We start from the raw sequence: 1,090,472 nt of genomic DNA on the forward strand, positions 1-1,090,472 counted from the left end.
ATAATAAAAAGATAATTGAACATGTTTGCAATCATATTGCATGTGTTTTTTTACAAGTTATCAGTGATTAAAAGGAAGTTAGTCCATTTTTGACCCGATTTGACCCATACAACCCCTTCAATAACTCAAACCCCAAGGATTAAAATACCATTTTAATATTTTTCCATACAACCAAGCGCGATCTTCGTTCCAAATTTCGTTAAAATCGGTTGGAAAATGAAGTCACAGTGATTTTTTGAAATTAAAGTCCCAACTAGGACCGAAACGGGTTAAGAATATCCGAAGTAATTTCTTGGAAATCTCGGGAGAAATTCCCGGAGGAATCTCTGGGAGAATTTATCTAGGAATCCTTTGAGGAACTCCTGGAGTAATTTTTGGAGGAATTTATGGACGCATCTTTGAAAGAATCCCTTTAAAAATATCTGGGAAATCTCTAAAGGAATTCCTGCAGTTATCTCTGGAGGAATTCCTGGATGAATCTCCGGGGGAATTCGTGGAAGGATTTCTAGATGAATTCCTGGAAGAATTTCTGGTCGAACCTGTGGAGGAATCCCTTGAAAAATTTCTGAAAAATCTTTAGAGGAATTCTGGGAGAATTCTAGGAGAATTTTCTGGAGGAATCCCTGATGGAATTTCTGGAGGTATCCCTGGAAGAATTCCTCGAGAATTTCCTGGAAGAATCCATGTCGGAATACCAGGAGGATTTTTGGAGGAATTCCTAAAGGAATTTTTGGGAAATATCGGGAGAATTTCCCGGAGGAATTACTGGAGGAATTTATGCACGAATCTCTGGAGGAATCCCTGGAAAAAAACCTTAGAACCCCCTAGAGAAATTCCTAGAGGTATCTTTGAAGGAATTCCTGGAACTTGGAACTGGAACTTGGAAGAATCCCTGGAGGTTTTCTGGAAGACTTGAGCAATTATCGGAGGAATTCCGGTAGGAAATCCTGGAGGAAATTCTGGAGGAAATTCTGGAGGAAATCCCTAGAGGAATTTTTGGAAAAATTGCTGGAGTAATGCTTGGAGGATTTTCTTTAGAAATCCTCCAGGGAATTTCTATAGGAATCCCTGGAGGAATTGCTGGATGAATCTCTAAAGCAATCCCTGAAACTAATTCTGGGACTTAACGAATCTCTGGGTGAATCCTTGGAAAAAATCTAGAAAATCTCTAGTGAAATTCCATGAGGAATCTCTGGAAGAATTCCTTGTGGAATTCGTGGAGGATTTCTGAAGGAATCCCTGGAGGAACGCCTGGATAAATCTCTGAAGGAGTTCTTGGAGGAATTCCTGTTGAAATCCTTGGAAGAGGAATCCCTGGACGAATTCTTTGAAGAACCCCTGCAGAATTCCCTGGAGGAATTGCATGAGGAATACCTGGAAGAATCTCAGGAGGAATTCATGGGGAAATCTCTGGAAGTTTTCTGTATGAATCTCTGGAGGAATTCCTTGCGAATTTCATCAGGATGTCGGATAGCAAGCCGATTAAAATGGTTCTAGGTGGGCAGATCAAGTGGAGGACGATTTGCGGACCCTTCGCAGAGTGCGGAACTGGGGACTCACAGCCATGTACCGAGAAGAATGGAGACGACTCCCACGTACAGCAGGCCTTAGCCTGACCGGTAAGATAAGGTAGTTAGTAACAATTCCTCAGTTTCTGCACCGTTGTTCTGTGTACTCCCTCAGAATTACCCAGTAGCATGTCGACCAGGCTTGGCATTGATCACCGTTAGTGTTCACTTTCAAACCGACCTGAGCATGTTTTCGTTTTCACTGCCACACAATCGCAATAGGCTCATCAAATCGCCGTACAACGTAGTCAAGATGAAAAAACAAATTGTTTGTCGGTTGCGTCGTTACCTCGGGGACTTCAACAATCACGATTTTGTTTTGAGTGACGTTCGGAGTTCTCGGCCTATTGAATCGATGGTCATGACGGTCGCGACAGTACGGCAGCAGTGTGTGGTGTCTACTCGATTGACACCTGACACCTGACACCTAGTTAAATAACATATTTGGAACTGCATTCTGTGCATGAAATGTGATAAAACATCAATAAACAATTATAAAAAGAAGGCTTTCCCATAACTACACAATTACGTAGTGATGAGTCCGGCTCATTTGTTTGAATTACAGGCTAATGGCACACTGTACAATTGTTCGAGCCCCCATAATGCTCAAGGTATTTATGACGATTTTTTTTCATGACTGATCCAAAGCCCTTAGAATAGAGGAACATAGACCTTATGAAGCATCCAACATTTTGGACGTTATTTCGTCTTAAGCCTGCTTCATTAAGACCGGGAGATTATGGTCCCTGACGATCCGGCCCCAAACCATACATTAGTTACAATACGCCTCGATGGAGGGAGAGTAAACCTATATTCGGTGGTAATATACTGGCTAAACATTTTTGACTGTCGAAAACGATTCCCAGTTTAGCATCCCGTACTAAAAATGCTCCCAACGCTACAACAGAAACCCTACGTTGCGAAAAGATATTTGTGCAAGATTTGAACATTTGAAATAGGGTGACAAAGGGTATTATCGGCAGGTTTGTTCTCTTCGTCATGGGGGGTTTTTGTCAACCAAATTGCCTGAAACTTGGTAGTATAATTCAGCTTGGTTGGGAAAGATTTGGGGCCAATTTTGAGTTCAACAGGTTTCAAAAAACCCTCTATGACGAAGAGAACAAAACGGTCGAGAATACGTAAGTTCCCCTATATTATGCTAGGTAATTATAAATCTTATCAACTCTACAAACGGCATCAAATCAAACCTAGAATTTCAAGAGTCAAGACGCACAGATTCAATCATTGACGGTCAAACGAGCGACGGTCTAGACGGGTGATGGTTGTATATGGAAAAAAGTCGTTATGGTTACCAATGGTATCTATGTCGTGTCGATGTGCTTTGGGTTGGTGATGCATGGTTGCTACCATCGCTTTCATTGGTGTTGCATCACATGGGCAAAACCCTAGCATGCTTGTGAACTTCACGACTAATGCCAAGCCGTCGACCCTGTAGACTCAGCGCGAGGAGTCTTATTCAGTTGTGCTTGTTTAACCGCTGAGTTGATTGAGTTACATATGCTGCCTCAGTTGGTTTCAGAGCAATGCTCTTCAATGTAGCTAAAATGGTTACTGTCCCAAAGACCTGAACTTCTGAGCCTTAAAGTGGTTTGGTTGATTAAGATGAAGGATGCTAGAAAAAAAAACTTTAAAATAATATAAGTAAAAGTATTTTTATTGGACGTCTACTTCATAAAGATCACACAATATTTATTACGTATACCATTAATACCTATAACTAACCAAATACACTTATCACACACATTGTACATCCCTAGAAATGATCATTGGAGAGTTGGTACCGCCAGTTTCTGACCTCCATCTCCTCGTCCAAATCGGTCAGAATAGCATTCACGTTCTCCCCGAACTCATTGTTCCCCCGACGACCCCCACTCACCGAAGAACCTTCCACCGTCCGCAGACCTCCGATGACACTCTTATTGCTAGCACTAGCCCCGAAACTGGTGGGCCCCACACTTTCACCTCCGGCGACGAACCTCTTGAAGTTCTCACCGTACAACGGATTGTTGCGCACCACCCGACTCGTGGACGGCCCACTCGTACTGGTGGTCGTCGTCTTGATCCGATGGCTGATACCGGTGATGTTGAACTCGTCATCGTCCGCGGCACTATCACTCACTCCCGCCTTTTTGGAGCGGTTCTTCCGATCGAACAACTTCGACCGGAAGAAGAACTTGTGTCATAAGATATTGGTGAAATTGGTGTTCGTGTTCTTCTTCAGGACGTAGACGCAGACGCACAGGACGGCCAGAAGCATGCAGACTAGGGTCAGCATCGAGAAGAAGGCATGCTTGTAGCGGGACGCTTCTGACGACTCGCGGAAGAGTTCCTGCTCTTCTTCGAGGATCAAGTCGATCCGGCGGTTCCGGAGCCGTTCTTGATCGGTGGCATTCATAATGTGGGACAGCTTCGGTAGGAATCCGTACCAGAAGCTGTCGAGCCGTCGCAGGTAGTGGAAGTATTCGGAATCTTTGGTATTGTCCAGGTAGATGGCGCTCTTGGACGAGCGAGAGCTCTCTTGGTCTTCGAGGTTGATGTGACCCAAGAGGTAGGGGTTCTCCGGGCTAGGGGCCTGGTCGTCCTGGTTGGTGTTCAGCAGTTTACTTTCGATAGTTTTGATGTTGTCTTCGAAGTTGGTCTCCAGACTGTGCTTGTCGTTCTGGAAAAGACTCTCCGCTCGCGTGGAGATCAGCTTGATGTACTTGAGATTGTTGGTGTACGGTTGCCACGAGTCGATCTTACGACCAGGCGTGGGATCACTGCAAGTGGATTAAATGTAGGTGTAAGTGTAGATCATTACAGGGAATTCGAAGAGTTTCTTACCCAACTTTGATGAACTCGGTGAACAAGGCTCGAATTTTCTTGCAGAGCTTATCCTCGGATTGGGACAGCCGTTTCCGGCCAATCTCCTGGAACAGGCTGGGTCCCATCAGGAAAGGCAGATCGGAGGAGTGCGACGCTCCACCGAAGTAGTTGATCTTGCCTCGCATATCCATCGAGTTTGAGTGATGGAAGAGGTAGACGTACAAGTTACCACCTCCTCGTAGGGCTTGTTGGTGAAGCAGGTCGTCGTTTTTTGAGAGATCCTGGTCGGCTGGGTCTGATGAGGTTAGGCTGAGGACCTCCAGGGTTTTGTAGAACGGAATTTCAAACTTGGTTTCCGTGGTCAGCTTGATGATTGAGTGGAGCAGATGTGCTGTGGTATCCGGGATCTGATCGAAGAATCGCCAGTTGATAGTTTCACGGATCTAAAAAATAAAGAACATATAAAAACTCCTGAAATCTTCCTGCAACCTATGAAGCACCATGACGTTTTAATTAAAGTCCCTGAAATCCCATAAAATCTTCCCAAAATTCTCTGAATACATCCTGAAATACTCCTGAAATCCCTTTAAATTCAAACTTTACTGAAGCCCTGTCTAAAACCCCCTGGAACTCCTTGATATGCCTTGAAGCTCCCGGAGACCTCTAGAAACCTTTCTTAACCCCTTGAATTCCCTGAATTCCTCCTTAAACTACTCTGGCACTCCTTGAAGCACCTTGAAAGCCTCAGAAGTCGTACACGACGGTAGCAAGGTCGGCCTGTTATGTTCGGCAAGGCCGACGTCAGTTTCTGGCCCGGAAAACCCTAACCAACCCAATCCAAATCCAATCCAAATCCAATCCAAATCCAATCCAAATCCAATCCAAATCCAATCCAAATCCAATCCAAATCCAATCCAAATCCAATCCAAATCCAATCCAAATCCAATCCAAATCCAATCCAAATCCAATCCAAATCCAATCCAAATCCAATCCAAATCCAATCCAAATCCAATCCAAATCCAATCCAAATCCAATCCAAATCCAATCCAAATCCAATCCAAATCCAATCCAAATCCAATCCAAATCCAATCCAAATCCAATCCAAATCCAATCCAAATCCAATCCAAATCCAATCCAAATCCAATCCAAATCCAATCCAAATCCAATCCAAATCCAATCCAAATCCAATCCAAATCCAATCCAAATCCAATCCAAATCCAATCCAAATCCAATCCAAATCCAATCCAAATCCAATCCAAATCCAATCCAAATCCAATCCAAATCCAATCCAAATCCAATCCAAATCCAATCCAAATAAATCCAAATCCAATCCAAATCCAATCCAAATCCAATCCAAATCCAATCCAAATCCAATCCAAATCCAATCCAAATCCAATCCAAATCCAATCCAAATCCAATCCAAATCCAATCCAAATCCAATCCAAATCCAATCCAAATCCAATCCAAATCCAATCCAAATCCAATCCAAATCCAATCCAAATCCAATCCAAATCCAATCCAAATCCAATCCAAATCCAATCCAAATCCAATCCAAATCCAATCCAAATTCAATCCAAATCCAATCCAAATCCAATCCAAATCCAATCCAAATCCAATCCAAATCCAATCCAAATCCAATTCAAATCCAATCCAAATAAATCCAAATCCAAATCCAATCCAAATCCAATCCAAATCCAATCCAAATCCAATCCAAATCCAATCCAAATCCAATCCAAATCCAATCCAAATCCAATCCAAATTCAATCCAAATCCAATCCAAATCCAATCCAAATCCAATCCAAATCCAATCCAAATCCAATCCAAATCCAATCCAAATCCAATCCAAATCCAATCCAAATCCAATCCAAATCCAATCCAAATCCAATCCAAATCCAATCCAAATCCAATCCAAATCCAATCCAAATCCAATCCAAATCCAATCCAAATCCAATCCAAATCCAATCCAAATCCAATCCAAATCCAATCCAAATCCAATCCAAATCCAATCCAAATCCAATCCAAATCCAATCCAAATCCAATCCAAATCCAATCCAAATCCAATCCAAATCCAATCCAAATCCAATCCAAATCCAATCCAAATCCAATCCAAATCCAATCCAAATCCAATCCAAATCCAATCCAAATCCAATCCAAATAAATCCAAATCCAATCCAAATCCAATCCAAATCCAATCCAAATCCAATCCAAATCCAATCCAAATCCAATCCAAATCCAATCCAAATCCAATCCAAATCCAATCCAAATCCAATCCAAATCCAATCCAAATCCAATCCAAATCCAATCCAAATCCAATCCAAATCCAATCCAAATCCAATCCAAATCCAATCCAAATCCAATCCAAATCCAATCCAAATCCAATCCAAATCCAATCCAAATCCAATCCAAATCCAATCCAAATCCAATCCAAATCCAATCCAAATCCAATCCAAATTCAATCCAAATCCAATCCAAATCCAATCCAAATCCAATCCAAATCCAATCCAAATCCAATCCAAATCCAATTCAAATCCAATCCAAATAAATCCAAATCCAAATCCAATCCAAATCCAATCCAAATCCAATCCAAATCCAATCCAAATCCAATCCAAATCCAATCCAAATCCAATCCAAATCCAATCCAAATTCAATCCAAATCCAATCCAAATCCAATCCAAATCCAATCCAAATCCAATCCAAATCCAATCCAAATCCAATCCAAATCCAATCCAAATCCAATCCAAATCCAATCCAAATCCAATCCAAATCCAATCCAAATCCAATCCAAATCCAATCCAAATCCAATCCAAATCCAATCCAAATCCAATCCAAATCCAATCCAAATCCAATCCAAATCCAATCCAAATCCAATGCATGTCAAATGCAACAATCATTGTCGTATCACGAAACTATACGAAACATGAATAAAAATTTTAAAACCCCAACAAAAAAGGCCCGTAGATGTTCTAAACCTAGTACTTGACGAAGGTTCAAATCTCTGTCCTTCAATGAAAATCATAGGCATTATTTTACGAATTCTGTAGAAAACTTACGTTACGACCTCTCCATAAAACTCACCTGACTCCGTCCAAAGCCGTCGAATTCGTACTGCTCCAAAATGTTCGGCACCAACGTCTCGTTGACGTACTTCCGCAGATAGTCCTGCCCCTGCTTTGCAAAGTCAAGCCACCTGTTCAGCATGAAGCCCCCTTCGTTGCTGGTAATTCCGAACATGATCGGCATATCCTCGATGATGAACGACTTGGACGCGAACAGCACCCGTGGGTCGTCCATGACGTACCGTTCCATCGCGGGCAAATAGTCGTCCACAATTGGACCCAGGTTGATGGTATAGTTTCCATTGCGGTAGACGTACTCGTAAGCCTTGAGAAGGTCATGGACGCTCTTCTGCTGAAGGCATTTGAGCACGTTGCGTCCGATGTCGTAATTGCAGGCCAGGATTTTTACGATTTCATCGGATAACCTGCGATCTGTGTTTACTCGGGAGTACGGCGAGAAAATAGTACCGGACATGATGATAGCCTTGGAAAACAGCCCTCGTGCCATGGGACTGACCATGTGGGTCATCACATTTGGTCCGCCGGTTGTTCCATGGCCCAGCAGAGTGATCCTGTTGGTATCGCCTCCAAATTTTTGAATGTTGTCCTTGACCCAAACCAAGGCCAGCTGCTGGTCGAGAAGTCCGAGGTTCCCGGAAGCGTACCTCTGTCCTAGGGATAGCCATCCGAACACATTCGTCCGGTATTGGACCGTGACTACGATGATCCCGTCCGACGCGAGATCCAGACCTGTAGCCCGATTGATTGACCAGTCAAAGGCCATCTCTTCACCGGTGATCATGACTAGTACCGGGAAGCCTCCGTATCGGATGGCCGTCTCCGGCATCCAGATGTTCAGGTACAGACAATCCTCGCTTGTTTCACGGATCTTGTAGTGGCCTTGGGAGTCCACGTCATCGTAGCTGTTGTGTTCTAGCTGCGGGCAGATTGGTTTGAAGTCTCGAGCGTACAGGGTTCGATTCCATCCTGGACTCGGCTGAGGGGATGCAAAGCGAAGGTCGTCCAGTGGAGGCTTCGCGTATGGGATGCCCAAATAGGTGAAGACCGGTATTCGGGATGTTTCCGGGAAGACCTTGAGCTGTGAAAATGTAAAAGACTCTTCGTAACAGTGAGTTTCCAATTAAATCAACGATCAGCTTACCCCGACGATCGTCCCCTGACTGAGAACAATGGTGACGTCCTGAATCTGGGCCCATACCGCATCATGCGTCGCTAGCAGTAGTATTCCTAGCGCAAACTTGTACAGCAATGATCTAACCACGATCATGACTTTGCTACTAACAACGATCTCCAATTGATAATACGTTGGACCTGATTAGGTTCGACATGCTGACGGCAGATCCCACCTCTGTTGCTCGTCGTCTGTGGGGTGAAAGTGGAAAAGTAGGGGTAGGTTACTATCGACCATTTATCATATTAACAACGAGTGCGAGTTTCGTAATTGAATACCAGTGTAGAGTTGTGCAAGATGGGCTGGAACTGTGACCCGTACATAGCAGACTATCATGTGTAGCTATGACGACGTTCAACGATCGGTCACGCATGAGTTCCGGAAATAATTTGCCATAAAGGGAGAAGAGTATGTAGTTAAATGCTTTTTTTGCGATGTTGTATTATAATAATGGTCTAAGGTCATGATGTGGTCATCAGCGTTATGGTTATTGGAAGATACAGTATTGAAACAGTCGAATCTCTTTTTAGTTCGAAAATCATTTACCTCTAAGCACAAAATGGTTTTAAAAACTTTTATCTGATTAAACATTGTGTAATTTTGCAAACCATTCATGTGCAGTAAATTAACTAACCAAAAAAACCTGAAAGTAACGGTTGTTCAGCTTCTGTTTTTGCAACCACGCGGTAAGTATCATTAGCATGAGAACAATATGCCCCGCATGCAATTATGGTGAAGTAACATAGAACATTCACGGGGTCGCTACCGCGTAGTTTGAGTGAGCAAAGCATAACAGCAAATAAATAAGCAAGCAGGTAAGTTCTAAAGGGAAGTAATTCAAAACAGGTGACAATAAATAAACCAAGCCGGCGGATTCTGAACATACGGCCGGTAGTTACTCCGCTGTGCGATCATTTCCATCGCGTGTTGTTAACGATGTTCACTTGCGATTGTAAAGTACGTTGGATAAAATTAGTAACGAGGGGTCTATCGAAGAACGAAGGTCTTTTAATTCAAATGTTTATGCATCCAGCAAATTGATAATAAAATTAGTTAGAATGTAACCCATATGTTATGATTTCATCATAGTATGTATATTGTATATAGAGGGGGTTTTTTTTCCTGACCTAAAAAATTCTTGGATTCGGGATATCTCGGAATTTCGGGATGTATTTCTTTTTTTTTCTCAATCTGCTATAAAAGTCTACTCTAAGACTCGCAATGCATTTTACTCAAACAGTTAAGTTTTGAAAACTTATGCTGGTAATAATAATTAATAACTTAATTCATTCGTGATTCGTTGTCTTCGTTAAAAATATTCATAGCTTTTATTTAGAAAACAATTAAGTGTGAGATTCGCTCACAACGTGCCGCTTGTATTCTTGGGAGTCGAAAGTTTGATCTAAGCGTAGTATATCTTCTCTAGAGTTTCTAGAGGCAATTTCTTTATGACGGGCTTGACGGGCTAGGTGGTCTAGTGGCTACCGCTTCTGATTCGTATGCAGAAGGTCTTGGTTCAATCTCTGGCCCGTCACTTTCCTCCTACTTTGTATCTTTCTATATTCTTTCTCCCTCCTATCTACTATACAACTTCTGTATAATCATATGTTCATAGCCATCGCTGGAACAAGAAACGGTTAAAGAGCCGTTTTACTTCCATCCTTACTTTCACAGCACAGTGTCAATCTATCTATTCCATAACGCCTAAGAGTTATGAAATCAAAACGAACTGTGCCGCACATTTTCAGTATAATAAAACACACAATTCATCCTACGCCTGGCATCCACGCACCAATGTGTGAACCCTTTGCCAACTATATCCCACCAACACTTCGACATCCGCATGAATTTGTGCAGACGCAGAGGTATATTCGGTCTGATGTGGATACAAACGATTGCAATCAAAACTTCCTTCCCCTTCCCCACATTGATCTGCAACCTGACGTGGCAGGCGCCATTGTCGTCTAAAAATAGATGATCACCAACACCCAGAATGCCTGCACACTGAAGATGCCTGCTAGTCCCCGACAGATAATCTCATTGGTTCCTTGTGTGAGTGTAGCTGGTCTGGCTGGCGATACTGGAGTTGCATCCACGGGCAGTCAATCAAGCTCAAGCTCTAGAGTTTCTAGAGGCAATTCCTTTATGATTTGTTTCAGTAATTTCTTAGGGAACATCTTCCTATTTTCCAGAATTTTCTTGACAGAGCTCAGAAGGAATTCTTCGACCTATCTTGACGCTGTAGAAAGTTTTTGCTAGTAATCGGTCAAGAAATTTCATGAGCGATTCCTTTCGAAATTGGTAGGAAATCTTTCAGCATTATTTTTTGGAAAGTGTCCCGCTATTATTTTGAACTAGTTTATTTGTGGACGCAGTAGCGCCCGTGGCAAGTTATTTTTCAATATAAACGGTTCATGTGTTATTCACGCTTGTAGATTTTAAATAAGAAAAGCATTACATTTTTCTACGTTTTGAATAGAGTTTTTTTTGTGAATTCAATGCAGCTTATATTTACATCTAAAAATACTTCGGTGAAGTCACCGGACAGACAAACAGGGCTATCTGTGTTATTTCCAGCAACTGCTGCGTTCGGTTGTCTAAGAGTGACAGATTCTTTTCTGCATTAAAATAATCAAAATTTTCAGCGTCTCTTGTCTGTGTGTGTGTTTTTTTTCATAAAATGCTGTGTCTGGTTGTCTATGGTTGTCACTGGTTTTGTTTTCTGCATCTGAGAGTATGAAAGCATTTTGAAGTGTCAAATATTAAAAAAAATCAAAATTTTCAACGTCTGTTGTCTGTGATTTTTTCATCAAATGTTGTGTCTGGTTGTCTATGGTTGCCACTGGTTTTGTTCTCTGCATCTGATACTAAAAAAGAATTGAAGAGCCAAAATTTTATTTTTTGTGAGAATTTCCCCGCGTGCTGCATCTGGTTGGCTAGTCACCGGACAGACAAACAGGGCTATTCTATATATGAGAAATTGACTTTGTTTGTTCTCTGGAACTTCCAAATTTGCTTCTGGAATTTTCTCCTAAATTTATTTGACCATTTGTTGGTTATTTTTTTGGAAAATTTTCAGCACTTTCTTTCCACTCCTTTATGAAATGCTTCGGCTATGGCTATGGAAACTCATTCATTTCGAAAATTATTGTCTGAAATATTCAATTGCTTTTAAAATTTATCTGGAAACTCCTACGGGGTTTCCTTTGGGTTTAGCTTCGGATTTTTTTTTTTTGGGAATTTCGCCGGCCAGCGCCTTGGTAACTTCTCTGGAAATTATTTTCGTAATTTTCCTTCAATTTTTAGAAATATATTCGGAACCTCGTTTGAAAATAACTTCATTAAGGAGAAACATCAAAGGATTCAAATATGGCTGCCACAATGGCCGACTTGGACCTCACGTTTTCAAAAGCACCAATCATAAAAATTCGTAAACAAATGCGTTCGCTTATTACAAGTGACCAAAGCCAGGTTAAACAAGTGCGACTTTGTTTGATGCTTCATTCATCTGATTTGTGCCTTTTAAGTTTGTATGAAAAATTGCAATGGGATCTTTTTACGTTTCACCTTAATGCGATCGTGAATTTCTCAGGCATTATTTTTTTTGAAGCTTTCGCCGGCTATTTCTTTGGAAATAGTGTCAACAATTTTTTTCTTTTTTCCGTCTCAAAGTTTCAAAATTGACAAAAGATTATTTTCAGTGTTAAACTCAAAGGAATTTTCAAATTCAAAGGCAATTTTAGAGAATGCAGAGGAAATCTTAAAGGAGTTGACGGATTGATTCGGAAAGGAATTTCCAAAGGAAATTTCAAAGATGAAAGAAAAGTTCTCAATGAGTGTTACAATGGAATTGCATAGAGAAATCAAAAATAAATTGTCTAAGAATTCTCAAAGGCATAAATAAAGTGGATGGAAATTTAAAATTGTCGGGTTAATTCTCAAATAAATTCCCAAAAAAACTGAAGGCAAAATCAAAGAATCATCAAAATAACAATTTGCAGAGTAAATAATCGAAGTTATTTCTAGAGGAAATAACGTAAACATTTCCATAGGAATAACCTTATCATTTTTCGAAACCAATTTTCAAAGAAACAAAGGATTCCCAAAGGCATTGTTAAATGAATTCCCAGAGATAACTCCCAGTGACATTCCAAAAACTAAAATTAGGTAATTTCATAAGGAATTACCGAAGGAGTCTCTTTATCCCTTTCGTGACGGACCATAAAAGAATGATTATCTCAAATTTTCTCTCATAAACTTAACGTCCTCTAGAATAAAACTTTCTTTACTTCGGCTACTTTATCCACCTATGCACTTTTTGGGGTCAAATTAGGACCAGCAAATTGCCTACTTTTAGGCGTTTTTTGGTACAGAAGATTTATTGTAACTATTAAATCACTGCAAAGTGTTAGTTTGTAGAAATTTAGACGTATACTTTTCAATCTAGGAACACGAGATCAGCTTGACAGGGTATTCAAATCATAGAAGTGAATAAAAAGAAGATAATAAGAACAGCAAATCCCTGTTCCAATCTAATTCATGATTTCGATAATATGGAGTAATATTTTTCACCCAAGTATTCAAAGTTCCTTAAAAAACTCGTACAAGCTGATATTGTGTTCCTTGAGTTGAAATTATACGTCTAAGTTTTTACAAACTAACACTTTTTAGTGATTTAATAATTAAAATCAATCTTCTATACCATAAAACGCCTAAGAATAGGCAATTACCGATGGAACTTGGACTGCCTTGGGGACGGAACAGCACAATTGTGCTGGTCCCACTTTGACCACCCAGAAGTCTTGTGCTTTTCAATAAAGCACCACTTTTTCTTCGCCGTTTTGCAGAACTACCGTCGTGCGGGGCTACTTTTGAAATGCGGGGCTACTTTGGACACTTTTGAACCTGGATTTTTTGAATTCGAAATATGGTTCAAATCTATTTGATGTCTTTGGGACTATTATGAAGCAAAAGTTTTCCCTCCATTTGGTTGAAATTATTTTCCAAACAGACCGTTTATTGCTTGTCAGGACGCGAAAAAACATCGAATGAATCAATAAAATATACATAAGGTATCAGAATATTTGGTCTGTAAGCATTGTTTCTACAGTTCATAAATTTCAAAGGGTTAATCAATTCATTCAAAATATATCAACGTAGCATATGCAATCGAATATTTGTATCGTTATACATTATAAATGACCATTTCACCCAAAAAATAAACCTTGAATTTGCAATGCAATTTTGTTATAGATAAAAATGTCCAAAGTAGCCCCCATCCGGTTCTTTATGAGATGTGTCCGATTGGTGTATGAACAACTTTTTTGATTATTGATGGATTTAGTTCAAATTTTGTATACAACCTACATACATACTCACGATTATTATGTGTAAAAATTGTAGAAATCTATTCACTACTCTGGGAGTTATAATGTCATAAAGTTGAAAAACCATGAAAAAGTGTAAAAAGAAGCCCTGCACGACGGTACTCTTTTTCTATCGATTTTTATCTTTGCATACCTGGATTAAACAAATATCTATAAAAATACGACAGATATAGTTTTTTCAACTTCTAGGGTGATTGCTTACTTTTTGCTTATCTTTTCGTGGCGTTTTTTATAAACAATTCCAATCAAAGCTGTAGCTCAGAAATACAAGTTAGAGTAATAACTCAATCATAAAAAATATTTACATCCCATATTTTCAGGAAAAACAATTGAAAAAAATGTGTAAAACCTATGCCGAAAAACAGCACGATTGTGCTGGTTCGTCACGAAAGGGATATAAATTACCGAAGGAAACAGAAAAAACATAATGGTAGAATCCCCGAAGATATTGCTGAATGGGCTGCTAAGGTAATTGATAATGGAATTTCGAAAGTGGCAGGAAAAATATTTAAAAAAAGTTCCCAGATGAGTCGCCTGATAATACCGCCTGATAATAATAGCCGAATCAATGAAAAATATGATGGAGCTCTCGAAGGAATTTCTGATTCAATTACCAAAACCAGCTCCAAAAGAAATTGCCGAAAAATTATACAAAGAAATGTTAGAGAAAATATCTAAGAAATTTCTTAAGCAATTACTGGAAAAACTCTCAGAACAGTTATGAAAGCTTCTACTTTCCTGAGCAGACTCTGCACTCTGCAGACACCAGTACCCTTTTAAAAGGTTCAGAACTAGGGAAAAAGACTTTTTTGCCTTTCTCGTACACCAAAGTGTACTGAAAGGCTATATGTTCACTCAAATACCAATCGACTCAGTTCGACGAATTGAGATGATGTCTGTAGGTATGTACTGGGGATAGACAAAATGATCGGGACAGGCAAAATTTTCCCTTCTAAAAAAACTGTAACCTTTCGAAAAGTGCATCAAATATTCTCTGTAAGTGGATCAACTAGTTGTGTATCAGTGGACAAAATTTGAAAAAGATCGGGCTATTCTGCACGAAGTTATAATGATTCTAGAAAAAGGTATATTTATCCGATAGCCAACTTTCAGCTGTTATATCTCCGGTTTCAATGAACTAAATGCAATGAAATTTTGACCATTTACCACTTATATAATGAGCTCTGAAAAACGTTTGACTCAACTTGAAATTATTCACAAGAGAAAAAGTTATAGCGATTTTATTTTATGATTTTTTAGTAAATTAGTCTATTTTTAATATGCATCCCATTACTTTTCCAATGAATTGCCGGCTATGTTGTTACGTCCTTTCAAAACATATTTATATTCAAGACAATCAGAGGGAATATAAATGAACTATAATTAGCATCTTGAATTTTGAAACGATGTTAAAATTTAAGAAAATTTGGAGTTTTATTAGAAAAATAATCTAATCGTTATAATTTTCTTCCGTGTTAGGAATTTTAGGTTAAGTCAAAAGTTTTTCAAAGTTCATTATATAAGTCATAAATGGTCAAAATTTCATTGCATTCAGTTCATTGAATCCGGAGATATAACAGTTCAAAGTTGGCTATCGGATAAATATACCTTTTTCTAGAATCTTTATAACTTCGTGAAGAATAGCCCGACTTTTTCCAAAGTTTGTCCACTGATACACAACTAGTTGATCCTTCTTCTTCTTCTTCTGTATGGCTCTACGTTCCCACTGGAACTTGGCCTGCCTATCTTCAACTTAGTGTTCTTTGAGCACTTCCACAGTTATTAATTGGAGGGCTTTCTTTGCCAGCCATTGCATGAATTTGTACCTTCTGAGGCAAGCACAATGATACACTATGCCCAGGGAGTCGAGAAAATGTTCCCGACCGGAACGGGAATCAAACCCGCCGTCTCCGGATTGGCGATCCATAGCCTTAATCACTAGGCTAACTGGAGACCCAGTTGATCCACTTACAGTAAATATTTGAGAATATTGGATGCACTTTTCGAAAAATTACAGCTATTTGAATATTTTTTGAGATGGGAAAATTTTGCCTGTCCCGATCATTTTGTCTATCCCCTGTATGTATGTCTGTGCGAAAAAAAGTTCACTCACTTTTAAGGCACTTTCCATTGGCCGATTTTTACAATTTTAGCACGAATCGAACCGGAATTTTACCCCATTGCTTGCCATTGAAAATGGTCCGGATCGATCAAGACGTTCCGGAGTTATGGCCGTATAAGTTATCCGGTCCAGCACCGACGAAACAGGCCATATTTAAAACTGAACCAGGCTCTATTATGCGACACATCAAACTGCGTGGGTGACGAATTTTGTGCGGAAATCAACATTGGAGACCAGAAATATTCAAGACGGCGGATGTCTAATTGGGTTTTAGGCTCTAAAACCATGCAATATGAATATACATATTTAGTATGGGGAAGATGTCTTGAGTCCAAAAATGGTAACCAGAATATACAAAATGGCGGTATAAAATCCAAGACGGTGGCTCAAAATTCAAGATGGCGGCTGTTAAATAAGGTTTTAGATTCTAAAATCATGCAACATATATTTGGTATGTGGATATTTTTTGTCTGTATTTACGAGATTTTTAACCCAAGGCTAGTTCATCTCAGGACCCACACTTTACTTTCCCACTCACATTTTTGTGAGTTTGTCTGGAGTGGGGTTTGATCCCAGGTTCTCGGGCGTGATAGTCACGTGCTTTAACCTTTAGACCAGGTCCGCTTCACTTGGGGAAGATGTCTGTAATCTGTATCATTAGTGTTACTTGTATTTTTCATATTTTTAACAGTACTTTCCACACACATCGGGTTGAAAAAAATCAAATTGCACATTTGATAAAAACGATTTGCTTTATTTTCAAATCGTTTATTTGCAAATCGTTTTTTCAAATGTGCAATTTGATTATTTTCAACCCGATGTGTGTGAAAAGTACTGTTAAAAATATGAAAAATACAAGTAACACTAATGATACAGACGATGGTACTTCAAAACATGTATTGTTTATCCGGTTGGAATCAAGACAGCCATTCAATCTAAAATTGCCATTTTCTTGGTCCACAAGTGTCGCAAATGTTGCGCATCTAGTGCGCTGTATTGCTGACAACAACGGGAAGGATGCGCACTACTTTTGACATGATTCAAAAACGTCACGAGTTCAAACAGTTATATTCTAAAGTAATTTTATCAGAAATTGCCTGACCATCTGATAGTTAACAATATGAAATCAAAATCATCAAAAAATATTCTGTTTGGTAAGCACAAAGCTCAAAAATGTTGTAAAATATTTTCGAAAATTACGCAATGCAGTTTAAATTACTGCGAGCATCTTAATTATTATTTTTTTTATTTATTTTTCTTGCATTACAGGCAAAATAATAAGTTTATGCCTTCTATCTAAAACACCTTTCCCACTATTGCCCACGAGAGTTTCCACCCTCAAGAGATAGTAAAAAGTCTAATCTTTCACCTACCGACTGAGCCATCTGCGCCATTTTGCGCCGGAAATAGTTACTTAAGGTGAAAGTACACCTTAAAATGTGATAAATTTGCCTATAACTTTTTTGTTTTAAGATATAATGACTTAACATCTTTGGAAGAAATGTGTATTTTGACGTCCTGAACAAGTTTGTAGAAGGTCACAAAACTGTAGGATTTTACCTGTTAAAGCTACACTGAAATAAAGTAGTTTTAGGGGTACTTCGCACAAAACGCTCCATATCGGTTTTCGAGATCTTTGATATGTTCTACGAAGTTTTTTCTCTTGTTATGAACTACAACTTTGCCGCAAACGTCAAACCTCTAAAAAATTTTTTGAAGAAATAAAATTTTTATCTCATTTCTAGGGGGATTAATCATTTATTACATTTTCTCAGAAGACGCCTTTTAACATGCAGAAAAACTTTGTAGAACACGCCAAACCTCTAGAACCAACCTAAAAAAAGTTATTTAATTTTGATCGCAAAATCATCGAATTGGAACAGCGGTCCAAAATCCAAGATGGTGCCTCAAAATTTAAGATGACGGCTATTCAATGGAGTTTAAGGCTGAAAAATCATTCAATATGGGTATATTTGATAAGTGGAAGATTTCCGGAGTCCAAACATGATCCCCAGAATAATCAAAATGGCGGTCTAATACTCAATATAGCAGCTGTTGAATGGAGTTTTAGTCTCTAAAACGATGCAATATGGGTCAATTTGGTATGGGAAAGATGTCTGAAGTCCAAAAATGGTGACCAGAATATCCAAGATAGCGATCTAAAATTCCCTGCCTCGCTTCAACTTGGTGTTCTTTGAGCGTTTCCACAGTTATTGATTGAAGGGCTTTCTTTGCCTGCCATTGCATGAATTAGTATATTGTGAGGCAAGGACAATGATACACTATGCCCAGGGAATCGAGAAAATTTTCCCGACCGGAACGGGAATCGAACCCACCGTCTCCGGATTGGCGATCCACAGGCTTAACCACTAGGCTAACTGGAGACCCCTCAAAATTAAAGATGGCGGATGGTTTATAGAAATTAAAGGTTCAAAAATCAAAATCCAGATAATTATATAATCGATATCATTTCTGGTGCCATGAAATGGAAATTTTGCTAAACGAATGAGAGTGCCATAATTTATCAACATGTCACTTGAGTTTTATTGAAATGAGTTTTTGAAGGCACGAGAAAGGCGCCATCACTGCTTGGTGGATTAATTAGATTTTTTCAATTCAAATGAAATGTTGCTCATGTATAAGCTTCAATCTGAAGATGTTTTCATGTTATTTGTTTTGCAACATTCTACAATCAATTTTTGTAATGATTGTATGAAAAAACTTTGTTTAATACATAACTCTGAAACAATTTGTTTGATTGAAACGATGTCTTCGAAGATGTTTCGGGATATTTGAAGAACTTTGAAAACATACACCGAGTATATTTTTTTACTGAAGCAGTTTAAATGGTGTGCCTGAACGGTTGACCAAATGTATAACTCTTCCACTTATAACACGCAAATTCCTTGGCGTCTAGGCCTGAGAGATCGTAGATCTTTCTACGCCTTTCGTATGTGTTTAACTAATCACTCAACTTGTATTCAATATAGTATTCTTTTAGCATTGTAGTGATCTTGACGACAACGATTTGAATGCTAATTGGCCGTAAAAAAAACCTCAAGTGATGCTGGCAAAATATGGGGCTTCTTTTAGGAATTTCACTAGGAATTCTTGCAGTGATCTCTCCGCGAGTTTTATCGACGACTTCTACTTGAATTCTCACCGATGATTCTTATATTTCTCCAAGAGCTCTAGAAGAGATTTTTTTTGAAGTTTCTTTAGAAATTCTGATAGGAGATTTCTTCAGTATTTTCTCCAAGAATTTCTTCAGCAAGGCCTCCGACAATTCCTATTTCGACGGCTACTCCTTCGAGGATTATTTTAGGAATTCTTCAAACGATTCTTTCCGAACATTTTCCAAGCAAACCTGAAGGAATTTCTGCAAAAAAATCTCTCGTATTCTTCCGGGTAATCCTCTAAGGAATGCTTCAACAATTCCTTCTGGAATTCTTCAAAGAATTTTTCAAATGTCCCAAGGATTTGTGAAAAAATATTTCTTATTCATTCCTTCTTCGAGAAAAAGAAAGAGATTCCAAAAAGGATTTCTTTAAAGAATTTTTAAAAAAAATCCTAAGGAATTCCTCTAAAGATTACATCATGATTTTCTTTATCAAAAGTCTCTCCTCAAGTATACAAAAAATGCTTACAGAGTCCCATAAGATATTTCTCAAAGGTTTCTGCAGTAATGCCTCCTTGACGTCCACGTGCATATTCGGGCCTGACGATATACAAATACAAAATGGTCATTGAAAAAGAAAGCTATTGGATAAAAAAAAACTGCTTGCTAATAAAACACCAAGCTGAGAAGTATTTCAATTTCTTAAGAAACTCTTGCACTTGATACCTTTGGGTACTCTTCTCAGGGAACTTCAGAAAATCTCCCAAAGATTCGTTGTGAAATTTACCCATGTATTCCTGCAATAATTCCTCCAAAGTTTACTTGAAAACTGCCTCTAGTGACAATTCCGGCTTCGAAGCGGTTACGTCGTGTACTGAGTACACGCATCATGAAAAATGCACGCTTGTGGTAAACAGCGCGAGCATGGTGTCGCTGAAGGTGTGCGAAGACGCGACTGCACGAGGGTTATAAAATCCATCAACAGGATTGCAGCACTATTTCCTTCAAGTTTTCCTCCTTTAAAGGCTTTTTGCAAGAATTCCTTTGAGGATTTTGTTTGAGTCAGCAATAAATAAGTGATTTGAGGGCACCTAGCACGTGATCACTCATTCTCTGTTGTGTATACATTTAAATATAGGGTATCGCGCCACTTGGGCGGTGGCTTCTATATTTGTCTGTTTTCCACTATAACTCAGTCAATTTTGAACCAATTGACTTGAAATGTTGTACACGGGTAGATACTATATCTATCTCACCACATTCCAAAAGTTGTGTCAATTGGTTCAAATTTGACTGAGTTATAGTGGAAAACAGACGCCCAAGTGGCGCGTTTCCCTACACCATGTCCAATAAGTTCTCATAGAAAATCAAATTGAGGGGCCCAAAATCAAAGGGGTGTAAGTGACCATTTTGTCGATTTTGAGCTGAGTATATCAAAAAATTCTTCAGGTTTTAAGTTTTCACGAACTTTTTTAAGATTATTTTTACGCTGATTAAAAAAATTACAATAAATCGTAGAAAATTGGGTCGATTTTGAATCTCCATACATTTTGTATGGGATGAAAAATAGACGAAAAACTTAAAACCTCATTTACTCGAAAGTAGGTGTTTGTCACTTACACCCCTTTACTTCTAAGGGGTGATACACAATATATGTAACGCAAAAATCGACCTTTTTCAACAACCCCCTCCCTATGTCACACTTTTTGTATGCGACCTCTATATTTTTTGTAAGGGTCGTCACGTTCTGCAAACCCCCCCCCCTCCCCCCTAAAAGCGTGACGTAATTTGTGTACGACCCCTCACCCCCTCAATTGAATTCATTCCACAACTGTAATTAAGATTGTCATAACTTTGCTATGAATTTGTTATGTGCTTCTGGTTGAGTATTTTTTAATAATGTAGCTTCTTCGCATCTTAAGCTGTACTTCATAAGTAAAGAAAAAAAAGACAACTTTACTTGCGAAGAAGTTGTATTTTATAGAGAAGGTTTGTCAAATCTAATCAATTGCATAACCTTGTTATGTGTAGGCAAATTGATAGTTTTCACGTAAAATAGATATATGCATGCAAATCAAACGCAATAACTAATAAATGCCAGAACTAGGTATATAGAAATCCGTCCATCAAAGATCATTATCTCGACCGTACTCGACCCATCATCCGCATCACCCTCGTTTCACGCTTTTAAATGCTTAATTGGTGCGCTTTTTTTTTTTTTTTTCAATGGTATCCACCAAACGTATACATTCTATTCACCCACCTCTATGGCTCAGTTTATGGGGGAGGCCTGAGCTCACCCAATCTTCTCCACTCCAGCCGGCGACACACAAAGTTCACGCTCGACGCTTTTCACTCTCCACAGCTTGGCCGCCCAGGTTCAGGCGTTCAGCGTGGTTGGTGGTTGAATGAATGGATCGGTGATTTGTGTTCTATTACGTTTTTTTTTTGTTTTGTTCTGGCACCGCTCTGCTTTACTGTGTTTTTCTATCCTACTAGTTGAATTGAAATTTCGTATTCTAGAGCACTATTTCCGCGTGATGGTTGTCATGACGCGACGCGACGCTGCCGCTGCCGCTGCTGCTTCAATTGTGCGGGTGGAAAATTGCGCGTCATTCAACAAGAGTCACTGCGAACGCTTGTGTAGCGACGATCTATCACCGAAATGTCCAATCAGCGGGGTTTTGCGATCGTTCAGGGTTGTTTTATTAGGTTTTGCTAGTTATTTTTTCGTTCACTGCTATCTGGGAGAAAACCGTTTGAAATTCGCGGAAGAGATACTCTTTTGATGATCACATATCCGTCACTAATTAACCTTCGCTAATCCACGGATTGATTGTGGTGGAATTTCTAAAACAGCTTCAATGCCTCATTGATAAACTGTTTTAACAATCACTTTTTGGAAACTCTATCATTCTGGGTAAATATGCATTTACTTAACTTTTCATTTGAACAGAACAGTGTTTTCAAATCAATGAATTGAAGGCTTTGGCTGTTTTCCTACTCTCCGCATCGACCAATGTGGCGCTAGTTTCTATGCGCGAAAAATCGCTTAAAGTAAATCGCAAAAATATTGTATGGCGAATAGCATCTAGAGGCGTATTTCTCGAAGTGGAACACATTATTCGAAAACAATATTTGGTAGCGGTTGTGCACAATGAAGACCGGTTTGGTGCCTACCAAATATTTTTCGGTAAAACCTTTTCATTTCGAGAAATTCGAGTTTAGATGCTTTTCGCCATACAAAATAAAATGATTTTACTCCTGCTGACCAACATTGAACGCACTCCCTGCGGGTAATCTATTGGTCAAATACTAAAATAAGCTGAGTATGCAGTGAATTATCCTTCCATACATATATTTCCGTTCTACGCATTATTGTTCCATTGCACATAGGGCCACTATAGCCGCAGCTTTGAAGGCGTGGATCTTCACCTTGGCCATACTGAGGGTTATAGGTTCGATTCCCGATTGATCCAGAAACTTTTCGAAATGCAAATTTCCTTGACTTCCTTGGGGATAGAGTACAAACGTGCCTGGCACACGATATACACTAAAAAATAGTCATTGGCAGAGGAAGCTCTCAGTTAATAACTGTGGAAGTGCTCATAGACCACTACGCTGAGAAGCATGGGGATTTCCACACAACATGGAAATATTATGCGTAAAATGGCATGGCAGTATTTGAACCCACGTCCCTACAGAATAGAGAGTGTCAGAAAGTATGGGCACAACTTTGTCAAACTGCCAATTTGTGCCAAAAAAAACCTTTAAATTTCAAATTTGTTGGTCGTGTATATGATGTTTTGTGTTTAACTTTAGTCTGGGAATGGTGGTGACATCCTTTTTGCAATTATGTTTTGAAGAATCAAGCTTTTGAACTGCCTGAATTTCCTGAATTATGCTGAAATGGTCTACTTTTCACCACAATTGTGTAAGTGTGTCACAAAGTACTACTCCTCCGCACTATTAAGTGTACTGAAAAGAAACACTTAACGGGCTTGGTGGTCTAGTGGCTCCAGCTTCTGATTCGTATGGTCATGGGCTCAATCCCTGGCCCGTCCCTTCCTCCTACTTTGTATCATTCTGACTACTTTCTATATCTCTCTTCTCTTCATATACAACTCATGTATATTCATATGTTCATAGACATCACTAGAACCAGAAACGAATTGAAAAGGTCGTTTCCCTTCCTTCCAACTTCCACAGCACAGTGTATATGACGCCTACAAGTTATGGAACCAAAGCGAACTGTGCCGCTTGACCTTCCTATTCACCACATAATCTATCATCACCTAACGAACGCTATAAATAATCCCCTATCCATACATCGCATCACCGACCCATCGGTGACTCCCAGATCTCCCATCCTTTCCGTCAAATACCCTAGTCCGTGCAGGTTGTGGAGACGCAGAGGAGTTATTATTATTATTATTATTATTATTATTATTATTATTATTATTATTATTATTATTTATTTTTTAACCAAAAATTTTGAGAGAGGGAAAAGCCCCGAGAGGAGTTCTTGGTCTCTAGTAGCAACAACCGGTACACTCTAACATGCCTTTCCCTTTTTTATAAATCCAGTAAAAATACATTGATCAAAAATTTCTTTGAAAAATTTTCACCATAGAGAAAATAGAACAAACAGAGAGAGAATCATGGAGCATTAAAGGCGAGCTTGGCGGTCTAGTGGCTACCGCTGCTGACTCGTACGCAGAAGGTCCTGGGTTCAATCCCTGGCCTGTCCTTTTTCTCCTACTTTGTATCTTTCTATCTACAGGGGATAGACAAAATGATCGGGACAGGTAAAATTTTCACTTTTCAAAAAGTGTTCAACTATCTGTAAAAGTGCATCAAATATTCTCAAATTTTTACTGTAAGTTCATCAACTAGCTGTGTATCAGTGGTTCAGATTTAGAAAAGATCGGGCCATTCTCCACGAAGTTATAAAGATTCTTGAAAAAGGTAAAATTATCCGATACCCAACTTTGAGCTGCTATATCTCTGGATTCAATGAACCGAATGCAATGGAATTTTAACTATTTATGACTTATACAATGAGCTATGAAAAACCATTGACTTAACTTAATATTCTTAACACGGAAGAAAATTATAACGTTTAGATTATTGTTCTAATAAAACACCAAATTATCCAAAATATCAACATCGTTTCAAAATTCAAGATGTAAATTATAGTTCATTTAATTTCCCTCTAATTGACTAATATATAAATGTGTTTTGAAGGAAAGTAACAACATAGCCACCAATAAATTGAAAAGGTAATAGAATGCATATTAAAAAAAGACCAATTTACTAAAAAATCGTGAAAAAATTAAAATCGCTATAATTTTGTCTCTTGTTAAAAAATTCAAGTTAAGTCAAATGTTTTCCTGAGTTCATTATATAAGTCATAAATGGGCAAAATTTCATTTCAATCGGTTCATTGAATCCGGAGATATAACAGCTCAAAGTTGGCTATCGAATAATTTTACCTTTTTCAAGAATCTTTATAACTTTGTGGAGAATGGCCCGATCTTTTTCAAATTTGAACCACAAATACACAACTAGTTGATGAACTTAAGGACTGTATCGGAAATTAACTATAAACATTCAGGATGCTCTATCTCGAAGCATGTTTGGTCTTATCATTTCGGTTCTTCTATCAAATCTTCACAATACAGTCAAGTTTAGAACAGCCTGAAAAAAATTGAAAAATGTTTAGCATTATTGAAAATATTGTAGAATGAATACATCTTACAAATTAAAGTTTTGGACAAATTGTTGTTTTTTAAAGATTTTTCAGCGTTTCAATAACCTGTAGCGAATAAAACTTGTACGGCGAAAAATCCAAAAAATATTAATTATTGTTAGCAGTTATGTACACATAACATATCACCGAACACCAACTTAAAAAGAAATATTTATGATCGAAAAACCCTCAACATTTAAAAAATGACCTATCCTAAAAAAAACACTAATTTTTTGTCGAACTTTGATAGTCTCTTTTAAATATCTTCAAAGGTTATACAATTCCGTTCTCTACTAAAGCTACCTCGTCGTGAAGTTTAAAAACATTTCCAATTAAAAAAAAAATTGAATCATCAATTTGATGTATTTTTTATTTGCGTAATCGTGCTTTGAATGAGCATCAAAAAATAGGGTCCCTGAAAAATGGCCTTTTTTCATTTTTAAGAATTGCGCTAAAATGGAATCGAATTTTTTCTTGAAAAATTTTTTTTACCTATATTATGAGCAATCTGGGAAAGAATATATTTGCGCTAATATATTTTAAAAAATCAAAAAAAAAATCCATTTTTTCCGCAATTTCAAATTTTTAAGAGGTGTCCAAAATTTCAAGATCATGCGTTTAAACTTTGAGATTGATGACCATGTAAAATAATTATTTTTACAAAAGCAAAAGTGCCATTCCTTTTTCTGAGGATTTATATAGTACCTCCAAAAATAAAATTATTTATAACTTGAATAAATTATTTTTTAGGATGTTTTGAACATATATAGTTAATTTCCGATACAGTCCTTACAGTAAAAATTTGAGAATATTTGATGCACTTTTCGAAAAGTTACAGCTAGTAGAACATTTCTTGAAAAGTGAAAATTTTGCCTGTCCCGATCATTTTGTCTATCCCCTGTACTTTCTCTCTATTTCTTCTCTACATATGCTTTTTTTTGTCTGTATTAACGAGATTTTTCACCCTAGGCTAGTTCATCTCGGGACCCACGCTTTACTTCCCTTTCGAAGGAAGAACCCACATTTTGTGAGTATGTCGGGAGTGGGATTCGATCCCAGGTCCTCGGCGTGATAGTCTTGTGTTCTAACCACCACACCAGGTCCGCTCCACACCTACATATGTATGTTCTTTATTCATGTGCATTCAAATGTTTATAGCCATCGCTAGAACCAGAAATTAATGGAAAAAGTGGGTTTCCTTCCATTCAACTTCCACAGCACAGTGTAACGCCTACAAGTTATGCAACCAATGCGAACTGTGCTAATTTTTTTTATTCATCAATCACTTAACCTATTTTACAGCTCTTTTGTCCACTTTTGTCGCGTGAGCGGTTCCAATGGGCAGCTGCACTTATACTTTGTACAGCGTCTAAATGTATTCTATTCTAAATAATTCTTCTATATCGAACTGGTTGCCTTTGGGCTGCTGTCACTTCTCCACTCTGTTCATGGTAGAATGGTTGACGTGTGGCTCTTCTTCCTTTTCTAGTCCGATTGGGGGTCCATTATGAGTTGCCGTTAGCCGATATCCAAGTTTCCGGGTCCGTTAGAGCATATGATCAGAAGAGAGTCAGGTGTCAGCCGTTTTCGGGGGGAAAAGCAACTGACGAAAAATTGCAAATGCCGGGGCTGGGATCGAACGCCACTACTGGAAAAAGTTTATTCTACGATGCATAGTTTTTGGTATACAATTTTTTGAAGTTTGGGGTGTCTTAGAAAATTTTGGAAAATAGTGTAATTTCATCTAGTGTTTTCCGAAAAAAATAGCCAACTATGATTTATTTAATTCCATATATTTGAAACTTTTATGGCTTTAGCGATCATTGTCTACTCAAAGAGCAACCCGACTAGAACATTGTGACAACGTAATCATGATATTTATTACTCATTGTTATATAATCATGTTCAACATCCTTGGTGTTTTCAAAATACTAAACTCAATTATATCACATTATGTTATAAATGTTGTTTCATAACTCATTGTAATATAATTTAGTTTTGAGTCTTCGACATTTGGGAAATAATGTAACAAAATTACATCAAATTTTGATAGAAACCAGAAATCCTGAGGCTTAAATTTATATCACATTTTGTTATAATTTTAATAAGATTATAACACAATAGGTAATAATCTTGAATTTTGTTACAATTTTAGTTATTTTAACATCATCTTGCATCTAGTTTATAACATAATTAGTTAGAGAAAAATATGATAACATCATAACACAATATGATACAAACTTGATATAATTTTCAAGTCGCTAGGATGCGAACAAGTGTGAAATTGTTTATATGTAGAAGGGCTTGAAGACCATTCATCGGGTTTCTCGGATGCGTAAACCCTTTAGCTAAAGTGGCCGAAATGGAAACGGCTTGGTTGATGGATTCAAATCATCACGCCAAGACAGGCTGGTAAGTCTCATATGGTCGATAAACTAGATAAAGATTTAATTTCATATATAATCATATATTTATGACCTCTAATTTTGGTGAAATCTTTGTGAAAATCGGATACCCTTCGGCCCAAGTCTGTTCGGTAATAAAAAAAATCCCCTTATGATTAAAAAAAAAACGGCTCATAGGGGGCATCCTTAAAGTACGTCACGCTTAGAGAGGGGAGGGGGAGTTTCTGAAAAGTGTGACAAGCAAGTATTAAAAGTATAGGAAAACCCCGTACGAAGCAGGAAGGTGGGGGGGGGGGGGGGGTTGACAATCCGCATTTTCAGCGAGGCGTACTCAATGCATGCCCCATATGACATATGGACAATTTCCATAAATTTGATTATAACTCAGTAACAAGAGAAAACCATAGTTTGGCAATTTTACAGAATATAGCTTTCCAAAAATATTTTTTGGGATTTTTTTCGGACTTTGTTAATAGTTTTTCCGACTTTTCCATCCAATTTTCCTCTACAGTGGATTTTTTTGTAAAACAATTTTCATTTTTGTTTGTTTTTAGAATGCTGAGGAAATTTTCGTATGATTTCACAAAAAATCTTTGTATCTAGGATGCTTCGTTCTTGAGTTATGATTTTTCAAAAAAGGGTGGTGCCAGTACAAAATTTCAATTTGTTCAATTTGTTTTTCATTAAAGTGTTCCGGAAAATGAGGCATCTCTGATTTTTTCAATTTAGCTTAGAAAAAAAAAAACAACAATAAATTCTGATAATCTTCTTACGGTACATACTAAAAATCCCCAGATAACAAGAAGAAGAAGAAAAATCATTTACTCAATGAAATTTTTAAAAACTTAAGATTTTTGAAACTTATGTATGGTAAAATGTCTCGTCTCATCTTGACTTTTTTTTTGGGAATTAATACATCATTTCGACAATTTTTTGAAACTTCTGACGGAATTCAGAAGCATGGTTTTTCTTAATAACATAATAGTTTGACTTTTGTGAGGCTTTTGAAAGAATTCTTTGATGATCTTCTAGGACTTTTGTTATATCAACCATTAGATATTTATCCCTCTAGTACCCAAATTTTTGATTTTGATCTAAGTATCATTTTTCGTCATCTAAAATCAATTTAACACGCTTAGTACCGACAGGCAAAAAAACGTGGAACTGTTTTTTTGCACATCCATATCTCAGCAGTTAGTGAACCAAATTTCAATCTTTAACGGAATCCTACACTATCCTAGAGAGGTGTAGTGAAAGCCGATTGGAATTTCATGCAGCTTCCGGCGAGAACCAGGCAAAAACATTAGTTCCACATTTTTAACTTCTTCCGGTTCCGTTTTATTCCCGGATTGGTTGTGAGTACCATGTCTTTGTAGCGAGTTCTTTCGGAACCTCGAAAAGATAGCAACATTGTCTTCGGCAAAGTTGTTCAGAACTACAACCACTTCCTGGTGATGGGTTTCATAGTTCCGAATTTCACCACCACGTGGCGCTAGTGTACATAGTGACTTCCGGTACGACTTTGGTGGGATATAGCAGGAGATTGAAGCCAGATAGGAAGATGCGATCTTCGGCAAAGTTGTTCAGGGCTACGAGTACTTCCAGCTCATGAAGCGCATAGTTCGGAATTTCACCACCACGTGGCGCTAGTGTACGTGGCTACTTCCGGTATAACTTTGGAGGGATATAGCACGAGATTGGAGCCATATAGAAAGATGCGATCTTCGGCAAACTTGTTCAGAACAACAACCACTTCCTGGTGATGGGTTTCATAGTTCCGAATTTCATCTCCACGTGGCGCTAGTGTACATACCCTAGTAACATTTGGATGAACAATTAGCCTTGAAGAGGTTTTGAGAACCGTCATAAAACCAGATACCTTTTATTTTGGTTTTTTGAAGGTTCTATTAACCTCCTTTAGTCTGTTTGACTAAAAAATGTTGCTTGGGTAGTGACTTCCGGTAAGACTTTGGTGGGATATATCACGAGATTGAAGCCAGATAGGAAGCTGCGATCTTCGGCAAAGTTGTTCAGGGCTACGAGTACTTCCAGCTCATGAAGCGTATAGTTCGGAATTTCACCACCACGTGGCGCTAGTGTACGTGGCTGCTTCCGGTATAACTTTGGACGGATATAGCACGAGATTGTAGCCAGATAGAAAGATGCGATCTTTGGCAAAGTTGTTCAGGACTACGAGTACTTCCAGGTCATGAAGAGCATAGTTTAAAATTTCACCACCACGTGGCGCTAGTGTACATAGTGACTTCCGCTACGACTTTGGTGGGATATAGCACGAGATTGAAGCCAGATAGGAAGATGCGATCTTCGGCAAAGTTGTTCAGAACTACAAATACTTCCAGTTCCGAACGTCACCACCACGTGGCGCTAGTGTACATACTAATCTCCGGTACGAATTTGATGAGGTATTGCACGATCTTCAAGTCTGATAGGAAGGCAAAATTGTTCAGGACTACGAGCACTACCGGGTTTGGAATTTCACCACCACGTTTTGATAGTACACAAAAAATGATTTTTAAGAGCTATGCAAGAGAAATTTAGGCCAGATTGGGACTTCTCTGACTCACTCGAAGGATTGTTATGGCAATTTATCTAGCTATTTGTAAGGGAATTCCTCAAGGAAATTCCGACAAGGAATTTCCTCAGGGTTGGTCCTGGGATTTTTTTTTTCAATTATGTATTTGAGAATTTTATTAGGGATTTTTGTTCCACAGATTCCTACTGGAATTTATTTAGAGTTTTATTCAAGCATTTCTCCAGTGATTCTTCTGGAATAAACTCACCTATTCATTATGTCTTCAGGAATTCCTCCGGATATTTTTCAAAGCATTCCTCCAGCAATTCCTCAAAATATTGTTCAAGAAATTCCTCCTCCAAGGATTCCTGTGAATATTTCCCAAAGGAATTTATGCAGTCGTTATTACTAAAATTCCTCACGGACACCCTTCAAGTATCCCTCCAGAGATTCCAGCTGAATTTCTTCCAGTAAAGAAATTGGTTCTGGAATTTTTTGAAATATTCTTCCAGGAATTGTTCAAGAAATAGTTAAATAATTCATACAAAGATTTTTCCAGCTATTCGAAAAATTCTTCGAAATTTCGCCAAGAATTCTTTGGGGGTTTTCAGAGATTGCTTCGGAAATGCCTCCCAAAATTCCTTTGAATATCCATTCTCCTGCGATTTCTTTGCCAAATTCTTCCAGGAATTCTATCGGGATTCCCCTAGTGATATTTTGGAAACTTCTTTATCGGTCCTTTCTGGATTATTTCCAAGATTTGTTTCGGGAAATCATCTGGGTGATTCCATTTGGGATCCTTGAGTATTGTTTTGCAAATCTTTCCAGAGATTCAGGAGATTTTCCAGTGTTATCTTCAAAAATTCACCAAAGCCTACATTTATTTTTTCTACAGGGAATTTTTAACAGGGATTCTGGAGTTCCTCTAGATCCCCGTTTGTATTTTCCTTCATGAACACATCTTCTAACGCTTTCTTTCCCTAAGGATTTCCTCCGGAGCTTGAAAACTTCAGCGATTTTATTTCAAATCACTCCGGAGCTTCTATCTGCGATTCATTTACGATAAATTTTAGAAGTTCTTTCAGAGATTCATTATGATACTCCCGAATTTAGGAAAGTTTTTTAGTGATGCTTTCGGAATATGTTTTGCAGGGATTACTACGTATTTTTTTCTCCTAGAGTTTGTTCGCGAAGTCCTCGAAAGATTCCTTCAGAAATTTATGCAGTGATTTATTCGGAAATTCCTCTCCAGAGTGCCCGAGTCCGTGGCGCTGTTGATCGCACCCCTTTATTTGCGGAAGGTCATGGGTTTGATATATTATTCTGGATAATAAATATGAAGTTGGAGCCAGAAATTTATTTTAATATCTTTGCTAAAACTGGTGTGAATTATCAATATGAGAATATCTTTCTGAAGTTTACATTTTTCACGAAACAAAAATCTGCCATGAGATCAAATCTTTTGCGATAATAATACTAAAACCTTATTTCTACTAGAACTGAATTTCTTAGAGAAACGACTTGGGCATTCGCGGAAAGTATTTCTGTAGATATTCTTAGGAAATATTCTCCAAGTGGTCCTGAAATGATCCTTGCTCCTTGATCTTTGAACGTGGGAGCTAGACAATCTTGTGATACATTTCACTGAAGACGTATCGGAAGTCACTATGTACCACGTGATGCTAGTGGTGGTGGAATTGGGGACTATGTTCTTCATTACCTGGAAGTACTCGTAGTCATAAACAACATTCCCGTAGATCACACCTTCCTATCTGGCTTCATTCTAATGATATAGCGCCACGAGGTGGTGCTAGTCGGAACTATGCTCTTCATTACCTGGAAGTACTCACAGTTCTGAACAACTTTGCCGAACATCGCACCTTTCTGTCTGTCTTAAATCTCGTGCTATATCCCACCAAAGAAGTCGTACCGGAAGTCACTAAGTACACTAGCGCCACGTGGTGGAGAAATTTTGAACTATGCTCTTCATGACCTGGAAGTACTCGTAGTACTGAACAACTTTGCCGAAGATCGCATCTTCCTATCTGGCTTCAATCTCCTGCTATATCTCACCAAATTCATACCGGAACTAGCTACATAGTGGCACGTGGTGGTGAAATTCGGAACTATGTTCTTCGTGACCTGGAAGTACCTGTAGTCCTGAACAACTTTGTCGAAGATGGTACTTTCCTATCTGGCTTCAATCTTGTGATATATCCCACCAAGGTCGTACCGGAAGTAGCTATGTACACTAGCGCTACGTGGTGGTGAAATTTTGATCTACGCTCTTCATGACCTGGAAGTAATCGTAATCCTGAACATTTTTGTCGAAGATCGTACCTTCCTATCTGGCTTCAATCTTGTGATACATCGCACTAGCACTAGCGCCACGTGGTGGTTAAATTCTGAACTATGCTCTTCATGACCTGGAAGTACTCGTATTCGAAGATCGTTCCTTCTTATCTGGCTTCAATCTCGTGCTATATCCCACCAAAGTCGTACCGGAAGTAACTATGTACACTAGTGACACGTGGTGGTGAAATTCGAAACTGTGCTCTTCATGACCTGGAAGCGCTCGTAGTCCTGAATAACCTTATCGAAGATGTTACCTTCCTATCTGGCTTCAATCTTGTGCTATATCCCACCAAAGTCGTACCGGAAGTAGCTATGTACACTAGCGCTACGTGGTGGTGAAATTTTGATCTATGCGCTTCATGACCTGGAAGTAATCGTAATCCTGAACAACTTTTTCGAAGATCGTACTTCCCTATCTGGCTTCAATTTTGTGATTTATCTCACTAAAGTCGTACCGGAAGTCAATATGTACACTAGCGCCACATGGGGCGGAAATTCCGAAATATGTTTTTCATCACCTAATAGTACTCGTAGTCCTGAACAACTTTGCCGAAGATCGCACCTTCCTATCAGGCTTCAATCTCGTGCTATATCCCACCAAAGTCATACCGGTACTAGCTATGTACAGTTGCGCCACGTGGTGGTGAAATTCGGAACTAAGCTTTTCATGACCTAGAAATACTCGTTGTTCATAACAACTTTGTCGAAGATCGCATCTTCCTATTTGGCTTCAATCTCGTGCTATATCCCACCAAAGTCGTACCGGAAGTAACTATGTACACTAGTGGCACGTGCTGGTAAAATTCGGAACTATGCTCTTCATGACCTGGAAGTACTCGTAGTCCTGAACAACTTTGTCGAAGATCGCACCTTCCTATCTGGCATCAATCTCGTACTGTATCCCTCCAAACTCATACCAGAAGTAGCTATGTACACTAGCGCCACGTGGTGGTGAAATTTTGAACTATGCTCTTCATGACCTGGAAGTACTCATAGTCCTGAACAACTTTGCCGAAGATCGCATCTTCCTATATGTCTTCAACTTCGTGCTATATCCCTCCAAAGTCATACCGGAAGTAGCCACGTACACTAGCGCCACGTGGTGGTTAAATTCCGTACTATGCGCTTCATGAACTGGAAGTACTCGTAGTCCTGAACAACTTTGATGAAGATCGCATCTTCCTATCTGGCATCAATCTCGTGCTATATCCTACAAAGTCGTACCGGAAGTCAGTTTGTACACTAGCGCCACATAGTGGTGGAATTTTGAACTATGCTCTACATGACCAAGAAATACTCGTTGTCCTGAACAACTTTGCAGAAGATCGCATCTTCCTATATGGCTCCAATCTCGTGCTATATCCCTCCAAAGTCATACCGGAAGTAGCCACGTACACTAGCGCCACGTGATGGATAAATACCGAACTGTGCGCTTCATGAACTGGAAGTATTCGTAGTACTGAACAAATTTGCCGAAGATCACATATTCCTATTTGGCTTCAATCTCGTGCTCTATCCCACCAAAGTCGTACCGGAAGTCACTATGTACACTAGCGCCACGTGGTGGTGAAATTTTGAACTATGCTCTTCATGAGCTGGAAGTACTCGTAGTCCTGAACAACTTCGCCGAAGATCGCATCTTCCTATCTGGCTTCAACCTTGAGCTATATCCCACCAAAGTCGTACCGGAAGTCACTATGTACACTAGCGCTACGTAGTGGTGAAATTCGGAACTATGCTCTTCATGGCCTAGAAATACTCGTTGTCCTGAACAACTTTGCAGAAGATCGCATCTTCCTATCTGGCTTCAATCTCGTGCTATATCCCACCAAAGTCGTACCGGAAGTCACTATGTACACTAGCGCCACATGGTGGTGAAATTCCGAACTATGTTTTTCATGACCTGGATGTACTCGTTGTCCTGAACAACTTTGCCGAAAATCGCACCTCCCTATCTGGCTTCAATCTCCTGCTATATCTCACCAAAGTCGTACCGGAAGTCACTATGTACACTAGCGCCACGTGGTGGTGAAATTTTGAACTATGCTCTTCATGAGCTGGAAGTACTCGTAGTCCTGAACAACTTTGCCGAAGATCGCATCTTCCTATCTGGCTTCAATCTCCTGCTATATCCCACCAAAGTCGTACCGGAAGTCACTATGTACACTAGCGCCACGTGGTGGTGAAATTCGGAACTATGAAACCCATCACCAGGAAGTGGTTGTAGTTCTGAACAACTTTGCCGAAGACAGAATGTTGCTATCTTTTCGAGGTTCCGAAAGAACTCGCTACAAAGACATGGTACTCACAACCAATCCGCGAATAAAACGGAACCGGAAGAAGTTAAAAATGTGGAACTAATGTTTTTGCCTGGTTCTCGACGGAAGCTGCATGGAATTCCAATCGGCTTTCACTACACCTCTCTAGGATAGTGTAGGATTCCGTTAACGCAAAAAGATTGAAATTTGGTTCACTAACTGCTGAGATATGGATGTGCAAAAAAAATTAGTACCACGTTTTTTTGCCTGTCGGTACTTTACGTTACAAAAACCCTGTTGGTATAAGCAGTGTTAAACAAGTTTTGGAAGATGGTTCTTTTTAATCCTCGATTTTGTGAATTTGGGTTTTGGATTTTCCTAATGTTTATTTATGAACATCCCTACACTTTTATATTCTTCCAGCAAGCCTATTTGGCATACCGATTTTATTAAGACAAAAATATTTTGAGATTTTATGATTACACAAGTTTACAAAATAAAACGAAAGTCGTGAACTTCTGCCAACGACCAAAATTTTTGAAGTACAATTTAGCACTGATTTCGAAACCGTGCTTCAAAAAAATTTAAGTAGAGCAGTTTTTGAGTTTTAGCTTAATATTGAGTTTCACAACTTTTAAAAATATGGAATTTACTAAAATTCAAATATCTTGCATTTTGTTCAATCGATTTCGAATCTTTTTCCATAAATAAAAAGTTGAATGCAATACCATTCGGTCATCTGAATGCAGGTTTTGCGTCAGGTTGATGAAATTCAAGATATTGGCGAGTTTTAGGGACGATCTCCTTAAATTTTAGCAAAATTTTCAAAAATATATGCAGAAATGTATTTTTTTCAATAAGAAAATAACAATCTAAAAATTCTTTCTCAATGTTTATTTGATGTATCATATGTAGGCGAGTTACAGTAAAAAATTCAGCTCAATCGAAGCATTGATTACGGAGAATGAGATGTGTGAAGTGAGCGACGTTGCTTAAAAATAGAACAAAAATCGATTTCAAATCATCAACCTTGTATGGAAAGTCGAAAAAATTTTCGCTCTACTGTAATTTTTTTCCTTCGCGTTTTCGAACTCAGGGCATGATTCTACACCAAAAATGATCATCAGCTTACCGAGTTCAAAAATGCTGTAAACTAGTGTTATTGTTAAAATATTTTTATTATTATTTTTTTTTCATGGAAAATTTTATTTCTGTGTAAGTTTTAGGAAAAAAATAGTGTGTATTCAACTCCCTTTAACTCTTTTATTATAATAGAATGATTGAGGAAAAATTTAATATACGTATTTGTTGTGACTGAATACAACAGAAACGATGACATCTGAAAGGTGTCCAAAACATCAATTTTTCAATGATTTAAAAAAAAATGTTATTACGCTTCAAAAGACACCAAACCCATATTGAGATATACAGATTAGTCCTTAATAGCAGCTAGAAATATAAATGTATTTATTGGCCAGTAAAAAATAAATAAATAAAATAAGTCATACTATTCCCCGTCTAAAAGCGGAGTTGGGTATTAGAGGGTTGTCCTTGGCGAATTTTTATTACAAATTTTCTGATGTTTCTTCAAAAAGTCTGCAAAATAACTTGGAATATGTCCTAAAATGTTTCCAAAAAACCTTTATCATCTTTTCACACTTCCACTGCAATGCTAAAAAAATTTCGAGACGGAGCCCAGAAAAGTGAAATCTCCATACAAATGGCTCAACTTTGGTTCTCCAGAACTCTTAGATTTCCCAAAAACAACAATTATTTTTACTTATTTGAAAGTACTACTCTTTGTCTTTTGATTTCTAGTTTTGATTATCTAGATAAAACGGAAATAGAAATATGCGGCAGATAAAACTTGTTCAGGTTTTAGGTTTGACAACTTTTTGTTTCACTTGTTGTGGTAAATCCCAGAGGCAACATAAACGAAAGTTTTTTTTTCACACAAACAAGTATAAATAATGGCTGAGTTATTGAAACAGTTTACAACAAAGACTGAACAGTTGAAAAAAAATATAGCAAAACTGATATCGCTCAACAGCACAATTGTGCTGGTTTGTCACGAAAGGGATAAATCTCTTATAACAACTGCCATGCCTTTACACATATTTCAAAACTTCTAATACCTTATATTTGGGAAAAAATAGTTTTCAGTATTTTTTTAAATTTTCACGAGCATTTCTTTTTAAATTTTGTTTTGCAATTTATTTGCGATATCCCTCAGTAACGCTTTTGGATCTCCTTCGAAAATTTTTTTTGGCAATTTGTTCAAATTATTTCTTAGACACAACTTTAAAACAATCATTGTTAATTCATTTGGATGCGGCTTCGACAATTCCTTTAAAAGTGTTAACTTGGCAATTGTTTTTTTTTTTTGCAATTTCATTAGCAACCCCTTTTGATTTATTTATGGGAGTTTTTTTTTGCCAATAATTTGGGGAATTTGACCAAATTTCTACTTTAGTTTCTTCAGCAGTTCTTTTGGTAATCATCTGCAATTCAATTGGAATTCCCTCAGGTTTTTTTCGGAAAGAATATTTGTAAATTCTTTGGGAATTTGTACATAAGTGGTTCTCGGAATTCCGCTTGCAATTTCTTCGAGGAAACTTTCGGTTATTCTTTAAAAAAAATCTATGCTTGGGGGATTTTGCAAAATTGTTGAGTGAATTTCTTCTCTATTTTCTATAAATTCTTTCGACAATTCATTCGTGGATTCTTTAGTGATGATTTTGAAAATTTCTGCGGTAGGTTTTTGACGATGTCTTCGGTAATTCGTTTGGAGCTTGCTTCGAGATTTTCCTTAGGAATTTAATTGACAAATTCTTTTGAAATTTCCTAATCAAATATATCTCGTTTTTTCGGGAGTTCCTTGCACAAATTTTCAGCAATTCTTCCAGAACGCCTTTGGCCATTTCTTCGGAAATGGCTTTCAAAAATCCTTCGCCAAGTCCTTTGAAAATTCATTCGAAAATTCCTTTAGCAATTCCTTGAGAATTTTCTCTGGCATTGTCTTTGAAAACTCGTTCGAAAATAACTTTTATATTTCTTGAGCAATTCTTATGGAAATCGTGGAAATCCCTTCTGAAATTCTTTTAGCATATTCTTTGAGAGTTCTTTCAGGAATTTCTTAGTGAATTCTTGAGGAAATTTCTATTGACATTTTTTTTCGTCAAATTCCATTGAAAGTCTTCGAAATTGCTTTGGCAATTCTTGTAGGTATTTTTTTGCAAATTATCTAAAAAAGTTTACGACGATTTCTATAGAAATTCCCTCAGCAATTACTTTGATTATTGCACAGCCAGTCATTTCTTTGGATTTTATTCTGGAGAGATCCTGTTAGAATTCATTTGGAAATTGATTTTACATCTCAATTTTCAGATTCCTTCTGCCTTTTCTTAAAAAAGCAATACCTTTGAAATTCCTTCTGCAATTATTTCCTTCTAAAATTCCTTCATTAATAACAATTGGGAATGTCTGTCTTTCCAAAGGAATTGTATGACAAATTTTCCAAAAGATTGGCGGAAGGATTTTACGAAGAATTTTGCGAATTAATTATGGAGGAAATTTTCTAGCACAACTGTCTGTCAAATTTTTAGATAGAATTTCTATTTAAATTGCCGCCTTTGCAGCCTTTGAAATTTTCGTAAAAAAACGAAAGAAATAACCGAAGGACTTTCCAGAAAAAATGCCGTAGGAATTCATAAAGATATAGCCAAAGGAATTCCCGAAGTTCTAGCTGTATAAATTTTCTTAGAATTGTTAAAGCAATTCACAAAAACATTTTTGAAGGAATTCCCAAATATCTATCCAAAGAAATTGCAGAAGAATCCTCTTGAAGAATTACCGAACCCTAAATGAATTGCTGAAATTCCCAAAGAAATTGACAGAAGAATTCAAAAAAAAAAATTAAGAATAGAATGGGAATTGTTATGCAAAAAAATAAAAAAAAAAACATAAATAAATTTCCGAAAAAATCAAAATGCAAGAAATGAAAACAATTTCCCAAATAAATCTTCAAGAACTGTCGAAATAGTTGTCGAATAAAATTACAATATTCTTATACTGCCGATGCCGTTCTACGCATAATTGTCCGCAAATGTTATAAGGGATTTCCATATAACATGGGACAATTAAGCGTAGAACGGCAGAATACTGCACGTAATTCAGTAAAAAATGTAGATCTAGGATGTATACTTCTGGAAATCATTCTGAAATATACAGGAAAATAATTCTGATAAACACTTGACTATTTTCGAAAAATAAAATATAAGGAGTTTTGCGATGAATGTTGAGTTTGATACGAAGACACAAAATTTTAGGAAGATTTGATAGTTCTAAATATTCATACTTCACACAACAATACTGGAAACAAATATCAAATTCTTTTCTAGCAAAAGGTAATTTTGCGAAGATTATGTACCTTGTTCTATGTAGGGTATGTGTGCCATAAGTAATCTCACGCTCCCGAGTTCATCCTATTCAAAAACAATCGATAAGGACACTGATTGATTACGTTCTTTTTGTTTTATTGAGTGCTCACTTCTAATAAAAATACAAAAATAAGAAACAAAAAAAACAGCGCTTCAATCTTTTGTTTTTCATAGGATGAAAATGGGAGCAACATACTTAAGGCGAAACTGGAAGCATTTTTTCATATTTTCGGTTTTCGATTTTTTATTAATTAACGAAGCAATATTTTCAAAATCGATTTTCGTGCACTTGTAGAGTATGGATCAAGGTATCTACTGAATTTTTTTGAGGTGGAAAATGTTTTCCATTTTTGCAAAAACAATTTTTTTTGTAAAATTTTGTTCAAAAATGGTTTCTACATAAACGAAAAACATTTTCCACTACAAAAAAAAAAATCAGGAAATACCTTGATCCATACTCTACATGTGCACGAAAACCAATTTAGAAAATATTGCTTCGTAATTTAATAAAAAATCAAAATCCAAAAAGTGTGGAAATGCTTCCAGTTTCGCCTTTTTTTCCGTGTTTCACCTTAATAATGGTTCCAATATTCTATTCAAACTTCTCGAGTTTATACAAATCCATTTCATCTTCTTGGAATGACGTCCCAACTGAAACAATGTTGCCTGCAGTCCAAGTTTATTTAGATCAATGTCAGTACCGAAAATCACATTCAGGTATACTCAGCATGCCTTGTGATTCGGCTATATGGGTTGATAAGGTTTTAATTACACGATTAGGAAAAAAAACGTTTCGGTACCAACATGGTTTTGATCAACTCTGTTATGCTTTGTTTTAACCATTAGCCCTTTTTTATTATCACTTATGCGAATATATTCGCGCTACTGACATGTCCACACGTCCGCTTCGATGCTACTTTTTGAAGAAGAAACACTCTACTTTTTAAAGTTTGCCCCTTGTTTCCGGTCTGGTGCACCACCGACGACGCATTTGTTTGGCCGTTGCCATTGTCTTTCACGGTCTACACACCTCCAGTAGAGAAGCTCCACCACCACCTCCTCGTTGAGAAAACAAACAAATTTCTTCGACTCCAAGGCTCCAAGGTCACGGCAACTGAAGCACCGCTTTTCCACTCTTCTGAGATGATGACTTAATCAATGTCAGACTTAAATCGAGGCTTAATCCACACAGCTATTTAACAGTTTTCAAAACTTGACACGCGATCTACACCCGCAGCGATCAACCACTCGTCACCGGCACCGAATTAGAACTGAACTGAAAACTCCAGTCTCGAATCTCGATGGTGACCAGCCAACCGACCCACACGGGAAAAAGTCATCCAACCGATGAGGATCACCGGGCCTTTTTTAATGTTATATTGTTATTATTATGTGCTTCGCGCTCAGGTATGGGATGGTTAAATAATGCAATTGGGGTTCACAAAAGAGCGCGTGTGGGTGATTGGAGCGGGATTGGGAGAACGGAATCAGCGTTTGTTGCACGTTTGGCTCCCGGCACCATTGATTATTATATTTTAATTTAAAAGAATTACGTTTTGGTGGAGAATTTTATGTGCATTTGTGTAGAGGAAAACGAATCATTCAAAACAAATGATCCAACTAACGCAGATTTATTTTAAGCTCTTGTATTTCTACCGACTTATTGACATGTTGGACCACTGTAGACTGGGTGGGTGGGCGACGAAACGTAAATAGCGAGACGCAATCTCTAGAATGTCAGGGTGATGATTGCTTTCAGCAAGATATTGTGGATCCCCAGATATGTTTTGCAGCGCTCAGTAATATTCCGAATTGTTTCGATCTATGGGAGCACGGTTCAAATAGGCATTGAGGGTGGCAAATTATCCTGCCTGATTAAAATTACTGCACTACTGTCCCAAGTAACACTTTTATGACCAATTAGTCTTGTAGAGGTTTTGAGAACCATCATAAAACCTTTTGTTATGGTTTTATGGTGGTTTTGAGCTAGGTTCTTACTCTCCAATTTGACTAAAAATGTTACTGGGGGTGGCAAGGGCAAGGAAGAACGAGATCGCGAAGCGATGGAAGAGCTGTACCGCGCTAAGGACACACGAAAGTTTTGCGAGAAGATGAACCGCTCACGCAGAGGCTTTGTGCCACAAGCCGACATGTGCCGAGATAATCACGGGAATATTCTCACGAGCGAGCGTGAGGTGGTCGAGAGGTGGCGGCAGCTTTACGATAAGCACCTCAATGGCGACGTTGCAAGTACCGAAGGTGGCGTAGTAACAGATCTTGGAGTATGTGCACAGGATAAAAGACTTCCGGCCCCTGACCTCCAAGAGATTGAGGAGGAGTTTGGCCGGTTGAAAAACAACAAAGCCGCTGGAGCAGATCAACTACCAAGCGAGCTTCTAAAATACGGTGGAGAAACACTGGTGAGAGCACTACATTGGGTCATTACCAAGATTTGGGAGGAGGAAGTATTACCGGAGGAATGGATGGAAGGTATCGTGTGTCCCATCTACAAAAACGGCGACAAGTTGGATTGCGGGAACTACCGCGCGATCACACTACTGAGCGCTGCCTGCAAGATACTCTCTCAAATTTTATGCCGCCGTCTATCACCGATTGCAAGAGAGTTCGTGGGGCAATATTATGCTGGATTTATGGGTGAACGCGCTATAACGGACCAGATGTTCGCCATCCGCCAGGTGTTGCAGAAATGCCGCGAATACAACGTGCCCACACATCACTTGTTCATCGATTTCAAATCGGCGTATGATATAATCGATCGAGAACAGCTATTTCAGATTATGCACGAATACGGATTCCCGGATAAACTGATACGATTGATCAAGGCGACGATGGATCGAGTGATGTGCGTAGTTCGAGTATCAGGGACACTCTCGAGTCCCTTCGAATCTCGCAGAGGGTTACGGCAAGGTGATGGACTTTCATGCTTGCTGTTCAACATTGCTTTAGAGGGTGTAATAAGGAGAGCGGGGATAAACACGAATGGGACGATTTTCACGAAGTCCGTTCAGCTGCTTGGTTTCGCCGACGATATTGATATTATTGCTCGTAAATTTGAGACGATGGCGGAAACGTACATCCGACTAAAGAGTGAAGCCAGGCGAATCGGATTAGTCATTAATGTGTCGAAGACAAAGTACATGATGGCAAAGGGCTCCAGGGAGGAATCACCGCGCCCGCCACCCCGAATTTATATCGACGGTGATGAAATCGAGGCGGTTGCAGAATTCGTGTACTTGGACTCACTGGTGACCGACGACAACGACACCAGCAGAGAAATTCAGAGGCGCATTGTGGCAGGAAATCGTTCTTACTTTGGACTTCGCAGAACAGTACGATCGAATAAGGTTCGCCGTAACACGAAGTTAACCATCTACAAAACGATGATTAGACCGGTCGTCCTCTATGGGCACGAAACATGGACCCTACGTGCAGAGGACCAACGCGCCCTTGGAGTTTTCGAACGGAAGGTGCTGCGTACCATCTATGGCGGAATGCAGATGGAAGACGGGACTTGGAGTAGGCGAATGAACCACGAGCTGCATCAGCTGCTGGGAGAACCAACCATCGTCCATACCGCGAAAATCGGGAGGCTACGGTGGGCGGGTCACGTCATCAGGATGTCGGATAGCAACCCGACTAAAATGGTTCTCGAGAGTCATCCGACCGGTACAAGAAGACGTGGAGCGCAGCGAGCTAGGTGGGTCGACCAAGTGGAGGACGATCTGCGGACCCTACGCAGAGTGCGGAACTGGAGACAAACAGCCATGGACCGAGTGGAATGGAGGCGGCTACTATGTACAGCAGAGGCCACCCCGGCCTTAGCCTGATCGGTAAGGTAAGTATGGGGTGCCAAGGTCTGTTGCTGAAGGAAATTCTTATTAGGTTCTGGCAGATTCATCTACGGAAATGATTGACAATTTTCTATTTGCCTTGATTGCTCGTAAGGTGTTCAGCTGATGGCCATGTAAGCAATTAAGAGGAAATGGAGACGCTTGGTTCTGAAAATGTCATTTTGACATATCTAGATTCAACCACATCCTGCTCATTTTAGAAGCTCAACCTGAGTAGGGTCTGCGACCATTTGGACAGGAGCACCTATTTTTGGGCACTTGCTGCTATAACTAAGTCAATTTCAAACCGATTGAATTGATTTTTTTAATATTGCTAGATACTGTGCGTATCTGATCGTTTTCAAAAATCAAGTCAATCGGTTAAAAATTGACTGAGTTAAAGCAGCAAGTGCCCAAAATAGGTGCTCCTGCCCAAATGGTCCCAGACCCTATATGGTATCTGAAAAACATGTGCGGCTAGACCAGTTCTACAAGAAATTCTACAGCGTCTACATGTATTTTATTCTGATTCTACTACAGGCGTACGTCGATAGTACGTACCCTCGTTAGTGCGTACCCTCGATAGCAGTGTTGGTAAAAACTCAAATTCTCAAATCTCATGGTTGAGTTGTTTCACGCGCGATTCTTGACTCGCCCAACTCACCGCCGAAAAAATCATGCACGAGTTGACTCATGAGTTTACTCATAGCTTTATTTCTTGGTGTTCTTGATATTTACATCAAAGTTTTTACGATAGTATGATAGAACAAAAGCAAATCTAGCGTACAACAACATTGAATGCCGTTTAAATTGATTTGAATTCGTTTTACAAGCAAACGAGATTTCGACGCTTGACTCGTGAGAGCGAGATTTTGCATGAAATGTGGAGCCTCGTAGCCGTGCGGTTAGGGTCACCAAGCTTATAATCGCACCATGCTATGGGGTGAGGGTTCGATTCCCGCTTCGGGCGTTGAAACTTTTCGTGAGAATAGTTTCTTCCCCGTTTCCACTGGTGCATGCTCCGTTGTCCGTTGTCTAATGTTAAGTTTAAAACAGTCTGTACAGCCGAAAGCTGAAGACGTTGTCCGTGTCTTTTTTTTTTTTTTTAAATTCTCGCGCATGAGAAAACGATTCAGAATCGCGTGCGAGTGTGCTCACGCAGGAGCGGTTCATGAGCAAGCTTTGAGTGTGAGTTAACCAACACTGCTCGATAGTACGTACATTTTGCCTCGATAGTACGTACACCAAAATTTAGTTATTTTTTAATCTACAAAAATGGGTTCGAATCATTAGTAAACGTATAGCAGAGACTCCGATACCATGAATTTGTGTTATGCAGATTCCTATAACACGGATTATCAGTCCATGGTTTCTCAAACTGTGGGTCGCCGAAAGCACGTCAACTGACAAAAGGGGGTCGCACACATAAAAAGTTTGGGAATTTATAGGCAGTTTCAAAATGTAGCGAAATGGAAGACATGAACGAATAAGTTTGATGTAATGATTGCAGTATTCTTCGCTTTACAGAGATATTTTCTGCCAGTCATAATATCTGGCATCATCATTCTGGCGTTACATCCCAGCTGGGGTGGACTGCTTCTCAGCTTAGTGGTCAATAAGTACTTGGACAGTAATTAACTAGACGTTTTCTTCACCAATAGAACGTTGTGATAAAATAAAATGACACATGATGGTTCTATTTTGTGTGGTAATAAAAAAAAACTAAATTTCTCGGCGAAGATTGCTCTCCAAAACATGAATCAAACCCATCAAGTTACTTATCCAAACCATTGATTTCAGTTCACTTACTTGCTGTTTTTTTTTCGTTTTCCAACAATTAACGTTTTTTTTGCGATACGTATAAAATATTTGACAGTTTTCCATGAGTTCGGAAATTTAAACAACTTTGAGTGCCGTAGGGCACTGCAAGCCGCGGTTGCTAAGGAAAATGTTCTTAGTTTTTGACGTTTCGTGGCTTTGTTGTTTACGATTCGGACTTAAAAAAAAATCGTCAGCTCTCGCATAAGAAAAAATTCGCCAGCTTAACATGAGTGGTTGGGTTTAATTCAAAATGGGGATATGTGTGCGTGTGCTGTTTTATAAGTTGATGGTGGCTTGGTGGCTCACCTCATGGAGTTCCTTCTGGGATTCCACAAGAATTCCATCCGGGACTCCCCTCGAGATTTGTCCACAATTTTTTCCGGGAGGAATCCCGGAAGGAATTTCCGAAAGAATCCTGGAAATATCCCAGAAAGTTTACCTGGTAAAATTATTGTAGGAATCCCAGAAGGAATACTTAAATCAGAAGTAGCTCCCAAAAAAACCGGAAGAAGTTCCTGGAGGTATCTCAGAGAAGCTTTTAGAGGAATACTGAATGAAGTTCTTGTCAGGGATCTTGTAGGATTTTTGGAAGGGTTTTAGAAGGAATTCCTGAAGAATTACCAGAAGATATTCCGGGAAGAATCTCGTATGAAATGCCAGGAATAAATCCTTACGGATTGTTGCAAGGAGTTTTTGAAGGAATCTCGGTAAGAATTTCTGATACAATTTCCGAAAGAACTCCTAGAGAAATTCTGGGTGAAGTTGCTAGAATTTACAGGAATACCGTCTGGAAGCCCAAAAAAATAAATCCAGAGACATCCCGAAAGAAACTGTTCGGAGAATCTCGGATCAAATTCCTGGAGGATTCCGGGGACTTTTTGACTAATTCTGGAAGAAATCTCTTGAAGTCCGAACGTAATTAAAAAGGTCAGAAAACATCAAAACATTCAAAAAAAATTCTTTAGCAACCGCGATTGGCATTATCCTATAGGCTGTACCAATTCAATTGTTTCTGGGTGTACCCGAAATGTGGGATTCGGGGAAAGACATTTCGCTTTCTCGCTTGCTTTAGGGATTTCTTCAAGTTTCTTTCAGTTCCGAAATTCCTCTAAGTGTTGGTTCCGAGATTTCTCCAGGATTTCTGAAGAGATTCCAGGGTCTCTTTCAGAGATTTCTCCAGAGATTCCTTCCGAAACTTTACGAAGAATTTCTTCTGTAATACTTTCGGGACTTCAGGATTTCTTCCTGAATACCTCCAGGAATTTCGTTCCGGGATTTCTCCATGAATTCATTCCAAGATTCCTCCAGAAATTCATTCCGAGATTCCTACAGGATTCATCAAATATTTTTTCCTTGAATTCCTGCAAGAATTCCGTGATTCCTCCAAGACCTCCGGGATACCTCTAGGAATCCCTTCTCGTAAAAAAAATAAACTCTTGGCAATAAATATTGCAAGAGAAAATAATTCTAGAATGTTTCTATAACAAGATATAACCGATCTAGATGGATTTAATTATATCTAGACCAGTTTCGATGGTTCTAAAAGATAATTCAAATAAAATCAATATAAGTTCCCAGAGACGAGATGCCTCTACGAAGCGTCCCCAAAGCACAAGAAGATTTTTCCAATAAAGATAGGACACTAAACAAGCAAAATTACGTAATTAATAATCGGATCCTTAGGCCACATGTATTTTTTTGGCAATCCTGACGTTCTAGAAATAACATTCTTTGATTTGAAAATGAAATTTGAAATAAAAATTTGTGATTCGATAGTACGTACGTTTCGATAGTACGTACACTAAACGAAGCGGTGGTGTACGTATTATCGAGGTATGCCTGTATGGGACTGTTCATAAACCACGTAGACCAACATTTGACCATCTCAGACCCCCCCTCCCCCCTCGTAGACTTTTGTCCATACAAAAATTTTAAAATTTGTATGAAGCGTAGACTTTGGCCAGACCCCCCCCCCTCCCCCCAAAAAGTCTACGTGGTTTATGAACGGCCCCTATATAGAACTGGTTGCTTTTGTGTTGCTCCAAGTTTCTGAGTACGTTACAGCATAGGCTACCCAGCTAACACAAAGTCTTATATGATGTTGAATAGGATGCCGAAGTGAAGGCCATGTGCGTACCTGCCAGTTAATGAAGGTTTTAAGTTTCACTCATTTGAAACAATTAACATAGTCAAAATACATTTCCAATAAAAGTTTACCATACTGGGCTGGAAAAAAATATGCTAATATAACTTTATGTGATTTGTGATTTGTTGTTTGACATTTTTACGATTTGAGACGAACACGGGCCATTTCGCAGGGCATAATTTGTCGCGGGACGTCTGGTCACTTTAGCATATGCTCAACTGTCGAAAAATTGCAAGTGCCGGGGCTGGAATCTAACCCATGACCATCCACTAAAGAAGTGAACGTGTGACCACTGTGCCACGGGCCCGGGTCTACGGGGCCCACAAAAAAAAAATAACCGCTGGCCAAGGCGCAAATAGCACTGTTTTTCAATGAAATATTGAGGTTCACTATATTATCAGTTTTATTTGTGCTAGGTATTCAAAAATTTAGAACCATACGACCAGTTTTATTCCGGTGGATGTCTGGGTCAGGAGTGGCAAAAGTTGCATATCCTTTCGTTTTAAAAGGCCTTATTAGATGAAATAGAAATGATTTGATCTGACAAGTGATTAAATTATTATTGTATTATTGTTGTTGTGTTGTTGTTGTTGTTGTTGTCTGGCATTCTGTATGCTTCCGGCTTCGGCCACCTTCTGGATGCTGAGTTCGCCGTGAAGTGCAGCGAGCTCGTGGTTCATCCTTCTCCGCCACTCACCGTTCTCCTGCACACCGCCGAAAATCGTCCTTAGCACGCGTCGCTCGAAAACTCCGAGTGCTTGCAGGTCCTCCTCGAGAATGGTCTATGTCTCGAGTCCGTAGAGGACCACCGGTCTTATTAGCGTTTTGTACATGGTGCATTAGTTGTGTGATAATCCAGATCCAGATTATTGGGAAGATTCGTGATTGGAATAATTACCGATTCGGATGATAATCGAGACACTGATTCAATAACACGTCGTACACTTCCAAACGCAAATTTTATTATGAATTCAAATTACAGAGTAAAGTCACAGCCTACTGCTTGTGATTGATTCTAAGTATAGCACATCTCCCTTTTTATACAATTCAATGAATTACCATCTACATTACAAAATCTTTATATTTCTCAGGAGTTTTCCGTCCTCTACGCAGTTGTCCTTCACCATCAGCAAACCCAGGATTCGGAACTTCGTCATCTTCGAGAGGAAACCCAGCAAAGTTTTCTTCTTCATTCATAGAAGTTTTCGTAATTTCATCCATACGTTGTTCTTCCACAACTCTTGGTTTATCGTTGATCTTCTTTAAGTGAGCAACGTTCCTTTCGTACGCCACTCCGGTGTCTGTGTCTTCAACAGTTGCTCTGGGGCCAGAACGATCCACTACAGTATACTTGGTTCTGTTAAAAGCTGTCGAGAGTTTGTTCTTTGGTGTAAGGTTCCTCATGAGTACCGTATCTCCCTCGTTGATGTCGGAATCCTTCGCGTGACGTCGAATATCCTCCCTTTCTTTCCCTTTTTGTTTGTTCAAAAAATCTTGATCTCGAAATTCGGAAGATGGTGGAATCGATTCGATATCTTGGATTGTTGGCAATTTTGATCTGATTGTCCTTCCATAACACAATTCTGTTGGAGTCCTACCAGTGGTAGAGTGCGGTGTTGTGTAGTACATAATAAGATAATCTTTCAAGTCTCTTTTCCAGTCTCTGCCTAGTCCATGACTGATTTGCAGTCTCTTTAACAACGAACGGTTTTGTCTTTCAACTAGACCGTTTTCCTGTGGCCAATATGGAGCTGTGTGATTGAGAGTAATGCCGTGAATTTTACAGTACTCTTCAAATTCCCTTCCAACGAACTGCTTGGCGTTGTCGAGTGTAATAGTTCTAGGATACCCTAGACGGGTGAAAATCTTACTGAGGCGTTCGACAGTTTCAGATGCAGTAATGCGAATCATAATTTCAACTTCCTTGTACCTACTATAGTAATCTATGACTACTAGTAGATACTCACCAGTGGGAAGAGGACCCATGAAGTCGATGGCAATATCAACCCATGGTTTTGTAGGTAGATCTCTTCTACTCATCGGCACTGGTCGACACGGAAGACCAACTAATTGACAACCTTCACACGCTGTGCAGTATTCCTTAGTTTCTTTGTCCATGGAAGGCCACCATGCTCTATCCCGCAGTCGACGCTTCATAACAGATTCTCCAGGATGACCTTCATGTGCCAGCTGGACCATTCGTTCGCGTAGCTTTTTGGGAATTACCAACTTATTGCCTCGAACCAAAGTGTCTCCGATGAAACCAAGTTCATTTTGAAAAGGCTCGTAATGTTTTGCCAACGAATTTTTCCAGTGTCCTTCTCGAATACACTCTCTTACGGCGGAAATCTCTGGATCATCTCTGGAAGCTTCCTCGATTTCGCTAACATCTATGGCCACAGATTGTTGTATTGCCAAAACCAAAAACTTGCTATCCTTTTCAAAATCAGTTGCCTTTTCCGAACAAACCAGTCGAGATAGAGAGTCTGCAATATTTCCGCTTCCTTTACGGTATTTGACGGTAAATCTAAATGACTGTAGTCTTAAGACCCACCGTTCGATTCTTGCACAAGGTGTTGATGAGGGGCTGAATATTACTTCAAGTGGTTTGTGATCTGTTTCCAATTCAAACTCTCTACCGATCAAATATTCGGAAAATTTTTCAACTGCCCATACCAATGCCAATGCCTCTTTTTCGGTTTGGCAATACCGTTTTTCAGTGACTGTTAGGCTCTTACTGGCGTAACTGATTATGCGGGGACAATCGTCAGAATCATCTGCAAATTGTACAAGAACTGCACCTAATGCGACTGGCGAGGCATCAGCTATAACCCGGGTACGGAAACAATTATCGAAGAAAGCCAGAGTGTGTGCCTGTGATATCAAGTGCTTCAATTTTTCAAAACTTCTTTGATGCTCGTTTGTCCACCTAAATGGATTAGCATTGCAAATCAGTTCACGCAACGGTGCGGTAGTGGTAGCCAAGTCAGGAATAAATTTGCCAACGTATGTAACCAAGCCCAGAAAACTTCTTACTTCGTCTGAAGAACGAGGTTCGCGGAACTTTTGCAAGGCTTGTACTTTTTGTTCAGTCGGTCTTATTCCATCAGATGAAATGACATGCCCCAGGAAATCAAGCTGTTGCGTCTTAAAGATGCATTTGTCTTGGTTCAACATAATATTGTTCTCCTTCAAGACACAAAGAACTTTGGCCAAAGCAACATTGTGCTCTTCTTCAGTTTCTCCAAAAACAAATATGTCGTCAATGTAGTTAATGACATTCTCGCATCCCGCTAAGATTTGTTCCATGGTTTTTTTGGAACATTTCTGGGGCACAAGAAATGCCGAACATCAGCCTTTTATACCTGAACAGTCCTTTATGGCAAATAAATGTCGTGATGTACCGACTTTGCTCAGCTAATTCAATCTATATTTTGATAATAAAATTTCAACAGTATTAATGTAATTCAATTTCATTATAAAATACTTAATATGTTTTTTTTAGGTTGTCTAGCTTACCTGGTGAAATGCATCTTTGATGTCCAAACGACTGAAGTATTTAGCAGATTTCAACCGAGGAAGGAAACTTTCAAACGTAGGCATCATGTGATGTTCTCGCATGATAGCCTGGTTAGCACGTCGCATGTCCACGCAAAGGCGAAGATCACCATTGTCCTTGACTATTGTTACCAACGGTGAAACCCAGGGTGCTGCTCCAGATACTGGTTCGATGATATCCGCCACAAGTAGTTGATTCAGCTTCTCTTCAATTCGACTGAGAAGTGCTATCGATGGGCGCCTGACTCGTTGAGCTATTGGAGTAACATTTCTGTTGATTGGAATACTCAGCTGGACATTTTTCATCTTTGGGAAAGGTCTATTCCCAGCCGGAACGATGTTGTTGACGGACAGTCCAACCTTCAAAACACCCAGACGCTTCGCAGTATCCTTTCCCAACAACGGCTGAGAACCTCCGTCGATGACATAGAAGATCGTTGTTTCCTGACGTTGGTCGGCTTCGTTTCCAATGCTGAATGTTGTCTCAAGAACGTGTGACACAACTAAAGGCTTTGCTTCACGGCCGTATCCTCGCAAGATCGTGTTCGGGACATGTTTCGGTTTCCAGAAGTTGACCCCTTGGCTGAGCATGCTTCGCCAAGTGTCGTCGTCGATAAGGTTCTGATTACTACCAGAGTCAATCAACATTCTGATCAGTACACCCCCGACATCGACCCAAAGAAATTCATCGCCATCTCCAATGTTGCAAATAAAATTTGAACTGGACTCGCACTCCATAGACGTTATTGCTCTCACATTGTCTGTCTTCATCTTCTTACCAGTTTGATATGGTGTTGGGCCATCATACTTGCTGTAGTAAACGAAAGACGGTGTAACAAAATCTACGTCTATTCGTCACAACAATAGTTACCAGAATGCTCTATCCAATCCCAACTCGATTCCACGAACATTGCTTTCCCCTCTCCTCAGCCCGCTTCGGTTTCACGGGTTCCATCCGAAAAGACGCACTACTACAACCGTAGCCCGTACTGCAATCAGTTGAGCTTTCTTTTTCTTTTATCTCTCCGTCCGCCGCCGCGATGCCGCGCAACGACTCCAAATCGTTTTCTAGATACAAGCTCTCGTTCGGTTTTCGCCCGTTTTGCAGTTAGGGGTGTTCAAACACGATACATGTCTAACTTATACACACAGAGGAATAATTAATAATTTACCATCCTAACTACTATGATACTCACTACACTACACTTGCGTTTCGTCATCGAACGGCAAACACGAGCGAAATGACCAAACTTTCGACATTTCTCGCACTGTTTGTTCCGAGCGGGGCACTGTTGGTCATTTCCGTAATGATTCTTCTGTCCACATCGATAACAAGAACCACTTGTTGATTTGCCATTTCCTGATACACGAAAAACGTCCTGATCTGAACGCGGAGGTACCCGTACCGATGTTTCACCATTATCGTTTCCGGCAATTGCATGAACCTGCTGCTTAATTGATTCGAACGAATTCACAATTCTGGATACTTGCGACAGTGTGAGAGTTTCTTCGTGAAGCAATTTTTCTCTCAACTCCGGCGGCGCATGGTAAATGATTTTGTCGATGACACGCAAATCCCGACTTTCCGCTTCAGTCTTACCGAAATCGCATTTCTTCGCTTGTTCGTTGCATCGCATCAAAAATTTGGTCAATGGTTCACGGGTTCCATCAGACGTTGTTGCCGGTACCATTTTGCAAAATTCGTTCCGTTCATACGAATCATGCTGCTTCGGTGAAAAATGTTCGTCCAGCTTGCCAATCGCCGTTTTAAACGGGTCAATTTCGGCATCCTCTCCAACGTCCGCCCCATCGATCGAGTAAAACAAATCCTGCAGCTCCAATCCACCCTTGGCTAACAATATGTTTTTTAACTTGGTAGCGTTTTTCTCTTCACTGGCCGCCACAATCACTTCAAAATTCCTTTTCCAACGCAACCATTCCTTACGGACTTGCGTATCTGGAAGGTGTTGGAATTTGAATGGACTGATGTTCCAGTTTTCCATCACGGTAGGCGGTGAAACTCGAGCTGAAAAATTCGAAATTTTAACGTCATTGTCGTAACCATAGCAACGGCAATGACCACAAGGGTGTTATTTTGATTATTTTTTTTTTACCTTTTCGATGTTGCTTGTGACGCTTTTTCTCCGGCTCGAGCCTATTTCTACTCTGCGTAGCGGCTTCTCGCCTGTCCTTGCCTTGCGCAACGGAAGTGTTTCTGCTTCCTAGCAGCGGCTGCACGCCTATTCCTGCCCTTACGCAGCGGCTTCACGCCTAGGTTTCTCGAAGCGGCTCGGTGCCTGTCCCTGCTCTACGGCAGCGGAAATAATCTGTTTCTGCACAACGCAGCGGCTTTTGCCTGTTTCCACGTGCTCTCGCCTTTCGAAGTGCTAACACGTGGAAAATTAAATTGAATTCTTTCGCTTCAAATTTAAGCATTTTTTCTTACCTTTACGGTGTGTGGGAACGTTTCACTTACTCGTCGCCAGATGTGATAATCCAGATCCAGATTATTGGGAAGATTCGTGATTGGAATAATTACCGATTCTGATGATAATCGAGACACTGATTCAATAACACGTCGTACACTTCCAAACGCAAATTTTATTATGAATTCAAATTACAGAGTAAAGTCACAGCCTACTGCTTGTGATTGATTCTAAGTATAGCACAAGTTGCATGGGTGAATCTTTTTCGACCGCAGTTTCTTCTGGAGCCTATAGTAGGCCCGACTTCTGCTGATGATGCGCCTCCGAATTTCACGACTCACGTTGTTATCAGCCGTCAGTAAGGATCCGAGATAGACGAATTCCTCCACCACCTCGAAAGTATCCCCGTCTATCGTAACATTACTACCCAGACGGATCCGGTCGTGTTCGGTTCCGCCTACCAGCATGTACTTTGTTTTTGAGGCATTCACCACCAGTCCGACCTTTGCTGCTTCGCGTTTCAGGCGGGTGTACAGCTCTACCACCGTTGCAAATGTTCTGGCAACAATGTCAATCCGCAAAGCACGCAAATTGACCGGATTTTGTGAAAATCGTTCCCCGGCTGTTGAGCCCGGCTCGTCGCATCACACCTTCCAGAGCGATGTTGAAGAGAAGGTGATCTCGCAGTCCCCGGCGAGATAATGCCGTTTTCGTCCATGATTCTCCATAGCTCTGCGCGGTCGATACTGTCGTATGCCGCTTTGAAGTCGATGAACAGGTGATGCGTTCACGGCATTTCTGGAGGATTTGCCGTACGGTGAAGATCTGGTCCGTTGTTGACCGGCTGTCGATGAAGCCAGCTTAATAAATTCCCACGAACTCATTTGTTTTAGGTGACAGACGACGGAAGATGATCTGGGATAGCACTTTGTAGGCAGCATTCAAAATAGTGATCGTCCTGAAGTTCTCCCATTCCAAATGGTCGCCTTTCTTGTGAATGGGGCAGATTACCCCTTCCTTCCACTCCTCCGGTAGCTGTTCGGTTTCCCAGATCCTGACTATCAGTCGATGCAGACAGCTGGCCAACTTTTCCGGACCCATCTTGATGAGTTCAGCTGCGATACCATCCTTACCAGCTGCTTTGTTGGTTTTGAGCTGGTGAATGGCTTCCTTAACTTACCTCAGCGTGGTTCATTTCCGTCCTCAGCTGCACTGACGTCGTCGTTTCCTCCGTTGCCGCCATTCAGGTGCTGATCGAAGTGCTGCTTCCACCTTTCAATCATCACGTCCGTCCGTCAAGAGGAATCCGTCTTTATCCCTGCATATTTCGGCTCGAGGCACGAACCCGTTACGGGATGCGTTGAGCTTCTGATAGAACTTCCGTGTTTCTTGGGAACGGCGCAGTAGCTCCATTTCTTCACACTCCGCTTCTTCCAGGCGGCGCTTTTTCTCCCGAAAGAGGCGGGTCTGCTGTTTCCGCTTCTGTTTGTAACGTTGCACGTTCTGTCGGGTCCCTTGCTGCAGCACTACCGCCCTCGCTGCGTTCTTCTCCTCCAAAACCGTTCTGCACTCTTCGTCGAACCATTCGTTCCATCGATTCCGTTCCACGTACCCGATGGTGCTCTCGGCTGCGTCGTTGATGGCTGCTTTCACTGTACTCCAGCAATCCGCTAGAGGGGCCTCATCGAGCTCGCCCTCGTCTGGCAACGCGGCCTCGAGATTCTGCGCGTATGCTGAGGCGACATCCGGTTGTTTCAGTCGCTCTAGGTTGTACCGTGGCGGTCGCCGGTACCGTACATTGTTGATGACGGAGAGTTTTGGGCGCAGTTTGACCATCACCAGATACATAGTGGTCGGAGTCGATGTTGGCGCCACGATAGGTGCTGACGTCGATAATGTCGGAGAAGTGCCGTCCGTCAATCAGAACGTGGTCGATTTGAGATTCCGTCTGCTGTGGTGATCTCCAGGTGTAACGATAAGGGATGTTGTGTTGGAAAAAGGTGCTACGTATGGCCATATTTTTAGAGCGGCGACATCAATGAGTCGTAGGCCGTTTTCGTTCGTCTGCTGGTGGGCGCTGAGCTTACCAATCGTCTGTCTGAATTCCTTCTCCTGGCCTACCTGAGCGTTCAAATCTCCTATGATGATCTTGACGTCGTGGCTTGGGCAGCGATCGTACTCGCGTTCGAGCTGCGCGTAAAATGCGTCCTTGTCATCATCAGTACTTCCGGAGTGTGGACTGGGCATGTTTATTATGCTGAAGTTGAAGAATCGGCCCTTGATCCTCAACCTGCACATTTTTTCGTCGATCGGCCACCAACCGATCACGCGCCTCTGCATATCACCCATCACGATGAAAGCTGTTCCCAGCTCGCGTGTGTTGCCGCAGCTCTGGTAGATGGTATGATTATCTCTAAACGTTCGCACCATGGATCCTGTCCAACACACCTCTTGCAGCGCTACGATGCCGAACCCGCGGTCCTTCAGTAGATCGGCGAGTATGCGGGTGCTCCCAATGAAGTTGAGAGATCGGCAGTTCCACGTACCTTGTTTCCAATCGCAAGTCCTTTTTGTTCGCTGGGGTCGTTGTCGTTGATCTCGGTTCGAATTATTCTGTTGCTGATTTTCCGTTACAATGGTTTTTTTTTCACGGGTGGCTCGTAAGGCCTGACATCAACCCCCTACTTTCCGGAGGACCATAGTGTACAGTTGAGCTTAGAGTCCTTCCCTGGCACTCGAACGGAAAAATCTGCAGAACCTGAAAATATTAGAAGCTGAAAGCACCTCTGCAAATCCAGAAAAAGTAATACATTGTTAATATTTTTTTTTTCAAAAACTGCAAAATTTCTTCTTCAGAAGGATTTTTGGCCATACTGATAGAAATAAATAGAAATTACTTACTTGATCATCAAGGCTACACCTCCCAGCAGTAGGCATACACCGAATGAAGCAATCGCCTCCTCTGCTCTCGGTCCTTGGTCAATCGCTTCCAGTCGTCTCAAACGCTTAAAGTCCACAGGCCCTCCTCAACTTCAAGTTTCATGCGATGCCGTCAGATGCCGCCTTCCAGTTTACCGCCGAGTATTGTTCGCAGCATTTTACATTCGAAGACTCGAATGGCTCAACGATCAACTTCTCTCAACGTCCACGGTTCATGGCCGTATATAGCGACCGGTAGAATTCGCAGACCGAAATAGTACCGAATCATAGCCACAACATTGTTATTGCACGTCACACGATGTCAAAATTTCGATTATTATCAAACATTCATGTACCTCGGCTTTTTCTTCGAAAATGATTAGTATTTGGGCTATTTATTCATAATCGAAAAACTAGAAAATATTTGATCGGCGAAAAATTTTCCATGCATTTTGTATGAAACGTTTTTTTGTTTTTTTTTTTGTTTTTATTAATGTGTATTTTAACTTAAATGCTAATTCTACACTCACGTTTTTTTTTTGGGCTAAAATAGTAATTATTGATTTTTAGTATGGAAAATGAGCATGGGCATGATTGACCGCCCGCAGTTGCTCCTCTGTTATTGCAAGGACAGCTGCATTTACACAAGGAACCAACAGATAATGCTTGGGACTAGCCTTCTCCTCATTGTGTAAAAGCTAGCATCCCAATACTTTTCTAAAAAGCAATACCAGCGCTGGCCGCGTCCGAATACAGGTCAGTTGAGGATAGAGAAGGAAGTGATGACGTGATTCTCGCTTAGGCCAATAACCGAGGAATTCTCTGCGTTACTACGAGTAATCACTAGGAGTTTGGATATCGGAAGGGATTATTTGTTAGGGGCTTTGTTTTGGTAAACAAATAGCTAAAATCACCAGATCGATTCTTCACACCAAAATTTTTGAAATGCTTCCAGCACGCCAAAAATCAGCAAAAGAAATTGCTGAATTTCAGCAACATTTTTGCTGAATTTCAGCACAACTTTGCTGATCAACTGTCAAAACTGCTGGATGGTTCAGCAAGGTGAAAAATAATTGCTAATACTCTGTAATTTGTATTGCTGAATGCAATCAGCACGCCAAAAATCAGCAAAGTTTGCTGATTACCAGCAAAAATATTTTGCAGTGTTGTTTTGCTATGAACGATGCACTCGCGAAAAATTGAATACGTCCTCACATACGCAACATGTCAGGGAATAATGTCCACCGTACAATCAATTCGAGAAAGCAAAACCGCATCTACTGCAAGCTGACGTCGTACGGCTGATCCCGGATACCACACTCACGCCCCGATCACTATATTTTAACTACCGGATGGCTTCCAGCCATTTCATTTTTTTATATCAAAAATAGTTCGCGTAAAACGAGGTTCGCGAAAATAAGAAATGTAAGAAACACACATCAACACCCGTGAAATAACGAAATTGCACTCGATGAAACAGAACACGCGAAATTACGAAACTCGGCCCGAAGAAATCGACGTGGACACCGTGGTCTACCTGCCACTGAATCGTACGGTAATCTTAATCTTTCTAAAAAGGAGATGCTTCGCCGTTTTAATCGCTGCTTGTAAATCTGAAATAGAAAATAGTATTAAATGATGATATGTTCACAACAGTTTTATTTTTTGTAAATTGTTATTTACACATGGGACAAATTTACCTGCATCCCTCTGAAACAAACGGTATATTAGCAGTGAAAAACAAATTACAAAAATAGAATAAAAACAATTAATAAACAAAAAAACAGTCAAAAAGGGAAACCAAATTTTGATCCTGCATTTAAATTAACCAGACTGGAAAATAGAAAGATTAAAATTTGGTATGGTATGGTAGATCTTACGCCGTAACGCACCATTCCAAGGTGATCTACCCACGTTACGGGTTTTATTGATTTTTAGTATGGAAAATAGCCAAAAACTCAGCTAATTAAAATTTTCCCCGATAGAATATTTTCAAATATTGCATTTATAAATTCTAACCGAAATTCTAATATTCTATGAAGAAAAGTCCGAGGTACATGAAAGTTCGATAATAATCAAAATTTTGACACCATGCGTCATGAGAGTACCAGAAACAAATTCGTTTATGACATCGAACTTTTAATCACCAAGTACCACATGATCACCAGCAATCATGTACTTGATCATTATGGTGTTAATATTTGTCCAATCTAAGGTTACGAACAATAACAAAATTTCATCCGCAACCCGTACACTTTCAATCCGTCAAGCGTCGAATGAATCAGTCAAATCAACTTCGTCGGAAACCCCTATTCGATCATAATCTGTCATAAATCGTTTCTCTTCACTGAATCGTACGCCGCCTCGAAATCAATAAACAGATGATGGGTCTGCAAGCTTACCTTACCTTACCTTACCGGTCAGAAATTTATTGAGAATCTGTCGCAGGGTGAACACCTGATTCATCATTGATCGGCCGTCACCATGGCCGTCGCGAAACCCAGCCTGATATTCGCCAACGAAGGGACTTCTCAATAGGTCTCAGCCTGTTTCTTTAGAAAGGTCTAAGTCAATCTCTGTTTGATTCCTTCGGACATCTCTTTGGCAATTGCATAACAAACCTTTGGATTTTATTCGGTATATCAACTGAAATTCTTCTGTATTTTTTGTACTTTATTAGAACATGCAATTGAAAACTGCTTCGGTCATTCCTTTGAAAAATCCTTTTTTTTCGAAAATTTCTTAGGAAACTTTTTGCCAATTTCTTTGGGTTATTTGTTGGTAGTGTGGGACTTTTTTGCTTGCAAACCATTACTTCTACAATTCTTACAGTGTAATCTTCAGAAATTCTATCGGAAATCTCTTGAAAAAATCCTTCGACCATTCTCTTAAAAATTTCTCAGACAAATTCTTTGGAAATTCGAAAATTCCATAGAAGTATAATGCAAGATGCTTATAAGTTCATAAAATATGTATTGAATAGATATTGTTTCGTTGAACATGTATGTCATAGTTTGAAATCTCTTAAAAATTGTGTTCACCGTTATATTTTTAGTTATTCCGGCTCTGTATGGAAAAGAATTTCCAATTTGTTTGCAATACTTCAAGCTACATTTGTTGCAATTCACCCTTGTTGACACCAGAACTTTGTTTTCTCAGCCTGCAATTAACAGGAAAAAATATCTCATCGGAAGTTTATTGTTTGCCAGCGTTGCTTTCTGCTATTAGGAACATCTGTTTTCAAAGTAATCGGGCGATAAACGGAACAAACAAAAACCCGATCCGACTGATAACAGATTCTGTTTGTACATAGAAACGATGCTTTATTATTAAAACCGAAGGAATGTATTTTTATCTGGATTGTTAAACAGATGATACTTATGTGTCTGAGGGTAATATAATTCTGTATCGCTAGGGGTCACCAACATATACGGAAGGTTGTCCTTTATTCAAAATTTGCAATCAACATTTTGATGTTAGTACACAAAAATGGTTTACTGATTTTATTGTCTGTTTTGACTACACTAGTTGAGAGTCTCAACTTGAGACTATCAAAAATAAATGACTAACGAGTTAATGATTTTGTTACTCATTAAGCATTGAGCTCATATTATCGTCGCACCACCAAATCGAAGTCGTCGCTTGAAACATATGCGAAGTTGTTGCTGCGAAGTAAATTTGAATCAATTTCTTCTGTTGCGCATCATTATGATAATGAGGAGCTACACTATGCATGCACTAATCCAAATTGAGTTGCGAAATTTTTAAGTAGGTTAAAAATCAATTTTCGCACCATCGGTCACTTCGGATTTCAACCAAAACCATAATATACAAAAACGAATGGCTTATTTCAGGGGTTCTCAAACTTTTCAAGCTCGCGACCCACTTAAGATTTCAATAGAATTTGGCGGCCCATCATCATACAGTTTAGGTATTTTCATAAAAGAATCATTTCAGAAAATTTTGAAAATACTTTGCAAAACCAGAACCTAAGTAACATTATTAAGTCAAGCATAAACATCATCATAAAGCCAAAATGAATTCTAAATTGTCCCACCTTTTTATGACGGTTCTCAAACTTTGTGCAAGTAAATATGTAATCGAATTGTTGCTTAAGAAAAAATATATGCATCTGCTAAAATATTAATAGGTTTGACACGTTACAATCATGCTTTACCTTCTTCGTGCATTAGTTAAAGTTCACCCCGCTGACGCAGGGTACACTCAGCATGCCTGTCTGGGTCATAATGACCCCAATGCACACCTAGCACCTAGGGTTAAAATCTATCAAAATTAAATCTAAATGTTCCATAAGATAAGGACTGTTCAATTTATAAAACGGACAACTTTACAAGGCTATAAAAAGAAGACGCGTAGTTCAAATTTAACCACCCTTGCTTCGTTGTTCAGTACATCATCATTCATTATAGTTATCATTTTTGAATCGAATAAAAATAGTTTTATCTAATAGAAAATCGGTCAGGTGTTAAATGAGGTGAATTTTTCGATTGCTGAAAATTGAAAATATATATAAAATTACTGTTCACATATGGTATATCGTTTGTAATACCAGAAAAGTATGTGCCATGCTGCAGCAGCATGAGTAATAAACATTCTGGCAAAATTTAAACGCAATTGGAAAATTAAGTGTTGGGATATTAAAGTCTCAAGTGAGATTTGATTTTTTGAATAAAATTCATTTGTAAAGCAAAAAGAGCATTAAAATATTAAATAATCAATTTTTTTATGCGTCCAGTCGAAAGTGGGAATAATGAGGTTTCAAATGCAGAAAACTGCTTCCTAATAGCATCGCTGGTTTGGTTACTGTACGCCATTACAGACACAGTAATCAAAACAGTTTCGTTCTTTGAAGGTTCTTCCAAATAACTATGACACCTAATGCAAATTTTGCATAACAGTGATGTTGGAAATAAAAACTTTGCATCCGATTATTATTAAATAAGGTGTACAATAACATAGGATCAACCTTGTTGAAAATAAATAATAACAAGATTCGCTAGAGTCGAAAATCTGCATCAATGGAGCAAAAAGTATGACATTTTTTAATATGACCATCTTTATGGATTAAATTTTTGATGAAAAATGCAATTAAAAGTATTTTTTTCTTCTGTATCATTCAGAGAGCAATATTCTACTACTCTGGACAAATTTTTAGCCCAATCCGTGATGCTATTGCAACACAGGACTTAAATGAACATTTTTTAATAATTTCTATTAAAACAAGGCAACTCACTATATCAAGCTAGAGACTGCTTGGTGCATTATTACTGATCAACTTTTGAGCTTTACCTTTAGTAGAATAGTATAAGATTCCAATTCACTAAAAACTTCAAGAATATGTGCATGTTAAGTATGTGGAAAGTTATATCGAATTTTGAGAAATGGGTTTTATTGATGTTTTACGAAAACCGCTTCTGTTATACAATAAATAAAATTTTGCCTAATGTTATATTTTTCCTACATTTGAGAATAGCTATAGAAAGTTATGTAAAAAACTAATAATGATTTTATTGAAAAATAAAAAAGATATCGCACAAGCAAGTTGTCCGTTTTATAAATTGAACAGTCCTTAGCAGTTTTTTTTTGTGAGAATCAGAAAGTTAAAAAAATAAGAATTTTTAAGATACTGACATAAAATATGAAGGCAATTTTAAAATTATAAAAAGCCTTGAATTATCGGGCAGGAAACCCGTCCAGAAACCGTTTCAGAGCAAAAACAAAGGTTGACTAATAATTTTAAAGTTTCGGTTAAAGCATCAATACTAGCGTGGTTTAAAAAAATCGTTTTTGCTCCACACCGCTTATTCGATTCGTAACCAGATTCTATGCCTTCTTCCAAAATTTGAGCTCATTTGGTTGAAAATTAAGACTGCCCAAGCCCTTCAAAGTTTGTATGGGAATTACTATGAGAAAACGATGTTTTTCATTCAATCGACCATAGCATTTCCACAAGTGCCCCAGAGGATTAGTTTACCATTAGTACTCCTAGGTTACTCCATCAGCTACAACTTTGCCGAAGACCGCATTCAAATCGGACGCCTCATCAATTAATTATCGATTTGTGTCCAACTGGACAAACTTGACCAGTGATCCTCCAGCTTCCCAGCAGGCAACATTGCTGCATGTAGCGCCAAACATAGCACACTGAAATCATGGCTACTATGTTTCACTGTAAAATGCAGTGATGCCCATTGATTAGTTCAATCATCATAAGTAAAGATTTCGATTGTGGATAAAAATCGGTAGCTAATTAATGAAGCATGCGATTTGAATGCAGTCTTCGGTAAAGTTGTAGCTGATAGAGTAACCTAGGAGTACCAAGGATCAACTAACGCTCTATGGCACTTGGGGAAATACTATGGTCGATTGATTGAAAAACAACGTTTTCCCGTAGTAATTCCCATTACAAACTTTGAATGGCTTGTACAGTCTCAATTTTCAACCAAATGAGCTCAAATTTTGAGAGAAGGCATAGAATCTGGTTACGAATCGAATAAGCGGTGTGGAGCAAAAACGATTTTTTGAACCACGCTAATCAATACATATCATCCCTTATGTCTTGAATCTTCAACAAAACAAAAAATCACTTGCAGAATTCGAGAAGCAAAATACTTTGAATAAGACACATCGAATCATTTATTTCCCAATTGCTGAAACTTTCGCGACCCACCAAAAATCAGCCCGCGACCCACCAGTGGGTCGCGACCCATAGTTTGGGAAACGCTGGCTTATTTTAACCCTTGAGTGATCACGCTGTTGTATTTTGTACAGCACATTAAAAAAACTCGCTTTTTACACTCAGGATTAGCGTGGTGCTGGCGTTGGTGTCTAACCGCACGAGGTATGAAAGGTTAAGAGGAAACGAAATCCAGTTGAATAATCCAGCTTTCCACGCTCGCCATAATGGCGGATGCTATAAAAATATTTGACAGTATCTGTGCCCCAGCTAACGCAACGACTTATTTTATCCATAGCAACCATTGATAAACACATTTTTCAACGGAAAACAAACCAGGCAAATGACTCGTTATAATAGGCAAACAAAATTATCTCTTTTTAAACATGTATTTTTTCTTCTAGCCTGAAAACTGAACAAATTAAGGGTTTGGTCAAGAATTTTATGAAATGCAAAATGACGTAGATATCGGTGAGGCGATTTCAACGATGAGGAGGGCCAGCAATGGAAGCCGACGGTGAAGGCTGGCAGAAGCACGAACCGACAACGGTACCCAAGGTTGATAAGCGGTGCCGAGGAGAACCATGGCCAGTCAAGGAGATCGTCGCGTTGACCAAAACGTAGGCCAGCGAGGACTGCCGCCCAAGGAAGTCGGCGAGGGAGGCCGGCGGTAGGAGGCCGTAGTGTTTACCGTAGAAATTTGATGGTAACGTGAAGACTTGAGCACGAGGGCGGAAAATTTTATCCGGATTGACAGTCCATGGACAGCAAAGAAGAACAGCGCCGGAGCCAAAATGTAAGCCAATGAGGGCGACCGCCGAAGGAGGGCGGCAATGGAAATCTATTAACAGCGGTTGCCGTAGAATTAGAACGTCTATGGCGGTGCGACGGCACAACTCTCCACGCGGAGACGTGTTCACAAGGGCGGAAGACTGTATCCGTCAGCCAGTACCGGGGTAGTTCTTCGGAAGAACTGGTGAGCTGAAATCGCAGATTTATTGAGATGGGCAGCTCCAATCCTACGCTATGGACGTCCGTCTACTGCGTTTCGGTACTTGGCAAACACCGTACACACATTTCTTACTCACTCACTCGATAATTAAGTTCCAAAAGGGTGAGGTTGGGAATATGCGAAAGTATTGTTTCGTATCAAACCTCATTATCATCTATTTGATATTTAACCAATGCTTGTTAAGACGTCCCATCATGTCTATCGTATTAATTTTCATTTTGTCAATAATCTTTATAAGATAGTGCCTGAAGACCAAGTTGAAGTAACTTGTCTTATAAAACCATTAAAAATCGAATTTAATCCAAAATTGCATAAATATTTTAAGAAAAAAAAAATACATCCATATTCATTTGGTGTAGCATGAATGTAGACTTTGTCTGATGCAATGCCACTAGTAGTTAATCCGAGGAAAGCTTCCCTATCTCCGGGACCCGGTCTACAAACACGTGGCTAGCGCCGTGTACTATGAGATGAGACCACTGATACCACTTGTGCGGTCAGGAATTGCTCTGGAAAATCGCCTGCCAGCCTTCCGTTGTTGATGCGGTGTTCGCAACTTCGGAATTCATCTCCTCCGCTGTCGACTAACATTTCAGACCGCCTGTGGATCTCTCGTGTACACCATGTGCTCACCATCGAGGAGATTCGCTAACGCTACTTGGAATATCGCAAAGGACAAGAAGAACTCTCCTGCAAAAGACACTTCTGAGCGAAGGCTGATTACATTTCGAAGTGCCGACGGAACTGCCCAGACCAGCCTTAAACAACACACATAGAGTCGTCCATCCAGCATCCGGATTGCTTAAAGCCATTGTCGACGATGTCTTCCGATCGTCCGTCGGCCCACGCCGCCGCCACTGCTAGACGGGAACTTTAGCTTAATTTGATGATCTACAAAAATACAGCCGAATTTTAGGCATATTTAGAGAACATGGATGATGTCGTCAGTAAATCCATATTTGCTTTACCTTACGAAGTCGAATTTGTTTTGTCGAGATTGTTTTTCGATGACAATGAAAAAATTTGTTTGTTACAGGTTGCTATGTTGCTATGGGCGAAATAAGTCGTTGCGTTAGCTGGGGCACAGATATTGTCAAATATTTTTATAGCATCCGCCATTATGGCGAGCGTGGAAAGCTGGATATATTTCAAAACAACCCCATGGAGACGCATGGCAGTTTATCTTGATTGACAATTAGGTAAACATCGACAACAAAACATTATCATTGTTGAATCAAGTATTGAACTAGAAGAAAAAAAATATAAATACAACGTATCCAACCATCATGCACAACTTCCATTCGAAAAGACGAAAAGAGATAGACGACGCGCAACATTGAAAATCATTGGGAAGGTCGTGGAAAAATCTTCGCCCCCACTTGAGGGGAGGCAGTCAGCCGTCAGTCAGTGTGTGCTGCTCACCAGCCAGCCAGCCGTCGTGGTCGTCACGAGTTCGTCCTCTTGTTGCTCGCTCGGTTATGTCGTGTCGTCGTGATAAGCTGGAAAATGGCTCCTGATTTTCCACCCCGCAATTATCGCAAGCTTGTTTTAAAGTGAATCAATGGTGCTGGGAAGTGGTGAAATTTTGATCAGTAAGTGAAGTTTTGTGACGAATCGACCGGGGAAAATAGTGGCACGAGCATAGATTTTACGTCGTTTGTTTTGTTCATTGGTTGTGGTAGTGCAACGGATGGGTGGTGGTGGTGGGTCGTCATGGGGAGCAGTGTGGGGAGACAGCTGAGGTTTTCCTCGAGCGTTACCAAACAAAACTAGCGCGAGAGAGAAAAAGAGAGAATCCATCAGCTCGATTCAAAGGGGATTGTAATATGCACGTCAAATGAAATTTGAACAAATTTACAAAAATAAATGCAATTGAATAACTAGAGTTTGAAGCGTTACGTATGGATTACACAAATTGTTTGCATGAAATCAACAGGTAGGTCTTAACTTTAAGCGTACTCCTCTCAGTTTGATAAATTGATTTATTAGGATAATCAGTAGCCTTTTTAAAGTGTCAAATTTGAGGCTAAATAAGGGGGGTTATTAAATTGTTGTTTACTAGCTTACATTACCATCTATTATAGGGCACTGCGTTGTTTTGATTTTGTATGGGATTTCTACGTTCTCTCATTCAGTACGCTGGTTTGGCGTGTTCGATGTGGCTTAAAATTGAAAAAGCAGTAGTTGATACTCTAAGGAACATCTTTGTAGAAGACCATATCATGATAAAACCTAATTAAGTTGGTGTTTTAGCTAACGAAAGGATGAGGACTTCTGTCTCCGTTTACTCTCGGTTGTTACATGGATAACGTGTTTGGTTTCGAAACTTCCGCGCTACATCATAGGCGGCTATGTGGGGGGCCGTACACAAATTACGTCACGCTTTTAGGGGGGGAGGGGGGTGGGTGGTTTGGCGAAATGTGACGGGCCACAAAAAATATTGAGATCCCATACAAAAAGTGTGACATAGGGGGGAGGGGGGGTTGAAAACGGTCGATTTTTGCGTGACATAATTGGTGTATCACCCCTAGGCCTTGATTTCAATTGTTTACGCACGTGGACGATTATCGAGACAATGAAAACATCACCCAATTTCCCATATATTTGGGCTGAGAATCCCATACAAACCTTCAACTCGTTTGCGCCAGCTCATTATCAGAGATGGAAACACTCTCATCGTGAATCAACTCGCGAGTGTGAACGCAACAAACGGTTTACTCACGGTGCCGAGAGTAAACCGTGTGTGAGTTTATTCGCACCCGCTTGCTTCACGAGTATGAAGCAAAACAAAAAAAAAACAATCATGATTTTTTATTCGCGAAGAACAAGTGAAGATGCGGGAATTGCATTTTAGTGCGATTTTAATAGCAAAACAAGTAATTATCCATCAGAAAGCAGTGTTTTGTGATTTTTTGTTCCTGAAAAGTTAATCTGTCGGCCGTGTAAATTCTTTTTTTCACAATATTGAAAAATGTTCAGAGCTGCTTCGCGAATCAATCACGAGTCACGGCGTGTGTATGGGAAAGGTTTATAACAAAAAATTGGGCATCGCCAAATTTTTCGCTATTCAAAAATAGAGACTTCCAGCTTTCATTTGCACGGTCCCTCAAAAAAATCCACCGAGGGATCTCGAACAACTTTTTCAGAATACTGTTTTTCCCCATACAAAATGAACGGTTCCAAATTAATCCCTATTTCTACTTAACAAACATACCCAATTTTTGTATGAAAAAGTTCCCCCGATGGAATATTTCGATGTTGGGCTTGAATGAAAGCTAGTAGCGTCAACTTTCACGTAACGTAAAAATTAGCGATGCCTATTTTTTTGTAATAAATTTCTTATACCAGACACACCGTGCGAGTGCGACCAGCTTCGTTAGCTCGCGAGTGAAGGAAGTGCGAATATATTCTGGCTTCTGTTGTTCACGAGTATGATAGCTTTACGTTTGTGTCCACTCAGCTGAATTCCTCACTGTTTTCCATCACTGCTCATTATTTAACCGATTGAGCTGAAAATTTCAAAGATTGTTCTTCTCATCCAAAGGCACGATTCTAGAGGGTGCCCCGTGAAATTTTTCGACATTTTTGTATTTGGGCCAGTTTACTGGAGGTGTGCTTCAGGTATCCGGTGAACAAGGACACAAGTCATGGGACTACAAAGGTCCTAGCAAGCTGTGTAGGCAATATGGAGGTGAAGGCCACAAGGCACAAGACTGCACGAATCCCACTGTTTCTGCGTAATGATCCTAATACTTGGCCTTCTTTCGTAGGGCCGCTGGGGACTGGGGCTTGGAATGGGGGGAGAGTCACTGTAAGGAATTTGTGGGCATTGCCATTTTCCTTAGCGTAGGTAAGGCCCAGGTCCAGGCGGCGTTGGCCTGAAAATTACTATGTATTGCATAGACTCTCGGGATATTCAGATCTGCTATGCAGAAATGCCTGGACGAGAAAGTCTTCCCAGAAGATTGGAAGCGTCAGAACCTGGTCTAATCTAATCTTATCTAATCTAATACAAACGCAGCCAGTACGAGAAAGCATCCTGGAAAGTAATCGAGTTAGATCATGCCCGATTACTTTTCTTGTCAATATTGAGGCTTGCAGCATATCATAGATATGACACAAGCGTCAAAGCGGCCAGGCCTACTGCGATGTATTTGCCGCAAAGATGATTCTTTGAAGTACCTCGAGTTTGGAATTGTTGTTCTTTCGTCGAAGTAATTCTCAAATCTACAGGGGAGGAAGGATGCGTGGACATACCGTACCAAACGCTCCAGTTTGTATATGGTTAATATGGTTGAAATATATGTAAATGTGTCATTGAATTTTATATAATGTAAATTGGACAGGTCTCACCCATTTATTGAGTAGCTTTGTAGTACGTCGATCCTACAATTCGTTGAATCAGGAATCCGCTGCGACACTGCTATCACTATAGAAACATTCAAACAGTAACTATACAACTCACACAATTTGTCATCGCCAGACCATATGCCGGGTGCGTACACTTTCAAACTTAACTTATTTGAACACAAGATTTTCTTTATTCAAAACATGCGAACTTTTCATCTAGTTCCCATTATGAACGACACCTGCTTTGACGCATGTGATAGCCAATAGGAAAACAAATTGTGCAGCATCACAGCAGGTGGAAACTGATTTTTGTCAGCCGAAACTGTTACAACTCGAGATGCACGATATACACTACCCGTCATAAGTACGGACTCACAAAAAGTATTGCAACAATATTGCATCACCCTGACTCACCTCGGTATCTCCAAAACATGAGGACTTACAAAGATGCTGTCTTCAGTAAAGTTATTCAGGAATCAGGAGCCCAAAAGCAACAACTTTTCTGAAGGAGTCATTTTTGTAGGTGATCTGGTTTTAGAGATATCGAGGTGAGTCAGGGTGATGCAATATTGTTGCAATACTTTTTGTGAGTCCGTACTTATGACGGGTAGTGTAGAAGCACCAGCCAAACGCAAAGAAACACAACTTCTTCACAGCATATCTTCAGAGGCGCTAAAAGATTTCTTCATAAATTTTGATTTTTTTTTTCAAAAGGACTTGCACTTTCCACCATTTCACCAGAGTAATCCAAACTCAAACATATTCTTTAAACGTTCTTGCACACTAAAACTTCCCGGCTGCACACGGGTAATGACGACGCACGATCAAACCGACACGAAAAAGGTGGCCTCCGGCTACTGTCTGGGAGCATCGTCACTGCAAATCACACCTTCAATCGCTTTGCAAGCCCTTTTCAATGGAAAACTATCCGGAAGGCATAGCACCACTATTAACGATTCGGCCGGCTAATTAGAAACAACGTGGAGACGAAAAACGCGTGACAGAAAATTTTAAAGCAGCCGTCCGCGCGCACGGCTTACTGCGATCTCCTGCTGGCATCACACGACCGACTCGCACGAAAACTGGTTTTTTTGTCTCTAAAAGCACGCACACAGGACGACGACGCGATGCAACGACGAACCAAGACAGACTCGGAAGCGTCAGAACCTGGTACACTTAAACCCCAATTTACGCCCAAAACGGGGGGAGCGTAAATTGGGGGAGCGTAACTTGGGGGGAGCGCTATTTGGGAATTAGTGCGTAAATCGAGGGAGTGTTTTTTTTCAGTTTTATAATTAGTTTGTGAAGATCGAAAGCACAAAGTTCCTAACCTGTGAAAAGTTTATAAGTTATTTAATTACAATCTATAATTTAGCAGTTTTGCTAAGTTCAGGGGTTCCCAACCTACGGTCATGGACCAAGCGAATTTCTCAAGAACCAAAGGTGTGAGGATGAAGGGAAAAGGTTTTTCACATTCTCTACTTCAGGGAGTACATATGTACTTATCATAATGTACATAGTTGTATTGCAAAGAATCAGTGGTTTCCAATCTATGGTCACGGGCCACGTGCATATCTGTGGCAGGTTGATTGTTACTCGATGTATAACAGCGATGGGTTTGTTTTCACATACGGTTGTAATTACATTGCTGTGGGGATCGCAGCAAGCTGTGCGCGCGCGTAGATGCTTTTTGCATTTGCTAGTCTAGTCTAGTCTAGTCTAGTCTACACATACACAGCCATTCATTGAAAGAATCCTGGAAAATGATAGAATCGACTAATTCCATCATTTTTCTTGTCATTATTAATCCTTGCAGCACATCTAAGATGTATTACAAACATTAAAGCGGCCAGGCCTACTGTGCAGCGTTGTTATTGTTATTGAATTAAAGAACGGGGACATCTCGTACCAACCGTTCCGTATACGAAGCATCAATATGAAACAATAACGGTGGGAGTGACGTTGCTAAGAAGGTTAATGTCACCCCTTGGTCCTTGGATTCCTGGGATGGGACACTGGTATTTACCCCTAATGCCCTGGCCCTTATGCCTAGGCTTAAGCGCCTTTACTCGCTCTCTGAAACGAAAAGAAAATACTTATCCCTCCCACTATTACAGGAACACATATTTCAAAATTATCACATTAAAACTACAGTACCAAATGATGTTACCCAAATTTGACCATCATGCAGTTCCTAACACGTAGCCAGATGATTTTTCCACTTGAACTGTGATAAAACGCAGCATTCACTTGATTATTGGGACACTGTAACATTGTGTCTTCCATAAGCAGCAGCATTACCTTTACCATTCCGGATGTACTCGCAAGAAATGTCTGCAAGAAATTTTTCGTGTTGATTTCTTTGCATTATGCTCTTAACACTTCCGGCATTGAATCTTCACAATCTGAATGTGCACAACAACGTCCCCGCCAAGTTATCTTGGTTCAAATTCGCCACACATAACCTACGATTTTTGATGCATTTTCAATCACAGTGCCTTCACTCTATTTCATCACAATTTTCTTTTTTCTGATCAAATTTCATGTACTTGGTTTTCCAAGTACGGCCCACACTTTAATTTTCTTGTTCACCAATGAGGAAAGAAATTAGCACGCTAATTTGCAGAATATTTCCCGAAACTCCTAACCGCACTTCGAAGGTGTAACACCCGTCATTTTGCAGGTCGCATGTTAATTCAACGAGACGAGACGTTGTGAAAAAACGCGACACAAAAAATCATAGCACATCCACAACCGTTTGCACGCGCAGTCTGCTCCCTGTTGCTTCCCACAGATTCCGAAAATCACATGCTTACCGCTTCCGGATGGCGTAGCACCGTGCGTAGCACCAGCCAAATTCTCACAAAACCGCACAGAACAGGATTACGAAAAAAGCGTGACAAGCGGAAAACAACACGTCCGATCGCGGCGAAGCCTACTTCGATTCATCAGATGCTTTTTGCATTTGCTGTCAAGTTTTTTTTTCGATTCCGCGTTACCTTCAATTCGAATAGTGAAAAATGAACTAACTATTGCGCTACGCCATCCGGAAAGTGATTCGGGTGAAAATCTTCCACAAGTTTAGTGAGGATTAAGGAAAGCCGTGAAAAGTGAAGCAATTTACGTTCCTAAAGTTTGTGCAGCGAGTGGATTCAAGCTGCGGAAATGAAATAAAAAAACAGTTCGTGGTCCAGTGGCCGTCGCGAGTGTGGCGCATTCCAGTGCAAGGAACGCGAATCGTTCCCGGCCAGGATAAAGATCCATTACGCAGACGCCGAGAACCTATATCAACTAGCCGTGAAAGTGTCTTCGGAGTTAGAAGTCCAGCTGGTGTTCTCGATTTTGTTAGTTTGTGCTGGCTTGGAAAGCGAATAAGCCCAGTGGGGGAAAACCGAGGGAAAAACTGAGTGGGGAAAGGCATGCTGCTAAGGCAGCAGTGACGCCGTGCGCTACTGTACTTGATACTAGTGAAAAGCTTTCTGGAGCACGATGTTGCATTTGGAGATTTTCCACGGAGTTTTCTGGCGAATTGGTGAGATCGTTTCAGTAGACATATTATTTTCTTTTCTTTCCTCTTTTTTCGCAACTTCTTGAGGAACTTGTTTTTTTTTACGTTACAGCTCCTTAACTCCTAGAAATCAGTGCTTTGTTTCATTTCAGAGAGCGAGCAAAGGCGCTTAAACCTAGGCACAAGGGCCAGGACACGGACCAAATACCTGTGTTTCATCCCAGGATTCCAAGGACTAAGGGGTGACATTAACCTTCTTAGCAACGTCACCCCCACCGATTTTTCACATAGTTAGCTCTCTCTATAAAACTGAGCGGTTGGTACGAGATGTCCCCGCCTTAATGGTTTTATTGTAGAATCAATAACACTGCACAGTAGGCCTGGCCGCTTTAATGCTTGTAATGCAGTTTTGATGTACTGCAAGCATTAATAATGACAAGAAAAATGGTAGGAGTAGTCGATTCTATCATTTTCCAGGATTCTTTCAATGAATGGCTGTGTATGTGTAGACTAGACTAGACGGTTGTAATTACATTGCTGTGCATTTTCGGAGTACATTGATCGGTCCAAGTTGGATGGCCTTTGGGTTTGTTTATCGTTTATGGTTTCGATCTAACAGTGGTTCACAAACGCATGCTACATATCTCAAGAACCGAAAGTGCTAGGAAGAAGAGCAAATGTTTTACGGATTGATCATTTCAAGGATCAGTATCTCTGATATAGATATGTTGAAAAATCAGTAGTTTCCAATCTATGGTCACGGGCCAAGTGAATATCTCAGGAACCGAAAGTGCTAGGAAGAGGAGCCAATGTTTTACGGATTGATCATCTCAAGGATCAGTATCTCTGATATAGATATGTTGAAAAATCAGTGGTTTCCTATCTCTGGTCACGGGCCACGTGAGTATCTCAAGAACTGAAAGTGCTAGGAAGAATAGCAAATGTTTTACGGATTGACCATATCGAGGATCAGCATCTCTGATATAGATACAGTCGAGACTCTTATAAGATCACTGGATGGGGGCGCAATAGGAATCCGCTTAATAGGAGACTAACAGCTTATGGGATTTCGGCTTTTTGGGGGGTGTGGCCTATTATCTTGGGTGTGTTAAGAGTTAGCGCAATATGTACTTTCTTCGGCAAAGTTTTAGGGCTTGATAAGATCTACCATTTAGAACTTTGGTTCATATGATTAACTAGTTGGCAACTTGGCCGCTAGAGGGACCATCAACAGTTCTATGCTAAATTGCGCTACAGGAACCATATCAGGTTGTCAAGCAAACGTTACGATACGCGACAGCTCAAGACCCTGATAATTTGGAAGGATAGTGTCTCGGGGAAAGTTGTTGGGTACGCCAATAACTTACTGACGATGAGTTGCGAAGTTCGAAATTCCTCCACTGGGCGGCGCTAGTGAGCAAGTAAATTTTCAAAACCTCATATCTCAGAATCCCGATAACTTAGAAAGTTGGTGTCTTTGACAAAGTTGATCAGTATGACATAAATTTACATCAAAATAAATACTTGTTTCGCAATTCTGCCACTAGGCGGCGCTAGTGAACATGCAAATTTGAGATATCTCATAGCTCAGAATCCTGATAACTTAGAAAGTTTGTGTCTTCGGCAAGGTTGATCAGTATGACATAAACTTACATAAAAATGAAAACTTGTTTCAAAATTCCTGCCACTAGGCGGCGTTTACCGGTTTTTTTCGTTTTTTTTTTTTCGACTTATTTTGGGGTTTTTCGGATTGGCAAAACTAGTGTCGCGCCCCGATAACCTAGAAAGTTGGTGTCTTCGGTAAAGTTGACCAGTATGACATAAACTTACATCAAAATAAATACTTGTTTCGCAATTTTGCCACTAGACGGCGCTAGTGAACAAGCAAATTTTAGAAATCCCATAGTTCAGAATCCTGATAACTTAGAAAGTTGGTGTCTTTGGCAAAGTTGATGAGCATGACATAAACTTTGGCGCAAAAAAAGTGAGCGTAAATTGGGGTTTTATTGTACTATTGCCAAAGATGGAGAAATTACCCGAAGACCCATCGGCATATACAGGCCCGGATTAAGGATTGTGGGGGGCCGGGGCCAGAGCAAATGTAGTGGTCCCTCGGAGGTACAAATGCGAAGAACAAACAAGTTTTTCTTTGTTTTTGAACAGTACATGAGCAAAACGAAAAATAACAGTTCATATTTAACAAGCAAAAAGGTTTTTGTGGTGGCCCATAAAATGTGGATGTAGACTGAGGTGGCCCACACTTATATGAAAAACAAAAATTTCGAAATATGCCAAGTCTTACCTCCTCAATCAGTTGTTTTGGACTCCCAGAAGCTACGTTCAAAATTTGAGCAAAATCGGTTGAGCCTAAGGGGGGCGCTCAAAACGCTTAAAGTTTGTATGGGAAAACTTGGCCAAATGTATGCAGAAATTAAAAGTTTTCGAATTTTGCTGCTAGGTGGCGCTGTAAGCGTTCAATAATCACCCTTTGGTGAGGATAAACTTTATTGTTGTTTTTCCAATACATGTAAAGGAATAATATAAATAATGAAATCTCAATACTTTGCCTCACTTTGCCTAGGGTATAACTTTTTTCACAGCCATCGGGTCACTTCGCGGTCTTCGACAAAGTTCTTTGGTATATAGTCACCTACAATAATACCAAAGGGTTTGTTTATTTAACGCTTACAGCGCCACCTAGCGGCAAAATTCGAAAACTTAAAATTTCTGCATACATTTGACCATGTTTTCCCATACAAACTTCAAGCGTTTTGAGCGCCCCCTTAGGCTCAACCGATTTTGCTCAAATTTTGAACGTAGCTTCTGGGAGTCCAAAACAACTGATTGAGGAGGTAAGACTTGGCATTTTTCGAAATTTTTGTTTTTAATATAAGTGTGGGCCACCCTAATGTAGACCAATATGTTTGATCGACAAGGGGGAAGGTGCTCGAGAGGCTCGAGAAGATCGTCTTGAAGAGACTGTTGAGGTACACCGATGGTGTAACGGGTGGTCGACCGTAGACGCCATCTTGCCAGTTACGAAGTCCGCCGAGATAGCCCTCTAGCGTTAAAGAGGGGGATCCGCACCTTGTGCAGTTATTTTTTCATCTGTATTAACGAAATTTTTAGCCTTAGGCTAGTTAATCTCGGGACCCACGCTTTACTTCCCTTCCGAAGGAAGAACTCACATTTTGCGAGTTTTGTCGGGAGTGGGATTCGATCCCAGGTTCTTGGCGTGATAGTCAAGTGTTCTAGCCATCACACCAGGTCCGCTCCACTGCAGTTGTTACTCTGGATGTAAGGAACGCGTTCAATAGTCCCTGTTGAGAGGCTATTGTCGAGGCGTTTCTCCGTCTGAGGATACCCGGAAGTAACTTCCAAACTTGAAAGCTAGTTTACGACACATAGATGGGTCGGAAGTGCGATTGCATAACTTCAGGATTCCTGCATAGTTCTATCCCGAGTCCGGTGTTCATGTACGATGAGGTGTTAACGTAAAAGTTCCCATGGGCGTGGCTACACCATTCCGAGGGCAACAGGAGTGGTAAAGCTACCCGGGAAGCTGACAAAGCGCCAGCACGCTACCTTGGTGGACTTCCCAAAGAGCATGTCAACAATGTTCGTTGTTGCATGGCTACGCAGCTAACATTGAGGGTGCGATCTGCACTAGTCCCTCTCCGAAGCAATGTCACCTTGCTTGATGGTCTCGGAGGTGGGGGGTGTAGGCCTATCTTCTACCAGACCAACAGACGTAACACTTGCGAAATTTCCATCGACCACGCTTTTAACGATCATTTTAAATTTTCATAGTTGTGGCTTTCACAACCAGTGCGTTCTATGCGTTTGACGTTTCACACTAGCACCTTCTGTTGACGATATTGCACAACACAGTGATTCGTGCCACTTTTCCACCAGGTGATGGTAGTGTGAACTAGGCTATGGATTTCCATTAGAATCATTCAGGGTGTTACGTCTGTTTGTCTGTGCTTCTACTTTGTCTGTAGGAGATGGTCCTCAATCCCACACTACCTGGACCTAGGGGTTCAGGAGGATTAAGAGAATTTTATTTAGTTACAGGGGATTTGAAGCGTGTGAGGGATTCAGGGGCGCTTCAGGAGGACTCAGAGAATTTCAGGGAGGTTTCAAGAGGCACTAGGGTCTCAACTTCCTAGAACTTGCTTAAACGCCAGTGAAAGTCTTGACATCCTCTGAAATCTCCCTCAAGTAGTTCTGAAACCCTCGGAACACCCACGAATCTTCTATCTCTTGCGTCTTCTATCCCCCTGAAACACCTTTCAAACCTGGCTGAGTGAGTTGGTGCGCATAGTTTTTGGTGAAAACGAAGAAAGAAAAAAAATGGCATCTTTCTCCACCTTACCCTTACTATTTGATTACATCAGAGTTAATTGGGCTTTTCAATTTAGAAAAATTTAATGATTTTATATTTTTAAACGAAAGAGCACATTTTTCTAAGCCTCTATGATTTTTTTTCAGATTTTTAGAACTTTGTTTTCATACCTAAAATCAATGTCAAAAAGATTTATTCAAATCACCTTTTGACAGCTGGGCAACTGCTTGACAGCTCCGCCCAGTACAAAATCTGACGAGGGGTGATACGACAAATCGCTCCCATACAAACTTCAAATTGATTTTTAAATAGGTTCCCGGGCTCCAAAATTCATGAAAATTTGGATTTCGGCTCAGTTTGGAGTGCAGATTCAGAATATGGAATTATCTCAACATCGCTTAAAAAGCCAATTATCAATGCTTCATTTTATAAAATTTTAGATTGGTTTTACGTCTTTCCAAGAGCTTCCCCAACTGAAGCGCCGCTTCTTGCCTCAACAGTTGAAGATCATAACAGACGCAGGTTATCTTCGAACGCGCACAAATTATTCCACCGCATCTAAAATTGGCACAAAGAATCGCGAGGGCTTTTTCCAGCGCACGGCGGGCAACCTTCGCCGTCGCAGCCCATAAGCCAATATTTACCATTCCTCCTCACACGTGGTGCCTGAGTTTCGCAGAAACATTTTCCCTTTCTTCCGAGGAAGGAAGTCCCTCCGAGACGGTGGGAGAGTGAGCTCCACTTCCAACTTCGACGGCGGCGGTAGACAAAGTCGCCGGTTGCCACCGCACACAACGAGGGTTCCGCAAGTCATGGCGCTCACTCTCCGCAACAACCGGTAGTCCCCTATGCCTGCGGTAAGTAGTTGGGTTCCTCACAGCTGGTCGTTGGTGCTGCTTCGCGCTGTTAGTCTTCATCGCGAGGTAGCACAACAAACAACGACCAGCCGCCGCGCCGTTGTCGTTGCGTCGTCGTAAAAGTAAGGGACGTGGGGGCACCTCGCTCAAGATTCGCGCACTGACTGTTTGCAAACCTTCGTCGTACCTCCCCTTCCTAGGCTGGAGGGAACTACCGGCGCGGTTTTTATCAGTGATTCCCGATTTCCTATCCACCGACAGGCAGTGGGGTGTGCGGGGACGTGGTGAGCACATATTTGAACAATCGAGTGCAGCTCGGGCGCGCGCTTCCAACATGAAGCCAAAAATACGTATCTACCAGCAGCGACGACGCACCATCGCCAGGCGGTAAAATTGAAGCTGAGACAGAAGTAGATTTGTCTCATCAAAACGGGATTTCGATTTTTACCATATAAAATGAGCCGCGCGAGCCAGCGATAGGCAAAGTGTAGCCATTCTTCGGCTAATCCGGGTTCCTTCCCTAAGGTAGTGAAGTTGTGAAGCTTTAACGTGAGTAGTTACCCAGTAGTTACAGTGGCTGAGTGTGGCAATCCAGGAAGCTGAGAGCGTGTTCAAGTAAGTCTATGGGGGTATTTGCTGACCTCTAATGGTGATTAGCGGCCTGCTTGGTTGGTTCGTTGGTTGCTACTGTTGTAGAGAGTGTGGTGAGAACGGTATAGGCTGTGGGCACCTAGATGGGCACTCACTACAGTCCGCGTTGTGTGGTGAAGTTCGACCGATTCGGTTGCTAGTGGGTGCTCGGCCTGTATCAGTGTGAAGTCACTGTGTCAGCTGATAACCGCACTTTGTCGGAGAGGTTATCTGAGTAGGCTGGGCAAGCGGTGCCTACTGCGTTGTGTATGCTTTCTTGGGGATAAATCACGAGAGTCAGCTGGGCGAACGAGGAACTTCGCTTGCTACGATTGTTTTCGGAAGCGCAATCACTGAAGTTCAAACAATAATGGACGCCAGTCGATGACCTGGGTGACCTCTACACCCGATATTGGTTATTCGTGAATTGTAGTCCTTCCAAAATTATGCATTCAGAATGCGTGTTTACTAACAATGCGCTATCGCGGAACTGCAATTATCAGTCGCATTCATGCTCTGAAAAATTTCCATTCAGCTCGTGTAACCTGACTCGCCGGACACCTCGTGCAAAATTTTAGGGCCGGTTCGATGACTTGAGAGCATCAGCTCATTCATGATTTGCTGCTTCCAAACAACCTTCAACGGCTGATGACGAACATACTTATGAAGGCACTAGGCACGAGGGGCAACGTTTTTCCCTCAGGCTTTTCGTCACCACCGTGGATTGGATATCGTTTTGCACAAGCATTGGCTACTGTACTGCCGGTTGGAACCCATACACGCACCCCTACAGCTGGTGTCGTTTTTCAGTCTCTGCCTGTGGACGTCTTTATGTTTTGTTTGGGCCGATAATACCAAAACTCAGCGTGACGCAGCACTTTTTCTGCAAGTGCCCAAACATAGCTGGTGTGGGAAGGTTCCCCATGCCGATCGGAAACACATGGAATGAAGTTAGTCATGTTTCACGTCGATTACATCAAACCTATAGACGTTGCTGCATGTGCAAATCGAGTTCATTGCGAGTGTACCAACCGATCGATCGTTGCTTGGTGGTGTGTATTAAATCGGTAAAATTGTATTGCCTAAATTGAGTCACCATTTATAAAGACTTGCTAATTAATTCGGTTTATTTTGTGTGCTCGTCATAGATGTGGTTTTGTTTGGGAACGGAGCGTGGCAAACATTCGTCAAACTGTCATCAAAACAAAGCTCTGCATTTATGAATTATGATCTTTGATCCCTGCTTATCATGTACAGAAAGAACTGAAATGATCAGCCTTCAAAAGCTTGGATTTAGCACATGCTTATTTATGGAGCAATTGATGATTAGGACGCATCTGTCGTTCGGCCAGTCTTAATCTTACAGAATGCACGTCTGTTTGCTCCTAGAACTGCACCTCGCTCGCACTGTTAAGAACAAGCGAGGTTTTCTGGCATGGCTTTACTCTTTACAAGGTGGTTGTTCTGAAGTATTAAAAAAATCTTTATAATCAGTATATCTATTAGAGCTGTGGAGGGAGATACAAAAATATGCTCGGTATCTAGTAGTTCTAGTAAGATCCCTTTCCTTCTTCAATGTATGTAAGGACGTGGTCAACACCGTTATGTCCTAACAGAGACAAATTACTCAGTGCTTTCTCAGTGCTCTCGAAGTGCTTCTCAGCCTTGTGTTCTATGAAAATTTTCTGCGTTATCTGGAAGCTTTCTGTTTTAATTACTATCTTGAAGTTTCTTTATTTTCCTTTATCATGTGGCAGAGAAGAATATACTCCATACCCATTGAAGTCAATGTAATTTCCATTACGGAAATTTCTTAGACCGGATATCGCAATTGTCGTCAGCATGGTCTTGCTGAACACATACGCATTTATCTCTGCGGATATTTTGGCCCTTATTATGTCACGCAAAAACAGACTTTTTTCAACCCCCCTCCCCTCTATGTCACACTTTTTGTATAGGACCTCAATATTTTTTGTATGGGTCGTCACGTTCTGCAAAACCCCTCCTTCCCCCTAAAAGTGTGACGTAATTTGTGCACGGCCCCTTGTAAAGATGGTTCAACAATAGGGCAGTAGGGCACTGCATGAAATTCTCTCCTTCTCTTTCACTCTTACAGAAATTTTGTAAACAACAAGGCCAAGAAACGTCAAAATCTCACATAATATCAAAACAATGCATGTTACGGGTATAAATATTTGTTACAATTATAAGACAGAATAATTGTTAAATGTGTTATAAATATTATATTCGTACGTTCTTTGTGTTATATGTTTTATTTCACCTTGTAAATATTCCCCGAGTTTTAATACACATATTTATACCCGTAACATGCAGTGTCCTATAGTCCTTGACAATTCGTAGACTTGTTGCTCTCGGTTTGGACGCTAGCTGATATGTCGGTTCTAGAGAGACTCCCAGAGAAATTTCAGTCAGAACTATTGTAGGATCGAAGTCTGACAAGATTGCGGTTCAATCTAAGGTAGTAGGAATTATGACGTTTTGCTGTTCTCACGCAAATCTTGTAGAAAATCAGGTGGAATAGCGAGCGTGAACTCAGTTTTGACTTTGAGGAAAATTATGATAGAATTTTTTATGCAGATTCCACAGTTGGAGTCTAATTTTAGTGGGAAAGAATTCGGTTGTACATAATTATGGTAGGAGACATTCTGGTGAGTTACTACCCTCACCAGAATACTGGTGGAACTCAATAAAAACTCTGTATGAACAACATTTAGATGGGATGCTCGGAATAATCTTGGAAAAATAATTTTCTTCCAAATTATTTCAGAAACCTCTTCGTAATCGCATCGGAAAATCTCGCAGTACCTCCCAGGAATTTTGATTGTTGTTTCGAAAAAAAAACTCAAACTTTTCCAAAGGGTTTGTTCAGGATTCCTTCTGAAGTTTTGGCTGGTTTTCTTCCATGAGTTTTTTTTGAGATACTGAAAGTGTTTCCATCTGGTTTTCTTTCAGTGACTCCTTAAGGGCTTTATGAATACCTTAAGGAATTTCTCTAGGAGTTTCTTTCGAGATTCCTCCAGAAATTCTTTCCAAGATTCCTCGTGGTCTTCTAAGAATCCTCCAGGGATTCTTTCAGTAGTTGTTTCATAGATACCTTCATTTTGAATGTCTTTAAAAGTTTCTTTGTGGGATTATAAGAATTAATGTCCTGAATGAACTATTGGCATGACTATTGAAAGATCCTCAGAAGAAATTCCTTACAAAAGCGCTGAGAAATTTCTTAAAATATTTTTGGAGGAATTTCGTAAAAAACTACTGGAGGATTTTCTTGAAGAAATTGCAAAACAAACGCCCGGAGAAATTCCAGAAGAGTCTGCAAAAATATCAGAAATGACACCTGGAGGAATCCCTACAAATATTTTTGAGGAATCTAATATGATTTGTTTTAGAAAAATCTCGGGAGGATTTCCTGGATGCAAATCTCAGAACGAATTCCTTGAAAAATCCCAGAAGAAACTCTTGGAGGAATCTCTGTATTTATTTCTGGATGAATCTTAGGAAGAATTCCGTCATTCCTAGGAAAGTCTCTAAATGAATCGCAGAAAGAGCTCTTAAAGCAATCTCAGATGAAAATTCTGGAAAAAATCTGGGATTTCTCAAGAAGTTTCTTTTAGTATTCTTCTTTTTGAGAATTTCTCCAGGAGTTCCTTCGATTCCATAAAGTGTTTCTTTTGAGATTCCTCCCGAAATTTTCCCGGAATTCTACAAATATTTCCAAAAAAATACTTTTGGGGGTTTCATCTGGAACTTCTCCCGGAATTCTTTCTGTGATTCACCGTGGAAATAAATCTTTGGCGTTGTACATAAACTACGTAGACTTTTTTGTCAGCCATCTCAGACCCAGGCCCTTTCCGGGATTCTTACCCTCATTCTTGTTTAAGGACATTTTCACTTTTTGACGTTTTTGATTCGTTTGAATACGTTTTCCATTTCATTTGATGACGTGAATGGGAACATTTTACATTCAAAAGTGAATTCGATCGTAAATACTAATGACTGTGTCGTTCTAAAATTTATTCAGGAGTTTCCTCTAAGAATCATCCAGGAAGTTTTTATGGGATTGCTGCAAGATTTTTTTTATGGAATTCATTCTTGGATTGCTTTAAGTAGGGTAAAAACACTAGACTTTTTTTTTTTTTTTTTTACTTATTCGTTTATTTGGAAGGCTCGGGCGCCACATGGGCATAACTGAGCCGAAATCTTTTGTTTTTACAATGATTTTACATTTTACAATTTATTACTGCCTTAAAACTATGTTAGTTTGGGGAGCCGAAGTACTCGCGGCTGTTTCGAGGTTAAGGATTGAAAAAAAAAATAAAATAAAATAAAATTGGGAAGGGGGGGTTTATGGGTTTAAAACTAAATTATTTGCTAACTTATACTAAATCATTGATGGGACAAATTGTCCATATCTGTAACGGAACCAAAAAGAAAGGACTTTGTCGGTAGAAAACGACAAGAAGAGGACAAACGGAAGGGGGGTGACGACAGACAGGGGCGAACAACAAAACCAAAGGCGGACAACGAAAACAAGGAACGTACTACATCAAACTCTGACATCAACACGTTTCAAAAACTGGTAAATCAGGTTCATGTATTCCAAATCAAGTCCTGCCAACACTTCTCTAACGGGTTTCTGTTGTTTTCCTCGGACCCGGAGAATTTCATGCAGCTCAGATCTGACATCACGATACTCATTGCATCCCCACACGACATGTTCGATATCCTGGTAAGCCACGCCACAGACACAGAGATTGCTTTCTGAGAGCCCAATACGGAAAGTATGTGCGTTCAACAAATAGTGGTTGGACATCAGCCGACACATCACACGAATGAAATCGCGGCCTAAATCCAACCCTTTGAACCATGGCTTCTTCGACACCTGTGGAATGATGAAGTGCAACCATCTACCCATCTCTCCATCTCTCCATTTGTGTTGCCAGCTGATCAAGGTCTCCTGACGGGCCAATGCAAAAAATTCGTCGAAGGCGATTTGACGCTCGTAAATATCGCCTTCGCTAGCGCCCACCTTAGCCAGAGAGTCCGCTTTCTCATTGCCCGGAATTGAGCAATGTAAAGGGACCCAAGCTATGGTGATGATGTATGAGCGTTTGGACAAAGCACTCAAGACTTGGCGTATTCCATTCAGGAAGTACGCTGAGTGCTTCATCGGTTTCATTGGCCGAACAGCCTCCAGAGAGCTTAGACTGTCGGTAAAAATGAAGTAGTGCTCAGGTGGAAGAGTGCGAATGTACTCTAAGGTGTAGTATATAGCCGCTAGCTCAGCAATGTATACCGAACATGGCTTTTGAAGCATGAAGGTGGCGCTATGAAATTCGTTGTAGACACCGAATCCAGTCGAATCATCGGTTTTGGAACCATCTGTGAAGAACTGTCTGGCCCCGCTAACATGCCCGAATTTACTTGCAAAAATTTGTGGAATACCTATGGAACGAAAAGATTCCGGTATACCGGTGATCTCATCCTTCTAAAACACTAGACTTAACCTTCCTAGACTTAACCTTCCTAAAATTCTGCTTTAATCTTCGCCACTGCATACATATAAATGGAATTTGTATGGATGGGGCGAAAACTAGAGTAGTGGCGAAGTCTAGTGGTTTTCCCTACTCATTCTTACGATTTCTCTAGGCGTACCTTCTCGGGTTTCTCCCATAATTCTTTATGGGATTTATCCAGAAAAAACTTCCGGAACTTCTCCAAGAAACTCTTGCAGGATTCCTCCAAAAACTTCTTCTTGGAACAGGAACTCTTTACGGAATTACTCCATGAGTTCCATCTGAAAATTTTTCATTATTTTGTTGCTGGGTTCGTCCAGGAAATCATTTCGGAATTCCTTCAAGAACTTTAAGAGTAATTCCAGATCCTCCAGGAATTCCTTCTGCAATGTTTGCAGATTCTTCTGGAATTCGTTAGGAAGTTCGTTCTGGAATTCTCTCTAATATTCCTCAAGAAAATCCTCTTGGAGTTGCAAAAGAAATTGTTTCAGGAGTGTTTTTTAATGAAATTTATTATAGAACCACTCCAGAAGCTCCATAGGGAATTTTTCTATGCCTTTGTTATAAAACTCCTCCAACATATTCGTAAACATATCCTCCTACACGTTTGCAAGGAATCCCTCTAGGAGTTCCTTTCGAGTTTCCTATATTAGTCTGTTGGCACGTACCATCTGGGATTTTTTTCTTGGAATCTCAGATAAAAATCTTTTGAAGACTTTAAAAAGGGGAATCTTTGAAGAAACTCTCAAAAGAATTCTAAAGGAATGGAACTTTTATGAACTTCTACATCAATCTTGGAAGGAATTCCTGGATGAATTTCGGAACGAATTTCTCGAGAAATCTCCGAAGAAATCCCAAGAGAATGCCCCTTAAAACCCAGATGGAACCACTTTCAGAATTGCAGAAGAAACTCCTGCAAGCACACCAGAGAGAACTTTAGAAAGAATTCTGAAAACCCTCTGGAAAAATAATAAGCTATTCCGAAAATACAATCAACATTCCTGAGAAGTGCTGGGAGATTGTAAGGAACGACTTCGGCAGTAATTTGGAAGAAAATATTTCTCTCAATATTGAGCATCCAACCAGAGTATCTCAACAAAATGTTTATTGAATGCCAGGATTTCTTTATCAGCCTCGCCGGAATGTTTACTACCATAAATGAAACCGAATTCTGAACGTAATTTTTCATCAAAATTAAACTCAATTCCTTCAGATCCTGGAAATCCTCATCAAAATCACTATTAGATTCTTGCCGAACTTTCCTCAAAGTCAAATCAGAGTTCGTCCCTAGAATTCCACCAGATTTTCCACAGGATTTGCATTAGAATTATAACAGGATTCCTACTACCGTAGACTGAACCGCAATCCTATCAGGATTCGATACTATAATAGTTCTGACTTTGATCTATTGCATGCAAAGCCAACATTTCTAGCATTCACCGCATGTTAACAGAGGCGCCACCACATATGGACATTAACATTGTGACAGCAGTGGAGTTATGTCAGACACAAGGCTATGGTGGCGATATCTGTTCATTGCATAGCGACCGTTTTAGTTATTTTAGTGATCCATTCCTCTGGAAGTCTCTAGAACCGGCAGATTTGCCGGTAGTATTCTGGGGAAAATCTGAAATATGATTTTTCATTGTTACTCTGGGGTGTTCCAATGAACTCTGGGAGTTACAATGAAAAATCAGATTTCGGGTTTTCCCCAAAATACTACCGGCAAATCTTTAATTAGAGTACTGTTCCACGTGGGTAAAGTACACTACCCGTGAGAGCTGACCCCGTGAAAATTCTCTAAGTCCAAATTACAAACGTCATGGCTACGAAACATCAAAATACCATATAAAATCAAAACAATGCATTGCTATATAAGTGAGCCACTGTGTTTCGTAACAGCAAGAAAGACGTTTATATCTATTGATCTGCTTAACTACAAAGTTCTTTATTACAAAATACATACATGCTGTCGCTCTCCATCTTCGGTCTCGTCCAACAGTCGCCAGATAACGCTCCACCTGGTTCGCCCATCGTGCTTTCTGCGGTCCATGTTTTCTTGTGCCAACCGAATCAGTCGCAAACACCAACTTAGCAACATGCCCTGCCCATCGTATCTATCCGGTTTTGGCCACCTTCTGGACGCTGGATTCATCGTAGAGAGCAGTCAGCTCTCGGAACTTCTTTTATATCGATCCACGTTCTCCCGGGCCCAGTGGTGCAGCATGATCGCCCTCGCTACGTTCATCTCTTCCAAAATCTCTTTACAGGCATCGTCGAACCAATCGTTCCGTTCCGCATACCCAACATTGGTCTCTGCTACGGTGTTGATGGCTGCTTTTATCGTACTCCAGCAATGCTCTAGAGGGGCTTCACTGAGGTCGTCCTCGTCCGGCAACGCTGCCTTGAGACTCTGCGCGTATGCTGAGGCGACATCCGGTTGCTTCAGTTGCTCCAGATTATACCGAGGCGGCCGTCGGTACCTTACGTTGTTGATGACGGAGGGTTTTTGGCGCATTTTTCAGTCTGTCGGAGAAGTGTCGCCCGTCGATCAGAACATGGTCGATTTGCGATTCCGTCTGCTGTGGTAATCTCCAGGTGTAACGATAAGGGAGGCTGTGTTGGAAAAAGATGCTATGTATGGCCATGTTTTTGGAGGCGGTGAAATCAATGAGTCGTGGGCCGTTTTCGTTTGTTAGCTGGTAGGCGCTGAACTTTCCAATCCTCCTCCTGGCCTACCTGAGCGTTTCACCTTGATGATCTTGACGTCGTGGCTTGGGCAGCGTCGTACTCGCGTTCGAGCTGCGCGTAAAATACGTCTTTGTCATCATCAGTGCTTCCGGAGTGAAGGCTGTTCACGTTTATTATGCTGAAGTTGAAGAGTTGGTCCTTGATCCACAACCTGCACATTCTTTTGTCGATAGGCCACCAGCCGATAACGCACTTCTACATGTCGTCCAACACGATAAAAGCTGTTCTCAGCTCACGTGTGCTGTCGCAACTCTGGTAGATGGTATTATTAAATCTAAACGTTCGCACCATGCTTCTTGTCCACCACACCTCCTATAGCGCTACGATGTCGAACCCACAATCTTTAAGTAGATCGGCGAGTATGCGGGTGCTCCCATTGAAGTTGAGAGATCAGTAGTTACACGTACCGAGTTTCCCATCGCAATTCCTTTTTGTTCATTAGAGTCGTTGCCGTTGATCCCGGTCCGTGTTCTAAGATTATTATTATTGTTGATTATTCGGTGCTTGGTTTTATTTACGGCCGGCTCGCAGGGCCTGACACCAATCCCCCGGTTTACTGTCCGAAGAGACATTAAGATTGCCAAAACAAATCCCCCGTCCCTGTTAGCATATGACCGAAGATCCTACCGGGGTTTATTATCCGATCTTCCCTAAGGTTGCTCGTATCCCAGCCGGTGCCACGCGGAAGTAGGGATCGGAGATGCATGGCAAGAGGCTGAATGACCTTACAAGAGGTCTGAATCGCATTGCCAGCCTTTACCGTGCCTTGCATTACACCTTCCAGAGCGATGTTAAAGAGTAGGCATGAGAGTCCGTCACCTTGACGCAGTCCCCGACGAGATTCGAATGAACTGGATAGTTCACCCGAAACCCTTACGCAGTTTTGCACACGGTCCATCGTTGCTTTGATCAGTCTGGTCAGCTTCCCAGGAAACTCGTTTTCGTTCATGATTTTCCATAGCTCTGTACGCTCAATACTGTTTATTCCGAGTTTATTTGACGGTTGAAACCTGATATTCACGGCATTTCTGGAGGATTAGACGGAACAACGGAAGATGATCTGGGATAGCACTTTTTAGGCAGCATTCTCAATTGTGATCGCTAGGAAATTCGCATACTCAGATTCTGGAGAAACCCGTTTTTGTTTATGAATCTCTTGCTGACTTTAAGGACAGACTTGTAAGAATCCTAAAATGGCCGCCACAATGGCCGACTTTGGCACCTACTCACGATTTTGAGGGCACAAATCTCTTTGTAAACAAAACCAACGTATCTGATCTTCTTCATTGGCGTATCTAGGATTTTTTCCTAGGGGGTGCCTTGGGGGTGCCAGTTTCAGTGGCTTCCAGATTGTTTTGCTTCTTTTTCGTAAAAGGAAATACCGAACCATCCTTAATTTCTTTCATGAAATAATGATATACTGCGTAGCAGAAAAAACTAGCCCGCAAATTTGAACGCGCTATATTTTGAGGAACACTTTTTTTTAATCCGAACCGTAGTACAAATTTAACACTTTCCCCGCCATTTGAGAGGTTTGAAACTTGATAACTTGATTGCGTATAAAACATGGAATTTGTATTTTCAGTTTAAACTTAACAATCATCGAGACAACCCCTTTGTTTAGTGGATTGAAAATAATCAGGTCCGTAAGAATACGATTTCAGAGCAAGTGTAAATCTCTGAAACCATAAAATATCAACAAATTTGCGTGTAACTTGCATTCATTGTGACATCCTCTTTCTTAAAATAGTTTTCAAGAACAATTGAAATAGTTATCTTCTATTTATATAAAAATACAGTGGCATACGTGGGACCGCGCATAACTTGCGAACGGAAGGACCGATTTTGATCGTCTTAATTTTGTTCTGTGAATTTTCACCCAAGGAGGCAACAAACATGGAAAAATTGAGAGTTTTTGAAAATCGATCTTCCATACATTTTGACCGGGGACTTGGTCTTGGTTAGAAACTTGAAACGTCAAAAAAACGCAGTAGACAAGACAAAGTTTACCGGGTACAGCTAGTAAATACTTAAAATTGCGTATTTAGGACTGAAACCCGGGATTTGGTGCAAGCGAATTTCAATTTTTCTCTTCGGGATTCTGGTGCTCGCACCAAATTACGATTTCCAATAAATTGTTAATATATGTGTTGAAAGGAATTGTGTATAAAGCTCAAAAGTTGACTTACATAAAACCAACATTGTAGTTATCAGTCAAAATTTCAGCTTCATACATTTCGAATAATCATGTCTGGTTTATACGTATAATACAAGACATTTTTGTTTTCGGCAAATCATTCTTTCGGTAATACCTCAGGGAATATTCCTGGTAATTTATTTGGAAATTGTTTTGCAATTTATTTCAATTAAGTCTTCTTTTGCAAATCTCCCAGCAATTGCTTTGGATTTGGCAAATATCTTCAGTAATATCTTTGGCTCTCCTTCGGCAATTTCTTTAACGATTTTTTTTGGTAAAACGTTTGGAATTTGATACTGACCACCTTTCACGCATCCTTTAAAAATTTTCATCGAAAATTACTTTGGAAATTTCTTTGGCAATTCCATTAGGAGTTTATTTGGCTTTTTTACTTCATTGGCAAATCCTTTAAAATGATTCCTCGGGAATATTTCAAACATTGTTTTGTTAATGTCAACATTTCTTTTGATATTTGCTTTTTAAAATTCTCCAATTACTCTTCAGGCAATTCTTTTAGGAATTCTTTTATTTTGTAATTCATTTCAACATTGATTCTGGGAACTTCCTCACATTTTTTTTTTGGAAATGTCTTCGGCAAGTCATTCTACTTTTTTGGGGTTTTCGTCATTTTTTTGGACTTTCATTATCTATACTATTCGGTATTCCTTCGCAAATTCCTTCGAAAACTCCTTCGAAAATTCGTTTATAAATCGCTTCTATAATTTTAATGAAAATTCCTTAGACAATTTTTTTAAAGGTTTCTTCAGTAATTATGTAAGGAATTCCTGCAGCAAATCCGATTGGAATAACCTTCGGCCATTCCGATGTTACTTGTGTTGAACATTTATTTGGGAATTTCATCAGCAATTCCTTTGGAAATTTTGAAAACTTCGTTTATCAATTTGGGAACTTCTTCGGTAATTCCTTTGGAAATTGATTCGGCAAATTTCTCAAAGATTTTCTTCGAGAATTTATTTGACTTTGATTTAACTTTGACGGTTCTTTAAAAAAACTGTCATGGTGATACTACGGCAATTACTTTTGGAATTGATTCTAAATTTTATTCAGAAAACCCTTTTATGAATTCGGGAAATTCTTTAAAAATTTCTTTGAAAATTGTTTTGTGAATGTTTGTGGATTTTTTTATAAAATATATTTCAGCAATTTATTTTGAGGCTGGATTTGACCAATTACTTTAAAAAGCATCACAATTTTATTCAGGAATTTTACTAGTAATTCTTATATGAATTCTTTTGGCAACTACTTTGAAAGTTCTAGGGCAAATGTAATGGAAAATTATCCGACAATTTCTTTTGAATTTGTCAGGAAGTTTTTCGTGAATTTCAAGAATTTTCTTCGAGCAAACCCAGTTGAGAATTCCTGAATTTCCAATTCAGCCATTTTCGGAAGCAATAAATTCAACTACGATTAAATCATAAAAATAACAAAAGTAATCAAGATAAAAATGCTTGAGAAATTTGCAAAATAATTGAAAAATAAATTGCTGAAATAACTTCAGAGGAATAGCCATTGAAATAGTAGAAAAAAAATCAAAGAAATTGCTGATTAAATTCCAATGAAACGACCGCAGAATTTAAAAAAAACAACCATGCCCTCAAAGAAATAGCCATACTGCGGTCTGACGAATACGGAGTCGTGAGTTCAAATCCCACCAGAACGCGACTTTTTGTTTATTTATCTCACAATTTGTCAACTAGCAACATTCTGTGCTTTCTAATTAATAACAAGCTTTTCTCGTACATTCCTATAGGATTTCACTAGGGATTTCTCTAGTAATACCCCAGCATTTCTCTTGAAATCTCTACTATTCCCGACACTCGTTTAGGGATTCCTCAAAGATTTATATTGGGATTCCTTCAGCTGGTATTCCTTGAAGAAGGCCAAGAGAGGTTCCGTGAATACCATGATTTATTTCTAGAGTAATCCATGAATAAAAACTCTAGAGGACTTCCTGGATACAATGATACATATTGCCCATTTTACTGGCATTTTACCAGGTTAGCTGGTATGTCTGAAACATACTGGAAAAACTTGTAATTAGAAGGCACGAAATGTTGCTAATTGGCAAATTGAGAGATGAAATTTGTGAAAAAAATCGCGTTCTGGTGGGATTCGAACCCACGACTCCGTATTCGCTAGACCGGCGCTTTAACCAACTAAGCCACAGAACAGGTAATGGTTCTGCGGAATAGCATCTAAGCCGAAAAGAGAGATGAGTTTGTGAAATAGGAGTGTTCACGGTGCGGCTTCGGAGTCAGTTTGGCTTTCTATTCCGCAGAACCATTACCTGTTCTGTGGCTTAGTTGGTTAAAGCGCCGGTCTAGCGAATACGGAGTCGTGGGTTCGAATCCCACCAGAACGCGATTTTTTTCACAAATTTCATCTCTCAATTTGCCAATTAGCAACATTTCGTGCCTTCTAATTACAAGTTTTTCCAGTATGTTTCAGACATACCAGCTAACCTGGTAAAATGCCAGTAAAATGGGCAATATGTATCATTGTACCCTTGCTTGCGTCACTTGGCGCAGTTCGGTCGTCCGAGCGTCCGACCGTGCCGAGCTCTCGACGCATACTAATTAGACACCAGCAAAACAAACTGCCTGGTGGCTAGGTATGCGGAGTGCGAGAGTAAGTCTCGGCTTCATATAAATAACTCGCTCGCACTTGTAGGTAGTGGGCACAAACAGGAGTGTGTTGTGGATTGGCATCTAAGCCGAAAAGAGAGATGAGTTTGTGAAATAGGAGTGTTCACGGTGCGGCTTCGGAGTCAGTTTGGCTTTCTATTCCGCAGAACCATTACCTGTTCTGTGGCTTAGTTGGTTAAAGCGCCGGTCTAGCGAATACGGAGTCGTGGGTTCGAATCCCACCAGAACGCGATTTTTTTCACAAATTTCATCTCTCAATTTGCCAATTAGCAACATTTTTTTTTTTTTTTACTTATTCGTTTATTTGGAAGGCTCGGGCGCCACAAGAGCATAACGGAGCCGAAATCATAATAACAAACATTCTTACATAAAACAATTAAAATAACAATAATTAAGAAAAAAAAAATCAGTCGTGATAAAAGTCAAATTGTTCCATCGGAGTGTTGGTAGCCTTGGCAATCCGCTGCTTGTCTTCCTCAATTAGCGATCGTCGTTCATTTTCGTCGGTAATCCAATCATAACTGGCAATTCTCTGTGAGATTCTTCTGGGTGCCACATCCGGGACGGTGGCCAAGCTGTTGTCATCACTTTCACTGGAGGACGCGTTACATTTGTTCTGCCTTTTGTGTACAGGTTGTGTCTGTGCAGATTCAGACTGACTATCTGTATCCAACGAACGTTGCCGTTTCGTTTCGGTCTTCTTTATCTTTGGTTGTCGTTTCGCACTTGTTTTGTCCTCTGTTACAATAGGGGCGCCACCATCTGTCTGTTCATCGGATGTTTCGATTTCCACCGCTGCTGTCGACTGTTTTTGTTGTTTGTCACTCGTTCGTTCTCGCAAAACTGGGCAATCTTTTTTAAAATGCAACTCTGATTTGCAGCTGAAGCACTTCGGTTTGATTCCGTCGAAATACACTCTTCCCTTCCTGTTGCGGAAGTAGAGGATATCCGGAATTTCTCTTTCTATTTCCATATAGACACCCCGGATTCCGGTAAACAGATCCAGTAGGAAATCTGCCGGGAATCGCTCGCGTACTGTACGTTTGACCTTCCCATACTTCTGCATCACTTTGACCAGATCAGCATCCGATACTTCGGGTGGTAGATCAAACACGCGTACATATCGCGTGTTTCCTGCCACCGACATGCGAACCACCACTTTGTTTCCATTGACGTAATGGAACGGTAACGATTGGCTGTTGTTTTCGAACACAAATTTCAATGCTTCTTCGGATTTGAAGCGGATGAAAACCGACTTCTCATCCGAAATCTTGTAGGCCGTTTCCATCAGCGACAGGTCACCTTTGAGTGCTTTCACAAAGCCGGCCATATCTGCTACGGTCGGTTGCGCGGCATCTTCAGGGAACAGGAAAGCTAGCGTGTTTTTGATTTCAATTTCACTTGACATTTTGATCGGTATGCACTGTATAGAATCAAACAAAAGAAGCTAGCAATAGCACGGAACGTCTGTATTAGCAACATTTCGTGCCTTCTAATTACAAGTTTTTCCAGTATGTTTCAGACATACCAGCTAACCTGGTAAAATGCCAGTAAAATGGGCAATATGTATCATTGTACCCTTGCTTGCGTCACTTGGCGCAGTTCGGTCGTCCGAGCGTCCGACCGTGCCGAGCTCTCGACGCATACTAATTAGACACCAGCAAAACAAACTGCCTGGTGGCTAGGTATGCGGAGTGCGAGAGTAAGTCTCGGCTTCATATAAATAACTCGCTCGCACTTGTAGGTAGTGGGCACAAACAGGAGTGTGTTGTGGATTGGCATCTAAGCCGAAAAGAGAGATGAGTGTGTGAAATAGGAGTGTTCACGGTGCGGCTTCGGAGTCAGTTTGGCTTTCTATTCCGCAGAACCATTACCTGTTCTGTGGCTTAGTTGGTTAAAGCGCCGGTCTAGCGAATACGGAGTCGTGGGTTCGAATCCCACCAGAACGCGATTTTTTTCACAAATTTCATCTCTCAATTTGCCAATTAGCAACATTTCGTGCCTTCTAATTACAAGTTTTTCCAGTATACTTCCTGGATAAGTCTTTAAAAAAATCCCTGGAAGAATCAACGACATTTCTGGAAGTAACCTAGGAAAACTACCTAGAAGAATTCCAGCAAGAATGGCAGGAGAAACCCCTAGAGGAATTCCTGCAGGTATAGCAGAAATTTCAGGAGTAGACATAGGAGGCATTGCTGAAACAATGATAAATATTTGGAGTTATCACAGGAATGAAATCCTTTAGGATTTCCAGGAGGATACACCGAAGGCAAGGCTCATAGGAAGATTGCCTTGAATAATCCCAGCAAGTTTTTGAATAAATCCCAGGAGAAATTCTTAGAAGAATCCCTAAAAGAATTCCGGGAGGTATTACAGTAAGAATTTATGGAGGAGTCCTAGGAGGAATTGTTGGAAGAATTACAGCAGGGATAGCTTGAGAAATCAAGCTGAAATTCTTGCAGGAAGACCAAGAGGGAGTTCCTGGAGGAATCCCTTGAGAAAATTATGAAATAATCTTTGGATAAAATATCTTGGATAAAAATTCCTGGTGGAATCACCGGAGAGCTTCTGAAGAAATCACATAAAAAATACAAGGAGGTATTATTGGAAGGATTATGGGCAGGGATGCCACATATACAGATTTTTCTGTAATCATGCAGATTTTCTTGCAGTTTTTCATACAGAATTCTGTATACCAATATTACAGATTTTTGGAAATTATACAGATTTTTCAGAAACTTACAGAATTTCAAACAGATTTTTCGCGAAATATTACAGATTTTATGCAGATTTTTGATAAAAAATGGTGATACAGATCATAAAGATTTTTGAGAGGCAAAATACAGATTTAAATGTGGCAACACTGATTATGGGATGTATCATTGTAGAAATCTCAGCAGAAATCCTAGGAGGAATTGCTGGAAGACACTATACAGAAATTACTAGAGAAGCCCCATCAGGAATGCCTGGGGGAATCCAAAGATAAAATCCTTGGAATACCTAGAGAAGTTCCTGCAAGAACCGGTAAAGCTATTCTGTAAGAATCTATTGCGAAGGCCCTGAAGGAATCGCAGGAGGAATTTCTGAAGGAATATCAGGAAGATTTCCCGGAAGACTTCCAGCCACAATGCTAGGATCAATTTGTATAGGAATTACTAGAAGAATTTCTGGGCATATCATAGTAAGAATTACTGGAGAAATTGCTGGAAGATCCGCAGGAGAAGGTGTTTGAGGAATTCTTGGAGGAAGGCCAAAACAAGTTTCTGCAGGAATCCCATGAGGATAAAATCTCTGGAGGAATTCCTGGATGAGTCCTTGGAGAAATCCGTGGTAAAGCTATGTTCACTTAGAATCCGGAATCATGTCACATTTTCTAGTGGCGCTCTCAATGAACATAATCATCATTCTTTTGCAGCACTCTGATCATACACTAATCCTCTTTAAATGGTGAAAATTTCATCGATTTTCTTGCAACGAGTGAAAAGTTATTTCAGATTGAAGACAAGAGGAGGAAAAAAATCTTGCACAAACACGTTGAAAATTTAGCGTGGTCAGGTACGACAGTCGCGAAAAATGTTAATATCGTCAAAACCATTATGTGTTATGTGCACAGACGTTGTTAACCGTGGCATAAGGAAGTGTCCTCGGAAGAAAAAAGCTTGGGTTCATTGATAAATCTGCTTTGAATTTGAAGATTTGGCAAGAAGTTCGAACTCTGGGCATGGTTTTTTTTTCGAAACAAGATGATGAGAACCAATTCATACAAGGATGACAGCCTCAAGAATCGCGTGCTGCTTTTCAAAAACGCACACAAGGGATATGTAGAGGTTTTACTTATTTTGATGAGCTGCCATGACAGCCGGAGACGTTCAGTGGTATCGTCCCAGATGGGTAGTGTTCATCAACGAAAAAAACACTCAAATTTCGCGTTTTCTCAATTTACTGAATTGCCCCTCATTTCGCAATAAAAAAAAAGTTTGGCAATTTTTCTTCGGAATCCTAGTCAGACTATTCAAGGCACTCAGGACACTGCATAGATGACCTGATTGTTGAACAAACCTGCGGAAGGGGTTGTTGCTAAAATTTACCTCCGTTGTGCAGATTTTTAGAGAGGTCAACACTGAAAAAGTGAGAAAATGTGTGAAAAATAAAAATAAATAATTTCTATGATATTTTTCCATAAAAGTACAATACATAACCTTTGTTTTGAGGGCTTCACCTTTTATGTTTGTTATTCCATTCCTAAGATATACGTGATTTTGTCATTTCGGATTCTAAATGAACATAGCTTTAGAACAATCAAAGGAATTCCTGCAAGAATTCCAGGAAGTTTGCCTGGAAAGATCCCAGAAAAAGCCAGGAGAAAGCTCTAGAAGAATCCGTAGCATAATTTGTGAAATACCACAGTTTGAATTTTTGGAGGAAGAATAACTGGAATAACCGCAGGAATTGCTTGAGTAATCCCAGCTGGAATATCTGGAGGAATTCCTAAAACTCCAGGAGGTATCATAGAAATAGTTTATACAGATATCCTAGAATCACGAATGCCCGCGTATCTTAAGAGAAGTACCTCTAACAAATTCCTGGAGGAATACCTACAGTTCTCCTGGAAATAATTGGTAGAAGTATACTGGAGGAATCCCTGTTGGAATTGCAGGAGGGATTTCTGGAATCTATGGGAATCTCAGAAAGAATTCCCGGAAGTATTGCAGCAAGTAAGTATGCCAGGAGAAATCCCTAGAAGTATTTCTGAAGTAGTCTTAATGAGAATTGCTTGATGAATTCCAGCTGGAATTCATGGAGGAAGGTTAATAGAAGTTTTTGGAGAAATTCCCTGTGGAATTTCTGGAAGAACCTCTGGAGGAAGTTCTGGATAAATTATTCAAGAAATCTCTGGAAGAATCATTGAATGGATTTTTAGAAAAATCCCAGGGAGATTTTCCGGCAGAATTTCCGGAACAACTTCCCTAGTAAAAATTGTTGGAAGAATCACAGCAGGAGTTGCTTGAAGAATCCTAGACACAATTCCCAGAGGAAAACCAATATAAGCTCCTGGAGAACTTCCATGAGAAATTTCTGGAAGAATCTCTGAATAAAATCTCTGAAGAAATTTCTGGAAGAACCACCGGAGGAACTTCTGAAAGAATCCCAGGAAGATTGTCTTGAATAATACCAACAGGAATTCCTGAAGGAATCCCAATAAACATTTTTAGAGGAATCCCTAGAAGAATTCCGAAAAGTATCAAAATAAAAGTTCCCAAAGAAACCCTAGGAGAAATTGCCGGACCAATATTTGCAGAAATTTCTAGTATGTACAACCCCATCTGGACTGCCTGGAGAATTCTAAAGGAAGTTTATTGAAGAAATATCGGGAGGAATCAATAAAGGAAGTCTAGAGAAATCACTGTACTAATAGATAGAGGTATTACTGAAGGAATCCATGGAGAAGTCTGTTGATTGTTCAGGTATATAAAGTATTTCCAGGTGTGATGAAGTTTTTTTCAAATGTACCATTAAAAAAAATATTAGAATTGTTGTGGTAAGTTTTAAATTTTAGGTGACTGCCAAGGAAAAATTCTAGGGGGTGCCAAATTTATTCTAGGGGGTGCCAGGCACCCCTGGAACCCCCCCTAGCTACGCCAATGATCTTCTTATTTTAAGCTTATTACAAGTGAGCAAGAACAGAATAATAAAATGCACTGTTGTGTGAAGCTTGCTTTTTCAAATTTGTGCGCTTGAAGTTATGATGCACTGTTGAGTGGGATTTCAAGATGTTTGTCCTTAACGTAGACAGGAAGTCATGAATGTGTAGTGCAAATTACTGACTTGTAAGCCAGTCTATGATATGAATTGCGTTACTAAGCTGAATTCGTTTAATTTTGACCCTTTTGTTTGAAATCGTTCGTTACAGCATTAAAGATTTCGCCCAAATTGACCAGACTTAAACAAAAGATTTACATAGTCATTGGCTTCGATCAACGTTGTTCGTCCAATCTATGTCTGACCGCTGCTAGTTATCAACGACTCCCCACAATCGATTACTCTTATCAAGGAGATTACGAAAGTTGCTTTCGGATGCCTCCGAAGGTATTAGTCCGTCATCTTCTCGATCTGGAGGTAACAACCTAATCAAGCGTGTGACTTCAACTGCCACAGGTAAGTAAAACAATCAGTTTGTTTGCCACTGATATACTGACGAATAGAGCACGGGCAGATAGGACCAATTGTTTTGATTTATGGTACCCCCGAATTGCCTGTCGTATAGCAGCCATCCTCCTAATTGACGTGACACAATTTCACGAATTGCTTAGCATAGGGCAAATATTTGCCCCCAGAAAGTTGTCACACAAACCAGTTGACAAAACCGGAACCGCCGCAGTACATCTTGTAATCAGTGAGTACGGCGGCGTGGCAGTGGCCTTCACAGCAGAGTGGACGCTAGAACAAAGCCCACGTAAAAATAATTTATGGAGGTGCTGACTGGACTTCAACACTGCCCGTCTGAAGGGCTTTCTCTTATCAACGCTCTATGAGCGCCTTAGCCGAAAAGGGTATGAGATAACAACTATGTAAAACCACTATCAAATCTTGGCGGTTGTTATCACTTTCAAGTTGATGACATTCTTTTGATGTGTCGTGTGTGACATCTTAAGCTGTTGGATGACGTTAAATAGTGTAGTTACATTTAATCGATTTGAACAATTTATAAGTTACAAGTGGAAGTTTTAATTATATTCCACATGAAGGGATCACAGATGCTTTTGAATTACTAGTCTTTTTTATAAATTCTCCTAATAATCGGAGTTGTTTGTTTCTATAATTGTACGGTGTGCACGCAACTGAACTGGACGTCTAATTGCGGTTGCTCTCTGTCGCGATATCTCCAACGCAATAAGCCTAATTAGACAGACAGTTTTAGAAATGCTGACGCCTTTTGACAAAACAATCATCTTATCGGTCATATAACATGGTGCAATCGGAACCACCTCAGAAATTAGGTTTTAGTGAAATTTGGGGTGAGGTTGATGCAGATCATCAACAATAATGGTCATTGCGATGGTTTTGTTCGGCAAAATGTGAGTTCTTCCTTTGGTAAACTCGAACAATTCTCTCCAGGATTCTTTCCTGTGAATCTCCCTAGATTACTGTATTTTGACAAATTTCTCCTGGAGTTCACGGGAATTTTACAGAATTTCTTCCATAGGATTTCCCAGTATTGCGTTTTGCCGGAAGACATCAGCAGGATTCATCCCAAGATCTCCACAAGAGTTTCTCTAAGGATATATCGCAGAGTTTCCCATGTTTTCTCGGGATTCCTTTTGGATCCGCAATTCTTCTTGGAACTTCTCCAAGAGACATTTCCGGGGTATCTTCCAGAGTTGCTACAGGAGTTATTCCTGACGGTTTCACTAGTGCTCCTGCAAGGATTTCTTAAGGAGTTTTAAACGAACTTTCTACATAATCCCTCTCGGGATTTCTTCTGAAGTTGCTTCTGTATTTTTTTTTTTCAAGAAATGACTGTGAGCTTATCTTTTAAAAGTTTCTCCCACAATTTCTACAGCAGTTCCAGCTGATATATTTCCTGAAGGCAGGCCCGTGCACAGAAGTGGCGCCAAGGGAGGGGTTTTTCCCAATTTTGGCAAAAGGCGGAGGGGCGCCTAGTATATGAAGCGTCGGTAATGGAGAGGGTTTAACCCCCAAAACCCCTCCCTTGTGTGAGTGTAGAATTAGCATCTAAGTTAAAATACACAAAAAAAACTAAAAAAAACCCTCACTTGTGCACGGGCTTGCCTGAAGGTTCTTGTAGGAGTTTATCCCGGTGCTCCTTTCAAAAAAATTCTCCCGGTGTTGGTCCTGAGTTGTCTCTCAGAGTATTTCTAAATTTACCATGGACTTTCTCCTAAGTTTTTTTTCCGGAGTACTTTCTGGGATTTCAGCAGGAACTATAGCTGATATTTTTCATTGAGTTCTTCTCGTGATTTCTTTCTTCCAGGCCTTCCTCATTGTCGTTTACTGGATTTCTTGCAGTGATCCCCCTGAGATTTTTTATAATTTTCTAGGGATGTTTCCCACAGCTTTTCCTGCAATCAATACCAGAGATTGTCCCGAGATAAGGGATGCTCCTTTTGGATTTCTTTAATTTCCGGATTTCTTGCAGGGATTTTTCCATGTTCCGGAATGTCTCTTGGGGTAGCATAAGAAATTCCCAAAGAAATATCGGATGGAACCCAGATGAAATCTGGCGAGAAACTCCGCAAAGACAAATAGGAGTTTAAGACGAAATCCTGAGAAAATCCGGGACTTCTCGAAAAATACTTCTGGGAGTAACTTTGCGAGGAAAAAAATTAAGGAATGTGAAAAAGGAACTCTGGATATCTTTTAGAGAAATCCCGGGAGAACCGGTGAGGAGTTCCAAGAGAAATGTCGGAAATCCCAGAAACAACTTCTGCAAAACTCTCGCGAAAATCCCGAGAGAAGTTGGCATCAAAAATTTTGGAATTAGACTAATTTTTATGCGGAGATTCCGATTATGAAATAATCTGGATACCCCTAAAGAACCCAATTCTCCATAAATGTTCTGCACCTCTCAAGTAGTGCAATGTAAAGCAGTGCTGAATAAGCAAATCAAAGTTAAGTATGATGATATGCTGATATATGGAGAATTTTCAATTTTCTATGAAGCAATTCATATTTTATATGGTGCAGTTTTCATAATAGTTTCGGAGTATTTATCTATTTCCTATGTTGCAATTTAAAAAAAATCATGGTGCAATTTGATTTTTCTATGGAGCAATATTGAATTAATTATGGGTATATTTTTCATTTCATTATGGAGCATTTGTACTCTATTATGGAGCATTTCAATATTATTTACTGGTGCAAAATTTATGTTTAAATTTTTTATAGGTTGTATTCCACATTTTTATGGGCTTATGTTCATTTTTTATGGAGCGCTTTTTGATTGTCTATGGCGCGTTTCTCAGGGTGTCTACTAATAACTCAAAACAAAATAAAATTCCAGATTTTCCAGGGGAAATTTTGACTGTTTATAGTTAAAAAAACAAATTTTCTAAAAACAAATTTTTTAAAAACAATACAAACTTATCCCCAAAAATTAAGTAAACATATTTCAAGATTTCTGAGAATTGTTCCTGGAATTTCCACCAGAGTTCCTTCCTGGATTTCCGCAGAAGCTTTTCACGAGATATCTGTTGGAGTACCTCCCGATATTTCTTCCAAAGGGTTTCTGATATGCTTCCAGAGTTTCTCGCTGGATTTCTCCTTCAGAGTGTCTACTCATAACTCAAAATAAAATTTCCTGAGTTTTTCACGTTTTTCCAGGGGAAATTTTGAAAGTTTATAACAACAAATTTTCTAACAATTATTTACTTTTCAAAAATTCTTTCAAGATTTCTGAGAGCTGTTCCTGGGATTTCTACCAGAGTTCCGTCCTGGATTTCCGCAGAAGTTTTACACGAGATATCTGTTGTAGTACCTCCCGATATTTCTTCCGGAGTTTTTCGATATGCTTCCAGTGGTTCTCGCTGGCTTCCTCCTGAAGACCCATCCAAAATTATTCAAAGTTTCTTCACAAATGTCATTTAGTGGACTTCCGGGTTAGCTATCCAATAGTTTATTTCGGGATTTTGACCAATAGTTTTCCGATGTTTCTCTTGGTTTTCCTCACGGAATTTCGCCCGTAGCTGCTCCCAGGATTCCAGGAGGTTTTCGGAGTTCCTTCTTGGATGTCCTTAATATTTACTCTCAGGATTACTATTAGAACTTTTTCCGAGAAGTCTTATTTTTTTCTCAGGTTTTTCCTAGTTTCTGTCGAGATTTCTTGAATAAGACTTTGCGCAAGATTTCACTAGAATGGCTTTGAATATTTCTCCAAGAATTTCTTATAAGAAATTTCGTAAGTTATCCCAGGAGACATTCTGAGGAAAATCTGTGGAAAAATCCCTGCAAGAACTTTGGGAGTACCTATTAAAGAAATCCCCAAAAGGAGTATCCAGAATCTCGGCATAATTTTCGATAAAGATTCCGGGAAGAGTTTTGGGAATAATGCAGAATGTAAAACAAATCTCAGGTACATCACTGTAAGAAATCCGGTACAACAACGAGGAACAGCCTGGCTCTAAAAGAATTTACGGGAAGAATTCAATGAGAAATATCATCAATAACTCCTGTAGAAATCTCAGAAGCCACCCTGGAAAAAATCTTAGGAGAAAGTCCAGGGCAAACTCAGAAAAACTCGGAGACACATTCCAGGAGCAACATCGGAAGGAATTTTCTGAGAGAAGTTCTAGGAGAGGAGTTCTAGAGGAATCTCAGGTAAAGCTTCTAAATAAACCTCGCAAGAACCTTTAAGAAATATCCCTGCTGGAATTCCTGTAGAAAACCAGGAGGCATTCCAGGAGGTATTTCTCAAAAAGTTTCAGAAACAAACCTTGACGGAATATCTGGAAAAATCTTTGTAGCGAAATTTCTATATGGATTTTAACTACCAGGTTCATCCACGTCCACGTAGAATTTGTAGCTTTTCACAGAATCGTCGGCTTGTCGGAAATATTTGCTAGGAGCCCTCCTTGTGATCCACGATTATCCAGATTCCTTCTTGATTTAAGTTGCTATGTGATTAACCATTCAGATGAATTATTAACGTCTTCATGGAACCACAAGCTGTGAAATTTTGTTCAAAAATGGTTTCTGAAAAAACGAAAAACATTTTCCACCACAAAAAATTCAGAAGATACCTTGATCCATACTCTACATGTGTACGAAAACCGATTTTGAAAATATTGCTTCGTTATTTAATAAAAAATCAAAACCCAAAAAGTGAGAAAATGCTTCCAGTTTCGCCTTAATGGGATATGCATACATGCTTCCCTTAAACCGCGTGTAAAGTGTACGCATATCGCCTCCACTTTAAGCATCCTATTCAACTGTGTAGGCGATCGTGTGTTGCCTGGGTCAAGAGCTTGAGCTTGAGCTTTATTGACCGCCCGTAGATGCTAAAGCCTGCGCACTTTAGAATCGGTACGCTTTCTACCGGCTGCAGATCAAAAACGGGTTAACCTTGAAGAAAATGTTGTAAGAAGCAAATGAAGCTTACTTATTGTGTTTTGTAGGAAAAATATGAAAAAATCAGTTTTTATTTGTTCAAAATAAATTTTGACCTGTTTGTGAAATTCATGCCATTTTATTCTGCACAAACCAATGATCGTCAATATTTTCAAATTCCACAGCTTACGGGCTGATATTTCCACAAGAAACAAAATTATACTCATCAAACATATGCTCAAAACAAGTTACGACATTAAACTCTTGACAAATATGGTTCACAAGACCATAATAAACTTATAGCCTTATTGGCCATTCACGCTATATTCAAAACATAATTTTACTCACACTATTTTTTCATGAAAAAATATTTCCTGAGATCGTTTTTTGGATCTACAATTCCCCAATTCAAGTGGCTCAACTTAATTCATATCGAAACCTGAATTTTTTAGGAATTATTAGCAGTTTTCCCTCACAGTAGTCGGAAATTAACAGTCATAACTTTTTATCTCTGTGAATTCTATTGAAAATACATCGGGTCACTCCTCGACTATGTTTCCCAACCAACTGTCAGCATTAGCTACCAGTAAAAAATTGCTTCACTCGTATTGCACCAACGGTGAATTTGTCAAATCAAAAATAAAAATATTTCGTCAATATTTACAAAATTTCGAAATGCTTTCGTCTTGAAAACCGGTAACTAAGCCAAGAAAAATCATAAAAGTGTAAGGATGTTCAAAACTAAGAATTAGAATGATTAAAAAAAAAAGAAATTCACTAAATAGCAAATGAATAAATCACTTCGATATTGCAGCTATCTAGCCAATGCATATTAACATAAGGTATTATGTGTTATTGGAATATTTTTTTCCAATTTTCAAATTGATTACTAATATTGTCTATTTCAGCAGTAAAATGTAGAGCATTTTATTGACATATTTAAAACTTGTTTTTTTTTTTGCTAATTACATCCCATTCAAATTTCCTACATATATTCATTCAAACTATGTGCAGATTGATACCTTGTTTCATTTCTCTACATTATACACATATCATTTTAGATTACACTATATTCCATTGAATATTGATTTCCCATATTTATTTATACCATATTTCATTGATAATAATGGGTTATTTAGTACAGTCGGAGAAGGGGTCATCATATTTCTTTCTCGTTTCAGAGAGCGAGTAATGGCGCTTAAGCCTAGGCTTTCGAGCCAGGGCATAAGGCGTAAATTCCTATGTCCCATCCCGGGAAGGAGAGCTTCAATGGAGTGACATTAACTTTCTTAGCAACGTCACTCCCAACGTTTTTACTTCTTATCTATACTAAATAATATAAGGAGCGGCTGACGAGATGTCGCCATTCCATGGTTTTTATTTAAATGTATTTAAAAACGCTGCACAGTAGGCCTGGCCGCTTCAATACTTGTAATACATCTCCGATGTACTGCAAGTACTGATAATGACAAGAAAAATGATAGAAGTAGTCGATTCTATCATTTTCCAGGATTCTTCCAATGGATGGCTGTGTATGTGTAGACTAGACTAGACTAGACAGTAGTCGGAAATTAACAGTCATAAGGCTAACTCCTCATAATAAACCTAAAATAAGATAGTTTTCATGGATAAAACACTGAAAACCATATAGATTATGGAACTATAGATGTGATTATATGATCACAAATAAAAAACTTCTGAGTAGATTCAGTTTTATTAAAAAAATCGTTAGATATTTCACGCCATCAAAACACATCCAATGAATTTCGTCAGCAATAGTCCATACAGCTTTCGAGCCACGATTATTTATATTGTTCTACATCAAATAATTGGTTTCTTGTATACCAATACTATTCGTATAGTATCCTTCCCGTATGCGTAGTTGCCGAACTAAAGCTTATGCGAAAACAACTTTTTTGATCTTAAATATCTATGCAAGTCTTTGATTTTCCATAAAACCCTTCAAAGGCTTACCATAGCTATATTGGAAATTTTAAAACACTCATGGAATATTTTACCTCCCTTAATCAACAATCATAATACCAAGAACTATTATATACTGCGTAATTTATGGGTTTGATAATCATATATTCCTACACAAATCTTGAATCTGACAATGATTGGTTTTTGCTCAATGTGTGCAGAAAAAACTGGCACTATTTACGAATTCAGATCAATAGTTCATCTAAAAATAGAAAAACAGCAAATTTTATACTTTTCCTACAATCTACAATAGATAAGCTTCAATTACTTCTAACAACACTTTTTTCCAAGTGACACCGTTTTTGAGCGGCAGCGGGTTGAAAGTGTACCGATTCTAAAGTGCGCAGGCTTTACTCCAGTATCGCCAGACCAGTTACACTCACAAAAGGAACAAATGAGATTATCTGCCGGGGACTAGCAGGCATCTTCAGTGTGTGAGCGTTGGTGATCTTCTATTTTTAGACGACAATGGCGCCTGCCGCGTCAGGTTGCAGGCAGGCCTGCAAAATATCAGTCTCAGTGCTTGTTTTTCAGCCGAAAATGAATGACTGTGGCGGTCGTTTTCAGTTCCTCGATGTGAGAACTGACAGAGTCCGAGAGCTCCATTCGTGAGCGACCCAACAAGATCAACTCCCAATCATCCAGACACTACTCATGCCGACAGGCCATTCGTCTCAAGCGGTGGCTTGTGAGAGTGAGTGCCCTATACGTTACCACGGGTGAAAACACTCAACTACAGAAAATTGAATGGAAATTTAGCCCTGCAGCTCTCGCTTTCAGCACGCTGCATGCGAGTATGAGTACTTATTTCATTTCGCTCCCGTGTTGCTGATCGGAAAACAACAATGACAGGAAAACCAAAACGGGGGAAATGAAAAAAGCAAAATATCGCTATCATAAAGGTCTGTCAAAAAATTGCAGTCCTGGTTGCAGGTCAATGTGGGGAAGGGGAAGGAAGTGATGATTGCAGTCGTTTGTATCCACATCAGACCGAATATACCTTTGCGTCTGCACAAACTCATGCGGATGTCAGAGTGTTTGGTGGGATATGGTTGTCACATTGGTTCACACATTGGTGCGTGGAGGCCAGGCGTGAGGTGACAGATTAGTGCGATTAACACTATGAAGCTAAAGCGGCACAATTCGCTTGATTGCATAACTCGTAGGCGTTATCTGATAGATTGACACTGTGCTGTGAAAGTTGGAAGGAAGGAAAACGGATTTTTAACTGTTTCTGGTTCTAGCAATGGCTATGAACATATGAATATACATGAGTTGTATATGTAGAGAGTATACAGAAAGTGGATAGAAAGATACAAAGTAGAAAAAAAGGGACGGTCCAGGGATAGAACCCAGGACCTTCTGCATATGAATCAGAAGCGGTAGCCCGTCCGTGTGTTGGCAGGGTCAAGAACATAAACATATAAAAATGAGCCGTTTTCACTACGCCCGATGGACAAAGTTATACCTCATGTAAGAGTAGTTGTCAAACCGGAAGTTCATGTTTAATAGTTATTTATGTGACGAGTTGCAAAAAGTGGATTTTTTCAGCACGAGTCGTACATTTATCCAACGAGGCTTGCCGAATTTGACTATTTCTGCACTCAATATTCAAAACAAACAACGCTCTTCCTCTTCACACAGTCAGTCATTTCGTGGTCATTGAATATGAAGCAAATCGAAAAACATATTCATAATTGTCTACGTTTATGGCTACGTACATACATACATTTATTTGTTCAACATCATTATTGTCGGGCCGCCACCAAACCGGACTTCGCATAATCAAGTCGCGACGCGACCCAACTCGCGACGTTTTTTAGTCATGTCAAAAGTAGTGCGCATCCTTTCCGTTATTGTCTGCAACACAGCGCACTAGATGCGAAACAGTTGCGACACTTGTGGATGAAGAAAATGGCAATTTTTGATTGAATGTCGGTCTTGATTCCAACCGGATAGACAATAAGATAAGACATAATCAACAATAGTACGCCACAATACTCGGTTTGTGGCTGCCGCTCTCCATCCTCGGTCGCGCCCAATGCTCGCCAAGTCACGTTCCACCTGCATGCAGAACTCGATGTACACAGCGCAACGAGTAACTTTCACGCAGCGACCGAAAAGACAAAAGAATTTTCACGCAGATTTGTGTAACACCGGATCAACACAAAAAATGTGCTGATCCGGTGTTACACAAATCTGCGTGAAAATTCTTTTGTCTTTTTGCTCGCTGCGTGAAAGTGCTGTGTTGTTTCATTTAAGGGTGTGGTCCGCCCATCGTGCTCTCTGCGCTCCACGCCTTCTTGTGCCAACCGGATCAGTTGCAAACACCAGCTTTGCAGGGTTGTTGTCCGGCATTCTTGCAACATGCCCTGCCCAATGGGACAAAATCTGTGTAAAGCACCATCAAATGTAATCGAAACGTTAATATTTTATCAGCAATTTAACACTTTGTAACTTGTTTACAAAATATTCATTGACTTTCATTCAGTTGACAAACGAGTATCAAGCAGCTGACTATGTATGAATATGCAGGCAAGTGAATGAAAATTGCCGCCCGGTGAACTTCAGCTCGTCTACTCAAAAATTTTGCGCACTGCTCAAGGCACACTGTTTCATAAGGCTTAATTTCGTGATGATAATCAGTTTTGGATCTGAAAAGGTTAGCGCCTTCGAAGAATTGGTAGAGTCCTTCTATTGAAAGTACATACCACTCATGTGATAATGATGAACCTGGGCGTGTTAGTGGAATACCTGTAAGTAAAAAAAACCGCGTTGTTCCTTTTAATTTCAACTACCTAAGTATGTAAGGTCGTCTTCAGTGTCTCGTACTTGACTCATGTCTCAATAGGACGCTCTATAGCATAGATTGAAACACAGCAATTTCCAACTAGACCTGTGTGCCGACTATATTTTGCTCGGCGGCGGCGTGAGGGCTATTTTTGACCGGCGGCGGCGACGTCATCGGCGTGAATCGGCGTGACCAAAATTTGACCATAATTTCAACATTCGCAAAGCAAAGAAGTTGTCATTACGCTCAAGAATTTGTAGTCTGAGCTTTTTCATGACCATTGATGACATAAACTTTTACGTTAGAATGAATACCTTTTTTATTTCTGTTCGGATCCGTCACTGCGTGGTTAGACCTATTGTGACATTTTTTATTCTTCAATCACTTAACCTTATTTACAGCTCCATTGTCCACTAGGGCACTGCGTGAGCGATTCCAATCGGAAGCTGTACATACACTTTGTACAGCGCCTAAATGTATTCTATTTGTAATTGTACTACATCGAACTGGTGCCCGTTGCGTTATTGCGACATTAGTTTTACTTATTTGTTTACTTGGAAGGCTCGGGTGCCACATCCCAAGAAACAAAACTAGTTGAATTACAGTTTCTTAAACTAAAGTTTGCTCAAGAGTAATTTTTGTACCACTCCTGTACAACTAAAATGTTTGTTGGGATGGGCATAAATGGGCCGAAATGATAGGTACATTTTTGTTTTTACGTTTTTGACATTTTTTTCTAATTTTTAAGTGCCTTAACACTATATTAGTTTGGAAAGCCGAAGTACTCGCGGCTGTTTCAAGGTAAGGGATAACAAATATTTATAATTGGAATGGAATATTGAGACATTACCGGTATAATGATACATATTGCCCATTTTACTGGCATTTTACCAGATTAGCTGGTTGGTATGTCTGAAACATACTGGAAAAACTTGTAATTAGAAGGCACGAAATGTTGTTAATTGGCAAATTGAGAGATGAAATTTGTGAAAAAAATCGCGTTCTGGTGGGATTCGAACCCACGACTCCGTATTCGCTAGACCGGCGCTTTAACCAACTAAGCCACAGAACAGGTAATGGTTCTGCGGAATAGAAAGCCAAACTGACTCCGAAGCTGCACCGTGAACACTCCTATTTCACAAACTCATCTCTCACAAACTCAGAGAGATAAGTTTGTGAAATAGGAGTGTTCACGGTGCGGCTTCGGAGTCAGTTTGGCTTTCTATTCCGCAGAACCATTACCTGTTCTGTGGCTTAGTTGGTTAAAGCGCCGGTCTAGCGAATACGGAGTCGTGGGTTCGAATCCCACCAGAACGCGATTTTTTTTCACAAATTTCATCTCTCAATTTGCCAATTAGCAACATTTCGTGCCTTCTAATTACAAGTTTTTCCAGTATTATCGGTATCCTTAGTGTAATGGATGTTGCATTACTCCATTGCAAATGAAGGGCAATTAAATATTGATTTTGCTACAGTTTTTTGTTTTGTTTTCTCACAATCTTCAGAAGCTATCAAACTTAATAATAAAGTCACACTATTTACTTGAAGGAATCGCCAAATGATTTCAGGGAGGAATCTCAGAAGGAATCCTAGGAAGAGCCTGAAAGAAACTCCTGAAGAAATTCAAGAAGAAAATTCTGGACTTATCTCTGCAAGAATGGAATCCTAGTATGGAATCCTAAAGTATGGAATCCTGAAGGAACTTCTGTAGGAATCTCTGGCGGTTCAAGAATCTCTTTTAGAGATCCCTGAAGAAAATTCTGAAGTAATCCCTGATTGAAGTTTTCGAGGAATTTCAGAAGGAATTCCGGGACGATTCTTCGAAAGAAATTGCAGGAGGATTTCCAAATGAATTCAAGCAGGAATTTCCAAAGGAATTCCAGGAGGAATCTCCGACGGAATTGTAGCGGGTATTTCTAAAGAATTTCGAGAAGGAATCTCCAAAGGACTTCGAGGAGGAATCAACGAAAAATATCGAGAAAGAATCTCTGTAGGAGTTCCAGCAGAATTTCCTGAGAGAATTTCCGAAAAAAATCCATTAGGAATCCTCGAAGGTATTTCAGGAGGAATCCCATAAGGTATTCCACCAGAAACCTCCCAAGGAATTCTAGGAAGAATCCCTGGAGGAATTTAAAGACTAATCCCCGGAGGAATTCTTAGCGGAATCTCCGGAGGAATTCTTAGCGGAATCTCCGGAGGAATTCCGTGAGGGAACCCCGAAGGAATTCTAGGAGGAATCTCCGAAGAAATTCGAAGAGGAACCACCATAGGAATTTCAAGATGGAATCCCGAAGGAAATCCAGAAGAAATCCCCGACAAAATATCGGGAGAAATCTCCGAAGGAATTTTAGGAAGAATTGTCGAAGGAAGAGCCCCTCAAAAGAAACCCCCGAAGTAATTCTAAAAGGAATCCCCGAAATTACTCTAGGAGGAGTCTCCGAAGAAATTCCAAGAGAAATCCCCGACAGAATTCCTGGAGAAATTCTCGAAAGGATTCTAGGAAGAATCACCAAAAGAATTCCAGGAAGAAATCCTGCAGGAATTCTAGGAGGACTCCCGAAGGAATTCCAGCAGGAATCTCCAAAAGAATTCCAGCAGGAATCTCCGAAGAAATTGAAGAGAAATCACCAAAGGAATTCCATAAGAAATTCCCGAAGGAATTCCAGTAGTGATCCCCGACAAAATATCAGGAGGAATCCTCGAATGAATTTTAGAAGGAATCCGCAAAAGAAGTCTAGAAAGAATCCCCGAAGAAATTACAGTAGAAATCCCTGCAGGAATCCCAGAGATCACCTCCGAAGGAATTCCGGGAGGTATCTCCGAAGGAATCACAAGCGGATTCCTCAAAGTGGAAACCCCGAAGGAAATCCAACACGAATCCCCATAGAAAGCGGAGGAGGAATCTCCTCAGAAATTTAAAAAGGAATCCTCAAAGGAACTCTAGGAAGAATCTTCGAATAGCAGGAGAAAATCCCCAAGGAATTCTAGGAGAAATCACCGTAGAAAATAAAGAAAGAAATCTGGAATTCCAGGAGGAATGATTCCATGAGGATTTTTTGAAAGAATGAAAGGAAGAATTTCCGAAGGAAATCTAAGACGAATCACCAAAAGAATTCCAGGAGGAAACCCCGAAGGAATTCCACGAAAAAAATACCAAGAGGATTTGATGAAGGAAGTCTAGGAGGAATCCCGAAAGAAATTCCAGTTTTTTTTTAGGAATCCGAGAAGAAATCCTCAAAGTATTTCTAGGAGGAGCCATCGAAAAATATCCTGGAGGAACCCTCGTAGGAATTTCATAAGAAACCCCTGAAATAATTCTAGGAGGAGTTCCCGCAGGAATTCCAAGAGAAAACCCCGAAAGAGTTCGAGGAGAAATCTCAAAAAAAAAAAATCGAAGAGGAATCCCTGACGGAATATCAGGAGAAATACCCAAACTAATTTCAGGAGAAATCCCCGAAGGAACTCTAGAAGGAATCCCCGAAGGAATTTAAGGAGGAATCTTCGAATTAATTCCAGGAGGAATCCCCGAAGGAAGTCCAGGAGAAATCCCTGAAGGAGGTCCAGCAGGAATATCCGACGATATTCCTGGAAGAATTCCTGAAGCAATTTCTGGAGAAATCCCCGAAGAAATGAAAGGAGAAATCCCTGCAGGAATCCCAAGGGATACCCCTGAAAGAATTCTAGAAGGAATCTCCGAAGGATTTTCAAGCGGAATACTCGAAGGATTTTCAAGAGGAATGCCCACAGGAAGTCCAGGAAAAATCACCGATGGAATTTCTAGAGGAATCCCTGAAGGAATTCTAGGAGAAATCACTGCAGCAATTCCAGAAGGAAATCCATGAGGAATCACTGAAGAAAATACAGGAAGAATCTCCGAAGGAATTCTAAGAGAGGATGAAACCCCGAAGAAATTTCAGAAGAAATCTACGTTAGAATATCAGGAGAAAGCCCCGAAAGAATTTCAGGAGGAATCCATGAAGGATGTCTAGGATGAATACCCGAAGGAATTCCAAAAGGAATCCCCAAAGGAATTCCAGGAGACATTCCAGAAAGAATTCTAGGAGGAATCCCCGAAGGAAATACAAGAGGAATCCTTAATGAATAGCAGGAGAAACCTCTGGAGGCATTCCAGGTGGAATCTCCGAAAGAAATTTAATAGAAACCACCAAAGAAATTTGACGGAATATTAGAAAGAATCCCCGAAAGAATGTCTGGAGGAATCCTCGAAGGAAGTCTAGGAGGAAACCCCGAAATAAAATCTAAGGAGAATTTCCGGAGGAATTCCAAGAGGAATCCCTGAAAGAATTCCAGGAAAAAGCCAGGAGGAATCCTCGGAGCAAGTCCAGGGGAACCCCTGAAGGAAGTCTAGGAGGAATCCCCGAAGAAATTACAGGAGAAATCCCTGCAGGGATTCCAGGGGAATGCTCGAAACAATTCCGTTAGGAATATCCACAGGATTTTCAGGCGGAATCCTCGAAGGATTTCCAGAGGATGTATCCGGGTAGGGGGAAGGATTTGCAGGAGGTAGTCTCTAAAGAATTCCAGAAGGAAATGCTTGAGGGATTCTTGTAGAAACTCCATGAAAGATCCCTCAAAAATATCCTTGAGATATGCCTGACTATAATCCTAAGGGAATTATGGAAGGAACTCCTGTAGGAAGTTCTGAATGAGCTTCTGGAGAAATCTCTGATGTAACTCCTGAAAGCATCCGTGAGTCTTCCCGAAAAAATCTCAATCTCAATCTACAATCTGAAAGAACCCCAGGAGCGAACCCTGGAAAAACATCTAATGAAACTTCTCTCCCCTAAGGATATCCTGAAGAAATCATGGAAGGAACTCACATAGGAATCGATGAATAAACTGCTAGGGTAATCCCTGAGTTCTCCTAATAGTATCCTTGGATCTTCGTATAAGATTCTCTGAAGGAACTTCTGTAATGATTTCTGAAGAAACTTCTGTAGGAATCCCTGAAGAAATTCAGCAGGAATCTCTGAAGAAACATCTGCAAGAATCCCTGAAATTCTTGGAGGAATCTCTGATGGAACTCCTAGAAAGAACTGCCGTAGGAATTTCTAATGGTACTTCAGAAGGAATCCCTGCAGGAACTACTAGACTAATTTCTAAAGACCTCCTGCAGGAATTCCTGAAGATACTTCTCACGGGATTTATTTATTTATTTATTTAATACCAATCTTCATCTGACTATGTCTTAATGAAGTAAAAAAATACACACATAGATAAAAGCAAATTACAAAACAAAAGAGGAAAAACAACAATCTTCAAAATTAAAACAAAACATGTAATTTAAAGCTGATGGTTCACTTGGTTTAGGTTTCAGAAGTGCATCATGAAGCGTTGCTGCTGGATTCTTTATGGATCTTCAGGTGGCATTTATGAATCCTCCTGAAAGAATATTTAAAGGGACTTCTGGAAAGATACCTGAACGAACTCTCGTTAAAATAGCTTAGGGAACGTCTAAAAAAATTCCTAATGAACACATGGACATGGACACATCCCTGAATCCTCCTGGAGCTATTAGGGAGACCCCTCAGCGAACTCCTGGAGAGATCACCGAAGGAACTTCTGGAGCAATCCTTGAAGAGCTCCTGAAAGAATCTCTGCAAATTTTTCTTGATGCATCCCGAAGTAATTCCAAGAGGAATCCCCAGGAGGGATTCTTGAACAACTTCCAGAAATTTCTGATGGATCTCCTGGAGAAATCTCTGAGGAAACTCCTGGACTAGATCCTAGAGAATCTTCTGAAGGAACTTCTGAAGGAATCAATGAAGGAACTCTCAGACTAATCTCTGATGGACCTCCTATGAGAATCCCTGAAGGATCTTATGGATGAATCTCTGATGTATCTCTAGTAGGCATCCCTGAATTCTCCTGAAATATTTTTTGAAAGTACTCCTGTGAGATCTTCCTGAGAGATCTTCTGAAAAAAAAAATCGTCCTGGACGCATTCCTGAACACTTTTCTGGAGGAATCCGAGGTGGATCTCCAGGAGGCATCACTGAATCCTTGTTCCACTGAAGACTTCTGGAAGATTCTCTGAAGAAACTTCTGGAGAGATATGAAAGTGTGTTCTAAGAGTTGAGAAATCAATTATTGTAATCAAACTCTTACGATAGTGATCGTGAGATTTTTTTTATCTCAACTTTATTTATATAAACTTAATTTTGTTCGTGCACTGATCACCAAATGAAAATTACCGGCGTGACAAACAGCGGCGTATGGCGCGCCGCCGATACCTCGGTCGGCGTCGGCGTGGGACAAAATCTATCGGCGGCGGCGGCGGCGTGGCGCAGCGGCGCACAGGTCTATTTCCAACAGATAATTCAAGTGCTTTGGAGACTAAAATTGAAATCTCAACATCTAAGACACGCAACTATTGCTCAGTTGGCACAGCCGGAAACAATCAAATGACACTAGGTAGTCACATTAATTCACCGGTTGGATTCTAACTGAAAAAGTAATTTACTACTGCTTAATGTCGTCAACTTATCAAATTAGTCATTTATCATGCGATATATTTTATCGTCAATTTCTTAGAATAATCTTCCCCAAGCGTATCCAATGCCAGGGGATTTTTTATTGCCAGTATGTAGATCCGCTGTTGCACAACTGGAAACAAGTGATTTCAATTATAGAAAGGTGAATACCGCTAGCTGTTGACAAAGTTGAGCTTAACACGAGTTGAGGGCATGCTAATCGTTTCCATATTTAGAGTTTGACATTGATTCAAAGTTTATGAGTAGAAATGCAATTTGGTACAATTAATAAGTGTTTTAATTACGTATTACGTAGTTATACATCTAAGTGTCCAGCCCAAACAAACATTTCCCAAACACAAATAATTTTCTATGCCTCCATACGACCTATTCTTTATGTTCCTGCCTTCGTCACGCTATCAATCGGCGCAATTACCCTGATCACACTAATTAAAGCCAGACTATTAACCTTGCTTTCGTCTTCCTTGCAGCACACCCCCCGTAGAACCGTTAGAACGTTGTCACCGAGTCCGACCGACCGACGAGCCCGGAACTGGCGCTTCTCCCGATCAGCTACAGTTAAGAACGTAGCACTGCAGTAGACAAACTGTATCCAACGGACCAGTCGCACAGCTGACCAGTCAAGTACAAGTTCTGAGAGAGCACAAGGGTAAAAGCGTGAGTGCCATTCGATTGTGCATTAGTTGTCGATCATCATCGGCAACGTTAACACATCCTCACGGGTGGCGGCACCACTACAGTGGATCTCGTCGCTGCTGAGCCGGCTGTTAAAGGGCACGTACACACCGCACTTGATCAAGAACCGCGTAGAGCACTGTAGTAGCAGCGGTCAGTCGTCGTCATTCATCATCATCGACTGTCGCTCTTATCGGAAAAGGTTCGGTCATCCATTCTACACTACACTGATACCATACCCATATCACATCGTGGTCGATTCGGATCATTTGCCGCAGCTTCAAACCTCGGCTGACAGGGCCCGGTCAATCAGTGATTGGTCACGCGTTCGACCGTAAACTTCTCAGAGACGCGTGATCCAACAACGACGACGACAACAACGACGACGTGACTTCGACAACAACGCCCAGAGCTGCAGCTGCAACGACGGCGGTTAGTGAAGACGTGTTTCCGAGAAGAGACTAGTAGGTATTGTGCAAGTGATCGTGTTCTAATCTGTGGAAGAAAGCCAGAGCAATTAAGGGTGCTCTACAGAAGTGTGGCGTTGTTGACAAATCCGCGCGATCGGCAGTGAGGTCGATCGAAAACAAAAGTGTGATAAACTAGTCTGTTACACAGTTGACGAGATTCGTGTGTGTTTTTGCGAAACTTGGTTTCTACGGTACGAGCTAAGGCCGTTAGGTTCAAACGTGTGTGCGGGTTGGTTTATTAATTGAAGAGGATCCTCCGAAGATAGCATGCTGAATCAGAAGGGTGGTGGAGTTGGCAGTGGCGGCGCTTCGGACGGAAGGTTAGTATTGGCTGAGTTATTAGGGTGGTCTCAAATAGACTAAATTTGGAATATCACACCTGGCCTTCTGAAATGTAATTTTAACTGGTCAACAAGGTCCTCACCGGGACCCGTGGCGCAAATAATCACACGTCTGCTTCATATGCAGATGATCATGGGTTCGATCCCACCCTCGGCACTTTCGTCAGTTGCTCTTTCCACCTGAGAGCAGCTGACACTGAACCCTATGGTATCTGAGCCTATGGCTCAAACGGGCCCCGGATACATGGACATCGGCGAACGGCAACTCATAATGGAGGACCCCCAATCGGATTGAAAAAAAGGAACAACTAACAGCCACACATCAACATCCTCGTGCTCATCATTCTACCATGATAGGGTAGAAAGTGAAAGCAGCGCGAAAAGCAATCAGTTCGAAATACATAGTAGAATAATAGAATAGTGCAGCTGCCAATTGGAATAGCTCACGTAGTGCCGTAGTGGACAAATTTGACAAAGACTAGTGCAAGAAACAATAACAAACAAAAACAATTTCAATTTTAACAGAAGAACATTAAATTACTGTCAATTGGCCAGGCGTATGTGACTTCTTGTTGTTAATATTGGAAAGACTTCAGGTATCTTTTCAGTTACTTATGAGATTTGAAACTTCCTTCAAAACTTAACTTTTTTCATTCGAATCAAGTAGTCTATATTTGGTATTTTGAAATTGCTTAAGATATTTTATTGTAAATCCTGGAGGAACTCCAAACTCCGTAGATAAAGAATAAATAAAAGTTCCTACACAAAATTTCTATCAAAGATTCTTGGAGATATTTTTAAAAGTTTCTCAACTGAGCTCCTGAAACAATTGAAGCAAGATTCTTGTTTATTTCTGCCTGATTTTTTCCAAGATTGATTTAAGAATTTTCCAGAATTCTTGGAAGACTCACTGAAATTTCTATTGAGATTTGGTAGATATTTAAGAATTCCAAAGTTTGTTTTTGTATAGCCACATGCGTGCCAACTTGTGCCATAGTTAGGGGAAAAAATCGGCGGATTTTATCCAAATCAAACATATTTGACATACGTGAAAACAGTGTAGTCAGCTAAAAAAATCATTCTGTCAAATTTTTAAAAACTTCGCCCCCAACTATGTTAAAAGTTGGCGTCTATGCATAGCAAACTTACGAGCTTTTTGAAACGGATTCCAGAGTACCCAAAACAATTTTTAAAGGAACTATAGCAATAATTTTAGCTAATTGGTATGAAGAGTTTCGGTTCGTTTTTTCAAAGAAAATAGATTTGATTGAGTTTCTTTCTAAATTAAAGGTGTATAAATTATGACGAACTCCTGACAGTATTCCATAGATTTCCCATAGAAATTCCCATCAGAGCTTTCGCAAAAACGATTCCACCGCTTGCCTTACAATTTCAGAAATTTTCGAAGTTTTGTTTAGTTCACAGAATTCCTCTACCTTAACTTTTATACCCAATCCTTAATTATTAAAATTTGATTTCAACGTTATCGTTGTGTGAAAACCTTTGGAAATTGAATCTTTGTAGCTTCTGGTTTGGAACTTTTCTATTCCCAGTAGACTTTTATAAAGTTCTATGAAATTGATCCATAAAACCATCAATTTCTTTTTAAATTTATTAAATAGATTTTTATATAATTTTTTTTTTCGAAGAATTTATTCAAATGTTTCAGTTAAATTTTCTAGAAACATAAAAAAGGTGATGCAGTTTTTTATGGTCTATTAGACCTAAAAAATGTTACATGGGAATCCTCGTTGGAATCCCGGAAAAATTATCAGTAGAAATCCGGTCCCTGAAAAAAAAACGCGAAGGAGAAATATTTATAGAAATCACGGGTCGAGGGGTTCGACGAATTTAAGAAAAAAAAGAATCCCGAAGGAACCCCGAAAAAATATACCGATGGAATTGCAGGATGATAACAGTTAGAAATCCTTGTAAAATCCTAGAGTTTCCCGGTAAAAATACATGAAGGAACTCTAGGAGCAATTCATGAAAGAATAGTGGAGTAGCAGTAATCCTTGAAAGAAACTCAAGAGGTGTACTTAAGGAAACCCTGGAAGGAAGGATGATAGGGAGGAATCCCTGAAATAATCCCAGTATTAATCTAGAAAGTTGTCTAGAGGAAGAGCTCTGAAGATCCTCAAAGGATTCCTGGAGAAATTGGAAAGATTCTCTGCAAAAAAAATAAATAAATAAAAATAGCGGAAGAATTTCCTCAACGAAATTCAGAAATAATCAATGAAGGAATTGGAAAAGAAATATCTGGAGGAATCTCTGTATGAATCTTAGAAAGAAATCTCTACATGAATCTTGGAGGGAATACCCGAAAGAGTGCCAGAAAAAAATCCAGGGAGAAAGCATCAAAAGAATCTCGGGAGAAACCTTAAAAATTCCAGATTGAATCCTTAAGGACAAACGTCTTGAAATCGCGCTTCAACAATTCATCACAACTTCAGACGCACGAATCTCAAGAAGAAACCTTCAAACAACAGTGCATTTTATTATTCTGTTCTTGCTCACTTGTAATGAGCTTAAAATACAAAGATCAGGTACAATGGTTTTGTTTACGAAGAGATTTGTGCGCTCGAAATCGTGAGTAGGTGCCAAAGTCGGCCATTGTGGCGGCCCTTTTGGGATCCTTGCAAGTCTGTCCTTAAAAGACTAACTAAATAAATCTCGACAGGAACCCAGGGAAGAATCAATAAAAAAAACTCCCGGGAGGATCCAATGAACGAATTCCCCATGGAATCCATGGAGGAATAACGGAAGAAATTCCAGAAGGAAGCCTGAAAAAATCTTTGAACAATTCCAGAAAGAATCTCAAAAGAAAACCCTTTAAATATCCTGGAGGAATGGCAACTAATTCCGGTTGAGATCTTTGAAATGTTTCTGGAGGAACCCCTGAAATTTTTAAAGGAATTCCGGGGAAAAAAACTTAGACATAATCCTGAAGGGAATCCCTGATATAATCTCGAGAATAATCCATGAGAAAATTCTTAAAGAAATATAAAAAACCCTAAAAATACTCCCGGAAGTATTTTATGAAGGAGGAATCAATGAAGGAATCCAGAGAATATTCTTATTCATAACGGAACTCCAGAAAGAACTTTTGGAGGGATCCTTCATAGAGTTCTGGAGGTATCCCCGATGGAACCCCAGGAGAAAGATCCAAAGAAATCTGGGGAAGCATCGCTCACGGAATCCTGGAAGAATCCGTAAGGTACTGTCCGCAAACTACTTGGACTAATTTTTGGCCATGCTAGACCCCCTCCCCCTTTCCTGTCGTAGACTTTTGATCGTACATTTTTTTCATAATTTGTAGAGACCCCTCTCTCTATGAGTCTTCGTAGTTTATGGGTCCCTCCAAAAGAATTGTGAGAGAAACGAATGAAGAAATTACTGGAGAAATCTTTGAAGGAATCCAGGGAGGAATCCCTGATGGAATCTCTAGAGGAATATTTGAAAAACAAAAATCGTGAAGGAGTCCCCAAAGGAGTTCCTTAATAAATTCTGGAAGAAATTCGTAAAAGAAATGTCGGCAGAAATCTCGGGAGAAATCTCAAAAATAATCTCGGTAGTAATCCATTAAGAAATGTGGAAAGGAGTCTCCTTTGTGGAATGTGGAAAGGAGACATTTTTAAAGAAATCATGGAAAGAATCCTTGAAAGATTCCCTGAACGAATGTTGGAAGGAATTCCGGGAAAAATCAACGAGAAAACCCCGGGAGATATTAGGGAATCCTGGAAAGAAAAAAAAATAACCCAAAAATATCCACGAGGGATCCTGGGAGATATCCTTAAAAGAATCCCAGTGGAACTCAACGGAAGAATCTCGGGAGGAATCAAATAATAAAAATAACAAAATCCCGGGAGGAATTCCTAATGAAATTTCAGAAATAAAATTCCGGATAAATCAATAACAGAATCCTGGAAGAATCGCAGGGAGAATCCGGGGAAGAATCCCTAAAGGAATCAAGCAAAGAGGAAATCGCAGACGTAATTTCGAGAAAAAAATCCGGGAAAATCCTAGATGGAATCCCGGGGTAAACAATTCAAGAAATCCCGGGAGGAACCTCTGAAGAAATGCCGCGAGGAATCCGTGATGGAAACCCAGGAAGTATAAAAAATAATCCCGAGAGAAATCTATGAAGGAAACCCGGGTGGAAGATGTCCGGTAGGGATGTCCTGAAAGATTTCTCAGTACAATCTGATGGTTGGTTTTCTTACTAATCATTCCATTATTAGAGGAAGTTTGATTACATAAACATATTCATAGAAAACACTAAAACTATAAATTTTTGTGCCGAGGAGACACTATCAAACCAAATCAATTATACTACAGCACTATCTTGTGAGAAAATAGCTAGGAATCATTTGAATAGAAGATTCATAACTCCGTCGAAGACTATATCAAGTTTATATCATATTGTGTTATGATGTTATAATATTTTTCTATGACTTGTTATGGTACAAATTAGATGCAGGATTATGTGGAAATAACTAAAATTGTAACAAAAAGTACAGTGGTCTTTTGTAATAATTAGATCAAATTTATTACAAAATATGACATGAACTTTAGCTTCAGGATTATTAGTTTCTATCAAAGTTTAATTCAATTTCGTAATATTATTGTCTGAATGTCAAAGATTCAAAGCTTAATTATACTACCATGAGTTTGTAACACAATGTGATATAATTGAGTTATAGTCAGAGCCGTAGCGTGGTCCTATGGCGCCCTTGGCAAGCATCCAGATTGACGCCCCACGACAATAAGTCATTGTTAATTTGCAAAAAATGTAGTTATTATTTTTTTTTCCAAATTTTCTTAAAAATTGGATTTTTTGGTTATGAAAAAAGAAGAATCAAAATCCTTTACCTCAATCAATTCCCTTTTTCTTTATGAATTTCAATTGGAGTCACCCGATTTTTTTTTAAATTTATTTCTCTTATACGAGTATAAGTATGAAATGAACATATTATGCATTTCAAGAATCTCACTAAGACCAGCACAATGATTATATATTACATGTCTGATTCCCTACATAAATGATGCATTTAGTTCTTCCTGATAGCTTACAGATTTTTAATTTACTTTTCTTTTCTGGATTTTTTGTCCAATTGAACTATGTTTAAACAAATACTTAATGTGTTTCAGGGTTTTACAGGAAACCCCAGGTGATCTATTTCGTGAAAACTTTAATTGGTTTCAGCAATTCCAATAACTTTACCAACGGTTTCTTTTGAAGTTTTCAAAACATTTCCCAGAAGATCTAATGAGTAATCATTAGACAAACTATGGATATAAATAAACACCAGGAGAAATTTCTAAAAAAAATCTTAATGAGTTTTTGTTTGAATCTCTCGAAGGACAACTGGAATAGCTAAATGAAATTATGCAGGAATCTCTGGAGGAATGCTGTTGGAATATTCGGTCCATATGTAAATTCGTTAAACATTTCAGCAAGAATTTCCAATGGAATTTATGTAGTAATTCTTGCAGGTATTCCTGGAGTATTTCATGAAGAAATGCCTGAAGAAATGCTTGTAAGAATCTGTGGAGAACTAATGGAAGATTTTCTGAAAGAATACTGGAAGAATTTTTGAAGGAATCCCTTAAATTTTGAGAATTAAAAAAAAAGTCCCTAAAATCTTGCTAGGGGTTTTCGACTGAAACTGGTTTGCTATGGAAATTGTGGCTTTCTCAGTCTAGGGAATCCAAACGATTAAATTTGCATTGCCTGACGTTTCGGCCTGGTTTATTTGGCCTTTTTCAAGGGTAAACTAAAAGAACAATTTTTAAATAGTTAGATACTAGTATAAAACAGATTAACATATAAAGAAACCTACGCTGTCTATCGTTTTTTGTTTTTATCATTAATGCCACAGTTTGTTTGGAGCTTCTTGTATCCTATGCCTGTAAATTATAATTTAGTTGTTTCTGTTTTTGTTGGAGTTTTTGAGCGGAACTTACATATAGTTTTTAGGCAAATTAATAAATATTTTTGGAGGGACATCGACACTTTTTCACATTTATCAATTCACTCTGTACTGATAGATGGATCGTAACGGTTGTTTTGAAGAATAGTGGTGAATTTTTATATCTACTCATTTGTATCGCATTGATCGTTGCGTTCCCTGTCTTTTTTTTGGTTTTTTATGGTATGCAAAATACCAGCGTAAGCTGTGTTTAACCCTTCCACATCGGTTCTGAAATTTACCGTATTGGGGGTGTTGGTGATATGGCACATTTCTAGTAGTGGTAGTGCTGTTGGTTTGTACGTACGATCGATTATTGTTGTGTTATCTAGATTGAATGTGTGATGGGTTTCTACAATATGTTTGACGAGTGCTGTTGTTATTTGTATGTTACAATTTTGGGATGTTGTGTTTTGCATATGTATTGTTTTGTTTATATTTGATTTATGACCAACTAATCGCCGTTTTAGATGATTTGTGGTCATTCCAATGTAGACCTTGTTACAATCAGAGCAAGGAATTTTGTAGATTATGTTGTGCTGTTCTAGCGGTGGTATAGGGTCTTTTACGTTTTTTAGAAGATGTTTGGTGGATGTTACTGTTTTTGTGGCGATTCTGACTAATGGATAGTCTTGTTTTAGGATTTCGGCGAGGGTTCGACTGAGGACAGGGATGTTTGGCACTGACCTATAGATGATTTTGGACGATTGATGTTGGACTTCGTGGTTGGAGGAGATCGATGGTGCTCTTCTTGTTGTTGATGATTGCGATGAATTTTCTACAGGTGGTGACGATGTGGGTGGTGCTGTGTTCAGCGTAGTCATTGTGGGTGGTGGAGGCGGCAGAGGTGGTGGAGGTGGTTTTGTTGGCGGTGGGGTGGCATGTACTGTAGACAATTCGGTCGGTGTGGCTGGGTTTGTCGGTGGGTTTTGCCGGTTTGTACTGTTGTTTGTTAGGATAGAAACAGGTGCCTGATCGGAACACAGGTACAAAACTTTCTATCCCGCATAACGCTCCAACAACTGAACACCCCACTCACCCGCTTCTGCACCAGCGCGGCAAAAGCCACCAAGAAGTTCTTAACTGATTACCCAGACCTTCGCTATAACTCAGTCAATTCCAAACCAATTGACTTGAAATTTTGTATGTGGCTAGATACTATACGTATCTCATCGCGTTCCAAAAATTGTGTCAATTGATTCAAAATTGGCTGAGTTATAGCAGAAAAGTACCCAAAATAGGACCCTGCCGAGATGGTTCCACTTCCCTAATAAATAATAAATGCATTTGATGAAAAATTACCCAAACAATTAGGCAAAATCGTAAAACTCATCGGACTTGTTAAAAAAATTTCTCGACAACTCTAATTTCAGTTCAAAAATTTTAAATTTTTGTATAATTTATTTGTGCCCCTCGTCAAAATGTCTTTGACAACGTGCCTTTCGATGCCATATTGGAAGCCGCACGGGGTCATGGTATATCTCCAATGATTTCCAATTGGATTCACCAAATGCTCAAAAACCGACATCTCTTCTCGACTTTGCGTCATGCAGCGATTAGGAAATTGAGTGTTTGTGGATGCCCCAAGGGGGAGTCTTATTACCACTTTTGTGGAATCTCGTAGCAGATACGCTATTGAGGCAACTCAATAATAGCGGTTTTTCTACTTATGGTTTTGCCGACGACTACCCAACATTGTTAGTCGGTATGTGCATCAGCACCCTTTTCGACCTGATGCTAAACGCTCTTCAGGTAGTTGAGGGTTGGTGTCGCCAATATGGCCTTTCGGTAAATCCGAGTAAAACATCTATTGTTCTTTTCACGGAAAAGCGAAACCGTAATGGTGTTAGACCTTTACGTCTCTTTGATTCTAAAATCAATGTGACTGAACAGGTAAAGTACGTTGGAGTCATTCTTGATTCCAAGCTTTCCTGGACACCTCATGTTGAGTTCAGAATCAAGAAAGCTTGAAAGGCCTTCGGGCAATGCCGGCGAACCTTTGGTACAACTTGGGGTCCTAAACCCAAGTATATCAAATGGATTTACACAACTATTGTTCGTCCAATATTGGCTTATGGTGGCAGAAGGGCGAAGTGAGAACGGTCCAATCAAAATTAGGCCATCTCCAAAGGATGTGCTTAATGGCGATGCCTGGAGCGTTCTCTTCAACTCCTACGGCAGCGCTCGAAGTGCTCTTTGACGTTGCCCCACTACACATTCATCTCAAACAAGAAGCACTTTCTTGCACTTACCGTCTATGGGTACTCGGTTTACTAGAGGAAACTCCTGTGAACCGCAGTTCAACACACACCTCGTTGTTTCCACTTTTGGTGAATTGGGACAAAGTTGTCCTTGCTCCAAGTGATCTTACAATTGCTTGTAATTTTCCATATAGGACATTTTCCACGAAATTCGCTGGGAAGAGTAGACATCTGGTTATCTGGAGAGAAGTATTTCAGACGGCATCGTATGTTACACTGATGGCTCCCTTCTCGAAGGTCGAGCAGGTGCTGGTGTTTATTCTCGTGAGCTATGGCTGTAACAGTCTTATTCACTTGGTAGACACTGCACCGTTTTCCAGGCCGAAATCTTTGCTCTTATGTACGGAGTGCAATCAGCACTTCAGCAGCAAGTAATGGGCAAAGTAATATACTTCTGTTCAGATAGCCAGGCTGCTATTAAAGCACTTGCTTCGGCCAACTCCAGGTCGAAGATAGTTATCGCTTGTCGAACTCAAATCGATGAGCTGAATTCAGCAAACGCTGTTCACCTTGTATGGGTACCTGGCCATTCTTCCGTCGCTGGAAATGAATTGGCTGATGAGTTAGCTCGCACAGGAGCATCACATGACTTCATTGGCCCTGAGCCAGCTATTTCGATATTGAAGTGTTGGATTGAGCTTCAGATTCACACCTGGGCTGTCACTCAACACAGACAATATTGGAATAGTTTGGAGTCATGTCGTCAAACCAAATTGTATTGTACTGAGCCATCTCTAGGGGTGGCAAAGTATCTGACAAATCTTTCAAAGCAGAATTGCAGCATGCTGGTCAAAGCATTGACTGGCCACTGCCGACTCAGTTATCACATGGCGAATATTCAGCAAGCTGATTCATTTGCCTGTGATAGCTGTGAATCCGATTATGGAAATTCGTATCATTTGATATGTATCTGTCCAGTTTTTGCGCAACTGCGTTTCCGAGTATTCGGTAAACACTTATTAAGTGGAACTGATTTCAGAAACCTGAATCTTCAGGACGTCCTGTTGTTCTTGACCCGCTGTGGTAAAGAGCTATAGGCTCTCTTTACGCTTTATGCGTTATCACAGTGCCCTTCTCAGGGCGCTGTTTGAACCCATTGTGGTACGCTTATGTGAGTATGACGATCCTATTCCCTTACCTGTCCTTTCCGTCAGGTAAATGATGAATAGGCTCGTGTTCATGGCGATGGCACAAATTTCCCAAATGGAGGAGAACGTGCCTCTAGAGCCGACCTACTGATACCTGATACCAGTACACTTAATCAACTGAAACTTATAGAGAATCATATTGATAAATGAAGATTTCATTTCCGAGATTAAGGTTTAAAATTTGAAATTCGTCCTCATATTGAACCACTCTACTGCGCCCTGACAGCAGCACTGCCATCACGGCGCAAATCAATTCAGATCAATGAAAGTGAAACTGATTGTTGTTTTATCAATCGTTCCGCCCCAACAGCAATGGCAAGATGAAACCCCAGTACAACGAGCTGTCCTATCTGGTGACGAGACAGTGCCTGCAGCAGGAGGAGTTCAACCAGCTATCGCAGTACGATAGAGTGAAAGGCACACGTAAGTGGCTCTGGTAGTGATGATTTTTTTTTCTGTTTTATTTAATCAGAGGGATACTTATGGGATGAGGCTCAAAACAGGAAATGGGTCAGATTAAACATTTTGTGTCAAGGTTTGCACAAGAATTAAAACATAAGATTTTCACTGTTAAAGATGCAAGCTTCAACTCTATATTTTACTAAATGTCTTAAAAACAGTTAGGTTTCTATACTTGATATTTTTTTGTATTTTTTAACAACTTTTATGGAAAGTTGATCCATTACTAACCCTTGACGGTTGTAGGTTAGTTTTCTAGTCTTCTAGTCTTGTCTAGTCTTTTACAATTTTTTTTACCAAATTATTCTTTTTAATACCCTTGCAGCGCTCGATGCCATCAAAGATGCCTTTCGTGGTTGCAACCCGTTTTCCTCTCTGCTCGGTTTCATTCCAATCCTGCAATGGTTACCGAAATACCACTGCAAAACCGATCTCTTGGGAGACATCACTGCCGGTATTACCGTAGCGGTAATGCAAATACCTCAGGGAATGGCCTACGGCCTATTGGCCGGAGTGCCAGCCAACGTTGGCCTCTACATGGCCTTCTTCCAGTGCTTGGTGTACGCGGTGTTCGGGACATCGCGGCACATCTCGATGGGAACCTTTGCCGTTGTCAGTCTGATGACGGCCAAAGTGGTTACCACGTATGCAGTACTGCCTCCGCTGGGGTCCGCCAAGGTAAGTTACTGAGGGGTGTTGTATGATCTAAAAAATGATCTCTGTGATTTACTCTACAGTGGAACGAAACTTTTGGTGTACCTCCTGTGATAGAACCCTCCGATGATCCCCAGTACACTCCGATCCAGGTGGCAACTGCCGTTGCCTTCGTGTGCGGGATCTACCATGTAAGACTCTTTGTACCACTTTTCACAGATATACAATAACTTCTAATTTCTCTCTCATTCCTCCAGTTCCTGATGAGCGCGTTACGACTGGGAACGCTCTCATCGTTACTCAGTGAACCGCTGGTCAGCGGTTTCACGACGGCAGCCGCCGTCCACGTCCTCATCAGTCAGCTGAAAGATCTACTGGGGGTCTCAATACCCCGCTACAAGGGTGCCTTCAAGAACATCTTCTCGGTGCGGGACATAGTCGAACAGGTGCCGAATAGTAATCTCACGGCCGTCTACACGTCGGCCATTGTGATATTGTTTATGATCTTCATGAACGAGTACCTGAAGCCGCGGGCGTCCAACTGGTGCCGGTTTCCGATTCCGGCCGAGTTGCTGGTGGTTGTCGGTGGAACCGTGGCTTCGTACTTCATCGGGCTGGGACCGAACTTCAACGTGACTCTGGTCGGAACCATTCCAGTGGGGTAAGTTGATCATTAGCATAATGGGCGATAGATTAGTTAAAATTACACAACAGTTAGCATTGCCGTGACCCATGTCTCATCAGGGGGCCTTGGGGATTTTAGGGCCCGCTCAGAAACTACGTACAGTTTTTTTTTGTGCAGTTACATACATACATACATACAAAAAATGAACTAAATTGGTTGGAGGACAGCCTGGAAAACGTGGTAGGTGCAAAGTATGTGGCAGCGTCTAATAGGAGACCCGACTGTAGACTGGTAGAAGGTAGAGATCTAGCCAAAGTCAACGGTGTATAAAAACTTCAAAAATTCAATGTGGACAAAAGTCTACGAGGGTTTGAGATGGTCTAAAATGACTTTACGTAGTTTAAGGAAAGTACCTTAGAGGATTTTAGGAATGCATCTCAGGGGCTTTCGGAGGTTTTCAGAAGCGCTTCGGGGGAATACAAGGCGTTTCAGGAACGTTTTGAGGGTGTCAGGAAAGGTTCCTGGAAAATAGCAGAGGATTCCAATTAATTCAAATGGGCTTCACATTTGTTTAAAGCTATTAGGATGTTGGGGTGAATATGACCCAGACAGGCTTACTGAACGTGCACTACACCATCGTGGTGTGCCTAGCCTAACATCTTATGAGGGATGAAACCCATCAAAACGCTTCTGAACTCCACCCATGACACTCTCTTGAAACCCCCTAAATTGTTCTTGAAACTTACTTGGACATTAAGACGTCACTAAAACCCCTTGCAACACATGGAAACCACTAAAATGCCCTTTAAACTCCTAAATTGCCCTTGAAACCTCTCAAAACGCTCCAGAAACCCTCTAAAATCCTCTTAAAACTGCTGAAACGCTTCTGAATCTTCCATAATCCCCTGAAAACCCTTGATATGTCCCTAAAACTTTTCCTGTTCTCTTTAAATCCCTATTTGAATTCTATCCACCTAAAGGTACCAATAAACTGTTTGACCGTAACAACCTTGTCAAAATTTAGGTTCCCGACGCCGAAAGCTCCCCTCCATCCGTTCGCCTGGCATTGACCTTGAGAGCCCACCCCAGAGGCTGCCTTTATTGGCTTAGGGCTTTAGACCAACAACCTGAGTATTCGGGCCAGTTTTTCTTCTGGAACCGAGCCGAAAGTTTCCTAGGAGATCCTAACCACCGTTAACCTTGAGAACCATGTTCTCAGGACATCCTGCAAGGTGTACACTGCACTGTGGCTGATTTCGTCATTTTAGCGCGCTTAATTAATAACTTTTTAACTATGACGTTTAGCGTCATGGTGTCTTCGAGAAAGTTTTTCACTATCACAAGGAGCTTCTTTTGAACTATTGTAAAAATTGATCAATCCTCCTAAAAGTGAGATAGAAAATTAATTTTTTGAATTTTTCAAGATGCAAGGTTGGCGCTTTCACAAAAGTTTTGGAAAATATTGTTTGGAGCAACTTTGTCGAGGACGCCAAGTATGTAACTCCGTAACTTTTCAAGATACGTTACGTTTTCTATCATCAGCCCCTTGAAAATGGTTTTTTTCGCAATAACTTTCTAATAACTGATTCTACATTTTTTACATGTTCTACAAAGTTATAGATAATGGTAAAATACACAATTTTGCCGAACATGACATCTCGCTAATTGCAAAAATAAAATAGTTATAACGGTTTTTATAGTTTTTTTGGGCCATATTTCAAGCATATGTAACTTAGCTATAGGAAATTGTATGTAATTTTCTTTTTACGCAGGTGAAAGTACAAGTAATTGTCTCTCTTAGAAAGCCAAAATCATCAAACTGTTAGAGACTGTAAGATGCTTTTTGTATGGACACTTACAACCATTTGTGTTACTTTTATATGGGATTTATTTAATTCTTCAACATAATTATTTGAAGGTTCATGTCAGCTTGCATTTTTATTGTTATTGTAAGTGTGTGTAAATGTTTGTGGTGGTATTCTGGACCATTAATGAAGTACGTTACATGAAAACTTACAATCTACTTCTGTTTTCTTATTAAGTGCTTCACGTAGTCCATGAAAAGAGCGAACAAAGCGTCATTTCTTCTCGAATTCCAAACTTGCCCGTGACATATTTTGTGAACGCTCCCACTAGTACATGTCTTCATTGGTGATAGTAAATTATAAATCTTATTGTACTTTAAGGACAGACTTATTAGAATCCCAAAATGGCCGCCACAATGGCCGACTTTGGCACCTACTCAAGATTTTGAGCGCACAAATCTCTCCATAAACAAAACCAGCGCACCTCATCTTCTTATTTTAAGCTTATTACAAGTGAGCAAGAACAGAATAATAAAACGCACTGTTGTTTGAAGCTTGCTTCTTGAGATTTGTGCGTCTGAAGTTCTGATGTACTGTTCAAGCGGGATTTCAGCGCTAAATGCGTTGAAGTCCAAAGTATATACGTCAAGTCTAGTGTGGGAATGTACCAAGCTGCTGCAACAATTATCCTGTCGCAACAAGGTCAATCTTTATTGCTATTGCTATTATTCCTGGTCATTGCGGAATAGAAGGAAATGAAAAAGCTGATCAGTTAGCAAAAATTAGGTCATCCACTCAGTTTACTGGGCCCGAGCCATTCTTTGGAATATCCCCTTGTGCTCTTAAAATGAAATTAAAGAACTTGGAAAGGGAAAAAGTGACACTTACCTGGGCTGGTACACCTGCTTGTCGTCAATCGAAACGATTCATATTGCCGGATGCTAATAGAACATTAAGGTTAATGAACCTGAATAAACATGATTTAAGTACTTTTACTGGACTTACAGGTAACTGTCCTTGTAAATTTTACCTCAAAACAATTGGGAGAGTGCAAGATGATGAGTGCCGGTTTTGCAAATTAGAGATCGAAAGCTCTGAGCATTTACTGTGAGAATGTGCTGCGCTTTATCATAAGCGCTGCCAATACTTGGGCCTGCTGACGCCGTGGGAAATATGGGTCTGTAATCCCAAAAGGGTGCTGAATTTCATTAGAAATATAGTACCTGATTGGGACACACGCCAACTACTGGGAGGATAATCCCTTCTTAATAGGGATAAATACTTCCAGTACGGCAAAAACAAAGAGGATAACACCACATTTGATCAAATAATTGGTCGCAGGGGTATCATGAACCCTCTGAAAACCCCTCAGAATGTCCGAAATCCCTTAAAACCTCCTGAAACCCCCTAAAATTTTCCTGAAATGCTCTCGAAACGCATTGGATAGGCTTGAAAGGCTCCGCAAAATGGCCTTTGAAACACTTCTGAAACCTAAAGAAACGCCTCGGAGCGTGCCTAAATCTCCCGGAAACATTACTTAAATTCCCAAAAGATCCATAGATCTCTCTTGAAACGCTCTTCAAATAATCTTTCCTAGTGTCAAGCACATGAACAATCACAGAGCCAAGCATAGATAAGTGACATATGGTTGAGCTCTGGAGACATGAGACCTTCTAAATGCACGGCAAAATAAGTGAGCAACACACTACCAATTGGACGTAATCGTCTATTTCCAATTGGTTGTGATTGTGAACAGCGCTTAAAGAATTTTGAAAAGTATTCTTTTCCTGCCTGAGACCCCCTGAAATGCTTTGAAAAGCCCTTGAATCCTGTAGATTCTCCTGTAATCCAATGAAAGCTCCCTGAATCTCCCTGAGAATTCCTGAAATATCCTCAAAACGCCCCTGAGAACACCTGAAACCGCTGATACCCTCTGGAAAAACGTGAGAATTTCCAGCTGATAGCACTTCAAATAAAATTTTGCGCATGTATGACCTTCTATCTGAAAATGGTTTTTACGATATTTCTTCTGCAATATTCTTCACCTAACTTTTGAAAAGAGTGAATGAAAAAAACCTAATAATCTTCTTCAAAAAATGGACCTCAAAAAAGGTTTGTTGGATTAGAGTAATACAGGGTGCGGCAGGAAAAAATGCGAAAATTTCATGGCGCTATCGCACACTGAATATGGGATATATATGACTATTTTTTCATGACAGTGTATCAGTCAACGTCTATATTCAACCACTACAAAATAAAAATGAACATATTTGATTGTGATAATGTAAGCCTGAAAAATTGGTAGCAAAAAACTACAAAAATGGCTAAAATAGTAAAAAAAAATAGCTTCGATGAAAAACTGGCCATAATAACCCAGAGTCATGTAATTTCACATACCAGATGAAATAAACACATACACTCCCGTTCAAAAGTTTGGGGTCACCCCCTCAAAAACATGTCATTTTTTTAGGCCCATATCTCCGCCAATTTGCGTCCGATTTCAAAACCCTAGGTTTCATTCAAAAGATAATAAGTCAAAGAAACTTTGAACATGATTTAAAAGAAACTTTTTCAAAAAAAAATTGTATGTAAACTTAACCCAAAGTTGCCAAATTTTCTAAAAAATGAATATAAACTTACGGCAGTGTCGCTGGAAGTTGGGTCGACCAAATTTAAAGATGAGAGCGGTAATATGACCCATTTTCTATTAGCTTTCAGCTGCTTTTTACAGAACTTAGCTAAAAAATCTAGAAAAAAAGTTATTAAGTAAATTAATCCTTGATGTCATCGATCAAAAGTTTGGGGTCACCCCTCAATATGATGTATCGGCCAAAAGTTTGGGGTCACTTTCGTAAAACATGGAAAAGTGATTTGGTGATATCTTCGTCATCTGTAGTTCAATTTTAATTGTTTTTGGCTCATTTCAAAAATAATTAACTAAATTTACGTTTGATGTCTTCAACTTAACGTATTTAACGATTTTTGTATATAAAAATGTTATGTAAAGTTAGCACATTTTACCACGCTTCAAAAAATGAGGCAACTTTACGTTAAGTTTTAGTATGTAAATTTCAACAAATATGTGTGGTTCAATGTCTATGCAGTACCCGAATAAAAAATACAGTAGAAAAACCGAACGTTGTATTGTAACAGTACTATTTAGAACCATATTTTTACAATAGACAACACTGTAAAAATAAAAAATACAAAAACAATTAGATGTAATGTAAAACACCATACCGTGAAATGTAAATAAGATTTTTACAATATATTATACAGGTTGTTAAGTATCGTAACAATATAAAAAAATATTTTTCTCTATATATATTTTTTTACAAAACCATACATTTTATTGTTAATGAATTGTTCAAAATACTGATCCGTGGGTTTAGATATACCGTACATTGTATGGTACATGAATGGTTTCAAACAATAAAATGTACCGTAAATAAATTGTTTTTAATTGTAATTTCACTACTGGTTATACATTTAATTAAATGGTTTTGGAATGGTTTTCTTTTGTTATGTTGTATTGTTTTACATTACATAAACCATATATTGTTATATTATCTTGCCATTTTCCTCCTGTTAATGGCATCATAGGCTTATTAGATTTATTAGAATGCGCTTTGGGAATTCTCCAGAGCGTTTTGGATAACCCTTCATATATAGGATCGCCCACGTCTAAGTCTGAGTAGTCTCTGATTGCATTAACAGTTGAAGCTTAAGCTCCCATGCCCCACCAGCCAGATAACCGGGTTTTGCAAACTTAGCATTATTTGTGGCAACACTTTGAGCGGCATGATGGAACTATGCCGAGCGCGCTAAGTGTTATTAGACCACTAATGTAGTTGCATGAAGTGGGTGACGAGGTACATAAGTATCATTACAGCGTGCTTAACTGTTATTGCAATATTGAGGCACCAGTTTGACTAAAGTTTGAAATAGGTTAAAAAGCGAACACGCAGACGAACCTATATTAAAAGTCATTTCAGTGTTCATTCCAGTCCATATGTTAAAGATGGCTCTACGTCAAAGATAAAGTTTGTCAATCGCATTTGATTCGATTGTGGTCGAAGGCAAACTGTCGTAAGTTTATATTCATTTTTTAGAAAATTTGGCAACTTTGGGTTAAGTTTACATACAATTTTTTTTGAAAAAGTTTCTTTTAAATCATGTTCAAAGTTTCTTTGACTTATTATCTTTTGAATGAAACCTAGGGTTTTGAAATCGGACGCAAATTGGCGGAGATATGGGCCTAAAAAAATGACATGTTTTTGAGGGGGTGACCCCAAACTTTTGAACGGGAGTGTATATAGATGATATTGTAGAGAAAATTAAAATTTATGTTTTATCAGATATGAAATTAAGCTACCTGTGTACTTTTCAGTGGCTCGAAAATTTGCATTGTCTTCAGCTTCATGCGCAGCCTTGTAAACATTTTAAATTTTTTTTTATAAAATTAGCCTGTTAGAGATCATGGAATATAGAAACATATATTGGTCAATGTCAAACGAGAGGTTTGAAGTTGAAAAAAACCCTTTCGCATTTTTTTCCTGCCGCATACTGTATTCTTCGCAGATCTATGTAAGATGTCATATAATTTCAATTTTCCAAAAACCTTACCCTTCGATTTTTTTTCTGTAGAAAGCTGGCATTCACTCTTAAAAATTGCCAAGTAGCCCAGATGGTGAAATGCTTCTAACTTTTTCTCCATTTTTTTATCGCAAAAAGACAGGCAAGAGGGAACAATTTTTAGGATTTTTTTAATATCAATAATAGATTTTACGTACAAGTTTCAATGAAAAAATATGCATAGCTCCTTTCAGTTACCGTAAACTTAAAAAAATAAAAAAAAAACGTATGGGATCTTGTAAAATGTTATTCGTGATTTGTTTACTGTTTAACAGATTTTAACAAAAAATTATCAATTACTCCAAGAGAATATTACTGTCATGACGCATCTGTCCGTAAAAAAGGCCAAACATTCCTGTCCAGTGCAGACGTCGGGTCGTTTCTCAAATATGTGAAATTTCAGACTGACTTGAATAACATTTCACATGGTCCGTTTTTTTCTTATTTTTTATTTCTTTATTTTGCTGTAACTTAACCTTCCTAATGCATCACTTTGGGAACATCTTTCTTTGTTTACTGTTTGGATAAAAATAACCCTAATAAGGAGAGTTAAGGGTGTAGGAAAAATATATATGGTTTTGTAATTGGAGCAGTACGTAGAATCTATTTTTGATATCCAACATCTGAAAAATTGCTTCCATTTGATTGATTAGAAAATTTCTTCTCCAAAATGTAGGAAAATCGCTCATGTATTTTTTCGTTTTCGTACACAGATAAAAATAATGAGATTTACACGTCATGTAAACTTCATTTTAGTCATGTAAACTTAGTGTTATGATGGTTTACATGATATATCATGTAAATTTCTGTTATATGTCATGTAAACTCTCAGAGTCATGCTGATTTACATGACATATAATGGAAGTTTACATGATATTTCATGAACTTTACATGATATGTCATGTAAACTTCTGTGATATCCCACGCTCCAATTATGTGCATCATTTGTCACAGAATTTTACACTCTTTTTTCGATCTGTGTAGTATTGAACTTCTTCCAGGGTTAACTATCTCCAGAGAATCCTTCAGAAATTTCTGTAGTCATTCATTCAGAAATTGTTTGAGGGGTTCCATAATCAATTCCTGTAGATATATCTTCTCAGCAATTTGTCCAGAGATGCTTGTGGAAAATTCATCAGAGATTCCTTCAGAATCAGAAGAAAATCATTCAGAAATTCTTTCTAAAAATTTCCAAGGATTTCTCTACAAATGAATTGCTTCATGGATTCATTACCAATTACTTCATTGATTCATTGAAAAACCCCCTAAGGACTCATTCGGATATTATATCCTTCGGGGATTGCTTCAGAAATTCTTCCAAAGATTTGTACAGAAATTTCCCGAGGGATCTCTCCTTTATGTTTTTCAAAGCACTATTTTGGAAATTGCATGAATTGCTTTGAAAATTTCTCAATATTTTCTTCAGAAACTCCTCCATGGTATTCTTTAGAAATTCCTTCAAAAAAGTGATCAGAAAGTTAATCGTACTCCAGACATCTCTCTGGGATTTCTCTAAAAAAGCCTTTTATGGCTTTCTTCCAGAACTTCCTCAAGGGATTCTTTCAAAAAATTTTCCAGCGATTCATTCGGAAACTTTCTTCACGGCTTCCCACAATAAATCATCCGGGATTCCTTCAAAAATTTCGCTGTTTGTTTTTCACTTTTCGAGGGATTCTCTTAAAAAAATGGTTTGCTAAAAAAATTCCACAGGATTCCTTCAAAAATGTCTACAAGGATTCCAAGGACTTTTGTAGATTTCTTTAGTTTTCTTTTTTTTGGAAACCCTCAATTTCTTCAGAAACTCCTTCAGGGCTCTTTCGAGAGATCCCTTTGCAAATTCATCTGAGTTATCCTTTAGAAATTCTTCCGAATAAGCTTTCTTCAAAAATTTTCCGAGCGATTACTAACGAAAATTTTCCAGGGTTTCTTTCGTTTATTCTATTGGAAAATCGTAAACAGAATCCTCCAAAAGAGCTTTTAGAAAATTCCTTACGTGTTTCTTTCAGAAAATAAAAACAACAGCTAATCAGTATTCCTTTAACCTTCCAGGACGCGCGCCATCAAGCAACCGAAACTGCACCGCGCTCGCGCTGTATACGAAAAGCGAGGTTTTTTGATAGTGTTGTACTTTTTACAGCAGCGCGCACGCTGAAGGGTTAAACATGTTTCCAAGGATTTCTTTAAGGAAATATTTCGAAGATTTCTTTTGAATTTTCTCCAAAGTTTTGAAATTCTTTCTGTGATTTCTTGAAAAGTTTCCTTGCATTTTTTGTTAGTAAGTTTTTCAGCTAATCCCTCCCTAAATTATTCCAAAAATAGTAATTTTTCCAAGGTTTGCTTTAGGAATATGTATTTGCATTCTTCAAGGGATTTCTTCAGAAATTTATCCAGGGATTCCATTGAAAATTATCACAAGAATGTCTAAAGGTTTTTTTTTCAGATGCGTCTCAAGAAATTTCTGCATGAGTTTCTTCAGAGACTCTTCAGTGATTTTTTTCAGTTATTCCAGCAGGAGTTTTTCCAAATATTCCTGCGAAAAATGTTATGAAGATTTCTTAAGAAATCTCCCTGGTATACCTTCCAAGTATTATCTTGGAAGTTTTTTTTTCAGAATTTCCTCGAAGGACAACCCTAGGAATTTCTCATTTTCTTTCTGGAATTTGGAATTCACTCAGAAATTTCTTGCAAACATTTTTTGGAATTTCTCCAGGAAATCTCTTAGAAATCACTCAAAAGGATTTCACAGTAGTCGTTTCTCCAGAAATTCCTCCGGGAATTTCTTCTGAAACATGTTTACGGACTCCAGCAAGAACTCGTTCAGAAAATTCTCCAGGAATTTTAACATGGGATTTCTACAGATTTTTTCATGATTAGAAATACATTAGTAACTTTTAGAATCTCTATGTTACATTTTCTTCTCGCTATTTGAAGAGAAAGTTACTCCAATTCATTTTAAATTCTTATGAACGCAATAGAAAAGGTAATATTATTCTTTGGTGTCCATATCAAAATATGCTATTATTGAGTTTTTGTCTACTTGGTTTAGGATAATGCCTTATCTACTACCCGATAGAATTCAGAAGAGTTGCTTCAGTATATGAGAAACATTTTATTAGTTAATTATACCTATATTATGTAGGTATTCCATTTCATTTGTGTTTGTATATTTCAATAAATAAAAAACGATCTATATTACTTGTCCATTCCAGTCTCCCGGCACCGGAAATGCCTCCCCTCGCGCTGCTCCAAGTGGTCGCCGTGGATGCCATCGCCATTGCCATCGTCAGCTACTCGATCGTCATGTCCATGGGACTGATCTTCGCCCAGAAGGAAGGCTACGAAGTCCGAGCCAACCAGGAACTGATTGCCATGGGTGCTACCAACATCGTGGGCTCGTTCTTCTCGTGCATTCCGACGGCGTGTTCGCTGTCTCGGTCATTGATTCAGCATCAAGCTGGTGGTAAGACTCAGATCACTGCGGTGGTATCTTCACTGCTGATCTTGGTGGTGCTGCTGTGGATTGGACCGTACTTTGAATCGCTGCCGCGATGTGTACTGGCGTCGATCATTTTTGTTGCTCTCAAGGGGATGCTGTGGCAAGTGCAGCATATCAAGAAGTTCCAGAGGGAGGGATCGCTGGAGCTGTTGGTATGGTTGATCACGTTTTTAAGTGTGGTGATCATCGACATCGATATTGGGCTGTTGATCGGAGTAGTGTTTTCATTGGTGGCATTGTACATCAAGGGTTGGAAGTCGTACTACAGCTTGTTGGGAACGGTTCCGGACACGGGTATCTACGTAGATCTGGGAAGCCATCAACGCGCGGAGGAGGTACCGCACATCAAGATCTTCAAGTATTCCGGAGCGGTAAATTTCGCTAGTCGGGCTAGCTTCAAGAAGGCACTGACCAAGGAAGTTGGAGTCGATCAGCGGTTGATCAGACGAGCTTCCCAGTACGATGCGGCTGGAGAGGGCGCTGGGCTGCAGATCATCAAGACGGTGATCATTGATCTATCCAGTGTACCCCATATCGATACCTCCGCTTGCAAGATGTTCAGCGAAGTTAAGAAAGATATGGGGACGGTCGGGGTCAGCACGTTGATAGCCTGTCCAGCAGATTGCGTGTACGACACATTGATGCATGCGGAATCGATCGGTGAGGGAGGATTCCACATATTTCCAACGATACACGATGCCGTGTTGTATGCGCAAGGATCGGCGTCTACGGTATGAGACGGCTTGGATCCAGATTATTGCGCAGACGAGGATGTGATTGTGCCAAAGAATGTAGATGTTTTGATGCCTAGCATAACTGCACGAACGTGATGCACGTAGTGGCAGGAGTATGTCATTTAGCATAAGAGTCGTACCTCCTTTTCAAGTTGGCTGTTCTTCTTGATGAAGCAGGCGACATTATGACAAATGCGGTACCCCGATGGTGTCAGGTATTAGTGAGTGCAGCAAGTCAGTTGTAATAAGTAGATACTATATAGTAGCATACACCGAATATTATGTGCCTTTTGCAACGTGTCACCCTTGAATTAGACGATAGGGTAGACACACCTAGACAAACTTAATAGCAGAAAATATTAATGGATAGCATAGTACTTAAGAATTGTAATTGATAAAACTTTGTGGAGGAAAGAACCAATTCATAAAAGAGCCAGACTCTAGAAGTATATCTCACAAAATGAACTGTATATCTCGTTTAGATAAAAATGAAGCCATAGAGTTAGGATAGTTTTGTTTTCAATTTCCGTCTTTATTTTACATTCGTTTTAGGCCGAACAGTTTTCTCAGTTTTCCTCAAGAACCCCTGAATGCTACATACCAGCCAGAACCTCTACCCAACACAACTACTCACCACCAGAAACCGTCTCTGTATCGTACGTATCTCTGACAATATTTATTGTGAATAAATTGTTACTTATTTGTACCATTTCGATAATCGATTTCTGCTGGAAAGAACGCCTCTCCAAGGTCAATAACGACACGTGCAAACTTATCCTGCCCCGGTCAACATCCTCGCTTTTGCGTATTCTGTTATCAATACAATGCGAATAGTATTCAAATTTTATCACGATTAAGCAATCGTTTTTATAATTAAACCCCACCCAACGCCGTTGGTATTCCACCACACGCTGACAATGATGATGACAGTTTTTCCGATTTTACGCACGTGAATGTCGGCCACCATGAGCATGGACGAGCATGAGTGTGGGATAGGTATTTGTTGCATTTGCTTCACTATTGGTGCATGCTTTTTGCTCCTTATGCATATAGATGATTGGGATGCAAGCTCATGCAAAACCGATATGGTTATTGAATGGTGTGGTACTTATGCTCACATCTTTGGAATGAAACATTTCGTAGCTTTTTTTATTTAAATTTATGCTTTCGATCTGTTATAGAAAAAAAAAAAATGCATTCTTATAGTTCTCAATGATGGTTTTCAATAGTTCAAATAAATTTCTCTTGGCTTCTTAAGCAATTACTTTTTAGTTCTTGCATTTAAGCCCTGATCCAACCCTTTTCTCCTATTATGTGAAGAGATGAACCAGCTTAGGGCTGAAAATCGCTATAATAAAGTACAAATAATAATAACTACTATTATGTACGGACAAATGGTTATTATGACCATAGCATATCAAGAATCTCTCCATAAATAATGAACATACGTTCCATGAAAATGTTCATGGAATGCGAAGAAGCGACTCGGGCAAGTGAGGTTCGTTTCTCTCTTGTGATCCGGTTTGTTTTTTTTTTTTTTCTAATTCCGGCATATTTCGTCGGTGATACATATATAAATCGGTTAGCTCATTCCATGCTATTATTTTATTACGAATCTTTCAAAAAATGTTATTCTAACTTAACACAAATTGTTGGGATATGTCTTCTTACGGGGAGGAATTACAGTAGGATTAGGGGTGTTTCGTTAGGTTTCTTTGGCGTTCAATTGGGATTACGGTGATTTCAGGCGCTTTTCTATACACCCAAATATTTTTTGTTGTAGTTCCTACCGAATCCATGGTAATATTAAGACCCGAGCAGAGGAAAATATCAAAACAATAACAACGGAATCACAAAACCTGTTTTTATATCTCGGTTTGTTATTTTCAACTTCTGAAGTCATCACCGTTCCATAACATGTTCTGTTGGGCAATCTTATTTTGTTATGATCGTGCTCTTGGTATATTTTCTTTAAATTATATACATTTCAATAACACGTTTTGGTGTAGCACAAGTTCAGCTATTATTGTGTCATTGAGACTGTACAAATATTTGATCATTAATATTACAACATAACTAGCTTTGCAATCAAAACTACACCATTCGAGATATTCGTTGTTCACATTATTCCGTGCGGAACTGTGAGAGAAACTGTTATGTTGTCATCAGTTCCTCTTCTTTCTGACATTACGTTTTAACTGTGACAGAGTCAACTTATCAGCCTTTTGTTTTATAAGCACTTTGCAAAGCATACCAGTTTTTTTTGTCCCAGTTTCAGTTAGGCATGAATACGAATATAGAGAGTGTAATAGAGTGTTAGCTATTTTATGAAACATTTTGGATCAACTGGTGGAATTCAAGGACGAACAACACATTTTCGACAAAAATGTAAAAAAAATAAGTCATCAAGAAGAAGAACTCTATTGATTATTTTCAGACATTTTATTTTTATTGATTTCACTCGATGCAGCCCACTTAGATTCACTTGGATAAATGTGTCAATCAATGAGGTAATAATGTAAATTAATCTTATAAACAATGATCCACCTAATAAAGGGCTTCAAAACGTCGGTAGTTTCTCATCTTAAGTTGTTTGGAAAATGAACGAAAACTCTTGTTTCTCTCCGTTTTCGATAATAAATAGCTTGCGAACAGCGTCCCAGTTACGAATGAAACATTTAACAATAGATCCTATTGTTGCGTATCCCATTGAATTCATATGGGACTTTGGAGGAGTTCCTATCCGCAACAGAAAAAAAGCAATTTTTGTTTTCAGTTTGTTATCAATAACTTATTCATACAAAAATTTGTTATTGAAATATTTTAAAAATTCGCTGTTATTAAGTTGTTATTGAAACTAACAAAACATGTTATTAAACAGGTCTTCCAGGAACATTTTTTTGTTATAATCTTTGTTATTTTGCCGCTTATGACAGACAAGTTTATAACAGAATATGTTATGTAAATAACATGAAAATAACTCTTTCCGTTACTCAGTTATTTCTCCAAAATAACACATTCTATTATGCTGTTGCTATTCCCTTCTGCTCGGGGAACTGCACCAACGATTTCAACCGAATGCAAAATTCTGTTAATTGTACTGAAACATTGTCAATATTGCCAAGCGTGCGGTACCGTTGACTGAAAATATTCTTGATGCTACTATTTTGGCATTGTAATTTCTACCATGTCGGCTTGAATGCTACGCGTCTTGGCAATATTGACAAAGTTTCAGTACAATTAACAGAATTTTGCATTCGGTTGAAATCGTTGGTGGTGCAGTTCTCAATTTTACCATGGTTTCGGTAGAAACCACAACAAAATTTACTTCAGTGTAGTACTTAGGGAGTTTCAGGAATGTTTTAAGGGGCTTTATAGGGTATTCATAGGGGTCTCAGAAACCTTTAAAGGGTATGCGGAAGGGTTTAGGCAATTCTGAGAGCTTCAGGGGATTCTAAGTACGTTTTGAGACCCCTTGAGAATCCTGAAACGCTCCCAACGCCCCATGGAAAGCCCCAGGGATCCCTTATGCCTGGTTTAGACGGTGAAAGTGACTTGGTTTCAGTCAGTTGAAAATGTCCAATTTCACGCGAATTGAACGTATAAACTCCACCATTCATCTCACTTGAGCAACTCACTTGACTTGAACGAAAGTTGAACTTTTTTTTATTCAAGTCAAACGAAATTATCTCACTTGCCCCACCTAAACTCGCGATTCATGTGAGTTGAATTCAATTCATCTGTCAGATGAGATGAATTCAATTCAGTTGACACGAGTTGAACAATGTGAACATTTGCTTCAACTGAAATGCGTTCAAGAGCATTCAAGTGAACACTCAAGTCATTTGCTCACTCTGAACACATCATTCCATAATATTGCATATCTTTGAGAAGTCTGCAAATGAAATGCTCGCTTCAAATGAACAGTCTAAACCAGGCTTTAGAGCGCCTGAAAGCCCCTTGGAACTCCTAAAAATGCCCTGAGACTACACAGATAAAAATAATGAGGTTTACACGTCATGTAAACTTCAGTTTAGTCATGTAAATTTAGTGTTATGACGGTTTGCATGATATATCATGTAAATTTGTGTTATATGTCATGTAAATACTCAGAGTCATGCTGAATTACATGACATGTAATGGAAGTTTACATGATGTTTTATGACTTTTACATGATATGTCATGTAAACTTCTGTGAAATCCCACGCTCCAATCATGTGCATTGTATGTCACAAAAATTTACACTCTTTTCGATCTGTGTAGCTCATGTGCCCCAAAGAACCCCTGGAACCCTCCTGAAGTATGCGACCCCCTGCAACACCCCTGAGACCCCTGATTGATACTGAGATCATCTGGTATACCCTGAAGGTTCCAGGGATTTCCTTGGGACCCCTGAAATACACCTGAGATTCCCTGGAGCGCCCCTGAGATCTCCTGGTACCCTCTGAAACGCTTTTGAGACCTGCAGACACTCCCCTAAAACCTCCTTAGACCCCCTGAAACACCCCTGTCACCTCCTGAAATGCCTCTGGGACCCCCTGAAGCGAAATCAATATATGCACACTTAGATTTCAATACCGAACTCGGTTAATTTTTTTTACCGACTAGCATCGGTTTCTATTAAGGTACCGAAAAGCTCGCTTTAATATATGCTTTTTGAACTAATGTTTTGAAAATCAACGGATTTTCGGTTAATTTCTTTCGATTGGAATGTCAGATCAACCGAGATCTTCAGTAACGCCGCAATGTGTACGAGTTCGGTAGGCAGAAACCGAGAAAACTCGGTAAGTCAAATCAAACAAACGCTTGTCATTATGTAAACGTCAAACGGGTAATCTTCACGTCAGATATTTCAACCGAAAACTCGGTTGTGCAGATATGGATCAGCCATTTTCGTTTCGAAACAAGTCTTTGCTGCCGGATAGAAAACTTAAATCATTTGGTAATGTATGTATAATGTTTTTCGTTGCTATACGAAAGCTTTGTTGATTTTTTATTTGTGCTTTCAGCCTACGATATCCAGCAATATCCAGCAATCTACGAGAAATTGTACATTGATCTTCAGGACATTCAAACGAGAAGGTACATGCGTGTAACATTTTCATTTTCAAAACGGCCATGGAGTTTTTCCACTTGTTATGCTGCAAACTGCGTCATGTAAAAACTAGCGATAATGTGAAAAACATAACTCAAAAATGGTCTTCATTCTAGATATTCAAGTATAATAAATAATTGTTTTCCTACATAACAATCTTGTTTTTGTTTCTTTTTCTTTTGAACTGTAGTGATTCCGAATGAAATCCTGCGATGATTGAATGAACCGAATTCCGCTTTTTTTGACAGCTTTCGGTAATATTATATTCAACCGATGCTCGGTTGTATCTCATTTTGCTACCCGAGTTTTTTCGGTAGGTTTGACATTTTGACGGGAAACAAGGTCTACCGAAAGCTCGGTAGTGAATTTGTGAACCGAGTGGGGAACCGAGCGTTCAGCAGATAAAAACTCGGTTGAAATTGAACCGAGTTCGGTTAAATTTTCTAAGTGTGTGTAATCAATGTAACACGTAAACTACGGTTCATAACTTTTGCAATTGATCGGTTTTGAATAAGAAATTGACATTTATTTGTTGTTTCGCCAAATTCACAGTTTCGTTTATTTCACGGTAAATTTTTTTTTACCGTGATCAAACCGAAAAATCATGGTACCCCCTTAAACTCCCTGGTACCTCTTGGAGCCCCCCGGGTTCTCCTGAAAAGCTCCCTAAACCCCTAAAATGATTCTGAGGGCACTTGCAACACACCTGAGATCCCTGCTACCATCTAGGATCCTCTGGAACGGCCCGAGGACTCCCCGACAAGTCCCTGAGACCCATAGACGTGCACTTGAGACCTCTTGGTACCCCCTGAGATCCTCTGAGAAACCTGAACTTCTTAAACGCCCCTGAGACCCCCTGAAACTCTCCAGGACCCCCTAAAATGCACTGAGACCCCTGGGACACCCTGAAACTCCTCTGAGCTTTCCAGGTACCTCATGAGACCTCTAGAAACGCTCCTGAGACCTCAAGGTATTCCTCTGAAATCTCCCTGTGAAAAGTCCCTGAAACTCTTGGAAGCCCCGAATAAGATCTTCAGGTGATCCTTGAAGCACCCCTGAAATTCTTTGGGTCCACTTGAAATGCCCCTGAGACCTTCTAATACAGTCTACCCTCGTTGGTTTGGCCGCATGTCATCTGAAAACTTTTTAGTTTGACCCCCTCTAATCTGCACATCGTTTAAACCAAGGTATTTACATATTCTTTAATATATAAAAACCTTGGTTTAAACTAAAAATGGTTCAAACGTCGTTCTGCTAATGGAACGGAGTGAAACGGAACGCAGAACCAAAACAAAACACCAAATCAGGTTGCCAGTAGTGTGCTTTTCGATGCTAACAGAGTTGCTAGACGTATATTAAAAATGAACCCCGTTGGTTTGCATGAGGTGCCGTTCAAACGAACGGGGGTAGACGGTATCACCTAAAACCTTTGAAACCCCCTGAATCCTACAGATACCCCCTAGAACCTATTGAGTCCCTGTAACGTCCCGGAGACACCATGAAGCGTCTCAGAGGCGTCGTGGAACCCCTCCAAAAATGCTCCTGAGACCTCTAGGTATCCCCCAGCGAGTCCCTCAGAATGCCTCATGGGATCTTCTGAAATGCTCATCTGGAATGCTCCTGATACCCTTTGAAGCGTTCTTGAGACACTTGAAACCCTTTGCGACTCCTTGAAGTACTTCTTAAACCCGAGGAATGTCCCAGAGACCCCTTGAAGCACCCTTGAGACCCCCAGAAACGCCCCCGAAGTACCCCTAAGACCACCTCAAGCACTCCTGAGTGTAGGAAACTTAAAGGGTGTAGAGAATAGAGTATACAACCTTAGAAAGCAAAAAGGTAATTTGGTGGTTACCTTCGTAGTGATGAACATTTAAGAAGTTGAATCTGTGTGTTTTCTGTGATTCTGTGATTTTTACGTGCAGACAGAACCCAAGTAACCACAAGCATTATATCATTGCACGAATTAGACTAAATATCAACATCTGCAATGCGAAATGCAGTAATTCCACACTTCTCATGCAATAATCCTTTAGATTGGCATTATCAATGTAATGATGCATTGCATGTTTCTTTACATTAGGGTTCAATAAAAGGTGATATAAGATAATTCAATAATTCAGCACTGCAAAAACTGAATAATTGCAATGTACGAACTAGCAAAGTTTGCTCTAAAAATACAATTATAAAAGCTTGATTCTAATGGTAAACAAATCAAATCAAGAAGATTCAACAACTTTACGGTCAACTCCATCAGTATTCAACATTTCTGATTCGACTCCCGACCAACTTAATCCCCATTTGAGCCACCGATCGACGACAGCAAAACCATTTTGTAGATGACCTTTTCTCTTTTCTGTAGGCTGCTATCACATGCCAATAATGATGGAAATCAAAATTAGCATATGAGCAGTGTGCGAAGGGTGTTTTAATTTTCTTATTGATTGAATATCTTCTAAAATGCATTATGTATTTATCAGTAATTTATCAGAATGTGATAAATTACCGTATTCTATTACATATGACATAGTCGTTTGGGCTTCTACTGCAATGATGTCTCAATCAATCAAAGATCAGTTTCCTTTTAGTTAATGAAAAATCTGTTGTTATCACTGCAGCAGAAGCGGTCTAAGGCGCCAGCGCGATGGAACTCATCTAGCGGTCTTCAACACTTCTGGTTCGACTCCCGACCCGGCGACAAAAAAAATAATGGTTAAAACAGTCACGTGGGGGGGGGGGGGGGGGTGGTCATCGTACCGTCGATAACGAAACGGTGCTAAAAATAGATTTTTGTTTTGGTTTGTCGTGTTGCACGTATTAAGCATGTGCAAATGCAAATGTACAGCACATGCATTTATGTTACTTTAGCAATGGCTTTCAGCGTGCTGCAATATGTGGCACTAATTTGATTTTAGTGGGGCCCTTTTCGACTTTAATATTGCTTCAATGAGGGGTTTAAAGCAATGCAGCATTATATTCACAATTTTAATTATCAATATATGGCAAAATTGATGCACTTATATACGGCTTCGTGGTTACTTGGGAATGGACCATGTGTCTCTCAGAAAGAACATTGAAATTATCGTAGACGGTAAATTCTTGGTTTCTAGAGAACTGTAGATAAGCCGGAATTTTGAAGTAAGTTGTCGGGGTTGGGACCGTGAATCTTAACTACAAGTTTCAACAAACATTTTGCATATACAAATTACACAGCGCAACATATTTTTGTCTCAAGAGCAAACTTATGTGTCTCTGGCAGATTTTGGGCCGCTGAATCTGAATCTGGGCTCAGATTTGCTCCCGCACGTCACAATTTTGAGCTCAATTTCTAGGGCAAAATATGTGATTTTGGGCTTTCTTGACTGCAAGCCATTAGACATGGAAATGTATTTATTAAGCAATCAAAGGAAAATATAGTCAATTAACATCTAAATTAACGAATTTTGGAGGGTGGCTTGTATGGGAAATATCGTACCTAACATAAATCGCTTAAAACTATCAAATTCGATTTGGTTAAACGAAATATTTTGCATGAGTCGTTAATTTTTTTTATTCTTCAACCACTTAACCTAATTTACAGCTCTTTTGTCCACTAGGGCACTGCGTGAGCGATTCCAATTGGCAGCTGCACTCAAACTTTGTACAGCGCCTAATTGTGTTCTATTCATTCGTATTCTACTATATCGAACTGGCAAGCCTTTTGCGCTGCTGTCACTTTCTACCCTGTCCTTGGTAGAATGATGAGCACGAGGATGTTTATGTGTGGCTCTTGTTCCTTTTCCAGTCCGATGGGGGGTCGTCCATTATGGGTTGCCGTTCACCGATATCCAATTCGGCCAATGACCATTTTGTATGGACAAATAAAAATTTTTGTATGGAGTAATGACCACGCGGGGGGGGGGGGGGGGGGAGGGGGGTTGAAAAGTCCCAAAAAAATGACCACGTGGTTTATGGACAGCCCCTATCTGTTTTGTATGAGTACGAATGTTTCAATACGATCTGCTCGGGTATACCCTATACCCTATATCTATAGAAACATTTTTCAAAATCATCCAGGAGTCGAGAAATTGTTCCAATATTTTTTTTATGGGCCCTTCATGGACTTATATTGGCAATTCCGTTATCTGGTTATTTTCTCTTCGTCATGGAAGGTTTTTGTCGATCAAACTTATCCGTTTGAATCAGTTTTGATTGGTGATTTAGTTTTAATGCCAGTTTTGACTTTTAATTCATTAGGTTTAAGGAAACAACCCGTGCCAGCTGCTGAACCTAGTTTACAGTTTTTGATAAAAATCCCTTATTACACCACCTTCTCTTCGCTAAGTTACCTTTTCTTAATTTGTATCATTATAATTTATACCGATCTTGGGACTACTAAAAATAAGAAATATTTTGTGATAAATGCTCGTGAATTGTAAATTTCTCTGTTTCCCGAGATGCCTGGCAAATCTGGGAATTGTACATTAATGAGGTCCCGCTCAATTGGGCGTTCTGGACTCAACGTGTTATAATTAACAGACAAAAAGTGATACATACATCAGTATCGTATTGAATACTTTATGAAGTACTCTCTAGTAAAAAGCAAACAAGTTTAGGTATAATTATTTGTAAATTTATTTATTTAATTCAACTGATTAGTTATAAGTCTTTCCATCTACGATCGCTATGTAACTGCGAAGATGTGTGAATCCAAGTTTATCAAGTGTCCAACTTAACGAATAGAATTTGATTTTCATGTATTTTTCAACTGGTATCAACCTGAAAAGAAAATAATAGAGATTAGTCGTGAAGATGCATTTTTATTTAATTTTATTTATTTAATTGTCCATTCGTCAAGCAACAATCCAAACAATCACTTCAAAACAAAAACTCGCGAAGCGTTCGCTTATATTTCGCTCTTTCCAACTGACTTCCCCAGCGGTAAGGTTGGTACTACCGTTCTCCTCTATTTTGACGTTTCTCCTTTTTGGTTATCCTTCTCGCTCCTTCCCCCAGAGGAACCGGTAAGAGATAGCACGAAAACAAACCAGCGAGTACAGAAAATCTGAAAAAACATCGCCTGGGCGAAAGATTTCATCGCCCGCGCCATGCGTCTTCTTCGTCGTCGCGCGGGGGATGACACTTCTGATGTAAACACTTGCCCATACTGTACATGCAGGGATGGCGACGGTGGTGGTTACAGGGTTGTGCTGCCCACACGCATGTTTGACAAGTAGGGTTGCTGCCGCTCGCTGCTGCTGCTTAGCTTCGTGTGGCACACGGTGGAGTGCAATATCGAATCAGTCTTGTTCGGTACGTCTTTTCTGTCGCATCTTTGTGGCCAGTAGTGTTCGCGCGGAGATCTTCGTGGCGCAGACGGTGTTTTTTTATGTGCTCCTCCTTCTGGTGTAGTGTTGTGTTTTTTATACCTGGGGCTGGGAAGTGAATCGGAAGTGTGTAAATCGGCATTTTTATGGGATTAATTGTGATGGATTGTCATGTTTTAGAGAGCATGATAGGCTGCGAAGCCTGGGGAATGTGAATGGTGTATCGGAAGTGTGTTCCGTCGTGTATGTGACGTGTAAGGATCGTTCCGGAATGTATGCTGCGTGAAAAGAGAAGAAGCTGGGGATGTTTGCTGCAGAAGAGCTGGGCTAGGCCCAGGATCTTAATGTGATTGGAATCGGATGAAAGCCGTGGAGATGAAGCTCGGGGAATGTGAAACTCAGTTTTAATAGCCATAAGCCCGCTTCTATTTGGCAAAAGAAGTGCAAGATCCCCAGTGCTCGTCCAGGCCATGAATGTAAATAATGTAAATGTCAAAATATGACATGATGCGTTCCGCAGCGATTCTCCGGGGAAGAGCGGACGTGTTTTTCCTAGCATTGTCTATCGTGGGGATGTGATGGCTTGCGACTGTGAGCAGCGGAAATCGGCTGAATGTTATTCTTACAGATTTGATTGCCGAGATGTTTACCTGCAGTAGCGGAATCTTGGCTAGCGGAATGTAAACAAAGCTGAAAATAAGATTTACCTCCCATAGAGGCGACAGCCGCTGCAGTTAGCAGTAGCTTGAACAGGCGGTGAAAGAGGGAAGGATTAAAAATCGATACTGGTGTGTTGTGTACTAAACAAAAATACCACGGTCAGTGCGCGGCGGTTTTCGAGGGATGAGCTGAATTATTCATGTGGAAAGTGGAATTGTTTGAAGTTGGTATAGCGTGGATAGCCGGGAAACATGTTATCTAGTGTCAATACGCATAACGAATGGCGGATAATCTCTATGTGATATCTGTACTCGTAGCGGGCGGTACAGTTGCTTAATTATAAAATAGGAATAAATGTTGATATTTAAATAAGCCGGAAGAATCAGTGAAACAAGTGATAAGGAAGAGTTCCCGCTATAACGTGTTCCACGTTCATTGGCCTGTAAATACGCAGCGGAATCTCCGGATAATGCCCAAATTGGGGTCTGTCCCGGTGCAACGATACTCAATAAATAATTCAATGTATAACAATTAATCTCCGGAGCTGCAGCTGTGCCCGTAAATATTTGAGCACCTATACTCAAAAAAGGCTCACGCCAACCCTTTCATCCAAAATGCAAGCAAAAAAGCGCTACATTCTGGTGATAATATGCTGCGCTTTTCTCGCGTATTGCTACTTTGGAGGCTACCGGCTCAAATGGCTGCAGAAACTCTTCGCCATAAGCGTTCGCAAGAACCCATCCAAGCTCCCACCATATCAACAGCTGTATTACCAATTCTCCGACTATCCTGAACCACCCGTCCAAAGTTCACATTCCATTCCGGAAGATGATCTATACGCTCATCCTTCTTTCGAATCCAAATACATCGGAGACTCACTTCCATCCCCAACCCATACCTGTCGGATGGAAACCTGCTTCGACTTCACCAAATGCACCGATCAGAACTTCCTGGTCTACGTCTATCCACCGGAGCCGCTCAACTCCCTTGGAGCACCTCCTCCCATAAGCCCCAACTACCAGAAAATCATCTCAGCCATCCAAGAGAGCCGGTACTATACAGCCGACCCGGAGAAAGCTTGCCTATTCGTCCTGGGAATTGACACCCTGGACAGAGACTCACTGAGCGAAGACTACGTCCGGAATGTGCCATCGCGGTTACAGCGGCTCCCGTACTGGAACAATGGCCGCAACCATATCATATTCAACCTCTACTCGGGCACCTGGCCGGACTACAACGAGAATGGGCTGGGGTTCGATCCGGGACAGGCCATCCTGGCCAAGGCCAGCATGAGTGTGCAATCGCTAAGGCCTAACTTCGACGTGAGCATACCGCTGTTCCACAAGCAGTTTCCGCTGCGGGGCGGAAACACCGGATTTGTGGCTAGCAACAACTTTCCGGCCAACAAAAAGTATCTGCTGGCATTCAAGGGAAAAAGGTAGGTATTTTTTTGAGTAACAAATAAAAAAAACCTTTTAGTTCAAATTGCTGCAATATTTGTTCATCCAAAAATGTTTGTCATAAATAATCTAGAGTATATGGTGTAGACAAATATAACTCCAATACAGAATTGTAAAGTGGAAAAAAAAAACTAGGGGTGGGTAATGTCTGAGACATAACCGCAATGTTGACGTAGGACAAAGGCTGGAATGAAGTTCTGATTTTTATATATTAAAATGGGCCCTTTAATTTGAAGTCTTACATCAGCTGATTTTTCGGGTCATTGTTGTCCGACCTTCGTAAATAAATGCCTAACGGATTTATCACATAAAAGGCCTATACAATGTATACTGGCAAAATTAAAATCGGCGGAGTGATGTGTTGATTAAAGTTGTTATGATTCATTTCACTGAACGCATTCATAAGATGTTAATTAGTTAAACCTTCCGTAACTCGCGTGGTTGGCCATCACTTGGGGGTTGAGCATTATTTCATTTTGAAGATAAATGTTCAACCGTTGTTTGAAAGAATTTTCATCGAAAGGATAAAATGATTATAATATTGAAAGGCGTTAAGCCATAGCTTCCCAAACATCATATTGCGATCGTGGATTAGAATAAAATGACCAGTTTCACTATTGCTGGCAACGATGCTCTGTCTTTTGCTTTTTGGTTGCACTACATCTCGATCGATGTTGGAAATTATCTAATTAACTCTTGAGGATTCATTTTCGATGGTCCTGAAAAGAACCGGTTTGAATAATGGACGATTATGATGCATTCACCATGCCACGTATTGCGTGTTGGTTTTCTCTGCGGAGAATGCTGGACGCCGTCGAAAATTGGCCCACCGCTCCGCTGCCATGGATGCGATTCCTGGTGCTATCATTAGCACGATAGCCGAGAGTAGTCGCTGAGTTGGTGTGCTGCTGTCTTGCTGGAGGTGACATCCACCTCCAACCTTCTTGACTGAACCAACGAAAATGACGAAAGAAAACAGAGAACACTGCTTTTATACCCCTAGATTAGCAGATGAAGCTCCTCCCATTTGGCTGGCTTTGCAGTTAATTTCGTTTGCATGACCCGTCCCGCATGCTCCAGACGCTTAAAACGATTAATCAACCAAGAAATGAGAAAATTTTCATTGAACGGCTGAAGTAACCAAAATATTGGATGGTTGCACCACACTTTTCTTGTTCGATGGAATGAAATTATCTAACTCACAACTCTTGAGGAATAATTTTTGGTGGTCCTGTAAAGGACCGTTTGATTAATTGACGATTTTAGGAAGGAAGTGGCATGAATTCACCATGCCACGCAAGGCGTGTTGGTTTTCTCAGTGCTGAATGATGGACGCCACCTGAAACTGCCCCGACGCTTGCTGCCGTGGATGAGATTAATGACCGGCTTCACTCTTGCTGGCAACGAAGTACACCTTTCTCGATCGAGGGTGGAAATTTCTCCAATTAACTCTTGAGGAATCACTTTCGATGGTCCTGAAAAGGACCGTTTGAATAATGGACGAATTTGATGGATTCATCATGCCACACAATGCGTGTTGGATTCCTCCGCGCTCAATACTAGGCGTCGTCGAAAACTGGCCCGCCGCTTGCTGCCGTGGATGAGATTCCTGGTGCTATCAGCCGAGAGTCATCGCAGTCGATATGCGGCAGCTTGCTGGAGATGACATCCTACCTCCTTGGCCGATCCTACGAAAATGAAGACAGAAAACAGAGGGCACAGCTTTTATACCCCTAGATTAACATATGAAGCTCCTCCCATTCGGCTGGCTTTCCAGTTAATTTCGTTTGCATGACCCGCCCCTCATGCTCCAGACGCATCAAACGATTAATCAACCGAGAAATGAGAAAATTTCCATTGAACGGATAATGTAACCAAAATATTAGATGATTTAGATCATTTTAATTTGAAAAATGTTAGAATTTGTGGGGATTGGGAACCACTGGAGTAGAATATCCCATCCCTTCACCCCCAGTACCGAAACATGCATCTTGCAACACGTCACCTGCAATGTTACCAACGGTCTACAAACAACACGAACAGCTCGGTGCGTCTTCGTGTCATCGCACTCTTCGGCATCGTCTGGACCACGACTGCGGTGTCACCACTGAGCACAGGTCAATCGTAAGTAGTCGGTCGATCAGGTAAGTCCAACATGCGGTTTTGGGCGATTCTCTAATGCGCCGGTTCAGACTTTCACAATGGCTTCCGTGACAGGCTTGTTTCTGCATTGCAGCAGAAACAAATAATCCAACATCCTACTAGAATTGGCTGCAAAAGAGAATCGCCCATGAAAATCTTGCAAGTTTGGACCGCGAGTGAAAAGTAAAACCTGGGTGTTTTTTGGATAAAAATTTTCATTGCAATTTTTTCGTTGTGCAAAATTTTCGGTAACCGCGTGCTGCGCTCCTTTTTGCCACGCCATCTTGGAACACAGGAAAAGTGATCAAAAAAATTTGTTGGCGGTCATCGTTTTCAGCACGGTTTGCGAGTTTCGCGGGCTTCGACATATTGGAATACGTGTAAGAAAAAAGTGAAAGAGAAGAAATATTGGTGTTCGTTATTTTACGTTAGCATGTTCGGGGATCTTGGCGTACTAGAATCTACGAAAAAAAAAAATAAGTGTGGGGGTAGTTCTTGCGAATAATATCGCATCATTGTGGAACCCGTGCATATACGTCATCTTGGAATGATAGAAAAGTGAAGGGCAGACCCTTGTGTAATCATTATTAAAGTCTGCGAGTTTGGTGCGCGCTACATTGGGAAAGTGAAATCAGAAAAATTAGTGAAAAAAAGAAGGAAAAGCCCCAAGAGCTGCTTTGCTTAGATTTTTTGTTTTTGCGTATTTTGTGTTTCCTCATCCTTATCCGTAGCGGCTAATGGGGAGAGTGAATTATTTTGTAATCATTTCTATGACCAGGATCGTCGATTTTCTAGCGCTGAGCCATTTTGTGGATACGTGTAAAGTGTGATAGGAGAACACGTGCGAGAACACTGACGTTCGACATCAGTATTACAACTGGGAGGAGTGGAATTATCTTGTGACGTTGTGAAACTGACCCGGAGAAGTGCACCAAGGTAAGACAAACTTTCTCATACGTTCGCTTTGGAACTGATAACATCAAATGAAGGATTCTGATGTCATTCGTTATTTTCTTTAAATGGTTTTAGCATGAAAAGAGCTAACCACATACAGGGGTGATGTGATTGAGTTTCGAAATTTTCTTAACAGCTACGTGAAATGGTCATATCAATAGAACTTTTCATAAAGTGGACAAGATACAGTAGATGTTCACTTAATGATGCAAAGGTTTAAACTGTAGCATTGTTTTAACTTTGAGCGTATTGCCATCGCCAAAATAAAAACGCCAACAGAGTTGCGATGTGTTCCAAATGCATTGTTTGTTGCAGAGCGAAGTTTTTCCAATGAATTTTTTGACTAAACTGACAAATACTTGTTCTAGATTACAGTGTTTGTCTAAAGCATATTGTGGCAATGGTTTCCTCTATATCGGTATTCACAGCATTGTATATGGATGGGAACGTTGCGAAATACAGTAAATATTTTCTGTTCAGCTTATGTTAGCTGACTATGGTAGCAAAAAAAAAATAAAAAAATAGGCCTCCATTTTTTTTTTTTTGCTTCTTGAAGGCTATATACAATTCTTGGTAAAGCGTCAATATAACGCTAAAGGTTTTCAGTATATCTGTTAAAATTATGTGTTATTCTTAAATATGTTTTTATATGAACCGTTAATGCGAAATTACAGGCACGGTATGACTACATATTGACGAATGTAATGACTTAACTCGGTTAATGTTCAATGCCTCTGTACGACTATACATGAAATGGTTCAGTACGACCCTGGCTGATGAGTGAAATGATTTGGCACAATCATTGAAAATATTAAATGGTTCGGTACGACCATTGATACATGAAATGATTCGGTACGATCATTGTCGAACTTGAGATATGGTGCGGTACGACCATAATTGAGAATAATGGTTCGGTACGACCATTGATGAATGAAATGATTTGGCACAATCATCAAAGATACAGATGGTTCGGTACGACCATTGATACATAAAATGATTCGGTACGATCATTGTTAACTGTAAAATATGGTTTGGCATAACCATGATTAAATAAAATGGTTCGGTACGACCATGAATAAATCTTTGTCATATGAAATAGTGAGGTACGCGTATGACGCATTCATTAAAGGGACTCTGAATTATAAAAAAAAATGCAAAAAAAAAATGTTAAAAAGGTTATACCGCATGCGGCTGAATAGACAGAATTTACTCACACTTCAAAAGAGGTGTCTGAATGCTCTTGATGAATTTATTTGCAAACTTCAAGAACAGAGCTGAAATTTTCATTACATAAAATATGCTATTTATCATAAATAGCCTATGTGTGGTTAACTTTTTCCTTTCCACTTTTTCTCCTATTCTGGCATTTTCAGCATTCAGTATGCCAGGCGGCAAATACGTACGAGTCAGACCCTATGTTGACAATGACTATGATGATGTTGAAGAAAAAGACTCAGAGAACGAGTCCGTTGTGTCCGATGAAAGTGAAGGAGAGCTAGAGGGATTTCAATCAGACGGTTTAAAAGCATTGCCGAAAAGAGTTTCCAAACGGACAGAGAAACGTGTTTCTCAGAAACACAGAAGAGAGAAGCGGGGCGAGCAAAGTTGGCTTGATAGACTGGAACGTGGACAAGAGTGGCATGTGCGTGATACATCACCTCCGCCATGGCTCCGCCCGCAGAACGTACTAACACAGAGCTCGAGCCACCAGGAAACCAGCGCTTCTTCTCAGACCAAGACAGATAACATTGGGGGCATACGTTGGGATATCCGTCCTTTTCCACAGGGCATTCCCACCAGTAAGTTGTGGACTGAATGGTGTCGGTTCAAATCGAATTTTGACATTGCAACAGATTTGAACAATGTGAGTGCCAATAAACGAGCGAAATTGTTATACCTTCTTATGGGCGATCAACTACAGGGCCTAATCAATGCTGCAAAACTCTGTCCAAGTTTCGATGATCCACAATGCTACCCAACTCTAACGCAGAATATTGGCACATATCTACGATCTCTGGTTGATACGACAGCCGAACATGAAGAGTTTACTCGCCTCAAACAGGAGCCGGGTGAGTCTGTGGTAACATTCTACGCAAGAGTGGTAGGGAAAGCTGGCATGTGCGGGTATGGCAATGATGAGAACAGGTTCATCCGTTCTCAAATACTACAGGGAATGAGCAACCGAGATGTCGCCAATGCAGCGAGAACGTACAACCATGATACCCAAACTATCGTTCAAGCAGCCACTCGAGCTGAGGCATTCAATATCAATGCTGGCCCTTCCAAGCCGGAGGCAAGGTCGGAGGATATAATGCACGTTGCAAGTACACCGCGTTATCAGCAAGCAGGGCAGAAAAGAACATCGTCAAGCGGATGGAACTCGGAAGATCGGAGTCGCGCAAATGGGCCACCGAACAAGCGTAAAGACTACCAAGGCAGATTCGTCGGGAAACACAACCGTTGTTTCCGATGCGACCGTCCCAAGCACAATGGGAAGCCTTGTCCAGCCCTCTACAGGAACTGCAACACGTGCAACGAGCGTGGCCACTTCTCTGTCACATGTCGGAAGAAGCGGCTAAACAATCTTGGTTTCTCAAGGGAAGTTGAAGAGCCCGTTAAGGACGAGCAGGTATGATTATCATTTGTTTCGCTTTATTGATTTTTGATGTCTTCTGAATAAAGGCGGTGAACGCCAGATGCAAAATCAAACCAGACTTATTGATTATTTTTCCCTTGTATGTTCTCATTTCGTTTACAGTTGATCAATTCGCTGTCACTATCTGATGTTCTAGTGAACTGTTGCGTAGGCTCATCGGAACCAATATCATTCTTAATTGATTCCGGTGCAGATGCAAATGTGATCGGAGGTAAAGATTGGGAGTGCTTAGAAACGCAGGTTAAAAATGGCTCCGTGCATCTAGAGTTCGCTGATCGCACGGTTTACCCTCATCTCAAAGCATACGCCGCCGATCAACCAATGGCTGTTACAAAGATTTTTTGGGCGAAGATAGAGGTTAAAGGTTGTAGTAAGCCAGTAGTTCGAGCCAAATTTTTGGTGATTCCTAAGGGAGGTAGGTCGTTGTTGGCAGAGATGGCATTTCACCGTAGCGATTCACTGCGGCGTCAGTTTATCGACCACACTGGGGATAGGAACATTTTTCACCACACCAAGAAGCCAGTTTCTCTTGTTTTGGGTGGTAGGTAGACCAAGCGCTAGTGCGTGCTCTTGCTCGTCCGCCTTGGATCGAGTGTGGCTCACTCTTTCGCGCGCATCGCTCTCCGGCGCTCTCCCGTGTTTTCACCCGGCAGTCACCGAATTATCACCATGGTGTCGCCGGGGCGAGAACTCTCGGGCGTTTCACCGCAGCGCGCACTCTGGCGCAAAAACCTCACTGGAGCGCGCACCCGGGTGATTTTTTACACTTTCACCGAAGAGAATTTGAAATCGCTCTCGCCGCACTGTTGTGTGGCCTAGTGCTCAGGGAGCTAAGAGATTTATTTCTACCCACCAAGCTTGCGCGCATCCGAATCGCAGTGGTGGATCCACACATAAGAGAAGGGCTCCTGTTCAGATGCACAGCGTGAGTGGTGTATTTTCTATTTCTCTTTCCCACACTGAGGATATGGACATCTCTGGTTGTTGGGCCGTGAAACTGCCAGCGACTTGAAGTTGTTGCTCGTCGGACAAGCAGTGAATTGTTCTGAACAAAACGGTGACATTGACATTTTTCCGAAGGTTCCTGGTGTAATGGTCAACTTCAGTATTGACAGATCTGTACCGCCGGTACGCAACGCTTACTTCAACGTACCCGCTGCATTCAGGGAGGCAGCAAAAGCAAGACTCGATGAAATGGAAGCTAGAGGGATAATAGAAAAAGTCACCACTGCCCCGCAATGGATTAGCGGTATGTCGGCCGTCCCAAAAGGCAAGGAGGACTTCAGGCTAGTGGTCAATATGCGGGCGCCGAATAGGGCTATAAAAAGGGAGTATTTCCGCCTGCCCGTACTCAACGAAATGAAGACGAAATTGCACGGAGCAAGGTACTTTACTAAACTGGATTTAACTAGCGCGTACTACCACTTGGAGCTGACTCAGGAATCTCGGGAATTAACCACGTTTCTCGCAGAAAATGGGATGTACCGTTTTACGAGGCTTATGTTTGGGGTGAACTGTGCTCCCGAAATTTTTCAACGGGAAATGACCCGCATATTGGAAGGAATCGACAATGTTATCGTATACATTGACGATATACTGATATTCGCAGACACCCTGGAAAGCTTAAGGAAGACAGTTGCTCAAGTACTCCAGGCACTAAGAGCAAATAACCTCACACTGAACACATCAAAATGTGAATTTGACCGAGACCGAATCAAGTTTCTGGGCCATGAACTGGACAAGGACGGCTTTCATGTCGACGAAGCCAAAGTTGCCAATATCCAAAACTTCCGGGAGCCATCGACCGTATCTGAGCTCCGCAGTTTTCTTGGGCTGGCGTCCTATGTGAGCTCATATATCGAAAACTTTGCCGATTTGACAAGTCCGCTGTGGAAAGTAACCACGTCTCATGCGTGGCAGTGGGGCCCAGAACAAACCAAAGCATTTGAGGAAACTAAAGCAAAAATAGCCAACTGCACGATTGCGTTGGGATATTTTTCTGAGAACGATAAGACTGTACTCTACACAGACGCTTCTCCAGTGGCACTAGGAGCCGTGCTAACTCAAGAAAGTTCAGATGGAACTAAGAGGATCATCAGCTTTGCCTCTAAAGCTTTGACCGCTACGGAGAAAAAGTATGCTCAGAATCAGAGGGAAGCATTAGGTGCTGTATGGGCGGTAGAGTATTTCTCGTTCTTCCTACTGGGGAGGCACTTTGTTCTACGAACGGATGCCAGAGGAGTAAGTTTTATCCTCAATAGATCTCGGGAGGATTCAAAGAGGGCGCTGACCAGAGCAGATGGGTGGGCTCTGAGGTTGAGCCCATATAGCTACGAGGTTGAGTATATTCGTGGGAGAGACAATATTGCTGATCCGTCATCGCGTCTTTATGGAGGGGAGGACGAACCGTTTAATGAGGATACGAGCCCATGGGAAATTGCTTGCCTGGAGGCTAACAGCGTAAAATTTTTGACGGAAGATGAGATTCGTGCGGCTACCGAACAAGATGAACTGCTAATGAAGGTGTCAAATGCTCTACGAATTGGAGAATGGCCAAAACAACTCAGCAGATTTTATTCTGTAAGGGATGAACTTTGCGTTAAAAACGGAGTCATTTTGAAGGGAGGTCGTGCTGTAATTCCTAAGTCACTACATGAGAAAGCATTGAGCGTAGCTCACAAAGGACACCCATTAGCTGCTAAACTTAAGTCTATCTTGCGAGAGCGTGTATGGTGGCCAGGAATGGCAGGAGATGCTGAAAAATGGGTCAAAGCTTGCCAGTCATGCGCGGTAAATGGACGTCCGGAAAAACCCGCCCCGATGGTGCGTACCGTAGTTCCGAAGACTGCCTGGGAAACCATCGCTCTTGATTTCAATGGGCCGTACGCCAAGTTCGGAGGAGTCTACATCCTGGTGGTGGTTGATTATCGCTCTCGGTACATAATTGCCCGTCCTGTAAAATCTACCAGTTTCGAGCAAACCAAAAGAGTTCTCGACGACATCTTCGAAAGAGAGGGATTTCCGGAAAGTATGAAGAGCGATAATGGGCCTCCGTTTAACGGAGATGATTATAGTCAGTTCTGTAATGAAAGAGGAATCAAGGCCATTTTTTCAACACCACATTTCCCTCAGCAAAACGGCATGGTTGAGAACTACATGAAAATAATCAACAAAGCTATGGCTGTTGCTGTCTCTACCGGATCGAACTACAATGAGGAGTTACAAGCTGCCATTCAAGCGCATAACGCAGCTTCCCACACTGTAACGAAAGTTGCCCCCGAAGAAATTATGCGTGGAAGAAGGATTAAACGTGGACTGCCACTCTTCAACCGAGACAGACCAGATCACGATGATGACGCACTTAATGAGAGAGACCGTGAAATGAAGCTTAAAGCTAAAGAACGTGAGGATATCCGTCGGGGAGCTCGCAAATGTCAGCTGATGCCTGGAGATACTGTAATAGTGGAGCGACTAACCCGGACGAAAGGAGATTCAAGGTTTGGAACACAACGTTATACGGTCATGCAACAAAACAATGGGAATCTTGTGCTCAGTGACGACGAAGGGCGGACTATCAAACGCCATGTCTCACAGACTAAGAAAGTGTTTGAATGGCGGTCTCGGCCAGCTAATAAAGATACTCTGCCGTGGGAGCACAAGGACGGAAACCCGGTCCAAAGGGCTGCAAGGAACAGAAAGGCCCCTAGCCATCTACAAGACTATGTTTGTATGGTAGAAGACAATTAACTCATACTGAGAACTTAAGTTTTTTTTCCTTATTCTGAGGTCACCAATAAAATTTAACTGTACATTCAGGTTTTTTTTTTTTCTTTTTTTCATCTTGCGAGAAGAGGAGTGATGTGGGGATTGGGAACCACTGGAGTAGAATATCCCATCCCTTCACCCCCAGTACCGAAACATGCATCTTGCAACACGTCACCTGCAATGTTACCAACGGTCTACAAACAACACGAACAGCTCGGTGCGTCTTCGTGTCATCGCACTCTTCGGCATCGTCTGGACCACGACTGCGGTGTCACCACTGAGCACAGGTCAATCGTAAGTAGTCGGTCGATCAGGTAAGTCCAACATGCGGTTTTGGGCGATTCTCTAATGCGCCGGTTCAGACTTTCACAGAATTGAAAAACTTTTCACGCAAAATGGTCCGGATATGATAATGCGTTGCCAAAGTCCACTGCCGGTCAAACTCATAACTCTTTTGGAAAGATTTTATTTGGTCCTGAAAAGGACCGTTTATATTATGGACGATTTTGATGAATTCACCACGCCACGCAATGCGTGTTGATTTTCTCCATGCTGAATGCTGGAAGCCGTCGATTTCCAGCCGAGCCGAGCCGTCGCTGGGTTGGTGTGTGCTGCTGTCGTACTGGAGGCGCCACCAACCTCCTTGACTGATCCAACGAAAATGACGAAAGAAAACCGAGGACAAAGCTTTTATACCCCTAGATTAGCAGATGAAGCTCCTCCCATTTGGCTGCCTTTCCAGTTTATTTTGTTTGCATGCCCCGCCCGCATGCACCGAGACGCTTCAAACCATTAATCATCCCAGAAATGAAATCGTCGGTTTCCTGCAATAGGGGCACAACTCAAAATTGATCATTTTTGAGATTTTGATGGCAAATGATGAAAAACTATGTAAAATTTCATCTCACAAAGACCCGTTCCAAAATTCGATGTGAAACGCGAGATTTGGACATTTTCACCAATTTTCCGCAGTAAGGGCACAACTCAAAATCAGTCAACTTTTTCAATAGTCGTTGAAAAATAGTTGCCCCTTTAATGATACAACAATCAAAATTTGTTTACTTTTGTCAAATGATGAGAGAAATAAGTGAATTTGCAGGAAGTGGTCTTATTTGGAAAATGCGTTGTGGAATTCCAGGTGGAATCATTAGTGGCCGGCTTTATCATTGTTGCTGAGCCATCAATCATTCAATATTTCACTTTTTTGTTGCACCACGCTTTTCCCGATCGATGATATTAGGCCTGGAATCTGGAGAAAATTACATGAATTCACCATTCCACGCAATGCGTGTTGGGTTTCTGCGCGATGAATGCTGGGCCACCGAAAACTGACCCACTGTTTGCTGCTATGGATAAAATTAATGGTCGGCTTCACTTTTGCTGAGAAGCGGAACTGTCTTTCACTTTTCATAACTCTGTAGGAAAGATTTTCTGTGGTCCTGAAAAGGACCGTTTTTATTATGGACGATTTTGATGTGATCCTGCCATGTTAGTTTACGCCGCGTTGAATTCTGAATGCCTTTGAACACTAACCGGCAGCTTGCTGCCGTGGATGAAATTCCTGGCCGAACAGAGTCGTCGCTGTGTTCGTGTGTGTTGCTGCCGGGCTGGAGGTGACACCAACCACCTTGACTGATCCAACGAAAATGACGAAAGAAATCAGAGGGTACAGCTTTTATACCCCTAGATTAGCAGATGAAGCTCCTCCCATTTGGCTGGCTTCCAGTTTATTTCGTTTACATGCCCCGCCCCACATGCACCAGACGCTTGAAACGAGTTATCAACCGAGAAATGAGAAAAGTTTCATGTAACGAATAAAGTAACCAAAATATTGGAAGATTCAGATCATTTTAACTCGAAAATGCTATAATTAAACAATGTTCCACTAAAAATGGTCCGGATAGGATAAAGCGTTGCTAAATTCCGGATGGAACCAATGGTGGCCGGCATCATCATTGTTGCGGGGCCATCAAGCATTCAATCTTTCACTTTTCGGTCACACCACACTTTTCCTGTTCGATGGAATGAAATAATTATCTGATTCACAACTCTTGAGGAATAATTTTCGATGGTCCTGAAAAGAACCGTTTAAATATTGAACGATTTTGAACAGAAAATGACATGAATTCATCATGCCACGCAATGCGTGTTGGTTTATTCCTTGTTGAATGCTGAACGCCGTCGAAAATTGGCCCGCCGCTTGCTGCCGTGGATGCGAATCCTGATGCTATCAGCAATGCGCCGCTGTCACTCAATCCAAATCGAGGCCTCGAGGAAAGAAAAGCGACGCAACTCGCAAATTCGTCCGTCACGGCGGGTCTTTCTGTGGATTTTGCTGCTGCCTCTGCCACCACCGTCGATCAATCCAATTTTCGAAACACTTCCCTGGTCTGCCGCGTTAGACGGTTAGAAGGTGAATGTGCAACACACCCTTGCCGACAACCATCGATACCGAGCCGACACGGCTGCCAAAGAAGAATGAGCGAAAACGAAGAAAGTGGGCAGCTCTCGTTCGATGCGTTCACCTCGAGACGACAAAGGCAAATGAGGGAAGATGCGAAGAAGCAGTAGCTTTTATATTCGACGGGAGCATCCAAAATGTGCTCGATCGTGATTGGCTGGAATAAACATGAGTTCACTTTTCCCTATTTTTCAATAGTTTGTTATTGAAAAACAGCAAATATTATTATTGGACATAATTGGTGTAAAGATTTGCAATCGATTGGTGCCAAAATTTTGAAGATTCAACAAGAAATGACTGAGTTATTAACGCTCAAAATCTCCACTTTAAACGTAACGCGGCCGATTTCTGAAAATTTAGAATGACACCCGGTATAGAAAAGAGAGACGTAGTCCTACGTCAAAAAGTTTTCACATAAATATGACATAAAATTTGACAAAATTTGACTGAAATTCATTGCACAATTGCGCTCCAACACTGGAATGGACACTTAGTGTAGAGATTCCTCTCTAACTCAACGGGACAAAACTTTAGACAAAATAGAAGAAAGGAATTTCTGTACGATGATTTCAAGAATCACTGTGTTTTTTATTTGAGTCTGACACTGCTTGAAAAAAAAAAAAAAGGATGTGTGATGAATCCAAACTACTCAATCGGGGCGAGGATAAAAACAAGCAAGAATTATATAAATGAATTATGAGTCCTCGAACAATCAAGGACCCGGAAAGAGTGCGGAAGTCTGCAACCTGCTCATAAACTTCAATGAGAGAGCCTTGGTTATGCCGCGATGAGACGCAACATATACTCCCCTGTTGGCGCGAGTTTCTTCTGGTTCTGGATTAATAAAACACATACTGAGAGCAGCGTATTTTACGGCAGCTTCAATGCTATATTTATTTACATGGTTTTACTTAAAATTAACTTACTTGATAGTTTCCTAATCCAAACTCCCAGAGGGATGAACTGCACAACTCAGCGCACAACTTAACACTAAATCTTATTACATACAATCCTAGTATGTACATTGAATTCATTCCTATTAGATAATAGCGTTGCCAGTTTCACCATACAACAAAATTGCCGCCGCAACATCCCCCATAAAGACGTCAAGGGAATCAAGAAAATTGATTAGGCCTCGGGCAGACAGAACTCCTCACCAGATGACCGGGACAGGATGATAATGTTTCTAGTGTTTTTCTAAAAGCTAAGCCAGTAATATGGAGTTCAGCACGATTTCAATTTTAGAATCGTATTCCACCAATTGATTGATCCGGGCCGATGGATGGTTCCATATTAGGTTGCGCCCATTCAAAAACAACATAGTCTAGTCATCACAAACCTTAAAGGGACATTATTCATACGGAATCTAGCAGATACCACCCCTTCTCTCTGATTAGCTGCTGTTATGAACGCCGCAGACCAATCGCAGACTATTAAAACTCGTATGAGACAGTGAAATCATTCACAATTCTCGATAAAGTTCTAGATTCTTTGCTGATGATACTGTCTAACCCCTTCGGTTTAACCACGTCTAATCTGAACACTCTTTGATTTGACCACCGCTGATCTGTGCATCATTCAAACTAAAAATGAGAGATCACCTAAAATACTCCATCATGTAGTATTAAATCTGAAGGGAGGTGCTATGTTCTATGTTCTATGCATGCATGTTCTTTGGCTCCCACAAAATTCGCCACTCAGCGATCCATCTCATGCTGAGCCCTGTAGCTTCCGTTAGTTGTTTAGTTAAACTTTACATGCTAAACCCTTTGACTCCCGTTAGTAATTGGTTATTCAAATTCATGTACCACGCTGAGCCCTTCTGCAGTTAGCCTAGTGGTTAAGGCTTTGGATCGCCAACTCCGGAGACGGCAGGTTCAATTCCCATTCCAGTCGGAAAAAAATCGACTCCGTGGGCTCTGGAGCAACATTTTAAAAGGGCATACAAGCATTGGTAAACAATGACTTCACACGTCGCTCCTGAGCCCCCCTCAGCTTATTCACAAAAACTAAGACCGTTATCAGATAGAGCAAACATCGATCTTTCGGATAACGGTGTTCATTTGCGTGGGCGGGCTGCTGTTATGCCCTACGGAGCGTTTTAGAAAAAAGACACAAGACCTCTTGAGCCCTTTTCAAATGTTGCTCCATATGCTACATATTATGTAGTGTATTATTGTACTTGCCCCACAATATACAAATTCATGCAATGGTAGGCAAAGAAAGCCCCTTAATTAATAACTGTGGAAGTGCTCAAAGAAGACTAAGTTGAAGAGAGTGGAGATGTAGAGCCATAAAGAAGAAGAAGAACAAGAAGAAGAAGAAGAAGAAGAAGATGCTGAGTCCTTCGGCTCCAGTTCAACCTTTGTCATTGTGATCCTCCGTGATGATGCGGTCCTCAGGTTCCGTTCATATCTCTGGACACTTTACGTGCCTACATTACTTCCATGGAGAATTTTTCATCGAAGGAGGACAACTAACCGTGCGGCCTTTGACGCTCCATCATCTTGCGTACTCCTTGGATATGGATAGTCCCCGGCGGTGAACCTTTCCTACAACGACAAAGATTTCTCCGGCAGTGGAACATCTTTCGAAACCCTTTCTTCCCGGACAGGTGCTGAGGTCTGTCCTGGTATTCCGTTTGGAGACTGGCTCCCGGTTCACAGGCGTCCCAACGACCAAGTTCCGATGCTTCTACGCCAATAGCACTCGACGTCTTCCTCTTGGGCGCTGCAGATGGGCATCATCCCAGCGATAACGCATACAGCCTCTGACGAGATTGTTCTGTCTGTAGGTGCACGCGACCCGGATAGTCTAACTATTCACCTTCCCACAGTTTCGCTTCGTTTTCAGCGCTGCAGACCAGGCTGTTACTCCATACCTAAGTATTGAGTTAGCAACACCTGCCAGGAGGCGCTCGCTACTGTATTGATTGCCTTCGTCGCTTTTTCGCAGGCGTAGTCGACGTGCGCGTTAAAGTTCAGACGGTCGTCGACCATCACGCCCAGGTGCTTCAAAGCACGTTGCGATGAAATTCTCTGCCCTTCAACCGTGATCTCCATCCGTTGGACTGCTTTGCGCTTACTGACAACATTCTATCTTGTGATGGGCTATCTGCAGCTCCACACCATTCATCCAACTTTCGACGGTGTCAATTGACTCCGACACAAGCATTTCCATTTCTTCAATTGTTTAGTCAGATACCGCCAAGACGTCGTCGTCTGCGAACTCCCCGGTAATGAAGTCTGCTGGAAACTTTAGTGTTAGCACACCGTCGACCATTTTGTTCCAGAGTGTTGAACCAAGTAGCCCCTGTGGAACACCTGCTATCACTCTAAACGACCTCTGCCCTGCATTGGTCTTGTGCACAATGACTCTGTTCTGGTAGTTGTTCCTACACACATAGTTGGGGACCCTCATTTTATGGAGCGCTATTGGCGCTGTTAAATACGGTTTTCACGTCTATCGTTACCACGTCGAAGTAGCGATTTCCTCTCCGCTTTTGCAAGGATGCCCTCTCAACGACAGTCCAAATGGCATCCACCGTCAATGTTTACTTGCGGAAGCCAGGAACTGCATCATGGAAGCCCTCTCTCACTTTCGGCACACTCGATCAGCCTGTTAAGGATAATCCTCACCAAAAATTGTCCGAGAGTATCCAACAGACATATCGGCCTGTACGATGCTGGATCTTCCGACGGTTTTCCTGGTTTTGGCAATAGCACTAGTTTTTGGACCTTCCGGAAAGTTACCTTCCTCCAGGCATTTCTGCAACACTGGCCTGAACATATCGCTGTCTTTAATGCCACGTTAGGGATTCCATGCGGACTGGGAGCCTTCTTCACTTTCAATGCTTTCGCCACGGTAACGAGCTCGTCATTGCAGACCAGGCGATTTACGGTAACTTCCGCATCGCCCTCACTGTACGGAGTACGTGGCCAATGGCCAGTAGGTGGCCATGGCCATGTTGTTGTGTCATGTTTTGGAAATAGATCCTCCACGATACCCAGGGTATAGCCTTGGCTTCCTGGCATAGCTCCTTGTGACTATTCGCCTTGCTCTGTTTGATACCTCGTTTGAAGGCAGCTCTAGCTTCAAGGAAAGGAATTTTACGCTCTTCTCTGTTGGCATCATCAGTTCGTGCTCTCTGAACTCGTCTTCTAGCTTGGAAGGCATGTCAAACGGAGGGCACTTTGCATCGCATTCCACGTCTACCGTTCCTTGGTTCCGTCTTCCTCTACATTGCTGCATCACATGCTGTTGCTAACGCTTCGGTCAACCCCCTGCTGCGTCGAAGTTTGTCGCATCGCCGAAGTGACTCGATAAAAGTATCCTTGTCGAAATCCTTCGTCTGCCACTTCCGCCCATAAGCCCTAGTTCTCCGTAGGACTGTATGTGTGTGTGTGTGTGTATGTGTGTGAATGTGCGTATGTATGTATGACTGTGTACAAAAAAAGTTGACTCACTTTCAAGTCACTTCCCATTGCATTTTACTACATTGTTTGCTATTAACCCTCGAGCAGTCGCTTCTTTGACTACCTGCAACGGCGCCACGCTCACGCTCACAAGCGTGTATTTTTCATGGTGCGTGTACTCAGTACACGACGCGACCGCTCCCGGGTTAAAAATGGTCCGGATCGGTCGAAGCGTTCCGGAGTTATGGCCGTTCAAGTGAACCCGACCAGTACCGATGAAGCTGGTAGTCATGTATAAAACTGAACCAATTCTAATCGTGCGACACTTCAAATTGGGCGGATATTTGTAACCTTTAGCATTATTGACAAATTTTATGCGGGAATTCAAGTTGGTTGCTGTTTCAAGGAGCAATATGGATACACTGGAATCACTTTTTATGCACATGGCTGGGACTGCATAAATTAAAAATGTGCATAAATTAGAAAATGCATAAAAAAAGGGAAATTTATGCATAAATTAAGTTTGGGATTTAATGAGGGAATCTAGTTCGCGAGAACAGGTCTTGCTCCTGGGCATTTGAGGTGAAGCTAAAGGGGTTATCAGATAGTTTCCAGAGAGCTCAGAAAAGGCGGTTCCAAGGAGCTTCAGGGACGTTTTAAGGGATTTGTGGAGACTTTCAAGGGCGTTCTGTCAGAATTCATTGGCGTTTTAATGGGATTACAGGCAATCAGGGGCATTTCAATAGTATTAACGGGGTTTCAGGGACGTTTCTAGGGGAATTCAGAAGATCTCAGGTGCCTTTAAAGGGCGTTGCAAAGGGTCTGAGGGCATTTCAAGCTATGTCAGAGTAATTTTAAAGAGTTTTAGGGTTTTTCAGGAACGTTTAAAGGGCGTTCCTATAAGTCCAAGGGGTTTCCAGGTGAGTTTCAGGGGGGTATATTGAGCATTTTAAAGTCGTCCAAAGGAGTTTAAGAGGTACTTCAAATTGACGATTTCAATGGCATTTCAACGGAATTACGGGAGATTTCAGAGGTGTTTCGAGGCATTTCAGGTCTGGATTGTATCAGGCAGTTTCAAGAACGCCTTTAAATCAAAGTTCAAGGGCGTTTTAAAAGATACTGTGATGGGGTCTCTGAAAAACCTCTGAAACTTTCTGAAATGCCTTCAAAATCCCCCTAAAACCCCTTTGGACCCCATGTAACGAACCTGAGATGCTCCAAAACCCCCGGAATCTCCTCCGTAACGCTTCCCTAACGCCTCTGAATCCCGCCGAAAATTTGTACCCACTAACTTTTATAACTAAACGCAACACGGTGAAATTGAATATATTAACATAATATTCTTAAAGCATTATTTAATCCTTCGGCTCTCACGCTGTTGTATTTTGTTCAATGCGTTAAGGCCCAGCCGGAATTTTTGGAGCAATTTCTTGGAGAAATCCCTGGAAGAATACCTGAAGATATCTCCAGAGGAATTCTGGGAGGAATTGCTGAAGAAATTTATGAAAAAAATCCTTTGAGAAATTCCAGGAGGATTTTCTGGAAGAATCCTTGAAGAAATTTCTGGGAATATCCCTGAAGATATACATGGGGGAGTCCGTAGAGGAATCTCTGAAGAAAACTTGAATGTCTGGAAGAACCCTGAAAAAATCCTGAAAGTATTCCTGGAGCATTTCCTAGAAGAATCTCCTAAGAAATCCCTTGAGGATTTCCTGGAGTAATTCCTGAAGGAATTGTTGATATAATTTCTGTAGGATGTCCAGAAGCAATTCCTGGAGGAAATCCTGAAGAAATTCCTGAGGTATTCTAAAGGAATCTCTAAAGGAAATCTTGAAAGAATTGCAGGATTATTTTTTTTAAGAAATCTCAAGAGGAATTATGGAGGATTGCTATTTCTATTATTTTTCTATTTCGGAAAAAAACATCCCTTGAGAAATCCCCGAAGAAATTCCTGAAAGAATCCCTGGGGGAATCCTTGAAGAAATTTGAGGAGAAATCCCTGGAGGAGAAATTTCTGGAGGAATATCTGGAGAAATCCCTGAAAAAATCCTGAAAGTATTCCTGGAGAATTTCCTGGAAGAGTTTCTGAAGGTATTCCTAGAGGATTTTCTGGAAGAATCCTTGGAAGAACTTCTGGGAGATTTCCTGGAGGAATCTTCGAAGGATTTCTTGGAGAAATCCTTGGAAAAATCCTAGAAATTTCTAGAGGAATCCCTGAAGCTATTCCTGATGGAATCTGAGGAGAAACTCCTGAAGAAATCCCTAGAGGATTTCCTGGAGGAACCCCTGAAAAAATCCCTGAAACAAATCGTGAAGAAATCCCTGGATGAATACCGGAAGCAGTTAATGAAGAAACAGGAGAAATTCCTGGAGAAATGCCAGGAAGAATCTCTAAAAAAATCTTTAGGATATTCGTGTAGAATTTCCTGGAAGAATTTCTGAAAAAATCCCCAGAAAATTTTCTGAAGAAAATCCTGGATTTGCTGTCATATTTTCTGAAGGATGTCCAGGAGCAATTCCTGGATAAATTCCTCGAGAAAATCCTGGAGTAATTCCTAAAGAAATTATTGGGGTAATTCCTCGAGAATTTCCCCTGGAGAAGTTCCTGAATGAAATCTTGGGAAAATGCCTTTGGGAATTGCTGGAGGAATCCTTTAAGGAATTCCTGGAGGAATTCTTACAAGAATTACTGAATAAATTTCTGGGGGAAGCTCTAGAGGAACCCTGGGAGAAATTTCTGAAAAAATCCCATGAGAAATTCCTGGAAGAATTTTTAGAGAAATTTCTGGTGAAATTCGTGGAGAAATCCCTAGAAAAATCCCTAATGAAGTTCCTGAAGGATTTTTTAGCGGAATTCCTGGAGGAATCCTCGTAGCATTTCCTGGAGAAAGATCTGGAAGAATTCTTGGAAGAATTCCTGGAAAAATTCCAAAAGTTATTCCTAGAGAAAATCCTGGAAGAATTTCTGAAGAATTCCTGGAAAAATTCCTGGATGAACTGCTGACATAATTCATTAGGGAATTCTTTGATTAATTCCTGGATGAATACCTGCATGAATTTCTGGAGGAATCCCAAAAAGAATTCCTGAAGCAATCTCAGGACTCCCTTAAGCAATTCCTGGAGAGGAATATATGGTGGAAACCTTGGAGGAATCACTGAAAAAAATCGGAGAGAAAACTCTGCAAGATTCCAAGGAGGAATCCATGGAAGAATGCCTGGAAAAATTTTCGGAAGAAAGCCCAGGAGAATTCCTGATGGAATTCTTGGATGATTCTCTGAAGTACTTCCTGGAGAAAGCTTTAGAGGTTTTTTGTACTAGTCTCTGGAAAAATCCTTAAAGAAATCCCTTAAAGAATTCCTGGATAAACTTCTGTAGGAATTCCAGGTGGAATTCTAGGAACAATCCCAGAAGAAATTTCTGGAGGAATCTCTGGAGGAATTCATGAAGGAATGCATTGAGGAAACCTTGGAGGATTTCTCGGAGGAATCGCTGAAAACAATGCAGGAATTCTTGAAGGGGTCCATGGAGGATATCCTAGAGGAATGCTCGTAGGAATTCCTGAAGGAGTCTCCAGAGGAACTCCTGGAGAAATCTCTAGAGGAATTTATGGCGGAATTTCTGGAAGAAATCCCTGCAGGAATTCCCAGTGGAATCCCTGGAAAATTCCTAAAGGAATTCCTAAAAATATCGTGGATTTATTTCTTCTGAAGAAACTATAGAAGGAACCCTGGAAGCAATTTCAAGAAGAATTAGGAAGGGAATCCCTAAACAGTTCCTAGAGGAAATACTGAATTAACTCCTGCAGAAAATCCTTAAAGAATACAAGGGGGAATTCCTGAAGAAATCTTAAGAAAAGTTCCTTGGAAAATCTTTAGAGGAATTTTAAAATAAGTTGTTCCAGAAAAAATCACAGATGCAATTCCAGAGTTGAGCCCTTCAGAAATTCTTGGAGGAATCCCTGGAGGATATCCTAGAGGACCAACAGGAAAAAAAAATACGAATAGTGGCTTCAGGGAGCCAAGGTATCGAATCAAAATATATGTTTATTCCTGTTATGTTTTCGAATTCCAAAGAAGTAGCTCATTCAATTACTTCGAAGTTCTCAAACATCAATTTAAACAGCGAAAAAAGTATCTCTCAGTTTTTATGTATCGCCTAGAAAACCGCATAACCGAAGGTCTATATTTGATCAGTTCAGTTTCCAAAATAAGTACAAGGCCAACCGTGGGGTGCAGCCACCCCACGTCATCTTCGCGCGTCAAGTCACGAAAATAGCGAACCACTTTGGTCTTATCAGCCAAATTAAATCGGTGGCTTGTGTTACAAACCACTTTGGAATTATATATACATTTGCATATTCGTTTTCACACGCACTCTCATTCGAAGAAAAATCTGAGCCTGGTCGGGTCGACATTTTTTTTCTTCTTCTTCTACTCCTCTTAACACACATATGATTCAGCTGCAGAATAAGCTAGGAAATTACGAGTATTAATCAGTTCGTCGGGGAAACCACGCCAACCTACACTTAGGCCGGAAGAATGAAACCACAAGATCTAGGAGCCTGCTTAACGCAAGGAACCCACAAAGCGTAGGTAGCGTTGGGTGACGCAAATGAGAACCGTGCACGAGTTTTCCTCATTTTTCATTAGGACCTCCTCCCCACCGCGCTCTTGGGTCTCATGCGGTAGAATACGTTGGACGACCATCCAGTTGAGGCATTTTGCGCAGAATACGAGAATAAATAAATATGAAAACCGAGCGTTTGGGCAGCAATGGAGGATCCGGTTCGTGGAAATCAGGATAACGATATCGCCGCGTTGTTGGTTAGCCGGTTGGAGGAAATCGTAATTAACACATGTATACGATGTGCGAAAGCACGATTGGATAGATGTGATGGAGTGAGGTCCCATTTCGAGTTTATGCGGCGGAGTTCAACGAACAAAAGCTTCCCCGGGGGCTGGAGGCCTTTTTCAATTTTCATCGTCAGCGTCGTTGTCGCCGTCGTGTGTTTAAAGGAAAAAAAAAAATCAAGACCCATGTAGGAACAACAACAGTTTCGCGCCACCAAGTGAATAATCACGTTTGAGGTGCGACCAAGGCGATGTCAAATGGGAGACGTGACTACACATCATACATCAAACGGAATGAAGGAGCTAAGGGTGCCCTAGTTGCTGGCTGGCTGGTTCTCTGGCTTTGGCTTGCCATCGTTCCCACTAATCTATTTCTCCGTGATTTGTGTGTAAACGCGCGGTTCGGTACGAGCTGTCTACTCGAAAACGTTTGATGGGCAGGCTAATCAAGCCAGAACCATCAAACAAAGTGATATCATAGCCAATGGAATATGTGTAGGAAAAACTCACATGGGCTGGAGTTAGTTCATTAGAACCAGACATTTGTTAAAGAAATGCAAATTTTCTGCTGCGCTTAGATGCACGTTCATAATGCAACAATCAGGAATCGTTGCCGCAAAAAATGTTGTTCGTATAGCTCGTATAAATTTTTATGTACGTAATCTAAGCCTGAACTACTGTAACAAAACCGAATACTTTATAACTTATCAGTAGTGATAAAGACATACACTAGGGTAAGGGAGGTATTTTGGACCCCTTTAGGAAGTGGATGAACAATTCAGCGAAAAAAGAAGGTTCCCACTTCAAAATATGGATAATTTCAGTAGGCATTACGTAGAGCAACGTGTTTTCTGTCGAAAAAGGCCAAACAGAACTCAAAATTGTTGTAGTAAATACAAGAAATATCAATTCTGCTGAAGGATCTCGGGCTTCTATTTTGGACCACCTGATTTTATTTTGGACTACCAAATTTAATTCAATTGATTCATGAAATGAAAGCCACCTCAGCAAAATTTAAAAATTGTTAAAACTACGTGAAGTTTACATCTTTTCTATTCATTTTTTGAGGCAGGGAACGTTCAAGAATTACGTAACGGTAAAAAAGATGAAATTTTGTTGCAATTGCCAGCTTTTACGCATTGTAGTATGATGTTTCATAAAAAAAATGTTACACAAAACGTGTATTTATTAACTATTGCATGACGTCAGTCACCATGTATAAATTGCGTAACGCTTAATAGGAAGTGTGGAAGTCTTGTGATTTTGCTAAATATAAAGGCGTTCCACACATATTGTAATGAATGGAAAGGCCATCAAAAATAAAGTTATTTGAATGATACGTAAATTGTCAAACATATTGCTGACTGCACCCCAAATTGGACTGACACAACAGTGTGCACACACCTTCAAAGTGTGATTGCAGCGCAGGGCCACGTCGGATCGAGTTGAGGTCTTCGGTGCACTTATTCCTTGTAAATGGAGGAATAAGTGCACCGAAGACGTCGAGACGATCCGAGGCAAATGTGCACTTTTATCACACTTTTAGGCGTACCAAAAAAAGTGTGATAGTCCAATTTGGGATGTAGTCTGCAATACATTAGATAACACATTGTCTCAGTCATCAACTGATTGCCGAGAAGGACAACTTTTCTAAACTGGATGACACCTAAAAATTTCAACTTGTCGACAAGTTGTTAGGACACAAATCGAATCAAAAATTTTAACTTGGCGAAAAGTTGTTAGAACAAATCGAACCCACAACAATCTCATTATGAAATAAACGTATAACAACCCAGATCACGGTAGGTCCCAACTTATTCTATTTATCTGTTTTTAGAGTACATTACATTGGCATGAATATTTTCTTCCTTTAGAAGGAACTGGAGAGATGGATCTGACAGGTGGTCCAAAATATGTCCACATCTGATTATGTTGAACATATTTTGGCCATACCTCAAACCACCATTTTAGTAAATATTATCCCTCCACCGAGATTAAGAACAGTTTATTTTGAGTTCTTACAAGGCCCTGACTACATTCACATGAAATAAATATTTATTTGTAAAATTTAATACCTCTTCGAAGCCGACTAAAAATTTGTCACCTTCTTTGTTTTTGGTGCTTTTCCGTGCGTTTCATTGGAAGTGAAAACATTTTCTCTATTTTTGATACTGAACAGCATATTTAACTGACATCCAAAATAAAGGTCATCACATAATTGAATACTTTTCGTGTTCCAATGAAAATTTATTAACATTTAGTAAAGATTATGTGATAAATATCATAAAACTCCCTAGGTGGGCCAAAATACCTGCCCGGTCCAAAATACCTCCACTACCCTATACAAAGGACACAGGATTTAAAAAAAAGACGCGGACACCGTCTTCAGCCAGAGGCTGCACAGACTGAATGAAACTAAACACTAGACAAGGGACACACGGAGCATGTACCAGTGGATATGGAGAAGAAACTATCCTCACGAAAAGTTTCATCGCCCGGAGCGGAAATCGAACCCTCACCCCATAGCATGGTGCGATTAGATGCTTGGTGACCCTAACCGCACACTTACGATTTACTACAATAGATCAGATATTGGTCACACTGGTTATGCCCCGAACAGAAAAAAAAGCCTAAACATTTTAGTTGGGTGTGCTCTTCTGCATAGTGCATTTATGAATTTTATGAAAATCGGGATGGTAACATAAGGCTGAATCTCAAAAGGCCGAATGCACAAAAGGCTGAAATTAAGAAACTGTAACAAAAGGCTGAAATTACAAAAAAATGCATAAATAAGTTACAGCACTTCTTCTTCTTCTCAGCTCGTCCCAGGCACGAAGATACTTAATGCCCAGAGAAGTTATGAACACCTGCGCTGCCATGATCTCTTTTTGACATGTGTCTTGCTTGGAAGAATCTTTGGAGGACTTATTGTAAGAATTCCTTTATGTAATCAATGAGTAAATGCCTGAAGAAACTGCCGGAGGGATTTCTGAAGAAATCCGTAGAAAAGGTTTAGGCAACTTCTTGAAGAAATTCCAAGAGAAACTTCCGGATAAATTCCTACAAAAATGCGGATGAAATTCCTAAAGAGAGCCTAGGATAAGTCCTAAAACAATCTTTGAACTAAAATCATGAGGGATTCCCAGGGGAATTTCTGAAGTCCCTTGACAAATTTTTGAAATAATCCCTGAAGGACTTTCTAAAGGAACACCCTAAAAATATCCCTGGAAAAACTCTTTGGAGGAGTTCCTGAAACCAATGTATAACTTCTAGGAGGATATCTGGGAGAAAAAAATAATAATAACATCAGGATACATTCCTGAAAGAGTCACAGGACGAATTTCTGAAAGACAAATCCGTGGATGAACTCCTAGGAGATTTCTTGAGGATAATTGGGAAAGATTTCCTTGTTGACTTCTTTGAAAACTTTGGAAAGTTTCTGAAGAAACTTCTGAATAAAATTTTGAAGAGATCCCGAGAGGAATGTCTAAATAAATCGTCAGAAGAATTCCTGGAGCAACCCTCCTGAAGTTCCTGGAGAAATCCCAAGAGGATTTCTTGAATGAATCCCACGAGCCATTCTTGGGTGAATTCCTGGACGAATTCCTGAAGGAATTCTTGGATTAATTCCTACATGAATGCTCTGGAAGAATCCCTGGAGGATTCCTTAGAGGAAATCCTGGAGAAATCCCTGGAAGAATCCCTGAAGCAATTCCTGAATCCCTGATATAATCCTTGAAGGAATGCGTGGACGAAATTCGTGGTGAAAATCCTTGAGGAGTACCTGGAGGATTTCCTTTAGCAATTCATGGAAGAATTTCTGGAAGAATCCATAAAGAAATTCCTGGAGCAATTCCTAAGGAAATTAATGGTGGAATTGCTGGATGAATTCCTGAGGTAATTTCAGGGGGAATCTCTGGAAGAATTCCTGGAGAAATCTCTTGAAGAATCTGTGAGGAATGCTTTGGAAAATTCTTGGAGGTGTATTCCTGGATGAATTTCTGGAGGAATTCTCGGAGGAATTCCTAAAGGAATCCTTACGGGTATTCCTGAATAAATGCGTGGAAAAATCCTTTACAGAAATTCCTGGTAGAATCTTTGAAGCAATTCCTGAAAGAATCTCTGGAGGAATTTCTGGAAGAATGCTTGGAGGAATCCCTAGAGGAATTACTGAAAGATTCCAGGCGAAATCCATGTGGGAATCCCCAGATGAAACCCTGGAAGTATTCCTGAAATAATTCCTGGAGGATTTTCTGGAAAAAAATCCTAAAAAAATTCTGAAGGAATCTCTGGACGATTTCTTTAAGAAACTCCTGGAGGAATTTCTGTGGGATTTTCTGAAGCAATTTCTGAAGGTATATTTGTACGAATTTCTGAACTAATTCCTGGAAGAATTCTTTTAACAACTCCTGGCGAATTCCTGTAGAAATCCCTGGAAAAATTCTAGGATGAAATCATGCAGGAATGCCTGGTGGAATGCCTAGAGAAATTCCCAGGGGCAATTCCTTTAAGAATCCCTGGAAGAACTCCTGGAGGAATTTCTGTAGGAATTTTAGCAAGCATTCACGTGTAGATATTCATGGAGGAATTGTCGGAGAAATTCCTGAAGAAATTTCTGGAGCAATCTCTTGCGGAGATGTAACAGAATTCCCTGGAGGTATTCCTGGATAAATTCTGGGAGGAACTCCTGGAGGAATTTCTGAAGGAACCACTCGAGAATTTCTTGGAGTGTCTCCTGGAAATTTCTGGAAGAATTCCTGGAAGAATCCAAGGAGGATTTCTGAAGGAATTCCTGAAGTAATTCCTGGAGGAGTCACTGGAGGAATTTCTGAAGGAATTCATGGAGGCAAGCCTAGAAGAATCTCTGAAGGAATTCCTGGAAGAATGTCTGGAGCAATTACTAATAGAGTTTCCGGAGACATGCCTGTGGGAATTTCCGGAAGAATCTCTAGAGGAACTCCTGGAGGAGTCCCTTGAGAAATCCATAGAGGAATTCCCTGAAGATTCACTGTAGCAATTCCAAGAGGAATCCATGAAGAAGTCCACGAAGATAGTTCAGGAAGAATTTCTCGAGGGATCCCTGTAGAAATTCATGGAGGAATCTGTAGAGGAACTTCTGAAATTATCTCTAGAGGAATTGTTGGAAGAATCTCTAGGTGAATACCTAGAATAATCTATAGAGGAAACGCTGGTGGAATCCCTGCAAGAACACCCTGGCTTGTAATTTGGTAAAATTCTACGATGAGATTGAAGTGGTGGTCTAAGGGACATATTTAGCAAAATATCTTGTGGTTTTCGAGAAAAATAAGTTTGATAACCATATGGATGAAGTCCTAAATTATTAAAATGGTTTATTCCTTAAGATTTTTTTTTGTGGAACACTAAATTATAGATTATCTTGAGTTGGTTCCATGGGAGGCTCCAAAGTTTCCCCAGCAAATCATCTTATGCTCATTGGATTTGCTCAATGATCAGTTTTAAAATCTCTAAATGAGAAATCGCTCCTTTTATTCAAACCACTTTAGGAAAAGCTCCAATCTTCTAATTATTTCTGAAAGAGTTCCTAAAAAAATAGTACGTGATTTCTAAAGCAAATCATTCAAAAATCTTCCCGTAAGTTCTGCCACAGAATCAACCTGAGAGGAGGAAGGTCTTCATGAATTCAACCGAAACTTCTTTCTTAAATTCCATTGTTGTTGGCAGAATCATATTTTACTGCAGAGTCAACATTATAATGTTTTCACGTATAATTAAAGTAGAGCAAAAAAATACAAAGCAAACTAAGGTGAAAGCATCCTGCATTTTTGCCTTTCTCTTACACCAAATTGTACTGAAAGGCTATATAAACGAATTTTCGATAGACCGCTTGGAGGGTCTAGTGTCATATATAGCAATCAAATCAGTACGATGAATTGAGATGATGTCTGTATGTGTGTATGTATGTATGTATGTATATATGTCTGTGCGCAAAAATAGTTCACTCACTTTAAGGCACTTCCCATTGGCCGATTTTTCGGATTATAGCTCGAATGGAACCGGAATTTCATTAGAAATCATATTAGAAATGGTTCGAATCGGTCTAGGCGTTCCGGAGTTATAACCAATTCAGTAATCCGGACCAGCACCGGTAGAACTGGCCGTACATAAAAGTGATCCAAGCCCTATCATGCGACACATCAAACTGCGCCGACTTTTGTAACGTTTACCATGGTTGAGGAATGTTGTGGAAATTAATACTGGAAACCGAAAATTCCATGATGTCTGCTAAAAATTCAAAATGGCGTCCTAATATTCAAGATGGCGGCTGAGAATTCAATATGACTACTGTTTAATGGAGTTTTAGGCTCCAAAACCATGTAATATGGGTATATTTGGTACGGGGAAGTTGTCAGGAGTCCTAAAATGGCGATCAGAACATCCAAGCTGGTGGTCTAAAACCCAAGATAGTGGCTCAAATTCAATACGGCGGCTGTTTAATGGAATCTTAGGCTCCAAAGCCATGCAATAAGGGTATATTTGGTATGGGGAAGATATCCGGAGTCCAAAAATGGCGACCAGAGTTCCCAAGATGGCAGTCGAGAAGCCAAAGATGGTGACTGTTTAATGGAGTTTCAGTCTCTAAAACCATGCAATATGGGTCTATATGGTATGGGGAAGAAGTCTGGAGTCCAAAAAATGGCGACGAGAATTTCCAAGATTGCTCAAAATCAGAGTGTCTGAAAGCTCATGTATACATGAATGAGACAGTGTGCCATGCGCTGATTTGAAATGCGTTTCAGGAAAATTTGTGAGATTTGAGATCATAGCATGCTCATGAAAATTCTAGTGTATGTGCCTCAATGAGACGTCTCGTGAGACTCGTCTCATTGAGATGTTCGTCAGTTAAGAAGAATTGCAACTATATTATTTCAAAGACCCAGATTGGATCTTGTGAACCTGATCCCTTCCCAGAATTGAGGCAGAAATACCGAGATCAATAATTATCCGGGGATTGATTCCGTTTATTCGCGTGTGGTAACGGCGGCGTTGGGTATAGCCAACCCCGGTGAAGTCAACCAGCTGCTATCCGCATCAAACGTCAAAATCGTAACCGCTCGCTTGTACGCAGCGCGGCCATTACGGCTCGCGGAAAAGTGCATAGTTATCAAATTATATTGGATTTATTAGAAATCTACAACCCCCATCAAAGCCTACAGCCTACAGCCCCCATCAAAGCTCTCCATCTTCACACTACACGTTTAATGTGCCTATGTGGGTCATATTATTGACCACAACAATCATTTACATCTTTTTTATAACATTAATTTTTCAACCCCGCTGGGGGGGAAGACGCATTTGCCAGGATTGTTCCTTTTTCCACCATTCCAGATGTAAAATAATCTCCGACCATGCGATATTGGGGCTATGCCAAGTTGTACCTGGAGCTTGTCTCATTGAGATGTCTCATTGAGACTCGCAATGCTAATGTGATGTGCACCAACATCGCGAGTCTCAAGCTCAGGGAATTTTTATGTACTCACAGCCAACTTTTCTCAATCTCATATTGAGATTTGTGCGTACATATACTCTGCTCAAAATGATGGCTTTTTAAAGTTTAAAGCTCAAACATCAAAAGCCAGATAAATCATTACATTTCTGGTGCCTTGAAATGGATTTTTGTTAAGCTTATGAAAATGCAATATTCATCAACATGTCACTTCAGTTTGGTTGAAATGGTGGTTGGAAATGGTTTTCGAAGGCACGGGAAAGGCGTTATTACCGTTAGTTGGATTAATTAGGCTTTTTTTAAATGAAGTCATTGCAAAAAAAAACTGCTGTTCAGGACCGGGTATTTTATCATTCGCTAGACCGACTACTGTCAAATTGTATAGGAGTTATCACAAACACATAGAGCCCGAGTCAGCTGTCCATTCTAATAGGATTTAAATACCCACTTGCTAATCAGAAATACATTCAGTTTGTATCAGAAGCTCAAAGGGAGAAGTTTAAATAAACCCTACAGTCAAACTCCAAATAGAGTGCAGTGTACTTTTATGCTCAATAAAGTGTAGTGCAGTAAAGAATTGTATGTGGTTCCTGATCGCCAAATTCCGTCCCGGAAAAGTCCTGGCACCTATCGCCGTGACATCCGAGTTCCCGCATGCAGTTTTGGTGCTTCGATGACTGGTTGGCCGTTGGATGGTGAGTCGTCCCAGTGAAGTAGGGTCCTCCTGAAGCCACATCCTGCCACTCCCGAGCCATTGCCTCAACAACTGCTTTCTAAGAAGTACAAACGAACAAACGCGAGCATCTGAGGCGAGATCCAAAGAATTGGAAATACGCACGTAGAAAAAGCATCAACTCGCCCTCTCCCTCGCAAGAAGACCCTACGTTCTGTGTAGGCCTCTTCAGCATGCGTCAAACAAGTTGTTTGTTTTTCCTAGCTGGAGCACGAACGAACAAAAAAAATCAACCCCTATTACTTCATTTAGGTACAGCAAAGCACACGCCCAAGGTGGCACTGATTTCGCCTGACGGAGGCGAAAACCTTTTCATTTGCCAACGCGAGCCCCATCCATCATTTGAAGTGAGAAGGAAATGAGGACGAGAATATGTGCTCGCATGTTTTTGAATGAGGAAAAAATATTTAATGCACTAAAATGAGGAGCAATTACTGATGTACAATCTGAAAGCAGTCAAAAATCTTTACTATAAGATAGAATTAATCAAAATTCAGAAAAAATATCATCACGTAAAAATAAAATATACTAAATTATTCAGAGCATTTTAATGACATTATTGGCGTATTCCTAACCAGTTCTCATTTGCTTTGATATGTAATTGGGTTCTTTTTATGGAAGGAAATGTTCTCATACATTACTGATCACTGATCAGTTTATTATACATGATTTATTTGTTTTTTTTTTTTATTTCAATGCCAAAGATTGCTCTATTCGTTCAATCATATCAGTGTGTGTTTTATTGTACTTTTTCGTATGTTTATATAGCACTTTCTTAGTTTTATGTTTTATTTTTGCTTAGTTAAAATTTCTTTGTTTGATCTTTGCTATTTGTACTATAAATAAAATGTTTTTTGATTCTTTTGTGCAAAATCATCTTATAAAGTATGCTTCCCATCCAACTCTAAGCTACACTACGGTTTTATCCTTTTCTATGTGATCGTCTGTGACGCTACCCATCTCATTTCTTTTAAAGTTTCAGTAGGTGCTCACGATGTACGCACTCCAAGAGGGAGTACCCCCGGGAATGTTCCTTGTGCGCGCGCGAAACAAATGAGCGTCATTTTCCATTTCCTTATCATACGGTCGTCATCTCGTCGTAATCACGCGGTTGACTGCCAACTGCCTTCTTCGAGGTTACTTTGAGCCTCAAACGAGCGAGTGGGACTGGGAATGTCCTGGTGGGAAGCGTGTACGTACCTCGACGTACGAGGTACGAGTGCTTTGAGTGCACAAAACTTCACGCACATACCGATGCTACACGGCGTGGTGAACGGATCACAACACTAGAGCGCGAAGGAATGGGCTTGTTAGCGCATATGTGAGTAAGCAATTTCCTTTTTTAATTAAAATGGAATGTTTGTGCGGTCGGTCTAACGTCTAGCGAGCGCAAACCGAAAGTCTTTGGTGTGGCTGGAATGTTCGCTTGGTTGACATTTGGAATACTCTGTAGCATGAGTACGAATGCTGAGAACTACATTAGTTAAGTTATTTTTGCTGAAGTCCCTATTAGAATTTAAATGCATATCAACTTTTCTGGAAGAAAATGTGAGTTACTTATAATGGGATGTAGAGCTTATTTTAATTCATGTTATATACAAATTTGAGTTTGGGGATAAAGTTTTCTAACATAAAAGTCGAATGTCAATTTCTTGATTTTGCTTTGGCTGACCAAGCCATGTGGGAAACTGGCTTCCCACATCTCCGACTAATTGTCATACCAATAAGTGATTGGGAGACGGTGCCCGAAGCTCTTAACAATTTAAAATAATTTCCTCTCCCGCTTTGACACACATAGCATAGCATAGCATAGCATAGCATAGCATGAATACTTGCACAAATCTTGGATGGAGTTGCAAAGTTGAATATTTCCATTGACATTGCTGATGTCGCTACTATCTACAATGTCATAGATTCACTCAGCTCCACACACCTGGCCAAGTCCTTGCAAGCATTTATAAATCCCTTCATCAACTTAGAAAGAGCCCAGAACTGAAGCATCTTCCAATAGATGAAAGGATGTTGAAAATAGCGAATTTTCAACTTATATGCAGTTATTAAGTAAATATACTGAAGTAGAAATATTTATAAATAAATAATATTGGAAAGATCTCACCAATTGTTGTGGGGCTTTTGTGTGGTTCAATGCCGATCATCTAATTGTCTTGATTAATGTTCTTCTCTGTAAAGAACAACACAATACTCAGCAAGGAACAACACAATACTAAACACTAAACACCCGCGCATCTATTGTTTTGATTTTCACTCGAGACAATAGCGAACGCGATCGATTATGCTGTCATACTCACCCCTTACAGGAGCGATGCATGCACAGCAAAGAACAACACAATACTGAACACTAAACACCCGCGCATCTATTGTTTTGATTTTCACTCGAGACAATGGCGAACGCGATCGATTATACTGCCATACTCACCCCTACGGGAGTGATGCATGCACAGCAAAGAACAACACAATACTGAACACTAAACACCCGCGCATCTATTGTTTTGATTTTCACTCGAGACAATGGCGAACGCGATCGATTATACTGCCATACTCACCCCTACAGGAGTGATGCATGCACAGCAAAGAACAACACAATACTGAACACTAAACACCCGCGCCTCTATTGTTTTGATTTTCACTCGAGACAATGGCGAACGCGATCGATTATACTGCCATACTCACCCCTACAGGAGTGATGCATGCACAGCAAAGAACAACACAATACTGAACACTAAACACCCGCGCATCTATTGTTTTGATTTTCACTCGAGACAATGGCGAACGCGATCGATTATACTGCCATACTCACCCCTACGTAAGTGATGCATGCACAGCAAAGAACAACACAATACTCCTCTCCCGCTTTGACACACATGTGCATAATAGTGTATGTGTTAGATGTTCATACAGTGCGGGAAATAAATATAAAGACAAACTGCTTTCTGAAATTTTTCATTTTTCAATCGATTCTATGTAAACCAAATGCTTTCCAATACATGCTCAGCAGCAAGTAAAATGTTCATCATCAGTAGTTTTACCTTTGAGGCGAGTCATTTCAAAACAATTTAAAAGTTTATTTTTTCTCAATACATTTCCGAGTTCATCCGTGTTGAAATGAAGCAAACGGGTGTCTTTGCAGATACGCTAAATCCTGCCCAAATCATAACGCTACCTCCACCAAAATTCCTTTTTTTTCTTTAGTTGGTCTGTTTTGCCTTTCATCACACCAGCGACTGCTAAAACCATCCGGTCCATCTAGTTTGAACTTTTTTTCATCACTGAACACCACATTAGACCATTCATCCTCCCAGAACTGGTATTTTTCAGCAAAGGCAAAACGGGCCTTCTTATGACGTTCAAGAAGTTTTGGTGCAGGTGCCGTTTTCCTAAAGGAAATATTGGGATCTTCACTCAAAATCTGACATATCCGACGTTTAGACACAGAAAGATTCATTTCCGCTTTGATGGCACTCGGACACAGCCTTTGATGTACTGCAAGTCGTTTGATTTCCCTCTTAATCCTCGGTGTCAGAATAGACGGACGTCCGGGTGACTTCTTAGTGGCATATTTCTTACCCAACCGTAGGTAATTATGCACGACATCCTTACTCCTTCCTATTCTTATGCCAATTTCCCGAAGAGTCAGACCTTGTTCACGGAGGGCAATTACTTCTCCTCGCTCAAATTCAGTCAATCGCTTGTTTTTCGGCATTTTTCCTGCAAATCCAACAACAAAAAACATAATGAACAACATCTATCTAATAAAAACAGTGCAAGTATTCCTTAAAGTACCAATTTCAACGAAAACAAACAAAAAATTGAAGTCTTACGCAACCACAACACGTCCACGGGAAAAGACAGTCAGGCGGTGAACTGTGTCTTTATATTTATTTCCTTTGAAGATGAGATCAACAACTGAATCTTGTCACACACACACACATGCTGTAAGTGAATGAACCGGTTATGAACATTTGTGCTTTCAATACATATTCATTGATATGCGTGTTGCTCAAGTTACTCTCACTGAGAGAATGAAACCATTGAACTAATTTTGTCTTTATATTTATTTCCCGCACTGTATAATCCCATCCGAAGGAGGTTTGGATTGTGAAAAGAAGATAACCATGTGCGACTGTGAAATCGACTTCAGTTCTAGGCCTACTGGCGACGGAGATAATCGAGTGACTCCTTAGCTTGAAGGAATAGAAGCGCCCGTCTAGCGAGTTCGGAGTCGTGAGTTCGAGTCTCACCGGAGTACGTGTTCATAATTCAAATCTCAATTTGTTCATCGAGCACATGTTCTATTATGCACATGGATGTCAAAGCATTTTCAACAGTGTAAAAAAGTCGAAGTTATAGAACAAAAACAAGGCTTGATAGTAAAATCAAATCACAACTTTTCACTTTATAAATTTTGACTGCCGACATGGAACTACGAGCATTTTTGTAGTTTTGGTGCTCAACAACATGAAAATGGAAGAATATGATGCAGAATATTTTTTCTGGGTATCCTAGGGTATCGATACTGTTCTTGAGTTTAGATCCTAAAGTCTACGGGTGTTACGGTAATCTTTTTCATTCTACAAAGCTACGATTTGTAATCTATCATGTCCAGTAAATCTTCTGAACGTTCATCAGATCAGCTGGTGTCATCTAAACTATTATGATGTTTAAAATCTAGCAACTGCAGCAATTGAAGTTTCTGTTTTGGCTATATAGGGTTATGTTACATAATCTATTATACTTACTGGAGCTCACAGAATATAATAAGAGACTATGACATAGTTTCGAGATATTCAGAATCGTACACACTGTCTTGCAATAAATCACATAGAGTCTAAAGCCGTAATTATATATTTCTTGCTGTTTTGGCAGGCTTCTTCCGTGCTCTCGGTTTATGCTCCGACTCTCTCTTTTAGTTGTCAATTGCTACAGAGAAATGAACACTCTCTCACACAAGCTGAGCGAGTAGCTTCGCAAAGTTAGAGAGTATTTACATTTTTGTTTACATATGTTCTTTCCCACTGGCGTATTGACCAATCCAAATTCCTGTGTGGTAGTGGTTTGTGTTCAGATTTCCCGTGTTAATCTATCTGTAAGAACTTTGTAAACATCTTTTGTTCTCACGTATATGGATAGGCTTGCATTAGGTTTCGTGAGACAATTTTTGGACAACTCAATAGAGTTCATTCAGGCCCAGCGTAGTGTACTATGGATGAACGCACTATTTCATCTCACACAGTTCAGGAGTGAGAAACCATTAGCTCTTGCTCAGTTGGTTCCTGAGAAAACAACACAAGTTTTTTTTGTCTTTACTTCCCCAAAAACAAACTATAATTACCATCGATTAATATTAAGAAGAAATTTAATATTCCAGAAACTTACCGCCTAGAAAATTTGTTTAGATATAGTTTAGGTTAACTTGTTTGTTTGTCGAATTCGCTTGTTTTTTATTCTAGAATTTAAACTTAAATGTATATAGTATCAAGGAACCATATCATTGTAGGCATAATTAATACTCACTGTCGTAACCGCTGCTGCGGCTATTCTTACAGCCACAACACCGACCGCAGAGAGGAAACTCTTTAAAACCTCTCTGTGGTGGACTGCTGTGTACTGCAAATGCCATTGCTGCTGCCTTTTGGTGCGTCCGTTCGTATCCACTATCGTCTATCAACTGACTTGAATCCACGATGCGCAGCTCTTTTTGTATGTTCGCTTTTGTTGTTCATTCTAGCTTTCCACTGAGTCGGCCAATCAGAAGGCGTATATTTTTCGCTTCAATCATTCTCTTCTCTGTCTCTATTACTACACTCACTAGGATATTAAGTAGTCTTTAAGGTTGAATTTAAGATTAGTTTAGTTTTCTACGGTAATTTACAGCGCACCACGTTTCTTGGTCTGTTGTTTTTCCAACATCACTCACCCATCACCGATGATAACCTACCAGCCGATGACAACCAACCCATTGTCAGTCACTACTAGAGGGTCTTGGGGGTTTTTCGGCCTTGCAGTCTCCGGTGCAGTCAAAACGATATATATTTTCGATGCCCGACGTTTCGATGGACTATGCCATCTTTCTCAAGGGTTATTATTATGGCATAGTCCATCGAAACGTCGGGCATCGAAAATATATATCGTTTTGACTGCACCGGAGACTGCAAGGCCGAAAAACCCCCAAGTACAAAATTACCAGTCGATAGCATCCACAAGAATACTAGAGGGTCTTGCTGGAAGAGATGCGTGCCGCATTATTTGGAGTAGGTAACAGATGCATTCAGTGTCTTTTTTGTAGACAAATATGGTGTTCTACAAAGTTGTTCCTAATAAGGCCTAATAAGGCCCACTTCCCAATGTACATAAAAATTAGAGTAGTCCTTATTTTTGAAGAAATAGAAAACCAAACGCTTTTATTTGCAAGAATATCTATATACATTTTTCGGCAAAGTTGTAGATCTATCAATTCTGAGCAAGTTTGCTGAAGACAGTTTTAATGTAACTTTAAAATTGACAGATCTAGAGATATTTTTCTGTAAAAGCTAAGGGTGGGTCAAGAAAAAACGATTTTCTGGATGTAACTTTTTCAGTTTTACGATCGTTTCCACGCACGAAACGACGCGTTTTCAAATGATCTATACGTGATTCTTAGGCGACTTTAATCAGAAACTGAAACTGAAAAAGTTACATCCAGGAAACCGTTTTTTCTTGAACCACCCCAAGCTTATACAGAAAAATATCTCTGGATTGGTCAATTTTGAAATTACATAAAAAACTGTGTTCAGCTAACTTGCTCAAAATCTATAGATCTACAACTTTGCCGAAGTATGTATACAGATATTCTTACAAAAAAAGTTTGGTTTAAAATTTTTTTGAAAATATATAACAAAATGACATGTTTTTGAGGGGGTGATCCCAAACTTTTGATCGGGAGTGTACATTGGAAAGCGGGCCTTATTATTAGAAACAACTTTGTAGAAGACCATAGACAAATTTCATTTGAAGCTGCTGAATGCATGCATTCCTCGTAAATCTGGATCCTGGTCCACTGTGCACTCGGTTCGTGGCTAAAGTCCTCCAACCTCGGCTGCGTCCCACATTTTTCAGATTATTATGCACCTGGTCCGCCCACCTTGCGCGCAGCTGTCCAGGTCTTCTGATACCGTATGGATCTCTTGCGAACACCAGCTTTGCGGGGTTGTTGTCCGGCATTTTCACAACATGCCCTGCCCATCGTATCCTCTTCCAGCTTTTGCCACCTTGCGGATGCTAGGCTCATCGTAGAGTACGGTGAGCTCGTGATTCATTTTTTGTCGCCACACACCGTACTCCTGCTTGCACACCGTCAAAGAGGATCGACCGCTCGAACGCTTTGAGTGCTTGCATGTTCATCTCGAGTCCAGGTCTCGTGCTTCAGAAACTATACTGTCATAACCATAGATTTTTAAGAACTGAGCGCCAGAACCCTTAGGATGACCCAGAAAACCCAAAAACTTCTAAGAATGCCCTGTGGAGTTCAATTATTCAGAGCACATAGCTGATTATGTAGGATTACTCTATGAAGCGGGAAAGAATTTTGATATCAATCTTTACTGGAAGGTCTTAGTTGTATGGAAGTTTAGTAATCCTGAAATATCTCAAAGGTATTTTGGAATGGCTCTGAGTTTCACAGAAGTTCACGGATCTGAGTGGGTTAGATTAGGTAACGTAACTTTTCATAGCATAAACAATGACTACAACGAACGCACACTTCAAAAAAAAAATAGTTTGATAAAAGTTTGTTAAACCATAAATATTTCGGGATGGTAACAAAAGGCTGAATTTCAAAAGGCTGAATACACATAAGGCTGAATACAAAAGGCTGAAACTATGGATATGTAACAAAAGGCTGAAATTACAAAAGGCTGATATAACAAAAGGCTGAAAACAGGGCAAATTCTAAAACTTGAAATATACATAAGAATGAACTCTATAGAATCTGAGCTGAGGGTTTAATGATTTAAAAGATGGTATTACACAAGGTATTAAATTTTCCGGAATACTATTCCCCGGAGTGGAATTTGCCGAAATGTCGTTCCCGTTGGTGCTGTGTCATTATGCCGAAGGATATCAGACCTCAAATGCCACTAAGGCGAATGGGTTATTATGATTTTAATGCTAAGGAGGTTTACTAGGCAGCCTAGTTGAAAAGTTAAATTATGATCTATGCATTTACCTCGAAAGAACAGCCTTTCTAAAAAAGCGGGAAAAATCTCAGATGGAAGAGTAAGTACTGTGGCCGCAAATAGTACAGTATAACGACCAAGCGGAAAGGTTTGATGATAATATCTGCATACTAATAACTCTCCCGTGAGTGATTTTTCCTTCTATTAAAAATAGGCTGTTCTTTTGAGGTATTTGCATATATTCAGTGTTGGCATTCTTACCAATGTGTAAAATGCAGCGAGCTTCTGCGTGCGCATATTCCTTAAAAACGATTCATCGGAGATTTCCCCTTCTTTTGAACATAGGCCTTTCTTACTGTGTTTGAATGTTATAGCTGCATCTTTTTTATCAAAGGTTTTCCTTCTTTTAAAATGTTGAAAGAACCATAATTTAAGTTCAGGTGTTGAAGCTGCTTACTTTTCACCAGATGTTTCTCCTTCTTATAAAATAGGCTATTCTTTCAAGCAGTATTGTATTCGAACAGAACGTGAGCCAAACATGAACTGAACACTTTAAATTTTTTGGTCGACAAAGCATTGAACTTGCCTGTCAGAGCTTTTGCTGCTTAAAGCACTGTTTGCAGTTCAGAAGGAATTTCTCAGCCTATCTTGATGCATAGGATATTCCTTGCCTGAATCGCTCAAGAAACCGGGTTTTCTTCGATCGCAGTACGCAGTAGCGAAGAAATGACAGTTCAAATGGCAGTCACCGAAGAAAGTTTCTGCCAGGAATCACTCAAGAAGTTTCTTGAGCGATTCCTTTCGAACTCGAAACTGCGCTTAAGAGCGCCCGCTTGGTTCCCATTCGACTCTGTGTTCACATGCGCTTATCTTCATCATTAAATCCTATGTGTCTTTTTTCCTAGGACTAGAACCTTGTGCCGCATCTACATGTTTGGACGTTATTATGTTTTGTCACAGGGAAATGCATCATAGATCCTTTGGTACGACATTGTGGTCTCGGATATTGAAATACAGCTCCAAGAATTTAGATTTTTCGAAACACACGATGGTCGGACTGGTTCACTCTTCAATAAAAGGAGATTGAATTAGCCCAAAAGATTGCCAAAATTGAAGGGTGAAATGTCGCAAATATGATCGTTTTAGTATCACAGATACCAGGGTAACATGTTAGTCAGCATGCTACGGGTTCAGTCCTTTCCAGTTCATGCCGCGTTCAATTTGCATGTTCAAATATATTTGATCGCAGTGTGCCGAGTATGAACTTCAATGCAAATTGAACGCGTTCACACTGCAGTGCTGCAATTCGGTTCTGAATTCTTATGCGCACAACATTGGGGGAAATATTTTCTGTCGACATGTGATGCTAATAAACCTGTTTAGTCACCCGGAGTTTCTTGAGAAACTTAATCAGGAATGGCCAACTGATGGACCGACGATCAGACTCTATTGGTTTAGGCAATTTTATGATTTTCGATAATTCATGCCAATAACTCCGTTACTGTATTGTATTAAATCATATGATTGGAAATCCGGATTTTCCAAAACCAATGTTGTACGCTCAGATATGGTTCCAATAGCAGAAGAATTTCTGAATCTAATGAGCTCAAAATGTTTGAAATCTGTGGAAACATGGTGAAGGTATGGCCATTTCAGTTTCGCGGATTTCATTAGTGTTCAATTTAGAGCTCGCACGCGTTAAAAATTTAGAACTGAACAAAGTTCAAACATTTTTGAGCAACAGTTAGGTACAATAGTTTTTGCCTCAACTACCGCTTATTACCCGAATTACCCGAACAATTGTTTACATCTAAGACTCATTCAACCTAGTTTCCGAGTTGGCACACATAATACTTCAAACGAGTGGAAATAAATTGTTGGCGAAATCCTTTGTCAATTTGAGCTAAAATAGTTTAGTATTAGCGGGGTATTGGCCGATATGATACTGAAGAAAGTACAATAACATTGATATTATGATACCGAAATCCATAAGATTATGTTCCACTTGAATGTCTTTTCATCAGTTAGAGTTAGCTCACGTGACCAGATGTCCATTCGATGAATAGTCAAATCGATTGAATGTCATATACTTCCTCTTCCGTAAAATGGGTTTTGACCAAATGACCGTTTGACCAAAAGTACTTTCGAGCAAAGATTCTTTTGTTTCCTGTGATCATTTTCAAGTCGAGTCAAATATTTATCAAAGACCAATAGATTAGCCATAAATGTCCAAAATGTCATTTCATTCGATTCTCTGCAACTTTCAAAACTTTTGAACATGTTGATATCTTTCAGCCTTTTGATATCTTTCAGCCTTTTGACGCTTTCAGCCTTTTGATCGTTCAGCCTTATGTGTTTCAGCCTTTTGATCATTCAGCCTTATGTAATTCAGCCTTTTGTACGTAACCCAATATTTCAAAGGAACAGAACAATGCCTACTAGTCCTTGAAAAATATTAGTAAATATGATTCATTATGTATCATTATTCACTGTAGCAGCTAGCCTGCAAGTGTAGATATGAAGTTGTGTACTTATGGAGTATGGAGAAAGATTGGATGACCTAAGTTATCACAAAACTATCATAGAGTGACCCTTGAGAGTTAAAAGGTTCATGCATCCAATCTGGTTGTGTAACGTTACTATCTTAAACGATATCACCAGAGGTTGTTTTTTTTTATCAGCTAAGGCCTGAAGTTCACAGGGTCAAATAGTAGACAAGGAAAGAACTCAAGAAACAACATCAGTTTGACACTAATGATTCGATCGAGTCAAACAAGATGTTTGAGTATTGGTTTCTTTTTAGACTAATATTTGACCATGTGTACTAAGAGCTTAAGCTCCATAACAGTTAGGAAAACCCATATTATCTTAAAAATATATAACTACGCTTATTGTTCCTGGAACTACTTTGGTAAATACAGTTAATTATGTAACACTTATTTAAGTAGTGGCAAAAGATATTATCACAAGTCTAGACCTGAAGCTATGGCCTACGAAGTAGTTTGGTTGATCTGGAATATCTCAAAAGTATCTTGGAGTTACTCGTGAAATACCAGGGGGATTACAGATTACAGTTGGATATGTAATGTTACAGTTCATTGTGAGAATAACTACTGCTACAGTTAAAATATTAACTTGAGGATAATTTGAACGACCCTAAATGTCCCAAAGGTTTATAAATACTATCGAGTAGACTTCAGGTTTGTCCAGTAAGTGTGATTGATTATGCAACGTTTCCAGTGCATCAGATATGGCTGCTGTTACGAGTGTAGACCTGAAGTTCTAAATTCTAAACTACCTTAGAGCCAATCTCTATAGTGTCTCTAAATAACATTTTGGATTTCTAGAGCTACACGGATCCCAACAGATTCTTCAATGCTATAATTTGTGGAAAAACACATAACATTATTATTGTATATTTGAAAGACTTCATTATAGGACAGTTTGGACGACCCTGAATGTCCCAAAGGTTTATAATAATATCTGGTTGTCTTCAGATTGGCCCAGTTATAACGGTTAGTTATGCAACGTTACACTGTATAGCAGATATGGCTACCCAAGTGACATTTTTTAGTCAAATAGACTAGAAAAGGTGCTCAGAACCATCTTAAAACCAAAATAAAATATATTAGGATATATGACGGTTACAAAAACCTCTTCAAGACTGATTGGTCATCAAAATGTTCCTTGGGTATTGTTACTAGTGAGGATTTTTTTTATTATCGTACAAATTGATACCAAGGTTCTCAGAATTCAATAAAAAAATTTCACAGCAGGGTTCATATGTATATGAACAAAAATAAAATTGAAAAAAATCAGGGTCGCCTAATTTTCCGGAAAACTCCAGTGGAAAAACAACATTTTCCGCAGACACCACCTATTTTGAAAAATCATAACCCAAGAACGAAGCATCGTAGACACAATGTTTTTTTTTGTGAAATCATAAGCAAATTTTCTCAGCAATTGAAAAAAATACAAAATGAAAATTGATTTCCACACAATTTTCCACTGTTGAGGAAAATCGGTTGGAAAAGTCGGAAAAAAACTATTTTCGAAGTCCGGAAAAATTCTAAAAAAATATATTTTTGGAAGGGCATTACATAAGCTTTAATCTGTAAAATTTTCAAGATGTAATTTTTCTCCGTTCCTAAGTTATGACCAAATTTGTGGAAATAGTCCAGATGTTGGTTTTCCACTGGAGTTTTCCGGAAAATTAGGCGACCCTGATTTTTTTCAATTTTGTTTTTGTTCATAACTGAACTCTACCTGAGAAAAAATTTCTTTGAATTCTGAGAACCTTGATTAATTGCAATTTGTACGATAATAAAACAATCCCTAGTGTAGACCTGAGGTTCTAAACTCCATGGTAGTTTGGCTGATCTGGAATATCCCTATATTGTCTCTAAATGATATTTGAGATTTCAAGAGCTTAACGGATCCCAGCCTATTTTGCAATGCTATTATTTATGGCGAAAACACATAAAGTTATTCTTGTAGATTTGAAGGACTTCATTATAGGACAGTTTGGACGACCCCTAATGTCCCAAAGGTTTATGATAATATCCAGTAGTCTTCAGATTGGTCCAATAACTGCGGCAGATTATGCAACGTTACTCATTATAGCAGATGTTTCGATTATAGACCTGGAGTTCTGAACTCCAAGGTAGTTTGGCTGACCCGGAATATCCCTGTATTGTCTATAACTTACATTATAGATTTCAAGAGCCTCACGAATCCCAGCAGATTATGCAATGCTATTATTAATAACAAAATACATAAAAGTTTTCTTGTAGATCTGAAGGACTTACCTATAGGACAGTCTGGAACACCTAAAACATCCCAGAACATAAAACACCTTTTGATATTCTTGACGAAGAACGTTTAATGAATATACATGAATGTAACCCATATCGTAATCAGCATGTAGAACAGCTGGTATGTCAATTATTTCGTTTCTCCAATTTTCATGGGGTTCAGGATGTTCTAGGTTGTCTCAAACTCAAATCTTCCCATTTTCCTTAATAGATGACTCAATTTGCAACAACTTTGCCGAAGACAGTGCTTTGTTTTTTTAAATGTGTGAATTTATACAGCCGTTTCTATGTTGGGGTCATATATGCCCCTCCGGATCCAAAGGGTTAAACATGATTGAAAGCAAAAATGACTGAAATAAAAAAAAATAATTTTCACATATTAATGAGATTAAGTTCACAGTTCAGAGATTCAAGGGGTTTTAAGGAAGTTTCAGGGAATGTTCAGAAGGGTTTTAAGCTGTTTCAGAGTTTCAGGTGAAATCAGGAATAAATCCCCATAATCGCCCCTGAAACCACCTAAAACTCCCGTGAAACCCCTTGGGATTACCTTGGAACGCCTCTAAAACAGCGTTTCTCAAACTATGGGTCGCGGAGAGATTTTTGGTGGGTCGCGAAAGCTTGGACAACATCATAATAAATGTGCTAATTAGCTTACGACAACTAATATTGTTAGCCATTTTCAAATTTAAAAACACTCTCTTGGAGAATCTGGAGCGTTATTTCTGGAAGTTTGGATTCTTCTTGATTCTATTCAAAAATGTTGTATGGTAACTTGGTATGGAATATATCAAATATTGAAACTACTTTCTGCGTTCTGAGATCAATTTTGAAACTACGAGTATCAGTCAAAATATTCTAGTAAAATTCTAGTTTTTCTTAGTGTTATCTAAAAAATTTTGTGTTGTTTGCAGTTATAATTTTCCTTCAATATTTGAATTCAACAAATTTCGTCATAAAATCAACGAACGTTTGGTGATAACTACCGTTTTTTTTGTTTTTTTCGGTATGGCTCACTTTCTGTACAATTTTTCTGAATTTTGATAATCTAACCTTTTAGAAATTAGAACAGCTAAAACAGTGGTTTCAATAAAACACTTGTTTCAATAAACACCGTAGATATAGAAAAGTACTTTCAACCTGATCTGTTTGAAAGATTCATTTTTTTTTGTCCAAGAAAGCATGATACAAAATGCTTGATATTATTTGTGTTCATTTAATGAATATTTTTAAATGTTCTTCGAAGCATTGATTTTCCACTATATTTTCTATGACTATGTATAATTTTATGGGTTCTTTATTTGAGAAATGTGTGAAAGAATTCCTAAAAACTGTGAAGTTTTGAATTGATGTCAATACACAGAGTTTTTACATTTGTATTAGAAACTTGCAAACATATTTCAAATTCTTAAGACATGAGAGTTCACTGAAACTGATCACTTGGGCACCTTTACGCGTTAAAATGTATTTCTTAAAAAAGTCAACCCAAATTTTCTAAAATGAAGTATGTTATGCAAATATGTGCTGGTGGGTCGCCAAATTCAATAGAAACTAAAAATGGGTCGCATGTTGAAAAAGTTTGAGAACCCCTGCTCTAAAACATCATGGAACACCCGTGCTACCTCCTGACATACCCTTGGGACCGTTTGAAGCACCTTGAAACCCCCTAGAACGTTCTTGAAACCCCTTGAAACGCCCAGGAATGCTTTCAGAAGCCCCTGGAACAACCCTGCAGACCCCTGCAATAGCCATGGGACCCCTCAACCCCCTGGAACACCCCTGGAACGCCTCCAACTCCTTGAAAACTCCTAAATTGCTCGTGATACCCTTTGTCACATTGGTATCACGGGCATTGATATAACCTTGGGGCCTCCTTAACCCTCTGAATCCCTCTAGAAAACCCTCGGAACGCCCTCGAAACCACTTGAAACCTCCTGGAACGTTCATGAAGACCCCCCCCCCCTGAAATACCTCTGGAACGCCCCTGAAGCCCCTTGAAATGCACGATTAGGTATAGTGAATATTTAGGAAAACCCGCAAAGTGCCATGAAATTCTTATGTTTCAGCAGTACGGTATTTACTAAAGGGGATTAGTTACGATTAGTAATGGATCATATTTTCTGCATTTAAAAGCCATACAAATTCATACCCAAATTCTAGTCCTCAATGCCACTATGGACTGCGTAGTTTACAGCACAAACATGTGTTTATCACGTTCACCTCAAACGTTTCGCTTGGTCAGTTCGCACTCATAGCAAGTCATATCCAAATAAGATATCCTATTCCCAACTTCTTTTCGTTTCTTCTTTTTTGAAAATTTCCAGCCACAACACATCGTTAGCTGGACTATGTACCAATTTTCAACCCATTGAATGGCCCCAACGAGCACTGGTTTTGCGAAAGCGTCCGCACATTTCCTGTCATTTTCCAACCGGGATTGGTGCTGGCCGGGTCTGGGTGGCATTAGTTTCATTTTACCGCCTCCGCATATCCCACTTGAGTACGCACGTTCGCCACGTTTGGTCTAGCTGCTCCGCATAAAAGAGGAAGTCAAACCCAGTGGAATCGAAAGCGACGTCACCGTCGTCGCCGCTGCCGTTTTCCGTTCGTTCGGTGTGAACCGTATAGCGATAATGCGGATTATTGCTAAACATATGCCCGTCCTCCGGGCTCGGTTGGTCAGAGAGTCAGTGGATGACCAGGTCGAACCGTCGTCGTCGTCGTCGTCGTCGTCGTCGTCGTCCTCACACGAGTCCACATACCTGTGCATCAGTACACTATGCAAGGTCCAGTGCCTGATGGGCGAACTCCGAACGAAAGTGTAGGTGTCTTCCGCGCTCCGTCCACCGGCGAACCTTGGCCACCGGTCGTCGTCGTCGGTGGTGTCCAGCCACAGCCAGAGCGTGATTGAGCACTGTTCATGTGCTTGGCTTTCCAATTTGCACTTGGATCTGTTGCGGTCAGTTGGGTCTGATCGTCGTCGTTTGTGTGTGCGAATGAGTGCTTCTTTTTGATAAACAGATTTTTCAAACTGCCCCGAGTACGGGTCCAGTTGATTGTACCTAGTGCGGCTGGGCCATACAAGTTCTACCAGACAGAGGACGGCCGTGGCGTGAACTCAATAGGGCGGAAGGTAACAGCCTCGTCGAAAACGGTCGTTCCGCCGCCGCCGACGCTCGACAAGCAAACAGATTTGTTCGGCCGGAACGGTAAATCTTCGTTACGTAAGGAAAAGTTAAATGGCTTTGTGAGCAAATCTTGATGTTTGACTCTATGTAAATTATTTGCCTACAGAAGCGCGGCCTGTCGTCGTCGTCGTTGTCGCGAGTAGCGTGTGCGAAAGACCGTTGCGGATGGTCCAGGTGTTAGCAGTCAGGTTATTAGGATTAGGCGGTTGGAGAAAGGTGGAGGTTTGTGGGGGAAAGGTGAGATCGCTTTGTCCTCGAATTAGTAGCACACGTTTTCAGCGGTCTATTGTAAACAGAATTAGTAGGTTCGTCGCGGAGGAGAAAACGTTGTCGGTCAGCGGCGACAAGACGAATTTATGTAGAAAGTATTTGCCTTGTAAATTACTAATTGTATTTGAAAACAAGATAACAGCCCTAAGCCGTGTCCTTCGAAATATGGCTTACGCGTAAATTGGTTCTTAGAAGAAAAAGCAAAAATAAGAATTGTTTTTTTTTTTCTGCTGTTTCGTGCTTTATAGCTGAAATGGTAAGCGCGCGGTTGTTCAGCAAACCCAAACTGAGGATGACGGGTTCGATTCTCGGTCGGTCCAGGAACGTTCCGTGGGCATAGAGTATCCTCCATGCCTGCCACTTGATATTCAAATTTGGTTTTTCTGTGTAGTTCGCAGCTTAGCTTTCCAGTATTGTTTGTGTTGAGTGGCAGCCCACTCTGAATCTGAAGCTTTACCCAACACTTCGATACCGGAATAGCTGGATCAGGGCCTATGAAGTCATGTGATGCTCCAGTGCGAGCTAACTCATCAGCCATTTCAATTCCACTCCGCACATAGGAACAAAGATTTCGGCCTGAAATACGTTGCAGTGTCTACCAAGTGAGTAAGACTGATGTTGCCTTAGCACCTCGACCTTCGAGAAGGAAGCCATCAGTGTACCATACGATGCCCAAATACTTCTCTCCAGATATCCACATGTCCACACTTCCCGGGAAAGGAATTTCGTGGAACATGTTCTATATGGAAAATTTCATGCAATTAAAAGGTCACTTGAAGCAAGGACAACTTTGTTTCGGTGAAGACAACGAGGTATGTGTTGATCTGCGTTTCACAGGAGTTTGCTCTAGTAGACCGACTACCCGTAGACGGTAAGTGCAAGAAACTGCTTCGTGTTTGAGATGAATGTGTAGGGGGCAACGGCAAAGGGCACTTCGAGCGCTGCCGTGGGAGTTGTAGAGAACGCTCCAGACATCGCCATTAAGCACATACTTTGGCGATGGCCTAATTTTGATTAGATCGTTCTCACTTCGCCCTTCTGCCACCACACAAGGCATCCATAAGCCAATACTGTGCCGAACAACAGTTGTGTAAATCCATTTGATATACTTGGGTTTTAGAACCCAAGTTTTACCAAAGGTTCCCCAGCATTGCCCGAAGGCCATACAAGCTTTCTGATTCTGAACTCAATGGGAAGTATCCAGGAATGCTTGGAATCAAAAATGACTCCAACGTACTTTACCTGATCAGTCACATTGATTTAGGAATCAAAGAGACGCAAAGGTCGAACGCCATATTGGCGACACCACCCCTCAACTACCTGAAGGGAGCTTTGCATCAGGTCGAACAGGGTGCTGATGCACATACCGACTAACAATGTTAGATAGCCGTCGGCAAAACCATAAGTAGGAAATGCGCTATTATTGAGTAGACTCAATAGCGTATCTGCTACGAGAATCCACAAAAGTGATAAGACTCCTCCTTGAGGGCATCCACAAACACTCAATTTCCTAATCGCTGCTAGACGCAATGTCAAGAAAAGAAGAGATATCGGTTTTTGAGTATTTTGTGAATCCAATTGGAAGATATTGGAGATATATCATGACTTCGTGCGGCTTCCAAAATGGCATCGAAAGGTACGTGGCCAAAAGTACCCTAAATATCAAAGAAAATACCCTTACCGGATTGCTTTTAGTGAAAACTTTTCAACTCGTTGACTCTCTTGATTAACGACTACGCAGTCTTGGGATTTAAAAACCGAATTGTTTTATTCACCCGACGTTTCGACACGGGGATAGTGTCTTTTTCAGGGGGAAAATAATTACTCTCGTGTGCCCAGGTAAAGGATCTGATTCTATGCGATAGTTCGCGAGGTATCATGTTACTGTGCTTCGTTCTCAAAGTCCTATGCAAAGTGATCCTCAATCGGATACAGGAGAGATTGACGCAAATATCCGGTGGCAGCAAGCAGGATTCCGTGCTGGACGATCCTGTGAGGACCATATTGTCACACTACGTATCATCCTGGCGTGAATCAATGAATTCCAAAAGTCTCTCTAACTGGTGTTCATTGTTAACGAACAAGCTTTTGACCGTCTCAATCACGAACACATGTGAGAAGCCCTCACGCGCAATGGTGTCCCTGAGAAAAACATCCGCCTCATTGAAGCACAGTACATGGCACTTTCGTGTAGAGTACTTCTCATCGGTGTTTTGTCCGATCCCATCCGGGTCGTTGCTGGAGTGAGGCAAGGATGTATACTATCACCGCTACTGTTCCTGATCGTAATCGACGAGATCCTGGTAGGTACGATTGATCGTGAACCAAATCGTGGATTGCTGTGGCAGCTTATTACCATGGAGCACCTAAATGAATTCGAACTGGTTGATGACGTTACTCTCCTAGCTCAACGGCGTCCTGATATGCAGAGCAAGATGATCATCGAGCAAGATGATCATCGAGCAATCGCTCCTCAGCGGCAGGTCTTACCATAAACGTCAACAAGACCAAATCGTTGGATGTAAACATGGTCAACCCTTCAAGCTTTGCGGTAGCTGGGCAATCAGAGGAGAATGTTGAAAGCTTCAAATATCTTGGTAGCCAAAAGGTGGCCGATGGCGGTACCAAGAACGATATGAGTGCAAAGATCAAGAAGGCGAGGGCTGCTTTTGCGAGTTTAAGAAATGTATGGAAAAACAACCAGATTAGTCGACGCACCAAAATCCGAATTTTTAACTCGAACGTGAAATCTGTGCTGCTATACGCCAGTGAATCCTGGTGTGTATCAGCGGAGAACACTCAACAGCTGCAGGTCTTCATCAATAGATGCCTGCGATATATAATTCGTGCATGGTGTCCTCACAATTGGATCTCCATTGTGGAGCTCCATCGTTGATGTCATCAAAAGCCGGTAGCGACAGAAATTCGGGAGCAAAAGTGGAGGTGGGCTGGCCACACTCTACGCCGGGGCGGAAACGAAATCTGCAAGTAAGCGTTAGACTGGAACCCAGCAGGACATCGCAGCAGAGGCAAACCCAGAGGCTCATGGGGGCAGCCTCAATTACGAAATCAAGAAAGTCGACAGAAATTTGACATGGTCACAGGTCAAGGCGATGGCTGGCAATCGCTCAGGATGGGAAATTTTCATATCAGCCCTCTGCACCACCGTGGGTGCCCAGGACTGAAAGTAAGTAAGTAGGATCGATTACCTCGCAACCGTGTAGGCTCCTGAAGCCCCACGGATTCTTTATTATATCATCTGCTTGGATGAATTCGCTGGTAATACACATTTTTCACTGGATTTAGGCTATTTCAGAAGGGTTAGCGATATAAACTGTACACTACCTACAAACTTGCACTCTTTCTCTTAAAGGTGAAACATCTGAAAAGACAACTATGGCTGCCACAATAGCCTACTTGAACCCCTACTCAGGTTTTCAAGAGCACTAATCTTGGAAATTCGTAAACAAATGAACCTGATTTGCATTACCTGCCCCTTTTTGCAAGTGAGCAAAGCTAGGATACACTAAATCCTTCATTTAAGCGAAGACGGCTAATAACAAGACAGACATCTACCCTCTTGCTCCATATACTCTGAGAACTTCAAGCACACTAGCGCCGCGAACGACTCCCGGGAACAACATTATGAATAAGTGTGCGTGAGATGCTACAGCTTCCGTGTACGTATTTGCATGTACACGCACACAATCATGTTTAATGTTCCTGTGAATCGTTGAGGGCGTTTCAACCTTGTCGCCTGCGATAGGGTGGGAGCTGTTTGTCTTGTTATTAGCCGTCTTCGATTTAAGTAAATGCATGGCTGATCTAAAATAATTTTAACCGTACAAGCAATGACTAAACTATACAGTTTTATATTTTTTGACAAAAAAAATATTAAAACTATTAAAAGTGTTTAGTTTTGTCATTGCTTGCACGGTTGAAATTATTTTCGATCAGCCATGTATTTACCTAAATGGAGGTTTCAGTGTAAGCAACTGAAGCGTAGTTTGTTGTTTCGTTCGTTAGTTTTTTGTCTCTATAGTTTGTATGCAATATAAAATACAAGATTTCTTGAAGTGTGACCTTAAAACTTGGCCATCGGGTACGTCTAACTTTGTTTGCTGTGTTCAGTGGAACATACCAGCCTCAAGCAGTGAATCAAAATTCAACCATCGCACAACAATAATGACAATGTCGCAACCTGTATTTGTTGCGACAATCCACCCAATGCGACATAAGATTGTCCCATCTTGAAAATAATAGGATAAACATCGTACACCACGAGTTTAGAGATTTTTCAGCCTTGCATTGCGATTTTCGAACGGTAACTTCGAGTAGGTAAACACTGCAACTCTGCTGAAGATCTATCATCAAACAGTTTCGAGTTTGGGTTTGTAATAATTGATTATTTACGAGTTGAAAAGTACGCAACAAATTCAGCTTCTGTTTTGTCTGCAACAAACATTTTCGAGATCATGTCATTATCTGTTACCAGTTGGGATAAAAAGTAATCGTCGCACCTTCTTTGTTGCTTGTTTTGTGCTTCTTTTGTCTGACAACTCTCTTCACTGACCTCAAGTTTTCTATCCCGTCACAAACCCATCTTCCTATAATAATTCCCCTTCCTTTTCTGTACAGTTCTTCTTTTGTTACTTCAGAGGTTTAAGAATCGGATGAGATGAAAAGGTCACGTTTTCACAGGGACTTGAATCCCAGCAAATCAAACAGAATCGATTGGAGTTCTGGGTAAAACAAAATGTTTTTTTTTATTCTTAGTCACTTAACCTAATTTACAGCTCTATTGTCCACTGGGGCACTACGTGAGCAAATTCAATTGACAGCTGCACTTACATTTTGTACAACGCCTAGATTTTATTCTACTTTATCGAACTGGTTGCCTTTCTGCTGTTTTCACTTTTCTACTTTATACCTAGTAGAATGATGAGCACAAGGATGATGATGGATGGCCGTTGTTCATTTACAGTCCGATTGGGGGTCCATTATGAGTAGTAGTTCGCCGATGTCCAAGTATCCGGATCCGTTTGAGCCATGGGGCTCAGAAGAGGGTCAGTGTCAGTTGCTCTCGGGGAAAAGCAACTGACGAAAAATTGCAAGTGCCGGGCTGGGAATCAAACCCATGACCATCCGCATATGAAGCGAACGTGTGACCAACTACGCCACGGGCCCCGACTTTAACAGAATGGTTGTACTGATATTTATCCTTGTATCGGAACTCAAACCTCGTCCGTGCCTGGCTTCTAGTTTAGTCCCAGGACAACAATGAAAAACCCGAGGCTAGGTGCAGAACCCTGTCAAATTAGAGAATGTATTCTGCAATAACTATTCACGTGAGTCGTTGAAATACCAGCATTTATCATCGGTCCTCAATAGTTTAGTACGTTAGATATGTAAAGCATGTTTGTTTTGCTAAAATCAATTGTAGTCTCTGGTAGGCAACGTCCGAGTCCTTAACTACCAGCAAGACAGAAAAATTAAATTTTAGAAACTGTCACCCTAAGTTTTGCTCAAACAGCTTCAAATTTGGCAATGAAATATAATACGTACCCAGTGCACAATGGGAAAAAAAGGTATAAGTATCTCTGCTCGGAGTGGATAGATTCGAAGAAATTTTTTATACAAACTGTAAAAATCTCTATAGTTTTAGATAAGGAGGGTTGTATTCGCGGTACGATGCTGGAAACCAGTTTATCAGACCCGTTTTACCCTTTCTTTTCTTTCTTACCTTTGCCGATGCCTCATTAGATGGACTCGAATAATTACGCAAATTTTCACGTTTCAATTTCACTCCACTTGCATTAGACGACGGTAACCGCACCAAACCAGCAGCTAGTAGAGTAGATCTTCATCACCATTCAATTTTCACTTCCCCAGATGCACTTGTTGAACCAACCTTCAATTCACACCCCACAAAAGCTCTGTAGCACTTCAAAGTTGGATTTTATTGATGCAGAATGCACCAAAAACTGTTCAATTAATCAAATAAATCATTTTTTTCCCGTCGGTAAAATGTAAACAACAAGCTTTTATCGTCTAGGAAAGATGTGAGCAAAAGTGTACTTGGATTTTCTGCATACGAAATATGTTATTTCACAGCCACAGAGAATGATTTCCGCGTCGCACTGTGTTGGCATATAATGTTCAGGTGGGCAAAAATATTAATTCAAATGTTTTGGTCGTTATTCTCAAGCTACATCCACCTTATTTTTAAAGCTTTCCGTTCAATCATACTTTGAAAACATGATTTGATTTGCGTTGCGAAGAATTCGATCCACTTTTCGAATAAACACCATAATTTTTGACCATCCTGTGTACCATAGTGTCACGTAGAAAGTGTGTCCGGCATTCAATTCAGGGTCCGCCCAAAATAGACGTGAGCAAGACGGATACAGATCTCGAGGGACAATTATTCAATCTTATTATTTTAAGGAAATTATAGTTCTTTCACAATATAATTTTACGTGATATGATAGCTAACTTATATATTACCAAATGATACCAAATTGGCAATGAGGCATTAATAGGCGAGATGCAAGAATAAACTCGATCATTGTTGATCGGTGCATAGGAAGACGAAAATTAGATGAAAACCCTATTTAATTCGTGTTTGTGTAAACACTTTTGTAGTATCGAATGGAGCTGGTTTACCTCCCCCCGGAATGAATCGCAATCTATAAGAGCAGGACTACTTGCATGTAAAATTACTGATACTATGGAAGTTTTTACACAAAGACGAGTTAAATATGTCATCTATTTAGTACGGCAGCCGGGAATAGATGAGGATTTTCTTGAAAAGGTGAGAGAGAGAGAGCGGGGTAAAACGAACTCAATATCACTTGGGCACTTGCTGCTATAATGCGAACGGAACGTCTGGTTTGGGTCGTCAGATTCGTACAGTATCTAGCAATGTTCAAAAATTCAAGACAACCGGTCCAAAATTGATTAAGTTATAGGAGCAGCAAGATAATACAGTATTATCATGAATTTGATGTGAACTAAATAAATGAAATGAATAGGAGCAGCAAGTGCCCAAAATATGTCCTCCTGCCCAAAGGGTTCCAGACCCTAATGCGTTAATCTTGAGATGAACTAGCCTAGTGCAAAAAAACTCTCAGTTAATAACTGTGGAAGTGTTCATAGAACACTAAGCTGAGAAGCAGGCTTTGTCCTAGTGGGGGCGTATCCAGTTAATTGCGTCTACGCCTTTCAATACTTTCTGTTTATCTTCGTTGAACTATTCACTTGCCTTCATCTAATTGTGCATCAGTTTATCATATCATCATTTTTCCACGTCGCTCATCGAAGCATGTATTACCACACCCAATAAACCCATTTTTGCCACCATCTCCAATGGCAATGTTTCACTCGTTATAAGAAAATTTGCACGTCATACCAGTGCATAAATTTATAAACTTGTTTACATTCGCCCTCGCACATCGTCACTCCTCCGCAGCCAACACACACGCGTTCGACCCAGCATAACAAGAGTCGTTTGTGTCGAGTGCTCAGCTCATTCGTCCCCTCCACCGAAACCCTTCGCATAACCCAGATCCAAACCACCCATCCCGAATCCCGTCCCCGACTCCGCCCCAGGTTCCAATCCAGGCGTTGATTGCATTTGTTGAGTCACCCGCACTCTCCCTCTTCTTCCACCGCACCCCCTCCCAAAAGCCATAACCAATTTGGTCGCATTATTGCCATCGTCACGACCACAGGCAACGCAAGCAGGCAGGCAGTCAGGCAGTCGACGCAAACCAAACCAGAGCTCATATTAAATTCCCTCCGGTTGCAACAAGCCATAAGAAGTCCATGTGTGTAAGGATCCTCGTCTGGACCAACAACGGCAAGCCATCCGGGGCCACTTGACATATCAAAAAAATGGAGAAGAGGAACGCATCTGGTATTCTTCCGGGAGGACTCGCCCCGGACTAGCTACTAGAAGCTAAACTGCTTCTGTTAGTAGTTCGGCGGCAAAATTTACAACGAATTGGCACGTTCTTTGTACTACGAGGAATGTGAGTGTTCCTCTTAGAGTGATGCACAATGGGTAAATGAAGGTTGGAGAAATTTTGGGAGGAATTCATGAAGGAATTAATGAAGAAATTCCTGGATTAATCCCAGGAGAGTCCAGAAGTTCCTCCAGGTATTCCTCCTGTAATTCCTCCAGGGATTCCTCCTGGAATTCCTCCAGGAATTCCTCCAGGAATTCCTCCAGGAATTCTTCCTGGAACTCCTCTAGGAATTCCTCCTGGAATTCCTCTAGGAATTCCTCCTGGAATTCCTCTAGGAATTCCTCCTGGAATTCCTCCAGGAATTCCTCCTGGAATTCCTCCAGGAATTCCTCCTGGAATTCCTCCAGGAATTCCTTCTGAAATTCCTCCAGGAATTCCTTCCGGAGTTCCTCCAGGAATTCCGCCAGGAATTCCTCCAGGAAATTCTGCAGGAATTCCTCCAGAAATTCCTCCAGGAATTCCTCCTGGAATTCCTCCAGGAATTCCTCCAGGAATTCCTCCAGGAATTCCTCCTGGCATTCCTCCTGGAATTCTTCCTGGAATTCCTCTAGGAATTTCTCCTGGATTTCCTCTAGGAATTCCTCCTGGAATTCCTCCAGGAATTCCTCCTGGAATTCCTCCAGGAATTCCTCCTGCAATTCCTCCAGGAATTCCTCCTGCAATTCCTCCTGGAATTCCTCCTGCAATTCCTCCTGGAATTCCTCCTGGAATTCCTCCTGGAATTCCTCCTGGAATTCCTCCTGGAATTCCTCCTGGAATTCCTCCTGGAATTCCTCCTGGAATTCCTCCTGGAATTCCTCCTGGAATTCCTCCTGAAATTCCTCCTGGAATTCCTCCTGGAATTCCTCCTGGAATTCCTCCTGGAATTCCTCCTGGAATTCCTCCTGGAATTCCTCCTGGAATTCCTCCTGGAATTCCTCCTGGTATTCCTCCTGGAATTCCTCCTGGAATTCCTCCTAGAATTCCTCCTGGAATTCCTCCTGGAATTCCTCCTGGAATTCCTCCTGGAATTCCTCCTGGAATTCCTCCTGGAATTCCTCCTGGAATTCCTCCTGGAATTCCTCCTGGAATTCCTCCTGGAATTCCTCCTGGAATTCCTCCTGGAATTCCTCCTGGAATTCCTCCTGGAATTCCTCCAGGAATTCCTCCTGGAATTCCTCCTGGAATTCATCCTGGAATTCCTCCTGGAATTCCTCCAGGAATTTCTCTGGAAATTCCTCCTGGAATTCCTCCTGGAATTCCTCCAGGAATTTCTCTGGAAATTCCTCCAGGAATTCCTCTGGGAATTCCTCCAGGAATTCCTCTGGGAATTCCTCCAGGAATTCCTCTGGGAATTCCTCCAGGAATTCCTCTGGGAATTCCTCCAGGAATTCCTCTGGGAATTCCTCCAGGAATTCCTCTGGGAATTCCTTCAGGAATTCCTCTGGGAATTCCTCTGGGAATTCCTCTGGGAATTCCTCTGGGAATTCCTCCAGGAATTCCTCTGGGAATTCCTCCAGGAATTCCTCTGGGAATTCCTCCAGGAATTCCTCTGGGAATTCCTCCAGGAATTCCTCTGGGAATTCCTCCAGGAATTCCTCTGGGAATTCCTCCAGGAATTCCTCTGGGAATTCCTCCAGGAATTCCTCTGGGAATTCCTCCTGGAATTCCTCCAGGAATTCCTCTGGGAATTCCTCAACGAATTCCTCTGGGAATTCCTCCAGGAATTCCTCTGGGAATTCCTTTAGGAATTCCTCTGGGAATTCCTCCAGGAATTCTTCTGGGAATTCCTCCAGGAATTCCTCTAGGAAATCCTCCAGGAATTCCTCCAGGAATTCCTCTGGGAATTCCTCCAGGAATTCCTCTGGGAATTCCTCCAGGAATTCCTCTGGAATTCCTCCAGGAATTCCTCTGGGAATTCCTCCAGGAATTCCTCTGGGAATTCCTCCAGGAATTCCTCTGGGAATTCCTCCAGGAATTCCTCTGGGAATTCCTCCAGGAATTCCTCTGGGAATTCCTCCAGGAATTCCTCTGGGAATTCCTCCAGGAATTCCTCTGGCAATTCCTCCAGGAATTCCTCTGGGAATTTCTCCAGGAATTCCTCTGGGAATTTCTCCAGGAATTCCTCTGGGAATTCCCCCAGGAATTCCTCTGGGAATTCCTCCAGGAATTCCTCTGGGAATTCCTCCAGGAATTCTTCTGGGAGTTCCTCCAGGAATTCCTCTGGGAATTCCTCCAAGAATTCCTCCAAGAATTCCTCCAAGAATTCCTCCAAGAATTCCTCTGGGAATTCCTCCAGCTATTCCTCTGGGAATTCCTACAGGAATTCCTCTGGGAATTCCTCCAGGAATTTCTCCAGGAATTCCTCTGGGAATTCCTCCAGAAATTCCTCTGGGAATTCCTCCAGGAATTCCTCTGGGAATTCCTCCAGGAATTCCTCTGGGAATTCCTCCAGGAATTCCTCTGGGAATTCCTCCAGGAATTCCTCTGGGAATTCCTCCAGGAATTCCTCTGGGAATTCCTCCAGGAATTCCTCTGGGAATTCCTCCAGGAATTCCTCTGGGAATTCCTACAGGAATTCTTCTGGGAATTCCTCCAGGAATTCATCTGGGAATTCCTCCAGGAATTCCTCTGGGAATTCCTTCAGGAATTTCTCTGGGAATTCCTCCAGGAATTTCTCTGGGATTTCCTCCAGGAATTCCTCTGGGAATTCCTCTAGGAAATCCTCTGGGAATTCCTCTGGAATTTCCTCTGGGAATTCCTCTGGAATTTCCTCTGGGAATTCCTCTGGAAATTCCTCTGGGAATTCCTCTGGGCATTCCTCTGGGAATTCCTCCAGGAATTTTTCTGGGAATTCCTCCAGGAATTCCTTTGGGAATTCCTCCAGGAATTCCTTTGGGAATTCCTTCAGGAATTCCTCTGGGAATTTCTCCAGGAGCTCCTCTGGGAATGCCTCCAGGAATTCCTCTGGGAATTCCTCCAGAAATTCCTCCGGGAGTTCCTCCAGGAATTCCTCTGGGAGTTCCTCCAGGAATTCCTCTGAGCATTCCTCCAGGAATCCCTCTAGGAATTCCTCCAGGAATTCCTCTAGGAATTCCTCCAGGAATTCCTCTAGGAATTCCTCCAGGAATTCCTCTAGGAATTCCTCCAGGAATTCCTTTGGGAAGTCTTCCAGGAATTCCTTTAGGAATTCCTCTAGGAATTCCTCTAGGAATTCCTCTTGGAATTTCTCCAGGAATTCCTCTAGGAATCCCTTCAGGAATTCCATACGGAATTCCTCCAGGTATTCCTCCAAGAATTTATTCAGGAACTCCTCCAGGAACACCATCAGGAATTCCTTCCGCAATTTCTCGAGGAATTCTTCCAGAAATGTTCCCTGGAATACCTGCAGGTATCCTTCAAGGATTTTTTGGATTAATTCCTGGAAGAATTCTTGGAGGAATTTCAGAAAAAAATATCTGTAAGAATTGAAGGAGAAATTCTTGGACGAAATCGAAACTGTTACTACATCAATTTGTCCCATAGTTCCTATGTGCATCACCGACCCGATTCCCAGCTGCTCTTTTTAAACCCCTCAACCTCCCAGAAGAGAGAGCTGATACAAGTGATTGCAAATGTGACATTATGCGATGCGGGAACTGGGTGTCACACACTGGAATCTCTATGAGCGCCTGCTGCAAGTGACCGATCATGCGCTTGCATATTTCTTGAAGGGTCGCTCGTCGTCGTCGTCATCGTCGTGTGAGGTTCTAAATTCTTGAAAACTAGATGGAACAAAGATAAATCTGAATATAAACGAAGCAAAAATCCATTTCGCCTAGGTTCATTCCGTTGGCATTGGTTGGTTGGTTGACTGGCCGGGAAAAAAGGCGCGCGCGTTTGGAGTGAGATGTACGATCTGACGAGTGTAGGGGAGGTTGGGGTTCTTGAAAATGAACGATGGTAAATAGACGGATTTTCTTCAGAAAGACTTGATTAATCCAATCGACTGAGTTCCAAGAACGAACGGAGAAAACATCTCTGCCTACGAATGTACGCTAATCACACCCGTGTCAACGAAATCACAATTTCCCAGCAATTCCAAAGAGGAGACTTTACTGCCGTCGCATCGCAGCCTCAGAACGTTTGTCGAAGTGGCGAACACGTAACTGAACATCACGGTGATGGCGATGGCGATGCGATGTGGCACACATCTGCGCTCGTCGCTTTCACATGCAGAGTGGGTCCGAAGAGCTAGCTGTGATGGAGTCCTTCGCACGTCTACTTTGCAGATGGAAGACGGGTGGCGGAAGGCCCTGGAAAAGAATATAATATTCAAATATGGCACAAATTTCTCAGTGGATGGAGAGTTGTTGGATGAGGCAAGGCAGCAGCAGTGATGCCAGTAGTCGTGAGAATTAACTCTAGGTTGCAAAATAAAACGAAAGTCGAGCTGTATACCATGTTTTACCAAGACCAATTTTTCATATATGTATACATGTATACATGTAACGAGTTGATTTTGAAATCATTCGCCAATTGTTGAACACTTAACCCAACTAACAATTACTCTTTTTACAAGCACCTTTACGACGAATTAATTCAGCATGGTGCTGAATAACATTTGGATAATTTTCAGGCACAACATTTGTTCGGGTTTTGTTCACACAAATTTGGAGAAACAATAAAGCATAGTGTTGTGTACCAACTGAACTGTTTGTTGTTTAAAACATTTTACAAACTGATAGTAAAGCTGTTATTCAGCTACTGCAAAAATGATTTAAAAAAAATAAAATGCAAAATTTTTCAATTTCTACGAGAGTTTATGATTGACACTTTATGTTGTGAACAACTATTTTGAAATAATAACTACAAATACATTTACCTAAATCAAGATTCGAACTCGAGACCCATCGATTGCCAGCCGCTTGCCTTCCTATCTGCGCCATCCTAGAGATGATGAATTGACGCGCTCAAATCAAAACATAAACTTCCCGTGGTTGTATAATGATTACACTTTGACTCCTATTCAGCAGTGGTGAATAATGTTCTGTTTATGGTTAACAACTGAAGAACACGTTAATTCAGCTGATGTTCAGTAAAAAAAACACGTGTTTTTCATCCTGTACACTGAGTCGAAGTATGATGAAACGGAAGCGCTTATTTGACTTGTGAAAAACACATTGTACAGATACATGTTCTAATTTTTGCATGTACTTGACAAGAAGCAGAAAAAGGTCTTGTTAAACTATTTTGTAAAGAAATAACTGCAAGTCGAACAAAAATATTACTAAACGCTTGAAAAGTGTTTAAATTAATAATTGTTGTTACCGATACGAAAGGTTGAACATTGGCTACTTTTTCAATTGAAAAAACATTTGTACAGTTATGTGTACAGCATAATTTTAGTTCAGCAACAATTCAGCATGCATGCTGGTTTGCGGCTTGCGATTGTTAGTTGGGAATACTGGAATTTGCGTTTTCATTCGTTTATCCAGTGCTCGTCTGTTTTAGGTATACATCAGAGGCGTATCAAAGCTTTTGAGGGAATTTCAGAAGAATTCCAACGGTATTTTCGTAGGATTGAGGGACATTCCTGTAATCTACTGGAATGGCACTGCAACCCCCTAGAATATCCATGGTATGCCCTTGCAACCTCCTAGAACCTCCTGAAATCGTCTGAAACACCATGCAATGACCCTGCAAATCCTTGAAACCTTCTGGAACACTCCTGAAACCCCCCTGAAACTCTTTTGAATGTGCCTGAAATACTTTGGAGCGTCCACAGGGTAAACTTCTGCAATTCTCTGAGTTCCCCTGGAGCACTTCTGGAATGCCCTGAAACTGCTTGGAACACCCTTGAAATATCTTAAAAACCTCTAAAACGCACCTCAAAACCACAGGACTATCCCTGAAACCCTTAAACCCTTGTAACGCTAATGAAACCCCTGAAATACCACCGAAATTCCCTGAAAGGCCCATGTAACGCCCTTAAACCCTCCTACAACCCCCTGAGACCCCATGAAAACCTCTGAAACCCCTGGAATGCTTCAGAAATTCAGCTAATTGTGGAAACAACCGACTGATAGGCAGAATTTATCCCTCTACAATTGGCTTTTCGGTCCGGAAAATTATGAGCGGGGTGATTCTATTACATCCGACGTTTCGGCCCTTGGTTTGGGCCTTCTTCAGGGAGGTTATAGGGGTACCGCTACTTGTATGTCGCCGGTTGCTTGGCGTAGCGTTGTCGGATTTGGCAGATTTAGTCTTGTGTTGGCTATTTGTGGGTAGATGGTGAGGGTGTAGTTATCTAAACTTGGATTTACCACTGCGCCGAACACTAACATGGCGTCTAAACACCGAATACTGAACACTGAGTATTCAGTGTTTAGACGCTATGTTAGTGTTCGGCGCAGTGGTAAATCCAAGTTTAGATAACTACACCCTCACCATCTACCCACAAATAGCCAACACAAGACTAAATCTGCCAAATCCGACAACGCTACGCCAAGCAACCCGCGACATACAAGTAGCGGTACCCCTATAACCTCCCTGAAGAAGGCCCAAACCAAGGGCCGAAACGTCGGATGTAATAGAATCACCCCGCTCATAATTTTCCGGACCGAAAAGCCAATTGTAGAGGGATAAATTCTTCTGAAATTCGTTACAACACTTCTGTTGGGCCTCTGAAATCTCCTACAACATCTTCGATCGCCCCTGAAACCCCCTGGAACATCTCTGAAATCCCTTAAACCTTTGAAATAGTCTTGAAACCCCCGATGTTCCAGTAAGGGATGTGTTGGGAACCCGCGATCTCCCCTATATGCACGCCATTCACGAGTTTCTTCGAGTTTCTGGAATAAACGTTTAATTCGCTTGTGTTTTCTCCCCCAGTTTATTTTTCTTTGTTTTGTCCTCTTTGTGTTCACAAGTAAGTCCTGGCCATCCGGAATTACTAACCCCGCAGCAAGCTGGTACCAGCACCAAGAGGCGCCAAGCACTCTACAAAATGCGCAGTAACCCCGGATGCGTATCAGAGATACCCGATACCAAATCCTCACCTTGCCCATCCTTGAAAAATGTGTTATCCTAACCTCAAGTTGCCACGAGTACATTGGCCTCCATCCAGAATTCATCATTATAATACAGAAGTTATTGATTTGTATGTAAACAAAACAAAAAGAATCTCGGCTCCGTAAAGCGTTAAACGCGATTGAGCCTTCAATAAATGAATTAGATTTACAAAAATTAACCCCTGATATGCCCCAGAAATTTCCTTGTAGACCCCTGTAAAACCCCTATACTCTCATGTAACCCCCTGTGATTCCCTTAAATACCCCTGAAACCCCGGGAACGCTTCTGAAATCTCCTACAACACCACTGTTACGCCCGTGAATCTTTCTGCAACCCCCTGGCGCCCTTGAAACCCGCTAGAACGCTTCTGAAATCCCCTGGAACACACATAAAACCCCTGGAAACTTCTGAAAACATTGCTGAAATCTTATGAAATGTCTTTGAAAGACCATCGAAGACTCCAGTTATGCCCCTGCAACGGGGCCGGATCGCAACGTCCGACGGCCATACTGTCCGGGTCGTTCGTTATAAGTCGCGACTTTTAGCGAAATAACCTCCAAAAGTTTGGATGCGTCTTAATATCCTATGTGCCTTCTTTCCTTGCACTTCTTGGCCTATATGCGGACGTTATGCCTCGAAAAAATGCGCCATAAAGTCTTGGGACATTATGGCCGAGGACGTTATGATATTGCACTCCCTGCAACCTCTTCAAACGTCTTGGAACTAGAGGTGTGCGCCGATTTGAAATCGGTCGGCGACGGCGTTTTGCGTGTTTTTGGCCGGCGGCGGCGGCGTGATCGGTGTGACGGCGAATACATTTTTATAGTTTTATAGTTAATATTTTTTGTCAATTCCGTTAATCAATATCAGTGTTTTATTTTTTAGTAACTCATCATGTTGGAGATGCAGTGACATACACTCCCGTTCAAAAGTTTGGGGTCACCCCCTCAAAAACATGTCATTTTTTTAGGCTCATATCTCAGCCAATTTGCGTCCGATTTCAAAACCCTAGGTTTCATTCAAAAGATAATAAGTCAAAGAAACTTTGAACATGATTTAAAAGAAACTTTTTCAAATAAATTTGTATGTAAACTTAACCCAAAGTTGCCAAATTTTCTAAAAAATGAATATAAACTTACGGTAGTGTCGCTGGAAGTTGGGTCGACCAAATTTAAAGATGAGAGCGGTAATATGACCCATTTTCTATTAGCTTTCAACTGCTTTTTACAGAACTTAGCTAAAAAATCTAGAAAAAAAGTTATTAAGTAAATTAATCCTTGATGTCATCGACCAAAAGTTTGGGGTCACCCCTCGAAATGATGTATCGGCCAAAAGTTTGGGGTCACTTTCGTAAAACATGGAAAAGTGATTTGGTGATATCTTCGTCATCTATAGTTCAATTTTAATTATTTTTGGCTCATTTCAAAGATAATTAACTAAATTTACGTTTGATGTCTTCGACTTAACGTATTTAACGATTTTTGTATATAAAAATGTTATGTAAAGTTAGCACATTTTACCACGCTTCAAAAAATGAGGCAACTTTACGTTAAGGTTTAGTATGTAAATTTCAACAAATATGTGTGGTTCAATGTCTAAGCAGTAAGTATCATTCATTTTGTTTCAAATAAGCCAAGAAGAATTAAAATTGAATGAAAGATGACAAAGATATCACCAAATCACTTTTCCATGTTTTACGATAGTGACCCCAAACTTTTGGCCGATACAGCATTTTGAGGGGTGACCCCAAACTTTTGGTCGATGACATCAAGGATTAATTTACTTAATAACTTTTTTTCTAGATTTTTTAGCTACGTTCTGTAAAAAGCAGTTGAAAGCTAATAGAAAATGGGTCATATTACCGCTCTCATCTTAAAATTTTGTTGACCCAACTTCCAGCGACACTGCCGTAAGTTTATATTCATTTTTTAGAAAATTTGGCAACTTTGGGTTAAGTTTACATACAAATTTTTTTGAAAAAGTTTCTTTTTAATCTTCAATTGTAATGGCTCGGCAGTCTTATTAAAGAATTAAGCGAACTACAATGTTCTCGCTCCGACGTTTCGGTCCTGGTTTGGGACCTTCTTCAGGGATCTATAATTTATTCACAATAAGGACAATAATTGGACTCGTATTTGACATATAAAGTTACACATAAAACAATTTTACAAACATAAAGGTGTTTAAATTTACATTTTTGTAGTCTGTTTTAAATTACTTACAAAGAATTGTTCGCTTTTGTCCTAATACTTTTAGCCTGTCGTGTTGTCCTTTTCGTTCAAACATTTGTGGAATCCTATTTTGTGTTATAATCTTAATTTCAAATTGTCTGTGTTATAAAATCGTCTACTCACTGTTGTAGGTGTACTAAACGGTCAACGGTATTGTATGTTGTTCTAGTAGCGGGAGTATTTGGCGTTTTCTTTGTACTGTTTCACTGTCGGGTGTAGGCGAGTCTAATGTTTTCCAGTTTTTTAAGATGGTTCCTGATTCTGATTTTGTGTTTGTGTTAGTGATGTGTTTGGTCTATTGCTATTAGTGTTATTGTGGTGATGGTACTTTTTTAGTGTGTGCATGATTCCTGTATAACTAATACTTAACCCGTCCGTATCGGTCCGTTTGTTTATATTTTTCGTCGTCAGAATGTGGCAAATTTCTAGGATGGGAAGTCTCGTTGGTTTATTGCTGGTGTCTAGTATTGTTGGGTTGGAGTAGTCGAATGTGTGCCCTGTCGTTGCGCTGTGGTGCATTATAGCCGTCCTTTCTTTCCATTGGTCAAGTTGTATCTTTTTGTAGTCGTCATCTTGCATGTCCATAATTTTATCGAGTTTGTTTTTGTCCGATTTGTGTCCGTAGAGTCGTGTCTGTAGTTTGTTCGTAGTTAACCCTACATACATAGCTTCGCATTGTTGACATCTTAGGCTGTATATGACGTTGCTCCTCTGCTGCTTTTCGGTTGTCCCTTTCATGCGCGTGTACATCCCTTGCATCGTGTTGTTGTTGTAGTGACATATTTTTATGTTTGCATATTGCCCTGTCTGTTGTATGTGTTTCGTTATCAGCGGTGAAAGCTTGTCGATGTATGGGATTGATCTGTATATCGTCTCATCATTATTGGTTTGTTCCGTCCGTGTTCGTGTCATGTTTCTGTTGTTGATCATTCTGTTGATTAGTGTTATGGGGTAGTCATTTGCTTGGAGTTCCTCTCTGATCGTCTGGTTCTTCTCCTCCTGTGTTTTGATCGTCGAAAGTTTGTTTACCCTTTCAATGAGGTTGTGTGCAACATTTGTTTTTAGGTGTATTGCATGCATGGAGTGGAAGTTCAAAAATCGGCCCGATGCGATCGGTTTTTTGTACCAATCGGTTGAGAACGTTTGGTTCTCGTGCCGAATGACTAACACGTCCAGGAAGGGAAGTTGCTGATTTTCTTCTACCTCTGCCGTGAATTGCAGTTTGGGATGGTAGCTGTTGAACGCTTGCAGAACATCGTGAATTTGCTCTTGCGGTATGCAAAGAAACAGATCATCGACGTATTTCTTGATGATCGGGATCATGATGTGTAGTGTTGTGACTACCGTTTCTATCAGTGCGTCTGTGACAATTTCTGCCAAGACGGGTGATAGTGGGCTTCCCATAGCCATACCAGCTATTTGTTTGTAGTGTTGATTTCCAAACTTGAAATAGCTGGATTCAACACAGTGTTGGACGATTTCCAAGAAGAGGTCGAGGTTGATTGTGGTTTTTGTTTTGATGTTATCCCATTGATTGATGATTCCCTTTCTCACCAGTTCGTATGGAATGTTGGTGAAAAGTGAGACCACATCGAACGATACCATGATGTAGCCGGGGGGAATCGTACATTCATTCATGAATTGGCTGAATTCAAACGAACTGTTGATGCTGTAGTGGACGGAGATTGATGTTTGGAGGATGTTCGCGATGTACTTTGTGAGTTGGTAGTTGGGTGCTGTCATCGTAGGGACCACGGGACGCAATGGCAAATCAGCTTTGTGCGCCTTTGGTTGGCCGTAAATTCGTGGGCATACTGCTGTGTTCGTTCGCAAACGTTTGGCTGTTTTTGCGTCGATTAAATCCAAATCGGCTAGCCGGGTGACGAAGTTGTTGTTTTGTTTTTGTAGTTTGCTTGTGGGGTCTGACGTCATCGTAGCGTAGGTCGAGGTATCTGCTAGTAAGTGGTTCATTTTCGCAACGTAGTCTTCGCATCTCATGACCACTGTCCGGTTCCCTTTGTCTGACTGCAGGATGCAAATCTCTGGGTGTTGTTTAAGGAATGCTTCTGCAGTTTTCATAGCTTTGGTACAGAATTTCCTCGTAGATGACAGCGTATCGCCTGAACCTGATCGATTTATGTGGTTTTGGATGATATTAACCACTCCAGCCCTGGTGTTCTCCTGGGTGGATCGGTCCGGGTTGCTGTTGATGATACTTTCCACGTCCGCTATGAGATGAAAGTATTGCGATATAGGTGTTCTGCGTGGCTCTACCGCAAATTTTGGACCCAGGCTTAATAAGACTTCCATATCTTTGGGCAGGCTGACATCAGTGGCATTCAGGATCGCTTTTTGGTTCAACGACGGACCCGTGTGTGTGGTGGTTGTACGGTCAAGTAACGCCTTGTACTTCTTATCCGTACGTCGTCTGCTATTGTTGAGTGTAGAATGATACGCGATTTCTTGAAGGAAGAGAAACTGCGCGTGGGTGCCACCAGGAGTTGCACTCATGATATGTTGCTTGAGGACGGATTGTTGGGACGTGAGCTTACTGATTTTGTTGAACGTGTTCTGTATTTCGACGTTCAGTACAGACCTCTGGAAACGGTCTAGGATTCCTTGTAGCTTTCCAGTATAAGGACTTTGAGCTTCGAGTAACGAGAAAGTGCATTTGAACGTGTTGATGATGTGATTTGGGACCAAACCGCTGCTGCGGCATCGGATTAGGAACTCCTTTCTCGTTATTGCGTTCGCCAATTTTCTGTTGTTGTTTGCATACTCCTTGAACATTTTCACGATATCATGGCCGTATGCGTCTTGAAGTTGATGGTAGAAACTGATTCCGGAAATATTGGCCATGGTTCCTGGTATTTGGGCGGTATTTTCGACTGGATGTCACCTGGTATCTTCAATTGTAATGGCTCGGCAGTCTTATTAAAGAATTAAGCGAACTACAATGTTCTCGCTCCGACGTTTCGGTCCTGGTTTGGGACCTTCTTCAGGGATCTATAATTTATTCACAATAAGGACAATAATTGGACTCGTATTTGACATATAAAGTTACACATAAAACAATTTTACAAACATAAAGGTGTTTAAATTTACATTTTTGTAGTCTGTTTTAAATTACTTACAAAGAATTGTTCGCTCTTGTCCTAATACTTTTAGCCTGTCGTGTTGTCCTTTTCGTTCAAACATTTGTGGAATCCTATTTTGTGTTATAATCTTAATTTCAAATTGTCTGTGTTATAAAATCGTCTACTCACTGTTGTAGGTGTACTAAACGGTCAACGGTATTGTATGTTGTTCTAGTAGCGGGAGTATTTGGCGTTTTCTTTGTACTGTTTCACTGTCGGGTGTAGGCGAGTCTAATGTTTTCCAGTTTTTTAAGATGGTTCCTGATTCTGATTTTGTGTTTGTGTTAGTGATGTGTTTGGTCTATTGCTATTAGTGTTATTGTGGTGATGGTACTTTTTTAGTGTGTGCATGATTCCTGTATAACTAATACTTAACCCGTCCGTATCGGTCCGTTTGTTTATATTTTTCGTCGTCAGAATGTGGCAAATTTCTAGGATGGGAAGTCTCGTTGGTTTATTCCTGGTGTCTAGTATTGTTGGGTTGGAGTAGTCGAATGTGTGCCCTGTCGTTGCGCTGTGGTGCATTATAGCCGTCCTTTCTTTCCATTGGTCAAGTTGTATCTTTTTGTAGTCGTCATCTTGCATGTCCATAATTTTATCGAGTTTGTTTTTGTCCGATTTGTGTCCGTAGAGTCGTGTCTGTAGTTTGTTCGTAGTTAACCCTACATACATAGCTTCGCACGTGACGTGTTAGTCATTCGGCACGAGAACCAAACGTTCTCAACCGATTGGTACAAAAAACCGATCGCATCGGGCCGATTTTTGAACTTCCACTCCATGCATGCAATACACCTAAAAACAAATGTTGCACACAACCTCATTGAAAGGGTAAACAAACTTTCGACGATCAAAACACAGGAGGAGAAGAACCAGACGATCAGAGAGGAACTCCAAGCAAATGACTACCCCATAACACTAATCAACAGAATGATCAACAACAGAAACATGACACGAACACGGACGGAACAAACCAATAATGATGAGACGATATACAGATCAATCCCATACATCGACAAGCTTTCACCGCTGATAACGAAACACATACAACAGACAGGGCAATATGCAAACATAAAAATATGTCACTACAACAACAACACGATGCAAGGGATGTACACGCGCATGAAAGGGACAACCGAAAAGCAGCAGAGGAGCAACGTCATATACAGCCTAAGATGTCAACAATGCGAAGCTATGTATGTAGGGTTAACTACGAACAAACTACAGACACGACTCTACGGACACAAATCGGACAAAAACAAACTCGATAAAATTATGGACATGCAAGATGACGACTACAAAAAGATACAACTTGACCAATGGAAAGAAAGGACGGCTATAATGCACCACAGCGCAACGACAGGGCACACATTCGACTACTCCAACCCAACAATACTAGACACCAGCAATAAACCAACGAGACTTCCCATCCTAGAAATTTGCCACATTCTGACGACGAAAAATATAAACAAACGGACCGATACGGACGGGTTAAGTATTAGTTATACAGGAATCATGCACACACTAAAAAAGTACCATCACCACAATAACACTAATAGCAATAGACCAAACACATCACTAACACAAACACAAAATCAGAATCAGGAACCATCTTAAAAAACTGGAAAACATTAGACTCGCCTACACCCGACAGTGAAACAGTACAAAGAAAACGCCAAATACTCCCGCTACTAGAACAACATACAATACCGTTGACCGTTTAGTACACCTACAACAGTGAGTAGACGATTTTATAACACAGACAATTTGAAATTAAGATTATAACACAAAATAGGATTCCACAAATGTTTGAACGAAAAGGACAACACGACAGGCTAAAAGTATTAGGACAAGAGCGAACAATTCTTTGTAAGTAATTTAAAACAGACTACAAAAATGTAAATTTAAACACCTTTATGTTTGTAAAATTGTTTTATGTGTAACTTTATATGTCAAATACGAGTCCAATTATTGTCCTTATTGTGAATAAATTATAGATCCCTGAAGAAGGTCCCAAACCAGGACCGAAACGTCGGAGCGAGAACATTGTAGTTCGCTTAATTCTTTAATAAGACTGCCGAGCCATTACAATTGAAGATACCAGGTGACATCCAGTCGAAAATACCGCCCAAAAAAAGTTTCTTTTTAATCATGTTCAAAGTTTCTTTGACTTATTATCTTTTGAATGAAACCTAGGGTTTTGAAATCGGACGCAAATTGGCTGAGATATGGGCCTAAAAAAATGACATGTTTTTGAGGGGGTGACCCCAAACTTTTGAACGGGAGTGTAGTTATAGTTACGGTTTAGCTATATATTTTTTATTTTCGCATTTTTTTTCAATTTTTTGAAATAATTGTTATGGTGAATGGCCTCCTAAAGAAATTCCCGGAAGAAATTCTAGAGGAATTCCCGGATGAACTCCTAAACGAATTTCCAAAAAACATCCTAATGGAACGTTTGAATAAACTCCTGGAAGAATTCCGGAAACAAATTTTAGAAGAACTCTTAGAGAAATTGCCGGAGGAACTTTCAGTGGAATTCACGGAAGAACTCCTAGAGGAATTTCCTGAGGAATTCTTAGAGGAATTACCGGAGGAACTCATAGAGGAATTTTCGGAGGAAACTCTGGCCATTCCTTGTGCAACTCTCAGAAATACTTTTAGAGCAACTAGTTAATAAATTGCCGGAGGAGCTTTAGGAGGAATTTTCAGAGGTACTCCAAGAGAAATTGCCGGAGAAATTTGGACTGGAATTCAAGGAAGAACTCGTAGAAATACTAGCAGAGATATTCCTAGATGAGTTCCCGGACGAACTCTTAAAAGAATTCTCGGAAGAATTCCTTGAGGAATTCCCGAAGAAACTCGTGAAGAAATTCCCTGAGGAACTCATAGAGGAGGTCGTAGAGGAACTCGTAGAGGAGTTCCCGCAGATACTCCTAAAAATTCCCGGATGAATTCCCACATAAATTCCTGAGAGAAGTTGTAGAGAAATTCCCGATGAAACTCCTAGAAGAAATCCCAGGAAATTCATGAAGAAATTCCCGGAAAAAGTCGTAGAGAAACTCCCGGTTGAACTCATAAAGGGATTCCTGGAAGAACTTCTAGAGAAATTCCCCGAGATACTTTTAAAGAAATTGCTGGAAGAACTCCTAGAGGAGCGTTTGAGGAAACTCCTGGATGTATTCCCGGAAGATATCTTGAAGGAACTCCTTAGAAGAGTTCTCGGAGGAACTCCTTAAGGAATTACTGAAGGAACTTTACAGGAATTTCTGGAAGACCTTTTAGAAGAACCTCCGGGGAATTCTTAAAGGAATTCTCGGATGAAAATTCGGCTTAACCAGTGCAACTGCTAGATAAAACTTATAGAGCAACTCGTAGTGAACTTACCTGGGGAACTTCTTCCCGGTGAAACTCGTAAAAGTGTTCTCGAAGATGTTCGAATTCCCAGAAGAATCCTCAGATGAATTCCCGGAAGAACTTCTAGAGACAGTCACGGTGAAACTCTTTGTGTAATTCCCGAAAAAAAAAATCGGTTAGGAATCCCCGAAGGAATTCGTGGAGGAATTAATGGAGGAATTCCTGAAGGAAATGCTAGAGAAATTCCCACAGGAACTTGTAGAACATTCCAGAGAAACCTCTGGAAGAATTTCAGGAAGAAATATTAAAGAAACTTCTGGAAGAATTCCAGGAGGAACTGCTACAGAAATTACAGGAAGAACTCTCAGAAGAATTCCCGGAAGAACTTCTAGAGGAATTACCGGAGTAAACTTCTGGTATTACCAGTGATATTTCTATGAACTCTTAAAGGAATTCCCGTAGAAATTCGTAAAGAAATTCCCGGATCAACTCGTTCATAAACTCGAGGAGGAATTCCCGGGGGTGCTCCGAGGAATTCCCAGAAAGAACTTGTAGAGGAATTGCCGGAGGATCTTCTAAAAGAATACCCGGAGTAACTTTTAGAGGAATTTCTAGATGAAGTACTAGAAAAGGTCCCAGTGAAACTTCTGTAGCAATGCCCGGAGAAACTCCTAGGGGATGTCTCGGAGGAAACTCTCGGAATTCCAGAAGAACGTTCTAGAGTTCCAGAGGTAATCCTGGCGCAATTCTTGGCGAAACTGCTGGAAGAATCCTCAAAAGTGTTGCTTGAGAAATTTAAACTCTTCTGGAGATGAACACGACAAAAAAAATGTTTTTAGAATCACTAGCATTTTCTTCAATCTTCGGAGTCCGTAGATTCCTTCTACAGCCATCAGTTATCTTTAGGAACCCCCGATATCTTTGTATACTCGATTTAACTCAAAGGACAAACATTTTCACTTTCAAAACAAACTTTCAACTACCGGTGAAACTGAGCGTAATTTGATCTATTTTTAGCGTTCCAAATTTTTAGAACTGTTATAAATTTGGACTATAAAAATGGATCACCACTGAAAACGACCTTACAAATGCTATGAGATGCAGATGACTGCAGATGCAAGAAATAATATAATTTTTCAATGCGTTTTTGAGATCGGCGTAGAAAATAGGAGTTCGGCGGCGTAAGCGGCGGCGCGCCGAAAAATAATCGACGGCGGCGCCGGCGTGGCGCGGCGGCGCACACCTCTACTTGGAGCGACCCTGAAACTCCTTGGAATTTCTCGAACATCTCTGAAATGACATGGAATGTCCCTGAAACTCCGGGAACGTTTTGGAAATCCTCTATAACACCTCCTGATACGTCCTTGGAACTTCTCTGACTCCATCTGACATACCTGAAATTCCACCTAAAAAAATGGAGCTGAAACGCTCCTGAAATTGTAACAAAAAATCTGGCGTTCATGCTAACACTTTATTAACAGTTCATGCTCAGCTTCTGAGTCTCGCGGACTCCTTGGAACGCCCCTGAAACTCCTTGAAATCCCTGGAACACCTTCTCAATCACATGGAATGTCTTTGAAAACCCGGGATCTCTTCGGAAAACTCCTACAACACCTCTGAAACCTCCTGAGCTCACCTCTGAAACCCGCTGGAATGCTTTTGGAATCCTATGAACACATATGAAGCTGTTCGAAACCCTTGGAACACTTCTGTAATCCCATGAAATGTCCCAGGAGGTCCCGAGAACCCTGTTTACGCACTTTCAAGCTCTTCAAACTCCTTGGAACGCCCCTGAAACAAACCCCGGGAATGCTTTTGAAACCCCCTTAAACACCCCTGTTTCTCCCCCCCGAAACCTCCAGCAACCACCTGGTTCATCCCTGAAACCCGTTGAAGCCCTCCTAAATCCCCTGGAACACACATGAAGCCTCTTGAAACCCCTGCAACACCACAGAAATCCCATGAAATGTCCCTGAAAGACCCAGTTACCCCTCGGCAACCTTCTGAAACTCCTAGGAACGCCCCTAAAACCCCTTCAAATCCCTGGAACACCTCTGAAATCACATAAAATGCCCCTAAAATCCCAGGAACGTTTCTGAAATTCCCTTACAACACCCGTATCAGGTCCCTGAAACCTCCTGAAACACCTTGATAGTCCCTGGGTCGCCCATTAAATCCTCTGAAACCCCCCGGAACGCCTCTGAAATCCCATTTGAAATAAATGAAATTTCATCTAAAAATCTGAACTCCAACGCCCCTCAAATTGAAAAAAAAAAAACAATCTGGCAGTCATGCTAACAGGTTAAGGCAATGTCAATGTTCAACAATTGGATCATAAATGTGTAATTTAAGTGTGTTGGTAAACTTAAATTATTTACAAAATGTCAAGGACGTCCTCCTAGTTCTTTGAAACTATGGTACGACCTTGATATTGACTATTGGTAGGCCGGCAAAGCTTATAATAAAATCAAAATCATAAAATCGAAGAAACAAAGTATTTTTTTTTTACAATGAACGCAAATTTTCTCAGAAATAAAAAAAAATATGAACTGGAAATGGTTTTCCACAGTTGAGAAAATTCAGAAATAGAAGTTGGAAAAACTATGTCCGAACTCGTGGAGAATTGAAAAAAAAATTGAGAAGGCAAAGGCAAAGGCAAAGGCAACGGAAGAACTTCTAGAGACAGTCACGGTGAAACTCTTTGTGTAATTCCCGAAAAAAAAATCGGTTAGGAATCCCCGAAGGAATTCGTGGAGGAATTAATGGAGGAATTCCTGAAGGAAATGCTAGAGAAATTCCCACAGGAACTTGTAGAACATTCCAGAGAAACCTCTGGAAGAATTTCAGGAAGAAATATTAAAGAAACTTCTGGAAGAATTCCAGGAGGAACTGCTACAGAAATTACAGGAAGAACTCTCAGAAGAATTCCCGGAAGAACTTCTAGAGGAATTACCGGAGTAAACTTCTGGTATTACCAGTGATATTTCTATGAACTCTTAAAGGAATTCCCGTAGAAATTCGTAAAGAAATTCCCGGATCAACTCGTTCATAAACTCGAGGAGGAATTCCCGGGGGTGCTCCGAGGAATTCCCAGAAAGAACTTGTAGAGGAATTGCCGGAGGATCTTCTAAAAGAATACCCGGAGTAACTTTTAGAGGAATTTCTAGATGAAGTACTAGAAAAGGTCCCAGTGAAACTTCTGTAGCAATGCCCGGAGAAACTCCTAGGGGATGTCTCGGAGGAAACTCTCGGAATTCCAGAAGAACGTTCTAGAGTTCCAGAGGTAATCCTGGCGCAATTCTTGGCGAAACTGCTGGAAGAATCCTCAAAAGTGTTGCTTGAGAAATTTAAACTCTTCTGGAGATGAACACGACAAAAAAAATGTTTTTAGAATCACTAGCATTTTCTTCAATCTTCGGAGTCCGTAGATTCCTTCTACAGCCATCAGTTATCTTTAGGAACCCCCGATATCTTTGTATACTCGATTTAACTCAAAGGACAAACATTTTCACTTTCAAAACAAACTTTCAACTACCGGTGAAACTGAGCGTAATTTGATCTATTTTTAGCGTTCCAAATTTTTAGAACTGTTATAAATTTGGACTATAAAAATGGACCACCACTGAAAACGACCTTACAAATGCTATGAGATGCAGATGACTGCAGATGCAAGAAATAATATAATTTTTCAATGCGTTTTTGAGATCGGCGTAGAAAATAGGAGTTCGGCGGCGTAAGCGGCGGCGCGCCGAAAAATAATCGACGGCGGCGCCGGCGTGGCGCGGCGGCGCACACCTCTACTTGGAGCGACCCTGAAACTCCTTGGAATTTCTCGAACATCTCTGAAATGACATGGAATGTCCCTGAAACTCCGGGAACGTTTTGGAAATCCTCTATAACACCTCCTGATACGTCCTTGGAACTTCTCTGACTCCATCTGAAATACCTGAAATTCCACCTAAAAAAATGGAGCTGAAACGCTCCTGAAATTGTAACAAAAAATTTGGCGTTCATGCTAACACTTTATTAACAGTTCATGCTCAGCTTCTGAGTCTCGCGGACTCCTTGGAACGCCCCTGAAACTCCTTGAAATCCCTGGAACACCTTCTCAATCACATGGAATGTCTTTGAAAACCCGGGATCTCTTCGGAAAACTCCTACAACACCTCTGAAACCTCCTGAGCTCACCTCTGAAACCCGCTGGAATGCTTTTGGAATCCTATGAACACATATGAAGCTGTTCGAAACCCTTGGAACACTTCTGTAATCCCATGAAATGTCCCAGGGGGTCCCGAGAACCCTGTTTACGCACTTTCAAGCTCTTCAAACTCCTTGGAACGCCCATGAAACAAACCCCGGGAATGCTTTTGAAACCCCCTTAAACACCCCTGTTTCTCCCCCCGAAACCTCCAGCAACCACCTGGTTCATCCCTGAAACCCGTTGAAGCCCTCCTAAATCCTCTGGAACACACATGAAGCCTCTTGAAACCCCTGCAACACCACAGAAATCCCATGAAATGTCCCTGAAAGACCCAGTTACCCCTCGGCAACCTTCTGAAACTCCTAGGAACGCCCCTAAAACCCCTTCAAATCCCTGGAACACCTCTGAAATCACATAAAATGCCCCTAAAATCCCAGGAACGTTTCTGAAATTCCCTTACAACACCCGTATCAGGTCCCTGAAACCTCCTGAAACACCTTGATAGTCCCTGGGTCGCCCATTAAATCCTCTGAAACCCCCCGGAACGCCTCTGAAATCCCATTTGAAATAAATGAAATTTCATCTAAAAATCTGAACTCCAACGCCCCTCAAATTGAAAAAAAAAACAATCTGGCAGTCATGCTAACAGGTTAAGGCAATGTCAATGTTCAACAATTGGATCATAAATGTGTAATTTAAGTGTGTTGGTAAACTTAAATTATTTACAAAATGTCAAGGACGTCCTCCTAGTTCTTTGAAACTATGGTACGACCTTGATATTGACTATTGGTAGGCCGGCAAAGCTTATAATAAAATCAAAATCATAAAATCGAAGAAACAAAGTATTTTTTTTTTACAATGAACGCAAATTTTCTCAGAAATAAAAAAAAATATGAACTGGAAATGGTTTTCCACAGTTGAGAAAATTCAGAAATAGAAGTTGGAAAAACTATGTCCGAACTCGTGGAGAATTGAAAAAAAAAATTGAGAAGGCAAAGGCAAAGGCAAAGGCAAAGGCAAAGGCAAAGGCAAAGGCAAAGGCAAAGGCAAAGGCAAAGGCAAAGGCAAAGGCAAAGGCAAAGGCAAAGGCAAAGGCAAAGGCAAAGGCAAAGGCAAAGGCAAAGGCAAAGGCAAAGGCAAAGGCAAAGGCAAAGGCAAAGGCAAAGGCAAAGGCAAAGGCAAAGGCAAAGGCAAAGGCAAAGGCAAAGGCAAAGGCAAAGGCAAAGGCAAAGGCAAAGGCAAAGGCAAAGGCAAAGGCAAAGGCAAAGGCAAAGGCAAAGGCAAAGGCAAAGGCAAAGGCAAAGGCAAAGGCAAAGGCAAAGGCAAAGGCAAAGGCAAAGGCAAAGGCAAAGGCAAAGGCAAAGGCAAAGGCAAAGGCAAAGGCAAAGGCAAAGGCAAAGGCAAAGGCAAAGGCAAAGGCAAAGGCAAAGGCAAAGGCAAAGGCAAAGGCAAAGGCAAAGGCAAAGGCAAAGGCAAAGGCAAAGGCAAAGGCAAAGGCAAAGGCAAAGGCAAAGGCAAAGGCAAAGGCAAAGGCAAAGGCAAAGGCAAAGGCAAAGGCAAAGGCAAAGGCAAAGGCAAAGGCAAAGGCAAAGGCAAAGGCAAAGGCAAAGGCAAAGGCAAAGGCAAAGGCAAAGGCAAAGGCAAAGGCAAAGGCAAAGGCAAAGGCAAAGGCAAAGGCAAAGGCAAAGGCAAAGGCAAAGGCAAAGGCAAAGGCAAAGGCAAAGGCAAAGGCAAAGGCAAAGGCAAAGGCAAAGGCAAAGGCAAAGGCAAAGGCAAAGGCAAAGGCAAAGGCAAAGGCAAAGGCAAAGGCAAAGGCAAAGGCAAAGGCAAAGGCAAAGGCAAAGGCAAAGGCAAAGGCAAAGGCAAAGGCAAAGGCAAAGGCAAAGGCAAAGGCAAAGGCAAAGGCAAAGGCAAAGGCAAAGGCAAAGGCAAAGGCAAAGGCAAAGGCAAAGGCAAAGGCAAAGGCAAAGGCAAAGGCAAAGGCAAAGGCAAAGGCAAAGGCAAAGGCAAAGGCAAAGGCAAAGGCAAAGGCAAAGGCAAAGGCAAAGGCAAAGGCAAAGGCAAAGGCAAAGGCAAAGGCAAAGGCAAAGGCAAAGGCAAAGGCAAAGGCAAAGGCAAAGGCAAAGGCAAAGGCAAAGGCAAAGGCAAAGGCAAAGGCAAAGGCAAAGGCAAAGGCAAAGGCAAAGGCAAAGGCAAAGGCAAAGGCAAAGGCAAAGGCAAAGGCAAAGGCAAAGGCAAAGGCAAAGGCAAAGGCAAAGGCAAAGGCAAAGGCAAAGGCAAAGGCAAAGGCAAAGGCAAAGGCAAAGGCAAAGGCAAAGGCAAAGGCAAAGGCAAAGGCAAAGGCAAAGGCAAAGGCAAAGGCAAAGGCAAAGGCAAAGGCAAAGGCAAAGGCAAAGGCAAAGGCAAAGGCAAAGGCAAAGGCAAAGGCAAAGGCAAAGGCAAAGGCAAAGGCAAAGGCAAAGGCAAAGGCAAAGGCAAAGGCAAAGGCAAAGGCAAAGGCAAAGGCAAAGGCAAAGGCAAAGGCAAAGGCAAAGGCAAAGGCAAAGGCAAAGGCAAAGGCAAAGGCAAAGGCAAAGGCAAAGGCAAAGGCAAAGGCAAAGGCAAAGGCAAAGGCAAAGGCAAAGGCAAAGGCAAAGGCAAAGGCAAAGGCAAAGGCAAAGGCAAAGGCAAAGGCAAAGGCAAAGGCAAAGGCAAAGGCAAAGGCAAAGGCAAAGGCAAAGGCAAAGGCAAAGGCAAAGGCAAAATCCAAATCCAATCCAAATCCAATCCAAATCCAATCCAAATCCAATCCAAATCCAATCCAAATCCAATCCAAATCCAATCCAAATCCAATCCAAATCCAATCCAAATCCAATCCAAATCCAATCCAAATCCAATCCAAATCCAATCCAAATCCAATCCAAATCCAATCCAAATCCAATCCAAATCCAATCCAAATCCAATCCAAATCCAATCCAAATCCAATCCAAATCCAATCCAAATCCAATCCAAATCCAATCCAAATCCAATCCAAATCCAATCCAAATCCAATCCAAATCCAATCCAAATCCAATCCAAATCCAATCCAAATCCAATCCAAATCCAATCCAAATCCAATCCAAATCCAATCCAAATCCAATCCAAATCCAATCCAAATCCAATCCAAATCCAATCCAAATCCAATCCAAATCCAATCCAAATCCAATCCAAATCTAATCCAAATCCAATCCAAATCCAATCCAAATCCAATCCAAATCCAATCCAAATCCAATCCAAATCCATTCCAAATCCAATCCAAATCCAATCCAAATCCAATCCAAATCCAATCCAAATCCAATCCAAATCCAATCCAAATCCAATCCAAATCCAATCCAAATCCAATCCAAATCCAATCCAAATCCAATCCAAATCCAATCCAAATCCAATCCAAATCCAATCCAAATTCAATCCAAATCCAATCCAAATCCAATCCAAATCCAATCCAAATCCAATCCAAATCCAATCCAAATCCAATCCAAATCCAATCCAAATCCAATCCAAATCCAATCCAAATCCAATCCAAATCCAATCCAAATCCAATCCAAATCCAATCCAAATCCAATCCAAATCCAATCCAAATCCAATCCAAATCCAATCCAAATCCAATCCAAATCCAATCCAAATCCAATCCAAATCCAATCCAAATCCAATCCAAATCCAATCCAAATCCAATCCAAATCCAATCCAAATCCAATCCAAATCCAATCCAAATCCAATCCAAATCCAATCCAAATCCAATCCAAATCCAATCCAAATCCAATCCAAATCCAATCCAAATCCAATCCAAATCCAATCCAAATCCAATCCAAATCCAATCCAAATCCAATCCAAATCCAATCCAAATCCAATCCAAATCCAATCCAAATCCAATCCAAATCCAATCCAAATCCAATCCAAATCCAATCCAAATCCAATCCAAATCCAATCCAAATCCAATCCAAATCTGCTTAATTCTTGATTTCCGAAAATTCCCCGAAAACTGGCAACATTGTGCCCATTTCACAGTTACTGTGCCTGTACGCGAACTCCATATGACTAGCTATTGCATGCAACTTGAAGCATCTCTTTATTTTTTTCTTCCTTTCGGTGGGGCATCGGTGCACGATTTTCTTTTCGATTTCATGTTCTGTGCGATGGCAATTCCAACATACGACAACGCGGTGGTGTACCTTCCGACCGACCGACATACTTTGCACTTGCTTTCACTTGCAAACAGGATATAGGACGTATGAATGTAATGTTAAGCCTCTGGACTACAGTACTGTCGCTGTCGGTGTCTCCGTGGTTGATATTTCCGAGTTCACCGACACGACGTAGACGACGATGACGGTCGGAGTTGAACAAGCTTATGGTGGAAGAAATCCCCATGTGTGCGGTTCAGTGATACACGCGTAACAAATTTGCCTGATGCCACGCTCTTAACTGCTGGCTGGCTGGCTGTGGACCAAAGATTGTGGGATGAGGTTGCATATGGGATGTCTTTTGATTCGCTTACTTTTTTTTTTGGTTCTGAAACTGTGACAAGCACATATGCAAAGTGCATCTGCACTAACCAGGATTATGAGCTATGTAGCCGCATATAAAATAGCAGCAGCCAAAATAAGCAACGAGTTTCAGTAGCACCAGCAGCAAGTAGCAGATATGTATGTAACGAGCATGCATATGTCAGACAGATTTGTTCGACGAGGTGGAAGAATTGGCTCCATGGGGTAGAGGTTAGCTGGAAAGTAGCTTTTAAAGCTGGGTGGAGCCAAGTATGGATGGTGGTGGTGACGTAAGTGAAATACGGAGTATTCCCCAGCAAATTGTCTGGCAATGAATTATGGTACCTATGTTTCTTTTCATTTATGATTTTAATTGGTTCGTCTGAATAGTTGTGATAAATTTGCTGCCTGGGATTTATGTTACATATTGCTGCAATTTGAAAGTCTGTATATTTGAACTGAGCTATGTCAGATAAGACTATCCTGACAATGAGAGGAACTCATAAATTATAAAGTTTTTGTTGAAATTCTTTCAACTGTATTCTTTTGGCTAAATTTCTTTTTTTTCATTTCAGGTAAGGCTTCAGCCCAGATGAGAACCAGATTTAAATGTTGTAAAGAAAGGTACTTATATAAGTTTATATATCTTAACAGTAACATAAAAATCTAGATTTCCATTCTAGTGAAGTCCATTTGGAACTCTGGAAACAACTTCAGACCCCTGACACTCATAACTGAAATCTCATGAAGCCTTTCGAAAGCCCCTTGAGACCCCCCAGAAACTCCAAGCGAATCCCCTAACATATACTTTGGAGTACCTCCAATGATTCTGTCGAACATTTTTTGATATTTCCCAGACAATTCATTTTGAATTTCTTGCGATAATTCATTTGTGTATTCCTTAGCCACTTTCCTGAAAAGTAATTTGGAAGATGCTATGGGAATCGATACGGCAATGGATTTTTTGGAGATCAGTTTTGAAAATGACTTCGGCAATTAATATGTGATTTCTCTCTGAAAATCCCTCATCAATGCATTGGAGATAACTTAAGCAATTTCTTTGTGATTTCGTTTCTTTGAAAGCTTTTTCGGAAATTTCTTCGGAAATTCCTTCGATTTCTTTTTAAAATCTGTTTAAATTCTGTTAAAATCTGTAAAATCAATTCTTGCGGAAATTTCTGGTGCAATTTTCTTGAGAACAGTTTAGATAATGCTTTTTATATTTTCTTCGGAAATATCATTGGGAATTCCTTCATCTTGCCCTTTCGTTTTCAGGCATTGTATCATGGTTCCCTTCGACAATTCCGTTGGGATCAACGTTTGACTTTCTGTTATCGAGGATATCCCCTTTCCTTTGCATGTAATTGAAAGGCAAATATTTTGGGGGATCTCGGCTTTCATTCAAAGAAAAGTGTTGATTTTCTTATTTCACCTCCATCGTTTCGATCCAGATGTTGGGAGCTTCTTCAGGGTTCAAAATTGTCCAATTTGTCTGACCCCGTGTACAAGTCGCGGTTGTTTGTGTTTTTTTTTGTTATGCATTTCGGTACTGGGAAATCTCTCCCGAAGTGTTGAAATTCGGTCATTAGTTTAGCCAATAAACAATGGAAATGAACGAAAACATTTGAAACCGAGTACTCCTGGTGTCCTGGAGACCTCGCATTTTGTACCACTCACCCACTACCTTCAAGGGTGCTAGCAGTAAATGAGACTTGTGCAGTACAAAATAAAAATAAACACACAAACAACCATGACATGTGCACGGGGTCAGACAAATTGGTTGATTTCGAGCTCTGAAGAAAATCCCTCAAAAAAGAAGTCAATTTCCTAGTCGAACATCCACAAGTAAAACTTTTGGATACTTTATCAGAAATTTCTACAAGATTCTCTTCCACATTTCTTGTGGTAGCTCTGTTGAGAGTTCTTCGTCAATTCCCTCGGCAAATTCTTTGGTGATCCTTCGGCAATTTTGCATAGGTACATTCTTACTGAATTTGCTTTGGGAAAATCTGTGACATTGCCATTATGAACTATTTCAATAATTACTTCGAAAACGTGTGAATTCACAAAGTAATTGTCGAAGGAATTTCCAAAGGGATTACCGATTAAATAGAAAATAAAAATTTGGAAACGCAATGACAAAGAGATTTTCCAACTGACTACCGAATAAAGTTTAAGAGAAATTGTAGAGAAAAAAATATCGAAAGCAATTGCTTATACAAATTCCAAAAACACTTTCCAAAATAATTGCCAAAATATAATATAAAAAAAAAACATGTTGAAAGAATTCCCAAAGGCATTTCTGAAAAGGTTTAGAAAGAAACTGTTTATGGAAATTCCAAACCAAATGCCATATGTTCAAAGCAATTACCAAAAAAATTGTCGAAGAAATTTCCGAAGATATTGGGAAAACATTCCAAGTCACGAATGAAAATTTCCAAATGATCCATTGATAACTTCTCAATTTATCATAGAAGCATATCAGAAAATCATAAAGTCCTACCTTGATACCTTGGTGGCTACAAAGTAACTTTACTCCAACGCCGAGCGTATAGTAGAGCACCATCTTCGTCGGTCTTGGGCGATGTTCCTCCAGTTTCCTCGAACCCCGAGCAGAAGGGCATACCTTACAAATACCGTGCAAAGAGCAACCTGCGCTCTAATACCTCATGTTGGCATTGCTATATTATTCTACGCAATGATATGAGAACACCACAATAACAAATGGAGGTATTTGAGCAAAGTTAGGTATTGATGTGTTATTGTTGATTTAGCTGGAAAAATAACTGAATAACAAGACTTGTTATTACGTCATGGAGCTATCGAAAAATGTTTAATTTAATAGCAAGACTTGTTATTGCTTTGTTATATCATATTTTATGGATAACAAATAGAGCACTTGAAATTTATGGTATGCATTCATTATTGAAATAACAAGACTTGTTTGTCTTATACAGAGCGAATTTTGTTTGCGTTTGCAAGTTACGGGACCTAAGCTGGCTACGCAATCCGTAAAAGGCCCTATTCGCAGCTGCAATACGCCTTTTCACTTCACGGGAAACGTCATTGTCACATGTCACAAGTGTTCCAAGATAAACAAATTCTTCAACAACTTCAAACACTTCCCCATCAATCACTACCTCAGCACTAACACCACCAGGCCTGCTTCTGTCTCTACCCGCTATCATGTACTTCGTCTTGGTAGAGTCTTGGTAAGCTTCCTCCACTGCCCTACGATCGATACCGATGAGATCAATATCGTCCGCAAAACTGAGGAGCATGTGCGACCGTGTGATGATAGAGCTTTTCCTCTGCACGCCTGACCTCCTAATCGCTCCTTCGAGTGCAATGTTGAACAATAAATTTGAAAGAGCATCCCCCTGCTTCAATCCATCCAAGGTCACAAACGACGTAGACACTTCGACCGCGATCCGAATACTTGATTTTGATCCATCCAGCGTTGCGCGTATCAGTCTAATTAGTTTCGCCGGAAAACCATGTTCTGACATTATCTGCCGAAGCTCATTTCTTGTCACTGAATCGTACGCTGCTTTAAAATCAAAAAAAGAAATGGTGAGTCTGCAAGTTATATTCTCGAAATTTATCTAGGATCATCCGCAGGACAAACATTTGATCCGTCGTTGATCGGCCCTCACGGAAACCAGCCTGGTATTCGCCGACGAAGGACTCCTCAAGAGGTCGCAGTCTGTTGAACAGGACACGCGACAGTATCTTATACGACGAATTTAAAAGGGTAATCCCTCTGTAATTGGCACACTCCAGTCTGTGCCCTTTCTTGTAGATTGGGCATATGAGGCCATCCAACCAACTGGTGGGCAATTCTTCATCCTCCCACATCTTTTTAAGCTGCTCGCTTCCGTGCTTAAGAAGTTCGACCGGGATCTCGTCCTTCCCAGCAGCCTTGCTGTTTTTCAGCAGTCATTTAGATCAATAAAAAATGGTCGTAAAATCTTTTCTTTTCGTGAAATTAAGGAATAAAACGTTCCAGAAATTCATAAACCGCGCCATAAAATGGCTGAAACGATCCATAAAATGATAAAATGATTCATAATAATATAAGAAAACGATCCCCTAAAAATATAAAAAAAATGATCCATAGACAATTGAAGAACTATCCACAAAAGATAAGAAATAATTCATATAATTTTGGAAACGATCCATTTTTTTTTGAAATTATCTATAAAATTTACCAAATGATCCATGAAATCTAGAAAATGGTCCATAAACCTACAGTATCCATTCTACGAAAAATTCGTCCGTGGTCCATGTTTGTATGGAACATTTCCCTAATTTTTTTTGGAAATTTCCAAATTAATATGGGCCATTTCTAAATCTTTATGAATTAGTTATTATCTTTTATGGATCGTTCTCTATTTTTCCAAGGACCATTTTATTTTATTTTATGGATCATTTTCTATTTTTAGGGATCATTTCAGCCATTTTGTGGCGCGGATTGAGAATGGTTTTTTTATTGCCAAATTTTACGAAAAGAAAGGACTATTCGACAATTTTTCATGGATCCAAATAACTACTTTATGGTTTTCTAGTATTCTTCTATGGAATATTGTAAAATTATCAACGAATCGTTTGGCAATTGTTCATGGATCGTTTCATAAGTTTAACAGCCCCGCAAACATTGGGCTGCCTGAAGCGTTTCTCTAGAAATAGGTTTTCAAAAAAATTATCGTTACTGCCGACGCTTAAATCAAACTGATACCTCATCGATCCTGAACTTGCCTCGCATAGTGAGCGAATTTTGAATACAGCTTTTCAATGTGAAAGCTCATGTTCTCATTAGAAACACTGCCGAAGACAATGTCCCCGTCATGATTACGGATTCGCTTGAAAAGTATTGCAACACTCAGTAGCACAAAGTTTAGCATAACTTGAAAACTAGTAAATTCATTCTGTTATATCCCCAAATCCAGGTGATCTGAAAAGATACAGTCTTCAGCAAAGTTATTCAGGTGCTCGTTGGCAGCATAAAAACAAGCAGTTTGGTTCACAATGCAAGGTGATGCATGCAAATTGAGCATTTTTAACTAGCTCTATGTACAGGGGATAGACAAAATGATTGGGGCAGGCAAAATTTCTAATTTCCAAAAAAAGTTCTACTAGTTGTAATTTTTCGAAAAGTGCTTCAAATACTCTCAAATGTTCACTGTAAGTTGCCCCAAGTAACAATCTCAACTCTATTTGGTTTTATTTATTTTTGTGTTGGTTTTATCGAAGCATTACATATTCTAGTTAATCTTATCGTAGTTTCACCAGAACAACTACTCTTCATCAATCTGTGGTTTTAAGAGCATCTACAAGAATACTTGGGACTCAGTTCATAAAACCATAAACACAACAAGAGCTGTTGAACTTATTGTCAGTTTTATGAGGCTCTCGTAGTTAACTTCGTTCAACCATTCTTGAGCTAGAACAACTGTTCTTGAGTGAGAACGGTTTAGTACATGAAAAAAGAAAAGAAAAAAAAACTCAAGCATCCTATTTTGATTTCCATCACTGCCAATCAAGCCAATTAATCGGAAAACCGACCACCATGCGGTGCAGTGCCAAAAACTCCGTATTGCAGCATCCACAAAGAAGTTGCTTAGGTCATCTTGGACGCCGATTCCCGTGCAATCCGGGGTCAATTCATCGGCATACAGACCATGATGAACAGTGTGAAAATAAACAATTGCTTACCTGTTGGAAACGGTGACCGGAGGACACTGTACCGCATAAAGGCTGGTTCTCGGGAAAGGTGGCTTGGCGACGGTTCCGGGCTGCTGATGAAATTTTCCGGGCGAGGCAGCCCATTTTAATTGCCGGCGGTGTGGTGTGGTGCGATAATTTGTTGTTGATCATTTCGCATACCTGATTTATGACGTTCTCGGCGAAGTTTGCATAACCCTACATCAAGAACGTTATAAACCTGAGTACTCTTGAGTAATACTTCTTACCCTTGCTGAAGATGAAATAAATTTAAGACGTTCTTAGTTGAGAACGTTACAAATTCTAGTATTCTTGAGTTATGCTTTTATCTCTGGCATGAGTTGAAAGAAATTTAAGACGAGCTTATGGTGATGGTGATTAAAACCACCGATAATGGACCGACCACTGACCTAGATTTCAATGGAAGCCATGTTGAGAAAACTCATGAACAATGTTCTCATGACCAGAAATAATATGTTATTTTTTTTATTAGTGCTTTATAATCGAAGCGCGTTGCCATTTTTGGAAGTATCTTGCTACATATACACGATGAATTTTGCTTGGCAGTAGTAAACCTTGTTTCACCACGAAAATATTCCCATTTTGTGTGATAAATTGATCCCGATTATATTTATGTACCATTATTATTTTGCTTTTCCTGATTCAATTTAACTTATCTTCCAACATAAAAGCTGCAGCAGTAACAGAAGCTGACAAATTTATTATCGTTTTATCGTGCACTTGAAGAGCTCTACAAGCAGAGAGCAAGTCGCCTAGAGGATATCTTCGGAAGTACAACAAGTTTTAAGCGAATTTTAAAATCAACTCTCCAAGAGCATCATAGGATGGGCCTCTTTCGTCTTATAGGGGGTTTATGGTTGAGTTGATGTCGTTATGCAGATCAAATTGGTTTATGTTTGGTTTTAAAGAACAGGTGTTGAAGAATTCTTCAAAAGCATTATAAAATTAATTTTGCTACTTGGGTGGTCAACTACTTCGTTGTGTATTAGTGATCAAAATTTGGAAAAGATCGGACTGTTCTGCACGAATTAAAAAAAGGTATAATTAGCCGATAGCCAAATTTGAGCTGTTATATCTCTGGATTCAGTGAAAATGGAAAATTTGAGAATATACGATGCACTTTTCGTCAAGTTACAGCTAGTTGAGCATTTCTTGAAAAGTAAAAATTTTACCTGTCCCGATCATTTTGTCTATCCTCTGTATCTCGCGATCCCGATAACACAGAAAGTATAAATATCTGACAAATGTGTTCAGAAAGTTGTTTGTTTCATAGAGGCAAGTAGCTTGGTACGCAATTCTGTCACTATGTGACGCTAGTAAGCGTTCCACCAGCACTCCTTGCAATTCCGATGAGATAGAAAGTTCAAATCTTCGGCAAAGTTATTCAAAAGATCATCCCATGATAAAAGCGCACAGTTTAGTTCGCAAATCTAGTCTTATATTATCATTTTTCACAAAATTTGCCATAACTCAAAAACGAAAAAAAAAGTAAATTTCAACAATTTAAGCGATTATAGCTTATGAAATTACCTTCTCAAAAATATTTTTTTCAAAATTTTCCACTAGTTCGGGCATAGTTTTTCCGTCTTTTTTTTAAGAATTTTCTCTGATTTCTGAGAAAATTTGCTCTCATTTTCTTAAAATAAAGCTTTGTTTCTACGGTGCTTCGTTCTTGAGTTATGATTTTTCAAAGTAAGTAGTGTCAGGGGAAAACAAAAAAAAAACTCACCTGACTTTTCCGGGAAATTAGGTGGCCCTTAATTTTTCTCAATTTTGTTTATTCATATATCCAGAAGGCAGGGCTGTGGAAAAAGTTTCGGCCCATTTTTTTCGATAATAAAAAAAAATCCCCCATCAGTGAAGAATCTATTACAGGAATTGAGATTTTGGTACTTTTCGTTAAACATGCGAGCAAGATATATACTGAAGCTGACCTGGTACTCCATAAATAGCTTGTTTCATGAACAGACCGTATTAATAGGGGAACTGCCATTGGTGAAGTGTACACGAAGAGGATAGATTGTCATGAATTTTGAGGGAGTGTTCAGTTCAAGTATTTCTTCGAAGTTTTATGTTTAAGTGTGTGGCACTCGTTACTCTCATTAGAAGATAAGCGGTTTTGCATGTTGTGTGCCACTCTCCTAAGCTTTGTCATACAAGTTTTTCCTGGGAGACCCTCGCCAATTACTACGCTTTATTGCTCTTAGTAGGTTCTTCAGCTTTTTCTCAAGTTTCGCGTAATAAAGCTCTGAGGCACCAAGCCAACGAAAAACTTTGAAAGCATCATATTTTTTGAGATACAACTGAGTGCACTATTTATATTCCAATTAAAAAAAAATGAACTGGCAATGGAAACTCACAGTTTATAGCTGTAAAAAATCTCATGGAACATAAACTAAGAAACAAGCTATGACTTAGTGGGGACGTTACGAAAATGAGAAGAAAAATAAGAACTAATTGATAGATTTATCTACTCATTGCTACGATTAGAAGCAGTTCAGCAGAACAACCAGTAGAAGTTTAATCTTTCTCTGATCGCTTACCACTGACACTTCCATACAGAGCAGTAAATGTCTATAATTCCCAGCAGAAAAAAAAAACACATCTTCATGAAGTCCATCGTTTTCTTGAGCATCCCATACTCCCATCCTGTAGTAGACACCCGGGTGATAAATCGTTCCCGATAAGCAGTGAGAGAGAGTACATCGATAGGGGAAGTTTATGCCAACACCTTTACCTCGGGCCGCCCCGCCTTCTGACCCACAACCTTGTTCCCCCTCCCACCCACACATACGGGCGGGAACCATATCGACCATAAACCTCACACACATTCTTTGGCTTCTTTGCTCGCCGGGGGCCCTCGAGGAGCAATAAAAGGGCAATAGATTACGCTGGGAAATGTGTCCCGAGGGGGATGTAGATCGAAGAAAATCACTTCCCACCCAACCCGGCCAGGACGACGGGAACGACCTGACACACGGCACATACACACACAGGACGCAGAAGATGAATGAAGCCAGGGGTCATTTGCGTGTGGGAATGCTGGCCTGGGTCGGGATGCTGAGCTGCTTCGTCTTGTGGTCTATTAGATGGGAGTGAAGTGGAGTTTGCTCCACTTGGGCGGCTGCTGTTGGTGATTCACGTCACTGAAATAAGGAACGAAATCACGGAGTTGGGGTGGGGAAAGGTCGGCGCGTGTGCACATTGTGTACAGACTTGGAAGAATGACAGATGTCTTGTGGTGGAAGGTGTGCTACCTTTTTCTATGGAAAAAAGAAAGGCTATAAGAAAACGGAAGTTTTTGCTATCTTCTGGGTAAGGAAAAGGTGAGTTATGATACCTGCTTCTGTTACATTATGTGGAATGCTTTGGGTTGTTTGACTTTGAATATTTTATAATTCAAACAAAAAACCTACATTTCGGATGATTAACCTTGTACGTTTGCAAAATATCAAGACAGAGCCGGTTGGTGGATACGTGGGATCAGTACCTCGACTTAACTCATTTCAAGTTTCTGCCCATTTATGAAATGTTTTTGAATGGTTGTATACCATTTCACCGAAAACCATTTCGCGAAATTTTTTTTCGCGGTGTAACATTTCGCGGAATGCACCATTTCGCCGAATACCATTTCGCGGAACGACTTTCCGCGGTATGTACTGTTTTGCGGAATACCATTTCGCGGAGTGTAATGCTTTGCAAATAATAATGGAATAACACATTATTTTCTATGCTAAACTTTACTAGCTCCATCACCGATTCATGCGCAATCATAAAAACGGTTGTATACCATTTCACCGAAAACCATTTCGCGGAATTTTTTTTCGCGGTGTAACATTTCGCGGAATGCACCATTTCGCCGAATACCATTTCGCGTAACAACTTTTCGCGGAATGTACTGTTTCGCGGAATTTAATACTTTGCAAATAATAATGGAATAACACATTATTTTCTCTGCTAAACTTTACAAGCTCCTTAACCGATTCATGCGCAATCATAATCACCTCAGCTCTTCGAATGTAATAATTGATGTTAAATCTGTTACTTTTCTGAACAAAAATTTACCTTCTTTGATTCTTAGGCTGTTCTTGAGAGTTCTGAACGTCAGGCCAAAAGCCATTCGGCCGAATGTCTTTAGGTCGAATGGAAATGAGGCCAAATAGACATTAGGCGCAATGACCAACGAGCCATCGTTGTCACATAAGTTGTACTTTCAAGCGCTTATATTGCCAACTCTTTCAGAGTTTTTGATTTCCTTAAAATAAGTCTGTTCTATCCAGTAACGTTGTTGTTTGGCGACTGAATTGTTAAGTTTTTCATCATTTACCTTTTTCTCTTCAAAAGGCTGTTCATGTGGTGTGTAGTTTTTAATGATCAAATTGATATCTCTATAGGAGATTTGACCTTCTTTTGATAATAGGCTGTTCTTTCAAGTTTACTGTTAAAAATATTGGCTAGTGACCAAACTAAACTTATCTGAGATTTTTCATTCTGTCAAAAATGGGCTAATCTTTAGAGTAACACCACAGACAAACAGACGTATCACTTGGAACCAAATGCGCTAAAAATCATCGTCACGAAAACATAATCGCACAATGCTAATCACGCTGTGATTCGCAAACCCACTGAGTCTATGGCGGTCGTTAGCAAACGTCAAACAGCAGTAAAACCGATGCAAGCGCCATGAGCAAGCGATTTGTGAACTACAGATTATTTGAATAATCCTTTCGAAAGGGAAACGATGGGAAGTGAGAAGAGTGAGACGCCTGTTTGTCTGTGGTAACACTGCTGGTGAGTTTTTTGGTGGCCAGGCTGCTGACGTTAGAGATTTATCCTTCTTTAAAACAAGGGCTGTTCATTCAAGTTGCACTGGAGTTATCTATTGGCGGTCTTATTGCTAAATCTGTGGGAGATATGTTCTTTAGATCTTTCGAGGCCTATTATCTTATTGATCTAACATCTATTCTACCCAATGATTGTTCAGCCCAACGTCCATTCAGTGTAATCTCCTTCGGCCTAGCCTTCGGCCTAATAACCCAGAATCATAATTCATAAATCATAACCGAATCTGCTTATCAGTTTCCACACTTTCACCTTTATCGATTGAAAACATTGAAATCTCATTTTTGTATGACAGGTTTTTCCATCTTTCAAACAAACGCTGTTCTTAATAGATATGCTGTTATGTTCAATACGAAACTTTTCCTTCTTCTGATCAAAAGTGTTCTTTCATAAATTGTATGCATTATACTTATTTTGGCATAATATTATCAGAGAATTTCCCTTCTTTCATACATAGGCTGTTCTTTCAAAGTATACTGCTACAAAAATTAATTTTTGATATCAAGAATTGCATTTTTCATGTGCTGATTTGAATTTTGAATCTAATCACGATGTTGCCTCTCGATAAGTTAAATTGTTTGCTAATATTAACGATTTTCTGCGAAATGGTTCATTCCGCCAAATGTCATTCCGCGAAATGTTACACCGCGAAAAGGAATTCCGCGAAATGGTTTTCGGCGAAATGTTCTCTCTCTCTCTCTCTTCTTGGCGTAACGTCCTCATTGGGACAAAGCCTGCTTCTCAGCTTAGTGTTCTATGAGCACTTCCACAGTTATTAACTGAGAGCTTCCTCTGCCAATGACCATTTTGCATGCGTATATCGTGTGGCAGGCACGAAGATACTCTATGCCCAAGGAAGTCAAGGAAATTTCCTTTACGAAAAGATCCTGGACCGACCGGGAATCGAACCCGTCACCCTCAGCATGGTCATGCTGAATACCCGTGCGTTTACCGCCTCGGCTATATGGGCCCTTTTGCGGCGAAATGTTATACAATCCATAATAACCTCAGCTCTACGATTGTACGAATTGATATTTAATCTGTTACATTTCTGGACAAAAATTTACCTTCTTTGATTCGTAGGCTGTTCTTGAGAGTTCTGAACGTCAGGCCAAAAGCCATTCGGCCGAATGTCTCTAGGTCGAATGGAAATGCGGCCAAATAGACATTAGGCGTAATGACCAACAAGCCATCGTTGTCACATAAGTTGTACTTTCAAGCACTTATATTGCCAACTCTTTCAGAGTTTTTGATTTCCTTAAAACAAGTCTGTTCTTTCCAGTAACGTTGTTGTTAGGCGACTGAATTGATAAATTTTTCATCATTCACCTTCTTCTCTTCAAAGGCTGTTCAGGTGGTGTGTAGTTTTTAATGATCAAATTGATATCTCTATAGCAGATTTGACCTTCTTTTGATAATAGGCTGTTCTTACAAGTTTACTGTTAAAAATGTTGGCTAGTGTCCGAACTTATAACTTATCTGAGATTTTTCATTCTGTCAAAAATGGGGTGATCTTTAGAGTAACACTACAGACAACAGACGTATCACAAGGAACACCGAACAGTGTGAGCGCGTAATCTTTAAGCCAAGTAACATTACTTAGTGATAACTTTACCAGATTTCTCATTTATTTATTGTTTGCATGTTCTAACTAACTCAAACTGTTGTAATAGATATTAGAAAAAATCTTATTTTTGTGTTTTTTCCATCTTTCAAACAAACACTGTTTTAACAGATATGCTGTTATGTTCAATACGAAACTTTTCCTTCTTCTGGTCACAACTGTTCTTTCATAAATTGTATGCATTATACTTATTTTGGCATACCTGCTGAATTAATATTATCAGAGAATTTCCCTGTTCTTTCAAAGTATACTGCTACAAAAATGAATTTTTGATATGAAGTATTCCATTTTTTATGTGCTGATTTTTGAATTTTGAATCTTATCATGATGTTGTCTCTCGATTAATTAAATTATTTGCTCTTATTAACGATTTTCCGCGAAACGGTACATTCCGCCAAATGGTTTTCGGCGAATGGTAGCATTCCGCGAATTGGTTCATTCCGCCAAATGTCATTCCGCGAAATGTTACACCACGAAAAGGAATTCCGCGAAATGGTTTTCGGCGAAATGTTATCAATCTTTTTGAATGATTTGCCTCGCATGTTTTTGGTTACTACACAGGAGATCTGACAAGCGCATCGATCTGAAAATGTTATTATATACAGTGTATCAAACAATTGTCCGTACAGGAATTTTTTTGTCAAAATAATGTTTTATTCAAATGTTTATAACTTTTTTATACGTCAATAAAAAACGCTGAAATTTTGACCAATTATGAATCATATATTAATGCTCCATTGGTAAAATTTTGAGCGAGATCGAATAAGTTTTATGAAAGTTATGTAACTTTTAGTAAAACTTAAAAGATTTTTGAACACATTTTTAAAACATTATATCTCAAAATGTACTCGATGAAACTTCTTGATTTTTTTTGTACTACAGCTTAAACCTAAGGCTTTCATATGCAGCTACGTTTGAGGTTTCATATTCACTACAAAAAATTAAGAATATTTGCTCGACTTCGTCGACTACATAATATTCAAAAAATTACCATATTTTGCACATATAATCTGCCAAACGTTTTCCAACAATAAAAGTGCATTACCTGATCGAATAATGCATAGGACCTTCTCTTCAGATGTAGTTTAGTAGGTCCTGTATAAAAATATTGCATTAAGAGAGATTAAAAAAGTTGAAAACACTTGGCACTTTTATTGATCAAAATATGATAAATTTTCAAATAATACTCTGAATATATGCAGATTTTTTATATTTTTTATATTGAATTTAAAACCTCAAACGAAGCTGCATATGAAAACCTTAGGTATAAGCTGTAACACAAAAAAAAATAAAAAAGTTTCATCTAATACATATTGAGATATAATGTTTTATAAATGTGTTCAAAAATCTTTTAAGTTTTACTAAAAGTTCTATAACTTTCAGAAAACTTATTCGATCTCTCTCAAAATTTTATTAATGAAGCTTTAATATATGGTATATGATTGGTCTAAATTTCAGCGTTTTGGATTGACGTATAAAAAAGTTATAAACATTTAAATGAAAAATTATTTTTACCAAAAAATTGCTGTACGGACAATTGTTTGATACACTGTAGGTCGTAGACAGGGGTGTCATCGAGGTTAAATTCTGTTGGAGTTCCACCAAGCTTTTCCTAAGAAGCATTCCCTGATATTTCATCGGGAATTTCCTTGGGGTTCCTTCAAAAATATCTTAAGAGATTTCTACAGAAAAAAGACTGCAGATATCTTCAAAAATTCTGCAGGGATTCTTTTAGTCATTCCTTCAAGTTTTTTTTTCATGGATTTCTTCAGAAATATCCCCAGGGATTTTTTCAGTATTTTATGAATTTCTTTAGGAAGGAATTCTTTCAACAATCAGCTTAGAATTTTTCAGCTTTCTTCCAGAAAGTGCCAAAACAATACTGGAGGTGTTTTTAAATTTCTAACGAAATCCCTTAAGAATTTTCTGAATCCCTAAAAGAGTTGCTGAGAATACCTGTTGAGACACCCTTGAATAGTTTTAGGAATCCTTGATGAAATTTCTTGAGCAATCCTTCAAAGAACTTAAGCAAACCTCAAAAATCAGGAAAAACGCCTCTAACGATTTCTTGTACAATTTGTCAAGATAAGAGAGGTAGCCATGCTGAGATTTTTGGAAACCAAAGTCCTAGAGGAATTATTAAAATAATCACTCAGGAAGTTTCTGAAGTTTGAATTTTGTGGAGGAATTCCTAAAGGAACTCTCTCCAGGTACTTCTAGTGTTATTTCTTGAAAACATCATTGAACAGTGTCAAAAAGTAAAACTCTCAAAAATTGCCTGAAAGATCAGCGATAAGATGTTTGAAGGAATTCCTGGAAGAAGTTTTGGAGAATCCAAAAGGAGAAACTTCTAGAAGAACATTTTCAGAATTTTCTAGAGCAATTTATTAATGCCAAGAAAATAATTCAGTAACAAAATTGGAAAACGACGTATAATCAATGGTGTAGCATTGATTATACGTCGTTTTCTAAATTTGTTACTGAATTCATGGAGGAATTTGAGAAGAAAAGCACTGGAGAAATTATTGATGAAATCTCAGGAGAATATCTGAAAGAACCTCTCGAGGAATTCCAGCTAGAATTTATGAAAGAATTCTTGGAAAAATTCTTGTTGCAAAAATTTTTAAAGAAAGAAAGAATTCCTACAGATCTTTGGAGGAACCCTTGCTAGAATTCCTAGATTTAATTCTGCAAGAAAATGTTAAGAAGTTCACGCGGGAACAGTTTTTTTCACGGAATCTCTGGAGAAACACCTGGAGGGAATTCCTTGGGAATTTCAAAAAGAATAGAAACTCGCAGAGCTCTTTTTTGGAAAAAAAAAATAATTGTAGGAGGTTTACGAATTTCCGAAGAAATATATATTTGAAGGAATTTCTCAAAACTCCCTGAAAGAAATTTCAAGGAAAATTCTTGGAGAATTCATGAATGAATCCTTGGAGGAGCTCTTCACCAAAATCACAAAGTAATACATGGACGATTCTCAAGATCACTACCAAATTTTGAAAGGCATCCTGAAAGTTACAATTTCAAATAAATTAAGAAGTGCATCAAATCAAATTTGTGTTTTTTCGAATGCATTGAAACTTTAAAAATCTTAAAAAGTTTGTCAAAAAGTAACATTCTACAAATATATTGGTAAATATACTTGTCTGGCTTTTCGTTTCCGGAAAACGTTCAGATGCTCCTGGTTGGACTACCTTAAGTATTTATAAGACCCTTATTTTGGCCCGGAACCTCTCGGCTCGGTTTCTAGAAATTTCGTGTTTTTTTTTTCAAGGGGTTTCTTATGAATGCAATCGAAGATTGCCCCGGTTCCGGAGTTCTTTCCAGATTTTCTCCAGATTTCTCGAGTAAATCCACCAAGATTTCCTATCGAATTTCTTCAGTTTTCCTCAGAGGAATGTTTGACACAAATCCTTTCATTCTTCGCAAAGATTTCTTGAAGTGGTTGAACATGGATCCCGAGAAATATTTCAATCAAAGCTTCTGGGAGGAATACGTATAGAATTTCGGGAAAATCCCGAAAAAAACTCCATGTCAATTCATGAACATGAAACGTGAAAAACCCTACAAGGAACTTTTAGAAAAATCTAATTCGCGAAACTCCCAGAGCACCATTAAAAAGATTCGTAACGATTTCGCAAACTCTAGGAGAAATCTCTGATCTCCTTTAGATATTCTTGGACAAACTTCATTAAATCAGCGAAAATCTCTGGAAGAAATCGCGGGAGACACATTGGAAGGATTTTCGAAGAACTTTGAAAAGAAGTCCCGAAAGGAACTCCAGCAAGAATCGCAAGGAAACTCTGGCGAAGCTTTTGTAGCAAATCCGAGAGAAGATCTGGGAGATGAAGAGTTAAACCGATCACCGATCTCGTCATCCACATAATGGCCGATGTCGAAAATACTTTCTGTTCTGTGAATTGTTTTGATGGCGAAATTTGTGCTTTCGGATTTGCAGGGCAGCAATTATTGCGGCCGTCTTTGGATTTGCTCATATACAGTGTCAGACAAAACAGTAAGACCATCGGTCCTATTTCATACATAGCGACCAAGTTTGACAATATGGTACTTGGTTTCTAGTAAACCGATTGGGCTGAAATTTTGACAGCCAACATGGATTTACGTGAATTTTGATTGAGTTCTGTTCATTTCTTCAGAAGTTACAGACAAACGGTGTGACAAATCAATAACACCAGACTTTCATGAAAGGCTTTATGGGCGATTCAGGGGATCTCAGGAGTCTTTAAAGGGCGTTACAAGGGGTTTCAGGGACACTTCAAGACCTTTCAGAGAGTTTCAGCAATATTCAGCATTTCTGGGGCGTTTCAAGGGGGTTTCAGGTGCTTTTCATGAACTCCCTTGAAACAAAGAGATTTCAGGCGCATTACAAATGGATTACATGAGATTCAAGGGCATTTTCAATGGGATTATGGAGATTTAAGGGGCATCTCAAGGCATTTCAGGAGCGTCTCCAGAGGTTTTTGTGAAGGTGACCATGAAAATCATCTGAAACTTCATGAAATGCCTTCGAAATTTCCCTTAAACCCCCCAGGACCTTATGTAACGCACCTAGGACCCTCCAGAACACCCGAAAACGTCTGCTTCTGAAACTCGCTGAAAATCCTCTAAAACTTCTTGAAATGCTTCTGTTATCCGTCTTTCATGGATCAATGTAACGCGCCTAGGAGCCTCTCAAATGACCGAAAAAGGACCTGCAATGCCTCAAAACCCCGCCAAAAATGCAATGAAGCCTTCTTAAACGCCTCCGCAATCTTTCTAAAGTTCCTTCGGACCCCATGTAGCGTATCTGAGACCCTCGAAACCCCGAAAACGCCTACGGAATGCCTTTTAAACCCGCCGAAAATCGTCTGAAATTCCCTGCTATGACTTCGAAAACCCCTTAGACCCCCGAAAACGCCCCTGCAATCTCCTTTGAAAATCAATGTCCTCACATCCTCACCCTTTCGGTTCACGAGTTACCCGCATTGGCAGTTTTCAGTACTGCAGTAGACAAGTCAACGAATACCTGCTGTAGTACTTGATTGATATTTCACCAATCCCCGTAATCTCCATCTCGATCACTATAATTTATAAATAAGCACAACAAGCAAACTCACGCGTGATGTGATGATTCAAGCGACTAGCTTGAATCTCAAAAGATGAAAGACGCTGGGCCGGACAAATTATGCGCAACGAACACATGCTGAATCCACTCGAGCAGCATGACATGTGCATATGTGTATATTAGGAATTGAATGCTGCAAATGTACCACGCTCCGCCTGTTTGCATGTCAACACATCTGTGCTCAATGACTTGTACGCATTTAGGAATTGATATGGCTGTTACTCGTGCCTCAGCAACGTCTACAGGGTACACTGATGACGATCACCGCCGCACGTATCGTTTGGACTGTGTTTACAAATTTAATTGACTGTTAAACACTTTGTAGGAATAACGCAGTTCTGAGTCAGGCACTGGGACGTAATGTGCGATCATCGCATGGCAAAATGAACGCAATCTCGGAAATTGATTGAGCAGAACGGTCGTCGTCGAGTTGGCCGTTTGATTCGATTACGGAGGACCATTCAAACTAATAAGTTGACGATGATGCAACACACTCGGCAGTAGTACGTCTCAATCAACAATCTGTTGGTTCAATCAGCAAACAGCCGATGATTCGTCAGTCTCAGACAATCTTGAGATCTACGCTGAACCGAAACAAGCAATCGACCTGAACTTGATTACGGAGATGAAACAGTTATCATCATCTTCGTCACCATTTCTCCTTATTCGATTGATCCGACCTGGACTCGATTGGGATGGCTCCGGCTATAACACCACGGTCTCTATCGCTCCGTATTCCAACCAGCGCAGTGTCATATTGGTCTCCAGTGTCGCCCGACAACACTTATTGGAATTCATTGCACGTTTCCCGGGCTGCTGAAGGTGGCCTTCAATGCAAACTCGTTCATCGTTCCCGCTCGAACTGTCCGCCGCCCGGACCGGACGGTATAAGGAACAAATCGATCCAATGCGACCGCTTATGGACTATCGAACTACTACCTACTACTACTAGGGACAAACACCAACATCAACTTCATTGACCCGCCCGGTCCGGACTATCTCCTCACAGTAAAATGTGCTCGAATTCTAATGGTGGTGGCGGCGGCCGGCCATTAGGTAGTGAATCCAGCAGTTATTATTGAAGAAGAGGTCAAGTTTCTAAAGCTAGCTGAGCGAATTATGAAAGCAATAAAATCGTTTTTGCTCCAGTTCATAGTCGTCCCAGCAGCGAGCACAGTTGGCACAGTGGGCAAGGATGATCAAAAAAAGTTTTTAATTTTTTTGGAATTTCCAGTGTTATATGAAATTTTAAAGATTTGAATTTCTTATTTGAGAAACTACATGAATTTATTCTGCACAACATGATCATAACTTGAACGTTTGTTTCTGAATACGCTGGAGTTTCAATAATGGTAGAAGCTACTAAAACCGTTTTATGTTTAGGTACTTGCGTCAGGGTAACATTTACCTAAATATAAATTTATTTTACTCACTGCAGAGCAAAGCAGTAGCACATGAGGAAAGATTTAAGTAGAGTTTATGGAAAAGGGGCAAAGGAGGGAATTCAAGAACGTATAAGGCTGTAAGTTAGAGTGGAAGAGAGTCTAAGGGTTTCCAAGAACTGCCTTGAATATAGGTTTTTTGATCTTCAAGCATAACTGAAAACTATTTGAAATACAATGCACAAACTTCATGCTCAAACAAACAAACAGTTATGTTGGATACCCTGAAACCCCTTGGAACCCCAGAAATATCCTGAAAACCCTTGAAGCTTACATTTCCTTGAATGTTTTCTGAATTCTCCTAAAATCCTCAAATCCACTGAAAACTCATTAAACACCTTTGAAACGCATCAATAAACCCCCATACACTTCTTTCTAACACTACCGAAGCCTCTTGAAACCCCTTGAAGCCTCTTATAAACCTCCTGAGTACCCCGACCCCGACGGCCAATGGCACAAATTTCCCAAATGGAAGAGAACGTGCTTTTGTAGCCGACATACTGATACCCTCCATTCCTTAAGCTCTTCATCTCCATTGAAGTCCTGTGAAGCCCCCTTAAACTTCTCGAAACATCATGAAATGCCTTGGAACCCTAAAGATAATACGGTGATCCACGTAGACTCCCCTTAAGGCGAAACTTGATGCATTTGCTCAATTTTCAAGATACCTTGATCTTTCCTCTAACTATGTATGTAAACCGTGTTAAACATTGATCCGTTATTTAATAAAAAATCAAAAACCAAGATCATGAGGAAATGTATCCAGTTTCGCCTTGAACTGTACTGAAGCTTCCTGGAAGAATTTGTCAACCTTCCTAATGAATCACGTTGGGAGCAGCTCGCTGATGTAGTGTATGTTTACGGTCAAACATTACCCCAATACTCAAGAAGGGTAAAGAAAGAATCTTGAGGAATCTCTGAGAGGGTTCTTGGAGACATTCCTGGAGAACTTAGTGGAATAAACCTTGTAGTAACCTTTGAAGAATCCCTGGAGGAATGCTTAAAGGAATGTCTGGTTGAAACACTGAAGGAATTCCTGGAGGAATTGCTGAAGGTATTTTTGGAGGAGAAATCTCTAGATTGATTCCTGAAGTAATCCCCGGAAAAGTTCCTGAAGGAATTAATCGAGAAATTCGTGGAGGAATCATTGGATGACTTTCAAGAGAAATCTCTCGAGGAATAACGGGAGGAACACCTGAAAGAATTAATCGAGGAATCCCTGGAGGCAATCTGGAGGAAACTTGGATGAAACCCTGGAGGAATCCCTGGAGGTATTCAGGGAGGAATCCCTTGAAGAATTGCTGAAGGAAACCTTGGAGGAATTCCATAGAGAATTCCAGGAGAAATACATGAAGGCATCCTCGGCGGAACCTCTGGAGGGATCTCCCTGGAAGCAGTTTAAGTGGAATTTCCGGTGAGATTACTGGAAAAATCCTTTGGGAAATCTCTGGAGGAATTTCTGGAAGAATTCCCTGGAAAATCCCTGGAAGAATCCTTGGAGAATCTCTGGGGAAGTCCTTGAAAAAAAAATCCAGGAGGAATACCTGTGGAAATTGATAGCAAAACCCATTTTTTGAAGGAATCCTTGGAAAAATTCCTGGAGAGATCTCTGGACGAAACCTCGGAAGAATTTCAGGAGGAATTCATGAAGAATTCCTTGAAAAAATCTCTAATGGAATTTATACGAAATACCCAGAGGATTTCTGAAGGAATCCCTGCAGGACTTTGTGCGGAAATACCTGGAGGAATTCAAGGAGGAATCCCTTAAAGAATTTCTAGATGATTCACTGGAGAAATTTCTAGAGGTGTTCCGATAAAAATCCTAGAGAAATCGTCAGAGGAATTCCTGGAATATTCTCTGGAGGATATCTAGCATTAATTTTTGGCAAAATTACTGGAGACATTCTGTATGATACCCTTGAAAAATGTCTATTGAAGTTTCTGAAGGAATTTTATGGGATTTCCGTAGAGGATACCTACGAGGAAATCCTGGAGGAATGTTTAGAGTAACCCCTGAAAAAATCCTTAGTTATCCTTTGAGGGATTCCTCCAGGAATTTCATCAGGGATTTCCTTCAAGGATTCTATCAGAAACTCTCCCAAGGATTCCTCCAGGGATTTTTCCAAGGTTTCCTTGGAGTTTCTTGAGGAATCTCTGAAGGAATTCATGGAAGAACCTGTGCTGGAGGCATAACTGAAGTAATCTCTGTAGCAGTTCTTGAAAAACGCCTGAAGCTATCCTCGGAGGAATCCTGCTGAAATCCCTGGAGGAATCCGAATAATAATCCCTGGAGGAATTTGTTAACCTTCCTAATGAATCATGTTGGAAACAGCTCGCTGACGTAGTGTATGTTTAGGGTAAAGGAAACCATGGAATAATATTGAGGAATCTCTCTAGAAACACCTTGAACGCCTTGAAACCTTACAAAACACACCCTAAGACCTCCGTCGACTTCTAATGAGACGAATATCTTAGAATGAAATTTCAAATTTGCATACAAATTACAAAGATACAAAACGAATAATGCAAAGCATTAAGGTAGTACGAAAGCGTAGCCTTCAATTACTCTCACTCTCAATGAGTCCCGTTGGTATAGGAGATATAGGCTGCGACCAACAATCACTCGATCAGGGTTTGAGGCCCGGCTGGGAGCAATAGTTGAAAACATTGGTTTTGAGTTATCAGACACTTTTTTTCAATTGCTGACGATGTCGTTAAAGTAGGTTTTTGCTATTTTGGTCGATAAAATAGCTCTGAACGATAACTAATAGATAACAAAACCAGTTATTATTCAGCTATATTTTTCATGTTGATGACTAAATGTAATGTTGAACAAAATATTGTTTAACACAATTAGTTATCAACTTGAACTCAATGATAACTTAACTTGTTATAATTTTGGTATTCCAGAAGTAAATTTGAGTTATCATTTTTGTGATGTTGACTTTTAATTCAACCTAAATGATAACAAACTCAATTATCAAACGAATGATAATCAGGTAACAAACCTTGTTATCATTTTGTTATCCACTTTTGCTCAGATTTTGAGCATCTTAAGCTTCCCTAAAGCTTCCTGTGATCCCCGAATCTTTTCTAAACTACACAAATCCTCTCAAAAATCCTTGTAAGACTCCCGTAAACTTCACTCACACTCAATCGAAGCCTCCGGAAGCGATATGAAGCCTCCTGAGATTCTCTTAAACATCTCGGAATGCCTTGAAATGCCTTGAAATCTCCATCGTGGGCTACCATCGTAGCCCTAAGACTCAACTGCAGTCCGCCAGAGAGTTTTTATCTGAAACCCATTGAAGTCCCTTTGGAATCCCAATGTAACCCTCATGAAAGTACCAGAAAACCCCCTGAAAGTTGTAGAACACATTGAAACTCTTTTGAAACCCCTCTGAAGCTCTCCTGAATGTCCTGTTTGTTTCGTTCAGGTTTTTGTACCTATTTGAATTTTGAAAATAATTCAATTTGACCATCCTCATTAATTTATTTTACAAATTTGTGTGAACCGTGCGTAGGAGTCGTTCAAGAAGTTTCTTGAGCGATTCCTCTTGAACTCCAAACTGGGCTTTACATACAATACGAGCGGTAGATCGAAGATCAATAAACATATAAAAGGGTCGAATCAATGTCGTCTGACACGATGACATTTGTCTAATTCTAGCTTTTCGCAAAGATTCCAGCCAATTCCGATTATGAACATAATATACACACATATAGCCTAAACAACTCTCATTATGGAAGAAGACAGGAATAAACAAAAGTCGAATCGTCTTCCGGAGACGCCATCGTAGTCAAGTGCATTCGTTTGACATTTTTGTTTCGTACAGTTATTTGATTGCTTCTGAGGCGAATGTAGGAGACAAAGGCAGCCGAATATCGACGAAAAGGTGGCAAAGACTATGATCTGTAGCAGTAGTGTTTGACACATTCCATTTTGACAATTACCGTTGAAAAAAAAATAACATTTACATCAACTTTTCAGGATATTCATGGGAGTTCTCAGCGATTTCCTAAAGAAGAAGACAGGAAGCCTTGCCGGTATACCTAATTATTTATGGCAATAACCCAAGTAACAATGACAGCTGAGTAACAGCTTATTCAGCCAAAATTTTCAAAATCAAGCTTAAGAGCGGCCTACTCATCTGTTGTACAGCGATAATGTTTGTTGGGAAGTCCAGGGAGAATAAATACAAATCTCTGGTGGTTGGAGAAATTTCAGGTGATTTTCCAGGAAAGTCCCTAGAGGAAGTTCAGAGGAATCCTTGGAGAGAGTTCAAGGGAAGTCCGGGGACATCCCTGGACAAAGCTCAGAAGAATCCGTGAAAAAATACCCGAGGAATCTTTGGTGGAAGTTCAGGGAGATCTCTGGCGATCGCTAGGAGGAAGTCCAGGGATATCCTTGGAAGAAGCTCAGAGGAATTCCAGAAGAAAGTAAAGGGAAATCTCTGGAGGAGATTCTGAAAATTCCTGGAGGAAAACCAGCAGGAGGTGCATGAGAAGCCATCTTGAAGAAAGTCCAAGAATCCATGAAATAATACCAGGTGAATTTCTGGAATGTTCAACGGAATCCATGGAGCATGTTCAGAAGAATTCCCGGAAGAAGTCCAGGGGAATTCCAGAGGGGTTCAGAGGATTCTCCGCAGGAGGTTCAGGAATACCCCTAAAATCCAGCGGGATCCCTGAAGGAAGTCTCTAAAATTCCTGCGAAATTTCTGGAGAAAGTCCAACAGAATCCCTGCCGGAACTACAGGGAAATCCATTAGAGAAGTCTGGAGGTTATCCAGAGGAAACCTCGGAGAAAGTCTAGGGAAATTTCTGGAGGAAGTCCAGAGGAATACATGCAGGAAAGTCAGGAAAATCCTTGGAGGATGTCCAAGAGAATCCCTAGATAAATTTCCAGAGGAATCTCTGAGAAAAGACCGGCGAAATCTCTACATTCCTCCAGGGGAATCTTTGGAGAAAATCCCGCGAAATCCCTGGAGGAAGTCTAGAGGAGTTTCTGGAGAAAGTTTGGCGAAATCCTCGGAGGAACTCTCTTGAAGAAGTCAAGAGAATCAATGGAGGAAGTTCAGGAGGATCCTTAGATGAGGTCTAGAAGAAACTTGGAGTATCAGAGATCAGAGGCATCTTTGGAGGAAGCCTGGAGGAATCCCTGAAGAAAATCTAGCGAAATCGAAACAGTTAGGATTCATATTCAAAATATCTAAAGATTTTCGAGACCCTCTATGTTTGCGTTCACTCTATTGCTCACTTGTACGTTCAGTTCTAGAATTCGGGAATGTAGTTTGGTGTCCTTATCATACTACTTGGATAAAACGTATTGAAAAGGTACAGAAAAAAATTGTAAAATATGCTCTACGAAATCTTCCGTGGCTTGATCCTGTAAACTTGCCGCCTTACGAAGATCGCTGCCGACTTTTAGAGCTCAATACTTTGGAGCAGAGGCGATTCAACGCTGTCTTTGTTGCTAAAATTTTGAAGGGAGAAATCGACTCGCCTTTAATCTTAGAGCAAATCAATATGTATGCCCCTGAAAGAAGACTCAGACAACGTGGTTTTCTCCAACTAGGCGCGCGCAATGGGCAGTACGGTGAACATGATCCGATAAGATATATGTGCTCATCTTTCAATCTAGTTTTCGACCTTTTTGATTTTAATATGTCCAGTGATAGTTTTCGTTTTAAGTTGTCTCAAAGACGTTGGTATTTTTATGTAATTTTTGTACACGGTAAAATATTTTATAAGTGTTTTAGTTTTATAGTTATTCATTAAGACCTGTGTTGTGTCAGATGAATGTAAACCATAAATAAATAAATAAATAAATAAATAAATAAATAAACAAATAAATCTCCGAGAAGACTGAAGAAATCCTAGTAGAAAGTCTTGTGACATACCTGGAGGAAGTTCAGGCTTCCCTAGTAGAAGTCACCAGGGGAAAAAGCCCAGAAGTGTTCCTAGAGGAAGCCCAGAGAAATTCCTAGAGAAAAAACAAAGGAATAGTTCAGGGAGTTTCTGGAGACAATCCGTTGGATCCCTTGGAGGAAGTCCAGAGCAACTTTTGAAGAAAGGCCAGTAGAATCTTTCGAGGAATCACTGAGGCATTTCTCCCTGGGGAATGTCCAGAGCAGTCCCAGGAGGAATTTTAGGGGAATTCATTAGAGAAGTTCAATGATACTGGAGGATGTTTACGGGAATCCTTGGATGAAGTCCAGGGAAACCCCTAGAGGGAGTTTAGTAGAATACCTGGAGGAAGACCAGGAGAATCCCTGGAAAAATTCCACGAGAATCTTTGAGGAATGTCCAGTAGAATTTCTGGAAGAACTGCCTAAAAGTCTAAGGAATCCCTGGAGGAAGGAAAGTTTAGAGGAAAACCGGGAGAATCCCGCGAGGAAGTGCACGAGCATCGCTAGAGGAAGTCTAGAGAAATCCCGGAGTAAGATCAGAGCAATCTCTGGAGAAAGGAATCCCTGGAGAAAATTTAGCGAAATCCCTTAAGGAGACTACATGAATCCCTGGCTCAAGTCCCGTGACATCTCTGGAGGAAGTCCAGGTTAGTCACAGGAGATAATCCAGACGGATTCCAGGAAAAAGCCCAAGGAAAGGAAAATAATCTAAAGGAAATTAATAGGAATCCCTGGGAAAGACCACCCAAATAGATGAAAAAAAAAAACAAAAAAACAATAACTACTTTTGGTATTTGTTACAGCGTGTCCCAATGATAGGAACCCTGTACCAGTTATGGCTACATTTTCTAACTTCGGTTCCTTTTTGCACTATTTGCATGCATTTCTTATGGGATTGCCATAATTGGTACACTATGGCGAAAAAGGGTGCAAATAAGCCGAAATTTTAAGGAAAATGATTTATTTCTACCATAATTTGAGAAAAATGTGGAGTTTAAATGAATGCAACCATCTTTTGTGAACGTTATCCGTTGTTCACTATTTTTTTCTCATTGATTTACATCGTTAAAGGGTGAAAATCAACTATGGCGAATAATTGGTACTATAGCCATAATTGGTACACTCACCCTACATCCATTTGAATCATTGAAACAAGTTTGTAATTTTGTTATGAATATTCGCGGCATAATCCTTCTAAAAGAATTATATCAACTATTGTTATTTCTATCAATAGTTGTTATAATTTTGTTACAATTTTGTTTTGTGCTTCTGGTCAAAGGAATGCAGACGAAAAATCAAAGGAATCTTTGGGGGATGTTCAGGGAAATCTCTGGCGGAAGTCCAGGCGAATCACTGGAGAGAATCTAGATGAGTCTCTGTAGGAAGTCCAGATGAATCTTTGGGGAAAGCCCCATAAAATTTTTGGAGGAATTGTGAAGAAATCTGTGGAGGAAGTTCCGGAGAATCCCAGGAGAATTCTTCGAGGTAGTCTAGGAGTCCCCTTGGACGAAGCCCAGGGTGATATCTGGAGGAAGTCAAGATGAATCCCTGGAGAAAATTCTGTGGCTATTTCTGAGAATGCACAGCGGAATCCCAAGTTGTGATGCTGAGATATCCCTGGATAAAGTCCAGGGAAATCCCTGGAGAAAGTTTATGAGAATTCCTGGAAATAGTCCAACAGAATTCGTGGAGGAAGTCCAAGGGGATCCCTGCAAGAAGTCCAGGGGAATTTTTGTAGAAAGTCCAGAAGAATCTCAGGAAGAAGTACTGTGGGATTCCTGGACAATGTTCAGGTGAATTCCAGGAGGAACTTCTGCGGAATCCATCGAGAAAATTCAGGAAAATCAATGAAAAAAAGATCAGGGGAATCTTTGGAGAAAATCCATCGAAAGGAATCCCTGGAGCAAACCCAGTAGAATATCTGGAGAAATTGCAGGGATAGGAGCCCAGACTCATGGATTTTGTGTGGGAATATTTCGTAAAATTTCAAGGAGAAATCCCAAGAGTTATATCAATGGATATCTCAAGAGGAATTCAAGTTCAATGACGGAATTCCGGAAAAAAAATCAGAAGAAATCTTTTAAAATACTTCAGAAGGAACTACTGGATAAAAAACATGGGCGATCCCTGATGTAATTCCGAATGAAATCCCTGGAGGAATTTCAGTGAAGCTCCTGGAGACATTCCATGCAGAAAATCCCGCAGGAAGCCAAAGGGGAATCCTTGATTGAATTGCCATAGATAATCCGTGGATAATGTCTACAGGAGTCTTATGATTTTGTAGAAACACGTACTGGGTTTCCTCCTGATATTTTTGAAGAAATTTCTGTATGAATTTCGAGATGTATGAAATAAGAAAAATACTTAAGGAAACATTATATAGGGTGACTTCAGGTATTATTAGCAGGTTTGTTCTCTTCGTTATGGGAGATTTTTGTCTGCCTAATTGCTTGGTCATATAATCCAGCTTGATTGACCAATTTTAAATACAACAGATTAAAAAATCCCCCATGGTGAAGAGAACAAGGGAATTCTAGAGAATCTCTAGAGGAAGTCCAGATGAATCCCCGTAGAAAAGCCAGAGCTCCGTAGAAAAACCAGAGTCTATGGAGGAAATTCAGAAAAAAATCTGAAGGTAGCCCAGGAAAATCTCTGGAGGAAGCTTTGGGGAATCCTTGGGGAAAATCCAGTGAAACTCCAGGCGAAAGGTCTACGACATCACTAAAGGAAGCGAAGTGGAATACATGGAAGAAACGCAGGTTAATCACCGGAGAAAGTCGAAAAGGATTCCTGTAAAAAGCCCAGATAAAGTCCAGAGGAATCCCTGGAGAGAGACCAGAGGAATCCCTGAAGTAAGTTCAGGGGAATCTCTGGAGCAAGTCCAGAAGAATCACTGGAAAAATCCACTAGAGAAAACCCAGAGGAATCTCTGGAGAAAGCCCAATGGAATCTTTGGAGGAATTGCAGGGAAATCCCTGGGTACGGTCCAAGAGAATTCTTTGAGGTGGTATAGGAGACTCCTTGGACGAAGTTTATGGGAATCCTTGAACGAAGCGCAGGGTTATCCCAGGAGAAGACAAGAAGAATCCCTGGAGAAAGTTCAGGAGAATTTCTGGAGAATACCAGACGGAATTTCTGGAATATCCCCGAGAGAAGGCCAGGGGAATTCCTGGAGAAAGTCAAGTTCAGGGGAATCCCTGGATAAGGTTCAGAAGAATTCATGGAAGAAGTTCAGGGAAATTCATGAAGGAAGTCCAGGGGAATCTCTAAAGAAAGTTCAGGGAAATCTGTCAAGAAACCCAGGGGAACCCCTATAGAAAAGCCTGGGAAACTCCTGGAAGAAGTCTAGAGGTATCCTTAGTGAAAGTCCAGCGGGATCCCAAGATAAAGCATGTAATTCTGGGTAATCTTCGAAGGAAGGAGGATACCTGGAAAAAGTCTAGAGGAATCCTCGGAAATAAAACCTGCAGGATGATCAGACGAATTGGCTTCTTTAACAGTGTTGAGATATTTGGATATTCTAAATCTGCATGTCAAACTGAACCAAAATCCAAATTTTCATGAATTTTGATGCCCGAGAACCTATTTGAAAATCAATTTGAAGTTTGTATGGAAGCGCTTTTTCGTATCACCCCTCGTCACGTTTTGTACTGGGCGGAGCTGTCAAGCAGTTACCCAGCTGTCAAAAGGTGATTTCAAAAAATCTCTTTGAGATTGAATTTAGGTACCAATACAAAGTTCTAAAAATCTGAAAAAAATCATAGTGGCTCCAAAAGAGGTGCTCTTTCGTATAAAATTGAAAAATCGATACATTTTTTAAAATTTAAAATTTCAATTCTTGGGGAAAGTCCTGGATAACCCATGATGGAAAGTCAGGGAAATCTCTGTAAAAAGTTCAAAGGAATCTCGGGCGCAAATGTGTAAGTTCCTCTATAATAATATTACGTAAGACAACATTTAATTTCTCTGGAAACCCTGATCTATGAAATTCTGTTCTAGAAATTCCAAAGAATCGCAGAATTGGACCTCTTTTACCCACAGTGCCTCGTGATGTATTTTGGTACCGCCTCTTGTGTCCCTTAGGGAGCTGTAGTCTAGATTGTTTGGTGGAGGACGTCGTCGAACGAAAGGACAGGACAGGATAGACGACGACGACCGGCAAGGGCCATGTGTGTTTATGAATGCAGACTTCACTCTGTGAAACAAATGCTGCTGCTGGTGCTGCAAGGGAAGATTGTAGGAAAAGCGACGATCGTATCCGTGAGTAGCGGGGGGAAATGTGTGAATATTCTCTCCAGTGCAAATGAACCTCCACCACGGCTGTGGCACGGTTCGGTTCGACACACAGTTTGCATACATAAACTAATTTATTATATGATGTGAACACCACACGGCTTCGTCTGGGACTGGGTAGATTTGTGTCTTTCTTGGTAGGGCCGTTTATGTGTTGTTCTATATGTATGTAGGTACGCTACCTAGGCCATGCTGCGTTGAAATGTGTCAAGAAGAGGCGTTGATGAGTAACACATGGCTTCTTTAGCATTGCACAAATGGTAACAAAAAGATTTGATTATGTTGCAGAAGGAAGGAGGTGAAGCATTTAATTGCGAATGCTAGAAGGTTAGTTTTTGATATCATGGTTGTTAAAGGACGTAGCAGGAGAGCTAATCATTTGTTACATGTTTGTGCAGGCAGATATGTTAGTTAGCCAAAACCATGAAGTACTCTAGAAGCTTCCAAGAACATCCAGGCATTCAATGTTTGGAAATGGAAGATTGATGGAAACAAGTGATGTACTGGCAATAATCACAACTTCCTATGCTTCACGCCCAGTCACAACAGGAAATCTGTAATTACTCAGCCTGTCCTTGCTCCATCACGACGACCAAAGCCAAGGTTTCACGCTAGAAACCCCTTCCACGTAGACATCCGGGAAAAGGTTGTCCCTACGATTGCACCACACAGAATAATTTTTCCCATAATCAACGTTCCGCGTTGGGGATCCGGACCAAACCATCAAACCTTCCACAATCCCCATCCATACATGGGTTTGGTGCATGCCCGTCGGCAATAAATGCCGCCGACAGCCAACATGTCCAACTTGTAACAAGGTTACCCCCCTGGCATGGCAGCCAGCGCGGCAGCGGTCTGTGGTTTTGCAAGCGGACATCGATAATTACCACTAATCAACGCGGGTGCCCATCAGACCTAGGCCCAGTCTATTGTCGAACAGTTTGGCGGGTGGTCTGTGTTGATGGTCTCGCTACAACAGCAAACACATCGGTATAGAAGGAATCCTGTTGCTTTGGTCGTCGTCGTCGTCATGTCACTTCCGCAGTCATTCAATCCAATGCGATACCGAAACCGAGCTTGGCTGACTTGGTGATGAATGTGGAACTCTCAGTTTGGGTCAATAAAGCATCCAGCTTGGGGATTAGGGGCTGTCCATAAACCACGTGGTCATTTTTTTTGGGACTTTTCAACCATCCCCCCCCCCCGCGTGGTCATTAGTCCATACATTTTTTTTTATTTGTCCATACCAAATAGTCATTGGCCGAACACCCCCCCCCCCCCTCATGACCACGTGGTTTATGGACAGCCCCTTATGCGACGAACGCAAATAATGAAGCACCCTAATACTCGAGGTTCCGATGTGCCGACTGGGAAAGAGGGTGCTCTCTGAACAATTACTTTGTAGCATGACCATCGACGCCACATCGTGGAGCCATTCTGAAAAGTGATTCCTAGAAATGTGCTACATGCATTCTCGTAAAACGTACTCGTGGTATTGATCTTCTGCTCTGCAATCCATGTGGGTCATGTATAACCGATGTAAGGGATGGTGACCAACAGTGAGGAAGGTTTTGTACATCAAGCGAGCTAAAACACAAGGAGCCAAAGCCGTGGCCTGACGGTGTTATTCAGTGGTGTCATCGAGGTTACCCCAAGTTACTATTCGGCTTTTCGGGCCCGTATGAAGTTGATCACCAATATCAACTTCTTTTCCCGATCAGCCTAGATAGCTGTGTAGTGTCGGTAGCGGTTAGTTCAACTGGCTAAGAATAGCACTACGGACCGCCTGTTCCAGTGGTAGGAATCCACTAATCAGGTGACCCCTAATTCATGGTGTTATGCGGCTTTATGCTTACCGTGCCTAGGAATGAATGGCTAGGGGGGTCTAATAAAAACCTAACCGCAAACGGAGCCTGTGGAGTACCAGGGCACCCTCCACAGTATTTGCCCTTACTGTGCTAACCGGAGCAATAGCGCGGTGGACCTTGTGTTTCTCCGAGACAATCAGCTGCCCTTCTTCAATCTCATACTTGAGGCTGAATAAGGGCGGGATTATGAAGATGTTATTAATTAGTTTAGATTTTCACCTATATGGTTTCGCATTATGCGTTTTACACAGTGTATTCTGTGCATCCTCGCCTTTGGCGCACTCAATTCGATACCGATCTGGCTTTATTGTTGCTGTTCTTTTTTGTGCTGTGATTGTTAAGAGTTTAATCTTGCCTAGTTTGGGTAGTGGCTACGGTTAGGATAGCTCAGATCAATCTTCAGCACAAAAGAACAGCAACGATCAATCTTTGTAGAGTTATGCAAAATGGTACAGCCCAAGTGGCGTTAGTCCAAGAACCTTACTTTCGTAAGGGGAATTTCTATTTAGGAAACCTTGTCAATCCGGTGTTTGCTACTTTCAGTAAAAATGAAATGGCAAACTCACGTGTCATGCCTCGAGCATGTGTGCTTGTCAACAACGCAATCGTTGCTACACTCATCTCTGAACTAACTACCAGAGATGTATGTGCTATCATAATAGATGTATCTGTTGGAAACCTCAACAGGAAATACGTTTATTGTTCGGTTTATTTACCGCATGATGAACCATCCCCTACGGATGCTTTCAAGCAAGTCATTGCATACTGCACTTCAAAAGGCCTTCCGCTAATTGTTGGTAGTGATGCTAATGCTCACCATATAATCTGGGGCAGCTCAGACATCAATTTGAGAGGCTCCAGTTTGATGGAATACTTGAGTAGTACAGATCTTGGATTACTTAACATAGGCAACCGCCCAACCTTCATGGTATCTGGTAGAGAGGAAGTGTTAGACATAACGCTTTGCTCTAGCAGAATTAGTCATGAGCTGACCAATTGGCATGTGTCAGATGAAGAATCTTTATCTGATCATCGTTACATCTTGTTTGAACATGTGAATTTTACTTCGCAAACTTTGCGTTTCAGGAATCCCCGGTCAACCAACTGGGATCTCTTTACCGATTTGGTTGCAGCCAAATTTCATGGATACTCACCATCAATTGACACTCCAAGTGATTTAGATGATGCCGTTGATACCACAACGGCCTTCATCATGGAAGCTTTTGAAGAAGCCTGCCCTCCGCGGTCTGTGAAGACCACAAGAGGAACCCCTTGGTGGAACTCCGATCTGGCGAAGCTTAGGAAACAATGTAGAAAGAGTTGGAACAGACGACGTTCGGCTGGATCGGAGGCTTTCAGGTCGGCTCGCAAGGCCTACCAGAAAGCTCTTCGGTCTGCTGAACGATCCGGCTGGAAAAACCTTTGTACAAATGTTTCCAGTCTGAGTGAAGCCAGTCGATTGAACAAAATCCTTGCAAAATCTAAGGATTTTCAAGTGAACGAACTTCGTTTGCCAAATGGTGATTTCACTTCCTCTGATGAGGAAGTTTTAGAATGTTTATTCAGTACACACTTCCCCGGATGTGTGGATATTACATCTTCGGATGAACCTGATGTCTTTTCTTGTAGTTATGATTCTTTAGCTTCGGCTCGGAGTATCATAACTTTAGAATCGATTGAATGGGCACTTAATAGCTTTGCTCCTTTCAAATCTCCTGGGGCAGATGGGATTTATCCTATTTTGCTTCAGAAGGGATTTGATCATTTCAAACATGTTTTGAAACAACTACTTGTTTGCAGTTTTGCTACAGGGTATATTCCCAAATCCTGGCGGGATATTACTGTGAAGTTTATTCCGAAAGTGGGTCGCGCGTCGTATGAAGAAGCAAAGAGCTTCAGACCTATCAGTTTGACCTCTTTTCTTCTGAAATGCTTAGAACGCATTGTGGATCATCACATCCGTGATGTTTATCTGGCCAATGTGCCTCTTCATGTGAACCAACATGCTTACCAATCTGGAAAGTCCACTGTGACTCTTTTACACAAAGTTGTTTGCGATATCGAGAAGGCATTCGCTCAAAAGCAATCCTGCTTGGGTGTTTTCTTAGATATCGAGGGTGCCTTTGACAACGTGCCTTTCGATGCCATATTGGAAGCCGCACGGGGTCATGGTATATCTCCAATGATTTCCAATTGGATTCACCAAATGCTCAAAAACCGACATCTCTTCTCGACATTGCGTCAAGCGGCGATTAGGAAATTGAGTGTTTGTGGATGCCCCCAAGGGGGAGTCTTATCACCACTTTTATGGAATCTCGTAGCAGATACGCTATTGAGGCAACTCAATAATAGCGGTTTTCCTACTTATGGTTTTGCCGACGACTACCTAACATTGTTAGTCGGTATGTGCATCAGCACCCTTTTCGACCTGATGCAAAACGCTCTTCAGGTAGTTGAGGGTTGGTGTCGCCAATATGGCCTTTCGGTAAATCCGAGTAAAACATCTATTGTTCTTTTCACGGAAAAGCGAAACCGTAATGGTGTTCGAACTTTACGTCTCTTTGATTCTGAAATCAATGTGACTGAACAGGTAAAGTACGTTGGAGTCATTCTTGATTCCAAGCTTTCCTGGACACCTCATGTTGAGTTCAGAATCAAGAAAGCTTGTATGGCCTTCGGGCAATGCCGGCGAACCTTTGGTACAACTTGGGGTCTAAAACCCAAGTATATCAAATGGATCTACACAACTGTTGTTCGGCCAATATTGGCCTATGGATGTCTTGTGTGGTGGCAAAAGGGCGAAGTGAGAACGGTCCAATCAAAGTTAGGCCATCTCCAAAGGATGTGCTTAATGGCGATGTCTGGAGCGTTCTCTTCAACTCCCACGGCAGCGCTCGAAGTTCTCTTTGACGTTGTCCCACTACACATTCATCTCAAACAAGAAGCACTTTCTTGCACTTACCGTCTATGGGTACTCGGTTTACTAGAGGAAACTCCTGTGAACCGCAGTTCAACACACACCTCGTTGTTTCCACTTTTGGTGAATTGGGACAAAGTTGTCCTTGCTCCAAGTGATCTTACAATTGCTTGTAATTTTCCATATAGGACATTTTCCACGAAATTCCCTTCCCGGGAAGAGTGGACATCTGGTTATCTGGAGAGAAGTATTTCAGACGGCATCGTATGTTACACTGATGGCTCCCTTCTAGAAGGTCGAGCAGGTGCTGGTGTTTATTCTCGTGAACTAAGGCTGTATCACTCTTATTCACTTGGCAGACACTGCACCGTTTTTCAGGCCGAAATCTTTGCTCTTATGTGCGGAGTGCAATCAGCACTTCAGCAGCACGTAATGGGCAAAGTAATATACTTCTGTTCAGATAGCCAGGCTGCTATTAAAGCACTTGCTTCGGCCAACTCCAGGTCGAAGATAGTTATCGCTTGTCGAACTCAAATTGAGGAGCTGAATTCAGCAAACGCTGTTCACCTTGTATGGGTACCTGGCCATTCTTCCATCGCTGGAAATGAATTGGCTGATGAGTTAGCTCGCACTGGAGCATCACATGACTTCATTGGCCCTGAGCCAGCTATTCCGGTATCCAAGTGTTGGGTGAAGCTTCAGATTGACACCTGGGCTGCCACTCAGCACAAACAATACTGGAATAGTTTGGAGTCATGTCGTCAAACAAAATTGTATTGTACTGAGCCATCTCTAGGGGTGGCAAAGTATCTAACAAATCTGTCAAAGCAGAATTGCAGCATGCTGGTCAAAGCATTGACTGGCCACTGCCGACTCAGTTATCACATGGCGAATATTCAGCAAGCTGATTCATTTGCCTGTGATAGCTGTGAATCCGATTATGGAACTTCGTATCATTTAATATGTAACTGTCCAGCTTTTGCGCAATTGCGTTTCCGAGTACTCGGGAAACACTTATTAAGTGAAACTGACTTCAGAAACCTGAATCTTCAGGACGTTCTGTTGTTCTTGACCCGCTGTGGTAAAGAGCTATAGGCTCTCTTTACGCTTTATGCATTATCACAGTGCCCTTCTCAGGGCGCTGTTCGAACCCATTGTGGCACGCTTATGCGTTATTACAGTGTCCTTTTCAGGACGCTATGTGAACCCATTGTGGTACGCTTTTGCGAGTATGACGATCCTATTCCCTTACCTGTCCTTTCCCATCTCCTATCCTTTTTCCTTCCCTTTTCCGTCAGGTAAATGATGAATAGGCTCGTGTTCATGGCGATGGCACAAATTTCCCAAATGGAGGAGAACGTGCCTCTAGAGCCGACCTACTGATACCTGATACCTGATACCCTAATACTCGAGGTTCCGATGTGCCGACTGGGAAAGAGGGTGCTCTCTGAACAATTACTTTGTAGCATGACCATCGACGCCACATCGTGGAGCCATTCTGAAAAGTGATTCCTAGAAATGTGCTACATGCATTCTCGTAAAACGTACTCGTGGTATTGATCTTCTGCTCTGCAATCCATGTGGGTCATGTATAACCGATGTAAGGGATGGTGACCAACAGTGAGGAAGGTTTTGTACATCAAGCGAGCTAAAACACAAGGAGCCAAAGCCGTGGCCTGACGGTGTTATTCAGTGGTGTCATCGAGGTTACCCCAAGTTACTAACTGACTAGCCAGCTCTTGAGCATGAGATGACCGTACAATTCGTAGTTGCTACTCCGTTACTGACCATAACAGTCAACATTGCACAGGGAACCAAAAGGACGGAGCCTGGGTGTAGCTTTCCATCCTCAATGTGCAATTTTGAAGGTTCAAAACTTTATATTGTCAGTACCGGCGCCGGCCACGTCCTTACGGTCATCGGGGAAGGGAAGGAATGTTAGTGTGTGACATCCGTTGCTACTCTGTCTAGCCAGCTCTTGAGATACAAAAAAAAGAACTCCCTCCCAGTATGAATGCTCTTTCAAATGGTGGTGCTTAGGACACATCCAGCAAAGAATAATTCAAGTGAAAATTAGAATTTGTTGTGCCACCATGTATATTGGAAATTTATCCATCAAAATGTAAGAAAACCCCCGTGAATTTTTTGAGCCCTCTTATGTTAAAATATGTAATCTATGTGTTTTTTTTCAATTTTGTGCACCCTCGCATGTGCAATAAAAATCTGATATTGGGAATTCTTTCAGAGATTTCTTCAGAAATTCTTTCAAATAAAAGAAATATATCAATGTTTTTTTTTTTCAGAAATTCGTCCCAGCATTTATTAAGAAATTGAATCATGGTTTATCCCACAATTTTCCCCAGAAATAACTCTTTGAGCACTTGAAAAATCGAATTTATTCTCCACTGATTTCTACTGGAAAATTTAGATATTTCACCATCTATTTCTCCGTGATTTATCAAAAATCCATAAAAAAAATTTGCAAGGATCACTTCTGAAATTCATACATGATTCTTTTCAGAAATCCTTTAGTGTTTCTTTCATGAATTATTTGAAAGATTACTCCAGCACTTCTATCAGAGGAATCGCTTGGAAGACAATTCATGGATATCTTCAGGAATTCCTCCATGGATTTCTGTTCAAAATTCTTCGGGTATTTCTTACAAAAATTCTCACGGTGATTCTTTCCAGTGAATCATAAAAATCTGCCAGAAATGAGCTCGCAGATTTCTCATTCAGAAATTCTTCCAGAGATTCCTTCACAAAATGTACAGTTTCTTAAAGAAATTTCTCCTAAATTTTCTAGAAATTACCCCAGAAATTAATTTAAGAGCTCCTTTATAAAACTTTCCTTGGATTTCTTTCGAAATTGCTCCATGGATTACTTTAGAAAAATTGTCTGGGTTTTTTTGGAAAGTCTTCCAAGCATTCATTTGAAAAGAACTGTCAGATTATCTATCAAGATTTTTTTCAAAGATTTCTCTACTTTTATTTTCAGATTTACATCTAGAGGATCCTCCAGAAAATTCTTCAAGAACTTCTCTTGAAAAACTTCTATTGGCTACCTCAAAAATTACTCCATAAATTCCACAGGCTCAGAAACTCTTCCAACGTTTTTCCCAAGAATTCATTTAGAAACATCCATTGAGATCCCTCTAGATTTTTTTACGAATGCTCAATCAACTTGTCGAAAGATTACATTAAGAAATCACCGTTGGATTACTGATCTTTGGATTCCTTCAGAAATTTTTGCTTCGGCATTTGCCTTAAGAATTTCCCAAGAAATTCATCCAAGAATTCTTTCATGTAGATTGCCACGGGTTCCTTCTGACACTTCACCAAGGATTACTATATACATTTTTCTAGGGATTCGTTGTTTAGAATCTCCAGGAACCTTCAGTCTTTTTACAGGGATTGCTTCAGAAATTCTTTCCTGGATTCTTTTATAAGTTCTTCCATCGTGTTTGGAAATTTCTAGAGTTTCCTTTACAAATTCGTTTAGTTATTTCTTCAGGAAGTTCTCCAGAATGAGTCCAGGAGTTTCTAGTTGGATTAATTACTAAAATCCTGCAGAAATTTCTTCTGCAAAAATTCAGAGATTTCTTCAGGGTTTCCTTCAATTTTTCTCCAGAAATTTCTCCGGCATTCCTCAAAAGATAACTGCAAGAGTTTTTCCAGAGTTTATGAAAAAATTTTCCTAGGAATTTCTCCAGAAATTCCTTAGGCAATAAAATTGAAACTTCAATTTCTCAAGAGATTTTTAAAGAGATTTTTACAGAACCCTAAGCGTTTTCTCAAGTCTTACAAGATGTCCTTCAGAAATACAGAAATAGTAAATGAAACGACAGTCATTTCCCGTCCAGCCATGGCGGAGGCATACTTGATATTGTTTATTAGACTGCTAGTTGTGTGTGATGTGTATTACAATGGGTGTGAGGTACTCAGTAGGGTAATTGTATATATTGCAGTGTTGCGCGAACAATGTGTTTTGGGACGTCTACAGATTGCTCCAGGAATACTTTCAGAAATTCCTGCAAGAATTTTATTAGAGCATGAGTTTTTTCATCTACTGAATAAATTACCCTATGATATTTATCATAGCTTTTCTCGGGAGTTTCCTGCTGAAATTTCCTAAAGAATTTCCCAGATATTCCTTCAGATACTTCTATAGAGTTTTATTGAGGGGTACTTCCTGAGATTTTCACATAAATTCTACTGGAGATTCCTGGATTTCCCTCCAAAATATGTTCCAGAATTTCGTGGAAATTTCCTTCGGGGATAGCTGCAGAAATTCCCACTAAGAATTTTCTTTTAGACATAAGGTACACCGGGGCAAGTTGAAACGGGTGGGGTAAGATGAAACACGAACTTTTCAAATAGTTTTCAATACAATTTGGAAATTTTTCTTTCGCCGAAAGATAGTTTCAATCAAAAACTGTGTTATGGCATTCAAGCTGTTTACCATCATTGGATAACATCATGTTAACCCGCTGTTTCATCTTGCCCCACCCGTTTCAACTTACCCCGGTGTACCTTAGCATCTGTAGCTCCGTCAGAAATATCTTCTGGGATTCATTCAAAGATTCCTGTAGGAATTGTTCCAGATATTCCTCGAGGGTTTGTTTAGAAGTTCTTCCAGAAATTGCACAACAAATTACTGGAAGATTGTTGATAGAATCTCTGAAGAAAATTCTACAGAAGTCTCTGGACGATTGTCTGAAGGAATCTCTTCTTAAAAAAACTGTTTAAAGCTTTGGGGATTCTTCGAAGATAATCTTGAACATTTTTTAGAGTGATTCCCGAACAACCATTACTGAAATAGTTTTTCTGGAAGATTCCTGGTTGTATTCACGAGACCCCCTCCCCATTACCAACGTTCCAAACACTAGGCGCCCCTCCGCCTTTTGCCAAAAATGGGGAAAACCCCTCCCTTGGCGCCACTTTTGTGCACGGGCCTGGTCTGGTTTGTGTGCCATCTTACGCTCCCAATTTCATCCTATTCGAAAACAAGCGATTACGGTACCGATTGATTTGGCATTTGGCCAGGGTTCTGACGCGTTCGTACGAAAAAAAAAAATGGGAAAAGTGGCCAGGCAGGCAAGAAAAATGGGAACAATTTAAATTCCATTTTGACGAAAACTGCTGCGGGGTGTAGAATAATATATGGAGGAACCATTGAAGAAATTTCATCAGTAATTCCTGGAATTGCATCTTCCGAAGAAATCTTTGGATGAACTATTTGAGAAACCCTTGGATAAATTGCTAGAATAATTTCTTGAGAATTTCCCAGTAGACTTTCTAAAAAAAATCCGAAAGATACCTCCTCGGGAATATTATGATAATATTCCTGGGGAAAATTCCTACATAAATGTTTGAAGAAATACATAAAAAAAGAATACACAAACTCTGCAATAATCCCTAAAAAAATCCTAAATAAGCCTTGACGGCACCCTAGGAGGTATTTATGGACGAATTATTGAAGGGACTGTGGACTAGTTTCAAGATGAGAATCTTCTGATGAAGACCCAAAGAATAGTCCTGAAGAAATTCCAGAGGAATTACTGGAGAAATTTTTAAGGAAATACAAGAGTTAGGAATGCATATTCAAGGGATACATGGAGCAACATTTGCGGAGATTTGTTCAGTAAGTCTTTCATCATTCGCGAATTTTCTCCATAAATTTGTTCAAAAATTTATCTTCTAGGGATACTTTTGAAATTTTTTCGAGGGCTTCTTTCAGAAAATATCCCATGAGAAGCTCTGTTTCGGATTTCTTCAGAATATCTTCCAAGAAATTCCTTTAGAATACTTAAGGAAATCCATGATATATCTCCCAGAGATTGTTTGACATAGTCATGTAGAAATTCCGTTCGAAATTCAGGGATTACTCTTAGTTCTAGAATTTCCTATAGAAATGTTTTCCAGAAATCCCTTAGACAATTTTCCTCAGATTGCTCCGAAGTTGTGGCATAGATTTTTTTTTTTTAGAAAATCCTTTAAGAATTCCTTCCAGAAAATTTTCCACGGACTCAACCGAAAATCTCTCCAAGGATTCTTTAAGAAAGGCTTGATCCATGAATTTCTTTAATAAGTTTTCAGGTCCCTTCAGATAGCGTTCCATGAAATTTTGAAAAAAATATAAAAAAATCAGAAATCCTTCAAAAAACTTTCCAAAATTTCGTCCTGAAATTCTTCAACAAATCCCTCAAGACTTCTTCAAGGATTAGTTCAGAGAATTCTCTAGAGATTCTTGCAGAAATTCTCATTCACAGAATGTTCCAGAGATTGTTTCAGAAAACCTTCCACGAGTTTCTTCAGTAATTACTCTAAAATTTTCTTCACAAATCTTCCAAACCTAATAAACTGCTCCAGTGGTTCCTTCCACAATTTTTTTGAAGGAGCCCTTCCAGAGATATTTTCAGATATTTCTTGAAAAAAATCTTTCAGGATTTCGTTTAGAAACTTTTTCAAATATTTTTTTTCTATAATTCATTTATACAATTTTTACGGGTATGATTCCTTCTGAAGTTTTTTTCAAAGATTCTTCCGGATTTGTCTTTAATGACTGCTTCAAGATTACTATAATGGTTCCATGGATTTTTTTCTGACATTTTTCTAGGGATATTTCTAGGGATATTATTTAGGTATGTATATTCTCTAGGGAATAATATGAATAGTCCTCCAAATATTTCTTTAAAAATTTCTTCAGCGATTCTTTCAAAAAAGCTTTCAAAGATTTTTTTTAAATTCTCTCTGGTATTCCTTTGCAAATCTCATAATTTCTTTTGGATTTTTTTTTCAATTTTTTTCTCGAGATTACCCAAGAAAATAATTTGAGAATTCCTTTAGAGAACCTACATTTCACTCCTTCTGTAATTACGCTATGAATTTCTTTAAAAATCCTCCAGAAATTACTTTTTGAAAGTTTTTTACTTATTTATTTTAAAAGTCTTTTGGAACATCTTCTAAGGGTCCTACTAACAAAAGTAGCTGCATAACAGCTTATGCAGCAAACGCTTTTGAAAAGAAGCTCTTATAAACTCTTATACAGCAAATGTTAGTTGGGGATTGCTTCAAAAATTTTCTTCAGGATTTCTTCCAGAGGACTTTCCTGACGTTTTTCCAAGAATTCCTCTAGAAAAACTTCCATCGGATTCCTCAAAAATTCACCTTTCACACTAAGAATTTCACCACGATTTCTTAAAGAAATTTATTCGAAAATTTTTCTTATGAATCTCTACAGGGATTCTAGACATTTTTTCCATATATTTCCAGAGAAATTCCGTAATAAATACGTCCACAGCTTGCTCCAGTAATACTTTCAGAAAACCCTTCAAGAATTTTATGTAAAGATTTTTTCCAGGATTTTCTAAAAAAAAATATTCTATGAATTCCACCAAAGAAATTCCCCCTTTCTTCATAAAGTTTTTATTCAGAGATTCAACAGTACTTAGTGAGATACTAACAGAGGTGAGATAGTGAGATACTACAGGGATTCCGCTGGAGACTTCTTTGGAAATTCCCTCAGGTATTCTTTCATAAAGACATCGAGAGATTTCTTCAGAATTATAGAGTTTTATTCAGGCAAATTCAGCAAGGCATTTCTTTAAAAAAAATCAATTGAATTTTCCAGGTGATCCTTTTAAATTTTCACGAAAAGTTCTGCAAAGTTTTTTTTCGTAAACTCTTTAGAATGTTTTGCTCACGGATTTCTTACAAAGATTTTTTATTTAGAAATTGCTCCTGCGGTTCAGGCATAAATATCTTCTGGTATCTCTGAATTGCAGAATTTGCTTCAGATACAAGTCCAGGGATTTTTCAAGATTTTTTTTTCCAGAAATTGCACAAACAATATTGGAAGAGTTTTTAAAATAATCCATGAAAGAATTTCACAAAAAAAATCTGGAGGATTGTCTAAAGGAGTCCCTTGAAAAATTGACAGATATTAGAACAAAAAATCCGTAATCAATTTCTGAAGTTATATTTGGGGGAATTCCTGTAATAACTCCTTAAATTATCTTCTTGATTCCTCGAAAAAATCATAAGAAACTTCTGGACGAACTCTAAAAAATGATTTAAAATTTTCTGGAGGGATTTATGAAGTCTGAGTAAATTCTTTGTAAGCTAAAAAAGTATTTGAGACATTTTTGGAAAAACACCTGGAGGAATTTCTAGAACAATATCAAATTTTCTGAGTTTTTTTTAAATATTGGAATTTTAGAAGGAATCTTTGAAGGAATCTTTAATCTGTAAAAAAAAAATCCCTCAGTTGTGCCTGTTGCAGTAACGCTTGTCAAATATCCTGGAAAATTCACTGAAAAAAAAAATCAAAGAAGGTTTTTTTTTTAGAAATTTTGAGAAGATATCTATTACAAGTTATATTTTCGTGTTACGAGTTCCATTTTAACCTGTTAATATTTCCCTTAATGAAATGCGCATTTATAGTGCTCTGGAGCAATAGAGCATCTTGAGATGTTTTTCGTCTCTTACTGATGGCCTACATTTAGGTTATTTAGGGTAATGATATTAACTAGAAACTTCCCTGAAAGAGACATCAAAGTGTAGACATCTTATATTAAAATTTGATTCAGAATTCCCCTTAGGATTAGAAATTCCTAGACAAAACTCAAGATATGGAAGCAACTAATGCTGCGAACGAAAGGCTACCTGCACGAGAAAATACGATTGACTGGATTGACTGGTCGACCAACAACATTAATGAAACCTCGTCATCCTGTCATCGGAAATTGTTATCCATTAGGGTAACAGGGCAAAATGTATGTTCTTGTTGTATATGTCCATATGTGATGTCCTAACTTATTGCGCATTTGTAAGGTTCCACTACAAGATGTTATATTTTAATATGTATTTGTAGTGCTTCATTTTTTTTTCGTAATAAATCCTGGAGAATTCCAAAAGAAAAACTCCTGCAATGAATTCTGGCAGAATTCCTTTAGGAATGTTTGAAAAAGAATATGAAGAAATGCATGCACAAACGTCGGTAGCAATTCTTGAGGAAATTACCTATTCAATCCCTGAGAAAATCCCAGGAGGAATTTCTGAAGGATTAATAGAATATGTGGACTTTTTCCAACATGAGTCTTTTGAGAAATTTCTGTAACCCAATGAAAATTACTGGGAAAAATCTATAAGAATCTCAGGAGAAATCCCTGGAGAAAGTTTTTAATAAATACATGGACATGAATGCATTCTACGGGAATACCTGGGAGCATTCTTGGAGAAATTCTTGCTGAAAACATTCTAGGAATTTCTGTGACCATCTTCTTCTATAAAAACTCCGGAAAAATTAGAAACTTAAAGAAAACAACATATTTTTAAATAAAACGGCTTCCAGTCTAAAATAATTTACGTTTACTGATTACCCAGGAGCATCCATTCAGGCGTAACTGGATGTATTTCCTCATTTTTTGGTTTTTGATTTTAAATGGTTTTCAAACACATTTAGAGGACGGATAAAGGTATGACCTGGTTTTGGATTTTCCTGGGGAAAGTGTTTATTGGTTTTTGCTAAACTTTTTTGTTAAAGTTATAAAATGTTTTTTGTTAAAGTTATAAACATCCTCCACCTCGAAAAAAATAGGTGATACCTTGGTCCTTCCTCTAAATCTGTATGAAACCCGATTTTGAAAATATTTCTCCGTTATTGAAAGAAAAATCATAATCCTAAAAATATGGAAATTCATCCAGTTTCGCCTTTTAAAAGGACGTCATGCTAAAATTAGGATATTCAAAACCCCCTCCTTTTTATGCAGAATTTTTGCCTTTCTCGTACACCAAGGTGTACCGAAAGGCTACATGTTCGCTCCAAAAATGAAATCTTGTTGGAACCCCTGGAGGGCCAAGTCTTATATACCAATCGACTCAGCTCGTCGAGTTTAGATGATGTATGTGTGTGTATGTGTGTGCGTATGTTTGTGTGTATGTGTACAAAAATGTCACTTCACATATCATTCGATTTCAACGCTTTTGGTTTCAATCGACGCGGAATATTGTCCCATTGTTTCCTATTTAAAATGGTTAGGATTAGTCCAGTCGTTCCGGAGCTATGGCCATATAGGTGTTCCGGACCGGTACCTCTGGAAGTAGTCAGACATGAAATTGCAACAAACCCATGTATGCTGCACATCAAACTGCGGCATTTTCGATAACTTGATGAATGGTTAGCAAGAAAATAGTCTCAGACCATATCTGAACCGATTCCGGGTGTCCCGCCGGATGTGGCCAAATATAAAAGTGAACCAAACCCATGCATGCGACACATCAAAGCGCGGCTTTTTTGATAACCTAAAGAATGGTTAACAAGAAAATAGCCTCATATCTGAACCAGTAGTGTTCCAAAACCGGTTCCGGATGTCCCGCCGGGTGTGGCCAAATATAATAGTGAAGGGTGTCCTTCCGGAAAAGGACATATATAAAAGTGAACCAAACAAATCAAATCGCTTTTTTGTCAGTAACCAGATGCACGGATAATAAGAAAATAGACAGATTTCACATAAGTTACTATCGGTAGTGTTACTAGTTCCGGGTAACCTGATGAACAGTAAGCATTAACATAAGCTCAGACCACATTCAATACTACTGGTAGTGTTCCGGAATCGTTTCCGGGTGTCCCCTCAAAAGTGGCTAAACATAAAGTATACCAAACTCATACATGGGACACATCCAAAGACACATCAAATCGTGACATTTCGATAACCTAATCAACGGTTAGGAAAAAAAAAAATAGGCTCAGACTACATAAGACGCTACCGGTGGTGTTGCAGAAGCAGCGTTGAGTGCTTCAGCGAAATTGCGAAAGTGAACATAATCAATGCAAGCAATAGATATGTGTACACACTTAGATAAAATCAATATTTTACCGAAATCTCAACCGTTAAGTTTTGTTTGTCGAAAAAAATCGGTAAGCTGGCAACATTTACCATTTAAAGTTTGACAGATAAACGATAACTCCACCTCTCCTCTTCTTGGCGTAACATCCTCACTGGGACAAAGCCTGCTTCTCAGCTTAGTGTTCTATGAGCACTTCTACAGTTATTAACTGAGAGCTTCCTTTGCCAATGACCATTTTGCATGTGTATATCGTGTGGCAGGCACGAAGATACTGTATGCCCAAGGAAGTCAAGGAAATTTCCATTACGAAAAGATCCTGGACCGACCGGGAATCGAACCCGTCACCCTCAGCATGGTCATGCTGAATACCCGTGCGTTTACCGCCTCGGCTATATGGGCCCTCAACAACGATAACATTTTACCGAAATTTTGTAATTTTAACAGAATTTCGGTAAAATCCATTACCGAACGCTCAGCAGTTGAGACAACAACGATAACATTTTACCGAAATTTTGTAATTTTAACAGAATTTCGGTGAAATCCATTACCGAACGCTCAGCAGTTGAGATTTTGGTAAAAATAATTAAACACGATTAGCTGTGTAAGAGAACCAAAAATTTAAAACACTAAAACTATCTCATCAAATCACACAATTTTAGATTCCTGAGGTGTAAATATACCGTAGGATGGGTCAACATTGAATGGAAAAAAAATAAAATCTAAGCGCATCACCCCCGAACAACGTTTTTAAAATTTTGCCTCTAAAATGACTGCGCAAAATTTTGATGCGGCTGGAGGGCAAGCTCTGTAATGTGGTTGAAATTTGGTTGGGATTTAGTATTGGCAATTCAAATTACTACATTACAAATTTTACATGAATTTTGTAACCAATGGTAATTAAATACAGTCTAAAGTGTGCATAATAGTTATTTATGCAACAAGTTGCAAAATGAAGATTTTTACAGCACGAGTCATACATTTATCCAACGAGGCTTGCCGAGTTGGATAAATATGACGAGTGCTGTAAAAATCGAGTTTTGCAACGAGTTGCATACAAAATTTTTTGCAATGACAAAAATACTCACTGAGAATGATATTGTCTAGTATGTAGCACAAACATGTTTCAAGGAAAACCACGTGTGAGCATCCACCTGCGCTTTTTTATGATCAGGTAGGCTGTGGCATAGCAGGCACAGCAGAGTTGTCAAAAGTTTTCGCGGTCTCGTCGCGTAATCAAGAGTAGCTTCAGTTGCTGTTACGAATTCTTTTCATCGATACAAATCCTTCGATTGCATACAATTTAGATTTGAACTGCGCAATAGACATAGAGGCGGCGTGAGAATCGACGAAAGACGTGTGCAGGTCAAGAACTGCTTCTTTTCACGAATTATATTTGGGTATTGAAAAGTGTTGCATAATATACATCATTATGCAACACTTTTCTGTTGCATAATGTGCTTCATTATGCAACACTTCTACACACCAGGAATAGTAAGCCGTTACGCCACGCATTCCTATTGAGTAAACTTGCGAATTATGATTGTAAGTTGCAAAAAGTCCATTTACGGGACCATCTTCAGGGCTCAATACCATATTCAGCAAAGCTTCTGAAAGCTAGATCCATTTTAGATCGGTTTAGGGGATTCCCTTCTAGCACGAAAAAAAAACTGCCGGAATGGACCATTCCTCCAAAATTACCAGAAAATCTACCATGTTCTTTTTGATGAAAAACATCATTACTGGAAATATTTGAATCTCCTTCATTATGATCCATTCATGTATCGTTGCTGACCACTTCCCGCTACATTTTTTGGTTCGCGTGCTCCTACTAATAACTACTACCGACCAGTAGCAGGCAGGCAGGCAGCAGCACTTCAGTTCAACCTTAATGGTGTGCAATTTATTTTCACTATTTTACAGCGCTTTCACTGGGGCGGGCGGCGTGGTGAGCTAGCTCAAGAACACTCGTCCGTCGGATTCCATCAACAAACGGCAGAAATCCTTGAAGGCTAATATTTATCGAAATTTGAAAAGTCAACAGTGTTTCCGTAGCATCGTCGTCGTCGATTCAAATGGGTGGCGTTCGTTCGTTCGTTTTCCTTTCTAGGACCAGCACGAGTGCTTATTCTCACGATACTGGGTCGGTCGTCAGTACACCTCTCCAGAGCATGATGATACAAATTCCTTGTAATCAAAAGGATAGATTGGCATTTGTGTGCTTATCTGGCGGCACTCGAGAGGAATGATAGGCGTTCCGTTGCTCCCTACCCTGGTTTTCAGTCTTTCCTCGTCCTCGGTAAGGTTTAAGATCCTTGATGGAATCTCCCCGGTTGATAGGGGCGGCTTTGACGGTGAGATCAAAAGTTTTCCATCTAAACCGAGAGTATTCTAATTGCCCTTGCGGAAAACGACTGTCTTTTCCGTTGATTGGTATTTGGTTTCCCATTAAATGTAACAGGTACATATTCTAACTATAGCTGATGGTGTTTGCCGGAGGTGGAATCGATTAAAGACGTCGACTAATGAGGGCTGTGTATTGGGGGAAGGGTATTCCTTATTGGTTTAATGCTTAGTAGATTTGAACAGAGGAAGGAGTTAAGGCTGATTGGAAGATTACATGATTACATTTGTTTTAATTCTTAAATCCTTAATTGTCGAAGCAGTAGACCTGCGATATTCTGCTGCATTACATTTCAACGCTTGTGTGCGGATTTGTTTCCGAATGTAGAGTGTATTAGACCCACCTCTATTTGCTACCCGAAATATTCTAGGGATTCCGGCGATGACGCTCTTTATTGAAGATTCAATTGTAAACTTACCATGTACTCATCTTATTTCGAAGCAGTCTGAACTTTAACGAACACGTGCAGACGATTAGTGTTCTCCGTTGATACATACCGTGTTTCACTGGCCTACAGATGTGGGGTCTTTAATTTACAGTCAAATACTCGTATTTGGAAACATCTACTAACTTAGATATCAGCGTTAAACTTGAAAAATTCCATTACAAAATATGGAAATTTCTCTGTCGTCAACGTGCTTTGGATCAATTCACTTCACTGTGAAAGGATTAATTACGGAACCCAACACGCACGCACACCCTACTGAATGGCGGCAGCATATGGTTAACGATGTGGAAGTCAAGCCTTTCCAGAGAAGTGTCCAATTAGGGCTGAAAAATGTGTGCCCTCATTTACGCACTCTCCAAAGTGAATAGCGGTGGTGGTGGCATCCAACTGTGCCTGGAAGATGATACTACATTCTAGTGGTATCTTCAGCGGTCGGTCGGTGACCCACCCATCATCGTCAGTCGGTTTAAAACATGATAATTTACGGGTATCGCATATTTTCCGGATCCGCATATATTTCGGGCTTTTGGTTCTAAAGTATTTTTTTCCTTATTTGGATTGAATGGTGCAGGAACTTGGGATGTCATGTTGCTGTGTTGAAAATCAACCCAAGGTTGATTTTCAAACGTAGTGCCAAGAGCAAAAACACCTGGGACTTCTCTACGAATTCCTATAAGGACAGCTTCACGAATTTCATGCAGGTATTTTTTTCATGAAACTCCTGCTTTGTGAACTATATCATAAATGTCTTCGGGGTTCCGATAGTGATTTTATTCAGCGCTTGTTCCAAGGTATGCTGAATTCCACTAGGAATTCATGCAGGAATTCCACCAGGAATTCCTCCAGGAATTCCACTAGGAATTCCTCCAGGAATTCAAGCAGGAATTTCTCCAGGAATTCAAGCAGGAATTCCTCCAGGAATTCCATCAGGCATTCCTCCAGAAATTCCAGCAGGAATTCCTCCAAGAATTCCTCCAGGAATTCCTCCAGGAATTCCTCCAGATATTCCTCCAGGAATTCCTCCAGGGATTCCACCAGGAATTTCTCCAGGAATTCCACCAGGAATTTCTCCAGGAATTCCACCAGGAATTCCATGTGGAAATCAATCAGAAAATCCATCAGGAATCCACCTGGAATTCCACCAGGAATTCCTCCAGGAATATCGTAAGGAATTCCTCCAGGAATTCCACCAGAAATTCCACCAGGTATTCCGCCAGGAGTTTCTCCGAGAATTCCTCCATGAATTTCAACAGGAATTCCTCCAGGAACTTCACCAGGAATTTCTCCAGGGATTCCACCAAAAATTTCACCAGGAATTCCACCAGGAATTTCACTAAGCATTTCTCCTGGAACTTTACTTTTTTCAGGATTTCCTATAGGGATTCGTCCAGGTATTCCTCAAGGGGTTTTTCCAGAAATACCTCTAGAGATTCTTTCAGAAATTTCTCCGGGAATACCTTCAAGAACGCCACCAGGAATTCCTCCAGGAATTCCACCAAAAATTCCTCCAGGAATTCCACCAGAAATTCCTCCAGGAATTCCACCAGAAATTCCTCCAGGAATTCCACCAAGGAATACTTCCAGTAATTCCACCAGGAATTGCTCCAGGAATTCCACCAGGAATTCCTCCAGGGATTCCACTAGGAATTCCTCCAGGAATTTAACTAGGAATTCCTCCAAGAATTCTAACAGGAATTTCTTCAAGAATTCCACCTGGAATTCCTCCAGAAATTCAACCAGGAATTCCTCCAGTAATTCCACCAGGAATTCCTCCATGAATTCCACCAGGAATTCCTCCAGGAATTCCACCAGGAAGTTCTCTAGGAATTTCACCAGGAAGTCCTCCAGGAATCCCACCAGGAAGTCCTCCAGGAATCCACCAGGAATTCCTCCAGGAATTCCACCAGAAATTCTACCAGGAATTCCTCCAGGAATTCCACCAGAAATACTACCACGAATTCCTGATGGAATTCCACCAGAAATTCCACAAGAAATTTCACCAGGAATTTCTCCAAGAATTCTACCAGTAATTTCTCCAGGAATTCCTCTAGGAATTAATCCAGGAGATCCACCAGGAATTTCTTTCCGGAATTACATCAGCAATTTCTCCAGGAATTCCACCAGGAATTCCATGTGGAAATCAATCAGAAAATCCATCAGGAATCCACCTGGAATTCCACCAGGAATTCCTCCAGGAATATCGTAAGGAATTCCTCCAGGAATTCCACCAGAATTTCCACCAGGTATCCCGCCAGGAGTTTCTCCGAGAATTCCTCCATGAATTTCAACAGGAAATACTCCAGGAACTTCACCAGGAATTTCTCCAGGGATTCCACCAAAAATTTCACCAGGAATTTCACTAAGCATTTCTCCTGGAACATTACTACAGAAATTCTCCTGGAACTTAACTACACAAATTCCTACATTAAATCCTCCTGCAATTTCATCAGGAATTGCTCTAGGAATTCCACCAATAACTTGTCCATGAATTTCACCAAGAATTCCTCCAGGAATTGCACTAGGAATTCCTCTAGGATCGACTAGAATTCGTCTAGGATTTTTTTCAGGATTTCCTATAGGGATTGTTCCAAGTATTCTTCAAGGGGGTTTTCCAGAAATTCCTCTAGAGATTCTTTCAGAAATTTCTCCGGGAATACCTTCAAGAACGCCACCAGGAATTCCTCCACGAATTTCACCAGGAAAGCCTCCAGGAATTCCACCAAGAAGTCCTCCAGGAATTCCACTAGGAATTCTCCAGGAATTCCTTCAGGAATTCCTCCAGGAATTCCACCAGGAATTCTCCAGAAACTCCTTCAGGAATTCCTCCATGAATTCCACCAGGAATTCCTCCAGGAATTCCTTCAGGAATTCCTCCAGGAATTCCTTCAGGAATTCCTCCAGGAATTCCTTCAGGAATTCCTCCAAGAATTCCTTCAGGAATTCCACTATTAATTCCTCCAGGAATTCCACCAGGAATTCCTCCAGGAATTCCACTAGGAATTCCTCCAGGAATTCCACTACGAATTCCTGCAGGAATTCCACCAGGAATTCTTCCAAGAATTTCATCAGGAATTCCTCCAGAAATATCGCCAGGAGTTCCTCCAGGAATTCCACTAGGAATTCCTCAAGTTAATGAATGAGTAACTTATTCTGTACTCCCATCAGGAATTCCTCCATTAATTCCTCTAGGCATTGCACTAGGAATTCCACCAGGATATTCTCCAAGAATCTCATCAGAAATTCCTCCAGTAATTACATCCGGAATTCCATCAGGAATCCCTTCCTGAATTCTACAAGGAGTTCCTCAGTGAATTCCTCTAGAAATTCCTACAGGAATTGCACTAAGAATACCTCCAGAAATTTCACAAGGAATTCCTCCATGGATTTCACCAAGAACTCCCCCAGGAATTCCTCCATTAATTTTATTTGGAATTCAACCAGAAATTCCGCTAGTAATTCCGTCAGTAAAGCCTCCAGGAAAGTATCAAGGAATTCCTCCAGGAATTCCACCAGAAATCTCTCCAGGAATTCTTCCAAATTTTTTTTTCCAGGAATTCCTCCTGCAATTTCATCAGCAATTTAACTAAGAATTCCTCCAAGAACTCCTCCAAGCATTCCACCAAGAATTCTTTCAGGAAATCCATAAGGAATTTTACTAGAAATTCCTCCAAGAACTCTACTATGGTTTGACCAGGAATTCCACCAGTAATTTCTTCAGAATTTCAAACAGGAATTCCTTCAGAAATTCCTGCCTAAAACTCACCAGAAATTCTTCAATGAATTTCACCAGGAAATCCTCCAGGAATTTCACTAGGAAATTCTCCAGGAATTTCACTCGGAATTTTCCCAGGAATTCATTCTAGAATTTCAATAGGAATTCTTCGAGGAATTTATCAGAAGTTGCACCACGAGTTTGACCAGGAATTTCTCCAGAAATCTCAGCAGGAATTCTTCCAGGAATTTCACCAGGAATTCTTCCAGGAATCACACCAAGAATTCCTCAAGAAATTCCACCATGAGTTCCTTTAGTATGTTCAAGAATTCAAGCAATGTATAAGGTATACAAAAACCCTGATGAAGGGGGAAGGGGGTCGAAAACACCCTAATTTTGCGTGCGGTACTAAATGGATGTCATCTTCAAGGCTTTTATAAGAATTACATCAGGAATTTTTCCAAGGATCCTTCCGGAAATACTATTCTTGACGTATTTTTCAACGATTTTGTTTTGAAATCTCTAGGGACTCATATTTCTTCGTTGATTTTTTCCGGAATTCGTGAACTTTGAGTAGTCACAATTGAAAAAGGAAGATTCAATCAAGTTCGCAGATTTGGTAGAGCTATTATCCCAACTAACAATCACTCGTCATTTAACAAGCACCTTCATGACGAACTAATTCAGCATGCTGTTGAATAACATTTGGATAATTTTCAGATACAACCTTTCTTCGGGTTTTGTTCACACAAATTTGGAGAAATTATAAAGCATAGTGTTGTGTACTAATTGAACGATTTGTCAGTAAAAGCTTTTTAGAAATATATAGTAAAGCTGTTATTCAGCTTCAGCAAAAATCTTTGAAAATAAATGAAATTCAAATATGTTCAATTTCTACGAGTGGTTATGATTGACACTTGTGCTATGAACAATTATTATCCTAGAGGTAATGAAATGAAGGATAAACTTCCCGTGGTTTAATAATGATCACACTTCGACTCCTAGTCATCAGAGGTGAATTAGCACAGAACCTTATGGTTAACAACTGAACAACATATTAGTTCAGCTGCTGCTCAGAGTCGAAGTATGATGAAACAAAAGCGCTTATTCTACTTGTGAAAAATACATTATACAGATGCATGTACTAATTTATACTTTTACTTAACCAGAAGCAGAAAAAGGTCTTGTAAAACTATTTTGTAAAGGAATTACTGCAAGTCGAATAGAATACTCATTAGACTTAGGCTACTTTTTCGATTGAGAAATCATTTGTACAGTAATGTGTACAGCACAATTTTAGTTCAGCTGTCAATATTATAAAGCAACAATTCAGCATGCATGCTTGTTTGTGGCAATCAATTCATAGTTAGGATGTTTCTCCATGGCATCATTTTTAAATGTATCAGTTAAAATACCTTGATTTTGACCAGGCCTTAGCGTAAAACAGTACGTTTTTATGTATGAAAACGTGAATCGCTCCATAAATAATGAAATAAAGGTTTTATTTTTAAATACCACTGGGGCATTTCTATAAAATTATCCCGGCAAGGATGTACTCTGAACAATATATCTGATAGTTTAAGGACGCTGTTGATTTTTTTTAACCACGTTATTGGTCCATGTGTGGCAAAAAAACGAGCACCGATGTTAATATTATTTTATATTTTAGATTATCAACCGAAGAATCTAGTAATTCAACCAAATGCCAACAAGATGACGAGGATGAATTGGCCAGACAACTGATTCGAAGCAGTCTAACAATGGTGTCCTGAACGTTAACCAAGCGTATCCTTTTGGAGCTTACCCTTTCACTAACAACACCCAAATTCCCGTGACACCTAGGCCTGAGAGATCGTAGAGTTGTCTACATTTTTCATAGGTGTTCAAAACTAACCATCCTTTCCCATTCCTCAGCAGTCGCAAGGACGTGGCCAGGACAGTGCTCGACCATTGGAGGATTGCGTCAGTCTTGTCTAAGAGTCAGAGATTAGTCCCAAATCATTGTGCTTTGGTTCGGACGGGAAGGAGGCAACCCTCATAACAGCGGTCTAGGACTGTACCACCTACGAATTTGTGCGACTCGCTTAATGCTAATGCTAATGCTAATGTGTGGCAAAAAACGAGCATATATTTTGATTGATCAACAGTCTATTACCCAGTGTTTTACTTACATTGTTTCTCTTTTCTTTTCCATTTACAGGTTGGTTTTTCAAGGCACTTTCGTACTTTCTACATTGTCAATAAGTATACAATCTACATCTATATGCTCGGTGACGCGGGTGGATTACATGACTGAGAATGGTGCGTTACGGCCAGGCCTGTTAAATATCAGTGTCAGTGCCTGTTTTTCAGCAGAAAATGAATGACTACGGCGGTCGTTTTCAGTTCCTCGATGTGAGAACTGACTGAGTTCGAGAGCTCCATTCGTGAGCCGCCCAACAAGATCAATTCCCAATCATCCACACACTACTCATGCTGACAGGCCATTCGTCTCAAGCGGTGGCTTGTGAGAGTGAGTGCCCTGTACGCTACCACTGGTGAAAACACTCAACTACAGAAAATTGAATGGAAATTTAGCCCTATCAGCTCTCGTTTTCAGCACGCTCTGTGCGAGTGTGAGTACCTATTTCATTTCGCTCCCGTGTTGGTGATCGGAAAGCAACAATGACAGGAGAACCGAAACGAAGAAAATGAGAAAAGCAAAATATCGCTATCATAAATGCCTGTCGAAAAATTGCAGCACTGGTTACGGCATTGGTGAGATCTAATACTAAATTTTGATGTTGCTATTTTCCAGGTCTGAATAATTGAAATGCAGGAACATTCTAAGATCAAGTGGTGTACTTATTTCTGCTGTTTAACATAAAAATAATACAATTTACAAATGATGATGAACCTGGGCATGTTAGGTATTCCAGGTAAGTAAAGAAGTATCGGGTTAAGTACTGTTCCTTTTAATCCCACTAAGAATACGCATCCTTTGACAGATACGTATTCCGACATCGACTGTAAGGTCGTCTTCAGTGTCTCTTCAATTTCCGTGAATGGAATGATAGTTCAATCGACAGAAAGCTTCGAATATTTTTCCCACCTAAACTTTAATGCATTTTAACTCCTAAACTACCAAGGGTCCAAAAAAGTCGGAGGTCCAACTTTGACAAGGTATTTCTCGGCCGTTTTTCAACCGAATTCAACACTTTTTTTTGCGATGGAACCGGGCAGGTTTCAAGAACATCTTCCAGAGGGGTATAAATATCGCTCGAAAAACCGACTTTCGATCCGAGGCCCGGAGGGCCGAGTCTCATATACCAATGAACTCAGCTCGACGAACTGAGCAAATGTCTGTATGTGTGTGTGTGTGTATGTGTGTATGTGTGTGTGTGTGTGTGTGTGTGAGTATGTGCGTTACAAAAAAAAAGTCACGCACGTTTCTCAGCCGTCTGTCAACCGATTTGAGTTCTCTTGGAAGCAAATGAAAGCTACTACATCCTAGTAGAACGCTATTTATTTTTTTTCGATTGGACGTTTGGTTACCGAGATATCTCTCGAAGAGTACTTATGAGTCATACATCTAAACTTTTTAAGATTTTTGGCCAAGTGTATCATGATAAATATCTCGGCCATTTGTCAACCGATTTGGGTACTCTTGACACCAAATGAAAGCTACAGCATCCTAATAGATCGCCCAGAAATTTTATTTCGATTGGACATTTGGTTACAGAGATATCTTTCGAAGAGTACTTAGGATTTATACAACTCAACTTTGAGATTTTTGACCAAGTGTATCATAACTAATATCTCAGCCGTCTGTCAACCGATTTCGGTTCTCCTGCTCCAAATGAAAACTACAACATTCTAGTAAAACCCTCTGCAATTTCACTAGGATTGGAAATTGGGTTACAGAGATATCTTTCAAAGAGTACTTGGGAGTAATACAGGTTAACTATTTGAGAGATTTTTGACCAAGGGTACCATAATAAATATCTCAGCCGTCAGTCAAACGATTTGGGTTCTTTAAGCACCAAATGAAAGCTACAATATTTTTGTAAAAGGCCCTGAAATTTTATTTCGATTCGACATTTGATTACTGAGATATCTTACGAAGAGTATTTCATTAAATTCTTTTTTTTATTATTATATTCACTTGTTATCTTGCATGAGTTTTTGACCAGTCTATGGGAAATTATTTTTTAATAAATAATGCTGACCTCATATAAAGTGTATACTAGCAGGTTATTGTTTTCAACAGAATTATAAATAACAAATCACAAATTAACAGGAATTCTATGAAAACTAACAATATGTTAAATGAAAGCTTTGAATTTATATGTTGTGGGAAAAATGCAAGAACCGGACAGCCAAAATAACTAGCTAATGCCAAAACTGATTAACTTAGTAGATATATCATTTTTGTCCTTTCTACACCATAACCATGAATACCAAGTACTTCGGAGCTAATTTAATCGACTGATTAAGAGATATTAGACAAAGTGTATCTCGCTGATTTTCTTATCCATTAGGTAATCGATTCAAGATCTTTTGGCAGTTAACAAAAGATACAATATTTCAGAATATGTAAGCTATTTTTTAAAACATTTCACACAAGATTGTAGGAGGTGTTTGGCATTTCTGGTAGTTTAGTCGATGGTTCATGATGCTATTTTAGAAACCAATCCGCTAGATGTGAAATCCACAGTATTTTCTAGAACTTTTGATCAATTACACAAAATAAATATGTTAAATACAAATAGTACAACAATAGTTTTAATAAGTGTAAGAAGGGTTCTGTTCACCATAGGTGGATTAAATCAGGTTTTTCAAATTTAAAATAGATGCGTCTACCCAAAGTTATTAAGCAAAAGCACTTCTTAGTTTTTTTTTGAGAGCGCATTTTTTGCACACATTGATCAGTAAAATAAAATTTAAAGCGGTGACATATGGTTTTTTCGACTCTAAATCATGCGTACAGCCAGAGTGAACGTGTTTATGCAAATTTAGTGATTTTTCAGTACACTGATATTTGACCTTACTAAAAAACTGTTAAATATCCTATTTTACACATAAAATAAGCAATAAATCAAAATTCAAAGCGATGACATATTTTTTTTGATCTTAAATTGTTCGTATGATTGTACTGGGCATGTTTGATAAACAATGAAAATGTTCTCATTACACTCTTATTTTGTTTTACCTGAAAAACTACGTAAATTCCCTATTTTTTTTACACAAAGTACACGCAACCTGAGATTGGCAGATTCTAATACAGTTGGGTATGAAACATATACAAATATTGTATTAGGGCCTTGCAAATACAAAAATTGGTAGGTGGCAGTATACCAAAAATTGTATTGGCTTCCTAGAATCTGGAAAAGGAAAATTTCGCATGTGTGCGTGTGTTCTGTCGCACTGGTTTCTCATTTGTTCTATTTTTAGACTGATCATGGCAGCAGCGGCGGCATCAAATACCAAAAACATGTTTAAAAAGAAATATGGGCGGCGGCGGGAATCGAACCGAGACACTATCATGGTGATACACAGTATCCTGCGCTCTAACCAGCACGGCTATAACTGCACATGAAAAGACAAGAGGCTGAAAGCCATCATCATCAACAAAAACGTGGCTTGGTGATGGAAGTGATACAGCCGCCACACTGCACAATGGGTCCAGAGCCGTATTTGCGAAGACAAAACTGTTTAAGCTTCAGCTTTAAGTTTTTAGACACATATTGTGTTTTAGAAAGTTTATTTTCAATTGTTGACCCTATTCCCTATTATTGTTATGTTAGGGTGGTTCGTCTGGTTAAACTGATTCAAAAATCTGCTTTCTAATAATTTTATTTGCGATGCCATGATGGATGGTGATGGATCGTTTAATTAGAAATTCCACCAATAAACGGCAAATTCTAAATTTCATATATCTCAGGACTCTCACCACTTAGAAAGTTGGTGTCTTTGACAACGTTGTTAAGTGAGTCAAGGGCTTACAGTTAATGGTCCACTAGGCGGCGCTAGTTACACATTTGCAAAATCATTCAAATGATTGATATTTTTTCGTGAAGTAATCAACAAGCTGTAAGTTTGTTTTCTTTGAACGTGTCTAAGTCAAGTCAAAGGTTTTTCAAAGAGCTATGTATTAGTCATAATTGAGCAATGTCGCATTTCATTCGGTTCACTTGATCCAGAGATATAGCAATTAAACGAAGAACACTCAAATATGAACTACTTTATTAGAGTTGCTCCAATTTTATGTAAAGTTATCCAATCGAGCCTAAATTTGTACCGTTTATAGCTTACTAGTTGTGCAACTGGCAGGAAAAATTTGAGAATATTTGGTGCAGTTTTGAAAAAGTTACAGCTTTCTGAATCTATTTGAAATAATAAATAAAAGTTGCATGCTTCAATTGTTTCTTAACTAGCGCCGCATACTGACAGAACCGTGAAAAAATCAGCTAATCAACTGAGCGGCCGTAACCAACCTAACAACATCGCCGAAAACATCAACTTTCTAAGTGATCTGAGTCCTGAGATATATGGAATATAATATTTGTTTGCTCACTAGCGCTGCCTTGTGGTGGAATTTTGAATCAAACGGCTCATCATTTGTTAGTTCTTGACCAGCCAAATAATATTGCCGAAAACACCAACTCTCTAAGTAACCAGGATGATGAGATATTTAATATAAACATTTCATCAGTGTTACGTCTGTTTGTCTCTGGTATGACAGATATCACAGACAGCAAGACGTAGCACTGGTGAAATTTCCATACCGTACATCTTAGCACCATGATTATTTAAATATTCGGTATACTTGGCAAAGTTGTTAGGCCAGCCAAGGTTTCACTGGTGATGGGCCGTTTGATTCAAAATTCCACCACTAGGTAGCGCTGACGATAAATTAATTATTATATTCCATATATCTCAGAACTCTGATTACTTAGAAAGTTGGTTTCTTCGGCAATGTTGTTTGGTTTATTAAGGCGTTTCAGTTGATTAGCTGATTGGTTCAGGATTCAGGATTGTCAGTAGACGGCGTTAGTTGCAAATTAGTAGAAGCATGTATCTTTTACTTATTATCTCGAATATATTCAGCAACCTGTAACTTTCTATAATGTGTAGGGAATATTCTCAAATTTTATCTGCTAGTTGCACAACTAATTAGCTATAAATGGAACAAATTTGAGCTCGATTGGATAGTTTTACATGAAGTTGGAGCGACTCTAGTAAAATGTTTCATATTTGAGTGTTCTTAGTTAAACTGCTATATCTCTGGATTGAGTGAACCGAATGAAATGAAATTTTGCACATTTATGACTAATATATAGCTCTTTGAAAAACCTTTGACTTGACTTAAATATGCTAAGTTTTAAAAATTTCCTAAAACATTTTAAGCAAGTTGTATCCTTTTATAAAGTCCACCAAAACTATTCAAATTTTGATTACTTGTTCCTCAACGAGTTTGATTTAATTGGAGCAAATTTGGGCTTGATTGATTATTCAACTTTACACGAAATTAGAGCCCTTCTATCTATATCTAGTTTTTGACTTCCGTTTATCAAATTACTGTACCTTAGGACTAAGCGAACCGAATTAAATTAAATTTTGAAAGTTTGTGACTAATGTATTGGTCTTCATGTATCGTTGGACTCGACTTAAATATGATCATCTCATCTTCTTGGCGTAACGTCCTCACTGGGACAAAGCCTGCTTCTCAGCTTAGTGTTCTATGAGCACTTCCACAGTTATTAACTGAGAGCTTCCTCTGCCAATGACCATTTTGCATGTGTATATCGTGTGGCAGGCACGAAGATACTCTATGCCCAACGAAGTCAAGGAAATTTCCTTTACGAAAAGATCCTGGACCGACCGGAAATCGAACCCGTCACCCTCAGCATGGTCATGCTGAATACCCGTGCGTTTACCGCCTCGGCTATATGGGCCCTGACTTAAATATGACTGAAGGCAAAAAAGTTGCAATTTATTGAAAACATTTCGAAAAGTTCTAATGATTCGAATGTTTTATCCAAGGGCTGAAAGTCTTTTGAATAAAGACAAATCAATCAAATCAATCGAATGTGTTATTTTTGTAAATTTGCTATAACTTTGTAAAACATTCTGATATTGTATAGAGAATAATTAATCAGCAGATTTTTGGATAATCCACACTTGATTGACTGTAATCATTTCACAATAATGAAAAAAAAAAAAGAAATGACAGAACTTGGCAGAAACATTTTTGCCTTCGTAAATACGACTCTAGACCCATTGTGCACTGAAAAGCCCGCATCCAGCAGGTTGCTGTTTGGAAGTGGAAAATTCCATGTAGACAATAGGACGCGAAGCTCAGCAGCGAAGCGAAAGTTATTTTTAGACGCAACCCGGTTCAACTTCTCGGATTTGAATGGAGGTGTTTGTGTGTAGTGGTATGGAAGCTATGGAACCGTGTAGCGCATCTTAATACAACGAATGGATTATGATTTATCACATTTTCTGTACGTTTTTAATACATAAATTGGTAGAAAAGGCATATCTCAATTTTTGGTAGCTTTTCTTGTTTTGCGTGTAGTCAACAAAACTAAATTCAAAATGATAACATGTAGTTTTTTAGCCTTTAAATCATTCGTTAAAGAGTACTGGACGTTTAGATGAGTAATAGTGACGTTTTCATGACACACTTTATTTTTTTTACTCAAAAAGCTACAAACATACCATTGTTTGCATACAAAACAGTCAATAAAACAAAGTTTAAAACCATAACATGTAGTTGTTTAGCCCTAAATTTTCCTTTCCAATGTACACTCAGCCAAATAACCTTAAGATTTCCATAAGGCCCAACTTATGAAACGGCCTTTAAATAACTCATAATGATTCGGATGAATTTCATAAGGTCACTCTATGACGTAAAATCGTCTCACAGCTTGGTTTTTATTCATGTTTAGCAACATGGTATTCTCAAGCGTCGGTAGCCGTGTGGATAAAACACGGGCTCGGTGATCCCGACGTTGATGGATCGAATCCAGTCTGCTACATTTTAAGATTTTTTTGTTCTTTTCATAAGTATATCTTATGAAATTTGTCATAGCAAGCACGATCAATTTTCATAAGGTATTCTTATGCCATCCATAAGAATTAGTTATAGCAAATTTTCATAAGGTATTTCGATGAATTTCGCTAGTTTTTTTTGCTGAGTGTACTAAACATGCTATTGATAAAGTTTTGATGTTAATATTACACTAACATTTTGTTTTATCAAAAAATGTACGAAAATACCACATTTTTATACAAAAAAGCAAATAAGCCAAAATTGAAAGCAATGACATGCAATTTTTCAACTTTGAATTTATCGTAGTAGTTTAGTGGATTCATTTCAACAATACAAGTGATGTTTTGATTACACTCATATTTTACTTCACTCGGATTACTAGAAAAATGTCACATTTTTCACATAAAGAAGTCAACAAACATACATTTAAGGCAATGCATTGTGGTTTTTTGCCGTGATTTTTTTCGTGAAAGAGTACTGGACATATATGATGAACAATAATAATGTTTTTATGACACTCTTCATTATTTGACTAAAAAGTTTTTAAAATACCATAATTTTCATACAAAACAGTCAATAAAACAAAATTTAAAGCAATTAGGGTAAATGTACCAATAATTGAATAAAATTGAATAATACCGCAAAATAAAAAATCTGAAAACGTTAATCAGTAGTTTTTTACTTAAATTTGCTAGGAAAAATGTAAAAACCATTGTTTATTTCATTTTTTGCTAATAAATCACTTGCACCAACTATAGGTACACGGTTCCTATTATGGAGGTAAAATTTAACATTGGTTCCTATAGTGGCGCATCCCATTGAATTCTTATGGGACCCACCACTATAGGAACACTACCACCACTATAGGTGCAAAGGAGCAAACAATTTAAGGAAAATAATTGTTTAAAATAGGTTTTTCGGCTAATCCTGAACACAAAACTGAATTAATGTTATTAATTAGTTACGATGCATCTACTAAAAATGTCATTTGCAAGCTTTTTGTTCGAAATAGTGCTAAATTGGCACTACCACCACTATTGGTACCACCTCCACTAAGGGAGCTTTTACACTACATGTCGTTGTTTGTCTTTAAATTTTTCTTTTAGAATGCACTAGAGATGCATTTTATAAAATTTTGATGTTTACATTACACTCCCATTTTGTTTTACTAAAAAAAATCACGAATGTGTCATATGTTTCACACAAAATAGCCAATAACAAAAAATTCAAAACGAAAACATGCAGATTTCTATTTTTTTTCGTTCCTGTTTCAGAATATCTACTACCTGAAAAATAAAATATACAAGGGAAACCGGAAATCCTCGGAGAATTTTATTTACCAGGATTTTTCTATTTGTTTTTATTTGCGCCCATTAACGTCTCCTGAACATGCAGTAGCAATCATCAAAAAATTAAAGGGAATCCCGTGAAAATGAAAAAAAAAAATACGAACTTTAGTGGTTTCCAAAATTAAGGTTAGGTTATATGTCTTTATTAGAGAGATTTTCAGCCCGAGGCCATCTCTTACTTTTCAAAAGTTTGTTCTAGTGTTTATTTCTTTCGAATACTTATGAGCATTTACTACTTGTTTGACTTGTTTGTAGTAGGAACTGTCATACAGATATCTTTCCCGAAATGCTGAAGGTTCTTACTGGAAGTGTGTCGTTCCGTGAAAAAAAAATGAAGATTCTTCTGGATGATTTTTTGCTAGAGGAACAAAAAAGGGCTCCTCTATTACTCTAGCAGATATTTCTGGTATGGTGACGATTTTGATACGATGCTGCAAATTACGATGTAGACATGGATGGGAAGTTGATTTCCATCTATTCGGTCGGACTTTCTTTCTGGAACTTCTGTAGAAATTCATTCCAGAATTTCTCACAAACTATTTTTTTAGTTTTTTTTTTCATTCCTGTTTCTTGGGATTCCTTCTCAAATTCCTCTCGGAGTTTCTTTTGTATTCCAATCGACGTTTTTTTTTCAAGAATCAAACAGTTACTGGAAACTTGAAATTAGAAGGCACGAAATGTTGCTAATTGACAAATTGAGAGTGGAAATTTGTGAAAAAAAATCGCGTTCTGGTGGGATTCGAACCCATGACTCCGTATTTGTAAGACCGGTGCTTTAACCAACTAAGCAACAGAACAAGTAATGATTCTGCGGAATAGAATGCCAAACCGACTCCAAAGCCACACCGTGAACACTCCTATTTCACAAATTCATCTCTCTTTCGGCTTAGATGCCAATCCACAACACACTTCCGTTTGTGCTCACTAACTGCAAGTGAGAGGGAATTATTTTTATAATGCCAAGACTTACTCTCGCACTCCGCATACCTAGCCACAAGGCAGTCTGTTTTGCTGGTGTCTTATTGCCTGGTGGCTAGGTATGTGATTGAAAGATCACTATTGTTCCAAACAAGTTTAGTATTTTTGACAAATAATTCCATGGCAAAAAAAACTATAATGCATTGCCTCCAATTTTTATTTGATGACTACTTTGTGTGAAAATGTGGTATTTTTGGGTCGACCAAATTTTAAGATGAGTGCGGTAATATAACCCATTTTCTATTAGCTTTCAACTGCTTTTTACAGAACTTAACTAAAAAATCTAGAAAAAAAAATATTAAGTAAATTAACTCTTCATGTCATCGACCAAAAGTTTGGGGTCACCCCTCAATATGATGTATTAGTCAAAAGTTTGGGGCCACTTTCGTAAAACATGGAAAAGTGATTTGGTGATATCTTCGTCATCTATAGTTCAATTTTAATTCTTTTTGATTCATTTCAAAAATAATAAACTAAATTTACGTTTGATGTCTTTAACTTAACGTATTTAACGATTTTTGTATATAAAAATGTTATGTAAAGTTAACACATTTCACCACACTAAAAAGATATCGACAAATCACTTTTCCATGTTTTACGATAGTGACCCCAAACTTTTGACCGATCTAATCGCTCCATGCTGTGGGGTGAGGGTTCGATTCCCGCTCCGGGCGATGCAACTTTTCGTGAGAATAGTTTCGTCTCCGTATCCATTGGTGCATGCTCCGTGTTTGTCCCTTGTCTAGTGTTAAGTTAAAGTTCAGTCTGTACAGCCTCTGGCTGAAGACGGTGTCCGCGTCTTTTTAAAAAGATACATCATTTTGAGGGGTCACCCCAAACTTTTGGTCGATGCCATGAAGAGTTAATTTACTTAATACTTCTTTTCTAGATTTTTTAGCTAAGTTCTGTAAAAAGCAGTTGAAAACTAATAGAAAATGGGTTATATTACCACTCTCATCTTAAAATTTGGTCGACCCAATTTCTAGCGACACTGCCGTAAGTTTATATTCATTTTTTAGAAAATTTTTCAATTTTGGGTTAAGTTTACATACAAATTTTTTTGAAAAAGTTTATTTTAAATCATGTTCAAAGTTTCTTTGACTAATTATCTTTTGAATGAAACCTAGGGTTTTGAAATCGGACGCAAATTGGTGAAGATATGGGCCTAAAAAATTGACATGTTTTTGAGGGGGTGACCCCAAACTTTTGAACGGGAGTGTATGTAGCTGAAGCATGCCCACAATTATTAACTGAACACCTTCTTTATTGGTTGTACAGTTTTGCATTCGTATGTCGTCTATGACAGGCACGACGATACAAACCCAAGGAACCTTATCGTGGCCTTCCTAAATAGCTGCGTGTTTACGGCTTCAGCTTCATGGGCCTCCAGATAATCCACCCTTCTCACAATGGAGCTATGCAGTTCCTGGTTTCGGTCACGAACTATTCCCAGAAGCTTGTTTATCTCAAATTTATCTTTCAGTATCCTGCACGCGTAGACTATTCCACTATTCCTCGCTTTAGTTATTTTATATATAAATATATTGCATTTCCGTGTTTGGCACCAGTCGCTTCCCACCACACGTCGTCATGGGTTCAATCACCTGGTGTATTTTTTCGCTGTCCCTGCTTAGTTTTGCAAGCCACGACACCATAGCGCTCCAGCATGCAACCACGCTGAAAAGCTTCGATGAGCTACGCCTCGAGTGTTTGCAGTACCTCCCACCAAGCGAATCATCGTACAACGTTGAGGACTGTTCCGACCGATGTCTGGGTCTGGTCGGACGCTTCTGGAACGACACCATCGGCAGATCATCCAACTCGATCGCTCGCTTCTATCGGCCGGATTCTTGCGATCAGGACTACATCAATCGAACTCTGCAGTGCATGTGTGAAACGGTTCAGACCCAGCCTCGGAATGCCAGCTGTCAGAGGGCCAGTTGTACGATGCAGTGCTACCAGGACCAGTTTGGGCAGCTGAATAACCGAGAGCCGCTGTACGTCCCCTTCAACAAATTTCTAGGTTTACGAATCGTTGGACAGTGTGCACAGATGCTGCAAATTTCTGGTGTTAGATTAGATCAGATCATGGTTGAAGGGTTCGACAAAACGCCGGAAGGTCGATGCCTTATGCGATGTTTTCTGATCCGAGCTGGGCTGTACAGTGACCGTGGAGGGCCTGACATAGAGCGTTTTTCAGTGCAGTGTGAAGGGTATGGTCCCGAGTACAAGCAATTGGTGACCAACTGCTATGCGGAGTTGAAATCGCAACAGCTCGACAGCTGTACGCTGGCCACGCGGATGCTCTATGAATGCGTTCAGGCCAATGAGTACAGTACGAGTAACATTCTTGCCGTCTTCGAACCTTATCTTGAAGGCACGATTAACATTATGGATATTGCAGGTTCAAATATTATGGTCGGTTTAGGTCCGTTTGTAGTATATTATCCAAATCTCGGGAGATAATAACTTTTGCTAGGGGTTTTCGACTGAGAAAGACAGAATTTCCGGAGAAAACAACTTTTCATTAGTATTTTTATTACAATTGCCTAAAAATACTTATAAATAAATTTCTATAATGAAGATGTTTTCTTTTATTGATTGAGCTGACAACAAGTCAATATTGCGACATTTGCACAACAGGTAAACAAAATAAGTTTGATTAGTGTGAAATTTCACTGGGAAATGATGATTCAGTGCATTCTCAAATTATCACAGTAGTCTAAACATTAATAAGAAACCCAATAATATATGAGCGTAACTTTTCAATTGCTTGGAAATTTTTAAGTCACATTACTGTCCTAGACGTTATCCATATAAACAGAACATGCACTACATTTGCTAAAATATGCCAAATATGTGTTCAGCATAATAATCACAATTGAAAGGAAATAACAAGAAAGAACAAAGATAAACATAATTAGACTTGAACTCACTGGTAAGCTGCCTTTTTAGCCATAGCTGTGATCACCACGCTGAGGGTGAAGAATTCGATTTTCGGTCGGTTCAGGAACTTTTCATGGTACAAATTTTCTGGCATCCCTTGAGGATCTTCGTGTCTGCTACGATATACACATGCAAAATGGCCGTTGGCATAGAAAACTTCATGTTAATAAAAATGGAAGTGCCCATAGAGAAGACGACTGTGTCTCAGTGGAAATGTTACCCAAAGAAGAAGATTATATTTTACTTCCCGGTACTTAGCACTAGGCTCACTCTGGCTGAACAAAAGCATTAGAAAATGGTTTATAGTTCAGTGTTGCTTGATGGTTTTTTGTAGTATTCCCTGGTCGATTCTCCAAATGCAAACTAAATCTCGAAGACAATTAAAACTTTATCCAAACTTTTTTTTGCTCGAATTTACGAAGCGTAAAATAAACGAACTTTCCTTCGCGAAAATTGTTCACAGAATGAATCTCCCACCAAATCGTATCTGCTTTTGACGAATTTTGCACCAACTCGTCTTCGGGGTTGGCAGAATGTTATGAAATTTTGTAGGTTTCAAGACTTTACCTTTTCAAGCAACTTTGCGTATTTTGTTTTTTCAAAATTAACCTAGACTAACATTTAAAAAGAGTCAAAGTTCTTTAACCGTTTTTTTTTTCACAAAAAATAACTCGAATATGATAAGATGTACAAAAAAGTGATGTATAGGTGACATTTAGAGAATTGTCCAAGCTTTCGTGAAAAAATATTTAAAAAATTCTAAATACATTTTTACACGCTAAAAAATATATTTTTAAAATTAAAAGTCAATTTACAGAAAATGCCCACTTTTTTATGTTTTGAAATTTTTTTCCAAGAAAGTCAATATTGTTGCCTAACTTTCCTCCATACTTCACAAGATGGGCACTTTTAAGGAAAAAAAGTTTTTCTAACAAAAACTTTTTCATGTTGGTTTTTTTAGCGTGTTGTGCATTAGCCGTTTTTTCACAAAAAATATAACTCGAATATGATAAGTTGTACAAAAAAGTGATGTATGGGGGACTTTTAGGGAATTGTCCAAGCTTTCAAGAAAACATATTTAAAAAATATAAAAAAATGTTTTACGCGCTAAAAAATATATTTTCAAAATTAAAAGTCAATTTACAGAAAAAGCCCACTTTTTAATGTTTTGAATTTTTTTTCCCAAGAAAGACAATATAGTTGCCTAACTTTCCTCCATACATCACAAGATGGGCACTTTTAAGGAATTTTTTTTTTTCTAAAAAAAACTTTTTCATTTTATTTTTTTTTGCGTGTTGTGCATTAACTCGTACAGTAATGTATCCAGAATCCTAATGACAATCCATTAAAACTTAATGGGCTCAACTACTTTTTTAATATCTTAACGTGCTTGACATTGAAAACGTGCTTGATATTGGAAAGGGCTCAAGACAAATTTGCTTTTAGGGTTTTATATCAATGAAAACGCTTGTGTATTGATGAAATATGTACATATGTATATGCGTATTCAATTATTTTCTTTTCTACAATATAAACATCCTTCTTTTATACATTCTATTGTAACGTTTTTTGAATATTAGATCTTTAGTCTATCTGAAACAAAGTAAACTTTTTTGGATTATCTTTTGAATTCGAAAACTTCTTCGCTTCAATTTGATTTTCAGAAATTGGCACAAATGAATGAAATTTTTGTGTACCAGGTATTATTTTTACGTGACTGTATATGTATAGTTCTTCAAGTTCATCCGTCATTTTTGCATATTGTTCATTTGAAATAAAGCTAAAATTCAATTTTGTTATATGTGTATCTGGCTGTTTAACTGCCCAGTCATACAGTTCTCGAGGAGTTGTGATTGTGTTTCCATAATCTCGAGCAAGACTTGTTCGTTTTACCATTCGCTTGAGAGTACCTCCAACAGCGTCACATGGACCTTTGCCATGTGAAGTTGCGAAGAAGTGCCATTCTGCTTGTTCGATACTGCACTTGTGTCACCCGCAGCCGCGCAGCCCGAAATAGGTAGCGAGACGCCATCTCGACGTGAGAAGCATGCAACCATCGCCAATCAACAAGATGACGACTGACTCCGACACCGTTTAGCGATGACATTAACGGACCTTCAGGAATGGCATCATGGAGGAAAATTGACTTCCGATCCCTCGACGATATAAAAGGATGGACAGACGTCATCATGGCCTTTTTCTCTCCAGCTGTCATCAGTAACGAATAGTGCGAACGTCAAATTAGCAAAGTAGTAGTTAGTTTTAGTAGTGTAGTCTTGAATTAGTTGCATAGAATAAATAAGTGAATTGCACAGAAGTTGAATTTCAATACAGTGGTTGAATTTAACAGTAAAGTGTAGTGAGTTTATTCTGGAGCGAATTCGTCATCCGAAACGTTAATCGAAGTGCATGCTGGAGGTTGTGGATTCTACCGTCCCAACGAGCTGAGCTTGAGACACTGCTTCCAATGCATACTTGGACCGAAAACTGCACAAACTGGCAAATTTTTTTTTGTTCTTATAATGAGCTGCTGCTCCATCTGACATGAAAGTAATTTTTGAGAAATCAATCGATTGTTTAATGAAATCCAGCAGTTTTGATATAAATAACTGAACTGCTGTTGTATCGTGTGTAAGTACTTCAGATATTATTATAAAGCTCAAGTTTTCCAACTTATTTTCTTTTCTGTAGTACACTTCAAAGGGGTGAATGGTAGCTTGAGAATTATTCCAATGGTAACCTCGAGCTGAATTTTGAATGATAAATGAATAATTTTCTGAAAAGTCACAAATTGTTAATACTTCACCCTGTTTAAGAGATTCTTTTTTATCCCGCAAAAATGAGGATTGTTCTTTATAAATGAAATCATGAGTTATAAGCTTATCAACATTTTCTACAAAATACGGAACAAACTCGTCTATAGTCTTAGTAATAATTTCCAAATTGCATCGATCAGTGGTTAGCCATTGTTGAAATAAAACCGATTCTTTATCATTCGCTTCTAATAATGAGTTAGTTCACTGGTTCTAGGCACACAATAATACAATTTCAGCAAACAGAATGCTGTTTTAAGCATTCAGATATCAAAACATGCTGAGAAACAGGTTCTATTCCAGTTGGGATGTAACGCCAAGAAAAAGAAGGCACCCAATCAAACAAAGTTGTAATGCCCATTGAGTGTTATTAAATGAGTATAAGGATTCTTGATACATCCTGTACGAGTTAATGCGCAACACGCTAAAAAAATAACATGAAAAAGATTTTGTTAGAAAAACTTTTTTTTTCTTAAAAGTGCCCATCTTGTGATGTATGTAGGAAAGTTAGGCAACAATATTGACTTTCTTGGAAAAAAATTTCAGAACATAAAAAAGTGGGCATTTTCTGTAAATTGACTTTTAATTTTAAAAATATATTTTTTAGCGTGTAAAAATGTATTTAGAATTTTTAAAATATTTTTTCATGAAAGCTTGGACAATTCTCTAAAAGTCCCCCATACAACACTTTTCTATAGGTCTTGTCATTTTTGAGTTACATCGATTTTAAAAATTCTTCGAAAAAAAGTTAGGCCCTCTTCAAATGTTACTCTTGAAAATTTTCGAAAATTTAAGTATGCAAAGTTGCTTATAAAAACCTAGTCTTTATGCCCACCAAGTTTCATTCGATTCTGAGAGGGTGTTGCCAACCACTGGTCGAGTTGGTGCGAAATTCGTCTTTTCCCTCCTCTTTCGTCAACTTTTGCGTTTTCGCTCATCCGGCATCAACGCACATCGCCTAGCGTTTTTCTTTCTTCTTTTCTTGTTAACTTCCAAAGCGCCAAAAGCTGCGTTTCCCTTCAATGTTCATACACTCTCAAAACATTACTGCTGATTGTTGAGGTCTCACAAGGAACTTATATGTTTATCAACCATTCTTTTGCTTGTAATTATTTCCATTGACAATCAGTTGTAAAATCTTTTCTCATTTAAATAAATAGTAGGTAAAATTGAACCCATCACTATCAATTCTTAACTCCAATGTATTGATTGATGCACCAAGCGGTAAGAAGAAGAGTTTTGACATCCAAGCGGTGTGCCGTTTACATCCATCGACCAATCAGCGACGAGGATCTAATCGACGGCACACCGCTTGGATGTCAAAACTTCTTCTTCTTTTCGCTTGGTGCATCAATCAATAGTTTAACGCCTATCTTGTTTGACAAAATTAACCACTTAGGGTGTGAACCATTTCGCTTGTTCGTTTAACTTTTAGTTAAAGTTTGACACTTGGATAGTTATTTGCCATCGAAAAGTTAAAAAATAACCACGACGGTGGCCCATTTGAAATTTGACAGAGGAGTAGTTATTTGGAACAAAATGCAGTACGCAGCCAAATCATTGCGAACAAAAAATAACTATCGAACTATCAAGACTAACCCTGCTCGCGAGTAGGGTTATTTTCAAAATAACTATCGAAAAATCAAATTTTAACTAAAAGTTAAACGAACAAGCGAAATGGTTCACAGCCTTAATTGAGCAGAACGCATAGAGCGTGTAATCTAAAATAAGACGTTTGGAAATGGAACGTATAGCGGCTAACATCTCTTTCGATGTTTTCTTTTGACATTCCTGAAATGTCAAAATTTTTCCAACAAGATTGGAATCCCAGAAACGTCAATGCCTTGTTTTGCTGCATTATTTACAGTTACAAAATGCAGTCAATTCGTGCAGTGAGTCGTCTTCATTCGCGGAAATTCGAGTGTTTCGACACTGAATCCGAAACGCGAATGCAGTTAGGCCGATCATCGATTAGGAGAATACCTGGTAAGTCAACAGTTGCCTTTTTATAATTATTGTGCATGAATACTTCGGTCACTACAGTCAGTTTCTCGGTTTTTCATCATCTATCAAGTTGAAATCGATAACTAACATTCACAATCCTTTACATGAATCAAAAAGGACGCGTATAGCATGGCAGCACGAATGTTTCAAAATAGTACGAAATATGACCATCTATAGGTAAATCTAACGGAAGCTAACGATCCTTCCGCATCTGGTGGCAGGAATGAGAACCCTATGAAAAACGTGGCTCCGCCAAAATTTTCCATGGCGCAGCATAGGCAAAGTGCACTTTTTTCACTTTTTCTTATGGAATTCCGCATCGTAGAGAAACAAACGAGCACTTTTTGGAAAGAAAATTTAATTCTCTTTCAGATGCGCTTAGATCCGGTAAGTACTTACGAACAATTTACAGTACTGGCCAAAATTATAGGCAGTGATGATGATACGATGCATAGTTCGATATCCCTTTCTTCGGGTCAGCTTAACTCAAATGCCATTATTCGAATATAAGTGTTCATTGATCACGAAATAAAATTGCATTGTTTCAAACATTAAGCAAAACTTAACGAAGGAGAAAGAATTCATATCTTGAATTTGGTCGAAAATTGTCTGGCCAAAATTATAGGCACTTTATCGACCTTCCTAAGAAAGTTTGATGTTTTATCTCAGACATTAGTAATAACATCACCAGAATCCTTCAATATTCTGTTTAGCAGAGGTGTTAGTATTGTTTAGAATCGAGATCATTGATTTGTAAGTTTGATTTTGGGTGTATTTTATCAAATGTCAATGATAGCTATCTCGAGATACTTGTGATTTCTAGTTTATAAATTTGCAGTTAATAATAAATGTCTTCCATACGTTTCCAAAAGGTTTTAAGTGTAGGTTACTTGGCAAGCCATCCAGAATATGAACTCCCAGGTATTGTAATGGGTAAGTTTTGTTGTATGGCATTGAAATTGAATAATTTTGAATTGTGAAATGAAGCGTTGGCTTGTTCAAAATACCTTTAACCATCATTACGACTAAAGTTCTTATTGAGATATTTCTCGTGGACATTGGAAATGTTTCTGATATACCTGATGGAATTCAATCTATCTTTCTATGAAACCGGCAATCCAGTTTTTATTGAAGAAATGCAGTCTCACACACTGTTAGTATCCAGTCCCACTTTCCATTATTAGTTATACAGCTACTCAAAAAAGCGGTTTTCAGTCTAAGACAACAAGTAAATTAAGAACGCCTCGAAGGGTGCCAAAAACATGCCCATTGGAGCCAAATACAACGGTACCATGCTGTAATCAGTGATTTTATCCTTTTTGAAGAAATTTACTGGAATATGGGGTGGCTGTAAGGTGGAGAGTAGAATAACGCAATATGCTATTCAGCATCCAAACACGACTGCAAGGGGCTGGGGTAGTAACAGTCTGTGGGGATGATTTTTTTTGTTAAGATATTGATCCCCTGATATCATCTGGGGGTATGCTGAATGCCAAACAATATATCAAAACTATATCTGTTGTCTAGGATAAACACTTTGATGAGAACTTCATTTACAATGATGATAACTGGTATTTTCATGAAGAGAATGCTTCATATCACAAGGTGAAATATCAATTGATTGGTTTCAAAGCCATGGAATTTCTGTCCTAGCTTGATCGTCAACTAGCCTAGACAACAATCGTATTGAGAACACTTGAAGTATATTGATCAGCAGTTGTAAAACTATCAAACTAAAAATCGCCAGGTATTCGTTGTAGCTTTCATGGATATTTGTTCAAAATTCACCAAACGCCAATGGCATAAACTTATGATCCCGATTCCAAACCGTGCTAAAAGAATATTTAAGGCTCGTGAAAGTAATATAACCTCGATGATAAAAAGTTTTTGAGATAGGACATCATACCTTCTTTAGTAGGTCAACATAGTGCCTATAATTTTGGCCAGACAGTTTTTGACCAATTTCAAGATTTTAATTAGTTTTTCTATGTTGATAATCGTTTGGAGTAAAAAACGTTGTATTGTTAATATGTAGTCAATAGACAATAATACTAAAATAATTGCATTTGAATAAAGCTATCTCAAAGGGAGATTTATCAACCTAAACATAGTATCATGAGCATTGCCTATAATTTTGGCCAGTACTGTATGTGATTAATTTGAGGAGCTCTTGCTATGCCTCCGGCGGGCGATCTTCCGGATTTTTTGTTAGCTGGTCAATCCGATGCCTGTCGGCGTGGGCATCAAGAATGATGATAATGGAAGCCATTGCAAATGGAAAATAGCATATTCTGCAAATGGAAAATAGCAAAAAATGCGTAAAATTTGACGACAAAAAATTGACTTTTTTATGTAAACAAACGATTTTCTCCTTATCTCACCAAGCGCCTCTACAATTGGGGGTCATCTGGATTAGCCTATAAAGATCCATTTTCGTCTGCTGTTTTATTTCCACATCCCGCCACCGCCACCACCCTGACCCTTTTCATCTGCTGTTGATTGGTATCCGATCGTTTTGGCTGTATTCGCCGCACTTGATAACGTTCTTGATGTCACCGGCTGCTAAATGATCGAACTATGCTTCCTACTACATTCCAAGGTACCACATCTCTGACGTCACTTCATCGGCTTCGGCAGCGGCATTCAATGAGAGTATATTACAGGTGGGAAAGAAGAAGAGATGGCTATGTATTAGTAAGCAAAGAAAATTGTTAACACAAATAGTGACGTCACTATTTGACACGCGTTCTTATGGGAGCTCGCTTTGCTTGTACAGTCCGGATTCGCTGGTTGGGTCACGACTGCGACGATCAGCGAATCGTGTTCGTTCGTTGGGGCAACTGACAACTGATCAAAATGCTCTAGACACACGCAAGTGACGAGAAATACGTCACGGAACACTCACATACTTGCGCAAACGATCTGTATATAGGAGCTGTGATGCGACGGCGGTCAGACGTCAAACTCGTTTTGGCATCTATTTTGACATTGACAGTGCTTTATAAAGCATTGTCCAGTTAGAATCCGGACGCAAAGGATAATTTATTGTGACGTTCTCAATGATCATAATCATATTTTTTTTACAGCAGTCTGATCATAAACAAGTCCTCTGTTGATGGTGAAAATTTCATCGATTTTCTTGCTACGAGTGAAAAGTTATTTCAGATTGAAGATAAGTGAAGGAAAAAATCTTGCACAAACACGCTGAAAATTAAGCGTGGTCAGGTACGACAGTCGCGAAAAATGTTTTTTTTTTCTGTGTTAACGAGATTTTTAGCCCTAGGCTAGTTCATCTCGGGACCCACGCTTTACTTCCCTTCCGAAGGAAGAACTCACATTTTGCGAGTTTGTCGTGAGTGGGATTCGATCCCAGGTCCTCGGTGTGATAGTCAAGTGTTCTAACCATCACACCAGGTCCGCTCCACACGAAAAATGTTAATGTCTCCATAACCATTATGTGTGATGTGCACAGATGTTGTTAACCATGCCATGAGGAAGTGCCCAAGGAAGATTGAAGTTTATATTCATGGATAAATCTGCTTGGAATTCCAAGATTTGCCAGGAAGTTCGAGCTCTGGACATCGTTTTCTCACATCACGATTTTGACACCAAATGTGTACAAAGATGATAACCTCAGGAATCGCGTGCTGCTTTTCAAAAATGCACACAAGGGATCTGTAGAGGTTTGAGCTAATTTGGTGAGCTATCACGACAGCCTGAGATGTGTAGTGGTGTCATCATTGTTGGATAGTGTTTATTAACGAAAAAACACTCAAATTTCGCTTCTTTGGAATTCACTGAACAGCCCTTAATTTCGCAAGAAGAGAAATATTTGGCAAAGTTTCTTTGGAATCCTGATCAGATTGGTAGAGGGTCTCAGGACACTACAGAGATGACCTGATTGTTAAACAAATCCGCCGAAGGGGTTGATGTTAAAATTTACTATCATTGTGCAGATTTTTAAGGAAGTAATCACGGAAAAAATGAGAAAATGTATTAAAAATTAAATTAAATAATTTTAATGATATTTTTCCATGAAACTACTGTAAATTATCTTTGTTTTGAGGGCTTCACCTTTTCTGTTTGTTATTCCACCTCTGAGATATAAGTGATTATCTGCGTCCGGATTCTAACTGGACAATGCTTTAGTTGGGTTTTGCCCCAATCAGTGAACATTCAACCATCGAGACAGCCCATCTAACGAGCTCTCATCGAACGAATCGTCACTGTATTCCACATTTTTTTAAAATTTTAAGCAATGAAATGAAATCTATCACATAAGGGGTCATCCATTAACTTTACCGTCACTTTTGGAAGAGGCACGGAGGGTTAAAAATTTCCAATATTATCGTGACGTACTTGATAAGGCATCTAAGGTCGATGCAAAATAGGTAGAATAAACAAATTCCATGTTCAATAACATTCACTACTTGGTATTCTTTTTGACGAAATTAGTACAGCAGTACTGTTTTGGTATTTATTGTAATCGATCTAATGTTTTCGCGTGTAAATATACGTCATTTGTGTAAAATTCAACTCAAAAGTATTGAAAGGCATACAAAACGTAGTTACATGTAAATAACGGAAACATTGTTCGTCCGGTCGCAAATTGCAACACATGCAATATCCGTCGTTTTAGATAGGATGACTTTGGGTATTATCGACAGGATTGTTTTATTCGTCTTGAGGGTTTGATCGGCTAAATTTTCTGAAACATCCCAGTCAACCAGTGAGAGATTTTCGCTGTTATATATCTGTTTGAATAAATAATTCAAGTTTTGTTATAGTTTTGTTTTTAAAATAATAACATTTTTTTACAATTTTGTTATGGTTATTCACATATACGATACGAATCTTTACAACAAAATTATATCAAATTGTGTTATTTCTAACAACGGTTGTAATAATTTTGTTATGAGGCCGTTAGGAGTTCTGGTGCAAAAAAAATGCAACATATGATTATACAGTGCATTCGTTCTGCATATAATTCCATGAATTCTTTACAATATTGTTGAAGACAGCTCATCAATCGGACATACTAGAGGGGCTTGTTTCCCTGTTTGAAAAGAAAAAAAAAATAACCCGGGTTCCGGAATTAAGATTTTCCAAATCTTGGGACTTCCTTAGACTCCGGAAAAAATCAAAAATTTTTCATAAACCGATAAAAAAGTATGAATTTGTAAACATTGTAAATCAAATTCGTTGTAAACATTTTAAATTTATTGTTGTTAGGAGCTTCTGGTCGGGTTGAGATAACACCTGGCGATACCTCTGAAAGAATTCTCAGAAAATATCTGATCCTTCTTCTTGGCGTTACGTCCTCACTGGGATAAGGCCAGTTTCTCGGTTTAGTATTCTATGATTACTTTCTACCTGTGAGCTTCCTCTGCCAGTGACCGTTTTGCATGTGCATATCGTGTGGCACACTCTACTCCTAAGGAGGTCAAGGATATTTCTATTACGGAAAGTTCTTGGGCCGACGGGGAAACGAATCCGTCACTCTCAGGGTGGTCATGCCGAAAACCCACGCCTTTACCCGGATAGAGGAAAAGTGCTTAATAATAACATATTTTGATATTGAGATGAAAACATGATATTGATTTGATTGATATAAGATATAAAAGAACTTAAAAGTAATATCTAATATTTACTCCTGGAACATCATCATCAGATCATATTTTAATCTGTTTAATCTGAGCTGTTCGTTTGATCTTGAAATATCAAATTTTGGTCTTGTCCAGATATTTAAGGAACATTTTTAGCTATTTTTATCTCTTATATAAATTAAACTAATATTATTTTTTTGATCGTAAGTACGTAAGTAAGTAAGAATTTGTATACAAAAATCCCTTAACTAGTACCTGGAGAAATTGGCGAAGGAAATCCTGCAGAAACAATAAACAAATCTGAAGGAATAATTTAGAGAGCCACTGAAGAAGTTTAAAAAAAATGAACTGTTGAAGAAATATTTGAAACAACACCCTGAAGGACTTAAGAACTCCCTCATTAGAAAAATTGTTAAAAAATCCTTGAAATATGCTAAGAAATAGATTCTGGAGTTATGTCTGCAGTGATCCGAAAAATCAGAAGGAATCCCTGAAAGAAAATTGTAATGAATGCCTCGAAGAATATCTAAAGGAACCATTGGAGACAACCCTAGAGGAACTCCCAGATAAATTTCTTGAGAATTTTCCAAAGGAATTTCAGAATGAATGATCGAGAAAATCCCCGAATAAACGATGTAATAACCTGAAGGAACCTCTGGAGAAATTCCAGCGAAAATATCAGAAAAAGTTTACGAGAAAATTTCCGAATTTCCATTGGGAAACCTCAGAGGAATCACTTAAAGACTTTCCTAATCTTTGTGAAAAAAATCTCCGGGAATTGCATCTTTTGAAGAAACGTTTGGAGGAATTCCTGGAGAAATTCCTAAAAAGATTTTCTCAAGATATTTCCAGAAGAATTTTCAAAGAAATTCCGAAGAAAAACTCCAGGAAAAATTCTGACAATATTTCTGGAGGAATTCATTTAGAAATGTTTAAAGAAATACATACAAGAGTACAAGCATGATCTCTAGTAGTAATTCTTAAGGAGTGTATCGGAAATTAACTATAAACATATTTGGACCACCTGTTCACTAACGCGTGAACGCGCGCAACGGTGCTTACCTGTATGTAGTACCTTGATCTGTCAAGAGTCAACCAGTGCTTTGTTTACGTTTGAAAATTTCGTTTCTTACAAAATGCCGCGAATTAATAAGAAGGTTAAAATCCGTGTCTTGGACACTTGGATGCGAGAGAAGGGCATCACGATGAATAAAGTGGCGAAACGTTTCGGCATTCATGCAGCGAGTGTTAAAGCCATCATCCACAAGTTCGGGGAACACTATACGTTCGATGATTTGCCAGGAAGAGGCAGGAAAAAAGGACCATCTGACCCTAATCTGGACCGGAAGGTAATCAACCTCATTATGCGGAACCGATCGATGCCCATACGGGATTTGGCGAAAAAAGCTGGAACATCGGTCGGAATGGTACAGCGGATCAAGAAGCGGAACAATCTGAAGACATACAGGAAGCAGAAAATTCCAAAACAAACGGCTGAACAAAAATCACGAGCCAAAACCAGAGCCCGAAAGCTGTATCATCGAATTTTGCAGAAGCCAGATGCGTGCATTCTCATGGACGATGAAACTTATGCAAAAGAGGATTCCAGCACTCTTCCGGGACCACAATTCTATACTGCAGCTATTGGCGAGGATGTGAGTGACCACGAGAAGTCGATTGAGGTGGAAAAATTTGGTCAGAAAGTGCTTGTATGGCAGGCAATCTGCTCCTGCGGATTGAAGTCAGCGAGTTTCTTCACAAAAGGAACAATAAATGCCGATATCTATCAGAAGGAGTGTTTGTAGAAAAGGCTGCTTCCACTATATAATAAGCATAGCACTCCACCACTGTTCTGGCCGGATTTGGCGTCGGCTCACTACGCTAAATCCACTCTAAAATGGTATAAGGACAACAATATCGATTTTGTTAAGAAAGACATTAACCCACCTAACTGCCCCCAGCTTCGCCCCATAGAACGATATTGGGCTATCGTCAAAAGGAAGTTCAAGAAGGATGGTAAGGCCAACAATACCTTGGCAGACTTCAAGAAAAACTGGAATGCTGCGGTCAAGAAGTGTGATAAAACAATTGTCCAAAACCTGATGAAAAGCGTCAAGTCGAAAATACGAGCATATTTCAAATAGTTAATTTTTTGCCTGTTTTTCTTTATAAATTGTAAGAATAAGCTTTTTAAAACACTTCCGAACTGTTTCTTTGGTTAAATAATCAATAAAATAAAATCCGTGATAATAAATGTGTTTATAGTTAATTTCCGATACAGTCCTTAGAGGAATTTCCTATAGAATCCCAGGAGTAATTTCGGAAGAAACCCGTGGATCGGTTTAAAGATGAATCGTATGACAATTTTTTTTTGAGAAATTCCAGAAGAAGTGGGTTCTCCTTAAGGAACCTCTAGCGGAATCCCTGAAAAAAATTTCAAAGAAACTCATGGACAGGGATGCATTTTGAAGGAATGCTAAGAGCAATCTCTAGAGGAATTCTTTCTGAAATCATTCTTGGAAATCCTGCGAGAACCTTTTTTCGGTTAACATTTCAGATTTTTTTTTTGATAAATCCTCAAATAATCTCCAAACGAATTTCTGACGGTGTCTCAGGAAGTAATTCTGGAAAAAAAATCAGAAGCCTTAAGAAGCATTCTTGCAAAACTTATAGCTGGAACTCTAGCAAAAGCTATAATTACAAAAATATGTCATGAATCAATCATGTAAGGAAGAGTTCTCCCGGAATAGTTTTTAATATGGCGCAATAATGAAGTTTTTTCTTTGGGGCGTACCAGTATAGGAGACGTTGAAATTTGCAAACTTTGAGCATCCAGCTCTGATTTCACCGTGACAGCACTGGTACTAGAACTTCGTTGGATTGAAAATAACCTTCTCGATCAAAGATATAACTTTTCATATAATAATTGTAACTGGTGTCATTTTGATATTCATAACATTCTTAAGGGGTTTTTAGATAACCTAGTGCTTAAGGCTATGGATCGTCAATCTGGAGACGGGTTCGATTCCCGCTCCGGTCGGGAAAATTTTCTCGACTCCCTGGGCATAGTGCATCATTGTACTTGCCACACAATGTACAAATTCATGCAATGGCAGGCAAAGAAAGCCCTTCAATTAATAACTGTGGAAGTGCTCTACATATGTACACTAAGTTGAGGAGAGGCAGGCCAAGTTCCAATGCGAACGTCGAGCCATAAGGAAGAAGAAGAATAACATTCATAAACATTCTTGTGAGCGCTCAATTAAATAAATAATAATAAATCTGCCCTATCATATTAAAATAAACGCGCCTAATTCCTGGCTTTGGTCACGATTTTTTCTAAGAAGCTTCAGTATCTCAAAACTTATCTTGTAACCACCTGCACACGTGCACTATTCTGCAGCTCTACGCTTCAACTGTCCCGTCTATAAATATTTAGCATTTTCCTGAATGCCACCAGTTGCTTTCAAGCACACGTCGTCATGGGATCAAGTACCTGGTGCATTCTTCTGCCGTTGTTGCTCTGCAGTTTAGCGAACAGCGGAACCACAGCACTCGAACACAGAGCCTCACTGAAGAGCTTCGATGGACTACGAGCAGAGTGCTCCCAGTACCTGCCAGCAAGCGGCAACGCCCCCGAGGACTGTTCCGACCGATGCGTGGGCATGGTTGGATACTTCTGGAACGATACCATCGGGAGATCATCCAACTCGATCGCTCGGTTCTACCAGCCGGATCCATGCGACCAGGACTACATCAACCGAACGCTGACGTGTATGTGCGATACGGTTCTACCTCTTCCGCGGCGCCCCGGTTGCCAGAGGGCAACCCAAACCTTGCAGTGCTACCGGGACCAATTTGGCCAGTTGATCAACCAGGTGCCACTTTATGTTCCCTATAAGAAACTACAGGGCTTCCTAACGCTCGGACAGTGTGCCCAGATGCTACAGATCCCTGGCGAAAGGTTTGTACAGATAATGGACGAAGGGTACGACAAATCAGCTGATGGCCAGTGTCTGATGCGATGTTTCCTGATCCGATCTGGGCTGTACAGTGATTGCGGAGGGCCTGACATAAAGCGTTTTTCGCTCCAGTGCGAAGGATACGGTCCCGAGTATGAGCAATCGGTGGCCAACTGCTACGCGGAGTTGAAAAAGCAACAGCTCGACAGCTGCACGCTGGCCACACGGATGCTCTATGAATGCGTTCAGGCTAATGAGTACAGTACAAATGCCATAACTATTGCCATTCCATTTGTAACAGTAGACTTCGACTTCAGTAGTTTTTGGCCAACTTTCCCACCTATAATGGTTCCCTGAAAATATGATTCCATTTAGAAACAAAATAGTGTTTGCGATTTACAAATTATCAAATGTTAGAGTTTTTTTTCTCATACTAAGCAAGACATTTTTTTTAGCTTTTTGCCACCAAAAACGAAAATAAGCCAAATAAATTTGTTGTAACGTCCACACGTTCACTTCTTTTTGCATGTCTGAACTCCTTCCGATTGTTGAATTATACACTAACGATCAAAAGTTTGGGGCCCATATCTTATTTGAAAATAACTCTTGAGCAAACCTTACAGAAATGTCCAATCTGCTTAGGAACTCCAGAAGAAATCTTGCAATAATATTTTGCAGTTGCTGGAGGTATCGTCGTCATAACAATTTCAAGGGAAGCCGCTGGGGAAACTCCAAGTGCGATTCGTGGGGGAATTTCCTCGGGAATCAAAAACCAATCGGACAATATAGGGTATTGGTTCCCTTATTAAGCATGTGGTTCCCATTTTCATCCTACGAAAAACAAAGGAATAAAGCACTGTTTGTTTTGTTTCTTATTTTTGTATTTTTTGTTAGAAGTGAGCACGCATGAAAACAAAAAGAACGGAATCAATCGGTGCCGTAATCGCTTGCTTTCGAATAGGATGAAATTGGGAGCGTGAGATTACTGATGGAACACAAACCCTATCTAGAGAATCTTTGGCGAACCTTTTGAAGACTTTCTCAAAAAAAAAAACAGGAGGGTTTTTTTTGAGAAATTAAAAAATAATCATTCATTAAGAAGAAAAACTGGGGAGAATTTCAAACCCTCAAAATAATTTCTGGCGGAATCACGATCCTCAGATACACTTCCGATGAAGCAATTTTCCGCTTACAATTTTTTGGAGAAATTGCTTGATGAATTACTGAGGAAATTTTCACAAAATTTGGAAATCTTGCAAAGTTTTTATTAGGAATTCGCACGGGGAGTTCTCAGCAAGGGAACTTTCCTGGTAAAATTCCTGGAGGAATTTCTGGAAAAATACCAGGAGGTGCTCAAAGGGAAATTTGTAGGAGAATTCCTGCAAGAATTTCTACAGGAACCTCCTGAAAAATCCCTGGAGGAGTGCCAAGATCAATTCCCAGAGGAATCCCCGGAACAGTAATTCTTGGATGAATCCCTGGAACAATCCCTTGAAAACATTTGGCGAAATTCCTGAAGAAAGTTCTGGACGAATCCTCAAATAAAATCCTAGAGAAATTTCTTGATAAATTTCTGGAGGGATTCTTGGAGAGATTCCTAGAGAGATCCCAAGAAAACATCCTAAAAGAATTCTTGGAGGAATCCTGATGGAATTCCTGGGGGAATCCCTGGAGGAATCCTTAGACGAATACCCGAGGAAATTTCTGAAAAATAAAGGTTGGAATTATCAGATTTTCACATTGAGAACGGTAAGCTACTCCAAAGCTTCATTTGTTGGTTTCTTGTGCGATTTCGATTGTCCTGGTCAATCACGGAGTAACAACTGTTTTTTTTATTACCGTACGGGTTTCGGCCGAAGGGTCTCAGATTTTCATGAAACTTTTTCCACAGGCAGGGCTCATAGATATATGTACAAAAAATTGAGAAACATTCAGGGTCGCTTATTTTCCCGAAAAAAATTAGGGTGGAAATTTTTTTTTTCCCTTGACACTACTTACTTTGAAAAATCATAACTCAAGAACGAAGTATCGTAGAAACAAAGCCTATTTTAGAAAATGAAAGCAAATTTTCTCAGAAATCCAAAAAAAAAATATGAACTGGAAAAAGTTTCCCACAAAATTTTCCACAGTTAAGGACAAACGTCTTGACATCCCGCTTCAGCACTGCATCAAAACTTCAAACGCACAAATCTCAAGAAGCAAGCGTTACACAACAAATCAGTTCATTATTCTGTACTTGCTCACTTGTAATAAGCTTAAAATAAGAAGATCAAGTGCGCTGGTTTTGTTTACGACGAGATTTGTGCCCTCGAAATCGTGAGTAGGTGCCAAAGTCGGCCATTGTGGCGGCCATGTTGGGATTCTTACAAGTCTGTCCTTAAAAAAATTTGTAAAGAAAAGCTGGAAAAACTATGCCGGAACTCGTGGAAAATTTTCGAAAAAATATTTTTGAGAAGGTTATTTTATGAGCTTTTACCGCTGAAATTTTTGGAATGCACTTTTTTTGTTTTTGACTTAGAGTAAAGTGGGGCAAAAGTTCGAGTGGGGCAAGAGTTTCTTTTCAAGTTTTTGAGCTCAATTCAAATTATTTCTTTCGGGTGTCAAGGTTGTTCGAACCCCTTTTGAAAAAGACTCTTTCACTTCAAAAATTATGAAAATTGATCAATATTTCGAGAAGTTATGACAAAATGTTGGTTTTTGATCAAAAAATTGTAACATGCGATGGCCCTTCCAACGCATGGAATGAAATTTTAATGAAATCGAATTCGATATTTTATTTTGGGGTGTAACTAGGTATATTTTGAAGATGCTCTAGCATGTATAACTTTTTGCTAAAAAGATTTGGAAACCGTATTTTACACATAGTAGGGTAAAAGTTCGAATTGTGGGGCAAAAGTTCGAGTCATGTGGCAACTTTAGGTATAAACCTAAAATTCTGCAAAATGAACATATTATCTCTAAGACTGATGGAATTAGTGAAAAAAATCGATTAAATAATAATTGAATTTTATTGGCTTTTCTCGGTGAACTTAATACTACTCAAAGAAGGAGGGAGTAACGAAAGTAATGAAAGAAACGGTGGATAGAATCGCAAGTGTGCGACGAGAGAAATTGAATAGAAGTTGAAAATTAACAGAGGGCCATAATTGAACAACACAATCACAACGACGACCCCTTTGCCTAACGTTCTCGTGTTGAACGGCTAGGTACTAGTAGTTTGATGATGACTACTAGCCCTAGACAGGCGAAAAGATCGTGGTTGTGATCTGTTAAATGTTGTTCGGCTTTGCTTTCGGTTCTATCGATCTGTGACACTTGTTCAGAGATTCATATCGAGCGAACGTTACTTATTTGATTTTCGCGCTTTCATCTCGTATGCTCCTATTGTGTCCAAATGATCTTATTCGAACCGAGTTTCATTCTTTCTTGCCAACTGGATTTTACTTTCTAGGTTTAATCACCGCATGACTTTATCATAATTGAATTTTATTGGCTTTTCTCGGTGAACTTAATACTACTCAAAGAAGGAGGGAGCACACTTGCGATTCTATCCACCGTTTCTTTCATTACTTTCGTTACTCCCTCCTTCTTTGAGTAGTATTAAGTTCACCGAGAAAAGCCAATAAAATTCAATTATGATAAAGTCATGCGGTGATTAAACCTAGAAAGTAAAATCGATTAAAGTTGAAAAAAAAAATGTTGTTTTATCTGAATTTGGCGGAAAACTACTAATTTTTGGTGTAGTAAATTTAACCCTGATTTGGGTAAAATCCAAATCGAATTTTAAAGTGTATTCCAGTTCTAACATCAAATATTAAGTGGTTTCAGGTATTCCTATTACCAAAGTGTCAAAATAGTGTGCTACGGTTAGCGAAATTCCAGAAACACTAGATTCGAACTTTTGCCCCAGTGGTGGGGCAAGAGTTCGAATAAAACACACACATACAAAAAGTGTTGTAACTCAAAATTGAAAAGACATTTGGCGTAACTTTGTTCAGCAAAATTTTAGCTCATAAATGGTAGAATCACCACACGGTATTTATTTATTTTTATCTGCTTCGATTTTTTGAAATAGGTTGAATTTTCAACTAAGGTCGAACTTTTGCCCCACCTTACTCTATAGTCAATTTTGTTGAAAAAATGCCCAAATGTGCCATAAAAGCCTTTTCTTTGAAAAATTATAACTCAAGAACGAAGCATCGTAAAAGCAAAGTTTTGTAATGAAAACGAAAGCAAATTTTCCCAGGAATTAAAAAAAAAATGAAGTGAAAAAAGATTTGCACAAAATTTTCCACCGTCGAGAAAATTCATAAAGAAAAGCCGGAAAAACTATGTCCGAACTCGCAGAAAATTTTCAAAAAAATATTTTTGAGAAGGTAATTTTATAGGCTTTGATCGCTGAAATTTTTGGAATCTCTCATCTCATCTTTCATCTCATCTCTCATCTCATCTCTCATCTCATCTCTCATCTCATTTCTCATCTCATCTCTCATCTCATCTCTCATCTCATCTCTCATCTCATCTCTCATCTCATCTCTCATCTCATCTCTCATCTCATCTCTCATCTCATCTCTCATCTCATCTCTCATCTCATCTCTCATCTCATCTCTCATCTCATCTCTCATCTCATCTCTCATCTCATCTCTCATCTCATCTCTCATCTCATCTCTCATCTCATCTCTCATCTCATCTCTCATCTCATCTCTCATCTCATCTCTCATCTCATCTCTCATCTCATCTCTCATCTCATCTCTCATCTCATCTCTCATCTCATCTCTCATCTCATCTCTCATCTCATCTCTCATCTCATCTCTCATCTCATCTCTCATCTCATCTCTCATCTCATCTCTCATCTCATCTCTCATCTCATCTCTCATCTCATCTCTCATCTCATCTCTCATCTCATCTCTTATCTCATCTCTCATCTCATCTCTCATCTCATCTCTCATCTCATCTCTCATCTCATCTCTCATCTCATCTCTCATCTCATCTCTCATCTCATCTCTCATCTCATCTCTCATCTCATCTCATCTCTCATGTCATGTCTCATCTCATCTCTCATCTCATCTCTCATCTCATCTCTCATCTCATCTCTCATCTCATCTCTCATCTCATCTCTCATCTCATCTCTCATCTCATCTCTCATCTCATCTCTCATCTCATCTCTCATCTCATCTCTCATCTCATCTCTCATCTCATCTCTCATCTCATCTCTCATCTCATCTCTCATCTCATCTCTCATCTCATCTCTCATCTCATCTCTCATCTCATCTCATCTCTCATCTCATCTCATGTCATCCTTCCCTAACCCTCCATCCTATCCTCTACTCTACCCTCTACCCTACCCTCTACCCTACCCTCTACTCAACCTACTATTCTACCCTGTACCCTACCTTCTACTCTACCCTCTACCCTAATCCTCTGCCCTAACCTCTACCCTACTTTCTACCCTAACTCTCTACCCTACCCTCTACCCTATCCTCTGACCATCTACCCTACTGTTGGGGGGTGATATTTCCACTAGCACGAATACACAATCATCGGAAGCAGCTTCCATTGCAGCAGCTCCAATGCTGAAATTCAATTTATTATTCATAATTTTCTTAAATCTATTATAAATTATTGCTTTCACCTCTCCAAACAACCATCAGCTGCTTGATCAGCTGTTCGCTGTTATCGTACCAGTGCTGCCAGTTTCACTAAAGACTTTATTTCTACCACAATACCTACCTTCTACAATACCCTCTACCCTTATCATCTACCCAAGTAACATACTTGTCACCGAAGAGTCACGGGGTACAGGTTTTTGTTGCGCAGATGTCACTGTGACTTACTTCTAACAAATAAACACTTACTTGCTAGAAGTAAGTAACAGTGACTTTTGCGCAACAAAAACCTGCGCCGCCGTGACTCTTCGATGACAAGTGTGTTACTTGGGTACCCTACCCTCTACCCTAACCCTCTATCCTAGTTTCTACTCTACCCTCTACTCTAATCCTCTACCCTTCCCTCTTCGCTAATTATCTACTCTACCCTCTACCCTACCTTCTCTTCTACCGCCTACCCTACCTACTAACCTATCCACTACCCAAACCCTCTACCATAACCTCTACCCTACTTTCTACCTTAACCCTCTACTCTACCTTATATCCTACCATCTACCCTAACCCTCTACCCTACCCTCTACCCTACCTTCTACTTCTACCCTACCATCTAACATAACCTTCTACCCTACCTTCTACACTACCCTCTACCCTAACCCTCTATCCTAGCCTCTTCTCTACCCTAACCTTCTACTCTAACCCTCTACCCAACCCTCTACGCTAATCATCTACCCCACCCTCTACCCTACCTTTATTCTACACTCTACCCTACTTTCTAAAATAACCCCTCTACTAGGGTGGCCCACACTTATATGAAAAACAAAAAAATCGAAAAATCCCAAGCAACACACATGTTATAATAAAGTTACGACAGCGCAAGTTTTGGTTGTATAGAAGTTTATTTTACGTAATTCTAACATTATGTTGAAATAACGTAAAATAAACTTCTATACAACCAAAACATGCGCTGTCGTTACTTTTATATAACATGTGTGTTACTTGGGATGCCAAGTCTTACCTCCTCAATCAGTTGTTTTGGACTCCCAGAAGCTACGTTTAAAATTTGAGCAAAATCAATTAAGCCTAAGGGGGCGCTCAAAACGCTTGAAGTTTGTATGGGAAAACTTGGCCAAATGTATGCAGAAATTTTAAGTTTTCGAATTTTGCCACTAGGTGGCGCTATAAGCGTTCAATAATCAAACCCTTTGGTATTATTGTAGGTGACTATATGCCAAACAACTTTGTCGAAGACCACAAAGTAATCCAATGTCTGTGAAAAAAGTTATACCCTAGGTAAAGCGAGGATAAACTTTATTGTTGTTTTCCAATACATGTAAAGGAATAATATCAATAATGAAATCTCAATACTTTGCCTCACTTTGTCTAGGGTATAACTTTTTTCACTGCCATCGGATCACTTCGCAGTCTTCGACAAAGTTCTTTGGCATATAGTCACCTACAATAATACCAAAGGGTTCATTTATTGAACGCTTACAGCGCCACCTAGCGGCAAAATCCGAAAACTTAAAATTTCTGCATACATTTGGCCAAGTTTTCCCATACAAACTTCAAGCGTTTTGAGCGCCCCCTTAGGCTTAACCGATTTTGCTCAAATTTTGAACTTAGACTCTGGGAGTCCAAAACAACTGATTTAGGAGGTAAGACTTGGCATTTTTCAAAATTTTTGTTTTTCATATAAGTGTGGGCCACCCTACCCTCTACCCTACCCTCAACCCTACCTTCTACCCTACTCTCTACCCGAACCTTCTACCCAACCCTCTACCCTACCCTCAACCCTACCTTCTACCTACCCTACCTTCTACCCTACTCTCTACCCGAACCTTCTACCCGAACCTTCTACCCAACCCTCTACCCTACCCTCTACCCTAATCCTCTTCTCAACTCGCTATCCTACCTTCTACCCTAACCCTCTACTCTACCCTCTACCCTACCTTTTACCTTTTACCCTATCCTCTACCCTACCTTCTACCCTACCATCTAACATTACCCTCTACCCTAACCATCCACTTTACCCTCTACCCTAACCCTCTATGTATCATATGTATCACATGTTACTTGTTCCCGAATACATAAAACCCCAATTTACGCCTAAGGACCGTAAATTGGGGGAGCGTTATTTGGGAATTAGTGCGTAAATCGGGGGGCGCAAATTGAGTTTGGCGCAAAAAAAGTAAGCGTAAATTGGGGTTTTATATGTTAAATGTTAAGCACCATCAAACGATCTGAACGCAATAACTTATGCCACAAGTGTCGAATCACTTTGCGGTCTTCGGCAAAGTTTTTCAGCATATCCTGAACTATACTTCAACGTCATTAGTTAGATAATTTTAGACAAAAAAAAAAACAATTAATGAGAAAAATGCAAAAAAAAATCCTGTTTCCTATACTAAATTACATACAAATTTTTATTGCAATGCGGAACACGGGGATGCAACCAATCGCCCCCAAATTTTGCACAGGACGTTAGAAGGAATCGAAAAAGCTTTATTTCAAAACATCGATTTTGTTGACCCAGTCTAATGCTCATGCTCATTTTGACACCCTAATGCCAAATACGTTGCTTATTCTCAATGCAGAAGGAAGGTTAAAGGCGCTTGCATCATCTCTCAAACTTAATATTTAAGCTTCGTCTTGGATTTTTTATCTCTTTTTATTTCAGCAGAGCAGATGTTTTCAATACTTTAACTAGGTGCTATTGGAAAATAAGCCGCATCCTACTTCTCAGGTTATTTTTTTTCGAGCAAATTAATTCTACAGAAGTTCTGCACTTGAACTTCGCTGGATTGAAAATAAATCCTTCCTGTACAAAGACAAAACTTTATATAAGAATTGTAACTGATGTCGTTATGACATTCACTATATTTATAAACATTCTTGCGGGCGCTCAATTAAATAAATATTAAATAATCTATTGTATCAAAATAAACGCACCTAATTCCTGGCTTTGGTCACGATTTTTTCTAAGAAGCTTCAATATCTCAAAGTTTATCACGACAGCACCTGCACACGTGCACTTTTCGGCGGCTCTACCCATTAACTAATCCGTTTATAAATGTTTTGCATTTACCTGCTTCAAACCAGTTGAATTCAAGCACACGTCGTCATGGGATCAAGTGCCTGGTGCATTCTTCTGCCGTTGTTGCTCTGCAGTTTGGCGATCAGCAGCACCGCGGCACTCGAACATGGAGCCTCGCTGAAGAGCTTCGATGGACTACGAGCCGAGTGCTTTCAGTATCTTCCGCCAAGCGGCAACGCCCCCGAGGACTGTTCCGACCGGTGCGTGGGCCTGGTCGGAAACTTCTAGAACGATACCATCGGTAGATCATCCAACTCGATCGCTCGGTTCTACCAGCCGGATCCATGCGACCAGGACTACATCAACCGAACAATGACGTGTATGTGCGATACGGTTCTGCCTCTACCGCGACGTCCCGGCTGCCAGAGGGTAACACAAACCTTGCAGTGCTACCGGGACCAGTTCGGCCAGTTGATCAACCAGGTGCCACTTTATGTTCCCTATAAGAGGCTGCAGGGATTCCTAATGCTGGGACAGTGTGCGCAGATGTTGCAGATTCCTGGCGATAGGTTTGGTCAGATAATGGACGAGGGGTACGACAAATCAGCTGATGGCCAGTGTCTGATGCGATGTTTCCTGATCCGAGCTGGGCTGTACAGTGATTGCGGAGGACCAGACATAAAGCGCTTTTCGCTCCAGTGCGAAGGGTACGGTGCCGAGTACGAGCAATCGGTGGCCAACTGCTATGCGGAGCTGAAAAAACAACAGCTTGATAGCTGCACACTGGCTACGCGGATGCTCTACGAATGCGTGCAGGCTAATCAGTACAGTGCAAGCAGCATTGTTGGATCTATTAGTTTGGGAGGCGTGACAGCCACAGTAACCGTCGATTTAGGTAGCCTTGTAGCTAATGTTCCCGTTTTAGGACCACTCATTGCTCTTTTGGGATGATTATTGCCAAATGTGCGTTTCATCGAAAAATTTTGAAGGAAAATAAATATGTCGATACGTCAGCATTCTTTACAGGTCTCTTATTGTACTCCAGAACTCCCCAAGGAACAATCACTCATTTAACCAACATTGCAATGACTTTTTTATTCCACATTTAATTGAATATCAGTTTAACATTATTTCATCACAGCTTGTAATCATGCGTTGTTCAAACAAAAGTGGAGAATTTATTCAGCAATCTTTTCTGCAAGCGCGATACAGGCTTTACAGTAGGAAGTAATCTGTGTTATATCAGCCTCATATTAAACTTGTATTCAGCTATAATAACCTGCTGCGAAAACAAAAACAAATTAAAGTGCGAGGTGCAATTATAGTTCAATCATGTTTATTTGTCGCATCTAAAGACATTTATAACACACACGCTCTTCTAAAAATTTCTCAACTTGGGATTTGAACTCATGATCTCCCAATCACCCGTCGCATGCCTTACCGACTACGCCATCCTGGAATTCGCAAGTTGCTCGCTGAGAGTGAAACATCTTCACAAAGCTGTGAAAGATCAATGTTCAGATTTTTGAAAGGTTGTAAATACAACTTTGAAATTTCTACGAAAATTTGCAAATGTTTCGAATATTTCGCATTGCTGTGCAACAAACATCAATACATATTTAATCATGAGGAACGTTCCAGTACAGCTCTATTATAATCACTATGATCTGTTGTTCAATCGAAAAGTTATAATCGATCAAATAAATCATAAATCCGTTTATACAGCATACTTTTAAACCATTATTGAACGTTCCCACAATAGCTGAAGTATAAAACATCAAAAGCATTTGTTCAACTTATGTAGACCACAATAATCAGCTTTCGGCAACTGTGGAACATAAGCTTTTTAACGCGTAGAAAAAAGTTCTTCTTCAGCTTATATTAAAGCTAGTAAGGACAAATCGAACAAACAAAACTGATGACGTTTGTTAAGTTTATAATTAAGTTGCTGTCCACATGCGTGCCAAATGTTGCATTTTGGCTTATATATAATGTAAATAGCATCATTTCAGCTTATTAGGCTGCATCCATTTATTACGTAACGCTAAAATTGACATTTTTTGACCCCCCTCTCCCCTTCGTAACGCTTTTTTGTATGAAAATCCTAAAATTTTTGTATGGACCGTAACGCTTGGTCATAATCTCCCCTCCCCCTAGAGCGTTACGTAATTTGTGGACGGCGCTTTATTCAGCATTTGGTTTTGTTCAGCTGCGAATGTTATAAACCAGCTATAGTTCAACATGCATGCTTATTTATGACTTTGAATTGTTCCTTGGGTCCTGTATGTAGATGAGATGTTTGCCGCATTCATTGACATCAGTATTTGTTTAAGGCTGCCAAAAGCTCTGAATCAAGCAGATTCTGTGTTATACATCTAGTTTATGATTTTTATACCCTATTTTCTCATTATCGACCGTATTTATTAACAACTTAAGAATTTTATGGTATTATTAGTCATTTTCTACTCAGAGTGCAATTCCTAAGAACAAATGTCTGTAGATGCAAAATCAAGAAATTGACATTAGTCACATTATTATTCTTCAACCACTTAACCTAATTTACAGCTCTTTTGTCCACAGGGCACTGCGTGAGCGATTCCAATTGGCAGCTGCCTTTGTACTTTGTACAGCGCCTGAATGTATTCTATTCCAACTCTATTATATCGAACTGGTTGCGTTTGCGCTGCTGTCACTTTTCTACCCTGTCCATTGTAGAATGATGAGCACGAGGATGATGATGTGTGGCTCCTTTCGCTTTTTCAGTCCGATAGGGGGTTCATTATGAGTTGCCGTTAGCAGATATCCAAGTTTCCGGGTCGGTTAGAGCAAAGGCTCAGAAGAGGGTCACGTGTCAGCCGCTTTCGGGGAGAAGAGCAATTGACGAAAAATTGCACGTGCCGGGGCTGGGATCGAGCCCATGACGACCATCCACTTATAAAGTGAACGTGTTACCACAACGCCACGGGCCTCGGCTAAGTATATTCCTGAGAGATATTTCACCAGATGCCTCAAGAAATTTTTACCCCATTTCTGACGAAACCTTTTCAAATCTTTGGGAGGAAATTTTGTCAAATTCATCGAACCAGTGCCAGTTGTTCTATGGGATGTCTTTACAAACAACTTATACCGGAGCCCCTTTAGATTCCTAAGGGAAACCTCTCCATACATTTTTGGGAAATATTCCCGAGAGCAATCTCTCAAAATTTCTGTGGGTAATCTTTCTTTTTTCTTGAGAAAAACTTTTTGGACTCCTGAGGAAAATCTCGCCTATGGATGCCTATGGAAAACAATTCAGAATCTCCCTGGAATCATGAATTACTAGTCTCTAAGTTCTCAGTTTTACTGAAGAAAACTCTCTGAACCCCCGAGGAAAATCTCTTCAGAAGAATCCCATTAAGAACAAAACCTCATCTTTCTGAAAGCCCAAGGTATTTCTCATTAGATAAGGAGAATCTCTTTTGATCAAGTTCCTATTGCAGTGGGGTGAATCCCTCCAGCATCTCGATGGAAATCTGTTCAGATTCCTAAGGAATCTGGATTCCCGATTCCAAAGAGCAATCGGCAATCTCTCTAATTTTCCGAAGATAATCTCTCCTGATTTCTAAGGAAAACTTTCAACGCTCTTGATGAATATCTCTCCAGATACCCAAGGTGAAGAATAAAAATAATAGAAAACCTCTAGATTTCCGACAAAAAATCTTCTGATCAAGCTCCTCAAGCAGTGGGGTGAATCTCTCCAGCATCCTGAGGAAAATCCCTTCAAATATCTGAGTCATCTATCCTGATTCGTGAGGCTTTACAGATATTCAAGAAAAAAATTGAAATAGTTCTAAAATCCTGATAAATTTCTCTCTATGATTATGAGGAAAATCTGTTCTCTCCTTATCCAACAATCTCTCAAAATTTCTGAGGACGGTTTCAACATAGGTATTGGTTACATCATTGCGATAATATTTAGTCAAACACATTAATCTTGAAAGTAGTCTGGGATTCCTTCAAAGATACTTTAGAAAATTCCTTCAAAGGTTGCTACAGAAGCTATTGCCTGCATTTTTTTTTTTTTTATCAAATTTTCTATTCATCTATAAATATTAGTAGGACTTCGTCCACGAGTTTTTGTATTGGACTTCACTCGGAATTCGTCAAGAAATTTCTCTCAGGGTTTCTCCATGAATTTCCTTAAAAGATTTCTTCAAAAAATATAATTTCACTAGGGGTTTTCTTAACAAAAACAGAAATTTTTCAATGAGCTTTTTCAGAAATTTATGTTGCAATTTCTTCAGAGGTTCTTCAAGGCTATTTTACAGGGATTTTCAATAGATTCATTTGGAAGTTTCTCAAGAGTTTCTCCAAAAGTTCCTCAGATATTGGTCTAGCAGAGATTGCTTGGGATTTATCAAAACCTTTCTTCAGGGAATCTTTCAATGTGGAGAATCCCTTGAATGAATTTCCGAAGGAAATTCTTCGGGATTTTAAAAAATAATTTAAAGAAAATTTCCGAAAAAAAAATTGAGGAAATCTAAAGAAATTCAAAAAATTCTGAAGAAGTTTCTGAAGACATTTGAAAAGAGTTCGTACAGAAATTTCTGTAAAATTTCCTGTAAAAACTCCACGACACACCGATAGTGGAATTCCTAAAAAAGTTAATTGAGGATTTTTTTTTTGGGAAAAATCCTGGGGAAATCCTTAAATAAAATTCTGGGAGGATTTCCCGAAAGTATTCCTGGACCAATCAGTGATTGTGTTTCTCGTGGAATTCCTGCAAAAATACCTGGAGAAACGTCTAGATAAATTTCCGTAAAAACCCCTTAAAAACTCTTGAGATGTTTAAAAAACGATCATTAAGAAATTCACGAGAAATATATTAATACATTCCTTGAAGAATTCATAGAGAAATTGTCGGAGAAAATTCTAGAGAAGTACATGGAGGAAATCTTAGAACAATCTCTGTATGAACTTATGCAAAAATATTTAGAATAATTCCTATCTGTATGCTTGAAAAACTTGTAATAAATAAGAAAGCACAGAATGTTGCTAATTGACAAATTGAGGAATGAAGCGATTCCGTACTCGCTAGACCGGTGCTTTGCGACAAAATGGAAAGTTCAAGGTGTGGACTCAGAGTTAGTTTGGCTTCAACTCCGTTGAATCATAGCTTGTTTTGTGGCGTAGTTGGTTATATTGCTAATCTTGCGAATACGGAATCGTGGGTTCGAATCCCACTAGAACCCGATTTTTTTTTTATCAAATTCATCTCTCAATTTGTCAATAAGCAACATCCTGTGCTTTCTAATTAATTAAAAGTTTTTTCAGTACGTGTTCAGTCATACCAGAAAATCTGGTAAATGCCACTATAGGGCAATATATGACATTAATTCCTGCATGATTCACTGAAAGTAATAATGCAACAATGTCTTCTACAGGGTTTTCTGGATTATGAATAAATAAATCATTTAAATCTCTAGAGGAGTGTCCAAACAAATCTCTGGTGGACTTTTACCTGTCCGAATTTCTGAAGGCATCTCTGGAAGATGTTTTTGAAGAATGTATAAGAAAATTCCTGGAGACATTTTCGAAGATTTGTCAAACTTTTGAATTTGTTTAAAAAATCTTCAAAAATGTAACCCCTGGCGGAATTTTAGATGAAACCCATGGAAATCTTGCTAATGACTTCACAAGGAACTATTGTAGAATCCTCTAGAGAAAATTCTGAAAGGAAATTCAAGATAAAATTTCGGAGGGAAGTAATAAAGATCGTAAATTATTTCAGGAATAATTTCTTGAAAAACTTTAGAGAAAATTCTCAAAAAAAAAAACTGTGAATTTTATTTAAGAATCCCTGAATTAGAAATTCTCAGATTAATCACCGGAGGCAGAATTTCCAAAAAAAAAAAAATACCCTGTATAATTTTCTGTAGGAATCGTCGGAGAAATTATTCAAAAAAAAAACCTGAATAATAATAATTTGAAATCCATGGAAAAATTTCTGAAGGTGTTCATGACTGGTAATCTACAGGGTGCGGCAGGAAAAAATGCGAAAAGTTCAAGGCGCTATTACACGCTGAATATGGAATTTATATGACTATTTTTTTATGACAGTGTATCAGTCAACGTCTATATTCTAGCACTACAAAATAAAAATTATCATATTTGATTTTTAACATGTGATAATGTAAGCCTAAAAAATTTGTATCGAAAAACTGCGCGCCCAATGGTCATAAAACAAAATGGCTATAATAGTAAGAAAAATAGCTTCAATTCGATGATAAACCAAGCCATACTAGTCCAGAGCCATGTAGTTTCACATACCAGATGAAATAAACACATATATATGATGATATAGTAGAGAAAATAAAAAGTTTTGTTTTATCAGATATGAAATTTAGCGACCTGTGTGCTTTTCAGTGGTTTGAAACTTTTGATTGTCTTCAGCTTCAGACGCCGTCTTGTAAAGGTTTATGACCAAAAAGGGATTTTTTTTAAATAACTTTTCAGAAAATTGGCCTGTTAGAGATCATGGAACGTTAAAACATAGATTTTTTTTTCTCATCTTGGGTATCTGGAGAGATATTCATCATGAATGTACAGTATGCGGCAGGAAAAAATGCGAAAGTGTTTTTCAACTTCAAACCTCATTTTCGTCCATTTGAAAACATAGATTGGTTAACGTCAAATGGACGAAAATGAGGTTTGAAGTTGAAAAACACTTTCGCATTTTTTCCTGCCAAATACTGTACATTCTTGATGAATATCTCTCCAGATACCCAAGGTGAAAAAAAAATCTCTAGATTTCCGAGGAAAATCTCTTGATCATGCTCTTAAAGTAGTGGAGTGAATCTCCCCAGCGTCTTGAGGCGAATCCCTCCAAATTTCTGAGGGTTATTTCTTCTGATTCGTAAGGAAAATCTCTCCAGATATTCCAAAAATAATACTTCCTGAGGAAAATCAGCTCTTATCCCGATCTGAAAATCTTTAAAAATTCCTGAGGATGGTTCACCATTTGTAATTCCATTGCGATAATATTTAGTTTAACACACCGTGAAAGTCCACAAGTTTCTTAAAAATGCCTCTTGGAAATTTTTCAGTGATTTTCTCTGGAAATTCCTTCAAGGGTTCCTACAAAAGCTCGTGCTTGATTTTTTTTTTTCAAATATTTCTATTTGATCCAGAAGTATTATTAGTATTTCCTCCACGAGTTTTTGTTCCGGACTTTTTTCGGAATTCTTGAAGAAAGTCCTCCAAGGGTTTCTCCAGGAATTCCTCCAAAAAATTCTTCAAAAAATGTAACTTCTCTAGGGTTTTTCTTTTTCTAGGAGCGTTTCCATATTTTTTGTTAGAATTTTCTCAGAGGTTCCGGGTTCTCTCTGAAGCTTATTCAGCTGTTATCAATAGATTCATCTGGAAGTTCCTACAGAGTGTATTCAAAGGTTCCTTCAGGTATTCTTCTAGCAGGGATGGCTAAGGATTTATTCAGACTTTTCCTCAGGGATTTTTTTTCAGAATTTTGTCCGGTATTGGTTTAGCAATTTATCCGAAGACTTCCGCAGCAATCCCTGCAGATATTATTCCAATATGTATGTCTTGGTATTTTCTAAGCATTTTAAAGAAATTCTTCTATGAATACTTACAGAGAGTTTTCCAGTTCGTCCAGGTATTCTTTCAAAAATTCCTTCAAAAATTCATGGTTGACCCTTTGCTTTTGCGGATTTTTTTTCAGAAATTTCTTCAGGTAGTATGTGTACTTTGAAGATTTTTGTGTATATAAAATTGTAAAAATCTTTAATCCTTAAAAATTCATAGAAGATTTAAAGAAACTCACTCAATCTGCAATTTCTGTGATTAAAAATTTTCAGAAATTTGAGTAACTTCTCATGATTTTTTTCAAGAAATTTAGGAGGCAGCTCAAGATGTTTTCTCAGGTATTCTCTCAAGCATTCATCCAGAACCTCCTTTAGAGATAACTTCAGAAACGATTTAGGAGTGTCCATCTATGACGTAGCTTTTTAGAGGAAGTCTGGGATTGTATGTCAAGTCTATTTTCCCATACCTAATACAGTATGGGAAAATATGCTACCAGTGGGGAGGGGCAGTAAAATCTGGTCAAAAAATGCTACGTCATTTATGGACACTCCCTTTCAGGATTCTTTGTTTAAAGATTTGCAGAAATTTTCAAGTATTGCTTCTGTGAATCTCCAAAGGTATAAGCAAAAAAAATTTTTTTTTTGAGGGATTCCTTCAGCAATTTTATGAGCAATTTCTGGAAAAACGTTTCAAAAAAAAAGCTGGAGGAATATTCGATACAAATCTTGCAGGAATCTCTAAAGGTATACTGAAACCTCCATTTAGGTAAGACCCATTTAGGTAAAATCTATGTAGATCCCTCCATTTGGGTAACGTTACCTAAATGGAATTTGAATGTGTTCAGAGCAGTTGGAGTATTTAGGATTAGAGGTAAAGTTAGTTTACGAAAAAAAAAAGCAAAATTAAGAGTTAAGGGAAGTTTACGAAGTGCTTGAGGGTTAACAGTTTAAGAGTATCCGAGAACTCCCTGGAGTATAGGCCATCTGATTTACAAGCGTAATAAGAGATCTATTGGAGCATTATGAATGAAATTTATGCATGCATAGCCCCATGCAACTATGTGCTGTCAAGTGGTGAGTTCGTCGTCAGTTCGAGGATCTCCAAGAACTTCCTTGAGTATTGGTCATCGGATAAAACGCATTGAAACACCTTGAAACACTTTGAAACCTCCGTGAAAATCACCTGCGAGTCTCTTAGCCCCCTCAAACTCACCGGAAACCTCTTGAAATGCCCTAAAACGCTTTGAAACGCATCTGAAACCCCCATGACACCTCCGTGAAATTCACCTGCGAGCCTCTGAAGTCCCCTCAAGACCCCCTAGACCTCCTGAGTCGCCCTGAAATGCATTAAAAGCCCTGAAACGCCTTAAATCGCTGAAAAGCCTTGAAACGCTTTGAAACGCCTTTAAAACTCCTATCAAACCTTCATGAAATGCACATGAGAGCCTCTGAAGCCCCCTCAACCCCTGTGAAACCTAGTGAAATGTATTGAAATGCCCTGAAATGCATTGAAACGTTTTGAAACGCCTCTGAAATCCCTATATAACCTCCGTAAAATTTACCTGAGATCCTGTGAAGCCCCCTAACACTCCTGTGGAACCTAGTGAAACGCATTGAAACGCCTTGAAACGCTTTGAATCGGCTTTGAAACCTCCGTGAAACTCACCTGAGAGTTTCTGAAGCCCCACAGAACCTCTCTGAATCCTCCTGAAACGACTTGAAACACTCCTGAAACACAAATGAAATCCATGTGAAACTCACCTGAAAGCCTATGAACCCCCCTAAAATACCACTGAAACCTCCTGAAACGCCCTAAAACGCCTTGAAACGCATTGGAACGCCTCTTAAACTCCCGTGAAGTTCACCTTAGAGCACATGAAGCCCCTTAAAAGCTCTCTGAAACCTCCTGAAATGCCTGAAAACGCATCTGCCCCCCCCCCCCCCTAAAAACTCCCTTGAAATTCCTCTGACCATCCCCTCATCTGAAAGTTTTGACCCCCTCCCCTTTGCATCTGCAAGCCACTTGCCCTTCTCAAACTTCTTTTCAACCTTGAAATCCATTTAGGTAATGAACTGAATCCATTAAGGTTATGAATCGATTTAGATAATAATTCTTTCTAGGCAGTCCCGACTCGTTATTTAAATGGAGATTCGGGTATATTCCCGGAGGTATTTCTTTGTCGGTCAGAAACACAGGAAACTACAGGATTTTTTAAATTAAAAAAAAAATCTATATACAACTTCGAATGAGTGTAATCAGTTTCGTACCTTTTAATTCCGCCCTATGTTGCTTATCCTTCGACAGATACGCGTATTTCGACTACCACTTGTAATCTTCCTCAGTGTCAGTCATCCAGTGGATTAATGTAATTGATAAGTATACAAGAAGCTCCCTCCCAAAAATCCGGCAATACTTCATGTAACGAGGAACGGTTGACAGCGTAGGAAAATTATTTGTTATATGTAGTGTGATTAGTCTTTTCTAAATTTGTCTTATCCTTGTAGTTACCCCTTGAAAAAGGCTTAATAAAAAGCCGAAACGTCGTGAAAAGCAAAACTTTCCGTTTTGATTTACCCAAGACTGAGAAAGCCAGCATTCCAAAAGAAATACATATTCTTATTTATGATTTTCATTGAAGGAATTTATAAAGGAATTCCTGGAGAAATTACCAAAGATTTTTCAACGAATTCCAAAATATTTCACAAGTAAACATTTCCGGAATTTTAGAAGGAGCCCATGTATTCTTAAAGAAAATTCTTGAAGCAATATTTGAAAAGAGTAGTGGGAAAATTTCCTTAAAAATCACTGAATCACTGAAAAAATCTTCTAAAAAAAATCCTTGGAGATTTTTAGATCAAATTCCTGAAGTAATTGCTGAAGCAACCCATGGAGCAATTTTGGAAGAAAAAAATCATAAAAGAGGTACTTAAGGAGTCCATAGATAAATTTATTTAGAGATCTCATAAAGAATTTCCGAAGGAATCCCATGGGAAATTTCCATAAGAATCGCAGAAGGATTTTCCTAAGGACACTTTGGAAGAATTTCTGTAGACGTCTGTGGAATATTTTCTTTAAAAAAATCCTTGATTCCCCTTAAAGGAATTTATGAAGAAATTTCGGAAGATTTTTTAATCGATTCCCTAGAAGAATCCCTGGCGGAATTTTAAAAGGAACCAGTGAAGAAATTTTTTCAAGCGATAATTCTAAAGAGCGCTGAGAAAATTTTCTCAAAAAAAAACTAGAAACCACTGAAAAAATTTTCTATAAAAATCTTGGAGATTTTAAGACCGAATTTCTGAAGGAACCCATGGAGCAATTTTGGGAAAAAAAAACATATAAGAGGTTCTTGAGGAGTCCTCCTAACTCATGGAAATTCTGAAAGAACTTTCAAAAGGTATCCGTGGAAGACTTTGTGGAAAAAAATTATGGAGGATTATCTAAAATAATTCTTGGAGCAATTTTGCAGGAATCCAAGGAAGGATCTTAACTTGTTTCAGGAATAATCTCTAAAGCATCTAAGAGAAAATTCTTAAGAAAACTATGAATTCTCATTAAAAATCCCTGGAACAGTTCCCGAAGCTATTCTAGTAACTAATTCTTGGAAAAAAAATCCGATAGAATTCCTAGCAGAATCAAAAAAGGGTTTTTGTAACTGAAATCCATGAAAAAAATCTAAAGATGTTCTTGGATGTTTTTCTAAATAAATCTCTCGATAAATTCCTGGAGGAATCCCTCGAAAAAAAAATCCCAAAATAATCCACAAGCAATTCCAAAGAAATTTATGGAAGATTTTTTGGAGAATTCCATTTCAGAGGAATAGCTAATAAAATATCTTATTTAATTCCTGAAACTTTAAAAATTCCGCTAGAAAATTTCCGAATAAATTTTAGAGCCATATTTTTTCAATAGCCGGTAGAGGTATTTCTAATTAAATATGACGGTAATCATGGAATGAAATTTCCTAGAAATCCCGGGTTGAGTTTCTGAAAAAAAAACCTGAAATATAGGTATATATTTTAATAGAATGTTTTTTAAAATGACACAGGTCATTTCTCTTATAATCATGCAAACGCAAATAATTTATTATTTCATTGGAGAAAAATCTGAATTTTCTATAAGAATGCCTGAAAGAGTTCCTGAAGCATTTCTCAGAAAAATCTCGGAAAAAACTCCTGGCAGAATCAAGAAGGATTTTTTACTGAAATCTATGAAAAAAAAATCGGAACTGATTTTCAGATAGGGTGGTTCTAAAAATCGCATTTAAAAACTAAAATTTAAAAAAATATCATAACATTTGAACAAATTAACCGATTTTAGGGATACTCAGGATTACTCAAGATTCCTGAGTAATGATCATTTTTGCGCAAATTAATAATCAATACGGTCGAAAATCAACCATCCCCTGGACATTTTCCACAAAATTGGTCATAACTCTGGAACGAGAAAACTACATCTTGAAAATTTCAAAATAGCTTCTGTAATTACTATCAAAACAATTTTTTTGAGAACTTTTCCGTACTTCCCAAATCTTTTTTGCGATTTTTCCAGTGTGGAATTTTATTTGGAAAACTATTTTTATTGTGTAGTATTTTTGCATTGCTGAGAAAATTTGCTTACGATTTCACAAAATACCTTGTGTCTACGATGCTTCATTCTTAAGTAATGTTTTTTTTTTTCAACAAACGGCTCATATTGCACATCTGGACATTTTCCTCAAAATTAGTTATAACTCAGGAACGGAGAAAACTATATCTTGAAAATTTCACAGAATATGGCTTATGTAATTTCCTTTTTTTTACTTCTTTTCCGAAGGATGAACTCACATTTTGTGAGTTTGTCGGGAGTGGGATTCGATCCCAGGTCCTCGGCGTGATAGTCAAGTGTTCTAACCATCACACCAGGTCCGCTCCTCAAATGTAATTTCCTTCCAAAAATATTTGTTTGAGAATTTTTCCGGACTTTCTGAATAATTTTTCCGACTTTTTCAACCGATTTGTGGAAAATTTTGTGGAAAACAATTTTCATTTTTTTATTTTCATTTGCGGATAAAATTTTCTTATGATTTCACAAAAAATGTATCTACGATGCTTCGTTCTTGAGTTATGTTTTTTAAAAGTAGATGGTGTCTATGGAAAATGTTTGTTTTCTACTGGAGTTTTCCTCAAACCCTACCCGATAAAAAAAAATCTTTAAATTCTAGGAACCTTCTTACCAATTTGTACGATAATAAAAAAAAATCCCCATATCACTATTTTCGATTCAAATTATTTCTGCTTTTCTACCATTAAACCACAGTTTCAAACACCCTTCCCAGCAGCACATTTCACGCTGACTCAAAAACAAATTTTCGAATCAGATCACGTTTGCAGCAGTACCTAGCAGCGGCAGCAGCGCCGTCACTGTTGCTTATCACCACGACCCCATGAATGACGTGTTCTCGCTTCCGTGGGCTTGCTGAAAATTTTCATAGATAAACATCCTGTGTTCCTCCAACAGCACAACAACAATTTCAGACCAGGAACAACCTGCTGTCACAGGCGGAAACTCGGCCTGAGCCAGAAAGGTGCGACTAAGTGCAAGTTCTACCCAGTGGTGTGCGAAACAAGGTCACCAGTGTGACTCTGTCCCACACTCACAGACCACCCCCACCCCGAAAAAGAACGTTAATTTATTCAAAAGCTTTTCTTTCATTAGTGCAAGAAGCGTTTCCCGCCGGCAGGCACGGGCAGTTGAATCAGCAGCACGACTATCCCAACACATCTGTTCGTGTCGCTTCGGGGTCGCTGTCGTCGTCGTCGTCGTAGTCCGTAGTCGTTCCGGGAACTCTGGCTGCTGTTAAGAGCCATTTTAGGCGAGCCACGTTTTTCCCAGTGAATTTCCCACCCAACATCCAAAAGGAAAAGCTCACACAAATGAAATTGTCCCTTATCTTTAACCCTTTCGGGACGACTTTTTTCTACACATATTTCGGGAACGAATTTGTGTTTTTCCAATGGTATACATTATAATACTTAGGGAAACACTGATATATTATGTTAAACATTTTTTTCGGGATGTTCTAGGTCATCCAAACTGTCCTGGAGTTGTAATACTGGGAGATTCGAATAAATACATGAATTTACAACGTTTCTCCCAGCAGAACATGTTTGATTAGACTCATTGAGTCAAAGAAACTATTTTTTTACCGAGTCAAAAGTATTTCAGATATCGACGATCCTCCAAATTGTCCCGAAATAAGATCAACAAACGTTTCAAAGATGTTATATCGTATCGAAACATATCCAAGTAGACCCTTTCAGTCAAAATATCAACTTTTGCAACTGCGTCAACGAATTACAGGTATTCTAGATCCTCCAATAAGTACGTTAATTTTGATCATTCATTTTACCAAATCAACCAAGACTTTAATTGTGTCTTTTTGTTATGAAATATATCCAAGTAGATCCTCTAAACCAAAATGCATTAGAAATATACCAGGTCATCTAAAATGTACGTGAATTTTTATTCATTCAACCAAGGCTGCTCCTTGACAAGATCTCAAGCATATTCCTAAAGCATAATATTTATTTTTTATTCTATTCTATTCACACTGAATAGTTTTCCCAGTAAACATAAAGCAATTACATTTATGGACTTCTGCCCGAATTTATGCTGAACTGTTTACTCTCACAGACAAATTGGCGTTTCAGCGGCATGTCGTGGTTACCATGAGAAAATTTTCAAAGTCCTTGAAAATCGTCGTGGTCTTGGAACTTCTAGATGGCTTTCATGGATAGCGTGATTGAATTCGAAATGTGTGATTCACTCGCGTGTAAGTGTGCGCTAATTTATGACTTGCTAGTGGGATTCGAGAGAAAATGAGAATTATGAGATTCCAATGAAACTCTGGAGCGTTCCGAGGGGAAAGCTGATTTACATTTTGAAAGGCATTTCGCTGGGGTTTCGGAGTGCGGACTTCAAGAGAGTTTCAGTTTGATCTACGATAAGATCCAAGCCTTATACGATTGCGGATCAGTCTACAATAGGACGAATTCAGCTTGAATTCCCATGCAAATCCTTTTGAAAATCTTGTGGAACTCCAAAAGACATACTGGAGGCGAACTTTGATATGTCATTGAGGAAAATTCGGTGGGATTTCTAATAGCAAATGATGGGAAATTATAGTGGAGAAATCTGATAAGAACCAGATCAATATTGGTCGAGATTTTTTGTGGGTTCCGGTGTGTTTTTGACAAGGCTAATGATTAAAGATACTTGTGATGAAATTGATTTGAGAATCTTCTGTGATTTCTCCAGGTGTTCATGCGGGATTGCTTCAGAGATTCTTTCCAGGATTTGTTTAGGAATTCCTTACGAGATTCCTCTAAGAGTTCCGAAAAACTTCAAGGAATTTTCTCTGAGATTCCTCCAGGAGTTCCTTCTGAGATTCCTCAAGAAGTTCCTTAATTCATTCCTTTGAACATTTTTTCTATAATTCCACTTTTTGGAACATTTTCAGATTTTTTTCTTTTGAGGTTCCCAGAAACAATTCACAGATAGAACTGTTGGCAAGATATTTGTAGGGAAATCAAAAAGAACCCCTAGAGGAGCTCCTACTTAGTAGTGCTAAAAAAACTCTTGAATTATGTAATAAATCCCACAAGGATTACGAACATCTAGGAAAATTCCAGAATGATCTTCTGGACGAATTCCATAAGAATCTGCAGGAGTAATTTCTGAAATGAGTTAATGTAAGAATCCTGAAAGGAGTTCCTGGAGGAGCGGTTGCAGAAGTTCTTGAAGAAATCCCGCAAGATTTTTTTTTTTTTGGTTGAATTCCAGAAAGATTACCCGGATGAATCGCTGAATAAATTCCTTGAGAAATTTCAGATGGACCTCCCGGAGGAATCTCTTATAGAGTTTTTGGAGGAATCCAGATGGAACTCCGGGAGAAGTTGAAATGAAAATAATTGGATGAAATTTCAACTGGAAATCCTTGGCATATTGATTATTTTTGCTCTACAGTCTTATACAAACATTTAATAATTGTCCCGCTCCAAACTAGGACCAAAACGTCGATGCGAAAATAAAATTAGTTTTCCTAATGCTTGTAGAGGACTGACTGCCGAGCCAATACAATCAATGTTCTTGGAATCTGTGAATAAATTCTCGAAGGTATATCGGAAAGACGTTATGAATTAATTCCGGAAGAAATCCCGGTTGAAATTCCTGTAGGAATTCCAGAAAGACCACTTGGTGTAATCTCAGATCAAAATCCCCGAGGTCTCCCGAAAGGTTTTGCGAGAAGAACCGATTTAGGCTCTCCTAGAGGAATGCTATTAAGACGTTCCTGGAGGCATCCCGGAAGATGTTTCCGGAGTAATCAAGAATTCCTTCAGATAGGAACTTCTAGAGGAATTCCAGAAGGTATGCCTGAGAGGAGTTTCTCCTGCAAAAACCCATAAAAATCTCCAGGAGGAATCCCAGAAGGAACTCCTAGAATAACCACAGAAGAAACACCTAGAGGAATTCAGGAAGGATTTTCAGGATGAATCTCACAAAGAATTCTTGGAGCATTCCCAGAAGCAACTTCTGGAAGGAATTTTTCATGAATTCTGGGAGGGATTGGATTTACAGAAGAAAATCCTGGAGAAACTCTCAGATGTTCGTAATGTAATATTACAGAATTCCTTTAGGTGTTTTTCTCCAGATGATCCGTAAATAAATCTTCTATGAGTTTTTGTTTTATTAAGTTCTAACATTTTTTGTAAATTCTTACAGAACAACCTGAGAGTAATCCCTCTTAACTTTTAGGGAAGAACTTATGGAATAATCTTGGAAAAACTATCTGGAGGATTCGAGGAACACTGTAAGAATCTCGGAGGTATAAAAAAATCCGGGAAGGAATCTATGAAAGAATCCCGTAAGGAGATTCAGGAGGAATTTTGGAAAGAACTCCTGGAAGAATCCCAGAGGAACTACAGAAGTAATCCTGAATAAATCCCATAAATATCTCGAGTTATTCCGTAATCACAATCTAAATTCCTATGAGGTTCTGTAACATTTTCCGAAACAATTTTAAAAAGGTTTCCGGAATTATTTGGAAAAAAATCCTTCAGGGGTTACTCCAAGAATCCCTTTCAGAATATCTCAATTTTTTTATTAAATCTAACCAGCACTTTCTTATGAGCCCCACCGGAATGCCTCTTACTATAATAACCGAATTTTCAATATAACTTCCCTCTATAATCAATCTCAATTCCATCAAATCATATCCGAATCCACATAAGAATTCCACCATAAACACTTTTAGCGTCTTCCAATTCCTCCTACCATAGACTGAGCCGCAATCGTATCAGGCTTTGATCCTACGATTCCAAAGGGATTGATAATTGCAATTCCTTTGGAAGTCCTCCTAAAAATCCTAGTGAATCTCATAATTCACGTTTTCCCCAGAATCTCACCAGCAAGTTATAAATTAGCAATTATTTCACACGGATGAACCACACATTTCAAAATCAATCACGCTTTCCTTGAAAGCCTAAGTATGTGTCATGCTACAGCAGTATAAGTAACAAACATTGTGGCAAAATTTAAACTCAATTGACATAAGTTGTTTAGATATTAAAGTCTCAAGTGAGACTCGATTTCTTGAATTATATTCAATTGTAAAGCGAAAAGGCATGAAAATATTAAATAAGCATTTTTATGCATCCAGTCAAAAGTATAAACGATGCAGTTTTAAATGCAGAAAACCGCTTCTAGGTATTATTACTGGATTGATTACTGTGCTCCATAACAGGCCCAGGAAGCAAAACAGTTCGTTCTTGGTAGGTTCTTCTGAAAAACAATGCAACCTTTTGCAAATTTTACATAACAATGGTGTCGGAAATAAAAACTTTACATCCAGTTATTTTCAAATAAGGTGTACAATAACATAGGATCAACTTTGTTGAAAATAAATAATAACAATATTCTCTAGAATCGAAAACTTGCATCAATGGAGCAAAAAGCATGCATTTTTTTACTATGACCATCCTAATGGATTATTTGTTTGATTAAAAAGCAATTAAAAGTACATGTTTCTTCTGTATCACTCTGAAAGCAATATACTTCTACGCTGGACAAATTTGAGCTGAATCCGTAGTGCAACGACAATAGTGGAATCAAATAACTATATTTTCTCAATTATTATGAAAATAAGTCAACTCACTAAATCAAGCTGGATGCTGCTTGGTGCATTATTACTGACTAATAATTGAGCTCTATCTTCAGTAGAGTAGTATTAATTTCCAATACATTAAAACATTCATGAAAATGTGCGTGCAAAGTATGTGGAAAATTGTGTAGAATTTTGAGAAATAGGTTTTTATTGATGTTTAACTATAACCACTTCATTCACATAATAAAGAACATGTTGTATAATGTTATATTTTTCCTGGGATGTACAATGATTATTGTAAAATAAAAAAAAAAAAAAGATATCGTACAAGCAAAATGTCCGTTTTATAAATTGAACAGTCCTTAGGTGGTAAACTTTTGGTTTGTCCAGTAGGATATTTTTCATGAACTCTAGAATGATCTGAAGAACCAAGAACATTCAAAATATCAGAAAGCTTGGTGGAAGCTCTTTATGCAGGCTCACAAAATCTGATTGGGCAAATTTTATTGTTAAAATAAAACTGTGAATACTTCAGCTGATCTAATAGATCATTGGGCCATTCAGCAATAGCTGAAATAATATTGGTGGGCCCAGAAAATCACGCAAATTTCAAATAATAGATAATAATCCGGGACGGGACCCGTCAGGTGCTAGTGAAAGTACAAAACCATTTGTCTGTCAGAAAAGACCACTTCTGATTGATCGATTTGACAAAAGCAGCGTTGCGTCCCGTTACGTTTGTTTGCAATAGGGCTCTTTGTTGCTAAGTTTGCAGTGTTGTTAGTAGCTACTGGTTTTTTAATTCTTGTTTTGTTGAAAGTTGATAACCATCAACATTTAGCATATGTTTCACTTTCTGTTCTGTTTTTATTCCGAGCTTGACATGGAGAAATTTACTCATCGAAGCAGAATAGGTAGCTAAAAAAAATAGTCAACAAGTTTGATGGATTTGCGTATGAATATTATTGGCAACACTGAAGCAACACCCGTATGAACTCTATTGAAAATAATAGGAGGGTGTGTACCAGCCAGCTGCCATGTCCCGTCCGAGATAATTATCAACACTGATTTATAGATGCTCAATGGGTATCTATTGGGACACAAAAAGACATTTACTCCTGTACACTTTTTGAGTTCCATTCTGGTCCCATATTAACTGTGCAAAATTTCAGATCGATCGGAGAAACTATATTTTAGCGCCAGCCATTTTAAGTTTTCATACGGTTCAGTATGGGGAAAATCACTTTTTCAAAGAAAAATCGCCACAGGTTCCCCTTAACCCCTAAAAATAAATCGATGAATGATTTCTGTTGGAAATTTTACGAGGAATCAACCCTCCGAAGACCGCAAAGTGATCTGAGGTATGTGGAAAAAGTTATTGACTGAAAACCGAATGGCATGCAAACGCTGTTTAACATGTAAGGAATAACAATAAATAATAAAATCCCGTTATTTTATCGATCTGGTGAGGCCTAAAAACTTTTTCCACGAACGTCGCATCGATTTGCGGTCTTGGGAGGTCTGATTCCTAGTAAAGTATTCTACAGAAATCATTCATCGACTCATTTTTAGGGATCTAGGGGTGACTCCTAGCGATGTTTCTTTGCAGGAGTAAAATTTTCTTATAGTAAATCGTATGAAAAACTAAGAATGGCGGGCGCAAAAATATAGTTTTTCCGATCGATCTGAAATTTTACACAGTTGATATGGGACCAAAGTGGATCTCAAAAAGAATACAGGAACTTGAGTTTTTTTTTTCAATTTTTGTGTATTTTCCCATATAAACCGTGTACCAGGCTAGTATCTATCGCTGTTAAGAGCATCTCCAAAGTTGGTCTCATAGATCATATGACCTGATCCTTTGGATCTTTCTTTTGGGTCTAGAACTTCTATATTAGAAAAAAAAACATTTATAGTGCTGCGTTTAACCTTATTGGTGCATTGAGATCATTTTAGTCCAGTCATTCACGCTGTCCGTACACTACGCTAGCGAGGTGTGCATTACCTAATGCATAAATAGGGTTAAACTCACTAAATGATTGTACATATCTGTGATGCAAAATAAAGCAACTATCCCAGACTTGGTTGACCTGAAGATGATATTGAATGACTTGGAATATCTATGAACTTGCCGAGGAAATCTATGAACTTGTAAAATAAACTAGCTGTTGCGGTAGATCGTATGACCTGATTTCTAGGGTGATTCGTAGAACACATAACATCTAAATTTAAAAAAAAATACATAAGTTCCTGCGTATATATTCACTGAACAAGAGTGGATAAATAATATAGTAAAAAGAAATATGAGTGCTTTGATGCTTTGGTCTTAAAGATCATTAGAATTCAAATTTCGGATAAGACTAATAGACCTAGAATGTCTTATGTCGAATTCGTTTATTCCCGACGGTGCACTGCACCGGTGTAGCAATTGACACCGGAAAAACGAACGGTTTCGGTGCAATTTGTTGACAGCTTATGATGGTATTAGTAAGAGCGCGTGAGAGCGTCAATGAAAACAATAAAGATATCAAAAATAAACATAATCAATGTTTTCATGATTTCCTTGATGAACAAAATTATTTTTATTTATTTTTATTTTTTACTTTCTATATCCAATTTAACAATTTTAAAAGTTTTCAGTAATCCACTTGTACATGATAAACTTGTAATAATAAATGATACTTAAAAATTGTTATCCAATGCTTTAACACTCCTACATTATTTATCTTCTTCAAATTCTCGTAATATCAAAATTTTTCAATTAAAAGCAACTTTTTAGGATTAAAACAATTTCCGTTGCCTAATAAAAAAGGATGCTAACATACAATTGTAAATGATCTACGTGCACAAATTTAACAAAAAAAAATGTTAAAGGCAGTTCAATAGAAAACGTTTAGCTACAACGTGAGAAGAAAAATAAATAAATGCTTGTTAGATCATAACGTTATTGAAACGCAACTCCTATTAAAAACGCTTTAACCATCCTCTAGTGACATTTGTTTGACTTTCAATGCAATTCAAAAATTCATTATTTGTTGAAAAAAAAAAGAATTTTCGGTTTTTGAAACTGTTTGTACCAACAAAATGTTACTTCAGTAATATTTCAGTCCAATTTGAATGAATATATTTTTATTCTATTCTGGGCTTATCAAAACTTGATTACGTCAATTTATTTCCATAATTTATAGATCACCATGCGACAAAAAATTCCAATGATTGAAATCATTAAAAGTAATCCACATATTTGCGATAATTAAAAAAAAAATAGTAATGAGAAAAATATACGTTGAATCAAATCTTTGAAATTTCATGTTACCGATAAATTTTGAAGATTCCTCAGAAGTTGATTGAAATACGTGATCAAGTTTAAATAATTTTTAAACGCACAGATTTGCTGTTAAATGAATATCCAAGAAAACTGTTTACCTAATGCCGAAGAGAAAATCATCATTCCTACCAAAACAAAACCACGATACAAGTTCAGTGATATGCATGTATTGGTAAAACTAGCTTTGTACCTGCTACACCGTGCTCAAACTGGGTGTAGCATTTTCTTGCACCGGTGCCAATCGGGTGTCAAAACAGAACAGTACCTGCGAATAAACGAACGGTTTCGGTGCAAGTTTGCTACACCCGGTGGCAAAGCGGTGCAGGCGGTGCAAATAAACGAATTCGACATTAAACACATCAACATTAATTAAAAATGATTCATCTTTGTAGAATCAGTTAGTATTGCCTCACTGGTCATGGACATATATGTACATAAGTATATAGAACCTAGAACATCTAAATTGCTAAAAAATATTTCCAATGCAATCTGGACTTTAGAAACATGATTCGATACACTGTATTGCTGAAGGAAATGTGAGTTTTTTTTTTTTTGTTTTTATTAATGTGTATTTTAACATCAAGCTAATTCTACACTTAGGAAATGTGAGTGCCTTTTCTGACTTATTTAGATGACCTGAAGTTTCAGAGGAGATGGAATACAAATATCAAAGCCGCAAACGGTCCAGCTTTCTTTTTTAGAAGAAGTTTGGACATGTCTTGTTAACGTAGGACATACGTTGAATAATAGTAAGGTCTCAATATCTTTTACACATCAAAATTAATCATAAATCATTCATCTTGTTCTGCAGAAGCTGCATTGGTATATTTCGTTAGCTGGAATCACGTACAGAGCTCTGGTTGTTGTGGTAGATCATATGGCCCTATCTCCAAGATGATTTGGAGAACCTAGAACATCTAGATTACAAAAAAATACCTGTAATGCTGCGCATGGGCTCATTGAGCATAAATGGATACGTGGTACTGTTGAAGTAAATGTGAATGCTTTGGTTGATCTTATAGATCACTTGGCCTGAAGTTTCGGATGCAGTAAATGTACCTTGTATGTCTTACACGTATCAACATTAATCATGAATGTTTCATCTTGATTTGTAGAACCTGATTGGGTATATCTCGTTAGCCGGAGACAAATACAATGTTCTGGTTGTTGAGGTAGATCATGCGACCTGATCTCCAGGATGATTTGGAGAACTTTAAATATTTAATTTGTTGAAAATTAAATTGGTTGTACTGCGTATAGCTTCGCAGAACCTAACTTGTTAAATAGAATCTACAAATATACAACCCATACCTTGGTTGATCTGATAGACCATTTTAGCTGAAGTTTCGGATGATTTGGAGAGCATAGAACATCTCATATCCACGTGAGTACAATATTCATGATGGACGCAGGCTTATAGAACACGGTTGGATATATGTAGGTGTAAACAATGGTTGAAATACTCGGTGCTCATTAGATTCGAGAGCATTCTCTTAGAACTGAAAATCACCAGATGTTCTGGATCCCTGGGATGTCTTGGTGTAACTAAATATCATCTATAACATTTTTCCCTAATTGTTATCATCTGGCGGTACAACTTTGCCAAAGAAACCATACAGCTATCTAATGTCATTGATTTTATACAGCTCATCATATAAGGTGGGCTAATATGACCCATCCGTCCCGAAAGGGTTAAATTACCCCACTTTTAAAGACGACGACGACGACAACTGGAGAAAGCATTGCATCACAATTTGACCATTCCGTTTGGCTTTTATTTCCTCGGCAGCAGTTTCGCCTTTCAACTTCTTTGAGCTGCTACCGGTTGGTTGGTGAGATCCAGATGGGACTTATGCTAGCATTTGAAATGGTGTGGACGCTGAATACTTTCAATGTCTACGTAATTTTACGAATTTCGATAATCAACTAGGAGTGTCACAAAGTGCTACGAAGTACGCCAAAGAGCTACGCAAAGCCACGGAGTGCCACAGTCAGTTACGTATTGTTACAGATTTCAACGGAGTGCCACGATGTGTCACGCAGTACCACAGATTGTTACGCTATTCTTTTGTGTCATCAGTGGCACTGAGAAGCACTAAGAGGCCCTGAGTGACACTGAGTGCATCTTAGTGCCACTTAGTGCCACTCAGTGCCACTTAGTGCCACTCAGTGCCACTTAGTGCCACTCAGTGCCACTTAGTGCCACTTAGTGCCACTCAGTGCCACTTAATGAATGCCACAGAGTGTCTTGCAGTATCACTCCGTGTTGTAGAATGCCACTCAGTACCACTCAGTGTCACTCAATGGCACAGAGTAGCACGCAGTGCTACATAGTGCCATGGCATAAGGAGTATTGCTCCTCTGGCGTAAAAGTGGAATACAATTTTCGAGCTCCAGAGTAGTTTGGGTGACCTGGAACATCATAAAGGTATCCTTTAAGAGATTAATTGATCTTGTTCGGTTATGTAACGATACTGTTGCTGTGAGGACTGTCTGACTTTTTTTTATTTTGATATAACATTTGAGTAGCTCCCAGATGAAAAGTGATTCAGTTTTCATTTCTTTTGATTCAAATTATTTGGCGATCACACGGCTACGACAACCAGTATAAACACCCATTTCCCCGGCAAGTCCTTGTTTAACGAAAGAAAAATCCTCAACTGTCTGATGGTGGGCACCTCACAGTTTCCAACGCGCTAGAACGGTGGCCGGTCGGTCGTCAACAGTGGCTGGAAAATACGTGTCTCATTAAATTCTACTTTAACCCTGCTGCTGGACAAAGACGAAGACAACGGTGACATCTTTCACTCTGGTGGCGTTCTTTCTAGAGGAAGTTCCGCTGTTACCATCCGCTCTCGCCAGGATCACCATCGGATCCGGGGGGCAGCACCGGTCGGTGGTGGCGACGAATAGCGAGCGGTATTGCCATTGCATTGTCAGCAAGACAACTCAATGGAAAGTTCTTCTTCCGAATCGGTCGAATCTTGATAAATGTTCGTTCGGAAGATGCTGTGATTGAAATTCGGTTTTCGAGGTTTTGGCTAAAGTTGTCAATGGCATAGGTGTTCTTCAGAGGGGCTCGTTAGGAATAGATCGTAAGAGAGTCTTTATTCAAACTGGGGACTTTTGATAAATCTAATACCAAATTTCTGTCTTCTATTTATTACATTTTTTTTCAGCACCTTCAGCAGTTATTTATTGAAGGACTTTCTTTGCCATTTCTCACAAGTTTCTTTTGGGGTTTTCTGTAGTTTTTTTTTTTTAATTCCTTGAAGGGATTCTCCTGGAGTTCCAACAGAAATTGCTCCATGAGGTTCTTCTGAGTTTTCTCTAAGGAATTTGTTTAAAGATTCTTTTAAAAGCTTCTTCAGAGATACCTTTTGGTAATCTCATGGGATTTTTCTAGGTAAGGTACACCGGGGAACGGTGCGGCAAGATGTAACGCGAAGTTTTGAAATAGGTTTTAATAAAATTTATGAAGTTTTCTTCGCTAAAAGATTTTTTGAATCAAAAACTATGTGCTATAGCAATCAAAATGTTTATCATCATTAGACAACCTTATGTTCACACGCTGTTTCATCTTATCCCACCCATTTTTGCCCGGTGTACGTTAATCTTCTGAAATTCCTTCAGAACTATAAATTTTTCTTTGATGTCTCTTCTAGCATACCTCCAAGAATATTTCTGGGATTCCTCCCGATAATTTCATACGAGACTGCTTGGTTATCTTCGGAATTAGTTTGGATATCAAAAAGAGACCTCTGCGATTTCTACAGGAGTGCCTTTTGGAAATCAATCAGGTTTCTATCCTTAAATTTCTCTTGGAGTTTCTACGAGGATCCCTTCAGGAATTCTACCACAAATTTGGTTGCCATATGAGATTTTCTACTGGATATCCTGCCAAAGTTCCTTCAGCAAATCTTCCTGGGAATCCTCTCTCTAAATATTTTTACTAGAAATGCCCCAGGATTTCCATCTGCGAACCATCCAGAACTTTACTCAGGAGTTGTTTCTGCAATACTCCAGGGCTTTTCCTGGAAATTCTCTAGAAGTTCTTTCTGGAAAGTGTCCAAAAAGTCCTTCCGGAAATTCAGCAGGAATTTCTTCTAAAATCCTTCAGAAGCAGTTCATTTTAAGAATCATCCTGGAGATTTTCCTAAACGGTTGGTTTTTCGTTCAGGATAAATTAGAACCCAGATACTATATTATCCGGTTTTGGCCTTTTCACAATTATCCTACACAAGTTCTTGCTGGGAATCCTACAGAAATTTCTTCTGAAACTATTCCACGATTTTCTTTTAGAAACCCTCCAGGAGTTCTCTTGTAATTCCACCAGGTGTTCCTTCTAATTTGTCTTATGAGAATCTTCCTGGAGCATGTTTTCTAAAACTTCTCCTCGAGTTACTGGAGAAATCCCAAGATTTATTTCATGGATTTATCTCTAGAACAAATTCTCGTAGGAATCTTAAAAGGACTAAACTCTTGCTGGAATCCCTGAGGGAAGTTCTGAAGGAATTCTCCATAGATAATTCTTGGGAGAAACCCCAGAAGAACTTCTTCAAGCAATCTCCGGATAGCATTCCTGAAATCATCATGATGGAGTTTGAGGAGGAATGCTCTGATTAGATTTGGAAATATCATCAAAAGACATTTATGGAGATGTTCCTGAAAAATCCACTGATAGCATTTGAGGCGAACCAACCAAGGGTTGAAAACCTCATTAATAAAGACAATAATAATAACTGATAGCATTTCAGAAATCTTTTGTTGGAATTCCAAAAAAAAAAAATATATCATGATTTATTAGAATTTCTGGTGGTATCCCTTGAAGTACTTCTTGAATGAATCCCCATATTATAGACGAATAGCTAGATATAATCCCTAAAGGAATTCGCTGAAATGTTTTTTTTTGGGAAGAATACCCAGATGGAGTTCCTAGAGGAGTCCTCAACACGATTGCCATAAGCCGGAACGTACTTGTTAGTATCGTTCTGCTCTGCTTCAGTCTTAATGCTACAGTCCTGGCCGGAACTCCGTACCTAAGTTTGATGATGCATCCGGCAGAAGATGCCTCTTACTACTTCTTGTACCTCCAAAGTTTGACATGATCCTGTACAAGGTGTTGACTACCTTTCTCACCTCTTCACCAGAACACTCAACGTGGTTGTTTAAATTTAACCGATCTTCAACTATTACGCTCAGGTGTTTTAGTGCAGGTTTCGATGTATTACTCCAACGCTGATTTTAAACTGCTCAACTGCTTTGCAATCGCTGACCATCACTACCTCCGTCTTGCGACGAGTCAATTGCAACTTGACTGAACTCTTCCAAGTCTCTTCAATATCAATCATCTCCACCGTCAACATTTCTACTTCTTCCAGAGTCTCATCCGTTATCGTTAGAATGACGTCATCCGCGGAACCGATTTTCTCGACTCCTCTGGACAGCCCCAGTCTCAACACTTCGTCTTACATCATATTCCACAATATTTTGCCAAGTATGAAGCCCTTTCACACTCCCGTCGATCTCTCGCCCAGCTTAGTTTCGTAGATCAAAACTCGGTTCGGAAAATAACTTTTTATAATTTTGCACAGGTATATGCGGATACGCATATTGGGTTGCAGACCTGTCGCAATGGCCTTCCAGCTGACACTAGACGCGTACTTCAAGTCTATATTCACCACGGCACTCGTTGAAAAACTACGTTCCTTCCTAATCCTAACTATGATCTAACATTCTGGCGCTTTGAATACGTTGTCTAGCTCTCGTACAGGCAACACGGAGATACCTGATCCTTTCATTCCCCAACTCCTGGAGATCCGGTTCTACCCTCACATCCCAGAGAAGCTCAGCGTAAACACGTTGTTTGTCACTTGCTTCAACGACGAGGGCATCGCCCTTGCTCCTCTCCCTAGGATTCATGATCCGTTTCACTCTCTTTTCTTTAGCCTTCACAGTACCAGGTGCCAACTTTAATTTTTGAAGAAAATCTGTGGTTTTGTCATTGTTTATCCGATTTTGATTAAATTTGTGCAAAATAAATAACAAACGAGTTCGGCGGAAAAAACGAAAAGTGACGCGTGTTTGGGGCAGTTGCGATGGGGATCTCGGTCGCGTTGCATTGCTCGAAGGAAAAAGTGAAAAGTGACACGTGTTTGGGGCAAGTGCACATTGTCCTTCCTTATGAAGTGATGAAAATGGATGCTAACAGTATTGCAGAAAATTGATGGAGATTGAGGGGTGGTTGCGGTCATCCGACGACATGGAGCTTGGTGAGATCATTCCGATTTTTTTCTTTACATCCTAGAAGCAGTTGGGGTAATTTCGCCAATGCGTTTTCATGATGACTCCTGGAGTCAGGTAATATCTGCAAATTAATCTTGTAGCTCTGGTGCTTACCAAATATTGAAGATTTTTATCGCTTAGAAGAAAGCTCACAACAATTATTGAGCAAATTAAAAATAACTGACTAAATAACCTCAACGGCCATCGATCACAGGTTACACATGGGACTACTCTTAGTAAAATACATAATTCAAAAACAGCTATCGAAGCTTGGAAGTTATTCTCCGTATACTCCAAGTTCAATACTGTAACGCGACTATTTTCGTTAGTAGGTCGGTTTTTTCGGTAGGGAAATGGGGACGCGAATATTGAATGCGGAATCAGAAGCGCGTGATAACTTTCGTGGGAAAGTCAGTTTTCACGGTTAAGTAAACGATCAATGCGGTGACTCGTTTATCATTGAACGATTGTTGAAATATGAACGTGTATCTTCATATAACTAGTGGTTCATATCACCTACCAAAGATGGCTTCAAGATCCACACCTTACCCCACCCTACTAACAAATACTCCTTCCCCAGACAACTGTGGGGATGCTGTGGATTCCACGCTTTCTAGTAACAACTGTTATTGAACTAACATTCCCTCCCTTTCCCGATGACCGTAAGGACGTGGCCGGCGCTGTTATTGACTTTAAAATATTAAACTCTCGAATTGAGTACATTGAGAGTGTGTAGCTAGTCCCAAGTACCATTCATTGGTTCTCTGTGCAACTTCGATTGTTCTGGTCAATCACGGAGTAGCAACTACGATGTGTAGTATACTGTTATCTTTGCTTTGCTTTTTTGGATCTTCTATGACTCACTCCCTTTGTTGCAGTCAGAGCGTAGAATAAGGGTATGGCCAGAGTGGACGCATCACGCGACGCGACGCGGATTTCCCATACGATTTGACAGCTCCTCATTATTAGTTGTTTGTTATTCCTTTGCGTGCAAATTTCCGCGTCGCGCCGCGTGACGCGTCCACTCTGGCCGACACCTAAAACAACCCAACTTTGACAGTATAGTGCGGTACAATCATAATAGAGGTGTGGAAGAAAATACTTTGTGTACATGAAATCCATGTATGGTACAATACATGTCACATATACAAGCAAAGCAAGCACTTAAAAGAACCCGTGTCAAAAAATGGCGTTACTATTTGGGTTTACATTTTCTTCTCGTTACTAATTGTCACGTTCGCGTGTAAACAAATAACCCACCGTAATACCTCACCAACTCAGAATTCCGGAACGAACCCTCGAAGCTGGGTGGTTTAAATTCCCTTGGGTTGCTTTCGTTTTTCAGTGCACGGGGCACTGTTCACGTGACCATTCCATGTCCTTTCCAGCATATTTCTGGTTATTGGCGCACTCTTGCTCGTTTTTCTGCATTTAAAAATCCTTCACCTCTCCAGGTGTATTCCTGTCTCTGTTCTCCGAACGAATTTAGATAACATCTACTGTTTCAGTTCTCATTCTGAGGTCTTTTTGCTCACTTTCTGCCACCAAAAAGGACGACTTCGTGCTCGTCATCATGTGCTTTATCTTTAGGTGCACATTGTACCTATCCTTTACGAACTCGTAATGTTCGTTCACCTTCTTCTGGATCTCTGTCAAGCTCAACTTCTCAATGTGTGAGTCATCTTGGTGAGTGTTGGATTGTAAATTGGATGTGAATCATCTTTTTTCATTTAGTTAGGTATTTACTCGCGAGATGGTGCTGTAGCATAATTGATTTGATAAAGATCAAATATTGCGTCTTTAACTAAACCGTTCAAGTGCATAAAATCCGAGTGCCGAACAGATTTCCAGTTAAAAATGATCGTACTCTATGTAATCTTTATCACGGGTATCTTAGGCTTCATACTAAGCATCCACAGGGTTACATCTATAAAAATATTCAGAAATCCCTCAGAAAGGACCACTATGGATTTCTGCTTGATTTCCTATGAGGTTTTATCTTGTAATTTCTCCAGAGAATCTTGTAAGGATTCATCCCATATTTTTCCTGGAATTACAGCATTTTACACTGAGGGATCATGAGATCCTTTAAATTATTTTTTAATGATTCCTTCCGCAATACTTTCAGAAGCTCATCCAGAATTTTTCCAGGAATTTCTCCGGGAATTTCTTGAGATATATATCTCAGAATTCTTTCCGAGATTTTCCCAGGGACTTCCTGGGGATTATTGACTGATTTCCTTTAGAGAATTTTGTGAAAATGTCTCCTGGGTGTCCACAGAAATTCTTCTCGTATTTTTTCAGTCGGCATTTTTTTCCGGAATTCCTTCAACGATTTTCTTCGGAATTCATTCCGGCACTTCTCCATTGGTCTTTTCAGGTTTGTTTTAGGATTTTGTCAAGGACTCCTTCAGGACTTTAGCTGGAATTCCGAAGAGATTCCTTCCGAAATTCTTTAATTTTCATCTCTGCGATTGCTTCATCGCTTCTTCCCGGGATTCCTTCCTGGATTCCTTCACAAATTACTCTCGAGACTGCATCAAGGATTGCCCAAGCTTATTTCTGGGTTTTCCCCGGGATTGTTTAGGTATTCCTTCCGGGATTCCTTCAGGGGTTTCTGCTTCCTCCAGGCACTACTCCCAAAGTTCCTTTATTTATATTTCCCTAGTTTTTGTAATGTATTTTACCGGGTTTCGTTTAGGAATTCCTCAAAAGATTCACTTATGGATTTTTTAGAGGATTTTTATGGGTATTCTTTTAGAGATTTTTCTCGGGATTTTTTTTTCGTCATTCGTTCATTGATTTCTGTCGGGAATTTATAAAAGTATTTTTCCTGAGACTTATAACAGCATTTAAAGGAATTCCTCTGGAAATGCATTTATAAATTCTTACTGGATATTTTAAGGAACTCCTTCAGAGGTTTCTTCCGGGATTCCTTCAGGGGTCTTTTCCAACATTTTGTCAAGGAGTCCATTCCTTCGTTGATTCGTTCCGTGATTCCTTTGGGAATTACTCCCGAGATTCCTTCCAGGATTCTTTCACGGATTATTCCCGAGACTGATTCAGGGGTTTCTCCAAGAATGAATGTATAAATTATTCTTTAATTTTATCCCGCGATTCCTTCAGTGATTTCTTCCGGGCTTCCTTCAAGAGCATCTCCAGGGATTCCTTCATTAATTTCAGAGTTTTTAAAAGGATTCTTCGCGGGATTCTTTTATAGGTTTCTTGCCTAATTCCTTCTGAGTTTCCTCCATTGATTTCTTCTGACATTGCTTCAGGTATTCCCAAGGGTATTCCTTTCAAAATAAATTAGGAGATTCAATGGCGATTCCTTCCAGATTACTTTAGCGATTCCTTCAGAATTTCATGGATTCCTTCATTGATTCTTCCCGGGTTTGCTTTCAAAGTTTATTCCAGTATTCCTACGGGATACCTCCCAAGGATATTCTTATTGTTTAATCAGGAAGTTCTTCATGGGATCACCCTCTCAGGATTTTTTTAGAGATTTCGCCTTGGATTTCCTCAGGGACTCCTTCGGCGTACTTTTATGGGATTCCTACATATTTTTTATGAGATCTGTCCCAAGATTCTTCCAGGGACTCATTAAGGATAACCAAAAGGACTCCTTTCGTGGTTCTTTCTAAAATTTCTTCCAGATTATTTCAGGGCATTTTGCTGGATTTCCCTAACTTCCCTAATGGATTCCTTCCAGAATTACTACAGGAATTCTTCTCGGGATTCTTCTATTGCGGACATTCTCGTTGAAACTACGGCGCTATCTACATAAAGGCTAGGATTTTTTGATGTTTATTTGTTAGAATGCAATATTACCTCACTAGTACGATACCGACTGTTGTCGAATAACCGGGGTAAACATATAATTCGACAAACTGGTCATCCTACACCACCATGCTCATTGAAATTTGGCAACTCTATTTATGTTGCATTCTGGGAGTTTTGAGTTGGTGCTATTCAACACCCAAACCGCCTGAAGACCAACCGGAATGAACTGAGGATGGCAACACCGATATATCTATAAGGCCCATATAGCCGAGGCGGTAAACGCACGGGTATTCAGCATGACCATGCTGAGGGTGACGGGTTCGATTCCCGGTCGGTCCAGGATCTTTTCGTGCCTGCCACACGATATACACATGCAAAATGGTCATTGGCAGAGGAAGCTCTCAGTTAATAACTGTGGAAGTGCTCAAAGAACACTAAGCTGAGAAGTAGGCTTTGTCCCAGTGAGGACGTTACGCCAAGAAGAAGAAGTGCAATGATGGATCCCTCGTTTTCCAGGGAGCTGCAAAGGTGACAAAAGTGTCTTTGTTTTTAATTTTGCACCTTATTCATCGTGTAATATCTCAAACAGTTATATTGTAATGTATACAAAACTGATCATTTCTATGAGAGAGAAATATAGACCTTTCATTTAATGTTGGAAAAATGTTGGCAGCCATCTTGGCTTTACTCGCCGTTTTGAATTTTATCATTAAATTGCGATTTTCGCTGTGTTTCCAACCACTGTTTTCAAATATGAACTCACCATAACAAAGACTGTCAGACATAAGCTTTTCAAAACACTAAAGAAATAATGTAAGCATTGACCGTAACGATGAGATATCGATGAAAACGAGGTCCAACTCTCATTTTTTTCGTGACGTACCAAATACAGAGCTAGTCCATCCTCAACGGCCAAAGTTTTAACGGGATGGAGGCAGACATACTGTAAGACCGCTCACCGTTTCAAGTCGGTACATCCCAAGGTACACCCCTCCTCAACTCGGGGAACAGAACAACGCGAATGTCGAAGACGACGATTTTCCGAACTATATTCGTTTAACCGTCGTCGTAAACCTTAGCTGGTATGTCATAATTAGGATGGTACTGACATCGATGCTTTAGCCCTCCTTGTGCATTAGGGTCATTTTCGATCCAAACCGTGCCCTACGTCAGCGAGCTGCCACCAACGTAATGCATTAGGAATGTTTACATGCACAGAATCGTTTTAACAGAGTAGCTTAGGGAATTGTGTGATTTTTTTTAAAGTTTAACAGAGCTCGCTTACAAATTCCAGCACATCCTAAGTTAGGATTCCTAACCATACTTCCCAATTCGCAGAACGTCTCGAGAGAGCAGGAGGTCTCTTATCCCTACCCAGACAAGCAGTAATCGTATAAGCTGTTGCATAAGATGATAAAGTTGTGGCCAAATGCGTGCATGCCTCCATTTAGGCGTATGTAAAATGTACGCATATCTCCTCCACTTTTTCATCTTATTCAACATTATACTATCACTGGTTGACTGGGTAGGCTCCTTCTAGGCTGCCCCTATTTATCCATCTTTCTCTCTATCTATCCAACAATTCTCATTTTACTCTCTTTTTATCTTTTTTGCATCTCAACTTAATATTTTTATTTTTCTATCCTCTTCCTTTCTAAATTTTGATGTCAATATTTTCTATTTTTTCGTTTTTTTTTTCAGTTTGATGGTTTTGCCTGATTACGTCCATGTTTTCAAGTTTTGTTGAAAAAAAATCTTAGACAAATTGCTCCACTTTCAAGGCAGCTCGATAATCCAATTAATTCTTCAGAGTTTTCAGTACAGAAGCGAAAATCATCGATATCTGTTCACAATCAAAACCAACTATTTGATCACAGCCAATTCAATCAGAAATTTTTAATAAACTTATAATTCAGTCGCCCATCCTCCCCCGGCATCGTTCCGGCAGTTAGTTATTTATGCCGAACGACGGTGGTGGACGCTGCGTTCAAGTGTTTTATGGCTTGATCTCCAGCTGCTGGTGCCCTTTGAATACCAAGATAAAAGACCACCGAAAGAAATAAAAAAAAAAAAAACAAGAAACTGGGACGCAACCAAAGTCACCACAACAACGACGATGGCGACGACGTTCCTTTCCTACATCAAGGAATGGCACGTCCAGGAAAGTATAAGCAAAGCAGCAGCAGTAACTGAAACCTAGTTAGGGAAAATGTTTGTCCACTGCCCGTCGTCGCACTAAGGGGCGTTTGGCCAATCTAGCTGGCCAATATTATTTTCAGGGGATTTTCACATATCTAATTCGCAATTAGCATTGAAACACTACATAAACGATATTTGAATGCAATTTGCATGATTCACACAGTTACAAATGCCCTTTTCAATTAAATAATTGATATATTAAAGAAAGTCTTTCACTTTTTAATGAAATTGCCTACCTTTAGGCGTAAATCACGGTTTAGAGAAATTTATTTATCAAATAACTCCAAAAGTACATCACATGTAAGAATTTTGACAACAAATTCGAATTTAGGGAAGCTGCATTTTACTTGTCAGGGATTTTTTACATAAGCGAACATTGTTTATTGAAGACATTTCTCATTTAAAAACACAAAAAAATATTGATAGATTCTTGAATTAGTTCAATATGTACTGAGTAAACCAATACTTGTTTTAATAATATGAAACGTGTAACTTTCACTTTTATGCAATGGTCGTTGGTAAAAGTTGATAGGTATGATCAATGTCACCTTATATTACGATTACTTTGATAACTCGTGAAGCATTGCATACTTTACGTAATAACTATCATTTCAACGATCAGTTCAGCAAAATGTATACGAGGATCAAAAATTATAAATAAAGAACTCCATCTCAAAATTATTTCGATGGAAAAGAAGTTAACTCAGAGTTTTTAAGCCAAAAGTTAAATTCGTAGATGTGTTTTCCTTTGTTAACAGTTTCAACCTGTTCTAGAACCCCATTTTAAACAATTTTTCAATTAATTGACATTTATTTTTGGTAAATCAAACAAAATAGAATCAAAATAGGTCCTTCAAACGCTTAACTGAATGGGTTCTGATTAAATAGAACTAAATTTTAAAAATCAGACGGCTATCCCCAAAGACTGTAATACGCCTTAAAGTATGCAATGACCCTGAAATTACAATTTCTTCAATAGCTTTCATTCAGAAAAACGTTGATTACTCAAAAGTACGAACTTTTACGCAGCTGGATTTTCTATTAGGCTCGAAAAGGATGTATGTGCTTGTGTTATAGGAAGTCTCGACCCAGCAATCGCCAGCAATCAAAAACTGCAGATGTTTTTTTGCTTGTTTTCACATGAGGGAGCCCCAAAGTAAGAAACTATACAAATTTCGAAAACATGAATGGTTTTATCACCTCGTTGCAACAATTGTGGTACCGTAAACCGGGGTCAAATTGATCTCCGGGTCGAAATTGATCAGACGTTTTTTAGATAGATTAAGCATACATTACAAAGTTTCCTTCCAAGTATCGTGATGTAGGAATCCCTTACCAAACGATAAATGCGAGAAAACCATTTAAAAATACCTTATCTAACGGAAAAACGTCTGATCAATTTCGACCCGGAGATCAATTTGACCCCGGTTTACGGTATATTTTGTCTATTGAAACTGACTTAGCGGTTAAAAAACTGAGCACATATTCAAACAACCAGAGACAAACTTTACTCAAAAATTGTAAAATTCCTCAACCCTAGCTTTGACCTAATGCAGACTTTGTATAGGTTTGTTGGATGGATATTCGAGTATAGGGCATTATTCCACAACTATGCATGTGTCATGTTCAGTACACATTTTCACAATACGAGCGACTTTGAAAAATGACTTATGGCCAGCTAGATTGACCAAACGCCCCTTAGTGCGTCGTTCGTTCGTTCGTTCGTTTCCCGTTTCAAGCTCTTCTTCTGCGATGCGAGAGATCGGTTACGGTGAAAAGTGGTGGCCGTCGTCGACGACGACGGAATTGAAGTGAGATTCCGTGGGGAAGAAAGAAAGAAAAATCGAACAACTTTTACCGAGCTTCCTTTCCGGGATCTCGGATGCGATGTCCTTTTCTAGGCTTGACTGCGGGAGAAAGGTTTTAGGCGACAATTCAAGTCTAGAAATGCTAAAATGTCTTGAAATTTCATTTCAAATGCAAAAAATAGTTATTTATGTGACGAGTTGCAAAAAGTTGATTTTTTCAGCACGAGTCGTACATTTATCCAACGAGGCTTACCGAGTTGGATAAATACGAAGAGTGCTGAAAAAATCAAGTTTTGCAACGAGTTCCATACAAAATTTTATGCAATGATTTTTTCATTATACAACTCATTTGAGTTGCATAATGTTCATAATGCAACTCAAATTAGTTGCATAATGAACATTATGCAACTATTTTTCATTATGCAACTCATTTCAGTTGCATAATGAACCAGTTCGGAAAAATTGACCATTATTATACTGAAATGAGTTAAATAAAATAGAAATTATGATACTGAATTGCATAAAGGTAGTTATGAGGCTTTATTAAGGTTGTAACAACCCTCTCAAGTGTAATCATTTATTTTGTTTATTAAAAGCAAAATAGTTGATTACACTTGAGAGGGTTGTTACAACCTTAATAAAGCCTCATAACAATATACAAAAGCTATAAGGCCTTATAATGGTTTTCAATACCTTTTCAAGGCTAAATGAATTTCATGGAAAACTCTTATATTTTTTAATGATAATTAGAACTGTTATGTATATCTCAAAGTGTTTTTTTTTTGGTGTTTTTATTAATTTTTTTCAAACTCTCGAAAAATTGATGTTTTTTTTTATTTATTTTTTCATTGAATCGCAATTATTTACATGTTTTTCATTTTTTTTCGTATTATTTTTTTAGAGTTTAATGGAGTTGAATAAACTGCTTAATTTTTTCCCTTAAAATACACAAAAAATAAAATTTTTCATGACAAAAATTAAAAATTCGAAAATTTAATAATAATAAAAAAAAATCTCATAATTCTTTCGTCTCAAAAAATTGGAAGAAAAAAATATTTAAGTGTAGAGATGTTCAGAAACAAAAAAAAAATAAAACAAAATTTGCAATATTGCGATTAAAAAAAGCTCGTTTAAAACATGTTTTAGTTTAAATCCATTTCAGATGACGTACAATATTAATCAAAATAAAATAAATTGGTACCAGATGGTTAAATTTCCTTTATTTTTTTTAAAATTCCTCCAGTTTTGCTGGAAAATTTCTGCGAATTCTATATACTCACTAAACATCCTCCCCACAGCAATATGAGCCTTCGCTTTCGCCTCCATGCCGGTCGAAACAGTTTCGCTTAATTAAAAACCATAGAGCAGTGTCTGTCTTTCCAGCTAGCTGCTACATTCATAGGTCTAGGAGCTGGGCTGATGACTGTTTGTGCGACCGACCGACCGAGACCAAGCAGGAAGAAAAGTTGCGAGTGGTTTTCTCGACTGACTACTTCTCCGAAGGGAATCTGCCACCGCTCGCTACAGCTGGCTGCTGCTTTTATATTCGGTGTTGTCGTCGGGATTTCCCTGGGCGTCCGTCGGTCCATCCGTCCGGTGGTGGTATCTACAACGATGCGGTGGTGGTCCAACAATGCAATGGACTTTGGCACCAGGAAGAGCCTCCTCCGCGGAAGGGACGTTTGTTTAAGAGAGTTGGAGCGGTTGGACGACGGCGACGGTGTACGAGCATTTTTCTTTCGCAATGGAATTACAAATGTAATTAGTTTGATTTCAGTTCCGGAATGTGGTGGTTATTGCGAAAGGACAAAGGACCGACGACGGAAGACGGTAATGGTCCTGGTTGGAAAAGAAAGCAAGGTTTTGTGTTTCATTAGAACTTTCTCTTCAGGCAGATTGCATTTCTACGGCCTGGGGATAGGAAATTACTACTTATGTGCATCGATACTCGATGTTGGACTTCAAGAAGATTGAGCAAAAGTGAGATTGTGAAAGGATTTCGTGAAAAGCTGAAGGTAATTCAGCTGGAATGTTTCTGGAAATCTTTGAAAAAATTTCTTGAAATTTTATTTTTTGTCTCATTATATTATTGCAAAATTTTATTTTTTGTCTCATTATATTATATGCATATTATTCTGCATGAGAATAGGTAAAAATGTTGCGATAGCGTCTCTTACTGGAATAATAATGGAATTATTAATAAATGTCTGGTAAATTTGCAGAATGTGTGAAGTAATGAAGTTGAATGCAATTGCATCTCTCATCATCTTATCATGAGTTGAAATCATTTCCAATGATTTTTTTTTCTTCTTAAATCATCACGAAAATATGTTATTTTAGACATTTCTAACAAATGTATTTTTTTTCTTTTTTTTTCAGGTAAATCCTATGAAAATTCAGCAATAGTTTGGTAATTTGAAAAAGAAAGAGTGAGATCTAAATGTATCATGTTTCGACGTGAAAACTGGATAAATTTGTGAATGAACAAAACTTAATTAAAAAGGTAGGGTATATCAACATAAATAAGAGGGATGTGAGGATACAAAAATATAAGAATGGAAATATTGGTATATATGGAGGAAGTTAGGAAAATAACCACATAAAAATACAGAAAAAACTAACAAATGAAGATATAAAATCTCAGAGATATGAAGAAGGTAGAAAAGTTGCATGTAAGGAAGATAGGAAGATAGAAGCAGAGAATGATTCAAAATTTTAATATAGAAAAATAAAAGATAAAAAGAATTTTTATTTGTTTATTATCTTTATCACTGAGATTTTTACCCAGGGCTGGTTCATCTCGGGATTATTTAACTGAGAATTATCGGTAATGAAAAAGATAGATAGTTAGGAAGATGAAATGATAAAAATATTTGAAGATAACATTTTAGAAAAATATGATGATGCGCATGAAGTTAGCAAAAAGGTAAAACGAGAGGTGTGTGAGAACTAGCATATAAGTTAAACCTAGGATAGGATACGACAACTAGTCAGCCCAAAAGAGACCAATTTGGGGACCAATAATCTTAGCAACGCGGAAAAACAAGACAGCAAGCTGTGAAATTAGACAGAGAAGTTGCAGGTGTCACATCCTATCCTAGAGTTAAACAAATAAAAAGAGAACGGGAAAATATGAAGAAGAGTAAACAAGTTGAAAAGAAGACAGAAGTTAGAAATAGAGAAGGTTAGGAAGATGAGTATATATGAATATGAAAGATGGAAAGATCTTTAAAGAAAGTGAAGAGATAACAGAGTTTTTTTTTATTATCTTACAAATTGGTACGAAGGTTCTCGGAATTTAATGTTTTTTTTTTTCACAAGTAGGGTTCACATGTATGTGAACAAAAACTAAATTGGAAAAAATCAGGGTCGCCTAATTTTCCGGAAATCTCCAGTGGAAAACAAACATTATCCGTAGACACCACCTACTTTGAAAAATAATAACTCAACAACGAAGCATCGTAGATACACTTTTTTGTGAAATCATATGCAAGTTTTCTCAGCAATTGAAAAAAATAACAAAGGACAAAATGGAAATTGTTATTCAAAAAAATTTCCACAGTTTAGGAAAATCGATTGTAAAAGTTGGAAAAACTATTTAGGAAGTCTGGAAAAATTCTCAAAAAAAAATTTTTTTTGGAAGGAATTTTTTAGCACAGAACTGATCATTACTCAGGAACGAAAAAACACATCTTGAAAATTTCGCAGAATATTGCTCATGTAATTCCCTTCCAAAACTATATTTTTTTGAGAATTTGTCTGGACTTTCTAACGTTATTTATGGTCGTTCCCCCTTCATAAATATTTCCAGAAATGGAGAAGTTTCTTAAGAAACACCTTGCTGACATTCATGGAGATATGTTTAAACTACTGCAGTATTACTTCATGAATTTGTCTAAGGATTGTTTCAGGAAATCCTACATCGGTTTCTTAAAAAAATCATACAGGGATTCTTTAATGAATTTCTCCTACGATTCCGTTATAAATTATTGCAAGAATTTCTTCAGATTTTTTTTACAAGTTAGACGGTTTTTCATGGAATCCTTCTTCAGAGATATTTTCCGATTTATCTCTAGGGATTTCTTCAGTATTACATTCAGAAATTCCTCTAGTAGTTTCTTCAGGGACTCTCAAGGAATCCTGATGAACAAGTCGCGCAGTAAAGTCTGCTAAAATTCCTCCCGAAGTTTATTTATTATTTTTTCCTTAATACCAGCAATAATTTCTCCAAAAATTCCTGGCGAAATTCTGCATGTGCTTTCCCAGAAATTCCTTCAGAATGTCTTCCATGAATTCTTTAGGAAATGCTGAAATTTCTTCTGAAATAATCCTTAAAAACTTCTACGGAAATTTGTTCGGGAATTTCTTATAAGATATTTCTACAAATTTTTGTAGAAAATTAAGTGCTTCTTCAGACATTTTTCCAAGGATTCCTTCAAATACGTTCACGAATTCCTCCGGTTTTTTTTAGAAAATCCTTCATTCAATTTGGTAAAGGATTCTAAGCAATATTTCTTAATAAATAACCATGAATGCCAGCAATGGATATCTAAAAAAAACTTTCATGGATTTGTTTCCAGGTTTTTATCTAGAGTTTTTTTTTCCTAAAATCCTTCTGTGATTCTATCGGAAATACTTCCAAGAGTTCCTATAGAAGTCTCCTGAAAAAAAAATTTCAGGGTTTGTTGAAGACATTTTTGGAAGGTTTTTCAGAATAACCCCTACGGTTCCTTCAGAAATATTTCCTGGGTTTCCTTTAGAGATTCCTCCAGGAATTCTTTTACAGAGTACTTCATGAAATTACACAAAAAAATATCAAGGATTCTCTAAAGGAGTTTTTAAAAGAATCTCTGGAGTTACCTATGGAGATACAAAGAAAAAAAAAATAAAATTTGCTGAAGAGGTTACGAACAAAATTTTCCGAAGCAAGAAACAAACTAGCTCAGAGCCAAAGTCGCAAGAAAAATATGATGCAATTTCTGAAATTATCTGCTCAATGCAATCCCTGCGAAATACTTAGAGAAACTACTTTAGATAGCTCTGAAGCAATTTCTAGAATAACATATGAAATACTTTTGGAGGAATTCAAAGAAAAATTTCAGACAAAATTTTCAAAAAATTCCTGAAGGGGTTTTAAAATGACACCCTTGAGGTATTTCTTAAGTAAACCACGGAGAATTTCATAAGGAATTCTTGAAAAAAAAATCTGCAGGAATCTGAACAGAAATTGCAGACGAAGGTGCTAGAAGAATCTCGAATAAATTTCTTAAAAAAAAACTTAGAGGGATTGCTGAAAGATTCTTCTGGAGGAATTATTGAAATATTTTGCTTCAAAATGTCCGAAGTATTAATGGACAAAAATCTTCGCAACAGTGAAGGTAATCCTAGAGGATTATAAAAAAAATATCCAGCAGATACTTACCTATAATTTATCTGGAAGAATTCCAATTTAGAAATCTGAAAGAATGGAAGAATTTCTGAAGATATACCTGGAAAACGCTATAAAATAAGTTCTGAAATTATTCCTGAAGGAATTTCTGAAGGGGTTCCTAGATGGTCCCCGTAAAACAATTTGAAATGATTCCTGGTGAATAATCTCAATAAATCTAAAAAACTTGTGATGTAATCTCTTGAAGAACACTTCTCCCCTGGAAAAACTTCTAGAAAAACGACTTGAGAATTTCGCAGAGAAATTTCTGAAGAGATGCCTGGGAATATCTCCAGAGCAATTACTGAGGCACGCTTTCGAAGAGTTCCAACAATACTTTAGAAGCATTCCAGCAAAAAAAAATCTGGTTTCTTGAGGAATTTGTAGGGCAACTTTGGGTCAAACTTCCCGAAAGAACCTCTGGAATATTCTCTTGAGGAATTACTGAGAAATATCTGGAGCAATCTTTGATGAAAATTCTTAAGAAAGCTTTGAAATTCTTTAGGAAATATCTGCAGGAATTGAATTGTTTGAGGGAATAACTGATAAAATAACTGGAGAACCGTCGCGAGAATCTGTTGAAGAATGTCTGTAAACGTTTCTAGAGAAAGTCCTAGAAAATCTCAAAAACATTTTGCAGGAAACTCTGAAAGAATTCTTGAAGGAATGTTTGGTAGATTTTTTTGTATAACATTCTTTGAGAAATTCCAGAAGGGGACTTCCCTTGAAGCAACTGCTAGAGGTGGGTTTCCCTTGTTTATCGAACAATCGTTTAGGCGAAACTGGAAACATTTCCTGATTATTTTTGTTTTTGATTTTTCATAAAATAACGAAGCAATATTTTCAAAATCGGTTTTCGTGCACATGTAGAGTATGAATCAAGGTATCTTCTGAATTTTTCCCAGGTGGAAAATGTTTTTCGTTTTTGCAAAAACCATTTTTTTTGTGACATTTAGTTAAAAAATGGTTTCCGCAAAAACTAAAAACATTTTCCATCTGAAAAAAAAATCAGGAGATACCTTGGTCCATACTCTACATGTGCACGAAAACCGATTTTGAAAATATTGCTTCGTTATTTTATAAAAAATCAAAAACCAAAAAGTGAGGAAATGGATCCAGTTTCCCCTTACTTTGAGATTCCAGACCAAACCAGCATATGATGTTCAAGAAATTTTGCGGCACCAGAAGAACCAAAAGTTATTGAACAATGAATGTGGAAGTTTACTTTTTTGACCCATTCTCACCCCAACGTCGGTACTCTTCAGTAAATACTTTCCTGTAAATTGTTTTCTGCTAAATGGTACATTACTGGTACACTTCTTTCCTGTGTGCTGGTTTTCCGGATGATGATACAAAATTATGATAGGAAGACAGAATAGAAATAAAGAGGACAATCATAGGAATAAAAATAGGAACGAAAATAGAGAGATAGAAAGACGAAAATTAAAAAAAAAAAAAACAATGAAGATGAGAAAATGAGAGGATAGGATTATTGCGACATTTGCACCCATTTAGACTCGGCCGAAATTCATTATCATCACAGTCGAATTTCGCACACGACTTCGCAGCGGCTGGCATACACAAGTTCGGTTGAGTTCATGACAGGGGCGTCGGATGCACAACAGGTAAACAAAATAAGTTTGATTAGTGTGAAATTTCGCTGAGAAATGATGATTCAGTGCATTCTCAAATTATCACAGTAGTCTAAACATTAATGATAAACCCAATACCTTCTTCTTCTTCATGGCTCTACGTCTCCACTGGGACTTGGCCTGCCATGCTTCAACTTAGTGTTCTTTGAGCACTTCCACAGTTATTAATTGAAGGGCTTTCTTTGCCTGCTATTGCATGAATTTGTATATTGTGAGGCAAGGACAATAGTGTAATAGAGCCCAGGGAGTCGAGAAAATATTCCCGACTGGAACGGGAATCGAACCCGCCACTGCGTCCAATAGGCTGAACTTTTGGGGCATCCATAGCCTTAACCACTAGACTAACTAGAGACTAGAGGATAGGATTACCGGTAAATACAAAAGTAAAGTTTTGAAAATATGATAACAATAAGATTTGAAGCTAAGAACATATGAAAATAGGAGGATTGACGTATAGGCAGATGGAAAGATAAATAGCTAGAATAAAACAAAGATAAGAAAATGACAAAGTATGAAGATGGGAAGATTGAGAGAAAAGGTGATATAATCTTATGTCTGAAGAATAGCATGAAGACTGAAAGTGTCTTCTTAAATGTAGAAACATACCAGAATTACTTGAAAACAGACACGTTACACGAGAAAATATGATGGTATAATAATATTAAGATAGGATTTTAGAAACGTAAAAAGATTGCGTAATAGAAGCTTAATTTATATGTATACAAACACAGTTTGGAATCTAGCATTCAACTGAGAGGTATTTAAATTTCGGATTCCAAATCGAACCAAATTTTCCACTATTCATCAACGGATTCGAATAAATTTTCCAGCAATTTTCACCCGCACGTTTCCTAGCTTCATTTCAAATAAATATGTCCCAATACCACGGAATGCCTCCCTCCTGCACTCATCCCCCTCACTCATCAAATTTCACTCAGAGGTTCCAGTTTTAATTATTGAAAGCGACCGGTCGGTCGCTCTTCCAGTTACCAATCATCTGCTGGTTACCACTCTCCACACTTTCCAGCACATTAATATTCATTTGACTCAATTGCTGGTGAATTAAATGTCGATGGTGGTGCTGGGCGCTGCTGGGCGGGGCGCGGATGGTGTATCACTTTTTCCTCCTTGCTCGTCGCCGCCGGATGCGAACAGTCAGAGTGCCATCATGGGAGGGAATCATCAAATGGCGAACGTCGTCCTCCCCTCTCTGATGGGCACATTATGGCCCATTTCTGACTGAATTATTTTTATTTTTTTTCTTTTGGTATCATCAATAGACACTGGGGAAGGACGACGACAACGGGAGTGTCTGCGTGGTTGATTACCTGGGTCAGGGGTGCACAGCAGCTTCGTTCGAAATGGCATTTAATTTATGTTTGTAATATTTAATTCATTTTGTCTCGCTGGCATTCAATTGGAAAATTGCACTAATTATCTGACGTGGCTGGGAAAGAGCACCCTCCGGTCAGATCAATACGTGCTAGTTCAGGACCCCCTAATGAGCTGATTCGTTAGAAAGTGGACACGGGTTCAGAATACATCAGAAAATCATTCATATTCATCTTCATTACTGATTTTACTTATGTTTTATGATAGCTTCGTCGTAGAATCGCGTTTTCTCATTAGTTTTATCATACTCTCAGCCAAGTGCAAATTTTCCTTTTTTTTTGTTATTATTTGCGAGTGTAAAATTAGCAAACGTTAAAATACACAAAAACAAAAATTTAAAAAAAATGTTATTATTTGCTCTATGCTCACTAAGTGTACTTGAGATATTGCACATACTTAATATTTCGTTTCACACTAGAACAACAGCTTTAAGATACTTCCGCTCTTGTCCTCAACGATTCCTGCAGCTTGAATTTATTAAGCAATTTTTATTTGATTTTTTTTTGATAATTCCAAAATTTCTTCTGCAATACTTTTTAGTTTTTGTTCCTTTCGACATTCCGTCGGAAATTCTTGTGAGAATTCTTTCTGCAAGGAAATGAGAATTTCGCGGGTAGTTCATTGGAGTTTTTTTATGCATTTCCTTTGGAAATTGCAACGCCATATTTCTTTGCAGTTTTACCGTATTTTTATGTAATTCGGTGTTATTTCCTTTTCCTCTTCTTGGCGTAACGTCCTCACTGGGACAAAACCTGCTTCTCAGCTTAGTGTTCTATGAGCATTTCCACAGTTATTAACTGAGAGCTTCCTCTGCCAATGACCATTTTGCATGTGTATATCGTGTGGCAGGCACGAAGATACTCTATGCCCAAGGAAGTCAAGGAAATTTCCTTTACGAAAAGATCTTGGACCGACCGGGAATCGAACCCGTCACCCTCAGTATGGTAATGCTGAATACCCGTACGTTTACCGCCTCGGCTATATGGGCCCTTGTTATTTTCTTTTATAATGCCGATTACAATGAGATTTTCTGAAGTAATTTCATCAAAACTCCTCCAGTAATTCATTTGTGTTTTGGTGCATTTTTATCTATATATTCCTTCGGCAATTTATTTGAGATCCTTTAAAAAAAAATTGCTTGTGTATTGCTTAAGTGATTCTGCTGAAGTTGAAAGAGCAATTAATTTGGAAATTTCTTCGACACTTTTATATAAAAAAAGCTTCGGTACTATTTCATATAATTTTTTAAACTTTATATAAGATATTTTTTTTAGGCCATTCAATTGTAAATTGCACAGAAAATTATGTCAGATAATTTCATCCGTATTTCTTCGGCATATTCTTTGGGAATTCTGTCGGCCATTCCTTCGTAAGTTTCTTAGACAATTCCTTTGGAAAATCAGAAACTCTTAACCCTCCTTTGGCGTAAGGGTCATTTTCGACCCAAACCGTACACTATGTCGACGAGCTGTAGCCAACATGATGTAAAAGGAAGGGTAATTGGAATTTGCAAGGAGTTCACACAAGAATTTAGATTCCCCAAGCAATAGCAAAAGAAAATGGAATTTCCGAATCAATTTCCAAAGATTTTTTAAATTTTTTTTTTTGACTAGTTTACAAGTTTACAATTCCTTTGTGACTATTTTTCAGTAATACTTTTGAAATTCGTTCGTCAATTTGTTTATGCCTTTAAAAAATACTCTACACCGTCTTCAACCAGAAGTTATACAGGTTGAACAAGCACTAACATTAGACAACGGAAAAACACATACCCAGTGGCCCAGTGGAGAATTTTTTGTTTGACGAAAAGTTTTCTCCGACTGGAGCGGGAATCAAACCTACGCTCCGAAGCTTACGAAACGCCTAGATGACTGACGCCTTAAGCTGCACGGTCACGAAGCCCACTTTGTGGTAACTCTTTCTTCAAGGAAATGCTAATTTCTCGGGTAGTTTAATTGGAGTTTGTTCAGCGATTTGTTTGGAAATATCGTCGGATTTTTTTTTTGGTATTTTTTTTTCCTGCAATTCCATTGTAATTTTTGCGGCATTTCCTTACTTGCGCAATTTCATTGGAAAATACTTCGAAAAAAAAATTGATATGCAGTAGAACTATTTAAGGCTATTTATTTGTAAATTTCACAGGATATTATGTGAGGCAATTCTTTTCGAAATTCTTTCGACATATTGTTTGTGATTACCTTTGACCAACTTCTTACAAGAATAGCCGGAAAAATCTAAAAAAAAATTGCCGAATCAATTTCCAAAACAATTCACATAGGAACAACCACAGAATAAAACAAAGAAATCAAAAAACATTGAGGTAGCCGAACAAGTTTTCAAAGAAATTCTTATGAGAATTCCCACAGAAATTTCTTAAGGAATAAGCAAAATAAAACAAAAAGGATTGTCAAAATAATAAAAAAAATGCAGCTAGAATACACCAATAAATTTAAAGCATCTTTCAAATAATTTTTTTGGAAATTTTGGGAAGGATTTAAAAAAGTTTCATTTGAGGATTTTCTAAAGGAATTTATGAATGACTCAGAAGAATTAATAAGGAAATTCTCAAAAAAATACCGAAAAAATTTCTAAAACTGTTTTTAGCAAGTTTTGAGAAAACTCCTAAAGAATTAGCAAAGGATTTTTCAAAAAAAATTCCGAAAAAAAAACTCAAACATTTTTGCCTGAGAAATTTAAAAAGAAATTACTGAATAAACTCATAAAGATTAGGTCAAAGCATGTTCAAAAAAAAAAAATGTTGAAAAAACATCGTGGCGGACCGCAGGAATTCCTTAAAGCATAACTGAAGATTTTGCGAAGAAATAGTCTAAAGAACTCATAAGAATTGCAGAAGGAATTCACAAATAAAACCTTAGTAGGCTATCTGTAAGGAGTTTTCAAAGAAATTGCCGAAAGATTGCTCAAAGAAAATGCCGACAGACTTCCCAAATGTTCAAAAGAATTACAAAACTAAATTGTCGAAAAAAAATTCAGACTAAATTCTTAAGGATTTTCCAAAGGCTTAGCCGAAAAAATACTGTAGACATTACTGAAGGATTTTTCATAGAAATTGTCTGATAAATTTCTGGGGGTACACACCAGAAAGAAATTCCAAAAGTATTCAATGAGATTGACGGATGAATTATTGCTGGGTAACCTGCATAAAAAAAACTACCAAAACCGGGGATGAACCAGCCTCGGGCTGAATTTCCCCATAATAAAAAGTCAATAATAAATAATAACTACCAAAACAACTGATGAAACAAACAAACTAAAAATGAACAAAAAACTTCCGAACTTGTCGATGAAATTGCTAAACTAATTGCCTAGTTAGCTCATTTAGGAATTGATCGAAGTAGTTCCCAAAAGATTGACCGATAAAATGATGTGCAAACATTTTTTTTTGAAGAAAAGTGCTAACAAATTTCCGAAGGGAATGCAAATGTAGTGTAGTCACATAATCATTGCAGCTTAAGTTTTCAAAGCTGTTTCTAAAGAAATTGCCAAACGAACTGTCGTAGGAATTACCAAAGAAATTCCCTAACAAAAACATGTCCGTGACAATTCCCACAAGCAATTGTCAATGAAGTTTTCTAAGAAATGCTTGTGAAATTCACGAATAGATTCTCTCCACAATGTTACTCTCATTACTGTCAGCTTTATACGCCGAATAAACCGCTCACCGACACTGTTTACTTTTCGTACCGAATAACGGACTCCCATCGAGGAAACTTATGAATTTTCCGCGAATACTAAATTCGAAAATTCTTTCATTTTTTTTTTTCAAAAACTCCATATGCAATTCTGAACAGTTTTTAGTCATTTTTTGGGAAATTTTGAATAAAATTTGGTTACGATTTCCTCATTCATTTTTTTCGACATATTTTTTTGTGAATTTCTTCGGTCATTCCTTTGCAAATTTCGCAGACAATTGCTGGGAAATTCAAGAACTCACAATTGAAATTAATGGAAGTATTTCCAAAGGAACTCACAAAGGAATTTCTATTTTCAAAATAATAGTTTTGGAAATTTGGAAATTGAATTGCCTAATCAATTTCCAAAGGAACTAAATAGGAAATTTTCGAAGAAATTTGTACCGTAGTTCTCGGAGGAATTTCAAAGTGATTCCTAAAAGAATTGCCAAAGGATCTTCTAAAGTAATTCACGAAAATTAATCCAAATGAGTTGTCAAAGGAACTTTCATGAGAATTCGCAAAGTAATTTCTAAAGAATCTATCACAGAATTTACCACAGGCATTTTTGAAGGATTTCTAAAGAGAATTTTTTGAAGAATTTAAAAAAAAGTTTCCAACGATTTTATAAAGACAATGTTAGGGAAATTCTCAACAGAATTGCTGAAAGCTCATACAAATTCCCAAAAAATAAAAACTCAGATACATTTTATTGGGAAATTTGAAAGTTTTTAGGAATGTTGAAAGGAATTATCGATGAAATTTCCAAAGAAAATTCCGTTTCAGAAGAATTGCCGAAGATAGTCCAGAAAAGACTACCGCATTACTGAAGTCGTCACGAAGAAACTGTCCAAAGAATTCAAAAGAATTTCAGAAGAAATACACATAATAATTTTGTACATTTCTGCTGCTTGAAGATTTTTAAGAAATTACCAGAAGATTCCTCAAAGAAATTGCTGACGGGATTCCGTCAGAAAGCAAGCCCGAGAAGAAATGTTGAGGGAATTCTGTAGAGTTCCCAAGAAATTTGCAAAGAAATTCCTTAAAGCTTTGTCAAATAAATTACAATAGAGACCTTACCGAAGAATATTTCAAAGCAAATGGCCGGATGAATTGCTGGGTAAATTCCAGAAAAAATCTTGCCAGAAGATTTCTCAAGAAACGTTTAAAAAATTACCGAAACAAATTTGAAAAATTATTAGAGAAATTCCCGAAATGGTAGGGTAATTTTTCAATTGTTACACAGCTAAACACTCGCCTATTGTTGCACACTCTATGTTATTCTTATGAGGTGTGCAACAATTGGCGAATTTTTAGCCGTGCAACAATTGGAAAATTACCCTAGGCGAAGAAATTTCCGAAAAACTGCCAAAGGAATTATCGAAACAGATTCCAAAGGAATTGATGCAATTTCAAAAGGATGGGCAGAAAGGTTTTTTGAAAAACAAATGCGTTTTTATATTTTTGATATACCTCAAATTTTGTTTTCGCATTTTTCATGACCTAAACGAACAAAAGCACCATCAGTTTGTCATTTTGATTGTAGCGTTACCAAGAAAAACATCATTAATAATTTTCAAAAAAAATATATCATAGTAACGGTTGTTTGATTAGCTGTCTTCGTTAAAAAAAAAGATAAAAATTAAAAAAAAATGCTGTATCTTGGCAACGGTAGCATTTAGCAAAAAAAAAACAATGTCGTATACCTTATTTATTGCTAATTATCAGAAAAAAAAAAAAAGTCAAATGTATTTTTAGGACAACTGTTTTTTCTCAAAAAAAAATGGAAAATTCAACATTGGTTTATACAGTAGATTCTGCATATAATCCCATGAATTCTTTTAACTATTGTTGTACACAGCTCATCAATCGGACATACTAGAGGGACTTGTTTCCCGGATTGAAAAAAAAATCATGTGATTTGGGATTTTGATCGCGGGACTTCCTGAGACTCTGGAATAAATCTAAATTTTTCGAAAACCGATGAAAAAGGATGGAATGAATTCTTAAACATTTCATATCAAATTCGACTGAATAAAATTGTGAAATTCACCGTTGTGATTTGAAAATTCCTTATGTCAGCTTCCACGACTTTTTCCAGTATTTTGATTTTTAAAGAAAACTTTGAAAATAAATAAATTAAATTTGGAAATAATTTGATGTAAAAATGTAAGAATTCCGTTTTTATGTTTTAGTAAAATTTATTACTGAATCTGGCAATCCAGAATAATTCTTTCGGAGCGTCTCCCTTGCAAAATTAGATTGCTTAGATCATGTTTAAACAATGTAGTAAAGAATCGCATAGAACTTAAAAATAAAAAAAAACATAAAAAAAATCATAAGAGATACCTTTGAGCCTCTAGAAGTTTCTTTTTTTTTCATAAACGTTGTTAAATTGCTAAAAAGGTTGTGGTTCCTCTTGCAGGAACTCAGAGCATGTGTCAGAATGATGATTACCCGGGGCAAATTCTTTTATTCTCTTTTATTCCTGCCGTGGGCCGTACGTTTTTCCAGTCCGGATGCGGTCCGCGGGCCGTCCGTTAAGCAGCCCTGATGTACGGCATGTTTACATTTTTAAAATTTCAGTTGTGAAAGTTATTTTGGGCTACTTTGTAAAGCATTTTTTGTTTTAAGAAATAAAAAATATCCCACAAATATGCTGCAAGACTCTTATCATTTGCACGTGATTTAGGAACTAACGAATAAATTTTCGAAGTAATTTTCATTGTAGTTGCCTCAGAATTTTAGAAGTTTTTCCTAAAAGAATTGCTAAAGGAATTCCTAAAGTACTTCACGGTAGTTAATCCAATGAAGTTGTCAAAGAAATTTAAAGTGAAATTTTGACAAGGCTTCAGAAAGATTTTTTTAAATTTTAAACAAATATGCCACAGTAATTTATGAAGGAAATCTCAAGAAAATACTTGATGAATTTCTAAACGATTTTTCAAAGTTAATGCCAGAGATTTACTGAAAGCTCAAGCATATTCCAGAAAAAAAACCCTCAATTATTTGCCTGAGAAGTTATCAAAGGAATAGTCAATGAAATTTCTAAAGAAAATTTTGAAGCATGTTCCAGAAAAAATTGCCGAAGAATTTCAATAAAGCATTATTGAAGACTTAAAGACAAAATTGTTTGAACAAGTCTTAAGAGTTGCAAAAGCAATTCACAAAAGAACTTGTAAACTAGGCAGTACCAAAAAAATCGATGTTTGAAAAGTCAAGGTGCTCATCCCTTAAATGAAAGATATGCATATTTGAAGCATTTTTGTAGAATATTTCGATTTTCTAAAAAATCATTAAGAAGTTCCGCCAGGGCAATTTTTGAAAAATGACCATTTTTCATAAAAATTCTCATGCCAATCACCAAAAAAAAAAATAAAAAAAAAATCCATGTTTGAATTAAGGTACACCGGGGCAAGTTGAAACGGGTGGGGCAAGATGAAACAGCGGGTTAACATGATGTTTTCTAATGATGATAAACAGTTTGATGGCCATAACGCATAGTTTTTGATTCAAACAATCTTTTAACGAAGGACAAATCACCAAATTGTATTGAAATCTGTTTCAAAATTTCGTGTTTCATCTTGCCCCACCCGTTTCAACTTGCCCCGGTGTACCTTAGCTTGACCATTCAACTAGTAAAGCTGTTATTTTAAGCATCTAATTTTTTTTAATATACGTACATTCGAGTGTCGCAAAGACGTTATAATATTCCAAGTATGCAAAGTTTTGCAAATATTTGAAATATTGTTCATTCACTAAAAACGTAATATCTCAGCTTCTAGAAAAGATATCTTAAATCTTTTTGTTAGAAAAATGACGCATACAAATACTACTATCAGATAAAACTCTTATAGCTGAAACAAAAAAAATGTGCGTGTATTTTTTATCAAATTTTGAAGAAAAATTCCCAAAAATAGTCCTTTTATTAGCACAAAAACGGTTCTGTCGTTAAGATAAACATAATATTACACAAATAATAACCCTTAAAGAATGCCTAGAGGTCCATAGAAAAATACAAAAATATTTTTAAAAAGCAAAGGTTAAAAAATATTATGAAAAAAATATGTTTTTGAGCATTTTTATGAAAAGTGTCATTTTTCTAAAACCACCCTGGCGGAACCTCTAAAAAAATTTTTTTATTAAATCGAAATGTTCTAAAAAATTCTTCAAATATGCATATCTTTCATTTAAGGGTTGAGCACCTTGACTTTTCGAACATCGATTTTTTGGGACAGCCTCTTTTTGCTGTGAGTTTTCGAAGGAATCACCGAAAAATGGAAAGAAATTGTCGACAGGATTTGATTAAGAAAATCCCAAAAGAATTACAGAAGCATGATGATGATGAATCTTAAGGAATTGCTGAAGAAAAAAAGAAAAAAAAACTGAAACAAATTTGAGAAACTGCTTGAGAAAGTCTCACAATAATTGTCAACAAATTTCTAAAATAATAGCCAAGTTATAGCTTTCATGGGAGCTGTCGAAGCGATTTACAAAGGAATTACCGATGAAATTTGCAAAGGATGTGCAGAAAGGTTTTTCGAAGCAAATTGCAAACAATTGTCCGAAGAGGAGTTTGCTAAAGAAATTCGATTCGAAGTCGATTTTCCAAATGTGTCACTGAGAAATTTGAGAATGGAGTTACCAAGGGAATTCCCAAATAAATACCTTAACAAATTGCAAAAAATCCGAAGAAATGTCCGGGTAAATTTCCTAAGCAAGTGCCACAGGAACTACAGGAGGAAGATCATTTTTGAAGAAATGCTAATGGATTTATGGTAAAAAAAATCTCCAAAAATATTCAAACAATTGAATCAAATACTAAAACATTGTACATTGCACATACTTTTAAGAATATTCCATTGTTCTTAAAATTAACGATTGAACACTACAAATGATTGTCTTCAGTAAATATTAGTGTTCGCAATAAATGCTGAGTTCCACTCGGAAACTAAAATTTTCTGTTTAATATTTTCCAATTGTTGCTTTATACCGTGATAGTGGAAGTGTTAAATATATTGTCCCGTTTCCAAATGACCGTTGCAATCATTGTACTCCAGGTGAGTTCAAAATGATTTGAAAAATGTGCTCAGGCATATGCTTCAGTAAAAAAAAAATGACTCAAAATGAAAATGCGATCGTTTATTGGCAAAAAGGTCCGTTGGATGAGAAATTAAATGTGATAAATCGCTTTTTAATCCCGACTCGATTTAATCAACGGGAAATGCGTGTAACGCATAACCACCCTGCATGCTGTTCAACTCCCATGGCCCGGTCGAGCTCGGGACACGCATCCATAAAACCACCTGCTCTGGTAAGCCAATCCGAGCAATAATGGTTCCGAAAACCCGTTTTAAATTAGCGGAAAATTTAGTCTCCTAAACCCCCGGAGGCTGGCGATTGCCAACCGGAACCATCTATTGAACCATCGCTGACTGGTAGCACTAGCAGAAGCAGTTTCAAATTGAAATTTGATTAATCCGAACCAAAACTGAAATCTTTGTGTTGGAGGATGCTTCAACGGCGAGTCAAGGGAGCGAGTGCTGCTAATCTAGTTTCGGCTGTCCGAAAATGTGGTTTCGCAAGTGAGTCCGGGTCGGGGGTCAATGTGAATCCGAAGTCCAATATTGAGGTTTTACTATTGATTTTGCTTCCGGCCAGTGAAATGCGGTTCGTGCGAGCAGCGCATGGAGATCATGGTGGGCAACAGAGTAGCTACCCATTTAGGTGTCCATTGTGAACGTTGCGAAGGTGGCACGTGTGAAACTTGGTTTGGTACAAATTAGTGGCAGTTGATTTGATATTGAAACTAATTTCTCGAAATGGTGAACCGCGATCGACGTCAAAACATTATTGGAAGAGCGATGGGTGAGACCATGGTTGATTAAAATTGGTTACAAGTGGTACCTGTAAGCTGAATGTACTTGTATAAATATATCTTTTCAGAATTCTATCTTTCATGTCTCATACTATAAAATATGATTTTTGATGTGTGATTGGTTTCAGTGTTCATTATGAGAAAGACCATGAGCATAGTTTGTAATCAATTTTTTTGTTGCGTATTCTGGCAATATTTAATACGATAATTCTCATTCCTCCCGAAAAGCAGACAAGTTGGCCGGATGTCACAATGTTGGAAAGCAATCTGACACCTTATCACGATTTTAATCTAATGAAGACAAGCCAAGTTCCAGTAGGAAACTACAACCATTAAACAAAAAAGGCACGATAATACACTCCACAGCAATTACTATCGCCAGTGCAAGTGTGGTAACATCTTCTGATTCAATTAATTACCGTCCTTTGCTCCCGGTGTTCTAATGCGACCTTACCTACAGCTACTACTTGTGTACACAACGCAACCATGCGCGGAGCCAAGCACAGCCGGAAGATAAATTCATTTCCTTACAACAGCGCCACCACCGACCGACCGTGAATGCGTTTCCAGTGAAATTCCAAATGCACGGAATGAATTTTCCCGTGTCGCTACCAGCAAACCCGGAAAAGGTAAACAAAATGCTCGAGCAGTAGCGACTACAGCGACGAAGATGACGATGGTGACGGCTTCTTCACGTCAGCAGCGGCGGTGATGCATTCTCCAAAGTCTTCCAACCCACCCATGGGCGGATGTCCCCACCCACCCATAGCTCTAGCTGTACGTGAATAAGATGCAGGAGCAGGATACACGAGTTCCTTGTTTTTCAGTGGCGGCTCTGCTGTGGGCTAGAAATTTGAAATTGGCAGCAAAACGTAGAACAAACATTCGTAACTTTGGGTTGGATGGTAGTTATTTAGAAGTCACATCTACTTCTGGCGGTGGCGATAGGGCAAAACGTGGAGTAGGTTTCATAGTTATTGTAATACTACAATCAACACTACATCAGAAATAAACTATGCATATTGTTTGTCGAGAATTTATAGCATTAGAATTAAGAAGCACCAAAAGCATGCCACCCGAGTTTTCGGGATCGTTGCTAACGTTTTCTCCTATCGCTTGTGCGCTTGCCTTATCTACAAAATTATTTGCACGGTAGAGTGGCTCATCGTAACATCAACCCACTCTCTCTCTCTCTCTTCTTGGCGTAACGTCCTCATTGGGACAAAGCCTGCTTCTCAGCTTAGTGTTCTATGTGCACTTCCACAGTTATTAACTGAGAGCTTCCTCTGCCAATGACCATTTTGCATGCGTATATCGTGTGGCAGGCACGAAGATACTCTATGCCCAAGGAAGTCAAGGAAATTTCCTTTACGAAAAGATCCTGGACCGACCGGGAATCGAACCCGTCACCCTCAGCATGGTCATGCTGAATACCCGTGCGTTTACCGCCTCGGCTATATGGGCCCCTACCCACTCGTGAACCTGTATAACGTCCTTGGATTCCTCTATGGAGCCACCATCTTGAATGACAGGTGCACCACTCTCCTCGATGTCTAGTAGAGCTAGCTTCACCCGGGATTTCGGAATACTCCTGATGCTGTGCGTACTTGTGCTCGCTCGACATACTCGTCCAACTCTTCCGGAGATAACCTTTTCTACATGTCCGCGAACCCACCGATGACTCACCATTCCATCAACAACAAGAACCAGATCATCAACCTTCAGGTCCCGCGTTTCCGCAAATCATTTGGTCCGGCGAATGACCCGTGCGTATTCCTTTACCTACTTACGTCCCACAAATCGATTATGGCAGGTTTCAGCTACTCTGTAGGTCACCTAGCTGTAGCATTACATCGTATGGCAGAATCTACAGACCACTGGAGTTGTTCAACAGAAAGTAGTCAGGTGTGAGTGATTCTTGATCTGCCGACCTAAGAGGGAGTTTGTGAGAGGCCTTAAGTTAATGATAAACTCGGATTCCGGTTTTTACAGACCGTATAAGACGCTCTCAGGCTCTACCCATGTGCATCCATTTGGTTCTGACACTTGTAAAAGATAACGTCAGACCTTCGTTCCGCTCACGCTGCTTCACTGAAGCATTGCCGCATCCTCTCGTAACGGCTGAATCTTGCGGCTTCAATCAGCGGGACTGCCAACCAGTGCGCTGCGCATGAGCTATTTGAAGCACTTCTAGGGTCAAGATATCATGACGACCTTCCGGTCAATGTTCTTCACTTTGATGGAGGATCGAGGGCTAGCTTGGGATCGCTATGCTTGGAATTTAGAGCCTAAGCCCTAATTTGTGGCTATATCCGCCACATTTACCTTTGTAGGGACCCACCTTCAGTTTTGAGGATCACTTGAAGTTAAAATTTCACCCACTCGCGCCCCATCGAACTTCTGGAACCGGTGATGGTCTGATAGGATGCATGCTAGTACGGTGCGAGTGAGTCCACAGAAATCGTTTAGTCACCGGAAAGACATGATTGCTCAGAACAGATTGAAGAAATTTGAGCAGCCTTAAACTCTACTCGGGGTATGGAAAGAATCTTCAGGGGCGCCAGTCTGCTTTTGGATCGAACTAGAGCTACACGAACACCACTTTCACCAAATCAACCGAACTTTCTGTTTGTTATGTGCTTCAAAGGTTTATCAGGGGGGTCACAGATGAGTTTTGGCAGGTGTTGGTGTGGGTGGGGGCTCTTGGAGATTTCAGAAAAACTCTTATGATTCTCAGAGAGAGCTTCAGGAAAAGGGTTTTATGGGACTTCAAAAACTTCCAAGAAAGCTTCTGGGAGGTTTAAATGGGCTTTTCTATGCATTTCAGTAGGTTTTAGGGGTTTTTACGAAAAGTGTCTCAGGGCATATAGTATGGATTTTGATAGACAAGCTCATTAGAACTCCAAGATGACCACCACAATGGCAATGGACTTTTGCACCTACTCACGATTTGAGCGCACAAATCTCATCAAATCCAAAACCAAGAGCAAGAATTACACTATCGTTGGAAGTTTTTACTTTGAGATTTGTGTATCTTAGTTTCTGGAGCAATGATGAACTGGGCGTTCGTCCTGAAGGTGTTTCAGGAGATTTCAGGAGAATCATGGTGTGTTTCAGCAAACATTAACTTCAGGGGCTTTTCAGAGGGGTTTCAATGAATTTCTTAGCCGGTCAGGATCTATAGGAGGATTACCGGAGGTTGCAGGGAGCTTCAGGAAAGCTTCAGGAGGGTTCAATCGGTTTGAAGGCGCTTCCTTAGGTATCAGGAGATGCTAGTGGGTTTTCAGAGGATTCTAGGATGTATGGGTGTCTTAGAGAGGTTATCGAAAGGTTTCAAGCCGTTTTAGAGGGTGTCGTGGAAGCTCCCGGGGCTTCGGGAGAAGTTCCTCGTGTTCTCAGGGATATTTAAAAAAGCTATAAAGACACGCGTATTTCGACTACCACTTGTAATCTTCTTCAGCGTCAGTTATGATACTAAATAAGAAAGATTACAAGTGGTAGTCAAAATACGCGTATCTGTCAAAGGATAAGCAAAATAGGGCGGAATTTAAAGGTACAAAACTGATTACTCTCATTTGAAGAGGGTATTCTACTTAGAGGGTTCAAAAAGTCGGTACAAGGTTTAAAGAGTTTCAAAATTTTCATGGGGGTTCCTGAGGTTTTTGAGGGTTTTATGGGACTTCAGGAGAGTTTGAGAGTACCTTATGGGGGTCTAGAGGGGGATTTAGAGAAATTTCGGAGAGATTTTACGGTGTGCCATGGTATTTCAGAGGGGTTTCAGGGAGCTTCAAGGGGATTCGGTGGGGTCTTGGTGTCTAACGGAGGTGCTTCTAGGATTTTAGAGAAGTTCCCGAAGGTTCCAGGAGGTTTTAAGGCAAACTTAAACAGTTTAAAGGCGTTTTATGGGGGTTTCATTGGAATTCATGGGGTTTTTATCGAGCAACAATCCCAAAATATTAAACTCGACGGTGGCCAAAACCATAAAGAAGGGCATCAGGAGAGTTTGCGAGAATTTTCCGAGGATCCGAGAAGAGGTTCATGAGAGGTTTCTAGGCGGTACAGGAGGGCTTTAGGTTGTTTCAGAGGTGTTTTACGGGAAAATTTATAAAGCATAGAAGCATGAAATTTGTTTGTAGATCTAGCGTCATATACTTAAGGAAGTTCTTGGATACCCTTAGGCAGTTCAAAAATTCTTTCGTGCATCCTTCTACTTTAACTCGTATTAACCTTGTAATACCCAACCCCGCCTTTAGACTGGGTACATTTTGAGCATTTTTGTATTTTTCTCTCCTTGGCAACCAAAACTTTTATATTTTTCTTATAAGAAGGATCCTTTCAGAAACCTGAGAAAGATTCTATTTATTTATTTCGTCAACCGTTTGTAGACTACATACATACATAATTTGTTCTATATTCTATTGTATAACACAGAGTTGAAATATTGTTTTAACTTTACGCGAGACATGGTCAAGTCGATAGATTCGTAATGCTTATTGTAAATTAACATCATTCTATTGATTGGGCTGAATTTCGCTTAATTTGTACGATGATGACTGACCGCAAATATGTTTCGATTTCTTAATTGTCAAGTCGGAGTATAAAAATTTAAACAGAATAGCAGATTGCTGCAATCTACACGTTGCGAAACAATGTCATTTACAAATGTTATCATAGCATATTCACGACGTTCCTTTAAAGTTTGTATGTTTATTAGCATACAACGTGATTCATAAGAAGGAAGTGGAAAAGTTGTCCATCTCAGTTTACGTAGAGCAAATAGCAAAAATTTCTTCTGCACCGATTCTATGCGTTCTTCATGAGTTTTCATAAATGGGGACCAAACAATACTACAATATTCAAGAATGGATCTCACATAAGAAATGTACAATGTTTTGATAGTGTATGGATCGTTAAAGTTGATACTAAATCGCTTTATGAACCCCAGCATGCTGGTAGCTTTATGAATTATTGTATTGTAATGATCGATAAAACTCATTTAAGTATCTAAGATAACACCTAAGTCTCTAACTCTTTCACATCGTTCAACGATTTGATCCCCTAAGGTCACACTAGTTATATGCTGGTTCCTTTTTCTACTAAAGGCGAGAGAATTACATTTTTTGACGTTTAACTGAAGCAAACTTTTATTACACCATAAGTAAAACAAACGTATTTCGTTTAGATATATACTAGTGTCTTCTTCACTTTTGATTTCCATGAAAATCTTCATATCATCTGCATACATTAATATCTTTGAATGCTTGAATATATAATATGCGTCGTTCACATATAAAATGAAAAGAAGAGGACCTAAATGGGAACCCTGGGGGACACCATACGTTACATTAACGGGTTGAGATTTGCTACCTTCGAAACGTACTGTTTGTTGTCTATTTGTTAAATATGATTGAATCCAAGAAAGCAGTTTATCATCAATTCCTATATTCGAGAGTTTGAACAGCAATAAAGGGATATCTATGCGGTCAAAAGCTTTACTAAAATCAGTATATAGAGCCTCCACATAATTGCCGTGGTCTATAGCATTTACTGTGAAATTTACAAACTCTAGCAGGTTAGTTGCAGTTGAGCGGCCCTTGAAAACCCCGTGTTGAGAGTTCGTTATTCTATTCTTCACTTGATTAAACATTTTTTTTTATTAACAATGGATTCAAACAGTTTTGGGATACAAGAAATAATTGCAATTCCACGGTAATTTCGTATGTCGGACTTTTTTCCCGATTTATATATAGGGATTAAAAATGAGTTTTTCCAAATACTGGGAAATGCAGATAATTCAAGGGACATGTTAAATAGCCAAAATAGAGGAGATGTCAACTCAATTGCAAGAGTTTTCATAAATACTGGGGGAATTCCGTCCGGTCCTGATCCTTTTGAAGCATCCAAACTTTTTAAACCTGTTAAAACGTCCTCCACATTGATATGACTTACATGAACATCTCTTGAAAATGAGGGCATGAATGAAAAATATTCTAGATCACGATCATTCTCGGAGAAAGTCCTCGGAGATGTCCCAGGACTTTATGGCGCATTTTTTCGTGGCATAACGTCCGAACATACAGCTGCGTCACGAGGTCCTAGGAAAGAAGGCACATATGATTTTATGACGCATCCAGGTTTTTGGACGTTATTGCAAATCTCCTTAGAGGTTTCAGCCGTTTTTTCATCTAATATCATTTTTGAGGGGAAATTACTTGATTTTGATTTAGTCTTAACATAATTGAAGAAATTTTTTGGACAAGACTTGATTTCGTTCTCAGTTTTCGCATTATACTCTTCGAGTGTTATACTGATGGCTGTATTTAATTGGTCACATATTTCTTAAATTTATGATATATTTGTTGAACCAGACTGGATGTTTAAAATTTCCATGACGCCTTTTCATTTTAGTAGGAACTTCTTTGTCGATTATTTCATATAATATTTTATAGAAGGTACCAACCGCATTTTCAATATTATCTTCACTTTTCAAGATTGATTGCCACTCTACCACATGTAATTAATGCTTTATGTTGTCATAGTTTGCTTTATGGTATTCAAATACTTCCTCATATTCATAGTCATTAGATCTCGGAATGTTGTGCACGAATAGAGAATATTCTATGGCAGTATGAAATGCTTCATTTTTCCATAGAATTAAATTTCACATGCATTAACGCAGAAATCCTCGTTAACATTGGTCAATAATAAATCCAGGTAACAATTTTGACTGATATTTGTGATATATATAAGACTGTGATATGTATAAGACCGTTCTATATGTCTGAGAATGGTTTTTCGTGTCTTTTTTGAAAAACCACTGGAAATTGGATGTTTTGGTGATCTTTCAGATATCATTGTATCTTCTATATTAAATCGCAACAATTACCATATATTATTTTTTTCTTTTTTCATGCTATTGTAGTGAAAGAGTTTAAGGGAATTGAATATACTAAAAAAATATTTTCCCTCAAGTAAATAACACTTTCCATGAACAACAATTTGAAATGAAAAAATTTTAACTATTATCATAAAATCTCATAATGCTTTCGTCTTAAAAGTCGGTATCCCAGATAGGCTTCCTGAAAAAATATAAAATATAAAATATATGGTCAAAAAAAAAAAAATAGAAAAATCAAAAACCAAAATTCACAAAACCGCGAATTGAAAATAATCACCTACAAATTTAAATCGATTTAAGGATGATGTGAAAATAACTAGAATTGAGGAGCCCAGATGCAAAGGGGTGTAAGTGACCATTTTGTCGATTTTGAACTGAGCATATAAAAAAATTCTTCAGATTTCAAACTTTCAGAAACTTTTAAAAGTTTGTTTTTACAATGGTTAGAAAAATTACAATAAATCTGAGAAAATTGGGTAAATTTTGCAATTCCATACATTTTGTATGGGATGAAAAATTGGTGAAAAACTATTAACCTCATTTACTCGAAAGTTGGTTTTTGTCACTTACACCCCTTTGCTTCTAACCCCTCAATTGTAACTACTCTGATCTAATCAAGATAATAAACTATTTTGTTATTATCCGATCAAAATTATAACAAATCGTGATATGAATTTTAGCTTAATATTTATAGTTCCAATCAAAATTTGATTCAAATTTGTAACTTTATTTTTTTAAATGTGGAAAACTTGAAACTTTAATAAAAATACAAAATGACTTATCAAATGTGGAGCGGACCTGGTGTGATGATTAGAACATGACTATCACGCCGAGGATCTGGGATCGAATCCCACTTCCGACAAACTCACAAAATGTGAGTTCTTCCTTTGGAAGGGAAGTAAAGCGTGAATCTCGAGATGAACCAGCCTTGGGCTAAAAATCTCGTTAATACAGATAAAAAAATAAAAAAAAAATGACTTATCGAACAATTTTTATAGCATAATATGAAATAATTGAGTTAAAGTATTTTGGAAACACCAAGAACGTTGAACATGATTATAACACAATGAGTTATAAATATCATGATTTGTTATAATAAGGTATGTTATATTTTTGTTACAATTTTCTAGTCGGGAAATGATATTTAGATCAAAATAAAAGAAAATGGTATTAGAGGGTAAAACACTTTTTATCTCATCCCCCTCCCTTTTTCCGTAAATCAAAAAAGTACAAAATGGAAATTGTTTTCCACTGATGAGGAAAATCGGTTGGAAAAGTCGGAATAACTAAATAGGAAGTTCGGAAAAATTATAAAAAAAATATATATATTTTTTAAGGGAACTGTATAAACTATATTCTGTGAAATTTTCAACATGTGGTTTTTCTCTGTTCCTGATTTATGACCAATTTTGTGTAAATTATCCAGATGTGCTTTATGAGTCGTTTTCTTTGAAAAGTCATAACTTAAAAACGAAGCATCGTAGACACAATGTTTTTTTTTAAATCGTAGGCAAATTTTCAGCGATCAAAAAAAAAATCAAAATGAAAATCGTTTTCCATAAGATTTTGCACTGTTGAGGTAAATTGGTAGGAAAAAAATCGAAAAAAAAACTATTTAGAAAGTCCGGAAAATTCTTACAAAAATATATTTCTCAACGGAAATTTTATAAGCTATATTCATTGGTTACGTATATGGGATACCTTATATGTAATTGTTAACAATTTCTTAATGAAATTAAGTTTTCCCCTAATTTTCAGAGCAAAATGAATTAGGATAAAAACTTTTAACCACATGGAAACCAAGAAGAAATATGTACTCTTCAATACGTTCATGTTTGAAAAATATTTTAAAAATAATTTCAAATGTTAAGGAAACAAAAACTAAAAAAGGTGCTACATATTAAAAACAGTATTTAAGATAAATTTATAAAAAAAACTTAACACTCTTTGAACATTTTTCAAAACAATTTTTTGTCGATGAAGGCATATGAACCTACCTTTATGATAGGTACAAATACTTAGTACTTAAAAACTATTTCATGCTTAAAACATAATATTTTCTAAAAATTATCATTTGACAAATAATTCAATTTTCAGAAAATGTCTCTTAATTTATAAGTAAATATTTCTTTTGTTCTTGTCCGACGAACCAATGAACTCCTGAAGACCTTACCCAGCCATAAAGGCACTATTTTGAAAATAAAATTTGATTGAATGTGATTGAAAGCAATTGAAAGAAAATTATATCCTTAAAAAACGGCCTCTGACGCCAGGACGATTTCGTCATCCATATGTTCAACGTTATCCCTCTAATACCCAAATTTTTGATTTTGATCTAAATATCATTTTTCGTCATCTAAAATCGATTTAAACATGTTTTGGAAGATGATTCTTTTTAATTCTCGATTTCGTGAATTTCAGTTTTTGATTTTTCTAATTTTTATTTTTGAACATTCCCACACTTTTATATTTTTCCTGGAAGCCTATTTGAAGTACGGATTTTTCGAAATGAAAACATTTTGAGATTTTATGATTATTGTTGAAATATTTTTGTTTTAATTTTTTTTTCATAGGAAATTTTATTTTCCGTGTAATTTTAGGGAAAATAATTTAAGAGTGTATTTGATTTCCTTAAACTATTAAGCTAGGATGGAATGATTTGGGAAAAATTTAAAATATGTTAATTGTGGCGATTCAGTACAAAATAAACAATTACTTCTAAAAGGTGACTAAAACATCAATTTTTCAATGGTTTTTGAAAAATGTAAATACGCTTTAAAATACACCAAAAACCATTTTGAGATATACAAAACAGTATCAAATATCAGCCAAAAATATAAAAATTTTGATTTTCCACGAAGCAAAAATTACAAAAAAGCTCAAACTATAACCCGTCTAAAGGCGGGGTTGGGTATTAGAGGGTTATATTTCCAAAGGTATGTGCATGAAATCAGTCTATGTTCCTTTGCCATTATCAAATTAGTGGCTCTACTATAGTATCTGATAGATACATGCAAGGTCAAACAGTTTGAAGTAGGGGAACGATCTAGGGATCTAGGGAAAAAACTGTTGCATTTTTTTATGGGTCGTACTGTATTTTTTTTCGTTAAAGTAATGATCATTTTTGTGCAAATAAATAATCAAGGCGGTCGAAAACAATAAACACCTGGACAATTCTAACAAAATTGGTCATTACTCAGGAACGAAACAAAAAAATACATCTTGAAAATTTCACAGACTATAGCTTATGTAAATCCCTTCCAAAAATATGTTTTTGGGAATTTTTCCGGACATCCTAAGTATTTTTTCCGATTTTTCCAACCGATTTTCCTCAACAGTGGAAAATTTCGTGGAGAATAATTTTCATTTTGATTTTTTTTTATTGCTGAGAAAATTTGCTTACGATTTCACAAAAAAATGTCTACGATGCTTCGTTCTTAAGTTATGGTTTTTCAAAGGAAACAGCTCATATAGCACATCTGGACAGAATATAGCTTGTGTAATTCCCTTCCAAAAATATTTTTTTAGAATTTTTCCGAACTTCCTAAATATTTTTTCTGACTTTTCCAACCGATTTTCCTCAACTATGGGACATTTTGTGGAAAACAATTTTCATTTATTTTTTTTCAATTTCTCTTATGATTTCACAAAAAATGTGTCTACGATGCTTCGTTCTTGAGGTATGATTTTTCAAAGTAGTGATTGTTCAAACTGGTGTCTGTGGAAAATGTTTGATTTTTACTAGAGTTTTCCGGAAAATTTGGCGACTCTGATTTTTTTTCAATTTAGTTTTTGTTCATATAGGTATATGTAAACCTCACCTATGAAAAAAAAAAAACATTAAATTCTGAGAACCTCCGTACTAACTTGTACGATAATAAAAAAAATCCTCTCCTGTCAAATTTTTGCCATATTTCGTAGCAAAATTCATGAATGTGGTGCATAACTGCATATCCAACAGTAGCTGAATGAATATGTAGAGTAGGTCATCGTTTATATGGAAAAATGAAAAATTCAATGGTATCCCATCAGATCAAAGCTTTTTTGATCCCATTTCAGGACACAAATAAGTGTGCAAAATTTGGGCACGATCGGTTATGTCTACGTTTTGCGCATCGCGTTTGAAGTTTGTATGGGGTTTTACATGGGAAAACACACTTTTTTTTTGCATTTCTCTCATAACAAGCTCATTATTTTTTTTTTAAAACCGTATAACCGACAGAGTGAAAACATAGCCTAGGGTGTCCTGAAAAACTTCACGAAGACCGTGAAGTGATCTAATGCTTATGAAAAAAGTTATAGCGTTGGCATTGCTTGGCGAAACTGATTTTGTTGCTATTATTATTCCTTTACATGTTAAAACATAAACACATGCATGCGGTTCGTTGGTTATAACTATTTTCACAAGCATCAGATCGCTTTGCGGTCTTCAACAAAGTTTTTCAGAACATCCTAGGCTATCATTTTACAGTATCGGTTAAAAAGTTTCAGACAAACTTTTTCAACTTATGGCTAAAATGCAAAAAAGTATGATTTCCCATACAAATTCCCATACAAATTTCAATTGCAATGCGCAAATTGTAGACGCATCCGATGGGGCTCAAATTTTGCACAGATACTCAGGACCCGAAAAGGAACCAAAAAAGCTTTGATCTGAGAAAACGGTTCCGATGACCCACACTAATGTTCAGGCTACTCTACCTTCTCATTTCGGTTCTTCTTTTAATTCATATTGCTCTATCAGACTATTGTCACTAGATTTTACTTTTCGACCCACATTACGTCCTGACGACGGGCCCCAGCAAGCGCATGTAATACATTGTCGGCGGCTTGAGCAAAAGTAGGAAGCAAGCAAAAGGATCTTCCACCGCTTTCCCCAATTGGAGTGCGCTTGGCTCGAGCTGCACACAATAATGATACATGTGCCTATCTCGTCCTATCTTTTGCTGCTGCTGCTACCACTACCGGAGGAGTGCTACTCACAAAATGGGGTCGGTAAACCAGACAGACGAGCCGAGCAGACTACTGGGTACTAGGCACAGCTGGAAAAGCGATAGCAGTCGGCAGTCAGTAGCGGACGGTCTGTGTCGTGCCGTACCAACAACCAGCAACGTGGCGTGGCTTCCGGGGGATATGCGGCTTATGCGCCGGAATCTAGCAAAACAATGATGGCAAGGAATGCGCCTTCCGCGTGGTTGATTCTTGAAGTTTGGTGGGGCGGCGCGGCGGTGCGGTGGAGACGATGTTGCCATAGGGGACCAAGGACCAGCCAGGATGAGCTAAGCACACGAGCAGCGCGTTGGAATTTCGGGATGGAGAATGGAGATTTTTTGCTGCTGCTTCCTACTTTTTTCTGGAATGTGGGAGCCCTTGTTGGTTGATGCTCTAGGTAAGGCATCCGGTAAACAATGGTATTGTTTTGGTGTATAGAAATTGCTGAGATTTTCTGCCTAATGGAGTTACAGATGATGGAGGCGTTCGAGCTGAAGAACTGTTTTTCCTAGAGGAATATAGCTCTATTCAATAAGGATTTATTTTTATTTTCAATTTTCGAACGATCGTTTTCCTCGGAAATAGGAAAATAAATCAGTATTAAGTATCTTTCTATATATAACATATTCTAAATGATCATGTTGAGTTTGACTTTAACGGGTTTGTTTCTCCGATGGTCCAGGAACTTTTCGTAATAGAAACTTCCTTGACTTACCTAGAGGGCTTAGAATATCTTCATGAATGTCGCAAAATGTAAAAAATAGTCAATTGGCAAAGAAACATTCATTTTTTTAGTAATGTGGAAGCACTTTTTTGAACATAAAGCTGAGAAGCAGGATCTGTCCCTGCTATGACTATGACGAAGGTGAAGCGAGGTTACACTAATTAGCAATAAGCACATTGAACCATTAACCAAAAACTAAAACAATCAGCAATCATCAGTTAAAAAATCAAGCAGAGAAAGCTACAATGTAAAGCTGCAACCGTGGTGGTGGTGCTTCCACCAGATGGTAATGTTGTTTCGACTCGTCTCTGCTGAGACCGAGCCGCCGTCGGCTTTTACCGGCGAATTTTTGCGAAGGATATTACACCTTCCGGTGATGGGTTTTTAAGGTTAATGAGGTGATCCACCTCTTCAACAAAAGGGGATTACAAAGCTGTTGCTTTGGAATGGGGGAACGATTAAAAACTTGCGATTAGGATAATTTAAAGCAAAGACGATAAAAGGGCGTTAGGAGTAATCAGCTTTTCTGCCTTTGTCGTTAAACGATTAAGCCAATAAATGGCACTGTTGAATTCCCAAATAAGAGACATTGTTATTGTTGGTGCGAAGAATGTTTTAAACATTCACACTTAATTATCTCATTGATTCTTAAAAAACAGAATTTCTCTAATTTTAGCTTTTAAATGGAGTACCTAAATTTATCGCTGATTTTAAACCTTTATTTGTCAAGATAAATTTAGTGGATCGTTCCAAAAAAACCACGCACCTCCGTTGGTTTGCATCAGCTCTACTGGTTTAAAGCATTTTTTTACTAATCTCTTTAGAAAGTCCTTTAGAAACTATTCGAGGGTTTCTGGAAAAAAAAACAAGAGTTTCCTCCAGGTTTTTTTTTGTAAATTTGTTCAATGCTTTCTTCTGGAATTATTTTAAGATTTCGTTCATTTACCTATTCAAAAAAAAACCCACAATAATTTATTCGTGAGTGTTCCGCATGGATTGCGTTTGGAATTATCCAGAATTCTGTGGAATGATCTTTATTTGGTTTCTTCGGAAATATCCCTGGATTTATTCAGATATTTTTCCAAAATATCCTTTTTCAACATTCTGTAGAGATTTCTGGAATTTCTCTAGGAATTCATCAAGAAATTCCCGCAGCAATATCTTCACAAATTCTTTCAAAAACTTGTTAATTTGGATATAATTTTCAGAATTTGAAATTTCTTCAGGGATTCTTCAAAAAGTTCCAGTAAACATTTCTCCAAAATTTCCCCAAAGAATTCTTAAAAAAATTGCATTAAATTGTTTCTTCTCGAATTTCTTCAGATATTTTCAGGAATTCCTCCAAAAACTTAATTAAAAAAAATATTCACAAACTTTCATGGTTGCTTTAGAATTTTCTCTAGGGAAATTTATCTACAGGTTCTTCAAAAACCCCCTGGATTTTTTTTAAAAGTAATAACTCCACCTAACTATTCCTTTAGAAAAGTTTTAAGAAATTTCCCCAATTTTTTTTTGAAAATTCCTTTAGAAATTTATTTAAGGGTCCCTCCGTCTATTTCTTCAAGAGTTTATTACTCAAATAATCCTCTAGATATTTTTTGAAGAAATATGCTCACCCAGCGATTCCTTTAGAAAAGTTTTAATAAATTTTCCCGTGATGTTTTTTCAGATATTTTTTCTGAAATTCCGTTAGAAACTTCTTTAGGGGTCCCTCCGCCGAATTATTTAAGCGTTTCTCTAAAAATTCTCCCAGAATGGTCGATAGTTCACTCAAAAATTCATCCAATGATTTTTTCGAATTGTATTTTTAAAATTGCATCAAAACTTCTTCTGAAGTTTTCCGAAATTTTTCCAAAGATATGCAGAGAGAATTTCGTGCAGGGATTCCTTCAGCAATTTCTTCAGATATTAATACAGAAATATCTCCAGTGATTCTTTTAGAGAACTCTTCAGAAATCATTATGTTTTTTTCTCAGGGATTTCTTTATAAGTTTATTAAAGGATTTCTTCTTCAACTTTTCCAGTAATTATTATAAAAATCAACCAAACATTTACTCGGACTTTTTGCATAGATGGCTTTAATATTTTTTACTAGAAATGCTTCAGAAATTCCACAAGGGATTCCGCAAGAAATTTCACAAAATAAGTCTTTTGAAAAATCTCACCTCAGAAAAATCTCCTTGAATTGCTTATGAAATTTCGCAATAGATTTTTTTTTGAATTTTTGCAGGGCATCCCCTTGATATTTATTTAGATGTTTTTCGTGGATATCGTTTTTAAATATTTTTCAGAAATAACTCCAGAAATTCTTCCAGATGGAAGATCGTGTATATAGAACCCAAATTCCAGACCACTGGAGAAGAAACAGTTTGTCCACAACATTATGGTCCATACTCGATCGGACTAAAACTAAACAAAGACGAACGTATGACTTTTCAAGTTTAACAGAGCTGTTTTTTGACAGATTGAACCCTTGAAAAAGGTCCCAAAAGGACCGGAACATCGGGAAAAACCAAAAACTAGTGCTTTCTATTCCCCTTAAGACAGCGAAGCCAAATCGTAGCAGAAAATCTTCCGAAACTTCCTTCAGAAACTACTCCTGGAAAAGCACATAGGATTACTTCAGAAATACCCACCTTCGCAGATTTTTCTTCCGAAATTCTTAAAATATTTTTCAAAAATATTCTTTCAAAACTTATCTAGGGATTCTTTCATAAATTTTACTAGCAATTCCTCCAGACATTTCTTAAAGAGTTTTTAAAGAAGATCCTGCATACACTTCCTCTCCTTGAATTTCTGCAGAAATTTTCCAAGAAATTCTTCTAGCAATTCCTCCAGAATTTTTCGAAAGATTTCTATTGGGAAACCTCCGTGATTATTTTTCCAATATTTTTTCGTGGATCCTTTACGCAGATGGGTGGGAATACCCTTTCAGAAACTTCCATAAGAGTTTTTTGAGAAAGTTCTCTAGGGATTATTTAAGGAAGTCTTCCATGGATTGCTTAAAAAGTTCCTCCAAGGATTCTTAAAAAAATATCTGAAAACTTCTTCAGAAAATTCATTACAGTTTCCATCAGAAATCCATTTAGCGATTGAACTTGAAATTTCTTCAAGGATTCCTTGAAAAAACTCTCCTCAGATTTTCTTAGTTTTTTCCTCGATGGATGCCTTATGAATTTTCGCCACACGGAATCCCCAAACAATTTCTCCTATGTTTATTTTAGAAAATCTGCCAGGATTCTTCAAGAAATTATTCCTTGTACTACTTTAGAAATTCTCAAAAATTCTTCCAGGTTATTATCTATAAAATCTTAAAAGAAACCATCAAAAGTTTCTACAGGTATTTTTCATTAGTATATTGGACGGGTTGCTTATATAATTTTTCTGTGAATTTCTTCAAAAAGTTCTCCAAAGTTTTCTTCTGAAATTCTCATAAACATCCCTCCAGGATTTTCTTCAAGTATGACTGCCGAAAACATTATATAGGCTTCCAAGAAAATATTGCATGGATTTTCAAGGATTCTCTCGAAAAATATTCTACGAATTACTTTAGAAATTCCTCTAGCTGTCTTTAAGCTGTTCAGAAATTCTGAAATAATGTTTTTTCAAGAAATTTCCCCAATACTACCTTGAACAGTTCTTCCTGGTATTCCTTCAGAAAATCTCTGAGAAAGGCTTCATCCAATCATTCAAGAATTCCTTTAAGAACCTTGAGTTATTTCCAAAGTAAATTGTTTTATGGAATTTTGAAAAATTTTCCCATCGATTACTTCAAAACTCCTTCTAGGGATTCCTTAAGAATTTTTCTTTGAAGATTCCATTAGATATTTCCATAAAAACAGGAATTTCTCTTGATTCCTTAAGATTTTTTAAGAATTCCTTAAATCCTTCTTTCATTGAAATTTCCCCAAGGATTGCTTTATAAATTTTCCAGGGATTTTTCCAAGAGATCTCTGCAAGAATTGTTTCGGGCAATCTTTTGGCCGTTTCTTTAGAAATTTGTCCAGAGTATCATATAGGTATCACGAACTGCTCCTATGACTTTTTCAAAAATTGCTCCGTGGATTCCATTAGAACTTTCCAAAGGAATGCCTACATGATTTTTTTTCAAGAATTCCTCCATTGCATGGCTTCTTTCAGTGGTTCAAGCAGAAATTCCTCCAGGACTTCATACAAAGCTTTCTTTAAACATTCCTTCGGATATTTCTCTTTGTATTTTCTGCAAAATTCCTCCAAGGATGCATAAAGGAAGTTCTCCTCGGATTGTTTCAGGAACTTATTTAAAAAAATTATCTAAATTTATTCGCAAGGAATTTCTACAAGAATTCAGTTTAAAACTTCTCAGGAGATATTTGTTAGAATTTTTACAGATGTTCATCCATTAATTGTTATAGAAATTGCTCCAGAAAATTGCTCTAGAAAGCATTTTTAGAAATTTCTTCGGAAAAGTAGGTATATGAAGATTTTTTGAGGAGTTTCACTAGAGGTTGCCCTAGCAGGTTGTTTAGCACTTCTTCTATGAAATTTAAAAAAAAACCCTACTCTAATGTTTTCAGGTAATCCTCTTGAATTCATTTATATATTTCCTTATTAGAGATTTCTACTGGAAATTGTCTGGAGATTCATTCGTATGTTTGTTGAGATATGTTTTAGAGATTTCTTCAGAAACCTATTTGAAAATTTATTTGGAGGCTCCACCAGTAATCCAAGGACTTGAGCAGGGATTCCTCCAGAAATTCATTGAGAAAACTGTCCACAGATTTCCTTGATTTTTTGATCTATGGGCGACCAAATAAATTCCTCTACAGATTCTTACATGGAATTCTTAAATAATATCTTTAGTATTTTTTTTAGAAAATCTTCCAGGGATTCTTCAAGGTATTTTTCCTGGAACTCCGAGAAGTTCATTTTGGAATTCCTCGAAAACTCTTTAAGGGCTTTCTCTACAAAATCTTCAATAAAATGCATCAAAAATTTATCCAGGTATTCTTCATGAATATCTTGGACGGGTTGCTTAATAAATTTTTGTGGGATTCTAGAAAGTTGCCCACAATTTCCTTCTTAAATTCTCCTAGTGATCCCTCTCGGAATATCTCCATGAATAACCGTGAAAAAACATTGTAAGGGCTTTAAAGTTTTTTTTGCATACATTTCCAAAGATTCTCTCGACAAATATTCTACGTATTTCTTAAGAAATTCCTCTAACTGTTCCTTCAGAAAATTAAAAATTCAGAATTTTCCAGAAATGTATCCAATGCTGCTTGCTGAGATGCCTTTAGAGGATTGTTTCGGAGATTCCTATAGAAATTCCTCAAAATAATTTAGACATGAATTGCTTGAGTTTGAATTTCAATTATGGAACCTCTTTTATGCATAAAATAAAAGGCATAAAAAGAGGGAAATTTATGCATAAACTAAGTTTGGGATTCAATGAAGGAATCTAGTTCGCGAGAACATGTCTTGCTCCTGGGCATTTGAGGTGTGCCTAAGGGGGTTGCCAGAAAGTTCCCAGAGAACCCAAAAAAAGGGGGTTGAAAGGGGCTCCAGTGGATTATTGCACAGGATTTGAGGAGCCTTTTAAGGGATATCTGTCAATATTTGTAGGCGTTTAAATGGGATTACGGGGAATTCAGGGGCAGTTCAATAGTATTAAGAGGTTTCAGGGACGTTTCAAGGAGTCTTAAGGGCTGTTCAAGTGATCTCAGGAGCCTTTAAAAGGCATTGCAAGGGGTTTGGGGGGCGTTTCAAGATAATTCAATCATTTCAGAGTAATTTAAGAGTTTCAGGGTGTTGCAGAAACATTTTAAGGGCGTTCCTAGAGGTTTTCGGGGCATTTGATAGCACTTCAGGGGCGTTTCAAGGGGTCTTAAGGTGCGTTTCATGAGGTTTATGGACCCTATTAAAGGCGTCTAAAGGGTTTCAGAGGCATTTCAAATTGATTATGATGATTTCATATGCGTTTCAATGGGACTACGTAGGTTTCAGAGGCATTTCGAGGCATTTTTGATCACGTTTGTATGAGGGGGTTTCAACAGCACTTTTAAAACAAAGAGTATTTCAGTGGCGTTTCCAATGCTATGTGATGGGGTTTCTAAAAATCTTCTGTAACTTCCAGAAATGCCTCCAAGATCCTTCTAAAACCCTCTCGGATCCATGCAACGCAAATTAGACGGTCCAAAACCCCCTAGTACTCCTGCATAAATCCCCCTCTGAAATCCCCTTAAACCACCTCGAACGCCATGTAACGCACCTGAGAAGATCCGAAACCTCTGAAAACTCCTCCGTAACACTTTCGTAGCGCCTCTGAATCAGGCCGAAAATGCTCTGAAACTCCTTGAAACGCCTCTCAAATCCCCCTTAAATCCCCTCAAACCCCATGTAACGCACCTAAGAGGCTCCGAAACCCCCGAAAACTCCCTCAGACTCCAGAAATATCCCTGAGATCACCTGGTACCCCGCTGAAACCCCTTGGGACCTCCTGAAACGCCCCTTTAAATTCTTCCGCTGTCTCATATGAAAACCCCCTCTGCTGCCATTGCAATAGTTCCCATCATTATTAAATATTCTTATGCGCAACATTGGTTCGCAATTTGGTTCCCCCTTTTTATGCAGGGCATAAAAAAAAGGTTCATCAATTAAAAGTGCATAAAATAACATGCATAAAAGAGGTTTTAGTGTACCATGATTTCTTTTCTTTCAGAAACTATTTTGTAGATTCTACAAGGATTTTTTCCTCAAATCATCTCCTCTGAAATATTTCTAAAGATTCCTAAAGACTTTAATTGACTTCTCCAGAAATTCTCACAAGGATTGCTTTAGCAAATTTTCCAGGGATTCTGTCAGATTTTTTTAAGAAATCCTTACAAAAATTTCTTTGGAAATTCCTTCGGTAGTATTTTAGAAATTTATTTACGGATCTCTTTGGGAATTTGTACAGGAATTCCTTCAGGCACAATTTCAGGAATTTCTTCTGAGATCCTATCTGTGATTCTAACGGAAAATTCCGAAGAAATGTCTTCAGGAATTTCTTCAAAAAATCCTTCAGAGATTCATATACACATTCTTAGTGGCCATTTATAACCTACGTAGACTTTTTGGGGGGGAGGGGGTCTGACCAAAGTCAACGTTACATACAAATTTAAAAAAAATGTATGGACAACGGTCTACGAGGGGGGATGGGGGTCTGAGATGGTCGAAATTTGGTCTACGTGTTTTATGAACAGCCCCTTACAGTAGTGGATCCAGCAAGAATTCTTCTAGGTTTTCATCCAAAGCTTCTCTCAAAAAATTCATCCTGATTTTGCTCTATGTATTCTCTCCGAAACTCCTCCTTTTCCGAAAATATCTCCCAGGAATTTCTACAGGAACTCTGTTTTACATTTCTCAGGATATTTGTTTTTTTGAGTGTAATTAAAAAACCCTTTAGAGAATCATTCAGAATTATATAGAAATTTCTCAAAGAAATCTTTAAAGATATGTCAAGAGGAATTCCACCAGAGGTTACCCAATTATATTTTCCAACCATTTCTTTTCGAATTTCTCCAGGAAATCTTCCTTTGATTTCTCCAGGAATTGCCCTTAGATTCCCTTATATATTCCCCAAGAGATTCTTTTAATAAAATCTCCAGTGGTGTCTACCAGAATTCGTCTAGAGATTTCTTCGTAATTTTCTATATTTCGAAAACGATTGAGAGATACCTTTAGAAACCTTTTAAGAAATTTGTTCAGAGACTCCTTCAGTATTCCAGGGACTTAAGCAGGGATTTGTCCAGAAATGCTTCTTTAAAGTTTCAGAAATTCCCTTCTTCTTCTTCTTCTTGGCGTAACGTCCTCACTGGGACAAAGCCTGCTTCTCAGCTTAGTGTTCAATGAGCACTTCCACAGTTATTAACTGAGAGCTTCCTCTGCCAATGACCATTTTGCATGTGTATATCGTGTGGCAGACACGAAGATACTCTATGCCCAAGGAAGTCGAGGAAATTTCCTTTACGAAAAGATCCTGGACCGACCGGGAATCGAACCCGTCACCCTCAGCATGGTCATGCTGAATACCCGTGCGTTTACCGCCTCGGCTATATGGGCCCTAGCCCAGAAATTCCCATAGCTTCTTAATTCGGGCTCGAATAGCGTGTGTTGACCGAAGCAAGAGTTTAAATAGATCACACACGAACATTCGAACCTTTCCCCTATCAAGCTCGAAATGAGCTCTTAAATTTTACCGCACCTGTATGTGATGACCCGGTTTCAGAAGCAGAAAAGCTGCCGAAAACTTTATTGTTTGATACACCAACCAGATCTCACCTGAACCTGTGAGTTTCATCTTACTGCTGCCTGCTGCTAATACTATACAGCACACATTGTTGCCATCATCATCACAAACAGCAACACCACCGAACTGCAACTACAAGGTGAGCGAGAAAGCTTCGAACGGTTAAACTACAACCTTTCCAAGCTCTACTTTTCCGTACATCCCAAATTCCGCTGTGCTGCAGTAAAGTTGCTTCCTATACAACAAACTCTTACCACCAGGTTACCATCATCATCATATCGTCAAATCTCATTTTGTGCAGCAAAACAAACACACAGACTGCGCTCACTCAACTCACCTCAACCGCCCTCCAAATTTGAACGAGAGTTTTGCGGTCCTGACGCGCTCAAATCGTTGTTCACCCAGATCCTTCCGGATGGTGGTAGTAGATACCTGGGAATCAGGACCCCTCCGCACGGAAAAGCAGAAGCTTAAGCTCATTGCAGCGCACCTATCAAATGCACTTCCCTAAAAGGCACAGGTGGGGCGGTGGCATATAGGTACACAACAAACAACCAGTCATCAAAAACTCCCCTCCAAAACTGTCGAGTTTTGATCTGATTTTCGAATCTGATCCGAACCCCCTCCACACCCAAAAAGTTGTGGGATTATATCGGGGTCGTCGGTGAACTGCAGAGTATATTGTGCGGATCGTAAACATTTCATTATCGCTGCTGCTGCTGCTGCTGTTGCTTGGTAGTTGCCAAACGCATTTGAGGCGTTCCACGGAGTCATGTCAGTCGATCCTGAGCGACCATTTCAAAAATATCTGAAACTTTGCACAGTTTTTCAATTTCATCTAAATCGCCATTTTTCGATATCAAATTTTTATTTTGAATCACGACTAACTTTTCAAAAGGGTGCATGCGAAAATAGTTCAAAAACATTCTAAAAGCTGCACAGCAAAAACGGATTGTTCGATTGTTATGAATTTTTCAGCAAAGTTAGATAACTAAATGATGATTCCTAAGAAAATATACACTGTAAAAAATTTCTTTTTTTACTTTAAAAAAATATGATCTTTGTCACAAAAACTCAAATATCTCAAAACTCTATCTTTTTACCAACGTCAATTTTTTAGGGAAAATGGCCCATTATATCAGCTATCTACCATAAAATTTTGGTGATGGTAAACTGATAAACAAAAAAGTTATAACATTTCAAACATTTCACAATTTTTACATTTAGTAACAAAAAATTTTTTTTTTCTGTGTAAATTATTTCGAGAATTATATGTTGATGCTGATTTTATTGTAAAAGCTACCGCCTGAATTAAACAAGTTGTTTTCATGATATTTTTGTTTGATTATTCATAATTACTATAGTATCTATTTGAAACTTAGACGCGATCCAGTGTTGTGATCAAAAATATTGAGAGTGTCATACTTTTTATTGTACGTGACTGTTGAAAAGTTCCCTTGATAGCGTTGAAAAGCTGTTGATCATAAGAAAAATGGAATTAAACTTATTTTTAAGACGAAAGCTGCATAATAAAAGTTTTATATATTCGCGTATACGTCTAGTTGATCTGCAAAAAAATTACCTCTTAGAGAACAGACTTTATGATCGGAAGAATGCGAGTAACTTCAACAACAACAAATGCATGAGAGGTACATACCACAGACAAACAGACGAAACGCCTAGAATAATTTTCGTGAAAATCCATCGCCCAGTTCCCACTACCACCACCTGGTGGAAATGCTTCACGAAACACTGCGTTGTGCAATATCGTCATCAGAAGGCGCTAGTGTGAAACGTCAAACGCAAAGAAAAACGATGGGCACTCTTCTGGTCATGAAAGCCACAACCAAGATTCAAAATGATCGTTAAAGGCGTGGTCAATGAAAATTTCGTCAGTGTTACGTTTGTTTGTCTGTATACATACCATGACAATGCTCACGAAAAAGCAAAAAAAAATACTACCGCTATGGATATTAAAAATTTTATAGTAAATTTTTTCTTCAGCCAAGTAAACAACACCAAACTGGTCAGTTAAAACTAATAAGTGATTTTGTTTATTATAATCTAACGAACAACATGAACAATCGCTTTCTCAAAGGTCTTCAACTCAACGCTCTCTTGTAGACCGTTTGATGAAAAAAAATGTTCAAAAGAGTTACGAAATCTCACCGAAAGCACCATAGATAAACTGGTTATGCCCAAATTGAATACAAATTTACGCATTTTTACGTCCTGCCGTCTAGACTTTGACAGACGAGCCATCTGAGAAATTGCCAGAAGTGCTAAGTGCAGAGAGTCATGCCACCAACCATCAGCGACATCTGTTTTAACAATATAATCACGCCCCTTTTCAAAAATGCTTTGAAATATACTTCAACATCTATACCCATTTCAATATTTTTAACGTTGCAAAACACGCTTTCACCATTCATCTTGAAGAAGAGGGAAAACACTTGTCCTCAAATGTAACAGCAAATTAATGAATAAACGATCAATGCGCGGAGGGCGTGATAAAATCGGAACATTACTGTACATATAATATACATAATACATAATAAAAACAGCTTGTTCTACTCACGCAAGGCCATTAACAATAAAATCAGCATCAAACTGCGATTTCCGGCCGAAATAATTTACACTAAAAAAAAATTATTACTAAATGTGAAAATTGTGAAATGTTTGAATTGTCAAAACTTTTTTGTTTATTAGTTTATTATCACCAAATTTTTATGGTAGATTGCTAATCTGCCGTAATTCTGCAAAGTGACGTAAGCGACATTGATAGTTTTGGCCCATTTTTTGGTTATTATGCATAAAACTCTTGCTCATCCTTTAAGTTTCTTTCCAAATATGATAGATTACGATTAGATCTTGCATTCTAATACAGCAGGAATACCACAGTGTTATTCTCACTCCAGATATTATAAATAATATACCAAAAAATATCGAAATTTTGAATGGCGCTTACGTCACTTTTCAGAATTACTGCAGTAGTACAATGGACCGGTTTCCTTAAAAAATTACGTTGGTAAAAAGATAGGGTTTTGAGATATTTGAGTTTTTGTGACAAAAATGATATTTTTTAATGTTAAAAAAATATTTTTTTTCACAGTGTATATTTTCTTAGAAATCACCATTTAGTTATCTAACTTTGCTGAACAATAAAATCAGCATCAAACTGCGATTTCTGACCGAAATAATTTACACAGAAAAAAATATTTACCAAATGTAAAAATAGTGAAATGTTTGAAATGTTATAACTTTTTTGTTTATTAGTTTACCATCACCAAATTTTTATGGTAGATTGCTAATACAATGGACCGTCTTTCCCAAAAAAATTACGATGGTAAAAAGATAGGGTTTTGAGATATTTGAGTTTTTGTGACAAAAATGATATTTTTTAATATTAAAAAAGATGTTTTTTCACAGTGTATATTTTCTTAGGAAATACCATTTAGTTATCTAACTTTGCTGAAAAATTCATAGCAATCGAACGAACCATTTTGGCTGTGCAGATTTTTGAATATTTTTGAACCATTTTCACATACACCCTTATAAAAAGTTAGTCGTGATTCAAAATAAAAATTTGATATCGAAAAATGGCGATTGAAATGGAACTGAAAAACTGTGCAAAGTTTCAGTTCAATAGAAAATCATGAATTAAAAAATTTCCTCAATTTTGATGCTGTTGCTTGGAATCGCTCATTTTCGACTCGTAAATCCACATTCATTCACGACGCCCGCTCGCCGCCAGGCCATTGCATTGGAGCTCACGAGATGAAACAAATTTGTTCGCTCGAAACACGTTTCTACTTTACCTCCCGCCATACTTTGTTTGCCGGGGTGCGATGTTCATCTTCTGAGTGCGCTAATGTTAGGTGTGATCGTTGGTGTAGTAACGAAGGGCGGGATTGCCGCAGCAGCCCCCAAATCTTTCAGCATTTAGACAATTTTCATATCTCAAAAACTAAAAAAAAAGAATCTCTGATTTTTCGATATGTTACGCAAATTTTCCAGAAATTTCTGATAAAATCATAAAATTATTGTTTGCCTTTGGTCCCAAGACCATGAAAACGTGAAATGCATATTTTTTGCACCTGAACACAATTTGGCCCCTTTAACGTATTTTTTTTAAATCTTCAATTCAATAAGTTTTCAAACAAAAAAGTTTAAAATCTACGAACCCACCAAGTTTAACGTCAATCGGAATTGCACTACATCGTTTTTCTATGGAATGGCTTTTATGATTATTTCGAAACTCTTGCAGAAAACTTCTACGAAATTCTCAAAAAAAAAATTGAAGAATCCATCACTACCTTCTTGAAGAATTCTTTGGAAAACAATGCATAAAATATGATGAAATTCATGAAATATCCCCAGGAGAATCCCATATGAGCGATTCCAAGCAACAGCATCAAAATTGAGGAAATTTTTTAATTCATGATTTTCTATTGAACTGAAACTTTGCACAGTTTTTCAGTTCCATTTCAATCGCCATTTTTCGATATCAAATTTTTATTTTGAATCACGACTAACTTTTTATAAGGGTGTATGTGAAAATGGTTCAAAAATATTCAAAAATCTGCACAGCCAAAATGGTTCGTTCGATTGCTATGAATTTTTCAGCAAAGTTAGATAACTAAATGGTATTTCCTAAGAAAATATACACTGTGAAAAAACATCTTTTTTAATATTAAAAAATATCATTTTTGTCACAAAAACTCAAATATCTCAAAACCCTATCTTTTTACCATCGTAATTTTTTTGGGAAAGACGGTCCATTGTATTAGCAATCTACCATAAAAATTTGGTGATGGTAAACTAATAAACAAAAAAGTTATAACATTTCAAACATTTCACTATTTTTACATTTGGTAAATATTTTTTTCTGTGTAAATTATTTCGGTCAGAAATCGCAGTTTGATGCTGATTTTATTGTTCAGCAAAGTTAGATAACTAAATGGTGATTTCTAAGAAAATATACACTGTGAAAAAAAATATTTTTTTAACATTAAAAAATATCATTTTTGTCACAAAAACTCAAATATCTCAAAACCCTATCTTTTTACCAACGTATTTTTTTAAGGAAACCGGTCCATTGTACTACTGCAGTAATTCTGAAAAGTGACGTAAGCGCCATTCAAAATTTCGATATTTTTTGGTATATTATTTATAATATCTGGGGTGAGAATAACACTGTGGTATTCCTGCTGTATTAGAATGCAAGATCTAATCGTAATCTATCATATTTGGAAAGAAACTTAAAGGATGAGCAAGAGTTTTATGCATAATAACCAAAAAATGGGCCAAAACTATCAATGTCGCTTACGTCACTTTGCAGAATTACGGCAGATTAGCAATCTACCATAAAAATTTGGTGATAATAAACTAATAAACAAAAAAGTTTTGACAATTCAAACATTTCACAATTTTCACATTTAGTAATAATTTTTTTTTAGTGTAAATTATTTCGGCCGGAAATCGCAGTTTGATGCTGATTTTATTGTTAATGGCCTTGCGTGAGTAGAACAAGCTGTTTTTATTATGTATTATGTATATTATATGTACAGTAATGTTCCGATTTTATCACGCCCTCCGCGCATTGATCGTTTATTCATTAATTTGCTGTTACATTTGAGGACAAGTGTTTTCCCTCTTCTTCAAGATGAATGCACTTCTGGCAATTTCTCAGATGGCTCGTCTGTCAAAGTCTAGACGGCAGGACGTAAAAATGCGTAAATTTGTATTCAATTTGGGCATAACCAGTTTATCTATGGTGCTTTCGGTGAGATTTCGTAACTCTTTTGAACATTTTTTTTCATCAAACGGTCTACAAGAGAGCGTTGAGTTGAAGACCTTTGAGAAAGCGATTGTTCATGTTGTTCGTTAGATTATAATAAACAAAATCACTTATTAGTTTTAACTGACCAGTTTGGTGTTGTTTACTTGGCTGAAGAAAAAATTTACTATAAAATTTTTAATATCCATAGCGGTAGTATTTTTTTTTGCTTTTTCGTGAGCATTGTCATGGTATGTATACAGACAAACAAACGTAACACTGACGAAATTTTCATTGACCACGCCTTTAACGATCATTTTGAATCTTGGTTGTGGCTTTCATGACCAGAAGAGTGCCCATCGTTTTTCTTTGCGTTTGACGTTTCACACTAGCGCCTTCTGATGACGATATTGCACAACGCAGTGTTTCGTGAAGCATTTCCACCAGGTGGTGGTAGTGGGAACTGGGCGATGGATTTTCACGAAAATTATTCTAGGCGTTTCGTCTGTTTGTCTGTGGTATGTACCTCTCATGCATTTGTTGTTGTTGAAGTTACTCGCATTCTTCCGATCATAAAGTCTGTTCTCTAAGAGGTAATTTTTTTGCAGATCAACTAGACGTATACGCGAATATATAAAACTTTTATTATGCAGCTTTCGTCTTAAAAATAAGTTTAATTCCATTTTTCTTATGATCAACAGCTTTTCAACGCTATCAAGGGAACTTTTCAACAGTCACGTACAATAAAAAGTATGACACTCTCAATATTTTTGATCACAACACTGGATCGCGTCTAAGTTTCAAATAGATACTATAGTAATTATGAATAATCAAACAAAAATATCATGAAAACAACTTGTTTAATTCAGGCGGTAGCTTTTACAATAAAATCAGCATCAACATATAATTCTCGAAATAATTTACACAGAAAAAAAAATTTTTTTGTTACTAAATGTAAAAATTGTGAAATGTTTGAAATGTTATAACTTTTTTGTTTATCAGTTTACCATCACCAAAATTTTATGGTAGATGGCTGATATAATGGGCCATTTTCCCTAAAAAATTGACGTTGGTAAAAAGATAGGGTTTTGAGATATTTGAGTTTTTGTGACAAAGATCATATTTTTTTAAAGTAAAAAAAGAAATTTTTTACAGTGTATATTTTCTTAGGAATCATCATTTAGTTATCTAACTTTGCTGAAAAATTCATAACAATCGAACAATCCGTTTTTGCTGTGCAGCTTTTAGAATGTTTTTGAACTATTTTCGCATGCACCCTTTTGAAAAGTTAGTCGTGATTCAAAATAAAAATTTGATATCGAAAAATGGCGATTTAGATGAAATTGAAAAAACTGTGCAAAGTTTCAGATATTTTTGAAATGGTCGCTCAGGATCGACTGACATGACTCCGTGGAACGCCTCATATGAACACTTCAAAAGTTTTGAAATTCTTAGAAGAATTCGTAAGAAATTTATTATTTAGGGAATTTCATAATGAATTCTCTCAAATTCAAATTCCTTCAAAATCATCCTCAACAAATCTTCTTAGAATGTATTCAATCACTTCAAAAATTCTTTCAGAAATCACTTCAAAAGTATTTGCAGCGATCACTGACAAAAATACCAATTTATTTTGAGTTTGTGATTTTTACAAAAATATACTTTTCAAATTGTTCGAAGATATTGTAAACAATTGCATTTAAACCAAAAACTATGTCATATAAACTCCCAAAAATTTATTCAATGATTTTCTAAGGAACTATTGACAAATTATCTGAAAAGTTCCATCAACAATTTCGATAGTAAGCTCTCAACTTGCCTTAATTTTGTTTTTGGAACAATTTTAAGAATTCTGGGTTGTTGCTTGAGGAACTTTTCTAATGGTTTTTATTTATTTTTTTTTTTGAATTATGTATAGAATTTATTCCAGTTTACTTATTCAGAGATCCATTTGGAATATTTTTCATGATTTGTTCTCATATTTAATTGGAAGCTCCACGGGGATTTCCTTAGAAGTTTCTAAAATAATCTTCGGTAGATTTTTTTAAATTTTCATCGGCAGCTTCCCATTAAAACCCTCAATAATATTCAAAATTATTCATTAAATACCGTTTTAAGGAATCCACCTGATAATTTATTTGTTATCTACATCTTCGTTCTCTACAAACAATTTATTTATACAATTTTACCTTTAATGCCCTTAGCAAATGCTGTATGAACTTCTTCTGTCATTGCTTGACGCTTTATTTTAGATCACCAACACTTTTACCAAAAAGAGGATTATTTGAAAATTGTTGAAATAAAAATTTAATAAAATTTCTCGTATAATCTCACGGATTGATGCTGGGTCAAGTTTAAAAACTTCCCTTTCCTTTTTTCCCTGCATTAAATTTTTCAGGTACTTTAGTATCTATCTTTCTAAATAACAACTTCAAGAACCAAACAAATTATAAGAATGAAGAAAATCCTTGAGAAGCCTAGTGGCATTAGTGAGGTAGTTTAAAATACAGGAAACGAAATATGACGTACAGGCGTACCTCGATAGTACGTACCCTCGGTAGTACGTACCCTCGATAATACGTACCCTCGATAGTACGTACACTTTTGCCTCGATAGTACGTACATAAAAAATTATTTATATTTCAATCCTCAAAAAAGAGTTCGTATTATTAGTAGACGCATAGTAGAAACTTCTATGCTATGAATATGTGTTACACAGACTTTTTTGACACTGTTTAGTACAATTATTATAGTTAAATTGAAGGCGTGTTCGAATATCTCACGTACATGAAAATATTACATTACTTTTCTATTCTCTTGAGGACAGACTTGTTAGAATCCCAACATGGCCGCCACAATGGCCGAATTTAGCACCTACTCACGATTTCGAAAGCACAAATCTCTTCGTAAGCAAAACCTGCGCACCTGATCTTCTCATTTTAAGCTTATTACAAGTGAGCAAGAACAGAATAATAAAATGCACTGTGGTTTAAAGCTTGCTTCTTGAGATTTGTGCGTCTGAAGTTCTGATGCACTGCTGAAGCGGGATTTTAAGAAGTTTGTCCTTAACAAAGACAGTTTTCACATAAAACTGCCAGTGAATAGTAATATTTATTAGTTATCATAACATCTTCTTGGGGTCTCCAGCTAGCCTAGTGGATAAGGCTATGGATCGCCAATCCGGACACGGCGGGTTCAATTCCCGTTCCGGGAAAATTTGTAGTTGCCTCACAATATACAAATTAATGCAACGGCATGTAAAAAAGGTCCTTCAAATAATAACTGTGGAAATGCTCAAAGAACACTAAGTTGAAGCGAGCCAACTGGGATAGCCTGCTCCTCAGTTTTAAAAGCACTTTTACAGTTATCAATTGAATGCTCCTTCATCAATAAATCGGTCTTCCAAAACAAAATAGGGATAATGGCTCGTTTTTGTGTGGTAATAAAAACGAAGTTTCTCAGCTCAGAATGCTCTCTAGAACATGAACTAAACGCAAAAAGTTGCTTATCGAAACCATTGATTTTGAATTTTAGATGCTATAAAAGTGGTTCTCTACACTATTTGCTGCTGGTGCAATTTCGTAGCACTCTGCAATGCCAATGTAAGCAGAAAATGCCATTTTAAACAGCATTTTATCTGTAAGCAAGCGGCCAAAAATATAAAATTCTAAACAAAATATTCTTTGGCCAATCTTTATTTGTTGGACGAAAAGTTTTGACTCAAAACACAATTTGTTGCGCTAATGACGACGCTTAATATTTCGTAGCATAAACGGCATACCACAAATTGTGTTCTTTAATCACAGAGATATCTGTTAAGCTCCTATATTCGATCCCGAAAGCAGGGTGAGCAAAAACAAAATTAAAAGTGGCTAAATTATAAATTTAAATTTTAAAATATCGACCACTCATATTATATGAACTGAGCATGAACATAGATGACCGCACAATTCGTAGTTTCTACTCCGTGATTAACCGGAGCAATCGAAATTGCACAAAGAACCAATGAACAGGCTTACCATTCTCAATGTACACAGTTCGAGAACTCTCAACTTTAGCAAGGTCAATAAAGGCGCCGGTCACATCCTTACGGTCATCGAGGATGGGAAGGAATGTTAATAAGACAAACGTTGTTATAGAGTCGACCACTCATATGATATGAACTGACCAAAAACTAACACTGATCGTAAAAGAAACAATCTCTTAAGACAAAGAAAAACCACGTGTTTTCCCTAAAGAAGGCACCGAATCTGTTGTCGAAACGTCGGATAAAATTTATAGTTAGCAATACTTATGTCAAAATTGCAATTAGTCTAAACGATTAATAACATCAACAAAAAGCCCTTAGAGCTTAAGTTCCCAAACTTTCAGGTGCGCGACCCCCTTTTGCCAGCAGACGTACTTTTCGAGACCGGTCGTCGTCGTCTACTTCACAGTGCTCATCTTCGTACGAGGCAGTTCAGTGTGTTTTTGGAGGCAAAATCGAAATGCCGCTTTTTCATTTGGTTCGGCCGCGAGCCCGTCGTCGTCGTCGTCTATTTCACAATGCTCATCTTCGTACGGGGCAGTTCAGGGAAACGGCAGTAGGATCGGGAGTGTGCTAGTGCGTTGGAGATTCTCGGAAAGTGCGGTCGGTTTTTCGTGGTGGTTGTCGGCGTCGGCGTGCTGAGTGTGTAGTGACGGCTCGGCAGCTGAAGACCGGATTTGCGCGCGCGTTGCCTTGCCTGGTGTTTCGATTATTTTTTTTTTTCCATTAGCTTTTTGCGCTTTTTGGTTCAGTTGATGGCAGAGGAAGAAGACCCGGCTCGGCAGCTGGAGACAGGATTCGCACGCGCGTTGCCTTCGGTACTCCGATTTTTTTTCCTTTCGCATTTTTAGTTCGATTGATGGCAGGCGATTATCCGGTGAGTTTGTTCCTTGTTATTCTCTTTCTATGGATTCTATATCAATTATTATATTAATTCAATTTTTTACCATGGGTGATAGTTTGTAATCCATATGTTTATAATATCCTCTTTTTAAATACTTTTTTCATTGACTTTGTATAGTTCGTCACCATGAGTGTCGACTTGGATTTTTGTTCCGTTTTGTCACTGTTCGGGATGGCATCTTACAGATTGTTTATTTTCCTTGAATTTCTTTTTTTGTGCAATCTCCTAACGACATACTGTTTTTCTATGTATCTGTCTATGTATATTTGTTGTCTGTATTTTTTTGAATAAATATTGAGCAATCACCTTACGTGGGTGGTAGATTGTTTGCTTTCCGCGTGAAGCGAGCAATAGCGCATCAGATGGCATGTTCTGTCACGTCTTTTGTTATAAATCTTGAGTGTCCACCTGACGCGGGTGGCTGATTGTTTGCTTTCCGCGCGGAGTGAGCAATAGTGCTTAAGTTTGTTGTCGCGTCTTTAATTGTAAATATTATACGATCACAGGGCCAGTAAGAGTTTTTTTTTCAACAAAGGATGGAGCCTAAATAATTAAAATTACGTAATTTATAAATGAACCCTAGGGCCTTATGTTATTTTTCAGCAATCCTGACATTCTAGACATAATATTGCTTGATTTAAAAATAATATTTGCGATAAAAATTTGTGCCTCGATAGTACGTACGTTTCGTTAGTACGTACACTAAACGAAGCGATGGTGTACGTACTATCGAGGTATGCCTGTACTTTGTTTGCTTATAAAAGTTACATACAATCCATGAGTAAAGAATAGACTTAAAAACAAAAGTGCTTCATTTCGGAAGAAATGATCGTTACCGAAAATAATTTGCCCCTGTCTTTGTTTCGCCATTAGGGCGGCCATGTTGCAAATAGGGTAGCCCAAAAACGGCATTTCTTTTTTTTTAAATTTCTCAACCGTTATAACTTTTGAATCAATTGACCGATTTTCAATCTTTTTTGTTTGCAAATGAAAGGATTATTCGTTCCAGATTTTAAAAAAATATTGCGAAAAAACTTATTTAACTTCAATTCAATATGCAAAAATGGTCAAAATATGATTTTTTGATGATTTTCACAATAGGGGTACTCACTAAACAGGTTAAATTGCTGCGTAAGCCATGCTTTTCTGCTTATTTAAAATGTTTCATGATTTTGCGAGTGATATAATCAAAGATTGCTTTGGTGGTCGCGACGTTTAATCAGTTGAATCAGTTTATGCTGTTAAGTGAATCCCCCTAATGTTTTTATAATTTTAACGAAAGTTTAACTATTTTTACATAACAAATCAGAAAATTAGAAATGTTTTTTTTTGTTTCAAGTTTTGTGTTGTTATACGTTTTGAATGACCATGCGTCTCTAGCACTTTGAAATGCCGTTTATTTTTTTTTAATATGCAGCCATGGATGAACTTCAGTTAGTAAAAACAATACCCAGAATATTCCACCTAGTGGTAGTAGTGACTTTCTCGTCGAATATGTTTGGTAAGTGGGGGCAGGATGGGTCACCTAAGAAATTGATCCATATAACTATAAATATAAATCGCATTTCTTTGTTTTCTACTACGACTCTCAGATACACTAGTCAGCTATGATTTTAGAGTATAGAAAGGTCATAAAGTTTGAGACCTGCTTCTTGACAAGCAACTTTCAAAACATGACCCATCTTGTCCCACCTTATTTTTATGGGGGCAAGATGAATCAGCTATTAGAAAACTTGATTTTTCTCTAACAAAAAATACTATATCTCTATTTTTTTTCTCTACCCAATCAACCAGTAATCGTATAAGATGTTGAAAAAGATGTTAAAGTGGAGGCGATATGCGTACATTTTACATACGCCTAAATGGAGGCATGTACGCATATGGCCTCCACGTTATTATCTAATGCAACATCTTATACGATTACTAAAGTGTTGAAACATATCGGTAGATTATTCTAAGAACTAGAAGATTTTTTTTTCCTTTATTGAATACATAGCTGAAAAGTTAATACAAACTGTGGTCAGCTACAAATCTAGGGAAGCCACTCCTGTTCAAGTATCGCTAAATTACCTAAACTTAAGCTAAATCACTTAGAACTAAACTCCATTCTCAAATACATATTTCTTTAGATTTCTTTTAAAATGTACAATGTTTGTTTCTTGTTTGAGGAATCGCGGAAGCAAATTAAAGTGTATTACACCGGAATAAAAGATGTTTCTTTCTGCTAGTTCAGTTCGAGGCATACTAGTGTAAATTCTTTCTCTTTGTCTAGTGAAATGCGAGTGTACTTCTGTTGCTGGTACTAATTCAAAGTTATGTTTGATGAATCCATTTTTGATTTTGTAAATAGTATATATAATGCTATATTTATGTAGATAATTCAATGGTAAAATACTTGGTGAGTACAGTTCGTTTGAGGGAAATAAAACAGGTAAGCATTTTATAATTTTAATAACTCTATTTTGAAGTACTTTCAATATATTTAGAATGTATGAATATGAATGTATGAATTTGGTTCAGGTATCCACAAACGCACTTCAAATACCTATGTTTTTTGTAAAAAAAATATTAAAGATATCTACACCGTGTCCAATAAGTTCTCATACAAAATACAAATTTAGAAAATTTCATTTTATTTCGCATATGTGATTCATATTTTCAAAGTGAATACATGTATTGAAAGGCCACATAATACTGATTAAATGAAGCATACGGTTTAGAATAACTTTATTTTCTATTTGTTTTTATAAGCCTAGCAGTACACTTTCGTTTTCTGAAATCCGTTTTCTCCGGCACGCATGGAAAATGTTCGAAAAGTTTTTCATTCTAGGGTAGCGATATAGAGTCCATATGGATAAATTTTGAGTTTGTATCTCAAGTTATGTACCAAATGGATATACTAAGGCTTAAACAATACAGTTTTAGTGATGATATGGTAAGAAATTTGCAAGAAAGCTCAAATTGGGCTGATTTTCATGAAAAGAACCGTTATGCCAAAGATAAACATCATAAAACCTATATTTTGGACAAAATTTACCACAAAAGGAATGTAAACTTGTTTTAGAAGTGAGAATTATGTGAATCAACCAGAGAAGATGCACGCATGCTTCTTTAACACAACAAATCTCATTAAAACAGGTAAATTGTCATTTTTGTTTAATTAACGATTTATTTTGTACTTTACCAATACAGGATCTCATTTTTTATATTCTGGTCATAGTTGCTACTAGCAATGGGGAGGACAGGAACCTTATTTGTTTCAACTTAAAATTATTACTCGTTAAAATACGACGAAATACCAATGCAATGACGTGCGTGCCTGCTGAAATGGACTTACGACACATAAGCGATCAGCAGAAAAGAATAAAGGACAGTTAGTTGCAAAACATATACTGTATTTGATGTGTGTTAGTTGGCCTTTCTATAAATAAATTTACTTTGACAATCCTAATTACAGATGTGAAATGAATTGAATTTGATTTTGTATGAGAACTTATTGGACACGGTGTATGTTCACCAATTTTCAGCGCTCTTATCGTTTTGATAATGTAGATCACATTATAGCCTTTTAATGAAAAATAAAACATTTTCAAAAACTATGCAAAGATACCGAAAACTTAGGGTGACCCATCTTGCCCCGTCCACACATTACACGTAGTCACATGGAATGTATAGCATAAGCAGTATAACGAAGAAATATTTTATTGTTTCTGTTTAAGGAACGTGAAGAATGTTCAAAGCAATATATCACTTATTTGTGTATCCACGTCGTTCATCTGGGAAAATTATTGAAAGATTCAAAATATATGTATTTTTATATCTTTATTAATATAAATAATAACACAGCGTAACAAAAAATAACTTTTTGTCTGTCTCAAGAGCAAACTTATGTGTCTCCGAAGGATTTTGGGCCGCTGAATCCAAATCCGAGCTCGGATTTGCTCTAACACGTCACAATTTTGAGCTATATTTCAATTTATAGGGCAAAATGTGCGATTTTGGGCTTTTTTGACTGCAAGCCATTAAGCTTGGAAATATTTTTTTTAAGCAATCAAAAGGTTAACTGGTCAATTAACATCTAAACTAACGACTCATGCAAAATGTTTCGTTTTATCAAATTGAATTTGATAGTTTTAAGCGATTTATGTTAGGTACGATATTTCCCATACAAGTCACCCTCCAAAAGTTGCATGCAAGTTTTCATACTAACATAAAATGCTTAAATCTATCAAATTTGATTAGGTAAAACGAAATATTTTGCATGAGTTGACCAATTGACCAATTTACCTCTTGATTGCTTAAAAAAATATTTCCAAGCTTAATGGCTTGCAGTCAAAAAAGCCCAAATCGCATATTTTGCCCTATAGATTGAGGTATAGCTCAAAATTGTGACGTGTTAGAACAAATCTGAGCCCGGATTCGGATTCAGCGGCCCAAAAACCTTCGGAGACACATAAGTTTGCTCTTGAGACAAAAAAATGTTGCGCTGTGTAATAAATATAATTAATATAAATATAAACAGTACGGTTGAAAACGGTACTGAATCATCTTGCCCCCACATACAATACTCATGATCTTTACATCGACTGAAGTAGAAGTGTTCCTGAAAGCAATATTTTTTCCCCAAAACCATCATCGATTTGGGAAACTTATTGAAGGCACATATCAAGAATATGGTCAAGATCAAGATCAAGATCAAGAATAACAAATTGAGAGTTCAACGCATAGGCAGAGCTAAAAAATATCAGACCTCTTAGTTGACTGCATGACCACCTTCTTTATCCCTGGAGGCCGATCACTTTGCGGTCTTGGACAAAGTTTTTTTTTGCACAGCAAGTGAAATTCCCTATACTCAATCCCATTCAAATCTCAACTACATTACGGAGCGAGAGGGTGCAACCAGTCGTATCAAAAATTTTACTCAGTTATTTTAGACGCAAAAGAGGATTGGAAAAACTTTGTTTGGAGTTGTTGTGACTGAATTTTAATTCGTTGAACCATCCTACTGTATAGTTAGTTTTGTCTGTAGCATTAGGTTTGTCAAGATTTCGTTCTCTTATATTGCACCGGTTTTGTCCACTTTCGTATTTCCGGTGAACCACCCAACGCTGATCCTACAACACTAGCGGTAGTCTTTATTGTGGACTGTGGCTATTTTCTTGCAAACCGTTCATCAGCCACGATTTGAAGTATCGCATAGGCTCGGTTCACTTTTACATTTGCGCAATTCTGGTGGGACACCCGGAGATGGTTCCCAAATACTACCAGTTGTACAAAATATGGTCTGAGACTATTTTCTTACTAACCGTTCATCAGGTTATCGGAAAAGCCGCGATTTGATGTGACGCATGCTTAGGTTTTCTTCACTTCTATATTTACACACTGGCGGAACACCCAGCACCGGTTCCGGAACACTACCGGTCCAGATATGGTCTGAGAATATTCTCCTGCTTACTATTCATCAGGTTATCGAAAATGCCGTGGTTTGGTATGTTGCATGCATGGGTTTGTTACATTTTCATATCTGACCCCTTCCAGGGGTACCGGTCCGGAATATCTAAATGGCCATAACTCCGGAATGGCTGGACCGATCCGAACTATTTTCAATTGGAAACAATGGGACCAGATTCTCCGTCGAATGAACAAACGGTCATTAAAATCGATTGAGATTTACTGCCAAAAAGTGACGTGAGTTTGTTTGTACACATACACATATACACACAGACATCACCTCAATTCGTTCAGCTGAGTCGATTGGTACATGTGACTCGATCCTCCGGGCCAGCTATCAAAAAGTAATTTTTGGAGTGAATATATAGCTCTTTAGTACACTTGGTGTACGAGAAATACAAAAATGTTACAAGTTTTTTGACTACCACTTCAACTCCTTGCTTCAATTGTGCCCGGAAGAAACCTATTTTTCAGACAATGCTCGATAAGTTTTACCAATATTTGCAAAAAAAGGTATCAGAAACTCCCTATATTACAACATAAACATTGAAAAATTGCTTGATCTTCCTAATGCATGATGTTGGGAACAGCTCGCTGACGTAGCGTTCGGTTGGGGTTAAAAATGACCTAAAGCACAAGGAGAATTAAAATGTTTATGCGAGCTATTCCAAAACAATTATGATAATTATGATTATAATCATATAAAAATACATAAACTTTCACAATTTTTTTTTAGAAATTCTTTTGTCATTTTGAATTTTGTTTTTTCTAACCTCTTTTTGTTTTTGATTTTCTTCATGAATTTTCAAAGTAAATTTCAAATTGATGCCCAATAATTGCTTAAGCAACAGTTTTGTCAAGAGCATTTTCAAGAATTTCTCAATAAATGTAATGTGAGAGCAATACAAAAAAATCTTAGAATATTTATTCAAGTATTTCTTGAAAGTAATGACTCGATAAACTCCTTCATGAATTCCTTCAAAAATTACTCAAAGAGTGAAGTATTTGTCATAAAAGTGTGCGAGGGAATTAATGAAATAATTAATAGGAGAACAAGCAATTTATCCAGATTAAAAAAAATAATTAAGAAGTACTCCAGAAATTACTTAAACGTGTCGGAACGTTATTCTTAAAAAAATAACAATTATGTTTTTTTTAGATTGAAACATAATTGGATTAGCAATAAAATTGAAAATTCTTTTGCAAAAAGGTTGATTGATGAAAAAAATTGTTGAGAATTCTTCCAGATTATTATCAAAAATAATTTGAGAACTTCTTCAAAAGCATCGTTTGGAAATTTGCTAACGATTTATCCAAGTTGTTCTTGCTGAATTATTTCGAAAAACCTTTCAGGATTACTTCAAAAGATTTGCCAGATTTTTGTGTATAAATTTCACCGCATATTTGTATATTCTAAGGATTTCAAAATTTGAAATATTGCGCGCAAACTCCAAAATTATTTTCCCACCTTTTGGTTTACGCACCGAAGACACAGCACCAGATTCAGCGACAAGGAAATATGACAGCTATCGCTGGACAGTTGGCAATCCTGATATTTGACGGCGGTCGCCCGTTAGTTATGAAAGTGGATTGTTGTCATGCAAGTAGAGCTTTTCGCTGAAAATGCATGTGTATGGAGTTATTGTTGACAGATTTTTTTCTGTGTTTGTGTGAAATTTAGCGATTTACTGTATCGTGCAAGCCTTTGCTGAAAGAAAACCTCATGTTATTCAGCGAAGCAACGAAAGTGAAGTGAAAAATGCAATATATAAAATGTTGCGATTTAATACAAAGGATACACGGACATCTGAATTTACTGAATCTGAAATACTGTTCAACAACACCAAAAACCATGGAATCTCAAAATACATATCTATAATTGAATATGACCAATTTCAGTTTATTTGAGATTTTTTTTACAGTGTTGAACAAAACAGTAAGACCACCAGTCATTTTTCATACAAAATGGCCAAGTTTGACGATGGGATGCTCAGTTTCTAGTGAACCAATTTGACTGAAATTTTCACAGTCGCCATGGAGTTACGTAAATTTTGATTTCTATTTAATTGATTGAGTTCTGTTCATTACATCAAAAGTGACTGATATACGAAACGACACAATAATAGAAGCACTTTTAGGTTATCATTACCAAAGGATATATGAAAGTATCTGGTGCTTGATGATTGATGAACTAGTACTAAAATTAAGGATGTGATTTAAACTTGAGGAATTTTTTTTTCAATTGACCACAAATATCCATCATAAAAATCTGGTGTTATTGTTTTGTCGAACTGTGTATCTGTAACTTTGGAAGTAGTGAACCAATTAAATGCAAATCAAAATTACCGGTATTCCATGTCGGCTACCAAATTTTTAGCCCAACCGGTTTAATTGAAACCGAGTACCCTATCGTCAAACTTTACTATTTGGTATGAAATAGGACCGGTGGTCTTTTTGTTTTGTCCGACACTATGAATCTGCCTATCCGAGTTGCTGAACAAAACAGTACAGATGTGACAAGCTGGAATCTGTAACATAAATTCTACTTGAAACTTTATAAAGAACTACATTATCTATTATTGCTACCAGAGCAATCCAAAATTCAGGTCAGTGCTCTACAAGCACTGCAGCACTCCCATCGATATCATCGATCAGATTCAATTCATAAACCAGCGACATGATGCTTGACAGTTGACGAGCTGTATCGAAAGTATATTACTGCCATAGACCGACGACGACGATGAGGACAACGACCAACCGACAGCGGAAGGGTAACTCATATTCTAAATCATACCATCGCATCGAGTGCCGCATCGACGCGACGTACCTACCTACAGCAATGATAACACTGACTGACATCTACCTAGCTATGTACACCTCTCTTTGCAGCAACTGACTGACACCATTCACGGAACACGATGATAAGCTTTTGATTGAGCACGCTTCTCTGCACAGCCACCAGCCACCAGCTATCGAGCCGTGCCGTGAGGATGCTCATGCCTAGGTGGTGCCTACTTTGGGGCGCAACATCAACAGCGTGGCAACAAGCGAACCACATCGATTTTTAATATATTGGTTAATTGAACTTTGAAGCCGAGCTGATGCCGTTGGATAATGGGTGTGAGGCCTGGTACCATACCATGGGGGAAAGGAAAAGGACCTCAAACATGACGCCGTGGGAAAAGTTGAAAGCGCGCGGTTTTTGCCGCATCCACTGACGTGTATCAGGCGTTTATTGCCTTTTTATGTCAACCTGTCGGGATGGAAGAACTCGCACCAAATGTGTGCACGTGCAGCTTCACATACACAACACACAGATAGCTACATTTATCGGAGGCGTTTGATCTTAGGCTGGCAATGCAGTAGCAGATCGATCGGTGGAATGAGTATGATATAAAATTTGTGCTGCAATTAACTTCCACTTCCGCTATCACTGACACTTGCAGGCATGAGCGCCTTCAAATGATTTTCTAAATTAATATGGTCTTCTACAAAGTTGTTCACAAAAATAAGGCCCTCTTTTCAATGTACATGAAAATTAGGGTGGTCCATATTTTCAAAGAAATTGAGAACCGAACGTTTTTGTTTGCAAGAATAACTATATACATTTTTCGGTATAGTTGTCGATCTATCAATTTTGAGCAAGTTTGCCGAAGACACTTTTTATGTAGCTTTAAAATTGACCGATCTAGAGGTATTTTACTGAATAAGCTAAGGGTGGTTCAAGAAAAACCGGTTTTCTGGCGTTAACTTTTTCAGTTTCGATTTTTCATCGAAGTCGCCCAAGAAACACTTGTAGAGCATTTGAATACGCGTCGTTTCGTGCGCTGAGATGGTTGTTATCTTTTTTGGTTCAAAAGTTACACGCATTTTTCTTAAAAATAATAGTTTTTTAAAAAGGTGTTATGCCAGGTTGGGGCAAACATAAAAAATATGTTTTGCCCGCATTCAAAAGAAGAAATGTTGTTATAAAAATATAAAAAAATTAGAGGCGTGTTATTTTTGTAACTCAAGTGAAAAATACTTGAAAATTGCCTATTTTTTCTAGAAAATCATCAATATCTTTTGAACGGAATGACGTAGCAACATTCTCAGCGCATGAAAATGTGCGTTTTTTTCAAGCTCTGGTTGTCTGGTTCTTGGACAACTTCGATGAGAAATTTGAAACAAAAAAGATAAAGCGTTTAAACTGTTTTGGCCAAATTTGGAGCATTTTCCCATGGTTTTCATAGGGTGATGCTAGAACAAATTGTTTTATTGTTTTATCTTTTTTGTTTCAAATTTCTCGTCAAAGTCGCCTAAGTACCACTTTTAGAGCTTCCAAAAACGAGCATTTTCGTGCCCTGAGAATGTTGCTACGTCATTCCGTTCAAAAGATATTGATGATTTTCTAGAAAAAAAAGGCGCTTTTCAAGTATTTTTCACTTGAGTTACAAAAATAACACCCCTCTAATATAAAAAATACTACGATTTTTTTTTAAGAAAAACGCCTGTATCTTTTGAACCAAAAGAGATAACGATCATCTTAGCACACGAATCGACGCGTCTTCAAATGCTCTACAAGTGTTTCTTGGGCGACTTCGATGAAAAATCGAAACTGAAAAAGTTACGCCAGAAAACCGGTTTTTCTTGAACCACCCTAAGCTTATTCAGTAAAATACCTTTAGATCGTTCAATTTTAAGGCTACATAAAAAGTGTCTTCGGCAAACTTGCTCAAAATTGATAGATCTACAACTTTCCCGAAGAATGTATACAGTTATTCTTGCAAATAAAAATGCTTGGTTACCAATTTCTTTGAAAATATGGACCACCTTAATTTTCATGCACATTTTAAAGAGGGCCTTGTTATTAGGGACAACTTTGTAGAAGACCATATTTGCCTAAAAACTCATTGGAAGGCGTTGAATGCATCTTTCCTCGTAAATCTGGTTCGTGGACCGCTGTGCAATGTCAAAAGTTAAATTTCAAGAGAAACAAAAACAGTCTAGTCTAGTTCATCTCAATACTCATCATTTGTTTACTTCCCTTCCAAAGTTAGAATTCTTATTTTTTGTGTTTGTCCAAAGTGGGATTCGATCCCAGGCCCTCGGCGTGGTAGGCACGTGCTATAACCATCACACCAGGTCCTCAGTACTGAATCTAAGTACTGTGTTATAAAGGGTTGCAGGACGAAGTTAGAAGATCGAAGATGAAAATTGCTTTACCGAACTAATTTTTTCAATACATGATGTAACTAGCGTTACGATATGAATAGCAAACATTTATAATTAGAAAACTTTCAATACTTTAACAGTACAAGAAACATGTCCATTTTGAAATAGTTCTGGACTTTCAAATGTTTTTTCTAAGATGTGTGCAAAAGCTGCGTAGTCGGGTTTCCGAGTAATAAAATATGGTTTCACATTAACTTTACTACAGTAAAACCTCATTTTATACGTGTTTTTTGTATGCACTTTTATTTTATGCTCCAGGGAAAGCTACTCTGAACCAATATTGTGCATAAAAACATTTAATAATAACGGTAACTATTGCAACGGCAATCAAGGGGCGTTTGGTGGTACCAGGAGATCTCAGGGGAGTTTTCGAAAACAATGCAGAGAGTTTCAGAGGGTTTTAGACAGGCTTTGGAGGCGTTACAGGAACGTTTTTGGGGGGTTTTTGAGAGTCTTAAGTGCGTTTCATGGGGTCCGAGTGGGTCTTAAGGGGGTAACGGATGAATTTCAGGAAGTCACATAGCATTTTCAGGCTAGTTTCAGGATCCGAGGGTGTTTTATTGGGATTTATATCTTTGGAAACGCTACAAGAACGCCCTTTGATTCAAAGGTTTTCTTGAAACCCCCTGAAACCCCCTGAAACCTCCGTAATCCCATTGAAACGCCAAATTCAATTCCCTATTTCGCCAATCTATTTGAAATACCTCTGAAACCTTTGGGGACGCCTTTAACAGGCTCGAGATACCCCCCGAAACGCACCTTAACACGCCATGAAACGCAACTGAAATATTATACAACGCCTCTAAAACCTCTGGGAACGCCCTTAAAATGTTCCTAAAGTCCCCTGAAATTACTCTGAAATCCCGTTAAAACGTCAACAAAACCTGACAAAACGCCCTTTAAAGACTCCTGAAATCCCCTGAAACTCCCCTGAAGCTCCTTTTTTTGGGCTCTCTGGGAACTTTCTGGAAACCTCCTCAGCCTCATCTCAAATGCCCAGTAGCAAGACCTGTTCTCGCGAACTAGATTCCCTTATTAACCCTAAAAGGGATACCTGGGGTCCATTGGACCCCAGGCGCCTTTCAGAGCTCGTCTTTGATGGAACACACTCAGCGAGGTGACGAAACTGAGGCCATGAAGGTATCCCTTTTAGGGTTAAAGCCCATACTTAATTCATGCACAATTTCAATTTATGTACCCTAAGCCATGTGCATGCAAAAAGGCTCCAATGAACCATATTTTTTCCAAATCTTCAACCAACCTTAAATCTTAGAGCATGATAATCTTCCAAGTGATTTTCAGATTTTATCCTAGAGGGTATTCATTTCAGTTCGTCCAAGTTGAAATTCAGACATGTTTTTGAAACATCATTTTGGAGTTGGAGCATCATTTGTTCTCTAATGTTTCGATGAGATGAGATGAGATTGAAGTGGGATTTTTTTCATATTTTTCTACTTTTTTCACGTAAACATTTTATATGTTCGCAGCAACCATATTTTATCTCAATACATTACTCGTTGTGTATCTCATGATTTTTCAAATATAATATCCGAAGTGAATAACAACAGACAACCACTTTGCTTGCCAAAGTTTCAAATTTTTATTTTATATTATTTCGAAAGTTTGGGTTCGCAAACAATAATTATCTTGTTCTTACATCTTAAAATAGTTCCGGAAATTCGCTATTTTTTGCAACAATACTAAAGAGTTCCATAAAATATGCGATTTGTTCAGATATTTTCAATACATCAAAAATGCGTTTAAAAAGTGCTAAAAGAATTTAGTTTTTCTTTTTAGTTTTATATGACTTAAAGTTATAGTTTCCCAGAGATAAGATTATGCCCAAAACACATGAAAGGAAATAAACTGAAAAAATCAATAAATTTCTCAAAATTTTTAAAACCTGCGTATGATCTCTCAATTTTTTATACTTTCTTTTTCATCTTGTGCGATTATATTACAAAAACGCTGTGAGAAAAACCTGTATCAATATTTTGTTTTCGGTTAATTCCCTGTACCTCCAAAAATCAGTATGGTACAGAAAAAAAACTGTTTATCTGGCATCTCTGATTGGGAGTTACCGGAGAAATTTTCAAAGAATTGTATTTCTCCTCTCGGGAGCCACCATTAACAGGGTTTCGTAATCTCTTAACTTACAGCTCTTTTGTCCACTAGGGCACTACGTGAGCGATTCCAATTGGCACCTGCACTTACACTTTTGTACAGCGCCTAATTGTATTCTTTTATTCTACTACATCGTAGTGGAGACGGGCTTGGTGGTCTAGTGACTACCGCTTCTGATTCATATGCAGGAGGTCCTGGGTTCAATCCCTGGCCCATCCGTTTCCTTCTACTTGATATCTTTTTTTCCACTTTCTCTATACTCTCCTCTCTATATGTACCACTCATATGTTTTCATAATTTCTTATTAACCCTAGAATCAAAAGCGGTTGAAATGCCGTTTCCTTTGCTTCCAACTTTCACAGCACAGTGTCAATCTATCAGATAACGCCTACAAGTTATGCAATTAAGCGAACTGTACCACTTTAGCATTATATTAATAATCGCACTAATCGTTCACCTTACACCTGGCATCCACGCACCAATGTGTAAGCCCTCTGCCAACCATATTCCACCAACACTCAGACATCCGCATGAGTTTCTGCAGACGCAGAGGAATATTCGGTCTGATGTGGATACAAACTGTTGCAATCATCACTTCCTTCCCCTTCCTCACATTGACCTGCAAGCTGACGTGGCAGACACCATTGTCGCCTAAAAAAATAGAAGATCACCAACGCTCATACACTGAAGATGCACTAGCAGGCATCTAATCTCATTGGTTCCTTGTGTGAGTATTGCTGGTCTGGCGATACTGGAGTAGCATCTACGGGCGGTCAATCAAGCTCAAGCTATTATTCTACTATATTGAACTGGTTGCTTTTCGCGCTGATTTCATTTTCTATGAACTTCTTAAAGATAAACTTATCAAGCATCAATTGGAAGTGGAAGCATTGGCGGGATCCGTTGTCATGCCTATTTTATCGTTCTTTCCCACACATATTAAGTTCTGTATGAAATCAGCTTTGTATGAAATAACTCGTGTGAAACTTGTGGGAGGTATGTTAAGAAGGATTCCTTCCGCAGATTATGATACAAGTAATCGATTAGAAGTGACTGTAGTAGCCGGACGAGTGTGGTTTACCAAGCAGGGGTTTTCTGACGAAAGGTGTTTCTTTAAGTTTCGATTTAGGTGACGTGAATAGATTCTGGCCAATTTATTATAATCTTCGTTTTTTTTAGTTTGAACCAATTTTAAGACCTGTCTGAACCAATTTTTAGAGAGCTTTGTAGATACATCTCACAAGCGACATTTTGAACATTTTTTTATATACTCATGAATCAATCTCTAGAGGACAACACGAAGGAATGCTAGACGGATTTCCTTTATTTTTTCGGAGGTGTTCCTGTATAAATTACATAACTAACTAGTAATGCATTCATTGACGAACTTCTGATAAAAAAAAAACACTCTCGATACAATTTCTGAATAAAATCTTGAAGCAATTCCTTGAATGTATTGTCTTATGGACCAATTGTTGGAGGATCCCCAGACGAATTCCATATTGCATAGAAAAGCCGTTCAGGAATCTCTTCCCGAGCACCTCGATTTTTATTAAGTGGCCCTTAAGCGATTCCCTGGGACATTTCTCCTCTGGGGAGCCACCATCAACACTTTCAGGAGTTATTCAAGTAGTTCCTCCTTAATGAATATCACCGCGTTTTTTTCGAAAATTCTTCCGTAATTTAATCAGTACGTTTCGTAGAATTTACACCAGAAACTTTGAAAAGAATTCTTGCAGGGATACGCATTTTATGCGCTAGAAGAAATAAACAACAACAAGGAAATTTCAGAAGAAACTTCTAGAAAAGTTGACGAGCATCTAGATAACTTGCTCATGCTCATTAGCGTGGCTCAAAATACCACATGTCAAAAAGTTCAATGGACGTCCTTCTCATTTAGATCTATGTTACGCCACGATGATCTGGTCAAATTTTCAGCTCAGTTCGTTAACACTAGGGCGGTGCTAAACTCGTTTGAAGTTTGTATGGGAGTTTATATGAAAAAAACATCATTTCTTGCATTTTTCTCGTGAGGGGCTCTATTTTTCCTAAATCACATAAAATATTATACAGGGTGTTAGGTTCCTGAGTGCAAACTTTTTGAAGGGTGTTAGAGGACCATAAATGGAGAAAAAAATTGTTCTACGCATATGGTCAAATCTTAACCGTTACGTAGTTATTGAACTTCCCATGTTTTTGACTCTTATTGCCTTAACTGGCTATAACTTTAAAATGGTCAAACTTATCGAAGTTTTTTTACCCTTATTTGAAAGATTATTGAATTTTCTGTCAAATGGCATCTTTGAATCGATTGGTTTAGTTAAATAACTAAGTTTTCTAGAGCAAATAGCTCAAAAGTAGTGTGTTTTAATTTATTTTTGGCAATTATCTTTGAAAAATGCGTAATAATTTAAAATTCTTTCTTTGGCAAAGTTGTGGTCCCTGTTCCACTTTACAATTCATTCTTTGACATCAAACTTCTATCACTTATCGTTTTGTTGCAATTTTAATTTTAACATCGCATTTCAGTTCATAAATTTGTAACTGTTATGGAAAGCACTTTCTTGCGCATTGTGCCGCACATTTAAATCAAAATTTCAAGAAAACGGTAAGAGCTAGAAGTTTGGTGTCAAAAAACGAATTGAAGAGTGGAACAGAGGCCACAACTTTGCTTAAGAAAGAATTTTATTTATTACGCATGTTTCAAAGATAATTGACAAAAACCAATGAAAATACGCTATTTTCAACTATTTTGCTCTAGAAAACTTAGTTATTTAACTAATCCAATCGTTTGAAAGATGCCATTTGATAGAAAATTCAATAATCTTTCGAATAAGGGTAAAAAAATTTCGATAAGTTTGACCGTTTTCAAGTTATTGCCAGTTAAGGCAATAAGAGTCAAAAACATGGGATGTTCAATAACTACGTATCGGTTGAGATTTGACCATATGCGTAGAGCAATTTTTTTCACCATTTATGGTCCTCTATCACTCTTTAAAAAGTTTGCACTCAGGAACCTAACACCCTGTATAGAACTATAGCCTTATATGTGCCAGCAACTTTGTCGAAGACCGCAAAGTCATCCGAAGCTTGTGAAAAAAGATATTAGCTACATACCATACGGTGGTGCTTAACATTTAACACGTAAAGGAATAACAATAGCAATAAAATCTCAATAATCGGGCATGTACTGCCTAGGATATAGCGTTTTTACAAGTGTTACTTTGCGGTCTTCGACAAAGTTTTTCAATGTATCCTAGGCTATGACTCTATGTAACCCATTATGTGGTTTAATAAAAATTAGAGCATCTTAAGAGAAAAATGCAAAAAATGTTGTTTTCCCATATAAACTCGCATACAAACTTCAAACGAGTTTAGCACCGCCCAAATGTTAACGGATTGAGCTGAAAATTTGGCCAGAACATCGTGGCGCCATGTAGAACTTTTTGAGTAGTGGTTTTTCCATACAAGCTTGAGTCACCCTGATGCTCATACAAAATATTCATCATTTGATTTTTTTATGATTATTGCACAAACAAGATAGTATATAGATTTAAGATCACTAAACTACAACATGTACAGGTAGTTAATCTGAAGTTAATTGAAATTGGTAACTCTGATGTTAAGTGACAAGCTATTGAAAACATTTGTTACCATTCATTCGGTTGAACAATGACGGTGACGTTAGTGTGATTTCTCGTGTTTGTCATATGTCCATTTAATTATACAAACGAAACGCAACGAAAGTCCAATTATAGGGTCATTATGTAATCAATTCCAAGCCTAATTTCACGGCACATTTGAACGAAAATGTCACATAGCAGGATCAGAATCAGCCATCGAACTACTCCGTCCTGGCTGTCTCGAATCGATCAATCACGTTAATACTCATCCACTGACTGCAAGAAAATCCTCTCTCATTCGCCCTGACAAATGAGTCCACATTATTTCTGACCGGTGTGGTGCGGTGCGGTGGTAATGACCCTCCAAAGCTCAATTCCTAATGTCACTTACGCGTCCTAGTGCATGTCAATGGCACACCACGCTACGCTGTGGACATTTCTCGTCATATCTGATGGTGTGCGATGTAATCAGAGTCGAGGCATAATTCGGTATCATTAGCCACCCCCATGGGAATTGGTAGGTTCTAACTAGCGATACGGCCCAGTGAGAGGCACAAGTGCTGAAATTTGATTAGCCCAACTGTTACTGCTTTGGAAAGTGTAAATTGCAGTAAGGCTCCCACGTATACAAGTGTCAAGTAGTTAGCAGCCAGGGGTCATTACTGAGTTGTAATTGTCTGGACCAGACGCAGAAATGCAGTTATGGTTAGTAGCAGTCCCCTCTCGAGGGAGAATCATCATAAACAATTAGACAAGTGGATTTCAATCAAATTTTGATTGACCAGAGACAGGTCTTGGCAGCAGGAGATTAAGGGCCATTACTGTCACGTAAATGCAATTGATGCGAGCTGGAGGCGTCGGTTAAAAATGGTTTGATTTTCGAGTAGGCGAGTAGATTTCTACGGATAGTCCGTATTAAATGCGCTGCTGAAAAAAAGGTTATAGGTTAGGACAACTGAGTCCATGAGTTGGAATGCTATAGTATACTCCAGAAAGAAGGTTGAAATAAAGAGTTCTGTTTTTTTTACAGTTAACTTGAACGCAAATTTTGTTTTTCCTCAGCTCTTCCAATTGGAAAGTGGATACAATCCTTTCCGCTTGTAATCCGTAAATATGGAAATGATTTTTTTCCCATATGATGAAAGTCGGAATAGTTGTTGTAGACCATAGGTTCCCAAACTTTCAGGTCGCGCGACTCCCTTTTACCAGCAGACGTAGTTTTCACGACCCCCCATAGAAATTCCCTCATTTGTTGTCTGTTACAGTAAAGTTTTTTACTGTCCCTCGCGACCCCCTGGATGAAGGCCGGCGACCCCCCTGGGGGGTCGCGACCCACAGTTTGGGAAACCATGTTGTAGACGATGAAGGGAAAGTCAGTGAATAAGGCAACCCGGTTGATCGTAAATCTGTGCGAGGATTGCCACTTCTCTTCATCCACGAGCCACCTACAGTGCATGTAGATGGGAGTCTCACTGTGTTAAACGGGGAGCTGTGATGTAATTCACACGTATAGGCTCCAATTTTTGGTAGTTTATTGACCCAGACGCCCGGTGCGTTTTCATCGGCTGAGTTTGGCTAGGCAAATTATTTGTTACACGTTTTAGTGTTTATTTACGATGGGCCATAATCCGCGGTTGAAATGAAATGGAGATCGACGAAAGGGTTTGTAGCGATTCAATGCCGCCTTGTAAAGTCCCCTAGTTGTGGGTGTCGAATTTGTTCACAAACAGCTGATAGTGTATCTACGGTCGGTCATCAATTTCTGAAATGGGGGTTTTGGTGTGCATAAATTGATTGTACTGCGAAATAATTTGTACAAGCCACGGGTGTTAAATAAAGAATACATTGATACCATTTATTGCTTTTTTCATGCAATTGTGTTTATATAATGAGCCTTTTAGGCATATTTTGTAACAAGCTATGTTTAGCTTAACGGATTGTTACTACATATTAGCATGTGTCATCGAAGCCGTTTTCTCAGATCAAAACTTTTTTGGTTTCATTTCGGGTCCTGAGTATCTGTGCAAAATTTGAGCACGATCGGTTGCGTCTACATTTTGCGCATTGCAATTGAAATTTGTATGGAATTTTGTATGGAAAAACATACTTTTTTGCATTTTTGACATAATTTGAAAAAGTTTCTCTGGAACTTTTTAACTGATAATGTCTAATAATAGCCTAGGATGTTCTGAAAAACTCTGTCGAGGACCGCGAAGCGATCCGATGCTTGTAGAAAAAGTTATATTCAACAAACCGCATGAATGATTAAGTTTTAACATGTAAAGGAATAACAATAGCAACAAAATCATGATGTTTCGGCAAGCAATGCCAACGCTATAACCAAAGATTTTTAATTTTTATTTTATTTGCTATAACTTTTTTCATAAGCATCAGATCACTTCGTGGTCTTCGTCAAAGTTTTTCAAGACACTTTAGGCTATGTTTTACCATTATCGGTTACATGGTTTTAGAATGATTCGAGTTTCTCATGAGAGAAATGCAAAAAAGTATGTTTTCCCATGTAAAATCCCATACAAACTTCAAACGCGATGCGCAAAACGTTGACATAGCCGATCGTGATCACATTTTGCACAGTTATTTGGGTCCCGAAACTGGATCTTAAATGCTTTGATCTGATGAGATTCCATTTTCCCATATAACGGATGACCCGCTGTACTCAATATGGCCTGTTTTGTTCGACAGCTTGAACAGGAACACTCGTTTCGCAAGAGGTATTTTCATCGATTTCGATACTTTGGGGAACAATGCCCAAACTGTATTACCAGCGATGTGTTTCCAAGGAAATTAAGGCACACATGGAGGCGCGTGGTTACTGATGTCTACGCTATCCATGTTATGGGTCATTCAAACATAACGGCTATCGTTTAGCGGGGAGGGTAATGATACTCCATTTATTGAGCATACGAAAAAAGCGAGGCAAAGGGAGTCGAAATGCCCGAAAACTGATGGATGTAATTTTTGAATGTTTTCATGAAGTGGCCATGGCAGATTGCCTTTTTGCATCACTTCCGTTTTACGAACCAGTTACGAACTGCAGTTTTTTAAAACGCTAAAAATCGTTGAAAATGCATTAGTTTCGTGAATATTTTTTCTGAAGTATCGAGCAAATATTGTTCAGTTGATGTTATGACTTTGAAAGTATAACAAATGAGGCTATTTATCATTGAAAACGATGAAAGTTTAAGAAATGGCATCTTACCACACTTTCCTCTACTTCGCCCACTTTGTGCAAACCATGGGCAGATTTCCGGAAATCGATCCGGCTCGCAGAAATGAGGTGACGTCTTTTTTCCGCCACATTCACACTTGTTCTGTAGAAGTGTGTGATCTGTGTGTTTCTGCGAAACAATAGTAGAGCCGAGCTCAATTTGAATTCCTATGTTCTTCCTAAAATATCTCAATTATCTTCCAATCCAGCTTACTAGTTTTTTTTGAGTAACATTTCTATGCAATATTCAAACAATACGGTAAAAGTGAGCTTCATAGCGTGCCAGACAATCGAGAAAAGCGTACTGCCGGCCAAATTGCACTAACAAATTTTGAATTAGTATTTCGGTGATTCTTTCAAAACACGGTTCTTCAGAAATTGAATTAAGATTACCCCAAAAATTTCCTCATAAATTATTCCACGGACTCAAAAAATCTATTTATATGTGTCTTTATTCTGAAGTTTTCTCTAGGAATTTCTTTATATTTTATGTTTATATTTATATTACCTCTGAAATTTCACTAAAGATTATTTTAGAAATTTTATCGTTTGAAAATTTTTAAATTTCTTCAGCGATTCTTAAGATATTGCTTCCGTAATTCTTTGAGAGATTCCTCCAGGAACGTATTGAAGGATTTATGGTATGGTATGGTATTTTCATAAATCCCACCATGAATTCCTTTAAAAATCCTCCAGGTATGCCTTCAGATTCTTTTCCAGCGTTTCGAGAAGTCTTCCATATAATTTTCAAGAAATTCAGCCAAATATTTCTTTGGAGAGATTTATCTGACCATTCCTACAAAGATTCTTTTTGAAAATCATATTTTCCTTTAGAATTTCTCAAATAAATTCAAAAGATTACGCCAGAAGTTTATTTAAAAACTTCCTTATATTATATTTTTTGGATTTCAAGTGGAAAAATATCCTCTCCACGAAATCCATTAGAAAATCCCTTTGAAATTCTATTCAGGAAAACTTTACGGTTTCCATGTGAAAGTATTCGTAGAACATCTCCCATTCTTCAAATATTCCTCTAGATTTTCCTACAAAGAAACCTCCAGCAATTAATCAAAGAATTCTTCTAGAAAAACTGCCATGGATTTCCTCAGAAATCCCTCCAGAGTTTCATTCAGAAATCCATATGAGAAATCTTTCAGGAAATAATCATACATGGTTTCAGAAATGCTTTCGGCGATGTCTTCAAATTGCGTCCACGAATGCCTCTAAGGATTTCTTTAGAAAATATTCCACAATTCTTCTAAAGTTTCTTCAAAAATTCTTGCAGAGATTCCTTTAGAAATTTCTCTAGAGACTCTTTCGGGAAACCTATGAGATTACCCCATGCATTTTTAAAGGATTCCTGTTAGAAATCTCCGAGGTAATCCTTCCAAAATTGCTTCATGGATTCCTTCAGAATTTACTCCATGGATTCAGTCTGAACATTTACCAAGCTTTTTTTTCAGAAGCTTTCCTATTGGTTACTTCAGAAGTTCTCTCAGGTATACTTTAGGAAATCGCTCCAGGGAAACCTCCATTCCCACAAAATTTCTCTAAGAGTTTCCATGAGCACCTTTTGAAACTTCGCCAGTAATTATTTCAAAAATCTTCTAGGATTCGTTTAGAAAACCCTACGAAGATTTTTCTATGAATTTCTCAAAGTTTTATACAAGTACTAGTTTTCGGCTACGCATTCTTTATTCAATTAATGACGTTCCATAATTTCCCATCGTTTCGACATTTGATTAGCGTCTTCCTCAGGGGGTAAATATTTCAAAACGTTGGGAAAATATAAAACCTCGTTATTAAATAAAGCACTGCGTAGTCGAAAGCTTGTAATTAAACCATACAGTCGATCATTTATCAGTTTTATACAGAGATGATTTCAGAAATTACCTAAAAGCTTCTTTCCTAACTTCTTCGAGTGGTTTAAAATCATTTTTTTCTTCATTCCTTTCTTGTTTCTTCAAGAAGGCCACCAGTAGTGATTTGTTTCGGCATTGCTAACTCCGCAGGCATATGTCCTGGAATTTCTTCAGGGATTCATCCAAAAATACAGCAGGAATTCCTCCAGAGATTCTTTCATCATTCCTGAACCCACTGATCCAGGAAGAAATTCTAGTAAAGAATCCTTCAAGACTTCCTACAGATGTTTTTCCCAGAAGTTTCACTGGTTTTTCCTTTAAGGATAGCTCCAAGAATTTGTCAACGGCTTTTTTGAGGAATTATTTCAGAAATGTCTTTAAGGCATTTCTACAGGAATTCCTTTACAAATATTTTTTTCTAGGGATCTTTACAGAATTTTATCAAGAAGTGTCTCCAGGAATCCGGTCTGAAATATGTGTATAGAACGCTCCAGGAATACTTTAAGAAAATTCTTCAATAGTTTTTTCAAATAATTTTCCTTAAATTTTCTTAAATTACTCATTGAATTTGAAGAGTGTCTCGAGGAGTTTAAAAAAAAAATCTTCAGAACATTTCTCATAAATTCCTCATGGGATTCTTTCAATAAATTTCCCATGGACTACTTCAATTATTCGAATAGACATTTATTCAAGAATATTTTTGAAGTTTTTAATAAATTCTACTGGAAATTTCTTCAAAACTTCCGTCTAAAATTCCTTTGAAAATATCTGCAGATTTTTTTTAGAATTGTAGATATTTCTTCTGTAATATCAAGAAGGGAATATTTCAAAAATCCTTCCATGGAATATTACAGAAATTCCTCTAAAACTTCTAGAAAAAAATCCACAGATATTCTTCCAACAAGAAGCAAGAATTCCTGCAGAAATTTCTACAATTCGGTCTTGCGAATTAGTTAGAAATTTCTACTGGAACTCCTTTAGATTTGTGCAGGATAAATTTCTGATATTCCTCCATGGATTTTTTTTAAAGCTTTCCCAGAAATTGCATAAAAACACTGGAAGAGCTCTTGAAAGAATTTCTTAGGGGTTTTTAAGGAAATCCCCGAATGGTTATCTGAGGAAATATTTTAAAAATTTCCTGGTGTTACTTTGGGAAATTCCTAGAAGATACTCTTGATTTTTTTTATAAGATTATCGGATAAAAAATCCTTAAGCAATTTCTGACGTAATCTCTGGAGGAATTCCTGGATAAATACCTGGCAAAAATACATGAAGAAATTCTTTGAGATACCTCCTCAATTCATGGAGAAAAAATCATGAGGAGCTTCTGGAGGAACTCTGGAATTAATTTAAAGGAAAAATTACTTGAAAACTTTCTGTAGGGAATCCTGGAGAGATCAATAAAAATACCCACGAAAATCCCTGCAGAAATTACAGACAATGATATTGGCGAAGTTGTAGGAGGAATTTCTGAGGGATCTCTGGAGGATTTTCTGAAGAAATCCTATAGAAGACCGCTTGGAGATAACTCTGAAGAAATTCTTGGAAGAATTATCTAACCAATTTCTGGAGGGATTCGTTTAAAAAAATCTCAGAAGTACTGGCAAAATTTATGAAATCTGATAAAACAAAAAATATCTTGAAGGAATTCTTTCGAGAATCACTGAAGAAATTTCAGATAAAAAAAATGTATCTCTGCTGGGATCTTTTAAAGAATACTTGGTAGGGACTGAAGAACTCTCTGCAGGTATGTAGAGAAAAAAAACCTGAAAAATTCCATGAAAAATGCCAAGGAATAGTTTGTGGAGCTGTTTCTGCAGGAATTGCTGTGGTAATCTTTGGAGAAATTCCGAAAAAAAAAACTGAACGAATTCCTAAAGAAAGTTTTGAATGTATTCTTAGTAAACCCTTTAGGAACTTCTGGAGCAACATTCAGATTGTTTTAACAGTGCTTTCTGAATAAATACCTGAGAGAATCTCTGAATACATGGAGTTAAAGCTATGTTCACTTAGAATCCGGAATCATGTCACATTTTCTAGTGGCGCTCTCAATGAACATAATCATCATTCTTTTGCAGCACTCTGATCATACACTAATCCTCTTTAAATGTTGAAAATTTCATTGATTTTCTTGCAACGAGTGAAAAGTTATTTCAGATTGAAGACAAGAGGAGGAAAAAAATCTTGCACAAACACGTTGAGAATTTAGCGTGGTCAGGTACGACAGTCGCGAAAAATGTTAATATCGTCAAAACCATTATGTGTTATGTGCACAGATGTTGTTAACCATGGCATAAGGAAGTGTCATCGGAAGAAAAAAGCTTGGATTCATTGATAAATCTGGTTTGAATTTGAAGATTTGGCAAGATCTTCGAACTCTAGGCATGGTTTTTTCGCAACAAGATGATGAGAACCAATTCATACAAGGATGACAGCCTCGAGAATCGCGTGCTGCTTTTCAAAAACGCACACAAGGGATATGTAGAGGTTTTACCTATTTTGATGAGCTGCCATGACAGCCGTAGACGTTCAGTGGTATCGTCACAGATAGGTAGTGTTTATCAACGAAAAAAACTCTCAAATTTCGCGTTTTTTTCAATTCACTGATTGCCCCTCATTTCGCAATAAAAAAAAGTTTGGCCATTTTTCTTCGGAATCCTAGTCAGACTAGTCAAGGCACTCAGGACACTGCATAGATGACCTGAATGTTGAACAAACGTGCGGAAGGGGTTGTTGCTAAAATTTACCACCGTTGTTCAGATTTTTAGAGAGGTCAACACTGGAAAAGTGAAAAAAAGTGTGAAAAATAAAAATAAATAATTTCAATGATATTTTTCCATGAAAGTACAATAAATAACCTTTGTTGTTCACCTTTTATGTTTGTTATTCCATCCCTAAGATATACGTGATTTTGTCATTCCGGATTCTAAATGAACATAGCTTTATACATAGAGGTACCTCTGGAGGAATATGAACTATAATTGCTGAAAATGTTAATGGAAAAATTTCTATACAGTAAGGTTTTTTACGCGTTTTTATTTACACGGCCGTATTTATTCAATTTTTTTTATCATCTTATTTTTGCATGATTCGTCGATAAATGTTGTGATTTTTTGACGCAATTTTTTGAATTTTGAACTGAGTTCACGAATTAAGGCGGTACGTATCTCCCACGTAAAAAAAACCTTACTGTTTTTCAAAAGGAAAATTCTACAGGAACATCTGAAAGAATTTCTGAAATTTTCTTCGAATTTTTTTGAACAAATTATCCTTGAAGTGCATTTTCTGAAGACATCCTCGGGGGATTTCTTGGAGAAACTCCTAGAAGAATTTTTTAAGAAATCCCAAAGGAATAATCTGGCAGAAAATATGGAGAAATTCTTCAAGAAATGTTTGAAGAAAAACATGAAGTAATGTATACACGACCCCCTGTAGCAATATTGTAGGACATCTGCTTAAATCGTTCCGAAAAATACTGCGAAAATCTTCTTTCTATCAACATTTTGGAAAACATTTGATAAATCCTTTAACTACCCCAAAGTTATTTCTGACCATGTCCCTGAAGGTTTTCATGGAGGAAACTCTAGAGAAGTAAATGAAAAGGAATGCATTGAAACAAACAAATTTCGTGGAAAAATAATTCATGGAGGGATTTCCCTGGAATAATTATTAACTAGGTGCATTATTTATGTAATTTTCATGGAGGCGATCCAGTAGAAGCAGCAAACTGGAAACCTTGAGTAACCAGCTCTGATTTTACCATGACAGACAGTGTTCGCTTTCATGTTGTGCAACAATATCGCACGCATCATCTATATTTTCTGGCAATTACAAGCAGTGCTCTCAGACTTAAGGTATTAGTTTTTGGAATTTTGTATTTAAATTGACCGCAGAATATTATTGTGCTGATAAAATTACTTGATACAGGAACTTTGTATTTTCGGTTCAAACTTCACATTCATCGCGACAAGCCCTGTGTTTCTTAAGAGCAATCACGTGTACCGTAATCCGGGGTCAAATTGATCAATTTAAAACAACTTTTGCGGATAACATCAGTGCCTGTTCAAATATTGCCAAAAGAATTTCTGTAAAACCAGTACCCAGTGGATCTCCATGGAACCATGTGACAGAATTTTGTTCAACAAATTTAAACTTTAAGTTAATTAACTCCAAAAATCGAAAAATGGAAATGCCAGTTTGGGGCGAAATTGATCAGTATACAATTAATCATCGGTTAGAAAGGAATACTTCCTTCACCGCTTAAATTTGCTCTTCTAAAACTGAATAACGCGTCTAAAATCTTACAACTAGTGAATTTAATACTTTAAATGCAAAATTAAATTTCGAAATTTCCCCCTAAACGCCTAAAGGTAGGCAATTTCATTTGAAATAAGTGATTTCTATTACAATAAATAACTATTTCTTCATAAAATGAACTTTTTATAACAATTTCATGTTCTGATTAGCTGCTTAACATCCCAACAAAGGTTCCACAAAAATGTTAAAACAGAGAATTCACGGGAAGTCCTATTAGCAATTGATTTTTTAGCAGCAATGATTCAGCTAAATGAGAAATACATTGCAAATTCCTTGAAGAAATAAGGCAAAACTAACTTTTTTCTAAAAAATTAAAAGTCTACACTCATCTCTAGACATCTTCGAATCAGATGACGTAAAAAGTTTAAGATCATTACGACGCTTAAGAGTTCCTAGTATGGAATTACAATGTAGTACCCGAGTGATCAATTTCACCCCGCTGATCAATTTGACCCCGGTTTACGGTACCTAAAATATTCTTCCAGAGCGATAATGAAAAGCATGAAACATAGAGCTCACGAAATCTTGATAAAATTACGTATAAGGTGGGGGCATCGGTTTTGGCCAGTCTTAGGAAAATCATTTATAACAAAATATCCAATAGCTGGAGCCCGTGGCGCAATTGGTCACACGTTTGCTTCATAAGCAGATGGTCATGGGTTCGATCCCAGCCCCGGCACTTTCGTCAGTTGCTCTTTTCCCCTGAGAGCAGCTGACACTGGCCCTTTTCTGAGTCCATGGCTGAACGGACCCGAATATTTGGACATCGGCGAACTGCAACTTGTAATGGACCCCCAAACGGACTGGAAAAGGAACAAGAGCCACACAGCCACATCCTCGTGCTCATCATTCTACCATGGTCAGGATAGAAAAGTGACAGCAGCGCATAGGCTACCAGTTCTACATAGTAGAATTAGAATAGAATACGCAGTGGCCTAGTGGACAAAAGAGCTGTAAATTAGGTTATAAGAGCATTTGCCCAAAAGTGCACGCGGCAAATCCCTGAGGGAAGGAACAGTCGTGTTTTTTGTTCACCCTTTTACTCCATTCTTATGGAAGGTAACATTGCGGCGTTTCCTCAAGTGTGGCTGTTCCTTTCCAAGAGGGTTTGCCGCGTAGAACATAACAAAGGCCGCGCGGTGTAACACATTCAGCAAACCACTCAATAAGAGGTTAAGGGTAACGTTTAGGTATAGGTTGAGTTACAGAGTAAGGTAGATGGTCAGGTTGGTGGTTAAGGTAAAAAGTTGAGAATGAGATATGAGAGGATTATAAAAACAAGAATAATGAAAAAGACGACAAAAGGGAGTGGAAAAGTAGAGTGTAGAGTAAAACGCGTTGATGTAAAACTACAAGCGAGTTAAATGTTGGGTTAGTATAGACCCGATAAGAGGCAGACATATCTGTCAAAGTAGAAAAATATCGTAGATTTTATATCAAAAACTTCCTGATGGGTAACATGACGTGAATATATAAATTAGACTTTACTGGGGTAGTTTTGTCACTAAGGCATGTCTTGAAAGTCTCATTTTTTTAGTAATTGCGGAGCGTGATTTTTAACCAAACATGCAGCAATTATTAAATTCCCCGATGGTATTGTGGTTCGTATTGCTAGAAACACGAGAAACCATCTCCTTGCTCCCATGCACACCTTAATAAATCCCACCTCTATTAGAACTGCTCACCCAGGCAGGTAGCTGCACCCCAACACGATCCAGTCCGTCATCAACAGTTTTACGGTCGACAGAGCACACAATAGGCGCACTAATATGACACTAACTGATTCCAGTTGGTCATTTTCCGTACGATATGCGTTACGTTCGCTTTCGCTAGCTCGCTCACACTACTCAACCCGTAACGTCGGGTAAGTCAGTCCTCGCCAGCGCCGGGATCCAGATGATGACCATGACTCATAAAATCCACCGGAGCATGAAAGAAACATATCCGTTCGTTCGTTCGGTTGGTCGTTCCGTTCGAAGCATTTCTCCAAAGAGTCATTAAGATTTACCTCTGTCGTCGTTGCATTTGTCCGCCCGGTTGGAGTCAACAGGAAATTCACTTCTCCGGCGAAGGTTGCTTGTTCTCCCAGCATCATGGCCCGGGTCCAGTTTAGCAGAGCGCCATATAAATACAAAATGAAGTGCTACTGCTGCTCTAGCACTGCGTAGGATTCTGTTTTCGCCCGAAGGATTCGGAAGAGTGCAGGAAGAGTCATAGTCACCATGTCGGGGTCGGTCGAGCTGGCTGGATTCACTGCAAATTAAGCTTCCAGCTGCTGTTGGATGGCTGCAAATGACCGGGGACGGGACGGGACGACCGATGCGTTTGCGCTGCCGTAGTGCTTCTGTGCGTTGCAAATCCAGTCGACCCACTGAGTGGGTAATTTAATTGAAGTATAATATTATCAATTATTTTATGAATAATTAAGTTGTCTGTCGTAGTGAGTTCTTGTGCGAGGGAACTAGATTCTGGATAGGGAATTGTTCGTACAGGCGTCTTTGAAACTATCTAGGGATTTGATTGGATTTTGTGTGAATTGGATTGCCGTTTGACTCCGATTTCATTTTCTTTATATTGCCATGCTAATGCTGTTCAATTGGAATTTCCTTGCGATTCCATCATAATTTCGATTGGCATGCCATGGACATTTTATCCTATCTGGTTACCTTTAAACATATGGTCTGAGACCATTTGGGCGAGGGGACTTATTTTGGGCACTTTACGCTACAACTCGGTCAATTTCACAACAATTCTTGCCCCACAATTCAAGTCAATTGGTTTAAAATTGATTCCAGAGCAGGATTCACTCTGAATCCTGAGCAGGATTCACTCTGTATCCTGAACAGGATTCACTCTGAATTCTGAGCAGGATTCACTCTGAACCCTGAGCAGATTTTACTCTGAATCCTGAGCAGGATTCACTTTGAATTCTGATCAGGATTTGCTCTGAATTCTGATCAGGATTTGCTCTGAATCCTGAGCAGGATTCACTCTGAACCCTGAGCAGATTTTACTCTGAATCCTGAGCAGGATTCACTCTGAATTCTGATCAGGATTTGCTCTGAATTCTGAGCAGGATTCATTCTGAATCCTGAGCAGGATTCATTCTGAATCCTGAGCAGGATTCATTCTGAATCCTGAGCAGGATTCATTCTGAATCCTGAGCAGAATTCACTTTGAATCCTGAGCAGGATTTACTCTGAATCCTGAGCAGGATTCACTCTGAATCCTGAGCAGGATTCATTCTGAATCCTGAGCAGGATTCATTCTGAATCCTGAGCAGGATTCATTCTGAATCCTGAGCAGGATTCATTCTGAATCCTGAGCAGGATTCATTCTGAATCCTGAGCAGGATTCATTCACTCTGAATCCTGAGCAGGATTCTCTCTGAATCCTGAGCAGGATTCACTCTGAATCGTGAGCAGGATTCACTCTGAATCCTGAGCAGGATTCACTCTGAATCCTGAGCAGGATTCACTCTGTATCCTTAGCAGGATTCACTCTGAATTCTGAGCAGGATTCACTCTGAATTATGATCAGGATTTGCTCTGAATCCTGAGCAGGATTCACTCTGAACCCTGAGCAGATTTTACTCTGAATCCTGAGCAGGATTCACTCTGAATTCCGATCAGGATTTGCTCTGAATTCTGAACAGGGTTCACTCTGAATCCTGAGCAGGATTCATTCTGAATCCTGAGCAGGATTCATTTTGAATCCTGAGCAGGATTCATTCTGAATCCTGAGCAGGATTCATTCTGAATCCTGAGCAGGATTCACTCTGTATCCTGAGCAGGATTCACTCTGAATTCTGAGCAGGATTTGCTCTGAATTCTGAGCAGGATTCACTCTAAATCCAGAGCAGGATTCACTCTTAACCCTGAGAAGATTTTACTCTGAATCCTGAGCAGGATTCACTCTAAACCCTGAGCAGATTTTACTCTGAATCCTGAGCAGGATTCACTCTGAATTCTGATCAGGCATTGCTCTGAATTCTGAGCAGGATTCATTCTGAATCCTGAGCAGGATTCATTCTGAATCCTGAGCAGGATTCATTCTGAATCCTGAGCAGGATTCATTCTGAATCCTGAGCAGGATTCATTCTGAATCCTGAGCAGGATTCATTCTGAATCCTGAGCAGGATTCATTCTGAATCCTGAGCAGATTTTACTCTGAATCCTGAGCAGGATTCACTCTGAACCCTGAGCAGATTTTACTCTGAATCCTGAGCAGGATTCACTCTGAATTCCGATCAGGATTTGCTCTGAATTCTGAACAGGGTTCACTCTGAATCCTGAGCAGGATTCATTCTGAATCCTGAGCAGGATTCATTTTGAATCCTGAGCAGGATTCATTCTGAATCCTGAGCAGGATTCATTCTGAATCCTGAGCAGGATTCACTCTGTATCCTGAGCAGGATTCACTCTGAATTCTGAGCAGGATTTGCTCTGAATTCTGAGCAGGATTCACTCTAAATCCAGAGCAGGATTCACTCTTAACCCTGAGAAGATTTTACTCTGAATCCTGAGCAGGATTCACTCTGAATTCTGATCAGGCATTGCTCTGAATTCTGAGCAGGATTCATTCTGAATCCTGAGCAGGATTCATTCTGAATCCTGAGCAGGATTCATTCTGAATCCTGAGCAGGATTCATTCTGAATCCTGAGCAGGATTCACTCTGAATCCTGAGCAGGATTCACTCTGAATCCTGAGCAGGATTCACTCTGAATCCTGAGCAGGATTCACTCTGAATCCTGAGCAGGATTCACTCTGAATCCTGAGCAGGATTCACTCTGAATCCTGAGCAGGATTCACTCTAAATCCTGAGCAGGATTTACTCTGAATCCTGAGCAGGATTCACTCTGAATCCTGAGCAGGATTCACTCTGAATCCTGAGCAGGATTCACTCTGAATCCTGAGCAGGATTCACTCTGAATCCTGAGCAGGATTCAGTCTGAATCCTGAGCAGGATTCAGTCTGAATCCCGAGCAGGATTCACTCTGAATTCTGAGCAGGATTCACTCTGAATCCTGAGCAGCATGATACTCCGTTAGTCTGATTCAATGCCATTGCCATTTCGATTACTATTCGTTTGCCATGCGATTGTCAGTCGACTGTCATTCAATTTCCATTTGAACAACATTCAACATACCATGGCAAATTTGGTGCTACTCCATAACGATTCGATTGTCATTCCATCGTTATTTTATTGTCATTCGATTGTCATGCGACTATCAGTTGATAACCATTCGTCGTAATATCCATGTTTGATTGCCATTCTTTCGATATTCATATCCATTCGCTGCCACCCTATTGACAAGCTATTGCTATTCAGTTGTTTCCATGGTTTTGCCATTCCTTGGTCAATGACCATATGATGGTCAGCCGATTGCCATTCGATTTTCATTTGAATAAAATTCGACGTAGCATGACTACCCAGGTAACAATTATGGTGCAGTATAAACGGTTTTTCAGCTATTTTAAGCAGCCCTAAACATTTTGAACAAAAACTGAACACAAGATGTTCAACCCTTTATTCAGCTCCTTAAAATCTACATAGTTTTGATGATTTTATCCAACCTTAAGCTGATTTGAGGTCCATTGAAAAACTTATTTAAGGCTTAATATGAGCTTAGTCAGCAATCAATAAATTTATTGATTTTGGTCAAAAGTTAAAAAAAAACATTTTTAAGCTTATTTTCGCCATTTTGCGGCTTTCCATTCCCAGAAGAGATTTTTAGGAATGTATAAATTAATTCATGGGGAAACTGGGTATTGAACTCGGAACTCACCTTATTACCTACACCACACACAAATGTATACATATCCTCGAAATCGAGAACAATGCTTCTAGTATCTGAATATTCGAAAACATACGTTGAACTCGACCTATATTGAGGCTGAAGAAGCTGTGTGGACTTTACGAAACACTGCTTGGGTCAGCTGTCAAAAATTGTTTGATTAAAGGTTGAACAACAGATGAATAATTCTGCATGTTGGTGTACGTTTCAAAGCTGGTTACAAAAATGAATAATATTCGATTTAACTTGATCTTCAGCCATCTATGTAGTGCTGATTAAAGAGGTTGAACAAGCAACAACTCAGACCAATATTCAGTTGTCATTGTATAGAGCCACTGCCACCATTAATCAGCCAATGTTCAGCTAATACTCTCACTATTCAGCATTCATTGTTACTTGGGTACTTTGTTGCTACTCCATAAGGATTATGTTGTCATTCCATTGACACTCGAACGCCACACATTCTGTCATGCGATTATCAGTTGATTGCCAATCGATTTTCAGTGATTATCATTCTAGGTGTTGTTGCAATTGTGCGGGTTCTTAAGTTCAACCGATTCGATAAGTGCACGAATATTCAGCAAGACATGAGGATAACGGGTTCATTCCCGGTCGGTCCAGGAACTTTTTGTAATGGAAATTTCCTTGACTTTATTGGGAAAAGAGTATCTTCGTGCCTGTCACACGATATACAAAAACTAAATGGTTATTGACCACGTTATTGACAGAGGAAACTCGCGGTTAATAAGCTTAAATTCAAGCTTTGTTCCATTTGGGACGTTACGTCAACAAAATGTATTGTTGCCATTTGATTGCTATTTTGTTGACACTCAAATGCCACTCCAATGCCATTTCTTTAACATTGTTTCGCAGTTGAAATACGATTGCTTTTTGATCGTGTCAGTTAATTGCCATTCGAATGCCATCTGATTGATTATGGTTTTTTTGATTGCCTTTTTGTTGCCATTCCCTTGTCTTTTGACTGTCATTTCGATTTTATCGAGTTGGAATTCGAATTCAAATTGATTTTCATTCATCAAATTCGGTCGATTGCCATTCGATGTTTAGTTGGTTACCATTGCATGGATCATAGCCATATGGTTACCATATTGTTGCTTTTTTTTTTGTTTTTGTGGCCATTTGATTGCCATTCGATTGCCACTTGGGTTGTAAATTAGATATCATGTCAAATAGGCTTGAAATGGGGTAAAGAAGTGAATTTCCCAAGGAGCTGCAAATGTTTCGTCGATTTGCAGGACGAATTGTTTCCATCGAAAACTAAACACTCGTATTTGAATCGAGTGCCACATAAATATTCCAACTTAAAAGCTTCCTCGAATTTCCACTTTTGTCGATTTTATACTACATGACGAGATGCTCCCTGACCACATAACCATAATGGACCCTCACGGCACACATCAGCCAGCATTGAAAACCGATGATTCGCATCTGTTGCTCGTTGTTGCCATTGGATTGCCATTGCGTGGCGGCGTCGGAAGTCATGGGAACGAACGCCAAAAAGGCGCTTAGCCTACAAAATATCAATTTTCCCCCCTTTTGCAATCACGGCAAATCCTTTTCCTGACAAACTGGTGGCTTTGGCTGCCAAATTTGCCAACAATGGTGGTGTGGAGCTTTTTTTTTTTTTTTTCATTCTTGTTGGTCGATTCAGGGAACCAACAATTCCACCATTTGCTGTGTTCAACGCAAAAATAATAACAGATACTCGCAGCATCTCGAAATCGAATTTCACGCCACGGTTCTTTGGGTGGAACGTGTGTCACGTGCCAATATTTTTCCCCTGGTTGGCTCATGTGGGTACGAACGGTTGGAAATTGAATACGGTCACAGTTGGTGAGTTTACTATTTTTGACTTTACAGAGGCAGATGTGTGCCACTGCGACCAGGCTTGTTTGTGATGTTGATATGATTTATCCCGGCGTTCCCTTGAGCTTTTGCTGAGAGATCGGCTGGTTTGATAGGTGATGTTTAAAGCTTTAATCTGAATAAGATTGGCGTTTATTTTCCACTACTTTGTCAATCTACATCCATACGAATGTAATTCGACTTTTTATCGGATATTAATCGATGAATTATTAGGGTATCATTGTGGCTCGACTGTCGTTCGATTGAAATTCCATTGCCATGCCATTGACATTTGCTATTTCAATGTTCTTTCAAATTGTGTTACCACTTCATTTTCATTCTAACGATAGTCATTCGAATGCCATTCCATTGGCATTCCATTGGCATTCCATTGGCATTCCATTGGTATTCCATTGGCATTCCATTGGCATTCCATTGGCATTCCATTGGCATTCCATTGGCATTCCATTGGCATTCCATTGGCATTCCATTGGCATTCCATTGGCATTCCATTGGCATTCCATTGGCATTCCATTGGCATTCCATTGGCATTCCATTGGCATTCCATTGGCATTCCATTGGCATTCCATTGGCATTCCATTGGCATTCCATTGGCATTCCATTGGCATTCCATTGGCATTCCATTGGCATTCCATTGGCATTCCATTGGCATTCCATTGGCATTCCATTGGCATTCCATTGGCATTCCATTGGCATTCCATTGGCATTCCATTGGCATTCCATTGGCATTCCATTGGCATTCCATTGGCATTCCATTGCAATTCCTTTACCATTGCCATTGCATTACAATCGCATTTTCCAATGAACTGGTAATTCCATTGATATTACTTTGCTATCCCGTTGCCATTCCATTGCCATTCCATCCTGATTTGAATGCCATTCTATTGCAATTCCCCTATTATTCCATTAAATCCATTAAGTAATCAATACGTTGTTAATATTACTAATGATTTTCAATTTCTTTTCTCTTTGCAGGTAAATATAAACGTCAACATGTATTGTTGGTGAACTTAGTAAGTCATTGTATTAAAGAATACAATTATAAATCATCACGAACCAATGTTCGGTGTTCCATCCACCAAATCCCTTTCTCCTGAACGACCCCCACAATGAACTGTCAAACTCGTTTGCAAGGTCACCGAGCATTCATAATCCCTCCCGCCTTCTCTCGCATATAATACACTTTTCCCAAATGGGACATTCACGACGCCGACGACGCGACGGTTGGTTATGAAGCTCGAACTCCGACGATTCGACTAACCAAAATCCTCTTTTATTGAAACCGCAAAATAACCCTCAGTCAGACTTCCCCACCGCGCATCCCGTCTAGTCAGTCTATGGTGGTCATCATCATTTCCAATCCCGAGAGTAGGCAATAGGCAAATTGTGTCAGAAAGTTTCCGTTGAATGAAACGATAACGACGAGTAGGAGAACGACGACGGTCAACGTTTTTTAGGCGAATTGGTTCTCTGATGTTTACCCACACAGGCACATACGTACTCACATATCCATACAATGGCTACGATGGCTACGTACTGACTGACTGACTACAAACAGTCGAAATTCGTTATACATGGTGCCACCAACCTTACGCCCTCCGCCATTTTTTTTGTTGTATTTCAACCAATTTAGTTGGTTTTTGCTCATGTATGAGCTTTTATCTGAAAGTGTTTTTCATGTTATTTGTTTTGGAATATTCTTCACCTAGGTAACTTTTGAAAAGGGCAAGTAAAAAAATCCTTATTTTCTTCTTTAAAAAATCATAACTCGAAATCGGTTTGTGACCGAAAGATTGAAGACATCCTTTGAAGATGTTTGAGGAGACTCTACCCCATTTGGCATAAAGGCTATTTGGCATAACAAGTATTATGTACATTCTTATCAAAAAGGCTTATTTTCGTATTATGCCAAACGGCATTATGCCAAATGGAGTACAGCCGTTTGAAGATATTCGACGTGCTTTTTGAGAAAATACACTGAGAGTAATATTCATCGAAGATCTATGTTAAATGTCATATAATTTCAGTATTCCAAAAACTTTTCCCTTTTATTTTTTTGAATTAATTTTCTGTAGAACGCTGACTTCCAGCCTCAAAATTCACCAAGTAGTCTAGGATGGTGAATTGTTTCTAAAATTTTTTCTTGATTTTTTATTTCTCATAGATTTAAAAAAAAATCAAAGTAAACAGGTTTTTAGATTGTTTTTCTATCAAAAGTACATTCTACGTACAAGTTCCAATGAAAAAAACTAGGCATATTATTTCCTACACCTAATCAGATACAGTAAATTAAAAAAAAAATAAACATAAGTAACAAATTTAGACCTTGTTAAATGTTATTCGAGACGGTCTGAAAATTCTCATACATATCTGAGAAAAAATTGATCCGTTTTTGTAAAAAAGAAAACTGTAGAACAGTAAACAGTGTTAAACAGTAACACAAGAATAACATTTCACAAGATCCCATATTTTTTTATTTTTTTTTAATTCTTACTTAAGTATAGGTAGTGGGAAAAACTGTGTCTTGTTTTTTTTTTTCTATTGGGTTGTAGCGTCGTGTATAACGAATTTTGACTGTACTGGCTGGGGATTAAGAACCGAATGATGCATAAATGTGAGACTGAGTGATCCTTTTCCGGCGAAGAAACTGCCTCTTGGCGGGGCCGTTCATTTTTCACGGCTTTTATTTAAATATTTTAAACGGATGCCTATCGTTAAAGAAGAAGGAGGATGTTTAAGTTTTCAAAATTTGGTTTACGTGGTTTTCGGTTAGCCCATGCTGGTGGAGACAGTGAAGTGGTTTTGTTTGCGAAACACCAAACAAAGGACTGCAAACTCTCTGCCTACCCATACAATATCTACACTCTTTTGGTATCGTCTTCCAGAGGGCTCGTTCCTTTCCACGCTCTGGGGACATTAGTATGAAGGGGATGAATAACTTTTTATACGCGTTTTGTTATTTCGAAGAGGAAGTGATATCAGAATTTTGGAAAATTATTGGAAAATAAAGCAGTTTAATGAAGAATCAACTTTTCAAGTCGATTCCAAAGTATTTGAAAATAGATTCAATCCTCAGTAGAATAAAAGCATTCGCACAGAAAGCTTTTTGTTCGAAATCCGCTCACTATGTGAGGCTAATGTTCTTAGGAGCTGAAAGATCCTTAATTATTCCCATTTTTTTTTTTTTCAGAAATTCATCTAAAAATTACTTTGGAAATTTAATCGAGTATTCGGCCAAAAATTTCCCCTCGGATTCTTAAAAAAAATCTTCCATGGATTAATTCAAAACTTATCTTCAGGGATTTGTTTGAACATTCCTCTTATTCTAAATAATCCACAAAGGATTCTTTCAAAACATCTTGCATGCTGTACTTCTGATATTTCTCCATATTAAAATTTAAAAAAAAACATGAATTTGAGAATAATATTTCCTCTAGGAATTCTTACAAAACTTCGTTCAGAGATTTCTTCAGAATATACTTTACACAATTATTCTGAAATTTCTCCAGTGATTCCTTTAATAAAACTTTCAGCGATGTCCTCAGAAACTATTTTTCAGAAAATGTTTCAGAAATTTATGCTGAGATTACTTTGGAAACTCTTCCAAGGATTTCACCGGAAATTTCCACATCAACTTCCAAATCATCCAGAAATTCAACTAGGGATTCGTCCAGAAATTCCACAAAGAGTTGTGTAAGCAAGTTGTGTATGAGTTTTTGCCGAAATTTCTCCAGGGATTTCTCTAGAAAATCATTAAGAAATTAACCCTTTTTTATATTTTTTCCGGAAATTTCGTTGGGGTCAATATGACCCAGACAGGCGGGTACTACGCCATCATGGTGCGAAAAACCTAATACCTTAGGAGGGTTAATCATTCTCTCGAACGATCTTCCAAGGATTTATTACAAAACTTTCTCCGGGTTTGCTTTAGAGATTGCTTCAGGGTTTTTTTTTTGATAATCCTATTTTTTGTCAGAAAATCTCCCTGGGATTTCTTTAGAAGCTCTTCCAGGGCTATTCGGCATTTTTTTTACAGAGATTTCTATAGAAACTGCCCATAGGGTTTATTCGCAAATTTATCAAGGAATTCTTTCGAATATCTCCAATGGCTCTTATTATTAATTCGACCTTTTATTTCTTCAGAAATATCTCCAAATTTTCTATCAAAGATTTCCTTCTTACAAAATTCTCAAAGGATTACTTTGAAATAACTTATTTAGATTTTTCGATAATTCTTTCATGGATCCTTGCTGAAATCCACCCTAGGATTTATTTAAAAAATCTTTCACGAGTTCCTGCAAAAATCTCACAAAGACTCTTAAAGATTTTTTTCAGTGACTCCTTTGGATACTCCGCGTAAAAAATAATACAGATAATCCTAACTTAATTCAGTCAGCAATTCTTTCCTTTAGACTTTAGAATGCCCTCCAGAAATTTCTCCAAGATCTCCAAAGTCCTGTACGGAGAGCTTCCAAAAATGTTGCATGGATTCCTTTAAAAAATAGGGTATCGCGCCACTTGGGCGGTGGCTTCTATATTCGTCTGTTTGCCACTATAACTCAGTCAATTTTGAACCAATTGACTTGAAATGTTGTGCACGGGTAGATACTATACCTATCTCACCACATTCCAAAAGTTGTGTCAATTGGTTCAAATTTGACTGAGTTATAGTGGAAAACAGACGAATATAGAAGCCACCGCCCAAGTGGCGCGATTCCCTACATCAAGGATTCATCAAAAAAAAATCTTGTATAGATTGTTCCAGAAATTCATCTACGAATTTCTACCGATTTTTTTTAATAGATATTCCGCCTGAAATTTTTCAAAGCATTCATCAGGAAATCTATCTATGAACTTTCTCAAAAATACTCCATGGATTTTTTAAGAAAATAATTCCCGGACATATTACCAATCAGAAATTCCGAACTTTTTCTAAATTTTCTTCGAATCTTTCTAAATAGTTTTATCCTAGGATTGCTTCTAAAATTCTACAAGAGATTATTAGGGAAATTCCCAAGATTTCTTCACAATCCGTTAGATATTTCTTTAAAACATTTCTCTTCCACAAGTTGATCCAATGATTTCTTAAGAAAGCTTTAGAAAATCTTCCAAAGATTCCTACAGAAATTTTGCTACAGATTATTTTATAGATTTTAATAAGGATTCTTAAGAAAAGCTTTCAAGGGGTACCAGGAAATCTTTTAAGGGTATTTCAAGGGATCTTCTGGAAACAGGGCAACGCGAGACTACAAGCCCCTGACCGTTTTACAAGCCGTTTCATATACGTAGGAGACCTGAGACTTTTCCTAGCGACCCCGAGGCCCCTTGGAACCCTCCGGAAACTCCCTGAAATGCCTCTGAAGCCGCCTGTGATAACCTTGAAACCCTCTGAAACGCCCGTGAGAACTAATGACATCTTCTGAAATCCCCTGGGAAGTCCTCAAGATCTTCTGATAGCCCCCTAAAACGCCGCTAGGACCCCTAGAAACGTCGCTGAATACCTCGAGAACATTTCTGGAACTCCTTGAGACTCATTGAAACCACCTGGGACCCCCTTGAAATGCTCCTGAGGTCTTCTAGGACCTTTCTGAAATGCCCCTGAGATCTACTGGTACCCATGAATCCCCCCGAAATACCCTGAGACACTCTGCAAGTTCCCCTGGTACCCCTTGGAGCGCCTCATAGGCAACATTGAACCCGCTCTGAAACATCCTGAAACGCCTCTGAAACTCCCCCTTGTAAGCCTTTGAAAATCCCACGGAAACGCCCTTGAAACTTCCAGGTACCCCGCCGGATCCATTGTTATCGTTGAAGCACCAACGAAACCTGTCGAAACGATCTCAAAAGCTTGTTTAAAAGAATCCTGAAATCCCCTGTAACGCCTCTGAAGCCCCTGGGAATCTCCTTTTCTGGGCTCTCTGGGAACTGTTTGGAAACAACCCGTCTCCCCATCTTAAATTCTAAGGAGCAAGACCTGTTCTCGCGAACTAAGTTTCCTCATTAAAGCCCTAACTTATTTTATCCACAAAATTCCCTGTTTTTATGCCTTTTTTTAATGTATGCACATTTTTAATTAATACATGCAACCTCCGCCAAAAGAGTGTATCAGTAAAAAAAAACACACATTTTTATCATACAAAACTATGACATGTATTTTACCATGCTAATAGAACTTGTTGGAACCTCGAATCACAATATGATAGAAGCGTTTGAAATGATCTAGGTCAACCTAATTATTCCAAAGTTAGAAACATAGGATCCAAGAGTTTCATGATTCGTGAATTATTGTTCTTTAGCGTTAATTTCTGGATGAGATACCAAAAATGCAGAGATCCTTGCTGGAAATACAATGCCATTGTTTATTGCAAAAACAATTATTATTAGGGTTACAGATTAGCCTAGTGGTTAAGTCTATGGATCGCCAATCCGGAGACGGCGGGTTCGACTCCCGTTCCAGTCGGTAAACTTTTCTCGACTCCCTGGGCATAGTGTATCATTGTACTTGCCACACAATGTACAAATTCATGCAATGGCAGGCAAAGAAAGCCCTTCAAGTAATAACTGTGGAAGTGCTCTAAGAACAATAAGTTGAAGAGAGACAGGCCAGGTTCCAATGCGAACCTCGAGCCATCATGAAGAAGAAGAAGAACCATCACTACCCATCATATGCACCCTTCAGGTGTAAAGTGTCGTAAATACATTAACAAACGAACAAACAAACTACCCATCATAGCCTGTTGAAGTTTTCATCCCAGAGCAATTCTAAGGCCTCCAAAGTACTCTGAAGTTTGTGTCACAAATTAAACAATCTAACCTAAAATTTATACACGATGGATGTTCACAGATCCTGGTCTACGGTACTCAAAAAGCCTCAGAGCACCCCTAGAAAATTCTTGGTACATAAATTGGGTGATCTAGGTCATCCAAACTACTACGGAATTCATTTTCTTAAAATCTGTTGGATCTATAATCATTTGTGTTCACTCTGTTCAAGAAATTTAGCCACGTTGATGTCCATTAGACCTCGTAATGCCACGATCGACTCGAAATTGTGATAGTTGGACATTCCGTGAAATACAAATGGCCTCCAACACACTTTGAAGTTTGGGTTACGATATCTACGTACTGTATCGTGCTTTAATTTTAAAAAATATTCGCGGAATGTAGTTTTTACTGCTGATGGAGCCTCAGGGCACAACTATAATGCATTTGATACATTCATGGGTTATTCCTATTCTGGGTTATAACTATTCTGGAATTAAGACCTTCAAGCTCTACAAGCTTTACTCTCGTATCCCTTTACTTTATTGGTGTGAGTTTTTCACGATTATTTCTGTTGTATCTTATTATATTGGGTCTCCAGCTAGCCTAGTTTTTAAGGCTATGGATCACCAATCCGGAGACGACGGGTTCGATTCCCGTTCCCGTTGGGAACATTTTCTCGACTCCTTGGGCAATAATGTATCATTAGACTTGCCTCACAATATACAAATAATAACTGTGGAAGTGCTCAAAAAACACAATGTTGAAGAAAGGCAGGCCAAGTCCCAGTGGGGACGTAGAGCCATAAAGAAGAAAAAGGAGAAGAAGATTTCATTATATTACGAGAATCCCTTTATGTTGGTATTTATTCGTCAACTGGCACACAAATGAACTTCATAGTGACTTGACATTTTTTACTGTTTTCCTATAGAGTTTTCTCCAGACATTTCGCAACGGATACAACCAGAAATTCTTCTAGGAATTCCTTCACAAATTCAGTCGAAAATTCCTTCAGGGACTTCTCAAGAAATTCATCAGAGAATTCTTCCAAGGCTTCGTCTTGGAATTCTTCATGAACTCCTTCAGGAATTCATCAACTAATTCCTCCAAAAATTCCTCCATAAATTCGTCCCATAATAGCGCCAAGAAATTCTCTAGAGATTCCTCCAACGATTCCTCCAGAACTCCTTAATGAAAACCTCCAGAAATTCTTCAAAGAATTCTTCCAGGGATTCATCTAGGAATTCCTCCAGCAAATACTGTGTATTGGAGGAATTGCAGGAATTCCTTAATGAATAACTCCAGGAATTGTCCTGGGAATTACTTTAGGAATTCCTTTCCTCCCGGAAATATTCCCGAAATTCCTCCGGTAATTATTTTAGTAATTCCTCCAGAAGTTAATTCATGAATTCCTACAGAAAACTCTCCAGGAAATCATCCAACATTTTTTTTCACAAATTGTACCAGAAAAAAAAAATAAAAATAAAATAACTTCAAGAATTCCTCCAGGCAATCCTCCAGGAATTTCTCTAAAAATTTCTCCAGAATTCCTTCACAAATTACTACATGAAATCTTTTAGAAAGTAGCCGAGGATTTCCTTCACAAATTTATTCAAAAAGAATTTCTGAAGATATTTAATGAAAAATCCCTGGAAGTATTCCCAGAGAAAATCATAAAGAAATCTCTGGTCAAATTTCTGGACGGATTGTTGGAGGATTTTTTCGACAGAAGTTTTGGAGCAGATCTTGGAGAAATTCAAATTAGAGTTTCTGTAGGGGTTCTTGGAAGAATTTCTGATGAAATTCCTGGACGTATTCTTAGCAGAAATCTTTGGGAAATTTCTAAAAAAATTCTTGAAAAAAAAATTGCGGAATAATTTTTCGAGAAATTTTTTAAGGAATTCTTGGAGAAATTCATTATGAGAATATTGGAGGAATTCTTAGCAGAATCCTTGGAGTAATCCCTAAAAGACTTCTCGGAGGAATCTCCGGAGTTGTCATAAGAGTTATTTCTTGAGAAATTTCTGTAGGTTTCCTGGACAATCTTGGAGGTATACATGAAGGAATTTCTGGAGGATTTTTTGGATGGATTCTTGAAGGAATTTCTTGAACAAATCCCAGGAGGTATTTCTGATGAAATTCCTTAAGGGACTCTTGGAGGAATCCTTGGCAGAAGTTTTAGGGGGTCCCCTGGTGAAATTCTTGACGAAATTTCTGTAGAAATTTTTGGAGGAATTGCTGGAGGGATTCTGCGGGAATATTCTAGGCAGATGTCTTGGTGGAATTCCTGGATGAGTTCTTGCAGATTTCCTTTGAGGAATTCTTGGTGGAATTCCTGGAGGAATTCTTGGTGGAATTCCTGGAGGAATTCTTGGTGGAAGTCCTGGAGGAATACTTGGTAGAATTCCTGTTGATACTATAAGAGGATTTTGTAGAGGACTTTCAGAATGAATTTCTGGAGTAAATATTGGGCGAATTTCTGGAGGATTTGCTGGTGGAATTTAAAAAAAAAATATTATGGAATTCCTGGAGAAATTCTTAGACGAGTTACTGAAGTAATTTCGGGAGAAATTTTTTTTCGTAATTCCTCAATAATTTTTTGGAGGAATTTCTTAGGAAATCTCTGACGCAATTCTCAGCCGATTTCTTAAAGTTATCCCAGGAGAATTTTTTTGAGAAATTTCTAAGGGTTTCCTGAATGGTCCAGGAGGTAATCATGGAGGAATTTCTGAAGGAATTCTTATAAAAAATATCTTCGAAAATTCCTGGAAGAATTCCTAGAAGAATTCTTCGAGGAATTGCAGGATAAATTCCTGAAATAATATCTGTAGGAATTCCTTAAAAAAATCTTGATGAATTCATGGAGGAATTTCTGGCAAAATACCTGAGGGGATTCTTGAAGGAATTCTTGGCAGAAGTCTTAGAGGGACCCCTGGTGAAATTCCTGGTGAAATTTCTGTAGGAATTTTTGGAGGAATTTGTGGAGGGATTCTGGGGAAATTCTAGGCAAATGTCATAGTAGAATTCTCAGATGAATTCTAGGATGAATTCGTGCAGATATTCCGTGAGGAATTCTTGGTGAAATTCTTGGAGGAATATTTAGTGGAATTCTTGAAGATATTACAAGAGGAATTTCTGTACGACGTCCTGAATGAATTTCTGGGGGAATTTCTGGAGGATTTCCTGGCAGAATTCTAAGAAGAATTTTATATGGAATTCCTGGAGAAATTGCTGAAGGAGTTCCTGGAGTAATTCAGAGGGACATTTTTGGCGTAATTCCTCAAGAAACTTCTGGAGGGATTTCTGAGAAAATGTATGAAGCAATTCTCAGATGATTTCTTAGAGAAATCCCAGAAGTATTTTCCTGAAGAATTCCTAAGGGTTTCCTGAAGGATCCTGGAGGTAATCATGAAGGAATTTCTGGAGGAATTCCTGAAAAAAAAATCTTTAAAAATCCCTGGGGAATTCTTAAAAGAATTCCTCGAGAAATTGTAGAATAAGTTCCTGGAAGATTTCCTGAAATAAAAACTGTAGAAATGCCGTAAAAAATCCTGGAGGAATTTCTGGAGAAATGCCTGTAAGAAATTTCGGAAGAATCCCTGGAGTAATTGTTGGAAGAATTTCTGGAGAATTTCCTGCAGGTTTCTGGAGGAATTTTCGAGGAATCTTAGAGCAATTCTCGAAAAAAAAGAATCCTGGAGAAATTCTTTGAGGAAAGGATTAATGAAGCCAACTTTTCTATCGTTTACGTTATCTCAAACTCACTAGGTTACGGTGATTCAAAAAAAAAAATCTTTAAAAATCCCTGGGGGAGTTCCGAGAAGAACTCTTCGAGGAATTGCAGAATAAGTTCCTGGAGGATTTTTCCTGAAATTATAGCTGTAGGAAATTCGTAAAAAAATCTTGACAAATTCCTGGAGGAATTTTTGGAGAAATGCCTGAAAGAAATCTCGGATTTTTTGGTAGAATTTTTGGGGAATTTCCTGCAGGTTTCTGGAGGCATCTTTGAGAAATTTCTGAAGAAATTCCTAGAAAGATTCTTAGAAAAAAAAAAATAACCTGGAGAATGCCTTGGAGGAATTGATCAATGAAGCCACTTTTCAAAATCAGCGTTATGACAAACACACTAGGCTACGGTGACGCTATCTATTGATTCCATATTGGCTGTCTGAGTTATTTTAGTGATCCACTCTTGGAGAAATGCTTGGAGAACTTCTTGGCAGATGTCTTGGAAGACTTCTTGGAGAAATTCTTGGAGGAATACCTAGAAGAATTCTTTGAGCAATTCTTGGCAGAAGTTTTAGAGGATTCTCTGGAGAAATTCCTGGTTGAAATCTCCAAGGACTTCCTGGAGAATTTCCTGGATGGATTCTTGTAGGAATTTTGGCAGAATTCTTGAAGGAATTTCTGGAAGAATTTTCGAGAATTTTTTTTAGAAATATCTAGAGGAATTATTGGCAAAAATCTTGAAGAAATACCTGGAGGAATTTTTTGAGGAATTGCTTGAGGAATTCTTGAAAGAATTTCTCAGATTTTCATGAAACTTTTTCCACAAGCAGGGCTCATGGATACATGAACAAAAAAATTCAGAAAAATTCATGGTTGCCTGTTTTCCCGGAAAACTAAGGTGGATTTTTTTTGGTTTCCTCTGACACTACTTAATTTGAAAAAGCAAAACTCAAGAACAAAACATCATAGAAACAAAGTTTTTTTTAGAAAATGCAAGCAAATTTTCTCAGAAATCCTAAAAAAATGTGAACTGGAAAAAGTTTTCCTCAAAAATTTCCACAGTTGATAAAATTAGTGAAGAAAAGCCGGAAAAATTATGTCCGAACTCGTGTAAAATTTTCAAAAACATATTTTTGAGAAGGTTATTACATAAGCTTTAAGGTTGAAGGATTCGTCATTGATACAATCGTCGTCATCAGAAATTCGAAAGCAGTTTTCTCACTCAAAACTTGAATGATTGCATTGAAAATGTATTCACTGTACTCCATTCTGCACCCGTAATACAGTGAATACATTTTCATTGCGGAGATTTCATCTTTGAACGAGACAACTGCTTTTCAATGATGACGATTTTGTCAATGACGAATCCTTCAACCTTAATCGCTGAAATTTTTGGGATGCACTTTTTTCTCGTTTTTGAGTTATGGCCAATTTTGTTGAAAAATGTCCAAATGTGTCATGTAAGCGTTTCCTTTGAAAAATCATAACTCAAGAACAAAGCATCGTTGAAACAAAGTTTTTAATGAAAATAAAAGCAATTTTTCTCAGAAATCCAAAAATAATATGAAATGGAAAAAGTTCTCCACAAAATTTTCCACCATTGAGAAAATTCATAAAGATTAGCCGGAAAAACTCTGCCCGAACTCGCAAAAAAATTTCAAAAAAAAAATTTTGAGAAGGTTGTTTCATAGAATGACCATATAATATATGCGTACATGGTCATTTTTCACAAAATTGACCATAACTCAGGAAAGAAAAAATGTGCATTCCAAAAATTCCACTGATAAATAAATATTTTTTGAAAATTTTCCGCGCGTTCGGGCATAGTTTTCCCGGCTTTTCTTTATGAATATTCTCAACGGTGGAAAATTTCGTGGAAAACTTTTTCCACTTCATATTTTTTTTGGATTCCTGAGAAAATTTGCTTTCATTTTCATCAACAAACTTTGTTTCTATGATGCTTCGTTCTTGAGTTATGATTTTTCGAAGAAAAGGCTTCTATGGCACATTTGGACATTTTTCAATAAAATTGGCCATAACTCAAAAAACGAGAAAAAAGTGCATTCCAAAAATTTCAGCAATTAAAGCTTATGAAATAACCTTCTCAAAAATATTTTATTGAAAACTGAGCGAGATAGGACAAGTATTGACTTGACAGGAATGTTACGATAGACGAGGATACAATTCATGTGGTCGAAGGCTACAACTCCGTGTATAACGAAGGCATATTATCAGTGGAAGTTGAATATACTGTGGTCTCCAAAAGAAACTACGATCAAAAAAGATTCATACAATGAATCCAATTAAGTGTAAACTGTTATACTTTGCTCAAAACAACAACAATTTGGCATCACTTACCACTTGAATCTCGATTTAACTTCGGTATTATACTCGCCTTAGAATGGGTCTTCCAAAGCCACTCCCGTCTCATCCCGAAAATAAAAACCGTATCGTCTCAAGTGGCAATGGCGACGCCAATCATAAACATCGGGCGTTTGTTTTGACATTTTCAAATTTCAGTTGCTTCTTTTCCGAGACGCAGCAAATTGAAGAGCATCATCATCGCACAGCAGAGGCCGAGTCCCGGCAGGAACACTCATCCCACAGGACTCAGAGGGAGATAGATATAACGAGAGAAAAAAAATCTCATACATAAATTGCCGCCATCCCGAATGCCATACCACAGAGCCGAGGTTTCAGGGTCTTTGTTTGCTTTTGACTTCATGGCGTTTATGTGGGCACAGTAAAAAAATAGAAAAATGATTGAAAGCTTAGAAAACGAATCTTGACCGAGATTCGAACTTTACTCCATTAAATGACAAAGTGTCACTTGATCTTCCTGAGCCATCTCAACAAATGGACTCTAGTGCCTTGTTTGCAGATACCTCTTTGAAAGTGAAGTCATTTTTTACTGTGCCCAAAATTTGTATATGCGAATGAAAACGGTTTTCCATCCGAAAGTTGCGAGCGAGGAGGTGGTTTTGTTTTTGTTTTTATTTAGATCCAGAGAGGGCGGAATGTGACGGGCAGAGTTGTTGGGTGAGTCTGCCGTTCTATTTTGGGGTCTGGAAGCTGATGCGTAAACGTTTGGTCGGCAGGTGGGTGGGTGGTGGCGGTGATGGTATGTTTGTATGTATGCCTTTAAAACATCGTCATCGTTTTGAATGAGATGCTTTTCTCTTCATCAAGCTACGTCAGATAATGGGGTGCGAACTGGGGTGCAGCCCTGGAAAGGATGTTTGTGTTTTAGGAATTGAATTAGAAGGAAAATTGACAGGGATGTGAATTTGGTTTCCTTAGTCATGCATATTCAAAACGATCATTTTCGTGCGACAATTGGATGGTTTTATGATGGCAATTTGCGGGAAAAGATGATAATCGACGATGATTTCCATTTGTAGTTGATTGGTTTGGAATTATGTTTCGTTTATGGAGCTTGAAGAACATTGAACGGTTCATTTGGATCACATTTATAGGAGTCTGACGAAACGAGTATTAAGAAAGCTTTTCAGCCAAATATCCGAATAGACTGATATAGGGTCTTATTCAGAACCACAATGAATGCAGAATTGATTTTGTTTCTCTGTATTTTAACATTTGGCCAGTTAGCTTTCTACATACTTACATTAAGATTCTTATAATGTGGCTTCTTTAAAACCTTCATAAAACCTTGCATTAGTAAGGAGTTACATTATTGTAACTCTTGCTTGAAATCATTTTCCCGGAAACTACAATTTGATTCGGCTCTTGTTGAAGCTGTCACAAGCTTCCGACGTTGTATCATTCAACAATTAAATTCTCAATCCGCAAGCATCTGCAAAATCCATTAGCTCAAAGTGACTAAAGACTAACCCACGTTCAACACTATCAATAGTACCGAAACGAAAACAACGAAGCCTGCTTTCCTCCCGCCAACAACGCCACGGCGCGTCCTGGTTCAACCGATTTAATTAGATTTTGAGCCCCACTTGCCACGCAGCCACATCCATCCGTAATGCGAACCGCCAACATTTTTGGCGAGCAAATACACACACTTATCCAACCCGTATCCTTTAAGCGATACGGAACCGCGACGCGCCAAGCAAGTGCTCCACGGCTTCCGTTTCGACACAATACCACCACCATCACCACCACCTCTACGACGACGAAGAACAAGAGCAAAACTAAAGTTGGCTGTACCATCATCTTCTTCGAAAAGGTTGGGTTTTTGAGCAAGCAGGAAACAACTTTTATACACAGTGTGTACGAAAGAGTTCTTGGAACCGGCGGCTTTGGATGGCGAAACATGGCGTGACTATGACGGTGTTGAGAAAAAGGTGGAAACCGGATATAGTTTATCCTTTTGGTAGATATACTGTTATGCAAGCACAAAGAATTCATAAGAAAATTCCGTGTGAAAACTAAATTAATTTTATGGAGAATACAAACACTACAAATTTAAGTTTAAAACACAACATTTTACCAACCACTTTGAAATGCCAACTATGAACGAAATGCAGAAGCAAAAAAATATGGAACGAACTCACCAACTAATCTGATTCAAATCCAGAACAAATGCGACTCTCAATCCATTTTTTAGTTTTCCTAGATACTTCAAGTATTCCACTAAAGGGCTTCTCCCGAGATTCTCTTAGGAACTCCATAAGAATTGTTTAAGGATTTCTTTTTTGATTTCTCACGGGAGTTCATTGAGATGTCTCTTGGGTTTCCATCCGTGACTTCTCCAGAATTATATCATAGATTTCTTCTGACATTCTTCCCGAGATTCCTTCAGTGGTTTCCCCGGTATTTCTTTCGGGATTTTTTTCAGGAATTCCTCTGTTGATTCGTATTGATTTCTCTTGAAGAACTCCTCAAGGATTTTTCTGGATGTCTGTCAAGATTTCCTCCCTGGATTTTTTCGTTGATTCAGCTCTGGTTCCTATAGGGATATTTTTTTTTTTCATTTCATCAAGCATTCCTCCTGGGATTCCAGTAGGATATCCCCCGGGATTCGTTTGGGTACTCCCACGGATTTTTCTCGAGATTCCAACAAAGATTTCTTCTGAGACTTCCCTGGGAGCTCCATGGGGGTTTCATCCGGGCTTTCTTTATGGATTCATCCAGCATTTCTCCCTTGATTTCTTCGGAGATTCGTTTGGGGAATCCCTCTGGGGATTTCTCCAAATAATATTTTACGGATTCCTTCCAGCATTCTTTCCTGAGGCTCATTCCAGGATTTCTTTAGGGAAATTCACTCAGTTATTCATTCATTTAGGTACTCCTTCGGGGATTTTTTCTGGGTCGTTTTTGACAGTCTTTCTGAAGTTTCGTGCTTCCTTCATTGATTCTTTTCGAGTTTCTTTAGAAAGACTGGGATATATCACGAGGATTTTCCGGGATTACGCCAGGATTATTTTATCATTCTTTAACCTTCCTTTTGCATCACGTTCGGAACAGCTCACTTGCGTAGTATACGGTTTGGGTAAAAAATTACCCTAATGCCAAAGGAGGGTTAAGGATACGAACTCCTATTGAAATTCTTCCATCTCTAGCGGGGGGGGGGGGGGGGGGGGGGTTGAGTTAACACCTGAGATATTTCTACCAGGATTCATTCGGAATTTTTCCTGAGTTTTCTTCCGGTTTTTCTCCATGGATTCTTTCAGGAATTCCTCCCAGGATTCCTTCGATGAGTGGCTCCAAGCTTTCTTCATTCATTCTTCCAGTTTTCTGTAGGAATTTCTCAAGAGATTATTTCAGGGATTCTTCCAAGGGTTCTCCCCAGGATTCCTTAGATAATTTCTCTCGGGATTTTTTAAAGGATTTTTTCAGGATTCTTTATGTGATGTCCTTGTTGATTTTCCCCATGATTTCTTTCAATAGGCTCTTATACTTCTTCTTGGTGTAATGACCCCACTGAAACAAAGCCTGCATTCCAGCTAAGTGATCTTTGAACACTTCTTTACCCAATAAACAATGAATGTAGAACAGTGAGAGTATTTGCTGAACATTGGTTCGTTAATGGTGTCAGTGCCAGATCAAAAGTACAGTTGAATATTGGTCTGAAGTGTTGCTTATTCAATCAGTCCTACACCACACACAATTGTATACATATCCTCGGAACTTGTTGTTTCTGAATAATCAAAACCATAACTTGCACTCAGCCAGTATTAAGGCTGAAGAAGCTATGTGGACTCTACGAAAACATTCCTTCGCTGTCAAAAGTTATTTGATTAAAGTTTGAATAACAGATAATTAATTCTGCATGTTGGTGAATGTTTTAAAGTGTAATCATATTCTATTCAACTTGATGTTCAGCCATCTATGTATTGCCAATTAAATAGATAGAACAAGCCATACTTCAGACCATTATTCAGCTACCATTGTGTTCAGCTACTGGCACCATTGACCAATACATACACGGACACGTTCAATGCTTTCAGTGAGCTTTTTCGCTCTTTGAAGAAAGCACGACACTAGACAACGGACTAGCATGCAACGCCCAGCCGAAAGCTTTTCCTGACCTGCAGCGGGAATCGAACCCACGCTCCTCAGCATGATGCGGCTAAGAGCTTGGTGACCCTATAGCCGCACGACCACGGAGCCGCACTATGTTCAGCTAATACTCTCACTGTTCAGCATTCATTGTTACTTGGACATGGTCATGCTGAATACCCACGCCTTTACAGCTGTGATTTGTGGGTCCTTTCTTCCTATACGCGTTTTTCCTGTTAATCATTTTGTGATTATATCGGAACTCCTTCAGAGATTTCTCACGTGATTCTTTCTAGAAATTTATTTGAAACTAGCTGTCCCGGCAAACTTTGTCTTGCCGTCTTGTGGTGGTTTGACAACTGTTGAGCTCAAAATAGCACCGCACTCTAGATTGATTTAATTTCGGTCGTGTTGATTTCCTTCCCAGCTCATGGAAAATCAGTTCTTTATCAATTTTGTTACTTTTCCAGTTGATTTTCGTAACTTTTTGTACATATAAACACAGCCACCACGAATACGAATCGAACCCTGCAAGAGTCATCCCGATCGGTTCAGCCATTCTTGAGTTTTGTTGCCTCAAAGGAACTTCAAACTCATTTTTATATATATAGATAACCCAACAAATGCCTCCTGAGATTCCTCTACGAGCACTTTATACACGGAACGGCGCGGCGGCTTGCGGTAATGACCAGCATAAAAAGCATAACATGTTTTTAAATTTACCATGGCAAAACATGATCATCGACCCACCAACGCTTCTTGTGTGCGTTTTATTTCTTCTCACATCAACCGGTTCGATAGCCGAGTGGTAGCGTGCGAGCCTAATGATGTCAAGGTTCTTGGTTCGAATCCGGTTGCTAACAGAAACTTTTTTTAATTGAAAATCGAGTCCATGGTAAAATTGAAAACATAATTCTGATGAATTGAAATGAAACTCAGTCTGCACAAATTTAGTGGCGTTGTGTATTTAAATTGATTTTCAGAATAGTAATTTTCACCGCAAGCCGCCGTTCAGGATAGGGTTTTTATAAAAAATCAATCGATTATCCTCAAAATATCATCCAAAAACAAAAAAAAATCATCCAAAAATCTGTCAGAAAACCTTCAGAAATTATTCAAATGATGCATTTGATAAGTTCTAAGTTTCCTACAGAATTTTCTCCAAGTTTTCTAGAGATTACTACAGAAATTTATTTGGATTTTTTTAAATAAAATCTTCCCTTGATTCCGTTTTTTTAAGACAATTCACACTGTCTTCAGCCAAAGGCTGTACAGACCGAACACATCACTTACACTAGACAACGAACAACAGACAGAAAACCCAGTGGCCCAGTGGTGAATTTTTCGTTTGACGAAAAGTTTCCACCAACTGGAGCGGGAATCGAACCCACACTCCAAGCTTACAGTACTCCTAGACAACTGCTGCCGCTAGCCGCACGACTACGAAGCCCACTATTGATATTGGTTTCATGTATTTCTTTGGAAAATCCTCGAGGAATTCTTTTCGGAGAGTCCTCCACGGATGTTTTTAGAAAGTTTTTTGGATCATCTTCCATGCTTCGCTTTAGAATTTCCAGTGGACTTTCCATAGGAATTATCGTTAGAGGATCCTCCATAAATTTCTGGAAAAATACTTCTAGAAACGCTTTTATGGGTTTTCTTAAAAAAAAAATGTCCATGTCCAAGGGAATTTTCTATGAATTTCTTCCAAAATTACTTCTGGAATGCGGTCTTAAAATCAATCAAGGTTTCCAAAAGTGCCCTTTCGTCGTTTTTTTTCAGAAATTCTTTCAGGGATCTTTTGCGATATTTGCAAAGCGTTTCCTTCTGATATTCCGCAATGACTTTCTTCAAGAATTGTTTTAGGTAGATTTCTTTGGGCGTTTTCTGAAACTCCACAAGAAAAAACTTAAGATTACTTATAAGGATTCGTTAAAAACTCATCGGAAAATTTTCCAAGAACTTTCTGCAGGGATTTCGTCAGAAATTCTTTCAGATTATTTAATAAATTCTTCCAGTGGTTACTTCTGACACTTTCCGAATATTCCTTCAGAAATTCATTCGAGAATTTCTCTCAGAAAGTGCTCTAGGGATTACATTTGAAATTCTCATAAAATGTTTCCAGAAATATCTTCAAGGATAATTCTAGATAATCATACAGAAATTCTTCTGGAGATTCTTGCTTTATTACTTTCAGTGATTTAGGCAGAATTTCCTTCAGCTATTCCTCCATGTATTACTGTATTACATACCTCAGAAATTTATCCGCCATTTCTTCTTAAAATAATACCAATTATTACTCCACTGTGTCTTCAAGAAATTTATTAAACCATCCTTGTGCATTAGGATCATTTTTGACCCAGATCGCACACTACGTCAGCGAGCTGTTTCCAACGTGATGCATTAGAAATATTTCCTAGGATTTTATACCGAAATTCTTTTAGAAACATCTCAATTTTTATTGAAATCTTACCAGATGCTCATCTTTGCGTTTCTCCAGTCACTCAGAATATTGTTTCAAGAAATTCATCCACAGATTTTTGCAAGCATTTTTGCAGAAAATTTTGCAGTAACTCTATTGTAGGAATTCTCTAGGAAATTCCCCATAAATTCCTCAATATTTCTTTTTTCTGGGCATTCCACCAAGAGTTCTCCGAGAATTAACTTTAAGCCAATCCGAAATTGCTGGGGCCCGTGGCGTAGTGGCTACACGTTTGCTTTATAAGCAAATGGTCATGTGTTCGATCCCAGCCCCGGCACTTTCGTCAGTTGCTCTTTCCACCTGAGAGCAGCTGACTCTGACCCATGGCTCAAATGAACCCGGATACTTGGACATTGGCGAACGGCTACCCATAATGTACCCCCAATCGGACTGGAAACAGGAACAACAGCTACACATCAACATTCTCGTGCTAATCATTCTACCATAATAGGGTAGAACGTGAAAGCAGCACAGCGGCAACCAGTTCGAAATAGTACAATTAAAATAGAATACATTTAGGCGCTGTACAAAGTGTATGTACAGCTTCCAATTGGAATCGCTCACGCAGTGCCCTAGTGGACAATAGAGCTGTAAATTAGGCTAAGTGATTGAAGAAAAAAAAGCCAATTCGAAATCAAAACAATTTAAATTTAAGCTAATTTAAGTAATTTGTTTATATGTAATGTTCACATGTCTACATTGTTTGACAGAATAAATAAATAAATAAAAAACCCTAATTAATCCACCTAGCGGTGATGGTGCCTTTCTCGTGCTTTAAAATATCCTTTCAACAAAACTCGAGCGACATGTTGATGACATTGACATAAATACAAAATGAAAACTGCTTGCTAAATCTACTCAATATGGATACATTTTATATTAGCATAACATCCAATATTCAGAAAATATAAGACAACGATCCAAAACTCAAACCAAACAAGTGTCATGAAGCCGCAAAATTTTGAAACGTCATTTTAGATTTTCCGGTCATCATTTTATGACTCCGGATATCTTCCCCAACTAAACTAACCGCCATCTTGAACATTGAGACACCATCTTGGATGTTCTGGCACAGACAAACAGACGTAACACTCCGAAAATTCCCATCGTACACCGATGTAACGGTCCATTTAAGTATTTGATAGTTGGCCAACTACCCACCCGTGGCGCTCGCATCGTTTTTGTTCCAGTTTGACGTTTGCCCACAACCGCCACCTAGTTGATGGTCGGCCAAACTCAGCCCTTTTAGCATTGGGCGAACATGTTCCCGTGACTATAATTTGAAACGAAACATGTTCGAAGTGTTACGTCTGTTTGTCTGTGGTTCTGGTATTCATTTTTGGACCTACAATTACATAAAATAGTCGCCGTATTGAATTTTGGAATGTCGTTTATTATTTTCTGGTTAGGGCCTGTCCATAAACTACGTAGACTCTTAGGGGGGGACGGGGGGGTCTGACCAAAGTCTACGCTCCATACAAATTTCGAAAATTTTGTATGAACAAAAGTCTACGAGGGGGGAGGGGGGTCTGAGATGGCCGAAAAAAGTCTACGTAGTTAATAGACAGCGCCTTACCAGTTTTGGACGAAGACCGGCATTCCTCCCCATTCAAGCTATAGTCATATTGCAGACCTTGTAAAACAGCGCACAGCTTGGGTTTTCTGGTTACAAATTTTGAATTCTGGACATATTTTCATACAAAATATGCCCATAATGCAAGAATTAAAAATCCTATAAAATAGGCACTAACTTGAACACTGGGCCATTATCTTGGACTTTGGACCGCTATCTTGGATACTCTGGTGGACTCCGAACATATTTCCCATACAAAATACACTTATTTTACGTAGTTTTAGAGCTCAAAATTCCTTAAAACAGCCACCATCTTCTTTTGACGCGATCAAATTCTTATTTTTCCATTCAACGTTGACCCATCCTGCTATAAATTTACACCTTAGGAATCTGAAATGGTACGATTTCATGAAATCGCTTTAGTTTTGTCTATATTTTGTTCTCATATATGAGAACTTAGACCTATTCGTCACTGTTGTTCATACCTAATGTTTATCAGGCCATTAAACAAAGCCACTATTTATTTTTTCACATGAACGTTGGTTCTGCTACACAACAGCTAGTCTCTTATGTCATCTAAGGCTATTTTCTTGCTAACCGTTCATTAGATTATCAAAAAATCTGCGATCTGTGATGTGTCGTATGTATGGGTTTGGTTCATTTTTATATTTGGTAATTTCCGGTGGGATAGCCGGATCTGATTCCATGAGTCATGGACCATGACACTACCGGTTGTCCCAATTATGGTCTGAGAATATTTTATTGCTATTTATTCACCTTTACCTAATCACCGCGATTTGATATATCGCATGAATGCTTCACTTTTACTTCTAACCACTTTCGAAGCCACAGCTGAACCCGCAACACTACCGGGAATCTAATGTGGTCTGATCCTATTTTTCCATCAGGTTGTCGATAAGTCGTGATCAGTCTTGTTAGAGATCACAGTCATTTGAACCTTTTCGCCGATATTCGGCCTCCTTTGTCTCCGACATTCGCAACACAAGCAATCAAACTACTGTTCGAAACAAAAATGTCAAACGAATGCACTTCACCACGATAGCGGCTTCGGGAGACGGTTCGGCTTTTGTTATTCCTGTCTTCTTCCATAATAAGAGCTATGTTGCCCATCTGTGTGTCGTATTCAATGCAACATGCAATAATAAACTAATATTAACATTTCTAATCGGAATTGGCTGAAAATCTATGCGTAAAGCTAGAATTAGACACATGTCATCGTGTCAGATGACATTGATTTGACCCTTTCTTATGTTTATTGATCTTCGTTCTACTGCTCGTGTTGTGTGTAGGTAAGAGGTAACGATAGCGCACGAATGTAACAAAGCCGACTGACACCCGACTGCGGCAACGAAATGATGGTAGTGAAAAGTGTCGAATGTTTACAAGACTGGTTGGCCTAACATTATTGTCTTGTCAACTGCTCATCGGTTAACCAAAAACGCTGCAAATTGAAGGTGTCACATGCAGGGTTTGACAATTTCGATGGGACTCTCAGAACCAATTCCGGAACACTACCAGTTGCCTTTAATGAGACGTAAGGTTATTTTCTAGCTAACTGTTCATCAGGTTATCGCAAAAGCCACGATTTGATGTGTCACATGCCTGGCTTTGGTTTACTTTTACATTTGGCCTCTTCCGGCCACTCAAAACCGATTCCGAAACACTTGCTGGCCGTTCATTAGGTAATCTAAAAAGCCACTATTTGATGTGACGCATGTACGGGTTTGTTTCTCTTTCAGATTTAATCACTTCGGCGGGAACCCCGGAACGGGTTCCGGAACACTACTGGTTCAGATATGGTCTGAGATGGTTTTCCTGCTCATTTTCCATCAGGTCATCAAAAATGCCGTGGTTTGATGTGCCGCATGCATGGGTTTGGTTCAATTGTATTTTTGACCACTTCCAGCGGGACGCCTAGAACCGGTTCCGGAATACTACTGGTTCATATATGGTCTGAGATGATTTTCCTGCTCATTATCCATCAGGTTATCGAAAATGCCGTGGTTTGATGTGTCGCATGCATGGGTTTGGTTAAATTGTATATTTTGCCACTTCCAGCGGGACGACTAGAACCGGTTCCGGAACACTACCGGTTCAGATATGGTCTGAGATGGTTTTCCTGCTCATTGTCCATCAGGTCATCGAAAATGCCGTGGTTTGATGTGTCGCATGCATGGGTTTGGTTCAATTGTATTTTTGATCACTTCCAGTGGAACGCCTAGAACCGGTTCCGGAACACTACCGGTTCAGATATGGTCTGAGATGATTTTCCTGCTCATTGTCCATCAGGTCATCTAAAATGCCGTGGTTTGATGTGTCGCGTGCATGGGTTTGGTACAATTGTACCTTTGGCCACTTCCAGCGGGACGCCCAGAACCGGTTCGGGATCACTACCGGTTCAGATATGGTCTGAGACTATTTTCCTGCTTACCGCTCATCAGGTTATCGAAAATGCCGTGGTTTGATGTGTCGCATGCATAGGTTTGATGCATTTTCATATCTGGTCCCTTCCTGGGGTACCGTTCCGGAACACCTAAATGGCCATAACTCCGGAACGGCTGTACTGATCCGAACCATTTTCAATAGGAAACAATGGGACCAGATTCCGCGTCGAATAAACCGTCGGTCATTAAAATCGGTTGAAGTTTACTGCCAAAAAGTGATGTGAGTTTTTTTGTACACACACACACATACACACACACATACATACACACATACATACACACATACAGACATCACCTCAATTCGTCGAGCTGAGTTGATTGGTATATGTGACTCGACCCTCCGAGCCTCCTATCAAAAAGTCATTTTTGGAGTGAACATATAGCCTTTCCAGTACACTTGGTGTACGAGAAAGGCAAAAATAATAATAAGAAGTTTCTTCAGGCATTTCTCCGGGCAGTTCTTAAGAAATTCCTTCTAGAATTCCTTCAAGAATCTCTCTCCGTTTTTTCGTATGTTTCTTCAGAAATTCATTTAAAAATACTTCCTAATATTTCTACAAGGAATCTACAGAAGATTTCTTCAAAAAATCATTTAGAGTTTCTGTCAGCATTCCCGCTGGGATTTCTTCCGATTTTTAGGAGATATTTATATCTCCAAAGGCTTCTTTAAAATTGCAGGGATTGCTTCAGGAACATCAGCAAGGGATTTCTTCAAAAGCTCTGCTTTGGAATTTTCCAGAATTTCTCCTACATTGCTTCGGAAATTCAACCTAAGGGTACCGCAAGCATTCTTTGGGCAATTCCTTCAGTGGTTTCTGCAGAACTTCCAACGATTTTTTTTTTAAATTACTCTTGCGGTTTCATCAGAATATTTCCTGAGATTCATTCATTTATTCATTCCATGCTGAATTGATCAGATATTCCTGCTAGGATTTTTCAGAAGTTCTTCCATATATTACACATATATGGAAATTATACAAGAATGCTGGAAGCAATCCCTGAGGAATTGTCTCAAGAAATCTCTTGAAAACTCCTGGAGATACCTTTGAAAACTCCTAGAAGAAATTCTTGAAAATGGTTTTGAGTAACTGGTGGACAAAAATTCCTGATGCAATTTCTAAAGTTATCTGTTTGAGCAATTTCTGGATGATTAGGCATTCCTAGAAAAATATCTGAGGAAACACCTTAAGATACCCCCTAAATTCTCAGAAATAGTGCATGAGAGACTTATGAAAGAGCTCTGCAAGTAATTCCAAAGAAACTTCTGGGGGGATTCCAGAAAAAAAAACCGTGGATGAATTTCTGAAGAAATACCTCAAAAATTGCCTGCAGAAATCGCAGGCAAATCTGCTGATGGGATTCTTGAAGAAATTCCTCCAGAAGCTTCTGGAACTTCTTAAACTACTACTTGGAAAAATTATCTTTAGGGAAAAAGTGTAGAATTGGCATTATTTATATCACAAAAATAAATAAAAAAATCTATAGAGAATCATGCAGAAACAATAGGAAATCATGGTGGAAAAGGTTGAATGGTGCCGAAGGTTGAAAAAAATTGAAGGAATACTTGGAAGAACTGGAGAACCTTTTGCAGGTATTCATTGGAAATAATTCTTTTGAGGAATCTGTTGAGAATTGTCTAACGGAATTTCCAAATAAATGCCCGAGAAAACCCTCGTATAAATTGAGCAATACCTGCAGAAACCTTTTGAAAAATTAAAGCATTCATTTCTATAAGGAAAACCATAGATGAATTTGAGAAAAAATCTTGGAATTTTTTTTTTAAAATGCTCCTGGCATTGCACTTTTTAAAGAAATTCTGAGGAAAATTATCTAATATTTTTTAGAAGAATTTTTTGAGAAATCTCATAGAAAACTCCAGGAAAAAAATCTGACAATATTTCTAGAGAAATTCCTTCTGAAATGTATGTAGGAATACAAACATGAACTTATGTTGCAATTCTTGAAGGAATTTCCTATAAAATGCCTTGAGGAATCCCAGGAGGAATTTCTGAAAAAAAAATCGGAGGAAACCTGTTGACCAATTTCAAGATGCATTTCTTGAGAAACTCCTGAAGAAGTTCCAAGGAAAAAAAAATTTTCTACCACAAGCGAGCCTTTTTCAAATATCTTCAGAACACCAAAATATACCTCTCCAAATTTTTGACAGTATGTTTGCCTAGTATTGATGTGTATTTGCTGAAAATTTCAGGTTACGATTATTAGCGCTTTGTCAAAATGAACAACTTTGCCGAAGACGTAAAGTCTCTTGGACGTAAAACTGAAAAGTTATGCGGATAAATTGCGACCTACTTGAACTACTTGTGACCGTATTTATGAGTTACTTAGCAAAATCTTCCCAAAAAGGCGTCAAAACTTTGTAACGTCACGATAGAATGTGACATCATCTTTTTGCTAATTTCAATTTCAATTTTAATGTATCCTTTGCAAAGTTTTAGGGGTATTTATATGTTACAAATATCGCAAATACAGCTACATACAAGTAACAATTCAGAACTATTAATAAGCATGCTAGTTTAACAAATGTTCTACAGAAGCGCCGACAGTTGAACAAGAGCAAGTGTTGATCAAAGTGGTGAACAAACATTGCAAACGGTTGAAATAGAACTTTTGTTCATCATATAACTGTTGATTTAATAACTAGTCGAACAAAAGTTTAAAGAAAGATGTTCAGGAATTACCATCAATAGCATAATGATGTTGTTACAATGTTAGAAGAAAAGCTGCTTCTGACTCATTAGATGTCGTTGTTGCACATATGATTCTCAGTGGAACAAGTAGCTTAAGCACACTTTAATAATACTTGCTTAGTCATATTATTCATCTGCTGATTAGTAGCGTAATAGTATCACTTCATTGTCATTGTTCGCCATGCTCACAATTGTAAACATGATCGCTGTTTTTTTTGCCTGTACTGGATTAAACATCAATTGTATTGCAGCAGCAAATAATTATATACCCAACACTCTTAAAACATCACAACTTACCTTCAATACTACACTGATTAACGATGGCTAAACCACTGTTCTTCAAAAAACGGCAGCTGGAGTGGCCCCTCTAACTACCACCGACAGAAAGTTCCCCAGCGGTTCACTTCTTCACCACAACGCGGACATTGTTTTCATTCAGGCTCGACATCCACTTAATGCCTGGAGATTTTCACTGAAATCACACTTTTTTACATCCGATACGAAAAATGTGAAAACTATTTAACCACAGCTCAATTGACTGGGTGTTCGAAATGGATAAAAAATGATTGAACAGCTGGTAATTTTGCAAAACAACAACGTTAGCTACATACAACTGCTGTTAAGTTCCAGTAGCGCTGCTGATGAACAAAGCTTGCTTAAAAGTTTATCAACATGAATAAACGTTGCGGTAATGATTAATCAAACATTGATCAGCTTCAATGTTCATCTAGAGACGATTAGTTGAATAATAATACTCAAGCGATGTTTAATCAACGCATGGAAGGAAACGTCGTCTACTTAATATTTAAATACTGCCTAATTTTTCTCAAATCCTGTATCCCGGATTGGTGAAGAGCAGATGCAGACGACAGTGAAGCAGTAGGTCCCGAGTTCGAGTCTTGTCATTGTTGAAAGTTTTCCATAAAAATGTAATTTAAATGCATAGCTGCAGACGCGCCAACTTCGTCAAATTATTAGGGGGGCAAAGCCTGGTAAGTAGTTTCAAGTTATTTCAAGTTAAATATATGTGAAAAAACGTAAAATGGCAATTTATTGGTATTTTTGCCAATTAATTGGTACAGTAATATTGAAGAAACGTTTAAGATACACGTTTTGCAGCATTTATTCCATCAAATCTATAAATAGACATGATATCCATGTTTTTATTGTATTGTTATGGAATAATTGTTGTAGAAAGCTTGTTATTATGAACCTAACAGCTAATTCGCAACAATGGTTTCTATGATCTTTATTAGATGATTATACAAAAAAGCATCATACAACTTGGTTTAATCAACGTTGAAGAAAAGCTTCTAATATATGTGTAAACAGCTGATGGTTTGAACGTTGAACAACAGTTGCATAACTAAGGAACATTCATTGAATAAACATATTTTTCTCGATGCTTATATAACGGTCGTTGTTGAACAGATTCTCCATTTCTGGGCTAACAAGAGTTGAACAACAGTTTCATTTCCACTAAACCAAATATTATTCTACATATTGTTTAATAACAATGCTTTGAGAAACCTTTCTTAAATTAATAATTGTTTCTTGGGAGGCTTTGGGAGCAATGCACTCATGACAAAGTTTCTCTCGAAACACTTAATAGTTCAAACCTTATTGTTTGCAATTATACCAAGGCCGAAAAACATAAACACTGTTTTAACGAGTCGACTTCAATGCCTGACTCTTAATTTTCACTTTAACCTAGAACGGGAGCCTTAACGATACCGGTAAACAGAGAAAGCTGACCGTTTTCAACCGTTTTACTACCATCCTTGAAGGATAACGTGACCTCATAAAAGAACGCTCTTCCGCTTATCTTTGAAGTAGTTTCCCTTAATGGAATGTTTCCTTCTTCAACTTGCTGTGTCCCAACTTAACTTCTGTATTTATGAGCTAAAATGGGGAAGATCAAGGGTGGTAAACGCACGTGTATCCAGCAAGAGCATTCTAATGGGGAAGTCAAAGACTGGTAGACTACACCAACGTCCAAATTGCCAAACACGGCTAATTATGATAACCCAATAACAATCGTTGGGAGCTGCTTCCTCGTCCGGTCCGGTGGCGTTAACACGAAAGCGACAATTGTAAACACAAGCACCCTGCCTCATTTCCCACCCTCTATCGTCAGGTAAACGAGAACACGACAGGAACGCACCTACCCTACCCCGAGGGAGGAATTTCAAACTTTTTAATATAATGAAAGTTGAAACGCGATGGCAGCCACCACCAGCAGCAGCAGCAGCACCAGCATCAGTATATAGAGCAGAGCACCCGTTGCTGGCAGTTGGGAAAATATTGACACACTACCCAAGTAACACACTTGTTACAGAAGAGTCACGGCGGCGCAGGTTTTTGTTGCGCAGAAGTCACTGTGACTTACTTCTAGCAAGTGAGTATTCATTTGTTAGAAGTAAGCCACAGTGACTTCTGCGTAACAAAAACCTGCGCCGCCGTGACTCTTCCGTGACAAGTGTGTTACTTGGGTAATTAAACAGCCAGCGAGTGAGCGAAAGTGGAAAACTTCCATCGCTTTTATCCGTTTGTTTCCTACCACCACCAGGACGAAAGGATGTTGTTCTTTAACGGGGATGTGACGGAAGTTGAATACAGGTCGGATGAATTGAGAAATCGTTACGAGTGTGCATTTTGTGGTTGAAGACGTTTGATTTTAATGTGTGGGATCTTCACCTTGATGGCTATAGCGCAACTATACTCCAAGGCCGAGCATAGCAGTCAGTTCTAGTAGAGCTCCTTCCAGTTTCCCTAAACGTTTAGGCTTCCGAGGTGTTCATCAAACACGTGTTGATTTTACTATTACTTTAGAGCTTTTAGTAGAACTTGTTACTTCAGACTCTAGTTTAATTTAAAAACACTTCACTAATACTTTACTTTTGCAAAAGAAAATAAAAAATGAATAACTCTTTTAAAGAAAAACTAGAAAGGACGAGCAAATTCCTTTTAATTCTACTACTGTGCTTATCTTCGGACAGATAGGCCTATTTCGTCTGTGACTTACAGACTTCTTCAGTGTCAAGTGCTCGACTGAAGAAAACCTCGCATTCGTTATGGTATTTATACTAGGAGTGTATGTGTAGGTACGTGTGTGGGTAAAAGTGTAGGTATAAAAATGTAGGTACAAAATTGTAGGAACATATTTGTAAAAAAGGGGGGTGTATCTGCCTGTTAGAAAACAGGGTGTCAATAAGATACCTAAAGCTAGGAAAATTCCTACCGATTTGGTAGGTAGTCAATTGGTGTTTGTTGTGTTATTTTTTCCTGCCGATTTGGTAGGTAGTCAATTTGTGTTTTGTGTATTGTGTAATGTTTTGTGTGTGTTAGGTAAAAATTTAAACAGCCACGTGTACCCATTGCCCTGATCCTTGTTAAGTAGTTTTTTATTGTTTTGTTTGTAAATTTCTAAACTTTCTGCAACATCAAGTTTCCATGGGTTTGTAATGTGCCGTAAGAGTTTAATATTTGAAGTATTCATAAAATGTCCTTCATTGAAAATATGTTCAGCAACTTTAGATTTAAAATGATGAATGAGTCCCTTGTCTGTGTCTTTGTGTGCTTTTGATACTTCCGTTATGTGTTCTTTGAATCGTGTGTTGAGTGTGCGTTTTGTTTGTCCTATGTATATTTTGTCACAGTGATTACATGTTACTTTGTAAACACCAGATTTTGTTAAGTTGTCCAACGGGTCTTTCGTAGATCCTAAGAGAGTTTGAAGTTGGTTAGCTTTGCTTGTGAAAACTAATTCAAAACCAAACTTTCTGAGAATTGGTCGGAGTTTTTTGGTGTCATTGTTGTAGTTCACAGTTATCTGTTTAAGTGTAGGTTCTGTCCGTGTCAGTGTAGTCAAAGAACGTCTGTATTGTTGTTGTGTCTTTTTGTTGATGATCTGTTGTATTGTTTGTTTTGTGTAACCGTTCAACTGTGCTGTTTCGAAAATGTAATTAAGTTCTTTCGTTTTTCCTGTTTCACTAAGTGGAAGTGTCTGCATTCGGTGTATCATGTGATTGAAGGATGCAATTTTGTGTTGATGTGAGTGATTTGATGAATTTGGAATAGTGCGTTGAGTGTGTGTCGGTTTTCTGTAAATTTCGAAGGAAAGTGTTGATTCTTGTTTTACGATGAGTATGTCCAAAAATGGTAGTTGGTTGTTCTGTTCAATTTCACAAGTGAATTCGATGTTTTTGTGTGCATTATTGATATTGTTCAAGATTTCAGGTAAAAGATGTTTCTTAACAATGCTAAACACGTCGTCAACGTATCTCCACCAGACTTCAGGAAGCTGTTTGTTGTTTTCTAAGCGTTTTTCCAAATTTGCCATAAAAATTTCACTTAAAAATGGAGAAAGTGGATTGCCCATGGGGGCACCGTTAAGTTGTTTGTAGGTTTCATTTCTGAACGAAAAATAATTTTCTTCCATACAAAGTTTGGTTAATTTGATGTATGTACGAACTTTCTTAATCCAATCTGAATTTGAATCTTCATATTGGTTCAGAAGCCAATCTTCTAGTAGGTTAATGGCCTCTTTAACTGGAATGCTTGGAAATAGTGATTTAACGTCGAATGAAACTAAAATTTCATCGTCGTTAACGGATAAATTCTGTACTAGTTCTGTGAATTGTTCGGAATTCTTGACAGATCTACTGTGGAATTTTTTAGGCATGTTTTGGAATTCTTGTACTAAATATTTGGCAATTTTGTGTGTAGGTGAACCAATGGCTGAAACAATCTCACGCATTTCATTTCCAGGTTTATGAACTTTGGGAAGTCCTTTTATTCTTGGCAATGAAGGGTTAGATTCTTTCAGGCTTTTAATGACGCTTCCTAAAACTGGTGTAGACTCTTTGAGAGTTTTGTCAACACGTCTTACTAATCCTGGAAGAGGATCAGTACGTTGTTTTCGGTAAGGTCCATTTTGAATATTGTTATTCAGAAAGAAAAAGGAAATTACTAGATAAAAAACTTAAAGCATTAAAGATGCAAAATCCGAAGTTTACATGTTCTTCTACACAACCACAAAACACAACACAAGAACTAACTGGGTTAGTGGTCAATCGCTCTTCTGAACAGTTTACGGAAGAACAGTTGACCCTTCTCAACAAAGGTCTTAACTACGCAGTACACTCTAAACCAGATTCAACACAAACCATAATCGACATTGAAACAGCTATCAACACGAACAATTTACAGACACCACAGATTCAAGAAATCAGAACACAAACAGCTAACACTATTCAAAACACACAACAAAACAAATTGAACAAAGAACACCTGAAAGAACAACGAATAATCAAAGAACTTAACCAGAAACCAGTTTTCTATCTGAAAGCTGACAAAGGAAACAAAACAGTAATCATGAACAAAGAGGACTATGATGAAATAATGAATAACAATATTCAAAATGGACCTTACCGAAAACAACGTACTGATCCTCTTCCAGGATTAGTAAGACGTGTTGACAAAACTCTCAAAGAGTCTACACCAGTTTTAGGAAGCGTCATTAAAAGCCTGAAAGAATCTAACCCTTCATTGCCAAGAATAAAAGGACTTCCCAAAGTTCATAAACCTGGAAATGAAATGCGTGAGATTGTTTCAGCCATTGGTTCACCTACACACAAAATTGCCAAATATTTAGTACAAGAATTCCAAAACATGCCTAAAAAATTCCACAGTAGATCTGTCAAGAATTCCGAACAATTCACAGAACTAGTACAGAATTTATCCGTTAACGACGATGAAATTTTAGTTTCATTCGACGTTAAATCACTATTTCCAAGCATTCCAGTTAAAGAGGCCATTAACCTACTAGAAGATTGGCTTCTGAACCAATATGAAGATTCAAATTCAGATTGGATTAAGAAAGTTCGTACATACATCAAATTAACCAAACTTTGTATGGAAGAAAATTATTTTTCGTTCAGAAATGAAACCTACAAACAACTTAACGGTGCCCCCATGGGCAATCCACTTTCTCCATTTTTAAGTGAAATTTTTATGGCAAATTTGGAAAAACGCTTAGAAAACAACAAACAGCTTCCTGAAGTCTGGTGGAGATACGTTGACGACGTGTTTAGCATTGTTAAGAAACATCTTTTACCTGAAATCTTGAACAATATCAATAATGCACACAAAAACATCGAATTCACTTGTGAAATTGAACAGAACAACCAACTACCATTTTTGGACATACTCATCGTAAAACAAGAATCAACACTTTCCTTCGAAATTTACAGAAAACCGACACACACTCAACGCACTATTCCAAATTCATCAAATCACTCACATCAACACAAAATTGCATCCTTCAATCACATGATACACCGAATGCAGACACTTCCACTTAGTGAAACAGGAAAAACGAAAGAACTTAATTACATTTTCGAAACAGCACAGTTGAACGGTTACACAAAACAAACAATACAACAGATCATCAACAAAAAGACACAACAACAATACAGACGTTCTTTGACTACACTGACACGGACAGAACCTACACTTAAACAGATAACTGTGAACTACAACAATGACACCAAAAAACTCCGACCAATTCTCAGAAAGTTTGGTTTTGAATTAGTTTTCACAAGCAAAGCTAACCAACTTCAAACTCTCTTAGGATCTACGAAAGACCCGTTGGACAACTTAACAAAATCTGGTGTTTACAAAGTAACATGTAATCACTGTGACAAAATATACATAGGACAAACAAAACGCACACTCAACACACGATTCAAAGAACACATAACGGAAGTATCAAAAGCACACAAAGACACAGACAAGGGACTCATTCATCATTTTAAATCTAAAGTTGCTGAACATATTTTCAATGAAGGACATTTTATGAATACTTCAAATATTAAACTCTTACGGCACATTACAAACCCATGGAAACTTGATGTTGCAGAAAGTTTAGAAATTTACAAACAAAACAATAAAAAACTACTTAACAAGGATCAGGGCAATGGGTACACGTGGCTGTTTAAATTTTTACCTAACACACACAAAACATTACACAATACACAAAACACAAATTGACTACCTACCAAATCGGCAGGAAAAAAAATAACACAACAAACACCAATTGACTACCTACCAAATCGGTAGGAATTTTCCTAGCTTTAGGTATCTTATTGACACCCTGTTTTCTAACAGGCAGATACACCCCCCTTTTTTACAAATATGTTCCTACAATTTTGTACCTACATTTTTATACCTACACTTTTACCCACACACGTACCTACACATACACTCCTAGTATAAATACCATAACGAATGCGAGGTTTTCTTCAGTCGAGCACTTGACACTGAAGAAGTCTGTAAGTCACAGACGAAATAGGCCTATCTGTCCGAAGATAAGCACAGTAGTAGAATTAAAAGGAATTTGCTCGTCCTTTCTAGTTTTTCTTTAAAAGAGTTATTCATTTTTTATTTTCTTTTGCAAAAGTAAAGTATTAGTGAAGTGTTTTTAAATTAAACTAGAGTCTGACGTGTTGATTGCCTGCTGAGTATTGCTTTTGCAGATTTTCCTTCTGAAATTCTCACTACTTGACTCAGACAATCAATGTGAACGTACTTACATACCCATTAGGCTAAGGCCGGGGTGGCCTCTGCTGTACATAGTAGCCGTCTCTATTCTACTCGGTCCATGGCTGTGTGTCTCCAGTTCCGCACTCTGCGTAGGGTCCGCAGATCGTCCTCCACTTGGTCGACCCACCTAGCTCGCTGCGCTCCACGTCTTCAGGTACCAGTCGGATGACCCTCGAGAACCATTTTAGTCGGGCTGCTATCCGACATCCAGATGACGTGACCCGTCCACCGTTGCCTCCCGATTTTCACGGTGTGGACGATGGTTGGTTCTCTCAGCAGCTGATGCAGCTCGTGGTTCATTCGCCTTCTCCAAGTCCCGTCTTCCATCTGCACTCCACCGTAGATGGTACGCAACACCTTCCGTTCGAAAGCTCCAAGGGCGCGATGGTCCTCTGCACGTAGGGTCCATGTTTCGTGCCCATAGAGGACGACCGGTCTAATCAGCATTTTGTAGATAGTTAACTTCGTGTTACGACGAACTTTATTCGATCGTAGAGTTCTGCGGAGTCCAAAGTAAGTACGGTTTCCTGCCACAATGCGCTTCTGAATTTCTCTGCTGGTGTCATTGTCGGCGGTCACCAGTGAGCCCAAGTACACGAATTCTTCAACTGCCTCGATTTCATCACCGTCGATATAAATTCGGGGTGGCGGGCGCGCTGATTCCTCCCTGGAGCCCTTTGCCATCATGTACTTTGTCTGACACATTAATGACTAATCCAATTTGCCTGGCTTCACTCTTTAGTCGGATGTACGTTTCCGCCATCGTTTCAATTTTACGAACAATAATATCGAAACCAAGCAGCTGAATGGACTTCGTGAAAATCGTCCCACTCGTGTTTATCCCCGCTCTTCTTATTACACCCTCCAAAGCAATGTTGAACAGCAAGCACGAAAGACCATCACCTTGCCGTAACCCTCTGCGAGATTCGAAGGGTCTCGAGATTGTCCCTGATACTCGAACTACGCACATCACTCGATCCATCGTCGCCTTGATCAACCGTATCAGTTTATCCGGGAATCCGTATTCGTGCATAATCTGCCATAGCTGTTCTCGATCGATTGTATCATACGCCGATTTGAAATCGATGAACAAGTGATGTGTGGGCACGTTGTATTCGCGGCATTTCTGCAACACCTGGCGGATGGCGAACATCTGGTCCGTTGTAGCGCGTTCACACGTACTCCTAGATCTGTTAGCACGCCATCTTCGGTGCTTATCAATGTGAACTTTTTTTTTTTTGTTGGTTTTGATTGGTTTTTCTCGGTGATACTGAACTGCAATTAAACGTCGTTTTTACGTTTCAACCTACTTTTTTATTTTTTTTTTGGTCATCTTCAGAAACTGTCATACAAATACAATAGAAAAGAACAAAAAAAAAACATTCACAAATTACAAACATTTCACAATTCATAAAATTGACAAATACACAACACTTACAAATCCGCCGCCCGTCCGTTTCCCAAGGCGGTACTTTTCATTCTAATTAATTAGCCTACTTCTCTGTGTCGTCGTTCGGTTCGCTGTTGCTCGTCTTTCAGTTTATTAATTAAATTGTTGTATGTGTTGGAGAATCCGTCTACGTCACGCTGCAAGTTTACCGTCGTGTCTTTCTTTACTTTTATGTGGATCACCTCGGCTGTTAGCCTACTCGCGTAGTTGTCGATTCTCTCCAGAATGCGAGTTCTGGAGAAGTCAAAATGATGACCGTTTTCGACCGCGTGTTGGGTGAGTCCCGTAGCTGATGCTTTGGTGCGTATTGAGTTTCGGTGTTGCGCAATGCGCTTGTCTAGAGTTTGTGACGTTTGTCCAATGTACTCTTTTTCCTCGCACGCCCCACAAGGAATTGAATATACCACGTTTGTTTGCTTCATTGGTGGTATGGCATCTTTGAGCTTGGTGAAAACCGTGTTTTTCACCTTATCACATGGCTTGAATGAAGCTGTGATTTCGTGCTGTTTCAGCGTTTTGCTCACCTTCTCACTGAGACCCGGGATGTATGGGATGGACACGTACTTTTTCGATTCCTCTTTTTTCTCTTCGTTCTCCATCGTGTTGTAGAGTAGATGGACTCGGTCTGTTAACGTACGTTTTATGAGATCCTCCGGGTAGTTGTTGTTGCGGAGAATCTTTTTTACCATTCCAATGCTTTCCTCCCTTCGATCTGTGTCCGTGAGCTTGAGTGCCCGATCGATGAGTGCGATCATCGTGTTTACCTTGTGAGTATGCGGGCTCTCCGAGTGGTAGTCTAGATAGCGACCATCTTTCTGCTTCGGGAACCACATTTTCCGAATCCTCTCACCACTTCGCGAGAGTGTGAGATCCAGGAACCGAAGTGCCTCATCCATTTAGCGCATTTATGAGGTTCCAATGTACTATTTGTCACATTGGCGCCCAACTAAAAAACCTGTTGCTTTGTTGATCCATCTGGTTTCGGTTAGGTAAACTTAGAGTAGATCAGATATGAGTGTCCGCAACAGTAAAGATAGATGAAGATTAAATGCTTGGTTGATGGCAGTTCTTTGGCCGTTGGATAATGGCGTTAGATCATACCCTTTGCCAGGATTCGCTGGCGTTATTAGTTTTAAGTTAGCCTGGTGGCAATTAGTTTAAGGTTAGCCTGGTGGCAATTTAACTCGCGGAGTTATCTGGTAAGCGTTTGGCTTACGTATTTTAGTTAGTCTGGTGACACCAAATAAAATGATCATCGCTGCCATCAACCGACCACTTGAAAGGATGGTAAATAGGAGTGTTTTAGAATTTTTCAAGAATCGCGATTTCGATTCTTGAAAAATTCTTCCGCTGTTGCTGGTGTTGTGTTACGTTTGTAATATACTTGATACGTTGTAAAGTAGTTTTAAGCATTTTCCATGAATTGGAGAATGCAATTCATAGAAAATTCTTCGATTGTTGCATGGAGTGTGTTACGTTTGTAAATAGTTGTGAACATTTTGTCAGTTAATTTTCTGTTTTGTACTGTGATTTGTTCATTTGCCCCTAAATTTTAATGTGCATTTGTAGCGCTCCAAACATTTTAGGAGCGAACCAGCACAAAACACGCAAGCCGTCCCCTAACACGGACATCAAATTGTAGACGGTCTTGTGTTGTTGCCCAAATCAGGATGCCCCCTTAGGATTAGAAATTCCTAGACCAAAACAAGCTATGTAAGCAAGTAACGCTGCAAACAAAAGGCAATCTGCCAGAAGAAATACGATTACAGGATTGACTGATGGACCAAGAACAAAACTGAAACCTCGTCATCCTGGGTTCGGACTTAGTTATCGATTTGGATAACTGGGCACAATTTATGTTATTTGTTGCATGTTTATGTTTTGTGCATTTGTAACGTTCCGTTTTGTTTTTCGTTTTTAGTTCCCAGACGTGGGGCCCGATACGGAAAATAAAATGTACATTCGTAAGGTTCCAATTTATTCGTTACATTGGCACTTCGGTTCCTGGATCTCACACTCTCGCGAAGTGGTGAGAGGATTCGGAAAATGTGGTTCCCGAAGCAGAAAGATGGTCGCTATCTAGACTACCACTCGGAGAGCCCGCATACTCACAAGGTAAACACGATGATCGCACTCATCGATCGGGCACTCAAGCTCACGGACACAGATCGAAGGGAGGAAAGCATTGGAATGGTAAAAAAGATTCTCCGCAACAACAACTACCCGGAGGATCTCATAAAACGTACGTTAACAGACCGAGTCCATCTACTCTACAACACGATGGAGAACGAAGAGAAAAAAGAGGAATCGAAAAAGTACGTGTCCATCCCATACATCCCGGGTCTCAGTGAGAAGGTGAGCAAAACGCTGAAACAGCACGAAATCACAGCTTCATTCAAGCCATGTGATAAGGTGAAAAACACGGTTTTCACCAAGCTCAAAGATGCCATACCACCAATGAAGCAAACAAACGTGGTATATTCAATTCCTTGTGGGGCGTGCGAGGAAAAAGAGTACATTGGACAAACGTCACAAACTCTAGACAAGCGCATTGCGCAACACCGAAACTCAATACGCACCAAAGCATCAGCTACGGGACTCACCCAACACGCGGTCGAAAACGGTCATCATTTTGACTTCTCCAGAACTCGCATTCTGGAGAGAATCGACAACTACGCGAGTAGGCTAACAGCCGAGGTGATCCACATAAAAGTAAAGAAAGACACGACGGTAAACTTGCAGCGTGACGTAGACGGATTCTCCAACACATACAACAATTTAATTAATAAACTGAAAGACGAGCAACAGCGAACCGAACGACGACACAGAGAAGTAGGCTAATTAATTAGAATGAAAAGTACCGCCTTGGGAAACGGACGGGCGGCGGATTTGTAAGTGTTGTGTATTTGTCAATTTTATGAATTGTGAAATGTTTGTAATTTGTGAATGTTTTGCCTTTCTCGTACACTAAGTGTACTGGAAAGGCTATATGTTCACTCCAAAAATGACTTTTTGATAGAAGGCCCGGAGGGTCGAGTCACATATACCAATCAACTCAGCTCGACGAATTGAGGTGATGTCTGTGTGTGTGTATGTGTGTGTACAAAAAAAACTCACATCACTTTTTGGCAGTAAACCTCAACCGATTTTAATGACCAACGGTTCATTCGACGCGGAATCTGGTCCCATTGTTTCCTATTGAAAATGGTTCGGATCGGTACAGCCGTTCCGGAGTTATGGCCATTTAGGTGTTCCGGATCGGTACCCCAGGAAGGGGCCAGATATGAAAACGCTACAAACCCATTCATGCGACACATCAAACCACGGCACTTTCGAAAACATGATGAACGGTAAACAGGAAAATAGTCTCGGGCCATATCTGAACCGGTAGTGTTCCGGAACCGGTTCCGGGTGACCCGCCGGAAGTGGCCAAATATGGAAGTGAACCAAACCCTTCATGCGATACATCAAACAGCGGATTTTTCGATAACCTGATAAACAGTAGGCAGGAAAACATTCTCAGACCATATCTGAACCGGTAGTATTCCGGAACCGGTTCTGGGTGTTCCGCCGGAAGTGGCTAAATATGAAAGTGAACCAAACCCATGCATGCGATACATCAAACAGCGGCTTTTTCGATAGCCTGGTGAACAGTAGGCAGGAAAATATTCTCGGACCATATCTGAACCGGTAGTGTTCCGGAACCGGTTCCGGGTGATCCGCCGGATGTGGCCAAATATGAATGTGAACCAAAGCCATACATGCGACACATCAAACAGCGGATTTTTCGATAACCTGATAAACAGTAGGCAGGAAAACATTCTCAGACCATATCTAAACCGGTAGTATTCCGGAACTGGTTCTGGGTGTTCCGCCTGAACTGGCTAAATATGAAAGTGAACCAAACCCATGCATGCGATACAACAAACAGCGGCTTTTTCGATAGCCTGATGAACAGTGGGCAGGGAAACATTCTCAGACCATATCTGAACCGGTAGTGTTACTGAACCGGTTCCAGATGTCACGCCGGAAGTAGCCAAGTATAAAAATTAACCAACCCCTTACATGCAGCGCATCAAATCGCAAGCTCTTCAGGCAACCTGATAAGCGGTTAATAAAAGAGAATAGTTTCAGATCATATTTGGATCAACCGATAGAGTTCCGGAACCGGTTCCGGGTGTCCCGCTGGAAGTGGTCAAATGTAGTAGATATCAAAACACATGCCTGCGGCACATTAAACAGCGGCTTTTTAAATAACGTGATGAACGATTAGTCAGAAAATAGACCACAACGAAGATCTTTATAAAGGCTACCTACAGTGTTCCAGGACCGATCTAAGGTGTCCAGCCGGAAGTGGCCAAATGCCAAAAAGAACCAAACCTATGCATGCGACACATCGAACCGCGGTCTTTTTTTAAACCATGAAGAACGATTAGCAAGAAAATAGGCTTAGACCACATTAGAGGCTACCGATAGTGATGCAAAACCAGCATTGGGTGCTTCCTAGGGGGCTTCGCAGGAACTTCAAAAATGAACAAAGTCAATGCAAGCCATAAATATGTGTAAGAATACAAAATCTTGACTGAACGAAGGCCACATACATACAGACGTCTTACTCTACTCACTCTCCATCGTCCTTGTTTTCAACGGTTGAAACAAATATTAATCGTTGTTGCTCGTTTGACGTCTACTCACTACCAACATATAGCCGCAGTGAAACGCAACCTGATTAGCATTTGGCGATTATTTTTTCGTAACGATGAATTTAATAGCAATATGTTACAAATGATATGTCTGTTTGTCTGTACTAAAGCAATCTCATCAAATCACTGAGGTGTAAAAATATACAGTAGGATAGGTCAACGTTATATGAGAAAATTATCGCATCAACCCCGGAGAAAGTTTTTTCAATCCTCTTTTCCGTCTAAAACTACTGGGAATTTTTTATGGGATTCAGTACGGGCAATTTCACTTGCTTGCATTTTTTGTCAAATTTTACATGAATTTTGTAACCTATGATAATAAAATATAGCCTAAAGTGTGAAGAAAAAACTATGTCGAAGACCGTAAAGCAGGGCTGTCCAACATACGGCCCGCGGAATCGATGAATGAAACTTGGCCCAAGGATTGAAATATTTGAATATATTTCATATTTAAATAAAATTTAATATTAAAAATAAACTCGAAATAGGTAGTGTTTTGTTAAAAAATTTCAAAGATTGAGAAATTTAAATACATAAATTTAAAAATTTTAAACTTGAAAGGTACAGTCAAATTTGAAGCAGAATTTCAGCAAAATTTACTGAATTTCAGAAAAACGTTGCTGCTGAACAGCAGAGTTTACTGAACGAATCAGGGAAGTTTGCTGAATTTCAGCAAATTGTTTGCTGCAACCTGCAGTTCGGCAAAATTCAGAAAAAAAGTATTCAGGGTGATTTTTGCAAAAAATCAAGAATTCTTGCTCACATTTATATGACCCAAATGATGTCAGTGTTGTGATTTGCCGTGAGAACGGGTAATCGGATGTACAAAATTTCACTGTTGCATTCGTGCTTTTATGTCGAAATTTTATGTCTGGCCCGTCGGCTGGTATGGAGCATCACTTGTGGCCCGTGGCCACGAAAGGTTGGGCAGGCCTGCCGTAAAGTCGTCTGTGATTGTGAAAGACGTTATATCCTAGCTTGTAATTATCGTCTTGATGTTGATCGGTCTTCAGTGATAGTGAAGGTGCTCAAGCAGTCAACTGAAAATTCTGATATTTTTCAGCCCAATCTATACGTTTAACGTAACGTCAAAATATGTTCAAATAATAAATTTCCCAATTTTATTAAAATTATTGCTTTTCTAAATAAGGTATTCTCGGGATTCAGGAACAGTTCGCATTACGTCGACGGAAAGATCATGCTTCGGAATGATGGCCCTATCACAGAAACTAGCTAAACAAACAATAGTAGAAGATTCCAAAAACAGGGACCGAATTCTAAACCGCCCGATAGGTAGGAGATTGTCCACATCACGACGGTTTCAAACCGAACGAACTCAATAAATACCAAAACTTTCGTATGACATTTTTAAGTTAGGCAAGGCCATCTTGACTAGGAAACCTTGACCGATTGAACCCTTGAAAAGGCCCCATACACATCGAAACGTCGGAAAAATTCATAAACTAGTGTTTTCGATTCCCCCAAAAGGCTGAAGCCAACATTCTGAAGCAAAATCATCCCAGCTGTATCCCAACCAAGGGAAGATCATGAGTACATGTTCGACGAGAAAGGCACTATCACCACTAGGTGGATTAATCTGGGTTTTTTTTGTTCTTTTCTATTGTATTTGTATGACAGTTTCTGAAGATGACCGAAAAAAAAATAAAAAAGTAGGTTGAAACGTAAAAACGACGTTTAATTGCAGTTCAGTATCACCGAAAAAACCAATCAAAACCAACAAATAAAGCAAACGGTGATCAAAACCAAATAATATCAATGTGAACGTACATACATATAATGAAGTTTATGTCCGTGCTATACGTACTTTTATGGGGTTTAGTTACATCGCATAAGATGCAGCAAAAATGTGTTTTTGCGTACAAAAGTGAAGGTGCTATACGTGCATTGGCGGGATAATAATCTTATGCGATGAACGTTATGCAATATTGCGACGTAATATAATAAAAAAATACAATTCTTGTCACTTTAGTGTCAATCAAATAACCTTTGGATTATATAGTCACACTTTACACTTATAGCCAAATAGTACTTATGGAATAAGCTGATTAATTATCATGACATCTCAGTGTTTTTGAAATGCACTTGGTTTACCTGGGATGTGCGTGTTTGGCAGGCTATCTGGAGTTAAAATTGACGAAACACGATTTAGCTTTCACTATTTTTCTCTGACTAGCCATTGTTGAATATCAACCCCACAAAACCAAAACTATGACTGTTAGTTGCTTTGCAGCCAAAACGATATCTTCACTATCTGGTAGCTTTTTGGCACTGCATCTACAGTCCAACAGCACCTCTTTCATTGTTATCACATATTAAATCGCATTATGTAAACAGAAACGATTCTAGCTTATGCAAGTTAACATGCACACTTAAACGAGCTTATTATTACATTTATACGATTTCATTCGTACACCATTGCGAGTTAAACTGGCATAATAAGAAAAGTACCAAAAGAAGTCGTATTATCAAAGCGGTACGCGATTTTGTGATTTCATTTAACATTTTGTGAGTTTGCTCGCTCGATTTTGCGAGTAAGTAACGTTCATCGCAATAAAACATCAGAACATCGTTTACTACGATGTAGTCGTACCCCATAAAATATCGGTTGAAGATAATCACCGTGGACCTTTACTATTATTTGGTTTGATTGGCTTTTATCGGTGAATTGTAATGAAACTCGCATGTATTTCTTGTGCGTAACGCGTTTCGGCTTACTACGCTTCAGCCATCATCAGACGCAACATGCTGATCCAGACCGAACAGCTTGGCTGGTCAAAATTAAATTTAATTTTGACCAGCCAAGCTGTTCGGTCTGGATCAGCATGTTGCGTCTGATGATGGCTGAAGCGTAGTAAGCCGAAACGCGTTACGCACAAGAAATACATGCGAGTTTCATTACAATTCACCGATAAAAGCCAATCAAACCAAATAATAGTACCCCATAAAAGTTGATTTGTATTCTTATATGGCTTTATCATGCACGTCACAATAAGTTTAAAAAAATGTCATATGCAATGAAAACTGTCCCTCCATCATACATACAGTGTATCAAACATTTGTCCGTACAGCAATTTATTGGTCAACATTTTTTTTATTCAAATGATCATAACTTTTTTATACATCAATCAAATACGCTGAAATCTTGATCAATCATGAACCATATATTAAAGCTCCATTGGTGAAATTTTGAGCGAGATCGAATAAGTTTTCTGAAAGTTATAAAACTTTTAGTAAAACTAGATTTTTGAACACATTTTTAAAACATTATATCTCAATATGTACTCGATAAAACTTGTTCATTTTTTTTTTGTGATACAGCTTATACCTTAGGCATTCATATGCAGCTTCGTTTGAGCTTTTATATTCAAATCTGTATATGTTCGGAGTATCATTTGGAAATTTATCATATTTTGATTAATAAAAGTGCCAAGTGTTTTCAACGTTTTTAAACTCTCTCAATGTTATATTTTTATACAGGACCTACTACACTACATATGAAGAGTTGGTCTTATGTATTTTTCGTTTAGTTAATGCACTTTTATTGGTGGAAAACGTTTGGCAGATTATATGTGCAAAATATGGTAAATTTAAACATCGTCAACTGCATAAGCACATTTTTCATATTTTCTGTAGTGAATATAAAACCTCTAAAGAAACTGCATATGAAAGCCTTAGGTATCAGCTGTACCACAAAAAAATGAAAAAGTTTCATCGAGTACACACTGAGATAAAATGTTTTAAAAATGTGTTCAAAAAAAAAGTTCTATAACTTTCAGAAAACTCGATTTCACTCAAAATTTTACCAATGGAGCTTTAATATATGATTCATGATTGGTCAAAATTTCAGCGTTTTATTGACGTAATGAAAGTAATGAACATTTGAATGAAAAATCATTTCGACCAAAAAATTGCTGTACGGACAATTGTTTGAAACACTGTATATGCGATAGTAACCTAGAATAGTACTTTATTCGATGTACTGCGCGCATCCTTACGTGACTGCTGATTGTCTAGCCCACTGTCGTCTGCCGTATTTCATACCTTTTTTAACCCGCTTGACCCCAGGTAAAAAATAAAAGTTCAATAAATCGTCAACAACCCATTTCTCAACAGAATTTAACCAAATTTTGAATTTACATTGAGAATAGTAAGCTTGTCCCAAATCCTATTCATTGGTTCTTTGTGCAATTTCGATTGCTCTGGTCCATCACGGAGTAGCAACTACGAATTCTGCGGTAATCTATGCTCATGCTCATGCTCATAAAGAATTTAACCAAATTTTGAACACAAACTCGCACAACACTATAGTTTTGGAAATATCCGGGATCAACATTTTCTTGGACTTCTTGACGGAGTAAGGCCGGTGGGTCACTGGGTCAAGTCGGGCAAAAAAAGCCAAGTACGATTTGCACCCCCATTATTTTCTTCTTAACGAAATATTTCTATGGGAGTTTGCACATTCCGTTGCCAAATGATAGTTGATGTTGCTACAGGTTCGAATTTTAGATTTTCCGATAGCTTTCCTTTAAGTTCTTGAGATATTCAACATTTCTGAACCATCCAAGTCTACATTTGCGTTTGTTGTTTCAAATGAAATTAAACACGTGATATTATTCTCTTATTGATCCCATAGATAATCGGAGACATCTGTAGAACATGTGTTGTCCTTGTAATACTATTAATATTTCCTGAATATCTCGATGGATTGTCTGAATCCGTCCTTACAAAACATGAACACTCGAAATAATCGCCAAGGATTATTTTCACTATTCGAACTGTAGAAATTCTGGACGATCTGATTGAAGTCATGCCTTGACTACAGAGAACCGTAGATGGACTACAATCAGACCTATTTGCATGCGGAAAACAACGATTAGCTCCAGAAACCAATACTACATCGAACAGGAGTAAGTAAAAGCCTCGACTAGATTGCTGAGTACCGGGATGGCCTGGCTGAAATCAGGCATTGAGTACATTGAACTATAAATAAACTGTAATCACATGTTTTACCTATGTGGAACTTCTGTGCACTACATAAACTCATATTCTATCAAGTGTCAGAAAAAAAGGTCTCTCACAACTATTCCTAAGAAAATTTGATGACCTAAGCAAAGTCATGGCTTGACTTCAGAGAACCGGAGATGGACAACAACAAGATTTTTTTTGCGCTCAGAAAAGAACGGCTCCATAAGCCAATATTACATCGAACTGGAGTAAGTGCATTCCTCTACTAGATTCCTGAGTACTCGGGATATCTTGCTTGAAGTCAGGCCTTGATTAAAATTTATCTACAGCTCAATGTACTCAAGGCCTGAATTCAGCCAGGCCATCCCGGGTGGTCAGTAATGTAGTCGAGGCTTTTACTCATTCCTGTTAGATGGAGTATTGGTTTCTGAAACTAACCATTGTTTTCCGCATGCAAAAACACTTATTGTTGTCTGTCTATGGTTCTCCGAAGACAAGGCATGACTTCGCTTAGGTCATCAAATTTTCCTAGAAATAGTTGTGCGAGACATTTTTATTGACAAATGGTGGAATAAGAGTTTATGAAGTCCACAGATTTCCCTCATAGGTAAAACATGTGATTACATTTCATCTACAGCTCAATGAACTCAAGGTCTGACTTTTGCCATCAGGAATCTAGTCGAGGAATTTACTTACTCCTGTTCGATGTAGTATTGGTTTCTGGAGCTAATCGTTGTTTTCCACATGCTAATAGGTCTAATTGTAGTCCATCTACGGTTCTCTGTAGTCGAGGCATGACTTCAATCAGATCGTCCAAAATTTCTACAACATTATACAGATGTTCAAGTATTGGTGCAAATAAGAAGAATAATTGAAAATAATCCTTGGTGATTACTTCGAGTGTTCATGTATTGAAAGGACGGATTCGGACAATCCATCGAGATATTCAGGAAATATTAACAGTACTACAAAGACAACACATGTTCTACAGATGTCTCCGATTACCTATGGGGTCAATAAGGGAATAATATCTCGTGTTTAATTTCATTTGAAAACAACAAACGCAAATGTAGACTTGGATGGTTGAAATGTTGAATAGGGTGACGATGGGTATTATCGGCAGGTTTGTTCTCTTCGTCATGGGGGGTTTTTGTCGGCCAAATTTCCTGAAACTTGGGCATATAATTCAGCTTGGTTGGGAAGGATTTGAAGCCAACTCTGAGTTCAACAGCTTCCAAAAAAACACCCCATGACAAAGAGAACAAAACTGCCGAAAATACACAATTTCCCCTATCTCAAGAACTCAAATGAAAGCTATCTGAAAACCTCAAATTCGAACCTGTAGCAACATCAACTATCATTTGGCAACGGAATGTGCAAACTCCCATTGAAATGTTTCGTTAAGAAGAAAGTTATGGGGGTGCAAATCGTACTTGGCCTTTTTTTGCCCGACTTGACCCAGTGACCCACCGGCCTTACTCCGTCCAGAAGTCCAAGAAAATGTTGATCCCGTATATTTCCAAAACTATAGTATTATGCGATTAGCGATTTATTGAACTTTTATTTTTTACCTGGGGTCAAACGGGTTAATTCGTCTTCTAGGAATGCATAAAGCTTCTCAATATTATTTTTTTATTTTTGGAAAAGGTTCCAATAAACTCCCTTGGTTTACGTATAACGTTCCCTGAACTCAATAGGGAACCTGGTTCCTATATCCGCTATTCAATAAAAATCAACTTGGCACGTATTTGATTGACTTGAGACAACTATGCAGCCCCCGAAATTGAATTCCCTCCCAAAGCAGAATCTGTTACGTGCCAATTGAACTCAACTCGGTTTCGATTTATATCAGCACTTCCCGCATCTTTCCCGTGGTTCACGTTCTCAAAAACAGCCACAACAGCACATCCTTCGCCACGCTCAGATACCTCTTCCTATTATTTATCGAATCGCGTATCCCACTTATCACCCGAATCCAGAATTGTCTCACACATGCTGCCTCCCCAAGTGCCTCCCCGTTTTTCTCTCTCTCTCACCAAGACATAAAAAACTCGTCCTACACACGGCGAGACGTGGTGTGGCAGGCAACCACTTTGTTGCGCCACAAAATCCGTATGTGCGAAGCAACAAGGAGCAATTTTCAATTTTGAAACTATTTTAATAAATCTTGAAACTGTAACCATAACCCATCCGCTACCACAGCACCACCGTCGCATCGGTTGCGTTGAAGAAGTAGTGCTGAAGACTGACTGTTGCGAGTAGTCAGTGCATACAGTGGTGCGAGTTGTAGCGAAAAGGAGGATCGCTTTTCTTTGGAAAAACTGCAAACAACGTGACAAGCTTTCTTCGGCAACATTCTCAACTCTTGCCCGGATTGTACGGGGAGTGGGCAAGTTGTTGGATAGGGGAGACTTGTGACGCCCATCGTTATACCGAAGTGCTGTATGCTTTTTTCTCGTATTTTTATTCCTTATATTATTCTTACTTTTATGATTTTCGTTTTCCATTTTCTTCTTTTTTTCATCTTGTTCTTCGTATATTTCTTATCTTTAAATCTTGTTAAATTTTAATTCACTTTTTTATATTTTTGTTTTCATGTTAAGAACTTCTGTTGGGTCTTCAGAAAGCCTAGTGGTTAAGGCTATGGATCACCAATCCGAAGACGGCGGGTTCGATTCCCATTCCAGTCGAGTAAATTTTCTCAATTCCCTGGGCATAGTGTATTGTCCTTGCCTCACAATATACAAATTCATGCAATGGCAAGCAAAGAAAGCCCTTCAATTAAAAACTGTGGAAGTTCTCAAAGAACACTAAGTTGAAGTGAGGCATGCCAAGTCCAAGTGGGGACGTAGAGCCAAAAAGAAGACGAAGAAGAAGTTCTGTTAAAATTCATAACTGCTATCGGTACAAATAAAAAAAACACGTGAACAAATTGAAATTCAAATAGCGAAAAAAACGCTTCGTTAGGCGGGAATCGAACCCACGATACCCAATTCGTTTAACAGGAGCTTCTTATTCCTCCAGGCTACGGATCCACTTGACTGTCTCCGTCATCTAAAGGCGTAGAACTGAGCTCGATTCCACTATAACATATGGTTTGCTCCTTTTCACAATTGACACTGAGGAAGATTACAAGTGGTAGTCGAAATACGCGTATCTGTCAAAGGGTAAGCAGCAAAGGGCGGAATTAAAAGGTACGAAACTGATTAACACTCATTCGAAGAGGGTATTCTGCTTAGAGGGTTCGAAAAGTCGGTACAAGATCAACTACATTACCTTGGTATGCGAATAATATGAATTTAAAATTGCTTAAAGACATGATTTTCAAGTATACTTATGTAACGGTTTATGAGTGACTAAATAATAATGAATCAAGTTACCCCAGCCTTCCCTACTGAATCAGGAGTTAGCAGTTGGTAGCATATGTGCATCCAAGCGCACACGATTCCACCGTTTTTGTGTCTCTTAGTCTTCCAGAGTGGAATCTTGCCGAGGCTCCGTCCGTAGTGGTATAGTTATTGCTACAAAGTGCTGTGACCAGGGTAATGACAACACCGACAATCGTGTTGCTTTTAAGGTGAAGAGAAGAACAGACCGGAAGAAAAATGTCTCCTCGCTCAGGCAACTATGTACAGTTTCATTCCACCTTCCCACATACACTCGTTGGAGGCTCGGAGGAAAAGTTGACGTCAAGGAAAGAATGTTATGCGATTCCACTTCACAGTATCGTGGGAAAACATGTGAATACAGTTGGAAACCTGCTTGTGGTGAGCTTGGGTAACAGTTTGTTCAATTTTGAGATTATTTTAGTTGAAAAAAACACAGGGTAGAAATCTACTTCGTCATATGCGTGTACTTAAGCTTAGTTTCTTGTTGCCAAGTAGAGCGCTCAAGTAAAATTCCACCTTTTTCCGCAAGTAATTTTGACAACTGTCTGTCTGTCTGTCTGTCTGTCTGTCTGTCTGTCTGTCTGTCTGTCTGTCTGTCTGTCTGTCTGTCTGTCTGTCTGTCTGTCTGTCTGTCTGTCTGTCTGTCTGTCTGTCTGTCTGTCTGTCTGTCTGTCTGTCTGTCTGTCTGTCTGTCTGTCTGTCTGTCTGTCTGTCTGTCTGTCTGTCTGTCTGTCTGTCTGTCTGTCTGTCTGTCTGTCTGTCTGTCTGTCTGTCTGTCTGTCTGTCTGTCTGTCTGTCTGTCTGTCTGTCTGTCTGTCTGTCTGTCTGTCTGTCTGTCTGTCTGTCTGTCTGTCTGTCTGTCTGTCTGTCTGTCTGTCTGTCTGTCTGTCTGTCTGTCTGTCTGTCTGTCTGTCTGTCTGTCTGTCTGTCTGTCTGTCTGTCTGTCTGTCTGTCTGTCTGTCTGTCTGTCTGTCTGTCTGTCTGTCTGTCTGTCTGTCTGTCTGTCTGTCTGTCTGTCTGTCTGTCTGTCTGTCTGTCTGTCTGTCTGTCTGTCTGTCTGTCTGTCTGTCTGTCTGTCTGTCTGTCTGTCTGTCTGTCTGTCTGTCTGTCTGTCTGTCTGTCTGTCTGTCTGTCTGTCTGTCTGTCTGTCTGTCTGTCTGTCTGTCTGTCTGTCTGTCTGTCTGTCTGTCTGTCTGTCTGTCTGTCTGTCTGTCTGTCTGTCTGTCTGTCTGTCTGTCTGTCTGTCTGTCTGTCTGTCTGTCTGTCTGTCTGTCTGTCTGTCTGTCTGTCTGTCTGTCTGTCTGTCTGTCTGTCTGTCTGTCTGTCTGTCTGTCTGTCTGTCTGTCTGTCTGTCTGTCTGTCTGTCTGTCTGTCTGTCTGTCTGTCTGTCTGTCTGTCTGTCTGTCTGTCTGTCTGTCTGTCTGTCTGTCTGTCTGTCTGTCTGTCTGTCTGTCTGTCTGTCTGTCTGTCTGTCTGTCTGTCTGTCTGTCTGTCTGTCTGTCTGTCTGTCTGTCTGTCTGTCTGTCTGTCTGTCTGTCTGTCTGTCTGTCTGTCTGTCTGTCTGTCTGTCTGTCTGTCTGTCTGTCTGTCTGTCTGTCTGTCTGTCTGTCTGTCTGTCTGTCTGTCTGTCTGTCTGTCTGTCTGTCTGTCTGTCTGTCTGTCTGTCTGTCTGTCTGTCTGTCTGTCTGTCTGTCTGTCTGTCTGTCTGTCTGTCTGTCTGTCTGTCTGTCTGTCTGTCTGTCTGTCTGTCTGTCTGTCTGTCTGTCTGTCTGTCTGTCTGTCTGTCTGTCTGTCTGTCTGTCTGTCTGTCTGTCTGTCTGTCTGTCTGTCTGTCTGTCTGTCTGTCTGTCTGTCTGTCTGTCTGTCTGTCTGTCTGTCTGTCTGTCTGTCTGTCTGTCTGTCTGTCTGTCTGTCTGTCTGTCTGTCTGTCTGTCTGTCTGTCTGTCTGTCTGTCTGTCTGTCTGTCTGTCTGTCTGTCTGTCTGTCTGTCTGTCTGTCTGTCTGTCTGTCTGTCTGTCTGTCTGTCTGTCTGTCTGTCTGTCTGTCTGTCTGTCTGTCTGTCTGTCTGTCTGTCTGTCTGTCTGTCTGTCTGTCTGTCTGTCTGTCTGTCTGTCTGTCTGTCTGTCTGTCTGTCTGTCTGTCTGTCTGTCTGTCTGTCTGTCTGTCTGTCTGTCTGTCTGTCTGTCTGTCTGTCTGTCTGTCTGTCTGTCTGTCTGTCTGTCTGTCTGTCTGTCTGTCTGTCTGTCTGTCTGTCTGTCTGTCTGTCTGTCTGTCTGTCTGTCTGTCTGTCTGTCTGTCTGTCTGTCTGTCTGTCTGTCTGTCTGTCTGTCTGTCTGTCTGTCTGTCTGTCTGTCTGTCTGTCTGTCTGTCTGTCTGTCTGTCTGTCTGTCTGTCTGTCTGTCTGTCTGTCTGTCTGTCTGTCTGTCTGTCTGTCTGTCTGTCTGTCTGTCTGTCTGTCTGTCTGTCTGTCTGTCTGTCTGTCTGTCTGTCTGTCTGTCTGTCTGTCTGTCTGTCTGTCTGTCTGTCTGTCTTGAGTACATCTGAGCATTTCCTCAGGCTTTTTTCACGATTTTTCTTAAGGAGTTCCTTCCGGGAATTCGTCCAGAAGTTTTTTTCTGTTTTACTACCAAAATCCCTCATAGGATTTCTTTCGAAATTTCTCCTCGTGTGGATTAGGTTGCGGTTTACTGGATATACTTTGAACTGGACTGAACTGGAAGAATGCACCATCTGGACAAGCGTGGTAATGTGATGTTTTCACTGTTGTTATTAGAATGACACAACGTTGCGGTCATCCAGACACGCTGCGAACAAGAGTGTGGTCATTCAGACTCTCTGTGGACAAAGCACCCAAAGCGGCCAACCAAACACGCTGCAGACTGCATTTTCTTGTTAACACAAGAGGTAGAGGTGGAACACTCTGTCAACTATATAACTGTGGTTGCCATATACGCTGTAACTAGACTGTGGTCATCCAGACTCGCTGTGGAAAGGGGTGCGGTCATCTGGACACACTGTGAAAAAGAGTGAGATCATTTGATCGTGCTGTGGAATGTTCACTAGACTATTCGGAGTTTTTTATAATGCTATATTTTTATATGTTGATGCGGACAATTGAAACAATTAAGTATTTTAATAAAGTGGTAACCCAAACTTGTCCTTTCCTTATTTAGTTTACTCTCGATTTTGTCGGCTTTCAAACCAGATTATTAAAAAAATAGAAGTACTTTTAACTAAGTTAATCATTCTATAACTTTTTCAGTTGATAAATTTTAGCATCATAAACAAATTACGTAACGAGCACATCTCGCAATATATATGAAAAGGAAAAGAAAAACTCTTTTGAATCTCGTCACAGGAAAAAAAAAGGAAAATTTACTTTTTTTCATAAAAAGCAATGAATTTCTCAAGGAATGCTTATTGGAATTCCTCAAAAAATTCCACCATAGATTTCTCCCAGAAGAAATCCACAAGAGATACAGGCCACAGTCAAAAAAAGTGCGACAGGCAAAAATTTCACTTAAAAAAAAGTTCAACTAGCTGTTATTTTTCGAAAAGGGCATCAAATATTCTTAAATATTTATTTTAAGCTCATCAACTAGTTGTGTATCAGTTGTTTAAATTTGAAAAGATCGGGCTATTCTTCAAGAAGTTAGAAAAATTCTAGAAAAAAATTTAACTATACAATACCCAGCTTTAAGCTGTTATATCTCCGGATTCAATGAACCGAATGCAATGAAATTTTGATCATTTATGACTAATACACTGCGACCACTTTCTATAGCCGCACCCTCAGTTTCACATGTCTAGCAATATCAAAGATAGAATCGATATGGAAAACAATATGCATCTGATAGTTATTGCAAAATATGATGTTTGCAAGCATAACTTTCTTCATGTGTATGTTTTCCATATCAAAAATATAGTTTTTCGACAATTTGGGCGACCGTTTTCTATAGCCGCACTTTGGGTTTTCCTTAGATCAGGTGCTTTATCATAAAGTATGCTCATTATTACTGCTTTAAGCGACCAAATAAAGCTTATCAAGACCAAACCAAAGAAGTTTAACGAAATACTTAAGTAACAAGGTCTTTTAATACGAGAAATAGGGCACAGACTTGGTAAACTGGTGTTTTATAGATAAGTTATTAAAGATATCCCAAAAAACTAAAAAAATCGAATTAAATCTCAAGTATAAATGCTGCTGACTCAAAACAATCATTTTTAACTTCGGTTCTTTTTCGCACTATTTGCATGCATTTCTTATGGGATTAGCCATAATTGGTACACTATGGCGAAAAAGGGTGCAAGGAAGCCAAAATTTTAAGGAAAATGATTTATTTCTACCATATTTTGAGCAAAACGTGGACTTTAAATGAATGCAACCATCTTTTGTGAACGTGATCTGTGGTTCACATTTTTTTATTGTTGATATATATCGTTAAAGGGTGAAAATCAACTATGGCGAATAAATGGTACTATAGCCATAATTGGTACACTTACCCTACTTCCGGTTTCAATTTTTTGCGTATAACCCTTATTAACCTAATTAAATTGTAAAAAAAATCGATTTTTAAGCTTTTAAATGGAAATTTCATAAGTTTTTGTGTATCAATCCTGATGATACTTGGAAAAGACATCGTATACAACATCAATATACAATGAAGATACTTCGGGAATTCATCAAACTCAACTTGGAAGATCAGCATTGTCTTCGCTACCATTTAAACATAAGATGAATATTTTAAATTATGAAGACGATTTGTAATAACAGCTTTTATCCAACTTTCCATCAATTTGACGATATTTGGTTAAGTAAAAATGATGTGTTTCTATCAAAAGATTTCAAATATAGGTGTTCCTGTTCATTTTGGGGCAAAAGAAAAGAAAGGGGTTATGATTGTAGTCTTCCTGTAGTTCTGGTTGATTTTATATCATAAATTGTAAAATTGGGCTAAATTTAGTGAAGTGCTGGCGCAAAATTAAGCTCTCTCTCTCTCTTCTTGGCGTAACGTCCTCGTTGGGACAAAGCCTGCTTCTCAGCTTAGTGTTCTATGAGCACTTCCACAGTTATTAACTGAGAGCTTCCTCTGCCAATGACCATTTTGCATGTGTATATCGTGTGGCAGGCACGAAGATACTCTATGCCCAAGGAAGTCAAGGAAATTTCCTTTACGAAAAGATCCTGGACCGACCGGGAATCGAACCCGTCACCCTCAGCATGGTCATGCTGAATACCCGTGCGTTTACCGCCTCGGCTATATGGGCAAAATTAAGCTCTTGCATCTATTAGGATTATTTAAATCTGTATTCATGAGGATCATTAGCAACTGTTTAGTTGAATTTTTAGTGATATAATGTTATAAATATTGCGTATTCATCCAAATAAAGCGAATATTAGGCTAAATATAATTCTAAAGTTCCAGAAAAGTGATTGTTAAATTGGTATTACAGCCTTGAATCTTATAGAAATCATCCAAGAAATCATGTTTCAAATAAATATTGCCGATAGGAAGCAATACAAAATATTTGTCCACTTAAAATATTGTTTTTGTGATTTAAAGAGAACTTTTAAGTAAAAATAGTGAAAGTTAACTAGTTTTTTGTACTAAGAAAACTAATTGGTTGATTTTTTCATTGCTTTTCGTTAGTTTTATTTCCAATTTGCTTAATTTTGTCATTTGAGACAGTTTGATCAAATGATTTCTTATAAAAAATCAGATTACCGAAGAAGAACCCGTAGTGCGGCTATAGAAAATGGTCGCCCAAATTATGGAAATAACGTGTTTTTCGCTTAATAAACAAATAGTTTACAATACTTATTCATGTAAATCATATATTTTACAAACACTAGTTGATACACATCGTTCCACATATCGATTGAATCGTAAAAATTTCTAGAAGTGCGAAATCGTGGGTGCGGCTATAGAAAGTGGCCGCAGTGTATAATAATCTATTCAAAACTTTTAACTAAGCCTTAAATTCTTAACGCGAAAGAAAATGATAACGAATAGATTGTTTTTCTAATATAACAACAATTTATCCAAAACTTCATGATTGTTTCAAAACTTGAGATGGTAATTAAAGTTCATTTTAATTCCCTCTAATTGATTTGAATATATTTATGTTTCGAAGAAAAGCAGCTTAAGTAATGGAATGCATATGAAATATAGATAAATTTACTAAAAAACATAGAATAAATAAAATCGCTATAATCTTTTCTTTAAAAGGATTTAAAATTAAATCAAATGCTATTCACAGTTTATTATATTAGTCATAAATGATCAAAATTTCAATACATTCGGTTCATTGAATCCGGAGATATAACAGCTCAAAGCTGGCTATCGAATAATTATACCTTTTTTGTAGAATCTTTCAATCTTCGTGTAGAAAAGCCCGATCTTTTCCAAGTTTTGACCACTGATACATAACTAGTTAATGATCTTACAGTAAAAATTTGAGAAAATTTGATGCCCATTTCGAAAAGTAACAGCTAGTTGTACATTTTTTGAAAAGTGGAAATTTCACCTATCGCAATTATTTTGACCATTCCCTGTAAATTTTCAGTACTAAATTTCTCTTGGTATTTCTTACTGTTACTCCAATGATTACTTCTGACATTCCACGAAGAATTCCTTCTGAGATTTCTCAAAATTCCTGCTGGATTCCTCCAGATATTTTTCGTGAAATTTTGACACAAATTGCTCTAGGAACTCTTGTTGGGATTCCATCAGGAATTTCCACTAGAATTCTTTCATGGATTTTTCCTCCAGTGAATATTCTTTATTTCTCAGGATTCTCCTAGGGATTTCTCCAGGTACTCCTTCATAATATTCAAGATTTTTTCCGTAGGTTCTTCTGAGGTTTTCTTATGAGATTTTTTTAAAATAAAAATTTTCTATGAGTGACTTTGAAATTCCTATTCAGTTTGTGCAGTATGGGCAAAACAAATTCGTTAATAAGAAGTGGGAAATGTTTTTTTATGTTTATTTTTTTATTTTATGTTATTTAATTAAACGCTATAAAAACTATTCTATGTTATTTTTTATGTTATGTCATTGTTCTTAACACTATAAAAACAGGGTGCTGTTTTCATATGTTTTGTACCTTAACAGAATGAAATTTACAAACTAGTTTTATCAACTTTCATAATCCATTTTTGAACTAATATTCAAACTGTTTTTCTCTTTTTTCAGGTAAGCTCGAGACATTTCAGTTATCAGAAACATGTAAGTAAGGTCGACCGTATTTCACTAGGAATGAATTGCAACACAAATAATAAAGAAATTAGTTTTCACTCTGCCAACTTTATTCAAGATTGTACATTAATCAAATTCAAACTGATGATCAAACGTCAGTGTTGTCATCTAGTTCGCTTCCGGGAATTCAAGCGGTTCATAAATTTGACAAAACGAAAGAGATATCCTTTTAAATCACACACAAAAACTAAGTATGAAAAACTTGAAATATCAGACTTTATATAAGTGGCGGCGAGAACTACTCCAATGTTTTTTTTTTCATTTGTTTTATCCCCTAACTCTACGCAAACCATTCTTAAGAAATCAAAATACGAAAGCTATCATGCCGACCAACCGGTTCTAACTACTGAAATACTCTTACACTGACCCACGAATTTATGGTGGCTCCATGGAGGAACGTGTTTGCATACCTCTTTCCCTAATGGAACTGTTTCGTTCAACTAAAATGATAACCGGAGAAGGTTTTTTGGCTTCGCAGTCATCAATCGCAATCAAACGACTAAATATCGCTTTTTATCCGACGCTTTAATTCAAAACGAAAATATTTTTGAAAGGAAATTTTATAAGCTATATTCTGTAAAATTTTCAATATGTGGTTTTTCTCCGTTCCTGAGTTATGACCAATTTTGTGGAAATTGTCCACATCGATTTTCGACCGTCTCTTTTATTTATTTGCGCAAATTTGATCATAACTCAGGAGGGATGGAAAATCACATCTTGAAAATTTCACAGAATATAGCTTATGAAATTTTCTTTCATTTCATTTTATTTGTTTTGGGTATTTTTCCAGACTTCGAAAATAGTTTTTCCGACTTTTCCAACTGATTTTTCTCAACAGTGGAAAATTTAGTGGAAAACAATTTTCATTTCAGTTTTTTTCAATTGCTGAGAAAACTTGCTTACGATTTCACAAAAAAAAATTGTACCTACGATGCTTCGTTCTTAAGTTATGATTTTTCTAGGCAAACGGCTTATATAGCACATTTGAACAATTTCCAAAAAAAAATGGTCATAACTCAAGAATGAAGATGTAGCAGAATATAGCTTATATAGTTTTCTTTCAAAAATATTTTTAAGGATTTTTTCTGGACTTCGAAAATAGTTTTTCCGACTTTTCCAACCGATTTTCCTTGTATTTTTGTATTTTTTTTAATTGCTGAGAATCTTTGCTTGTGATTTCACAAAAAAAAAATGTGTCTACGATGCTTTGATCTTGAATAATGAATTTTGAAAATGTGTTGTTTGTTTTGATTGTTTTCCACTGAAGTTTTCCGGAAAATTAGGCGACCCTGATTTTTATCAATTTAGTTTTTGTTCATATATATTAGCCTGGTACACGGTTTATATGGGAAAATACAAAAAATGGAACAACTCAAGTTCCTGTATACTTTTTGAGTTCCACTTTGGTCCCATATCAACTGTGCAAAATTTCAGATCGATCGGAAAAACTATATTTTAGCGCCCGCCATTCTTAGTTTTTCATACGATTTACTATGGGGAAATTTTACTCCTGCAAAGAAAAATCGCTAGGAGTCACCCCTAAATCCCTACAAATAGGTCGACGAATGATTTCTGTAGAATACTTTACTACGAATCAGACCTCCGAAGACAGTAAATCGATGCGACGTTCGTGGAAAAAGTTATTAGGCCTCACCCGATCGATAAAATAACGAGATTTTATTATTTATTGTTATTCCTTACATGTTAAACAGCGTTTGCATGCTATTCGGTTTTCAGTCAATAACTTTTTCCACGTGCCTCAGATCGCTTCACAGTCTTCGGAGGGTTGGTTCCCCGTAAAATTTCCAACAGAAATCATTCATCGATTTATTTTCAGGGGTTAAGGGGCAACCTGTGGCGATTTTTCTTTGAAAAAATGATTTTCTCCATACTAAATCGTATGAAAATTTAAAATGGCTGGCGCTAAAATATAGTTTCTCCGATCGATCTGAAATTTTGCACAGTTGATATGGGACCAAAATGGAACTCAAAAAGTGTACAGGAGTAAAATGTCTTTTTGTGTCCCACGCTAATATATATATATGAACCCTACCTATGAAAAAAAATCATCATATTGTGAGAATCATATTGTGGCGACCTGTAAAACTCCTAAAAAAATCCCCAATCAGTCACCACAATTAAGCGAATTACTACAGATGAGTCACGCTTCAGACCATCTGAATTCGATATAATCATGAAAGAACCCGCCTCGCCAAACCGTCGGTGTTCATTTCTGCTCTTGTCGTCGCCAGTCAGCCGTAATAAATGACCGATTATTAAGTTTCATCCTAGGTTTCTTCCCATCAGAACATCCCAACAGAAATCCCATCGTGGCTCGGCTTCCGGGAACTCACTCTGGGCTGTGCAACACATTAAACATCCGTTGCTGGTGGGCTTCCGATACTGGGAAATGGCGACCAGCCAGTCCAAGCGAGAAGGTGAGGGAAAATTAAAATTTTATTTTTCTTCCTGATCCTGATCCTACCAGCACAAAATATGGGGTGAATTGTTACAGACGCATGGTGAAACTTTGTATTTTGATGAGTTTGAGAGGAGCGGCCGTTTGTGACTACCTAAAACCGCAACGACCAAAAGCGGAAGTACCCAAAGATGAACCAAAATGAAGGGGAATCCTTGGGCGACTGAGTCTAGACATGCAAAACTTCTACAAAGACGTACGCTCCGGGGGCAGGACTTTATGACTTTGTAGATTTAGCTGGATGGTGGTCGCAAATCTCCTCAAAGCTTATGATAGGGATACGTAACAAGAGCAGAAACAGGTCGTTGTTTTGCGATTAAGACGTGCCACTTTTCGCTTCGTCAATTTTCCCTTAAAACTTTCCTGCAGTAACAAGTAGTGCAGAATTTCACTCCGCTATGTCCGACGAAAATTCAATTTGTCTGATGAATGAAAAGTATGCAACGGCCACTAGCTGACAAAAATATCGTAGTTGTAAAATAAAGATTTTGGTCCAGAAAATTTCTCGGCTCTGGTTTGCTGTACCTAGTAAGAAGGAAAAAAGCATTAAAAACATTAAAGTTGATAAACAACGTGTTCCTCCATGGAGCCACCATGAATTCGTGGCTTTTTTTATTTTCTCATGTACGTTTGTTAACTTATCAAAACTCCATCGGAGGTGCTTTTTGAGAATTATTATAATTTTTATATTTTGGTTACCTTTCAAATGTAATTATTTCATTGTCATTGAGATGACAAGAAATTATACACCGATCAATACTAAAAATATGTCTTAAATGGTTAATGAATTAATAGGATGAGTCAAAATTTAAATCCAACTAACAAGTGTTTGACTTGCTTTCAGTTGACACTCACAAAGCATGCAAAAACTCCACAGCCGTTCTCTATTTCACTCCCGAGTACCAACACGACAGAATCCGGAAAAAAGTCCCCTAATTGGATAAATTTCCACCAACTCTTTTCTGATCTTACTCCCGGGATGCAGCAGCCTGCCGCAGTAGAGCACCGGAACAAACGAAGAAAAGACGAAGAAGAAAAAGAAGACCGCTCCAATGAATAACGGTTCATTGAAGTTCCAAGATCCATCTTTCTTCCTGTAGGTAGGTACTCTGCTGGCGCGCCGAGCAGTTCTTTTGCATTGCGGAGTCGCCGAGTCGTGACAGCCCAACAGGTCGGTCCTCTTGAGCGCGCAAGCAAGAAACTACACAGCCCTTCTGGCAGAGCGTGGTGCGGTGGTCGAAAAGTTTTCCTCAACCCTTTCTCAACTCTTCCGGTTCTTGTTTCGCATGCCTTGGTCCGAGGACCTCCACCACCGATAGCAGTTAGATACGATTGATGAGACGACACTATACTTCGGGTATGGGTACGAGGGAAAGAAAAGTTCCAACTCCACCGGAAGAGTTTTTCTTTTGTCCTTCTGGCTGGCGGTATTCGATGAAAAACTGTGCCAGTCAGAGCAGTGCAGTGGAGGATGACAAAAAATAGGTGAGGAAATTAATTAAACTTTAATGGCCAAGACCGATGTGACGAAGTAACGATGCAGCAGCACTTTTAGAAGTTCATCGGCACCTTTCCGAGTTCCCATGGTCGTGAGGGTAGAATGTTGGGGACACGGAGTAGGTCAGTAAGTTTGAGTAGTTCAATTTTATTCAGAAAAAGTTCAAATTTTTCGGTAAGGTTTACACTCTACGTATTACAAATCAAACCTTAGATCATGTTCATTGTGTTTTTATTGAAAACAAGTGGAATCAAGTTTTCGAAAGATTCCCCTCTTGAACATCACACAACTTCTCAATCTGGCGTCACTGCTCCCCGGTGACAGCTGCGCACTTTACATTCATCAGCCAAATTGAATTCGACGGACATAATGGCAGTGGGAAATTCTTACCGGGATTGCACTGCTTCAGGAAAGTTTTATTGGAAAATTGATGAACCGGAAAGTGGCATCTTAATCGAAAAATAATGACCTGTTTCTGTCTTCGTTACATAGCCGTAATAAGCTTTGAACAGATTTATGCTCGGGCTCGACCCATGCCATCGTTCAGCTAAATATCGACAAAGTCGTAAAGTTCTGCGCCCACCCCGTACATCTTCAGAAAACTTTTGCATGTCTAGTCTAGACCATGGCGACCACGGTTCCCTTTCAGTTTATCTTTGTTCTTCCGCTTTGTAAGTTATGGCAAGTCACAACTCCAGCCCACTCCTCGAACTCCTCAAAGTCATCAAAACACAAAGTTTCATCGCGCGCCTGAAACAATCCACGCCAGCTTCTTCTGGTTTGACGTCTTCGTTCTCAGATTCGGTGGCGGTCGTCACCGGATCAGGAAGAACAATAAAATTTTAATTTTCCATCTTGCCACCAACAACCCTCGACATCTGGAGCCCGCCAGCAGTGGATGTTTAATATGTTGCACAGTCAGTAAGTTCGCGGAAGCCATGCCGTGCGGTGGGGGTTCCTTCGAAGAAACTTAATAATCGGTCATTTATCATGGTTGACTGGTGGTGACGATAGCAGACGTTGAACTTCGATGGGGAGACTAGAGACTCGGGGTGTCCGTGTTCGTTTACTTGAGCTCAAACGTCGATGCTTCGGAATTCTTGGTAGGGAAGATACTGCATTAACTGGGGATAGACAAAATAATTGAGACAGGCAAAATCTTCACTTTTCAAGAAATGTTCATCTGGGTGTAACTTGTCGTAAAGTACATTTTCAAAGGTTCACTGTTGATTGATCAGCTAGTGGTCGAATAATCGTCCAAATAAGAAAACGATTGGGCTACTCTACATCCCGAGCAGAAGAAAATAACAAGTGAATAACATATCAAGGTATTTATCTTAAATACTACTATACCTTGATATGCCCTTCATTAGGTGGTAATAAGAGGCAAAATAACAAAAACGAATACCAAATTTTTGTATAATTAATATTTCCTCGAATAATGTCATGTTTAGGATATTTCGTAAAATCATTAAAGTAGTATATTTCTTCAATTTTTGAACAGATTTTATTGGAATTTTTGGTTTGCATTAGTTTTCCGTGCATAAATCTACGATAGTAGAATAATATTTGGTTATCTTGTGCCAGTAATTTCTCGCACGTCCCATTGAGTTTGAATTTCATTAAACATTTCTACTAGCACCAAAATGTTGAACGCAGCCTCAAACTCATCCCAATGTTGACCGAACATCGCTATTTGTCTAACGGTTCACGTTGGTAGTTGAAATTTTAATTAATTTCTTACAAATATGTCAGATGCTTGGTCAGATGTCATTTTAAAGTTTTATGGGAGTTTGGATGATTTTAGAGGAGTTCCCGGGGCTCCAGGGAGCTTCCAAAAGGGATTTCATGTATGTTTCAGGGGCATATCAAGGCTTTTAGGGAGCTTCAGGAGGGTTCCGAACGGGAGTCCCCGTTGTTTTGAGAGGACGTTCCAGAACTCCCATACAATACCCTGAGACCCGGAATCAAAGAATGCACTAGAACTCTCTTTTGAAATTCCTTTAGATCCCCTAGAATACATCTGAAAGGCTTCGAAACACCCTAGAACACCTCTGAAATCCAATAAAAATCCTCTGAATGATCCTGAAGTCCACATCAATACCCCTGGAACTCCCCGAAACATCATAAAAATCCCTAAAACTCCTCTAAAGCATTTTTAAACTCCCTGGAACGTACGTAAAACCCCTCGGGACACTCTTGAAACCCCCTGAAGAATCCTTAAGACTTCTAAAACGCTACTAAAATTACGTGTAATGCTCCTGGAACCCCTGGAAAGCCCCTGAAACGCTCGTGACCCCCTTAAAACCCCCGGAACACCTCTAATGCACCTGAAGCTCCTGAAACGTTGCTTAAATTCTCTGGTACGCCGCTGAAGTCTCTTGTTGTAACGCACTTGAAACCCCTTAAGAAATCCTGGATTGCCACAGAATCGCCGCTTAAATCACTTAGAAAGACCTGAAACTCATTGAAAACCTCCCGAAATGGCCATGAAGCCCCTTGAAAATCTTTTAAAACTCCCATGATAGTTCATGAAAAGATCTAGAATACCTCTGGAATGCCCCTGAAACACCTCTGGAACCCCCCTAAATGCCGTTGAAATTCTGTGGAACACTCCGGCAGCCCCTGGAACCAACTGTAACGCCCCGGAAAGGCTCGGAGCACCGCTTGACTCCATGAAAATTCCTGAAACGTTCTTGAAATCCTCTGGAACGCCCCTTAAAATCCTTGAAATTTACTTGGAACGCCCCTGCGACTCAAAAAAAAAACCTGGAACGCTGTTGCAACCCCTTGAATGTCCCTGGAATTCCTCTGAAACCCCTAGAAAACTCCTAGAACGCTCCTGAAATTGACAAGAATACCCCTGCAACGCCATTGAAATCAACGGATATATTGCTGAATCTCCAGGAATACCTCTATAACGCCCTTCTGCAAGCTTCTGAAACCCCCCGGAATGCCCACGAAACCACTTTTCTTCTTCTTCTTCTTCTTCTTCTTCTTCTTCTTCTTCTTCTTCTTCTTCCTCTTCTTCTTCTTCTTCTTCTTTTTCTTTATGGCTCTACGTCCCCACTGGGACTTGGCCTGCCTCGCTTCAACTTAGTGTTCCTTGAGCACTTCCACAGTTATTAATTGAAGGGCTTTCTTTGCCTGCCATTGCATGAATTTGTATATTGTGAGGCAAGGACAACGATACACTATGCCCAGGGAGTCGAGAAAATTTTCCCGACCGGAACGGGAATCGAACCCGCCGTCTGCGGATTCGCGATCTATAGCCTTAACCCCTAGGCTAACTGGAGACCCTAAATGCTTGTATATCCCCCGGAAACTCCTGAAAAACCCTTGGAACGCAAGTGAAAAAGAAAATCGTGCTAAGTACTGTTCCTTTGAATTCTACTAAGAATGCTTTGACAAATATGTACGTATTTCGACCTCAACTGTAAGGTCGTCTTCAGTGTCTTGTACTTGACTCGACTGTCAGTCGAAATACGTATCTGTCAAAGGATGCAAGTTCTTAGTTGAATTCAAAGGAACAGTACATAAACCGATTTTCTTTTTACTTACAGATATTCCCCCAACAAGCCCAGGTTCATCATCATCACCTTGGAACGCCCCAGAAACTCCTTAAAACCCATATCTATGTTGCCCTTTACAGGCTTGTACCAATTTGCAAGTATGTCGAAACGTAGTGGGAAAAACTTGAAAATTAGAAGACACAGGATGTTGATTAATTGGCAAATTGAGAGATAACATTGTGAAAAGAAATCGCGTTCTGGTAGTGTTTGCTAGACCGGCGCTTTAACCAACTAAGCCACAGAACTGGTAACGGTTCTACGGAATAGAAAGGCAAACTGACTTCATGATCAATAAACTCCCTGAAATCCTCTGGAACGTACCTAAGATCTCTTGAAACATATCTGTAACGAATCTGAAACGTTTTAAACCCCTAGGTTGCACCTTAAACCCCTTGAATCACTTCTGGAACGCCCGTTTAATTCTTTGAAATCTCCTGCTAGCCCTTGAAACCCCCTAAAACGTCCATGACACCTTTTGAAAACTATCAGGGGTGTCAGAACCGTCTGAAATTCCCTGGAACTGGAACGTTCATGAAACTCCCCTGAAATCGAAAAAAAAGCAAATCTGGTCGTCATGCTAACAGACTCGAATACGGATTTTCGTTATTGGTTTGTCATTTTGTAACAGAACTTTGTTAAATTTAATGTCAAGAATTGTGCAGTCATCGTGTCGTCAACGACACAGGTTTTCAACATTTTTTTAAATGGAACATATTTATAATTTAATTTTTTTTCTAGGGATTTTGGCTTCCAGTCAAAGAAAAGCGTTGATTTTTTTAATTCATCGCCAACGTTTCGATCTAGATATTGGGATCTTCTTCAGGGCTTACGGTTTATTTGTTTAGTTAGGGATGGGTTTACATACTTTTTTTTTATCTGTATTAACGAGATTTTTAGCCCTAGGCTAGTTCACCATCTCGGGATCCACGCTTTACTTCCCTTCCGAAGGAAGAACTCACATTTTATGAGTTTGTCGGGAGTGGGATTCGATCCCAGGTCCTCGGCGTGATAGTCAAGTGTTCTGACCATCACACCAGGTCCGCTCCGGGTTTACATACTTCGTCTAGACTACACTTACTCGAAATTACCCATTTGTCTGACCCCGTGTTCATCTCACTGTTGTTTGTCAGTTTTTGTTTTTGCACTGCACGAGTCTCACTGTAGATTTAATATCGTTAAAGAAGTAGTTTTGGGAACACATGGTATTAGGGATCATACTTTACTACCAGCATTCTTGAAGGTAGTGGGTGGGTGGAATAAAATGGGAGGTCCAAACTAGAAGCCACAACGCTTACCAACACTACCAGAACTAACAGCTGATCCAATAATACTGAGGGATATGAATGGTGTGTGATGTTATGGTGGTTGAATCTGTCAGTGTTAGTTGGGAGGGGTAGTCGTTGAAATCTTATCCGATTATAACTAGTTGTTGACGACGCACTTCTCTCTTCTCTTCGGATTTTGATAGAGGAAAGTAGATGTGCGTACGCACAGCTTAAGTTATCGGTATCCATCCGATGATTGATCGTGTTGGATGTAGTCGCAATAGTTGGATTACTAATGTTAAAACGGTGTTGTTGGGTAATGCAATGCTGATTAGTGCTGATTTGTCCCGTAGTTGTTGTATGTCAGCATCGGTGTATTGCTGCCCTTGTGATAGATGCTGCTCCAGTTTGTTGATATGGGTTTGGTGTCCATACATGCGATTGCGAAGTTTGTTCGCCGTCATACCGATGTATTTGCCAGGGCATTTTCCACAGTCGATTATGTATATGACATTACTTTGCTCAGGTCCTGCACTGGATCTTTGGCATTTCGATACAGCTTCCCCACTGTGTTGTTGTTGCTGTGTGAGATACCTACAACGAGTCCGCTACTGTGTAGTATTCGTGTCAGCGAAGGTGCCAGGCCATGTATGTATGGGATCGATCGGTAGATGGTTAGTTTCTCCGATGGGTCTTTACGTTGTATTTGACGCAATAGACGGTTGATTAGAGCTGGGGGATAATCGTTCTTCCTAAGGTGTTCGTGGATCAGCTGTTCTTGTTGTTCCGGATCGCGAGTGGTGCTCAAGCTATAAGTATGTAAGTGAAGAGAACAAAGGTGTTAAATTAGAATTTATCTCTTCGCTTTCAAGTTAGTTAGAGCGGCCAAGCAACTTCTGATGACGTCAGGGGATGACTTAAAAAACTGTAACACAGTGGTGCTCAGGTTGAAGCATAACGCGGGCCAAATTGAGACTTTGCGTTTGAGTCGCGGGCCGCAGAATAAAAATCATCTTTGGAATATAAAGTTAGGTCTCTAACTCTTAACTATTATATTAAGTGTTCAAATATTTTTACCAATGAAATTTTAGTATTGGAAATTCATAGATTTTCGGATATTTTTGACAAGTATTTCTGGCTCTTCAACACTTTTGCCTCAAAGATCTCAATTTAACCATTGGAAACGTGTTGAACATGGAAAATTCAATCCATTTGTAAATTTCCATTAGTTTTAATAGGATTCATTCACACTTGAAGCAGCGAATCATTTGCTATGTTATCAACATATAATTTACTTTTATTTTGGTGCAAACTTCGCTTAACAAAAAAAATAGGATAATTTTTAAACACGTTACTGCTCACTAATTGTAAGAATTTCTGACTAAAGATTTAGTGAGGGTATTAAACATCCTTCTTGAAAGAAATGTGATAATAATATTTTTTTAAATTTTATCTCGGTAAGACGGTGAAATAATGATAACATAAACAGACCTACAGTAATGTTTAGTAGGAATTTGGCGAAATATTGTTTTAAAAACTTCCCAATGAATCATGAAAAAATATTGAAAGGTGCTTCTGTTGTTTTTTTAAATTAATGTTAGGCATAAATTAAAGACAAGATTGAGCATTAAAAATCATTTTAACCGATCAGTTACTAATTTCCCAAATACTCTGCGGGCCGCATTCAAGAGCTTCGAGGGCCGCATGCGGCCCGCGGGCCGCAATTTGAGCACCACTGCTGTAACAAATTATCCTTTTTGGCCAAAGTCTTTGTTTCAATACTCTTAATAAATATTTGGGAATTACCACCTGTATTCCCATGACTTTCCTGCCAGAATTTCGGAAAGATTATGACATTTTTCATGGATTCAGATGTGGGACGAACCATTTTAAAACCTCTATTGGGAATGTAATGAGTCAGGGTGCATAAATGTAGTGCCCAGACAACCAATTTGCACAATGAAGTTTACGTTCAGGTTATACGTACTTTTATGCGGTAAAGTTACATCGCATAAGATGCAGTAAAAGTGTCTTATGCGCACAAAAGTGAAGGCGCTATACATGCATTGACGGAAAAGTAATGACACTTTATGACTTGAAGCGATATCTTATGCGATGCACAGTATGCACTATTGCGACGTAATATAGCATCTTATGCGACTTAAAAATATTCGAAATAAAAAAAATCTTGTCTCCTAAGTATCGAACTAATAACCTTTGGATTATCGAGCCGTACTCCACACTTAACATTAAACACTACTTATGAAACACACTGATTAATTGTCATGACATTCTAGCTCACCTCAGTGCTTGTTGGAATGTACTTGGTTTCCGTGCGCTGTACGTGTTCGGCAGGCTATCTGGAGATCAAAACGATGTAGCATGATTTCTCGCACAGTTACCACTACTCTTCTCTTGCTAGCACCATCTATTGTTAATGATCAGGTCAAGAAAACAAAAATGATGACTTTATAACTTGCTTTGTAACCATAATGATGACTTTTCACTTTCTTGTAGCTTTTTGGCACTCCAACAGCACCTCTTTCATAGTTATCACATATCACATCGCAATATGCCACCTTTAGCGATTCTAGCTTATGGGAGTTTGTATGTATATTTGAACGAGTTTATTTTAACTTTTATGCGATTTAGTTTGTACACCAATGTGAGTTAAACTGACATAATTAGAAAAGTACCAAGCGAAGTCGTATAATCATCGCAGTACGCAATTATGCGAATTCAATTGACACTTTGCGAGTTCACTCGAACGCTTTTGCGAATAAGCAAAGTTCGTCGCAACAAAACATCGGAATATCGTCTACTACGATATAGTCATACATTATAAAAGTTAATTTGCGCTCCCAGATACATCGCAGTGATTTCAAAAAATAACACCATATGCGATGAGAATTGTCCCTCAGCCGTACATATATGCGATAGTGACTTAAAATAGTACTTTATACGATGTACAGCGTGCATCCTTATGCGATTCCTGGTTGTCTGGGTGTTGAGCCAAAACAGAAATGGAATCTGTTTTTCCTTAATGGATTCCTACGTTGCAGGACAGTTGAAAAAGGGTGAGTAATTGGGGGAAAAATCAGGAAGTCAATGTGTTTTCGGAGGTTTCAGAGGAATTCCCGAGGCTTAAGGGAACTTCAGAGCCCATTTAGCCACAGCTGTAAAGGCGCGGGTATTCAGCATGACCATGCTACTGAGGGTGATGGCTTCGTTTTCCGATCGGTACAGGATTTTTTCTTAAAGGGAGTTTCCTTGGATTCCTTTGGCATATAGCATATCATCGTTTCAGCCACAGATATAAACATGCAAATTGGTCATTGACAGAGTAAAACTTTTTAAAACACGATCTCTTATATTATTGGAGCTTTTTTTTTTGTTTTACACGCCAACTACCTATATGATAACGACTATCGTCATCATAATTCATAACGAACATAGACTTCAAAAGCCCCTTAGTAGTGTCATTTTCCTCTCTATTGAACAACCAATTTTCCATCGATCCTTCCATCTACACACCGCATCACCAATCAAACACAATCAATCTGGTCCGCAATTGTGCGTCCGCCCCATTGTGTATTGCTCATTTTCACGAAGCGATGCGCTTCTGCTATCCACATCGCATCGCCAAGCCGTGTAATGTATCCCGGTTAGTATACCACAGTAGTGATATGCTGAGGAGGGATAGGTAGCTCTAGAAAAATGCAAAACCATTCAACTAGGGGTAGGTACCTACATCTTCCATCATCATCATCATCACCGTTGATGGCGGTGATGGTGGTAGCAGCGCAGCGCCAAGGCTCAATCCAAATGGAATGGCAGAAAAAAGCGAACGATTCCAATCATTGTGAACGAGCTTCGTCGAATGCACAGCACATCCCGACTAGGCGATCATAACAAAATTATATCATAATATGTTATTATGTTATGCAGATTTTTTCTAACATAGGCAGTTATAATTTAGATGCAGGATGTTGTTAAAATAACAAAAATTCTAACTAAAAATCATAAGGGTTCTAACAAAAGTGTATCAGAGTTTGTTACAAATACATCAAAAATATATCAAGCCCTGTTCTAAGTTTTTGATAAAATATATCAAAATTATAATAGAGTTTGATATTTTCAATTAGGGTAAAAATCAATTAGGGTAAAAACTAACTTTATTAACTCATTTTTGGGTAATTACTTTAAGTGTGTTATTCTATTTTTAGAAAATAGTAGGTCACATAAAAAAAAACTATCGAGTTCATTATAAAACGTACAAGCATGGACGGGATTTGAACCACCAATCCTGCCATCGTGAATTTTCAGTCGCCTTTACCAATGAGGCTATCACAGCACTTGAAGTGACGGATGAAAGAAGCTTTACTGGTTCTACGTATTGCCAGTTTCTCTATTCCCCCATCTCTTGTTTGTCAGTCGCAGCCGCAGGACAAAAATAGACAGAGATTTGAATGCAAGATCAAACAATGAACCTCTCTCTCTTACCAACAGCGCTATCGCGGTGCGCAGACATGCGCACTGAAACTTAACAGTGGTGGCGTGGCCCGTCGTCGGCTATTTCCAATGAGCAAAGAGAACGACGAAAAAGTTGCTAGGTTGTCGACTATTTATGATTGAGCTTCGTCATGGGGTGCATTTTGGCGGCGACAAAGATTCTTTCCGGACGGAGATGATTTTTATTTTATTTTTTGTTTTCTTCGCGCTGCGAGAACGGCGATTATACACGTACCTACGTGAGCGAAGGTAAAATGTGGTTTTGTTTTGATTGATCACAATTATATCATATGCCTATATGATTACTTCTGCAGATGCTGTTTAGTTTTATACTGTTTTAGATTATTGTTAGTAATGAAAAAAGATATTTATGATATAATGTCAAACAATATATGGTCGAATAAAAATAGATCGAAAAAAAAAGTTATAATAGACAAATGCAATCATCAATTGAGCAGAATTGTCTGTATACATAGTTGACATTTTTATTGATTAGAATTATTTAGTAGGTATCACATTTGCTATCTCCACGCTTACCAACATTCATTACTTCATAATACATAGTCTGTTCGGTACTTTTTGACGTTATAATTAGAAGTTAGAATAGCAGTACAGTTAAAATGACATATAAATCCAACTATAAGTTTACTCAATTTTGAGATTAAAAAAAAACTCATGTGCAGGTGTATCACTTTTTCAAGCTAAAATTTTACTTAACCTATAAGAATTGGGAATCGTAGAAAAGTGATAGGATTTTGGCACCGTAACGGGACTGGGATATTGAAAGAAGGAAATAAATACTTAGATAAACATATCAATAGCTATGATGCTATATTTACCCAAAAACTCAAATTAAAGCAATGAATAAAATAAAAAAAATACGGAAGAGTCTGATGAAATTTCTAGGAGTTGCAATGCCTTTATTTTTTACTTCATAATATGAAACAGCAGTCAATAAACTAAAGAAGGTATACTATGTAATGGTTATAGGTATCTGCGATAAATTTTCTCCGATTTTGACAATATTGATCTCATTTAATCCAGATTTATTTTTCCCATCTAAAACAAATCCGAATGAACCGATCTGGTCATCGTGGGTTAAGGAAACCCCGAATTGCCATACGCGTGGAATTTTCCATAGACCAGCTGCAATAGCATATCTGCCCAGCCTAGGCCCAAAGTATTGACTTCAAAGTAATTATTACGAAGCATGTTTCACGAAAGACCATATCTTTTCAATACGCTAACTCCAACAATGACGATATTCGAATAGTGGAGCTTAGAAGCAAAGGGGTGTAAGTTACAAAAACTCACTTTCGAGTAAATGAGCTATGAAGTTTTTCACCAGTTTTTCATCCCATTCAAAATGTATGGAGTTTCAATATCAACTCAATTTTCTCTGATTACTATATTTTTTTTCAATTATCATACAAATAATCTTTAAAATGTTCCCGAAAGCTTGAAATCTGAAGATTTTTTGATATGCTCAGCTCAAACTCAACAAAACGGTCACTTTCACCTCTTTGCATCTGGGCCCCTCAATAGCATAAAAACATGTTCCAGAAAGTTTGGACTTTTGGAAATACCGCGTAACCCAATCGTTCTATTCGCATAACCAATCAACAAAAAAAAGATTCCCTCATTCAAACGAGTCGAAGTTCACTTAAATCGGTTAAAAGTTGAAAAAGTATGAGTACTTTTCAGTTTTGAGGGTAGCCGGATACGCTTCCGGCATTCTACGCAATAAAAAACAAGCAAAACTGCAGCCTCTCAACAGCAATTGAATGTTTTTTCATAAATTTTTCAATTACATAGAATAAAGCTGTCTCTTTATAAGCAGTTTTTGATCTTTTGCCTGCATCCATCTACCTTTTGCTCTACAAGCAATGAAAAAAACGAATACATAATCAAATTTCTCATTTTTTGTAATATAGCTAAAAATTAAAATAATTTCATATTCTAATATAATTATGTTATTTTTTCAGCTGATCATTTTGTTCAGTTGCAAAAATAACAAACTTATAACAGAGTTTGTTCTGATTTATTTGTAACAAAACTAGTTACAAAAGATTATAATATATTTTGTTATAATTTAGTTTGAAAAAGTGATGAACAGTCCATGTCATAACAAAATTATAACATAATTTGTTAGTTGTATCACAATAAGATATAATTATGATATATTCTTGTTATGTTCATCTAGTCGGGATGCTGATGACTCAGTGGCACAAGGCGCGCAGCGCACACATGCCGCACACCAACTGCTGCTGTAACGAATATTGGCCCCGGAATCGGAAATCACAGACAGTATGGGTGGGGGAGATGGGGATGGATTGCGCCGCCTCCTTATGAAATTGATGTAAGAATAACTTTATTTGCGCAGTTCAAAGAAGGCTAATACTTCTACAATTTTCTGAAATTGTTTAACATTTCAAAAACAGTCATTACTACAGATATCACACAAAAAATATCCAGGTTATTCTCAAAGACCCGTCATAGAAATCAACTGAGACATCTCTTTGAACATTACATGGACATTAGAGTGGGTCATCGTTTATATGGAAAAATGAAAAATTCAATGGTATCCCATTAGATCAAAGCTTTTTTGATCCCATTTCAGGACCCAAATAACTGTGCAAAATTTGAGCACGATCGGTTATGTCTACGTTTTGCGCATCGCGTTTGAAGTTTGTATGGGGTTTTACATAGGAAAACACACTTTTTTGCATTTCTCTCATAACATGCTCGATTTTTTCTAAAACCATGTAACCGATTAAGTGAAAACATAGTCTAGGATGTCCTGAAAAACTTTGTCGAAGACCGCGAAGTGATCTGATGCTTATGAAAAAAGTTATAGCGTTGACATTGCTTGGCGAAACAGTATGATTTTGATGCTATTGATATTCCTTTACATGTTTTTTTTTTTTTTTACCAAATAGTTTATTTATTGGCTCGATCGTTTAACTAAAAACTTTACGGAGCCGATATCTTATCGAATAGATACAAAAATATTCAAAAGATTACATCAATAAAACTGCATTCGGGTGCATTTCTTCTTTGGTCGCGGTACGGAGCCGGAGCTTGAACCACCACCAGAAGCTGCGAATCGAGCCCGTCGCTGAGCCACCCTATCGTCCGCCGATGAATCCTGACTCTCGCTGACCTCGTCTTTCGATGGGGTTTTGTCTACCTTCCGATTCATCGCATTAGATTTGGTTTCATTCGGTTGAACCTGGTCCAAAATGTCCGCATTTTCGACGATAATTTCTTCTTCCAAAACTTCAATTATTTCGTCCTGTACCGTTTCTTGCGAAATAAGCTCCACTACTGCCTCGCCAGACACAATTCCAGCATACGAAGGCTTCTCCTTCTTCTTGTCCGGGTTTCGTTGAGGGCAAGAGTCCCTCCGGTGCCCTTCCGCTTGACATGAGAAACACGTCTCCTTCAATCCTTCATAATATATTCTCCCTTTCCGGTTGGAAACGTCGATCCATGACGGGATTCTTGTTTCGACCTCCATGAACACTCCTCGGACTCCAGTATGCATATGATCGAGGCCAAGTCCCGTGGGGAATCTTTCTCGGATCACGCGTTGTACTTTCCCAAACTTTTCCAGCTCCAAAGACAAACTTTCATCCGTAATCTCCGGCGGCAAATCAAGTACACGAATGTATCGCATATTGACGCCTGCGATACACATCCGCACTTCTATTGATTGCCCATTTGAATAAGCAAATCTTCTTTGCCCTGTGTTCTTCCGCAATGATTCCTCCATGGCATCCCGCGACACGAACTTCACGAACAATGAACGATCATGTGCTGTTTTATATGCAGTTTCCATCTGCAGCAAATCCGTGTCCAGCGTCTTCAGGAAATTCGCAATTTCCACCCAGGATGGCCGTGGGCTACCCGGCGGGAAGCGAAACTGCACCGTATTAACGAACATTTCGTTCATTTCAATCATTTTTGTTGCCACACCACCAACGAACGACGATATGATCGACCGGCAAACAAAGCAAAGCGATAAACGATATCCAATGCCTAGCAGCGCAAACTGTAGACAAAAAAACTATCTGAGCAAAGAGCACAATCCGTCTGTATCGAACCACAGCAGCGACAGAACTCTTCCTTTACATGTTAAAACATAAACACATGCATGCGGTTCGTTGGTTATAACTATTTTCATAAGCATCGGATCGCTTTGCGGTCTTCAACAAAGTTTTTCAGGACATCCTAGGCTACCATTTTATAGTATCGGTTAAAAAGTTTCAGACAAACTTTTTCAACTTATGACAAAAATGCAAGAGAGTATGTTTTCCCATACAAAATCCCATACAAATTTCAATTGCAATGCGCAAAGTGTAGACGCAACCGATCGTGCTCAAATTTTGCACAGATACTCAGGACCCGAAACGGAACCAAAAAAGCTTTGATCTGAGAAAACGGTTCCGATGACCCACACTAATGGACATCGCTGCTGTTTTAACAAACTCTAGTTGGCATCACATTTTTCATTAGAGGTCACTTTTCACCTTAATCTCCCCTACACAATAATGTGTGATTGCAAAGGATCGTCAGGACCCATCGCAAAAACTACACCCCAGTTACAGCAGCAGCGGTACGCCATCTAGCTTTTTTTTACCGCTACATCAACTGTTTGCCGGGAACACGCACGCCATTGTCATAGTCCTCGTAGTTCCCGTAGTGATTGTCGTCGTCGTCGAAGGAATGTAGATCAATTTCAATTACTCGCATGATTGTACCTCCCGTACCGATCCCTCTTTGAACCCCCAACTCGTCGTCCGTACGGGAATCGTGATTACGTAGAACATCGTCGAGAGTCGACATTCGCCGGCTCGCCGGCAGAGAGTGCACAAGAGTTGACTGGCTGTTAACCTACAAAAAAGAACTCGATACGAAATTGAACTCACATCACAACAGAGCGCATCAATCTTCTTCCGAGCAAACGATACGGCGCGGCGCGACCGACAGCACGACGACGCCCCGATAGGAGTGACTAGCCTGTGTGCTTCTTCGCAGCCACCACCGGGACCAGAACTAGGATAGCGATGGATGGTTGCTTGGTTGACTGGGTGGTTGTCTGTTCACGGTGTGCCGAAAACCGTTATTAACAAATAAAAATGTCCACCCAAACGGCACCCGGCATTCGAAAGATATACTATTCTAGTATCTCCTCTGAAAATTTGAAAATCTTTCATCGAGGGAAACTAAAGTTTTTGTGATTTGAAGATTTTGAGCCATTTCAATAGGATTTCCTTATATGAGTATATGAGCACGCACGTTGTGCCTGATACCAGTATTAACAAATAAAAATGTACTCCAAACTTACACCCGGTATTCGAAAGACATACTATTCTAGTATCTCCTCCGAAAATTTGAAAATGTTTTGTCGAGGGAAACCAACGTTTATACTGTTTGAAAATTTTCCTCTATATTCATAGAATTAGCTCATATATGACATCATAGGATGGTTCATTGGCTCTCATAAACGAAATATTAATGAGTTTCACAAGGACCATTCTAAAGATACAACATTCAGATAACCTCTCTGAAAATTTGACAACATTTCAACGATCGCAAATTACAGTGGTTTGAAAATATTAGATGGGTATGATAAAGTATATTGAAAATATAGTAACTTCATAGAATGTTATTGCAATTTCTCATGTTAATCATTCCTCGCAATGAATATATGTTTTGTAACTCATCTAAAACTTTTATTATATTTCACAGTTTTTGCAATACTGTTACAAAACTCAGTAGGTGTTTTTAACGTGTTTATAGATAAAGCGATAGTATGCATATCTCCAATGAAATTGCAAGCAAAGCTTAAAATTGTTGTTACTGATGATCATTCAAATGTAAAATTTCTAAATTCACGGAAGACACGTTAGTAACATGACGTACAAAAGCTGGCTAGCAAACCGATTACCATTTAGGTTTACTTTAAAAGCTTACAACGATTTACAAAGCTCCAAAGAATACCAAAACCTTGTGCTGTTAATTCACTTTAACTCTCGTTTCACCATGAAACGTTTTCAAACTCACCGACAAGATACCAACATATTTACAACGTGATAACGGTGCCAAACTCTTTGAAAGTTAATGTAATCAACGCTCACGGCGTGCCACATTTTTATTTGTATTCGATTAGCAGGTAGAACTATGAAATATTAATTAGATTCTCAAACTACGGTAATTGACATTTCTCTCAATGAAATGTTGCGAAATTTTCAGAGAAGTTGCTTGAATATTTATTGTGTGAAACTCATGACACCGTTCAACACTAGTTTGCGTTACGGAATGAGAAAAAATAATAGGGGTTTGGGACCCTAGAAACTCTAATGCGTATATCAATTGAACACCCCAAGTTCTAATTCAAACTTCGGTCTTGAACTGTGAAGTCCCGTTCCAATATTTTTCGAAAATTCTTTCACTATCACACTTCTAGGGTTCCAAAACCCAGTTTTTTTCTCATCTCATAATTCGAAGTTTGTTTTAAATTTTGTTGAGCAGTGTTATTATTTGTTTATGATAGAAGAGCACCGTATGACAATATTCCCATATATGAGTTAATTCTATGAAAATAGAAAAAATGTTCAAAAAATAAAAACTTTGGTTTCCCTCGATAAAAATTTTTCAAATTTTCGGAAGAGATACTGGAATACCAAATCTTTCGAATGCCGGGTGTTAGTTTGGAGTACATGTTTATTTGTTAATAGTGATATGAGGCACACCGTGCGAGCATATTTACTCATATCAGAAAACCCTATGGAAATGGCTCAAAATCTTTAAATCACAAAAACTTCAATTTCCCTCGATGAAAGATTTTCAAATTTTCAGAGGAGATACTAGAATAGTACAGGGGATAGACAAAATGATCGGGACAGGCAAAATTTTCATTTTTCAAAAAGTGTACAACTAGCTGTAACTTTTCGAAAAGTGCATCAAATATTCTGAAATTTTTACTGTAAGTTCATCAACTAGTTGTGTATCAGTGGTTCAGATTTAGAAAAGATCGGGTCATTTTCCACGAAGTTATAAAGATTCTTGAAAAAGGTAAAATTATCCGATAGCCAACTTTGAGCTGTTATATTTCTGGATTCAATGAACCGAATGTAATGAAATTTTGACCATTTATGACTTATATAATAGGCTATGAAAAACCATTGACTTAACTTAATATTCTTAACACGGAAGAAAATTATAACGATTAGATTATTTTCCTAATAAAACACCAAATTATCCAAAATATCAACATCGTTTCAAAATTCAAGATGTGAATTATAGTTCATTTAATTTCCCTCTAATTGACTAATATATAAATGTGTTTTGAAGGAAAGTAACAACATAGCCACCAATAAATTGAAAAAGTAATAAAATGCATATTAAAAATAGACCAATTTACTAAAAAATCATGAAAAAAATAAAATCGCTATAATTTTGTCTCTTGTTAAAAATTTCAAGTTAAGTCAAATGTTTTCCAGAGTTCATTATATAAGTCATAAATGGTCAAAATTTCATTTCAATCGGTTCATTGAATCCGGAGATATGACAGCTCAAAGTTGGCTACCGGATAATTTTACCTTTTTCAAGAATCTTTATAACTTTGTGGAGAATGGCCCGATCTTTTCCAAATTTGGACCACTGATACACAACTAGTTGATGAACTTACAGTAAAAATTTCAGAATATTTGATGCACTTTTCGAAAAGTTACAGCTAGTTGAACATTTTTTGAAAAGTGAAAATTTTGCCTGTCCCGATCATTTTGTCTATCCCCTGTATATCTTTCGAATGCCGGGTGCCGTTTGGGTGGACATTTTTATTTGTTAATAACGGTTTTCGGCACACCGTGGCTGTTGGTACGGTACGATACGAGCGTACGAGCATCCCCGTTTTGTAAAATTGATTCCAAATTGGCAAGATGAGGAGTGGCAATTTCCAACCACTACACACCGAGGTCTTGCAGTGTTTCGTGAACGGTGGTGGCTTGAATGAAAGAAAAGTTTCGTTTTTTTGTTGTTGCCTATTTTGTGATCCATTTAGGCGAAGGATGAACACAAGATCCTGCACTCTACGGAAAATTTGGCTTCCAGAAGGTGGTGTATGATCAATGATCTATCGTTCCTTGTGATAAAATTCATTTAAATCGCGGCAGTACTTTTGACTGTAGCATTCAGGTATTTTATATAATCATGACCAATTTTTCTTCGCATTTCTTTTCCACTACAGAAAAACTCAGATTAATCCACCTATTGGTGACAGTGTTTTTTCTCGTCGAATATGTACTAATGATGTTTCTGTCGACGTAAGCTGAAGTGTTCCTGTATCTCAAGAATACTTTATTTAGAAAAGCACGAATTTTATCAAAGACATAATCGAATCTGGAAACGTATTGATGGCACATATTCCAACGCAACGTTATGTTCGCTCCACGATCACTGGATGCCCATCAATATCAAGACTTCAAGACGACAATTACAAGTTAGGATACTGTATACCCTTTTTTTACATTCATAGTTCACTTTGTGGTATTCGATAAAGTTTGTTTTTATGATCGTTACACGAATCTTGTGTAAAATATGACAAAAAATACAAGCAAGTGAAATTGCCCGCGAGGGCTCAATCACTCGTATAAACATTTTGCGCGATAATTTTAATTTCCCATACAACGTTGACCCATACTTCTGTATGTTTACACCTCAGGAATCTGAAATAGTATGATTTCATGAGATCACTTAAGTTTTATCAAGATTTTGTTCTCTTACCAAAGTTTATCGCTACCATTGAAATTGTACACTCTAGTAATTCCGGCGAAGCACCCAACGCTTGTTCTGCAACACGACCGGTAGTCTCTAATGTGGTCTGAGCTTATTTTCTTGCTAACCGTTCATTAGGTTATCGAATGATGTGTCGCAAGCATGGGTTTTGTTCATTTTTACAATTGATCAATTCTGGCGGGACACCCGGAACAGGTTCTGTAACACTACCGGTAGTCTTTAATGTGATCTGAGGATATTTCCAAGCAAAACGTCCATCAGGTTATCGAAAAAGGTGCTATTTAATATACCGTACGCATGGGTTTCGTTTCCTTCTACATTTGACCGCTTCCGGCGGGGCACTCGGAGCCGGTTCTGTGATACTACTTTGTTGATCGCGCCCATTGTGCGCTATCGCACCTTCCATCATCGTTACGTTGATCCGAGCTGTCATGCTGACATCGACAGGCCAATAATTGGGCCAATGGGGGCATTGTTTGAGAACGTGAACAGACAGTTTAGCATTTCTTTTTATAAGCAATTAGTTGATATATTATTCAAGTGAATTTATATCCAAATCAGTGCACTGAAATAATATCCTGTACTGATTTGTTGTCATGAATTTATAAAGTCCGTAAACTTAACGCTTTAACGATTATAGGTTATAGCGAGCTATTAAGAGCAGCCAGCGAAGTCAGCCGAAGTAGCTTATTTCTGACTCGCTGAAGGTAACTGTATTTATCAGAAACTGAATTATCAATCAATTATACTAATAATTTTACTGTTACTAATAGGGTCTAAAAGTTGTTTACCCCCAAAGAAGTCGCCCGGGATTCGAATGCTAGAAACCCATAAACGTAAGTAGTTACAACATAGCCCGAAGAAAATGGGTGACCTAGTAAATTCTGTATTTCAGGAAGTTTTTAATACTGTCTTCTCAATAAGGGGCTGTCCATAAACCACGTGATCATTTTTTTTTTGGGACTTCTCAACCCACCCCCCCCCCCCCCCCCGTGGTCATTTGTCCATACAAAATTTTTTATTCGTCCATACAAAATGCTCATAGGCCGAACCCCCCCTCCCCCTCATGACCACATGGTTTATGGACAGCCCCTTAAAGCATATTAAAAAACTACGGAGACCGACTTTATTCGTTGTTAGCAACAATGTCACAGGAAATAAATATTTGTTACAATAATAAGACAGAATAATTGCTTAATGTGTTTAAAGTTTAATATACGTGCATTCTGTGTGTTACATGTTGAATTTTAACTTGTAAATATTCCCCTTGTAATAATTAACATTTATAGGGTTTCTGTCACAAGTCACAATAGCGGCCCATGAAGTGCAATCCTATTTCGATTGCCAACATTTAGGCCATTTCGGGCCGCGATAAAATACAAGAGAAGTAAACCTTTCCCTGGCACAGACTTAAGTCATAGAACTCTAGGTATGAAACCCGAAACGGAATGCCCAATTAGGATTAGTTTTCCTAGGCAAAACTAAGCTATGAAAACAGTAACTATTACTGTGAACTGAAAGACATACTGCCAACTAAAAAACAATTCCAGGATGACTGATGGGCCCAAACCAATAAATGAAACCTCGTCATCCTGTGATCGGAACAAGTTATCCATCTGGATAACAGGGCACATTTATGTTATGTGTTGTCTTGCGTCAACTTGTGATGTCTCTTATTTATGCATTTGTAAGGTTCTATGTGTATCGTGATCCTTTGTAATAATTATTTTCTATTATTTTTGTAACAACAACATACTTATTTTCCTAAATATGGTCTGACATTTTTTTCATGTTAACCGTTCCTAAAATACCATTTCTAGCGTAACATGTGAAAAGGGCCTAAGTGCTAAACATGTTTCGGTCGCTGTAGAGCTACTCTTGATTCACCCACGAACATCAACACCCTTAACAGAAAGCCCGAAGTTTGCTCTTGCTAATAAGTGTGTTTATGTGCGCGGTTGGATCAAGTTTAGCTCTACAGCGACCGAAACTTGTTTGTTTACAAAAAGCACTTAAGTGCTAACATTTTTGCTGCATAAGAGTTTAAAAGAGCTTTCATTCATAAGTGTTTGCTGCATTAGCTTTTATGCAGCTACTTTTGTTAGTAAGGTTAGGGTCTTTTCACATGTTACGCTAGATTTGATGTGTCGCGTGTTTGAGTTTAGTTCCCTTTTATATTTAGCCACATCCGACAGGACACCCGGAACCGATTCCAGAACATTACCGGTAGTTTCTAATGTGGGCTGAGCCTATTTTATTATATTCTCTAATTTATGTATCGGTTGCATGGGTTTGACTCACTTTAATATTTGGACATTTCCGGCGGGACACTCGAAACTGACTTCGGAAGACTACCTGTTCAGATATGATCTGAGAATGTTTTCCTGCTTACTGTTTGTCAGGTTATCAAAAAACCCACTATTATCACTTCCGGCAGAACACTCGGAATCGGTTCTGGATCACAACCGGTTCAGATGTAGTCTAAGCCTATTTTTCTGTTTACCGTTCTCAGATTATCGAAAAAGCTACGATTTGAGGTGTCACATGCACGGATTTGGTTCACTTTTACATTTGGCTACTTCCGGTGGGACACCCGGAACCGGCTCTGGAACACTACCGGTTCACAAATGGTCTGCGAGTATTTTCCTGCTTACTGTTTGTCAGGTTATCAAAAAAAAAAACACTTTTTAATATGTGCCTTGCATGAGTTTGGTTCACTTTTATACTTGGTCATTTCCGGCAGAACACCCGGAATCGGTTCTGAATCACAACCGGATCAGATGCGGTCTGAGACTATTTTTCTGCTTACCGTTCATGACGTTTCTGATCATGCCGCGGTTTGATGTGTCGCATGTTTGGGTTTGTTGCATTTTCATATCTGGCCCCTTCCTGAGGTACTGGTCCGGATTCCGGAACACCTAAATGGCAATAACTCCGGAACGGCTAAACCGGTTCGAACCATTTTTAATAGAAAACAATGGGACCAGATTTCGCGTCGAATGAACCGTCGGTCATTAAAATCGGTTGAGGTTTACTGCCAAAAAGTGATGTGATTTTTTTTGTACACACACATACACACATACGCACACACATACATACACACAGACATCATCTCAATTCGTCGAGCTGAGTTGATTGGTATATGCGACTTGATCCTCCGGGCCTTCTATCAAAATGTCATTTTTGGAGTGAGCCTCTCCAGTACACTTGCACTTATTTATACTTATAAAGAGGCATTCTTGCAAAATTTCTTTAAAATAGATAAACTTGTTTTAAAGTTATCAGTGTTGATGTGATTGATTATTTGTCTATGTACCTGCCATCGCATCGACTCCAGTGTTGGGCACAATGCTGTACAACGCATACCCCGCAGGCATCATCTATTGATGATGCCTTTGAGTTGCATGTTCTCCACTGATACACACAAAGTTTCACTGGCGTCAGATTTAAATGACGCTAGACAACTGATAACTAAAGAGTTGTGTTCTTCCTTAGATTTCTTAAACTCGTAAATGTGGCACTTGCTTTTTTATCTGTACACATGTATCGCCATGGGCTGCCATTTGGCTACAAAGATATTGAAGATTTTCTTACCTGATTGCCCAACTATCGCTAAACTGGAATTGTTGAACATGTGTACATTCCAAGATTCATTCTCTTGACGTTGATGATGAGATCTGGTGTTGATTACAAAGCTAATTGACCCGCTAAGAGAGCTAGAAAAGCAAAGTCATCAAACAATTTGATATCAATTAAATGCCCAATATCAATAGTCTGCAAATCAGAATCTTATCGATTCTGCTGAGAAAAAGTAGCGGCGGTACTGTACGTCCTTCCCTCCCTCCTGTTGGAATTGGACCAGACACCATCATTGTTTATTTATTTAATGAGATAAAGCGATCAAATACGCGTAGAAAACAAGGATTATTCGGCGCACAAAAACCAAACACAGTCGGCTAAGTTGACATACACTCAAACATATGTGCAGTAAGTTGTACGAATATGCCTCGTACTGTTCTTCGGTAAGGCCCACGACTTTCTCAAGGACAACCTTGCGCCTTACACCTCCCACCTATGTTCGAGGTTCAAACATTATTGGAAAGAAAGCTTTTGGAATTCAATGACTTGTATCATTGTTCTTCAAAGACAAAACAAATTCTTCATTCAAGATCCCTAAGATGTACAAGAGGAAAAGCCAACAAGGAATATAGTACAGTCCGGGACTCCCATAACATCTAATAACACTGTACCAGTGTTGTTAGATGTGCGAACCGAGTTCGGCAAATATTAACAGTGTTTTAGAAGTGAATCCCAACGATTAACACTTTAGTTTCATGAAAAAGGTGTAATAAATATCGAAACTTCGGATAAAGAAGAATATCTGATCGTTCGATTGCAATTGCGGTTGCTAAGCCAAAAATCGTTCAAAATGTACCATCAACTTGTAGCTCACTTCTTAGCTTTCTAGCACCGCTCCCTTATGTAAATTTTTGTAATGGTTATACGATTTTTTTATGTCCAGCAATATCTGTTATTGGTGGTGTTGACGTACACTTTAATTTATTACACGTGTTCTCAAAAATTTTTGTTCGAGCTTAAATGTTTTTTTCCTGTGCTAAAATCCATGTAGGTAATTGAGCTGGGTTTTCTTTAATTTAGCAGAAAAATACAATAAGCTATAACCATCGACCTTCCAAAAATAAAATGAATCTGTTCAAAGATAACATAGAAATTATGTTGGTCTTAACGTGGGGGACGCCGTATTACAGAAGTCTTCCCTACAAGAACCCCTTTATCATTGTGATGATTTTTCTAAGAAATATGTTTTAAACGTGATGTACATATAGTTGGTATGAACAACACTAGTTTACAGTACAAAACGAATGTCGTGAACTTTTATCAAAGACCATAATTGTTATGCATAATTACGTGCTGATTTCAAGACCGTGCTTCAAAAAATTAAGAGTAGAATAGTTTTTATGTTTACCTGAAAATCAAGTTTTACAGTTTCTTAAACCATGGAGCTTACAAAAATCAAATATCTTGCTTTGCAAACAATCTGTTTTAAATCTTTTTTGCGTGAATATGAAGCTGATATGTTTCGATCATCTGAACAAAACTTTTGCACCGGATTGAAGGAACTCGATAAGTTAGTGAGTATATGGGAGAATGCCCTTAAATTTTAGCAAAATTTTCAAAAAATAATAAAGTGTTTTCAACAGGGAAAAAGATCAGTTTAGAAATGCTTTCACTACGTATATTTGAAATATAAGATGTTAGCAAGTTACAGTAAAAACCCATATAAAAAATACTGATCGTTTCCACAGTTTTATGGATCTTTTCCTATATTATTTCAATCGTTTCCATTTTTTCTTTGAAATATTTTCTATTTTTTTCATTGATTGTTTCTTATTTTTATGAATTGTTCCGATCATTTTGTCAAGCAGCTTAAGACAGTCTGATTTTTTATTGCAAAATCTTACGAAATGAAAGGACCATTCGACAATCGTTCATGGACTTAAATGATTTGTGTATGGTTTTCTGGTATGCTTTAATGAAATGTTGATAAGTTATCAATGGATTATTTAGCAATTTTTCATGGATCATTCATGGCTTTTTATTTAAAAACCAATATTTTCCATTTTTTTTTTCATTTTGAATGAGATTTCTTTAAATGATTTTTCTGTAGAATGCTGACCTATAGCCTCAGAATTTGTCAAGACTATTTTTCAAAAATATTTTTTCATCGATTACTAAAACTAGCAAGAGGAAATTTTTTGACATTTTTGATATACATATCGTTTTGCTACATTCAACCACACTCAAGTTACAGCGGATTCAAAAAATAAAAAAAGTGTATGGGAATTGTGAATGATTATTCAAGATTTTATGTTAGACTGATATAAATATTTAATTTGTTTGATGTCACCGGAGTGGGAGCCCTTAAAAAATGCCAACATATTGAAGAGGCGAAAGAAAAATTTGGCAGCTCATGACTCCATTTTCAATAGAATTTTTTTTTCTATAAACTTTTTTTCAATAGTTGAAATATATTTATTTCAATAGCGGATATAGTTTTAAATTTTCATTAGTCTTTAAGTTTTTTTTATTTGTGTGCCCTCCCTCTTCGCACCCGAGAGATTACAGACATAAAAAATTGAAAATTTAAGGACGGTTCGTTGTTGGAATAAATTGATCGGACAAACGCCGATTTTCATGCGAAATGGCCAAATTGGGATGCTGTAACTGTGGTTTGCTTTGGCGGATGGAGCTCGCACTACAAATATGCTGAATTTTGCGTTAACAAAGTACAAAAAAAAATCTTTTTTACAGGTCAGGGCACAAAATGGCATTCAAAATGCGCAAACGACGGACAGCGGTACCCGTTTGGGCTATCAATCACTTTCACACATTTTGAATGCCTTGTCATGCCCAGATCTGTGAACGAACCAAAGTGTCAAAGTTCGACCAAAAGTAGTAGTTTGCTCTCTTGGTCACAAGACTACAAAAACACAAGAAAACACTATTATCTGTACATTTTTATTGCTCCTAAATATGCTTGAGTGCTTGGAATTTACTTTTCTCGAAAACTAATGTTCAATATCTTTTAGTCTATTAGGCCGATGCAAATATTATTTTTCTTTTCTGTCCGAGACCTTTCATCGGGTACGAGGGGGTGGACAAAAATAAATAAGGAACAAACTAAAAAAAAACTTCGAATGAGTGTACACTCATTCGAAGGGAGTATTCTGCTTGGAGGGTTCGAAAAGTCGGTACAAGAAAAAAAAACTATTGAAAAATTTAAAATTATAATCACTATTGAAAAAATATTTGTCAACTATTGACAATTTTTTTGCTTGAAAATATTTTTTCTATTGAAAATAGAGTCATTGGCCTCTATGCTTTTTTTCCGCCCCTTCAGTATTTTGGGATTTTTGAAGGGGGTGGTGACATAAAACAAATTAAATATTAGCATCGGCCTTATAGGAAATTTAAAATCGGCCAACATGTTTAAAAGTTATAATTTTTGAAAACTTTAAGTTTTTTCTTCCTGTGGCCACATGAATGACGAAAAAGAAAATATATCCTATATCTTTTGATGAATAACAAGCTCATCAAGTAACACGACATTTGATGGTTCGCTAAAACTATTTTCTATGGGATCAGGTATCTGAAGGCTGGTTCCAGAGGCACGTTATCCTTAGTTTGCGAAATTTGTCCCATTGTGGGGCCGCCGTTATCACTGCCAACATCCCCAGTAAACGCACCTCTCCTAGATTTGCTGGTCCGCCAGCGTGGTCTTGACATCCATTCCCATACGTCTTAAGGAATGGCACAAATTTCCTAAATGGAGGAGAACGTGCCTCTGGAGCCGACCTACTGATACCTGACGTCTTAAGGATGTAAAAGTTAACTCAATATACGATTCACTCAATTTCTTGGGTTTGTGCACACGTAAGAACTATTTACACCCACGAGACGTGACAACGAGAACGGACACAACACGTTTTGTTCTTACTTCTTACTAACGATTAAAAAGGATTAATAATTACCTTTTTTGCCGACCGGTTTCGGGCTCGACGCAGCCCATCGACGGGACGATGTCCGACTAATTACTATTGGTTGCTCACACGACACACATATTCATACTGTATACAGTACACGTCGAGAAGAGATGAATTTTACTGCATTTTCAGCTTCGTCAAACGGAAGAGGGATGATTGTATGGGAGCATCATCCTCATTCATCAATGGGGAGTTGGCCGTAGCTATGTGCATTGATTCCCAAGCATGGTGCAGGGTGAGCAAGGTGAGAGGTTTTTCTCAAAGAGGTTTTTCTCAAAGTGCTTTCGCCTTTATGGCCGACTAATTACAAAGAAAAAAGTGTTGCTGTTGGATATTCAATTCCTTACACGGTGCAAGAGAAGAGGTCTTATACCAAAATTCATACAAATAAAACCGTCTACAAGCAGTGAATCTAGTGAGAAAGCTGCCAAAAGGGCAAGAAAGATTTGGCTTACGGAAGAAATAAAGTGTAAACACAAGTCCCTATCCATTGTTGAAGAACAGCTGTATCCACTCCACCTACAGCTGTTAAAGCAAGTTGTTTACCATTCCGCGGCTGAGTGTATTGCTAATGGGTGTGTGAGTGGGAAGAAAGAGTGTTGGCAAACAGTGATGTGTGAAATAAACCGTAACCTACACGAGCGTATCAGAACGACCAGAAGAAGACACCGCAAAAAATTGGCGAATCTCGCACACACGCAAGCAAAATGTACCCCAAAACCCTGTTACCCGGCGGGTCGGATGGACCTGCCCTAGCACGAGAGACTCTTAGGGTCGGCGTGAGCTCGTCAAGGGTTCAAGGAAACGCACTCTTCTTTCTTTAATTAGTTTTATTTGACTTACGAGGTGTGTGAGTGTGGGAGGTGTGTCGTGTAACTCGTCTCGATGAGGCCGGCCGGCCGGCGGAAGTGCAGCACGTGGAGGGGTTTTTGACGATCTGGCGGGGTTTCGGGCTGTCCACGGGTCCAGGACGTCCTCGTAGGATTCCGGAGGTCTTCGGAGGGCTCCAAACGGTCGTCCGGGAGGCGCGTTGTCGGACGAGGCCAATGTTTGCGGTGTACCGGGGTCTTCCGGGGTTACACCAGTGTTCCGGACCATTGCGGACTCTCGAACGGATCGACGTGCGGGGCACTGGGTAGACGGAGGCCCTACAGTGGACCTTCTAGGCTGCTTTCAGTGGTTCACCACGGAATTTGGCGGCTCGTGGGAGACCTTTAGCAGGCCAACGCTAATGGGTCCTAATGGGGGTTAGGATTATATTTGGAATTAGGGGAGCTACTGGGTTTTTGTAGGAACTCCTTAAAACGGTTATCCTTCGGTTACCATACCTGATTCCAATGTAGAACTCCACTCAGGTGGGTTATTAAAACTTTTCAAGCACCAACTAAACTGTAACGGTCACTTTGGATTTTCGGTTAGATTTCCGTGTCTGTTCGCTTTGAGCTCAAGATCTGAATAGCTTTAGCGCTATTCGACCCAGTAGCCTTCTCCCCCTTTCCCTTCCTTTTCCCTCATTGGACTCTTCTATTTCTCTTTTTGACGTGGCTTATACATATGGCAACTCTCTTATTCCCTTTTTTTCGAACCCTCCGTGCTTTTAGGTGTTAGGTGTGTTCAATGTGTTTTCGTGTTTTAACAATTTTTGTCCCTAGTTCTATCAGAGTGATTATACAGTACTAACAATTATTAACAAACAAATAACAATTTTACTAGCAATTAACAAGAACAACTAACCAATAGTCATAGATTTTATTATATTTTTAACTAACAATTACTAACATTACTAACATCCAATATAACAATATTCTAAAAAATACAAATTAACAAACGCAGATCATCGCAACGGTAACAACCCATTGATAACTTTGTTGTCAATCTTTCATCCGTACAACCCACCCAAGCTGAGTTGGACTTGTTGAATAAGGGTTTGAATTTTGCTGTCGCTCCGTCCGGTGCACCACTTGCAGATACTGTGAATAATATTGAAAGTGCCATCCAGTTCAACAGTCTGACATCTAAGTCAGCAATTCGTCATGACGTTGAGCATTGCATTTTAAGGTGAAACATCAAAAAATCCCATTGCAATTTTGCATACAAACTTTAGAGGCACAAATCTGACGAACGAAGCACCGAACAAAGCCACACTTGATTATCCTGGCTTTGCTCACTTGCAAAAAGAGGCAGCTTTTCCAAATCGAGTGCATTTGTTTACGATTTTTTAAGATTTGTGCTCTTGAAAAAGTGAGTAGGGGTTCAAGTCGGCCATTGTGGCAGCCATATTGCTATGCTTTGAAGTTTCTCCTTAAAGGCGGCAGAGGGACGAAATAGCGAGAAAGATATGAGCTTTCAGACGTGGTGTGCAATCCGACAATTGAAGGCTCGAAATGTCGTTTATTCGAGAGCGGACAAGGGCAATGCTGTTGTTATTATGGATAAACCGGCTTATGATACCCGGGTTCATGAAATGATTAGTTCGGGTCCATACAAGGAGTGCAGCACGCTATGTCTGAAACAGCAGATTATAAAAATGGAGTGTACATCGGGTTTCTTTCCATAAAACATCAGTATTCATGCTATATTTTCATTTGCAGAAGGTTTCAAAATATTCTATCGGGGAAATTTTGAGTTTTCCATCTTTTTGACCGTTTTTCATACAAATTTGCTTAAAATCCTCATTTTCGGACAATTTCTCTCCCATACAAAATGTATGGAAAAATTTTCACCGATAGAATATTTTGAAACCTTCTGCAAATGAAAATATAGCTTGAATACTGATGTTTTCTGAAAAGAAACCCGATGTACATTCATTTTTTATAATCTGCTGGTTCAGACATAGCGTGTGCAGGTACAAGAACGGGAAACCCAAGGATCCTCTTAATATGATAATAGAAGAGGCCAATGAAGTTCGCCAGAAGGTTGCACGCCTAATGGGTGAAGATAAATTGGAGCGAAAGTTTCTCGTTCCGAATCCGAAAGTTGCATCGCTGTATTGTCTCCCCAAAATTCATAAAAATCCGGTGGCAATGCGTCCAATTTCGTCCAACATCTGTACACCCACCGAGAAAATGGCAGCGTGGTTGGTGGATGAAATAAAACAGTATCCAATAGTGCATGGTGAAGGCGTTAAAAACTCTATTGAGTTAGTAGAGCTGAACTGAAGGATTTCGAAGTTAGACGGGGTGAAGTTCTGGTGTCGTTCGATGTTACGGCGCTCTTCCCGAACGTTCCAGTAGCCGATGCCTTGGCCAGCTTCGAAAGGCATTTAGAACGATGTCGAGTTCCACCGAACCAAATTGAAGCCTATCTCCTAGTGGCCAAAACCTGCATGAATCAGAACTTCTTCTCATTCAGAGGTAAGTTCTATAAGCAAACGTTTGGTCTCAGTATGGGCAACAAGCTTTCCCCGTTTTTGGCCGATATTTTTATGAGCGATTTTGAGGTAGAACTGAAAAAAGAAAAACATTTCCCCCGAGTATGGAGAAGATACGTAGATGACATTTTTGCGGCAGTTAAAGAACGCTACCTGCAACAGACCCTTGATTTGCTTAACTCTCAACACGCCACGATAAATTTCACAGTAGAGAAAGAAATAGACGGAAAACTGCCCTTCCTAGATCTAATGATCACTAGGAAAGATGATAATAGATTAAAGTTTGCAATCTACCGTAAACCAACATCCACTGATCGCTACATAACGTCGGACTCAAACCATTTCGGTGCACAGAAACAAGCAGCATTCCACTCCATGGCCCATCTTCTTTTCAACGTACCGATGGAAAAAGAAGACTTCATCGAAGAAAGGAGTAGAATCCACAAAGCGGCGGAGCTGAACGGGTACGGCAAAGACTTCGTTGACAAAATTCTTCGCAAACACGAAAGAAAGAAACATTGAAGGAATGCTACAACACTAGAACCCGAGAAAGAAGATGTCCGAAGAATTAGCCTCCCTTTCTATCCCAAATTAACAAATTCGGTTCAACACACTCTGAAGCGCCATGGTTTCCACGTAGTGTACAAAAGTCAAAACACACTGAAGGACTTGCTGTGCAATCTCAAGGATAAGATTCCCACCGAAGAAAAATCTGGAATCTACCAAATACCCTGCAAATATTGTCCAGCAGTGTACATCGGACAAACTCGCCGCAAATTGAAAGTTCGCCTGCGGGAACATAGGAATGCGGTTGAGAATGGTAGGCTGAATGAATCGAGTGTGGCAGTACATGCTTTGGCCGAAAATCACACTGTTAATTGGGAACAAGCTAAGCTGTTAAAAACTGTTCGAAAAACCTCTCACCTCAATACTTGGGAATCAATGCACATAGCTACGGCCAACTCCCCATTGATGAATGAGGATGATGCTCCCATACAATCATCCCTCTTCCGTTTGACGAAGCTGAAAATGCAGTAAAATTCATCTGTTCTCGACGTGTACTGTATACAGTATGAATATGTGTGTCGTGTGAGCAACCAATAGTAATTAGTCGGACATCGTCCTGTCGATGGGCTGCGTCGAGCCCGAAACCGGTCGGCAAAAAAGGTAATTATTAATCCTTTTTAATCGTTAGTAAGAACAAAACGTGTTGTGTCCGTTCTCGTTGTCGCGTCTCGTGGGTGCAATAGGGTATCGGGATGCTTCGTTGGCATAGTCCCCTCGTTCGGCCTATTTCAACGTAAACCAAAAACTCAAAACAAACACGCATAACTCGATATCGGAAAAGCTATACGCCAAAGAACTGTAACATTTCGTTTCAATTTTAACACTTTGGAGCATTAAAATTGAATGAAAATGTCACTTTGTTAAGCTTTTGTAGACGCCATGATTCTTCGGCTTAGTGGGTAGTCTATACACATGATCATAAATGGCATAATTCTGGAACAATTAGAATTGACTTTTTAATAAATGAACATTTGATGTGACGGTCAAAGACGCTATTTTGAAGTTTTCTATTTGTTTTCAACGAATAAAAACTATTTCACAAATTGAATGTGGGCCGAATATTGAGGACATTTTTTTCACTATGTACCCAAATCTTGGCCCTTCAGTAAAGAGACGTCAAAAACATCGATAAAATGACATCACAACATTGTTTGTGTAAGAACCAGAAAGAACGAACAGGAAGAAAGATTTTGTGTGCGGTGACTGTAAAAATATAACACATTGATAGGGTTGTGTTTTTTTTTTTTTTTTTTTTTTTTTTTTTTATCTGTATTAACGAGATTTTTAGCCCTAGGCTAGTTCATCTCGGGACCCACGCTTTACTTCCCTTCCGAAGGAAGAACTCACATTTTGTGAGTTTGTCGGGAGTGGGATTCGATCCCAGGTCCTCGGCGTGATAGTCAAGTGTTCTAACCAACACACCAGGTCCGCTCCACCAGGGTTGTGTTGTTTTCGTTACTAAATTAAGAAAGAACTTTAGTTTAAGTGATTTATTTATAGTTTTTTGAAAATTTGGCTCCGAAAATGTAGTTTAAAATTAAGATTGGTGAACAAACAGAGATAATACTTCAGCAGAAATATTGAAAAATGAGATAATTAGTAGTTCTAGTGCGTAGAAAGCAATAGGCCAACGTTGTATCCACTAATAGGCCAATTTTTGTATCATAGACCAACGTTGCATACCATCGCATCGAATCTTTTCAACTTCTTTAAGTAAATTCTTAAATATTTACGTTAGTTTACTTCCAAATGGTGAAACTTGCATTGCCTAGAGTGTGTAATAGGCTCAACATATTATTCCTAGTGCTATTAATTCATGAGTTATGGTCAAAATTGTCAAGTCGGCTTGCAAATTAGGCCAAGGAATGGTACATATACCCTATACGATTCTATCCTGAAAATGTTTGGGATAGGCCATTTTTTTCTCTCACAAAAAAGTTCAACATGCTGTTACTCTTTATAAAGTGCATAAAAAATTCTCAAATTTTGACTGTTTGTCAACCTATTATATGTGCAAACCAGTGAACCGAATTGAATGAAATTTTGAACGTTTATCAACAATATATTGATACTTGATGCGACATTGTAAAATGTAATATTTTCTTATGACGAATGAAGTTATACTGGTTTGACATTTTCACCCATATTCCTCTATAATGTCAAATTTACAATATTATAAGTCAAAATTACAATATCACACAAAAATTACTAAATGTGTTCTTCCTTCAACCCAAATAGGCTCTTAAACATCCAATTAGAGATATCTTGAGAACAGAAGAAGAAAATCTTTGGATATCAAAACTAAAATTGAATGACATTGATGTAAAAAAAATACATTTTTTCGAGAAATATCCAAAAAGTGTTAATCGTTGATAACATTTAGAAACGTTTAAAAAGTACCCATGTTTTAATAACTTGTGAAGCATTAAGATATTGTTGATGAACGTTCAAAATTTTATTCAATTCGGTTCGCTGGGTTCTGAGATATGACTGTTCAAAAATAAGCTGTGTGAAAAATAGTGTTTTACGAAAACGGTTCTAGCTTTGCAATAGATTAACCAATCGAGCTCAAATTTGTACCAATGATGCACATATAATAGGTTGACAAATAGTCAAAATTTGAGAATTTTTGATGCACTCTATAAAAAGTAACAGCATGTTAAACTATTTTGTGAGAGAAAAAAAGTTGCCTATCCCAAACATTTTGGCCACCCCCTGTATATCAAGAAAGACTTTATGAACCGCGTTGGCACAGGTCCCACTACTGGTAACACATGTTGCATCTTTATTGGGGAAGTCTTCCCAATTGAGGGGAATATGGGTATGGATGGCCATGCTCAGAGTACAGCTTCTAATCCAGATAAAAAAAATAGAACTAATAACTTTTTAAAGTTGAATAGGTCCTTAGATCATCCACAAACCGAAAACAGGTTTTAGCGGTTTCAGAACCACTCCAAAACTAATAAGGCTTTAAGTCGATGTTTGTGGTAGAAGAACTACAACAGATTATCGACAGTGACTGGAACTTGCTAGAAGACACGAGACTCAGTAAGGTTACCCCAATTGGGATTTTTATCAAAAATTCTGGGCGACCATTTTTTTTTAACGCATTTTACCCCGAATCGACCCACTCAGATACTCCAAGTGAATTTTCCACACCCACACCCAAACACAAACACAAATCCAACTGCCCACGGCAAAAAATATGACGGAGCGACGGAGGTGAACCACAATGGACAACCGGATAACATTAACGAGGATGGTTTGGTCAGCCTGGTGCTGCTGGTGATGATGATGATGATTGCGATTGTGAATCGTGTGTTGTCAGAACAGATTTTGGTCATCACACTGTGAGCGCAAGCTGTTGATTCTATACTGACACAACGCTGACATAGCTCTCGAGACTAATAGATTGGGTGACATCATCGAAATAAGTTATATAGCAGGACAAATTATTGAAAATTTGGAAAGCAAAATAATTGAGGGGCCCAGAATCAAAGGGGTGTAAGTAATCATTTTCACGATTTTGACCTGAGCATATCAAAAAATGCTTCAGAATTCAAGCTTTCAGGAACTTTTTTAGGGTTATTTTTACGATGATAAGAAAAATGACAATAAATCGTAGAAAATTGGGTTGATTTTGAATCTCTATACATTTTGTATGGGATGATAAATTTTAAACCTCATTTACTCGAAAGTGGTGTTTTGTCACTTACAATCCTTTGCTTCTAACCCCCTCAATTCAGTTGAGCAATATGGAAAGGTTACAATAGGTACTGGCTGGTTTTTACATAGAATGCAACAGCTTAAAAACTGGAATAACAACTTCCAGAAAATTGATCTGTGGAGCGGACCTGGTGTGATGGTTAGAACACTTGACTATCACGCCGAGGTCCTGGGATCGAATGCCACTCCCGACAAACTTACAAAAATGCGAGTTCTTCCTTCGGAAGGGAAGTAAAGCGTGGGTCCCGAGATGAACTAGCCTAGGGCTAAAAATCTCGTTAATACAGATAAAAAAAATGATCTGAAACTTTAAATCGTTTCCTTAGCCACAAACATCGCAAACAAAAAGATAACCATGAGTAGTTATTTTAAAAAACTTATGCATGGCTTTGATAGACTGCCAAATATTCCGATATACATACATTGACCTTAATATTTCAAGTAAAAACAAAACTTTACCCATTATAATTATAGTAGAATTGAGAAAAATAAGTTTGTAAAGCTGAAATTATATAATGATTTTTAAATCCTATGTTTTCCACTGTGTGTAACGATTCTTCGTTCACAAAGAATAAAAAAATTACGACCAAAGTGTCCCACCATCGGCACCCCAGTCACATCCCAATTGGTCATCAAATAAAGCCTTCATAAAACAGCGATTAAAAGGCGCGCACTCTTTTTTTTCCCGGTCGCGATTGTATTGCCCATTCAGTCGCGTCTGGCGCAACTTCGCGCGCCATACGCCGTAGACTGCAATTATGGCTTCTGATCACGCGTATGAACTTTTTTATTCGCGCGTTTTTTTCCTGTCCTTCTGTTTCATCCATTGCATTGGCGCCCTATCCAGTAGGACCAAAACATCACCAGGGCCACACAGTCTGCATATCAAATAATTCGCGTTGACCACGCTGCCACCACCAGACCAGGTCCACCAGCAATCTCCAAACATACTGCTAGAGAGTGATATAAAAAAAACTTTTGCAAACTGTTTTTGTGCATTGCAATCTGGGGATGGACGTTTAAAAAAGTTAAAAACTCGTCAGTTTTACGAGCGTTTTTTTTTTCGCTAGTTTCAGGCGAAACACGTGGCTGGGGTGGATTCATTCGGTTGTCTGTTTATTACGACTATAAAAAGATGAAGGAAAAAGAAGAAAAAAATGTGTTCATATTCTAAAAATTTCGCATTTTTTCAACAGTTATATTTTTATGAGTTGATTAAAAAACTTAAGAGAATATTATTTTTTCATTGCATACGGGCATTTTTTGTTAATTTTCTTAAAATTTCCCAGCCCAATTATCGACTAAATTCAAAAAAAAATTTTTTAGAAATCCAAAAAAAGTTTGGACAACTTTATCCAAATACCAAATACCCAGTCGTAAACCTCCTCCATATAATTAAAGTTTATCTTTCTGAAGGAATTTTAATAGCTTAGGGCTAAGCATATCGATATAACAGCATAAAGAACATAAAAAAATAGATAAAGAACTTGATCAATATTCTATTGATGAATAATCCCAAAAATAAAAATAAAGGTCATGCAAACTGTTCTTTCTTCCAAACTGTTTAGATCCTAAGTCTTCGGGTGTAACGGCAACTTCTTTCGTTATACAAAGCTACGAATTGTGATCTATCTTGTCCAGTAAGTCATCTGAAAATTCAACAGATAGTATCAGATCAGTCGGGATATCCTAGGTCATCAAAACTGTTCTTGAGTTTAGATCCTAAGGTCTACGGGTGTAACGGTAACTTCTTTCATTATACTAAGCTACGTTTTGCAATCTATCATGTCCAGTAAGTCTTCTGAAAGGTTAATAGACAGCGACAGATGAGTCGGGATATCCTAGATCATCCAAACTGTTCTTCCTAAAGTCTACGGGTGTAACGGTAACTTCTCTCATTATACAAAGCTACGATTTGTAATCTATCATGCCCTGTAAGTTTTTTGAAAATTCAACAGACAGTATCAGATAAGTCGGGATATCCTAGGTACTCCAAACTGTTCTTGAGCTTAGATTCTAAAGTCTACAGGTGTAACGATAACCTCTTTCATTATACAAAGCGACGATTAGTAATCTATCATGTCCAGTAAGTCTTCTGGAAGTTCAATAGACAGTATCAGATCAGTCGGGATATCCGGTCATCCAAACTGTTCTTGAGTTTAGATCCTAAAGTCTACGGGTGTAACGGTAACTTAAAAGCTACGATTTGTAATCTATCACGTCCAGTAAGTCTTCTGAAAGGATAATAGACAATATCAGATCAGTCGGGATATCATAGGTCATCCAAACTGTTCTAGAGTTTAGATCCTAAAGTCTTCGGGTGTAACGGTAGCTTCTTTCATTATACAAAGCTACGATTAGTAATCTATCATGCCCAATAAGTCTTCTGAAAGGTTAATAGACAATATCAGATCAGTCGGAATATCCTAGGTCCTCCAAACTGTTCTTGAGTTTAGATCCTAAAGTCTACGGGTGTAACAGTAACTTAAAAGCTAAGATTTGTAATCTATCATGTCCAGTAAGTCTTCTGAAAGTTACAGTGTTTTTTTTTATGAACTAAGCTTCATAACAATATGGAAGCCCATAATATCCCAAAAACATATAACAACGCTTATTGGTCCTCTAACTGCTTCGGTAAGTACAGTGGATTATGTAACACTACTTAACGTAGTGGCAAAAGCTATTATGACAAGTGTAGATCTGAAGCTATGGTCTCCGGAGTAGTGTTGTTATTCAGGATTATCTCAAAACTATCTTGAAATGACTCATGATATGGCATATCATTACAGATTACAGATTACAGATTACAGATTACAGTTTAAAGTTCATTGTGAGAATATCTACTGTAACTATCAAGAGCTAAACTTCAGGATAGCTTGGGCGACCCTCAATGTCCCAAAAGGTTCAAAATAATATATAGTAGACTTCAGATAGGTCCAGTCACAACGATTTATTATGATGCGTTACTCAGTATGTCAGATACAGGGTGCGGCAGGAAAAAATGCGAAAAGTTCAAGGCACTATTACACGCTAAATATGGGATATATATGACTATTTTTTCATGACAGTGTATCAGTCAATGTCTATATTCTAGCACTGAAAAATAAAAATGAACACATTTGATGTTTAACATGTGATAATGTAGGCCTAATTAGCGGATATCAATAAACTGCGCGCCCAATGGTCATTAAACAAAATGACTATAACAGTAACAAAATTAGCTCAAATTCGATGAACAATCAGACCACACTGATCCAGAGCCATGTAGTTTCACATAGCAGATGAAATAAGTACATATATTTGATGATATTGTAGAGAAAATCAAAAAATTTGTTTTATCAGATGCGAAATTTAGCGACCTGTGCGATTTTTTGCGGTTTGAAAATTCTGGTTGTCTTCATCTTCAGGCGCCTCCCTGTAAAGGTTAGTGACCAAAATGGGAAATTTTTTAATTAACTTTTCAGAAAACTAGCCTATTATAGATCATGGAACGTTGAAACATAGATTGGTTAATGTCAAATGGACGAAAATGAGGTTTGAAGTTGAAAAACACTTTCGCATTTTTTCCTGCCGCATACTGTATAGCTGATGTTACGAGTGTAGTTCTGAAGTGCTGTACTAAAAGATAGTTTGGCTGGCCTGGAACATTCCCATAGTGTCTCTAAATGACATTTGAGAATTCAAGAGCAGCGTGGATCTCAGCAGATTATGCTAGGCTATTATTTATGGATCAAACACATAACATTTTTCTTGTAGATTTGAAGGACTTAATTATAGAACAAAAGGTTTATTATAAAAAAGTAGTAGAAAAATTAGCCACAGAATGTCAATGTCGCGAGTGTTCGTGTGACCAACATCTAGTTTGCCACGCCTTTACAGCGTCAGCATCGGTCCTTCAAGTGTCAAACCAATTTTTATAGTCAAAACAAAACATCCACAACAACATGTGTACTTAAAAATAATGGATAAATACCTCTGAGGTATGAAATAAAATATATTAAATTATTGGCTACAGCGCCATTAGCGATCTAATTTCTCATACATCTACTAAAAAAGTAGACTTCAGATTGGTCTAGTTACCACGGATAAATATACAACGTTACTCAGTATAGCAGATATGGCTGTTGTTACGAGTGCAGACCTGAAGTCCTGAACTCCATGGTAGTTTGGCTGGCCTGGAACATTCCCATAGTGTCTCTAAATGACATTTGAGATTTCAAGATATTCACGGATCCCAATACTATTATTTATGGCGGAATCACATAAAGTTATTCTTGTGGATTTGAAGGACTTCATTGTAGAACAGTTTGGCCGACCCTGAATGTCCCAAAGGTTTACAATAAGCTAGTAGACTTCAGATTGCTGCAGTTGGTTGACCTGAGATATCCCTATTGTGTCTATCAATGACATTGTAGATGACAAGAGCTTCACGGATCCCAGTAGGTTATGCAATTCTATTATTACATAAAATTATTCTTGTGGATTTTAAGGATTTTAATATACGATATTTTGGAACACCTAGATCATCCCAGAATATAAAACACCTTTTGATATTCTTGACGATGGCTAAAGGAATACATGTAAGAATCGAGAAATGAGCACCCCTATATTGAATTGAATTTGGGTACCAATCATTTGTGAGTGGGGCAGTTGTTGTAGTGCTCTACCACAGATCGGTTGATGGTGGAGGGCAATAAAGTATATACAGTTTAAGAGTTTCGTTTTGTTGTCGTATTCCGAAAGTCGGGTTTAACGGTTTAAATTCCTTGGGGCCAATAAATTGGGGGCTCGTCCGGGAAGCCAGAAACCAAAGGATGCGACTTCAAAGACGTTCGGTGATAGCATAACATATCTAACATGGATACGTGGTTATACAGTGAACAATGTTATAGTTCCCAATGGGGAAGATCAGATTTACTCCAGCAAGTTAATTTTTTTGATTACTATGCGAATCATATGATTTACGTGAATTCCGAAATTTTAAGGATAAGTCATGAGTTAATTAGTATGAGCTGTGAGTTAAGGGATCTAAAGCAGAAGAACTATGAGATACGGTGTGAACTTGCAAATTTAGATTATAAAAAAGCAGTGAACTATGAGAAAGTTATGATAGACACGAACATTGTCCAAACAAGCGCGGGCAACCTGAACAGCTGTGATGGCTGTGATAAATGTGTGCTCAACGAAAAAGCAGATGAAAACGACCAACCTATTGTGACGGTACAGGCTGTGCATTTATCCAAACAAAGAACGATCACACGACTGATTTTACCATTGCGCCGTACGAAGTGGGAACAGTACAAACGTAAATTTGTTTCGAGGATCAAACGAGCCAGGAAGCACTGTAAGCAGCAACAGTGGGACCCGAAATATACAACACCGTCATCTGGTACAATCCTGAGGATTATTTCAAGGCGTGCTATTTTTTACAACGGATGTAAAAATCTTGAAGGCGAGAATACCGATGCTGATGAGGACGGGAATAGCGAAGATGTTAATATCGATACCTATGATGTTGAGAACGGAAGCATACCACACCATCGGAGTCCGATGGTGGTCAGGACGGCCGAATGTAAGAATCGAGAAATGAGCACCCCTATATTGAATTGAATTTGGGTACCAATCATTTGTGAGTGGGGCAGTTGTTGTAGTGCTCTACCACAGATCGGTTGATGGTGGAGGGCAATAAAGTATATACAGTTTAAGAGTTTCGTTTTGTTGTCGTATTCCGAAAGTCGGGTTTAACGGTTTAAATTCCTTGGGGCCAATATACATATAAACTTAAAACACTTTACTTTACACATTAGAAAAACCGGTATGTCAATTATTTCGTTTTTCCAAATTTCATGGTGTTCAAGATGTTCTAGGATGTTCAATGAAGTTCCCAATACAAATATTCCCATTTTTCCCTAATAGAGGACCCAATTTTCAAAAACTTTGTCGAAGACAATATTCTGTTTTACCGAACGGGTGAATTTATACAGCCGTTTCTATGTAGGGGTCATATATAACCCCTCCGGCTCCATAGGGTTACATCAATTACTACAATGTATGTTGTTGAATCTTTTCAGGAATTTTATGGTGCAAAGAAACAAATTAATGATCTCAGTAACCTTCTTCCACGATACATTTTTGCTGCATTTCGGGGTCCCGCTTGGCTCCTCCTCTAACAACCAATCCAATAAATGCACCAAGTTGGTTCCATTTGAAGGAAGATGGACATGCAAACAAGGATCAAATAGAAACAAAACAGAACATGGGGATAGACCAAATTATCGGGACAGGCCTAACATTTTTTTTTGTTTAGAGAGACTTTATCCTGAATGGATATTTATCTCCAAAACGATTTCAATGTCCACAAAAAAAAACTTCAACAAGCTGAAATTTTTTGTGAAGTGAATCAAGTTTTTTGGAACCTAGACTGTTGGTTGATTGACAAGGTTTTTTTTAACTTTTTTCCTCGTAAATACTATTTTTAACTCGCGGTTTTTAGAATTTTAGTTTTTGATTTTTAATTTTTTTGTTTTTAAACATCCCTTCATTTATATATTTTTTCTGGAGACCTATCTAGGATACCAATATTTTAAGACAAAACATTTTGAAATGTAGTGATTATTGTTATTTTTTTTTATACGAACATAAGAACTCTGGTCAAACATGTGTTTGTACAACAGTTGATGCAATTAGATTCAAAACTATATGTAAATTAAAAAAAAAACTGCCAGATGATTAACAACTACCCAATCTTACCTATATTTATACCTTTCATAAGCAACAAGTTAATTATCAGTTTGCTGAACTTTTTTTGAATATCAAAGTATTGCCTGTTCCGATAATTTTGTTTGCCCCTTGTGTGTGGAAAAAGTAAACAGGAAGCAAAAAAAGCAATGCAAAAATGTGCACCGTTCATTCGCAACACCACACCGACTGGTAAGGGCCAATTAGCCAAATATATGTGGATAGACGTGAATATGAAAAAATGGATAGAACCAGAAGGTTTGGCATTTATTGTCAAACAAAGCATGTGTGCATTTCCGCCATAAATTTATTTCGTGTTGTGTCAGAAATAGGTGAATAAACTTGACGGGTGACTTTTTTTGTTTCATCTGAGTAATCACGTGAAAGGCTTAAAATTTTTGAACCAGGATCAGCGCTCAGCAGCTCTTGCTGATTCAACAATTTACACTTTTAATTGATTACGTCTCAATTGATGTGGAACAATTTCGTGTCCACTTTTTTTCTGACGTGGCATACCATCTGGGACATGGTTTGCTTCTCAATTTAGAGTTCTTTGAGCATTTCGATAATAATTAACTGTCAGCTTTCTCTTTTGGCTGTCCTTAAAGAAAAAAAAATCAATAATCAAATAGTTCAAATGAAAAATTAGCGCTTTTGAAGCAATTCTCTAAAACTATTCGAATTTCTCACATATCTCTTTGCGGTTTCATCAGGTTAATTAGGTCAACTTTTATTTCACATTAGGAGCGTTTTTTGTTTTTCTATCATTGATGTTTTTTTTAAATTATTTTATATTTTATGTCAACCCTCTAATACCCAAATTTTGGATTAAGATCTAAATAGTTCATCATATAAAATCGGTTAAAACATGTTTTGGAAGGGGATTCCTTTTAATACACGATTTTGTAAATTTTCGGATTTTGAATTTTCTAATTTTCATTTCTGATCTTCTTCACACTTTTATAGTTTTTCTGAAAGCCTCTTTGATGTTCCGATTTTTTATGATGATAAAATTTCGAGATTTTATGAATAATATTGAAATGTTTTTATTTTTATTTTACTTTTTTATGCAAAATTTCATTTTTCGTGTACCTTTAACCCTTTGGAGACGGTATTTTCGTTTTTCTGGATGCAACCTCGCTGGTCTAGAACACGTTTGTAAGGGTCAGTTTTCATGGCTGGGCTAATATGACCCAAGACGCATACGTCTCCAAAGGGTAAAAGAAAACAATTTTATAGTGTCTACAACTCCTCTTAACTCATTTACTGTGCTGATAGTTCATCGATTGGTTTTCGGCGATAAATAATTAAAAACTTATTTGTCAGACTGTCCGGACGTTTCGGTCGATTTTACTGGCCTTCGACCATCTTCTGCGGACTCTAAAATATATGAAACATAATAACATTAACTCATTTACTGTAATAGAATGGTTAAGAAAAAAAATAACACTTAAAAAAGGTGACCAAAACATCAATTATTCAAGGATTTTAAAAAATGTAAATGCGTTTTAAAACACTAAAAACTATTTTGAGATATACAGAACTGTCCGTTTGATTGCCCAGGAAAAAAAAAATACGAAAATGCTCAAACATAACCCCGTGTAAAGGTAGGGTTGGGTATTGAAGGATTAAAGGAAAAGGCCATTAAACGTTAATTGTGATAAAAGTCACTTAGAGGCCATGCAATTTAATTTAAAAAAATATGAACTTATTTTAAAAAAACAAGAAAGTGATATTTTTTTTATTTTTCGTTTTTTTTTTTGAAATAATTTTATTTTTTATTAACTTCTAGAAATACGAAAGGTATTGGTTTCTGAAATGCGGCATTCGTATTGACCGCAAAATCTTTTTTAAATGACTTTTTATGTTTTTGTTAGATTTTGATTAAAAAATCGAAAACCAATGCAAGCTTAAAAATACAGAAATATTTAAAATATTTACACATTGTAAACAAATAAAAAATGTGATCATGATGAAACTTATAAATTTATTATTTATACACATATTTCATTCATTCAAGACGACAGTCTGTGTCTATCGTCTAGTATAGTGCAAGCCGTTGGTAATTGCCATAGTGTCCCAGTGTTCCGAAATTGTCGAATCAATGTACAGCATTGTATACAAGAGGCTCATCCTAGAAAATCCGGCAATACTTTATGTAACGAGGAACGGTTGACAGCTATACCCTTGAAAAGGGCCTTTAAAAAGTCGAAACGTCGAGCAAAGCAAAACCAGTTGTTTTGATTTACGTATGACTGAGAAAGTCAGCTTCCCAGAATGAATCTCATGCCTCGTGAAAATGGCAAAACAGCAGTTGTTAAGGCGATTTCAAAGCGCTTCCATGCGATATCTTTGGTTTGGTAAAATATTTGATCCTTGGAAGACTTTCCCCTGGGAAAACGGTTGACTTTCCGGTGGAACACTTGAGAAAGCTTCAAGCATAAGTTCCGATGATATCCATAAAAACCAAATTGATTTATGGCATGGCGTCATACATTACACATCTCATATTCCCTTGATTAAACGTCGGGTGAATAAAACAACTAGTTTTTTTTTAAATCCCAAGACTGCGTAGTCGTTAATCAGGATAGTCAAACATACACTGCCTCAATTTGCAAATAGGGACAGTACAGTCGAATTGCTATAGCAACTTCTCATATTTTTTGACTGGTAGGAATTCTCGAAAAAAAAATCAGGTTCAATATATATGAGAATATTTTAAAAAAGCTACTTCTAAAAAGATCCTTGACCATCTAATACTCAACCCTGCTTTTAGACGGGGTATAGTTTCAGCATTTATGTATTTCTTTTCTTTCCTGGACTTTTATATTTTTGGCTGATATTTTTTGACAACAGATATGGTGTCTTTTAAAGCATATTTACTTTTTTTTAAATCTTGGAAAACATGTTCTGGTCACCTTTCAGATGTCATTGTTTCTTTTGTATTCAATATCAACATATTTTTAATTTTTGCTCAATCATTCTATTATAGTAAAATAGTTAAGGGGAGTTGAATACCTTCTACAAATATTTTGCTAAAAAATACACGGCAAATAAAATTAAAAAATAAATAAATAAAAATAAAAATATTTCAACAATAACCTTGAAATTTCAAAATGTTTTCATTTTGAAAAAAAAATGTATATTTAATAAGCTTCTGGAAAAATATAAAAGTGTAGGGATGTTGGAAAATAAAAATGAAAAAAAAAACAAAAAAACCAACATAAACAAAATCGCGAATTGAAAAGAATCGTCTCCCAAAATATATTTCAATCGTTCAATCGTTTCAAACTTTGTCTTGCCTACTACGATTTTTGACGTTTCAAGTTCCCAGCCAAGTCCAAGTCCCCGTTCAAAAAGTAAAAGAAATAAATCATTTATCAAAAACTCTCAATATGTCCACGGTTTTTGCCTCATAAACCTTCCTTGGGTGAAAACTAACAGAACAAAACTTAGACGATCCAAATCGGACCTTCCATTCGCAAGTTATGCGCGGTCCCACGTATGCCACTGCATATATATATGAATATTTTATTACAGTATAAAGGAAATTTTTTGATCTCAGAAGTTCTTTGAAGACACTTGGTGGATTTTAGGAAATTTTTTAAGAAACTTGCAAATCACGAATAAAATGGACATTTTTGTGGTCACATTTATTGACTATTTTTGGATTCGTAACAGAATATGAATAATACTTGCAAGCGGAAAGAATACAATAAGGAACATAATTTCTTGGCAAATTTCCTGAAAGCTTTCCAGTTTGGCTTCTGGCAAGAAACTCTTGCTAGATTCCTTACAAACTTTTCAAAATATTTAAATTTTTGAATTTTAATTTTTAAGAAAAAAAAAATTAACCGACAAATTCGTGACTAACAACGAGTGAGGGTTTTTTTCGAAAATATCTGAGAGAATTTTCAGTCCAGATCTAAAGATATATCTGGTAGAATTTTGGCAAAACTCCTCGAGGTAGTTTAAAGAAGAATATTTTTTAAATTCACAGATATTTTAATAATTAATGTTTGTAAGATTTGTAAATAAAATATTGAAGCTTGTCCTGTGGGAAATGTTGGCCGAACTTATCTCAAAATTTTATAAGCAAATGCCCGAACCTTATGCAATTTCCAAAACAATTTTGAGTTACTACGCACGTTATTGTTGAATTTTATATAAGTTTTTGGCAACAAATTCATTATAATTTAAGCATGAAATTTAAACTTTTTTTTCTTTATATCGAGATTTTTAGCCCGAGGCTGGTTCGCCTCCGAATTTAAACTTTCTAATGCATCACGATGGGAACAGCTCACTGACTAAGAGTACGTTTTGGGTAAAAAAAAAATGACCCTAATGCACAAAGAAGTTTAACTGGTGCCACGAACATTTCTTCAGCATTTTCTACAATCTTAGGCAAGCAGGGCATAATCAGAAAAATCTCGGAGAAACTGCTGCGGGAATCCTTGATCCTCTCAGGACAACAATTCCTGAATATGCTCCAGGATTCCTTGGTGGAATACCTTAAGAATCTTCTGCAGGAATCCGTGGAAAATGCTTCTGAAGGAACTTCTGAAAAAAAAATCCTGAAGAAGTTTCTGAACGAATCTCTGAAAAATAAAACTCCTGGAAGAATCACTGAAGGAACTGCAGGTGAACCCCATGAAGGACTTCACAAAAGGAGTTTTAGGGGGAATAACTGGATTTTGTGAAACCCTGAAAAAGTCCCTGAAGGAATCGTTGAATTAGTTCCTCGAGGAATCCCTGAAGTAGTTCCTTGCCAAAATCTCCAAAGTAATAACAGGAAAAATTCCAGGAAAAATCTCTGCACGTATTTTCTGTGGCAACGTCTAGAGAAATCTTTAAATGAACTCCAGCAGAAACCTCTGACGGATTTTCTAGAGTAACCCTGGAAGGAACTCTTGAATCCAGTCGTCGAGTCAAAATATTTCTGAGGTAAAAATCTGGAGAAAATTCTTTAGAAAAGCCTAGGGAAACCTTTTAAGGAATTCCAGGAGGAATTCCAGAAAGAATTCCTAATGAAATCCCTGAAGGCCTTTCTGGAAGAATCACTGTAGAGGTTTCAAAAGGAGTTATTGAAAGAGTTCCTGGAAAAATCTTTCCAGCAATTCCAGGAAAACATCCACATAGCATATCAGGGAAAATCCCAGATGGCATTCTTGGAGGAATTTCTGGACACCCAGATTAATCCCTGAAATAACTCCCAAGAGAATCCCAAGATGGATTTTCTTGAGGGATTCCTGCAGAAATCTCTCAAGGAATTTCTGGAGGATTCCCAGGAAGGGTTCATTATGGAGTTCCTGATGGAGTTCCTGAAGAAATCAATGAAGAAGTTTCAAGAGGAGTCTCTGAAGGAGTTCTTGGAGACATCCTTGGAGAAATTTGAGATGAAATTCCTGAAGGAGCTTCTGGAGGAATCCTTGATGGAGTTCCTGGGGAAGCCCCTGGGGAAGTCTTGGAGGAATCCCCGTAGAATCCCTGGAGAAATCGCTGAAGGATTTCCTGGATTCATGAAGAAGTTTTTGAAGAAATCTCTTAAGAGAGGAAACATTCCAGAAAAAAATGAAAAATATTTTTTTCAGGAATTTCTTAGGGAATCCCTGAAAAGTTCCTGAAGAAATCCCTGGAGTAGTCCCCGGAAAAATCTATGAAGAAATTACTGAAGGAGTCCCGAGGGGAATTCCTCAAGGAATTTCAAAAAAAAAAAATCTATCAAGGAAGTCCAGAAGAAATCCTTGATGAATCCTAGAATGAACTTCAGGAGAAACCTCCAACAGAACATGTAGAAAAATTTTTGGAGGAGCTTAGAAACAAATCCCTAAATTCCTGCAAGAATTCCTGACGAACTTCCTGAATGAATCTTATGGAATTCCTGGCATATCGCTTAAAAACTTTCTAGAGGAATTTCTGAATGAACTCCAGGGGAAATCTCTGACGGAGCCTTTGGGGGAATTCTTGAAGGAACTAGTGAATGCACCCCTGAAGAAATTTCTAAAACATTTCTTGCATGGAACCCTAAAGATATTTTATGATCAATTACTGAAGAATTAAAAAAGGAACCTCATAGGAAGTTTCTGGAGAAATCCCTGGAGAAATTCCTGGAGGATTGTAAGACTTTTTCTGGAAAAGCAGTATTCTGCGGACAAGTGATGATTTAAGCTTGTCTGCAAATTTACCTTACGTTACCGGTCAGACTAAGGGCTGAGGATCGCCTGCTGTACGAAGGAGTCGTCTCCATTTTACTCGTATCATGGCTGTGTGGGCACGAGGACTACCGGTCCAATCATCGTTTTGTAGATAGTTTACTTTGTGTTACGGTGAACTTTATTCGATCGCAGAGTTCTGTGGAGTCCAAAGTAAGCACGATTTCCTGCCACAATGCGCCTCTGAATTTCTCTGCTGGTGTCGTTGTCGGCGATCACCAGTGAGCCCATGTACACGAATTCTTCAACCGCCTCGATTTCATCACCTTCGATATAAATTCGGGGTGGCGGGCGTGATTCCTCCCTGGAGCCCATTGGCATCATGTACTTTGTCTTCGATACATTAATGACTAATCCGATTCGCCTGGCTTCATTCTTTAGTCGGATGTACGTTTCCGCCATCGTCTCAAATTTACGAGAAATAATATCAATATCATCAGCGAAACCAAGCAGCTGAACGGACTTCGTGAAAATCGTTCCACTCATGTTTATCACCGCTCTCCTAAAGCAATGTTGAACAGCAAGCACGAAAGACCTTGCCGTAACCCTCTGCGAGATTCGAAGGGACTCGAGAGTGTCCCTGTTACTCGAACTACCCACATCACTCGATCCATCGTCGCCTTGATCAATCGTATCAGTTTATCCGAGAATCCGTATTCGTGCATATTCTACCATAGCTGTTCTCGATCGATTGTATCATACGCCGAATTGAAATCGATGAACAAGTGATGTGTGGAGACGTTGTATTCGCGGCATTTCTGCAACACCTGGCGGATGGCGAACATCTGGCCCGTTGTAGCGCGTTCACCCCCCCAGCCTGATATTGCCCCACGAACTCTATGCAATTGGTCATAGACGGCAGCATACAATTTGAGAGAGTATCTTGTAGGGCTCAGTAGTGTGATCGCGCGATAGTTCCCGCAATCCAACTTGTCGCTCTTTTCAAAGATGGGACACACGATAACTTTCATCCACCCCTCCGGTAATACTTCCTCCTCCCAAATCTTGGTAATAACCCAGTGTATTTAGTGCTCTCACCAGTGGTTCTCCACCGTGTTTTAGTAACTCGCTTGGTAGTTGATCTGCTCCAGCGGCTTTGTTGTTTTTCAACCGGCCAACCTCCTCCTAAATCTCTTCAAGGTCAGAGGCCGGAAGTCTTTCGTCCTGTGCACATACTCCTAGATCTGTTACCACGCCACCTTCGGTACTTGAAACGTCGCTATTGAGGTGCTCATCGTAATGCTGTCGCCACCTGTCGACCACCTTACGCTCGCTCGTGAGAATATTCCCGTGATTATTTCGGCACATGCCGGCTTATGGCACAAAGCCTCTGCGCGAGCGGTTCAGCTTCTCGTAGAACTTTCGTGTGCCCTTTGCGTGGTACTGTTCTTCCATCGCTTCGCGATCTCGTTCTTTCTGCTGGCGCTTCTTCATCCGGAAGACTGAGTGTTGCAGCATTCTCGTCCATGCCGCATTCTTCTCATTTTTTCAACTGCTCACCCCAAGTAACAATCAGCATGCCTTGAAGGTTTATTCATGTTTTTTCCTGGTTTTATACGAGCATGCGAAAAAGCTGGTTGATCTATATTAGTTTTATGTGGTAGTTTTTTACTTTGCACCTTTGACATTCCATAAAACTATCATATAACTTCTGCTATAAACATCTTCAGTTAAAGACTAGCAAGTAGTCATGGATTGATTTTATCACTTATTATATACCATTTCAATAAAACTTTCATTTGGGGTTGTTGTCGGAGAGATTTTTTTGTAAACAAATACACAAAACTGAGAGGCAATGCATAAAACCAACAAAAGATTTCGTGGCCGTAACATAGACCAAAAAATGCTGTGATTAAACCGCTAGTTCTATCAGAAGCTCAGATATGACCACCTCAAGAGGGTTAGTCCTATTGGAGGAATCATCAGGAACACAGAGTTTTATCAGAAAAATATGTCGCCTAGCCGGGATAATTTATGTAAATACAGAAAAATCACTACTAAATATTATGATTTTACGTACAGTTTGAGATCAAACTTAACGATTCAACACGTTTCCGTCATGCTTATTATCAGAAAAATTACACAATGTCTTTAAAACTCCGCTATGTTGAAAAACCCTTTTAAGCACTCAATTCCATCGAGTAAATTAAATGCATTTGACTTCCAATTAATGCACAGTTTGTGTGGCGAACTTATTTTTTGTCATTATCACAGTCACATTCACCATAAATTTTCCGTGGCATGTCTCTTAACACGTATTAAATAGGAAAACAAATCTGAAATCCGGATCGACATCTTTCCAATTGATGGCTGTATAAAAAAAAACAAGAATAATTTATTCTGAAGATTGAACATTAATGAGAAATAAACAAAACAAATGTTTGACAAGTCAGAAGGTTGTTCGGGGATATGATAAAACTTTGATACAACCCGAAATCCTAAGCTGGTTTGCATACGAAAGTCCTGTAGATCGTAATAATACTGGGCCAACTAGCCAGAACGTGGGCTTATGGAGGCATATTTGAACTCGAGATGACATTAAAGTCGGCATAATGGTTTTATGTTTAGGGTTTTTGAATCGCTAAAAAACTTCGATAAAATCAAAATTGTTACTTGGGACATTCGCCGTCGTACCAGTCGTTTCTGTGATCCGGGGTCGCGAAGCCTAGTAATGTAGCCGAGGTACTACCTATGGCGGATCGGATGTCCTTCCAGTCATCTTCAAGTGTAGTTGCGCCAAGCTGCTCTTCCGTTGGTAGGGCCACTGCTAACTGCTGCGCGTGGTCTTGAGCCACTTCTACGTTACGAAGTTGCTCGATGTTGAGCCGCGGCGTTCGACTTCGACGCGTGGTGATAACTGTCGAAAGTTTTGAGCGCATGCATATAGCGACTAAGTAGTGATCCGAATCTATATTCGCACTGCGGTATGTGCGGACGTTGGTTATATCAGAGAAGAATTTACCGTCGATTAGAACGTGGTCGATTTGGTTTTCTGTTTGATGGTCGGGGGATCTCCAGGTGGCTTTGTGGATATCTTTGCGGGGGAAGCAGGTGCTTCGGACTACCATACCACGGGAGGCTGCAAAGTTTACGCATCGCTGGCCGTTTTCATTCGATACGGCGTGCAGGCTGTTTCGCCCGATTACCGGTCTGTACATTTCCTCGCTTCCTACCAGCGCGTTCATGTCGCCGTCAACGATTTTCACGTCACGCGGCGAGCAACCATCGTATGTTTGCTCTAACTGCGCGTAGAACGCTTCTTTCTCGTCATCGGGTCTCCCTTCGTGTGGGCAGTGGACGTTGATGATGCTGTAGTTGAAGAAACGGCCCTTAACTTTTAACATGCACATCCTTGCGTTGATCGGCTGCCACCCGATCACACGTTGTCGCATCTTGTCCAACACTATAAATCCTGTTCCCAGTTCATTGGTGGTGCCACAGCTTTGGTAGAAGGTAGCCGCTCGATGCCCGCTTTTCCACACTTTCTGTCCAGTCCAACAAAGTTCCTGCAACGCCACGATGTCGAAGTTGCGGGGATGTAGTTCGTCGTAGATTATCCTGTCACATCCTGCGAAACCTAGTGACTTGCAATTCCATGTTCCAAGTTTCCAATCGTACTCCTTATTTCGTCGCGTGGGTCTTTGCCGATTGTATCGAGTCGTATTTTCTCCTATGTTATTCGCAATGGGGATTTTTACGGGTGGCTTATTGGGCCTACGCCAACACTCCTGTCTCGCCGGAGGGCCATCGTGTCAGTTCTGTTTAACGTCCCAACCAACACTGGGACGACTACGCTGATGGGGCTACCACCTTGGATCTAGCTGGGCGTGGTGCAGCGTTTCTTACTCAGCCGCTGGATGCCAGAACAGACTCTGTTTGAGCCGCACCTCCTTGGTGAACAGACACTCGGATCGTACCTCCTCAATCTAGCTGAAGTCAGAAGGACAACAGTGCGCAGGCTGCACTACCAGCTAAGCACTAGGCCGTCCCTTATTTTGCAAAAATTAGAAATGTTACAAGTTCGTTAATGGAAAATGATCGTTTTAGCTAAAAAATGATCGTGTCTAAATTTGAAGTCCGTATCTCAAGGCTAAGTGGTCCCTCAAGGGGCCTAAAGTTGTCAAAAATTGTATGGGACCAAAAAAACATCAAATTTTTTCGACGAAACAAATACGCTATTCCACTAAATCCGGTGATTTTAGGATCCTAAAGGGTCAAAAATGTGCTTAGATTTGCGATATCTCTACTCGTTTCCAAGATATTGACAAAAAACAACCGAAAAATCAGCATTTTTGACCATTTTTTTTAGATTCCGAAGGAAACCTACCTTATTTTGTTCAATAACTCAAAAATGAGTAGAGATATCGCAATTAACGTATTTTTTTTGTCGAAAAAAATTTAAAAAGTTTAAAATTTAAAAAGTTTAATTTAAAATTAAACTTCTTTTTTTTTCTTTTGTTTTTTTGAAAGCTATTGAATTGTAGTTTTCAGGAAAAATACGGTAAAGGGGCTAAAATGTAAACAGTACTATAAAATATGCAAATATATTAGTTTTTTCACGTTGTCATGATCTCGGGACCAAAGTGGTACCCTGGATTTATATTTTTATCAGAAAATTCAGAAAATTTGGCGTAACATATAAAAAAATCAGAAAAGTATGTTGTTTTGTTTTTGAGATGTGATTAATGTTTAAATTACTTAAACATTTAGGATTCGTAGGTAGAAAATTGCAAGCGGAAAGAATTGAAATAACCTTGGAAAAAATCCAACATAAATTCAATTTTCAATTTCATGCAAAACATTTAGTTTTGCTTCTAACAGGAAATTCGATGTCAATTCCTTGACAAATTTCCGAAAAACGTGAGCTTCATATACACTGGCTCCGTCGAATATTCAGCAAACTGTTGGAATTCCAAATAAAAATATTGCATCAGACTATTTACTGGTAAATGGCTAGTGATATAAGGTGAGTTACTTTTTTTTTAGAATCTTGAGTATTTATTGATGTCTCTGACAAAATTTTGGCCAAATTCCTTCGATCGTGGTAGATTTTTTTTAAACTCTATATTCCATACAGAATCCGGATAAAAACTCCGTATTCCAAACAAAAAAACTGCCCACGAGCTCAAAATTCTGTATTTCATATAAAACGCAATCTGTATTGATGCTTTAAAATCTGTATAATACACTGGAACATCTTTTTATGTTAGCTGGGGTGCATAAATCAGAAATATGCATAAATTAAAAAAGGCTTAAACCAGGGAATTTTGTGCATAAATTAAGACACGGCTTTAATGGGGAATATTAGCTCTCGAGAATAGGCTTTTCTCCAGAGCGTTTTAGTTGGGACCAAGAGCATTTCAAGGAAGTTCTCAGAGAACCCCAAAGAAGGAGGTTCCAGGTGTTTTCCTGTGCCCCTAAAACCTATTGAGAACCTCTGAATTGCCTGAGACCTATCGATACCCCACTGAAACGCCTTTAAAGCTCCCTGAAGCCCCCTGAGACCTCTGGGAACGCCCAAGAATCCCACGGGGTTCGCCTGAAACGCCTCTGAGAACCGATGAAACGCTCCTGAGATTCCCTTCAATTAAGCCTCCTTGAGACCTCCGGGAACACCCTTCTTCTTCTTCTTCTTCTTCTTCTTCTTCTTCTTCTTCTTCTTCTTCTTCTTCTTCTTCTTCTTCTTTATGGCTCGACGTCCCAACTGGGACTTGGCCTGCCTCGCTTCAACTTAGTGTTCTTTGAGCACTTCCACAGTTATTAATTGAAGGGCTTTCTTTGCCTGCCATTGCATGAATTCGTATATTGTGAGGCAAGAACAATGATACACTATGCCCCAGGGAGTCGAGAAAATTTTCCCGACTGGAACAGGAATCGAACTCGCCGTCTCCGGGTTGGCGATCCATAGCCTTAACCACTAGGCTAACTGGAGACCCCCCCTCCGGGAACACCCATGAGACCCCGAAACCCCGCCTAAACTTCTCTGGGATCCTTGAAACAACCCTAAGACTCCTTAGAACGCCACTGAGACCCCCTTGAAAACCCCTGCTACGGGATTTTATCGGACAATGAAACCCCCTGGGAACCTCTGAAAGGCCGCCTTTTTCTCCCCGATAAGGGCCCACTGGTTGCCGTAGCTACCGTTACAGTCATTACATTTTCTCATGTACAACATTGGTTCTGTATAACTCTTTGTATGCAGGATACAAAAAGAACACAATTTTAAAGTGCATAAAAATAACCTGCATAAAAAGAGATTTTAGTGTACAGTTAAATCTGTATGTGGCAACACTGAATCCTAGAGATAATTTCGTTTGTATTTTAGAAGTTTGTTTTTCAAATTTCAAGTTTACAGATGTTTTTGGATATTATTTCTGTAAGATTCAAGAACAAAACTTTGAAGAATGTTCTATTAAAAACGTTGGCTGACATTATCTTTATTTATTTATAAGCATACATCCTATAAACCGTAAGCGATTTCCAGTACAGTTTCTTACTGCATTAGTACGCTCGTTATTGTAGGATTTTATTATAGCTTTTGACAATAAATTCATGAAAATTCTGAATGAAATTTTACTGGAAGTTTCTACAAGTCTTCAGAACTTATGAGGAAGTAGTTCCACAAACATTTCTTCAGCAGGCTCCACAGTCTTAGTTCAAAAGTCTAATGCTACAGGCAAGCAGGGCTTACTCAGAGAAATCCCGAACAAACTGCAGGAGAAATCTCTGAAGGTACTCCTAGAAGAATCCTTGAATGTATTCCAGGATTCCTTGAAGGACAGCATCCCTGAAAAATGCTCATGGGGAAACTCCTGGAAGAATGCCTGAAGTAGAATACTTCAAAAACTCCTGGAGGAAACTCTGCAGGAACTTCAGGAGAAACCACATAAGAAGCTCCTAGAGGAATATCAAAAGGAACTTCTGCAGGAATCCCTGGCTGAACTCCTAGAGAAATTACAAAAGGAATTTCAGGTGAAATTGCTGGAATACCAAAATGAGTTCTTTGGGGAACCCCCGCAAGTGTTCCTGGAGAAATTTTTAAAAGAGTTATTTGAGGAATCCCTGGAGGAGTTCCCGGAGCAGTCATTGAAAGAGTTTCTGGAGAAATCTCCAATATCAGGGAAAATCCTCAATGTTATTCATGGGGGAATTCCTGAAGGAACATCCGGAGAAATCCTTGAATAAACTCCAAGAAATAAACCAATGATGGATTTTCTTGAGGAATTCCTGAAAAAAAAAAAACTCAAAGAATTGAGCATGAGCATGAGCATAGATGACCGCACAATTCGTAGTTGCTACACCGTGATTGACCAGAGCAATCGAAATTGTCAATAAGGTCGATGCAAATATTATTTTTCTTTTATGTCCGAGACCTCTCAACGGGTACGAGGAGGAGACAAAAATAAATAAGGAACAAACAAAAAAAAAACCATTGAAAATTTTGAAATTATACCAACTATTGAAAAAATATTTTTAAACTATTGAAAAATAGTTGCTTGTAAACATTTTCTCTATTGAAAATAGAGTCATGGGTCGCCATGTTTTTTTTCGCCCCTTTAATATTTTGGGATTTTTGAAGAGGAGGGTGACATAAAACAAATTAAATATTTGCATCGACCTAATGGCGCTGGCTACGTCCTTATCGACATCGAGGAGGGAAGAAAATGTTGGTAAGACAACAGTTGTTATAGATACCGGGAATCTCAGTGTCTCCACGATTGTCTTGGGAAAAAAAATTTGTTAGTGGGGTAGGATACATTGTCAGGTCTAGGAGTCACCTATGGTTGGTGATGCGATCTGACTATGGATCAATAAACACTTAGTTTCGCGCACAACCAGGTTTTTTTTTCAGGTATCCCTGAAGGAGTACCTAGAGGAATCTCTGGAGAGTTTCTTGAGCAGTTCCTGAAGGAGTTCCAATAGAAATTTATGAAGAAGTTCCTGGAGAAATCTATAAATGAGTTCCTGCAGGATGTCCTGAAGGAATTTGAGAAGAAATTCATGAAGCAGTTTCTGGAATAATCATTGATGGAGTTTCCAGACAAATCTCTCCAGCAATTCGAGAAGAAAGCCCTCAAAGGTTTCCAAGAAAATCCATGAAGTAATTCCTGGAGGAATTCAAGAAGAAAATCCTGAGAAATTCCCGAAGTATCACTGGAGAAACCATTGAAGGAGTTTATAAAGAAATCTTCTAAGGAATTTCTGGACGAATTCCAGGAAGGATTTCAAGGAGAAAATCCTGAAAATAATTTTGAAGGAATCAATGAAGAGTTCTAGCAGAAATCCTTGAAGCAGTATTCGGAGAAATATCTGAATGTATTTTCACAAGAATCTCTGAAGCACTTTCTTCAGAAATCCTTCAAAAAATTCAGAAGAAATCTATCAATCTGATTTTTTTTGATAGATTTCTTCTTGGAATTTCTGGAAAGAAATACTTGAAGAAATTTCTGGAGAAATCCTTTCAGAATTCATCTCTTAAGACTTCCAAGAGAAATCTCTGTTGGAATTCCTTGATAATTTTTTGGGCGAACCACTGAAAGAACTGCGAGGAGTTTCAGATAAAATCGATGAAGAAATTCCTGAAGCAACTACTGGAGGAATCTCCGAAGAAATTTCTGGAGGAAACCATTACGGATCTTCTAAGAGATTGCTTGTAGGTTAAAGTCACTCCTGTGGCATGCTTGCAGGGACACAAATCCGGACAATCTTGTCCAGATGACGTGTGGAGATGAGTTTGACTATCACCCACATCGTCTTAGAGCTACAGAGAAGGTAGCGCATGGACTCGGAGAATGGCTAGTTCAGACGCTATACAAGAGGTGATCGAAGGGTGCGTAGTCGGTTACGTAGATCATACCAGTGCCCTGCGGTCGAAATCGACCCTTACAGCGATTACATGGCCGCGGGGAGAATTTCCTGGTAACGTTGCTGACATGGCATCGCTTTATGGTGGTGATGCTCCGTCGCCGTCGTAGGGACCAGCAGAAATTTCCGATGAGTCGTGTGCGTCGGTCGAGGAAAGTTCGCGTTTCGTCGTGTGAATGTTTTCAGTGCGCCAAAATGGACTTTATGGTGGTGATGCTCCGTCGCCGTCGTAGGGACCAGCAAAAATTTCCGAAGAGTCGTGTGCGTCGGTCGAGGAAAGTTCGCGTTTCGTTGTGTGAATATCTCAGTGTGCCAAAATGAAACTCCTGGTGGTGATGCTCCGTCGCCGTCGTAGGGACCAGCAGAAATTTCCGAAGAGTCGTGTACGTCGGTCGAGGAAAGTTCGCGTTTCGTCGTGTGAATGTTTTCAGTGCGCAGAAATTTATTTTCTGGAGGTGATACTCCGTCGCCGTCGTAGGAACCATCCTAAATGGATTTTTATCGTGTGAATGTTTTAGTGCACCAAAGCGGCATTCCTATAGGATTACGTGTTTTGGTCATAAGATACCATGCAGTGATAAAAGCTACTAATTGGTGAGTTCGTTCCATAATACAAATAACAATATTTGATTTATTTAATAAACCGCATATTTTTGTATTTACTGGGCAATTATTGGAAGGTTCGTCACGTTTAGTGACGGCAATCATTCGCGATTCGCTTTCTGTCTCACATTTTGTCATTGTTATTTCTGCATTTACAAAAACACTTTGATTGATTTGTCACCTTCGGTGTCGACACGTGTGGTGATTTTGGCCAAAATGAAATATGTGCTATGAGTAAAATAGAAATTACGTGGATCGCATCACTTACCAAAGAGGGTCCTGCATATGTAACTTGCTCCTGTACCCACTATCTAAAAGCCCCTTCACGGGTCAGTAAATATTGAGCAATCACCTTACGTGGGTGGTTGATTGTTTGCTTTCCGCGTGAAGCGAGCAATAGCGCATCAGATGGCATGTTTTGTCACGTCTTTTGTTATAAATCTTGAGTGTCCACCTGACAGGGGTGGCTGATTGTTTGCTTTCCGCGCGGAGTGAGCAATAGCGCTTAAGTTTGTATATGTTGTCGCGTCTTTAATTGTAGATATTATACGACCACCTGACGTGGGTGGTCGATTGTTTGCTTTCCGCGTGAAGCGAACAACATCACTGCAGTCTGCACGGCATGCTTCAACTTAAAAAGGTCATATTACTTATCAAAGTGAATCCTGACCCAACGATACCTTCCCTACTAACAATCACTCCTTCCTGCAGCCTTTGGTGGAGACGTGCGGTAAACGCCAACTTTCACATAACAAAGGTTGCTATTAACATTCCTTCCTTCTTCCAACCTGACTGCAAGGACGTGGCCGGCGCCGTTATTGTACCGTTAAAGAGAGCCTCTGAAGCGTGCACAGTGAGAATGTTGACCACTCCCAGTCAATTATTCAGTTTATTCATTGTGCAACTATCATTGATTCGGGTCAATCACGGAGTAGCAACCATAGATATGTGCAGTCAGTCTAAGCTAAGCTAAGCTAAGCTAAGTAACGTTGCTGACATGGCATCGGTCTGTGGATCACGGGCGATTGAAAATGGGCTCTCGGCAAGGTCGTGGCAGGTGGAACCTCCATGTCGGCACGTCCTTCTGTGTGCTGGCTGATAGGGCCTTACTTACGAGAAAATCAAATCGCTGTATACACGGTATCAGTTCTTGATACTTGCTGTGCAATTAGAAGCAGACATGGTGTCGACCCTTCCTGCCTTCCGATGACAGAGGGAGAGTTGAGGACCACTCAGGAAACTGGCTAAGCGCCAGCCAGCTTGCTACCTTGGTAGACTCCCCAAACGAGTCATCAATGTTCGTTTCTGCAGACTACCCCACTAACATTGAGAGTGCGATGTGCACTATCCGCTATCTGAAGCAATGCCTTCTTGATGGTTTCGGAGAGACAAAGAGTTTGGCGACCATGGGAATGTTGTTTAGTGGGTCAATAGAAGAGTAAAAAGTCCTGGCATTCCCTTATTTTAGAAGACGATCCTTAACCCCACACTATCTAAAACATTCCGTCGTACAAGAAGAAGAAAATAAAATTGTCAACGATTGGTGGAGTTCTATGTGATGGTGGTGGTTGCCAATTTAGGTCTATTCACATGTTAGTTAGTAAAGAGTTCTGAGCCTAGAGGTCCTCTTGATCAAAAAAGCATAATCTTAAATGAGGTTAACTGAACCCCTTGTTAACCTCATTTAAGTTGATTTTAGGCAATCTGAAGACACTCTTTCGGGCAGTTGCAATCAACACACCTAGCGAAATTCAATCTTGGTAATGCCTTGCGTTCCGCTATGAAAAAAGCAATCCCGTTGAGTATACGTTTCAGATTCCAACTCAGCACGTGCCAGTAGCAGGCACCGATCTAGTCAATACCAATCACAGTTCCGAAGAATTTCATTTGGCTTGGCGGCGTGGAATTCCAGTGTCGATTTTACCGTCAATCGCATCGCCATCGGTACGCCAAAGTACGACCGAATTGTAATTTTTATTGCTCTTCGCTTGATGCGAACGTATAACAGGTACCAGGCCATTTTTGTTTGATTTTCTGTTCACCTTCTCGTTGAAGACAACTACGACGATGGACGCGGCACGGCTAGGCTACTACTAGTGCTTTTTTCTGAGCAGTGCGCACTTACTGACTACGGGGTAAGGACACCCGTTGACGGCGACAACGACAGCAATCATCATGACAACGACAAATCGTAAAAAATCGAATCGGTTTCCGGTATGAGCTATTGCCGTCGGTGCTAAAATTTATGGTGTTTATCGTCCGGGTAGAGATTTTTCTTTATTCTTCAGGAGAATTAATGTAAGTGGAATGTTGGAAGGTTTTCCATTGCTTTTGCATCCAAGTGCCATTGTCTGAATTTGATTTATCAGTATTGAAAAGTTATAATACAGATTGAATGTTTCAAAATTATGTTGGATTCCAAGTTATCTTAATCACCTCTATTTCAGATTGTTTTGTTTTACTTGCCTCCACAATGTCACTCTGTTCCTACTGCGGTTGATTCATATCTTCTCTGCTCTTTTGTCAGTCGTTGGCACCAAGGTCAATTATTTGCAACTGCATCGTTCTGCAGATGTCCCATCACGAATCAAAACGACTCCAACAGCCGGAAAACTCCCAAAATTGGTCGCTAGTCATTTGAAACTGGAGTTTTAGTCTCGCATCAAATTGGAACTAGTGCGCGTAGTTTTATTCTATGCACCGGAGAATTGCAAGCCTGAGAGGAGTGTATTTTTGCTGATACCAAATTTGCCACCCAATCCAATTGAGCCTCGTAAAAAGCATTTAAAAATTCAACTAAAATCCTGCCTTGCTGCCTGGCCATCGCAACAGTCGTCGTAGCTGAGGACGTTCGAAATCGACACGATGACCACCACCGACCGATAGAGTTGGCCGCCATAGCAAATGCCATTCGTTCCTTGCTTGCAAGCAACCACTAAAGTGTGTGTATGTGAAGAGAGCCCTATAACCGGAAAACCGTCATAGTCAACCAATCGACGACGGCGACGACGATGCCGATGTCCGACATTGACTGCGGTCCAACCGCCAATATGTGCATCGTTCGGTTACAGTTTTGGTTCGGGAAGCAAATTGGTTCCTGCACACACAGACTGTCTCGGTCGGTAGTGTCTGTCGGTGGGCTTAATAAAGGGATAATTGATGTTCTGTGGAAGCGTGGTTGTGTCGATTGGGCTGGCAGTGAAGAAGTCCACTGCACGTGGACGGAGAGAAACACCGGAAGGCAAATTTTCAGTCGATTCAGAGAAATTAAACTTACATCAAACTCATTTGATGTCTAGATTTGAGTTTTTTTTAATCTGTATTAGACACATTCTAACGTGACGTTACATCGTATTGACGCCATTTCTGACAGATTTTGCACTATAACTTGTAAGTTTGACCGTAAACCCTCAAATATTTTTACAGTTTCGGATTCCTTGTAATCTGTTAAACAGTTAGTTTAGTTCACTCACAATGTGTCGCTAGTTTTCCTACGAAGGATCAGTGTGACTCGTATATCCATTCTGGACATTTCGAAAGATTCTGCATTCGGTAATGTTTCTATGGAGAATAAAAGATATTACTAAGCATACGTTCTAGTTGGTATTTCGTTCACTACGTGGCGCTAGTGTTCTTGTGAGCTATTGGTTCGATAACAGCGTCGCACATCTCTCATTCTTGACTATTTGAAAGGATACTGTCTTAGGTTTGCTGGTTCAGAACCCTTCACGTAGAAAATAATTTAGTTACACACCTAGAAAACATCACGTAACTTTGAGTGCCCTGAACCTGATATATAGGAGCATCTTCAAAGATACAAATTTAGAGGTCAAAACATGTAAATTTACGTCTTCGAAGACATCCCAAAATAAAACTGATTTTTTTTAGCGTCTAGCAACCGCTAGAACCGATTCGACAGATAAAACATATTATAGTAAAATATTGACATGCATGGGGATTCGAACACCGGATCCGGTGATTGTGAGGCATACCTCTAACAGGAGTGTGTTGTGGATTGGCATCTAAGCCGAAAAGAGAGATGAGTTTGTGAAATAGGAGTGTTCACGGTGCGGCTTCGGAGTCAGTTTGGCTTTCTTGCGCAGAACCATTACCTGTTCTGTGGCTTAGTTGGTTGAAGCGCTGGTCTAGCGAATACGGAGTCGTGGGTTCGTATCCCACCAGAACGCGATTTTTTTCACAATTTTCATCTCTCAATTTGTCAATTAGCAACATTTCGTGCCTTCTAATTACAAGTTTTTCCAGTATGTTTAAGACATACCAGCAAATCTGTTAAAATGCCAGTAAAATGGGCAATATGTATCATACCTCTTACCTCTCGACTATTTCACCGAGTTAAAATGTGGCTGATGAATATTATATTGATTCTACGTTTCTGGTGAAATGGATTTGTTGAGATCTAACGCAACCAACCAGCATTTATAAGATGCGCGTAAAATTGAGTCCAATTTGTGATTCAGTCTTGGAAATGTTTACGTTCTTTGATGGTTCTGTCTCATGCAAATTCCAGAATTTCTAGCTGTGTAGAAATTTGCTCTCTATGTTGCACTACTGTTTTCGGTCAGTCGTTGTACCTCTAGCCTTCTGGGCTATTGAGTAGAATACTTAACTTACTGTCCTTTAATAACTCTTCTTTACAACAACCGTTTTGATTTAAGCGTTACATATTTTCTTTGCAGTTTCTTCAACAGTTACTTCGGAAAATCGTGCAGCGATTGCTTTGGCAATATCATCGGAATTACCGTAAACCGGGGTCAAATTGATCATCGGGTCGAAATTGATCAGACGTTTTTCAGTTGGGATGAGCATATTTTAAAAAGTTTTCTTTCAAGTATCGTGCTGTTGGAAACCGATACTAAACGATACTTGCTTGGAAACTATTTGAAGTATGCTTTATCTAACAGAAAATCGTATGATCAATTTCAACCCGGAGATCAATTTGACCCCGGTTTACGGTACCTGAGAAATACATACTTCGGAAAGTTTTCTGACAATTCCCATGGAAATTAAACAATTTCTTTCTAAAATTTTCATCATATTTTTTGGATTTTTTAAATTTAGAATTCTGAAAACCTGATCTTTTTTTCTGATTTAAACCTTAAAACCTAATCGAATAGACTTTTTTTCTGATGTTGTATCCCGTCCCGTTCCCAGGCTTAAACTCCTAATTTGATTGATTTTTGTTCACCGTGTACGTCATACGATAGGAACATCCCCAGTGTGAAAATTGTTGGATTCTTGGACCGACCTCAAATGTCAAAACTGTAATTATTTCACTTATTTCGCGTTTTTTTCTCATTACTTTTTTGGGTTTCAATTGTGGGAAAAGAACTGTTGCGGTCAGAATACCATGTTCAATTGTAGTTCTAAATGAAAATGAAAATTGACTGTAGCTTTAGGACCCTAATCTTTTGAAAAATTCTTGGGTTATTTCTTTGGAAACTCGTTTTATTATTTATTGTAGGACATGCTTCGACAATGGCTTTGGGAACATCTTCAGAAATTCCTTCTAGAATTGTTATGACAATTTCTTCTGAAATATTCTCTGGTTTCCTTTGACAACCACTTTGTAAATGACTTTGGTAATTACTTCGGGAATTTCTTCGACACTCCGGCAACTTCATTGCCAATACCTACGAGATTTGATTGGGTATATCTTTTGAAATTTTCTTTAGAAATTGTTTTGTAAAACTCAATTTGACATGATTTTTGGAATATCCGTTGGGGGCATTATTCCAACAGAAATTTTCATTGGGTGAGATCCAACAGTACGTATGCGATTTTTTGTTATCCCCAGTATATTCAAAAACTATTTTGGTGATTCTTTTGGAATTTTGGTCAGCAATTCTTTTGGAAACTTCTTTGCCAATCAATCTTGGAATTGGTTTAGGTTATCAATTCTGAAAATACCTTCAGCATTTTTTATGGCACTTCTTTAGGCAATTTCTGCAAATTTGGCAGGCATTTTAATTTCGCGAATTTCTCTGAAAATTTTTGAAAATTGCTACAATAATTTGTCTGGATAGTCCTTTGTTAAATCCTTTTGCAATTCCGTCTTTTATTACTTTGGATGTTGTATTAGATATTTTCTTTAGAATTCAAAAAGTTGCTAAAACTAACAATACAATGACTGCAAGAAATCTCATAGGTAGAATCAAAGGGATTTCTTAAAACCAAGGTGATTGTCAGAGAATTTGCCGTAGAAAGTACCGAATAAGTTTCCAAACGTCGGGAGTTTAAAAATAGTACCGGAGGATTTCACTATGAATTTGCCAATGGAAGAAATAAAAAATAAACTGTCGGAGGAATAAACTAACGTAAAAGTTTTCAAGAAAAACAGGGTTAATTTAGCGAGTTTTGCGGATTTATCCACTGAATTTGACCCTCGCGTGGAATGGGTTTTTGCGATATTCATTAGCTTTCCAAAATACTCCTCTGAAGAAGTTGGCAAATATTTCCTCAAATATTTCCATTGCGGGCATGATGTGTATTTTAATCAACATTCGAAAATGATAAGTTTCTCATTAAAAAAAAAACAAATTTGTTTCCAAGAATTCCGTTCATCAGAAGCCGTAAGAGGCGTTTAGATAATAATCTGCTCGAACTACCGGTAGAATTTTAAAAGTCATCTGCTGTATATTTTTCGAAAAGATTCCTAGATAAATCCCTAGATTATTTTGAGAAAAATCTGTTGAGGGACATCCTGGAGGAAACTTCTGAAAAAGACATACAATTAATAGCAAGAATTGATAGTGAAAATTTTGGCGAATTCCTGGATAAATTACTGCAGGAATTCTTGGACATTTTCCTAAAAATCCAGAAAAATCCTGTAGGAACATTAATGTCCTTCTAGGATTTTCCCAGGGGTTACTTATTCAAAGGGGCATCTTCTCTGGTTCCTCCATGTATTCTTCTTGGAAAATTCCTCTTCAAAAATTCTTTCAAGAATTACTAAGACATTACTTTAAACAGTTTCAAAATGATCATATACGAATTCTTCGTGAGTATCCTTCTTAAATTCATGCTGATTTCAATTTTTTTTTATTAAAAGGTTGTATCAGGCACTGTCTCCAGAAATATTCTTGAATTCTTCAAGAAAGTCTCCTTGTTTCATTTTATTTATTTCTAAAAATTTTTTCCAGAAATATCTGTGATGTTTTTTTTCAGTTCCCCTTAAAATTTCTCCAGTTATTTTTAAATATGTTTTTCCACGAATGCAGTAGTTCTTGGCATGTTTCTCCTGAGATTTTGTCAAACGGGTTTTTATCAAAAATCGCCCTATGGATCTACGGAAAGTTTTTGGATAAAAAAAATACGCGAAAGTTTTGGCGAAAAATCTTCGAAATCACTTGCAAAGCTGAGTTGATTTACGATTTACGAAGCTCATTCTTCATCCTGCATTCAACTTACACATTCCAGTTCAATTTGCCTTTTGCAATTTGCCAATAACTTTAAGTAAAAAAAAAAACACAAAATAATCTTCACACTCCCACGCACTTCGCGTGGATTTATTTCCAGAAACGCACGGATTTTTTTCCACCCTGATGGAATATCTGAAAAATTTCCTTCACTATTGCTCACCTAATACTCAAATGAAATATTGAAAGCACGCTATTGCAGAAATTGACGAGGAAGTTTCCGAAGAAAGTGATCTTAATTGCTGAAGTAAATTACCGAGAGAAATCAGAAAAAAAACATGCTCGAGGAATCCCATTCAGCATTGCCGAGTAAATTCCAAAAAACGCCAACGAAATTTCTGAAAATAATAGCCGGAGAAAGGGATTTCTGAATCAGTTCATTAAAAAAATACAGAGAGGATTTCCAAAGGAATTACCAATCAATTATCAAAACAATTGCCCAAGCAGCTTCCAAACACATTTACCGAAAAAATGTTAAGAAATTCCTAGGTAATTATGTAAAAAAAATTCTTTGGAATTTCTGAAGAGATTCAAGGGGTTTCTCGTATTTCCAGTAGAAAGTGGGGTAGCGCTCACTAAACGGAACTCGGATAATAGGAGCAGTTTCTCCTCGCTTGGGTACAAGCTTGGTGCTCTGTATGACGATTCTTTTTTGGAATATTGATTTTTTTCTTAGGATTATTTCTTCCTCTTTTCTAAGTATAAGGGGCGATTTCTTCACTCTGGCTTAAGCGTTAAGCCAGGTTTAACTGTATGGGTAAGCCTGGCTTACCGGTTAAGCCGAGGTGAAGAAATCGGCCCTAAGGGAATCATCTCTTTGATTTTTTCGATATGCATCCTTCTGATATTGAATTTTTGTTTGCGCTCCTATTCCTAATATGTGTAAGGAAAAAAACAATTGTAAGATTTTGAAAGGAAAGATTTTGAAAAGCCTCTTACATCATCTATAGTGATTTCCCCTGTGATTTTTTTTTAAGAAATTGGTTACAGCCTCATAAATATAAGGAAAGTCGTTTGTGCCAATTTTGAAAATATAATGCTTCTCCAATTTGTAATAATAATTACCTTTTTCATGCTACGGAACTTTTATTCAGTCCTCCTGAATGTAATAAAACCAAAAGATTGTTCCAGATTACCTTGCGTGGGTTGCTTCAGAAATCATTCAATTTTTTTTTTTTTCAAAAATTCTTTAGTGTTTCCTTTAAATAATCTTCGTGAGATTTTTCCAGAAGGGTTCATTTAAAAACCATGCATGGATATCTTCATTATTTCAGGCTCTCTTTAGAAACTTCTTTATAAATTTTTCCAGCGATTCTATCAGAAAATGCTCGAGGGAATTCTTACCTTCTTAAGAAATTCTTCTGGGGACTCGATGAAAAAAATAATCGGAAATTTCTCAAAATGCAAACCATTGCTTTAATCAGAAAATTTCCAAAGATTTCGTCAGGAATTCGTTCAGGTATTCCTTCAGTAGTCGTTATTTCTTCCACCTGAGATTTGATCAGGAATTGCTCTCGGGATTCCATTGAAAAATTTCCGCATGAATGGCCTTATCCAGAAATTCCATCAGGAATTCATTCAGAGACTTTTGGCATTATTATGATTTCTTCTAGAAGATGTTCCTCAATGTATTTCATCAACAATTTATCAGACACTAGCTGTCCCGGCAAACGTTGTCTTGCCAAGCTGTGGTGGTTTGACAACTGTTGAGCTCATAACGTCACCGCACTCTAGATGGGTTTCATTTCGATCGTGTTGATTTCCTTCCCAGCTCATGAAAAATCAGTTATTTATCAATTTTCACCATTTTCTAATTGATTTTCGTAACTTTCTATACATATAAACACAGCCACCATGAATACGAATCGAACCGTGCAAGAGTCATGCTGATCGGTTCACCCGTTCGTGAGTTTTGTTGCCTCAAAGAAACTCCGAACTCATTTTTATATATATAGATTTCCTCTAAGACAAATTCAATAATTTCTCCACGGAATCTTTAAGAAATTTATTCAAAAATATTTCCAAGGAACTTCTACGGAAATCCGTTTAGAAATATCTCAAGACTTCCATTCCAGGGATCTTTGCAATCGCTTATCTATGCATATCTCCAGGTTTCCATTCAGTATTTGTTTGTCAGAAATCCATCTACAGATTTCTCGAGGAAAACTTTAAAAAAATTCTACAAGAAAAAATTCTACAAGAATTTTTTTATGGATTTCTCCATGAATTCTCCTGGGAAAGTTTAAGAAATTTGTCCTGAATTTCCTTCAAGAATCCCGCTGGGATTTTTTCAGATATTCCTCCAGAGATTCATTCTAAAGTACTTCCTTTCTGCAGAAATTTTACTGAAGATTTCTTCAGGAATTCTTGCAGGAATTACTCCCAAGATTTCTTTGGGCAGATATTGTTATCTCCAGAGACTTCTTCCAGGATTGAAGGGATTTCTTCGACAAAGAATTTCTACGAAAGTTCATCCATGAAGTTTTTCAGAAAACCATCTAATTTTTAACACATTCTACAGGGGTTTCTTCGGAAATTCTTCCCAGGATTTTTCAAAGATTTTTTTGAGATGTTCCTTAAGCGATTCGTGGGTGATTTTTTCTGAGAAATTGCTGCTGCGCCTAAATGGCCCCTGGGATGGCTTTAAAGATCTTTACAGCATGTGTAGCTACTTTATCGGCGCTGCAGTCTTGGGGAATCAAAACGACTGTTTTAGATTTGTCCCAACGTTTCGACTCTGTTTCGAGTCTTCTTTAAAGGGAAAATTCTTACTTCCTTTTGAAGAAGACTCGAAACAGAGTCTAAACGTCGGGACAAATCTAAAACAGTCGTTTTGATTCCCCAAGACTGCAGTGCCGATAAAGTAGCTAGATTACAGATATCAGTCGAACTCTCTTAAGTACCCTTACAGAATATGTTCTGTAAGGAGGGATTTCTTCTGGAGATACTTTTCAAAACTTCTGGACGAAATTTTTGAAAGTTTTCTGTACTACTCAAACGCTCGGAACAATCTCATGGGAGTCTTCTGGAGGAACTCTGAAAGGTATTTCAAGGAAATGTTACTTCTAGCTGAGATGGACCCCTGGCTTACACCCGAGTTCCAACCAACGTCGGCCTGAGACCTTAGGGTCAACTTCTTTCGATGGGCTAATCAGGAGCTCAATAAGCACTACACAAGAGCTAAGCTATATACTACTTTATTCTTAGAACTTACAATTTTGGTTTTAGTGTGGTTGTGTGGGTTGGCCGGCCGGCATTTACTGCTGCAGAGCTTTGGAACCATCAGCGCGGGTCTCGATGGTGACGATGGCCTCAGGGTTACCTCAACTGACTCGTAGGGTAGGTGACGCGGTGTTACACGTGTTGGTCGTGACTCGAACCTCCTGGTAGCGGGATGCTAATGAGCGCGGCTTCCAGTGTCCTTTAAGCCTTTGTTCGCTCGGAAAGGCGCTCGTTCTCCTCCGTAGGACTTTCAAACCGTCCCAGGTCCACGGTTGGCTCTCTAGGAAGGCAAAATGTCTCGAGCCCGGAAATATTGGGTCCTATTTCACGCAGAGGATATCATTTATAGGTTAGGGTTAGATAATGCTGGGCTACTGGGTATTTTGGTGGGATTTTCTAAGTACGACCGAAGATGCATAAAAGTATACCAGATTCAACAGTTGGTCGTTTGAAATCCACAACGTCGTTCACAGTGGTATTCGACTTCCACCTTTTCCACTCAATGTCTAAGCTTTCACTTTAGCTGTTAACTTTTGGCTCACAATAAAACGTCCGAACTCTTCAATAATCAGCATGGAAAAGAGACCTAATGCTGTGGTGATCGTACCTTTCTTAATAATATCCCCTTTTTGATATTTGCCGACAGTCCTTTATTAGCTCGCGACAACTCTACGTTTGGCTCCCATGCAGCAGTTTTCTTTTATGTTGGTGTCGTGTTTGAATGTGCGGTTTACAAGCTTTGTGAAACATACATTGGTGATTTACATTATATTTTGAATTTATTATTTATTCTAGTAACTAAGTGTGCATGCTTGTATTTTAGGTCATAGCTATCTATTTAAATTATTTACAATGTCTTCCTTGACTAAGGTACACCGGGGCAAGTTGAAACGGGTGGGGCAAGGTGAAACACGAAGTTTTGAAATAGATTTCAACACAATTTGGAAATTTATCTTTCGCTAAAAGATTGTTTGAATCAAAAACTATGTGTTATGGCGATCGAACTGTTTATCATTATTTGAAAACATCATGTTAACCCGCTGTTTCATCTTGCCCCACCCGTTTCAACTTGCCCCGGTGTACCTTACAACATCCGTTTTGTATACAAACAGTGATTTAACAATAACTGACAATTTAAATGATTTGTTGCTATAAACTTCTTCACGGAATCATGATATGGGATTTAATGTGCAACGGTAACAGTTGCAGGGACGCATAGAAAAATTTCTTGAACAATTTCTTTAGAAATACTAAGGAATACATTCTCGACTAGTTTCGGCTGGAATATAAGGATCTTCAGAAAAAATCCCTGAAGGAAGGTCTGCATTAATGCAAAGGAATACCTGGAGGGATATCTGAATGAACTATTAGAGAATCTTCGATCTCTGAAGAATTTTCTAGAGAAATTTTGCTCAAGACAATTCTTAAATAAATGTTATAAAATCTGAAGGGACCCCTGGAAAAATTCAAGCAAAAACTACTGAGAAAGTTGCTGGAAAAGAATCTAAATCTTTCATGGGACCATAAATAAATGCTTGAAGTAATCTCCTCATTGTTATAGTTCCTCGAATAGTGCCATTTGAAAAAAATAAAGGAATTTCTCAGAAGAATTGAAAAATTTCTTGAAGTATTTTCGGAGAAATCTCAAAGAAAAACGTTTGGAAAAAAATATGACAATATTTCTGGAGGAATTCCTGGAAAAATGCGTAAAATAATACAAGAATGAACCTCTGTAGAAATACTTGAAGGATTCCACATAGAATCCCTTAAGCATTCACAGGAGCAATTTTGGAAAGAATTTCTGAGGAACTCCGTGGACCAGTTTAAAGATGATGTTTTTAAGAAATTTCTCGAGAAACTCCTGATGAACTCCCAAGGAAAATTCCTGGACGAATTGCTGATAGAACGTATGAAGGAACCCCTGGAAAAAAATTCGAAGAAATGGACAGCAATGCATTCTGAAGGGAAATTCTTGCTGAAACCATTCTAAGAAACCCTGTCAACAGCCCAGGAGATTTTTGATAAACCCTGAACAAATCCACAAAAGAATTTCTGGAGGTATCCCTGGAAGTTATTTTGGAAAATTGTCTAGAAATTTTAAGAAGAAGTCATGCTAATTTCATCCAACGAATTCCAGCAAGAATGTCCTTTCCGCTAGAATTGCAGAAAAAAAAATCATGAATAATGCACGAAGTTTTTTTTTCGAAATAATTCTCAATAAGGCTTCATAGAGAAGTTATTTCCTTGGGAGCGTACCAGAATATGGGGGCGCTGAAATTTGGAAACCTTAAGTAGTCAGCTCTGATTTTACCACGGCAGAACTGTTGAGTCATGAATGTTGAATGCCCAAAATTAGACCGCAACTAGTTGATTAACTAACAGTGAAAGTTTGAGCATTTTGGTGCACTTTACAAACAGTTAAAATTGTTTTGAAAAGTGAAAATTTTGCCTTTCCCAATCTCCTATATACATTTTGAATTGGAATTCGTTAGGGAAAATAATCTATTTATTTGCAAAAAAAGTTGTTTTTTTTTTGTTAAGGTTTGAAATTTACAAAATTTAAGAAAAAAGAAATCTTTTTGGGATTTTGAGCAGTCAAAGGATTTTGTTTATCTTATTTTTTATAATTGGAATGACTTATTTTCCTTTTTCTAATAATCTAAAAATTACGTTTATAATGCTCTAAAATGATAATAAAAGGTATGGTATTATTTATTTCAATTTTTGTCATATAACAAGCATGTGCTCAACCACGCAGTCTTTCGTGAAACTATGTCGACCAGTGTAATTCGACAAACGTTAATGCACAAAATAGGCTTCATAAAATCGGTTAGCATCCGTGTCGGCTGGTGGCAGTGGTGGTGATGATGACCTTGCATCGTTTGCTGTATTCTCCTGTCTGGTTGAAATCGATGTTCATAACCGGGAAATGTGTTGGACTTTCGTCGTTGCGCGCAGGGCCAAATGCCGAAAGACCACGGAAATCCCCAGATATCGTAGCATGGAAGCCGCATAGAAAGGATTTTGAGGTTGATTCGAATCGTTTTCCGCAAGTACTATTTGGTACAAGAGGCACTTTTTGGGATGGAAAACAGTTGGAATATGGCAAGTTTTCATATTCAGAACTAATTGTATCATACCTAGCTTTGCTTGAATATCTAAATGATTTGCAATTTGAAATTGATCGGAACTTGCAATAACTCATTTAATAACTAAACTAGCTACGATTATAAGAATGATTAGACTCCCGAAGGTTCTAAAACACATTTTATGTTACTTATCTTTTAAAAGTAATATTCGTTTTGTTAATCTTATTCTGATATTTTCCTACGCAAGTCTCTGGGCATATAGCAACTCTGAACTGAACTCTGTAAAAAAAATCGATGCTCTATTTTAAGTATCCAACTTGGCCGTTTTTGGAATTCCGTTGAAATCAAGAATCAAGCAATTACCGAACATTACGACTGCCAAGAACAACATCCAACTTCCATCCAAAAAGTCAAACACATCCTTGTGGATCTACGACTCTCTCTTTCCTCCGCACAAAGTTGCCATTTGTTTGATAATTGAAAACTGTCGAACAAGTTCGGTTCACATGTTCCGGAGGCGAAGAAAGCAGAAAAAAAAACGAATCTTACTTACTACCCTCCCTCCCCCCTGAAGGAACCGGATGTTGGCCACATTTCGGCAGCGATTGATCCCAAGCAGAATAATGTGCATCCTACTCCACAGTTGGTACCGTTAGTTCTGAATTTGTTCTTTGGCCCTCACTTTTCCTCGCACATCTTCAGAATGTGGACGTCGCGTCGCCAGGAAATTCATTACACGATGAAGCCACTGGCATTGTAGGCGAAACTCATCTGAGAATAACCGCTCACATACTCGCACAGGCCGCGTACTCTTGGGTATAACTTTCTGGTTCAAGTAAAGCCAGGACGGCTAGAAGCGGCGGTGGCGATGATGACCGAGGGACACGGGCCTGCTCGGAGCTGGACGAAAAGTTGTTAAAACTTTTCCACATTTGGGGGTACCTCCATAGCTTTTTCGCTCTCTCTCTTCACTTTCGTCCCCAACGTGCTTTGACGTTTCATGTTTCCCCACTGACGACGACGGTGACGAGGGCTTTTGGCAGAAAAGTTTTATTTATTCAAGTGCCACTACCCATATCGTTCGGGATTTGGTGTACCTACTCTTTTGGTCACAAAAAACGTCCACGTGCTACGAAAGTTGCAAGTTGCTAAACCAGTTAGATGTGAGGACGACAAGTGTGGGGCACGGCATCGTGAAGGACAAATGGTGACTAGCGTATCCCATCTAGGCAGAAATCTTATTGCTCTGGATTTGATGGCCCAACGCCTAAAAGTGTTTTAAAAGTGATTTTTTTTTAATTTCTTGTAATATTTTTTTTATAAATCATGTGCATTTAAAGTATTTGAGAAAAAAATTAAACAAAAAAAAATCTTGAGTGGCCTCAAACAATCATCCATATAGGGTAAATAACCGATTGTTGCATGGCTAAAAATTCGCCAATTGTTGCACATCCCATCTTTAAAATCAAAGAGTTCTCCAGACATTTATCCAGGAGTTTCCTGAGAACATCGTCCAAAAACTTCCTAAGAAATTCTTGAAAGAACCCTTAGAAATTCTAAGGTAGGTATTATTTTAGAAATTTTCCTGGAGATTCTTTTAATCTTCACCAGGAATTGCTTCAAAAATTCTTCTACGAATTCGTTCAAAAAATCAACGGAGATTTCTCCAGGGATTCTTTAACATTTTTTACAGCAATTCCTTAAGGCGAAACTGGAAGCGTTTCCTCACTTTTTGGTTTTTGATTTTTTATTAAATAACGAAGCAATATTTTCAAAATCGGTTTTCGTGCACATGTAGAGTATGGATCAAGGTATCTTCTGATTTTTTTTGTAGTGGAAAATGTTTTTCGTTTTTGCAAAAACCATTTTTGAACAAAATTTCACAAAAAAATGGTTTTTGCAAAAATGGAAAACATTTTCCACCTCAAAAAAAAAAAAATCAGAAGATACCTTGATCCATACTCTACATGTGCACGCAAACCGATTTTGAAAATAATGCTTCATTATTTAATGAAAAATCAAAAACCGAAAAAATGAGAAAATGCTTCCAGTTTTGCCTTAAGAATATCATTCAAAGCTTTTCTGCTTCCAGAGGTTTCTTCACAAAATTTTCTAGGTATTCCCTTGGAAATTCGATCAGGTATTTCTTCAGAAAATACAGAAAGTGTTTAGGAATTGCTTTAGGTATTTCGTTGAAAATTTAAAAACGCATGTGTCCTGATTTTTTCACAGGGATTTATCCTGAAAATCCGGCAGGATTTCCCCCAGAAATTCTTTCATTTCTTTTCAGTGATTCAGGCAGGATTTCTTCCAGATTTTCAGGCAGGAGGTCATACAGATGTTTTCAAGTATTTCCCCAGATATTCCTCCATGTATTGTCCTAGAATTCGATTCGTTATATCGTCCAAGGATAACTCCAATAGTTTTCCCTAGGGTTCTTATAGGCATTTAATCAAACAATTTTCTAGGAATTTCTACGGAAATTGCTTTAGAAATATTCAAATATTTTTTCCAAAGATCTTTGTAGACGCTTATCTATGCGTTCCTACAGGTTTTCAGGATTTTTATCACAAATACGTCCACAAGCTTCACCAAAAATTCTTTCAGAAAATCCTCCATAAACTATATAAGATTTGACAACATATTTTTAGAAATTTTACAACTTTTTTTTTTCTACGACTTCCACCAAGAGTTTCCCGATAATTTTTCAAGGAATTTCTCCAGGAAGTTCTAAGTTTATTCCCCTGGGATTCCTTCAAAAAGTTTCCTGGGATTTTTTCGGATCCTCGAGGTTCATTCAAAAATGCTGTCCAAGGTTTCTCAAAAAAAAAATTTGAGAAATTGCTTCAAAGATTTATATCCTCCATCCCCTAGGATTTCTTTCGAGATTCCTGCGGAATTTGTTCGGATGTTCCTCCAGGGAACATAGTTCTTCCAGAAATTACCAAAAACTACTGAAACATTTTTTAATGAGTCCCTGAAGCAATTTCTTAAAAATCTGAGAAGGATTATCGCTAGAAATCTATGAAATACTCCTGGAGCAAAAAACAAACTTGTTGGAATTCCTGGACATAAAATCTTGAAGCAATTTCTATAGTTATCCCTTAAGCAATTTCTGGATGTATGTCAAGGAGAATGACTGAAGAAACCCTTTAAGGTACATACCCTCTTAGCTCTTAGAAAAAACAATCATTGAGAAACTTCTAAATGGATATCTAAATTAAAAAACGGTGAGGAAGTTCTGAAGAAATTTAAGAAAATGTCTGCAGAATTTGTGGACAAAAGTACTGGTGGAAGTTTTGAAGAAACCCCACAATACATTTCTGAGGAATTCCTGGAGGATTTCCTGATAGAATCCTCCTGGAGATGCCTCTGAAGGAATTCCCAAAGGAATTTCTCATAAAATTTCTAAAGGCAATTATTCATAAAAAAAATCCTTGAGGAGAAGTTTTTGAAAAGAACCCTGCAGAAACAATGAAAAATCGTGGAATTTTCATTGAAGAACCACTGAAGAAAAAAAATGAACTAATACCTAGAAGAATTGGAGAACCTTCTGCAGGTATTTATAGAAAAACATCTTGGAACATTCTTTGAAATGCGCTGAGGAATGCATTTTGGAATAATATCTGCAAGAATTCTCAAAATAATCATCAGAAAATCAAAAATTTGAAAAAGGTCCTCAAGGAAGGTCTGAATATTTCCAAAAGAATGCTTGCGTAAATACTTGAAGGGACTATTGAAAAAAATCATTAGAGGAACTTCCAGAAAAATATTTTGAGAATTTTCTAGAGGAATTTCAAAATAAGTGCCCGTGAAAATCCCTGCATAAATGGAGTAAACCCTGCAGGTATTTCTGGAGAAATTGAAGCAAAAATTTTTGAAAATGCTTCTGGAAAAATGTGAATTTTTAAACGAGAGGTCTAGATGCATTTCTGGAAGAATCTTCGAGTTTTTGCGGGAAAAAAATCTCCTAGAATTGCATCTTTTAAAGAAAAGTTTGGAGAAATTTCTGACGAAACCCGTGGAGAGATGCGTAGAAAAATTTCTTGAGGAATTTTCGTGGAAATCCCAAAAAAGAGCTCAGGGAAAAAATGAAGAAATATATGACGATACACAAACATGAACTTATATAGCAATCCTCGAAGGAATTTCCTAAAAAACCCTAGCGAAGTTTTTAAATAAATCCAAGCAGTGTAAATAATTAGCTTTAGTTAAAACTCACGAATAAAAAAAAAGAAACAAATAAATAAAATCCAAGCACATGATTGACTAGCGATACGGAGTCGTGGGTTCGAATCCCACCAAAACAAGTGGTAGTTTTTTCACAAATTTATCTCTCAATTTGCCAATTAAACGTACTTTGTCTAACAATACTTCAAGTTTTTACGTCTATTTCAGACCTATTTGACATGCTGATTGTTCAAGAAAAAAAAAACATTTTGAGATTTTATGATCATTGTTAACTTTTTTTATTTTTTTTTCATGAAAAATTTTGTTTTCCGTGTAGTTTAAAGGAAACCATTTTAGTGTGTATTCAAATACCTAAACTTTTTTACTATAATTTAATGATTGTGGGAAAATTTCAAATTTGTTAATTGATGCGATTCAATACAAAAGCAACAATGACATCTGAAAGGTGACCAAAACATTAATTTTTCTATGATTGAAGAAATGTAAAATCGCTTTAAAAGATACCAATATCTGTTTTGAGATATAAAATACCGTTAAATATCAGCCAGAAATATAAAAGTTTTGGTTGCCCAGGAAAGAAAAAAAAATACAAAAATTATCAAACTGTACCCTGTTCTAAGGCGGGCTTGGGTGTTAGAGGGTTAAATAGTAGATTGATACAGTAATTCGTTCCTTCAGGAACACTGCTTATTGATTTAAAGTACCATTATATAATTTTTGCTGTTCTTTCATCTTATTATTGAAATTTTTCCTCATTCAGGAGTTTTTGAAGTCAAATCTTTTAAATTTCTAAATCTTTGTCAGCAATAATTTCAAAGCTTGCAACGTTTGAGCTTTGAAATTATTGCTGACAAAGATTTAAAAATTTAAAAGATTTGGCCATTTGGCCATGACATTTTCTAAAAAAAAATATTATCCATTTCTTTCAAGTTCTACTAAAATAAATACGAAGATTTTTAAAGGCATCCTTAAACAACATTAATACTCTTACTGTTATGCCTCCTAAACAGTGGGACAGTGATTTCAAATTGCCAAAACTCGGCCATTTTTTCATAAAATTTGGAGTTTTTTAGGAAATGATTTTTTCTCAGTATAAAATGTTTGAATTCTTATGGATGTCTTTCGGGAAATTCTTCTCATTCCTTCGGTTACACATTTGGAAAATATTAAATTGTTCCTCACAATTCCTTTGTGAGTTTCTTCAGTAATGCATTTGAAATAAGATCGGTCATTTGAAGAATTTATAAAAAATCACAAATTGAATAAAGTTTTAAAAACTTCTGCGGCAAGTTTCCAGCGTCAATTTCTTTATTATATTTTCTCAATTATTCCATATCTGATAATTCGTGCAGAAATCTTTTGGGAACTTCTTTGGAAATTTTATTGAGCTTCTGTAGTTTCTTTGTGTTTTATTGTATTTATATTAATTCCTTCGAAACTGCTTTGGTGATTCCTCTGGGCGTTTCTACGGCAATTTCTTCAGAAAAGGAAATTCATTCAAAAATGTGTTTTTCATCATAAATTAATACAGCTAGTACTTCAGGAATTCGTTCAACAATTTCTTTATAAATTGCTGCTTATTTTGTTTTCGGAAAATCCTTCGGTACTTCATCTTATATTTTTTTCATATATATCATAAGCAGCTTATACGGAAATTTAATTAGAAATTCCATCTGATATCTATTTGGAATTTCCAAGGTAATTATGTTGGAAATTTACCTACAATCCTTTCGCAATATTCTTTGGGAATTCTTTCAGCAGTTCTTTGTGAATTTCGTCGGACACTCCTATGGATATTTCTCATATAATTCCTTTGGAAATCTAAAAACTTTCGATTGGAATTACTGAATAAATTATCAAACAAATTTATTTCAGATGAAAGTCACATAGGAATTGCGATTATCAAATGAATTGCCGACGGCATCTGAAAATAAAATATCCAAATAAATTTCAAAAGCAGTTCTCATAGAAACTGTCATAGAAAAATATCCGAAAAAATTTTCAAAAAAAAATCCAGAGGAAATTCCAATAGAATTGCAGTTTAGAGAGTTCCATAGAAGTCCCCCAGTAAATTTTCGGAAAAAAATTAAAAAAAATGCCAAAAGAAAATCGGAAAAAGATTCTAATGGATTAGTCGAATTCTTTTATAGAAGTTCCCGAAAGAATTCACAAAGCAATTTTGACGGAACTTCCATACAGCAGCAATATCACCGAAAATGACAAGGAAGTCACACGCAAATGAAGACGAATTCCAGCTCGATGGGAACAAGATAAACTTATATCGCGAATGGTCCTAATTGGCGATAAATATAATTCGCGATATGAGAAATTGCCAATTGAAATCTTAAAAGGATAGCCCGATCAATTTCTGAAGAAATTTCCGTTAGAATTTCTTAACAAATTGTCTAGAAAAAATAAATTAAAAATGTCGAAGGGAATTCCAAAACCACTGCAAGATAATTTGAGATTGAATTTCCCCATGGAACAGAAGAAAAAAAAATGAAGAGAAATTGGCGGGGGAAATTATAAAGTATATGCCAGATAAGTTCTAAGTCCATAACAATTGCTAAAAGACTATACTTGATAGAAAAATTGAAAGAAATTTAAAACATATGACAAAACAAAAAAAGGCTTCGCGGAGAGAACTATCGAAATAATTGCTAATCTTCAGCGAAGGAGAAATAAATTGTCGAGAAAAAAAAATGTTATAGAAACCCAAATAGCTTTGCCGCGTGTAGAAATAATTTCTAATGGAGTTGCCGGGAGATGTACCAAGGAAATATTTGAAGAAATTTCCGAAAATGTTTCAAAGGAAGTGTCTGATTATTAAAAGCTGTAGAAATCCACGAAAAAAAATCTGAATAATATCTTTATAGAAATACAATTACAAAAAAAAAAATGCCAAAGCATTTTTAAAAGGAATTGTCGAAAATTCTTTACAGGAACACCTGGAAGATTTTCAAATAAATTCAAATTATAAATTTCCACAGCTTCTTAAAAATCTATTATATCCAAGATCAGTTACACCCTTTTGAAATGTTGGTGCCGATTTGAATAAGCTAGCAACCGTACTTCATTATCATGCATAAATCCTGTCAGTTCTCATGGGATCCTCTCAAACTTTATCAATAAACTCTTGCTGCAGTTCATTTGTCTTATCTCGCCAAAAATATCAGCCATACCTACCTAATAACCTCCCACAAGATTCTAATAACGGTCTATACGTAAGCTGTGGGACAATCACCCCCGTCTGTGCAAGTGCAAGTACCATCAATTACCATCATCAGAAACCGGTTAATGCTTTCTCTGCCGGAAATTAGATAAAGTCCAATTCGGACGAACTCTTGTGTGTGTGCGTTTTAGTGCTCTGCTTTCCTTGAAGTGTGTAGTGTACGACGGAGCGAAACCTGATTCTAATCTGATCAGAGCACACACGCCGAAGCCGAGTTGTCGGAAGGTACCGATATCTTCACCCCAGCCCAGTCAGCAGTGCCAGTGGTGTGATTGAGATCCAGTTCTTGCTGCCACAAGTAATTTTCGATTCAGTGCCTTTTATTGTTGAAGTTTGCTCCTTGACCACCTTTCAACTTGAGAGAAGAAGTTGGTCTTCCGTTTCGATGGCAGATAGTGGTTTTCCATGGGCGGAGCTGGTGAAGAAAATCTAGCCTGAATCGAAATCCAATTACAACAGCGGGACAAATGTTTAAGTCTATTTAGCTTTAAAAAGTTTTTGGATATAATTACTAAGCCAAAAGATTCTTTTTTATGTTTGAATCATTTAAGAGCCACCCCAAAACTATTCGACTAGATTTGTTTTCGTTTGGGAGCTTGATTTATTATTAGTTGGGCAGGTTGGGACATTTGACTAGTTTTATGAAGGTTTTATAATTCGTCATAAAATCTTTACTCTTTTATTCTGGCTTTAGATTTCTTCGGAAATATGTAATTGAAAAATCCAATCTAAATCCAATCCAAATCCAATCCAAATCCAATCCAAATCCAATCCAAATCCAATCCAAATCCAATCCAAATCCAATCCAAATCCAATCCAAATCCAATCCAAATCCAATCCAAATCCAATCCAAATCCAATCCAAATCCAATCCAAATCCAATCCAAATCCAATCCAAATCCAATCCAAATCCAATCCAAATCCAATCCAAATCCAATCCAAATCCAATCCAAATCCAATCCAAATCCAATCCAAATCCAATCCAAATCCAATCCAAATCCAATCCAAATCCAATCCAAATCTAACCATTACTCAAGCCTTTATCCGCCTGTGATCACATTGCCACCCTTTGTTCCATAGAAGTATTCTTTCTCTCCTCTCCTATCCCCAAGAATATTTGGCTTGATGAGTTGAGCTTCCCAATGAAATCGCATCGATGAAAAGCATCCGACAAGCCCAATTCAAGACACAATCAAAGTGCTGACATGGCTTGCAACACACTTTCTTCGCAATGCATTGTCGGCCCAGCCGCATTCTTCACCTCCACCCATCAAATCTTCCTAATTGGCTGGTATCCAATTCTCATGTTTTTGTTCGCTCTTTTTTTCGATTTTGCTTACAGATACGTCCACGGAATTGGTTCCGAAACGAGGAACTCGTTGTTTCATCTGCATAACGCCCGGGATCTGGTGCTGGTGACGACCTGCCGGCACGGGAAAAGCTGGCGGGACCTGCAGGACGCCCGCTGCGACGAGGACAACCGGGAGTATGACAGGTAGGTGGCATTGGAAATTGAAGGGATGAATGAATTTGGATTTCATAAGAAAAGTAAATGGAGAGCCCATCATTACGATGCAAGTATGAATTTTCTTCCAAGGTTTCTCCAGGACTATATTGAGGGGGCCTTCAAAGGAATCCTCCAGAAATTCCGCCAATTTTCCCAGGTTAGATCTCCAGGGATTGCTTTGAAAAATCCTCCAAGGATCCCTCCAGGCAATCTTCTATGAAAAAGTCCAAGAAATCCTCAGAATATTCATCCATGGATTACTGCAGGATATCTTCCTAGGAGTTCTTTAGAAATTCCTTAAAGAATTCATTTAGAAATTCTTCCAGGGATTCCTCCAGGTATTCTCCCGGGGATGCTTCCAGGAATTCTTCCAGGAATTTCTTCAAGAATTCCTCCAGGAATTCCTTCAGAAATTCTTCCAGGAATTCCTCCAGGAATTCCTCCTGGAATTTCTCCAGGAATTCCTCCTGGAATTCCTCTAGAAATTCCTCTAGGAATTCCTCCAGAGATTTCTTCAGGAATTCGTCCAGAAATTCCTCCAAAAAATTCTCCAGAAATTCCTCCAAGAATTGTTTCAAAAATTCCTCCAAGAATTCCTCTAGGAATTCCTCCAGTAATTTCTCCAAGAATTTCTCCAGAAACCCCTCCAGGAATTCTTTCAGAAATGTCTCCAGGGATTCCTCCAGAAATTCTTCCAGGCGTTCCTACAGAAATTTTTCCGGGAATTCCTCCAATATTCCTGCAATATTCCTCCAAGAATTCCTCCAGAAATTTCTTCCAGGAATTCTTACAAGAATTCCTCCTGAAATTCCTCCAGAAAATTCTCCAGGAATTCCTCAAGGATTTCCTCCTGAAATTCCTCCAGAAAATTCTCCAGGAATTCCTCAAGGAATTCCTCAAGGAATTCCTCCGGGATATTCCTCCAGGATATTCCTCCAGGAATTCCTTCTGGAATTCCTCCGGGAATTCCTCCTGGAATTCCTCCGGGAATTTCTCCTGGAATTCCTCCGGGAATTCCTCCTGGAGTTCCTCCGGGAATTCCTACTGAAATTCCTCCTGAAATTCCTCCGGGAATTCCTCCTGGAATTCCTCCGGGAATTTCTCCTGGAATTCCTCCGGGAATTCCTCCTGGAATTCCTCCGGGCATTCCTCCTGGAATTCCTCCGGGAATTCCTCCTGGAATTTCTCCGGGAATTCCTCCAGAAAATTCTCCAGGAATTCCTCAAGGATTTCCTCCTGAAATTCCTCCAGAAAATTCTCCAGGAATTCCTCAAGGAATTCCTCCAGGATATTCCTCCAGGATATTCCTCCAGGAATTCCTCCTGGAATTCCTCCGGGAATTCCTCCTGAAATTCCTCCGGGAATTCCTCCTGGAATTCCTCCGGGAATTCCTCCTGGAATTCCTCCGGGAATTCCTCCAAAGATTCCTGCTGTAATTCCTCCAGATATTCCTCCAAGAATTCCTCCAGAAATTTCTTCCAGGAATTCTTACAGGAATTCCTCCTGAAATTCCTCCAGAAAATTCTCCAGGAATTCCTCAAGGATTTCCTCCTGAAATTCCTCCAGAAAATTCTCCAGAAATTCCTCAAGGAAATCCTCCAGGATGTTCATCCTCCGGGAATTCCTCCTGGAATTCCTCCGGGAATTCCTCCTGGAATTCCTCCGGGAATTCCTCCTGGAATTCCTCCGGGAATTCCTCCGGGAATTTCTCCTGGAATTCCTCCTTGAATTCCTCCTTGAATTCCTCCGAGAATTCCTCCTGGAATTCCTCCGGGAATTCCTCCTGGAATTCCTCCGGGAATTCCTCCTGGAATTCCTCCGGGAATTCCTCCTGGAATTCCTCCTGGAATTCCTCCTGGAATTCCTCCAAGAATTCCTCCTGGAATTTCTCCGGGAATTCCTCCAGAAAATTCTCCAGGAATTCCTCAAGGATTTCCTCCTGAAATTCCTCCAGAAAATTCTCCAGGAATTCCTCAAGGAATTCCTCCAGGATATTCCTCCAGGATATTCCTCCAGGAATTCCTCCTGGAATTCCTCCGGGAATTCCTCCTGAAATTCCTCCGGGAATTCCTCCTGGAATTCCTCCGGGAATTCCTCCTGGAATTCCTCCGGGAATTCCTCCAAAGATTCCTGCTGTAATTCCTCCAGATATTCCTCCAAGAATTCCTCCAGAAATTTCTTCCAGGAATTCTTACAGGAATTCCTCCTGAAATTCCTCCAGAAAATTCTCCAGGAATTCCTCAAGGATTTCCTCCTGAAATTCCTCCAGAAAATTCTCCAGAAATTCCTCAAGGAAATCCTCCAGGATGTTCATCCTCCGGGAATTCCTCCTGGAATTCCTCCGGGAATTCCTCCTGGAATTCCTCCGGGAATTCCTCCTGGAATTCCTCCGGGAATTCCTCCGGGAATTTCTCCTGGAATTCCTCCTTGAATTCCTCCTTGAATTCCTCCGAGAATTCCTCCTGGAATTCCTCCGGGAATTCCTCCTGGAATTCCTCCGGGAATTCCTCCTGGAATTCCTCCTGGAATTCCTCCTGGAATTCCTCCTGGAATTCCTCCTGGAATTCCTCCAAGAATTCCTCCGGGAATTCCTCCAGGAATTCCTCCGGGAATTCCTCCAAGAATTCCTCCGGGAATTCCTCCAAGAATTCCTCCGGGAATTCCTCCGGGAATTCCTCCAGGAATTCCTCCGGAAATTCCTCCAGGAATTCCTCCGGGAATTCCTCCAGGAATTCCTCCGGGAATTCCTCCAGGAATTCCTCCGGGAATTCCTCCAGGAATTCCTCCGGGAATTCCTCCAGGAATTCCTCCGGGAATTCCTCCAGGAATTCCTCCGGGAATTCCTCCAGGAATTCCTCCGGGAATTCCTCCAGGAATTCCTCCGGGAATTCCTCCAGGAATTCCTCCGGGAATTCCTCCGGGAATTCCTCCGGGAATTCCTCCTGGAATTCCTCCAGGAATTCCTCCTGGAATTCCTCCAGGAATTCCTCCTGGAATTCCTCCAGGAATTCCTCCTGGAATTCCTCCAGGAATTCCTCCTGGAATTCCTCCAGGAATTCCTCCTGGAATTCCTCCAGGAATTCCTCCTGGAATTCCTCCAGGAATTCCTCCAGGAATTCCTCCTGGAATTCCTCCAGGAATTCCTCCTGGAATTCCTCCAGGAATTCCTCCTGGAATTCCTCCAGGAATTCCTCCAGGAATTCCTCCTGGAATTCCTCCAGGAATTCCTCCTGGAATTCCTCCTGGAATTCCTCCAGGAATTCCTCCTGAAATTCCTCCAGGAACTCCTCCTGGAATTCCTCCAGGAATTCCTCCTGGAATTCCTCCTGGAATTCCTCCAGGAATTCCTCCTGGAATTCCTCCAGGAATTCCTCCTGGAATTCCTCCAGCAATTCCTCCTGGAATTCCTCCAGGAATTCCTCCTGGATTTCTTTCTGGAATTCATCCAGACTCCTGCAATTCTTCCAGGAATTCCTTCTGGAATTTTTCCCGGAATTCCTACTGGAATTCTATCCGGCATTTCTCCTGGAATTCTTACCGGAATTCCTCCAGGAATTCGTCTTAGAATTTCTCCAGGAATATGCTCGGAGAGGTTCCAGAAGATATGCCTGAAGAAATAACTGCAATTTGTTTTTAATATTCTTCCAGTTTCTTGTTTTTAATAATCATGTAAGCAGTTTTACATCTTTTTTCATGTATATAACTATGTTTTCTTTCCTTCATTCTGTTCGGGAATGTGGGATAAACACAACGATGTGGGATAAAATCAATTTCAAAATTTAGTTTAATTTGGGACAAATTTGCATCGGATTTTAATTTTTTGCAATTTCTCATCGTAATAGGCTGTTTTACCTCACGCAAATCTGACAGGAAAAGGCCTACTTTCCCACACCAAATTAGCAGTGCTGTAATGGTTCATTACAGCACTGATTTGCGTTGCGTAATGAATCATTACAGCACTGTTTTCAGTTTTGATCAACTTCTTGGTGATTTCTGGACGCAGCTCTGAAAAAATGTGACAAATGCACAGTATAACCTGTTATGATCAGACTTTCTTAAACATGGCTATGAACATCAGTGTACAGTTTGATGAAACATTTTGTGAAAAACTATCCTCAAGCGGTAATTTATGAAATTGCAAAAAACGTTGTACGCAACTCGGTGCAGAACTCGATTTTTCCAGCACTTGTCGTAATTATCCAACTCGGCAAGCCTCGTTGGATAAATGTACGACTCGTGCTGTAAAAATCTTCATTCTGCACCTTGTTGCGTAAACTACTATTTTCGTCTCTGTGGAAGGTATTTCTTAGGGTATTCCTGCATCAGAAAGGCCATTAAGAATCGCTGCTGCTAGATAACCGGCGCCACCCACTAAAGTCAAGACCAGGCCGTACACACTGTCTCCTATCGCTTGGGGAATGTCCATGTTGCTGTTGCTGTACTCATTGGATTGGATGCACTCGTCATAGAACCGTGTAGCCAAAGTGCAGCTGTCAAGCCCCTGCGCTTTCAATTCAGCATAACATTTGACCACAATTTGCTCATACTTGGCGCCATAACCTTCACATTGAATGGAAAATCTGTCAATATTCGGCCCACGGCAATCGCTGTACAACCCAGCTCGCACCAGAAAACACCGGGTCAAACAACGACCCTCGGCAAAGTTGCCGTATCCATCGGCCAAGATCTGCTTCAGTGTCTTGTCGGATATTTGAAGTATCTGCGCACACTCGCCAATAATTTGAGAACTTTGTAATTTAGAAACTGGAACGAATTGCGGCATCCGTTGCTTCAACTCTCCGAACTGATCCTGGTAACACTGTATACTACAGCTTGCCCGTTGACAGCTGGCATTCCGGGGCAGGCTCCGGACCGTTTCGCACAGACACTGTTTGGTTCGTTCGATGTAGTCCTGATCGCAAGCATCCGGCTGGTAGAATCGGCTGACCGAGTGCGTCGTTATGCTTGTGGAATCATTCCAGAAACGCCCAACCAGACCCAGACATCGATCGGAGCAGTCTTCAATGTTGTAGGATGCACCTACCGGTGGGAGATACTTAGAGCACTCGATGCGTAGTTCGTCGAAGCTTTTGAGGGTGGCTGCGTGCTGCAGTGCAGAGACGAGGTTAGCAAAACTGTAGAATACGAGTAAAAACAGAACAGTAATGTATTGCTTCTCTCGAAGCATGGTTGTAGATGATTGAAGCTCTACAATCAACTGAGTTCCAACAAAGGAATCCGAGTGATTTATATTTTTTCCACCAGGAAAACCGGGAAGCGTGGTGGGCGTAGAGTTGTTAGAGTTGTGAAAAATCGCACGTGCTCAAGTCGTTGTGTCAAAGGCGGCACCAGAAATAATATAGAAACCTCCAAAGTGCGTGATCAAAACGAGGAATTATGATGTAACATAAAAAATCCTCAGGCAGAAACACTCGGCAACAAAAGGCATTGGAGGTTTTTTTTTTGTATTGTCCAATCCAGTTAGTTAGTTCGCTAGTAAGATAGTTCTCAAGTGACAATCACGGCTAAATAACAGTATAATCTGCCAAAACTTTCAAAATCATGCTTCAGGGTGGCTTATTCATCTGTTGTACAGCAATGATGTTTGTTGGATTTTGCTTTTAGCTAGATCTCCTCCGAAAGAGAGAAGATAGCTGACCTCGATTGTGAGCCATTGTTAAAGAGGACCTGTCACAAACTGTCACTGCAAACCGAGCTGAAAACCGCACATAGATAGTGTGGAGTAGCCAAATATTCAAAAATTTTCATTGAAACTTCGCACCGCTTGTTGAAATAAAAGTAAGAAGAAGAAATGTAAACATAGTGGCTATCAGTGAGCAGTCTCCTGTTTCTCTCAGGTATTAATTAGGGTGTTTTAACCAATAATGGACCCCTTATAGTTACTGAAATTTACACTGATCTGAAAAAACATTGTGATATCACAATTGAATTGTCTTTACTTACCAATGGTTGCGCAACAAGTTCTATATCTTTCCTACATATTAAACACAAATACCGAACGAAAACACCTTATATTTCTCATAAAATATTCATTTTAAATCTCGATCAAACTATCCTATAATGGACTCCGTTCGAAGTCGACATATAAATTGCAGTCATTGCCCAATTGTGGGTAATAAACAATCAGTTCTTCATGCTATTCACATGTAATTGTCCCATAATTGTGATTTGAATAGTATATGGAAACCTCCTTTTTCGAAGGAAAAAAAATCCTTAAAGGGCGGATAGGAGCACACCGGGACGCTTCCAGTAAAAAAACCTTGACATCTTTGAGCAAAGAAGCTTTTGTTCCACAGAAAATACACAGTTCAAAATTGTTACATCAAGTTCGCTGTATCAAAATGATCTCCATCGCTTTCAACACAAATCTACATCCGATTATAAATCGCAGGTTGTCTGCAGTATGGAGCTTTCTCACAATTTTGCATGCAGGAAATTATTGCATGTAAAATCGAATGAAATGAAGTGAAAACTGACCGTTTAACCCTTTGGAGCTGGAGAGATCATATATAACCCCGACATAAAAGCGGATGAATAATTTCACCCATTCGTTAAAACAAAATATTGTCTTCCGAAAAGTTGTTGCAAATTGAGTCCTCTCTAATTCTCGGATCTTTTTTCAAAACGACGTATAATACACGCAAATCCTATGTTGATACGTCGTTTTGAATAAGTATCCGAGAATTGTTGAACAGTTTCTGAAAATATTATTATAAATCTTACTTACGTAATTTTCACTTAACGTAAACGTATGACGCAGATGTATATGCATGTGTGTCACGATATTGCTCCAATTAAGTTTCAAAATTATACATATTGTTCGTCAAAATTATTGATTGAAAATTTTGTACCGCTGGTGATAGAAAACTGCACAATTCTTATGATTAATTTGAAGAAATTGCTGTTCCGAAATAAGCTTTGCGGGCAAATCGTCCACAAATATCAAAGGCACACCATAGTTACAAGAACTGGAAGGATGTCATTAACAGTTTAACATTATTTAAAATCACATTTTCATTGTAATTTAATTTAAAAAAAAATGTTTCTTATCGCACTATTATTATTCATCCATGATCCAATTGTTGAACATTGGCATAACCTACGACTGCAAAATTTTTTTTTACTTTACCTAGCCGTGCATTTCATGGGGCTTGAAGGGCGTTCCAGGGATGTTCCAGGGGTGTTCCAGCAGGCTTCAGGAAGGTTCCAGTGGTTTTCAATGGGTTTCAAGGGCGTTCCAGAGGTGTTCAAGAGGGATTCAGAGTGTTAAGGGGTCCCAGGAGTATTTCAAGGCATTCCAGGAGCAACCCACGCATTTTTAAAGCATTTCAGGGTCGTTCTATGAGTGTTCTTGGGGGTTGAGTGGGTCCCATGGGTTTCCAGGAGTGTTTCAGGGGCTTTTAAAGGCGTACGTTTCTTCTGTCGTTTTTGCTTCTAATCAAATCTTTTCAGCCATGTTTGCATCTAGTCATGTTTAAAACGATTTCAGTCCACTAGAGCTATCTTCAAATAAGCGATTTCTTGTCGTTTACATGAATTGTCACTAGCTGGAACTAGCTGGGCACAAAACTTGAAAAACCAGGAAAAAATTCCGCCAGAGTGAAAAAATATCGGATGTCGGGTCAAATTTTATCAAATGTTGGACCACTGTTGGACCCACATCGGATAACTGTTGGGTCTATGTTGGGTTTGGTCCCCAAAATAAAAACAGGTGAATGATAGGTTTATATCGGGTTATACATCATTAATTACGAACAAAGCTTCAACCGTTCAACAATTAGCGAGAATTGTCCAACATTAGGATAAGCTAGCTTAAGCAAGCGTTCCACATTTGGGTAACAGGCTTCTCATACAAATGTTCTATTTTCTCTTAGAAAACGGAATTTGAGGGAATACAAATTCAATGGTAAGTATAAGGAATGAGTGGATCTAGACGTTCACTGGATATTTTTCAAATAGAGTGGAATTATGCACGGAAAAACAACCGAAAACAAAACTGCCGGTACTAGCCGTTCAACAATTGGTGAATTACCCTAGTTGTATTTGGGACTTCATTGATAACCTAGAACATCCTGAACATCATGAAATTTGGAAAAATGAAATAAATGACATACCAGTTGTTCTAAAAGCTGAACTTGGATGTCGCTTACGTTTATATGTATTTATTTAGCCTTCGTCAAGAATATCAAATGGTGTTTTATATTCTGGGATGTTCTAGGTGTTCCAAACTGTCCTATAGTAAAGTCCTTCAAATCTACTAGAATAATTTTATGTATTTTCGTCACAAATAATAGCATTCCATAATCTATTGGGATCCGTGAAGCTCTTGACATTTACAATGTCATTTATAGACACTGCAGGGATATTCCAGGATAGCCAAACTACCTTGGAGTTCAGTACTTCAGGTCTATACTCGAAACAGTAGCTATATCTGTTATACTGAGTAACGTTGCAAAATCAACCGCAGTTAATAAAGCAATATGAAGTCTACTGGCTTATGATAAACCTTTGGGACATTCGGGGTAGTCCAAACTGTTCTATAATGAAGTCCTTCAAATCTGTAAGAAAACCTTTATGCATAGCATAATCCGCTGAGATCAGTGAAGCTCTTGAAATCTTAAATGTGATGTAGAGACACTATGGGAATGTTCCAGATCAGCCAAAATATCATTGAGTTCGAAACTTCAGGTCTACAATCGTAACATCAGCTATATCTGACATTTTGTACCGACTTTTCGAACCCTCTAAGCAGAATACTCTCTTCGAATGAGTGTAATCAGTTTTGTGCCTTTTATTTCCGCCCTAATTGCTTATCCTTTGACAGATATTCGTATTTCGACCACTTGTAATCTCCCTCAGTGTCAGTTATCCAGTGGGGATAAGCAAGTAGGGTGGAATTGAAAGGTACAAAACGGATTACACTCATTCGAAGTATATCTGACATACTGAGTAACGTTTCATAATAAATCGCAGTGATTGGACCAACCTGAAGTGTTCTATTTATTAATATGATCCTCTGGGACATTGAGGGTCATCCAAACTATCCTGAAGTTTAGCTCTTGATAGTAACAGTAGTTATTCTCACAATACAGTAAAAACTGTGATCTGTAATTCCCCTGACATATCATGAGCATTTCAAGATAGTTTTGAGATAACCCAGATCTTCAGGTCTACACTTGTGATAATAGCTTTTACCACTACGTTAAGTAGTGTTAAATAATCCATTGTACTTTCCAAAGCAGGTAGAGGATCGTATATATTTTAATGAAATAAGTTACTGTTACATCCGTAGACTTTAAGATCTAAACTCAAGAACAGTTTGGATGACCTAGGACATCCCGACTGATCTGATACTATCTATTGAACTTTCAGAAAACTTACTGGACATGATAGATTACAAATCGTAGCTTTGTATAATGAAAGAAGTTATCGTTATACCCATAGACGTAAGGATCTAAACTCAAAGATAGTTTGGATGACCTAGGATATCCAGAAAAATATTCTGCATATTATTCTACCGTTTTTATGCTATTGACCTCCAAAACTAAAAAAAAAACGTAGAAAAAACTCCATGATAACGCTTGGAAAAAATTTGGCTTCAAAGGGTGTTTTTTATTTATTTTTTTCTGTGTAGATATGAAAAAATATGTATTGGTATAAATAGCTTTCATCTGAAATCTGAGAAGTATACTCTGTTCCTCTGTTCCAGTCGGAGTGTGTATAACACACAGGTGTTTATGGGAGGAGAAGAGAGCGCCCCACTCAGTGGTATCATCGAGGTTACTCCAAGTTACACACTTAGCAACCAGCTCTTGAAGCAACTCTTTTCTAACTCCCAGTATGAGCGGCCTCGCTAATATGAAAAAAGCAACCTTTGTTTTTGTGCTTCCAGCTTCTTAGTGAAATAAGCTTTAGCGCCCCAGAAGGTATGAAAAAGTTCTTTAATGGAGAAGGAAATTCGGAATTGGTTTTCTATTTTTTTTGGACATAAGAATATTACTTTAGTTCTTTAGTTTCTTACAGATTGATTCAAATATTTCACTGGATGTTCCCCCGAAATGTCGCTAAATAGTAATTTAGAAAATATTGGATAGCTTCTAACATTCTTTAGAAGATTTTTCTAGAAAGTTATCGAAGAATTCATTTAACCCTTCAGGGCGCGCGCCGATTTTAATTGTTTGGAAAACACTTAGTTTCCTATAAAACATTTTTCTAAAGTTTTCTAGAGATTACTCCAGAAATTAATAGAGGAACATTTTCAAAACCTTTCCTCGTTTCCTTCCGATGTTGCCCCATAGATTCTTTCAGACAATTTTCCAGGAGTTCCTTTCAGACAGTCTTCTATGAGTTTCTTTTGAAGTTCCTTTAGAACGTCTTCCAAGTTTCTTCAGAATTTGCCGTAAAATTTCCTTCGGAATTTTCGTTAGAGTATCCAACGAAAATTTCTCCAAAAAATCCTATAGAAAAGCTTCTGGTTTTCTTCCAAAATTCTCGATAGATTTTTCAAAGGATTTCTTCCAAAATAAATCCATGCATTTCTTCTGAAATTATTCCAGAAATACAGTTTATAAATCTATCAAGATTTGCTTCAGAAACTCACCCGGTGGTTTTTTTTTCTGAGTTTCTTCCAGGGCTTGAAAAAAAAAATCTTCATGAATTCATTCATGAAGTATTCTTTCAGGTGAACTTCAGAAGGGTTCCTTCTGAAATTCCACCAAGCGTTATTTAAGTATTTCTTCTATATATTCATTTAAAGAATTCATCGAAAGTTTCTCCAGGATTTTCGTCAGAATTTTTCATTATTTGTTTTCAAAGTTTCTTCCATAAGTTCTTCCAGTGCTCTCAGAAATTTTCCCAAATGTTCCTTCAAAAACTCGTACGGGCATTTTTTCAGGATGTTTATCAGAGATTTGGTTAGGAATTGTTCTAGGGAATCCAATGAAAATTCAGATTGTTTTTTCAGACGTCTATCAACGCGTTTCTCCAGTTATTCCTGAAGTATGTTTTTAATCGTTCACAGATTACTCTAGGGTCTAGGTATATACCATGCTTTCAGTTGAATGATTTCTCCAGGAATTTTCCAATACGTTCCTCAATATCTCCTCAATATTGTCTAAGAATTCCACCAAATGCTTCGCGAGAAGATTTCAGAAATTCCTGTTAGGATTTCTTCCAATATTCCTTAGAAGAGATATTTTTATCTTTAAAGATTTTTTCCGAATTTTAGGGATTTCCTCAAAAGTTTTTCCATTGAGTTTTCAGAAATTTATTGAAAATTTATTTACAAATTCTATAGGAATGTTTTCAGAAATTCTTCCCAAGATTTCTCCAAGAATTGTTTTAGAAATTCCTTCGGTGATTCTAGCAGATTTTTTTTAGAAACTGTTCCTGCGGTTCCATCAGAAATATCTCCTGGGGTATCTTCAGCTATCCCACCAGTTTTTTTTTTAATATTTCTCCTGAGATTTTGTAGAAGTTTTTACAGAAATTGCGCCAGAATTACTGAAGATTTTTTAAAGCACTCCCTGAAGAAATATCTATGAAATCTTTGAAGGGAGAGCTGTCTCGAGAAACCCCTTATTTTTTTTATCTGTATTTACGAGATTTTTAGCCTTAGGCTAGTTCATCTCGGGACCCACACTTTACTTCCCTTCCGAAGGAAGAACTCATAGTATCTTCAATTGTAATGGCTCGGCAGTCTTATTAAAGAATTAAGCGAACTACAATGTTCTCGCTCCGACGTTTCGGTCCTGGTTTGGGACCTTCTTCAGGGATCTATAATTTATTCACAATAAGGACAATAGTTGGACTCGTATTTGACATATAAAGTTACACATAAAACAATTTTACAAACATAAAGGTGTTTAAATTTACATTTTTGTAGTCTGTTTTAAATTCTTAATAAGACTGCCGAGCCATTACAATTGAAGATACCAGGTGACATCCAGTCGAAAATACCGCCCAAATACCAGGAAGAACTCATATTTTGCGAGTTTGTCGGGAGTGGGATTCGATCCCAGGTCCTCGGCGTGATAGTCAAATGTTCTAACCATCACACCAGGTCCGCTCCACAGAAACCCTTAGAAAACTCCTGGAGATACCGTTGAAATCTCCTAGAAGATTGTTTTTTCAAAATTTCTTGGAGGAAAATTGGACAAACAATCCTGAAGCAATTACTGAACAATTATTGGAAAAATGCTTAGGATAATATCTAGGAGAATTCTTGTATAAATATCTTAAGGCGAAACTGGAAGCATTTCCTCATTTTTTGGTATTTGATTTTTTATTAAATAACGAAGCTGATCAGTACGCTGATCGTGTGTAAAAATGTGTATTCTCCAATTTGTAAATAGTTTAAATTTTGTAAATAGTATTTAGAATTAAGTTGACAAGAACTAGCTCTTTAATTAACACACAATGAATTAGTACCCGTCATCACACTTACATGCAACACTGTAAGGAGTGTATCGTAAAGTAGTTGAAAATGTTTAAAATAGCCTAAAAAATAGTTTAATACAACTTTTAAGTAATTTTATTTTTGGAGATACTGTATAAATCCTTGAATAAAGAAATGGCTTTTATGATTTTCTAAAAATGCTCTTTTAAATGGGTTTTTAACCTAGATTACTGAACGCATGTTTTTAAATTTTTGCACACCTTCTAGAAAATTTAAATTGCGAAAAAAGTTCGACAATGTTCGAAAATTGTTAACTTTTTTGTGCAAATATTATAAGCTCCAGAATCCTCATGATATAGGCAAATTATTTTTTTCAAGAAAAATCTCCACTGCATTTAAGCGCAATTCTTAAAAATGAAAAAAGGCCATTTTTGAGGAACCCCTTTTTTCTATGCTCCTCCAAATCATGTTTACGCAAATAAAAAATACATAAAATGAAAAATTCGCATTTTTTAAATAGGGTATGTTTTTTTAATTTATGGGCGAATAAGTTAGAGCAAAAATTAGAATTTTATAACCTTTTAAGATATTAAAAGCAGAACTTCAAAGTTTGACCAAAAAATAGACGTTTTTTGAAGTGGACCATTTTGTAGATATAGGAGATTTTTCTGTCGAAAATATGAATTTTGAAAGTCGGTGTTGAATGATATGTTATGTGTACATAACTGTTAACAAGCATCAATATTTTCCAGATTTTTTATCGTACAAATTTTACTCGTTACAGATTTTTGAAATGTTGAAAAATCTTTACAAAATTGCATTTTGTGCAGATTTTTATTTTGAGAGGTGTATTCATTTAACCATATTTTCAATAATACAAACCTTTTTTCAAATTTTTCCAAGGTATTCTAAACTTAACTATATTGTGAAAATTTCATAGAAGAACCGAAATGAAAAGACCAACCCAGCTTCGAGATAGAGCATTCTGAACATTTTCAACTACTTTCCGATACACTCCTTACCTAAAGAACCCCATCCCATTGAATTGTAACATACCACATCCAGCAATAGAACAGTACAAAATAGACACCCAAAGCGATCGGTAGCGTGTTCTATTCTTTTATACCTGCCTCGCTCAATAAACCCAAGTTTAAGTGCAAAGGTCGAATATCTATCCCCATCCGAAACCGTCTCTGCGGTAGTGGCCGACGGTGGCAATAAAACATTCAATCGATCGTCAGATGTGCGTGCGTGCGTGAAGGCACAGTGAAAAGAGTGGGATCTGGACCGTGAAGTGTGTCTGAAGGTGTTAATCGTGCCTACAACTTGTGATACAAGGATCGAAGAAGCGATCCTAGTGGTAATCCCAACGTTCCCGTGATACGGTGCGCCGCTGTTGCTACAGCGGGCAAGAAAAACCTCCGGTGGCCGGCAATTAGAGCTCCACGCTCGAACAGAAGCAATATTTTCAAAATAGGTTTTCGTGCACATGTAGAGTATGGGTCAGGGTATCTTCTGAATTTTTTTACGCGGTAGAAAATGTTTTTTGTTTTTGCAGAAACAATTTTTGAACAAAATTTCACTAAAAAATGGTTTCTGCAAATACGAAAAACATTTTCTACCGCGTAAAAAAAAATCAGAAGATACCCTGATCCACACTCTACATTTGCACGAAAACCGAATTTAAAAATATTGCTTCGTTATTTAATAAAAAAAAATCAAAAACCAAAAAATGAGGAAATGCCTCCTGTTTCGCCTTAAGTACAAACTTCTTGTAATTTCGGTTCAACTGTGCACCAGAACTTTAAATGCACAAATCTCAAGAAGCAAGAAGAAAAATGACATTTTATTTTGTTCTTGTTCACTTGTAAAGCTTGTAATAAGAATATTTCATGAGATTTGTGCGCCTATAATCGTGAATAGGTGCAAAAGTCGGCCATTGTGGCGGTCATTTTGGGTTTCTAACAGCCTAAAGATACCTCCTTTTGCTCAGATAAAAAATAGACTTCTGGAGGAGCTCTGCTAGTTCTCCCAAGGAGAAAATACTAAAAAAAAATCCTGGAGGGATCCCTGGAAAAATCCGTAGAAGAAAAGCTGAAGGAATCTTTAACAAATGTCTAACAGATTTTTTTCTTTATTATTGTGTTTTTTAACTTACGCTAGTACAACACTTCCTCAAGTTGTGCGTTACCAGATGGCTTCCTCAATAAGGGAGCGCCAGAGGGGCGTGTCCGAAGAAGTAAAGGTGATCCTTCCGATGCCAATCAAGGGGTTTCTTCATCTTACAGAAAATGCAGACTAGGGTACTGGCGGAATTCTGGAAGACACCCGCCATTGAATTTTCCAGGGATCCCTAGAGCAACCCTTGGAAGAAATCCTGAAGATAATTCTGAAGAAATTCTCAGAAATATTTCATCTGTTATTGCTGAGAAGATTTGTAAGCAAAAATCCCAAAGCTACTACCTGAAGAAATTTTCTGAATAAAATCCTGCAGAAACAACAAAAAATCATAGAGGAATCATTTGGAGAACTACTAGAGAAACTTAAAACAAAAAAAATAACAGGAATCTTTGAAAAATACCTGGACGAACTAGAGAACGCTCTGCAGGTATTCATTGAAAAATTTCTTCAAAAAAAAAATTAAGCTAAGGAATAGATACTGCCGTTATTTCTGCAGGAATTGTTAAGAGAAACTTTTGAAAAAGTCCCTAAAGAAAGTGTGGAATAAATCCAATGCAATGTCTGGAGTAGCTTTAGGAGAAACCCCTTGAAGAACTTCCAGAAGAATCGCTTGTGAATTTTCTAGAGCAGGGGTTCTCAAACTTTTTCAGCCTGCGACCCACTTTTTATTTGCATAGAATATGGCGACCCACCAGCACGTATTTCCATAACATGTCATTTTAGAAATTTTAGATTTTTTTTTTGAGTAATTTCATTGTTAAATAAGTGTAATTGTTTGAAAAATGTCTATTGAAAGGTTGCGATTAGCTTCCGTTACGTAACACTTCTTCTTAGACATTTTGAAGTTTATTTTTTAATTTGTAGCTCTCTTTTTGGTTCAAATACACATTAATAAGATTTAGTTAATTCTCTGTCTTAAAAATTAATGATAAGTTTATGATATTAAAGATAATACAAATTTGAACTTTTAACTTTCCGGCTCAATGTAATACTTTAGAAATCATCATATTTTAGGGATTCTATCACACATTTTAAAGCTAAAGAAAACCTAAAAATTCATAGAAAAAATGCTAGATATACTGGCAGTTTAACGCTTCTGCTGAATTTTAAGAATATCCTTTGAAAGGAATTTCAATCGTATTTTACGTACATAAAGTTCGATATAAATGAATCAGAATGGGTTAAAAATGCCCCCATTTATATTTTTTATTAGTGCTTTCTGTAAAGGTTTTGGTTTTGGAAGATTAAACAAAATTCTACCGAAGTTCGATAAAAATAAATATACATAGAATTTAGCGACGAATACCTAACAAAATTATGTATTTTTCTACTGATTTTCGGTTTTCCTGAAATTCCAACTGCTGAACTTGGCACTTCATTTCCAGCGTGTTAAATATTTAAAGATGCAAAAAGAAATCTGAATTAATAGAAACATCCCAAAATCTTGCACCATTAAATACTAAACTTGTTGTTCCAGAATTTATTTCAGATTAATTTTAATATTCAATAAAAATGTATAAATAAGGCTCGTAAGTCGTAATACGAAAGATTGAATATAAATAAAGAAAAACCTTATTTCTAGAAAAACAAATCCGAGGATTCTTACTGGTTAATCTCGAAAAGCGAAACTGAATGCATTTTCTCAAATGACGGATCGATATTCTCCAAATTGGTTTTCATTCACATTTAGAGGAAGGTTCAAGGCAAGTCGAAAAACTTTTCAATTCTCACAGAAACCATTTTTAATCAAAATGTATTAAAAAATGGTTTCTGAAAAAAAGAGACATATTTTTCACTCAGAAAGAAAATTAGAATTTACCTTGATGTTTCCTCTACATGTATATGGAAGCCAATTTTAAAAATATTGCTCCGTTATTTCTTGAAAAGTTTCAAGAAAAACATCTGAAACTGTGAAGGAAAACCCTAAAGAAATTTCCAAGAAAATTTTCGAATCTTAGTGAAAAGTTCTCCTAGAATTGCATCTTTTGAAGAAACGTTTAGAGAATTCATGGAGAAATACCAGAAGAAAATCCTAGAAGAATTTCTTTATTTTCTGAGAAATCTCAAAGAAAAGTTTCTGGAAAAATAATCTTACAATGTTTCTGGAGGAATTGCTTCAGAAAGGTTTGAAGAAATATATGAAGGATTACAAGCGTGAACTGATGAGCAATCCTTGAAGGAATTTCCTATAGAATCCTTTAAGGAATATTAAAGAAATCCGTGGACCAGTACCAAGATGAATCTTGTAAAAAAATTCTCAATTAACTCCTGAAGAAAATTGCTGGGAGCAATCCCGAAAGAATTTATAGAGGAATCCCAGGAGAAATGTTTAAAAAAATAAACCGGAACATGGATGCATACTCCATTCTGTGAACTTTCCAGAACAATTTTGATTTATCCTAAAAGAATCCCCAAAGGAATTTCTGTTGGTGTCCTTAGAGGTAATCAAGGATAATTGTAAATAAATTTCAAGAAGAATTCTTGATAACCTCATTGAAAAGGAATTTATTTATAAGTTGACTCAATGTGCCACTGTTCATATTTTTCCACGTCGCCGAACTCATTTTCTCACGCGATTTTTAGGAAAATTCTTACAAGGGTTTCCTTGGATTTCCTTGGAATTCAAAAGTTTTCTATGAAATTACATGAAAATACTGGAGAAATTCTTCAATTATTGAAGAAATCTCCAGGGAAAGTTCTGGATATTGTAAGAAAAATAATTTGTTTATGAGGGAACTCTTGTTAAAACGAATCTATGACAAAAGGTCGAAAGACATAAGGTCGAAGGACAAAAGGTCGAATGGACAAAAGGTCGAATGGACAAAAGGTCGAATGGACAAAAGGTCGAATGGACAAAAGGTCGAATGGGACAAAAGGTCGAATGGGACAAAAGGTCGAATGGACAAAAGGTCGAATGTACAAAAGGTCTGAAAGGGTAAAGAGGTTAAATAGACTAAAGACAAATTGGAAGACATGAAAAAGTGATCAGAATTCGACAGAAAAACGACGACTAAAAAATAGAACGAGTGATAGAAAAATTATTCAACAACTTCAAAACAATCATTATTGGAAAAAGGAAAGTGTCTTCTAAAACTTGCAATAGCTTATATGCAGCAATTTTTACCGCATTACAATTCGAAATAGATGCCCATAAATGATGAAAAGTAATGTTAAGTTAAGGTTAAATATGGAAAATAATATTCCTTGCATGGCATGTCACGCAGAAATTGTGCCCATTTACGCTCATCTTTCACTGAACTTCTCAGTTTCATTTACCTTACAAAAGAGAAAGAGAAAAAACGCACAATAAAATGTACATAATTTCTCTCACGCAGAGTTTTTGTGCAGGTGATTAGAGTGCTGCGTGAGAGCAATGAGAGCCCGCAGATCATAATCCCAGGGCGCAATTTCTGCGCGCACGCAGAAAAAACAGAACTCAGTGCACACGCAGTGTGTTTAAAGGGGTCAGTGTTGTGTGAGCATTTGGTGAACCGAAAGCATGCCAGTAAGTCCAAAACCCGCTAAGGGGTATCAAATCCTGTGATATCAGAGACAAGCAGACGTCTTAAGCTGGTCAAGGACTTACAGTTGATGAATATTTTGGTTCCAAATTCCACCAACAGGTGGTGCTAGTGAGCTAACAAATTTTGTTTTTCATAAATATCAGGAAAATTTGCAAAAAATTGCAACTAGCGCCACCTAGCTGCAGAAACTCGAACCAAACGATAATTATCCTGAAAGCCCTTGATCTACCAAACAATTTTGCCGAAGACATCATCTTTCTAAAGAATCAGAATGTGAAATGTAAAATTTGTACGCTATTTAGCGCCGCCTAGCGGTGAAATCACAAATCACACGGCCCATATTCTGAAAGCCCTTGACCAGCTGAACAACTTTGCCGAAGAAACCAACTCTCTAAGTAATCAGGTTCCTGAGATATATGAGATGGAAATTTTGTCAGTTTTGCATCTGCTTGTCTAAGATATCACATAAATCACAGACAAGTAGATGTGACACTAGCGAAATTCCAATCTCATATAGCGCATTTAGTTCACCACTGGACTATCGCACTAGTTTTCACGAGTGCGAAAACGCTAACAAAAGTGCGCGATTGCATCAAATCAACTCGGTGTCTTCAGAGCACTTGTTCACCATAGATTGAAGAAATAGTGCGCCGAAGACATCAACCTGATTTGATGCAATCGCGCACTTTTATTTACGTTTTCGCACTTATGAAGTCGCAGTTCGCAGTCCACTGCCGCAATTCTGCAAAGTGACGTAAGCGCCATTCAAAATGCCGATATTTTTTGGTATATTATATATAATATCTGGTGTAAAAATAACACTGAGGTATGCCTGCTGTATTAGAATGCAAGATCTAGTCGTAATCTGTCATCTATGGAAAGAAACTTAGAGGATGAGCAAGAGTTTTATGCATAATAACCAAAAAATGGGCCAAAACTATCAATGTCGCTTACGTCACTTTGCAGAATTGCGGCAGTCCAGTGGTGAACTAAATGCGGTATATATCTCATGATCCTGATTACTTAGAGAGTTGGTGTCTTCGGCAAAGTTGTTTGGCTGGTCAAGGGTTAACCGATAATAAGACTTAAGATTTAAAAATCTACCACTAGGCGGCGCTAGAGAGCAAACAAATTTTAAATTTCGCATATCTCAGCATCCTCATTTTGTAGAAAGATGGTGTCTTCGGCAATATGGTTTGGTAGATCAAGGGCTTTCAGAATAATTACCGTTTGGTTCAAGTTTCAACAGCTACGCGGCGCTAGTTGCATTTTTTGGCAAATTTTCCTGATATTTATGAAAAACAAAATTTTTTGGCACACTAGCACCGCCTAGCGGTGGAATTTTGAATCTTAAATCTTATTATCGGTTAGTCCTTGACCAGTCAAACAACTTTGCCGAAGACACCAACTTTCTAAGTAATCAGGATCATAAGATATATGAGATTGAAATTTCGTTAGTGTCACATCTATTTGTCTGTGATTTATGTGATGTCTTAGACAAGCAAGTACTTTTATACCAATGAGAGTATATTACAGGTGGGGAAGAAGAAGAGATGGCTATGTATTAGTAAGCAGAGAAAAATGTGAACACAAATAGCGACGTCACTATTTGACACGCGTTCTTATGGGAGCTGGCTTTGCTTGTAGTAGTGACATGTTTTGTACCAGACACGGATCTCACGCACACGAAGTATATTCTTCCTCACCTCTATTAGACTCTCATTGCTTTTATACTCCTGTGGTACACACAGTATTGCACTGGAAGCACGGCTGAGTGCGCTCTCAACACGAATTTTTGTGTGCACATTTTCTGCGCGCACAAAATGTGCACGCAGAAACTGAAAAAAACATGTTTGTGGTAACATTTGCTTGAGCACTCATTTTGAGGGTGAGCGGGTGGTTTGTGTGTGAAAAAAGTTGCGTAGTTCACCCTCGCTCTCGTTGAAAGTCGTGTGTACACCCTTAAATGGAACGAGTAACTTTTAAGCAGCGAGCAAAAAGACAGAAGATTTTTCACTCATATTTGTGTACGACTGGATCAACACAAAAAAATGTGCTGATCCGGTGTTACACAAATCTGCGTGAAAATACTTTTGTCTTTTCGGTCGCTGCGTGAAAGTTACTCGTTGCGCTGTGTACATCGAGTTCTGCGTGTAGAGTGTATGTTTTCTCTTCACACGTTTCGCACTGAGGAGCATGCCATCTCTGATTCCTTGAAAGAACAGCTTATGGGTTGAAGAAGGATGAATCATAGATCGGAATATTCTCATTTGAAATTCCAATCATTAATGCGATTAAATAAAGTCACTAAGCACAAGTAGTTAATGAATGTTTCTGCAGTACAGTTAGAAAGAACAGATATTGAAAAGAAGAAGGCAAAATTTCTGATTGAAAAATAAGTCCCTAAGGAGTCAATAATTATTTCACTAACAAAAGTTAAAAGAACAGCCTATAAATTTAAGAAGGAAAAATTCCTGAACAAAAAAATAAACTAAATTGCCATTAAATAAATACTACATTAACGAAACTTGAAAGAACAGCCTACAAACAAAAGAAGGAAAAATTTCCTATGGAAATGTTAGTGACTATAACAGCACTACAATGTTTCTTTCAATGAGCGGCAACAAAGACTTCTCAAAAATGTTTGTCTTATAAGCGAGAAATACCAGCTGGTAAATTGGTCTACTAAAAATCGACCTTTTGTCCCATTCGACCTTTTGTCCCATTCGACCTTTTGTCCCTTCGACCTTTTGTCCCTTCGACCTTATGTCCATTCGACCTTTTGTCCATTCGACCTTTTGTCCATTCGACCTTTTGTCCATTCGACCTTTTGTCCTTCGACCTTTTGTCCTTCGACCATTTGTCCTTCGACCTTCTGTCCCAAAGCCGTTAAAACTACTACTGCGATTTGTGCAGTTGTAGTCAAAGGTACTGGAGGAACTCTTGAACAAATCTCTCAATTAATTTCTAAATGGATTCCTGAAGAAAGTTCGGAAGCAAGCCCTCCTAGAAGAACTCCTGGAGATACTTCTGGAGGAATTTTTGAAAGAATTTCTTGCAAAATGACTGAAAGGTATTAGTGGATAAAAATCCCTGAACCAAATTCTGAAATAATTCCTGGAGCCTCCTTTCTGGTCAAAATACTTCGGTGCAACGCAACGAGGAAATCTTTCACGAAATGAACTTCAAATATGGAATAAGTGCTTTTATTTTACCATAACAAGTTGACAGCCAAATCTTCCCTAAGAGAACAATATTCCAACGAGTCCATAATACAGTCCTTCCATGGTTAGTCCGTAAGCAGTGAGAACTAAACCAGCAAAATTCACCAACTGGTCACTATTGCTGTACTCGTTTCCCTGAATACATTCGTCAAGAACTCGCGTGGCCAGCGTACAGCTGTCCAGCTGCTGCGCTCTCAATCCAGCGTAACATTTGGTAACCCATTGCTCGTACTCCTTGCTGTAACCTTGACACTGTACAGAAAACCGTCCTATATCTGGGCCTCGACAGTCACTGTACAATCCAGCTCGTAATAAATAGCAACGCATCAAGCATCGTCCCTCAGCAGTTTTGTTGCATCCGTCGGTAAAAATCTGCCCTAGTTGTTCAGATGGTATCTGAAGAATCTGGGCACATTCCAGGAAAATTTGGGTGGTTTTCAGTTCGTTGACCGGAACAAACCGTGGCTCCCGATTAATCAAGTGGCCAAACTGATCACGGTAACACTGCATGCTGCAACTTGCCCGCTGACAACTGGCATTTCGAGGTAGGCTCTGCACTGTTTCGCACATGCACTGAAGGGTGCGGTTGACGTAGTCCTGGTCGCACGAATCCGGGCGGTAGAATCGAGAAACTGAGTTGGACGTCCTACCGATGGTATCGTTCCAGAAGCGTCCGACCAGACCAAGGCAGCGATCGGAACAGTCCTCTACGTTGTAGGATGCGCTGCTCGATGGGAGATACTGGGAGCACTCGGTGCTTAGTTTGTCGAAACTTTTCAGGGTGGCTGAATGCTGAAGAGATGAGGCGATGCTCGCAAAGTTGCTGATCGTGAGAAACAGTAGAAAAATGTACCACTTTTTTGCTTCCATGATGGTGTGTGTTCGATAGCAACTGGTTTCTTACAGAAACATCCACGGCACTTATAGTGGAGATCCTTTGAGCAGATACATATTTATAGAAAAACGCACGTGCTCAATTTGTTATAACGGAATACAAAACTTGTTTATGGAATTGATTGAAATTAAATATGCGTGATCGTAACGAGGAATCACATGAGTTTCTTATGATAATAAAAGCCAACAGAAGAACCAAGTAGAAGTGTGACCGGCAAATCCAATCATTCGTTTCCAAATGTGTGTCACAATCTAGTGCTCGATGACACCTGTCATCTGTTGATGTAAACATGTAGCCGTTGGGTGTTCTTCACTGATACACCAGGACTCACTGGCATTCGGCAGCACAGATATAACCTTCAAATCCGATATCTGCTATATATTAGGCTACAAAATCAAAATCAAATGGTGAAAATTCATGTCTTTATTGAAACATTACTTATAAGCGGCCAAAATGTGACTTAGAAGAACAGCAACCCTACAAGAGGATAATAAATTCCTTCCAAGGTTAGTCCGAGGCCAGTGAGAGCGAAACCAGCCAAATTCACCAACCCGACCAGATCACTGTTGCTGTACTCGTTGCCCTGAATACACTCGTCCAGAACTCGCGTGGCCAGTGTACAGCTGTCCAACTGCTGGGCTTTTAACCCAGCGTAACACTTGCTAACCCATTGCTCGTACTCCTGGCTGTAACCTTGACACTGAACAGAAAACCGCCCGATATCTGGCCCACCACAGTCACTGTACAATCCGGCTCGCACCAGATAACACCGCATCAAGCATCGACCCTCGGCAGTTTTGTTGTACCCGTTGGTTAATATACGTCCCAACTGCCCAAATGATATCCCAAGCATCTGGGCACATTCCCGGAAGATGTGGGTGGTTTTGAGGTCGTTGACCGGAACAAACTGTGGCTCCCAATTAATCAGCTGCCCGAACTGATCTTGGTAACACTGCATACTGCAACTTGCTCGTTGATAGTTGGCATCCTGAGGTAGACTCTGCACTGTTTCGCACATGCATTGAAGGGTTCGGTTGATGTATTCCTGGTCGCACGAATCCAGGCGGTAGAATCGAGACACTGAGTTGGACGTTCTACCGACCGTGTCATTCCAGAAGTGCCCAACCAGACCCAGGCATCGATCAGAACAGTCTTCAACGTTGTAGGAGGCATCGTTAGATGGGAGATACTGATTGCATTCGATGCGTAGTTCATTGAAGCTTTTGAGGGTGGCTGAATGCTGGAGAGATGAAGCGTTGTTCGCAAAATAGCTGACTGCGAGGAATGGTATAAAAATGTACCACTTTTTTACTCCCATGGTGATGGGTGTTTGATAGTCACTGGTTCCGTTCAGGGAAATTCAGGACACTTATAGTAGAGTTTCTGCGAATGGCTAATTATCGTAAAATGCACGTATTTAAATTGTTATTGAATGGTAACAAAAACTAACTTGTCGATGTGCTTTGCAGAAAGTATGCGTGATCGGAACAAGGAACTAACTGGGTATATTTTTATGACAATAAAAGCCAAAACGGAAACACCAGCAACAGTTTCAGTAGAAGCCGTTCCTTTAATACCTACACTAATCCATTGGCATTCAAAGCTTCTAATCTACCCTCAAACTTCCTTGTTTGGTGGTGCAAAAGGCCGCCGTATAAGATCTTCATGTTGGGCGATTATCAGCCATTATCTAGACCCGTTGTTGGCAGATCAATTTTGCATCGACTTCAGTTATTTATTGATCGAGGCTTCAGTTTACTGATACTCTGGACCTCTGCTTCTGCTGTCATTTACTGCTGAGTTCCTGTCCAACGCGTATTTTGAGATTTTGTCTCCGCCATCATTAAGAATATAGCCAACCAACCTTTCCTTTCGCTTCCAAATTGCTATTGCGTTCAGCATCTGCGCTGGAGATTCGGTTGCTACAAATATTTTGGAAACTCTCAGCATCTTTTGTTACTTGCTTATCTACCGTTATGCTAGAAGAGCTGTTCGTGTTGACAATTCGACGCTTTTTTTAGTTAGTCTTGTTGACATTGATGGGCGGATCTGCTACTGAGGAATTATTAACGTGATCTTTAAATTAACTCTGTATATAACCAAGTGCCTTGCATCCGGAAATATCATGGGTTCCCCGACATTGCAGAATAGTTGATGCAGCAGCTGTGAAGGTGCTAGGTGCTCAATTTTGAGAGTCTTAGCTGACATGCGGTCGACCCTGGGGTTTTGTAAGATTCGTTTCTACGGATAGCCTTTTCTATCTCCTGTTATGATGGAGCTTAAGTTTTAAAAAGGCTAATGCCTATATCCCTTTCGTGACGAACAAGTACAATTGTGCTGTTGAGCAACAAAAGTTTTGTAGAGTAATGCGGGGCAAAAGTTCGCACCTAACAGACTTTACAAAATAGCTATTAAACGAAAAGAAAATAATATCGTTTTTCTTCGTTAAACGGGTCCCTATCATGTTGCCTTCAAATCGTAGTACTAGATTTTTTCGCGTTCTTTTTGTAGTTTTAGTAATACAATTTTTAATACAAGTACTCCAATGCGAACTTTTGCCCCATAGTGGGGGCAAAAGTTCGCATTATGCGGGGCAAAAGTTCGCACCTTGAACAGCGTAGCTTATTGATGTGATGTTCATTTATGTTATGGTAATCCATGTTCATCCTTTCACTCTAGTCGTGAAATCTGTTTCTTTCTGTTCTTAGCATTACGGCCCAACTGGAATACGACCTGCTGTTCAGCTTTGGTGTACAATGTATTTTATGAAGACTTCCACAGCTATTAACTAGAAGCTGTTCTTTCCAGCATGACTGAAGTTATCAAAATACATTGTGGGGTAATCATAGAGATACGTGTTGCACAAAATACATGAAAAATAAAATCAAATATGCTGCAAAACTATTGAACGGGACCGTAATCGAATCTTATCCCCGTCAGTATGGTGATGAATTATAACTGTGAATTTACAAACTAAGCTATGAAAGACCCCGGTAAAGTAGATGAACATAACATGGCCTTCAGAAACATACGAAAAGACACGACGAGGATGATGAAAAAAATGTTCTAAAATGTTTTTTAGCCATTTTTCATTTCTTGATTTAAATGGGTGAAGATAATGTTTGCCTTACAATCGATCTTCCTACAAAACTAAGTTCAAACCCTTTGCCGGAACGATTTCAGGGTGCATGCTACATATATTATACATATATAGTAGTTTCTATATGAAATGATCACTGCTTCAAAGATTCTGTAATTATATTGATGAACTACATTCCGATATCTAGTGCGAACTTTTGCCCCACAGCTACTGCGAACTTTTGCCCCACCGTCAAGGTTTTAACAATGTCCCTTTCTGCGAGAAGCACTAGTAGTTTATTGTTTATTCGAGTGCACCTCTCGAACTACTATGGAATAACGATTCTCTGACATCAAGAGGTTATGAGATTCTTCTTCTTCTTATTACTACAAATTCTTATTCCAAAAACTCCAAAAAATCTATCAAAACACCTGAAAACACATTTTTTCGCATAACTCTGCCACACCATAACGAAATCGTTCCAATTTTTGTTGACGAGTATCTAGCCTGATTATATGTCGAACCCATACAAATTTGTTTGGGTTTTTAACTCTTGTGCAGAAAAAGACCCACTGCGAACTTTTGCCCCGTGCGAACTTTTGCCCCGCATTACTCTATTTTTTTTCATCTGCTTAATCAAATAAAACTGAACTAAGCCCTATCATGCGACATATCAAACTGCGGCGATTTTTGTAACCTTTAGGTTGACAAATTTTGTGCAGAAATCACGCTGAAGACTCGAAATTCCACTATGTAGGCCCAAAATTCAAAATAACAGCCTACTATTCAAGATGGCGGCTTCAAATTCAAGATGGTGGCTGTGTTAATGTTGTTTTAGGCTCCAAAAAATCATGCAATATGAGTATATTTGGTATCTGCAAAGATTATATTTGGTATGGGGAAGATGTCCGAAGTCCAAAAATAACGACCAGGATATTCAAGATGGCGGTCTAAAATCCAAGATGGTGGTTGTTTAATGGAGTTTTAGGCGCTAAAATCATGTGCTTGTACAATGCATTAAGTGTATATCTGTACTTACTGCTCCCTGTGAACAATGATATCTATACAGTAGTATACTCAATGCCTCCGCAGTGGTAGGACGGCGAATAATTCGCTTCTATATCTATAAGATCCCAACAGTTGGGTCCATCTCGTTGCACGAACACCATGTAATATGGGTATATTTGGTATGAAGGAGATGTCCGGACTCCGGAGTTCAAAAATGGTGACCGCAATATCCATGATGGCGGTATAAAATCCAAGATGGCGGCCCAAAATTGAAGATGGCGGCTATTTAATGGAGTCTTTTTTTTTCTTCTAAACCATAGGGGGATAATTTGCTCAACAGACACCCTAACAGAAAGGTTAGGGTAGTGTAGGTCTGAGGCCGTCTTCTACAACAAAAGTAAAAGCCAGGACTACTCTCTCCTCGTACCCACTAAACCATTCCTATGGTCGCCAAACCCTAGGTCTCTCCGGAACCACCAAGAAGGTATTGCTTCAGAGAGGGGCTAGTGCACATCGCACTCTCAAGGTTAGCTGCGTAGCCTGCAGCAACGAACATCGATGACTCGCTCTGGAGAGTCCATCACGGTAACATGCTGGCGCTTAGCCAGTTTCCCGAGTGGTCCTCGCCACTCCCTTTGTCCTCGGAAGGCGGGCAAGGTCAACCCCGCCCGTGCCCAACTGCTTTGCAGACATCAAGAACTGATGCCCACGTGCAACCCGATCTGACCTGCTGAAGGTAAGGGTATCACTACCATTCAGGCCCTATCAGCTGCACCAGAAGGTTGCTGACAGCAGGGTCTCCACTCCACCTGCCCCGACCCTTGCCGGGGACCCCTTTCCAACCGCAGGCTTGGATCCAACCCAGTAGACCGACGCCACGACAGCACCGCTACCGGGACTTCCTCTCTGCGGCCACTTAATCGCTGTAAGGGTCGATCTCGACCACAGGGCACCGGTATGACCTACGAAGCCGACTCCGAACCCCTGGACCACCTCTTGTACTGCATCTGGACTAGCCATTTAATGGAGTCTTGGGCCATAAAACCATGCAATATAGGTATATTTGGTATGACGAAGATGTTCAGAGTACGGAAATAACGACTAGAATATGCAAGATGGCGGTTTTAAACCAAGATGGTGGCTCCAAATTCAAGGTGGCGGCTGTTTAATGGAGTTTTGGACCCTAAAACTATTCAAAAAGGGTATTTTTTGTATGGGGAAGATGTCCGGTGTTCAAAAATTGTGACCGGAATATCCAAGATGACCGTCCAAAATCCAATATGGCGCTCCAAAATCCAAGATGGCGGCTTCAAATTCAAGATGGCGGCTGTTTATTTTTTAAGATCTATATATTGCCGTAGAATTCCTTGCAATGTTTCTTATGGAACTTGTTCTACTCCCGAAATATTATTATTGTTATTATCTTTATTATTGAGATTTTCAGCCAGGGGCTGGTTCATCTCCGCACTCCCGAAATAATCAAGAATAACGTTTTGAATGTTTCACCAATCGATCCAGGTGTTGCAATACGAGTAGTTGATAAAATGAGCATGAGGATCACTGCGTTTAATCTATGCAATATGGGTATATTTGTTATGATGAAGATATCCGGAGGCTAAAAATTGCGACTAGAACATCCAAGATGGCGGTATAAAATCCAATATGGCGACTCCAAATTCCAGAGGGCGGCTGTTTAATGGAGTTTTAGGCTCCAAAACCATTCAGTATGGGTTTATTTGGTATGGGGTAGATGTCCGGAGGCTGAAAATAGCGGCCAGAGTATCCATGATGGTGGTCTAAAATTCAAAATGGTGGTTAAAAATTCAAAATGGCGGCTGTTTAATGGAGTTTTAGACCCCAAAACCATGCCATATGAGTATATTTGTTATAGCAAGGATTTCCGGAGTCCAGAAATGGCATCCAGAATAACCAAGATGGCGTTTCAATATCCAATATGGCGGCAGTATAAGGGAGTTTAAGGCTTGTAACACGATAAAACGACGGTGTTACTTATTTTCAATATTTATTCAACTTAATCGTGATTAACAATTACAATCAATTATCATCCGTTTGGGATGCTGCAATCAGGGTTGCAAAAAAATGAAAGCAAGCAACGAACGTGAGTTTTTGTTTTTGTCTTTTCACCACACCGCTTCTGACGTTAAAGCCTCTTTCCTTCACGGAGGCGGGGAGAAGAGAATAAAAATTCTCTCGTCGCTCACATCGTGGCGACGGCGAGGTTCAATAATAACATTTTCCCTGTCATTGGCACTCAAAAGAGAAAATTCACCACGCTTGCTTATGGGCCAGTCGCATTCATGCAGCCGTTGTTGACATGAAGCATCCATCAGCGCAGAGCGTGTGTTGATGACGGTGGAGTCATTACGTCCACAAAGTAGTTGAGTTTTTATGTGTTCACTTTCAAGTATCTCACAGCGGAGCTGAAAATGAATGCCCAAAGCATTCAGTTCAGCAAAATGTCATTCAATTGAATTTGATTTTTTCAACCCTGGCTGCAATACACTGTCGTCACATTCCGCATTCTACACTTCTCTCGATCATCAGGCTCTCCACGTAGCTCAAATCGTTCGGTGAGGGCTGTATTCTTCGGAGGGGAAGATAGCTAATGAGTGCTTGGGTTCGATTTATTATAGCCTTTGCCATATGGTTTGCTACAGGCTCTGAAATCATTCAATATGGCTATATCTGGAATGGGGGAGAAGTCTGGAGTCCAAAAATAGCGGCCAGAATTTCCTAAAGGTAAACTTAAATCCAAAATGGCGGTGCAAAATTCAAGATCGCGGTTTTTTTTAAGAGTTTAAGGCCCAAATATCAAAAGCCAAATAAACGATATAATTTCTGGTGCCATGAAATGGTTTTTTTTTTTTGGTAAACACTTGAGTTTTGATGAAATTAGATTTCGAAGGCACGAGAAAGGCGCCATCACCGCTAGGTGGATTAATTGGGATTTTTAAACATTTTTTTGTTCCAAATTCAGCGCGGGTGCAACTGCAAGAAGGAAAAACTGCAAGCAGTACGCCAGCAACAAACTAACGTTATGCTTGCCCATAGCAACCATCCAACAATAGTTGCTTTGACACTGAATATTACTCAAAAACTTAGAGTTGCATGCTCCTTGGTACCAATACCAGTTACTTTTTGCTTGTGATTATTTGTGTAACATTTATATGGTAGAGAAAACCTTTTATTTAGAGAAGTGTTCTAAAGTGGCTCTACGAGTTTCACGAGTTTTTATATTGGGCAAATTTTGGGCTTCGTTATCTACGATAAGTACACCCGATTATTTCTCCTTCTCCTGAAAAGCCTACACATGTTCATTCCAGGAATCCTCTCGAAGAAATGCTTTTGGAAATCCTCCATGAGTATCTTCCGGGGGTCCTCCAGGCGTTCCGTTTGAAAATATCTGGGAGATCCTTCTTGGAACTTTCCTTATTTCTTTATAGGAATGTTCCAAGGGTTCCTTTTAGGAATTCTCTAGGAGTTCCTTTTGGGAATTGTATCGTACTTCTCCCTGGGAATGCTCCAAGACTTCCACGAGGTTTATTGTTTGCCCGCTCTAGGGGGAGGGGGGAGTATGCTCGAGCGTTACGGCCCATACAAAAAAAAATAGCATTTTCATACAAACAAGCGTTAAGGTGGGGAGAGGGGGGTAAAAAAATACCAAATTTAGCGTTACATAATAAATGGACGCTGCCTAACTGTAACTGTCTGGTTTGGTATTTCTATGTATCTGATAAATCTATTAATTGCTTAATTCAATTGACTTTCTGATGTTTTTGAAATAGTTTTTAAATTTATTATGGAGAAATCGAATTTATTTATGAAATTTTTTTAACATTTTTCGTGGAAAAAATGTAGTTAATTATTGCAATTGTTGAAATATTTGTGGAAACTCCGACATTTTTTATTACTCAAACGTCAATTATTCAAGGGAAGTTTTAATTTATTTATGCACTTTTTGATTTGCTCATGGAGCTTTTGCAGTTTATTATTGCTCCCACCCTACTTCTTTTTTAACATTTTCTGATTTTGTTATGGAAAATAATCGTTTTTTTTTATGAGTCGTTTACGTTTTAGCCATACTTATTTCAGTTTCTAAAGATCCCAGTACACAGGGTCAAATAAAACCAATGTTCAAACATTGTGTTTGACTAGATCTAATTTTTCATTAGTGTAAAAAAGATGTTTAATCTGTAGTTCATTCCTTGTCAAATATTTGACCATGTGTACTTGAAGCCTAAGAGTTCTCAGATGCACTTCTGACGTTCATAAATCGATTCCAGTCTGCATCATTTTACGATGTTTTCATTCTTCTTCTTCTTCTTCATGGCTTGACGTTCGCATTGGAACTTTGCCTGCCTCTTTTCAACTTAGTGTTCTTAGAGTACTGCCACAGGGCTTTCTTTGCCTGCCATTGCATGAATTTGTACATTGTGTGGCAGGTACAATGATACACTATGGCCAGAGAGTCGATTAAATTTTCCCGACCGGAACGGGAAACGAATCCGCCGTCTCCGGATTGACGATCTATAGCCTTAACCACTAGGCCATCGTTTCCCAAGCTTGGCACTCGCGAAACAATCCCCCCCTCCCCTTATCATCACCTCACGTTTTTCAGAATAATAGAAGTGTGTGGTTCGCGAAACGAAGTTTGGGAAACTATGCATCTTTTCATACTCAGCAACTTTTGAAATTAGGCGTAACATACAGATCAATTTTTATACGGTATGCATCTGTCCCTCATATACTAAGATTATAGCAACAGTTTGTAAAGTCTCTCTCTCTTCTTGGCGTAACGTCCTCATTGGGACAAAGCCTGCTTCTCAGCTTAGTGTTCTATAAGCACTTCCACAGTTATTAACCGAGAGCTTCCTCTGCCAATGACCATTTTTTGCATGCGTATATCGTGTGGCAGGCACGAAGATACTCTATGCCCAAGGAAGTCAAGGAAATTTCCTTTACGAAAAGATCCTGGACCGACCGGGAATCGAACCCGTCACCCTCAGCATGGTCATGCTGAATACCCGTACGTCTACCGCCTCGGCTATATGGGCCCTATTTTGTAAAGTGTTTAGGTTATTTTGCTGAGTGTATAAGATCACCAACACGCTTAAATGCTTTGTTAGTCCCAATCAATTATCTCGTTAGTTTCCTGTTTAAATGTAGCTGAAATAACGAATAATGTTTGGAGTCTGTTCCAAACTTTTGATTATCACAGTTCACACTGGCTTACATTGTACTTTCAAGTTCGGCAAGCACATTGACAGTTCATTCATCAAGTTATACCTTGAGAATGAAGAGACAGCTCACTGATAGCCGCTATTCTTCATTAATGATTTTACTTTGTATCGTGTCATGGACAAAAAAAAATTCCCATGAAGTCCTTAGAACTGTATCGGAATTCAAATGCATTTACCTTTACCTTGATCAATTCAAACAACTCTGCTTCAATTGATGATGAGCTGGAACTCCACACATAGCACACATAATATTGCCATTTCTTCAGATCATATCAATAAGCACAATAGGTGTTCGAAATTGTCCTAGAACACACTGCTTTAACAACACTCGACTCTTTAGATCTTGCTGGTTCCATCGATCGTTCCAATGTGACTACCTTTTTTCCTCTGCATCTCGATGAACCCGATATTAGGATAACACCCTGACACGATGGTTCATTCAACCTTATCGAGATGTTAAGAGTCAGCGTAGACACACAGTGTATTGACTGTTTCTCACTTGTTAAGATCCTTAACCGAAATCCGAATGGTGTAGAATTAAACATGCAACTCTTCGGTGCATTATGCACCAAATATACACGACTCAACAGTTTAAACTCGTTTTGGTTACATGTGCCGCTGTTTTTGTTTCCGCAATTGATCTTTAGCACGTTTAGGCAGCGATGAGCTGCACACATGTAGCAAACGAGCATTCAGTCACGTTCGAGATACCCTTTTGATCATAACATTGTATAGCAAACCCTGCTACCGGTAATAAAAACAATCAGGCTCTACTGCTCCAGGAGACAGTCTCTCTCAAACCGTTCACAATGGTGTCCCACCGGGAAGTCACCGTACCAAGTTTGCTATGGATCGCTATCTTCGGACTTCAAGTCGCTTCGCTACAGCACAGTGCCACCCTAAAGAGTTTCAACGGAATCATCAACGAATGTTCCAGCTATCTCTCGCCAGGTGGCGGTAGTTGTTCCGACCGCTGCCTCGGTCTGGTGGGACGCTTTTGGAACGACACTGTTGCCAGGCCATCCGTTTCCGTGGGGCGGTTCTACCGGCCAGATCCGTGTGACCAAGACTACATTAACCGAACTCTAGACTGTATCTGCGATACGGTTTTACCGGTGCCCAGAAGCGACATCTGCCAACGAGCCAGCAACGGTCTCCAGTGCTACCGGTATCAGTACGGACGGCTGGTCGCTTCGGATCCGCTCTACGTGGGCATCACCCCGCTGCAAAGCCAACAGGTGTTCCAGGAATGTTCCCAGATGCTTTCGCTGTCGCCCGTACAATTGCAACAGATCGCACAGTCCGGCTATTCGAACTCGCCGGAAGGCAGCTGCCTGGTTCGGTGCTATCTGATTCGGGCAGGTTTGTACACTGACAGCCATGGACCGGACATTGCACGGTTCGCCGTCCAGTGCGAGGGCTACGACGATGCCTATGAGGCGTCCGTGGGCAAATGTTACCAGGAGTTGAAGTTGAAGCAGCTGGATAACTGCACTCTGGCCGCTCGCATGTACGACGAGTGCATTCAATCGAACAAGCTTAGCAATAGTAACATTGATATAGTGAGTCTTATACTGGGCCTTGTAACTGGTTTTATTCCAGTGGGTAAATGAGTGTTTCAAAACCATAAAATTTGTACACATTCTAAAAAATCTTCTCTAAACGGCAACAATTTATTTACCATGAGCACTGTGGAGCACTCAGACAATTACATTTCTCTAAAAAAGCACTTAATAAACAATCACTATTGCATTTTATTTGGCTCAAATAAGACACGCTCGATTCTAGCAAAACATTTCAAATTTGTAAGCCTTGATTTATTTTCCGAAATATGCCCGTACAACAACTTTTCAATAAGAATAAAGTTGGATTTGGTTTGGATTTGTACTCTATCCACAATACACATTAACGTGTCCTGAAGCTTCAGATCAAGTTGACCTTTATGGTTTTCAACTTTAGACTCACCTGATAAAAAAAATCCATCTACATTTCAAATCGATCCATTTCATGCATAATTTATGATGGCAAACTGATGTTACAAACTGTACCGCTTCTAACCTTTTCAACCATTATCCATTATGGAGCACCTTTTGATTGCAGCAGCACTGTGGATGGTAAAAAGGCATCTGTTCCTCCCATGTTTCAACTTACTCGTGGTCCATTTTCACGTGGCGACCGTGATGCTTTTGATCTCTTTTGTGTCCCATACCGACTATCGGAAAAATGTCATATACATGCGATACCCTTGTTGGCTCAATAAAGGGATGCGTTTGGTAGAAAAGACTGTGCTTTTAGAATAAAGTGACTTATAGTTATCCGTTTTGAACATTAAAATCAATTTATTCTCGATTTTGATTGAACAATTGGAACTGCTTTCCACCTTTAACTTGCATTAGCTTGCCCATATATCATCCGATTTGCAAAAAAATGCATCCAATTAATTTTCTCAACCGTCTACATGAGTATGGCAGGTTTACAGCATGAATTAGATCAAAACTTTATTTTTGACTACTACTTTTTTCCTACTTAAAACCCGTTTTTGAGGATCATTCCCAATGCTACGTTGTATTCGTTCAAGTTTTGAGTATAGACTGGTTGCTTTTATTTTGGACGATAATTCTTCAGAGTAGAATTCTTTCGATTCCTTGAGAAATATAAATTTAATTGCCGGAATGCTTTCTGAAATTTTTGCTGGAGTTCCTCGAGAAATTTCTTTTCGATTTTCGCTTCTTTCCTTTAGGGTTCTTTCGGGGAATTCCTCCAGGGATTCTCTCGGGCGTTTCTTCGGGAATTCCCCTCGAAAATTTTCAAGAGTTTCTTCTGGAAGTTCCTCCATGGAGCTAACATGTTCCTCCAGAGGCTTGATCGTAATCCTCTCTAAGGATTTAAAGAAACCTTTTTTATGATTCTCGAACTAAATTGTTTTCTATGTGAAAGCTCTTAGTCTTCTGAGCAACTTTGCTGAAGACAAAATCCTTCTAAGTGATCCAGAACGCGAGATATACGACGTTCAGACTGAACTGGAAGCTCATAAAACCACTAGCGCCACGGAGTGAGTGGTTCTCGAACTAAATTGTTTTCCATGCGAGAGCTCTTAGTCATCTGAGCAACTTTGCCGAAGACACAATCCTTGTAAGTGGTCCAGAACACGAGATATTCCACAACTACTGGCAAAATGTAGTGCTATCCCACATGTCCGACATGGTGCCCTGTGTAGCAGATTCCCGGTGGCCATCAAGAGTTTCTGAAGGAGATTTTCCAGAAATTTCTTGAATAACTCTTTCTAGAATTCTTTCAGAAAATTCCCTGAAATTCAGGTTTTCGTATAAGAATATCTCCAGGGATATCTGCAAGAATTAACCAACACATTGTTGACGAAATTATCTATCAAATAAGGCATTGGTCATTTGAATTGGTGAAAAAATCATCATTCTACAGTGTATCAAACAATTCTCCGTACAGCAATTTTTTTGTCAAAATAATTTTTCATTCAAATGTTCATAACTTTTTTATACGTCAATCAAAAACGATGAGATTTTGACTAATCATTTCATTTTTCATTTATTTAGTTAACATCAAATTCATGATAATACTGAATCAACAATTTGCCGCCATAATACTCGATTTGCAGCTGCAGCTCTCCAACGTCGGTCACGCCCAAAACTCGCCAGATCACGCTCCACCTAGTCCGCCCATCGTGCTCTCTGCGCTCCACGCCTTCTTGTACCAACCGGATGGTTAGCAAACACCAGCTTTGCAGGGTTGTTGTCCGGCATTCTTGCAACATGCCCTGCCCATCGTATCCTTCCGGCTTTGACCACTTTCTGGATGCTGGGTTCTCCGTAAAGTGCAGCGAGCTCGTGGTTCATCCTTCTCCGCCACACACCGTTCTCCTGCACGCCGCCGAAGATCGTCCTTAACACCCGTCGCTCGAAAACTCCGAGTGCTTGCAGGTCCTCCTCGAGCATCGTCCATGTCTCGTGTCCGTAGAGAACCACCGGTCTTATTAACGTCTTGTACATGGTACATTTGGTGCGGGGGTGAATCTTTTTTGACCGCAGTTTCTTCTGGAGCCCATAGTAGGCACGACTTCCACTGATGATGCGCCTTCGTATTTCACGGCTCACGTTATTGTCAGCCGTTAGCAAGGAACCGAGGTAGACGAATTCTTCTACCACCTCGAAAGTATCCCCGTCTATCGTAACATTGCTGCCAAGGCTTGTCCTGTCTCGCTCAGTCCCACCTACCAGCATGTACTTTGTCTTAGCCGCATTCACCACCAGTCCGACCTTTGCTGCTTCACGTTTCAGGCGGGTGTACTGTTCTGCCCCCGTTCCAAATGTTCAAGCAATAATATCCATGTCATCCGCAAAACAGACAAATTGGCCGGATTTCGTGAAGATCGTACCCCGGCTGTTGAGCCCGGCTCGTCGCATAACACCTTCCAGGGCGATGTTGAATAGTAGACAGGAAAGTCCATCACCTTGTCGTAGTCCCCGTCGAGATTCGAATGAACTGGATAGTTCACCCGACATCCTTACGCTGTTCTGCACACCGTCCATCGTTGCTCTTATCAGTCTAGTCAGCTTCCCGGGAAAGCTGTTCTCGTCCATAATTTTCCATAGCTCTGTGCGGTCGATACTGTCGTATGCCGCTTTGAAGTCGATGAACAGGTGATGCGTTGGGACCTGGTATTCACGGCATTTGTGGAGGATTTGCCGTACGGTGAAGATCTTGTCCGTTGTCGACCGGCCGTCGATGAAACCGGCTTGGTAACTTCCCACGAACTCATTTACTTTAGGTGAAAGACGACGGAAGATGATCTGGGATAGCACTTTGTAGGCGGCATTCAAAATGGTGATCGCTCGAAAGTTCTCACACATTAACCCTCTAATACCCAAATTTTCGATTTTGATCTAAATATAATTTTTCGTCTTCTAAAATCGATTTTAACATGTTTTGGAAGATGATTCTTTTTAATTCTCGATTTTGTGAATTTCAGTTTTTGATTTTTCTAATTTATATTTTTGAACATTCCCATACTTTTATATTTTTCCTGGAAGCCAATTTGGGGAACGGATTTTTTGAGATGAAAACATTTGGAGATTTTATGATTATTGTTGAAATATTATTATTTTAATTTTTTTTTCATACAAAATTTTATTTTCCGTGTAATTTTAAGGAAAACAATTTTAGAGTGTATTCGATTCCCTTAAACTATTAAACAAGGATAGAATGATTTGGGAAAAAATTAAAATATGTTAATTGTAGCGATTCAATACAAAATAAACAATGACTACTAAAAGGTGGCTAAAACATCAATTTTTCAATGATTTTTAAAAAATGTAAATACGCTTTAAAATACACCAAAAATTATTTTGAGATATACAGAACAGTCCTAAATATCGGCCAAAAATATAAAAAATTTGATTTTCCACGAAACAAAAATTACAAAAATGCTCAAACTATACCTCGTCTAAAGGCGGGATTGGGTATTAGAGGGTTAACTTGTCGCTTTTCTTGTGGATGGGACAGATTATCCCTTCCTTCCACTCCTCCGGTAGCTGTTCGGTTTCCCAGATCTTGACTACTAATTGGTGCAGACAGGTGGCCAACTTTTCCGGGCCCATCTTGATGAGTTCTGCTGCGATACCGTCCTTACCAGCCGCTTTGTTGTTTTTGAGCTGGTGGATGGCATCCTTAACTTCCCTCAGCGTGGGTGTTGGTTCGTTCCCGTCCTCTGCTGCACCAACATAGTCATTTCCTCCGCTGCCTTGGTCCTCCGTGCCTACATTCTCTTCGCCATTCAGGTGCTCGTCGAAGTGCTGCTTCCACCTTTCGATCACCTCACGTTTGTCCGTCAGGAGGCTCCCGTCCTTATCCCTGCAGATTTCGGCTTGCGGCACGTAGCCTTTGCGGGATGCGTTGAGCCTCTGGTAGAACTTGCGTGTTTCCTGTGAACGGCACAGCAGTTCCATTTCCTCGCACTCCGCTTCTTCCAGGCGGCGCTTTTTCTCCCGGAAGAGACGGGTCTGCTGCTTCCGCTTCTGTCTGTATCGCTCCACATTCTGTCGGGTTCCATGCTGCAGCATTACCGCCCGCGCTGCATCCTTCTCCTCCAGAACCGCTCTGCACTCCTCGTCGAACCAATCGTTTCGTCGACTCCGTTCTACGTACCCGATAGTGCTCTCGGCTGCGTTGTTGATGGCTGCTTTGACTGTACTCCAGCAGTCCTCTAGAGGGGCCACATCGAGCACACCCTCGTCCGGCAACGCTGCCTCGAGATTCTGCGCGTATGCGGTGGCGACATCCGGTTGTTTCAGTCGCTCTAGATCGTACCGGGGCGGCCGCCGGTAATGTACGTTGTTAATAACGGAGAGTTTTTGGCGCAGTTTAACCATCACCAGGTAGTGATCAGAGTCGATATTAGCGCCACGATAGGTCCTGACGTCGATAATGTCGGAGAAGTGCCGTCCATCAATCAGAACGTGGTCGATTTGCGATTCCGTTTGTTGGGGTGATCTCCAGGTGTAACGATACGGGAGGCTGTGCTGGAAAAAGGTGCTACGAATGGCCATGTTCTTGGAGGCGGCGAAATCGATGAGGCGTAGGCCATTTTCGTTCGTCAGCTGGTGGGCGCTGAACTTTCCAATCGTCGGTCTGAATTCCTCCTCCTGGCCTACCTGAGCGTTTAGATCCCCTATGATGATCTTGACGTCGTGGTTTGGGCAGCGGTCGTACTCGCGTTCGAGCTGCGCGTAAAATGCGTCTTTGTCATCATCAGTGCTTCCGGAGTGAGGGCTGTGCACGTTTATTATGCTAATGTTGAAGAATCGGCCCTTGATCCTCAACCTGCACATTCTTTCGTCGATCGGCCACCAACCGATCACGCGCCTCTGCATGTCGCCCATCACTATAAAAGCTGTTCCCAGCTCACGTGTGTTGCCGCAACTCTGGTAGATGGTATGATTACCTCTAAACGTTCGCACCATAGATCCTGTCCAACACACCTCCTGCAGCGCTACGATTCCGAACCCGCGGTCCTTCAGTATATCGGCGAGTATGCGGGTGCTCCCGAATGAATCATGAAAATTTTGAGCGAGATCGAATAAGTTTTCTGAAAGTTATAGAACTTTTAGTAAAACTTATAAGATTTTTGAACACATATTTAAAAAATTATATCTCAATATGTACTTGATGAAATTTTTCAATTTTATTTTGTATTACAGCTTAAACCTGAAGCTTTCATATGCAGCTACGTTTGAGGTTTTATATTCACTACAAAAAATATGAAAAATGTGCTTATGTAGTTGACGATATTTAAAAAAATGCCATATTTTGCACATATAATCTGCCAAACGTTTTCCACCAATAAAAGTGCATTAACTGAACGAAAAATGCATAGGACCTACTCTTCATATGTAGTATAGTAGGTCCTGCATAAAAAAAATACATTAAGAGGGTTTAAAAAAGTTGAAAACACTTGGCACTTTTATTAATCAAAATGTGATAAATTTCCAAATAATACTCTGAACATATACAGATCTTTGCCTTTCTCGTACACTAAGTGTACTGGAAAGGCTATATGTTCACTCCAAAAATGACTTTTTGATAGAAGGCCCGGAGTGTCGACTCACATATACCAATCAACTCAGCTCGACGAATTGAGGTGATGTCTGTGTGTATGTATGTGTGTGTGTATGTGTGTGTGTATGTGTGTGTGTATGTGTGTGTGTATGTGTACAAAAAAACTCACATCACTTTTTGGCAGTAAACCTCAACCGATTTTAATGACCAACGGGTCATTCGACGCGGAATCTGGTCCCATTGTTTCCTATTGAAAATGGTTCGGATCAGTCCAGCCGTTCCGGAGTTATGGCCATTTAGGTGTTCCGGACCAGTACCCTTGGAAGGGGCCATACATAAAAATGTAACAAACACATACATGCGACACATCAAACTGTGGCATTTTGGATAACCTGATGAACGTTTAGCAGGAAAACAGTCTCAGACCATATCTGAACCGGTAGTGTTCCGGAACCGGTTCCGGATGTCCCGCCGGAAGTGGCCAAATATAAAAGTGAACTAAAGCCATGCATGCGACACATCAAATTGCGGCAATTTCGATAACCTGATGAACAGTTAGCAAGAAAACAGTCTCAGACCATATCTGAACCGGTTGTGTTCCGGAACCGGTTCCGGATGTTCCGCGGGAAGTGGCCAAATATAAAAGTGAACCAAATCCATACATGCGACATATCAAAGCGCGACTTTTTTATAACCCAATGACAGGTTGGCATTAAAAAAGACTCAGACCATATCTGAACCGGTAGAGTTTCGGAACCGGTTCCGGATGACCCGCTGGGAGTGGTCAAATAAAAAAGTGATCCAAACCCATGCATGCGACACATCAAACTGCGGCAATTTCGATAACCTGATGAACAGTTAGCAAGAAAACAGTCCCAGACCATATCTGAAACGGTTTTGTTCCGGAACCGGCTCCGGGTGTCTTGCCGAAAGTGGCCAAATATTAAAGTGAACCAAATCCACGCATGTGACATATCAAAGCGCGGCTTTTGTGATAATGAAAGGTTGGCATAAAATAGACTCAGACCATATCTGAGCCAGTAGTGTTGCGGAACCGGTTCCTGGAGTTCCGCCGGAAGTGGCCGTATATAAAATTTGACATAGTTTTTACATGCGGCACATCAAATCACAGATTTTCCGACAATTTGATGACCTTTTATGCTAAGACCACATTATGGACTGTCAGTAGTTCCGGAACTAGTTCCGGGTTTCCCTCCGAAAGCGGCTGAATATAAAATTGTACCAAACCCATGCATGCGACATAGCAAAGCGCGGCTTTTTTGATAACCTAACAAACGTTTGCAAGCAAATAGGCTCAGATTATTTAAGAGATTATCAGTAGTGTTCCGCAACCGGTTCCGAGCCGAAAGTGAAAGCAAACCCGTGCATGCGATTGAGGTATCACGGCTATTTAGGTAACATGAAGAAAAGTTGCAAAAAATAGGCGCAAGCCATATCAGTGTGTTACGGAACCGATTCCGGTTGTCCCGCCAGGAATGGTCAAATGTAAAAGAGAACCAATATATGTAACATATCAATGACTTATTCAGTAACATGATAAACGATAGCCAACAAATAATCTCAGACCATATTTGGGAGAACCGGTAGTGTTCCAGAACTAGAGACGAGACGAGTAGCCCACCGGAAGAGGTAAAATATAGAAGGGAACTGAACCATAGCGGCGTTTTTTTATAATCTGATGTAAGGCCAACAATAAAATAGTCTCAGGCCACATCTAGAACTTGTAATAATCTTTCGGAATCGGTTGCGGGTGTTCCTTCGGAAGTGATTTAATAGAAGTCTCCAGTTAGCCTAGTGGTTAAGGCTTTGACTCCCTGAGCATAGTGTATCATTGTACTTGCCTCACAATATAAAAGTTCATGCAATGGCAGGCAAAGAAAGCCCTACAATTAATAACTGTGGAAAAGCGCTCAAAGAACAAAGTTGAAGTGAGGCAGGCCAAGTCCCAGTGGGGACGTCGAGCCATAAAGAAGAAGAAGAAACCAAAACCATGCATGCGATACATAAAATCGTGGTTTTTCAAAAAATTGTTGAACTGTTGCAAGAAAATAGCATCAGATCACATTAATTTTCAGCTTTTTAGTTAACTCGATGAACAGTTAACAAGAACATAATCTCAGACCACATTTGAGACAACCAGAATTGGTTCCAGGTGTCCCACCGGAAGTGGTCAAACGTAAAATTTAACAAAACCCATGCAAGCTGCACACCAAATAGCGGAATTATAAAAGTGAACAAAATAAATGTCAAAGCGATAAATCAAATCGTGGCTTTTTTGATAGCCTGTAAACGTTGGGTAAGATTATAAGTGAAGAAATGGTCAAAGTCTTCAATATGCAAGAGAACAAAATCGTGACTAAAGTGATATCTTCAAATCACACCATTTCAGATTCCAGCGGTGTAAATGCATAGTAGGATGGATCAACGTTTTATGGAAAAATTAAAATCTAATCGCATCAACACCTTATCAATTTTCAATCTTCAATCTATTTTTGCTTCTAAAATTACTGCTCACAATTTGGGTGCGGCTGGTTGAGCCCTCGCTCTTCTCATTGCCATTGAAATTTGAATGGAAATTTTTACATTTTCTGCATTTTTCTCGTAAGAAGATCACATTTTACATGAATCGTGTTACATTTGGTAATAAAATATAGCCTAAAGTGTACTGAAATAAACAATGGCGTAGATCACAAAGTGATCTACGATTGTGAATAGAGTTGACCTTCTTCATGCATTAGCTGACGCTCGCCCCGCTGCCGTAGTGCATGGAATGGAGTCATAATGACCCCAATCAGAGATGCCAGATTATTTTTATCAAAAATCTGTATCATTACATATTTTTCTGTATCGCCGTATTTGAGGGTATAGTAGACACCGAGAGTCCTAGATTTCAATAGGAACTAACAAAAATGTACTACTTTCTGACAGTTTAAAACTCTTGCAGGTATTTATTTTTCTAAAACATTTGTGAAAACGTACAAATTTTCATAAATTCTTCAAAATTTAAGCAACAATTTATAAAGTTTTCAATAAATTTATTGCAAAAAGCTTCAAATTTCATGCTTTCTGGAGAAATCTGTATAACATTTCAAAATTCTGTATTTTTCTGTACTCTATATCTTGTCTGTATAGAAGGTCAAAAATTTGTATAATACAGAAAAATCTGTATATTTGGCATCTCTGACCTCAATATACGACCAGGGTTAAGGTGGTCAAGCAGTCAACTGAGAGGTCTGATATTTTTCAGCTCTGCTTTGATCTTGAACATTACATCGGAATATGAACCATGAATAAGTTTCCAAAATCGATCATGGATTTGTTAAAATTGTTGTTTTTCTATATAAAGTATTATCAGGATTCAGGAACATTTTGGCTAACGTCGACAGAAAGTTCATGAGTACATATTCGACGAGAAAGGCACTATCACCACTAGGTGGATAAATCTGGTTTTTATATTTTTTGTAGTGAATATAAAACCCCAAGCGAAGCTGCATATGTAAGCCCTAGGTATAACTGTAACACAAAAAAGATTGAAAAAGTTTCATCAAGTACATATTGAGATATAATGTTTTAAAAATGTGTTCAAAAATCTTATAAGTTTTACTAAAAGTTCTATAACTTTCAGAAAACTTTTTCGATCTCGCTCAAAATTTTACCAATGGAGCTTCAATATATGGTTAATGATTGATCGAAATTTAAGTGTTTTTGATTGACGTATAAAAAAATTATGAAGATTTAAATGAAAAATGATTTTGACCAAAATATTGCTGTACGGACAATTGTTTGATACACTGTATAAGGGTTTGAATTTCTGGGTCATAATGACCCCAATGCATTATATTCGTAACTTTTTTTAATGCCCGAAGAAGGTTAAATTTCTATAAAAATTACTCATAAAATTCTTCTAGAAATTACTCCAAAGTCATCTCAGGAGTTTTTCCAGGTATTCCCCAGGGATTGCTCCAGGAGCTCCTCCAACGATTGTTTCTGAAATTGATTTAATGAAACTTGTTTTAACATTCCTATGAAATTCCTTGAAAAATTACTTCAATATTGTTTATGTAATTTCGTAAATTACATCTCTCAATGCCTCACAGAATTCCTTGAGGAATCCCAGGAAGGAGGTTTCTTAAGAAACCGCAGAAGAAGTTCCAAAAAGAAACCCACTAGGCTGTTCCAAAAAGAAACCCACTCGGTATCCCCTAAAGAAATTTTCCTAGGGATTCCTGAAGGACCCTTGGAAGAGTTTCCGAAGGAATCGCTGAAAGTTCTCTGAAAATTCTGAAATCTCAGAAAAATTCCGTGGAAATTTATTGAGGTAATCTCTTACTGGTTTTCATGAGTGTTAAGTGATATTTCTGAAGGATTTCCCGAGTAAGTTTTAGATGGAACCCATGGAGGAATTTTTGGAAGAATTCTTGGAGGAATTCTTGAATAAATTGACTATCTAATTCTTGCAGATATCCCTGGAGATATTCTTGAACGAATGCCTGGAGGATTATGTGAAAGAATCCCAGAGATTTTTTGAAAGAATTCTCGAAAGTGTTATTTATGAAACTTCTGGAAAATCTCCTTTAGAAACTCTTGATGTAATTCATATAAGAATTTGTTTATAAGTACTTAAAAAACACATAAAGAAATATCTTATAAAATTTCTTGGAAGATGTTCTGAAATAATTTCTGGAGAAATTCATGAACATATTTTCGAAGGAATCGCCGAAAGAATGTCTAGAGAAATACTTAAGCTTCTGTAAAGGTTCCTAGAAAAAGCTTATGAGAAATTTTCCAAGGAATTTGCCTTAAACTTTCCAGGAATTATTTCTAATGAAATTTATGCATTTCCTAAGTAATACAAGTACAAACTCCTAATGGTATCCTTTTAAGAAACCCAGAAGGAATTTCTGGTAAAATACATGGAATACATGGAACACTCGGAGGAACTCATAAAGGAATCTCAAGAGGAATCTCTATGTGAATTTTTGCAGAAATCATTGTAGGAATATCTACTCGATTCACTTGGGCGCTATCTATGAACTACGTAGACTCCTTTTTGGCCATCTCAGAGCTCTCCTCCCCCCTCGTTGACTTTTGTCCATACAAAATTTTCGAAATTTGTATGGAGCGTAGACTTTTGCCAGACCAGAACCCCCCCCCCCCTCCCCCTCTTCAGGAGTCTGCGTAGTTCATGGACAGGCCCTAAACAAAATCGTGAAAGAACTTCTGGAGAACTTCCTGGCGACACTCCATGAATAAATTTGTAGAAAAACCCCTGATAGAGTTTTCGAAGCAACCGATGGTGGAATTACTGGAACAACTCTGAGATTACAATGTAAGTAGAACTGCTGAAGTTATTTCTGAAGAGGGAACGCCCATAAATTACGCCACGCTTTGAGAAGGGTCGGGTTCTGAAAAGTGTGAAAACCCCATCTCAAATTTCAGAGGATGTCCCATACAAAATGTGTGCTATAGGGGGACGAGAATTGTAAATGGACATTTTTTACGTGGCTTATTAAAATTTCTAAAAAATCAAAGGGGCCGTTTCCGGAAGTTCTATACAGAAATTCTTTGGAAAATTTATGGAGTAACTTATGACATCCTTGAAAAGTATTTCTGAAGGAGCTTTTGGATTTTAAGAAATCCTTGGAGAAATTTCAGAAAGAATTATGGACTTCTCATTTTAATGAACGCTGTTAGATGGTCTGGAATCCGTGGATGGTTTTCTGAAAGAATCTTCGGAGAAATTTCTAAAGTAATCCATGGAGGAATTTCTTAAGTATAGAAGGTTTTCTAGCAGGATTCTTGGTAAATTTCCTGGAGGGCCCCCTATAGGAATTTCTGAAGATGATTTCATGGAATAGATGCCTCTACGAATGTCATTCGTGAATTGCTGAGGAATTCTTCCAAGAGATATACCAAAAATATATACGAGAATGTGTTTGTGATTCTTATGAAAATACCGCCAAGAATTTCGTTGATAATCCCTTAAGGTTTACCAAAGAAACTCGCTTAGTATTTAAAAAATAATAAGTGAGGATCTTCAGAGTTATGCAGTAAGAAATCATTAAAAGAAATCATTAGAAAAAAAGGTTACAAATGATTCCTATAGCAATCTTTTAATGATTTTCTTCCAATTTTTCTTTTGAAATTCAATAGTTAGCTACTACGGTAATTTCATTAGAAACACTGTCGGTAACTTTTTTTTATATAAAATTTCACCGGCAATTGTTTTGGGAATTTCTTCCACAAATCTTTCGGCAATTTCTCAATAACTTTCTTCGGGCAAAATTTCCTGTTGTAAATGCTGAAGGAATGTTCAATGGAATTTTTAAATGATTTAATAAACGAATTACGGTTTTCATAAGAATAATCGGAGGATTCGCCAGATAGCTTCTAGGGGTCTCCAGTTAGCCTAGTGGTTAAGGCTATCGTTGTGCTTGCCTCACAATATGCTTATTAATACAATGGCTGGCAAAGAAAGCCCTAAAATTAATAACTGTGGAAGTGCTCAAAGAACACCAAGTTGGAGAGAGGCAGGTCAAGTTCCAGTGGGAGCTTAGAGCCATACAGAAGAATAAGAAGAAGAAGAACCGAAGGATTTTGGAATCGAAATGGCCGTATCAGTTTCCAAAGAACATTCCGAAGAAATTCCCGAAAAACTGCCAGAGAAATTCCCAACAGAATTGCCAAATACAGGGGATGGCCAAAATGTTTGGGATAGGCAACTTTTTTTCTCTCACAAAAAAGTTCAACATGCTATAACTTTTCATAGAGTGCATCAAAAAATCTCAAATTTTGACTGTTTGTCACCCAATTATATGTGCATCAATGGTACAAATGTGGGCTCGATTGAATAGTTTTTCACGAAGTCAGAACCGTTCGGGTAAAACACATTTTTTTAGACAACACATTTTTGAGCTGTCATATCTCGGAAACCAGTGAACCGAATTGAATGAATTTTTTAACGTTTATCAACAATATATTGATACTTAATACAACGTTATAAAATGTAATATTTTTTCATGGCGAATTAAGTTATACCGGGTTGAAATTTTTACCCATATAGAGGAAAATTAGTCAAATTTACAATACCACACAAAAATTACTAAATGTGTTCTTCCTTTATGCTAAATTGGCTCTAATATATCTGATTAAAGATAACTTGAGAACAGAAGTGGAAAATCTTTGGACATCAACACTAAAATTTATTGACATTGACGTAACAAAAATACATTTTTTCGAGAAAAATCCAAAAAGTGTCTATCCATGATAACTTTTTTCAACGTTCAAAAAGTATCTATTTTTTAATAGTTTGTGAAGCATTTGTATACTGTTAGTGTACGTTCAAAATTTCATTTAATTCGGTTCACTGGTTTCCGAGATATGACAGCTCAAAAATGAGTTGTCTAAAAAAAAGTGTTTTACCCGAACGGTTCTAACTTTGCGAAAGATTAATCAATCGAGCCCAAATTTGTACCAATGATGCACATATAATAGGTTGACAAACAGATTTTTTGATGCACTCTATGAAAAGTTATAGCATGTTGAACTTTTTTGTGAGAGAAAAAAAGTTGCCTATCCCAAACATTTTGGCCATCCCCTGTAAATGTCCATAGAAGTTAAAATTTATTTATTTATTTATCATGAACTAACTATTTAGAAGAGGGAAATGTCCCTTTCAGTGCTTTCCGCCATAAGCTTACGAAAAAAATTCTACAAATTTCCTTTTACAATGCTTTTAGCAATTTTTCAATGAAATCCTTTGGAAATTTTTCAGAAAAATCCTTTGAAAAATCAAAAACATCCGTATGGAACTGCCAAAGGAATGTTCAAAGGAATTTCAGAAGACGCCGAATTAATTTTCAAAGGATTTCTTTTTTGTAGGAATTTCCACAGAAAAATCCGAAGAAAATTTTTGAAAAACTTTCCAAGAAATTTCCATAGAAGTTGCTCAAAAAAAATCCTATGAAAATTGCCAATGGGATGCCTGGAAACGTTTAAAGTAAGTTTCGAAACAAGTTCCAAAAGAATTTCCGAAGACATTTAAAAAAAACTGTCGCGGATGTTTCCTAAAGCATCACTTAAGAATCCTTCAAGAAACTGCCTAAATAATTTATAGGAATTGCAGAAAGAATTCGCAATTTTTTTCAAGAATTTTATAAATTTCTCGGATCTCAAAGACATTGATGAAGAAATTTTCAAAAGATTTATATTGTATATGCCCGAGGGCTTCGTGGCCGTGCACTTAGGGGCGTCAGTCGTCTGACCGTTTCGTAAGCCTCGGAGTGTGGGTTCGATTCCCGCTCCAGTCGGTGAAAACTTCTCGTCAAAGTCAAATGGAAAATTCTCAACGAGATCACTGGCACTGGGTGTTTCGTGTGTTGTCCGTTGTCTCATGTAAGTGATCGTTCAGTTTGGGCAACCATTGGTTGAAGACGGTGCAATGTCTTTTGTTTACATTCCTATGTAAATTTTGGAAAATCTTTCAATGATTTCTTTCCAATAATTTTTCGAAAATGTCATTGTTAGCTACTACGGCAATTTCACTATAAATTCGTTCGACCATTTATTTTCTGAAATTGTGTTGCGAATTTCTTCCACAAATCTTTCGGAAATTTCTCAATAAATTTCTTCTCAGGCAAATCCTTTTGAAACTCAAAAATTTCCTGTTGTCAATGCTGCAGGAATGTTCAAAGGATTTAATAAAAAAAAATGCTATTTTTATAACAATAACCGAAGGAATCTGGAAATGGAATGGCCGAATCGGTTTCCAAAGGTTATCTCGAAATAACTGCCTGAGAAATTCCCAACGAAATTGCCGAAGAAATGCCCATAGAAGTTGTTATTTGTTTAAATATTTTGAACGAACAGTTTCTAAGAGGAAAATGTTAAAGGGCAAGGAGAAGTTGTGGAGAACAATTTTTAAGAAATTCTTTTCACAAATCTTTCGGCAACTTCTTTATGAATTCCACAAGACAAACGTCTTGAAATGCTTACCTTACCAATCAGGCTAAGGCCGGGGTGGCCTCTGCTGTACATAGTAGCCTCCTCCATTCCACTCGGTCCATGGCAATTTGTCTCCAGTTCCGCACTCTGCGTAGGGTCCGCAGATCGTCCTCCACTTGGTCGACCCACCTAGCTCGCTGCGCTCCACGTCTTCTTGTACCGGTCGGATGACTCTCGAGAACCATTTTAGTCGGGTTGCTATCCGACATCCTGATGACGTGACCCGCCCACCGTAGCCTCCCGATTTTCGCGGAATGGATGATGGTTGGTTCTCTCAGCAGCTGATGCAGCTCGTGGTTCATTCGCCTTCTCCAAGTCCCGTCTTCCATCTGCACTCCGCCGTAGATGGTACGCAACACCTTCCGTTGCGAAAACTCCAAGGGCGCGTTGGTCCTCTGCACGTAGGGTCCATGTTTCGTGCCCATAGAGGACGACCGGTCTAATCAGCGTTTTGTAGATAGTTAACTTCGTGTTACGGCGAACTTTATTCGATCGTAGAGTTTTGCGGAGTCCAAAGTAAGCACAATGTCCTGCCACAATGCGCCTCTGAATTTCTCTGCTGGTGTCGTTGTCAGCGGTCACCAGTGAGCCCAAGTATACGAATTCTTCAACCGCCTCGATTTCATCACCGTCGATATGAATTCGGGGTGGCGGACGCGGTGATTCCTCCCTGGAGCCCTTTGCCATCATGTACTTTGTCTTCGACACATTAATGACTAATCCGATTCGCCTGGCTTCACTCTTTAGTCTGATGTACGCTTCCGCCATCGTCTCAAATTTACGAGCAATAATATCATCAGCGAAACCAAGCAGCTGAACGGACTTCGTGAAAATCGTACCACTCGTGTTAATCCCCGCTCTCCTTATTACACCTTCTAACGCAATGTTGAACAGCAAGCACGAAAAACCATAACCTTGCCGTAACCCTCTGCGAGATTCGAAGGGGCTCGAGAGTGTCCCTGATACTCGAACTACGCACATCACTCGATCCATCGTCGCCTTGATCAATCGTATCAGTTTATCCGGGAATCCGTATTCGTGCATAATCTGCCATAGCTGTTCTCGATCGATTGTATCATACGCCGATTTGAAATCGATGAGCAGGTGATGTGTGGGCACGTTGTATTCGCGGCATTTCTGCAACACCTGGCGGATGGTGAACATCTGATCCGTTGTAGCGAGTTCACCCATGAATCCAGCCTGGTATTGCCCCACGAACTCTCTTGCAATCGGTGACGGCGGCATAAAATTTGGGAGAGTACCTTGTAGGCAGCGCTCAGTAGTGTGATCGCGCGATAGTTCCCGCAATCCTACTTGTCGCCCTTTTTGTAGATGGGACATCCATTCCTCCGGTAATACTTCCTCCTCCCAAATCTTGGTAATGACCCAGTGTAGTGCTCTCACCAGTGCTTCTCCACCGTATTTTAGAAGCTCGCTTGGTAGTTGATCTGCCCCAGCGGCTTTGTTGTTTTTCAACCGGCTAACCTCCTCCTCAATCTCTTTGAGGTCAGGGGCCGGAAGTCTTTCGTCCTGTGCACATACTCCTAAATCTGTTACCACGCCACCTTCGGTACTTGCAACGTCGCCATTGAGGTGCTCATCGTAATGCTGCCGCCACCTGTCGACCACCTCACGTCTTGAAATCCCAATTTTACATTGTACCGAAACTTAAGATGGACAAATCTCAAGAAGTGAACTTCCAATGATAGTGTAAATTTTATTTTGCTCTTTTTCACTTATAATAAGCCTAAAATAAGAAGATCCAATGTGCTGGTTTTGTTTTCAATGAGATTTAAAAGAAAAGTTGGTTATTGTGGCAGCCATCTTGGGAGTCTAACGAGTCGCTCTCCTTAAAGGAATGCGATTTCCAAAAGTTTACCCGAAGGAATCTGGAAATGGTATTGCCGAATCAATTTCCAAAGGATGTTTTGGAGGAACTCCGAAATCCGAAGAAATTTCCGAAAAACTGCCAAAAGATTTCTTTTGAAAATTTCCAAGGGAACTCCTTAAAGAATTCTGAAAAAGTTATAAAGTTGTTTCGGAAGAAATTCCTAAAATAATGGCTGGAGGATTTTCCAAAGGAATTGCTGAAATATTTTCCAACGACAGATGGTCGGTGTTAAGTGCAAGTGGTATCAGAACATCGTCTCAGACGGCACGTTCTCCTATTGTTGGGAGTTTTGTGGATTAGGCGATTTTTGGGCATGTACAGATTAGTGAAGGAGTTCGACAACTCTAAAATTTTGGACGTTATTTTGATGCAGATTTTTCAATACATAGAAGAATCATAGTATTTCAAAAAGTAATTCGATATCGCAAGTGCACGCAGAACATTTTCCTAAAATTGAAAAACAGTTGGTCCGCTATGTTCAGATAAGTTCCAAAAGAAATTGCTGAATGACAAAGAATTTACTCTGAGAGTTTCAAAAAAAATTGTCAAATCTACTATCGAAGGATTTTTTTCGAAAAACGACCGAAAAACCAAGTTTCAAAAGAATTGCTTAATTAATAAAGAAAGTTTCGAAACAAGTTCTGAAGAAATTTGCGATGACATTTTCAAAAAGTAAACTGCCGCAGAAACTGCCTAAATTATTTATAAAATTTTCAGAAAGAATTCACTAATTCTTTCGTAATTTTTTAAAATTTCTTCTACAATGAAATTTACAATAAATTGCCGATACATGTGTCTTAGGAGTTGACGGATCCCAAAAGACATTGATGAAGAAATTTCCAATAGATGTACAGCAAATATTCCAGAGAAAATTGCTGAAAGAATTGCCCATGTGATTTATAAAGAAACTAGTTGTCCGTGGCAAACTTTGTCTTTACTTACTACTTTTTTCAGGTCCAAGTTCCCGTTCAAAACATACGAAAAATCAATTTTCAAAAATCTTAGTTCCTCCATTTTTTTTCGCCTCACAAACTGGGAAACAATGCATAGATTTGCTGCCTTGAGAAATCTCAAAATTATTTACTAAAGGTTTTACTGAAGAAGTTCTTGAGACCAGAGACGACCCAGCCAAGGTCTCTTTAATAAAGACAGATCAATCAATCAATCAATCAAAGTTCTTGAAGGGATTATCGGAAGAGTTTCTGGAGAAGTCATAGAAAATAAAATTGCCAAAACAATTGATTAAAACTACCAAAAGGTTTGCCAACTTTTGAACGGTTTGCTAAAGATTTTTTGAAGAAGTTTCCAAAAGAATTCCAAAGGGGTCCTAAAGGATTTGCCGAAGAGTGTAGAATTAGCATTTAAGTTAAAATACACATTAATAAAAACTAAAAAAAATATTTGCCAAAGAAATTCCCAAATTCTTTGCGAATTAAATTTAAAAAAGACGTTACTGGGAGCTTTATCGTATTACCGAGAATAACCGTAGAAACCCAACTAAATTTTGAAAAATCTTAAAAACTTTCAAGACAAAATAAAAAACTTTTTGTAAAAAAAAAGAATAAATTTTAGACCCTAAAGAAGATCCCAACAAGGACCAAACCGTTGGCGAGGAATTCAAAAAATCAACGCAAATTTGTTGACTGCATTGCCGATAAATGTCTTCAAAGGAGAAAAAAAAATCCGAAGAGATACTTGAAAAATTTTGTAGGAAAATCTTGCAAGACTTCTGAACAATTTAATCAAATAACTAATTGTTATGTGTCACACGAAATATAATGAATATTCCATCGTTCTGATGAATAATGAAGTGCTATGTATGGGTTCAATCATTGTCATACATGAGTTGCGTTCTCTCTAGCGCAGTTGGACGGCCGTGCGTCCGTCCGCGTTGAGCGCTCAACGCATACTGAGTTTGCACCGATCATATGGTTGGTGACGAAGTATGTGTCAGTCGAGCTTCAATATCAACATTCTAAAAACAATACGCGCACACTTGTCGTTCGTAGGCCGCGAGAGTGCGGGAGATTGGCATCTAAGAGCCGAAAGAGAGATAAAGTTGTGAAAGACGGACCCGGTTTAGGGTGGTGCTTCGAATCCAGTTTGACTTTCTATTCTGCAGAGTTGTAACTTGTTCTGTAGCTTAGTTGGTTAAAGCGCCGGACTAGCGATAACGGAGTCGTGGGTTCGAATCCCACCAAAACAAGTGGTAATTTTTTCACAAATTTATCTCTCAATTTGCCAATTAAACGTACTTTGCCTAAAAATACTTCAAGTTTTTACGTCTATTTCAGACATACTAGCCGACTGGTATAGCCGGAAAAGGGCAATAAAATCATTGTCATGGGTTCAATCCCTGGCACGTCCTTTTTTCTACTTTTTTACCATTCTATCACTTCTCTCTATATTGCGTCTCTACATATACATCTCAAATATAAACGTGTGTACATAGCCATCGCTAGAGCTAGAAACGGATTAAAAAAGCCGTTTCCTTTGCTTCCAACTTTCACAACACAGTGTAGACCTATCATATAACGCCTTCTGCAACTAAGCGAACTATGTCGCTACACAGTAATTTTTACACAATCCATCACTTTACGCCTGGCATCCACGCACTAATGCGGAAACCCCTATGCCAAAATTAAAACTTTTTCCAACAACAATCCGACATCCACAGGGCCTTGTGTAGACGCAGAGGACTCAACGGCGTGTTGGCAACAAGCGCCTCAAAATAGAAGATCGTCAATAGTCACACACTGAAGATGGCTGTTGGTCTCAAGCAGATATCTCTTTGATTTCTTGTGTGAGTGTAGCTAGTCTGGTGATACTGGAGAATCAATTACGGGTGGCTGCTAGAACTATTTTGTCCGAGCTTCTTCGAGCAACTCCGAGTTGCTTGAAGTTGGCTCGATGAGCATGAGCATGAGCATGAGCATGATTGACCGCCCGCGGTTGCTCCTCTGTTATTGCAAGGACAACTACATTTACACAAAGAACCAACAGATGATGCTTGGGATTAGCTTTCTCTTTATTGTGTAAATGCTGGAATCCCAATACTTTTCAATAAGCAATACCAGCGCCGGCCGCGTCCGAATGCAGGTCAATTGAGGATAGGGAAGGAAGTGATGACGTGATTCTCGCTTAGGCCAATAACCGAGGAATTCTCTGCGTTACTACGAGAAATCACTAGGAGTTTGGACAGGGGAAATGGAGATGTGTTGAGGATTTTGCCGTGGTAAACGAGTGTAATGTTTTGATTCGCGATTAATAATGCGCTCGCGAAGAAATACCCTACTAAACCTTGGACGACGAACGCGATCTTTTGTGCCTCAAAACTCACCCTACATAAGTTATTCATTCGCAACTAAGGAGAACACAATGCTAAACACCGACGCATCTGTAGTTTGCATTTCCGCGCGAGACAATGCTGAACGTGATAAATAAATCAGAAAGGTCTTACCGCATGGTTCGCCGTCTATCTTTTACCGACCCTCTCTTTTTCCAGAAATTCATGCAACCTTTATTTGAGTCAAAACATTTATTCATTTGGACTAAAATATTACAAATGTCGACACCGAAGATGACGAACCATTCAACTTTTTGTGTTCATGCAAAAAATGAAAGGAAATTATTTATTATCAACTAAATGTGCATTTGGAACTAGCGCCGACACATCACGTGACGAACTTTTCAATATTTGTTAGATAAATACACAAAAACCAGAGCTGCAGCATCTTCCATTAACTGGCCTCGAAATTACACTGAACCACTGGCGTAGCCACGGGGGGGGTTTTAGGGTTTAAACCCCCCCCAGAGCCAAAATTTTTGGAACAAATTTTCAGTATAAAGCGCTTTGCGACGGAAAAATTTTTCGGCTGCGCCGCTATTTTCAAGCTACGACTACTATTGCTCATTACATTTTACAAAATGTAAGTGTCAAATCGAAAAAGGTACCATTGACCGTTGAAAACCCCTCCCAGAGACATTTTCTGGCTACGCCACTGCACTGAACTGCTACAACAACACACGGGTACGACGATGTGCACATTCAAATTGTCGACGACAACGCGCCCGATCCGAATGAAAAAAGCGGCACTTCCTTTGCCTCCAAAAACACACTAAACCGCCTCGTACGAAGATGAGTACGCACACAGGACGACGACGCGATGCAACGACGAACCAAGACGGACTCTCATGCAATCTTTACTATTGAGTCAAAACATTTATTCATTTTGACTAAAATATTACAAATGTCGACACCGAAGATGACAAACCATTCAATTTTTTATGTAAATGCAAAAAATGAAAGAAACATATTTATCAACTGAATGTGCATTGGGTACTAACGCCGACACATGACGTGACGAACTTTTCAATATTTGTTAGATAAATACACAAATACCAGAGCAGAATTGTATAAATCCTTTAGCATTAATTATTATTATTAGGGTGACTGTACCAATTATGGCACTATCTAAGGAAAACTATTTGTACAAAAATAACAAGAAGACCAACGAATGCCACCAATATGTTAAAAGATTGTTTAGTGTCCATACTTTGCAGGAAAAATATAAAAACGGAGCCAAAACTACTTTTAGTATTTATTACAGCGTGTGCCAATGATAGGAACCCTGTACCAGTTATGGCTACATTTTTTAACTTCGGTTCCTTTTCGCACTATTTGCATGCATTTCTTATGGGATTAGCCATAATTGGTACACTATGGCGAAAAAGGGTACAAGGAAGCCGAAATTTTAAGGAAAATGATTTATTTCTACCATAATTTGAGCAAAATGTGTACTTTAAATGAGTGCAACCATCTTTTGTGAACGTGATCTGTTGTTCACATTTTTTTTATTGTTGATATATATCGTTAAAGGGTGAAAATCAACTATGGCGAAGAATTGGTACTATAGCCATAATTGGTACACTTACCCTATTATTTTTATTATTATTATTATTATTATTATTATTATTATTATTATTATTATTATTATTATTATTATGATAAAATGGAAAGAGCTCACCAATAAACATCCTTCGAAGCGTCTAGTGCGTATGTGCTACAGCATCTTCCACTAACTGACCTCTTCTCCGAAATCACACTGAACCGCTACAACTACACACGGGTACGACGATGTGGACATTCAAATTGACGACGACGACGACGCAGCCGGCCCGAATAAAAAAAAGCGGCTTTTTCACTTTGCCTCAAAAATCACACTAAACAGCCCCGTACGAAGATGAGCACAGCCAAATCTGCGACGACCCAAATGAATAAAATGGCCTCTTCACTTTGCCTCCAAAATCACGAAATGAGCACAGTCAAATAGACGACGACGACGACGCGCTCGCGGCCGAACCAAATGAAAAAGCGGCATTTCGACTTTGCCTCCAAAAACACACTGCCGAGTTGCTTGAAGTTGGCTCGATGACTACAAACTCGTGCAACTCGAAAGGGGGATGGAATGACTTAGGGTGAAACTGGAAGTTTTGCTCATTTTTTTGGTTTTTGATTTTTTATAAAATAACGAAGCAATATTTTCAAAATCGGTATTCGTACACATGTAGAGTATGGATCAAGGTATCTTCTGATTTTTTTTTTTGAAGTTGAACGTGTTTTTCGTTTTTGCAGAAACCATTTTTTTTTTGTAAAACTTTGTTTAAAAATGGTTTCTGCAAAAACGAAAAACATTTTCAACCTGAAAAAAATCAGGAGATATTTTATAAAACATCAAAAACCAAAAAGTGAGGAAATGGATCCAGTTTCGCCTTAATAAACGATGTGGTTGCATGACTTAATGAGCTCGCATGTGGTTGCAATAGAGTTCCAACAGTTCACTGGATACAACTGTTATGTTGAATTTTTTGTTGAACCTGTGGGTAGAAACTGAACGTCAAACCTTATTTGGATTAGGACGGAAACTGGTATATTTTCAAGAAGTCTTAGTTCTTTATTTCCAAAAAAAAACATCATAACAATACGTTTGTTTAAGGATACACAGAGGTACCTAGCGTGAAAGAGAATAAAGAAAAGTACAACCTCATTTTCCATCGCTTCTAATACTACGAAACGAACTTTCTCAACTCTTGTTCGTTCCCTCGTTGAAAGATTCATTAACTGCAATAGCACCTGAACAAGTGGAAGGAAAGAAAAAAAGAGCTGCAGCCAAACTTTCCCACCACTCTCAGGAGTTAAATCCTTTATCCGATTCGAGTATTTAACGGCAGAAACTACTTTCCAGCAGCTCACAGAATAATGTAATATAATACACAGAGACTGACCGAAGAACCCTCATCTCCTCTGGTGGTGCACGGGAACCACCCTCTCCAACCGTTTCTACCACCACGCCGGAAGGGAGATTAATGCGCTTTCGAAGCTCAAGCAGTTTCCGCAGCAATCTCCGTTACCTCTCCGTCTGACGGTGTGCTTTCGCCGGCTGTTGGTTTCTAGTTTGCAAAACTACACCGAGCCACTAGGCTATCGGAACCACTTCCATCCAAGCTCATCACCGACCGTGCAGGCACCACCACCACCACCACCACCGGTGAAAGATATAAAAATGGCCATTTTCTCAAGTTTCCGTCTTGCTGCGAACATTTTTTTTTCTCTCTGAGCTGACTCAACCTACACCTGCTCCTCCAGTGAAGTGGTGGGGTTCTCAGTACTTCGTAGGTTATTAGATAGTCGACCCGAGATCCGTTTTTTTCTAGCTTGCCGGCTCTTTGGCATTCCGTTATCATTAGCTTTGGATAAGTTTTCGCTTCAATGAAGAAAAGCGCGGGAGAGGGTGTCTTGATAGTGTGCTAGAGTGTTGTGTGTTACCGTCAAACGGGGTTACTTGCAACAGCGGTGTAACTTGCAACACGATGACATACACTAACTGTGAAGCATTTTCTAATAATAATAAAAACTAGTATGCCCTACTATTTCGGTTATAGAGATTATGTATATCAAAGAGCGATTTAGTGTAAAAATTAGCTTTGTTTCTTTGTTTATGGTTTAGCTACACTGTTAAAACGGATTGCTCATTTTATGCCATAAAAACAAGTATGAAAATCGTTCTTGACCTCTCCCTCATGGTAGGTGCGATAAGTCTGATGACCTTGCTTGCAGTTAGGGTACCTAATAGTAAGCTTAGCTAAACGATAAAAGTTTGATAAACTTATCGACTGAGTAATGCAAAAAATCATTATTATATTCGACAACCACTATGGGGTAACTTGCAACAGTTGAATTTGACGAAACCTTCTATTATGTATCTTCATTTCACGATATATTTGACAGAAATAACTGAAATGGATCATTTATTGATTACGTAACGCGTTCATTTTCAAATGACAATTCATTTTTTACATTTTTTGCACGGAACCTTCAAACATTGTTAGGAAATACCACATTTTGTAGTTTTATTCATGTTTGATCTTGTTAAAAGTTCAATTTTTGTTTATGAACGCTGTAAAGCAATCACCAACATCAATTCTGAACCTAGATGGAGTAAATAATTTCAGCTTAATACCCAAAAGCGAATTTGAATTTACAAAGTTGAATAGGTGTGTTTCAATCATGTTATTTTAGCTGAAATTGCCAAACACCTCTTCAAACTGAAAACTACTTAAACATGACTCACTCTACCTTTTCAAGAAAAGACAATAATCATTGTTGACATTTTGTAATGAGTGCTAAGTCACGAGAATCATATATGTTTTATTTTTGAGGGACGTGAGACCTGTTGCTAAACGATATACTCTCGCCTGCAATAACTATCAACCCTTTCATGAAAAATTATATGTCAATTGGTTAGTGTACATTTTTTCATGGTATGTTTCATGCATAACATCAAAAATTTACAATACGACTAAATACTAGAATGTTAGTGCTGTTTAATGATAGCTAACTTAGCTTCATGTCCTGTGTTGCAAGTTACCCCACAGATGGGGAAACTTGCAACAAGGATGTATTTCGCACCTCCTAATTAGGTGGCAACGTATTTTGGTAAACCAAGTGCTGCATAGTATTCTACTCGGGGTAATTAGCGTACACGATGCTTCACAGGATGTTTCAAATGTTTAGATTTTCAATGATATTGCTTCAAAGTCAAAAAGTGTTGCAAGTTACCCCATTTAACGGTACGTTTGGACCACTGCCAAACTATTATCAGATAAGCAGTATCAAAGCAAAGGCAAAGGCAAAGGCAAAGGCAAAGGCAAAGGCAAAGGCAAAGGCAAAGGCAAAGGCAAAGGCAAAGGCAAAGGCAAAGGCAAAGGCAAAGGCAAAGGCAAAGGCAAAGGCAAAGGCAAAGGCAAAGGCAAAGGCAAAGGCAAAGGCAAAGGCAAAGGCAAAGGCAAAGGCAAAGGCAAAGGCAAAGGCAAAGGCAAAGGCAAAGGCAAAGGCAAAGGCAAAGGCAAAGGCAAAGGCAAAGGCAAAGGCAAAGGCAAAGGCAAAGGCAAAGGCAAAGGCAAAGGCAAAGGCAAAGGCAAAGGCAAAGGCAAAGGCAAAGGCAAAGGCAAAGGCAAAGGCAAAGGCAAAGGCAAAGGCAAAGGCAAAGGCAAAGGCAAAGGCAAAGGCAAAGGCAAAGGCAAAGGCAAAGGCAAAGGCAAAGGCAAAGGCAAAGGCAAAGGCAAAGGCAAAGGCAAAGGCAAAGGCAAAGGCAAAGGCAAAGGCAAAGGCAAAGGCAAAGGCAAAGGCAAAGGCAAAGGCAAAGGCAAAGGCAAAGGCAAAGGCAAAGGCAAAGGCAAAGGCAAAGGCAAAGGCAAAGGCAAAGGCAAAGGCAAAGGCAAAGGCAAAGGCAAAGGCAAAGGCAAAGGCAAAGGCAAAGGCAAAGGCAAAGGCAAAGGCAAAGGCAAAGGCAAAGGCAAAGGCAAAGGCAAAGGCAAAGGCAAAGGCAAAGGCAAAGGCAAAGGCAAAGGCAAAGGCAAAGGCAAAGGCAAAGGCAAAGGCAAAGGCAAAGGCAAAGGCAAAGGCAAAGGCAAAGGCAAAGGCAATGCAAAGGCAAAGCAAAGGCAAAGGCAAAGGCAAAGGCAAAGGCAAAGGCAAAGGCAAAGGCAAAGGCAAAGGCAAAGGCAGAGGCAAAGGCAAAGGCAAAGGCAAAGGCAAAGGCAAAGGCAAAGGCAAAGGCAAAGGCAAAGGCAAAGGCAAAGGCAAAGGCAAAGGCAAAGGCAAAGGCAAAGGCAAAGGCAAAGGCAAAGGCAAAGGCAAAGGCAAAGGCAAAGGCAAAGGCAAAGGCAAAGGCAAAGGCAAAGGCAAAGGCAAAGGCAAAGGCAAAGGCAAAGGCAAAGGCAAAGGCAAAGGCAAAGGCAAAGGCAAAGGCAAAGGCAAAGGCAAAGGCAAAGGCAAAGGCAAAGGCAAAGGCAAAGGCAAAGGCAAAGGCAAAGGCAAAGGCAAAGGCAAAGGCAAAGGCAAAGGCAAAGGCAAAGGCAATGCAAAGCAAAGGCAAAGGCAAAGGCAAAGGCAAAGGCAAAGGCAAAGGCAAAGGCAAAGGCAAAGGCAAAGGCAAAGGCAAAAGCAAAGGCAAAGGCAAAGGCAAAGGTAAAGGCAAAAAGTTTTCAGCTACTAACTGTAAAATGTCCATGAGACGCAAAGCTTTGCCCAAAGCTGTAGAAGTGCTCAAGGAAAACATGTCAAGGATATAAGATCCATGGCAAAAATAAAAACGACGACGAAATTGTAGCATCATATCGTCTAAATTTGTTGAACATTGAGCTTGAAATCTCAATTCCGTCCTTGTGTTATAGGTCGGTCGATTGCATATTAAATCCTTCCGGAGAGATTCGTTTGATCTGCTCATCTCGAAACGACCCGAAAAGGGAGCAAGGACAAAAAATGGGTTTTGTCCTAAAGGCCAAAGCACTTCCTCGTCAGCATCGTAGTACAAAGAAGCAGCTTACCGCACGCACGCATCAGAGGATGTGATTTTTTGACACACTTTTTACTTGGCTTGACCGAGACGACCGAGCTGACCGACCCAAGCTTCCGGTAGGATATTAAGTCAGTCAGTCAGTGGTTTGGGCGTGTGTTTTCGGGTGATGTCTTCTGCATCGATGTCACTCACAGCAGGACCCTAGACCGGATCTGATTTCTGTAAGGCGGAAACGGAATGGACGTTATGGGTGACAAATTTAGGGGTTAGCGTTGGATGTTAAAATGGAATGACACATTGATGACAAATTTATCATTTTTGGACACATAGTATTCTGAATCTTTATTAATCAGATCTGAGCCCTAGGTTTGTTCGTATAGGCTTGATTTTGATTATATTATTCATGTGAATAACACTTTTATTAAAGATAGAAGTTTAAATTTTCGAAAGAGAAAACAGTACTTACAGACGTTTTAAGCATCCTTTTATAAACTTTCAGGTTTTACCATTTTCCATTTCTTTCCTTTAAAACTAAAGAATGGTTGTTATTTGTCTTGGACGAAGACCGATTTACATTAGTTGGTGGGCCCATATAGCCGAGGCGGTAAACGCACGGGTATTCAGCATGACCATGCTGAGGGTGGCGGGTTCGATTCACTGTCGGTGCAGGATCTTTTCGTAAAGGAAATTTCCTTGACTTCCTTGGGCATAGAGTATCATCGTGCCTGCCACATGATATACGCATGCAAAATGGTCATTGGCAGAGGAAGTTCTCAGTTAATAACTGTGGAAGTGCTCATAGAACACTAAGCTGAGAAGCAGGCTTTGTCCCAATAAGGACGTTACGCCAAGAAGAGAGAGAGACCTTTTCCTGTGTCACCCGGAAAAGTACGCAATATATAAAATTTGCCTTTGCTTGCTTTATCGTGGTCATCTCTGTCAAAGCAGCATTCCTTATATTGAGGGACAGATGTCGAGCACAGGACCCACACACGCTGTGTTCGGAATGGTGCTTCTCACAGCACGATAGATTTCACTATCAAAGCCTTGACCCACCAGGTTACTACTGGCTGGCGAGTGTGGTGCTCTGGTTTTCACAAGGTAAGGTTGATACACATGTGTTTTGCTGCAGGTGTGAAGGTTCTGAATTAAATTTCAGAAGGTAACTTCAAACACCGGGTGGTGTGGCAAAATAAAGCCATGGATGAAATTTATCGAATTTCTTCGTTACGAGCAATCTTTCAAAAGGTTTCATTTTTTATATATTTTTTTAAATGGAAAACGAAAAGATAGCTTAAACTTACTGAACTGCATGACAGTATATTACTAATAAAATAGATAGGTAATGAGATTGTTCACAGCAATTTTGAACTTGTTAAGCAAATGGTCCATGTTCACGGCGAGAGTTCTCCATGTTTTTGCTACAACTTGTATTAAAAATATATAGATAATAAATTAGGTTATAATATGACAGGAATCGTGATTTTGAGATGGAGCAAAAAAAGTCATCATTTAAGTCCTACGAATGGTCACCCAATCTCATGTAATTAGACTGATACAAATTTAATTTTGACTTTTTGTTGAGGGGGCAGGTAAAAAATATATATCAAAATATCGGGTCTTGCTTAAAATTCTTTAACAAATCTGATGAGTTTTTGATGAGTTCAATGATTGTTTAGGGTCTCCAAGAACTTCGTTGCGTATGGGTCATTTAATAAAAAAAAAGAACCCTGAAACCCACTGAATCCCCCAAAACTCTCCTGAAACGCTCTTTCGAAACTTTTTTGAATCCTCTTGAAACACATTAAAATTCCATAACACCCAGAGTCCCGGGAACTTTCTAGAAAACCCCTGGCGGCCCTGAGCGCTCATGAAGCCCCGGTAACGCAATAAAATGTCTTGAGCCTTCCCCAAGTAACATTCTTGATTCCATTTGGTTTTATTTGTTTTAATGATATGTAGTTTTATCATAGCATTGCATAGTCTAATTGATCTTATCATTGTCTCTGCTGAGTGAACTGAATTGTGTGAACTGAGGAGTGATCAGTGAAAAGTAAGACGTGATAAGTGAAGAATGAAAAGTGACTAGTGAGGAACACAATTTGAAAAGTGCAATGTAATGAGTGATGAGAAGTGTTGCGTAGTCAGAAGTGAGTAGTGACCAATGAGAAGTTAGAAGTGAATTGTAAAGAAGGGTGAGAAATATGTGAAAAGTTAGTAGTGTACTTTGTGGATTAGGTGTAAACCAGGGGTTTTCAGATCGTGCACCGCGGTGCATCTGGTGCACCACGATGCTTTGCCAAGTCCACCATGAGTCTTCCAAATATGTTGCCTTCACAATAAATAATTATTGTCCGTTTGATAATTAAACCACCCTAGATAGGCTCAGTGTACCAGTTATGGCTATAGTACCTCAAATTCGCCATAGTTGATTTTCAATCTTTAACGATGCAAATCATCAAGAAAAAATATGTGAACAATAGATCACGTTCATAAAAGATGATTGCACTCATTTAAAGTTCACATTTTGCTCAAATTATGATAGAAATAAATCATTTTCCTTAAAATTTCGGCTTCCATGCACCCTATTTCGCCATAGTGTACCAGTTATGGCAAATCCCATAAGGAATGCATGTAAATAGTGCGAAGTGAAACCGAAATTAAAAAATATGTCCATAACTGGTACAGGGTTCCTATCATTGGCACACGCCGTAATAAATAGTAAAAGTGGGTTTGGCTCAGATTTTATATTTTTCCTGTAAAGTATGAAAACAAATCTATCATTTGACATATCGACGACATTCGTCGGTCTTCTTCTTATTTTTGTAGAAGTAGTTTTCCTTTGGTAGTGCGATAACTGGTACAGGCACCCTATATATATTTGAGTCACAGAAGTACAGTATGCGGCAGGAAAAAATGCGAAACTGTTTTTCAACTTCAAACCTCGTTTTCGTCCATTTGACGTTAACCAATCTATGTTTCAACTTATCATGATCTCTAATAGGCTAGTTTTCTGAAAAGTTAATTAAAAATTTTCCCATTTTGGTCACTAACCTTTACAGGGCGGCGCCTGAAGCTGAAGACTATCAGAATTTTCAAACCGCAGAAAAGTACACAGGTCGCTAAATTTCGTATAGGATAAAACAAAATGTTTAATTTTCTCTGCAGTATCATCAAATATATGTACTTATTTCATCTAATATGTGAAACTACATGGCTCTGGATCAGTGTGGTCTGGTTGTTCATCGAATTTAAGCTAATTTTATTACTGTTATAGTCATTTTGTTTAATGACCATTGGGCGCGCAGTTTATTGATACCCGCTTATTAGGCTTACATTATCACATGTTAAACATCAAATATGTTCATTTTTATTTTTCAGTGCTAGAATACAGAAATTGACCGATACACTGTCATGAAAAAATAGTCATATATATCCCATATTTAGCGTGTAATAGTGCCTTGAACTTTTCGCATTTTTTCCTGCCGCACCCTGTATATACAGGGGATGGCCAAAATGTTTGGGATAGGCAACTTTTTTTCTCTTACAAAAAAGTTCAACATGCTATAACTTTTCATAGAGTGCATCAAAAAATCTCAAATTTTGACTGTTTGTCAAGCTATTATATGTGCATCATTGGTACAAATTTGGGCTCGATTGATTATTCTTTCGCAAAGTTAGAACCGTTCGGGTAAAACACTATTTTTAAGACAACTCATTTTTGAGCTGTCATATCTCGGAAACCAGTGAACCGAATTGAATGAAATTTTGAACGTACACTAACAATATACAATTGCTTCACAAACTATTAAAACATAGATACTTTTTGAACGTTGAAAAAAGTTATCAAGGATTGACACTTTTTGGGTTTTTCTCGAAAAACTGTAATTTTTTTACATCAATGTCAATAAATTTTAGTGTTGATGTCCAAAGATTTTCCACTTCTGTTCTCAAGTTATCTTTAACCAGATATATTAGAGCCTATTTAGATTAAAGGAAGAACACATTTAGTAATTTTTGTGTGGTATTGTAAATTTGACTTATTTTCCTCTATATGGGTAAAAATTTCAACCCGGTATAACTTAATTCGCCGTGAGAAAATATTACATTTTATAACGTTGTATTAAGTATCAATATATTGTTGATAAACGTTAAAAAATTCATTCAATTCGGTTCCCTGGTTTCCGAGATATGACAGCTCAAAAATGAGTTGTCTAAAAAATAGTGTTTTACCCGAACGGTTCTAACTTCGCGAAAAATTATTCAATCAAGCCCAAATGTATACCAATGATGCACATATAATAGCTTGACAAACAGTCAAAATTTGAGATTTTTTGATGCACTCTATGGAAAGTTACAGCATGTTGAATTTTTTTTATGGGAGGAAAAGAGTTGCCTATCCCAAACATTTTGGCCACCCCCTGTATTAGATGGTTTAATATTCATTTATTGCGGAGGCAACATATTTGGAAGACTCGCGGTGAACTTGTTAAAGCTTTGCGGTGCACCAGATGCACCGCAGTGCACGATCTGAAACCTCATGACTTATGCTTACTCCACACTGTATACTGATTACTTTTCACGCACTTCTCACCCTTCCTTAAAATTCACAGAGAAGACTCTTTCAGATAATATAAAACCAAAATAAAACGACGGAGCTTCTATGGTAATTTTATGGCTTTTTACGGCATCATCAGCATTGGCAGCTATGTTGAATATGTGGCTCGAAATTTCAAAGTGATAATTCTCAGCCAAGAAAACGAATATTCGTATGAAAAAGTATCATCCTATATGCTCGCTCTCTCGCAGTGATTGCGTTGATACTTTTTCAGCTGTGTTACTGCAGAATTATCAATTTGATTCGTTTGAAAGCTCAGTGATGCATAATGACACCTTAAGCATCACTCAAAAGCTTGTTTGAATAAATTTTTTTGCTTGATCACTGGACCTTTAAAGAACATTTTTATTTAGTCTAGAAAACTTCAAATAAATTCAGAACAAGGCGATCCCACGGTTTCTTTCTGGTAAGATCATAAGACTATTCGTAGTTTCAGGGATCTTTTGCTATCGCAAAAACAACGAGGAAATTCTACAATGAGTTTCGCTGGAAATCAACCATAATATTGTACAGTCATAGTACAACCTTGGGTCACCCACAATTATGGGTCTATTCTATTTGAATTGTATGGTGGACTGACAGAGTGGCCCATAATCGTGCAATGCAGGAAGATTATGAGAATATGCTTACAATTTTCAAATGAACTTCTGTTAGATCTTTTTATGAGTTTGTCAGGAATACTTAGAGACATCTTCCAAAACTTTTTCCAGTTATACACCAAAATTCAACAAAATATTTCCAAAAAATGTAAATGACATTTGGAAAGAATTTCACCAAGAATCTGCTTAGAATCTTGACAACAATGTTAAACGGATCTTAACTAAAATTTTGAGGAGAATTATTGGCAGAAAAGTAAACGCCGACAAGTAATAAAAAAATATATTGAAGCCATAGTTATGATCAGTTAAAAAAAACTTTTCAACGACATCAATGTATGTATGTGGAAGTGGCGTCGAATATTGCACCAGATTTTTTTTGGAAACAAATGATATCTTTTACTATTATTCAAAGAGTACACCGCATAACGATTTATTTCCAAAAAGTGCACCATGAAGTAAAAGGTCTGAGAACCCCTGGCGAAAGCAGTGAGGAATGAAAGCAAACAGTTTCAATCTGTAAGAAGTGAGTAGCGATAAGTGAGCAGCTGAGGGTGAGAAGTGGAGAACGAGCAATGAGGAGTGAAAAGTGTACCGTATGGAATGGGCTCTGAAGTAGTAAGGAGTGAGAAGTGATGAATAAAGAGTGAATATTGAATAGTGAGCAGTGAAGAGTGAGAGCTGAGGAGTGAAAAGTGGTCAGTGATAAGTATGCATTGAAAAGTGAAGTGTGACGAGTGAGGAGTACGCTTCAGTGAGGAGTGAGAAGTGAAGAGGTCTCCAGTTAGACTAGGGGTTAAGGCTATGGATCGCCAATCCGGAGACGGCGGGTTCGATTTCCGTTCTGGTCGGGTCTCGACTCCCTGGGCATAGTGTATTATTGCCCTTGCCTCACAATACAAATTCATGCAATGACATGCAAAGAAATGCTTAAAGAATACTAGTTAAAGCGTGGCAGGCCAACTTCCAGTGGGAAGATAGAGCCATAAAGAAGAAGAAGAAAAAGAAGAAGAAGAAGAGTGAGAAGAAGGAGAAGAAGATAATTTATTTTATCATCGTTTTCAAGCTAGAACTGTAAATATGGTCTGATATTAATCAATTGAGGGGGTTAGAGGCAGTGACCAAAAATTCAAAATTGAGATAAATATCGTACGTGATTCTACGAGATCAGCTTTGCTTGTTGTCAAAGACCCGTGGTTTTTAAAAATGTTTGAGCATGTTTAAACATTGATTGAAAATATGACGCTTAACCGTTGAGGAGATATGCTTGGAGGTAGAGGGGTGTAAGTAAGTTATTATATTTACATTCAGTATTGAATCAATTTTTTTATGATTTAATGTACATCTATGATCTCGTTGAATATGGTTTTAATCATGCCTTATGTCATGGACCCACGATGCACTTGGCGAATATAACTGCTCAACATTGTTTCAATCAATTTAAATTCTCAAGTTAATAATGGCAGTGATGGTATTCTACTACAGTAGTGTTCCGATTTTATCACGGCCTCCACGCGTCAGTCCTACATTTTTCATTCATTTGGTGATGCATTTGAGAGCAAGTGTTTCCCCTCTTCTTCAAAAAGAATGTTGAAGGCGTGCTTTGCAACTTTAAAAATATTGAAAATGCGTATAGATTACACAGCGTATCAAAAAATAACTTTTTGTCTGTCTCAAGAGCAAACTTATGTGTCTCCGAAGGATTTTGGGCCGCTGAATCCGAATCCGGGCTCAGATTTGCTCTAACACGTCACAATTTTGAGCTATACCGCAATTTATAGGGCAAAATATGAGATTTTGGGCTTTTTTGACTGCAAGCCATTAAGCAAGGAAATATTTTTTTAAGCAATTAAAAGGTTAATTGGTCAATTAACATCTAAATTAACGACTCATGCAAAATATTTCGTTTTACCAAATCGAATTTGATAGTTTTAAGCGATTTATGATAGGTACGATATTTCCCATACAAGTCATCCTCCAAAAGTTGCATGCAAGTTTTCATACTAACATAAAATGCTTAAATCTATCAAATTTGATTAGGTAAAACGAAATATTTTGCATGAGCCGATAATTTAGATGTTAATTGACAAATTAACCTTTTGATTGCTTAAAAAAATATTTCCTTGCTTAATGGCTTGCAGCCAAAAAAGCCCAAAACCGCATATTTTGCCCTATAAATTGAGGTATAGCTCAAAATTGTGACGTGTTGGTGCAAATCTGAGCCCGGATTCGGATTCAGCGACCCAAAATCCTTCGGAGACACATAAGTTTGCTCTTGAGACAAAAAAATGTTGCGCTGTGTTATGTAGAACATTTGAAAGTATTTTTAAAAACAGGCGTGATAAAATCGGAACAATACTGTAGTTCGAGTCTTACTGAGAGGAGAAGTAGCCTTTTCGTCATTTGCCCTTCTCATTATTCATTTCTCACTCACACCAGTATTTGCGAAGTCTAGCTTTTGGAATAAGGTAAAACTTTCACACGACTGGCTGACCTGCGTGGAAATCGTTTGCAGATTATATAGAAAGAATAAAATTGATCTTCACAAATTATAAATATTTATTAACTCACGTTCATAAATATGCAAAATTCATCAGAAAATCTTAGAAACCTCCCTATCGCAACCCTCTCTTAACCCACAGTAATGCACAATTTCCAATCAAGATCATCATTAGATACCAAACAAATACGGCAATCACACGCCTTTGCTCAGCGCTGCCACCTTCCTTCCACCACAAATGCACTGCGCAACCATTCAGCGTCATTCCATCTCGAACCGAAGACAGGACAGCAGCGGACAAGTCCTTCAGTAATTTAAATGGAATATTTGATTCGCAGATTGAATTTTAAATTTTTGAGAAGCTTTGTGTTTGATTTCCACGGCTTCCGAACGGTGGCGAAGGGGGCACTATGGGATCCAGGAGATGACCAAAATTTGAAAAATTGGATCTTCTGCTGACATAATATCTAGCGTTTATGGGCGTACCTACAACAATCGATTTCCTCCTCGGAGTATTGCGGAAAATATGATCCATGCTACAATGTTCTTTGGACCACCATGTACGAATTATGAACACTGATCTATAGATTAGGAAATGCAGCCGATGAATAGTCTCCACTGATACATATCGGGTTTTACTGGCATACGATAGCACAATTTTTACGTCTTCCATTACAAGCTCGGTTCCACAGGTCCTACTGTGCTTCAATGAGGCCATACCTGTTCGTATCATCCATATTTTTAATTTTGTCCGATTATCCCATGAAGGGACGACATTATGCCCTGCGTTGCACTTCTAATACTTTCACTCCCTCCGTGGAGGTTCTGCAGCGTAGTTCCATTCTGGAACCGCGTCCGCCTGCCACACACCTCATCCAACAATCCGGCAGGCGGCGTCGGAAAGTTGGAATTTCAAGAACTCCCGTTCGCCGGCAACGGAGCAGCAGCCAGCAAAGCGAAATGGAAGGAAATAAACTCAATTGATTCTGCACTTGTACTCGATTTTTCCATTATGTATCGCAGGAGTGCCGTAGTCATCGCGGTGCCGGCCGCCGCCGCCGGTTTTCAGTGCCAGATTCTTGAGTGCAGCGATTTTTCCAATCGAAATTTTTCCTCCTGTTGTGAACCCCCTTTCGTTTCGGATGAGTGGTGGAAGGCAGCGCAAGGGTAGCGAAATGGAACGGAACGAAGATGGTGGCAGATGAGCTCACCATCAGCACACCGCTCCCCTTCAAACGATAGGTAGTTCTATATAATGACGAAAAATTCATATTTATCGAAAACGCTCGCTCGATTAATTCGTTTGATTGGCCTCGAGGGATGGAATGGCTAGCTGGGTTGGAACGAGAATCGGCAACATTTTTGCATATTTTCACGTTTCCACGGATTTCCCATGCCGTCCGGACTGCACACAGCGGGAGAGCAACAGAGTAAGAGCTGCTTTACATTTTCATTATCGGTTGAAAGTTGGCTGATGAGTTGCATCGGTTGATGGACGGCAAACAGAGGCCCCATATATTTGGATTGAGAGAGTTTTTATTGCTGCTGTGAATAAGGGCGTAGCCAGGAGATTGAATTCATTACATTTGCCCCTCAGTGAATCGGAGAGAAACGGTTTGGAGTTCGGTTACTATAGGAAGATTAATAATGTCCTTTACTGTGCATGACTGTGTATTTAAGCATTTTACGGGGAAGGAGTAGACTCTGATTTTGTCACTTACTGTACAGGGAATGGCCAAAATGTTTGGGATAGTCAACTTTTTCTCACAAAAAGTACAACAAATTGTAACTTTTCATATGAGTGCATTAAACGCTCTCAAATTATGACTAATTGTCAACCAATTATATGTGCATCATTGGTACAAATTTTTGTTCAATTGGTTAATAACCGTTCTCGTAAACATTATTTTTAAGACTACAGTCAAACCTAAATTTAGGTAGTATCCATTTAGATAATACCTATTCAGGTAAAATCTATTTAGGTCCCTCCATTAAGGTAACGTTACCTAAATGGAATTTGATTGTACATATTTAGAGCATTTGGAGTTCTAGAGATAAGAGATAAAATAAGATTATGGTTAAGGGGCTTAGTTAAGAATTAAGCAAGGAATTAAGGGGCGTTTAAAGTTTAAGAGTAACCGAGAACTTCCTTCAGGCCTTCTGAACTATAGCTAATATGCAACTATAATAACTATATCTTGTCAAGTTGTGAGTTTATTTTCTGTTTGAGTACCTCCAAGAACTACCTTGAGTATAGATCATCGGATCTACCAACGTATTTAGCTGTCTCTAAGAACTATATGACTAAGGTACATACCCGCCATTGTCTGTTTCAGGATCTTCAAGAACTCTATAAAGTATAGGTCACCGGATCTACTATGGCAGCCTTTCGCAACATTTCTTTACCGACGTGTGTATTTCTTATACGGCTGGTGGGTCGCGACTCATAGTTTGAGAAGGATGGTACTAAGGTATTGAAATCCACCTGCGAGTCTGTAAAGCCCCATGAAATCCCCTTGAAACCTCCTGAAACGCTATGAAACGCCCTGAGACGCCTTGAATCGCTTCGAAACGGCTCTGAAATTCCCATTAAACCTCCGTGAAATTCACTTGAGAGCCTCCGAAGCTCCCTTAAATCTCCAGATAACCTCATGAAACGCTCTGAAACTCCTGGAAATGCCTTAAAACGCTTCGAAACAACTCTCAAACCCCAATGAATATTCCGGAGAATTTACCTGAGAGCCTCTTAAGCCCTCTTAAACCACTCTGAGACGCCTTGAAAAAAAAAACCCCAAAACCTGCATGAAATCTCAGTAAAATTTCACCTGACAGTCTCTGAAACCCCCTTAAACTCTCTTGAAACCTCCTGAAACGCTCTAAAACGCCCTGAACACATTGAAACGCATCTAAGGGCCTCTGAAACATCCGTGAAATGCACCTGCGAGCCTCAGAAGCCTCCCGGAAACCTCTGACACTCCCTGAATGCACCTTTGCAACGCTTTAAAACACTTTGCAACGCCTCTGAAACCCCCATGAAACCTCCGTGAAGTTCACCCGCCTCCTAAATCCCCCGGAAACTCCCTAAAAGCCCTGAACTGCATTACAACGAACGCTTCGAGAGCCTCTGAAGCCCCCCAAAACCCTCCGATACCTCCCCAAACGCCCTTAAACGCCTTGAAACGCTTTGGAGCGCCTCTGAAACCAGGTTAACTCCCCAAGCTCCCCAAAACACCTTCAAAGGTTCTGAAACGCATTGAAACGCTTTAAAACGTCTCTAAATTCCCAAAAACTCACCTGAGAGCCTATAAAGTTCCCAGAACGTCACTGAAACCTCCTGAAATAACTTGAAACGCATTGAAACGTCTTGAAACGCCTCTGAAAACCCCGTAAAATTCGCCTGAGAGCCTACCCAAGTAACCACGAAGCCGTATAGAAGTGCACCAATTTTGCCATATATTCATATTTAAAATTGTGTATATAATGCTGCATTACTTTATACACCTCATTGAAGCAATATTAAAGTCGAAAAGGGCCCCACTAAAATCAGATTAGTGCCACATATTGCAGCACGTTGACAGCCATTGCTAAAGTGACATAAATGCATGTGCTGTACATTTGCATTTGCACATGCTCAATACGTGCAACATGAAAAACCAAAACAAAAATCTATTTTTAGCACCGTTTCGTTATCGACGGTACTTATGCCCCACACATGAATGTTCTAACCATCATTTTTTTTGTTGCCGGGTCGGGAGTCGAACCAGAAGTGTTGAAGACCGCTAGATGAGTTCCATACGTGCTGTCGCCTTGGACTGTTTCTGCTGCAGTGATAACAACAGATATTTCGTTAACTAAAAGGAAACTGTTCTTCTGTCTCAATCATTGCTGTAGAGGGCAAAACGACTATGTCATATGTAATAGAATCCCTGTAATTACATTCTGATAAATCACTGAAAAATACATAATGCATTTTAGAATATATTTATTCAAAATAAGAAAATTAAAACACCTCTCGCACACAACTCATATGCTAATTGGGGTTTCCAGCATTATTTGCATGCGATAGCAGGTAACAGAAAAGAGAAAAGTCATCTCTAAAAAGGTTTTGCTGAAGAAAGGCGTGGATCGGTGGTTCAAACCGCTTCAAACGGAGATTAAGTTGATCGGGAGCCGAACCAGAAGTGTTGAAAACCGCTAGAGTTGACCGTAAAGTTGTTCACTCTTTTTGATTTCATTTGTTTACCATTAGAGTCAAGCTTTTATAATTGTATTGTTAGAGCAACCTTTGCTAGTTTGTACATTGCATTTATTCAGTTTTTGCAGTGTTGAATTATTGAATTATCGTATATCACCTTTTAATGCACCCTAATGTAAAGAAAAAATGTAATGCATCAATACATTGATAATGTCAATCTAAAGGATTATTGCATGAGAAGTGTGGAATTACTGCATTTTGCATTGCAAAGGTTGATATTCAGTCTAATTCGTGCAATGATATAATGCTTGTGGTTACTTGGGTAGAAACCCCCGAAAAGCCCTCTGAAACCTCCTGAAACGCCCTGAAACGCCTGGAAACACCACTGACCCCCCCTCCTAAAAACTCCCTTGAAATATCTCTTACCCCCCCATCCTTTGCATCTGTCTACTTGCCTTACTTGGTCATATCTCCGAAACCAGTGATTCGAATCTAATGAAATTTTGAGAATTCATTAACAAAATTTTGATCCATGATTCGATGTTAAATATACAATGTAATATTATCTTACAACAAATGAAGTTATACATACCGGTTTGGCGTTTTCACCCATAAAGTGAAAAATAAATCAGATTTACAACACCACACAAAAATTCTAAATGAGAGGCTCAGATGCGAAAGGGTGTGTGACCACTTTGTCGATTTTAAACTGAGCATATAAAAAAAAATATTTCAAGCTCTCCGAAACTTTTATATGATTATTTTTACGATGATTAGAAAATTGACAATAAATCGGAGAAAATTGGGTCTCTTGAAATTCCATGGGACGAAAAATTAATGAAAAACTTTTAACTCCATTTATTAGAAAGTGAGTTTTTGTCACCTACCTACACCACTTTGCTTCTATCCATCTCAATTCTAAACATGTGGGAGAGATGCCAACCACTCAAACATAATAGAGAAATGATTGCCAGATTACATAAGGTTCACTACGAAAATGTTTATAATATTCCACTAGTATCTTTTTGGAATGATTGTTTAAACGAAGGAAAAAAGAATCCAAATTTTGGTTCCGATCGGATTACCTCTTTACCCGTGGCAGCATCCCTCGTCTTGATCTATTCAAGAAAATCGAAGTTTTTTTCTCTTTTTTTTTAATTAATATCTTTGAACTTATAATATACACATATTTGACCTCCGGCTGTTTGGAAGAAAGTTGTCCGAGAAATCCAGAAAAAATATTATTTTTTTGATACAGTGTATCCAAACATGTTATTTTTTATTTTGAAATGTAAAATCGCTTTTTTTCGAATGAGTATATTTTGATTTTTAAAATATTGATTCCATTGTGTTTGTCAGGCATTTTCCAATCTAAAAAGCATAACTCCCCGACGTCTTTTGGGCCGTAATATCACGTGCAATTAACAAAATTTTCTTAAAAAAGCAAACTTCGATGTAATTTAAAAGTGATTTAGACTGATTAAGGTCAAGAAATTATGTAAAAAAATACAACATGGCAACAGTGTTGCCAGTTTATCAATTATGGATTTATTGGAATGGATAATATTTTTTGTCTGTATCAACGAGATGTTTGGCCCTAGGCTAGTTCATCTCGGGACCCACGCTTTATTTCCCTTCCGAAGGAAAAACTCACACTTAGCGAGTTTGTCGGGAGTGGGATTCGATCCCAGGTCCGCGGCGTGATAGTCACTACCTTTAACCATCACACCAGGTTCGCTCCACACGGAATGGATGAAATTAAATTGTTAAAATGTAAATGTTTGTATTAAGATCCTTTTTTAGATTAACATTCTATCTATTTCAACATTATCGTTGACAAAAGTATTGCTAAACATTTTAGTTTTATTGTAATAATCTCAATTAGATGAGAACTTTTGTATCTAATCAAATTATTAAGAAAGGCGTAATAAATTCCGTATTTTTATAATTCTATTATATTTGGCGTCACTGAGCCTCGTTAGTTTTCGTTTGGTGTGCAACTTTTTATTCTCCGGACAAACCTTTAATAAGGGCAGTGGTAGATCTAAATGTTTACTGAGATTCATTCTTGATTCAGAATTACGGTAAAGCCTTGGCATGCGATGTTGCTATTATAACTTTAAAAAGTTACAAGTTCAATCCATCCAACTCCGAGGGTACGTGCTAGAAGCCTAGAAGCTAGAGTTGATAAAGTCGATGTTGAGGTGGGGATTTTCATTAACTCGCATGCAGACGAAGTACTTAGAGTCGAATTTTTTACTCAACTATCAATTCAAATTACTCAACTTTCGGTACTATGCCACTTACTTAGTATTGGCTTCCCGCATCGATCTGCCAAAGCAGGGATGTTTTGCTCTTCGTTTTATGACAACCATAAAGAGAGCGAATGAGAGAAGATGCAAACAAGAACTCAAAAGTGAGTTTCCGAGTAAAAGTTTCACGAAAAATATTTCGGAGTTTCCGCAGAGTGGAATTATTCCGCTACAGCACATTGAAAAGAAACGAGCGATGGATTAGGTGGCACAATGAAAAAACGAGCAACCCGATCGAGCTTGTAAGGTGTCACTATCCAGAAACCCAAAAACTTTACGATTGGACATTGGAGAATTGCCAACTAGATGTTAGTCTTGTTTGAATATACATATATTTATTTATTTTATCAGAAATTTGCCCATATTTGATGAACTGGCAACACTGTCATATTTTCTTTTCCATATTCTATTATTTATCGTAGTCTTAATCAGCCCAAAGCAAATGGTACCTGATTTCATGTGAATGGATTTGATACAAAACTTATTATGTTATTCAGCTCATGGCAATATCATTACTCTATCTAACAACACTTCCATAAATATGGATGGAATAGTTAATAATAATAGGTAGTACGGCAATTAAAATGAGGATCTTGAAAGACACATTTTAAACTTAAATAATTTATTCTTATTCATTACTCATAATCGATAAACTGGCAACACTGTTACATTTTCACATTGTTCTCTGGTAATCTTTGTATAAATGGTCCAAATCACCTTTTAACTGCATCAAAGAATACTTTCTAAGCGAATTTGTAAATTGATATAAAAAAAACCTGTTATAAGCTTAGAAATACTGTATTTTCCAAATTTTTAAATCAAAATATAGTTATTCAAAATCCGAATTTATATTTTAAAATTGAAAAATATCATGTTCAGCAACACTGTTTATAAACAAATTCTGGATTCCTTGGAAAATTTTCTTCCAAAGAGCCGAAGGTCAGCCGAGGGGTGATCCGATTGCAACCAAAAACTGGATTTTCTCTTCCTCCATTTCAACAAACATTCCGCCAAAATTTGGTCAGAATCAGTGATGCTCAATAAAATGCGGTGGACTGGGTACACATGATGTGGAAAGTCCCTTGAATTTTGAATTTACCTTATTTTTCTTTAACGCTTCCAGTTCACACTTATTTATTCGGTAAGATTAAGCTAAGATTGTCTGAGTTGGAATCCTTGTCGGCCCAGTTTATTTTTTCGTAAAAAAGAATCCATAAATAACGAAGCGATTTTTTTTTACATTCTCCGCCTTCTGAAGCATATTTTTTTCATAGCTAACACATAACTCGTTACATCATCGAAGAATCCCCTTCTTCCTCACATGGAGTAGTCTTTGCTGGTATTCCAGGCATATAGTCTGGAGTAATCCAGTCTCAGAAAAAAATAGGGAGAAACTCTAGGAGGAATAACAGAAACAATCGCAGGAGTAATCCATCCGAGAAATCTTGGAGAAAACCCTTTGGAACCCTGGGAGGTAATGATTTTAGTAAGGGATTCCTGAAGGAATATTGGCAGAAAATTTAAAGCCATCGAAGGCAATCCAAGAAATAATCCTGGAGCAACCCCTAAAAGAATCTCTAGAGAAGTGCCTACCTGAGAGAATTTCGGAGCAATCGCTAAAACAAAACCAGAAAAAAAGGTTTCCTGAAGAATTCATTAGGATAATCTCAAAAGAATTCCCTGTTGAAAAGTAAGAAAACACTGTAGAAATCTTGGATAAAATCCCTTAAAGAAATGCGGGAAAAATCAATGCAGGAATAACGGAAGAAATCTCTGAAGGAAACCCAAAATAAACGCAGGAGAAATCCCTAAAGAAATTCCAGGAGACATCAGTTAGGGAATGCCGGCACAAATCCTTAACGAAAACCCGGTGGAATTTTTAAAGAAATCCATGAAAGAATCTCTAAAGTAATTCCTAAAGGAAACCAGAAAAATCAATTATAAAATTCCGGGAGGACTTGATGAAGAAATCGTGGGAAAAAATTCTGTGATAATTTTGGAAGAAATCCGTGAAGCCAGCTGGAAAAAAGTCCCTGGAGGAATTCCGGGAGAAAACACAGGAATAACTTTGCAGAAATCGCAGCATAAATCCCTGAATGATTCTTGTAGTGATCCCTGAAATCGCTGAAGTATAGCATACCGGGAGAAAGATCTCTGGAAGAGTCATGGTGGAATCCCTCAAGAATTTCAAGGAAGAATTCTTGAAGAAATCCTTGAACTGGAAGGAAATTTGGGAGAAATCAATGATGAAATCTTAGGAAGAACTCCTGAAGAAATCTCGGAAGCAATCCTGGAAGGAATTTCTAAATAAATCCCAAGAGGAATTCTGGGAGAAAACCCAGAAAGAATCCTGGAGAAATCCTTGACGCAATCTCGAGAATAATTCGGGAAAAATCCTAGAAGATTTCAGAATAAAAAACTAATAGAAAATTTAAGAAATTATATTGCAGGAATGTTGGACAGGAATTTCTTAAAGAATCCTAGGAGAAATCCCTGCAGAAAACTCTGCAATAAACAATACAGGAATGCTTGAAAGAATCCTGGGGATAATCGCTGACGGTTGCCCAGGAAGTCCAGAGTCCAGAGGAAAACCTCGGCAGGAAAATCTGAAAGAATGCACAGTGGGAAAAATCGACCCAAAAAACGGATCTTTTAACGCCGCTGGTTTCGGTACATGAAGTTGACCATTTCTGACGTAAAAAAATACGAGAAATCGATTGGTGCTAAATTCATTCACCGCACGGCACGGGAAGTGGTCTATTTTGCCCCATTTTGCCCTTTTTTCATACAATAAGAGAATCAAAATGTACTTTCAAACAACAAGCACGACTGTAGATTGTTGAAAATAGCTGCAGGTGTAATTGGAGGTTCATATCTATCATTAAAATACATGGAAGATCCTTTAAATTGCTTATTTTGCCCCATATGCCCCAACAACTGCCGAAAATTCACACTTTTACCTAATTATGAATGGATTTTTAATGTTACTGATTTGAAGTAGATTTTTTTGGCATAAACAAAATGCACTGAATCTATTATCACCAGAATCATCTTCGGGAGTTGTCCAATTTGCCCCATTTTGCCCTATTTTCATAGAAAAAGGAGATTTAAAATGTACTAATAAGAAACAGATACTGCTAAGAAACGTTGAAATTAGTTTTAGGTCCAATTGGAAGCTATCAGCTATCACGCGTATATATGAAATATATTTTCCCTATTTTACCCTACAGGCCCCTAAAACTACTGGATGATCACATTTTTTGTATTGTTTTGTAACATCACCCTACATCATGGTTGCAACATGAAGTCTTTGATTATTTTTGATACACACAAATACAGTTTATCGATAAGCTTTAGAATCATTCACGGAAAGATACAAATAGATGCCCATTTTACCCCAATTTGTCCTGATTTTTTGTCGTCTCATGAATAAATTGATTTCTCGTGTTTGCTTATGTCCGAATTAATCGACTTCTGGTACTGAAACCAATGTAATCAAAAGGACAGGTAAACTATTTTACTTTTTTCTAATTCTTGCTTTTGGTGGGGAATTGGGGGCATAAAAAGCATTAATCTTAATCTTATTATGTGTCAAACATACACAAAACTGATTAAACGTAGCATCTTTAATATATACGTATTGGTACTTTAAGACGGCCTATTTAATCAGTTTTGTTCATATTTGACACATTTTATCAAATGTTTATTTTACCCTTAATTCCCCATTAAAGGCTGAAGTTATAGAAAAAGTCATATAAGATTACATATTTTCGATTACATTGGTTTCAGCACCAATGAAAATAAGGGATAATAATTCAATTAATTATAAATTCATTACATAACAAAAAAATCAGAGTAAATTGGGGTAAAATGGACAGCTGTTTGTACCATTCACGAAATGATTCTAGTATTAAACGATAAACCGCATTTGTATATGTCAAAAATTATCGCATTCATGTTTTGCAACCAGTGACATTAAAAAACCATACAAAATATGTTATTATCCAGCAGGTTTTGGGGCATGTAGGGTAAAATAGGGAAAAGATCTTTTATATACGCGCATGATTACTCTTAGCTGCCAATTGTTCCTTAACCTTTCCCAACAATATCTGTTTCTTATTTATACATTTTAAATCTCCTTTTTCTATACAAATAGGGCAAAATGGGGCAAATTGGACAACTCCCAAAGATGATTCTGGTGATAATAGATATAGCGCTTTTTATTAATGCCAAAAAAATCAACTTCAAATCAGTAACATTAAAAATCCATTCATAGTTAAGTAAAAGTGTGAATTTTCGGCAGTTGTTGGGGCATATGGGGCAAAATAAGCAATTTATAAGATCTTCCATGTATTTTAATGATTGCTATGAACCACTTATTACACCTGTAGCTATTTTCAACGATCTACAGTCGTGCTTGTTGTTTGAAAGTACATTTTGATTCTCTTACTGTATGAAAAAAAGGGCAAAATGGGGCAAAATGGACCACTTCCCGTGCCGTGCGGTGAATGAATTTAGCACCAATCGATTTCTCGTATTTTTTACGTCAGAAATGGTCAACTTCACGTACCGAAACCAGCGGCGTTAAAAGATCCGTTTTTTGGGTCGATTTTTCCCACTGTGGAATGTTAGAAGGAGTTCCGGGAGAAAACTCTGAAGGATTCTGGGAGGAATCAATGAGAAATGTCGGGAGAAGTCCCGGAAGAAATCTTTAAGGAATCCCGTACACATTCTTTGAAAGAATGTCTGAATGAATTTTGGGAGGAATACTACAGGAACGGTGAAAATCAATCCAAAAATCTCGGGAGGTATCAATAAAGGAATTCTGGGAGGAAATCAAAAAATAATCCTACAAGAATGCTTGATGTAATCTCTGGAGTAATCTGTGAAAGAATCTTAAAACAATCCAGGGAGAAATCTCTTAGGGAATCCTGAGTGAAAAGTATCAATGAAAGAATGCGAGAGTGCCAAAAATATCACTGAAGGAATCTCTGGAGAAAATCCCAAAGCAATCCTCCTGGATTATAACGGTCCCATTAGGAAGGACAAATGGAGGAATACCAGAAAGAATCCCAAAAGAAAGCCCGGGGAGAATCCCATGAAATAAATCCAGGATAATTGCAAGAATGCATCCCTTAAAGAACCTGAGAAATCGGTGAAGAAATTTCGTGCGAAATCTCTGAAGGAATCTCACGTGGAATTCCTGATGGAACCCCAGGAGGATTCCTTGTTGGAAACCTAGAAACCATTTGTAAAGAAATCCTGGGAGAAATCCCAAAAGGAATCTCGTGAGAATTTATTGATCAAATTATTTATTAAATCCCTGAGAGAATCTCTGAACAAATATTTTTAAGAATAGCGACGTCTGAAAGAATCCAGACAGGAATTCCTGGAGGGAACCTTTAAAAAATATTTCGGGATGACATGAAGAATCCTGCTGGAAGAAATTCCAGGAGACATTCTGGGATTTATCCTTGCTGGATTCTCGAGAGGAATTACAAGATGAAACCTGGTAGGAATTCTAAGGAAAATGCATGAATGATTTTGCAAATTATGTTTTCAATGTTTACAACTCCTTTTTCTATACCATCACAGAAATTTGAACCAAATAGGGATTAGTTTTAAAAGGAGTATTTCTAGTAATTGTATGAAACAGAACTATTAAAACTGAAAATTGTTGTTTTAATGCCATCCACGTGTTACTGCGTAACATGTTGATTACAACCCAGTGAAAATTCCTGGCTACGCTTTTGGCTGTAGACAAATATGTGTTCCGGTCACGTGCAGTAGTGTGATGTTTCGAAGAATATTGGCGCCAAAGCTGATGAACAAATTAATTAAATTCTTTTTTTTTGCTGTTACCGATGCGGAGCAGAAATTCTGCTACGAACTTCGCATTTTATTGCATTTCTAACTTAAATAGATTCACAAGTGGTTTCATTTTGGTCAAAATAAAAATTGCGTTTTCATTCGTTAGACTATCCCATCCACTTCTTAAACTCGACGGCGAACGATGTACTTGATGTGACGCTTAGCCAGATTACTCTCTGTGTACTTCGGTGGCAGATAGTTGTTGGTGAGCGGTTGTTCCTTGAAAATCGGGACCTCCACTTCCTGGGTCGGTTCTGGCACAACCGGAGGTACGTAATCCAGTTGGACCGTTGGCTTCTCGTAACTGTACGGAGCCTGGTAGTCCTTGTGCTCTTCGGTAAGCTGAACTCCTTTCACATCGACGTGGGCTTGGACTGGAAGCACCTCGATGGCTTCAACGATTTCAACTCCCTCGTTTTCTATGCCGAAATCGAAGGTGATGTGTTTTTCCACGTGGATGGCCTCGGAGTGGTGCTCCACCGGGTGAGCAGCGTCCTGTTGGTGGTGCTCTTCTAGATGGTGGGCAACGGGTTGGTGGAGCAGCTCGCTGACATCGGCGAGAGCTGTAATATCAAGTCTTTAATTCTGGAAATGTCTAAACCGTCAAAATCTTACCGGTTGCAATGCAGCACAGCGCAATGATTAAGCTTTTCATTTTGAAAATTGGAATCGTTCACCAGACTAAAAACGGAACCCGAAAAAATGTTAGATGAGGATGGCACCTGAACTTGAACTGATTTCAACTGCAATCGACCTGCTCTATATATAGCGAGACATTATTGCAAACCGGGCTTCTCCGTACCCGGCAAGTGCACCATCTAAGCTCCTCCATTCGGCTGTGCTGGCTGATAGATTAGCAAATATTGGCGTTTAGTTGAGATCATTTCAGTCGGCAATATCGGGAATGGAGCAGACTTAGTCGGTGATCGCTTTTGGCTATTTGTTTTGCATAAAAATTCTCAGGAGGTGTGTGCTTTTTCGGCTATCGGTTGTCCTTTTTTTTCGTTGAAGGCCAGACTCTGTAAACAGGCCATGCTTAATTTTGGCACATGCCTGGAAGTTCAACGAACGGGATGGGTTTGGGTCTGGAAGATAGTTTGAGCTGAGCTTTATGTAGTAAGTAGGTATCAGATGTCTACCAATTTTAGGATATATTTTTAGAATTCATTACGCCATAAGATATAAGATGCCTTACCTTTATTATAGGGATATGCCTAAGAAACACGGTCGTTGAAAGAGAAAGCTCTCAGTTAATATCTGTGGAAGTGCTTATAGAATACTAAGTTGAGGTGAAGGCTTCATCACAGTTGGGAAGTCATACCAAGAAGTGGAAACAATTTTGTAAATTTCTTCGGAAATTTCTTGAATTGCTTTGACGATTCCTTTGCAAATTGAATTGGTAACTCCTTCGGCATTTCTCTCAGTAATTCTGATAGGTTTTTTCTTAATTCCCAAACAAATTGTCTTGGAAGTTCTCGAAGGACACGAAATTTCTGAATGAAATTTGGAAATTTCAAAGTAATTGCTTAAAAAATCAAAAGACGTGGTTAAGTAAAAAAATAAAAATAAATTTAAAAAAAATAAAAAGTAAAATTACGTTAGCAATTCTCGATAAAAAAAACGAAATTATTTATTAATGTATTTTAAAAGATCGCCCCAATGGATTTGATGAACCAGTTTCAAAACAATTTTTGAAGTCATTCACAAAAAAAAAATCTCAATGAAGTTTCCCAAGACACCTCACGATAACATTTTTACCAAAAGTCAAGCTCCAATAAAATTAACACACATCAAGGGGTTTAGTTAACGTTTCAGAGAGATTTCTTATAGACATTCCTATAGAAATTTACTACTACGTTTCTTTCAGGGATATCTGCTTGAATTTCTATAGTGAATCTTCAAGGATTTCTTCAAGGATTACCTCAGTAATCTGTTAGGGATTGCTCCATGCATTTATCCCGAAATTAAATTCGGACTTCTTCCAGGAATTCCTTCCAGGATGCCTTGGTTTATTTCACACGGGATTTCTTTAGAAGTTACTGTCCATTATGATTGCCTTTAGATTTTCCTCCCAGGATTATTTTATTGATACCCCCTGAGATTTTCTTTCTGTTATTCCTTCCGAGATTCCTATGGGGATTCCTCCTGGAATTTCTACATCGATTCTTCCTTGGTCTCTTTTAGAGGTTCCTTCTATGGTTCTTTCACGGATTTCTCCAGGATTTTCCAGACATTCCTACTGTGATTACTTCCGGGATCTCAACATTGATTTTTACGAAAATAACTAAAAATTTCTCTTCGGTTTCCGTCACTGATTGCTTTATTGATTCCTCCTGGCCTTCGTTAAGATATTTATCCCGGGATTTCATCCTAATTTCATTCCGGGATTCTTTTAGGTTTTTTTTTTTATTTTCTGATAGAGCTTCTTTCATTGATTCCTTCCAGGAATTCTAGAAAAAATCCTCCACAGATTTTTCTTAGGATTCCATCAGAGATTCCTCCTGAATTCTTCCAGAGACTCTTCCATGGTTTTGCATCGGAGATTCATGCAGATTTTTCTGAAATTTTTAATTCGTTTTAGCATTTAGCCTAGGATTTCTGCCGGAGTTCTTCCTGACTCTGGATTCCTCCAGCTAATTTTCCCAGAATTCCAGTGATGATTATTTCATGCAAAGGAAAAGTATGTCTTTGATAGATGCAGTAAGTTGTATGAAAAAATATTCTTCAAGGTTGCAGAGGAAAAAACAAAAAAGTACAATCTAGGGTCCTAGGGTCTTAGGCAGGTGTACCTATTTTGGGCACTTGCCGCTATAACTAAGTCAAGTTCAAAGTGATTGATTTGAATTTGCGTTGCGTTGCGTTGCGTGGATTCGCAGATTGTATACTGGAAGTTGTCATATTAAAACTTTAATACTCCTATTTTAATTGCTTATGGAATGCTATTTATGAAGGAACAGCTATCCAATCAGAGGTTGATGTAAAAAAGACATGAGAACTACCATTGCTGGCCACGTCCATCTTCTCCGTTACGAGGATAGGGAAGGATGTGATGATATGACACCTACTTTACGAAAGGCCAGCGACTTACCGGCGCCCACATAGGTGTCAAGGAGTTGGATATTTGGGATGGGTTGATTGGGGATTCACTATAAGCGAGTGATGCGGCAAGATTCAGATTATGTAAGTGTATTTGAGTAGATCCTGTAAATGTGTTGATGTAATTGTAAATGTTTTAGTATATTCAAACACCAACGTGACGTAGCTAAGAAATTTTGTCACTCAATGAGCCTTTTTGATTCCGAGATGGGGCACAGGCATTTACACTGTGTCCTGGCTAACAAGCCTAGGCTTAACCGCCATTGATCGGTCTCTGAAACGATAAGAAACACGTTATGTGGATGGGAAGGGATAGTAGGGGAGGATAACTATTTATCGAGATGCCAGCGACTCGCCGACGCCTTCGAAAAATAGAAAGGAAATAGGATTTCGGTACAGTTTAAAGTGATTGATTTGAATTTTTGTACAAAGTTACATACTGTACGTGCCTACAATGATACAATCACCTCACTAGTGCTCATCACAACTCATCAACTGTATATTTATCGCGTGCGATTGAACTGTGCACTGATCAGCGATGACCAGCAGCAAAGAGGCGGCAAAACGAACATGATGTAAATCACAAACGATTTTGCACACATCTGACTGGGCCGTCACATACTCGCCCGAACAGCCGAACCATACCGAAGAGGGTCTGGGACTATTTGGGCAGGAGCACCTATTTTGGGCACTTGCTGCTATAACTCAGTCAAATTCAAACCAATTGATATGAAATTTTGTACATGGTTAGATACTGTGCGTATCTTACCGTATTCCAAAATTTAAGTCAATTGGCTGAAAATTGACTGAGCTACAGCAGCAAGTGCACAGAAAAAAATATGTAATTAAAATTCAGCGAGAAATCATGCACATAAAGGGAATGCCAGAGTTAGTGCACTTTTACATGATATATAATGTAAAATTACATTACCATCGTGTAAATTTCCGCCAACCATCGCGTAAACCATCATGGACTCCAACCGGTTACGCGACTATTAGCGGAAATTTACACGAACGTAACATAATTTTACATGATATCTCATGTAAATATGCACTAACTCTAGCATTCCCTTTATGTGCATGATTTTTCGCTGAATTTTACATGAATATTTTTTTCTGTGTGCCCAAAATAGGTGCTCCTGCCCAAATGGTCCCAGACCCTAGGTTGGTTTGCGAAGCTACGGCATGAACGCTCGACACGCACACAGAAGCAACATTCGCATGTACCGATACCATACTAATAAAGCTTCCAGCCAACGATGCTTCGCGATAAGCTGTCGAAAAGCATCGAAAGCGATGAAAAGATATGCTTGGCTAGAACGCAACGGCTCAACGGCGAAAAGGAAGAGTCAACTATGCTGATCAGTGTTGAGTCCGTTCGTGTGCTACTCGTATGGGAGGTTGATTGAATAAAGCGAGGATGGGTGAAAACGTATTCGTTGTCGAAAGCAAATCGCATCATTTCGCGAATGTTTTCATCAAATAGCAAGCTTGCGTGCCTAACTCTATAGCGGCAAGTGCCCAAAATAGGTACACCTGCCTAAATAGTACAAGACCCTATTACCCCTTACGAAAACCCCTTGCACAACAGGGAAAGTCAGGCAATTTCAACAGGGTCCTTCTGAATAAAAAAAAAGTTTGAACTAAAGTTAATAATAGTGGGAGAATAAAAGGGTAAAAAATAAAACAAACATTGAACCAGACAGACATATCAGTAGTAAGCCTGACAGTCTTTTATCTATTTTTTCCTTGTTAGAATTGTCTTCTCTAGGAATACTTTCTCAAACTTTTCCCGAAATTCCTCCAAGAATTTTTCCAGATCTTCCTCCAGGAATTGGCGCAAGGATTCCTCCAGGGATTCCGTTAAAAATTCCTCCAGGAACTTCTTCAGGGATTTTACCCCGAATTTCTCCAATGATTCCCCAGGGATTACTTTAGAAATTCCTCCAAGGATTTCTCCAAGAATTCATGCAGAAATTTCTCTAGAAATTCTTCAGAGAATTTCTCAGGGTATTTTTTTCAAATATTTCTCCTAGGATTCCTCTAGAGATTCCCCCTGAAATTTATCCAGTTATTGTTTTGTTGTAAGAATTCCTCCAGAGATTCCTTCAAGGATTCCTCCAGCAATTCCTAATGGAAAACCTTCAATAATTCCTCCAGGCATTCATCCAAAACTTCATCCACGAATTTCTCCTGGAACTCCTCCAGGAAATTCTCCAAGAATTACCCCAAGAATTTCTTCAGGAATTTCTCCAGGTTAGGTTAGGTATCTTTATTAATGAGATTTTCAGCCCAAGGCAAATTTCTCCAGGAGTTTCTCTAGAAATTGATCCGGGAATTGCTTATGAACATCCTATAGAAATTATATCAGCAATTTCTCCAGGATTTTATTCAGAAAATTTTCTGGTTTTTTTTTAGAAATTCTTTCAGGAAATGCTCCAGGAATATCCTCAGGAATTTTTCAGGGATACCCGCTACCTTCTTTCTGGAATTTATCCTGAGATTTCTTCATGAATTGCTTAAGGGATTTCCCCAGCGATTTCTTCGCGAATTTTTACAGAAATTTTCCCAGGGATTCTTCCAGAAAATCCTCCAGAAGTTCCCGTAAGAATTTCCCCAGGAAATCGACCAGGGATTTCTTCAGAAATTCTTCCAGGAAATTTTCCAGGAATACCTTCAGGAATTTTTCAGGAAATTCTTCTGGAGATTTCTCTTGAAATTCATCCAGTAATTCTTTCAAGAATCCCTCTAGAGATTTGTCCTTGCTGCAAGTGTTCTTCCAGGAATTCCGCTAAAAATTCTTGCAGTTACTTCTTCAGGGATTTTTCCAGGGATTTCTCAACGAATTTTTCCAATGAGATTCCTTCAGTAATTCTTCCAAGGATTTCTCCAGGAATTCTTCCTGAAATTTCACTAGAAATTCTTCCAGGAATTTTTCATGGTTTTTTTTTAGATATTTCTCCCAAGATTTCTCTAGAGATTCTCCCAGAAATTTATCCAGCAATTGTTGTAATAATTCCTCCTGAGACTCCTCAAGAAATCCCTTCAATGATTCCTCCAGCTATTCCTTAAGGAAAACCTTAAGGAATTCCTCCAGGATTTTCTTCGGGATTTTCTCCGGGATTTTATTTTATTTATTTTTTATTCGTGAATTTTAACTTAGACTAATTCTACACACTCCGGGATTTTATGAAGGAACTCTTCCAGAATTTTATTCAGGAACTCCTCCAAATATTTTTTCAGGAATTGTTCCTGAACATCCTTCAGAAATTATGTTAGCTATTCCTCTAAGGATTCCTCCAGGAATTTCTCCTGAGATTGCATCAGGAATAGCTTCAGGGATTTCTCCACGAATTTCTCCAGGGATTTGCGCAGGGATTCCTCCGGAAAATCCTTCGAAGATTCCTCCAGGAAATTCTGCAGAAGTTCCATCCAGGATTCTTCCAGGAATTCCTCTAGGAAAACCTTTAGAAATTCTTCCAGGAAATTCTCCAAGAATACTTTCAGGAACTTTTCAGGGATTGCTCCAGACATTCCTCCAGAAATTCCTCCAGGAATTGTTTTAGGAATTTCTCCAGGGATTCCTCCACGAATATCTCCAGGGATATTCCCAGAGATTCCTTCAGGGAATCTTCCAGAAATTTCTCCACGGTTTCATCAACAGATTTTTTCAGAAATTTCTGCAGCAATACCTCCCACAATTCCTCTGGAGATTTCTTTAGCAATTCTTCCAGGGGTTGCTACAAGAATTCACCCAAGAAATTTCTCCAGAAATTCCGTCTGGGTCTTATCCAAGAATTCCTCCAGGAATTACGCCCGGGATTTGTTAAGAGGTATTTCCATGATTCTCGCTAGAGATTTTCCCAGGAATTCCTTCAGGGATTTCTCCAAGAATTCTTCCAAGGAATCTCCCAGAAATGAATCTTGGATTTCTTCTAGGATTTTCTCATGAGACCTCTTCAGAAATTTCTCTAGGTATTCCTCCCATAATTTATGCAGGAATTCCTCCACGTATACTTTCAAAAAATCTTCCAGGGATTCTTCCAGGGACTCTACAGGGCTCATTTCAGGCATTCCTGTAGGAATTGCACCAGGAATTCATTCAGGAGAAATTCCAACAGCGACACCAGGAATTCGCGAACAGCGATTGTTTTTTAGACATTAACAAAATAAAAATCGGAACAAAATAATGCACGAGTAAATAAAAATCCTTAATGTTTCAAAAATTGGTCACCACTACCAGCATCAGCGTTGATTTGTGTAGATCAGGTGAGCTTTTTTCGTATTGAACAAAATACAACAGCGTGACAGATGGAGGATTAAATAATGCTTAAGGAATATAATGTTATTAAATTCAATTTCATCGAGTTGCGTTTAGTTATAAAAGCTAGTAGGTACAAAATTGCTAAGTGTGCTTGAAACCCCCCCCCCCCCCCTCACCAAAAAGCTGGCTACGCCCTTGACTGTGATAACGCATAACGCGTACAGAGAGCCTATAGCTCATTACCACAGCGGGTCAAGATCAACAGAACGTCCTGAAGTTTCAGGTTTCTGAAGTTAGTTTTACTTAATAAGTGTTTACCGAGTACTCGGAGACGCAGTTGCGCAAAAACTGGACAGTTACATATCAAATGATACGAAGTTCCACAATCGGATTCACAGCTATCACAGGCAAATGAATCAGCTTGCTGAATATTCGCCATGTGATAGCTGAGCCGGCAGTGGCCAGTCAATGCTTTGACCAGCATGCTGCAATTCTGCTTAGACAGATTAGTTAGATACTTCGCCACCCGTAGAGATGGCTCAGCACTATACAATTTGGTTTGACGACATGACTCCAAACTATTCCAATATTGTCTGTGTTGAGTGACAGCCCAGGTGTGAATCTGAAGCTTAATCCAACACTTCGATATCGGAATAGCTGGCTCAGGGCCAATGAAATCATGTGATGTTCCAGTGCGAGCTAACTCATCAGTCATTTCATTTCCAGCGATGAAAAAATAACCAGGTATCCATACAAGGTGAACAGCATTTACTGAATTCAGCTCCTCGATTTGAGTTCGACAAGCGATAACTCTCTTCGACCTGGAGTTGGCCGAAGCAAGTGCTTTAAAAGCAGTCTGTATATCTGAACAGAAGTGTCAATTACTTGTTGTTGAAGTGCTGATTACACTCCGCACATAAGAGCAACGATTTCGGCCTGAAAAACGGTGCAGTGTCTACCAAGTGAGTAATACTGATGCAGCCTCAGCTCACGAGAATAAACACCAGCACCTGCTCAACCTTCGAGAAGGGAGTCACCAACTTTGCCCCAATTCACCAAAAATGGAAACAACGAGGTGCGTTTTGAACTGCAGTTCACAGGAGTTTCCTCTGGTAAACCGGGTAATCGGCAGTAAGTGCAAGAAAGTGCTTCTTCGAGCGCTGCCGTGGAAGTTGAAGAGAACGCTCCAGACATCGCCATTAAGCACATCCTTTGGAGATGACCTAACTTTGATTGGATCGTTCTCACTTCGCCCTTCTGCCACCACACAAGACATCAATAGGCCAATATTGGCCGAACAACAGTTGTGTAAATCTATTTGTTATAATTGGGTTTTAGAACCCAAGTTGTGCCAAAGGTTCGCCGTCATTGCCCGAAGACCATACAAGCTTTCTTGATTCTGAACTCAATATGAGGTGTCCAGGAAAGCTTGGAATCAAGAATGACTCCAACGTACTTTACCTGTTCAGTCAGGCGCAAAAGTCGAACACCATTACGGTTTCGTTTCTCCGTGAAAACAGCAATAGATTTTTTACTCGGATTTACCGAAAGACCATATTGGTGACACCAACCCTTAACAGGGCTCGAAAATCTCAGTCAATAAACATGAAACTGTTCGTCAAAACCTGTACATTAAACAATAGCTCAAATTCGCGGTTTACAAATTCCACATGTAGCATCCAATTGACTGACAATCATTTTTCATCGATAGACAAAGATCGATTGATAGAGAACCGACCATCGCCGTCATAATTGATGTAATCTCCAATCATCGAAACTCACAGCTGACGGTCGGTCGGTGAGTGTGACAACGATGACGACGACGATTGCAAATGATTGACAGCCATTTAACACTGCAACTGTTCGAATGAAGCCCGAGCCCGCTTTCAATAGCCAGCAGCCAACCAACCAACGAACGAACAAAGCTCTCTCACCATCACCACCCATTTGTGGTGCAGATTGGTTGTCATGTGCCACAATTGGTCGATTTAGGTGACGACGATTGTTCAATAGCTGGGCACATTGTCGGCAGCAAGCGGAATTGCTCCCTCCCACTGACTAATTCGTTGTTAGAGTGGACCAAAATTGGGGCAAAATCTGGAATATCATAACTTATCCACTGAACTACGTAGGCTTGGTGGTCTAATGGCAACTTCACTGTTATTAACATACAATTCATCAGCTCATTCGGCAATCTACTCACCAACGTGTTCGTCTGCCATATGGGCTAGCGATTGCATCATCACTTTATATTGTTTACCCATATTGGTTAGATTTATGACAACAGGAAAGATGCCGTTATCATCAGAATATAGGATCACCAACACTTACACAATGAAGATGGTGTTCCCAAGCAGCTACCTCATTGGTTCCTTGTGTTAATGTAGCTGGTCTGGCTATGTTTCAACATCATCTTGAGTGGAGCTCATTTCCCAACTTTACCCAATGGAAAGCATGTCCTCTAATACTCAATCCCGCCTTTAGACGGGGTATAGTTTGAGCATTTTTGTAATTTTTGCTTCTTGGAAATTATTTTTTTTATATTTTTGGCTGATATTAAGGATTGTTATCTCAGGCTGATATTTAGGATTGTATATCTCAAAATGATTTTTGGTGTATTTTAAAGCGTATTTACATTTTTTAAAAATCATTAAAAAATTGACGTTTAAGTCACCTTTTAGAAGTCATTGTTTATTTTGTATTGAATCGCTACAATTAATATATTTTATATTTTTCCCAAATCATTCTATCCTTGTTAAATAGTTTAAGGGAATCAAATACACTCTAAAAAATTTTTCCTTAAAAATACACGGAAAATAAAATTTTCTGTGAAAAAAATTTAAATAAATAATATTTCAACAATAATCATAAAATCTCAAAATGTTTTCATCTCAAAAAATCTGTTCCCCAAATTGGCTTCCAGGAAAAATATAAAAGTGTGGGGCTGTTCAAAAATAAAAATTCGAAAAAACAAAACTGAAATTCACGAAATCGAGAACTAAAAAGAATCATCTTCCAAAACATGTTTAAATCGATTTTAGATGACGAAAAATGATATTTAGATCAAAATCAAAAATTTGGGTATTAGAGGGTTAATGTAACTTTAGTGATCTTTTCAAAAGCAGTGTTGCTTTGGTAAACGTAAAGTGGTACTGCAATCAATACTTACACTTCAGAAGGTGAAGTTCGAAGTTTAAGACTTTCGCCATTTTCATTTATTGTCATTTACGTGTAAGTTGGGTCACCCTACTCCCATCCCAGCGGTGTTATAACCAGATTTCGAATGCTGTGGGTGGGTGGGTGTTAGAAATTATGTGTTGATACCGATCGAAAAACTCTGGGTGTCGCCTCATGTGACACAATAAGGTGGCGCTCGCCAGTAGAAGCAATGAATGATTGTATAGCAATCGATTTGATTGCGATGTGATTATTGTTTCATTGTACAACTATCAACAGAAATCTACCGGTGTTTAACTAATGTTCTTTCACTTTTTCTTTTCAGGTGAGTCCAAGCAATTGTGTGTTAGCACGTTGGGAGTTCTTACGGTAAGAGTGCTTTCCCTACTGGTGTTCATCTGTTTAAGACTAGTGATGTTTGAATTCCATTGAGTTTAAGTAAAAAAAATAGTCAATATCAAATTTCCTGTCCACTGAAAATTTCAACTTCAAGATCCATATTTGACTTGGCAGATCATACTCTTGTGTGTATCTTCATCTCAAAACCATTTCACAGAGAAAAAAAAAAACATAATATCGTTTCCTTTCCCCGACGACATCTTCCAGTCAACCGGAACGAAATGCTGAAAATGCTTCGAAAAATCTCATTTCCGTTCCGGAGAGAAAGCTGAAACTGCGTCTGCTTGGTGAACTAGTGCTTGCAGTGAACAGCCAGCAGAGCGCGGTAGGGATTCCGACTGACTGGCAGTCTGGTTTTTTTTTCTTGGCACAATGGCGGTGGTGGTTTTTGTCATTTCACATTTTTGACAAATATAAACAGCGTATGCAATTTTTAGTCAGAAGAACTCAAGTTGAGGAAAGTTTGTGTCTAAATGTCGGAATCGAAAGTACGGTGCATTATGTGAACAACTAGATAGCAATGAGATGATGATCTTTTCAAAGCTATTCTTTTACACTGAATATACCGTGATCAGATAAAAGTGGAAACTAAAAGTTTGAACGGCTCGTTCCCAGCCGTTCCGACCCAACACTTCTACTTTTATGTTCTGCAAAAAATTATGTTACAAGGGATGCTCGTTTTCTTCCAGTCTAGCGTGAGTACGGCTGGTTTTTTTTTAATTGTCGTAAAAACGTAAAATGACTATAAATTCATAAATTTAAAGAAATGGTCTAATGTAGAGGTAGTACAAAATTTGCGTAGCTATCTTGAAAATCCCTAGCTACAAATAAACGTGGCTTCTGCTGTAAATGATCTAGATAAGTTCTATTTTTCTATATGACTCTATATGCATCCTAGAGGGTTGGAGCCTTCGACAAAATTCACTGAATTGGTTGGTACTACACTTTTGCGTCTCCGGGTTTTATCTAGAACTTCTGTAACTGATCTAGATAGGTTTATTTTTCTACATGATTCGCTAGAATTCTCAAAAGGCATCCTAGAGGGTAGCGGTCTTCGGCAAAGTTCTCTGGATTAGTTAGTTCTTCACTTTTACGTCTCTAGTTCTGATCTAGATCTGCTGTTATTTATCTAGATAACTTCTGTTTTTCAATATGACACTCTAGAATCCTAAATATGCATCCTAGACGATAGCAGTCATTTACATAGTTCACTGAATTTGTTAGTACTACACTTTCACGTCTCCGGTTTTATCTGAATCTGCTGTGACTGATCTAAATATGTACAGGGGATGGCCAAATTGTTTGGGATAGGCAACTTTTTTTCTCTCACAAAAAAAATTCAACATGCTGTAACTTTTCATAGAGTGCATCGAATATTCTCAAATTTTAACTGTTTATCAACCTATTATATGTGCATCAGTGGTACAATTTTGAGCTCGATTGGTTAATCTTTCGCGAAGTTATAACCGTTCTGGTAAAACACTATTTTTTAGACTACTAATTTTTGAGCTGTCACATCTTGGAGACCAGTGAACCGAATTGAATGAAATTTTGAACTTTTATCCACGATATATTAATGCTCAAAAGTCATTAAAAACATGGGTACTTTTTAAACGTTGAAAAAAGTTATGATAGATTGACTCTTTTTGGAACTTTTTCGAAAAAATGCATTTTTTTTACATCAATGTCATAAAATTTTGGTTTTGATATCCAAAGATTTTCTACTTCTGTTCATAAGATATCTATAAAAAGATATATTAGAGTCTATTTGAATTAATGAAGAACACATTTTGTAGTTTTTGTGCAGTATAGTAAATTTGACTCATTTTCCTCTAAATGGGTGAAAATGTCAAATCGTCATAACTTTTTTCAACGTTTAAAAAGTATCTGTGTTCTGATGAATTTTCAAGCATTATTATGTTGTTGATATTCGCTCAAAATTTCATTCAATTCGGTTCACTGGTCTCCGAGATATGACAGTTCAAAAATTGATAGTCTTAAAAATAGTGTTTTACCAGATCAGTTATAGCTTTGCGAAAGATTACCCAATCGAGCTCAAAATTGTACCACTGATGCACATATAATAGGTTGATAAACAGTCAAAATTTGAGAATATTCGATGCACTCTATGAAAAGTTACACCATGTTGAACTTTTTTATGAGAGAAAAAAAGTTGCCTATCCCAAACATTTTGGCCACCCCCTGTAGGTTTTATTTTTCTGTATACAGTCGAACCTCCATGAGTCGATGTTCCTTGACTCGATATCGACTCATGGAGGTAAATTTTTCCATACTGAAAAAAAAATTCTGGGTTACTATGATGGTCCCTTCAAAAAGCTTCCCAAAGGATTTTTGTTCCACTACTCGATATTTCCTTGAGTCGATGGTCTCTTCAATATCGACTCATGGAGGTTTTACTGTAACTCTCTGGAATTCTCGACATGTATCCTAGAGAGTTGCAGTCTACGGCAAAGTTGATCAGGTTGGTCGGGATTGGTACATACTACACTCCAACGTATTCGGTTTTGACTGAGATCAGCTGTAATGTATCTAGATAAGTTTTATTTTTCTATATGACTCTTTAGAATTCTCGATGTGCATTCTAGAGGGTTGTATTCTTCCACAAATATCTTTGGATTGGTTGGTACTACACGTTAACGACTTTGCTCCACATCTGCTACGGTTGCTGTCTTCGGAAAAGTATTCTAAATTTGTCGGTACTACATTCTACGTCTACGAATTTTGTCTAGATCTGCTTTAGCTGATCTAGATCAGTTTATCTTCCGATTATAAGAATAAGATAAAGCATTAAAAAAAATCAGAGTTCATTAAACAAAAAACAATATACCAAAAAATAACTTAACTTTTAACTAGTTAGTTGGCCTATTTTGAATTTCTTTTTTTATGTTCGTTTGTTGGGAACATACACTACCCGCCATAAATATGGAATCGCATCGCCTAGTATTGCAACACCCCAGTTGAATATTGCAGCACCCCCAGAAAGTTTGGCATCACCTGAAGACTTCATCACTTTCTGAGCTGTATCTCAAAAACCGTATCCCCTGCATAGTTTAGACCTTCAGCAAAGTTGATCAGAGGACCTATGGCTATCAAATGGTGGTAAGTTTAGTGCGTAATTCCGCCGCTATGTGGCGCCAGTGTGCATTCAAAACGAAGTACTTTGACATGGTTTATCTCATGATTCTGACCACCTAGAAAGTTCGTGTCTTCAGCAAAGTTGATCAGACGGTCTATGGCTATCAAACGGTGGTAAGTTTGGTGCGTAATTCCGCCGCAAGGCGGCGCCAGTGTGCGTTTAAAACGAAGTACTTCTACATGGGTTATCTCATGATTCTGACCACCTAGAAAGTTCTTGCCTTCGGCAAAGTTGGTCACCCGGTCTATGGCTATCAAATGGTATTAAGTATACTGCGTAATTCCGCCGCTATGTGGCGCCAGTGTGCATTTAAAACGAAGTATTTTGACAAGGTTTATCTCATAATTCTGACCACCTAGAAAGTTCGTGTCTTCGGCAATGTTGATCAGGCGGTCTATGGCTATCAAATGGTGGTAATTTTAGTGCGTAATTCCGTCGATATGTGGCGCCAGTGTGCATTTAAAACGAAGTACTTTGACATGGTTTGTCTCATGATTCTGATCACCTAGGCCATACGCCGCAGTTTGTCACGCCGCCGGTTCTTATTTTTCGCGCCGGTGATCAGTGTACAAACAAAATTAATGTTGCATTCCTTCAAGGATTCCTCTTGAAATTCTTTCGGGGGTTTTTACTGATACGCTGGCGTGGATTTCTCTTAAAATTCCTTCGGGGTTTCCTCCTGGAATTTCCTCGATGATTTCTTTTAGAATTCCCACGGAGATTCCTCCTTGATTTCCTCCAGGGATTCCTCATTGAATTCCTCCAGGAGTCCTCCTGGATTTTCTTCGGGGATTTCTCCTAGTGTATCTTCGGAGATTTATTCTGAAATTCCTATGGGGTTTCCTCTTCCCCCTGGGATTTCTCCTGTAATTTCTTCGGAGATTTCTCTTGAAGTTTCTTCAGGATATCCTCCTAGAATTCCGTCGAAGTATTCATTCTGGACTTCCTTCAGGGATTCCTTCGGAGATTTCTCCTTCAATTCTTTCGGAGATTTCTTTTGGAATCCCTTCGGGGTCTCTTCCTAGAGTTCTTTTGGGGATTTCTTCTGAAATTATTTCGGGGATTCCCCTGGAATTTCTACGGGAACTCCTCCAGCAATTACTTCGGAGGTTTTTCCTGGATTTCCTTTGGAGTTTCCTCTTGGGAGTTCTGTTGTGATTCCTCTTCGAATTTCTTCGGAGATTGCTCCAGAAATTTTCCATTGAATTCCCCCGGGGATTCCACCTAGAATTCCTTCGGGGTTTCCTACTGGAATTCCTTGGGGAATTTCTTATAGAATTCATTCGGAGATTCCTCTTGGAATTCCTTCGGTGAATTCCCTCAAGGATTTCTCCTGGAACTCTTTCAGAGGAAGTTTTTCGTTGATCCGTTATTGAAATCCTTTGGAGATTCTTACCCGAATTCCCTTGGAAGTTCCCACTGGAGTCCTGCTGGAATTTCTTTGTGGATAATTGCTGGAATTCCTTTGGGATTCATGCAGGATTATTTTCGGAATTTGCTCTTGAAAATCCTGCGGGGATTCCTCCTGAAATGCCTTTGGGGATTTCCCCTAAAATTCCTTCGAAGATTCCTTTTCAATTTTATCCACGGGTTCCTCATGAAATTTTCTCGAGGATTCCTCTAGTTTTTTTTTCGATGGTTCCTCCTAGAAGTCTTTTGAGGATTCCTTCACGAATTACTTTGAAAAATTCTTTCTGGAATTTCTTTGGGGATTCCTCCTGGACTTCCTTCATGGATTTCTCCTGAAATTCTTTCGGGGATTCCTTTTGATATTCCGTCGTGGATTCCACCGGGAACTCCTTCGGGGTATCCTCTTAGAGTTCCTTCGGGGATTTGCCTTGAAATTCCTTCGTGGATTCCTGCTGGACTTCCTTCAAAGTTTCCTCTTGATATTTCTTCGGGTATTCCTCCTGATATTCCGTCGGGGATTCCTCCTAAAATTAACACGGAAACTCCTCCTGGAAAAACTTTGAAGTTTCCTCTTGGAATTCCTGTGGCGATTCTTTTTTTATATTTTTTTCGGTGATTCCTCCTGGAATTCCTTAAATTCTTCATGGATTTCCTTCAGGGTTTCCTTCCTGAATTTATTCGGTGATTTCTCCAAGAATTCCTTCGGAAATACTTTCTAGCATTCGTGGATTCTTCCTAGAGTTCCTTCAAGGATTTCTTCGGGGATTCCTTCTGACTTCCTATGGAAATTCCTCTTGGGGATTTCCTCTTAAAAAACCTTTGAGGATTCCGCTCGAAATTCCTTCGAAGATTTCTTCCGAAATTCTTTCTGCATAAATTTTTCCTGCAATTTCTTGGGAGATTCCTTCGAAGATTCTTTCTGGAATTCCTGCGGGGATTCCTCTAAAAATTCCTTCGGGGATTCCTACTGGAATTCTCTCAGGGATTTCTCCTGGAATTCCTCCAGAAATACCTCTAAGGTAATTTTCGTTGATTCCTCTTAGAATTCCTTTGGGGATTCTTTTTCTAATATTCTTCTAAACTCCCACTTGAATTCTTTTGAGGTTTTCTGCTGGAAAATCTTTCGGAATTTCTCCTGGATATTTTTCGTTGATTCCTCCTAGAAATCCTTGCTTAAAGGATTCCTTCTCGAATTCCCTCAGAAATTCCCGCTGGAATTCCTTCGAGGATTTCTGCTGTAAATCCCTTAGGATTTCTTCTTGAATTCATTTATGGAGTCCTCCTGGATTTCCTTCTGAAATTCCTCGAAAATTTCAATCATGAATTCCTTTAGAAGTTTCTGTAGGGATCTCTCTAAGACAGACTCTTGAACCACCAGAGATTTCTGCAGTCGTTCCTTCAGGATTTCATACAGCAGTTCCTGCAGAGATAAGCCCAGAATTTTCTTCATGGATTTCTCCAGTTTCTTTCAAGGTTCCTCCTGGAATTCCTTCTGAGATTCCTCCCTGAAGAAACGAGATTCCTACCCTCTAAATAAATGAAACGAAAACTGTAGCAAAATCTCTATTGTATTGCCTTCAATTGCAAAGCAGTATTGCAACATGAACTACATTAAGGATGCGGGTAATTTCACAATAGGTCTAATCACTGGTCGCAGCGATGGATCTGAACAGTACTTACAAAAGGTATTCATTCAATCAATAGTTTATGTCATCGATGGTCATGAAATAGCTCAGACTACAAATTCTAGAGCGTAATGATAACTTGTTTGCTTTGTCAATGTAACATTATGGTCAAATTTTGGTCACACCGATTCACGCCGCCGAAAGCTGCCACCAGCGTAACGCCGCAGCCGCCGACCAGAAATGGCCCTCACGTTGCCGCCGAGCAAAATATAGTCGGCGCACAGGTAGGTCTAGGTGGTCAGAATCATGAGATAACCCATGTCAAAGTACTTCGTTGTAAATGCACACTAGCGCCACATAGCGGCGGAATTACGCACTAAAATTACCACCATTTGATAGCCATAACCCTTCTGATCATCATTGCTGAAGACACGAACATTCTAGGTGGTCAGAATCATGAGATAAACCATGTTAAAGTACTTCGTTGTAAATGCACACTAGGGCCACATAGCGGTGGAATTACGCACTAAACTAACCACCATTTGATAGCCATAACCCTTCTGATCATCATTGCTGAAGACACGAACATTCTAGGTGGTCAGAATCTTGAGATAAACCATGTAAAAGTACTTCATTGTAAATGCACACTAGCGCCACATAGCGGCGGAATTACACACTAAACTTACCATAATTTGATAGCCATAACTCTTCTGATCAAGGGCCCATATAGCCGAGGCGGTAAACGCACGGGTATTCAGCATGACCATGCTGAGGGTGACGGGTTCGATTCCCGGTCGGTCCAGGATCTTTTCGTAAAGGAAATTTCCTTGACTTCCTTGGGCATAGAGTATCTTCGTGCCTGCCACACGATATACGCATGCAAAATGGTCATTGGCAGAGGAAGCTCTCAGTTAATAACTGTGGAAGTGCTCATAGAACACTAAGCTGAGAAGCAGGCTTTGTCCCAATGAGGACGTTACGCCAAGAAGAGAGAGAGAGAACTCTTCTGATCAACATTGCTGAAGACACGAACATTCTAGGTGGTCAGAATCATGAGAGAAACCATGTCAAAGTACTTCATTGTAAATGCACACTGGCACCACGTAGCGGCGGAATTACGCACTAAAATTACCACCATTTAATAGCCATAGACCTTCTGATCAACATTGCTGAAGACACGGACATTCTAGGTGGTCAGAATCATGAGATAAACCATGTCAAAGTACTTCGTTGTAAATGCACACTAGTGCCACATAGCGGCGGAATTACGCACTAAAATTACCACCATTTGATAGCCATAACTCTTCTGATCATCATTGCTGAAGACACGAACATTCTAGGTGGTCAGAATATTGAGATAAACCTTGTCAAAGTACTTCATTGTAAATGCACACTAGCGCCACATAGCGGCGGAATTACGCACTAAACATACCACCATTTGATAGCCATAACTCTTCTGATCATCATTCATTGCTGAAGACACGAACATTCTAGGTGGTCAGAATCTTGAGATAAACCATGTCAAAGTACTTCATTGTAAATGCACACTAGCGCCACATAGCGGCGGAATTACGCACTAAACTTACCACCATTGGCTATCAAATGATCAACATTGCTGAAGACACGAACATTCTAGGTGGTCAGAATCATGAGAGAAACCATGTCAAAGTACTTCATTGTAAATGCACACTGGCGCCACGTAGCGGCGGAATTACGCACTAAACTTACCACCATTTGATAGCCATAGATCTTGTGATCAACATTGCTGAAGACACGAACATTCTAGGTGGTCAGAATTATGAGGTAAACCATGTCAAAGTACTTCATTGTAAATGCACACCAGCGCCACATAGCGGCGGAATTACGCACTAAAATTACCACCATTTGATAGCCATAGACCTTCTGATCAACATTGCTGAAGACACAAACATTCTAGGTGGTCAGAATCATGAGATAAACCATGTCAAAGTACTTCATTGTAAATGCACACTGGCGCCACGTAGCGGCGGAATTACGCACTAAACTTACCACCATTTGATAGCCATAGATCTTGTGATCAACATTGCTGAAGACACGAACATTCTAAGTGGTCAGAATTATGGGATAAACCATGTCAAAGTACTTCATTGTAAATGCACACTAGCGCCACATAGTGGCGGAATTGCGTACCAAACATTTCACCATTTGAAGGTCATAAACCTCCTGAACAACTTTACCGAAGGTCTAAACTTTGCAGAGGACACGGTTTTTGAGATAAAGTTTAGTAAAAAATAAGGTTTTCAGATGATGCCAAACTTTTTGGGGTGCTGCAATATTCAATTGGGGTGTTGCAATACTAGAAGATGCGATTCCATATTTATGGCGGGTAGTGTAGAAATGACCCCACTGCACTGGCAAGCTCGTGACCAAGACAGATATTTGGAGGTTCAACCCCTCACATTACCGAAGTTCCATATACTAGGCTAACCTCAGCCTTTTCCTAAAATTGCATAACAAAAGCCTTCCTTGCCGCTTTTTTTGTGAATGTGTCTACCGACTGGTACTGGTAAATTGATACAGAAGTTCATGCAGGTATTCCTTTATGTATTTTTTCAATTATTTTTGAAGAAGTTCCTACAGAAATATTATTATAATTTCTTCCAATTTTCTTACTTTGGAATTTCCCCAGGATTTTTTCTAGAAAATTTTCAAAGATTTTTTCGGGGTTTTTTCGAGGAACTCCTCCAAATATTTATTCAAAGCATTCTATTCATAGAGATAGGGTCTGAGACCATTTGGTAAGGAGCACCTGTTTTGGGTACTTGCTGCTATAATTCAATCAATTTTAAACCAATTGATATGGATTTTTGGATTTGACTGGATACCCAGGTAACAATTTAAAGCTGTACAAACGTTTTTCCAACTATTTTAAATCAGCCTGGAACATAAGCTGAGCACAAGAGGTACAATCCTCTATTCAGCTCCTAATCATCTAATTTGGTTGATTTTATTCAATCTTTAGCTGATTTGAGGTTCATTGAAAGGCTGATTAAAGGCTTAGTAAGCGGATAATCAGCAATCCTTAAAATTACCAAGAACATAAGTTGAACTAAGCCTGTATTGGAGCTGAATAAAATTTTAGGACTTGGAAAACATTGCTTGGATCAACTGTCAAAAGCTATTTGATTAAATGTTGAACAACAGATTAATAATTCTGCATGTTGATGTATGTTGATGAAGCTGATTACACAGATGCATAATGTTCTATTCAACTTGATATTGGACAAGCCATACTTCAGACCAATATTCAGGTGTCATTGTGTTCAGCCACTGACACCATTAATCAGCCCATGTCGAGCTAATACTCTCACTATCCAGCATTCATTGTTACTTGGGTACTGTGCGTCTCTTAACGTATTCCAAAAAATCAAGTCAATTGGTAGAAAATTCACTGAGTTACAGTAGCAAGTGACTGAAATAGGTGCTCCTGCCGAAATAGTCCCAGACCCTTCGTTTGTCACTGTGAACTGTTGATTCTTTCAGAAATTCCTCTAGCGTTTTTCGTTAGAAACCAAGAAATATTTCCAGGATTTCTTTCAGAAAATATTGTTGGAATTTCCAAGGGGATTCCTCGAGAAGTTCCTTCAGGTATTGCTCCATATATTCTGAGATTCTCTCAGGAATTGCTGAGAAATTTCTTCTGGAAGTGCCTCTAGGGGCTCCTCCAGAAGTTCCTTCTGATATTCCTCCAGAGATTACTCAGGATTTATTCAGGCCTTTCTTCAGGAATACTTTCAACATTTTTTCGATGATACTTCATATATTTTTCCAAAGATACTATGATTAATTCCTGCAGAAATTAAACCAGAATCTATTCCATGGCATTTTTAAGGAAACACCTTTATAAATACCTGCAGAGGGTTCTACAGTTTATACAGGTATTCTTGCACATGTTATTAGGAAAAAAACATTTTTACAGAAATTTATACAGTGAATTTTCGAAGAATTCCTCCAGAATTTTTGCTTTGTTTTTACAGAACTTCCTGCAAAAATTTCTCCAGATAGTCTCTCTCTCTCTCTTCTTGGCGTAACGTCCTCACTGGGACAAAGCCTGCTCCTCAGCTTAGTGTTCTATGAGCACTTCCACAGTTATTAACTGAGAGCTTCCTCTGCCAATGACCATTTTGCATGTGTATATCGTGTGGCAGGCACGAAGATACTCTATGCCCAAGGAAGTCAAGGAAATTTCCTTTACGAAAAGATCCTGGACCGACCGGGAATCGAACCCGTCACCCTCAGCATGGTCATGCTGAATACCCGTGCGTTTACCGCCTCGGCTATATGGCTGCCCTTCTCCAGATAGTACTTAAGGGATTTTACTTTGTACTAATAACGTCTTCGTATGAAAATGTTTTTCGAAGAATTCCTCGAGTTCTTCCAAGGATTTCTTCATAATATTCTACGGGTATCCCTCAGAAATATATTGAAGGATTTTCTCAAGGATTCTACCAGTACCTTTGTCTGCAATTTCTCCTGATATTTTCTAAGAGGTTCCTTCAGGAATATCGTCGAGGATTTCTCCAAAAAAAAATCTCCAGAACTTTCTCAAGCAATTTTCTTCCAGGGTTTACTTCTAGAGTTTTTCCATAAATTTCTCATGATTTTTTTCTAGAAAAGTCGACACTGATTTTTCATTTGGGCCTAACTGACATTTTCGAGTTCTCTTCATCGATCCTCTCTTTGTGTTATCACAGAATGTGTATTGAGTTTTCCAAATATTTTTCGGTTGAAATGCGAAGAAGACGACTGCATGTTGCTATAGAAACAAAAAGAATAATGATTTTGTTTGTTTTGATCAAGTTATTAGCCAAAGAGAGAGTCGACGAAGAGAAATCAATCAAATCAGTTAGGCCCTTATGAAAAATCATTGTCGAAGTATTCGAAGGAATATGTCTAGATTTTTTAAAGGAATTTTATTTGGGAATCTTGAAAAAATAATCAGTAATTTTTAGGACATTTCTCCCGCCAATTGTCCAGGAATTTATTTATTAACTTCTTCAGGGATTTATTCAAGAATTCATACTTTTATTTTTAAATGGTTCCGAGAAGAACTTTTGAAAAAAAATCCTTGAAAAAAACCCTGCAGAAATCTAAGAAGTTGTTCTGATGATACCACAAAAACCATTTGAATAAAAATACAGGAATTTCTGCTGGAATCCTTGAACTTCTCAAGAAATTATAGGAGAAACCCTTGGAGAAGCTTTCGAAGAAATCTTTTTAGGATTCTTAAAGAACTCGATGGAAGATCTTTTGAAGAAATCTTGCGCTGATTTTTTTACAGAAAACTCCTGAAATCTGAAGATTTTCCTGTAGTTATTTTCGAAGGAATCTCTGCAGGAGTTTAGAACGAATCCCAGCAATATTTTCTAAAAAAATACCCGAAAGAATTTCAGTTGAAATCTCGTGGAATATCTTAAATAATTCCTGTAGAAATCTGTGCTGTTATTCCAGGAGATATTTCCGGTGGTACTAAGAGTAATTTTACTCAAGAAATTCATGGAATTTTTAGGAAAAGGATAGGTGATTTCAAAACATTTTTTGGTGGAATTTCTGAAAGAATTCCTGGGACAATATGTGTACGTATTTTTGAAGAAGTTTCTGTAGGAATACTTGCAAAAACGCTCAGATAAGGTTTTGTTAAGATTCCTGGAAGAAAAACTTTTGAGATATTTCTGAAGGAGTTGTAGAGTTTCATGTAGAAAATTCAAGGAAATATTTACAAATAAATTTCTTCTACGTGGAGAAATTCTTATGTTTACTATCAAAGGAAATGCCGGAGAAATTTCTGGGAAAATACATGTAGGAATATCTGGAGTAAAACCTGCATGAGCTCCTGTAGAAATCTTTATGCCTGTGTGAATCTCTAATAACCCTTTGAAGCCGGATTTTTTCCAAGCGTTTTTATGGAACTTTTCCAACCTTTTTTTTGTTGTTTTGGTGCTCAATAGCATAAAAAGGGTAGAATATCATGCAGAATATTTTTTCTGGATATCCTAGGTCATCCAAACTGTTCTTGAGTTTAGATTCGAAAGTCTACGGGTGTAACGGTAATTTCTTTCATTATACAAAGCTACTATTTGTAATCTATCGTGTCCAGTATGTCTTCTGAATTTGCAATGGAGATCATAAGATCAGCCGGGGCCATCCAAACTATTATGATGTTTAATATCTAGCATCCACAGCAATTGAAGTATCGGTTTTGGCTATATAGAGTTATGTTGCATAAGCATTATACTTACTGGAGCTCACAGAATGCAACCAGAGACATAGCTAAATTATCAAAAAAATATTGTGTAACATTACTACCTGAAACAAAATTGCCTCATGTCATGTGGTTGTTTATTTTATATTTTTTTTTTTTCAACGCAAACACGCCTAGTACTTCCAGTGAGCTATTCGCCCTTTGAAGGAAGCACGACACTAGACAACGGACTAGCATGTAACGCCCAGTGGCACAGCCGAAGACTTTTCCTGACAGCTGCGGCGGGAATCGAACCCGCACTCCTTAGCACGATGCGAATATTCCAAGCCACACAGCCATGTGGTTGTTTTTATCAACTAAATTTCATACCAATAAGGAAGCCCATACTATCACAAAAATATATAACAGCGCTAATTGTTCCAACTACTTTGCTAAGAACAGTGAATTATGTAAAACTACTTAACGTAGTAGTGGCAAAAGCTATTATCACAAGTGTAGACCTGCAGCTATGGTCTCTGGAGCAGTGTTGCTGATCTGGTTTATCTCAAAACTATCTTGAAATGACTCATGATATTCCAGGGAAATTACAGATTACAGTTTAAAGTTTATTGTGAGAATAACTACTCTTACTATCAAGAGCTGAACTTCAGGATAATTTGGACGACTCTCAATGTCCCAAAGGTTCATAATAATATATCGTAGACTTCAGGTTGGTTGAGTCACCGCGATTGATTATGAAACTTTACTCAGTTTGTCAGATATAGCTGATGTTACGAGTGTAGACCTGAAGTTCTGGACTCCAAGACAGTTTGGCTGACCTGGAACATTCCCATAGTGTCTCTAAATGACATTTGAGATTTCAAAAGCTTTACGGATCTCAGCAGATTATGGTATTCTATAATTTAAGGCGAAAACACATAAAGTTATTCTTGTAGATTTGAAGGACTTAAGGACTTAATGAATTCATCATAGAACAGTTTGGACGATTCTGAATGCCCCAAAGGATTGCAATAAGCTAATAAAATTCAGATTACTTCAGTAACTGCGGTTGATTATGCAATGTTAGGTTGTTAAAGAAGCCCCAAATACAAATATGCCCATTTTTCCCTAATAAAAGACTCAATTTGCAGCAACTTTGCCGAAAATGAAAATGGTCGATTTTAGCGTGACATAATTTGTGTATCACCCCTCAGGATGCTGTGAATAAATTCCTTAAAGCAGGCCCGTGCACAGATGTGGCGCCAAGGGAAGGGTTTTTCTCAATTTCGACAAAAGGCGTAGAGGCGCCTAGTGTAAGGAGTACCGGTAATGGGGAGGTGGGGGGGGGTAGATTGTAATATAATGTATGGAATTGTTATGTAATGTTTAAAAATGTTTACTGTAGTAAAGTGGTTATAAATATGTTTTGTTGTAGTTTAGTTTTAAGAGGTTCAATAAGACCATTATACATAGGTCAGTTGGGCGTACCGAAATAAACAAATAAATAAATAAACTAAACCTATAGATTTGTTTTTTTAAGAGACCTTGGTGGATTTTAAAACCGAATTCCTGGAGTAACTTCTGAATTACTATTCTGAATTCTGAATCAATGGACCTATTCTCTGAAGCCGTGGAAAAATTTCTAAAGCAAGCTTCAGAAGAATTTAAGAATGAGTCTGTGGAAGATTTTTTGAAGAAAACCTTGGAGATATTTCTGGTGGAATTCAGATCCTCTTATTTTCCAGAAGAAATCGCTATAAGCATTTTTAGAGCAACACGTGGATGATTTCCTGAATGAATCCTCGTACGGATTCCTTAATGATCTATGGAGGAATGTAAGCTACCTAGTTAAGCTTAGAACTTCTTAGAGAAATTTCCGAATATTTTATAGAGGAGTTCGTAAATTAACTTATGGAGTCATCTTTAAAAAATGGCGATATTTCTGAAAGAAATTTTCTAAAGGAATCTCTGAATAAGATTTTTAAATTCTTTGTTCAAATTCTTCTGTCTATTTGTCACTTAATCGACATTCTGTTTCGTCTAGCTTTTAAGTTTTTTCTAAGAACTGTTATAGAATTAATCGTTTTTATTAACTTTTTCTGGGAACTTGAGAATTCTGGAGAAGAATTGTAAAATGTTGGCAAATTATTATTAGAACTTGCAAAAAGAATTTTTGCCAATATTTTGTAGAGATTATATGATGAACGTAATTACATTCCCAAGGTAGGCCAAAATACCTGCTCCGGACCAAAATATGTCCACTACTCTATTCCTAACATTTTTATTCAACAGAAAAGTTGAGTTTATTCCACGATCCCACGTGGAAGAACATGAAGGAAATGTAATAGCAAGAAATCCAGTCTGACAGTTGTTTGCTACCCCACGTTGAATCCAACGTTTATTTGAAAATTCCATTTTGAGCCAGAAAATGGAATCAGTCACTCAACACGGGTGGCGACGACGCAACCAACGCTTCCAAGGACGGCAACGCACTACGCGCGCCGAAGAACCTGAAAAGAGTTCGTTATTACTGTGAGTAACCAACCAACCAACCAACAAACGAACCAGACACCACGTACCTACTACTTCAACCCGTCGTGACAGTCCGTTTATTAAAGTTCCATTTGTGGGGTACGCTGAGCTGCACTGGCTGGGTGCCGCTACCACCGCGCGTTGGATCCATTCAGGCAGATAGAATCCAATTTGACGTGACATTTTTGCGTGAAAAGCCGACCTCAGTTCTGACCTGGATTCTTTGGGTCCTTTTTTCACGCTCTCGCCGTCAACCCCGAATCCCGAAGTGAGGTGGACCGCTGGCTGACTGCCCGGAGTCATCAATAACCCAATTTCGATCGTAACGGATTACGTTGCTGGCGATTTTCCGACGGATTTTTTTTTTGGTGCCACGCGAAGGGCGTGATACGTATGCTAGAGAGATGTGTGTATAGTGATACTCGAAATGATGTGACCTTACTTGAATGCCTTTTTCTATTATTGATTCAAATTACAGAGTTCAGTGTTCATAATTTTTACCAGAATAAATAAATGATCAAACCATGTATTTTTTTTTCAGGAATCTTTTCGGCAATTTTTGAAAGTTTTTTTTCCCTTACGTTCGTTCCTTATTTATTTAGTTAACATCAAATTCATGATAATACTGAATCAACAATTTGCCGCCATAATATTCGATTTGCAGCAGCAGCTCTCCAACGTCGGTCACGCCCAACACTCGCCTGATCACGCTTCACCTGGTCCGCCCATCGTGCTGTCTGCGCTCCACGCCTTCTTGCGCCAACCGGATAGTTAGAAAACACCAACTTTGCAGGGTTGTTGTCCGGCATTCTTGCAACATGCCCTGCCCACCGTATCCTTCCGGCTTTAGCCACTTTCTGGATGTTGGGTTCACCGTAGAGTGCAGCGAGCTCGTGGTTCATCCTTCTCCGTCACACACCGTTCTCCTCCACGCCGCTGAAGGTCGTTCTTAGCACGCGTCGCTTGAAAACTCCGATTGCTTGCAGGCCCTCCTCGAGCATGGTCCATGTCTCGTGCCCGTAGAGGATCACCGGTCTTATTAGCGTTTTGTACATGGCGCATTTGGTGCGTAGGTGAATCTTTTTCGTAGATTCTTCTGGAGCCCGTAGTTGGCCCGACTTCCGCTGATGATGCGCCTCCGAATTTCACGGCTCACGTTGTAGTCAGCAGTCAGTAAGGATCCGAGGTAGACGAATTCCTTCACCACCTTGAAAGTATCCCCGTCTATCGTAACATTACTATCCAGACGGATCCGGTCGTGTTAGGTTCCGCCTACCAGCATGTACTTTGTTTTTGAGGCATTCACCACGAGTTCAACCTTTGCTGCTTAGCGTTTCAGGCGGGTGTAAAGCTCTGCCACCGTTTCATAGAACATTTCCAATGCTATCCATGTCATCCGCAAAACAGACAAATTGGCCAAATTTTGTGAAGATCGTACCCCGGCTGTTGAGCCCTGCTCGTCGCATAACACCTTCCAGGGTGATGTTGAATTGTAGGCAGGAAAGTCCATCATCTTGTCGTAGTCCCCGTCGAGATTCGAATGAACTGGATAGTTCACCCGAAATCCTTACGCTGTTCTGCACACCGTCCATTGTTGCGCTTATCAGTCTGGTAAGCTTCCCGGGAAAGCTGTTCTCGTCCATGATTTTCCACAGCTCTGTGCGGTCGATATTGTCGTATGTTGCCTTGAAGTTGATGAACAGGTGGTGCGTTGGGACCTGGTATTCACGGCATTTCAGAAGGATTTGCCGTACGGTGAAGATCTGGTCCATTGTCGACCGGTCGTCGATGAAGCCGGCTTGATAACTTCCCACGAACTCATTTACTTTAGGTGAAAGACGACGGAAGATGATATGGGATGGCACATTGTAGGCGGCATTTAAAATGGTAATCGCTCGAAAGTTCTTACACATTAACTTGTCGCCTTTCTTGTGGATGTGACAGATTATCCGTTCCTTCCACTCCTCCGGTAGCTGATCGGTTTCCCAGATCTTGACTACTAACTGGGGCAGACAGGTGGCCAACTTTTCCGGACCCATCTTGATGAGTTCTGCTGCGATACCGTCCTTACCAGCCGCTTTGTTGTTTTTGAGCTGGTGGATGGCATCCTTAACTTCACTCAGCGTGGGAGTTGGTTCGTTCCCGTCCTCTGCTGCATTGGCTTCGTCATTTTCTTTGTTTTGAAAGATTGTGTCATTCGCTAAACTACTCCAACTATAACAATAATTAATAATACATACATTGTAGCCAGGTATTTTTTTTCGATATAAATGCGGAACAGAAATTCCTCCAAATTCAATCAGAAGCCCCGTCTTTAAAAAAAGAGCTTGGAAAATTTTCTCCAAGGATTTCTTTAGTTTCTTATAGAGATTAATTGCAAAATAAACTAGATGGTATCCGGTCATTTGTTCGAATGCCGTTTGGCCAAAATATTATCAAAAGGATTTGGGGGCGTGACCAAACTCTGGACATCATTCAACTGCCAATGTGATCATCAGAAATATTTCCTTCTTTTAATCATAGGCTATTCTTTCAAGTTTTACCATTAAGAGATTAGTTGGCGTTGAAACTGAGAATATTTTTGTTAGAGATTTTTCCTTCTTTGAATCAAAGGCTGTTCTTTTGAGTTATACTGATATAGGAAGGCCTCTTAGTCTCTATAATAAAGATAAATCAATCAAAAATGATATAGGAAGCAGTGGCATGATCACTTGGATTCATCATACCTTTTTCGGCCAAACGGCATTCGGCCAAATTACCCGGAACCAAATTAGGTTTTTCACTTGCCATTCCTCCAAAATTGTTCACAACATTATTTTATAAATCTTGCTTAATTGCTACAGAAATTCCTCCTAAATTTTTTTTTCAAAACTGCTATAGTGATAAGTTTAGAAATTTTTTAGGAGATTGCTCCACACATTCTCTCTCACGATTTATTTTGGAACCATCCGTGGATATGTAATATATTCACCAGCGATTCCTTCAGAAAATCTTCTGGAGATTTTTTTAGAAATTGTGCAGGAATTTTTCCAGAGAAACCTTTATAAAATCCATGGTAATCTTTAGTTTTAAAGAGTTACCCCAGAAAGTAATTTAAGAAATTTTTTATAAAACATTTCTTGGGTTTTTACTGAAACTGCTCCATAGAATTCATTTTCGATAGCCTTCCTTGGATTCTGTGTGAAATTTTTTTGGCTTCAGAAATTTCTGAGAATATTTTTCCAGGATTTCCAACAGAAATTTCTTCAATAATTCTCTCCTCCTTTTATAAGTTTCCTCAAATACTTACCACAGTTATTTCAGAAATCCGTCTGAGATTTTTTTTTTTTCAAATTATCTACAGATTTTTGTTTCTTTCAGAGAATCGGAATATCAAAAATCAAAAATTTGGAATTCCTCCAGAAATTTATTGGGATTCTTTGAGAAAATCTTCCTTGGAATTCTTAAGAAACTCTTCCAATATTTCCTTCTGAAATTCTTCAAAAGATTTCTTTAGAAGTTTCACAGGAGATTCCTGCAGATATTTTTAATGAAATTCCTCTATTAGTTTGTCCAAATATTTTTTAAAGAAATCTTCCATTTTCACCTTAATAAATTTTCATAATTTTTTTCTATAATTTCATAATTCCATAACAAGTTTTTTTTCGGAAACTTTCCCAACTATTTTTTTTCAGAAATTTATCCAGGAGAAGTTGAAGAATTTTCTCTGGGGATTTCTTAAGATAACTTATTAAGAATTACTCCAAGAATTCTTTTGAATGTATTTCCAAGGGTTCCTTCTGAAACTCCGCAAGGGATTATTATAAAAGTTATTGTGGAGACTCGTTTAGAAAAACCCTCGGAAATTCCTCCAAAAATTTCGCTCACAATTTTAAGCAGGGATTTCTTAAAACAACTTTCAAAAATTCTTTTAGTTGTTCCTTCAGAAAATCTTCCAAACATTTCATTAAAAATTCGTGCAGGTATAGTTTCAAGACGTGCACCAGAGATTTGGCAAGAAATTGCAGTAGAGATTGCATTAAAAATCCCACATGAATCTGTCCAGCTATTTCTGCAGGGATTCATCCATAAAATCCTGCAGAAACTTCTGCATTATTCCTGAATGATTAATGCATTATTCCTTTCAGTTTTCAGGCAGGAATTCCTCCAGAGATTCCTGCAGCAGTTCGAACAGAAATTCCTTCAGATATTCCTTTATACATCTACAATTATTCCTTTAGAAATACGTCCACAGATTACTTCAGAACTACTTTCAAAAAACCCTCTAAGAATATTGTTAAAGGATTTCTCCACTTTTTTTTGGGAAATTTTCTCAATAATTTTAAGAATTCCACCAATTGTTGCTTGAGGAGTTTCTCCAGGTATTTTATCTGGAAGTCCTTCAAAAATTCCTCCTCGGATTTCTTCTAGAATTTCCAAGGGATTCTTTCATATACTCCTGTATTGATTATGTATTGATAAGAGTACTCCCTGAAATTTTTATAAGAATCACCTGAACATTTCGCCAGAAAATTATTTAAAAAAAGTGGTAAAAATGTAGAAAAACTGAAATTATCATGAGCGTGGGCAAAATCTTGCAGAAACAAATTTATAAATCCATTCTTTTGAGAAGCACCGAATACATTTCTAAGAAAAACATTTGTTTATGAATATTTGGAAGAATACCCGAAAAAATTGGCATCCCATCGTAGATATTCATTAAAGAATTTCTTGAAAAATGCCAAGGATAAAATTGTGAAGTAATTTCTGCCCGAATGGCTGAGGAAGCCGGGGCCCGTGGCGTAGTTGGTCACACGTTCGCTTCATATGCGGATGGTCATGGGTTTGATTCCCAGCCCCGGCACTTGCAATTTTTCGTCAGTTGCTTTTCCCCCGAGAGCAACTGACACTGACCCTCTTCTGAGCCCCATGGCTCAAACGGACCCGGATACCTGGACATCGGCGAACTGCTACTCATAATGGACCCCCAATCGGACTGGAAAGGAACAACGGCCATCCATCATCATCCTTGTGCTCATCATTCTACTAGGTATAAAAGTAGAAAAAGTGAAAGCAGCAGAAAGGTAACCAGTTCGATAAAGTAGAATAGAATCTAGGCGCTGTACAAAATGTAAGTGCAGCTGTCAATTGAAATTGCTCACGTAGTGCCCCAGTGGACAATAGAGCTGTAAATTAGGTTAAGTGATTAAGAATAAAAAAAAAATGGCTGAGGACATCTTTGGAGAACTTTCTGAAGCATGACCTGAAATCAGGAAAGAATTCCTTATGCAAGTTCTGAATAAATAGTAATCAACCTCTGTAGGGATATCTAGAGAAACCTTTGGAAAAATTTCCAGATGAGTCTCTTGAGAATGAAACGCCTGAGAAAATACTTGAATATATGGGATCATACCCATGCAAACCTGTAAATAAATTCCATTAAAAATTTCCGAAATATTCCCTGAAAAAAAATCTGAATTTCGGATGGAAAACTCCAGAGGAATTGCTGAAAGAATCCTCTGAATCCTTGGAGAAATCTTCGGCGAAAATTCTGGAAAATCCCTAGATAAATTGCTCAACGAATTTCTTGAGATATTTCTATAACAACTCATGCAGAAATGCCAAAAAACATTTCATGGAGGTAATTCTGATAACATTCTTGCCAGAATTTTCCTATAAAAATGTTGGAAAAAAATACATTACGGAACACACATGCAGTAATTTCTGCAGTAATCCTTGAGGGAAAATTTTAAAGAATCTGCAGAGGAATTTCTGAAAAACCTATGGACTTTTTTTTTTTTATTCCGTGTTGGGTATTAGCATCACTGCGACCATTGTTTTGATCTATTGTGACATATTCCCCATTTTTGTTTAGCTTTGTCTGGATAACGTACCACTATTGGGAGTGGTCGTCATCACTTGACATAAAGCATTGCCCCAGCACGGTACTACACATCGGATGAAGTGCAATACCGTACTAGGATTTGTTCTCCAGATTTCAAAGGGTTCAAGTAGCCCCTTATCGAAGAACCTAATTCTTTGATTAAAAATTGCCGGACAATGGCATAACAAATGTTCTGAGTCTTCCTTTTCTGTGTTACAAAAACGACACAGATCATTTTGAAGTTTTCCGATTAGCTTCAAATGATATTGACTCGGACAATGACCTGTCATAAAACCAGTATACATACTAATATCTTTCTTGGAGAGTTCCAATATTTTGCGAGTCATTTTTACATTCGGATCAATGAAACGTTTCGCCTGCCTCGCTATTGAAGTGTTTTTCCAATTGGCATCCACTTTTGATAATTCCCATACCTTCAGCTCCATTTTAAGAGATGCAGTAGAAAGCCCGCAAAAAGGTTCTGGTCCTATAAATTGGTGTGACGATCCGAGCCTAGCTAACAGAGTTGTTGTTGCTCTCATCGAAGACACTAGCCTAACACTGTTGCTCCCGAGTTTTTATTGAAAATCTTCTTGAAAACTGCCTCCAATAAGTGCTAAACATCACTCTAAGTGATCGTTACGTGATAGTGCAACTTCACATATCAGGCGTTCTGCAGTAGATTATCAAAAACATCTACATCGGCTGATCAAAAATCTACTCTTCGGCCGTGCAAACTGCCATATTTGCTACATTGCTGCTCTGCCTATTTCGCTTCAACAAATCGTCACTCAAGCCGCCGCCCGCCACCGCCACCCGCCACCCGCAACCTACTGCCCGCCATCTGCCACCCTCCACCAATCACCCGCCATCTGCCATCCGCCACCCGCTAATTGGCAACTGCCCCATCTGCCATACTGCTGCGAACCAAAACAAGCCAATACTGCCAAAATTTCTGCCTCCAAGACCAAATACTCGTACGTTCTTGATGCGTCTATTTGTACACCTACATAGAAAGCTCTGATGTAGCCGTATTGCTGGACAAATAAATTCGATTTCGCTGCTGTGTTTTCATTTCCTGACCTCCCGTCCCGCCACAGCGTGCCGATCCTCAGAAACCCTGCGCTATCAACCACCCAGTTGAACAGATTCAACCTGAAGGAAGCGGCATCGATCAAGGAAGGCCATCTCGCTCTACAAACCGTCTGCAGAAGTAAAGGTGAGCAAGCTAACAATAGTCGTTGCTGTCAAACTACTGTTCTCTTGGTTGGGGTCACGTCGATCGTTTTCGAGGAGCGCCATCTGATTGTGAGTTGCGCAATCTACGTCTAACTCAGATACAGTTTTTGTATCTTTTGTTGCCCTGTTTGCAACATGAGCGGTGATCCAACCGTGATTTCATCTAGCAAAATCCTGGCTACTCTTCAAAAGGGACTAGATGCATTCACGGATCAAATAACTGAAAGTCAACAGTTTATGTCTAACTCCTTCGACAAGATTGTCGATGACTTTAGGGAGCTGTGCAATGTCGTCCGCTTGCTTCGTCAGGAGAATGTCTCTTTGAAAAAAGCGGTTGCATCCCTGGAAACCAAATACGCATCGCTCTGCGTTTCTGTTCATCAACAGGAGAAACAACTAGATAATTGCAATCGTGATACAGTTTCGTGCAATGCAATCATTACTGGCTTGCCGATGACTCCGCACGAGAATACTTCCAAAATAGTGGAAAAAACATTCTCGGTCGTATGTCCTCAATTGAGCATAAAACAAGTTCGACACTGTGAAAGGATCAAGAGTGCCAATTCCCACAATGTGACACCCCCGATTAGAGTAATGTTCCACAATTCTGAAGCTAAGCATACGTTCGTCAATGCAAAACTACAGTTTGGAAGGCTTCAGGCTTGTTCCATAGCGCGCCATTATGGTAAATCGGACCAATTGATATCAGTTAGGAATGAGTTGTCAGCCTTGAAAGTCGAACTTCTACATGACCTCAAAAACGTTCAGCAAAAATTTCGTCTTGCTTATGTTTGGCCTAGCACTGGTGGCGAAGTTTTGGTCAAAATTAAGAAATCTTCAGCGCCAATCCGTATAAGAACTCGATCTGATGTTGATAAGTTGATTCAATCGCTTAGCATCTAGCTGGACTTCTTAATAGAGAAACAAGATGATCAGCAATAATAACCGCAACGAAATCGAGAGTGAAAACTATTGCATTGAAACACCCTTCCAACAACCTATCTACCGTAGTAGCAGTCAGAACTTCAATATAATACAAATCAACATTCGGGGTTTGAACGAGGTACAAAAATTGGATTCGTTAGCAGTGTTCATCGACAATTTGGGTATTCCAGTTGACGTTTTGGTTGTTTGTGAAACCTGGATTAAGGAAGAAAGAGCTCGCTTCTACAATATCAACGGATTTTCCAGTGTCTACTCTTGTCGCCCTCAGTCTTCTGGTGGGCTAGCTCTCTTCGTGAGGCACGGCTTGTCATATGTAATCCTGGAAAACACTGAATTGGATGGATATCATCACATTCACGCTAAAATAAACCTCAACAAAACTTGTTTGGATCTTCATGGAATTTATCGACCTCCAAGTTTTGAATTCTCGCGGTTCTACGTCCTGCTAGACCAGATTTTGTCTTCGTCGAATTTGACTAAACCTGTGTTCATCATGGGAGACACTAATGTTGCAGTCAACCATGCATATCGAGACTCTGAGGATTATATCAATCTTTTGCGCTCATTTGGCATGGCAGTTTCCAATACAAACACAACAAGACCTCAAAGTGGGAACATCCTGGATCATGCAATATTACGGCTTGACGATTTCGGAAGAACTAAAAACTTTACCATAAACTGTGATCTCAGCGACCACAATTATGTGCTTACAGTATTTGACAGCAAGATTACTGTGAACCGGGACAGGATCCTTACAAAATCGTTCACCAACTTTAGAATATTGAACAGACAGTTTAACGAATTCCTATTACGGAATGACTGGAGCAATAAAAGTCCTAATGCAAGGTTGGTTGAAATCGGGGTAAAGTTTAGAGAACTGAAGGCTTCAAATACAACTACCAAAACTATGCGTGTTCGTCTGAAGAAGGATGGCTGTCCGTGGTACAGCTTCGACATGAGAATTCTTGGCAACATGAGGGATAATGTGCTAAAAAAGTGGAGGGCGAATCGTACAAACCAACAGCTTAGGGAAATGTTGGAACACCTCAACAAAAAACTATCTGCTGCCAAAAGAAAAGCGAAGAAGGAGTACTACGAGCAATTTTTGGCTACTGGAAATCCAAAGCTCTTCTGGAATCGTGTAAATGATCTGCTGGGCGCTGATCGAAGGCAAGACACCACTTCTATCAATGTCTGCGGCAAAGGGGAAGTTTCTGATCCAAGTGACATTCCAAATATCTTTAACGATCACTTCACTTCGATTGGTAACAAATTGGCTGAGAATTTGCGTTCTTCTGGTGACATAAACCTGCATCAAAGTGTTATAGAAGAATCAAGCTGTTTTTTCCTTAGTCCCACTACACCGGAGGAAGTCTGTAATGTAATAGTAAATTTGAACAGCGCTAAAGCTACTGGATATGATGGTTTGCCGATATCCATTATCAGAGACCACCGTGATTTGCTGTCGCCTATTCTAGCCAATAGTTTCAATGATTCCATAAGCCTTGGAGTTTATCCTGAATGTCTGAAGAAAGCCGTAGTTTTCCCAGTGTTCAAACATGGAGATCGCAAGGAACTCAACAACTACAGACCGATCTCAGTGTTGCCGGCGCTAAACAAAATATTCGAGCAACTGTTGGTCAAACGTCTTCTACACTATCTGGACAGAAACAACTTCTTCTATTGCAAACAATATGGATTTCGGAAAGGATCGTCAACCCAGACTGCTGTGCTAGAGTTAGTTGAAGAACTATCGGATACAATTGATCGTCAAAAGAAAATCGCTGGATGCCTGTTTCTGGATCTGTCGAAGGCATTCGATACTATTGATCACGAGTTTCTCCTGAAAAAATTAGCTGCATATGGGGTGCGAGGGCTTCCCAATGATTTTTTGCGGAGCTACCTGACAGACCGAAGACAAACGGTTTTATTCAACGGCCATAGCAGTAGAGATCGCAACATTGACATATGAGTACCACAGGGAAGCAATCTGGGACCGCTTCTATTTCTTATCTACATTAACGACCTGAGCAAGCTGCAACTTTACGGCATCCCGAGGCTCTTCGCAGATGATACCGTTCTTTCCTACGTCGGTGACAATCCACAGGAAATCATCGACAAAATGCGGGAAGATCTTCATGCTGTTAACGCTTTCCTTGAAAATAATCTATTGTCACTTAATGCTAACAAAACAAAGTTTATGATATTTAGAGGCCCACGAACAGTTCTTGCCCCGTATTCTAGATTAGTATTTAGAAACACTGTAATCGAAGAAACTGATAGTTTCAAATATCTAGGAATTTACCTCGACTCTCATCTCTCTTGGAAAACACATATTAATCACCTAATTCGAAGCTGTGCCCCTTTATGTGGTATACTAAGAAAACTTTCTTATTTCCTACCTAAACACGTATTATTGAAAATTTATCATGCTTTTATTAATAGTCGATATCAATACGCTGCTGCTGTATGGGGTTCTGTTGGTAGGTTCCAATTAAGAGGTTTACAAGTTCAGCAGAATAGATGCATGAAAGCCATATATAAACTCCCATTTCTCTATCCAACAATCAATTTATACAACGATACTGAACAAAAGGTTATACCAATATGTGCACTTTATGATTACCAAGTTTCAATAATAACCCATCGTATTGTTTGTATCCAAGACATACACCACAATTTTATCCTCGGTAATGCAATCCATCGTTATGAAACAAGGAATTCAGATAGAATAGTTGCTTCAAATTTCAGTTCAGAAATAGGCAGAAGAAGATTTACGTCTAGTGCCCCTCGCACATACAACAGCTTACCCAACGAAGCGAAGAACTGTTATTCTCTATCTTGTTTTAAGCGAGCGCTCAAGGTACATATAAAAAACAACATAGGTAGATATTTGTAAAAGTAAATATGTATGATGGCTTGTAGTATCTAAGTAGGTTTAAGCAACAACAACAATCGCAGCTGCCGGTGCATTTGAGATTTTTTCGAGGAACAAAAGTTCATTAAAATCTCACGTGCGCTGTTATGAAATCTGCAATGATACCAAATAAATAAACTATTTTGAATTTGGAAAAGTTCTGAACATATCTGCTCTTTCGTTACCTTCAATTCCGCAGTGACCAGGAACCCAGTATAGATTGACTTGATTACGACAAGACAATTTTTGAAGTGATTGGACACATTCCCAAACATGTTTAGATGTACATGTCGCCGAATTTAGAGCATTCAGGGCTGCTTGACTGTCCGACATAATACAAATATTTGAATGCCTGTAATTTCTGCGCAAGCAAATAACAACACATTCCAGAATTGCTTGAATTTCCGCTTGGAAAACAGTTGGCCACTTGCCCATCGGAATCGATAAATCTACACCCGGGCCAGTCACTCCTGCTCCAACTTGATCGTTCAATCTTGAACCATCTGTATAGAAAACTATTGATCCGGATCGAAGGTTCGGACCACCCGATCCCCATAGTTCACGTTCAACGTTAATCACTTGATATGAACGATTGAAGTTGTATTTTTTCGCCATTCAATCTTCATTATTCAGTATCAAGGGATTAACATTAAATTTTCTTAAGATGCTGAGATGACCTATAAGATCACCTGCAAAGAGGTTCACAGATCTTTCAATCCTTAGAGCACTCTTTTCAGCTTCTAATTGCACGAATTGATGTAATGGAAGCAAGTGAAGCTATGGACTAGTTGCAAGATGATTCTTTTGAGATTTTTTTCGAGAAGCTACTGAATAGTGTCAAGGATAATTCCAGTAGGAATTCTTTGGCGAATTTCTGGAGGAATCCATGGAGAAATTCACATAAATACATGAACAGAGATGCATACTAAAGGACACCTGAGTCTGCGGAGGAATTCTTGCTAAAATCAATCCAGGAAATTCAGAAAAGAAATATCGTGAACCCGTAGGAGGCGCTAAAATTTGGAAACCTTGAGTAACCAGCTCTGATTTTGCCATGACACCACTACCCCCGTGCCTTTGTCCTCCGCGCCATTCATGTCCTCGTCAAAGTTATGCTTCCACTTTTCGATCACCTCACGTCCGTCCGTCAAGAGTACTCCGTCCTCATCCCTGCACATTTCGGCTCGTGGCACGAAGCCGTAGTGGGATGCTTTAAGCTTCTGGTAGAACTTCCGTGCTTCTTGGGAACGGCACAGCAGTTCCATTTCCTTGCACTGCGCTTCTTCCAGCCGGTGCTTTTGCCCCGGCTGCTGTTTCCGCTTCTGTTTGTAACATTCCACGTTCTGTCGGGTTCCTTGCTGCAGCCTTACCGCCCATGCTGCGCTCTTCTCCTACAAAATCACTCTGCACTCCACGTCTTACCATTCGTTTCGTCGAATCCTTTTCCCGTACCCGATGGTACTCTCGACTGCGTCGTTGATGGATGCCTTTACTGTTCTCCAGCAGTTTTCTAGAGGGGCCACATCGACCTCGCCCTCGTCTGACAACGCTACTTCAAGATTCCACGCGTATGCTGAGGCGACATCCGGTTGTTTCAGTCGCTCTAGGTTCTTCCGTGGCGGTCGCCGGTACCGTACATTGTTGATGACGGAGAGTTTTGGGCGCATTTTGACCGTCACCAGATAGTGGTCGGAGTCGATGTTGGCGCCTCGATAGGTCCTGAAGTCGATAATGTCGGAGAAGTGCCGTCCGTCAATCAGAACGTGGTCGATTTGAGATTCCGTCTGCTGAGGTGAGCTCCAGGTGTAACGATAAGGGAGGCTGTGTTAGAAAAAGGTGCTACGTATGGCCATATTTTTGGAGGCGGCGAAATCAATGAGTCGTAGGCCGTTTTCGTTTGTTTGCTGGTGGGCGCTGGGCTTACCAATCGTCGGTCTGAATTCCTCCTTCTGGCCTACCTGAGCGTTTAAATCTCCTATGATGATCTTGACGTCGTGGCTTGGGCAGCGGTCGTACTCGCGTCTGAGCTGCGCGTAAAATGCGTCCTTGTCATCATCAGTACTTCCGGAGTGTGGGCTGTGCACGTTTATTATGCTGAAGTTGAAGAATCGGCCCTTGATCCTCAACCTGCACATTCTTTCGTCGATCGGCCACCAACCGATCACGCGCTTCTGCATATCACCCATCACGATGAAAGCTGTTCCCAGCTCGCGTGCGTTGACGCAGCTTTGGTAGATAGTATGATAACCTCTAATTGTTCGCATCATGGATCCTGTCCAACACACCTCCTACAGCGCTACGATGCCGAACCCGCGGTCCTTCAGTAGATCGGCAAGTATGCGGGTGCTCCCAATGAAGTTGAGAGATCGGCAGTTCCACGTACCGAGTTTCCAATCGCAAGTCCTTTTTGTTCGCTGGGGTCGTTGCCGTTGGTCTCGGTTCGTATTATTCTGTTGCTGATTTTCCGTTACAATGTTTTTTTACGGCTGGCTCGTAGGGTCTGACATCAACCCATTACTTTTCGGAGGACCATAGTGCACAGTTGTGCTTGGAGTCCTTCCCTAGCATTCGGAAGTTTATCAGCCGCCGCTAACATGGGGATCAGACGCTGTTTTCAGCCGCTCCTCCTGGAGAATAGACGCTCAGGTTTGTCGAAGCAAACCCCCCTCCCCCCTTCCCTGTCAGCCTACGGCCAAAGTTCGTACCGGGGTTGGATCCGATCTTCCCTAAGGTTGCTCGCAGTTCGGCCGGTGCCACACGGAGGTAGGGACAGGAGTTGCTGGGCAGAGGCTAGTGATCTGTACGTACAATATGAATTGGTCACATCACTATGACCAGCACTATCGTGAACCGCCACACACATCACGCTTTCCATCCATCTGTCGGAAACAATTTGGTTCCGTCCCACTTCGATGGATATGACAGACGAGCGAGGGATTCACGCTCGGAAGGATGCGAAAGGCCACCCGCCCGCCGCCAACGCCACAACGGGAAAAAAGCAGAAATGGATTTTCCGGTTGATCCTTGCTGTTCGCAAAGTAGGTTAATAAATTCATTGTATACGTTCGAGACGAGCTGGAAACGGTGTCAATGTGAACATGAACGGGTGCTGCTGCCGGAACTGATGAAGCCATTTTCCGTGCATTTGTCGCGCTTAAACGAGTGTTATCTAGCCAATAACAATTAAGGTGATATTTGCTTGAAGCAACAAACAGCTCCACCATTCCATCACCATTTTTCCGGCTTCCCAAGATATCGCTTCACCTCCAAGGAGCGCAGCGTCTAGGAAAGTCATGGAAACACAAGTAGACAGAACCATTAACATTTATTATCATTGTTATTACCTTCATCATGCTTGACTTCCACTTGGACGCTGCAGCGTCCTACTGCCGGTGGTGTTGGAAATGGGAAAGATGAGCGAGAAAAATGAAGTCCGCACGTGTAACAATTGGCTCCGATAGATGGCGTCGCCGACGGCTATGATGGGAAAGTGCATCAACGTGAAAGGGGATTCGCCAAAACTAAGCACACCGGGTGTAGGTCCGGATTTTCCGGGTAGTCGTCCGGGTTGTGTCTAGCGCTGATACATCTTGGGTGTCAACAGCCAGCGTCTTCGTCGGGGTTGCACTTGGGGGTGACAGAACGAGTTTGTTGGACAAAATGTTCAAGGCTACCTAGTAGTATGGGACACACATCAAATTCTTGCTCCAGTCGACTTTTTCGATTCCATTTAGGTCCCATATGAACTGTGCAAAATTTCAGCGCAATCGGTGAAACTATAATTTAGCGCAAGCGGTTCAAAGTTTCCATAGGATTTACTATGGGAAAAGTTACACTTTCTAGAGGTCGCCCCTTGTCTCCTTAATTCAGATCTTTTATCTCTTATATAAATCAAACCAATATCATATTTTGATCGTTAGTACTTCACCTCTACCCGGCTAGGAGCAGACAGAATTCGTAGTCAGAAAGTTCCAAAAGAATCATAATGCGGATTCAGGATAAGCTCAATAGCAAATAGAACGCGTAGTCAGGAGAGGCACAGAAGCAGACAGCAAGCGTAGTCAGTAGAAGCTCGTCAAGAGACAGAATGTTAATTAAGGAATAACTCATAAGCAAACAGATAGCGTAGTCTTGAAAAGCTTACGAGTGAACAGATTGTAAATCAAGTAATGCTCAGGAGCAGACAGAGCATGTAATCAGAAAAAGCTCAGGAGCAGACAGAATGCAGCACATTCAGAAAGAGTTCAGAATCAAACAGAAAGCGTAGTCAGAAGAATCGTATGATAGAACAGAACATGAGAAGACAAAACGATTAATCAGAATAAGCGTTCGAGTGAACAGATTCTGGAATCAGGAAGAGTTTAGAAACAGAAGAAGCTCTCAAACAGAGAATATTAATAAAGGGTTCAAGAACAGACAGACGGCATAAACATAAGAAGCTCGCAGACAGAAAGTGGATTTAGAAGGAGCTATAAATCAGTGGTGTCATCGCGGTTATTCCAAGTTACTCACGGAATAATCAACTTCTCAAATGATATTGTTTTTTAATTGCTTGTATGAAAATACCCTTCTTCGAAAAAGTTGTCTAACCCATTCTTAGTGCATTCATAATCAAGATCTAAGATGTTTTGTGCTCTATCAATTATAAAAACCTTTGCGAGCTTTTCTATTTTTTAGGCCTTCCATTTAAGAAAAGTCTCCATTGTAATATTGACAATTATGCTTCCTACTTAAACGTAGTAAAATAACCTTCAAATAAAATTCACACTAGGTTTGAAATTCTTCTATGGATTTTTTTTTTATTTGGAAAATCGTCCAGGTATTTCTTTAAAAAAAATCTATAGGGCGTAACACTCCCCATTATCAACGCTTCATACACTAGGCGCCCCTCCGTTTTTTGCTTAAATTGGGAAAAACCCCTCCCTTGGCCCCACTTCTGTACACGGGCCTGAAACACAGCATGAGCGAATTAGATTTTGAGACCCAAAATGACACTCGCACTCAGAACTGTCAAGGCTAGTGTCAAGGTTTCTTTCAGATATATGCCTAGCAATTCATCAAGGATAATCCGCAAAGAATATATTTTATAAATTTTGCGATTGTTTCATACAAAAATTAAATACTTCAAGAATTTCACAAAATTGCTCAAGAAAATCCTCTAGAGCTTTTCTTTGAAAAATTTTTAGAGATTCTTTTGGAATTTTTAGATTTTTCGGAATCCTTTCGAAATTGTTAATTTGGAAAAAATAGTTCATGGATTCCTTCAAGAAAATCTTCCATGGAACACTTCATGAGTTTCTTCAGGAATTGTTTATAAAGTTCTTCAAAATTTCCTAAACAAATCCCCCAGAGATTTGTTCAAGTATCTACCAGAATTAATCTACCAGTACCGTAATCCGGGGTCAAATTGATCACTTTGAAACAACTTTTGCGGATAACATCAGTGCCAATTCAAATATTGCCAAAAGAATTTCTGTAAAACCAGTACCCAGTGGATCTCCATGGAACCATGTGACAGAATTTTGTTCAACAAATTTAAACTTTAAGTTAAATAATTCCAAATATCAAAAAATTGGAAATGTCACTTTGGGGCGAAATTGATCAGTACACAATTAAACATCGATTGGAAAGGAAAATTTCCTTCTCCGCTTAATTTTGCTCCTCTAAAACCGAATAACGTGTTTAAAATCTTACAACTAGTGAATTTAATACTTTAAATGCAAAATTAAACTTTCAAATTCCCCCTTAAACGCCTAAAGGTAGGCAATTTCACATGAAATAAGTGATTTCTATCACACTAAATGACTATTTCATCATAAAATGAACTTTTTTATAACTATTTCATGTTCTGATTAGCTACATAACTTCCCCACCAAGGCTCCACAAAAATATTAAAACAGAGAATTTACGGGAAGTCCTATTAGCAATCGATTGTTTAGTAGCGATGATTTCAGCTAAATGAGATATACATTGCAAATTCCTTGAAAAAATAAGGCAAAACTAAATTTTTTCTAAAAATTTAAAAGTCTACACTCATCTCTAGACAGCTACGAACCAGATGACGTAAAAAGTTTAAGATTATTACGACGCTTAAGAGTCCCTAGTATGGAATTACAATCTAGTACCCGAATGATCAATTTCACCCCGCTGATCAATTTGACCCCGGTTTACGGTACCTTTAAAATTTGCTCTTGAGGCTTTTACAATAATTTATCGGAGGTTCCAGAGATGTTTTGAGAATCTACAGAAATTACTTTTTGCTTTTCTACAGAAATTCATGCACATATTCCCTAGAAAAATCATTAAGGATTTTATTTAAAAAAATCCTCCAAACTTTATTTTAGTCAACCCTCTAAAAATTTCTCTATAAATTCCCACCCGAATACCCGATACCTCCCGAAATTTCAAGGATTCCCTTAGTAAATCTTCTTTGTATTTCTTTCACAATTACTCCATGCATCCCTCTAGAAATTCCTCTAAGTATTCTTCCAGAAAATCTCACAAAGATTCGCTTGGAAATTCCTTTTGCAATTTCTTCATAAAATCTTCTTTTAGTCCTTTCAGAAAATCTTCCAGCTTTTCCGTCGGAAACTCATGGATTGTTATGGATTCATTGAGAAATTCCTCGAGAAGTCTTCTTTTAGAAAGTCTTGCATAAATTTTATCAAAAATTTATCCAAGGATTCCCCTAGAAAATCTTCCAAATATTTCTTAACAAAAATCTACCAGAGATTCATTCATAAATTCCTCTAGGAAACTTCTCTAGGCTTCCGTTCAGAAATTTATTTCAGAAAATCCTCAATCCATTGATTCAAAAACTTTTCCAGAGTTTCCTTCAAAGATGCCTCTAAAGAATTCTTCAAAAAGTTCTCCTTCAAGGATTCCTCCAATAATTCGTCCAGGGATTTCTTCACAATTTTCTTCAAATAATTTTAGAAAATGTTCCTGTGATTCTATCAGAAAATAACTCTGGAAACTTACTCATTTCAAAATCACTTTTATTTACAAAATCATTAAGAACCTTTAAATATTCATAGTTTGTTTCAAGAAAAGCCTTCAATGTTTCCAGAAATTTCCAAAGAGAGTCATCCAGAAGTTTCTGTAAAAGATCTTCCAAGGATACTTTAAAAATTTCTAAGGAATTCCCCGGATTTTTTTTCTGGGATTCCTTTAGAAAACCCACTAAAAGCTCCCCAAAAATTGCTTTAGAAGCCCTTTAGTAAATCTTTCGTGAACTATTATCTTAATTGCATCATGGGTGAATTTAGAAAAATTTCCAGAGATTTCATGGATTTTATACAAGACATTTTTTGGTATGCTTCAAAAATTCATCCATGAATTTCTCATGAGTCTTCTTCACAAATTTCTCCTGAAATTGCTCAAATAGTTCCTCCAGGATTTTATCTGAAAATTCCCTTAGAAACCCCTCTATAAATATATTAAAAACATCCTCCTTGCATTCATTTACAAAATCGTCCAGCGATTCTTCAGACAATCAAACATGGAGAATCTTTTCAGAAATTTCCTCTAGTATTCCAGAAACTATTCCAGGGTTTCGTTTTCCAAACATTCATTCGAAATTTTATTCTCTTTATTTTGAAATTCTTTTGAGAGGCTCTTCAACGAATTTCACAGAGAATTATTTGCTAGAAGAAAACAATTCGGAGAAGGAGAAGATTTATTCTCCAAGGGTTCCTTTAACCATATAATAAGTACAATACCTTTAGTGAAACCTTGCTCAATTTACGCAACTTCATCCGGGCAAAAGCTCAACTAGTCTTCCCAAAAGTTTATTTTAGAAAATCTTTCAAAATTTCCTCTCAAATTTCTCCAGGATGTCCTTCAGGGATTCCTTCATATACCTTCAATTCCTTCCACAACTGCTTCATTGGTCGAATTGGAAATTCATCCTGGGATTTTTGCAGTAAATCTTATAGGGAGTTTTTTTAAAGAAATTATTCATGAAATTCCTTCAATTCATCTTCCATTGATTCTTTCAGAAAATCTTTCAGCGGTTTCTTCAACAATTCTGCCATTTATTTTTTAAGATGTCCAGAAATCTCACTAAAGATTCTCAAAAAAAATCTTCCACAGATTTTTCTTCAGAAATTCCTCCAGGATTTCCTACAGAAAATCTTTTCGCAATTTCTTTAAAAAAAAGTGTAGAAATTCCTGTAGGAATTTCCATGCGATCCACCCAGTATTCTGAAAAGGTTTACAGAGAAGTTTTTTTCTATGAAGGTTTCCAAAAGTATTTTCATAAATTAGTCCAAGCAGCCTCCAGAAAATCCTCAAAGAATTCTTTAAGAATTTATCTATGACAGCGGATCTGTGTGATGGTTATAGCCCCTGGCTATCAGGCCGAGGACCTAGGATCGAATTCCACTCCCGACAAACTTACAAAAATGTGAGTTTTTCCTTCGGAATGGAAGTTAGGCGTGAGTTCCGAGATAAACTAGCCTAGGGCTAAAAATCTCGAATAAAAATAATTAAAAAAATTCTTTCGTGGATTCTCTAAGAAAAAGAAACGAACTAATTCGAAAATTGTATCCATGAACTCCTTCACATATTTCACCTTGAGAGATTTTTAACCTTCCATGGGTTCACAAAATCTTTTATGATCTCTTTTTATATTCCTCCAGAGGTTTCTTCACATATTTCTTCAGAAAATCCTGCCAAGATTTCTCTAAAAAACTCTGCAAATATTCCCTCAGAAAATCTTAAAAAAAACTTCCGTGGTTCCAACCTTGTGAAAAATCCTTCACGATTCCACGAAGCCATATCTAGAATTTTCATGAGCACAAATCTGAAGAACAGAATGTTGGTTTGTGCTGAAAAGTATAGATCGTTTGGTCACCATCAGCAGATAACCAACCGATCAACTTTCGATTCCTTGAAAAAAATGTACAGGGAAATTTTCAGAACATCTTGTTAAGATTCCTCTTGAAATTTTTCCAGGGATTCTTTCAGAAATACCGTTAGAGATTTAATCATATCTCTCTCTCTTTCTCTTCTTGGCGTAACGTCCTCATTGGGACAAAGCCTGCTTCTCAGCTTAGTGTTCTATGAGCACTTCCACAGTTATTAACTGAGAGCTTCCTCTGCCAATGACCATTTTGCATGCGTATATCGTGTGGCAGGCACGAAGATACTCTATGCCCAAGGAAGTCAAGGAAATTTCCTTTACGAAAAGATCCTGGACCGACCGGGAATCGAACCCGTCACCCTCAGCATGGTCATGCTGAATACCCGTGCGTTTACCGCCTCGGTTATATGGGCCCTATGTTATATATGATTTAATCATATATATGTATGTATATATATATATATATATATATATATATATATATATATATATATATATATATATATATATATATATATATATATATATATATATATTTTAAACTTATCCGAATTGTTGAATATCTTGGGATACCTTTCAAAAAATCTTCCACACATTTTCAATACCTTTTACATTGATTATTTTAGAATATATTCTTACAACTTCTGAACAAATTTTTGATTTTTTTTTAGAAATTCTTTTAATTTTTCAGTAATACCTCTTGTTTATGTTTTTTTAGAAAACCCTTTTGATTTTTTTTTTCGCAAAATCTTCCATGAATAATTATTTGAGCGAATATCTCAGATAATAAGAAATTAGGATATTCTGCAGAAAAGCTACTAAATAATATTTAAGAAACTCCCCCAAAGTTTTATTAAGCAACAATAATGAATTCATTAGGAGAATCATTCAGAGTGTCATTACGGAATTTCTCCAAAGTTTGATTAGTAAATTCATCTAGGCATTCCTTAATAAATCCTCCAGTGATTCATTGTGAAAGTCCTCTAAAGTTTCCTCCAGAAAATCTTCCAAAGATTCTTTAAGAAATTTTTCCATGATTTCTTAAAGAAAATCTTTCCTGGATTTTTCCCTAAATTGCTCCATGGATTCCTCGAAGGACTCTCTCAGAATATCTTTTACGTAATCCCTCAAAATCTACTCCAGCGATTTCGTTACAAAATCGTTCAAGGAGTCTTTCAGAAGTTTATCCAAAGGATTCTTCAGGAATTCTTTCAAGGGTTGTTGAAGAATTTACGTATGCCTCTAAGAATTGTTCCAGAAAAGTGTCCGAGGTATCCTTCCATTAATTTTTATAAAAAATCCTTCAAAAATTGTTTCAAGAATTTTTGCAGATATTAGTTCATTGATTCTCCCAAGGATTATTTCAGAAATACCTCCTGAAATTTATTAAGAAATTATATAAGTGTAGAATTAGCTTCATGTTAAAATACACATTAATAAAAACAAAAAAAAAAAAATTAAGAAATTCTTGGTAAACTTCTTGATAGGGCTCAACGCATTAATCAATTTTTCCCTCCTGGAATTCCTTCACAAATTTCTGCTTGATTTCTTTCAGTGATTCCAGCAGGATTTCCTCCAGAGATTTTTGCAGAAATACAGAATTATTTATGGCATTTCTCCGCCTATTCCCCAGACAACCAGGAGTCGTATAAGAAACCACGCTGTGCATCGTATGAAGTACTATTTTAAATCACTATCGCATATATGTACGACTGACTAACAATTTTCATCGCATATGATGTTATTGTTTGAACTTATTACGATGTATCAGGTAAAGTCATATAAGAATACAAATCAACTTTTACAAGGTATGAGTACATCGTAGTAGATGATATTCTGATGATGTATTGCGATGAACTTTACTTATTTGCAAAAGCGTGCGAGCAAACTCGCAAAGTGTTAAATGAATTCGCATAATTGCGCACTGCGATGATTATACGACTTCGCTTGATACTTTTCTTGTTCTGTCAGTTTACCTCGCATTGGTGTATGATGAAATCGCATAAAAGTACAAATAAACTCGTTAAAGTGTGCATACAAACTCGCATAAACTAGAAGCGTTAATGATGGCATAATGCGATATGATATGTGATAACAATTAAAGAGTTTCTGTTGAACTGTGGATGCAGTGCCAAAAAGCAACCACAAAGTGAACAGCCAGAATTATGGTTGCAAAGTCACCACTATTAATTTTGTTGGCCTGATAATCAACAATGGGATGTGCTAGCCAGCGAGGGGCAGTGAAAACTGTGCGAGAAATGGTGCTTCGTCGTTTTAGCCTACCATCCACGTACAGCGCAAGTGAACCAAGTGCTTTCCAATCAGACAACCCAGAGATCATTAGTTCGATATCGAGCTGACAATTTTTTTTTTTTAATATTATTAAGTCGCATAAGATGTCGAATTACGTCACAATAGCACACACGGTGCATCGCATAAGATATCGCTTCAAGTCATATAGTGTTATTACTGTTCCGTCAATGCACGTATAGCGCCTCCACTTTTGTTCGCATAAGGCACTTTGCGTCTTATACGATGTAGCTTTAAGGACAGACTTGTTAGAATCCCAAAATGGCCGCCACAATGGCCGACTTTGGCACCTACTCACGATTTCGAGCGCACAAATCTCTTCGTAAACAAAACCAGCGCACCTGATCTTCTTATTTTAAGTTTATTACAAGTGAGCAAGAACAGAATAATCAAATACACTGTTGTTTGAGGCTTGATTCTTGAGATTTGTGCGTTTGAAGTTCTGATGTACTTTTGAAGCGGGATTTAATGACGTTTGTCCTTAACGCATAAAAGTACGTATAACATGAACATAAACTTCATTTTTTTTTTCTGGGAAATCCCTCTACAATAGTTTTCTCCAAGGATACTTTTAGGATTTTTTTCAAGGATTTTAAAGAATTAGTTTCCAAGTTTATAGAACGTGTAGTCAAAATGTTGGTGAAGATTGGTAATTGAATACGGAATATTATTGTGAGAAACTAGGGAGTTGACAGAACGCGGAGACGCAAGAATTTCGAGTTGTTCTTATCTCAAAATAATGATAATCATCATGCCGTTGTTAGGTTTTGTCCAGAAGTCAGACTCTGTTACTCCTACGTACACTATCTACAGCGATGGCAACACAAACGAATAGCGTCGCGCTGCTGCTGCTACTGTTGTGCAATAAGATAAACATAAACAATACGAACGAAGAAGCTCGGCTTTCATTGTGCTCCGTGGATTTTCCCTCGACACTCAAAGACGCCCACCGCTACCAGCCAGCAGCACTTGGAGACTGACCGAGGTTTCTGGGTAACGACACAGCTGGTGATTTTCCACTAAACTGCACAGCTGGAATGCAAGGAGCAGCAGGTACCTAGCTTGTGCTAGTGCCATCATAGTCGTTACCCAGAAGTCAACCAGCTCCACCAGATACAGCTGGTGCAGGTGGATGATGATGATGGTTGGCGGGTTGGTCGATTCGGTGTTGTCGACAGCTAATGAGAGAGAAAAACGAAATTTCCGCTCGTTGGATTCCGGGAACTTTTGTTACAATGATGTCGTGAAGAGATACAATTTGCTCCTGGCTTGTTGTAATGCGATAATGTTGAAATGGGTGGGATGTCTGCACAGTTGGAATTTCTTTTATATTCTATCTTCTATTTCTAGCTTCTAGCTTCTAGCTTCTAGCTTCTAGCTTCCAGCTTCTAGCTTGTAGCTTGTAGCTTCTAGCGTGTAGCTTGTAGCTTCTAGCTTCTAGCTTCTAGTTTCTAGCTTCTAGCTTCTAGCTTCTAGCTTGTAGCTTCTAGATTGTAGCTTCCAGCTTGTAGCTTCTAGCTTGTAGCTTCTAGCTTGTAGCTTCTAGCTTGTAGCTTCTAGCTTGTAGCTTCTAGCTTGTAGCTTCTAGCTTGTAGCTTCTAGCTTGTAGCTTCTAGCTTGTAGCTTCTAGCTTGTAGCTTCTAGCTTGTAGCTTCTAGCTTGTAGCTTCTAGCTTGTAGCTTCTAGCTTGTAGCTTCTAGCTTGTAGCTTCTAGCTTGTAGCTTCTAGCTTGTAGCTTCTAGCTTGTAGCTTCTAGCTTGTAGCCTCTAGCTTGTAGCTTCTAGCTTGTAGCTTCTAGCTTGTAGCTTCTAGCTTGTAGCTTCTAGCTTGTAGCTTCTAGCTTGTAGCTTCTAGCATGTAGCTTCTAGCATGTAGCTTCCAGCTTCAAGCTTGTAGCTTCTAGCTTGTAGCTTCTAGCTTGTAGCTTCTAGTTTATAGCTTCTAGTTTATAGCTTCTAGCTTGTAGCTTCTAGCTTGTAGCTTCTAGCTTGTAGCTTGTAGCTTGTAGCTTCTGGCTTGTAGCTTTCTCTTGAAATTTTCTTTAACTACTACAAGTCTGTATTAATCTAGACTTAAAGCTTGAAGCATAGCCCTCCGCAAGGCCCACAAGACACATATTTCCGGCATGATTCAATCTTCCCCACCGGTAAAATGCGATGACACCATCTTTGGAGCACCGGCCGGCCGCCAACACCATTAGGTACCCGGTACCCATCCATATACACACAGCAGTAATCAAGGATACCGACCGAAGGAAATGCAGGCTCACAGGGGGGAGCAGTGCCTGGAGAGACAGGGGAGTGCGAGGTGCATTTCTTCTGCCAGCAAGCGGTAAAACGGTTGACAGCAATTATTTATGGCGCGCCATTCTTTTTCTCCGGTTCGCTACGGCTGCCACTGCACTGGGACAGTTGAAGGAAGCCTACCCGGACGGGCAAGGCTGTTTGTTACTCTGTGAGGACTGGGACAGTGTTGGACAAAAGTGGAATACAGTTTAATAAAAAAAACCTCCATTGATCAAGAACTTATTTTACTTTTAGAAAGAACTAACTTGGAACGAGCTCACCAATATGCGCATTGCGCATACTGGATTTATATCTTGAAATGAGAAAATTTCTTGACATTGAACCTCACAATCAATGGAATTTGCGGCAATCTTGTAGAAGAATTTTGGTAAAAATATATTCTTCTCGTCTGAAGAATGTTTTCTAGAAAGATTAAGGTAAAGAAAACTTAGTCAGTTAGTGAACTTTCGTCCACCGCTGCTCCTACAACAACGGTGGAATAACAGTTTTCTTCTGCCAGAAATTGTTTTTCATGCACCGGTTACTCAACCCAAACGGTGGTGGCTCTGTAAGCCTGAATCCACTCACGCCCTTCGAAAGCTATAGAGTGAGGAGGAAGTGGAAGCTGAGGTGGTTCGGAAGGTAGCAGCAGCGAGTATAGTCGGGTGCTGACACTTGTATGTATGGAGAAAAATGGCATATTTTCCGCTTTGCTTCCGTTTCGTCCTGGGCTCAGGTCCCGATAGTTTTCCGCGTCCATCGCGTCTCCTCTGTAGCAACAGTAGGTAGGTACCTACGTATCCGCACATGCTGGAGTTAAATTGTTGCCAAGAGAATGAGGATTTCACATCCGAGCTCCTGTTGGTCGGTCTACTGATGGCATTTATGTACGTTGATGTGTATGTACGAAACGCCGGTTGACATTGTTAGTTTTGCACACACAAAAACCAGTGCTTCTGTCACTTTCAATGTCACTTAAGCTCTTCAGCAGCTGTTGCCGGTTGGAATTTTTCGGGATAATGAAAATGGGGCACTGTATGAAGATGGGTGTTTATCACAGGGTGGTTATAATACTGGTAAATGCAATTTGTGGAAATAAATGAACTTTGTATCAATTCGTGCAATACCAAGTTTACTACTTGACTACCCAAGTAACATCCCAGTCAACCAGTGATCATACAAGATGTTGAATAAGATGTTAAAGTGGAGGCGATATGCGTACATTTTACATGCGCCTAAATGGAGACATGTACGCATATGGCCTCCACTTCATCATCTTATGCAATATCTTATACTTACGATTACTGATTGTCTGGGACTTTTATGACCAATTAGTCTTATAGAGATTTTAAATCCGTCAAAAAACCTAATTCCTTTTCTTTTGATTTTCTGATGGTTTAAATAACCTCTTCCAGGCTGTTTGACTAAAAAATGTTACTTTGATAATTGACTGCTCCAAATGAGGACATATGTAATGAGCCTTGTAGTGCCAGAACTTTTAATGAGCAGCTGTTACTTTCAGTCCTGGGCACCCATGGTGGTGCAGAGGGCCGAATTGAAAGATTTCCATCGTGGGTGACCTGTGGCCAGGTCAAATTTCTGTCGACTTTTCGTTGTTGAGGCTGCGCCTTCATGAGCCTCTGAGTCTGCCTCTGCTACGATGTCCTGCTGGATTCCAGTATAACGCATGTTTGCAGATTTCGTTTCCGCCCCAGCGTAGTGTTAGAAGTGTCAGTGTAACGTCCAGTATTGATGAGATTTGTCGCGTGTAGTATTCGTTAAATTTTGTTTAAAAAAAAGAAAACGTTTGTAGATAGGTTAAGTGTAACGTCCCAAAAATCCCACGAACGCAGCCATCACTACACTGCTCTATACAAGGACGACGGTAGTTCTGCTAGCCACCACCAGGCGGCACAGGACTGCACAAATGGGCGGCCATGGGGGTGGCGAAATGGGCGACCATGGGAGGCGAACTGGTTGGCCATGATGAGGAGGAACTTCGGCACTTACGACGGGTCAATGGCCAGTGGTTCGGGGTCAACGATCTTCAAAACGGAGGATTATTAGCCTGGTGATCTTCAGAGACAACAGTCGATAGAAGGAAAGTTTTTTTTGAAGAAAAGTAAAGTTAGAAGAAAGTTTAGTTGGAGAAGTTAATACAAAAAGTTGAAAGCACGGAAAAGTGGAAAGAAGGAGAAAAGGAAAGTGCAGAAGTTGGAATAATCCGGACATCCAGGACCTCGCGGTTTTTATTTTAAAACCAAACTTCGCGGTTTCGTTTGGAAGCAGCCACCGCCGCGTTGACCCTACGAGCTTACCAATAGTGTGTCCGCATCAACCCTGTACCCGAAACCACCAAGTGCGCCGACGAAACCAGGCTTTTTCAAGTGAGTCTACGGAACACTGAAGCCTCGAGTCCGTCACCACACTCGAGGGGCGCACGGGACAGGAGGAAGGCCCACGAGAGGCTGCAGCCATCGGTAGAGAGGAAGAAGGAGAAGAATTGCCCGCCCCCTGACCCAGGAAGGAGACGAGGAACCAGAGGACAGGCGAAAGGAGCGGCAGCGAAGGCGTGCAGTGTGCGGGGCCCCGAAGAACGAAGAGAAGTGAAGAAAGTAAGGTAGGACTAGTCCTTAAGAAAGTGGGAGGCGTCATCCGGTGTTGAGGGCGGACGCCAGAAAGCTAGGAAGGGATAAGCTAGGAGGAAGAGAGAAAGTAGGACGTCAGGAAGTGGATAAAAGTGTACACGAGACCGTCAATATAGGGAGTGTTGCTTTACCGAATATACAAATGTTTTCATTTCGCGGAGTGTCACGAGCGTCTTGCCGACCCTTAGCCTTAGCATAAATTTCCTGATGAGTCCCAACTATTATACAGCAAACATGTTCGTTAAGAGTTTTATCTACAAACTCTTTAGCAATTCCAATAGATTCATTCAGACATTTGCCCGAAGATATCAGTCGATTTTTCGAGTATTGTTTCATATATTCACAAAGAGGTTTCTGTACAGTATGTATCAGGAAAAAAAATGTAAAATTGTTCTTCAATTCAACACCTCATTCTAGTCCATTTGACGTTAGTTAATCTATGTTTTATTGTCTAACTTCTGAAAAGTTTTCTTTTATTTCTTTTTTCATTTTGGCCATTAACCCTCACAAGACGGCACGCACCTGAAAGCTGAAGACAATCAGCATTTTCAAACCACTGAAAAGTAGACAGGTCGCTAAATTGCATGTTTGATTGAATAAATAATCAATTTTTTCTGAAAAAAAAGAACAAATGTATGTACATACTGATTTCATCTAGTTTGTGAAATTTCTTGGCTTTGTATTAGTATGGCCTGATTTTTCATCGAATTTTAGTTCAAATATTCACTTAATCAGCAATTTTGTCTTATGACAATTGAGCGCGCAGTTTATTGATAGTCACTTTTTCGGCTTACAGTATCACAAGTTTAAAATCCGTTTGCAATATCACAGTTTAGAAATTTATTTTTATGTTGTAGTGCTGGAAAAAAGATGTTGACTGATACGCTGTCATAAAAAAAAATAGTCATATAACCTTAAATTTAGCCTGTGATATCATAGTAACGTTTTCGCATTTTTTTTTTCGTGACGCACCTTGTAAACGCTACAGTTCTATTTATCAGAGTTTGTCTCCGGTTAATTGAAGATTTCTGAATTCTGTCCCAATTAAGAATATTTTTTTTTTCGTTCCAAATGACTTTTATGGTGTTGCCAGACAGCTCAACGAATAAATTTGACAAACTTAGTAAAACAATTCATATGGCGTCAATGTTGAATGCTGTTGTAGCAGTATTTTTCACCCAGTATCAGAGATTTATCCTTCGATGAGTTTAAAAAAAGTCGACAGCACATTGCTCAAAATTGCAGAAGAATATAAGATATTTTTTCTCTAGATCAGAATTGAAGCTGTTTTGAAAGTTTTCTCTAATGTTAAAAATGCTACAACTCATAAATAAACATTTCCAGAGTCCCTGAAGAAGGTCCCAAACGGACTGAAACGTCAGACAAAACAACATAGTGTTTTATTTTTGTCAAGACTGACAAGCCACCACGAAACAGTTTTTAGATGTGTAGATAAAAGTTAATTTATGAAAAGTTGCTTCATAACAAAAATTTTTATACTTTCAATTCGTTGATGAGAGGTAACTGAACCTATGTATGGCCATGCTGGCATGAAGCATACTGAAACATATTCACTCAATGTAGACATGACAAAAAATTTTGTTAGAAAAAGTTTTTTTTCTCAAATATGTCATAGTAACATTAATTGAAGAAAATGTAGGCGACTGGAAGACTTTTCTTCAGAAAAAAAATCATCGATTAAATAGACAGTTTTTTTTTCTATATAGGTTTTTATTTATACAATTTTAATTGTTCAGTTCTGGAAAAAAATTTGTACTTCTCGAACATTTTTCTAAAAATCTTCATAGAAGTTCTCGACCAACAACACTTTTTGTGGGTCTCCACCAACAACACTTTTTGTGGGTCTTGTCATAATTTAACTAAGTCGAGTTAAAAAAGTAAATCTTTGTACAAAAATTAGGCCCTCTTCAGTTGTTACTCATGACAAATGACGAAACAAAGTGTGTAAAGATACTTAAAAAGTACAAGTCTTACAGTCCACCAAGTTTCGTTCGATTTTGAGAGGGTGCTGCAAGCCCCATAGAAGCGTTTGCGCGAAATTCGTCCGCTTGTTTTGATTTTCATTACAAGCACAATAACAAATTATTATTTTTTAGCTTCTTCAGCACTAGTTATTTCATATTAATTGGAAGGAAACCTGGCAGAATAATTGGGATTATCAAAAGGTATAAGCAAACTTTTATCTGGAAGCTATGAAACTAAAAAACCCATTAAGTTTTTATGGTAGTTCTCAGAACAATTTCAAGTCCAATTGGCCTGTGGATTGTTGCTTCCAGCGCGCTTTCCAATGAATAAAACTTTGGAAAGCAATACTACTACCTTAACCCTCTAAAACACAAATTTTTGATTTTGATCTAAATATTATTTTTCGTCATCTAAAATCGACTTGAACCTGTTTCGGAAGCTGGTTCTGTTTAATTTGCAATTTTATGAATTTAGGTTTTTGATTATTCTAATTTTTGTTTTTGAGCATCCCTAATGGCGGGGTTGAGTATTAACATCTTAACCCTGATGAATGAATTCTATAAAATTTTCAATTGACTTATCTAAAATAAAATACAGCTAACTTTAGCAATATAACTCTTTTTGCCTGATTGTGCGTGTTATTTCCATGTCTAGTGAAAATTTCAGAGGTATCCCAGCTGGTGCTGGAGAAATTCTCCTGAAATATCTCCAGAAATGTCTGCTGGGATTCTGCTATAAATATCTGGGATTGCTCCGTGGATATCTCCTAGGATTCCCCCAGAAATTGTTCCAGTGATTCTTTTAGGGATTTTTCCAAAGATTCCTCAAGGAATTCCTTTTAAAAATACCTTCATAAATTCCAGCACGGATTCATTCATGAACTGCATTTAATATTTCTTAGGAATTTTTGCCTGATAATTCTTAAGTATTTCCAGATGGGATTTCTTAGGAATCCTCCAAGAATTCCTGAAAAATTTCAAGCTTGAACAACTTGAAGAATTCCAGCAAGACGAAAAATAAAAGATGCATCCCCGGAACAATTTTAACAGAAATTCTCAGAGGAATTTGAAGAGGATTCTCAGAAAACGAAGATAATTTTCTAGAAGAATTCCTAGAGCAATTCTGAAGGATTATCTGCAAAAAACCCCTGGATGAGTTTGTGGAGAAATTCTTGGATAAATTTCAATAGAAATTCCTGCAGGAATCACATGGGGAACTTTGAAGGAAACTCGGCACGCATTCTTGATGAACTTACAAGATGAATTGGAGAAACCTTTCAAAAAAATCCCTGTGGAAATCACAGAAGAAACTTCAACAGGAATGACAGCGGGTATTCTAGAAGATTTTCTAGAAGAATTTCTGATGGAACTCTTATAGAAATCCGCGGAAAAATGCCAAGAGGAACTTTTGGGGAAATCCATGAAGGAATTTTTGGAAAAGCCCTTAAACAATTCCTCCACAAATGTCTGTTGGGAAGTCCTTGCTGAGATCGCATCAGAAATTTGTCCACGGTTTGTATGATAATACAAATCCTTCCAGTGATTTCTCTAAAGATTGCTATAGGAAATCCTTTGGTGATTTTCCCAAATTTCTTTCTTTAGAAATTTCGCTTGGAATACTACTAGAAATCCCTTAAGGAATCACAGCAGCATTTTTGTACAAATCTCAAATATAATTATTATATTTTTTTTTATTTTTCTATTTCTTAACACGAAGTTTCCGCACGAAGTGTAGAATAGCATTAGTTAAAATACAAAAATTATAATAAAAAAAAAGACTCTATATTGCTAATTTTGATTTTTTGTCCTGCAAGACATGATTTCCTTTAGCTCTGAATCCCGAATACCCAACCTAAGAGACCACCCTATACCCGTCATAATGCGCTTCCGGAAGTAGATAATGCTGTGATGGTCCCCATCCAGGCAGCTGCAATCATCTCATCTGAAAACTGCAAGCTTTCGCAAAACTAAGCACTTTCCATCAAATTTCTTCACAGTTGACAGTTTCCCATCCCTAACAACTTTTATGCCTCTCGTCGGAACCCGAAACCCGGGTTGTAAACCTGTTAAGTGTATCAATTCCGAGCAGCTGGCTTGCTTGTGGCCACGACGAGTGATGCAGTGAGCAGAGGGCACCAGCTGTCGGTGTGCTAATCCGCCCCCCCGCCCTGAGAACATACCACGGTAGCAGCACCACCCCAGCTCGCACTAAGCTCGCCAAGAATCTTTACAGCTATGCAGGCAGCGCACTACGACGACGACGACGACGGGGGAAAATGTTTAATCCTTTTCGCACGCCACTCTAAGTGGGGCACTTGGTTGCAGCTAGGACATAGAGAGCCACTATCTGGGGACCTACATTCCTACGGACCCGGCGTTCGCGGGCGGGCGGGAAAGACTTGCGAGGATTTTGAAAGGAAGAAAGATTTGATGGCGTGGAGGAAAAATTTCAACCTCGTTTTACGGTGGTATTCACAGGGCTTCCTGAGTTGAATTAAATACCACGATTGATTCATAATTTTTCAAAACTTCCTACTACTTCCTGTTCTATCAATCTTAAGATGAATCTTTAGAATTCCTGAAGAAATCTGTGGAGATGTCTTTGGCGAAATTCCTGAAAGAATTTCAAGAGAAATCTCTGGAAGAATTTCTGAAGGAATCTCTGGATGAATTCCAAGAAGAATCCTCAAAGGAGTTTCTGGAGCAATCCCTGAAACTCTTGGAGGAGTTTCTGAATGACTTGCTACAGAAGTTCATGAGAGATTATTTCCTGAAAGTATCTTTGGAAAAATTCCTCAAGAAATTCCTGAAGGAATTTCAGGAAAAAAAAATCTACAGATATTTCTGTAGGAATTCATGTTAGGATTTCCGGAAGAATTCCTGGAGGAATTCATGGAGGAATTTTTTAAGGAATCCCTGTAGAAATTCCTAAAATATTTGCTGTAGAAATCACCGAAGAAGCCCCTGTACGAAGTCTAGCAGGAATTCCTAGAAGAATTTCTGGAGGAGCTCCTGGGATGATCCCAGGAGAAACTCCTTGAAAAATATCTATAAACTACTTCTAGTTTCACAAGTTTGAAATCTCCCCCTCCTCGGGACATCCTGTACCTCGTTGCGCCGTTTGTTACGGTCGTTTCTACTACACGGCCAGGCCATGGACTTGAATCGTTGGTAAGTACAACTCGGTCGGAGGAATGTATATCGCCGTGGCGTTTGCTTGCGGTTGCATGCTTCTTGGTCTTTTCATGAGGCCACAAAAATCTGGTTACTCCATTTACATATGGCTCTGGCTCTCCAGAGCTCTGTCCAGGTTCCTGTGGTGGTGCACTTTAACAATTTTTCTCCCTCGCCCCGGACCCTCCGTCATTGAAAAGGTTCAGCAGCAGCAGCAGCAGCTAGCCAGCTAACGAACATGACTTTGTTCTTATTTCATCTCGGAAAAGGCAACGGGGCCAAGCATCAGCTGGTTCACCCGCAAACTGGGCAAAGGAATGCAAGTGTTGCTAAATAGTTGCAGCAACACAGGCACGCGGTTTCGGTTGTGGTTTGCGAGATAAAAGTTGCACTTTTCGAATAAATTTTCCATAGGGCCAGAGGGCGAACGGTAACGTAAATCTCCATAGAATGTTGTGGGTATTTCCGCTCTTTTTTTTTTTTGGGGGAAATAAATGTTTAACGTAGGTGTTCTGCGATATAATTCATGTCGAACTAAAGCTTGAGCCTTTCAGCAATGGTTGCATAATAGCAATGGAGACGAATGGTTGATGGTCTTATTGCTTGCTATTGAAGAATTTGGGGTTTGCATTAAGCCGCGCATTCAATGAACGTAATACACTGCATATTGGTCGTAAAAATGACAAGGAAGTTTTTTTTTCTAAATACGATCAGAAAAAAGACTAGAATTGTTATTCCAGCCTGATTGTTTCGACTTTCAGTTGATACTACTTTTGATAAAAAATTTTAATTATTATAATTATTTAAAAAGTTCGGACTATCTGCATGATTTTTTAAAAATTTGTATCACTTTTTCCAAAAATTTGTATCTCATGCAAGATTTGGATTTGGAGATGAACCAGCCTCGGGCTGAAAATCTCCCTAATAAAGCTAATAATAACAAAATTTGGACGAAAAATCTGTATCCCATGAAAAATAAAATAGCCCCTCTAGATCAACAATCTGTATTTGATATAAAACTAAATCTGTAATGAATCTCAAAAATCTGTATTATGCAGATGAATCTATTTAAACGGCATCCCTGCCAAGAAGTCATATGGCTTCTTCATAACAATCAATAATTGTTTCGGGAAATTTTGAAAGTATTTCTATTGTAGCTCTTCTAAAGATCACACTGGTTCCTCTAGGAATCTCTTCAAAAACTTTCTAATGATCCTCCAGGACAACATTCGAGTATTTCGCCATGAGTCCTAAAATATAATTTCCCCTAGAGTTTCTCCAGCAATTGAGCTTTGAGTTTCTCCAGAGCCTTCTTCCGTGATTCCTTCAAATATTTTTTCAGAGAGATCCTCAAGAATTCCTAGAAGGAGGCTTCTAAAGATTACGATGATGTGTCCTCGGAAATTCTTTCAAGAATTGTTTTAGGAATTTCGGAAAAAAAATCCTACGGAAATTTCTTCCCGTATTTTTGCTTTGTATTGACGAGATTTTTAGCCCGAGCCCAGTAAACATTTTGGTCTGTATAATTTGTGTGATACACTACTATATAAGAACCAATTCAATCGTATAAACTGCAGAAAACTGCTATATACGTACCAAAGTGGAGGCCATATACATACTTCTGACGATATTTCGCGATTTCATATGATCATCATTACGATGTTCCGAATAATCGATCGGAAGAATAAAATACGACTTCGGGTAATATGTAATACGATGTCCGAAATTAGCTATAAAAAAAGTTGACACCTAGCCTAGAACACGGCACCTCGAGATTGTAAGTCTAAGCCCATACCATTGTACCAACTGATCTGCCTTGAGAAGCGCACAAATTTTGGCCAATATAAGCTAAAGCTTTCTAAACCAACCATGAAACTTGCCTTTGCCTTCCTACATGAGTGCACATATGAAGAATGGGCTGCAATTTTTTCTAAGTCATTGTGATTTCATTTATTACAATGCTGTACTGATATATAGTATACCTAATGATGCATTGTCAATTTATATACAACTCGTAGCGAGTTGGATTTGCACTTATTACGACATGTTTTGTTTACAACATCAGTCCCGCATCGAGTGTACGTTTCGACGACGACATCGTCGTCGACGCCGTTGTAGTCGTCGTCGTCACGGGAAAAGTTTACTGCTCATGTAGGAATAATTGTGAGACAAATGTCTTCCTTCGGTAACTATGAACACTCCCAAAGATTGCCTGAATATCATTATTGGCAAACAGAATGTTTCCAGTCCCAAAACATAATCAGCGGCCAGGCGATGATGAGCAAGGCAAGTGGGTTGCTTTTTTTTCATTTTGCATCGTCGCAGTGCCGAAAATCAGTAGGTCATTACGATTCCCAAACAAACTTTACTAACATTATATATGACTTGTAAGCGTATGCAAACAGCGACGACTTCAATTAGCGCGATTTATGACTTGCTTTATACACAACAAACTTAATCCAAAACAAATCGCAGCAACGATTTATATACAATTGGACCTGACACTATTTATCACAACATTCAACGGTATTTACGATTTTGATTTCTGACAGAGTGATATACGATTTTGAATGCACTTCCCATTACGATCTGTGGTTTACTGGGAGGCTAGTTCATCTCCGGAGCTGCGGATCCACTTCCCTTCCGAAGAAAGAAAACACTTTTAGTGAGTTTGTTCGGAGTGGGATTCGATCTCAGGTCTTCGGCGTGAAAATCATGCGTTATAACTATCACACGTATTCATTCAGATAATCCTCAGGTAATGGAATCTTTTGACAAGGCTTCTGTGAGATTTGTCAAATTTGCACTAATTTAAACAATGATTCACTCTGGAATTCCTGCATGAATTCCATCAGGAATTCAACTCAGGTTTGTGTGAGGAATTCCTTTTTATAAGCTTATAGGAACTTTTTGAAAGATTTCTACAGGAAATCCTTTAAAAAATCTTCCAAGAGGATCCTTAGAGGATTCTCACTTATTTTTTCCATTTCTTCCAATATAACTTACAATAATGTCTCCAAGGATTCCTTTAGGAACTCCATTCAGCGAAATTCCAGGAACTCCTCTAACGATTCCTTTTGAAAATTTCTCATGAATTCCGTCAAAGATTACTTTGGAAACTCTTTCAATGATTGCTTTGACAGCTTCTGCAAGGATGATTTCTGGACCTTCTTCAAGGATTTTCTCAGAAATTTTTCCACGGGATTGAACCTTTGGCTTTTTGATAACATTCTCATGAACTTTTCAAAACATTTTTCCGAAAAATTCCTAAGCTATACCTCCACGTATTTCTTTGAAAATTATTTCATCGTGATTGCAGTAATAATTCCTTCTAGGTTTCCTTCTATGATTTTCAACAGGATTTTGAAAAGGATTCCATTTGGTATTTCTCTAATAATTTCATTTAGAATTGCTCCATGATTTTTTCGGAAAAATCTTTTAGGTTTTCCACACACGCTAAAACTGCTCAGCACTAAAATGTGTAAGACCTACTCATAAATGCATAAATTCATACCACTCATAAAATGTGTTTAAAGTTACACATTCACAAAATCTGCTCGTACACTATTCTAGATGTGAAATAGCTATATTTTTTGTTCGCCAAGGTCACTTGTAAACCTAGCTAGATTGCCATACAGAAAAAAAATCAAGAAAAAATGCAACTTTAACGATTTTGTGGACGCAGGAGCAGATTATGTGAATGTGTAACTCTTACACATTTTATGAGTGGTATGGAAATTATGCATTTATGAGTAGGTCTTACACATTTTAGTGCTGAGTGGCACGCTATGTCCAAAGGGAAGTATTATGAAAAGTGAATGTACCTCAAAGTTTATTCGCTAGAACCGTATTTTTGGACCTCTAGATTCAGAATATGTGAGATTTAAAATATCCATCTTGGGTTTTTTTCCCATATATTTTTATATGGGATAAAATTAACCTTAAAATGACTTTTTTCGCCATTTGTAATAGGAAAAAAATCAAACAAATCGAAAAAAATCGAAAAACCCAAGATGAAATATTTTAAACCGCACAGATTCTGAAACTAGAGGTCCAAACCTACGATCCTATGGAATAACATTTGAGGTACATTCGATTTTCATAATACTTTCCTTTGGACATAGCGTGAGTGGTTTTACTGTGCAGAACTTTCTTGAAGAAGTTCTTCGAACATTCCTCTAAAAATCCATTCCACAACTACTTTCCAAGATGATTTCCCACACAGTTTTCTCGAAAAGTTTTTCAAAAATTTATTCAAGTTTTTTTAAGGATTCTTCCAAGAATTTCTTCAAGAATTCCTCCAAGGGTAAATTCCGGAGTTCATGCCATGGATGCTTCAGATATTTTTTATTCTTCAACCACTTAACCTTATTTTACAGTTCTTTTGTCTACTAGGGCACTGCATGAGCGATTCCAATTGGCAGCTGCACTTACGCTTTGTACATCGTCTAAATATATTCTATTCTAATTATACTACATATATCGAACTGGTTGCCTTTGCGCTGCTGTCGCTTATCTACCCTGTGCATGGTAGAATTATGAGCACGAGGATGTTGTTGTGTGCACTGTGCAGCCACAGTTTATATTCGATAGCTTCCTCTGTCAATGACTATTTTGCATGTGTATATCGTGTGGCAGGCACGAAGACACTCTTTGCCCAAGGAAGCCAAGGAAGCCATTCTGAAATGTCCCTGGACCGACCAAGAATCTTACCCGTCACCCTATACATGGTCATGCTGAATACCCACAGCTTCACAGCTATGATTATAGAGGCCCTGTGAACTAATTTTAATTTTTGATAAATACTGTAAAACAGTAAAAATAATGTCGAATAACATTTCAAAAGGTCCCATTTTTATTTCTTTTTTTTTTATTTCTGCCTTTCTCCACGCAGAAAAAAGCATGGTAAAATCAAACGTCACATTTGAAGCAAATTCAATCCATTTTTGAAACCAATATGCATTTTCTGGCAGGTTATGTTGGAAACAAATGTATTTTTTTTTTTTTGTGGCAGGTCGGCTCTACGGAAATATTTGTTTTCCAATTAAATTTACAAAGTCATTTCCTTTTCTAGGAAAACCCACTTCCCGCGTGGCACTTTCAATGCCAACATCATGTAGATAATATACGCTCCCGAAATCAATGGGATTTCGTGGAAACTTTTGGTGAAACTTGACTTTTTTGCAAGAGGAAATCTTGTTTGGTTCTGCAGCTGGAACTTGAGAGTTTTGTTTATGTTTTCGACGGCAGAACGGGGGGCTCTTCAATGGGTATTGTAGAAATCAATATGTAACTGAGTTAGTTTTAAAAATTAATATTTTAGTTTTAAATATTTTATCGGTTTACCGAACAAACATGAATATTTTTGTTTCAAACAAACGAAATTTGTCTCCGTGTCGTTCACCTAAGTGCACTGAAATCCAAGATGGTGTCTCAAAATTCAAGATGACGGCTGTTTAATAAAGTTTCAGACTCTAAAACCATGCAAAATGGGTATATCTGGTATGGGGAAGAAGTCTGGAGTCAAAAAATGGCGACCAGAATATTCAAGATTGCAGTCTTAAATCCAAAGTGGCGGCTCAAATTTCAATATAGCTGCTTTTTCTTAAGGGTTTGACATTCAAACATCAAAAGCCAGATTAACGGTAAATTGAAGAATTAACCTAGGTCAAAATACACAGAAATGTTTCCTTCAGAAATCTCATTGAAAATTCCTGCCAGAATTTGTCTAGGTACTTTAGCAGAGATTCATTCAGAAAAGCCTGCAGTATTTTTTCCAGGAGTGCATATAGAGATTTCTTCAGGATATCCTCCAGATATTTCTCCATGTGTTTCCCCATAAATTTCTCCGACATTTACTGAAAAGATATCTCTAAGGATTTCTCTACGAAGAAGAAATATTCCCTAAGAGTTTCTACAGGAATTCTTTAAGGATTTTTTTTTCTAAGGGTCTTTGCAGAAGCTTATCTGGGCGCTATTTTCAAAGTAATCCTACAGGAGGTGCTTCAGAAACAAGTCCATAAATTCCTTCAGGAATGCTCGAGAAATTCTTTCATGGATTTTTTCATAACATCAAAAGTTCAAAATTCCACCGGAAATTTCTCCATGGATTTCTTAAGAAAATTTTCCACAGCATGGCTAAAGAATTTTAATAAAAGACTTCTTCATAGCGATTATTTTATAAACTAGTTTTGGAATTTCGCGCATAGCTTTTATTGAGAATTTCTCAAAGTATTTGTTAGAATTCGGTGGCGAAGAAAGAGTGGTCTTCCGAGATTTTAAATATCCGCGTGTATTTGGAGATATTTTAATATCCTGCATGAAATTTTACGATTATAAGACTCATATTTTTGTTTGTTTAGTTGCTACTCACGTTTAGTCAATCTTCGTGTTTTTGTCACTCCTATGTCCAAAATCGGTCCAAAATTCCTGACTAGCGTTGTGAGGTCTGATAGCATGTTATTTAATAAATATTTTATCCAATTCAAGCATAATTTGTCTCAATTACCTGTAGGTCTTCGTGTTGAAATTAGATATTGATTTAGGTTAGCTTTAGTCTTAATTTGTGTCGCACGAAATTGTACGCTAAATCGAGGAAAAAAGGATAATTTTATATATATTCACATAGTATTAAGCTCAATTCACCTTTTAGTATATAATGACTTAGTTTAAGCAAACTTTTAATTATTAATTATTAAGAAGTAAACTATCAAACTTTAGCTTTAGAGATTGCATGTGTCTTCAATGACTTAGCTATTCACTCCTGCTGGCTTGTTTACATTTTTACCTCTCCCTCAATCCATCTCTATGAACAATAGCCCCTATCCATCGTCATCCATCGGCGCACGGCCACTCCGTAGATGGGGGTACGATCAATAGGAGCGATACAACACCGTGGGGTTGTAACAGTATTTGTCTAGGAAGTTTTTCAAAACTCCCTGCTGCAATTTCTTCAAAATATTAGCAGTTTTTTTTTCTGATATTCCTCTGGAGATTTATTCGAAAGTTTTTCCTGGGATTTTTGCATTAATTTTACTGAAGATTTCCTTAAAAATTTCTCTGAAGAAATGTCAGAAATTCCCGCTCGGATTTCTTCTGATATATTCTGTCAGGGATTCATTCAAAAACATCTTCAGAGACTTCTTCTGAGTTTAAAGAATTTTGTCATGAATTTCAGTGCAGGATTTCATCAACAGTTCTTTCATGTAGTTTTACAGAAATTCATCAAAAACTTGCTTAAAAAACAACAGATATTCTTAATTTTTTTTCCGGAAATTCTTCCAGGGGTCCCTCCAAGAATTCCATGGAAAAATCTTTCTGGGATTGCTGCAAAAATTCCTATTTTGGAAAATGCTGCTGTAGCTGAAATTGCACAAAAAATGCCTGAAAGAATTCTTGAAAGATTGATTAATTGATTGATTGATTGATTGTTTTGTCTTTATTATGGAGACTTTCAGCCCTTGGCTGGTTCGTCTCTTGCTTGAAAGAATCTCCGAAGGAAATTCTAAAGAAATCCCTGGATGTTTGTCTCAAAGAATCCCTTCCTATTATAACTTTGGAGGATCCTAGAAGGAATTCTTGAAAGTTTTTTGGAGCTGTTCTTTGAAAAAAAAAATTCTTGGGAAAGTACTTGAAGAAACTTCATGAAATACTTCCCTAATTCCTGAAAAAGTCATGAGAAGCTTATTGAGGAACTCTGTTAGTTATTACAAGGAAGAATTGCTGAAAGGAGTCCTGCAGATATCCGAACAAAAATTTCCGAAGGAATTACTTAAAAATGTGTGCCAAAGTTCCTGCAGAAATGGCAAATAAAGCTACTGGTGGATTTCTTGCATAAATCCACCAATAAATTTCTGAGGGATCCCTGGAGGATGTTTTCAAGTAATCCTAAGAAAAACTCCTGGAAATTTCTCTGTAGGAATCATGGAGAATTTTATGTGCAATTTCTTCAGGGATAATTGCATAAAAATCGCAGGAAAAAAATCCTGAAGGAAATCCGGAAGAAACAAACAAAAAAATTAGAGAACTTCTGAATTTATTTTTTTGAAAAAAAATGGCTTTTCTGAAAGAATTCATGAAAACAAAACCTCGAAGAACAGGTGAACCCTCTGCAGATATAAGAAAATTAAGAAAGAATACCTTGATCAAGGTCTCAATTAACCCTAAGGAGGAACTTCTGGCGTAACTTCTTGAGAGTTTTCTAGTGAAAATTCTAAATAAATGCCTGAGAGAATCTTTGAATATATGGAACAAGACTTAAGGAAATTTTATAGAAATTGCATAAATAATTCCTGAAACAGATTAAGGAAAAAAAACTGCATTTTCAAAGGAAGCTCCAAGAGGATTTTTTGAATGAATATCTGAACTTATCTCCAAATCTCTGTATTTTTAACCTGGAATTGTATCTTTTGAAAAAAAACTTTGGAAGAACTGCTCGATAATCCTTGAAGACATTTGTTGAATTCTTGAGAGATTTCCAGAAGAACTTCCTAAATAATCGCTTATCGAATCCCAGGTAGAATATCTGAACAAACCTTTCTTGAATCATTCTAGAAAATCCTGCGAGAATCTTCTAAAAATCTTAATAAATCCTGAAAGAATCCCTAAAGGTATTTCTGGTGGTATGGAGGTAATTATGGAGCAGTAAGGAAAAGGGAATAAATTCTAAAATACGTTTTGGATGAATCTGTTGTTGCTGAACTCAAGTTTCAGTCATTTGAAGTCATTCACATTTGGGTTATGGCCCCCATACGGCCTCTCAGTAGGGGCGCACAGACTAGCAAATCCAGCTCTGATTTTGACAGCACTGGTACATGGCGACATTTTTTAAAAACTTCAAAAAAGGCCACGGTGGTAATATGTTTGGGAACTATGAACGATAACCAAACCGAATGATTTGGATAAGGATTAAAATTTGAAAACATATTATACATAGTTGAAGTGAAAGTAATATTTGAGGACATACAATCTTATTTTTTTATTATTATTTAAGTGATTCGGTTTTTATTTTATACAACTATTTACTTACATAAACGTAATTCTTCGTCAGGATGGTAAAAAGATTTTTGTCGATACAATAGAGTTCACTAAAATTGCCAAATTATACAGTGATGAGATTAAAGGAAATCATGAGCTTGCGATCTAGTGAATTTCTATTTCCTTTAATCAAGCTGTTTAATGATGAAGCACTCAAATCAACCCCGTAAGTAACAAGTAACAAGAAGCCCGAAACACTTCTTGACTTGAAGTAGCATAGAAGCTCAACTATGGGCATCACATCAAGAGAAATCACCCATCCAAGTCAGAAAACCACTCAATAAACTTTCCAAAAACCTAGACTGCCAGCCCACTACTGGCTGGGCTGGCACTATTGTGGTGCTTTCTTCAAGGGATCAGAACCCGAAGTCAACCGAGAGGTCCATTGCATTGCATTGTAACAGTTGTGTTGGTGGTGTGGTTGGGGAATTCGGTTACTCCGGCCTCCTCGGTCTGCTTGCTGTCTGTAGCACTACCGGGGGAATGTGGTTCAAAATGCTAAAAAGTAAATGTTTCGTCAATGAGGCACGCTCGGTGTAGTACTAGATTTCTAGTAATGAGCTGAATTTTTGTATGATGAAGGTCAATTCTCCATTTCTACAATAAAGTGGTGCAAAAATCGTGGGTATTGTGATTCTTTGCCTGATTCGATGCTCTGCTGTTTGAGCACTCTAGTACTTCATCGATCGTGTCTTCTAATTTATTTGTCAAATATTAAAGGAATTTGTGTTTTTATATAGACCGTACAATATTTTTCTTGAAAAAAGCTGCTATTTCATTTCATTTAAAAAGTGCGCAGTGTTTGATGCATTTCGTACCATCTACCCCAAACTTGTCGTCCTGCTGGAAGGGGTCAACCGAGGCTTTCGGTTTAACTTTTTACCACTCCAAGTCTGCAGCTGTAGAGTTGGCTGCGGAACATGGAATGCGGAAGAAGGAGTAGGCTCATCCATTGTCTTCCAACCAACCGGCAGTGAAGCCGGGCCTATCGTTTTCCTTGTTGGTCGGTCGGTCGGCCGGTCGTGGTGAAATAGGCGCGCACTTTCTGGATAACAACATCCTTCGGACCAAAAACCCCCCATTCCCGGACGATTTCACTTTCGCTTGACAAAGGGCTCAAGTTGGTAAATGCGGGTTCAGTAGATCACAATGTTCATCGTTTTGCGCTCTCTTGCTCCTCAGACAGTCAGTGCTGGTCGAGAAGTGGACGACAGGATTGCAGACTTTTGGATCGAAACGAAACGATACAGCAGTAGTAAGGCTTTGCCCGATGTTATGCCCTGTGCTGCTGGTGGATGTGTGGTTGTTCAGCGAAACGGTTAAACGGACCTTGACAGGATTTTCTCGCCTCCGTTTGAAATGAATAGATTGCATTTGCGGGGGTTTAGTTTGTATCAAGTTTTGGGAGAGCTCTCACTCTGTGCAGAAGAACTTTAAAGAGACAGAAGTCTGAGATAAAATGCTTCATCGCGGTGAAGGTTCGAATAAAACTGAGATTTTTTTAAAAGACACAGACACGTTTAATGCTTCCAGTGAGCTATTTGCTCTTTGAAGGAAGCACGACACCAGACAACGGATTAGCATGCAACACCCAGTGGCACAGCCGAAAACTTTTTCTGACAGCTGCGGTGGGAATCGAACCCGCGCTCCTTAGCACGATGCGACTAAAGGCTTGGTGACCTTAGCCGCATGACCACGAAGCCACAGATTTAAGTAACTGCAAGTAACTTTGCATAGCTACATACTTACTTTCTTACATTCAATTATGAGCACCCACGGTGGTGCAGGGGCTGAATTGAAAAATCTCCATCCTGGGCAATTGACAGCCATCGCCTTGACCTATGTGGCCAGGTCAAATTTCTGTCGACTTCCGATAATTTCTTATTGAGGCTGCGGCGCCTCTGGGTCTGCCTCTGCTGCGATGTTCTGCTTTGTTCCAATCTAACGCTTGTTTGCAGATTTCGTTTCCGCCCCTGCGTAGAGTGTGGCCAACCAGCCTCCACTTTCGCTCCCGAATTTCTGTCGCAATCGACGTTTGATGACATCGACGATGGAGGTCCACGTTGAATATCCAATTGTGAGGCATTACTTACCTTACCGATCAGGCTAAGGCCAAGGTGGCCTCTGCTGTACATAGCAGCCGTCTCCATTCCACTCTGTTCGTGGCTGTTTGTCTCCAGTTCCGCACTCTGCGTAGGGTTCGCAGATCGTCCTTCACTTGGTCGACCCACCTAGATCGCTGCGCTCCACGTCTTCTTGTACCGGTCGGATAACTCTCGAGAACCATTTTCGTCGGGTTGCTATCCGACATCCTGATGACGTGACCCGCCCACCGTAGCCTCCCGATGTTCGCGGTATGGACGATGGTTGGTTCTCTCAGCAGCTGCTGCAGCTCGTGGTTCATTCGCCTTCTCCAAGTCCCGTCTTCCATCTGCACTCCGCCGTAGATGGTACGCAACACCTTCCGTTCGAAAACTCCAAGGGCGCGTTGGTCCTCTGCACGTAGGGTCCATGTTTCGTGCCCATAGAGGACGACCGGTCTAATCAGCGTTTTGTAGATGGTTAACTTCGTGTTACGGCGAACTTTATTCGATCATAGAGTTTTGCGGAGTCCAAAGTAAGCACGATTTCCTGCCGCAATGCGCCTCTGAATTTCTCTGCTGGTGTAGTTGTCGGCGGTCACCAGTGAGCCCAAGTACACGAATTCTTCAACCACCTCGATTTCATCACCGTCGATATGAATTCGGGGTGGCGGGCGCGGTGATTCCTCCCTGGAGCCCTTTGCCATCATGTACTTTGTCTTCGACACATTAATGACTAATCCGATTCGTCTGGCTTCACTCTTTAGTTGGATGTACGTTTCCGCCATCGTCTCAAATTTACGAGCAATAATATCAATATCATCAGCGAAACCAAGCAGCTGAACGGACTTTGAGAAACTCGTTCCACTCGTGTTTATCCCCGCTCTCCTAATTACACCCTCTAACTAAAGCAATGTTGAACAGCAAGCACGAAAGATCATCACCTTGCCGTAACCCCCTGCGAGGTTCGAAGGGACTCGAGAGTGTCCCTGATACTCGAACTACGCACATCACTCGATCCATCGTCGCCTTGATCAACCGTGTCAGTTTATCCGGGAATCCGTATTCGTGCATAATCTGCCATAGCTGTTCTCGATCGATTGTATCATACGCCGATTTGAAATCGATGAACAAGTGATGTGTGGCACGTTGTATACGCGGCATTCGGATGGCGAACATCTGGTCCGTTGTAGCGCGTACACCCATAAATCCAGCCTGATATTGCCCCATGAACTCTCTTGCAATCGGTGATAGACGGCGGCAAAAAATTTGAGAGAGTACCTTGTAGGCAGCGCTCAGTAGTGTGATCACGCGATAGTTCCCGCAATCCAACTTGTCGCCCTTTTTGTAGATGGGACACACAATACCTTCCATCCATTCCTCCGGTAATACTTCCTCCACCCAAATCTTGGTAATGACCCAGTGTAGTGCTCTCACCAGTGCTTCTCCACCGTATTTTAGAAGCTCGCTTGGTAGTTGATCTGCTCCAGCGGCTTTGTTGTTTTTCAACCGGCCAACCTCCTCCTCAATCTCTTGGAAGTCAGGGGCCGGAAGTCTTTCGTCCTGTGCACATAGGGTATGTGTGCCATCAGTAATCTCACGCTCCCATATTCATCTTATTCGAAAACAAGCGATTACGGCACCGATTGATTCCGTTCTTTGTGTTTACATGGGTGCTCACTTCTAACAAAAAATACAAAAATAAGAAATAAAACAAACAGCGCTTCAATCCTTTGTTTTTCGTAGGATGAAAATGGGAGCCACATGCTTAATAAGGGAACCAATACCCTACTCCTAGATCTATTACCACGCTACCTTCGGTACTTGCAACGTCGCCATTGAGGTGCTCATCGTAATGCTGCCGCCACCTGTCGACCACCTCACGCTCGCTCGTGAGAATGTTCCCGTGATTATCTCGGCACATGTCGGCTTGTGGCACAAAGCCTCTGCGCGAGCGGTTCAGCTTCTCGTAGAACTTTCGTGTTTCCTTAGCGCGGTACAGCTCTTCCATCGCTTCGCGATCTCGTTCTTCCTGCTGGCGCTTCTTCATCCGGAAGACTGAGTTCTGCCTGTTCCGCGCCTGTTTGTAACGTGCCTCATTCGCTCTCGTACGGTGTTGCAGCATTCTCGCCCATGCTGCATTCTTCTCGTTTTTCAACTGTTCACATTCGCCGTCGTACCAGTCGTTTCTGTGATTCGGAGTCGCGAAACCTAGTGCTGTAGCCGAGGTACTACCTATGGCGGATCGGATGTCCCTCCAGCCATCTTCAAGTGTAGCTGCGCCAAGCTGCTCTTCCGTTGGTAGGGCCACTGCTAACTGCTGCGCGTAGTCTTGAGCCACTTCTACGTTACGCAGCTGCTCGATGTTGAGTCGCGGCGTGCGACTTCGACGCGTGGTGATAACTGTCGAAAGTTTTGAGCGCATGCATACAGCTACTAAGTAGTGATCCGAATCTATATTCGCACTGCGGTATGTGCGACTGCGGACATTGGTTATATCCGAGAAGAATTTACCGTCGATTAGAACGTGGTCGATTTGGTTTTCTGTTTGATGGTCGGGTGATCTCCAGGTGGCTTTGTGGATATCTTTGCGGGGGAAGAAGGTGCTACGGACTACCATACCACGGGAGGCTACAAAGTTTACGCGTCGCTGGCCGTTATCATTCGATACGGCGTGCAGGCTGTTTCGCCCGATTACTGGTCGGTACATTTCCTCCCTTCCTACCTGCGCGTTCATGTCGCCGACAACGATTTTCACGTCACACGGCGAGCAATCATCGTATGTTTGCTCTAACTGCGCGTAGAACGCTTCTTTCTCGTCATCAGGTCTCCCTTCGTGTGGGCAGTGGACGTTGATGATGCTGTAGTTGAAGAAACGGCCCTTAACTCTTAACATGCACATCCGGCTGCCACCCGATCACACGTTGTCGCATCTTGCCCAACACTATAGATCCTATTCCCAGTTCATTGGTGGTGCCACAGCTTTGGCAGAAGGTAGTCGCTCGATGCCCGCTTTTCCACACTTTCTGTCCAGTCCAACAAAGTTCCTGCAACGCCACGATGTCGAAGTTGCGGGGATGTAGTTCGTCGTAGATTATCCTGTCACATGCTGCGAAACCTAGTGACTTGCAATTCCATGTTCCAAGTTTCCAATCGTAGTCCTTATTTCGTCGCGTGGGTCTTTGCCGATTGTATCGAGTCGTATTTTCTCCTATGTTATTCGCAATGGGGATTTTTACGGGTGGCTTATTGGGCCTACGCCAACACTCCTGTCTCGCCGGAGGGCCATCGTGCCAGTTCTGTTTAACGTCCCAACCAACACTGGGACGACCACGCTGATGGGGCTACCACCTTGGATCTAGCTGGGCGTGGTGCAGCGTTTCTTATTCAGCCGCTGGATGCCAGAACAGACGCTGTTTGAGCCGCACCTCCTTGGTGAACAGATGCTCGGGTCGTACCTCCTCAATCTAGCTGAAGTCAGAAGGACAACAGTGCCCAGGCTGCACTACCAGCTAAGCACACAACTCTTAGCTGGCGGCAGGGTGCAAAATGTTCATAGTCATTGACTGAAAACAGCACGAATTTGAATGATTCTGCACTGAATATTCAAATCAATCAAATTCATTTTCGCTCTCCTTCTTCACACAGTCAGTCAATTCGTAGTCATTGAATATGAAGCCGATCGAGAAACATCTTCATAATTACCTACGTTTATGGCTACGATTCCTTCCAAAAACACTCCCCAACAATTAAATGAAAAAGATCCATGTAAAGCACCGTTAAATGTAATCAAAACGTTAATATTTTATCAGCAGTTTAACACTTTGTAAGATGTTTACAAATATTCATTGACTCTCATTCAGTTGACAAACGAGTATCGAGCAGCTGAATATGAATATGCAGGCAAGTGAATGAAAATTGCCGCACGGTGAACTTCAACTCGTCTGCTCGAAAATTTTGCGCCCTGGGCTGGCGGTCTTTGTCATCGTTTGACCCGTGGAAGCATGAGGTAGGAACTTGTGAGGACCAGAGCTATATTGGACGCTCTCCTTATCGACTCACCGTTTTGCGTTTTGCAGCGTTCTGGAATATCCGCTGCAAGGTTCTCCAGTTCCACGACGAAGGACCTTTTCACCGCAGCGTCTTCCAGTCGGTGTGTGTTCCCGAGCAGGAACGAATAACTGACCCATAACTGCAGCATACCAAAGCCAGGTATCATACCAAGACAAGGTATATTGGTCGGTTACCCAGGAATTGAAAATAACTTATTTTGGTATTTTGTAGGTATTGATAAAACACCTCAACGAGTTATTGGTTTGGTGTTGAGGACTGCTTGTGGTATTATTCAATTATGGAAAAATCGCTATGTTTATGAAGAAATCGCCGATATTATTTAGGTGTTACCATACTAGATGCCATTATTCAAGTGTTATGCACAGAATACACGCCAGTTATTATTTTAGGTATTTTACCTCTTAGGCAGGGCTCCTTAATACCTCATTCAGGTTGTACGTATTCGGTTTTCCATACCTGAGTTAGGTATTCTTCAGCTAGTTTCTCCTGCTTGGGTTGAACAGGCACCCGATTTTCTTCTCCTGTCGATGGATCCTAGCAATGCGCAGCCGGATCTCGCCGATTAGGAGATGATGGTCGGATGCAATGTCGGCGCTACGTTTGTTCCACGCATCAAGAAGGCTCCGTCTCCATTTCCGGTTGATGCAAATGTGGTCGATTTGATTTTCCGTGATGTCACCAGGGGAAGCCCATGCCACAAAACTCTGCAAACAGCTCTCCGTTTTCGTTCATTTCTCCAGGACCATGGCGTTCCATGTAGTGGTCATAGTCCGAGTTGTCGGAACCAACCTTCACGTTGAAGTCGCCCATAAGGATCATGATATTACCTTTCAGAATCTTGTCCACGACAGCATTCAGTTGACTGTAAAAGTTGTTTTCGTCTTGCAATTCGGCAGCATCGGTTGGCACGTAACATTGGATCATGGTAAGGTTTCGAACCCGTATTCTGAATGTGGCTACAATTATCCTCTCATAAATAGGTTCCCACTTCGTGAGTGCAGCGTGGGCGTGAGCGCTGAGCAGGAAACCAACTTCACAGTGGCGAGGAGCGTGTTCACCTCGTAGGCCAGAGTATAGTAGAAAATAACCCGACGTGACGCCAATCTATGTTCTCCAAAGTTCGGCCAACCGGCTTCGCTCAGTCCTGAGATCTCAAGCTTCATACTGCATGCCTCATTGGCTGCCAGTTTACCCTGCTGGGCTAGGGTAAATACGTTCGAAGTTCTAATTCTTGTCCGTTGTTTTGCGCCAAAAGTCGGTTGCCGTTGAATCAGTTCGTAATCTTTCATTTTCGGTTTCTGTAATGAATAACTGTATAGGTTCAGAAAACTCAGCTGTTATACACAATCTGTCCCATTTGAAACAAAACTCGGAGAAATAAAAGAATAAGTTCGTTAGTAATTCATTCGCGGCTCTGGATGAAGTGTAAATACGTGTTACGTATCTAACCAATTCAACATACAATAAAAAAAATCCTAAAACAAAAACTCCAAACGATAACAAACACCACAGTAAAACAATAAACTTTCCCATCAGGAATTTCTCGACCGACGACTCTCGAATACCTAGAAGAAAGAACGCCAACGATGCAGATGGAAATGCTCTGGCTTGAATTGAAACCCGCCCCGGTTTATTCGTTTTGGCGACACTGAACTGAAAGCTGTCGGAAAATGCTCCATATGGTAGGTGGTAGTGACGGTAGGCCCACTCAACAAAACACTTCCCAACCGGGACACGTGGGATTTCATGGGAAAGGCTCCAGACTGGCAGAACGGTAGCACATACCGACGTAGGTACGTTCCATTTGCTGAATATGAGTGGGTGGAACAGATCAAACTAGCGACAATGACGACAACGAAAACATAGAGAATGTTTTTCATTTCGATGTTTGTGCGGAAGCGTTGGCACGTTTTGTTTTCGTTTATTTCCATTATTACTAATTTTGAAGTTTTGGAAATAATGTTATTGATAAAAGAGTGTGGAAGCTTTGCGAAACGTTTGGTTGTTAAAAATTAGGAGGTGCATACAAAATAATGATTGTAATATAATTCCAGACACATAAATAAGAAGCTGATAATTTTTTTTTTAAATACACGCTAAGTACTAGGAAAGAATGTAATCAGTTTTGTACCTTTTTGAAAAGTCGGTACAAAAATCGGTTTCGAAGGCTAAATATCATACTTTCCAATTATATGAGAGCTAGTATTAATTGGTGAGCTCATTCCATGATACTATTGGTTCCCATTGATTTTCATTGATTAATCAACAGGGATTTCTAAAATTCTAGAATAATAGTTTTGTCTTTAGCATTCCTGTTGTTGTTTGGTGAGCTATACCTTCATTAAAATTTCTTGATAGTTGGATCATCATGCCTCTTACCGTGTATGAAAACCAATTTTAAAATAATTACTCCGGTTCGGAATACCTCTGGAATTTCGTTCGGGAATTTCTTCTGGAACATCCTTCAGAAATTCCTCTGGAATTTCCTTCAGGAATTCCTCTGGAATTTCCTTCAGAAATTCCTCTAGAATTTCCTTTGAGTACTACTCTGGAATTTTTCTGGAATTTCCTTCGTGAATTCCTTTGGAATTTTCTTCAGGAATTCTTTTTGAATTTCCTCCGGAAACTCTTCTGGGAGTTCCTTCGGGAATTCTCCTGAGCATTTATTTTCATTTCTCTGAAATTTCCTTCAGGAATTCCTCTGAAAATTTCTTTAGGAATCTCTCAAGAAGTTCTGTCAAGAATCCCTCTGGAAGTTCTTTCAGGAATTCCTCTGGAAGTTCCTTCAGGAATTTCACTGAAAGTTTCTTCAGGAATTTCTGTGGAAGTACCTCAGGAATTCCTCTGGAGAGATTCCATTGGATGTTTTTAGGAATTCCTCTAGAAGTTCTTTAGTAATTCTTGAAGGAACTCCCAGAGGAATTTATTTATTTATTCGTCGTCAATCATATGTAGACCATTTGTTACAACTATGTTTTCTTAACCTAACATTATTTTTTTAGTAACGAATTACATTCAATTGTCTCTGAAAGAACTTCCAGAGAAATTCCTGGAGCAGCATCCAAAGGAATTACTGGAGAAGCCTCCAGTGAAATTTTTCAAAGAACTTTCAGAGGTTTTCGGGAAGGAACCTCAGTAGAATTTCTGAAGGAACATCCGAAAGAATTCCTGAAGGAACTTCAGGAACATGGCCAAGTGGTTTCACATAGAAAGTTTATACTTGTAATTGCAAATTCATGAAGTTTGATAGGTCGCACGCTATGGTTTGGCTCAGGTCGGTGATTGGTCACTTCCCTGGGGTCGTGGAATCTGTAACGTGGCCAGGTGGTTCCCAGAGAGTTCGTGAAGGCTTCCGGATATTGTCGAAACATTTTACCGAGTTTTTGCAGGATAAATAGCCTAGAAATAGTGCGAAAATCACAAATTCTGGAGTTCTCTGGTCCAAGATAATCTATTACCCCAACGGAATCCGGAATATCTCCGGAACCACTTGACCAATCCAATCCATCCAATCCATCAAAACTAGGGCAAAATCACGATTCAACCGTGCCAAAAGAATTCAAATCGGTAAAGATTTGACTAAGTTTGAGCAAATTGAAGGTAAAAATGATGTGCCAAAAAGTATGTTAGTACAGCAAAGGTCTTACGGTAAGGGACGAATGACCTTCGGGTTAAAGTCCCTCGACAACAACAATAGAAGAATAGAGACAGCAAAGGTTAATTAAAAAGTATCAAAAACTAAAAAAGCAGTCCACTCAAGTTAACAACATTCATTTCCATATATGTAATACACTTATAAAAGTACAATCAAGCATAATAAAAGCACAAAACCACATGTGTTTCAAATATGAACTGCGTGGTTTACCAGTGCCAATAGAAAAATAAAAGAAAAATTGAAATTTCTCCATTCCAAAGCCTCCCCATCTCGCCAATATTTGTTTTTCATTATCAGCAGTCCGGCGAGTTAGTTCCTTCCGTTGCCTTCATGTCCTGCTGCTTGAGGTTTCGAGTGTATATGTTCCACAATACTGTGGTGGGTGGCACTGGCTGTCGTTTCCAGCTTTCCATTTCTCAAATCGTTTTTTTTTTCTCTTCTTCGAACGTACATTTTCTTGGGAACTGGCTGCTCCTACTTCCACAGTCGTTTTAGATGCATACCTACCTACCCATGGGTGGGAACAGTATTCACAACTCTGCCGAGGAAAATGTACGTGATTGGAATTCAGGATGTAGGGAAAACGAAGAAAAAACCTTGCAAATGATATTGGCTTGCTGGAAACTGGGTTAGCGAAGCATGTTTTGCTATTTGTTGCATTTGTCATCCATCGATGACGAAGGTGAGATTGTTGGTGGTGTAGGCCCGGTGTAAGAAGCTACCGGATGCTGAACAGGAAGAACAGAAAAATCGCTCGCATATTTGGGTTACGAGCACACAGTGGTGGTTATTTTTGTTCTGGTAAACTCATTTCCGTGTTTGGATTTTGGTAAAGCTTTCCAGTGGAACGCCGAATCCATTTATACCTGGTACAGGTACGACATTTTTTTTTTTGTATTTAGCTCAGAGCGATTTTCAATCGGATTCCTTTCCATTTCACTCAAATTTTCAGATCAGTGCATTTAATGGATTTAATCCTTAGTTTATAAAGAAAAGACTGTTCCAGAAAATAGAAATTGATTGATTTAAATACATTAACACAGGGGTTTTCAGATCGTGCATCGTGATGCACTTGGTTTACAGCCTTTTCAAGTTCATCCCAAGTAACACTTTCATGACCAATTAGTCTTGTAGAGGTTTTGAAAACCGTCATAAAATCTTAATTTTTTTATTTTTATTTTATGATGGTTCTAAAAACGTATTCTAATACTTTTGACAGAAAAATGTAACTTTGATCGTGACGTACAAAAAATCACCTGTACTTACTTGTACTTCAGGAAGGGTTGTGAATATCATAAAGGATCTCGGGATTAATCTTACAATAATCTCGTCTGAGATCGATCCAAAATCTCTACTGGTTTTACCTGGCATACGAGAAATCGATATTTGGTGAAGTAAATCTACCATAGATCTGATCATAAATAAGTGTGAAAGCGATTTGAAGCTCCCAAGAAATCGCTAATGTACCTTCAAACACATTATTTAAAATCTCAGGAGAATTCCTATTATCAATAAGTATCTTTGTGGACATTTTACCAAGGATCGTACTATGGGAGTCTGGGGGAAATTTGATATGCTGCCAAGGTCCTATGATGGATTTTTCCACAATCTTGTGAGAGATTTCTGCGAAAGATTCTGCCCAAAATGCCGATAAAAATTCTCGCTGAATCCTACGATAGGTTTCCCCAGAATTTTAATATGGACTACTAAGAAATTTTTAAAAAAGTTTTTGCAGAATTTAGAGATATTTTTCCCAGAATCTTAAGAGAGGTTTCCTAGAGTCCTGAGAAAGTATCATTAGCGATTTTTGAGAAGCATTCTCTAAAAACCCTAATTAAAACTCCTCCAGAATCTTTAAACCTATTATCCCAAAATTTTGAGAGGAATTCGCAGAAAAAAATCCCTCGGAATCCTTAAAGGGTTTACCCCCGAAAATTAATCTTCATGGGCCATCCTAAAATCATCACAAGATTCCGAAAAGTGTTTACAGAATCCAGAAACAGATTGTCGCATTTTTTCAAAGAAATTTTTTCATAATCCTAATTTAAGAATGCTAAAAAAATCTCTAAAATTATGCAAGGAATTTTCCTAAAATCCTGACATAAGGTGCAATTTATTCGGAATTTGAAGTAAAAATATTCCTTAGAAGGATTCCTCCAGTTGACGGCCAAGGATTCTCCCAGACGCTGAGATGCATTCTGAGAATCTTGAGATGAATTGCCTCGGAATCCTAAGAGGGATACTCACAGGGCAATTTCTCCAGAAACTTGAGAAAATTACCCAAGATTTTTAAAAAGGATTCTCCCAAAGTCTCAGAAATCAATCCAGAATCCTGAGACTGGTTCACCAAAAGCCTAGGGAAAGATTCTCAGAAAATAATCTTCCGGAATTCTGAAAGCAATTCTATTCAGAATCCTTACTTGGTTTACCTAAGAATTCTAATCTTTAAGGGCCTCCTCATAATCCTTAAGAGTTTCTCACAAAATTCCGAAAGGTGTCCAACGAATCCGGAAAGAGATTCTCGCATTTAAACAGATTTTCCCTAAATCTTGATGTGAGCTCTTACATAATTCTGAGATCGATATAATCCTGAGAGGGATTCCTTTATATAATGGAGAGGGATTCTCCCAACGCACAGATATGGGCCGAGTCGAATGTAGACGACTCCCACGTACATCAGAGGACACGCATGCCTTAGTTTGACCGGTAAGAGAAGTAGAGATTCTCCTAGACATCTTAGATGGATTCTCTCAAAACCCTGAAAAGCATTACCCCAGAATACTGTGAGAGTGCCCTCCAGATTCCAAAGAGAGATTTTCCCAGAAACCTGAGATTGATGCTTCCAAAATCCTGAGAGAGATTCTCCTAGAACCCTAAGAGGCCAGGATTATCTGGGATTGATTCTCTCAAAATCCTGGGGAAAATTATCTAAAAGTTAAGCGAGACTTCACCACAAAATCATGAGAGGGATTCCTCCAGATTACTGAGAGGCTCCGGAATGCTGGCTTTCTCAGTCTTGGGTAAATCAAAACGTTTTGGCTTTTTATTAAGCCTTTTTCAAGGGGTAAGCTGTCAGTCAGGGTCAGTCTATCGTCTAGTGTAGTGCATGTCGTTGATAATTACCGTAGTGTCCCAGTGTCCCAAAATTGTAGAACTAATGTACAAAATTGTATACAAGAAGCTCCCTCCTAAAAATCCGGCAACACTTTATGTAACGAGGAACGGTTGACAGCTTACCCCTTGAAAAAGGCTTAATAAAAAGCCGAAACGTCGGGAAAAGCAAAACTTGCCGTTTTGATTTACCCAAGACTGAGAAAGCCAGCATTCCGGAATCGATATATTTCAGTCGTACTCACCCAGCACAATTACTGAGAGGGATTCTTCCTGAAACATGATCTTGAAAGTGGAACTGACAGAAATTCTCCCAGAATTCTTAGAAGAATTCTCCGATACTTCTGTGATGGGTTTTCTCAGAATCCTGAGAAATTCTCAGAGTTCTGTGATGGATTTTTTAGAATAGTGAGAGTCATTATGGCAGAATTGCACCAGAAATATTACCGATTTTTTTCAAGCTTACGAAAGAGATTCTCCTAGAACTCTGAGATGGGTACTCCTAGAATACTGAAAGGGATTTTCAGAAAATTCTGAGATTGATTTTCCCTGAATCGTGAGAGGAATAATCCTACAACCCCGAGAGGGATTCTTTCAGATTACGGAGAAAAAAATTCTTCAGAATCCTGAGATGGATTCTTCAATAATTACTGAGAGGTATTATCCCAGAATCCTTGAATGAATTCACAGAGAGTTCTGAGATTTTCTCAGAAATCTGAGAGCTATTTTCCCAAAATCCTGAGAGGAATTGCTTCAGATTCCGGAAGGGGATTCTCTCGGCCTCTGAGTTGAATTCTGCCCGAATCATGAGAGGATTCTTTTAGAATCTAGACATTCTCAGAGTGTTCTGTTATGGATTTTTTCAAATTCCTGAGATGCATTATCCCAGATAGCTGAAACAGATACAGAAGAGAATTCTTCCAATACCTTGAAACTGATTCTTGCAGAATCCTGAGAGGTATTATCCCGGTATCCTGGGATAGATTCCCCAGGAATACTGAGAGAAATTATTCCTGGTTTTTGCGAGAATTATGAGAGATTTCTCAAGCTTGCAGCGAGGGATTCTGCCTGAACCCTGAGATGGATAGCGGATCCTGAAAGAGATTCTCAGATAATTCTAAGATAGATTTCCCTCGAAAAGAGGAATTATGCCACAATCCTGAGAGAGATTTCTTCAGATTCTGAAGAAGGATTCTCTCATTACCTTGAGATGGATTCTCCTAGAGCCGAGAAGAACTCACTTAGCTTCCTGAGAGGAATTGTCTCTAAATCCTGAGAAGGATTCTCTCAAAACCGTGGGATGAATTATTCCAAAATCCTGAGATGGTGCCTTCCTACAACCTTGAGAGGAGGTCGCTGAAGATTTTCGACTGAAAATTCTAAGGATTCTCCCAAAACCCTGAAATGAATGCTCCCAGAATCATTCGATGAATTCTGACATAATTCCGAGATGTTTTTTTTTTTCAGATTCCTGTAGATTTCAGACAGGGATCCTCCCAAATGGAAATGGATTTACTGAGAATCCAGAGAGAAATTTATCAAATAAATATTAAAAATTAAATATTAGATTATTACATTTGGCAAGATATTAGGTTCAGCAGCATCATATGGGAGTTTCCTGAAGATCGCGAAGAAGGATGATCACATAAATCTTAAATGGATACTCCCACAATCTTGAGAGAGATTCTACCAGAGTCCTGAGATGAATGTTCAGAGAATTCAGAGATGGATTTTATCTGGAACGTGAGAAGAATTATCCCACAAGGAGCCGTTCATGAATGATTTAGCATTTTAGAGGAAATGAGGAATACTATTTACAGATTTCTTCAGAAATTATTTACGAATGCCAAGAAGTATCCTTCAAGTAATTAATGCAAGGCTTAGATTTCCATCTAGAATTCTTCAGAACATATTTCAAGAATTCCTACGAGATTTTTTCAAAGACTTCTTTACTATTTCTTCCAAAAAATCTCTTGAAGATCGAAATATTCATTCAAAATTTCTCTAAGGATCTTATTAGAAACTCCTTCGAAGGTTAACAAGAATTTCATATTGGATTTATTCAATAATTTTGTAAAGGATTCTACCGAGGATTACTTTTGGGGTTTTCCAGGGATTTCTTTTCACTAATCTATCACATAACGCCTGGCATCCACGCACCAGTGTGAACCCATTGCCTACCATATCCCACCAACGATCCGACATACGCATGAATTTGTGCAGACGCAGAGGTATATTCGGTCTGCTGTGGATACAATCATCACTTCCTTCCCCTTTCCCACATAGACCTGCAACCTGACGGGGCAGGCGCCATTGTCGCCAAAAATTAGAATATCACCAACACTCTCACACTGAAGATGCCTGCTTAGTCCAAGGCAGATTTCTCATTGGTTCCTTGTGCGAGTTAAGTTTGTCTGGCGATACTGAAGTAGCATCCACGGGCGGTCCATCAAGCTCAAGCTAAAGCTCTTACACATGTTAATCCAAGAAATTCTAAAGATTTCTCTAGAGAATCCCTTGAGTGTTTTTACCTGAAATGTTTTAAAAATTTCTCAATTCCTCCTTCAGAAATTCAAATAAAAAATGTAAGATTTCCTTCATGAATGTTCACAGAAATTCCTCCAAAAAATGCCACTGACTGGAGTTCCTTCAATGAACTTTTGGAGCATTCTTCCAAGGTTTCCATTAGAAATTTTACTTTTGATACCATCCTCGGTCGCGCCCAATGCTCGCCAGGTCACGCTTCACCTGGTCCGCCCATCGTGCTCTCTGCGCTCCATGCCTTCTTGTGCCAACCGGATCAGTTGCAAACACCAGCTTTGCAGCTTTTCATCAAGTATTCTTCTTAAAAAATTCTTTCGAGGATATCTTCTACGAATTATCTAGGAATTAAAGATAGACTTTAAGGATTTCTTAACAAATTCCTCCAAGATTTCCTTCAAAAGCTACTCCAGCGATTGCTTCGGTAACTCCTCCAAGCGTTTTCCTTGAAACTGCCCCACGTGATCCCTTCAGCAATTTCCCAGAGGAATCCTTTAGGAATTTCATCGAGGATTTAGAGATTCTTTCATACGATTTTTCAGAAATGCTCCCGAGCAGGGGAAAATATCAAAATAATAACAACAGAATCACAAAACCTGTTTTTATATCTCGGTTTGCTATTATTAACTTATTAAGTCATCACCGTTCCATAACATGTTCTGTTGGGCAATCTTATGTTGTAATGACCGTGTTCTTGGTATATTTTCTTTAAATTACGTTTCAATAACATTGTTTGTTGTAGCACAAGTTCAGATATTATTGTGTCATTGAGACTGTACAAATATTTGATCATTATTATTACAACATAACTAGCTTTGCAATCAAAACTACACCATTCGAGATTTTCGTGGTTCACATCATTCCGTGAGGAACTGTAAGAGAAAATATTATTTTGTCATCAGTTCTTCTTCTTTCTGACATTACGTTTTAACTGTGACAGAGCCAACAAATCAGCCTTTTGTTTTATAAGCACTTTGAAAAGTGTACCTGTTTTCTTTGTCTCAGCTTCAGTTAGGTTTAGCCATTTTATGAAACATTTTGGATCAACTGATGGAATTCAAGAACGAACAACACATTTTCGACAAAAATGTAAAAAAAATAATCATCAAGAAGAAGAACTCTATTGATTATTTTTAGACATTTTATTTTTATTGATTTAACTGCATCGAGCCCACTTAGATTCACTTGGATAAATGTGTCAATCAATGAAGTAATAATGTAAATTAATCTTATAAACAATGAACCACCTAATAAAGGGCTTCATAATGTCGGTAGTTTTTCTTGTTAAGTTGTTTGGAAAATAAACGAAAACACTGCTTTCGATAATAAATCGCTTGCGACAACAATAGCGTCCCAATTATGAATAAAACATTTAACAATAAATCCTATTGTTGCGTATTCCATTGAATTCATATGGAACTTTGGAGGAATTCCTATCCGCAACAGAAAAAAATCAAATTTTGTTTTCAGATTGTTATCAATAACTTATTCATATCAAAATTTGTCATTGAAAAATTTAAAAAAAAATCGCTGTTATTAAGTTGTTATTGAAACTAACAAAACATGTTATTAAACAGGTATTCAAGGAACATTTTTTTGTTATATTTTTTTTGTTATTTTGTCGCTTATGACAGACAAGTTTATAACAGGATATGTTATGTAAATAAAATGAAAATAACTCTTTCCGTTACTCAGTTATTTTTCCAAAATGACACATTCTATTATGGTGTTGCTATTCCCTTCTGCTCGGGCTGTCATGAATTTCTTAGGAATTTGTTCAAGCATTTCTTTAATTATACCTGCAAAGATTTCTTCAGAAACTCCTCAAATAGTTGCTGTAGGATGGACAAATTCATTCCCAAATGAGTCCTGTGAAAATCTTCTCAAAAAGTCCTACAGAAATTCTCTTAAGGCCTTCTGCAGACATTCTTTCATGGAAATCTATTGGTATTCTTGTTAAGATTGTATTTTAATTTGCTTCGAAGAGTTTTAGAGGAATCTTCGGGGTTTCTGCCATTGAATCCTTAGAGAAATAATCCAAGAATTTCATAATAAACTCTTCTAAAAATTCCTTTGCTTCCAAATTTCTTTAAGAATCCTTTACGTAATTTAGCCGAACGTGTGAAAAGAATTTATATTTATGTTTCAATCGCGCACCGACATCAGGAAAAACCCACTCTACGGTATCTGTTGGCAGTAGTTATAAGTGAGCGTGGGTGGATCGAGAAAAGACTCAAGTCCTTTTCACATGTTATGCTAAATTTCGTAGACGCTCCTCCAAAATATCCTGCAATCATTTGTACAAGGATTCCTTCGAAAATTTCTCCAAATTCGTTTAAGGACAAGGTATTTGGAGTACATAGCTCAAAATTTCTAGAGCACCGTTTTTTAGAACCGTTGAACGGTTTGGATGAAAATGCATCACGCTAATTGTTGTAATTGTTTGTATTTATTAGTATTATTGTTCAGTGGTTGTCAACAGCGTGATGCATTTTAATCCAAATCCGTTCAACGGTTCTGAAAAACCGTGCTCTAGAAATTTTGTGCAATGTACTCCAAATACCTTGTCCTTAAAAAATCTCCCAAAGGTTCACTTAGATATGATCCCAGAAATTCATTAAAGATATTTTTCCATGAGAAACTCCTACAAGATTTCTCCATAGAGAAATCTCTAAAGGAATCGTAGGAGAAGGTCTTTAAGATTCATCTTAAGGATGCCTTCACGAAGGAATCTTTGAACGAATTCCGGAATGATCACTTAAATGAATTTCTGTATAATTTTATATGAATTTCTAAAATAATACTTATGAGGTTTTTTAAAGGAATCTCGGGCGAATTATTGAAGGAATTCTTGTAGATTCACTTTTGTGTTCCTCAAGCCCAGCAAGTATTTTAGGAAAATGGAAAATTTTCTCAGAGCATCCCTAATTCTGGAAAGTGATGTAAGGGCCATTTCTGTTTTCGACGTATACTTGCTCTACTAGAATTCAAAATCTAGTTGTAATCTAGCACAAATGAGAGAAAACTTCTTATGATTCCAAATGCGTTGATTGCACTTATCTTTTATGAGAAAGCGAAAACAAAAAAAGGTAGATTCCATGCGTTTCGATGCATCCAAGTGTGTTTTCTGAAAGTTACAGTGTCTCCAGAGGGGCTTTTAACTATTTAAAAGGATTTTAGGAAGTTTCAAGAGACTTCAGGGTTCAAGCGCCTGGGGCTTGAGCTCTTAGAGGGGTTTCAAGGCGTTTCATTGAGTTTCTGGGGGCTTCAACGATTTTCAGGAGAGTTTAACAGAAGTATACGGGGTTCTCAAGATGGTTTCAGAGTAATTTCTACGTTTTTCAAAAGGTTTTTGAGAGGCTTTTCAATTATCATTGAACCAATTTCAAATATGATTTGGTTTTATGAAAATCAATAGACATATTCAGCATTCTGAAATTTCGTCCACATCATGAAATCTGATAAGCATGCTGGAGCCTCATCTCCGTATGAAAAGAACCAAGATCTCGTCAATCATCCTTTTAGACCTTTAATTCGTTTAAGCATAGAAAAAATGTTAAATTGAGTTTTCCTTAACCCTCGAGCGATCGCGCTGTTGTATTTTGTACAACATGTTGAAAAAATCTCGCTTTTTGCACTCAGCATTAGCGTGGTGCTGACGCAGGTAGTCAACCGCGCGAGTTACGGAAGGTTAATGGGAAATACTGCACGGAAATTTGAAAAAATAAGAAAAAATCTCATCAATAAAACTGCATTAAGTAGTTATGAATGTCACGTAGATAATATACCAGCAGGAACCAAATAGAACAGCATACATTAAACAAAGCAACAGCTCCCACTGTTCTGGAACAAAACCTTAGGCAAACAAAACACCAAGCAGTAAATAACAGCAGTAGTGCAAAAAAAAAATGCATCTGATAAAATGACCATTGGCCAAGAATAGTACGAGCGCTACAAGTAAAAACAAAAAGTTTACCTCCATTATTGTCGCACAATAATGGAAACGAGGAGATGGCAACAGACTAGACTGTGCAGGTACAGCTACGGTTTGCTTTTCATTTGATTTAGTACGACCTACATACTATGCAAGAGCTGCATGGTGGGTCTTTCGTAGTTGTATGATACCCAAGCAACACACATGTCATATAATAGTTACGGCAGCGCAAGTTTTGGTTGTATAACAGTAAATTTGACGTAATTTAAACATAATGTTGAAATAACGTCAAAATAACTTTTATACAACCAAAACTTGCGCTGCCGTAACTTTAATATGACATGTGTGTTGCTTGGGTAGTTGGTGAATTAGAAGCAGAACAATACTCTAGGTTCATGAATTCAAACTAAGCGTTTCGAAAAACCATGGTTTAGGTCTTTTCTAAGTTTTATAGTGGTTTTATTTATCCATTAATAGGTTTGCTAAGGAACCATTAGGAGTATATTTCACTTTTGAGCTTATATGACTATTACTAAGACAATAAAGAGCCCGTTATCTCTATCGTAGCACTAGGTTCACCACAAATAATAGTGCTAGGCTTATACTACTGGTAACAACTTTAAAACCTTGATAAAACCAGAATCATAGCTTGAGGAAGCCCTTGACAGTTTGACACCGTTCCAGTTGGAACGTAATTCCAAAAACAAAAAGAACTACCTACCTAGAATGAATGTACATACCACCACTATTAACCGAGAGTTCACTTTTCCACAGCTTTTGTTTTCCTGCTACAGGGTGGTGGTCATCCATTTATTGCGCTTCTCTACCATACATAAGTAAAGTATAGTAGGCTTCCCCTGCTATGTCCACTCGATTTTTCCTGTTGCGTTTGTTTCGTTTGTTCCGAATCATTGTTGGTTTATCGTTTGGGTAGCCCGAGAAAATAAATAAACTTCCCAACAACAAATGGACGCTGAATCAACAGACTAGTGGTTGCCATTCTGCCTGGGATGAACAGTCATCGAGGAGTAACCAGGCAAACAGAAGGGACGACAGCTCTGCTCTCGGTGTGGTGTGGTTGATTTTGTGCGGAGGCAGGAAGGATGCTTCAACAAGTTTTTATCGGGATTGGATTGTTGTGATTTTCTTTAAAGGGACTTTAAGGACAAGGTATTTGGAGTACATTGCCCAAAATTTCTAGAGCACCGTTTTTTAGAACCGTTGAACGGATTTGGATGAAAATGCATCACGATAATTGTTCAGTGGTTGTCAACAGCGTGATGCATTTACATCCAAATCCGTTCAACGGTTCTAAAAAACGGTGCTCTAGAAATTTTGAGCAATGTACTCCAAATACCTTGTCCTTAAGTAATCAGTTTAATAAAAGCAAACAAATAAGCTGAGAATATAGAAACGAAAACTTTTTCCCGTAAACGACAATGAAATAAACAAAAGTTCATGAAAAAAGAGCAGTTCAAAACACGATCCTAAATAATGGTTAGAATTTTCACAAAAAAGAATTAATATAAGAAATTCTAGTGAAGAGATATACTATTGAAAAAGAATAAAAAAAAACATGCATCGAAGAGTAGCTACGACTTCTTATAATAACAAGAGTTTTAATAATCCGTTTTCTTCGAATCAAACATAACTCAAATTCTTCAAAACACTCGATGAACAATCAAGCGTTGCCAATATACTCTCAGCATTCTTATCTTCATCATCCTACTCAAATCATCATTCCCCAGCACAGGATTCCCCATTCCACACGACCACAACTCATTAGCTAAGTAATTAATCCACTGAAGCGGCACCCAATCTCCGCATCGCCGATGAAAGGTCTTCTCCATTTCCTCTCTCATCTGATTATCTCGTTGCAGTTAGCGAGTCAGTCGGTCCGTCAGTCAGTCAGTTGAGTTGGTTGGTTGGTCGGTCAGCTGGTAAAGAGAGTAGGTAGCAGGTGAACGAATGAAAATCAACCTCCTGGTCGAGATTCTTCGAAGGAATTGCCACCCACCCGCAAGCACACAATCCGCAGCAATGAGGACTCGCATAAATTAGGTTGGCTTTCACAAATGAGGTCCTCGCTGGAATGGTGCAGCTTTTGCTGCAGAAGGTGATTCAGAGGTGGAATTCAGAGGATTTTGTGGTTTGTGAATTTTTACACCTGAGAATGAAAGGGAAAGTGAGGGAACGATTTTTCTAAAGAATATCGGCTGCTATCCATTTCAAGTAGTGGTCTAATGAACAGTTGAAGACTTTTTCATAGTTATAAGTTTGAAATTACCCTTCATGTACCCGACCCCCGACAACTCGTTTTCAAATTGCTGGCATTTCGTCAGTTTTCATCCGATTTTTTTGAAGTCGCCCTCAATCGATCATAATTTAGTGCTTGTTTATTATACTCAGGTGGCCTTGCAATATCTGGAACCATTCCGGGGATATTCCGGATTCTGCTGGCGTTAGTGAAAGTTTAGTAGGATTTGCGTTGATTGTTCATACTTTTATGTGCCAACAAAAGAGAGCAAAGTATACAGATTTGGATCGTGTTACGGTCGCCATGTAAGCATAATTTCCCAAAATAATAATCAAATTGATCGGCTGCTATTCATTTCAAATAGTCGAAGGCCTTCTTATCGCCGAAAAATGGAAATCCAAAAAAAGATTGCGTGCATCTGTTCGTATTTTTTCGTTCAACCTGGATACACAGAAGATATCAAATGATATAAATTTGAATAGTACCACGGTCGCCATGTAAAATCATTTAACAATAACCTCAATACCATTTTTTAATTTCTCTTTTTTCTTTTTTTTCAGGTACCTTCACGATAGCATTTCAATTTGTGTTTGACACAGCGGTCAACCGACCAATTAGGGGCGAAATGGTAAGCCCGTTTCATGTTATTTTGATACAGAATCAAGAAGTTTTTTTTAATATCTTTATATTTGTGAATTTGAACTTAAGGGCAAATTCTTCACATTGAGGAGTTTTATAAATTTCCTCTATTTGCGCGCGGTGAAACTGGCAACACGGCCGTCTTTTTTTGTTAATGCTGAGAGAGGACTGTATAGGTACGTAGGTTCCGGTAGGGCAAGGATTTGAATGATAGAAGAAATCTAAACAAACGAAATATAAGTAGAGGCATTTGTTACTGGATTTTTTGAAACAACCATACAATTTTCTAAGTTGTTAAGAGTGTTGCTAATATAATAAAACTCTGTTGCAAGTACTGCAGTAACTATAAAATTCGAGCATATATTGAACCCATTGAATTATTTAATTAACGAATCTGGCTATACGATTTGTTTGTTGCGATAGTTGATTGAACATGAGGAAGGACAAGTAATTGTAAGTCAACGTAAATTTGTAACATAACCTACATTACAAAATGAAATTTCAGCTTTTAGCTTACTCGTCCTCCAAAATCGAGTTTGTTTAAAGGAAGCCCAAAGAGCTCTCCACACGTAACAACATCTATGTTTACTTGTAATATTCTCACAATTTTCTTTCCTAAAAGTCACCAATATTTTTTTTTACATTTTGTCAATAAGCTGAAGGAATCTTTTAGGTTTTCTCAAGGGTTCACCTGAATTTGTATTGCCAAATATCTTTTTGTCCAATGAATACAACCAGGATTTACCATTATTGGTGTTCGTTCCTTCATGCGGTCTTAGATTTCTTCATGAAAACCTTCAGGGCCTATCCATAAACTACGTCGACTCTTAGGATGGGAGCGGGGTCTGGCCAAGGTCTAGGCTCCATACTAATATCAAACAATTTTTGTATGGGCAAAAGTCTACAGAGGGAGGAAGCAGTGTTTGTATGAGATGGCTATGGGCAGAGCCTCGTTTGAAACGTTTTTGTGGTATAACATTCTTTTACTTAAAGATATGATTATTCCTAGAGCGATACCAGTGAATATCCTATGAAATATCCTCGAAAGACCTAATGGAAGAGTGCGTAATGGCATTGTTGAAGGAATCCTTTTTTTACTTATTGGTTTATTTGTAAGGCTCAGGCGCCTCATGTGCATAACAGAGCCGAAATCATTTGTTGTGTTTTACAATATTTTTTTACATTTTACAATATTTACTGCCGTAATGCTATGTTAGTTTGGGGAGCCGAAGTACTCGCGGCTGTTTCGAAGTTAGGGATAAAATAAAATAAAATTGGGAAGGAGGGATTTTGGGGGTCTTAAACTAAATTATTTGCTAACTTATATTAAAAACATTGATGGGACAAAATGTCCTTATCTGAAAAGGAACAAAAAAGAAAGGGCTTTATTGGTAGACAACGACAAGAAGAAGACAAACGGTAGTGGGGGGGGGGACAGACAGGGGCGAACAGCAAAACCAAACGGCGGATAACGTAAACAAGGAACGTATATCAAACTCTGACATCAACACGTTTCAAAAACTGATATATGAGATTCATGTATTCCAAATCAACACTTCTCTAACGGGTTTCTGCTGTTTTCCTCGGACCCGGAGAATTTCATGCAGCTCAGATCTGACCTCACGATACTCATTGCATCCCCACACGACATCGATATCTTGGTAAGCCTCGCCGCAGACACAGAGATTGCTTTTTGAGAGCCCAATACGGAAGGCATGTGCGTTCAACAAATAGTGGTTGGACATCAACCGACACATTACACGAATGAAATCGCGGCTTAAATCCAACTCTTTGAACCATAGCTTCTTCGACACCTGTGGAATGAAGTGCAACCATCTACCCATCTCTCCATTTGTGTTGCCAGCTGATCGAGGTCTCCTGACGGGCCAAAGCAAAAAAATCGTCGAAGGCGATTTGACGCTCGTAAATATCGCCTTCGCTTGCGCCCACCTTAGCCAGCGAATCCGCCTTCTCATTGCCCGGAATCAAGTGGATCCAAGCTATGGTGATGGTGTATAAGCGTTTGGACAAAGCACTCAAGACCTGGCGTATTTCATTCAGGAAGTACGCTGAGTGCTTCATCCGTTTCATTGACCAAACAGCCTCCAGAGAACTTAGACTGTCGGTAAAAATGAAGTAGTGCTCAGGTGGAAGAGTGCTAATGTACTCAAAGGTGTAGTGTATAGCCGCTAGCTCAGCAACGTATACCGAGCAGAGCTTTTGAAACATGAAGCAGGCGCTAGGAAAATCGTTGTAGACACCAAAACCAGTCGAATCCTTTGATTTTGAACCATCTGTAAAGAACTGTCTGTCCCCGCCAATATGCCTAAGTTCGGAACTATTGCAAAGATTTGCGGAATACACATAGAACGAAAAGATTCTGGTATTCCATGGACCTCATCCTTCATGAACAGATCAAAATCCACAGAGGAACTGTCGAAGTCTGAGAAATTGTCACGATTGGTGTTAACCGAAGATGGACTTACCTCCAGCGTCATGTACCAGATAGTACACACTCATAAAACGAGTTTCAGGGTTCTGTTCAAGCAGCTTTTCAGAATTGACCAATTGATTCAAAACCTCGCATCGGATGAGTAACCGGAACGACAACTCCGCAAAGCGGTTTGCCAGAGGTTGTACACCAGCAAGTACCTCTAAACTCATTGTGTCAGTCGAGTTCATGCAACCTAACGCGATCCGAAGGCAACGGTATTGAACCCGTTCATGCTTCAGTAAGTGTGTTTTCGCTGCGGATTGAAAACAAAAGCTACCGTAATCTAAAACCGTCAGAAGGGTTGTTTGGTAAAGCCTGATAAGATCTTCCGGATGCGCTCCCCACCATGTTCCAGTAACAGTTCGCATAAAATTGATTCGTTTCTGGCATTTCTGTATCAGATACACAATGTGCTTCCCCCAGGTACATTTGGAGTCGAACCAGACGCCGAGATATTGAGAAGACATGCTATGAGTGATTGTCTTACACATCAAATGGAACGGAAACTTAGCCGATTTGTGTTGTTTAGAATAGACAACCATCTCAGTTTTCTCCGGAGAGAATGCGATACCCAGCATGAGAGCCCAAGTAGACAAATTGTCCAAAGTATCCTGTAGTGGTCCTTGCAGATCGACTGCTATTGATCCAATTACAGAAACAACACAATCATCCGCAAGCTGTCTTAACCCTTCAGCGCGCGCGCTGTTGTAAAAAGTACAACACTACCAAAAAACCTCGCTTTTCGTATACAGCTCGAGCGCGGTGCAGTTCCGGTTGCTTGATGGCACGCGTCCTATAAGGTTAACGTGCAATTTTCCATGAAACAATCATCTATGTCTCTAACTTAAAAGTTGTAAAGAAGGGAGCTTAGACATGAACCCTGGGGGAGACCCATGTAGCTAATTCGTGAAACTGTCAAGTCGCCATGAGCGAAGCTCATCTGCTACTCAAACAGTAAATTATACAAAAAGTTGTTCAAAATTGGTGAAAGGCCACTTTCGTGTAGTTTGTCGGAAAGAACATCAACACAAACTGAATCAAAGCTCCCTTAATATCGAAAAATACTGTGCACATTTGCTGCTTTTGAGGAAAGGCAAGCTGAATTTCTGAAGTAAGCAACGCAAGACAGTCGTTCGTTCCTTTGCCTCTGCGGAAACCAAATTGTGTATCAGACAGCATTCCATTCGATTCAACCCATTAGTCCAGTTGAAAGAGAATCATCTTCTCCAACAACTTCCGTAAGTATCATCGCGATTGGGCGGTACGAATTATGGTCCGACGCGGGTTTCCCGGGTTTCTGAATAGTTATCACTCTCACTTGTCTCCAATCATCCGGAACGATGTTGTTATCCAGGAACTGATTGAACAAGTTCAACAAGCGCCTCTTAGCGACGTCAGGGAGGTTTTTAAGCAAGTTGAACTTAATTCGATCCATTCCTGAGCGGAATTGTTACATGACAGAAGAGCAAGTGAGAATTCAACCATCGAAAACGGCATATCCATATCGTCCCTATCCTAGGAAACGTCACGAAATTTTCGCTCCACGAACTTGAGAAACCACCGAGGAAAGCTTTCTCGATCCTCGTTTACCGACGACGCGTTACGCATTCTTCTCCCGACGTTCCAAAGAGTTCTCATTGATGTCTCGCGTGATAAACCCTCGACAAACCGACGCAAGTAACCGCTTTTCTTTGCCTTGACCAAGTTCTTAAATTTGCTTTCAAGGGAAGTGTACCGCCTAAAGTTTTCGACCGAACCGCGTTTCCGAAACTCTTTGAATGGAGCGGATTTCTCGCGATTGATTTCTGTACACTCGCTATCCCACCACGGATTGGGGGGTTTTCTGCGAACCGAAGGACCTGAAATTGGACGACGTTGTGCCTGAAGCGCACTACTGATGATTAAAGCCTGTATCCGCAATAATCGGGCCTAAAAACATCTTAAGATGTGTTCATTTCACCAACAAAATTTCATTTGAATCGGTGCAGTACTTTTTGTTGTAGCAATGAAAGAGTAGATTGTGTGTCATTGAATTTTGTACAGCCCTTAGTTTTGCTTGTCAGCCCTGTAACTTTTGAATTATGCAAAGGAAATGGTTGAAATTTTGAACACAAACCTCTCAATCTGCATTTGTTGCATGGGCAAAATTTCAAACAAATCGATGCACGCTCTACAATTTTATAGTCGAAACATGTATTGGGGCTGAACGTGATTTTAGCCCCTCAGGCAGCAATTAGTCAGCACCCTTTATTGTTTCGATTGTACTATTGTAAGTTCTATACCAATAATCATCAAATATTGCAGGCACAATATAATCATAATCAACTACGTTCTGTGAAAATTTCATGAAAATTGCCAAAGAAATTTAAAAGTTATGAATAGGCAAACATCGTACATGAAAAACACGAAAAATTTTCACTAACACTCACCTCTATCATCACCAGTAGCTTTCAAACCAATTGATCAAAGTTGATGAAATTTTGCAACAAAGTGTCTCTATAAGTATCATAACTGCTAACGAAATTTCATAATTATAATCAAAGAACTTTAAACTGTAGCGTAAAAGAACCCTCTATCATGCGAATGAAAATTGGTCATGATTGTACAAAATGTTTAAAAGCAGGTCTGTTTGTTTTTCATCCACAGTTTAAAGTAATGCATCGAATTTTTATGAAAATTGGCACAAATAATAAACATACACCAAAGAGTTCTCAGTCAATTATTTGGCCAATATTACCGATTCATTACAAAATTGCAGCCGTACTTCTGTGTCCCGATTATTGCGGATACAGGCTTTAGCTCTTATAGAAACCGATACGCTTTGCTCATAAACTGATGATATCGACAAATTTGGTGATCTCGCCCATCCTCTTGTCAAGATTCTGAAGCAGCAGTTTCTTTGACTGACAAGCGTACATTACAGATCGTAAATTTGAATACCAAATGGTTTCCAACCCTTTCAAGCTACAGTCATATTATCACCACCAAACGTAAGATAAGCACATACTTTTCCAAATGAAAAAAAATCCTACGCCATTACCCCCTTCAGTAGCTATGAAGTGCCGCAGCACCAGCTGGCTCGATGCATTTTTCTACAAATTTAATTAAAACTTTTCGTCCGTTATATTATTTAATTGTAAAATCCAGAACACGAGGCACACGGCAAGCCATAAAACGAAGCGCACTCTACGCATTATCCTCCGGGAGGAGTACTCATCGCGTTTGCCTCTCGCGATGTGGTATGTCGAGGGATGCACTAAAATACACTGGCGCTGGGTTGTTAGGGAAACTTGGAAACTAGGGAAAGAGTGGTTCTCGTTTAAGTTCTAAATTAATTCCAAATATTTTGCTCGATAATTTGATTTCATCGTTACCGGCACTGCACTTGGCGTTGGATAAACCGACCGACGGATGCACCAAATTGCTATCGATTGTTTTTCCAACCGGGTTGTGAAACTAGTGCTCTTCTCAGGAAGAAAAACTTTGCCACAGTTGGTAGCGCGCTTCAATTTAACACCAACTATCAAAAACACCGCGGAACTAATTACAAATTATAATCTTTACCGGGCTCATCATCTGCGTCACATGTCTCTCGTATCCATCATAATTACACTTGGTCGCATTTGCCATATGGAAACCGCCTAACAAGGATAATTTTCCGTCAGCTGCAAACTCGAGACAAGAATGTACGACGACGGATGCACATAAAGTGCTCCATTTGATGAGCCAAGGCCCCACCAGTTCCCAGCCCACTAAAGGGAAAGTCAGAGAATCCTCTCTGCTTTGGAATTAAGCCTTTCCCAGGCTGATTATGCATGTGTAACACAGCGCGAAAGTTGGGCAGAAGTGTTTTTCGCAGTTTTTCATCTCCAAGAGTTGGGAAATGAGAAAAGTATGTAGTGCTGCCGTGCAGATCTTCTGGAATTTCATTAGCGACGACGCAAGGAAGATTACCTATGCGGACCGTATGGAAATACTCCGCATTTCCGCCGAAGGAAAACTTTTCCGATTATTTGATTGAAAATGTTTTCCCAACGCGTCGTTCTCGTGGAATCTGGGTCGCTGCCAAACGCTGTTCGATCCCGTTATCCCGAATCAAAAGACAGAAGGCGAAAAATCTGAATTATTACATCCGCCCAACAAAGGCAATCACCAGCATCCTGGCTGCCAATCAAGTCTTCTCCTCTTCCACCACGGCAGCACCTTCCTGGGAGGATTCAAATCAGCTTAGGCGGCTTTTTCATGCTCGCTTTGGTTCCTGGTGGCTGGTGCTAATCTTGATTCAGGAACGGGAGTCAGCAGAGCCCAGGCCGCATGCATAGATGTATGGGAAAACATCAATCTAAATGGAAATTTTTGAATTGTGTGTAGAACGAACCAGTACCCGCATATCTGAAGGTGACCTGGAAAAACTAGGCACCCTACACACATACAAAAAGCAAACACAGATCATTGGGATTCCGGGTACTTCATCCACCACCCGCGTCCAAACATACACACAGAGTGCATGGTGGTAGGTAGTTGGTTGGCAGTCAATCGAAGGATCTACCATCATGGGAGCTTTCCTGCAGGATAACAATCGGCTTTGCACTCGTCGTCGTCGTCGCATCGCATCGGAATGGAACCCATGCTATCTAGGATGCGTTCGGATTACACCTCTTTGTCTGATTCGATTGACAGCACCACAGTAGTAAACATCTACCCAAGACCAGTCGGTAGTGGGATTGTTTTAAATTGGTAACGGACTTTTTGTATAGCTTAACTATCGATTCCTGTACAAATGTTGATTCTAAGCTGATAAATACCCGAGCAAGAGAAAATAGCTAAAGAATAACAAACTCTAATACAACCTGAATGAGGTATTAAGAAGCCCTGCATAAGAGGTAAAATACCTAAAATAATAACTGGTGTGTATTCTGTGCATAACACGCGAATAATAACATCAGATATGGCAATACCCAAATAATAATCGGCGATTTTTCCATACAAATAGTGATTTTTCCATAGCTGAATATGTAATACCTCAAGCAGTCCTCAACACTCAACCAATAACCTGCTGAAGTATTTTATCAATACCTACAAAATACCAAAATAAGTTATTTTCAAAACCTGGGAAACCGACCAATACCTTGTCTTGGTGTGATACCTGACTTTGGTATGTTGCAGTTATGTGTCAGTTATTCGTTCCTGCTCGGGTAGTTATTGACACGATTGGTTCCAGTGATGCACAATGTGAAGACATCTGACAACTGCAGTACACACAGCAAAAAAAATATGGAAGTTAAACAGCACGTTAATTGAAGATCAACTGATATTTGCCGCAGTAAAATGTAAATCACCAACAGTTAACGTCAGCCGAGCAACCCGCTGCTGGTCACACGGCTTGTTTACAGATTTTAAAGCATATTCGCTTTAAATTTACATGCATCTGCTATAAATCAAATCATGTCAGCCACTCTCCGTCATCAGCTACATGAACGGCTGCTCGCAGCTGTGGCGGTTACCCCGTTGTCTCTCTCAGTACTCTCTGCAGCAGCCGGAGCATGTCGGGAATGCGTGCATTATGGTAGAAGCAGGTTAACTTTGGCTGTCTGCTCTACAACAAGTTGAGATAGCCGAGAGAGCTCGAGCATGCTACTCACACCCCAAAGATCTGAGTTTAAGTCTCGCTCGGAGCTCAATTTTAGTTGAAAAATCATGAAGAAACACGATATTTTTACGATTTTACATATAAAAGTCATGTAATTTTACACTATTTTACGTGACTAAATTAATTAGCTATTTCTCCTTTGTGTAACGAACATTTCGTCCATACATCGTTTTTGTGTAGGAATTCGTTTTCATTGACTAATTATCAAAAGTATGTCACGTTGATACTAAAAATCGCGTAGAGTTGCCAGCACGAATTAAAACAAAGTTACCCATGATTGAGACATCATGCCATCGTATTCTAATGTCTTTTGATTCAAGTATCAGAAATGGCGCAGATGATAAGGCTCGAGCCTGCGGATCAGAAGGTCTCAGATTCAAGCTCAAATACATAATAAACTTTTTTTTCTTTCTTTGTAGCAGTTAGGATGATGAATCTGCCATGACTTACACGCAGTCTCCCAAATAATGATGATCGGGACCTGCCAATTAAGCCCATTCCAGGACTAGCTAGATATTTAGTTTACTTGTTGACAAGAAATCGTGTCGACGAGATCAACTGGACGAAATATTGGACATCTGTTTGATACCGATTAATTTAGCTAAAACAATTCAATACGAAGATGGAACTGCTTCTGGATGCAAAATTTATTATACAACTGCGGAGATTACATGCATCTATCTAGCCACAAGCAACACATCTAAACGATAAAGAGAAACTTTATTCTTACTATGCACTCTACGATTTCGAAGCAAGGCTATGATGCCAAATTGAAATGAGATGCAGAGCGTAGTCTCATTAACTTATAGGGATCGAGACGCAAAAAATCTTATTCCAGGGCTCGAACCTTGAATCTTCGAATCGGCAGTCTCATGCTCAACCATCTACACTAAATCGAAACTGATGCAGATTCGACAAAGAAATGTAATGACGTTTTAATCATGGGTAACTTTGTTTAATTTGGTGCTGGCAACTCTATGCGATTTTTAGTATCAACGTGACATACTTTTGATAATTAGTCAATGAAAACGAATTCCTACACTAAAATGATGTATGGACGAAATGTTCGTAACACATAGGAGCAATAGCTAATTGAATTAGTCACTTAAAACAATGTAAATTTACATTACTTTTACATGAAAAACCGTAGAAATATTGTATTTTTTCGCGATGTTTAAACGTAAATTGTTGAATAACTTTGAAATAAGCAATTTAAACACCTTAGTGTATTCGGCAAAGTTGTAGAGTATTGTTCCAACTATATATTAATGGTGTTTTCGATACCTTTTCGGTGCAATTTTCTGGATATTGGAGTACATTTTCGTGGAAATGCTCGAAAAAACACAAAATCGATTTGATACACCTCTAAACCTTTATCAATTTGGCTCATTTTTGGACTGAAGACTTGTTTTTGCATGTGGGTTGATAATTTGATGTGACACGGGTAGGTCAAAAAAAGTGAACAGATCTAATACACAGTTATGCCTCGATTCAGTGGAACCTAGATTATATAGACCCTCGATTTCATGTTCTTCGATTTAATAAATATTTTATACCTCGATTTTATATACATTCTTAATGGTTAATATTTAATATTTTAGAATCGAAAGAAAAATCGAATGTAAAAAATCGATTTGGTCGATTTTTTGGGGCTTCAACATTGATTCAAAAAATTGATTAATCGGAACAAAAACATCAATTTTGCGAACATTGATTCAAAGTTGCCCAACGCTAACTTTGGAATACAATAAATATTGATCAAGAAAGCCAAAAAGTGTCTAATGTGTAGTTCACTCTCACTATTCACAGCTTACTCTTCACCACTCACTTCTTACTGTTTCACACCCCTTACTGCTCATATCCCATTACTCGCTTTCTGCTCCTCCCTCCTCACATTGCATAATATACAGAGTTTTTGTTTTCAGATTTTGGATATTTTCAGGGTATATAGCAATATGAGATATTGAAAAAAAAACATGGAACCATATCACTGGTCGAATATCACTGCTAAATAAGTTATTCACACCTCAAGATTTTAAATTTTGCATGTCTTTGAAACCCTACAATCAACATCAGCGCACGAACCAAAAGCTAATAACTTCTACACAACTACATAGTAGCATACCTTCTCTGACATGAACTGAGTAAAAACTTCTCTTTCTCAGACATTGATGATTTCAATATGAAAATAAAACTTCTGTTATTGATGTTCTCCTACAAAACATGCCCAGACTTGTATTCTAAAAATATGTTTGCCTTTCTCGTACAAAAAAAGTGTACCGAAAGGTTATATTTTCGCTCAAAAAACGAATTTTCGATAGAAGGCTCGGAGGGTTGAGTAACATATGCCAATCAACTCAGTTCAACGAATTGAGATGATGTGTGTATGTATGTATGTATGTATGTATTAGAGTGGATCAACGTTGTTGTATGGGGAAACTTTAAATTTGATCGTATCAACCCGGAACAAAGCTTTTTTAATCTGTATTAGCGTCCAAAACAGCTGTGCAAAATTTGGGAGCGATTGGTTGCGTCCCCGTATTCCGCATTGCGATTGAAATTTGTATGGAAGTTAGTATGGAAAATCGTACTTTTTTGCACTTTACTCATAAGTTGAATTCTTTTGTCTAGTACCCTGTAACTAATGACGTTGAAGTATAGCCTAGGATATGCTGAAAAATTTTGTCGAAGACCGCAAAGTGGTCCGACGCTTGTGAAAAAAAGTTATTAAACATCTTAGGCCAAAAATTGAGATTTTATTATTGATGTTATTCCTGTCGGATCACTTTGCAGTCTTCGGCAAAGTTTTTCGACATATCCTAGGCTATACTTCAACGTCATTAGTTAGATCGTTTTAGACGAAAAATTTCAATTTATTAGAAAAATGGAAAAAGCACGTTTTCCCATACTAAATGCCATACAAATTTCAATCGCAATGCGGAATACGGGGAAGCAACCAATCGCTCCCAAATTTAGCACAGTTGTTTTGGACGCTAAAAGGAATCGAAAAAGCTTTGTTCTGAAAAATTGACTTTGTTGACCCAGTCTAGTATGTGGTATTGGCCGATTTTTCGGATTATAGCTGGAATCGAACCGGAATGTTACCGCATTGTTTTCTAATGAAAAAGGTCCGTATCGGTCAAGGCGTTCCGGAGTTATGGCCATTTCAGTGATCGGGACCAGCACCGGTAGAACTAGCCGTATGTAAAACTGAATCAAGTGACACATCAAACTGCGGAGATTTTTGTAGCCTTTAGCATGGTTGACAAATTTTGTGCGGAAATCAACACTGAAGACCAGAAATTTCACGATGTCGGCTCAAAATTTAAGGTGGCAGCCATATATTCAAGATGGCGGCTGTTTAATAGAGTTTCAGCTCCAAAGCCAGACAATATGCGGTATATTTGGTATGGCGAAGATGTCTGGAGTTCAAAAATAGCGACCAGAATATCCAAGATGGCGGACTGATATCCAAGATGGTGACTCCAACTTCAAGATGGCGACTATTCAATGGTGTTTTATGCCCTAAAACCATGCAATATGGGTATATTTGGTATGGGAAAGATGTCTGGAGTCCAGAAATGATAACCAAATTCAAGATGGCGGCTGTTTAATGGTGTTTTAGGCCATTAAACCATGCAATATGCGGATATTTGGTATGGGGAAGATGTCTGAAGTCCAGAAATTGCGTCCAAAATATCCAAGATGGCGGTCTAAAATCTAAAATGGCTATTCCAAATTGAAGATGATGAATGGAGTTTTAGGCCCAAAACCATGCAATATGGGCATGTTTGGTATAAGGAAGATGTCCTAAGTCCAAAAATGGTGGCCTGAATATCCAAGATGGTGGTCTAAAATCCAAGATGGCTGCCTCAACTTCAAGATGGCGGCTGTTTAATGGTGCTTAGGCCCTAAAACCATGTAATATGGCTATATTTGGTATGGGGAAGATGTCTGGAGTCAAAATATGACGACAGAAACATCAAAGATGGCGATCCCTAATCCCAGATGGCTACTCAAAATTAAAGATGGCGGCTGTTTAATGGAGTTTTAAAGCATTGTCCAGTTAGAATCCGGACGCAGATAATCACTTATAACTCAGAGGTGGAATAACAAACAGAAAATGTGAAGCCCTCAAAGATAATTTACTGTAGTTTCATGGAAAAATATCATTAAAATTATTTAATTTAATTTTAAATACATTTCCTCATTTTTTCCGTGATTACTTCCTTGAAAATCTGCACAATGGTAGTAAATTTTAACATCAACCCCTTCGGCGGATTTGTTTAACAATCAGGTCATCTCTGTAGTGTCCTGAGACCCTCTACCAATCTGATTAGGATTCCAAAGAAACTTTGCCAAATATTTCTCTTCTTGCGAAATTAAGGGCTATTCAGTGAATTCCAAAGAAGTGAAATTTGAGTGTTTTTTCGTTAATAAACACTATCCAACAGTGATGATACCACTACACATCTCAGGCTGTCGTGGTAGCTCACCAAATTAGCTCAAACCTCTACAGATCCCTTGTGTGCATTTTTGAAAAGCAGCACGCGATTCTTGAGGTTATCATCTTTGATCACATTTGGTGTCAAAATCGTGATGTGAGAAAACGATGTCCAGAGCTCGAACTTCCTGGGAAATCTTGGAATTCCAAGCAGATTTATCCATGAACATAAACTTCAATCTTCCTTGGGCACTTCCTCATGGCATGGTTAACAACATCTGTGCACATCACACATAATGGTTATGAAGACATTAACAATTTTCGCGACTGTCGTACCTGACCACGCTTAATTTTCAGCGTGTTTGTGCAAGATTTCCTTCACTTGTCTTCAATCTGAAATAACTTTTCACTCGTAGCAAGAAAATCGATGAAATTTTCACCATCAATAGAGGACTTGTTTATGATCAGACTGCTGTAAAAAAATATGATTATGATCATTGAGAGCGTCACAATAAATTATCCTTTGCGTCTGGATTCTAACTGGACAATGCTTTAGGCCCTAATACATTGAAATTTGGGTATATTTGTTATGGCGAAGATGTCCTAAGTCCAAAAATGGTGAACATGCCCATCATGTTTTGTAAAATTACACTAGCTTACAGCCTTCTTATTAGTGTTGAATCATACCTTGAGTTTGAACATGCGAAAATGAAGCAGAACGGGTTTTTTTTTCGACTTCCCATAAGGCAAAACATCGGTTTTTGACAGTTCATAAATAAAAAAACCCAGATTAATCCACCTAGTGGTGATAGTGCCTTTCTCGTCGAAATTATACTCAAGAGCCATAAGCCGAAGTGTTCCTGAATTCTGAGAATACTCTAGAACGGAACAAATCTCATTTTCTTCTTTTGTCACAGTGCTCGTTGACTTATCAATGGAGTAGAGTTGATAAATAATTAATGTATTTGATGAAAAAATACCCAAACAATGAGCAAAACTCATCGGATTTGGAAATAAATTTTCTGGAGGACTCTAATTTCACTTTAAAATTTAAAAATTTATTGGTTAAGGGGGATTAGGGGTATAATGGACACCCTAATCAAATGAGTACGTTAGACCTGTATAACAGTGAAAACCTTAACATATTATCAGCTGGCTTACAACTTTAGTTTGTTTCCTACGTATTCAATCATTTACAGCAGGTAGAATCTCATCGGGGCATAATGGACACCCCTGCATATTGTAGGCTAATTCTTTGATTACATCGATCAGTTAAGTAATTTGCCCACGGAGATCGATACCACAGATAAAATGCTCCATCTTAGACGAGTTTACATAACATCAAAGTTAATTAAATAAACTCTAGGCTAGAATAATCCAATTGATTTTTTCCAAACACTCTTAAACGCCTAACAGTATGCAATGTGCGTACATCCATTCGTAATTGCCAGTGTTCATTTCACCCCATCGACTACAATATTAAAATTTCTATTTTGAGTAAATTCTAATCAGAAGTAAAATACTTTATCCATTGCTAAATCTACGTATACATGCAGATAAGGTAGCAATTCACTCAAACGCTCGTAATGCCTTATTTGCTGCTGCGTTGAAATTGTAAGAATTTCATCATATTTCAATATTTCAATATTTCAATTTCAATGATATTTAGGTTATTTTGGAGGCATATGAATGGTACTTTTGAAAAATAGAACGATGACTTGCTCCTTTATACTTATGCATTAAAAGTTTAGCATAAAATTCAACGGTTTCGGCAAAAATAGGGGTGTCCATTTTGCCCCGGGTGTCCATTATGACCCGATCTCCCCTGTTTATTTGTGCCCTTCCCCAAAATAATGAATTCCGAATAAAATTTCCAAGGGAACATCGAAATTTCTGTCAGCCTTATTCAGAAAAGCAACAATTATATCAAAGCCATAAACGTATAAGCAGAGCTGAAAATATCAAACCTCTCAGTTGACTGCTTGGCCACCTTCACTAGCACTGGATGCCGATCATTATTAAGATATTTCGGCAATTTTTTTTTTGCACACTTTAGCCTTTATTTTATTATCATTGGTTATAAGATTTATGTAAAATTTGACAAAAAAAGTGCAAGCTAGTGAAATTTCTCATAATAAAACCCATTCAAATTTCAACCGTTTTACAGAGCGCGAGGGTTCAACCAGATGCATCTAAATTGTGCGTAGGAAAAAAGGGGATTGATGCTATAAAATTAAAATGTCCCCATAGAACGTTGATTCATCCTACTGTATAATAACGTCTCAGGAATCTAAAATGGTGTGATTTGAAAAGATCTTTTTTTTATTTTTTTTTGTATTTGTGAATTTTAACTTAATGCTAACTCTTCACACATTTGAAAAGATCTCTTTAATTTTTATTAAGATTTTGTTCTTTTACGCATATTTATCGCTTGCATTGATTTTGTTCACCTTCGTAATTTCAGCGATACATCCAATCCTGATTCTGCAACACTGCTGGTAATCTTAGGTATGGTCAGAGACTATTTTCTTGCTGCCCGTTTATCTGGTTAAGGTACACCGGGGCAAGATGAAACACGAAGTTTTGAAACAGATTTCAATACAATTTGGTTATTTATCCTTCGTTAAAAGATTGTTTGAATCAAAAACTATGCGTTATGGCGATCAAAATGTTTATCATCATTAGAAAACATCATGTTAACCCGCTGTTTCATCTTACCTCACCCGTTTCAACTTGCCCCGGTGTACCTTATCCAACATTTTTGATGATTTGATGTTTCATATGCATGGGTTTGGTTCACTTTTTTAACTGGCCACTAGCGGCGGGACACCTGGAACCGGTTCCGGAACACAACCGGCTCAGATATGTTATTTGTGGATTGATTGGTAATTATCGGTGACAAATATCGGAAACAGCTTGTTAAGCGTTACGCGTTTCGACCTACTACTCTTCGGTCATCGTCAGACGCATTCAGTTGGATTCACCCCTTCAACTTTGTCAGTTTAATATACATATAAGCGGTTCAGATATGGTTTGAAACTATTTTCCTGCTTACCATTAATCTGGTATCGATAAAGCCGTGTGTCACAGGTATAGATTTGGTTCAGTTTTTTAATTGGTGACTTCCGACGAGATACCTGGACCGGTTCCGGAACACTACTATTTATTTGTTCCACATCATTAAGACAAGACATAATCAACAATAGTACGCCACAATACTCGGTTTGTGGCTGCCGCTCTCCATCCTCGGTCACGCCCAATGCTCGCCAAGTCACGCTCCACCTGGTCCGCCCATCGTGCTCTCTGCGCTCCACGCCTTCTTGTGCCAACCGGATCCGTTGCAAACACCAGCTTTGCAGGGTTGTTGTCCGGCATTCTTGCAACATGCCCTGCCCACCGTATCCTTCCGGCTTTGGCCACCTTCTGGATGCTGGGTTCGCCGTAAAGTGCAGCGAGCTCGTGGTTCATCCTTCTCCGCCACACACCGTTCTCCTGCACACCGCCGAAGATCGTTCTTAGCACGCGTCGCTCGAAAACTCCGAGTGCTTGTAGGTCCTCCTCGAGCATGGTCCATGTCTCGTGCCCGTAGAGGATTACCGGTCTTATTAACGTTTTGTACATGGTGCATTTGGTGCGTGGGTGAATCTTTTTCGACCGCAGTTTCTTCTGGAGCCCATAGTAGGCCCGACTTCCGCTGATGATGCGCCTCCGAATTTCACGGCTCACGTTGTTGTCAGCCGTCAGTAAGGATCCGAGGTAGACGAATTCCTCCACCACCTCGAAAGTATCCCCGTCTATCGTAACATTACTACCCAGACGGATCCGGTCGTGTTCGGTTCCGCCTACCAGCATGTACTTTGTTTTTGAGGCATTCACCACCAGTCCGACCTTTGCTGCTTCGCGTTTCAGGCGGGTGTACAGTTCTGCCACCGTTCCAAATGTTCTAGCGATAATGTCCATGTCGTCCGCAAAGCACACAAATTGACCGGATTTTGTGAAAATCGTTCCCCGGCTGTTGAGCCCGGCTCGTCGCATCACACCTTCCAGCGCGATGTTGAAGAGTAGACATGAGAGTCCGTCACCTTGTCGCAGTCCCCGGCGAGATACGAATGAACTGGATAGTTCACCCGAAACCCTTACGAAGTTTTGCACACCGTCCATCGTTGCTTTAATCAGTCTAGTCAGCTTCCCAGGAAAGCCGTTTTCGTCCATGATTCTCCATAGCTCTGCGCGGTCGATACTATCGTATGCCGCTTTGAAGTCGATGAACAGGTGGTGCGTTGGGACCTGGTATTCACGGCATTTCTGGAGGATTTGCCGTACGGTAAAGATCTGGTCCGTTGTCGACCGGCCGTCGATGAAGCCGGCTTGATAACTTCCCACGAACTCATTTGTTTTAGGTGACAGACGACGGAAGATGATCTGGGATAGCACTTTGTAGGCGGCATTCAAAATAGTGATCGCCCTGAAGTTCTCACATTCCAAATGGTCGCCTTTCTTGTGAATGGGGCAGATTACCCCTTCCTTCCACTCCTCCGGTAGCTGTTCGGTTTCCCAGATCCTGACTATCAGCCGATGCAGACAGGTGGCCAACTTTTCTGGGCCCATCTTGATGAGTTCAGCTGCGATACCATCCTTACCAGCTGCTTTGTTGGTTTTGAGCTGGTGAATGGCATCCTTAACTTCCCTCAGCGTGGGAGTTGGTTCATTATCGTCCTCCGCTGCACTGGCGTCGTCGTTCCTTCCGTTGCCGTGGGCTCCCGTGCCTACGTTCTCCACGCCGTTCAGGTGCTGATCGAAGTGCTGCTTCCACCTTTCGATCACCTCACGTCCGTTCGTCAAGAGGCCTCCGTCTTTATCCCTGCATATTTCGGCACGCGGCACGAAGCCGTTGCGGGATGCGTTGAGCTTCTGATAGAACTTCCGTGTTTCTTGGGAACGGCACAGCAGTTCCATTTCTTCACACTCCGTTTCTTCCAGGCGGCGCTTTTTCTCCCGAAAGAGGCGGGTCTGCTGTTTCCGCTTCTGCTTATAACGTTCCACGTTCTGTCGAGTCCCTTGCTGCAGCATTACCGCCCTCGCTGCATTCTTCTCCTCCAAAACCGTTCTGCACTCTTCGTCGAACCATTCGTTCCGTCGATTCCGTTCCACGTACCCGATGGTGCTCTCGGCTGCGTCGTTGATGGCTGCTTTCACTGTACTCCAGCAGTCCTCTAGAGGGGCCTCTTCGAGCTCGCCCTCGTCTGGCAACGCGGCTTCGAGATTCTGCGCGTATGCTGAGGCGACATCCGGTTGCTTCAGTCGCTCTAGGTTGTACCGTGGCGGTCGCCGGTACCGTACATTGTTGATGACGGAGAGTTTTGGGCGCAGTTTGACCATCACCAGATAGTGGTCGGAGTCGATGTTGGCGCCACGATAGGTCCTGACGTCGATAATGTCGGAGAAGTGCCGTCCGTCAATCAGAACGTGGTCGATTTGAGATTCCGTCTGCTGTGGTGATCTCCAGGTGTAACGATAAGGGAGGCTGTGTTGGAAAAAGGTGCTACGTATGGCCATATTTTTGGAGGCGGCGAAATCAATGAGTCGTAGGCCGTTTTCGTTCGTTTGCTGGTGGGCGCTAAACTTACCAATCGTCGGTCTGAATTCCTCCTCCTGGCCTACCTGAGCGTTCAAATCTCCTATGATGACCTTGACGTCGTGGCTTGGGCAGCGGTCGTACTCGCGTTCGAGCTGCGCGTAAAATGCGTCCTTGTCATCATCAGTACTTCCGGAGTGTGGGCTGTGCACGTTTATTATGCTGAAGTTGAAGAATCGGCCCTTGATCCTCAACCTGCACATTCTTTCGTCGATCGGCCACCAACCGATCACGCGCCTCTGCATATCACCCATCACGATGAAAGCTGTTCCCAGCTCGCGTGTGTTGCCGCAGCTCTGGTAGATGGTATGATTACCTCTAAACGTTCGCACCATGGATCCTGTCCAACACACCTCCTGCAGCGCTACGATGCCGAACCCGCGGTCCTTTAGTAGATCGGCGAGTATGCGGGTGCTCCCAATGAAGTTGAGAGATCGGCAGTTCCACGTACCGAGTTTCCAATCACAAGTCCTTTTTGTTCGCTGGGGTCGTTGCCGTTGGTCTCGGTTCGTATTATTCTGTTGCTGATTTTCCGTTACAATGGGTTTTTACGGCTGGCTCGTAGGGCCTGACACCAACCCCCTACTTTCCGGAGGACCATAGTGCACAGTTGAGCTTAGAGTCCTTCCCTGGCACTCGGACGTAGATCAGCCGCCCCTAACATGGGGATCAGACGCTGTTGTGAGCCGCTCCTCCTGGAGAACAGACGCTCAGGTTTGCCGAAGCAAACCCCCCCTTCCCTGTCAGCCTACGACCAAAGGTCCCACCGGGGTTGGTTACCCGATCTTCCCTAAGGTTGCTCATAGTTTCCGGCCGGTACCGCGTGGAGGTAGGGATAGGAGTTGCTGGGCAGAGGCTAGTGGATCACAATGGGATCTGAATTGCGCAGCATACCCAGCCTTTACCGTGCCCGGTTCCGGAACACAACCGGATCAAATACGGTATGAAACTATTTTCCTGCTAACCATTCATCTGGTTATCGAAAAAGCTGCTCTTTGATGTGTCGCATGCATGGATTTGGTTCACTTTTTTAATTAGCCACTTCCGGCGGGACACCTGGAACCGGTTTCGGAACACAACCGATTCAGATATGGTATGAGACTATTTTCTTGCTTACCGTTCATCTGGTTATCGAAAAAGCCGCTCTTTGATGTGTCGCATGTATGGGTTTGGTTCACTTTTTTAATTGGCCACTTCCGGCGGGACACCTGGAACCGGTTTCGAAACACAACCGATTCAGATAAGTTATGAAACTATTTTCCTGCTTTCCGTTCATCTGGTCATCGAAAAAGCCGCTCTTTGATGCGTCGCATGCATGGGTTTGGTTCATTTTTTTTATTGGCCACTTCCGGCAGTACACCCGGAACTGGTTCCGGAACACTACCGGTTCAAATATGGTCTGAAACTACTTTTCTGCTTACCATTCAACTGGTTATCGAAAAAGCCGCTCTTTGATGTGTCGCATGAATGGGTTATGTTCATATGTATATTTGGCCACTTCCGGCAGGCCACCCGGTACCGGTTCCGGAACACTACCGGTTCAGATATAGTCTGAGACTATTTTCCTACTTCCTGTTCATCAGATAATCGAAAATGCCGTGGTTTGATGGGTCGCATGCATGAGTTTGTTGCATTTTCATATCTGGCCCCTTCCTGGGGTACCGATCCGGAACACCTAAATGGCCATAACTCCGGAACGGCTGGACCGATTCGAACCATTTTCAATAGGAAACAATGGGACCAGATTCCGCGTCGAAGGAACCCTCGGTCGTTAAAATCGGTTGATGTTTACTATCTAAAAGTTAGGTGACCTTATTTGTACACACACACACACACATACGCACACACATACATACACACACACACACACACATACACACACACAGACATCATCTCAACTCGTCGAGCTGAGTCGATTGGTATATAACACTTGACCCCTGCGGAGGCTCTATCAAATTTTCGTTTTTGGAGTGAACATATAGCCTTTCGGTACACCTTGGTGTACGAGAAAGGCAAAAAATAAGCAGTAGTTCTATGAAAGTCAAACTCATACTCAATATATTCAGTTGCACAACTCCAAGAACAGTATGAAGTTCATTATAGAAGAAAGAAGTTAAATCCGGGTGAGAAACAACCAAATCCATATCAGATCGTAAGATGCAACATATAATTGTTCTTATAAATTGAATACCCCCATTTCCACAGACAAACTTTGGTTTAAAACCGTGGATAATGATGGTACTCTGGAGGTTCAATCCTTTTGGAATTTATTTCAAAACCAGGATTTTTACGAAAAATTATCAATCGGTATATCGATCTCACCAGCTTCGGTTGTAAAAGGAGCTTCAATTCCTTTGAAATGAAAGACAGTGAGTTTTTCTTGATAAAAATTGATTTTGATAATCAAGAACTCTTTCCTCCCATTAATACTTCTATTCCAAAATAAGCTATTATCTTCTTAGGTACCAAAAGCATGTCGCGAAACCACACCAAAAACCGCACCAGTCAAACAAAATGAAGTGATTGCGACCCCGAAAAGGATTTCTCTCTCGCTGAATTACACAGCTTTTCATCATCCCGCCGAAAAAAAAAACAATTTGATCCTCGCCAGAGTGGTGGATAATTCCTACGAAGACCGAGCAAAAGATTGCCCAACGTTGGATAACGCCGGATGAAGTTCACGCTTGCCTTGTACTCAACGATAGACGAGCGGCGGAGAGATGGGATTTCCCTTGGTTTGGATCCCTTTTCGAATTGAGCCACTTAGACGGGCTTTTCTCTTCATGGCAGTCAGTCAGTGGTGTTACTCAGCACCACCACCAGTATCGAACGTTTTTGTTTGGTTGGCCACTGAAGATTTGAACGAACCTCTGCCAGCAGAAGCCCTTTTATCTCCTATCTCAATCAGTGGTGGAATCATCTTTCAGCTTTTCTTTTTTTTTTTTGCATCGTCCATTCTAATTTCATTATTTTAAAGTCGGTGGAAAATTCAATGCTGGCGAGACTGAAGTGGTCGGACGGTTGGTCTGGTTTTCAAACAAACTATAAAAAGATACGCACATCTGAGAGCAGCGAGTAGTAATTCAATTAGTTTCAAGCACGAGATTCCGTTTCTTTTGATATGTTGGTCATTATCCTTGACGAGTAGGAAAGCCATTGTCAAAGCTGATTACTTTTATCAGACTGCCTTTTGCAGGGTTTAGAAGTAACCATTTTACATGCAAAACAAATGTGTTCAGTTTGAGTAGCTCTTGGATATACAGGAGATGGCCAAAATGTTGTAACTTTTCATAGAGTGCATCATAAATTCTCAAATTTCGACTGTTTATCAGCCTATTATATGTGCATCATTGGTACAAATTTGAGCTCGATTGGCTATTCTTTCGTGAAGCCGGAACCGTTCCCGTAAAAAAACTATTTTTTTAGACAACTAATTTTTGAACTGTCATATCTCGGAGACCAGTTAACCGAATTGAATGAAATTTTGTGCGATTATCAACAATATATTAATTCTTCAAAACATAGGTTTTTTTTCTAACGTTGAAAAAGTTAAGATGATTTGACATTTTCACCCATTGAGAGGAAAATGAGTCAAATTTACAATACCGCACAAAAAATACTGAATGTTAATGGGCTCTAATATACATATATCTTATTATGGATATCTTGAAAACAGAAGTAGAAAAATTGTGAATATTAAAAATAAAATTTCATGACATGATGTGATAAAATTACATTTTTTCGAGAAAGATCCAAAAAGTGTCAATCTATCATAACTTTTTTCAACGTTTGAAAAGACCCTATGTTTTGATAAATTTTCAAGCATTAATATATTGTTGATAATCGCTCAAAATTTCATTCAGTTTGGTTCACTGGTCTCCGAGATATGATAGTCAAAAAATTAGTTGTCTCAAAAATAGTGTTTTACGAGAACGGTTCTAGCTTCGTGAAAGATTTACCAACCGAGCTCAAATTTGTGCCAATGATGCACATATAATAGGTCACAAACAGTCAAAATTTGAGAATTTTTGATGCACTCTATGAAAAGTTACAGTATGTTGATTTTTTTTGTGAGAGAAATAAAAGTTGCCTATCTCAAACATTTTGGCCACCCCCTGTAGATGACCAAACAATTCGTCGTTGTTACTGAATGGATGATTGATTATCACTCTCAATTGGTTGGAATCTTCTTGGACGTTGTGGCTTAGTGTTTCATCTAACTGTATGTTTAGGGCAGTTTTTAATAGTTCATGAGATGAAATTTTGTCGATTAAGGCTAAAACAAATTTAGATTTTCACTTTTCTGCCGGTACAAGCATAACTGTCCCATTTTTGGTGATATTGAAATTTTGCAGCTCATGACCATGCATCATAGTGTGCTATCATATAGGAAAATAAGCTCATTGGTTCCGACTGTTTTTGGGATCTTTTTGGCTATGAATAGCCATTGTTAGTCTGATTGTTAAATCAAAACTTGTGGAATACTTCAATACCTTTTCTTCAAAACTTTTGAGCTAGTTTTTTTTTTTGAAAATTTTATAGGATTACCACCAAAATTCTTCGTGGTATTTTCATGAGGTCCACAACCACATTATTTTACATATTATTGGCATATCTCTTGGATAACTTTTATGGCAATTTACGTATGACATTCTTGGAGGATATTCGTCGATATTATTGGTGACTTCTTTACGATTCCATCGGCAGATTCCTTCTTACCCTAGTGGTTGAAGTTTTGAATTGCCTATCCGATGACGGATAATTCGATTCCCGATCTTCCAGAGTGTTCGATAAAACGCAGGGTTTTTTTCAGGTTTTTTTTTTCAAAAGATTCCTCGAAGGATTCCTTAGAAAAAAATCTCACGGATTCCTTCAAAAAATTCCATGATTTTTTTCAGAAATTTCTCTAGAGAAGCCTTTTACCAATAATTCTTCAAGAAACCCTTCCATGCTTAAGACATCCCTCCAAGGGTTATTTCAGAAGTTTCACCGGGATTTCTTTCAAAAATCCATCCTCGGATTCCAGACAAACAAAAAACCTCATAATTGAGGAGCGGACCTGGTGTGATGGTTAGAACTCTTGACTAACACGCCGAGGACCTGGGATCGAATCCCACTACCAAAAAACTCGCAAAGTGAGAGTTCTTTCTTCGGAAGGAAAGCAAAGCGTAGGTCCCGAGATATACTAGCCTAGGGCTAAAAATCTCGTTAATACAGATAAAACAAACCTCATAATTCTTTTAGAAATTTCTTCCGAAAATCTTCCAAATATTTCTTCAGAAATATTTTTTTATGGATGCCTTGAGTTCCCAATCAAATTTGTCAAAGAATTTCTAAAGCAAACTTTCTATGGATTCCTTCCAAAATGGCTTCATCGATCCATTAAAAAGTCCATACATTACGTCGCACCAGTTTGAACCGAACTCCCTCCAATGCTACACATTTTGAATGAGACTTCTGAAATTTATGAGTAAGTTTACACATTCGAAGGGTAACGCATTTTATGGAAGTTTCCCCTTCAGAAATGACTCCAGGAATTCCTTTATAAAGTAATAGTAGGATTCTTCCAGAAATTCCTCTTTTATAAATTCTGTCAGGAATTTTTCAAAAAATTACTTCAAAGCTTCCTTTGAAAATATCTCCAAAAATTTTCATAGATTTAAGACATTCTGAAGTTTCTTCAGAAATAATTCAAAGATACTCAACAGAAACACTTTTGAAAATTTCTCATTGGATTTATCTTGGAATCATTACAGAAGTATAAGTGTTCCTCCAGGCATTCTACCAGGGATTTCTTTGGAAATACGTTCACAAATTCCTCCGGGAAAAGTTTCAGATATTCTCCAGGATTTTTTCTAAATATTTATTAAGGAATTAGTATAGGAATTCCACCAAGGGTTTATGCAGGTATTCCTCCAGAAGATTCTTTAGTAACTCGTTCTAGAACTTCATATATTTATGCTGGGATTTTTCTTTGAAGAATATCTACAGGGATTTCAACCAGAGTAGACGGAAGATGTATTTGAAAATTAAAATACATTCTTCAAAAAAATGATTCCTTCCGAAATTCCTCCACGGATGCCTTATAAAACTGCATCAGGCATTTCTTTAGAAATATCTCCTGAGACTCCTTCAGTAGTTTATGGGTTTCATCATGAATGTCAGCAAGGGATTTCTACAGAAATTTTTCCATGTTTTTTCATTCGTCTGGATTTTTTTTTTTCATAAAAATCATTCAGAGATTCCTTCAGAAGTTCCTCCATGTATTTTCGTTGAAATTACTTCAAAATGTCTTCACGTCTGGGAGTACCCATGAATTTTTTCTCTAATTTGTTAAGAAATTTTAAAATTTCTTCAGAAATAACTACTAGGAACTCTACATAAATTATTTTAGAAATTACTGATTTGATTTATCTAGGAATGCCCACAGAAGCTTTAACGTTTCTCCAGACATTCTCCAAGGGGTACCTTTGAGAATATATTCACGAATTTCGCCGGGAATAGTTTTGGTGAAGGATTTCTTCAGAAGTTTTATTAAATGTTTATCAATGAATTCTTCTAGGATTCAAGCATTTTGTCAGGTATTTCTCCAGGAAATTCTTCAGCGACTCGTTCTAGAATATCTTCACGAATTTTCTCGGGATACTTGCAGATAATTCTTTTGTTATATTTCTTAAAAGAATATCTACTGGAATTTCAACATAATTCTTCTAAAATTGCTCTAGGAATATCTACGGGAATAATTCGAGAGACTTCTTCTGTAATTTGAGAATTTCATCATGAATTGAGGGATTTCCTCAGAAATTTGTCCATGGATTTGATTTTTAAAATTCAACTAGTTTTTTTCCAAAAAAAAATCAGCTATTTTTTCAGAAACTCTTATAAGAATGCCTCATGAAATCCTTTGGAAATTTCGTTATAGGTAATCGATCGAATCTCTAGAGAATTTATTTTTGGAAGTTCTTTGGCGGTCCCTACAGAAATATCTCCTCAGATTTCTTTGGAGATACCTCCAGGAATTCATTCAGATATTCCTGTACGAAGTTTTGTAGTAGTATTTTATTAAATTACATAAACCATACTGGAGAAATTCTGCAAGGGGGCTTCCTGAAGTAATTTCTAAAGAGCTACTAATTTCGGCACTGCAGTCTTGGGGAATTAAAACGATCGTTTTAGATTTACCCCAAGCGTTTCGACTCGTATTAGAGTCTTCTTTATCCATAATTTCTAAAGGAACTTTTGTATTTATAGTAGGAATCCGTGAAAAATTTGCCTCAGCAATTTGTGCAGAAATTGCAGTCAAAGGTACTAGAGAAATTCTTGAATAAATCACTCAATAAATTTCTAAGGGGATTCCTGGAGGATGTTCTGATGCAAACTCTGGTAGAACTTCAGGAGAAACTTTTGGAGGAATTCTTTGGAGAAATTCTTGGAAAATGGCTAAACGGTATTAGTGAACAGAAATGCCTGCAGCAGATTCTGAAGTAATCTCAAGAGCCTTAAGGATTTTTTAGCAGGAAAGAAATTTAGCAGTAGAAATTATAAACAAATCTGGAAGAGCTCTTACAAGAATCACCAAAAGAATTGTTTCAAGAAATTGATTTTTTTTTAAATGCTTGAAAAACTGGAGAATGCTCTGCAGAAAATCCAAGAAGATTTTCTTGTGTTATTCATATAGAAGTTTCAAGAAATGGATCCTTGAAGAATTTCAAAAAGAAAGGGATTCCTCAAGGGTCTCCGGAATAATTTCTGAAAGAATCCCAATAAATCCGAAGAGAAGTTCATGATACAAGCCCAGGAAGAATATCAGAGAATTTTCTGGGAAACTCCTCGGAAGGAACTTCTACAAGAATCTCCTGAGAATTTTCTAGAGGAATCTCTGAAGAAATCCCTATGAAAATCCCGAAGAAATTTCTGAAATAAAACTGGAGTAATATGAAAATCTGGACGAATTGCTTAAGCAATTTAATTTGAGAGAATTCCTGAAAAAAATCATTAAAACTATGTTTGGAAGAAAATTCTTAAAGCGTCTTTGGAGGAATTTTTGCTGAACTCAGAAAAATAGTTCCTGCAAATGCTCCAAAAAAGAAAAGCTTTAAAAAAATTCTCCCGTAAAGTTTATGTATCTAGTACAGTAATCTTTAAGAAATGATTGGGAGTTCAGTGTGGCTCGTGATTTTGGATGCCTGCCATTTGCTGGACGGGCCTTTTCTGTATAAGTTGATCTGTTCGCTCGATCATCGTCGTCGTTTTGTTGTTTGTATCGTCATTTCGCGCGTGTATGAGTGTCGGTCGGAGCAGTTCAGTGTGATTCGTGGCAGCGACACCAATGAGTGGCAAGTGGCCGCTTTTGTTCGCATCTAGGTTCGCATCGACAAAAGAGCACGATCACTACTGGACAAGTGGATGGATATTTATCGGTGAGCTCGTTCCATATGATAAGGATCTTTAATAGTACATGATTTATAAAATTCAACAATATTTTGCCTCGTATTCGACGAATAAATATTAAAAAGTTCGTCACGACAAGTGTTGACCCACGTTCACGAGCCACTTTTAATTAATAATAACTTATTGTTTTCTTGAATTTTTGCATTTATGAAATAATTTGTATGGTTCGTCAACTTCGGTGACGACATTTTTGCCTTTCTCGTACACTAAGTGCACTTTTTGATAGAAGGCCCGTATGGTCAAGTCACATATACCAATCAACTCAGCTCGATGAATTGAGGTGATGTCTGTGTGTGTATGTGTGTGTGTGTATTAGGGTGGCCCACACTTATATGAAAAACAAAAATTTTGAAAAATGCCAAGTCTTACCTCCTAAATCAGTTGTTTTGAACTCCCAGTAGCTACGTTCAAAATTTGAGCAAAATCTATTGAGTCTAAGGGGGCGCTCAAATCGCTTGAAGTTTGTATGGGAAAACTTGGTTAAATGTATGCAGAAATTCTAAGTTTTCGAATTTTGTCGATAGGGGGCGCTGTGAGCGTTCAATAAATAAACCCTTTGGTATTATTGTAGGTGACTATATACCAAAGAACTTTGTCGAAGACCGCGAAGTGATCCGACGGCTGTGAAAAAAGTTATACCCTAGGCAAAGTGAGGCTAAGTGTTGAGATTTCATTATTGATATTATTCCTTTACATGTATTGGAAAAACAACAATAAAGTTTATCCTCACTTTACCTAGGGTATAACTTTTTTCACAGACGTTGGATCACTTTGAGGTCTTCGACAAAGTTGTTTGGCATATAGTCACCTACAATAATACCAAAGGGTTTGATTATTGAACGCTTACAGCGCCACCTAGCGGCAAAATTCGAAAACTTAAAATTTCTGCATACATTTGGCCAAGTTTTCCCATACAAACTTCAAGCGATTGAGCGCCCCCTTAGACTCAACCGATTTTGCTCAAATTTTGAACGTAGCTTCTGGGAGTCCAAAACATCTGATTTAGGAGGTAAGACTTGGTATTTTTCATAGTTTTTGTTTTTCATATAAGTGTGGGCCACCTTAGTGTGTATGTATGTGTACAAATAAACTCACGTCACTTTTTGGCAGTACATCTCAACCGATGTTTATGACCGACGGTTCGTGCGACGCGGAATCTCGTCCCATTGTTTCCTATTGAAAATGGTTCGGATCGGTTCAGCCGTTCCGAAGTTATGGCCATTTAGGTGTTCCGGACCGGTACCCCAGGAAGGGGCCAGATATGAAAATGTTACAAACCCTTGCATGCCACCCATCAAATCGCGGCATTTTCGATAACCTGATGAACGGTAAGCAGAAAAATAGTTTCAGACCATATCTGAACCGGTAGTGTTTCGGAACCGGTTGCTAGTGTCCCGCCGGAAGTGGCCAAATATAAAAGTGAACTAAACTCATGCATGCGACACATCAAATCGTGGCTTTTTCGATAACCAGTTGAATGGTAAGCAGCATAATAGTTTAAGAGCTTATCTGAACCGGTTGTGTTCCGGAACAGGTTCCAGGTGTCCGGCCAGAAGTGGCCAATAAATAAAGTGAACCAAACCCAGGCATGCGACACATCAAATAGCGGCCTTTTCGATAACAAGATGAACGGTAAACAGCAAAATAGTTTCAGACCATATGTGAATCGGTTGTGTTCCGGAACTGGTTCCTGTCCCGGCCAACGAGCACTGTGACAAAAGAAGAAAATGAGATTTGTTCCGTTCTAGAGTATTCTCAGGTTTCAGGAACACTTCAGCTTACGGCGTTGGAAAAATCTTGAGTACATATTCGACGAGAAAAACACTATCACCACTAAATGGATTAATCTGTTTTTTTTTTATATGCTAGTCAAAAGGTGAATAAGTGTTCAAATAGAGGTTGCATGGATTACATCACTTACCAAAGCGAATCCAGATCATGGTTATTTTCCTCCTCCTAATTAACAAAAACTCCTTCCTAACATTCCTTCCCTTTCTTGTTGGCCGTAAGAACGTAACCGGCTTCGGTATTAACCTGAAACAATTTGGAAATCCCGAAGATGCACATTGAGAGCGGTAAGCTACGCCGCCGCTAACTCAAATTACTATATACGCCGCTGCCGGTGAAATGTGCTTCGGCACACACATTTAATATGACCTTATTTGAATGTCTAAGAATGAAATTTATTAAAAAGATATTTTGGGACACCCTACTGGTGTTCGAAGAATCTTAAAACATTTCAATCATCCCAGGAGTACATAAATTGCTCAGCTTCATTTAACACATATTTAAATTCGCTACTACGGAAGTGCAAATCCTTCCAGTGCATTGTCGGATAAAAAAAAAACTCATGAAAGCTGAAAGAATCAACAATAAACAAACATAGCCGTGTGATAAAAATACGCTTTCATATCCCCCGGCGCTACTCGTCCTTTGATAAATAGCTCCATTCAGAGGCGCTCGTCCTGGCAGCTTAAATTTCTTGTGCAATTTATTATTGTTTCGTTGTATGTATGAAGGTTCTTTTTCGCCCATGCTGTCTATGTTGCTGGGTCGCCTTCGTCATCATCAGATAGAGGTTTGATTCAAAGTCCTCCCTGCCAGCAAAGAGCCGCATCCAGCGCAGCGCTTCCAGACGTGATTTAAAGCGTCCAGTCAGTGAGCCTTAAAAACGGAACGCCGGAAGTGCCTCCAGTAGGGGTTGCACTATTCGGGAGTCATGTCATAAATCTACGGTTTCGTCCAGGTGTTCGGCGGATGGTATTATTAAGAATGGTGGTGCCACGTAATCGGGAAGCGTATGTTGATGGCCCTGGGGTATATTGGAGTTTTCATGAAGGAAAGGTGTTTGACAAAATAACATTACAGCCATTCCATAGAGAATCGATATAGTACAACTCCGAATGTCGTGATACATATTGTCCCATACTAGACACTTGTAAATATTTGATTATATTTTGAATCATTATAAAATTATGAAACGCAAAAATTAACAAAGAAAGGCATTGAGCAAACAAAAAAAAAAACATTTAAATCGATCAACTGGTTAAAATTTCAAAGTTTATTGAAAATTTTGGCATTTCGAACCTGTGACAACTTTGGAGATGCAGAGGATTCCTTGAGATCTAGTAACAATGGATGTCAAACTTACACTTTTCCTTTTCGTTATGACCGTGGACAGCGCCCCAATTGAATTTTCAAATGATAGTTGGGCTGTCGAATTGTACACATGATTAGCTAGGAACAACCTGCATTTATTGTTGCTTTCCAGCGAAGATTAGATTGCTCTGGTTAATCAGGGGTCTCCAGTTAGCCTAGTGTTTAAGGCTATGGATCTCCAAATTCGAGACAGCGGGTTCGATTCCCGTTCCGGTCGGAAAATTTTCCCGCCTCCCTGTGCATAGTGTATCATTGTGCTTGCCTCACAATATACAAACACATGTAATGGCAGGCAAATTTGCCTTGATATGCTATTCACTTGTTATTTTCTTCTGCTCAGGAAGAAAGCCCTTCAATTAATAACCGTGGAAGTGCTCAAAGAACAAACATAGAAGTGTCACTTAGTTGAAGCGAGGCAGGCCAAGTCCCAGTGGAACGTAGAGTCATAAAGAAGAAGAAGAAGGAGAAGAAGAAGAAGAAGAAAAAGAAGAATAATAATAATAAGAAGAAGAAGAAGAAGAAGAAGAAGAAGAAGAAGAAGAAGAAGAAGTTTAAGGTTAAAAATGAATAAACGATGAGAATTTTACGATCATCAATGCTTATGGCTATGCTTTGTATACGGGCTACCAATAATTACGTGAAAACTGACAAATTTTGAAAATTAACAAATTCTAAGTAATATTGCGCCACACAGTTCGCTCAAAAGTTTCTTCTAATTTACTCTTTTTGCATACAAACCTTCTATTGAATACATAATTTCCTTAACTGAGCTTCCCCCGAAGAAGAAACACAAATAAATCAATCCGATACATTTCCATAACAAATGAGAAAAACTTCCCTTCGACATCGAGTGCATTCCGAGAGCTATTGCCTAAACACCTCTTGTGTTCGGAAGTAACACAACACTACCCATACAGAGACTACTGCACGGCTCCAAGTAGCACCTTTTCCATAGAGATGAAGCGATAAAGTAATTTCTATTCACTTAGGTGCCGTTTTAGAATTCGAAAAGACCGAACCATGCCATCACCGCCACCGAGAGATACCGCCACGCTGGCTGGCTGGTTAGAAACATGGGCTTCCCGATAACAGAACTTTGTGAACCGGGGCTGTCTTTCATGTTCGAATTTGCGGGAAATGCGGAAAGGAAGGGGCGTTGCCGGTGAGGCTTCTTTCGAGACAAAGAGGCGAGTCCGGGGGGCGTAAAATGAAATCAATTTCTTAGGAAATGGGCAAACAAGAACGGGTTGCTGGCTGGCTGGTGAGATAAATGCACCCGAACCCGAATCTTTGGTAGGTTCTAGTCTTCAGAATGAGTGTAAGAGAGATTTTGTCAGACGGTGCAGAAGGATTCCTAATGTGCAGAAGGATTCCTGTCGGTTCGAAGGTGCACTGCATTTTAAAATAGAATGGTCAGACTACAAAGTATGACAAAATCTTGCAAACAAGATTCAACCAAAGCATGCACTAGGAACTGTTGTTTTCTAGATACCTATTGCTTTGAATAGCTCGTCCTCATTGTCTTTTGACAAAAAGTATACGAGGGTTACCAAGCTTCTAAACGCACCATACTATGGGATTAGGGTGCAATCCCTGCTTCGAGAATTGAAACTTTTTGCGATAATAGTTTCTTCCCCAGGGCCCATATAGCCGAGGCGGTAAACGCACGGGTATTCAGCATGACCATGCTGAGGGTGACGGGTTCGATTCCCGGTCGGTCCAGGATCTTTTCGTAAAGGAAATTTCCTTGACTTCCTTGGGCATAGAGTATCTTCGTGCCTGCCACACGATATACGCATGCAAAATGGTCATTGGCAGAGGAAGCTCTCAGTTAATAACTGTGGAAGTGCTCATAGAACACTAAGCTGAGAAGCAGGCTTTGTCCCATTGAGGACGTTACGCCAAGAAGAGAGAGAGAGAGTTTCTTCCCCATATCCACTCTAATATTAAGCCTGGAGCAGATAGCGTACGCTGCATCTACATTCGCGTAATTTGACTGTATTCCCATGCGTTTTCTGTCAAACTAATGTTAACGCAGCTTACTTTTAGTCCTGAGCACCCATTGTGGTACAGAGGACCGAATTGAAAGACCTTTATCCTGGGCGATTGCCCCCATCGCCTTGACCTGTGGCCAGGTCAAATTTCTGTCTAGTTCCTTAGTTTCTTTGTGGAGACTGCGCCACCATGAGCCTCTGGGCCAGCCTCTGCTGCGATGTCCTGCTGGGTTTCAATATAATGCTTGTTTGCATATTTTGTGCAGAGTGTGGCCGACCCACTTCCACTTTCGCTCCCGAATTTCTGTCGCTATCGGCTTTTGATGACATCGACGATGGAGCTCCACGTTGGAGATCCAATTGAGAGGCCACCATGCACGAACTATATACCGCAGGCATCTATTGATGAAGACCTGAAGCCGTTGAGTGTTATCCACTGATACACACCAGGTTTCACTGGCGTATAGCAGCACAGATTTCACGTTCGAGTTGTAAATTCTGATTTTGGTGCGTGGACTAATCTGGTTGATTTTCTTAAATTCGCAAAAGCAGCTCTCGCCTTCTTGATCCGTGCACCTATGTCGATTTTGGTGCCACCATCGGCCGCCATTTGGCTACCAAGATATTGGAAGCTTTCAATATTTGCCACTGATTGCCCAGCTACCGTAAAGCTGGAAAGGTTGACCGTGTTAACATCCAACGATTTGGTCTTGTTGACGTTGATGGTAAGACCTGCCGCTGAGGAGCGATTGGCAAGATCATCGAGCTTGCTGTGAATATCAGAGCGCCGTTGAGCTAATAGAACATTGTCATCAGTTAATTCGAAGTCATTGAGAAGCTGTAGTTCTCGTCTATTGGTTTCAGGCCCTATTAAACCCTTATGGATCTACTCTAAAACTCAAAGTTTTAACTAAGGAATTCTCTATCAAAGGAAAACTAAAATTTCAATTACAAGTACTGAAGACAAGTTCACATCGGTGGCCCCCAGAGCTAGGATGTCGCAAATGTAGGCAACAAAAAAAAACTACAGTGGGAACGGTGCAGAGTCCATCATTGATGTGACCTTCTGTAGCCCGGGTCTGAAGGGTCGACAATGGATGCACGCGCAATGACCATCTGGCGATTTCTATACAGGGTAGAACACAAAGGAAGACGGCCACAGCCGAAGGTCATCGACCGTCATCGGGGATGACTGACCTCGCGCTTCGATAAGCCGGCATTTGTGGAGCGATTGCTTATGGAAAGTAATACCGACAATGATCTGGTCGAAATCCTAAGCCGTAGGGGGGCTGGGGGTAAGACGGACCTGGTGGGTAAGACGGACCACTGACTAGTTCTGTCACTTAAGAGCTGAAATTTGACTTTCTTTTACGATTAACTATATCTTCTTATCAGTTGATGATTATTGAACCACTCCATAAGAGAATACATATGTCAAAAGTGCAAAAAATAATCATTTACCAGGCTACACGCTATTGTACTGGGATCTAATTTTGAGGCGGCAATAAATAAGCTTTTTAACATTAAATTGCTAAGTTTTTGCATTTTATTTTGAGTTTCCCAGTAGTTTTAAACTGTTCCGTCCTATACACAACGAAATTCAGGTAAATTTCGTGGATTATGAATAACGGTGGTGGAATGAATATTTTGCGTTGTGTGGGGGTAAGACGGTCCACCTTGAGGGTCGGTAAGACGGACAGTGTTGGGGTTACTTTGATAGTGCCGTAAGAAATACATTAAGACCCACACATTGTTCACAGATTGAAATCTATGGAGTACAAAGATTATTGTGGAAGCCGTAAAAAGCATTTCATATTGATTTTTTGTTTAAAAATTAATTATATTAGAGTTTTTGTTGTTGGAACAGTTTGAACTTTGTAAAATTACCAGAGCATTGCATACTGTTAGGCGTTTATCAGTCTATGGAGGTTTCCAATTTACAAAATAGATTTTAATTTGCAAAAACACGTTTCGCTAAGAGATTTAAGGCCAAATTTAGATTCTACTATGATTGATCTACCGAATACAAACGGCCACAAACATTATTTAACACAATTAGAGGCGTATTAGCTAAATTTCTAAACGTGTCCATCTTACCCACCCTACCGGTCCGTCTTACCCACACTGTTCAAAAACATACATTTGGAGATCACTTTTTAATTATCTCAAAAGTCATGGAAAATCAAGTTTTATTGCAAAATCGGCTTGCAGACTGTAAAGTACCTTAGTTGAAGTATATAGTATGGAGATAAAATTTAAATTATCGCATTGTTTACACTGTCAAAAAAGAGTGTTTTCTAAACATGTCCGTCTTACCCCCAACACCCCTACATGTGACACCGCAATGCCAAAGCGATCCCTACCCAGAAATGGACGCAAACCGGTATACTCGTGATGTACAAAAATCGCAGAGCTCCGCGCATCCTGCCTAAGAGCTAGAAGGAGGATGCAAAGAGCTCGCGCCGATGAAGGTAGAAACGAACGAAGTTAGGCCTACAGGGTGGTAAACTGGCACTGAACAAAGAGATTAAGGCACGTAAGTGGGTTTGCTTCGAAAATCTCAGCCAAGCAGCCAATACGACCCCTTGGGTTAATGTTTACAGGGTAGTCATGGCGTATCACCACCCCCAGAACGCTCCCCTGAGATGCTGCAGAAGATCGTGGAAACGCTGTTCCCGTGCCACGATACAAGACCATGGGCCCATGGAAACCCGATGACTCTGGCCTCTCGGATAACCAGTTCGGCTTCCGAAAGGATCGATCAACGGTGGACGCTATTAGAGCTGTAACCAAAACGGCCGAGATAGCGCTCCAAAATCTATTGTGCGATCGTCACGCTGAACGCAAAGAGTGCGTTCAATAGCGTCATCTGGAACGCCACCTACGAGTCCCGGTTAACCTAAGCTGGATACTGGAGAGCTGCTACTTCCAGAATAGGGTGCGTCTGAATGCATTTTCATTTATTTAGTTAACATCAAATTCATGATAATACTGAATCAACAATTTGCCGCCATAATACTCGATTTGCAGCTGCAGCTCTCCAACGTCGGTCACGCCCAACACTCGCCAGATCACGCTCCACCTGGTCCGCCCATCGTGCTCTCTGCGCTCCACGCCTTCTTGTACCAACCGGATGGTTAGCAAACACCAACTTTGCAGGGTTGTTGTCCGGCATTCTTGCAACATGCCCTGCCCACCGTATCCTTCCGGCTTTGGCTACCTTCTGGATGCTGGGTTCGCCATAAAGTGCAGCGAGCTCGTGGTTCATCCTTCTCCGCCACACACCGTTCTCCTGCACGCCGCCGAAGATCGTCCTTAGCACCCGTCGCTCGAAAACTCCGAGTGCTTGCATGTCCTCCTCGAGCATCGTCCACGTCTCGTGCCCGTAGAGAACCACCGGTCTTATTAACGTCTTGTACATGGTACATTTGGTGCGGGGGTGAATCTTTTTTGACCGCAGTTTCTTCTGGAGCCCATAATAGGCACGACTTCCACTGATGATGCGCCTTCGTATTTCACGGCTCACGTTATTGTCAGCCGTTAGCAAGGAACCGAGGTAGACGAATTCTTCTACCACCTCGAAAGTATCCCCGTCTATCGTAACATTGCTGCCAAGGCTTGTCCTGTCTCGCTCAGTCCCACCTACCAGCATGTACTTTGTCTTAGCCGCATTCACCACCAGTCCGACCTTTGCTGCTTCACGTTTCAGGCGGGTGTACTGTTCTGCCACCGTTCCAAATGTCCTAGCAATAATATCCATGTCATCCGCAAAACATACAAAATGGCTGGATTTCGTGAAGATCGTACCCCGGCTGTTGAGCCCGGCTCGTCGCATAACACCTTCCAGGGCGATGTTGAATAGTAGGCAGGAAAGTCCATCACCTTGTCGTAGTCCCCGTCGAGATTCAAATGAACTGGATAGTTCACCCGAAATCCTTACGCTGTTCTGCACACCGTTCATCGTTGCTTTAATCAGTGTAGTCAGCTTCCCGGGAAAGCTGTTCTCGTCCATAATTTTCCATAGCTCTGTGCGGTTGATACTGTCGTATGCCGCTTTGAAGTCGATGAACAGGTGATGCGTTGGGACCTGGTATTCACGGCATTTCTGGAGGATTTGCCGTACGGTGAAGATCTGGTCCGTTGTCGACCGGCCGTCGATGAAACCGGCTTGGTAACTTCCCACGAACTCATTTACTTTAGGTGAAAGACGACGGAAGATGATCTGGGATAGCACTTTGTAGGCGGCATTCAAAATGGTGATCGCTCGAAAGTTCTCACACATTAACTTGTCGCCTTTCTTGTGGATGGGACAGATTATCCCTTCCTTCCACTCCTCCGGTAGCTGTTCGGTTTCCCAGATCTTGACTACTAACTGGTGCAGACAGGTGGCCAACTTTTCCGGGCCCATCTTGATGAGTTCCGCTGCGATACCGTCCTTACCAGCCGCTTTGTTGTTGTTGAGCTGGTGGATGGCATCCTTAACTTCCCTCAGCGTGGGAGTTGGTTCGTTCCCGTCCTCTGCTGCACCAACATAGTCATTTCCTCCGCTGCCTTGGTCCTCCGTGCCTACATTCTCTTCGCCATTCAGGTGCTCGTCGAAGTGCTGCTTCCACCGCGTCTGAATGCATCTTTCCTCCGAAATCTGGTTCGTGGGCCACTATGCCTTGTTGAAAGGATGTGTACGGGAGCGGATAAGTGGGATTCTGTAGCCTCCACGATCTCCCGAATCGTACTTGAACTAAAGAGAAAATGGCGACTAACAGCAAGTCCCATCCGGGATCTTGAGTCTAGCGGGTAGTCTACAGTACTAGCCAGGACCAAAGCTTTCAGGGGAGAAAGGACAACTTAAGGCGGTAGCTGATTGAATGCTTACCAATACAAAGTACTTATGTACAGTCTTCCTCTTCTCGAAGTCATCCCTAACGGGCGTTGAGAGAGAGAGAGAATTTGTTTTAGTGGGTCGATCCTCACATAACCACATAACATCTTGGGTATCTGATCAGCAAATTTTATCATTAAAAAAGAGATTTTCGGAAGCTTCTGAAGCTTCAGAGGGGTTCCAAGGAGTGTTTTAGGAGATTTCCAGAGGTTTCCAGCGGAGGTCCATAGGATTTCAGATGAGCTCCAGAAGTATTTCATGAAGTTTCAAAAGAGTTTCAATTCCCGTATGTTCACCTGGCTCAAACTTGAAAATGGCTTTTTCAGTCTCGACAATATTCAAATACTGCTATTTAATTTCGTCCAACGTTTCGGTCGCATATAGGACCTTCATCAGGGACTCAATTATCACAGATTGGCTTCCAGGAAAGATTCTTCACATACTTTAGGGCGTTTCCAGAGGCGTTTCATGGTGCATCAGAAGGGATTCCGGGAGTTTTCTGGGACTTCAGAGACAATCATGTGAGCTTTGAGAGGTGAGGAGGGTTCAGGAGGATTAGGGAGGTTCAAAAACGTTTGAGAGAAATCCATGATTCCCGAGGGGTTTTAAATGGGCTTCACGTGCTCTCGGATAAGCTTTGCATAAGGTTTTCCAGGGTGATTCAGGGGGTTGCAAAGGAATATTGAAGGGTTGCACAGACTGCCAGGGGGCTCCATGGGAATTTCAATGCGTTTTAGTCCTCGAGCGATCGCGCTGTTGTATTTAATACATCTCGTTGATAAAATCTCGCTTTTTGTACTCAGCATAAGGGTGGTGTTGACGGTGGTGGCCAACCGCGCGAGTTACGGAAGGTTAATTGAGGCAGTTCAGGGGGTTTCAGGAGACTTTTCAGACTAATTACTGATGGAACTGAGAACTTGAAGGCCCTTAAAGAGTCAATGAGCTCAACACTTGATAGTCTCGATAGTGGCGATGGGACCATATAAGACATCTAGTTAGGGGCCGTTCATAAACCACATAAACTTTGGGGGGGGGAGAGGGGGTCTGGCCAAAGTCTACGCTCCATACAAATTTCAAACTTTTTGTATGGACAAATATCTACGAGGGGGGGGTCTGAGATGGCCAAATTTTGGTCTACGTGGTTTATGAACAGCCCCTTACGTTTGTAGATCCGCTGACCTTTATCCAAAGGAGTTCTTGGAGAACCTCTAACAGACGTTGAACTCACCACTTGACAGCACAAATGTTGTGCATAAATAAAGTCAGGTCTTCCATTAGGAAACTTAGCTCGCGAGAACAGGTCTTGGTTCAGCGCATTCGGAGAGCCAAAAAAGGGGGTTCCAAGAGGCTTTAGGGGTTGTTTCAGAGGACTTCAGTATCGTTTTAAGGGCGTTCCGATAGGATTCGTTGGCGTTTTAATGGGATTACGGGAATTTCAGGGCTGTTTCTAGGGTCTTTAAGGAAGATTCAGGGCATGGGTTCTCAGGAGCTTTTGGAAGGCGTTACAAGGGGTTTTAGGGACGTTTCAAGGCTTGAACGTTTCATGGGGTTTTCGGTTTAACGTAACGATTTTAAGTGTGACCTGAGAGGTTTTATGGTCGTTTTATAACGTTTCAGGGATGCTTCAAAAGGTATTCAGATGCGTTTCAGAAAGTTTCTGGAGGGTTTAAAGGAAGTTTTAATGGGATGTGTACGTTTCAAGGGCGTTTAAAGGCATTTCAGAGGTGTTTCAAGTTCCAATAGAGCAAGGAATTCAGGAGCCCCCCCCCCCCCCTAAGTAACACACATGTCCTACATGAATTACGGCAGCGCAAATTTTGGTTGTACCTATAGAAGTTAATTTAACGTTATTCAAGCATTGTGTTAAAATAAAATAACGTCAAACTTACTTATGTACAACCAAAACGTTCGCTGTCGTAACACTTCTATGACATGCGTGTTGCTTAAGCCTTGAGGGCATTTCAATGGGATTACAGGAATTTAAGGAGCCTTTCAATAATATAAGGCACCATAGGTACCCCATGGGATTTCCTTTAGAAACCACCTGACCCCCTAAAACCCCCTAATACGCCCATGAGACACCCTGAAACGCTCTTCAGACCACCAGGTATCCCCGCTGAAACCCCTGAAAATCCCTGACACCTCCTAAAACGCCCCTGAACCTCTTGGAACTCCACTGCAATTCCTTGAAAGTGTTCCTGTGATCAATCGATAAACTTTTCAGAGCACACCGTCCAATGGTTTCTCGGATTTGTGCTTTTGAAAATTAATTTTGGCTGTGACTACGTCATATATCTGCCTTAAACGCCCTTGAGACCTCCTGCTACCTCCTGGTAAAAATGTATAAAAATAATCTGAATTATCATTAAAAACGGCTACGCAGTCTCGAAATTAGCAAACGAAGTTTATTTCTTGCCCAATGTTTCAACACGGGGTTAGTGTCTTCTTCAGGGGGAAACTAACAGACACTAACCCCGTGTCGAAACGTTGGGCAAGTAATAAACTTCGTTTGCTAATTTCGAGACTGCGTAGCCGTTTTTAATGATAGTTGAAACGATACAGTCGAGCCTCCACTAGAGTAATCTGAACAAAAAGACGTTTTAGTGTACAGAAAAGGTCCCACACAGCACATTGGTCACAAATGAGTCACTGCAGCTCAGGTTTTTGGTTGCATACGTTGTCAAGGGTGTCAGGCCATTCGGCCGAAGGTCATTAGGCCGAAGGCCATTCGGCCGAAGGTCATTAGGCCGAATGGTCATTAGGCCGAATGGTCATTAGGCCGAATGGTCATTAGGCCGAATGGTCATTAGGCCGAATGGTCATTAGGCCGAATGGTCATTAGGCCGAATGGTCATCAGGCCGAATGGTCATTGGGTCTTCTTCTTGCCGTTACGTCCCCACTGAGACAAAGCCTGCTTCTCAGCTTATTAACTGAGAGCTTCCTCTGCAAATGACCATTTTGCATGTGTGTATCGTGTGACAGGCACGAAGATACTTTATTGATGCTGAATCTACTGATATTTTACCCATGAATTTTTCCTTCTTTATATATAGGCTGTTCTTTCTAGTATCATTGCTGAAATAGTTTTTGGCGCTGAAACTGCTGATATTCAATTCATAAATTTTTCCTTCTTTAAAACATAGGCTATTCTTTCTAGTTCCATTGTTAAACTAGTTTTTGTCAAAAATTGTTGGAAAAGGTAAAAACAACGGCTAACTTTCAATTCGTCCTGATGACCATTCGGCCTAATGACCATTCGGCCTAATGACCATTCGGCCTAATGACCATTCGGCCTAATGACCTTCGGCCTAATGGCCTTCGGCCTAATGACCTTCGGCCTAATGACCCAGCATCATCCGCGAAGTGCAGAAACATATGCGCAACTTAACGCTTATCGCTCCTTCCAGTGCTATGTTGCGCAGCAAGTTTAAAAGCGCACCGCCCTGCTTCCGTTCATCTAAGGTTATGAACGATGTCGAAAGTTCATGCGCAACCCGTACGCTTCATTTCGATCCGTCAAGCGTCACACGAATCAGTCTAACCAGTTTCGTTGGAAAACCATATTCGATCACGATCCGCTTTCATTCCGTTTCTATTCAGTGAATCCTACGCCAACAGCAAACAGATGATGGGTCTGTAAGTTGTACTCAAGAAATTTATCAATAATCTGCCGCATGGAGAACATCTGATCCGTCGTTAACCGGCCCCCACGAAAACTCGTCTGATATTCACCGACGAAGGACTACTCAATCGGCCTCAGTTAGTTTAACAGAACTCCGGACAAAATCTTGTACGCTGAGTTAAGAAGTGTTATTCCTCTCGCACTCAAGTCGATGCCTTTTCTTGCACAGGGGACAAATGAGACTATCCAACCAACTAGCAGGAAGTTCTTCCTCTTCCTATATCTTCAATGTAATTCGGTTTAAGAGTTAATACAGCTACTCACAACCGTGCTTAAGAAGCTATGCCGGAAGTTCGTGCTTCACAGTAGCCTTGTTGTTCGTCAGTCCTCTAATGGCTGTCTTGGTCTTGTCTAGCTTTGAAGTCTCAACAGTCTGTCCGTTCTTCTTCTTCTTCTTTATGGCTCTACGTCCCCACTGGGACTTGGCCTGCCTCGCTTCAACTTGATGTTCTTTTGAGCACTTCTACAGTTTTTAATTGAAGAGCTTCCTTAGACTGCCATTACATGAATTTGTATATTGTGAGGCAAGCACAATGATACACTGTGCCCAGGGAGTTGATAAAATTTTCCCGACCGGAACGGGAATCGAACCTGCCGTGTCTGGCGGTCTAGGCTAACTGGAGACCGCAACAAGTCTATCCGTAGTCGTCGATTCGAATAATGTCTGTTGCTCTTCAATTGTAACCGTTCAACGATACCTGTAAGTGATGTCTCCTCCTGGTAGCCACCATTGTTTTTTCTGTCAGCAAGTTTCTAACACGCGCTAACCAGAAACTACTGAGACTCATTTTTTGATTATTGAACCATACAAAATTTTGAAAAAATGTATAGACTGTAGACTTTGACCAGACCCTTAATGGACCTCCACACACCTGACGGGAGAAGGTGCTGTTTTATTCGTGTACTATTGACAGTTTCGTAAAACCTCCGCATATAATTCTGTTCCATACTCTGTTGTGCCTGAGCTACTTAATACATTTTTCTCTTATAACATACCATTGATGAACAAATAAGCTTGAATATTTAGTAGTTTTTGTTGGTCTTCATCGTCCATGGACCTTAATACTCAATTAACTCTCGTCGATTTGTTTTGTATTCATTAACGTGTAGCTGTTTATCCTACACATACTTTCGAAGACTAACTCTCATGCATTTTTTATAAACTATAAAAGGTATCTACTGCTACAAAGAATTCTTGAAATATCCTAAGAAATTATAGAGGTTTACATAATTCGTTTGAGTGCGTGTGAGCATTTCTTCTCTTTTTTTGCGCCACGTTCGCATTGGAACTAAAAAAATACAGCAAAAATAATAGCAGTTTTGGTGGTCACATTATTTTGAGTAGCACTACATTTACTTAGGTACACCGGCTGTTTAGTGTGTGGTGCATTCGCTTCTATTCCATATCTCTGGGCGAAAAGGATTTCTAAGCGAATGGAGAACACTGAAAGATAGACCGACGGACGTCTAAACATGCAGCATCCACACACACACTTATCCAGTCCCAGTCTGGAAACACGCCGCAGGGGTGCAACTAAGCGCAAGCTTCTCAATATTCATTGAAACGCCCTCCTTAACTCGATGAGCTGCTGCTGCTAGCTGCTGCAAGGATGAGATGAGGGAACATCAGCATCAGCAGCCTCACCAGAAAAGTAACCTAGACGAACGGTGGTGGTTTATTGGAGTGGAAAGTTTCGGGGGAGAAGACGGTGGTGGCAAAGAAGTAAAAAGGAAAACGATTTGTTCCAGACAGCTTCAGACGTGGCAAAGCTTTTTCACTTGGTCAGCAATTTTGGGGGATGGTTATTTTTTCGAGCTTGAAAGACGTCTTTGAGCTGACTGCCGTTGGTTGGTTGGAACGAATGAATGGTGGAACGAACAGAACCAATGAAATTCGGCATACTGTAACGTAACTGCTGCATGTAGAACAGCTAGCTTTCACTTCACCGGTATGAATAGTAGATAATTTTGAAAAGCATTGTGTTTTAGTGAGACTCACTGACTGACTGACTGCAGCAGTAGTTTTGTTCAGTACCATTGGTGTAGCAATAAATGGCAGCAATGGAAATTCGGTTTCTGACGTGAACATGAACGGCATTAGTCTTAATCTTCGTTGCCTGCGGCGAGGAACGTTCTGTAGCTTCTAATTTGTCTGACTTGAAAAATGGAAATTTGTCGAGTTGTGATTAAGTGATGTGTAAAGCTGTTTGGGATAGTTACTGATTCTTTGGAGTATGGTGCTGGTGGCCTGTAGCATGAATAGCTTTCATGAATCAGTTTCATCCCTATGCTTTCAGAATGTGCGTCTCTGCATATAGTGTTATATAAGCAACTCAAAATCTAATTAGCATTGAAGAAGTTTTGAAAACTACTACAAAACTTGAATGGATTTATTATAATATATTAGTCAAATAGTTCTAAACATTCTTCTTCATTAACCATTCTTACATACTCTGTGATCAGATTTTGGAGCCTAATTGTTAATAATATTCCCTTTTCTTCTCTCTCCCTCTTTCATTGCAGATACGACTACGAGACTCTATTACAAAATTCAACATTCTGCCTGGTGCCGAGAGGACGTCGTCTAGGATCGTTTAGGTAAATATTTGCCCGGTTCTCATCCTTCCCTTTTTCCACTCCCAGGGACCCAAAAACCTATCTCCCGAAACTCGGAACAAGGACCCGAACCTCAACCAAGCGGGCGGTGGCTAGCTAGAAGAGTGATGGCGTAGCCTTTATCTTCAGGGTACTGTAAAATTATGTGATATTTCATGAATATTTGATAGCTTGACTGGTGCTGCTGCTGCCAGCAGTCAGCCCAAACCGTTTACAGTCTCGTCATTAAAACAAATATATACCGAAAAAAGAAGAAAAAAACAACCCAGCAGAGATTGGTTTTGCTGCGCTGCTGATAGGAATAGACAGGATTTTTTCCTCGGCCCGCGGGAGCTGATACGCGCCAAGATCCGTTCGTCGTCCTTCTTGGGTCCTTTTCTGCACTCTTCAGTGCGAAATTTTACGCCCGTAAGCTCCGGAGCTCCTTCTCGCCCATATTACCTACCCGTAGTTGTAGACTGAGTGGCTGGACTGGGTTGCTAAGCATAAAGATGAAGAGAAGGACCGGATGGATCGGACCGAAATTGGATTACCGCGAGAAGAAAATTCCTTAATTTTCTTTCCGTGAAACTTGAACGTCGTGGGACTGGGCGAGCGAGCGAGCGGGATCTTTGCGTATTCCCGGGAGCTAACTTTTGGGGAAGGTACAAAAACTGCTAAATGGCTTCATTAATTTGAATAATTTCGTTTGTATTGGCTTGAGAAGGGTGGGCGTCACGCATTGTTTACGGATGATGATACTTGACAAAAAGACTTGCAAAAAGATGACTTTGATGAAAAAATATGGATTGTTTAATAGTAGTTTACGCAACAAGGTGCAGAATGACGATTTTTACAGCACGAGTCGTACATTTATCCAACGAGGCTTGCCGAGTTGGATAATTACGACAAGTGCTGGAAAAATCGAGTTCTGCACCGAGTTGCGTACAACGTTTTTTGCAATTTCATAAATTACCCTTGATGAGTTTTAAACAAAAGTTTTTCATCAAACTGCGCACTGATGTTCATAGCCATGTTTAAGAAAATCTGATCATAACAGGTTATACTGTGCAAATGTCACAATTTTTCAAAACTGCGTCCAGAAAGCATCAAGAAGTTGATCAAAACAGAAAACAGTGCTGTAATGGTTCATTACGCAACGCAAATCAGTGCTGTAATGAACCATTACAGCACTGTTAATTTGGTTTGGGAAAGTAGGCATTTTCCTGTCAGATTTGCGTGAGGTAAAACAGCCTATTACGATGAGAAATTGCAAAAAGACTTAATAGGCTGTTTTACCTCACGCAAATCTGACAGGAAAATGCCTACTTTCCCAAACCAAATTAACAGTGCTGTAATGGTTCATTACAGCACTGATTTGCGTTGCGTAATGAACCATTACAGCACTGTTTTCTGTTTTGATCAACTTCTTGATGCTTTGTGGACGCAGTTTTGAAAAATTTTCTTGAACATAGCCATGAACATCAGTGTGCAGTTTGATGAAAAAGTTTTGTTAAAAACTATCCTCGAGGGTAATTTATAAAATTGCAAAAAACGTTGTACGCAACTCGGTGCAGAACTCGATTTTTCCAGCACTCGTCGTAATTATTCAACTCGGCAAGCCTCGTTGGATAAATGTACGACTCGTGCTGTAAAAATCGTCATTCTGCACCTTGTTGCGTAAACTACTATTTCGAACACTTTTTAGAAAAACGTTAAAGCTCTATCATCCAAACTCATATAGATTCTAATTAGATTCTAACCAATGTTATTATGAATCACACGATTTATTCCAAGAATTCTTATAGAAACTCTCCAAGATTTCTGTACAGAATCTTGCCAAATTCTTCTTGAAACTTTTCCAAAATATGATTGTAGATTTAGCATCTAAAGTTAAAATCCAAAATATTTCTTTAAAACCCTTTCAAGGGCTCTTTCATAAAAAAAATAAGTAAAAAAACAGATAACTGAAATTTCCGTAAATATGCAGTAACCTCTCACGAATGTCTCGGTAATCCTACAGAAGTCATCCGGAAATCGATCTTAGAATGTAGCATAGCATAGGCGATTGTGCACATCGTGGGTGGCTATACAATGCTCAGCTTCATATGTTTTGAAAAATCTAACCCGTAGTGCCGCTAAAATAACGTTTGGGATTAACGCTTTTTTCTACGTGTTTGAGTTGGTCGAAACAAGCATCACATTATATACCTGGCCACGTCCTTACAATCGCTGTGAAAGGGTAGAAATGTTAGTTTAACGTCTATTCGAAGGTACAGGGTACCCAAACTCTCTCCATAGACTTTAAGGAAAAGGAATTTGTGTTAGTAGGGTGAGATTGTTATGAAGAGCTCTTTTCGGCAATATAGAGCGCAGTTGACATTTGATGGATAGTTTACATATATGTTAAATGAACTTACCTCGATATACCTGAAAGAAAGTATATTAATATACAAAAAAAACATAAAAAAATAACATACACATCTGCATATCAATACTGAAGATATTGAAAGGGCCGAAGGATTGAGGCAGCCAATCACAAACACAAGATTGAAAAGGAAAAAATATATGAACAAATAAAAACAGAAATCGTTCGCAGTAAAAGTCAAAACATTAAAAAAAACTGAATCATCACAAAAACACATCAAGTTTTAATCCATGCTCCCACTTTAGACAGGAAAATAGCAACATTGAAACTCAATTTGGTAGATCTTACGCCGTAATGCACGATTCCAATGTGATCTATCCACGATACGGGTCATCCAGAAATCGATCTTAGAATGTTTCCAATAATGTTTCTATTAGTTTTTTTTCCCGGAGTTTGTATTACATCTCACAATGATATATTCGGACCTCAATTCACGTCCATTATAAAGGGCGCAAACAGTATGAACGAAAACAAGTCGTAATACAAATGATGCTTCCTTGAAAATAGAAGAACTAGATGCCATTGTATTTTTTACACTAAAACCTCTTTTAATGTAGTTTATTTTTATGCATTTTTATGAATGCCGTGCATAAAAAGTGAGAGAGCTACTCAGCATCAATATTTTGCATAATAAAATGTAATAATGACGGTCACTATGGCAACGGTGGCCAGGGGTCGTTCGTAGGAGAAAGCACAGAAAGGTAGCAGGAGAGTTTTAAAGGTTTCAGGGGTTCCAGTGGGGTACAAGGAAATCTCTGAATCATTGCAAGGGGGTTTGAAGGGTCCTATCAAGGAGTTTCAGGGGATTCCAGGGGGTCAATTGTATGAGATTGTGGGAACATTGATTTTCGGAGGTTTCAGGGCGTTACTTGGTGTTCGGGGGGGTTTCAGCGGATTTTAGAAGCGGTACGGGACGAAAACGTTTTCAGAAGTCTCCGAGAATCTCAGGTGCGTTACATGAGGTTGGAGGGAGTCCCAGAGTTTTTTTTTATGATTTTGGCGAAGTATTAGAAAATTTTCAGAGACACCTTCACAAAATCTGCTCTCTCGCACAGCCTTTGTGTGATATTTTCAACCGTTCGCTACAGCAGGCCAAATTCCCGCGTATATGGAAGCAATCGTTCACGATACCCGTTTTCAAACGTGGCGATCGTCATGATGTTACGAACTACCGTGGCATCACTAGTCTATCAGCTGCTTCAAAACTGTTTGAAACTATAATGCGTGGAATACTTCTCGAAGCTACAAAAAGCTACATCTCTAATGATCAACACGGGTTCATGCCAAATCGGTCAGTCACTACCAATATGCTTATTTTTATGTCGAAATGTATTACGACTATGGAAGATAAAGCACAAGTGGACGTAATCTACACAGATTTGAAGGCAGCGTTTGACAAAATTGACCATAGGATATTGTTGCATACATTGTCCCGTCTCGGAGTCGCTACGCAATTAATTTCTTGGTTGGAGTCTTACCTTACGGGGTGAGAGCTTCGGGTGGCAATTGATGGCTGTGTTTCATCATCGTTTTCCAATGAATCTGGAGTCCCTCAAGGAAGCAACCTCGGGCCACTACAGTTCATTCTGTTCTTCAACGATGCAGCTTTGGTTCTAGACGAAGGATTCAAACTTGCCTATGCTGACGATATGAAATTGTATATTGTGGCTCGTACCGAAGATGATTGCATGCGCCTGCAGAAATCTTTGACATTATTTGCAGACTGGTGCAATAAAAACAAATTGATTTTGAGCGTGGAGAAATGACAAGTGATCACCTTTCATCGCTTGAAAACCCCAGTTATATTTGACTACCATATCAGTGGAAATGTTTTGGACAGAGTTACCAGTGTAACAGATTTGGGAATTCAGCTGGATGCGAAAATGACTTTAGATCTGCATCGATCTGAAATTGTTTCTAAAGCGACCCGACAATTGGGCTTCATTTCCAAAGTAGCCAAGGATTTTTCGGACCCGCACTGCTGGAAATCGTTGTACTGTGCTCTTGTGCGCCCAATTTTGGAGAATGCTTCGATCGTATGGCATCCTTATCAAGTTACGTGGTGCATCAGGATTGAGCGGATACAGAAATGATTCATTCGCTTGGCACTCAGGAACTTGCCATGGAGAGACCCCGACAATCTGCCACCATATCCTGATAGATGCCGCCTACTGGGACTCCCAATGAATGACCTTGATCCGTTCAAAGTTCACTGTTTTGTGTGAATTAGTACAACATTTTTGCAGATATATTACCATGTTGTATGATGCCAAGTGAACTATGAGAAGTATAAATGCAATCTAATCACATGAGATCATATAAGATAATGATAAAACCAAGGCTAAATGGCGTGTTTAGGATATTTTTGTGTTTTACAATTTGTTTGAAGCTTAAAAATAACTAAACCTGTGACTAGATTGCATTTATACTTCTCATGGTTCACTTGGCATCATACAACATGGTAATATATCTGCAAAAATCTTGTATTGATTCACACAAATCAGTAAACTTTGACCGCTATTAAAAAAAAAATCATCAAATATCATGTCGGTGAAAAAAATGTGCATGAAAGCTTATGTATTTTTTAGGGATCGCCGATGAAAAAACTTGCCCGAACTTGCACGACTGCAAGAACGTCATATATACATTTTGCGTGATTTTCAGGAACTTTCTATAAAAAAATCAATGCATATTTGGTTTTTTTTTTCAACTAATTTCTTTGATATATGTTTTATTTTAGTATTTTTCATTATTACAACTCGAAAACGGACATTAAATTTGTTTACAAACGTAATTTAATGAATAAACTCGATTTTAGATAGGTATTTTATAAATCGACCAATATCTCAGGAACAGTAGGATTTGGAAATTTGACGTCTTCGGCAAACTTTTTTAGCATAAATAGCCGAACAACTTTGCCGAAGGCACCATACCGCTAAAATGAAAGATGGCCAAAATGACTTATAGGACGTTTATGCGAATAACGTAAGAAAAATATGCTACCGTTCAGAATATCGACCTTGTTCATAGGAATATTTTCTCTGAAGACACCAAGTGTGGATCTCGACATCTCGACGAGCTAGAGTTTTTTCCGTGTATTTTCAATCCAGCCCCAAGTGTGCGCCAGCTAAGAGTTGTGTGCTTAGCTGGTAGTGCAGCCTGGGCACTGTTGTCCTTCTGACTTCAGCTAGATTGAGGAAGAACGATTCGAGCGTTTGTTCACCAAGGAGGTGCGGCTCAAACAGCGTCTGTTCTGGCTTCCAGCGTCTGAGTAAGAAACGCTGCACTACGCCCAGCTAGATCCAAGGTGGTAGCCCCATCAGCGTGGTCGTTCCAGTGTTGGTTGGGACGTTAAACAGAACTGGCACGATGGCCCTCCGGCGAGACAGGAGTGTTGGCGTAGGCCCAATAAGCCACCCGTAAAAATCCCCATTGCGAATAACATAGGAGAAAATACGACTCGATACAATCGGCAAAGACCCACGCGACGAAATAAGGACTACGATTGGAAACTTGGAACATGGAATTGCAAGTCACTAGGTTTCGCAGGATGTGACAGGATAATCTACGACGAACTACATCCCCGCAACTTCGACATCGTGGCGTTGCAGGAACTTTGTTGGACTGGACAGAAAATGTGGAAAAGCGGGCATCGAGCGGCTACCTTCTACCAAAGTAGTTTGAGTATCAGGGACACTCTCGAGTCCCTTCGAATCTCGCAGAGGATTACGGCAAGGTGATGGTCTTTCGTGCTTGCTGTTCAACATTGCTTTAGAGGGTGTAATTAGGAGAGCGGGATAAACACGAGTGGAACAATTTTCACGAAGTCTGTTCAGCTGCTTGGTTTCGCTGATGATATTGATATTCCTCTCCTCTTCTTGGCGTAACGTCCTCACTGGGACAAAGCCTGCTTCTCAGCTTAGTGTTCAATGAGCACTTCCACAGTTTTCAACTGAGAGCTTCCTCTGCCAATGACCATTTTGCATGTGTATATCGTGTGGCAGGCACGAAGATACTCTATGCCCAAGGAAGTCAAGGAAATTTCCTTTACGAAAAGATCTTGGACCGACCGGGAATCGAACCCGCCACCCTCAGCATGGTCATAAATTTGAGACGATGGCGGAAACGTACATCCGACTAAAAAGTGAAGCCAGACGAATCGGATTAGTCATTTATGTGTCGAAGACAAAGAATATGATGGCAAAGGGCTCCAGGAAGAAATCAGCGCGCCCGCCACCCCGAATTTATATCGACGGTGATGAAATCGAGGCGGTTGAAGAATTCGTGTACTTGGGCTCACTGGTGATCGCCGACAACGACACCAGCAGAGAAATTCACTCCGCAAAACTCTACGATCGAATAAAATTCGCCGTAACACGAAGTTAACCATCTTCAAAACGCTGCGCTGATTAGACCGGTCGTCCTCTATGGGCACGAAACATGGACCCTAGGTGCAGAGGACCAACGCGCCCTTGGAGTTTTCGAACGGAAGGTGTTGCGTACCATCTACGGCGGAGTGCAGATGGAAGATTGGACTTGAAGAAGGCGAATGAACCACGAGTTGCATCAGCTGCTGAGAGAACCAACCATCGTCCATACCGCGAAAATCGGGAGGCTACGGTGGGCGGGTCACGTCATCAGTATGTCGGATAGCAACCCGACTAAAATGGTTCTCGAGAGTCATCCGACCGGTACAAGAAGACGTGGAGCGCAGCGCGCTAGGTGGGTCGACCAAGTGGAGGACGATCTGCGGACCCTACGCAGAGTGCGGATCTGGAGACAAACAGCCATGGACCGAATGGAGTGGAGGTGGCTACTATGTACAGCAGAGGCCACCCCGGCCTTAGCCTGATCGGTAAGGTAAGGTAAGTAAGTGTTCACGTAGTTCCCTAGTGGACAAAAGAGTTGAAAATTAGGTTAAGTTTATAATTTTTTTAAAAAAGAACAGGTTTCCTAGAGAAGTTTTGAATGGATCCCAGATGCACTCCAAGATAATACTAAAGAACCTTTTCACAAAAATACTGAAGGGGATTCCCACAGCCATTTTGAGCAGGCGTAGGCTTTTCAAAAGTATCTTCAACATATTTCCCTCAGAAATCCAATGAGAAGCTTTCAAAGAGGACTGCGCGCTAGCTTTCGGGAGTAATTCTGAATAGGCTTTCCAGTGAAATCATAGAACAGGCTTCCAAGAATAATCCAGAAAAGGCTTTCAAATTTATTCCCAACAGAAGATCTCCAAGCATTCCTTACAAAGGAATCTTTGTGAGAATCTCATCTAGTTTCGCAAAGAAGCTTCTAAAAAAAAATTTTGAAAAGACCTACTAAAACGTTCGGAACAAGCTTACGGAACAATAAATCGAAGTTCAATTAGTTCTTAGAAGGTTTTGAAAGCCGTCATAAAACTAAAAGATTTGGAGAACCATAATAACGCGTAAGCGTTTTCGAATCAATTTGACCTGAAATGTGTGATCTGTTTAATCTGAGTTTAATTTGTTCTGTACCTTAAAATTTCGCTCTCTTATTCTTAAATGGGGTAGAAGAAAATGTAGTTTGTCACTTTCGAGTAAAGAAGACTTAAAGTTTTTCATCAAATTTTCATCCCGTACAAAATGTACGGAGTTTCAAAACCAACCCAATTTTCGCCGATTTATTGAAATTTTTCTAATGATCGTAGAAATAACCCTAAAAAAGCTCCTGAACCTTGATTTTTTTTATATCCTTAGCTCACAATCGACAAAAAGGTCATTTACACCCATTTGCTTCTGAGCCCCTCACTTATTCTAGGACGCGTACGTATTTCGACTACCACATGCAATCTTCCTCATGATCAATTAGTTATCATCGGAGGAAGACTGCAAGTGGTTGTACGTATCTGTGGAATGATAAGCGATAGAGAGCAGAATTAAAAGGCCAATACTGATTACACTCAATCAAGGATGCTATTTTGCTAACAGGGTTCGAAAAGGCGGTACAAGCGCTAAAAATGCAATGTATGTTCGCAGAAGAATCATGTTTTCGAGAGGAACTTTCAACAAGTTTATCAGAGATCCAGAATTTTTCTGTAAAGCCAGATCATGGGAGCCTGTTAAGGATTTCTCTGTTAAAGAAGCCTTTGGAAGCCTGTTCGGGATAACTGAAGGGACAAGCACTTTTGTAAAAAATTACAACACTGCCGACAAACCTTGCTCGTCGTATAAAGCGGACCCAACAGGCGCGCGTCCTGAAAGTTTAAGAAACCTCTCTGAAATTCTCTGAAAAGTCTAACCAGGGTTTTTATTGGGAATGCCTATACAGGATTTCTGTGGTAGCCTGTTTAGTCACACAAGAGAAGCCTGTGCAGGATTTTTATGGACAGTTTATTTTGAATTTCTTTCAAACCCCCCGCCATGTTAAAGAGACATCTGAGAAGCCTTTGAAAGGTCTTTTGGGCTGAGACGACTGTTAAGGATTTTTCTATGAAGCCCTAAACAGGACTTACTGGATTCCAATAATGAACCTGATCTGAATACTTTTAGAAGCTAATCTATATTGCACATGAAGCCTTCGTAGATTTTTCAGGAAGCCCATTCAAGGATCCAGTAGATGAATCATAAAATATCTGCTAGATTTCTGGGTCAGTTTCCTTCCGTGTCCATCGAATTAAAGTCCCTTCTAGTCATTCGGAAATCTCTTCCCGAACTTATCTAGAATTCTCTTCCAGATATTATCCAGAGTCTCTGCCAAAATACTTCTGGCAGTCTCTTCCAAAACTCATCTGGAAGTCGCATCCAGAGCTCATATTTTTTTTATCTGTATTAACGAGATTTTTATCCCTGGGCGAGTTCATCTCGGGACTAACGCTTTACTTCCCTTCCGAAGGAAGAACTCACATTTTGCGAGTTTGTCGGGAGTGGGATTCGATCCCAGGTCCTCGGCGTGATGGTCAAGTGTTCTAACCATCACACCAGGTCCGCTCCACAGAACTCATATTGAAGTCTCTTCTAAAATTCATTACGTTTCTTTCAGTGTTTCTCTGGACGGCTCTTCCAAATTTATCTACAGATCTGTTCCATTTGGAAAGCAATTCCAGAATTTCTCAGAATTTTCCAGAAGTTTCTCCAAAATTTTTATGACTATCTGGATGAGAATGATATGTTTTGAAGTATCTGATTGATTGATTTGTCTTTATTAGAGAGACTTTCAGCCCTTGGCTGGTTCGTCTCTTTTGAAGTATCTTCCAAAATTGATCTGTAAATCTATTTCAGAAATAATCTGAAATTATCTTTATCGTTCCAGGTTTTACCACGATGTATCTTCTAGTACTCATCTAGAATTTTTTTCCAGAATTCATCTTGAAGTCTATTTTACAGTTGAAGTTTTATCCCAAAATTCATCTGGAAGCCCACCAGAAAGTCCCTTCCAAAACTCATCATGAAGTCTCTTATATTACAGAACTAATTTTGGCGTCTTTATTAGAGTGTATCTGGAAGTCTCTTCCAAAATGTTTCTCCGAGTATTTTCCAGATGTATCATCCAAAATACTTCTGGCAATTTCTTGCTGATTTTACCTGGTTCTCCCTTTCAGAACTCATCTGGAAGATTTGTATAAAATTCATCCGAAGGACTCTTTCATAAATATTACAAAAATCACTTTAGTTCTGCAGATGAATTCTGGAATTCTCTTCCAGGTATCACCTGGATGTTTCTTCTTGTACTCATCCAGAATTCATCATGAAGACTCTTTTAGAACACAGTTGAAGTTTTATTACAAAAGTTATCTGGAATCAACACGAAGTCTCGTCTACGACTAATTTGAATCTTTCTTCCTGAGTTTATATGGAAGTCTTATCTAAAATTTATCTGCAAGTATTTTCCAAAAGTGTCTTCCAGAATTTATCAAGAAGGCTCTTCCAGGGTTCTCTGGATGTCTTGTGCAGAAAACAACTGAAAGACTCTTCCAGAATTCTTCCAAAAAATTTCCTAAATTCTGGAAGGTATTTTCAAATGTATTCTGATCGTCTCTTCAAGAAATCATCATTAAGAATCTTTCAGAATTCACATAGAAGTCTCCTGGATGATTCTTCTAGTAAGAAATCACTTCCAGAATAAATCTTGCAGTTTCTTTTAGAACTCATTTGGAATTCTATCCCAGAAACCATCTGGAAGTCTCTTCCAGAACCCTACATGAAGTTTCTAGAAGAACTCAGTTGAACGTTTCTTTCTTAGTTTTTAGAGACTTCCATTCCCAAATTTATGCGCAACATCTTAAGCAAAAGTCTCTTCCAGAACTCATCTGAAAGTCCCCTCTAAAGTTCACCATCGATTTCCTTCCAGAAATCATTCCAAGAAAACTCTTCAATTCTAGAAAATTTTCAATAAATTCTAGATGAAACTTACACGTGAATTCTGAAAGATGCTTTCAGCAGCATCACAGGAAGATACCAAGGATACGATTTTCGAATGTTTGCAGGAAACTATTTCCTGAAGAATTATGAAAGACACTTCCATTAAATCAATAGATTTGATCAGATTTCAAAGCGTCTTCACGCACTTCTCCGAAAGTCTGCTCTATAGGTGCCTTCAGTATGCACCTCAAAGTCTCTTCAAGCTTGTATCTTTTTTTCATAAATCACTTAATCAGGTTTCGATTCTATCCAACTCCCCACCAAAAGCCGCTCATCCAATTATTCTTTATTTAAACATCTACACCCATTTCACCGTATACCGTATTTCCGTTTTCCCACAGATTCCTCGAAGCACTGCAGGCAGGCTGTATACCGGTGCTACTGTCCAACTCGTGGGTGTTGCCGTTCCAGTCAAAAATAGACTGGCAACAGGCGGCGATTTGGGCCGATGAAAGACTGTTATTGCAGGTAAGACATCACTTTATTAAATTGAATAGCTCCATTCCACGATGTTTCCAACACTGTAATCGCTTTATTCACGCAAACAATAATCCAACTGCTGCATGGAATGTCTGTCTGTAAATTTTCCTACGTTCGATATCTAAACGTCCCGAAAATCCACCCAAATTACCGGATCCAAAAAACAACCATTTCCTTCCACGTTTCCGTGTTCCTTCAAGATGTTGCGTTTCCTGGTTCCTCCCTGAGGAAAAACTCCCTTCCACATTCGGAAAACTTTCCAACCTTTCCTCTCCATTTGTTCGCTTTATTTGTTTCCTGTTATTTCCCTGTTTGTTTGCCTTATGGTCCTCCCTAGGAATTTCTCACCGCTTTCATCCTCTTTGTCGTCGTCGTCATCGTCGTCCTCGCCTCAACTCAAGTGGGACACGACAGCCCCAAACCATAAATTGAATTACCTATTTTCGGGCGTCGACGGTGGCGATGGTGGTGGTGGTGCGTTTCTCGCCATCACCAGCCAACAATTGCGTTTCGGAAGTTGATTTTTGTCGAGGGTGTGTCTGTGACCTCCGGGCATCATTTAGGCAGGAGGCAGTTTGTTGGACCGCCGGGCAGAAAGTAGAAAACAAAACTTTGTCGCCATCGATTCCGGGGAAAACGTGCCTCAAGGTTTCGTTCGTTAGGGTAAATGCGTCAGGAGTTAGATGTTGCCACCCACGTGAAGTTTAACTTCCCGAGTACGGTGGCAGACGGTGGGGTCACCGTCGTCAGCAACGGTCGCGTTATTTCAGCGTTCGTTTGGTCGGTCGACCAGGTTTCCCGTGCTAATGAGACACCTGGGAGCGCTAAATCACTCACTATTGCCACGGCATTATTGCTCCATTGAAAAGGGGAATGGCGCTTTGATGGCGGGTTAAGGATATCAGGGAAACATTTAGAGCAGTGATGAGCTTAGGGAGATCAAATACTAAAGAAAAGAGCTTTTCAAAAATCTATACTTCTTTGTAAATTAAAAATTCCTTTTGTGTATCTGACAGGATTCCACAGGAATCCTCGACAGAATCCAAGAAACACCTTGGCAGGGTTCCAGAGGAATCCTCGACAGGATTCCAGAGGAATCCTCGACAGGATTCCAGAGGAATCCTCGACAGGATTCCAGAGGAATCCTCGACAGGATTCCAGAGCAATCCTCGACAGGATTCCAGAGGAATCCTCGACAGGATTCCAGAGGAATCCTCGACAGGATTCCAGAGGAATGCTCGACAGGATTCCAGCGGAATCCTCGACAGGATTCCAGAGGAATCCTCGACAGGATTCCAGAGGAATGCTCGACAGGATTCCAGAGGAATCCTCGACAGGATTCCAGAGGAATCCCTGACTGGATTCCAGAGGAATCCCTGACAGGATTCCAGAGGAATCCCTGACTGGATTCCAGAGGAATCCCTGACTGGATTCCAGAGGAATCCCTGACTGGATTCCAGAGGAATCCCTGACTGGATTCCAGAGGAATCCCTGACTGGATTCCAGAGGAATCCCTGACTGGATTCCAGAGGAATCCCTGACTGGATTCCAGAGGAATCCCTGACTGGATTCCAGAGGAATCCCTGACTGGATTCCAGAGGAATCCCTGACTGGATTCCAGAGGAATCCCTGACTGGATTCCAGAGGAATCCCTGACTGGATTCCAGAGGAATCCCTGACTGGATTCCAGTCCAGAATCCCTCTGGAATCCTGACGAGGATTCCTCTGGAATCCTGACGAGGATTCCTCTGGAATCCTGACGAGGATTCCTCTGGAATCCTGACGAGGATTCCTCTGGAATCCTGACGAGGATTCCTCTGGAATCCTGCCAGGGATTCCTCTGGAATCCTGTCAGGGATTCCTCTGGAATCCAGTCAGGGATTCCTCTGGAATCCAGTCAGGGATTCCTCTGGAATCCAGTCAGGGACTCCTCTGGAATCCAGTCAGGGATTCCTCTGGAATCCAGTCAGGGATTCCTCTGGAATCCAGTCAGGGATTCCTCTGGAATCCTCGTCAGGATTCCAGAGGAATCCTCGTCAGGATTCCAGAGGAATCCTCGTCAGGATTCCAGAGGAATCCTCGTCAGGATTCCAGAGGAATCCTCGTCAGGATTCCAGAGGAATCCTCGTCAGGATTCCAGAGGAACCCTCGTCAGGATTCCAGAGGAATGCTCGTCAGGATTCCAGAGGAATCCTCGTCAGGATTCCAGAGGAATCCTCGTCAGGATTCCAGAGGAATCCTCGTCAGGATTCCAGAGGAATCCTCGTCAGGATTCCAGAGGAATCCTCGTCAGGATTCCAGAGGAATCCTCGTCAGGATTCCAGAGGAATCCTCGTCAGGATTCCGGAGGAATCCTCGTCAAGATTCCGGAGGAATCCTCGTCAAGATTCCAGAGGAATCCTCGTCAGGATTCCAGAGGAATCCTCGTCAGGATTCCAGAGGAATCCTCGTCAGGATTCCAGAGGAATCCTCGTCAGGATTCCAGAGGAATCCTCGTCAGGATTCCAGAGGAATCCTCGTCAGGATTCCAGAGGAATCCTCGTCAGGATTCCAGAGGAATCCTCGTCAGGATTCCAGAGGAATCCTCGTCAGGATTCCAGAGGAATCCTCGTCAGGATTCCAGAGGAATCCTCGTCAGGATTCCAGAGGAATCCTCGTCAGGATTCCAGAGGAATCCTCGTCAGGATTCCAGAGGAATCCTCGTCAGGATTCCAGAGGAATCCTCGTCAGGATTCCAGAGGAATCCTCGTCAGGATTCCAGAGGAATCCTCGTCAGGATTCCAGAGGAATCCTCGTCAGGATTCCAGAGGAATCCTCGTCAGGATTCCAGAGGAATCCTCGTCAGGATTCCAGAGGAATCCTCGTCAGGATTCCAGAGGAATCCTCGTCAGGATTCCAGAGGAATCCTCGTCAGGATTCCAGAGGAATCCTCGTCAGGATTCCAGAGGAATCCTCGTCAGGATTCCAGAGGAATCCTCGTCAGGATTCCAGAGGAATCCTCGTCAGGATTCCAGAGGAATCCTCGTAAGGATTCCAGAGGAATCCTCGTCAGGATTCCAGAGGAATTCTCGTCAGGATTCCAGAGGAATCCTTGTCAGGATTCCGGAGGAATCCTCGTCAGGATTCCGGAGGAATCCTCGTCAGGATTCCAGAGGAATCCTCGTCAGGATTCCAGAGGAATCCTCGTCAGGATTCCAGAGGAATCCTCGTCAGGATTCCAGAGGAATCCTCGTCAGGATTCGGGAGGAATCCTCGTCAGGATTCCGGAGGAATCCTCGTCAGGATTCCGGAGGAATTCTCGTCAGGATTCCGGAGGAATTCTCGTCAGGATTCCGGAGGAATTCTCGTCAGGATTCCGGAGGAATTCTCGTCAGGATTCCGGAGGAATTCTCGTCAGGATTCCGGAGGAATTCTCGTCAGGATTCCGGAGGAATCCTCGTCAGGATTCCGGAGGAATTCTCGTCAGGATTCCGGAGGAATTCTCGTCAGGATTCCGGAGGAATTCTCGTCAGGATTCCGGAGGAATTCTCGTCAGGATTCCGGGGGAATCCTCGTCAGGATTCCGGAGGAATCCTCGTCAGGATTCCATAGGAATCCTCGTCAGGATTCCATAGGAATCCTCGTCAGGATTCCGGAGGAATCCTCGTCAGGATTCCGGAGGAATCCTCGTCAGGATTTTGGAGGAATCCTCGTCAGGATTCCAGAGGAACCCTCGTCAGGATTCCGGAGGAGTCCTCGTCAGGATTCCGGAGGAATCCTCGTCAGGATTCTAGAGGAATCCTCGTCAGGATTCCAGAGGAATCTTCTTTAAGATTCCAGAGGAATCTTCTTTAAGATTCCAGAGGAATCCTCTTTAGGATTCCAGAGGAATCCTCGTCAGGATTCCAGAGGAATCCTTGTCAGGATTCCAGAGGAATCCTTGTCAGGATTCCAGAGGATTCCTCGTCAGGATTTCAGAGGAATCTTCTTTAAGATTCCAGAGGAATCTTCTTTAAGATTCCAGAGGAATCCTCTTTAGGATTCCAGAGGAATCTACGTCAAGATTCCAGAGGAATCTACGACAGGATTCCAGAGCAATCTACGACAGGATTCCAGAGGAATCGTGGACCGGATTCTAGAGGAATCGTCGACCGGATTCCAGAGGAATCCTCGACAGGACTCTAAAAAACTTTCGTCATCTGAAGAATGATTGAATGTAGATGTTGGATACAACTGCTCCTTGATATTATTGAACTTAATAGTGCAATGATTCCTTCACCATGCAAAAACACTAGTAGCAGTTATCATATGAACCAGCTGGGCCAAGAGCAGGGCCATTCTGGCTCCATCCTAGTAACACCTGTGCACCACTCCTTGAAAATAAAAAAAGGGAAGAAAGCGCCTGCCCGGCATCAGCAGCAATCGGTAGTAAATGGACCGCGGCGAAACGGTCCTACCATCGCCGTGGAATCCTTTCAGACACCAGCAGCCGCAGCACCCTCTCCAAAGGCTAACCGAAAAAGCTTGCTTCGCTTCTTGTTGGCTTGGCTTGGCAGGCTGCCCCTTTTAGTCGAAATTTATTCCCTTTCTTCGCAGGCAACAACGCCGCGCCGTTTTATTCAACCGAACAAAATGGGAGATCTTTTTCGCTACATTTTCGGAGAGGCGAACAAAAAAAAAGAAAAAATCCGGGAAAATATGCTTGGGAATTGAAACAGGCGATTCCCAGTCAAGGGAAGCATGGAAGCTGGGGATGATGGCAGTCAATGTGTGTATGTGTGTGGGTGGAGCAAAGCTTTGAGCTTTGCGAGACACAATGTAAATAATTGGCACTGGTGTCGGAAACTCGGACACTCGGTCGTAAATATGCCAAATTCTGCTGCCATTACCTAGCGTATAATCCCTGGAGGAAGGGGGTGGCTTCTTGCTGCTAATTACAATGATTTTCATGTTTTTCTTTTTTGCTCCTCGGTGGGCTTGGTCGTGTGGAACTTTAAACTGTGCCACCCATTTAAAAATCGATCCTCCAGACACACTGTCGTCCTCGTCCGTCTTCGTCGTTGGCAGCTATGACGACACGCTGACACATCAATAGGGGAATGTGTTTAAAATGTTCCATTTTTTTCAAATATTTGGGTATCGATCAAATGCAATTTGAATTTTTAAAATTTGGTGCTCCTATCATGAGCGTCGAAGATTAAGAGTGTGAGTTTTGAGGAAGAGGCGCATTTCACCTCGCCCTCCCGTTTGGGTGGGCGCGAGAGGTGTTTCCGCAAAGTGACGACGTCGACGACCATTAATTTCCCATTAGGTGACGGTGCTCGATGCTCATCCTTGGTCAGGGAGGTGACGACGACGTGACGGTAGTGGCTCCGTTGTCACAGAACGGCAGTAGTGGAGGCATTGATAGGTCTCTTCTTGAGCCAGTATCGGATCGGAAAAATGGAATGGGATGAAGATGGTTTGGATGGGATCCTTTTTTCCTAACGAGCGCGAGATTGTTGGAAGTACTTACCTACACTTTGTGTGTGGGCATTAGTCGGGGTAATAGGAGTTTTATGATGGGTTATTTCGGAATCTGTTGCTTTTGGTTTGGCATCGGTAGGCAATGTGAAACTAAAAGCCGTGGATTGGAGCAATCATATCATAAAGAACGTTATGGAGATAGAGGCAATAATGTTTTCCAAGGCTTTGAAATGGTAAGACGACGAACTGGGAAGTGCGTCCGACATTGCTCTGGTGTTTATAAGGTCCTATCTTGTAATTTTTCTGGATCGTATGATCCAGAACTTCACAAATTGTGGCTACTTAGAAGTAATGTCCACAGGTGTTTATAACATGGTTGCAATTAATCAAAAGCTTTGGATTATGTAGTACTTACTTTTTTTTCGATCATGAGCGTTGACTACATGGGTGGGTATTACAGAACAGTCAACACAAATCTGTTAAGAATTCCTCTGGAAGTCTGTTCAGTATTCCATTGGAAAACTTTTCAGTATTTCTTGCCAAATTTATGCATTCTAGTTTGTTAATGATCAATTATTCGTAAACTATTATGCATTCTCATGAAAACCTGTTAAGAAAACCCTTGCAAATCGTTTTAGGATTATCACATTACCCTAATCGGGTTTTTCCTGGAAAACTGTACAGGATTGCTCTTGAAGCCTGTTCAAAATATCTATCAAAGCATGCTCAAGATTTTTGTGAGCAAACGTTTGTGAAAATGTTGCTACCATCTTTCAACTAGTTTAGTTCAGATTGTACCGATGAAGATTTTTTACAGGGATCTTTCGGAGCTCCTTTCCAAGATTTAGACGAAGTCACGCTCTAGATTTCTTCGGAAGAAATTCTTCTAGAGCTCGTCCTTCATTTTCTCCAAAAATGTTTACTGTATTTTCCTCAGGGCTTATCTTAGTACTTTTTCAGGATTTTCTTCCAGGATACTTTTCAGATGTAGTCGCAGATGTATTGCTATTGAATGATTTTTCCGCCATTCTGCCCGGTGTTTTTCCATGCGTTTTCTCAGGAGATCTTGCTGGGATTTCTCCCAGAGAATTTTGAATGAGTTTTACAGATTTTCTACTGTAGTTATTCCAGGGATTTTTACTTAACCAACTCCCATGATTTTGGGTGGTTTTTCGAGGGTTTTCTCCCCGGAATTTCTTCCTGATGTTTTCCCAGTGTTGCTCCAAGAATTCCTCACTGGATAAAATCGAGGAATTATTGTGGGATTAGGTCTAGAGTTTCTCTCGAGATATTTCTTAAAGTTTCCTGCGGAACTTCTCCTGAAGTTCCACTAGGAATCACTCCCCAAGGAACATTTTTTAGTCAAATAGACTAGAAGAGATTCTTAGAACCATCATAAAACCAAAATATTTTTTATAGGTTTTATGACGGTTTTGAAAACCGCTACAAGACTAATTGCTCATCAAAATGTTACTCGGGTCTAACAGTTCATGTTAGAGGATTTCTTCTAGTTTTCTAGCCAAAATTCCTACTGATAATTGTCCCGTGATTCCAGAAGTTTTTTTTGGAATATCTCTTGAGATAGCCTACGAAATTCCTTGTAAGCAATTCCTGATGGAATATACGATGAAATTTTGGTGAAATTTCGCGAGTAACTTCGTGGAAATGGAGAATTAACCAGAATTTTTTGAAAGCAATTCCAATAAAACTGTGATATTTCAGAAAAACTTTAGAAAGTAATCTTGGGTGCAAATATAAGAGGAGTTCCGGGGGGAACTCTGGAAACTTTCGAGAAAAATATCCGGAAGAACTACGGGGGCAATATGGTGAATATGGATGATTTATAAAGCGAAATTTTTGTAGGGTCTTTTGAAGAAGCCTCGAAAAAGTCTCAAGAATTACTGTTTGGGAATTTTTTTCAGAAATATCGCCAAAAGAAATTCCCGAAGGGATTTTTTGTGAACTTTGCAATGACCCCCCGATAAACTCTAGGAGAAATCACGAGAAATAATCCTATAGAAACTACATACAAAACTTCTATCGAAATCCTAGGAGGAACTCTGGTAGAAATCTATGGAACAACTCTAAGAGTCCCCGGAAAGAGCACACATAGGAGTGAATCCGGAGAAATTCCGGATGGAATTTTGGACAAAACACATAATTCCATCGAAATTTTCAAATTTTTGCGAGACATTCACCGGAATATCAAACTACCGGAAGCAAACTCTGAGGCTTGCCACTCTAAAGCGGGGTCTTGCTGAATACACGTGTGCTTACAGTTGCCGCTATTCACGCCCTTGGAGTCCGAATTATACATCGCCAAAAACGCGTGCTCAATTTTATGTATTTTATGTAAAACAAAAATAAATCGAAGTGGAGGGAAAGGGCCAGAAATCGAAAACGGAAGAAGGATCTTCAGGTATTGCTTTTGGATATCATCCTAAAAATCCTTCAGTAGATCATTAAAAGCAAACTTGCTAGAAACCCAAAATGGCCGCCACAATGACCGAGTATTGTACCTTCTCACGATTTTTTAGCTTATTGCAACTAAGCAACAACAAAATGAAAATTACTTTGTTGTTCGAAGCTTGCGTCTTGAGACCTGTGGATTTGAAGATCCGGTGCACTGTTGGGCCATAATTTCAAGACAATTGTCTTTAAAAAGGTCTATCTGGGACTTCTTAAAGAGTTCTTGCTGGGATCTTTCCAAGAATTCATTTTGAGGTTCCTTCATTGATTTCTCGTGGGATATATTCTGGCATTGAATCAGGTATTCCTCCTAAAGCTTATTTATGGATTCCTATGGGGATTACTCCTGGAGAAATTCAAGGATTCTTTCAGAAATGATTCCGTGATTCCTTCAGGTTTCCTTTAGGAATTCATCCCAGAATTCTATCGGAACTCCTTCCCAGATTCGTTCAATTATTTCCTCAGGGATCCTTTCAGAGATTCCACCAAGGATTCTCTTAGAGATTTCTTCCGGGAATTCTTCAAAAACTTCTTCCGGGATTTCTTCCAAAATATATTTCCAGGAAGTTCTGCCATTTTTTTTTCCAGGGAACTCTTCCGGGATTCCTCGAGGGGTTTCCAGGAAATCCTATATTAATTTATCTTGGGATTCCACCTCCTGTTCGAGCCCGTTTGAAGTTGATCATCAATATAAACTTCTATATAAGCCCGTTTGAAGTTGATCATCAATATAAACTTCTTTTCTCGATCATCCTAGATAGCTGTGTAGTGTCGGTAGCGATTGTCTCAATTGGCTAAGAATAACACTACGGGCCACCTGTTCCGGTGGAAAGAATCCACCAACTGGTGACCCCTAATTCATGGTGTGATGCAGCTTCATGCTTACCGTGCCTAGGAATGCTGTTATTGCGAAGAGTTTAATCTTACCTAGTTTGGGTAGTGGCTACGGTTAGGATAGCTCAGATCAATCTTCAGCGTAAAAGAACAGTAACAATCAATCTTTGCAGATTTATGCAAAATGGTACAGCCCAAGTGGCCTTGGTCCAAGAACCTTGATTCCGTAAGGCGAATTTCTATCTAGGAAACCTTGTGAACCCGGTGTTTGATACTTTCAGTAAACATGAAATGGCAAACTCGCATGTCATGCCTCGAGCCTGAGTGCTTGTCAACAACGCAATAGTTGCTACACTCATCTCTGAACTAACCGCCAGAGATGTATGTGCTATCACAATTGGTGTATCTGTTGGAAACCTCAACAGGAAATACGTCTATTGTTCGGTTTTTTACCGCATGATGAACCATCCCCTACGGATGCTTTCAAACATGTCATCGCATACTGTACTTCAAAAGGCCTTCCGATAATTGTTGGCAGTGATGCTAATGCTCACCATATCATCTGGGGCACCTCAGACATTAACTTGAGAGGCTCCAGTTTGATGGAGTACTTAAATAGTACAGATCTTGTATTACTTAACATAAGCAACCACCCAACCTTCATGGTATCTGCTAGAGAGGACGTGTTAGACATAACGCTTTGCTCTAGTAGAATTAGTAACGAGCTGACCAATTGGCATGTGTAACATTTAAATGTTACTTCGCAAACATAGCGTTTCAGGAATCCCCGGTCAACAAACTGGGATCTTTTTACTGATTTGGTTGCGGCTAAATTTCATGGATACTCACCGTCACCATCCATTGACACTCCAAGTGATTTAGATGATGCCGTTGATACTACAACGACCTTTATCATGGAAGCTTTTGAAGAAGCATGTCCTCTACGGTCTGTGAAGATAACAAAAGGAACCCCTTGGTGGAACTATGATCTGGCGAAACTCAGGAAACAATGTAGAAAGAGTTGGAACAGACGACGTTCTGTTGCTTCAGAGGCTTTCAGGTCGGCTCGCAAGACCTACAGAAAAGCTCTCCGGTCTGCTCAACGATCCGGCTGGAATAACCTTTGTACAAATGTTTCCAGTTTGAGTGAAGTCAGTCGGGTAAATAAAATCCTTGCGAAATCTAAGGATTTCCGAGTGAACGAACTTCGTTTGCCAAATGGCGATCTGACTTCCTCTGATGAGGAAGTTCTTGAATGCTTATTCAGCACACACTTCCCTGGATGTGTGGATATTACATCTTCGGATGAACCTGATGTCTTTTCTTGTAGTTATGATTCCCTGGCCTCGGCTCGAAGTATTGTAACTATAGAATCGATTGAGTGAGCACTTAGCTTTGCTCCTTTCCTATCTCCTTGAACCGATGGGATTTATCCTATTTTGCTTCAGAAGGGATTTGATTATTTCAAACTTGTTTTGAAAAAAAAACACTTGTTTGCAGTTTTGCTACATATTCCCAAATCTTGGCGGGATATTACTATGAAGTTTACTCCGAAAGTTAGTCGTGCGTCGTATGAAGAAGCAAAGAGTGCCGAGGGGGCGGTCCAGAATGTCGAATTGTTTAAAAATCCATATTCACTAAAACTGATGTGGTCAGGGCGTTAACAGTGTGCACCCAAAATAACCAAAATTGGTATTTTATTATATTTTGCATCCTGAAAAAAATATATTTTTTTTTTTGAACTGAAGAGCTGGTTACTCAGTGAGTAACTTGGAGTAACCACGATGACACCACTGTTTCAGACCTATCAGTTTGACCTCTTTTCTTCTGAAATGCTTAGAACGCATTGTGGATCATCACATCCGTGATGTTCATCTGGCCAACGTGCCTCTTCATGTGAACCAACATGCCTACCAATCTGGTAAGTCCACTGTGACTCTTTTACACAAGGTTGTTTACGATATCGTGAAAGCATTCGCTCAAAAGCAATCTTGTTTGGGTGTTTTCTTAGATATCGAGGGTGCCTTTGACAATGTGCCTTTCGATGCCATATTGGAAGCCGCTCGGAGTCATGGTTTATCTCCAATGATTTCCAATTGGATTCATCAAATGCAGGGATTAGGAAATTGAGTGTTTGTGGATGCCCCCAAGGGAGTGTCTTGTCACCGCTTTTGTGGAATCTCGTAGCAGATACGCTATTGAGGCAACTCAATAATAGCGGTTTTCTTACTTATAGTTTTGCTGACGACTACCTAACATTGTTAGTTGGTATGTGTATCACCACCCTTTTCGATCTGATGCAAAGCGCCCTTCAGGTAGTTGAGGGTTGGTGTCGCCAATATGGCCTTTCGGGTAATCCGAGTAAAACATTTATTGTTCTTCTTTCGGAAAGGCGAAACCATAATGGCGTTCGACCTTTGTGTTTCTTTGATTCTTAAATCGATGTGACTGAACAGGTGAAGAACGTTGGAGTCATTCTTGATTCCAAACTTTCCTGGACACCTCACATTGTATGGCCGTCGGGAAATGCCAGCGTACCTTTGGTACAACTTGGGGTCTAAAACCCAAGTATATCAAATGGATCCTATGGATACTCGGTTTGCTAGAGGAAACTCCTGTGAACCGCAGTTCAACACACACCTCGTTGTTTCCACTTTTGGTGAACTGGGACAAAGTTGTCCTTGCTCCAAGTGTTCTTACAATTGCTTGTAATTTTCCGTATAGGACATTTTCCACGAATTTCCCTTCCCGGGAAGAGTGGACATCTGGTTATCTGGAGAGAAGTATTTCAGACGGCATCGTATGTTACACTGATGGCTCCCTTCTCGAAGATCGAGTAGGTGCTGGTGTTTAGTCTCGTGAGCTAAGGCTGTATCAGTCTTACTCATTTGGTAGACACTGCACCGTTTTTCAGGCTGAAATCTTTGCTCTTATGTTCGGAGTGCAATCAGCACTTCAGCAGCACGTAATGGGTAAAGTAATATACGTCTGTTCAGTTTGTCAGGCTGCTATTAAAGCACTTGCTTCGGACAACTACAGGTCAAAGATAGTTATCGCTTGTCGAACTCAAATCGAAATTTAACGTACTCAACGATTTTATATATGAAAAAGTTATGTGAAGTTAACACATTTCATCACATTTAAAAAAATGAGGCAATTTTTCGTTAAGTTTAAGCTTGTAAATTTTTACAAATATGTGTGATTCATTGTCTATGCAGTAAGTATCATTCATTATGTTCCAAAAAGCCAAGAAGAATTAGAATTGAATGAAAGATGACAAAGATATCAACAAATCACTTTTTTCATGTTTTACGATAGTGACCCCAAACTTTTGACCGATCTCATCAAGAGTTAATTTACTTAATAACTCTTTTTTTCTAGATATTTTAGCTAAGTTCGGTAAAAAGCAGTTGAAAGGTAATCGAAATTAGTTTATATTACCGCTCCCATCTTAAAATTTGGTCAACCCAATTTCCAGCGACACTGCCGTAAGTTTATTTTCATTTTTTAGAAAATTTGGCAAGTTTGGGTTAGATTTACAGGTAAAAGTTTCACCTCAATCATGTTCAATGTTACTTTGACTTATTATCTTTTGAATAAGACCAGGGGTTTTGAAATCGGACGCAAATTGGCGGAGATATGGGCCTAAAAAAATGCCATGTTTTTGAGGGGGTGATCCCAAACTTTTGATCGGGAGTGTATAATGATATATCTCAAATACTTATGTACATCGCAGCGTCTTATACAGATTTCAATAAATAACCATCACAACGCCACGAGCAACCCAGCGAGTAAATCCGAATATAAAATGCTCACCCCGGGCCACAGCACTGCTGCTGGGGGGCCTCAATAAAACTTTCAACTGCATTTCATATCGCCAATTTCTCAATTTCATAACTCGATTTTTCATTTTTCGTTTTTTTTTTTCTTTCCAGGTGCCGGACATTGTACGTTCGATCTCCGCCAGCCGCATCCTAGCTTTACGTCAACAAACTCAAGTGCTTTGGGAGCGTTATTTTAGTTCCATTGAGAAAATAGTTTTTACTACGTTCGAGGTAAGTTGAATTTCGTTTAACGGTGAAGTGCTTTGAAGGGGTGGGTGACTCCCCGTGGAAACTGTCGCCATGAAGCTTGAGGGTGGGGTGGGTATCTTTCGGCTTCGTAGCTGTTGTTGAACGGGTGGAACCTTCGCTTTTTGGGAGAACGTTCGTTTTTCCTGTGAACGCTGAGCTGGGTGCACTCGAGTTGATTCGAAAAGTTTGAAGCAACTTGTAAGTTAAAAAGTTGCTCGCAACCTTTACTACTGCAGGGAGTCTTTATGTGTGAGCGATTCGTACTCATATGGGGGTAAAGGTGCACCCGCTGGAAAACTCGAAGCAAGCGTCGCTGCTGGTTGGATTTTTCGGGTTGCAGACGTGAGTTTCTTCGAGATGGGAAAACTTCTTCGGAAAACATGACCTGGAATCGCATCACTTAGCTGCACGAGCATGTGTCGAACAGGTGTTAGGGTGGAACCGTTGATGATTTGAAATATACGACAATAATATATCTGAACTTTTACCGTATGCTTCACATATCGTGTTGAAGCTCTCAAATTTTATTGTAATTTATTTATTTTTTGTTTATTGTTATTCATTATTTTATAATTTTATCTCTTTGTGTATTTTTATGCTTTCTATGTATAATTTTTCTTGTTTTAAATATAGTTTTTTTTCTTTATGTAAATTTTGTTGTTTTTTATACTTTGCGTATTTTTTTGTTTTTGCAACAAATTTTATTGTAACTTTTTGAAGTTGTTTAAGCCCACCCTTCTGACAGATCAAAAAAAAAAACATCTGATTTCTGACTCCCCTCAGCTTGTCGGACCAGGCTCGTGGAATCACTTTCTGCGCTCAAAGCCGAATCCAAACCGAAACTTTATTCCTTGCCACTTATTTCTGGCAGGTGTTATTTTCAGCGACTTTATCTCAACCGCTTTTTTATTCTTCCTGTCAAATTGGGTTTCTGTGTTTTCGATTTTTTTCTTTTCTTCCATTTCATTTTCTTCACAATTCACCGACCACAACTTTTCCCTCAGGCAGCCATCAGTTGCAGACGACGACGTTAGAGCTACTCCTGCTACTGCTGCTGCTGATGTGTTGCTCTGCTGGTACCACTTGGCAAACTTTGTCTGGTAATTGTGTTTTTCGTGCGTCATTTTTCATCAAAACGAACTTGTCATGCGACGAAATTGAAAATTGAATTGCTTCGACACGTGCTAAAAAGTGTTTCCGCCATCAAGCGTTATGGTGTCGACAAATTTGTGCTGGGATAATTAATGACAGTTGTTTCGCTGTCTGGTTGTGATTTGCTTCTTGAAAATTCATTCATCCTCGTACATGGTATCTGTTGGCACAGGAAAGATATCATACCACAACGAAGACAGACTGGGTTAACAAGAAAGTCAATCACGCTTTCGTGAATTCCAAAGATCAAACATTGCATATTTACTGGAGTTGTTACAGGATACAAATTCCGTCAGAAATCAAGCATCGATTTGCTCAGTGAACGTCTGTTTCCTTTTCCGATTCAGGGCATATGCCTCAATCAACGGTTTCAAAGATGTTACTTCGGAGGAAGACGAGTTGCTTTCGAGATTTCTCTTCTGTCGAGTATGTCTCCGCTTCTATTGCTACCCTGATGCTGCCCAGGAGAACGATGATTTGATAGCAAAATGTATTGATTTCACTTTGGTTACGGAGTTCAAAGCGAGAAACTGCAATAAAAGGAAATTGATCCGGCTGTTTCCGGTTCAAAGTTGTGCTGAGACAGGATCAATCACTTTGACGGGCCTACTGTTACCTATAAGTGGAAGTGGGCGAACGCAAAAATGATTGGAAAAGTCATATATGCAGTCAGGGTTTTTCAGGGAAACTGCTACATGAATGATACTGTGGTGAAGAGTCCCTCCTAGGAACGCTTTGGAGTTGCTTGCTGGTGCTTCTTCAAGGCTTTTTTGAATCATTTGGTCCATAGGAGTAGTATATGTATGGCCCAATTGAAAAATGGCTTTTTGTTTTTACATTCACTCATTTGGTAGCAGTAAACTATATATTCAGCAAAGTTAATGCAAACCTACTAATAGCAGGCTTTATAATTCTTCTCAAAATCAAAAGAGTTTTGCAACAACCTCGTTGTGAGGGAGCGAACGAACCCCAAACAAAGAGGCAATCAAAACTGAGCGAGTAAGAGGGGAACGAGAAAGAGATTTCGGATATAGGAGTGCGTTTTTTTTTTGCCACGAGTGTCTTTCTTTGTATAGGAGTGGAACTCGCGAGAACTTTTTGAGTGAGAAACGCAACAACCAATTATGAGTGTTGGACGAACTCCTCGCTGCGTGACAAGCTCGCGCTCGGTGCTGTTAAGTTTTATTTTTTCTCCTCAGGAAATTGCCGAAATCGCTTCCTTATTTTCTCGTGAGGGAGTTTCTGTCAAGCCTAATTATTAGTGAAAAATACGAGAAATTGGCTTTGACACATCGTTGACAAACTAGTGTATCCTGAACACCAAGAAGTTTAGAAAAAAACGAATTGATACATCAGTAGTGTTAAATGCGGATTTGAAATACGGTTTACATTCTTATGTATTTGTATACCTCTTTTTGTGAGGATAAAACAGGTTTTAATAGCTTGGGATGTTCTAGGTACTCCAAACTGTTCTGATGTTCAATCCATCACGCATAATCTGCTGTAATATGTGAATCTCTGGGAAACTCAGAAGCAACTCATTTATATTATTAGGATAGTTCAGGTCATCCAAACTAACTTGGAATATACATATATATCCTCAGATCTACACTAGTAACCCGAGCAGAGGAGAATATCAAAATAATAACAATGGAGTCACATAAACTGTTTTTATATCATGGTTTGTTATTAATAACTTATTGCAGCATTACCTCTTCATATCATGTTTTGTTGGACAATCTGATTTTGTTATGGTCGTGCTATGTGTATATTTGCTGTAAATAACATGTTTTGTTGTAGCACTAATTCAGTTATTATCGGGTTATTGAGACTGCAATAATATTTGATCATGAATAGAACAACAATAACAAGCATTGTAATCAAAACTACACCATTCGAGATTAACATTGTTCGCAGCATTCCGTGACGAACTGATAAGAAAATATTATTTTCTCATCAGTTCCTCATCCTCTTCATTCTGACATTACATTCTAAGGGTCGATTTCTTCACCTCGGTTTAACCAGTAAGCCAGGCTTACCCATATAGTTGAACCTGGTTTAACGCTTAGGCCAGAGTGAAGAAATTGGCCCTAACTGTGACAAAGCCAGCTTATCAGTCTTTAGCTGTTAGTACACAGGGTAAATATTTGTCCAAAAAGAAACCAATGCTTAAACATCTTGTTTCACTCGATCGAATTTTCATTAATGTCAAACTGATGTTGTTTCTTGAGTTCTTTCTTTATCAAATATTTGACCCTGTGTACTTCAGGCCTTTTGTTTTAAAAGCACTTTGATAAGTATACCTGCTTAACAGACAAACAGACGTAATATTTCGAACATTCTTCGATTCAAAATCTAGTCACGGACACATGTTTGCCCAGTGCTAAAAGAATCAAGTTTGGCCAACCATCGGCTAGGTGGCGATAGTGGGCAAACGTCAAACTCGAACAAAAACGATGCGAGCGCCACGAGTATTTTTTTAATTGGCCATTAAATCGGTGTACGATGGGATTTATCAGAGTGTTACGTCTGTTTGTCTGTGGCTGAAGTTTCAAATTTTATAAGAAACACTCTTGTCTACTAGATATCTATTGTTTCACCCGGCTTGAAGTAGACGAAATGTTGCATTGGAGAAAATACAACTTATAGCAAATAGCTGTTGTCTAGTAGACATAGATAGACATCAAAGTTATGGATATATCGCAGACAGAGGTTCGAGCTAGAACAAAAAAATTCAAATTTTCTATATAAATTTTCACTAGCGACACCTAGGCAACCGATTGCTACGGTACAGTTGACAGATTTCGTTCCTGCGTGCTTTCGGCCACTCACTTACCACATAGTTCACCACCCACTGAGAAATAAAATCAAAACAATCACTGTTAAAATGATTCCCACATTTTTGTTATTTTAACAAAGATTTGATGAGGCGAGTGAAATTCACAAAAATGCTGTTTTATTCTTTTTGATCTATGTAAAATAATTTTGATCATTTGTTAAATTATTTACAAGAACCTTAAGCTAATTTATGCAAAAGATATTAGACATTTACTGATTGTCATTCATCTGGCACAAACTATGTGTAACTATTTGAGGCGTGAAGCACGTGCGCTCTTTCTCCGCCATCCGGCTCGGAGATGAGTGTGGTGACGGTTGTTTGTCGTAAAACAGCAATTAAATGGGAACACCACTAACGCCATCTGTTCGCTGATTGACACTCGGCAATTTGTAGCGGCCATGTTCTTACACATGCTACTGAGTGAAGCTTGAACGTCTGTCTGCGGATATATTATCATCACTTATTTTGTTATTTCTGTGAGAGTATAACTTACTTTGTTTTGGTTTTGATATTATAACACATTTTGTTTGCAGATTGTTATCAATAACTTATGTATTTTAAAATTTGTTATTGAAATATTTTACAAATTCGCTATTATTAGATTTAAACTAACAAAAAGTGTTATTGAACTGGTCTTCCAGGAACATTTCTTTGTTATGTTTTTTTGTTATCTTGCCGCTTACTACAGACAAGTTTATAACATGATATGTTATGTTAATAACATGAAAATAACTCTTTACGTTGCTCAGTTATATTCCCAAAATAACTTATTTTGTTATGCTGTTGCTATTCCCTTCTGCTCTGGAAAAGTCGTCATATCCGCTATACAAAGCAACGTTGCATAATCAACTATACTTACGGACCTACTTAAAGACTAATAGATATTATTATGAACATTCAATCAAGGTCGTCCAAACTTCCCGTCGTTTAACCCTTGACATCTACAGTTGTTACAATGGTTTTTTTTTTGTTATTAACTGTAACATCCTATATCTAATCCTTGGAATTGTATGAACCATTCCGAAAGGCATGACTCCAGATTAACCAAACTTCTCCAAAAAGTAGAACTTCAGATCTAACGATCAAAACGATCAAATCTGACTATACATGTAAATGGTTGCTCCTCCGTGGTTGATCTGAGCTGGTACCAATTGTACTGAGATCCAAATGAATAAGGGCTGGGACACTCCACTTATTCCCAAAGTGCAATTTAAGCAGCTCATACATTTTTGATCAATAACGGCGCCGGCCACGTCCTTATAGTCAGTTGGGAAGGGAAAGGAATGTTAGTTGCTACTAAAGACCGAGAGCACCTCTGCATACCCACAACCAGCACGGACTGGGGTATTTGTTAGACGGAAAGGATGGGAGAATCTGGGAGTCACCGTTACGGGTCGGTGATGCAATCCATGGATAGGGGTTATTTATAGTGTTCGTGATAGGTTGTGTGGTGAATAAGGTGGATAAGGTCAAGGGGCACAACACGTTTTGGTTGCATAACTTATAGGCGTTACATATACACTGTGCTGTGAGTGGAAGTTGGAAGGGAGGGAAACGACTTTTTTTTTAATTCGTTTCTGGTTCTAGCGATGCATCGCGCCCGAGCAGAAGGGAATAGCAACAGCATAATAAAATATGTTATTTTGACAAAATAACTGAGTTGCGGAAAGAGTTATTTCCATGTTATTAACATAACATATCATGTTATAAACTTGTCTGTCATAAGCGGCAAAATAACAAAAATCATAACAAAAAAATGTTCCTTGAAGACCAGTTAAATAACACGTTTTGTTGGTTTCAATAACAACTTAATAATATCGATTTTTTTTAAATATTTCAATAACAAATTTTGATATGAATAAGTTATTGATAACAATGAAAAAAAAAATAGGGTTTTGTGCCATTTGGGCAGGGGTACATATTTTGGGCACTTGCCGCTATAACTAAATCAATTTCGAACCGATTGATTTGAATTTTTGTACAGAGTTAGATACTGTACGTGCCTAACTCTATATAAAATTTCAAATCAATCGGTTTGAAATTGACTTAGTTATAACGGCAAGTGCCCAAAATAGGTACATCTGCCCAAATGGTACAAGACCCTTAGTTATAATATAAAATCAAAATCAAAGTGGCCTCGATGCAGTGAAAAAGACTTCTTTGACATTTTTGTCCGAAATGTGTAGTTTATCCTGGATTTGTCCTGGATCCAGCTGATCCAAAACATAAAATAGCTAACACTCTATTGCACTTTCTATATACGCAATCGTACCCAACTGAAACTGAAAAAAAAACAAGTATTCTTATCAAAGGGCTTCTGTTACAGTTAGAATGTAATGTCAAAAAGAAGAGGAAGGGAAACTGATGAGAACATAATATTTTCTTATCAGTTCCTCGCGAAATGCTGTGGACAACGTCAATGTTGAATGGTTTAGTTTCGATTGCAAAGCTTGTTATTGTTGTGCTAACAGTGATCAAATATTTGTACAGTCACAATAACACAATAATAACTGAACTTATGCTACCACAAAACATGTTATTGAAATGTAATATAAAGAAAATATACCAATAGCATGATCATAACAACATAAGATTGCTCAACAAAACATGTTATGGAACGGTCACACCTCAATAAGTTAATATTAACAAACTAAGATATAAAAACAGATTTTGTGACTCCATTGTTATTATTTTGATATTCTCCTCTGCTCGGGCGATGGCTATGAACATATGAATATACATGAGTTGTATATGTAGAGAAGAGAGAGCGAGAGAAAGAGCACTCGAAATAAAATATTGATTTCATTTACACAGAAAAGGTTAAACGGTCAATGTAAACATTAAAACACAAAAAGAAAAAGAAAATAAAAAAAATAAAATTGACCTGAAGTCGATTCTAAACGATTCCTTAAAGAACTCTACCCGGGTAATGTCCATTACTCCACGAATTTCATTTGGATATTCCTTAAGAAACTGCTTCTTCCAGAAATTACATTTGAAGATTCCTCTAGGAAAACCTTTTAAAGATTCTTCAGAAACTCCTGCTGGGCATTCCTTCTCCAGGAAGTCATTCTGGGGATTCCCAAAGTGATTTTCTTGAGGATTTTCAGATATAACTTCTAATAGAGGGCTCCCAGCAAGGATGGGAAAAAATCATTTATTTATTGCGTATCCCTCACTTACATCCATGCACAATCTGATGCGAGTGTGCTTCTCCCCCAGCCAAGCAAAATCTTTCCACTTTCATTGCCTATTCTTTCCAATCGCCGAGCACCGAGCAACGCAAGCAACGACGGCCGAATGAATCGCTACCGAATCTGAGTGCCGAAGGCGAACGAACCAATATTGAACGAATGTTTGCGTTCTGAGTCGGGTGCGAGAGCATTCATTTTGGAACGTTCATTTGGCGTTCAGTGGAAGCATTCAGTACTGGGAATTGAATCAGTGAGTGCGTTTTGATTCAATCAGCTGAATGCCACTCGGTAGTTGAGAGAGCGAACGTTCTTGTCGTATACACCGATGCAAGCTGATTTATTTCGCACTCTATTTGTTTCTCTCCTGATTCGCTTCGGTGGCGTCGGTGGCGAGCCGTTCGTGTTGCGTTCGTTCCTAGTGCGCCGTGCGCTCACTCAGCATTGGGTTGTTGGCGTTCTTTTTGCTATTTTGCATCGCCGGCATTCGGGTGAGCGAATGAGTTTTCCCATGCTTGGCTCCCAGAAGGAAGGTCTGGAAAATGGTCAGCGGGCACTCACGGAGTTTCTCCAGAATAAATTCCTGGAGATTCTATAAGGGACTTCCACAGAATTCCCAAAAAGAAGTTCTGGAGCCGCTTTTCTCAAACTATGGGTATCCAAATTGCAAAAGGTTGATTTTTCAGCATGAATAGTATACGAGTTGGATAAATACGAAGTGTGCTGAAACAATCCAGTTTTGCCACGAGTTGCATAATGTTTATAAAGCAACTTAAATTAATTGCATAATGAATATTATGCAACTCATTTCAGTTGCACAACGAAAAATAAAATAGGCTTTTATGGCACCAAAATTAGTTATATAAAATAGATATGATGATGCCAGCGATGTGCTGGCGGTGGTAGCCGACCGCGCGAGTATCGGAAAGTTAATTTTTGACTTTTGATGTGTTGATTAGGGCACTATCAAAGTTACCCTAAAATGAAAACGTGAATCTCGCTCATGTGAAAAATTATAAGTCATCCAAAATATTTAAAATTATCGCATATTTTCAATTGCAGTTGATAACTGATAACTTCTTTTCTCGATTAGCCTAGATAGCTGTGTAATGTCGGTAGCGGTTGTCACAATTGGCTAAGAATAACACTACGGACTGCCTGTTCCGGTGGTAAGAGTCCATTAAACAGGTGACCCCCAATTCATGGTGTGATGCGGCTATATGCTTACCGTGCCTAGGAATGAATGGTTAGGGGGGTCTAAAAAATCCTACGCTTAACGAAGCCTGTGGAGTACAAGGGGGCCCTCCACAGTAGTCTGCCCTTACTGCGCTAACCGGAGCAATGGTGCAGTTGACCTTTGGTTTCTCCTAGATAATCCGCTATCCTTCTTAAGCCTCAACTGCGAGGCTCAATAAGGGTGGAATTATTAGTATGTTGTTTATTAGCTTTAACTATAACCTATATGGCTCTTCGCATTATGCGTTCTTCACAGTGCCTCTGTGTATCTTCGTATCTGACGTTCTTCAATCGATACCGAATTGGTTTTAATAGCTGCTCTTTTTTTATTTTGTTGTTGATCGTGCCTAGTATGGGTAGTGGCTATGGTTATGACCACTCAGATCAATCTTCAGCATAAAAGAACAGCTTTGGTCCAAGAACCTTACTTTTGTAGGGGAAATTTCTATGTTGATGTAATGCTTAATTAACACCTATATGGTTCCGCAATTTGCGTTTGACCCGATGTTTGCCACCTTCAGTAAAATTGAAATGGCAATCTCACGTGTCATGCCTCGAGCCCCAAAATGTTTTGATAAAACTGCTTGTATGCAGCCTTGCTGTTTCCAAATCTTGGTGGGATTATACTGTCAAGTTTATTCCGTAAGTGGATAATACATCCTATGAAGATTAGACCTATCAATTTGATCTCTTTCTTCTGAACGCTTTGTCGAGCATCACACCCGTGATGTTTTTCTGGCAAACATGCCTCTCCATTGGAACCAACATGCTTACCAAAATGGAAAGTCCAATGTGATTTTTTTACACAATGTTGTTTACGATATCGGAAAAGCATTCTAATCTAATCTAATCTAATCTAACACAAACGCAGCCAGTACGAGAAAGCATCCTGGAAAATATATGGGTTAGATTACGCCCAAATATTTTTCTTGTCAGTATTGATGCTTGAAGCATATCAAAAATGTGATACAAGTATCAAAGCGGCCAGGCCTACTACGTTGTGTTTACCGCAAAGATGATGCTAGAACTGTCTAGATTTTAGTAAAACAGCTTTGAAATCGAAACAATTCTAGTATCTACAGGGATGGAAGGATGCGTGGACATACCGTACCAAACGCTCCGATTTGATTAGTTTTATATAGTTGAGAAATATTTGCAAAATATAGGTGTATATATAGTTGTATGAATACGTCAATATTAATAATAAAATAAATTACCTGAATTAATCCTGTGAAGCAAAATAGTAATTTTTAATTGATTAATACTTCAAATCTGATGTCGCATGGATGTATAGAAATTAATCGTACTGATGGAATCTTATTATCAATTGACGACGCGTTTTACATTTATAGGATTCAAACATTCAATAATGTATGTAATCGGAACAAACTCACCAATTTCTTTTCTTATTCTGCTTATTTTCTGCAATCCAATAATGGTGAAGAAAGTCCTTTTTATTGCTTTAAACTGCATTCCTAGTGATTCTATTCGGCCTCAGCAAGTATTGTTGGAACGTTCTGGACGATACGGTTCCTACCTTGCTGCGAGCGTTACAAATCTCATAATTGGCTTTCATGCGTTGCGGTATCCAAAACGTTTTATTATGCTGCAACCACCGCTATTACATCATCTCCTCGAAGTGTCTTGTAGACGAGACTTCCGTAACAGCCAAATCCAGGATTTTTCTTCTCACAAGCACTAAAAACGACGACTCCACCCGTTGAAAAGGAGACGCGAACTTGTTGGAACCAACCTTCGACTTCGTCTGGCATCGCCACTGTGAATTACACACAAACGGATCCGGATCCACACGGGGAACGACGACGCATACGCAAACCGATCGGTAAAAATAAAGCACTTTTTTGTTTCAAATACAATGTGCAAATTTGAAAATTTTCACTTTTTACGCCCAACAATTTGACGCGAGCAAATTTTTCGCGTCCGTCATGTTCCACAGCACACTACGATCCCACTTGTTTACGATATCGGAAAAGCATTCATTCAAAAACAATTTTGTTTTGTTTGGTTGTTTTCTTGGATTTCCAGGATACTTTTGAACACGTACCTTTCGATTCCATATTGGAAGCTGCATGGATTGTCCTATTTATCTTTCAATGATTTCTAATTGGATTTACCAAATGCTTAAAAACCAAAATCTCTTCTTGGCATTACGTCAAGCAGCGATTAGGAAATTGAGTGTTTGTGGATGCCCCTATGCGGGAGTCTCGCCATCACTTTTGAGGAATCTCGTAGCAGAAACGCAATTGAGATAACTCAATGTGGTTTTCCTACTTATGATTTTGCGCCTCAACAGGCTGCTTCATTTGTGTATCTTAGCTGAGAATCCGACTGTGGAATTTTGAATCATTTGATATGTAACTACCCAGTTTTTACGCAACTGCGTTTCCGAGTACTCGGTACACACTTGATTAAGTGAAACTGACCTAAGAAGCCTAAATCTTTAGGATGTTCTGTTGTTCTGAACCCGTTGTGGCAAGTAGCTATAGGTTTACTTTACGCTTTATGCGTTTTTTACAGTGCCCTTTTCAGGGCGCTGTTTGAACCCGTTGTAGTACGCTTATGCGATTACGTCGACCCTATTCCCTTACCTTCCCTTTCCCTTCCCATTCCTTATTCCTCCCTTCCCTCTCCCTCAGGTAAATGATGAATAGGCTCGTATTCATGGCAATGGCACAAATTTCCCAAATGGAGGAGAACGTGCCTCTGGAGCCGACCTACTGATACCTGATACCCTAAAATGAAAACGTGAATCTCGCTCATATGAAAAATTATAAGTCATCCAAAATATTTAAAATTATCAAATATTTTCAATTGCTGTTGATACCTGATACCTCAGTACTTGATTCATGAGATTTGCTGAATTTATCGCAAAACAAGTATACTCGTGAAAGAATTCGTGAATGAATTTCTTCAGAAATCTCAGAGGAAAACCTTGGAGCAATTCATGGTGAAACTTCCATTGGAAATCACCAAAGAGCTCCTGGTGGACTTTCTGAAGAATCTCCTGTAAGTATTTCAAGAGAAACTTCTGTAAAAACTTCGGAAAAGGCAACGGGAGCCCATGTAATTGAACACTAGAAGCACAATCTTTCACACAAAGACTAATATTTGTTAAAAGGAACGGTACAAAATAAAAAAAGAATAGTTCGAAAGATCTAATGTTAGACGAAGAGTTTGGAAGCGAACTCTTTGCACTCTTCTCAGACATAAAAAAAAGCCAAGACGCCCAAGTCATCGACCTGGAACGTGCCTTTCAACTCTTTATCTCTACTCAACCGATGCGCACATACTTACCTCGAACAACCATATCCACAGCCAAGTAAAACAAAATCAGAGTACATACCATTACAAAGTACATTCTTTCCGTTTGTTCTGAGTGGAGAAATGCAGAGAAAACACCAGCAGTGCAATATGAATAAGAACGACCCAACAGAAACCGACACCCTCCATCTTGCAAACAACTGCACAACAGTAGGTGGGTAGGTAGGGATCAGGATACCTACTTGTGAAACTATTTCCACTTGTACGCCACAGTTATTACGCCGGGATACATTCACGTCTGGCATCGCATGGAAACGACCCAAGTCACGGGAGGAGTGCTGGTGGGAGTTGTTGACGACACTACAGCTATGGCTTGTGACTGTTGCACCCAGCCAGCCAGCAGCCCGGGAGCGAATCACATTGACCGAGTCAATCCGCCAACCCAGTCAGTCAGTCAGCCCCGCATGCAGTCTGTGGGGGTGGCGAGGATCCATGAACAACAACAACGGCTCAACATAGCACAGCATCAGCTCCTAGAGCCAGGCATGTTTGCGTATCTCCCACACTCTACTCCACATCACAACTCATTAGACTGATTGGTTGTGTCACTGAGAACGAACGTAGGTACGAACAAACGGGTTACGTTCCTCTGGCTGTTAGGCGGAAACTGGTATTGCTATACGTCGCTCGTACATGTGTACTCAGGACGCAACATGCAACGTTTTAAGCTTTATAACATGTGAGAGTCAAAGTTAATCAAACGACGGCTGACGTCATGGGTGACTTTTGACTCTATCGTACCACTGTTGATTTGGCGGTTGGTAATTATTCTAATGTATCCCCTTTATTTGAACTTGGTCTTCTTGTCTCAAACGATAACTTCAAGCGAAAAGGACAACTAAACTGATTGCATCAACCACCATTCTCAGCCGATGTTTATCGGGATTTACTCAAACCCAGAAAGCAATTGTCATTCTCAATCAAACCGAACCGGGTAACAAGGTCATGCATAAACAAATTTCCCGATTTTTGCACCAAGATTTCAGCAGGAAATTTGATATGCTATCTGTGCGGAGCAACGAACCGACGACGACCCACCTCGGAGCGATGAGTTTTCTCATCCTTCCTGAATGTGGGTACAGAGAGCAGCCAGCAACGCAACAACGGTGGCTGGCTGCTCCTTGAAACACAGCCTGAGGCTCCAAAAAAGGCACAAAACGAGCATCATCATTACGAGTGGTGCTGGTGACGGTGTGGTCTGTGAAAGACTTCCTATGCAGCATCTTTTGTCACAGGTTAGCTAGAGGTGAGCGCCGATGAAAAATGTTCCAACAACGTGGTGCCACGTGCCTTAACCCTTTCGGGTCTATATTTTTCAAATATTATTTTGACACATTCCAAAAGCTTTAGCGCTCAATAGTCAATGACATGGGACAGTATAAGGTTGAAAATTATCATTACCATTGCAACTCGCACAAATTCGTAGGGGGTACTGTCCTAGACCGCTATTATGAGGTTTGCTTCCTTACCAATCGGTACACAGCTAGTTGCGTTAGATAATTTTTACCGAAATCTCAACTGCTGAGCGTTTGGTAATGGGTTTTTACCGAAACTCTGTAAAAAAAATACCAAATTTCGGTAAAATTAATGTTATCGTTTATCTGTCAAACTCTAACAAAGTTCGGTAAAAACTCTACCGAATTTCTCCGGTAAAACAAACTTAACGGTTGAGATTTCGGTAAAACATTACCGAAGTCGGTGATTTTTTCTAAAAGCACAGAGATTTGGCTTTGTGGGGTTTTAGTCACCGTTTGTTTCGAAATTTGTTGATTTTTTCGGTGAAAAATATCAACAAATTTCGAAACACAGAGATTTGGGGTTAATCACGGACTCTAAGACAATATTGACAAAATTTTCCAACTGTCGAGAGCTGTACTGGTCACGTCCTTGCAACAGCTGGCGATGGGAAATGACTGGTTGGATGCTTACTAAAGTAAGTAACAGGGACCTGTGCCTCTCTTACAGACATAACCGGAAGCTGGACACCATAGGTCAACGTTCAAGCATCAAAGTTTCAATTAAAATACATGAAAGAACTCATCAAATTATACGAATTACAGCACTCCGGAAACGAAATGGTTAACTTCCATTTGCGTCTTGTGGATAGCAATTCGTCAAAAAGTACACTGAAATAACGCAAAAATTCAGATGAATTTCGGCACTGGACGTGCACAGGGTAGGAAAGAGGTTGTTTCGTGCATAAATTGAGAAAGCACTTCAAATGAGAGCATATAAGCCCAGTAAGATGTTGGGGTCAATACGACCCAGACAGGCACGTTGAACGTGCACTACGCCTTCATGATGCGAAAATCCTAACATTCTAGGATGGTTAATTACACAGAAAAGGTTTTGGTTTTGGGAGTTTGTGATGAGGCCAAGGGGATGTCACGGGGATTCAGGGCACCATAACAGGAAGAGGTTCCAGGTGATTTCAGGGATGTTTTGGGGGGTTCCAGAGGAAATCAGAATGGCTTAAGGTGGTTTCAAGGAGTCTAAGGTGAGCTTCAGAGGCATTTCGAGGGGATTTCGGAAGGTTTCAAGGTTTGAGATTTGTTTTAGAAGTATGTAATTAATCCCTTTCAGAGGCATTTTAAGAGGTTTAACCGTTTGGGGCCGCAGGGATCATATGACATATGACCTCGGCGAAAAACCAAGGCCAGCGAGATTGCGGCAGCAGCGGCAAAACAACCCGACTCCAACAGGTTAAAAGACAGTTCTGAGAGATTCAGACAGCTCCAGGATTTGAAAACCCCCCTGAAAAAATCCCCGAAACGCCCCTTAGACAACTCTGAAATCCCTTGCGGCCACCTGAGACTCCCTGCATTGTCCCTGAGTTCTCTGAGACCCTCTGACGCGCCTCTCAGACCTGAGACCCTCTGAGATCCCCTGAGACCACCTAGAGCACCTCGAAGACCCCCTGTAATCCCCTGGGAAATGCCTCTGAGACCCTTACAACCTTCCTGGAACTCTCTGAGACTAGCTGAAGTGCTCCTGAGTCCCTTGAATTTTTCTGTGACTTCCTGATACGCCCTTGAATTTGGAAGGCAGGGGTGACATAAAACAAATTAAATATTTGCATCGGCCTGAGCAGTCCCAAAAAACTGCAACAATGTCCATTCATTTGCAAAGAGGGTCAGGAATCATACTTGATTATGCAATGTAACTCGATCTGACGGAAATTTCTGGTTCTGTAATAAATGTAGACAAGAAATTTTATACTCTAGGGCAGTTTGGTTGATTTGGATTATCTCAGAAGTACCTATCCGGGAATGACTTCAAGAAACCCATAGATAACTACATATTGTGAATTTATTAGGCAGTATAAATGCCATATTCCGCATTCCCCATTGAATTTTGTACCGGTTTTATTATGGAACTTTTTGGCATTTTTCTCATGAGAGGCCTGCTTTTTTGCTTAACCCGTTAACGTCTCACAATTTGAATCTTTATGGAAAATTGTTCTCAACAGTTCAAGTTTTAATAAAAAAAACATAATTATACGAAAAGAGTGGAAGTCTATAGTGCAGTTCCAAAAAAAATCTTCAATATGGTTCCTCAACGCATGTTATTTTTTAAAGCTCTATTTTAACATAACTTTCATACTCTCGTTGCATTGTGAAATCCATACAGACACAATTCACCTATGATGAGTAAAAGAGAGGATAACTACTCAAAAAGAATAAGACATGACTGTCAGATGACATCATGGTTTAGTAGAGATATCTACAGGGGATAGACAAAATAATTGGTACAGGCAAAATTTACACTTTTCAAAAATGTTCAACTAGCTGTAACTTTTTGAGAAATGCATCAAATATTCTCATAATTTTTACAGTAAGTTGATCAACTAGTTGTGTATTGGTGGTCAAAATTTGAAAAAGATCGAGTTATTTTGTACGAAGTTATAAAAATTCTAGAAAAAGATAGAATTAACCAATAGCCAACTTTGAGCTGTTATATCTCCGAATTCAATTAACCGAATGCAATGAAATTTTGAGCATTTATGGCTTATATAATGAGCTATAAAAAACTTTTGACTTAACTTAACTTAACTTAACTTGGGCTTCGTGGCCGTGCGGTTAGCGGCGTCAGTCGTCTAGGCGTTTCGTAAGCCTCGGAGTGCGGGTTCGATTCCCGCTCCAGTCGGGGAAAACTTTTCGTCGAACGGAAAATTCTCCATTGGGCCACTGGGTGTTATGTGTGTTGTCCGTTGTCTCGTGTATGTAATGTTCAGTCTGTGCAGCCTCTGGCTGAAGACGGTGTAGTGTCTTTTAAAAAAAAAAAAAGTCTTAACATCGAACAAAATTATAACGATTAGATTATTTTCTAATAAAACCACCAAAATTATCCAAGTGCACAGTGTTCGAAATCGCGAATTGCGATTGCGATCAAATAACTTTATTTAGGTTGGTTTTAGAAGTGTGGCCTGTTCTACAAAGTTTTTCTGCATTTTAAAAGGCGTCTTTTGATGAAATGTTATTAATGAATAATCCTTCTAGAAGTGAGATATAAATTTTATTTTTTTCAAAAAATAATTTTTTTAGAGGTTTGACGTCTTTGACAAAGTTGTAGCCTATAATGAGAGAAAAAAAACGTAGAACATGTCAAAGCTCCACCTTTTACGGTTTTCGAGGTATGGAGCGTTTTATGTGAAGTACCCCTAAAACTGTTTTTTTTTCAGTGTAGCTTCAACAGATAAAATTCTACAGTTTTGTGATCTTCTACAAACTTGTTTAGGAAGTCAAAATACACATTTCTTCCGAAAATGTAAAGTCATTATATCTTAAAACAAAAAAGTTATAGGCAAATGTATCATATGTTAAGGTGTACTTTCACCTTAAGTAACTATTTCCGGCGCAAAATGGCGCAGGTGGCTCAGTCGGTAGTTGAAAGATTATACTTTTTTTTCGAGTGTAGAATTAGCATTTAAGTTAAAATACACATAAATAAAAATGAAAAAAAAAATTTATACTTTTTACTCTCACTTGGGGGTGAAAACCCTCGGGAAAGGTGGTTTAAATACAAGGATAAAACTTAATATGTTGCCTGTAATTCAAGAAAAATAAATGAAAATAATAATTTAGAAGCCCGTAGTAATTTTTACTGCATTGCGTAATTAGAGACCCGGAGAATTTGCATTGGTTTCTCTGAATATATCTTAACAGATATCAGACAGCAATTAGTGATGAAATCCGTGAAGGAATTTCGGCTAGAATTGCCGATTGAATCCGTTCAGGATTTTCCAAAGCAATCCCGGCAGAAATTCCTGATGATATTTCTGAAGGTGTACCGTAGAGAAAATTTGATGGAATCCTTAGAGAAAACTGAGCAGGAATCCCTGAAAGAAGAAATCCCGGAAGGAATTATTGAAGAAGTCTCTGAAGAACTCGGGAAGAATTTTTGAAGGAATACCATCAGAAATTTCAGCACGAATACCTAAAAAATCCTGGTTTGCTTGAAGAAACATCGGCAGAAATCTATATTTTTTGTATTCCTTTTTGGGGACAAATCCCTTAAGTATTCACAGCAGGAATCCCGGAAGGAATCTTTGAAGGAATTCCAGAACGTATCTCTGGAAGAATGCCGAATGGACTACCTAATAGAATCCTTTCAGGATATTTTAAAACAATCCCTGATATCTATCAGGAGTGCTCTCCACAGGAATTCCGGAGGGAACATGTGGAGGAATCCTGGAAAGATTCTCAACAGGAGTTCCTGAAAAATCCCACAAAAAATTCCTGAAGGTATCTAGAGAAAATCTCATGTCATTAATTTTCATCTCATTTCTTCACCCTATTCTGTACCCTAATCCTCTACTCTCTATCTTGCTGTCTTCTTTTACCTCTATCCCAACCCTCTATCCAACGCTCTATCCTAACCCGCAATCCTACCGTCTGCTCTACACTCTACCCTAAACCGCTACTCTACCCTAAAATCTACCCTTTCTTCTACCCTTTCCTCTACCCTTTCTTCCACCCTACCCTCTGCACTACCCTCAACTCTATAATCAACCCAGCCATAACCGTAACCCTCCGCCTTACCCTCTACCTTACCCTTTATCCTACTGTCTACTCTACACTCTACTCTTCCGTCTAGCCTACCGTCTACCCTTACCCTACACCTAACCCTCTACCCTAATTCTCTACTCTACCCTCTGTTCTATCGTCTACCCTACCATCTATTCTAACCCTCTACTCTAACCATCTACTCTAACCGTCTGCTCTACCCACTACCGTGCTCTCTTCCGTACCCTCCACAATAACCCTTCACCATGCCCGCTACCCTACTCTCCATCATACATCTTTCTTACAATCTAGCCTACCCTCTATTCTTCTACTCATCATCATTTAATAACCTATGAAATATGTATTGAGGTGGTATTTTCGACTTGGATTTCTAATGGTACCCTAGTAACATTTTAAGTCAAATAGACTTGAAGACGTTCTCACAACCCCATCAAGACTAATTAGGCATCAAAATGTTACTTGAATAGTGGCTCAGCAGTCTTATTGAAGAATTAAGCGGACTACAATGTTCTCGCTCCGATGCTTCCTTGACCGAAATGTCGGAGTGAGAACATTGTAGTCCGCTTAATTCTTGAATAAGACTGCCGATCCACTATCATTAGAAATCCTAAGAAATATGTGTGCCAAATTTGATTGAAATTGGTTGAAGCATTCCAGAGTTATGCCAAAACATACAAAACATAAAAAAAACGTATAGACATACAAATTGACATACATACATACATACACACAAACATATAAACATACATATATTATATGGTCATTCTTCACATAATTGGCCATAACTCAGGAACGAAAAAAAAGTGCATTCCAAAAATTTCAGCGATCAAAGCTTATGAAATTACCTTCTCAAACATATTTTTTGAAATTTTTTTGTGAGTTCGGGCATAGTTTTTCCGTCTTTTCTTTATGAGTTTTCTCATCGGTGAAAAATTTCGTGGAATAAAGCCTGCGCACTTTAGAATCGGTACACTTTCAACCGCATGCCGCTCAAAAACGGTATCACTTGGAAAAAGTGTTGTTAGAAGCAATTGAAGCTTATCTATTGTAGTTTGTAGGAAAAATATAAAATTTGCTGTTTTTATATTTTTAGATGAATTTTTAATCTGAATTCGTAAACAGTGCCAGTTTTTTCTGCACACATTGAGCAAAACCCAATCATTGTCAGATTCAAGATTTGTGTAAGAATATATAATTACCAAACCCACCAATTACGCAGTATAGAATAGTTGCTGGTATTATAATTGTTGATTAAGGGAGGTAAAATATTCCATGAGTGTTTTAAAATTTCCAATATAGCTATGGTAAGCCTTTGAAGCGGTTTTATGGAAAATCAAAGACTTGCATAGATATTTAAGGTCAAAAAAGTTGTTTTCGCATAAACTTAAGTTCGGCAAAAACGCATACGGAAAGGATACTGTACGAATAGTATTGGTATACAAGAAACCAATGTTTTTTAAATAAAACTGAATCAACTCAGAAGTTTTTAATTTGTGATCATAGAATCACATCTATAGTTCCACAATCTATATGGTTTTCAGTGTTTTATCCATGAAAACTATCTTATTTAAGGCTTATTATGAAGAGTTAGTCTTATGCCTGGTAATTTCCGAATACTGTGTGGGAAAACTGCTAAAAATTCTAAAAATAATCCAGGTTTCGATATGAATTAAGTTGGGCCACTTGAAATAGGGAATTGTGGATCCAAAAAACGTTCCCAGGAAATATTTTTTCATAAAAAATTACTTTGAGTAAAATTATGCTTTGAATATAGCGTGAATGGACATTAAGGCTATAAGCTTATTATGGTCTTGTGAACCATATTTGTCAAGAGCTTAATGTCCTTACATGTTTTGAGCATATCTTTAATGAATATAATTTTGATTATTGTGGAAATATCAGCCCGTAAGCAGTGAAATTTGCAAATGATGATGATCATTGGTGTGTGCAGAATGAAATGAATTTGACAATCTGGTCAAAATTTTATCTTGAAGAAATAAAAAATGATTTTTCCATATTTTTCCTACAAAATACAATAAATAAGCTTCATTTGCTTCTTACAACATTTTTTTTCTAGGTTAAACCGTTTTTAATCTGCAGCCGGTTTAAAGTGTACCGATTTTCCCATTTCATTTTTTTTTGGATTCCTGAGAAAATTTGCGTTTATTTTCATTAGAAAATTTTGTTACTACGATGTTTTATTCTTGAGTTATGATTTTAAAAAAAGCCAGAAATTCACGAATAAAAAGAAACAAAAAAAACATTTGAACATTTTTCAACAAAATTGGCCATAACTCAAAAACGAGAAAAAAGTGCATTCCAAAAATTTCAGCGATTGAAGCTTAGGAAATAAACTTATCGAACATATTTTTTTGAAAATTTTCCACGAGCTCGAGCATTGTTTTTCCGGCTTTTATTTACGAGTTTTCTCAACTTTGGAACCGACCCTGAATTTTTCTCAATTTTTTGTTCATATATCCATGGGCCCTGCCTGTGGAACAAGTTTCATGAAAATCTGAGATCCTTCGGCCCAAACCCGTACGGTAATAAAAAAAAAATGCCCCGTGTTTTTTTTATTTCGTCACTAGCGTGGGCAATCTTATGATAAGGTAATCCAAAAATCCAGAATTTGCAAAACTAAAAATTTTCAAAAAATCATAACTTTTCTAACCAGTTAACCGATTTCAAGCTTTTTTTGTAGTTTTAGGGAAAAATACGTTGAAAGGATTGAATTGTGTTTTGTACAACAAATATGCAATTAAATTATTTTTTCACGATTTCTTGGTCTCGGGACAAAGGGGCACCCTGGTTTTATATTTTTATCAGAAAACTCAGAAAATTTGGCGTATCTTGTATAAAATAGAGATGCTTGTTTTTTTTAAGTTTTTGAGACATGATTTTCTTGGTTCTTGGATAGAGTTGTGGTGAAATATCAATTGAAACACTCATATAAAATTACATTTGAATTTGCCAGAGGCACTCCGGAATTTCCCGGAATCTCAAGAAACTTCTGGAAAAATCCCAGCAGGCTCTTGAAGAAATCATACAAGAAAGGAGTGAATTCCGGAAGGAACTTCTGAAGAAATACCGGAAGAAATCACGATTGAAATTCCCCGAAGGATAAATCTTTGAAAATTTTGGAAGAATCCCAGAACGAACTTCAGGGGGTAAAGCCTGTATCCGCAATAATCGGGACACAGATGTACGGTTGTAACTCTGTAATATATCGGTGGAAACAGCCAAAAAAATGACTGAGAACTCTTCGTTGTATATTAATTATTTGTGCCAAATTTCATAAAAATCTATGCAGTACATTTGCCTGTGGATGAAAAACAAACACACGTGGTTTTAAGCATTTTGTACTATCATGAGCAATTTTCATTTGCATCATAGATGGTTATTTTGCGCTACAGTTCAAAGTTCTGTGAGGATAATTTTGAAATTTCGTAAGCAGTTATGATACTTACGTAGACACTTTCTTACAAAATTTTATTAACTTTGATCAACTTGTTTGAAAGCTACTGGTGTTGATAGGGGTGAATGTTTGTTGAAATTGTTTCGTTTTTTTCATGTGTGATGTTTGCCTATTCATAACTTTTGAATGGTTCTGCCAATTTTCATGAAATTTTCTCAGCAGGTAGTTGATTATGTGTGTATTATGCCTACAAAATTTGATGATTATTGGTGCAGTACTTTCAACAGTACAATCGAAACAATAAGGGGTGCTGACTGATTTCTGTCAGAAGGGCGAAAATCACGATCCTTCCCAATATATGTTTCGACTGTAAAATTGTTAATAGTGCATAGATTTTTTTTTAATTTTGCCTATGTAATGAATATAAATTGAGAAGTTTATGTTCAAAATTTCAGCCATTTCCTTTATCAAATTCAAAAGTTGCAACGCTGACTAGCTAAACCAGGGACTGTACAAAATTCAATAGCGCGCGTTCTACTGTTCCGTTGCTAAAACAAAAAGTACTGCACCGATTCACATGAAAATTTGCAGGTGAAATGACCACATCTTAAGCTGTTATCAGGCCAAATTTGAGCAATTTGAATGTATCTATTGCAGAGTTACAGTTGTATTTCTGTGTCCCGATTATTGCGGATGCAGGCTTTATTCGTGAACATCGCGCTGGAAGGTGTGATGCGACGAGCCGGGCTCAACAGCCGGGGAACGATTTTCACAAAATCCGGTCAATTTGTGTGCTTTGCGGACGACATGGACATTATCGCTAGAACATTTGGAACGGTGGCAGAACTGTACACCCGCCTGAAACGCGAAGCAGCAAAGGTCGGACTGGTGGTGACTGCCTCAAAAACAAAGTACATGCTGGTAGGCGGAACCGAACACGACCGGATCCGCTGGGTAGTAATGTTACGATAGACGGGGATACTTTCGAGGTGGTGGAGGAATTCGTCTACCTCGGATCCTTACTGACGGCTGACAACAACGTGAGCCGTGAAATTCGGAGGCGCATCATCAGCGGAAGTCGGGCCTACTACGGGCTCCAGAAGAAACTGCGGTCGAAAAAGATTCACCCACGCACCAAATGCACCATGTACAAAACGCTAATAAGACCGGTGATCCTCTACGGGCACGAGACATGGACCATGCTCGAGGAGGACCTACAAGCACTCGGAGTTTTCGAGCGACGCGTGCTAAGAACGATCTTCGGCGGTGTGCAGGAGAACGGTGTGTGGCGGAGAAGAATGAACCACGAGTTCGCTGCACTTTACGGCGAACCCAGCATCCAGAAGGTGGCCAAAGCCGGAAGGATACGGTAGGCAGGGCATGTTACAAGAATGCCGGACAACAACCCTGCAAAGCTGGTGTTTGCAACGGATCCGGTTGGCACAAGAAGGCGTGGAGCGCAGAGAGCACGATGGGCGGACCAGGTGGAGCGTGACTTGGCGAGCCGCGACCAAGGATGGAGAGCGGCAGCCACAAACCGAGTATTGTGGCGTACTATTGTTGATTATGTCTTGTCGTAATGATGTTGAACAAATAAATGTATGTATGTATCGTGAAGGAACTCGAAGCAATCCAGGAATCCAAGAAAGATTCTCTGAAACTTCTTGAGGAATCTCGCAAGGAGCTCTTTGAAAAATCACGGAAAAAACTTTTGAAGAATTTCTAGAAGGAATTTCTAGAGGAATTCTCAAAAAAGGAAATCCTAAGGAACTTCTTGAAAAATCCAATAAGAAACTTCTTGTGAAGTCCCAGAATTATTTCCTGGAGGAACACCAGCAGAAACTTCTGAAGTAGTTTAAGTAGGAACTTCTGGGGGATCCTCGAAGGAACCTCTGCAGAAATCTTAGATCAATCTCTGAAGCCACTCCTAGAAGAAGCTAATGAATAAATCTTAGAGAGAACTCTAGGCTGAATCTGAGAAGAAACTTCCGTAAGAAAATCAGAAGGAATGTATGGAGGAATGCCCGAAGCAATTCATGGGGAATCATCACTCTGCAACAGGTAAATTCTCTGATTTTTTTACTAACTGAAGTTCATCTAGTAGCCCATGGCTGTATATATAAATTGATAAAAAAATAATTAAAATAAACGACAGTTGTTTGTGCAAAGAAGTATATGTGTGAGTGTATATCTCTATCCCAAGATTTATATGTAAGACAAATAAATCAGTTTACGTGTGTCCATTGCAATGGAAAGTCGATACCGTGTTCCGCCTAATTAATTTCCTATCACGATGGGTCATTTATCCGCCCTTGCGCGAACATCTGGTGCCGTGACGAGCCGTTTATAAAAGAACCTGGTTAAAAAGACGAATCAACCCAAAAAATAGGAATTGCAACGAACCAAACCATATGGAGTAACGGACAGCACAATAGGAGACGTTGTATCACTTCCCGCTGCAATAGTGTGGCCTCATAGGTAGCTTAGCATTGTTCGTGTTTAGCTCGCACCAAATTCAGCAGCAGCGGGCTCGAGAATTTGGCTAGACAGAGATGCTCAGTTTCGTGGACAGATGGATACCTCCGCGCTCTCCTATACCGTGTCAACTGTGAGCTTTCCGCGACACTTCCAGCTACGTTGGTGAGGGCTACAAGCAGCCATCTAGCAGCTCTCGACTCCCCGTAGACTACGACAGTCATGGATCGAGACAGCATCATTGGCAAGTGCGTTCGCCGGACAATCGAGCAGTTGCGGTTACTCCTGTGCCATATTCAACGTTATGCGGCGGAACAATAGATGTGATTATTTTTATTGATTAGCAGTAGCTCAAGATTTGATTTGTTTGTAATTTCGATCTTATGTTAGACTTGACTATATTTGAAAACTGTTCGTTTTGGGGGGGAGTATGTTTGTGCAAAGAAGTATATGTGTGAGTGTATATCTCTATCCCAAGATTTATATGTCTCTCTCCTCTTGGCGTAACGTCCTCACTGGGACAAAGCCTGCCTCTCAGCTTAGTGTTCTATGAGCACTTCCACAGTTATTAACTGAGAGCTTCCTCTGCCAATGACCATTTTGCATGTGTATATCGTGTGGCAGGCACGAAGATACTCTATGCCCAAGGAAGTCAAGGAAATTTCCATTACGAAAAGATCCTGGACCGACCGGGAATCGAACCCGTCACCCTCAGCATGGTCATGCTGAATACCCGTGCGTTTACCGCCTCGGCTATATGGGCCCTAAGATTTATATGTAAGACAAATAAATCAGTTTACGTGTGTCCATTGCAATGGAAAGTCGATACCGTGTTCCGCCTAATTAATTTCCTATCACGATGGGTCATTTATCCGCCCTTGCGCGAACAACAGTTTTAAAGTGATGGAGACGCATGGTCATTCCATACGTACATATATGAGCGCAAAACTTGAATTATTCAAAAAAATGCAGCTCAAAAACGACTAGAAGAACATTTCTAACTTTTTGGTATGTTATGTAAAAATAGTTAAACATTCATTAAAAATATAAAAACGGATTGATCCATTGTGAAAATCATGAAAAACTTTTTTTCAGGGTCATATATAAACCCTTGGGTCTCCAGTTTGCCTAGTGGTTAAGGCTATGGATCGCCAAACCGGAAACGGCGGGTTCGATTCCCGTTCCAGTCGGGAAAATTTTCTCGATTCCCTGGGCATAGTGTACCATTGTACTTGCCTCACAATTAATAATTGTGGAAGTGCTCACAGAACACTAAGTTGAAGCGAGGCAGGCCAAGTTCCAGTGGGGACGTAGAGCCATAAATAAGAATTAGAAGATATTAACCCTTCGGCTGCAAAGGGTTAATCATAGTGCTCTAAGCGGCGCACATCTCTATCGCAAGACAGGCAAATGACCTGGCACTGAACTGAGTGAGCTCCGACATGATGATGAAAGTAAACATTCGCCAGTATCTTAGAGCCAATTTCCTTACCGTGCAAGGAGGTTTTTCACACGGTTGAAAAGAAAATATATTTCTGACGAATGGCTCCGGGCGTGCTGATAGGGATGATACATGATGGCTGTTCCTGAGCTGGCGGTTTGCCACTTTCTAAATCTTTATCATTGTCAAAGCGATTCGTCTTTCTGATATCAAAATTTAATTGGATATCATGAGGTGTTTACTTCCACAAAAAGGGTCACCCACCAAAACCAAACATTTTAACCGATTATTCTCTAATTTAATCCCCATTCCTTCCCCACCCGCACAGATTATAAGAGAGAGACTGCCAGACTACCCCCACCGGAACGGACTGATTTGGAACCAGTCGCCGGGCGCGTTGCTCACCGTTCCGACCTTCGCCGACACGGCCCATCGGTTTCCGTTCCTGCTGGAGGGCGTTGGGCTCCGGCCCGGGCCCAACTACACCGCCGTCATCTTCGTGCAGATTGGCGCCCAACAGCTGACGGTCGGCAGCGCCCTGTACAAGCTAGTCAAATCCATCACCAAAAGCCAATTTGTAGATAAGGTAACGACGGTTGAAAAATTCTATGAATTTGAATTCCATTAATGAGTATTCCTTTCCTCGCAGATACTAATACTGTGGGCCTGTGATCGGCCGGCGCCGTCGCGGAAACGGTGGCCCTCCACGGGCCATATTCCACTACACGTGATAAGCGGCGGTCCCAACGAGGAGCGCCCTAGCATATCCCAAAGATTCTTCCCCCACGAGCACATAGAAACGGACGCCGTGCTCTCGCTGGACGAGGACGCCATCCTAAACACGGACGAGCTAGATTTTGCCTACCAGGTGTGGCAGGACTTTCCGGATCGCATCGTGGGTTATCCGGCGAGGGCGCACTTCTGGGATGATTCCAAGGTAGGCAAGCTGAGAGGCATGGCACGCGAATTACGTAATACCGAACTTAGAAAATGTACAGACCATCTTTCCAAGTGTTTATGTGTTCCACGCTTAGTGCCCTGTAAAAAGTTATAAACTTTTGGATATTTCAATTGAATGTAAGGTAATCAATTCTGAAATCCTCTTCTTATCCTTCCAGAACGCCTGGGGCTACACGTCCAAGTGGACCAACTACTACTCGATCGTGCTGACGGGAGCCGCATTCTACCATCGGTACTACAACTATCTCTACACCAACTGGTTGTCCTATCTGCTGCTGAAAACGGTTCAACAGTCCTCGAACTGCGAGGACATTCTGATGAATCTACTTGTGTCTCATGTCACCCGGAAGCCACCTATTAAAGTAACCCAGCGGAAGGGTTATAAGGATCGGGAAAGTGGGAGGTAAGTTCCTAGTAAGACAACAGACACGCTATTTGTTCGAGGGACAGTGACGCTGTTAGTGCGGATTCTGAAAAATATGTTTACCGTGAAATTTTACAATATGTTTTGCAATCCTGTCAAAAAAATACGATTCGATTTACAAATTCCCTCCGTACTCCTGATGATTCGGCTATTTTATGCTATTTAGAGGCAATTTCGCCTCAACATTCAGCACCCATTATCTGAACTTCGCCTGCGACGGCTCGACCCTTTGCTATTTACTTAATGACTGCTGACCGTCCTCATTCGTAAAAGGATAACACCCGACCCGACCGGGCATGGATGGGCCCAGCATACGAGAATTCACTGCAGATTCACCCGTTCTCGCTTCCATACTGGATGGACGCAATTTACACTATCCCCTCCCGTCGCCAAGCCATAAGCAAGCGTGCTCGTTGTCGCCACCGTTCACTATATAACAAACGGTGGGATATTCGTCGCTTTTCATTGAGCGTGAAGTGGACGTGACTTTGATAGTAATAATACCCTTTCTCAATTTCTGGGATGTGTGCGATACCGGCAGCAGAAAGTAGGAGCAGATTGCATTGATGCTTCCCGGTTCCTCCCTCGCTTTGGTCGGTGTCTGCCATTTAGTTACACAATGGTTTAAAAATCTTATTTTAAAAGTTTAATAAAAACAGATATTTTTACTTACTATGCTACTCTAAGACTTGACAAAGCGAAACTGGTTGCACTTGAGTAAATATTCATGAGTTGCATTTCCAGTCCTGTCACGTGGAACCACCAATATGCAAGCCCATTCAAACACTAATCCTCTTCGGAGCCACCCTAAGTAACCAGCTAGCAGAATATTAGAAGAACATTATCATTATTATCGAAATCCTTATTATTCTTTTTTCTGATACATACATTCATTTTATTTATTTATTTATTTATTCTCAATCAGTAACATAAGACTATTGTCTCTTTTAATTGTTACATAAGCAAAACAAGCGTAGAAAGATGCGTCAGTTCATTGTTACAATTACAAATTCATTATACTAATCCAAAATTCAATTATAATCTAATTATTGAAGTGCTCAATACATTTCCTCCTGAAGGCTAATGAAGAGTTTTCCAAGGTAGTATCATTGGGTAAAGAATTCCAGTGAGAAATGCCTCTTACGAAGAATGAATTGCCATACAGCGACGAATTATGACGTGGAATAGCATATTTTTTCGCGCGTAAACTTCTTAGCGGTTTTCGTTTTGTATGTAAATAACCTGGAGCAGAAGTTTTCGCAAGCTTGAATAAAAATAGACAGCTTCTCAATTGGGTAAATCTATTAAATGGACATCCTATTAAACGATGTTGAAGATGGGAAACACTGGCATATTTATCCAAATTAAACACAAATCTAATGCAAGAATTCAATGCCACTTGCAATCTTGATTGAGCATACATAGAAGACTCGGATAAGAGGAAGTCACATGCTACGAAATGTGGGAAAATTAGACTTTTAAAAAGCTTAAGCTTAAGATATAAGTGCTCAGAAAAGCGGACAAAACATACAATGTTCGTAAACTGGCATATATTTTACCACATTGTTTAAAAATAAACTTATCATATTTGAAATTGGACTGAGTCGTTATACCTAAACTCACACCTTCATCCAAAAACGAGATTTCTGTATTGTTCAATTTAAGAATAGGTTTCAAGAAACTATTAGAATGCGAGTGACTTAAAAATAAGGCGCAGGTTTTATCTGCATTTAAGAGAAGCTTGTTTCTAACTGACCACGCATGTATATTGGGCATATCTTCATTAATTTTCCTGGAAATAACCGCGGCTGAATCATCTGTGCAGCCGAAATACAGCTGAACATCGTCAGCGAAAACATGTATGCTACAATATTTTAAAACTTCTGGGAGATCGTTAATGTACAGCGAGAAAAGAATTGGTCCTAAAATAGATTCCTGCGGTACACCTGACGATGTTGGAAGGTAGCTTGAATAAAATCCATTGTTTAATACCGTTTGTGTTCGTCCGCTCAAATATGATTCGATGAGATTCTTTGCATGATTAGAAAATCTGAATCTTGCACAAAGCTTATGACATAGTATTTTATGAGATATTGTATCGAAGGCTTTCGAAAAATCTAGAAGTATTAAAACAACTGGTCGACCTTTATCCAAAATTAGTCCGATATCGTCGAATACCTTTAGCATTGCAGTTTTCGTGCTATGTTTTGCCCGGTACCCAGACTGCTGAGCGATGAGTAGATTTTCCTGATTTATATACTGGCAGATTTGATTTTTAATAAGGCGTTCAAATATTTTTTGATAAAGCAGAAAGAATGCTTATAGGACGTAGGTTTTGTAGTGTGTTTAGGTTAGTTTTTTTCTTGAACGGTAAAATTTTGGATTTTTTTCATTCATCAGGAAAAATGCTAGTTGTAATGATACAGTTGATCAAATGTGTAACAGATTTTATTATCAGTGGGTTGATCGATTTCAAAAACTTGATGGGAAGTTCATCTAAACCAATTGCATTGAACTTCATGTGATACAAAGCACTTATTACATAAATTTCATTTATTTGACTAAAATAGAATGAGTTCTCTGCCGGTGTTTGATTGGAGACACTATCGCTATCGCAACTACTGGAACTCATTGAGAAATTTCTAGCAAAATTTGAAATGATTTCATCCGCCTTAAACTGATTGGAAGGAGACTTGGAAGATTTGCCGACACCAATGCATTTTAACCGTTTTCACAATTCCTTGGAAGGTAAATTTGTGTCAAGGGTGTTTTCATAGTGTGCTTTTTTGCTTGACGAACTTTTAAGGTCACTTGATTACGAAGAGTTTTGAATAGTTTGGGATCAGATGTACTCTTAGTTTGTTTCCATCTTTTATATGCCAGATCACGTTCAACAAGTGCTTTACTAACAGCATCGCTAAACCACGTGTTTTGATTTTTCCTCGACACAAATGTTCTAAGAGGGACAAATCTGTTGTGCAGCTCTAGGATATTGGAATTAAAAAAACTAAGAAGAAAGTTGGGATCATTCGATCGAAAAAAAAACTACGCCAGTCTAAGGAAATGTATGCATTCAACAGACCATCAATGTCAACTGAGTTATAGTCGCGATATTCAACTTTCTGTGGAATGTGGATCATGTCGAAGTCTAGTGAAGCAAATATCATATCGTGATTTGAAAAGTTTGGTACATCTATTTGATTAAATCTAAGAACTCGTGACCTTGAATTGAATAGCATAAGATCCAACTGCGAGGACACATATTTATGATAAAAAGTGGGTTCAGAGCCTAAGCTAAACATATTATGGATGCTCAGTAGTGATGTCAACTGTGTAGTTTTAATAGAATTGTGATTCAAAAGATTTGTATTCAAGTCACCTGTAACAAATAGATTGCTCTAGTGTTTTCCATATTTTGACAGTAAACAATCAATCACATCTGTGCAGTTTACTTCGGGTGGATTGTACATACCAACAAAAAATAGCTTTTCATTTCCCAGTAAAATTTCAATGGCAAAGTATTCAGCATTGGGTACACCTGTTTGGTCAACTGATTTCTCTAATAGAGTATAGCGCATTCCTTCTTTGATGAAAATTAAGATACCACCCCCAAGTCGTCCTTTCCTGTCATGCCTGACAATATTATAGCCCTCTATTGTCAGCAGTGCTGAAAAACTCTATTCGTCAAATCTAAATTCAATCACCTACAGCTCATTTGAGCAGCTGAACCTGAGAATATGGTATATGAAAAACTTGTGCGGCTAAACCAGTTCTCCACGAAAGTCACGGAAAAACCGCTATTTTTCGAATATTTAAGGTGAATGTCACGGACTACCTTCGAAAAATCTCAATGATATTCACGGTGAATATCATTTGGCATTTTTCAAAGGTAGTCCGTGACATTTACCTTAAATATTCGAAAAATAGCGGTTTTTCCGTGACTTTCTTGGAGAACTGGTTTAGCGGCATAAATTTTTCATATACCATATTCTCAGGTTCAGCTTCTTAAATGAGCTGTAGGTGAATGAATTTAGATATGACGAAATGAATTTTTCAGCACTGATTGTCAGTAGCGGATTATCGATTCTATCATTCTGCCAACTTTCAGTGACACATATAACGTCAACATTGCTTAATTGGGATATTTGTCGTAATTCATCTAGTTTGGTAAACTTGCGAGCACAGATGCTCTGGCTATTGACGCTACATACCGAGAATTTGTTTTTAATACGGGCACTCTTCATGACAATCCTTGGAAAACACCAATTCGCTGAGGCATTTCTACCAGAAACATTAGCCATAAGGATATAAGAACATAGCAGTTAAGAGGAAATAAGTAAAGAGCACTATCAACTGATTACAAACAAAAGAGTTCACAAATACAATTTTATACATATTCATAATTTTTCAACGCAAATATTAGTGAAAATAGCAAACCACGCTTAACGAACTGAACATTCAGCAGCATTCAACAGCAGCTTTCGGGCAACATCCAGCATCTCCAACAACAGCAACAGCAACAGTTTAAGCTTTCAGGAGAGGAGACATGGGAAAAAAAGGATGGTAGAAAAGGAATAAACAGAAGCTTTAAAGGAAAGGTTAACGTAGAGTGTGCAGATCATCCTCCGACAAGATTGGCTTTTCCCGATCGTTGGTTGTTTTCTTCACATAGAGGATCCCCATCCTCGTGTAGACTCCACTTAGCTGTCCTTTCTTCTTCATTTGTAGAGCCTTCGTGCGAAGTTCCCTGGTAGCTGTTTCTAAATTCCCGTTCACAAATATGCGTTGATTCGATGAGAACCCGATATTCATGAGCGAAAGCTTCCTTGACCGTAAATAGCGTCCATAGAATTCATTTCGCTGTGTAGTGATTGCGAACTGAATCAATATTAGGTACACCACACCAGCTGTTGGTGTACCTCTCACTAGTCTTTTAACATCGATCAATGGAATATCTTCATCGGTATACCCCAGAGAGCGACACCAGACAGCAAAATAATTGGATAGGCTCTCTCCTGCGACGTTCGGCACGCCGTTAACGATGAGATCATTGGCGCACATACTCCTATCTACCGCTGCAAGACACTCATTTTTGTTCAAACTAACAGTGTTTAGTATCGTGGTCGTGGTCTTGGTAGATTCTTTGCGCATGTTTTCAAGGTCTAGAGCGATGTCCGAACGCAGTTTGTTCATTTCGCTTTGGAATGAGTGCTCCAGTCGTCGTATCTCCTCCACTGTATTTTGTTGGTATGTGGCAAACAACGTTTTCATCAGTTTTGCCAGTTCGGAGACAGTCATATCGTCGCCGGTGTTGGACAGCTTTGTCACCGATTGACTCCGAAGTGGACGGCGTTCTTCGGCCATAACTGCTCGACTTTCAGGTCCAAGCGAATTTATTGTTCGTCGGTGTCCTTAGTATGGCTTCCAAATTGGAAAATAAAATTCGATTTTACAACAGCGGTCGACGATCAATTACGCAGTCTTCACTACTAAATGCTGTGTCGTACTATCAAATTTACAAAACGTGGCAGATACTGATTTAAACTTGGGAAATAACCGTGGTTTTGGTGATTAACGTCGACACAATTTTGTTCACGTACACACCATTTCTACTACGACTCCACTGAACGACAATGAACGACAATGACAGGCAACGACTTGATACCAGGGTCGTGCAATTTCGAAAGGAAAACATGACGTACGACGACTGTAGCAAATCGTTTCCCATGCGAACGGACTGCTGTGATGCTTCATCTCTCACCCAGCAACACACTCGTTCGTTGCTGCTACAGAAACAAGTGTGTATGAAACATGGGATGATACACTTGGATTTTCGTTTCATTTATGGGTCATTGAAATACTTCAACATGCTAAAAACACTATTTAAAAAACATTTTTAAATAGTGGTGCACGCCAATAGAATGATAATTATGTTTTATGAAAGAGGATAACGAATTCGATCACTTAAATCCAATTAACCGGCGCCCGTAACCATTAAGAGACTAGCGCGCACCAGTGAGACACTAATGCTCTGACGGGTGAAGCACAAGCAATGCGACCGGGTGGGAGACTACCGAGTGCTACGATGAGTGGAAAAGTTTTTTTTAACGACCGAGTCATTAGAAAAATGTATGAAACACTTGAAGTGACTCTTTCAAATGTTGCATGAAAGTGTATCATTGAAACGAAATTGTACGCCCCTGCTTGATACTGACCCGCACTCCAATTAATTATTCCAGATGTTATTGTATACCATCACTGTAGGTGTTTATTTAGATTTTTTAACAAATTTTAAAGATGGTCTATCAGTGATATCTACACGCCATCACAGTCAGTTCAGTTGTTACATACATACATGCATACATACATTTATTTGCTCAACATCACATTTAAGATAAGACATTATCAACAATGCTCGGTTGTGACTGTCGCTCTTCATCCTCAATCACGCTCAATGCTCGCCAAGTCACGTTCCACCTGGTCCGCCTTCTGTGCCAACCAGATCAGTAGCAAACACCAACTTTGAAGGGTTGTTATCCGGCATTCTTGCAACATGCCCTACCCACCATATCCTTCCGGTTTGGCCACCTTCTAGATGCTGGGTTCGCCGTAAAGTGCAGCGAGCTCGTGGTTCATCCTTCTCCGCCACACACAGTTCTCCTGCACAGCGCTTAAGATCGTCCTTAGCACACGTCGCTCGAAAACTACAAGTGTTTGCAGGTCTTCCTCGAGCATAGTGCATGTCTACTGGTTTGGATCCGAGCCCGCGGTTGGAAAGGGGTCCCCGGCAAGGGTCGGGGCAGGTGGAGACCCTGCTGTCAGCAACCTTCGGGTGCAGCTGATAGGGCCTGGAGGATAGTGATACCCTTGCCTTCAGCAGGTCAGATCGGGTTGCACGTGGGCATCAGTTCTTGATGTCTGCCAAGCAGTTGGGCGCGGGCGGGGTTGACCCTGCCCGCCTTCCGAGGACAAAGGGAGTGGTGAGGACCACTCAGGAAACAGGCTAAGCGCCAGCATGCTACCGTGATGGACTCTCCAAAGCGAGTCATCGATGTTCGTTGCTGCACGCTACGCAGCTAACCTTGAGGGTGCGATGTGCACTAGCCCCTCTCTGAACCAATGCCTTCTTGGTGGTTCCGGAGAGACGAAGGGTTTGGCGACCATAGGAATGTGTTTTAGTGGGTCGAGAAGATAGTAGTCCTGGCTTTAACTACTGTTGTAGAAGACGGCCTTAATCCCACACTACCCAAACCTTCCTGTTAGGGTGTTTGTTGAGCAAATTTTTCCCCCTATGGTATGGTTTGAGAAAAAAAAAGAGCGATGTTGAAGAGTAAGCACGTCACCTTGTCGCAGTCCCCGGCGAGATTCGAATGAACTGGATAGTTCACCCGAAAATGGTAGATCATCTAGGAAAGCACTTTGTAGGCAGCATTCAAAATGGTGATCGCTCTGAAGTTTTAACATTCCAAATGGTCGCCTTTCTTGTGAATGGTGTAGGTTACCCCTTCCTTCGATTCCACCGGTATCTGTTCGGCTTCCAGATCCTGACTACCAACCGGTGCAGACAGGTGGCCAACTTTTCGGGCCCATCTTGATGAGTTCAGCTGCGATATCATCCTTTCCAGCTAGTGTCGTCCTATTTTTCAATTTTTAAATATGTGTTCTGATAAATCAAAGAATCATAGTTTTTAGTCCTTGCTACTGGTATCTTGGTGGTTTCAAGTTTTTGAATTAAACTAAGTTAACCAACTTTACTTTGCAAGTAGCTATAAACCTTCCCATCCGAGGCTAAACTCTATGCAAAGGAAATCAAATTGGGTAAGGGATTACTGTATGTACTAACTCTCTAAAGGTTGGTAAGTGCTAGTATGCAAGGAACATACCAGAATCCTTATTACTGAACACATGTTCCATTATTGGAATTATATTGCTGCTAATGTTAAATCGTCCTACTGGGGAGAATTTAGCAGTAAAACAAGGATTATGCTAGGTTTCCTATGCATGACCAATATCAGTACTCTTGTTTTGTTTTCTAAGAAAACATAACAAAATCTGTATCAAAATCGATACTTTATTTCCCTTCAATGGCAATTGAGTAATGCGACATGCACTTCACTAAGGATACGGGTAATGTCACAATAGATCTAAAAACTGGTCGCAGTGACAACCCCGAACAGGAAGAAAAAAAAGGTTAATAATGGCGCCGGCCACGTGCTTACGGTCATCGAAGATGGGAGGAAATATTAGTAAGACAAACGTTGTTATAGAGACCGAGAATCGCTGCATCTCCACGTTTGTCTCTGAAAATCCTTCCAGAGACAAACGTGGAGATGCAGCGATTCTCGGTCTCTATAACAACGTTTGTCTTACTAATATTTCCTCCCATCTTCGATGACCGTAAGGACGTGGCCGGCGCCATTATTAACCTTTTTTTCTTCCTGTTCGGGTTTGTCACTTTGTTTGTTAGTAGGGTAGGGTACATTGTCAGTCTGGGAGTCCCCTATGGTTGGTGATGTGATTTGACAATGGGTCAATTAACACTAACTTTCGCGCACAATCGACCACTTTTCTATACCGCGCATAACTTGCGAACGGATGGTCCGATTTGGGTCGTCTGAGTTTTGTTCTAAGCAGATATTGAGTTTATAGAACACATGAAGTGAATTCTAGGAGGTGCATATAGAAAAACCCAAATATCCTGAAGAATTTATTAATTCTCTTGTCTTAATTTGAGCTAAAGCATTATCCAGTTAGTATTCGGACGCAGGGTATAATTTATTGTGACACTCCAAATGATCATAATCATCATTCTTTTGCACTAGCAATCTGATCATAAACTAGTCCTCTTTTAATTGTGAAAATTTCATCGATTTCCTTGCAACGAGTGAAAAGTTTTTTCAGATTGAAGACAATAGAATGAAAATAATCTTGCACAAACACGTTGAAAATTTAGCGTGGTCAGGTACAATAGTCGCGAATGTAAAAATGTAATAATTCCCAAAACTACTATGTGTGATGTGCTCAGATGTTGTTAACCATGTTATGAGGCAGTGTCCACGGAAAATTAAAGTTTGTGTTCATGGATAAATCTGTTTGAAATTCCCTGGTTCTGTCAGGAAGTTCAGGTATCAGAAGACCGGCTCCAGAGGCACGTTATCCTCCATTTGGGACATTTGTGCCATCGCCAAAATAACAGCCTATTTCATCATCTACCTGAGGGAAAAGGAAGGAAAAAGGATTTGGATGGGGATAGGGACAGGTAGGGAAATAGGAAAAATACCCTGGAAGAGGGTACTAACGCACAAGCGTACCACAATGGGTTCAAACAGCGCCCTGAAAAGGGCACTGTAATAACGCATAAAGCGAAAGAGAGCCTATAGCTCTTTACCACAGCGGGTTAAGAACAACAGAATATCCTGAAGATTCAGGTTTCTGAAGTCAGTTTCACTTAATAAGAGTTTACCGAATACTCGGAAACGCAGTTGCGCGAAAACTGGACAGTTACATATCAAATGACACGAAGTTCCATAATCGGATTCACAGCTATCACAGGCAAATGAATCAGCTTGCTGAATATTCGCCATGTGATAGCTGAGTCGGCAGTGGCCAGTCAATGCTTTGACCAGCATGCTGCAATTCTGCTTTGACAGATTAGTTAGATACTTCGCCACCCGTAGAGATGGCTCAGCACTATACAATTTGGTTTGACGACATGACTCCAAACTATTCCAATATTGTCTGTGTTAAGTGACAGCCCAGGTGTGAATCTATGGCTTAATCCAACACTTCGATATCGGAATAGCTGGCACAGGGCCAATGAAGTCATGTGATGCTCCAGAGCGAGCTAGCTCATCAGCCAATTCATTTCCAGCGATGGAAGAATGACCAGGTACCCATACAAGGTGAACAGCGTTTGCTGAATTCAGCTCCTCGATTTGAGTTCGACAAGCGATAACTATCTTCGACCTGGAGTTGGCCGAAGCAAGTGCTTTAATAGCAGCCTGGCTATCTGAACAGAAGTATAATACTTTGCCCATTACGTGCTGCTGAAGTGCTGATTGCACTCCGCACATAAGAGCAAAGATTTCGGCCTGAAAAACGGTGCAGTGTCTACCAAGTGAATAAGACTGATACAGCCTTAGCTCACGAGAATAAACACCAGCACCTGCTCGACCTTCAAGAAGGGAGCCATCAATGTAACATACGATGCCGTCTGAAATACTTCTCTCCAGATAACCAGATGTCCACTCTTCCCGGGAAGGGAATTTCGTGGAAAATGTCCTATATGGAAAATTACAAGCAATTGTAAGATCACTTGGAGCAAGGACAACTTTGTCCCAATTCACCAAAAGTGGAAACAACGAGGTGTGTGTTGAACTGCGGTTCACAGGAGTTTCCTCTAGTAAACCGAGTACCCATAGGCGGTAAGTGCAAGAAAGTGCTTCTTGTTTGAGATGAATGTGTAGTGGGGCAACGTCAAAGAGAACTTCGAGCGCTGCCGTGGGAGTTGAAGAGAACGCTCCAGACATCGCCATTAAGCACATCCTTTGAAGATGGCCTAACTTTGATTGGACCGTTCTCACTTCGCCCTTTTGCCACCACACAAGGCATCCATAGGCCAATATTGGCCGAACAACAGTTGTGTAGATCCATTTGATATACTTGGGTTTTAGACCCCAAGTTGTACCAAAGGTTCGCCGGCATTGCCCGAAGGCCATACAAGCTTTTTTGATTCTGAACTCAACATGAGGTGTCCAGGAAAGCTTGGAATCAAGAATGACTCCAACGTACTTTACCTGTTCAGTCACATTGATTTCAGAATCAATGAGACGTAAAGTTCGAACACCATTACGGTTTCGCTTTTCCGTGAAAAGAACAATAGATGTAGTTTCGGCTTTGCAGTCTTGTTTTAGTGGAACAAACTATTTAATTTTGTCCGACTAAAACAAGACTGCAAAGCCGAAACTATCTCTGATCTCCAATCACAGTCGAACCAACATAACATCTAAGAACAATAGATGTTTTACTCGGATTTACCGAAAGGCCATATTGGCGACACCAACCCTCAACTACCTGAAGAGCGTTTTGCATCAGGTCGAAAAGGGTGCTGATGCACATACCGACTAACAATGTTAGGTAGTCGTCGGCAAAACCATAAGTAGGAAAACCGCTATTATTGAGTTGCCTCAATAGCGTATCTGCTCGAGATTCCATAAAAGTGGTGATAAGACTCCCCCTTGGGGGCATCCACAAACACTCAATTTCCTAATCGCCGCTTGACGCAATGTCGAGAAGAGATGTCGGTTTCTGAGCATTTGGTTAATCCAATTGGAAATCATTGGAGATATACCATGACCCCGTGCGGCTTCCAATATGGCATCGAAAGGCACGTTGTCAAAGGCACCCTCGATATCTAAGAAAACACCCAAGCAGGATTGCTTTTGAGCGAATGCCTTCTCGATATCGTAAACAACTTTGTGTAAAAGAGTCACAGTGGACTTTCCAGATTGGTAAGCATGTTGGTTCACATGAAGAGGCACATTGGCCAGATGAACATCACGGATGTGATGATCGACTATGCGTTCTAAGCATTTCAGAAGAAAAGAGGTCAAACTGATAGGTCTGAAGCTCTTTGCTTCTTCATACGACGCACGACCCACTTTTGGAATAAACTTTTCCCTCCACACACTTAATTCAGATTGCCGGGATATCAGCATTTTTTCAAACTTTTGCCGAGATTCGCACAGCCGAGCAATCAGCAAACAATCATTTTGCCGGGATCTCAGCAATTTTGACAGTTCATTGCTGATAGTCGGCAATCGTTTTGCTGAGAATCAGCTAACAATCGTCACTTTTTGCTGAGATACCAGATAAAGATTTTGCTGAGCAGACGGCTGTGCGCGATTTTGCCGAGCCCGCGAATCTGTTTTGAGTGTGCAGGATTTGGGAATATACCCTGTAGCAAAACTGCAGACAGGTAGTTGTTTCAAAACATTTTTGAAATGATCAAGGGATTTGAAGCAAAATAGGATAAATCCCATCTGCCACAGGAGATTTGAAAGGAGCAAAGCTTTTAAGTGCCCATTCAATCGATTTTAAAGTTATGATACTCCGAACCGAAGCTAAAGAATCATAACTACAAGAAAATACATCAGGTTCATCCGAAGATGTAATATCCACACATCCGGGAAAGTGTGTACTGAATAAACATTCCAAAACTTCCTCATCAGAGGAAGTGAAATCACCACACGCTAACGCCGCTCAGCACTAAAGTGAATAATTTCCAGACTACACCAAAAATGTGTAACCCTTGCACATTCACAAAATCAGCTCCTGTGTCAGCAAAATCGTTAAATTCGCAAAAAATTTTGTACATCAATCTAGCTAGGTTTACTAGTGACCTTGGAAAACAAAAAAAAAATATCGACATTTCGCATCTAGACGAGTGTACGAGCTGTTTTTGAGAATGTGTAACTGTAACACATTTTTGTGTGGTCTGGAAATTATGCACTTATGAGTAGGGCTTACACATTTTAGTGCTCAGCGGTTTTACTGTACATTTGGTAAACGAAGTTCGTTCACTTGAAAATCCTTAGATTTTGCAAGGATTTCGTTCAACCGACTGGCTTCTCTCAGAAGGTTTGTCTAGGTATTCTACAGAAATATTTCCGCGATTGCTAAAAAAAGACTAAAGTAATTATTGAGATTAGAGTTATGAGATGATGGAAAAAATCCGTATAAGGCGATAAATTTTCCGAAAACTCTTTCTGGACCAACCAAACAACACCAATTTTTTATATGTATGTATATAAATTCTGAGACATTACAATTTTATAGTTCAATGATGTAGATGACTTGTAAATTAGGTTCCTGAACCATTGTGCACTGTCAACTCGTTGGCGTGGTGCACACACGGAAACGGAAACTCGTTCAAAGTCGGAACGTCGGAGTTGCGATGTAGTTAGCTCCATTTTTGCTCAAGTTGAATGCATTCAGAAATGGCCGGAGTGGACAGGGCCGACCATGCTCTTCTCGAAACTACGATTTGAGATAAAATTTAAATTTCGTTACCTTGGAATTAAGATTAAACAGCGCAACAGTTTTTTTTTGTCTCAAGAGGAAACTTATGTATATGTCTCTGACAGATTTTGGGTCGATCAATCCGAATCCGGGCTCGGATTTGCTCCAGCACGTCACAATTTTGAACTAAACCTCAATTTATAGGGCAAAATATGTTAGTAAGTAAACTTGCATGCAACTTTTGTAGTTCAGCTTGTATGGGAAATAGGGAAGTGGAACCATCTCGGCAGGGGTCCTATTTTGGGCACTTTTCTGCTATAACTCATCCAATTCTGAACCAATTGACACAATTTTTGGAATACAATGAGATACGTATAGTATCTAGCCGTGTACAAAATTTAAAGTCAATTGGTTTAGAATTGACTGAGTTATAGCGAAGAGTGCCCAAAATACCGGGCGCTGCCCAAGTGGTTCGCTACCCTATTGTACCTAACATAAATCGCTTAAATCTGTCAAATTTGATTTCTCAAAAGGATTTTTTGCATGAGTCGGTAATTTAGATGTTTATTGACCAATTTACTCTTTGATTGCGTAAAAAAATATTTCTATGCTTAATGGCTTGCAATAAAAAAAAACAATATCGCCTATTTTGCCCTATAAATTGAGGTATAGCTCAAAATTGTGACGTGCTAAAGCAAATCCGAGCTCGGATTCGGATTCAGCGGTCCAAAATCTGTCGGAGACACATAAGTTTGCTCTTGAGACAGACCGATAGACACACGACGAATTCAAAGTTATCCAATTTGACAGCCGACCCTGGCCGGCTCATTGTACCGCAAACGTCCAGGCCACGGAACACGTGTCGGTCGGTGTCGGTTACGATACGTATCAATTTACCTAATGATGATTCTGTGGCTAGTGATCCGACAATGCAGAGGGATTTGCGGTTGCAGTGAGTGAAAACTGTGCCGCCACCGCGCCGTACCTACTTAGCCGGTGTAATTATCAAAGTTAGTCGGAATCTCTCACATGGTCGGCATGCGAAATCTTCGAATTGGTTCGTTTCTGTGCATGTGTGTGTGCAATGACTGTGGTCCCATGTCTCGAACAGGAAATTCACTGCAACTTTGCTAATGGAATTCGTACACGTACCACATGTAACATGGTTGCATTTGCACACTTGCTCGGGTAAAGGGAGCGTAGATGTATGCTGCCATTAAACGTTCATTTGGATCTGATTAAGCTCATACGAACACTTAATGTAGTACTTGGTACTTTTTACTCATATTGTGTCATTTGTCTTACAGGTCCCCCTGGAACGATCCGGATCACTTCATACAACGACAAAGTTGTCTCAACACGTTTGCGGCCGTGTTTGGGTAAGTAGTGTGTTATGAAAAAACATATTTTAGTGTTATTGATGTAAATTCTGCGATAAAATAGATTTTTAGCCGTATCCATTCATTTTTTGTACAAATAGTACAAAATGAGCTCACCAATCTATCAGACATCACCCACAATGCTCTTTTGATTTATCTGAGTCATTTATTGTAGCTCGTGATTCATGTAACGTCGAAAGTTGTCATTTTCTTTTCGACCGCCAAGTATTGTTCGTTTACCTCTTCGACTCAATGGGGCCTTATTACTCTAAAATGTTCATCTAATCGTTGTCAAACACTTGAAAACCTTTTCATCCCCATCACAACGAAACCGCTAACCACTTCTCTCTTCTCCCCCTCTTCCAGCTACATGCCCCTTCTGCGCTCCAATCTCCGTCTGGATCCGGTCCTCTACCGGGACTCGGTGTCGAATCTAAGGAAAAAGTACCGCCAAATCGAACTGGTCGGCAGCTAGCGGTTCGTGTACGTCTACTAAGTCAGCCCTCCGGAGCACGCGAGCGTGTGCTGACGACGGAGCGCACTACTAACTGAACGAGTCTATAGTTTTGTATGTTAGATAATTGAAATTGACGCGACTGGTGCGACGAGGGCGTGTTCTTCTTTCCTGGATCTGTTCGGTACCACCGATTCAATCCGAATCGAGCCGAAAGGGAACGCTAGTTAAATAGGATGGAAAGTGACTTTTTTGTAAGTGTAGTTCTTATTTTTTCTAAGACCCGGATGGAAATAGTCAATGGAAACGAGGCAGTTTTTTACGTAAGTGAGCAAAACAAAATCAACAAACACTAGTGACGGAGAAGCAATTTCGCGGATTTGTGAAAAATCGAACTGAGAATGTAGAGAGGAAAACAACACAACACAACACAAAATCACACACAGGAGACTAAATCAATTGAGTGCAAGCGAACAAACAAACAAACAAAAAATAAGAAAATGGTTGTTATCGGTAGGCATATGGCAATTTGTACATAGGCAATGTTAGGAGGAAATTGTAAAGACAACACGTATTGATACAACTATATTGGTAGACAGAAAACAAAACAGAACATTAAGGACAAAAGCATACATATTGAACGGAAAGCGTTTTAACCTAGTGCGATAAGTAGGACAATGATGCAAAATAATATAGTCTTGTAAAGAGCAGCTGCCAGAAGGGAGATAAAGTTACTCAATCGGTTAAGTTTTTTTTTCTAAGGATAAAACAAATATTGAAAGAGATGTTTTACAACGTGAACAGGATGTAGAATGAAGAGGAAAAGAAACTAGGAAGCGTTTGTGAGAGAAACAGAAGAGGTGTCAAGATAACTGAAGACTTTAATTTGCAATAATACTGACTGATTTAGCGTTGGGAGAAACAGTTTGAACAGCTGGCGGGAAGCTAGAAATGTGCTTTTTGCGTGACAGTAAAAAAAATCATGGTTTGATTCTTACATATCTTTGCCGACGTTTTGGTCCATGTTGGGACCTTTTTCGGGGCTCGACCTAAATAATTTAAAACATAATTAAAAATAAAATCCTTTGGTAAATAAATTAAATAAGCAGTTGGTGCCAGTAACAAAAACATCCAAGATATGTGTTATATTGACAAAATTCTTTACAGCTGTAAAGACGTGGGATAGAGCATGACCATGCTGGGGGTGACGGGTTCGATTCCCGGTCTGTTCAGGAACTTTTCGCAAAAGAAATTTCCTCGACTTACTTGGGCATGTACCTAGCACACGATATAAACATGCAAAATGATCATTGGCAGAGGGAGCTCTCAGTTAATAACTGTGGAAGTGCTCACTGCTCATAGGAAACTAAACTGATAAGCAGGATTTGTCCCAGTTGGGACGTTACACCAAGAAGAACAAGAAGATGGCGAAAGCCAGCTGTTAATGTCATCCTTGGCATTAAATCAAAATTCAGCCATCGCGCAACAATAATGGTAATGTCGAAGCCTGCATTCGTTGCGACAACCCACCCAATGCGACAAAAATTTGTCGCAATTGGAACAGAATAGGATGAAGACCGTACACCACAAGTTTAGAGATCTTTAGGCCTTGCATTACGATTTTCGAGCGGAAACTTCGGAAACTTGGGTTAGTAATAATTGATTATTCACGAGTTCAAAAGTATGCAACAAATTAAGCTTCCGTTTTGTCTCCAGCAAAAAAAATGAGACCATGTTATTATATGTTACCAGTTGGGATAAAGAATAATCGCTGCGCCTTCTTTGTTGCTTGTTTTGTGCCTCTTTTATCTGACAATTCTCTTCTCTGAAAGGCCACAATAAACAGGCCGAAATAAAATCATGATATAAAATACCTATATTGATTTTATGGACTGCAAAAAAAAAAAAAAAAAAAAGATGCGGAGAACCGTTTTCAGCCAGACTGTTCAGGCTTAACGAAACTTAACACTAGACATGTGACACACGGAGCATGTACCAGTGGATACAGAGAAAAAACTATTCTCACGAAAAGTTTCATTGTCCGGAGCGGGAATCAAATCCTCACCCCACAGCATGGTGCGATTGGAAGCTTGATAACCCCAACCGCCTGGCTAAGAGCCTCCGCTAGGTTAAAAGGAAGATTTTTAAGATTCCTTTTGAAACTCAACCAGGAATTTCTTTAGAAATTCTTCTAGGGTTTCATTAAAAAAAAACTTTTTTTTTAGGTATTCCTGAAGAATTATCTACAGGGTTTTCTTTCAAAGATTCTTTCAAAAGAATTTGGTTTCTTCAAAAAAAAATTCAAAAATTTATTCAGTTAATACCCGAGATTTATTTGGGAATTGCTGTAGGAAATTCATGAAAAATTCCCACACGAATTTATACATGAATTTCGTCAAGGATTCATTTAGAAATTCTTCCAGAGATTTTTGCATTATTACTCTCAGTGATTCAGGCAGAAATTCCACCAGAATTTTTTGCAGATTCCTTCAGGATTTCCTCCAGATTTCCCTCCATATGTTTCTCTAGAAATTTATTCAACATTTTCTCTGAGGATAAATCCAAAAATTTATCCAAGAATTATTTAAGGAATTTAATCAAAAATATTGTCTAGTATATTTACAGAAAAACCATTAGAAATATCTCAAATGCTTTTTTTGCAAGAATTGTCACATACGCTTATTCAGACGTTTCTCCAGGATTTTGTTTTCAAAAATTCAGGGGCATTTTCAGAAAATGCTCCAAGCATTTTATTAAAAGATTCCTTTCAAGCAACTTTCTTTAAAATTCCTCAATAAACTTTTTTAGAAATTTCACCAAGGATTTCCCGAAAAGCTTCTTCAGGTATTTCTCCAGGAAGTTCTTCGAAAAAAATATTTAGAGATTCTCACTGGAGTTTTCATGCGCTTTCTTCTGTACTACTCCTGAGATCCATCTAAAAGTACTTCCTACAGGGATTGCACAGAAGAAATTTTCAGAAATTCCTGCAAGGATTCTATAAGAAAATTATTCTGAGAATCCTTATAAACTTCTTATAATAAGATGCTTTTATCTCCAAGTTTTTTTTTTCGAAATTTCAGGGATTTCTACAGAAATTTCAGAGAAAGATTTCTTCAAAAGTCCTTCTATGGAAGTTTTCAGGAATTCTTCTATTTTTTAAAATCCTACAGGAATTTCTTCCGAAATTTATCAAAGGGTTTGACAAGAGTTCATAAAAAAAATAGTTATTGCTCCTGCAATTCCATCAGAACCAACTTCTAGAGTTTCTTTACAGATCCCTGCCGAATTTTTTCAGTATTATGTCCAGGGATTTTTCAAAATTCGTTTCATAAAATGTACAAAAATGATTGAATAATCATTGAAAGATTTTCTGATGGAATCCTTGGAAGAAGTCCTGATGATACCTATGAAAGAATTCTCAGAACAAAATCTTATGCAATATCTGAAGGCATTTGTACACAAAAATTCCTTCCTACTACCTCGAGGAATTTCTGGAGGAAATCCTACAGAAACAAAAACAGCTTCTGGAAAAATTAGAGAACAACTAAAGAAATTTAAAAAAAATTGAAGAAATTCTTGAAAAAATACCTGAGAGAACTGAAAATCCTCTGCAAGTATTAATATAAAATTTTCTTGGAAAGTTTCCTAAAAAAATGCAGAGGAACAGATTCTGAAGTAATTTCTACAGAAATTGTTGAGAGAACCTTTGGAAAAATCTGAAAGAATCCCTGAGGAAAGGTCTTAATAAATCCTAAGCAATTTCTGGAGGAATATCTGGAAGAACTATTGGTGAAACCCCTAGCATAGCTTCCAGAAGAATCTCTGGAGAATTTTGTAGAGCAGTTTCTAAATAAATGGCCGAAAAAACCCTGAATAAATGGAGAAACATCTGAAAAAAAAAAACCTTGGCGGAGAAGTCATTGAAAAAGTTTTTGGAAAAAATTCTGGATGTACAAAGAAATTCTCGTCTGAAAGAATCTTAGAATCATTGCAAAAAAATCTCCTTGAATTGCAGTTTTCGAAGAAAAAGAAACGTTTGGAGAATTTTTTTTTTGTCGAGAAATGCATAGAACACCACCTGGAGAAAACTCTGACAATATTTCTGGAGGAAATTTTCGTGAAATAATAATGCATGAAGAGAATTTCGCGAAATAATTCGTTATTGGGCACAATAGTGAAGTCATTTTATTAGGGACATACCATTAATATAGGGCACTGAAATTTGGAAACCTTGAATAACTTGCTCTGATTTTACCTTGACGGAACTGGTACACGGTAGGCAAAACGATTCCTGAGAAATAAGCATTAAATACCAATCTTGATCACCTGATCCGGGAAGGCCAATCCGAGAAAAACTCATTAACAATATTTCTTTCGAATCTGAGAATTATTGTCGCATTTGAGAAAGAATTTTTGAAAAGATTCAAAAAAGCCTGATGAAATGTGATTTATGATCAGTATTCTGTGAAACCTGTAATTTCTCCAGGATTCTGAACCAAATGAACAGTGTAGCTCCTAAATATTCTCAGTAGAGCTTTTTCTTGCAGAAAGTCGAACACACTGTTACAACTTATATTCGGCCTGTTCAGCGTGTATCCTTTTTTCTTGAACTTATGTTTTTTTTTCTTTTTTGTTTATGTGTACTTTTATCTGTAGATTTTTAATCCTAGGATAGTTCATCTTGGGATCTACGGATTTACTAGAGATAGAGTTTCTCGCTGTAACCATTTCACCAGTTCTACTCCACATTTTTTGTTTATTTTTGATTTTTTTTTTAATTTTGATGAAGTTTTCTAAACTTTCAGTTATGTTTGTGTCTCGGCAGAATTCTTAAAATTGTGTTTGATGGAATCATTAAGGTGGGGATTTCTTTGCAATCGTTGGCCTGAAAACGAAGGAAGATTCATCTATGAAAATATTCATGAATTCCTCCCGAAAGTCATCAAATCCGTCCTCCTAAATTTCTCACGGGATTTTTTATGTCTCCTGGATTTTCATCAAGGATTTCTCCAAGATTCACTCAGGGATTCCTCCTGGGAATTGATCATTGATATAGTTTGGCATTTTTTTTCTGGCTTTATTTTCTCGGAATTTTTTTAAGATTCGTTTCAGAAGATTCCTGATTTTTTTAAATTCCAGAAAGGATCCTCCAGCATCTTTCTTGTCAAAATTCGTTAGGAATTCCTCCTGTTATTCGTTCATTGATTTTTTTTTTTCCGGAATTGCTTTGAAAAGGATCCTCCACGAATTCCCGCTGAGATATTTTCCGGCACTCCATCAATGATTCTTCCCGGAATTCCTTCATTGATTTCGGATGCATTCACGGATAATTCCTGAACTTTTATCAGATTTTTTTTTCTGTGCTGTCTCCCAAGATGCATTTCTTCCAAGATGTATTTCTTCCGGGCATTCCCTAAGGGACTTCTTGCGGGATAAATTCCTGCATTCATTCCGGTTTTCCAGTAGATTCATTGAAAGATACTTTTGGTGAATCTTCCTAGAATTTTTAAAGAATTCTTGGTGATGAATTTGAACGAGTCGGAACGCCGGGCAAATATAGAACGTCGTTTATTCAGTTAATGACTGCGAATCCAAACAAAGTTAAGGTCAAGCTTGCTATTTGGTGAAAACATTCGCGAAATTATGCGATTCGCCTTCGTCAACGAATACGTTTTCACTCTTCCTCGCTTTATCAAACCAACCTCCCGTACGAATAGCACACGAACAGACTCAACGCTGATCAGCATTGATGGCTTCTCCTTTTCTCCGTTGAGCTGTTGCGTTCCAAGCCTGTTTTTTCATCGCTTTCGATGCTTTTCGATCAGCTTATCGCGAAGCATCGTAGGCTGGGAACGTTATTGGTGTGGTGTCGATACATGCGAATGTTGCTTCTGTGTGCGTATCGAGCGTTCGTGCCGTAGTTTCTAAAACCAACCCATTCGGAGTTGTTCAGCTGTTCGGATGAGCTTGTTGCGACACTGACAGATGTGTGCAAAATCGTTTGTGAGTTACATCATGTTCGTTTTGCCACCACTTTGCTTCTGGTCATCGCTCAGCAGTGTACAGTTCAATCGCAAGCGATAAAAATACAATTGATAAGTTGATTGAGCATTCGTGAGGTGATAATTTGCATCGTTGGTTAAGGTTTCCTTCATTGATTTCTCACGTGACTCCGTTAGAAATTTCTCCTGGGTTGCCCTCAAGGATTTTATTAGGGAATCTTCCCTAGATTTCTTTTGAGACTCTTCGGGATTTCTTCATTGATTTATCTTGAAATTCTTCAATGCTGGGGTTCGATTTGAATAGGTCAAATTTGCCCCTGATTTACAGCAAACAAACGACCTAATAATTCCTTCTCGGGTTATCCTTGAGATTGCATCAGGGATTTCTCCTTCTGGGTTTTCAGATTCCTTCAGATATTTCTCTTGGGCTACCATCAGTGATTTCTTTCAGGGTTTTTTCATTCGGTTTTCTTTAGAGATTTCTCCTAAGAGTCATTCAGGAATTATTTCACGGATTCTTCCCAGTCCTTCAAGGATTCCTTCGAGATTGCTTCATAGATTTCTCTCGGGATTCCTATAGAATTTCCTTTTCAGATTCCCCTCCTGGATCCTTTATTCAGGAATTTCATCAGAAATTTCTTCCGGGATTCCTACATTGATTATTCCCGGGTGTTTTTAAGGAATTTATACCGGTATTACTTTGGGGTTCCTCTACTAGAGATTCTTGAAATATTTACTTCAAAGATTTTTTCAGGTATTCCTTTAAATATTTCTCCAGCCATTACTTCAGAGACTCCTTCATGATTTTATTTCAAGATTCCTCCTGAGATTATTTTGTTTTCATGGATTACTTATGTGCTTCCTTCGGGAATTCCTCCAGAGATTTCTTTCGGGATCCTACACATATTCCTGTTGGGACTATATCAGAAATACCTTCAATAATTCCTTCAGGGATTTCCGCTGGAGTTTCTTAAGGGTTCCTCGGTTGTTTCAAAATTCTTTTAGAGATTTTTCCAGAAAATTCAGGGAATTTCAGAATTCAGAATTCGCTTCAGGGATTTCTTTAAACTTATTCCTGGGTTTTCTCCCGCGAACCCATCAGTACTTTTTTCCCGTATCTCAGCACTGATTTCTCTCGGAATTAATTGTTGCTTTCTTCCAGGACATTTATTTGGGGATTCTTTAGGGGATGCCATCTTGGATTCTTTCAATATTTTTTTCAGCGATTGCCGCATTTCCATTAGGGATTTCTCATAGGCATTCATTCAGGGATTTTTTCCTGAGATTTTTCCAGGAAATCTTTCCAAGATTATTCCTCCAGGAATATTTTCGGGTGCCTTCCTGAATTCATCCTAGGGTTTGTTTTGTGATTCCTACAGGATTTTCTTACGAACAGCGATTCTCAAGGATTCTTTTAAGGATTATTTTTAGGGATATCTGACGGGATTGCTGCTGGATTCTTTCAGTGATATCTTCCTATACTAGGATTTTTCCTGATACGGGATTCTTCCAGATTTTTTTTCTGAAATTCCTGCTAGCTCAATGTTGCAAGTATAGATGTTCTTCGATCGATACTACAAGCATTTATATGAAAAGGCATTGTTGTTTTTAGATTTCCTGGATCCAAAGTTATCGAACCCAGACACCTTCAACATGGTCTGACTAAAAAAAGAAATAAATCGAATCAAATAAATGTAGAAGCGAAAGAGAAACTATGAAATTTTTTAGATAGATTGACATGTAGATAGCCGTAACGTAAACTGGCGGTTATTTTCATATTCTTTTAGAAAAGTTATCATCTCTTGCTCTCGTTTTGGGCAAACACTTGGAAAAACAGGCTAAATAGCAAAAAACTTCAAATATCATTTGTTTTTTGAAGGTGTTTCTTTATTTTTGAATATTTGCAATAAAATAAAAGTATTTAGTTGTATACAACAATCACAAGTAACATTTTGATCAGCAATTATAATTGCAAGTTTTGAGAACCGTCATAAAACTTAATAGCTTTTATTTCGGTTTTATGATGGTTTTAAGAACCTCTTTTAAGTTATTTGACTGAAATGTTACTTAGGAATGGCTCGTAATGCATCCGCTATTTTAAAATATTAGTTTCTAAAAACGAATTAAAAGAGAGCTTTACCGAATATAAAACTGGCTTTTTTCTGACATTTTCTCTTTAAATCTCTAACTGATATATAATTCTCGCTGATGCTTGATTGGAAATTAGCATTAGCATTAAGCGAGTCGCACAAATTCGTAGGTGGTACAGTCCTAGACCGCTGTTATGAGGGGTTGCCTCCTTCCCGTCTGAACCAAAGCACAAAGATTTGGGACTAATCTCTGACTCTTAGACAAGACTGACGCAATCCTCCAATGGTCGAGCACTGTCCTGGCCACGTCCTTGCGACTGCTGAGGAATGGGAAAGGATGGTTAGTTTTGGACACCTATGAAAAATGTAGACAACTCTACGATCTCTCAGGCCTAGGTGTCGCGGGAATTTGGGTGTTGTAAGTGGAAGGGTAAACTCCAAAGGATACGCTTGGTTAACGTTCAGGCACACCATTGTTAGACTGCTTCGAATCAGTTGTCTGCCCAATTCATCCGTCATCTTGTTGGCATTTGGTTGAATTACTAGATTCTTCGGTTAATAATCTGAAATATAAAATAATATTAACATCGTACGTCAAATAAGCTACATATTAGTGATACGCTCGCCACAGTTACATATTTTTGAAATATTATTTATATCGTACGATACATTTACCTGAATCCTGCTGAAATAAAATGTTAATTAGCAGTACATTGAAACACAAATACTACAAAACACAAGGGAAAGAACATCAAACTTTGATCTTGGAATATTTAAAAATACGGTAAATATCAAGATCAAAATTTGATTTGGTAGATCTTACACCGCAACGCACCATTTTAAGGTGATCTACCCACGTTACGGGGTAGAATCTTTTTTTCATAGACATGTTTACTAACAACTGTATTCATTTACAACGTATACATTTATTACACACTTCAAATCCTCACATTATTGTACAATCATAATAACAACAACAACACATATATATTCTGACCCGCTGATGCTTGATTGGAAATTATCCCTATTTTCGCATAATTGATGTTTCCTTTTCTTTTTAATTGGTTTTTTTTTCGGTGATCATGAATTTTTTTTTAATTCTTAATCACTTAACCTAACTTACAGCTCTATTGTCCACTGGGGCACTACGTGAGCAATTTCAATTGACAGCTCCACTTACATTTTGTACAGCGCCTAGATTTTATTCTACTTTTATCGAAATGGTTGTCTTTCTGCTGCTTTCACTTTTCTACTTTATACCTAGTAGAATGATGAGTACAAGGATGATGATGGATGGCCGTTCTTCCTTTCCAGTCCGATTGGGGGTCCATTATTAGTAGCAGTAATAAAGCAGGATGAACGTAAAGAAATGCGAACAATGACAAGATAATTGATATTTATGCACCGCGATTTTCAAGAAAATTTCAAAAAGCGCCGAGATATCTAAATGCTTTTTTGTTATCTATAGTAACGAAATTTTAAGCCCTAGGCTAGCTCATCTCGGGATCCACGCTTTACTTCCCTTCCGAAGGAAAAACACACATTTTGTATGCTTTTCGGGAGTGGGATTCGATCTTAGGTCCTCGGGGTGATAGTCACGTGCTTTGACCATCTCACCAGATCTGCTCCACATCTAAAAATCAGTCGGATAGACCCATTCTTTTTTATTTTTTTTTTTTTTGAAAAAAGTTATAGTATTTATAAAAACAACATCAAAAGATATTTGCCCATAAGTTCGTATGACTTTCCAAATTGTTTAGTATCCCAATTGATAATCAGAACATCAAAATATTTATCAAGTTTTATTACTGCCTTATGGAAGTATTTTGTCAAGCCATTGGTTTTATTATGAATTCATTAGTCGAACTATTTCGGGCGCCTTGGAAGCGCATTTCTGTCCATTTAGCAAACATCGCCAGCTGTTCAAACTATCGACCCAAGCATTCAAATACAAATAGAGAAACTTGTTGATTTTGACAAGCAAAACACTTTCCAAATGCATTTTCGCACGCCATTATCATAATCTGGAAGATGAAAACTTAGCAATAAATGGTTTTTTATAAGTATGTAATCTGATAAGTGAGTCCCATTTTGTAAATATTATAATAATTTCGCAACAGTGTAAAGATTGGTGCCGTTATGAAAACCAAAAACTTTTTTTCAATAAGTTGGAACGAATGTGCTTTTGAGTTGTGTATGAACGGGATATCTGTTTTTTACTGTTTATTAATCGAAAGCAACACACACACTGAACGTTTGACGAAGATGAATGAAAAGTTTAGAGAGGAAACAAAATGGTGCCGTTTGATACGATTAGAGTGTAGGTTATTAATGGTTATTATTACAACATCAGTAATTATGAGACAAGTGTAGCTAATCGAAATTGAAATTCAATACAATAATGTGAGAGCTGTGTCCAGTGAGTCACACCTGAGCAAGAATCAGCTACGTAATTCGAGGGAGATTTCAGAACAACCGATCGAAGCTTGCTGCAAAACAGACTAAATAGTACTGACGATGCCATGAGGATATTGAAGATACTCGAACAAAAAGTGCGGGAGATGAAATCAAGGACGTCTTCCAATCAGCCGTCTTTCAGTTGAACTTACTACAGTTAAGTTGTTGAGGTGTAAACGAAACGCAAGAAAATATCAGTTCAGCAAGTCAATCAAATCAATTCCTAATCCATATCTAAACCGCTTGGCGCAATGAGTCAAGCGTTAAAACCAAAACTGCAATAAACGAAACATAGCAACCGTAACCTAGTAACCAAGAAAACCAAGAGAAAATTGTGGACCCAAACCAACCAACAGATCAACACTCTTTCACAACGCGTTTGTTCAACAGTCCGCAACGGGAAAAACCGCAGCAAGCACAAAACAAATCAATTCCATTTTTTAGAGTAAAACTCGTGCCCTGGCTAAACTATAGATTGGACAGTGATCATTTCGATGTGAAATTCCGTACACCCCATAGAAACTTTTAACTAACCTTCAGCTTTTTATGCAATATCGCCGTTTAGCTGTACTGTACCCTACTTAAAATCCGAACGAAAACAATGCAACAACTATCGAAACAAAACTGTGTGTATAAATGTTTCCAATCACCAAATTTCTACACGTGCAAGAACAGGGTATAATCTGTCGTTGGGCAGAATTTGACCAATCATTTCCTAACAACATTTGCTTCCATTTTTTGCTATCACCATCGGTAGACATCCATCTGCATCGGTTCATAACTCTCATGCACTTTAGAATTTAATGTCCAAACTGTTGAACCAGTCTAATGCTTGCACACTCAGAATCACAACCATAACTGTCACCATTGCCACTATCCATAAGCTTCCATACGGAATCATTTGCACAGCATTTCTATACCGCTCCGATTCGGTAGCAATGTCGTACAAAATTAACGGATTCATTTTTTTTTCTTTTCCTCATATATCCATTTCCATTCATAGCTGTTTAATTACCCCGCGTCAATATTTTCTACGCTATCCGGATGTTTTATGGTCGGTCGTGTCCGCTTGATTGATTGAACGAGTTTCCCAATCACCACCACGTCTCCCATTATCGCATCGCCCGCTTCATCGTTGCATTGTATGGACGGGATGGGCGTTGCTCAATCGGACCCGCAAAACCGCACTTGTGACACGCAAAATAAATGAACATGCCTGCCTACCTTGCCTTTGGTGGGGGAGGAGGGGAAAACCATGGATTGATTTTTATATGACGCCGTGGCATCAGTGAAAAATCAGCCCCCGTCGTGGTGTGAGGTTGGTCGAGAGATGTTTTTGTTCCTCGAGGTGTTGAACATAATTACATCGAAAATGTGGTGAAATTTTTACGTGCTCATGCTTGTAGAATTGAGGAGCCCAGTTGTTATAACGTGATATTTTGGAGGATTTTGTGTTAAGTTCAGTGAAATTTTCTGCGGGATGCAAGCTTTTTATCGGGAAGTCTATGATTCTCATGAAACGCCTCGATCGATTTACAACAATTATTGTGGAAAATAATCACATCTAAAAGACGACCAAAACATCAATTTTTAGAAAATTTAAACAATGTTAATGCACTTTAAAAGACAACACTAATCATTTTAAGATTTGCATAACAGTCCTCACTAGCAGTCAAAATAAAAAAAAGTTTTGATTGCTTAAGAATGCGGGGTTGGGTAATGAAGGACTCCCATTAGGTTGTCCCAAAATTGCACATGGTTGAAAAGCTTGGGGGCTCACCCTGCAAATGATAGCTAAGGGTGTTAGAAACAAACTTTTGTATGACGGCAACTTTTAGAAATGACGTTTAGAGGAGGCCCCGGCGAGATTTTTGAAAAATAGCCATTTTTCTTAATAAATTTCATACAAATATTTTTTACCGTACAAAAATTGGCAATACCCATTATTTTTATATGTTTTACAGCTTGATATGGATCCAAACTACTTGGGAAAAATAATTAACGACATGTTTTGCACGTAACTTTGTGATACTAAATTTTTGGATTTACTAAAATTTGCCATTTTTGATATACTGAGCATTTTACCCATCATAAAAAGTACCTGAAACTAATGCTAATTTAAAACAATTTCCATAAAAAGATAGAAAATTTTATGAGGAAAAACTTTGCCGAGGACAGCATGGCGTTTTTTCTATCCGTTTTAGAGTTATTCACGATTTACTATTTGGTAAAATTTGGATTTTTAGGTATTTAAAAAAATCACAAAAGAACCGTCCAAAAACACATACAAAGTAAAAAATCACGTATGCTCAACAAGTTTTTGTCTTAATTGTGTTTAGGAAATATTGTGGCATCATTCATTAAATTTTTGTTTCCGTTGACAAATCCATTTCTTTGATCTAGAAAGGTACCTACTAGCGATAAACTTTATCATTAGGTTCCATTTTGAGATGCCTTAGTAGGCCATGGCTTTTTTAACGGTTATGTACTGACAATGGTGTGTACGAGCATAATACACAATCAAACGCACGGCACATTTTCTATATCATTTAGAAGGTGATACATTCCGCAAAACATGCCGATTTTGTTTTTCAATAATGTTGTTCAAATCGTTCAAAGACATGAATAAAACGTTCTAGTAGCTCCTATCATTTTGATCAACATATAGGACGATAAAAATGACGTCACTTGTTTACGTCCAAAACTGTTGTTTACCAATAATAGCCCACCTTGTCTTATTGTATGCCGTGTATGTGTTATGGTAAACAAATTGTTATAACCATGGATAACATTACGTTAACTCACTGGTTCATCTCATCCCACCCGTGTTGATAAGATAGTTCAAATCAGTAGATGTAAAAAAATACATGCCCTGCTTTTCAGAATGTCTTGAATTGGAACTTAGTATCTAAAAATTGGTATTCTTACGTAAGATGTTCGTAATCGCGATTTGAATTTGGCATGGATCAACGTGTTCGCCTTTATTCACTTTGCCACTGTTTCCTGGGCTGTTTCACTGGACCAGGACTTATACGTCTTCGTGCGACGAAACAATTGAGAAAATCGACAAGATAGTAAGATAAACGCGAAAATATGCCTCAAAATTTTGTGGAGAATGTCTTTAAAAAATCAATAGGCAGTACGAAGCTTGTCAAGAGAGCTAGCATTTTAAGAAATCTTTGCTAGTTAATTTCTATATGAAGGGATTGAATAATAAAAAAAAATCAAATAATGATGTCACCATAATTCCATAACACAATCAAGATAAAAACTTGTTGAGCATATGTGATTTTTACTTCGTATTTCGTGTTTTTGGGAAGTTCTTATGTGGTATTTAAAAAAAAAATACCTAAAAATTCAAATTTCACCAAATAGTAAATTGTGAATAACTCTAAAACAGATAGAAAAAACAACATGCTGTCTTCGGCAAAGTTTTTCCTCATGAAATTTTCTATCTTTTTATGGAAATTGTTTCAAATCAGCATTAGGTTCAGATACTTTTTATGATGGGTAAAATGCAAAGTAATTATATTAAAAAAAATGACAAATTTTAGTAAAAAAAATATAAAAAAATGACAAATTTTAGTAAATTCAAAAATTTAGTATCAAAAAGTTACCTGCAAAACATTGCGTTAATTATTTTCCCAAGTAGTTTGGATCCATATCAAGCTGTAAAAAATATAAAAATAGTGGGTATTGCCAATTCTTGTACGGTAAAAAATAATTGTATGAAATTTATTACGAAAAATGGTCATTTTTTCAAAAATTTCGCCGGGGCGACCTCTGAACGTCATTTTTGAAAGTTGCCGTCATACAAAAGTTTGTTTCTAACACCCTTAGCTATCATTTGCAGGGTGAGCCTCCAAGCTTTTTGACCATGTGCAATTTTGGGACAACCTAACTCCCTTGCAATCGACTGTAACTCATAGAAGCACCCTTAAACCTCAATTTCTCTGAAACGCTCTGAATAGGTTTGAAATTCAATTGAACCCCTTAAGACCCTCATAAGCTTTTCTTAACCTTCTTATTGCATCACTGACGTGGGGAACATCTCGTTGAAGTAGTGTACGGTTTGGGTAAAAAAATGACTCTCATGCATAAAAAACCCTAATCAATCCACCTAGCGGTGATGGCGCCTTTCTCGTGCCTTCGAAAACCCATTTCAACAAAACTCAAGTGACATAATGAATATCGCACTTTCATACGTTTGACAGATATCCATTTCATAGCTCCAGAAGTCATATCGATTTTCTTGCCCTTGTATTTGAGCCTTGGGCTCTTGAAAAAAAAAAGCCGCAATTTTTAATTTTGAGCCGCCATTTTGGAATTAAGTCTGGCATCTTGGGAATTCTGGTCGCCAGTTTTTGACTCCAGACCCCCATACCAGATTAGCCCATATTGAAAGGTTGTAGAGCCCAAAACGCAATAAAACAGTTGCAATAGTGAATTTTGAGACGCCATCTTAAATATTCTGGTCGCCATTTTTAACTTCGGTTGTCTTCCCCATTCCGAATATACCCATATTGAATTATTTTAGAGCTGAAATCTCCATTAAACAGTCGCCATCTTGAATTTTGAGCCGCCATTTTAAATTTTGAGACGCCATCTTAGATATTTTTGTCACCATCTTGGATATTTGAATCGTAATTTTTGAACTCTAGACTTCTTCTTAATACCAAATTTACCCATATTGAATGGTTTTAGAGCCTAAATCTCCATTAAACAGACGCCTTCTTGAATTTTGAGCCGCCATTTTAAATTTTGAGACGCCATCTTGGATATTTTGGTCACCATCTTGGATATTTTAATCGTAATTTTGGTACTCTAGTCATCTTCTTAATACCAAATATACCCATATTGAATGGTTTTAGAGCCTAAAGCACCTTTAAACAGTCGCCATCTTGAATATTGTGCCACCATCTTGGATTTTTGGTTGCCATTTTGAATATTCTGATCGCCATTTTTGAACTCCAGACATCTTCTTCACACTAAATATATCCATACTGCTTGGTTTGAGCGCCTAAGACTCCATTGAACAGCCGCCATCTTGAATATGGATCCGCCATCTTGTATATTCTGATCGCCATTTTAGGAGTCCAGACATCTTTCACATACTAAATAATGGTGTCTCAAAAACCATTGAATAGTAGCCATGTTTGGACTCCGGACATCTTACCCACACCATATATTTATTAAAGTGGGTCATCGTTTATATGGAAAAATGAAAAATTCAATGGTATCCCATCAGATCGAAGCTTTTTTGATCCCATTTCGGGACCCAAATAAGTGTGCACGATCGGTTATGTCTACGTTTTGCGTATCGCGTATGAAGTTTGTATGGGATTTTGCATGGGAAAACACACTTTTTTGTATTAATCTCATAACAAGCTCGAATTTTTCTAAAACCATGTAACCGATAAAGTGGAAACATAGCCTAGGGTGTCCTGAAAAACTTTGTCCAAGACCGCTAAGTGATCTGATGCTTAGGAAAAAAGATAAAGCGTTGGCATTGCTTGGCAAAACAGCATGATTTTGTTGCTATTGTTATTCCTTTACATGTTAAAACATAAACACATGCATGCGGTTCGTTAGTTATAACTATTTTCACAAGCATCGGATCGCTTTCCAGTCTTCAACAAAGTTTTTCAGAACATTCCAAGCTATCATTTTACAGTATCGGTTAAAAAGTTTCAGACAAACTTTTTTAATTCAGGACAAAAATGCAAAACAGTATGTTTTCCCATACAAAATCCCATACAAATTTCAATTGCAATGCGCAAAGTGTAGACGCAACCGATCGTGCTCAAATTTTGCACAGATACTCAGGACCCGAAATGGAACCAAAAAAGCTTTGATCTGAGAAAACGGTTCCGATGACCCACTCTTATATTTATATAGCATGGTTTTAGAGCCTAAAACTCCATTAAACAGTCACCATCTTGAACTTTGAGCCATCATATAGAATTTTAGACCGTCATCCTGGATATTCTGGTCACCATTTTTGGAGTCTAGACATTCCATTGGTTCTTCTCCATACCAAATATACCCATAATGCATGGTTGAAAAGCCTTAAAGTTCATTAACCAACCGCCATCTTGAATTTTGAGCCACCATCTTGGATTTTAGACCGCCATTTTGGATATTCTGAATGCCTTTCTTGGAGTCCAGACTTCTTCTTCATACCAAAAAAAAACAATGTTGCATGGTTTTAGAGCCTAAAACACTATTAAACAGCCGTCATGTTGAATGTGGAGCCACCATCTTTGATTTCAGACCGCCATCGTAGATATTTTTGGACTCCAGAAATCTTTCGCATACCAAATATAACCATATTGCATGGTTATAGAGCCTAAAACACTATTTAACAGCCGCCATCTTGAATTTGGAGCCGCCAGCTTGAATGTTCGGCTGTCATCTTGAATTTTGGGCTGACATCGTGGATTTTCAGGTCTCCAGTGTTGATTTCTGCACAAAATTCGTCAACCATGCTAAATTTAACAAAAATCGCCACAGTTTGATGTGCCGCATGATGGGGTTTGCTTCAGTCTTGTATACGGCCAGTTATATCGGTGTTGGTCCAGATCACTGAATTGGTCATAATTCTAGGACGCCGTGACCGATTCGGACCATTTCCAATAGCAAACAATGCGGTGAAATTCTGGTTCGATTCGAGCTATAATCCGAAAAATCGGCAAATGGGGAGTGCCTTAAAAGTGAGTGAACTTTTTTTGCGCACAGACATACATACATACACACATACATAAACACATACAGACATCATCTCAATTCGTCGAACTGAGTTGATTGGTATATGTTATTTGACTCTTCGAGCCTTCTATCGAAAAATCGTTTTTTGAGTGAACATATAGCCTCTCAGTACCCTCCGATGTACGAGAAAGGCAAAAAGGGTTCAATTCCCTAAAGCCCACTAAATTCCCTGGAATACCGTTGAAACTCACCTAAACCCTTCAAAAAACACCTCGAAACTCATCTGAAACTCTAAGACCGACGTAAGTTTCTCATGATCTCTCCCAAAGTCCGCTAAAACCGCATTACCTTCTGACATCCATTGAAGGGGCGTGATTCGCCTTGAAACCGTTCTGAAAACCCCTCGACTGTTCTCTTGAAAGCCCCCTAGAGCCACCCTGAACTCATGACTCCCCCTGGAAAGCACTGAAATGCCTTGAAACTCCCATAAGTCCCTTGTAAGCTTCCCATAATCTTTCCTGAAGCACGCTGGAGCTCCGAAAACAAACTGACACCCCTCAAATCCACTGAACATGCTTAATACGCCTTGAAACCCCATCGAAAGCTTCCATAAAACTCCATGACGCCACATGAAATGCTTGCAAAGTCCTCTGAAACCTTTTCGGTCCCTCTTAAACTTATCCAAAGTTGTTCGAAACTAAGACCCCCATTGATCCTCCGTAAAGCGCTTCAGACGGAAATTGCACTGAAACTCCATAATACCTCTTTGCACATCTCCTAAGCACTCTCTGAAACATTCCTTAGGCTCCACAGTGGGGAAAAAACTGTGCAAACCGACACTAAATTCTGTATCTCACGAACGCATCCAGTTTTTCTAATGAACAAAACAGTTTTAGGCGTAAAAATTTCTGGAGAATCGAATGAAAGTGGTAAAACAAACCGCACGGATCATTATCCTGCTCATTTTGCCCTTATTGCCCAGTTTATATTGACTTCTTTATGAAACCAGCTCTAAAACACTTATGAAATATGAATACGGTTTGCCTTGAAGGATTCTTCTGAAAGATTAAGAATTAGAGAATTGATTGGAAGTGGTTCCAGTGACCGCGCGAATGTAATTATGCTCATTTTACCCTCATTCTCCACATATATTGAGTGTAGTATGAAATTATCTTTATAACTCACAAGAAACTTAAGGGGGAATGCTATGAAGGGAATTTCAGGCGGTTCGAGCGGGTTTCATAGGGTACCTGGAGGTCTCAAGGGCCGCTTTAACCTTTTGGAGCCGATTTTTTTCGCCGCTGTCGACGCAACCTCGCTGGTGTCGAACACGTTTGTTATGCTCGGTTTCATCGCCGGGGTCATATATGACCCCTCCGGCTGCAAAGGGTAAGGGGCTTTTTAGAGGCCAGTTTCAGAGGAGTCCGGGACGTTACAGGGGGTTCCAATGGGTTTCAGGGGGGTACCAGGAGATCTGAGTGGTGTTGCAGGCGTCCCATCGGGTTTCAGAGAGGGACCAGGAGATCTCGAGGTTTTTCAAGGGGGTTTCAGGGGGTTCTCAAAGTCATCTTAGGGGTGTTTCTATGGGTTTTAGTGGCGCTTCATGGAGTTTCAAGTGGTAGCGTTTCAAGAGGATCCCAGGGGTTTCAGCGGTATACCAGGAGATATCAGAGGAATTTCAAGACCTTTTAAAACCTTTTGAAGCGACTCTAAGACAACCCTGGAAACTCTAAAAACGCTCCTGAAACCTCCTGAAACCCCTGGGACACTCTTAAAACGCCCCTGAGATATCCTCTAAAAACGCTCCTGAAACCTCCTGAAACCCCTGGGACACTCTTAAAACGCCCCTGAGATATCCTGGAATCCTTTGAAATTCCCTTAAAATCATCTGAGATCCCGTGAAACGACCTTGAGTCCTTCTGGAATATACCTGGAACTCCTTGAGAACCTTGAAGCGTCCTTGAGGCCTCCTGGAATCCCCCTAAGACCCCTTTAAGCGCCCCTGTGACCTCCTGGCACTCTTTGAAACCATCAGCCAAGAGATCTTTTGGCAGTTTATGCAACGCCCTTGAAATCTACTGGTACCCCTGAAATCCCATCTAGAACTCTCCTGAATCACCCTGAGACTCTTTGAAGCGTCTCAAAGGCCCTTCCGGGACCCCCGTGAGATCCTATGAAAAGCTCTTGAGAACCCCTGAAGCACCCTGAGACAATTGCGAGTGGAAACCCAACACAAGAAAACACTGTTTCCGATGGCAAGCCGTGTCTGAGTTAATTAGCCAAATTCGTGAGTATGAAACAAAATGCTTCGCTTGTTCGCGATTGAAGAAGTACGAGTATGCTGGGAACCTTGTTGTTCAGAAGTAGGTTGCATCGCTTGTTACAGGCGAAACTGCCAGATATATTTCTGACGAAATTCTTTTAGAGGTTTCCTGAGTACATTTTTACAATAACAAAACAATTTTCAGCGAAATTCGTAAAATTTGCTTCGAATAATGCTTTTTTTTTCGTGAATACTGCATAGAAGGCCTGGAAGAGTATTCTCCAGAATTTACGAAAATGGTGGAAATTTAATCGCAACTTTTAGCCAAACTCATTTTTGCAAGCATAGTTGTAAGAGAACTTGTGAAAGATATTATGTCAGAGACCATGAGGAGCCTCCCCAAATATTTCTTTGAGAAGAAGTTTCAGAGGCAGGTATTATGTACCTAACGCTAAAATCGACTTTTTTCGACTCTCCCCTCCCCCTCTGTGACGCTTCTTCTTTGTATGAAAATCCTAAATTGTTTTTAGGTAGTAAGGCTTTATTAATTAAATTTAAAGTTGAACAAAAATGCGGGAAAATACATATTTTCACCACAAAACCATCTTTTCTTTTGCAAGCGTATTTTCACTGCATCTTTCATCTCCCACAAGGAAAATAGCAATGCACTTTCTACCCTCTGAAGCACTATCACAGCAATATCCAGGTTATCACTGCACCCCGCATCAGAAAAATCAAACACCAGCTAGTAAACTACCAAGTGACTATCGTAAATCAACTCAGTACATCAACTCCCATCGCAAATGCACCGCAAATATACCTACCTATGATTCATCATCCATCATCGCACTCACTACTGATATAGCACACCGCCACCACCGCCATAATGTCGTCCTTTCGCTTTTAACCGCGCAATAGCCAGACAAACAAACGTGTAGGAAAACAGTTTACATCTCAAAGCAAAGCAAAGCAGTAAAACAAACAAATTAAAAATCAAGGAAACCAACAATATCAAACGATTGAGAAAGCAACAACTGAAACATTAAAAATGTTGGAAACCCGACCTAGGAGGAACTGATAAAAATCAAAGTATTTTTTACAACAATAGGAAAATAAACGGAACTCGTCAGATGTTGCCATGTGTGCGGAACAGAAGTTAGCAAAACACAAAAAAAACACAAAATGTTCGAGAGAAGTAAAATAACAAAAAAATCATTCTCTAGATCCATCAATCGGGGAGCGGTTGGGAACGAGTATTTGTGAGCTAGCAAATCGAAGCAAAACATGCATTATTTGTATATTGTTATGTCAGTGCTGAAATCAGGAGAAATGAAACACAATTGAATACAATGTTGGTGGTTTTTCTTTTCTTTGGCTATTATCCGAAATCCGTGGTTTGGAATATCCCTTGAGGATGCATTACAATGCAATCTATACACCCCCGGATTATATTGACCATGCGTCTCCATAAGATTGGTTTTTCCTGATTGAGCTCGTACGGTGCTAGACAATACCCGAGCAAAGGCGGATTACAAAGTGATATCACTTTGATAATAAACTGTGTTGTCCGTGTTATCATTTTGTTATTTTTGTTATCATCTATTCCAATTGATAACAACCAGCTGATAATAAATTTAGTTATCGATAATTTTGGTCTATCGCGATAACATTAAAATTCTAAATTATAACAAAATGTGTTACCAGCTTCCAAACGCATATTTCAAAGCTTTGCCAAAACTGGGAGTCTGATGAACTTCGAATCTAAAAATAGATTCTGCTTTCCACCTTCAATGTGACTGTAGTACGTAAGCGTAGCCTTCAAAGGTTCTTCCTCTCACTGAGCTCCGTTGGTATAGGGGCTATCGGCTGAAACCGGCAATCACTCGCTCAGGGTTCGAGACCCGCTGGGCGCAATAGTTTAAAACATGGGTAGGCTCAGTGTACCAGTTATGGCTATAGTACCTCAAATTCGCCATAGTTGATTTTCAACCTTTAACGATACAAATCATCAAGAAAAAATATGTGAACAATAGATCACGTTTATAAAAGATGATTGCACTCATTCAAATATCACAATTTGCTCAAATTATGATATAAATAAATCATTTTCCTTAAAATTTCGGCTTCCTTGCACCCTATTTCGCCATAGTGTACCAGTTATGGCAAATCCCATAAGGAATGCATGTAAATAGTGCGAAGTGAAACCGAAATTAAAAAGTATGTCCATAACTGGTACAGGGTTCCTATCATTGGCACACGCCGTAATAAATAGTAAAAGTGGGTTTGGCTCAGATTTTATATTTTTCCTGTAAAGTATGAAAACAAATCTATCATTTGACATATCGACGACATTCATCGGTCTTCTTCTTATTTTTGTAGAAGTAGTTTTCCTTAGGTAGTGCGATAACTGGTACAGGCACCCTAGTAAATTATAAGAAACTTTTTTCAATTGCTGTCGATGTCGGAGGAGAGGAGACGGATGTCGCCGGTGTTTGCGGCTTTCTCGCCTTCGTCGGCTAGGGAGTCCACCCACGCTCATTTGTCCCGCCTACATGAGCGTTTCACTTCCTTCTTGAGAGCCGAATAGTGCAGACAGGCTACGGCTTCAGCTCCTCGTGTTTTCGCTCGCTGTATCGCGACTTTGGCGTTCCTTCGCTCCTCTATCTTTCTCCAGGTCTCATCTGTGATCCATTACTTTATTCAGGCGCGAAGCTAATCCAAGTTATTCTCGCCGCCGGTGACGATGAAGGCGTTCTTGATGGCGCTCCATTGATCTTCTACGCTTCCACCTTCCGGAATGTCCGCAGCACGGTTCTCTAGCTCTACAACGAAGGACCTTTTCAATGTGGCATCTTCTAGTCGGCGTGTATTGAACCTCCTGTTGTTGGCTCCGAGCAATGCGCAGCCGGATGTCACCGATTAGGAGATGATGATCGGACGCAATGTCGGCGCTACGTTTGTTCTGTACATCAAGAAGACTCCGTCTCCATTTTCGGCTGATGCAGATGTGGTCGATTTGTTTTTCCGTGACGCCATCACGGAAAAAACCCATGTAAATTTGTGCCATGGTCGATCACCATGCCATTGTTTCCACAAAACTCTGCAAACAGCTCTCCGTTCTCGCTCATTTCCCCGAGACCATGGCGTCTCATGAGGATCTTGATATCACCATTCGGAATCTTGTCCACGACACCATTCAGTTGGCTGTAAAAATTCTCTTTTGTTGAACGATTCGGCAGCATCGGTTGGCGCGTAACATTATATCATGGTTAGGTTTTGAACCCGTGTTCTCAATCTGGCCACAACTATCATCCCATTGAGAGGTTCTCACTTCATAAGCTCAGCGTGGGCGTGAGCGCTTAGCAGGAAACCAATTCCACGGTGACGAGGAGCATCTCGTAGGCCAGAGAATAGCAGAATTTGGCCTGACGCCAATCTGTGTTCTGCAAAGTTCGGCCAACGGACTGCGCTCAGTCCCCGGTATTCAGGTATCAGTAGGTCGGCTCCAGAGGCACGTTCTCGTCCATTTGGGAAATTTGTGCCATCGCCATGAATACGAGCCTATTCATCATTTACCTGAGGGAGAGAAAAGGGAGGAATAAGCAATTGGATAGGTAAAAGGAAGGTAAGGGAATAGGATCATCATAATCGCATAAGCGTAGTCATTTCCGAAGAAAGAGCTCAAACTGTTAGGCCTGATCTTCATATGATACATTATCCACTCCCGGAATAAACATGACAGAATAATTCGCCAAAATTTGAGAATAACAAGGCTGCAAACAAACAGTTTTGTTGAAACATGTTCAAAGTATTCACATTTTGGAGATTTAAAAGGAGCAAAGCGATTAAGTGCACATTCAGTCGACATCTATCAGGTTCATCCGAAGATGTAATACCCGGGGAAGTGTGTATCGAATAAGCATTCCAGAAAATCAACATAAGGGGAAGTTAATTGCCGCATTTCGTTTTTACTGAAAGTAGCAAACACCGGAAGAAACGCATAATGCGAAACCATATAGGTGTTAATGAAAGCTTAGACACCTAGATAGAAATCCCCCCTACGAAAGTTAGGTTCTTGGACTAAAGCTGTCCTTTTATGCTGAAGATTAATCTGAGCTGTCATAACTTCTCAAACTAAGTATGATCAAACTCTTACAATCTCAACACAAGCAGTGATAAAAACCAATTCGATATTTATCGATTGAAGAACGCCAGAGGCAGAAATAAACAGAGGACACTACTGTGTAGAACAGTGTTAGTAAAAACTCAAATTCTCAAATCTCATGGTTGAGTTGTTTCACGCGCGATTCTCGACTCGCCAAACTCACCGCCAAAAAAAATCATGCATGAGTTAACTCGTGATTTCACTCATTGCTATATTTCTTGGTGTTGTTATTCTTTACATCGAAGTTTTTAGGATTGCATGATAGAACAAAAGCAAATCATAATAAATTCGATTTACAAGCAAATGAGATTTCGGCGCTTGACTCGTGAGAGCGAGATTTTGCATGAAAAACTCGCGCGTGAGAAAACGATTCAGAATCGCGTGCGAGTTTGCGCACGCAGGAGCGGCTCATGAGTGTGTTTTGAGTGTGATTTTACCAACACTGGTGTAAAACGCATTATGCGAAGAGCCATATAGGTGATAATTGAAGCTAATAAACAACATACTAGGGGGATTCACTTAACAGCGTAAACCGCTTATTAAAGTTTATTCTGATTAAACGTCGCGATCACCAAGGCAATATTTGATTATTTTATTGGAAATTCCATGAAACATTTCAAATAAACAGAAAATCATGGTTTAAGTAGCAATTTAAACAATTTCGTAAGTCCCCTTACTAACAATCCCACCCTAAGTAAGCCTCGCAGATTATCTCGGAGAAACACAAGGTCAACTGCACCATTGCTCCGGTTAGCGCAGTAAGGGCAGAATTTTGTGGAGGGCGCCCTAGTACTCCACAGGCTCCGTAAAGCTGTTTTGATTTTATTAGACCATCCTAACCATTTAGTCCAAGGCACGGTAAGCATATACATAGCCCCATTACACCATGAACTAGAGGTTCCCTGCTTAATGTACTCTTACCACCGGAACAGGCGGTCCGTAGTGTTATTTTTGGCCAATTGTGACAACCGCTACCGACACTACACAGCTATCTAGGCTGATCGAGAAAAGAAGATAATATTGATGATCAACGTCATACGGGCACGAACAGCCGCCAAAGTTAAAGATATTCTTGTAGATTTGAAAGACTTTATTATAGAACAGTTTGGACGACCCTGAATGTTCCAAAGGTTTATAATAAACAAGTAAACTTCAGATTGATCTAGTAACCACGGTTGATTATGCAACGTTACTCAATATAACAGATATGGCTGGTGTTACGAGTGTAGACCTGAAGTTCTGAACTCCAAGGTAAATGACATTGTAGATGTCAAAAGCTTCACGGATCTCAGCAGATTATGCAATGCTATTATTTATGGCGAAAACACATAAAACTATTCTTGTAGATCTGAAGGCCGTCATTCTAGGATAATTTGGAACACATAGAACATCCCAGAATATAAAACACCTTTCGATATTCTTGACTACCCAGGTAACCAATAAGCAGTGAAAATTGCATTAATTCGGCACTATATGCGCCTTTACGGCAGGTCATTAAATGCTAATTTGCCCCATATGCGCCATAAGTGCTACTTAAATGCAGGTTTTGGCCCAATATACGGCTGATTTAATGCTTAAATTTCCTACCCCCCAGATTGTCAAAAATAAAAACAATAAATTTCCCCTGCCCATTTTACGGCCTCTCTTTCTTTTCTATTTTTATCTTCACTCTCCTGTTTGAGGCTTGGGGGCCTGTTTTGAAATTCTGTTCTTGTTTTTTTTTGCTGGTTTCGGCGAAATTGGGATTTGATCCCTCGATCCTCGGGTTGACGATGGTGCTGAACCTCGCTACGATGTAAGCTATAGATGATTAGATAATGTGCGTTGGTTTTTCGATCAATTTAAAGCTTGAATATTACACCGGCAGTAGCTTCGTCAGATATGCTATGTGCCCAGCATGTGCTGATAATTAAATCGAACATTGGAAAGTAGCCAAAACCATGGAATTTATTTGCCAAAGCATGTTTTTTTAGTTGCTACTCTATAAATGACAGGAGAAGCGAATGATAATGGCATCTACAGCCGGTGCACGTAAATTAAAAAGTGGAAATGTGTTGTGGGTTCAGCATCACTCCTCCCACTTAGCAGTTTTATGGCACTAATGTAGCAGTTATGCTGCTTGTTGACCAAAACATACCGTGCATCTGAAATGCTACATAACTGCTGTCAGATTTTAAGTAGCATTTCAATTGCTAATATAGGGCAGTTTAGCCGTCGAACTGCTATCATACGGCAGAAAGCAGGTCAAATGCAGATATGAAACAGAAATACGGCTTATTCAAATGCTTATTGGTTGCCTGGGTAAGGTTAAATGATTACATATGAACGTTACTCATAACCAAATTCAGCTTTTAGGATAATTGGTATGTCAATTATTTCATTTTTCTATATTCCATGATGTTCAGGATGTTCTAGGTTATCGATAAAGTCTCAAATAAGAATCCCTCTCAGGATTCTAAATGAATTTCTCTAAATAATGTGGAGGATCCCTTTAAGGGTTCTGGGGTAATCTCTTTCAGGATTCTAATGAGATGTCTTTCAATGCTGCAGGAGAATTTCTGTCAGGATTCTAGGAGAATCCCTCTGAGGATTCTGGAAGAATCCACAAGAGTGTTCTGAGGATATCCGTCTATGCATTCTGAAAGAATCCCGAGGAAAACTTATCCCAGGATTTTGAGGCAATCCGTCACAGGATTCAGAGAGAATCCATCTCGCGAATCTGAGGAAATCCCTCAGGATTCTGGGAGAATTCCTCTAAACATTCTGAGAGAATCCATCTCAGAAAACTGGAGTAATCTCTCCCAGGATTGGGGCTGTCCATAAACCACGTGGTTATTTTTTTGGGACTTCTCAACCCCCCCCCCGCGTGGTCATCAGTTCATACAAATTTTTTATTCGTCCATACAAAATGGTCATTGGCTGAAACCCCCCCCTCATGACCACGTGGTTTATGAACAGCCCCATTCTAGGGAAATCGTTAATAGAATTCAGGGAGAATTCCTATTGGAAGAGTTTTTCTCTCTTTTTTTGGGATTAGTTCTCTCAGGATGCTGGTGTGATAACTTTCAGCATTTTGAAGGAAATTCATTTCTTAGCAGTTTTATGTGGGAATACATATCAGAATGCTAGGGAATCTTTGGATTCTAATGGGATTCATTTCAGGATTTTGGGGTATTTACTACCAGGGATCCCTGCCAAGGGTGAAATCCCTTTCAGGATTCTAAGAAATTTCTGGATGGTCTGGCTTGATTCCACTAAGGATTCTGGAAAACCCTCACTTAGGATCCCACTCAAAATTCTGAGAAAATCTTTCTCAGCATTCTCAGGAACTCTTCTCAAACTTTTTGAAGAGTCATACTCAGCATTCTCAGAATTGTGGCGAAATTCCTCTCAGATTTCGGGGGAGTATTTATTAGGAATATGGGGGTCCACACAGGATTCTAGTGGTATCCTTCTGCGGGTACTCTTCCCAAGATGAAAATTCTGCTTTCTGGGGTATTCCCCGTCAGGATTAATTTCTCTCAAGATTCTGGGGAATTTGTCGCATGATTCTGGAAAACCCCTTGGGATTCTGGGGCTATATTTTTCAACATTCTAGGGCACTTTCATCATAATTACTAATTATTGATAAATGAGATGATGAGAAATTTGGATTTTGGATAATCCCTCGCATAGATTTTGTGATGCCTCTTAGGGTTCGGAAGAAATTCTTCTCTGCATTCTACGAGAATCCCAGTAGAATTCTGTTTTCTGTATTCTTGAGCAGTTGCTACCAGAAATCTCTTTCAGGATTCTGGGAGAGTCTCATAGTAATTATGGAGAATCCCTGACAAGATTATGGGCAGATTCTCTTGAGATTCTAAATAATGTAATAATTTAAAGTATTCTAGAGGAATCACTCTCACAGTTCTGGGATAATCTCTTTTAGGAGTTTGGGGAATTCTGGGGGAATGTCTTTAAGGAATCTGCGATAATTTTTCTGTTTTATGTCAGAATACCTCTCAGAATTCCAGAGAATCCTTCTCAGAATGCTGGGGAAGTCCATTCTGGAAGTTTTCATAATCCCTTCCAAGAAGAATCCTTAGCAGATTTTCGGAAAAATGCTTCTTAGGTTTCTATATGTTTTTTATCTGTATTAACGAGATTTTTAGCCCTAGGCTAGTTCATCTTAGGGTCGGGACCCACACTTTACTTCCCTTCCGAAGGAAGAACTCACATTTTGCGAGTTTGTCGGGAGTGGAATACGATATTCTATATGTATTTCTCTTAAGAATCTTATCTTATGATCCCTCTCAGGATTCTGGGTGAATCACTCGTAGAATTCTGGGGAACAACTTTCGGGATTCTGACAAAATTATTCTCAGCATTCTAAAGGATTCCAACCAGGATTTTAGGGGAATTCTGGGAGAATACTTGAAAGAATTCTGGAGGAATTCTTCTAAGGGTTCTAAGGGAATCCTATCTCCCAGAATTCTGTGAAAGTATATCTCAGGTATCCCTTTTCAGGATTCTAGGTCATGTCTTTTAAGTTTCTTGGAGAATTCATCTTAGAATTCAGAAAATCTTTTGTGAGAATCTCTCTCAGTATTCTAGATGAATTTATTTATCTCAAGAATGTATAAGAACTGCTCTTTAAATTCCTCACAGGATTCTGGGAGAATTCATCTTAGGATTCTGCAAATTTTTGGGAAAATCCCAAGATCTTAGTATTCTGAGACAAGCAATCACAGAATTCTAGGAGAATTCCTCTCGGGATTCTGAGACAATCCGTCTCATAGTTATGAAGTAATCTCTCTCAGGATTCTAGGAAAATCATTAATTCAGAGTAATTCCTACCAAGATACCGAAAGATTCATGCCTTCTTTTCTAGCTAATGTCGCTCAGCATTCTGAAAAAAAAAGCTCTCTCGTAATTCGAGAGGAACTCCTTTCAGAATTCTGGAGGAATCTCTTTAAAAATTCTGGGGAAATTTCTCTCAGCAGTCTGCGGGAATTTATCTCAGTACTAAATGGGAATACTTCTTAGAGTTCTAGGGGATATCATGGTATCAGGATTCAAAACTATATTTTTTTCAGAAGGTACTGTCTCAACGTTATATCCGTTTTCGAATCAGTGTCGCGAAATGTACATACATACATACAATCTCAAATTTTGATATTGAAGTTATTTCGACAAATAAATCATACCATGTACTTGAACTACATGCAACAAACGAATCATTTTACAGTTTTGTAGTATCGAATCTATGTGAAAACATCTATTCAAAGCATTCTATTAAATCGGTGAATTGATTCTGCTAATCCGATTCGAATCGATTCACATAAATCGATGTCTCAGCCAAATTTGCCCAATGCTAATGTCAATTATTTCGTATTTCCAAATCCCATGATGTTCAGGATGTTCTAGGTTATCGATAAAGTCTCAAATACAAATATTTCCAGTTTTCCTTAATAGAGGACTCAATTTGCAGTAACTTTTCCGAAGACAGTATTTTGTTTCATTGAATGAGTTAATTTATACAGCCGTTTCTATGTTGGGGTCATATATGACCCCTCCGGCACCAAAGGGTTGAACCTATCAATTTCGATTTTATAAAACGTAATATTTTGCATAAGTCGTTAAAGCACATGTTAATTGACCAATTTACCTTTTGATTGCTTTAAAATATTTCTTTGCTCAATGGCTTGCAGTAAAAAACAGACCAATATCGTTTGGTTTACCTTTATAGATAGAGATATAGCTCAAAATTGTGACGTGCTGAGCAAACTTGAGTCCGGATTCGGATTCAGTGACCCAAAATCCGACGAGGACACATAGGTTTGCACTTGAGACAGATCAATAGTTAATTTTTGTTTCGCTGTGTACTCAAAATTATTCAATTCACTAAGATATTCAATGTAATTTTATCCTAATTAAACACAATTCGAAAAATTACACTTTTTTAACTACTTAATCGTTCAAGAGCATGCAATTATGCCGCTATAGAGATACATATAGATGCTGTGATTTTCAAAAACCATGATTGTATTAAAGGTCGGTGTCTATAACACTGTCTATACAAATCCACCAAAACCTCTAATTAGTTTTGGATATCACTTTTTCTAGTAATCGAGCAACAATCAAAGTCTGGTGTTTTACACGATATGCAAATCATTCAATCTATGACTTTCATCAGACACCAACTGTAGGTCAGTAACTCAGACGACGACAACAAAAATTCGCCACGGCATTCGCACCACATTCGAGATAAACCGGTGGCGCTAAAGGGCGTTAACCATGGACAATCATCCGTATCAAATGCAGTTGTCTTAACCGACGGACCGACCGGGCGGCGGCGATAGGGCTCACAGATGAGGCGGTGGGGCCAGGCGGGTAAAGGGCTAGTGACAAAATAAGTTTTATCTCGCACAACTCTGAGCATTGTGAGTATCTCAACAACAACAACAAAAAAAAGCCATTGTTTCAATGTATAAATACAAAGCCACGTTGCTCCGGTTGGATCATAAACAGTTTGGTTTTTGCAACCGCACCAGCAAGTGTTCGCGTGCCTTGGCGGAGAAAAGTTTTGCCTGGATCTTGTGTCCGAAGTAGTCCCGGGGACGACGGTGACCAGAAAGGATAAGAGGAACCAGGAAAAAGCTAAATTCCGACGCCAATTGAGTGCAGAACTTGGCCAAGGAAGGACACTGGATAGATAATTAGTGTCCCCTCCAGTCTTCCCTCCCCCATCATCGTCGACCAGAAGGCGAACAAAGAATAGCAGTGTAAGTGTTTTTAATTGTCTGCCCTCCGGGGTGAGATGTAAAGTGGATCTGGACTCGAAAAGCCAAGAAGAGAACTTTAGCAGGACTGGATGGACTGTGGGATGCGTTGTTGGAATGCCGCCTTCGGGATGTGATGTGTTACGAATTGTGTCACAATAGTTAGTTGGATTGGTTCGTAGAGTATTGGTGTGAAAAGTTTATCTTGTGTAATGGGTGGTACAAGAACACGTGCTAATGATAACAGAAAACCCTCGTAGAAAATTGATAGTTTCAGTTGCTATGTAGAAACCAATAAATCTCTGTTTGAGTTTCTTCTACAGATAGTTTTAAATCAATTATATTTCTTGTAAAATGTTGAATTCAAATATTCATTACTTATCAATCGTCCTTTGTCTATAACAGGCCAGGCCTCAAGCCTGATCTTGGTCACTGTGACGAATCCAGTGATCCTTATAAGGTAGTGTTGTCAGTATAGCTACATTTATTGTCTCGAATAAAAATCCCGAAATGTTCAACGTTTAGCCAAAACTTTTCAAGAATTTCTTCAGAACGTGTTCTTGTAGAACACCTGGTGGAAATTTTAGTTAACGGATTACCTGAAGAGTTTTCAGGTTTTTTTTTTTCAATTGACGTAATCTGTAGTCTGAGAAAAGTGCCAAGAAGAGAACTTTTGCTGGATTAAATAATCTCATCAATTAAGCATAATGGGGATTTTTTTTTATTACCGAACAGGTTTGGGCCGAAGGGTCTCCGATTTCAATGAAAATTTCACCAGAGCTAGAGGTCGTGGATATATGATCAAATTTAGAATTCAAAAAAATCATAGTGGACTATTTTCCAGAAAAACGCTAGATGAAATTTCACAATTTTCCCAAATTTTTCAAAATACCCCAAACTTCAAAAAATCATATCACAAAAACTATGCATCGTAGAACAAATTTTTTTTTGTGAAATCGACGCCAAATTATCTCAGCAATCCGATAAAAATACATTGAGAAAAAAGTTTCTCGGAAAACTTTTGACCATAGAGAAAAAATACCTAAAAATGCTGATAAAAGTACCGTCTGTATCATAGATTATTTTGAACAAAATTTTTCCTAGCGCAGAAATTAATGTTCTTCATTTTGTTCTTTGACGCCAAAATGGAATCTCTTACCGTTTTAGAGATATAGCCAAAAAACCAACGGCCAGTCGCTATATTTTCATAGGAAGCCATCAACAAAAGCGGCCGTTCACTTGTTGCAACATATTTGCTTTGCGGCGAGCAAATGACATACGCTAATTGCAACGTAATTTTGACACTAACGTGAATCGGAGTGCACTGACAGCAAATATATGGCACTTTAGTGCCTTTTAAATGCAACAACTTTTCAAATTTTGAAATTAATGGATTTGTAACTAGCAAGCGTTGCAAATAACAAGTTTACAACGAGCAAATGCATATTTCAACGTATTTTTTTTTTTCAATCAAAGCAATCATATGCCGTTAGAGATGAGTGGATATCAGGTAACTATAAGGTCTCTACACATGTAAAGCTTTATTTTGTTTTTATAGAGTTTTTGTTGCTTAATTGATCATTGGTATGTGGATTCTTCTATACACCATAAAGAGACATTTTCCACTCAATATTTAATAAATAGCATGGTCTGTGCATAATGTGTTTGTATAATGTGCTTTAGAAAAAACACTAATTTAAAACTTACCCGGAACTTTAAAAGATATATACCATGGATGAGAGGAACAAACATGTACTCTCTGGAGCGGATCTGGCGTGATGGTTACAGCTCGTGACTGTCACGCCGAGGACCTGGGATCGAATCCCACTCCCGACATACGAAGGGAAGTAAAGTGTGGGTCCCGAGATGAACTAGCCTATGGCTAAAAATCTCGTTAATACAGATAATAAAATAAACATGTACTAATTAATACGGGCAACAAATTAAAGTTTACCATACATAGAACTTCTTAACGCGCTAATAAAACATTGTTGCTTCAAACCAAGCTTTTCCTGTTCTAAGGAGCGACACAATTCCAACAGAGACGATAATAATATTCAGCAATGGTTAGCAAAGATTAATACCGAGCTCTGTATAGAGCTACTGAGTTGACAACAGTTGAGACAGCACGGTACGCTGGAGGATCGATCATTACCGTTAAAGAAGTTTTGACATTGATTAATAGAAAAACCACTGAAATGTAAGATCAATTATTTCATCACTTTTTTCTAACTAACAATTTGTTGTCAAAAAGACTTCATCAGTTTTGAGAACGAGCATGACAAACCCATACTACTACCCATAATATATTCGAATCAACCAATAAGTCGGTGCACGGTTCGAATGATTAAAATATTGTCTAAAACTGTTTAATGCTCTAAGATGTCAAGTAAATGTTTAATTTCAAGAAATCCTCTAACGTCCTCATTTTCATTCACAGACTGTGCATTTACGAAGCTTCATGGGTCAATATTGGATCCTTAACTATCTATATCTTTTGAAAATTTCTAGAATGCTTTCGTTATTTCTGAATGAAGCAAAAGAATTATAATCAAAAAATACTACACAACTATGCATTTTTGTTACTCACACAGTTAAAAATGATATATCATTTAACCTGTAACAAAAGGACCTCGTCGTATCGCACACATTTTTCCATCAGTTTATAAATTTACAGCTTGCTCTCAGTATGAAGCTTGCGTTCAACATTCCATACAAGAAATTGTTTGATGTAAAATTAAGTTAAATAAAATAGAAATTCGTATGCAATTTTTTTTTCGTTAGGTATAATTTCAAATATTTTGCTGAGTAGTAACCATTGTCCGTTAAAAGTTTTCTTTGTTTTCATTGTTTTCTTAAATTGAAATGGAAAACATATAAAGCATGAGTGCTATAAGTAATTTTACGCTCACCGGTGGCATTAGCTCGTTGTTAACTTGTTATTTGAAACACATTTTAGTTAGAAACCCGATCATTGCCAAACATGGCTATTTAATGCATTCAAAAGGCACTCAAGTGCTATATATGTGCTGTCAGTGCACTCCGATGCACGTTAGTGTCAAAGTTACGTTACAATTAGCGTATGTCATTTGCTCGTTGCAAAGCAAACATGTTGCAACAGGTGAACGGCCGCTTTTGTTGATGGCTTCCTATGAAAACTAGCGACTGGCCGTTGGTTTTTTGGCTATATCTCTAAAACGGTAAGAGATTCCATTTTGGCGTCAAAGAACGAAATGAAGAACATTAATTTCTGCGCTAGGAAAAAATTTGTTCAAAATAATCTATGATACAGGCGGTACTTTTATCAGCATTTCTAGACGTTTTTTCTCTATGGTGAAAAATTTTCTGAGAAACTTTTTTCTCAATGTATTTTTATCGGATTGCTGAGGTAATTTGGCGTCGATTTTACAAAAAAAAGTTTGTTCTACGGTGTATAGTTTTTGAGATACGATTTTTTGAAGTTTGGGATGTTTTACAAAATTTTGAAAAACCGTGAAATTTCATCTTGTGATTCCCGGAAAAATAGTCGACTATGATTTTTTTGAATTCCATATATGGTCATATATCCACGACCTCTAGCTCTGGTGAAATTTTCATTGAAATCGGAGACCCTTCGGCCCAAAGTGTTCGATCATAAAAAAAATCCCCTAATGCATTTATTAAAAATATCGTTTGCTAACTCTTTGGTCGAAATATTTCTAAATTTCCTCTACCACTACTAAGGGAGCGTTTTCCCTAGTTAGTTGCATCGGTTGGTGTAAAAATTTTGTCTTTTGTAATGCAACACAAGTGAAGTGGTTTTGAAGAATACGTGTAGTAGTGACAGAAACTCTCACAGAGTGATAGCACAGACAAACAGACATACTAGTCCAATCGAAATCTTCAAACGATTTAACGGTCATTTTGAAAATAAAGTGTGGTTCAGACTGTGCTCGCATGTGTCATGGTGACGCTGCTGTGCCTACATCACCTCTCAATTTTGAAGAGAAATGAACGCGACGCCGATCAATGTTTACATAAAATGACTCAATGATGAACCTTCATTCATGTTTTTTGAATGGATGACACCACGGGGGAGTCGTCACCTGCAAAATTGTTACATCGAGCCGAGGGAAACAACACCTGCAAATGAATGCTTCGGACTGAGCATTATAGAGGGTGCTAGTGAGATGCAAAACGATGTTTTTGAAGCAATTTCTAAGTAATATGTCTGTTTGTCTGTGGTGATAGTTGACGCGCATGCATTTCAGGTCGAAGACCTGGGGGTGGAATTCCACTCCCGACAAACTCACAACATGTGAGTTCTTGCTTCGGAAAGGAAAAAAAACGTGAATCACGTTATCAAAAACCCTTCTTTAAATTGTTATAGTTACAGCTTTTTGTCCATTTTTTTAAATTTTTCGGATGATGGAATAGACAAATCCATGTACCGTCGTGCGGGGCTACTTTTGAAATGCGGGGCTACTTTGGACACTTTAGAATATGGATTTTTTGAATTCAAAATATGGTTCAAATCTGTTTGATGTCTTTGGGACTATTATGACGAAATATTTTCCCCTTCATTTGGTTGAATTTGTTTTTCAAACAAATCTTTTATTGCTTGTCAGGAGGCGAAAAACCATCGAATAAATCATAAAAATATACATAACGTATCAGAACATTTGCTTTGTAAGCATCGTTGCTACAGTTCATAAATTTCAAAGGGTTGATCAGTTCGTTCAAGAAGTATCAACGTAGCATATGCAATCGAATATTTGTATCGATATACCTTATAAATGACCGTTTCACCTAAATAAAGGATTGATGGTCCCATTTTAAAGGTTGTCTATACTACAATATCACGCTGCTCATAATACCAAAGGTAGCACAGAACCACCTAAAAACGCATATATTTATTGAAATCATGTATGATATAGTACACCTGAACCCAAGGGGCCTGCAACTCTAAACTTTCCAATGAATTTACTATTTGTCTCACTCTACTATTGCGTAGTATTTCTAGTATCACTGAAAGTTTAGAATCTAAGTAGCAGTTGCTATCGTGGTTGTTATGGACTTTGTTATGGACATCCTACTAGCTCTGTTTGCTGCAACCAAATGTCAGCAGCTTAGCTCTCACTTGGTTAGTTCTAATTAGTTCAGCATAGATTCTAATATATATCTATTAGAATTACGGTAAGTAACAGTACAATGCGATGCAGATACAATTATGCATTTGAATAATTGTACAATTCATTTTTTAGTCGCCTTTCTGTGAAACAGTTCAGACCTTCTACGTATTCTGGCTGTCAAAGCGGAACATCTGGAGAAAGGATTTTGCAATGCTGGGGATCAACATTGAAACTGCGTTCCGGTATCTTCTGTAAGCCTTGAGACGTTTCAACAGGATCAGGTGTCTAGGAAAATCTGAAAGTACAAACCTTCCCAGCGTGATTCTTCGAGCAATCCTCCCAGCGAGGCGACACTGCCTATACATAAAAGATCTGCATGAAGGAATTGTTTAAATTTCAAAACCTTTAGATGTTAACATACCTTGACTGGAAGGAAATGAGGCATTGAAACCATTTTTGAGAAATGAGAAGAAGGCAAACTACGGGATTGCTCAAATTCGAGGATCAAACGGTGGACCTGCTATGAAAGCTTAGCTAACGAAAATTGTCTATGGATTAGGTGATTGCGGAGAGCAGTAATTGGAAAACGAATGTTTCAAAACTGTAATGTATGATATTTCATAAAGAAATTGTTTTTCATTGATTTCGCATTTTTATTTAGTAAAACGAACGAAATAAACATTTTATTTTGGTCAATGCGTGTGTTTTTTTTAACAAGCGTAGGTCTCACGGTTAAAATGCCTCACTTGTGCTCACCCAGTACACCGAGTATAACGGTTAAGACTGGATATAGACGTATTGCTGAGGGTAGTGACGATAATACCCCAAATCTTGCTTTAAATGGTAACGAATACTCTATCAAAACACCGCGCTGTTGGTAATTGACGTAAAACTGTCAATCCACTCCCTAGGCTAACAAGCGGCGATCATCATGAACCGGACGCAGAACGCGTATTCACTACTCAATCTGCAATGGACAAGAGATTAGATAAGAATAGATGCTCTCACATTTGGTTCACACATTTGGTTGATCACAGGCAGCTTTCAACGCAAATGTTCATAAGGCTTCTGAATTCTATAAAACTGTAAATTGGAGGGTAACGTCAGCGTTCCCATGCAGTTTTCGTCTAAGGCACTACTGTCCTGTGAAAATGCTATTTGCACACAGTTATAATTATTGAGATTCAGATTCGGTGACATTTGTTTCATTTTGATTCTTCATCTCAGCAGCCTGCTTGCTTGGATTGTGATTTTTGGTTAGTATTTCTTAGTATTTCCTAGTATTTAAGTATACTAGAAGAAGTTTAGAGTTGCAGGCCCCTTGCCTGAACCTCGTTTTACGTCCACTATTGGCTTAGCGAAATAAAATTCTACTGCCAAAATAATAAAATAGACATTTTTATATTTTTGTACACTTCTCCCAATCACGGAGATGTTTTAAAAAATATAAAAATGTTGAGTTTGCTCATTTTCTTGGCGGCAGAATTTTTTGTCGCTAAGTCATGCATGGACGTAAAAAAAGGACAAGGTGTATACTACAGTACTGGTACAAAGTAGTATTCTAAATAAACCTGGAATTTTAACTGCAGTTTTGTTTTAATTACGAATGTCCAAAGTAGCTCCCCTCCGGTTCTATTTGAGATGTGTCCGATTGAAGTATGGACAACTTTTTTTGTTTATTGATGGATTTAGTTAAAATTTTGCATGCATCCTTCAAACATACTTACGATTATTATGTGTAAAAAATGTGAAAATCCATTACTTTGGGAGTTATAATGTCATAAAGTTGAAAAACCATGAAAAAGTGTACGAAGCCCCACACGACGGTACTTTTTTTTTGATAATAGAAAGCCATATAGTGTAATATTAGATATTCTGAAAGTGTATTATATTGTATATCCTCTTAAAACTATGCATTGTATTGCATTTTTGGGTGTGCCGTGGTGTATTTTGTATTCATAGTTTTTCTAGAATCCTTATATCAAAATTAAAAATGTGTCTTGTATGGGGAAATTTGACCATTTATTTTCCAAAAATCATATCTCAAAAACTAAAAAATGTACATCTTTGATATTTCTTATGTGTTAAGCAGAGTTTACTAAATTTTCTGATAAAAATATAGAATTAGGGTACCCCTGAAGTTTCGAGACCATGAGAATATGAAAAGATATAGATAAACGCACTAAACATATGGTAGTTCTAGGCCTACTGGCGACGGAGATAGTCGAGTGACTTCGTAGCTTGAAGGAATAGAAGCGCCCGTCTAGCGAATTGGGAGTCGTGAGTTCGAGTCTCACCGGAGTACGTGGATTTCTTTTCATAATTCAAATCTCAATTTGTTCATCGAGCACATGTTCTGTTGTGCACATTAGGGTGGCCCACACTTATATGAAAAACAAAAATTTCGAAAAATGTTAAGTCTTACCTCCAAAATCAGTTGTTTTGGACTCCCAGAAGCTACGTTCAAAATTTGAGCGACATCGGTTGAGCCTAAAGCGCTTGAAAATGTATGTAGAAATTTTAAGTTTTCGAATTTTGCCGCTAGGTGGCGCTGTAAGCATTCAATAAATAAACCCTTTGATATTATTATAGGTGACTATACGCCAAAGAACTTTGTGGAAGACCGCGAAGTGATCCGACGGCTGTGAAAAAAGTTATACCCTAGGAAATGTGAAAAAAATTACACTTAAAAACCTTGATTTTTAGGACCACCCTATCTGAATATTGGTCACCCTAATGACGAAATAAAAAAATACGGGTCTAATTATTTTCGAAGAACTACGAACCTACCAAGTTTCACAACAATCGGAGCTGCAGTATATCGTTTTTCTATGGAATGGGTCCATAGTAACTTAAAATTTTTGTCTGGTATGGCTTTGCCTGGTGAGACAGCAGCTAACTGACCAATTACTTGTAATTTTTTTAAAAAATTGGCAATTATTGGTAATAATTGCTTTTGAACTGTTTATTATTGTGTTCAAAATATTTTATTCCAAAGGATGATTTATCGCTTGAATCTTGGAGGTATTCCTGGAAGAATCCTCCACGGCGTCTAAAATTCTGTAGAAAAAAAATACAAAAGTGCTTGCTAAACTTTTCATTATTTCCCTGCAAGTTCTTGAAGATATTCTTAATCATTTTTTTTTCGAAGTTTAGATGAATTGTAGCAATTTCTAGCGCAATGTCGATATTGAGGTTCAACTTATCGAATTTATAACTAATCCCAGAGCTGTTGAAGCGTTTTCTAGTGAAACCCTTGAAAGAATTTTAGGCAGAAAATAAGAATTTCTGTGCGTATTTTTTTTTTAACCTTCTCCGGGCATTAAAAAAATGTTACGAATCATGCATCTTAAGTGCCCCACACAATGCATACGTTTGCGTGTGCGTGACAGTAGTTTGACACATTTCCCATGGGAAAACTGTAAAAAAAACGCAAACCTCGACGGAACGGACACTATGTGCTCCAGGCTTTATTTGATAGATAATTTCGTCAAGAATGTATTTATTTGTTGAAACAGTGTCGTTGGTGAAAAGATATCAACAAATCACTTTTCCATGTTTTACGATAGTGACCCCAGACTTTTGGCCGACACATTATTTTGAGCGGTGACCCCAAACTTTTGGTCGATGACATCAAGGATTAATTTTCTTAAAAACTTTTTTTCTAGATTTTTCAGCTAAGTTCTGTGAAAAACAGTTGAAAGCTTATAGAAAATGGGTTATATTACCGCTCTCATCTTAAAATTTGGTCGACCCAATTTCCAGCGACACTGCCGTAAGTTAATATTCATTTTTTAGAAAATTTGGCAACTTTGGGTGAAGTTTACATACAATTTTTTTTGAAAAGGTTTCTTTTAAATCATGTTCAAAGTTTCTTTGACTTATTATCTTTTGAATGAGACCTAGGGTTTTGAAATCGGACGCAAATTGGCGAAGATATGGGCCTAAAAAAATGACATGTTTTTGAGGGGGTGATCCCAAACTTTTGATCGGGAGTGTATATCTCGTGTTCTGAACATCTTTGAATGATACTATCTTGGGAAAAGTTAGTCAGCAAACTGAGAGCGTTCACATGGAATACAAATTAGTTCGAGAATCACTCACTCTGTGGCGCTAGTGCACTTGAGAGCTTCCAGTTCAGTCTGGACGTCGTATATCTCACGTTCTTGACCACTTAGAAGGATACTGTCTTCGGCAAAGTAAGACTAAGAGCTTTCACATAGAAAAAAATTTAGTTCAAGAATCACTCAGTACGTGGCGCTTTCAGTTTAGTCTTTACGTCGTATATTTCGCGTTCAGGACCAATTAGAAAGATACTGTCTCAGTCATATTTGCTCATGGGACTGAAAACTTTTGCATAAAAACAATCTAGTTTGAGATTCACTCACTACCTGGCGCTTGTATTGCTAAAAGCTTCCAGTTTAACCTTATCTACGTGAATCTCGGCTTCTGGACATAATTGCTTCGAAAGTTCTCTCCGCAGATTCTTTGTTATTATTTTTGCATTTATTTTTCAATCCATAATTCCTTTAGGTATTTGTTCTGCAATTAATGGAAATGCATTACAAAATTCCGTCGAGAATTTTCTTTGATAAATACTTTTCAAATTTCTTCCTGCAATTTCTTATTTTTTTTCTGCAGTTCCGTCGGCAAATTTATTGTGATATTACCTAGCACTTCCTTTGCTAATTTCTTCTTCGATTTCTTTAGAAATCACACAGTAAATTCCTTTGGAAATGATCAAGAAATTCCTTCAAGGTTTTTAGGAAACTTCATTTGAAAATGCTTTCGGAAGTGCCTTCGACAACTTATTTGGTATTCTTTTTGGAAATTTCCAAGGAAATTTCTTTTGCAACGGAATTTACATCGGGATTCTCTTGTGAAATTTTAGTAGCAACTCCTTTGAAAAGTCATTTGGTTATTCCTTTGGGGTGCCATCACCTATTTCAACATTTAAACGTATTTAAAAATTGCTTTCTGAAACATTCTGGCAATTTTTTGATGTTTGATGATTTTCTTGAAAACACCTTAATTTTTGGAAATTATTTAGGTAATTCCTTTGAGATTTTCTCCGGCCACACCATTGCTTTTTTTTTTCAATTCGTTAGAGAAAATATAACTGTATTTCCAAAGTAATAACAAACGAAATTCTGTAAGGATTTTCTAAAGGAGTTTCCAATACTGGAAGAATACTGAAAAAATTAGAAAAAATCAAATTTGCAAAGAGCTGTTGAAAGAATTACTGAAGTAATTGTCAACTAAATTTCCAAAGGGATTGCAGATGAAACTTCCAACGAAATTGATAAAGAAAATCCCGCAAGAGTTACCTGATAAATTTGCACAACGTCTTCAGCCAGAAACGGCAGACTGAATATAACTTTTACTAGACAACGGATAACATGTAAGACTGTAAGACATCCAGTTGATCAATGAAGAATTTTCCGTTTGGCGAAATTTTTCTTCTGACCGGAATGAGAATCGAACCCACAATCCGTGGCTTGCAATACGCCTAAAAGGCTGACGTTACTAACAGTACGGTATTTTTAAATATAATAACCTAAATAAATTTCCAATATTACTGCTGAGAAGTTTCGAAAGAGTTATCAAACAAAATTCCAAAGGAATTACCGAAATAGTTTCCGAAAAATTGTCCAAGAAAACCCAAAAAAAACTTATATGAAGTTTTAGATCAAATCCAATAAAAATAGCTGACAGGATTTCCAAAGAATTTTGCCGTAAAAATTCCACCAAAAAGAAATTCGAAATATTTTCACAGGGTAACTTTTAGGAAAATCGCCAAATAGATTTGCAAATTACAAAAAAATTTAAAAATTTAAATTAAATACCCAATCGAGGCAAAGATGTTCCCAGAAAAAAATGTTGAAAAAATTCCCATACCAATAACCGTTGGATTTTCCAAACAAATTGTAAAAAACAAAAAGAACTTTCAAATAGGATTCCCATAAAAAGTTCTGTAGAAAAAATTTCCAAAAAAGTTCACAAAGCCATTGCCGAAGCATTTGCTACATAAATTGAAGTTCCCAAGGGAATTTGGAAAGCTTTTTTGCCACAAAATTGTTTTAGGAAATTTCCAACGAAGTTCCTAAAAAAATCTTGAAAACTTCCACCAAAGAAATTGCGAGTTCAATTGTCCACACAATAGCTGAGACAGTTTCCAAAAGAATTGCCAAACAATTTCAAAAATAATGTAGCAGGTTTAAAAAAATGCCAAAGAAATTCCCGAAGGAACTTTCAAAGTAATTTAAGAACCGATTTTCAAAGAAATACCTTTAGGAGTTGCTGCACAGGTATCCAAAGTTATAACTGAACAAAAAAGAGATTTCCGAATAAACTACAGAGAAGATGCTTGACGCTGAGATCAAACTGACAGCTCTAAAGAACACAAGTGCCACGCACGCTATGTCTGAACCAGCAGATTTTAAAAATGGAATGTACATCGGGTTTCTTTCCATAAAACATCAGTATTCAAGCTATATTTTCATTTGCACAAGGTTTCAAAATATTCTATCGAAGAAATTTTGATTTTTCCATCTTTTTGACTGTTTTTCATACAAATTTGCTTGGAATCCTCATTTTCAGTCAATTTCTCTCCCATACAAAATGTATGGAAAAATTTTCACCGATAGAATATTTTGAAACCTTCTGCAAATGAAAACATAGCTTGAATACTGATGTTTTATGGAAAGAAACCCGATGTGATGTACATTCAATTTTTATAATCTGCTGGTTCAGACATAGCATGCCACGTTGAGATACACAACGATTATATCAAGCTTTCAGCTTCTAAGAACAATACACCCCAAATATTTTTTGTTGAAATTTGTCGAGTTGAAAGTTTTGGCAAAATATTTGTGAAAAATTCTGCAAGGTTTGCTGATTTGTTCAGTAAAATCTACTGATCATCATCAACGTTTTGCTGTAACTCAGCAAATTTTGCCGTAAGTTCAGTAAAAAAGGCTGAATCTTTCAGCTCAGCAAAATTTGGCTGGTCTTGGAGTGGTCCAGTACAGGGTGCGGCAGGAAAAAATGCGAAAAGTTCATGGCGCTATCACACGTTAAATATGGGATATATATGACTATTTTTTCAAGACAGTGTATCAGTCAGCGTCTATATTCTAGCACTATAAAATAAAAATGAACATATTTGATTTTTAACATGTGATAATGCAAGTCTTAAAAGTGGGTATCGATAAACTGCGCGCCCAATGGTCATAGGAGAAAATAACTAAAATAGTAAAAAATAGCTTTAATTCGATGAACAAACAGGCCAAACTATTCCAAAGCCATGTAGTTTCACATACCAGATGAAATAAGCACATGTATTTTATGATATTGTAGAGAATATTAAAAATGTTGTTTCATTTCATATGAAATTTACACAGGTCGCGTACATTTTAGTGGTTTGAAAATTCTGATTGTCTTCAGCTTGGAAAGGTCAGTGACCAAAATGTTTTTTTTTTTTTAAACTTTTCAGAAAATCAGCCTGTTAGAGATCATGGAACGTTCAAACATAAATTGGTTAACGTTAAATGGTCAAAAATGAGGCTTGAAGTTGAAAAACACTTTCGCATTTTTTCCTGCCGCATACTGTACACGAGATATACGACGTTCAGACTGAACTGGAAACTCAATTCTCGAACTAAGTTGTTTTCCATGCGAAAGCTCTTTGAGTTCTGAGCGACATAGCCGAAAACAGTATAGTTCTAAGTTTTCCAGGATGCGAGATATACGACATTCAGACAGAACTGAAGGCTCAAAAGAGCACTAGCGCCACGCAGTGAGTGATTTAAGAACTAAATTGTTTCCTATGTGAAAGTTTTTAGTCTTCTGGGCAACTTTGCTGAAGACAGTATTCTTCTTAGTGGTCCAGAACGCGAGATATTCCACAACTACTGGCAAAATGTAGTGCTATCCCCCATGTCCGACATGGTGCCCTGTGTAGCAGATTCCCGGTGGCCAATGTTCCCGGAACCACTGTTTCAACATAACGTAACTTTTTTTGTGGCGCCATTTGGTTTCACCTCAAGAAAAATTAGTTTTTCAAATCCTCGTTTCTGCCAAATATAAAAATTCAAAAAGTTTCATTACGATAAGTTGATTAACAAAAGAGACATTGTTTACGCATATTTCATTCATTATTAGCGAATTAGCAAGAATCTACTGTCATCAAAGTGCATTCTGTATTGTGGTCATGGATTGCGATGTTTTTACTCACACTTTGTATTATATACGGCATTATTACTGTACAAAGAACTCAGAAACCATTATCCTCTATATTGAATAGCCTTCTTCTTATACAACAAGCCTTAAATCATATATAAGATGTCCAGTAACTAGTTTGAGATCAGTATCAATCCATTAGTATCAGTATCAAAGGTCAAGGGTAACATACCAACCGTCCGTGCATCATTATTCCGTGAACTGTTACAGATTGTAAAATACCATGAAGTGAAATTAAGCCAATAAATCAGTTAGTTATTAGATGAAGTTCAGCGTTTGAAGATTTAGTCTCATCTCGCATAATTCTGGCACTAAGAAACCCCATCGCCCTTATGTGCGCATACATAAAAATGGTCCTTCGAGCCGTTATTGCTTGAAATCGCGTTTTGGGTCATAATGACCCTAATGCACGACGAAGGTTAAAAATGAATTCTACTGAAAACAAATAAAAAGGAAGAAATCATTGACATTTCTTGCTAGTCGAAAAATACAATCTGGAAATGTTCTCTTAAAAATCTTTAGCGTCATAGTTTTCTTCATAGTTTTTACTAGAAGTTTTTCCCAGATTTTTTTCAGAATTCGTTAGACAGAACTTTTGGAGGAATAGGCAAAACGCAACTGGATTCCAGCTAAGTTTGCTAGAGAAAAATTTCGAAGCAATTCTCTAGACCGAGCAATTCCTGAAACAAATCTTGATTGAAGTAGAGAGTAGTACTTTTTCAAGAAACTTTGTAAATAATGTTCACTTTTTGAAAGAACTTACATAATAATTTGATTTTTTGAGTTCCTTTTTAGTTAAATTTATATCTTATAAGGTGACGTATTTCGGGTACTATCGGCAGGTTTGCTCTCTTCGTCAAGGTTTTTTTTTTCAGCAAAATTGCTCGAAACTTGGTCGTATAATTCAGCTTGCATGGGAAAGATGTGACGCCAAGTTTGAGTTCAATAGGTTTCATAAAAAAACTCCCATGACGAAGAGAACAAAACTGTCGAGAATACGTAAATTCCCCTATAATATATTTATAAGTTTCCTTCAAGGTTTTCACCAAATCAATTGTGCTGAGATTTTCCGAGAATGATTTAGGATTTTTTAGACAAATGTCTCTAGAAATATATAGTGTATCATCCTTATACATAATTACACTGGTATCTCAGGTAGATTCCTAGCGTAACTAACAAACGTAACTAACCCATATTGTAACTTATGATGAATGGCGCGTTCAAAATCTCGAAATAATTGCAGAAGAATTCTTGAATACGGCATATTTTTTAACTTAGGAAGAATACCAAAGCTGTGGATAGAATTTATTGGATGCTTTCGACTGTGATTGCTGTTTTCAGTCTTCTAAGCAGCTAAATCGATTATTGCAACGTCATTCCGGCGTTTTGATATACCTATATCATCTTCTTCAATAATTCAGATGCTTCGTTTTGTTGTTGGTGTGCGTGTCTTGCAAACCTTCAAAAAAGTTGAGGATAGAGCAATCGCATTTTAAATCGGATGCTGATAATTCTGTATTTCTTTTTTTTTTTATCTAGTTCATTTATTTGGGGCTCAATCGCGTATAATGCTTTACGGAGCCGAAGATCTTTCTTTGTACTTAATAGTATACACTATACATAGTAATAACTTTTTAATGATATCTGTTAGTAATGGGTGGAAGCCAGGGTACTCGTGGCAGCTCGAGGTTAGAAGGTCACATTTTGAGGGATGGACAGGGTAAGGATTGGGCCAAAGGTTTCACTGCTGCTCATCCGGGGGTAAATCGCATCTTGCTAGCGAATTCGGTGCCTTGTGGTGTTGGTACCAACTTGTTGTGGAACTTGGTCTTCCGGATGGCCAGGAGTAGCTTGGTAACACAAAGAGGACAAAACAGAGAAAAAAAAAACTGGAGAAGAAAACACAAGCGAATTAAACTTTTATACCAGCAGAGCGAAGAAAGTCGAAAATACATCCCATATATGTGACATCGCGGGTCCCCAACACATCTCTCACAAGAACAAAGGGTTGTCTACCTCGGGCCTCAAGGGTATCCAAAAGTAGTGCTCTGGAGGCGTCATTATCCGGGCATTGCCAAACTACGTGGTCGATGTCATCATAACCGGAACCGCACTTAGTACAAACATTGCTCAACGCGAGGTTAATCCTGTGTAAATGCGCGTCTAGCGAGTAATGGTTGGACATAAGTCTTGACATCACGCGAATGAAATTGCGACTTACATCCAAACCATACCACCACACTCGCAAAGAAACATTAGGAATAATGGAATGTAACCACCGTCCCAGCTGGCCATCTCGCCAATCATTTTGCCAACTTTGAAGAGAACTCTGGCGAACAAAATGGAAAAATTCATCATGTGAAATTCTTCTATCATAGATCTCACCTTCCTGTGCGCCCACCTTTGCGAGAGAGTCCGCCTTCTCATTGCCATAAATTGAGCAATGTGAGGGGACCCATACAAAGGTAATCTTGTAGGATCTTTCGACCAGTGCACCCATCTCCCTTATTTTTGTAAGAAAGTAAGATGGATGTTTTACAGGTTTCATCGACCGGAGTGCCTCAATCGAACTAAGGCTATCCGAGAAGATGAAGAAATGGTCTACGGGCATGTTGGAAATCATCCCCAAAGCGAAATTGATTGCTGCCAGCTCAGCAACATAAACCGAACAAGGTTCCTGAAGTTTGCGGAAGGCGGTGAAATTTTCATTGAAGACACCGAAACCAGTGGATCCATTTATGCGAGACCCATCAGTGAAGAATCTCTTACAGGAATTGACATTTTGGTACTTTTCGTTAAAAATGCGAGGAATAGATAGACATCGAAGTTGATCTGGTATTCCATGAATAGCTTGTTTCATGGACAGATCGTATTTAACAGAGGAACTGTCATTAGTGAAGTGTACACGGGGAGGATTATAACTTGGTAGGCTTATGTCAGATGACATGTAGAACAGATAGATTCTCATGAATTTTGATTGAGTGTTCAGACTGAGCATTTCTTCGAAGTTTTCAATGACAAGTGTGTTGCTCACTCCACACTTGATAAGTAACCTTAGCGAGAGCTCCCAGAATCGGTTCTGGAGAGGTTTCACCCCTGCCAGGACCTCTAGGCTCGCATTATGCGTTGAGTGCATACAACCGAGAGCAATACGCAAACAACGGTATTGAATTCGTTCCAACTTTATTAGGTGGCAGTTTGCTGCTGAGTGGAAGCAGAAAGAGCCATACTCGAGAACAGAGAGAATAGTCGTTTTGTAAAGTTTTATGAGGTCTTCCGGGTGAGCACCCCACCATGTTCCGGTAATTGTGCGTAGAAAATTGATCCTTTGTTGACATTTTTGCACCAAATACTTGATTTGGGTACCCCAAGTGCCTTTTGAATCAAACCAGACCCCAAGGTATTTCGAAGTCAAAGACTGGTCGATTTCTATTCCCAAAAGATTGAGTTTCAGTTGGGCTGGGTTCCGCTTTCTAGAAAACACAACCAATTGAGTTTTTTGCAGAGCAAACTCGATCCCCAAATCTCTTGCCCAGATTGACAGATTATTTAGAGAATTTTGCAATGGTCTTTGCAACATTTCTGCATGTGGGCCTTTTAGAGAAACCACAGCATCATCTGCAAGTTGTCTTAGCGTGCATTGTCCTTCCAAGCAACTATCAATGTCTTTCACGTAAAAATTATAAAGCAAGGGACTTAAACATGAGCCTTGGGGTAGGCCCATGTAACTAATTCTGGAAGTTGTCAGTTGTCCGAGATTGAAGCTCATATGTTTTTCTGACAACAAATTATACAAGAAATTATTTAAAATTCCTGGAAGTCCACTATTGTGCAGTTTTTCTGACAATATTCCTATGGAAACTGAATCAAAGGCGCCCTTAATATCCAAGAAAACTGAAGCCAGTTGCTCCTTTTCCGCAAAGGCCAGTTGAATATCTGTTGAAAGCAACGCTAGACAATCGTTTGTTCCTTTGCCCTTGCGAAACCCGAACTGTGTATTTGAAAGCAAATCATTCGATTCAACCCAATGGTCGAGTCGTGATAGGATCATTTTTTCTAACAATTTCCTTAAACATGATAACATAGCAATTGGGCGGTATGAATTATGATCAGACGCTGGTTTACCAGGCTTTTGAATAGCTATTACTTTGACCTGTCTCCATTCTGGCGGAACAATGTTATTCTCCATCAATGAGTTGAACAGGTCCAGTAATCGTCTTTTCGCGATATCTGGGAGATTTTTGAGAAGATTGAACTTGATCATATCGCGTCCCGGAGCGGAATTGTTTGATGAAAGAAGAGCCATAGAAAATTCCAGCATAGTGAATGGTCTGTCCAGAGAACCGTCTCCTGAGGATGTTTCCCAAGAAATCGGTTGTGCTGGGACTGAGTCTGGGCAGACCTTTTTCGCGAAGCTAAATATCCAACGGTTGGAGTATTCGTCACTCTCATTAGAAGAAGAGCGGTTTCGCATGTTGCGAGCCACTCTCCAAAGCGTTGTCATTGAAGTTTCTCTAGAGAGGCCCTCAATGAAGTGTCGCCAATAACTACGCTTCTTCGCTTTCAGCAGGTTCTTCAGCTGTCTTTCGAGCTTAGCATACTCTTGAAAAAGATCTGAAGTACCATGCCTACGAAAAGCTTTGAAAGCATCAGATTTTTTAAGATACAACTGGGTGCAATCATCATCCCAGCCTAGTGTGGCGGGTCTTCTTTTGAAAGTTGCACTTGGAACTCGTCGTTTTTGTGATTCTAATGCACTCTTGTATATCAGTTCTGATAGGAATCGGTATTCATCCAAAGGTGGGAGGGGGTTGAATGATTCGATGCCAAAGATACCGCTTCTGCATATTTTTGCCAATCGATATTCCTTGTGAGGTCAAAAGGAACCTGAATTGGTTGGTCTGACCTTTCACTATTATGCTTTATGGTGGTTATAATGGGCAAGTGATCACTACCATGAGGATCCTCGATTACCTTCCACAAGCAATCGAATGATAGTGAACTTGACCCCAGTGATAGGTCGAGACGACTTTCTTTGCCGTCAGATGCAATACGTGTCACTTCACCTGTATTTAAAATGTTCAAATTGAAATCGTCGCACAAATCATAGAAAATGGCCGCTCTATTATCGTCACATGGTTCGCCCCACCCTGTACCATGTGCGTTCATATCACCCAGAATTAAAACTGGATGTGATAGTGCAGCAACCGCATTCCAAAGATGACGGCGGTTAATTGAAATTCTTGGAGGAATGTAAACGGAAGCTACGCAAAGTTCTTTACCCTTTACGTTTATTTGGCAAGCGACGATTTCTACGCCAGGATGAGTCGCGATTGGAATTCTATAAAATGAGTAAGTCTTTTTGATCCCCAAAAGAACCCCTCCATAATGGTCATCTCGATCCTGGCGTATAATGTTAAAATCGTGGAAGTTGAGTTCATCTTCAGAAGAAAGCCATGTTTCACAAAGGGCAAATATATCACAGTCAGAGTTGTGAATCAAAAACTTAAACAGGTCTAATTTAGGTTTTAGACTATGACAGTTCCACTGTAGCACAGTGATCATATCTTGTACCTCACTTGATGAATTATCCATCGAAAGATATGATCGCAGCAAGGAGGGGCCATGATTGTGTCAGATTCCGAAGATATTCTTCTACTGTAGGTATAAACATATCAATAATGCCTCTAAATGTTTCTGGAAGGCTGAGGGCATTATATAAGCGATCCACGAGAACCCTAAAAGTAAACAGTCCTCGCTTGGGACTAGGAGGCTTGCTTGAAGTGCGAGGAACTTTGGTAGCTTTTTTCTTGCTACCTTGTCGAATATTTGTCTTTGAAGTGTATTTAACAGGCGGAGACGGGGATGACAGATTCTTGCTACAACATGGATCTGAAGCTAAAGGAACCTGATTATTCGGAGTTTTTAAATTTACCCCGCCTCCTTTGACATTAGGCAAACTTTTGAGGGAAGACTTCAAAAAGACCTTTCGGCGCAATCCCGGGGAAGATGATGACTTCCTTTTTCCAGGTGCGTGTACCTCCGATAGAGATCCACCCTCATCAGTTTCGCCATCGTCCTGATCATCGGAAGACAACTCCTGATAGGGATTTTCAACTGGGACAGCTGATTCAGACACGGAATCTGGTGTTTTAAAAGATTTCACCATCTCCGCATATGTCTGTTTGGAGCGCCTTATGATAGAGCGACTCTCATTTCGAATGCGTCTTTTGTAAGCCGGGCAAACTTGCAAGTCATGTGGATCTCCACCACAGTAGCTACATTTTTCCGCTTCCTGTGTGCAAGAGTCCTCCAAATGAGCTTGGTTGCATTTGCCACAACGGGGCTTGTTGTCGCAAAAGCTATCACTGTGACCAAACTGCTTGCATTTGGTACAATTAAAAACCTTCGGCCTAAAAAGATGCACTGGGTAAAAACCACCATCGATTACAACAAATTCCGGGAGGACGGAACCTGGAAAAGTAATTCTGTATTTCTACATGCTCAAATATAAAATCGCCATTTTTGGCGGACCCATCTATTATTTCTCACTACGACAAATGATATAACATGTGGATCAACTATTCAAAAAAAAAACGTTTCTTCTTGTTTATAGCATGAAACACTTCTGGATGCTGGGCTTGTTGGCTCTGATGCTTCTAGTATCGTTCACATCGGCCAACAAAAAGGAAGAAGGCTTCGAGGAAAGTGGAGGCAGCGAACAAGGCGAAGAGCACCACGGCAAGAAAGGTGAAAAGGAGGACAAGGGCTACAAATCGAAACACGGTGTAGAAAAGAAAGAAAAGGGCGATCACGCCAAGGAGGAACACGAATCTCACTACGGTGAAGAGGGTGGCCACAAGAAGGAAAGTCACGACGAGGGTGACGAGTACAAGAAACACCACGAGGAGAAGAAGGGCTCCAAGCATGGAAAGCAGGGTCACAAAAAGGGCCACAAGAAGGGTTCGAAGACCACGGGTTACCACAAGAAGTCGCACAAGGACGATTACCACAAGGAGCACAAGTTCTACGATGATCACCACAAGGAGGGCAAGCACAAGAAGTACGGAGATTTCAACGAGCATCACTCGAAGAAGGCCGAGGACCACAAGAAGGGCGATCACCACGAGTCGGCCCACAAGGAGGACCACTACTCGAAAAAGGGCCACTCGGACAAGGGCCACCACGATGAGGACCACAAGGGCTGGAAGAAGAAGCACGGCCACGAGTCGCACTACTCGCATAAGGACGATTATGGCAAGAAGGGTGGCAAGAGCGGTGGCAGCGAGCATGGATTCAAGAAGGGTGGTCATTAAGGGAAGGAAGTGCGGTGCTGGCCGTGAATACTTGGCTGTTTTGTGATTTACATATATCGTATGAAAGTTTTGTTTTTGTATATAAGTAGTTTTTGTCAATCAATTAGTTTTTATAGGATTTGTATCGAATATAATCCTTATATACACATATTTTAAAAATAAACGTCGTTTCATTGCGTCGAAAGAAATTACCAACCTCAGCAACAAGCTCAACGCAAACAAATCCATGGCATTTGATTCGGACTGCTGATAGCAAATAACAATCTCCACAGTGATTCAGCGTTCTAATCTTGTCTTGTCTCTCTTTGAAGTAGTGACGTTTTATTCGGCTTGTTTTTGGAGGAGACTTTTTCGTCACACATAAGCACGTTTTGTAGAACTGATAGCCCTGTCGGAATGGTCTTTTCACCAAATCAAAGCCAAATTAGCAACGAAAAGAAAAACATCGTCATGATTGGCATTGAGATTTAACCGAGCACACGCCATCGAATGATAAGAACAACTTTTCAATGGCTTTCGCATGAGTACGAGCAAATATGTGCTTCCCAAACAGAATATGCCAGACTGATTCGAACGGATGTAAATTCTTATTTTGTTGAGAAGAGCAAAACCAAAAATGACAAGATTAGATAGGTACTGCTGAATTTTGCATGAGGGTGTAAAAAGAGAGTACGGCATGAATGATCAAGATGACTATTCATTTAATAATACCTAATGCCCTCATTTTCCCAAGGTATTTCAAAGTATTTCAAAACAATTGAATATCCAAGAAGTACGCAAGTAAATTTCAGGCATTTATGAATACACGATAAAATTTGAATTCACAATGCGTGAAAATCCACAAATAATACAGTTTCTTACCAACCAAGACCAGGTCTTGGTCTTGGTCTTGGTCTTGGTCTTGGTCTTGGTCTTGGTCTTGGTCTTGGTCTTGGTCTTGGTCTTGGTCTTGGTCTTGGTCTTGGTCTTGGTCTTGGTCTTGGTCTTGGTCTTGGTCTTGGTCTTGGTCTTGGTCTTGGTCTTGGTCTTGGTCTTGGTCTTGGTCTTGGTCTTGGTCTTGGTCTTGGTCTTGGTCTTGGTCTTGGTCTTGGTCTTGGTCTTGGTCTTGGTCTAGGTCTTGGTCTTGGTCTTGGTCTTGGTCTTGGTCTTGGTCTTGGTCTTGGTCTTGGTCTTGGTCTTGGTCTTGGTCTTGGTCTTGGTCTTGGTCTTGGTCTTGGTCTTGGTCTTGGTCTTGGTCTTGGTCTTGGTCTTGGTCTTGGTCTTGGTCTTGGTCTTGGTCTTGGTCTTGGTCTTGGTCTTGGTCTTGGTCTTGGTCTTGGTCTTGGTCTTGGTCTTGGTCTTGGTCTTGGTCTTGGTCTTGGTCTTGGTCTTGGTCTTGGTCTTGGTCTTGGTCTTGGTCTTGGTCTTGGTCTTGGTCTTGGTCTTGGTCTTGGTCTTGGTCTTGGTCTTGGTCTTGGTCTTGGTCTTGGTCTTGGTCTTGGTCTTGGTCTTGGTCTTGGTCTTGGTCTTGGTCTTGGTCTTGGTCTTGGTCTTGGTCTTGGTCTTGGTCTTGGTCTTGGTCTTGGTCTTGGTCTTGGTCTTGGTCTTGGTCTTGGTCTTGGTCTTGGTCTTGGTCTTGGTCTTGGTCTTGGTCTTGGTCTTGGTCTTGGTCTTGGTCTTGGTCTTGGTCTTGGTCTTGGTCTTGGTCTTGGTCTTGGTCTTGGTCTTGGTCTTGGTCTTGGTCTTGGTCTTGGTCTTGGTCTTGGTCTTGGTCTTGGTCTTGGTCTTGGTCTTGGTCTTGGTCTTGGTCTTGGTCTTGGTCTTGGTCTTGGTCTTGGTCTTGGTCTTGGTCTTGGTCTTGGTCTTGGTCTTGGTCTTGGTCTTGGTCTTGGTCTTGGTCTTGGTCTTGGTCTTGGTCTTGGTCTTGGTCTTGGTCTTGGTCTTGGTCTTGGTCTTGGTCTTGGTCTTGGTCTTGGTCTTGGTCTTGGTCTTGGTCTTGGTCTTGGTCTTGGTCTTGGTCTTGGTCTTGGTCTTGGTCTTGGTCTTGGTCTTGGTCTTGGTCTTGGTCTTGGTCTTGGTCTTGGTCTTGGTCTTGGTCTTGGTCTTGGTCTTGGTCTTGGTCTTGGTCTTGGTCTTGGTCTTGGTCTTGGTCTTGGTCTTGGTCTTGGTCTTGGTCTTGGTCTTGGTCTTGGTCTTGGTCTTGGTCTTGGTCTTGGTCTTGGTCTTGGTCTTGGTCTTGGTCTTGGTCTTGGTCTTGGTCTTGGTCTTGGTCTTGGTCTTGGTCTTGGTCTTGGTCTTGGTCTTGGTCTTGGTCTTGGTCTTGGTCTTGGTCTTGGTCTTGGTCTTGGTCTTGGTCTTGGTCTTGGTCTTGGTCTTGGTCTTGGTCTTGGTCTTGGTCTTGGTCTTGGTCTTGGTCTTGGTCTTGGTCTTGGTCTTGGTCTTGGTCTTGGTCTTGGTCTTGGTCTTGGTCTTGGTCTTGGTCTTGGTCTTGGTCTTGGTCTTGGTCTTGGTCTTGGTCTTGGTCTTGGTCTTGGTCTTGGTCTTGGTCTTGGTCTTGGTCTTGGTCTTGGTCTTGGTCTTGGTCTTGGTCTTGGTCTTGGTCTTGGTCTTGGTCTTGGTCTTGGTCTTGGTCTTGGTCTTGGTCTTGGTCTTGGTCTTGGTCTTGGTCTTGGTCTTGGTCTTGGTCTTGGTCTTGGTCTTGGTCTTGGTCTTGGTCTTGGTCTTGGTCTTGGTCTTGGTCTTGGTCTTGGTCTTGGTCTTGGTCTTGGTCTTGGTCTTGGTCTTGGTCTTGGTCTTGGTCTTGGTCTTGGTCTTGGTCTTGGTCTTGGTCTTGGTCTTGGTCTTGGTCTTGGTCTTGGTCTTGGTCTTGGTCTTGGTCTTGGTCTTGGTCTTGGTCTTGGTCTTGGTCTTGGTCTTGGTCTTGGTCTTGGTCTTGGTCTTGGTCTTGGTCTTGGTCTTGGTCTTGGTCTTGGTCTTGGTCTTGGTCTTGGTCTTGGTCTTGGTCTTGGTCTTGGTCTTGGTCTTGGTCTTGGTCTTGGTCTTGGTCTTGGTCTTGGTCTTGGTCTTGGTCTTGGTCTTGGTCTTGGTCTTGGTCTTGGTCTTGGTCTTGGTCTTGGTCTTGGTCTTGGTCTTGGTCTTGGTCTTGGTCTTGGTCTTGGTCTTGGTCTTGGTCTTGGTCTTGTTCTTGTTCTTGTTCTTGTTCTTGTTCTTGTTCTTGTTCTTGTTCTTGTTCTTGTTCTTGTTCTTGTTCTTGTTCTTGTTCTTGTTCTTGTTTTTGTTCTTGTTCTTGTTCTTGTTCTGAATAAGAAGGATCTGTTTGAAAAATAGTTATCCTTAACCCTCGAGCGATCGCGCTGTTGTATTTTGTACTACACGATGAAAAAATCTCGCTTTTTGTACTCAGCATTAGCGTAGTGCTGACGCAGGTAGTAAACCGCGCGAGTTACGGAAGGTTAAGAAGCTCGCCAAGTATACCAAAAGGTATACCCTAAAAATGTAATAAAATCTAGAAAAAAAGAAAACGATAATCTTGTTTCCTCCTCGCAACAAATACGGGATGCACTTGAAATACCATCAAAAAGTCATGTGTATGCTTGTAATAAATAGTTCATTCGATTGTACAGTGGACATTTCCTAATGCGATATTGATTAGTCTAAACAAAGAATATATTCGCTTCTAAAGCAGAGTTGTTCATATACATATACATGGTACTCAATTCCACTTCGAAAATTTTGGATCGATCCCCGTTATTATCAGGCTTTACTGTATGTATTGCTAAAACTGTCATCGTCACTTCACTATGTCTTTCTCATCTTCTGCAGATACCCACTTATTGTCACTCATTATCTCTCGCTATAGCAAACATCCAATTGTCTTCTTACGAAAGTGATAAGCTAAACATAACTGCCGAGCTCTTTTATTGCTGAAATTCAAAAGAACCTTCCTGTGATGCACTTGAATTAGGTACTCCGATAGGGTGATCCACCCCAAAGCAGCCACTCTAAGCGACTCATTTGTGTGCGTGAACCGCACACGTGCCGTAGGTCATGGTAAAGCCGCATTATCAATTTCCGTAGATTAAGCAAGTGCCTTTTAACCTCACGTTAACCGCTAATTTTAACACAAAATATGTTTAAACAACCGGTAGCCCACCCTATTCAATCACATTAAACTCAAAAAAACACACAATGACCACCGCTGAAAAAAAGCCACAATCAAACGGTTTAATCGCCATGTGACTATAAGCCACCAATCTAACCGGAGGACCTACTCAGTCTACGTCGAATGCTCCTGGTGGCAAGATCGGGTTTCGGGTTACGAGAAGGATCGTCGTCGCTTACCTACCTGTGTCTGTGTCGTGTCTGAAGAAAGTCTTTCTTCCTTGTTCGTCGGTTGGTTCATTGGAACGGGCCAATCCTGTCAGGAGGGGTGTGAATCGGCAAGAGTCATCGTCATCACGCGCAAGACCTGAAGAGCTGAGGGCAAGTGCATTTGTGTGGTTTCCCGTTGGCACTTTGGATTTATAGTTCTGAACCGGATTTAGTGGTTGGTTTTTTGAAGTGGTGAGTGAATTATGAGTGGACTACGAACTATACTGAAGGGAAGGCCAAAACAGTTCTGTGAAGTGCTAAAATGTGATTCTAATGAATGTTTATGACACGTTAAGTGGTTTTAAGTGTAACTTGTGTCATATTTTGAGAGTACATTTGATAATAATTGCTGAAACCTTTCAACATTTTAAGAGATGATTGTTTGAAGTCTTCAAAGCTAGTGCAATACAAGAACAAACTACATGTGGAACCTACATATGCTTAAAATCTAGAGTGACCTTCCAGCTGGGATAGTGCTTGTTACTCAAGCTAAGAGTTCTATGACGTACTCAGGTTGAGAATAGAGGTACCCGGGTACCCATGTATCTTGCCAGCATTCCACGTACAAGGTAGCCTCGTTTATCCGGAGTCGTGTTCCGAAGATAAACATCTAGCGAATATAATGCCGTGCAAAGCTGAATTCTTGATATTTTGTCAAACTATCTGTGATTACCTAGTAATTCGTCAAAATTTAATTCTTCTGCAACATTTCGGTCCCTAGATAAACTGTCGTGCGCAGTATAGTTGTCCCATGTTCTATGGGAATCACTATAACCACCGGACATTTAGCTACACACGGCAGTATATAATTGAGAAATAATAACAAAATAAAGAGTTCCTTCTGCTCCAAAATTCGGCCCTCTAGTTGATATAGGAGAACTAACGTATTTTCAGCCGTCTTGTTCACTTCGTCATGGGGATTTTTTTAAAGTTATTGAACTCAAAGTTAGCCCCATTCTTTACCAACCAAGCAGAACTATGTATATGATCAAGTTTCAGACAATTCGTCAAACTCCTCATGACGAAGAGAACAAACCTGCCGATAATACCCTAAGTCACCCTCGATGCCCATGCTTCACGATCTGGGAGAGATTCAACCTCCTTCTATTGGACATCTCTCAAATAGGCTGGAAATTTACTTCGTCTTATGTGCTAATTTAACTCCACATACGAGTAAACATATTTTCTCGTTTTTCCTATGCCAAAGACTACCTCACCAAAGCAGCAGCTAGCCGAATTGTTCTTCATCGCCGTTCAATTTTTATTTCGTCAGATTCACTGATTGAACTGACATTCAAATCACACACCACAAAAGCTCCGTGGTACTTCATAGATGGATATGAAGCAGTTATTGAAATAAATTGCTTTTTCCCGTCGGTAAATTGTAGGCAAACCTTGAGGCAAACAGTTGTCTTCGTCCTTGGAAAGATGTGGGTAATTCTCGCTGAGACCGGCCCGCTATTTACACCTTGCCTTCAAAAATGTTTGAGGTGCCGATTTTCTGAAAGCCGTCGCTAAAAAAGTAAGAAAAATGCATTTGGTTACTCAAATTGATGGACCCCTCGTTAGTTAGAGCCACAACAGTTTTTGCAGACCCCTCGATTTTGGTCAAACGGTGGCTCACTTAAACCGTTATAACTCTAAAGTTTCTCCAAAAACCACCTCAAAACGAATTGTTGTTGAAAAGAGGAAAGATAGAGCTACTATTTACTATAATAAAAAGTTGGGTCGGCCATATTGAGTTTGGTCGCCATCTTGGATTTTTATACCAAAACATTTTTTTCACCATGAGGGCAACCACCGATTTTCAAAATTTTTGCATCAATTGAAAGCTGAGGCATTTATACATAACATATCAAAAAATTAGAGATGTCTTTTTCTTCTTTCAAAAGTTATCAGCCGTTTTGTAAATCATGCCACTTTTGCGCACTGGGCCCGGTGCCGACTGTTTACATAAATGCAGCGTTATTTCGCAGTGTTTACGAACACGAATTTAAATTCTAAAGCCACTAATGGAAAGCTGAAGGTTTAAGCTTTTCAAAACACTAAAAAAGTTATGAAAGCAATGCCCGATCATTGAGAAACAGTCAAAAACGGAAACGAACCTCCGATTTGGCCAAATTTTGCGGCACCCGCCTTTGTGTGTACATGCAAATCGGTGGTTGCCCTCATGGTGAAAAAATGTTTTGGTATAAAAATCCAAGATGGCGGCTAAAATCAATATGGCCGACCCAACTTTTTATTATTGTAAATAGTAGCTCTATCTTTCCTCTTTTCAACAACAATTCGTTTTGAGGTGGTTTTTGGAGAAACTTTAGAGTTATAACGGTTTAAGTGAGCCACCGTTTGACCAAAATCGAGGGGTCTGCAAAAACTGTTGTGGCTCTAACTAACGAGGGGTCCATCAATTTGAGTAACCAAATGCATTTTTCTTACGTTTTTAGCGAGGGCTTTCAGAAAATCGGCACCTTAAACATTTTTGAAGACAAGGTGTAAATAGTGGGCCGGTCTCAGCGAGAGTTACCCATGTATGAAAATGTGGGCGTGGGTATTCTGCATATAAAACATCGTATTTCACAACCACAAAGAAAGATTTCTTTGTTACACTGACTGTGATGGACTTTTCTGATCAGATGAGCAAAAGTATTAACCGAAATGTTTTGGTCGTTATTGTACAGCTTCAATTACTTATCTCAATTAAAAAGCTTTCTGCCCAATTGAACTTTGAACACATGATTTGATTTGAATTGCGACGAATTTGACCGACTTTAAATATACACAACTACGGTCATATCATGATGTTTGGCAATCCTATATACCTTAGTGTCACAAACAAGGTGTGACGGGAATTGAATTCATCTTGTGCACGAAATAGACGATCAAGGATTCAAAGAACAATTATTTAAATCTCATTATTTTAAGTAATTTATGAATTCGTAATTAAGGGGGCATCCATTAAGTACGTCACGCTCGTAGGAGGGAGGGGGGTTTCTGGAAAGTGTGACAAGCAATGCATAAGGTATACGAAAAACCCGTACGATGGAGGGAGGGGGGTTGAAAATTCTAAAATTTAGCGTGACGTACTAAATGGATGCCCCCTAAAACATAACTAACCATGAGACTTTGGGTGAGGTGCAAGGATAAACTTGATAATTATTGATCGGTTCTTAGTATGACGGGAATTATATAAAAACCCTTTCGTGAATTCATACAAAAAAGTACCCTAAAATATTATGGATAATATATAGTTACACCTCAACATCCCACGGATCCAGAAGATTTTGAGATTTTCAGTTCTTAGAAAATGCTCTCAAATCTGATGAACACCGAGTATTCTAACCATTGTCTACACCCACATATGTCCATCATGCTCTATAAGCCTATGTTCATCATGAACATTGTGGTCACGTGGATATGAGATATTCTATGATCTCCAAATCATCCAAAACATTAGCCAAAATCAACCAAAGCATCGGTAGTATCTTTGGTTATGCGCAGTACTACCGACATAATTTCCAACTATTTAAAGTTCTTCAAATCATCCTCAAGATTAGGTCACACACATGATCTACGACAACAACCAGAACTTTGTATATGTCTTCGGCTAACCAGACAAACCCAATCAAGTTCTACAAATCAAGGTGGAATATTCATGATTTATTTTCATGTGGTTCATTAATAGCATCTGAAACTTCAGGCCAAGTGATCCATAAGATCAACCAAAGCACTCACATTTATTTCACCATTTTTTTTTAATTCTTAACCACTTAACCTAACTACAGCTGTTTTATCGACTAGGCCATTACGATGCCGTTTGCCGATGTTTAAGTAACCACCCAGTCAACCAGTGATCGTATAATATGTTGAATAAGCTGTTAAAGTGGAGGCGATATGCGTACATTTTACATGCGCCTAAATGGAGGCATGTACGCATATGGTCTCCAGTTTAGTATCTTATGCAACATCTTATACGATTACTGGTTGTCTGGGCAGGTCCGTTGAGTCATGGGCTCAGAAGAGGGTCAGTGTCAGCTGCTCTCAGGAGGGAAGAGCAACTGATGAAAGTGCCGGGGCTAGGATCGAACCCATGACAATCTGCCTATAAAGCAAACGTGTGACCACTTGCGCCACGGGCCCCGGCAGTTACACCATTTGACCGCCATGTTGGAAGGCATTGGGGCTTTTGGGAGGACTTCCAAAGGGATCGCAGTTAGAACGATGGTTGGATCAAAGCCTGATACGGTAACGGATCAGTCTGTAGTAGGAGGAATTTTGCTGGGATTAGAATACACTAAAAGGGTTTATCGGTGGATTTTTTATGTGGATTCGGCAGGTGATGTGATCGGGGATCATTTTAGAGGAAAATTTCGTTTAAAATTTAGGTGGGGCTCATATAAAAATGCTGGTTGGATTCTTCAGAGAAAAAAAATGTTGAGATATTCTGAAGGGATTCTTGAAGTAATCCCTGAAGTTTTTTTTTAATAATTCCGGAAGCCTCATTGAGATCATTCCTGAAAATCGCACAGAACCTTTTAAGAATAAAATGTTTTTCATGGGATTCCTTCAAAAGTTTACGATGAGATTCTTCCTGAAGTTCTTTCCGAGGTTCCTTACGAGATTTTTACAGAGGTTTCTTCCAGGATTTCTTTATTCCTTCCAGGACAAAGAGTAATATTGACACGACTCATTATGAAAACCCAGAAAACCTCTTCGATGAATTCCTCACAAAAATTGTGCAGGGTAAATTTTCTAAACTGTTGGAGAAATTTCTAAACATGTGATTTTGTCAATTGCAATAACTCGTACAAGATTTCCTTTTGGAACACCTGGAGTTTTATGGAAGTCCATAAAACACCTGAATGAATACCATGATAAACTCTTGGAAGATATACATTAGGAATATATGAGAGAAATTCAGAATCAACTTCCTGATGAATTCAAGAAGCTAAAGAAATTGCAGAAAGGCCTCAAAGAGAAATCGAAGATGAAACTTCTTGAAGACTTCCAGGTTTTTTTTTCTGTAAACCCAATCCCTTCGAGAATTCATCCAATATTCTCCTGAAGTTGCTGCCGGGATTACCAGTATGAAACACACAAGGAATTTTTCTATCTAAAATCAGATAAAATTAAATGGAAATTTATACTTTCTGATATATTCGTCAAGTGAAGTTTTCAGAATTTATATCTGTGCAGTGAATGTTTCCGCAAATTTATTGGAAATGCATCATAGATGCGGATTTCTTTTATAATCGTGCAATTTGGTACGAAGGTTCTCAGAATTTAATGATATTTTTTTCACAGATATGAACAAAAAATAAATTGAAAAAAAATCAGGGGCGCCTAGTTTTCCGGAAAATCCCAGTGGAAAGCAACATTTTCCACAGACACCAGCTACTTTGAAAAATCATAACTCAAAAACAAAGCATCGTGGACACATTTTTTTTAATTTTTTTTTTTTTTGGGAATTTTTGTGGACTTCGAAAACAGTTTTTCCGAACTTTTCCAACCGACATTCCTCAACAGTGGAAAATTTTATGGAAAACATTTTTTTTTTTTAATTTTGTCAGTGGATAACTGACAGTGAGGAAGATTACAAGTGGTAGTCGAAATACGCGTATCTGTCAAAGGATAGGAAAATAGGACGGCATTAAACGGCACATAACTGATTGCACTCATTCGAAGAGGGTATTCTGCTTAGAGGGTTCGAAAAGTCGGTACAAGATGGCATTTGATGTTAGTATATTAAGGCAGGATATGTGTGAAAATAAAGTTTGTTTATGCATCCATTTCCAAATGGTAGAGCCACAGACAAACAGACGTAACACTTCGAACATTTTTCAATTCAACTCATAGTCCCAGAAACCTGTTCGCCCAATACTGAAAGGACTGAGTTTGGCCGGCCATTAACTAGATGGCGGTAGTGGGCAAACGTCAAACTCGAACAAAAATGATGCGAGCGGCACGCTGCCGTAATTCTGCAAAGTGACGTAAGCGACATTGACAGTTTGGCCCATTTTTTGGTTATAATCCATAAAACTCTTGGTCATCCTCTAAGTTTCTTTCTATAGATGATAGATTACGACTATATATTGCATTCTAATACAGCAGGCATACCACAGAGTTATTTTTACACCAGATGTTATATATAATATACCAAAAAAATTCGAAATTTTGAATGGCGCTTACGTCACTTTGCAGAATTGCGGCAGCACGGGTGGGCAGTTGGCCAACTAGGGAATCGCGCTACTTGGGCGGTGGCTTCTATATTCGTCTGTTTTCCACTATAACTCAGTCAATCTTGAACCAATTGACACAATTCTTGGAATGCGGTGAGATAGGTATAGTATCTACCCGTGTACAAAATTTCAAGTCAATCGGTTCAAAATTGGCCGAGTTACAGTGGAAAACAGAAGAAAATAACAGACGAAGAAAACCACCGCCCAAGTAGCGCGATACCCTATTAAAATTTTAAAGAGACCTTTAAATTGGTGTACGATGGGAAATGTCAGAGTGGTCTGTGGTAGAGCTGCAAAGTTGCGCCCATACTTTCTGGGACACCCTATACTAGTTGGAAAACAATCATTCGGACCTGACGGCCAAATGTTGGTATTCATGACATAGCTGGAAAGTTTCCGTTTTCCCACGAACTCATTCGCATTTGATAAATTAGACGACGGAAGATGATATGGGGTAACACTTTGTAGGCCGAATGTGGTAGCTTATCTTGTGCATGAAGCAGATTGCTCCTTTCTTCCACTCCCCAGCAACTGGCAATTTCCGAGATCCTGACTATTAACTGGAGCAACCAAATAGCCGACCTTTTTTGGCCCATCATGATGAGTTCAGCTATAATACCATCCAAACCAACAGCTTTATTGCTTTCAAGCTGGTGGATGAGCTGGTGGTGAGTTTATAACTCCTCAGAGCCTCAGCGTGACAGTTGCTTCATTTCTGCCCTTCCTATTCTTGCTCCACTGATGTAAATAGTCGTTTCCTTCCCTGCCTACGTTCTCCACATCCTTCAGGTCCTTGCTTATCAAAGTGCTGCTTCCACCTTTCAATCACCTGCCGACAGTCTGTAAATTGGTTCCCTCCCTTATCTTTGCACATTCCGGCTCGTGTCATGAAACCCTTGCAAAGTGCGTATTCCCGTGTTACTTGATACGGCACAGCAGTTTCGTTCCCGGCTCCGTTTCCTCGCACTCCGTTTCTTACAGGTAGCTGTTTTCTTTGCTTTCTTCGGAAAGCAGCGGGTCTGCTGTTCAAGCTTCTGTTTGTATTGTTCCACGTTCTGCCGGGTTCCAAGCTGCAGTATTACCGCCCACGCTGCGTTCTTCTATTCCAAAACTCCTCTGCATTCTTCGTCGAATCATTCGTTCAATCGACTCCGTTCCACGCATTCGGGAGTTGTGATATTTATGGCTGCTTTTACTGTACTCCAACAATCCTCGCTTAAGGCGAAACTGGATCCATTTCCTCACTTTTTGGTTTTTGATTTTTTATAAAATAACGGAGCAATATTTTCAAAATCGGTCTTCGTTCACATGTAGAGTATGGATCAAGGTATCCCCTGATTTTTTTTTGTGGTGGAAAATGTTTGTCGTTTTTGCAAAAAACATTTTTGAATAAAATTTCACAAAAAAAAAATGGTTTCTGCAAAAACGGAAAACTTTTTCCACCACAAAAAAAATCAGAAGATATCTTGATCCATGCTCTACATGTGTACGAAAACCGATTTTGAAAATATTACTTTGTTATTTAATAAAAAATCAAAAACCAAAAAAATGAGGAAATGCTTCCAGATTCGCATTGCGCTCGTCTTCATCGCTATCTAGAAATTTTGTGCGCATGCAAATGCGACATCTGGTTGCTGCAGTTGCTCTAGATCGTACTGAGGAGGTCGTTGGTACCTTACATTTTTTGATTACCGTCGATGGGGGTGACAATGGGTCTGGGGGGTGAGATTGGGTCAAAACGGAGAAACATAAAATTTGAAATAACTCATCAACTATCGCTAATTTATATTGAAAACTCTATATTATTTCAAAGAGGAGATGTTTTTACACGTCATGATGCAGAATAAGATGTTTAGCAATAATCGTTTTTTTTTTGTAAAATTTGTGGCTAAACTTATATGATGAAACAACTAATAAATCACTCTGAAAAAAACTCTCCTTCGTAATGTTTAACACAAGTACCTAACCATAAATTTTCTTATAAGTGCATAGCTGTAGGTATCACCTGGTTGATGGAATGAAAAAAGCGGGCTGTCATTGCTCTTTTTATTTAGAAATTTAATATTTTCGACCCCATTTCTAAATATTAAGAACGGGGGTGAGATTGGGTCAAGCAAGTTATTGAGTGCACATAACCTTAACTAAAAAATCAATCCAGTCCTCATTAGACGTTAGAGTGGTGCCATGTTTACCGTATCTTCATAAAAGCACGCTTTCTCTCGAAAATATGTCGAGAAGTGTCAAACGAGTGTGTTAATACGTTTAGTGCCTAAAATCATTTATGACAATACATCCATGCGTTTGAATAGCTCCTCTAATCATCAGCTAATCTGTATTGTACTGCAATATCGTAAGCTTACAAAATAGATTTAAAAGCGTTCTTCTTCTCCACTCATTTTTGTTGTGTAACATAATATTTGAACGACCCTCTATCTTGAGATGGAGTGATTTACTTTAGCAATATAGAGGCCAATGATCATGTACATAAGAGTTTATAACGGAGGTTTTGTTTAAACATTTCTTATGCAGTCAGTATACTAAAACTATCATGTTTTTTTGCGCCCCTCCCTCATTGTAATCCCCCCTCCTCTCATGGAGGTTGAAACTCTAAATGAGGATGATTATGATGGTTAAAATTGGTGATACAGCATACAAACGTTATTTTATCGAATTTCAATCATTTTTTCGGTTATATTAGCCCTTTTAGGTGCATTAATCATCTTTTAAAATTACCTAAATTTTTATTCGCCATGATAACATTGTGTTTTAAGTAGGTTTACTACATATGATCAATAAAATTAACTTATATACTTAGATAGGTGATTTCGAATACTTTGACCCATTCTCACCCCCTCTAAGGGGTGAGATTGGGTCAATTTCCAATCATTTGTAGTTTAGTAAGCAATTCATATAACGTGATACTTTCTTGCCAAACTATCATTACCACATAGGAGAGTATACATACCAAATAAAAAGTTATTCCGACTTCAATTGCATTTGTTATTTAACAAATAATTTTTGAGTATCCTTTTTTGACCCATTCTCACCCCCAACGACGGTACGGAAAGTTTTGGGGTCAGAGTCGATTTTAACGCCATGATAGGTTCTGACATCGATAATGCCGAAGAAGTGCCACCCATCGATTAGGATGTATTCAATTTATGATTCCATCTGCTGTAGTTCTCTCCATGTGCATCGATAAGGGAAGCTGCGAAAAAAGGTACACTAAGGTCTTTTTTACACGGGGGATACGTCCCGTGTAAAAAAACCGTGTTGATTCGCGAAACCGTGTTAATTTGAGAAACCGTGTAAAATAATACCGTGCTAATTCGGGAATCCGTGTAAAAAAGACTGAGGGAAATCTGAAAATATTTGAAATGTCCTCACCTTCAGATATCCGAGGTTTGTTTTAGAGAGTTAATAAGGAAAGGGAGGGGGTAGTAGTAAAGGATGAATCTAGAGGTTAGTGGAGAAGGGGAGAAGGGATGGGTTATGGGGAGCAGAGTGCATACTGTTTCCAAGGAAGATCGCAGAAGATATTTTGGGGTGTTAATGACTGTTTAGACGGATGAAACGAAGGATCAAGGAGACTGTCAACACCCTACAGGTCTACGGAGCATTGTTCTGTAAATAAATAATTTTCAAACATGACCTCTAATTTTGACCTCCAAGAACTTCCGCGAGTAAAGGCCAGAAGATCAACAAGCGTAATCAATGGATTGTTGTTACATTTCTAATACCTTGTCACATGCTACAGGTCCATGAACAATTTTTCTGTAAGGAACTAATTTCTATAGATGTTCTAGGTCCTCCAAGCCTAGTTGGCCTAGTGGTTAAGGCTAGTTCAGTTAGCCTAGTGGTTTAGGCTATGGATCGCCAATCCGGAGACGGCGGGTTCGATTCCCGTTCCGGTCGGGAAAATTTTCTCGACTCCCTGGGCATAGAGTATCATTGTTTTTTTTTTCGTTTATTTATTTATTAAAGTGGATCTTTTAACTATAAAGTATCATTGTACTTGCCTCACAATATACAAATTCATGCAAGGGCAGGCAAAGAAAGCCCTTCAATTAATAACTGTGGAAGTGCTCAAAGAACACTAAGTTGAAGCGAGGCAGGCCAAGTTCCAGTTGGGACGTAGAGCCACAAAGAAGAAGAAGAAGGTCCTCCAAGAACTTCCACGAGTATAGATCTGAAGATCTACAACCGTCATCAATGGTTTATTGCCACATTACTGATACAGTATAGCGTCGTACGGTTTAGGGACAAAACATCGAAAGACAAAACGTCGAATGCCAAAACGTCGAATGCCAAAAGGTCGAATGCCAAAACGTCGAAAGGGACAAAACGTCGAAAGGACAAAACGTCGAAAACGTCGAAAACCAGTAATCTAAGCAAATAGTGAGTTCTTTATTCTTTTAAAGGATACTCATTCTTTCATTTGTATCTGCCAACTAGTTCAGAGGGGAGCCTTCCTGAAGCTCCCTGAAACAACACCTCAGAGTGGACATGTTTCTTGACCAGTTCTTCGCGGGTAGGGAATATTCGCACTGTCGTATATAAAAACTCACATCACGTCACGTTAAGTGTAACATTATTTATTCCCGCACTTTCCCGGCCTTTTCTTCTCTCACTTCTTTGGAGCCCCTTCTACTGGCACCCAGTGTTGCAATTGAACTAAACGCGAGCCAAAAATGGACTGAACTTGGATGTGTCATCAAATCTTATGTGCGTCCCGACCAAGGTGCTGCCTTAGGACATTGTGACGCATCTGTATACATGCGTTGTTGCGCGAAAATATGCGCCGGCCACAATGAAGTTGGACATTTTGGCATCGGGCATTAATATTCTGCAGCGAAATCCGGATTATCCGGTAATCCACGGTGACCGAACCGGTTCTCGCTCTCAATTGCGGGTGAGTTTCTGAATCGAATCAGCCCGATTGCTAGAATTGGTGAAAAAATGGTAGAAACATGACCATTTCAGTTTACCAGGTACCAGGGTACCATGTTGGCATGTTGGCATTCTGCGGATACAGTTCTTGCTCAAGTTGCGTTCACTTTCGAGCTCACGTGCGTTCCAAATTTTGAACTGAACAATGTTCAAGTATGTTTGATCGCAGCGTGCTGTTTTTGAACTTCAACGCAAATTGGTCGCGTTCAAATGCAACACTGCGAGTGGCACAATGTCAGTGGCACCTTCCACAAATTTTCAGCATTACTTCATAACTTCCTTCAGGGTGGCTACGATGGCGGCCTCTAGCAGGGTGGCGATGGCGATCATCGGGCGCATTATTCCTTCAAGGGCGTCTTCAGCGCTTGGGCAGTGACCCGAGATAATACGACATAATGAGTGTGTCCCCGTTAATTAGTTCGTCATCCTGCCATCTTGGTGGATCTACCGTATCACCACCACTCTCAGGCTATCAACAGGATTAAATCGATCCACACAAAATCTCAAAAACAAAAATCCACACTGAACTGCGAACAGTTACACACTTTTCGACGTTTTGTCCTTTCGACGTTTTGGCATTCGACGTTTTGGCATTCGACGTTTTGTCTTTCGACGTTTTGTCACCCATTTGCGTCGTACAGGTCCAGGGAGCATAGTTCTGTATAGAAATAATTTTCAAAAATGATCTAGGGTTCCCAAAAACTTCCGCGGGTATAAACCTGAAGATCTACAAGCGTTATCAATGGTTTATTGTCACATTACTGATGCTGTGTAGCGTCCTAAAGGTCCATGGAGCATAGTTCTGTTGAGAAATAATTGCCAAACATCTTCTAAGTACTCCAAGAACTTCATGAGTAAAAACCTTAAGATCTACAAGCGTAATCAATGGATTGTTGTTACATTACTTATACGGTCCAAGATCATACAAGACCATGTAGCATTGAGCTGAAGAGAACAAATCTTCAAAAATAGTCTAAGTCATCAAAGAACTTCCGCGAGTAGAGACCTTAAGATCTACAAGGGCAATATATGGATTTTCATTATATTACTGATGCTGTGCAACATCCTACAGGTCCATGAAGAATTGTTGTGTAATGAACTAATTTTCAAAGATATTCTAGGTTTCACAAGAACTTCCGTGAAAAACCCTTAGGATCTCTAAGCATAATCAATGAATTGTTGTTTCATTACTGATGTGGTGCAACATCCTTCAGGTTTACCGGTTGTCAACTGCGACTGCGATAGCTATGAACTTTGGTCAACTTCGAACTTATTATTGTTATTATTGTGTTATTATTGTTCTCGCATTGGTGAAGAACTCAAAAGAGAGATGATTGGGTAATTTCTGTTTGAGTTTGATCGCTACGAAACATAAATGTTGCTGATTGATAAGTTAGTTTTATCGATTATACATACTCAATAAGTACCTCATTATACTCCAAAAGTGAGATGCTTTGGAAACAAAACTCGAATGTCATTCGTCCGAATGCCAAATACCTGAATGATAAACGCTCGAATTTCTTTCGCCCAAAAACTCACTCGCTCGAAAGTAACGTTTCCCGCATAAGAAATCTCCAAATGCAATACTACATCTGGAATTGCGATCCAATTGTTTATCATAATGCAAATGTTTGAAATTTTAATCCCAATGCCTGCATATAGTGCAGACATAATCCGTGATTGAAAAATAACGTTTATTACATACATCACAAGCGTGATGTTACCGTCGATAGTTGTTTGTTAACCCTCTAATACCCAATCCCGCCTTTAGACGGGGTATAGTTTGAGCATTTTTGTAATTTTTGATTCGTGGAAAATCATTTTTTTTATATTTTTGGCTGATATTTAGGGCTGTTTTGTATATCTCAAAATGGTTTTTGGTGTATTATAAAGCGTATTAACATTTTTTGAAAATCATTGAAAAATTGATGTTTTAGTCACCTTTTAGAAGTCATTGCTTATTTTGTATTGAATCGCTACAATTAACATATTTTAAATTTTTCCCAAACCATTCTATCCTTGTTTAATATTTTAAGGGAATCGAATACACTCTAAAAATATTTTTCTTAAAATTACACGGAAAATTATTTTTTCTGTGAAAAAAATTTAAAATAATAATATTTCAACAATAATCATAAAATCTCAAAATGTTTTCATCTCAAAAAATCCGTTCCCCAAATTGGCTTCCAGGAAAAATATAAAAGTGTGGGGATGTTCAAAAATAAAAAATAGAAAAATCAAAAACTGAAATTCATGAAATCGAGAATTAAAAAGAATCGTCTTCCAAAACATGTTTAAATCGATTTTAGATGACGAAAAATGATATTTAGACCCAAATCAAAAATTTGGGTATTAGAGGGTTAAGGTCTGTATACGCAAGAGTACTTGGAAGACCTAAAGCATTCTTGGAAATCAAGTCTCTACAGAACTGTCTTCCATGGACCTGTAGGACGTTGCACCGCATCAGTAATGCAACAAAACTGCTTATTGATCTGATTCTCTGATTACCAAGAAAATCATTTAATATAACTTCTCTTTAGAACCGTGGTCCAAAAATCTGTATGATGTTACACCGTATGAGTAATGTAAAAGCAATTACGCTAGTAGATTCAGGCCTTTACTTGCGGAAGTTCTGGATGACCTAGAACACGTTAACGGAACCATGCGCCAAGGACCTGTAGGATGTTTCACCGCATCAGTTATGTAACAACCTTTCATTTTAATACTTGTAGACCTTAAGGCTTTCACTTGCAGAAGTTCTTGGATGACCTAGTTTTTTTGGATAGTAGTTCCCTACATAACCATGCTTCATTGCCCTATAGGATGTTACACGGCATCAGTAATGCAACAATTACCCATTGATTTTGTTTATAGATCTTGGGGCCTTTACTCGCAGAAGTTCTTGGATGCACTAGATCATCTTTGAAAACAACTTCTCTGCAGAATTATGCTTCATGGACTTGTAGGATGTTACACCGTTTCAGTAATGTAACTACAATCTAACGATTACGCTTGTAGATCTTATGGCCACCACTCGCGGAAGTTCTTGGTTTTCCTAGAATATCCTTGAAAATAACTTCTCTTCAGAACTATGCTCCTTGGACCTGTAGGATGTTACACCGTATCAGTAATATAACAAAAATCCATTTATTACGCTTGTAGATCTTGAATTCTTTATTCGCGGAAATTCTTGGATGACCTAGAGCATATTTGGGAAGTAGTTTCCTACAGAACTATGCTCCATGGATCTGTAGGATGTTACACCGCATCAACGATATAGGAAAAATTAATTAATTACGCTCGTAGATTTTCAGGCCTGCACTCTCGGAAATTCTTGGAGGTCCTAGAATATATTTGAAAACTACGTCTCAACAGAACTATACTCTAAGGACCTGTAGGATGTTGCACCGCATCAGTAATGTGGCTACAATCCATCGATCACGCTTGTAGATCTGAAGGCCTTTATTCGCGGAAGTTCTTGGATGCCCTAGAATATTCTTGAAAACAACATCTCTTCAGAACTATATTCCGTGGACATATCCTCACCGTATCAGTAATGTACTTCAAATGGTCATTTTCATGGAAGCGACCAAATTGATGAGTCATAGGCCGTTTTCGAACGATGGGCGCAGGAAACTTAACTCCATCTCCTGAAATCAAACTTCGTCTTCTTCGTCTTCTTCTTTTTCTTCTTCTTCTTGGCGTAGCGTCCCCATTGGGTCGAAGCCTGCTTCTGAGCTTTGTGTTCTATGAACATTTTCACAGTTAACCACTGAGAGGTTCTTCTGTCAATGACAATTTGGCTGAATCTACAAAATCACCTGTCATGAATACTTCCAGGGACTAGGGCTAGGGTTACTTCAGGAACACTATTATAGTATTCTTCAAGAATATCCACAAAAATTCCTTTAGTTCCTCCAGGAAAACTCCCAGAGATTCAATCATTACACAGTGAATGTTTCAGCGAAATTATTGGAAACGCTTCGTAGATCTGTCGGCCGATTGTTTTCGTAAATGACGAATTTCGCCCCAAATCGTATTCGGAGTTGGCAGCACCCTCTCAGATTCCAATGAAACTTTCTGGCTGTGTAGACCTTGACTAGATAAGCCATTTTGCATACTTAGTCCCTTCAAAATTTATCTAGACTATCTTTTGAAAAGGGCTTAACTTTTTTTATAATTTTTTTATAAAAATGTTTTATGAAAAAATGACTGCTCCTACAAGAAAGTGTTGTCTGGGTGATTGTCACAAATTACGTCAAGTACCTATCATGAAAAAAATATTGAAAAAAAACACTGATTTTCCGATCGTTTAGTACGAGTAGGTGGTACTAGCGCTCTCACGCCGCATATATGAGAATTAGGGTATGGCGTCCTTGGTTACAATTGTAGGAAAAACACTTATCTACAAGTTTGCCGAATATCTCATTTCAATATTATGCTTCTGAACTGAGTTAAATCAAGTTGTTCTCTTTTTTCCAAATTCTGCTGCTCTTGTTTAAATTTTATGTATGACCAATTCTTTTTAATGGAATACTGATCTTTTTTACGGAAACTTGACCGAACGCTTGCAATGCAATGATGCAATTTAAGTTGTTTTTCGCAAATAAAAAAATCTAATTTCAGAAAAAATATCTTTCTACATCTAAGTATTAACAGTCTAATGAATTGGAGAAACAAAGGGCATCCGTTTCTAATAATGAATTATCAATCATATACAATAACACATGCGACGTTTTTGGACACATCAACTGATAACGCCTAGATGAATTGCGACTTGGTACTAGAAAGCATAGTTCAGAATTTGGTGAACGACCTTTAGAACAAGAGATAACAGAAGAATGTGACTATTTACGCATGATTCTTATTTTTCTGAACTTCTGTTTACGAATTTCTAGTTTGATTGATATATGTTTGCAACATTTCAGCATCACAATGAAATTCACCCCGCCACCAAATTCCCTCCGAGGTCCCCTCGTCATCCCGGACAAGATTATGATGGGTCCGGGACCGTCCAACTGTTCGAAGCGTGTTCTCGCTGCTCTGAACAACACCTGCCTTAGTAACTTCCACGATGAGCTGTTCCAAGTGATCGACGAAGTCAAAGACGGCCTACGGTACATCTTCCAAACGGAAAACCGAACGACCATGTGCATCACGGGTTCGGCCCACACCGGCATGGAAGCTCTGCTGTGCAATCTGCTGGAAGAGGGAGACATCGTACTGATCGCGAACAATGGCATCTGGGCCGAACGTGCGATCAATATGGCCACCCGTTATGGAGCCGACGTCCGGGTACTGGCAGGACCAGCCGACAGACCATTCTCGATGACCGATTTCAAAAAGGCGATCGAACAGCACAGACCGAAGTGTCTGTTCGTGGTACACGGAGATTCTTCGTCTGGGTTGCTGCAACCTCTGGAAGGACTGGGCAAAATCTGCCACGACTATGACTGCCTACTGTTGGTAGATGCCGTGGCTAGCCTGTGCGGGGTTCCGTTCTACATGGACAAATGGGAGATCGATGGCGCCTATACCGGGTCACAGAAGGTGCTGGGTGCCCCACCCGGAATAACGCCCATTTCGATCAGTCCGAAGGCATTGTAAGTGTCTGGTCTAACTCGATATAGATGCTCAAGTCCTAATCTACTGGTTTTTCGTTTCAGAGAAGTGATTCGATCGAGAAAAACACCATCCAAAGTATTCTACTGGGACCTGCTAGTGTTGGGCAACTACTGGGGATGCTACGATGAGCAGAAGCGGTATCACCACACCGTCCCGTCCAACCTGATATTTGCCCTCCGCGAAGCCATCGCCCAGGTGGCGGACGAAGGTCTTGAAGCGGTCATTCGCCGGAGACAGGAATGTGCCGAGCAAATGTACCGCGGCCTGCAGGCCATGGGCCTGGAAGTATTCGTCAAAGAGCCCAAACATCGGCTGCCGACCGTGACCTGTATTATGATCCCCAAGGACGTCAACTGGTGGAAGGTCTCCGAGTACGCCATGAATAAGTATGTCTGAATGTCGGAGCAATAGGAGGTGAAACTAGACCTAATGAACGTGCATTCGTTTCAGCTTCTCCTTGGAGATTCAGGGTGGATTCGGACCCACGATGGGAATTGCGTGGCGGGCCGGAATTATGGGCGAGAGTTCAACACTACAGCGGGTAAACTTCTACCTTTATGTGTTCAAGGAATCTCTCAAGGCTACTCATCCGGACTACATATTCGTCGAGAGAAACGGTCACACGAACGGGATGAAGTAATGTTTGTCACAATACAGCGAATGCAGAAGAGCGGTTTTCACTAAACCACAATTCATGAGCAATTGTAGCTTCAATTTTTTGTTCTTTTTGTAACAAAGATGGTGGTTAATTAAGCTAAATAAAAAGTTAGACAATTGATATCCAGCAAAGTGATGAAACTGTGAAAGCCTCATTGTTTCTTCATTAGAATATCTGAAAAATGCTCAATATTCTTTAAAATTGAGAAAAAATCAGAGTTGCCTATTTTCCCGGAAAATTCAGGTGGATTTTTTTGTTTTTCCTTGACACTAATTACTTTGAAAAACCATAACTCAAGAACGAAGCAATGAAAAGGAGTAATGAAAATGAAAGCAAATTTTCTCAGAAATCCAAAAAAAATATTAGCTGGAAAAAGTTTTCCACAAAATTTTCCACAGTTCAAAAAATTTGTAAAGAATAGCCAGAAAAGCTATGGTTGAACTCGTGGAAAATTTTCAAAAAATATTTTTGAGAATGTTATTTTAAAAGCTTTAATTAAGGTGACTTGGTGCATCACAGAATTTCCATAGGAATCATTGACTTTTTAATTTTCAATGATTGTTTGCCTCGCGTTTTTAAAGTGATAAAAAACGGGAAATTTTGCAGTCACGCAGTAGAAAAAGTATCATCACACTCACCACGAGTGAGCATATGGGATGATACATTTTCATCCGAATTTGCGCTTTGGTAACTGAGTTTTATCACTTTGAAATTTCGAGCGAGATTTCAATGATGCTGATGACGCACTACGCGTCGTTAAGGGGTTAAATTTAAGGGGTCTCCAGTTAGCCTAGTGGTTAAGGCTATGCATCGTCAATCCGGGATCGATTACCGTTCCGGTCGGGAAAATTTTCTCGACTCCCTGGGCATAGTGTATTATTGTACTTGCCCCACAATATACAAATTCATGCAATGGCAGGCAAAGAAAGCCCTTCAATTATTAACTGTGGAAGTGCTCAAAGAACACTAAGTTAAAGCGAAGCAGGCCAAGTCCCAGTGGGTACGTAGAGCCATAAAGAAGAAGATAAGTTTTAATCGCTGAAATTTTTAGAATGCACTTTTTTTTCGTTTTTGGCCAATTTTGTTGAAAAATGCCCAAATGCGCCATTTCTTTGAAAAACCATAACTCAAGAACGAAGCATCGTAGAAACAATGTTTTATATGAAAATGGAAGAAAATTTTCTCAGGAATCCAAAAAAATATGAAATAAAAAAAGTTTTGCACAAAATTTTCCACCGTTGGGAAAATTCATGAAGAAAAGCCGGAAAAACTACTCGAGCTCGCGGAAAATTTTCAAAAAAAAATTGAGAAGGTAATTTCACATGCTTTGATTGCTGAAATTTTTGGAATGCACTTTTTTCGTTCCTGAGTTATGGCCAATTTTGTGAAAAATTACCATATACTATAGGCTGAACATTGGCGTAGCTAGCCTCTTGCATCGCACTCTTTCTCGTGTTTGTTTAGGAGAATGAGTAAGAAAAAAGGAAAAGTAGAGTGACTGGAAGGGAGAGTGGCGTCAATGTCAAAATTGGAACAGCGATCATCTGTCAACTCCATACAAATTCCCGTTCCAAACGAGCAGGAGACCTGTCAAAATTGGAAGATGACGCCACTCTCCCTTCCAGTTACTCTAAGGAAAAGCTAGCTACGCCAATGAGGCTAAAGTGTCTCGTCTACCAAAGTGGCGAATCCTTGTCGTTTTGACAGGTCTCCTGCTCAACTGAAACTATGGGGATGACAGAAAATCGACTGTTCAAATGTTGACGTTTCTCCTCTTTGTTTTACCCAGGCTCAGGCTTACAAGCCAGAAAGGCTTTTCTTTATATTCCCATCGGTGGAAAATTTTGTGGAAATATTTTTCCACTTCTTTTTTTTGTTTCATGAGAAAACTTTGTGTCTACGATACTTCGTTCTTGAGTCATTATTTTTCGAAGAAAAGGCTTCTTTGGCACATTTGGACATAATTCATCAAAATTGGCCATAACTCAAAAACGAAAAAAAAAGTGCGTTCCGAAAATTGGGTTGTTTAGTGAATAAAAGATTGCTATTTTCTATAGCCTAGTCGAAAGAGCTCATTTTTCTAAGTACAACGTTATTTTACTGGATATCAAAACCTTTGTTTTGATAGTTAAATTAACAAAACAGTTTTAATTCTGACAGTTCAATCGATAAAATAACAGTTCAACCCGAACAAAAAATTTTCCCCATACAAACTTTCTAATTTTGGGCGGAGAATCTTATTATGAAATAATCTGGATACCCCTAAAGAACCCAATTCCAGCGATTATAGCTCATAAAATAACCTTCTCAAAAATATTTTTTTTGAAAATTTTCCATGAATTCGGGCATACACTGAAATAAATTTTGTTGCAGTTTCTACCGAATTCATGGTAAAATTAAAAATTGCACCAACAATTTTCAACCGAATGCAAAATTCTGTTAATAGAGATAAGTGACATTTTAACACACGAACACTAGCGCAAATTTTTCCTCACACAAAAGTGCACGCCGATTGAAAGGCTATTCAGATTGCATATGCAAATATTACCCAATCGAATTGGGTAAAACGGGTAAATAATGATAAAACCAACGTCCGGGGCAAGAGTGCAAATATTTTCCTCGCAGTTTCACAACTACATCTACAAAAAAGGCACGCATACATTTGAACGTGATTACCTCTATTGTACTGAAACATTGTCAATACAGGTACATACTCTTCGATATAACGTACAAACAAGTTTTCTCTTTGTACGTTATATCGAAGTGTACGTTATATCGAAGTGTACGTTATATCGAAGCAGAGAAAATTTTAATATTTTTTATGCTAGTATTGATGTATTCGACGTAAAATTAATCCCAAATAATGATTTCGGTGAAATTCACAAAACCAATAATGAAAAACTTAAGTTTTGACGAAAAAGTCATTTCGTTTTTTGTGCTTCGATATAACGTACATTTTGTTTCGATATAACGTACACTAATTTTTTCCCCAATTTGCGCTAATTCTGGGCAACAAAACATTGATTTGAGTGATTTCGTAGTTTATCTAAGGGTTATTCATGGGAAAAATAAAAATTTTCAATGTTGTACGTTATATCGAAGCAAAATGTACGTTATATCGAATTCGCTATATCGAGGGTACGCTATATCGAGGGTACGTTATATCGAAGAATACCTGTATTACCATGCGTACCGTACCGTTGACTGAAAACATTCTTGATGCTACTATTTTGGCATTGTAATTTCGACCACGTTGACTTGAATGTTGGGCGTCTCAGATAAACGTGGTCAAAACAACAATGCCAAAATAGCAGCGTCAAGAATGTTTTCAGTCAACGGTACGGCACGCATGATAATATTGACAATGTTGCATTCGGTTGAAAACCGTTGGTGCAGTTCTTAATTTAACCATGGATTCGGTAGTAACTACAATAAAATTTATTTCAGTGTAGTTTTTCCGGCTTATCTTTACGAATTAACTGTGAAAAATTTTGTGGTATTTTTTCCAGTTTATTTTTTTTTTGTATTTCTGAAAAAAAAAACTGCTTTTATTTTATTTTATATTTTTTGTTTCTACGATGCTTCATTCTTAAGTAATGATTTATCAAAGTAAGTAGTGTCTGGGGGACACAAAAAAAATCTTATGGCAACCGAAATGCTTATTTCCAGTATTATAATATGGGGTTTCTCCAAAAAATGTTTAGCAATTCTTCGGCATTTGTTTCTTTTTGTCAGAGAGTTTCTGGGACATTTTTTTTACGAATTCTAACGTAACTTGCTTCGAAGGAATAGTTAGAAAATTCTAAATATTTAAGTAAATTGATAAATATTTCTAGTTTGACATTCGAGGTCGTGCTTGAGGTGATGGAACTCGACATTTTTCGTACAGAAGTTTCGAAAATGTTTCTAAACTGACATACACGGTGAAAAAATCACTCAAACTATGTGTTACTAGCTGTACCCGGCAAACTTTGTCTTGCCTACTGCGTTTTTTGACGTTTCAAGTTTCTATCCAAGACCAAGCCCTTAGAATTTATCCAGTAGTTCATGCCGGACATCCACTTGAAATTTCTTCAGAAACTTTTTCGGCATTAATTCAATAATTTCCTAAAGAATCCACCAGGATGTCTTGTTGGAATTCCTCAGCCAATTCCTGCTGGTAATGTACCAGGAATTCTTGGTGGACTCCTAATAGCAATTACTGAAGAAATCTCAGCTGATATTGTTTGAGAAATTCCAGCAAGAATTCCTGAAAAAAAATAGTAGAAATATCTGAAGGAATCCTAGCAAGAATTTCAGGTGATGTTGCTAGGGAAATTCCTAAAGGTATCCTTGAAAAATCTCTGGAGAAATCACAAATGGAATTCCTATAGGAAGCCTTGGAGGAATTACATGCATCAAATGTAAAGGAATCTTTGGAGAAACCTCTGGGGCAATCTCAGCAAGAATTTCGAGAGAAATCCCATCATTAATTTGTGGAGGAATTTCAAGAGGATTTCCCAAAATACTTTTTCTTGGATTCCTCCAAAACTTTCTCCTTGCATTTTTCTGAGCATTTCTCCAAGAATTCCTTCAGGACCTCATTTACGAAAAAAAACTCTAGAATTCCCAGTTCATAGGAATTTCTACAAAAGTTCCTTTTGTGATTTTTACAGGTTTTTTTTTCAAAACATTGCTCTACAAATTTCACTTTAAATTTCTACAAAATGCCTGCTTGGCTAAATCCACGAATTCCTCAAGCTGTTTTTGTAGTAATACCTCTTTTAATTTATCAAATAATTATTCTCGGATTACCTCTAGACATTCTTGTTGGGATTTATTGAATTATTATTGATTGGATTCATCCACCAACTACTACTGTAACTTCTCTTCTGTTACATCCTTCAGAGTTTCCCTTGCGCTTCTTCTAAGAATGTATCTAGGGATTGTTTCAAGAATCCCTCTTCGTTTTCTTATTGGAAATCTCCTTCAGATTCCTTTGAGAAATTAAGTTGAAATTGATTCAGATTTCTCGAAGAATTCGTGGTGGGAAACCTCTTGGAAGTCTTTCTGGGATTCCTCAAGCCATTACCCGGGTAGAGGCTAATGGCAAACAAAGGACAAAATAATAACTGTTTTTGCCATCATATCTCGTTTTGCCATTCTTCTGTTATTATGAAAAACTTAAAATGGCTAATCAATAGCAAAATATACAATCATAGCAAATCTTGTCATTGATATGTTATTCATGAATAATGCTAAATGACACATCAATAACAAAAATTACTATCATGGTAAAACTTGCAATTTAGCACCTTTTATAATGAATTGTATAAAATATCAAAACAATAACATAATTTACATTCCTAGCTAAATTTACCATTATTTTGATATTGTGATTAATTATTTATAAACATTAGGCACCATAACATATTTTACTCTTAATATACCATTAACTATTATATTGTATATTTCAAGCATAACGGTGGCTACGTTCACCAAAGTGAATTTGATTTTTAAGTTCGTTTCGTTTTAAGTTTTTAATTTCCACAAAATAAAACTGTTTTTACATTGATTGATGAACTTAAATTTTATTTAAGAAAAAAAAAAAAAGAAATAGCTCAATTTACCTTTCTTCTGCTACTTTGAAATAATAACTGAATCTACCATTATTTTAAAATTGAATTTAAACAACTAAACCTACCATTATTTTGATCGCCACATAAACAGCTAAATTTGTTCTTATTCAGTTATCAATAACTCAAGAATGTCATATTTTGTTAGTCATCGATAACAGTTAATTTGGGTCTTATTTTGTTATCAATATCTCAATAATAACTTAATTTGTTCTTCAATTTAATCCGCATGCTTTACCATTACTTTGTTATTACAATGGCAAAATAAGTTATTTTTAAGTTTTTCTGCTACCAAAATTTTGTTATTATTTTTGTTATTTTAACTCTTATTTCAAACAAACAAATAACTCATTTTGCCATTCAAACATTCTGTTTTAATGGTAAAATTTGCCATTCCTTTGCCATTAAGCTCTACCCGGGTAATGACAGAAATTATTCAGCAACTCCTGGAGGATTCTTAAAAGCATTTACAGCAAAAATACTATCTGGAAATACTTGTGAAATCCCAGCAGAAATGCTTGGAGAAATCCTGGTAGGAGTTCCTGAAGGAATCACAGCAAGAATTCATAGAAATATTTCTGGAAGATTTGAATAAACTGTAGAATGTTTCTCAAAGGGACATTCCTTGCCGATGGCAATTTTTGTAGGGATGACTGCTGGGATTCCTCTGAAGATCCCGGAATTTCTCCTTGAAATTCTTCTCCAAGGATACATCTAGGAATTCCTCTTGCAATACATCCAGTAAACAACAGGGATTCCAAAAACACCTTCTGGAATTTCTTAGGGAATTCTTGCTGAGATTTCCATGGAATATCTATCTATCTATATATATAAAAATGGATTTCCGTCTGTCTGTCTGTCTGTCTGTCTGTCTGACCGCTATGGATTCGGAAACTACTGAACCGACCCGTGTGAAATTTTGTGTATGGGTATTTTTGGGACCGAGGAAGGTTCTTAGCTTGGTGTGAGACCTCTCCGCTCTCTGGAACGGGGGGCTCCCATACAAATGACCTTGCGGGGCACTTCGCTATGGAACTGAATGTCAAAAAACACAGTAGGCAGGCAGTAGGCAGTACGACGTTTGGCAAGACGGCTATGTATTTACAATCAAAATTCCAAAAGTATGTAAGCGAGATTATCTAATACTCCCTGCTGCTGAAGAATACCGCCTCATTGCTTTGGCCTTTGGGTAGTGGAGCAGCCACTACACTACCGTGTGGCCGAAATTTCACCGCCGGGCAGCTCGGGAATGGAATGGCAGGTTTGTTGGGTCAGTGCTTGACCGACGGGGACCAGCGGGCGTTGCTGGATGGATCCGGGTATCAGGCGTCTTGCTTCTTTGTCGGACCAGGACGGCACGACCCAGGACGAGACCGGAACGACCGTGCCGAGAAGAGTCCCTGCTTTACGGTTAAGACCAATGGCCTGAGGCAATCGTCTTACAGTGGACGATGGCGGGTCTTTGCTATTAGACTAGGGAGCCATCTCGACTCCCGAGTCGCCGTGTGTGACCGGATACGAGGTCCTAAAGTGATTAACAATTTTCCACAAATGGGGTTGAGGTTGTTGCAGATTTACCTGAAAGGAGGTAGTCCGGATATACAATCCCTAATGCGACGTAATGCGGGGTAATGCGACGTGACAGGTATTAGGGGAAAGAGGGGCATAACGCCCCGGCTAAGCATATGTGGTCGTAAACCTCAAAAGATGCTTATTTTTAGTTTGTATTCTGCCTTGGAGAGTAGTTTACCCCTTTACCTAAGAGACTTCAACTTTTGACCCGCGTGCCCACAAAATTTTCCATTCAAATAAACAATTCAAAAAAGTGTTACTTTTTAGGTGCCGGAAAACTGCAGGAGGCAAAACGCCTTTTTAGGTGAGGCAAAACGCCCGCTGGCATTTCCCGCTTTGACTTTTTGTGAAATACCAAGGGGCTCTATCGAACTCTTCCCAACGGCAAATGAAGGAGTAGGAGGCGCGTGGTGGTTAAATGGCTTGATTCCATATAACCAGCGCGCAATGTCTTAATTTCTGTGCGCTGCAAATTAGGAAATCTTTCCAAATGTGGAAAATCGTCGTTTTTCACGCTTTTCTTTCGACAATAGCAGCCGTTCTTGGGCTTAACCTACTCAGTTTTAGTTCTAGTTTGCTTGTATCTAATGAAACCCTCCACAATATGATGAAATCGCGTGAAGGCGTTTTGCCCCCGGGGGGCGTTATGCCCGCAGTTCCCCTATAGGTGGTAGCGTCGTGGCGTCAAGTGGTGTCCAGTAACTGGCACCACGTAGAACTAGACGGTCCGGCGAAGACAACGCTGGACTCCTCTGGACTCGAGGCAGAATACATGGTCTGGTGCTGTAGGTCGCACTTCTGGACAACACGAGGCATGGATTCTTCCAGACAAACTATTTGCTAAAAGCCCAGAATGCAACGGGACTCCAGACGAACTTCATCAGGTGGCCAATTATTTCACGTGACCAGAATACAAGAGTGGTAAAGGCTCCTGGTACAAAACCTTTCGGGATTATTTTAAAAATGACTCCAAGCACTCTGCTTGGGATTTCTCCAGAAATGTCTTCAGGAGTTGTTCCAGGATTCCTCTGTGAATTCCTTCAGGGATTCGTCTAAAAATTCCTACAGGGATTCATCCAGGAATTCCTCTATAAAGTCCGCTAGAGATTCTGCTAAGACTTCCTCCTAGATTCCACCAGGGGTTCATCCAGGAACTTCTCCAGCAATTCTTCCAGGGATTTGTCAAAGAATTCCTCGAGGGATTCTTCCTGAAAGTTTTCAAATGATTCTTCAAGGAAACCCTCCAGAAATTCCTCTAGGGATTTCTCTGGAAATTTCTCCATGAAATCCTTAGAAGATAGCTCAAGGAATTTCTCTAGAAATTCCCTCAGGTATGTCTACTGGAATTCCTTCAGAAGCTCCTCCAGGCATTCCTTCAGGAGTTCCTCTAGGGATTGCTCTTGGAATTCCTCCACGAATTCTTTTAGGAGTTCCTCCAGGAATTCTTTCAGTAATACCTCCAGGAATTTCTATAGGGGTTTCTCCAGGGATTCATCCAGCCATTCCTTCTGGATTTAATTTTGGGACTCCTCCTGGAATGCATTTGAGAGTTCCACCGGGAATTCCTGCAGATATTAACTCAGGAATTCCTGCAGAATTTACCTCAGGAATTCTGGATTTCATCCAGCCATTTCTGCAGGATTGCCACCAAGAATACCTCCAGGAATCACCTCAAGAATTGATCCAGGAATTGATCCAGAAAATCCTCCACGTATTTCTTTTTGAAATTCTTTTTAGAATTTCTTCAGCAATTCTTTCAGGATTTTTTCCGGGAATTCTTCCAGAGTTTCCTTGAGGAGTTTTTCCAAGAATTCCTCCAGAGATTTCACCAGAAATTGATTCATGAGATCCCTCCAGGAATCCCACCAGCATTTTCTCCAGGGGTTCCTTCAGGAATAGGTCCAGGTATTTACCAGAAATTCCTCTAAAGATTCTTCCAGAGATTCCTCCAGGAATTCCTTCGATAATTCCTCCAATAATTCATCCAGATGTTCTTCTAAGTTTTTTTTCTGGAATTCCTTCAGACATTAATCTGGAAATTGCTAATGGAATTTCTGAAGGGATTCCTCCAGAAGTCCTTCAGGAGATTTCTCAAGGATTCCTCGAGGAATTCCTCCAGGTGTTTCTCTAGAGATACCTCAGGAAATTCCTGTAGAAATTCCACTAGGGATTCCTCGAGGAGTTTCTCCAGAAAATGTTTAAAGGATTTCTTCAGGGATTCTACATGAAAGTTTTCCAACGATTCTTCAAGAAAATCTACCAGAAATTCTTCCAGGAGTTCTTCTCAAGATTTTTCGAGGAAATTCTCTAGATATTCCTCCAGAAATTCGCACTGGCATGTCTCCAGGCATTCCTTCAGGAGCTGCTCTAGGGAATCCTCTAGAGATCGCTCTAGGAATTCCTCCAGGCATTACTCCAGGAGTTTCTCCAGGGATTTTCATAGGCATTCCTCCAGGGATTCATCCAGGCATTTCTTCAGCATTTGATTCTGGGACTTCTCCAGGAATACCTTTAAGAATTTCACCAGGAATTGCCCCAGAAATTACCCCAGGAACTCCTTCAGGAATTCTCAAAGAAATTAAAACAGTAATTCGTTCAGAAATTACAACGGCAATTTATCAAAGAAATCATCCTCCCGGAATTTATACACGCATTATTCCAAGAACCCAGGTTTCCTCCAGGTTCGAGTTCCACTAAAGATTCTTCCTCCAGTAATTCATCCAGATATTCATCCAAGAATTCTTAAAGGAATTACAACAGAAATACCTCTGGGAATTTCTCTAGGAATTTATTACTCGCGCTGTCTGTCTGTCTGACCCTTATGCATTCGGAAACTACTTATCCGATCGGTGTGAAGTTTTGTAGGTAGATATTTTTGGGCCGAGGAAGGTTCTTAGCTAGGTGTGAGACCTATGCGGTTTCTGGAACAGGGGGGCTCACATAAAGATAACTTTTAAGTCACACTGTTCCATTTTCTTTATGGACCAACTGCTAAAATTTACAACATACCTAAATGTTTCCTTCTTTTTATCGTAGGTTTTTCTTTCGAGTGGCGCTGTTGTGTAGTTTATGGCAGTTGAACTGTAAATTCTATGGTCGAGTTTTCCGTTTAATTTACATTGATAAAAAGTTGGTTAGCAAACAGCATTCTTTATCTGAGACAAATGTACCAAATGATAACGTGCCTCTGGAGCCGGGCTTCCGATGTTTATACATACTCTTTGGAGCCATACAACTTATTATTTAATGAAATGATCAACAAGACTTTTGAACGGATCAATTTGTCTTCATGGTGGGTGGCTATGTTCGTATGTAGAACAAGTTAAGAAAATTAACAAAAACATTAGAAAAACTGTGCAAGAGCAACAATTAAAATGGGCAATACATGGTTTGCCGGGTCAGCTAGTCTCCAATAAATATGAATATTGTAAAGTCCTGCAGGAATTACTGGAGGATTCTCTGCAGATATTGCATTGGAATCGCAGAAAAAAATCAGGGGGGCCTACCTCAAATGTCTAGAAAAACCCCAGTAGAAGTCCTGCAATTCCAGCAGTAGTTCATAATATATTCTCAAGAGGATTCCCAGTAGGAATTACTTATTTCTGGAGAAATCCATGAATAAATTACAGCAGAAATTACTGGAGGAGTCCCAGCAAGAAATTCCTATTGGTAATGCAAGAAGAATTGAGGAGTCCCGGTGCCAAGGGGTGTAAGTGACCATTTTGTCAGTTTTGAGCTTAGCATATCAAAAAATTCTTATAATTTTAAGCTTTTTAACTTCCGTTTTAAAACCTTATACATTTTGCATGGGAGGAGAAATTTATGGAAAACTTTATTATTTCAAATCTCATTTACTCGAAAGTATATTTTTGTTGTTTTTGAAATCCCTTCAAATGTCGCAATGAGAATTTCTGCAGGAATCCCAGCGGAAATTCTTATAGGATTTTTGAGAGCAAAATCAGAATGTATTCCGGAGAAATTCCTGAAGGAACCCTTGAAGCTATTTCTTAAGCAATCCCCGCAGGAATCGCTTAGAGAAGCTTCTCAGGTTTTCCTGAAGACATTCCTCTTGCAATTTTCCTAAGGAGTTTTAAACATATTTTTATACATATTCCTTCTGAGATACCTTCAAGTACTCCGTCAGAGATTTCTCCAAGGTATTCTATAGAAACTCTGCTTGCGATTCATTTTTAGATTTCTTCATGGATTCCTTAAGATTTTGCCAACATCACGCTATGTCCAAAAGGAAGTATTATGAAAAATGAATTAATGTTATTCCCTAGGATCATAGGTTTGGACCTCTAGTTTCAGAATCTGTGCGGGTTAAAATATTTCATCTTGGGTTTTTTTGATATTTTTGATTTTTTTTCTTATTTTCCCATACAAATGTCGAAAAAAGTCATTTTAAGGTCCCATACAAAAATGTATGAAAAAAACCCAAGATGGATGATTTTATATCGCACATATTCTGAATCTAGAGGTCCAACAATACGGTTCTAGCGGAAAAAAATTGAGGTGCATTCACTTTTCATAATACTTCCCTTTGGACATAGCGTGGCAGCAGAAACTCCAACTAGAATTTCTCCAGGAATGTTTCCAGCATCACTTCTGGAGAAATCTCAGCAATAATTCCTAAAGGAATTTCAAGTTGCTTCCCAGCTGGAAAATTTGTAAGAATATTTCTGAAATAATCGTCATGTAAATCCCCGAGGGAATCAAAATGAGATTTTTTTTTGAAAGATTCACAGTTGTAACCACTAGCGTGGCCAGATGCTCCTTTTTTACTCGTTCTTCAGGAACAAACGAGAGAACCACAATCATGGAAGAGATGGAACTTGCTCTCACTTCTATTCCTCTGTTTCTCATGATTATAGAAGAGAATGAATGCGAAATAAAAAAAAAAGAGCCGAATCTATTAGGTGCCCAGGACCGAAAGTAGTAAGTAAGTAGTGACTGTAATTGAGTGAAATATTCCAACAATAATTTCTGCAAAAATCAAAGGAATTTCTCCAAGCATACTTCAGGATGGCTTTTTAGGATTTCACCCCAAGTTGAGATGCAGTCGCTGTTCCACTTGGAGCGTTATTCCAGTACGAAGAAAAAAGCAGAATGAGGTGTATTCCATCACAAAGAACAACTTTGTAAAACACTCGAAAAATCCTAAAAATCCAAAGAAAAAGTTATATCCGAAAACCTATTACAAGGGGTCGTCAACAAACAATGACGACACATAACTCTTAAAGTTGAGAAAATATGGTAATAGTTTGTTCGGCAAACTTTCCAATAATACCCTTTTCTGCAACTTTGTAGAAGACACCAATACTCTATCTTTATTTTTGAGAAAAGTGAATTCCTATCGTACTTTTAGGTGTATTAATCATCTAGGTGAAAATTGTAAAATAATGAATTAAGTATATAGAACAAACTCTTCTAAGACATCATACTTCTAAATTCAATATTTGAAGCCGCAAAAAAGGATTATGAATGCGAACCTTAGTAAACAGTATGTAGCAGGTTCCTCCGGAGATTATGTCCGGAAACCTGAACGTCCGGAACTGGTTCCGTAGCGGTGGCATGCCCATAGCACAGAGCGATCATTTTATGGCCAAATACATTTTACAATACAAATTTCAGAATGATAATATGTGTGATATTCAATAAAATTGCCGAAAAATACCCCCGTGGCAAGGCATTTCTCAATACCCAGAAAGGGGGGATGCCACACCTAGATATTGGAAGACCAACTAACTGCATTCAATTTAAAATTGGTTTCAAATTTTTTGATTGTATGGTCTTTGAGTAGTAGCCGATTGAAAAAAGTGGTTCGTCTAGGGCTTTTGAGGGTTAAGGAACTCCAGGTACAGTAAACGGTCGATAACTGCAACATGTTTACGTTTCAAAATTTCACTTTGCGAACGAAATTCGTTAGGGCTTGTTCACAAATGTCATAACGCTGGAGGGGGTGGGTGGGTGTCCTTCATGGTGTTACAGCTCGAACAAAAAAAAAATCTCTTCATATAAACAATGTTACGAAGGGGTAAGGGCCCATATAGCCGAGGCGGTAAACGCACGGGTATTCAGCATGACCATGCTGAGGGTGACGGGTTCGATTCCCGGTCGGTCCAGGATCTTTTCGTAAAGGAAATTTCCTTGCTTCCTTGGGCATAGAGTATCTTCGTGCCTGCCACACGATATACACATGCAAAATGGTCATTGGCAGAGGAAGCTCTCAGTTAAAAACTGTGGAAGTGCTCATTGAACACTAAGCTGAGAAGCAGGCTTTGTCCCAGTGAGGACGTTACGCCAAGAAGAGGAGAGGAGGGTGGGTGGGTATCAGAAAAGGTAAATTTTGGCGTTATGACATTTGTGAATGAACCCTTATCTGCAGCAACTGACAGACGTCTATAATCCATCAAATGGCATTAAATGAACGTAGTTGAATTGATTCAATTACTCATTTGGGCTTATCCCCAAGGAACAATTCAAAGTCATTAAGCATACATGTCGAACTATTGTTAGTTTATAACATCCGCAGCTGAACAAAACTAAATGCTGAATAATAAGCTGAAATGATGCTATTTAAGCTAAGTTTCCAGATCCCAAGTAGAGCGCTCAAGTAAAATTCCTCCTTTTTCCGCAAGTAATTTTGACAACTGATCTATATGGGGAGAAATGTCACTATTTTTTCGCGCGGAAAAGTGACAGCTTCATTTGATTTGCACGGGAAGCGTTACTGGTGTTGCACTTTTTTCCTTACTTGTCATCTGCGAACAGCTCAAATAATTTTGAAGCGGAATCATTACTTGATCATTACTTGTCCTATCTTTTTGCACAGTACGTACCAGCTGGAAACTAGCCATTACATTGTAAATAAGCCAAAATGCAACATTTGGCATGTATGTGAACAGCAATTTAATTATAAGCTTAACAGACGTCAGCAATTTTTGTTTGTTAGATTTGCTCTTACTAGCTTTAATATAAGCTGAAGAAGAATTTTTTTCCACGCGTTAAAAAGCTTATGTTCCACAGTTTCCGATAGCTAATTATTGTGGTCTACATAAGTTGAACAAATGCTTGCGATGTTATTACTTCAGCTATTGTGGGAACGTTCAATAATGGCTTAACAATAAGCAATTTAACTGGGTTTATGATTTATTTGTTCGATTATCACTTTTCGATGGAACAACAGGTCAAAATGATTTTAATAGAGCAGTACTGGAACGTTCCTCATTATTAAATACATTAAATATATTTAATACATATATGTATTGATGTTTGTTGCACACCAATGCAAAATATTCGAAACATTTGCTCATTTTCGTAGCAATATCAAAGTTGCAGTCATCTTTACAACTTTTTTCAATAAATATTTACAACCTTCCCGAGAACCTTCCATAAACCTGAATATTGATCTTTCACAGCATTGCGAAGATGTTACACTCTCAGCGAGCAACTTACCAATTCCAGGATGGCGTAGTTGGCAAGGCATGCGACGAATGATTGGGAGATCACGAGTTCAAATCCCAAGTTGAGAAATTTTTAGAAAAGCTTGTGTGTTATAAATGCGTTGAGATGTGACAAATAAACATGATTGCACCTCGCACTTCAATTCGCAGCAGGTTATTATAGTTGAATACAAGTTTAATATGAGGCTGATAAACACAGATTACTTCCGACTGTAAAGCCTGTATCGCGCTTGCAGAAAAGATTGCTGAATAACTTCTCCACTTTTGTTTGAACAACGCCTGATTACAAGCTGTGATGAAATAATTTTAAACTGTAATTCGATCAAATGTGGAATAAAAATGTCATTGCACTGCACTGTCACTTGTCACTGCAGTTAAACCGTTTGCTCCGACCGAAAGTGTACTGTGTGTGTCATATCTTAGATTTTTAGAAATTTCTCTGGCAATATTATAAGGAATTCCTCTAGAAAATTCTTCAGGAACTCATTAGACAATTTGTTCAGGATTTCCTTTGAAAATTTTTAACATTTCTGGCGCTCGATTTGAATAGGTCGTATGTTTACTGTCATTCCAACGCTGATATAGGGTGTCCCAGAAAGTATGGGCACAACTTTGTATAGCGAAAATACAATCTTTTTCTTGACAAACAACAATTTTTATATTTTTGTATTTTTATTCAGAGTATTTTATTTGATACCTGTGAAGAGTTTATACATTAAAAATGGTTTCTCTATGCAGAATGATTAAAATGGAAAAACATATTTTAAAACTTCTGCACAAACTACTTTTTTACGGTTTTGCCAAATATCCAAATTCGAAACATTTTTTCGAATTTTTTTCACATGATACATTTGAAAACATGTTTCCTCAGATGGTTGATTGAATTTTTTTATAAAAATATGTTTTGATCGAGGTTTTGATTGTGCGTACGGGCAAATCATAATTTTGCGAAAACTGAAAAATTCGCCTTTTCTATTTCTGGATTAGACATGCCCACAGACATTCGAGTTTTAAAACATGTTTTGACGAGAATAAAAACAATTCAATCTACATTTTATAAAGCTGGAGCATTTATTGAACTTATAGAGAAATAAAAATGTAATTTTCTGCATATTGTGATATATATTCAGAAGCTTGTTTTCAACTATTAGAAAAACAGGTTTTCGAAGATATCGATTTTGGTGTTTCAATTCATTTTTAAGGTTCAAAAGTATATGTTTTCAATTCGAACTTAGGGTTGTATATTAGATACGCATGTAGGAATACACGGATATATTTTTTGAAATTTTTATCGAGCTTAATTTCATGCGAGGAAAACAATATGTTAAGCGCTGATATTGAAAAATATAGCAATTTGTGCAGAAGCTTTAAAAGGTCTTTCAGGAAATCTTCTACCGCATTCAAACGAAGTGTGAAATGCAAATTTTAATGATTGGCATTTGATGTTGACATATTAAGGCAGGATATGTGTGAAAATAAAGTTTGTTTATGCATCCATTCCCAAATTCCAGAGCTGCAAAGTTGTGCCCATACTTTCTGGGACACCCTATAGGACCTATTTAAATAGAACGTCAGATTTTTTAGAATATTTTCTGGTATTTCATCGGAAATCCCTTAGAAACTTCTTCGGATTTTTCATCGTAAATTTCATTTCACCACGAATATGTGTTGAGGATTTAGTTAAGGGAACGTTCAAAAATTCCGTCCAACATTTGGGGGAGGGGTGGGGGGTTCTAGAAAAGTGTGACAGTACGTGTATTGGGTATAGGAAAATTGCATGACAGAGGGGAGAGGAGGGGGTCTAGAAATCCCGAAAAAAGATGGACGTAATATTTGAATCTTCCCTAACAAATTTACGGTGCAATTGGTCGGCGTTAAGTTAGACCGGACCATCTGTTTTTCAATGATTTCGAGAAAATGTCCTGCAAGCACTTGAAATTTCAAATCTCTGGCATTATTTTCAGAAATACTATTATTCTTTTATGTAATGACACATCTACCACCATCTACATCAACAACGTCGAAAAGTTCTGGTTTAACGAATTCCTGAGCTTATCATTACTTGTCTTTACCTGTCCGAAAAATCGCGTAGTCCACTCTGACTGAACGCCGACCAATTGTCAAAGACATCTTCGGAGATTTTTTCTAAACCAGCCTTCAATCGCGGAACTCGATTTTTTTTTTTGATCATTCAACGTTTTTGACCAAATTTATTTTAGGTTGATATGAAGCTTTGTAGCTCAGTGTGCGTTTTTCGGCGTAACGTAGCCGTCGTAACGTTCCATATAACGCCCGCAAGTTTCCAATCCCTCGTCGCTCGCCAGCGCACAGCTCTATCATCGGTGATCCGTCACCGCAAAAGTGACAGTTCTCCTGACTCTCTCCCGGGCCGTGTCTTGGATGTTGACAACTCGTCACCACGTAGCTCCCCTTTGGAAGTGCTTGAAAAACCATCGGGTTTTCTGCGTGCGAGGATTTTGTTGTTTGTCGTCTTCTCCCTCTCCAACGTACTGCCAGTGAAGGGGGCCCACCGAGGTCGAGTGAACGAGCAAGCAGCAGAAAAAGTCGCCCCCAAAGCAAGCGATCCCAACCAGAAGAGCCTTTCATTTCTCAGCACTCGGACGGGGTTGGTCGTCGTCGTTTTCGTCGGTCGACAGGATTCGCAAAACCGCGAGCAGGCAGCAAATTTGGGACAGCAACATAATAAACCAGATTCCCCGCAAGGTCCCCGGCGACCCAGTGATAATAGTGAAGGCAGCCCGAGCCGGTCTCAAGTGCGATACGTGGAAGTGCTGTCTGTCTGTCGGGTCGGGATTATTATTAGTGTTGTTTTTGTGATTCGTACGGGAAGGATTGCAGAGGAGTTGCAGTAACAATGGCCATCAAACCGGGAATGGGACGAAAGTCTTCCAACAAGAACCCACCCTTTCTGAGCCACGAATTCGTGATCCAGAACCATGCCGATATTGTGTCCTGCGTTGCGATGGTCTTCGTCGTCGGACTGATGCTGCAGGTGAGTGTTGCATTCTAATTTGCTGGTTTTGATTCAAATTACCTAGTCTGGGAAATATCTGAATTCTAACAGAATCGTTTAAGAAATTTTGATAAATATCCTACAGAACGTCTATTTCGAAGCTTTTTTAAACAAAATCCTGAATTTTGGTGAACTTGAACAATCGTCCGATGATCAGCCTACCCTTTTATCTTGCGATTTGATTTTGCCACGTAGCGGCTCTTGAGTGGAAGGTAAACCTATATTTTGCCATACACACAGCAGGCTGTGTTGTAGCATAGAGCGTAGTAGCCAATGCAAGACACTACCTAACCTCTTCGTCGTCGTCGCCTTGGTGCGTAAATATTATTTGCTACATTGTATTTAATAATGGATGGATAGACGAGACGGCCTGAGGACAGGAGTGTCACAGGACTAGGCTTAGCTAAGGCGACATAGACCAATATGCAGCGAAGTGCCACTGTATTATTCAATGTGCGTTTTTTATGGCAAAAATGGAAAATAAAACAATAAATGAATTTAAAGAGCTTACATCATGCCGTTGATAATGGACCAACAATACCTACATTATTATTTTGCTATTGAGTATAAAACTTAAATTGGCACGCTTTGCAGTTTAAAAATCTCATACAGAGAAAATTATATAGACCTTTAAAATAATTAAAAGAAAATTATCGACGACCTAATAATATTTTGTTTTGAATCTAATATAAGGACGGTTTAATTTATAAAACGGACAGCTTGCTTGTGCTGTATTTTTTTTTATTTATCAATGAAAATTGGTCATCAGATTCAGCGGACTGTATAAGAAACTCGTTTTCGCGACGAAATAAAACGCGTGCTTTCGCTTTAACGTCGATACACATTATGTTTATTAACTCAAGGAAATGTCACACAGAAGGTGCGCTGCAACATAGTGGAGCATAAAAAAGAACAAGGTTTAGTATTCACAGGTTCGGACAATTAATTCAAGGTTTATACATCCTCCCCCGCATTGAAATGGTTATTTCAATGGTCCAGCTTCTGCTCCTCCTGATCCAGTGGAAGAAGAGAAATCTCGGTGACGCCTCGTTTGCATTCACCCCTGGCGGTACGCAGAGTTACGACCCTGGTGATGTTGTCGCTACCCGGATGAGTCTCGATGATTCTGCCGAGTTGCCATTGCATCGGCGGAGCATTGGGATCATTGATGAGCACTAAGGCACCAGGTTTGATTTGGGTTGTCTTGAACCATTTCTGGCGGTTCTGCAACTCCGGCAGATATTCGGCAAGCCATCTTTTCCAGAAATGTTGTTGAGTGGCCTGCACTAGTTGCCACCGTGTCAACGTCGAGAGCTTCATACTGGTATACGATGGCTCGGGGATTGACTGCATTTGCCGTCCAACCAGGAAATGTGCTGGGGTTACGGCGGTCAAGTCGTTGGGGTCATCGGAGCATGGCGTGAGTGGTCGTGAGTTGAGCACCGATTCAATCTGAACAAGTACTGTGCTCATTTCTTCGAACGTTAACTTCTGGTTTCCGACTACTCTTTTCAGGTGGTGTTTTACGGATTTTATCCCGGACTCCCAAATCCCACCAAAGTGGGGACTCCTTGGTGGGATGAAACTCCACGAAATCGATCGGCTTCCGCAGAACTCCGTCAGCTCCTTGATGTGATGTTCGTCAGCGAAAAGTTTGCCCAGCTGTTCCAACTCGGCTTCAGCCCCGACAAAATTCGTCGCATTGTCGGAATAGATCTTGCTGACAGGTCCTCGTCGTCCAGTGAACCGCCTCAAGGTTGCAAGGAAGGCTTCGGTCGTGAGGCTTGACACCAGTTCAAGGTGGATGGCGCGCGTACTGAGACAAACAAAGAGACATACGTACCCTTTCGTGATCATCGGTTTACGTGCCTGGGTGAGCGACTTGATCAAAAAAGGTCCCGCATAATCGATGCCGGTGTGGAAGAAAGCTGGTGACGGCTGGACACGATAGGATGGGAGATCGCCCATCAACTGCGTCGTCTTCATCGGATTTGCTCGGAAGCACGGAATACATTGCCTGATCACCTTCCGAATGGTGTTCTTAGCCTGCAATGGCCAGAACCGCTGTCGTACGATGGCAAGCAACGCCTTTTGTCCTGCGTGAAGGTTACTCTGATGCTCATGGCGGATCAGCAGTTCGGTGAAGGGATGGTTTGGTGGCAGCAACATTTGGTGGCGACTATCATACGGAATGAAAGCCTTCTTGACACGACCACCAACTCGTAGAATCCCGTCAACAGGATCGATGAACGGGTGGAGACTCCGTAGGCGATGTGTACCGCCTTCCTTCAATGCGCGCAGTTCCGGTTGGAATGCCTCCTCTTGCACGCATCGCACTATCAGCTTCAAGGCTTCGTCTCGTTCGTAGGCTGTTGGCGGACCCTTTGTCAACATCTCCCGTCCCGAAAACACATAGTGGGCGAATCGAACCACCAGGCTCATACAACGCTGTAGTCGAGTGAACGTACCGATTCGATCAAATACTGGTAATCTTGCTGGCGGTTTGGCGAGAACAAGGCACGTTCGTATTTCAGGGAGGTCACTATCGTTCAGAGGAGACGGCTGTTCCAGTTGCACTACTCGTTGGTTCAGCACATCGGGTCCATTCCACCAAATAGACCGGTGGATCAGGTGGTGAGGCATCTCGCCCCTCGATATCAAATCGGCAGGGTTATCATGCGTTGGAATGTACCGCCACTGGAATTCGTTGGTGAGCTTCTGAATTTCGATGACTCTGTTCGCTACGAATAGCTGTAGATCGGCAGGCGATTTTCGGATCCAGCAAAGCACAATTTGCGAATCACTCCACAGCGTCACACGATCGAATCTTGTGTCGACCGAGTTGAGTACCTTCGTTACTTCTCGAGATAAAAGCAAGGCGGCAAGAAGCTCGGCTCTTGGCGTTGTGATTGGTTTCATCTTACCTGTCTTTTTCGGCAGAATCCTCGACTTACTGCAGATAAGGTTCATCTTGACGGCACCATCGGGGAGTACGAGACGCGTATACAGGCACGTCCCATAGGCTTGATCTGATGCGTCAGCAAACCCGTGGAGTTCCACGAGATTCATTCCATCGCTGAGTATCCACCTTGGAATTTCCAAGTCGTTCAATGCTGGCAGTTGAGTCCGGAAGGCACACCACTTCTCGGCAATGGCGTCAGGAATGGGATCGTCCCACCCAAGGTTGAGAAGGCCGACTTCTCTGAAGATCAGTTTCGCTGTAGTGATCACTGGTCCAGCAAGTCCCAGTGGATCGAAAAACTTTGCAATTTCACTCAGCACTCCCTTGCGAGTCACCGACCGGCAAGCTTCTTCAGGTGGTTGGACGCGGAACGAAACCCAGTCTTGCGAAGCATTCCACACCACTCCGAGAGTTTTTACAACCGCCTTATCAGCAGCATCTCCAACGTCGAAAGTAGTACCCCAGAGGTTCTTCGGGATTTCCTCTAGGATGGCTGGTTCGTTTGAGCACCACTTATGTGCGTCGAATCCACCGCTATGCAGTAATTGCAGCAGCTGCCGACACAGCAACTGCGCCTCCTCGATTGTGCGCGCCCCGCAGAGGGCGTCATCGATGTAGAAAGACTTTTTGAGTACGGGTGCAGCTATCGGGTAATCCTCCATCGAGTCATCGGCCAACTGGGAGAGTGCCATCGTGGCGTGAAACGGCGACGAAGCCAAGCCGTAGGTCACCGTGCGTAATTCAAAAGTCTTCAGGGGTTTCGATCGATCATCCCGCCATAGTATACGCTGGAAAGGTGCATCTTCAGCGTGCATCATCACTTGGCGAAACATCTTCGGTATATCGGCTGTGAAGACGAACCGATAGCACCGGAAGTTCAGCAGGATCGACACCAAATCGTTTTGCATGATTGGGCCAATCTTCAGCGTGTCGTTGATGGAGGTTCCAGTGGACGTTTTTGCAGAACCGTCAAAAACGACCCGCAGTTTTGTCGTTGCACTGCTCGGCCGCAATACGCAGTGGTGCGGCAAATAGTACGATGATCCGACCTTCTCGTTCGGGTTGGCCTGTATTTCGCACATGTGTCCGAGCCGCTCGTACTCGTGGATGAACTCGGAATATTCTGCCTTCAGCTCGGGTCTCTGATCCAGGCGACGTTCGAGCATCAGGAACCGCCGGGTAGCCATTTGCAGCGATTCGCCTAGTTCTGTCTTTCTTTCGTTGAATGGAAGTCGAACTTGGAACCTTCCATCGGACATTCGTTGAAAGGTGCTCCGGAAGTGCTGGATGCACTCATCGGTACTCGCAGTAGAGTTTCGGCGTAGATCTTCAGCACCTTCGATCTCCCAGAATCGTTTCAGCAAATCGCCCAGGTCGTCTCGCTGGACAACGTTGCAGAATGTGCGTGCGATGACGGGTATTTGATCCGAAATCACGCCACCAATCACCCATCCTAGTTCGGTGCTTCTGAGCGAAGGAAGGTTCTCCGCAAGGGTGATTTTTTTCGCGTTGATGAGGTCCCAGAAGATTTCTGCTCCCAGCAACATATCAATCCGACCTCGCTTGTTGAAGTTGGGGTCGGCGAGCTCCACATGGACTGGGAGGTTCCAGTTCGTCACATCGATCGATTTCTCCGGCATATCACTTGTGATCTTCGGCGCTACCAGCAGTTCGAGCTCGGTCGAGTAGCTGGTGACGCGAGACTTGACCGTCGTGCGGACGACGTTGTGGATTCGTGTTGTACCTCCATTCAAACCGCTAACTTGATAGTCGGCACGGTGCTTCTTGAGCGCCAGCTGCGTGGCGAATCGTTCCGTCACAAAGTGATTCTGGGAGCATGAATCGATGAGGGTTCGGCACGGGTGCAAGACGTTGCCATAACCGTTGACCATCACTACAGCGGTTGTCAAAAGCGTCTGCCTTGTCGGACGGTCCGATGACACACACAGAACGACGTTCTGATTCTTCGTTGCTGCCTCAACCGGAGCGGCACTGGCAGCCGAGGGCTCAGCTCGGGAACAGCCTTCACTTGCTGCCTGTTTCGTTGCTGACGGATGCACAATATCTTCCTTCTTGCTCTCCTCCGGATGCAGAAGCGTGTGGTGCTTCCTGCTGCACTTCCGGCACGTACTAGAGGAGGAGCACTCGGTGGTACGATGCCCCTTTCCAAGGCAGTTGAAACAAGCACCAGACTTCCGAAGCAAGCTGTACTTGTCGCTGACACTCTTCTTCTTGAATTCTTCGCACTTATAGAGTTCGTGGGAGTTGTTGCACACTGTACACTGTAGTTCATTTGCTGACACTAGAGTCTTCGATTTTGTTACCGGGCGTACCGGTTTCGGATTCTCCACTTTAGCACTGTTTGTTTCCACTTTTTCCATTATTCGGCACCGCTGCTTCAGGAACTCGATGGTATCCGCATACGATGACAGCTCTCCCGGGTCCTGCTTCGTTTCCCACACTTTGCGTGTGTCCCGATCCATCTTCGATGCCAACTGGTTAATCAGCATTTGCTCCCCCAAGCCATCCACTTCAAGTTCCAGGTTTTCGAGTGCCTGAACATTCTTGACGCAGGTGTCAACCAGTTTCCGTAGTTCAGTAGAGCAATCCTTGGAGATTTTCGGCAGTGAGAAGATCGCCTCGATATGCTTGTCGATTATCAAGCGCTTGTCTTCGAATCGGTCGGTTAGAATCGCCCAAGCAGCCTCGTAATCGCCGTTGTTGATAATATCCTGGTCGATCACTCCCGCTGCTTTTCCGACGAGGGCGTTCCGGAGATGATAAAGTTTGATTGCGGGTGATTCCGTCGCGTACCGTGCCATCACGTTCTGAAACATGGACTTAAAGGAGTACCATGCTTCGTACGTTCCATCGAACGTAGGCAACGGAACGGTCAATGGAGGGATGAAGTGTTGGGAGGCAATGGCTGGAGCAACAGGAGCAATCGCATTTCCAGCTACTAGGGGTGCCGGAGGAAGTAGCTCTGGTTTCGCTTCTTCCAGCAGGGTGCTCAGCTGGATCGTGAGCTCATTATAAAGAGCTTCGAACTCCACATAGCGGTCTTCTTGCTCTCGTCGTCGTTCATCAGAGAGGGGAAGGGCGTATATTTGATTTTGGAATGCGTTGTATTCACTGTAGCAGTTCTCGACAGTCTTTACGTGCAGCTTCAGAAAGTGCACGTTTCTAATGTTCGCATTCGGAACCGCGGCACTATGTACGATCGCATTCTTCACTCGCGTTAATTTTCCTTTCACCGCCCCTCTCTGATGAACGAGAGCTTTGAGCGCTTCTTCCATCACTCGCGATTCTTCTTTTTTCCGTTGCACAGAAAGTTGATCACTGATAGACTGCACGGCAGCAGCTCCGTTATCTTCCATTCAGCAAGCGTTTCGAACACGTCCAATCATGTTCGTCACTGGGAGCGCGTTCACTGCGAGCTCGTCGGCAGCACACACGCACACTCGACCGACGCAACGCCCCGACCGAATGTTCACAATTCTCGGATCAGAATCGAGATTTTCCCGGTGGAAAACCCCGTCGATGTTGGATTCCGGCCGTTCCGCGGAACTATCCGGCTCCTAAAGGACCAAAAAGATGGTCATCAGATTCAGCGGACTGTATAAGAAACTCGTTTTCGCGACGAAATAAAACGCGTGCTTTCGCTTTAACGTCGATACACATTATGTTTATTAACTCAAGGAAATGTCACACAGAAGGTGCGCTGCAACATAGTGGAGCATAAAAAAGAACAAGGTTTAGTATTCACAGGTTCGGACAATTAATTCAAGGTTTATACAAAAATATTACCAGTTTTTTGCATAACTTTCAATAACTATTGTATTATGCTTTTGATTGAGATCCGAAGTGACCGGCAGTATGAAATTGATTTTTAATAATTAAGTAAAAAGAAAATCGTGTTAAGTATTTACTGTTCCTTTTAATTCCACTAAGAATTTGCATCCTTTGACGTATACGTATTTCGACCTCAACTGTAAGGTCGAAATGCGTATCTGTCAAAGGATGCAAATTCTTAGTGGAATTAAAAGGAACAGTATAATACTTAACACGATTTTCTTATTATTTACAGGTATTCCACTAACCAGCCCAGGTTCATCATCATACTTATAATTGTCGCAACTCAACTTTGATTAGTGCATATTGTAGCTCTTAATTAGCTTATTGATGCGCAACAGAAAAAAAAAACAGATTCAAATTTAATTCGCAGCTGCAACTTGTGCTTCAAGCGCAATTTGATTCCGTACACCCTTTATTACAATACATATCGCCCAAGCCTTCGCGACCCACCAAAAATCAGCCATAGTTTGGGAAACGCTCCCTTATTCCATGGATTCCTGGAATGGAAGCGGCATTTGATTTACTTCATGTGCCCTGGCCTAGGCTCGCCATTACTCGAATCTTCCTCATCAGTCCAGAACTGATCCAGATGTTGTTACAGATTACAAAATTTTTAATACAATATCATTATTGCTTGCATATTTCATGGTATTAAATTACATCAAAATTAGACCAGGACCATCGCGTGACTCGTAGAACTTGTTGTGACAACGTGTTGTTACATGTTCAAGCTTCAACCAAACCAGTCGTTCTTTTACATATTAACTCACAAGTGAACTTCACATTGATAACCATGATCGACTGTTGCTAGTCCGTTTGGCATGGCGTATTTTCGCCCTAGTTTCTCAACGTCTCTAGTTTCTTATACAATTCACATTGCACTGTCAAGTTCCCTCCCCCTGGATATTCGATCTTGACGCGATGGGAGGCACCTTATTCATCACTTGAATTCGAAAGTACACAGGACAGGGGACGCTAGGATAAGTTGACTTACAGCCTTACAGATTAGGTTATGTGAACAATTATATTCATTACCATTAGAAAATAATGGATTGATTAGGTAAAGATTAAACTGTTGATTTTAGAAATGAGTTTATAGGGTGGGGCGGGACAAGATGGGTCAGTACCATTTGTGGACGCATTACTCATGTTTTGTTTATGTTAATAATTTTGTTAGATGACCAGCATGAATATACAAAAATTTGGGGCATTGATTGAAAAAATATTCACTCTCATTGGAAATAAAAAATAAAATGGTTTTTAGCCATTTTTCTTATGCGATACATTCCATATAATCTCCATATACACGGCCGCGGGGTAAGATGGGTCACCTTCAATTTTGAACGTATTTTTGGAGCATTCAAAAGCTTTTTATTTTTTATTACAAGACTATCTCATAAATGACTTCAATCAAGCGGAATGAACGCTCAAAATTATAACATAAAATTATGACATTTTTTTTAGTGAAAACATCGATTTTCAAGTCGCCTTAGGACCACTCAAATTGTAAAGTTTTTTATATTACAAATAAATTTATAAAATGTTTACTAGTAGCTCTTGTTTACTCAGTATGGATATGGAGCATATATGAATGCGGAACAAATCTTATATTATAACGTTTTTCGTTGAAAAAATGTGAATTACTTAAAAGGTGACCCATCTTGCCCCGCACTTTTTTCACGGCGCAAAATCGATCACTTTTTAAACTGCTTGTTTAACATCAGATTTTGTATGTAATGAACTTTTTATCGACTTTTAGCATAGCTAACTAGTGTATTAAAGAGTAGCGGACGAATACAAACCAATACGATTTGTATTTACAAAGTTATGGTGATCCATCCTTAGGTGACCCATCTTGCCCCGCCCCACCCTATTAGTATTTCTTATTTTTATCGGTTTTGTAGGGATGAATATATAAAAGTTGACAAATTTACATCATTTTTAGATCCGCTGACTGAACTTTTTTGTTTTTATATCCTAGAGATGATATTATAAAACTGACCAAAAAAGCAGGAATTTAGTGAGTCTGGTACGTTTGGCATAAGGCCTTTGGCATAAAGGACATTCGGCATAAAGGACGTTTGGCATAAAGGACATTTGGCATAAATAATATGTGAAATATATTTTCCCTCAGGAGAAAAATTAAAGAACAACCTTCAATGGAAAGAAGGCAAACTTGTTAGTGGAGTATTATTTTGGATCTCTTATTTTCGAAATAATCTTTTGCTTCCATGAATTTGATTTTTTCCAGAAGAGGAATGTTCCTTCTTTTGTATATAGGCTGTTCTTTATCGATACAAGCAATTTAGATTCCGATAATGGTTCTTTCCAGCAAATCATCCTTGTCTGCATATTATATTCAGAAAAATTAATGCATTATAATGTATTACACTGAAACCTCCATTTAAGTCGCTGCATGGCTTATCTGAAATATTTTTTACCATACAAGCAATGACAAAACTAAAGACTTTTATATTTTTTAACACTTCGCATAACAAAGGGGATTTGTCAAAAAATATAAAACTGTATAGTTAAGTCATTGCTTGCACGGTAAAAATTATTTTCGATCAGCCATGCATCGACTTAAATGGAGGTTTCAGTGTATCCTTATTTAGAATACTTTTTCTTCTTTGACGTTAAGTATGTAGTTCATTTTTTACTGAAATCATTTTATGCCAAACGTCCTTTATGCCAAATGTCCTTTATGCCAAACGTCTTTATGCCAAATGGCATTATGCAAAACGGCCTTATGCCAAACGTACCAGACCCGAATTTAGTTACATGTTTCTTTGGGACTTGGAACGGTTGACAATGTAAAGGGCTACGGTGGATATAGGAATACTTCGGACTGAGATGATCACAGATATGCAGAAGACGACTACCCAGGTAACCAATAAGCAGTTAAAATTGCATTTATTTAGCACTATATGCGCCTTTACGGCTGGTTATTAAATGCTGATATGTCGTATATGCGCCATAAGTGCTAAATAAATGCAGGTTTTGGCCCAATATACGGCTGATTAAATGCTTATCTTTCCTATCCCCAAAAAATCGAACATGAACAAAAATATTTTCCCCTGCGCATTTCAGTCGCTTCATATTCTTCTCTTTCTATTTTTACTCACACTCTCCTGTGCGACTTTGGGGCTGTTGTTTATTTTTGCAGTTGTTTTTTGCTGTTCCCGCTGAAATTGGGATTCGATCCCACAATCCTCTGGCAGATGATGATGCTGAGCCGCGCTACAGGATGAGCTATAAACGATCAGATAATGTGCGTTGATTTTTTGATCTATTAAAGGCTTGAGTACCACACCGGCAGTTATTTTGCTGTGCCCGGACAACGGTTCGGACAAGTGCTGATAATTAAGCCATCCACATAATACACGATGGCATAATTAGTTCTTATTCCATGCGATTTATTTGGAAAATATTTGTTCTCTCATTGATTTACTTTGTTGCTACCAGTAAATGATAGGACATCTGAATGGTAATGGATCCTAGAGTCGTGGTACATGATTTGAAAAGTTGAAATGTGTAACAGTTTTAGCATCGCTCATCTCTCTTAGCAGTTTTATGGCAATAAAGTAGCAGTTAGGATGCTTGTTAACCAAAAAATATCGTGCATTTGAAATGCTACACAACAGCTGTCAGATTTTAAGCAGCATTTGAATTGCTAATTCAGAGCAATTCAGCAGTCGAACTGCTATGATACAGCAGCAAGCAGATATAATGCAGTTTTATAGCTGATATACAGCTTTTTTAAATGCTTATTGGTAACCTGGGTAGCGAAATTAATAACACAATTTGACACATTATAGACTATATTTTGACATATAGGGCTTGACTGATTTGCAACATCGAATGGAAGCTCAAAAAGTCAATGACCAACATCGGTTATTGACACTATTGGTAATCAGCTTGAAATAATTTTCTGAATGTATTATAAAATAACTAAGGATATTATTTGATTGTTATTTGGAGCAGCTGTCAGAAAAACTAGTTGCTCTGGTAGCTGTCTTCGAATAATTTCCAGAAATATCAAATGTAATCTAGCTATTACATTTTTTTGCTCTTCTTTGTAATATTTCTCAGGAATAGTACTTGGAAGGCGTTAACATAGACAGCCTTTTTTCTCTCTGAATGTTGTCCAATGACCACGGAGATTTTCGATTATTGAAATATTGTTATCCTATCAATTTATCCTTGGAGCTTCCATTCGGTCAAAACACTAGTGCGATGGGAATAGTTAAACACAGTATTTTTAAAAACTACTACGACCCAATACTAATTACTACACACTTTGCTCAAGTTGACGACATCGTCTAGTCCATCGTGAGTATTGGTCCTAGTAGGGGTAAAGTAGGGAAAGGGTCCAGGCTTTGCTATTAGCTGTCCTGCAGATCCACCTAGTCACTCTACAAAAAAAATCACATTGCACTGTCAAGTTTATCGTGTTTTGTTCTAATTATGTTTGGATTTTTTTCAGAGATTTCTCGAGACATACTTCAAAAGATTTAATTTGACATTTTTCCAGTGTTTTCTTGATACTTCCGTAAAATAACTATTACAAAAACAATTCAATCATCAAAAAATTCAAGACAATCGAGCAATTTTACCAATAATTTCTTAAGAAGTTCTTTAAGATTTTTTATGCATTTTGTCAAGGATTTCCAGTTATTCCGTAATTCACTTGGGAATTCCAACAACATTTCATCTCTTAGAATCCTTCCATGGATTGTTATAAGAGTCCCTCTAGGTATTTAGGTATCCCCTCTATTAATATCACTAGTTTACAGCATTTTTGAACTCGGTAAGCTGATGATCATTTTAGGTGTAGAATCATGCCCTGAGTTCGAAAACGTGAAGGAAAAAAAATACAGTAGAGCGGAAATTTTTTCGACTTTCCATACAAGGTTGATGATTTGAAATCGATTGTTGTTCTATTTTTAAGCAAAGTTGCTCACTTCACACATCTCATTCTCCGTCAATGCTCCAATTGAGCTGAATTTTTTACTGTAACTCGCCTACATATGATATGTCAAACAAACGTTGAGAAAGAATTTTCAGATTGTTTTGTTCTTATTGAAAAAAAAAAAAAACACATTTCTTCAAATATTTTTGGAAATTTTGCTAAAATTTAAGGAGATCGTCCCAAAAACTCGCCAACATTTTGAATTTTATCAATCTGACGCAAAACCTGCATTCAGATGATCGAATGGTATTGTATTCTGCTTTTAATTTATGGAAAAAGATTTGAAATTGATTGAACAACACGCAAGATATTTGTATGTTAGTAAATACCATACAGGCATACCTCGATAGTACGTACACCACCGCTTCGTTTAGTGTACGTACTATCGAAATGTACGTACTATCGAATCACAAATTTTTATTTTAAATTTCATTTTCAAATCAAAGAATATTATTTCTAGAACGTCAGGATTGCCAAAAAATTACATGTGGCCTAAGGGTCCGTTTATTAATTACGTAACTTTGCCTGTTTAGGATCCTATCTTTATTGTAAAAATCTTCTTGTGCTCTGGGGATGCTTCGTAGAGGCATCTCGTCTCTGGGAACTTATATTGATTTTATTTGTATTATTTTTTAGAACCATCTGGTCCAACTGGTCTAGATATAATTAAATCGATCTAGATCAGTTATATCTTGTTATAGAAATATTCTAGAAGTATTTTCTCCTGCAATATTTATTGCCGTGATATTTTCAAAATCTTCTGAACATTGCTCCTTCTAAGACACCTCCAAGAGTTTTTTTTACGAGATGGGATTCCTAGAGTTATCCCGGAGCTCTTGGAGGAATCCCGAAAATCTTGGAGGTATTCAAGGTATTCAAAATATTTGATGAATCTTAGAAAGAATTTCTGTAGGAATCTCGGAATGAATTTCTGGAGGAATCTTGGAATGTATTCATGGAGAAATCCCGGAACGAAATTCCTGGAGGTATTCAAGAAGAAATTCCTGAAGAATACGTGGAAGTCCCGAAAGTATTACAGGAGAAATTCTTGGTGAAGTTTCGGAAGCAATCTCTGGAGAAATCTCTGAAAGAGATCCTGGAATCTCATTAGGAATCGCAGAAGAAACTCCTGGAAGAATCCCTAAGAAATCCCAGGGAGAATTTCAGGAGAAATGTCGGAACCAACACCTAGAAGAATTTCGGAACTGAGAGAAACTTGAAACTTGAAGAAATCACTAAAGCAAGCGAGAAAGCGAAATGTCTTTCCCCGAATTCCACAATTCGGGTTCACCCAGAAACAATTTAATTGGTACAGCCTATAGGACAATGCAAGCCGCGGTTGCTAAAGATTTTTTTTTCTAAGTTTTTGATGTTTTGTGACCTTTTTGTTTACGTTCGGACTTCAAGTGATTTCTTCCAGAATTTCTCAAGAAGTCCCTGGAATCCTCCAGAAATTTCATCTGGGATTCTCCGAATAGTTTCTTCTAGAATGTCTCTTGTTTTTTTTTTTTGGACTTCCAGATAGTATTCCTGGAAATTCTAGCAACTTCACCCAGAATTTCTCTAGGAGTTCTTTCGGAAATTGTATCAGAAATTCTTACCAAGATTCCTTCAAAAACTCCTTGCAACAATCCGTAAAGGTTTATTCCTGGAATTTCATAAGAGATTCTTCGAGCTTCTTCTAGGAATTCTTTCAGAAAGTGATTCCGGCACTAGGGGCGGGACACATCCTAATACCGATGCTAATACCACCTAATAAATATTAGTTTCCTAATTTTCATGCTTCGCCGAAACATTTTTTGTGTAGTATGTCATGACTTTTCGTACATCAACAAACTGTCACGAAAACAAGAGGTGAAAACACAATTGGTCTGTAGTTTTTCATCAATTTATTCAACCAATTTTAATAATTTCTTTTGATTATGATTTTAGCCAAGATTTTAGCTCTGAAAATTACGTGAGCTAAGCTGAACTCAGGGAAATGGATTTCGGAAACTTGTGTCGCTGGAGTAAAAATCAAGAAGCTGGCTTCATCAGATGTACTTAGATGTACTTTCAACTTAGATGTACTTTCAACACAAGAAAAAATGTTGTTTCCAAATCCAATAAATACGAAAAAGCAAAACTGTACTGAATACTTGACTACGTTTTTAAACTTCTTTAAACTTTTATTTCAAAGAATGGGATAGAATTGGCATTAACAGAACCGCGGATATTTCTGATTTCTAATTTCTAATGGCATTATGTACTCCCTCCATTGTCTCTTTAGTTTGAGTGTCACTGCTAGTACGAGATTCTTGGGCTTAGCTAATTGATTATTTGCCATCTCGATCCGCAGGTGGACTCTCGGTTGTCTATCAGTTATGATATGTGAGCTATACATGATCGTAGATAGAAATTTTCGGGACGTAGGTAGGTGTTAATTCGAGGTACCACAGTTCGTTGATCGGGTTCGCCAGCGATACGTCTGAAATCATTGCTCTACAAAAAAGAGCTTTATTTTGCCGATATAGTACTACCCGAAAGCGAAACTTTCATTGCATGCATTTTGACACTTCAAATACAGTTCAATAAGAATGGCTTACTTCGTTCAAAATGGATTTCCTCTGGGATTAATATTCCTTAATACTGCCTAATACCTCATAATACCGCTAATCAGTATTAGAGCTGTCCGGCATTTCTTTGAGAACTTTTTCCAGGAATCATCTAGGGACTCTTTTTTGGTTTCTACCAAGGGTTCCGTCAGGAATTCCTGCAGACCCTTCTGGAATTCTTTCAGATGTTTGTAATAGAAATCCTCGTGGAGTTCATTATGAATTTTTGGAGTATTTTGTTTATGGAATTCCTCATGTAGTTTCTGTAGGATTTTCTTGAATAAACACAGGAAAAGCAACTTAGTTATAGCTCCCTCCTAGAGGAATTCTACAATAAGTTTGTGGAGAAACCACGGAAGGAATACCTGGAAGAGATTCAGGAAAAATTGCTAAGGTAATCCTAAAAGAAGTAATGCTGAAGGAATCTCGAAATTAATTTCTACAGAAATCCAGGAATCTCTGGAAGAATCTCGGGGAACTTCCTGGAACAATCCTGGCAAGAGCTTTTAACGGAGTCCCTGGCGAATCCTCTTAAGGAATCTCAGAAAAAAATCCTGGGAAAACCCCAGAAGGAACTTCTGAAGGAATCCTAAATAAACTTCCGGAAGAATTTCATTAAAAGCTTACGGAGTCCCAGAAGAAAGCTCTGGAAAAAAGAATCTTGTGGAATCTCAGAAGGATCTCCAAGCCACCATCAAGTTATAAAACAGCACACGTACGCATACCCCCCATTTTGAATTAAATTCAACCACTCATGATAAGCTGGCGATATTTTTTTTTAATGCGAGAGCTGCGAGAGTCCGCTAAAACTCAAAAGCTGCTCTACTTAACATTTTTTTGAAGCGCGGTTTCGAAATCAGCGCTAAATTGTATACAATTGTATACTTCAAAAATTTTGGTCGTTGACAGAAGTTCACGACTTTCATTTTATTTTGTAAACTAGTGTATTTAGTCAATCATTTTAAAACTGAACATTATCAAGGATTCCTCCAATAATTTTTCCAAAGAATCCACAAACAATTTTTATTTATTAAATTACTTATACAAATTTTTTCAAGATATTTTCCCAAAAATCTCCCAAAGGTTTTCCAGGGATTGTTCTAGTCGTGGTTCCAGTGGATTCTCCGTAAAATGAGTTAACAATGCCACATGATTTTACTCCAACAATTTCATTTGGCATTTCCATTAGAAATCTTTACCCTAATTTCAGTAGGATTCTAACAATATTTCCGCCAGAATTTTCCTCCACCGAAAACTTTTATATAACTTGGCTACCCGTAAGATTTTGTACAGGTTTTCACTGGGATGTTTTTGCAGAGCTACATATACCCAAAACTCCCACAATAATCGTTCTCAGAAAAAAAAAATTGAAGTAAATTCATTGGAGCCTTTGTTGAATTTCGTTTTTCTATCATAGATGCTAATAATAATGGTAATTCGCCTCTGATTGTTAGCCATGATTGAGTTTTCGCTCTATTCGAGGTTTTACTTAGGTTTTCTGAGTTATGAATGATAATTACTTGAACATAAAACTGAAACTTTTATTACCAACAAAATTGCTCTCACGCATTTTTTATGTCATTTTGAGCGTTGAATAGTTCAAGCATGAAACATAAAATAGAAATGAAATGATTTTCATTATTATGTTTTTGTTTTAGGAATTAAAAAAAATATTCAAAATCTCATACAAAATCGAAACAGTAGCACACTGCCCACCATCGATCGGGTAGCAGGAGAATACTGTATTAGAGTGGGTCATCGGAATCGTTTTTTCAGATCAAGGTACCATTTTGGGCCCTGATCAACTGTTTAAAATATGAGCACGGTTGATACTTCGACAAAGTTTTTCAGCACATCCTACACACTAAAACCTCGAATTCCACCTCGGTAATAATTTTTGCTGAGTTCAAACTGTAAAAGTGAATTTATGCTGAGGAATCAGTAAACTTTTGAACAATTATCCGATTTCAGTAATTAATTTTACTGATCATCCTGCAAAACAAATTATTTTTACAAATATCAGTAATAACAAGTACCGATTAACATTGTATATTGTGTTCCTCGGTACTTCTAGTGAGCTCCGTAAATAAAAGTACCGTACAATCAGTAAAAAAAGTGCTGAATACTCTTCAAAGCCATAACCGAGGCCTCAGTTCCTGGAGTATTTATGTGACGCCATTTGTATTAATAAATGATAGTCAGAGTTTGTCCCGGCATGGTGCGCTTGAACGCCATTTTTTTATCAGAGTTGTTGGCTTTTAGCCCTGCTTTTAGCTGTGGTTTTGGATCAGAAAGTTTTACAAAGTAATAAATAATCATTTGGTAAGCTTGCATAATCATCAATGTAAGTTAAAATATTTACAGCAAACCATCTTCGTTCAGTTTCAGGGTTGCTGGTTGAATTAGATGTTGCTGTTAAAAAACTAACAGGAAAGCGCTATACATCTGTAAAGACTGGAATTCCACGTAAAATACCACGTATATCTGTTCACCCGGCCGACAATCCGACGTTCTGCGGAGGGGGGAGGGGGAATTCAAAACTACCCTAGACTGAATCCTCCGCCGGAACCAGGGATTTCTGGTATGCTGCACAGAATACAAATTTTAATAAGGAATCGTGCGGTTGGTTTCGTTTGCTGGCATCAATTTAACTAAGCATTACACGTATTGATCGCTTTGTATAAATAAAAATGAAAACCACTTCGAATATTTATTTTTTGTTTCATTTTTCTAAAATTTTCCTTGCTTTTGCATCATTTGCCGATATTACGGTTAAAAATTTACGGAAATCCGTAGAATAAATACTGAGGTGCTCGGTAAATGGTAAAATCGTTGAAATTGAAAATTACTGGGTACTCGGTACTTTTTCTACAAAGTATTCAGTAATAATTTGACGAGCAGCTCAGTAATTTTTGACATTTTACCAGATATAACGTAATACCGAGTAATCGGTAGTTGAACTTGATTACCGAGGTGATCACCGAGAGCTCAGCTGTTGAGAATTCGGTAATTCGATAACTGAGCCCGGTAATAAAAGTTAAGTGTGTACGATTGGAACTTTGGTCTGTCTATTTCTTTTTCTTTCTATTGTTTTGGGAAAAAAAATTCAGAAAACTTTTATTAACCTTCTTATTGTATCACGTTGGAAACAGCACGCTGGGTTTGGGTAAACATGGAACTAATGCAAAAGGAGTGTCCATTCAGTGATGCCTCCAGGAGATTCATCTGGGATTTCTCCAGATTAGAGATTCCTACGGGAGTTCCATCTGGGATTAGTCCAGGAGTTTATTTGAAGATTTCAATTCAAATATCCAATTTAAAGATTCAAAATTTCAAACAGGGATTTCTCCAGAACTTCGTTTAGGGATCTCTTCAGGCATTCCTTCAAAAATGTAGACTTTCATCCAGGAGGATTCAGGGCTGCCTAACCTTTTTCGCTTGTTTCATATATTTTTGGTACGTGCGATCGTACCGTGGTAAGATATTATATTTTTAGTATCAAATGAAAGCCGGGTGTTAGGGCTAATGGATACATGTATTGAAGTTCAAACTTAACTTATTCACTCATTCTATGTTTGATTTGTTTTGCGAACGTACCGATTGAACATGTCTGAACCATGCAAAAAAGTTTGGGCAACCCTGCTCTAGGTTCTAGGAGTTTCATCATGGATTTTTTTTTTCATAAGATCTCAGGAGATTACTGCAGGAGTTCTTTCAGATATTCTTTCGGGTGGTTTAGGAGATGCCTCCAGCAGATCCTTCAGGGATTCCCATAGGAGGTCCTTCAGAGATTAGTCTAAGAGTTCCATCAGAGATCGCTTAAGGAATTCCATCAAGGGTTCTGAGGAACCCCTGCTTCTGAGATGCCTCCTAGAATTTCTTTATGAATTACAGGAGTTCCATCTGTAATATCTGCAGGACTTCCTTTAAGAATTCCTACAGATTTTTTCTCCAGTAATTTCTCCCCTGAAACTGGAATCCCTCTTAAAATTCCTTCACCTAAATAACATATTTATGTCTAGTAGATTCCATGAAACAGGGATGGGAACACTCACTTGCAACGAGTTACATTCACTTGCTATTTTCTCATCTCAGAAGCGTGCAATCAAGAAACGATGTATGGACGACTTTTACCTTGTGATTTCGTCTAAAACTTTGCCGAATAGAGTAGGGGTCGCACACGCATACCAAAGTCGTGAGGGAGCTGCGAAGGCAACTCTCCACGAGGTGAATGTAAATTACACTCTCCTCGTGGAGAGTCGCTTTCACAGCTCTGTCACGACTTTGGGATTCATGTGCGACCCCTACTCAATTCAGCAAAGTTTTAGACGAAATCACAAGGTAAAAGTCGTCCATATATCGTTTCCTGATTGCATGCTTCTGTGTTGAGAAAACTGCAAGTGAGTGTAGTTCTTTCCAAGTGAGTGTTCCCATCCCTGCCATGAAATACTAAATACATTCAAGGTTTCAATTCTTGTCCGTTGTTTCGCGCTAAAAGTGTTATTAACTTTTTGATTTGATTCATAATCTTTCATTTTCGGTTTCTGTCAAAGTTTTTGGGCTTCGAGAACAGTAGGTTGTTTGCCTAAGATCCCCTATCCATCTAACTTTTAGCTGGCGGTCTTTGTCATCGATTGACCCGCGGAAGCATGATGTAGCAACTTCTGAGGACCAGAGATATGTTGGACGCTCCTTGTCGTCTCATCATTTTGCAACCCAAAATCGAGTCCTCACTGTATTAATAAAATCTTACGGCCTACCTACTGCGTTTCTTTGGCGGTCTCAAGTTTTGCAGAAACTTTTGTTTCGTTTATACGGGAGACCCGCCTTTCCGAGGAGGGAGGGATCTTTAACCATCATGTGAACCTTCTCCGACCCAAAAAAAAAACGTCAATCGGTTCTGTAGTTTAAGTCTAAAAGCGTCAAACAGACAATTCATGTTTACATATACTGCCCCCACTCGCAAAACAGCAAAACAGATGGGACTGTTATGCGAGTGGAGGCAGTATATAGTATAGTTTAAAATCTCTACAGGATCTCTTACTGCGTTTTCTCCAAACATTTTGTTCTGAAATTCGTTCTGGAAGCCCACTTGATGTTCCTTATAGCAATCTTATGGGAGTTATTTCTGAGTTTCTTCCAGAAGTTTTTTCTGAAAATCCCTAGGTAGAATTCCTGGATTCCTGACTAACTCCTTTTTCTTAAAGGAAATTCTGAATATACTATCACAATTAATTAATTATAACTCATTTCTGGTCCTCTCCTTTCTAGGCAACTAACGCACTGGCCAGCATCTTCATTGCCCTGCACCACAACGTAACCGGAGCCGATCCGAGCCATGAGAACCCCCAGGGCGAGCCCTACTCGTACACCTCGGGCTGGAAGGACGGCTGTGCCGTTTTCTTCTACACCCTGATCTGCATCATCATGCACGCCATCCTGCAGGAGTACGCTCTGGACAAGATCTCCAAGAAGCTGCACCTGTCCAAGTTCAAGCTGTCCCGGTTCAACGAGTCCGGCCAGTTGGTGGTGTTCTATGCCATGTCGTTCCTGTGGGGCTTCGACGTGATCGTCCGGGAACAGTACTTTGGCAACATGGCCAAACTGTGGGAAGGATTCCCCGAGCATCCGATGGTGTTCCTGCACAAGTTGTTCTTCATCATCCAGTTGGCGTACTATCTGCACATGCTGCCCGAGCTGTACTTCCAGAAGGTCAAGAAAGACGAACAGAAGGCCAAGATCCAGCACGCCCTGGGAGGATTCTTCCTGATTGCCACGGCCTACTTCATGGGGTGAGTGTTGAACATTAGGACCTTAACTCGAAAAAAAAAGATGATCGACTAATTGCGATGTTTGCTTTTTCAGATTCCAGCGCATCGCTCTGGTCCTGTTGACGCTGCACTACTTCTGCGAGTTTATCGCCCATGCATTCCAGCTGGTCAACATTTTTGATAAGGAGGAGAAATTCACCCGACGTAAGTTTTGCTCTTTTACTCAAGGGAAAAGCTATAGAAATTCCTGTAAAATCACCTGAAGAGTTCCAGAAACGCCTCGCAAATCCTCTAAGTACTTGGTGCTCTCCCGAAACCCTTAAAGCTCTAACTGAAACACTCTTAATGTGCCCTGAAACCTCCTTGAAATTCCTTGAACCTTTAATTTAACACATTTTCCGCTTTTCCCACCCACAGTGCGTCTGGTCCACAACGTGGTGTTCATCTTGACCCGCTTCGCCACCATGGTGCTGGCCTTCCTGACCCTTTTCTACGGTATTGAAAACGTGTCGCAAATTAAGCGCAGCTTCATGCTGTCCACCGTCTTCGGGCTGCAGGGCTACTTGATCTTCGACTTTATCTCCAACGTGCTGCGATCGAAGCGCGAAAGCTCCAACGAACAGCAGTCGGAGCGCCTGCACAAGCCCGCCGCCCCAGTCAAGAGCGAAAAGACCAAGAAGGAACGCAAGAAGGAGAGCGATCTGCCCGAAGCTGATCAGAATGCCGCCCAGGCCTCGCCAGTGCCAGCCGCCGGAGCCGGGAAGACCTCCAAGAAGGTCAAAGCTAAATAAGTGAGTCCTTACAACATTCGTCGTTCATTTCCATTTTCCGATTTTCCGTTTTTTCGCTCTCAACAACAAAAAAATACATATTAAACAAAGTTAACTATCCGTCAAACTATGAAAAACGCCACAACGCATAGTAGGCCTTTTTAGAATTTTTTAAAAGGATTATCTGCTCAAGTCGATTCACACAGCAACCCACTATTTTACTCAATAATCAGATCAGAACGCCATCTGTTCTGTTCTGTTACGCGGGTACCAGTTGAGTTAGTTATTTTAAATATGTAAAAGAAATAAGTTTGTGCTTATCGATTATGAACACCACATTGTCCAATTGTCCTTATCAGTATGATCTAACGGCATGCGAAGCAGAAAGTTTTTATATGCATTTACAACAAGTTGTTCTACTTAGATCGATGGCATGCATCAAAATAAAGGGTCGTATGGCGAACTGCGTCGTACAAGAACAGCAATAGAAACCAGTAGGAATTAGTGCGCTTGTTAAAAATCGGAATGGCGCAAAACGGTGAGAAAGACGCGAGGTTAAAATATTGCTATTACATATTATTTTTTACACAGAGTCTTTATGATAGGTTTATTTTCTTTTTCCTTTACGATTTACACGCAAATTGGGTTCGAAAAACAGATTCGGAGTATACACTTTATTTTTTGTATGTTCTAATGCAATAACTGAATAAAAAGCTGACACAAATTCTATTCGAAACGGTATGTAGGCAATTGATTTGTAGATATCACAGGCCATTTTAATTCTTCAGTATTAGCATAAGCAATATCGCGTAGTTGCCGGCTTAGAATAGGACTACTAATCCCAATTCAAGGTATCCAGCGACCTGTACCGAAAAATGAGTGATCGAGGGGATGAAAAAGATGCTCGATGGTTAACGGAGCCTGTAGGGCACCTGCGTTTCCCCCCCTCAATGTATTTCGTCCCTTACCGCGTTAATGCAGGGCTCTGGCGTGCTGGACCTCTTTACCCGTGCAACTCGTGGGATTAAGCATGAAAAGTTCAAACAAAAATCAAAATCAAGTACGAGGTAGTGGTAGGGGCGAGGCTAACCCCTTCCCAAGAAGTGGGTTGGCGAGGTCTCCGTTAAGGAGAAGCAAGGAGGTAGGAGCGGGAAGCTGCGCATGCAGCTCCAGGGTGGGAACTCCGATCCATTCCCCGGCAAGCCAGCCGGTGCAGACACTGGACGGAACGTGGTTGTTGAGGACCATCAATCAAAAAAGAGGACTGCCCGCACTGCCCATAATCGCATAGTTGACGTAACCATCATTGGCAATGCCAGCCATCACAAGCTAATATCTATCAAATGTGCATAATTGTGACCAGTTTTATTCAATAGAGCACAAGATCTAATCACTAGCTATATTCAACGTGAAAAAAATCATAAACTTTTCATTAATTATTGTTAAAATTTCAAAAGTGTGCTGAAAACTACAGTGGCGCTTACGTCAACTATGCAATTATGGGCAGCGCAATCGCGGTAGCTAAGCAGCGGCTTGGCAAGATCATCGACTTTGCGTTCACGAAGTCCAACATTAGTGAGGACCTGATAACGGCCCTGTTGCGACTTCGTAAATCGATAAACGATGCCAATCAGGATCACGCGAGACTTGTGAAGACTGCAACTGCTACGGAGCCGGTGAACGTATAAAGGTTACGAAGTCCACCCAGATGGAGGCCTTCGCTTTCGCAGGAAGTCCAAAAGGTGTGGCAGATGCGACTGCTCGTGATAAGACCTCGATGTACCAAAGAAAACCATTTAATTGTGTGTGTCCAGTCCGGTACCCAATAATATTCATAAACGTGTATTTTTTCGTGTAAATTGCCTTTTGTGTAAATTATATTTAGCGTGTTACACCGATCTGACAGTAAAGGACTAAACATAAATTATGTAATTGGGTACCGAAGATTTGTTCACAACCTGCGAATTTCACTGCGAAAAAAATGCCACTGATAATAACCCCGAAGGTCGGCAGAAATGGATAGAAAGGAACAAGGGGGTTGCGACCGGCGAGCGTTGTTAGGCCCTCAACAGCCACAGAGTAGGGCGAACCAAGGGGAGGACCCCCCTTGCACAAAGGTCGAGCGGAAGAAGAGGAAAAAGCCGCAGGTCGAAGAAGTCAGGGACGTTAAACCAAGAAGGCGTAAAAGAGTAGCACTCGTCAAGACCGAACAGTCTCGAACAGTACTCGGACCTTGACTCGGACGTCTTGAAGGCGATGCGAAGCGACGCCAAGCTCGCGGATGTGGGAGCCGACATGCGCAGTATCAGACGTACTCGTACGATCCTGGACCTGTATCGCGATAAGGAACGAAAGGGCGCCGCCTGCAAACGTTTGGCGGAAGTAGTCCTTGGCGAAGGAGTAGAGGTGAGGGCTCTCACATAAGAGGCGACTCCGAAGGTGAAGAACCTAGACGAAGTCACCGAAGTGGCAGAGCTCGTCACGGCAGTGTGGCAACAGTGCGAAGTGCAGGTGGCCGCCGTAGTCGTTAGGCTACGGAAGGGGCTGGCAGGGACACAGGTAGCTTTGGTTCAGTTACCTGTACAGGACGTAAAAAAATCCGTGAAAGTTGAGAGGATCAAGGTAGGCTAGTGCGTATGTCATCTGACATTCCACGAGCTATCGAAGGTTTGTTTCAGGTGTCTTGGAACCAGAACACATGTCATGAGACTGCAAAGGCCCTGAGAGGAGCAAATTGTGTAGGACATGCGGCCCCGAAGGCCATAAGGCACAAGGCTGCACGAGTCCACTCCACCTATTTGTCTGATTTGTAGCGGGAAATCCGTGAACAACAGGCATTCAACGGGTGGTCCAAGTTTCCCGGCCTTTAAGAAAGCCGCAGTAAACAAATCACACTGCAGGTAACGCAGCTGAACCTGAACCACTGTGACGCAGCTCAGAAAATGCATTGTCTGAGGTGTCTGAGTGGGGACGGATATCGCCATCACAGCGGACCCATACCGAGTACCCGCCGGCAACGGCATTTGTGTTGTGAGTTGGTGCTGTGTTTGACCGTGTGTGATGCTGCTTGACGAACCGATTTGGCAGTTCGTCAAACCGATTTGACGGTTGACGGTTTGGTCGGCAAAAATCAAACCAGTTTGATTTTACTCAAACCAACGGTAGGCGGAGCCAATGTTTGACGAACCAATCGTACCGTGTGTAGTGTTGTTGCACAAACACAGTGTGATTTCAAATGGGGGATGATGTTGGTGCAACCAAAGTGACATGTTGGTGCAACACGATTTGGCAGTTCGTCATACGGTTGCAGAAACATTCGCTGGTTCGGCCAACCAGGGGGCGGTGGCAATGTTGGTCAAACGGTTTGAGTAGTGTGTAGGGTGCCATATGCGTGCAAGCCTCCATTTAGGCGCATGTAAAATGTACGCATATCGCCTCCACGCTCCACTTTAACATTATGCGACATCTTATATGATCACTGGTTGAATGGGCGCGCGGGGTCTTCTTCTGTAGCTATTATGCGTCTCCACTGTGGTTGATCGAGCTGTTCACGCAGATGCTGGACGATATGACGACCGTGGTGACATGACGAAGGCCGGTGGTGATAGCGGATGACTTCAATGCCTGGGCCGTGGAATGGGGAAGCCGTTTCATCTGAGTCCTGCGGATAGAATCAAAACGGTTGTCACGATGTCTCCATCGACCGCTGTCAAAATATCTCCGTGGAGCTATCACTGCTCTCAAAGCTACTTTTTTGCATTTTTCTCATAAATTGAAATTTTTCGTCTAAAACAATCTAACTAATGACCGTTAAAGTATAGCCTAGAATATGCCGGAAAACTTTGCCGAAGACTGCAAAGTGATTCGACACGTGTGAAAAAAGTTATAAGGCGCTGTCCATAAACTACGTAGACTTATTTTGGACAATCTCAGACCCCCTCTCCCCCTCCATAGACTTGTTCATACAAAATTTTCGAAATTCGTAAGGAGCGTAGACTTTGGCAATTCAATTCAATTGAAAATTGAAAGCTCGTGCGTGTTTTCAAGTTTGGTGCTGGTAGCGTGTTTGTGTGTGTTAGCTAGCTTGAAAAACAAAACCGTTCCTATGCGCAGTACCCAGCGTTTCACGAACCAACAGGGTCAGATTCTGTTAGAGCACGCCTTTGAGCAGAATCGCCTATATGGAGTGACAGATAGTAGAGGCATTAGGGGCTCATGTCAGTACCAAGAGTACCTTTAGTCGGAACGGCGCGGAGTCGATTATTGACGTTACTTTTTGAGGTCCTGGCCTAACAAGTAGTTCGAACTGGAGAGTAGACGATAGCTACAGTAACAGCGATCACCTGGCGGTTCGCTACAGTATCGACTACAACAACAGCAGGCAGCGAGTAGATAAAGAGGCGACTAGGTCAAAGCTAAGCCCTCGCAGGTGGAAGACATCATACTTCGATGAAGGGGTATTTAGGGCTCACGCGTGCGTGCGATGCGACCATGTCTAGGCGAGTCCACCCTAGAAATGGGAGGCCACCGGTTTACTGGTGGACCGATGCGCGGCTGCCTACGAGCTAGGGGACGGATGCAGCAAGCACGATCTTGGGAAGAGCGAAACGAACGGCGGGTGGTGTTCGCCGCTGCAAAAGCCGCGCTGAATACCGAGATAAGGACAAGCAAAAAGGCCTTTGAGGGTCTCTGTCGGAGTGTCAACGAGAATTCGTGATGTGATGCCTACATGATCGTGATGGCCAAGATAAGAGATGTAATCGCTCCTACTGAGCAATCTCCAGAGATGTTGGAGGGGAGGGGCTTTTTCCGCGTCATAATCCTAGTCCTTGGCCTCTTTTCGTAGGACAGCCGGGGACTGGGGCTGGCGATGAGGAGAGGGTCACCGACGTGGAACTTGCGGGGATAGCTAAGTCCCTTAGCGTAGGAAAGGCCCCAGGTCCGGACGGAGTTCCGAACCTGGCCTTAAAAGTAGCTATTGCAGAGGCTCCCGAGATGTTCAGGTCTGCTATGCAGAAGTTTTCCCAGAAGCTTGGAAGAGACAGAGCCTGGTACTATTGCCAAAGGCGGGGAAACCACCCGGAGACCCGTCGGCATATAGGCCAATATGCTTGATTGACACGGCGGGGAAGGTGCTCGAAAAGATCATCCTCAATAAAATGTTGAGGTTCACTGAGGGCGAAAATGGTCTTTCGAGCAACCAGTACGGCTTCCGGAAGGGGAGGTCCACCGTAGACGCTATCTTGTCGGTTACAAAAACTGCCGAGAAAGCATTCGAGCCTAAGAGGAGGGGAATTCGCTTCTGCGCGGTAATGACTCTGAATGTAAGGAATGCGTTTAATAGCGCCAGCTGGTCTGCTATTGCCGATGCGGTCTTGCGTCTGGGGATACCGGAGTACTTGTACAAGATTCTCGAAAGTTACTTTCAGAATCGCGTACCAGTTTACGACACGGAGGTGGGTCGGAAGTGCTTTCACGTAACCTCAGGAGTCCCGCAAAAGGTTCCATTCTGGGTCCGGTGTTATGGAATGTCATGTACGACGAGGTGTTGAGGTTAGAGTATCCAGTGGGAGTGGTGATTGTCGGATTTGCCGACGACATTCCGCTCGAAGTCTACGGTGAAACGATCGAGGAGGTGAAGTTGACTACCGACCACTCGATCAAGGTTGTGGAGGCGTGCATGCAGTCCAGGAAACTGGAGCTGGCTCATCACAAGACAGAGGTGACGGTTGTTAACAACCGGAAGTCGGAGCAGCAGACTGAGATCAGTGTAGGAGAGTGCACTATCCTGTCAAAGCGCTCCGTCAAACACTTGGGCGTGATGATCGACGATAAGCTTACCTTCGGTAGCCACGTCGCGTCGATTATGCCTGTAAAAGAGCCTCCACAGCTATTGCGGCACTGTCCCGGATGATGTCCAATAGCTCTGCGGTGTACGCCAGTAAGTGCAAGCTTCTGGCTAGTGTTGCTACATCCATACTTAGGTATGGCGGCCCGGCGTGGGGCACCGCGCTAAGTACTGAATCACTGAATGCTACCGACGGAAGCTGGAAAGTACTTACAGGCTTATGTGACTGAGGGTTGCGAGCGCGTACCGTACCGTGTCACACGACGCTCTCTGCGTCATTACTGGTATGGTGCCTATCAGCATTCTTATCAGTGAGGATATGGAGTGCTTCGAAATGAGTGTAGAATTAGCATTTAAGTTAAAATACACATAAATAAAAATTAAAAAAAAAGTGCTTCGAAATGCGCGGCACAAGAGGCATACTAAGGACTGCCAGGATGGCCTCCATAGTCAAATGACAGCGCGCGTGGGACAGTTCCACCAAAGGAAGGTGGACCCATAGGTTGATACCGAGGGTAGATAGTTGAATTAATAGGCGCCATGGGGAAGTTACATTCCACCTGACACAGGTCCTTACAGGACATGGTTGCTTCCGACAGTATCTACACCGTTTCGGGCATGCGGATTCTCCCGAATGCCCAGTGTGCAATGGTTTAGAGTAAACGGCGGAACACGTTTTGTTCGTGTACCCGCGTTTTCGCACAATGCGTGACCGCATGCTTGCCACATGCGGGGAGGACACAACTCCGGACAATTTGGGTCAGAGGATGTGTAGGGATGAGGTTAGCTGGAACGCCGTTTCAACGGCTATCACCCATATCGTCAGGGAGCTACAGAGGAGGTGGCACGTGGACTCGGAGAATGGCTAGTTCAGATACAGTACAAGAGGTGGTCGAGGGGTTCGAAGTCGGCTTCGTAGGTCATACCGGTGCCCTGCGGTCGAGATCGACCCTTACAGCGATTAAGTGGCCGCGGAGAGGAAGTCCCGGTAGCGGTGCTGTCGTGGCGTCGGTCTACTGAGTTGGATCCGAGCCCGCGGTTGGAAAGGGGTCCCCGGCAAGGCTCGGGGTAGGTGGAGACCCTGTTGTCAGCAACCTTCTGGTGCAGCTGATAGGGCCTGAAGGGTAGTGATACCCTTGCCTTCAGCAGGTCAGATCGGGTTGCACGTGGGCATCAGTTCTTGATGTCTGCCAAGCAGTTGGGCGCGGGCGGGGTTGACCCTGCCCGCCTTCCGAGGACAGAGGGAGTGGTGAGGACCACTCGGGAAACTGGCTAAGCGCCAGCATGTTACCGTGATGGACTCTCTAGGGCGAGTCATCGATGTTCGTTGCTGCTAGGCTACGCAGCTAACCTTGAGGGTGCGATGTGAACTAGCCCCTCTCTGAAGCAATACCTTATTGGTGGTTCCGGAGAGACGAAGGGTTTGGCGACGATAGTAATGTGTTTTAGTGGGTCGAGGAGAGGCTTTTACTAGTGTTGTAGAAGACGGCCCTAACACCACACTACCCTAACCTTCCTGTTAGGGTGTCTGTTGAGCAGATTTTTCTCCCTACACTCTTAGAAAAAATCATGTAAATTTAAGTTCACTTGGATGCGCTCCGGCCCGTTTGACACAAATTTACGTCTTCTATCACAAATAAAGTCGAGCTAGCAATCGCTAGAGCCGAAGCGAGAGATAAACCATATGTATGTAAAATAATAAACCTGGATTCGAACTCTGGTCCGCTGATTGAGAGGCACGTACTATACCACTCGGCTGTATCATGGATAAATGTAGAACTGTTTCTACCTATCTGGTCAGATAGGTTTGTTGACATCTCGTTCAACCAACTCGAACTTACATGATGGATGTAAAATTGAGTCAAATTTGCCATTCAGTCATGAAATGTTCACGTACGTTGATGGTTTACGTCACGTGTAAATTCCTAATTTTTTAAGAGTGTATGGTTTAGAAGGAAAAAAAAAGATCGAGTTATATACCCCCATGTAGTCTGGGAATTTCGACTTATGCTGAGTACAGTAAAGCCTGTATCCGCAATAATCGGGACACGGCAGTAACTCTGTACTGAGTCAATAAAAATTGGCCAAAAATTATCTGAGAACTCTTTGATGTATGTTTATTATTTGTGCAAAATTTCATAAAAATCGAAGCATTACTTTTAGCTGTGGATAAGAAACAAACAGACGATGTTTTTTAAGATTTTGTACAATCATCACCAATTTTCATTCACATACTAGATGGTTCTTTTCCGCTACAATTCAGTGAGGATAATTATGAAACTTCGTGAGCAGTTATGATACTTATAGCACCGACGAACCGACGTGACAGTGGCGATTCAAAAGTGTCCCCCCCCCCCAAATTTAACGGTCGACCACTGAAGCGAGCGATCGCTTCTGTCAAATCAGCGCAGACGCGAACCGTTTCCTATATGAACACACGGGGGTTCGGTGTCGAGCTATCAAATCATCGCGAGCCGTTATAGAGGTGGCGATAGTGTTCGGCTATTTTTCATCATGGCGTCGCGGGCAACAAATTTATTTGTTCTAGCTGTCACGTCGGTTCGTCGGTGCTTATAGAGACACTTTCTTGCAACATTTCATCAACTTTTATCAATTGGATTGAAAGTTACTGATGTTGATAGGGGATAGTGTTAGTGAAAATATTTCATGTTTTTTATGTGCTCTATTTGCCCATTCATAACTTTTGAATATTTCTGTCAATTTTCAAGTAATCAACATGACCTTCCGAATCGAGTATAATCCGCACCTACTTATCCAATTACATTTCCCATTCCGATTGGTATCATCGAAAGTGCGTCGGGGATCACAATCATTAAATACCTTTCGCCAACTCCGACCCCGTTCCATCCATGTAAATGACCCTCGCTCTGCTGACGTACAGGGATTTCTCTTCCGAAATTAACCACCCGCGTGGCACGGGCCAATCCACTCCGGTTTTTCTTATTGCTTATCATCGTAAAACTACTTTATTCATTTGCATCTTGGTTTTTTCTTATGATTTTTTTTTCTTGTATCTTGCTATCATCCTAAACTCTAGGGCATTAACTTAAATTGGCATTTTAAATTACGAATCAGTACACACACAATAAATTAGTTTTGGGGGGAAGCTTCGGAAGTTTGCATTCTCCGCGCGTCACACTACTATAGTCCGTCCGATCGACCGCGAAGCCGTTTTGATCCTCCTCGATCCGACGCGACGACTCCGTCTGACCGACCGGGGAGAAGCTCTTTGATTCGTTCCGCTTGGATTTCTACACTGCTGTATCAGTTGGATATGTACCTAGGTATATTTGTATCTGCTTTCGCGATTGCTCGCCCGCCGTAATACGTGCAGAGGCGTGGCAGCGATTGACCACGCGGCACCGCTCAGCGGTCAAATGTGTGTGACACGAAAAAGAGAGATTAATTTCGATTTTTGCTTTCTTCGCGTATCGCGCGCGCTAATTTGCTCGTATAATTTCACACTGCCGTTTCCTGTGCGTTCCAAATTTTTTTTTTCTTCTGCTCTGTTGATTCAATATCCCGGCGTATGCGAAGATCACTGGTTTTTGAGAAGATTATTCTCTGTCCGATGGTTGAAACTTGATCCAGGCAACCTGAAATCGCATTATAGTCGTACAAAACTACAGATGAAATCGTTTGATCGATGAGTTTCATCGCATAAGACACTAATTTCTGAGTTTGCTGCGAGTATTTTGCTTTTTTACGTATTCATTGTACAAAATAAGACGGATTATTCTGTTTAAGTAATTTGATAAGTTTGGAAATACTAATTTAGTCGTAAAAGATAACTGGTTTCGTCACACGTACACCATGGCTAAGCGAAAAAGTTTCAACATCGGAGTAACAGTTCAACCTTCCCGGTGTTTGCGGTCTTCGCAGGAAGACTTTGATCAGATTGCGCGCTGATGATCAAATGATCATGATCATATCTAGGTTTTTTTATCGCTTCCAACACTAGAAGAAGCGATCGCGAGTCGGCGGCGGTGAATTTGTTGGATTTGCTCGTCTGCCGGAACGAATTAATTACTGGGATGTTTCTCGTTTCCGGCGTGCGGCGAGCAGAACTTACAAATAAAAAAAAAACGATCTCCTAATGGCGATCTCCTCCTATCTAGCTTTTGACATATTTTTACAATTTTTTATCTGTCGATTCACTTTTCGGCTCTCCCGTCTTCATCCTCATAATGACTATGCAAATTGTGAAGGCTTTTGGGGTTGATTGTCGCTGAATTGGATCAGACCTAATTCTTCTTCTGGTTCGGCGAAGAAGAAGAAGAGGGCGAGGAGGAAGGCGACGCGGCTGATGGCGACGAAGCTGATGAAGGCGAAGCCGGTGAATCGGACTGCGGGTGGCTGTTCGATTGGCTTCCGGGACCGGATTCGTGCTTGTGGGTCGTCACCTTGCCGTCCTTATCGAAGAAGTGCGTCGTCTGGGAGAAGTGACCGTTGTTGTTGTTGAATGAGGTGAATGTAGTGTGAACCGTTTGGCCACCCTCGTCGAAACGGCTGTCCAGGTTGCCGTTGCTACCGCCGCTGGAATGGAGAGAAAAGTATTACGTGATTTTTTGTTCCATAGTAGGTAGTTCTTATGTAATCACTTAGTTTGGAGAAACAGTCTTTCAAGATCATAGGTTGAAGTTAATACTTCGCATCAGATACTTTTAGTACCTATTTATTACAGAGCTTTTCAGTCAGAAACACCTTTTCTTTATCAAATATTGAAGGTTGTCCTAATTGTTCTTATTGCTCAGGTTGTTTATTCATACATACCAGCCTTGACCACATTTGGACCCCCATTATCTTTTTCAAATCATGTTGCTGAGTTCATTCGGCAGTTGAATTCGTCAACGTGTGCAGTATTTTTTTTAAATTTAGAAACTTTTTTTCTTATTTTCTTCAAATTAACATATTCAAAATATTAAGACAGGTTCTATAATGTTTACACTCTCGTATTTTTTCAGAGTACCGGCATGCGACTAGCAATGAAGCGTTTGGAAGGATGTACATAAGAATTGGTGAGTTCATTTTATGCTATTATTCTATTGTGAAAGTTTAGTAGAATGATTTTCACGTTTCTTATGGAAGGTGTGGAAAGTATGCCCTATTGCGACAACCACAAATATCTAGGTATCTTTCTATATTAATGGAATAATTATTGTACAGTTCTTTAGTACAATTGCCGGCATGTAATCTGGTAGTTTGAGATGTTTCTACAAAACATACCTTTTCTTCGTTGCTTTGATGAAAAAAAGACACTACGCAGCTTCAGCCAGAGGCTGTACAGACTGAACATAACTTACACTAGACGACATGGGCAACATGTACGACACCCAGTGGCCCAGTGGAAAATTTTTCGTTCGACGAGTGGGAATCGAGCCCACACTCCGTGATTTACAATATGGCTTAACGGTTGGCGTCGCTAGCCGCACGGTCATGAGGCTCACTAAGAAGCAGAGGATAAAACAGTGTCTTTCCATATAGCAAAGTGATCTACTAACATTCCTTCCCGTTTCCCAACTAATTGCAGAGACGTGGCCGGCGGAGTACTCCCGAGATTCTTCAGGAGATATTTTATGGGATTTCTTAAAAAATACCTTCTGAGACTTATATAATGAGCTTTAAAAAACTTTTGACTTAGCTTAAAATTCTTAACACGGAAGAAAATTATAACGATTAGATTATTTTTTTAATAAAACACAAAATTTTCTTAAATTTCAACTAAAATTTACTAAAAAATCAAAAAAGTTAATGAAATCGCTATAACTTTTTCTCTTGTTTATAATTTCAAGTTGAGTCAAACGTTTTTCAGAGTTCATTAATGGTCAGAATTTTATTGCATTCGGTTAATTGAATCCGGAGATATAACAGCTCAAAGTTAGCTTTCGGATAATTCTACCTTTTCCTAATATGCTTATAACTTCGTGCAGAAAAGCCCGATCTTTTCCAAATATTGTCCACTGATACACAACTAGTTGATCAACTTACAGTGAAAATTTGAGAATATTTGATGCACTTTTAGAAAAGTTACAGCTGATTGGACATTTCTTGAAAAGTGAAAATTTTGCCTGTTCCGATCATTTTGTCTATGCTCTGTAAGATTCGTCTTTTACGTGCATGTGTGTGGTCGGTCAAAATGACCTGAGAAATGTCAAACATTTCCATGGCTAGCTTTGCCGGTGTAATGAATAATGATACAGTTTAAAGGTGAATGATGAAGAATGTTAATTTAAATATGTTTGTACCTAGATTGAATAAAGGAGAGGCACTGATCTGCTGGAGATATCAGTCAGTGCCTGCGAATTGGAAAAGAAGCTTTCCTGTGTTACTTGTCGTTTTCAACAAATTCCAGCAATTCCACCCGGGATTTCTTCCGGTATTCCTCCAAGAGTTCTCTTGGAGATTGTTTCGGAAAATCCTTCCGAGATTCCTTCAGATACTATCCTTCCAAAAATCCGCCAGGGATTCTTTCCAGGAATGTTATGCGAGAGTCCTGCCGGATTTCCTGCTGGGATTTCAGGCACCACTTCTGCGATTGCTTCTAGGATTCCTTCCGGGATTCCTACGGATATTACCACCGAGAACTCCTTTCGGGATTCTTCCAAGAATTTCTTCCGAGATTCGTCCATTAACTACTTCCAGGATTTTCTCGGGAACTTCTTCCGGGATTCCTCCGGGAACTCCTTTACGGATTTCTCCGGGAATTTATTCTGGGCTTTTGCCAGACACTGATTCTGGAAGTACTTCAGGATCTGCTTCGTCTTTCGAGAACTTCTTGCGGGATACCTCTTGGAACTTCTTCTGGGTAGTTCTTCTGGAATTCTTTCAAAAACTGCTTCCGAGCTTTCTTCGGGAACTCTTTCTTTCTTGGATCCATCTGGGAACTCATTTCTGATTTTCTCCAAGAGTTCCGTTTGGAATTCCTGCAAATTCTTCTGGAATTCCTCCGGAAGTTCATTATGGAATTCTATCAGATGTTTCTAATGGAAATCGTGCAGGAGTTTATTAGGGAGTATTTTAAGAAATTCTTCCTGTAGTTCTTGTTCATGGAATTCCTTGAGAAAATACTGCAGCCATTTTCCTTCTGGAATTCCATTTTTTTTTTCAGGAATACCTTCCGGAAGTCGAAAAAAAAACTTCTGAAGACATCGTTCAATGCTTTGACATCCATGCACTCAACCGGAAGACGTGTTTGATGAACAAATTGAGATTTGAATTGCGAAAAGAAATCCACGTGTTCCGGTGCAGTCCGGTGCGATCCATATACTCAGTGTAGCAAAAAGGAATAGGAATTCTCCACTCACGCTGTTCATCTCAACAAGAGCCCGTTTTTATACGTGGATCCACCTCAGAGTGTACACTACTGTGGTGAAACACCGGAGAGTTCTCGCCCCAGTGACATGGTGCGGATTCTGTGACTGTTGGGTGAAAACACAGGAGAGCGTGCGAGAGCGATGCGCGCGAAAGAGTGAGCCACATGCAATCCAAGGTGAACGAATGGCTCCTTGGTTTGATGAAAAACGTTCAAAACCTCAGTGTCGTCGATAAACTGACGTCCCAGTGAATCGCTACGGTGAAATGCCATATCTGTTCAGGGGTTTTAAGTGGTGTTTTAGAGTATCTCAAAAGATTTCAGTGGGTCTTAAGGAAGTTTCAGTGAGTCTTTAAGAGGTTTTGGTGGTTCAAGAGTTTCTTGAGGTTTCATGAACATTTTTACGGACGTGTTAGAGTGTTTCAAAGGTTTTGTGGTGTGTTTCTGAGAGTCTCAAGGGGTTTAACCCTTTGGGGACGGATGGGTCGTATGTGCCCAGCCGAGAAAATGGACCATCACAAACGTGCTTTAGACTAGCGAGGTTGCATCTAGAGAGGTGAAAATGCCGTCTCCAAAGGGTTAAACAAGCTTCAGGGGACTTCAGGAGAGGCATTTCAGGAGATTTCAAGGGTCTTTCAGAGGTGTTTTGGGAGAGTTTCACGGAATCTCAGGGAGTTTTCACTTGAGTTTCATAAGCGTCCAAGGAGCCTCAGCGAGTTTAAGGGGATCTTAATCGCTTAATCGCGTGTTATTTTCTGAAAACATAGGTGAGTGGCCTTGATTCGTTGCCAAGGAAAGAAATTGTCGGCAAAATAGGACAAAAATCGACGTTTTAGAGCAACCGAACAGATTTTTCATGCCTTTTCCTACTAGAGCTGGCTAGCGATCTCTGCTGCACTATACACGATTAAAGATAGCCAATACTGCAAATAGTTTTTTTTCATTTTCGCTATCCAGCTTCATAGCGTGCCAAGCTATCACAATAATTATCACAAGAAAAATAAAATAAATTGTCAACGAATACCGTTGTTTTTCGACAATCAACCGAAATGGTATGTTAGACATACATAATGCCTGGAGTTCATAGGCACAAATGGTGATATAAAATGGACATATTGTGTGGAAAAATTCCCAAAAAAATCTACGTTGCTCTGCTGGGGTCTGAACCCACGTCTCCACAAGTTGGCTAGACAGACTGCGTTAACCAATTTCGCCACAGAACAGGTAACGATTCTGCGGAGTAGAAAGCCAACCTAAATCCAACCCACCTCACCCCACGTTCTGCTACGCAATTCACCATCTCTTTCGGTCCTTAGATGTCCTCTTCCAATGCTAATCTTATGGAAAAGAGAAGGATTTGAAAAATCATGAACGAGAACGGCTTCTCCGGGAAGCTCATTAGATTGATCAAAGATACGATCGATGGTGTAAGAAACTGCGTGAAGGTCTCGGGCGATCAGTCTAAAGCGGTCTTCTCACTTTACCGGGCCGGGACCGTGCCGGGCCCCGGCCGTGCCCCGGTCATCGATTTCTTTCTAACGATATCTATGGCGTGCTTCTCACTAACCCGGCCGGGGCCCAACCGAGCCCCGGCACGGTGTGATGTGAAACACGCCATAGTGATCGCATGCAAGAAATCGATGACCGGGGCACGGCCGGGGCCCGGCACGGTCCCGGCCCGGCGTAATGGGAATAGCCCTTAATTCTTTCGAATCTCGCCGGGGACTACGACAAGGTGATGGACATGATGTTGCATGCATGCTGTTCAATATCGCCCTGGAAGGTGTTATGCTTGAGGAGGACATACAAGCACTCAACGTGTTCCAGAGGTGGATGCTTAGGACCATATCTGGTGGTGTGCAGGAGAACGGTGTGTGGCGCGAAGAATCAACCACGAGCTTGCTGCATTCTACGGAGAATCCAGCATCCAGAAGGTGGCAAAAGCTGGAAGGATACGATGGGCGGAGCATACTGTGAGAATGCCAGACAAGATGCCTGCAAAGCTGGTATTTGCAATAGATCCGGATGGTACAAAAAGGCCTGGAGGGTAGCGTGCAAGGTGAGCGGATCAGGAGCAGAACGATCTTACAAATGTTGGATGTGGCCGAGAATGGAGGGCTGCAGGCTTTGATGAATTTCATTAGCTTACTTTGCGGAGTGCACATATTCTTCGTTGGTAATGCGTATGAGAGAACGCTGTATGATTGCGTTTGATAATTTCATTGCCTGATCGAAGCAACATTGCAGGTAGAGTGTCCATTTCCCGTGCATTTTGTTGAATATGGAGGGGAATTATTGTTACAGTAGTCACACATAAAAACAGCTTTTTTAGTTTCAGAAATCCTATAAATATTAGGGACCCCAAACTAAATTGCAATATGCTGCTGGAGAGCTAGCAGTACTTTTTTGATTAGTTGCAAAATATGAATGCAATTTGCCCAAAATTCGTTTAGCATATGTAGATATTGTTTGATATAACTCTTGACTGAGCTTCCAAAGAAGCGAACATGTTTCTGTAAACTAGGTATTGTCTCGATGATTTGGATAACCAAACAATACATGCCCACACAAAGTTTAATAATTATCGAGTGAGTAAAATTTTTGTTTACTTGATTGTTACAGAGGATTTCGTGATTTTGTGATGCAATTATAGAAGTCGTCAAGAGAATGTGTTGTTAACAAAAACTGAATCGTCCTCTTGCAGGCTCCATCAAGAATTTTTAAAACTTAACGCCAATAATGGGCATAAAATCATGCATTCCGGGATTCCCGGGAACTTCGGGAAATCAAATATTAAATCCCGGGATACGGGAAATCCCGAAATTCCCTAAATCCCGGGAATTCTTGTCCCGGGACGTCCCGAGATGGACACTCTAATTGCAGGCTATTTCAGGGAATCTCCAAGAGTTTTCAGGTGTGACCTACGAGCTCCATAAATCTCTGTGAAACCACCCTCAAACCCTTTAGAACGCCCCTGAAATGGCTTTAAGCCCCCTAAAACAAATCTGAAACTTTCCTGTCTGTGGAAGCTTTTGAATCCCTCTGAAATATCCTTAAACCTCCCTATAACCCTTGAAACTCCCCCGGAAATTTCCATGAAGTGCACCCGCAGCTCTCTCAAAACTCCCAGATCAATTGCTATAGAACATTCTCGATCATTCTTCTAAAAGAATTCCAGAAAAATCCGGTAAAATCTTTGAGAAAAGTTCCAAAATCTCATCGAACTCAACTGCAGAAGTTTCTGATAAATCTCGAAGTTTTATTAAAAGATCTGATAAAACTTACTGACTTGAAGTCATAAATGGTTTATATTAGTGTTGGTAAAAATTAAAATTCTCAAATTTTCGAATAGATATTATTCAATAATGTCATCAACATCCCGGAAAATTATTTAAAAACTTTCTTCAGATGTTCATAGGGGCCATGTTCTAACAAGCAGTTTATTTATTTATTTATTTATTTAATTGTAAACATCAACAGGCATTTTTGCCCCAATGATGTATCTTAAAACTAAATACAAAGCAATCACATTAAAACTCACGTACAAACTACTGCCAAACATAATCAATACAAGAATAACAGCATCAATATTTATCTACTTCTAGGCACTATACATTTCAAATCACGAAGAAGCTACATAAAACGAAACAGCGGCACATATTACAAGAACTTTCTAAGATAGGCTTCCAACAGTACATAACTTTTGTTTACAAATCACGGTTACATTCAGGTTTTACATTTTGGCATCCATACATCAGTACGATTTTCAAATTCGCGGTATCTTAGTCCTACAGGCCAAGTACATGGTTGCATTGCTAAATCTTTCAGTTTCACATCGATCACAACCTTAAACGAAATGAAATCTAACGTATCAGTCGGTCTTCCCTTAGGTACCAATTTCCTAATCCTGATGGATTTCTGATCCGTAATATCGAGGCAATCGCATACTAGTCGATTCACATCCTCCTCAGTAGAACGGCAATCGATGTTGGTGAGGAACAGAGAAAACCTATTATCATTACCAACTGCCGCATGCGTGTCGTCGTCCAGGTTGACTTTTGTTCCATTGAATAGGCGAGTGCTCGTAAAAGCCGGCGATGGAACCGTTCTAACCGTTCTAACAGATTATTCCTAGAAACTTGAAATCCTTATAACAGTTTTGCTTTCAGGAATGCTACTTACTGATTTCTGACGATCTTTCTAGAATTTTGTCTGATACCTTATAGATAGTCTATCTAAAGTGGTTTTTCAGTTGGTTCTGTAATGCTCTCGGAAATTTCATCAGAAAATTTTTGAAGATCCCTTCCAAAAATAGTACAGTTTGAGATTTGCAAAGTATGAAGGAGAAAAGGAAGAAGCTCAACAATTGAACCCCGTACACACTGTAGAACTTATAGTTATTAGACCAGATATAACCTTTGTACTCGTATTGTAATACAGCAGTGGAACATTGTGATTGCTCACTCACGAACTTCAAAGTAGTTCACATGCATTTAACTTACGTTTTTGCACATGCATGTAATAAAATTTAATGTCGATACCCTCGTGACTATCGTCGTTTTAACACGATTGATTTTCAAAGGATGTTTTTATCTGGACCTGTTCATCGCCAAGTTAATTAAAGCGCCGTGCAAAGATCATAAGCACATTAGATTATAGCTTAAGGACGCTTTATTACCGTTTACAATTACCATCCGCATTCGCATATTATCCGTTAATTCAATGTTCAGACTGCAAAAACAATGATTATGATGAGAGCTCGTAAAACACATTAAGCGAATCTCCTTCCTGTCCCATCTCTCTGAGGCCTCACCTGATGGAGCTCAAACAAGCTTAGAATATTCCCTTTCACGACTTTTTCCTTGCTGTCAAGAAAGAAAAAGAGCCGTCGTTTACCAGCGTTGGAAATCTCTCACTTCTCGCCCCAGTCCAGTCGCTTCCTCCTGTGCTAGTCCTGTGCATTAGCAACCAGCCAGCCGCCAAAGAATGTTGCAATTATATCAGAATAACCAACAGCTCCGGCAAGTCAAATCAAATCAGCTCACGGAGAATTAACCCGTAATTGCCAGATGTTACATCCTTCCATACTCTTGGCACGAGTAGGGTCATCTCTTCTGCTGACTGCTAATATACGTACATACATACCCTGATCTACCAACAACGCAACGTTTGATCTTGCGAGGAAGTCGGCATAGTTCTGCTGCTTCCTTCCACCATAATCCGTTCAAAGAGGGAGAGAGCGAAAAGCCAATGATCTAAACTATTTGACCACAGCCAGTGATCCCGGCAAGGTCTCAGCCAGCCCGGTCAACTCCACGTGATCTGAGAGGGCACTCGGCGCGAATGGTACACCTAATTAGGGCCATGTTCAGAAGGAGCAACTGAAAGCAGAAAGCAGTTCACCTCTCGCGGCGACGGCGGCGGCTGCAGTTTTATGGTCCACCACACTGAATGGACAAAGAAATCACTGGCAGCGCTGGATAATGGGGTTGATCTTGGGGTCTGATGCTTGGTCGCGCGGAAAGGTACAAGTCGCGGTCGACGACGACGACGACGGCCGAGTCAAATAAAAATAAACATCTCAAGCGATAGCATTTCAGAGATAATTTCTTATTCCCTCTTGGGGATGGTTTACTTGGGCAAGTTCTTGAGAGTGGATGGCGCTTGCTGGCATCTACCACCGAATGGATGCTGGCTGGTAGAAGAATGGAGCGGATAAGGGAAGTATGGATGATCGCCGGAGCATCCTTGGTATTAACATGGCATGTTCTTGTACCAGGGTGAGGAATGCATACAATTGCAGTGCATGTTTAATCTGGTGATGCAATCGGAGAAGCACTGTGAAAAATAAATGTGCAAAATGATCTGCTGTGTAAGGGTTTTGTATGCAAGGTCAATTTTTGTTTTGTATGGATCGTAACACAACGCTTGGCTCCCTCTCCCCGTGCAGCATTAGATATGTTGTGAACGATTTCTATTTACTCATTTTAAAATTTTTGCACTAACATGACGAATAGTTATCCTACACTTTAATGATTGGCAGGAATGACTGACCCATACAAAAATTTCGAAGGTCTTATGTAAAAAGACAGAACCCGTATTTTCCGGGAAGGTAAGCTCAGTTTGCTGGGTTAGTTGGTTTGTGTCAGGCCCTGCGTGCCAGGCCAGCTGTAAAAAGACAAGCACCGAAAAATCAGCAAGAGAAGAATGCAAACCGATGCAAATGGCGGCGACCATAGCGATGTAAAGGGACTTGCGATTAGGAGCTCGGTACGTGGAACTGCAGATCTCTCAACTTCATTGGGAGCACCCGCATACTCGCAGACATACTAAAGATCGCTGGTTCATAATCGTAGCGCTGCAGGAGGTGTGTTGGACAGGATCTATGGTGCGAACGTTTAGAGGTAATCATACCATTTACCAGAGTTGCGGCAACAAGCGTGAGCTGGGAACAGCTTTTATAGTGATTGGCGACATGCCGAGGCGCATAATCGGTTAGTGGCCGATCGACGAAACAATGGGCAGGTTGAGGATTAAGGGCCGAATCTTCAACATCAACATGATAAACGTGCACAGCCCTCACTCCGGAAGCACTGATGATGGCAAAGACGCAATTTACGCGCAGCTCGAACGCGAGTACGACCGCTGCCCAAACCACGATGTCAAGATCATCATAGGAGATCTAAACGCTCAGGTAGGCCAGGAGGAGGAATTCAGACCAACGGTTGGACAGTTCATCCCTCACCAGCCACCGATGAACGAAAATGGCCTACGCCTCTTCGATTTGGCCGCCTCCAAGAACATGGCCGGCTATTCGTAGCACCTTTCTCCAGCACAATCTCCCTTATCGTTACATGTGGAGATCACCACAGCAAACGAAATCGCAAATCGACCACGTCCTGATCCTTCTCCGACATTATCGGCGTTAGGACCTATCGTAGGGCTAACATCGACTCTGATCACTACCTGGTGATGGTTAATCTGTGCCTAAAACTCTCCGTTATTAACCATGTACAGTACCGGCGGCCGCCCCGGTACGATCAAGAGCGACTGAAGAAACCGAATGTCGTCACCGCATACGAGCAGAATCTCACTATCGGATACGTAGAACGGAGTCGACGAAACGGTTGGTTCGACGAGGACTGCAGAGCGGTTTTGGAGAAAAGGACGCAGCGCAGGCGGTAGTGCTGCAGCATGGAACCCGACAGAAATTGGAGCAATACAGACAGAAGCGGAAGCAGCAGACCCGCCTCTTCCGGAAGATATAGCGCCGCCTGCAGGCGGCGGAGTGCGAGGAAATGGAACTGCTGTGCCGTTCACAAGAAACACGAAAATTCAACTAGAAGCTCAACGCATCCTGCAAAGGCCTTGTGCCGCAAGCCGAAATCTGCAGGGATAAGGACGGGAGCCTCCTGACGGACAAACATGAGGTGATCGAAAGGTGGAAGTAGCACTTCGACGAGCACTTGAATGGCGAAGAAAATGTAGGCACGGGGGATCAAGGTACCGGATGGAATGACTGTGTTGGTGCAGCAAAGGACGGGAATGAACAACTCCCACGCTGCTCCCACCAGCTTAAAAAAACAAAGCGGCTGGTAATGACGCTGGCGATCAAGATAGGCCCGGAAAAGTTGGCCACCTGTCTGCACCGGTTAGTAGTCAAGATCTTGAAAACCGAACAGCTACCGGGGGAGTGGAATGAAGGGATAATCTCCCCATCCACAAGAAAGGCGACAAGTTAATGTGGGAGAACTTTCGAGCGATCACCATTTTGGATGCGGCCTACAAAGTGCTATCCCAGATCATCTTCCGTCGTCTTGCATCTAAAGTAAATGAGTTCGTGGGAAGTTACCAAGCCAGTTTCATCGACGGCCGGTCGACAACGGATCAGATCTTAACCGTACGGCAAATCCTCCAGAAATGCCGTGAATACCAGGTTCTGAGGCACCCCCTGTTCATCGACTTCAAGGCGGCATATGATAGTATCGACCGCACAGAGCTATGGAAAACCATGAACGAGAACAGCTTTTTCGAGAAGCTTACCAGACTGATAAAAGCAACGATGGACGGTGCGCAAAACAGCGTAAGGATTTCGGCATAACTATCCAGTTCATTCCAATCTCGACGGGGACTGCGATAAGGTCTTCTTCCTTCTATTCAACTTCGCCCTGGTAGGTGTTATGCGACGAGCCGGGCTCAACAGCTGGAGTTGATAGAACCATTTAGAACGGTGGCAGAACTGTACATGCCAAGCCTTGGCAGCAATGTTACGATAGACGGAGATAGTAGAAGAATTCTACCATACCTCTACGTCTACCTCGGTTCCTTCCCAACGGCTGCGAATAACGTGAAGCCTGAAATACGAAGGCGAATCATCAGTGGTAGTTCACGGGCTTCAGAAGAAAAAAAATATTTGAACTCTCGGTGAGACTCGTAGTCACGACTCTCACCCGCTCACTAGACGGGCGCGTTACCACTACACCACGAGAATCCTCGAGGATGCAGTCATTAACTTGAGTTCAAGTTCAACTAAAAATTCCGAGGCTGTCTTTTTTGTGAAGATCGCACTTGTAAAGCCTCACGCCAGACTAGATTTAGCTTTCCTTTTTATTTTATAACTGATTAAAGAAGATTCCTTCAGCAATTCCTATTGGCATTTCTTTAGAAGATCATACAGTAATATATCACGGGACTCTTCTAGGAACCCTTTAAAGGTTGCTATTGCACACTGGGCCACGAGCGGGATCTAGCAAGTAAAAACCTCTAGCGTATTGGGAGTACATTTTTTTGAGTTGGCGTCTTCGGAAACTTGTATTTATTTTACCTGTACTTTTATGTGGTGAAGAAAATTAGTTGGTAATTTTGCCGCATAGGTGGCGCTGCGATACTATTTTTTTTTGTTTTACGTCCTAGAGGTTTCCCGTCTTCTGCAAAGTTGTAGAGCGTGCAAAAATAAGTAAATTCGCCGAAGACATCAAAGTTGTATGACTTTAAATAACAAAGTTATACTAAAAATAGTAAAATTTACGTGAAAATCACGTTTTCATGTCTATTTTGAATGTTAATTGCAAATTTACTAATTTTAATCCTTCACACGTGTTAATCAAAGTAGCCTGCGTCTTTACAATTTTTCGGGACATTTAAAATGGTTTTTTGGGCAAAATTGTAAAAATTACTATGATTTTTATTAGCAGTTTTTTTCAAAAAGTTGCATATTTAGGCAAAATTTGATGGTTGCTTGAAAATATACCACTCAAGATCTATTAAATCTGAAAGTTTGCCGGAGGTATAATTTGGTGTTTTTGAGATATCTTGTTTTTAAATATTGATGTTTTATACCTAAATTATTTTGAAAGAGAAGCAATTCTTTATTCCGGAGTTGTCCTGCCAGTAGATTTGAATTAAGAGTTTTATGTTTACCCAACGCCCTGATTACTTAAAATTAACGTTTTGTGTTCAATTGTTGTGTGCATCAATTTATTGAATCAACAGTGCTCATATTTTATTTAGTGCTCATATATTTAATGGTCTATTGAAAGAAAGAAATTATAATGGTTTTTGGCCTTGTGTGAGCGACTCACGTAAGTGCAAAGTTTCGTTATACCAATCCGTGTGGTCAATAATGATCTGTCGATTCAATACATTGATGCGCAAAACAATTGAACACAACACGTCAATTTTAAGTAATTAAGGCGTTGGGTAAACATAAAACTTCTAATTTAAAAGTGATACGTGAGGATCTACTAGCAGGACAACTCCGGAATAAAGAATTGCTTTCTTTCAAAATAATTTAGGTATAAAACATCAATATTTAGAAACAAGATATCTCAAAAACACCAAATTATACCTCCGGCAAACTTTCAGATTTAATAGTAATTTCTTGGGTGGTATATTTTCAAACAACCATCAAATTTTGCCGAAATTTGCAACTTTTTGAAAAAACTGCTAGTAAAAATCATAGTATTTTTTACTATTTTGCCCAAAAACCCTTTTAAATGTCCCGAAAAATTGTAAAGTTGGTATCATCAGACGCAGGCTACTTTGATTAACACGGGTGAAGTGTTAAAATTGATAAATTTGTAATTAACATTCAAAATAGACATGAAAACGTGATTTTCACGTAAATTCTACTATTTTTAGTATAACTTTGTTATTTGAAGTCACACAACTTTGATGTCTTCGGCGACTTTACTTATTTTTGCACGCTCTACAACTTTGCAGAAGACGGGAAACCTCTAGGACGTAAAACAAAAAAGTTAGTATCGCAGCGCCACCTATGCGGCATAATTACCAACTAACTTTCATCACCACAAAAAAGTACAGGTAAAATAAATACAAGTCTCCGAAGACACCAACTCAAAAAAAATGTACTTCCAAAACGCTAGAGGTTTTTACTTGCTAAATCCCGCTCGTGGCCCAGTGTGTATTGGGGTTCTTTAGCTGGAATTTCTGAAGGGTAGCCAAGAGGAATTCCAAAAATGATTCCATTACAAATTTCTGGAGGAATTTTTGTATAAAATCTCTGGAGGAATTGGACAAATCCCTGGAAGAATTCTTGGAAGACTGCCCGAGAGAATCCCTGGAAGAATTCGTGGAGGAGTCACAGTAAGAATTCTTGGAGGTGTCTAGAAGAATCACATCAGGAATTGCTTGTGGGTCCCCAGAACTCATCCTGAAGGAATCACCGGAGGAACTTCTGGAAGAACTCTATGAAGATTTTCTTGAATGATCCCAGCAAGAGTTCCTGCATGAGTCCCAGGAGAAATCCATAGAGGAATTTTTAGAACAATTCTGGGTGGTATCGTAGTTGGAATTTCTAGAGAAATCCTTGGAGCAATTGCTAGAAGAATGTACAAAAATCCCTAAAGAAACTCTATCACGAACTTCTGGTGGAATACTAAGAGAAATACCTAGAGGAATCCTTGAAGGAATATTCAAATGAGTGTAAGCAGTTTGTATCATTTAACTCCGCCCTATTTTGCTTATCCTTTGACACATACGCGTATTTCGACTACCACCTGTCATCTTATGTCATTAGTGGTATACCGGAATTTAAATATACAATCTAATTACATTCATTCGAAGAGGATATTCTGCATAGAGGGTTCAAAAAGTCGGTACAAGATCTTAACGGATCTTAACTAAAGAAATCCCTGAAAGAATCGGTAAAGGTATTCTGGAGCAATCCATGGAGGAGTCCTTGAAAAAATCGCAGGAGGAATTGCTGTAGGAGTCCCAAGAAGATTGCCCAGAGAAATCCCAGTAAGAATGCCAGGAGAAATCCCTATAGAGATAATTCTTAAAAGAATTCCTTGAGGAAATAACAGACAGAATTTCTGGAGGCGACTTAGGATAAATTATTTAAAGAAGCGCAGGAGGAATTGCTTGAGGGATTCCAGCTGAAGGATTTTTTGAATAATCCCCGCAAGAATTTTTAGCGAAAACCCTAGATGAATTCTTGCAGGAATAACAGTACGAACTTCTGCAGTCCTAAAAAAAAATTCTGGAAAAACAACAGAAAACATAGCTTTCATTGAAAAAAATATTTGCAAGAATATCTAAAAAAAATCTCTGGAAGAATTGGTAGAAGTATTTTGGAGCAATCCATGGGGAGTCCCTGAAGAGGAATTTCTGAAGAAATTCCAGGAAGATAGCCAGAATGTCTGAACAAATATCAATAGAAATATCTAGAGAATCCCTACATTCCGGGAGGTATCATAGTAGGAATTTCTTAATAAATCCAAGGAGGAATTGTTGGAAGAATCTCTACAGGAATTTCTACAGATAGCCTGGAGAAATATCTAAAGAAATATCTGGAAGAATTGTTAGAGGTATTCTGAAGTCCTTGAAGGGAACGTTGGAGATATTTTTGGATGAATCCCAGGAAGATTGCCCGGAAGAACTCCAGCAAGAATACCAGGAGAATCCCTAGAGAGAATTCCTAGAGGAACCACAGACAAAATTTATGGAGGCATGCTAGGAGAAATTGCTTAAAGAATCTCAGGAGGAATTGCTTGAGGAATCCCAGCTGGGATTCGTGGACGAAGGTCAGGAGTAGTTCCTCGAGGAATCTCACGAGCAATCCCTGGACAAAACCGCTGGAGGAATTCCTGGACGAGTCGTTGGAGAAATCCCTAGAAGAATCACTAAAGGAATTTGTAGAAGAATTCCAGGAAGATTCATGGATGTACCATATTAAGAATTTTTGGAGAATTTCAGGAAGATTGCCTTGAATAATCCCAGCAAAAATTCCTGAAGCAGTTTTCGTTGAGGAATTCATAGAAGAATTCCTGGAGGAATTACATTAAGAATTTTTGCATGAGTTGTAGGAGAGTTCCTGGAAGAACCACATCAAAAATAAGTTTATTTGAAAAATATCTGCAAGAATATCTTAAAAAAAAATCCCTGGAAGAATTGGTAGAGGTATTCTGGAGGAATCCATGGAGAGTACCTGAAGAGATCACAGGAGGAATATTTCTGAAGAAATATCAATAGAAATCTATAAACGATTCTTAGATTCCGGGTGGTATCATACTAGGAATCATACTAGGAACTGCCTAAGAAATCTTTGGAGGAATTGCAGGAGGAATATTTACTGGAATTTCTAGAGAAACCCCATCTAGAATACTAGGAAAAATTGTTAATAATAATGGTCCCAGTTGGAACGTTACGCCAAGAAGTAGAAGAATTTGTCGGTTTGGCAAATGCAAATTAGCGTCAGAATCAACTGAATGATCGTTTTCTGCATTATTTTACATTATTTAAAAGTTGTCAAAATACACAAAGGTTTCAAACAATTTTTACAGTGATCAGGCGGCAGAATGAAGCGGAAAAATCTCCACGAATACGGAACACAATTGCACGGAGGCATCCATCGCGCGTGGTCTGTGTCCGCAGTGCCGGCCGAGTTAGTGGATATATTGACGTAAGAAGCTCTGCAATGCCTATAGGCCAGGGCAGACGTCGACGACCGAGACGGCGGCCGGCGGCCAGCGACCAGCAACCAGTGAGTGTGATAAATCCTGCCGACTCGAATTAAGATATACTCAGTGCGATAGAATAGCGGTCTTTAGCGTGCGCGTTCAATAGAGTTTCTTCTATTTTTGCACTTCCACCGCACCACTTCCATTTGTTGCCGGATGCCCCAGCTGTGGCACGCCGCGGTTGGTTAGTTCAGCTACCTTGACAATAACAAAGAAAGCAGCAGCAGCAGCTGCTGCTGCCGAAGAAGGAGGGAAACTCCCAAAGAAATTGATAGGCTTTTGATCTCTGATTATTGGGGGTATTGCTTTGCATGTAGCGTAGGATGGGGTAAGTTTGATAATGCGAGACATTTTGAACTATAATCACATGACTCAGTTAACAAGCTTCATTGTTCCTTCTTTCTCTTGGCGTAACGTCCCAAGTGGGGGAAGCTTCTCAGCTTACTGTTCTATGAACACTTCCACAGTTATCGACTTGGAGCATCCTCTGCCAATGACCATTTTGCATTCGTATATCGTGTTTCAGACACGAAGATACTTTTTTTTATCTGTATATACGAGATTTTTAGTCCTAGGCTAGTTCATCTCGGGACCCACAAGGAAGAACTCACATTTTGCGAGTTTGTTGGGAGTGGGATTCGATCCCAGGTCCTCGGCGTGATAGTCAAATGTTCTAACCATCACACCAGGTCCGCTCCGCGAAGATACTCTATGCCTAATGAAGTCAAGGAAAAGTTTCTGGAACGACCAGGAACCAAACGGCGTTACCCTCAGCATGATCATGCTGAAAACCCACGCGCCTTCACAGCTTTGGCTATGGGCCCAAGCCTGTTCTGACCTTCTTACAATTGATATCTAAGATTCCAGTACTAGTTTTACAAATACCAAACTTGAGAAAGCTTGAACGTGCTTTCTTAGAAAACTAGCTGATTACACAGCTCAAATTATTTCAATCGTTTAAACTTACTCCATTTTATGGTACATTAGCTTCTAAGAGAGCACAGGTATCCGCGCGCAAAGTGGATAAAGCTAAATTGATCGGGCGGTACGATCAGTTGTTGGACTTTTCAAACTGGAGCGTAAATCGGTTTTTGCCTCCCGCGCAAGCCACGTCGTTGCGCTGCGCAACTATACCACGTCACCGGCCACCACGTCTTTGTGGATTCTCTTGTACGGATGGTGGTGGTCTTTTTGCTCCGTTTGATTGGATGCCGTCGTCGTAGTCGAGGACGATTCCCCGGCGGGCTGATCACTTTGTGGCCAATTTAATGAGGCCGTTCCATTGTCCCGGGCTGGCATGGCATAGTGAGATATAATCAGCCAGACCAGACCACACCACTACCGCGTACGTATTTTGCAAATTTTATGTGAACTTGAAAATAACTGCCGCATTACGTTGTGGATGGGGACAAAACGGGATCAGGTTGAGCGCTTGAATATTAAACTTAGGTTTACAGCTTATTGTGGCGTTGTTGTTAATTTGTTTGGAGTTCATTAGATAAGAGCTTTATTTGGTTTTGTGGCTATTTAATGGTCTTGATGTGAATCTTATTATGTTGTTAACAGGAGAATTGTTGAAGATCAGTAGTAGTGGCGTTGTTCTAAGCTCAGCAAAAACAAACATTGTATACTGTATCGGACAATTAAAATACAACAATGCGGGTTGTTCTTACAAACTAGTCAGCAGTTCTATAACGAACTACAAAATACATCAATTTTTAAAAACTACAGAAAAAGTTACTCGCTATCTATTGATTCAGTAGCTACAGACGGTTTAATTTTGGCAATAAAAATAATTCAAGATAAAGAGTATTATTGCCAAGGATGTTTTCGATCGTTTAGTATGAGTAGGCGATACTAGCGCTCTCACAGCGTATATATGTATGAGAGATAGAATTATCTTTTCGTGAAAATTGTAGGAAAAACACTTATCTACTAGTTTGCCGAACATCACTTTTCAATATCAGGATTCTGAACTGAGTTAGATACAAATGAGTTGCCAGGTGATCGAAAATATCCTTGGTAATCGCAAATAACTCTGTCGCAAAGTCAAGTTGGTGTCTTTAGCACATTTATTCATCATCAGCAGAAATATTTTCGCAGAAGACATCAGTACAATCTGATGACAAAACTTTCTTCTATAACCCAATTTGATGTTTGGTGACTGGGATTAGGTCTGATGAGAATGGTATGTAGACTCCATAAATCAAGCACAACTTTGCAGCCCGGCCATTCAGAAATGAATGCAAGAACCAACTTTATTTTCTCACATATCCTGCTCTGATATCTTAAGGCTTTTTACGGCATCATCAGCATCGGCAGCCATGTTGGATATGTGGCTCGACAGGAAAATCCTGGAAAAGCCTGTAAAAACTCACGGGAAGAACACCATGAGAAAGACCATGCAAAAGTTGTTTTAAAGTAATCAATTTGACCCTGGATTACGGTACTATGACATGCTTTTGCTTTAACCCTAGTTCAGTTAAGCCAAATCATTCCATAGCAGAAGTTAGACAATCGATACAATGCTGTAGACCAGCCTTTGTCAAACTTCTATGTACAGTGATAGACATTCATTTAGCCGAGAACAAAAAATTTTCAAAAAAGTGTCAGGAAACTCATACAAAAGATTTTATGATAATTTTTTTTATCGTGGTGATAGTATATCTAGTACTGTTTCATAAAAATGTGATACATCACACTTACATATACACTGAAACAAACACGAGGGTAAAAACCCTGCAAATGTCATTTTTTGCCTACACAGTTAGAAAAAATCATCGACTTCGGTAATGTTTTACCGAAATCTCAACCGTTAAGTTTGTTTTACGGGAAAAATCGGTAAAGGTAGCAATTTTTACCGAAGTACGTTAGAGTTGGACAGATAAACGATAACATTTTACCGAAATTTGTTATTTTTTTACAGAATTTCGTTAAAAATCCATTACCGAACGCTCAGCGGTTGAGATTTCGGTAAAAATTACCGAACGCGATTAGCTGTGTAGACATTCGTTTAGCCGAGGTAAATGGAAAATTGGTTTTCAATAGATTTTTTGCAATTTCGTGAGTACATTTCGAGGATTTACCCCAAGGCATTTAGTTTATGACGTGTTAGCAAGATCATTGGCCTTAAAAGTTTATTTATTTGTGGAATTCAGAGAAATATTATAAGAAAATGTCCCGATAAGGAGAAGCGATGATATACAAATTTATTTAAGAAAAATGATTTCTGTAAACACTCAAACGTAAGCTACATTAGCAGTTTTGATAATATGGCACAGAATTATTGTTAGAAATGTTCAAATGATTGCGTTAAATGTCATGAAAAAATAAGTATATTGGTTTTTGGTTGGTTAAATCTTAAAACGGGATTGATAAAAGCTAAAATAATTAGTTCTGCGTTGAAATAAAGTCGTGTCCTAATGCCTGTGGAGTATACCTGTTTCATACTAGCGTTACTAAATGAGTTAGAAGACTGCTAAGTGAAAGAACTGCAAAAAGTGTCAGAATTTTTGTACCCTGTTTATTTAATAACAGATGCTCATACAAAAATGCAAGATATGGTCAAACCATTGGCTTATTTCATTCAATCTGAAGAAATATATTATAAATGAGTCTCAGTTGTGAACCACATTCATTTTTAACATGATTTATTTGAAAAGAACCTCTAAATTATGAAACAAGTAGTTTATGCTAGGAATTTGAATACTTTCGGTGCCATTTCTCGAAATGTGAGCCGTCCAATGTAATTTATGTCAGCCAGAATACAGTCTAGAAGATATTGGGAGCTATTAGAAGACGTAATAGTAGTAAACGCTGTGATTTATGCAAGTGAAACTATCATATTTCATCAAAACAATACTTAAATAGGCGATTTTTTGATGGTTTGCGTTATTTGTTTTCTGTTAAAACATTGTTTTTCGTAAATTTTCAACCTGCACTCGTCATGAAACTTTCATTAGATTCTTTTGAAACACTTCCGATAAATATAACTACATCAAATTTCAATTTGGAAACATTTACAATATTATGACATATTTATATGAGATGCATGCAAAATTAATATAGCAACACTGCCAGAAACGATCTAATTCATGATTTACAAGTCGATCTATAATGCAGATCACCATACAAAATGATTTTGTTGGATATTTTTCGAAATTTGTTAATTTTTTATTATGGAATTCTAAAAATAGTACAATTCGGCTAAACGAATGTCTAGGCAAAAAATGACATTTGAAGGGCTTTTACCCTCGTTTTTGTTTCAGTGTATATGTAAGTGTGATGTATCACATTTTTATAAAACAGTACTAGATATACTATCACTACGATAAAAAAGTTTTATCTTAAAATCTTTTGTATGAGTTCCCTGACACTTTTTTGAAAATTTTTTGACCTCGGCTAAACAAATGTCTATCACTGTATATCGATGCGTCTATTTCTTATGAGGCTAGTGGGTCGCGACCCATAGTTTCTGAAAGGTGGCTATAGATAACTTCCTTGTTTGTCTCATGTATAGGCTACGTAGGGTCTGGGACCATTTGGGCAGGAGCACCTAGTTTGGGCAGTTGCTGCTATAACTCAGTCAATTTTGAACCGATTGACATAATTTTTGAGATACGATCAGATACGCACAGTATCTAGTCATGTACACAAACTTAAGTCAATCGGTTTGAAATTGACTGAGTTACAGCAGCAAGTGCCCAAAATAGGTGCTCCTGCCCAAATGGTCCCAGACCCTAACTATTCATCGCCCATGAGATGCCACCACAATACAAGTTAGTATGATCAACCCAACAAAAGTTACATCCCTACGTATGTCTATGTTGTAACAGTAACATATTCGCTATGCTTATTAATTCAAAATTTAAAAATTCAGTTTAATATCCGCAGAAATATTATACACACATTCCCAGGTGTATCCATTTCAAACCGCCGAAAACCATTTAGCACCGCTCAACGCCCTCCAAAACCAGTTTTCACCCCGAACGAAAAAAAAAACTGATCTTTTGGTTTGTTTCTTTCCGAACGAAGATGTTTGTATTCCTATCCACACTGGGTACGACCTGATTTAAATATGTCAACAGAAAGCGGTCGTCGTCGTCGTCGTCGCTGTCAGCTCTAAACGATGATAAATTCCGTTTACCATCATCGCGGGGGGAAAACCCCATCTTCGCGCAGGAACAAGAAATTTTGACCGACCGCTTTGGTCGTGGTCGTGACTTATGTACACTACTTACCCATTGCTGGTGATGGTGGTCTGCACTCCCTGGAAGCTACCGGTGCCAGCGCCAGCGGGGATCTGTGGGAATGCCGGGAACTGGATCGGGAAGCCAAAGTTTACTGTTATCGAGGGAAGGAAGAAAACCAGAAATTATTGAAGAGTCAATTAACGCTTTTTAGGTTGTTCGGTCCCACATTGTACCACCGTCCCGTACGGGGCAATTAATTTGTGCGTTTATGTGAGTTTTGAACTGTCAGGAAATAAATCAGGCGATATCAATTTGTGGAAACATGGGTGAACATCGATAACGGAATTTGAGGCCAATGATGTCTTTTTATTTTGCAGCAAGTGTAAATTGATAATTGTCTCAATATCTGAGATTGGATGCCGCATCAAATATAATTTTGTGGTGTTTAAACTTCAATAGTGGGTCAATAGGGACTCACAAAAATGGAGCGGATTTGGGATGCGAAATAGTGACCCGAGTACCTGGAAGTAGCGTCCAAGATAGCTCTGATTCTCAATTGCCTACATAATATTTCCTCGGGCGAATGATCGTTAGCGGATGCTGTGGGTCTCTTACCGCGATAGGAAAAGGCCTAACGTGGTAGACCTTTCTTCTCGTGTTATTCGTGGGATTCCAAAATAAGCCTTAATACTGACAATCGAAAATCAGTTAGTAGCGGTTAGCAGGTCTCCTCTGAGAGCAGAGATAGGAGGAGGTAGCTGTACGCCGGGAGAGGTCATGGATGGAATGTGATTGATGAGGGCCATCAGCAAGAAAAGGGATGGGCTTTCTGCCATGGAGGTGACTGCACAACAGCTTAACTCCGTCATTGACTTTGCGTCATCGAAGCCTCGAAGTCGAACATTACTCAGCAAGGACCTCAAGCAACCCTTGTTGAAACTTCGTAAGTCAACTATGGCGGACAAGTAGGACCATGATAAATTCATGGCAACTACGGTAGCTGCAGTGCTTGTGAAGCTGTTGTAGGTGCCGAAGTCTACCCTGACGGAGGCCTTCACATTCGCGAGTAGCTAGAAGAGTACGCCAGTTACAATTACTTACACCAAGCGATGTGCGATGTCAGGGGATGAGCTACCAGATAGCACTCGGAAGGTTGTTCACCCCGAGAGTGAAGGGCAGTATAACAAGTAAGTCTAGAACTCAGGCGTCCTGGAAAGCTGGGAAAGGTGGCCCTGAAAAGGACGGCCCGTCCCGGATCGAAAGGAATGAGGTTTGCGATACCATTTGTAGATCCTCACCCAAGTAACATTTTAAGTTTTGTTCGGCTCTATAAGAGATCTTCATGACCAATTTCATAAAACTTGCAATAAAACTGATTTATACATCAACACCTCTTGATAACATCTTTAAGAGCATTTGGAGTGGAGACAGTGGAGGCTAAGCGGACCACTCTCGGAGAGCTTTTGCAAACCGCATTAAGAGTAGCAATAAAACCGTTACAAAACCTAGTTGAAAAGTCTTCCATTCTCGAAAACAGGTTATGATGATTGTTGTTGTTGTTTTTTTTAACAAAAACTATGTCAGCTCAAGATGCAGAGAAGCTTCTTCGATGGCACGTAAAGTTCAGGAGGATACATTATTCGTAGGTAGAAAGCGATCATTTCAAAGTATTATTTTAATAGTTACTGTGCTGGTAGGCTTATGCGCATTCAATTTTACCGTGAATATTGGGGTTGCAGAAACATAAAATTAATGCGCTTCGAAAATCGTGAATATTATCGTCTTGGAATGAAATAAATCAATTTGTTAATTTAGTAAAACTATCTCGAATCACAAGAAAACTTAGCTGAGATAGCTTGTTTATGTAAGCATGTTAAGGAAATGGCGGAAAACTATCAATTCATTGGTAATTTGAGCAAAATTAACTATTTTCCATTCACGTTATCTAATTCTTCAATATGGCGACGACCATAATTAGCGAAAATAAAACGAAAGCAAGTTTACTATTATGACGACGCAACCCAAGTAACAAAATTAATTTTATAATGCTTTTGAAGTATTCTTTAACGCCTGTTCTTTAAAACCATGCATAAACCAAATTGCTCTACAACACGACATCAACTCAACCATAAACCCGCCATAAGATCAAAGAGGCCCATCCTAAGATGCTCTTGGAGAGTTGTTTTTAAATTTCTCTTAAAACTTATTGTACTTCCCAAGTTGTCCTCAAGGCGAATTGCTCTCTCTTTTAAGAATTCTTCAAGTGCACGATAAAACGATAATAAATTTGTCAGTGTTGTTGCTGATGCAGCTTTTATGTCGACAGAAAAGTTTGGTGAATTTAATTGAAATTAAAAACACAATGAAAATGACACATTATTGTAATCGGGATTAATTTATCACACAAATTGGAAATATTTCCGGGATGTAGCAAGGATGCCAAATGCCAAGCAAAATTCATCGTATATATGTTGCTAGATACTTCCAAAAATTGCAACGCGCTTCCATTATAACGCACTAATAATAGTTATTTATGTAACGAGTTGCAAAAAGTTGATTTTTTCAGCACGAGTCGTACATTTATCCAACGAGGCTTGCCGAGTTGAATAAATACGAAGAGTGCTGAAAAAAGCGAGTTTTGCAACGAGTTTCATACAAAATTTTATGCAATGATTTTTTCATAATGCAACTCATTTGAGTTGCATAATGTTCATAATGCAACTCAAATGAGTTGCATTATGAACATTATACAACTATTTTTCATTGTATAACCCATTTCAGTTGCATAATGAACCAGTTCGGAAAAAATGGCCATTATGATACCAAAATGAGTTATATTAAACATAAATATCATAACTGAATTGCATAAAATATTTAAAAATATTATTCCTGGTCATGCGAACATTGCTCATGAGTTTTCTCAACATGGCTTCCATTGAAATCTAGACCGGTGGTCGGTCCATCACCGATGGTTTTAATCAACATCACCATAAGATCGTCTTAAATTTCTTTCAACTCATGCCAGAGCTAAAAGCATAACTCAAGAATACTAGGATTTATAACGTTCTCAATGCAGCCTGGTTGGCCTCCATCAAGAACGTCTTAAATTTATTTCATCTTATGCAAGGGTAAGAAGTATTATTCAAGAGTACTCAGGTTTATAACGTTCTTGATGTAGGTTTATGCAAACTCCGCCGAGAACGTCATAAATCATGTACGCCAAATTGTAAACAAACAATAAATTATCGCACCGCGGTGGATTTTGTGAACTTCGTGCGATGAATTTAATGATTGTACGACATTTCCCCGAAAACCAGTTCCCCGAATGAAGTTTTCCCGAAAGTTATTTCCCCGAAAAACGATTCGCCGAACGAACCGTTTCCCCGAATGTACCATTTCCCCGAATGTACCGTTTCCCCGAATGCACCGTTTCCCCGAAATATTTATGATACTATATTTAGTACTGGTTTCTAATCATTGATTAATTCCATTATCTGAAACTTTCACATCTCATTGATATTGTGTATTCCCTCTTTTCATGGGAATTCTTCGAGATATAATTTTCTTCATGATGTTTCAATGAGGTTTGCTTTTCTTTTTAAATATGGGTCGTTCTTTTCTGTTGTACTGATTGAAAATGACATGGCACTCAATTAAGAACACGCTTATCATAATTTTCCCTTCTTTCATTAATAGGCCATTCTTTCTATTTATGTTTAAATTTTCAATCGATGAAAACGCCCTTTAAACACATAATATCTTTAAAACGAGTCATCCTGATTATAGTAGTAATATGCTAAAGTTCATTGTCATTGTAAAACACATGATCTTTATGACTTCAACTTTAAGTCTTAAAGTATTCTTGCTAGCGAAGGAAGCCTATGAGCACAATGTTAATGTGTATTAACAGGCTTTAAAACAAAAGTCAATGTGTTTGACAAACAGATTTGAAGCTAAGCACTCTTTTTTTTTGTAAATCAATGGATCAATCATGATCGAAGTAGCATTTACAATTGGGTCCTTTAGGGGTATCCGGATTATTTCATAATCGTATTCTCCACCCAAAAATTAGTCGAAATCCAAAATTTCATAGTTTTTGGAGTCCGGGAACTATTTTTAAAATGCATTTAAAGTTTGCATGGGGAAAATTTTATGTTCGGGTCGAACTGTCATTTTATCGATTGAACTGTCATTCTATCCACGAAAATCAAAACTGTTTTGTTATTTTAACCATCAAAACAAAGGTATTAGAATCGAATAAAATCACGTTATGCTCAGAAAAATGAGCTCTCTCGATTAGGCTATAGAGAATAGAAATATTTTATTCACTAAACAACCCAATTGACATTTCTACGGAACAGACCACCACAGTAAGACCGCCGGCAATATTTTGAAAGAACAGTATATGATGAAAGAAGGAAGAATCTTTGATGAAGATTTCTACTATAATGCCTATAGATACCTACTAGAACAGTCGGTCACAAAAAAAATATAGCAGCAGACAAATTACTGATGATTGATTGAGCTGTTCAACTTAAAAGAACAGCCTATGTTTGAAAGAAGGAAAATTTTATTAAATGAAAGGTTATCAATCTAGTCGAAAAGACGCTGCTGGATCTTTAGGCAGAAGTATGTCAGAAGTACGTTAGGCTGCAATCGTTAGGCCGAAAGTATCATTACGCCGGACGAGCATCATTACGATTGAGTTGAAAGCCAAGAAAAAAACCCAGTTTGATCATATATAACCCAATACTTAAAAGAATAGCCGACTTCTCAAAGAAGGGTAATCTGACATGGGACATTCAGTGGTTTGATAAATTACTACCGTCAATAAGCTATGCAATATTACAACTAAAAACAACTGCGTGTTATAAAAAGTGGCGACATTTTCAGATGGAATGTTGGCAGTGTTATCACTTCCCAAGTAACATTGTTAAGTCAAATACACTAGAAGAGGTTCTTAGAACCATAATAAAACCAAAATAATAGAAAGATTTATGGCGATTTTCAAAACCTCTACAAGACTAATTGCCTATCGACATGTTACTTGGGTTGATCATCAGTTCTTCAGTAACAGTATAACACCAACATCAAGAAGTCAAAACATCTTCTAGGCCTTTGAAAACAAATTTTAACATCGTATATGTAGAAAATTAAGAAGACGGACTACTGACCCAGTCTACCATATGAACTTCAGCTTACCCATTCGGCTTAACGTACTTCGGTCTGACGTACTTTGGCTAAGCGTAATTCGTCTTAGTTGCCCCTAGTTGTGCATTGGGTCAATGTTAAATGGCATATGCAATAATCTTTTCGGGGAAACGGTACATTCGGGGAAACATTTTTCGGGGAAATGGTACATTCGGGGAAAAAACTTTCGGGGAAACTTCATTCGGGGAACTGGTTTTCGGGGAAATGTCGTACAATCAATTTAATCATCAACCCGGTACCGTTGCCAACCAGGCAGACCTTTTTCGGGAACCGGCCTTGATGTGGTGCAGCGCCTTATTCCTCCGGTCAGCATTACCAACAGGTAAGTGATTTTGCAGGTCGATTATTTGACTCCCGATTAAGGGAATCGACGTCCTGGATGACCAAACCAACCTCATTTCGGATGCTGCAACCAGAGGAACTTGGCACTGCACCGCGTCGCGGTTGGGTTTCCGGGTAGGTGTTCTTGATTGGCAGCAATAATGGAACGATGAGAATCAAAATCTGATGCTTGAATTTTTTCTTGTATTTTTCACGTACCAAACTGTTCTCATGTGAGAACAGTTGCTCTTGATCAAGAACGGATGATTGAAGATAACTACAAGAACCTTATAAAACTGAAAATAAGTTCAACAGTTCTTGTTGTGTTTATGGTTTTATGAACTGAACCTCAAGTATTCTTGGAGGTGTTTTTAAAACCACATATTGATGAAGAATAGTTATGCTCACTTGAAACTCCGATAAGATCAACTAGAATATGCAATGTTCCGATAAAACTATCATAAAAACAAATAAAACCAAATAGAATTAGGATTGTTACTTGGGAATAAACCTAGCAGTGTCGTAGTTTCTGCTTTTCCAGCAACAGATGTCGTTACTAATCGAACGGATCGCCATCTGTTGAGAGTTTGAACAGTTTTTGTTGATCCCGCCACGTCCAGAGATTCGACGAGCCCCAACGTCCCCAATGCTATGAACGTGAACGTGTCCACACCTAACCATTTGAAGAGGATTGTCGAACTTGTCAAAAGTCATAGAGTGGGAACACAATAGAGCGTAGATCTAGCAAAAAACAAAGTGATGATAGCTCCTAAATCGAATAGCTGTTGAATTAGGAAATTAAGCTAAAAGCCTATCCAATTATTAATATTCCATTTGTTTACACGGTTGAAGTAAGTGAAATCATACGACCTAGGTACGTAGACGATATTCGCGAAATCTCCAAAGTCCGGGATTATTATAAATACCTATCAAAACCAAGTGAATTGCGGCATTTGTCAACGCTGTTTCTCGACCCTGAAAACTATATCGGTTGCGATAACGGATCACCAAAAGAATTTTGTAACACTTTTCCTACCCAACTTGTGGAATAAAGTTCACGAAATCAACCGGTTCGTTTATCGCCCAACAGTTTTATTGCGGTAATAATGAGGGCCAGAAGGTTTACATATCGAAGAGTTTTATTTACTCTTAAAATCTGGTTTTATGGATATCTTCAAGGATAGTACAAAATATTTCATCAATGGTTTTCATAAAAGTAGTCGTAAAATAGTGAGTTTTAATTATTGCTGTAATAAATCGCTAATAAAACACCATCAAAACCAATCAGCAATGGAATTGTTACTTGGGGCTGCTCCATCCCGAATAGAAGGGAACAGGGGTTTGCGAGCGTTGTTAGGCCCTAAGCAACCAAAGAGTATGGCGAACAAGGGGAGGATCCACCTTGAACGAAAGTCGAGCGAAAGAGGAAGAAGAAAAAATCGCATGTCGAGGAGGTTAGGGACCCCAAACCTAGGAGTGGAAGAGTAGGTGCTAAGCGCGTGAAAGGCGACGCGCTCGTCATCAAGACCGAACAGTCTAAGTACTCGGACGTCTTGAGGACGATGCGAACTGACGACATGCTCGTGGATCTGGGAACCGACGTGCGCAGTATTATACATACTCGTACGGATGAAATGATCCTAGAACTCAAGCGCGACAAAGAGCGCAAGGGCGCCGCCTACAAATGTCTGAAAGAAGAGGTCCTTGAGGAAGGGGTCGAGTTGAGGATTCTTACAGAGGAGGCGACCCTGAAGGTTAAAAACCTTGACGAGGTTACCGAAGTGGAAGGGCTCGTCACGGCATTGTGGCAACAATGCGAGGTGCAGGTGGCCAACGTAGCCGTTCGGCTGCGGAAACGCCCGGCAGGGACACAAACAGCCTTGGTACAACTACCTGTGGCGGACGTAAATAAGTCCGGTAAAGTAGGGAAGATCAAGGTGGGCTGATCAGTATGCTAACCAACCTTGCACGAGCCCCAGTAGGTTTGTTTCAGGTGTCTGGCACCATACCCGTAGCTGACAAATCACAGTGACGCAGCTCAGTAACTGCTTTAAAGCAATTGTCGGGCGGATTCTGAATGGGTGACGGCTATCACCATCATAGCGGGCCCATACCGAGTACCCACCGGCAACGGCAATTGGGACGCGGATGGGTCCGAAAAAAAAGGCGGCGATATGGACGACGGGAAAATATCCCGTCTAGGAGGTGATGTCTACTAAGTACCTACGAGGACTTCGTGGTTGCCAAAGTAAACGAAGTCTTCTTCTGTAGCTGTTATACAACTCCGCGGTGGTCGATCGAGCAGTTCACGCAGATGCTGAACTGTATTACAACCGTGTTGACAGGGCTAAGGCCGGTGGTAATAGCGGATGAATTCAATGCCTGGGTTGTGGAATGGGGAAGCTGTTTCACGAACCAGCGGGGTCAGATCCTGCTAGAGACACTGTCCATAGTAGATGTCAACCTGGCTAATGTCGGTACCAAGAGTGCCTTTAGTCGGAACGGTGCGGAGTCGATTATTGACGTTACTTTTTGTAGTCCTGGCTTAACAAGTAGTTCGAACTGGAGATTAGACGATGGCTACACTCAATGCGATCACCTGGCGGTTCGCTACAGCATCGACTACAACAACATCTGGCAGCAGCGGGTAGAAGAAGAGAGGGCTAGGCCAAGGCCAAGCCATCGCACGTGGCAGACATCATATTTTGACGAAGGGGTATTTAGGGAGGCGCTCCGCCGTGTGCGAAACCTACTCGATTTAGACGGCGACGAGCTGGTAGCGTGCTCTCGCGTGCGTGCGATGCGACCATGCTTAGGCGAGTCCACCCTAGAAATGGGAGACCACCGGCTTACTGGTGGACTCAAGCAATTGCGGATCAGCGCCGCACCTGCCAATTGGACTGGATGTAGCGAGCTCGATCTAAGGAAGAGCGAAACGAACGACGGGTGGTGTTCGCCGCTGCTAAATCCATGCTGAATTGCTAAAGACCGAGATAAGGGCAAACAAAAAGGCCTGCTTTGAGGGTCTCTGTCAGAGTGCCAATGTAAATCCGTGGGGTGATGCCTACAGGATCGCGATGGCCAAGACGTGAGGTGTAATGTCTGCTACAGAGCAATCTCCAGAGGTGGTGGAGGGGATCATCGAGAGGTTTTTTCCACGCCACGATCATAGTCCTTGGTCTCTACTCGTAGGACAGCCATGATCATAGTCCTTGGTCTCTACTCGTAGGACAGCCGAGGACTGGGGCTTGCGATAAGAAGAGGGTGCGATAAGAAAAGGGTCACCGATGCGGGGATAGCAAAGTCCCTTAGCGTAGGTAAGGCCCCAGGTCTGGACGGAGTTCCGAACCTGACCTTGAAAGTAGCTATTGCAGAGGCTCCCGAGATGTTCAGGTCTGTTATGCAGGAATGCCTGGACGAGGGAGTTTTCCCAGAAGCTTGGAAGAGGCAGAGCCTGGTTCTATTGCCAAAGGCGGGGAAACCACCCGGAGACCCGTCGGCACATAGACCAATATGCTTGATAGACATGGCGGGGAAGGTGCTCGAAAAGATCATCCTCAATAGCATGTTGAGGTTCGCCGAGGGTGTAAATGGTCTTTCGAGTAACCAGTATGGCTTCAGGAAGGGGAGGTCCACCGTAGACGCTATTATGTCGCTTACAAAAACCGCCGAGAAAGCACTCGAGCCTTAGAGAAGGGGGATTCGTTTCTGTGCGGTAGTAACTCTGGATGTAAGGAATGCGTTTAATAGCGCCAGCTGGTCTGCTATTCCCAATACGTTCTTGCGTCTGAGGATACCTGTGTACTTGTACAAGATTCTCGGAAGTTACTTTCAGAACAGAGTACTAAAACGGAAGTTACTTTCTGAATCGAGTACAGAGGATTCTCCCGAATGCCCAGTGTGCAATGGTTTAGAGGAAACGGCGGAACACGTTTTGTTCGTAAGACCGCGTTTTCGCACAATGCGTGACCGTTCTTCTTCTTCTTCTTTATGGCTCTACCTCTCCACTGGGACTTGGCCTGCCTCGCTTCAACTTAGTGTTCTTTGAGAACTTATACAGTTATTAACTGAAGGGCTTTCTTTGCCTGCCTTTGCATGAATTTGTATATTGTGAGGCAAGCACAATGATGCACTATGCCCAGGGAGTCGAGAAAATTTTCCCGACTGGAACGGGAATCGAACCCGCCGTCTCCGGGTTGGCGATTCATAGCCCTTACCACTAGGCTAACTGGAGACCCCGTGACCGTATGCTTGCTACATGCGGAGAGGACACAACTCCGGACAATCTTGTCCAGAGGATTGTAGGGATGAGTTTGGCTGGAACGCCGTTTCAACGGCTATCACCCATATCGTCTGGAACTACAGAGGAGGTGGCGCGTGGGCTCGGAGAATGGCTAGTTCAGATGCGGTACAAGAGGTGGTCCAAGGTTTTGGAGTCACCTTCGTAGGGCACAGCGGTGCCCTGCGGTCGAGATCGACCCTTACACAGTGGTGTCATCGTGGTTACTCCAAATTACTCACTGAGTAACCAGCTCTTCAGTTCAAAAAAAAAAAATTTTTTTTTCAGGATGCAAAATATAATAAAATACCAATTTTGATTATTATGGGTGCACACTGTTAACGCCCTGACCACATCAGTTTTAGTGAATATGGATTTTTAAACAATTCGACATTCTGGACCGCCCCCTCAGGGCATTAACGCTAAGGAGTTTTATTTTAAAGCCAAAAACGCTTTATTTCAAAATTCCCAATGAAATTGGTAATGTTATTATTACCACCAGCTGGGTGCACATCTTCAAAAATTTTCAGATCACTTCACTTCACTGAACTGAACTGAAACATTAGTATATTATATATGGTAAATTCACACCCTGTGTACTCCTCATGCATGTCCATGTTACGTTTGCGATACTGTCGTTGGATTGAAAATGATTAACTTTTTCTTATAACTTGTATACGGTTGATTTCTTGTGCATACATTTGGGCGTTTAAAATTTGTTTTCCTTGGCAATAATTTCCAATCAGAAAAATGTGTGTACATTTGCATTGTTCCAATTTATACATGTCCTTGACAAATAAAAAACCAGTTGGAAACTTTAGCACACAGTTTTTGTTCCCTGATTCTTTATTTTTATGTATTCACTAGCTGACCCGGCAAACCTTGTATTGCCCATTTCAATTGTGGCTCTTGCACTACGACACTTGGTTTAATCGAGATGGTTTTAAATTTCTCTCTTCTTATAAAGCTTATAAGAATTTCACAGTTTTTCTAATGTTTTTTGTTTATTTTCATAACACAGTCACCCCGCGAACAAATTGATCATTAGTTTTGATATTTTTTTCTTTCGTTTATTAGTTATATGTCTACTCATATACATTGGAAGGCCGGCTAAAGAGGCACGTTATTGTGGATTTACCGGCTACTTGTATTCTACCGGTTACTTAAGTAACCGTTACAAAGTAGCCGTTTTCATATAAAAATCAACTTGATTGTCAAAAAATGAATGTCGCTGAGTAGCTAGTGGCAACGAGGAATAACGTGTACAATAAAAAAATTTTAAAATTATTTTTAAGTTACTCTTTTTATAAAACGGCTACTTTGGAGGCCATACTGAAGCGACCGGTAGAATACAAGTAGCCGGTAAATCCACAATATCTTCCATTTGGGGCATTTGTTCCCATGTGTTTCATGATTCCATATACTTGACTAAGAAAGGAAGGTCCACTATTTCGTAACAGTGTAATTCGAATGCACAGCCTATTTTTAAAAGATGGAAAAATCTCATTTGAACTATGCTGTTTGGTTGCTAGTAAAACCTTTATCAGTGTAATTACGGAAAAAATCTACCATAGAGTTAACAGTTCAACTGCCATAAGCTACACAACAATGCCACTCGAAAGAAAAACCTTTGATTAACCCGTTTTGGTCATAGTTAGAAATTTAATTTCAGAAAATCGCCGTGACTTCATTTTTCAACCGATATTTACAAAATTTGGAATGAAGACCGCGCTACATCCCTAGTTGCATGGAAAAATATCAAAATGGTTTTTTGGTTCTTGGGGTTTGAGTTATTGAAGGGGGGTCAAATAGGGTCAAAAATGGACCAACTTCCTTTTAATCACTGATTATTTGTGAGAAACACATGGAAAAAGATTGCAAATGTGTTCAATTATCGTTTTATTATTGCAAATGCATTGTTTGAGTAAATTGGGATTACCTGGTTCTGGTTTCGGATGTTCTGGGTCACGTTTGGGGTGCCTTCAGGAGACACATTTCGCAAGTTCCTGACACCTGACATTTTGCATAACATAATTTTAAAAAACACATTTGTCATGTCCCATTCTACATAGTGTCGCAAATCAAGTATTTGGGAGGAATATTCAGAAATTTTTGGACATATTGACCACCATCCCGGATGTTTCGGGAACCTGGGGCTACCCGGAAATAGTGGCCTTTTCCCGAACAATTACGAAACCTGGCTTGCGACACATCCAACATCATGATTTTGCAAATCAAGAGTGTTGGAGGTGAATTCGGAGGTTTTTGGACAATGTGACCATCAGAGGGAACACCGTCAAGCTCGGTATGGAGGGTTTCCGCGATAGTCAATCGGAGACAGCTGCCGGAATTCCAGGGGTTTTGTACCTTTCGTCGCCTGCAATCACTTATTATAACCATAATTAATATGAATATGGTATGGAATTCGGAAATTCCCATAAAAAGTCCAAGAACAATTATTTTCTCTTCGACATTATTTTATATAAATTTGATCGGAAAACTTATTTGTGAATTCTTTTAGAAGTTTATTCAAAATTCTCGAAATCATTTTTGGTTTTTATTTTATGTTATTTCAACTTAAAGCTAATTCTACGCTTAAATATTTTTTTGGGAAATTTATTTGGCAATTTTTATAGAAATTCCAGCGGTAGTATTTGGAGGAATTATTCGTAGTTCCTTTATAAGTTTCTTCGGGAAATAATATAAATATTTCAACAGCAATTTCTGAAATTCCTGCGGCAATATTTAACAAATATTGTCGTAAATCGTTTTAAAGTTATTTTGTCAAATTCATCAATAATTCTTTTGGCAATTTATTTGGGAATTCATTAAGCAATTCTTCCGCGAATTTATTCAATATTTTCAGAATTTTCCAGACATTATTTTCAACTTTCCTGCGACAACGTTTTCAGCAATAATTATAAAATCCTTTCAGAAGTACCTACTTTTGAAAATTTCTTTAAAAACTCTTCCGAAAAATAATTTGAAATTTATTTTAGGCAATTTTTAGAAATTCCTTCATAATTTTTTTTTGAGGGATTTCTCCAGCAATTACTTTGCAAATTCATCTTACATTATGTTGAGGGATTCTTTCGGCATAATTCGGGAAAATATTCGTATATTATTTTGAACGTTTCTTCGGCAACTAATGAGAAAAAATTCGGAATTTATGAGAAAAAAAATCGTTGATTCTTGTGAAGATTCGCATTCTTTTCTGCAAGGATTCCTCCAGGAATTCCTCCAGAGATTCCTCCAGGAATTCCTCAATAAAAAACTTCAGGGATTCTTCCAAGAAATCATCCAAGCATTCCTTCAGGTATTCCTCCAGCGATTCCTCGAGGGATTCCTCCAGGAATTCTTCCGAAGATCCCTCCAAAAATTCTCCAGAGATTCCTCTAGGAATTTCTCCAGGGATTCCTCCAGGAATTTTTCCACAGATTCCTCCAAGAATACCCCCAAGGATTGCTCCTGGGAAACTGCCAGAAAATCGTCCAAGCATTCCTCCAGCGATTCCTCAAGAGATTCCTCCAGGAATTTCTCCGGCGATTCCTCCAGAAATTTCTACACGAATTCCTCCAAAAATACTTCCAAGTATTCCTCCAGAGATACCTTTAGGAATTCGTCCAGGGATTCCTCCAGGAATTTCCGCAGGGATTCCTCAAGAAACTTCTTCAGGAATTTATCCAGGGATTCTTTAAGGAATTAAAATTCCTCCAGGGCTACCTCCAGGGATTCCTCCAGGGAATCATCCAGAAATTCCTCAAGGGATTCCTCCAGGAATTTCTCTAGGGATTCCTCCAGGAATTCCACCAGGCATTCCTCCTGGCATTCCCCCAGGAGTTCTTCCAGGTTTTCAGGAATTTCTCAAGGAATTGTCCCAGTAATTCCTCCAAGGATTCCTCAAGGAACTCCACCAGCGATTCCACCAGGAATACCTCCAGGGTTCCTCCAGGAATGTCTTCAGGAATTTCTCTAGAGTTCCTTCAAGAATTTCTCCAAGGATTCTTCCAGGAATTTCTCCAGACATTCCTCCAGGAATGCCTCAAGGGGTTCCTGGAGGAATTCCTCCAGGCTATCCTCCAGAAATACCTTCAGGGATTCCTCCTGGGATTCTTCCAGGAATTCCCCCAGGCATTCCTCCAGGATTTCCTACAGAGATTCCGGAAGAAATTTCTCCAAATATTCCTCCAGGAGTTTCGTCAGGGATTTCTCCAAGAATTTCTCAATGGTTCCCCCAGCAATTTCTCCAGGGATTCCTCAAAAAATTCATGCAAGGATTCCTCCAGAAACTCCTTCAGGGATTCCTCAAGGAATTCCCCCAGGGCTTTCTCTAGGGATTCCTCCAAGGATTCATCCAGGAATTCCTCCAAAAATAACCTCCAGGGATTTCTCCTGGGCTTCCTCCAGGGATTCCCCCAGGGATTCCTCCAGAAATTCTTCAAAAAATACCTCCAGGGATTCCTCCTGGGCTTCCTCCAGGGATTCCTGCAAGGATTCCTCTAAAAAATACCTGCAGGGATTCCTCCAGGAATTCCTCAGGAAATTCCCAAATGGAGGAGAACGTGCCTCTGGAGCCGACCTACTGATACCTGAAGGATTCCTCCAGGAATACCTCCAAGAATTCCACCAGGAATTTCTCCAGGGATTCCTCCAGGAGTTTCTCCAGGGATTCCTTAAGGAATTCCTCCAGGGCGCCTCCAGAAATTTCGCCAAGGGCTCCTCCAGGGGATCTTCCAGAAATACCTCCAGGAATTGCTCCAGGGATTCCTCCAAGTATACCTTAAGAAATTACACCAGGAATTTCCCCAGGGATTCTTCCAGGAATTTTTCCAGGGAATCTTTAAATAATTTTTCCAGGATTCCTCCAGGAATTTCGTCATGGATTCCTCCAGGATTTCCTCCAGGGATTTCTCTAGGGAATCTTCCAGAAATTCCTCCATTAATTCCTACAGGGATTCCTCAAGGAATTTCTCCAGGGATTGCTCCAGGAATTCCTCCAAGGACTCCTTAAGGAATTCATCCAGGAATTCCCCCAAAGTTTCCTTAAGCAATTCCTCCAGGGATTCCTCCAGGAATACATCCATCGATTCCTCCAGGATTTTCTCCAGGGATTCCTTAACGAATTTCTCTAGGGGTTTTTTTTTTTTCAAGTATTCCTCCAAGGATTTTTTTTTTCATGAATTTCTCCAGGGATACCTCCAGGAATTCCTCCAGGGCTTCCTCCAGGGTTTCCTCCAAGAAATCCTGCACGAATTCTTTCAAAAAAACCGGAGATCGACCAGCCAAGGGCTGAAAATTTCCTTAATAAAGCTCCTCCTCTTCTTGGCGTAAAGTCCCAACTGGGACAAAGCCTGCTACTCAGCTTAGTGTTCTATGAGAACTTCCACAGTTATTAACTGAGAGCTTCCTCTGCCAATGACCATTGTGCATGTGTATATCGTGTGGCAGGCACGAAGATACTCTATGCCCAAGGAAATTTCCATTACGAAAAAATCCTGGACTGACCGGGAATCAAACCCGTCACCCTCAGCTTGGTCATACTGAATACCCACGCCTTTATAGCTGTGGCTATAGGGGCCCTGTCCTTAATAAAGCTAATTATCATAATTCTTTCAAAAATACCTCCAGGGATTCCTTCAAGCATTCCTACAGGAATTTCTCCAAAAATACCTACAGGAAATCCTCAAGGAAGTCCTCAGAAAATCCTCCAGGAATACTTACTGGATTTCCCCTAGCGATTGCTCTAGGAGTTCCTCCAAGGTTTCTTCAAGGAATTCGTCCAGGGATTCCTCCAGGAATACATCCAGCGATTCGTCGAGGAATTTCTCCAGGGATTTCTTAAGGAATTTCTCCAGGGTTCCTCCAAGAATTTTTCCAAGTATTCCTCCAGGAATTCCTCCAGGGATTTCTCCAGGGATACCTCCAGTAATTCATCTAGGGCTTCCTCTAGGGCTTCCTCCAGGGATTCCTCCAAAGATTCCTCTAGAATTTCCTCCAGAAATACCTCTAGGTATTCCTCCAGGAATTTCTCAGGAAATCCTCCAGGAATTCCTACAGGAACTCCTCCAGGGATTCCCCCAGGAATTCCTATAGGCGTTATTCCAGGAATACCTCCAGGGATTCCTCCAGGGATTTCTCTTGAATTTTTTTTAGTTAATCCTCAAGAAATTCTTCCAAAAATTCCTCCAGGAATTTCTTCTGGGAATTCTCCACAACTAGTTGATGAACTATCAGTGAAAATTTGAGAATATTTGATGCCCTTTTCAAAAATTTACAGCGAATTGAACATTTTTTGACAAGTGAAAATTTTACCTGTCCCAGTTATTTTGAGTATCCCCTGTACATTTTTACTGTATTGTTGTTGAAATGCTAGATTAGCAAAGAAAATAATTCGAAAACATCCAATATTCGTATGCACAATATCAATCGCATCACTCACGAATCGCATTCGCTTGCGATGCGAATGTTGACGAATGAGTAATTTCCAAGTGTGGCTTTCCACCGTTCGCCGGAGTTTGCTGTCGTCGCTGACAAGCATACACACGAACTAAAGCGACAACCGTTCGCTGCTGACTGTCTTCGAATGTGGAAGAAGATAAAAAGTGGAAATCAGGAACCCGGCTCAGGACATCTGCTTGTTTATCACCCTCAACCTTAATCATTGTCTTTACGGTGGCTCAACGCGATAGTCGAAACGAAACGAATTTCTTTCCGTGCCAGCAATTGGGGACTACGAAGGTGATGATTTTGTTTGCGGTTTTCTGTGAGAAAGTGAAGGAAAGAAGATTTTTTGCTTTTTTTTTCACTCATACTCCCATAAGAAACCCCGTAGGAAGAAAGAGTGTTTCCCGGCTCATCAACCTTCGTAGTCCCCAATAGGCTCGACCAACCGAACCGACTAAACGAGACGACGAACAGTCGTACCTCACCGACGCCGACGACAACGGCACGGGTTAACGAATCACGACGCGAGTCGTGTGCAATGATAAAGAAGCAGCGTAGGTACTCACTCAATGACGGCAGCAGCAGTCGATCCCTGTTGTGGCTGGCTGGCAGAGAATCCTCGGGAACAGCGTGGAAAATGAAACGCGAGCAAACGAACGGCAGTTCGCTCTTTGCTCTGCTCTCGCCGACGCACATAGCAGCAGCGCAGGTAGCATACACGCAAATAATCCTCGGTCTGCGTGGGGAATACACAGCAACAACTGAACGGCGCACTATTCTCTTCTCACTTGGATGGCCTGTACCACTCAGCCGCAGTGGTCGGGGTAGCCACCACTAAAGACACTCACAAGTGCCGTATCTTCTCTGCTTTCTTTCCCCACAATACACTGGCACTGTACTTCGTGATCCAAGTTGGATCTCCTTCACTCACACACTCTGAAACCTGGCTGAATCTCGTGGAAATTTCTCGGTACAAGATGGCCGCCCTTGAACTTCTCTTTTCTTTCGGTGGCGCTTCGAGAAATTTCACTGCGCAATTTCGGATATCGACCGAATTTCGTCGATTTTTAGCCACTTTCGCACTTTTTTCACCGTTTCTCGCACAATTTTATGTGGAGGATTCAATTTCACTACACCTTGTCGGTGTCAGCCAATCCTTGGCGTAATTTCACAGCAGTGTGTGGATTTTTATCGCGAACCACTGAATGGTCCATGCTCAGCAAGTGATATATTCGCGAATGTAACATTTCATGAACCAACATGCTCGGGAACGCTCCCCGAAATGCTGTTCATTCTCTTGCCCGGTTCGAAACGAGAGCGCAATCAAGAGAGAAGATGCTCGATGACGCTAATGAAAGCGATGCATTCGGTAAGAATATTTTATTGCCATAATTCTTTTTTTATTGTGACTACACAACCTGCAACGTCATGAATACAGTTAAATTAAATAGTATTTCACGTTTTTAAAGCGAAAACGCATTAAACACTTATGAAAATAACGATTATTCACAGTTGCCCCAAGCCAACGATGAGCGATCATCGGTAAGTGTTACACTTAGCGATACCCGCTCATCGCCGCAGCTTGTTTATATCGGAGTATCCTCTTTGTGTTCCTTCGTGAAACATGCGACTCGACGAGAGAACATACACCGCTTGGTAATTGAAACAGAACCAACAGAAGGGAAGAAAAACTGCCGAGTGGTTCACTGATCACTTTTTCGTCCAAACACTGAATTTCACAGTAACACGAGTCGGACGGATTTGCACTTTTGCATACCGGGAAAACGACCGAACCGAAAATCCGAGCCGAAGGACCATGTAAAATCCAGATTTTTTTCCGGTCCCGGTCACAGCTCACAACCGACCAAATCTCGGGAACCGGCCTTCGAGGGTTTCGCAGCGGACTTCGAATATGGCGGACTTCCAACTCGCGGGGAATTATTCGGACGGGGAGAAATAACGAAAGAACGCGCCCGAACAGCTTTACTGTTTGCAATTAGCCTCTGCATGCTGTGAGATTTTGACTTTTACTGCGAGCACTGTGTTCAAAATTCCTGTATGAGTGAGCAGGATAGCACCTAAACAGAGCTCGCAGTATAAGTCAAAAGCCAAAGGAATTTTGACAGCATATGCTGTGTGTACACAGGCTAATAGACTCATTTTATTTCTGTTCTGACTGGGTTACACAGGTTGTCTATAGTTGTGGTAGTGTAAGTTTACTTGGAAAGGAAAACAAGTTACATCTAGTTCATTAGGGTAATTCAAAGTAGTTAACGTATTAGGGTAGGTCAAATTTTTCTAAGTTAGCGAAAGTTTTTTCTCTTTTGGCCAGTTAACAGAAATCGTTTCAGTTTTCAGTTTTTTTTTAATATTATGAGGAGAGCGAACATTTTTACATGTTTGATGAGCGCAATTTTCAAATTATCTATTTAATATGACAGCAACATTTTTCCAACTAAGTACGCGACTCTTTTATTATAAAGAGCGACGAAGTTTCATATGGCTATCCGATGAGTGAAGTTTTATGAATATAAGATCGCCGCCTCGATCGCCGCTTCTATTTTGGGGAGCCGACAAATTAATTTCTGTTTTTAATGTATGAAGAGCGCAATGGTCTCATCTAACATTCAAACTCGTTTATTTTGTTTAAGTACTTCAAAATTGTCTCAATGTTTTCAATTAGATAATATATTTTATCATCTTAGATTGCAAATCCTTTATTTTAAATGGGTAGACAGACATTCTCACATTTTTATCAATTTGCGATGAGAGCAATTTTCTAGTATAAATAGAATATAGTTAAATTGAATTAAAATTTGTCACATTCTACTTGATATTATGAGTGCAAGTTTTTCATCTGATATCACCACTAGTTTTTTTTTTATTTTATGAAGTTTGCAGCTATTACACCACTTATCTTTGAATTATGATATGTATTTTTTTCCGACCAACAAATTTGATAAATTGAAAACTATTACACTATTATTTTTCAAATATGATTAAACTTGTCCAAACAAAATCATATAAATCCGTAATTTCATATATTACATTGTTAATGATATATTTTGAGGGAATTTCTACGACTGAGATCGCAGCTCATTGAAAAGCGAAGGAATTTTCACATTGTTATTGATTTACGATGACAGCTGTTTTCGAATCTGAGATAGCCACTTTATATTTTGGGAACTGAAAAATCTATTATCCTTTTTTGGTATAAGATGAGCGCAATTTTAACATCCAAGACTAACACTTTTTTGTGAGCGGGAAAATTGTCTTGTTTGCTTTATTTTGGGAACAGCAAAATAGTTAAATTGAGCGCAATGCTTGAATTATTTATATGGGGGCGTAGCATCATAAGGGGCGCAGCTATTTTGAAAACTTGGGTAACCAGCTCTGATTTTAGCATGACAGCACTGCCCTTACAGCTATTAAGTGGCCGCGGAGACAAGTCCCGGTAGCGTTGTAGTCGTGCCGTCGGTCTACTGGGTTGGATCCGAGCCCGCGGTTGGAAAGAGGTACCCGGCAAGGGCCGGGGCTGATGAGACCCTGCTGTCTGCAACCTTCGGGTGCATCTGATAGGGCCTGAAGGGTAGTGATACCCTTCCTTTGGGGGCAGATCAGATCGGGTTGCACGTGGGCATCAGTTCTTGTCTGCCAAGCAGTTGGGCGCGGGCGGGGTTGATCCTGCCCGCCTTCCAAGGACAAAGGGAGTGGTCAGGACCACTCGGGAAACTGGCTAAGCGCCAGCATGCTACCGTGGCACAAATTTCCCAAATGGAGGAGAACGTGCCTCTAGAGCCGACCTACTGATGCTACCGTGATGGACTCTCCAAAGCGAGTCATTGATGTTCGTAGCTGCAGGCTACGCAGCTAACCTTTAGGGTGCGATGTGCACTAGCCCCGCTCTGAAGCAATACCTTCTTGGTGGTTCCGGTGAGACGTAGGGTTTGACGACCATAGGAATGTGTTTAGTGGGTACGAGGAGAGAGTAGTCTGGGTTTTACTATTCTGCCGTGAGCAGCATAGTTGTCAGCACAGTGTTTAAGGTATCTTTTCGGTTTCTTTATTCTCGCTTCCATCTCATGATCAACACAGAGTGAATTAAAGATAGATACCATATAGTTTCAGCATTTCTCTCACAATCTTTTCAACTTTCACTGTTTGTCTAACAAAAACAAGAGCAGGTCACCAAAATTGGTATTGAACCTAGTAGCATCAACGCCTAAAAAAGACGCTACTTAAGCGGTGAAACGTTTGAACGCGTAATGATAAGATCCCGGTCGAACCCACAGGTAAACCGCCATCAAACAGAAAAGCCCCAGACAGATCCCACAAAAAGATTATATGATAATTACCTCCACCCAGCTGTGCGGATCTCCTTGTGCGATGAAAGAGTGGCTGTAACGATAGAGCAAGAAGAGAGCATAGCAAAAAAAAAATAAGTGGGAAATGGTAGGAAAAAATCAATTTATGAAATTTGCTCCATTAAAGAGCCGAACAGGCTAGCGAGTGCTGCCGCGCTGGTCCATTCCGCGCGGTCCGAAATAGATGGTATCCCGCGCGCGGTGCGCTGTGGATCTCCCAGCGTGTGCGTTCTTACCGGCAGATTGTCGATGTAGGTCAGTGGGGATTTGTAACCATTCTCGTCGATTTTGTAGAAGGCCTTCGGGATGTAGTAACCGAATTCTGTAACAGAGAACGGAGAAAAATGGCGAAATCTGATCAGTTTGGCAAAAAGGAAAACAACAGAGCGGCTAATAAGAAAGGGGGAATGATCCGGTGATGATGATCGTTCGATTTGGGGTGCCGCCGCAAGGAAAATCGGATTGGGGCAGCTGAAATTATGATCGTTTTTTGTGCAAAACGATCGATCCGATTGATTGGAGATGATGATAGTGGGTAATCTGGTTCGGCAATCGATAGTTTCACGAGAATTAAAGTTCAAAGGCAGCAGGGAGTGAAATTATCGATCACGATCGCGATCGTGAAAACTCGCTTACACGCATTATCGGCGAAAAAAGACGTGCGATAAATTCAGACCCGGATTTCTCCCGAGAATGTGTTTTCGCTCGTCCCGCAGCGCCGAAAATGGATTATCATCAGCAATGAAAAGCCGACTGGTTTACTCTCTGCTCTTTGTCCGCCTTTCCGTTTCGCCGTCGCAACCAAAGGTAGCTTTTATGCATCAAATTTCTTCCACCTCTCGAGCAGCTTATGTGGCCGCGTGGTTATGGTGCGCGCTAAGAAACATTTTTGTGGAGGGTCTTGGTTCGAATCCCGTTGGCGGCACAATTTTTGTTATTTGCCTCCTGATAATTATCGCGATAACCGGCAAGGCGATAAAGTTGGATAGCGAAAATGGCAAGAGCGATTTTCAGTTTTCGGCTATCTTCGGTCGTGGACAACAGCAGCGACCGATAAACATTTCTCGCTGGAAAAAGAATCGTTGAACTGTTCGGTTGCTCGGAAAAGGCCCATTTTCGTCTCAATTTGCTGATAATTTCATTCCCTGAAAGGCAGCAATTGAAAATTATTAAAGAAGCGGGATTTTAAACCGCTTTGGTCAGTTTGATGATTCATCCACAGGAGGTGATACTCCTTCTAGTAACAGATGCAATAAGTATCACAGTAACTGATTTCAGTTTCAGTATCATGAAGTTTCAACAAGTTTTATTGTTGTTCCCTAGCACGGTGATATCTGAGTAACGCGTGATGCAGATCTTATTGAGACCATTAGCCGATCTTTCAACTTCATTTGGAGCACATGCGCACTGACTCGCCGATCTACGGAAGGACCGCGGGTTCGACATTGTGGCGCTACAAGAGATAATCTCAGACTCAGCGTTCACGTTCTGATTGAGGGACGACCGACAACCGGATGTCACCTCAGGATTCGCGCAGTATCTCCTGCTGGCAGCGTTGCCAGACGAGGGTTGGCTCGAAGTGGCCCCTCTAGAGGACTGATGTAGTACAGCAAAAGCATGAATCATCAAGCCGGCTTCATTGACGACCGATCGACAACGGACCAGATATTCACGCTAAGGCGGTTTGCCCCCAGAAAAGTCCTGAATACCAGATCTTAACGCATCACCTGTTTTCATCGATTGCAATGTGACATACGGCAGTATCGACCGCACAGAGTAATGTAAATCATGGACGAGAGCGGCTTTCCAGGGTAGACCAGACTGATTAAAGCAACTATGAAAGGTGTGCACTACTGCGAAAGGTTCTCGGGTGAACTACGCCGGGGACTACAGCAAGGTGACGGGCTTTTATGTCTACTATTCAACATGGATCTGAAAGGTGCTATGCTACGAACCGGGGAGAACTTTTACAGTCAACTGAATGCTGTCTTGGACAAGATTCCAAAAAGTGATATCAAGATCCTCATAGGCGACTTCAACGCGAAGGTTGGTTCCGACAACTCGGACTATACGCACTTCATGGGACACCATGATCTCGAAGAAATTACCGAGAACAGTGTTTGCAGAGTTTTGTGGCAACAATGACATGGTGATGGGGGATCGCTCTTTTCCCATCGATGTACTAAGTGAAATGGGTTTCCCGTGATGGCATCACGGAAAATCGACCACATCTGTATCAGCCGGTAATGGAGACGGACCCTTCTTGATGTGCGAAACAAACGTAGCGCCGACATTGCGTCCGACAATCATCTCCTAATCGGCGAGATCCGGCTGCGTATTGCAAGGATTCATAGACAGGAGGAGAAAATCCCAAAATGCCAAAGCCGCGATAGAGCGAGCGAAAACACAAGGAGTCAAAGCCGTAGCTCGTCAGCTTTATTCGGCTCTCGAAAGTGAAGCGTTCATGCTGGAGGGACAAAAGAGCATGGGCGGACTCTCTAACCTTCGCCTTCGTCGAGAAAACCGTTAACACCGGCGATATCCGTCTCCTCTACGATGTTTCACGTCGCCTTGGTGGAACTAAGATGAATGCTATGATGCCCGTGAAAGATACATTTGGACACATGGACAGCTATTGACCGACCCGGCTGACCAGCCCTGGTTCGAGCACTTTGGAAACCTTTTTCAAGTGTCGGCCACGGCACCAACACCTCAGCATGATCCGCCAAGAGTTCGACGCATTACCCGTGTCAACACCCCGAAGTTCTATCAGAGCAGGAGATAAAAACAGCCGTAGCAGTAGCATGAATTCGAACAGAGCCCCGGGGGCCGATCGCATACATATCAGCTGAAAAGCTCAAAGCTGATCCCGTCGTATCTGCACAACTGCTCCATCAATAGTTCTGCAACATGGGAAACCTCGAAACTTTCGGCCGGCTGGATGCAAGGCGTCTTAGTAAAGGTACCCAAAAAGGGTGACCTGACTCTATGCGATAATTGGCAGGGCATCATGTTACTGTGTATCGTTCTCAAAGTCCTCTTCAAAGTGATCCTTAACCGTATACAGGAGAAGGTCGCCGCAACTCTCCGGCAAGCAGGATTCCGTGCCGGACGATCCTATGTGAACCATATTGCACGATCCGTATCATCTTGGAGCAAATTAATTAAATCCAAGAATCTCTCTACCTGGTGTTCATCGATTACGTAAAGCTCAATCACAGAAAACATGTGGGAAGCCCTCAGGCGCAAGAGTGTCCCTGAGAAAATCATCGGCCTCATTGAAGCACAGTACAGGGCATTTTCGTGCAGAGTCTTGCACAACGGTGTCTTGTCCGAACTCATCCGAGTCGTTGCTATAGTGAGGCAAGGATGTATCCTATCACCGTTCCTCATCGTAATCGACGATATCCTGGTAGGTGCGATAGATCGTGTACCAAATCGTGGGTTGCTGTGGCAGCCCATTACCATGGAGCACCTAAATGACTTCGAACTGGATGATGACGTTGCTCTCTTAGCTCAACGGCGCTCTGATATGTAGAGTAAGCTCGATGATCTTGCCGATCGCTCTTCGGCACCAGGTCTCACCATCAACGTCAAGAAGACCAAATCATTGGATGTAAACACGGTCAACCCTTCCAGCTTCACGGTAGCTGGGCGAGCAGTGGAGCATGTTGGATGCTTCCAATATCTTGGTAGCCAAATGGCGGCCGATGGTGGCACCAAGATCAACATAGGTGTACGGATCAAGAAGGCAAGGGCTGCCTTTGCGAGATTAAGGACAAGGTATTTGGAGTACATAGCTCAAAATTTCTAGAGCACCGTTTTTTAGAACCATTGAACGGATTTGGATGAAAATGCATCACGCTAATTGTTCAGTGGTTGTCAACAGCGTGATGCATTTTAATCCAAATCCGTTCAACGGTTCTAAAAAACGGTGCTCTAGAAATTTTGAGCAATGTACTCCAAATACCTTGTCCTTAAGAAATCTATAGAAAAACAATCAGATTAGTCGACGTACATAATTCAGAATTTTCAACTCAAACGTGAAATCTGTGCTGCTGTACGCCAGTGAAACTTGGTGTGTATCAGTGGAGAACTTTCAACGGCTGCAGGTCTTCATCAATAGATGTCTGAGGTATAAAACTCGTGCATGGTGACCACACAATTGGATCCCGTGAAGCCACATCGTCGATGTCATCGAAAGCCGATAGCGACAGAAATTCGGGAGCGAGAGTGGAGGTGGGTCGTCCACACCAAGGTTTTTATATAATGGAAGGTTAAGCAGGTCGTTTAGTTTGTGGGGAAAAGCAGAGGAAGCAAAATTTCAAAGGAATTTGCTCTGGGGGGGGGGGTGTTTGTTTTCAGAATTTCTCACGGTGAAAAAATAATGGCCGCTCAGCCAGTTTTGACATCTAAGACTACCTTAGAATATGTAAATACCTTTGTCCACACTCTACGCAGGGGTGGAAATGAAATCTGCAAGCAAGCGTTAGATTAGAACGCAGCAGAAGCTCGTGGCGGCGCAGCCTCAACAACGAAATAATCCTAATCGACAGAAACTGAGGTTGCAAAGTTACGGCCAAACCGAATGGTTTGGTGTTAAAATCTTCACTATAGGTTCTATGAATGAGTATACTCGAAGTAAGCGACAATTGACAAAAACACATTTAAAATCATTGCGCCTATCACCTAACATACTAATAGTGAATCATGCTGCGAATTGCGTATTAGTTCCAGGCTAAACAACGCGCCTTCTGAGTCACGTCTTCTCATTTGATTCGAATCTAATCCATCGGAGATCCTCCATTCGGAATTGAAATCACGGAGCTCCATTTCGCAGAACAGGCACATAATTTGCCAACTGCATTAAACACATTTCGCTAATTTCAATCCATTTGAATTCCCTCCTCGGTAGGCATGAATTCTCCCGTACGCGCCCCCCATAAACTCTAAGTTTTCATTGGCAAAAACATAAATCTGGCATCTCCGCTTCGACGTGCAGCGAATTCTGGTCTCCGCGCGAACACCTGTGTTGGCCGGACGGAGTTCCAGAAAAAAGACACCATAGACGACACCCGGGGCAAGCATAAACAACACAATGATTCGGTTTGCATTATTCATGGCACCGTGGATGGTAATTACCCGGGCAAACATCAACAGCCGAAACGGTGGTGAGCAAACGTTATTCGCGCATCTATTCGTGTGCACGGATGGATGGTTCTGCTGATTCAGATTGTGCGATAAAGCTTCCTAGCCTGGACGGACAGTGAAGAAAGAAGACGGTAGCAGAGGAGAGGGAGTTCGTGAACTCATCGGAAAAACAAACGTTTCCACATCACATCATAGCGATCTTCGCGGCGATCGGATCGAACCGGATCGCGCAAAAGTGGACCGTACGATTCGAATCGGGAATCGATGCATGCCACCGGGGAAGGAAAACACGGAAAAACGGAACACTGTGCGCCACGATGGGAATGCAGTTGTTTTTGGTCGACGTGGCGCAGATTTACACGGGTGGCTTACAAAATTACATAATGATCACGATGAATTTCGGTTAAGTGGTTGAAATTGGCGCTATCGTTGTACAGTCGAGACTCTTATAAGATCACTGGTCGGGGGGCGCAATAGGAATCCGCTTAATAGGAGACTAAGAGCTTATGGGATTTCGGCATTTTGGGGGTGTGGCCTATTATCTCGGGTGTGTTAAGAGTTAACGCAATACTTTCTTCGGCAAAGTTTTAGGGCTTGATAAGATCTACCATTTAGAACTTTGGTTCATATGATTAGTTGGCAATTTGGCCGCTAGAGGGACCATCAACAATTTGATGCTAAATTGCACTACGGGAACCATATCAGGTTGTCAAGCAAACGTTACGATATGCGACAGCTCAAGACCCTGATAATTTGGAAGGATAGTGTCTTCGGGAAAGTTGTTGGATACGCCAATAACTTACTGATGATGAGTTGCGAAGTTCGAAATTCCTCCACTGGGCGGCGCTAGTGAGCAAGTAAAATTTCAAAACCTCATATCTCAGAATCCCGATAACTTAGGAAGATGGTGTCTTCGGCAAAGTTGATCAGTATGACATGAACTTACATAAAAATAAACACTTGTTTCGCAATTCTGCCACTAGGCGGCGCTAATGAACATGCAAATTTTAGAAATCTCATAGCTCAGAATTCTGATAACTTAGGAAGTTGGTGTTTTCGGCAAAGTTGATCAGAATGACATGAACTTACATAAAAATAAACACTTGTTTCAAAATTCTGCCACTAGGAGGCGCTAGTGAACATGCAAATTTTAGAAATCTCATAGCTCAGAATTCTGATAACTTAGGAAGTTGGTGTTCTCGACAAAGTTGATCAGTATGACATAAACTTACATAAAAATAAACATTTGTTTCGCAATTCTGCCACTAGGCGGTGTTTACCGGGTTTTTTCGTCTTTTTTCGACTTTTTCGGCGGTTTTCCGGCTTTGCATGTTCACTAGCGCCGCCTAGTTGCAGAATTGCGAAACAAGTGTTTATTTTTATGTAAGTTTATGTCACTCTGATCAACTTTCCCAAAGACACCAACTTTCTATGATATCAGGATTCTGAGCTATGAGATTTCTAAAATTTGTATGTTCACTAGTGCCGCCTAGTGGCAGAATTGCGAAACAATTGTTTATTTTTATGTAAGTTTATGTCATTCTGATCAACTTTGCCAAAGACACCATCTTTCTAAGTTATCAGGGGGAGCGACACTAGTTTTGCTGAGCCGAAAACCCCCAAAAAAGTCGAAAAAAGACGAAAAAACCCGGTAAACGCCGCCTAGTGGCAGAATTGCGAAACAAGTGTTTATTTTTATGTAAGTTTAGGTTATACTGACCAGCTTTGCCGAAGACACCAACTTCCTAAATTATCAGGATTATGAGCTATGAGATTTCTAAAATTTGAAAGTTCACTAGCGCCTCCTAGTGGCAGAATTTCGAACCAAGTGTTTATTTTTATGTAAGTTCTTGTCATTCTGATCAACTTTTCCGAAGACACCAACTTTCTAAGTTATCGGGGGGAGCGACACTAGTTTTGCCAAGCCGAAAAACCGCCAAAAAATCGAAAAAAGACGAAAAAAACCGGTAAACGCCGCCTAGTGGCAGAATTGCGAAACAAGTGTTTATTTTTATGTAAGTTTAGGTTATACTGACCAACTTTGCCGAAAACACCAACTTCCTAAGTTATCAGAATTCTGAGCTATGAGATTTCTAAAATTTGCAAGTTCACTAGCGCCGCCTAGTGGCAGAATTGCGAAACAAGTGTTTATTTTTATGTAAGTTTATGTCATACTGATCAACTTTGCCGAAGACACCATCTTCCTAAGTTATCGGGATTCTGAGATATGAGGTTTTGAAATTTCACTTGCTCACTAGCGCCGCCCAGTGGAGGAATTTCGAACTTCGCAACGCATCGTCAGTAAGTTATTGGCGTACCCAACAACTTTCCCGAAGACACTAATCTTCCAGATTATCAGGTTCTTGAGCTGTCGCATATCGTAACGTTTGCTTGACAACCTGATATGGTTCCTGTAGTGCAATTTAGCATCAAATTGTTGATGGTCCCTCTAGCGGCCAAATTGCCAACTAATCATATGAACCAAAGTTCTAAATGGTAGATCTTATCAAGCCCTAAAACTTTGCCGAAGAAAGTATTGCGTTAACTCTTAACACACCCGAGATAATAGGCCACACCCCCAAAATGCCGAAATCCCATAAGCTCTTAGTCTCCTATAACGCTCACCCCTGTCTAGTAGGAGTTCGTTTAATAGGAGTCCGTTTAATAGGAATTCGTTTAGTAAGAGACTCGACTGTAGTGGGTTGGATGGAGATTCGGACTCGGGAAAATGAAGAGCAATCTTATGTGGGCGGGGGTCGTCACGCGTGGTAGAGGATGTGAATCAAGGTCAGTTTTCGGAATGCGTAACTGAAATGGGGTCAAGGTTTGAACGTCTGGATAGGCATCTAGGGAATGGATTGCATGGATACCCCTCTCTATGGGTATCAGACTGCTATGAATAAATCCCATTCTGTCGTATTGTTTTTAAATTAGAAGATCACTCAAAATATCAGTGTTAAATGTGTCATGGCTTAAACTTAAAATGTTGCAATGGTGATTTCATGTCATTATAGTTTGTTTGGATGTTCGTTTTCTAAAAACATTTTGATCTCTCTAGTTTCCTTGAAAGATTTTTGCTAAACCTTAAAGATGGTTTTTGCGAAAAATACTATTATCATTGCACTATCATGAAATGACCAAACTTCCTTCATTCTTATCTTATGCAATGAGATATCACGAATACTGTTTACATCGTTTGAAAAAGGAAATGTTCATTCAAATCCCAAAGTTATCATTTTCACATGTGTTTGTGTATGAAAAAGCTATTTCAGGCTTTCTATTTCAAATTTAGCAAAATACATTGCTCTTGACTCAGTGTCGAGTTTTTTTTTAAGCCAAATACGGATCAAGTGCACGTGGGCCCCGACCGATAATTTCTACACAAAGGTCGAGACCCATTACTTTACTTTTCTTCCGAAGGAACCGACGTCATCAGCAGCTTTAGAAAATCCCAATGACCTCAACTGGTCGGGTGAAACCAGGTTTTTTGGTATGCCTTTTAAGGAACGTCCATAAATTACGTTACGCAAAAATCGACCATTTTCACCCCCCTCACTCCTATGTCACACTTTTTGTATTGGACCTCTGGTTTTTTGTATGGGTCGTCACACTTTGCTAGAACCCCACCCTCCTCCCCCCCAAAGCGTGACGTAATTTATGGACGTTCCCTTATCTCACAAATACTCAAGAAATCATTCGAATCGAAGCTGCAAAAGATCGAGTTGAATTTTCAATCATCGGGTCAACGACGAAACTATGTAACCATCATTTAGTGGGCAGCAACATCATGATGTTCCAGAACCAGAACCGTCAACGAGTGGTCAACAAATCGAACATGAGCTGGGTAAGTAAGCCTTCAACGTGTTAGCTTCTTTTATATAACTCATTTTGCAGCTCGTTGCAAAACTACATTTTTCAGTATTCTTCGTATTTATCCAACCCGGCAAGCCTCGTTGGATAAATGTACTACTTGTGCGAAAAAAAATCATTTTTGCAACTCGTTGCATAAATAACTATCATTAACTTTCCACTGCATTCATTATTATATTGTTAACCTTAACTTTTATCTTACAGATATGGTACCATCTATTCCATCATTGGAGTCAATTCCGTCAACAGATCAACTACAGGGTCCCAATAATATTGAGAAGTTTAATACCATTGCTGAAACATTGTGTTTATCGCCAATCTCATCTAGAAACATAAGAAGTATGGAATATCGCATAAACAAATCATTGCAGATTACGAAAGCAGTTCGAAAAAATATCTTCGGAATAAATTCAACGGATGTTGGCAAAGTGGAGGCGTATGACGAGATAATTATGCAGTTAAAGGATAAGTTCAATCACCCTACAACTGACAGAAGCGAACAGATTAAAATACTATCTGTACTTCCCAAGTCTTGGTCGGTAAATAAAATCACAACAGAGTTTAACGCACCAATGTATATGGCGAGGCGGGTGAAGGATCTTGTTTATGAACAGGGTATTCTTCCCAAGCAACACACTTGTTATAATAGAGTTACGACAGCGCAAGTTTTGGTTGTATAGAAGTTTATTTTACGTAATTCTAACATAGTGTTGAAATAACGTAAAATAAACTTCTATACAACCAAAACTTGCGATGTCGTAACTTTTATATAACATGTGTGTTGCTTGGGTTTGTATAACCGAAAAAAGAAGGGGCATGGTATTGATGACGATACAAAACAAATAGTAAGAGAATTTTTTGATGATAATGATATCAGCAGGCCAATGCCAGGAACAAATGATTTTGTTTCTGAGGTTCGAAATGAAAAAAAAACAACAAGTTCAAAAACGACTTTTGATGATGTCGCTCAAAGAGGCTTATATGATTTTTGTAGATATGTACAAAACTGTGAATATTGGTTTCACAGTATTTACACAGTTGCGACCAAAGCATTGTATTTTACTTGATTCTACTGGTATACATAATGTATGCATATGTACTATTCATGAAAATGTAAATTTAATGTTCAACAGTATAAGAATTGTGTCACAAGATGAAATAATACAAAAAATGCTTTGCGATATTTCCACCAGAACAGGTAATTGCTTTTTCCGTGCTTGTGAAAAGTGTGCTTGTAATGAACACATTGAAGAGGAACTTACATTGATATTAGAATCAAATGACAAAGAAGAGATTATATTTCAGCAGTGGTTGAATACTGATCGCTGTAATTTAGAAACGATTATTAAACCTGTTGATGAATTTGTTCCGTATCTTGTTGATAAAATTGACAAACTTATAACACACGACTTTATTCATAAACAACAATCATCATTCCTCAGAAATAAAAAAGATACATTAAAGGATGATGAAATTCTTGCGATTTGTGATTTCTCTGAAAACTATTCATTCATAATTCAAAACGCTGCTCAAGGATATCATTGGATCAACTCGCAAGCAACAATACACCCATTTGAAATTTACTATATGAAAGATAATAAACTTGTAAATGTTAGCTTCATTATCATATCGGAAGTAATGGCTCACGATACAGTTGCGGTCCAGTTGATCTCAAAAAATGATAGATTTTATGAAACAATTAACGAACTTTTCTAAAATTTATTTTATATCTGATGGGGCAGCATCACAATACAAAAATAAGAAGAACTTTGCTAGTCTATGTAGATTCCAGTCAAAGCATGCATTAAGAGCAGAATGGCATTTTTTTGCAACGTCCCACGGTAAAGGTCCATGTGATGCTATTGGTGGCACTCTCAAGCGAATGGCAAAGAGAGCAAGTCTTGCTCGAGATTATGGAAATACCATAACAACTCCACGAGAGTTATATAACTGGGCAGTTGTACAGACAGATAAAAATATAACTAAATTAAATTTCTGTTACGTATCCACTGAACAGTACATTAAAATGTCAGAAGATCTCGAAGAAATATATAATAACGCCAAAACAATACCAGGCACTCAGAAATTCCATAGTTTTTTGCCTATTCCTGGCGACAAAGTAAAGGCAAACAGGTATTCTAATTCAGAAGATGAGCATGAGCATGAGCATGAGCATGAGCATAGATGACCGCACAATTCGTAGTTGCTACTCCGTGATTGACCAGAGCAATCGAAATTGCACAAGGAACCAATGAATAGGGCTTGGGACTAGCTTACTATTCTCAATGTACACAGGTCGAGAGCTCTCAACTTTAATAAGGTCAATAACGGCGCCGGCCACGTCCTTACGGTCATCGAGGATGGAAGGGAATGTTAGTAAGACAAACGTTGTTGAAAAGACCGCGACTCGCTGCATCTCCACGTTTGTCTCAGGAAGGAATTTTTTGTTAGTAGGGTAAGGTACATTGTCAGTCCGGGAGTCACCTATGGTTGGTGATATGATTTGACAATGGATCAATATACACAAACCGCCGTTAACAACCGACCACTTTTCGACGCAAAAACTACCCAAGTAACAACTTAAATTCCTTTTGGATTTGTTTATTTTTATGGAAGCTTTATCATATCATGAAGAATTCATGAAACATTTATAGTTGTTTTTATCAAGAGAAAACAATCTCCGTTCGTATGCGGTTTTTAAGTTTTCTTCAAGATAATTTTGAAAATTGCGCATAAAATAACTTGATTCACTAAGGCATTTAATCTTATAATAAGTTTTAAGACGTATTTGAAGTTATTTGCAACACATAACATCAACAAACTTTATTAAAAGTTTATGCTGCGTTTATTCAAGTACAATTCATTTGAGTTGTTCTCCTTCAAAAACTTCTTAAAGCTTTCAATTCTTGAGCTAGAGCCACTACTCTGGAACAAGAACTAAGCGGAAATAATAAATTTGCAACAAATTGGTCGTAAACAGCTTTCTTATATAAATATATGCTCAAAAGTAATTATATTAGCATATAGCTATATAAAAGTTCTTATATAGCTATATGCTCAAAAGTAATCATATCGACGAAATATTCATTTTATTGCCAATCAAAAATGCGAGTAACTTGCTGCTGTCGTCCAACCTTCAGCCAGTTACTCACACAGGCCACAGCAACTTGAATCGAAAATGAAATGGGTACTTACTGTGACTCTTCTATGCTTCTGCTAAATAGTGTAATTTTAGTAAATTTCAGTAATGCACTTATTGAATACACGAAACTATAACAGAATTGGCACACCCTGACGCGAAATGTACAGAAACAACTTTCTAGCTCCAAAAAGGTAAACAAACAATTGTCAAAGGCTGTTACTCTTGAATAAAACGAATAAGTTTCATCTAAAACGAAAAAATCTGCCATAAGATCATCACTAGTAAAAACAATCTTCAGTAAATGCTGTAGATTTCATGCAAGGTCACTTGGTTCCATCATTGATTTGAGGTGGTTTGGAGTAAAGGTAATAACAATTGATGGAGGCTGCATGAGTTTTGTTCGCTTGGAACGGCAGCCATGATTAAAATGAATTGAAAAAGTGGCGTGGCCTTTTATTTTTATAGGAAATTTATGTCTTCGTATATTATTGATTGATATTATTTTTGCGGCGCTTTGTAATTTTTGTATATTTTGGATGGCATATCAACGAAAAAATGGGTATGGCACGGAAAATTTTGATTCGCTGTCAATGATCAGTCAGGCAATTTAAATGTTTTAGCCATTTCAATTTGATGAAAATGAATTCGCAGTTCAATTAACATTTCGTCCATGAAACAAAACTTCGCATCTGCATAATGCTGAGGTATAAGATTTAATTTATTATGCACTATTAGCACTTTTGAGAAAGACAGCTAAAAGATCAACATGCCTCAAGCTATTCTTGTAAAAGTTTTATGTTGTTCTTATAATCAATCATCAGTGCAAGTACATAAATACAATTAGTTTCAAAGCAGTCTTCAAAAGCAGCCTTGAAGATCTCCTGAAGAGTGGGCCAGATTAGTCTTATGGATATTTTATATGCCTATTTAATCACGGATTTGCAGAACAAAGAGCTTTATTGCTAAGTTTTAATATTCAATCTTAGAAATTACTTCAGGATTGCAACAAAAGTATAATTGTTACTTGGGTAGCCTAAAAGAAAATTCTATCGCGCGTCTCCACTCCACTAGGGAGCAGAAACCTTTAGTCTATTCCACACAGAAATACACTGAACGCGACTCACTTGTCGGCGCCCGGATTTTTTTCTCGACCGGCGAACCCGAACTAACATTTTTCACTCTTTTGTGTAAATGCAAAAAAAATGAAAGAAAATATTTATTATCAACTAAAAGTGTATTGGAAACTAGCGCCGATGGGAAGCGAAAAATTCGGAACCGACTCGAACCACGGCGCGCGCACACTCGTCCCGTCGTCGGAGCCCCGCAGAGAGAAAAGAAAAAAAATCGCAAAAATCTAGTAAAGCCAGCGCGCGAAGTTTTGCTGCTGCCGAACTACCGCACACTACTGACTGCTTGGCGTCCCGTCGTCGAAGCCCCGCAGAGAAAAAAAAAATCGCAAAAATCTAGCAAAGCGAGCGCGCGAAACTTTGCTGCTGCCGAACTACCGCACACTACTGACTGCTTGGCGTCCCGTCGTCGAAGCCCCGCAGAGAAAAAAAATCGCAAAAATCTAGCAAAGCGAGCGCGCGAAACTTTGCTGCTGCCGAACTACCGCACACTACTGACTCCAGGTATTCTAATTCAGAAGATGAACCAAAAATATTTAGTATGATCGGAAAAAATAGAAAAGAACATGTTTAAAATTGGCTCTAAAACACATATATATATATTTGAAAAATTCATAATTATAAATAATTGTATATTTAAAAGTGCACTTCAATACATATTGCGATCAAACATTACATTTCCTAAGAAAATACATTTGTAATATTTTGAAGTTTTTTATGTATAGGAAAACCCTTCCAAATGATTAAATAAATAACACAAAATCTCCTAGAAAATTGAGTTTCATTGGATTCTGGGATTGTTATGGCCTTCACTGGTTTTATTGTTGATAACAAAATACACTGAAAAAAAAAATCATTCGAACAAGAAAAAGTTTTTGTTAGAAAAACTTTTTTTCCTTAAAAGTGCCCATCTTGATGTATGGACGGTTGGTAGGGAACATAATTACCTGTCTTGAGACAAAATTTCATCAAAATCAAAAATGGTGTTTTTTTTAATCAACTTTGAATTTTTAGAAATGATTTTTTTTTTCAGTGTAGGGCTCATTTTGAATTTTTTTCAGTATTTTTTTCTTAAAATTTGACTTATTTTGTGATAATCACCCATGCAACACTTTTTTGTAGGAGTAGTCATTTTTTGATTAAAAACATTTTTAAAATCCCAGGTTAATCCACCTAGTGGTGATAGTGCCTTTCTCGTCGAATATGTACTCAACATTTTTTCCGGCCATAAGACGAAGTGTTCCTGAATCCTGAGAATACTCTAGAACGGAATAAATCTCATTTTCTTCTTTTGTCACAGTGCTCGTTGACTCGTCAATGAGGGGTGGAGTTGATAAATAATAAATGTATTTGATGAAAAAATTATTTAAAAAATTAAGCAAACCCGCTTAAGGCGAAACTGGAAGCATTTCCTAATTTTTTTTTTGTTTTTGATTTTTTATAAAATAACGAAGCAATATTCTCAAAATTGGTTTTCGTGCACATGTTGAGTATGGATCAGGGTATATTCTGATTTTGTTACGCGACATAAAATGTTTTTCGTATTTGCAAAAACCATTTTTTGTGAAATTTTGTTCAAACATGGTTTCTGCAAAAACGAAAAACATTTTATACCGCGTAAAAAATCAGAAGATACCCTGATCCACACTCTACATGTGCACGAAAACCGATTTTAAAAATATTGCTTCGTTATTTAATAGTACATCAAAAACCAAAAAATGAGGAAAGGCTTCCAGTTTCGCCTTAACTTATCGGTTTTGATAAAAAAAAACTTCTGGAAGACTTTAAAATTGATAAATCTATTGGTTTATTTATTTGTGCAATTCTTCAAGAAGTTGCATTCCGACCAAAATTTCCAAGGGGGGACCCCTCTGGACTTAAGAGAAAATCAAAATTTGTGTCAGCCTTATTCAGAAAAGCAAGAATTTTATCAAAGCCATAATTGAATTTGGAAACTTATTGATGGCTCATACTCCGACGCTATGTTAAACGTATAGGCCGAGCTGAAAAATAGCAAATCTCTCAGTCGACTGCTTGACCACCTTCACTAGCACTGGATGCCGATCATTATCAAGACATTTCGGCATTTTTTTTTCTGCGCACTTTAGCCTATATTTTATTATCATTAGTTATAAGATTCATGTAAAATTTGACAAAAAAAGTGCAAGCAATCGAAATTTCCCCTATTAAAGCCCATTCAAATTTCTACCGTGTTACAGAGCACGAGGACTCAACCAGTTGCATCAAAATTAGACGCAGAAGGGGATTGGTGCTATAAAATTTATTTTTTTCCATACAACGTTGATCTATCCTACTGTAAAATGACGCCTCAGGAATCTAAAATGATGTAATTTGACAAGATCGCTTAAATTTTTATCAAGATTTTGTTCTTTTACACATATTAATCGCTTGCATCGATTTTGTTCACCTGCGTAATTTCAGCAATGGATCCAACCCTGATTCTGCAACACTGCCGGTAATCTTAAGTGTGGTCAGAGACTATTTTCTTGCTGCCCGTGTATCTAGTTAACGAACATTTTTGATGATTTGATGTTTCGCATGCATGGGTTTGGTTTTGTTTTTTAATTGGTCACTTCCGATGGGACGCCTGGAACCGGTTTCGGAACACAACCGGTTTAGATACGGTATGAAACTGTTTTCTTGCTTACCGTTCATCTGGTTATCGAAAAACCCCGCTCTTCCATGTGTCACATGCATGGGCTTGGTTCACTTTTTTAATTTACCACTTCCAGCGGGGCAGCTGGAACCGGTTCCGGAACACAACCGGTTCAGATATAGTCTGAAACTATTCTTCAGCTTACCGTTCACCTGGTTATCGAAAAAGCCGCTCTTTGATGTGTCGCATGCCTGGGTTTGGTTCACTTTTTTAATTGGCCACTTCCGGCAGGACATCCGGAACCGGTTCCGGAACACTACCGGTTCAAACTAGGTTTGAAACTATGTTTCTGCTTACCGTTCATCTGGTTATCGAAGGAGCCGCTTTTTGATATGTCGCATGCCTGGTTTTGGATCACTTTTTTAATTGGCCACTTCCGGCAGGGCATCCGGAACCGGTTCCGGAATACTACCGGTTCAAACATGGTCTGAAACTATTTTCCTGCTTACCGTTCATTTGGTTATCGAAAAAGCCGCTGTTTGATGTGTCACATGCCTGGGTTTGGTTCACTTTTTTAATTGCCCAATTCCGGCAGGACATCCGGAACCGGTTCCGGAACACTACCGGTTCAAACGAGGTTTGAAACTATTTTCCTGCTTACCGTTCATCTGGTTATCGAAAAAGCCGCTCTTTGATGTGTCGCATGCCTGGGTTTGGTTCACTTTTTTCAATTGGCCACTTCCGGCAGGACATCCGGAACCGGTTCCGGAACACAATCGGATCAAACATGGTCTGAAACTATTTTCCTGCTAACCGTTCATCTGGTTATCGAAAAAGCCGCTCTTTGATGTGTCGCATGCCTGGGTTTGGTACACATTTTTAATTGGCCACTTCCGGCAGGACATCCGGAACCGGTTCCGGAATACTACCGGTTCAAACATGGTCTGAAACTATTTTGCTGCTTACCATTCAACTGGTTATCAAAAAATCCGCTATTTGACGTGTCGCATGCATTGGTTATGTTCACTTTCTTATTTGGCCACTTCCGGCGGGACACCCGGAACCGGTTCCGGAACACTACCGGTTCAGATATAGTCAGAGACTATTTTCCTTCATCCCGTTCATCAGATAATCGAAAATACCGTGGTTTGATGGGTCGCATGCATGGGTTTGTTGCATTTTCATATCTGGCCCCTTCCTGGGGTACCGGTCCGGAGCACCTAAATGGCCATAACTCCGGAACGGCTGGACCGATCTGAACCATTTTCAATAGGAAACAATGGGACAATGTACCCCGTCGAATGAACCATCGGTCGTTGAAATCGGTTCATATTTACTATCTAAAAATGAGGTGACCTTTTTGTACACATACACACATACACACGCACACACATACATACACACACACATACATACACACAGACATCATCTCAACTCGTCGAGCTGAGTCGATTGGTATATAACACTTGACCCCTCCGGGGGCTCTATCAAATTTTCGTTTTTGGAGTGAACATATAGCCTTTCGGTACACCTTGGTGTACGAGAAAGGCAAAAATCCATAAAAAAAGTTTAGCCCTTTTCAAAAGTCAGTCGAAAAAAAAAATAGAAAAATGAGTATGCAAAGTGGCTTATCTGGGCAAGGTCTACACACCAAGAAAGTTTCGTTGTAATCTGAGAGGGTGCTGCCAACATTTGTTCGAGTTGGCGCGAAATCCGTCTATTAAAAATATGGTCAAAAAACTTCAATCTATTAAACAATGTTTGTTCAATCATGAACTACATGACGGTATTATGTAAACGTAAAAAAGAACATACACATTTTTGAACGAAGCAAAAGGATTATTATCAAAAAATACTACACAAATAAGCATTTTTGTTACTTACACAGTTATAAATGTTACATTATTTAACCTGTTACAAAAAGACCTCGTCTTATCACATACATTTTTCAATCAGTTTATAAATTTACAGCTTGCTCTCAGTATGGAGTTTGCGATCATCACTCTGTACAAGAAATTATTTGATGTAAAATTTAGTTAAATGAGATAGAAATTCGCATGTCAATTTTAACTTCGTCGAGTATAATTTTCAGAAATTTTGATGTGTAGTAACCATTCTCTGTTAGTAGTTAGTCTTTGTTTTCATCAATTAAAATGGAAAACATATAGGGTTTGAGTGCCATAAGTAATCTCACGTTCACCGGTAGCATTTGCTCGTGTTGTTAACCCGTTATTTGATACTTATTTTAATTAGAAACCCGATCATTAAAAACATGGCTATTTAATCCAGGCGCTCAAGTGCCATAGATGTTTTGTCAGTGCACTCCGATGCACGTTGGTGTCAAAGGTACGTTGCAATTAGTGAATGTCATTTGCTAGTTGCAATGCAAATGTGTTGCAACAAATAAACGGCCACTATTGTAGATGGCTTCCTATGAAAATATAGCGACTGGCCATTGGTTTTCTGGCTATATGTATCTCTAAAACGGTAAGAGATTTCATTTTTGCATCAAATAACGAAAGGAAGAGCATTAGTTTTTACGCTTATAATTGTTTTTGCTGAAAATAACATGTCGGGCTTGATGGTCTAGTGGCTACCGCTTCTAATTAATTAATTAATATCTTTATTAAAGAGACTTTCAGCCCTTGGCTGGTTCGTCTCTGCATCTACCGCTTCTGATTCGTATGTAGAAGGTCATGGGTTCAATCCCTGGCCCGTCTCTTTTCATCCTACTATGTATCTTTCTATCTCTTTTCTACATATACAATTCATGAATATTCATATTTTCATAGCCATCGCTAGAAGAATTGCAAAAATTCGTTTCCCTTCCTTCCAACTTCCACAGCACAGTGTATATAATGCCTACAAGTTATGCAACCAAAGCGAACCGAGCCGCTTGTCCTTCATAGTAATCACCACACAATCTGTCTGCTTACGAACATCCCCAATCCATGGATCGCATCACTGACCCAACGGTGACTCCCAGATCTCCCATCCTTTCCGTCTAATAAATACCCCAGTCCGTGCTGGTTGTGGGGATGCAGGGGTGATCTAGCTCTAACATTCCTTCCCTTCCCAACTGACTATATGGACGTGGTCGGCGCCGTTATTGATCAAAAATGTATGAGCTGCTTAAATTGCACTTTGAGAATAAGTGGAGTGTCCCAGCCCTTATTCATTTGAATCTTAGTGCAATTGGTACCAGCTCAGATCTATCACGGAGGAGCAACCATTGACATGTATAGTCAGATTTGATCGTTTTGACCGTTTTTTTTTAAATTTTTTGTTAAAAATAATATATGATACAGACGGTACTTTTATCAGCATTTTTAGACGTTTTTCTCTATGTTGAAAATCTTTCTGAGAATTTTTTTCTCAGTGTATTTTTATTGAATTGCTGAAGTAATTTGGCGTCGATTTCACTAAAAAAAAGTATTTTCTACGATGCATAGTTTTTGAGATATAATGTTTAAAGTTTGGGGTGTTTTAGAAAAATTTGGAAAATCGTGAAATATCATTCGAATGATATGAATGATCATTTCCGGAGAAATAGTCCATTATGATTTTTTATCACGAAAGCATTCCTGAAGCGCTCTCTGAAATAATCAGTGGATGAATTCTTGAATGAATCCCTGGAAAATTTCGTGGAGGAATCGCAAAAGGAATCTCTGGAGCGATTTGAAATGAAATATTTGAAGTATGGAAGCTCCGAAGGGTTTCCTGAAAGTATCCTTGGAGAAATTAACGAAGGAATCGGTGGAAAAAGATTTTCGAATGAATTCACAAACTCACAAACCGAAAAAATCACTGGAGGAGTTTCTTATGGAATCCCTGAAGTGATTTCCGTATGGAACCTTAAAGGAGTAAGCAAAGAATTTCAAAGGGAATCCCTGAAGGTTTTACCTGAAACAATTCGTGAAAAATTGGATTTAGCTTTCCGATTAAATTACTCCAGAGATTCCCAATGAAACATCTAGTAAAGTTTTACAGAAGGATTAATACAATAATCCAAGCAATGATCTCTTCGAGAATGCTCGAAGAAGTCTTCAGAGGTGCAATTTACAGAGGAATAATCTAAGGAATTTCCAGAGGAATCTTTTGAAGAATTTTCGGAGGATTTGTACATTCCACAATGAATTCCTGGATAAATTTCCGATGATTGCAGGGATCAGAAGGCCGTCTCCAGAGGCACGTTATCCTCCAAAAGGGATGCCCGAATATCCGAAAAAAAAAATTCTTGAATAAATCCTAAAAAAAACAAGAAGAAGCGTGGGGGAATTATCTTTAGGAATTTATGAATGAATCTCGTGAGAGGTTCCTATAGAAATGTTCGGAACTAGGATTGCATCTCCCGGTAGTGCATGCAGTCCTAAACTAATTTGTCGACAATTGTAGCTTTTTATCTGGCTTGAATTCTGTGCTATTTCTCAAGTCGTACCAGAAGTAACTACGTACACGAGAGACGAATCAGCCAAGGGCTGAAAGTCTCCTTAATAAAGACAAATCAATCAATCAACTATGTACACTAGCGCCACATGGTAGTAAAAATTTGGATCCAAATGATCGAATAGAGTTATGCGGAGCAAAAGTTCGCAGTGGGTATTTCTCTGCGCTCGAGTTTAGAACCCAGGCAAATTTGTATAGGTTCGACACATTATCAGACCAGATACTCGTCAATAAAAATTGGAACGATTTCGTTATTCAGTTGCAGAGCTATGCAAAAAGTGTGTTTTTAGCTATTTTGTTGTAATTTTTTGACCTCTTGGAATATGACTTTGTGATAACTGAAAGAAGAAGAATTACATAACTTCTTGATGTCAGAGAATCGTCATTACATACACTCTGTTCCATAACTATAGATCCATCTAATATTTATTTGCTATTTATTCAAACTGCAACTGATTATTTCATGCATTCCGCCATTATGATTACCCATGTGCCTTACACATTCTGCCATGTAATTGTATTCATGAATATGTGTGTACACAGATTAATTTAAAAAAACTGAAATCCCTTTGTTTCATGACTATAGATCCAATACATATAAGTCATCCGTTGTGCCTAATCAACGCGTTGTTTTAGGATCTGTGCTCAGGTTTATTTCGGCGTTTGACGTATTGTTACGTGTAAACTTCAATTAATAATATGCCTTGTGCAAAATATATATCTGAAGTTAAAATAAGAAAGATTTTGACACATCAAGACAGGTGTTTAACAGTTCGTGAATTTTTTCGTCGTGTAAACAGATTCATCGTGCCGTTGTAATTTTCTTTTAAGATCCAATTCAATACGGCAGAAAGAAAACTCGAGGAAGCTGTCTAATCGCACAAAGGGGAATAAGGATCGCAATCAAATCACTAAAAAGTTTAACCCGTAAAAGAAAGAACAAGGTAGCACTAGACGTCTCGCGTTTGACAATCTATAGAGTCCTGAAAAAATGTCCACACGATCAACGTGAAAAAATAAAATGAGCTCCACAACTTTTGAGCCATCATAAGGATTCGTGCTCAAAATATCATTGCGATAACATGCGTTGAGATTAGAGTAAAGTAGGTACTACAGTTGGTTGACACCACATCTTGATGTTCTACAGGCAAATATCATCTTGTACCGACTTTTTGAACCCTCTATGCAGAATACCCTCCTCAAATGAGTGTATTCCGTTTTACCTTTTAATTCTGCCCTCTATAGGGCGGCATAGAGGGCGAAATTAAAAGGTACAAAACTAATTACAATTCTTTGAAGGTAAATATCCCTTTATCTCCCTGTCTTTATTTGATCCCGATGGTATTTGTTCTAGATTTTCTCCCGATTTGTCAATATACTATTTTTACAGGTTACTGTACCTGGTTTGCAAGATGCAAATTCTTCTGAGAAGGTGAAATTATATATGTTTGGTGAAGGTTTTTTTTAGTTACGAAAGTTTAAAAATTGATTCTTCATTTCGATCTCTAAATTCTTCAACAAATTACAGTTCATTCTGCTCATCTCGATATATCGAGATAGGATGGTAATTCACCATGCGGCGAATCAACTGTTATTTGTTTAAATATTTATTTGATTGGCTTCTCAATACATACAGGGGGTGGCCAAAATGTTTGGGATAGGCAACTTTTTTTCTCCCATAAAAAAATCAACATGCTGTAACTTTTCATAGAGTGCATCAAAAAATCTTAAATTTTGACTGTTTATCAACCTGTTATATGTGCATCATTGGTACAAATTTGGGCTCGATTGAATAATTTTTCGCAAAGTTAGAGCCGTTCGGGTACAACACTATTTTTTAGACAACTCATTTTTGAGCTGTCATATCTCGGAAACCAGTGAACCGAATTGAATGATTTTTTTAACGTTTGTCAACTATATATTGATACTTAATTCAACGTTATAAAATGTAATATTTTCCCAGGGCGAATTAAGTTATACCGGGTTGAAATTTTTACCCATATAGAGGAAAATAAGTCAAATTTACAATACCACACAAAAATTGCTAAATGTGTTCTTCCTTTAATATAAATAGGCTCTAATATATCTGATTAAAGATAACTTGAGAACAGAAGTGGAAAATCTTTGGACATCAACACTAAAATTTATTGACATTGACTTAAAAAAAATACATTTTCTCGAGAAAAATCCAAAATGTGTCAATCCATGATAACTTTTTTCAACGTTCAAAAAGTATCTATATTTTTATAGTTTGTAAAGCATTCGTATATTGTTAGTGTACGTTCAAAATTTCATTCAATTCGGTTCACTGGTTTCCGAGATATGCCGGCTCAAAAATGAGTTGTGTAAAAAACAGTGTTTTACCCGAACGGTTCTAACTTCACGAAAAATTATTCAATCGAGCCCAAATTTGTACCAATGATGCACATATAACAGGTTGATAAACAGTTAAAATTTGAAATTTTTTGATGTACGCTATGAAAAGTTATAGCATGTTGAACTTTTTTGTGAGAGCAAAAAAAGTTGCCTATCCCAAACATTTTGGCCATCCCCTGTATTTGACGCTTTGGGAGACCTTTTAGGTCGAAAAGAAGTTCAGTTTGTATCTACCGAATGGCTTTTTTTCGTACTGGAGAAATTTACGAAAATAACCACGGTACTTCTCGAGGAACCTCTCGGGGGTGGCGGCTTGATGGTATGGAGAGGGTTCTGTCAACTCGAATTGACGGGCATTCAGGGATGTGCCGAGCTTCTAAACTTGAAAAATATATACTATCGTTTCTTGCAGCAACGCCGGTAAACAAATTAGACAACGTTTTATCAAGATCATGAATACATTTGTTCACACGGATCAAGCAACTATGGCTTAGTTTCGTGAAAAGCTTATTAATATTAAAGAATGGTCAGCTTCTTACCCTGACCAGAACCCAATTGAGAATTTGTAGGGTTAATTATAAAAGCAGTGTGTAAATAAAATAAGCCGTACGGATGTTTTCCAAATCTAAACCGTGTAGTTGTTCAAACGTGGAATAAAATCCATTTAAAGTCAAATAAGAGTATCCTGGAGAGGCTATTTGAGCTTATTAAGAACAAAAGAGAGACTTCTCAGTCTTGTAAACATTCGACACTTTTCACTACCTTCATTTCGGTGCCGCAGTCGGGTGTCAGCTTGCTTTGGTACATTCATGCGCTACCGTTGCCACTTACACACAACACGAGTGGTGGTACAAAGATCAATAAACATAAACAAGGGTCAAATCAATGTCGTCTGACACGATGACATTTGTCTAATTCTAGCTTTTCGCATGGATTTCAGCCTATTACGATTATGAATGTTAATATTAGTCTATTTTTGCTTGTTGAATTGAATACGACACACATATGGCCAACACAGCTCTGGAAGAAGACAGGAAAAACAAAAGCCAAACCGTCTCCCGAAGCCGTAATCGTGGTCAAGCGCATTCGTTTGACATTTCGGTTTCGTACGGTAGTTTGATTGCTTGTGTTGCGAATGTCAGAGACAAAGGCAGCCGAATATCGACGAAAAGGTGTCAATGACTGTGATCTCTAATAAGACTGAGACTACTCATTATTGATATGTTGAATGTTTTGTGTAGCTTAAATTAACTAGAATGAATTCTCGCTTGGGTCTATTGTTATGAAACAAGGGAATTTTTATAAGACTATTTATCAGATTCAGAGAACACATGTAATATCGAATTATTATTTTTCTCATGTCTACTCTAAATAATGAATTAAACAGGAGAACAATATGATTCGAATTCATTCTACATATCCGAGTATCCAAAAATATTGTTTGGATCTATAGTTATGAAACATAGTGTAGTAGTTCGAGAGGTGCACAAGAAATAACAAAAATCTTTTAGTGTTTCTTGTAGGAAGGAACATTGTGAAAGCCTCGAAAGTGGGGCAAAAGTTTGCAGTAGTTGTGGGGCAAAAGTTCGCACTATATTTCTGAATCTAGATCATCAATATAGTTACAAAATATTTCGAGCAATGACGATTATGCATAAAAACTAATATATTATGTATAATATGTGTAGTATGCATCGTAAAATCGTTCTGTCAGAGAGTTTGAACTTATTTTTATTTTTTTAGCGGTCCTGGTGTGATGGTTAAAGCACGTGACTATCACGCCGAGGACCGGGGATCGAAACCCACTCCCGACAAACTCACAAAATGTGAGTTCTTCCTTCGGAGGGGAAGTAAAAACGTGGGTCCCGAGATGAACTAGCCTAGGGCTAAAAATCTCGTTAAAGCAGATAAAAAAAATATTTTTAGATCGATTATAAGCAACCATTGTGCTCACCTATTTGAAACATTTTTTCGCCATACTCATGTCATAATTTGAAAGTTTTTGGGATTATTATGTTGTTCTATTTTTTGGGGTCTTTCATTGCCTAGTTTGTAAATTCACACTTATAATACGGTCCTGTTCAATAGTTTTACAGCTAATTTGATTTCTTTTTTCAAGTAGGGTATTCGTTCCCTTATTAAGCATGTGGCTCCCATTTTCATCCTACGAAAAACAAAGGATTGAAGCGCTGTTTGTTTTGTTTCTTATTTTTGTATTTTTTGTTAGAAGTGAGCACCCATGAAAACAAAAAGAACGAAATCAATCGGAGCCGTAATCGCTTGTTTTCGGATAGGATGAATATGGGAGCGTGAGATTACTGACATACCCTATGTAGCACTTACAACTATAATTACTCCAAAATGTATTTTGACAATTTCAGTAATGCTGGAAAGAAAAGCTTTTAGTTAATAGTTGTGGAAGTGTTCATAAAATACACTATCTAAAGCTGAGAACCAGGCCGCGTTCCAATTGATATGTAATACCATGAATACAAAGAAACACATTTCGTGCCCAGAATGAAAGGGTGAATATGAACTAACATGACATAAATGAACTTCACCCCAATAAACTATCATTCACAATATGCGAACGTGTGATGTTGATATCTTGCCGGGGTTGCGAGAGAACTCATAGCCATTCTGAGAGCAAAACGGAACCGGAAGAAATCAAAAAATGAAACTAATGTATTCGCCCCGTTCTCACCGGAAGATGCAAGAAATTCCAATGAGCTTTCACCACAGACAAACAGACGTAACACTTCGAACATTTTTCGATTCAAATCATAGTCACGGAAACATATTCGCCCAATGCTAAAAGAACTAAGTTTGGCCGACCACCAACTAGGTGGCGGTAGTGAGCAAACGTCAAACACGAACAAAAACTATGCGAGCGCCACGGTTGGGCAGTTGGCCAACTATCAAATTTGTGAAAAAGACCGTTAAATCGGTGTACGATGAGAATTATCAGAGTGTTACGTCTGTTTGTCTGTGCTTTCACTATACTTTTCTAGGATAGGGTAGGACTACGATGATGCAGGAAATAATAAATTTGGTACATTTCCTCCTGAGATATGCCAATGCAGTCCTAAAAAATGCAATAGTCCCACTTTTTAGTCTGTCCGTACTCAACGTTATAAAAACTCTGTTGGTACATATAAACAGTGGTAATAAGGCTTACATTGCTGGTTTTTGTGATCTCAAGAAGTTCAAATGTAAATTTCAATAAGAGAGAAGTAAAAGTGCAATAACAATGACATAAACCGTTGCCTATTATTTAGCACATGATTTTTGAGCTCATGACCCCTTCGGATGAAAGTGTTAAATATTTGACTAGAAACGACAAGAGAAACAAATGTGTTTGACAATAGAGAAAGTCGCATCAATTCAAAACAGCTATCCTAATTTTCCGGAGTTGATTGTGAAGTTGGAAAGCAATTTGCACGACACAGAATTCAAAGGTCAAACAACTTTTTATCTGCATTTTATTACATTGACTTATAAAGGTTCACTGCCAAGCAAATGTGACTGCTAGAATTAAATATCATTACATTCCCTTACAGGAAAAACCACTGAAACTAGCCGACCTTCCACCATCTTTTCAACTCATCCACAAGGCTGTTGGCATCATACCGATGATCAAAACAATGGCCCCTCCAGACAATACATGTAATCCCATCCTCAGCACGACACAGTTGCATCACCACTCAAATATGCACATTAACACGTCGTCTTCCTTATAGTCTCAATAGGTTTACACGACCAAATAAATCGACGTTATATCTCGCAACCTTGGTGCTCCCGTAAGCTAGTCCTAGGCTGTGTGTACATAAGAATGTATGATAATGGCTGAAGCAGTTGATACTCGACTTAACAAAAAATCTTCAGTAGCATTCGGATCACGAAGAAGACCGTGGATTGATTGAAGTATAGAGTCCACTTGCAAAACAAACATAATCAAACAACAATATGAAGACGCGGCATATGAAAAAAGAACATCACACAATCGTTCTGATATCATCCCCGGAGAAGACCGGACACTTCGGTGGAGAACAATTCAGAAACCGGTATTTCTGGCAGCTATCAAATGAATGTGTCTGTTATTTCGCACACTTGGGCTCCGATTGCGAGCTATGACGGTCCCCCCATAATGAACGGATGCTGCGCCATTATCATCTGCACACATAAACTCCATCCCGTTGTCCCAATCGAGGATTGTACGCGAGTAATTAACATCCCGATATGTTGCTCCCAAATGGCAATGGCACGTTGTTGATTGCGCGCGATCATTAGATACCGAGGAAGTCCATCACTGTTTCCTTAACGTTCTGGGGTAAATTACCTGCACTCACGACGGCAGCCAGGAGCACGACACCAACGATTAAACTGGAGGACTGCATTCTTAACTCTTTTTTGCACTGATTAAATTTTCAAGGTCTCAATTTCAAATTGGCCCGGCTGATCACAGATTGCGCAACTTTGATAAAAAATAAAACGAACACTAAAAACCACTTGTCCAAACTCCGGAACCGAATTCACCTGCTGGTCTGCACTGTTCAACGTTCGGCTGTTGACTGTGGTGTGGAGTTTTGTTGATTCTAACTTTATACATGGAATGTTAGGAACGATATATCGCGATACGCGGCCGGTACTGGAGAAACAGACCGCCGCCGCCGCCACCGCAAAAGAGAGAGAGCTGGTCGAAGTGAATTGAGAAACGGAGGAGCGACGAACCCGCCGAGCGGATGCTTCTTCACTTGGTAAGACGGGACCGGCTTGGTTGGTTCAGATGGACGGAGGTTTGTGATAAATTTCTCATTCTCTCAAAAATTTGTCACTGTTGAACTGTGGGTTGGTATAATGGCTGTATTTCCCCATTTTAGCGTATTTTAATTATTTCTGGAGGTTGTTGATATAAAATATTTTTGTGCTTCACGAATTAACATCTTTCCTCGTCTTTGTTTTGATTGTTTATGTACAGCAAAAAAGTGGTTGGAGGTGACAATAAATTTAAGGTGAGAATTAGGAACATCTTAACTTGCGATACCTTATAAAAAATTGCCAATATTAAAGAAAACTGCAGAAATTAAACGGCTACACAGTCTTCAATACAGAAAAACGAGGTTTATTGTTTACATGACGTTTTGACACAATGGTTGTGTGTCATCTTCAGGAGTAACTAATAGTTCGTTTTAAGTCTTTTTTTTCGTCTAACTGTAACTGTCTGGTTGATTTGTTGTACATGATAATTTTCGTTTACCTAGTATTGCAACGGATTGTACGGTATTGGCGCAAGTAAGAAAAGACCAACAACGAACAATTAGTTACCCCTAAAGATGACCCAAAACCCCAGTGTCGAAACGCCGGGCAAACAATAAATCGGTTGATAACAATCGGCGTGATATACAAATTACGTACAAATTCACGTTATATATGAAAACGCCGAAAAACTTGTTAACTGTGTACCCGGGAGTCCCAGATTACCAGCGAAGCAGAGTTGGATGGAGGCACATAAATTGATGAGTTCGTTTCATGCTATTGTTTTAATGTAAAAATTCAAAGAATGTTTAGTTCAATATAAAATAACATGAAATAGTAAGATAATATTACTGTGATAGTTGTAGATGTTTTGCCTTTCTCGTACACTAAGTGTACTGGAAAGGCTATATGTTCACTCCAAAAATGACTTTTTGATAGAAGGCCCGGAGGTTCAAATCACATATACCAATCGACTCAGCTCGACGAATTGAGGTGATGTCTGTGTGTGTGTGTATGTGTGTGCTTGTGTGTGTCTGTATGTGTGTGTACAAAAAACTCACATCACTTTTTGGCAGTAAACCTCATCCGATTTCAATGACCGACGGTTCATTCGACGCGGAATCTGGTCCCATTGTTTCCTATTCAAAATGGTTCGGATCGGTTCAGCCGTTCCGGAGATATGGCCATTTAGGTGTTCCGGAACAGTACCCCAGGAAGGGACCAAATATGAAAATGCATCAAACCTATGCATGCGACACATCAAACCACGGCATTTTCGATAACCTGATGAGCGGTAAGCAGAAAAATAGTCTAAGACCATATCTGAACCGGTAGTGTTCCGGAACCGGTTCCGGGTGTCCCGCCGGAAGTGGCAAATATCAAAGTGAACAAAACCCATGCATGAGACACATCAAACCACGACATTTTCGATAACCTGATGAGCGGTAAGCAGGAAAATAGTCTCAGACCATATCTGAATTGGTAGTGTTCCCGAACCGGTTCTGGGCGTCCCGCTGGAAGTGGCCAAATATACAATTGTACCAAACCCATGCAAGCGACACATCAAACCACGGCATTTTAGATGACCTGATGGACAATGAGCAGGAAAATCATCTCAGACCATATCTGAACCGGTAGTGTTCCAGAACCGGTTCTAGTCGTCCCGTTGGAAGTGGCCAAATATACAATTGAACCATGCATGCGGCACATCAAACCACGGCATTTTCGATGACCTGATGGATAATGAGCAGGAAAATCATCTCAGACCATATCTGAACCAGTAGTGTTCCGGAACTCGTTCCGGGGTTCCCGCCGAAAGGGTTAAATCTGAAAGAGAAACAAACCCGTATATGCGTCACATCAAATAGCGGCTTTTTAGATTACCTAATGAACAGCCAGCAAGTGTTTCGGAATCGGTTTTGAGTGGCCAGAAGAGGCCAAATGTAAAAGTAAACCAAATCCAGGCATGTGACACATCAAATCGTGGCTTTTGCGATAACCTGATGAACAGTTAGCTAGAAAATAGCCTTACGTCACACTAAAGACAACTGGTAGTGTTCTGGAATCGGTTCCGAGAGTCCCGTCGAAATTGTCAAACCCTGCATGTGACACCTTCAATTTGCAGCGTTTTTGGTTAACCGATGATCAGTTAACAAGACAATAATGTTAGACCATATTTGGTTCAGCCGGTAGTTACCCGGAATCAGATCCGGGTAGTAAAATGTAAAATTTAACCAAACCCATGGATGCGGTACATCAAATCACGACCAGTCTGGTAAACATTCGACACTTTTTACTACCTTTATTTCGTTGCCGCAGTCGGGTGTCAGCTTGCTTTGTTACATTCGTGCGCTACCGTTACCTCTTACCCTCTTACCTACACACAACATGAGCAGTAGAACGAAGATCAATAAACATAAGAAAGAGTCAAATCAATGTCATCTGACACGATGACACGTGTGTAATTTTAGCATTGCGCATAGATTCTCAGCCAATTCTGATTATGAATGTTAATATGAGTTTATTCTTGCATGTTGCATTGAATACGGCACACAGATGGGCAACATAGCTCTAGTTATGGAAGAAGACAGGAATAACAAAAGCCGAACCGTCTTCCGAAGCCGCTATCGTGGTGAAGTGCATTCGTTTGACATTTTTGTTCCGAACAGTAGTTTGATTGATTGTGTTGCGAATACCGGAGACAAAGAAGGCCGAATATCGACGAAAAGGTTCAAATGACTGTGATCTCTAACAAGACTGATCACGACTTATCGACATCCTGATGGAAAAATAGGGTCAGACCACATTAGATTCCCGGCAGTGTTGCGGGTTCAGCTGTGGCTTCGAAAGTGGTTAGACGTAAAAGTGAAGCATTCATACGATATATCAAATCGCGGTGATTAGGTAAAGGTGAATAAATAGCATTAAAATATTCTCAGACCATAATTGGGACAACCGGTAGTGTCATGGTCCATGACTCATGGAATCAGATCCGGCTATCCCACCGGAAATTACCAAATATAAAAATAAACCAAACCCATACATACGACACATCAGATCGCAGATTTTTTGATAATCTAATGAACGGTTAGCAAGAAAATAGCCTTAGATCACATTAGAGACTAGCTGTTGTGTAGCAGAACCAACGTTCATGTGAAAAATTAAATCGTGGCTTTGCTTAATGGCCTGATAAACATTAGGTATGAACAACAGTGACGAATAGGTCTAAGTTCTCATATATGAGAACAAAATATAGACAAAACTAAAGCGATCTCTTCAAATCGTACCATTTCAGATTCCTAAGGTGTAAATTTATAGCAGGATGGGTCAACGTTGAGTGGAAAAATAAGAATTTGATCGCGTCAACAGAAGATGGTGGCTGTTTTAGGGAATTTTGAGCTCTAAAACTATGTAAAATAAGTGTATTTGGTATGGGAAATATGTTCGGAGTCCACCAGAGTATCCAAGGTAGCGGTCCAAAGTCCAAGATAATGGCCCAGTATTCAAGTTAGTGCCTATTTTATAGGATTTTTTATTCTTGCATTATGGGCATATTTTGTATGAAAATATGTCCAGAATTCAAAATTTGTAATCAGAAAACCCAAGCTGTGCGCTGTTTCACAAGGTCTGCAATATGACTATAGTTTGAATGTGGAAGAATGCCGGTCTTCGTCCAAAACTTGTAACCAGAAAATCATAAACGACATGCCAAAATTCAATACGGCAACTATTTTATGTAATTTTAGGTACAGGGTCCAAAAATGAATACCAGAACATCCAAGATGGTGTCTCAATGTTCAAGATGGCAGTTAGTTTAGGTGGGGTAGATATCCGGAGTCATTTTGCGGCTTCATGACACTTGTTTGGTTTGAGTTTTGGATCGTTGTCTTATGTTTTCTGAATATTGGAGGTTATGCTACTATAAAATGTATCCATAATGAGTAGATTTAGCAAGCAGTTTTTATTTTGTATTTATGTCAATGTCATCAACATGTCGCTCGAGTTTTGTTGAAAGGATATTTTAAAGCACGAGAAAGGCACCATCACCGCTAGGTGGATTAATTAAGGTTTTTTTTTTGTATTATTTGAATCACACTTTGTATTGTCCGTTATTTCAGGTAATGGTGTTGACTCCTTTGCAGATAGATTATGTTGGACTGGAACGATATGCGGAGGTTTTATGCAACTGTCAATGGCGCGCAGCACAAGACTGCGCCAGTGCCGGCCATGTGCAATGACCGGGAAGGAAATTTGCTGACAGACAAAACAATGGTGGCAGCCAGGTGGAAGGAGCACTTCGAAGATTTGTTAAATGGTAGCAGCGGAGGAGCACCCAGGAACAGGATTAACATAATGGACTATGGTCAAGCAGTGGAGCCACCAACACTGGATGAGGTTAAAAAGGCCCTGAAGGAGCTGAATTTGATCAACGACGGATCAAATGTTTATCCTGCGGTTGATCCTAGATAAATTTCGGGAATATAACTTGCAGACTCACCATCTGTTCATTGATTTCAAAGAAGCGTACGATTCAGTTAAAAGAAATGAGCTTTGGCAGATAATGCCAGAACATGGTTGCCGGCGAAACTAATTAGGCTGATACGCGCAACGCTGGATGGTTCAAGTGTCTACGTCGTTTGTGACCTTGGTTGGATTGAAGTAGAGGGATGTTCTTTCAAATTTATTGTTCAACATTGCACTCGAAAGAGCGATTAGGAGTTCAAGCGTGCAGAGGAACGGCTCTATCATCACACGGTCGCACATGCTCCTCGGTTTTGTGGACGATATTGATCTCATCGGCATCGATGGTAAGGCAGTGCAGGATGCTAATGCTCCTCTGAAGAGAGAGACAGCGAGGATAAGCTTGACGATTAACTCTACCAAGACGAAGTACTTGATAGCGGGTAGAGACAGAAGCAGGCCTAGTGTTAGTGCTAAGGTAGCGATTGATGGGGACGTGTTTGAAGTTGTTGAAGAATTTGTTTATCTTGGAACACTTGTGACATGTGACAATAACGTTTCCCGTGAAGTGAAAAGGCGTATTGCAGCTGCGAATAGGGCCTTTTACAGATTGCGTAGCCAGCTTAGGTTCCGTAACTTGTAAACGCTAAACAAAATTCGCTGTATATAAGACGCTGATTCTTCATCTATGGTCACGAAGCGTGGACTTCAAAGGAGGTAGACCGGAAAGCTTTTGGAGTTTTTGAGCGCAAAGTGCTGTGGACAAATCTCGGTGGGTAACAAGAAAATAGAGTGTGGCGCAGACGCATGAATCACGTACATGTACCAAGTGTACAAAGATGCGAATATTGTGAAACGTATAAAATACGGCAGACTTCAGTGGGCTGGACACGTAGTGCGAATGTCGGAAGAAAGAATAGCGAAAACAATATTCAGCAGAGAACCCGGTAGAAGTAGGCGACTTCGTGGGCGGCCACAAACTCGCTGGCTGCACGCGGTTGAAGAAGATCTACGATCCCTACACGTTCGGGTAAACTGGAGGAACATCGTCCGAGGCCGATGAAGATGGTGCTCTACTATACGCTCGGCGTTGGAGTAAAGTTACTTTGTAGCCAACAGGGTATCAAGGTAAAGTAGATTATGTTTTGAAAATAAAGATTGAGCGACCATCTGACGTGGATGATCGATTGTTTGCTTCACGCGTGAAGGTCACATCACCAACCATAGGTGACTCCCAGACCTGACAATGTATCCTACCCTACTAACAAAAATTCCTTCTTGAGACAAACGTGAAGATGCAGCGATTCTCGGTCTCTATAACAACGTTTGTCTTACTAACATTCCTTCCCATCCTCGATGACCGTAAGGACGTGGCCGGCGCCGTTATTGACCTAACTATAGTTGAGAGTTCTCGAACTGTGCACATTGAGAATGGTAAGCTTGCCCTATTCATTGATTCTTTGTGCTATTTCGATTAGCCCGATCAATCACGTAGTAGCAACTACGAATTGTGCGGTCATCTATGCTCATGCTCATTGAATTGAAAAGGAAATGGGTTTCCTCTAGCATTTTTTTTCTGAAAATGCAATATTTCTTATAGTATATCCTATGTCAACTTTGAACCGCTTGCGCTTAAATATAATTCCATCGATTTCTCAGGAATTTTCAACAGTTTATATGAACCTAAATGAAATCCAAAAATTCGACTGGAGCGAGGATTTTTTTTTTCATACAAGCGTGTCTCACGTTAGTGATCTGACCATGTCACTGCATGGTAGTTTAAGATCATAAGGTAGCATAAGAGTTCTTCTTTCTGGCTCGACGTTCCAACTGGAACTTAACCTGCCTCTCTTCCACTTAGAGCTCTTCCACAGTTATTAATTTCAAGGCTTTCTTTGCCTGGCAGTGCATGAATTTGTACATTGGGAGGCAAGCATAATTATACCTACACTATAACCACGAAGTCGAAAAAAAAGTCCCTAACTGAAACGGGAATCGAGCCCACCGTCTCCGGATTGGCGGTCCAAAGCTCTATCAACTAGGCTAACTGGAGACCCAAAATGCACTACATTGTAGTTTGCAAGCTAGAGTTAAAGAAAACAAAGATATTGACGGGCTGTAAAATGGTGAGATGACAAGAAACGTTCAACATAGCTCTGGTCTTCTCAAGTTAAAACCTTTTGCTGCCACGGGTCAATCGACGAAAACTACTGCCAGCTAAGAGTTAGCTGTCAGTGCAGCCTGGGCGCTGTTGTCCTTCTGATTGCAGTTCTAGGTTAAAAAATTTGGCTTATCAGTCCTTGACTTTCTAGAACGAAAACGTTTATGATTCGTCCCTACGTTTCGGTAATGGTTGTTACCATCTGATTTTGTCCCTGAAGATAGTAACAACCGTTACCAAAACGTAGGGACTTACGATTCGTCCTAGAAAGTTTTTTGTTCTAGATAGTCAAGGACTGTAAAGCCACATTTCCTAACCTAGAACAAAGATCTGACAGTCGAACTCTCGCACATCCCCTTCTAACTTCTATGGAGCATATGCATTTTGTTATGGTCGCAATAACCTTTTGCCTGCGTTAATTTGCGGGGTATCATTGCTCTGCATCGTTGCTCAAAGTCCTTTGCAAATGCAAAGTGACCCTTAACCGCATACAAGAGAAGATTGACGCAACTCTCCGACGGCAGCAAGCAGGAGTCCGTGCTGGACCATCCTGTGTAGCTCATATTGTCACGCTTCGTATGATCTTGGAGCAAATCAATGAATTCCAAGAGTCTCTCTACCTGGTGTTCATTGATTACGAAAAAGCTTTCGACTGTCTCATCCACGGAAATATGTGGGAATCCCTTAGGCGCAAGGTCCTCGGCCTCATTCAAGCACAGTACAGGGCATTTTCATGCAGAGTACTGCACAACGGTGTCTTCTCCGATCCCATTGGGGTCGTCACGTCGCTGGAGTAAAACAAGAATGTATACCATCACCACTACTGTTCCTTATCGTAATCGACGAGATCCGTACTTACCTTACCGGTCAGACTAAGGCCTGAATGACCTCTGATGTACATAAGAGTCGTCTCCATTCTGCTCGGTCCATGGTTGTGTGTTTCCAGTTCCGCACTCGGCGGAGGGTTTACAGATCGTCCTCCACTTGATCGACCTACCAAGATCGCTGCGCTCCACGCCTTTTCAACCGGTCGCATGACTCTCGAGAACCATTTTAGTCGGGGTGCTATCCGACATCCTGATGACGTGACCCGCCCACCGTAGCCTTCTGATTGTCGCTGTGTGGGCGATGCTTAGTTCTCTCGACAACTGATGCAGTTCGTGGATCATTCGCCTTCTCCAATTCCCGTCTTCTAACTGCACTCCGCCGTAGATGGTACGCAGCACCTTCCGCTCGAAAACTCCAAACGCGCGTTGGTCCTCTGCACGTAGGGTCCTTGCCTCGTGCCCGTAGAGGACTACCGGTCTAATTAGCGTTTTGTAGATAGTTAACTTCGTGTGACGAACTTTGTTTCGTAGAATTTGGGCCTGTGGATTGCTCTGCTGGTGTCGTTGTCGACGGTCATCAGTGAGCCCAAGCACACGAATTCTTCAACCGCCTCGATTCCTTCACCGCCGATTGAAATTCGGGCTGGCAGGTGTGGTGATTCTTCCCTGGAGCTCTTTGCCATCATGTGCTTTGTCTTCGAAACATGAATGACGAATCCTATTCGCCTGGCTTCATTCTTTAGTCGGATGTACGTTTTCGCCATCGTCTCAAATTTGCGAGCTTTAATATCTATATCATCAAAACAGCTGAACAGATTTCGTGAAAATCGTTCCACTCGTGTTTATCCGCGCTCTCCTTATTACACCCTCTAAAACAATGTTAAACGTTAAACAGCAAGCACGAAAGACCATCACCTTGCCGTAACCCTCTGCAAGATTCGAAGGGACGCGAGAGGATCCCTGATACTCGAACTACGCACATCACTCTATCCATCGTCGCCTTCATCAATCGTATCAGTTTATCCGGGAATCCGTATTCGTGCATAATCTGCCATAGCTGTTCTCGATCGATTGTATCATACGCCGATTTAAAATCGATGAACAAGTAATGTGTGAGAACGTTGTATTCGCGGCATTTCTGCAACACCTGGCGGATGGCGAACATCTGATCCGTTGTTGCGCGTTCACCCATGAATCCTGCCTGATATTGCTTCATGAACTCTTTTGCGATCGGTGATAGACGGCACTATAATAGTTCCCGCAATCCAACTTGTCGTCCTTTTTGTAGATCGGACACATGATACCTTCCATCCATTCCTCCGATAATACTTCCTCCTCCCAAATCTTGGTAATGATCCAGTGCAGTGCTATCACCAGCGCTTCTCCGCCGTATTTTAGAAGCTCGCTTGGTAGTTGATCTGTTCCAGCGGCTTTATTTTTGACCCAGTCTAATGATTATGCTCATGCTACACAGGTGTGGAATAAAACTCTTCATCTTTAATCCATTTATAGACTTATATGTTTTTATTTTTTCAAGATAAGTTAACAAGTCTTGCTTTTTACTATCTGTGTCCAGGCACTCAATTTGATTTGCAACTCCTAATTAATTTATCACAATCTCAACAGTTTAAGTATCATATTTCAACTTCACTTTCTAATGGTTGGTGCACTTTTTCTTTCCATTCTCAAAGGAACAGCTCATACCTGCCGTCGCAGAGACCCCATCCGCGCCTTCTATTTCTGAAACAAATTCCCAATCAGTACCCTACTTCTACGGTCGTATAAGGCAGTACTCACTTGGTAGATTGAAATCAAAGCCGCCGCTTTTTGCACTGAATGGAGATTGGGACCACGGTTGACCAAATCCCCGTGATTGCACCATCGGCCACGATCCTCCACCGTTGCCAAATTGTCCAAATTGGGGGAAGCCGCCGAAGCCAAAATTTTGCTGAGACTGTCCGGCATTGGACGGCTCTGGTGTTTGTTCCGGACGCCGTGAGCGATCCTGAATGAAGTATCAATTGAAAATTTGACAGTCATATCCTTTAGGTCACTTTTTAGCTACGTACCTCGGCTGGTAATCCAACTGCGACATATGCTCCAGCCAAAAACAGCAGCACTGTGATCTTCATTGTAAACTGTGAAATGTTCCTGTACGCGGCTCAATCGCAACTGATCAACCGTGATCAACTGGTAATCCCCTTTTGAGAAAATTCTGTTGTGACGTATCATCATCACCGTGTAAATGTTCAACACTTGATATATTTTAGGAAGCATAATAATTTCTGAAAATGTTTTACTGTGTGATGAAGGGACCATATAATCAAGGTAGTGATCATACAGTTTCGTAGCAAGACCAAACTGAGAGTGTATGGATTCGGATTCCCGTCCGCCGGTCGAGTTATTTTCTGATTGGGGAATTTCTACACTTTCAAAGACATACAGTATTTCTTACCATGAAGCAGGTTTCGTTTGAATAGAGATGTAATGCCAAAAAAAAACAAGAAGATTAACGTATACAAAACATTAGGTATAATCCAACTGTAGTGATAACAGCTGCATGCATAACATTATACGGTGTGATGCTGTTGTGTTTCTGAAATTCCGGTTGTGAGTGGGAAGTCCTGCCGCGATAGAGCGACGATGGATGCCTAGCATTCGTGTTTAGTTTTTACTTCGCTTTTGATGAAGCTGATAGACGATGGGAGATTCCAGTGATTGAAAGCTCCCATATTAGTTTGCCTTTTCTGTGTAAAGTTAAAAAAGGTGCAAACTTGCTGAAATCTACGAATTTGTTTATTCGGTAACATTATTGGTTTTTACACGGTTTGAATCAATTTCTAACCCGAACTTGGCGCTTTATAACTGCCGGAAAACATTTATATGTGAATTTAAATACATTATATTTTTTGTGCGGCGCGGGAGATTTGATTTAGTGGACGGATCCAGTAGGTGGCGATGAAATATTCGCATTCTATATCAACCTTCCCAGTGGTGTCATCGTGGTTACTCCAAGTTACTCACTGAGTAACCAGCTCTTGAAGTAACAAAAATATATTTTTGTTACTTCAAGTATGAGCGCTCTCGCAAAAATAAGGAACACAAATAACAAAATAGCTTCTATGTGAAATTATGAATTGTTTCCGCCCTACTGCAGATAAAAACGTCTAAGTGTTTTTTTTCGATAGTTTTGCGCCCTGTCCAGGGTCATGTACAGAAAAGACGTATTTTTCAGTAAATGTGTTACGGGTATAAATATTTGTTACAATTATAAGACAAAATAATTGTTTAATGTGTCATAAGTTTATTATTCCTGCGTTCTTTGTGTTGTATTTTTCATTTTAACTTATATATATTCCCATAATTTTAATGCACATTATAGGGTTCTGGAAAAATAGAGGCCCATGAAATGCAATCCCACTTTGATTGCCAACTTTCAGGCTATTTCGGGCAGCGGTCAAGTACTAGAGATGTAAACCTTTCCCTGCCACGGACTTCAAGTTGTTAAGCTCAAGTATCGAACCCTGAAACGGGATGCCCGATTAGGATTTGTTTTCCTAGACAAAACCAAGCTATGAACACAGCAACAAATGCTGTGAACTAAAAGGCAAAATGCCAAATAAAACACAATTCCAGGATGACTGATGGACCCAAATCTATACTAGAAACCTCGTCATCCTGTGATCGGAAGGTGTTATCCATTTGGATAACAGGGCACATTTATGTTCTGTGTTGTCTTGCGTCAACTTGTGATGTCTCTTCTTTGTGCATTTATAAGGTTCTATGTGTATCGTGAAGTGTTAATATTTTGTAATAATTAATTTCTTTTATTTTTGTAACAAATGGTGGAGGGGTGCCTAATATATGAATCTTAGGAATTGGGAGGGGTTTATCTCCCAAAACCCTTCCTTGAGTACGAGCTTGGAAGGCCTCTTATAGGCGCCTACTAGTGACGTAGTTGGGAAGGGGGCGAAGTTCTCCAAAGTTGGACAAATTGGAAAATTTTTCAGCCTGGACGCGCTGGATCAAGCAGTTGAAGCTGCACCGCGCCCGTGCTGCATACGACAAGCGAGATTTTTTGGGAGTGTTGTACTTTTTACAACGGCCCGCGTCCTGAACGGTTAAATATGACAAGTTGGCACGTATGTGTCCCCATATATGTAAGAAAAAAATCCTTTAGTTTCAGCGCCCCCGTAAGTGTAAAAAAATTGGATTTATAGAATGGGGAATTCGGAATGTTTTCTTCCCCTTTTCTAGGTATAAGAATATCATCTCTATGATTTTTTTCGATATGGTAGCGCCCACAAAATAAAAACCTCCTTTCTGATATTTAAGCTTATGTTAGCGCTCCCATTCCTTATCGAGTAAAAAAAGGAACTTTATAATTTTGGAAGGGCGGAAGAGTCTCTTACAGTGTCTATATGGCCTGTCCATAAACTACGTAGACTCTAAGGGAAGGACGGGGAATCTGGCCAAAGTTTACTCTCCATACAAATTTCGAAAATTTTGTATGGACAAAAGTCTTTGAGGGGGAGGGGGGGGTCTAAGATGGCCAAAAAATTGTCTACGTAGTTTATGGACAGCGCCATAGTGATTGCTTATGTGATTTTTTGACGGAATTATTTGCGGCATCATAAATATAAAAAAAGTTATCTGTTATTTGGAAGAAGAATCACCTTTTTCGTACTAGGAAATTATTATTCCGCCCTTCTAAGTATAATAAATTAACCTACATCAGTTTACTAATATGTATATCTTTATCCTCTAAATATGGAATGAATATTATAATTTTTTAGTCTCCAGACGTAATTAACATTTTTTCTCCCAAATATACAAAACAGTTAACGATTTTTTGGGGCTTGTTATATTTAGATAAAGTAAGTTATCATTGTGAGTTTTACCCTTTTTTGTGCTCATACGAGCAATAACAAAGTTCTGTGATATGGGGATTTCTTACATGAATTTCTTCATAAATCTTTCCAAATACAACAAATGTTTCGGAGATATTTTCAGAAATTCTTTCCGGGATTTCTTCAGAAATCTATTCAGAAATTATCTCACAAACTTCTCAATGAACTCTCTAAAAAATCTATCGAAGAGTCATTCATTAATTTTTCTTTAAATTCTTACAGGCATTAATTTAGATATTTCACTCGATATTCTTATGAAATGTATCAAAATATTAACTAGCATGGATTGCTTTAGAAATTATTCCATGAATTTCTTCGGAAACCCTTTAGTGATTCCTTCACAAACTCATTAAGAGATTCCTCCGGAAAATTATTGAAGAATTTAATTTAAAGCCATTCATGGATATTTTCAGAAATTCATCCAAAAATCTTCCAAGAATCATCCAGGTATTTATTTTAAATTCCTTCCCCGATTTCTCCACAAAATCTTCAAGGGGATTTTAAAGAAATTCAGCTGAAAATCTCATGAATAATAAATAAAAAATAAAAAAAAATCTGCCATGAATGACTTTGGATTTTTTTAGAAATCCTTCAGAAATCGATCAACCTTCTTTGATGGTGATCAGCATATAAAAAAAACATAGGCACCATCGTGTACGGCCCTTAATATGGTGACAGCAGAGGAGTCGAACACGCAACGCAACGGTAGCACTATCTGTCCAATTCATAGCGGCCATTTTATTATTTTTCATGATCTATTATTCTATTGATTCCTTTAGAAAACTCATAGAATTTTCTCCAAAGTTTTCTAATGATTTCCTTAGACATTAATTGGAGAACTTAAAAAACCTCCTTGGATTACTTCCGATATTGCTTCATAGACTTATTCAGAAAATTCTCCAGGATTTTTTTTTCGGCGAGTCTAAGATTTCTTTTAAAATTTTCGTTAGAGGAACCCTCACAAATGTATCCAAAAATTACTGTAGAGAAGGTTTCCTTAACCTTCCTATTGATTCACGTTGGGAACAGCTAGCTGGCATCATGTACGTTTTGGGTCAAAATTGACTCTAATGGGTTTCTTCGAAAATTAATCCATAGATTCCTTTTAAAATTACTCGTGGAATTCGTTCTTAAACCCACAAAGGCTTCTTTCATAATTTCTTCAGGGTTCCTTAATGAATTTCTCCAGCGCTTCCTTTAGATATTCCCACATGAATTACATCAGATTTTTTTTCCAAGATTTCATTTCTGAAACTTACAGTGATTGTCTTGAACATTTTTATAAGGATTCGTTTAAACAAATTATCGGGAATTTCTACAGGGATGACTTCAGAATTTTCTACGTGAATTCCTATTGAAACTTTTTCAAAGATTCTTAAAGAAATACATAAATTTTTTCAATGGTTTCTTTAGAAAATTGTCCAGGTATTCTTTAAGAAACTCGTTCAGGTATTTCTTCAGGAAGACCAGCAGAGATTTGTTCAGGAATTGCTCATTAAAGTATCCAGGATTTTTTCAGGGATTCATTCAGAAAATCCTGCAGGAATCCCTCCAGAAATTTCTGCGGAATTTCATTCGAAGATTCCTTAAGAATTTCACTAGATATTCCTTCCTGTATTACCACAGGAATATATCCGGAATTTCTTCTCAGTATAACTAAAAAAACTTCTCCATGAATTCTTTAAGAAATTTATTCAGAAATATGTTCTGGAAATTTCTATGAAAACTCCTTTAGAAATATCTCAAAAGTTTTGTTTTATCTTTGCAGATGCTGATATATGCGTTTCACCAGTTATTTCCACAGTTTTTTTTTCAAGAATTTGTTCACTGAAATCAAACATACTTCCATAAAATCGTCAATGAATTCTATTATACATTTCCCGGGAAGTATCTCCAGGTATTTCTCTACTATTTTTTTCAGTAATTCCTTCAGGAAAAAAGACAGCTTTCCTTGAAGAAATATTTATATCTCCAGAAACTTCTTTAGAATTTCTTCGGGAACTTTGGCATGGGATTTCTTCATTAGTTCTTCCCTGGAGTTTTTGCTCAGATGTTCCTCTAGCGTTTTTACGAAAGTTCTTCAAGAAGTTTTATAAAAATTACTGAAAGATTTTTTTTAATCCCGTCGAATGAATTTTCTTTAAAACTTCCGGGGATTCCTTTGACAACTCCTAAATAAATTTCGTAATTTTTTTAGAGCAATTCCTAAAAAAAATCTTGTAGCAATTCATGATGTTATTTCTGAATCATTTCCCAGAGAACTCCAGTAATAATACCCAGGAGAATACATGGGTAGCTGAAGATAGGCACTTAATTCATAGAAAAAATGTCATGAGAAACGTCTAAAGAAACTTTGCAAGTAATTACAAGGAAAAAATGCTATAAAAATTTCTGGAGGAATCCATAAAACAATTTCTGAAGGAATCTTTTAAAACATGCCTGCAGAAATCACAAAGGTACTGGTGGAATTGTTGAAGAAATCCCTTAATTAGTTGGTGAGGGATCATTGGAGGATTTTCTAAAGAAATCCTTGGAAGAACTCCTGAAGGAATTCTCATACAAATTTCTAATGTAATTTCTGAAAGGATTTAAGGACGTTAAGTTAAGAAATAGATTTTAGTGCAATTTCCAAAGGAATTATTGAGAGAATCTTTGAAAAAAAAAATCCTAAATAATTCCAAAAGAAAGTTCTGAATAAATCCAAATTAATGCCTGGGGAATACTTGAAAGAACTATTGGAGAAGCCTATTGATAAACTCTTTTAAAATTCATAAATAGAAAAAAAATAAAAAGACCTGTTAAGAAATTCAGAAGAATCTTTTGGGATTTTTTTAGCGGAGCTTCCAAATAAATGCCCCAAAAATTTCATTAAATGGAGCAATACCTCTGGAGAAATTCAAGCAATAATAACTGAATTTTTTTTTTGATAAATTACTGAATTCATAGAGAAAAACCCAAGAGCAGCTTCTGATAGAATCTCCGAATCTGTGGAAAAAAAATCCCTGCAATTACCTCTTTTCAAGAAATGGATGGATAAATTCTTGGTGAAATTCCTAGAAAAAGTTCTTGAGAAAATTGTATTTCCTAGAAAAATTCTGATAATATTGCTTAATGAATTCCTTCAGATATGTTAAACATATAAATTCATGAAGGCAGCGCTTCTTGAAAGAATATCCAATGTAATTTTTTGAAGAAACCTAGGTGGATTTTCAGAAGGAATTGCCGAGGAAAAATTTCAAGATGACGCTTAAACCATTTACTAGAAACTCCTAAACAAATCCCAAAGAAAGAATCTCTGGAGGATTTTCTGGAGAAATTTTCAAAAATTCTAAAAGGATTTTTTAGCGTAATTCTTCCAAAATCAATTGAAAAAAATCGGCAATAATCTTCTTTTTGTGAACATTCCATGAAATTTTTGATTAACCCTGAAGGAGTATTCAAAGGAATTTCTGGCAAAGTCCTTAGAAGTATAAAACTGATTTTTTTTTCTAGAATTTTTAGCAAGAATTTTTGTTGAATGAATTGAATTGTCTTTTCATTCCAGCAATAATGTCCCTTCCACGATAATTACGGAAAAAATCGTAAAATAATTTTGCATGGAGTAGTTTTCCCAGAATAAATAGTAAAATTCCCAGGGCGTAATAGTAAAATCATTTTCTGGTGGGCGTACCAGTATAAGGGGCGCTAAAATTTGAAAACCTTGAGTAACCAGCTCTGATTTTAGCATGACAGCACTGAACCTTCCCCTTAGAAGGCATTGATCAAGTACGCCACGTGATAATCGGGTATTTTTAAACCAGCCTCGTCCAACCCTTCTTGTGAGTTTTACCTAGAACTAATACATTGCTTGGTATACATTTGAGAACTCTTCCCAACCCCCCCAAAAGCGTGACGTTATCCATGGATGACCCCATAAGGTCTTCCCTGAACCCTCCACCAGTTCCACCTGTCTGTAGGCGGTGCTTTAAAATGTTTCGGTTTGGATCAAGTGAAGCAAAAGTAAATAAATTTTCAATTCATCTCCCCGTCTGATTCGGCTCAACTATGTATAATTATAATACCAAAACAAAGCAGCGCCAAAAATTGCCTACCTTAACAATATATGCGCTAGCGAGGCTATCGATCCAAAGATGAGTGATGGATGCTGCTGTTTTACTGTACACAATTCGGGATAATGTGGGCAGCGAGAATATTTCGGTAACTATTGCAGCACAGCTAACTGTTCCACCCTGCTGATTGACTGGCTGACTGACTGACTGACTGACTGACTTCTTTAGATGATTTCGAACTGACTGCCTACCTACCTACATACAGTGTATCAAAAAATTGTCCGTACAGCAAACGCTTATATTGAAAGGCATTAATTAAACACATTTAAACAGTCAATAACAATACCATATTTATTTCAGTTATCAGACAAACATTTGGTCTTTCATATTGAACATTCGAATTCATATAAAAAAACATGAACAATGTTTAAAAAAAGATCAACTTAAAAAGGTAAAAAAATTGAATCAAAAAATTGTCCGTACAACGCAATAATTTCAGGAAGTCGGACTCAAGAAACCTTGTCAATATTTTGTGTGACCACCTTTTGCTGCAATCACACTCTGCAGACGCCTTTTCATCGATATAGCCAGTTTCCGGGTAGTTTCGGTTGGGATTTTCTGCCATTCTTCCATCAGTACCTTTTTCAGCTGGTTCTTGTTCTGAATCGTATGTTCCCGGATTTTTCGCTTCAGATGGTCCCACAAATTTTCGATCGGATTAAGGTCCGGTGATTGGGGAGGGTGAGGGAGTGTTGATTTGACGTTGTACAGCAGCCATTCCTTGATTAACTTCGAAGAATGCTTCGGATCATTATCCTGAACGAACCGGAAATCGGTCCCGTGGCCCAGTTTCTCCGCGCTTGCTTTCAAATTTTGCTTCAAAATGTCCAGATACATGAAACGGTCCATAGTAGATTCGATAAACGTCAAGTTTCCGGTACCGTTTGCACTGAATGCACCCCAAACCATGACATTACCGCCACCGTGCTTAACAGTCGGTCGCAGATTCTTCGGATTCAATTCGGTGTTTGGTTGGCGCCATACTCTAACCAGTCCGTCAGTTCCAAAAATGTTAAATTTACTTTCATCCGTAAAAATAACATTCTGCCAATATTCCTCTGGTTCGACCACATACTTTTGGGCATATTCCAGTCGCTTCTTAATGTTTTTGGCGGATATGAACGGCTTCTTCCGAGCAACGCAACCTCGGTAACCTTTCTCACGGATTTTGTTTCGTACGGTTTAAGCGTTTACCTCAATGTTGCCGTACCGCGATAGACTGTCAGCCAGTTTGGGAGCACTCACCTTAGGATTTCGCTTGATTTCCCGAAGAATCAATCGGCTATGACGGTTTGTTAGCTTTGGTTTGCGGCCTCTTCCGGGAGTAGTCTCCAGCGATTTTGTTTTCTGGTAGTTTTGAAGAACATACTGGACCGATGATCGTGGACGGTTCACCACACCTGCTATTTCGGACAAGCTTTTACCCTCATTCTTGAGATTGACAATCAGTTTTCGAATGTCAACTGGGATTTTGCTGTGTGGAACGGCCATTTTCTGAAAAATACACCAAAATTCTTCAAAAATTGTCCAAAATTTATCAAAAACAAGTACTTTACCGATTCTGTTGTTGCAAACACTGGATACTCGTGCTGCGGGTGGGTTCGCTCGCGATAGACTGTCGAACGTTTGTTTACTAGACTAACTTCAGAGTAGGACGTAACTGTACGGGCAATTTTTTGGCGTCAATTTCATGGGTATTTTAAGTAAATTAATTTTAAAATAGAAGTAACTAAAAATAAAATTATTTTGAATACGTAACATCAAAAAAGACATATTTCTATGTTGAAAGAAGTAAACATGATGTTGATGTTGTTTTAAAACAAATGTTTTTTAGCTGACTTTTTCTCAAAGACAGTGCTGTACGGACAATTTTTTGATACACTGTACATGCGTCGACGGTCGACCGACAAGCGGGATGCTGCATATTATGCGCAAATTGTTCAATCAGCACAAATGGATGCATCTCAATCACCGAAATCAATTCAAAACTGAATCGAAAACAAAAGAATAGGCTTCGGGCATCGCCGTGTGAGAGCCAGTGATATTGATCCGGGTTTTTTGACTGCTCGGTGGGTGCTTCAACGGATCTGAGGAATCGGTATTTTGGCTATAGAGCGAGAAATTTGCGTCATTTTTCTATCGGTTAACTTATGTCTAGATGGGCGGCCTTCGCAATGTTGCAATCTGATCGATTATTATGTAACGATCTATACGGTAGTCGCAGGAAGTATTTAGATTATTGAATAATAATCTTTGATTACATGTGCTGATTTTCCTTGATTGTTCCGGTTATGTTCTCTCCGGATCATATCTGGTAGGTATTAGGCTTGAGAACAAACAATCACACTGGTGGAGTTATTCTCCTTTTTCTTGGTGTAACGTTCCAACTGGAACAAAGCCTGCTTCTCAGTTCAGTGTTTTATAAAAAATACAATACACCTTCAACCAGAGGTTGTACAGACTGAACGAACGATCACTAACATGAGACAACGGACATCACACGAAAGATCCAGTAATCCAGTGGAGAATTTTCCGTTTGACGAAAAATTTTCACCGACAGAAGCGGGAATCGAACCCACACTCCGAGGCTTACGTTCGCCTAGACGACTGACGCCTCTAACCGCACAGCAACAAAGCCCATCACTGAGCCCTTCTACATTTATTAACTGATAGCTTCCTCTACCAATGACCATTTTGCATGTGTATATCGTGTGGCAGGCACGAAGATTCTCTTTGCCCAAGAAAGCGAAGAAAAGTTCTTGAACTTTTCAAAAAGTTTCTTCTGGGCTTCCTCCAGAAATTCTTGCCGGGATTCCTCCAAGAATTTCTTCAGGCGTTCCTTATGAGATTCTTCTACGAAATTTTTCTAGGACCAGTCCAAGAATTTCCTCTAGAGTTGCTTCTGGGATGCCTTCAGGAGCTAATTTTAGTATTCATGCAGTAGTTCGTTCTGGAACTTCTAACAAATTTTGCTGGATTCTCTTTATAAGAGTTTTGGAATTTCTTCAGGATCTTGCTGCGTTTCTCCAAGTTTGCCTTCTGAAAAAACTTCAGAAGTTCATTCTGAGACTCCTCCTGGAGCTCCCTTGGTGAACTGTAGAAAGTTTGGCCGACCATCATCTCCTAATCGGCGAGATCTGACTGCGTATTGCTGGGATCCATCGACAGGAGGATAAAATCGGGCGCCGGTTCAACACACGCCGACTGGAAGACGCTGCGGTGAAAAGGCCCTTCGTCGAGGAGCTAGAGAACCGTGCTGCGGATATCCTAGAAGGTGGAAGCGTATAAGATCAATGGAGCGCCATCAAGAATGCCTTCATCGCGTCCGGCGAGAATAATTTGGGTGAGCGATGCACCCGGAGAAAGCAGTGGATGCAAGGCAGTGTTTGCAAGGCCTCTCAAAATCAATGAAATACTGTCAAAATCGAGGCAGTTTATCCAAATTAGGCATATTCACGTGGAAATTAGCGCATTTAGTCGAAAAAAGTTGCATTTTGATCAATTTTGAAGAGCTTTGCCCCCCAACTACGTCACAAGTTGGCGCGTATGGCTTGTTGAATATATCTTTTTACCATTGGGGCGCTGACCCACTGAACTGTAATGTAAACCATACTTTGTTATTATTTACTTTGTACTTTGCTCTTCATCAGTTTTATTAGAGAACACGTTTGTAAACGCACATCGCGAGTTTCTGTGCTTTCTCCGAATCACAATTTCCCCACGCGGTTATCGATTCCCTGTGCTAAACTCTGCTGGGTGGCCAATCTCCTTCCCACAGGTTATGGTCCCAGAGAGGAATCGTGGAATTCGGTCGGTTTAACGGTGTTATTCGCGGAAGTTTGTTCGGTCGGTTTCGGCGTCGTCGTGCGGAACGCATTCGGCTGATTGTTGCCTGGTGGTGATTGCCGGTTGTGTGCAAAATGGCGGATCCGGGAAAGTTTGCGATCAGCAAGCTGGGGAACACCAACTACGCCAGTTGGAAGTTCCAAATGGAGATGTTTTTGATCCGAGAGGATCTTTGGCATGTCGTGGCGGATGCCAAACCGGAGCCAGTGACCGACGCCTGGAACAAAGCTGACCGGGAAGCGCGTGCTACGCTAGGACTGTACATTGACGAAAGTCAATATGTGTTGATAAAAGATAGTGTTAGTGCGAAGGCGGTATGGGAAGCATACCATGAGAAGTCGACAGCGTCGTCGCAGTTGTCACTTCTAAATCGACTATGTGATGCGAAATTAAGTGAGAATGGAGACGTTGAGAAGCACTTGCTCGAGTTGGATTCGCTTTTCGAGCGCTTAGTGAATGCTGGCTTGGTGTTGGCGGAGAAACTGAAGATCGCCATGGTGCTTAGGAGCATGCCAGAATCGTACCATTTCATGGCATCTGCTCTGGAGGCACGGCCTGACGCGGATGTTACGATGCAGTTGGTACGGTCCAAGCTCATGGACGAATACCTACCACAAGCGACAGGAGCAGGGCGGAAAATCTTCATCCGGGGAACAAGTGCTAAAAACGCAGAAAGTAAACAAAGAGAAGTTATGTTTCTTCTGCAAGAAACCGGGACATTTTAAAAGTAAAAGTGACTGTCGGAAGTGGTAAAGCGTGAAGGACAAGAACAGTAGTGGAGGCCCATCCGGTGGCAAAGCGGGTGGCAGCGATCAGCAAGCTGCGAAGGCCAAACAAGTGAAGAATCCGGAAGTTAACAGTGTTTGTTTTTCTGCCCACACCGAGAGTGATGCTGTCTGTCTGCAGCGGCAAAAGTGGATCGTTTGTGGACGATCGACAGTGGGGCATCTTGCCACATGACCAGCAGTGAGGGTTTTTTCGATAAGCTGGAAGAGTCGTGTGCTACGGTTATGATGGCGAATGGAAATCGCTCTGAATCCGGTGGTCGTGGTCGTTAGTTCCACTACCGAAAGGTCGGCAGGCGATAGGCTCAAAGTGGGTCTTCAAGAAGAAGAAAGACGTTTCTGAACAGGTGGTGCGCCACAAGGCGCGGCTAGTGGCTCAGGGGTTTGAACAGCGGTACGGTAGTGATTTTAGTGAAGTGTTTGCACCAGTTTCAATGCGGCAGACGTTCAGAGTGCTTCTGGCGCTAGCAGGTCAGAAGAAGCTTCAGGTTCGCCACATCGACGTGAAGAATGCGTACCTGAACGGAAGATTGAGTGAGGAACTTTATATGCGACAACCTCCGGGCTACGCAGCACCCGGAAAGGAGGAGCTAGTATGCAGGCTGCACCGCAGTCTATACGGGCTCAAGCAGGCAGCCAACGTCTGGAATGCGACCGTGAAGAAAGTGTTGTTGAACTTGGGCTTTCGTCAATCAGACTCGGACGCTTGTCTGTTCTCGAAGAAGTTGGACAATGGTGAGTGGATGTATCTCTTAATATATGTGGACGATATTGTCGTGGTTAGCGGTGATGAGCATCAGATGGATCTTCTGGAGCAGCAGCTGAGCAAGCATTTCGAAATCTCACCGTTGGGTCCCATAAGCCAATTCCTGGGGATCAAGGTCGAGAGGAGCAGCGACGGATTCTTTTCGCTCAGTCAGAAAGCTTTCATCAACGAAATCGCGGAACGCCACGGATTGGACAAGGCCAAGACATCAAGATATCCTCTGGACACAGGATACATGAAGCAAGCGGATGGTGAACCATTGGCAGACAACGTGCAGTACCACAGCCTTGTTGGTGCTTTATTGTACTTAGCCACTAACACCAGGCCAGACATAGACGCAGCCGTGTCTATACTCAGCCGTAGTAGCAGTCGCCCTACGCAGCGTGATTGGGTCGAACTCAAACGCGTTGTTCGATACCTGATCGGAACGGAAGATTTGGTATTGCGACTCGGATTCGAACGAGAAGATGGATTGACTCTGACGGGATATAGCGATGCGGACGGGGCTGAAGACACCTCAGACCGAAAGTCAACAAGCGGGTTTGTTTTCATGCTCGGAGGTGCGACGGTCAGCTGGGGCAGCCGAAAGCAGAACTGTGTATCGATGTCCACTATGGAAGCGGAATATGTCGCTCTTTCAGAAGCGGCACAGGAGGCAGTATGGCTACGACGCTTGTTGGACTAGTTAGGAGCCGAGCAGGAGCAGCCAACCAACGAAGATTAACGAAGACAATCGCAGCTGTATCGATTTTGTTTCCCTCGACCGGCAAAACAAGCGCAGCAAGCATATCGATACTAGGCGACATCATGCGAAGGACTTGTGCGCGAAAGGAGTGATTCAACTCGGCTACTGTCAGACCGACAAGATGGTGGCCGACATCTTTACCAAACCGTTAGGGCCACAGAAGATCAACCAATATGTAGCCGATCTTGGACTGATAAAGCTGATTAAAAGGTAAATTCGTTCATTAGTTCAGCGAGGAGGAGTGTTGAATATATCTTTTTACCATTGGGGCGCTGGCCCACTGAACTGTAATGTAAACCATACCTTTGTTATTATTTACTTTGTACTTTGCTCTTCATAAGTTTTATTAGAGAACACGTTTGTAAACGCACGTCGTGAGTTTCTGTGCTTTCTCCGAATCACAATTTCCCCATGCGGTTATCGATTCCCTGTGCTAAACTCTGCTGGGTGGCCAATTTCCTTCCCACATGGCTGAGATGCTCAAAGCTGACCCTGTTGATCCGCACAGCTACTGCATTAATTATTCTGCAATATATGGGAAACCGTGACATTTCCGGCCGACTGGATGCTGTTGGAAGTTAGGTAGCGTTGAACGCTCGGGTAGCGTCGAACCTTCAGGTACGTGAATGGCTGCAGTATTGTTGGTAGGTACAATTGTTGGAGAGATGGCAGAGGTATGAAGTTTAGAAGAAAAATGTTGAATTGTATATACCTTGAATGGAATAAAGAGTGTGGCGGTTGCAGATTGAGGTATCAGTCGGCAGCCGTCTAGTTTAATGGAAGATGTTTAGCGTTTTATTTTCATTGTAATTTAGAAACAGGCATCGACGGAGCTAGCCTCGCTATGGCCTGCGTGGCCATGATGGACTAGCTTCCAACAGATGCAAGGCGTCTTAGTGAAGGTACCCAAAAAGGGTGGCCTGACTGTATGCTATAATTGGCGGGGTATCATGTTACTGTGTATCGTTCTCAAAGTCCTCTGCAAAGTGATCCAAACAAAAGTTCCTTCTAGAAATCTCCAGAAAGTTCTTATGAGAATCCGAATTACTTCTGGGATTTTTTTCGGATTTCTTTCTGGGAATGCTCCAAGGGTTCCTTCAAGGAATATTCCTACAGGAAAGCCTCCAGAAGAACCATTTGCAAATCCGTCAGCAAATTCTTCTGGAAACCCTCCAATACTTCCTTCTGAGGGACTTCCAGATGTTCCTTATGGAAATCTTCCAGAAGTTATTTCTGGGATTCCTCCAGAAGTTCCTTGGGGGAATCTTGCTGGATTCTTTAACCTTTCAGGTTGCGCGCCATCAAGCAGCTGAAACTGCACCGCGCTCCCGCTGTATACGACGAGAGAAGTTTTTTGGTAGGGTTAAATCTTTTAGAAGATTTTTGTGGAAATCCTTCAGGGTTTCTTGTAAGGATAACTTCAACATTTTCATCTTGAAACCCTCCAGAAGCCCCTTCTAGAAATACTTCAGCAGCTCCTTTAGAAATCCCTACATTGAGTTCCTGAATCACGGTCCCAGGCTAAACTCCTGTAGGAATCCCTAAGGGAGGTTCTTAAGCATTACCTGGAGAAATCTATCAAATACTGAGAGACGTACACAGCGGTCATATTTTCGCTTCATAAGCAGAAGGTCATGGGTTCGTTCCCAGCCCCGGCGCTTGCAATTTTTCGTCTGTTACTCTTCCCCTCGAGAGTGGCTGACATTGACCCTATTCTGAGCCTATAGTTCTAACGGAACCGGATAATTAGATATCAGCGAACTGCAACTCATAATGGACCCTTAATCGGACTGGAAAAGGAAAACAGCTACATATTAACATTTCAGGACGCGCACCATCAAGCAGCCGAAACTGAACCGCGCTTGCGCTGGATACAACGAGCGAAGTTTTTTGGTAGTGTTGTACCGTCTACCCCCGTCGGTTTGAACGACACCTCATAGCGGGGTTCATTTTTTAATTTGAACTTCTAGTAACCCTGTGGGCATCGAAAAAACACAATGATGGAAACCCTGTTTGCTGTTTTGTTTTGATTCTGCGTTCCGTTTCACCCCGTTCCATGGCCAAAATGACGTTTGAATCATTTTTAGTTTGAACGATGTGCAGAGGGGGTCAAATTAAAAAGTGTTCAGATTAGATGCGGTCAAACCAACGGGGGTAGACGGTACTTTTTACAACGGCGCGCGTCCTGCGCGGTTGTAAAAAGTACCGGTTAACACCATTGCGCTCAATTGAACACATTTTAGCGCTGTACCTAGTGTAAGTGCAGCTAGTGGGCAAACGAGCTGCAAAATTAGGTTAAGCAGTTAAGAATTTAAAAAAAAAAACAGAAGAAATAAATTAAGAATTTTGGAGGAATTCACAGAAGGCATCAAAAAAGAAATTTTCAGAAGGACCTTCTTGGAGAAATTCCCAGCCAAAATTGGTTCGAAAGGATCTTTGAAGATGTGCTGTAGGCTTCTGTAGCGGATACGCCTTTTATGTCATCATAGGTGTGTAGTGTTCCCACCAAGATTCCCACATTTCTCGCCTTTTCGGAACAGCCAAGACAATTCAAACTTTAAAAATCTTCAGTACTCCAGCGATACACAAAACTTACCCTTGCATCCCGTTTATATTCTGAAATTTTCCGTTCACAAATAAACACCAATTGCACTTTCATAATCACAATCAATTTATTACTACACAATTAACGAACCGTTCTTTTCACCCACGTCCGTTCGTGTCAAGCATCGTTCTTAAACTCCTGAATAACCGTCCCGCTGTGCTGTACCTTCCTCCCGTACCGTTTTCCTCTTCACTCATTTACCTTCCCATTCATACTCGCCTTCCTTTTCTCTCCTTCGAGTCGTCGTCGTCGTCGTCGTCGCGCCGTTGCTTCGCAGCACGCCTTTTCCGATCCGAACACGCATCGTTTCATGGACTCCCGAACGCGCGAGGCTCATATTCGAAAATTCAATAGGGCTGTGCTATGTTTTTTTTAATGTACACTCAGCAAAATAAGAACATGCAAATTTTGTATTTTTAATCAAAACATTTTCTCTACTCAATCTGTATCACTACAAGGTGGTTACTTAAAAAAAATCATGGATGCATTTCGTTAAGATCTGAGATCTCAAGACGACTGAACAACGAGACTTCGAGGAAAAGTTATGGTAAAGCTTTAGTGTGGACAAATTTAGAATAATATGTTGACGAAATCGGAGCTTAACTCTCCGTTCAACAATGTACGGCACCGATGGCTATTAGTATGGGACACGCTTGTATGGTAAAAATAAATCCTCACTCCAGTCGACTTTTTAGATCCCATTCAGGCCCCATATGAACTGTACAAAATTAATTTATGAAACTTTCCTTCGAAGACCGCAAAACGATTGGATGATTGTGGAAAACGTTATTGATTTATTACCGATTAGTGATCCAACGAACGGCTTTTTGTTTTGTTTTATCAGCACCACTGCTGCTGCCGTTGTTGCATGTGGCGGCGAGCGGCATCACCACCCCCAGAAACAGCAGCAGTCAAGGCGGCAGCTACAGTGCTGCTAATAAAACAAAACAAAATGCCGTTCGTTGGATCACTAATCGATAATAAATCAATAACTTTTCCACAAGCATCAAATTGTTTTGCGGTCTTCGAAGGAAAGTTTCATAAATGATTTTTCTACAAGAAGCGTTGATCGATTTGAATTAAGGAGACTAGGGCCGACCTCTTGGATTTTTTATCTGAAAGTGTAACTTTTCCCATAGTAAATCCTATGAAAACTTTGAATCGCTTGCGCTTAATTATAGTTTCACCGATTGCGCTGAAATTTTGGACAGTTCATATGGGACCTAAATGGAATCTAAAAAGTCGACTGGAGCGAGAATTTGATGTTTGTCCCATGCTAATGGCTATCTCGGTGCAACTTAGGGCGACTGACACAACCGCCTCAGCATACGGGTAGAATCGTGAGGCAACTTTTCCGTAGTAGGGGAAGCTCCATGGGGCCTCTCTAAAGGTCTGCTGGCGTATAGTTAATGCTGTCTTAATTACGCAGCCGAGAGCACCGTCCGATACACGAAACGTAGTCGAAGGAATTATCGGCTCGACGAGAAGAGTAAAGAGATGTTGCTGCAGCAGAAGAAGCGGAGTACGTACAAGAAAATGAAAATGATGTGGAGTTCTCCAGAAACACGGATGTTCTATCAGCTCCACGTATCCCGCAACGGCTTTGCACCGTGAGCCGAAATGTACCGGAATAAGAATGATACAGAGAACGCACGCACTGAGTATCATGCGGCGGTAAAAATGATTATGTCTGCATGACGGATGAGGGAACCACCCTAGACCCTCGCTGAATGAAGTGAAGAATACCATTCAACAGCTCAAGAACAATAAGGCAGTTGGTAAGGTTAGTATTGATGACGTGAAGAATGCGTTTCACGAATGCCTTGACAAGACCTATGAAGAACGCCCAAAACATGACGTTAAGATTGTCATCGGTAACTCCAGGAGGAGGTCTGAGGTGCCCAAAAATGAGTCTGCGTAGTTTATGGACAGCGCCCAAGAATACCTGCACGCACGCAAGAATATGTATCTGCAAGCACACAATGGAGATGCCCAAACGGCAAAGTTTACAATCAAATCGAGCATGTGCTGGTAGATGACCGACACTTTTCGGACATCTTTGATGTTAGAAATTTTAGTTCCAAAGGCTACAAACAAATACATGATTCTGGTCGCTTTATACGCCCATTGATCCTGGACGTTGAGAGAAGCTGATCGGAGATCTTTTGGATTTTTCAAACGTAAAGTGCTGCGAACAATACTCGGCGGTTAATTGGAAGACGGTACTTGGCAGCGTGACATGAACTACGAATTGTACCAAGTTGATAAAGAGATTAATTTAGTGAAGTGAATTTAACACGGTTAGCTGCGGTGGGCTGGGCACGTTGTTCATATGCCGGAGGAACAACAAGCTAAATCATATTCAGCTGACAACCAAGAAAGGGCTTCTTGGTAGGCCGCTCACACGTTGACTTTTTGAAATAGAATGTGACCTAAGGACTCGAAACGTTCAGAGCTACTGGAAGCGATTGGCCCTGGACCGAGTCTAGTTCAGGCGAATGCTTCATTTGGCATAGATTTTCCGCTACGAGTTGTAGCCACCAAGTATCAAGTATGTACTGTGAACTATAGCATATAAAGTTGGCAGTTAGTTGCTATTTCCTGCTGCTCTAGTTAGTGGGCTGAGATACTAAATACATCCTGCATTTTGATGGATTGTGATTAAGTGTTATTGAAAAAGGTTTGCTTTATTTATATAGAAAATTTTTTATCAAATAAATTCAAAGATTCACTATGTACATTCTATACAAAACAATACTATCTAATATGGCCTCCAATACTGTGGCAACATCACCCCGTGATGCATCGACTGTGACCGGGTCACGTGTCGTACCACACGATTGTGCAGATTCGTTATCCTTCTGTCGGGAAACTGTACCTGTAACATCTGCACACAGTCCGGTTTGCAGTCCTCCTCTTCGTCATCCTTTTCTGCATCGTCATTATCGTTATCATTGCCATCTTCGTCCGTTGTGCTTCTGTCTCTGTTGGCAATGTCGTCCCGGGATGTGACTATCTCGTTCAAATAGCACCACTCTAGCCGGATGCGCTGCAAATCCTTCAATGCATTGAACATCTTTCGTAGATGTTTGACTTCCTGGTTGGGATTGTGAAATATCGTTTAAATTGTTGTGAACTGACCAGTTGTCAGAGAAAACTTACCATCCTCACTTGCATCATTTCTAGGATTTTCAACCCTGTCATCGTACAAATGTGTTTTACAAAGATAGAATCCAAAACCACTTTGCTCAGTTTCAAAGTTTGAAGATGTGGAACAAATATGCCACAATTGATGGCCTCTTCGGTAAGTCGGTAAGGCTCCCAAGGATGTTTGTAGTTCCGAACGGAAATGTTCTTCAGGTTGGGAACGCTTCCAAGTGGCACGATGGACCCTGCGTAGGTCGTCAACATTTTCAACAATGGGAGAGAAAGCCTCACAGGAGATTGACACTTTATAATCTCTACCATCAAACATAGCTCACGTAGTTTTTTCATCCGATCAATTAGGTTGAAAGCATCTTCAGTCATCCTTCTTCCATTGATGATCAGTGTTTCCAAGTTCTTTGCTTCACGGAAGATCAGTCTGTAAACCATAAAGAACACATTCTTTTCATCACTGATTTTCAGATAGGTTAACTGTCCGAAGATCTGCAAATGAGACGCGTGAAAATCAGCCTCCCGGAATAGGAGACTTCCCTGCTGAGCCATCAGGGTCAAACTGGTGAGATTCGTAAAAGGAAGATAGCCGATCGTTGCAAACAGCAGCATCTTGTTGATGAACCTTACACTCAGCGTCTCTATCTGATCGTTCAGTATGTGTATCAACGGATTAACGGATTTTTTCGAATCTTCCAAGATCACAGTTTTCAAACTCGGAGTAACCACTTTGCACTGTAGCAAATCCTGATCTTCGACCCAAATCGACGACAAATAGCTGATCTTCTCCAGTTTTGGCATGTACAGCACTTCCTTCTCACCCAACAAATCCGACAAAGAATACCAAAACAGCTCCAATCGAAGTTCCTCCACTGTTTCAGCTACTTCCGGACAGAACAGAAACCTCCTCAACGGTTCCAAAAACTCACTTTTATCTCTGTTGGAATCCTTGATCGTGAACGCCCTGTACTGTTTCATCCTCTGCAGCACGGAACTATCGGTCGTGTTGAGATTGTACGTGTTCAGACAAAGCCGGCGCTGGGGGAGGTAGTACCCGCTGGACAGAGTTTTGTGCCATCGTCGGCAAACTCCCATCGCTACCATTTGTTGCTCAAAGTTCAGGTAGTCGAACACCTTGTACAACATTTCCGTTGGCAGTTTGTTAACGTGGTCTTCCGATTTCATTTTGCTGCTAGAGAAAGGCGATGTGCATGCGGCACGGGTCAAAAAGAGACTGGTCAAAGTTCAGATGGATGCCTTCGTAAGCAATCTGCCTGCTTGGTAGAATAGATTCATTTTTCGGAAATTTCCGTACAGCCCTATAGTTGCATCTCGATTCTACCTGTTTTTTTCCTCCTTTCTTTTCGTGTCCCAAAATGCATGAATAGTAAAGCGCAATAAGCTATAGTGATGCCCAGCCTACGCTTCTCAACGGGCCTCAACTTTTGTTTTGAAGATTTGCTTAAGCCGTAAATCAATTCGCTCTCAGCGAAGCAAAATCTTCCTGCTATCTACTACGCTACGTACGAAAATCACTGCTTCATACAGCACATGCAGCCGGTTTCAAACAGATAACAGAACGAAAAATGTTTGTGGTTACGTGCACTTCAGTTTGCTACTGAGCCGGCGCGGTAGCACGTGGATCGCAGTTGTGTGACCACTGCGTCGTAAGTTGTTTCTAGATCAATGATAAACGATCAAAACTAGATCTGAACACCAGATCTTTCTTCTCATTACCGCACCCAGGAAGCCACCCTTCTAACTCTGCAATCAAATTATGAAGAAACATTTCTGTCTCAATATGTGAGAAGGGCCTATTCCATATTTGTTTTTGTCCACTTAAACAGTTGATGATCGGACCCTTACTTACGCAGGAAAACCATGTTACCAAAAAAAATCAATAGTACAGCAGTAATGCTAAAAGAGTTGATTACACTCTTTTTTACTGGTTTATTTGAATGTTATGGGCGCTGAATCAAGTTTCAAACATCGCGCAAAAGTAATGACAATGCGACATAGATTTGTCCCAACTTCAACAAACTAGGATAAACATCGTACACCATGATTTTTGAGAATTTTCAGCCTTGCATTGCGATTTTCGAAATGTAACTTCGAGTCGGTAAATACTGCAACGCTGTTGAAGATCTACCATCGAACAGTTTCGATTTTGGATTAGTAATAATCGATTATTCGCGAGTTGAAAAGTACGCAACGAAATCAGCTTCTGTTTCGTCACCAACAAAAAAAATCGAGATTATTTCATTATCTATTACCAGTTAGAATGAAGAGTAATCGCCGCGCCATCTTTGTTGCTTGTTTGTCCGACAATTCTTTTCTCCGGTTGTGGAAGATCTTGAAAAGGTCATACAGAAGCGGAAAAGTGATTGATGGCATGAATTAGAACCTCAATACATGTTATGATATAATTGCGAATAAACAGCACAAAAGATCACAAACCATACACGTGATAATGAAATATCTCAAGAATTTTGAAAATCGAAGAAAATTATCGTGGCAATCTTCGGGGAAATGTTTATCCTTCACTTCGTGAGCATACGTGTTTCTATCGTGTCATCTAATATTCACGTAGAGGGCATGTGTTGAAGATTGGAACATGTAACATACATTTTTTCCTTTTTGCGTTAGTCTTGTGGGTTTTACGATTGTTGACCAGTAGCTTCTTATATCAGGTTAGACAGTTATTAAATTATCGTTCAATAATCACCATATCTATACACATTTCTTTCAGTCACATCAAAATATAGAACTATAGACTAATTGGACCATTAAGCTTAATCAATAAACGTACAGTCATTCAACAAGACAATGCCTGAGAGTGTCGGGGTTCGATTCCTGATCTATCCAAAATAGTTATAGAACTTTTAGTATTCTGGTAATTGAGTATCTTTGTGCCTACCATACGGCACATCAATTAAAAAACGTATAACTGGAAGAGAAGCAGACAGTTAATAACAGCGGAAGAGTTTATAAAAACTATCAAAAGCTAGGTAGTTAATTCTGTCCCAATAAGGACATCACATCCGAAAAAATAAGAAGATGGACTGAAAATATTTTTGTGAAAACTAGGTAAAATTGTTTCAAGGAAATATTAGGAGGAGCCACTTCGAATTTTCTTCCATTTCTAACGAAGCTACTGTTAGAAGTTTTGAAGGAAATATCAAAGTCTATTGTTATATTTTTGTTTTATAGGCTGCTGTTAGACTCTAAAGAGCCCATTAGACGGGTTAATATATTTGTCATTGTAGTCCAACATGTATCCAAGGTTGCCATGATTCACGTTGTGCTGGTCAAATATGTGTCATCATAGCAAACAGTCTATGATGGCATAACAGACATAATTCAGATGTGTGAAGAATTAGCAATAAGTTAAAATTCACAAATACAAAGAAATTAAAAAAAAAAAACATAATTCAGACAGTATACATAAAGAATGAAATGCCAAAAGAATGGAAAAAATAAACCCAAATCCCAATACCGAAGAAGTCAGGAGCCTCAGAAGCAGAACATTTCAGGAGAATTTCATTGTGCAATGTAGCTTACAAAATATATGCAAAATGGTTGGTCAAGCAATTGAATTCGTATGCAGGTCCACCCGGTTTGCATCAAGCTGCGTTTACTGCAAATAGGTTTACTGACGATCATATATTCGTACCTAGGCGAATGATGGAAGAACACTGGAATTCTGGAAAGAATTTATACATTCTGGCGTTAGATATTAGCAAAGCATTTGATAATGTCAGAACACAGTCCATTGGAGAGATTCTAATTAAGTTAGGAGTGCCATCGAAGTTAGTTGATAGAATTTTCAATTGTGTTAAAGATGAAGTTACAAGAATTTCGTGGGAGAATCAATATTCAAGCGAGGTTAAAAGAGGAAGAGGAATAAAACAAGGATGCCCACTCTCCCCACTACTTTTAATACTTAATACAAGATGTCATGAAAAAGGTTGCCGAAGAAATCCCAGAACTAAAGTTGATGGATGTACACCTATTGATCCTACCATTGATTTTAGTATTCGCAGATGACATTCTCATAATAGCTAGATCAAAAGCGGAATTACAAAAAAATCCTACAGCAGATAGAATTTCAGTTGGAAAAAGTAGGACTAGAAATCAATTGTGAAAAAAGTCAGGTTTTGATCAGGTATCCCAACGATAAAGCACAACACCCAAAAAAGATTGTATTAAATAATAAAATTTTCAAGGTTATTGATAGCATAACTTATTTGGGAGTTTGTCCAACAGCCACTCTTAACAGAAAATTAACTTGTAAGCAAAGATGTTTGAACACAGTTAAATCTTCTAAAAACAGTAATAGGACCATCGTTGTTGTATGGAACAAAAGTATCAGTATTAACAAAGAAAAGTAGGGTGTCAATAGCTAATTACGAAAAGTTAATTCTTAGAAACATTTACCAATATTGAAGAAAACTAAAGAACTGAAAATTCAACGCGAAAAAAATATTAGACGGAAAAACTATAAACAGAAGAATTAGAGCAGGAAGAATAAGCTACTTTGGGCACGTGATGCGTAGAGAAAGGAACCTCCCTCTCAAGTTAGCTTTTAAACTAAATTATATGAAGAAGAAAGAGGGACGGCCCTCTCAGACATGGTTAAAATCATTAGAACAGGATTTTCTTAAACATGAAAACATGAATAGGGACAGGTTTGAAGAACTTTCGAAGGATAGGGAAAAACTGAAAAGTAAGTAAGATGAGATCTATAAAAATGAGGATAGTGAAATTTCGGATGGGGAATCGTTAGATGAGGATAGTAGGGGAGACTGAGGAGACTTGATCCCTGGGGAGACTTGTTCCCCCCATATTTGCTCGGAATCAAAAACATTTTTCTTCTAGCATATTTGTTTCAAAACTACTCCTGGACAAACGACTATGTTTTGGCTACAAGTGATTTCGATTGTACATTGCATTATTTTCAACGGCTGATGGTTTGTTTTCAGTCCTTTAGAAATTTTTTAGACGATTCCGAAAAATCTCATTAACTTTGTGAAAATTGAACCAAATCGTGTCAAAATTTCCCAGCACATAGTTTAAATAAAATACTTTCAAACTTATTTATCCAAATAAGGCTGTTGTTAACATATTTTAATTAAGTCAGCTTAGTATACACAACAGTGACATGGGGAGACTTGATCCCTCGAGGGTTACACACACATTATACATGTGAAAAATAAAATTCTATTCGGAAGCCTCTATTTACTTGGAATTCTAGTCTAATTAACAATAAAATGTGTCAGATAATTATTACTTTAGTACAAACCAATAAAAGGGGGATCAAGTCTCCCCATTTTGAAAATACGGCATATCCTTAAAAATTTAAGGAAATCTTACAATTCAAACACTTCATATTCATCGAAAATACAAGAAAACTCGAAAAGAAAATGAATAGGAAGACTCTGGAATTATTTTCCCTTCAAATAAACCATGTGCTCAAAGGGGGATCAAGTGTCACCCATTTTTGAAAAATACATCATAAGACATGCCTCCATAAAAACACAGTTTTGAAAACTTGAACAATATTTTAAAGGCCTTCTGTTGTGTATTAACTTGCAATACCCAAGTAACACAACTTGTTGCATAATAGTTATAAATTTTCTTATAATACTTATTCAGCAGTATTTTTCGTGTTATATCGACTCAAAACCGAACACCTATATAATCAAAACAGTGCAAAAAATGGCGGCTTTTAGTACTAGTACTAAAAATGTCATCTGCGGTTCATTATCAGTTATAATTTAGTTGTTTGCCATCAAATAAAACTTGCAATAAACTTAAAATATACAACCCCAATTGTTGGTTGGAATTTAGTTGCTTTCAAGTAATATAACTTTCAGATGACACTTATATTTCATACCATATACATAAGCTGTTATTCTGATATTTGATAATGATATAACTTGCAGAAAACATTTATATAACAAACAAATAAGTGAGTTAATGCGAAAAGATAAACTGACAGAAAACAAAATAGAACGAATTCAATTTTTCAAATTGTGTAAAAAACACAGATGGATTTCCCAGCTTGAAAAATGATGTCTTGTGATGGATAAAATTACATTTCATAAACTATTCAGATAACAAATTCTGAAATAGATTTTACTCAGTGGAGGTAGTGATATTTTACGTGCGCTTTAAGATTTATAGCGAAACATTTGTTTTTACTTCTCCATAAATCAAGCGCCACTCAGTCGAATTTAAAATGCAACATGAAACTACCAAATATTAACGCTTAATGAAGAAATATTTTAAAACCACTCGAAAAAGCAATATGGCAGTTTGCTAAGGCTTACAGTGCTGTTAATTTTTTTTTTTGAACAATTTCAATCAAAAATTTAATTGAACCTCTGACTTAAATTATCATGATTTTTACGCCATTTAGGTGATGTAAATATTATGATATTAACAAAACTGAAGCATGTAATTTCGTTTTTAAGAAAAATCGGAAAATCGGGGGAAATGAAAATATGAATTTGTTTCAAATTTTTATTCACGCTATAACTTATATGCATAAGCATTACCGGCACTGTAGTCTGCTTGGTAATTCGTATTCGCACCAGCAAATCCAACAATCAATTGTTGAGAGGTTTTAAATTACGTTTATAATACGTCTTGGTAGCATTTATTCAGCATACGCACATCAAACGTTTCTTTGTTTGTTTTATTGCATTCATTATAACACTAAAATAACTATATTATAACTTATTCTCCTGTAAGGCCAACTCTGCCAAATGTCAAAATGTTGTTGTCATTTGTTTTTGTTTTGTTTATGGCCCTCGGAATTTCAAGAATAAATTTCGTGATTATCGCCAATTTACCCGATCTACGCGTCCGAAACAATCTATTATTAGACGGATTCCGCGAGTGCTTACTTAAATCCATGCGGAAGAAGATAATGGTGAAGACAGTGTCATAGTGCAATTCACTTGCGCCGGCGGAATATTTTGCACAGTCAACAGCTTTTCTCAGTGCTAGAAGTTGTAAAGTGGAAGAAAGAGTCACACTAGGAAACTGAGAAATCTGTATGATGTGGATGTAACTAGAAGGTGCGCTGGTAGATCATGGAATTCCGAAAGTTTATACTGGTGCAACGCCGAATTGGTCTACCGATTTGGCCTAGCGGGTGGAGCGTGATGCTTAGCACACCCCCGATATAATGAATGCGGAAGCTATCTGGAATTGATATTTATTGCGAAATTTTGTGGAACTATGAATAGTATGTCGGACTGGGTTATTTGTGAGGCGATTGATTAATAATCTCATTTTCAAATCAAATTCAAAATCATTTTCAAAAATCAAAAAACCTTGTGTTATGATGGTGTGTTAATGTTATTTAATTGTATAATTAGTGCATTTTATGCATAGTAATACCGGCGAAAGGAAAAAAATGTATTCTTGTTGCTTGTTATCGGTCAACATAACTAGAGCTTGATAATAACTAAAGATGTTCAGTGAAACGCATATATAACACTAATAAAACATATTTGGAATTTGTAATTTTTAAAGATATTTTCTGTGTTACTTGGGTAATTATACCTTTTTCTAAAAATTTTGTGCAGAATAGCCCAATCTTTTCCATTTTTTTTCCACTGATACACAACTAGTTGATCAACATACAATGAAAATTTGAGAATATTTGATGCACTTTTCGAAAAGTTACAGTTAATTCGGCACCAACATTTCAAAAGGGCGTAACTGCATTTTGAAACAAACCACTCTTTCACATCTGTGGGTCATATTTAAAGTTTCCCACGAAATTCACAAACATTACTAGACAGAGAAATTGCTCTTCTTTCCTATACTGGCGGTGATTTGCATGGCGGCATTGAAATACGATCCACAGATGTGAAAGAGGGGTTTGTTTTAAAATGCAGTTACGCCCTTTTGAAATGTTGGTGCCGAATTGGACATTTTTTGAAAAGTGAAAATTTTGCCTGTCCCGATCATGTTGTCTATCCCCTGTATTTTCATGAACATCAATAAATTTGTAAGTGTCTTCTAATTTAAATGTTATCACAAATATATTTATCAGGAGTGAAGTAATATGGAAGGGAAGAGTGGAATTGCCAACTTCTTATCTTCAACATATTGCGGAGCAAGGCAGAGTCCTTTCTCACTTATTGAGACATCCTTCTATATGGTGTAATGGCTGGATGAACAGCAGGCTTGAGGACATAATCATTTCATACATTAATGATTGAATGAAATCTGCAGTTCAGCTGGATCCACACATGTTGAAAGGACAGTCTATTGTCTAACGGCTGTGCCCTGCAACAATAAGTGATTACCTTTACATACATACATCAACAATACTAAACATATTCCAAATGTTTTCAGGCTGTTCGTAACTTAACTATGTTACGAAGATTTGATAGAAGAACCGCAATAAAAGGACCAACCATGCTTCGAGATAGAGCATTTTGAACATTTACAGTTGATTTCCGATACACTCTTTGTTATTGTTAGAACTAGTTAATCACGGATCAAATAAGCATATAAACTGAGATCATGCTGAAACTGTTCTCTCTATTATTCTCCAGTCTAAAGGATGAGGATTCACTCTGCCCCTGATCTCTAGATGTTTGCAAATAAATGTGCATATTATTACTTTATTATAGCCGTTTAAAAATTGTTTTCGGTAGGAGCTAATCAGTAGTTTCGCATGTTTTGCTTCATATTGTGATTAGAAGGTTGTTACACTGTTTCACAAACACGAAGCACGTCGCACGTCGTTTCAGCACGAGATAGGACAATTGACTGGTAGATTCGAATACGCTTTGGTTTTTTCATTCGCAAATTTTAGTTCGCAGAGGGATGATTACTTGTATTGAACATAGAAACAGTATATTGCATAAACCAGAGCCCATATAGCCGATGTGGTAAGCGCACGGGAATTAAGCATGACCATGCTGAAAGTGATAGGTTCGATTCCCGAAACATTTCGTTAAACAAATTTCCTTGTCTTCGTTGTCCATAGAGTATCTTCGTGTCCACACAGTCAAAAATTTTTACGAGTTCGCTGTAACAAAATGACCTCCATTGCTTTCCGCATTTTTTTCACCAATTCCCCATCGAATTGTGAATCTACAGGTTGTCTGCAGTATGGCAGCCAATTAAACGCCCCATAATAAATTAAAAAGTTTCCATAAATAATCTGAAAATTGCCAATAAATAAATAGGGGTGGAAGCAATAATAAACTATAAATGTTTCGGCCTTCTGCCGCCTCAGTTCCTCAATCCTCTATGCGGCTTCACCGCATGACACGACCAGTACTTTTACTTTGTTCGTTTTTCTAATTTATTGCTAAATTTCCAATTGCTTTTTTGATGCTCTTCTATTGGGAATTTTTTAATTATTTATGGAATATTCAGGTTTATTTTGGAAAATTTGAACATTTTGGTGGAAAAAATGTAGTTATTTATTGAAATTATTGAATTATTTGTGGAAATTCCGACATTTTTTATTGCTCAAAATCAATTATTTATGGATAATGTTGATTTATTTATGCACTTTTAATAGTTATTTATGTAACTAGTTGCAAAAAGTTGATTTTTTTAGCACGAGACGTACATTTATCCAACGAGGCTTGCCGAGTTGAATAAATACGAAAAGTGCTGAAAAATCGAGTTTTGCAACGAGTTCCATACAAAATTTTATGCAATGTTTTTTTTTTTTTCATAATGCAACTCATTTGAGTTGCATAATGTTCATAATGCAACTCAAACCAGTTGAATTATGAACATTATACAATTATTTTTCATTATGCAACTCATTTCAGTTGCATAATGAACCAGTTCGAAAAAATCGGCCATTATGATACCAAAATGAGTTAGATAAAATACAAATTATGATACTGAATTGCATAAATTTGTTTATGGAAATTTTGTGATTAATTATTGCTCCCACTCCTACCTCTTTATTGGCAATTTCTGATTTTGTTATGGAAAATGATCGTTTTTATGAGTCGTTTATATTTTGGCCTCTGCAGTATGGAGCTTGCTCACAATTTTACGCGCAAGAGTTTCTTATATGTAAAATTGAATGAAATGAAATGAAAATTTAAACGTTCTAATATTTACGTCAAGTGTAGTTTTCAGAATTTCTTTCTTCGGTCATTGCTAGAGAGAAGAAACCTTCAGTTGATAACTGTGGTGCTCGTAGAACATTAAGCTGAAAAGCAGGCTTTGACCCAGTTGGGACGTTACGCAAAGATGAATGAGAAAAGGAATAGACTTGTGGAAGGGAAAACCAAACGAACTTCCCGCTCATGAATAGCTATGTTGTAAGTAAATCACGCTGATACGATGTGTTTTTATAAATCGAAAAAAGTTATTATTCTATATTTGGAGGCAGCTTTCGACTGAGGTATCTGGACACCTGGTAGGATTTTCGGCGTGGCAGTCGAAATTGCAATCAAACGATCAGATATTCTCCTTCATCCGACGTTTCGATGTGTATTACATTTTCTTCAGGGAATTAGGGGTGTTAATCGCTTTCGTTTTGAAAGGCTTTGTGGAAGCATAATCCGTCCGAAAAACTTCGTACTTCTGCGAACCGAATTCGGGAAAAACATAACTAGTGTTGAAGAAGTCGATTCCAACGTTTTTTTAAATAGTTTTTCGGACGGATTATGCTTCCACAAAGCCTTTCAAAACGAAAGCGATTAACACCCCTAATTCCCTGAAGAAGATGTAATACACATCGGAACGTCGGATGAAGGAGAATATCTGATCGTTTGATTGCAATTGCGACTGCCACGCCGAAAATCCTCCCAGGTGTTAATATTCTAGCAGAACCCGAACCAATAATCGAATTTTTGAACCACGACCTTAATATCTTAACCAATTTGGTGAAGGCATCTAAAACTCGATTTCTTCAGTTTTTTATACCGTTAAATTAATTGGATTTTTTTCGGAAAAGGGATTATTGAATGTCACGACTTTGATTGTCTCAAATATATTTTTGCATTCGATACCACAGCAAATTAAGGTCAATCAACATCAACTTTCATCCCCTCCAATTCAGACGCGACGTCTAACAATATACTTAACATGCCGCTTAACCAGATTATCTTGAGTATACTTCGGAGGCAGATACCCATTATCAACCGCCTGCTGGTCTTTGACGATTGATGTCTCAACTTCCGGAACCTTCTCCACCACAATCGGTGCTCCGTATTCCAGCTGGACCTTTGGTTTCTCGTAGTGATACGGTCCCTGGTAATCCTGATGTGTTTCCGTCAGCTGAACACGTTGCACATTGTCTTCAACCGCCACCGGCAGGACTTCGATGGCTTCCACGATTTCAACGCCATCGTTAGCCAGTCCGAACGCAACGGCGGCCGGTTCTTCCACGTGAACATCCTCGGAGTTCAGCTCCAGGGTGCTGGGTTCATGTTCCGCCAGGATGTCGTATGGGCGTGCCTCCGGGAGATGATGTTCCGCGAGGATGTCGTACGGACGAGCTTCCTGGTGGTGCACTTCCTCGATGTGGTGATGGTGAACCAAGGGAACGGGTTGGTATAGAAGTTCGCTAACATCAGCGAAAGCTAGAAGATTAATCGAGTGAAATTATTCTTCGGGGCTACAACTTTATCAAGAAGTCCTTACCCGTGGCAACGCAAAGAAACGCAATTACGAAACTCTTCATTTTATTATTGCAGAATGATCCAGAAGATGGAACACCAAAGCTATTGGAAGGGGATGACACCTGAACCTGAACTGATTTCAACTGCAGATATTCTGCTCTATATATAGTTGTACACTTTGCAAAATTTGCAAATGATGAATCATAGCCGATAGCTCATTTTCCGTTGAATCTTCTACGGATTAGCAAATATTAGAACAAAACGATGGAATATAATCAAGCCAACTTCGTTGGACCGACGAGACAGTTCGTCGGAAACTTAGATTTCGCTTTAGATTTTTTCGCTTGAGATGGCTTTCGATTTGTTTGGATTGCATTAAAATTCTTGGGAGGTGTGTGCTTGTCTGCCGGTTGTCCTTTTTTGAAGGCTAGACTGACCAAACAAAGGTGTGTGGCACATGCTGGTAATTGAAGAAGCTTTCTATGCTTAGGGGTGATCGGGGCAATATGGGCCACCTAAGGAAATCGTTCTGAAATGCACAGAAAAACTCAATAAATAATTATTTTTATGTAATTGAACCATGCTTAGGAGTGTTTCCCTTCATATTGCGTCGATAAATTATGAAAACAACTTTTTGTTAATTGTTGCGAAATACTTTTGGAAACCATTGATTTTCATGTGTTTCCCAGCTATACGGGGCAATATGAGCCATCATTTAAAACTTTTTTTGTTTTTTTGGACAATGTTTCGTAAGGAGTGAGAAATAGAAAAATATGACTATTTAACAGCAATTCAGTGTACTTTATACAAATTCTATTGTTTTCGTTTCAAAATAAAAAAAAACATAAGCAGATTTCATCGGATTTTACTATTAAACGCAATATTTCATTCAACATAGGCACATGTTTCCATCACAGCCATGAATCCAAGAATAGCAACAATGGCATTGGTTCCATCTCTCACATTCTGCAGATGAACGGGCTAAGGGAGACACAGTAAGGGAGCACTTACAAATTACGTAGCATTTTTGGCCAATTTTCTATACTCCCTCCCCACTCGTAATTTGTATTCCCATACTTAATACATGGCTCACAGCAATATCAAGAACTCCCCCCTTCCCCTCCAATGCTACGTCATTTATGAACGGTTCCTAAAATAACCTTCCTTGGCCATTGCCAAAGAGGATATCGCTCCAAGCGAAGACCGCAAATATCCGGTTTCATTGAACTTTTCAGATTAGGATGTGATCTGTAGTGGCGCCTGTGTCTTGGAGGTGTGCAGGCTGCTATGTGACCAATTTTTTCGTTCCGATCGCCGCTTGTAACCTCACACCAGTAATGAACCATGTTTCTGCAGATAATGTTCATGTTTTGACAGCAAAATTTTGAGGTTAGGTTACAAAATAAAACCGATCATGTTGGTCCGAGCAGGTATGACCATATTGCCCCGTAGAGACTAGTTTCGGAAAATTCTTGTTTTATTGTAATTTCAGTTTCGAAAAAATGCAGACTTGTTCACAAACTGCTCAGTAATAGTAGGAGTATCAACTGTAATGGAATATTTACCTGGGTAGTAGGGAGTTATCAGTTAAAAGCTTATTTTGGAGTTTTAAATCTTATAACATTTTTGCGTTCGTAGCAAAAAATTACATTTTCATTAATATTTGCATTTCAGAATCGAATTTTGGTACGGTTTTTACAGTGAGACATGATTGAAGCATTCTATAAAAGATCCTTAGGCTTTGAACAGAACAAAACTTGATAATTAGGCCAAATTCAGGGTGGCTCATATTGCCCCGTATGGTCATATTGCCCCTACTACCCCTACTCAAGTAAAGAAGATCACGTGGTTACAGTGTGAAAGCTTATTGAAAAACTATCACATTTTTCGTTGTATCAGAAGAATCATTACCGATATAACACTGATCGACTGATTGTCTGATTAACAGAATAGTTATAGGTTGAATTGACTAAGCTTTGCAAACTAGAAAGCCTTGGGACAAAAAAATACTATCTTAATAAAAAAAAATGGTAGCGCTTTATGACATCGTTCACCAAACACGATAAAAAAACATCACAATACTCTACCGACCACATTCATTCAATGGTACATCGATGAACTTCGATCCCAATGATTTGAATCTCAATAACTACACGCGAAGGGAAAAGCTCGCTGCATAATTTATTTTGTACAAGAAGCAGAAGGTCAATGGGGTAGTGCAGGTTTAGCTGCGTCGATGTTGGTTTACGTGATTTATGAATAGTTCTAATGTATAAAACTAGAAGGACGCTTTCATCACATTCTCAAACTGTTCACTGGAGAAGAAATGATTCAGTTCTTGTCAAACACTCCACCTATCCACATAACGGTTTACAACACATTTGATATTTGGTAAGCCGCAACCAGGTGATCAACGTGCTCTATTCAATCTGAATAATAAAATTATTCCAACTAACAAATGACAAATAAATAACTATTTTATTTCATATTATAACTTTTTATTGAGTCTCGACCAACCTTCAAATAGGGCCTATGAAAAAATGGAACACATGCAAATAAAAAAATATATTACTGAAACGGCTTGTTAGATCAGAAAGGTGTCTTCAGCAAAGTTGTGGGTTAATATATGGCGGATCTCAGAAAAATACACATTGAAAAATTTATTCAGTTTTTCTTCTGAAAAAAAAACTGAATTTTATTATAATAAATAAATATAAAATATCTCAAAAAGCTATATTTTTGATTTTTTTTTTGTCAGAATAAAGTTAGCTACCATCTGTAAAAATTTCATAATGGTAAAAAAATGTACAAAAAAGTTATGACACTTTGAACATTTTTTGTTGTGTGTTATTTTAGAGTGTATGACGAACTTCACGCCAACTCGTCGTAGGGGTTGGCAACACTCTCTCAGAATCCGTTGGGATTTTGTAGGTATGAAGACTATGTAATGTAAAGCTACTTTGCATACTTCGTTTTTTTTTTAAATTTATCTAGACTAATATTTGATAAGGGCTTAAATTTTTGACCATTTTTTTCACTCAATGTAACTTAAAAATAATATTATCTACATAAAAGTAATGTATGGGTGACTTTTGGATAATCGTGTAAACTTTTATAATATTGAAAAATGTCTACACGCTAAAAAAATTAAAAAAAATGCAAACAAGAAAAATTATGTCAATTTATAAAATATTTTTTTTTTTCAATCAATGAAAATATTCTAATGAAAGATAATACAATTGTCTAAAATTTTGCCATATATCGAAAGCTGTGCACTCTTGAAGAAAAGCTTTTCTAAAGTAGCATTATTGGCCAATTTTTGACAACTCCTCCCCTGTCGTAGCTATATCATAACCCCCCAAAAACGCTACGTCTTTAATGGACGGTTCCTAACAACAAATACTTCATGTCATTTAGCGTGTTTCTCTTAAGTAGCAAACAAACGTTTTTATCCAGTGCGTTTTTTACAGATATTTTCATATACTAAATTAAACATAGCTTCAATTTTTTTTAACTGTATTAACAAAATTTTTAGCCCTAGGCTAGTTTATCTCGGGACCCACGCTTTACTTCCCTTCCGAAGGAAGAACTCACATTTTGCGAGTTTGTCGGGAGTAGGATTCGATCCCAGCACGCTATGTCCAAAGGGAAGTATTATGAAAATCGAATGTACCTCAAATGTTATTCCCTAGGATCGTAGCTTTGGACGTCTAGTTTCAGAATCTGTGCGGTTTAAAATATTTCATCTTAGGTTTTTTGATATTTTTAATTTTTTTTTTTCCTGTTTTCCCATACAAATATCGAAAAAAGTAATTTTACGGTTAATTTCGTCCCATATAAAAATGTGTGGGAAAAAACCCAAGATGGATTATTTTAAACCACACATTTTCTGAATCTAGAGGTCCAAAAATATGGTTCTAGCGAATAAATTTTGAGGTACATTCAGTTTTCATAATACTTCCCTTTGGACATAGCGTGCCCAGGTCCTCCGCGTGAGAGTCAAGTGTTCTAACCATCACACCAGGTCCACTCCCCATAGTTTCATATGTTTGATTCACAAATCTAATCAAATGCAAAGTATTTTTTTTCCATTCTCCTTTGAATAACAAAGCTTTTAAGTTGAAATTGTACTTTTTAGTAAATTTTCTGAATTTGGTACAAAACAATAAAGTTTCTGTGTAACAGATCTGGTGTTGAGGTTCAAACGAGATTCCTAAATAATACACTTTATATTAGATAGATTTATAATTGAAATATATAAAGCTATGTGGAGACAGCTTTCGATTGAGGTTCGGCGAGGCAGTCACAATTGCAATCAAACAATCAGATATTCTCCCACGACTGCCAAAAATGGGTTTAACTCAAACAATTATTTTTTGTTGTGTTAGATTCAAATAATGGCAATTTAATGACTTTGATCCATGGTATTCTGAATGTTATTTTTTTTAATTGAAAATTAATCATGCCTGTTATTTTATTTATTTATTTTTTTTTAAATTCTAAACGAATACTGGAACCATTATTGTGCTAGTTTTTCAATGAGTTTGTTGGAAACCCGGTTTTCTTTAAAAGAGCTTACCTTGCGATAAAAGCGAACTTTAAGATAATTATATTCATAGGCGCCAACTTGTGACGCAAGGGGAGGAGGGGGGTTGGGGGGGGCTTGGTGTGTGGTTGGCATCTTGGTTTTTCGAAATAAGACTAATTTGATTACACAAATAGGCATGTTTTCCAAACTGACTTTACTTTCTTTTTGAATTTTTTTAGTGTGTTGGAATCGATTTTTCAATATGTATTTCAAAATTTTGAAATGAAAGTCATCCTCCTCTCCTCTTCTCCTCTTCTTGGCGTAACGTCCTCACTGGAACAAAGCCTGCTTCTCAGCTTAGTGTTCAATGAGCATTTCCACAGTTTTTAACTGAGAGCTTCCTCTGCCAATGACCATTTTGCATGTGTATATCGTGTGGCAGGCACGAAGATACTCTATGCCCAAGGAAGTCAAGGAAATTTCCTTTTACGAAAAGATCCTGGACCGACCGGGAATCGAACCCGTCACCCTCAGCATGGTCATGCTGAATACCCGTGCGTTTACCGCCTCGGCTATATGGGCCCTGAAAGTCATCCATACAACACTTTTTTGTACATCATGTTATTTTTAAGTTACCTGAATTAGGAAGAAAATTTTAGCCCTTTTCAAATATTAGTCTAGATTAATTTTGAAAAAAAAAACAAAGTTTGCAAGGTTGCTTTTAAAAACATAGTCTCCATACCTACAAAATTTCATTGGATTCTTAAAGGGTACTGCCAACCCCGAAATCGAGTTTGCGTGAAATTCGTCATACACTCTAAAAAAACACACTAAGAGTTGCCATAACTTTTTTGTACATTTTTTACCATTATTATTTTTTTACAAATGGTAGCAAGCAGAATGAACTTAATTCTGACAAAAAAATCACGAAAGCTTTTTGAAATATTTTATTTTTAGTAACAAAATTCAGTTTTTTCTAAAGAAAAACTGAATAAAATTTTTATTGTGTGTTTCAGAGATGAACCAGCCAAGTACTGTGCTGAAAATCTCTTTAATAAAGATAATTAATTAATTAATTTTATTGTGTATTTTTCTTAAAGCCGCCATATATTAATTTTTTTTTTATCTGCATTAACGAGATTTTTAGCCCTAGGCTACGGCCATATATTAATCTACAACTTTGCCGAAGACACCTTTCCGATCGAACAAGCCGTTTCCGTGATATATTTTTTTTTATTTGCATGTGTTTCATATTTTCATAGGCCCTATTTGAAAGTTAGTCGAGACATAATAAGCCCTTTGATATGAAAAAATAGTTTCTCACATAAATAGGAATATTATAAAAAAAATATCAAATAAATAAAAAAAAAACGTCGATGAAAATCGATTCGTGCAGGTGCGTGGAAAGCCTCATTTTCATAAACATGGTTTAGAGTACCACGTACAAAATTGAGTTATAATCGGTTTTCATTTACAGGGTGTTAGAATTCAAAAAATTGTTAACCGCTTTAAATATGGTACCTTCATGGTACACAATTTTGTTGTGGTTTGGAAATCATACACTTATGAGTAGATCTTGCACATTATAGGAAATGGGACTTTTTAAGAACTTCACGCTGTAACCCAGTCAGTATTCGAAACAATTTACTTATTTTGTTGTACACGATTATTCTACATTGGAAAATGATAGTTCTACATAGCTTAAACAGATAGTGTCGAAATTGGAAATTTGTATCTCAGGCTAAGTGGTCCTTCACGGGGCCTAGTTGTGTGGGACTTAAAAAACATGAAAATTTTTGCGACAAAAAATACTTGATTCTTATAAAACTGATGATTTTGAAACTCTGAAGGACCAGAAATGTCTTAGCATTGGCAAAACAAACAACCGAAAAGTCAGAATATCGACCATTATTTCAGATCCCGAAGGAAACCTGCTCAATAACTTTGAAAGCAGTGGAGATATTGCAATTTTGAGCACAGTTTAGGGCCTATAGCATCACGAAGATAAATCAAACCAGTTGGAACAACGAACGCGTTTGTTGGCTTCCAAACTGATGAAATAATAGTTTCAACCTACTTTTAGTTTGTTCCAAACCATTGATTTTGGTTTGAAACTATCACACTAAGCAGTTGATTCTGTCGCCCAGAGTGACCCAAAAGTTTTGAAAGTACAGTCAGGTTTCTTTACGCGGGGGATACGTACCGCGTAAAAAAAACTCAGTTCAAAATCCAAAAAACTGCGTAAAAAAAGTCTCACCATTTCTCGACGAATCATGCAAAAATAAGACGATGAAATTTTTCTTGTATAGAGTTTTCATTTAAGCGGCCGCGTAAATGAAAACCGCGTAAAAAAACCTGACTGTATTTGCAGTTTCAAACCAATTTATTTGTTGTTTTCAACTATAGTAAGGTGTTTGCATTGACAGTAGATTTTTTTGGGTTGTTTTATTCATTTTCCCGCCTCACCGTGAGCAGAAAAGCTCTTGCCGACCGTAAAGACAAAGATTTTACAGTCATTGCCAAAGCCAAAGCACACAACTGAGTCGAAAACAACTCAATTTAGAGTACATACACGGAAACAAATCTTGTAGTAAATATGACTAGCAACAAATGTTCGAATTGACTATGGTCATATCTATTGAACATAACAACAACATTAGTCAAAACAACCGAGTTATTGTCAAAAATACTATGGTTTCCTCAAAAAAAACTATAGTATTCCTGACTATTTTATGTAGTTAAAAAATGAATGCTTTTGATACCATAAATACCATGCTTGCGGTAAATATGACCACGCTTTTTTACAAACCTCAAGAACTTTTCTTCATCGTTGCTCTGGTTTACCATGTTTGTGGTTAAAATAAGAGTGTTGTACCAACAATTTTCAGCTGACTACATTTTTAGTTGAAATTTACCATAAACATGGTAAATTTTTCTCAGTGCAACCCGATGCTTGACAGCGCGCCATTTGTAAATAAGCTCTCTTCAAAATCAGACACCTGTGTCTCATTTCAAGTTTTCATTTAGTAAAATCGTTTAATTTAAAATAAGTTTTTGAAATAAGTAGAGAAATTTGACGTTATTGTGGATGACACGCTGACTGACCCGGAAATTATGGAAGGTAAGCCAGTAATTTGTGTTTTATACGAGAAATCAGGTGCTAAGTTCCCCCTGTTATTTTTTTCTTGCAGAGGAAGACTATAATTCGGAACTTTCTGAATGTGTTCCGTTATTTATGCGATTCTCATTCGTAAGCACCTCAAAGGGCCCCAGCAGCTGCACCAACATAAATAAAATATCACAAAATTCCCTGGAAGCAACGCCTGATGACAACTTCCGTGACGACCGAGCTGCAGCACGACATTCTGAGCCGCAACGAAAAAGGAAAAATCGCCGTCAAATATTTCGGGTGAAGTATGTGAATAGTGTAACAATTTCGTACACAGATTGATAAATAAAGGAAAACGTCTAATCACTCTATTTTAAAAATTATTTATTATAAATAACACAAAATGTAGTTATACTTACTATGCACTAAATCATTCCAAATGTTGTTAAACTGACTGTTTTTGTAGTAAAATGCAAGGATATCAAAATACTACAGGCATGGTAAAAATAACAGAAAAGCCTTTTAATTGAAATATAGTAAAATCAACTGCACATGTGGTTGGCGTGATCAGACATTGTTGTCTGCTGAAAATTGTAGGTAGGTTGCGCTTAATTTAACCCCCTGATATGGTAATTTTTACTGCAACATTCTTTTCCGTGTAGTTTTGAACAATACTCAGCCTAGTAAACAAGTTCTGCCCCAGTTGTGTCGTTAGGATGAAATTAATAAGCGAATAATTTTGGAGCTCGATTTGAATAGGTCGTATGTACATTTGTCGATATAAAATTCGATCAGTTTATTTTAGTTATTGTAGCAATATGGAAGATATTTTGGAGACTTTTACTGATGAAACGGAAAGCCTGTTTTGTGATGATCCTGCTGTATGTATCAACTTTGTTCAATTTCAACGGTTTTTGCTATAACAAGTGAATACATCGAATTTTTAATCGACAAAAGCACATACGACCTAATCAAGTCGAGCTCCAGAATTGATCGACAATCGAATCGAATGATCAGTATTTATTAAAGCTGTCATAGGCTCAAAGCAACGCATATTTATGTCGACTATCGGCCAAATGGCTAAAAGTAATGCCTAAATATATGCAATCCAAACGTCCGCTTTCTTATACAAGTTCTCTTTATTTCGCCTACACTCTAAATGAAATGTTGATCGTTGCTTAAAATACTTCTACTCAGATACTGGTTATGCTCGCATGTTATCAGTGAGAAACCTAAAACCAAAAATCGAAGCTCAAACAACTGCGTTTGGCTTGATCGAATTTTTCGTTAGAGTCAAACTTACTATGATGGTTGTCAAGCGGAAAGTAAAATAGACCCCAAAATTAAATTTTAAATTACCACGAAATGTGATTACCATTAATCTTCACGTACCCGACTCCCAACAATCTCATTTTCAAAATGCTGGCATTTCGTCTATTTTTATTCGATTTTTTTTGAAGTTGCCCTCAAATGATCATAAATTGGTACAAGTTTATTACACTCAAGTGGCCATGTAATATCCGGGAGCATTCCGAAGATATTTCAAATGGTACTGAGGTCTGGGGAAAGAAGGTGAAAAATTGACAAAAGTGATTCTGTATTTCATGTGTTATTGTGTTTGGGAAGCCCCCATGGAACCTGTTCAAGGTATTCTGGAGCGGCCATATCAGTTAATACATGCTTCTATCTACGTTTTCTGCACCATTCTCTCGAAATCATGAAGATTGATACGTCACACGGTATGTTTTATTTGCAAACCAGAAATGCCCCCGCGGAACCTGTGCTAGATGTTCCAGGGTGACCATATTAGTTTATACAGACTTATGTATATCCATAAAAATGGTGCTTATTATCGGGTTTTAAGTAAAAACTGCGAAAAAATCGTCCTGTTCTTTCTTGTAAAAAAATAAACAATAGGGGTTCACTTAACAGCGTAAACCGCTGATTAATTATTATCACAGAGAACAGACATCCAAGTTCAGTTCCGAAACTGTCTAAGGAATACAACGGCCATTTGAAATCGGCAACACAAGTGGCAATACCGTTGCGCAGCAATCAGTTAATTTCCCATACTAATTTAATTCACCACTTGAAATGTTTCAATTCACCACTGACTGTGGCAATATGGTGTTTGGTGGCATTAGTGTTGTCATCGTGTATTGATTTGCAACCTTACTCAAGTAAAGATTCAAATTCTTACACAACTTTTCGACTGAAATTTGTTCTAGCCTGGATGTCTGTTCTCTGTGTTATTATG

The 1,090,472-nt window shown here is 39.3% G+C and overlaps 22 protein-coding genes across 29 annotated transcripts; 9 read left to right on the forward strand and 13 right to left on the reverse strand.

Annotated features, from left to right (window-relative positions):
* Positions 1-3,222: 3,222 nt before the first annotated feature.
* Positions 3,223-3,768, reverse strand: LOC134290916 (uncharacterized; the record flags this gene model as incomplete). Its single annotated transcript, XM_062858146.1, has 1 exon — positions 3,223-3,768. A coding segment is annotated over one exon (426 nt), but the record flags the coding sequence as incomplete, so codon positions are not given.
* LOC109416898 (liver carboxylesterase 1F) lies at positions 3,767-40,367 on the reverse strand. Of its 2 annotated transcripts, none has more exons than XM_029875027.2 (5): positions 40,042-40,367; positions 8,613-8,833; positions 7,470-8,549; positions 4,413-4,837; positions 3,767-4,348 (listed from the first exon to the last, which is right to left on the reverse strand). In XM_029875027.2, the coding sequence occupies exons 2-5, from the start codon at positions 8,736-8,738 to the stop codon at positions 3,769-3,771; spliced, it is 2,211 nt and encodes a 736-aa protein (XP_029730887.2). In that variant the 5' UTR covers positions 8,739-8,833; positions 40,042-40,367; the 3' UTR covers positions 3,767-3,768. The 2 variants fall into 2 exon arrangements, with proteins under 2 accessions (XP_029730887.2, XP_029730888.2); XM_029875028.2 differs by lacking the exon at positions 40,042-40,367 and adding an exon at positions 21,533-21,700.
* Positions 40,368-50,339: 9,972 nt separating this feature from the next.
* LOC134290917 (uncharacterized) lies at positions 50,340-51,035 on the reverse strand. The gene has a single exon (XM_062858147.1). The coding sequence runs from the start codon at positions 51,033-51,035 to the stop codon at positions 50,340-50,342; it is 696 nt and encodes a 231-aa protein (XP_062714131.1).
* Positions 51,036-51,547: 512 nt separating this feature from the next.
* Positions 51,548-53,054, reverse strand: LOC134290918 (uncharacterized). Its single transcript, XM_062858148.1, has 2 exons — positions 52,502-53,054; positions 51,548-52,413 (listed from the first exon to the last, which is right to left on the reverse strand). The coding sequence occupies exon 2, from the start codon at positions 52,388-52,390 to the stop codon at positions 51,548-51,550; it is 843 nt and encodes a 280-aa protein (XP_062714132.1). The 5' UTR covers positions 52,391-52,413; positions 52,502-53,054.
* An 11,801-nt stretch (positions 53,055-64,855) lies between these two features.
* On the forward strand, positions 64,856-136,619 carry LOC109416899 (prestin). Of its 5 annotated transcripts, XM_062855434.1 has the most exons (8): positions 76,538-77,119; positions 96,197-96,441; positions 113,109-114,103; positions 123,816-123,928; positions 124,290-124,642; positions 124,702-124,809; positions 124,876-125,279; positions 134,893-136,619. In XM_062855434.1, the coding sequence occupies exons 3-8, from the start codon at positions 114,051-114,053 to the stop codon at positions 135,914-135,916; spliced, it is 2,055 nt and encodes a 684-aa protein (XP_062711418.1). In that variant the 5' UTR covers positions 76,538-77,119; positions 96,197-96,441; positions 113,109-114,050; the 3' UTR covers positions 135,917-136,619. The 5 variants fall into 5 exon arrangements, with proteins under 5 accessions (XP_062711416.1, XP_062711419.1, XP_062711418.1 ...); XM_062855432.1 differs by lacking the exons at positions 76,538-77,119; positions 96,197-96,441 and adding an exon at positions 64,856-65,033; XM_062855435.1 differs by lacking the exons at positions 76,538-77,119; positions 96,197-96,441 and adding an exon at positions 65,160-65,377.
* A 9,376-nt stretch (positions 136,620-145,995) lies between these two features.
* Positions 145,996-849,625, forward strand: LOC109411435 (exostosin-1). The gene is made up of 10 exons (XM_062855443.1): positions 145,996-148,409; positions 571,478-571,630; positions 784,039-784,113; positions 795,264-795,390; positions 808,086-808,205; positions 833,669-833,926; positions 833,990-834,277; positions 834,459-834,703; positions 849,052-849,123; positions 849,490-849,625. Exons 1-10 carry the CDS (start codon positions 147,586-147,588, stop codon positions 849,596-849,598), a joined length of 2,271 nt encoding a protein of 756 aa, XP_062711427.1. The 5' UTR covers positions 145,996-147,585; the 3' UTR covers positions 849,599-849,625.
* Positions 150,362-157,930, forward strand: LOC134289489 (uncharacterized). Its single transcript, XM_062855367.1, has 3 exons — positions 150,362-154,156; positions 154,286-154,631; positions 157,020-157,930. Exons 1-3 carry the CDS (start codon positions 152,825-152,827, stop codon positions 157,928-157,930), a joined length of 2,589 nt encoding a protein of 862 aa, XP_062711351.1. The 5' UTR covers positions 150,362-152,824.
* On the reverse strand, positions 211,393-214,973 carry LOC134289524 (uncharacterized). Of its 2 annotated transcripts, XM_062855438.1 has the most exons (3): positions 214,894-214,973; positions 214,762-214,835; positions 211,393-214,633 (listed from the first exon to the last, which is right to left on the reverse strand). In XM_062855438.1, exon 3 carries the CDS (start codon positions 214,484-214,486, stop codon positions 211,871-211,873), a length of 2,616 nt encoding a protein of 871 aa, XP_062711422.1. In that variant the 5' UTR covers positions 214,487-214,633; positions 214,762-214,835; positions 214,894-214,973; the 3' UTR covers positions 211,393-211,870. The 2 variants fall into 2 exon arrangements, with proteins under 2 accessions (XP_062711422.1, XP_062711421.1); XM_062855437.1 differs by having other exon boundaries at positions 211,393-214,835.
* Positions 290,951-291,837, forward strand: LOC109416903 (general odorant-binding protein 45). Its single transcript, XM_019691014.3, has one exon. It carries the CDS (start codon positions 290,962-290,964, stop codon positions 291,835-291,837), a length of 876 nt encoding a protein of 291 aa, XP_019546559.3. The 5' UTR covers positions 290,951-290,961.
* Positions 305,976-307,484, forward strand: LOC109416901 (general odorant-binding protein 45). Its single transcript, XM_019691012.3, has one exon. It carries the CDS (start codon positions 306,223-306,225, stop codon positions 307,057-307,059), a length of 837 nt encoding a protein of 278 aa, XP_019546557.3. The 5' UTR covers positions 305,976-306,222; the 3' UTR covers positions 307,060-307,484.
* On the reverse strand, positions 575,034-582,783 carry LOC115267755 (general odorant-binding protein 45). Its single transcript, XM_062855440.1, has one exon. The coding sequence runs from the start codon at positions 576,828-576,830 to the stop codon at positions 575,949-575,951; it is 882 nt and encodes a 293-aa protein (XP_062711424.1). The 5' UTR covers positions 576,831-582,783; the 3' UTR covers positions 575,034-575,948.
* Positions 585,835-593,874, reverse strand: LOC115267756 (general odorant-binding protein 45-like). The gene has a single exon (XM_062855442.1). It carries the CDS (start codon positions 593,857-593,859, stop codon positions 593,008-593,010), a length of 852 nt encoding a protein of 283 aa, XP_062711426.1. The 5' UTR covers positions 593,860-593,874; the 3' UTR covers positions 585,835-593,007.
* On the reverse strand, positions 594,345-596,126 carry LOC134289525 (general odorant-binding protein 45-like). The gene has a single exon (XM_062855441.1). The coding sequence runs from the start codon at positions 595,200-595,202 to the stop codon at positions 594,345-594,347; it is 858 nt and encodes a 285-aa protein (XP_062711425.1). The 5' UTR covers positions 595,203-596,126.
* LOC109428866 (general odorant-binding protein 45) lies at positions 601,658-605,491 on the forward strand. Its single transcript, XM_062859900.1, has one exon. It carries the CDS (start codon positions 604,042-604,044, stop codon positions 604,843-604,845), a length of 804 nt encoding a protein of 267 aa, XP_062715884.1. The 5' UTR covers positions 601,658-604,041; the 3' UTR covers positions 604,846-605,491.
* LOC115267757 (uncharacterized) lies at positions 651,294-652,449 on the reverse strand. The gene is made up of 2 exons (XM_029874995.2): positions 652,302-652,449; positions 651,294-652,249 (listed from the first exon to the last, which is right to left on the reverse strand). The coding sequence occupies exons 1-2, from the start codon at positions 652,339-652,341 to the stop codon at positions 651,810-651,812; spliced, it is 480 nt and encodes a 159-aa protein (XP_029730855.1). The 5' UTR covers positions 652,342-652,449; the 3' UTR covers positions 651,294-651,809.
* A 30,142-nt stretch (positions 849,626-879,767) lies between the features above and the next one.
* LOC109411429 (glutamic acid-rich protein) lies at positions 879,768-900,839 on the forward strand. The gene is made up of 2 exons (XM_019684943.3): positions 879,768-880,026; positions 899,992-900,839. The coding sequence occupies exon 2, from the start codon at positions 899,993-899,995 to the stop codon at positions 900,689-900,691; it is 699 nt and encodes a 232-aa protein (XP_019540488.3). The 5' UTR covers positions 879,768-880,026; position 899,992; the 3' UTR covers positions 900,692-900,839.
* A 4,079-nt stretch (positions 900,840-904,918) lies between these two features.
* LOC109411428 (3-hydroxykynurenine transaminase) lies at positions 904,919-922,630 on the forward strand. The gene is made up of 4 exons (XM_029875011.2): positions 904,919-905,233; positions 921,156-921,830; positions 921,894-922,238; positions 922,303-922,630. The coding sequence occupies exons 2-4, from the start codon at positions 921,163-921,165 to the stop codon at positions 922,490-922,492; spliced, it is 1,203 nt and encodes a 400-aa protein (XP_029730871.2). The 5' UTR covers positions 904,919-905,233; positions 921,156-921,162; the 3' UTR covers positions 922,493-922,630.
* A 16,937-nt stretch (positions 922,631-939,567) lies between these two features.
* LOC109411427 (translocating chain-associated membrane protein 1) lies at positions 939,568-961,850 on the forward strand. Its single transcript, XM_019684941.3, has 4 exons — positions 939,568-940,176; positions 959,852-960,372; positions 960,446-960,555; positions 960,769-961,850. Exons 1-4 carry the CDS (start codon positions 940,039-940,041, stop codon positions 961,140-961,142), a joined length of 1,143 nt encoding a protein of 380 aa, XP_019540486.2. The 5' UTR covers positions 939,568-940,038; the 3' UTR covers positions 961,143-961,850.
* An 8,074-nt stretch (positions 961,851-969,924) lies between these two features.
* LOC115268098 (uncharacterized) lies at positions 969,925-1,040,380 on the reverse strand. The gene is made up of 6 exons (XM_062855444.1): positions 1,040,362-1,040,380; positions 1,040,165-1,040,299; positions 1,013,333-1,013,418; positions 1,013,088-1,013,130; positions 992,526-992,628; positions 969,925-971,526 (listed from the first exon to the last, which is right to left on the reverse strand). Exons 2-6 carry the CDS (start codon positions 1,040,220-1,040,222, stop codon positions 971,235-971,237), a joined length of 582 nt encoding a protein of 193 aa, XP_062711428.1. The 5' UTR covers positions 1,040,223-1,040,299; positions 1,040,362-1,040,380; the 3' UTR covers positions 969,925-971,234.
* Positions 1,040,381-1,049,525: 9,145 nt separating this feature from the next.
* On the reverse strand, positions 1,049,526-1,050,389 carry LOC109411439 (uncharacterized). 2 transcript variants are annotated; one of them, XM_019684955.3, is made up of 3 exons: positions 1,050,099-1,050,389; positions 1,049,827-1,050,034; positions 1,049,526-1,049,763 (listed from the first exon to the last, which is right to left on the reverse strand). In XM_019684955.3, exons 1-3 carry the CDS (start codon positions 1,050,159-1,050,161, stop codon positions 1,049,684-1,049,686), a joined length of 351 nt encoding a protein of 116 aa, XP_019540500.2. In that variant the 5' UTR covers positions 1,050,162-1,050,389; the 3' UTR covers positions 1,049,526-1,049,683. The 2 variants fall into 2 exon arrangements, with proteins under 2 accessions (XP_019540500.2, XP_019540498.2); XM_019684953.3 differs by having other exon boundaries at positions 1,049,526-1,049,769; positions 1,050,099-1,050,318.
* An 18,059-nt stretch (positions 1,050,390-1,068,448) lies between these two features.
* Positions 1,068,449-1,070,778, reverse strand: LOC109428982 (uncharacterized). The gene is made up of 2 exons (XM_062859902.1): positions 1,068,958-1,070,778; positions 1,068,449-1,068,892 (listed from the first exon to the last, which is right to left on the reverse strand). The coding sequence occupies exons 1-2, from the start codon at positions 1,070,134-1,070,136 to the stop codon at positions 1,068,557-1,068,559; spliced, it is 1,515 nt and encodes a 504-aa protein (XP_062715886.1). The 5' UTR covers positions 1,070,137-1,070,778; the 3' UTR covers positions 1,068,449-1,068,556.
* Positions 1,070,779-1,079,931: 9,153 nt separating this feature from the next.
* Positions 1,079,932-1,080,640, reverse strand: LOC109411437 (uncharacterized). The gene is made up of 2 exons (XM_019684951.3): positions 1,080,601-1,080,640; positions 1,079,932-1,080,539 (listed from the first exon to the last, which is right to left on the reverse strand). Exons 1-2 carry the CDS (start codon positions 1,080,638-1,080,640, stop codon positions 1,080,013-1,080,015), a joined length of 567 nt encoding a protein of 188 aa, XP_019540496.3. The 3' UTR covers positions 1,079,932-1,080,012.
* Between the last annotated feature and the right edge of the window lie 9,832 nt (positions 1,080,641-1,090,472).

The sequence above is a fragment of the Aedes albopictus genome, chromosome 3, assembly GCF_035046485.1.
Source record: "Aedes albopictus strain Foshan chromosome 3, AalbF5, whole genome shotgun sequence".
NCBI classification, from domain to species: Eukaryota; Metazoa; Arthropoda; class Insecta; order Diptera; family Culicidae; genus Aedes; species Aedes albopictus.

Coding starts and splice junctions, on each gene's coding strand:
- LOC109416898 (XM_029875027.2), bottom strand. CDS start 8,738: ATGATCGTGGTTAGATCATTGCTGTACAAGTTTGCGCTAGGAATACTA. Junction 8,550..8,612: donor GTCAGGGGACGATCGTCGGG/GTAAGCTGATCG, acceptor ACATTTTCACAG/CTCAAGGTCTTCCCGGAAAC. Junction 4,838..7,469: donor ACGGCTTTGGACGGAGTCAG/GTGAGTTTTATG, acceptor TTTATTTTTTAG/ATCCGTGAAACTATCAACTG.
- LOC134290917 (XM_062858147.1), bottom strand. CDS start 51,035: ATGTTGATTGACTCTGGTAGTAATCAGAACCTTATCGACGACGACACT.
- LOC134290918 (XM_062858148.1), bottom strand. CDS start 52,390: ATGGAAAACTGGAACATCAGTCCATTCAAATTCCAACACCTTCCAGAT.
- LOC109416899 (XM_062855432.1), top strand. CDS start 114,051: ATGCTGAATCAGAAGGGTGGTGGAGTTGGCAGTGGCGGCGCTTCGGAC. Junction 114,104..123,815: donor GGCGGCGCTTCGGACGGAAG/GTTAGTATTGGC, acceptor CCGCCCCAACAG/CAATGGCAAGATGAAACCCC. Junction 123,929..124,289: donor CGATAGAGTGAAAGGCACAC/GTAAGTGGCTCT, acceptor ATACCCTTGCAG/CGCTCGATGCCATCAAAGAT.
- LOC109411435 (XM_062855443.1), top strand. CDS start 147,586: ATGCAAGCAAAAAAGCGCTACATTCTGGTGATAATATGCTGCGCTTTT. Junction 571,631..784,038: donor GACAACCGGGAGTATGACAG/GTAGGTGGCATT, acceptor CTTTCATTGCAG/ATACGACTACGAGACTCTAT. Junction 834,278..834,458: donor ACTTCTGGGATGATTCCAAG/GTAGGCAAGCTG, acceptor TTATCCTTCCAG/AACGCCTGGGGCTACACGTC.
- LOC134289489 (XM_062855367.1), top strand. CDS start 152,825: ATGCTATTTATCATAAATAGCCTATGTGTGGTTAACTTTTTCCTTTCC. Junction 154,157..154,285: donor AGCCCGTTAAGGACGAGCAG/GTATGATTATCA, acceptor TTTCGTTTACAG/TTGATCAATTCGCTGTCACT. Junction 154,632..157,019: donor GGCAGAGATGGCATTTCACC/GTAGCGATTCAC, acceptor TGCGTACCGTAG/TTCCGAAGACTGCCTGGGAA.
- LOC134289524 (XM_062855438.1), bottom strand. CDS start 214,486: ATGGCCAATATTTCCGGAATCAGTTTCTACCATCAACTTCAAGACGCA.
- LOC109416903 (XM_019691014.3), top strand. CDS start 290,962: ATGGGTTCAATCACCTGGTGTATTTTTTCGCTGTCCCTGCTTAGTTTT.
- LOC109416901 (XM_019691012.3), top strand. CDS start 306,223: ATGGGATCAAGTACCTGGTGCATTCTTCTGCCGTTGTTGCTCTGCAGT.
- LOC115267755 (XM_062855440.1), bottom strand. CDS start 576,830: ATGCTTCGAGAGAAGCAATACATTACTGTTCTGTTTTTACTCGTATTC.
- LOC115267756 (XM_062855442.1), bottom strand. CDS start 593,859: ATGGAAGCAAAAAAGTGGTACATTTTTCTACTGTTTCTCACGATCAGC.
- LOC134289525 (XM_062855441.1), bottom strand. CDS start 595,202: ATGGGAGTAAAAAAGTGGTACATTTTTATACCATTCCTCGCAGTCAGC.
- LOC109428866 (XM_062859900.1), top strand. CDS start 604,042: ATGGTGTCCCACCGGGAAGTCACCGTACCAAGTTTGCTATGGATCGCT.
- LOC115267757 (XM_029874995.2), bottom strand. CDS start 652,341: ATGAAAAGCTTAATCATTGCGCTGTGCTGCATTGCAACCG. Junction 652,250..652,301: donor GCTGTGCTGCATTGCAACCG/GTAAGATTTTGA, acceptor TTGATATTACAG/CTCTCGCCGATGTCAGCGAG.
- LOC109411429 (XM_019684943.3), top strand. CDS start 899,993: ATGAAACACTTCTGGATGCTGGGCTTGTTGGCTCTGATGCTTCTAGTA.
- LOC109411428 (XM_029875011.2), top strand. CDS start 921,163: ATGAAATTCACCCCGCCACCAAATTCCCTCCGAGGTCCCCTCGTCATC. Junction 921,831..921,893: donor TCGATCAGTCCGAAGGCATT/GTAAGTGTCTGG, acceptor TTTTCGTTTCAG/AGAAGTGATTCGATCGAGAA. Junction 922,239..922,302: donor TCCGAGTACGCCATGAATAA/GTATGTCTGAAT, acceptor CATTCGTTTCAG/CTTCTCCTTGGAGATTCAGG.
- LOC109411427 (XM_019684941.3), top strand. CDS start 940,039: ATGGCCATCAAACCGGGAATGGGACGAAAGTCTTCCAACAAGAACCCA. Junction 960,373..960,445: donor GCCACGGCCTACTTCATGGG/GTGAGTGTTGAA, acceptor TTGCTTTTTCAG/ATTCCAGCGCATCGCTCTGG. Junction 960,556..960,768: donor GGAGGAGAAATTCACCCGAC/GTAAGTTTTGCT, acceptor TCCCACCCACAG/TGCGTCTGGTCCACAACGTG.
- LOC115268098 (XM_062855444.1), bottom strand. CDS start 1,040,222: ATGCAGTCCTCCAGTTTAATCGTTGGTGTCGTGCTCCTGGCTGCCGTC. Junction 1,013,131..1,013,332: donor CCTACATCGACAATCTGCCG/GTAAGAACGCAC, acceptor CTATCGTTACAG/CCACTCTTTCATCGCACAAG. Junction 971,527..992,525: donor ACCACCATCACCAGCAATGG/GTAAGTAGTGTA, acceptor TCTCCATTCCAG/CGGCGGTAGCAACGGCAACC.
- LOC109411439 (XM_019684953.3), bottom strand. CDS start 1,050,161: ATGAAGATCACAGTGCTGCTGTTTTTGGCTGGAGCATATGTCGCAGTT. Junction 1,050,035..1,050,098: donor CAGTTGGATTACCAGCCGAG/GTACGTAGCTAA, acceptor TACTTCATTCAG/GATCGCTCACGGCGTCCGGA. Junction 1,049,770..1,049,826: donor CTTTGATTTCAATCTACCAA/GTGAGTACTGCC, acceptor AATTTGTTTCAG/AAATAGAAGGCGCGGATGGG.
- LOC109428982 (XM_062859902.1), bottom strand. CDS start 1,070,136: ATGAAATCGGAAGACCACGTTAACAAACTGCCAACGGAAATGTTGTAC. Junction 1,068,893..1,068,957: donor AAATGATGCAAGTGAGGATG/GTAAGTTTTCTC, acceptor AATCCCAACCAG/GAAGTCAAACATCTACGAAA.
- LOC109411437 (XM_019684951.3), bottom strand. CDS start 1,080,640: ATGAAGAGTTTCGTAATTGCGTTTCTTTGCGTTGCCACGG. Junction 1,080,540..1,080,600: donor GTTTCTTTGCGTTGCCACGG/GTAAGGACTTCT, acceptor TTAATCTTCTAG/CTTTCGCTGATGTTAGCGAA.